Genomic DNA, 1146235 nt, shown 5'->3' on the forward strand with positions numbered 1-1146235 from the left:
TTCTCTTAGTCCTCTGCTCTTGGTTTGTGGTCCCTTCTTGAATTTCTCTTCTCTTCTTCTCTTTCTTCCTTTCCCCTCTACTCTCATGGCCAGGTTCAGTCTGCTGGCCACATTCTGTGTACCATTTTCTCTCCCTGCTCAGGACCCTCCAGATGCCTCTAGCTGTACTCTCCCTCACATCTACAATGAAAACTTTCTCCTCAACCTTACCTTGGAAGAGCCAAGTCTTCATTTTATTCACCCAGATCCTCTGGAAGAGCAGCAAGTGCTCTAAACCATTGAGCCATGTTTCCATCCCTTGGGTCATTTCTTTTACATATAACTTGGCCATTACTCTGTGTCTCATTGGTCTCTCAGACTTCACAGTACTACACACAATAGCACACAGGAAGTCCCTGGGGAGGTGCTCAGTACCTTGTGTGTCTTTGTTTGCCTTCCCTCTAGGGAACACCCCATCAGGGCTTCCCTGGCCTGGACACTTAATGGCCATGTTCATCTGGCAGCTGCTTCCAAAGGAGGCTGCTTACAGGGGTGACCTTGACAGCTTCCTGAGGAGGGTTATCCTATCACTTTCCAGCTTCTCCATCCTGACCATGATCACTGGCCTCTCTGAGCCTCAGCAGGGAACACGGACAATTGCTGCTGTCACTTGGTGGAGGCAAGGACAAATACAGGGGTTGAAAAAAATGTTCAGGATCCATGTGGGTTCTGCTTTAGTCAAGACAGAGTGTCTGAGCTGCACCAATTCTTTTAGCAATTTGTTTCTGCCTCTGTGGCACTTTGAGGCCTCTGAGAGCCTGACTGTGCTCAGGTGACTATTTGCAGTTACCTTGCATATGTCTCCACTCACAAGACAGAATAGTTCCTGATTTTTAGCTTTAGGTTTCATTCTTTTGAAATCAGGGACTCTTCTTATGGCATTAAAGAACTCTACTAGACTTTTCAACTACTCCTCTAGTTTGGGAGACACACTCTGCCAGAAGGGTGGGAAGGGATCAGGATGCTGAAACTCAGATCACTTATGTGCATAGCGGGGCCTGTCAGGCTAACCTACCTGTGGGGTCCCTAGGGAAGGGTCATTGAGGACTGTGGGGATAGTATCAGAATAGGGTCTTCCCTGATCTTGGTGCTCAAGAAAAGGGCAGTGTTCTGACTTGCTCATGGCCAGAGCTGTGTTTATCCATGGAGTCACTGGGTCTCACAGCTGAGTCCCTGTCTACACCAGAGAATGGAAGTGACCTCACTGGAGTTCTTGCCTGTATTTCTGAACAATTAACACAGGTCATCTCTCCATCCCCAGTTCATCCTTCCAACAACATGCTCCCAGCCCTGCTATGCCTGAGGCCAGAGTTTGTAGACAGAGGCTGACACGTTGTGTTAAAAATAATGACAAAAGTAGTAGTCAGTTTAAAAAGGAAACTGACAATATTCCTTCCACTGAAATTCATGACAATGAGAACCCCAAAAGGGAGTGCTGGCTTTAATCCCAGCACCCTGGAGGCAGAGGCAGGTGGATCTCTGCCATTTCAAGGCTAGCCTCATTTACATATAGAGTCCTAGGATAGCCAGGGTTACATAGAGAGTCTCTCTCTCTCTCTCTCTCTGTTTCTGTCTCTCTCTCTCTCTCTCTCTCTCTCTCTCTCTCTCTCTCTCACACACACACACACACACACTAAAATGTAACAGAACAAAACAACAAGAACAAAAAAAAATGTAAGAGTCTCAAAGACCATACTGGGTCAAGAAATAGGAGGGAGGACATTACTCTGAAACAATAAAATATGTGGAGTTCTGCATTATCAGGCATTGAAGGGAAGGGGAAGCTTCTCTTTAAAACCCGAAGAACTGATTAAGAATGAAAATGGTAGGGAGGTGGAGGTGCACCCTTTAATCCTACCACTCAGGAAGCAGAGGCGGGAGGATTCTCTGAGTTTGAGACAGAGAGATTTCCAGGACAGCCAGGGCTACACAGGGAAACCCTGTCTCAAAAAACAGAACAGCAACAAAACAAACAAACAAAAAAGAAAATGCTAACTTCTCCAAGGGGAAGTAGAGTTTTCTGTATCTAAGAATGAGAGGAGTTGGCTTAGGTAACAAGAAAACAGAAGTAGACAACAGGGCAGGAATCACATTAATTTGTTTTTAAGATTTATTCATTCTATTTACTGAACATGACTGTTTTACCTACACGTATGTATGTGCACTGTGTGTGTGCAGAGCCCAAGAAGGCCAGAAGACAGTAGCAGATCCCCTGGAACTAGAGTTATGGATGGTTGTAAACTGCCATGTAGGTGCTGGGAACCAAACCCAGGTCCTCTGGAAGAACAGCAAGTACTTTTAACCAAAGAGCCTACCAGTGGGTGATAGAGTAGGTCAGTTGCTGAAGCATGGAAGCAGTAAGAAGAGAAAGCCTATACTTTGATTTCAAGGCAGTTGTGAGCTAGTGAAGATAGCGGAATCTAGGTTCTGGTCTACCTAGGCAACTTAACAGACCTCAGTTCCACACATTACTAAACCACCAGGCCTTTGGCAGAAATACCCAGAAGACACTGTCACAAAGAGACTCCCCCTTTCCAAATGTGACTTCAAGTGGGATTCTGTAGAATACACTCCTCCTGTGTGCTTAACCAACAGGAGTGATAACTAAGGGTGGGAAGCTGGGCCTGGATTGTTGCCTGAAGTTTGCATGTGTGCCTGGAGGGATGAAACCTGACTGAAACCAGAAGAAAGAACAGGGAGTTTAGGGAGGAGCAATAACTGGCTTTGGGTTTGCAAGCTGCTTCTTAGCTATACCTTTGCAAAGTGCAGTGGGTTGCCTCAGGGATAGCCTAGTACCTGGCACAGCGCAGGCACTCAATCAATAATTATTTATAGACTCATTAACCATTAGGTAATCCTTCCTCTGGTTTAATCCAAGGTTGTCAAAGACTTCCAACCTCTGATCCCAAGTTTCTGCCTTGTCTCATGTCCTCTGGGCAGGATTCTTTACTCAAAATGGGCTTCTCCTACATTCATCTTTTAACCAAGGGCACTTGGCTTTGAGCCATTCTTGAGCCAGGAACAAACAAAAGGGGTATGGAAATGTCTCCAGGGTTCACAAAGCTACAGAGAGCCAAGTTTAAAGTAATCTACCCCTCCCCTCAAACAGGCCACAATCATTTCATAGATATAACATTCCTAAAAAGTTGTGGGAAATAAGGCACTTTCATAAATAGAATTCCATTTCCAGGGCCCAGTGGGCAGTGCGGGGAGGGGCTAACTCTGTTAAGGAGCACTGCAGTTGGCTAACTGCAATTCCCAGGTCGGAGGAATGAGCCCTGAGAAGGATGCTCTTCCACTCACAGCCACCAGCACATCTACACTCACACTCCTGAGGTTTGCACTGATACCCACATGCCCAGAGACAGCCTTTGCCTGCCCCCAGTACCCTTGCCTGTCCTCTTGTACACATACTCTTACAGATAGCCGGCTTACCTCCAGAACAGTTACTCATGTGAGCTGTCCTCTAAGAGCAGCTGTCACATATCCATCAGAACACAAAATCCAGGTCAGAGGCCCCTGCATCTCATCTCACTCAGTTTACAGCAAGACCCAGTGTCTAGAGCTCTTCATTTGAAAGCTTCCTCCAATGAGGATACTGGGTTCTGCCATGGATAATGAGTCCAAACAAAGCCTACTGAGAGCCTGCTATCTGTATCCTGGGCTGTTTTGAGGGACTGTCAAGTGCTAGGTACTAAGGATACAGTAGTTGTGGGAACATTTTCTGGAGAGAACAAATGATTGCCTGCCCCACAAAGACCAAAACAAACTATTGCATCTAAGTATAACTTGGTGAACCAACAGGTTTTACTGTGGCTACTTACAGGGCATGGGGCAACTCCTGGGTGACTATATCGTTGAGAAAAAGAAATCTCTCCTACCAACTGTTAAATGCCTATAAACTCTCAAGGAAGGATGGGTCTTTGGAGTTCTCACCTACAGCAACCTTTAGATGTGTATATATTCTCAAGGGGTGTGGTCTCAGGAACCCCTCCTCCTAGCAATTATTAACAGTGTCTCTGTTTTCAAGGAGGGGGTGGGGCCTCTTGAGCCCCTCCCTACTCCATGGCAGAACTTTAATGGAACTGATTAATTTTGTACTGGTCTCATACAGCAATCACCATTGAGGAACCAATTCCATGAGGAACTTCCATGCCTTGGCCAGAGGCCTCTTGGGGATGTTAAGTTCTTTGTCAACATACCAGGATTTTCACATGTGCAACCCTACTCAGTATGTATTCACTCTGTATTTCACAGTGCTTGATATGTTATGCCCTGATTGGCTTGGCCAGTTTCCCTGCTGAGGGTCTATCTCAAGGCAGAAAGCAAGGTCAGTGGTAAGCTGGCCTTACCAGCTTATTCAGATCGACAGAGTCCAGGTCCCTGCAGAGTTAGGACTGAGGTCTCTCTCCTTGCTGGCTGTCAGATGGGACCACAATCTCAGAATCCATCTCTGGTACTCAGACTCCTCCATCTAACAGCCGGTAATGTCCAGACCAACACTTCCTATGCTAGGAATCTCTCTGCCTTCCAGTTCTGTTGGAGAAAATGCTGGGCTTTGCAATTAGAGTGGTCCCTCCTAGATAGTCTGGGGCAGTCTCTCAGTTTTAATTAATCCCATAACGTTATCTATGCCAGCAAAACCCGTTAACTATATTAAAAAAAAAAAAGACTATTTGTAGGTTCCAGGATCTTAGGACAAGGATGTCTTTGGTATATATGTCTATTACAAAGCCAAAGAGAACTAAGTTGGCAGTGGTAACAATACTGTCAAATTTCAATAAAGGGGGGAGCTTAAAGTTTGAAATGAGAGGGGCTGGAATGGCTCAATGATTAACAGCACTGGCTGCTCTTCAGAATACTTGGGTTTGAGTCCCACTAACCACATGGTTCTCACAATAGTCTGTAACTCTACTAACAGGAGACCCTTACACCCTGGCCTCTAGGGCACAGGGAATGCACATGCACACTCATACACATAAGATAATAATAAAATGAATTTTTTTATTTGAAGTAAGAGTAAGTAGCTAAGTAAGAGTCCAAAGCCTTTGCAAACAGGCTGGTAAGGGCTACCTCAAGCAGAGTACCATCCAAGTTAAAACACACAGAATGTCTGTGAGTCAAAGTGCTAACACTCCTAGGCAGGCCTGTGCTTGCAGAGAGCCTGAGGAGATTCTCCCCAAGGCTTCACTTGCCTGACCTTAGAGCAGGTCTGCATTTCTGAACAGGGGCACCCTTAGCAGATATCCCCAGACCAGCTGTCTCTATGTGGCTAGGCAGGGAAGAGGCATGCTGCTGGTGTCTCCAGCCCAGAAGCGGCTGCTTTGAAGAATTCTTGGTCCTGTGGCAATCTTTCAACCTGCCACCACTTGATGAGGCATCAGAGAGTTTGTAACCCTCCCTTGGGTTGCTTCTGATGCTCCCTATTGTGGTGGCTCCCTCCCCTGGATTCCTTATAGGGTTTTTAATTATGAATTATTTTTATTGTCATTGTTTCTTTATGGTGCTAGGGATCAAACTAGGGCCTCTTATAGACAAAGTAATACTTTATCACTAGGCTACATACCACATCCACCAAAAGTGGGCCTTCAATGTTAAACACTTTAGTTCTCTCATTCATTCATATGTCCATTGAGTAATTAAAAAAATCCAGTGGTACATAACATGTACCACACGCCAAAGACACATATTTCCTCAGTTCCTGTGACTTGTATATGAGTTTTGTTACACACCAAAAGGGACAGTGGTAGGGAGTTAGAGCAGGGAACAAGGAGGAAGGTCCCCACCCCTACACTTACTACCAGAATACATGCTAAATAAAAGGAAATCTTTCTTTCAGTACTTAGTCTGTTACTCTTCATTTGTGAAACCAAAATCATCTGTGCAAAACGTGTTACTACATGCCACCTGACACCAGGCAGGCCTCTTTCAGTGGGTGGCCAGAAGAACACCTGTCTTGGACTGAGCACCAGTCTGATACTATTGTCATGGTCACCTCTATTTTGCACACAAGAAAACTGAGGCACAGGGAGTGACAAAGTATTACCCAGCTGGTTCATTGCCTGTAAGAAGTCTGTGGTGGGGGTTCCTATGCCTGCCAGATGCTAGACCTAGTCAAGGGTTTTGTAGCTATCTTATCACTTAATTTTCATAAGGACTCTACTAAAGAGTGGTGCTTATCCCCAAGGTGGGAGAACAGGAGGCTCAGGAAAGGTAAGTCAGCAGCTTGGGGACACGGGCAGCAATTGTCCTGTCAAGCTCTGTGGAGGGAAGGTGGTTGGGGAGATAGGCATAGGACTGGAGGCAGCTATGGAGACAGGAGCCCCAGGGGGATGGTGAGAGGAAGGGCACGAAAGAGGAACAGGAGATGCTAGAGGACGCATCAAGGAAGGACCTGTGAGGCGGCTTCAGTTAGTGGGAGTCAGGTTTATTGCATCCATCTTAAATTTTGTTTGTTTGTTTTATTTGAGTACAAGTACCCAAGAAGGTCAGAAGAGGGTGTTGAATCCCCTGAGCTGGAGTTTCAGGCATCTGTGAGCTGATGTGGGTGCTGGGAACCAGACTCAATTCTCTGCAAGAGCAGCTAACACTCTTAATGGTTGAGTCACCTTGTCATCCCAGATAATCATTTTCTGTGACCAGTTATTGTCAGAGCCAGGTTACAAAGTGCCAGCCATGAAGCACTGTTGCACAGGATGAGATCAGGTAATGATTCCTTCCTGAGAGAAAACAAGAAAGAACAAAGGAGGACATCTGAGAATAGGGAGCCCCAATCCTGTGTGGACAAAGGGAAGAGGCCTGGCAGACCAGAAGTGGAGAGAATGACCAGGCGTTGGTGGTGCATGCCTTTAATCCCGGCACTCGGGAGGCAGAGGCAGGCGGATCTCTGTGAGTTCGAGGCCAGCCTGGTCTCCAGAGTGAGTGCCAGGATAGGCTCCACAGAGAAACCCTGTCTCAAAAAACAAAACAAAACAAAACAAAAACCCAACCAACCAACCAACCAACCAAACAAACAAAAAAACAATGAAGGCTTACTGGTTCACAGTTCTTAAGAGGGAAAGTCCACAATGAAGGGCTTCCCAAGTGGGTTCCTTCTAGAAGTGATGAGGAAGAGTGTCCTAGGCCTTGTTCCTGGCTCCTGGTGGTTCTCACAGTCTTTCCCTCTGGATTGTACATATATTACTCTAGCCTCTGCTTCTCCTTCATATGCTATCTGTCCTATGGATATCTGAGTTCAAATTTTCCTTTTTAAAAATTTTATTTTTGGCCAGGAGGTGGTGGCACATGCCTTTAATCCCAGCACTCAGGAGGCAGAGGCAGGCAGATCTCTGCGAGTTCGAGGCCAGCCTGGTCTACAAGAGCTAGTTCCAGGACAGCCTCCAAAAGCCACAGAGAAACCCTGTCTCGAAAAACCAAAAAAAAGAAAAAAACAAAAAACCAAAAACCAAATGTGTGTGAGTGTGCGCTCGCGCCACAGTCTATGTGAGGTTAAAGGACAACTTATGGAAGTTGGTTCTCTTTTTCTACCCAAGACTTCCACTCAGGTCATTGGGCTTGGCAGCACTGAGCCACTGAGCCAGCTCAGCAGCCCTCCCTCTTCTTATAAGCACACCAGTCTACTGTAAGCCAATACAACCTTATTTTAAGTTGATTATGGCTGTAAAATCCCCCTTTCTAGGGAGGGGGAAAGCTACAGAAATGAGCCAAGGTGATTGGTTAAATGAACCCTGAAACATGTATTTAATGTATTTGATTCACAAACTCTCTCATCTAGATTTGTATTTCACATAGACCTCAAGAGCATCTTATAAAGGATTTGATGAAAGTAGTGTGCACCACTGCCCAGACCTTACTGGGAAGTGCTCTTGCCATCTCTGCTTCCTCCCTGAGTCTTAGGAAGGCTCTCTGGAACAGACACTCTTTCTCTTACTGTCCTCTGGGAGTTACTGGGAGACTATGTCTCTTCTGTCTCAAGCACCCTTGGATGTGGAATTTACAGCTTGTTATAATAATAATAATAATAATAATAATAATAATAATAATAGTGTCTAAATCTCACTTTTCTTTCCTCTGCCCACTTCTACCTTCCCCTTTTTACCTAGACGTCTATTAATCCAGATGAGGTAGGATTTGTGGCTGCTCTCAGATTAAGTAGTGGCCAGCCAGAGAGGAGGTTTCTTAGGGGCAGGAGAGAGAGTAAAGATCCAGGGAGTCTGTGCAAAACTATGGCACCATGTTAGTAGTCACCCTCCATTCCCCTAAAACATTGTGTCTTAGTTAGCATTAACTGTCAACTTGACACAGCCTGGAATCACCTGAAAACAGTCTCAGTGGAGTGATTGTCTTTTTATTTTATTTTATTTTATTTTTTTCAAGACAATGTTTTTCTGTGGCTTTGGAGGCTGTCCTGGAACTAGCTCTGTAGACTGGGCTGGCCTCAAAATCACAGAGATCCTCCTGCCTCTGCCTCCTGAGTGCTGGGATTAAAGGCATGAGCAGTGAGCCACCAACACCGGGCTTTTTTTTTTTTTTTTTTTTTTTATCTTTTAAAAGGTTGGTCTGTGAGCATACCTGTTACATGGGCATATCTTGATTGATAATTGGATAGGAGAGCTCAGCCCACCCAGGGGTGGTACCATTCCCTGGGCAAGTGATCATGGGCTGTATGAGGAAGCTAGTTGAGCATGAGACTGATAAGCCAGTCAACGTGCAACATTCCTCCATGGTTCCTCTTGTACTTCCTTGGCTGTGAATGAGACTTCCTACCTCGACTTCTCTCAGCAAAGGGACTGCGACCTGGAAGTGTAAGAGGAAATATAAACTTTCTTCCCCTAAAGTGCTTTTTTGGTCATGGTATTTGCCAGAACAAAAGAATAAAATTAGGACACCTTGTTGAGGCACAGAAGCCTAGCTATCTGAATAGAGAGGGATCTTCACATAGTTTTGTTTTGTCCCACCATATTGGAGTCCATGTTGGGTTATAGAAGCCTTAAGAAATTGACAAAGCTATCAAGCCCAGCCCAAAAATCACATACTCACAATAATGCTGAGATTATTTCAGCGCTGCAGTGACCCTGTTGAATTTACTCATAAAGCCACAGCTGAGAACCCTGGTCTGATGCTCTTCTCATTCCCTTTCTCCTGAGGAAGAAGCAGGTGAGCAAAGGTAGTTGGTTCTCTCCCACCTTAAACATCATCCTGAGGCACTGGGCAACTTAGGAAGGGACAAAGCCTGGTACTTTTGTTCTAGTCATGACACAGTTGGTTTCCCAGAAATAAACTTTGCTTCTGCCAAACAATCAGGAAATTTTAAACACATTTGCTTTGGGTGACAGTGCCATAGAAAAGAGTTCTTGGTCAGTCTCAGCAAGTGAGTCAGTGGTTGCAATGCAGAAGTTTGCAGTCTTCCCTGGGATGCAGATCCACACCAGGAGTGTGGGAGTTGCTGGGGGCAATTGCTTTGGATGCAGTCAAGGGTAAGTAGCTGTATACAGAGGGCTGTCAGAGAAGGTGTATATTGGTGGCCTAAGTAATTAGGGGAAGTAAAGTAAATGAGATTTGCTATAATCTTGGGGTGACAACTTGGGTGTGAGCACTTGTCAGAAATCTCCAAAAGCCCACAGCAAAAGCTCTTTATGTACACCCCAACTGTACATCCAACTGCCTTTGATTCTGGAGCTCAGATACAGGTGAGAAGAATGCTCTTAACTGTGCAGCAGGTTGAGGGATTTTATTGGGAGATTTTCTAAGAAAATTTTGGAATTGGGACCCATTCTGAAGAGGTCTTAAATGGGAGATAGATGTCTTTAAGTTTAGTTGCGGAGGGGGGGTGGGGGGTTCCCATTGTGTCCTCGGTTTATTTTGGAATTTTCTGGATACCCTGGATTAGGGGCAGTATGTGAACGAGGTGGGGGATGTTTTTCGTTTTTCCCCATAGCTTGGGGGCTAAAGGCCCCCAGGGAAGGGGCGGGACCCTACCTCTCCTCCCAGTGTTTTAGTTGCCGAAGGCGGGCCGGGGAGGAGAGAGGCCAGAGGGGCGGGGTACTCCTGGCCTGGCCGCGGCGTGGGAGCCCCGGTGAGCCGGGCTGGAGCCCTCCGGAGCCTGAGGATTTCCACCTCCCCCATCCCAACCCCACCCCCGCCCCTGCCCGCGGGCGATCGATCGCAGTGTGCGGCTTGGCGGTGGGCGCGGAGGCGGAGCGGGAGGGGGCATGCTTGGCTGCTGCAAGGCCTCGGGGCGCGCCCCAGCCGCCGTCTCCACCTCCGCCTCCTTCTTCTCCTCCTCCGTCTCCTCCTCCTCTTCCAGTCCGCGCCGCCGCCGCGCCGCCGCAGCCACATGGCTGCGCCCCGGAGCCCGGAGGCGGCGCTGAGAGCTGCCCAATCCTTCGGGCCCAAGGCTCGCAGGCCCCAACCCATGGGCCCCGCCGCCTCGCGGCTCCCGGTGCGCTAGGCTGCCAGCTCGGCGTGCAGCCGCCCCTCAGGGAGCCCCGGCGCCGTCCGGCGGGGCGGGGCGGGGCGGCACGGTGCGGGCCGCCACTATGGAGCCGCAGCGCCGGGAGCTGCTCGCCCAGTGTCAGCAGAGCCTGGCTCAGGCCATGACCGAGGTGGAGGCCGTGCTCGGGCTGCTGGAGGCCGCGGGAGCGCTGAGCCCGGGCGAGCGGCGGCAGCTGGACGAGGAGGCTGGAGGGGCCAAGGCGGAGTTGTTGCTCCAGCTGCTCTTGGCCAAGGAGCAGGACCACTTCCAGGACCTGCGTGCCGCGCTGGAGAAGACGCAGCCTCACCTGCTGCCCATTCTCTACCTGAACGGCGTCGTCGGGCCGCCTCAGTCCGCAGAGGGCGCGGGTGAGTGGCAGTCCCGTGGGGCCCCTCCTGCCCGCTGGCCACCCCTTCTCTCTGCAGCTCACCAAGGTCGGGGTGGTGGTGGCTGTGGTCTCGGCCACTGCTCTACCTGTGTGGCAAGGGTGACACCTTCTCTCTTAGCGTACCAGGGGAGGGGGCCGATGCCTGGACCCGAATTCATACTCTGTCTTGCGGGTCTCTGGGAACAATAACCCCTCACTGAAAGCCTTGTCTTCCCTCTCCTGGTTGCTACTGCTGCAGAGTCGCCCGGAGGCTATCAGGTCCGGTGGCAGGGAGGAGGTCGGAGGACACCACGGAAGGATGTCAGGCAGCCCCTTTTCTAAGCTCCTCACAGGAGGCTAGCCCTTCGGGAGCCAGAGGTTGCAATCAGCAGAAATATAGGCCAGGGGCAGAAAGCCTAAGTTTTGATCCCTGTCACCCTGTTACAGGACCACTCGTGCCATTTCACTTTGTGGCCCGACCCGTTTTCTTCTCGTCCATTGGATTTCAGTTTCTTAACTTGCCCAGATTTGCTGTGAATTGTGCACAACGCCTTCCCCCCCAGTTTCTTTGGAAATTGTGGGCCCGGAAAAGTTGAGGAAGTTGCATTGCACCATGGGAAAATCTTAGTAGTGGTTGCTGTGGCTCAGTTCCCTCCCTGAGAGCTCCGAGTTCCCAGTGGAGGAATTCTGGTGACTGATTCCTTTGAGTGGTGCCCTTTGGAACCCCTGTGTTCTTGCTCTTGGAAGTGACTGATTTGTAAGTGTGTGTAGGGGGAGGGGTACTGCTGGGAGTTTGTTCCTAGTGGTAGACTTGTCCTGACTGAGCTGGGGAGAGTGGAAGCCAGCTTCTTAGACAAGGAAGAAGGCATAGTGCAGGGGAAGGATGAGGGCTGGCGTGCATGGTGTGTGTTGTGGCAGGAACTTTACTTTATCACATTTAATCACTGTTAACAGCATGGGAACTGTCTATTATTCCTCCTTTGCCCGAGAGAAAACTGGCTTGCAGTGGTTAAAATGCTCAGCAAAGTTTGAATGCCAAGAGTTTTGAATTATTGTCTGTTGCTTATAAGAACATGGCTAGAGCCTGGAAACCATACGTGTGCCTTGTGTAGGTCTTGCCCTTGTTTAGAGTGAACCAATACAATAATAGAATCAGTAAAGACACATCTGTGAAAGAATAGTGAATGAAGAGAGCTGGAAAAATAAAACCTGCCCTTAGCAACTTGTGGGCCAGAGGTCAAGGATACCCATTTATGGGACTGTTAAAATCCACACTTATAAAGGGAGTGTAATTTTATTAGGTGTCCCTGGTAGTAGTGATCATCTCAACCCTACTTTCTCTAGCTGGGGGAAACTGACAGACAGAGAGGCTGAACTGCCAACCACATATCAGAACATTTCACTGGTGGCCTTGCCATCTCTCCCTTGGGCTTCTGGCTTTTGTGCTCTGTTCCTCAGGTTTGCATTCTGTCCTGTTTACCGGAGTTCCTGGGCAAAGCCAGTAGTCTCTTTGAATAGCCCTTTGAAGTTTCAGAAGGGCCTGTCACATGTAGCTAGAGGATAAAGGACCTCATCAGAGCGACTCTTCTTATTGCTTCTATTTATTTATTTATTTATTTTTATTTTATTTTATTTTATTTTTTTGGTTTTTCGAGACAGGGTTTCTCTGTGGCTTTGGAGGCTGTCCTGGAACTAGCTCTTGTAGACCAGGCTGGTCTCGAACTCACAGAGATCTGCCTGCCTCTGCCTCCCGAGTGCTGGGATTAAAGGCGTGTGCCACCAACGCCCGGCTAAGCTTCTATTTATTTTTAAAGAGGAGGTTTGTTAAAGATCTGTTTCCAGAAGCTTTGCTGAAGAAGCACAGAAGTTAGAGGGCAGCCAAGAAGTCCTCCCAGGGATGTGTGTACATCAGCCCTAGGATTAATCTCTGACAAAAGATAGTAGACAGATTGCCACTCATTATTTACACCACCCCCCCATAACTGGCAGTTAAGGGTCTGAGCTTTAAGGAGCTCCTTACTTCCAAGGAATGGGATACCATAAGATTGAGATTTATCCCTAGGGCTGTGACTTTTTGATCCATTTCCACACACTTTTGAATTCTGTTGGATCAAAGAGAGTCACAAAATCCTTAGAAAAATAATTGTCAAGGAGGTTATTTAATAGGCTAGAAGAAATTAGTGTAGTACTTGATATGGCAAGACCTATCTGGAGCCTTTTGTGGACAAAGTGACATGGTGTGTGAGCCAATGGGTGTTTGTGTGTCTTGTAATACTGTGATCGGAGAAACACAGGGTTGGGTTCAGGGTGAAGCAGGGGCTTCTGTTCTGGGACTGATGTTCAACATGCTGTGTCTTCCTTTCCTATCTCACTGTCTTGTGGCAAGCACCAGTTCCCAGGGCCAGGTGTCAGATATCAGAAGATCAGAGGGCAGGAAGGTGACAGACACTAGGAGCCTCCCTCTTATTTCTTGTCTTGAGTGGTTCCTCCTGTTAGCTGATCATGCTAACATGATTATTGGTCATGAAGAACTCTGATATCTTGCTCACACATGGATTCGTAGGGAAGGAAGCAAATTCCTTTGCCCCAGCTGGTAGCAGCGAGGTGAGAACTGCCCTTTACTGGGTGACTGAGGTCTTCCATGTTGAATTTGGCTACCCCTTTTGCGTATCTCTTGTGAATTTGATCGTAACATTTGATTTCTCTCACAAAGATCCCCAAACTCTGCTTTGGTGCCCTGCAGCCTGCCTCAGTCCTCAAGGGTCAGTATGTCTTCAGGCAGGGATGAAGTGTTCAGCTCTGGGACTTGACTTGGTGGGCTGGAGGGCAGGCAGGGTGTGTTCATGCATCTTGATGCCTTGTTCAGGCAATGGGACACTTAAGGGGAGCTGGATCTATTGACAGACACAAGAGTAGGCATTTTGCTCTCTTATAGACTGTGTACCGTATACCTTCTTCCAGCACTGCCATCCGCGCCTAGTGGCTCTGACTAATTGCCATCTAAATGTCAAGGACTCCTTAAATTATTTTGTGTCTTATTTTGTGTCGGGCTTCTCTTGGAAGACAGAAATTGGCTGCCTGCTGGATCTTGCCACCTGTGTGCTTTGAGTTGTCTTGTCCTTTCCCTCCTGCCTGTGCCACTTCTTTATCTCCTAGAGAGTGGTTGACTTGCTGTCACCAACATGAAGAGAATGACATAGGATTATATGCTGAAGAACTGGAGGAAAAATTGGAGGATGGACTGGTTGGTATTTGAGCTAGAGACGAAAGGGATCTTGCCTTTTTTTCTTTTTTTTTAATATTTATTTTATTTTATGTGTCTGCCTATAGACAGAGGTTCTGTCCCACCTGGTCCCACAGCCATTTAGCTCCAAATAAATACACAGAGGCTTATATTAATAATAAACTGTTTGGCTGATGGCTCAGGCTTCTTATTGGATGTTTCCAGGCTGCAGAGAGGAGGAGCTGGGATGGGGAGGATTGGCATTGGCTCTGAATGGATGTGTGGTGAGGAGGTCTCAGGGAACTGTGGCGCTGGGTTCAGTGAGAGATTTGACTGTTACCTGCAATACAGCCTTGTAGAAGGTAAGGCTGGAAGACTTTTTCGTTTTTTGCTATAGGGTATTCCTCTGTAGCCCAAGCTGGTTTCAAACTTGTGGAAGTCCTCCTTCCTCAGCCTTCTGAAAACTGAGATTACAGGTGTGAGCCACCACAGCCACCCAGACCTTCTCCCCCTCCTTTTCTCTTCTTCTTCATTTAAGAAGGAGTAACCCTTCCAGGCTCTTCCAGAGACTAGTGGGATGGCTTTGCGTGGCCAGGTGTGGGTTATGTATTATTTTGTGATGATTATCTGGGCCTTTGGGCACAAGCTACTTTTGCTTAGTCCACTCTGCCATGGGGGATCAGCAGGGGAAGAAGCAGAGGTGTAAGCTCCAGCCATCATTGACTTTCAAAGTTGTGCTATTTGAAGAGAAGTGACCGAGGAACCTGAGCATGGCTGTTGAGGTTTCTAAATGGGGGCAGGTTGTAGTTAGTTCTCTCTGTTCAGGGCACCATGAAAACTTGGCTCAAACCATCTTAGGCAAAAAGGACAACTTACTGATGCACAATATAGTCATAATGACATTTCTTACAGGACACATGTCTGACAGTGGTCTCATAAGATTATATTACTTAAGTAATATTATAAGTAAACCCCATGATGGTTATATAATTGTGGAATCACCTAAATATATATGTTGCAGAATGTTGTTACCCTAGCGTTAAGTGACTAAGCTATATTGTAAAACCTTAGATGAGGGACAGTTGATCCCTGAACCCTATGACCTTTTCCATAGGCCTGAAATGTAGCCTTAGGTCTCAGTGGGCTTTATGTTCATTGGTCCTCACTAGAGAAGGAGGGCAGCTCTATCCAGTCAATCCAGGCAGAAAAGTCTTCTGGAGGGATTCTGATTAGACATGCTTCCTTTTGAGGCAGAGTGGCTGTTGCTGAAGTTAGAAGGCTAGCTAAGGTTGGCTTTGTCCCTGTGAGAGTGACTTATTCCAGTACATGGCATTTTTTAAAGCAATTTCTCCAAGTGAAGATGAGCAGGAAGGATATTGTAAAGATTGTAAAGACATTATGCCTGGCACCATTCTTGATAGAATGAAAAGACTAGATCGTTGCTGGAGTGGGTTGTTGGTGGTCAGGCCCTCAGCAGGACAGTTAGCTTTTCTAAACGTGTCTCTTACTTTGTTGTCATTCCAGATAGTTGCTGGTGGTGGAAAAGTTGAACTTGTAGAATCCCAAATACATGTAACCCTAATGTCAGGTGGCCTGGAGTTTCTAGTTTGGTCCATCCATGATGCCTGTCCATCCAGCCTTCCCCCAGAGGGCTCTATAATCTGGGCCGTAGGCAAGGTCTCCAGGATGCTAGCGCTCAGGTTTGCCTCCTCCATTCCCAGCACCTGACCCTGTTGGGCTTCATTTAATCTCCTGGCTCCTGACCCAGGAAGGAGGATGGACAAGAACGTGAAGAAACCTCAAAAGCCTGACAAATGTCTCTCCTCTTTCTCTTCCTCCTTCTTTCCCATCAATGACTAACTTTGAATATGGCCTGGACTGTCCCCATGAGACTTTCCAGTTCTGCCCTCTGTCAGTGCTGTTCTGGGGAGTTGAGTCCTATTCATTGCCATGGTTGGCAAGGGCTTCTTCGCCATTGGGATAGCAAAGTGTCTGGGTGTTTAGCAGGGGAATGGATGTTTGGAACTGGGGAGACTTCTGAGCTTAATGTTGAAGATAACTTTACGATTTGCAAAATGTGATTTTCTTTTTTAAAGCTTCCTTTTGCCAGGCTGTGGAAGCAGAGGCAGGTGGATCTCTGGGAGTTTGAAGCCAGTCTGAGTGAGTTCCAGGACAGCCTCCAAAACTACAGAAAAATCCTGTCTCAAAAACTAAAAGAGAAAAAAAAAAAGCACTTCCTTTTGTAATACTTGCAGTTGGGAGTTTTTATGGAAATTTTACGATGAAGCAGAGCCTGTTCTTTTTTTTTTTTTTTTTAATGATGGCACACCTGTACAATTTTAGCAGCGCATGTCTTTCCCAGTAGGCCTCTTATCAACCACACTGCAAGCCTGTTGGGAAGTTGAGTCAAATGGGTGAGTGAGCCCTGCCTGCCATTTTGGAAGAGCTTCTCTCTAGTGTTTCAGTATACTGTCTCAGGGTCCTATTGTCTCAGGGTCCTATTCTTTCCCAGAGTTCTGCCCAAATACAGCCATTATAAAACCCTCACTACTCAGGGTGCTGTTTGACAATCTATGGAAAGAACAAAGGAAGGGCCGGGCGTTGGCGGTGCACGCCTTTAATCCCAGCACTCGGGAGGCAGAGGCAGGTGGATCTCTGTGAGTTCGAGGCCACCCTGGTCTCCAGGGCGAGTGCCAGGATAGGCTCCAAAGCGAGAAACCCTGTCTCGAAAAATCAAAAAAAGAAAAGAACAAAGGAAGGGCATTTTGTTAGTGTGGTGAACCATGCCACATAATAGTAGCAAGAGGGCCTGGGAATGGAGAGTATTGAGGGTCTGTTACAGTTCCTTGTGACCACTCTAAACAGATGTCAGTGTTGCAAGTTCTGTGGCTGTGGGTTCCCAAGCACAGTGTATTCTCCAGGAGGTGACTGCCTGTACTGTGGAACTCTTTGAGCATGTCTCAGAAGCACACAATGATATTTCCACTTTCACTGTGTCTGTGATGGAAGCTGGTGGTATGACATTGGTGTCTGAAGTCTTCAAGGTCACCCTCCAGGTACTAGCAGTGTAGGGCTGGCTGCTCCGGAGTTGTGTGGAACAATCTTTCCTTTTTCAGACTCCAATAACAGCCAGGCGTCTTTGAAAGAGCCCCCAGATGGCATCTGCTTTTAAGTGCTGTCCTTAAGTGCTGTCCATCCTGACATTGGCTGAGCCTCTTGGCGTCCTGGCCCTTGTTCAACAGCAAAAGACCGAATTGGTGAGGCATTGTCTGTGGAGTTCCTCAGTCCTGTGGGGTTTGAGTACTCCCCAGGTGGCTTCTAGTCTCAGGAGGCTTGACAATTGTGTTCCAGGTCTCCACCCTGGCTGCTGTTAATATGCTTTAATGTTAGTCTTGAGTGGCGTTTGATACTCTGCTGCTCTACTTCCTGAAAAGGTGAGTAGACTAGGAGAAATTGTCATCTCAGGGTTTTTTTTTTTGGGGGGGGGGCCCTACTTCATACTAAGCACCCGCGCCTTCTGCAGCCCCAGTGGGAGAGAAGCTGTGCTGTGATTTCCTGGGAAGCTGTGGGCTGCAGAGATAGCAGGCAGAGCAAGAGCACTGAGCTACATGGCTAGCTGGAGGTGGGCTGGCTGCCTGATTGATGTGTTTAGCAGGGAATTTTAAAACGAATAGGACTAGAGATAATTGGATTTTTGCCCCCTTTTCCTTTATCATTTGCCTGCAATAGGTTGTAAATCTCTGCGCTGTGTCTCAGTTGATGTTTTTGAAGTGGAATTCTACAAAAGCACTGCAGAAACAGTTTCACCTGAACAAGTGTTTGGTAGGTCCTGTGTAGACTGTTCAGCCCTTTAACCCTGAGCAGCATGGTGACTACCATTCATTTCAGTCTAAGGGTCATAACTCATCTGCTTTGAGGGTTTTTTAATTGTAGTAAGACTTCCATACCACATGACTTGCCCTGAGCCATTTTGTTTACACTATAACAACATATAAAATATGGAAATAGCACTTTAAGTATGCACTTCAGTGGCAGGTAGTATTTTTAGACCATTTGCAGTCCATATCATCATCCGTTTCATCCATCTTGTGGAAAAGTGTCCACTAAATAACTCTCTTCTGCCCCGCCCCCCGACTATCATTCTACTTTCTGTTTGCATGAACATAACTTATTTAGATATCTGTTATAGGTGAACTCAGTATATTCTTCCTCCTAGTGTGTGTGTGTGTGTTATATGTATGTATGCATGTGTATATGTATGTATACATACATGTGCAGAGGCCAGAGAAGGCTATTGGAGGTGTCATCTTCTACCACTCTATCTGTGTTATTCCTTGGAGATAAGGCTTTTTTATCGAACCTAGAATTTATCTTTTTTTCTTTTTCATCTATGTCGGTGACCAGGAAGCCCCAACAGTCCTCTTGTTAACCCTAGATCCCTCCCTGCATCATTGGGGTTAAAAGTGTGTGTGGTTACCCCTGGCTTTTTGTGTGGGCACTCATCGTCTGAACTCAGGTCCTCAAGCCAGTCTCCCCAGCCTTTCAATATTTATCTTCTTAGAGCCGACTTGAGTGACTCATGCCTTTAAAGGTTTAAACCCAGTACTAGGGAGATAGGCAGGTGGAGCTCTGTGAGTTCAAGGCCAGCCTGGATTAAATAGAGAATTCCAGGACAGCCAGGACTACACAGTAAGACTCTGTCTTGAAAACAACCAAAAAACCAAAAACCACATTTGACTTCATAGCATGTAGCATATGCCAGAATTCCCTTGTAGAGATTGAATGATATTCCTTTCTTGATACATGCTGTACTTTCTCTATTCATCAGTTAGGGACACTTGGTAGTTTCCATCTTTTGACTGTTGTGAGTCATACTGCTATGAGTAGCACTATGCACATACCTAGTTAGCCCTTGCTTTTACTTCTTAGGACCATGTAGCAGTTCCATATGCAAGCTTTTGAAGAGCTGTCATATTGGATGCTTTCTGCCCTTAACACCTTAACTTGGGGCTAGGCGGAGGCCTAGTTCTAACATTTTCTTTGGCTTAAAATGTAAGTGTAATACATATTTATATATGTGTGCAAGCGCACAAGCGTGTACCAACCCCCCACCTCCAAATACAGTTGCTAAGTTGTAGGCAGCTCCTTTGGATTGCAAAGGAATTAACTTTAGAAGTTGTCTGTGACTCCTTTGAGGCCAGACCTTACTATACCATCCCAGCAGAATTCAGAGCTGGCACCCAAGGATGGAACACTCATTTCTTCCTCTTTTGCAGTGCTAATAAATAGCTTCACCCCAAAGGCCTTAAAGTATGCTGGGCATTTCTGCTTCATAGACCACTCAGGCTTGGTTTGCTTTCTCATCTTGAGTTAAGGGTACTGACCCTATCAAGATGTTCTTTGAAAAGAAATGCGTCAGCATTTCCCCAGGCAACATGTTCTGATGGGATTCGGATGCTGTTTTTGCCTCGACTTGACTCTGTGGTCCAGTGCATTTGGATAGCGCTCCTTTGAGCATGTCTAACTCCTTAACATTGGGCTCTTGAGAGCCATTGTGGGCCAGTGTTCTTTGGGGCTTTGCTAGAATGGCTCTAGACTAATTAGATCACGGAGTACTTTTCTGTGGGACATCTTACAGCATCTATGTTCAGAGCAATACATGTGAGAAACCTCAGCATTTGACATGGTACTAGGACACAGCGTGTACTACTTATTTTCATTTCCCCTGATCCTCTCATTTGGATCACTCAAGCTATAAACATTCCCCTTTTAGCTTGTAACACCAGCTGAACTAGACATGTGCAGGAGCTGTCAGATTTTAGATATGTGTTCTTGCTGGGCCTGGTGTGACTTAACTGGATAAAGTCAGATTTCATGATTTTGTCTGGGATGATTTTGTCTGGGACTAAAGCAGTGGGACTGGGCCTTGGCCACAAGTCAGGACTTCTGGGGGTGCTTTGGAAGGATGTATGGGGACTGCTGTGGCAGTCTGGGGAGACCTTGTAACTATTGGTTAAGAACAAGTCTTTATTGGTTGGGCCTTTGACAGGAACTGTCGTGGAGAACAGAGAAGATAGTCTCTGTTCTGAGAATGTTGTGGAGGATAGGCGACGTGGATGAATGGTCCAGGTGGTTTGGATGTTGTAGGTGGAATTGGAACTGGGGAGCAAAGCTCTAGGATTAGAGGCGGTTGAATGCAACAAATGTACTCTTGAGGGCCCAGCAATTTAGGTTTACATTCTAATATTTCCATCCCAAGCTCTGTGACTCCAGCAGCCATCTAACCTTTGGAACTACGTTTTCCCCATCTGTGAAAGGGATCACTGGTGTTCTCTGAGGGCCTTGGTGAGGGCCACTGTCACTATGCCTGCTGAGAGTGGCTTGCCCTTAAGAATAGCAACAGCCTTGGCTTGTATGTGGACTCAAAAAGTGTCACAAGACACAGACCATGCACGGGGTTAGAGTGAGAGAAGCTCAGGGGAGACTTCAGGGTGTCCATTAGTGAGGAGAATGTGTCTCTGGTGGATTGGTTTCCTGAGGTTTGGTTCTTAATGCCCTGTGAAAGGGACCTTTTTCTCAGAGAGGTGAGCACAGAGAACTCAGGAAAGACACTTGGAGGGAAACTCAAATAAGCAAAGCTCTTTCTTTCTTCTCCCCTGCCTTTTAAATGCTTTGTCTCCTCAAGCCTGTGGAAATGGACAACCCTGTAGCTGTACTGGCCTCTTCCAGGATTGTTAGATTCCTGTATTTTAAAGCAAACCCTAGCTAGCATATCACTCCATTTAAAAATATCTCAGGTCGACGGGTGGTGGTGGCTCACGCCTTTAATCCCAGCACTCGGGAGGCAGAGGCAGGAGGATTTCTGTGAGTTCAAGACCAGCCTGGTCTACAAGAGCTAGTTCCAGGACAGCCTCCAAAGTCACAGGGAAACCCTGTCCTGAAAAACCAAAAAAAAAAAAAAAAAAAAAAAACAAAAAACAAAAAACAAAACTCAGCTCTGTCTCAAAACAGCCAATACTCACCCAGGTCTTTGCCCCGCACTCCCTCATATTAAGGCTTCTCAAGAAAAGCTCAGTGGATCTGATCGTAGCCTGTTTGTGTGAAGTCCCACAGCCTTTGGTTAGGGGGTAATTGTGACACATAGTTTCAGCTTCATGTGTCTGTGAGTCTTTCCCTTCCATCACTTGTCAGTATGTACTCGGTCCCTGCTGCTCTTTTTGTCTTCTACTATCTTGGCTCTACTGAGTGGTGGGCCCACAAAGGTCACACCTATATCAGTGTGATCTATGAAGGGACCCTGGACCCATTCTGAGCACCCTGCTCTGGATTTGTTAAGCCATCTTCATGCCAAGCTGGTATTCAGTTTCCTTGTATTATCAGGTAGTTTGTTTAAATATGGATCTTACCAAGGTCTCCCTGTTACATTTAATTGATGCCATTGTAGGAATCTTGGGAGGAATTAGGGAGCAGGCTGTCATCATATAGGCTGGGTGTCCTGGAACTCATGACGTGTACCATCATGCTCAGCTTGGATACTTTGAAGAAACTGTCTGTGGTGTTCCCTTCCCCAGCGCTATGCTTGGAGAGAGAAGAGCTAGCTCACACTCTACCTTCCTGTATTGGGGGTGAGTCATAGCTGGTTCCAGAGACTGTTGTTTATGGGACTGTGCTTCCGCTTGTTTCCTCTGTACTTTTGTAGGTGTCCTTTTGAGGTGAACCATTTAAAAAATGACAAATGGCCCAATGTGGCTAATGAGAAACCAGCCCCTACTTCCTAGGACAGTGATATGGGGAGAGTGAACTGAAGCCCTATTGCCATTTGGTTAATTTTTGAGAAGTGGTTACCCTTTATTTATTTTTGAGAAATTCTTCTTGTGCTTCAAACAAAACAAAACAAAACAAAAAACTGTCACTAGCTGGCCCAACCCTGAATTGCATAAGAGAACCATTATCCTGTTGACACATTAACCAGCCCCTGTGAGCTGCCCGTGTAGGAAGCAGCACCATTGGGGACAATGGCCTGTGAATGGGTCTGACTTTGGCAGGGGGGACCTCTATGTGGCTTTCTATGACAAAGCAGAAATCTCCCAGCTGCTGCCTTGCTTGCCACTAAGCAAAGGTGTGTTGTGTTTGTTTTCATATTTTTTAAAGATGTATTTATTTTATGTGTATGAATATTTTTGCCTGCATGTATGTATCTTTTTAGGGGGGGAGTGGGCTTGAGACAAGGTTTCTCTGTGGAACTTTGTAGACCAGGCTGGCCTCAAGCTCACAGAGATCTGCCTGCCTCCGCCTCTGGAATTAAAGACATGCGCCACCACTGCCTGGCTGTATGAGGCTGTATGTATGTATCTTAACTACAAGTATGCCTGTAGCCCATGGAGAGCAGAAAAGGGTGCTGGATCCCCTGAACTACATGGTTGTAAGCTCCAATGTGGGCGCTGGGAATTGAACCCTGGTCTACAGCAAGAGCAGCCCATGCTCTTAACCAGTGAGCTGTCTCTCCAGCCCCTGTGTCTGTGTTTTTATAGCTGCACTGTTCTCTCTCAGTTGAACTGTCTGCATGGTAGATATCTGACTCTGTAAAATAGTCCGGGACCATGGCGCACGCCTGTAATGCCAGCACTTGGGAGGCAGAGGTGGGCGGATCTCTGTGAGTTCGAGACCAGCCTGGGATACAAGATCGAGTTCCAGGACAGCCTCCAAAGCCACAAAGAAACCCTGTCTGGAAAAACCAAAAAAAAAAAAAAAAAAAAAAAAAAAAAAGATAGTCCAGGACCTGCAAATGAATCTGCCTTCTTTTGACTGTGACAAAATATTTTCCATAAGTGCTAAAAATCTGTCCAGCCATTTTTTAAAATACTAAGATAGCAGACAAATGGAAAGAAGCACAATTTTATTTGATTGTTTCTGTGTGAGTCTGTGTGTGTGTGTTGGGGGGGGCAGTTGTGCATGTTAAGAGATTAGAGGACAGCCTGCAGGGGTCAATTTTCTCTTATCATGTGAACTCCAGTAATTAAATATGGGTCACCAGCTCTGGAGGCAAGTGCCCCCATACTTGTTGAGTCATCTTGCCAGTCCCAAATATATATATTTGGTTTTTCGAGATAGGGTTTTACTGTGTACCCCTGGCTTTCCTGGAACTAGCTCTGTAGACCAGGATGGTCTGGAACTTAGAGATCCACCTATCTCTGTCTCCTGAGTGCTGGGATTGAAGGTGTGAGCCACCACCACCTTTTCAGTAGTTGTAACCATTTCTATTCTTTCCAAGTCTCTCTCTTCTTTCCTGGAAAACTTGTTATTATGACTGTCATTTTAAGTATTTATTTATTTACTTATTTAATGTGTTTGGCTTTTTTGTTTACATGCCTGTCTGCACCACATATGTGCCTGGTATCCTCAAAGAGCCAGGATCCCCTGGGACTATTACAGAAGGTTGTGAACTGTCATGTGGATGTTGGGAATTGAACCTCAGTCCACTGCCATCTCTCTAGCCCTTAACACTTCCTTCTCTTAAGCAGCCTCAACTTTTTTTTTAAATATAAGATCTATTATTTTATGTATATGGATGCTTTGTCTGTTTATACATCTATCTGCACATCAGAAGAGGTCATCTGATCCCATGAGATTACAGTTATAGGTGGTTGTGAGCCACCATATGGGTGCTGGGAATTGGACTCAGGACCTCTGAAAGAACAGCCAGTGCTTTTAACCACTGAGCCATCTCTCCAGTGCCAAGCAGCCTCAGCTGTTGGGCAACATGGCAGGAAAGGCTCTAAGAGACCACTCTGACCACGTTCCTATTTTACACAGGAAAATTAGCAGTCCAAGGATACAAAGTGACAGATCTAGGCTCAGGATCTCCTTTCAGACTTGGACCAGGCTGGCTGGGTGTCTGGAAGCCTGGCCTGCTTTTTGCTCCTGTGGGCCTGGCTGGCTTAGCAGCAAGTGGGCAAGTGACAGGATACCCCAGTGTACCAAGCTATGCTCCAGCTTTATTCCCAAGCATTGAACCCAAGCCTTTACCAGCCCATGTGGTTGATATTTGTGTTCTACAGTTGGGCAAAGTAGGCCAGTGTTGAGAGTTCACTGCTCACTCAGGCCACCAGCTGCTCTGGGGCTGGCAAATGCTAGAATCCTTGTCAGTTTCTTCATAAAGGCTGCATTTGTTCTCTCTTGCAGGCCTTCCTGTGAAAGTCCCCATTGAGAATTCTGAGCCTGGGATACCCCTCCCCTTGGCATCCCATCACTGATGCATTCAGCAGCTGGGCTCTGAACACCTGTCTCCAGATGGGCTTTTTTGGACAGTCCTGGAACATGAAGTCTAAATAGTGCTGAGTCAGAAAATGGGTCTGATTTTGGCAGAAGGAGCCTCCATGTGGCTTTCTTCCTGTGACACAGCAAAAACCTCTGATACTGCCACTCATGACTCCTTGGCGCTTAGTCACAGGTCAAAGTTCAAGCAGGAAAATGCTTCCCTTAGCCTCTGGCCTCAGGGGAAAAACCTTTTCCAAAGATGAGATGTTGGAGGCCCACAGACCCTGAGTCAGGGCCCACTGTGTAGCCTCAAGGGGACTGGAGCCAGTAGGAAGGGGGAAGTTAAAATCCCTAATTTGGGGCTCTGCACCCCTTCCCTGAAAACAATAGCTAGATCTGGTAGACCTCAGTGTTCAGGAGCTTTGTGTGAATGCTTCTTTATCCACATGTTTTTCTTCTCATTTCTGATAGAAAGTGACAGGTGACCTATCTTTGTTGTCATAGGCCTGTTGTATTTTAACAGACACAGGGAGAGGGAACAGAATAGCGTCTGCCTCCCCGATTCTGTGGGAAGTGGTCAAGTCTTATATAACTGTCCCTCGGCCAGCTTCCCACATACAAAAGAGCTTCTCACGAGACTAAGTCCAACTGGTCAGCTGTGTAGGCCTCTTGCACTGGATCCCATGCTTTAGAGTGGAGCCCAGCCATGTCAGATTTTATCTGTCTATCCTTGCTATCCTTGCCTCCCTCCGTCTGTCAGCCTGCCTCTGGCCACTGCTTTGTAGTAGACGCTACTAAGTGCCGAGGCTGTGAGGATGAGGGTTCCAATATCCTCCATGAGTAATGCTTCAGACTCTAACTGAACCCCTATCCTGCTCTTCTCATAGGAATAGACATCCTACTGTTGCCCAAACATTTCCCTTGTTGTTCAGTCTTGGGGCCTTTAGAAATACCAGGAAGTTGCCAGCCTTCCTTATTGTCTTTTTGCTTCTCACCTGTTTTGTAGTTTCCAGGCTATGGGAAGGGTTTTTGTGTGCAAAACCCTGCAATATTATTAGATATCAACAAAAAGAAGACTCAACCTCCTTTCCCTGTGTAGTTTATCATCTCATTGGATAGCCCTCAGGTGAATGAGCAGAGGTGTCTGGCAATATTGATGAGCAGCTTGGACTCATAGGTGGGACCTAAGGAAAGGGGCAAATGTTCAGTAAGCTGAACTGGGTGCTGGGCTTGAGCTTGAAGGGTGCTGGGGAGGAGGAAGGAAGGAGACAGGCTTGGTAAGGATTGTTGGTGCTCAAGGCAAAGGCAGGCTGTTCGTGGAGACATGACAGAGAATCTTTTCTGTGAATAGAGTCTGTACAGGAATTCAGGGCTTCTGAACAAGGCATTTACTCAGTAGACTTGGGGAGAATAAGGCCAGACTCACCAGCCTCTGGCTACAGCCTGTGGAAGCCAGGTAGGCAGGCCACTATGTCTTATCTTTCTCAGTGGCTGGAGAAGGATTTTAGTAGACGGTGATCTGTGTTATGTGTAAGGAAGACCCTCTGGACAGAAGGAGGTGGGTGTGGACATAGACCCACTGTCCCTCCCAGCTTTCTGAGGTGTCTTAGTGGCTGTGAGTTAGTGAGTGCATTAGAACACCATCTTTTCCTAAGTTTCAAGCCTGAGAATACTGATTACAGTGTTGGGATGTCAGCATCTGGGAGTCCTTTGTAGAGGCTGTGATATGGTCCCATGTGGGGATCTTCTCTTAGGGAAAAGGGAGTGGTTAGCAAGGTGGCCAAAGGGAAGTGAATGATCGGCTCTCTAATCTTGTCCCCATGTCCCCTGTAATCTCTCTAGGTCTTGGTGTTCTGATATCTGAATCCATCCTACTGTCTCCCTTCCGCTAGGAAAAGTGAGGTGGGGGTCACAGGAAGTAGCCACACTCTTCTAGATGGCTAGGTGCTGGGCAGGTGGGCGTTAGTGCTTCATAGGATGCTTACTCAGTTATATTTGATTCCCTTTCTCCTTCACTCCCTTCAGCAACCCATCAGGAGCCTTTACCCAAACTTAGAAGTGAGGACACAATGAGGGATGCAGGGTGCTCGGGAGTCAGTTGAATGGACCTGAGCTGAGGGTCTGGTACAAGTATGAACTGCTTTCCCTCTGTTTCAGTTTCCTTATCTGGGAAGAGTTATGGGAGCTGATACTGTGAGAATTAAGAGGGTCACTGTCTGTGAGTAATTAAGAGAATTACTGTCTGCAAGAAGTTCCTGGCAAAGGTAAATACTGGGTAAGCCCAGCCTTTATCTTTGTTATTGTCACAAGCTCGTGGCTCAGTGCCACCCTGGGGCTGGAGCCTGTCAATGACTTTCAGAGGACATTTCTAAAATGTCACATTTAAAACAAGTTGTTCTCCTAGATCATGGTTAAAAATACTGTGTGTGTGTGTGTGTGTGTCCCGCTGCAGAAGTTCTGGTCTGTAATGGAGTGAGCATAGAGATTGTATGTGTTTTGTGACCTGTAGTGTGATTTGACCTTGTGGGGACTCACTGAACAGGTGTACAGCACTTTAGGTGTTGGCAGGTCATGTGGTGAGTGGCATGTGATATGAGTTTCACGTCATAGGCATCGGTAGTAGGACCAGATGATTATAAATAAGAGTTGACCCATTGCTGCCCATCTCAACAGTTGGCCTCCTTGGGAGGGGCCTGGTGCCTTGGAGCTGATGAAATCAGTGGCTGCTTGTTTGTCAGTGTGTGATGTTGTGCTCCAGCAGCCTGGGCAACTCTCACAAAGAGGCCACATTGTCTCACAGACGAGACATCTTTTTCAGATTTAGTTTTATTTTATGTGATAATTGTTTTGCCCGCATGTATGTCTGGGTAGCACATGCATGCAGTGCCTGTGGAGGTCACAAGACAGTGACCCCAACAATGGAGAGTTTTGTTGTTTCCGTTTTGTGCTGCCTATGCTTCTTCATGATAGATGCCTCTTGCTGTTCTCTGATAGGTGTGGTAAGGAAGCAGTGAATAAGCCTTGAGCTCTGGTTCTTTCTACCCCTGTGACTGACAGGGACTAGAAAGCTGAAAATGTCAATGGCCAAGGCAATGGTGCTGTGGAAACTCCTGCCTCATCTGTTGTGGTTAGCTGCCTCAGAATTACTGCTATGCTTTCATCAAAGCCTTGCCTGGAGGTTCTGCCCTGAATGTCACACCTGCCCCCAAGTTCTTCTACAAGCCTGGAGGGGAAGGTCTAGAACACTCACTGCCTTGTTCTGTGAAGGAGGGGAGGCAGTGTAGGTGTCTGTCCATCCCTGGAGAGCAGAATGTACAGATGGATGAGTTTGAACCTGTAGTCACTAAGGCTAAGTAGTACCATGGGACAGATGAGATGCACACATGGTATACCTTAAAATTAATGCTTATCTGTGTGATAATGACTGAATTTAGTCCTAATACATGGAGGCAGAGGCAGGCAGATCTTTGCGTTTGATGCCAGCCTGATCTACAGAGTTCAGGCAAGCTAAAGCTATACAATGAGCCCCGTCTCAAAACAGCAGCAACAACAACCAAATAAAAAATGTAATGCTTGGCAGAAATGTAAGCAACAGAGTGAGATGGGTGAGATAGGCTGATAACTCAAAATACCACCTATCTTGCAAGAACATGAAGAGTGCCCTCACATCTGTGGTATAGGAAGGGAACTGGTCTTAAGAGAAAACAAGTAAGACAAGGGGGAAAGAAAACACCGTTGCTTTCTTGTGCTGTCTTCCAGAGAGGGCCTCAGCTTTGCCCTGTTACTAACCTCTGACCCTGTAGTGTCTGTGGTACTGGACTGAGCCGGCAACTTCAGGCAGATTGCTCACACCACAGGGGCCTTACTAGTGCTATCCATGCTGATTAAGCTGCCCAGAAGATGGGTGGAGTGACCATGGTTCATAGGACAGTAGATGCAGTGTGGACAAAGGCATTTTAGATAATTCCAGGAGAGGAGGTGAACCAGCACTCACTTTAAATCTGTCATTGTGAACATGTGTCAGCTGGTCTTATAAAATCCATGTTCTTATGGATGCCGTAATGGAGGAGTATGGTGGTCACCCTTTAAGACAGTTTATTGGGAAAACAACTGCTCACGTCACGTGTTTGTCAAGCTTATGATCCCATGTACTGCAAGGTGCACAACACAGGTATCAGGACATTTTAGCTTCAGGATGATCAAAACCCTCCTCAGGACCAGGAACAGCCTTTTTAGTCTCCAGAACCTGTACCTAGTGCTTCAGGGAGGGAATGAGCTCCTTTGCTGGGCATATTCAGACAGAACCCCAGGCACCTCAGGGAAGGTGCTCTGTCCTCCTGGTCTTGAATCCAATAGATACCATTTGTGATTCTTCCAGTTCCTTCTATCATTAACTGAATTAGGCTTCAGGTTTTACATCCAATGCTAGCAATTAAAGTAAAAAGATTGCTTGTTTAAAAAAAATAATTATAGGCTATGTAACCTTGGTCTGAAATGCCTGGGGCCAGATGTATTTAGAATGTAGAGTTTAGGAATATTTATGTAGACTTTACGGGTTGAAAATTCCAAATCCTAAACAAGAAATGTTCCAGCATCTGAAACTTAGGAGTTGGGATGCTCACATAGTACATAATAAACAAAGTTTTACAGAGAGAATTTGGGAGATATGAGAGACCAAAAGGGAAGTAAGGCAGACAGCCTTATCATCCTTCCCCAAACAACCCCAAGTACCAGAAAGCTTTTCTGTTTTAAAAAAGAACAGAGTGAGGTGTGCTGGTCCTTATGTGCAGCCCCAGCACTGGTGTGGTAATAATAGCAGGAAATTTAGTAGCTTGAAGGCAGCTTTGGCTACATAGTGGGTTAGAGGCCAGCCCGAGCTATGTGAGACCTTGTCAACAAAAGAAAATTATAAAGGATTCTTAAATGAAAAACTGGATCCCATCAAATGATGTCCTTGATGGGAATTTCCTCATCCTCCACATAAGTAATACTCAGAGCCTCACACACAGGTCTTAAGGCCTTGGAAGTGATACCTTAGGTCCAATGATGTGTATGTTTTCAAGGATGTGGAAACAGAGCTGAGAACTCATTGTCTTTTCGACTTCTCTATGCTCAGTCTTTGGATTGACTCCTGACTCACTCAGAATCACTTGGGAACTTCTGAAAGACATTCTGTCACCTTTCCTGTATTGGAACCCGAGGGTGGGCTGGTCTCCAGGAGGCCGTTTTGCTCATTTGGCTATTTATTTACTTATTTATTTATTTAGCATTGGTGTTGGGGATGGAACCCAAGTCTTAGGTATGCTAGCTCTACTAGCTCTACTACTGAGCTATACTCCCAGTCCCCAGCCCTGGTTGGGATTTGGGGAAAGATGTGTTGCATTTGCTCAGTGTCTGTGCCCATCTAAGAAGGGATGCAGAGGTTACATGTGTTCTGTCATTGTCAGGAGAGCCTGGGAGCCTTGGTGTGAGTGCAAGTATGGGGCTAGGTGGATGAGGACAGGCAGTTCAGGGACACAGCTCTCTCATCTGTAAACTGGAAGTTTCAGAGTGGCTTTGATTAGTCTGAATGCTGTCTCTAATGTAAACACATTTCTCTCATTGACATCAGTCACCAGGTGGAATGCATGTCACAGTTGGCTTTGGAGCTGTGCTGCCAACTCTGGGAACTGAGCTCAGGGAGAAGTGGGTCAGGACAGAGGGCTCATCTTTCTACATCTTTCCCCAAAGGGATCTCTGGCTTATACACTGTTGGAGCCAGGCACTGTGCCCCAGGCCAGCCCGTCCTGGTCTCTTTCACTCCAGCTGCACCTATACCTTCTTGCTGTGTCCTGTTTTAGAAATGAAGGTGGCAGGGAGCCAGTGTAGGAGGATGCAGAGGTGGCCCTATGGCCCTTTTCAGGTATAGCTCTCACAGTTCACTGGGACTACTTTTCTCCTGCCGTGTAGGAGTTTTCTTCATCATGTGGACCCTGCTTTTGCTATTCAAAGCATTTAGGTTTAGTCAAACAGGGCTGAACTCTTTGCCAGTGTAACTTCTGGGAGGCCAGCCATTCTGTTTAGCACTTGTCCCCGTGAATGTCTGATCTGCCGTGCCTTCCCTCCCTAAGTCTAGAGGAGTAGCATGTTTGTTTACTTTTTCACAACAACAGGAAGGACTATCCATGGCAGGAAGCTGATGAAAGCCAGGCAACTAGGGACTGGGAAGGTGTGCTCTCATGAGGTAGAGACAAAACACCTTGGGAGGTGGCTGTGAGGAAGTGTTTGGTATTGTTTTAAGGCACAGCTGGGCTAAAGCACAATCTGCTGGAAGAGGTAACTTGAGAGCTGGGCATTGAGGGTTGAGTTGAAAGTCATCACATGATAGGTAGGTGTCTTCCAGGCAGGGTGGGGAATTTCAGAGTATGCAGTGGGTAACCATGGGCACTGAGGTGACAGAAAACTGCCCTGATCAGGAACAGAATGGGTTGGATTGGGAGGTAGGGGCCTTTCCTTGAATCTGGCTTCCATATCTGCTTCTGCTGCTTCTGGACTGCATGACTTGGTCACATTGCTCTTACCTCTAGGATGCAGGTGGTAAGACAGACTTCAGAGGTTGCTGTTAAATGGTGTAGTAGATAGTACACAGTACACAGTCAGATGCTCAGCGTGTGCTTCTTTCCTTCCTTTAAATGCTTGGTGGGACTTGACGACTTTATCCTACCTAGTATACCCGAGGAGCCATGGAAGAGCAAGTTTGAGAGTATGCTATCCCTTTAATATTGTACTCAGGTGTTTGTGTATTTTAAAGACATTCGTGTGATCTGGGAGGAAGAAACTTTGGAACATAGGATCTTGGGGCTTGTGCTAGATGGTTTTATGCCAGCTTGACACAAGCTAAAGTCATCGGAGAGGAGGAACCTCAGTTAAGTAAGTGCCTCCATAAAATTGGGCTTCAGGCAGACTTGTAGGGCCCAGCCCACTGTGGGTGGGGCTGTCCCTGTGCTGGTGGTCCTGGGTTCTATAAGAAACCAGGCTGAGCAAGTCATTAGAAACAAACCAATAAGCAGCATGGCCTTATAGCTCCTGCATTAGCTCTTGCTCCTAGGTTCTTGCCCTGCTTGCGTTCCTGTCCTGACTTCTTTTGATGATGAACTGTGATGTGGAATCATAAGCAGAATAAACCCTTTCCTCTAAAGTTGCTTTGGTCATGGTGTTTTAACATGGTAACAACATTAACTCCAAGAATACAGGGCTGGATACCAACATCAGGTTGGCATCATTATCCTACCCCCAACTCTGTTGGCCACTGGTGAGATGCTGGAGCCCTAGCATAGGTTTTGATGGAAAGGCTGGATTAGATATGTACCTCTAGTAAGTCAGCTACTCCTGAGGTAGCTCACAGAGCTGGAAACTTAAGGAAGGTAAGTGTCATCAGTGGACAGAAGGCCAGGCCAGAGCCTGTGCACACAGGGCACACTGGGTGTGACTGCCCTGTGGCCAATACTCACTGTGGTACCAGGGAACTCCTGTGGATCCTTTTATTAAATCCTCTAGCATTGAGAAAAATCTGTATTGTTCCTGCTTTACAGCTGGGGACTAAGACACAGAGAGGCAAAGCCACTTGCCCATGGCAAGCTAGTGTATCAGGATTTGTCTCTTGGCTCCTGGGATTCAATAATACCCCATTGAGCTAGGGTGGGAAGTGAGCTACTTGGGGGTGGTGAGAGGTTTAGAGTTGATTTCTTCTCCCCTGCTCCTTTTGTTTGAGACATTCTCACTTTGTAGCTTTGGCTGGCCTGGAACTTCCTATGTAGCTTAGTAAGGCTGGCCTCAAACTCTTGTTTGTTCTCCTATGTCAGCCTCCCAAGTGTTGTCATTACAGGAACAAGCCACATGCCCAGCCACAGTATGCAGATGTTAGTCACCAGTTTCTGCTGATAGGTTTCTGTCACCCCAGAGGCAGAGCCCTATGTTGGAACTGGTCATTGGTGGGACTGCCGCCTCCGCAAATTGTGAGCTCCTCAGCATGGGAGGCCTGGATGGCCTTCTGTCCTGACTTGGCTGTTGCAGGAGAGGGAGCCAGCACCTGTGCTGCTAAGGTGATAGCTACATCTGATCTCATCCTTGCCATTTTTAAGACTTCCCCATTCCTCCATGTATGTTCATGCATGTGTATGCACACACTCTGTCAAAATCTTTGGGACAGTGGTCTAGCCCCTTTATGTGGACAGGGGTATCTCAGTGAGTTAAAGAGATGGTGGCTGCTGTGCCCTGGATAACTGCAGGGACCTCAGTGGGCAGTCTTCTGGTCTGGGATAACCTAGGGGCAGTGTCCTCTAGACTGGCCTCTGATCAGCAATGCAGTCTAGGAGTGGCCACCGAGGCAATTCTGCTTCCTTCTTCCTACTCAGTCAGGATTCTCCACACTGCTGAGCTTGACTGCCTGTACCCCAGCCGCCAGCAGACCTCCACCATATCTGGGTGAGAGGAAGGTCCTAGGACTGCTACTCAGACCCTGCATGGGTCTCCCTCCTTAGATCTTAGTGTCCAGCCTTCAGTGACCCTGCCTAGCCTAGGAGGGCCAGGGACCACCTCCTCAGGTACATATGACAAGGTCTCCAGCCCTAAGGAACAGACCTGGAGTCCAGCCTGGTGACTCAGGTGCCCTGAGTAGTTGCTTCTGCATTGATGCCAGCTGGTGTCTTCCCAGGGTTGGATAGCAAGTTTTAATAAGCAAGCCTTGGGCAGCTCTAGATTCCAGCCCTGTTCTGGTCCCTCTGCCTCCCCTCCCTCTGGCTCCTTCCTTTTTCTCCTCCCACGCCCCACCTAGAAGCCAGTCAGCCAGCCCATTTCCAGATCCTGTTGCTGACTGTCTCCCTAGGTTTGTCACCAGTCACCTTTGCAGAGGGGTTGGTTCTTAGATCCTGGTGGGTTCTTCCAACAGGACTGGCTTCCTTTTCTTCCTCCTTTCAGGTTAAGCAAATGACTCGGGACACTATCTTCCAAGAGTGGTGGGCTGTGGCAGTGTGGGAAGGAATCCAGGTCTTTGTGAGAGGGCAGGCTGCAGAGACATGCCAGACCACCTCAGCTAGGCCAGGCCAGGTCTGATGGACATAAGTCTGTCACAGAGTCACTGCCCTTCCTGATAGAGGAGGTTTTCCTGTCATTGGAAGGAAGGTGCTTGTCTTAGCAGCAGCTTTGAGTTCTGCTTGCAGTTGTGTTTGGGTGGCCCTACCCTTCTAGGTCTTCAGTGAGCAGTCAAGACTTTGGAGGGCCTTCCTATTGTTGAGCAGTGGAACTTGGGTAGGGAGCTCTGCCTGGAGTATGACCATCATCAGGTACCTGGAAGCAGGTAGGCAGAGTATTCTGGGGACTATGCTCTTTTTAAGATATGGTACTATAAACTGTTCTGTATGCATTGTGTAATGGGTACACAAAACACAGTGGCCCTCATGCAATGTTAATGGCCTGTTTCTTAAAGATTTATTTATTTATTTTATGTGCATTGGTGATTTGTCTGTGGGAGAGTGTCAGATCCCCTGGAACTGGAGTTACAGACAGTTGTGAGGTGTCATATGGGTGCTGGTAATGGAACTCAGAACCTCTGGAAAGAGAAGCCAGTGCTCTTAACCATTGAATCATGTCTCTAGCCCCAACAGGCCTGGTTTTAAACCAACAGTTAAGTGACCTGTCTGGGCTCTGGAGTGATTTCTTCAGGTTTTTCCTCTCTACTTCCCTCCCCTCTCCTCTCCTTTCCTTTCTTTCTTTGTCTCGTTAAGTTTCCCTTGGATAACCTTGACCATGCCATGTTCCTGCCCAGGCCACCACATGTAATTGATACTTTCTTTTTATTATTGTTGTTGTTGTTGTTATTATTTGAGACAGAGTCTCACCATATAACTTGTAATGTAGACCAGGCTGACCTTGAACTCACAGAGATTCACCTTCAAGTGCCTCCTGAGTGCTGGGATTAAGGCTGTATACTACCACACCCAGTTCTTAAATATTTAAAAAAATTTGTTTTATTTTTGAGATGATTATATATAATTATATCATTTCACCCTTCCCCTTTCCTCCCTCCAAACTCTCCCATGTACCACTCCTTGCACTCTTTCAAGTTCTTGACCTCTTTGTTTCATTGATTATTGTATATGCATATATGTACACACATACACATGCCTAAATATAACCTGATCTGCCTGTATAATGTTACTTGTATGTATGTTTTCAGGGCTGAGATACTTTTAATGGCACTGTTTTATCCCACATTTTTCTCTCCCTCTCTCTAGATAGGGTACTGCAGAGCAGACTGGCCTCAAACACACCATCCTCTTGCCTCAGTTCCCCTCGCCAAACACTGAGATTACAAGTAGCATTTTGTTTTTGGATATTTGCAGATCCCCAGAAAGGTCAGAAGGATGGAGAAAAAGCTCTTGCATAGGCTCATCTGAGTTCACCAGGCTTAACACCTGCTTTGGACCCTTCCACCTTCTCTCTCTCTTCTGGCTATGTTTATCAGTTTTCTCCAAAAGTCAGGAGAATTGTAGCCCTCAAGACATTTACCCCTAAACCCTAAAAAATGTGTCACAGTGAAGCATGCTTGAAAGAGGATACTGTCCCTGTTTGAGTGACACATCTCTGTCGTCATATCCAGGAAATGTAGCCCAGAGCCAGGTCCAGTCATATCCTCTAGTCTGCTCCCCTTTTCTTTTTGGTAATAGAGATCCTTCCCAGGGCTCTGTGCTCCTCCCCTGAGGGACACACCCCTAGCCTTACAGTCATTTTTAACCTCTTGTTCCCAATTGTCCTATACATGCCTTTTCTAGATTTTTTTTTTTTTAATGAGCCTTTAGTAAATATACTGCATCTGGTTGTTGTCCTAGTGTTACATTGAAAAAACAAAGTTGGCAGGGTGTGGTGGTACACTCCTTTAATCCCAGTACTAGGGAGGTAGAGACTGAGTTGGAAGCAAGTTCCAGGATAGTCAGGGCTACCCAGAGAAACTCTGTCTCAAAGGCAAAACAAAAGAAAACAAACAAACAAACAAAACCCAAACCAAAATAACAGCAACACCAAAAAAACAAACAAACAAACAAAAAAAACAAAAACAAAAACCCAACTTGACTGCCAGTGATTGACATGTCTTTGTTAGAATACATTCTTACCATACTAATTTATATACATGATTGACATCCCCCAGGCAGTCTTTCAAAACTTGAAAGGTCCCAGAGATCAGCTCTGCTGTCAGAGTTTGCTGTCAGATCCTGGAGACATTTCCAATCTGCCTGCATGAGGTTGGCTTCTGTTTGTGAAATGTGTGTCTGGATAATTTAAACTATCATGCTGAATTTTCAAGTACCCAGGGCTGAAATGTACTATTGCCTTGAGGATTACAGGTTATGTGATCTAAATCTGAAAAGTCAGAAGCATCTTTTAGGAATCTCAGAACTTTCTCTGCCTTTAGGGTAGGGTGACTGGTCTTAGTCTCTGGTTATCTTGCTCGATCCTTGATAGAGCCTTTGCAAAACAGTGTACAGCTGGGGAAGGAGGAAGGACAGGGTGGGCAGAGAGGGGGAGGGGAGGACATAAGCCTGCCTGGCTGGCTGCACTGAATAAGGTCTGGGACAGAGCCTGCCTTGTGCCATTGCTAGAGAAGCCACATGGACTGAGCCATCACAGGATTGGGTCAGGCTGGGTGCTGGCTCACTGTTTCCATTCCCTGAACCCATGGTCACTTCTCCAGAGGCTGCTTTGAGGAGAACTCAGCAAGAGAAGTGGAGCCTTGAGAGGACACAGTGAGAGGATGGTGGCTTTGTTCTATGGTGGGAAAGGGCAGAGAGGGGACATAGCCTCTGGGTGGGTGAACACATACTGGAGGAGGAGAGGCAAGTTGAAATTGTGTTCACCAAGAGAGAGAAAGCTGCTAGGCTAGCAAGGAGGCCTCCTTGAAGAGGTGAGCTTTTGTGGATGAGTGGACAGGGAGTGGGCGTGGACGGGTGGTGGGGGTGGTTAGCAAAGGACTCATTGTGAGTGAGGGAGCAAGGAGGATAGGCTTGGCTATATCTGTAGAGCTTAAGGTCTAAAGGAGACGCCCTGCCCCCCCCCCCCAAGGGATGAGCAGTAACTGACAGGCTACTTCAGACCTGTATACCTAGAAGAAAAGAGTACTTGGGATTCTAACTTGGGCTTCTCAACAACAGCAACAATTAAGCATTCTTGGAGGACAATGACAAAAAAAGGTATAAGAAACCCCAGAGGGATCTACCATGCTAAATGTTATCCTAGTTTCTAAACAGTCCTCGACTGTCAACACTGTAGCATCCCTGTGTTATAGGTGAAGAGACTAAAGCCCAGGTTGGTTAAAAATGGGTCTGAATCACAAGCTAATTGGCTCATGATCTGGGATTCTTGACCAGGTAGTTTGGCTTCAGAGCTCACACTAGCAGCACTCCCAAGATCCTGGCTACCCTTGCATCCTTGCTGTATGTACATATGTCAAGCAAGAGTCCTGATTCCAAGTAGATCAGTGGAGGCCATGGAGGACCAGGCACTGGATATGGTGGACCTGGCAGTTTGGCACCTCCACACGCTTTCTTAAAGCTCTGGAGCTAATGACTTGGTGCTTAGGAAGCAGGTTTTGAGCACTTATTCCAGCTCCCAAGGGACAGAAAGGTAGCCTCGTGTGTGAGGAGGAACTGATATGGCTGCTCTTGGGGAGGGGTAGTGATAACAGAAGTGGACTCAGCTCAGGCAAAGTTCTGGCTTTCCTCCCATTGCATCCTCTGTTACTCCCTCTAGACAAATTAGGAAACCAGGTGAGTCCCAGCCCACAGAGTGTCAATGCTCCTTTGCACTGAGCTGCTGGTCATTTTGTCCCCAAGCATGGGGCAGTCCACAGTCATGCTTGTCTGTTGTGGTTATGAAGAACAGAAACTGGCTATGGGCATTGCTGCCCAACCTGACATGATTGTGGGCACTGCAGGTTGAATAAAGGGACTCTCAGATGCTGCCTCCTAAGACCCAGGTTTCCAGTAAGAGTTAGTATGTGGGTACCTCTGAAGCCTACTGGGACTGTTTTCCTATCATCAATAAAGTAGGACGGATGGTGTCTGGTCCATTTTCGTTGCTTAACAGGATCTGGGAGGAAGGAGTGAGCTGATAGATAAGGAAGACATGGTTACATTTCTGGGGGCTGTGCAAAGTCCTGGAGCAGGTGTGTGTGTGTGTGTGTGTGTGTGTGTGTGTGTGTGTGTGTGTGTCTGTGTCTGTGTGTGTGTGTGTGTGTGTGTGTGTGTGTGTGTGCGCGCGCGCGCGCGTGCGTGTACACGTGCACGTGTATTCCTCAATGTACATTTGTGTTTCATTATTTGTCTTTTCTGTTCCTGATCCTGGCAGGTAAGCAGGGTGACATTTATCTGTTGATGAAAAGTAGGGGACTGGAGAGCTGGCTCAGAGGTTAAGAGCACGGGCTGCTCTTCCAGAGGTCCTGAGTTCAATTCCCAGCAACCACATGGTGGCTCACAACCATCCGTTATGAGATCTGGTGCCCTCTTCTGGTGTGCAGATATACATGGAAGCAGAATGTTGTATACATAATAAATAAATAAAATCTTAAAAAAAAAAGAAAGAAAAGTAGAAGAAATTGAAGTTGAGCCTAGGTGTTTATATGGCCATCATTTTAGTGTAGAGGCAGGATGAGAACCAGGTCTGGTTTGCTAACCAGTGCCTGTCCCTGGGCCATACAGCATACTGGTCTTGACATTCTAAGGGTATTTTCTTCACTCACTTGTCTGGTACCCAGTACATTTAGGCTGAGAAGGAGAAAGCCATGGGTTGGCTTACCTGTGTCTCTGGCCAGCTCTCTGGATCATCCATTCACACAGCACTGGTGACTCTTCCACTAGGAAGAGGGCCCAGAGTCTTCATTCTTGCTAAGCACATGCTCTATCACTAAGCTGTACTCCAAGCCCTTACTTTTTTCATTGTCTTGTAAAACACTGGCAGATAAAAATCATGGATATTACTGTAGACAACAGGCTGTTTTTAAAGCACAGTATCCTTGTATTGGATACCTGCTGGTTCAGGGCCCCACAAGAGTTGCTGGAGCCAAAGAGCTAAATAAAGAATTGCTCTGATGTTTAGGTACTCACTGGAATGACAAAGTTTTGTTAAATGGTCAGTGGCAATAAGGTGGACAGGTGTAGCATCCAAGGGGACCCTAGAGGTAGGTAGCATCCAGCCCTGCTGGGATCTGTTTCTTATCTGTCAGAGGCATACACTATACTATTTGGTCTTTGGAGACCTTCTGTCTTAACATTCTGAGACTCTCTATGGGTGTTCTTTAGGAGGTTAGATAGAGCACATGTAGTGTCAGCCAGGTTTTGTGCTGAAGGCACTTGCCAGCTAGGAGAAGGAAGAACTGGTGGTGTTCTAAACATTTATCTGCTCCCAAGACGGCCCTCATTCTCTGATGGGTTGACTGCATTGCTTTGTCTGTCCAGGTTTTTTTTGTTTGTTTGTTTGTTTTCCACAGGCGGCTTGGCTTCTATCTGTATCCCATGCTTGCTTGCTGCTTGTGGGTCACGAGGTGGGGAAGGATTGAGGGCACATGTGAGATGTAAGCAAAACGGGGTCATGGGTCTCCCTCCTTAGATCTTAGTGTCCAGCCTTCAGTGACCCTGCCTAGCCTAGGAGGGCCAGGGACCACCTCCTCAGGTACATATGACAAGGTCTCCAGCCCTAAGGAACAGACCTGGAGTCCAGCCTGGTGACTCAGGTGCCCTGAGTAGTTGCTTCTGCATTGATGCCAGCTGGTGTCTTCCCAGGGTTGGATAGCAAGTTTTAATAAGCAAGCCTTGGGCAGCTCTTTTTTTTTTTTTTTTTTTTTTTTTTTTTTTTTTTTTACTAGCTGGAGCATTACTTGCAAGCTTCTGCCACTCCTAGTCCCTGAGATCCATGTATATGTCTGAGACTTGGGGCACCACAAATAAAGACTATGAGGGTAGGGTGAGATAGATACTTTTGGGCTCATATCGTGGGACTGACCTACAGGGAAGTGTAGTGGGTACAGGGGATCCTGTTCCCTAGGGTTCACCTTTTAGGCTGTGTTGGTGTTCTTGGTCCAGGTCATGCTGTCAACAGGTGGAAGAGCTGTCATGTTCCTAGGCCATTTTCCTGTGCAGTGTTGTGTGGGGTTAGCTGTCTGCAAACCTGCTCACCCATCTGCTGCAGCCCTGTTGGAGACTCTGGCAGTATCTGAGATGGAGTGCTGGTCAGCTGTGTTTCCATAGGGTCCAAGCATCTAGATCTCAGAATGCCTTCCTTCCCTTCCTTACCCCTTCTCCCCATCCTTTCTTTTCCCTTCTCTCTTCTCCCTCACTTTCCCCTTCCTAACCTTCCCTCCCAATCCCTCTCCTTCCCTTTCTCTTTCTCAGTCCCTCTTTTCTTTTTCCCATGAGCTTTTTGTTTGTTACAGGGTCTCATGTAGCCTAGCCTGAACTTGCTAGGTAGCTTCGGATGACTGTGAGCCTCCGATTCTCCTGCTTCCACCACTGAGAGCTGGGATTACAGGTGTGAGCTACCGCACTCTAGGTTTATGCAGTGCTGGGAACTGAACTCAGGGTTTTATGCACATTAGGCAAGCACTCTGCCAACTGAACTACATCCCCAGCCATGGCCACATTTTCTTCACCTGCATCCCTAATATCTGAAGGTACCATGCTTAGTGTATAGAGGCAGAGGTGCAGTAGCCTGTAATTAACCCTACCCGACCCTTTCTGGTATCTGGAAGCAGAATACTGCCCATATTCCTGCCTGGCAGGTGAATTGCTAGACTGTGTAACTCAATACCACTTGACTAATTATCTGGTGTGGTCACAGGGCACCCTTGGTACCGCCCATCCACCAGAGTCACAGTTCCTGACTGGGCCAACTGGTTCCACTAATGCTCAGGGCACTCATGGGAAACAAATGGCCTTTGTGGTAGGTGGAGGGTGTTCCAGCTTGACCATGTGACTGCACTCAGGGAAACCAGCTTGGAACAGGCATCCAGAATAGATCCCACTTTTCTCTGTGTTGTTGGTGCAGTCTTAGGAATTGTTGATCCCTTTGTGTTGTTATTGAAGAGTGTTTTCCATTTGTGTCTAGAGATTTCATTGGTTTCCATAGTTGTCCATGTCTGGGTGGGGGGTCACCTGGGGGTTGTGGATCTTCCTGATCAGATAAATGTTCACTCTATCACCTTAAGTGTAAGGAACTGATGCTTTTGAAAACCCTGATGTCATGGTGGCAGGAAGTAGATTTGAACATGTGTATCTGTATTTTGAGACTCTTTTAGGAGGAATCAGGAAAGGCTCTTAGGATATAAACATAGTTGGCCCCTTTAAATGGTTCCAGAAGAATTGGTGTCCTTTACGAACCCGCCTATAAGTTCTGGTGAAGATTTTATTCTGTCTGTCTGTCTGTCATTATCTGTGTCTCTGTCTTTGTCCCTCATTGTTATGTGTGTGTGTATGTGTGTGTGTGTGTGTGTAATGTAGAGGCCAAAAATAAACATTTAGTATCTGCCCCAGTTGCTCTCTACCTTGTTTTTGAGATAGGTTCTCTCACCAAACCCAGAGCTCAGGATTTGGCTAGACTGGTTCATGAGCAAGCCCCAGGGATCCTCCTGTCTAGGGCTCCCCAGTCCTTGGGATTATAGGATCCTGCTGCTGGGGCATTGTACGTGGGTGCTGGGGAATCAAATAAGGGTTCTCATGCTTGTATATTAAGCACTTTACTGACAGAACTCCCTTTAGCCTATTTGGTAATACACTTTATTCAGTTCATCCTAGACTTTTGCTGTCCTCTGTCAGTGTGATTTTTCATATTCTTTTTTTCCCAACTCCTTCTGTAATACATTGCAGGTCATCAAGATGGTGGGCATGCTAACCTGGGTGATGGTGGAAGAGGCTGTGGGAGGAGAAGAGCAGCAGGGTGACCCCTATATTTGTCCCCCATTCATCCCTTACAATTTATTCAGCTCTTCCTGCATGTACTCCTGCATGCATCCTGGAAGCCCTCCCCACTGGCCTGGCTCATCTTTCATGTAGCCACCATGCACAAAAAACTGTTGGAAAATGAAAGAGAAAGTTGTATTCTCAGAATGTTTGCCCCTGAGGAAACTTTGTGTTTGCACAAAATTCTATCTGACAGTTTCCATTTAAGCTAAGAAACCTAGAGCCCCGCAGGCCCTAGGAAATACAAAAATTGGCACTTTGTAGGGCTTCTGCCAATAGTGTCTTGCTGTTGGAGCCCTGTCTGCATGAAAGATCTGAATTTTTCAGATGAAGATTGCTGCCAGGCTCTGGGTGGCTGCTATTGCTACAAGCACACCCACTCTTGTCACTGTGGGACCTGTTTGTCTGCCCCTCAAGGTCTCCTCTTTGTTTTTCTGAAATGTGATGAAATGGAACGTGCTTTTAAAAATAGATAATTTCTGGCGGTGGTCTAGGTAGGCTTACTGGCCTCAGCACCCATATTCCTGCCTCCTTTATCTCATTTTGGCTGATGTGACATTGGCAATGAGAACTTGGATTTTTTTCCCCCTTAGTAGTCTTTCCAGATGCATTCCTTTTAATCACCTAATTTCTTTGCAAAGAAGCTGAAGATTCAAAAGCATATTTTAGCTATGTTGATTTACTTTTCCTAAACAGTGACTTTCCCCTTTTGACTGCCAAAGCAATATAGCACTAATTAAAAGATGAAAAAAAGAAAGAGACTTTATAATTGTACACAGTAAAGAGCTTGTCACCCTATACATGTATGTGGGGGTCCTACACTGTGGGTGGGGAGGGAGGAGGGTGGGGCGAATGGCTTCAGCCTATGAGTATCCGACCGGAACGACTGGTAGCCTCATGGGTGAGTGACAGGTGAGGTTGATGTGGGGCTTACAAAACAGAGGCAATGTGGTGGTTATTGTATTCTTAGGGCCCAGAGATGGTGCATCTGGTGTTCTTGGTTTGCAGAATGATCCTACTTTATCTGTTAACCTCTGAGCCTCAAGGTTCTTAGTCATAGAGTGGGGCTAAGGGCAATACCCTCTCCCCAGCATGCTGCGAGCTTGAGAATGCTATTTGTATTTGACTGTTTCATAGTGGGCACAGAGAATGATGTTTTTTTTTTGTTTTTTTTTGTTTTTTTGTTTTTTTTTTGGAGACAGGGTTTCTCTGTGTAGCTTTGGAGCCTATCCTGGCACTCGCTCTGGAGACCAGGCTGGCCTCGAACTCACAGAGACCCACCTGCCTCTGCCTCCCGAGTGCTGGGATTAAAGGCGTGCACCACCAACGCCCGGCCAAGAATGGTGTTTATACTGGGGTGGACTACACATAGCCTGGCATTCCTGGGCACTGGATTAGTGGTAATCCTAGACCCTTAGACCTAGCTTGCCCTCAGAAGGCCAAAGGGCTCAAGCTATAGGATTGCTTTGTGTCTTTGGGGACTGGCATACTGTGGTTTCATTTGCTTTCCTTTGTGGTTGCTGATGTGGGTTTTTGGTTTTAGTTTTTTTTTTTTTTTTTTTTTGCACAAAATAGGGAACTATTTTCCCTTATTGCATAAGACTAACCCTTTCTCTCTCTTGGGCCCTGTGTAAATGGTAACCCACATCCTCTTAGCATTTGAAATACTTTCACTCTCCTTCCCCATTTCGTGTTGTTGTCCCTGGGCAATCTGAAGATACTGTGGGGCCAGATTTTCCTGAGATGGGTGGGGGAGCTCCTCCTTCTGCACTGGAGAAGAGCAGCTGGCCCTGTCCACTGCTCTCTGGAGGATGAGATTGGCTATGCCCTTGTGCTAAATGCCGTGTGAGCAATTGGGTCAAGATCACTGAAATGAAGCTGCAATTTGATGGCAGCTTTGCTTTTGGTTTTAAGGAGGTAGAGCTCAAGATTTGTTACTTGCTTTGGTAGGGCTGGAGGATAATCTCTAGAGCCTTTGTTCCTGCTTGAATGTGTGGGACTGGTGGCCCATTGCTCAGCTCCCAGCTGGAAGCTCCCTGCCCCTGCTATGAACATGGCAGAGGAGAGAGCAAGTGAGAGCTTAAGTGGATTTCTGTAGGGCTGGACATGTCACTGTGCCCTGCAGTTTTTGGAACCAACTTTTCCTCTGAAGGCTGTTTGAGAATTCACACCAGGTTCTAGATAATTGGCAGTGGTGATGATTTCACATGGTGTCACCTTATCTGAGAGGATGTCTGGGATCAGAAGACTATGTGCTTTGGGCAGGGCTTTACAAAACAAATCAATGTAAAGAGACAGGTACCATTTTATTTTGCCCGGAGGACTGTTTTTGAGTCCTGGTCATTTAAGAGTGTGGAGAAGGCTGGAGAGATGGCTCAAAGGTTAAGGGTACTTGGTGTTAATCCTGAGAACCAGAGTTGGGTTCCTAGCATCTACCATGGTGGCTCACAAACGCCTCTCACTCCAGTTTTACGTTGATCCAGGGCCCTCTTCTGTCCCTCTTGGGCATCTGCACACACGTGTGTATGCACTCATGCAGACTACGACACGTATACACCCATAAATAAAACACCTTAAAAAATGTTTGGTGAACAGATTGGATTTTGGAATTTAGTTCCAATTAGCAATTAATTATAATAAGCCTGCCAAGCACTAAGCAAATAGCTTCTCCATGTGGTCCAGCCAGTAGAGACCCAGGAGTGATCCTCAGTTCTTCATCTTACCCATGGCAGAGATCACTAACCAGCCCTGGTTCCTTTCCAGATATAGGCCCAGGCATGACTTTCTTTTTAGATGTCCCTTTTGGTTTCTAGTTTAATACAAACCCATTCTTTCCCTGGTAGGAGAACCAAGGCCAGTCAATCACCTACATAACTGCCTCTTTGGGAGGTCATCTCTGACTTCCACATGACCAACTCAAAGGGTCTTTTGCAGATGTGTATGAGTGTGGAGGCCAGAGGACAACCTCTCATGAGAGAGAGGGTCTCTCATTGACCTGGAGCTCACTGAGTAGGGTGGCCTGGCTGGCCAGTGAGCCCAAGGGATCCACCTGTCTCTGCCTCTCCAGCACTGGGATGCTATCATGCAACATCAAACACAGCCTTTTTTTTTTTTTTTAAATCATGGATTCTGGGATCAACCTTGGGTCCTTATGTAACATGGAAGCACTTCACTGACTGACTTATCCCTCTTTTCCCTAAGCAAACGTTTTTTGCATTCTGACTCTTTTCAGTATGTGTTGAGGTATATAAGGTCTCCCAAGCTCCCTCATGGTGCCTTCTAGAACAATTACTCTCTTGTTCTTTTTGTGCCTTCTTCCTTTCTTTTTCTTCTTTCTCCTCCTCCCTCTTTTGTTTGTTTGTTTGATTTTTCTAAAGTTTTTTTTTTTTTTTTTGTTTTTTCGAGACAGGGTTTCTCTGTGTAGCTTTGGAGCCTATTTTGGCACTCGCTCTAGAGACCAGGCTGGCCTCGAACTCACAGAAATCCATCTGCCTCTGCCTCCTGAGTGCTGGGAGTAAAGGCGTGCACCATCAATGCCCGGCTGTTTGATTTTTCAAGACAAGGTTTCTCTGTGTAAGAGCTCTAGCTGTCCTGGAACTGACTTTGTAGACCATGCTGGCCTCAAACTGCCTCCACCTGCCTCTGCCTCCTAAGAGTCTGTATTAAAGATGTGCACCACTACTGCCTGGCCCTCCTTCCTCTTCTTGTCTCATGTAGCTCAGGCTGCCTCAAACCTTGACTTTCCTGAGTACTAGGGTTACAGATAGACATGAGCCACCAATCAGGTATACATGTTGCTGGAGATCGAACTCAGAGTCTTGTGAGTACCAGACAAACACTCATCTAGCTCAGTTACATCTCAGCTGTTTTTTATTTTCCTTGTGTGTACATGTATGGGAGGAGGCAGTTTATTTTGTATTTTGAATACACATAGAAAGGAAAAGGGTTACTAGAAGAACAACAACAAAGAAATACATAGACACTGGAAGTTTGTTATCTTACTCAGAGGAAAGTCCTACATCTTCTTGTGGCCTGTAAGGTCACCTGAACCAGCCTCCTATGACTTCACTTGCATCTGCAGCTTCCCCATCCAGACTGCCAGGCCCTCTTACAGTCTGACCCCAGGGCCTTTGCACTCTTCCCCCCTGCTTGAAACAGTCCTATTCCCTCACCCCTATACTTCTGGGTCTTTGCTAAGGTATGAATGAGCTCCTCAGAGAGCCCTCCTGTATTTTTTCATCCCCTCGCTGCTCATGTGATAAGTCAGAACATTTATCTGCCTTGTTCTCAGTTGTATCCCCACGACCTCCCAGTGAAATTCCCTGTATTAGTATGCATGTGTGTGTGTGTGTGTGTGTGTGTGTGTGTGTGTGTGTGTGTGTGTCTGTCTGTGTCTGTGTCTGTGTGTGTCTGTGTGTGTCTGTGTCTGTGTGTGTCTGTGTGTGCGCACCAGCCTTAACACAGGTGTGGAGGTCAGAGGACACCTGGGGAGGTGGTTGTGGCATGTGGGTCAGGCTTTGTGGCATATGCCTTTGCCTTTTGAGCCGTCTCAGTGACCTTCTCTGAGCATTACAGTGGGTGCCATTTCCCAGTACAGATGTGCCCACCAAGGGGGGCACCTTGTATAGTACACCAACCCCCCCTCTTGCTTTGGTTGTCTGATGCCCACATGCAGGTGCCATTGAGGACTGAATGGGAAGGTGGGTTTGTTCGGCATGCAGCAGGTCAGGAGATCTATAAGGGAAGGCTTGGAACTGGCTTGGCTGGCAGAATGGTGAAAAGGGAAAAAGGGCTTTGTGTATTAGTTACTCTTCCTGTTGCTGTAATAGAATACCCTGACAAAAGTAATATGAGGAAGAGAGGGTTTGTTTGGTTCATAGTTTGAGATTATAGTTCATCATGGTGGGGAAGTCACAGCAGCAGTGTTTGAAGCAACCGGTCACATTACATCCATAGTGAAGAAACAGTAATGAATGCTGTGCTTAGCTCAGTTTCCTCCTCCTCCTCTTTTCATTGTGAAATATGTATCTTGATCATCTTTCTCATTTTTATACAGTTCATGATTTCAGCATAGGGAATGAATGGTCTCATCCCAATGGTGAATGGTCTCATCCCAATCAGTGCCATCCAGACAATCCCCCACAGGCATGCCCAGAGTGATAATTGAGAGTAACCATCATGCCTTCCTAGCCTACAAGAATAGTCTTTCATTTAGATATGGAGAGAGGGGTGTAATAGTTGGTGTACAGGCTCTTCATAAAAAGGGCTTTCTACCAGTGACCCTTCTAGGAGTTGAACAAAGGTTGGGTCTGTCTGCTAGAGCCAGTTCACAGGCTCTGAAGTCTGTTCACTGCTGCCTTGCAGGCATTACTTAGGAGGCCACTGAGGCAGGGTTTCAGAGCTTAATGGGTGCCCAGATCTTCAGAGGATGTCACTCTCTGTACTCTTACTCATTGACTGCTCATCATTCAGTACTCTCCCTATCCAATAAGCACGGAAGGGAACACAAAATGTGGGAGCAGCTGACTTAGGGTCACACAGTGGGACACACAGTGTGCTGATCCCCAGCTACCTGACATCCTGAGATGATGGAAGGCAGTGGAGTCTGTAGGACAGGAAGGCCAGAGGTACAGCGTGGGGTTGTCCTCTTCTCTTGGTGGACATAGGAACTGAGCCCAGCCAGGATACAGGAGCTGGCCAAGGCAGAGGCCTTGCAGAGATCTTCATCCTTTTTGTGTGCTCCTACAGCTCTAAGGGAGTATATTTCAAGATAGCTTTGGCCATTGCTAGTACTGACTGGAGCCTAGAGGAACTTGGCCATCACTCCCCACTCCATCCACGTTGAGCGTGGTACAGGACAAGGCAGTGGTACTGTGGTCAGACTCTTCTAGTTGCCAGCCCTGGTCAGGTTGGCTTTAGACATCACTAATGAATGAACATTCTTGACTTTTTGCACGTTTGCAAGAAACTCTTGATACCCGGCCTACTCCACCCCTGCCTACTCCTGAGGCATAACTGTAGACCAGCCTCCTTTTGCCAAGCCCTAGGACATTGCCTTGTACCTCTGGTACTTTTTGGGTGTAAATATGCCAATTATCATAGTCAAGAGTAACAAGGAAGTCAGGCTTGTTTTCATGATGGAAGGCACTATTAAAGGTTGTCCCTACCTGGTCTTGGTTGACAGTACCAGGCCCCTTCCAGCCTTTTCCTCGTCTCACATAAAGCTTAGTCTATCTGAAAGGAGTTAGTGTTCCCAGGCCCTTGCTTGTGGTATTCCCTAAAGCCTTCTGCTGTTGGAGAAGCGGCTGTCTGGCCTGACCTTTCATCCCAGTAAAACAAGGCAAGCAAGTAGCAAAAAGGTGGTATGTATTTCCATTAATTCCAGCTTTCCATCCTTTGTTTTCTCTCTTGTTTTATGTTATGGGTTCCAGATTGGAGAGTATGTGCAGAGGTAAAATTGACCTCTGGGTTTCCTGGGGTCTCCATTTTATAGATTCAATCTTTACAACACAGAGCTTCAGGCAAACAATGTTCCCATTGCTCCCCCAGGGCCACTGTCGTCATAGGTTCATGCTCCCATTGTTTGGGCAGTGGACACCCTGCCACTTTTGCAAGTTAGATTAGTAGTCCTTATGATGACCTGAAAGGGGAGTGATAAGCACCATTATTGTGCTGTTTTACCAAGCTGAAGGTATGTGTCCTTACCTACACTATGGTGTTATCTCCGTGTGTGGGGGTGGGGTATCCAATGACAAGTTTTAATGTACAAGCCCAGTTGCTTTGGGTGGATGATGCACTCTGAGGACAAATCAGGCATGGTCTGAAACACCAGCTTGCTGTGCACAGAAGTGGTTAGCATCTTTTCACTCTCAGATAGACCCCGTAAGGTGCACGGGGGAGGTAGGACTTCTTGACTGACTTACCTTAGTCTGTGTGAGATGCATCCCATGACCACCCTGCTAGTTCCCTGAAATGCCTGAGGTGTGTCAGTCTTCATTGTTGGGTCTCTGTACAAACAGGGCCTGCCCTCCATGAGGCCTTTCTAACCCAGCACTGCAGGATGTGAGCAGTAAACAGTGGCTCTCACTACCCACCTTTTCCTCATCTTCACAGTCAGGAAGAAAGTGGCTCACCAGTGAGGGCTGGTGATGGTTGACATCTTCTCTAGGATGTCCTGCCACCTCAGAGCCCCAAGGGCCCAGACTCAAAGGGTAGCTTGCACACGTTGACTGTGTCCTGTTTGCCCTTAATAGCTCTCCCTTAAACACATTGTGTAATTGAGACAGCCCCTGGTTTCCTCCTCTGTAAAATGAACCTAATGACGACTTCTGGGTCATTATGGGTGTTAACTGAAGCAATGTCTGCAGTGTGAGCCAACACATGCACAGTCTTAGCACTTACTCGGCTAAGGACCCATTAACTGCTGTCATTGACTATTAGAGAGTGCCACTAAGTCTGCAGTTTCCTTGTGGACTGTCATTTCATCACTGCCACAGCCTTCCATATAGGTAATGCAGGAGTGGACAAGGGGAGGGTAGGAAGGGCCTGCTGCAGGCTGAGTCACCAGAATCTAAGCTCAACAGCTTGTGCTTGGGGCCATGTGAGGCATTGTTTCAGATGCTCTTTGTGGAGTAATTCAGTTGATCCTCACAGGGCCTTTACAAGGGAAGGATTCCCAGCATCCCCTTGTTACCATAAGCATATGGACACCCAGAGAGCCTGAGGCTGAGGTAAAGGTGGATTGGGGAGATTAGCCTAGGGGAGCTGGTACTGGCCATTCTACTCTAGTCACCCCCATTTCCTCTGGCCTCAGCTCAGATGGGAGAGAGTCTCTCTTGACCTAGTAGGTGTGCAGGCTATGAAACTTCTGAGACTATTTCCTCTCAACTGACCGTCCAGTGCTCTGCAGGGACAAGTGTGGATCTGGGAGTGATTGGACATGTGGGTTACAGTACTTCAGGTGTGAGCTGTAGAGGTCAGTAGGGTGGGGCAGGCCCCAGCTCCTGATACCTGCTGTCTTGGGGGCTTTCCAGTTGCCTCAGAATAGTAAGCCCATTTCCCAGTGGTTGAGTGGTAGGGGTTGGCCTGTCTGAGGCCATGCTGTTTCATGTGGCCGGGTGGTCAGGGACCTTTGCATGCTAGTTCAGCTGTTTTGAGTTTCCACAGTGAATGCATGAGTCACCCAGCCCTTCACAATTCCAGGTAAATGAAGGGGGGGGATGGTGAAGGGATGTCCTGGCCCCTGCAGGCTGCTGACAGGGGCCTGAGGGTTTGTGGTGTTCCCTTATCACCACAGTTCTGGAAGTTCTTTTGAAGTTGGTCTTAGTGACCCAGTAGGACTGAGTCATACTGTAAACAGGAGTAGCAGGCCTGAGCTCTTCTGAAGGACATAGATAGCTTGTAGAGGGTCAGTCCCACAGTGTCACTAGGTCAGCTGTCTCCCAGACTAGGTCAGCTGTCTCCCAGAGGTACCTACTTCCCCTGGGTCTTCTGTAGAAGCTTCCATCTGTAACCCTACTCCTCTTAGCCTTGTTCCCTTTTAACTTTGCTCCCTGCCCTTGGTCCTGCACCATGGGTCTGTGTCCACATGTCCTGAGGCTTCTTAGCAATGCAGACTCAGGTCCTATTTTGATCTACCCTTTAACCAGGTCCCCAAGCAGTTCCTCAGATGGTAGAGAACCCACACAGATGACTCAAGCTCACATATCCACCTGAAACTTGTCTTCTGTAGGAATGTTTCCACATATGCCATTTGGGTTTCTGTAGTCTGTTTAGGATCTCACAGGCTGGCCCTCAGATAGCAAATGTGACGACAACTGGGCTGACTATAGTGTCCAGTGACCTGGGCTTCTGGGTAGAGAGTGTTTCTCCTCCACAGAAGATTTTTAGGGTGCCTTAAGGTTCAGATAGTTTCAGCAGTCCCTTCTGGGCAGCAGGGAAATTTTCCAATTCTCATGGCTACTGCAGATGGAGGGTCTAGACAGGACATCTAAGTATGTTGGGCTGAGGTGGGATGCCTGTTGCCCTTCAGGTTTGATTGTGAAACCCCAGAGGGAGATGATGCCATTCATTTCCCCTCAGGAAGTTATCAGCTTTGAAAGGACACTGTGTATGGGTGTGGTGTGTGTGTGTGTGTGTGTGTGTGTGTGTGTGTGTGTGTGTGTGTGTGCGCGCGTGCGTGCGTGCCTGCCTGCCTGCCTGCCTGCCTAGTTTGGGGGAGGGAGGCTAACTCCCCTGCCTTCTGCTAACAGTCCTGACCACATAGGGCTTTAAAGACAATGGTTATGAAGACAAAACAATATTCAGACAGTGTCATCTTTGGGTCCTTTCCCCCTAATGATGTCCAAGGCTCTGAGAACATTACTAGGCCTTGTTCAATCTTCACCAGTTACTCCCCACACCTATCATCCTTGCCAGGGCAAGGAGCCCTGCCATCTGACTGTGATGAGGGGTCAGGATAATTCCCAGGGATGCAGATAAAGATGTCACTCTGCCCTAGGCAGACCACATAGCCCAGTGAGGACTTTGGGGACAGGGAGGAGGAACAGAATGTATTGGTTGCAGAGATGTGAAATGTACTCTTCCGGATAGGGAGGACACGAGGCAGGGAGGAAGAAAGACATCTGCCACGCTTAATTAACAGTGGAAATTTGTTGTGGGGAGGAGGTGATGTATGTGTTGGAGATGGGGTGGGGGAGGGGGCTGCTTTACTGGAAGATGGGACACTGTAGATGCCAGTAAGAGAAAGAAGCAAGTGTTCCATTCTGGCAGACTGAACCGCCAAGTTGGATTGACTTTAGCATAGACTCATGAGTATGTGACTGGGAGCATTTATTAGTGCTGGCTAGCCTTCCTGGTCCCCATAGAGAAAAACAGACAAAATCTAAAAAGATGGTTCCAGAGTTTAGAACTGAAATATGGTTGTTAGAGTCTTATTTTTTGTAGTAATCTATGGATGGTCTGGTTGTGTTTGACTTCAAGGGTACCACAGTAGAGGTGAGGACTTAAAATTTTGCATGTAAGTAACATACAGACTGAGCAGGTTATGTTTGTGCAATATAAACATACAAACACACACGTAACAAGTAAAGAAAAAGCTTTGAATTTGAAAGAGAGCAAGTATAGGAGGGAACATGGGAGGATTTGATGGGAGGAAAGGAGAGGGGAATGATGTAATTCTATTACAATCTCAAAAAAGAAAAATTACTGAAAAAAGAAATGACAACTGTGAGGGCGATGGACATCACTTAGTTGTTGATGATCAATATGTAACATGTCCGTGTGTGTTGAAATATCACATTGCGCATTTATAAATATGTGTAATTAATATAATAACTAAAAATAAAAATTTAAGAAACTAAAAGGGAATTTACAATGTATCCATTTCTGATGCAACAGTACATAGGTGTGAAATGCACAGCATTGCCCTATTGTAGAGCTGGGGAGTGCTGCTCAGTTGCCCTGTGTGCAAATTCAGTCCCCACTATCCCACACCTAAACAGGGTGTGGTGGTGCACTTGGGAGACAGAGACTGGAGGATCAGGAGTTTAAGGTCAGCTTCAGTTACATAGTTCTAGGCCAGGGTTTACTGGGGTAGATGGAACTTGAAATATGGGAGCATGAACATAGCTCCTTCCTTTTTTAGCTGGATCTTAGAATTTCAGAGGGGTGGAATATTTTTGATTTTCCTGCCCTGCAAATGACGTACAAATGGCCCTGTGACAGTCATGCCATGAGAGCACTAGGTCTCCCTGCTGCCACCCCTCTGCAGACAGCATCATCAACTGCTGGGGAGATGGCAGTGGATGCATTTCAGCCTAGGATTGTCCCCTTGGAAGACTAGACACCTACCCACCTTCCTGCTTATCACCCAGACTCCTCAGATACCTATTAAATTCAGTGATGAAGCCACCAGTCATTGCGGGCCACTGGCCTGTTCTTGCCTCCCCCAGTGTATATTGTCCTGTTTTCCCTCTCTCTTTGTTTCCATGTCTGATAGGCAGGCTGGCTAATTCCCTAATAGACCTTTATATTCGATGCCTCTGATCTTCATAGGTGGACCTCATCCCCTATTCAGTCTCCTCTGTCCTCTGGGGTGCTCTTTCTCCTCTGGAAGTTTTCTCAGTATGCCATGAAGCTACCTCCATCCCCATTTCCCTTTCCTGTTCATGTCACATCCCTCACTCTCCCTCTCCCTCTCCCTCTCCCTCTCCCTCTCCCTCTCCTCTCTCTCCGGCCCTCTCCGCTCTCCCTCACCTCTCTCTCCCTCTCTCCTCTCCTCTCCCTCTCCCTCTCCCTCTCTCCCTCTCCCTCTCCCTCTCCCTCTTCCCTCTTCCCTCCTCCCTCTTCCCTCTTCCCTCCTTCCTCTCTTCCCTCTTCCCTCTTCCCTCTTCCCTCTTCCCTCTTCCCTCTTCCCTCTTCCCTCTTCCCTCTTCCCCTCTTCCCTCTTCCCTCTTCCCTCTTCCCTCTCCCTCTCCCTCTCCCTCTCCCTCTCCCTCTCCCTCTCCCTCTCTGTTTTCCTTTCATGATAGTGTAGGTCTTGGGGACCCAGGAAAAGAGTTGGAAGAAGGGAAGGGAACCCTCTGAATCAGGCCCCTTCTGCCTATGGGTTATTCTTAGCAGCTTTCTAATGTCAGAGCCCCGAGGCTTGTTCAGAGCCCTCATAGCAAAACCCTAACTGTGCTCAGCCACCTGATTCTGGGAACAAAACATTCCTCTTCATACCTGTTTTATGTAACCTGCTACCCCTGCCTGGCATGCTTTTCTGTAACCGCCCCCACCAGCACAGTTTCCCAGTGGCATTGGTTTGCCTTGTCCTTTAATTTTGTGTCAGTTGTGGCCTTAGAGAGCAATATACACACTTGTTTTCCACTCCTCAGTGAGAAATGTCACTGATGCAAGGGGACCTTTTGTGGGACTGAACCTCTTCCTCACACAGGCCAGAACCAGGGTCCAGCAGGCCAGTGTGTGCTCAGCATGCCTAGTGCTGCTCACCCGACATCTCAGTCCGGAGGTTGTTCCTGGGCTTGGCAGGTTGTACTGGCATTGGAAAATAGTTGAAATCAAACCCTGGTGGTGCTGTGCACATGGTAAATGAATGACATTAGGTGCCTGCTCACCCCCAGTGCTCCTGTCCTTCCTCATGTTGGCGGGGGTGGCAGGGCGGCACCAAACAAAATGTGCTGCTCTATGTTTTGGTGACATTGTAATTGCTCATAAGTTTTTAAGTAACTTTACTTTTTTATTATTAAAAATCTTATTACATTTATGCATTTATGCAGTGTGTGTGGGGAAGGCAGTGTTTTTCTTTTCACCATGTGGGACCTGGGGATCAACTGAAGTCATCAGGATTGGTAGCAATCACTTTCACCTTCTGAGCCCTCTTTATGTCCATGCTAGTACTAATTTTTATTATTATTATTATTATTATTATTATTATTATTATTATTATTATTTTTGTGTGTGTCCATGGGCATGTGAGTGCGGTAGTAGTTGCGCGCGTGCACGTGTGTGTGTGTGTGTGTGTGTGTGTGTGTGTGTGTGTGTGTGTGTGTGTGTGTAGGTTAGGGGACAATTTGATGGGGTAAGTTCTGTCTTTCCAACATGGATTCTGAGGACAGAAGGCAGCTGGCAGGCTGGAAAGGTATCCCTCTACCCATTAATCAGACTCTAGAGCATCATGGTGTGAGTGTGAAAAAGAAAGGTAGGCAGACTGAGCCAAGTCCAGATACTGCCCTTCACATCTTCCTGTTGACCTGAACTCCAGGTTCCCAGCTCTGGTGAAGAGGAATGATATACAAGAGCTTGGGCTGAGGACTAGTGGCCCTTGGGGTAGTAACATATTGGTCTTCCTTTATGTCCCTAGGCTCCACCTACAGTGTCCTGTCCATCATGCCCTCAGACTCGGAGAGCAGCAGCTCGCTCAGCAGTGTGGGTAAGTTCTCCATTCTTTGGGACAGTGGGTGGACTGTGGCTTGGGTCTTAAATAAGGATGGCCCAGGAAGGGTTTCCATGGCATGGGATATCAGTTCTCCCATCTGCTTATATGTGAGGTCCTCCTCTGTTGATGACATTCTCATTTTCTCTTGTCACAGACATCTGGCTTTGGTGTTACAGAGGTGGGTTGGGAAGCGTGTTTGTCTACTTCATCACTCGTGGAGTAGGCTAACTCCAAGAGTCTGGCCAGCTCCCCAAAAGCTTCTTATTGAGATGGAACCCTCAAGTAGCCTGTCTATGCTGAAATGGATGTTTCCTTGAGCCTAGGAGAATGAGACCAGCCCTGTCTCCACTCTCTGAACTTGTGCTGCAGGAAAGGGGGTTGACTTCCTAATCTTCCAAGGTTCTTGTGTGTGTGACATTTGCCCTGTATTGTACCCCCTTTTTGGATTTGAAAGCCCACAGAGAGCATTAGGTCAAGTCATTGTGCATTCGTACTACATAGAGATGGGAAAGTTGACATCCATCAAGGAGGTGTAGCATGTCTTAGTTTCCCAAACCAGCTAGGGATGGCATCCCAACCATCAGTCACTTTCTGAACTTTTCAAACCAGGTGTGAAGACGTTTGTAGGGTAGGTGGTGGTACCTTGGCAGCTAAATCTCAGGGTAGGAGACTAAGAAAACCTCTTAAAGCATGGGAAGTCAGTGTGATCAGAGGCTACCATGTGCCAAGAACAGGTTGTCTGAGTGATCCTGGGTGACCTTAGTAAAGTCTCACAGCCTGGGACTTAAACCTGTCTCTCAGCTCTGGAGACCAGAGGTCCAAGATCAGAGAGTTGGCAAGGCAATGTGCTCTCAAGGGTTCAAGACAGCAGTTCTCATGGTAGGCTTCTTCATGAATTGCCCCATCATCCTCCACTCCTCCTCTCTCTGTCTCTTTCTCTCTGTGTGTAGGAGTGCTAAGGACACTGATCACACCAGGTTCAAGGCCTGTCTTGTTCCACTGTGGCCAAGTTGTTCATCTGTAAAATACTGTGTTTCTAAATTTCTAAGGTTCACATTCTCCTTTTCCTGGATCACGGACATCCGAAAAGAGCACATTTATCTTCTAGCTCTCATGGTGTCTAGGGCTCAGTAAGGACACTCCAGAGAGTCCTGCATTACTGTTTGACTGACTATGGGTCTGGCTCTTCAGGAATGGGGCTGTCAGGATAAATAGGAGATGAGGTGACACTTCTGTTTCCCATGTCTTGCGGCCCTTCTCATCTCTAGTGGATATTGCAGACATATTCACATGTGTCACTCTGAACTGGCAATGTCACCTTTCCAAGGAGCATGTATGGCCTCACAGGGCCTCCAGAGACAGGCTCTGCTTCTCAGAGCATTTACTGCTTATGTCAGCATTTTGCACATGAGCAGGAAGATGGGATTTGTATTTTTCTGGTGTGGCCTCAATGTACCATAGGCTCAATGTACCATTGGTCTTCCTGCTTCTGCTTCCTGAGTACAGGGATTACAGGCATCATGCCTAGCTCAATGGGCTGAACTTGAAGGCAAGTTAGCCCTTGTGCTGAGGGTCAGTAGTGTCTACAGATACTTTTTGAGAGTCAGGAGCAGACTGAGAGCAAATCTTTGTATGTCACATTGCAAGCTCAGCCTGCACTGGCTGTGTCCAGTTCTTTCATACAAGAGCTGGCTATGTTCCTATGGTCAATTCTCCCAAGCTCACAGGAACCAAAATTTGCTTTTCTTTCTCTTCTGGTCACAGCTGAATATCCACACCCACTCCCTTAACCAGTAAGGATATGTGTGACCTCATATCACAGGCATGGCTTTATCAGGCTGGGTACATGAAGATTGGGCTATGCTGCCTCAGGCATATGGAGCACTGCCTACAACAGCACTTTAGCTGTCATAGCCAGACCTGACAGCACTCAGGTCTGTGAGGGCTAATATAGAGTTACTACCAAGAGGCTAGTCACATTTAAATGCCTTAAAATGAAGTAAACTTTTTGGTTTTTCAATTACACGAGTTGTATGTAATTGATTCAGTTTCCATTTGGGATGCCACAGGTGACAATCCAGATTAAGAAGACAGCCGGTCCCAGTAATGTCTCCATATGATCAAAGACACCTTCCCCAGAAGCCCTAAGCAGGGAGGATCTCCTCTCATTGAGGGCAACAGAATCAATGGTCTGTCCCTATACCTGTGCCACAAGCCTGGACCCTGTTTTAGCATGTGTGGGCACTCATCAGGGGTGCAGATTCCTGAGCATAGGGCCATCAGAAACGGGTAGGGCTCACCACCTGCAGTTGGACAACAGTACACTGTGCTTGGGTGGGAAGTGGGATGTCTTGTGACAGGCCACATTTAGTCCATTGAGGAGACCAGACAGGTCTTCCTCATGACTAGACAGTTCCTGCTGGCCCAGTGTTGTCTAGTGAGAGGCAGAGCATGTCCTAGATACAGCAGGGTGGGGTGTCTGTAAGGACAGATGGATACCCACTTTTACTTGTCTTTATTTGTGGACCTTAGGAAAGGTAAGAACAAGATCCTTAGAATAGAGAGATCGTGTCCACTTTTCCTGCTTCATCTCCTCAAGATGAAACAGTGGAGAAAAGCAAGTTGTATTCAACAGAGCAGGCCTTGGTTTTAAGATTGGAGGCAGGGGGCTTTCGATTTGTTTCTGAGACAGCATCGTCCTAAATTGCTTTCTGCCGCTATGATAAACACCATGACCTAAAGTAACCTGGGGAGGAAAAGGTTTATTTGGCTCACACTTCCAGGTAACAGTCCATCCCTGAGGGTAGTCAGGGCAGGAACTCAAGCAGGAGCAGAGGCAAGAACACAGAGGAGAGCTGCATAGTGCCTTGTTCCCCCTTTGCCCCTAGCTAGTTTTTTAGACAGTCCAGGACCACCTGTCCGTGGAATAGTTCTGCCAACAGTGGGCTGGGCCCTCCTACATCAATCAATAATTGATTTCCTCACAGATGTGGCAGAGGCCAATCTGATCAAGACAGGCCTTCAGTTGAGGTTCTTCTTCCCAGGGGATTTCAGTTTGTGTCAAGTTGACAGTAAAAACTAACTAGTACAAGTGTCTCATGTGTCCCAGGCTGGTTGTGAACTCGCTGTGGAGACACAATCTTGAACATCTTAGTCTCTTTTGCCTCCACTTAGTTAGTGCTGGGCCTTACAGGTACACACCAGCACATCCAGTTTATGCTAGTGTTGGGCACTAGATGCAGGGCACCATATGTGCTAGGCAAGTATTGTCTCAACTGAGCTACATATTAACTCTATGTTTCATCTTTTTTTTTTTTTTTTTTTTTTTTTTTTTTTTGACAGAATCTCACTGCTAGTCACCTTGCCTCAACTTTTAAATCCAGGTTCAGGTTACCATATTCTGCCTGGGAGTTTTTGTACTTTTTCTAGGTGTCTGAGGCCTTACTCACTACTTCAGCTTCTGTTGTCAACAGCCTGATAGCTGCAGTGTTCCTCTGCTGAGTCCTCTTTGGGGTAATTTTCATCAGCTTGGCACACGTCTTCTCTGAGGACCCCCATCCTCATTGTAAGAGCGCTGAGGATCTTCCTTGTGCACTGGGTGCTTCTGTGTCTCTTCCCTGTCCTTCCTGACTGAATTCCACAGTAGTCTCATATTTCTCATATTGAGTAAGTAGGAAGGTTTAAGGAGGGAGAGGACACTCCTAGTCAATGTTTGGGACACCTTCAGTTCTTGCAGATGGAGGTAGTGGGGGATTTCACATGAACCAGAACAATGGATCTCAGGCTTGTGGAAAGGAGAGGGCTGAAGGATTTCCCTTGTGTTTCAGGGAAGGTTCCTGGAAAGGGTAACATGGCTTCTTTTGGGAGGAACCTAGTCAGCAGGGAAGCCAGGAGTATTCCCTGTGAGGTCAGCAGTTTCTTCCCTGCACAGCCTTTATATTTTTTAGATTTCTTTTCTTGTGAGACAGGGCTTCATACAGCTCAGGCTGGCTTGGGCTCATTATAGGATGACTTAGCAATTGTGATCATCTCACTCCCCTACTGTAGTGCTGGGATCGATCACAGGTGTGCACTATGACACTGGTTTCTGCAGTGCTAGGGTTGAACCCAGGACCTTGTGTATGCCAGGCAAGTTCCCTAACAGTTGAGCTACATCCCCAGCCGCTGGACAGTCTTTTGTATCCTGGCGAAGCCCTTGACATTCTAGCATGTATGATGTTGTCTAGTAGGAGCACCTTCTCCTCTTGCAGGAAGTGACTGTAGGAGTCACTTGGGAGAATGCTGGCAAGGCCATGCATGCCGCTACACTGAGAGAATAGAGAACAGACATGAGAGAGGCAGAAGGAAGCTGGCCTTAAGCTGTGGAATACATCAAGAAAGACATGGTTCTGGGGAAGACTCAGTGAGTCCTGAGCAGGGAATGGGGAGATTCTTGGAGGAGGTGGGGCTTGAGCCTGGTCTTCCCTGCTTTCCTTGGTTCTTAAAAAGCAGACCCCAGTGGAGGATTCCAGAACATTAGTTTGTCTGGCCAGGGAGCCAGGAAGTAGCTAGGTTGTGCTAGGGGCTCCTGGCTTTCATTTACTTCAGCAAAGAGGCCAGCAGAAGGCACCTACATTTCATGCAGAGGGGATTCCTTTAGGTATAGTGTCTGATGCCAAAACTGTGTGTGTGTGTGTGTGTGTGTGTGTGTGTGTGTGTGTGTGTGTGTGTGTGTGTGTGTGTGTGTGTGTGTGTGTGTATGCACGCGCGTACACACTGGTTATGTCCCCTCAGCCTTCTGTGTTTGCAGTTGTGGATGGTATGCATTCTCCAGTGCAGCTTAGGAACTGCAAGAACCAGTTGCCCAGAAGAAGTTCCAGGTCCTTCCTGCCAGCTCTGGTTGGTCCTGGGCTGGCTTGGTGAGCCTGGTGACCATGTGCTGTCCCTTCATAGTATCACCTTCAACAGTCAGAGCCTAGAACAGTCAGGACAGACACTTGGGTGTCATCCTGCCCCCCCCCCCCTTCCACCGCTTTTGGCTGGTGCTAGTTTTCTCCTGGGCTTCTGACACTATAGACTCAAGGAATCTGAAGTCAAACATGCAGCCTGCAGTGCAGAAAGGGTGAGGAAGCCTCAGGGTTACCTGGAGCATGGGAGGAGGGACGAGGGAGCCAGAGGCAAAGAGCCTCCAGCCAGTCTTCTACCCCTATGTCTAGCTGCCCACTGATCCCAGCAGTGCATGGCTACATAGGAACTGGGGATTTTCAGGATGGGGTATGGTTGTGCTCTATCCCTTGCTACTGCCATTTTATTGCTCACAGCCAACCCCAGCATGTGACTGTTGTGTTTATATACCTGGGCCTGGGCCTGTGCTGCTCTTGCTACTGAGGCATACATATTCTTGTTGGAGAATAATCTAGTGTGTAGGTCTGTGACCATTGCACTGCAGGGCTGCATCATCCTCAGTACATTCTCCAACCCTGGGAAGCATTTAAAAAAAATTTAAAAAATCAGTAAAAATTTGTATACTTATGCATGTATGCATGTGTGTGTGTGTGGGGGGGCATGTGTCTAGAAGCCAGTGGACAACCTTTGGTGTGATTCCCTATACTTTATTTGAGGCAGGGACTCATTGGCCTAGAGTTTGCCAGTTAGTCTAGGCCACCTGGCCAGCTAGCCCTAGGGATCCTGTTGTCTCAGCCTCCTCAGCACTGGCATTACCAGATGCTACTGTGCTTGGCAGTTTCATAAGGCTTATGGAGATTCTAACCCAATTCCTTGAGTTAGTTAAGAAGGTTGTGTATTGACTGAGTTATCTTCCCAGTCCCCAAAACTGTTTTCACTTGAGGGGTGATAGAGAGGATTTCCCACTCCTCTTAGGTTGTTTTAGAGCTTCCCGACTCAGCACAACCTGGGATCTGTCTTGAGGGTTCTATAGGAATTGCTGTAGTCATCAGAGATAAGTCAGAGAGGCTGCTACTCGCTGGGGTCCCAGGCCTAGTTGACCTTGTATTGTTATGTTCCATGGGTTCTTATGTGTTTGCTATGGATGACGGGGAAGATGGTAGGGGTGAGAGTAGAGTGTAGAGAGGGAGTCCGTCCAGACCCATTGGGAAGTGTAGTGGTTGAGGCCTGGATCTTAGGTCAGAGTTGAGTCTGAGGCCAGGGGTGGGGGCTCACATGTCACTGTCTGGTTTTATGGTGTCAGTTGCTCAGGGGTGATTCCAATATAACCCTGGTGGGCAGTTTTAATGGCATGGTACAGAACTGAATACCTTGGCCACATACCCTAGATAATAGTCCCCACTGTTGTGTCTGGGTGGCCAGCTGGCTCAGGTCCTCCCACCTAGTCCCTGAGACCAGATGCTGCTTTGTTCCCAAACATGGATGCCTTAGTAGCCCTGAACTGGAGCTAAGTGCCTGGGGGATTCCTGGATAGTGACTGGCTTTTAGTTCTTGTTTAAAGGACAAAGAAGCTGGCTTCTGATGTCAGATAAGGATGATAGTACCAGCAAAGTGCAAGGGCAGGCAGGCCACAGCAGCTCTGTTCCCCCGAGACCCCAGGCCTCTTTATATCTGAGCTACAGCCACTGGGGTGGAGCTGGTCTTCTCTGCCTAGCTAGTCCTTCCTGGACATGCTCTTCCAGACCCATTTAAAGGCATGTCTCTTAGTTTATTCCAGATTCAGTCAAGTTCACAATCAATCAGGATGAATATATTTTGGGAGTATTAGATTCAGGGGTTGGGTTACCTCCATGTGGGATGCCAGCAATGCTGGGGTAATAGCTCGAGGTTCCTACCTCAATACCATGACAAATTCAGTTCCCTCTGACCACATGGAACTCCCTATCCTCCCTGGGGCCACTGAAAGATACAAGGCTCACTTTTCATTTAGCTGACATTTTGTTTGTATGAACCATCAGACAACAAGGATCAGAAGACGTTGGGCAGGGCCTCACAGATAGAAGGGGAATGTCATGCTCTTTGCATGTCAGTGTCCCCTGAGGAGACAAGTGCCATGGCCCAGGAGTGAGTCAGCCTCTCTGATGACATCTACAAAATGAGATGGTTGCTGTGTGCTCCTCAGACCCCACCCCAGATCTCCAAGGGTTAGGTGAGGTGTCAGGTTGATATATCCATATCTATAAAAGGGCGGTGGTTTAATTCTTAGGAAGTCTTTGGATTCTCAGAGATCTATTTGGATCTGGTCATAGGCAAGCAGTGTCTGTTTTACATTTGTATGATTTTGGTCCTGAGGACAGGTGATGAGGGTGTGGTGTAGGTTAAACATGGATGCCCCAGGATTTACCTGCATCACATAGGCTGTGAATTGTCAGCATCCTCCAAGCTTGTTTGCCTTGGCTGGCTTGGGCAAGTCTAGAGGCAGTAGGGACTGAGTTGTTTGTCTAGTCGTGCTGAGAGATGATGGGGACAAAGCTCATGGGTCCCAGCTGCCCTGCTCTTTGGAGTATTCACTTTGTTCCATGTGTGCCCTCTCTCTCAGGCTCATGGTTGTGGCTCAGGGTAGTCTTACTTGCCTCTTTAGTCAACTGGGTGATAATGAGCATGTCCAGATGTCCAGGGCAGGCAAGGATTAGTGCCCCCAACAATTCCATCCTAGAGATATAAAATCCAGACTGCGGAGAGAGTGGGTGTGCTTAGGGTCCTTGGCCAAGACCTGATGTTCTAGTCCCTGATGTCAACTTCATCTGTGGAAAGAGATGGAGATAGGACCTACTTAGTAGGGGTGGGTGTTCCTGTAGCAGCTGGCAGGGACTGGTCCCACTTGGTGCCTTGCAGTGGGTGATGAGAAGACCTAGGGATTATCACTGCTTCATGAATAGTTGAACAAGCCATGATGTCAGAACAGTGCTGGCACCTTGGGAGTGTGCCCAAGTGCATGTTCTCTTGTGCTTACCCACCCACAGGCACTACTGGGAAGGCACCGTCCCCGCCACCCCTCCTCACTGAGCAGCAGGTCAATGACAAAGTGGAGAACCTCTCCATTCAGCTACGGCTCATAACACGTGAGAGGAACGAGCTACGAAAGCGCCTGGCCTTCGCCACCCATGGAGCCACCTTCGACAAGAGGTAGTCATTGTCCCAACTCCCCAGTGACTGTCCTGGCATCACTGTGTCACCTTGAGCCACTTCCCCTTAGCTCCATGGTTTCTGGAGGCTTTACCTCCAAAGTGTCCCTTGTCCAATCTGGTGTCCTTGGGATTCTAACGAGTTGTAGAACCTTAATCCCTGTTGAGGGGGCAGGGTTCTGTCTCTTAGTCTCCATCTCGCCTCCTCTGTGTGTCTTATGCTTTCTCCAAGTGAAAATAAGAGCCTATGATCTAAGTCACAGAGATTAGGGATTAGGTGAGTATATGTGTATTCCCATCATCCATTTGAATTGGAAGCACCTTGAGAATTGGAAGCATCTGCGATAGGCCAGCTGTGGTGTGAGTCTGGGGTAGAGGAGCTAGGCCAGCCCCTTGGCATTGGTATTTGTCTCACAGGTGATTGTGTGGTAGGTGCTTCTGGTAGCCGTTGGAGGGGCCTGATCACTGTGTGCTTGTTAGTGTGTTATAGAAGACCTGGGGCTCTTAACTGCCGTTACCTGGTCCTGTGCCACCAGTACTCAGATAGTAACCTTTCCTCTCTGTCCTCATCCTGCTGCATCCCACTCCTGGGCCATAAATGCTTGTGCTATGTGCGCATGGGCACGCACGCACGCACGCACGCACTCACGCATGCACGCATGCACGCATGCATACACACACACACTGTCTCCCTGTTGCATTGCTGGCTGGAGCTTTCTGTGGTTTGAAAACCCATCAGATTTTCTTGCCATGTAGGCATATTATAAAGGTACATCTTACCTGGTGTCTTTTGTTTTGAAGAAAAAATTTTTTGTGAGTTTTAGTATCTGTTCCCTTGGCAAAAAGCATTTGCTCAGCCTGCTGTAGGAAACCATGCACCAGCATTCCCCAGAGAGCCTATTGAAGTCCAGATACTGGGTTCCCTTTTTCCCTCCAGATCCTGAGAGTCTGGGTTCCTGTGGTAGGGCCTGAGGATTTGCGTGTCTCTCTCAGTTTCATGTGATATCAGTGCTGAGACCTTGGAGCTCCACTTTAATCAGCACTGCTGATGGCCCCTATGCTCACCTTAGCATCACATTGGAATCCCCTAGGGAGTTTATAAAGCCATCCTGATATTCGGTCTTCCTCCTGGGAATACTGATTATGTGCTCTGGGCACCCATGTAAAAATAGGCACCCAGGACTGAGAATCCCTGTTCTGAAGACAGGAGAAATGTTATCACGGTTTCTGGGAGGTCCAGATCTGTGGCTTAGACTTGTGGGAAATTCTTAGAGAGCTATTCTACTCCTCCAGGGCTATTGAGGAAGCTCATGAAGCCAGGGCTTCCTCCAGGTGGACACCCTGACTCTGCTGCCTAAAACCAGGATAGCAAGTTTAGTAAGCATCAAGAGGCCGCAGTGCATAGGAGCCAGAACCTGGCATCCACTGGGCTGGGATAATCTAGGACACAGCCTGAATTCATGTGACCCTTGAGGCCTGTGTTCATGGGGTTCTTTACTCCTGGGGCCAGGCCCTACCACAGGCTGAATCCTGATTATGAGAGGCTAAAGATCCAGTGTGTGCGGGCCATGTCAGATCTGCAGAGTTTACAGAACCAGCACACCAACGCCTTGAAGAGGTGCGAGGAGGTGGCCAAGGAGACAGACTTCTATCAGTGAGTGTTGTGCTGGGAGGGGCCCAGGACTTGTGGAGTAGCCAGTCACCTTCTGCCCTTCTCAGTTTCTGGACAGAGTCCGGGGCTCTGGGTCTAGCAAGCAACCTGCCTTCTGCAAGAGGACTTGTGTCTATGGGATTCAGTTTTCTAAGTATAAAAGAGACTGTTAGCGCCTCCCAGCATTATTGTCAGCCTTAGAAGCTGGTAGATTGAAAAAAAAAAAAAAGATTTAAAACACAAGGTGGGGTTCAGACAGCCCACATCCTCCAATTCTCTGACTGGGGTCTGCTCTCATGGGACAGACAGATTGGGTGTTCTCTCCTTGGGACTCCTGACCTCCCTTAGAAGGTATTTGCCCTGTACCTGCCATGTTGGCCTAGGTCGCAGGATATATAGGCACAGTTTGGGTCTGTCTCATTTCCTTGGAGATACTTGTATCCCTTTTGGTGCTGGAGTTTTCAGACCTGGGGTTGAGTCTTTTTGGAATTTACTTTTTCTCTGGGTTTGGCCTCCCTCTGAGTGCTGCTGGCCTGGCTCCTATGGCCATTGTCTTGATCACTTTGGTGACCTGGAGCTAATGGTTCCTGGAGATGGGGTGTGGGGGAGAAATTGGTCAGGACTAAATGTGTCTGTGGGGTTTCAGCACCCTCCACAGCCGGCTCCTGAGTGACCAGACTCAGCTGAAGGATGACGTGGAAATGCTGAGACGGGAGAACGGGAAGCTGCTTCGTGAGCGGAATCTTCTGCAGCAGTCCTGGGAGGATATGAAGCGGCTCAGGGAGGAGGACCAGAAGGAGATAGGTGACCTCCGGGCCCAGCAACAGCAGGTAAGACTACAGAGCCAGGGCAGGCCAAAGTCAGCCACCTCCCTGCCCATCAATGTACCTACCTGTCCCTGCATCCATTCAATCATCAGTCCCTCCCTCCCTCCCTCCCTCCTTTCCTCCCTCCCTCCAATTGTTCATTTGTATGACCATTAATAAGTATTTCTGGAAAGTCTGTCTCTTTTGAGGACTCTGATTATTGGCAAACAAACCTTTTTCTGCTAGAAGTTGTCTCCTATGAGTAAGACAGACTACTCACATAAACACACAATTGCCTGTCATGAGCATTTCAGGTATTGGCAAGTGGGGTGTGCTCTGAGGCATGCAACTTGGTGTAGTAGGGCAGTAGGGAGGGATGTGACTCGTTTGGTTTCCAGGGGTCTTGTGACATCACAGGTGGAAAGCAGGTTTCAAGGAGTAGAGCCCCTTGTAAATGCCAAGTGAGTGGTTTTCATTGTCATCCTTTTGGTTGGCATGTGGCCTTTTTTCTTCCTGCATCCCAATGTGTTCTCTGCTCTTTGCCCAGGTCTTGGATCACACTGACAGGAGCCTGAGTAGCAGCTTGTAGCCCTGTTTTCTGTGAGTGGTGCCAGACAGTTCTCCTATCCTGGAGTTTCTAGTCTGGAGCTGACTGGATGACCATAGATGTTGGAAGGACTTTTGACAGGCTGAGGGCAGGAGATGGGAGATCTGAGGCTTCAAGGGAAAAGTTTCTCCCCAAAGAAGTTTTAGTTCCTAAGGGGTAGATAGCAAAGTCTTGGGGTTCTTCTGAAAGAAGAGTCTGTTTATTGTTCACTGTGTTGATTTTCCTTTTGACAGTTTTGTTGCTGGAAATAACACACTCTGGTCATCTTTTCCACCTTTCACTCACACCATTTCTTATCTCCCATTCCTCATGCTTCAACTATCTGGTCCTATAAGAATGTGTTTTCTTAGTAAGGGACCCCGTTCAGAAGGAAGTATTACTGGTCTCCCTCCGTTCTTAAGGCCTTCCTTGACTTTCATGGCCTTGATCCCGTGGAAGGTTACAGTCCAGATGGTTAATTAGAAGCCCCTTGGCTTGGGTGTATCTGATCTTCATGGTTTGATTTAGTCTGACCATCTTTGATTGGACTATGAGAGAAGCCTTGTATGTTCTTGAATCCCATTGATTGATTTGTGGCTAAGTTCTGGCCCATTCCTGGTACAGTTCTTGGTACTCCAAAGCTGATGTTTTCAGGCTTCTCTACTGTTGTTACCTGGCTTCTGTTCACCCTTTCTTCTTTCCTCTCTCTTTCCTCTCTTTTACTTTCTATGTGGTAGCCCATTCTGGCCAGAGTTGGTTCCTCAATCTTACTTTTCCTTCCTTTTGACATGGCTCCTGTATTCCTTTCTCACCTTGGTCTCTGGCTGACTAGCCATCCTAGGTTCATTTTACAGTTTTTCTCTAGCCTCCTGTACAAGTCATTTATTTTCCCTTCATCCCCTTTGATGAGGGAAAATGTTATTTGAAAGTATTCTGAGGGAAACATCTTTCTTTCTTTCTTTCTTTCTTTCTTTCTTTCTTTCTTTCTTTCTTTCTTTCTTTCTTTCTTAAGATTTCTTTATTTTGTGTACAGTGTTCTGTGTGCACATATGCCTGCAGGCCAGAAGAGGGCATCAGATCCTATTAGGGATGGTTGTGAGCCACCATGTGGTTGTTGGGAATTGAACTCAGGACCTCTGTAAGAGCAGTCAGTGCTCTTAACCACCGAGCCATCTCTCCAGCCCGGTTTCTCATCTTTCTAATCCCAGCTGAGGTAGAAGGCTATCCTTGGTTGCACAGTGAGGTCCAGGTTCTCCTGTGCTGCAGTCAGTCAGAAACACAGAGCAACCTTAAATCTTCCCAAACAAAGCTAGATTGGAGTGCTAAGTGTATGAATGGGTATTGAGATATCATCCTTCCCAGATTCCCACAGTAGAAAGGATGTCAGCAATATCTATGTACTGACACACACACACACACACACACACACACACACACAGAGAGAGGCAGACACAGACAGTAATGGACACACACAGACAGAGTAGGGAGGAGAGATACAGTGATAGACAGACACACACAGTCAGACAGACAGAGACAGAGTAGGGAGGAGACAGAGTAGAGGGAATGGAGACAAAGAGACAGATAGTGTAGGGGGGAGGCAGACAGAGTGTAGAGAGGAGACAGACAGAGATTAGGAGGAGAAAAACAGACAGACAGACAGAGACAGAGAGTGGGGAGAAGAGAGACAGACAGAGATTGATATTGATTGAAGCCTGTGACCCTCAAAGCTAAGCAAGAAATCACCAGGCTGGGCAACACAGCACAGCACAGCCACACAAGTGGTGCACAGACATGCATGTGGGCAGAATACCAATACACAAAATAAATAAATCTAAAAAACCCAAAGGTAATATTTTCATAACACTTCCCATGGACTTGTGGCTAACTTAGACCCCACCAGCCCCTCCTCATCCACAGCTGCATCTGTGTCTTGGTATGCATAGTGAAAACTGTCACTCACATACTTCCACTTTCAGCCCACGTTCATTCTAATTCCCTCCTTTTCCTCTTGTAACTCCCTTTCAAAGCAGCAGTGAGGATTAACTGACTGGAGCCCAGTTCTGGTTACCTTGATTTTTGTTGTTTGCTTGCAAATACGGCCCAGGCTGCCTGAAAGCATACTTTTCTCTTTAGCTCCTGAGTGCTGGCTCAATCCACCATGTTCATGCACTTCCTGGTCACTTACTCTGTCAGTTCCCCTGTGTGTCCCCAACTCCCAGTCCCTCTGTAGCCACCCTCCGCACACCATACTCTTTTCCTCTTTCTGGATATTTATGCCCCTGCCCAACAGTTCTCTCAGCCCCAGCAGATCTGAGTCCTCTATGCCCCAGGAGGACTCAATACAAGGCCTTCTGCCTTGTTCTGCCTCACTGAATGGCTGCAGGGTTTATGTGATCAGAAATAAGAGGGACATGGCTTTGTCTTTGTTTCTATAATTTTTTTATTTTTGTAAAATCAATGTGTTTTGTAAGAAATAGCAAAGGAGTGGAACTATAGAGACATTTTATAAATAAAAAGAAAGTTTGTTTCTTTTTACTGCACAGAGGTAACTCCCAACATGTTTCAGGTTTGTCTGTGTGCCACATCCAATTCATTTCACACAGTGTGTCTGCTTGCTAAATAGATTGTGTGCATACTCTCTTAGGACAAATTCCCCTTCATAGGCCATTTTCAGAATTTCCCACTACCCACTGTATCCTATTGAAAATGTGCTTCCATTGGTTGTTTTCAATCCAGTTCTGCAGAGAATCCAGGGTAGGTTCAGTGAAGGGAGCTATAAGGTGGATTCAAAGCTGTCAGGAGGCTTCGTTGTGAGCCCTCCTCCTTGGGGACTTGGTCTTGTGTGGTCCAGCTTAGGGTTGCAGAAATTGTCATTTACTTGTAGGATCAGTGAGTCTCAGGATGGATAAAGTTCCTGGAAAGGCAAGTGCAGGGAAGGGTAGCAGAGCCTGCCTGAGTCTAAGAGCCTTGTAGAGAGTAGGGAGGACCCACTTCCTCCCCCTGCAGCAGGAAAGGTGCTGTAAGACAGCAGTCTTCTAGCTGGCCCTTCTGGATTCACAAGGGGTGTGTGTATGTGCAGCATGTCTGTCTGTCTGTCTCTGTGTGTGTTTGAGATAGGATCTTTTACATCCCAGGATAATGTTGTATTGCTGTATTTGAGGATGATGTTGAACTTTTGATTCCTCTGCATCCACTTCCTGAGTGCTAAGGTTACAGGCATTCACCACTACTGCCTGGTTCAGTGTCAGGAATCAAACCCAGGGCCTCATGAATGCTAGATGAGCACTCTGCCCACTGAGCTTACGGCTGTACCTGAGTCCAGTAGAAGCTCCATAGCCACACTGAGGTTGAGAATGGGGCTGTCTCATGCAGGGCACTTGGTCTTGTGGTTGTGGTGGGATGAAATGATGCCAGGTCTAAAGCATTCACCCTGTGCTGTGTGTGTATATGGCAAAAACGGAAAAAAAAAAACAACAAAAACCAAAACTGCTTTTATTCCAAATTTGTTGCACTCCGAGTTAAAAGTAGCTTCATAGAGGGTGGGGAGAAATGAGGACCCTCAGGTGTTGCTGATGATGTAAAATGGTGTAACCCTGTGAGAAGCCATGCACAATTCTTCAGAATTTTGAACTATAACAACCAGGTGGCCCAGCCATTCCACAACTGAAAATAGGTATTCACATAAAACTTAGGGGACATAGGGTTGTAGGAGCATTGCTCAGAGTGTCCCAGAAGTAGAAACAACCCACATGTCCATCAATCAAAGAATAAAAAGTACAATATGGTCCAACCCTTTCATATTGTTCCACATGAAAATGATACATGTAGAAAAACCTTAAAACCATTTGGCAAATTTTATTTAAAAAAAATCTTTACTGGGCATAGTAGCTCGTGACTATAATTTCAGCATTTGGGAGGTTGAGGCAAGAGTACTGTGAGCTCTAGGTCAGCCTGAGCAATGTCAGGAGACCCTCTGTCAAAGATGATGATGTCCTGGAGGACATAAACCTTCCTGTCTTTCATTATGTTGAAGACCTATAATCTTTACATATTCAGGCATATTATCCCTGCCCATTCTTTCTCCTCCCTTCCCTGCTCACCTCACATATGTTATGGGAAGGCCTTCTTCCTCCACTCTTGTGTCATTAGTTGCTTCCTTTTCTTTTTGAATGATTGTGACCCTTATGGGTGTGTTGCGTTTGGTCCTGGTCTCAAATGCTTCCAGCTCTGATCAGTTAGGCTGTGTTCTCATCAAGGGCTAGCCTAGAACCCCCACCAACAGAGAAGGTTAAGCTGCCAGAGGGAGAGGCTGTGGAGGCTATGAGCTGTTGGGACCCTTGTTTTACTCAGTTGGCCTTCTCACCTTTATAGACATTGCCCAGGTAGTGGGAAGGCTACCAATAGAGGAGGCAGGTGATGTGGGATGGCCACAGGCTTGCTCCCCATGGGGCCTAAAGGCAGAGGTCAGCCTCACTGGACAAGGCTAGTTTTGTTGCTTGGTTCCTCCCATGCCTTGTAAACCTGAAGAGGCCCTTACAGGGTAAATGGTGCTGTTTGACTTGCATGTTTGCTGGAGGGATTTGTGGAGCCTTCCAGTCCTCTGCATGATTTATCTCAGAGGAAATGAGGCTGCTCCCTGTGAGAGGGGTGGTGCTGGGCCTGGGCCCCTGCAGCTTTAGAGCTGCAGACAGGTGCTTTGTCCTGTGTGTGAGCTGTGGGGGAGGTGGCTGATGGCTGAAGCCTGACCCTTGTTCCATTTCCTTGGTGGGAAATGGGTCATCTTGGATTATTCTGGGGGTGTATCAGGCATGCTGAGGAGCTCCTAGGTTGGGAAAGCAAAGTACAGAGTGTTTTTGAACCAGTCTTCCTGTCCTTAACTAATGCACAGTCTTTGGTTAAAAAAAGGAGAAAATTTGAGCGTGGTGGCGTATGCCTTTAATCCCAGCACTCGGGAGGCAGAGGCAGGTGGATCACTGTGAGTTTGAGACTAGCCTGGTCTACAAGAGCTAGTTCCAGGACAGCCTCCAAAGCCACAGGGAAACCCTGTATCGGAACCCCCCCCACCCCCAAAAAAAAAGAAAAATTCTAAAAACAGGGATGAAGTCACTCCAAAGTCAGTTCTGTCTTATTTGGTGGAAGTGACCAGCTTCTACCACCCTTCGCATATATTCTTGTGACATTTTTTTCCTATGACATGTTTCATAGAAAATTTTTCTTTTCTCCTCCAAATTTGCTTTGATTTTTTTTTTTTTGATGCTACAGAGAATGTATCATGGGTCTCCTTCCGTCATCTGTTTCTTTGAGTATTCAGAAACCTATACTGTTGCATTGTTAGTGTGTCTGATCTCCATTCTGTATGTTGACTATTTTAATTGTCAAAAATCCTGCTTTATTTCATTTAGTTGACACTCTCATTGTTTTGTGCATATATTACATTTTTATCATTACACTTGCTTATTTAATAGTTGGGGGGTGTTAGATGTGTTCATGTGTCACAGGGCAATGTGAAAATCAGAGGACAGCTTTTGGGAGCTGGTTCTCTCGTTCCTTCTACCATGTGGGTTTCTGGGATTGACCTTAGGTCAGTCATCAGGCTTCACAACAGATGTGTTTACACACTGAGCCATTTGCTGGCTCTTTGTGCATCTTTAAAATTTTCATTGTTTTAATAAAATTTCTGTGTCCAATTCAACCACACCATTTGACTTTTCTCTCTCCCCTCTATAGTATACTCCAATCTGGAATTATGAGCCAAATAATCCTTTTTCTTTCCTAAACTGCTTTTTGGCCAGGGTGTTTTTTAAATCACAGCAACAGAAAACTGTGGGGTGTGTGTGTGTGTGTGTGTGTGTGTGTGTGTGTGTGTGTGTGTATCCACTAAGAACACAATCTTCTAATGATGAACAGACAACATTCGAGACTGGCAGATAGTATCTTTCTTAGGAATCCACATGACTGTAGTTCTCCCTAATTTCTTTGAGACTATTGATGATAAAGTGCAGGCTTGAAGCTGAGCCCTTGTAAGAGAAGTTGAGAAATGCTTGGTGCCTGGGAGTCTCTTTGAAGGTCTGGATTCTGTCCTTTGGGAGCCAGTGCCTCTTCAAGGCCGCACTGAGCCAGAGGCCAGGAGGTGTAGGGAGGTGGAGCAGATTACAGCAAGCAAGACCTCGTCACTCAGGGTTTTACCCAGGGAACTCTGCCATGCCTTGGAGGCAGCCACAGTGACTCTGCCTCACCAGTCTCTTTTGGCTTTGCAACTCACACATTGTCAGAGCTGTGCTGAGCAGTATAAAGACACATTTCCCTAGGCCTGACCTGTCTTACCAGGAATGAAAGCATATCCTTGTAGCCTGATTCCTGCATCCTGGCTCTCAAAGTTAGTTCATTTGGGAAACTGGTTCTCAGTAAAAGAGGGAGCTGTAGTGGTACAAACTCCACGGTCTATTGTGGTGTGGTGAAGGTAATGCTTCCGCCAAGCTAGCTGCCTGAAAGTGTTTCTCAATGAAAGCTGGAGAGCCTCTGCATACCTACAGCTGCCCTCTTGTGGGAAACTCAGGCTATGGCAACAGTGCCTTTGTCAGGGTTTTTGCCTGCCTGAAGGAGGAGGATTATGGAGTGAATCATATGAAGCCAGTGTTAAGTGGAGTATTTGAGGTATTTGTCCAACACAGTAATCCAGTGCAGAAGCCAGACCCTCTCCAGACACAGGTGCAAGGCAGTGGTGTTCCATTGACTATGGTGAGTCCTGTCCTTGTGGTCTTCTTATGCCTCAGTGGTGGCTCTGTCTGAGGATGTTCTCGATGTCCTCTGGAGCTCATTACCTGCTCCTCAACAGTTCAGGTGTCCTCATTGGTTCTTCCTCTTTGCACCCAGTTTCCACTGGTCAGTGATTTGTGGAAGAAGATGCTGTTCTCTGTTCATCTCAAGCCAGGCACAGAAATGGATTTCAAGGAGTTAAGGGGTTTAAATGAGGAAAATGAAACTTCATTACTTTTTGGAAGTCATAACAAGAGGAAAACATTATGATCTCAAGGTAGGAAAGGAAAGGCTTTCTTAAAGCAACTGAAGTACAGACTACAAAGGGCGTCCTTGATGGATTTTGCCATAGTAGAGAATAAAACTTCTACACATAGTGGCAGAAGATCATTTTGACGCATATACCCAAGAACGGTATCTGGAATAGGAAACTAGCTCCTAGCGGACTGGTGCAGTTCAGATGTAGAGTTCTTACTCAGCATACAGGAGGTCCTGTGCTAGAAATAAAAGGAGAGACAGAAGGGAACCCAAAGTTTAGAAATGGGATTCCCAGAAGGCAAAAGGAGATAAGCCAAAAACACAGAAAATATGTTCATAGGGGCTCATAATTATCTATAATTATAGTTCCAGGCCTCCACAGGTAATGTAGACATGTGGTGCATGTGACATGTATGCAGGCAGAATATTCATACATATGAAATAAAAATTTAAACAGAGGTCTACTTATTAGCTAATGAAATTGGCAATAGCTTTAAAATCTGAATGGAAACTTAGGTGACCATTGACAGTGAAACAGAACAATGGACTGTCCAGACAATGAAATATTCTCAAGCCTGAGAAAGGAGGGAAAGTCATCCATCCCTCAACCTGGCTGAGCTCCCAGCTACACGACAGAAATTAGACCCCCCTGCTTTAAAAAAATTTTTTTAAAAAGCTTTATTCTTTTACAAATGTCTGCAATATAGTGTGTGCCTGCACAATTTTGTATATTTGACACTTGTTCAGGTGCCAAGAGAGGGCAGCAGATATTCTGGAACTGGTGTTAAGGGGGTTATGAGTCAATGACTGGGGTGCTGGGAACTCTTCAAGTGCACTTCACTACTGATCCAGCTCTCCAGCCCATGCTTACAAGGTCTCATGTGGCACAGTCTGGCCTCTAACTTGCCATGTTATTGAGGATGACTGTGAACTCCTGATTTTCTGGCTACTATTTCTCAAGTGCTGGAATTACAGGCCTTGTGCATCAGGATCAGAAGCTGCTGCTTCTGTCTCTGCCACAGTGGCTGTTCCTCCTCCCTCTCCCCTCTCCCTTCTCCTCCCTCCTCCTCCTCTAAAGGAGCTTTTTAGTGACAGAATGGGTGTCTCAATGTGTGTTTCCTGAGAGTAAAGGTATTTCCACAATACAGTGGGGTTTTTACCTTCTACCTTGTAAATAAGTTTTGTATTTCAATATCTAAGATTTCCTTTTGAAAGGAACAGCTTCTGAAAGGAATAGGCAAGAGGTCTAGGTACCATAGCACATGCTGTAATCCAAGAATTCAGTAAGTTGAAATAGGAAAACTGCAATATGTTCGACATTAAGGCTACTTACATTTTCACAAATAAAGGAAAAATAAAAGATGGAAGGAGATGGGTGGAGCTGGTTTCTGACAACCTTTTTTTGGCAGCTTGCAGCCCTGGCATCTGAGCTTGGGCTCTCAGAGAGGGGTCAGTGGTCTCTGTAATTTTGTTTTTTAAAAAATACATTAGTTTTTATTTCTCTCTCTCTCTCTCTCTCTCTCTCTCTCTCTCTCTCTCTCTCTCTCTCTCTCTCTCTGTGTGTGTGTGCGCGTGCGCGCGTGTGCGCGCGCGCAGATGTGCATATGAGTGTCCACAGAGGCTAGATGAAGGTGTGGGATCTCCTGTTGCTGGAGTTACAGACATCTGGGATGCTGGCAACCAAACCTGGATCTTCTACAAAAGCCACAGTGTCCTTAATCACTGAGCCATCCCTCTAGCCCCCTGGTTTTTTTCTCAAAGATTTATTTATTTTTGTTTTATGTATGAGTGTTTTACCTGCATGTATGTATGCCCACCACATATGTGCAGTGCCTGTAGAGGCCAGAAGAGAGTGTTAGAGTCCTGAAACTAGTTACAGACAGTTATGATCCACAGTGTGTGTACTGGTAACTGAACCTGGATTGTCTGAAGTAGTAGCCCTTGCTCTTAACCACAGAGCCATTTCTCTGTTGCAATTCTGATTTTTTAAATCAGTTGTTCCCTTTCTGAAGATGTTCTGTCTGTCTCTGGAGGAAATGTTTCACAGTTTGAGGTTGTGACTGTCTGGGCTGCAAAGATGGTGTTGATAACTCAGGATCCATATGGTGAAAAAGGGTTGTTCCTTGGGCTATGGGAGCTGCAGAGGGCTAAGCCAGCCTTTCCAGTTTTGTCCTGTCATTTGAGAAATACGGAAGCAAACCCACAGAAGTGGTGAGTCACCCAGGGCTGAGGATCTTTGAGAGGTGCTCAGCAGGAGACAGCAATCCCCTGACTGCCTGTTAACTCCTCTTCTCCTGTTTGTTAGTGTTTGTTTTTCTCTTCATGAACAGCACCCCAGGTGGTGCTGAGTCCTGTAATTCACAGCAGCTTGCATTCTTGTGCTCATATTCTCTCTCTGCTTTTCTTGTTGGGGGTTGTTTGATTTTGGTTTTTTGCTGTTGCTTTTTGCTTATTTTATTGTTTTTGAGACAGAGTTTTGCTATACAGCCATGGCTGGCATGATATTTGCCATGTAGCTCATTTTGGCCTCAAACTTAGAGACTGAGTGGTGGGATGACAGGTGTGCACCAACCACCACGCTCATTTCTAGAATTCCCTTTCGCTTGATAGACTCCCACAGTCTGCTGTGTCCTCAGAATTCAGCCTTCTCTGTGAGCCTTGAACTTATCAGTGCTTCTTAAACTTCTATTTGTAATCTGTTGTACCTATTCTGAATCCTCTTCTTGGTGTCTTTTCATAATGTTGTGGGTCTGCCCCAAAGCCATTGCTCTTGTGTCCCTGCCTTTGGCTGTATCTCTGCTTTTGGTTGGTTTTTCTTTGTCATCTACACTTAGAAATCACTTTCTAGAAAGACATCCCCGGGCGGTAGCCTCCTTTACAACCTTCTTCTCTCACTCTGTCCTGCTCAGAAGCATCTCGTGCACATTGTCCTCTTTCCTTTTTCATTTTCTTGAAAGCTCATGTTAACTTAGGAAGATATTGTTCTTCATCAGTGGTCCATTTTCCCCACCCCAGCATTGGGATGAAAGGACCACAGGGCACAGTTTCTTTCTGTCCTGCCCCACACTGCCAGTGCCTAGAACAACACTGGATGTTTTATGTCCTTATTTTAGAAAGTCTCCAGTTCCATCTCTTGGTTCTGTGATTTGCTCAGGACTCCTAAGATTCAATATATAATCATCACTGTTGGCTAAAACTGTAGCCACAGGACACAAGACAAAATCAACATAGAGAAGAAGAAGGGACATGGGGGTAAACCCAGGGTAACCAGGTCCAAGTTTCTCAGATCCTCTACCAGGGGAGTCATACCAGATACACTTGATCTCCAGCATGAAAGTGTAATAGCACACATGTCACTCTTTCTTCACAGTCGACAGGCAGTGTTTTCCTGGGTGTTTGGTCACAGTTCCTCTCTGCTTAGTAGGGACCAATGTTGCAGTCTCAGTATGGGCTGTTCTTACTTTGAAGACTGCTCACTGTGTAAGGTTCCCTGATGCAGTCAGTCAGGAGGCAGCATTGAACTCAGGCCTTTCCAGACACTGAAGATACAGATTGGCCATTCTAGCCTTCCTGTGCATACAATTGGAATTCTCTGTAATGCAAACATTTGAGGAGCGAATCTTGATGGATCAGCCCCATGTTAGTACAGCACTAGCAACATCAGACCTTCAACACCCCTCCACACACACACACAACCCTCTGAGAGCCCAAGATGAGCTCTTGAGAAGGGAGGTATCTGCTCTGCTCTGCCCATCTTGCTCCTTGGTAAACACGAGTCCTTGGGCGTCTCAGGTGTTGAAGCACAATGGCTCCTCAGAGATCCTCAACAAGCTGTATGACACGGCCATGGACAAGCTGGAAGTGGTGAAAAAGGATTATGATGCCCTGCGGAAGAGGTACAGCGAGAAAGTCGCCATGCACAACTCAGACCTGAGCCGCCTAGAGCAGCTGGGGGAGGAGAACCAGCGCCTGCAAAAGCAGACAGAGATGTTGACCCAGCAGAGGGACACAGCCATCCAGTTGCAGCATCAGTGTGCCCTCTCACTGAGGAGGTAGGAACCCAGGCTGGGTGCAAGGCAGTGTGTGTTGAGGGTAGCAAAATGGGACACTTGGTCTGGGGCTTTTGTCTTTTGTGGGCTTCTGGTCATCTGTAAGGCTTCCAGGACAAAAACCCCTAAGAACATTGTTGCTGTTCCAGTCAATGAGAACACCAGGTTTGATGCTGCCTTAGCCTTGAAATTATTTCCTTTCCTTTCATCTGTGCACCCTATTGTGTCCTGAGCACCCTGACTCTTAGATTTCCCTATAAACCTCTCTCTCCATAGTGGCCACCCTGCTTGCAAATGGGAAAGGTGAGTGGCCTGTATATCCTGGGCAGCGTGTCCTTTGAAATTTCATTTTTATTAAGGACCATTGCTTTTAGATATGATTCCCAATCTGGACAGGATTGCATGCCATGCATTCCTATAGTGTGTGGGCTCTCTGTAGTGTTCATAGGTTTCCTGTGGAAATTCTCTGTGTATAAGTCGATTTAGGGATTACCAGTTTGGACTCAGACAGGTGTCTCTGCTGCAGGATTTGGTAACAAGACTATTATTGTTTGGTGCTGGAGCCACTGAAAGATCAACCACTATTCTCAGGCATACATCTCAGGAAATGATGTCTGGGTTCAGGGAGCCTCCTGGGCAGGAGGAATGAGCTAGTCTCATGACATTGCTCAAGTACCCAGATTGCAAGGCTATAAAATGAAGTGGTTCCATAGTAAGTCATCATGAGGCCATGTTTTCTTCCCTATGCTGTGATTCTGGCTTTTTTTTTTTTTTTTTAATGTTGTGTTCTCCCCCCCCCCCCCGCCCCGCCCCAATAGCTTAGCTTGATTATAGGAGAGGTGTGCTGTTGTTTCTAGTAGAGTGGAGAGCATGAAGTCCTCAGTCAATGCCTGGCATTTGTTAAAGTCTGAAAAATACTTCAGGCCCAGGGCACTAGTACTCCATGACCATTCTCTCCGGGGGTGTAGAGAATGACCTCGGTCAAAACTTTATGCTTGCTGGGCTTTGGTGATGCATGCCTTTAATCCCAGCACTCGGGAGGCAGAGGCAGGCAGATCTCTCTGAGTTCGAGGCCAGCCTGGTCTCTAGAGCGACTGCCAGGATAGGCTCCAAAGCTACACAGAGAAACCCTGTTTCAACCTCCCCCCACCCCCGCCGGAAAAAAAAAAAAACCAGGAAAACAAAAACAACAACAACAGAAAAAACTTTATACTTAACTGACTAGTGCGGTGGGGCTGGTGCAGGGGATAGCAGTCTCATGGCTGACATGGCAGGTCCCCGTCCCTCCCACCACACATTTTCCTCCCCCAGGTTTGAGACAATCCACCATGAGCTGAGCAAGGCCACAGCCCAGAACAAGGACCTACAATGGGAGATGGAGCTGTTGCAGTCTGAGCTGACAGAACTGAGGAGCAAGCAGGTGAAAACTGCCAAGGAGTCTGAGAAATACAAGGAGGAGCGTGACGCTGTGTACAGCGAGTACAAGCTCATCATGAGTGAGCGAGACCAGGTCATCTCCGAGCTGGATAAGCTACAGACAGAGGTGGAGCTGGCTGAGTCCAAGCTCAAGAGCAGCACATCTGAGAAGAAGGCAGCCAGCGAGGAGATGGAGGCCCTGCGGCAGGTAGGCAGTGGTTCAGCATGGAAGGCGGCCAGAGTTCTTGAGGGCTGGATGAGAAGGGGCAGGGGTTTCTCTTTGAAGGTTATCATTGACTGGGTTGTGAAATACCACTCAGGTGTCTGCTGGCAGGCTTGGTGTTTGACTTTAGTCTGAGCTCCAGAGAAGAAATGGGACACAGTGTCTGGTCATTGTCCTGGACACAGGAAGACATCAGTGGACATGTATAGCTGAGTGGGTGCAAGGTACCTCCTGGGTAGGAGGAATGATCTAGCCTCATGACCTTGTTCAGGTGCCCAGGTTGACAAACTGTATTGTGTCTGTCTATAAATGAGATGATTGCATAGTAAGTCATCAAGAGGCCATGCTTGTGTCTTCTATGCTGTGACACTGATATTGCTTTGTTTGTTTGTTTCAAAATAACAAATCTTGATTATAGAAGAAATGTGCTGTTCTTTTTGGTAGAGTGGAGAACATCACAGACCACCTTAAATTGTCTCAGACTGACTCTCTGTGAGCAAGGTCCCAAGACCAAAGTTCTTAGCTGCATGGACCTGATGATGGCCTCATGGGTTCAGAAGAGCACCCTTGGGGACCTCCTCTGTGTACTCAGAGGAGTTTCTGGTTTTCTTTCCAAGGCACTCCAAGTTCTTCTGTGCATAAATTTCTGCTGAGTTAAATCTTAGGCCTTGTCTTAAAGCCTTGCTCCCTGGGATGGTACCTCCAGGGTTTGGGGACTGAGGTGTTCAGTGGCAGCAGACCTGTGCCTCTCAGCTCAGCACCTGTGTGCTTTCCTGGCTGGCTGGCTCTGCCTCACCACTGATGAGTCTCCCTCCTGGTCCAGGTGTGCTCTTCTGGGATGTAGGCAGGCATGGAGACCTTCTGCCCTTTGTTCATGCTGTGACTCTGACAAGAGTCTCTAGACTTGGGAATATAAATTATCCCCACCCCTATCAAAGCTGTTTTGGTTCATGCCTCTACTCCATATATCTGATTTTCTGTGTAGATCTCCTAAGATGCAGGGGCACAAAGTGGTCCATGGGAAGTGCAATGCAAGGTGAGGAAGATTGGCATGGGTATTCTACAGAGATCACTGTGGACCGGGCATGAGGCAGAGTGGATGGTGTGGGGATGTGGGTGACAAGGCTACCTGTCTAGTTTGCTTTCTGTTAATATGATAAACTCCATGACCCCAAACAACTTGTTAAGGAAAGGTTTTATTCCATCTTACAGGTTTTAGTCCATCATTGTGGGAAGTCGGAGCAGGAGGTTATGCAGGGCAGGAGCTTGAAGCAAAGCCTGGAGGAATGTTGCTCACTGGATTGTTCTCAGGCTCACATTAAGCCTCCTTTCTTATACGAATCAGGCCCACCTGCCTAGGGATGGCACTGCTCATGTTGAGCTGGACCCTCCAATATCAATTAACAATCAAGAAAATGTCCCACAGGGTTTGGAGAAATGGTCAGCACTTAAGAGCACTGGCTGTTCTTCTTGAGGACCCAGCACCATATGTGGGCTCACAAACATCTGTAAATCCAATTGTAGGGGATCCAATACCCTCTTCTGGTCTCTGTGGGCACAAGGCACACATACAGTGCACATATATACATGCAGGCAAAATACTCATACACAAAGATATAAGAACAAATCTAAAAAAAAAAAAATGTCCCATAGCCATGCTTGCAGGCCAGTGTGATGCAGGCAATTCTTCAATTGTATTTCCCTCCTCTAGGTATGTCAAATTGACAAGCAAGATTAGCCATCTCACTGGTGGCCTTTTTGCTTGCAATGGCTCCTTTTGTGCTCAGGTAGAGGTGGGGGCTGTGAGGAGTGGGAGGGACTGAGGCTCTGTGATGGAGTCTGAGCCCTCCTCAGTCACATGGCCTTTCATCTCTTTTACCTTCACTGCCTCTCTGCCCTTCTCTGAAAACTGGATGTAATAATTTGTCCTAGAGAGATGGTTTTCAGGTGACACAAACAGAAAACATGGTTAGCAGTTATGTCCTCCTGGAGTCTTTTCCATTATTATCCATTAGGATGAACATGAGCCTTATGCAACTGTTTGAATAGGTAAATTGGGCCAATAATGGCAATCCCATACAGAGGGATTGATGTCCCCCAGGCCATTGGGGTGAAGGTCAATGTCAAAAGGAGCATGTATTGCAATAACACACGTGTGTGTGTGTGTGTGTGTGTGTGTGTGTGTGTGTGTGTATGTGTGTGTCTCTGTGTGTATGTATGTATGTGTGTGTCTCACTTTGTGTGTATGTCTCTCTCTCTCTCTCTCTCTCTCTCTCTCTCTCTCTCTCTCTCTCTCTCTCTCTCTCTCTGTGTGTGTGTGTGTGTGTGTGTGTGTGTGTGTGTGTGTGTGTGTGTGTGTGTGTGTTGTGGTGCTTGAGACATCCCAGGGCATCACCTGCTCTACCATTGAGCCACCTACCTTGTCTGAGTTTGATGAAATTTTAGGAAAGAGGCTTATGTAAAGAAACCAGTCTTGCCGGGCGTTGGTGGCACACGCCTTTAATACCAGCACTCAGGAGGCAGAGGCAGGTGGATCTCTGTGAGTTCGAGGCCAGCTTGGTCTCCAGAGCGAGTGCCAGGATAGGCTCCAAAGCTACACAGAGAAACCCTGTCTCGAAAAAAAAAACAAAAAACCAAAAAAAAAAAAAAAAAAAAAAAAAGGAAACCAGTCTTCTTTTCTTATATATAAGGTCTCAGTTTGTGGCCCTGGCTAGTCTGGAACTCTATAGACCAGATTACCCTTGAACTCACAGAAATCTGCCTGCCTCTGCTTCCTGAGTGCAAGCACTGGGATTGCAGGCATTCACTATAATGCCCATCCATAAAGGAACTTTAATAAGTCAATTTAGTGCACTAGAGTTTGGTAAATGTCCTTGAAGTCCATCTGTTCCTTTTTGCATCCTAGAATCTGAGTATGTACTAGGTGAAAACAGAGGGATGTAATATCAGGTTAGGAAATCAAAGTGACAAGACAAGACAAAACAAAAGGAACAAACCACCACCACAACAAAAAACACTTTGGAGAATGACCACATTGGTCACTTGACTAAAAAGGTTATGGAATGTTAAACACCTACAAAGTGAGCTTGTGATAAGACAGCAAGCCTGCCTGCTCCATAGGATTTTCAGATTTCAGAAGTTACCTTTGTAGGCTGTGGTCATGCACACATAGAAGTGTGACGATCACCCAGTACCCCCTGCTGCTGGCCTCCAGCAGTGAGCATCACTAATGTGGAGGTTTGACGTCTGAGCCACAGCCTTCAGCCCTTGGTGCTCAGCCCTCAGGCAGTCAGACATGCCCTTTAGTCTGGAGTCCTGGGCCTGTACAGGGGGTGTTGGCTGGGTGATAGGTGGCTTGTCAGCTGAGGCAGGAATCTTTTCCAGGCATTGTTCTGAGTCAGTAAGCAGCACGGGAGAACTCCTGCCCTACCCCCACCTGCAGCCACCTGAGTTGAGATTCTCTGCATTGTTCTAGGTTCATGCCCCACTGACACTAGCTGAAAGGAAGCCAGATCTGTGGTCCTTGTGTGTGATGTGGCCCCAGGGAATGATGACCACACTGTATGGCCACCTGTCCAAGGTCAGCTGGATAGGCCTTCCAGTTCATCTGGTTCCCCGACTGCAAAATGTCTGTATGGAGTTCGCTTTTGCAAAGTTCTCCCAGGTCCAAGCTTACTCCCCTAAATGGAGCACTGTGCCATACAAGGGCTATCCGAGATAACATGGCCAGCAGTGCCTTCCCACTGCCTCTGGGTACAGCTGTGTCTGCATGAGGAGCCAAGCTCAGCTGTGCAGGCACAGCAGCAAGATGGTGCCTTAGGGGAGCACTGCCACAGGGAAGGTGGTCAAATAGAAACAACACTGTCCTACCTAGAAGCCATATTCTCTGGCACACAGCTGGGGCCTTTGGTTGGACAATGCATCTGCTGGGGGCTGGGGTTCAGCTCCTGGTTCCTTCTTGATGGCCCCTTTTCAGGCGAGAAGCTTTTAAAACAGCCCATATCTTTCCAAGCCCAGGTCTTAGAAGTACCTGGGGCCTCAGCAACACTAAGGATGGCAGGGTGAGATCCCAGGCTGAGTTCCTGGAGGCTGAGAACTGTAGAGGTCAGCAGAAGGTGGAGAGGAAGCCCTGGTGAGAGTGGTCTCTTGGCAAGGATAGTACTGTTGGCAAATCACTGCTGAATTCCTGCAGTGTGTCATCAGTAAAATTGAGGGCTTGGGAAGACCCTAGACCATCTTGGCTCCCTAGTTCCATTATTACTTTTAACCACCCCCCCAAAGTGTCTGAGGAGCAGTGTTTTAGGGTGATTCATCTCAAAGGCTAGCAATTTGGAGGAGCCCAGTGGAATCAAAGGAGGCAAAGGTGGATGGGAGCCACTGCATTCTCCTGCACACAGCACTGGTTCTCTGTGCATGTGCATCTCCTCTGTTCAGTGAGGCCAGCATCCTGAGCCAAGGGGAAGAGCCATACAGGGAGACAAATGCTAGTGTGTCTCCAGTGTAATTGCCCAGGCTCAGGGCTTCCCTTGAGCCTTAGCTCCACTTTGCACCTGGTAAGGTTTCCAGTTCATGAAGCCTGGGTAACCCCTTTCACCTACCTCTTGCCCTTAGATCAAAGACACAGTGACCATGGATGCTGGGAGAGCCAACAAAGAGGTAGAAATCCTCCGAAAGCAGTGCAAGGCATTGTGCCAGGAGCTGAAGGAAGCCCTCCAAGAAGCAGATGTGGCCAAGTGCCGGCGGGACTGGGCCTTTCAGGAGCGGGACAAAATTGTGGCAGAGCGTGACAGCATCCGGTAAGGATGCTCTTGGATGGGTGTGGGCCTTTATTTCTCTTGTTCATTGATGTCTGTTGGCAGGATCACAGTCATTGGCCATGTGTCCAGGTAAGAAGGCGGGGACCTTGGTGCCTCCTTCTCCCCCTTAGCTGATTTGTGCCTCACCTCTTGGCTTTAGAATTTTATATTGTATTTCCTTCCTGCTTCACTTTTGGACATCTTGAGTGTGTGCTGTGACTGGGTCAAAGTCCTCTTTAAGGGCTTGATAGAAGCAACTTTTTTTTACCTGCATGTATGTCTGTGTGAGGGTGTTGGAGTTACAGACAGTTGTCAGCTGCCGTGTGGGTGCTGGGAATTGAACCCAGGTCCTCTGAAAGAGCAGTCAGTGCTTTTAACCACCGAGCCATCTCCAGCCTGGTGGAAACAACTTTTATGAAATGTGTTTATTTTTTTTCCCTCTGTGTTGCTAGACATCTACTGTGTCAGCATCTTAGGTTCTGAGAAGCAAGAGTTTAAAAGAGACTACCATGTGTCTATGCCTAGGAGGGGCTCTGGGTTGGGGAGAGCAGTTCTTGAAGGTGACATCAGTTAGGCTGTCATGGGACATGTAGGACACTCAGGGTGGAAGGAGGGCTCCCAGGTCTAGTGCCATTTGAGCTAGAACTTGATGCTAGCGTGAAGTTTCTTCAGCAGGAAAGGAAGTATGGACATTGTAGATGGGGGGGGTGCATGTGTGTTCTCTGAGGAGGGATTTGGATGTGGCCAGGTCCCGCTCTGGAGAATCACAAGGAATAGAGTGACAATGTCCTTGAGTTCAGGTTCTGAGGGTCTTGACTGGAAGCAGAGGAGTGTGGGTAAGATCCTGAGATGGGGCAGAACTGGGACAGACCTGTGCCCTGGCAGGGAGGGTCAGGAGGTGCAGATGATGATAGGTGCTTGGTGTGCAGTGGGGGAGGAGCATTGAGGCCTTCTGGGTGCTGCCTGCATGCCCTTGCTGTGGCTTGCTCTCAGTGTTCTTTCAGAGTGGGGTCCTGATCTGGGCTGTGATCAAGGAGGTAGAGGTTTTGGGCTGTAGAGGCATGGGGACCAGTCATAGGGCATATTATGTTGGAGGTGGCCAAGCACAGCCCCTCTGCTGTGGGTTTGTGCATCCTGTCTAGGTGGATGAAATGCTATGGGTTTCTTTATCGGAGTCCCATTGGACTTCCACATTGCTCCTAAACAGAGTACAGAGAAAGTGTCCCTCAGCCTGGTAGTGGCATGGCTAGAAAGCCCTGTATACAGTCTGTTAAGGAACTTCTTGTGGGCATTGGAGCACTAAAGCCTACCAGGGCTCATGCTGGAAGAGTGAGTTTGTGGAACATGGGCCTTTTGCTCCAGCTACCTGGCTGGGCATTGAGGTCTGATTGGTGTCATTGGTTACATGGTGGCCTGGTCTGACTGGTGTCATGCACTCCTTTTGATTAAACTGACCCTCAGGAATAGGGGCTGACAGGTGGTGTGGTACAGGCCACAATCCCTTCCTGCCTTCTTTTCATTCACAGTGACCTTGACCTTTCCTTTCTCTACCAGGACCCTGTGTGACAATCTGAGGCGAGAGCGGGATCGGGCTGTGAGTGAGCTGGCTGAAGCCCTTCGTAGCCTGGATGACACCCGGAAGCAGAAGAATGATGTCAGCCGTGAACTTAAGGAACTCAAGTAGGCTTGGGTGTTACCTGTGTAGGGTGGGCTTATGCCTACACTATCCCCTCTCCCTTTTGGGTGAGGCAGCCTTGACTGCACTGAGTAGGGACTGGTCACTGCTTCCCTTCACTCTTCCCCTCACTGTGCTAGTCTGTAGAATGGGTTTGAACATTGACAGTTCACAAAAGATGGCGTTAGCCCATTAGTAAGCTCATGGAGGAAGGACAAGCACCTCATGCTAAGGCACATGGTAAGGAAGGTCCCATTCTCAGCAGTCCATTTGGGGACAAACATGCCAGCATCATTTATAGCTCATTCATTTCCTTATTCATTCCTAATTTATTCACTGAGCAAAAAAATGTATTAAGTATCTGCTTTGGCCCCTTAGAGGCATGAAGCAGATAGCATTAATTAAACAGACCACACTGCTGTAGTGATGGGACTAATAGTGCACAGGAATGGAAAGGCAGGCCCCAGAGAGACACACACTTTAGCAAATGAAGTAACAGTTGACAGTTTTCCTGGGAATTATAACTGGTTTGGTAGTCTGTTCTACCTGTGCTCTGTAGATGCTCATTTAGAAGGCTGTTTGGGGTATTGGGCACCTGTCTTTGAGTCACAGCACCCTCCAAAAGGGTCATTCAGACTCTTGTGGCCCTTTGCTATGAATGGGAGCTATAAAGTACAAAGTTTAAAATAGAAATTGGCAGAGCCTAATAACTTAGAGTTTGCACCCAGACTGTACCTGGGAGGCAGTGGCTCAGCTCATCTTATGACAATCGCAAGGCTGGTGTAATGAGAGGACAGTGGGAAAGTTCCCATGTACACATACAGGCGTCCAAGCTTCACAGTGAGTGAGGCCTTTCCGGAGGGAGTGGCAGCTTCCCTCCTCCCATTTGAGATCTACCAAGATCAGTAGCTTCATTATTAAATAACCTACACCAGAACTGGGTACTCTAAGGAATAGCTTGGAGCTCCAGAGGCAACGTGACAGGCCCTTGCCCAGGTACAAGGGATGGAATCAAGTACTGGACCCCATCAGGTGGGAATGCAGCTTACTGGTAGAGCATGGCATGCGCAAGGCTCTCATTTCACCTCCCACTGAAATTGAAAAGAAAGAAAGGTCCATTTCAAGGGAAGCCTTGGAAGGAGGTTTTGCATTTTGCTTGAGCCAGAACATATAAGAAGCACTGGGTTCTGTTTGTTCATTCATTAGGTTTGCATTTGCAGCTCCTCTCTGCCAAGTTCTCTTACAGGTGACTTGCTGTTAAGGATGTCCCTGCTGCTGCCTGAACCTTCAGTCTGGAGAAACATAGGCATTCCCTGCGGTGACAGGCAGGGCATCTCAATGAGCACCAATATTGAGCATAGGGCCATCCTATTCTGGTAGTCATGGGATGACAGCCCAAAAGGAGGGTTAGGGATGAGAGGCTGAGTAAGCATCCAATAGTCCAAGAGCATCCGATAGTCCAAACCTAAGAAAAGGAGAGACCTGGCAGCCTATCTTCATGGAGACAAAAGTAGGTCACTTAGATGTCAGCAGTGTGGATGAACTCAAAGGCAGCGTAGGCCCAGATTTTAGGAAGTAGGCTATCACATGTAAGTCATCTCTTCCTGATGAGGTTTCTTAGTCTTTCTCCCCATCTTCTTTACTGAATTTCCCCCACAGTTAAGGATTTTAATTTTGACAAAGTCTGACTTGTTGATTAAAGAATCTGTTCTGTATTGTATCTAAAAGCCTCCCATGCAACTTTTAGCATCAAGGCTATTTGTTTCCCTAGACCTGGGATTTGAACCAGGGCCTTAAGATGTTAGCCACACATTTTACCACCAAGTTATATTCCTAGCCTTTGGTTTTTTGAGGCAGGGTCTTACTGTGTAGCTAGGCTGGCCTTGAACTCACCATCCTCCTATCTCAGCCTCCTTAGTTCTAGGGTTACTGGCATGCATGTGCTATCCATACATAGCTTCTTTCAAAATGTTTTGTGGTTTTCTGTTTTACCAATGTATATTTTGAGTTAATTTAAAAAAAATACAAAGTTTAGTTGAGGGTAAGTTTTTGTTTAAGATCTATTTTATTGTTTATTTATTTGTATGTGTTTATCTGCATGAGGGCAAATGCCAACAAAGGCCAGAAGAGGGTGTTAATTTCCCAGGAACTGGAGTTACAAACAGTTGTGAACTGCTATCAGGATGCTGGGAATTGAACTTGGGTTCTCTGTAACAGCAGCCAGTGCTCTTAACCACTGAGCCATCCATCTGCCCACCTCTGTTTCTCCTCTTTGTAAATTATGGATGTTGACCTATCAATCGTTGCTTGAGGACTGTCTGTCCTATTGAATTATTTTTGTACCTTTGCATCATTTGATGGTGTTTCTAGGGCACTTACTCTATAGCTTTGATCCAGGTATCACCGTATAGACTTCATTGCAGCTGCTTTAGAAGAAGTCTTAAATTGAATGACTCCTCACATAATTATTTTTAACTCTTATTTTTACATATGCGTGTGCCTGTGTCTGTGTGAGAGAGACAGAGACACAGACAGAAAGAGAGGAGACAGAGAGAAGAACTTTTAGTAGTCAGAACTTTCACCTTCCATCCTGTTGAGACACGTGTTTCTTGTTTCTGCATGCTGTCTACTCAAGGCTGGCCTGCAAGTTTCTGGGGGATTTTCCTGTTTCTCTTTCCCATCTCACTGTAGGAGTGCCTGGATTACAGATGCATGCCACCATATCCTGCTTTGTAATTGGGTTCCAGGGTTTGAACTCAGGTTATAAGGCTTGCACAGCACACATCTATGCACTGAGCTGTGCCATCATCTCTTACTTTGTATTTCATTCCTGAGATGGCATTATGTAGCCTAAATCCTTTCTCCTGCATTTTAGGTGACTGTTCTTGAATTGGTTCCTTTCTTGTGTCTGTAACATTATACCTGCCACAAACAACCCAACAGAGGAGGAATTTATTTTGGTTCATGGTTTTGGTGCTTAGTCCATAGTTGCCTGATCCCATGTTTTTGGGCAGAACATAATGGTGTGAGGGGAACATGTGGTGGAGGACAGCTGTTTACTTAATGGGGTTTAGGAAACAGAGAGAAAAGGGACTTCACAAGGAGCCGAGGCATGATGTGGATTGACCCTAAGGACATATTCTGAGTGACCTACTTTCTCTAGAGTTCCCCACTTTCTACTTTCCACCTAATAATGCTGTCATATTAGGAATCAAAGAAAAGTTTAGTCTGTAGATTAAATAAGAACTTACATTGGCTCTAGAGCAGCAGTTCTTAACCTGTGTGGGATGATATCAGATACCTTGCATACCAGATATTTATATTGTGATTTATAACAGTAGCAAGCTTACAGTTATGAAATAGCAGCAAAAATCATTTTATGGTTGGAGGTCACCAAAATATGAGGGACTGTATTAAAGGGTGGCAGCGCAGGTTGAGAACCACATCTCTAGAGACACTCTCAGAAACACATCCACAGTTATTACTAGTCAAGACTTACACCATGGCTGGAGAGATGGTTCAGCTGTTAGGAGAATGCACTGTTCTTGCAGAGGACCTGACTTGGCTCCCAGCAGTCAGGCAGTGCACAATCTCCTGTAACTCCAATTCCAGAGGATCTAATGCTTTTGGCTGCCTTGGGCACCTGCACATGTCTCCCACCCTTAATTTGTTTTTAAGAAAGACTAGCCATCACAGTTCTACTACTAAGCCTTGTATGTGTGAGGTAAATACTCTACCACTGTGCTACATTTCTAGGTGACTTGCTGGCCTTTGATCTGAATTGCTTTATACTTCTAGGTAAATCTGGGGAGAATGTCTGTGTTTAAAAAACACTACTATGGGGGGCTGGAGAGATGGCTCAGTGGTTAAGAACACTGCCTGCTCTTCCAAAGGTCCTGAGTTCAGTTCCCAGCAACCACATGGTGGCTCATGACCATCTGTAATGAGATTTGGTGCCCTCTTCTGGCCTGCAGGCATACATGCAAGCTGAACACTCTACACATAATAAATAAATAAATCTTAAAACAAAACAAGCAAAAAAACTACTATGGAAACCCACTGATAATACAAGAAAGCTTTCCCCCAACTCATCAGGAAGCTGAGTACCAGGGCATAGAAGCCTGACTTTGTTTTCAGGAGTGGCTACCTTAGTTTGGAGCTGAGTCAGTGAGATGTTTCCCCTAGCCATAGCTCTCTCTGTTCACAGGGAGCAGATGGAATGCCAGCTGGAGAAGGAGGCCCGGTTCCGGCAGCTGATGGCCCACAGTTCTCACGATTCAGCCATTGACACTGATTCCATGGAGTGGGAAACAGAAGTTGTGGAGTTTGAGAGAGAGACGGTGAGCTGCCTTGGGTGGCTGTGCTTGTTCACTCTCAGTGTGATGGCTTTGAGATAGTAGAGGATGGCTCTGTTGGGTCTTGTTTCATGGCTACCTCCCCCGGGTAGAATGCATCTTTTCCCTGTAGCCATCTATCCTGTTTGGGGTTGCTATTGCTGTGATGAACCACCATGGCCAAATTATTTGGCTTATCCTTCTATATCTTTGTTCATCATCAAAGGAAGTCAGGGCAGGAACTCAAGCAGGCTGAGAACCTGGAGATAGGAGCTGATGTAGAGGAGCACAGAGAGGAGCTGCTTACTGACTTGCTACCCATAGCTTGATCAGCCCACCTTCTTAAAGGATCAGCAGCCCAGGGGTATGCCCAGCCACAATGGGCTGGACTTCCCGCATTAATCACTAAGAAAATTCCCTGCAGGCTTGCCTGTGGTCTGATATTATGGAGGCTTTTTCTCAATTGAGGTTCCCATCTCTCATATGACTCTAGCCTATGTCAAGTTGACATAAAAGTAGCCAACAGACCATCCAGGTTACATAACTCCTGTGTCTCATGGTGATGCTGACAAATCCCATGGAAAGCAAAGGCCCCCGTAGAGGACTAGGGGCTACACTGGCAGGGACGTCTGCAGTAGCTAGAGTGAGGTGCAGCAAGCTGCTCATACATGTCCTGGGGTCTAGGGTATTTCTCCTTCCTGCTTGGAAAAGATCTGCTGGTGTTGTTTTGACAGGAGGATATTGACTTGAAAGCACTTGGGTTCGACATGGCAGAAGGTGTGAATGAACCTTGTTTCCCTGGGGACTGTGGCATATTTGTTACTAAAGTGGACAAAGGAAGCATTGCTGATGGTCGCTTAAGGTAAGAGCTGAGGAGGTCCAGGCCATGGAGGGGAAAAGTATAACCCAAAGTAAAACACCCCTAGGAAGGCAGATGGCAGCAAAGTGAACTTGTCTTAGTGTCCAAGAACTCACAGAGCTGTCTAAAGATCTGGGCTCAACTGGGATGATCTTAAAGGAAACTGCCTCTTGGGTCTCCCTGAATCTGGCTTTTCTCCAGGTATCAGGGGTCATGTTTTACTTCTGCGGGTAGCACAGGACTCAGGTAGTATGTGATGGAAGTAGGATGTGGCACTGCCTGCTCATTCCATGAGATAGTGGAGATGATAAAGTGATACACCACTCTACTTGCCAAGTACTGTGTGAGCACACCATGTCATTTAATCATTCATCTTTGTAATTCTTGGAGACAGGTTCAGATATTACCCCACCTTACAGATGAGGACACTAAGATGGCAGGGCTAGGTTCCACAGCTAGGAAGTGGCAGAGTCAGGATTTGAAGCCAGGCTGTCTAATGCCAGCACTTGTGAGGTGCACAACTGTGTGCTCTGGAGGCAGAAACCTTCATGAGTGTGGATGCAGGGAACCAATGGCTATGGTAGTGAGGGGCAGCTACAGGTCCCAGGGTCTGAATGGGTTTCTGCCTGGCCTTGTCCCTCCTCAGGGTCAACGACTGGCTGCTGAGAATCAATGATGTGGACCTCATCAACAAGGACAAGAAGCAGGCCATCAAGGCACTCCTCAATGGAGAGGGAGCTATCAACATGGTCGTGAGGCGGAGGAAGTCCCTGGGTGGGAAGGTCGTCACCCCTCTGCACATCAACCTTAGTGGACAGAAAGGTAGTAGGCTTGCAGATAAGGCCTGCATTCTCTCTGTTGGAGAGGGATTGTGTGCTTGCAGCATCACCAGGTCCCCGGGATGCATGTTGATGGTGTCTTAATGCAGCCCAGGTGCTCTCCTGGTGGGAGGTCATATGAGTCCTAAGTATCTGACTCATCAGACAGGATGTGTGTGATAAGCCCCATGGTGAGAGTGTCACAGAATGGGATTAAGTCCCTTTTATAAATTTAGCCAGCAGAAGTGGGATGGGACAGCCAGGCCAGGTCATCCAATGCCCTCCTGTGGCTTGCAGACAGTGGCATCAGTTTGGAGAATGGAGTGTATGCTGCTGCTGTGGTACCTGGAAGCCCTGCTGCCAAAGAGGGGTCTCTCGCCGTGGGAGACAGGATTGTTGCGGTGAGTCTCCAGAACAGAGCTGTCTGCTATACATAAACATTGCACCATGTGGTATTGCACTGTGAGCATAAAACTGTGAACACATGTGAGCATAAAAACAAACAAACAAAAAAGAAGTTTTTTCCTAAGGAAAGTGCTGGGATACTGCAGCAGGAGACAAGAACAGTCTAGGAGGGATGTGAGAATCATTACCATTGCTCCACACACTGATAGCAATGGAATATCACTTATGCATTCCTCAATGTGTGAGTGCCTATAATGGAAAGTTTTCCAAGAATGAGTATCTATGTGATTTTTTTTTATAATCGGGTATGTGTATTTTGAGAGAAGATCAAGCAGTCCTCTTGCCTCAGAGTCATTGTGTCTGTTTTAAATATGCCTATTCTTTTAGCTTCTTTTTTCCATTACCAACATAAAACCTGTTTGCTATAAAATGGTCAAGTGATTAAAAAACAACAAAACACATGGAGAGCAAAATATAGTAGTTTCCTTTCTCTCTTGATTCCATTCCTAGAGATCTGCCCCCACATGGAAGGGTGTCTGAGGCCCAGACCTCAAGTGCTCATGTAAGCCCCTCTGTATGTGTGTAGGGTTCTGGCATTTGTGTTGAAACACACAGTGGGATCTACAGTTTGCATTCTATACCGTTGGTGGCTTTCCAAGTCAGTCTTCATTAATGGTACCTGCCTAATGAGGCTGGGCTGCTTGATTATACATACTTAAAACTGTCTTCTGATGGACATATGTGCTGTTACCACCATCTGCTGTTGTACGAGGGCCTGCAGTGAACTTTTGTCTGTAGTTCAACCACTTCTGGACCCCTTAATCTCTGCATTCAATGAGAAATGTGGGCGTTAGCTAAGTAGCAGGGCATGTATGTGTCAGTCTTACGTGGAAAATGCATGTGCCTTTTCATGGCACACATGTGGAATTCCAGTTGTACAAAAGGCAGTAGTGATAGCATGTCATCTGGTTCTAGACCCGTCTGTAGATTCTCATCTGACAGACACCGTGATTGACAATTTACTGTATTTACTTCTAGAAATGTTTCAAGCATATCCGTCTCTAGTTTTGTTTTGTTTTATAGCTCATTTGGAACTATAACATCCTCATTTGTTCACCTTGTGTTTTCTTTTTGACTGCATGTCCTAGAGAGATTAATGTCTTTGAATCTGCCTGTGGTTCCTTCTAAATGAGTATAATTATCAGTCGATGATGTTGGGGATGGAGCCTAAGGTATATAGAGTGTCATGTGTACTAGGTAAGCTGTCTACACTGAGCACATCTTCATCCCCATGTAGGTCTTCAGGGTCATCAGCTTATGCTACTAGCCAGTCCAGTGTGGGCATCTTTGCACTTATAAGCAGTGCTCGGTGGCTACCAGTAACAACCTCCTGGGGCCTTCTAGAGAATACTGTGGAGTAAATTTCTGGGTCAGAGTGCTTAGGCATTGAATGAATATCTATGCTGCTGTGCCCTTGTGTTCCATAAGAGTCATGAAACGTATCAGCCTCCCAAGTACCGGATAGAAAAAGCTCATCACTGCATATCCTTGCCAGTGTTGAGAGCCAGTGCTTAAAGACAGCATGGTCACATGGAAATGTCTTAAAAATGGAGACAAGGTACAAGGAAAACACATTAGTTGTCCTTCCCAATATAATTACATCCTGTAGATACTTTCTTTTTAGCTTTTATGTGTGGAGGTAGTAGAAGAGTGTGTGTGTGTGTGTGTGTGTGTGTGTGTGTGTGTGTGTGTGTGTGTGTGTGTGTGTTCATATGGGTACATGTATGTGCAGATGTGCAGATGCGTGTGTTCCAGCGCATGTGGAGACTAGAGGTCACCCTTGAGAGTTACTCCTTAGGAATCATCTATCTGTTTTTGTTTTTTAATTGTTTTAAAATGATATCATATGCTGCATTGTGGGGGCACAATGGAACACTGTGATGTCATAGGGATTTGTCATGTCTTTATACAGTTGATCATTGTGATATGACAACGCACCATTGTGATAGCACAACTGAGCGGTGTTATATAGCATTGTGGTAGCAGAATAGAGTACTGTGAAAACACAGTAGAGTGTTGTGTTATCAGGGTGGAATATTCTGATATCACAGCAGAGCTGCCATGTCATATGCACTATTGCGAGAGTAGCATTGTGATGCCACTTTGAAACAATGCGTTGTTACAGTGGAGCTGTGACAACACTGAACCACCGGAAGCCCAGTAGAAAGTAAAATTACTTACAAACAGAGTGATGTGAGGGGTACCATGCAGTATTTTGTTGGCCTGGTATAGCATTGTGATGTCACACTGAGCTGTGATGTAATAATGTAGCACTCACTGTCTTGGCACAATTGAGCATTTTAATATGGCTATTATTGTATGAGACTTTAAAAAAAATCTTTTATTTATTCTTTGACAATTCCACACATGTTGATGTATGTTGATCCTCTCCTGATTCCCCTGCCAACTCCCAACAGTTACTGCAGCTGCCACATCATGTGCAGAAGACAGCACTTCACAGAACTTCTCCCCTCCTCCCCGTCTGTCCCCTCTTTTCTATGTTCTCTGAGCCTTGGGCGGTTGATACAGATGTTCAGTTTAGGGCTGAGCACTCAACAGTCACTTATTCTCTACACTTTGATTAGTTATGAGTCAGTACATTAACCAATGTCCACTGCAGAAAGCGGCTTCTCTGGCTAAGGTTGGAAGCAGCACAAATCTATAGATAGAAACTTAAGTATTTAGAAGATAGTTTGACAACACGGCCATTTAGCAAAACAGACTCCAAAGCCATGGGCTTTGACCAGCTTTACAATATCAGGCATGAATACCCTCCCCTGGAGCAGGTCTCAGATTGGGTCAGGAAGCATTTGGTTATCCCCATAACCTTCGTGCCACTATTACACCACTCATCATGTTGTCCACCAGACTCACATGTATAAATTAGCTTACAGAGTAATGGTTTTCCGTAAGAATTTTTTTTATTTAACTTACTCTCCCCTATCTCCTTCTTTTCCCTGAGCCTTTAATCTCCATTCACCTGTTTTTTGAGATAGGGTCTCTCATTGGCCTGGCTTTTCCCGATAGGCTGGGTTGTTGACCAGTGAATTCCAGAGATCTGCCTGTATCTGTTTCCCTAGCCCCATATTATCAGTATGTGTCACCATACCAAGCATTTTACATGGGTTCTGGGCATCAAACTCAAGGGTACACAGCAAGCACTTCACCAAGTCAGTGTTCTCCCCCTTTTAAACTTTCAACTTTGAAAGAATTAATAGAATCTAAAGAAGTTGTAAAGATAGTGCAGGGAGACCTTATATACCATCCATCCTCTGTCCTCCATATTAAAACCAGCCTGGTGACACTGGTGTGGTACATATGCCTAGTTCTGGGTGGGGTATTATCACAAGTAGTTTTGTATAAACGTTGTAGTCACTTATAAAGCCATCTCTTCATCATACATATTTCCCTTTATAGTCATCCCCTCCTCCACCCCAACAGTCTCTTACCTGGTAGTTAAGTTGTACTTGTATGAATGACATTGTAAAGTATGTGAGTCCATCAAGGCTTTATTCACTCAGCACCATCCCATTAGAGCCTCCAAAGTGTTCTGTGTCCTGCTAGTTAGTTCTTGTCATTGCCAGGTGTTTCCTCGTAGTTCAGGTACACCATGGCATAGACAGTCACTGTTCTATGTGCCCCCTTTGAGTTTTGACAATGTCTGTGAGGGATAAGGACAGATTCCAGGAGAGGGTGTTGATTCTCTTTGACAATGGCAGTGCATCATTTATGTGATACTTTCTATGTCACAAAGGCTTCTCATAGCCATGGTCTCTTTTCCATTTTCCACCCAATTCCAAGAGGCATATGCATTTTCTGGCCACTCGCACATGAAGGAGTGGGCTGCTTTCACACAGCAGGATATCTTCCTTCGGTCCCCTGTGTTCTGGTCCCACCCAGTGTGATGTTAGGATTGTGTTCTATTTGCTTCAGAAGGTCCTTACCTGACTCAAGGTGCTGGTGGGGAAGCCCTTCCTTTCTTTTGCTAACCCCCAGTTTGGCTCCTTATGCAAACAGTCCCAGGATTGGCAGGTGGGCCCAGCCCCTGGCCTGGCAGCCTGAGAACACTAAGGCCACACCATCAATAGACCTGACCAGTTCTCTCTTTGGCCCTAGATCAATGGTATTGCACTGGACAATAAGTCTCTGAATGAATGTGAATCTCTGCTCCGGAGCTGTCAAGACTCCTTGACCCTCTCCCTCCTGAAGGTGGGCACTGGGCACTGGGCACTTCGCCACTGTTGGGAGGGTGAAAAGAGTCTCAGCTCCATGCACCTGAGCTGTTTTCTAAAGGGCACCAGGATCGTTGGGGAAATATATTGATTTTAAAATGCAGGTTATAGGAAGCCTGAGTGGATATAGGTTGAAAAACAGCCCTGTTGAGAATAGTTGGGCACCTTCCAGTCCGGACTGGACAATCTGATGACCCTAGAGATGGTTAGCTTCTGTACCATCTCTGTAGGCCTGGAAGTGGCCTTGGAGTTGAGTAGATAATGGCCATATGTGGTGGTCCATTTGGAAGTTCTTAGCTGGGGAAATACCAAGATTATGTGACTTTCCAGTGTTCTTCAGTGCCAGCATAGACAAAGACAATAATGGAGTATCTGGTAAAATCATTGAATCTGGTGAGTGGGTTTATGGGTACTCGTACTTTTATATCAACTTTTCTACATAGTTGAAAATGTTAATAATAGAAATTGAGGTAAATGGGCCCAGCTAGTTCACTAGGAGGTATTTTCCAAGTTACTTCTTTTAAATTAATAGATTTTGAGGGCAGATTGTTCTCATGTGTCCCCTCATGTGAGTCCTCCAGCCTAGGTTTTCCCTGGAATTGCCACCTTGCATTTGTATGGTACATTTGGAACAAATGATGAGCCATCACTGCTGCATAGCTTAAAGGGGTTTCACTGTTGATACTATGTTTTCTGTGAGTGTGGACAAATGTATGCTAACATGTGGTCATCGTTAAAGTACTATAGTATAAAGTACTATAGGTAGACACTATACGTAGTGTCACTGCCCTAAAAGTCTCCTGTGTTCTGCTTGGTCATTGCCAATTCTCCTTAAGCCTCCAAGAACCACTGATCCTTTTGCTGTCTCCAGACAGGCATCATGTAGCTGCAGCCCCTTTTCACATAGGCTTACTTACCCACACATAGTTCTTTCTGTGTCTTTTTGTGACATGTGAGCTTACCTCTTAGCCCTGGTTAGTTTCCAGTTGCCTGGGTTACCATGAATAATTTACTTTTATGCTTAATGATTCTTACACAGTGTGCAGGTAGCTGCAGATAGTGCTCAAAGTTGGAAGGATTTTATTAATCTTATAAGTTCTACGTAGCCAGGCCTATATTATTCACTATTAGACAATAATATGTACATGCATCTGTGTTTGTTCAGTGTGTGTAGGGGGTGGGGAGAAGCTGTGGCCATCCCTTTCTATCACTCCATTCTGGGAATGGTTTCCAGTGGCAATTGTGAGCAATGGCATCTCACCTTCTCTTTTTCACCTCTGCATCCCTGGCTCAGGTGTTTCCCCAGAGCTCCTCGTGGAGTGGCCAGAACATCTTTGAAAATATCAAGGACTCAGATAAGATGCTGAGTTGTCGAGCCCATGGCCCAGAGGTCCAGGCACATAACAAACGGAACTTGTTACAGCACAATAACTCCACACAGACGGATATCTTCTGCGAAGATCGGCTGGAGGACAGGAAGGAGCTGGGTCCCCCTGGAGGCAGTAGTTCTTTTCTGCACAAGCCATTCCCTGGAGCCTCCTCCCCAGCCTCCCCCCAGGCCTGTCCTAGCACCTCTGAGCATAGTCTGAATTCATTCCGCTCTGATGCCTCTGCCGAACGTGGCTACGGGCTGCTGGATATACAGAGCCAGAGGCCACTGCTGTCTTTTGAGACTGAGGTGGGCCCCTGTGGGATAGTAGAGGCTCCCCTGGACAAGGGAGACCCTGATGGCTCCAACAGTGGTGGGACCTGGCCCAAGGCTGTGCTTGGTTCTACATCAGGGCCGGAGAAGCTCTCCGTGTACAAGAAGCCCAAGCAAAGGAAGTCTATCTTTGATCCAAATACTTTCAAGCGCCCACAGACACCTCCCAAAATAGACTACATGCTTCCAGGCCTTGGGCTTGCTCATTCCCCACAGCCCTCCAAGAGGGTAGGATCTCTGACACCCCCGAAGCCCCCCAGGAGAAGTGACTCTATCAAGTTCCAACACAGGCTGGAGACCAGTTCTGAGTCAGAAGCCACTTTGGTGGGCAGCTCACCTTCCACCAGCCCTCCGAGTGCCCCACCCCCCAGCATGGACCCTGGGGAACCCATGCATGCTTCACCCACTCGCAAGGCCAGGGTCCGCATTGCCTCCAGTTACCACTCTGAAGGGGATGGAGACACCTCCTACCTGCCCGCCAAAAAGTCCTGTGATGAGGACCTCACCTCCCAGAAAGTGGACGAGCTAGGGCAGAAGCGGCGCCGGCCAAAGTCTGCCCCTAGTTTTCGGCCCAAGATCACTCCAGTAGTGATCCCTGCTCAGTGCCTGGAGGTAGAGGTTGGCCTGGGGCTGGAGTAGCTGGGGTGGGAGTCTGCAAAGTATCTTTGCACAGTTTCCCAGGCTTGTACGGAGCTGGTGCCTTTGCTGGTGGTGTGTACCTACAAGAGTGGATAGAGTGGCAGGAGGATGCCAGTGAGCAACAGTCCCATGTAGGAGATGGGAAAAGGTCATGACATGCATGGTAGTGGGAAATGACATCAAGAGACACTTACCTGAGAATAATGTTTGGTTTGTTTATTAAACAAAATTTTGAGCTTGTTTAAAAAAAAAAAAAGTTAAGTGACAGATTTGCCCAAGAAAGGCTGGGGGAAATGAGTGGTCCACTGAAGTTGGCTATAGGACAGACTGGCTGTGTTTCCAGAAGGGAAGAGTGCTGAGAAGTGAAACTCCTAGGGAGCATCCTGCTGCAGGCATGACTTCTCATCTTCCACTCCCATGATCTGATTATTTAAAAGGCAGAGTCTAACTAAAACAACAACAAAAAAGCTAGGCAGTGGCTGTGCACACCTTTAATCCCAGTGCTTAGGAGGCAGAGGCAGGCAGATCTCCTTGAGTTCAAGGCCAGTCTGGTCTACAGAGTAAGTTCTAAAACAGACAAGACTACACAGAAACTGTCTCAGGAAAAAAAAAAAGAAAGAAAAGAAAAGGAGAAGGGAAGAAAGAGAAAAGGAAAGAAGGAAGGTTGGTTCTTTCTCTGCACTTGTTTTACAATCGGTTTGTACATGAAGTTCTTTGCTTCCAGGTATCAGGCAATGTAATGGGCAATACCTCTCCCACTGGTCACTCCTTAGCCCGAGGGAGGAGCTGATGCATGGAGCTGAAGTCAGTTTGCAAACATAGTGAGTATTCACTTTCCCCAGCAGACACTCTTGCCTTTGATTCTGCAGGACCAGGAGTGCATTCCAGCCAGTGGAGAGCTCTCCCCGGAGGTCCAGGAATGGTCCCCATATTCACCAGGACATGCTAGTCGACATGGCAACCCCCCACTCTATCCCAATCGGCCATCTGTGGGTAAGCTGTTGGGATAGGAATTGGAAACAGGGTTTTTGTGGGCTCACAGGGAAGACCAGTCTTTGGGAAGAGGGGATATTATCACATTTATTCAACCTGTAATTGCTGCCCTTTCATTGATTGTTAGCCCCATCTCTGTTGGATGTGTTCTTTGCTTATTGCAATGAATCAGTCCTTTCTTATGATTGGGGAAAGACCTCTAATCAAAACCTATGGCAAATTGGTGGCTAAAAGTCTCTACCTAGAAGCCTTTCCCCTAAGACTGATACTGCCTAGTGTTTGTGGGAGGGCGTGTTCCAGTCCAGAGCCATCTAGGTGTTTGGAACCACTGTTCTGACCCAGCCCATTTCTAGGCACTGTTCCCCGGAGCATGACTCCCAGCACCACCGTGAGCTCCATTCTGCGGAACCCCATCTATACTGTGCGCAGTCACAGGGTGGTTCCCTGTGGCTCTCCACCCGTGTCCCGTGATGCCAGCCTCCAGGGCTTGTCTCCCAGGTATGCCAGGGCACTTACACTTTACTGTGGACCAGCTGTGCAGGTTCCTGGTTGGAGAGTTACTGCAGCTTAGAGGCCTGTGGACAGAAAAGCCTCTTTGACTAGCTGGGAAAGGGCTGAGGGCAGTGCAGGGCTGAGAGAGGGCTGTGTGAACTCCCTCTGGTTTTCAGAGGATAGTGATGGCAGGTCCCAGGCTAGTTCTGAAATTTCAGTAGAGAAGTTTTCCTGGCTAGGTAGAATACCACTTAATATATTTAAAAAGAAACCTGAAATGGGGGTGGGGGTGGGGTCCAGGATCATCCTTATTCCTTCTTTTGGCAAATTTTTAATGAGCACCTATTATGTCCCAATGGCTGTTTTGTTTTCAAGGGCAGACAGTGGTAAACTGGAAAGGCAGCTCCCCGTTCATGGGGCTTTGTGTTCAGTGCCAGAGTGCAGATACGAGAATGAGACAGTGATAATATGTGGTTCTGAGTAGCCTGAGTCAGAGAAACGAAGACAACTGGGCTGTGATTGGAAAGAGGGTGTATAGGAAACCGAGTGGTTGCAGAAGGTACCATGGCATAAGAGCAGCTGTTGTGACTAGAACAATAAAGACCAGCTGTAGGGGCTGGGATGTAGCTCAGTGATAGAACACTTTCCTCCATGTGCAAGGCCCTGGGTTTCCCTCAGTATGAAAGAAATAAAGCAACAGTACAGAATTTTGGGAGGAGCCTCTGGAAGGAGGACTGCATGGCTGAGGGCTGTGTGTCTGAAGCATAGGGGCAGCTTGGCAGGGGGGCAGTGCATCAGGGAGGCCCAGGCTAGGATACAAACTCTGAAAGACCACTGGGGAGTTTTAAGCAAGGAAGAGATGTCAACATTACACAACCTAAACCACCTTGTTGGGACTGACTGCAGGCCAGCCAGATGTGGTAGTGTCCACTAGCTCCAGCTTCCTGGAGCTGTCCTGAGTGACACCACTCTCTCCAGGACACACGGTGCATGTCCAGCCTCCCCCCACCACCCAGGCCATTTTCTTAGGCCTATACAAGGCAGTGCCTTGTTTCTGCCACCCATCCAACTCCAGTCTGGCCTGCTCCCTCTGCTGCCTACAGGTCCTTAGTAGATGTCATCTATGAGAAGTGAGTAGGGTCAGTCTGCTATCCTAGGCAAATAGCAAGGGCACCTCACTCTCTGTCTTAGGGAGTCCTGGCCACTTACTGTGTTTCCCCTTTGATTATGTCTGGTCTTAGTCCTTCTCCAGGATCCCTCACCTCTCTGATTCACTCACAGTGTCCAGCACCAGGGACGCCTCAGCCTGGACCTGAGTCACAGGGCCTGCAGTGACTACTCTGACATGAGAGCCTCCCAGGGTTCCAACTCCCTGCCCTCCAGTGCCCGTCTTGGTAACTACCACTGTGTTTGCATTTTAATAACCAGGTCTCTGGGTGGGCTGCACACGTGACTCCTTTCCCTCCAGAGGCTGAGCTCAGCTCCCTTCTCTGAATGGCTGCTATCTGGTGACTCTGAAAACATAGCCAGCACCTTCTGCCTGCAGGCTCCATGATGGTGGCATGGTTGTTTCAGGTGACCTCTTGGTTGGAGTCTTGTTTCCTGACCCTGAGTTAGTCCACCCTGGATATCGTATCTGGATACACACCTGGGGGGAATATAACTCTGAGGGGAGTGTCATTTGCCTGGTAACAAGACCCTGGGGGAAGTCTTTAGGGCTTCAGAGGCAAGATGAAGCAGCTGCTGCAGCAGTTAGGTTACTGTTAACTGTTACATTTGGGGGCTTGAAGCAAGGCATGTGCTCCTGTTTCTGGGCCTACTAAGTCCTTCTAGCATGAGGAGATCTGATTCCTTCTCTGTAGTTCTCCACAGACCATTTCCCTCAGGGGTATCTATTAGGCTTTCTGTGTTACTGCATTGACTGTTGAGAGGTGGTGAGGACTGAGGGCTCTTCTTGAGTCATGAGGCCTGACACTGTGTCTCCTCCTGAAATAACAGGGTCTTCCAGTAACTTGCAGTTCAAGGCAGAGCGGATTAAGATCCCATTAACACCGAGATATCCCCGGTCTGTGATGGGCTCTGACAGAGGTAGGAACTGGGCATTCCCTCCTATGCCTGCTCTCTTGGGTCCCCTCTAGTCTTCTCAGTGGGTTCATGAGGCTGACTGAGCTTAGCCCACATCTGTTGCTGTGGAGACAGGAAGCAATGTGGAGACCATCATCAAGGCCCAGGTCGTAGGATGAGATCCACACAGCCCTGCTCTAGATGGCAGATCCATTCATGTCCACCTCTTCTGTCCTGGCAGGTTCATTGTCACATTCTGAATGTAGCACTCCTCCCCGGTCCCCACTGAACATCGATACCCTGTCCTCCTGTAGCCAGCCTCAGACCTCAGCCTCCACATTGCCCAGAATTGCTGTCAACCCCACTTCCCATGGGGAGCGGAGAAAGGACAGGTGAGTGTAATGAGCACCGGTAGCTGGGGCAAATGAGGGGACTTGATGTCTACTCTGGCGATGGTGCAGTCCAGAGAGCATGAGGCATACCACTGAAAGAGTCCGAGCAGGTCAGGTATAGATGGCAGGGACACAGCGTGGTGGGCTTCTCCCCCAAGCAGTGAGTAAGCATGATGATGCTAGAGATGGCCTGGTGGTGACAGGGATATTGGGGTACTACTTCCTGCTTACCAGGCTCATTTATGCACACTGTTATAAAAAAAAATCTCAGTTACATGAGTGTTCCTACCGTTAGCTCCATTTTATAAGAGTAGACTGTGTGCAACTCACCTGAGTGAGTTTTATGGATGGATGCAAGATTAGTGACTGGCCTGACTTAACTAGAAGCAGGATTTATTCTTATCCCTTGATCTTTGGCCCTGAGTATAGTTCACTGTCCTGCGCACTAGTCTTGCCATCCCCACCCCTTAAGCGAGACAATCTCTCCGCCAAGGACAGGAGTTAATCTGGATAACAATAGCGGCTCTCAACTCCCGGGGAGAGGGTGGAGTTCCGACTTTTGAAGGTCAGAAGGGGCTCTTCGGGTGAGTCTTTCTGGGATCCACAGGGGATTCTCTTCATCCTGTGGAAAAACACAATAGCTCCCCTGGATCTTATGAGAATAGGATCGGGCCTCTCCAAAGACCAGTTAAGATATCTTTTCATTTTACCATTTTCTTTTGGCCTTTTAGTTTTTGAGGTGAGACGCTTGGCCTCAGTATGGCCCTGAGCCTCAATGTTTATGAGGCTTTAAAGCCCCAGGCATTCCAGGCCTTCAAGAGGTGTTGAATAACATGCACGGCCTTTTCCCCTATCAAAGACTGGGAAAGCCATCTGTAATTTCCTCCGCTCCTCTAATGGTAAGAAGGAGTCGGTACCAAATAATGGGGGTGTTGATGGAAGTACACCCGCTGGATTAACAGGCGATGGCCTCATATTTGCTTTCACTTTTGGCAGCCGATATCTATCGGGGTGGTATCTGTCCTCTTTATATCGTGCTGCCTCCTCCTCTAGCTCTGCTTCCTTGCTAGAGTCTAAAATCTCAGAGTCTGAGCTGCTCAGCTCCAAGGCCTCTAGTTTCGTTGTAGGGCAGAGGCTAGGTTTTGAGTCTTTATTTCTCTTAAATTTACCGGGGTGTGACCGGTTATTCCCTATTTTCTCTCCCCCTTTTTTTATATCCTGGGGAGGGCCTTTTTCCTTGGACATGTCCTTCCTTTTTTGAGCTCCTATTCTCTCATCTCGTTCGGTTTCTGATATATTATCCTGTACCTCTTTAAGCGTTTTTTGACTCTCTGCTACCATGGGACGGCAAGCCTCAATCTCTAGACAGTTTTTAATTAGGTCTCTCTGTTTTGAAGAGCCCATTATGTTGGAGGCTACCCGGGGTAGGCTTGGTCTCGAACTGGAACACCAGCCACGGTGGGCATAATATAAGACCAATGTGAACAAAATTAGAATAAAGACTAGAATTAAGGCTTTTCCATCCCATAGTGGTGACAAATTAAAAGCAAAGTCAAAAAAGAAGGTGTCAGAATAAGGCATACCTCTCCGAACTTACCACCCTGCAGTTCTGAATCCGCCCCGTTAGAGGGGTCTCCACAATGCCGGAGATGTTAACAAGTTCCCGGGTTTCGGCACCAGATGTCCCGCGCGCTATATGTTCTCGCCGGCAAGAAACATACACACAGGACACTCGGATCCTTCTGCAGGAAAGCTTTAATGCATCTTGAGAGTGGGAGAGCATAAGCTTACCAGAGCGGAGACCCCGGCCCAAGAATCCCGTTCCTTAATAAAGGCTGGCAGCCCGCCTGGGATATGTTACCCTATGAATGGCTTTAGCTCCTCAGGCCAAATGAGCCACGGGATAGGCAGAGATCAAAGGAATGGAAATTACCCAGCGCCTGCGAAATAATTTACATTCGGTGTCTGCAGGCACCATCATTGTAATGGAGAATGCAGGAACGGCTCCCTACAGTTCACTGTTACATTTCTTGGTTCTTTTCCTCTATCCTAAATTGTTATGTTTGTTTGTTTGTTTGTTTTTCTTTTGAGAAATGAAATGTACATAGACAGGCAGATTTCTCTGAGTTCTGAGACAGCCAAGGCCACAGAGTGAGGCCCTGCCTCAGAAAACCTAAAGGCAGATTTCTCTGAGTTCTGTGACAGCCAAGGCCACAGAGTGAGGCCCTGCCTCAGAAAACCTAAATAAGGGCTGGAGGGATGGCTCAGAGGTTAAGAGTACTGGCTGCTCTTCCAGAGGTCCTGAGTTCAATTCCCAGCAACCACATGGTGGTTCACAACCATCCGTTATGAGATCTGGTGCCCTCTTCTGGTGTGCAGATATACATGGAAACAGAATGTTGTATGCATAATAAATAAATAAAATCTTAAAAAAACCTAAATGAATAAGTTAGATCATGTTTGATTTGAAGATCTAAACTTACAAGAAAAGAAACCTAGTGAGTATTAGCCTGAGTGCCCAGGGCATCAGCCTCAGGACCTAGGGATCCTAGTGTTCAGGGGTCCTTTCTGGGTGGCACACGTGGGAGTATGGAGGGTGGCTTTGTTCAGCTCTAGCTCCTGCTTCTCCAAATGAAGTGTGTCCTCAGAGGTAGAAAGGGTCTTGTCACATGACACAAGCTATCAGCTTCCTGCTTTGGGAGAGAGCCAGGTATGAGATGAATTTAGCCCATGTGACCTGAGCACCAACTCCTTAATTAAAGGTAGTCTCATTTCCAGGACCTGGAGTTCCCTATCATATAATCATTAGAGAAAACCCAGAAAGTGGAAGAAGTCAAAAGAAGCAAAAAAGTCACATGCAGTCACTTCAGAAGTTTGGTTGATATTTACCTTTGATGTACACAGTAGAGATTTCAATGTCTGTTTTAGTGTTGTGTCATATACTCAACACAGCTCCTTTATCGACTGTTTGTGATATTATTAATTAAACTTAATAAACTTGATTTACAAATGAGCTTTGTTGCTCTGAGAAAACGTCTGTGATAATGTTAAAAAAAAACCCTCAGGTCACTGAGAAGATGAAAGTAGAGGCCTGTTCCCCTCCCTTCAGGTGCCTTTGGTCACACTCTTCCTGACACCATCTGTAGAAGATATTGCATGCGTAGATATTGACATACATTGAAAAATTAAAAAAAAAATATCGACATGAACATGTATATAGGTCACTAAAAGTGCAGTTACTTTTCTCTGTGATTCATAGGGTCATTTGGAAGTTTCCTGGCTGTGTGTGTGTCTGTATGTTTGCATGTTTGTGTGTGTTGGGTATGTACATGTGAGTGCAGGTGCCCTTGGAGGTCAGAAGGGGTATCAGATCCCATGGCACTGGAGTTACAGGTAGTTGTGAGTGACCCGATATGGGTGCTGACAACTGAACTCAGGTTCTGGCAGAGCAACACACACTATTAACTGTGGAGTTATCTCTCCAGCTTCCTGGCTTTTGTGTGACATTGTTAGACTTGGTCACCCACTTTTATATTGAGCTGACCATGCTGTGTTAATGTGCACAGAGGAAAGGTCAGCCACTGGGTGAGGAGGAACTTCAAATGGAAGAAACTAGGCCTCCTCCTTTGTGTGACTGTTCACTGTTCCATCTTCTTGGGCTGGGCTATGAGGATGGTCTTTAGATGGCTATCTTCAAGGGACCTTAGAACTCTATAGTGTATTTTCAGTGGCGGAATTGACTGTATGCAGGACGTAGAAGGTTAAGGGAAGAATTGAGGAGGAGTGGGTTTGGGAAGTGAAGCCACCTGGGGGTGGTGGTGGGATCAGAACAATTTAAGAATTTCATGGGACAGGGAGATGGCTCAGCAAAGGGACTTGCTACCAGGCCTGGTGACCTGAGTTTGATCTCCTGGACCTACGTGGTGGAAGGAGAGAACTGACCCCACCCTTACCCCACAGATTGTCTTCTTATCCCCTTGCAGGCACCATGGCATGCACACATGTGCATGCACATCTGTACACGCAAGTGAATAAATAAATGTCAAGATAAAATCTTTTAAAATTGGGGGGAAAGGCATTTTTCTCTCTCTTATTCCAAGGCCCAGCTGTGGGGATCCAGGCGAAGGTCTTCTGAGGTTGTGGATGTTCTATTTGTCTCACAGTAGTGAAAGGAGCAGGTATCTCAGGCTAGTCATTCTTGGAATGTCCCATGGGCTTTGGAGGGGACCCAGGAGGAAGAGTAATTCCCTTCCTCAGCCTTTGACTGAGACCAAGGGGCCCTGGGTTGGGGAAGTTGCCTGTAGGGAGAGGGCTTAGCAGAGTCCTGGGTCTTTCGTCTGGTCCAGCATGTGGTCCTTCTCTGAGTGCCCCTTCTCTCCTAACCTTTGTCCATTGATGTATCTCTTCCACCACAGATCTCTTCTGAGGCTGCCCGTGGCCGTTAGGCCCAGGTCCTCCTCGCTGAGGAGTCTGAGGTTGGCCTGACATGAGTCTCTCACATCCTTTCATGCCCTTGGATATGGGGGACAGCTCCCTGGCCAGTAAATGCATGGGCACATCCTTGCTCCATCAGTCTCTCAGCCCTCTTCTCATGGCTTAATGCTGCTTCATTTTCACCCTAGGGGCCCATAAATATAAGAACTGGATAGTCATATCATCTTTTCGGGGAGGGGGCTATAATTGCAGAGCCATCTCTTTTTCCCAGTGGGTGTCTTCAGAACCCCTGCCATGGGATATGCATAATGCCTGTCCTGGGATGATCCTTTCATCAAATGAAAATGTGTGTGAGTGTGTGTGTGTGTATTTCCTATGAACCATTCTCTGTCTTTTCCACATTTGTTTGGATGTCCTGTGTTTGTATTGCATGAAATTTCAGGAAATGTGTTCCTTTATCCAAAGTCAGTTTGCCATCCCCCATCATTACCACAACACCTGAGCTGTGGTCCTTCCTTCACACTGCTGACTGCATGCCCAATCTCAGCCTCCCTGTTCTGTCCCTTTGAGTCTGAGTCCCTGAAACCTTTGGCTCTTTCTCCAGGCCTTACTTGGAGGAGCCACGGCACGTGAAGGTGCAGAAGGGTTCAGAACCTCTGGGAATCTCCATTGTGAGTGGAGAGAAGGGTGGTATCTATGTCTCCAAGGTGACCACTGGGAGCATCGCCCACCAGGCTGGCCTGGAGTATGGGGACCAGTTACTTGAGGTAAGAGGGAGTGGCCCTTCCTGCCTTCCTTCTCTCCTCCTTCCCTATGAAGCAGTGTTCCCAAGTCCATGTTCACTGCTTCAGTAATTGCCCATCACTGAGTCCACCCTGGGCATCTTCCCAGTTCAATGGCATAAACCTGAGGAGTGCTACCGAGCAACAGGCCCGGCTAATCATCGGACAGCAGTGCGATACCATCACCATCCTGGCCCAGTACAACCCACACATTCACCAGCTCAACAGCCACTCCCGCTCCAGGTGAGCTTCCAGGGGCTGGCTAGGCTAGGGTGGAGAGATAGCTGCCAGAGGGGATTGCTTACCTGCGGCCAGTTCCAAATTTTTGAGATTCTTCTTCCAGTAAGGGAAGATTAATTACCTTGAATTTGGGGCAAGAGGTTTCCAGAAAGAGGATGTCTCCTGAAACACTTAGGGTACAGAAAAGAATGGGGGAGCTGTGCTAAGCAAAGTCACAGCCTGGGTACAAGCTCAGGGGTTGACTCTGTGTGAGCAAACACTGGACATCTGTTTGTACCTACCCCTGAACTGTGGATCCCAGAGTAGATTGGGGAGAGCTGGGGAGGGGGCGCTATAAGTCCTGTAGAGCCAACGCACATGGCTTGGTATAGAACAAAAACAGATGGGAAGGGAAAGTGGCTTTGTGTGCCCTCTGGGCTGGACACCTTTGGAGACGATCCCTGGTTGGAGACAGGCAGACCCTATGGGGCAGGTGGCACAAGTCTAGACTCCTCATGTGTCTGTCTTTCTAGGACTCAGTGTGTTAAACCGGATTCCCTATTCACAGTCTGGGACTATTGCCACTACAGGAGTGGTGGACCTGGCTGCTTGAATGCATAGTATTCTTTCTGTTTTCCACCTCCAGCTCCCACCTGGACCCTGCTGCCACCCCCCACTCTACTCTCCAGGGCAGCAGTGCTGTAAACCCCGAACATCCCTCTGTCATTGACCCGCTGATGGAACAGGATGAAGGCCCTGGCACTCCCTCAGCCAAGCAGAGCACCCCCAGCTCCAGGTCAGCACAGGCATGCTGAGGGCCCCCATGCCCAACTGCTCCAGTAGGACAGAGCCCACACCAGGCCTGTCTTTTCCTTCTCCGCTTCCTCCTCCCCTTCTCTCCTTGCTTGTGTTGCTCTCCCCATTCTGTCTTTCCTTCTCCTTTTCTGTCTCCAGACCGCACGCCTTTATCAGCCAGGAAGGTCTTGGATCTCTGGCCAGCTGCAGCAATGGTGAGGTTAGGCCAGGGCCCTGGCAAGTGTGGTGAGCTGCAGTGCTGTGAGAGCGACATGGCCCAGCTCTATGGCAGGGAGAGTTGTCAGCCATGAATGGACATTTTCTGTGAGCAGACTGGGAGGGAGCAGCCTCAGGAGGAAGGAGCAAGTGTTCTTACTGGAGTCTTGAGTCAGCCTAGCCTAGAATTGTCATAGCTCCCAAGGAAGTCCTAGTGTCATGCAGGTTGAGGCTGCTCTGCCTGCTGGAACTCACCTGCTGGCAAATTGTCACCAGGGGTGGGCTCTTCCTTCATATCCCCTTCCTGGTCTCCATGGGTGTCTGCCTTTCTCACTGTGTTCCCAGCTTTTTGTTGTTGTTTTTGTTTTTTTTTTTTTTTTCATTAATTTCTTTATTTTACATGTGTTCCCAGCCTCCTCTCCTCTTCTCCCACTCCCTTACCCCACCTCCCCCAACACTCCAACTCAGCCCTCCTCCATATTCCCTCAGAAAGGGCAGGCCTCCTAGGGGCATCAGCAAAGTATGGCATATCAAGCTGCCATTAGAAAAGTATCTCACCCTGTATTCAGCATGTGCAAAGCAATCCAGCATGAGGATTAGACTCCCAAGAGCCAGCCAAAGCGCCAGGGACAGCCCTTCTCCCATTGTCTGGAGTCCCACAAATAGCTACACAACTGTCACATATATGCAGAAGGCCTAGGTCGGTCCAATGCAAGCTCCCTGGTCTTTGGTTCAGATGAGCCAGGCTAGCCATTTCTGTGGGTTTTCCTCTGATGCCCCTGACCTTCCTGGCTCCTACAATCCCTCCTCCCTCTGCACAGACCAGTGTTTGGCCAGTGGGTTTCTGAATCTGCCTCCATCAGTCACTGAATCAGGTTAGTAGTCACTAACCTGATCACAGGGGATGGCCACTGCTGCCATGAGTCTTGGTTAGGGCCATCCTTGTGGAAGTTTCCTTTGCATCAGGCTTCTACCTGAGTCTTTAAAGCCCCCCTTTACAGTCTCCTCTCTCAGCACTGTCCTCCTCTGCCCACCCTGCAACCTGTTCCCTTCAGTTCCCATGCCCACCCACCCCCCAGTCCACCCAGGAGATTGCCTCTGTTTCCCCTTCCCAGGGGGATCCATGCAATCCCCCTTGGGCCTTCCATGTTACCTCGCCTCTCTTGTCTGTGGATTGTAGCATGGTTATCCTTCTGGCAAGAACCCTGCATGAATTGGCATAGAAACTGCTCGGAGGTTTCCCTGAGTGAGCTGTCAGTCTCTAAACAGTGAGGCCAAGGCAGGCATGCTCAATCTAGGAAGAGATGCCTCCACAGGCACCCAGTGACAGCTGGGCCAGAGGTATGGGTTTTGCCCTTAGCTCTGTCCCTTGCTAGCTTTTTTGTTTTCTCTCTGAATGGTTTGTTGCCCTCTTTTTCTTCTGTCTCTCTTTCTGTTCACATTACCACTCTCAGCCTCTGACCCTGTACTGAGTCTATAATAGAGGAGAGCCTGTATTCAGCTGACCAGCTCTTGGGAAGCCCAGACCTGCAAAACAAAGCAGGCAGGGCATCAGCCATGGCTCTCTTCACTTATGCTTGCCTCTCTCCTTGTACATGTTAAGGACTTCATTTTCCTTCTCAAAAGGATTGTGGGAGATAGCAGCAAGAAGACCCCTGAACCTCGCATTGTTTTCATCAAGAAATCCCAGTTGGATCTGGGGGTGCACTTGTGTGGTGGGAACCTGCACGGAGTATTTGTGGCTGAGGTAGAAGATGATAGTCCTGCCAAGGGTCCCGAAGGCCTCGTGCCGGGGGACCTCATCCTTGAGGTGAGTCCTGCCACTGTGTGTGCCAGGTCATGTTCATGTGTTACCAGCTCGTGTTCTCTTTCATGACACAGGAGTTGGGATTTCATGTCACTCAGCAACTTGTCAAGGAGGGTTATTCTTGTACATGAGGGATACTACCAAGCCCCTGGGCATTGAGGTGGGCTGCTGAGGCTTAGCCTGGGCTCTGATCCTGAATAGCCAGAAGGAGGTGCCCAGTCTCATGAGCCATAGGTCTCTGAGCTGACTGATTTGTCTTTCTTTCTCTCATACTGTCTGGGTCTCCCATCCTGTGGGGGAGATGGCACATAGATGGCTGTCCTACTTAGTGTTACTATTGCTGTGATGAAACACCATGGCCAAAGCAACTTGGGGAGGAAAGGGTTTATTTCAGCTTACATTTCCAGGTAACATTCCATTCCTGAGGGAAGTCAGGCCAGGAACCTGGAGGCTGGAGCTGATACAGAGGCCATGGAATAGTACTGCTCATTGGCTTGCTCTCTGTGCCCTGCTCAGCCTGCTTTCTTATAGAATCCAGGACCAGGAGTCCAGGGGTGGTCCCACCCACAATAAGCTGGGCCCTCCCCCATCAATTCCTAATTAAGAAAATGCCCTACAGGCTTGCCTACAGCTCAGTCTTATGGGGTATTTTCTTACTTGGGGTTCCCTTCTCTCAGATGACTCTAGCCTGTGTCAAAATGTCATAAAATTAGCCACTACAATTGCAAATACATGGTTTCATAAGCAAAAAGTAGAGCTCTTCATTGCTAGCCAGGAAGTCATATAGGGCATAGACACTGGGGAGACCAAGATCTGTAGAAGGGAGGCAGGCAAGGGAGGCAGGCAGAGTCTAAGACCAGGCACTGTCCTGGAACCTTCTGAGTACCCAAGCTATCCCTGCCACTGTCTTTCTGACCCTGGTACTCTTTCCCTGGTCAGTATGGCAACCTGGATGTGCGCAGCAGGACAGTGGAGGATGTCTATGTGGAAATGTTGAAGCCTAAGGATAATATCCGCCTGAAGGTGCAGTACCGCCATGAGGAGTTCACCAGAGTCAAGGGCCTGCCTGGTGACAGCTTCTACATCAGGTGCCAGCAGTAAGGGTTAGGGCCAAGGGAGGGGCTCTCTGTGGAAAGTTCCTAGGGTAAATAGATTCCCTGGACTGTTTGCCCTGAGGGCTCAGGCCATCATTGGCATTACTTTTGCCTATGTCAAGACTGCAGGAATTTTGAGACCTGGAGCCCCTTACTCTGTGGGTTGTGTTTCTTGTGTGGTCTTTCCTGAGTCCCACAGAGCCCGCTGCAATATGCATGGATCTTAGGTGCCCATGGTGCCTATAAGTCCCGTGGGAATCTTGATGTGGGGATTGCATCAGGTATCTTCCATGAGTGGCTCAGGAGTCCTGTCATGCCCCCCACAACCTGAGACCATAGAGTAGATGAACACATGCATGGGTAGTACTTACCATTCTGCAGGTGGGAAGTGATATGTTTCCATCTATGAGAGTTGCCAGTCTGCAGGAAGCAGTGGCTTTGATTTCTGACACAGGTGGATAGAAAATGTCTGTTTGAAAGGACAGGGTGCAGGAAGTCTTTCTTCAGTGGAGATGAGCCCTCAGTGTTAGGGCTCTGTAAAGTGTGTGAGGGGGGCCTCTTCAGGATGTCCCCAAATCCTTTTCTGTGGTATCTGGAGACAGCAAAGACAGCTGCCTTAAAAGATGGGTGTGTGCTGTGGCCTCCTCCTCAACTTGTATCATCTGTTCCATGGTGCAGGGCCCTATATGACCGTCTGGCAGAGGTGGAGTCTGAACTGAGTTTTAAGAAAGACGACATCCTGTATGTGGATGACACATTGCCCCAGGGCATGTTTGGGTCCTGGATGGCTTGGCAGCTGGATGAGAATGCTCAGAAGATCCAGCGTGGGCAGATTCCCAGCAAATATGTGTAAGTCGTCTCCTTCTCCAGGCAGGGACCACATGGGCCACCATTGTGGTATGGGACCTCACAGAGTGACAGTGGCCTTGGCTGCTGGAGGACTGACTCCTTTGGGAACTGCAGCTTCATCAGCACTGTGCATGTGACCCAGATCACTGTCATGGAAGTTGCTCCTAGATGAGCCAATGCATAGAAGTGCCACGGCAAGTCAGGATCTATGCCTCCCAAACAGAGTTATGAAGCTGTAATTCCCTTACCAGATGGGTCCTCCCAATGATGCCAGGGCATGTATATTGACAGATATGTGCAACCTTCCCTACCATTATTTTATTTACTGATTGATGTAGCCCAGGCTGACCTCCAAATTGCTATGTAGTCAAAGTGGCCTTGAACTGATTCTCCTGCCTCCATCTCTTGAGTGCTCAAATCATGGGCATATGCTACAACACCCATTTAATGTGGTGCTGGGTATTGAACTCAGAGCCTTGAGCATGCTAGTCAAGCACTTTACCAACTGGACTGCATTCCCAACTCCTTCACAGTTAATTTTAAAGCATGTCCATCACCTCTGAAAGGAACCCAGTTAGCTATTACCCTATGTTTGTATTCTTTCGCTGTAACAAAATACTTGAGGCTGAGAAATTCACAAGAAAAAGAACGTTATTTATCTCTCAGTTCTGGAGGCTGAAAGTGTGAAGTCAGGTGACCTCATCTGTTCATCATCTGATGAAGACCTCATTGGCCACTTCACAGTATGGTCAGGAAGCAGAAGGAAGAGATTCTGTGGCAAGCTAGGAAGTGTCTTAGTATTCTGTTGCTGTGAAGACACACCGTGACCACAGCAGCTCTTATAAAAGAAAGCATTTAATTGGGGGCTGGCTTACAGTTTCAGAGGTTTAGTCCAGTATCTTCATGGTGGGTGCATGGTGGCACACAAGCAGACATGGTGCTAGAGAAGTAGGTGAGAGTTCTACATCTGGATCTGCAGGCAGCAAGAAGAGAGAGACTTTGGGACTGGCTTTGGCTTTGGAAACCCCAAAGTCCACCCCCAGTGACACACTTCCTCTAACAAGGTCATACCTCCTAATCCTGCTCAAGTAGTACCATTCCCTGATGACCAAGCATTCAAATATATGGGCCTAAGGGGGCCATTCTCATTTAAACCACCACAAGAACCAAAGAGAACTCATTTTGTAGTTATATTTTTCTTTGAGCCGCCAGCTCATAAAAAATACACAGAGACTTACTATTAATTATGTAAGCTCTGCCTTAGCTTGGGCTTGTTCCTAACTGGTTCTTATAACTTAAATTAACCCATATTTTTAAATCTATGCTCTTTTCTGTGGCTTGGTTACCTTTACTCTCTACTGCCCATACTATTTCCTTTCTATCTGGCTGGCAGCTCTGCCTTTCTTCTCAGAGCTCTCTCTGTCCAGAAGTACCTGCTATACCTCCTGCCTAGCTATTGGCTATGTAGCTTTTTATTAAGCCAGTCACAGTGGCACATCTTCACACAGTGCAAAGGGATATTCCACAACAGACTCAGGCCAGGTTTGCTTTCTTTGGAGGAAGTAATGGGTTCTGAGAGGATCTCATTGATCCCCTTCTGAGGGTAGATACATAACTAATCTCCACTGTGCTGTCTCAGTGCTAATACCCTACAGATCCAGGCTCCAACAGTATGTGGACCCTTAAGAGTCACAGTAAAACCCATAACCAAATCCCAGCACACTCTATCACTTAAACCCCCAGCCCCAAGCCACTCATCTACTCTTAAAATTTATAGGTTTCTCTTTAGGCATTTGATGCAAATGCAATCACATGGTTCTTGTTAGTGTCCATACCTTCCATGGCAGGAAGCACAGCTAGCAGTGTCACTGGGCACTGGCTGCCTTGAGCTTGGTGTCATGGTAGGAATTTACTTACTCTGAAGCTGGACCCTGAACTTCTTGCTGCTGTGGTGATGCCTGAGCATCCTGGGTTATGGGAAAGGCCAGTAGTTAGAAGGCTTGGGAGGAGCTGGGGGAACCTAGGTTCTTCCCTTTCCATGGCCCTCCCAGCATTGTCATTCTCTGTGACTACAGGATGGACCAAGAATTCTCAAGGAGGCTCAGCATGTCTGAGGTCAAAGATGACAACACAGCAAAAACATTGTCGGCAGCTGCACGTAGGTCCTTCTTCCGAAGGAAACATAAACACAAACGCAGTGGGTCCAAAGATGGCAAGGACTTGCTCGCTCTGGACACCTTTTCCAATGACTCCATTCCCCTCTTTGAAGGCAAGTGTTGGGTTCGTTCCAATGGGCTCCCGGCGTGGGGGTGGCAGGGTGCCAGAACTTCATCATGGGGGATTCCCAGAGGTTCCTTGCTTTTTGTGTACTTGTCTGGAGTGGACATTGGGGCTGGCAGGATGGTTCTGAGAGTCTGTCGGTTTCAGTGTGTGGCTTTAACCATCAAGGTCTTTTTTTTGGCCACCATGTTTCTTTGTTCCTTCAGCCCTGTTTCAGGAAGGAGAAAGGGAAGGCGAGAGTGTCAGAGCTTGGGAGACTGGGGAGGTGGCTCCGTGTGTGAAGTTCTTGCTGTGCAAGCTTGAGGACCTGAGTTCAGATCTACATATAAAAAGCTAGGTGTGGTGTGTCTATAAGCCCAGCACCGGGAATGAAAGAAAGATGGAGGTGGTTCATGACCAGCCATCCTAGCTGAAATGTGAGGGCCCTGTGTCAATAGTTTCTGCTTCGTGCATTGCATCTGGCTTGTGTTTGTCACTGCTCAGTCTTTCTGGCTTCATTCACATGTTCATTAGTGATTTTGACAAGATCCTTCCCAGAAGAATACTGAGTCAGGCTGGAGTTGAGGACTAGGAATGTCAAGTTTTCTCCTAGAATATAGCCCTTGTAGAAGGAGGCATTTCATTGGTCCTGAGTGGCAAGAAGTCCTTGTCCTCAAACTGGCTCCTGGGGCTGTGTATGTATTCACTGTCTTGAAGACAGGGTGTGGGGGTCACTGGGCAGTAGATTGTGGGACTGATGGATTCCTCTCTCCTCTCTTTCTTTCCTTCCTTCTCATCTTTAAAATGAAGATCTTTCCAGGTGTGGTGGTGCACACCTTTAATCTCAGCACTTGGGAGGCAGAGGCAGGCAGATCTCTAAGAGTTCAAGGGTACCCTAATCTGTATTAAAAAATTACCAGGTCTGCCAGGGCTACATAATGAGACCTTGTCTCAAAATAAAGTGCAGTGAATTGTTCCCTATCACCATCAGGCAGGCTGGATAAACCACAGCCCGTGAGAAACTCTAGTCTGCATTCTTTTTCTTTACAACATACAGCTTTAGTGTGAGATTTTATCCATGTAAATCTGTATGTTAAAAAAAAATGACTTTTGGTGATAATGTTGGCTCAGTTTTGCCTTTTTACCTTGAAAGTCTGAAGTGCTCACTATCTTGCTATTAACAGAGTTAAGTTGCTGTCATGTTATGGTGAGGTTTCTCTTCCATTTCTTGCCCCCACCTCTGCTTTTGGTCTATGCTCTCAGACAGCCCCATAGGCACCATCTCTTATGTGTTCAGTGAGGGTCTGGTGGGTGGGTTTATGTCAATTCCTTGAAATTTTGGTACTGCTTTTGTTCTTTTAATTTTTAATGTGTGTTAGTGTTTTCTGCATGTATGTATGGACACCATGTGTGTGCAGTGCCTACAGAGACCAAAAGAGGGTTTCAGAACCCTAGGGGCTGGAGTTACAGGTGGGTGTGAGCCACCATGTGGGTGCTGGGAACCAACACCACTCCTCTGGAAGAATAGCCTGTGCTTTTAGTGGTTGAGCCATCTCTCTAGCCTCACTGCTGATTTGGAAACTGTTATTAGAAACACATACCTTCTGGATTATTCTGTTTTCCTGAAGTGACCCTTTTGTCATTGGAAAAAAACATCCCTTTGGAAAATCTGTAATGTGTAATATTTTGATATCTATTCTTGTTCTCTGTCTTAGTCGCTAAATGTTTAACCTTTTTCTGGCTATCAAAGTTCATGCTTTGAACTTCCTTGTAGTTTTACTTACTGTTCCTTGAATAGGAAAGGGTAGAGTAGATTTTATTTCACTTACTGTAGCAGCCAGTGTTTTAACACACTGTATCAAAGTACGACCTGAGTATCAATGTGTAGACAGATGGCAGATCTAAGTTCTTGCTTTCTGTGCATTCAGATCATTTAAAATACCACTGTCTTTTCTTTATGTTTGCCTGTTCCACCTCTTTTATGTTCCCTTGTCTTTCTCTCCATTTTGGGAATAATCAAGAATTTCTATTACCTCTCCAGTTTTCAGTTTATAGTCTTTTGGAGATTTCAGTGTCCCTTACCACATGCACCTGACTGCCTGCTGGCCCAGGCCATCAATTGGACCAGTTTCCTAAGAAGTCTGAACCACTGGCTCACTACACCTCCACTCATCACCATCCCAACTTCCATGCATTTCTATTGTCACCCCAATGTGCCTCAGCAGTTTTCACACCATTTCTCTTCTCCTCTCTTGCTGCTATTCACTCTTTTCCCGGTTCTATTTGTCTGATCTTGTCATCGTTCTGCTTTCCTTCAACATTTCTTAGAATGTGTGCTTTGTGCTCAGTGATGCATTTTCTGTTTTATCTGACAATGTCTATTTTCCAGAATTTCCCCTATATATACCTTAGGTTGGTGTTTAAAGCCACACCTTGTTATGTCAGGGAGTTGGTACCAAGCCTCCTCTAGATATCCAGACCTGTAGGTGTTCTGGAACTCATGTGAATTACCGGTTTGGAGTTTGATTATGGCCTAAGTGCATTCCCCACATACTTAAATTGTCTCTAGATTACTTATAATACCTGTTAGAATATTTTCTATCCCCAATTAATTAAATCCGTGAACTCAAAACTGTGGATTCAGAGGTTTGACTGCATTTTGCTTCAACGCTTTTAAGATATTCTCAGCTGGGCAGTGGTAGCGCATGCCAAATCCTAGCACTTGGGAGGCAGAGGCAGGTGGATCTCTGTGAGTTCCAGGCCAGCCTGGTCTACAGAGTGAGTGCCAGGATAGGCTGCAAAGCTACACAGAGAAACCCTGTCTTAAAGGAGGAAAAAAAAAAGGTACCATTCTCAGAGCTAAGAGAGATGGCTCAGAGAGTAAAGGAGCTTGCTGAGTAAGCTTGGTGACTTAGTTTCATTCCCCGAACTCACATAAAGGTGTAAGGAAAGGCCTACTCTATGAATGTTAATTCTGACCTCCACATATGGTATACATGCCCCCGCCCCCAACACACATACATCATGCACGATGAGGGGGAAAAAATGCTGTTCAAGGAGCTGGGAGATTGTTTCATGAGCAAAGCAAGTGCTTTTCTGGGCAAGTGCTGAGGACCAGAGTTCAAATCCTCAGCACTTATGTAAAACTTATGTAAATGTCAAAGGAGAGCTATCAGTGAAGACACCCAATGCTGGCTTCTAGCCTACACACACACACACACACACACACACACACACACACACACACACACACACACACACACACACACACACACACACACACACACACACCCCACACCACACAGAGCGCATAGAAGGTTGTATTTATGGCTCTTGTAACAAATCACTATAAACACACACACACACACACACACACACACACACACACACACACAGCGCATAGGAGGTTGTATTTATGGCTCTTGTAACAAATCACTATAAACAGTAGTTTAAAACAATGTCTAATTACTCAAATGTCTAAGACCAATGCCACCACATCAGTGGCAGGGTGCCAGCAGCCTCCACTGCCCTGCAAAGCTCTATTGGATGAATCTGCTCCTAGCCTTTGTTGCTTTTGAGCAGTGGCTACCAACATTCTTTTGCTTGTAGACACATCACTATTACCTCGAAACCTCTTTCTACTCCTTCACATCTCCTTCACTGCTATGTGTGCCTGCCTCAAAATTCCCTTTTCTGAGGGGAACACATGTGATGGCATCAACCCAGGAGAACTTTCTCACTAGAAAAGGTAAGAGTCACAGGTTACTGGGATCAAGAAGTGTCTTGGCTTGTTTTGTGTCAGTTTGGCAAACTAGAATCATCAGAGAAGAAGGAGCCTCAGTTGAGGAAATGTTTCCATAAGATGCAGCTGTAAGGCATTTTCTCAACTAGTGATCAATGGGGAAGGGCCCAGCTCATTGTGGGTAGTCCTGGGTTCCGTAAGAAAGCAGGATGAGCAAGCCATGATGAGCAAGCCAGTAAGAAGCACCCTTTCATGCCCTCTGCATCAGTTCCTGCCTCTGGGCTCCTGCCCTGTTTGAGTTCCTGTCCTAACTTCCCTCAGTCATGAACAGAATTGTAGAATTGTGAACCAAATAAACCTTCTCCTTCCCAACTTGCTTTTGGTCATGGTGTTTTGTTGTAGCAATAGAACTAGTCTTAGGGTTTCTATTGCTGAGAAAAGATACCTTGACCATGGAAACTCTTATAAAGGAAACCATTTATTTGGGGTGATTCACTTACATCTTCAGAGGTTTAGTCCATTATCATCATGGTGGGAAGCAAAGCAACATGCAGGCAGACACGGTTCTGGAGCTGAGAGTCCTTACAATCTTGGCCTATAAGCAACAAGAAGTGGTCTGTCTCACTGGGTGTAGCTTGGGCATAGGAGACCTCAAAGCCTACCCCTACAGTGACATACTTCCTCCAACAAGGCCACACCTTCTCCAACATGGCCACACCTTCTATTATTGCCACTCCCATTTTTCTTCAAACTGCCACAGAACGCTAAATAAAAAGTGACCCAGTGCTTAGAGGTACATTTTGACCTACCACATGATGTTTCTGGGAGGGTTCCTCTAATGTTTTTATGCTGAAGGTGACATCCCCTGGGCCCAGTGGGTTTGTGCATTGTCTCTGTTACAGCATCAGGCCTTGCTATGTTGCCCAGGTATATTTACCTTCTTGTTCTTAAATCTATAGCTTGATGTTTGAGAAGATCTTAGGCCATCATTTTCTCCAAGCTGCTTCGCTTCTATGGTCTTCTCGCCTCTCTCCTCTTAGTTCCCTGACAAGATTGATCAGGTTGGTCTCATGTCTTCTGCATGCTTTCTCCTATTCTTTTCAAACCTTTTCTCTAGATGCTTCAGCCAAACAGGATGCTTCCCACTGACCTTTGCCCTGCTCACTGTCCAGCTCTTCTTTGGTGTCCAGTGTCTTAATTTCAGAAACTGCCTTATCTAGTGCCAGAGTTTCCATCTGATGTTTGTAATAGGCTTTCATTCTCCGCCAAGACTTCCCAGATCTTGTCTGTTATTAAAGTCTCAGCAACTGTGAGGACTATCCGGCAGCTGCTCCGTCTGGCCATCTCTGAGTTGTGTTTGCTCTGCTCTGTCTGCTCCATAAACATGCCTGGAGCTTGCCAGTTAAAATGTCAACAAGAGGAAATGTTAAGGCTGAGAGTGAAGTTCCAGTGCCTCGGGAGCCAGCACCAGTGGCCACCTGGGTCCAAGGGGAGGCTGAGCTAACCTCGACTGTGCTGCGTGAAATTCACCCTGACTGATAGATAGAACTGGCATCTGGGTCTCAGCTCCACGGGGCCTCCTTCCTATGGCAGACTTTCTCTTCTTCACACAAAAGTCAGTGGAATCCTTTGCTCTGTGGTTTTATGTTTTTTCTTTCACATTTAGCTTCTTGTTCCTCAGAGCTTTGGAATTTGGCAAGGGTTACAGGGGAAGTCTCTGATTCAGACTTAGTTCTTTTTCTCTGTATTTATTTGCTTGTGAGTGGAGACATACATACATACATACATACATCTCACATGTGTGTGTTTATGGTTGAATATGCACTCAAAGAGGCCAGAGGAGGACTCTGCTTTATTTCTTTGAGACAGAGTCTCTCACTTAATCAGGAACTAGGCTGGCAGCCAGGAATCACTCATATCTCTGTCCTCACATTGCTGGGGTCACAGCCAGGTGGCCATGCCTGGCCTTTTACATGGGTGCTAGGGATTTGAGCTCTGAGCCATGTCTCCAGCTTCCTAGGCATAGCTTTTGCCTCATCCCTTCCCACTCCATTTTTGGCTCTTTAGTTTGTGGCTGCTGTGACTGCCCTAAAACTCCATTTTTGTCCCACTTGCTATTGGGTATTTTCTGCACACTCTGCCTGAGTCCCCAGTGTCTTGACAGCAGTTCTCTGCCCACGTTTACATTTTACCTGTGCATGGAATATTGCAGAGTCCTCAGTAGAGGAGCATGGATTCCTGTGATGTGGTCTAGAAACAATCTGAGGGGAAGGTGGAGCTACAAACCATTCATAGTGTCATGTCGTTTTTGTTGAATGTAACACCTCCCACACACATACATGTTATTTTCTTGTTTTGTTTGTTTTTGTTTGTTTGTTTTTTTTGTCAGCCCATAAAAATCAGCTTATAGTTAATAAGAGTTATGTGGAAAAGACACACACTTCCAGATCAGAATAAAGGCTGCATCTAAGGAGGTTAGTGTGGAGGGGTCAACGATATTGGCTGTATCTGTCTTTTAATTTTTTAAAAGAGAAAGTACGTGGGCATTTCAAGGCCATGAATGTAGACCACAGACCAGCTGGTCTCCTGGTTAGGAAGTACCGTATAGAAACTTGTGTAATCAACCTTTAAATACAAGCACACAGGCGTATGATGAGTGTTATAAGGCAGGACTGTACTGTTCTTTGTTTTGCCTCTGGGGTTAGTCTCGGCAGAGCATGGGTGTTTGTGCTTTCAGGTAAGTGTGCCACAGTCTTCTGTCTGTAGCACCTCCACAAAAGTGTGCAGACTCCACAGAATCCCTCCCTTCCAGCATCTGCCTGCCACAGTCACCTTAAGCCCTCTTCCAGCCCGTTCCCTCCTCCCATTTTAGACTGGTCACTCATCCAGTTTGAGGAAGCTCACCCCAGCACTCCTCTCTTTCAGTCTCATACCTGGATTCCCAATTTTGATTTGTCTGGCTGTCTTGCTCCCTTGGGGCCCCAGTTAGTGTGAGACTGGATGTGTTGTATCTTGTGTTTCTGAGAAGCCAGCACATACCAATCAAGGAGTTTCTAGGAAGGCAGTTGCCTGCTACCTTCCTGACCATCTCTTCCTGGAAGAACTTTGTGCACTTGGTGGGGGAGTTCACTTAGCTTGTTAACTAGGAAAGTGGCCTGATCACTAGAGCTAAGCTAGAGAGCAGCAGCTGAAGCCTCACAGGGAGCTCATCTGTGTGTCACACAGTCTGAGACAGTGGGCAGCCCAGGGGAAGTGGCCCTGTGTTGAAAACTCAGGTTCCTTCAGTCTTCTGTCTCAGGCAGTTCCTAAGGATTGTTACCATCTGTATGGGCAGAGCTGGCTCACAGCACCATCTTTCTGGTCCATGGGCAGAGGCTAAAGAGTAACTGCATCACCTCTATCTTCATGCCCAGGTATGGGTCATATAACCATACCTGTGGAGGAGGCTATGGCTTCCAAACCTTGGAGCCACATCTCTAGTGAGCAGAGAAAGACGTGAGTGTGGGTGCAGTGGGCGTAGGATAACTGAGGAAGACCTGGAGTAGAACAAAGAGTAAGATGATTGGACATCCATTGTCCCCAGTGTCCTCAGTGGCAGAAGGACTTTTGCAGTCTCCTAAGTGACTTCATTAGTGATTGTGCCCTGGTGTGCCTGAGATGTGAGGCTGGTCCTGATAAAACTAGCACCTGATTTAAACCCGGTCACCTCGCTGGCCTGGTTTTGTGAGACAAAGAAGACAGGCCTGTCCAGGTAACAAAGGTCAGGGTAGGCCTATCTAGGTGAGTAAGGCTGGAGCCATGGCTGTCCCAGCTCTGCTTTCTTCCTCTGTCCAGGCTGGGCCCATGACCCTGCTCCCTCTTGTCTCTTAGATTCAGTGAGCCTGGCCTATCAGCGGGTCCAGAAGGTGGACTGTACCTCTCTGCGGCCTGTCCTTATCTTGGGGCCTTTACTGGATGTGGTGAAAGAGATGCTGGTAAATGAAGCACCTGGCAAGTTCTGCAGATGCCCGCTTGGTAAGGGGTGTCCCTGTGCCGACTAGGTTGTGTCTGTCCTTGTTCACCTACCTTTCTGGCCATGCAGAGTAATTGGTATACAGAGTCTAAGGGTCCTGCTGATGCAGGGAGACCCACCTGTGGCCCTCCATTCTCTCCAGGAGAGCAGAGAGTAGTGTGGGGCTCCATGAGGCTTATCAGTATTGCTCTCTGCATGGGGGACCTTTACACCCAGCACCTTGACTTCTGCATCTTACCATACAGAGGTGATGAAGGCTTCCCAACAAGCCATTGAGCGGGGTGTCAAAGACTGCCTGTTTGTGGACTACAAGCGGAGGAGTGGCCATTTTGATGTTACCACCGTGGCTTCAATAAAGGAGATCACAGAAAAGGTACTTAGGGCTTTGACCCAAGGGCTGGGCTCCTCTTCTATCTGGGACCCTCTGCCCTGATTCTTACGCCTCAGCCACTGAGACCTCCTGCCCTTGGTCTCATCCTCCTGGATACTATGAGTCTCTGACTTCACTACTAGCACACAGATTCATGGGAGGGACATAGGAGTCACTGGCACTTTGGGTACCTGCATCCTCTGCTCTCTGAAGGGCACTGAGGTGAGAGCTTTGAACTCTGGAGAGGCCATCTTCTAGACCATTCTGGGATGGGTCCCTGAACACATGGATCACATGGATATAGAAAGCCACCTGCCAGGTCTCTGACTCCATAAAGGCCAAGAGTGTTTCTTGGTGCTTTTGACATCCTGGGGTCCATTTGCCAAGGAGTGGGTTAGCTGCAAGGTGTGCTAGGGAAGTAGCCAGTCTTAGCTGCTCCTCAGTCTCTGGCCTCTGGCCTCTAGTATTCTCTAGTCACTTCTCTTGGCTACAGTTTCCTCTTCTACTAGACAATTCAAGCTGCTCACAGTTGAAAATGCTTATTTTTTGATGGTGGGGGATAAGCTTCAGTTAGGAAACACATCCGAGAGAGCTGCACACAGGGTGCCTGTGATCTTTCTTAGGCTGACTCCCTTCCTGGAGGCTGAGGGACTCATGGGGTCTATTTCTGTCATAGCATGCAAAGCTTGTATGCCCCACCCCATGAATCCCAAAGTCTCCAGTCTTGTTCAGTGTAGCAGATTAGTTAGGGTTTCTATTGTTGCAATGAAACACCATAACCTAAAAGCAAACTGGGGAGGAAAGGGTTTATTTGGCTTACTTCCACATTGCTGTTCATCACCAAAGGATGTCAGGACAGGAACTCAAACAGGGCAGGATCCTGGATGCAGAGGCCATGGAGGGGATTTGCTTACTGGCTTGCTCCCCATGACTTACTCAGACCACCACCTTCTTATAGAATCCAGGACCAACAGCCCAGGGATGGCACCACCCACATGGGCTGGGCCCTCCCGAATTGATCGCTAAACGAGAAAATGCCTTACAGCTGGATATCATGGAGGCATTTCCTCAACTGAGGCTCCTTACTTTCTGATGACTCTGGCTTGTATCAAGTTGACACACAAAACCAGTCAGTATAGTCCCCATGTTGAGGTGTGGCTTCCTGGCCAGTTCCCACTCTCACCTCAGCAGCTACGGGGGGGGGGGGGTAGGGGAAGGAGGGAGATAGCCACCAGTGAAGTCTCCTTTCCTGTCTTAAGTGGGCTGCCAGAAGTCCTGCTTCTGCTGCCTGGTGTTTGGAGTGTGGGGGAAGGTAGAATTGTGGGGGGCAAGGGTGAGTCCTTGCGGGGTAGGCAGAAGATGTATCCTTTCATCTGCCCTACATATTCACACTACGCCATTGTCCCTCAGAACCGGCACTGTCTCCTGGACATCGCCCCACACGCCATCGAGAGGCTGCATCATATGCACATCTACCCCATTGTCATCTTCATCCGCTACAAGAGCGCCAAGCACATCAAGTGGGTGTCTGGCCCCATTGGGTTCCTGCTGGGGTTGGGTCTGGGGCTGGAACAATACTATCCCCCTCTGACCCTGGGCATGTATGCAGAGGCAACGTTAGCCAAGCTTAGCACCTCCTCCTTATTTGGGCACAAGCGCACTTCTAGAGAACCGCTGGCTTTGTCTGCAGAGCTCCCTTCCGCCCATCCCCTTTCCCCTAGGGGAACAGGGTAGTCTAAGTCCAGTTCAGCCGCACTCACTGAGGCTCCTTCTCCACTTGGTTTTTCTGTGCTGTTGAGCTCCTGGTGCCTGTGTGTCTTCTGGCTTTGTCCATGTCCTGGGGTGCTGAGATGCCCACAGTTTCCCCATACAGCCTAGAGGCTACTAATTTATGGGAAAGTACCCTAGATCCTCTGTCCTAGCCCAACCCTGTCATCCTGGATGTCCCTGACACCCTGGACCAAGGAAGGAAGAGGGGACCCAGGGATAGGTTTAAGACTCATCTAGTTCCCTGGCTGCCCCTACAGGGAGCAGAGAGACCCTGTCTACTTGAGGGACAAAGTGACGCAGAGGCATTCCAAAGAGCAATTTGAGACGGCACAGAAGATCGATCAAGAGTACAGCAGGTACTTCACAGGTAAGTGGGTGTGGGCTCAGCCAGAAGTAGAGAATTTCCTCTGGTGACAGTCCTAGGAATGACAGCAGCCCAACTTTCCTAGACAGACTAGGCTGAGCTGCCACCTACCCTTTGTTACATAGACATTTGGCCCACAGGTCCAGGCCAATATCCAAGCTGTGCCAGGTGAAGCGTTATGCTCACTGGCCTTTGGGCATGGTCTAGCCAGCATGCAATAGGAGCTATCACAGCACAAACAACCAGCAGCATAACCGTGGTGACCTCCAGATAGGTTGGGAACCCCAAGAACCCAAGTGAGCCCCAGTGTAGACAGCTGTCTACCCTGAGTGCTGCTCAGGCCCAGTCTTGTGGGGGAGTGAGGGGCTTAGGTGGGTTGCTAGTCTCGGCTTCTCAGCCAGATGAGACCTGTGGATGCAGATTTGCAGCTTCCCCACCTCTATTGGGTAAAGTCATCCATTTGTAGGAGCTAGTGGGGTCATTTTAGCACATCACAGAAAGGGTTAGGACCAGCCTGGTCTCATTTTCACTTCCACTTTATCACAGACCAGTAGACCAATAGAAAAAAGAAAATGTTAAAAACTGCTGGGCAGTGGTGGTGCACGCCTTTAATCCCAGCACTCGGGAGGCAGAGGCAGGAGGATCTCTGTGAGTTTGAGGCCAGCCTGATCTACCAGAGTGAGTTCCAGGACAGGCTCCAAAGCTACACAGAGAAGCCCTGTCTAGAAAAACAAAAACCAAAATGCTGAAACTTAAATATATATTTTTAAAAATTAGGTTAAACAGAAATAAAATTACATAAACTTCATTACTTTCTGAATGTACCTGGTCCTCTGGGGGTGTGCTCAGCCCACTGTGCCCTGGAGTAGCACTAGCCTACCAACATGGGCACTAGTCCTTCCATAACTCCTGCGTATCCCCTGCAGAGCTGCTGCCCGTGCTGCCATCCTAACATGCCCACAGGCTGCCTCTCTTTATGCTGCCTAGTTGTCATTCCCCCTCCCCAGTAGAGGGCAGGCCAATCCCCCACCCCCACCCCCACCCCAAGTCATTGTGGTGGGCAGTTTGTGAGCAGTCAACTTCCCCAGGGGGAGGTTTTCTCCTTTGCCCAGTTTCCTACAGACAAGCAAACTGTTCACTTCCCTTACTGGGTGGGAATGTCTTACTTGGAGCTGATCTAGCCTATGTCTGGTGGGCTTTTCTGCAGGGGTTGTTCAAGGTGGAGCCCTGACGGGCATTTGCACTCAGATCCTGGCAATGGTCAATCAAGAACAAAGTAAAGTCCTGTGGATCCCTGCTTGCCCACCCTAGCAGAAAGCTGTGCCAGAGGCACCTCCATGACCAGATGGTGGGGACAGCTGGCTGGCTCTTTTGCAGCCCCTAGAGGTCTGTCTGTCTATGGACCTGGAACCAGGACTCCAGGAACACCTCCTTTGTAGACGGAGAGCCCCCAAGATTTGGGCCCAGCTGGTGGATGGCACCACTCACATGTCCACTTGGAAGCAAAAAAGCAGAAACACAAAAGACTTGATCCTCCCATAGCCAGCCAAGCAGAGGTGCTGTGCCCAGGACCTTGCTAATCACAAGTTTACAAGCCTTTTCTAAGTATTTGGTTGTTTATGTTTACTTGAATGGCTCCATTTCGGTGCCCAGCCCCTGATCCCACCCCCTCTGTCACTCCCTGTTGGTTTGATGTTCCTGTCTCTTGGGCAGGACAATTGGAACCTCGTTTGGGGGGAGCTGCTTTGTTACAGGAAGTTTCTGTCAGTGGGACCAGAGCTTTGATAGACTTCCTGCTCCTTGGTGGCCCCTCTCCTGGAAGACATCACAACTGCAGGTGCTCACACCACTGTTGGTAGCAGAACCAGTGCCCTGGTGGGGCCCACTTGCCATTGCAGCATGCTCCTCCCGTACACGGAAGGCAGCTTTGGCATTCTTGCAGCTTCACCTCTTGGCCTTTCTATTGCCTCCCTGGCCCCTTGTTTCTTCTCCAGCTGCATTTATATTTAAGCATCATGTCTAGTCCATCAGAGCTTCGTGGTTCCTCAGTGTTTCGGTTGGGTCCTCAGCAGGAGGCATGGGCATGCCATTCGTTCCTGTAGACTCTGAGATGCCCAGCAGCCTTTGTCAGTACAAGGTGGCAGGGTAACCCTAACACTGGCACAGGTGTTTCAGCTCTTTCTGGCATGAAACTATTCATGTCACAGACTTTGAAATAAGAGCTTGTAGTGGATGTAATGGTTAGACTCGTCTATTGAAAATCTAAGAAGAAAATCTAGGCGGTTTTTTCATCTTGGTTGCAACAACATTCTCAGCCTGACTCCACGAAGACATCTCCATTCTTTGTTGGGTATCTTTTCTTTTTAAAAACAAAAAAAACCAATCCCCCCACCCCACCCCCACCACACTTCTGATGCCAGATCTGCTAAAGAGCTGATGCGGTGTCCCTTCTTCAACTGTGTGTCCTATTAATAGGTACTGTATTGGGTTCTGTGTGTCATTGGGGTAGGACCTATATTTTAATACTGTTCCTAACATTTCATTTTATTAGTAAGAAATCTCTGATTTCATTTTATTCTTTGTAATTCTAGACATTAGATTGTAGTTTAGCCATTATTGAAAATTTTTTTAAAAGGGATATATTTTCTTGCACAGCTGTTTAAAAAGAGAACGAGAGTTGCAGTCAAGGCTGTTCTGTGCCTTACAGGCACACCTTTTCTAGCTCAGACAACTGAGAGACGCTGCTGACCACTTTCAAGGTCTTACTTGCACAGTTGCGGGACAAGGACTATTTCCCTGGTCATAGGGCCCTGTTCCGACGTCAGTGGATAGGCAGGTATGGATCTGACAGGTGGGACATGCTGTACTAAAATGTTACTTTGTATCAAAAATAAAACAGACTTCAGTACAACAAATAAAGGTCAGTTTGTGTAACCTGTGTGTGAAATACTGGTGGATGGTGGTGGATACCCCTGTTCAAACTATGTGCAGACCTGCCCCCTTCCTTTCCTCCAAAAGCAGGCCTGTGCTGCTCCTGTGAATGGAGCCTGTGTAGCTCCTCTCCACTGGGACCCATGAAGTGCTGGAGCCTGCAGTCCTCTGGCCGATGAATTGAGGTTCATTGACAAGCAGTAGTCCATTACCTGGTACATCCACCTCTACCTGATTCTTGTTATGCCCTGCTGTCTGTCATCTGCCAAGTTGTGCTTCGGACCAGGGTCACAGCTCTCAGGTCCTAGTGCTCAGGCCTCCAGGTGTGAAGCTGTGCCTCCGGAAGCCAAGAGGACCAAACTGATCATTTTGGAAAGAACTCAGAGTGTCCATGTTGGGTGTGTTATATGAAGCCTCAGGTTGTAAGTGCCCTACCTAGCTTGGGACCCTGTTGTAAGAACCTCAAGAGCATCACATTGTAGCACCCAGAACTCCAGGGCCCCAGAAGCAGCCTGCAGAGGAAGCAAGTCTGAGTCCCAGGTGCTGGAAGAATTGGGAAAGTGGACAGAGAGGCATGGCTCAGGCTGAGGGTAGAGCCCGCCTCTGCTACTACTTTTTATTGTTTGTATGTGTATGTATGCATGCATCCAAGCACACACTTGCCTGTGGGTGTGTATGAAAGGTCAGAGGTCAGTGTCGGGAGTCTTCCATTATCACTATCTACCTTATTTTTTGTGATGGGTCTTTCACTGAACCTGGAGCTCACTGATCTCAGACTCTCTGACCATTAAGTCCCAAGGATTCTATCTCTGCCTTCACAGTTACATATTTATGTCACCATCTCTGGCTCTTTATTTTTAACATGGGTGCTGAAATCATAATTCAGGTTCTCATGCTTACACAGTGAAGCATTTTACCTAATGAGTGGTTTACCTAGCTCTTGCCTGTCTCTTGTTTGTGGGGGCTCGAGTAGAATGGTCTGCCAAAGCCCCATGCTAGTGTGGTGGTAGACTTGGTGTTGGTGCCTCCCTCATTCCTTCCTGTTGCAACAAGTTCCACTGTGGCCTTATCAGTACCCTACAGAGCTATATGAAAGTTTAGCACTAGAAAGAGGGTGGGCTAGGCTTGCCTGGGCTTGGCCAGATAGATGCTCACAGCCACAAGGGCCCGCTATTACCTCCTGGTAGCCCAGACCCTGTGTCATCCTCAGAGCTGAAACCTTTTCTCTTACATTTAATCATGGTCAAACACAAACCTTAGCAGTTCCCATTTCTGACACCATGACATGATCTACTCTTTTAGGTTTTTCTGTCTTTCCCCAGTCTATAGGTAACTTGGTTTTCTCTTTCCTTTTAAAGCAGAAGGCTAGTTGTGTCTTTGAGACCATAGACTGTTTCTAAAAGCATGGAGGATTATCAGGGCAACCCTGTGTCCATGCTGTAAGTGGCCATGAGAGGGGGTTTTCAAGGTTTTTCTTGCTACACTGTATTACTTGGTGTGGCATTGGATAGGGTGGCTCAGATGATCCAGGAAAGGCCAAGCTGACATGGTACCCTCAGCCTTGGCATCTGTGCCTAAAGAGAGTGAAACATGGTTTTTCTATCAGTTACTTTTCATGTGAACACAGGTCCTACAGAGAGTAGTCTGAGGAAGGCTTTATTCTAGCTTATAGTTGAGGATTCTTTCATCATGCTGAGGAGCATGGGTAGCAAGAGCAGGAGGCTGGCCAGATAGATACACGCCTCCGCAGTCTGGAAACAGGGAAGAAACAGGAAGTGGAACCAAGCTATAAAACATCAAAGGCCACTCCTCAGTGAGTGACCTACTTCCCCTAGCTTCACTCTCCAGTGTTACTCTCTGAACTTTTGGGGGACATTTCACGTTCAAAACACAACCATCTCTAAGGCCACTTGATATGATGCAGGTGAGGGGATAATCCTGGAAGGCTTAGCAAAGGCTTGCAGTAAGTCCCACTTTGAGGGTAGAGGACACCTCAGGCTTGGGAGCTGGAATCCATCAGGTCTGGAACCTGGGCCTTTCTCCCTGCCAAAGAGCCAGTCTTGAAATTGATTGCAAAGCAACAGGTTTGTGGGAGGGAACTTCATTCTGGGAGCTTGAGTGGTCACTCCTTTTGATATAGACAGAACTAGAGAGTCATTTGGCTCACATTCCAAGGATAACAGAAACAAGGAAATGTACTACACAAGGGGGCACAAAGGCAGCACTGGAAGGATGGTCTTTTTGGGGAGGGCAGGGCTCCCAAAGCAGGAGCCTGGGAAGGAGAGGCCCTTCTTCACTGTATCCTGCCATTGACTGTTGGGTATCTTCCTTAACTTTCATAGTCACTTAGTCTACCTACCCTGTCAACTATTATCTGCCTCTGTCATCTACCTAAGGCATCATCCTCCACTTTCATAGTCCTATATTATCTGGTATCTGTTCATCCATCCATTTATCCATGCCCACACACACACAAATTTAAATCTAGGTTCCACATATGAGAGAAAATACTGTTTCCAAGTCTGGTTTATTTTAGTTTCATTCACTTTCTTGCAAATGTCATAGTTTCATCTGGGGTATTGTAAATTGTGCAACAATGTGAATCCATGATACACTGACTGCATGCTCAGTAGTAGAATACCTGGATTATATAATAATTCTGCCTTCTGTTGTCAGGAACCACACTGATTTCCACAGAGGTTGCACCAGATATATAAATGCACTCCCACCAAATATATAAATATTCTGCTTTTCCAGCATCCTCACCACCATTTGTTGTTTGCTTGGTAACCATTCTGACTAGGTTGAGATGGATGGTCAAAACAGCTTCTTTTTGCATTTTTTGATGGCTAAGCTTGTTAAAGATGCTGGACACTGTTTTCAATCACTTCTTGGGCATTTTTAATTCCAGGCAGTCCCACTGTCAATTCTTAGGATTATTTTGCCCATGAAGAAAACTTCAAGTGTTTTACCTGTGTTCCTTCAGCAATCTCAGATTTTTTTTTCTTCATGTTTTATATCAAGGTCTTTGATCCATTTTGAGTTGATTTTTGTGCAGGGTGAGAGATAAGGGTTTAATTTCATTCTTTCACATGTAATAACCAATTTTTCTTTAGCCTCAATTTACAAAGAGGCTTCCCCCACAATGTGCTTATGCATTTAAAAATATTTTATTATAAAAACCAGGCAAATAGGAAAGATCACGCACCAAAAATTAACCAGAACCGAAGTCTATCCATCTCAATGAACTTTTTAGTTAGAACAGCTATTCTGAGCTTCACACTGAATATTCTTTTACTATCAAATATATTTTATGCACTTATCCATCACTCAAACTGAAAAGCTGATGACACAGCACTAGAAAACCACTTAGCATTATGTCATAACTCATGTCCATTACCTGCATTTGGACTTCCTTGTCCCTTAATAGCAATCCTTCCCTGTTCTCATTTCTATGTTATACTGTATGTATATATACATTTACATATATGTACATATATTATTTGTTAGGTTCTACATATGAGAATATGTTTTCCTCCTGAGATTGAGTGACCTCATTTAATATTATGCATTCTAGCTCCATCTATTTCCCTGCAAATTTTGTGATTACATTTTTTTCTTTAAGAAAAATCTCAGATTTTCATCTGTTAATAGACAGCTAGGTTGATTCCAATTCTTTACTATAGTGGATAAAGCAACAATAAATGTGGGGGTACTGTATGGTAGAGTGTGGGGTTCTTTGCCTATATACCCCGGAATGAAACTGTTGGATCATGCGGTAGTTCTATTTTTAATTTTTAAAAATTAATTTCCACAATGGCTGTACTAATTTGCGCCCTCACCAGCAGTGACTAAGGGCTGTCTCTCCACATAAGATTTGATGACAGCCATTCTGACTAGAGTAAGGGGGCTGTCTTCAGAGTACTTTTAACTTGCATTTTTTTGGTAGATAAGGGATATTGATTACTTTAAAAAGTAGTGTTTCTTTTTGTTTTTGTTTGTTTTTGGTTTTTCAAGACAGGGTTTCTCTGTGGCTTTGGAGGCTGTCCCGGAACTCGCTCTGTAGACCAGGCTGGCCTCGAACTCACAGAGATCCGCCTGCCTCTGCCTCCCGAGTGCTGGAATTGAAGGCATGCACCACCAACACCCGGCTTTTGTTTTTGTTTTTGTTTTTTAGAGACAGGGTTTCTTTGTGTAGGTTTGGAGCCTATCCTGGCACTCGCTCTAGAGACCAGGCTGGCCTCGAACTCACAGTGATCCATCTGCCTCTGCCTCCCGAGTGCTGGGATTAAAGGCGTGCGTCACCAACGCCAGGCTGTTTCTTTTTGTGAAAACTGTCTGTTCAGTCCACTTGCCCATTCGTTGGTATTTAATTCCTTCAGTTCTTTGTAAATTCTGGTTATTAGCCCCTCATCTGAAGATAACAGGTGAAGATTTTCTTCCATGCTGTGGGCTGTGTGTGTTTCCTTTAGCACATGCAACCTTTTATCCAGTTTTCCCCAGCACCATTTATTTGTTGAAGAGGCTTTTCTCCCGTTGTTAAGGAGTGTGTGGCTCTGTGTGGATTTATTCCTCGGTCCTCTACTTGTCTCCCTGGTCTGCTTTTATGCCATAGCCATGCTGTCTGTAATACTAAAGCTTTGTAGTGTAATTCCAGGCGGGAGGGTGGGGGAAGTGGAGGAGGTGGCATGCAGGGATAACCATGGCATTCCTCTTTCAGCTTAGCATGACTTTGACTACCTAGACTGCTTCTTATTTGTATTTTATTTTCTACTTCCATATGATTTAGAATTTTTTTCTAGTTCTGTGAGAAAGTGTCACTGGAATTTTAAAAGGGGCTACATAGAATCTATGCACCATTTTAGGTAAGATAGCTATTTTTTGAATTAATTCACTTATTTTCAAAGATACTGTGAATGGCATCTCTCTTTTTTTTTCCCCTAATTTCTTCACTGACAAGTTTATTGTTGGTGTCTAGAAAAGCTCCTGATCTCTGTTTTCTATCCTACTGCCTTGCTAAGAGTTTTTGTGGAATTTTAAGGTTTTGATTTTTTTTATAAGATTTAATTTCACGTGTATGGGTGTTTCCCTACATGTTCATTATTTGCACATGGTGTCTGTGGAGGCCAGCAAAGGGCTTCATTCAGGTCCTCTAGAATCTGAGTTATAGATGGTTGTGAGTCACCATGTGGGTCCTGGGAGCCAAGCCTGGATCCACTCTAAGAGCAACAAGTGTTCTGTGTATCTTTTACATTATGTATCTTGATCCCATACATTTCCCCATCCCTTCATATCTGCCCCTGCACTCCCCCTCCAAAAAAAAAAATTAAGACAAAAAAGGAAGAATAGGAAAAAATTAAAAATCTCACCGTGGAAGCTGCAGTGTGACTGAGTCGTGCAGTAAACCCCTTTACTTGCAAGTGTTCACTGCAAAGAGTCATTGGTCTGGTTCCAGGCCTCTGGTTTCTATTACTCTATCAATGCTGGGCCCTCACTGGGACTCCTCTTGGTTATCCTGCTGTTGCCCTGTGTTGTGGAGATCCTGCAGCTTTGGGTCTGTGGGTCAGGTTCCTTCATGTGCTCCGGTAGATTATGGATGCAGTGGATATTGGGGCAGGCCATACCATAATCCTGGTTCTGGGCCTGGGCAGCAGCAGGGTTTATCTACCCTGTTCTCCCCTGTCCTCACCAACAGGGTAAGCTCTCCAGCATTGCCCTGGCTAATTCTCTGTCAGCAATGAATTTGGGGTGGGGCTAGTGCTCCTGCTTTCATGCCTTCATGGTGATTCTCCCATATAAGCCAGCTCTATTGTGTTGCCCTAGGGAGATACAGGGACTGCTTTCCCACGTGCTGCAGATGGTGAGGGGCAGGGACAACCCTCCAGCAATTATCACCCCATGGCCAGCTCCTCCATCTGTCTCAGGTATTGATGGGAGGGGGCACCTCTCCTCCCTCCATGCAATGCATGTCAGATGAGTAATGGGTGCAGCTCTCCCTTGCTCACAGCATCGGGGCTGGGTCACCTTCACCTTTGCTGTACTGTCTAGGGAAGGAACAGGGCCAGCTTTCCTGAGTGCTGCAGCTGGTAAGGGGGAGGGTCTTCTCTGTTGCAGGTGGTAAGGGGGAGCGTCTGCTGTCTCCTCTGTTGCAGGTGGTAAGGGGATGGTATCTCTTCCCCACTATACTATACTATACTATACTATACTATACTATACTATACTATACTATAGCTTCCCATACTATAGCTCTCCCATGCTTACAACTTTGGGGCTGGCCCACACACACCTCCACTAAAAGGGTTGGCTCTACTGTGCAGCAAGTGTTCTTAACCTCTGGCCATCTCTCCAGTCTCAGTCCTTAGTATCTTTTAATTTTAAGTATGGGATCATGTCTACAAATGGAGATTATTTGAATTCTTTCCTAAAAATATCCCTTTCATGTCATTTTCCTTTGTTGCTCTAGCTCAGGGTTCAAGCACTGTTAAGAGTGGAAGAGTAACACTCATCTCTTTTAGTTTACAAGTAATACTTTGTTTTTTCCCCATTAAGCATATAATTCTAGTAAGAGGTTTGTTTTGAGATTTGATTTGCTCTTTTTTCAGACCTTGAAGTACACACTGTCATTTGTGATGAGGTGTGTGTGTGTGTGATGGTGGTGGTTGTTGTGGTGGTGTGTACCACTCTACTTTGCCTGTATGTGTGGAGTCCAGAGGCTAAGTGTTTTCCTCCATCACTACCTGCCTCTAATTTCTTTGAGACAGAGACCCTCACTGAACACGGCGCTCACTATTTTGACTAGGCTAGATGACTGGTAAGTTCCTGGGATATGCCAGATCCCATACAGCTCTGGGGCTATAAACTTGCAACTCTGTACTCAGATTTTAGATGAATACTAGCCATCCAGACTCAGGTCATCACAGTTACACAGCAGCCACTTTACTCACTGAGCCTGAGATGGGATTTTTTTTTTTTCTTCTTTCTCTCGCTTTTATGTTTTTTAGACTATGCAGCCCTGGGTCACTGGAAACTCACTGTGTAGACAGAGCTGGCCTCAAATGCACAGAAATCTACCTGCCTCTGCTTTCCAAGCACTGGGATTAATAGTGTGCACCACTCCACTGGCTGTGAGTTTCGAATTTTTTCTCTATTTTTTTATTTGAATTAGAAACAAGATTGTTTTACATGTCAATCCCAGTTCCCTGCCCCTCTCTTCCTCCCCTGCCTCCTCCCCCCCAACTAACACCCTACCTATCCCATACCCTTTCTGCTCCCCAGGGAGGGTGAGGCCTTCCACAGGAGGAGTTCTTCAGAGTATGTCATATCCTTTGGGATAGGGCCTAGGCCCATCCCATGTGTCTTAGTTCAGATAGAGGGATACTATCTGGAATGGGCTTCCAAAGACCATTCCTATGCTAGGGATAAGTACTGATCTACTACAAGAGGCCCCATGGATTTGTGCCTCACTGACACCCATGTTCATGGGGCCTGGATCAGTCCCCTGCTGGTTTCCCAGCTATCAGTCTGGGGACCAAGAGTTGCCCCCTTGTTCAGGTCAGCTGTTTCTGTGGATTTCACCAGCCTGGTCTGGACCCTCATCACTTCTCTTCCTCTGCAACTGGATTCCAGTTCAGTTCAGTGTTTAGCTGTGAGTGTTTGCTTCTACTTCCACCAGCTGCTGGATGAAGGCTACAGGATGGCATGTAAGTCAGTTATCAATCTCATTATCAGGGGAGGGCATTTAAGGCAGCCTCTCCTCTGTTGCTTACATTGTTAGTTGCTGTCATCTTTGTAGATCTCCAGACATTTCCCTAGTGCCTGATGGCTCTTTAAACCCTCTATTATGTCTCCCTCTATTATGGTATCTCTTATCTTGCTCTCCTCTATTTTTCTCCCCCTAACTCAAACGTCCTGCTCCCCCATGTCCTCCTCACCGGTCCTCTTCTCCCGTTCTCATTCTCCTGGCTCCCTCTCTCCTGCTCCCAATTTGCTCAGGAGATCTTGTCCCTTTCCCCGTATGTCTCTCTTGTTTCCTAGCTTCTCTGGCCGTGTGGATTGTAGGCTGGTAATCCTTTGCTCTATGTCGAAAATTCATAGATGAGTGAGTACATACCATGTTTGTCTTTTTGTGACTGGGTTACCTCCCTCAGAATGGTTTCTTCTAGTTCCATCCATTTGCCTGCGAATTTCAAGATTCCATTGCTTTTTCTGTTGAGTAGTACTCCATTGTGTAAATGTACCACATTTTCTCTTTCCATTCTTCAGTTGAGGGGCATCTAGGTTGCTTCCAGGTTCTGGCTATTACAAACAATGCTGCTATGAACATGGTTGAGCATATGTCCTTGTTGTATGAATGTGCATTATTTGGGTATATGCCCAAGAGAGGAATTGCTGGATTTTTTTTCTTTCTTTCTTTCTTTCTTTCTTTCTTTCTTTCTTTCTTTCTTTTTTTTTTTTTTTTTTTTTTGAGACAGGTTTCTCTGTGTAGCTTTGGAGCCTAACCTGGCACTCGCTCTGGAGACCAGGCTGGCCTGGAACACATAGTGATCCGTCTGCCTCTGCCTCCTGAGTGCTGGGATTAAAGGCATGTACCACCAACGCCAGGCGAATTGCTGGATCTTGAGGTAGACTGATTCCCATTTTTCTGAGAAACTGCCATACTGATTTCCAAAGTGATCTTACAAGTTTGCACTCCCACCAGCAATGAAGGAGTGTTCCTTTTTCTCCACATCCTCTACAGCATAGATTGTCATTGGTGTTTTTGATTTTAGCCATTCTGACAGGTGTGAGGTGGTATCTCAGAATTCTTTTGAGTTGCATTTCTCTGATGGCCAAGGATTTTGAGCACTTTCTTAAGTGTCTTTCAGCCATTTCACATTCCTCTGTTGAGAATTCTCTATTTAGTTCTGCACCCCACTTTTTAATTTCATTGTTTGGTGTTTTGGTGGCTAGCTTCTTGAGTTCATTGTATATTTTGGAAATCAGCCCTCTGTCAGATGTGGGGTTGGTGAAGATCTTTTCCCATTCTGTGGGCTGTCGTTTTGTCTTACTGGCTGTCCTTTGCCTTACAGAAGCTTCTCAGCTTCAGGAGGTCCCATTTATTAATTGAAGATCTCAGTGTCTGTGCTACTGGTGTAATGTTCAGGAAGCGGTCTCCTGTGCCAATTCATTCAAGGGTATCTCCCACTTTCTCTTCTAGAAGATTCAGTGTGGCTGGATTTATGGTGAGATCTTTCATCCATTTGCACATAAGTTTTGTGCATGGTGACAGATTTGGATCTATCTGCAATCTTCTGCATGTCCAAATCCAGTTATGCCAGCACCATTTGTTGAAGATGCTATCTTACTTCCATTGTATAGATTTAGCATCTTTGTCAAAAATAAGGTGTTCATAGGTGTGTGAGTTAATATCAGCGTTTTCAATTCGATTCCATTGGTCTGTGTATTTTTTTTTTTTTTTTTGCCAATACCAAGCTGTTTTCAGAACTATGGCTCTATAGTAGAGCTTGAAGTCAGGGATGGTGATGCCTCCAGAAGATCCTTTATTGTACAGAGTTGTTTTGGCTATCCTGGGTTTTTTGTTTTTCCATATAAATTTGAGAATTATTCTTTCAAGGTCTGTGAAGAACTGTCTTGGGATTTTGATGGGGATTGAGTTGAATCTGTAGATTACTTTTGGCAAGACTGCCACTTTTACTATGTTGATTCTGCGTATCCAAGATAGTGGGAGATCTTTCCATTTTCTGGAATCTTCTTTAATTTTTTTCTTTAAAGACTCAAAGTTCTTACTGTACAGGTCTTTCACTTTTTTGGTTAGCATTACCCCAAGATATTTTATGTTGCTTGTGGATATTGTGAAGGGTGATGTTTCTCTGATTTCTTTCTCATTGCATTTATCATCTGTATATAGTAGGGCTACTGATTTTTTTGAGTTAATTTTGTATCCTGATACGTTGCTGAAGGTGTTTAGCAGCTGTAGGAGTTCCCTGGTAGAGTTTTTTGGGTCACTAATGTAGACTATCATATCATCTGCAAATAGTGAAAGTTTGACTTCTTCCTTTCCAATTTGTATCCCTTTGATCTCTTTTTCTTGTCTTATTGCTCAGCTAGAACTTCAAGTACAATATTGAAGAGGTATGGAGAGAGTGGACAGCCTTGTCTTGTCCCTGATTTTAGAGGAATCGCCCTGAGTTTCTATGTAGTTTGATTTGGCTGTTGGTTTGGTATATATTGCTTTTACCATGTTTAGATATGTTCCTGTTATTCCTGTTCTCTCCAAGATCTTTATCATGAAGGGATGTTAGATTTTGTCAAAGGCTTTTTCAGCATCTAGTGAGATGATCATGTGATTTTCCTTTTTCAGTTTGTTTATATGATGGATTACATTGATGGATTTTCGTATATTGAACCATCCTTGCATCCCTGGGATGAAGCTTACTTGATCATAGTGGATGATTTTTCTGATGTGTTCTTGGATTCGATTCGCCAATATTTTGTTGAGTATTTTTTCATCGATGTTCCTGAGGGATATTGGTCTGCAGTTCTCCTTTTTAGTTGTATCTTTGTGTGGCTTGGGTATCAAAGTGATACCCTCGTAAAAAGTAGCCTCGTAAAAAGAGTTTGGCAAGCCGGGCATTGGTGGCGCATGCCTTTAATCCCAGCACTTGGGAGGCAGAGGCAGGTGAATCTCTGAGTTCGAGGCCAGCCTGGTCTCCAGAGCCAGTGCCAGGATAGGCTCCAAAGCTACACAAAAACTGTCTCGAAAAACCAAAAAAAAAAAGAAAAAAAAAAAAAAGAATTTGGCAATGTCCCTTCTGCTTCTATTATGTGGAACAATTTGAGGAGTACTGGTGTTAGCTCTTGTTTGAATTTCTGGTAGAATTCTGCAGTGAAGCCATCTGGCCCTGGGCTTTTTTTGGTTGGAAGACTTTTGACGACTGCTTCTATTTCATTAGGGGTATTGGGTCGATTTATACTGCTTATCTGTTCTTGGTTTAATTTTGGTAAGTGATATCTGTCCATTTCCTTTAGATTTTCAAATTTTATGGAGTACAGGTTTTCAAAGTATGACCTGACGATTCTCTGGATTTCCTCAGTGTCCGTTATTATATTCCCTTTTTTGTTTCTGATTTTGTTAATTAGCATTCTCTCTCTTAGCCTTTTGGTAGCTTGGATAGAGGTTTGTCTATCTTGTTGATCTTCTCCAAGAACCAACTTTTGTTTCATTGATTCTTTGTAATGTTTTCCTAGTTTCTTCTTTATTGATTTTAGCTCTCAGTTTGATTATTTCCTGACATCTACTCCTCCGTTGCTTCTTTTTGCTCTAAAGTCTTCAGTTGTTCTGTCAATTCTCTAGTGTGACTTTTCTCCAGTTTCTTCATGTGGGCACTTAGTGCTATGGATTTTCCTCTTAGCTCTGCTTTCAAAGTGTCCCATAAGTTTGGGTATGTTGTGTCTACATTCTCATTACATTCTAGCAAGTCTTTAATTTCTTTTTTTATTTCTTCCTCAACCCTGCAATGGTGCAATTGGGTGTTATTCAATTCCATGAGTTTGTAGGTTTTCTGCAATTTGTATTGCTGTTGAATTCTAGCTTTAAAGCATGGCAATCTGATAAGATACAGGAGGTTATTTCAATTCTTTTGTATCTGTGGGGTTTGCTTTGTTGCCAACTATGTGGTCAATTTTAGAGAAGGTGCCATGTGGCACTGAGAAGAAGGTATATTCTTTTGTGTTTGGATGGAATGTTCTATAGGTACCTGTTAAATCCAGTTGGGTCATAACTTCTGTTAGATCCTTTGTTTCTTTGTTAAGTTTCTGTCTGGTGGTCCTGTCTAGTGGTGAAAGTGGGGTATTGAAGTCTCCTACTATAAGTGTGTGTGGTTTTATGTGTGGTTTGAGCTTTAGTAATGTTTCTTTCACAAATGTGGGTGCCTTCTTATTTGGGGCATAGATGTTCAGGATTGAGACTTCATCTTGATGGACTTTTCCTGTGATAGTATGAAATGCCCTTCTTCATCTCTTTTGATTGATTTTAGTTTGAAGTCTAATTTGTTAGATATTAGGATTGCTACACCAGCTTGTGTCTTGGGCCCATTTGATTGGAAAATCTTTTCCCATCCCTTTACTCTGAGGTAACTCTGAGGTGTGTTTCTTGTATACAGCAGAAGGATGTAATCTTTCTTCATATCCATTCTGTTAGCCTGTATCTTTTTTATGGGCGGGTTAAGACCATTGACATTGAGGGATATTAATGTCCATTGATTGTTGGTTCTTGTTTGTTTTGGATTTATTGTTGGTGGTGTCATTGTGTGTGGATTTCGTCCTCCTGTTTCTTTTTCTGTTTGGTAGAATTGGATTATTTATTGCCTATGTTTTTGTGTGTGTAGTTGTCTTCATTGTGCTGGAGTTTTCCTTCTAGAACTTTCTGTTGTGCTGGATTTGTGGTTATGTATTGTTTAAGTCTGGTTTTGTCATGGAATATCTTGTTTTCTCCATGTATAGTGATTGAAAGTTTTGCTGGGTACAGTAGTCTGGGTTGGCATCCATATGCTCCCTTAGTGTTTGTAGGACATCTATCCAGGACCTTCTGGCTTTCTAAGTTTCCATTGAGAAGAGGGGTGTGATTCTGATAGGTCTGCCTTTATATGTTACTTGGCCTTTTCCTTTGCTGCTCTTAATATTTTCTTTTTATTCTGTGGGTTTGGTGTTTTGATTATTATGTGTCGAGGGGACTTCTTTTTGTGGTCCAGTCTGTTTGGTGTCCTGTAAGCTTCTTGTACTTTCATAGGCATATCCTTCTGTAGGTTGGGAAAGTTTTCTTCTATGATTTTGTTGAATATGTTTGCTGTAACTGTGAGGTGTATTTCTTCACCTTCTTCTATACCTGTTATTTGTAAGGAGCCGTCCCTGCATTCTCCATTACAAGATGGCGCCGGCATCCGGTGGACACCGAATGGTAAACAAGTTAGTGCGCAGGCGCTGGGTAACTTTCCATCCCTTGGTCTCTGCCTCTCCCGTGGCGTCATGTGGTCCGATGAGCTGCAGCCAGTCAGGGGGTGACACGTCCTAGGCGGCGGCTGCCAGCCTATATAAGGGATGGGTTTTTGGGTGTTTGGGGTCTCTGCTCTGTAAGCTTATGCTCTCCCTCTCAAGATACATTAAAGCTTTACTGCAGAAGGATCCTGAGTGTGCCGCGTCGTTCTTGCTGGTGAGACGGTAGCTCGGAACAACTGGTGCCAAATCCCGGGAATCGAGACCTCATCATCGTCAGCACCATCGGAGACCCCTTGGCTACAAGGAGAATTCAGAACTGCAGGCAGGCACGATTCGGAGAGGTATGTCTTTTCTGAACTTTGGCTTGGGATTGTCGCCACCTTGGGAAGATAGTGTCAAGGCTTTTGTGCTTGTCCTCGGAGCCATCTTGATCTTTTTCACTGTTGTAGCACCCTTGAAGAGGTCCAGGATTGCATGTCAGAAACCGAGCATAGTGAGAGGTTGGGCGCGCGCAAGAAAAAAACCGTCCACAAGAAGGAAAAAGCCGCCCCCCCCCCATGAGTCTAATGACAAGGGGGTGTATTTGTCAGATCCTAAGGATCCTCCCCCTGTTGTTAAATCAAAGGGAGGAGCTGGCTTATACCCTGTACATGAGCTTGAAGCCTTAAATCTTGATAGCTCTGATGACTCTGAAAGCTCAGGAGATGAGGTCTTAGATACTGAGGAAGAAGCTGAGCTAGATGAGGAGGCTGCTAAATATGAGAACGAAAGACACCATCCGGATGACCATATACAAAATAGCAAAATACCTCAAAGACGGCAGTTTCAAACAGCCCTCTCACAGGTTGTTCCTTCGGCGCCCCCTCCCTATGAGACGCGCCCGAAGTCTTATTCTTTTCTTCCGGAAAAGGTAAAAAGAAAGCTGTGCCTCGCTTTTCCCGTCTTTGAGGGCATTGAGGGAAAGCGGATGCATGCACCCGTGAAATATAATCAGATAAAAAAATTGACAGAATCAGTCAGAAAATATGGAGTCACAGGCCAATTTTACTCTTACACAATTGGATTGACTTGCCCTAAATGCTTTGATGCCATCTGACTGGCAGATGGTTGCAAAAGCTGCGCTTGTCAGCATGGGCCAATACATGGAATGGAAAACACTCTGGCATGAGGCCACCCAAGAGCAGGCCAGAGCTAACGAGACGGCCTTAACTCCTGAACAACAACTATGGACATTCGACCTGTTAACGGGCCAAGGTCGTTTTACAGCTGATCAAACAAATTATCATTGGGGCGCTTATCCACAAATCGCCAACGTGGCCATTAGGGCCTGGAAGGCGCTCTCCAAGAAAGGAGGGGTTGACAATCAGCTTACTAAAATCATTCAAGGAACCCAGGAGCCTTTCTCCGATTTTGTAGCAAGGATGACAGAGGCAGGGGGACGGATCTTTGGCGATCCTGAGCAGGCCGCACCTCTTGTTGAGCAACAGGCCACCCAAGAATGTCGCGCAGCTATAGCCCCGAGAAAAAACAAAGGATTACAAGATTGGCTTAGGGTCTGTAGAGAACCTGGGGGACCCCTTACTAATACAGGGTTAGCTGCTACCATCCTACAGTCTCAGAAGCGCCCCCTTGAGGGGCCGGATAGAAGAACTTGCTTTAGATGTGGAAAGGCAGGACACCTAAGAAAAGATTGTAAAATGCCAGATAGGGAGAGAGGTCCACCGACTCTTTGCACTCGTTGCGGCAAAGGCTATCATAAGGCCGCTCAGTGCCGCTCTGTGAGAGATATAAAAGGTAGGATTCTCCCTCCTATAGAGACAACAATAAATGAGATTCCAAAAAACGGAGCAGCGGGCCCTCGGTCCCAGGGCCAGCCAAAATATGGAACAGGTTCACCAGGGTGACGGACGGGACCCCCCCCCCCGGAGTCGGAGCAAGAATGGACTTGCGTGCCGCCTCCGACTTCTTACTGATGCCTCAGATGGGCATGCAGCCCGTTCCTGTCCAAACCCCCAAGCCATTGCCGAGAGGGAGTATAGGTCTTATTCTCGGTAGAGGGTCGCTTACACTACGGGGACTAATTGTTCACCCGGGTGTCATTGACAGTCAACATTCCCTCGAGATCCAGGTTCTATGCTCCAGCCCAAATGGCATCTTTTCCATCAGTCAAGGAGACAGAATAGCTCAATTGCTACTCCTCCCAGGCGACCCCTATCAGGATGCAGGAAAGAGGCAGATGGGCTCTTCAGGACAGGACTCAGCCTACCTACTTGTTCAACTCCATGATCGACCAAAATTGACTCTATGGATTGATGACAAGAAATTTGAGGGTATATTAGATACAGGGGCGGACAAGAGTATAATCTCCTCTCATTGGTGGCTAAAATCCTGGCCGGTTACAGAATCATCACACTCTTTACAGGGCTTGGGTTATCGCTCTCACCCCACTATCAGTTCTTCCACACTCACTTGGAAATCAATGGAGGGTCATCAAGGACAGTTTGTCCCATACGTGCTCCCTCTCCCTGTTAACTTATGGGGACATGACATCATGCAGGGTATGGGGCTTGCTTTGTCTAATGAATATTCACCACAAGCTATCAACATCATGAGAAATAATACTGAGCTTGGTCTAGATTGCAAATCAGGGGGCTGTTGTTATACTTTGTGCTGGGATGCTGATAAATTCCCTCTAGCTGTAGTAACCCGCATGCCACACTTTGTACCCGTCCCAGTGGAAACACCTAGTAGTATGACACTCTTTAGAGAAAAAAGAGATTTTAAAATCTCTACAATCATTGTTGCCATTGTGGCTACCACCGCAGTCGCTGCATCGGTTATAGCCTCTGCCCTTGCGCCGTCAACCCCTGTACAAACTACACAGACCATTAATGGTTTGTCGGCCACTGTTTCCGAGGCTTTGGACAGACAGGCCTCTACAAACACTCAGATACAGGGAGGCCTGATGCTGGTAAACCAGCACATTGACTTAGTACAGGAACAATTGGACATATTATGGCAGATGGCCCAACTAGGCTGTGAGCAGAAGCTCCCCGGCCTATGTGTCACCTCCATCCAATATGAGAATTTTACCAAAGCAGCTAATCTGTCTAAAAGCCTTTCTCAGTTCATGTTACAGAACTGGACCTCCGAATTTGAGCAAACGCTTCGGGAGTTGAGAGCCGCTATTATCCAGATTAACTCCACGCGCCTTGACCTGTCCTTGACGGAGGGACTGTCATCATGGATTGCATCAGCTGTCTCCTATTTTAAGGAATGGGTGGGGGTGGGATTGTTTAATGCATCCGTTTGCTGCGGATTGATGTTGCTTCTCTGGCTGGTCTGTAGACTCAGGGCTCAAAGAGGGACAAGGTGGTTATCGCCCAAGCGCTTGTAGCCTTGGAACAAGGGGCTTCCACTAAACAATGCTTAAGCAATAGGCCGCCGGCCAGACAGCTCTTGCATACCCGGAGCCTAGGCTCATTGCACAGGGTAGAATGTCTGGCTTGAGCAGCCCATGAGGGATGTCGAGCAAAGCATCACACAGAGAGTTGCCTAATATGCAGTCTTCTCTAAGAGGCATGTTGTCCTACATAAGGGTTGCCTGCCCCAGTTTCCCTTTCCCAGAAAAACGGCAGAGGACAGGTCGAGAGCGCTTCAGGTCAAGCTAACAGCCTAATGGCGACTCTCGTACACAGTCTTATTGTATGATTTGGGAGGTACAACCTCTGCCTCTATCCCTCAATATATGGGTGACCTACTTGCTTGTAAAAATATAAAGCCTTATCATTAATTAATAAAAAAGGGGGAGATGTAAGGAGCCGTCCCTGCATTCTCCATTACAAGATGGCGCCGGCATCCGGTGGACACCGAATGGTAAACAAGTTAGTGCGCAGGCGCTGGGTAACTTTCCATCCCTTGGTCTCTGCCTCTCCCGTGGCGTCATGTGGTCCGATGAGCTGCAGCCAGTCAGGGGGTGACACGTCCTAGGCGGCGGCTGCCAGCCTATATAAGGGATGGGTTTTTGGGTGTTTGGGGTCTCTGCTCTGTAAGCTTATGCTCTCCCTCTCAAGATACATTAAAGCTTTACTGCAGAAGGATCCTGAGTGTGCCGCGTCGTTCTTGCTGGTGAGACGGTAGCGTGGAACAATTATTGTTAGGTTTGGTCTTTTCACAGTGTCCCATATTTCCTGGATATTTTGTGTTAAGGATTTGTTGGACTTGAAATTTTCTTTGGTTGATTACTGTATATCCTCTAGAGAGTCTTCAACAACTGAGATTCTCTCTTCCATCTCTTGAATTCTATTCGTTATACTCACATCTTTAGTTCCTGATCATTTATCCAGCCTTTCTATTTCCAGCATTGCCTCATTCTGTGTTTTCTTTATTGTTTCTATTTCAGCTTTCATTCTTTGAACTGTTTCGAGTGCTTCCTTCACTTGTTTGGTTGTTTTTTCTTGGCTTTCTTTAGATTATTTAAGATATTTGTTTACTTCTTCAATTTTTTGTTTTGTCTTTTCCTCCATTTCATATAACTTTTTGCTTGTTTTCTTTTATTTCTTTAATGGATTTTCTTGTTTCCTCTTTAAGGGACTCCTTCATCTTCCTAAGATAATTTTTGATTTCTATGTCTTCTTTTCTGTGTTGGGCTTCTTAGATCTTGCTGGTGTGGAGTCCCTAGATTCTGGTGGTGTCATATTGGTTTTTCTGTTGTTGAGTGTGTTCTTACTCTGTCTTCTTCCCATCCCTTCTTCCAGTGAGTGCAGGTGGGGTCCCTCTCTCTCTCTCAGGTACCTGGCAGAGGGCTCAGCCTCTGGCGGCAGCAGAATGGCAGAGGGTGGTGGATGGACAAGGGTGGGGTGTGTCCAGACTCAGGGTGGGCCTTCCTGGTCTGGGCAGGTCCACTCTTGTCCAGGGGGGTGTGTGTTTCAGGCTGAAGCGAGCAGGGGTTGATGGGGAAGGTCGGGGGAACAGAGCAGCGCCCAGACTTACCTGAGGCTCGGACACCCGCAGCAGGACAGAGGGCAGAGTGTAGACGGGTGAGATGTCCAGACTCAGGGTGGGCCTTCTCTGTAGGCTTTTTGTACTTTCATTGGCATGTCTTTCTTTAGGTTGGGTAAGTTTTCTTCTATGATGTTGTTGAATATGTTTTCTGTGCCTTTGAGTTGGGTTTCTTTACCTTCTTCTATACCTGTTTGGTCTTTTCATAGTGTCCCATATTTCTTTGGTATTTTGTGTTAGGGATTTGTTGGACTTAAGATTTTCTTTGGTTGATGAGTCTATTTCTCCTAGTGTACCTTCAGCTCCTGAGATTCTCTTTTCCTTTTCTTATATTCTGTTGGTTATGCTTACATCTGTAGTTCCTGATCATTTACTTAACTTTTCTATTTCCAGCATTCCCTCAGTTTGTGTTTTCTTTATAAATTGTGTCTATTTCAGGTCTTGAACTGTCTGAATTGTTTCCTTCAGCTGTTTGATTGTATTTTCTTGGCTTCCCTTAAGAGATTTGTTGATTTCTTGTATTTTTTTCTTCCATTTCTTTAAGTGATTCTCTCATATCCTTTATCATTTTCCTGAAGATGTTTTTAATGTCACTCTCTTCTGCTTCATCTGCATTGTGATGTTCAGGACTTGCTGGTGTAGGGTCCCTAGACTCCAGTTGTGTCATAATGGTTTTTCTGTTGTTGAATATGTTTTTATATTGTCTTCTTGCCATTCTTTCTTCCGGTGGGTGTAGAAGGATTCTCTTCCTCTCCTGGTGGGTATGGGACCAAGGTTCCCTTCTGGTAGGTGCAAACAGATCCAATACTCTGATGTCTCTCCTCTTCCTTTGGATAGAAGCAGGACTGGCACCGGGGCCTTGGCAGTCTCTGGGTGTGTTGGATTCTCCTGAATTTGGATCCACTGTGAGCGGTCCCCAGGCCTCAGGTGTCCCCAAGCAAGGCAGAGGGAGCTCGATTTTTTTTTTTAATGTAGCACACTGTGAGTTTTACTCCTTGAATGCCCTTGCTGTGTCACAAGAGTTCTAGAAAGTCATGCTTTCTTTTTTGTTTGATTCTAGGAATCTTTACATTTCCTACCGGGTTTCTTCAATGACACACTATTCATTCATGTATATATGCATATATACAGGTACTTATGCAGCTACTCTCATTTCTCTTGCTATTCTATTCAATTCAACTATGGTCTTATAAAAATCCAAGACACTATTTTGATTATTTTTGTTATTTGTTGAGACACACTTTGAGGCCTAGAATGTGGCCTTTTTGTGTTTTGTATGTGTGAATGTCCATCTGTGTCTCACATGCATATGGTTCTAATGCAAATCCCCTGGGACTAGAGTTACAGATAGTCATGAGTTGCTGTGTGGGAGTTGGGAATCCAATCTGGGTTCTGTAGAAGAGCAATCTGTAGCTATACCACTGAGTCACTGCCTCTCTAGCCCTTGGTCTATTTTAGAGAAGCTTCTGTGGTCTGCAGAAAAGTATCTATATTCTGTGGATGGAATATCCTATAGACACCTGTTGGGTCTGTTTGATCTATTGCATAGTTTCATTCTGAAGCTTTGTGGTTGAGTTTATTTTGGATGGCTATCTAATAATGAGAATGGGATGTGAATGCCACCCATTTCTATTGTATCAGTGCCTCTCTGGTCTTTTATGACCATTGGTGTTTGTTTTATGAAATTAGGAGTTACTTTATGAAATTATTGTTTGTTTTAATGTGTGTGAGTGTTTTGCTTGCATGTATTTATGGTGCACTTCATATGTGCCTGGTACCTGTGGAAGCCAGAAGAGGGTGCTGGATCCCCGAGAATTGGAATTATGGATAATTGAGAGCTGTGGTGTGTAGATGCTGGAAACCAAACCCAGGTCAAACCCAGGTCCTCTGCAAGAGCAGCAGGTGCATGTAACTGCTGAGCCCTTTCTGCAGTCCTGCACCTGTATTTATAATCATGTCTTCTTTTGCAGTCTTATTTTTATCAGAAATTAGAATGGCTCTGTCAGCTTGTTTTTAGCTTTGGTTTGCTTTGATTCCCAGGCTGTGGTGGTTGTTTCCAGTGAGACATGTTTTTCTGGAGACAACCAACAGTTGGATAGTTTTATAATCCACTCAGATAATCTGCATATTTTTATTGGTGAATTGAGGCATTTTACACTTCACGTTTTAATTGAGAGAGGTTTGTTGGCTCCTGAAGTTTTGCTGGTTGTTTTCCTCGTGGTTGGGTTGTTTTTGTTCTTTGCCCATTAGTACTAGGGCTTGGGAGTTTTACTACACCCAGCATGAAGGATTCCTTCCTAGCTCTCTAGCTCACCTTGGTTCTCCTGTCCCACACATGCCTTTCCTGTGTTGCTATATACAGGCTTTCTTTCATGTTTCTTTATGCACAGTGTCCCTTTAAGTGTCTTCTGCAATGCGAAAGCTGATTTAGTTTGTGCTTGTCTGGAAGCATCACATTTCTCTTGAAATATTAAAAGCTTTGCGGGGCACAGCAGTCTTGGTTGGCATTTATTGACTTGCAGAGCTGGAAGTACACCATTCTGTTCTCTACTGACTTTTTGGGTTCTGATAGAGTTCTGATGCTATTCTGATGTTACTTCCTTTGTAGATGAGTTGATGTTTTGACCCCAGATGTCCATTTTGTCCCTGTCCCTCCTCTGCCTTGGAGCAGGGATGGGACCTAGGGCTTGCACAAGACAAGATTGTGGTGGAACACCAAAGCATCCAGTGCTGGTGCTTTTGTATGGTCATGGGTCTGTGTAACCCCCAGGTGCACTGAGGTCTGTTGGGAGACGTTTGTCATATGTTTAAGTAAGGTGAAGGGAACACCTTCACCTTTCATCTCTAGCTAATAGCTGCCTCATTTCTTGACTTTAGAATTCCTCTCACTGTGTTTCTACTACTTTAGGTTGACATAGTAGATGCTGAAAGGAAGCACATCTGGAGGTGCAGTTGGGAGAAGGAAGATCCATGGGTGCCAGGTGAATGGTCTGCTTGTGGAAGTTCCATATGTAAGATTATTTCCATCTTGATGCTCTCTGTTCTGCTGGATAAAATTTTTTGCAAAATGGTTAAGGAGGCAGGAGCCAAATATTGACAAAAGTAGAATAGCCAGCCCAGGTCCTAAATTAGGGAGATCCCAGGTGACAGAGGACATCACAAGGTAGGTTAAAATAGATGAGAGAATTGGGTTCAGAAAAACAAATGAAAAGGAGAACCACAATGCTCAGCTGTACTGCAGTGGCCAGAGAGGCAGGCGGAAAGTTACATCTCTGGGGAGAATGTTTACAGAGGAACAATTTATAAACCTTTTTAAAAATTAAATATATCTCTTCCCTTCCTCCTACCTTCCCCCTCATATCCCTCTCTCCAACCCCTCCTCACTCTCTCTCTCAAATTGATAGCCTCTTTTTCTTTACAATTACATATGTGTATATAAATTCATAAATGTATAAACACATCCTACTGAGTCAATGTAGTGTTGTTTGTTTATAATTTCAGTTCTCACCACTTTGTATTGGATAACCAGTTGGAGGGCTCATCTCTGGGGAAGATTAATTCTCCCTCTTTCAGAACTCATGAGTTGCCTGTTGCTCTTTGTCTAGTGGTGGGACCCTGAGAGACTCCACCCTTCCATGTTAGCATTGCTGTTGATATTGTCACTGTTCAGATCTTGTTTAGGCAGCCATACTATTAAGGTTGCATAGGTAGAGCCTACTCGTGTCTCTAGGAGATGCAATCTCACAGCAGATTTCCTGATCTTCTGGCTTTTACAATGCTTGTCCCCTTCTTCTGTGATGTTCCCTGAACCTTAGGTGTAGGGGTTGTGTTAGAGACAAGTCTGTTGGGTTTGGACACCCCAGCCTCAGTTATCTCTGAAGTTGTGATTTTCTTTTTTCCTTCAAAGAGAAGCTTTTAAGGCGAAGAGTGGGAGCTACACTTATTTATGGATATAAGGGTAATTTTTAGAATACAGTTAGGAATTATATCAGCCCAGTAAAGTGGCAGTAGGAGGTTCTCCTCTAAGACCCATGACCTCACTAGCCTTTGGGTAGTTGGGTAGGCTATATATGTATATACACACATACACTTCTCCCTCTCCAGTTTTAACTTCCCTCTACCCTCCCCAGTTAAAACTCCCTTCTATCCCCTTCATATCATAGAAAGCAGTTTTAGGCCCTTGAGTGGCTTCTAGGACACACAAAGTCCAGTGATTTCTCTTGTTTTCTTTGGTGGCTTTCTCAGCGCTCTCAGGATTCCAGAGTTTTGTTTAAGTGTGATAGACTCAGGAGTCCAATCCTGCCAAGGCAGGAAAGAGAGAAGCTTTGATTATCTTCTCCAAAATCCCTGAACAAATCTTGGGCACAATCTTTGGTAATTAGGCTAGCTGGGTAATATGAATGATAAGCTTTGCTGACTTAGATTCTAGGACAAGTTTATTGATTAGAAATGACCATCCAGTCTCAAAGGGAATAAGTCCTCTTTTGTCCTGGGGTGGGGATGTGTTTCTGAAGTGGGTTAAGGCAAGAGGCAAGGTAGTACCCATGAGGGGTGGGGTTCTGGTAAGTTTAAGAAGTCCTCATGCCTGGGGCTGGAGAGATGTCACAGCAGTTAAGACCCCACACTGCTCTTGCTGAGGACCCAAGTTTGGTTGCCAGAACCCATGTAGGGGGTGGCTCACAACTGCCTGTAACTCCAGCTCCAGAAGGTACCTGACATCTCTGGTACCTGCACTCACATACACAAACTCTCACACAGATCAGATACATCCACATCATTTTGTAGAAGTAAATATTTAAAAAAAAAGTCCCTCTGTACTTTTGTGCTCGGTATTCAAGAGCACATTGCAGTGTAAAATTAACCTTTTTTTTTTTTTTTTTTTTTTTCTTTTTGTGAAGTCTGGCTGAGGTCCTTTTGGTCTAGGGAGAAGTAGGCCTCTTTTAGCAACATGTCTTAGAACCCTCTAGGTTCTATTTAACCTTAGAGAACCAGGGCAAAACATAGCCCCCTTTGTTCCTCTGACTATATGAACATAAGCCTCCAGGTTACTGAAAACCGAAAAAGGAAAGTTATATCAACGTGATACCTCTTAAGTTCTATGTAACATTTTAGCTAAAGCTTGGGCAAAAGCCAAACACATTTAAATAATTCCTGATTAGACATGCATTTTTGTTCTCTGCTGTGGAATATTCCTTTACACTGTGTGAACATATGTCACTGTGATTGGCTAAATAAACAAGCTGACTGGCTAGTAACTGAACAGGAGACAGTTTAGCAGGAAAGCCAAACGGAGAATGATGGGTTGAGGAAGGGCAGAGTCAGAGGAGACACCCGCCAGTCACAGAGGGAGCAGGAGATGACCGTGCCATGATAATAAAGGAACCACCACGTGGCAGAGCATAAATAAAGAATATGGGTTAACTTAAATGTAAGAGCTAGTTACAAATAAGCCTGAAAGCATTTACAATTAACATAAATCTCTGTGGTAATTTGGAAGCAGCTCCTGGGACAAGAAAACTCCCTCTACAGTTCCCTTTACAAAGTGAGATGGAAATCTCAAGAAAACTGTCACACAACCCCAAGTATTTAGGTAAGACAAAAAGTTTTACTCCTGCTGAAGTGTGTCATGCCAAACCAAGGAAGTTAGGAAGCACAGCCAGCAGAGGCCCACTGGGTTTTTTGTTTTTTGTTTTTTGTTTTTTTGTTTTTGTTTTTGTTTTTGTTTTTTTATTCCACATGCAAAAGGGTCCTGTACCTCGATCTGAGTTGTCTGAGCTCAGCCTAATATTCTCATGTGATTGACTGGTTTAAAGAGACTAGCTAGTAAGCAGAATGCAATTTTTAGTATCAAGTGCAACCTTGAGCACACATTTGGATTTCAAGGAATGGTGGCCCTGAAGAAATTTAAATTTCTGCCAAGTGGCTTCTTTACAATTCTTTAAAATGAAATTTTTTCTTGTTTAATCCTTTGATAGAAAAGACAGTACATTTCTTTTATACTGCTCACATTCTCTAAGCAGGGTTAGCACATGCTGCTAAGAGCTGATTCAATAGTGGCACACGTGTTACAGAAGTAACCAGCCACTCTCTGATTGGATGTAAGGCCCACTCCGTGATAAGGAACCCATGCCTGTCACCTGACATCTGACACCTAATGCTGCTTGGGTGGCTAAGAAACTGTGACTAGATAGGCCTTGGGCCTAGGGAAAAACCAAATACTACTGTGTTTTGCTAAAGGAACCTAGCAATAAAATGACTCCTGACAACATTCTGCTATACCCACAGATGAGTGCCTCACTCAGCCATCATCAGAGAAGCTTCCTCTTGAAGTAGATGGGGACTAACATAGACTCACAACTGGATAGTGTACAGAGAGTTTGGGATGTCTTCACCAAACCCCTCCCCTCAGAGCTCAGGGAGCTAGGCAGAAGATGAAGCAGAAAGATTGTAAGAGCCAGAGGGGATGGATGGCACCAAGGAAACAGTGCATTCCAGACACAACAGGACCAATACACATATGAACTCACTGAGACTGTGACAGTATTCACAGTGCCTGCTTAGGTTCAAGCCAGATGGGGTACCAGTGCTGTGAGAGGGAAGTGGACATGAACTCCCATCCCTAACTATGAAGCTATCTCCCACTAACATTCACTTGCAAAGGAAAAGTTTTCTCCAATGGAGTCTCACTGGATTTAGTAACCACACTTAAAGGTAGCCTCCACACCCAGGCCAGCACAAAATTAACTGAGTGGTACTTGTGAAGAATTTTTGTCTTACGTTCCTTAGTTTGAGCTTTATTTTTTGTTTTGTTTTGTTTTGCCTTACCTGTTTTTTGCTTCTATATTATGGTTTCTGATTTTGTGTTTTTATGGGGTTTGTTTTTATGTGTGTTTCTTGTGTTTTTTAAAAAACCTTTTTCTTGTTTGCCTGTTTTTTTTTTTTTTCCTAAAGAGAGAAAGTAAGGTAATGGAATTAGGTGAGTTGTGGAGTGGGGGAAGCTATGATCAGAATGTATTATATGAAAACAAAAGAGGCAAGTGGGTATCTGTGAGGTTAAATCCAGCCTGGCCTACATAGTAAGTTCTGGTCCAGGCAGGACTACATAGTTAGAGAGGGCCCGTATTTTAAGAAACAACAAACAAACAAAAGAGCCAGTATAGATTTTTCTAAATGTGTCCTATTTTTTGTTGGGTCATGGTTGGAAACAGAGATTGACAAAAGGTCAATAATAATCTCCCTGCCTGCCTCAGGTTGTGCTCAGGGGAGGAACACTTGATTTTGGAGGGACATCTTTTGATACCTTCACATCTTATGAGGTCATAGGTATGATGGCCCCCATAATCAAGAAGGAACAAGCTGACAGAGGTGTCTGTCTTTATCTTTGCCTACCCCCTGCCTACACTTACTTAAAAAGTAGTACCCACAATCAACATGGGCCTGCAAGTGGAGGCTGGGAGGTCTGGCAAATTCCCCTAATGCTATAAAGAGATCCAGTTGTAGGATGGATAATGTTATGATTGACATTTCCCTCTAAAGGCCATTTTCCTTTCCTTTTCTTTTTGCCTCCAAATTTAGATCAGGCTCTTTTTCTTTTATGGTCCCATCCTGGATCAAACTGATGTTGTTCAAGTCTTGTTCAGGGTGTAAGCAAAGGGGGTATTGGGTCCAATTTTTGAGGCATTGGAATCCATCTGTAAGAAGGAATGAGGGGATAGGGTTGGAGAAATGTCTCAGAAGTTAAGAGGATTGGCTAAAAGCAGAGGACACGGGTTTGGTTCCCAGCACTACAACTAACTGTCTATAGCTCTGGTTCCAGCTAACTGGACTCTCTCCTCTGGCCGCCTTCATCACCAGGCACCCACAGAGTGCACAGACATACATTCAGGCAAAACACTCATGCACATACAATTTTAAAAATTAAGAAAAGAGGACATGGAACTAGGGGCACTCCCTTCAGTTCTGAGTCCATTTCTGGCCTGTGTCCTCAGTTGGAGGAGATGACTCTTAGCATGGCCTAATACATTTCCCTGGAGTACCCTTACTGAGTGTTGGAAATATCCATATCTCAAGAGCCAGGCCTCTGCTATTTTCATTTGTAGTTTAAGTTGGTCTTAATTGATTCTCCCTGCATTTTTACCTGGTTAATTCTATTTGCCTGTGCACGACCCACCATCCATTAAAAAATCTCTGGAGTAGATATTAAGCCTCACATGTCAGGGTGAGGCTTAATCATTTGTTAATGATTAGATGAGGGAATCTTGACTTCCTCATTGGCTGAGCCTTCATATTCCCTTGGCCTGTTTTTCAAAATTATTATCTCTTGGTCCACATACTTTTCTCAGTCTAGCTAGGATGCAATCAATATAGCTTAGGGCAAATGTCCCATTACAGACATTAAAGAGGGCTACCTATCAGACTGCCTGACTTAGAGGAGCCTCCTTGCAATTATCATTTCTGTCTTGGATTCAAGAGCCTGACATCTAGCAAAGAAAATATAAACATAGAAAACAAAAACACCTCCATGAAAACTCAGGAGGAAGTGGTATTGGAATGTTCTTTGTCTTTGTCTGTCCATATGACAGCGTTGAATGTGGGTCATTTTGCTGAATATAAAAGCAAGTATACTCAAGGTATGGTAGAACAAAAGGAAGGGTGGATAGTAAGGCTCTCACCTTAAAGGGGACCATGCTGTTTTTATTTATTTATTTATTTATTTATTTATTTATTTATTTATTTATTTGACTCATCTGAATTGTTTTGGAGGCTGTCCTGGAACTCGCTCTGTAGACCAGGCTGGCCTCGAACTCACAGAGATCTGCCTGCCTCTGCCTCTCAAATGCTGGGATTAAAGGCATGTGCCACCAGTGCCCAGCTTTTTCATTTTTCATTTTTTTTTTTGTCAACTTGATGCAAGCTAGAGTCATTTGGGACGAGGGAACCTCAACTGAGACAATGGTCACTGTCTGTGAGGCCAGTCTGTGAGAAGTTTTCTTGATTAATATTTGATGTGGGCGGCTCCATCCCATTGTGGGCAGTGGCAATCCTGGGCAGGTGGTCTTGAGTACTCTAATAAATAAGACTGAGGAAGCCATGACTCACAAGCCAATGAGCAGCACTCTTCCATGGCCTCCAGGGTACTGCCTTGAGTTCCTGCCCTGACTTCTTCCCTCAGTGGTGAATGTGACCTGAGAATTGTATGATGAAATAAACCTATTCCTCCCCAAGTGGCTTTTGGTCATGGTGTTTCATCACAGCAATAGAAAGCAAACTAGGATGGGATGGTACTATGCTAGTCAGAGTACAAGCAGGACTAGACATTGGGCAGAGGAGAGGATGAATATCAAGTCACTGTGGAACTGGTATGCTAAGTCTCCTTTCTGAACAGGCAGATCCTCTCACCATAGCCCTCTCAGTAATGATGCTTGTACAACATCCAGCAGATTATCTTTTGGGATCCCAGGCAGGATCTGTACTTAAACCTAGGTATCTAACCAGCTGTGGCCTTGAAACCTGGTATTAAGCCAGCACACCCAGGGTTGTCCCTTTCTTTTTAGTGACAAACAACTGGGCTAGAGAAGCGAGCTGGCTCAGCCTACCCGTTCCCCCATCCGTCCCACTAGCTCATTGATGTTTGTGGCAAGGGTCATTTAAGGGAGGGAGTGGGACTTTGGCTTCTAGTTGATATATCTGAAACATCAAGAAAGGAATGACTTAAAAGTGGAGGTTTCCCCAGAAGCAGGTAAGATATGGAGAGAAATGATGCTCTAGGCCTTGTCCTGATAGTCCTTGAGCATCGACCTATTGTTTTCATTGTGGCCCAGGAGAGGATAGGAGAGCCAAAAGCTGGTGTTCAGGATCTATAAGGGAGATGACATGGTGCTCTCCCACTCACTGTTGAGAGTGTATGTGATTCTTCAAGATAGATGGGAGAGAATAGCCAGAAACTGGAAGCAGCCTAGATGCCCTCAACCGAAGAATGGTTGAGAATGATAGAGAAAATGTGGTACATTTACACAGTGGAGTGCTACTCAGCGGAAAAAACAATGGAATCTTGAAATTTGCAGGAAAATGGATGGAACTAGAAGAAACCATTCTGAGCTAGGTAACCCAATCACAAAATGACAAACATGATATGTACTCACTAACATGTGTTTTTTAGACATAGAGTAAAGGATTACCAGCCTACAATCCACACTGCCAGAGAAACTAGTAAACAAGGAGAACCCTAAAAGAGACAAACATTGTCCCCTGGAGAAGGGGAAAGGATCACGATCCCCAGAACAAATTGAGAGCACAGAAAGAGGTGGGAGGGAGCTAGGAGAATGAGAAGGGAAGAAGAGGAAGGATGCAGAGGTCATGAGGGAGCAGAAAGGTTGAGTCAGTTGAAGAATAGAAGAAAGGGTATGTGATAGGGTTTTAGTTGGGGGGGTGGTGGTAGGGGAAGACAGTAGGGAGAAGGGAACTGGGATTGTCATGTAAATCAATCTTGTTTCTATTCAAATAAAAATGATTAAAAAATAGTAGCCACCTTATATACAGATAATAAATGGTCTGAGGGAAAAAAAAACGGAGAAACATCACATTTGACAGAAAAAAAAAATAGATGGGAGAGACAGGAGCCTCGAGGTGAGGCTCCAGGACTAATTATTGCCCTTTGGGAAAAGAGGACTATGACAGAAAGACTGGGCATATTTATCTATCCTTCTAATGCTTCCTCTTGCAAGTCAGACAGGATCCAGGACCAGGCCTCTCTCTACTCTGTGAGCTATTTGGAGTGAAATGACCTTCAATATCCCAGTGGCAGCACATCCTTGGGTTGGGTTCAGCTCCTAGAATGGAAAGGACCTGATCTAACAGGTTCTGTCTGCACAATGGTCAAGAGTCCCCTATGCTACTTACTCCACCCCCACACCTCCATCCCCACCCCAACTCCTCTTCCTTTTCTAGTCCCAATGACAGAAAACTTCATAGCACCTTAGACCAAATCATCCCAATTATTTGCCTGGCTTAACCATCAGTTTTCAGAGCTTTCTATGAATACTGAGGCAGACTAGGTTAAGAATGAGTTATAGAATTTATGACCCCTGGTAAAACAAATTTTTGATTAGATGCTAGGAGGACCAACAATCTGTGAGCCAAATCTGAGATTGTGGTGAAAGAGTGCTATGCAGAAGGAGAAGGATTTTTAAAGGAGAAAACCATATGAAGACCTTCAACATTTATGCAAGTGAGCAAAAACTATTCTCTTCTGTCAAGTTAACTGGTTAAGTCAACTCAATAATCTTTGGGTATCTGTATAAGCAAGTTATAAAAGCAAAAAAGCAGTAATATCATAAAATGTAGATGGTCATCGCTCTACAATTTTTGGGGTAAGTGTGGGGGAGGTCACTGAGTCAGGATTCCTGGGAACTTATCTTCCAGGGACTGGAGTCAGAGACAAATGGCTATTGGGTACCAAGATGGATGCCTGGGTTTCTTTAGCCTTCACAGATGCTTTTGAAGAACAGACCTCAGACCAGTGTTCCTGATTCTATCATGCCATATCTGCTCATAGCTCATTGCAGCCACTGGAGGAAAGTCACCCTCGGGTCCTTTTTCTCCAGACACTTGATCTTCGATTCTCTTATCCCTTCTATAGTGCAATATAAGAAATGACACCATGTGGTGCTGGCACACGCCTTTAATACCAGCACTGAGAGGCAGAGGCAGGTGGATCTCAGTGATTTTGAGGCCAGCCTGGTCTACAGAGTGAGTTCCAGGACAGCAAGGGCTGTTACACAGAGAAACCCTGTCTTGAAAACAAACAAAAGAAATGATTCATTCCCATAGGCATCATGGTGGTTCCCAACTGAGGTCCTCTATGGAGACTTGCCTGCTGGCCCATGGGAACATTGTCACTGAATAGTTAATAATTGTCAGTGCAATTTCTTAGGTCCTTATTTAATTTATTTGATTTTAGATAGAGAAATGAGATATGTATTCTTGCTCAGGCCCCCAGAATCAGTCTTCTTAAGAGGGTATATCCCTTTTGAGAGAACTCAGGGTCCAGAGTGAGGACAGTCATAGCTTGATTCAGGGAGAGGGCAAGGATGTTACAAATTGTTGACAAGTGAGTCAGCAGATGCCCTGGAAAGGACCAGAAGTTGTTCACATTGGGGTAGCCACGTGTCCTTTCTGGTACCTGGATTGATTGTGCAGAAATCTCCAGAGCTGACCTCCCGAGCACACAGTTATTAGAAGAAAATTAATATTTAAGATCATAAGAAAAAGTAAAATCTACTTGGGAGTTCAGATGAGACTCATTTAAGAAATGGGGAAGTATAAAAGATCTCAGGTTGCTAGGCTTTCAACTCCCTGTAGCTCATTATGGGAGAGAAAGACAAAGAGAATCTGCTGTGAGTTCCATTGTGCCAATCAGTTTTCCTCTCCGGATCTGGACCCCCAAGGAGAATGCTGGATGTTCCTTGTTGTCTCTTCTGATTCCATGTCAGTTAGGTTCAATCATTACTGACCTTGGTGTCCCAGATCAGCATCTGGGGTCCCATGTTGAGTGTCAAGACAACACTGGCTAACAGTTGTGTTCTCATGTTCCATCAGTCATTGAGTTAAAAAACAAAACAAAACAGAAAAGCATTGAGGCAAGTTATCAGCAAGTGCTACAGACTCCTCCAAGCTGAGGAAGGGTTCCCTGTGGTGATATCTTTCTTGCACAAATAAAGCCTCTAGGAGTCAGAGAATGGAGCTTGCCATTAGCTAACCACAGAGGTTTGGAGGTCTGTACAGAAAGACAGGAAGTGATGTAGCTGGGCAGAAACTGCCACTAGCTAACCATAGAGGTCTGGAGGTCTGTACGAACAGGAAGTGATGTAGCTGGGCAGAAACAGTATATAAGCAGGGACAAACAGGAAATCACTCTCTTCTTTGCGGAGACGCTAGAGGTAAGGTGTACTATGGCTTGCTTCTTCTCTCTGATCTCTGATCTCTCAGCATTTCCCTCTATATCTGACTCTGGCCTTTTATTATCTAGACCAATTAAGAACTCCTTTTACATATTGGTGCCCAGTGTGGGGCACCATTTTGTTATGGGCTTTCTTTCCTGCCACAGCTGCATCAGTCCTAAATGAGCACACAAATGCTATATTGATTATAATACTGTTGGCCATTGGCTTGGGCTTCTTATTGGCTAGCTCTGTCTTAATTACTAACCCATTTCTATTAATCTAAATATTTCGGAGTAGTCTTATCTTACCAGAGAAAGAGTCTGGACCTGTTACTCCACTCATGTCCTACATAGTGACTGACTCTACCTATGTTTCCTAGAATCCTCCTTGTCTCCTAGTCCCACCTATTTGCTGCACTATTGGCCACAGTGCTTTATTCATCAACCAATAAGAGAAACATATGTACAGAAGAAGACATCCCCATCAGTTCCCAGAGCTAGACCACAGCTTTAAAGGTTTGGGGAAGGAACTACTCCTTTATTGGATTTTCTTCTTGTCTTCCATTGGTTCTAAGAAGCTCATGTGTCTCCTCTGATGCAGGGATTGGGTCTCCCATTTTTAACCATGAACATGGAAAAGTGTCTTGGAGCATGGTTATATAAACAACTGCTGATGTGTTTGGTTAGACTATCAAGCCCCTGATCCCCACCATTCTCCCTTTCCTTTTTGGTGTATGGTAAGAAAGCTATTTATTCTGGGGAAATGAAACTTATTACAGGGAACAACAACAATAAGAAAAGAGATAAAAGGGGCAGGTCACAGTTTTTCTTTCTTCCTAGGGACCCATGGCCTCAGTATGTTGGTGATCTTATGTCTGGCCCTTTTACTGCTTGAAGAAGGTCCTTGTTAGATGCCACTTCTAAGAAGTGGATAGGGCCAGGCATTGGTGGTGCATGTCTTCAATCCCAGCACTCAGGAGGCAGAGGCAGGGGGATCTCTGAGTTCGAGGCCAGCCTGGTCTACAGAGCAAGTTCCAGGACAGGCTCCAAAGTAATAGAGAAACCCTGTCTCAAAAAAACAGGAAGGAAGAGGAGGAGGAGGAGGAGGAGGAGAAGGAAGAAGAAGAAGAAGAAGAAGAAGAAGGAGGAGGAGGAGGAGGAGGAGGAGGAGAAGGAAGAAGAAGAAGAAGAAGAAGAAGAAGAAGAAGAGGAGGAGGAGGAGAAGGAGGAGGAGGAGGAAGAGGAGGAGGAGGAGGAGGAGGAGGAGGAGAGGTAGTAGTAGTAGTAGTAGTAGTAGTGGCTAGGGTCAGCCTGCAAACCTAGAATCGGGAAGGCCTAGGTCTACTGTATTTCTCTCTAGTGGCCATTTCTGGTCTTGGTCCTCACCTCTCTAGTTCTCCTTTGATGTCCAGCGCCAAGAACCCTGAAGCCTGGACCTGATCCACAGGGCCTTAAGTAACTACTCTGAGAGCCTCTCAACACTCCAACAACTCACTGCCCTCCAGCACCCACCTTGGTAACTACCACAGGCACCCACATCCCAATGCCCTCCTGGTATTTCCTCTCCCTCCTTGGGCTGAGCTCAGGCCCCTCCCACCCTTCCAGAAGTGAGATATCTGTCATATCTAAACTGTACTCAAAGCACTGCTTTTTTACCTGAAGCCTAGTGGCTGTGTATTGTTCTAAATGACCCCTTGGACATACTTTTTCCCTGTCCCTGAATATTTTTGGTCATTCTGGGTGGCCTGTGGCTGATTACTCCAAGAAAATACATGCCTGAGGACACTCATGTGGCCTGGTAGTTATGACCCTGTAGGAACTCTTCATGGGCTGGGAAAATAAGAGCAGTTGCCTGCATCATTGAGGTTATTGTCAGGCTTTTGGTATGCAAGTGAGACATGTGCTCCTGTTCTGGAACATTACCAGCACAATCTCTAGAATCCTATTAATCTCGGGAGGTCGGGAGGTCAGCTCTAGAATCCTATTAATGCCAAGAAAACCCCATGACTGTCCTGGGCTCCAACAATGATAAGAACTAGGCACACCCTCCAGTGCCTGGCCTCCCTCAGGTCCCCAGGGCACAGCTTCTAGTCATCTTAGTTGGTGGGTGAATATTTGCTGAATCTGGCCCTCACCTGTTGCTGTGAGGATGTGAGAAAATATGGAGCCCAGTGTCAAGAGTACAAGCCATGTGATGAAATCCACTCAGAGCTCATGTGTAGATAGCAGATTCAGTAATGCTCCCCCACCCCCATCACATCCCAAATGTGGAACTTCTCCAATCACTCCTGAGCATCAACACCCTGTCCTCATGTCACCAGCCTCAGACCTCAGTCTCATCATTGCCCAGAATTGGATGTCAATCCTGCATACACCCCAAGGGGAGCAGAGAAAGGCTAGGGCAGTGTGTATGAGTGCCTGTGGATGGGGAAACTGATTGAACAGCACATCTGGATTGGTGGTGAAGGCTTGGAGGTAAAAGTAACAATGTCTGGAAAGCACTGTTTACATTGGAAATAGGACCCTGGTGCCCATAGTCTGGGTCCCCCAGCATCCAGTGGGGGTCTTGCTTAGCATATCACATTTATATCACATGGGATATTTTCTTTTTTAGAATATGGATATTTTATGGCCTGCCTGGCGTAGCAGGAAAGTCGGCCATATGTAGAAGTAGCAACAGGTACCTGCTGGCTAGTAGGGGCAGAAGTTTCAGACACCCAGCAGAAAGCAGGTGTTCATGAGTAGCCACATTGTATACTCTAGGCCTGGCTTATCACTTAGGGAAAGATTTATACCTTCAGACAGAGTCATTGGCTCCTGGGTTTCCAGACACCAGTCAGGAGGATGCCGCAGGCCTTTCTAACCATGTGAGTCTCCAGCCAGCCATGGCTTTTCTCTGCACGGCACATTTTTGCAGTGCTTAAGGATTGGATAATTAATCCACAATAAACATCTGAGAAGGAATCTCCATTCATGAGTCAGTCTAAGATAATGGCCAGCTCTATAAATCAGACTTCGTAACCCCCATACCTACTCTGAGGGCCTTATCATTGGTCCTACCCTTAGGTATAGAAGTAAGGAGGAGGAGGAGGACTACCCTGCCTACCTTGCTTCTTGGTAAGTGTGAGTCCCTCCTGTTCCCAGATGCTAAAGCATAATGAGTCATCCAACAACCCCAACAAGCTGAATGACACCACCATAGGCAAACTGGGGGTAGCCAAAGACTACAATGCCCTGTGAAAGAGGTATAGCAGGAAGGTTACCATGTACACCTCAGATCTGAGTTTCTTGGAGCAACTGGAGGAGAGCCAGAGCCTGCTGAAGCAGACAGAGATGCTGGCCCTGCAGAAGGACAAAGAGCACTGCTGTGTACTCTTTCAGAGGAGGTAGGATCCCAGGCTAGGAGAAGGAAGAAGAGGAAGGAAGCCTAATAGGTCTTCTTTGCCCGGGGCCCTTATCCTATATGGCTTCCGATCATCTTCAAGGCTCTCAGTCACAGCCAGGGGGAAACCACACATATTGTGCTGGTTTAGTCATCAAGAACTTCTGCCCAGGAAACATTTTGTTTGTTTCTTAATCCATCTTGTACTTATGTCCCCTTTCTCCAAGCTGAGTTCCCTGTGGGTTCTGAGCATCCAATCACTTAGATCTCCCCCAAAACCTTTTCCTCTGTGGAGGTTGTCCACTTAGTAGTTGGGAAAGTTAATTGTCAGGGTAGCACATCCCTTGGAATTTCATTTTTATTCAGGAAATCACCTTTAGAGGTGTGAGGCCGTCTTACATACACTGAATTCCTACATAGCCCTGGCGGAAACTTGATTAGTTTCCCCCTGAGAAGCATTCTCTTGGTGGGAGTAGGTTTGGGGAATTGATAACTTGAACCCTTCTCATAGCCTTCACTGGAGTGTTGTGTAGCTGACTTCCCAAGAGGGCCAGGATGCAATTTGCCAAACTCAAGTCCTCAGGGAATACTACAATTTTTGGTACTGGACCCCATGCAGGATTAGTATTGTCAAGCACACATTTGGGGAAATGCTGTTCTAAGTGTGGCAGTCTACATCTTGCATGTTGCCTGGGTGCCTGGAGCCCCATGGCTGGAAGAACTAAACAAAAGATTTCAAGACCCCGGCCATTTGCCTAGGTATAAAGCTATATACTATTGCTGTCTGTGAAATGAAGAGATTGGACAGTAGATCTAGAGAATGGAGCAGATGCTGCCAAAAAGGGAACACTTTTCATGGGACAAAGGATAACCAATGGAAGTTTCTGGAAATCCTCCAACAGCAGTTCAAGGTGCTGTGCCGAGACAGAGTAAGCTGCCTGCCCCATGTAGACAGGGAATCTTGAGCAAGAGGTCATGGGCATTGTACTGCATGAACACTTGAAAAAAAGAGACATTTCCCCCTTATGATAAGTGCTGAGATACTGCCTCAGTGAATGCTATAGAAAAAAATTAGGAAGAACAGAACAGACTAGGAAGGGAGTGAGAGCCATTTCTCCTGCTGTTGCACTTAAGCATCTCTTAGTATCCCTCAATGTGTGAATGCCTATAACAGACAGTTTTCCAAGAATGATATGTCTGTGTGACTTGGTTTTAGATCGTGTGTGTGTGTGTGTGTGTGTGTGTGTGTGTGTGTGTGTGTGTGTCCCTGTTTTGAGACAAGGTCTCGCTATGTCTCCCAGGCTAGATTTAAACTCTTGAGAGCTCAGGCAATCTTCCTGCCTCAGACTCCTGAGTAGCTAGGAGCACAGGTGTGCATCACTACACCCAAGGCAGCAGCTCTATATAGGATAGGCAGATCCCCATTCCATATATGTTCCAGGCCACTTCTTTACCCAGATAAGAGGCAATCCACCAAGAACTGACTAAGGTCATAGCCTAGAATAAGGACCTGTTTTGGGAACTGGATCCACCACAGTTAGAACTGACAGGACTGGGGAACAAACTTTAGGACATCCAAATATCAATATAGGTAGAGAAATAGAGGCATGGGCACATGTGTATATATCAAATGCAAGCTTAGAACAAACTAGAGTCATCAAGTTATCCTTGAGCCAGACAAAGCTGCAGACAGAGGTGGAGATCAATGATAATGTAACAATGGACCCTAGGAGAACCAATGTAAGATTCTGGAAATTTGTTCAATAGCAGTGTAAGGTACTGTGCTGGGGACTGAAGGAACCCCCACCACACCTAGAAGTGAATGTGGCCAAGTGTAAGGACTGGGCCTTTCAGGAGGGTGATATGATTGTTGTAAATTGACAGCATGTGATACAGATACCCTTAGGCAGCTGTGGGCCTCTGTCTATTGGGAGCATCACAATTGACCATGTGTCCAGGTACAGAGGCATGACCATAGTTCCTTCCTTCTGGACCCCTAGTTGATACTTGCCTGGCCTCTTGGCTTTAGAGTTTCCCGTTGTGTTTCCTGTCTAAACATGCTGAGTGTGCTCTGTGTCTAGGTCAAGGACAAACCCCTTTGAAGAGATCCCATCACAGAGCAACATGTTGGGAATCCATTTGTTTTCTGTGTATTTTCTAAGTACCTACTGTGTCAGTATCTTAGGTCCCTAAGCAACAAAAGTTCAGGAGAGATTATAGTAAGTCTACGATGCCTATGAGGGCTGCTAGGCCAGACATCAATATAAGTGATGACAAAAAAAGATAAATGACAGGAAAAAACAAAGTCATGTCCAGGGCCTCAGTCAAGGCTGAGACTGGATGCTCCAGGCACTCGTTGTGAAGAGGTCTCCTAAGAGCAAATGCCATTTGAGCTAGAACTTGAGTACGAGTGGTGGTTCTGCAGAAGACCAAGTAAGTAAAAACTACTTGGGGAGTCATAAAATTACAAGGGGGAGCTAGAAGTACACAAGTACAGTGAGCATAAGCTCGACAATGCAACTGGGTCATCCTCTAGCTGGACAGGCTACAACTGGAGGTGAAGATAAAAGACAGTGGTCGGTGGTCCTGGGAAGAATGGACAAGAAAGCTTTGGAAACCCTTTGAAAACATTGCAAGACATTGTATAAGGAGTTGAAGGAAGCCCTGTAGGAGGAGGCAGTTCTGGCCAGCTGTGAGCACAGTCTAGCGTGTGTGTGTGTGTGTGTGTGTGTGTGTGTGTGTGTGTGTGTGTGTGTGTAACAAACAAGATTATTGCAATTATTGCAGATTGCTGCAGTGTCAGCTATGGCTACCATTTAGGTAGGTGCCTGCCCCTCTCATGTCTTAGCCACCTTCCTCTGGTTGGCTAAGGGGTGAGTAAGACCACAGTCAAAGAACATGCTGAAGTTGGAGATGGAGCTGTTGTGGTTGTAACAGGCTGAATTGATGACCAAGCTGGAGAAAAATGCAAAGTCTAGCTGGACAGTGTGTCCAGTAAGTGCCAACGAGTGAGTGGCTAGCCAGACCAAGTCCTCTCAGAGCTGGACAAACTGCAGACAAGAGTGGAGCTAACAAAGTTCCACCTTAAGAGCAGAACATCTGAAAAAAGTCAGCCAGTGAGGAGATGGAGGCCTTGAGTTCAAGGCAGTCCCTCAGTAGCAGGGCTATGTGAGGAGGCCCAACTTAGGGCAGGGCTCCTGATATTGTTGGCTGTGGGGCCTTACCTAGGTCTCTTCTGACCTTGTGTTTCATGACTGGCTTTCATCTGGGTGAAGCCAGAGGGGAAGTGGGTGAGTGTCCAGCCGTGGTCCTGGACTTCCAGGGAGATCATCAGAAGACATACATGGCTGCTTATTACATTGAAACCTACAATCGAGTAATCAGAGACCATCTTGTGCTGAACAAGAGTCAGTGATGTCTCAGTGACTCTCTGTGAACAAGATCCCAAGGCCCAGTTCTTGGTTATATAGACCTGGTGGCCTAATGGGTTCAAAAGAGCACCCAGAGACATTGTCTACCAACCTTCTGTGCTCTCAGTAGGCCTCCTATTCTTTGACAGGCATGTTCCAGGCATTTTTTGTTTTTTTGCATCATGGCTTGAGAAACAGCCTCTTGAGAGGCTGCATACAGTGTCTACATCCCTTTTCAACACTTCTAAACCAGAAGAAGTGTGAGGGAGTCAAGGTTCTGGGTAAGGAGAGCCCCTCTTTCTCATAGGGGTTGAACCCAAATTTGAAGGGAAGTTAAATACCCTGACTAAAGACAACTGCAGGAGACACAGAACTCTGTATGGTGTCCAGAGGAAGCAGTGATCTTAACAATAGCCATGTGGCATTTATTATTTGTCAGCGCCCCTCACTCGCCCTTGCACTGTCTCAGCAATCATTCCAACCCTGTAGGCTTTGTTCTCCTTAAGGATGAAGATGCTGATGCACAAAGAGGTTGCGGAACTTGCCTCATGTCATACAGACAGCAGCAGGGCCAGGGTCTTCACTGCTCTCCTAGGATGCCATTCAGGGCTGCTAAGAAGGTGGCTATCCTTGGATGGCAGTGCTGAGCCTAGAGGGGTACCAGCATCTTCAAAACAGGCCAGGTGTGCTGATTCCCCAGTGGCCACTACAAAAGGAAGTCACAGGAAAAGAGCTACCCATCAGGACCAGGGACCTGTCCTTGAATTTAGCTAGTCTCAATGAGGGACATGGATTCTGAAGCATGCTTATGACTGATCCTTAGGATAGGACTAGTTGCCTTTGCAGCCACCTCTGTGCTCCCATTAGCCAGGGAGCACAGCTTTGGACTGTCAAGGCATTTTCTGTGCTGGCTGGCTACTGTCATGATCAGAAGCCAGGACTTAACAACTCCAGTAATGCTGCTTGCAACATGGAGGAAGCAGGGTTGCCATTAGGGAGTTGGTGTGGTACTGTACTGCCAATGTACTGGTAATATTGGTACAGTCCACATCCTGCAGAGTGAGAGGCAATTCCAATCAGGGCACATCGATGCAGTTAGGACAACAATGAGAGTTCAACTATCTTACGCCAGGCACCCAGCTTTGGGCACCTTGCTGAGGCTACCACTCCAGTATCATCCTCCAATGGTACTTGTTTTCCACAGTGAGTACTGCTGACTGTCCGTGAGCTAGGGTCCTAAATAGTCTTCCCACAGGCTTAATTCTAGAAGTCTCTGTTAGACTCTATTGTGCCAAGGTAACTAGCTATCCACACAGACAGGCTCTCTGGCTGTGTAGATGGTTTTTTTTTTTTTTGTTTTTTGTTTTTTTTTTTTTTTTTTGTTTTTTTTCAAACTATCAACAAAGTTCCAGTATTCCAACACCGTGCTACTTCTGGGTGTAGGCTGAATCCTGAGATAAGATCTTTGACTATAGGAGAATGTCTGGAGAAAAAGAAATCCCCTCCTGGATGTCTCCAGGTGAAATGAGAAGGCAACCTCACCTTGCATGTCAGTCAAAAGTCTTGGACAAAGCTCTGAGCTCCTGGAGACAGGTCAGTATGATTCTTCCAGGGAGGCAAGCTTCTCTAGGGTTGAGTCCTAGACCTTATGGCTGAGTACTACAGCAAAGAAAGGTTACCTAGGGAGGTGATGTGCTAAAGGGCTTTGACTGGTACCACAGAAGAGCAGAGAAGACAAACTGGGGTGGCTCAGTATAAAAGGGACTGTGGTGCACTTTGTAATCTTGTTGGGGGATCTGAACCATCAAGAACACCATCCTATTTTCGAGGAAGAGTTAGGAGCTTGCTGTTTGTGGTTGGTGGTGAACCAGGAACACGGCTTCGAAGCATCTCTGGATCATATTACTGGCCTAAGGCATGACAGCTGAAATCTATTTACTGCTGCTTAACTTTTTGTGCCAGGGGATGTAAGAGGCTCAATTATTTCCCCAGGAAAAACAAGGCTGAGGTATCTTTGGACAACTGAAGAACACCAGGGAGTCTCCAGGAATGTCCCTGGATATGTGGACTAATTTTGTATGCAGAAGGCCCAGTGGCTTTAAATCAAACACAAAGTGTACCCCAAGGCTACACTTAAAGCACAACCGACCCCCAAGTGATACAGCCCTGCCACAAATCATGAAACGCCTCAAAGCATTTTAGGAAGATGAGATATACACTGCAAATATCCAAAGGCCCATCAGAGCCCCTCCCCACCTCCAGTCCAGTTCCTGTCTGGACTATCTGTAGGGTTTCACCTCTGCATGGGACTACTCTAGGGGAATCACAAAGGCCCCGGGGCACCTTGCCTGCATGCCCCTTACTGGCTGTTTTCAAGTAGGCAACTCTTTGCTGGGATATGCAGCACTGTACTTTTCCCTTGTGCCTCACAGCCCTACTGTCCTCTCATCCTGGCCATCCAGTGCAGAAACACAGGCCATTCCAGTTCTTCCAGCATTGGCCCCTGGGAATGAGTTTGAGTGGGTTGAGATCAGCCCTGCTGGGAAGAGATCAAGACCATGTCCTAAGATGGCCACTGAACATCATACTTGTTAAAACTAAAACATCTTAAGTTCTAATTTAATTTTCATTTCTTAATGAAGTGATTGAAAATCAGGAGAAATGACAGAATTGGCTACTGGTGAGCTTCCTTCTAAGGCTTCCTGCTTGAGAGAGCTACACCGTAGCTTCCTCAGTAACTCTGTAAGCCAGCCTGGAAACTTCAAGGGGGCATGGCTACATTGGAACCAACTGCATTTGCTGCTTTGGATGTGGTGTCAGAATTTCCACCTGATGCTGGATCGCTGGGAAGTCAGTCATGAGGGGTCCTTCCTGTGACTAGAAGGAATCACCTAGCTGCATGGCCTCCGGGATCCCATCTGCAAAGACAAAGCAAGGAATGCTTTCTCTAGGACGTGGAGAGGCCCAGAAATGCTCCCAATGAGAGCATCCCCCTGGTGTGTGGAGTTCAAGGCTGCCTGGAGTTCACTGAGGAACACTTGTGGGGTGGCAGCAGGCTGCTTCCAGCTCAGGCCACTTGGCTTGTGTGTGAGTTACTGACATTCAGTGGGAAGGTAGAGATGCTCTGGTCTGGGCCTGACTGAGGGAAGTTTCTGGGAACAGTTGCTCAGGGATGAGCCGGTAGCTTTCTCAGTGTGCAGTCAAGCTGAAAGCTCAGTGCCTGCCTCTGTACCCCAACTAGGTTCAGGGTCCCATACTCTGCTGCAGAGCACTGAAGACACACCACTGCTTCTGCAAAAGACTCTCCCCATAACCTTCGTGCACCATGGTGGGACTCTGCTCTAGTGGCCAGGCTCATTAGGCTGAATGACTCTTGACTTTTCTTAATAACTAAGAAAAGAATGTTGTGCATATAAAAACATTTCTCTTCCCAGACTATTCTGTCCAGCCTAGCAAAGAATAATCTGTAACCCAGGAGACAGTTTGTGTCAAACATTTCTCTCTAGACTTGTGGTAGCACAGCCTGAGCCATGATTTTTTTTCTTTTCTTTTTTTTTTTTTTTGAAATGGAAATTTTAGACTATAAAGGTAATATATACCTGTTGTAGAGAATTCAGACAACATAAAAGAATAAAAAGAGCCAAAGGGAGGAAGGTAAGTCTCCTGCTCTTCTAGAACCTTTCAGCAAACATCCTTCTTTCCCAGTAGGATTGTGGTAGGAACCTGCCTAGATCTTTGTCAGTGTAGGCAGATATACCATCTTTCTATACAAACACATGATTGTACTGTGTACACTGTACTTACTCTTTTTTTTTTTTTAAGGGCAAAACTCAGTTTATGTGAATTTACTGCAGTAAGAGAGTATCACTGTGGCAAAGTTTTGGTGTCTCAGAAGGAGAGAGCCAGAGGTTGGATAACAGGAACTTGGGGTGGGGGATGGTCTGGATTCAAGTGTGTACACGGCAAAGGTCTGAATGGTGTGGTTTAGAGTCGGTCAGCAGACTAGTGCTGCAGTGGGTCTGAGTAAGTGAATGGCTCGCTCAGGTGTGTGAGCCAATGACTTGGAAAAACACACTCAGTGTTCCTTTCCTGCTCACACCCCAATCTCTTGTGCAGATCCCTACTTCCATGTGATGTTATGTTCCCCCGGCCCGAACAATTTTCTTCAGTCTTTCCTACAGTGTAGGTTTTGGGCAATGACTTTGCTCAGCCTGTAGTCATTGGGAAAGCTTCTCTTTTCGTCCTTTTAAAAAAATAAACAATTTAAAGGCCTGTCTCAGAGGTTAAGAGCACATATACTGCTCTCCTTCAGAGGACCGGAGTTTGGTTCCCAGCACCTGTGTTAGGTGACTCATGACTGCCTATAACCCAAGCTCCCAGCAGATCTGACACCTGTTTCAGGCATTCATGGGCACCTGCACACCATAGAGGCACACACATATATGACTGAAAATTTAAAAATCTTTTTGAAAAAAATCCACCTAAGTGAATTTTACTGTTAGGGTTTCTTTATAAGCATTCTAAAACCGAATACTATTTGTTAAGCCACCTCTGATGACAGCATTATCACTAGCACTTCCATATCTATCCCAGCCACTCCCCACCCCACCCCTATCCACGACCCCAGGCCCTAGCAGATGCAAACCTTTAGTCTGTATGGATTTTCCTGTTTTGAGTAGTCCACATAATGGAACCATATGCATTTTGTTGTCTGGCTTCTTTCACATTTTTAGAAGTTCTGCATCGAGGAACTTGTACCTCATTTTTAAGGTTGAGTATTCCATTGAGTAGGTATAACACACATTATCCATTCATTCATCAGCAGGTGTAAATGTATCATCTTTTTGCTCCTGAGAATAGTGCTGCAATAAATGAACATCCCCTCCCATACAAATTTCCTTTTATTTCAAAATTGAAACAGTGGAATGAACTAGTTTATACTTTATATGACCTTCACGGGAGAGAGCCAATACATACATCCACCAAGAGAATGAGCTCTGAGCATCTGAGCTGACCATTTCCCTCCTGGCAGCCACCAGGACACAGTAAAAGAACAGATTGAAGGGCTGGAGGAGAAAGGGTGCAGTCAAAGTCAGGTGGTGATGGGGGGGTAGATTTTTTTTGTAGGCTCATTTTTAATATTGCTACAATGAGAGAATGAGGTAGCATTCTTTTGAAAGAAGTCAGAGAAGTAGCCCTTTATCCCATTCTATGCCCTGTCCTCACAAAAAATAAAATGCCCTTGAGGTATACATCCACGAGGATGGAATTTTATTCAGCAGTAAAGGAGAATGCAATTATGTCATTTTCAGGACAATAGATGGAACTAGATCATCATGTTAAGTGAAATAAGCCAGACTCAGAAAGACAAATGTTTTCTCTTATATGCAGAATCTGTGTATGTATGTGTGCATATGCATGTGCACATATTATATTTGCATATATAACACATATAAATATGTTTGACATGAAAGCAGACAGGGCACTCTTTGAGGGGAATAGAGGGGTCAGGGGAACAGAAGAGTAATGGGGTAGAGGTGTGTATAAGAACAAGGTACCAAGCTGGGCGGTGGTGGCGCATGCCTTTAATCCCAGCACTCAGGAGGCAGAGGCAGGCGGATCTCTGTGAGTTCGAGACCAGCCTGGTCTACAAGAGTTAGTTCCAGGACAGCCTCCAAAGCCACAGAGAAACCCTGTCTGGAAAAACCAAAAAACAAACACCAAACAAAACAAAAAAAGAACAAGGTACCATTCTGTCTATCTACATTTGTATACATGAATACATATATATATAAGAAAATGCCATAATGAAGCATGTTGTTTTGTATGCTAACTAAAAACTAAGCCCAAATATCCTAAAGTGAAGTCTTAGGGCCTTGTACTGACCCACTCTGCATCAGGGGAGGGTTTTGTTTTGTTTTGTTTTGTTTTAAACTTTTTGTAGCTTGTGAACCAGAATCAAGATTCTGGATCAAGGAAAGAATTCGAAGAGTACTGGAGGGTGCTTGCTCACTGTGCTAAGTCACCCTGGCGAGAAAGTTCCCTTTCATCACACCTTTGGGTCGCAGTGGCTTATGTGACATTTGCTCAGAATGACTGGCTCCCAGCCCCCATAAGGGGAAACCGAGTTCAGACAAAAGCATGCTCAAGGGACACTAGCCTTTGTTCCTGGCAGGCAGAACTTAAGTTACCTGGCTAGGAGAGTAGAGGTGAGAAGTATAGGAAGGTCTCTTGTCAGGAATGGATAGGGGAGGCTGCAGGCCAAGGGGTGGACTGGGAAAGACAGGATGGACTGGGAGAGCCCAGCCATATCTATTTTGTAGCTTCAGGGTATCTCAAATGAGATCTCCAGAGTGTGAGTTAGGTTTAAGGCTGGGGGTGGGGTCAAAAAATGTAAAACAACTTGGTGGTCAGTGGGAAATGTCACCCTCCCTCTTCATTGTTTCATTATTTAGATGGTTTGAGTCATCTGGGGATTAAACCCAAGTCTTCCTCAAAGCATGCTAGGCAAGCACTATTTCATCCAGCTATGGCATAGCCCTTGACTGAATTCTTCTTTTCCTGTGTTTTAGCTTCTCTATCATGAAGGGTGGAACGGCTGGTTGTAGGGTGATTCTGTTTTGAGGAATTTCACCTTCCTTTTCTGAAGATGTTTTCCTTGTTGAAGCCCCCCTCAGACTCTTGGGTGAATTTTCTTGTTACTGCAAAGACAACATCTGCTCATCTTCTGAGTTGCAGGAGTTCCTGGGACATGTGGTTTGCCTTTCATTAAAGAAAAAAAAAAACTTTCGTAGCCACCAATTCTTTGCATGTTTGTATTTAGACATTTTTCCTTTTGAAGGCCCAAATGCTTTAGGCTGTCAGGTGTGGTGGAGAGTGCCTTCAATCCAGCACACGTAGGCAGAGATGGGTGGATCTCTGGAGTTCCAGGCCATCCTCTCTACATGGACAGTTCCAGGTCGGCTAGGGAGGTGTAATGAGATCCTGTTCAAATATATATTTAGATTGTCAGCCAACTTTTTGATATTCTTTTATGAGTTACTTTTTTTGTTTTGTTTATCAATTTAGGTTTTCTTTTCTTTCCTTTTGTGAGGTAGGTGTGTGTGTGTGTGGGGGGGGTAGGGACAGACACCAGAGTTTTTTGAATGTTAAGTTCTTTCACTGAGCTACACCCTGACCCCTCAAATTAGATAATTCCTATTTATTTAGTCTTTGAGCGAAGGATTATCTCCTTGCTTCCAAGCCCTCTGCTGATGAGCCTGTAAAATCAATTTATCTCAGACATTAAATTTATGACACCCAGTATTTTTTTCCTTGGTTCTCTTTCCCTGCTTGAGCTGCTGGAGATGTCCTCTTCTAATCCTTTACAAGTGGATTTTGTTTTGTTTTTTTATAGACATGGTTTCTCTGTGTAGCCCTGGCTGTCCAGGGACTTGCTCTGTAGACCAGGCTGGCCTCGAACTCAGAGATCCACCTGCCTCCCACGTGCTGAAATTAAAGGCATGTGTCGCCATGCTGGGCTCAAGTGGATCCTTTACCACATCTATCCCAACATTTCCGTATCTCTGTCTGATAGTTACAAGGTATTGATCAACTCTAAGTTCAATTCTGTTTATTGTTTTATCTTTAAAAAAATAAAAATTGAAATTTTATTGTAAAGTATTTGCCAATAAAAAAGCATCACATGTCAATATTAGCTAGACCCAGCATCCATCCATGTATCTTAATGAACTTCTATACCATTAAAGAGTAACCATGTGAATTTTTAAAAACTTTATTGTGTCTGTCTGTGTATGTGTACATATGGGGGGTATATGTATGTGAGTGCAGATGCCCCCAGAAGCCAGGGGTGAAAGGCCCCCTTGGAGCCAGAGATATAGGTAGTTGTAGCCCAGATGTGGATTTAGAGGGCAGAAGTCTTGTCCTCTGCAAAAGCAGTGCCTGCTCTTTTGTTGAGTCATCTTTTCATCTTTCCAGTTATCTCTTGACAGTCAATTGTCTTGCAATTTTCATTTAATCTTGATCATCAGTTTATACTGGAAAGTTGGAGAAACAGTCTTTGTGCCCAGAGATGGGCATGTCTCTTCTGTCAGCTGTTAGTGTGGTGGGCTGGACTACCTTCCCCCAGTGTGTTTCCCTCAGCAGACCCCAGGCTTCTGAGTCCAGGCCGCTGTTAGCTTGTGCTTTGACAGACAACTGGGGTGCTAAGGACATCATCGTGCACTCATCCCTAGCCTTCTGTATCCACATATCTGTGCTTTCTTTCCTTTCAGGGCAGATGGCTGTTGCTCCTTGCCTCTGTTCAGTGTTAGGAGTAATAGTAGAGATTCTCCATTAACCTGGTCTTAGGCAGACCTTGTATGTATGTGTCTTTGGTGTGGCCACTCTCAGCCCTGGTGTTTCTGCTCTTGCCCATGGTAGTCAATCTCTACACTTCATATGTGTGACTGGTCATGGGCAGGGCTACTTTCTGCTGTTTTTCCCTTGATGGCAGACTTGCGTTTGTATAGGCATAGGATCTGGAGTTCAAATTTTTTTGTTGACTTTTGTTTTTTTACTGCTGTTAGGCTAATAGTTTTATGGGTTACAGTCTACTTAGTGGTTCCCCTGCTGGTGGCCATGCCTGGATAAGATACAACAATATTGGTACTCAATACTCCACTTATTTGTGACTATTTCTCCAATAACCCGAAGTAGAATTTTAGGATAAATATCCATAGTTAAAAGTGCATGAATTCCAACTCAACAAGTCTGCTTTCTCTTTTTTTTTTTAACTTTCTCTTTTACAAATGCACTTTTTGATCTTAATTTTTAAGTGTTTTATTATTTTCTTTATAGATACTTCAAATAATAGAGCTCTGATTAAAATTTATACAAAAGAAGAAATGTATGTATATTTTTTCCCTCTACTCTCAGTCTATGCCTTAAGCCTGTCTGATGTTCTTAACACACCTCCTGAAGCTCTGACTTTTCCCTTGTCACCTTCACTGGTGAAGACAGAGGCTTCAGGTCACAGCCACCCCTTGTCCATAGCCAGGATCCTGCTCTCCACACCTAGTGCCCTTTGCTTCTTTATATTATGCTCTGAGTTCTTAATGCCACATCTCTGTGATGGACAGATGCAGGCCTAATCAAACTCTTCCATGTAACTTTTCCAGCATGGAAGATTGAACCCAGGACTTCAAGAATACTAGAAAAATTCTCTACTACCATGAGCGACACCTCCCAATGTTGTTACTCATATTGAACTAGTGATTTTTTTCAGTTTATTTACTTATGTGCATGTGTGTGCGTGTGTGTGTGTGTGTGTGTGTGTGTGTGTGTGTGTGTGTGTGCGTGTGCGCGCGCTCGTGCACCGGGTGCCTGTGGAGGCCAGAAGAAAGCATTGGAGTTGGAATTACAAATGGATGTGAACCACTTGGATCTTCCAAAAAAAATCAACTGGTACACTGAACTGCTGAGTCATCTCCCCAACTCGTTAGATTTTTAAAAGAAATCATAGAATGTCTTAATATAGTGCAGCTGAGAATATCTAGTGATATTTCATTTGTTTAGACTCTTGTCAAATAGTCTTAATTATCTGAAATAGTCAAAAATAATTGGAAAAATAATGTTTTTAAGGGTTGAAAATGGATATCCCAAATCCACTTGTTAGATGAGACAATGCATATAAAACCCCTGCTAGATCCTTGGATGGTATTTGATTATTAGGGTTAACCATTACTTATGGGTTTCATGTCCCCAAAAGTTGGTGAGATATTGTCAAGGACTGTTTCAGGTTCATTCTAAGCTCTACAACAGCACTGTAAACAGAATGCAGACTAGAGAGAGACAGTTCGGGCCCTCTGGTCTGTGGGGATCCCTACCTGTTTGCATCTTAACTGCAGCAGGAATGGTACCACTGGGGAAGTCAGCATGGACAGTGGCAGTGAGAACACATGGCTGCCTCTATTCAGTCTAATGATAATCTAGCTAGTGCCTGCTGCCTTTTTCTATTCAGTGCCTGGTGTGTGCTAGGCATTGCACACATATTATTGTAGCCTCACAATAACTTTGAAAAATAACTGTTCTTTATTGTCATTTCATAAATGAAACCTATGGGGACAGAGTTAACTTGGTCCCAGGTCTTAGAGTAGGAGAAAGGCATGAAACTCCAAGACCAGTACAGGTTTCTCCTGCTCTAGCACTATGGTTTAGAAAAGGAAGAAAGTGTTGGGGAATACTAGTTTAAGATGTATTACATTTGTTTATGCTGTGGAATATTTGTTTAATGATACAAAGATGTGTTACATTCTTTCATGTTGTATTTGTTTAACTCTGTGAAGCTTTGTTTCTGTGCCGGCCTAAAACACCTGATTGCTCTAATAAATAGCTAGGTAGGAGACAGAAATAGGTGGGGGCTGCCAGGCAGAGAAAATAAATAGGTGAGGAATCTAGGCTGGAGAGAAGAGTTAGGAACTAGAAAAGGAGGAGAGGACACCAGGGGCCAGCTATTCAACCATACAACTATCCACAGAGTAATAATGGAAGAAAGACATAGACAGAAAGATAAGTTCAGAATCAAAATGTAGAAGAGAAACAGGTTAATTTAAGTTAGAAAAGCTGGGTTAGAAACAAGACAAGCTAAGGCTAGGCATTCATAAGTAAGACTAAGTCTCTGTAAATTTGTTTGGGAGCCAGGTGGCAGGTCCTGGAGTTGGGTGGTAGGGAACAAAAAACCAACTACACTGAAGGATGTCAGTCTCTGAAATGGGAAGCAGGGGACATAGTTTGGACCTGCTGGTGGCAGGGAGGTCTCCTCATAGGCCCAGATGCTGTAAATAGAGGTCTGGGGTTCTCTGTTTATTAGAGAGACCTGTGTCAGAGGCTTGGGAGCAGGAAAAGACAGGAGAAAACCACCTCTAGAATCCCAGCATTGGCTGTGAAATCATGACATACCCACAGGAAATATGAGGGCGCTTGTATTCTTTGGCTATTAGATTGTGTTGCTTTAAAGAACATCCTGTGTCTTTACTATAGATGTGGGCAGTGGTGCAGGGCCTCAAGTAGATGGGCCCAAGAAGGCAGAATAATTAAAAGTCTTACTCTACAGGCTTGTCTCAGTCAAGAGGACAGGATGGGGAGTCTGTTTCCAGATAGGAAGCAGTACAAGCCAATGTTCTTCTGCTTGGCCTCCCACGTACCCTGACTTCATACTGAGTCAGTGGTTTGCTGGGCCAGTTGGTGGTTGTCACTCAGATTTCCATCCTAGGATACAGGGAGTCATGGGGTCGACCTGGTCTGGCTGCCTTGACAGGCATGCATCATAGGTGTTTTTAGGTTGGAGTCTGTGGCTTCTGGGGCACCATGTGCCTTTCAGTGCTTGAGAAACCAAAGTACTCCTTCCTCTGTGCAGTGGAACATTTAGGCTGCCTGTGTCTCTCTGTGTTCCTTAGAAGTCATCAGAGCTTATCAATGCTTGGCAGGATAAGTCAAGTCTAGACATTAGTCTTGTGTACCCTGGGTAACTTGCAAACATCAATGTATCCTGGTAATCACCATTGTATTCTGTTTCTGTTAAAGGTATAAAAAAAGTCTCAAGGCTGACAGTAAATCTTTCTCGGCCTCAGTCTTGCTGAGACCACCCACCACACACAACCTGGACCTGGTTTTCATCCCCACCCATCATAACCAGGAGACTCTGGCCAGGTGAGTAAGTGCTGGCACTTACACCAGGAGATGGGGGCAACCTGGGCTGTGTCCATTTTCACTGGCCCACTCCTGGGCCTTGGGTATCATTTGTTGCTTCTTCTCCTTGAACACTTGGTGTGCGCTAGGCACAGGGGGCCAAAAGTAAGGTGTGGTCTCTGTCCCAAGAGGTTGTGTTTTTGGATGGAGGCAATACACCAGCAACTGGCTGTGCTTCCAAGGCCCAGCATTTGTCCCAGGCTCCCAGGCCTCTCACCACCTCCATCTATTTCACAGAGCTCTTCAGCTTGAAGAGCTCTACCTGGGTTTAGAAGCTTCTTCCTCTTTCCTTGACAAGATGGGAGGGTTGTTTCTGTGCTAGGGTTTTTCTGCTGTTGCATTCATTCTAGGCATGGGACAAGTAGCCAAGGTTCGAGGTGGTTAATCTTGGGGATAACAAGGTGGGTTTCCCCAGTGTTTATTGGCATAGGATTGGGTCATAGAACCAGACAAAAGATAAGTAAAACACTTTAGGGACAAAGAGCCAACAGAACAGCTGGGGAATGATGTGGTCTCCTCTGTAGAGTCCCCTATTTGCTATTGTCCCCTGTGGTGGGCTATATAGCAGGTGGGGAAGGGCTGACATGGAGCATAGTAGTGAGTTGCTTGCTTGGGAAAGGACAGAGGGTCTTATTGTCAGTTGAGAAAATCTTGGTTAGGAGCAGCTCTTGCAGCATTCTGATGCCCTAAGAAAGGCCATATATCAGGGCAATGTTGACTTGTGTCTCTATTAAGTTGCGCCATGGTCCTCTAGTGATGAGTTTTGTGTGAAGGGGATGCCTGACTATCATGACCCAAAAGAGCAAAGGGAGTCTAGTCATTAGTCTCCTGATGTAGGAATGGATGTGAGGAAGTAGGAAAACCAGTGGGCATGAAATGTGACAGATACAAGGAGGTATGAGATGTGGGGAGCTCCTAGAGATTTCACAGCTCATAATTGCTTCCCCTTCCCCCCTGCTGTGCCCTCTTCTCTTTCAGTCCCCAGTATTAAAATGGTTTTGAAAGGTTTGTGTGTAGTTTTGTTAACAGAATAACCATTGCTACAGAACTAGTCAGAACTAGAGCATCCCAGGTCTGGTGAGCAAGGCTGCTTATAGCAGCAAGAGGTTCTGTGCTCCACTCCCATTACCACCCTGCTGCTTCGGTGGGCTTCTCCACGTTTCTCTAAACACTCAGCATCAGCAGGGCAGTCATGCCCATTACTGGAAATGCATGTGTAGGCACATCAGTGGATCAGGCTTGGGGATGCTAGTGTCACAACAGGAGTAAGCCCTACCTCAGAAGAGTCTTGTGGGTGGGTGAGCCCTGAGACAGGTGGGCACCATCCCTGTTACCTAATTCCAGGATCTCCCAGGATGCTGCTAGCTCTGCTCTGGCTACCCATGGCTGTGGTATTCAATGCCTCACTGTGTTTCAGTTAGCTCTCTTCTCATCTCTGCTTCCTTGCATGTGGGTTTTCAGAGCTGTACGTATGGACCATACATGAATTTGGGGAATGATGGCCCCATTCCTGGTGCCTCTCATCAGACTTCGTTTGATTGCCTGGGATAAACCTTGACCATCTGACGGTGCTGGTGGGCACCAGGTACTCAGGAATCTGATATCAGCTCTACTCTCCAAATGCTGATTGTCATCTAATGACACCAATGCCCTCTAGAGGGCCCACCATTTCACACTCAGAGCAAGGGGTGAGGAGCAATGTTCAGAGTGCCAAACATGCACCCCATTTAACAGAAAGCTCCCAACAAAATGATAATGAAAGAGAGAGGCTGCCTTCTTTATGCTGTTTTTCTTGTGCCCTTTATGTTCACTATCCTTGGGCTTTTCAGATTCTGGGTGATGTAAGAGATTCTTACTGGTCCTTTTTGGCCCATATTTTGAACCTCAAGATTCAGTCCCCACCCCATTTTCTACCTAAACCATATATCCAGTGAACAGTCAAATGATAATCATTCATCGAGTGTTACCAGTCTTGGGCATCAATCATAGCTTTAAACAGGTCGACTTCTCCCCAGAGGCTTTCTCTCAGACACGGTTGGTGTGCTGTCAGAGAAGCAGATGGGGCTAAACACATAGACAATGTTGGCTGAAAGAAAGAAAGAAGCAAAATAAGTCAAAAGAGTAAGAGCTAGGGGGCTTGTACCCCAGTCTTCACTCTGGCACGAGGTGGTCATGGGCTTTCTTTGTGAGCAGCGTCAGTAAACATGAGGCTGCAAATGAGGGTTGAGTCTGTGTTGCATATGTAGTGACTTTATGCAGTCCCAAGTGCAAAAATGTGTGGAAGTGGCAAAGAATTCAGTGGCTCCCTTGGAGGAAAAAAAAAAAAAAAAACAAGAACACAATTCTTAAAGAGTGGAATTCTGCTTGACAAACGCAGCCAGTATTGAGCAGCAGTATCTATATAGGAAGAAAATGTCAGCCAAGAGTGGGTTATCTAAGTATGCTTCTTCCCTGGGTGTGAGCTCACCCTTAAGTCCAGACATTCTTTATTTGTGGGACTCTTGTGAGGCCAGCTGTATGGGTGGGTCCTGTAGAGGTTTCTGTTCACTTATATTTGGCTCCCTAGGATGTTATAATCTTAAAGATACTCCAACAGGTAATAGGTACCCTCTCTGAGAGAGACTTCCCTACCCAGAACCCACACTAAGAGATAAATTCTTGTTTCTCCATGTGAACCTTTAAAATCTCATTCTTTGTCTCAGAGTATTGCTCTGATCAAGCTCCAATTTCATGTGTGAGGGACATTTGAGCTCCAACAAGGTCCCAGCCCATTTGAGAGGCTTTAGTCTTCTCCCTGGGTCTGTATTCAAGGTCAAAGATTCCATAATGGCAGCCCCACTCCCGCACACACTCCCTTTCTCCCTCCCTCCTTTGGCAGCTGTCCAAAGCTGCTTACAATGAACCGTCTGTCATCGTCACTCCTCCCCCTTGTCTCCTGAGAAGGTAAGTCATCTTCCTGCTCAGCTATGCATTGAAGTGAGGTTTTTAAAATTGTACCCCAACACTTTGCAGTGTTGTGTTGGAAAGACAATGTCAGGTTGTCATGCCTGCCCTGATGGCAGAACAGCAGCCTCCTGGGCTTCAGGAAGGAGCACTGGGAAGGTAGAAGAATAAGCCAGTGAGTGCCATTTTCTAGAGCATGGACACTCTCAGTCTCCACAATCTTCATGTTCAATAAACAAAAGAGCCTTGCTATCTGACCAGGGTCCCTTTTTCTATTTCCAGTTGAGAACAGCTATTAAGTATTTGCACACATTTCTATCTCCACATGAAAAAGGTGGAGTTCTTTTGTGTTCTGACTTCATTGCTCCTAGGCAATAAGTCACCCACCAAAATTCTGGGGGAGTTGCAGCCCCTTTCTTCAAGATGGATGCCTTTGAGCTTATTCAGCACCTGGAATAGGGAATACCGTTCCTCAAGACCCCTCCTGAGGTCTCAAGATGACTCTAGCTTTGTCACCAGTCCAACCTCTAGATATAGAAGTAAGAGAAAAGACATCTGCCCTGCCCACCTGTGCCCCTCTCCCTCCACCCCCCAATAAACATGACCTTCTCTGTCACCAGGTGACAAGACATAAGAGGTCATCAGAGAGCTGTATGGCAGAGCTGTGGCCAAGCTGGAGGTAGTCAAGATACACTGTGGCACCGCTGAAGAAGGTTGCCATGTACAACTCAAACCTGAGCTGCCTGTACCAGACAGAGATGCTGACCTGAGTGAGGGACAAGCCATCCAGCAGCAGCACCAGTGTGTCCTCTCCCTGCGGATGTAAGATCGGCCTGGGGAAGGAATAGGGAGTCAAATGGGCCCTCGTTGCCTGAAGCCCCTGTCCTTTGTGGGTGTCTGGTCATTCTGTAAGGGCCTCCATCACAGCCAGGGAAAGAACACCAGTCAACAAGAACTTCTGTCTAGGAAACAAGGTGTCTGATACTTAGTATGTCTGGGGAATTGTGTCCTCTTCCTCCCCTCTGAGCTCTTCCATGTATTCTGAGTATCCTGTTTCTTAGATCTCCCCTGTGGTGGCTGCCCACCTAGCAGGTGGGGAAATTGTTCAGGGCAGTGTCTCCTGAACTTTCACTTTTACTTGGGAACATTTTTAGAGGTGATTCCCACCCTTAGACAGTATCCCAGCACATCCTTGCTGAGTGCGGGCTTTCCGAAGTATTTGTCAGTCTCCAGTGAGCAGCATTCTTGGTATAAGGTTTGGGAATCCACAGGTTGAACCCTGGCAGATGTCCCTGCTGCAGGGCTAATCAAAGCCTTCGCTGTAGTGTTATCCCAAGAGGAGCAGGATGTAGTGTCCCCAAATCAAGTCTTGAGAAACATGCCTGGTTTTGTTGGTGTTGGAGCCACAGCAGGACCGGTGTTCTCATGCACATATCACATGAAAAGCTGAGCTAGAGTTGCAGCCTCACCTGTTGCCTCGGTGCGAGGCACCTCCAGGTATTAGGACTGAGCTAGCTTCATGACCCGCCAGTTGCCCATGTTACAAAGCTGTACTACTGCTGTCTGCAAAATGAGCTGGTCAGACGGAACATCTGGAGAATGGCATGGATGCTGCCATTGTAGTGACCAAAATCTTGCTATCAAATACTCCTTTATCACGGGAGACGAAATGATTGTGACGAGTCTCCAGGACAGGACAAGTTGTCTGCCACATATAGACAGGGGACCTTGAGCAAGCAGTCATGGACAAAATTTTTATGATCCCCTCTGTTCATGGGCATTGTGCTATACTAACATTTAAATAATTTTTTTCCCTAAAAATAAAAGTGTGTCCTTGATGGTGTTTAGATATTATAGCAGTGGGTGCTATAGAGGAAGGAGAGCAAAATCTCTTATGTGTTCCTCAATGTATGAGTGTCTGTGATAGTTCTCCCAAAATGTGCAACCGTGTCATTTCTTTGTCAATGTGTGTATGCATGTGTGTTCTTCTGACTCAGACTCAACTAGCCAAGATTCCAAGTGTGTGTCACTGCACTTGGCTTAAAATCTGGGAGCCAGCAGCCCCTGAACTGACATGGCCTGTCTCTACCCTTCTCACATTCCAGCTGTCTTCCTGGACCACAATTTATGTAATAGACATATGAACAAGACCTGCTTCAGTCTGAACTGACGGAAACTAAGACCAAGCCAATAAACATTCCCAAGGACTCACAGAGTACAAGGAGAAGCAGGATGCTTCATGTACCAAGTACAAGATCATTGTGAGTGAGCAAGTGTGACCAGGTTCTCTCTAACCTGAATAAGGTGCAGAGAGAGGGGAGGATCGAAGACAAATGTAAATGTGGGCTTCTGGTGGAGCTAAAGGAAGTGAAAGTGTTTTAAAAACAACAACAACAACAACAATGTAAGGCACTGTGCCAGAAGCTGAAGAAAACCCTCCATAAGGTGTCTGTGGCCAACTGCTGGTGCAACTGGCTCTTTAGGGAGTATGACAAAATTGTGACAGAGCATGACAGCGCCTAATATGGGTGTCCTTGGAAGGGCATAGGCTTACATTTCCCATGTGCACTGAGGACTCTTATTAGTTACATTGTTAGCTACATATAAAGGGGACCTTGGTGCCTGTCTGCAATGCTGTTGGTGGTCTGAACTATTGAGAACACCATCCTATCTGTAAGGAAGAGTTAGGGGCTTGCTGTTCATTGCTGATAGTGAGTCAAGAACATGACTTAGAAACAGCTGTGGGTCATGTTGATGACCATGGCAGCTGAAATCTCTGAACTGTTCAACTTTCTCATTGTGGGAAGTAAAGGGCTCATTCTTTTCCTCCCCAGGGAAAACAAGACTGAGGAACGCTTGGGCAACTGAAGGGTCCCAGAGAGTCTCCAGGAATGATTTTGGACCTTTGTACTAATTGGGGATGCGGAAGGCCCAGAATATACTGCTCAATATGTAGAGTGCTTCTCATGTGGGCATCAACAGTGAAGTTCCAGGGTCCTTGAGATGGCTCTCCAGAGGCTTTGAACCACCCAAACCCTGCAACAAACCCTGTGGATGGGAATGAGATCATCACTACAAATACCCAAAGGCTCATCTGGTGCCCTCCCCTCCATACTCCAGCTTCTGTCTGGGTCTTTCAAGTCTAGGAGACTCACAAGGGCCCCAGGGACCCTGCCTCCATCCTCTCCACTGCACTGACTATTTTCAAATAGACAGCTCTTTACCAAGGGTTCACTGTGCTGCACCTTCTTTCTGGGCCTCACAGCCTCACTGTCTTGCCCTGGCCATTCAGGGCAGAAACTCAGGGCATTCCAGTTCTCCCAGGCTTGGTCCCTGGGAATATGGATTTGAACGGCTGGAGATCATCCCTCCTGGGAAGAGATCAAGACCATGTCCAAGATGGGTGTGCAAGAGAGGGTGCAGCCTGAGTTCCAACATGAATCATAAGGGGTGGGGGGGTTTCTGCAGAAGACAAACCAAGTGAAAACTGCTTGGATCAGAGGAGGAACAGGACAGACGTATGTATAAGGTCCTAAGGAGCAGCACCAATGGGTCTCTCTCCAAGTCAGCTGAGCTGCAGACACAGGTGGAGATCAAAGACAGTGTGGCAGTAGGCCCTGGGAGAACCAGCAAACAGTTTCTGGAAATCTTGGGTGAGCAATGCAAGGTGTTGTGCTGAGAGTTGCAGGAAACCCTCCATGAGGTGGACGTGGCAAAGTGCCAGTGAAAATGAGCCTTTAAGGACTGTGACAGGCATGACTGTGGCCGAGCACCACAGTATGTGCTGATACTGTTTTGCTTTGTGATTATTGTTTCAAAGTGATGAAGTTGGACTCTGGGAGAAATGTGCTGTTCTAGTGGAGTAGCAGGCATGCAGTCCTCAGTGAAACCCCTGGCACGTATTAAAGGCTGAGAAAAATTCCAGACCCAGGGCACAGTGGCCACTCTCCCTTGAGGGTACAGACTACAGCTAAAGATCATTCTTGGTCATCCAGCACTGTGGAGCTTGTTGGAGGTAGAAGTTTGGCAGTTGACAAGGCTGGCCCCCGTCTCTCCCCACATCCCTGCCGTCTATCACCTTGGTTTCACAACATTCATTAGAAATTAAGGCTACAGCCCACAACAATATCCTGTAGTTAGAGATGCTGCTGCTGCAGTCAGAACTGACTGAACTGAGGACTGAGTAGGCGGAAAACAAAACAAAACAAAAAAAGCAGAGAAATAAAAAGATCTGGCTGGACAATGTAGACAGCAAGTGCAAACAAATTATGGGCTAGTAGGACCAGGTTTTCTCAGTTCTCCATACTGAAAATGGAGGTGAAACTAGCTATAAGTCTGAGCTGAAGAGTAGCACTGTTGTGTCCAAACTCTGAAACCCAAAATTACCAAGAGACCCAATCCGATGCAAAAGCAAAGAGTCTTTAATTTTACAAGTTAACTCAGGTTCCCTGTCCATCCAACACAATGGGTGAAGCAGGCGGGACCCTTAGCAGCAGTGGGGCAGGGAATATATTAGGGTAGAGCAAGGGGAGTGTCTGGGGGATCTGCTTGTTGCATAGCAACAGTCTCACGATTAGTGCCCTGTCCTGAGTTGATTAGTCAACTGCAGATGCAGGAAGGTTGCTATGCCTAGAGGCCCTCCCAGGGTGGTTGCTTTCCATTGTTATCAGTAAACCACATCCAGAGCCTGCCAGCTAACTTCTGATTGGTTCCTTGCCACATGGAGGATATTTGGCTTCCTAATGACTAGGGCAAGGTCAGGCAATGTCGGGGGCTCAGCACATGTTGCTGAGTCAGAGGCCTACATCTTGCTGTGTCTTTTCTGCAGCCTGTCATGGCTGCCAAAGCAGGGGGCTGGGTGAGGGGCTCGGCCCTTCAAGCATGTCTCAAATGAAGATGGTCATTAAGGAGATGGATGCTCCATGACAAGATAAACAGTTTAGCAGGGGAAGTAGTCCCAGAGTGCACTGGGGGATACAGGAGAAGAGTAGGGGCTTCTTACTGTAGACCAAATGTTCAATGGGCTATGAGACATCACCCAGATTTGGTGTCTTTATCCAGAGGGAGAAAGAGAAAGAGTGTCATCCAGTCCTTCCAGGAAGGTCTTCAGAAGACACACACAGATACTTACATCCCAACATATACCTGAGAAACCACACACACTATTTTGAAATCACTAATGTCTCAGACAGATTCTCTGTGAACAAGATCCCAAGGCTAAGATCTTGGTTCCATAGATCTAATAATGGTCTTGTGGGTTCAGAAGAGCACCTCTAGAAGGCATTGGCTATTAGCCTCCACCACATGGGAGTTCACTGATAAGTGGCAGCAAGATGGCAGGGTGCCCTCCAGCTCCAGGCTGCTTGGCCTGTGTGGGGGTCACGGACTCTCAGTGGGAAGGTAGTGATGCTTTATAGGCTGGACTGGGCCTGTAGGGTCCTGGGGATAGTTGCTCAGAGGATGAGCTGGTGGTATCCTTAGTGTGCAATCAGGCCAAGAAGCTCAGTGTCTGCCCACAGCCTCTGTAGGCCAGCTGGGGCCAGTGTACTGATTCTGACTCAGTACAGTGGTGGCATACTTTTCGGCCCCTACTGACTCTGGCTCCTCCCTGTAGCATCAGTGCATAAGGGGTGGGGCTTCTTCACAGGCACTGGGAAGCACTGGACAGTTTTTTAGAAAGGATTCTAAACCGGAAGGGTTAACTTCTAGTGACCTTTGCTACTGCTATAGTGGGGTGCTTGGCACATGTTCCCTGAAACTTTTATATTCATAAACTCAAGGACCTGCTTTTGACTGAGGTCCTTTTCTGTTGTCAGTTGAGAAGAGCTGTAGGTGCTGGGGCAAATGTTGGTCTTCACCAAAGGAAGGTGGCATGCTCTGATGTTTGGGTGAGCAGCTTCACTTACCAAAGCTCTGGGGAACTACAGCCATTTACTTTAAGCTGGATGCCTGTGAACCTATTCAGCACTTGACCTAGGGAACACTATTCCTCAAGATCCCCCTGAGGGCCCAAGGTGACTCCTGCCTTGTCACTAGTCCTCCCTCTTAGACAGGGAGGAAGAGATCTTCCCAGCTCACCCTGCCTAGAAGTAAGCACGACCCCTCTGCTTCCCAGGCATAGAAGCACAATGGTGATTGATAGATCCTCAAGCTATGTGAGAAGGCCATAGTCCAGTCCTTTGATGCTGCTGAGGAGGCCTACTGAGAGGGACACCATGTACTGCTCAGACTTGAGCCACCAGGAGCAAATGGGTGAGAGGCACCAGTCCCTGCTGAAGTAGACAGGATGCTGACCCAGCAGAGGGACAGGACCATCCAGGTAGCATCGGTGCATTCTCTTTCTGAAGTAGGTCTGCTCTTTTCATCTTGCCCCTTGGTAAACCAGTGGCACTTGCCAGAGCTACATACAGGGAGGGCCCAGTTAAGTCAACTTCATTCAGTTGACTTAGGTATTTCAGTTGAAAATTTCAGTCACTTTGAATATTTTATGAGGGACCTAACTATGTGACTAAGATCCTTTTCTGCTTCTGGTTGAATACAGCCTTGAGTGTTTGGTCTCATTTCTATCTGTAGAGCATTGATATGGGATTCTTTGGTGTGAGAGCTTTTCAATGATCAAGACAGAGTTTTGATGCATTGATAATGAATAGTAAGTCACTCAACAAAACCCTGGGGGACTACTGTCCCTTACTTAGGGACTGGATGTCTGTGAGCATATCCAGCAGTTGACACAGGGAGTCTCAGTGACCCCAAAGCAAACCAGTTCTTCTTGCCAGATGGGCCATCTTATCCATCAGTACAACAGAGGTGGGGAGAGGGGAGTGTGACATAGAGATGACTACAAATCCTATTCATGGTCTCCACATCCTATTGTATGTTGGTGGTCAAGTGGGAATAAGTAGCCAAGTTAGTTTGATCAATTTCTCTTCACTTTATGAAGTCAAAGAAAATTCCTACAGCACCAAAGTCGGCCAAAGAGAGATCAAAAGTTACAACAGTACAGAGTCAGTACCTGGGGGGTGAAGACCATCTCTAAGTTAGGCTTTGGAGCAGATTACAGGCAGTTTTTCTCAGAAGCATGTGACCCACTGATTGATGTCAGTTTATTTAAAAGGTTATCAAGCCGTGTGGCATTTCAGACTGCCCTTAGTTAAGATTGCTTTTTATCTGATATGCCCAAATCAACATTATGTAGCACAAACTGTATTGTGTGCATTAAACAAGCTCTAAAAGGATATTCTGCAGTAAACAATCCCCCAAAAGAGAATTGAAGAATACATTTCAGTGGTAGAAATTAAAATATACAAACACACACAATTTATGGGATGACTTCAATGGGAAGGTGTGACAAAAATGTTTCCTGTGGCTTGTTGACTAGAAAACATTAACAAGGGAGAATGTGGGGTTTTGGTTCACTTGAGTGTCTTGGATTTCTTCATCCTTCTCCTAGCCCAGCCACCCATCTCTCTTCCACCCACCTCTACTCTTGGCCCCATCCCCAACCACTTCATCTTCCGATGCTCAGAAAAATACATCTCAGACAGAGTGCACAGTGTGAGGAAGACCTTAGGACCACTTAAGGCCAATCTCTATATCCTCCCTGTTAACACCACCAATGAAAACATGGTTTAGGGGTCTCATCCACTCCACCTCCTCTAGGAAGAATGGAAGACTTTCCCCTACTGCCCCCCCCATTGTCTAGACCACTCATTTCCCTCGAGGCTGTCTGATCAGAGGACACTCATGACCTCTAAGGACGCTATTCTCTTCAGATGAGACTGCAGTTTGCAGAGGGACACAGTGGAATAGGAGAGAAGAGGGTTATGATGTGCTAAGTCAGGTCAGTCATATAGACATCAGAAAGACGGTGAGTCACAGGGTTCACAGTCTCTCTCCTGCATCAATAGTTCATTTGTCCAATAGCCAGCCTTAGGCTAGTTCCACTACATTTGCCTCTGTCTTTTCTCACTTGAGAGCCTACATTTAATTCTCCAAAGGGAGGTACCACCCATCTTCTACATCTTTTTTGATGCACTTAACATAGAGCCGAATATGCCAGAGGTTACCAACAAGTGTGTGTTGAATGAATAAATGAATTAGCAAATGGTTCTCCTCTAGCTCTGCATTCTTAGGCATCAGGTGACCTGTCTCAAATGCCCAAATGTCTCAAGTCATCTTAATCCAATTTTTCTTCAAATCTGGCATTCTCCTCAGCCTTTCCATTCTCTTAGTGCCTTAGTGACTCTCTGATACTCAGCAGAAAACCCCATCATCAGAAATCTCCATCGTCTTGGAGTCCTTTCCCTTCCCAATCCAAGTCCCCCAATCCCATATTTGGTTATTTCCATTTTCACTCATGTGGCCGCAACCTGGGTTCCCTCTGCTACCTGCATTTCGGCCATTCTCCTAGACTAGTCTTTGTAAACTCATCTTGCTTCATTTCCTTGCATCATAAAGTCAGGTTAATGGCTTTTAGAATGTCTGGGAATCCAAATCACTGACTACAGTTAAAAACAAGTAAAGGTCCACAGCTCCTATAATCAGCAAAATGTAATCCACACATCCAGTCTGTCCAGCAGGTGTCAGGATCACCTGACCTTCCACGGTATATCTGCTTCTTATAGTTTCCACCCAGTTGGTCTGCTTTGCTCATGGGCTTCCTTGTAATTCTGTTGTTAAGCTCTGTATTCCTCCTGCCATAATTGCCCTTTTTATTTGGTCTTTCCAAATCCTCTGAGTCTTCTAGAGTTGATTTAGACTGAGTCTAATTTTTTGACACCTTTGCTAGTCACCTGCTAAGACCAGTTAATTTACTCTGCGCATTCTTGTATCAACTACCAGGGCCCCATACTTCCCAAGCCCTGGACCTTATTTTTGTATTTGTATCATTTTTTAGGGTAGCAATCCTCTCCACCTTCTCCAGAAGAGCTTCCAGTATATGAACAATTCCACAAAAACCCTGTGTCCACCCCTGCTTCTGATCATAGTTGCTAAGGAACATAGCAGGGATATGACTATCTTCTCTGCCCACTTGGGACAAATTCCCAACAGTTCATTGAGCATGTATCTTGTGCAAGATTTAAGAGCTTCCAGATGCCAAAGTAGGGAGGGTTTAGCACTTGGCATCAAGATACACATTTTGGAACCAATGACCATGAAAAAGAGGTCAAAGTCAAAATATCTCCCAGCTTAACTTTCCACGTGCAATGCCCTGGGCAAAGTACTAGCTGCTTTAAAATCCCCACCTATGAAGGTGAATTGAGTTTGCAAACTCAATTGAAAGAAAAAAAGCTTTATTATGTATAGAATTTTCCCTGGGGTGTGAGGCACAGAAAGAGGGAAGACTCCAGGGGGTCCCAAGTCTAGAGGTTTGAGGTCAAGGTTCATTAACAACGAGGACTTGATTTTTGGTCAATCTTATTCTTTTTTAGCTGAACGCTCCCTTGTTCTTTGTTTGGTACCCAACCCCAGTATTACTGTGTAGTCAGTGTTCCCTTTGCTGTGGATGCTTACTGCTTTGTCCAGTAGGAGGAAACACAAGGAGAAGCTGTGGTTCCTGCCTTACTCAGAACTCAAGGGAGTGGTTTCTTTAAAAAAAAAATGATACCAAGGCTTCGTTCTGCTAAGCAAAGAGTTCAATGTTACTCTTCTGGCCCCCTCCTCTGTTTTGGCTGCCAGTGCGACCTGAGCCACCTTGTGCACAGTTACTTCCACCTCCTGAAGCTACTTCTTCAAATGCATTTCTCTATGTCCTCTCCGCTGCCTTTGTCTCTCTCCCCTTCTTTGATTTTCTGTAACAAACTTTGGTCCCATTGTACCTTAGACTATTCTTATAAATCATATTCAAATATTGCTGAATCCTCATGTCACAAACTGTGGTAGACTAGCTTTCCCTTCAAGGCTGTCCTCAACTGTCTCAAGTTGTCTGTGACAGCTCCTTTCAGGGTTGTCAGCAGTCCCAGAGATTTCCTGCCTACAAAGACTTTGAAAGATGTCCTGTGAAGCTTCTGGGTGGCTGTTGAGGTCTGATGCCCTAAGTCCTGAAAGGGGTTGGGGACTACTTCTTTTCCTACCAACTGAGCATCCTCCTTTAGGGAGGGGAAGCAACAACTCCCAACTCCCCTTGGTAGCTCTTTCTTGTCCTCTGCTCTTTTCTATACCCAAGCTGCTTTGCTTATGACCCCAAGAGCTTTTGCCAGTGCCTGGCAAGTCAGGTTGCCCAGCAACGGAGGTGGGGCTAAGCCTACTAACTGCCAGTGAATGATTAACAGTCATCCAAGAACTTTCAGTTGCTGGTCACCTGCCTTTCAGGAAGGTGACCAAGCTGTGACTGTTTAACTGCATCCTTTAGTCAAGGGGTGTGACTTGGTCAGCATCATTTAAGCTGACATTTGATATGCTTATATCCTTTCTCTGAACTCATCTGTGATTTTCTACATTCTGTTCTTTGCCACCACCAGCTCCAGTGCTACTCTCAACCCTATATTGGGAATGGTGGGCTTGAGGGAATCTCAGAGCCTGACTAGATGCATTAACATGACTTGCTTCTAATCCAGGAGGAAGATTTAGTGGTAGACTTCACATAGGGCAAGTTCTCCAAAGTGTGCTCAGAGGGACTTGAGCCAGATTCCTCCAAGATTGCTTGTTTGAAATGCTGAGTCCTAGACCCTACATACCAAATTTGGGGAAGCAGAAGGAGGGAGGGGGGTGTTGAGTTTGAGATGAGCTTTGAAACAGGTCTTTCTAGTGATAGCATGATTATATGGACTGACTATGGAAAGAAGTCATATTTGTAGTTAATTTTTGTTTTAGCTATTTTTTGAGTTCTGAGGACTAAACTCATCACTGAGCTACATATCCAACCTTTTTATTTTTAGATTCTATGTTGTCCAGGCTGGCCCCCAATTTAGGATCTTCCTGCTTCCACCTATTGAGTGCTGGTAAGGCATATGCTACCATGCCTGGCCTATGGTTAATTTTTAAACGCCAGTTTATCTAGGTGTAATTTACATACAGCAAAATGTGTCCATCAAAAATTACCATTTGAGGGGTCTAGAGAGATAGCCTAGAGGTTAAGAGCACTGACTGCTCTTCCAGAGGACCCAGGTTTGATTTTTAGCACCCACATGGTGACCTGAAACCACCTGTAATTCTAGTTCCAGGAAATTTGACGCTCTTCTGGCCTCTGTGAACACCAGGCATGCAAGTGGTACCCAGACATGCATGCAGGCAAAACACCCATACATATAAAATACATTAAAAAATTGTACCATCTGAAAACTTTTGACAAATACTTTTACAATCCTCACCTCAATTGGGATAATCCTTTTGCAGTAATGTCCCCCAGCCACCACTGAGGGCTTCCTAGGACTTCACAAACAGAATTATACAGTCATTTTATTATTAATTTTTAGTTAATATATAAAATCTGGGTTTAAGTTGTCAGAAGTTTTAAAAAAATATTGTAGGTGTGCATCTCACATTCTCAACTAAATTGAAATTTATGTGTATGGGCATTTTGCCTGCATGTGTGTCTGTATACCATGTGCATGCTGTGTCTTCAGAGGTCAGAAGAGGGCAATAGGTGTCCTGGAGCTGGAGTTATAGGTGGTTGTGAGTAGTCCCACATAGACACAGGTCCTCCGGAAGAACAGCAAGTGCTCCTCCTTGCTGATCCATCTCTCTACTCCATAAGTCCTGTTTTGAGTCTCACTTTGATATTATTCATGTCTCACCTGTCAATAGTTCACCCCCTTTCTGCTAAGTGACATTCTACGACTCCTGCACATGGCAGTTCCTCTGTTCACTTACTGTGGCTTGGGTTGCTTCTAGTGTGTACAGTTATGAGTATAGTTAGAAACATTCTATGATCCATCTGAAGTTAATGCTCATATGAGGTAGATAAAGGTTGAGACTATTTTTTAAAATCATTTTATACATGGTGTTCCAGTACCAGTTATCGACACATTTTGACACCTTTGTATTACGTGATCGTACATATTTGGGGTCTGTTTGGGGACGGTGTATTCCACTCACCGCATGACTATCCTCAGTCAACTCCCCACTCTAGCTTTACATTCAATCTCAAGGTCAGGTTGTGTAAAGTAGTGCATGAAAGCTGGGGCAGGAGGTTCATAAGTTTGAAGCCAGCTTGGGCTACAAAAGAGTTCCAGGCTAGCCCTGGTTAAATAGCAAGATCTTATCTCAAAATAAAAAAAAATCAGGTAGTGTTTATCTTCCAAATGATATTGTAGGTTCTTTACACTTTCATATGAATTTTAGAGTTGGGTTGTTCATTTCTACATAAAATCCACTAAGGGTTTGGTAGGTATTGCACAGAGTCTGTAGGACAATTTGGGACAAGTTGACAATAAAATTTGATCCTTTAGTCCATAAATACATGTTATATAAACATTTTAATTTTTTTTCATGGGAGTTTTGTAGAAGTCCAGTGTGCAGATCTTGCTTATATTTATTTTTTTTAAAATCATTTAGGAACCGTTCCTATTTGACTGCTGTTGTGCCATTGGACGTAATTGCTTGTTATTAAATGTGTGTTACACTTGGAAATGCAATTGCTTTTTGTATGTTGGCTTCACATCCTGTACCTCTGTTGACTGGCTGCTCTGCACATCCTTTATGGAGTTCATATTCGAGGATATGAATGACGAGTGGACAGCTTTCTGTCTTTATGAACTGATAGCCTTTTCATGTGTTAGTGTAGTAGCCAGGACTTGCCATGAGGGGCAAATGAAGCTGATGATCTTATCTCCTCCCAATGTCAGGGAAGGAAACAGTCTTTCATCCTGCCTCTAGGTTTTCCACAATGTCTCCCAAACACAGTACACTGACATAATGTAGGAGATTAACCTGAGTTCAGCACTATTCAGGAACCCAAGACCTTATTCAAATTCCATCAGTTCCCTTTCTAATATTATCCTTCAGGTCCAGGGTCCCAATCTGTGACCCCATATTCTATCTGTGACACCATATTGCATTCAGTCATTGTAGTTCCTTAATATCTTTTCATTTTGGCCCAGGTGACACATTATTTCCTCAATGTGGGCTTGTCTGGAATTTTCTCAAGATTAGACTGAGATCATGCAATTCTGGCAAGAGCACCACAAAACATCACTTTGTGCTTCCCTCAGTGCAACCTGTCATGGGTATAGATGTCAATATGTCAACACTGTGATGTCAACTTTATTTTTCATGATTTGAGTTTTAGTTCTCTGACATGGAACCATTGTGTGTCCTACAGACCACATGCACCGATGGAATTAGCAAAAACTTATACACTGCCCCCCCCATTGCAAGGAGAAAATTAGGTCACAGTAAGAAAGGGTCTTATACCTCTGACCAAGTGCCCAATGATAATGAACATTCCAAGCCATGGTACCAGGTGATTATGGGAGTCACTACCCTCTGAGAGTCAGTTAGCAGGCTTCTGGGTTAGATGTTATAGGTTTAGCACTTTGTAGAATATGTAGCTGTAGTTCCCCTACTTTGGAGACTTTGGGGAAGGCTTGTCCCAGGAGTTCTTTAGGTCACAGGACCTGGCACCCATGGAAGGCAGTTGCTTAGGACCCCCTTCCCATGGCTCAGCTACTAAAAGGTCTTAATTCTTGAATGGAATTGAAGGTGAGGGATACTGTGTGGGGGTGGAAGGGCCTGGAGAAGACCCTGGTAGGGAAGAAAGCACATTGAACTCCAAGAAGTTCTTCCCATTGTCTCACACATGCTCTGCACCCCTGCTCTGTGTGGGCTTGCTGCCATCTCTGGGCACAGCTGCACTGGGCTCTGGAGCAGGGCTGCATTTGTTGCTGCTCTCCTATTTGAAGGGCTTAGCTGCCTCTGGTGGAGTGCTATTGATAATTTCATGCAGGCCCACCATCCCCAGTGGGGAGCTGTTGCCCGTAGTAGTCACCTCCAAGCTGCTCTTCTTATTCTTTCCTTTCTTCTTTTAAAAAAGTAATATTGTTGTAGGATGGGGACACTAATATCCCAGCATGGATGTGGAGTTGGAATACAACTTTTTATACTGGTTCTTTCCCTTCACCTGATGTTGTACCTGTCGGGTTCAGGTCACCAGGGTCGTCCCCACCCTTTATCTTCCCCACCAAGACTTTAACCAGTGAGAGGTCTCACAGCCCCTCTCCCATTGTGTTTATCATCAGTTTTTGGCTTGCTCACTGGGATCCAATTGCAGTGTCACCAAAGATCACACACTGTCCCTTTTGTGTACTTTCTCCTTAGCTGCTGTGACTCTCCTAATAGCCTCTCTGGCCAGGCTCCTGGTATCTGTTGGAACCTACCCACCCTCCTTGGCTAATGTACTCTTGGGCAAAGAACTGCTCCCACCTCGACTGCTGACTTTGGACATGCTGTCCTACTGTGCTTGCAGGAGATAAATTAGAAGACTGCTGAACCTTGCCAAGTCAGGGTAAGACAGCCTTTCTACTTCCCCGCTTCTGTGTTGGTCAGTCAGATACTCTAGGCCTTAGCCAAAGCTGGCTGCCCCTATGCTGCTGTGAGACTTTGGGTGACTGTCCAGGTAGCCTGCTGTTTCTGTCTCCGATTCACCTTTTGCAAGTTGCTCGCCTGCACTTCCTGCCTACGCTAGTATTGTTATCCTCTTTCTCAGGTCTTTGATGAGGTTGAAGATTAGACTGTCACAATTATTGTTCTGTCTTTGGAGGTAGAAATCTTAGGTACAAGACTTAAACTTCTTTTGGGCATGGTTTCAGAATACCATTATAAGGTAGAGGAGGGGCTGGCTCTCTCTCTTGGTTTGGTGAGAGCATCGGAAGGGCAGAGACTGCATCTTCTGGAGCAGGAAGACCATGGTGGTTATTTACTCTTATCTGTGTAATGCTTCCCTAATAAATACCTACTTACAATTTAAAAAAAAAAAGACTTAAACTTTCCAGCTTAGGACAACTCTATAGTAATCTCTGTTATGACTTTACCCTAGGACTGGATATGTAGTTCTTGCCTTTTGCTCTAGTTTCTTCACTGGCAATAGGTCTTAAGTGTGTATGTTCTTACTTCTCCTTCTCCTAGAGCACACTTGATATTTGCTATCTTTGTATATAGTTTTGTATCAAGCCTAAATCTTTTTCTTTGGACTAATAGGGGAATTGTAGTAAGATATCCACCCTGCCCTTACCTGTAGCACTGACCACGCCCGTTTGGGTGTGGTCACAGGTGTGGACATGATGGGGATTGAGTTTGGGTCTGGGGCCCGGGCAGGTGGCTCTCTCTTGCATCCGTTCTGGTCACAGGGAGCAGCCTGTGCAGATCCTTAGAGTGGGAACCTGTGGTGGCCATCTGCTTCTTGTGTAAGTGACTTCTCCCCGAAATAAATTGTATTTAACCTATATTTGAGCCTAGTCCCATGAATCATTATCCGTGCCTCTGCAAATGACTATTTCACTTACCTAAGAACCTAAGATTTCAGATGGACTCACCAACAATCCATACCATCTCAGGAATTTATCAGTTATCTATCCACAGGATGGCCCTGACTGGCAGATACAGGCAGCTCATCAAGCAGGTGGACAGTTCCAACTTCAAGCACAGGAGATGATTAAAGATAATGGCTCATGACCACAGTTTACCGAGGCAGCAGACAAACCATTCTGCAACCTTGGTCATCAGCTGTCAGTAAATTCTGTGCACAATTTCAATATACCAGTTGTTCTAAAACCATTTATCCTGTGATAAGGTAAAATCAAAGTAATCCTTTATTGATTGAGTTATATAATAGGAACCAACATAGTTACAATTGTAAGCCAATGTTTATAACAAGGTATGCTGGTTAGTTTTAATTGTCCATTTGACAGTGTAAAATCACTTGGGAAAGGAGTCTCATCGAGGACTTCCTGGGTCAGGTTGGCTTGTGAACAGGCTCCTGAGGGATTTTTCTTCATTGGGGTAATTGAGATAGAAAGATTAACCCTAAATGTGGGCAGCACGGTTTCCTCAGTGGGGCCTTGGTCTGTACAAAAGTAGCAAAAACAAGCTAAACAAGAAGCACACATGAGTTGATTTCTCACTGCTTGCTCTTGACTGCAGATATGATGTATTTAGCCTTTTCAAGCTCCTGCAGATATGACTGCCCCATTGTCTTGGACCTGGGATTGTAAGTTAGAATGAACACATTTTTCCCCCTTAAGTTGTCTTTTGTTGGGGTATCTTATCACAGTAGCAGAACGAGGACACAAGGATGGGCTGAATTTTCAGTTTTCCAAATCAGAGCCAGCTGTACATTACTCAGGTTCTTTTGCAAGAAGGCCCCCCAAAAGAAACAGCATAAAAATGATTGTCTCTACTGGAGCCCTTGTGTCTCTGCTGACCAATAGCCTGCATAAAAAGCGGCTATAGGTTTGGAACTAAAGGTCTGACATGGTCAAAGAAGGCATCGTGAACTCACATACAAATAACTGTATGGCTGAACCCCGGAGGGAGAGGATGCTTAAGTCACAGCGCTACTCCGAAGTCCAAGTGGTCTGAGTGGATGGCACCAGGTCAGACAGGCTGGGCAGGTAGATTTCAAGGCCACCTGGGCAGCAGCCTTTTGGCCATGTCTTTGCTTCTTCATCTGCCCAGCCTGCTTCTCAGTATTTTCCTGCCTTGAATGTTGTTGTCCATGAGCACTATCTGGGCCTGGACTGATGGAGAGAAAATGGAGGAGGGAAGGAGAGGGCAGTGTACCCAGCATCACTTTGACTTCTTCCCCCGTCCATGTAGGGGAAAGGGCAAGCCTGAGGCAAAATGGCTCTGCCTGGCACACTGGCTGCCTGAACTGTGGGCAGGCCAGTCCACATGTGCCCTGTTTCATTTCTTCTCAGTGTTAGTCTCTGCAGGCAGAGAAGAGCCTTATAGTCCACCAGAGGGCGCTGGATTCCCTGAGCTGGGCCTACATGTGGTTGTGAGCTTCAAGACAGGGTCACAACTATGGTCCTGTGCAAGGGCAGCAAGTGCTCTTAGCCAATGAACCATCTCTCCAGCATCCCTCCCCCGTTATACTTTTGTTGACAGATCTAACAACTATTTACTCCACCTTCAGTTATAAACATGTCCTTCAATGTTTTTTTTTTCCCCACAAGCTTTTTAGTTTTAAATTTACGGTCTGCTTTAAGTTAACTTTTACACACATATGCTGACTGGAATCTATTTGTAGATATCCTTCACTGAGGAAGTTCCCTTCAGGTTCTCTAAGACTTTATATACTAAGGGGAAACTTTGCATTTTGTAAAATGCTTTCCCCACTCCAACAGATTAACAGTGACTCTGGTAGCTGGTCCCCAAGCAGCAGACCATACTGATTGATCTTCCAATATGGACCAGCTTTTGTTTTGGTGGAATGAGTCTCACTCGATGATAATGTGTATTCAATTTTAACATTATTTAGTTATTTTTGTTAATGGATTTTTCTTCCCTATTCTGTACCACACCATGGCCAAAAAAGCAGCTGTCCAGGTGATTTTGAAATCTACCTGCCCACCTTGTAGGACACAGTGCCATTCACACAGACCTTGGAGTAGTGCTGTGAGCTACACATCCAAGTCTATATTTCTACCCATTTTTCTTTTTTCTGGTAATACCAAAACAGCACCAGTCTTATAAAATGAATTAAGAAGCAATCTGCAAGCTACTGTTTTTCTGGAAGAAATCATGAGCATAAAACCGCTGTCGATTCTCTGGGACACTTTTGTTAGAATTCAATGGTGAAGCCATTGAATATTTATTTATTTGGGGAGAGTTCTAAAATTATGGGTTTCTTTTTTTTTTCTTTCCTAGTTATAGGACATTCCAATTACATCAGCTAATGTAACTTGAGCTTTGTGAGTTTGATAGTCAGACCTCCACGGTGGGACAAGTGAGGTGACAGTCTAGGGAGAATTTATTGGGGTTTACATTTAGATGCCTCAGCTTTGTGGTGAGCAGGGTAACTGAGAAGTGAGCCCCAGTGCCTGTGCTGGTCTGGCTTTCTCCTTGGTCCCCATTTATTCTGTCTGGTCCCTCGGTCTTAGGATGGTGATGCGAACACTCAGGGCATGCCTCTCCCTCTTACTGCCCTGTGGGAAGCTCATACCGATGCACCCAGAGGAATGCTCTACAGTTCAATCAAACCTTGTCAACTTGATATCCAAACACATGCCCTTAAGCTATCACATTCTGCCCCTGGGCTTCAGAAGGCTATATTATAATGCAAAGCACATATAGTCCATCTTCAAGACTCCACACTGTCTTAACAGTTCCAGTGTTTCTCGAAAGCACGAGGTCAATGCCTCTTCTGGAACTCTGGGCAAACTTAATGTGTTTTTTAATGCTCGCTGTTAGTGTCACCTCCACCATTCTCCCCAGCTCCTATGGACTTGCACTCCGCCCCTATTGTAAAGGATCTCCCTTGGAAGGCTGAGCCTGGGATGGACCTGGAGACCGTGCTTTCTGGAGCACTATGGCCTGGGTATCCTGGAGGTGTCTGCCAGGTTTCCCAAGTACTCTGCCCACTTCCTCTTTGAGAATCAGGCCTACCTGTGTGCATTGAGCGCGTTTGAGGTTGTCTCATCTCCCCATCTCTGTGACAACCACCATGTGCTGGGTATTGTGCCTGAAGCCACGAGCCTTCTCACATCTCTCCCAGGCAGGGAACTCATGAAAAGTCTTAGAAAAGCCGTCTGTGCCTGCCTGGATGAAGATCTGGGCTGGAGGAGAGGAAAAACCAGAGCACGTCAGTACCTCTTTCTACCAGATGGGGGAGCCAGCCTACAGGCTAGACGGCAACTGTGAGCAGGCTCACCAGTTTCAGCCACAAGCCCTGGGGCAATGAGCAAAAGGATCTGGCCTACAACTGAAAGGCAAGACTTCTCTGCTTCGAAGTACAAGGAGGGAGGCAAGGGTCCTGCTTTTTTGGGATAGCTAGGGTGACTATGAAAGTCCTAATTAGCAGGACTCAGGGCTGAGCTACCCTGTGCCAGACATCAAGACCTTTCTGAGACTTGGATGGTCTAACACAGTGATTACTATGCATGAGGACAGTGAGACAAACAAACAAAACAAAATGGACAGACAAACAAGCAAAAATCCCCAGCAGCTGTAGCTTCTCATAGCCTGGGGAGGCAGAGAAAGCTCTTCAGACAGGACCCCAGCTACAGAAGGACTTAACTTTGTATATAGTTTCCAAACCATAGTATGAGTACCACCAGGGATTTTACCTGATGCATAGGCTAACACAATTTGACCTGCCAAAACGCAGGCCACTGGGTGTGGTTCAGTGTTAGAGCATATTGTAGCATATGTGAAGCCCTGGGTCCTACATCCCAACTCCCCTCTCCCTCACCTCCATACAGAAAAAATGGAAGGCATGCAATATTTTAGGTAGTCAGTTGTCATAGTTAGCTTCAGCTGGCAATTTAAGAGAAACCTTGAGCCACCTGTATGGGCAGAACCTCAGTTGGGGAATTGCCTGCATTGTGAACATATCTGTAAGATATTTTCTTACTTTCTAATTGATGTAGGAGGGCCCAGTCCACAGTGCCATCCCAAGAAGGTGGGGCTGGTTTATATAGGATAAGTAATTGAGCAATCCAGCAAGCAGTGTTCCTCTACAATTGCTGCTTCAAGCACCTGCCTTGACTTCCTGGAGGATGATGGACTGAAAATTGTAAGCCAAATCAACTTTTTCCATTGTCTCTTTTGGTCATGGTGTTTGTCACAGCCACAGAAGTCTATTATAACTTCAGTTAAGATGTTTCTTTGATTCTGTATTAGCAGGGTGTCTTAGAAGACAAGAAGCCTGAGCCTCCAGTTAACCTCTCAGAACCTGTGGTATGAGTGCCCTCTGCTGCCCATCCCTTTTTCTGCAAAAGGAAAGTGGAGGTCCAGTGTTTGCCAGTATCTGTCTTCCCTGGGGATTGCAGCCTCTGTCACCTGTAAACTCACTTAAGTGACTTCTAAGCTCCCCCCAGCTCCATTTTCTTAAGAACAAAATGTTTAACAACAACAGCAAGAAGAGAAATGCAGCGCTGTCCTCAATGATACAGGAAATCTGAAAGCAGCCTAATGGACCTATGCATTCACTTATTCTTTTGGGATCAGCTGAGCATCCCAGAATGCCAGGTACCTCAGCAGTGCCTAAAGATGAAGCAGAGAACCCAACAGATACTCTACTCATCCTGTTGGATCTGAGGCTGAGGAGCACACTGACAATGAAGTCACAAACAAATAAGCAAGCAATGGAGCCAAACTATCACTGTTCATAGACAAAGGGGTTCCCCAGGTACATGGGAGCCCGGGTGAGAAGCTGTAGGTTAGAGGCAGGTGGTCATACTGTCTCTATTTAGGCAAGTGTCTCCTCTTCTGAGCTGTCACCCCACTAGCTGTTCATGTATCTCTGCTGACTTGTGTGCCTGAACTGACTGGTGTAGAGGCGCCCAGAAGGGTGGGCTGTGCCCTGGTTTGTCTCTTTGCTCCACGTAGGCTGGCCTATCTCCTGCAGGTACTTTTCTGTTTCTGTGTGGGACACATGACCAACCCCCATCCTCACTTTCCTCAAGTATCTCCAGGATGCGGTAGTGGGTGACAATGGTTGAGGTAAGCTGTGTCTGCTGGTGTTCTTTATATGGTGATCTATGATGACTTCTCTGGAAGGCTGACACAGCCTGACAGACTTCCAGCATGTACACATGGTGCATGTGTGGATGACCTTGCTGTCCTCGTCCTGGTTTTGGTCTTGAGTTATCACCCCAAGCATCCTCTCTGGACCTCAGCATTTAATCAATGATTAAATCACTGATATGATCCAGGTGATGGCTAATTTCATTTCTTGACTGGATAGAATTAAAAAAAAAAAACCTCAGGGACTGGATACATTGTTCAATGGTTACAAGCACTTGCTGTATAACATGAGACATGTGTTCAAATTCCTAGCATCCAAGCAAAGAGCCAAGCATAGCCATGTGTGCCTCTAACCCCAAAGCTTCAGTGGTAGGAATGATGGGGAGACAGGAGGATTGCTAGGGTTTGCTGCCTGCTAGCCTATCTGAAAATCAATGAGTTCCTGATTCAGTGAGAGACCCTGTCTCAAGAGAGGAAGTCAGGAAAATTTATGAGAATACCCATCATCCTCTTCTAGCCTCCATGTACACCTGTACACATGTGTATACACCAAGCACACAGACACACACATGGGTACACACAGATACACACAGGCACAAACACACTCACACACACTCAGACACATGCACATATGTACACAGACACAGAGACAGACCAATAGATGCAGATGCACGTACACACAAACAGAGACACCACACACACACACACACACACACAGACTCACAAGGACACACACACAGACCCACAAAGACAAACACAAATAATCACAGACTCGCACACACAGATGTATATACACAAACACACAGACACAGACAGACAGATGCAGATGCATGCATACACACAGACACACAGAGCAAATGACTTAAGGCAACACTATCTTGTTCTGACTCCATTTTGTGTTTGCTTCCAGTGGTTCTCAACCCTCCTAATGCTGCAACCCTGTAAAACAACTCCTCGTGTTTTGTTGCTACCTCATGACTGTAATTTTGCTACTATTATGAATCATAATGTTAATATCTGATATGCAGGCTATCTGATATGTGACCCCCAACTGGGTCACAACTTACAGGTTGAGAACTACTGGCTTAGACAGTTATCAGCCTCTCCATCTCCCTCCCCAGAACAGTAACATCTGCCTTGGCAACACATTTGACTTGACATGTCCATGGCCTTGACCACTGTCCAGATGTAGTAACCAAATAATCAGCAAGTTACATCTAAAATAACTACTATGGAATGAAGGTTTCAAGGTTAACCCACACTTATATAACTTTAATGTATCTTTGCCTTTAGAAACTGTATCCCTGAGCTTGGGCACCAAAAGACATTTCAGAAGCTAAAGCCTGCTCCTGGTCTGACCACCAATATAAAAGACTTACAACTTTTAATTGGCTAAACCAGCATGCTTGTCAATAACTACCTCATGTGGGTGAGGGAAAGAGAGGAGAGAAGGCTTTAATGAAGTACACCTTTGGGTATGTCTGTTAGGGTGACCGAGGAAGACCCTTTTCCATGGAGGAAGGCAGAGAACATTGTTTCCACTGTCTGGCGTCCTAGAATGAACAGAAAAAGGAAAGAGAAGAAGGCCTGGTAAGTACTGTGTATCTTTCCCAATCTCTGCTTCCCAATCATCTGAGATGCAGAGTTCCAGATGCATGCTCCCACTGCAATGGAGCTACCCGCCACCATGCCTCCCCTGGCCTCATGAACTTATACCCCACCAAACCACAAATCAAAACACACCCATCTTTCCTGAAGTCACATCTTGTCACACATGAGTCACTGCAATAAAAAAAAAAAAATCAAACCAATCCCTAAGCTGCATCCAGCGAAGTGGTCTGGGAAGAATTGGTCAGATGTTTGCCAGCCATGAAAGGCAGAAAACAGGAACAGGCCATGGGGCTGGCAGGGGTGCGGGGGGGGGGGAGAGGGCAGCTGTTATTTTCAGCCCTCACACACGTGCCTCAGAATCATCCCTGACTCTGTTGCAAATGAGCCTTGTCCTTATCCCATGAGGAGCCAACACGAGATGGGGAGTCACCCCACAGGTGGCACATGCAAATGAGGTTGGAATCCAGCCCCAGGTGCAGTGTCTTTTGAAGCAGGAATTGAAAATCATCTGTTAATTAGAAAATCTTTAGCTTTTGCTTTTTTCCCCCAATTTGCCCCTCTTTAACTTTGTCAGATATGGTGGCTCATGCTTGTAATCCTTAGCACTCGAGAGACCCAAGCAAGGGTATGGCAAATTTGAGGTCAGTCTAGGTTACCTTTTGAGACTCTATTTCAAAACAAACAACCAAGCAAAAGCAGAAAAAAGCAAAAACATAATTGTCTTTATGGTTAAGAAAAATTAATGTAGAAATAAAAAACTGAAATTCTCCACCCAATGAACAATCATTGGCAAATGTCCTTCCAGGGTAACAGTGCCCAAAGGTGGGTGTCTGTTTTCTATTTTTAATAGACATGTGGTCACAGTCTCTGTGGCAGTCTGTTACCTGTCAGTTATGTATTCTCATTCTCTGTGGTAACATGACTCTTGGCATTGTGCCTAAGAGAACAATTTATTTAAAGGTTCCTTAACAGATAGGTGGGGGGTAGCATGTGGTTGGTAAGGTTCATGCGACAGCTGCTGTGGCCTTTCCCCTGGGATTCCCTTGTAATGAGGGCCAAAGAGAGCCCTCAGGATTTAGGTTCGTTAGAGTCCAACCTTGGTTCCCGAGGCTTCCTCTTCCCCGGTCATCCCTTGACATCCTGGTGGCCCACTCCTTTGCACAGCCCTTCACAACTGTGACAGCCTTCTGGTTGTCACTTTTCCCAGACCATAACTGGGTCTTGTGGGTGGTGAAGCAAAGGGACAGAAAGATCCCAAACTTCTAGCCAGTTCAAGGAGTTCACAAAAACTTGTGTCTATTTTATGAGACTTAAAAAAATGATATTCACCTGTGCATATTTTCTGTTAATATCTGAAAATGAATTGTTTTCTTTTGAGAGAGGGTCTCACTGTGTAGTAAAGGCTGGCCTTAAATTCGCAATCTTTTTGCCTCAGCCTTGAAAGTACTGGGATTATAGATGAGTGTCACCACCCCATAACATCTTATAGTTGCAGAATGTAATTCTGACTTCTTGGGGCTATTAACATCTCAAAGTGATCATATTGGTCTTTAAAATATAGCAAGGAGGCTGGGAAGAGGGCTCAGTTGACAAAGTTCTTTCTGGAAAGGCATGAGGACCTGAGTTTAATTCCCTGGCTTTAAGAAAAGGACACTTAGAGTAGTGTGTACTTGTCATCCTAGTGCCGGGGGCAGAGACAGGACGATCTCTGGTACCCTCTGGCCAGGGAGCTTATCCCAATTGGCAAGTGCCAAGTCAATGAAAGAACCTTGTTTCAAAGTAATCAATGACAGTTGATGTCTTCTGGGGAGGGAGAGTTTTTTTCAGGGACACAGCCCATGAGAGGCTTCCCCTGCTCAAGTAGATAGTCCCATACCTCTGCTCATGCAGGCAGTGCTAAGTGGACCTCAGTGGAGAGAGGGAGGGAGGGTGGTAGGACAGAAAGCGAAGGGCAAGAATAAATGAAGTTGGGTGGAAAAATAGAGGTATGGATAGGAGAAAAGGGTGGATCAGATCCAAACACAATATTATTTATTATTTTATATTATTTTGTTTTGGGGACAAGTTTTCTCTGTGTAACAGCCTTGGATGTCCTGGAATTCACTCTGTAGACCAGGCTGGCCTTGAACTCACAGAGATCTGCCTCCCTCTGCCTCCCTAGTGCTGGGATTAAAGGCGTGCACCACTGCCTGGCCCAAACTCACTATTAAATAAAGGGTTTAAAAATGTAGTGGTACCTGATGAATGACATAAAAAGTTGTCCTCCAAGGGAACACACAGGTGTACACACAAGCACCTGTGCACACACCACCATGCAAAGTGTTCAAAGAAATATAACATTTATAGCAATTTGATATTCACAATTGGCTATTTGAAAATACACAATATCTCTTTCAACAGCCACATTTTAAATAGCTTACTTTTCTTTGTGAACTCTTTTGTAGTCTTTGTATCCTTGTATATTTTAGGGGGAAGTGTGGTTACATGTTTGTGTGTGCACATGTCTGTGGTGGCCAGGAGTTGATGTTAGGTGACTTGAGCACTCTAGGTATTATTTTTTTGAGGCAGAGTCTCTCATGGAACTGGACCTCACTGATTAGGCTAGACAGGCTGGCCAGCAGGCTCCAGGATCCCTTTCTACCTTCCCAGAACTGGGATTAGTAGGGTTTTATGTAGCTGTTGGGAATCTGAACGCAAGACCCCATGCTTGCACAACCAGCACTCTACCGATTGAATCAGCTCTCCAGTACTCAGCCTCCAAATCTTACAGGAGTCTTTTAGCCTATATTAGTTGTTGTTGTTATAATAAAATCATACACACATGCATATTAAAACACTTTCTTAATTCTTGAAACCATGAATCTTGAAGGATTCAGACTATATCTCAGGAGACCAGCAATATGGCTTAGTGAGTAAAGGCACTTGCTGCCAAACCAGACAAAATGAGGTCAATCCCTGAGATCCACACGGAGGAAAGAAAGAATTGACTCCCAATGAACTGTCCTCTGACCCCCACTTGCACGGTCACATGCATGAGCATGTATGTGCGTGTACGTACACACACACAAATGCAATTTAAAAATCTTTTTTAAAAAGAATGAATTAAGATATATTACAACCTTCATGGCTATACATAATCAAAACAACATGAATATATTTGAAAACTTTTATTCCAAAGGGCAAAGTTAGAAAATGCATTAGCTAATCAGATGAGTGTGAAACTTTTCCAAATAATTAGTTCATTTATCCATAGTGGACTATGACCTGCTGCCAGGCTAAGGCTTTTTTCCCCTCTTCCCATTGCTTTTATAGTTATAAGCATGAAGAATCTTGCTCACAGAAAGAATGGGGTATATTTCATCATGGCTGTTTGGATTTGTAATCTATATACTAAAATCACCTAAGTTCTCGTTAAAACAGGCCCTTCAATTTTGTAAAAGCAAGGATACCACTGAGTAATTCACACTCTTGATTTCTGAGTAGGATAGCAAAAAGACTGTATGCCATGTTCTGTCAAATGGCTATCAGTCACCCTCTTGTTCCTTTACAAAGGAGCATTGGGGTAGACTTCTAGTCATACACACACAGAACAATAGTTGGAAAAATTCCAAACATGAATTTCAATTTGCTTAATCAGCATAGTATTTTTAAATGAAATGCTATAATGTGAGTGCAAGCCTTTTTCATTATTTCATCTAGACCCTGGAAAATGTCCACCCAATATTGTTGCTGGCAAAGATAGTTCTCATGGCCAAGCCAGTTAGCCCTGTCAAGTTTGCTTATTTTGACAACTGGCACACATTCATAAAAATGCCCTAAGAAAACCCATACAGCTCAGTAAAGTGTGGGAAATCAGTCACAGGCAGTCACCATTGTTTGCCAGCACCACAGAAAACCCCTTTCTTGTCCTTCAGAACAATACATAGAGTTTTGTCTAACTGTGATGTTAAATTTTTTAAAGAAATTTCTTTTTGATTCTATGTGAATATATGTGCCGAGGAGCATGACTGTGCACCAAGAGCATGAAAATGCTTGGAGAGGCCAGAAGAGGGCATCAGTTCCCCTGGAACTGGAGTTAGCTGTAAGCCACTGACACCCATTCTGCTGCTGATAGTTGGCCTAACACCTTGGCTCTCCATTTCCATGGATTCTGAAATACACAATAACTTTTTGTGTCATTGCTGACTCACAGCATAACCTTTATAAAAACTTTTAATAGGCAATTAAACTCAAGACATAAATATTTGTTATTTATATGTATTGCTAAACAGAAATAACAACACTAGCATTGGCTATGACAAACTTGATGGACAGCTATGCTCCAGACTATTAATGCAATTCTAAGGTTTCATTGAATTAAAACTCTAAAGCCGATCCTCTGTGAATTGATGAAATATATATCAGTATAATTACACTAGTATTTCAGTAACAAAAACCTCAAGTATCTCATACTAGCTAAGTTAAAAAAGGACTGAACCTTCACAAGAGAGCTGGTGACATTGTGTGAATGGGTATAAAAATATGTCCACAGAGTATTGTGAAAATCAAAAGTTCTCAAGTAAAACAGAAAATCAAGATGGGGGCTGGTGGTGGCAGAGAGAAAAGAGTATTTGGGGCTCCCCTGACATGTTTATATTTTAGATACATCATAGAATGGTGATAGTTCCCATGTACTCATTGTGAAGGTTAATATTATGAGCTCAGGGTGTAGAATCACCAGGAGGTAAGCCTCTGGGTACACCTGTGAAGGATTATCAAGATCCTAGAGGCTAGCCGGCAAAGGATTATCTAGATTGGGTTAATTTAGTGAAGAATCCCAACCTTAATAGTGGGTGGTGCCATAACATGGGTTAAAGCCCTGGGCTGAATAGAAAGTAGGAAGCCAGCACGGCACTAGTATTTGTATCTCTGTTTCCTGACCACCCCCACTCTCGTGTGTGTGTGTGTGTGTGTGTGTGTGTGTGTGTGTGTGTGTGTGTGTACATGCATATGCCCAGAGTACACATATGGAGGTCAGAGAGCAATCTCTGGTGTTGATCTTCACCTTCCAGTTTGAGGATGGGTCTCTCTCTCTCTCTCTCTCTCTCTCTCTCTCTCTCTCTCTCTCTTGCTACTGTGTGCTTTGTACACCAGGCTAGCTGGACCATAGTGTGCATATCAGGCTAGCTGGATCATAGTGTGCATACGAGGCTAGCTAGGCCATAGTGTGTACTCCAGACTAGCTGGGCAACAGTGTGTATATATACCAGGTTAATTGAATCAAAATATGCACACCAGACCAGCTGGACCAAAGTATGCACAACAAGCTATCTGGGCCATAGTATCCAGGGACTCTCCTGTTTCTGTCTCCCATCTTTCTGGAAGGGCACTGCAATTATAGACATGCCGCTTTAACTGGTTCTAGAGATTCAAACTCAGGTTTGAATCTTACACGGTGAGTGCTTTACCCACTGAGCCATTTCCCCACCCTAAGGTACAGCATCTTAAAGGCATGTCCACATAATGTCTTTAAAGCATACAAGAACAAGTTAGTAAAGCAGGGGGTAGGGCGAAACTTAGCCAAAATGCAGATAAGACCAAATTCTATAGGTGAGTGTGGTTCCTGATTGTTGACCCAACCCTCATATCTGAGAAGAACAAAATACCCTATTTGAGTGTGTGTTTGCTCATGTGTGTGGTGTGCATGTGTGTGGTGTGCATGTGTGGGGTGTGCTCTCCAGTGCATGCACATGTAGATAGGCTGACCTCATGCATCTTCCTCTATCTTTTTCTTTCTCCTTCAAGATTTATTATGTATACAGTATTTTGTCTGCATGTATGCCTGCAGGATGGAAGAGGACACCAGATCTTGAGGGATGGTTGTGAGCCATCATGTGGTTGCTGGGAATTGAACTCAGGAGCTCTGGGAGAGCAGCCATTGTGTTTTACCTCTGAGCCATCTCTCCAGGACTGCCCCCTTTCCACTTTATCTTTTTGTATTTGTTTGATTTTTGTTTTTCAAGATAGGGTTTCTCTGTGTAGCCCTGGCTGGCCAAGTTAGCCTTGAACTCAGAGATCTGCCTGCCTCTGCTTCTGGAGAGCTGGGACTAAAGGTGTTCACTTTCATGCTCCACTATCTGAAAAAGGATCTTCAATGGATCCAGAGCCCACTGTTTCCCTGATATATCAGCATCTGGGATTATAGGTTGTATGTTATAACTAACATGTTATAACTAACTATACATAAGGCCAACAGCTGGCCTTATGTATAGTTAGGAAAGAATATGAGCCCCCCAGGATCCCTAGTCTCTGTCCGGGGTTACGTGTGTGCACCACCATGCCTTACTTTTATGCGGATCTTGAGGCTCCAAACTTAAATCATCATGCTTGCTCTGCAAACACTTTACCCACTGAGCCATCTCAGGCCTGGGCTTTTTACAAGAAGCAAATACATACAGCTTAACATTCTTTTGGGGTGATAAGAGGACAGGAAGATTTAGGGCTTGGAAACTGACCTGACAGGAATCAAGATGGCCATATGTTTAGGTCCCTCAGAATGTCCAGGACAAGTGGTACAACTTGATGTGGCTATTTTCTCAAACCCTGCCAGGTATTCTCAGAGTCCAGGAAATAGTTTCCTCTGATGGATTTGGATCTGACACATTTGTGAGGCAACTCACCCCTGTCAATAAATCTAAGGCCCAGGCAAGAGGTTTTATCCCCTCCTCTGACATGCAGACATTCAGAATTTTATCTTGTCACATGCATCTTAAAAGAAATATGTTTAAGATGGTGGAAAGTAGTAAGCTATTGTCTGGGAATAGGAGCTTTGGTTTATGGTACTTTGATGAAAAGAGATTTTATGGGGTTGGGAAAATGGCTTGGTGGGTAAGAGTGCTTGTCATTCAGGCTTGGGGACCTAAGTTCAAATCCCTAGCCTCATGTTAAAACTGGGCATAGCTACAAGCAACTCCAGCACCAGGGGGTGGAGAACAGATTCTTGGAGCTTACTTGCCATCCAGCATAGGCAACATGGTGAGCTTCCTGCCTAGTGAGAGACCCCACTTCAATATCTGACTCCAGGTTTCATCCCTGCCTTCCCTCGATGATGGACTATAAGCTGAAACCTAAAATAAACCATTTCCTCCCCAAAGTTGTTTTTGGTCAGTGTTTTTATCACAGCAACAGGAAGCAAGCTAGGACATGAACTAACCTCCATTTTATAGGATTATTTTATAAGTTTAGTGTGAGAGTGTAAGTCTCTTAGCAACTATTGCTTGGCATGTCACCAGAATGCAGTAACACAGTCACAGATAGATGAATATTCATTTAGCCACTCATTCTGTGTTTTATGGCATACTCTGCTAATGTTATTAAGAGGGAACTGATGGCAGGGCCAGAGAACACAAGCTGGTGAGGCTGGATCCTACCTTGGCCCAGTCATTGGGAGCTGTGACACTCCGAATCTCAGTTTTATCATTATTGGCTTCAGTTTTCCTCTAGATTGGTCAAGAGCTTGGGTGAATGTAAAAATCACTCAGAAAGTGCCACAGAATGCACAAAGAACCTGTAAGATGTCTTTCCAGCTCCTAGTACTAAGATTCCTCTTCATACATCGGTCTTGACAACTCTGCTGATCTTTGCCTCTAGCTGGTCAACTTGCCCTTAAGTCACAGTTCCCTTAGATGTTACAATTCTCCATTACAGAGTTGGGGAGGGGATTTAAGGAAGGAGCTGGAAAAATAAGGGTGGAAAAGCTCCTTGGAGCATCATCAGCTCCCTCCCTGGGAGGGGTACTCTCTCTCTCAGTCTCCCAGGACACCGTGGTTTGAGTGGTCATTCCCACATTATTTGAAAGGTGGTTCTGGGTAGCAGGCAGAAAGAGTATGAAAGAATACACGAGAAGGTGAGACATTGATCCCTTTGGTTCATTTACATTAAGAAAGTCTTGTGTTTATAGTTAATTGGTTCTTTAGTCTCTGTTCATTTCTGTTTTCAACACAGAGGAAGCTGGTGTTCAACCTTTAAACTTTAACAAAGTGAATGGCTCTCATTGTTTGTCTTCAGTTCATCACCCACTCTTTGGAGGGCATTACTCCAAGCCATAGCAAACCTTCTCAAGTTCCATGTGGTTTTGCGCTGTGGATACTTTCTGATTAGTCTCACATGTCGTCTTTACAGCCAGCTACCCTGTGGAAGAGATGTGATTATTGCATGAAATGAAGACAAGACTGCTCCAAGGAAAGGTTGAGGAGAAAGTTATTTTATTATAGATATGAGCGAGAGTACAGTCAGAATCATCTAGAAGAGTCCAGAGCAGCAAGAGAAAGTAGTAGCCCAAACATGGCCAGTAGACTGAACGGGGCCATGTGTTTGGGGAGTGGGGGAACAAGAGAAGAGAAGAGAGAAGAGAAAGAGAGAGAGAGAGAGAGAGAGAGAGAGAGAGAGAGAGAGAGAGAGAGTGCAAAGGAGTCAGAGAAAGTAGACCAAGAGAGAGCAGAGAATCAAGAGATCACACGGCCAAATGGCAGTTATATAGGAATGAGAAGCTGGGGGAAGAGAAGCCCATGGGCTGGAGAAGTTTAGGATAGAGGGTGGGGAGAGAAGAGCTATGAGGAGTCAGGATGCCAGCCAGCCTGGGACTCTGTAGCAAGTACTTGCTGAGAGCCTAGAGGCCAGCTTGCACTTTGGTATGCTAATAGGCACCACAGTTAGCCATTTGGCCCGAATTTCTTTTGGAGCTGATAACTAGTTTATCTTACAGATATGAAAACTGAGACTTGGAAAATTTTAATAAGTGGCTCTTTGTGGAAGGGTGAGAAGGGGCACAGGGCTGTGAGCAGAGGCTCCTCAGCATCCTAGGAGGAAGGTCCTTAATGAGCTGCCCTGTGCTAGCTGCCCTCGGCCTGTGTCTCCTGATAGGTCCTGCTTTAGCACATGTGATTGAAGGGAATCTGCTGGGGCCAGTATGAGTATGGGCACGCTGTGCAATGGCTGCAGAAGCATCATCTGGTTGACCACCAGACATCACCAGCAACAGTCTCTGCCTCCATAAAAGTCAAGTACCCCTGGCTTCCTGTAGAAACACTCATGGCCCACCTGTCCTGTGTTGAGGGCTGCTGTGAAGACTCTCTGGAGGCTGTACTTTCAGAGATGGGCTCCAGAGAGCAGAATGGGCTTTCAAGTTAGAGGAAACAGATACCTCTAGACTTCTTGGGCATGCAGCCTGAGACCCAGAGAACAGAATAAGGCAAGCAGTGAGCTTTGAGGTTTCGAGTGGGGAACATGTTTATACTCATCTCTGTCACATGCTTACTACAGGGCTCTGATTTACAGGGTACCTACAGGTATGCCTGTGGCTCAGGCTAGGGCTTTGGAGAGAATGAACAGGTGCATTAGACATTGTCAGTCTAGCCCTGGACAAGTTATCTGTTCATTGCATCTCTACTTCCTCAGATGTGGCAATAAGAACATACCTTATAAGGTTGTGCTGCAGATTATATTGGTGGGCCAGAAGGTTCACCAGTGGTGGCATAAGGAGCTGTTGGCCACTGTGCTGAATTGCAGGACTTTTAGAACTTAGTTGACAGATGAGGAGAGTAGGCACCTGTTAATTAGATTACCATTAGTGTGTACGTTTGTGGTATATGCATATATTTGTGTGTGTGTGTGTGTGTGTGTGTGTGTGTGTGTGTGTGTGTGTGTGTACATGTATATGAATGTACATGAGGCCAGAGGTTAATATCATATATCTCCCTCAATAATCCTTCACCTTAGTTTTCGAGACAGGATCTTTCAGAGGATCTCACTTATTGGCTAGGGTGGCTGGCCAAAGAACTTTAGGGATCTACCAGTCTCTGTTCCTTCCCTCTTTCCTCCCCACTCCCTTCCCTACCCTTCCCACCCCCACTTCACTGGGTTTATAGCCATAGAATTTTATTATTCTGTGGTGGTTTGAAAGAAAATGGCCCCCAAAGGAGTGGCACTATTAGGAGGTGTGGCCTTGTTGGAGTAGGTGTGGCCTTGTTGGAGTAGGTGTGGTCTTGTTGGAGGAAGTATGTCATTGTGGAGACAGGTTTTGATGTCTCATATATGCTCAAGCCACACCCAGTGAGACAGATCATTTCCTGTGGCCTGTGAGTCAAGATGTAGGAACTCTCAGCGTCTTCTCTAGCACCATGTCTGCTTGCATGCTGCCTTGCTTCATGTCATGACAACAATGGACTAAACCTCTGAACTGTAAGCAAACCACCACAATGAAATGTTTTCCTTCATGAGAGTTGTGGTGGTCATTGTGTCTCTTCACAGCAATAGGATTTCTAACACACACACACACACACACACACACACACACACACACACACACACACACAGAGTTTTTACTCAGGTGCTGTAGTTCTGAACTCAGGTCCTCACCCTACAAAGTAGGCACTTTACTGATGACTCTGTCTCTCCATCCCCCTTGATTATTATTGTAAAGTCCTAAAATTAGTTTTGACTGCTTATGAAGGATTTTTGAATGGCATAACCAAGTTCTCCTGAAAGCAGGCACCCTTTTTGCTTTTGTCAGGAGTACAAGAAAGTCTTGCTTGGTCTCTTCTCAGTTCACTGCTAGTCACATGTCCAGTGAGCTGCACTTCCATCCCTGGGCATCTAAGGAAGGTGTGGCGCTGGAGCCAACCCACTTCTGCCTCCCTTTGCATCAATTTGACTTCTTATGCTTCAGCTGGATGTATTACTGACTGTGCCCTTTTCTCAGGTTATCTGTTTGGGGCTCTCAAGGCAAGCTTTTTCCCACCCATTGTGGCAGGACTGGGTGAGTGAGGTCGGGTAAGGAGAGCAGAGACTGCCCCCTCTAAGGACTATTCCTGAGACACTGCCTAAAGCCCTGCTGTGTCTAGACACTAAAGCCCTACAGCAAAATCCTTGAGCTCATTAAATTAGAAAAGGCTTGTTTGGCTTACAGTTTTGGGAACCCTAGTCCATGATGAGTTGGCTCTGCTGCTTTGGACCTGTGGGGAGGCAGCTCATGGTGGAACCGTGTGGCAGAAAACTGATCACTTCATTAGCCACAAAGCAAAAGAGAGGAATAGGTGGGGCTTGGCTCGGCTCCCAATAACCTAACAATCTCTATACCACTTCTTAATAATGCCACACTGACTGGTAACTAAGTCTTTACCACATTGGCCTTTGCAGACATTCAACATCCAATCAAGAGCACAGACCTACCTTGATGGGTTCCTGATCTTACAGAAGGTTTGGATCAAGCCTGAAGAGCAAATTGGAAACTGGAGGCTCCCTTTTACTTAAAATTTTGAAAGGGGTGAGGCTAGAGAGATGACTCAATATTATGTGCACAATAAAGCTTAAGATATGACTGCATTGAAACTTTGCAAAGTACATGTGACAGCTTCCATAAGATAGGTTCTATAGATTATGCATGTGACATCTTCTATAGATTGACTACATGTGGCACCTCCCATAAGATAGTTTCTACAGATTGATAAACTCAGGATAAGGCTCTGCTATGGTCTTGGCCACACATATAGTGCAAAAGTCACCAAGCTATTAATGGCTTTAGCTCTCAGCTTCTGAGCAGATAACAGGCTATGCATCTCCCTTTGAAAGAACAACCCTGTGTGTTCAACATTCCTGGTTCCCTTAGTGCTTATCTGTGAGCACAAGGACTGCTGTTCCTCCTACAGCCTTAACTGTCTTCCAGTGGGTGATGAAAGGGGTACTTGCCTGGATGGAGGTGGGGGCAGGGGACAAGGATAAATGTCATGGCTTAAGGCTGGAGACATCCTGAGACATCAAAAAGGATGGAGGATGGCTTCAAGGCCCAGTGGGCTAAACCTCATCTGCAAATCCTGGAGTCTACTGTGCCCCCTGCCTAGAGTCTGCTCATTTTGATGTGCACTGAGTAGACTGGCAGATGGACAGGATGAAATCAAAAGACACAGGGCTGCCAAGGACTCTGCATCCAGGAAGGTGCAGCTGTGAGAGAGACACAAGGGGCTGCTAGAGATAATAGATAGGACCCCTGAGGTAGATAGGAAGGAAATAGATGGAATGCGGTGGGGTCTAAAGAGTCACCTGGTACCAGAGAACTAACTACATATGCCCTTGAAAATGCAAGTTGTCAGTGAGGCCAGAAAGTGATAGGCAGTCTTCTCATGAGACAGACGTAGCAAGGGAGCCCTTGTGGGTCCACTGGACAGGGCATGCAGCACAGAAAAGTAGGGGCTGGCCCTGGAGCTCTAACATACTTCTGTACCAGAGCCTGTGCTCGATATCTTTTACGTCAACTTGATAGACTAGAGTCATTTGGAAAGAAGGAACCTGAATTGCGAAAACACCTCCCCCAGACACACCCCAGATTGGCCTGTGGTGTATTTTTCTTGATAATGTGGGAGGGCCCAGATTACTGTGGACAGTGACACCTTTTGGCTAATGATGCTGGGTGCCATAAGAAAGCAGGCTGAGCTAGCCACCGGGAGCAAGTCAATAAGCAGCATTTCTGCTTCAGCTCCTACATCCAGGTTCCCATCTTGAGTTCCTTTCCTGAATGATGGACTACAAACTATAAGATGAAGTAACCAGCCCCCCCACCCCCTTGGTTTTGATTAGGGCATTAGAAACCTTAACTAAGGCAAAGGTTCACACAGAAAATTAGTATGGTGGTTTGAATAAAAAATGGCCCCCATAGGTCCATAGGGAGTTGCACTATTAGGAGGTGTGGCCTTGTTGGAGTAGGTGTGGCTTTGCTGGAGAAGTGTGTTACTAGGGGATGGGCTTTGAGGTCTCAGAAGCTCAAGCCAGGCTCAGTGGCTCACTTGCTCTTCCTGCTGCTTACAGATTCAGATGTAGAACTGTCAGCTACCTCGCTAGCACCATGATTCCTGAGCCCAGTTGGGAGGAATGTTAGAGCTGCTAAAGACCTTAGTAGTTTTTGACCAGAGGCCATGCTGTGTAGATAGCTGGAGAAGCCATAGGCTGCAGAATAATGGGGATCTAAAGAACAAGTGGTCTAGTGGCAAAGTGGCATGGTATGATGGCCAGTCTTTGTCAGCTTGATATACCTGGGAAGACGGAAACTCACCTGAATTGCCTCTATCCGATTGGCCTCACATCTGTGAGGCATTTTCTTAATTGCTAACTGATATAGGAGGGCCTAGTCCACTGTTGACTGTACCATCTCTCAGCAGGAGGGCTTGGGCTGTATGAGAATGGCAGCTGAGCAAGCCAGAGAAGGCAAGCCAATAAGTAGCAGTGTTCCTTCATGACTTGAGTTCCTAGCATGGCTTTTCTGGATGGTGGATTGTAATCTGTAAAATGAACTGAAGCTCCCCACAAGTTGCTTTTGGTCATGGCATTTATCACAGAAACAGAGAAAACAAATCAGAACATGTGGTGCTCACACATGGAATCACACAGGGAATCACACAGGGAAGGGGCCATTCACCCCTCAGCTCATTCCAGATCATCTGATTGTATTAGAGAAGTCTTATTTGGAAAAGAACCCTTATGCGGAGGGTTAACATCAACTATCTCTAGGATGGAGTGCAGAGCAAGGCAACGATATCATCCACCAGTACTGGTAGTGCTGTTCCAGTTTGTGTAGGGGTGACGATTTGAATTGTTTGTGTACTAGGATGGTACATAATCATTTAATAGTGAGAAATGATATAATACATAATATATACCAGCATATATAATACAATATTATATATATGTAATATTTAATATCATTATATATCACAATATTTACATATATAATAACTAATCTTTAATAATATACTCTTCTTGGACAAAAGTAAATATAGGATTCAGGGAAATTGATATCTATATCATAAAAGCCAGAATAATTGTGCCCTGACATTCATAGCACTCAGGCAGTTTAGTACATGCACCTGTGGCCAGCATGGTCTTCTCTCTCTTCACTTCAACTAAACCTATAGGGTTAGAAATAGAAAAGCTGTTTCCTTATAGTTGGAAACTTTTGGCTGTCACACTACTTGTTCAACTAGGATTTGAAATCTTTTTTCCCCTTGTATTGAAAACACATTTTTCTCATATATTATATCCTGATTTATTTGATCCTCGTTTCTCCTCCTGTTCTACTACTCCTAGTTCCTCCCACCTCTCCTCCCATCTATATTCACCCCATTTCTTTCTTCCATTAGGAAATAAACAGGTTTCTAAGGGATAATAATAAAGTAAAATAAGATAAAGCAAAAACTAACATCAGAATTGGATAAACAAACAAGAGGAAAATTGCCTAAGAGAAGGCACTAGAAACAGAGACCCACTCATCTGCATGATCAGAAATCTCCTAACACACACACACACACACACACACACACACACACACACACACACACACACACACACACACACACACACACACACACACACACACACACACACACGACCTATAGGGTAAAAAGAGAGAAGAAAAATATAAATTGTCTTAGTTAGGGTTACTATTGCTGTGATGAAACACCAAGACCATAGAAACTTGGGCAGGAAAAGGTTATTTATTTGGCTTACACTTCTATATCACTGTTCACCATTAAAGGAAGTTAGGACAGGAACTCAAGCAGGGCAGAAACCTGGAGGCAGGAGCTGATGCAGAGGCCATTGAGGGGTGCTGCTTACTGGCTAGCTTCCCATGGCTTGCTTTGCTTTGCTTTTTTTTTTTTTCAGATTTTTAAAATTTGAATTAGAATCAAGGTTGTTTTGCATGACAATCCCAGTTCCCTTCTCCCTCCAGTCCTCCACTACCACCCCTCCCCCAACTAAAACCCTACCTATCACATATCCTTTCTGCTCCCCCTGGATGGTGAGGCCTTCCATAGGGTGTCATCTGAGTGTATCATATCCTTTGGGATAGGGCCTAGGCCCACCCCCATGTGTCTTGGCTCAGGGAGTATTTCTCTATGTGGAATGGGCTTCCAACGTCTACACCTATGCTAGGGATAAGTACTGAACTACTATAGGAGGTCCTGTAGATTTCCGAGGTTTCCTCAATGAAATCTATGTTCCTGGGGTCTGGATCAGTCCCATGCTGGTTTCCCAGCTATCAGTCTGAGGAGCAAGAGTTCCCCGATTTTCAGGTCAGTTGTTTCTGTGGGTTTCACCAGCCTGGTCTGGACCCTTTTGCTCTTCACTTGTCCTTCTCTGCATCTGGATTCCAGTTCAGTTCAGTGATAAGTTGTGGGTGTCTGCTTCTACTTCCACCAGCTGCTGGATGAGTGCTATCGGATGGCATATAAGTAAGTCAGTCATCAATCTCATTATCAGGGAAGGGCATTTAAGGTAGCCTCTCCTCTTTTGCTTATATTGTTTGCTGGTGTCAATTTTGTAGATCTCCAGACATCTCCCTAGTGCCTGATTTCTCTGTAAACCTAAAATGTCTCCCTCTATTACGGTATCTCCATTCTTGTTATTTTCTATTCTTCCCCAGACTCAGCCTTTCTGCTCCCTCATGTCCTCTGCATCCCTCCTCTTCTTCCCTTCTCATTCTCCTAGCTCCCTCCCCCCTCTTCCCATGCTCTCGACTTGCTTTGCTTTCTTATAGAACCCAGTACTACCAGTCCAGAGATGGCCCCACCCACAATGGGCTAAGCCCTCCCCATCAATCACTAATTAAGAAAATGCCATACAGGCTTGCCTGCAGCCTGATCTCATGGAGGCGTTTTCTTAATTGAGCTCCCCACCTCTCAGATAACTTTAGCTTGTGTGTCAAGTTGATATAAAACTATCTACTACATAAATGAAATAAAGAAGATAAAATTAAAAAAAAACAAAACAAATACATACACAAAGAAAAAACAAAACCAGCAAACAAAAAGCCCTGACACAATATAATGGACAAGAAAACTCTGAAGCTGCTACTGAGTTTGTTTTCTGTTGGCCAGCCACTGCTGGGCATTCGGCTTACCCTTAAGGGTAGGTTGCTTTCCCAGCAAGACTCCTTTGAAAGAAACTAAATTTTTATCTGCCAGTGGTTATCCATTGGAGATAGCTCCTGGGTTAGGGATGGAGAGCAAGTGTCCACTTCTCCTCTCAGCTCTAGGGCAGACCTGTGCATGCCCCGTGCATGCTGCCTCAATCTCTGTGAGTTCATAGGTGCATCAATCATGTCGATTTGGAGAGCCTTGTTTTCCTTGGTGCCCTCAATCCTCCTGGCTCTCACACCCGTTCTGCCTCCTCTGCCAAAGGATTCCCTGAGCCCTGAGGGGAAGGATTTTGTTGGAGACATCCAGTTTAGGGCTGAGTATTCCAAGATCTCTCAGTTTCTGCATAATATCTGGCTGTGGGTTTCTATTTGTTCCCATCTGCTGCAGGAGGAAAGCTTCTCTGGTAATGGCTGAGCAAGGCACTGATGGATGAGTATAATAGAATGTCATTAGGAGTCATTTTATTGTTATGCTCTTTTTTTCTTTCTAGAATAGCAGTATTTGATGTTCCCATAGGTCCCTGGGCTACCTAGCTTGAGGTTCTTTGTCACCCAACCAGTGTTGGTTATGGGTTCCATCTCATGAAGTGGGTCTTCAGTCAAGGATTTGAAGTCTTTACTGAGCACTAACTACATGGGGTGCTCAGCCTTAGATATGCCAGGAAAGGATGGACAAATCCCAATATACAACACAGTGCACAGTCAGGGCAGGTGTGTGTGTGTGTGGGGGGGTGGAGCTTGTTGTTGGGAGGATCTAGTAAGCATCCCATCACTGCCTGCTTCCTCACTGAGACTAGATAAGCAGGGTTCGTGTGTGTGTGTGTGTGTGTGTGTGTGTGTGTGTGTGTGTGTGTGTGTGTGTGTGTGTGAGAGAGAGAGAGAGAGAGAGAGAGAGAGAGAGACAGAGAGAGACAGACAGAGAGAGACAGAGACAGAGACAGAGAGAGACAGAGACAGAGAGAGACAGAGACAGAGAGAGACAGAGAGAGACAGAGACAGGATGATGACTCACACAGCTGTCATAGATTTGAGCTACATTAGTTCCCCATCCCAATCTTTATATATTTTGGTATATCTGTAACTTGTTTAATTATCTATATACCATTTTCTCTGTAAATACTTACAGAAGTGATAATATATTTAAGGGAAACTTAAAATTAATACCATAGGAGGGCCTAAATAGTTGTGTAAGTATTCAGGACATATGCTGACCCTGCCCTCTGACAACTGGCATTCAGGCAGATACTTAGACAACTCAAAGGGCCCTGTGTTCCATGGCTACGTCATGTGTTACGTGGCTGTGTAAGGACTCTGTACACATGTGCAAGCTTCCCCTTTTAAACGAGCACCTCCCACCTATTCACCTCTTCTTCTCCCTTCCCCCTTCCCCACACTTCCCTGACCCCTTCCATCTCTGTCCCCGGTTGGCCAACACCTATCCCTCCCTTTGTTCCCTTTCCCCAATAAACTCCAGGTGGGTTTTGTTGAGTTTTGTGGTTCGTGTTTCATTGCCCACAGCTGCAGCAAACAACAAGTTGCACCATAGATGGAGAGTTACCCTGACACGCACAATCCCCAAAGACAAGCTGGAGCAGTGCATCTAGAGTGAGGTAGTTTTAGTTGCTGTGGATGTGGGAAGGCCCGCTCCTGAGAAGGAATCTTCCACATAATGCTTCCCGAGACCATCAGAAAGGTTGGGAATGAACCCAGTGGTGAGTACCCTCTCCTCGTGTGACTCATTAGCTGCTGGGTGGTCACCATACCTATTCAGCAGTGGACCAATTGTGCCTTGAATATGTCCTTCACTCTGTGCTCCCTTAACCATCCAGTTGTAAAATAAGAATTTTGATTGGATAGCCATGGTTGCCAGCATTAGCAGCTCTAGTATTTTCTCCCAACTTGACTCAGGGTATGAACCTTCATCTGCTGTTATGGATGAGTTAGTGCTTGGCGCTGCCATGCGTTTCTTCCACCCAAAATACCTTCAAGCCTACTTCCCTGTTGAGCATATGCCTTCAAACCTTCAAGTCTGTTTACTCTGCTTCCCTCGCTTCAGTCTGGCCCCATTGAGAGCCTCATGGAGGATAACTGTCAGTTTGAAAAATAGGATTCCTTATTCAGGCTGTGAGATGGGGCCTAGTCTTATTTGATTTGGTTTTAGGCCTCTTTCTAAGGAATGGGGAAGGGAGTATCCATTTATCACAGAGAGTGAGATGATCAGAAAGCTGGTTTCATGTGGGCCTTTGTGTATAACTTGGCAGCCTGTTCCAAAATGTTCCCACAGGCAGCTGGTCAGCAGGAGAGATGTCTGAGTTAAGCACATCACCGGCACCAGGGTCCAGCAACATCTGGCCTGAGGCAAGTTCATGTTGTGAAAATGAGGCCAGAGGTGCAAAAGGTAAATTAGCAGGTGACTGTGTGCTGTGCACAAGAACCATTGCTGTAAGGAATCCCTTAAGCAGGCCTCCCTGGCCTCTACCCCACCCCCCACGTACGGAAGGATTTGATAAGAGGACCAGGTTCCCACCAGATGTGATTCCTCTTTAGACTGAAAACTGCTTTCTGCCTGTACAGCTTGGGCCCTTTCTAGCCTTTTAGAAATTGTTTTTAGTTTTTGTGTATGGGTGTTTTTGCCTGCATGTGTGTATGTGTACCACACGTGTGCCTGTTGAGACCAGGAGAGGGCACCGGATGCTCTGGAGTTGGAGTCCCAAGTTGTACCATATGGGTACTGGGAACCAAACCTAAGTCCCCTATAAGAGCAGCAAGTGCTTTTAACCATGGAGCTATCTCTCCACCCCTCCTTTCCCTCCCACCCCATCCTAATTTTATTCCCTCCCACCCCCTCTCCTCTTTCCTTTCACTTCCTTTCCCTCCCCTCTCCTCTCCTTTTCTCTCCTCCCCCTCCTCTTCTGTCCCCTTCACTTCCCTTCCATCCCCTCTCTTCCTTTCTCTTCTCTTCCTTTCCTCCCCTTCCCTTCCCACTCTTACAGAAATGAAATGTACTATATGTGTCCTTTGTGTATGTATGGTTCCACTCTTTTATAGAAATGAAATGTACTATATGTGTTCTTTGTGTATGTATGGTTCCACTCTCTTATAGAAATGAAATATATGTGTCCTTTGTGTATGTATGGTTCCACTCTCTTATAGAAATGAAATGTACTATATGTATCCTTTGTGTGTGTATGGTTCCTCTCATTTAGCATAACACTTTTGAGGTTCACCCCTTCATTAGCATTCCATTCACTTGTATGGCTAAAGAATCACATTCTATTGCATGATGTGTCAAGGATTCTAATTTGTTCATTGGTTCATTGACATTTTGATTGCTACCTGTTTGGGGAATAATGCTGTTGTTTATATTTGTGTTCACATCACTGTGTGTGAACAATTCTTTTCTTTAGGATATGTAACTTGTAGTGGAATTGCTAAGTCATAGAGTAATTCTGTGTTTAACTTAAAAAAAAAACCTCAAAACTTTGGGAAAACATTTTTCACAGCAGCTGCGCCCACCATTCTACCAGAATGCAACTGGGGGTTTCAGTTTCTCCCCATCCTTACCTATCTTGTTGCCTACTCCTCCTGCTGTCTGGAAGTGAGGTCTCCTTGTGGATTTGGTTTGTGTTTCCCCAGTATGCAACTGGGTCTTCTCCCCAACTCTCTTGATCCCCAGCCTCTGCTTTATCCACATATCAAAGGACAGAGATGAAGAACCCTAATCTGGGGGAAAGGAATTGTCCAATGTTTCCCCCTCAACAATGGGAGAGAAGCTTGTTCAGGTTCACAGTGTGAACATTACATTTAATGTAAGGGAACAGGAGAGTGTGTTTAGATGATACAAGACACCCTGGCCCAAACAGACTTACAAAGGCAGAGAGAACGTAATAGAAATTTGGACCCAGCTCATTTAAGATACAACAGTGATAAATGAAGCAACAAACAAACAAACAAACAGACAATGTTCCATTCATCATCCCTACCCTTGCCTAAATTCTCCAATGGTTTGAATAGTACCAGATCTTATATATGCTAGGCTTCTTTTATGCATACCTACTTAGGGTAAAGTTTAATTTGTAAATCAGACATAGTAAGAAATTAACAACCGTGTCTAATAATAGAAACAATTATGATGATACAGGTGGTGCCAGGACCTGAACTCAAGTTTGCTGCAAGAGCAGTATACACTCTTAACCACAAAGTCATCTTTCCAGTCCCCAGTCCTAGCATTTTACATCGAGGAACCAATAAGGCTCAGCAAAGGGAAGTTGCTTGGTCTAAGCTATTATTTATAGCTAACAAATATGGGAACCAGAGAACCAGACCAGACCTCTGCTGTGAACTTTGGAGGTGGGGTTCCTTCTGTGACACCAGGAGGCAGGTGTCCATAGGGGGTGCCTCTCCTGGGGAAGAGAGCCATCCACCAAATCCCTGTCTTCCCCTGGCTCCAAGCTCTAGGTGCATCTGCTAATTATTAACTCAAAACATATAGCTGAGAGGCAGAGAGAAGCCAGCTAACCTTTGCAGTGTGAAATGCTTTCACAGGATGAGGGGGAGCAAGGGAGGGGATGGTGACAATAATAGTAAGGCTTATGATTTATTAAAGACCATCAACAAACCCTACACTGCAAGCCAACCTCTTTATATTTGCTATATTTTGATTATTCAACTCTCTTAAGATGTATTAGTCATAATGGTCACATTGTTACTATTTTAACCAACCAACCAAATAAATAAATAAATAAAAGCAAGCTTTCTATATACAATGAAACAAAACCCTGGGATGGGTCAGGCACCATAGACTTTAATATTTGTCCTCAGCTTTTCTACCTGGGATAAAAATTGACAGTATAGCCAAGATGGCTCACTATTCACCGGAAATGTGTGCTCTCATTTATGTTGTGTGGAATCATCCCAGGAGAGGCTGACAGTTGGAGACTGCATTAGAGGGGTGTGGTCATGTCCCTACATCCCAGCCAAGGGACTTTGAGCATAGATGATAAACACCACTGCCATTTCTGGCCCATGGGATCTTCCCAGCACCTCTCCTGCCTGGTACAAAGGAAAGGGCTGTGTGAACCTGGCTGCTAATGTAGGGGTGAGAACTGTCTTGTTTTAGACTGTTCATACAACCTACTGCACTTGATACACATTTTTAATTAGTAATTAAAACATAGCCTATTTTGAATTTATGTTCTATACAATTTTTAAAAAGATTTATATTTTTGTATGTATGTATGTATGTATGTATGTATGTATGTGTCCTTGCATGAGTTTATGTACATCATGTGAATGCCCACAGAAGCCAGAAGAAGGCATCAGATCCCCTAGAACTGGAGTTACAGGCAGTTGTGAGCAGCTGGGTGGGTGCTGGGAACTGAACTAGGGTCCTCTGCAAGAGCAGTAAGCCCTGCTAACTACTCTTAAGCACTGAGCCTTCTTTCTAGTCCCGTTGAATTGATAGTCTAGATACATTTAGTATTTGTTTTAGACATGCCCATCCATATTATTATTATTTTTACCTGTCAGCTAACTTTTTAAAACATGATCAATATTTCAGTGATCTGTGGGTTTTATGTTATACTTTGAGAGAACCACTATCGGAAGATTATTTCAAAAAGTGTTATGTGGAACTTTTCTTTTTTTTTTTTTTTTTTCATGGTGCTAGGTATGGGCAAATCCAGAGCCTTGCATATGCTAGGAAAGAACTCAAACACTGAGGTGCATCCCCAACCCCTCCCTCTAGATAGTTTGTTCTTTCTAGTGTGTGTGTGTGTGTGTGTGTGTGTGTGTACATGCTACGTCTGGGTACCCCTCAAGGACAGAAGAGGGCATCAGATCCCTTGGAGACAGGACAGAGTGACAGGTGTTTCTAACCCATCAGATTTGGGTACTGGGAACCAAATTTAGGTCCTCTGCAAGAGCTGGAACCACTCTTAACTACCTAGCCATATTCTAGCCCCAAAAACTTAAGAACATAAGTTCTTGAAGAACAAATGTTTTACATTTAAAAGTTTTAGCCCATCTGTAATTTATTTTGATGTAACTTGTGAAGTGGGTTTTCATCTTAGTCCCTCTTAGCACTATTCCAATCACAATTATTGAATGATCTTTAAAAAATTTACTGGTTTGAGACACAACTTTATAGCAGATAAATTTCAATGTATATCTGGCTTACCTCTGGGTTCCATTCTGCTCCCTGACTGTTGGTCTATAATTCACCAAACTGCTTTAACTATTGTAGGTTTAGGAAAATACATTTGAAAATCTGAAAGGACCCCACTCTTCATTTTCTCCATAACCTTGCAAGTTATTTTCATTTGCTTTTCTTTTTTTTTTCAGATAAACTACAGAGTAAGTTGTTTAGTCAAAAGAAATGGTGCTGATACTTTGGTCAGAATTTCTTTGAATGAGAACTTAAAATTTCTGTAACACTGAGACTTGGCTTCTGGAAGGATGTGTCTTTTAACTTATTTAAGCACTATTGAAATTTCTAAGCACAGGCTTAACATTGTTTTCTTTTTAGAGAAATCTTGCACTGTACTTGTAAATTTATTCTTAGATTTTTTTTAAAATCACATTTTATTCTTACTACAAATGACATTTTTTACTTCCAGTATATTCTCTTAATCCTGTGTGGTTTGTATAAGAAGCTATTCAAATGAATTTCCCTTTTGCTCCTAAAGTTTTTTTGGGCATATAATCAAATCATTTGCAAATCAGACTAAATTTCTTCCTCTTTTTATATGCACTTACCTCTCATTTTTCCTTGTCTAATTGGATTGGCTTGTACTTCCAGAACAGTGTTGACAGTGATGCTGGTTGCTGCCAAACCCTTTCAATGAAGGAAGGAGCATGCTGCAAGAGGCCTCTGGGGAAAGGCAGTGACCCTAGCCTGGAAGGTCTTCCCTGGGAGCTGCAGAGATGGCTCAACAGTTAAGAGCACTTGTGGGAGGTCCTGGGTTGGGTTGCCAGAACCCACAAGGTGGTTCACAGCTAGTAACTCTAGTTCCAGGGGATCTGATGTCCTCTTCTGACGTTGCATGCATGTGTCAGGTACATACACAAACACAAAATAAATACACAAATTAATCTGTTTTACTGCATGTGTATATGAGTACCATGTATGTACAGTGCCAGCAGAAGCCAAGTTATCAGACTCCCCTGGAACTGGATTTACATACAGTGTGAGCAATGGTGTAGGTGCCAGAATTGAACCTGGGTCCTCCTGAAGAGCAACCAGTTCTCTTACCCATTGAGCCATCTCTCCAGCAAACAAATATTCCTTTTTATAAAGGTTTTCCTTGCACCATTACTCTGTCTTCCACCCTCACCTGCAGTTGACCACTTGTATCCTCAAGTGCTACATCCAGTAGTCCTGACTACAGGTTAAATATATTCTTAAAAAGTAGTATCTGTATTGAACACAGATAGACATTTTCTTGACTTTTCATCTTTATATTTCTGGGCATGATAAACTATCTAGACATAACTTCAAGCATACACGCTACACCAATACACCATGGTACTTCAACATTAAAGGTTTCGACATTCACAGGAAGTACAATGGAAGGTCCCCATGAACACTGAGGAAGGGCAGTCTTTCTCATTTAGTAATTACATATCCTATGACATAATCAACACCCACTTCTCTGACGAGAATGCTGTGAGCTCTTACAAGACTCAGGGAGCCCTGCCCTCTCCTCCTGCTATTTCCTTCAGCTTGTGTGTGGCCTGTCACACAGGACAGACATACACTCACTGTCAGGTCAGTGAAAGGAAACGCTCATAGATCTCTTTAGACCACCTCATTTGGAAGGCACTCTTTGCAATATCTTCCCAGTATCTTTCACAGGCCTTCCTGTTAAACAAACAAACAAACAAAAAACCAAAACCAAAACCTGTCTCCTATTGGCTCAGGAGCCTCTCCCTTTCATCCTAAATCCAGTGAATGTGTCTTTCCCTATAGTTACTTTGCACATAAGGAAAAGGAACTCCAGAGACTGGCTCAGCTCACGAATTGGAGAGTTGGATTGCATCACCAGCTTCTGGTTCTTTCCACTGGGCTGGGCTGTTTCTTAATTGACTGTCCCTTAGAGAGTAGGAGCTGTGAAGATTTTCCACTTTGATAATGGGTCATGACTTTCTTCACAGCTGCTGGCTGAGGGGCAAGAAAGGAGTGAATGAGAGATATCTTGCCCCCCAGAAGATGTTCTTGACTTAGCTCTTGCCCACAAAAGGTAGATTTACCTGAAAACTGGCAGGGCAGGGAGGGCTTCTGGTGGTAAGGTGGTGGTGTGAAAAATGACAGAAGGCTCAGCAAGCAGCCTGGACTTAGTGTATTATCCAGACTGCAGGCCTGTACTGCTGGTGCTGGAGCCTCTGGGAACAGTGATACAGATTTGGTGACATTGTAGACAGTGACTCAGACCTGGCACACAGCTCACTGGGTTCTTGCTAGTCATCCTTGCACACACAGCGCCGTTCAAGCCACATTGCGATGTTCCAAGAGAAACTGAGGGATACCCAGTCTATCTCTCCAGGGATCTAAGTTCTCAACAGAGAAATAACAGCACCTACTATGTGTCTGGTCCCCACACTCTCGCCATTTCAGTCACTCTCTAGAGTATGTCAAGAGTTAGCTCTGAGGGCCTTCAGAAATGGAGCCTCAGAGATGTAGGCTCCACCCCTACCTCATCAATGTCAGGATCTGGGGTTCCAACCTAAGGACTCTGATGCCAATGCTCCCCATGGTATTCTTGGTTAAATAAAACAGAGAGCAACTCCAGAGTGACCTCCTGGCTTCCAACAGGACAAAATGAGGCTACTTCCCAGGTTAACTAAAAAAAGTGTTAAAGGCACCAGGGAGGTGGCTGGCTCACCAAGGAAAGGGTAAACAGTTTTGTGGAGCAGTAAGGAGAGATGGGAGGGATTAAATCCAGGCTCTGCATTAAGGCTAGCTTCTGAGTCAGCAAGGCCATGCTCCCTGAAGGGTGACCTTGGCAGATGATGATGCCAATAAAATTTAGCCTACGTGTCACCAGCCACTCAGTGCCAGGCTGGATTCTGGTGTCACAGAGCTTTTCACTAACTAGTGTTTACCCTCTACTCTTATTCCCTAGCCCACTTCTTCCATTAGACACTGTCAAGCTTGTACCCCACCCCCACCCCTTGTGTGCCCTTGCAAGTATGTGTGTCCTTAGATGCTTTCAGAGACTGCCAAGCTGTCTGAGAAGAAGAGCTCACTAATGTGGTCATCCAGCAGGAGGGTCCCTTAGCATCCCTGAAAACCTGCAGGCCCAAGAAGATATGGAGTCTTGCTGTTGGCTTTGAGTTTCCTTGGTCCTAGTATAAGACCTCACATCACTGCTTCCTCTCAAGAGAGCTAAATGGAAGGAGCACCCTACATCACAGCCTTCTGTTCCATGCTTTAATGTTACTATTAGACTGGAAAAATTTCCAGGACTCTGACTTTCCAAAGGGATGGCTGCCTCCCATCCCCATCTCCATCAATAGCTCCTTAACAGGCAATCCAATATCCTGATGAATGTCGCTGTGAAACTGAACCTGATGTCCCCTGCCTGGCCTTAATCCCTGTCAATCTCCCGCTCAGAGCTGACCCAGCACTGACCCCCTGTGGCTAGATCTGAAAATGACTTGGCTGAAAAGTAGCAGTTCATGCCTACCAAGGGATGGATGAGAGAGCCTGAATGTGACACCACTGCCCTTAAGAATCTGGACCCCTTTAAACTAGGTGACAAGTGAGCTGCAAATACGCACACCCTGGAAAAGGTGAAAATCCAGTCAGGGATCATGACAGGAGAGGGTCCTGCCAAGCTGGAAGGTAAAGCTGAGAATTACAGAGTAACAGTGTGGGAGTCAGCTTCCCGTGGTTTCCTGAGGTCAAGGGTACCAGGAACTCCCCAGCGCTAGCCCTTTACCTGTAATTTGTGTGTGCACTGGCCCATGAAGGCACATGTGTAAACCAGGGGTTGACATCAGGATGCCTTCCTCATTACCAGGGTCTTCCACTGAACCCAGATTTTTCAGCTAGAGCTGCTGGCCAGTGAGACCACATGATCCACCTGTCTCCTTCCTCCTAACAGTGGGGTCACAGAGGCACGCCACATGTCTGGCTTTTTATGTGATCACTGGGGATCTGAACTCAGGTACTTGTGTTTGTTCATCAGGCACCTACTTTATGTACTGAGCCATCTCCCCAGCCTCTAGCCCATTTCTATCCCAAAGAAAAAGAAGCCCATATAAGCATTATGAAGCCCTATCACACATGAACACATGCATGCCCTCGTATACATACACCCTGCACACACAGACCTATGTCTCATTTTCCCAGCCAACTTCCTTCTACTTCTGAGACAAATGATGACCCTCTGAGACTCTGCTTACTGAGTAGTTTATCCAAAAGGGCAGGGTTCCAACAGATGGGCACAGCCCTTGACCTGACCTTCAAAAGCACTTGAGTCACTGCTGTCACTTTACACTCTACTCGAGGAACCAAAAATAGTGCCTCTTCTTGTCACCCAAACAGTTTACATGATATCCAGGATCATCTCTAGCTATCCACTGCTTTGATTCTCCCCTATTCCCCTGGGTGCGCTTGTGTTTTCTTCTTTCCCTCCCCCTCCTCTCCTCCCCCTCCCCTTCCTCTTCCATCCCATCAACATCTTTTTCCTGACTCTTCCTGTTTCCCCTTTTAATATCTGGTTAATATCTGGTTGTGACCAAATACCAGACAAGAATCAGTTTAAGGGAGGGAAACTTTGCTTTGGCTCACAGTTGAGGGGACATGTTCCTGTCATGCTCACAGTGCGGCAGCAGGTTCTTTCTCACATTTGGGCTGAGTGTGAGAGCAATAGATGCTGGTGCTCATCTGGTTTTCCCCCTTATATTCAGTCTATAGACTGGTGCTGCCCACAGTCAAAGTGGGTCCTTCCTCAGAAAGTCCTCTCTGGAAACACCGTCACAGCCATGCTCAGAGGTGCGTCTCCCGGGAGATCCCAAACCTAGTCAACTGACAATGAGAACAATCACCACCCACCCCACCCCTTCCTCCTCTCTTCATTCTTTCTCTTCCTTCTGTTCTCTCTCTCCTCTTCTGTTTCTCTCTTCTCCTCTTTCTGTCTTCTCATTGTCTCTCTCCCTCTTTCTTATTCTCTTACCTTTTCTATTGCCCAGGACCCCCTCATATGTCTAGGCTGCTTTCTTCTAAGGGTACCTAGAACATAGGTGACCACTGCCTCATTTCTCCACTGCCTTTTCTTTAGCTCTTTTTTTTCCTGTGAGCACTGATCCCTTCTTTCTAAGGGGGATGCATGTCTAAAACGCTAAGGACTGACTTTTCTCTGTTGTCCTCCTGAAATACCAGGTTTAGGCTTGGAGCACACACAGGCCCACAGGAAATACTAAACAACCCATTGCTGGGATTTTTTGTTTTGAGAGGCCATTTCTGGTTGAGTAAACAGAAACATAGAAAAATAGAATATGAAGAAAAATAAATATAGGTAAAAATAGTCAGGAGACATTGGGATATGGTTTACAAGGTATTGATAGAAGGCTCTGTTTGCATGTGTGTGTATGTATATGGTGTGATTGTGTGTGTGTGTGTGCTGTGGTGTGTATATGTGTGAGTGTTGAATGTGTGTCTGTGGCATATGTGTGGTGTATGTGTTTGAGGTATGTTTGTGGTGTGTATGTGTGTGTCTTAGAGGTATACATATGGTACTTTGGATCCAAGGCAAAATTAGTCTCGTTAAATTGTTTGCTGACCACCTGTGTGTGGGCATGTCTACACAGTCCTTAAACATTCCTCATCTGGAATGCCTTCTTTGAACAGTATAACAAGTCCACAGTAATGATGGGGCCAATGCTGGAATGCTAATTCATCTTGCAGATTGGAGTTAACACATGGCCTATATATCCTATCTGAGTCATATCTTCTTGATGGCCAGTAAGTTCCTCCAAATAATCACTCATCTCTCAACATCTCCACACAAGGGCTAACTGTGAAGAGCCCTGCCTAGAAAGGCCACTTGGAGCAATTTGGGGACAATTATATGGACATGAGCAGTCACTGAGCACAGTTCCCTGGCCTTGAACGCAGGGTTGAGTGAGATGTATCATGAGGAATAAGGCTTGGAACAGGTCTTCAGGCTGCACCTGCCCATTGTCCTCTTACATAAAAGTCTTACGGCTACTGGGGATGCAGGGGACTGGGATGTACAGAAATGTGAAGATGGTCAGAATCAGATGGGTGACTGTGGCCAGCCCTGGATAAAGCTGTTTTTGTTGTGTAGTTTGTGTGCTTAGCTTCAGCTCTCCTCTACGTCTTTGCTTGCTGCTCCAGCTCGTGCCACTTTGCTTTCCTTCTGACTCCTAAATTGAATGCCAAAGCTTTGCCCCCATTGTATTTGTGATTGTGATAGAGTCTGGAATTGGTCCTCACATTGAAAAGCACAAGTAGAGACCCTCCAACATCTTTAATGTCTACCTAGAAGGCCAGCCAGGGTCCCTGCTAGGCTTGGCTGAACAAGGCTCTGACAGCAACCTGAGAAATTAATTGAACTTCTGTTGGACAATTCTCTGCCCGGGCAATTCTCCAGCCCCCTGTGGCTTTTGCATTTGTCTTGGAAAAGGACCGAGCTGGAGTGAGTGGAGTTTGACCAAAGTAGGTAGAACTGCCTCCTAAGAGCCAACCAGGGCAGCCACTACAATCCAAAAAGGAAAAGAACAGGTGGGTAGGGAGAGAAATTGCAGTGCATCAATGAATATCAACTTTTGTAGGAAGAATACACAGCCACACCCTAGGAGGGGACAGCTGGCAGCTGTTCACAACAGTTCCCAGGGAGATGAGCTTAGGCATCCATCTATATACTGTGAAGATGAATCTTTTCCCTTCCCAAGGTGGGCCTCTTGGATCTTTCCTGGCAGGCAGAAATAACCAGGCCATAGAACCAGGATCTGTTTATACCATCAGGATATCTTCTCCAGCAAGCAGGAATCATAGGGAGACAGAGATTATCATTCTATAATGATAGAATGCGTGGTGGTCCTCTGAGAAGGAGACACCAGTGGCTCTATGCCTTTCTTGATATTTTGCTTTGGGTATCAAAGAGGACACCTAACCTCCATTAGGGCTATACAGAGAAGAAGGTATCAGCAAGCATGACATTTGCTCTGGTGTGTCCTGGGGGCATAAAGAATGGTGTAAGGATGAGGGCTACTGGATGTAGAGTTTCTCAGTAGAAAGGAATGAATGCATACTTAGGAAATTCAACTGCAGAGCTGTAACAGTAAGCATGGACTCAGTTCTGAAAAGAAATATATCACAGCTTGACTCACCACCCACAGGTGCAAAGATCACTTTAGGTGGTCATTGTGACACCTCCTTCGTACCCTACTTAAGTATGTTTCTATGGAGTTCAACAAAACTCCTAGGGATTTCACCATAGAACCCTAACAAGCCCTGACATCCCTTGGCCCAGAGATAACCAATAGTCCAGCTTGGTACCCATGAACATCAGTGTTCAGGACAGGGACCCAAGGAACTCTGTCCCCAAACCTCCGACCTAAGCACTTGCTCATTTTTCTTCCTGTCCCCTCAGGCCCATCAATGTCTGTTTGCACTTCACCTACATCCCATCCCATCTCCAGGGAAAAGATGCTGCTCTCTGCCTACACCCCTCCTTTTGTCACCTACATCCCATCCCATCTCCAGGGAAAAGATGCTGCTCTCTGCCTACACCCCTCCTTTTGTCACCTACAGCCCATCCCATTTCCAGGGGGAAAGATGCTGCTCTCTGCCTACACCCCTCTTTTCCATCTGTCACAATGCTTGATAGGGGCCTAGTAGTCAAGTCTCATGAAGGATGATGGGATATTCAGACTGGAAGAGAAAACACCAGGATCTGCCTGGTGTGTATACCTGGAAGAGCATATGGGGGTGGCAAGAAGTAGAATTTAAAGCCACAGATGGGAACTGAAGGAGGGCAGCTTCTAGGTCAGGATAAAGACAAAAACAGCTCCAATGTTAGGAGCCAAGTGGCTTTTCAAGTGACTGTCTCTAGAAAAACCTGTCATCCACGACATTGCCACCACTGTCTCCACCACCTGCAGCAGCATCTCTGAGCACCTGCTAAGCATCGCTCTAGGCATGTCATCCAAACTGTCTATTAGTGTCCTGTTCACGTATAGACACTTTATTTTCTCCCCCAGGGCCCCCTTCTGTCCACCCCACCCCTATAGCTTGTGCATTGCAGGAATTTAGGAAAAAGAGCCTTTACAAGGAGGTGAGGTCTGAGGAGAGGGCAGAGAAGGTGAGGGCATGCATATAGAACTGCTGGGCTTAAGAGATAAAGGATTTTCTGGCTGCAGAAATAAATCTCCTACCTTAGATCTGACATCTAGCCTCATCTTTAGTCAAGGAAGAGGATAAAATAAATCATTTGGCCCCCTGGTGCCTTCTGAACCCCCTTGGCCCCACACACCATGAGATATCCCACCCCTGGTGCCCTTTCCAGCAACCTCCACTAGCCCACACAAATCTATATATAGAAGAGAGTCATTCACATGTTTATGTGAAACTGAATTTTCCCTTCTTTCAAGAGAATTTTTTTCCTCCAAACCCAATATCTCATCCTTCAATGGAAGTCTTTGTTCTTATTAAACGACTTCTACGGTTCAGAGTGCAAGTTGGGGGCATTTGGACAAGATCGTCAGAAGGCTTTGTTCCCTTTTAGCCATGCTATCTGAGAACATGCCAGCATAAATCAGAGTGGAGAGCAGTGGCTAATGAGCTCAGAGTTTCAGTTTGGGAAGGTGAAAACATTCAGGAAGTAGATGACGATGGTTCAGCAGCATTGCAAATGCACTCATTGTTATTGAATCACACATATATTTAAAATGCTGAACACAAAAGGAAAGAGAAGAAGCAGTGGCTAAAGTTAGCATTTGTTGACATGAAGTTAGTGGCAGCAACAACGAAGAATCTTTAGATTGTTTCCTTAGACGGTGCTTGACGGAGTGCCAAGAGTATTAGCTTGCCTGTCTATGATGAACACCAAGACTGAAAGCAACTTGGGAAATAAAAGGGTTTACAAAATATTTGGCTTTCAAAGGCTAATCATAGCTCATCAAGAAAGGAAGCCAGGGAGGCACTCAGGCAGGAACCTGGAGACAGGAACTGAAGCAGACTATGGAGGGATTCTGCTTGCTAGCTTGCTCACCTACTTTCTTATATAACTCGGGACCACTTGCCTAGTCATGGTGCCACTCTTAGTGATCTGGGGCCTCCCCCAATAGTCATCAACAAAGAAAATGCCCCCACAGACTTGCCTACAGGCAATCTGGTGGAGGCCATCCTCAGGATTCCCTCTTCCCATATGACTCTAGTTTTTGTCATGCTGACAACTGAACAGAAACAAATACCACCAAACCTAACTAGCCAGTGCGTGTACCATCCCAAAGGAGAGTAGTGAGTGGTGTTGACCAGAGTCCTAGACTCAGGAGCTTTGACTTAATGGCTACACTTCTGGAAATTTATTCATTTTCATCTGCATGTGCAAAATGGACAACAGAAGACTGATATTGGAAAGCCCACAGATGTTTATATAGGGGAAGCTTTAAAATGTGGTAGTGCTATACCATGGAATACAATGTAACTGTGTGTGTAGGAGAGGGAGAGAGGGAGAGAAGGAGAGAGGGAGGAGAGAGATCCTGTGTATTACCTTCAAAAGACTCCAGTAAGACTCTCCATAGTAAGAGTTGTACAGTAAAAAAAACAGCCAAGAGCAAAATAGTGTCAGCAGAACATGACCTTTGTGTGAGAAAAGGGGACACAATGAGTGTGGACATTTGTAGAAAGAAACACTGGAGGATATGCAAAGATTTATGGCAAGCCATCATAGAAGATGAATCAAGGGAAGAGGGCAAGGTATATGATGGCGGAAGTGTGAGGTGAGCTTGACTCTCATTGCATAATCACATGCATAGAATTTCTGAAAAAAATGGGGAGAATAGCCTCCTTTCAATTTTTTTGAAGTCACAATCCACTTACCTTTCTCCTCTCTGTTTCCTCCCTCCAAAGCCTCCCCAACTCTCCTTCAAATTCATTGCCTCTTTTCTTACCAGTTGGTATTTCATGTATATATGTAAGGGTATATACACATACATTCTTAAATATCACCTGTTCGTTGTGTACAATGTTACTTGTATGTATGGTCTCAAGGCTGGGCATTTGACACTGGACAACCAATTGGTGTGCTATTTTCTGGAAAGGACCACTTCTCTCACTCCAGCTTTCCTCGTTTGCCAGAAGTTCATTATGTAGGGTTGAGGCCTCATGGGCTTCTCCCCATCTAGTTTGGCATACTCATTTGGGTCTTTCTTGTTCACCTCATATTTGGGTAGTCAGGTGGGTAAAACTTCATGAGTGTGTATTCTGATGTTACTAGGAGACACAATTTCACAGCAAACTCCATGTCCCTCTGGCTCTTACAATCTTTCTACCCTCTGTTCCTCAATGTTTCCTGAGCCTTGGTGTGAAAGTGTTTTGTAGATATATCCATTGGGACTAGGCTTTACCACTTTGCATTGGATTTGTGATTTTTCAGCACTGTTTTCTATCTGTTACAAAGAGAAGTTTCCTTGATGAGGGGTGCAGAAAACACTAATCTGTGGCACAAGGATATATGCTTATAGATTGTTGTTAGGGACTATGCTGGTTTAGTAAATTGGTGGTTGTATGTTCCTTCTTTAGTAACCATGATTTAACTAGCACTGAGTAACTAGGTAGGTTTTCAATACCAGGAATGGTTTTTCTCTTGCTGAGTGAGTCTTAAGTCCAATTAGAAAGCTGTTGGTTACAGTCAAGGTGTGTGTGCCACTATTGCACCCTCAGAGTTACCCTGCCATGCTGGTCACAGATATGATTCATAGAGCTCATCACAGGGTGAGACTGTGAGTTGTCTCCCTCCTTTGAAAACTTGCATGGCAATGAAAACTCTGGTACAATGAAAGCTATTCCAAAAGGAGGGGACATTCAGGTCAGTTTCAGATTAGGGTTCTCTGGGCCTTGTTAGAAGAGCCTTTTGGAAGCCCTAAAATACCACACAAGTGTAATGAGAAAATAATATGATCCCCATGATGCTTAACTGAGAGAGCCATTGCTAGGAAATTTGGTTGTTGCAGCTACATAACTCTGAGGTCATTGGGCAGTATTTCATAATGGGACCATCATCATCGATATGTCCCATTTTTGGCTCACCCATCCTTCCATCCATACACTCTCCTAAAGCAGATTTTACAGGGGCTACTTATTTTTGTTTTATACTTGACAGAACTTCCCTAACTTGACAAGGTCATTTTCCAAGAAAGTGCATCTTGTTTGGAGTCTTCTCCCTCATAGCATTCTTAGAAAAGCTGTCTGCCTTGACAGCAGCCAGTTTGCCACAGGCCTTGTGATCATCTATTTCCAAGAGGTTTTTATGATCATTTTTCTAAAAATATCTGGATGAGTATATGATTAGGCGCAGTGAGGCTTGTGGTTGCTCCAAGCCCTCCACAAATGCCCATCCATTACCATGCTGGCTCCAGTACCCCAGATGGGGCCCAGAGGTGGACTTTTATAGAACACATCTTTAAACATGGTTAGGATTTAATAATAATTCTGCATGAGTTATTATGTCTCAAACACACAGACACATACATGCACACACACACACACACACACACAAACACGCACGTGCTCGTGTGCGCATGTACACATGCATACATGCATGCATGGTGTTTTCCTGTGCTTGGTGATCTCAGAGCCAGGCCCTCAAACCTGCAACATGTTATATAATCCCAGAGGTGGCTCCACAGTCCAATAAAAATTTGGTCGCAAAAGTAATTAGATTGCAGGCTATTTAAAAATGTGGTCCCGGAGGTACAGCCACAGACTCAATCCCCATTTGCCTTCAGTTGAGAACAATCTGAGAAAACAATATTTAATTTAGGAATAGAAATTGCAAAATTCACATCCAGGAAATAAGCCTATTGCTGATGGGATTTCCGGAAGGGAGGCAAAGCCTTCCTGAAAGCCTCTGCAGGGATGTGTGCAGGTGTGGACACATGCTTCCATAGCAGAACAGCTTGCTGGTGACTTGTCTTTCTCACAACGATTTATACCTGTGACCTGAATCAGGGCACCTGGCATGCTATTGCTCCCCTGCAGAGGAAAGTTATGCGATGTCTTCTGGAAGTTGAAGGGCCAGTTTGTTTCAAGACAAATGTGCGTATTGTGTCCCATGGGCCTCATCTTAGCCAGTTTCCTACAGCTGGTCTAGTACATTCAGGTGTTGCTTTGAGGGTAGGACAAAAGGGTGTGCATTTGTTTGTGCCCAAATCATCAGGTGAAGCATCCTGAATGAAATGCACGACTCTCCCCTCCCCCAGCATCAGGATGAGGAATTACAATCAAGTCAGCCAGGCTAAATCAAGTCTCCTCTCAGGAGGAAAGTTCCTGCTAAGATTTGTTGGTGGGCAGCTGCTTTTTCCTCTCAAGGATGGATCTATTGAGACTCAATGATGTGGTCTACAGAGATGTCAATGGTAACTTGGCAATAGGACAAGTCAACTGCTTTTCTTCCTTCATTTGCACTTGACACCAAATATTTCGCTTCTAGTCACCAAAATATGTATTGATTTTTTTTTTTGCCTTTGTACCTACCAGCTCTCCGACTCCAACTGAGAGTGTTGTAGTTCAATTCAGTTCTGACACTGTCCATAGTTAGAGTTAGTTCCCATGAACTACAAGCTCAGTTCTGTCCTCGTGAATGGACTTACTTAAGAAACCAGTTGCTTGACCCATGTTATGATCTCTGTCCCTGGCACAATAGCTACAGATTTGGAGGTTCCCGCAAGGCCCTCTGTGGGTTCAGTACTTTGCTAGACACCTCACAGAATTTAGGGTTGAACTTTATATTTTCTCACTTACTATAAAGGAACTTACAATTAAAAAAAAAAGAACCCAGTTGGAAGAGATGCACATGGAAAGGCAAGGTGTTGGAAATTGGGACATGAGATGTGTGTGTGTGTAACTCCAGAATCCCCACAATATATATGCCACCTGCTAGTCACCTCAAGTGTTCAGAAATGTGGAAGCTCTGTGAACCACAAGGCCTCATTTGATAGGTGCTAATGGTTAAATCCCAGGGCAATGGAGATCCATTGTGTATCCTCAGGAGCCTCAATCTGCTCCTTCCTGGAGTTCAGGGAGTGGGGTTAAAAGTACCCATCCTCTAACCACATGGTCAGTTCCCTTGGCAACCAGCCAGCTGCTATGGCTTTCCAGGAGCCACCAGACACTATTCATTTCATTAGCATACAGAAGGGCTTCTCAGGCTTTGGAGAAGGTGGGTTAGGAGCTGTGTGCTGGGAAGCAAGTATGGAGATAAAACATATATTTATTATAAACAGTTTTGAAGGCTATGATAGGGATAGGAATGAATATGTTCCCCAAACAAGGCATCCTATCTGTACATTCCACTAGTAATTTTCACCAGAGGCTTTGGGAGTCCTAGTTCTCTCTATTCCTGGTCAGGGCTGTCACTGAGGCCCAAAGGGCCCCTAGGGTAGAGGACATGAGTCTTATTGGCATGTGCTGTGGGTTGTTTCTCTTTCCTATGGCAGCCTTCAGCAAAGCCTTTTACACAGTGCTGAGCCTGTAACATCAAAGGTTCATGATCTTGCCAAGAAGCTCCTCGCCAACTCCTGGCATCTCTCTCAAGGAACATCTCTCTCCCTTAAAGAGGGGGAGAGGCTGTAAGGACACCATTCTACCTGGAGCTTATCACTCCCCTAAGAAATGCTCCTGGGCTTGCAAGAGGAACATTTGATTGCAGCACCTCCAAGTTCTTCTTTGTGTCCCACTGTGGGCTAACCAGACAAGTCAAATCCCACAAACACTATGGGTTATGTTGCTTCCTGGGAACACAGGTCATCTCCAATGTGATACCTGTGTTTCTTTCATTTGGGACCAGGAATTCAGAGCTGGTTTCTACAAGCATACATGGCAGATGAGTACCAGAGGTGGCAAGCTGGCTGCAGCCCATGCTTTGTCTGGGTCAGGGACTAAGGATACAACAGCATTGGTCTCCCTACAGTAAGCACTTGTTGTCCCATTTCCATGCTATCCTCCAATGTAAGCTTCACCACACTGGAATGATGCTTAGCAGTACACCTCTGTTTCTTTCTCTTTTTTTTTTTTTTGTAATTTTTTTATTAGTCCAAATTAGGAACAAGCTTGTTTCACATGCCAATCCCTTCTCCCTCTCCCTTCCTTCCTCCTATCCCTCCCCCCTCCCCCTCCCTACCCGTTGCCCCATCTACTCTCCACTCTCCAGGCAGGGTAGGGCCCTCAACGGGGGCTCCCCAAAGTCCACCACATCATCCTGGGCTGGGCGTAGGCACTCCCCCATGTGTCGAGGCCAAGAGTGCATCCCTTCACATGGGATGGGCTCTCAAAGTTCCTTCTTACACCAGGGAAAAATACTAATCGACTACCAGGGGCCCCTTAGAGTGCAGAGGCCTTCTAATTGACATCCATGTTCAGGGGTCTGGATCAGTCCTGTACTGGCCTCCCAGACAGCAGTCTTGGGTCCATGTGCTCCCCCTTGTTCAGGTCAGCTGTTTTTGTGGGTTTCACCAGCCTGGTACCGATCCCTTTGATCTTCATTCCTCCCTCTCTGCAACTAAGTTCCAGAGTTCAGTTCAGTGTATATCTGTGGGTGTCTGCCTCTGCTTGCATCAGCCACTGGATGAGGGCTCTAGAATAGCATAAAAAGTAATCATCAGTCAGTCGCATTATAGGGGAAGGACATTTAGGTTATCCTCTCAACCATTGCCTAGATTGTCAGTTCGTGTCATCCTTGTAGATCTCTGGAAATCTCCCTAGTGTTAGATCTCTTCTTGGACCTATAATGGCTCCCTCTAATATGGTATCTCTCATCCTGCTCTCCTCTATTCTTCCCCCAACTCAATATTTCTGCTTCTCCATTTCCTCCTCTCCTCTCTCCTCTTTTTCTCCTCTCATTCTGGCAGCTCCCTCTCCCCTACCCTCATGCTCCCAATTAGCTCAGGAGTTCCTGCCCCTTCCCATTCCTGGGGTCCATGCATTTTTCCCTTAGAGTCCTTCTTGTTTCCTAGTTTCTTTGGTGAAGAGGATTGTAGGCTGGTAATCCTTTGCTCAATGTCTAAAATTTATATATGAGTGAGTATATACCATGTTTGTCTTTTTGTGTCTGGGTTACCTCACTCAGAATGGTTTCTTCTAGTTCCATCCATTTGCCTGCACATTTCAAGATTCCATCGTTCTTTTCTGCTGAGTAGTACTCCATTGTATAAATGTACCACATTTTCTCTATCCATTCTTCAGTTGAGGAGCATCTAGGTGGCTTCCAGGTTCTGGCTATTACAAACAATGCTGCTATGAACATGGTTGAACATATGTCCTTGTTGTATGAATGTGAATTATTTGGATGTATGCCCAAGAGAGGAATTGCTGGATCTTGAGGTAGACTGATTCCCATTTTTCTGAGCAGCCACCATACTGATTTCCAAAGTGGTCTTACAAGTTTTCACTCCCACCAACAATGGAGGAGTGTTCCTTTTTTCTCCACATCCTCTCCAGCATAGATTGTCATTGGTATGTTTGATTTAGCCATTCTGACAGGTGTGAGGTGGCATCTCAGAGTTGCTTTGAAATGCTTTTCTCTGATGGCCAAGGATTTTGAGCACTTTCTTAAGTGTCTTTCAGTCATTTCAGATTCCTCTGTTGAGAATTCTCTATTTAGTTCTGCACCCCACTTTTTAATTTCATTGTTTGGTGCTTTGCACCCGTGTTTCTTTCCACAGGATCCCTGCAGCAGCAATATCCTAGCAAACAAAGACGTCTCCACGCATGTCTGGCTTGAAAGTGAGGTGATAAAATCACCCCAAATAAAAACTCCTGCTCCAGTGATACTTCTCTGATAGAATGCCCACTCGTGTCACTGAGCAGGAGTTTAGGACTCTGCTCTTGTTGCTTCCACCCCAGGTGTTTTCTTCCTTCCCATCCTTGGTCAGGAAAGTCCCACCTTCCTTCCAATGAGACTTTGTCTCCTGAAACTTATCCCTTACATATCCTCTCCTGCTGATGTTCCCTCTGGACCTTTGTACCACTCCACCTTAGCATCAATGAAGAGGTTCAACTCATGGGTCTGTTTGAGCTTCTGATGATCCAGGACAAAAATCTCACTCTAGCACGCATCCCTAGGGCTCAGTACAGTACGTGACATATAGCTATACCCAGGTGGCATTTCTTAACTGGTACTGAACAGGACCCAAATAGCCAAACACACAATATGGGACGTGTGCTCTCTGAAGGACTGGTATATCCTAGCTCCTTAAGATGGTTGAATATGAACTCTGCTCGATCTTTCTGAACTGATAAAACATACCTGGAGCTAGAAAGATGGCCCAATAGGAAAGGTGCTTACTGTACAAACATGAGGACCTGAGGCTGAGCATCAGAGCATCTGCAGCCCAGGAATGGGTGGGCAGAGAAAAGCAGATCCTGGGGCCTTACTCTCCAGAAAGTCTAGCACAAATTGTGTGTTCTAGGTTTACTGAGAGACCTTATCTCAAAAAACTAAATAAGAAAATAAATAATGATTCCTCCTTTATGAAAAGCCATCACCTTGCAAGCTAATTAAAAATATTAATTTAAAAAGTTTGAACAGAGGCTCCTTGCATGGGTGGATAATGCTCTTTCCCAAAGCTTAAGGTTATTAAATGGAAATTCTAGTACCGTTGTGGAGTGCTTCCCTATAAGCTGTTGGTTAGGAAGGTCCCAAAGGTCCCTAAAACATTACAATGTCCTGGGTTGCTCATCAGAGCAAGATCATGAGACCCTGCTGTTGAAGACACCACATACTTGGGTTGCAAGACATTGAGAAATCACATGGATCTAAGTTGGGAATTTCCTCCCTATTTGCAAGCTTTCATAGTGCCAGAAGTTACTATACCCAAGCTGCTGGTAAAGGAAAATCATCAATGGTCATACCTAGCTATGGACCACATAAACTATAAGAACCAGCCTGTCAAGATATACCCAGTGGTGCAATAGTGGCATGAGTATTATGAGGGTAACTACCTGTTTCCTGATTGGATTTGCAGGCTACTCTACAGGAGAGAGCTCATGCATGGTCTGTAAATCTGGTCAAGAACTCATGGCTGGGGAGGTCACAGACTCTAGGAGAGAACTTTATTGTTTTGCTACATGGAATGCTATCAAATGGCCTTCTAAATATCTATGTTTATACCCATAGGTTAGTGCTGATCTCAGCCTTCATCAGAGAAGTTTCTGTAAGGAGCCGTTACAAGCTAGTGCGCATGCGCACTAGGTAACTTTGTAACTTTCCATCCCTTGGTCTCCGCCTCTTCCGTGACGTCATATGGTCCGATCAGCTGACGTCATATGGTCCGATGAGCTTCAGCCAGTCAGGGAGTAACACGTCCGAGGCGGCGGTTGCCAGCCTATATAAGGGATGGGTTTTTGGGAGTTCGGGGTCTCCGCTCTGTAAGCTTATGCTCTCCCTCTCAAGACGCATTAAAGCTTTACTGCAGAAGGATCCTGAGGAGTGTGCCGCGTCGTTTTTTGCTGGCGAGACGGTAGCGCGGGACAAGTTTCTTCATGCGGTGGGTGGTGGTTAAGACAAAGACTCACAACTGATTGAGGTGCAGAGAATAAGTGACTGTGGAGTGCTCAGCCAAAACAGAACATTTCTATCACCCACTTCAAGGCTCAAAGTACATCATGGAAGAGAGGCATAAGGAGTGTGAGAGCCAGAGGATGGCCAGGAGTGCTTCAGAGCAATGCCTTCTGGTCATGACATGGCCATTACACTCAGGAACCCAGTTGAACAAGATCTGCACAAGACTAGGCACATTAACGTATAGGGGAGGGGCTTATGGGGCTCTACCCCTCACTGAGGAACTATGGGCCATTAATAAGAGTTGGGGAACAGAGTGCCACCTTCTTCAGTGGTATAGTTACTGGTAAGATGCCAGTGTTCCAGTAAATGATTAGCTACTCATGCTCATGCAAGCAGCCATAATTGAACTCAGGGGCTAAAAAAGAAAAGGATATCAAAGCAGGTGGCTTGTTGGGAAGAAAGATTTCAGTGGGAGACAAGGGGATGAGAAAGGATGATAGGGAGTGAAAAGGACCAAAATTCAATGCACGCATGACATTGTTAGAGGACAAAAATTACACATATGTATATGTATGTTAAATGTAAGTTTATTGGCTCTCAAGTTCTCTTTCCAAAGGTTTTAATGACTATGAAGAAAAATGGTGAATTGTCTCCATATACGGCAGTGACTTCAGCATCATCAATTAGTATGTATCTTGAGAACTTGCTCAAATGAAGTTCTGAGTTTGATACATTCAGAAAAGTGCATCTTTTGAAGGGGGGAATACAAGAATGTGGCTTCCCACAGTTCTGCTGTGTCAGGACCTTTGGGATCTTTGGACAAGTGCCCTGACCTCTAAGACCCCATTTGTAAATGAGACCAGAAAATCTCTTGTGGATTTGATTAATCTCTTTCTTTAGTAGAAGTGGCTCTTCCTCACACTGATCAGATGTTGATTATGGGTTTTGATTGTGACACACATGTCCCACCTGGGAAAGCATTTGACCTTTGGTTGGCCAGTGGCTTAGCTTTCTGAATCCAGTGAGGAGCTGGAAAGTGGGCATGTAACCACAGCATGGCCCAACAGTGCCTGTCATTGGGGTTTTCTATTAGGATCCCTATCTCTGTCCTTACTCTTAATGCAGACTGATTGGAAGTGGGCTTCTGCCTTCCAATTCCAAAATTACATGGAACACAGAGCACCTGCATGGAAAAGTTTATTTTAGTGGAATGAAGAAGTGTTTCCATATGTTTGGGTTCTGTATCTGCAGATTCAACCAACTATGCATTAAAACATATTCTTAAAAAGCTGCCTGTACCAAATATGTACAGATGTTTTTCTTGTCATTAGTCCTCAGATAATGCCATACCCTATGGTTATTTATATAGTACTAAGCATTGTAAGTTAATCTGGAGAGGATATAAAATAGAGTGTGACGTATGCAAATACTATGCCATTTTATATAAGAGAATTGAGCATCTGTGGAGCTTGGTGTTCTAGGTGGTTTGGGAACACATCCTCCATAGATTCTGAGGGATGGCTATATATAGGGCAGTTATCATGATGTCTGCAATCTAGATACCCAAAACTGCACTTAATGAAAAACCACATGGGGCTGGGGAGATGGCTTAGTGTGTTTGCAACACATGCATGAGGACCTGAGTTGGGATTCGCAGACTCATGTAAAAGCTGGGTGTCATTGCATGAATCTATAACCCCAGTGTGAGAGGTGGGGCTTGGAGACAGGAGTAGTAGAAAAAACAACAAGCTCTGGGGTCACTGAGCCACCATGTCTCAAGAGAATATGGCAAAGAATGATAGAGGACACCCAATGTTCTCTCCTGGCCTCTCTGTGTGAGTAGGAACTTGTACCCCACAAGAACATATGTATATAAAACACACACACACACACACACAGAGAGAGAGAGAGAGAGAGAGAGAGAGAGAGAGAGAGAGAGAGAGAGAGAGAGGACAAAAACAATAGCATACTGAGCCAAGAGGATTGTGAAGTTTGAAAATAGCCTATCTTAAAAAAACAAACAAACCAAAAACGAAACTCAAAACAAACTGCAAACACATCCACCACGCTGCCACCACTGCCCAAACCCCACAAGATGGAAGATGGTACAGTGAGGCAGAGCCATCACCTCAGCTGATTTTGAACTACTGAAATTTGTTAGGCCCCTTCTCTTATTGGCGTCTTTGTTTATGAGATTTGCTCTCTTGTCAACAACTCCTTTTCTCATCCACCACTACATGTTTGTCTGCTCTATAAATTTTTGTATGCATGCATGTGTGTGTTCATGTGTGTTCATGTGTGTATGTGTACATGTGTGTATGGTATGTATATATATGTATGTATTCATGAACACATGCATGTGTATGTATGTGGTATATGTGCATATAAGTGGTGTGTGTGTACGTGTGTGAATGTGTATGTAGTGTGTGTATATAGGTGTATGTTTGTGTGTTATATACGTGTGTGTATGTGTGTATGCACATGCATGTGTGTGTGTGTGGTATATGTGCATGTGTGTATTGCCCATGGTTAGCTGGTCTTAGCCCATTGTGATCTTTGCTCATTGATGCTATCCCTCCTTCATGCCCCCCAAGTTTTGTCTCTTTCCTCCTGCAGTTTGTTGTTTGGACACGTCTATTTCTGTGAGTGACAGTCTCTTCGTTTTGGTTTATCTAAAGATGCTTTACTTCCAGCCTGTTTTTAAAGCACAGTGTAGTTAAGCATAGCTGTCTAGGTTGATGTTTTTGCTTAGTCCTTTGAAGAGAAGTGTTATTCCACTGCCTCTCAGTTCTCCTGTTGTCATGCTTACTAATTGTCATTGCTTAGATTTGTTTGTTTTGTTTTTGAAATGCAGTTTTACTATGCAGCCGTGCTGTCCTGGAACTCATTACATAGATCATATTGGCCTGGAAATCACAGGGATATGCCTGCCTCTGTCTCTTGCCTGTGTGCTGGGATTAAAGGTATTAATAGGCACTATTATACCTAATAAGGTTTTTCTTTTTTTCATAGTGTGTTTTGTTTTGAGACAGAGTCTCACTACATAGATTAGGCTGGCCTTTAGCTTGCTATTTTTTCTATTGAAGTCTCTCTAGTGATAGGATTACAGGTATCTGCCTGCATGCCTAGCTCTATAAGGTTTTCATTTATTTTGCTTAGAACTTGTGCCTAGAATTTACTGGTTCCTGTTTTCAGTTCTCAGCTACCATCTCCACACACACTGCTCCACATCCTCTGCAATCATCTTCAGGAGCCCTGTGTCATTCTTGGCTCTTGTTCACTCCTAACCATTTAGATTGTATTTACTGAGTATATTTCTCAGACTTGTTCCTATTTTCCCAATCACTGAAGGTCAACTGGATCTAATATATGCTAATTATCATTCTCTGTGGCCATATTTTAAGAGTCTGCAATTCCTATTTGGCCTGTTTTATTTTTCTTTCATATTCTTTTATGGCTCTAAATAATTTTAAATGTGTTAGTTTTGTAGTCTCTATTATATTAAGGGTTTGCCACAAGTTAATGGCAGTGTCACTTAAATTTGCTTTCTTTCTGTCTCTAGACATTGACTCATGATGTGGATATTTACTCATGGGTCTTTCATCTTGAATTGAGTATGTGTCTTCTTCATTTTTTACTCACGGTAATTAATACATTTTTGGGTATATATTAGATGACCAAGAGATACTTGTGTTTTTGATGCTACAACAACTGCAAAAAGAAGCTATATCTGTTGTGTGGTTATTTCTTTCCAGTTCAAATTAAAATATCCCATTAAGGCTCAGGAAGAAAACACAGCTTGCAAGGCTCATGGAACCCCTGAAACTTACAAGATTCAGGATGCCCCTTTCTAAGGTTATGCACACAGTAGCAATTGCTGGTGGGAGGAGACTCTGATCAGAGCAGCTGCCTGGAAGTCCTACAGGGAGCTCCAGGGGTGAAGTGTCTATGAGTCATCACCCATGCTGGCATGGGCATTTCAGTGTTACAGCAGCTGCCTTTGAGTCATCTCTACTCTTGTAAGTGACACCTCACTTGTGTATGCATATAAGAAACCCTGATAAACTCACCGACTTACTAAGGGTAATTGAGTTGGGGGAAATCGTTTCTTTAGATTGCTAGTACCCATATCTGGGGTGAATAGTTGTTAGTTCTGTCTTCCCAGCAGAAGTCACACAAGGAACTTGGTTTCTCTACCACATTTCCTTTAAGTAACGTGTGTGTGTGTGTGTGTGTGTGTGTGTGTGTGTGTGTGTGTGTGTGTGTGTATACTTTGAGAGTTTCATACAGTATATTTTGATCAGACTGACTGTGACTTCTTCCATATCTAACCTTGCCTCTCTGCCCACCTAACCCTGAGTCTTCTTGTTCTTTTCCTATCAAGTCAAGTTTTTGTTACCTTACTACTATTGGGAGTGGGGTGTGCCCTGTATGGTGTGTGCTTGGCTTGACTTACCGGGGGCCACATCACCAAAGACAAGGACTCTGTCTTTCTCAGCTGCCTAGAAGTCCTCAGTGAAGGTGGGACTTGATACTTACCTCCTCTGTTCTGTGCTGGGAGTCTGTCTGGCTTGAGCTTATGCAGGTCTTGTGCAGGCTGTCACAATCACTGTGAGCTCATATATGCTACTGCCTCACCGTGTCTGGAGAGAGTCTCTTTGAAATTGCCCATCACCTCTGGCTCATATAATATCTCTGACACTTCTTCCAAAAAGATCCCTCAGCCTTGGGGGATTGGGAGTGATACGTATAATCCAGTTAGGACTGAGCATTTCCAACACTCTTATTTTCTGCACATTGATTCAGTTGAAGGTTTCCATGTTAATTGCCATCTACTTCAAGGAGAAGCTTCTCTTGTGGGGGTTGAGAGATGCACTGACCTATGGATTATTGCAAAAAGGCATTAGGATTTGTTTTAATGCTATGTCTGCTTAGCAGAATGGTAATAATAGGGCTATGACCTGTCTAGATGCAGGTTCATGGCTCTATAACAGTGCCAGGTATAAGCTCCATCTCAAGGAACCAGCTTTTGCTTTTGATTCTATAGGAGTTTCATTATTGTAAAGACCTATGCATAAGAGAACTAGATGGCCTGGGGAGAAGAGAAGAGAGAAAATATTCTGGAAAGGGGGACAAAGGAATCCCAAAAGCCTGTAGTCACAAGGAGGGAAAAAAACAACACTGAACAACAGATGCATGAAAGTGAAGAATACCACTCCTGAGTTGAGGCAGGAAGTCATCACTGTGATCCACAGGGGGTGGGGGCAGGAGAAGGTGCCATTTCTCTGCATGCATCAGAGAATGGAGATGCAGAGATCATGGCAACAGGTGTATATAGCCACTTTTCTGCCTTTAATAGCAGTGGCCAAGAATAATGAAAGGCCAACACATACCATTTATCAGACTACATATTGAGAGCCATGCCTGGGTTCTTCTATTCGGATCCCCACGTTAGTCCTTTGAGGAGGCCATTTTATTCTCCCTATTCTAGAGAAGGGGACATTGAAATTTGAGAAAGCAAGAAACCTAGTTTACTCTCTATAGCTAGAGAGAGGAGCAGAGATGACATCTGATTCAAGCTGTGTGAAGAAGCATGTGGGTTATGATATACATTTTATTCCACAAGGCCTCTCCTCTTGGGGATCCTCGTTACAGTGGGGACAGCAGTGGTGGGCAGAACATTCTGTTCAAGGAAACTGTCAGTACTGCTAAGCCTGTGAAACAGTGGTGGATATTAGATAAGTCTCTTCCAAATAAATAAATAAATAAATACATACATACATAAATGCATAAATAATGCTTTTTTCCTTTGTAGACCTGAGAACTTCTTGCTGGAGAAGCAGCAGGACACATGGAGACACTGGCTTCTTGTCCTTTCCTTGGTTTAAAAAAAAAAAAGCACTGCCCACTCACCTGGAGAGGCCAATGTCCTGGTCAATTTCCTGACAAGGAGGTTCAGGCAAGTGGGATTCTGATGAAAGATGTCACACTTGGGACCACTGATGCTGGTATGGAGCCTGCCTGGCTGCTTGCAGGCTCACCTGCCTGGAATGTAACTTCAGGATATTGCTTCTGCTGGCTCTTAATCTTATGAATCCTCATCTTGGTGCTGACGAGAACACAATGAAGGGAATTCTTGCCATGACCCCTTCCTAACACACAGCCCAGGGTTCCCCTATCCCTCAACCATAGCCAGTACAACCCAAAGCATTATGTGTCTGGACTATTCATGCTGTAGGGGTATTCCGGGACGTTGCTCAGCAGGCACACCCCACATCTTCCCGAGAAAGGAAAGAGAATGAAAATGAGAGAGTGAGAGTGAGCAAATGAGATGAATAGATAATAGATAGAAAGACAGATAACATATTTGCCAGAATTGTGCCAGCAGGATTTCTGTGATTTTACTGTTTATACTTGTTTCATTCTTTGGAAGATTTGGGTCCCCTTCTATTCTAGCCACACCCATCTGTGCTAGAGAAAAGAATGCCAAGAGGGGGCGATTAATGCTGGGGTTCTATGTCCTTATCTCTGTTTCTTGGGTCTCTCTAGTTCTCTCTGTATGTCTCGCTATCATTTCCTCTTCTACCCTCTCTTCTAGAATGTTGTCCCCTCCCTACCACTTTCTTACAAAGGCACAGTGCAACACCTGCCCCTGCATCCCCCCTCTCACTACCAGCCTTCCCAACCTAGAGAAGATCCAGATTTGCCCATCACCCCAGGACCCATCCACAAAGAGGCTTCAAAGCTCCTGCATTGGTCTGATGCTGTGTCCGACCCAGTTCCAGGAAGAGGCTCAGAGCTGAGCTGCCAGCTGCACCCACTGTGTTTAAAGTCCAGTGGAGGTACGTCCTGGGGTTCCTGGGCCCCTGGCCTCAGCAGGTGCTCAGAGTCCCAGATGACATGGGAAAGAACTCCCTGCATGTCTGCTACCAGCCTGGGGACTTGTGAACCTTCACATGCTGGTGCACAGCTGGGTGCAGCCACACTGGGGGTTTCTGTGGGAGCAAAAGTCTCCATGAGTCCCCAAAACCTAGATTAGCATTTTAAAGAAATATCAACAAGAAAGGATCTCTGAGACCTGCTGGGAACAGGAAGGAAGAGAGGAAGACTCATTGCCCAGGCCTCAGCAGGCCCATCTGCTGCCCAGGTAGCCTAGAGAGGGTAGAAGGACACAGGAAAGGATTCTAACTTCAGATCAGGCATGGCAGCGAAGAGGCTTTGGCCAGAGTGACAAACATCTTCAAACATTACTGTCTCAGCTCTGAAAGGGATATGCTAGACAGAAGCCTCTCTGCCATGTCTGTCTCTCTGAGGTGGGCTGGGTGAAGCAGAAAGCAGAGGTCCAGGGGACAGCCCTTAGGGAAAGCATTTCTGTGAGCATGAGCACTCTCTGAGTCAGGATGAGGTGCTTACTTTCTCCATCTGCATAATGGATCCAATAAGAATCCAACCAAATAAGAAAGTCTAGCATTTCCCAAAGCCATCACATGAAGGATGATTTAATCCCATATTCTCATTTTGGGACTAAGTGAGAAAGCCATACCCCATTAAGTTCTCCCAAATATAACTGCCTTAGAGGTGATCTTTGCCTCAGGCTGAGGACCTTATGCTCAACATCAAGCTCTGATTGGATGGCATTGTTTTCATTATGTTAACTTAAAAAAATCTTTGTATCTTTTACATCATGTTAATTATACCAACTTTTATACTTCCATTCTGTATTTTATTTGTTTTACTTCACCTTTGTCCATTTAATGTCTATGTTTGGCAGGGCTGATTTTCTAAAATGTGTCGTCCAGGATTTTCCCTTTTGAAGTGAATTAAGGGCGTGGCTGAGAACCAATGAGAATTAAGCAAAGGATTAAATGGCAGAGTGATTTGGCCAGCACAGAGTGATCATCTAAAAGCTAAAGGAACTGTTTGCATTAAGTCTGGGAGTCCATGATGGTGTCCAACCTCAACAGTGTGCTATCAGTCATGTTTGGGCTGACCTGGAAGGGAAGGGCATGCTGTGTCTCCGTGCCATTTCTCTGCCTGCCAACTCTGTTTCAGGAGTGCTGCTCACACAAGACTCTGGTGGAAGCTAGAAAAGAGGGGCAGAGCCCTCTGGACAGTGTGATGGGCAGATAAATTCCATAGGGTCTTTAGATTGGCTCTCCAATGGACTCAAATACTCCCATGACTTTAACAGGAAGCCATTTCAGGAGGTCCCATTCGATGATGAACCATTGGATTTAATGGACGGCCATCTCGTCAGACCAGCAGATTAAGAAGCATTGGTTTTTTAAACACATGATAGAGGGGCTACAATTCCCATCTGAGCCATTGAACTTTAGACAGACTACGTCTTGAAATAAAAAGCCACTTATGCATACTTGCCAATCTATCTCCGTACAGTGCCACCAAGACAGGACTTGATAGAAGAGCTGAGAGAAAGTCAGATAAAAAGCTTTAAGCCCACAACTATCCATCACTCAGTGAGTTCCCAGGGCTGCTAGGGCAGTTTGTGGCTCACTTTGCTCAACTTACAACTTTCAATTTTGTGATAAGGAGAGAACAAAATGCGATTGATAGATGACCAAAAGGAAGCATTTCCACACCTTCCCTCAGCTGAACATCTTTTGGAAAAGCTAAGTTTCACACTTCTTAGTGTTCACAAAGCCTGCTCCTAAAGGAAGGCTTACAGCATGCTGGGCAGTGCCTGCCTCTAACTCCTCCCTCTCCCACCTGCACAGCACTTCAAGTTATCTTTCTGGAAGCATCTAATGTTTGCGTGCAAAGGGGTCCCCAGGCAGACAAACCTGGTGAGGCTCTCCATAGATGTCAAACAGTCATGGCTTCAGCTCCTGGAATAGCCAGCATATCTCTCTCTCTCTCTCTCTCTCTCTCTCTCTCTCTCTCTCTCTCTCTCTGTACTTTTGAGAACTGCCAGACAATTGGCTGTGTCACCTCCATCTTCAACTGTCCTTTTGGATTCATAGGACAACCATGCCTCATGCCCTGGAAAATTCTCCCAGTGCTAGACTAGAGGATGCAAATCTGGGGCAAAGGTGAAACTACTTTTAAGATTCCTGTTCTCGACTTTGCAGAGCCCCTTTGAGGGCCCTACCCTGCCTGGGGAGTGGTGGGTGGATGGGGTGGGGGTGGCTGGGGGTGGGGGAGGAGGGTTGGGCATGAGGGGAGGGAGAGGGAGAAGGGACTTGAAACAAGCTTGTTCCCTAACTAGAACTAATAAATAAATTAAAAAAAAAAAAAAAAAGATTCCTGTGCTCAGGGGAGCAATCTTAGCTTTGAGTTCAATAGGTTCTGGGATATTCACAGCATTCTTCCGTAGAAACATAGTCATCCCCTTCCATAAACACATATGATGAACTTCCTTCTTGAACTCAGAGACGAGTTTATTGCCATGGACCCCTTTTATGGCTTACTTTCTTACATTTCCCAGGGCACTGCCAGGATGAACTTTTGTTTGGTTTGTTTTTGGAAAGATATAAGCAAAGCTGTGTTTCTCCATTTCAAACAAACAACCTCACTACTCATAATACACTATGGCTCATAATCTTTTTGAGCCATTAGAATTGTAGCTCCTTTTGGGGAAGCAGGAAGTTTGGCAACTATGGGAGTACTAAAGGCAAGGATGAGATGGACTTCCAAGGGATGGAGCTGTTACAGATACCATTGTGTGTGTTTACATGTACTGGCCAGAGGCTGACATCTGGTGTCTTCTTGATTGCTGGCCACCTTATTTTTAAAGATAGAGTCTCTCAATGTACTCGGCATTCAAGAGTTTGCCTAGACAGGTTGGACAGTGAGTCCCAGGGATCTTCCTGTCTCAGCCTCCCCAGCACAGGGATAACATGCCACAGGGATAACATGCCACACCAAATCCAGTAGATTCTGTGTGACAAGTTCCACAGACTGAGGCCATAACTTCAAAAGAAGGAGATCTCCTGGAAACGGTTGTGGAACTCTCAGCCAGAGAAAAATATTGGGCTGTGAGTCTCATGGCAATTTCTGTTTGTTCTTCTGTTCCTTTTTTTTTTTTCACATCAACAAAATGTTCCTAAAAGCCTATGCTGACATTTCAAACAAAAGAAATAAATAAGAAACCATCCCCTGAGATGGGGTCACTAGCCATGACCTCATCTCAGGAAAAACCAGCGCTTTCCAAATCATTCACGTCATTCATATAAGTACAAATAGTAAAAACTTTCCCAACAATAGGATGTCATATGGCTGTACATGTGTCATTGAAAGTGGGCTCAAATGTCTGGTAATGAAAGCTTTTAATAAGAAAGAGTTAAAATAGTTAAAATAGCTCAATACTTCAAAAACTCACAAGAACTAGGTAATATATGTTAAACAATAACTGACCATAAAATATATTAATTTGATTTAAGAAATATGTGGTTAGCCTTGGGTGATCCTATGTTAGTCAAGGACAGTCTTATGTTTTGACTAATCAAGGACAATTTTATGTTTTGATTAACCCTGGATGCCTCTATGTTTTGGATTTTTGCTTCACTGTGCCAAGTAACAATAATGTCATATGTTTGGGTTTGTTTAACAAAAACATCCCCTGAGAAAATAGCTCTATAAAAAGCCTTGTTTGAGAACTGCAAAATATACTCAGAATCAAACTCTGTGTTTTGTTTCTGTGTGTCACCACCAAATCCTTACCCACCTATTCTTCGAGGACCCTCATACCAGGGACTCCCATACCCAGCTGGGGTGGTCCGTGGCAATATCAGGCAAGTGTGTGTGGTTTTTTATGTAGATTCTGGGGGACCAGAATGTCCCATGCTTGGGCTGCAGGTCCTTTACCAACTGAACCACTTCCCAAGCCCCTCAGACACAATTATCACAAAACAAGTTACAGCATAGGCAAAATAGAATTGGAAGCCACTAAACCCATTGCTGCTCACTGAGATTGTCTGACTCCATGGCTTCTTATTCCCAAGAGGGTTTATAAGCAGGACATCTGCTCCCAGGAATAAGTCCCTTGCCTCATCCACATGATTTCTTGGGCCCAAAAGTCTTCATTTACTCAGACAAGGAGCTGAGTCCTGGACTTCCCAGCAGAGTTTCTGTAGAGATTAAACTAGGAACCCTGAAAGAAAGGAGTAGACAGTGATCTGGTCTGGAAGCCTGAAACACATGAAATGTGAAGAGGCTCTCCCTTTGGTTTTCTCTCAGCAATATGGAAGAAAAGTAGGCTCTCTTTGGCTCTGGAAGCCTTTCAGAGGCAAGGCTCAAGACACTGGTGTTCTGCTAGAGTGTCAATGATGGCTGAGTTGACAGGGATAGGGGAATGAGCAGGCTGAAGACCTTGGTGTTCTGCTAGAGTGACAATGATGGCAGGGTCGACAGGGAGGGAGGGATGAGCAGAATTGTTTTCTAACAGTTCAGCAGGATGAAAGTGGAAGGTGCCTTCCAGCCAGGACATGGCCCTTGAGTTGACTCCACCAACTATGACCCATACATTGATGCTGTCTTGGATAAGGGAAAGTGTGTATTCTTGTAAGTTTGCACATGGACAGGTAGAAGGGACTATGCTGAGGTCATAGTAAGACTTTTCCAAAAACAATGCTTTTGTTGTTGTTCTTGTTTGTTTTTGTTTTTCAGACAGGGTTTCTCTGCGTAACCTTGGCTGTCCTTGAACTCAATCTGTAGACCAGGCTGGCCTTGAACTCAGAGACCTTCCTGCCTCTGCCTCCCAAGTGCTGGGATTAAGGTGTGCGCCACTATGCCTGGATAAGGCAATGGTCTTGATGTGCTATAAAAGGAGACAATTACTTTGAGACTCTTATGGCCTGATTCATAAATTCTTTGCTAGGAATGGGCTGTTCTGAAGTCTGTGACATAGTGAGAGGCTGGGAAGGACCCCATGGCTAAGCTTGTCTCAGCTAGACATCTTCTGAGGCTGGGATGCAAGAATACCAGTGGAAACTTTCTGACATCTCAACCACTGTATGAGATTTTCATACACTTTTAGAGCTTATTTTTAAATATATGAAATTTTAGAATAAGTCTCATGTCAGTTCATATGCCATCTGCTGGACTGTTACTCAATTATCTTCTTAGTGTTTTCCAGGCTCTTTAATGACAGAGAAATGTACAGTTTAATATAAAAGGAAATATTAAATATTAATATTAAATCTATAGTTTAATATTAAAGGAAAGTAGCACAAAGGGTACATGTTCAATGTAGTTTTAACTTTGCAAAAATACACACACCCACAGGAAAATAGTGGGGTCTAAATGCGTAAAATGTCTAGAGCAGTTAAGCTGTCTGTGGGTGGTGGGAGTCTAGGTAGATTCAGTGTCCTTTTAAAAAGACTTTATAGTCCTATTCTTTGTATTAAGTCTGAACTTCTCTTATAAATACCAATAAATATAAACAGAAAATCTCACCCACTCAGAGCTGTTTTCTTAGTCCCTCCTTCCACCTGGTGAACCTTCTGAAGCTCAAAGGCCCTTGGATACAGTTTTGAGGGTTGGGCCACTGTGGTCTTCCATTGTTACAATTCAGAAATTGTTCCAGAGGTAGAGGACTCCTTGAACGATGGGAAGACTCAGCCTCAGCTTCTGGATCTGTAAGGTTGCAGAGTAGCTACTTCCCTTTCTCCCACCACAAGTAGTTCCTAAGGAAATGAGGAGGTGGGGAGGGCTGCTGACTGTCCAGAAAGATACCATGGTAATTGTGTGCGCACATGTGTATCTGGGTACACATGTGCTTGGGAGGCTGCACTTGTATGGTCCAGAGAACAACCTCAAGTGTCATGTCTCAGACATCATCCCATTTTTCTCTGAGAGGTCTCTTATGGGCCTGCCACTCATCTAATGGTCCAGTCTTATTGGCCAGTGAATCCCAGGGATCTGCCTGTCTCTGCCTGCCCAGATCTAAGATTTTCAAGTGAGCTTCATCTTCATTTTTTTTTTTTACGTGCACATTAGTTATGAGGGGCAAGCTCAGGTCCTTGTGCTTGGAAAGGAGATACTTTACCAACTCTCTCCAGATTTCACACCATGGTAATTTAAGGATGCATGGCCATACCAATGGCAGTCATAGCTAAGATTGAATCACGGTAAGAATATGAACTGTGTGCCATTCACCTTTAACCCAACATTTTGTATGCTATGGGATTAGTACGTGGATAGTTGGTGTCATCTGGATGTGATCTTTCTCTTCACTTTTATTTTAAAGATTAAATTGATTCATTTTATGAGTGAGTGCTTTGCCTGCATGCATATATGTGGAGCACGTGTGTGGTTTAATCCTTCAAAGACCAGAAGAGGGTACTGGATTCCCAAGAGCTGGAGTTATGGATGCTTGTGAAGCATTATGTGTGTGCTAGGAAGCAAAGTAGGGTCTCTCAAGAACAACAGATGAGCTATCTTAACTGCTGAGGCATCTCTCCAGATTTACATTTTAATTAACAAAAACTGCATATATATGCATATATATATGCACATATATATAATAGCATATTTTAAAATGTTCATCTTGGAGTGAGCTTGCTAGTTCAAGCTGATTAGGGTATGTATTACCTTACACTTGTATGTATCTATGGTCAGAACCCTTAGCATCTACTCTGAAGTATACCAAACATTAACTGTAGTCAGCTTGCATCCTCTAACCACTACTATTCAAATCCATGATTCCAGTTTCTGTGCCTACATTGTTTGTTTTACTGTGGAATGTTCCTTGGAATTTTCTTGTCTAAAATGTACTTATGAATCAACCCCCATTGGAAGTCACCAAATAGTGGTCTACCAGAAGATACCACCAGAGGGCGCTACATCACTTAAGGAGGCATCACTGAGTCTCCCAGCAGATTCACAAAGATTTTCATTTTTTTAAAAAAAGTCAGAGTGTCAGGACTGGGTTCAGGCTGGAGAAAAGAAAATCCAGTGAATCCTAACAGTGACACTCTGCTGACGTCTGCGTAAACAGCCTTTCACGTTCTCTTTGGACTTGAATCATTCCACTTTTAAGTTTGTGTGTTTATACTTAGTTTTGTGTGTTTCCTTTAAGTCCGTTGGGAATGCCTAGCTTAGAATACTTAATAGATTTGAAACCCTTGGCTTGCTCTGAAAGTGGCCATAGACACACGTGCATTTGCTAAAGAGTCTGGGAAGCTTTTAAATGTATCTACAGACAAATAAATGGCCCCTATTGTAAGTTTCTACTTTCATATCGGCTTTTAGTTCTTGTACAATGGCCCTCAATTCCCATCACATAGACACACCCACAGAAGGTAGAGATGCTCCGGGGCTATTTGTAGATATTTCTATAGCTTCCTATTTCCCAGGTTATTGAAGGAGTGAAAAGACAATGGGTGGGTGTGGGCGACAGATCCTATGCAGGCTGGATGGGTTCTGCCCCTCTGGAGCCTGGCCACAGCCTGGCTGTCACTGAGGCCCTTTGGGTGACAGTGTAAAGGCTACAAAGAGCTCAGGACTTGCATGGTCCTGCTCCATCCCTCTTTCTTAGGGTCTCTGTGTGTGTGCAGAACAGCAAAGTGGAGGCAGGGACTCTCATTCTGCCTCTTTTCACAGAGCACACCATTGAGCAAAGCGTGGAGGCCAGAAGATCCTGCCCAAGTTTGTCCAATTTGTGGTGTGTGTGTGTGTGTGTGTGTGTATCCCCTTGCCCAGTGCAGAAGTGCTTGGAGGCTAGAGGTTGACATGTTAGATGTTTTTCTTAATCATCTGTCCACCTTATATTTGAGGTAGGGTCTAGGATTTGGAGCTCATCCCCCCTCTTTTCTTTGTTTTGCTGTCTGTTCAACAACCTCTGGGATCTGCAACTCTCTCTACCTCCCAGCACTGGGATTACAGGAGTCTGCAACTATGCCTGGTTTTATGTGGGTTCGAGAGATCTGAACGAAGGTCCTCAGGACTTGGGCAGCAAGCACTTTACTCACCAAATTCCCTTGCCTCTGTTTTTGTTTCAGTTTTAGGAACGAATAGCACAAGTGTGAGATATCTAAGGTTCCTTTTGAATATGAGGTTCCTCTCTGCCTAGGAAGAGCTTCTTTCTAAATAAGAACAGCTAGGTGATAGGATGATGAGGTGGCTGGTGAGAGCCGGGCAAAGGCTTGATGGAATCTTGCTCCTGGTGGATGGTAATACTCTCATTCTGTGCCTACAGTCAGGCCATCCAGGGTGAGGGACAGGTGATTACAGGATGAGAGGATATTGACCTTGACAGTGAGGGTTCTCTGATGGGTTCTGTGCAAGTCAAGGTTTTGGTCAACACTAGAGATGCTGAAAGCTTTAGTCAGCAAAGTTAATGGGGAGTTAGAAACCAGAAAGAAGTTGGGGGTGGAGGTTGTTGTCTCATGGGCCTTCTAGCACCCTCTAGAAGGATGGTGAGATGATGATGATGGTGATGATAGAGTAGAAACACAGGTGGGGACTTCACATGTGGGAGGATGGAAGGCACAATGGCCACTAACCTCTTGTCCAAAGCTTTGATACTGGTGTTTCAGGGGAATTTAGCTTGTAGGCATTGACTAGGAAGAACCTAGAGGGGCCATTAGTTGCTAAGGGCCATTTTTTGCTACTATGGGAATACATACTGAAGGTTTCCTATCCATAAGGGGACAGGGCAGGATCTGTCCTTTGTTGATTTAGGTTATAGATACTTTTAAATGTTAAATCTTGGACTTAAGGAAAGTCCCTAACTCTTGGCATGTTAAGGTACAAAGGCAACTATTCAGAAAGTTGATAAAGGGACCTCTGTCCTGCTGCCACTTGCATCTATCCCCAGTATTTCTAAGTTCAACTACCCCAGCCCTACGCTGGAAAAGACCCAGGGCCGTTGCATGCATGGGGGTTGTGTAGCAGCTTCTGAACTCAAAGGATGATGCTGGAGGCACCACTGGATGATATAAAGAGAGACAGAGGCAATTTCTCTTTCTGAAAAATACCATCTGTAGCTCTCTTCTTAAAAACACAAATTATTTACCCGTGTGCATGCATACATATGTGTGAACACAAGTGTGCACATGGGACTCAGGAACAACTGATGGGAGTCAGTTTATTCCCTTGACCATGTGAGTTTCAGGAACAGAGATCACATGGTCAGGTTTGGAGGCAAGCGACTTTATGAATTGAGCCTTTTTATCAGCTGTCCTTTATATACTGTTCTTTTTGGGGGCTGGGTGGGTGTCAGGTGCAAGGTACCACACACTCGAGAACTTTTACCTAACTCCACCTCCCACTATGACTTTGACCTGAGCCCAAGGAATGTACCAACCAATTCCAGACTCAAATATCTTCAGTGTCTGCCACATTTTGGCCTCCACTGACCCCTCGCTTGCATCCTAAGGCCAGGGTGTTTTGGCTGACCAATGATTTAGGTGGAGACAGCTTGTTCAGGTAAGGGGGCTCACTTGGGCCAATTTACCATAGGAAGAGTTGAAAGGAACCTGAGAATTCCAATTAGGCTATAACTAATGAGCTGGAAACTGGGGAAATCACTGTGGGCAATGAGGGGAGAGTGATCATCTTTGTTTTAATTAGCAGAGGAAAAAGTTGTGGTCCAGCTGGTAGCTTGGAGAAGAAACGGCTAGAGGGAGGAAGTTTCTGTATGCATCCAAAGTGGGGACTCCGGAACGGTGCAGGACAGGAGTTGCTGAACAAACCTGGATTCTTTTCCCTTAAAGGGGAGAAAAGGGAAAACCAGAAAAGTAGAAAAGCAAGCCTGAATGCAGAGTACCCATCATCCAGTTGCTCTACCCACAGGAATATAGACTAAAGAGCAGGGAAGAGACCCTTTAAGAACCCCATTGTCCATTTGGTCGTGTTGCACATCAACAGTCAGATTGCTGTCATCCTTGTCTGCTTGCTCTCTCAGGCAGCCCCTTGTTGCTTAATAAGGAAACGGGAAGGAAAAAAGAAACCCCAAAACAAAAAAACCAACAAAAACCCACCTGCTGCCATCAGGGGTCACAGACCACCAACAGACTTCCAGATGGCCCTGTCCATCAGCCACGCACACTGAGGCACCTAGGAAACGGAAGAGCAAACTATGTCAGCAGGTGTATCTGTTTAGGCTAGGGTCTTCCTCAGTCTACAAGCCTGAGGATCTCTGGGCAATAAGCCCTTGGAATCGAGTTGACAGCGGGCCACTCTTTCCCTCCTCATTAGGGACTCCTTTGGGAAAACCTGCCTACCCGGGGAACCTGGTGGCTTCCCCCTTGGGGTACCCCGCTGAACCTAGTCAGGGGCGCAACACATACTAAGTCCTGCACGTGGGCTGGGGGCGCTATACTCTGCATCCTGGAAGGTGGGGGACCGCGTTCCCGGCCACCTCCAAATGGCCTGCCGCCCCTACTCAGCCCCAAGTCGTGGCGAGTCAGCCCCGTAAGCCTCCTCCCCTCCCGCTTCGGGAGGCTTGAGCCCGCGCCCGCTCCAGTTGCTGCAGCTGCCACTGCTGGCGGCTGCGGGGAACGCGGGGCGCGCGCCGAAGAGGCTCCGGCTGCGAGAACGGGGACGAGGAGGAGCCGGAGGAGGAGAGGAGGAAGAAGCGAGCGGAGGCCGAAGAGGCTCTGGGTCGTGGAGACCTGGCCCGAGGGGGTCCCGCAGAGCACGGGCTAGGGGGCAGCGGAGGCAAGGCAGCTGGCGGCAGCCAACCTGCCGCGGCCCCGCGAGCACAGGAGGCGGCGATCCAGAAGCCGAGCGCAGCCCGGGGGAGGAAGGGTGGCGCGGGCACGCCCGGGCGGTAGGGCGCGGATTCTCCGATCCTAACGAGCTGTCGCTTCATCACCCGAGAGCGGCGCGGGGACGGGCGGGGGACCCCGGGCCCGGGCGCAGCGCACACGCGTGGCGCACGCCTGGCGGGTCGGGCGGCGCCGAGGGCAGCCGGGATCGCGCGCACGGAGCTCGGGTCGGCACAGACCCCGGGCGCGGGCGGCCCGCGGCGCCACCTGGGCTCTCGGTGCTCCGCGCAGCCCCGGGGGCTATCGGGGCCCGGGTCCGGGAGTGGGAGCCACCCGCGCTCATCCCCTCCCCCCCCGGGCGGGCCGGCAGCCCGGGGGAGGGCGGGCGGCGGCGCTTGGCTGTATATATCTCCACGCACCCCGCCAGGTCGCGCACAGCGCCCCGAGCCCAGGCGCCTCCCCGCCCCCCTCCCCGCGCTCCACGGCGGCGGCGGCAGCAGTAGCAGCAACATGGCTGTTGATGGGTGTTCGGGGTGGCGCTGGCGGCGGGAGGAGCTCCCCGAGCCCCTGCGCCGGCCGCCCGTTGCTAGCTATGGCAAACGGTGGCGGCGGCGGGCGCGGCAGCAGCGGCGGCGGGCGGCGGCGGCGGCGGAGGCAGCGGTCTTAGAATGAGCAGCAATATCCACGCGAACCATCTCAGCCTAGACGCGTCCTCCTCCTCCTCTTCCTCCTCCTCTTCTTCTTCTTCCTCCTCCTCTTCCTCCTCGTCCTCGGTCCACGAGCCCAAGATGGATGCGCTCATCATCCCGGTGACCATGGAGGTGCCGTGCGACAGCCGGGGCCAACGCATGTGGTGGGCTTTCCTGGCCTCCTCCATGGTGACTTTCTTCGGGGGCCTCTTCATCATCTTGCTCTGGCGGACGCTCAAGTACCTGTGGACCGTTTGCTGCCACTGCGGGGGCAAGACGAAGGTAATGCGCGCCCCGGGCGCCCGCCCCCTGCGCCAGCCCCGCCGTTTCTCGGCGTCCCCTGCAGCCCACCTCTGTGCTCCGCACCGCATCTTGCCTCCTTCCGTCCCTGCCTGCCTTGTCCCCGTCGTCTGCCCTTCCCTCCCCTCTCCCTGCGCCCTCGGATTGGGGCAAGGATCTGTGCGCCAGTAGTGAGGAGTTGACCCCAGCAGGTGCGCTCCGGGACGCAGACCCCCGCTTTAGTTCCCTGTTTATTGTAGTGTTGTTGGTGGCTGCGGACGGGCCGGGGTGGGGGCACATGTGCCTTTTGGGTATGGTGGTGCGGAGTGAGGAGAAGCAACCTTGCGGTCACAGAGGAAGCTGAAAGACCCTGGGTGCGTTCTGGGCACCACTCACTGGCCGCGGCTAGGCTCCTCATGGTGGGCGAGTGTGGGCAGATCATCTCGTACTTTAAGAGCTTGTCGGGTAAATGAGTTTATGGGGTCCCAAAGAAGGGAAGGTCCTTTGAGTAAGGAAGAAAATCTCTTTGCATTTGGGAATTCTGAGGGAGCAACGTGACTGGAGAAAGTGAGAGCATAGAGGTCGATAGAAAGTTGGGAAGACCCATCATCCCAGATGGGGGGTCAACCCATGGAGAGTCACTTTCTGAATGTGGCAGGTTTGCAAGTCTGATGTCACCGCCCACTCCATCCTTTACATTTTCTTTGTGGAACATTCTCCTACCCCAAGTACTTTCGCCGCCTCTGCACTCCTCTCCTAGGCCACCCACTTTGGGTCCCCGCAAATGCGGCCAGCAGTTCCAAGCTGTAGCACCAGGGTTGCCCACCTCAGAGTCTGAGGTCGCGGCTTCGCACAGCCCCTTCTTGGCACTTGATGTGGCTGGAAGTCGCCTTAAGCTATTCCCGGCAGAGACGCCCACCGGTACCGCGACTCACATCTTAGATGTGTGGTTGCTACGCTGACTCCTGGGCTATGGCCATGCCCCTAGAGGTGTCTCTGCTCACCACCTAGCACTGGTTAGAGATGGGGGTCCGGGGGTGGGCAGCGTTTGAGAGAGAACTACAGAATGAATAAAAGAAAAAACTGGGGAAAAAAAGGGCGCTGAACTGGGTGCCTTCTTTTTGTGTAATTCTCATCTGAGAGGACTTCACAGCACCCACATTTTTGAAGGGAGGAGATATCTGGGGGGCGGGGGTTGTGCAAGACAGACACTCATCTTTGTCCCCAAATGTTCACACCTGCTCTAATAAAGTTCATACAGGGACCCCCTCAGACTTCACAGGGCCCAGCAACTTGTAGCAGCCTTCTGGCTGTTAAGAATAGGAGTTAGGCTAAGGGAAAGGCTGACTGTGAAACCCAAGGGCAACTGAAGCACTCTGTGTCATTAATTATACATCATCGTAGGTGCTGGGCTCAGCTGTGTTTTGTGGCAGCACATTTGTGTTTTGGAAAATACTGGTGTGTTGGAATAAGGGAGGAAAAAGGAAAATCACCCTTCTTTGCTTTCTCTTCCCATTGCTCTGAAAGCCTCGAATGGTGGCTGGCTGGCTTTGTTTGGAGTCACCTTCTTAGTGGTGAAGGATCCCCCTTCCTTTTCAAGGAGAAAGATCGCTGGCCTTCCAGAGAAGCCTTGGAATTAAGCAAGGTTCCTACAGCCAGACCCAGAGATGCCTTCTGCCTGATCACACTTCACTTCAGCCTGATCATAGAAACTTAACCACTCATTCCCTCTTCTCCACCTCCAGCCCATCCTGAGAGTTTCTCCCTCTCATATGGAGATTTGGCAACTCTTTTAGTGGGGAAGGAAGCTCACAGTTGCATGCACCTCAGCTATTTTCTAGATGGAAGTGGTTTGGGTTGGCTTTTAAGAACTACCTCCCATTTTTCAGAGAGTGAGCTATTTTGATCATAACAAAAACTTTTTATCATCCGGAGAGTTTAAGTGAAGCTTCTAAAATTCCTTTTCTCTAAGGGTTACCCAGTGCTAGTATAGTGCCTGCCATGAAATGCTCCTTAGAGATTTTACATAAAGAATCTCTCTCCTAAATAATGACCAGCATAGTTTCTGTCAGTTTTCACATTAAAAAAATGATTTGTGCATGGATAATTAAACAAAATCAATACATATTTCTTTACATATTTTAGCCTCAAGACCAACTAAGTGCACATGATATGAGTTCTTTTAGAATCATGCCCAGATCTCTTAATACCTGCCTCTTGATTTGTTCAATGAAGTTGTGTGTACTCAACTCACTGCATCTAACAATGTTAAATGAGGCATCTTAGAAGCTTTTCTTTCTATCTTTTGGGCTCTTCATTCATTTTGCAATCATTTTTCCCCTCTTTGCTTTCCAAGTATTTGATTGTTTTGTCAAGACTTAGTGCAGAATACAGAATTCAGCTCGATTTTAGAACGATTGTACTGTTAGTCTCCCCAAGCAAACCTCTGATGCTTTCCTACAGAAACTTCTACTCACCCTCAGGCCTATTTGTCCACCCCCACCATTATCCAGATCTAGCAGAGTTTTCTAAGAGCTAGAGCTCTAGGGAAGATGCCTTCTCAGCACCTGAAATTCCCAGGGAGACATGTTTCAGCAGGAGATTGGAATCCTATGCATTTGCTCTCCAGGTCTGCACCATGGTTTTTGTTAAAAGGAGCCCAAGACTGTGGATATACATCTTGGGGCTTCTGCTTATTTGCACCTTTGGCCTCCAAATAGCATATAGCTAATGGCTTCATCATTAAAGAGAATAGGTTGTGCACTTTTGTGGGGAAGGTGAGGTAGTAAGGAAGCACATTTATGTTGCTGTGCTAGCACATGCCTGTACTTCTCGTCATTGAGGGCAGAGCAGGAGGATCATGAGTTTTAAGTCAGCTTGGACCTCGTAGCCATATCCTGTCTCGAACAGCCAAAGAGTCAAACAAAACAATAGCAGCAAACCTTGCCACCTCCCACCCTGTTTGGAAGGGAGACGCAGTCTTGCCAGCACTGTCATTTTCTGAGCTTTTTCATAGTATTGCTTCCCTCCAGAACCCTGGGTTCCATCATGTCCTGGCCATTTGGCCGTGATGTTTTGAGGTTCAATCCAGTACTAGATTGTAGTTGAGCAAGAGAGCTATCCAGGCAGCCTAGATAAGCCATTTAACTTGTGTGATACCTGTGAAATTTGAGGGTTGAAACCCATGAATTCTAATCTGCTCCCAACTTTGGGGTCCCACACAGGAGAATGGAAGGAGCAAGGCACAGTGGGGAAGGATTTTTAGCTCAGTGGCCTTTGCAGTTCTCCAGAGCCCTTTGGAATTTGACTGCTGACCACTTACGAGTCTTTGTTCTCTTGACTTGTTTATCTTCTAGCATATGGTCTGTTTCTCTTTAAATGTCTGAAGAAACAGGCCACTTGTGGGTGGATCTCTGGTTTGCTGTAGGACCTTCATGTAGCCAGGTATAGGCTCACTGATAATCTCAAGTCAGGCCTATCATTCCTGGAGCAGCTTGGGCTTGATCAAGGATGGTCTGCCTGTTGTGAATTATTGAGGTGTTGTCTCCATGGCTATGTCTGAGAAAACAACACATTTTCTCTGACAAGCTCGTGACTAATATAAATATCAGATCCCATTAAGGCTTGGTAATTACCCAGGGTCTGGTCCGGTGCATTCAATCAGGACTTCGGCTTCAGCACCTTGGAACTCTTGATTCCAGATTGGCCCCAGTGCCTTGTTTCCTCTTGTCCTGGCAACTGCCAGCTCCAATGACCTTCACATACTTTTTTGTGGTCGGATCACTTGGGGTGGCCAGGGAGAAGTTCTCAGGTCCCAGTCATGGGGTTCCTGACCTGACCTTGTCCAGAAAGCTTGTTCTCATTGCTTATTTAAAAACAAACAAACATTTGTTTTATGTGTATACGCCTGAGTATGTATATATATATAATATATATATATATATACACACACACACACACATATTATATATATACATACATACACACACACACACACACACACACACACACACACATATATATATATATATATATATATATTATATATATATATGCATCAGGTGCACGCAGGAGCCTGTAGAAGTTAGAAGAGGTGTTAGATCCTCTGAGACTGGACATTCAGATGATTGTGAGCCGCCGCAGGGGGTGCTGGAAACCAAACCTGGTCTTCTACAAGAGCAGTAAGTGATCTTAACTACTGAGCCATCTCTCCAGCCCTGGCTATATTGTTTGTTTGTTTATTTATCTATTTATTTATTTTTTCTTGATGGATACTTTAGACTCCACAGTTAATAGACCTGGAATAAAGGGTGCCACTCACACTCAGGAGGGTATCTTTGCCTGATAGTAAGGTCTAGCCTTACTCTCTTATTGGTCAGAGGAGCCCATTGGCACCACTTTGAAGAATTCCTATAAAAAGTGTCAATAATGGGTGTACATAATGCCCAACGAAATACCAGGTACTAGGAGGCCTCTTGGCAGTGGGAGTTACCACAGCTCTACCAAGTGAGAAGCTGTTTTCTATGATTCATTGAACGATAGCTGCAGAAGGGCACAGACTAGAACAGACATATATTGGAGCCAAAGGAGCCTCATGAGTCAAACAACCTATCCAAAGTCACACTGAGATTGGGGCTTTTGGCTTTGGGTCACTGCAGGTTAGGGCAATTGGGATCTGGTAGCTGAAGAAGGGTCTATGGAGGATGCCTTGACAGTATGGTTGTGTTGTTGATGATGGGGCGGGGTGTCGTGGGTAGGCACTGCTGGTAGTGGTGTCTCAGAGATGTAGGGCTGGTAGAGGGAAACATTGTAACATTCATCTGGAGATGTAGCTGCTCCACAATATGTCCTTGAAGGGGGCAGATTCCATCCATGGTAGCCCAGATCAGAGCTCTGAGACTTATCCCCCTGTTCCTGGATGTTGTGGTTTTCTAGCCAGGATGCTGTGCTCCCACACGAGCTTTTCCCTGGCAGCCTCCACAGCAGGACTTCCCAAAGTATGTTCTGGCCCTTGCCCTTGAAGTTACCTTGGGAGAGATTGGTAGTGAGGGCCCTGGCTGAATCTACCCTAGGAAGATCTCATCAGGAGTCCTGCGGGGAGAGAGCTTGTCCTTGCTTTGAGCAGCCTTCCCCAGGTTTCTATTCTACCGTGTAGTGACCAGGAATCAGCCTATGACCTTGGCAAGGACTTCCGTTCTGTGTGCCTCAGTTTCCTCATATTCAGATTGAGACTTGTAATAGATCACAGCCCCCCCCCCCGCCCCCGCTCCCAATGGCTCTTTCATTAGCTTCACCACACAGTGTCCTGAGAAGACTTGGGTCCATGCTTTCCTAGCAAGCCTTGGCCTGCTGCTCCTGCCTCTGGAAGAAAGGAAGAGCCACCTTGCTGTTTGGCCTGAGAGAGAAGGGAGGCCAGACCAGGCTCCCCCCTCACCCCCCCCCCCCATTTTTGCCTTGCTACTGTGTTCTTCGGGCTGGGATATTAAAGAGAGTGCTTACTTTGGGGGCTTGGTTGCTTACTCTGCCCCCTGTCTTTCTCTGTCTGTCTGTCTCTGTTTTTCTTTGAAGCAGTCAAGATGGCATTGGTTTACAATGCCAGGGCCTCCTTCCCAAGGTGGGTAGCAGGGGTTGCCTGGCTCTCAGTGGCAATGGCTGTGCTAATCTGTGAATCACACAACAGCCAACAACGCCTTCTCGGGACTTCAGAGCTGTGGAGCCTCTAGAGAAACTCCTTTTTGGTTTGTGGAAAAGGGTTGTGTTTGTGCAGTGACACCGTAGCCCTGGGGCATCATGGAGAACTCTGAGACTTGTGGAGAAATCTTTGAGGGTCAGGTAAGGCCAGTCTCCAACAGAACCTCTGAAATTCCACTACTGTACGCAGCCAGGGCAGACCAACAGTGCCTCCCTCTTCCAGATGCCTCAAGTTGGTATACTCTTGGCTTTGGGCTCAGTGAGAAGGACATTCAGGGTCCTACCCTCATAGACTTAGCTTTGTGGGAAGAAGGCCTGAGGAATGTCCGTTGGGCTCAGATTTCTGTCTGAAAGGGCCAGAGGAGGGGATCTTCAACTATCATGTGTACACTGATCACCTGGAGGGCTGCTGACATGATCTGACACAGAAGGCCCAGGTGACGCCCGAGTGGCTGCATTTCTGCAGGAGGCAAGCACCGCTGATGCTATGCAGAGCCCAATGTGAGCAAATGGCAAAGGCCTCTAGGCAGTCTGTCTCTGAAGATGGGCTTTTCATGGAATATGGACATTCCTAGCTCTCCTACGGCATGAAGGGGCCAGAATGTGTAAGAGGAGGATGGTTTGCTGATGCTGGACAGGCAGGGATAGAGAATTAGATGAGATGTTTGAGGTGGAGGGTGAGGCTGCTGCCAGGCTGTTAAAGCTGAGTCTTAGGGTGTCTTCTCCCAAAGAGCAGACAGGCACTGTGGCTTTGAGGCTGGTTGTGGTATCGAGGGTGGCATTCTGCAGTTTGCAGGGTGTGGCCTGCTAGTTAGCAGTCAGTGTGTGGGTTCTTTCTGTTGAAAGTTGGTCACACTGTGAGAGGTGTGGCCTCCCAAAGTCCAGTGTAATGAGTTAGCCAAACCACCATCTTGCAAAATTAAAGGCCCCAGCTGGGGCTGCATGGTGTGGGATGGTTCAGGAGGCCAGCTGTGGGCTACTCCTTCTGGAAGGGTTGAAGTCGGCCGATTTTCCACAGGGACCTGGGTGGACCTCACCAAATGGGAGAAAGGGATTTAAAGAGATCTGACAGGCGAGGGAGTGCCATCTTCCCTGGTACCCCTCAGGATCCCAGCAGACAACAATGAGAGTAGCTCTCTTTCTCACCATTGTCATTGCAAGGGTTTCACAGCTCCTACTGCCAGGGACTTTCCTTGAGATGTGCTTTTTATGTTGTTCCATTGCCAAAGGAGGAGAACCCAGAGTGAGCTTCACTCAGGTCTCTGGAAGCCACACGAAGAAAGGCCTTGTTCTTGGAGCCTTCAAATCTGATTACATTAGTGCTGTTGGTTTTGCCTTTATCACAGCATATTGACTGTGTTGGAAACTGAGCTGGGCACCAGGGAAGAAATAATGAAGACCGGTTCTGACCTCTTGCCCATTCAGACTCAGAACTATCAGAGTGAGCTGAGATAAAACCAGGTCCCTTCTCATGGCATGTGGATACCTTCGAGTGACTCCTGAGCTCTCTGCAGATTCCTTGAGGTCAGGAACTGAGTTATATAAAGAGAAACACAGACAACACTTAGGGTGGTGGGGACTACAGTGAGTGTAGATACATGTCTCTGCTTTGTGTGTATGTGTGTGGCCAGAGGACAATCTTGGGTTTCATTCCTTAGTCATTATCCACCTTTCTTTGAAAATCTTATTTATTGCTGTGTGTGCATTCTGTGGCACCTATGTGGAGGTCAAAGAACAATGTTCAGGAGGCAGTTTTCTGCCTGTCTTTGTGTCGGTTCCAGCGATTACACTTAGGTTGTCAGACTTGCTAAGCTAACACTTCTAGATGAATATCTCATCAGCCCCACCTTGTTTTTATTGAGACAGTGTCTCTCACTGGTCTGAGTAGTCTAGGCTGGGTGAGCAGTTAGCTCTCGTGAGCATATCACACCCTCTCAGCAGTGGGATTACAAGCACCCATGAGTCTAGCTTTTTACATGGATCCTAAGGATCAAACTCAGGTCCTCATGTTTACATGGCAAACACTTTCCTGGCTGAGCTGTTCCCCTAGTCCCTCCTTCTACTTTTTGATATCATTTATCAGAGAGTCTTAAGAAGCCCTGAGAGGAAGAGATGGGCTTGATTTGGTGACCAGCTTTGGTGATGAAATTATGAGTTGCTTGATTCATTCTAGATTTTTATTATTCTCACCACCATGGTGTCTTGACTAGTGAGTGGCAAAGATTTAGCTCACTTGGGCCAGTTGTGTGTGAGGGTGTTGAGTTGGGCGAGGGACAGAAGGACAGTTTCAAAAGAATGTTCTTGTTCAGGTGGAATTTGCATTGTGTTTGGCATTATTTGGTAATTGTCTTTGGGACATTATGTCTAATTGCCAATTTGGAAATGTAATTGGCACTCTAGGGCCAGAATGGATATACTTAACGTCCTCAAGCCGAGCCTGGGAGTCATCTTCCTGTATGGTCTCATTACCTGTGTGACTAATGCTTCTGTACATGGCCAAAGCTGAAATTATTTAAAACATCTCATTTACTTTCTGTTTTCTTTTTTGTTTTTGCAGCACTGGGAATAGAACCTAGGGCCTTGACCATGCTAGGCAAGTGCTCTACTTACTTGAGCTATGCTCTTAACCTTCCTTTCCATTTTTTTGTTTTGTTTTTGCTGTGTGTGTGTGTGTGTGTGTGTGTGTGTGTGTGTGTGTGTGTGTGTGTGTGTTCTTTTCTGAGATAGTCTCACTATGTTGCCCAGGTTGGCCATGAATTCATGATCCTCCTGCCTCTGTTCCCTGAGTTCTGGCATCACAGGTGTATGGCACAAATCCCGACTCTCCCTTTCTTTCTTCATGCTATTCCATTGGTCTTCCTTCCTGGTTTTCTTGGGGGCCCAGATCCAGTGGATTCTGAACAAACAGGACTTGTCTCAAGCGCAGTCACAGTTCATGGTGGTGGGGCCTTTGAAGCCTCCCTGAATGCTGGAGCTCTTCTGCTCCCCCAGCAGAGAGGGCTGGTGTGCTCATGATCTCCAGAAACCACCACTGCCCACTTTATAATGAATCTAGCAAGAACTTCCTAGTTTCTCTTTGCTTGTGATCCATGTCTGGATTACCCAGAACAAGTCCAGGATAGTAGATTTCAGATCCTAAATGCAGGCCTGGATGACAGTTGGGTGGTATATGGATATCACCCATGGTGTGGGGTGTCAAATGACCTTACCTATGCTGCTTCTGCACATGCAACTTACCCTCTCTGGTCACTTCTTGGGTTCCCTTTTCTCCCGAGACAGTGAGGTTCCTCATGTTCCAGTCCCCGGCATTTGGAAGTGCCTAGTCTCCAATATGCCTGATGATTCTGCCCTGGGAGATTTTTTTAGTCTTGTGCAAGCTCTTGATGGGTGGTTTTTTTTTTTTTTTTTTTTTGCTCTTCATGGGCCCCTAAAGTCACTTTCCTTTTTAAAATGTATTTTTTTTTGAATAGAAAGAGTCTCACATAGCCCATTCTGGTCCCTAACACTATGTAGCTAAGGATGACCTCAAACTTCTGATTTGCCTGCTTCTATCTCCTCACTGCTGAAATTACAGACTGCCCCACAATGCCTGGTTTATGAAGGGCCTAGGCTTGAACACAGGGCTTCGTGCATGCTGGGTAAGCTTTCTACCAACTGAGCTCCATCCCCAGTCCCAAAGCCATCCCTATATCAATGAATGGCTCATGCCCTTCACTGTTAAAGGTTTGATTTCCCAAGGCTTGGTTTCCTTTGTAAGTTAGCCTTGGACTCAGCCAAAGGCTGAAGTGATTTTGGGGTAATGCCAGGAATCCAGATGTAGAGTGTGAATCTTTTGCTAAGAAGCTGGAGCTGGACTCTGCTTTCCAGGTATTGGTACTTCGAGCCCAAAGGAGATAGAAGAGATACCAATAGTGAAGCTCTTTGGGTCTCACTTGAGTAGAACTGACCTTTAGAACCAAATATTGTCCCACTCCCACCAGCTTCTTTTTTTCCCTTTTTTTTAAAAAAAATTAAATTAGAAACAAGCTTCTTTTACATGTCAATCTCAGTTCCCTCTCCCTCCCCTCCTCCCTTGCCCCTCACCAACCCCCTATTCCATCCCCTTTCTGCTCCCCACGGAGGATGAGGCCTTCCATTGGGGGAAATCTTCAAAGTTTGTTGTATCATTTGGAGCAGGGCCCAGACCCTCCCCAGTGTGTCAAGGCTGAGAGAATATCCCTCTATGTGAAGAGGGCTCCCAAACTTCATTGTGTACTAGGGATAAATACTGATCCACTACCAGTGGCCCCATAGATTGTCCAGACCTCCAAACTGACATCCTCGCTCAGGGGCTCTGGTACAGTCCTTTGCTGGTTTCCCAGCTACCAGTCTGGGGTCCATGAGCAACCCCCTTGTTCAGGTTAGCTGTTTCTGTGGGTTTCTTCAGCCTGATCTTGACCCGTTTGCTCATCACTCCTCCCTCTCTGCAACTGGATTCCAGAGTTCAGCTCAGTGTTTAGCTGTGGGTATCTGCTTCTGCTTCCATCAGCTACTGGATGAAGGCTCTAGGATGGCATATAAGGTAGCCATCAATCTCATTATTGGAGAAGGGCTTTTAAGGTAGCCTTTGACTATTGCTTAGATTGTTAGTTGGGGTTAACCTTGTAGATCTCTGGATATTTCCCTATCGCCAGAATTCTCTTTAAACCTATAATGGCTCCCTCTATTATGGTATCTCTTTTCTTGCTCTCCTCTATTCTTGCCCTGACTAGATCTTCCTGTTCCCTCATGTCCTCCTCTCTCCTCCTCTTCAACCCTTCTCTTCTTCTAACTCCATCTCCCCTCCCCCATGCTCCCTATTAGCTTAGGAGATCTTGTCCCTTTTCCTTTCTCCAGGGGACCATGTATGTCTTTCTTAGGATCCTTCTTGTTTCCTAGCTTCTCTGGCCCCAGCCAGCTTCTTATTTCTTTCTCCCCTTCTCTCGGGCTTCCATCTATTGCTGCCCCCCCCACCGCCCTCATGAAGAAACATGGGAAGGACTAGAAATCCTTATGTTAAGTAAAATAAGCTAGGCTCACAAGGACGAATACCATATGTTTTCTCTCATATGTGGAATTTAGACTTAAAGTGTGTGTGTGTGTGTGTGTGTGTGTGTGTGTGTGTGTGTGTGTGTGTGTAGAAATGGGATTATGAGAAAGAAAGAAAATGTCCAAGGAAGGAAATGAGGTGTAACAAGAGTGGGTAATAGATACATGCTTTAAAAGCAGAAGGAGAAACTATTTAGAGGGAGGGAGGGGACCAGCAAGGGTGAAGAATAGGGAAGGATCCCGAGGAAGGGCAAATACAAAGTAAAGTATAATTGAATGCTTGTAAGAAAATATCTTTCTATGGTAACTAAAAACTAATTTTAAAGACGTTCTAGAAAAAGAGTTAAGAAGGAAACAAGCAAACAAACCCAGAAGCATGCAGGAGAGGGTTGGGTGTATGGAGGGTACCTAGAACAATGGCACTTCTCCTCCAGGCGCTGGAGGTGTTTCCAGCCTCTTCATCTTGGTCCTATTTGAATATGACAGGTTATCTCCACCTCCAAGGAGTAGAACAGACCAGTAGGAAACCACTGGGCACAGTGATTTCATCTCTCCTGTAGTGCAGGGTTTCACAGATTTTTCGTTCAATCAGCTGGGTCCTGTGCCTCCCCCCTCCCCCCGTGACCTGACATTAGGAGTAATGGGCTTTATGGGGTTGTTTTTGTACTATTGTTATCTTAGGCTGTGAGAACAGGGGCTCTCTTTGGGGGACATTGCTGCGGTGGTCTTTTTTTTTTTTAAAGATTGTTTCATTTTTAAATTAAGTTTATCTGTGTGGGTGTGTTCATGCTCACATGGGTACCTTCAGAGGCCAGAAGAGGGGACTGGATGGCCTGGAGCTGGAGTTACAAGCACTTGTCAGGCACCTGACAGGAGTGCTGGGAAATCAACTTGGGTCCTCTGGAAGAGCTCTTCACTTCACACACAGGAGAACCAGGCATTGTGGTGTCATTCTTACCTTCTCTTTCTGAGGCTTTGGGAACTATAACAGGGAGAAAAATGGCCATCCATGGATATCCAGCTGAGAATTCAAAAACAAGGGTCCAGGGGAAAGAGTTGGAAGTGACAGGGTGTGTCCAACAGCCAGGGATCTTGGTGATCACCATGGGCCAGCAGCATCTCTACTTTGTCTTCTCTCTGTGCGCCTGGGAGCGCTTCCTTCTCAGCGCCTAGAGGAGCTGTATTAGTGGCCTGTGAATTACAGGCACTACTCACATGAATTTTGGCAGCCACAGTCAAGCACAGGTGATGGATTCATAAGGAGTGCAGGAATAATGTCTCTAAAGGAACCCATAGGAGAACTCAACGGTTTGCCTGGCTCTTAAAAAAGAAATCCATTTCTTATATTCATTTGCAACCTATTTTCCTCCTAAGATTTATTTTTTGACTTCAGTATTTTACATTTTTGTCCTTAATCCTGAGTACTGTATGTTCATTGTAGAAAATGTAGGCCAGACAGAGGCATTTTTTTTTTAAAAAGGACACTTCACACCCACTGGGATAAGTTCTGTAAAAATATCCAGAAAGATCACACATGCTGGAGAGGTTGTAGAGAAGTTGGAACCCCTGGAAGCTATTATGGAAGGTTTTTACAAAATTAAAAATTAACTATCATGATTTAATGTTTCCATTTCTAACTCTCTGTCCCATAATTTTAGAGCAAGTACCTGAGTGATGTGTGTATTAACACTGAGAGCTGGATTACCCATAATAGCCCAAAGTGACAACCACCCAGAATCTACCAGAAGATGAAAGGAGAAATCAAATGTAGATGGGCATACACTACTGGACAACTGGGCTGTTGTCCAGCTGTAAGAGGGAAGAGCCTGCCTCGTGTGGTGGACCTCCAGCGTGATGAGCTAGGGATGTAATTCAGACCAGTATTGTCTGTTGTCTGTTGACTTCCTTGCCCCCCCCTCCCCCCCGCCTTTTACTGTGATCCCATTTGGCCATAGACTGTAACAGACTTTTGACAGAGAGACTTATTATTAGTTATGAATGCTCTGCCTTAGCTTAGGCTCATCTCTTGCTAGCTCTTATAACTTAATCTCACCTGTTTCTCTTCATCTACATTTTCCCTTTTACCTTTCTTTCATTCTGTATGTCCTACTCCATGTCTGTCTGTCTGTCATGTGCCTGGCTGGCTCCCGTGTCTCCTTCTCTTTCTCCCTTGTTCTATTCTTTCTCAAGCCTAGATTACTCCTCCTATTTATTCTCTCTGTCTGCCTGTCCTGCCTATCCTCTACTGCTTAGCTATTGACCATTCAGCTTTTTAGTAGACCAATCAGGTGCCTTAGGCAGGCAAAGCAACACATTTTACATCATTAAATAAATGCAGCACTAACAAATGTAATATATATTTGCTTCGTTGAAAAATGCAGCATAAACAACTGTAACCATCTTTGCCTAGTTAAAGTAATAGCCTATGACAATAGGCTGTTTACATTCTTTCTGTGGGTGTTCAGGCCCTTGGGATGTCTCTGGCCTTTTTGGGTGTGACCCATACTGCCAACTGCAGAATGGAACATAGGGACCCTCTTTTTGCCCAGGCTGTTTTACTGGCATTTGCTCTTAGTATATTTGTGTGGTGATGGCATTCAGCTCAAGGTCTTGTGCTAACCAGGCAAGTCCTCTACCCATGAGTGGCATCTCCAGCCTACCCCTGCTCTCAGAGGAGAGTTAAGGGCTCTTAGGAATTTGACTTTGACACATGACATAGGAGAGCTACAGTGTCTCAGACAAAGCATTGTCTGTGTCTTGGTCTTCTCAGATATAAATTGTTCTTGATTTAATGATTTTTTAGTATAAAAAGCCATTTTTAAGTCAATTTCAAAGCTATCATTTTTACCTTTCAAGAATTTCATTACTTTAGGCAGTGGACCCAGGGAGTGGATTTTGCTCTACTAAAAATCATAAAAGTGGACTTTGATTGACATGTTCCCAAAACTTTAATGCTGACTTTGATGAGTGAGACATACTTGCGAATTTCAATGTGAGGTGGTATTGGAAAGATGGCTCAGTGGCTAAAAGCATGCACTACTGTAGAAGAGAATAAGTTTGGTTCCTAACACCCAGGTCATTCGATGACCTGGAGCTCCAGCTTCAGGGGATCTGAGAGTCTCGCTTTTGTGGGCACCTACACTAAAGTACACATACCCACACTGCCCACCCTCCAGGCACCCATATATATATTATATATAATATATATATAATTAAAAAATAAAATATAAAGCTTAAAAATTCTAATCAGAGGACATTGGAAGTAACATCACACCTCCATTTAGAAAAAAAAATCAGATCTGGCAGAGAGGGGAGTTGTGGGTGTGGACTGGGAGAAGCTGAGGGAGGGGAGGCTGCAATCTGGATGTATTGTATGAGAGAAGAACAAACAAAAAGAAAAAAAAAGGAAAAATTTAGAGTGAGGTTTTTGTGATGCTGCTATTACTTCTGATGACATAGCTGCACCACTACTGAAGTTTGATTTTGATTTTTGGTGTTGGGAAAAGTCAGAATCATCTTATATTATAGTCTATAAATAGGCTGGGATTATAGGCTAGCAGTGTTTGATTGAAAAGAAGGCCATAAGTATCAACTCACTTACTCACTTTGAAGTTTTCCCTTAACCCATCTTAAAAGGCTGCCCTGAGCCAGACGGATCATCTCTGTGTTGTTGTGTGGAGCCTTCCAGCTGCTGAAAGCTGGGTAAGGTTATGAAGCCTCTGTGGCATGAGCAAGCATCAGGAGGGGTCATCCCCAAACACAAAAGCACTCTCTGAACGCTCCCCCTATAAGCAGCCAGCACATTGGGACTTACTGGAACTGCTCTTCTAGATTATATAATATCCATTTGATTATGTTACCAGGCCCACGTATTAAATTTTAACTTGTCACAGATAAATGATGTTAAGAGTTTACAGATTCCCAGAGTCCCTGACTGCCTGTGGGGGTTGCTTAGCACACCAGTCATCCTACAGCCCAGACCAAACAAAGGAACAGAAACAAATGAAGCAATGAGAAACAAATCCCCCTACACCTGCACATAGAGCCTTCTACATTAGAGTTTAGGCTTTCTTGGGGGATGACAGCAGCCTCCAAGTATTTCTTACAGGATGAACTAAACATTCAGATGGCAGAGACTGCAACTGCAGAATGGAATACTTGGTTCATGGACAAGAGGCAGATATGACAGAGATTGACTTTTTTCTCTTTTCCAGTGACATATCTAGTGAGCACCTTGTTTTTTAAATTGATCCCCCTTTAAGTTAGTGGCTGAAATGCTAGCATGCAAATCTCTCCTGAGTTGCATAGAAACTAATACAACCACGAAGGTTTCTATTTGTGCTCTGTGAACACAGACGGTAATGAAACCAAAAGCAGCCATCACCAGGGGTGATGCTATTTAAATGCCAGGCAGGCCTTGAAAATGATTTTAATGGTAAAAACAGAAACTAGCAAGTGAGATGTTGCTATTCATTCTCTCCAGTGTCTGTTTACCTGTATCTACTTTTCTACCTCAGACAGAATTCTGTCTCTCACATACATGCATGCATGTGATCAATGTAAGATACGTAGAATTTATTTGCAGTGTTGTGGATGGAACCTAGAGCCTTGTACATGCAAGGAAAGCACTCTACCATGGCACAGTGTCCCTAAACCGAAATAATTCATTTATAGCAAGGCCCCCATTGGTTCATATACTTTGTTGGCCGTATGTTTCAGAGATCAATGGTTGATTCTGAAACATTCTCTTGTGTCCTTTTCTCAGGTATTCATCAGTCTCCAAATTTATTATTCCTTATTTGTGAACTGGAATTACTGTCTTCTTAGAGGGAAAACAATAACAAATTTCTTCTGAGCATCAATGAGTATAGATGTCATTGGAGGTTTCTTTGGGTATTTAGTCCTCAAAAAATCCTTTAATGTAGATACTTAACATTATTTTCCAAAGTTTTAATGGTTAGGAAATAAGCATGAGGAATAAAATCCATTTTCTACTCCCCCTCCCCCGTAGCAAACTTTGAGTGCTTGCTGGTGTTGGTGGGTGCTAAGCACTTTGTATGCAAATATATGGTATTGAACCATCCGTTGTGGTAGGTAGTACTGTCACCCTTACTTTATGGGTTAGGGAATTTGGGCCCATGACTATACACTAGTGTGGGGTAGATCTGGGTATGAATCCACACGGTATTCGTGCACCTGACCTCCGTATCCCATGGCCTTTCCCTATTGTATGGTGACTCTGCTTAGTTTATCCCTTTTACAAGGCTAGGAGAACTAATAATATAGGACTAAAATGTGTGTTGAGAGGCTGGGAGTATTGTTTGGTTGCTAGGGTGCTTGCCTAGAAGGTATGAAGCCCTGGGTTCAGTCCTCAGTATTGCATAAACAGGCTTGGTGGAGACAGGAGGATCAGATGTTCAAGGTCACCCTCGGCTACAAATCAATCAAGTTCAAGGCCAGCCTGGGATTCATAAGACCCTGCCTCTATGTTTAAACATACCACACACACACACACACACACACACACACACACACACACACACACACACACACACACAATAACAACAGCAAGGAGAATGCTGAGACCCAAGTGCCATTTCTCCATGAGATGGAGGCCCTTGGGTAAGTGTAGTGAATTCCATAGTACCAGGATTTATATATATCTGAAGTGTTGACCAGGTCTCTTAAACTCCCTGAGTTCATCTTGTTAGATAATGGGGTGTTCTCCCTTCTCTAGCCCCTGGTAGGCAGGTGTGCTGTATACAGTTGTGCTGGTTCACCTTCAGGGCTGGTATATGAGATTTATATCATAGAATTTCCTGTGTTGGGAGGTATAGGGAGTACAATATAAATATTGGTGTGTGTTTGAGAATTGTCAGACTGTTTAATAATGTGTCCTCAAGTGGAATAAGGATAAGATACAGAATTGTATAAGATACAGAATTGAAAATATGTTTTCAAAAGCTTGAGCTAGAGATTGGGGGAGATGGCTCAGATATTAAAGATCTTTCTGTTCAAGCATGAGGACCTGAGTTTGGAACCCCAGCACCCATGTGAAGGCTAGGTGTGACAACAGCAACACTTGTCTGTAATCCCAGTGCTGGGACAGGTGGATCCATGGAGCTCACTGGCCAGCCAGTCTAGCTGAAGTTGTGAGAGACCCTAGCTCATGAAGTAATGTGGAGAAGTGATTGACGAAGACACTTGGCTGCTGATCTCTGTGGCTGACTTACAGACAAGCACCCGAGCACACACATGCATACACACAAAATGTACACATACCCCAAACACACACACAAAGCATGAAAGGTGTCTGTGGGTGTGCATTTGTATGCACGTACATGTGGCGCGCATGCACACACACAATAGAGCAAGGAGCAGCAGAGAAGTTGGACACTTAGCAGCCAAGTCCTACTGTTAAGCCACAGCACTGGAGATCCTGATGTGGAATGGTGCCTACTACTATCTCATCTCTGTGTGCTACCTGACTCTGCCTCGAATTCTGTTCCTTTCTTCCATTACATGGGTTCTGGGAGTCGAACTCATATTGTCAGGCTGGGCAGCTGATGACTTTACCTGCTGAGCAATCTCACTGGACCCTTTCTTTCAAACTCTGAGACTGTTAGTGATGGAAGAGAAGCCATGACAGTGAAATAAATAGATATGAGTCCCTCGGCTTATTGAAATGAAGTCACAGGTTAGGGAGGTGGCAGGAAACCCCTCAGAGGGTGCAGTCCCCTTGCCTTGGAAGCCTCATTCCCTGTCCTCTGCACCTCCTTAGCCTCTCTTTTTCCCAGGGATGTGGGATCATGTGAGACCTTTCTTTTCTGGTGTTGCCAGTGGCCTCATTGCATGATTGCAGGGGTCCCACTTACATTGGAGTCATGAGCAGTGCCCTCTGGAGTTGTGCAGTGCACAACCTGGATATCTGTCTTTGCAAGCAATGCTCTGGGTTAGTACAGTAAACTTACAGAAGAAATTAGAGACACAGTGTACTGCTTATAATACTTAACTGTCAAAATGGATAAGAGGAACACCAAGAACTTGGGATTTGGAAAAGGAGGAGGGAATAGAATTGGTCAAGGAGGGAGTGGCCAGATGAACCTGTTGGAGCTGTGAGGTTGGAGCCACCCTCCAAACATAGCCCCTCACCAGACTGTTTCTGGGCTTTCTGAGCAATGTGCTCATGCTCTGGCAACTGAGGCTCCCTGGCTTCCATTGGTTTGAAGCACAAGCTTTGAGAGGTCTCATGTACACATCCTAGCCAGGTGCGTCCCTATGGCCCACGGGCAAAGGATAACAGGACCCCAAGGATTTAGAAGAGGCTCCTCTGATGCCAACTCTACTATTTTTAGCTGCCACCCACAGCCCCTGCTGTCTCAGGTGTTTGTCAGCAGAGCATCCTGTGTGTGGAGGGGAAGTTGCTATCAGAGGCCAGGCCTTTCTCATCTAGGCTATGCTGTCTCTCTCCCAGGCTGGATAATCAGGATGGCCCCAGAGGATGGAAAGTATTGACATGCTTCTCTGGGCTGGATGAGATGGGCAGGTGAAGGCAGAGAAAACAAGGTTGCCATTCACTGCCTCACTTGAGCCCTGGGGCACCGGGCTATTCACCCAGCAGTGGCTTATCAGTGACTCTCTGGAGCTTCTGGCCATGGCTACAGAGTGCCCCAGATCTGAGCTACATTCCTGTTGCTGGGAGACCTGATGATGATAGCACAGCACAGTCAGGAAGGTCCAGATGTGGGAGAAGTTAGGGCTGGTCTTGTATGGCCTTAGGTGACTTAAGTCTTCCCCTCCAACCTGAAACCTTGCAGGTTAGTTCACCTGATAGGAGTGCCCCTTCTCAGGAGGCCATTTTCTATTTCCTCAGTCAGCTGCTCTTTTCCTCCTAGGCCTGCACGGGCATCTGCTGCAGCATACTTCCCGAGTCCCATGTTGGAGCTCACCCTGTGGGCAGAACTGGTGGGTTTTCTCTTTGGCTCTATGCCTGGCTGGTGGTCCTGAAGGGCATTGGCGCCTCCAGGTGTTGGTAGATAATAGCATGGTGGTTGGACCCCACAGATACCCATAGGTGAACCTCAAAAACTGAGGACAGCTCCTGTTATTTATGCTTTGGCCTTGTCTCTGAACGAGTGGGGCAGAGGAACTTGGTGTGACTTCTGAGGCTAAGTAGCAAGAAGCCTTGGCGCTTCCCAGTTTCTCTTGCAGGACACTGGCTCTTGGGAAAACAGTGGTCTTCCAGGGTGTCTAAGCATGCATAAGTCCAATGCCCCAGGAGAGGCCCTGGAGGGAGGGATGCTGTATGAGCAGGAGGGAGACAGGAAAAAGGCAGAGGAAGTGTAGTGAGTGGTGAGGGGAGAAGTCATCTTGGAACTGGATCCTCTAACTCCCATTTACACAGATCAGAGACAAACTATTCAACTGAATGCCCTGTGAGTTCTTAGTTTCAAAATAAAGCCAAGAATAAGATGAAATGATTGGTTTTAAGCCATTACTTTTATATTAGGGTGGTTTGTCTGCGATAGCTGACTGGAATAGGTAGTATTTGCTGGTGTGTTTCCTTAAAACTCAGCTTTTATTACCCTATACTATGCTTCACATTGCTCCCCTGTGGAGAACTGATGGCTGACCTGGCTTCTAGGCCACCCTGCTTCTTCCAGGTCAGTGGTCTTTCCATGAGTTGCTGCTTGAGTTTCTTTGTCTCACTCAGTCTGTCACAGTCACTGTTTCCTCATGGACCGCATTATGGTGTCTTGTTTGTGATGTGTGCTGTGATCATGAAAACACTGAACTAGTAGGCACCTCAGAGTCTATCTGGAACTCGATAAGTGGCAATATAAGTCAGGCTAGGTCAGTTGCTATAACGAACAGTCCCACTGGTCCAGGGACCTCCCCGCCCAAATGCAGAGGTAACACTCTTTCTGAGGGTTAGCATGGGTCTTTTAAATTCAAACCTTGTGAACTTGGTAGTCTGTCTTGCAGTTAGACAAATGTGAGCTTAAATCCCAGCCTTATCCTGCTTGGGGGGTATTGACTAATGCCCTTCACTTCATTCTGCATTCATAAACTGAACGCCAGAAATACAAGCCCAATGGAGATTTTGGGGGAGTTCAGTGAGCATTTAGCATCTTGTAAGTGCTGAACAAATGACTGCTAGTTTAGATCAATGACCCTTGGGGATCACATCAGATATCCTGTGTATCAGAGATATTTACATTACAATTTGTAACAGCAAAATTACAGTTATGAAGTAGGAATGAAATAATTTTATCATGGGGGGGGATCACCACAACATGAGGAACTAAAGGGATGTAGCATTAGAAGGTTGAGAATCAGTGGCCATGGCCTGTATGGCCAAGATTTGGAAGAAGAGGCCCCTGGAGGGAACTTGGTATCTAAAGGCCAGCAGGAGGTGGAGACTGTTGTCTGGGGTATTAACAATGGAGGCAAAGCTTAGGGCAAAAGAAACATAGAAATGTCTTCTTCCCTCTACATCTGACCCTACACTCACTACCACCTTAGGAAGGACCAAGGAGAGAGAGGAGAGGAAAAATTGTGGACTAGTGCTGTAGCTCCTTTGGAAGAATACTTACCTTGTGCGCATGAAGACCTGGGTACACTATCCAGCACCCTATAAACCAGATGTGGTGGTTCTTGCCTATTATCCTCAGCACTTGGGAAGTGGAGCTGGGATTATCAGGAGTTCAAAGGTCATCCTCAACTACCTATCAAGCTAGAGGCCAGCCTGGACTACATGAAACTCTGTCTCAAAAACCTCATTTTGAGTGGATTTAATTCTAGAAAGCCTCAGTTTACCAAATGATGGTTCTGCAAGATGTTTCTGAGGTCCCCCTGTGACTCTACACATCTCTTGAGTTTTGTAAGAGTCTTGAATTTGCTCTTGAATGTTCTGTCCTTTGATGCCACCTTCTACATTCTCAGACACATGAAGACAATGGCAAAGGGTGGAAGGTTTTAGAGAGTAGAGGTACTTCTCCCATTGGACTGAACTTTGTTAGGCTACAGAGTCTAGATGCCAGAATAAAGAGGTCCTAGAGGCCCTTGTGTGTCTCAGGAGCTTTGTTCCCATGGGGTTCTGAGGAGAAGGGGTTGGGGCAGAGGCCTCCTTGGGCCATCCAGGCAAGGAAGACTCAGGCAAGGCCCTCCTTAGGAACCCATCTCTGGAGGAATGATGAACAAAGGGGTCCAGATCAGGCTGGAGAAACCCACAGAAACATCTGACCTGAACAAGGGAAGCTCATAGACCCCAGAATGATAGCTGGGAAACCAGCATAGGACTGTTCCAGACCCCCTGAGCGAGGATGTCAGTTTGAAGGTCTGGGCAATCTATGGGGCCTATGGTAGTGTATCAGTATTTATCCTTAGCATACAAATGGACTTTGGGAGCCCACTCCACATAGAGGGATACTGTCTCAGCCTAGACACAAGGCCCTGCTCCAAATGATATGACAGACTTAAAGATCCCCCATGGAAGGCTTCACCCTCCTTGGGGAGCAGATAGGGGTTGGGATAGGGAGTAGGGAGCTGGGGAGGAGGGGAGGAAGAGGGAACTGGGATTGACACGTAAAAGAAGCTTGTTTCTAATTTAAAATTGGTCTAATTACCATTATAAAAATAAACAATAAATATGTAAAAAAGTAACCCATCTCTGACTCACAGAGGTGGGTCGGCACCTGCTTCAAGGTTTGCGTGGCACCTGGTATTTGTCCTCAAACTTTGCCTTTTGTTGGGGATTATGTGTTCTGATGAACCCAGCACTTGTTTCTGTACACTCAACTCCCGGAAGACTTCCTTCCCCACCTCCAGCCCTATTTCATGTCAGGTTCATCTCGCCACTGTCTGAATTAAGCAAATATTTTGCTCACCGGCTTCTTGCCCCACACTTGCACCAGGCTGGGGAGAAGGTCCCAAGAGACTCACAGTGCTTTCAGAGGAGCCTGTGGTGGGGTTGAAGCTGTGTGGGGAATGGGCTGCCTCTGTGTGGTGAGGTAGACACAGGAGCCTGGATCAGTTCTTGTTTCTTCTGCCAGGGAGCTGGCTGGTCCTCACCAGCCTTCCTTGAATTCCAGCTTAATGTAGCCAGAGGGGGAAGACCACGAGTTCTATGCAGCATGGGAGAAATGCTCAGACATCAGTGACCACTGTCCGTATGTATCTAGGCACAAAGGTGGCACTTAGTTGATGTTGGCTTGAGGCTCCCTCACACCAAGTACAGTGAACACCCCCCCCATACACACTTCCTGTGCTTCAATCCCTGGCTAGATTGTAAGCTCCTAATGAGACCCTGTGGGGTTTCCACACTCTGGGCTATGGGGTGCAGAACCAGGCAGGACATGTGTCTTCATTTGTCTCAGTGTTCCCAGCACTGAGCATGTGATGTGACACAAATGGGTACTTAGAAGATATTAGGTAAGTCAGAGAACAAAAGCATATTCAGCAAATGCTGGCAAATATTCCATGTTGGTTACACTTACATTTTGGGCAGTGAGTCCTCTTGTTGTCTGAGGCTTTCTTGAGCTTTGGGGAGATTGAATTATTTCTGAAAGCCAAAGTAGGACCTTTTAGGCCACCTTCACCAGACTCCAGGCTTTGAGAAGACAAGCCTCCTAGGCTTAAGCATTAGCAGGATAGTCGTGCCCCGAGGGTGGATCCAAAGCTACCTCACCCCCATTTGCTGATAGTGTGTCAGAATATTCTAGAAGCATTTCAAGCTTGACTTGCCCAAAAGTAAGGTCATTTTGTGTGCTTTTGTGAGATAAGTGTTGGCTAGCAGTTCCCACCAGCAGACAGCTGGTCTGTGTTTGATGAAACCACAAATTTGTTTTCTTCCCTACCCCATTACCCCACCTGAAGAGACCTCTGTCCAGCTAGCCACCAGCCATCACTGAAAGAGGCCAAGTTCCTCCTTGCACTGCACTGAGCCGAACTGCACCCAATTGGATGGCAGAGGCGATGTTAGCACGAACAGAAACATCCTGTTGGAGATGAAGCCATGCTGGGTTTTGCTGCACATTGGGAAATAAGAGCACAGAGGTGAACTGTGGAATCTGACTGGTAATTAACCCCTCAGTGCATGCCCATATGCCAGGCTGCAGATGAGCTGCCTCCTAAGGGGTGCCCCCCCTTGCCAGCTCAAATCAGTTAGCTCAAAAGCTTCAGTAGTCTCCCTGCTTCACTGGCTGCCCTGCTGGATCTGATTTTTAGACCAGGGTATTACTTTGAGGCCAAACAAACTTGGGATTATTTAATGGGTGCATTGGATGCATTGGAGAGAGGTGGAGAGAATCGCAGAGAGCCTGAAGGTAGCTAGAGCTGGCCCCTTATAGGACACCAGAGTTGATAGGGCTCTGAGACTGGCTACTTCACTTCTTAAAGCACCCCTGAAAGATAGGTGTTCAGTAGTTGAGGTTCCAAAAAGTGAGGTTATCAATTGAGGTCACAGTAGCCACTTCAGAATGTAGAATACAGCCCAGACATTGAAAAATTCAGTCTGAATGTGTAACACAAAAGTTCCAGGCCATTTGTAATTTGTTTGCGCAATAAACAATTATTGAATCCTGATTGTATGGTTGTGTGCAGTGTTGGGGTAGAAGATGAGAGAGTTTTAGAAATGATTCAGCCTTAACAACTTTGTCTTCCAAGGAAGTAAATGACCTAGAAGGGCTCTTTGCTATTGGGAGGGGGCACTGGGTACTGTGCTCAAGGCATTTCTTGGTTGCAAAGAAAGGATACCCCCCATTTGAAACATGAAGGATAGCAAGGATGTTATAGGTTTTTGACTTTCATTGTTTCAAAGGAGGCCTCCTGTTCACAAAGGGTACCTACCCCTAGACCTCAGGTACACAGGCTGGGGAAGGTCGCCTATCTGAGTACATAGGCAGCACTGGTTTTGGGAGACAAGGATTCTGGATTACATTCTGCATTTAGGCAGAATGACTGGCTGCCCGTGTGAGCACCCTGAGAGATTGGGAAGCAATGGAGTTAGGAACTTTTCCCAAAGCTGGTTTCCACAAGGGAAAGGAAGATGAATATTCATGTGTCTTTGTCTTGTCTTTTGCTTTCCCTGGTTGAAGAAAAACTGTTTCTTGCATCCAGTTCCTGCAGCACAGAGAGGGAGGGTTGGGGAAAAAAGAAACCAGATGATGGATTCTGTGAACAGTTGAGTGACATGGCGCCCATGACTTTGAAGAACTGTGGCTGAGTCTTTCATGCTCATGATCTACATGTTACCTTTGGGATCTGTGAGAGCTTGACTTGGTGCTGGCCTTTGTTTGGGATCTGCTATTTGTTGTTGGGAAGGTGTTTTAGCCTGGCTTAGCCCAAGTATGAGCAGTGGAGCCAGGAGACACCAGGAAGCTAGTGGGATTCTGATCTCTTGAACCCTTCATCTTTTGCTGACATAATTCTTAAACCAGGTCAGTAGGACAACACTGGCTTTACTGTTTTGTGGACCTTGAACTTGTCTGGTGTCTTCAAGGACCTAGTTTCCTTCTGTTCCTCCAACCTGCTTTCCTTGACCTCATCTAGAGGTTGGTTTGTTATTGTAGGTCTAGTAGGCACTTGTTCAATTCATGCTTGAGTGAAAAGAAAGTATTTTTGTCCCAACATTCTTAGTACAGGGTCTAGAGGACTGTTCTATTTGGGGCTTTCTGAGGCCAGGGCTTATGGAGCGTCTTCTCTCTTCAGAACTTTGAGGATCCCAGATAGAAAAATAGAAATTGGGGCTAGTTCACAAAGAGGTTTGTGAACCTAGCATAATGAGAAACAGTTAGGAGTGAGGATGACTGGTCCCCTTATTTCTGCTTTCCCCAATTGGCTCCTTCTAGGCAACACCTTTAACCTACAGCCACTGGTGACATGCATGTGTGGGCTAGAGCGAGGCAAGGAGAGATGCAGGGTATGTTCATCTAGAAGACCATGGAGGCTCTTTGGGATTTATCTCTGTCTGTGGTTGGATTTGGAACTTACACCCTGAAGTACTCATATATTTAACTCAGGCTGGGGTGTTGAGAATTTTTTTTTAAGGACAATTTAATTGTTAGCTTTTATGCTCTTTCTCTTAAATATTGGTTGTGTTGGCCAAATTTCAGGGACTCTAGCCTAATATGATTGAAAGATAGTACTGTGCAAATTTATTCCAATTGACAGAGCTGGGGAGATGGCTCCGTGAATAAAGTACTTGCCATATAAACATGAAGACTGGAGTTCAGACCCACAGTATCCTTGTAAAAGCTTGTGAGTGTTGTGACCCACCTGTTGGTTGTTCTGGTGCTTGGGCGATGGGTGGAGTTAGTGGATCCCTGGGGCAAGCAGAACACCTATCCTAGTCCATGATTTCTGGATTCAAGGAGAGACCCTCTCTCAGAAAATAAGGTGACAAGTGATCTAGGAAGATGCCTAACGTCAACCTTGACTGTCACCCACATATAAGCAAGCATGTAATATGCATACCAGACACCTGGCATATTTAAGACAAAGGTACTTGACAGATAATAATTGTAAATGCTTGTCACATGTAGCATGGTTATTGTGTGACTTTTCCTGGGGCGATGTCAAAAATGTCTATTTACCCCACATAGGACACTGACAACAGACCAAATATATGATTCTACCCAAGGCTAGCTCAGTGAACCAGTGAATTTACTAGGGGTACTTAAAGGACCACAAGAGAGAAGCTATTTACAGGAGCACACATGTCTCAAAGGTAGCTGCATCAGTGAAAAGTCCACCCTAGCATGGGGTGCCACCCATGAAAATTGCAACCCTGGAGCTCCCTGCACAACTTGCAAGCTGCTCTGGCCTGTGGGAGAGCCTGGGCCACAGATACCTTAGGAGAGAGGTAAAGAAGGAAACAGATGACTGTAAGCTACTGGGAGGCAGGGCAGCATCTGTTGGTCATAAGTTGACTTTCGTTGACTAGAATCATACAGATCATGTACCGTGTTTCCCAGGTGACTGTGTGTACCAGTTTCCTTTCCCTACTGTGACCAATAACCACAGGCTCCAGTACCTTAAGATAGTGCAAACACTGGGCATGGCATTGCAAACCTGAAACCCCAGACATTCAAGAATGTAGGCAGGAGAGTTTCAAATTCAAGGATAGCCTGGGCAGTTAACGAGACCCTGTTTTCAAAATAAAAATAAAAGACTGAGAGAATAGCCCGGTTGAGTACTTACAGAGCTTGCCAAAGACCCTGGGTTCCACCCCCAGTACTGGATAAAGAAAAAGGGAGATGACACAGATCATTCCCGTATAGTTCAAGAGGTCAGAGGCGTAAATCAGTTTCACTGGTCCAAGGTCAAGGCATCAGAAGGGAGGAGCTCCTTCTTGTCTTTGCAGCATCTATTTTCTTGTCTCTGTCTCTTCCTCTTGCTTTCAAAGCACATGGCTCGAGTCTCCACTTCTATCACCACTTCTCCCCCTTCCTACTCTGGGCAGGATCTATGGTCATTAGGTAGGGTCACCTTCCCAACCAGGCTGACCTCCTCCAATCAAGATCACTGAATGAAGCAATCTGTCAGGTGCCATGTACCATGTAAGGCAACAGCCATAGCCTCCTGGACTGTTAGTGGCCTGTAACAAAATATTGGACATACACAACTTCAAAGAGAAAGAAAGGATTTATTTTTGACTCATTGTTTTAAGGGTGTCAGGCCATCATGGTGGAGCCTCATGGCCAGGAAAGGGGAGGAAGATGTAAACGAATGTGAACAACTCTGTGTTATATAGCTTCCTCCTTCTTTACTCTTCTATTCTCTGGGGACTCTCAGCTTGCTGGATGGTGCCATCTACATCCAGGATGGCTATTCTCTGCTTAGTTAACTCTCTGGGGAATCCTCAGAAATATACCCACAAGTACACTTTGCTAATCTTCTGTACATCTCTCAGCACAATCAAATTGATAATCAAGGTTAATTGGGAAGTTAATCTTCTTCCCAGGAAGCAGACTTTAGGGGAACCAGGGTCCAGTGTATTACTATGTGTAAATGAATGACCTTGTGAAGGCAGGAGGGTGGAGGAATCAGGAAGCCTCCTGAGCTGGATGTAGTGTCTTGGAAATAGGTTCTTGACCTGGCCCCGGCCAGTTCTGTGGTGCAGTCCACTATCCTGTGGAGTTGCCTGTCTTCACTGTCTTACATCCATTGAGCCTAGCTGGCTTCTCCAGGATCTCTCCAGCTTCTTGCCCATACCAATTTCCAACATGGCTCCCATTCCTCACACTCTTTTTGTCATTTTTCCATTGCTAGCAGTATTTGACAAAAGTATTTGACAAAAGGTCACCTAAAATCTCATTACTCACTCAGCTGGTTAGGTGAGCCTGACCCATGGCCTGAGGCAGAGTGTTTCCTGGGAGTGAATAGAACCCAGAAAACCATGGCTGTGAGGGGCTTTGACTATCATTTTTCTCAGAGGCTTTTGTCACTGATCAAGTTTCCCAGAGGACACTTGTCAAGAGTTTATGGGCTGGTTAGCAAAAAACCCCAGATGGGTCTTTCTGTTTCCAACAAGGAGGGCTCTATGTTGTCCAAGGAGATCTAGAGGTGGGGTGATACCATTGTTTCTGTTGCTGTAACAAATACCTGAGAAAATCAATTTTCAAAGGAACAGTTTATCTTGGCTCATGTTCTTTGAGGTTTTTGTCTGTGGTCAATTGGCTCCATTGTCTTGAGCCTGTGATGAGTACACTGTGACAGGAACTTTTAGTTAGCAAAACTCACCTCCTTATATCCAGAACACAAATGAGACTGAGGGAGAGAGGGGTCCTATGATCTCCTTCAAGGGTACACCTCTAATGATTAAAGACCTACAAGATGCTACCTTTTATAGGCCCTACTAATCCCTTATGGAATCACCCTGAGGATCAAGCATCTATCACATGGACCTTTGGGGGACACTTAAGATCCAAACTATATCACACCATGTTTGGAGGTAGGTCTTTCTAGGGTGTTTTAGGAGATAGGTGGGGTTGCAGCTATAGGCCTGGGTCTTTCTCTGGAGGAGGTACTTGCACTTACCTGCTCTAGCCCTATCTTGTAAGCAAGTATAATGGAACTCTGGTAGGTCTGGGTGACCCCACTCTTGGAGTCAGCCCGGCCTCTCAACACATATGAAGAGACCTAGGAAGAGAGGACCAGGGCCATTAGTAGTGTGCACCCAGAGTGGAAACACCCTAAGAGAGAGCCTGGCTGTGATCATTGCAGAGGGACTGGAAGATGGCAGTGGTGTGGACCCATTTACAGGGTGGCAGCTTAATCTGTCCCTGATCAGAGAAGGGGAGTATGGGTTCAGTTCTAGCTCAGTGGTTTGTAGCTGAATGACATGGTGCACCTGGCGTATCTTTTTTTTTTTTGTGCATGTATGAGCTTATGTATGTAAGTACTTGTTGACTTTGATTATTATTACAACTTGTTTTGGAGGTAGGTTCTCTCATTGACTTGGGGCTTGCCTATTAACCTAGGCCGGTTGGCTATGAAGCCCCAGGGATCTGTCTGTCTGAGTCTTCCCAGCACTAAGTTTACACACACACTCTGGGGATTGAACATAGGTCCTCCTGCTCGCAAGGTCGGCACTTTACTGACTGAGCTATCCTCCAGCCCCTGCAGATCTTCTATGAATCTCAAGTTTTCTATAGATAGCACCTTAATCGTAGTAGCATTTGGTCGATGTAGTGACTGCTGTGTGTGAAGTGTGCAGCACTTTAGAAATACTCTCTGAAGGTGAGCTACTTCATCAGTATCTGTGGGCCAGCTGCAAAATTTGTGGAGCCTAGCCTGGGGCAGAGATAAGCTGTGCAGAAAGTAGAGGAGGACTGGTGCCTCGTTCCATCCTTCAGTGAGGGCTGGAGTGTGAGAGGCTGCTCTGGGATGGCATATTATTAAGACACTCTTGGGACTGTCTCAGCCTTGGAAAGAGGTTTCCTGAGAGATCTGGATGTCCTGAGTTTGGTGGATACTAGGCTGAGGCCAGGAAGGTGTCCAAGTTCCTTCGAACCCCCTGATGTTCCATCCTCTGACCTCTCTAGCAACCTGGGGACGGGGTACAACTGGGCTTTAGCTTCCTGGCCTGGATCCTAGCTGTTTCCTAGTTGTTGGCTTCTTAGGTTTTTAGTTTCCTCATCTATGAATGGGGATCAGGTCCAACCTTCAGGGATACTGACAGGGATTAGGTGGAAACTATGAAGGGGACATTCTATAGCCCTTCCTGTCAGAAGGCACAGTGCCAGCTCTCTCCTGTTGTCCTTTCAGCCCTCTTGAGAGCAGTCTCTTGTGCCTGACTAGCTTTCAGTAAGAAAACCCTTCTTGCTCAGGTGGCATTGGAGCGCCCCTCAGTCTTGTGTCCCTGGGTTGCAATTGGGCAGGGTCCTTAAGATGGGGACTAGTCCTTTCTCTGCAGTTCACAGGGTGGCAACCAGTGCACCAGCCAGCTAAGATATCTGTTGTTAGAGAGACGTTTATGGCTGTTTATCGGCCTCCGGGCTGCTTTATGGGACTCTGTGTTCTTGGAACCACACCCAAGATTTCCCGGCCCCTTTTATAGGCTGTAGTGCCATACGGTTGTCATCTGAGCCACCTGCCAAATAAGAGGCGGTTGTGGAGGTGATGAGGCAGGAGCTGGTGTCCAGGTGAGTCCCTGGTGGCTCAGATAAAAGTGTTGCTTTCTAGTGCCCACTTCCCGTCTGCTAGTATTGAGGAAGGAACAACTTTTGTGAGCTCTGACGTAAGTTACTATCAGGGCTGAGAAGGAAGAGATGTTGCCAGTCTTTAAAAGCCAGTGAGTACTGTGCCTCTGGATTATTTTTATTTGAAGTGGATGCTCCCCTAGTCCAACCTCCATTTTCAATTTCATTGCCCAACAAGAAAAGCCTCTTGTGCTTTTGTACAAAGCTATAGAGCTTTGTTAAGTAATGGCCTCATGAAGGCTAGTAGTCCCCAACTCCAACATAGAGCTGAACAAATATTAGTTCAAATCCTGTCCTCAATGTTTAACTGCTTTTGTGTGGGACACATGTATATTTAAGTGTGTGTGTGTGTGTGTGTGTGTGTGTGTGTGTGTGTGTGTGTGTGTGTGTGTGAAACCATCCACATTGTTTTTGAGAGAAGATTTCTCACTGGCCTGGAGCTAACTGAATAGGCTTGGCTGGCCAGCCAGAGCACTCCAGGGATCTGCCTGTGTCCATTGTCTTAGTGCTGCAATTATAAATGCACAGCACAATGCTTGGCTTTTTAAAAATTTTATTTAAATGTGGGTTTATGGGACTGAACTCAGGTCCTTGTACTTAGGTGGTAACAATTTTACCAAAATAACTACCCAACTACTTCATCTGCTTTCATTGTTGCCTAGAGTCTAGGGAGAGCATATTCTCTGCCATGCAAGAAGTGGCTGAGTGAACAGGAATTGATGACTGGCCTTGGATTATAGCAGCTTTTCTGGGGGAGATACTGTTAGCAGATCCCCAGTAATATTGGGCAGTGGTCATATGTCTTTCTGATCTCTTCACAGTAGCCCCATGAGGTAGAGAATGTAGTAAGTCCCTTGTTATTAATGGCAGAGCTGCAGTTAAGAACTTGTTCAAAGTCATTCATCTAGAAATGGCAGAGGCAGGATTTTAATTCAGGCGACCCAACACTCAGTCACCAAGAACTATGTTTGTCACCCAAGCCAGTCCTTTCCCCAGGAGACCACCACTTACTGTCAAGACTCTTGTGTGTGGGCAGCCAGGGAGTCAGGAATTAAGCAAAGGACCCCACTGTTTTGTTTTGACTTGTCTGGATGTGAGGCCAGAATCCAGAGAGGGAGTGACGTGTCTTTTTCCCTTTCTTACTATTTCTTATGCTTAGACCCTGTTCTGCAGCGATTTGTTCCTTTTCCCAGGATCTTCAGATCCTGGTCACATCCATGAAGTAGGACCTCAGAAAGAAGTCCTGTTAGCCTCGTGACTGTGTACACATCTCCACCAGTGCCTTTCCTGGCAGTACTCTGAGCTGGTGGAGGCAGGAGGCCAGAGGGAAAGAAGGTCCCTAGCAAGTCTAGCTTTGCAGGAACTCCTGAGAACTCTACCATTGAAAATACCATTGCTTGTTGCTTTATTTTTAGCAATATGAGGGGCCCAGAGGGCAACAGGGCATGTGGGAATCCTATTTTTTGCTCTGTCTTGCTAATGGAACTTCTAGCAGCTTTTATGCCTGATTTGCTTTCCTCTGAAGTCGGCCATGCCTACAGCCCTGAACTGTACTTTCCCTTCACCAAGGAGGAGCGAAGTGGATGATGTCAACCATTGGGCTTGCAGCCTCTCTCCCTCCTGGCTGCAGCTCCTCTGAGAAGGCAGATGGCCACCTTTCTGGCTTTCTCCCCTGAGATCTGGTAAATTCTGCTTACTAAAGAGCAGTCAGTTTCCCTTTAGGATGAATGACCATTCTCTGGGCATACTTTGGGCAAAGGCAGGTTGATGAATGGGGTGTTGACCCCATACTGTAGGTTCTGCTAGGAATGTGGAGGGAGTAGGGGTGATCGTGATGAGACGTGGAGTGGGAAATAATCTTATAATTGTCTATCCTTATGTCTTGTTAATTTAAAAAACAATCACTTTATTAAGACATTAACCATATGCTATAAAGTTTCTGCAGTGTACAGCCATCATTATCTAATTGGAGAACATTTTAACCATGCCCCTTACCCATTGACAGGCACTTCCCAGTCCCTCTTACTCCCAAATGCATGTCACTCAACTGCTTCCAGTCTACTGCTTTCTGTGTGGTCATCATATGAATTGTGTCCCATTGTCTGTGGCCCCTTGCTAGTCATGCTACAATTGTGAGCTCTGTCACTGAACATAGCTGTATGGAGCAGACACTTGAATTACTAGAACCTAAAAAATTGCTAGATTCCCCAACCAGGCTGCCGTGCTCAAGTTGGAGGAACACCAGATTTTGGTTAGGCATTGGTGGTTATCTTTGTCTCACAGTTGGAGTAAAGTAAGAAAACTTTCCCTTCCCTCAGGAGGGTAGGCAATGTATGAAGGATGCCTGGTTCTCAGTGCTCTACGGTGTGGGGTAGTTTTGATACAAAACCAGGCTAGGTTTTAGGTGACATGGATCTTGGAGACAAAGGGGCAGACAGAGGCTGCATTTCCTATTGCATACCTTGCTCAGCCCTCAGTGGCTGGTTGGACCTAATCATTAGCATCGCCTGTGACACTTGCTTTGGCTCTGGGTCCAAGTAATTTGCTACCTCTCTGGACTAGCTCATGGCCTTGAGGTCCACATGATTTCTGATTGAGTCACCGGCAAATAAACTGGTCTTGGTAGGGAGGGGAGGCACCATGGTGACGACCTCCAACAATAAACAGACCATCAGATTAGATTGTGGCCTCTAAAGTCTCACTGACTCCTGTTTTGGAACCAGACTAGAAGCCACTTTATCCCAGGGCTGATGGCAATAAGTAGTCCCAAGATACTTTGGTGCCCAGATTTTGAGAGGAGAGCAAATGTCCATTCCAGATGTTTCCACCTAAGGTGATATACCAAGGTGTGCATGTCAAGGTCAGAGGACAGCTTGTAGAGAGTCAGTTCTCTCCTGTGACCATTAGGATCTCAGGGACTGAACTCAGATCTTCAGGCTTGGTGGCAAGCGCCTTTTTACCCTCTGTGTCATCTTGTCAGTCTCAATCTTCGCTTTTAATGACATGGTTAGAGGTTCTCCCTTTTTATCCAAAGGGCTTTGGGAGGCATTGAGATGACATTTGGTGGCTGCTGTTGCTGGACATGAGTTACTGGTCCAGTGTGGAGTCTTTCACAGAGCCTCCACATGTGATCTTCCATGGCATCCCTGTCTCAGTGTGAGGTTGCAATGGACTGAACTGAAGGTGTTCTGGAAAAGGGTGACTGTGAAAGCCTTCTCTGTTAGGCTTCACCGTGTCTGAGGGCAGAGCTAGTCTGGTCTTTGTTTTGCAGATGAGAAAATTGCCTTTGCTCAGCGGGAGGCACCTTTGACCTTGTCAATCTGAGGAAAGCCATTAAGCCCCCATGATGTGGCTGCTGCTGTATTAAGCATTTTGACAGGCAGTTTGATTTCCTGCAGCCTGTGGGGCCAAGAGGTAGAGTTGGGTAAGTGTAATAAATAGGGTCTGGGGTTCTTGATATCACCTGGGTTCTGTCACCTACTGACTCTAGGACCTTGAACAAGGGTGTTTGTATGCTTGTGTTTTGTAAGAAGCCAGTGTCTTCTAATGTCTACAATGAGGACTGAAGGGATGTCAGGTGCTTATGGATGCTAAATCAGTCCTACCTGCCCTTCTCCTTTCTTCTTCTTCTCCCCCTCCTCCTTCTCTTCTCTTTCTTTCCACATCCTATGCTTTTTGCTCAGCCTCACTGCCATCATTTAGCAGCTAGAGAGACTCTAGGTTATCTTCATCTCCTGTAAAGACCCCTCTGTGGGCCAGTGTCCTGAAGGTAATGCCCACCTCTCTGTAAGTATCCCAGGGAACAGAATGCTCCCTTGTGCTTCTGAGAAAATGATACCATCAGTTTGCTTTCCATGGTACAAGTTCAGGCCACAAGGATGGCCCGACAGTGACCTGCATGTACACTTAATGTCCTGTTCACATGTGGGAGGCTTATGGAGTTTTAGGGGCTAGTGAGAGTTTAGGATTGGAGCAGACTAGGCAAAGCAGAGAAGCTCTGTAATGCGAGAGAAAGTGTACACATGATGGAAGTGATGTTGGTAGGCCTCTGGCAACTAAGGGAGGAGTAACAGTGTGCTCAGGGTCACAGGGCTTGCTCCCCATGATACTGAAAGCCAGGTTTTGGCTCTCAGCATCCCAGGACTATCCAGAGCTCTGTCAAGCCAGATGAAGGGAGTCTACCCATGTGCTGATCTCCCTAACTTTGGAAAAGCATTTGCTATAATATGGTAGGTACTTCACCGAGAACTGCTGTCTTCTTGTGATGACACATAGCTTCTAGAGTTTGTATTGAATGTTATTACTCATAGATAGGCAAGATGCGTTCTGTATTGTCTCTATGTGACAGTATAACATACCTGACTCGCTCAATTCAAAACAAGGATGTGCTTGTTATGACTCACAGTTTCAGAGACTCCAGTTAATGGTTGGTTATTTGACCCTTTAACTGTGACCTCTGGTGGCCCAGTCATGCAAGAGTATATTGTGGACGAGTACTGATAATCTTATAGCACAGTGGTTCTCAGCCTGTAGGTCTCAACCCCTTTAGGGGTTGAATGACTCTTTTACAGAGGTCACTTAAGACCACCAGAAAACACAGATATTTACATTTGATTCATAACAGTAGCCAAATTACAGTTATGAAGTAGCAATGAAAATAATTTTATGGTTGGGAGTCATAACAACGTGAGGAATTGTATTGAAGAGTCGTGGCATTAGGAAGGGTGAGAACTGAAGTTATAGCAAAAGGGAAAGGTCTGGAATGTTAATATCTCTTTTAAGGACATGCCCTCTTCCACAATGATCTAACTTTTCTTCAATTCACCATCTAGTATCACCATAGGCTGGAGACTGAGCTTTTCACACAAGGGCCTTCAGGGGACACCAGGATCCATTAAGAATAGAACAGTGCTCAGTATCACCTCTCTTTCAACATTGAACTGTAGGTCTGAGTCAGTGCAATAAGACAAGGGATGAGCAGGAGAGGCATACACATTGGAGAGGAAGTGATAAGGGTGTTTTCACTGGCTGCTGATCTGGTCATGTGGCTAGAGGAAAGCCTAGACTCCAAATCTATAAATTATTAGAAGCAATGGAGTTCAGCCAGGTGGCCAAAGGTCAAATGCCCAAATTCATGGCTTCCTAAGAGACCAAGGCTTTGTGTAGAGTGGGGTCTGAGCATTAATTATCTAATGTGGTGTTTTCCAGGTTGTGCTTCCTGACTTCTGTTAGTAAGTGGGACAAAGTGCTGTCTCCCATGTATCCACCAGGCAGGCAGGCAGGCAGGCAGGCAGGCAGGCAGGCAGGCAAGACAGACTATGTTTCATTTTACTGTGTGTGTGTGTGGTGTGTGCTTGCTCACACATTTGTTGTGGAGGTCATTGTTTGATGTGAGATGTTTTCTGCAGTGGCTTTCTACCTTATTTTAACTGGAGCTTTGGCTAGACCAGGTGTGTTCTGGGCCCCAGGACCTGCATATCCCCTCTCCCACCCCACCACTGGGGTTATGCTAATGCATTTTGCTTTTTTTAAAAATAATTTCTTTATTGATTTTTTGAGAACTTTACATCATGCACCCTAATTCTGCTCACCTCCCTGTCTTCCTATCTCCTTCCCTCACCCCTGCAGGGCCCCACAAAATAAAATTAAAAAAAGATCAAACCAAACCAAAACCAAGCAAGCAAGCAAACAAACAAAAACCAGAACAAAACAAAAGAAAAAAACCTCTTTACTTCTCCATCTTTCCTGCCTCTCCAACACCTCTTAATTCATCCTGGGAGCAGTGCATCAGTATATATGTCCCTTTGTCTAATCAGCTTTTACTAGCAAATGTTCATTGCAGTGAGTCACTGGTCTGGTTCAAGTCCTCTGGTTTCTGGTATGCCATCATCACTGGATCTTTCCTGGAACTCCTCTGGGATGTCCTGAGGCCGCCTGGAGCAACAGAGATTCTATGTGTAGCTTTCCACTGCTTTTTATGTAGGGTGGGACATCTGAGCTCAGGTCCTCATCCTTGTGTAGATCCACTAAGCCATCTCCCCAGCCTGTTTAATGAAATTAATTGTTTATTTATTTAGTTTTTGAGGTAGGGTCTCACTTCATAGCCTTGGCTGGTCTGGAACTCACTATGTAGACCAGCTAGCTGTTCTCAACCTGTGGGTAACAACCCTTTGGAGGTCGAACAAATGACCCTTTCACAGGGTTCTAAGACCACCAGAAACCACAGATGTTTACATTGTGATTCATAACAAGAGAAAAATTACAGTTATAAAGTAGCAATGAAATAATTTTATGGTTGGGGTCACACAACATGAGGAACTGTGTTAAAGGGTCTCAGCAGTAGGAGCATTGAGAAGCATCACGCTAGCCTTGACCTTGTTGATTTTTCTGTCGCAGCCTCCCTAATACTGGGATTATAGGTGCATGACACAACACCTACACAAGACAGTTTTACTTTTACAGAGGAACGACCTGTGGTCTAGTGCTGTTAGGGTGACCTTGCTGAAGGTGACTTGGTGAAGAGGCACAGCTGTGACCCTTCCTTTTGCTGCTTTCTCCCAGCCCTTTCCAGACTGACAGGTTCCAGCAGCATGACTTGTCTCACAAGTTCTTTGTGGTCCATTTCCAGTATTAGCCAAGATGGTAGGAGGATAGTCTGGGGGTATTTCCTTTCTTAAATTAATTCTTATTTAAATTAAAACAATCTTATTTTACATATCAATCCCAGTTCCCTCTCCCTCCTGTCGTCCTGTCCTCCCATCCCCCCATCCCCCCATACCACCCCCATCCACTCCTCAGGGAGGGTGAGGCCTCCCATGGGGGAATCATCAAAGTCTGTCACATTATTTGGGGCAGGACCTAGGCCCTCCACTGAGTATCTAGGCTGAGAGAGTATCCCTCCACAGGGGATGAGCTCCAAAAGCCCATTTGTGCACTAGGGGTAAATACTGACTGCACTGCCAGAGGTCCCATAGACTGCCAAACCCCCTGACACCCAGGTTCAGGGGGCCTGGTTTGTTCTTATGCTGGTTCCCCATGGGTCAGACTGGGGTCTGTGAGCTCCCACTTGCTCAGGTCAGCCATTTCTGTGGGTTTCCCCGGTATGGTCTTGATCCCTTTGCTCATCACTCCTCCCTCTCTACAGCTGGGTTCCAGGAGTTCAGCTCAGTGCTTAGGTGTCAATCACTGTTTCTGCTTTCATCAGTCACTGGGTGAAGGCTCTATGATGACATTTAAGGTAGTCATCAATCTCATTATAGGGGAAAGGTACGCGCCATCACTGTTATTTCTTTTAGGATCAGCACGTACTCTGCGATTTCTTTTGTGAACTCAGCAGCCAGCCCCTCCTCTTAAAGTGGGCTGCATTTGATGCTGGGAAGGGTTGCTTTTCTCTGGAGAACCTGGGCTGAGGTGCCTGAGGGAGAGAGGAAGAAACAGCAGTTAGACATTTCTGGCTTCTCTCTCTCTTCCTCTGTCTGCCCATTTCTCCCTAGTCTCTTCTTAGCCCCGCTTATATGTGGCTTTTTTATGCCTCTCCTACACAGTCAGTGAAATTGGTAAACCATAATATTAATAAATTGTAGCCTTATTTCTTCTTCAGTGGCTCCCGGCTGCCACATACTCCTCTCCTAGTGGGACTCTCTGCTAGATTCTTCCACTCATTTCTCTGGGCTCGGGATATGTCTGTATGTTTTCCACTCACCCAGTGAGAATTGTTGAGTGTCATCCTCTCTGTGTTAGATGTTAGGGATGCTGTGGGGAGTAAGATGGATAAAGGTCCTTTCCTTTACAGAGGCAGAAGGCTAAAACAGCTCTGAACCAAGTATCTAAACTAGAGAGCTTTAGGGAAAAATCAAGGAGCAAGGGACACCCTTCCTTGTTTTACACACACACACACACACACACACACACACACACACACAATTTGTTTGGGGTGTATGTGGTGTAGGGGGTGTGTGTGCTATGAGCACGTGGAGGTCAGAGGACAACATGAGTTTCTCTTCTTCCACTACCTGGGGACTAGGATCTTCCTCATCCATGAAGGTCAAGTACCTTCACCTGTTGAACCATCTCGTTCCCTTTTGTGATTTGAGTTGGAGAGCCAAGGGTGGGGTTCACTGAAGTAAGTTTTTATGGAGATTAAAGGACGGACAGAGAGAAAGCCACAAAAGTCTCAGGGAAAGGAAGCTGCTGGTCAGTGCCAAGCACTGGATGCTACCTACCTTGCTGTGTCTTGTCCACCAGAGAATGGTAAAGGCAGGCGCAAGGAGGGATGAGAAAGAGTGGTAGGAATCAAGTTCCAGAAGAGGAGATGGAGTTGGGAGAGGGCAGAGAGGAGAGGGCTTCCTGGGAAAGGGTCTGGCAGACTTCCTTTAGCAACATGTGTTTCTTATTTAATCACCATGGGCTCTCCATTCCTTCCTTCCAACACAGAATCCTCACTGGGCAGGTGGGCCAGCATGCCCTCACTCCTCTTTTGGTGCACTTTCAGGTTGTTGTAGGGTTCTCCCTGTTCCCCACTGAGACACTGCTGTGACCTGAGTAGTCTGCTGGTGCATGCTGCCTTCCCTCCTGGTGCCTTCCTCTGTGAGAAGGGCTTCTAGGTTGACAGGTGGCTGTTTCCTTTTTTTTTAAATTTATTTTTATTTAAAGTAGAAACAAGCCTGCTTCACATGTCAATCTCAGCTCCCTTTTCCTCTCCTCCCCCTCCCCCTACCAGCCCCAACTCCATCCCCCCTCCGATACGCAGGGAGAGTGAGGCCCTCCATGGGGATCACCAAAGTCCGTCATATCATCCAGGGCAAGGCCTAGGCCCTCCCACATGTGTCCAGGCTGAGGGAGTATCCTTCCACGTGGAATGGGCTCCCAAAGTCCATTCATACGCCAGGGATAAATACTGGTCTACTACCAGAGGTCCCATAGATTGCCTAGGCCTCCCCACTGACACCCAAGTTCAGGGGGGTCTGGATCAGTACAATGCTGGCCTTCCAGCCATGTTTCTGTGGGTTTCGCCAGCTTGGTCTTGACCCCTTTGCTCTTCACTCTCCACTCTTTGGAACTGGATTCCAGGAGTTCAGTTCAGTGTCTGTCTCTGCTTCCATCAGCAACTGGATGAAGGCTCTCTGGTAGCATACAAGGTAGTCATCCATCTCATTATCGGTGAAGGGTGTTTAAGAAAGCCTCTCCACTATTGCCCAGATTGCCAGTTGGTGTCATCCTTGTAGATCTCTGGAATTCTCCCTAGTGACAGATCGCTCCTCAAATCTACAAAGGCCCCCTCTATTATGATATCTCTCATCCTGCTCTCCTCTGTTCTTCCCCCAACTCAACCTTCAAGCTCACCAATTTCCTCCTCTCCCCTCCTCTTCTCCCCTTCTCTTTCTCCCAGCCCCCACCCCCCATGTTCCCAATTGGCTCAGGAGATCCTGTCCCCTTCCTCTTCCCTGGGGTACCATGCATGTCTCTACTTAATTCAAACAAACACTCACTGCAGAATTCCTCTCCTGAAAGGTTTCTGGGATCGAATCTGCTTTTGAGTTCAGCTGCCTGGCTTTGCCTCCAGATTGCTAACTAACCAGTCTGCACTGAGGGGTGTTATGAGGCTGGCTCAGAATCCTTCATCTGGGGGAAGGTGTGTGTGGCCTTTTGAAGCATGCTGCTGGGGATGACATGGCTTGTTCATTTTTGGAGCTTGTATTTACTGACTGTGACGTCAGGACAGTGAGGAAGATGGAAACACAGCTGTTGTGGTGTTGTCTGCATTACCGCTAATGTTCCATGTGCTTAAAATAAGCACAACACGGAGGAAGTACATGGGAACAGATTCACACCTTGTCAAATATTGAATCGTGTTCCTGGAGTGTCTTCAGGGTAAGGCTGCCTTGCAGCATCCTGACTTTGGGGACCTGTGAATGCTGAGCACCTGCTGATTCCTCCCCCACCCCTGGGTGTTGCAGAACCAGCTCTTGTAAACTCGGAGGTAGACCTCTCATCTGTTTGATGTCCTCATGCAGTTTGTGCCAGTGGGCATTTAGGCTGTTTCCCATCTGCTGCAGTTCAAACAATGATTAATCTTGCACATGAGTCTTTTTGCACATGTACCAGGATACATGTTGGGTCAATTTCTAGAAGTTGAGCAGACTGAATTGAAAGTGATTTTCTGTTTATGTGCTGATAGACACTACTAAATTGACCTCCAGAGAGGTGTCCCCATCGGAGGGTGGGGTAAGAGAGCCTTGTTTCTCCATACCACATGCAACTTGGGGTCATGCACATGTTTTAAAGTTTGTAAAACTGACACGTGACAAATGTGTCATTTCATTTTGCATTGGCTCTTTATGACCAACACCAATCAACTTTTCCCACGTCCCAAAGCCATATTCAGAGCTGAGGGTATAAAATCAGTGGTTGAATGTTAGCATGCATGAAGCTGTGGATTCCATCCTTAAGCATCCCCAAACAACAACAGCAAACAATCTAAACCAGTTTCTGTTTTCTACTTGTAAGCTGCCAAGTCTCTGTGCCTTTTATTTTCCCAGAGAGATCAATGTTCTTTTTCTGACCCCTTGCAGCATAGCTTGTCTATGTTAGAGGTATATGATACTATGATCAGAAGCATTCACCTGTCTGACAAGAGGTCAGTAGTGAGGAGTGAGAGCTGGGTGTTTGAGAAAATGAGAGCAGGTAAACTGAAGGGCTGTACTGTGCATGTGCACATTATAGACCAATCCCCAGAGAGCCTAAATGCAGATATAATAGAGAACTTTGGCTCCTAGAGTCCATCTGCCTGGGTTCATCTTTTATAGGGTCTCATTGTTAGCCCCTTAGCAGCTTGAAGAAATATGAGGAGGCTTAGCTGTTTTCTACCAAATCCCTTTTCTGGTTTGGTTGAATTTATAATCACACTATGTTTTCTGGCAACTACTTGGTTGGGTTAATGGGCTAGACCAGGTGACACAATGGCTATAGGGAATGACCCTCAACTTCAGGAACAAACCATGGTAAAAGAGTATATGACACCTTTTAAAACACTGGTTATTCTCACCAGCATAGATACTCCTGGTGGGGCATTCTCCTAGCATCTAGTGGAGGTTGCAGGTCCGGATGCCTGGGGATCTGCCCTGTATAGGTCCCCAGCACACTCAGGGTCCTTGTCTATAGAAAGGGAAAGAGAGAGGAATGGTGTGTGTGTATGTGTACATGTGTGTTCCCATAACCTCCTGTGCCCATAACTTCCTGGCCAGGGCTTAGCCTCATGATCCACCTGCCAGAGGAATGGAGACCACTGCTGTGATGGGCTGCCATCAGTCTTAACCCCAGGCACATGGTATACTCTGGTGTTTTAGTGCCTATGTGGCACTTAGAACTTTTCTTTTTCGTGTGTGTGTGTGTGTGTGTGTGTGTGTGTGTCTTCCAGTGTGGCTGCACTGTGTCCTCACAGTTCCATGCAGAGGTAAGATCACCTTCCAAGCTGATTTTTCAAGTGCTTCCAGCTCCATTTAGAACCCTGGGGACTGATGTCTGTGGAGACACTTATCCTATGGGAGACATGATGCTTAACCACTCACACCTGCTTAGCAACTAAGCTCTCACACTGACTGTTCTTTTCCAGAATGATAGTCAGTGGTCATCCACTTTGGGTCTTGCTGACCAGGGGGCTCTGTTGATGGTGAGTGTGGAAGAACTGGGTTGCATATGGATGGGAAAGTGTAGGCTGGCTGGAGCACGTTTTCTATCTCCGTGGGAGACAAGAGTATAAGTAAACTCATGTCCTTTACAAAGAGCAGCCAAATGGTGGAGGTGACAGAGTTACTATTGGAGGGAAGACTTGGTCAACGTGTCCTATGAGGGGACACAACAACTAGAAACCTGACATCTCTAGGGGGAGCTGATCCCCTCACCCTCACTTTGGCCATCCTTCTTTTCTTTTGATTTGTGTGGGACACTAGCATTGAAATTGTGGCTTTTCCTTCACATTATCATATCGCTTTATTTTTTATTATTTTTTGAGACACCCAATGCTGCAATGGGCCCAGCTGTGGTGTCTACATCAGTTCTATTTTGAATCACAGGGAAGCAAAATGCAGGGTGTTTTCATCTCTTCTCTTAGGAGACTGTGCTCCCAGGGGCCCATGGGATGGACAGTGCAAGACAACTTAGGCACCTTTTGGATACCTTCCTTTCTGAGGAGGGAGCACACTGCTGGGTTTCCCTCTATGAATTAGCCTGGCCAAATCATGTAGAAACAGAGTGGTGGTTGGTGACTTGAGTGTTACAGGATACTGTGACAGAAAGATGGCCCCAGGTATCTCACAACCCATGTTCTGGGCCCAGTACTGGCACTGATAATCAAATGTCTGTCCAATTTAGTGTTCTTTTCTGTACAAGAGAAATGACATATTTTTTGCTGCTCTCACTAGGAGCTTGTGAGGATCACATAAAATAATGCATATAAAAAGTGTCATTTAAATGAAAATGCAATTTAAGGTATTATTATATTAATAGTAATGATTGTCATTTTGATCCTGATGACTCACTTAGGGTGGGAGTCCTTGGAGCTTGTCATGGCCACCGTCACAACCCTGTGTTTTACCTTTCAGCTGCAATTACCATGCACAATTTCATTTGAAATACTCCTCATCCTATAATGTGAAAATGGGGAAGGATCTTGGGGTGAACTAATTGTAGCCTGTGACTTTACAGATGGGGAGCAGGTACCCAGTAGAGGGAGATTAGTCAAGGCCTCTAGAACTTAGTGTTTTAGGCTGTCAGGTCTCAGTAGTCTTGCTTTTAAATGACATTGTGCTATCTTTTCTGAAGGGCTGGAAATTGGAAGCTTTGGGTGGGATATTTATCCTTGGTCATTTGGTAGGGTCACAGCCTGACTCATGAGGGTCTGGAGAAGTGTATGGATAGTGCCCACAGGAGAGGGTCAGATGCTGAGAATGCTGGACCATAAGATCTAAAAGAGATGGAAAAAGGAACTAAAAGATTTTGTTGGAAAGATCTGGGTGGTTCCAGACAAAGAAGGTGGAGAGGTCTTGCTTCTGACCTTGTTAGACTCCTATCTTCTTTATAGACTGTCTCTGTCCTTTCTAGATGCTCCATCCACCTGAAGTATAGCTGTAGCACTGTGAGGTTCCACTTAAAAAGAACACTGAAGGGAACCCAGTATTGTACTGTTTGGAATCCAGTAAAAGTTGACTTGGTCTCATTTGCTGAACCTCTGGTTGGCACCTCTCCTGTCTCAATGTCTTGTTCATATACTAGATGAGGCATACCTTTGCTTAAAGGCACAATTTGTAAGAGCCATTTCTCCCTGGATACTGCACAATATTACACCAAAAAGTTAGCAATTCTAGTATGGAGACATCTGGTATACCCTTTGGCCAGCTTTCCTTGAAGAACATATCTTATGCAACAGTGGAGTCTTGACAGTGCTAGAACCAAGGATTTCACATTGGTGTTAAACTGCTTACCAAAGCCAGACCTTCTATTGTTCACAGCTTCCCCACAAATGCCTTTCCCATGATCCATTCCAGGATTTCATGTAAGATCTACCTGCCATGTCTTCCTAGCCTCCTCTCAACCCTCACTCATCTTTCCTTGTTTCATGACTTTGACATTTGCCAAGAACATTGCTTAGCTCATTTATTAGAATGTCCTTGTGTTTATCTTTTACCTTTTAACTTTTATTCATTTTCAGTTGGTATATAAAATAATGGATCTCACCATCAAATTTTCATATATGCATGGCATCACATTTTTGCTATATCTCATTCTTTCTTATAGTTCATATTGTGGCTTATCAAGAGTATTGGTTAGGTTTTTTGTTTTTGTTTTTTGATATAATGTCCCTTAATTTGGGTTTGTCTTATATCTTTTTTTTTAATTTACTAGCATACAAAACTGAGTTTCATTATGACCTTTTCATACATGTCTGTTTGTGTTTTGTTCCTGTCTGGTATCTTTGCACAGTTGATATGTATGGATTTTATCATGTTTATTGGGTCTTTTTTTAGTGGGAATGTCAGCACCTTCAGAGCAAGGATCTTGTCCTTCTAGTTTGCTCATGTGCACAAACATCTGTGTGCCTGGCACCCACCGTCAGTCAATATTTGCTGAGTGAATGTGGAGGCGGTGAACTCCTGATGCTGTCGGACTGTCTGCCCAAGAAAGGGAAAACAAAAGCCTGTCATTGGCAAAGGCCAGATGAACAATGAGGCTTCTGAGATCTCCTCCCTCTTCCACTTTCTGAGGGGGAACCCTAGTCTTGCATTTCATTACATCCTGTGCGTTGGCAGGGTGTGAGCTCACTGTGACCATTCATCTCAGGCAAACTGGGGTATGGCTATGTACCTGAGAGCCAGGCTCTGCCATGAACTTTCCCAGAGCCAGAAACATAGAGATGTGCAGTGGCCAGTTGGTAGTCCACACCTAAGAACCTAGTTCAACCTCCCTCCAAGCCCCAGCCTGATATTGAATATGAAGAGAACTTTGTAAGAATACAGATTTCTGGGTCCCACTGTTACAATGTCCATTCTCTGTGGGCTGGGGCCTGAGAAGCTGTGACTTCCCACTGTTGCTAATGCTGTTGGTCCAGGTGCCCCTGCTAATTGTAGACACATACTCTAACCGTTAAGAGGGAAAATAGGTTACTGCCAATGGACATGACCCAAGAAGTCTTCCTGGAGGAAGAGGTTAAGCTTGAGTGGGGTAGATGTGGACCTTAGATCTGTGTGCCCTGGCTTGCTGCTACCATATGACCTCTGTGGTGTCTTTTGCCTTCCTTTTTCCTGCTGGCATCTCCTCTTACTTGTGGCCTTATCCAACCCTCATATGCCATGAGCTATCTGAGCTGGGAGACTATGAGCCCCCAGAAAAGGAGACTGACTAAGGCTCTGATTGGAACTGTCCGTGGCTGGGGTCAGTGAAGTCACTCTGAGACCTGGATGTGTTCTGTATTGCATGGCTTGCCTTACTGTGTTTATTGGATCATGCCTGCTCCCTGCCTGATGGCTCTGTTGAAGGTGGTACTGTTGGCCTCTGTGACTCTATTTCTGTTTCCATGTCTGGCACCAGCACAGTGGGGCAGATGAGGTGTGTGGCCACCCTTGCTTTTCCTTGTTCTTACTGAGGCCAACATTTGACTTTTATCAGTGTCTTATATGGAAGCAAATGGGTCCCTTCAGGATACAGAAGCTCCATGAAGGGTGGAGGAAAACCTTTACAAGGTTAAATCATTAAGTCCTGTCTGTCTTAACCCATGGTGGTGATAGTGATGCTTATATGTGAGTGTGTTTAACTTCCATCCCAGTCAGGAAGTCTTAATCCCTATAAGACAGCAGGAGAGACATCTGACCCCAGGGATCTACTCACCGGATCGGAACTCCACAGTGGGACCCAACACACCTGGACACTCCCGAGGCCCCGGTGGCAGTTCTGCCTCCATCCACTGGCCCAGGTAGGCCAGGGGCTGTTTCCGTTTCCGGCCCTGCTCAGAGACATCTTATGCCAGGGGTCTGCTTACCAGATCTGAACTCAGCAGTGGGATCCACTGGACACTGCCGAGGCTCCGGTAACAGTGCCACCTCCATCCATGAGAAGAGGACAGTATTGGATCTGTTTGCATCTACCAGAAAGGAACGTTGGTCCCATACCCACCAGGAGAGGAAGAGACTCCTGCTACACCCACCAGAAGAAAGGATGAGAAGAGGACAATGTAAAAGCACATTCAACAACAGAAAACCCAATATGACACCACCGGAGACTAGGAACCGTACACCAGTAAGACCTGAACATCACAATGCAGAAAGCAGAAGAGAATGACCTTAAAAACATCTTCATGAAAATGATAGAGGATCTCAAAGAGGACATGAGAAAATCCCTTAAAGAAATGGAAGAAAAAACAAACCCTATAAGACAGCAGTCCTCAACCTATGAGTCCCTACCCCCTTGGTGGGGGCAGGGTCAGATATCATGCATATCAGATATTTACATTACAATTCATAACAGTAACAAAGGCACAATTTTGAAGTAGTAATGAAAATAATTTTACGGTTGGGGTCAATACAACATGAGGAACTGTATTAAAGGGTCGCAGTGTTAGGAAGATTGAGAACCACTGCTTTAAGAGAGATTCACAAATTACTGCTAGTGGGGAAGGCAGCACCTGGAAGCTCTAGCACCACACTGTGAATCTGGAAGATTTTAGGCAGGAAGATGACGCATCACCCAGTTCTCAGAATGATTCCTCCCCTTACTGAGATGTTCTTCCCGCCTGCATCGGCCCCTATGGATCCCACTTAATGACTGACCTTCATGGAGTCAATATGAATGCCTGTCTCACCACTTAGTGTAGTGTTTGATGTTAATTTTAAATCCCTTAAATTAAAGATATAGGGCCCCAGATTCCAAATCCTAAGAATTAGAAACTCCAAAACTTGGGGTACTTCTCTTTACTTGTTTTAAACATGCTCCTAAACTATAATTCTGACCGAGGTTTGATGAGCACTAACATAAGAGTGTGTACAACATTATTTTTCTTTCTAGTTAGGCTATTTCTTGTGTCTCCATATAAATTGTACACATTTTGCACAGGTTGATCTTCCTTCCTTTTAGAGTCATTTGTCTGCATACACATAAGGGCAATGGGATGATTGATATTAGGCCTTGTGCATGGTGGTCACCTAGAAAGTGTTTGCTGATGGGCACATGTTATGAGATCCCTGATACACTTAGCAGAACCAGGTCTTATTAGTGAGGGCTTGCCCATCTGTGGCTTCCATGGACAGTACTAAATAGGTCCTCATTTCATTGCTGGATGCCCAGGAACCCCCAGCCCAGTCTGCTTGCTGAGATCCCCAAACCAGCAGATGCTGGCATGCTGGCTCTCTTCTCACTACTTAGATCTCTGTAAGCTTATGAGGCAAGGCCCCTTTCTCCCTCCCTCTGGCCCCAGCTGGTCTCATCCATGCAAAGCCATAGAAGTGCATGTTGCTGAGCAGAGTGTTTAGACAGTTCAGAATGGAGGAGTGGGGTGAGCTTGTCTAATGAGCTTTGTTTCCTCATTTAAAATTCACAAAGAGTACAAATGTTTCATGTCTACCTTCAGAGTCACACCCCATGTTTATACAAAGCCTGTTCTGGGAGGCCTCAGAGGAGGCTTCTTGCTTGCTGTAGGGTGTTATGGCGCAACCTTGGCATTGAGTCTCTAAGCAAAGAGGGTGCTTGGACCTCACGTGGCAGAGGGCAGCAGTCCAGAAAACACAATTTCAAATGGTGCTTTGTTTGGAAACATTATGCACCGTTGTTTAGAACGTGCCATGCGGTCATTTTATTGAGCAGGGGGAAGACTGAATAATAAAAACAGATGAAATAAAAACAGAGTTAGAAGTCAACAGTGGAGGCTAATTTAAGGAACCCTGTCTCCTCCTTTTAACAATCCCAGCCATCCAAGGAGAGGGGTGAGTCTGCACATAGGCCAGCTCAAATTCCCATGGCAGGTACATTAAAAATTTTTATCTGTTGTTTTATCAGCATGTTGTATATGGGAAGAAAAATGTAGATGCTAGAACTTACTCCCCTCCTCCCTCATGATTCCACTCCATTAATTTCAGGCTTAATTGATCTAATTTATTATATTGACTTTTTGCTTAATTTAAAAAATAGAATGGATTATTAGCTTTTTAATAAACAATAACACTTAGCAGCTCCTGGTAAGGACTCAAATCATTTAATTCATTATTATATCTCTATTTTGTTGATGAGATGGGACAGAAATTGTCACTTCTCTGAAGTTGGACTTCTTGACCCTTCTTCTATGAATGGCATGGTAGGGTGTGGCCCATGAAGGATCCAGGATATATTTCATGTAGAGCATTAGAGGAGGCTGTCCAACATGCAACAATAACCTGCACCACAGCTGTTTCTAGTCCGTGATCCCCAGGTCCATGAATGTGGTGAGAATAGCTCAGTAGAGTGACCATGTGAAGCTGTGTCAGAATTGAAGGCCATGGCCTCATTGTGATGGCTGCAAAACTCCATGGTTTCCTGTCAGATCCAGGGGAGTATTGTTTGCTGACTTCAGCAGGGTAAATATTGGGCCTGTTATAGTGAGGCTAGAAAATGAACTTGGAGAAGCATGCTGCTTGGCTTTCTTGTTATGCTAAGTGTGCACCCTCAGTCAGGCTTCTGGCTTGGATAAACATGAGGTTCTTGAAGGCCATTCTGGCATATGTGCTATGAGAAGGGGGTTTTAGAAAGGACTTTTGGAGAGTGTCTCTGCAGGAACATCACTGCCTATTAATAATCATTCTTTCACTTGGCACTGAAGCAAGCAAGCAAGCAAGCAAGCAAGCAAGCAAGCAAGCAAGCAAGCGTGAGACATGACCATTGACTCAGTCTGATGAGGCATGTAATACACCCATAGAGAGGGCAGCAGCTACAGGGGTGTAGGCCCTGAATGTTCCTGAATGCCCAAAACCCAGTCCACCTGTCCTTAAACAGGACAGGGAAGCAGTTCACTCCTGAATCAGGGAGCCTGCGAGTCTCCTTAGAGGACAGGGCAGCTGAGCTCAGCCTTGAAGTGAGCATGCACATATTTTTACAAGCAGTGATGGAAGAGGAGATAGAAACAGAACAAGCTGGGTACAGTGCAGAGCATGGGCAAGTCAGGTTAATGAACACTTAAAAAATTAAATAATTTCTTGAGCATTTCATCTAATGTATTTTGATCATATTTACAGACCCCCCCCAATTTCTCCTAGATCCTTCTCCACCTACCATCAAATTTCAGGTCCTCCCACCTTTAAAAGAAAGCAAAACAAAACCCATCAATTGAATTTAATTTGTCTTGGCTGACTACTCTGGGGTGTGGGACTTGCCTGGAGTGTGGCAGATACTCTAGGTCTCACTGCATGGAAGAAAGCCATCTTTCCATTTCCCGGAAACAATCAAATGGCAACTGCCCCTCTGCAAGAGGTGGGACTTCACTCCCACCTCTCCTTGTCCATGCTGGGATTCTGGCCGGCTTGAGCTTATGTAGGTTCTGTTATGAGAGAGAGAGAGAGAGAGAGAGAGAGAGAGAGAGAGAGAGAGAGAGAGAGAGAGAGAGAGAGAGAGACAGAGAGACAGAGAGAGACAGAGACAGAGACAGAGACACACAGAGAGAGAGACTCATCAGAACTCATAGGCCCAAGTTCTTATTTCCAGGTAAGTTTGTTGGCACAGGTCAGTGGGGTTAGACTGGGGGATGGTGAGACGCTGGTCCAGTATCTGATACAGAATGAATTGCTGTGGACTGACTTCATTTCTCTGACCCCAAGTTCTTTACTGCCAAGGTACACAAATCTGACTTCTTGGGTTTTTATAACTGAACTAAGCAATTGAAGAAATAAATACTCAGCAAATGAGATCCTTGATTAAGTGTGATTAAAGCATGCCTTTGAACCAGGACACAGGAACTACTCACCCTACTCCATAAATCCATGCCCTGGTAATGCCTGCCACCCATAGATGAAATTTATGTATCAGAAGAGAAACTCCTCTTTGATCTCCCTCGGATCACATTCCTATCGGGAAGTCATCTCTCTCTGGGTGGAGATCATGGTGTCTTTTGTTGAGCCAGCTCAAAGGCTGGAGTTAGGAGGAGAGTGACTGACAGTCAAGGATGGTTCCCTCTGGAGTAGCTCTAGAGCATCAACAGTTAACACACATCTCCATCTGCTGTGCCATAGGCCAAGGAGGTTATGCCAAGGGGACCTGGTCTCCTAGCTTTGCTTGTGTGGGAAGTCAAGTAGTTCATGAATCAGTTTCCCTCCTCTAGGCTCTGGAGCTGCTCACCACCATACTTAGATTAGAGATCTTAGAAGATGACAGTATCCTGGGCTCTCAAGGCCAAACATCCTATTATAATGTATAAAATTATCTTTTCTTTGGGACAAAATGTACCTGGTGTTCTCACCAGGACCCAGAGCCACTATCTGCCTCTGAACTAGTACTCTATTTGAGAAGTGATCCCCATGAGACTGTCTAGTGTGCATCTGCCATGGCGTGGATTCCACTGGCCATTTGTACCCCCATCCATCTATGTGCATAACTGGGCCAGTGAGTCATTGACCTCATTTCTGTTGAACTTTAGCTTCTCATTGTGGGATCTGCTGTGGTCCAAGGTGGAGCTGACCAGGGGAAGCTTAGTCTGCAAGACCAAGAACAGAAGCAAAGGTCACAGCTGGGGAGAAACTGGAAGAAATGTGAAGTTCAGGTTCTGGGTGGTCTCAAGAGAGGCCTTGCTTGTGAACTTAGCAATGAGGTGCCTTTGACCATGGCAGTTCTATGCCTATGAGTGATATATGTAGCCAACATGAGATTGAGGTCCCATGGTGTTGGAGACTGAAGCAGGAGGGTTGGAGGGTGCTGGAATAACTTTATCTTGCCAAAGCCAGCTTTGCCCTGAACATTAGCACTTGGTTTTGGTAGTAAGTATGGGTGATGATGAATAGCAGAGGAAGTGGGGCATCCCTGGCTGGCTGTTTGCCACACATGGCAAGGTTGTGCTCATCTCTACATAGTTCTGTGGCTGAAGGTCTTATAGGGAAGCAAACACCTTCCTTCTGTGTGCTAAGGTCTCCAATGCCAGGTCCAGGAGAGCTGTGGGGAAGCATAGCTCTGTGAGCTGTCTTCATGTTCATCTTTGTTAGGGGAGGTACTTCCTTGAGATGACTGAGGAAGAGCAGTACTTCTTGCTTGCCCAGGGCTTCCAGAGAGCAACAGTTCCAGGCACGCCATGGCTGGGATCACTTCCTGAGTAGAATCCTTTATTTCAAAACCATACCTAGTACTTATAGATGCTGATATCTATTGAACAATTACTTACTCAACTCTCATCTACATATATGTAGTTTTTAATGCCTCATAATAGTCACATCAAGCAGACATTGGTCTGTTTTGCAGAGGAGGAAACTGAGTTATGAAGAAGTCAAGAAGCTTACCCAAGGCAATTTGCTAGAGATTATGCCAAGCAAGACTCATACTCAGGCTGACTAGCTCCAAGGCCAGTGCCCTGGGCTCAGTGTTAGCAATGACATCATTGGTGAGTTTGGGCGTGGACTTTGCTTTTGTTCTAGTGGGTCCAGAGTGGAGATATATTTCCTTTGATCTTGCTGGAGAAATTTCCAGTCTTCTTAGCACTTGGAAAATAGGAGATATGGAACTTCAGAGCTATGTCCTGAGGGCATATCTCCTGGCTTGTGGAAATTTTAAAAGGAGGTTTTATTCTGCAGCAGGCTTTCTTGTCGGGAGATCAGAGGTGAATGGCAGCTTGCAGCATCAGCTTCCCATTTCACTTTCTCTCTCATTCTGGAGCTCAGATATTGTTTGAAGTCTCTTCATATGTTAAGGATAGAAGTGTCTGCAATCAGAGAAGACGGCAGGTCTGCACAGGCATCCCTAAGAGGCCACACCCCAGGCAGCAGTTCCGGCCAGCATCCTAGAGCAGCTTTGGACAAAACAGAGTTGGTGTGCAGAAGGACGTACTCCAAGAAGGCAGGGATATAGGGAAGGGGACAGTGGGTCTAGATTGGCTCACGCTATGGTGTCTTTGTCCTGCCTGGATTAGAAGTATAGATTTAGGCATCAAATAGATTCTTGTGTCTGACCTGGCGTTGGCTTTTAGAAGAGGATGGAATCAAGTAGGCACTTGAACATAATTGCTAACAGTGTCATGGCTGGCAAGCAGGTACTGGTGTCCCATTGCCTGAGTTAACTCTGACAACACTGCTAATGAGCCCAGACCCAGAACCCTTGGATGAAGGGAAGGCCAGCTCTCTTTGACAAAGATCTTGTTACAATACCAAAGAGATTTACTGTTAGTCTTTCTTTCATCCTTCCCCAGAGGTGATTATGGCCTTTTACTAGGGTAACTGCATATTGGGGAAATAGAAACAATCAGATTTTCTGGGGTCTATTGGATACTGGTTCTGAATTGACACTGGTTCCAGGAGACCCCCCCCCAGAAGCACTGTAACCTTCCAGTTAAAGTTAGGACTTGTGGAGGTCAGGTAATCAATAGAGTGTTGGCTAAGTCAGACTCACAGTTGGTATACTGGGTCCCTGGACTCAGCCTGTGGTTATTTTCCAGTCCCAAAAATGTATAATTTGTGTAGATATACTTATAAGTTGTCAGAATCCCTAGTGTGACCCAAGTTGCTTTGCTGTGAATGGATTGAATATCTAGATTGCAGGGTTTGGTGTAGAGTGCAAACAGGGGACCCTTGATCAAGATTTATTAAGAACTATGATGATAACCAAAGAACATTTTATCAAGCATGAGGCCTTTTTAAGTTTTGGTACCTGTATGATTCCATAGCTTGTGCCTTAATTCTCAGGAAAGCCACAACAATGGGCTCAGTTGGAGGGATGGGTTTAGGCTTGATCCTGTATCCTTGGTTGCTTGGGATTTGGGACTTTGAATTTCTTTGCCAAGCACAGATGCCTCATCTGGGGAGCAAGGGGCATCTCACCATGCACAGTCAGTACTGGTTCAGAGATATCTGCCTTGCTGGGCTATGAAAGGGAGCCTAGGACAGGCTAAATCTGCAAACCTGGAGGAGGGCTGGTAGAGAAAACTCAGTTAACACACACACACACACACACACACACACACACACACACACACACACACACACACACAAGAATAGCACTTTACATTTTACACTATTTATTCCAAAGTTTTTCTTGTGCAAAGCTGAGCCAGATGTGTGAGCCAGAGGTAAAGTGCTTTGTGTTGATTTATTTTGCTAGCACAAAGAGCTGTTATCCAAATGCAAGTTTGGCATGAGTGTTCATTTTTAATTTACTACTCATAGGCTGTGGTGGCTTACGATTTTGGAGAAGACGGTCCTGTTGCACTCCCCTGATGGGGAGGTGAAAAGCACTGCAAAAGGGGTCATCTCCAACTTTTATTTCCTTCTCAGGACTCTTTCCCTATATTTTCCTAAACCATTCCAAAAGCCTCCAGGATGGGATGGTGGTGGCAGAGGTAGACCACCTGTCTTTATCTGTGGCCCATGAGCTAAGAGGGGCTTATATATCTTATATATCTTTATATATCATTGGGAAAAGCCAAAAGAAGAAATACTATTTTTTGACACATGAACATGAGAAATTACAATTTCCATGTCTATAAATAAAGATTTATTGGAACACAGCCATACATACCCAATTCTATATCTTTATGTCTGCTTTTGTATCACAGAGGCAGAGTTGGGTAACTGGAAGAGATCATTATGGGAAAGTTTGCTGACACCTATGCTGTGGTACACCATCGTGGCTTCCTGGCCTGACTTCTGAGGCCTTCTGTCCCTGGCATTGGCCTCCCTCTTTAGTCCTACCTGGCTGCCATAACTCTGTAGGTTCTCAGGTACTGCCAGAAGCTGTGAGGTCCATGGGCTATCCTACCCACTTCTCATTTTTCCTTCTTCATCCTCTTCCTGTCTTGGCTAATCACCACTGACTCATCCCTGAAGAAACTCCTTGCCCTTTCTCTTTCCCTCTCTTTGATTTAGTGGCTCTCAAATCTGGGTGAGAAAAATAGGGAGACCCTTGGTGATTCCTGGAGCTTGATATCTGTCTCAAAGGAAGAAAGCCTGGAGGTTGACATTAATCAGTGCCTGGCATCTGTTGGTATTCTAGAGTGGAGGCTCAGCCCTGGCCTTCTCTCTACTTCACATTTCAGTCAGGGAGACAACAGTGAGCACCAGTGTTAATGCTAGGCCAGCACACAGGGAGTGGTGGAGGAGTACTTTCTAGATAAAGAGGCCATGAAGGCCTACAAGGAGGTGACTTTGAGCCCCAGTGAGCCAGGGATCTGGGTGGTCAGAACCATTGGAGAGAGAGGGCAAAATATGGCACCAGCCTGGTTCTGATTCCATTTTGTGGAGATGGCTGGAGGCTGGCCCTTCTTTACTACTGGAGCTCAGGGTGCCAGTGACATGAGAAACCATATTGGGTCCTCTAGTCTATCCTTGCTTGTGGTCGGGCTGCTTGCTTCCTCAGCTCTTCTTAAGAGCCTCCTGGTCTTCCATCGCCATCACAGGATTCTTTCATGAGTTCATATGTATACATATATAGTGAATTTTCATCATTTTCACCTCCCCCATCACTCTTTCTCATCTCTTTTCCTCTTCTGCCGAAATTCTTTTTCCCAGCAAGCCTCTCCTCTTTTACTATTTTTCTTTGTGACATTTTTCTTTAATAATTCTGGTTGTCCCCATGAGCACATGTGGGGGTTATTTACTGTAGCACAGGCAACTTAATCAGTAACTATGACATCCCTTCCCCCATCTATAGAACCATCAACCGCCTATAGACCCCAAGAGAGGAGTAGGGCCTCACAAACTCCTCCACTATGCATGATGGGACTTTGATAGTCTCAGTCTCATGCAGGTAATCGTGGTTGCAGTCAGTGCCTGAGGCCAACTGCCATGTGACACCCAGAAGACACTTTCTCAGAACCATCTATCCCAGCTCTTATGTTTTTCTTTTCCTGCTCTTCTTAGATGCTCTCTGAGCCTTGAGGTGGGGTGGAATGTTGATGGAGATGTCTGGTTTAGGACCCATATTTCAGCAATCACTTTGTCTTAGTACTCTGACCAGTTGTATGTCTCTGATTTAGCAGCTGCTTACTACAAATAGAACCTGATCTAGTGAAGACTTAGAGCAGGACTGATCTATAGATACAAACGTAGGTAGTCAGATGGGAATCTGATAATATGTCCATTTAGTAAAACTACAGTTATGGGTTCCTCCTTAGGACCTTCCCAGCCACAGGGTTTGACAAGGTTTACAGTATTAGGTGTAAATTCCCTCTTGTTGAGTAAGCCTCAAGTCTAAATATAAAATCATTGGTTGCCTCCATGTTAGTCTTGCCACTATTATACCACTGGGCATATCTTGCCAAGCAGGTAATTTTGAAGCGTGTGAGCAGGACCAAGCTGACAAGGACTATTGATAACTTTTTTTCCTTTGCTGATACCTATATGCTGATTCTTAATGTTCTGGTTCTTTCTCTAGCTCAGTGGCATCAGCTTTGCCTGGGAGTCTGTTAGAAATAGAAACTTTCAAGCCTTACCCAGTGCCAAGAGTTGGTCCTCTTTAGTGGGCATGGGACTCACATTCAAGAGGGAGAGCACTTCTGGCCAGCACTGCTGCACAGTGAGGATCACAACAGGGGCAATGAGGCAAGTGGCTAGATGGGACTCAAGAGAGCATCTGGGTGTGCCAGTGACACTGGGAGTCTGGAGAGCTTCCTGGTGGGTCCAGTATGCATCCAGGGCTGAGCATCAACACCTTAGGTGCTATACTAAGCCTGGTTCCTGGGCTGTCAGTTAGGTTAGCTAATTCTTGTCTGTCTTCCAGTGAAATGCTGATGTCTAGGGAAGCATGATCTTTGAGCTCCCTGCCTGAAAAAAACACAGAGGACAGGTTTTCTTCTGTACCCCAAAAGATAGCTGTGAGGGAGGCTAGATTGTATGCCTACTGTGGTCCCAAGGGTGAAACCAAAGTGATGTAGCTTGCTGATTCAAGGACTAAGTTCTTTCAAGACTGTACCATGCTTGATGTAACCCTGCTTAAGTTGGAAAATGTCAGTGCTAGGGGTCCCAGCTCACCCTTCCTCCTTCTTTCCTGCTACCCACCACTTAGCACTAATGTTCAGTTCTGGGGCTCTTTCTGAGTCAGGGCATTTGCTTTGCATAACAGTATATATTGTGCATGTCCTGACTCTGCTGACTCTGTAGTACAGTATATACTTGCACAGTGCATGCTTACAAATGTGTGTGTGTGTGTGTGTGTGTGTGTGTGTGTGTATACACATATACACATGTGTATATGATGTGGGGGTGTACAATATACAGGATGCTTTCCTACATGAAGATACCTTATAAAATGTCTCAGATTTTCAATGCCAAATGATATCTTCTCAATAATTTCATCACAAATATCCTATGAATTGATTTTTTGGGGGGAGGATTCTATAGCTTAAGCTCTCTGTAATACATTTGTGTCAGGAAATTTGTCTTGCGCCAACCCAGGCTCCCTTGGGCTAGGATGATGGAACTATTGTGGGAAGTTGGCCCCCTAACTCTGAGTACTGGGGATGGTGGCAAGAATGAGGTTTAGAGAAATATTTACCCAAAAGTAATCCCTTGGCCATGCCACTGCCCGTTTCCCAGGAGGCTGGGCAACAAACACAGAGTCTGGTCATCATTTATTGAGTGCATAAGCTGATCCCTGCACAGACTAGGTTAAGAGGGTAAGGAGTGGTGGTGTTGTCTCCATCTCAGTTCCTGTAGCAGGCTGGGGTCTCCTGAGAGATGCTGTGAGGTATGACAACCAGAAAACAAGCTGCATACATGACACCAAAGCTACCTGAAACACCAGCTGTAGAAAGACTTCATAATCCTATTTTCAGTTAGGTGTGGAGGTGCATGCCTGTAACCTCAGTACTTAGGAGGCAGGGGTAGGAGGGACACTGTGAAGTTGAAGCTAGCCTGACCTATGTAACAAGTTCCAGCCCAGCCTGGGCTATATGAAATGACCTTGACTCAAAACTAAAACCTTTATGAAAAACAGTCTGATCTTAGAATGGAAGTTGTAAGCAGCATTCCAAGAGTAGATTTGTGTTACCCTCACCACCACTCTGGGAGCCAGGGCTCATGTTTTCCCCTGTTCTACATGAACTGTGCAAGCCTGTGCGGACTCATCTCTACATTTACAAGTGGGAAAGCTGAGGCCCAGAGACCAGGCGCCTGAGCATCACAGGGAATGAGTGAGTAGCAGCAAAGAAATTAGAAGTCAGGTCCCAATGCCAAAGGCGCAAACTGAGAATCAAAGGGTTTGGTTGTGTCTTTTGTTTCTGTTTTTGGTCCGATGGCTTTGTTACAGGGACCTTAGGCTATAGAATATCTGAAGAAAAAAAAAAAAAAGACAGATCATAGGATATTTGTGCTGAAATGATTTGGAAAACATCAGTTGACATAGTATATCTGAGACTTTTTAGAGGGCATCTTAACTGTAGGGAAGCAAGCTGCACATTGTACACCTTCATATTAAACATGTATATCTATCTATCTATCTATCTATCTATCTATCTATCTATCTATCTATCAATCTATCTACATGAATGTGTAAGCATGCACTGTGCTGAAGCTCATACACACATACATAGCTCTCATGGAAACAAGAGCTCATGAAACAATAGCTATTCTTCACATGATATTCAGCTTGAGGTAGCTTTTTAAAACACATTGCTGGATTATGTGGGATACACGCCAACAGCCAGATGACGACTGGAGTCAGGACAAATTCGTATGTCTGAGCCTAGGACTTGAGTGTAAGAATGCCTGTCCCTGTGGAGTTGAGGTGTGGAGGTATTCCATGCTATCCTAGTCTACCTGACCTCATCCTACTGACTCCATCCCATTCCATTTCACCGTCACGTCATTCCACCCTCCTCCATCATCTTAAACGTCGTTGCTTCCCACCCATTTAGTAGACTTCATGATTGTCCACTGGGCCAAGACCTGCCATTTGCAGACTTGCAGTGTGGTCTGTTCTCTTCAGTTTGTAGAAGAGGAAGATAACTAACATATATTCTTGTAAGTCACATCTTTTAGTCACAGATCTGGGATTGAATGAAGCTGCCCTGATTACCCTTCTCCCCACCCCACTGCACACACACGCTTGAAACTTCTCAGAGCGTCTGGGCCATTTGCTGTCTTCTCTGTGGTTTCCTGCCCACACTTTCCCTCCTGACATGAAAGCTCTGTATACTGTGGTCCCTGGACCTGGCCAGCCTCCTTCTGGCTGCCATGTAATCTAAGCTCCTTTCTCCTACTGGTCACTAGTCCTGATTACCCCTTCTGAGAACCTGAACATGGCTTTTGAGACCGAGTCCCCCAGGCGTTTTGTGCTGCAAGACTTAAATGTGAGGTATTTTGAGTGATCAGGTGTTTGTTGGGATTTTCACACCACCTTGTTCCTAAATCTCAAATCCCCCCAAACTCTGAATGTGGGCATCTTTACTTAATTCCTGGGTCATTTATGATCTTTGCATATTCAGCTTAGTCTGATATGTACTTTCATGGGAATTTCCCTGTTTGATCATGGTATAGCCCATATTGCCCAGATTCACCTGATGAATGTCATAAAACCAGAAAAAATTGAAATTCTAAAGCATAGATGACCTATTTAGGGATAGGCCAAAGACACCTTCCTTCCTTCCTTCCTTCCTTCCTTCCTTCCTTCCTTCCTTCCTTCCTTCCTTCCTTCCTTCCCTTCCTTCCTTCCTTCCTTCCTTCCTTCCTTCCTTCCTTCCTTGCTTCTCTCCTATTTGTAAAAGTGTCATAAGGGTTTGGAAAGAAAACAGGTTGGTCCCAAGAAGGCCTGGTCCATACCTCAGTGCTTGTCTTCTAGGCTATGTAACCTTAGGTTACAATGTAACTTTGTGTTCTCCGTTTTTTCTTAGGTAAGGGGACTCCACATGTTTGCTGGAAGAGTTTGCACTATGTAGTTTGAAAGGATATTCGTTTCCCTTTCCCTTTCCATCTTTGATTTTAGTCTGAATGATCCCATTTGCCTCTTTCTCCCCTGAGAAGAGCCCTATAATTCTTTGTTTAACTGAATTCATTCCTCAGGCCAATGAAGGGAGTATTTTCATGATTGCTAGTGTGCCCCCCGCCCTTGCCCCAGTGGGTCAAGAGTCACTCACATTTATCTTGAAGCCCGTAGAAGACTCTGGTTACTGGAGGGCAGGCTGTCAGCCAGAGAGCCAGCCTTGGGTGGCCACGCTTTGGCCACTTCTCCCATTCCGGGGAGGTGATGGATGGCGGAGTTCTGATTTTTAAGAGGGACCTGAATGTGGTTAACATGGTGACAGATACGGATCTTAACTGGGCACAGCTTGCAAATTCCAATTAATCTGATCCCAACCCTTGGGAAATCTGCTCTGCACTGAGCTTGAACTCCGGTCTAGGGCTCAGGGCCCAATCTGTTACAGTGCTCAGCAAGCATTCTGCGCCTGTCCCTTTGGTTAGGTCTTCTGGAGGACAAGATCTGCCAGGGGTGTTCCCAGTGCAGTGCCATGGGCAGGAAGAGAAAAAACAATCCCTTCTTATGTACCCCTACCCTCTTTTTCCTCTTGTGTTCTTCCACCATCACCGTCCTTGCCCTCTTGCCTTTTCTCTTTCCTTAGTCTCTCTGTAGTGGAGGGTTATAAGACTATTTGTGTTTTCATGCCATGAACCAAGTACAGTAAGAAACTGGGGAGTGACAAGTGTCCTGAGCCCTGGACAAGACATGTACATGGTCAAAATTTAAAAGCAGCCACATGCATTGTCTTGGACAGTAGAATTATGTTCGACCTTTTCCTGTTATGAGTCTGATTGTGACAATGGAGTTCTACTCAGGTGGAAGCAAAGTTGTCTTGGGCAGTGCCAGCTTCTTCCAACCCCAGGGACAGGGTCTCAGACTGCAGGGAACCTTTTGCTAAGCACAGCCTTGGAACTCAGCATGGTTAGGCCTGCAGATGACGTCATTGGCTTTCTGTGGGACAGCTGCAGTCAGCGTCATGACACTCCAGGCATGCCAGTGGTAACTGGAAACCCTATTTTCAAATGCTTCCCACAGCATTCGTGCCTGGTGACAAGTGCTTCTCCTAGGATACAAAGGCTGCCTGTAGTAGGGTCCTAGGGAGATCAGGATCTGAATACTAGGGCCAGGGCTTCAGGAGGAGGACATTTTCCAGAGGGCTACAGTTCTGTCAGTAGGATTTGATTTGAATAGGTCTGCAGTGAACTCAAGGGATGCATCCTTAGGCAGCCACTGCTAAGGCCTCCTTTTGCAATTTCACTGACAAATATTTCCCTTGTATTAATCTATGGTCACTGCCTAATCATCTCTGTGTATTAGGGTAGCAGGAGTAAAAGGGGAGAAATGTTTTCAGATTTTATTTTATATGTCTAGATGTTTTGCCTGCATAGATGTATGTGCACTGTGTGCATGCAGTGCCTGTGGAGACCAGAAGAGGGTGTCAGATCCCCTGGAACTGGAGTTATGGGTGGTTGTGAGCCACCCTGCGAGTGCTAGGAAGTGGGCCCAGGTCCTCTGGAAAAGAAACCAGCGCTCTTTGTCACTGAACCATCTCTCCAGTCCTGCAAAGAAGGGTTCTAGGGACCCACATCCCTATACATGTCTGGGGGTCTGCAAAGCAAGAGACATTAGACATCAGCTTGTTTGTGTGTCTCTGAGGTAGAGAGCACAGTGACCTAGGAATCCAGTGGGGTGAATGGGGCTGGTCAGCTCACATTCACACACCATGTGGACAGTCACAGGCCAGGAACTCTTGTTGGCCTTGGCAACAGTCTGCTTTAGCTGAAGGCCTAGCTCCCAGTCTAGCTATAGGGCTGCTAACCACTATTCCCTCAGCAGACACTAAGTATCCTACTGTATGCACTCCTTTAATTCTCATGTCTACTTTCTTGGGTGGGAACTGCTTCTAATATTGGGAAAAGTGACTCATAGGATTTCAGTTGCCCAAGGTCATCCAGATGGTTGGCACAAGGCCGGTTTTGGAACCAAGATGGTCCATGGTGGCTCCCCACTGGAATCTATTTCTGCGTGTAACTGGAGATGGAACCCAGGGCCTTGCACATATTAGGCCAGTTCTATACCACCGAGTTAGCTCTTGATCAGGCCTTAGTACTCATACAAGGCAGTGTAATATGTAGGGGATGCTGGGAAAACCAGGATGGATAAAGATGTTGAAGAGGTCTGGATATAGGCAAAGGATCTGCCTGAAAGTACCTGTGGTCAGTTCTGTGAGAGTCACACACTTGTAGGAAGCCTTTCCTGACTGCTCATTACTGTGAAATTGTCCTTGTCTCAAGACCCATGGGTCTTATTCTTTGTTTTTTTTCTTATTATTCCTTATTTTCTACCTGATATAACCCATTTTCTTTATTGCCAGTATCTTTTCAATTTTAGCCCCAAGGAACAAACCACACTCCCTCACCCTGTCCTGTGTGCTGAATAATCCAAGTGTAAGTTTATATTGAACTCTAATTCCAAAGCTCCTTCAGGTCCCTGGTCCCTCTTGTTTGTTACCACAGTATGTATGTATGTATGTATGTATGTATGCATGCATGTATGTATGTATATATATATATATGTTATGTATGGGGGGAGCAGAGGGCAGATTTGCACACTTGAGAGAAACTGACTGCCAAGTTCAGAAGAGGAGGGTGTTGGATCCTCTGGAGCTGGAGTTACAAGTGGACACAAGCTGCCCAGTATGGGATCTGAACTCTGTCTCTGCAAGAGTAATACACACCCTTAACTGCTGAGACACCTCTCCGGCCCTTTGCCATCACAATGCTGTGGGACAGGCAGGACATCTGCAGTGAGCCTGGTTTGCAAAGAGTGAGTGACCTATTCACAGGCACACAGTTCTTCCGGATGGCACAGACTTGCTGTGAACTTTCCATAAGCTCAGTGGAAGGATGGGTGCATTCCCACCATGGAGACTCTCACCGTGCCTGCACTGTAAAGGCATGAAGGGATGTGTTGGGATTAATGATAAGGCAAGAGGAGGATCTCGTGGATGCAATGCACGTAGTTCATTGAGGACCACCCCAAAAGGGGTGGCTGGATCCGTTTGGGTGCAGGGTGATTTGCACCCACACTTTTCACCCAGCCATTGCATTCCTTCCCTTCCTCCATAAGACTAGGAAGTGTTTAGGGTAAGAGTTGAAGGCATTACAGCATTGGGGGTGGGATTGGAGCTGGAAAGGGTACAGAGGAAGAGAGCCAAGTATGGAGACAAAGGACAGTGAGGGGGCACATCAGTCCTCCCTCTGGTGGCTTGGGGTTTGGGGAGGATAGAAATCAATTAAAGACAAGGATTCCTTGTCATCCCTGCATGAGGAAAAGCTTTGGCCTGACCATTCTGCCGAACAATGTCAGAACCCTAAGCCATTCTTTGAAGTATCTAGTAGACCTGGGGACAATGTGGGCAGACAGTGGAATCCCAGATCCCTCTCATCCTGGCTGCTGATTTCCGGCTTTGCAGTGAGAGCAAAGGCGCCATCCTGTGCACACTAGCCAGATGGAAGGTTTGGAGCTTTTGAAGCTCCACTGTTTGAGCTACCTATGTGTTAAAAAAGTCTTACCTCGATTTAACAAGAACAAAGTGTGTTTCTTCAGCCTGGGCATGAATCAAAAATAGTTGATTTTTTTTTTCTTTTTTGGCTTCAGTTTAAAATAAAAAAGTCACCTTTGGGTTGAGATCAAGAATGGAAAATTTCAGGGCATAAGAGTAATTTTCCCCCATCTGTTCTGGGCAAGGCATGATGAGGCATTTTCATGAAAAGTTATATGTAAATATCTACCAAGTGTCTTATGTCTTTATTGCCCTGTGTGTCCCCTCTGTTAAGTTGTTCTTAGTAAGAGATTCCTCCATGCCTCTACCACAATGGGGTGTGCAGAGTACAGGGAATATGTGGGAAATTGGATATAGGCAACTAACTGGAAGGCAGGGAGTGAGGTGATTAATATAAAGCCTCAGCTTCTACCAAGGTGACTTTATCACCTAACGTGCAGGTTAGCACCCCAAATGAGTAAAGAGAGGCCCCCAATTAAGTGATGACAAACATCCAGAGAGAACGAAGGGCCTAGGGAGCTATATTGATAAGTGGGATTAAAAATGGAGATTCCTAGGGAGTTCCGTAAAAAATTATGGACCCTGACTGGAGTGATGGCTCAGCCAATGTACCTGCTGCACAAGCACAAGGACCCAAGTTTGATCCCCAGAAGCTATATTTAAAAAGGAAATGAAACCCAACCCCCCAAAACTGGGTGTGGTAGCTGGCATTTGTAATCTCAGCACTGGGGGTGGGACATGGAGACAGGCAAACCTCTGGGACTCAGTGGACATCAGGAGCAGCCGTCCACAGGCCAGTGCCAGGGGTGGGGGCAGGATTCCTATTGGCCTTCACATGCATGCGTATATACTTGCCCACCCCTTCTCACAAATTCACGACCACCCCACCCCCCGCAAGTATGGAAGGCCCTTACAGCTGAAGTGAATTTTGTAGGGCAGGATGGCTAAAACCCTGTTTGCCTGTGGTCCTCTAGCTTCGCAGCCCAGTGTTGTTAAGGTGTGAAGAAACAGTTGTTTTGTGTCAGTTTTACTGTTTCTGACAACTGTTCCTGAGGAAATATACATTTGTGCAACAGACCGCCTCCGATGCCAGTTCTAAATTTAGAAGCCACCTCCGACAGGTGCTAAAATCAGTCATACAAAATTCAGGGCGGTGCTCAGAAATCCTCAATACCAGGAGGCCTTCACAGCCCCTGAGGTAGTCACAGTCTTGCATATCTGCTGTGGGCCAGGCCCAGACATGCACAGTGATATATCTTCCTGGAATTGAATCTGTGTGGCTGGAGGAAACCGTGACTGGTATGATGTCATAGCTCTCATGTGGGTATCTGGATTTTCATCTCCACCATGTCACACACCTTCTGTGAGTCTTGGACATGATGCTTCACTCTTCAGCCTTGGTTTCCTTATCTATAAAATGAGAATGTTGACTCTTCCTCATTGGAGGCATTTCCTGAACCTAAATGCTATGACTAATATACAACATTCAGGCTTGGAGGAAGGGTTTCAGCTTCTTGTTCCCCAGGTTTGCAGTGGCCACAAGTGATAATATGTTAAAAAGTTCTTGGTGCCTGCCATCAAGTGGACATCCTTCTCAGTTTTTACCCTGGAGGCCTCTTGGCCTCCCTGTGAGACAGCACAGCAGGGAGCCTGGGGCTATGGTCTGTTCTAGAAGGCCATGTCTGTCTCACTTTTTAAATTTTGACTAATTACATTTGAGGTAACAGAGGCAGGCCTTGAACTCTCAGCAGTCTCAGACTCTTGAATGAGGGTCTCTTTTTCTGGACAGGATCTCATGTATGTAGGCTGGCTCAGAACTTGCTCTGTAGATGAGAATGGTGGCTTTCCACTTCTCAACCCCCTAAGGTGTGCATCACTGCACATTTAATTGTGTGGACCATCCTGGCTTACAGGCCTAGAGTGTAGACAAATGAACCAGCGTTGCTGAGTCTGTTTTTGATTCTGTAAATGGAGCTTATCATAAGCAGTGTATGGGGATGACTGGGGCAGTCTAAGTCTGGGTTCAAGTTGTGGCCCTTGTCACTTATTAGCTGTGTGGCCTTGGGCGAACAATGTAGCCTTGGTCACCTCAGTTCCTTATGTGTGATGCTGGGGTGAATGACAGTGCTTCATTTGTAGTGATGATGAGATCCGGTGATCTATATAAAGTATTTAAAGTGGAGGAAGCACTATCAAAGTGACAGTTGTCTGTGTGCTGTTAGTAAGAATGTACCTCATCGGGCTTTGTTACACTGGCCTGTGCACATCCTCCTGCTCCTTATACTGTGTGCAAGGTAAGTGACACGTAAGTAGTTGTGACACTGTATTATTTGGGGAATAAGAACATGAAAAAGAAGTCTGAATGTGTTCAGCACAGGCACAATTTTGTTTCAACTATCTCCAATCCTCGGTAGGCTGGATCCATGCGTGCAGAATTATAGATACGAAGGCTGCTTGCATATATCAAGTAAGATAACATCCTGCATCTGGTGAGATAATGCATGTAAATCCCCTAGAACAATTCTTGACAATCAGTTCTCAGTGAATGGTAGCAGCTCTTATCTAAGCAGGCTCTATTGGGAAAATGCAGTCATATTTTTCATATCATTTCATTTCAGTTTGTGTCTCATCCAGGCCTATACTAGCTCTGGCTAGAACAAAACAAAAAAATTGGGCTTGGCTGCACTGTCAGGAGAAAATTTCACCTGTTCCTGATTCTCTCCAAACACATGCTTTCTCCTTTTCCCTGTGGGCACATGGGGCTACTTTGGGGAGGTGAATCTTGGCTCCAGAGCAGAAGACTTTGAGGAGGAACTCCAGCTATGTGGGTGAGGAAGGCTCCCCTGGGCCTATGGTCCCATGGTTGGCATAGGACTGCAGGCTTTGGAGGAGGAGTCGCTGGGTGGAGGTGAGGTCTGACAGTGGGAATTTAAGGTCTTGGACTGGATATCTTTCCTTAAGGCATCCTTGCCAGTGCTGAGGAGCCATTTGCTAATTTTTTTTTTTCCCTGCTGGAGAAAGTCTCAGTGGCTCTAGAGACCACTTGAACAAAACTCTTGGGTGCTGAAAGAGTCAGCTACTTAGCATCCAGGAAACTTGAAGCCTGTGTCCAGAGCCAGGGCCACTTAGAAGAGAAGGCCATGTGCTGCCTAGATCACAAACCACCGTATAGGGTTCCATGCACTCTTTCCCTGTTGTCTTAGGTTATCCTAAGAGACCACTGTTGATCATGACATCTTGTGACTAGCTAAGAGAAGTTCATGAACCTCCCAAGTGTTGCCAGACAAGCAGATTGGCTGGGCTGACTCAGAGCATGGAGAGTGTTAGTATTCTAGGGTTGAGGTCCCCCAAGCATAACCCATCATGCCTTGACAAGACTATGACAGCTACTGACTCACAATCTGCTGTATTTTGGATTTTAAATGTTCCCCAAACCCTATGTGTTGTAGGCCCCTAGAGAAGCACTATAGAGAGGTGTTTATGGGATTCTAACTCTTTCCTCATACTTTCTCTTTCATATCCCAGTGTGATGTGCTGGTTTTGCTCTGCCACTTGATCTTGCTGTGTGTGTCTGCCATAGGCCCAGAGCAACAGGGTTACTTGACTATGGGCCAAAACCTGAAACCATGAGCTGAAATGCACTTTTTTGGTCTCTATGTCAGTTATTGGTATTTGTTGCAGTCACAGAAAGCTAACTCATGCACATTAAACGAATTTTGCTTTAATTTAAGTAAGGCAAGAATGAAGAACACTTCAGGAGTCAGCCATATTCAGACCTTCTGAGCCTTTTTTGTAACCTTCCAAGGACACTGAGAAAACCCACTGCATAGATATATTGTGAAGGTAAAACATGACAGAATGCTTGAGAGAGCTTTGCAAATTATTCCGATCAAGGTAAAGGAAACTAATTTCCTAGGATTCTTTGAATTGCTGTGATTTTGTAATATGAGATAGTATTTACATACCCAAATGCCACTTACCTGATACAGCCTTTCTGAGAGCCCAATCTTGGATGTTAGCTTACTTACTTAGGGGACCACATAAAGGACTGGGGGGGGGGGACTTACTAGGCAGTCTGCATTTAATTAACCCAGACAGCCTAAAACATTTTGACAGCATGGGGTTGGGAGATGCAGAATCACCCAGCCTCTCTTCTGGGTGTACCGTGAGTGGACATACGTAGTCTTACATATTTCACGAGCTGGAAACATACTGGGTGAGAGAAGCTTGTTTCCTCCCAGTTGGAAAATGCCCCTAATTCATGAACCCACCATCACAGGGTAATTGTGGGCCTTGATTCATAGTGGGCCTGAAAGCTCCAGGGCAAGATTAAACTGCCCATTGACAGTGACTGACAGCTCTCAAGATTGAAGTAATGATTCCAGAGCCCCCACTTCTCTGCAAAGCACTGTGGAGGTAATTTCCTTGAGTAGCTCTCTCTACCTTTCTGAAACCTGCCTCTCGTGCTCCCTGCACTCAGTGGATGTCACATTCATCTCCTGCTCTCTGACCAGAATTAATTACCAGCATTATCCGAGGGAGTTATTTATATTAGTCTCAAACCAGTGAGCTACTGCAGCTGGAGGACCATCAAATACAATGTATGCTGATTGCCTCAGTGGCTTCCAGTCTGCTTTGGCAGGGGCTACAGGAGACCAGTGAGAGGTGTCATGCTGGTGTGTGTGTGTGTGTGGTTATGATTGATGGCTGGAGTCTGGAGCTGGGCAAATGCCCAGGAATTCCATTTTCTTAGGGGGTTTAGCTTTTAGTTTGGTGTACATGATGTGGTTGTTGCATGTAGATGGATGATGGTTGCCTGGAGTTGGGCGTGAGGCCCCTGGTTGGGAGTCTTCATGACGTGGATGTCCATGCTCATCTTTGTCCTCAGAGATGAGTGGGTCTGGCTCATATTTCTTTCCATCGTCCTGGCTTCTATCTGATGCAGTGTGATCGTTGCATTGACACAAAGGATACATGGATGCCCAGCCTGGTATCTCTGTCTTCACTGTTGTCCCCACTACAGAGAACACTTTAGAGTCTGTGTCACCTCAATTATAACTTTTAATCCCTCCTAGCTATTTCCAACTATTCTTGCATTTTTGTATGTGAGTAGAAAAGTGTATGTAGAAGTCAGAGATCGACACTGGTTATCTTTTTGCCCCTTATTTATTTTTTAATTAATTTATTTCTTGTGGAGGAAGAGGGGCATGCTATGGCAAAGATTGATTGGAGGTCAGGGAACAACTTTCAGGAGTTGGTTTGCTCCTTCTACCATGTGGGTTTTGGGGATTTGAACTCACATTGTTAGACTTGGTGGCAGGGGCCTTTGCCCACCTTGAACCAACTTGCTTGGTCTCTCCACTTTATGTTTTTGAGCTGCTTACTAAAAGTTGTCACAGCTGGGTTTGTTGACTATCAATGTTCCCTTTTGGACAGAATGGGTGGGGAGGGTAATGAGACACCCCCCACCTGAGTATCCAGCCACCCTCCCAACCAGCTGTATGCAGTTCTACTCTATTTGCACGTGGCCTTGGGTCTGTGGGGGGGTGGCTAGAGGATATATGTGGGGTAAGATTATCAGAGAGCCCTCCATTTACATGGCCACAGAGAAGACATCAGTTCTTCCAGCAAGGCTGTTTTAGAGTTACCCATGCTCTGTCCTGAAACCTCTCCCACATTGCCCTGTAAGTAAGCCTAATAAACTCATTGTTTCCTCAGGGTACACTCTGGTGGAATCTTACCTTGGTTTGTTGAGGGGACTGCAGGAGGATAGGAGGACATTGTTTGTATCTCCAAAAGAGACGGGATTTTAGCAACAGGCCACTTGACCAAAATTCTTTGATGTCTGAAAGTGGTGTGTGGGCTCTGTAGATTTTCACACAGCACTCTTGGGGGGAGTTTAGAATGCTTCTGGGAACCTGCATTTTGGTATGGTCCCTTTAGAGTTTCATTGTTGGTTTTGGTAATTTTCATGTAGTGATGATCAAGGCTGTAATAACTTACTGAGTTTTACCTAGCTAACTCCAGTACACCTGAGGCTCCAGTACACAGCCAGGATCCCTGGCCTTTCTCAAATCCTAACTTCATTGGTAAATGACACTAGAAGGGCACAAGTCACCTAACTTGGGCCTCTATACAGTCTTCCTTTCATCTGTTTGATTTAATTGCCAGTGGTACACCATGTTTTTATGTTGTTCCATAGAACTTCAGCAAAGGATTCTTGTGTGGCTTAGTGTCAAGTTGAATCACCTGGAAAGAGGGACCCTTAATTGATGAATTGCCTCCATCAGATTGGCTTGTTGGCAAGTCTGTGTGTCCTTTTGTTTTCTTGATTAATCATTGATGAGGGAGGGCACAGCTCATTGTAGGTGGTGCCACCTCTGGGCAAATGGCCCTGAGCAAGTCATGGCGAATAAGCTAGGAAGCAGCGTTCTTCCATGATCTCTGCTTCAGTTCCTGCCTCCAAGTTCCTGTTTGAGTTCCTGCCCTGACTCTTCCTTCAGTGATGTATTATGAGACAGAAATTTAAGTTAAATAAACCCTTTACTCCCATGAATTGTTTTGGGTCATGTTATTTATCATAACAATGGAAAACAAACCAGGACAACTATGATTTAAGCTATTGATGCATCCCTGCGCCCCCCCCCCCCCCCCAGCTGTGTTAACCAAACAAGCAAAACAGTGGTATAACTGTTTTCAAAATCAAGTTCAGAATAGTCTGACAGTGGTAGCACATGACTTTAATCTCAGTATTCAGGAGGCAGAGACAGGAGGATCTCTGTGAGTTCAAGGCCAGCCTGGTCTACAAAGCAAATTCCAGAACAGCCAGGACTATGCAGAGAAACTCTGTCTCTAAAAACAAAACAAAAATCCAGTTCACAAATAAGCTTGAAACAAATAGGTGATAGTGGTATGCCAGTTTAGTAAATATTTTTCCTTTTTTGCTCAACAGAGGATTGGTTCTTTTCTTGAATCTGATTTTAAGGTCACTTCTCTAATAACTGTATTGCTGGCCCCACTCCCCCCACCCCCCCAATTTACAGGTTTAATACTCCCTTTTTAGAAGAGCCAGAAGTGACCTTTGTTTTCTTGAGTTTTATTTGGGCTCAAATCAAGTCCCAGGACACTCTACAGGGATTTGTGACTTTGTCATGTGGTTATCCTGGCCTGGGAGGAAAGGCCCTGCTCACTCACTCCTTCCCAAAGCAGTCAGCTGTGTGGCACTGTTTCTCATTCTCCCATAGCAGGCAACTTGCTGCTCCAGTAAAGACACCCCCTCTTCATGCAGGAACTCTGATCTGTTTTCCTGTGGTGGCTCCCTGTGTGCATGTGGAAAGAAGCCACAGCTTGCAAAAAGAGGGGAATAGGGAGTTCTCCGTGGAGAAGACAGAGCTTGTCACATGATCTAGGAGGCTGGGAATGTCAGTGCCATTTCCCCACATCCCTTGTTTCCCTCTTCCTTGCTTAAAGCTTCCCACCTTCTCTAAGACTTTTAGGCCCTGCCTTGTCCACAGAGTGATGTCATAGCTAGCCTTGTGCCCATGCAGTCAGGTTTCTCTGTGTGCAGAGAACAAAATGACCTTCTGGGAGCTGAACAAAATGACCTTCCGGGAGCAGGTGGCCTTGGGAAGGTAGGCTCTCCAGCCAGTGACCAGGGTTTTAGGGGCTTTTCCTTTCCAAACTGCTCACAGGATTTCTGTGTCATCTTGTTTGCCTTACCAGAGATGAGCTATTACATTCTTGTCTGGAGCCCTTTGCTGGGAGTCTTGGTTGTTTCTTTGCTGTACCCCATGGCATTGCCCAGGCTTTCAGAGGGTGAAAAATAGAAAGCTTGTCATGGTTATGGAAAATATGGCCTGGCTTGGCCCCAAGGAATTTGTTGGGTCTGCTCTAAAGAGCTGGCATTGCCAGCTGAGGAACCCTGTGGACTCACTCCTCCTTCCAGTATCCATTCACGGTGACCTTGGTTGGTGGTTCCCTGTCTCCTACTGGAACGACAACAAAAGACATTGATCCCTACTTGAACCCTTTCATTTGGAATGTTCAGAGAGAAATATGAGATAGTTATTTAAAGTAGATCTACAGCGTCTTCTGTGCCTGGGTTCTCATCCTCCAGGCAGATGGGGAAGGAGGGTGACTCTTGGGGGAGGGCTCTTTTGTGCTTTTGGTCAGTTTGAATTCAGCTCCTGGTGGTACAGCTGTATGTTGGAAATGTCTTGCTGCTGATATTGATCCCTAGTGTGGAGTATCCTGGGATACAGTTCCTGATGGGGTATGACCTAGGAACAGCCCTGGGACAGAGGCTGTCTTCTGGAGGTGGGATGTCCTGGAGGCAAGACAGGTGGGCTCTTGGCTGAATACTTCTGGATCAAATTGGAGCCTGGCCCTGGCAAGGTGTTCATTGTGCCTGAACTGGGTCAGACTGGGAACAGTCAATTAGGATACTGGTATGCAACTTGGGCCTGTCATTGGGAAGCACTTCATCCAGGAATGCCACCACTGCCATGTTCTGGGCCTGTCCCCTGTTCTCCCAGATACTACCTTTCTAACTGTGGCAGGAGAAGACACTTACCTATCTAGGCTGATGAGACATTTACTTATGAAGCAAACATAGGACCATTTAAACTATGAATGGGATACTTTTTCAAAAATGCAAACCAAAAATATTTTTGTTCCCAAAGGAGCAAAAGATAAAAATGTTTCTAACCTAACTCAATGAAAGACATTGAGAAAATTACCATTGCCCATTTATTAATTACTGCTTTGTCAGTGTTTGTATTATTTGTGATATAGCAACACAGTAACCGCTTCCTGTTTTTCTTCATTGTGGATTACATTGTGGGCTGCCTCAGGAACCTGGGGTACAATGGTGCAATGGTTCCCAGGTCTGTGGTATCTGTGACAAGAGAAAAGCCCACAGAAAGGCAGGGGAAAACAAATCTCCATGTTCTTGGAGGATTATGTGCTTGAAATTCCCAGAGAAAAGGGTGGGGTAATGAGTAGGGAATATATCTCTGCCAGCTATTCACAGCTGCTACCCAGATGCAGCCAGGTGTGGGCCCTGTATTACCCGCTTTTAGTGTTCCCCCATTCTGCAATGTGGGACATCTTGTTTCTATTTCTAGAAGAGGAAACAGACCTGGTAAAAGACATTGAAAGCACTGAGCTTAGAAATAGAGGAATTAGGATCCTAACCCAGAAGGGGCCACATCCCCAGAGCTCATGGATCGTACTCACTGCAGTGTGCCACCTTTTCCAGAAGCAGAAGCCAAGTAGGTGCAGGTCCCTGCTGCCCCTGCAGCCCACGTCACACCTCCATAAAGTCTTCTGCTCCTTTGCAGTGGCACACTCTCCATGGATGACATTTCTTTCTCTTCTCCTGCCAGCCAGGCTCCTAGCCTTCTGTACACAGCTCCTTTCTGGGGTTGTACGTTTGTCTAGGGACCCCCAGCTTCCATTGCTTTTTGCTTCCATTTATCTTTTTGCTCACTACTTTGACTTCTCAGTTGGGCTAGACCATGCAAGTACCAATAATCAGAGAACCATGATGTCCCCTTCTTGGGAATTGACTCTCCAGAGCTGTCCCCAGAGAAGCCGTGCTGGGCTAGGCATTGTGAATTCTCTTGGGGCTCTACACACACCACAGCGAAGAAAGATCATCTCTCACAGACCAAGACTGCCAGTCACATTCTGTCTAGAACCTCCAAGATTGTTGTGTTCAGCAGAAAGACTTAATCAAGGGCACATTGTAGCCACACACTGCCCTTGAGGCCACACATCTGTTCTCTTGGTGGAGGGATAGAAATGGTGATAGCAACTGAATGAGCAGCCAGTAGGCTCAGAGTCTGCAGATCTGGTTTGCTTCTGCACCTCTTTTTTTTTTAATTTTTGGGGTCTGACTTTCCCCATTTATAAAATGGGCCATAGGAAACTTGGAGGTTTTAAGAACTTCCTGCTGGCACGGTTCTATATATTTTCTCACCATGGCTCAGGGAACTCTGGGCTTCTGTTGATGACGTTGGATGAATTTGAATTTGGGCAAACACAATTCTTTAAGAGGAGTGAGGGACAAAGGGGAAGTGCCCCTTCCATCCTTCATCTATCCTCCCAGGTGCATAAGCCAGTCTCCTGTGATGTGAGCAGCATTGAATTAATACCATGTGTATGGATATACACATACACACACACACACACACACACACACACACACACACACACACACACACACACACGATATTACATAAAAACATTGTTTCCCTGTATCATTGAGTCAGTTTTATACTCCATTATGCTTCAGTTTCTCCCTGAATAGCTTTGTACATTCTGCCACCAAAACCTTAGTTGAAGATCTTATATCTTAGAGGCAAAACTTGGGGGCAGAGCCTGTGGCATTGCTTAGCTTGTGGGGGCAACATATAAAAATAGTACTCCACATGGAGTTCTTGTCCTGCACGTCTGGAGTTTTATTTCCATCTTTCCTTCCAAGATTCAATGGCAATGCCAGCATCTTAGCTTAAAAATGCTCCCCCTCCTCCGAGAATGTGCTCTGAGGGAATCCACACAGCTGTGCTTCTGCCTAGAACCAGCCAGCCTGTTCCCCCTCCCCACACTCCCAACCCTGGAGGGAAGCATGCCTGCATCTGACATGCTTGTTTGGAAACATTCTCAAAGGTACCTTCTAGTTTTTGAGCTCAGCGGTGGGTCCACATGAAGTCATAAGGCTAAGATGTGAAGTTAACATGGTTCTGGTGGTAGACCGGTGTACTAAATCAAGAGAAAAAGGCAAAGAGAGGAGGGGGAAGCCATAAGGCTTCAAAAGGAACGTGAGACTCTCAGAGACGTCTCCTGGTTTCCAGAAGTAGAAGGAAGATGTCTCTGGCTATTGTGGCCCTGCATGGGAGTACTGAGGGTTGTCTACATTGCAGAGACTTGGCGAGAGGCAGCTCTAGCCTGAGCTCATGTCAGATGGAGCCTTTAAGTGGACTGATCTCTACCTCATTTTCTCCATCCGTCCACCCTTATTACTTCCTCTTTCTCCATTCTCATTTGTTCTATCTTGGCCCTGGAGTGAACAGAGATGGCAGGAGCCTCATCACCAAACTTAGAAGAGTGGCTGGGATGGGGGTGGGGGTGTTTCCGTGGAGCCCCAGGACTGCATACAATTCTGCAAGCCTTATCTTCTCATCTTCCTCTTCTGAAAGAGGAGAAGTGGCCTTTATGAATACCCCAGTTCCCTCCCACATGCCCCAGCATTAACAGTGAAGAACATGTTCTATGTGGTTGAGTAGTTCCAAGCCTTCACTTTTGCCCTTCTCTGGAAAATTTCTGTTACTATTACTGCCATGGGAACACTAACTTGAAGGTAGTGTCACTTCTCTCAAACCATGGTAATCTAAGATGGGGTACAGGAATTTTCTGCCCAATGCCTTCCTTATATTGTGTTGGCAAATCTGGCTGGGACATTTCAATAGGCCATCTCTGAAATCTAGAGAACAGAAGGTAATCACACAGGATAGTTAAGTCAGCTTTGGTCACTGCCAAAATACCTGACACAGGATACTGATGAAGTATAGGGATGTTTGTTTTGGATCATAGTTCTGGAAGCTCAAGATTGGGTAGCCCCATAGGATTTGGCTGCACATGGCAGTAGCAGCATGTCTGAACTAGCATGACATCATGAATCTGTTAGGATAGAAGAAGCAATAAGAGCCCACAATCTCCTCCCAGAGCTCCAAAATTTGACAAACTTCCCGATAGGCCATAACTCTCAAATATCATATCACCCCTCAATACCTCCACCCTGGGAATCAAGCTTGAGGGGAACCATTCAAACCATAGCAGAGGATATCTGCCATCTAGGCACCCTGGCTTTTCCTAGGTTATAGCCTCTACTAGCCTCCTTTGTTTATTTAACCACAATGGCCCGGGTCAGGCTCTCCCTGGGTCCCATGATCACTTACTTCCCTTCTAGATCCCCAGCCAGCAGGGCTTCAGGCAAAGAGGAAGGGGGGGAGGCTACCAATGCTATGGAGTTGAGGCCTGTCCAGTATGAATGAAAAGGGGAGAGCTGTTTTTCCCATCCTGGGAGACATTCTCCGTGGCATTCCTCATTGTGATAATGAATGGAAGATTTGGCATAGCTTGAGTTCAGTACTGCCAGCCAGTGCAGATATAACCACAGGATGGGCAACTGCTGGCATTCCTCTCATCAAAGGCAGGAGATCATAGAGTTTAGATACACGTGCCTGATAGCCTGACTCTGCTTAGGTGTCAGTGGCACTTCTCTATCTGCCTAGCTGTGTAATCCTGGAGACCTGGCTTCACTGCTGTGTTCTCAGTGTTCTCTTTTGCTGAGCATGATACGGAGAGGCCTCTCTCAGTCCTGGTGGCTGTTGGTGATGTTAGGGCTCAGACATCATAGTGTTTGGACTGTCCCTAGTCCATATGCTCCCAAGGCAGGAAGCTTGCCATTCTTGGAGCTACTCTATCTCAAACACCTAGAAAATGGTCTGGTTCATAGTAGATGGCTTAATAATTATGTATTGAGGAATGGAGAGCCTGTGGTATGAACCCATCTGGGTTTAGAGAAAACTAAAGCCCAGAATCATAGGGGTCAGAAGCTGGGATTCTCTCAGTTTAGCAGCATGGAGACTGATATGCCTCATTGCCTCCTTGGGTGTCAAAGTTAATTTCAGTCAACTTGACATACTGGAAAAGAGGGAACCTCAACTGAAGAGTTGCTTTCATTGGAATGGCCTGTGAACATGTCTGTAAGCCACTTTCTTAATGGTTAATTGATACAGGAAGCCCCAGCCTACCGTGTGCCATCCGTGGACAGGTGTGGTCCTGGATTGCATAAGGAAGGCAGCTGAGCAGTCAGAGAGTGCAAGCTAATAAGCAGTGTTCCTTCATGGTCTCTTCTTCAGTTCCTACTTCCAGGTTGCCTCGAGTTCTTCCCTTGGTTCCTCTGGTGGCTTGAATGAGAATAGTCCCCATAAGGCTCCAATATTTGAATGCTTGGCCCCCACTTAATGAAATTGTTTGGGAAGGATTAGGAGGTGTGGAGGTATGTCCTCGGGTTGGGCTTGAGGTTTAAAAATCCTACACTATGCCTAATTGTCTTCCTTTCTCTGCCTCTAACTTGAGGATCAGGATGTAGCTCTTAGCTACTGCTTTAGCACCATGCCTGCCTGCCCGCCTGCTGCTATGTTTCCTGCTATGATGATCATGGATTCCAATCCTGTGGAACCACACATGATCCCCAATAAATGTTTTCTTTAATAATCTGCCTTGGTCATGGTGTCTCTTCATAGCAATAGAATAGTAGCTATGGAAGGCCTCTCTGCTGTAACCTGCAAGGCAGATAAACACTTTCCTTCTCCTAGTGACTTTTGGTCAGTGTTTATCACAGCAGCAGAGAAGCAAACTAGGACAGAGCCTCCCAGTGTGCATGTTGGGATCAGAGTTGCTAGATTAGCATTGGCTGAATCAAACCCTGCTAAGGGACAGCTTTGTGGAAGCCTTTCTCTGCCTTGGAGCTGAGTGGACATGAAACCCTTGGCCATCAGCCCTCCTGAAGCAGGCATCGCCTGCCTTTGGCTTCCAGGTGCTCAGTGGGCATGGATGCAGTGAACCTGTGTGTTAGAATAGCCATATGCAACTTGGTTGCCTAAGGTGGAACTCAGGTGACCCTGGTGAAGCTATGTCTATAACAAGAAGCCCTGGTTACCAGGCTTCTGGTCCCCTTTTTAGTTTCTTGCATGGTTGTAACAAGTCTTGGGGATCTTTGTTCCTCATCCTTTCCCTGCAATAACAATATGTCCTAGAGATATCATTTACTCTTAAAATGCCCAAGAGAGGTTGGCGAGATGGCTAAGCAAGTAAAACACTCGAATTGTCAGTGTGAGGATCAGAGATAGGAATCCCAGTACCCACATAAATGCTGTCTAGGCATGGCCGCCTACTGGTAATTCTGGCGTATGGAAGTCAGAGATAGATGGTTCCCTGGAGCAAGATGGCTGACTAGATTAGCTGTATTGGTGAGGTCTGGATCCAAATCCTGCCTCAGTGAATAATGCAGAGAGTGACCTAGGAAGATGGCTGACATCAGCTTTGGGCTGACACACATCTCTCCCCATGCCATGTATACATGAGGCTCATTAAAAACACACACACAGAGGCTCAAAACACACACACACACACACACACACACACACACACACACACACACACACACACACACAAAAAAAAAAAAAAAAAAAACCCAAAACCAAAATCTCACTAGTCTTAACTACTTTTGAAAGTTTTGTAACTCAAGAATCAGCTATTTATTTATTTATTTATTTATTTATTTATAGAAAAGCTGGGTAATTTTCAGCTATGGCAAGCCCTGCTTCTGCAGCTAATCAACGATGTCTTTTCAGCATGTTGTTTCAGCTGTGTAGACAGCACAGAACAGATACACACGGGGTTGTTCTAATAAAACTTCATGTTCACAGATGGCAGGCAGATTTGGTCCATAGGCTGTTGCTTTGCTGACCCCCATTTTCAGTGGAGGTTTTGGGGTGAGCCCCTTTTAGCTTGATACTTGTGGATATGACTTGAGTCAGATAATCTCAGGGAAAGGCCTACACGTGTGTTGACTTTGCCCTTGGCCTGCTCTCTACAACCTTTTCCAATAAATACACTCAGGAGAGGCTATTGAAGGTTCTAGAAATATATCCCTTCTTTGAAGACTTGCTGTGTCTGGAAAGGCTGGATCTCATCCCAATTTCCAGTTGATCTGGAAAGGCACATAGGTGGGCCTGGGTGGGAGGCCCTTGGATGAAGTTGGGTCACTATAAATTTTCAAATGCTTGGATTCTTGGCTTACTTGGTTTTTTTCCTCTCTGCTTTCCTAAAGCCAAGATGAATGAAAAGCAAGGGCTGTTTGAGCTGAGACATAATATTTAAGGCTTAGTAGGTTGTGTGGAATACAATCAACCAGCTCTGTTCACTCAGCCAAAGCCCGTGCCATTCCTTAATAATTTACAGTAAGATGGGCAGGTCTCTGAGGGAAGCAATGGCGCTCCTTAGCAGCTTGGAAGTCGATGGCTGGGTGTCAGAGGCACTAGCTTCCAAGAGAGAAACCTAGCTCATCTTTGCACAGGAAATTTGATGGAAATGTGGGCCCTCCCAGCTCGACACCCTTGCTATTAGCTTCCTTCATTTTGACACAGGAGTGTTGGTCCTGTGCCCTGATGGATTGTCCAGGCTGGGCTGGATTCTTGGATCAAGTTATGGGCATGTTTTAGAACAAACCTTTGGTGTAGTAGTGAGATATGGCTTCTGGGACTAGATTTCTTTTTCCTGTGTTGTGTGTTGTTATTTGTAGTGGACCTTGGGTTCTCAGGCTCTTAGCCTTGGCCTTGCCTGTATGGAGAGGGAAGAAGGATGTGTAAGGTGTAACCTCACTGCTGCTGGACATTTGGTAACTATTGGTCATGAAGCACAGAATGACAAACAGAGGTAGGTGTTTGGATACTTCCCTGAAAAGGAATTGCACAGTGCTAATGTTCCCAGGGAGGAATAAGCCTGAAACAACAGGCTACTGCAAGAGTGAGTCAATTACCTCTTTACTTCCCTTCAGAGACAGTGAGGTGTGGGCCTGGGCACTAGGCATCCCCGGGGAAGAGGACTGTGCCTTAGCATTATGGATAACCTTGTATGAATGAGTTAGAAAGAGGGGGACAGCAGTGACCTAGGGCTGTGGATGTCAGAGGTTGCCTTGCCCTGTCCTTGTCTTATTATGATCCCCAAAGCTAAACTGCCCCTTTATTGTCCCCCATATGATGGTCCTTCTGTCTATGCATGATCTGAATCTTCATTCCTGTGTTTATATGGGGAGATACCTATGCTTCCCATCTCCTCTGGTGGACCAGAGCTTTTGGGGTTCTCCGTGGTGCTAGAGGAGATGAAGAACTGGGATACCAATGGAGGAGGGAAGTCTCGAAGGCTTGGAGAGGGGACAGCAGGGAGGAAGAGGAGAAGAAAGCTCCTATTTGGGAGAGCTCTCTCACTTACTCAGATTGTGTGTGATCGCAGCCAGCCCCACACAGACTTGCCTTCAAACACTAGGAGAGTGAGAAAACATAACTTCAGTCTCTGGCTTCTTCCTGACTCCTGTGGAGGTTCCTTCTGGGCTGTGGCTGGAAATGTCTCCCTCCTCTGCAAAGGATAGCAAGCCTGGGGAAAGGGAGGGAACAGAGAACCTTGGGGGCTTGGACTTTAGGACATAAAGGGGATGACATCAAGGACACTGAAGCGGGGATTTAGGGACAGGGTAGCCAGGTCAGAGACCTGACTCAGTCTGGGCTGAGCTATATTGGGTCTTTGTTCCTATGCTGAGGCATGCTCACCCAGGCATGAGGCCATGTTTTCCAGGCCTAGGTCCATAACCCCGCTGCCAACACAGGTGTGCACTTTGATGGAGCTCTCTATGCAGAACCAAAGGAGTGCAATATTTATTTAGAGTTGGGCTTCCCAGAATAAGACCCTTCTGGGAATCTCAAGGTCCTAGAAGAATGTTCCTGGTCAGGCTGGAACTTGAATGCCCAGCTGCCTTGAATGTTGGCATGGGAATCGGCAGACAGGGTATGTAGCCAGCTGGGTAAGCTGATGCATCTCTATATGAAGATCTAACTCTGAGGATATTATAATTCTGAGAGAGGTGCCACCCCACACCCCCCAATCCTACAGAGTCTCATCCCCTCCTGCCCAGCCAGAGAGCACTCAGCAATTCCTTCTTGGAGGATTCACACTTGGTAGAAAATGTGCTTAGCATTTTATCCTACTTTCCTCCCTTCACTGTCAGTCAGGGGTGTTATGGGAGTAGAAACTCATTTAAATATGAGTAGCTGAGAAAAATATCATTAGGAAGATAAATTGAAAAATGCCTATAATACACTTCTGTGCTAGATATAAATGACTTCCCGCACACTGCTGAACCTATCCATTAACCTGGAGAGTCGGAAGATGTCTGTGGTCTGAAACTCTCATAGGAACAGTTGCCAAGGAACCCAGCTATTGGGGATTCCTCAAAGCATGCAAAGGGTAGTATGTAATATGTAAATAAGTAAATACATGTTGGAAACTTCAAGGCTCTGATTAAATTGCTCACTCAGTTGACTTCGTCACACACCAGGAAAGAAATGCAATCTCTTTGCAGCACACTTTGCTTGTGTTGTGGGATCTGTTGGGGAGGAAAATATCTGGGCAGGTGAGAACTTTGTGATTTATGACCTTGGATATTGGAGGGATCCTTCCATATGGGAGGGGCTTAGACATATGTTTTCAGGGTTCCACATGCAGGACATTTCTTAGAAGTTACAGAAAAACTGGATTGAGGTGATGGCCCCATGGGTAAAAAACTTTCTACACAAGCATGAAGGCCTGAGTTCAGATTCCTAGCACCACATACAAATCTGTATATGATAGCATGAGTCTATAAAATTGATACTGATAGAGGAATACTCACTGAGCCAAGACACACGAGGGTGGGCCTAGGCCATATCCCCAAGGAAATGATAGACTCTGATGGCACCCTCTAGAAGGCCTCACCATCCAGGGGGAGCAGAAAGGTTATGTGATAGGTAGGGCTTTAGTTGGGGGAGGTTGGTAGGGGAGGACAGAAGGGAGAAGGGAACTGGGATTGTCATGTAAAACAATCTTGTTTCTAATTCAAATAAAAAATCTGAAAAAACTAAAAAAAAAAAAAAAAAAAAAACCAAACAATTGATGCTGATACGGGGCAGAGGCCAGAGACAAGGGGATCTGGGGGTTCTCTGGACACTTAATGTCATCTAAATAAGCCCCAGTTGGTGAGAGACCACGTCTCAAAACGTAAGGTCGAGAAACTATTGAAGAGGACATTCTAATGTCAACCCCTGATTTCTCAGTGCATCCAATATGGCTGAATGTGTCCACAAGCATGTGCAGACACATATGATACAAAACAAACTAGATTTGAATTCTATACAATATGTCAATTTCTAGCCTAGCATTTTTGTTAAAAACCTGGGCTTTGAGTTCAAGCAGAATGTGAACTGAAAGCATGGGTCTGACTCCAACAAGCTGAGGACCTTGGGGGAAAATTCACTTCTTTGTGCCTTAGTTCCTTCCATAGAAAATGGATGGAAACCACAAATTTTCATAACCTCATAGTGTTGCTTTGAGGATCCAAAGTGGAGTATCAGCGGATACCCTAGCTGGTGGGTAAGATCATTCAATAACTGGTAGGCATCATTACTGGGAGATAATAACCACAGCAGCAGCAGTGGGGGAGTCTCCACTACTGTAAACACAATGTGGTTCTGCAGTGGGCTGCAGCACTAGCAATCATGAAGAAATCACAGCACTGTAGATTTGGGCCATAGCTTGGTGGGTGACATCTCAGAATGTTGCTTGGAGTTTCACTGGTACCATGCCTAGCTGTGATCATTTCAACCACTTAGGAATGTTTAAGAGATGATGAATAGTTGGTTCTGAAACACTGTAAGTGATCGATTCATGCAACAGTGCAGTTCAGGAAAGAAAAATTTTAAAAATTGCTCAACATCTTAATACCAAAGAAGTAATCAATCACAGATATCGAGAGACAACCGGTCCAGACTGTACTCCAGCCCCTTATTTGGAAAGATAGAAGGGATACCTCTACCTAGATTACAGGTTAATGGGAATAACTTTACAAGGACCAGATCACATTCTGAATTCTGATTTTGACATTGAATATTAACTCACTTGACTAATTTTCTGAGAGAAAATGAACACTTGAAGAAGTTCTGAGCTGGGTAAATGTTTCTTAGTTGAAATATGTATTTAAAAATATCTCACTGTGGTTATAAAAATATTAGGAAATTGAAGTCTTTCCTTCCTTCCTTCCTTCCTTCCTTCCTTCCTTCCTTCCTTCCTTCCTTCCTTCCATCCTTCCTTCCTTCCTTCCTTCTTTCCATCCTTCCATTTTCTTTCCTTCTTTTTAAAACAGTGTTTCTCTGTGTGTTCCTAGCTGTCCTGGAACTCACTTTTTAGGCAAGGCTGGCCTTAAACTCACAGAGATCCACTGCCTCTGCCTCCAGAGAGCTGGGATTAAAGGTGCACACCACCACCACCATCACCACCACCACAACCCAGCTTCTCCTTTCTTTTTTAAAATTAGCTTTTAAACCCTAATTTATGAGTTTGACTCTGGAATTTTCATAATACTTTGTTCTTTTAAGATTTTGTTCTTTTGGCATTTCATACATCCATATGATCCCATTTTGATCATATTCACTCTCCCCTCTTCTCCTACCTATTCCTGGCTCTACTCCCTCCCTCTCCTAGATTCAAGGTCTTTTAAAAACAATACCAACTGAGTCCAATTTGAACTACCCGTATATTCCTGGGTGTGGGCTCATCCACTGGAGCATGGTCAGCCTACCAGTGCTCACACCTTTAAAGAAAACCTACTATCTCTTCCCTAGATGCCACCAACTGTCAGTAGGTCCTTAGTCAGTGGTGGGGTCTTGTGAGTCCCTTTCTCCTCTGGGAATGTTGAGGGACCTGATTCTGTGGAGGTATGATGTAGGCAGCCACAGCTTCTCTCCTGCCCTATCTAGGAGACAGTGTTTGCCTGGGTCCTCCCTGACCTCTGGCTCTTACTTTCCTGCCCAGTTTTCCCTGAGTCTTGGAGGAAGGATTAGAGACACTGAGCACTCCATAGACAGGACTCCCTGCACTTTGACCAGCTGTGGGTTTCTGCTTTAGCTCCTGTTCCCTACACAAAGAAGCTGAAACTAATGAGAACTGGGCTGCACAGATCTATGAGCAAATACACACATCTCTAGTACAAGTGTGATATATCTCCATCATACTTCATTCTTATTGGTCTTCCTCCCCAACTCTCCTCCTAATGTCCCCATCCCTCTTCTTTCAGTCTGTCCCCTCCCCTCCAATAACCCTCTTTCTACTTTGATGTCAGAAGTTAATACTTCATGTTAATAACTAATTTAGATTTAAACTTTGGAGACCATGCTGCACAAGATGAAGCAATTAGCATTCCCAGTCTTCCCCTTTTCTCCTCCCTTCTTCCTCATGCAGGAATGACATGACTTTCACATTATTAAAAAGGATAATATCGGTAAATGCCAGGGCTGTGTTCCTTGTGCAGGAGTTCAATGTCTAGGAGCCGCTTTCCTGCCTAATTTATTTAGCAACCTGAAATGCTGTTATTTTGGTATTTGATTTGCTTCTTTGACTTGCAGGCTAACTTGTTTTATCACATTGATATTCTTACTAATTTCATCTTAAACACTAAGCACTGAAACGAGGTTTTGTTGTTTCATTAGTTTGTTTTCTTCTGGAGAGAGTTCTTCATCTTCTTCATACTGTGCACCTTATTTTTCCTTCATAAAATACAGTCCAAGTACTGTGAGTGTTTTTATTTGGTTGTTTATCTTTTAAATTTGGGGAGCTCTATTTAGTGGTAATTGCTCTGATATTGTGAACAACTACGTTATGAGCAGTCTTTTGTGACTGTCCCAAAACCTTGCCTTGGTGTCTGAGCTGTTGTTTAAGATGTTTTCTGATGTGCATAAGTTTTTAAGGGAGCCTGTGGGATGAGGTAAGAACAAGAGCTGTGTTCCCTTGCATAGGCCTGCTGTAGTGCTCCATTGTTCATTTCACTAAAGGTTCCTCCATTTTCTGTGATGGGCTGACCTTGACATTTGACCATCTTCTCAAAACAGCCATGGGCCATGGAGGGGTGCCTCAATGGCAGAGGTGGCCCCCAATTGCTCACATTGATATTTTTCAGTCATCTACCTAATTGTTCTCAACTTGCCTCTCTTATTTTTTCCCAGTTGAGGTCCAAAATAGGGAGCAGAGGATAATAGATCCACAGTTAGCCTCTTTCCAAGGTGTCACCATTGGTATAAAGTATTAGACTTGGCCACAGCAGTTAATGCTCCTGATTAATGAAGTATGTGTGGGTGCCTGACTGGGCACACCCTCGCCTATCTAGCTCTTCACTTCAGATCTCAGGGGATTAAGGATGCAGCAGCTCCTTGCTTGATTGCTATGGGCCTTCCTTCTTGGTGTTTGTTTTTTAAGTTTTGTTCAATTATGTATTGGGATAGGTAGTTGTTGTGAACTGACTTCACATTGTCATCTTTTTTTCATAGTTATTTCTGAGAATCTTCTTTTAAAAAAAAAGGTTTTCTTTTTGTTTGTTTGCGTGTTTTTAGGCTCATATATGTTTTATTTCCCCCAGACATAGGGCACAGAAATCTGTATTTTCACAAAGTGTCCCAGGCAAGTCTAACAACCAGAGAAGTCTGATGTTTTTAGTGTTAGTTTCCTGTCATATTTTTCCAAACCTAAGATTCTGTGATTCATTGTATTGTCTAAAGAAGCAGGGATGGACCAGGAATGGTGGAACATTCTTTTAATCCCAGCACTGGGGAAGCAGAGGCAGGCGGATCTTTGAGTTTGAGGTCAGCCTGGTCTACAGATTGAGTTAAAAAAAAGAAAAGAAGAGAAAAGAAAATAAAGAAAAGAAGCAGCAGCAACACAGGGATAGTTGTTAGCACAGGATTCTGTCTGACATCCCCAGATGTGATCCTTATTATTACCCTTTTGATTCTAAGGCAGGAGATATGTTAGTGCATTGGGCTGTTTTAACAGAAATTCCTCAGAGCCAGAGAGATGCCTCAGTGGATAAAGGTATCTTCTGCCAAGCCTGAGTTTGATAACTGAAATCCACATGGTGGAAGGAGAGCCAATCTTAGGTTTGATAGCTGGAGAACCCACAGGATGGAAGGAGAGAACCAACCCCTACAAGTTGTCCTTTGGCTTCCACATATGTGTTGTGACATGCATGAATACACACATAAATATATAAAATATATTTTATAAGTGTCTTAGTTTGGGTGCTTTAAAACAACATTTTTATTTCTCAGAATTTTAGAGGTTGGGAAGCCTAAGAACAAGGAGTCTCAGTGTCTGGTGGGAGCTCATGGCCTGCCCCATGGATGGCATCTTCTTCTGTTCTCACAAGTGGAATGGGCAGGACAGCTAATTTGAGTCCCTAAAAGGGGTCTGGTCCTAATCACAAGGGTTGGGACTTAAACATATGACTTTGTTGGGTGTATAAACATTGGGACCATAGGAGAAGGATGACTTCAAGGATCGTTTAGTTTCTGTCTTGCACGATTCCAAAGCACCATACATCTTATAGCAGACATTCCCTGGAGTTGCTGTAGGTCAGTTGTTTTGGGGAGAGCACTTAGAAGCACTTTTGACCCCTTTTCAGATGCTGATGCTGTTCTGTGTTACTTATCTTGCCACTGTGACCAGTGGAGGAAAGTTACACTGTGGCTCATGGTGGAGGGAACTCATTGCCGTGGAAGCTTGCAGTGGAACCTGTTGCATCATGAAGAGAGCAGGGATAGTATATCCTCCAAGGATCTGCACTTGGTGGCTTTTCTCAGCCACATCTCACCTCCTTAAGCTTTCACAGATCTCCATATCATGCCAGCAAGCTGGGGATCATGTATTCAAACACATGAGTCTATGGAGACATTTCGGACTCAAACAGATAGCTTTGTCCTGGTCAGAGGTTACTGAGTCCAAGTCCCCTATCCCAGATGATCCCAGTAGATCCTCCTTCCTTATTTCCTTAGTGATTTGGAACCCATTCTTCACTTTCCTTACTCACACTCTAAGCCTTGGTTAGGGAACATTCATTTTTTTACCCACTGGATAGTTCTGAAGGACACATGACTGAGACAATAGACTGTTGTATTGTGAGCATGATCTTTGGCTAGATGGAAAATTGAGTGTGCACTGTTTTCCTGCCCCTGCTGACTATGTGATCTTGACTAAGTAACCTAACTACTCTGTTCTTCAGGCAAAGTAGGGATTTCAAATCTGCCTTTCATTGTTTTGAGAACCAAAATTAATCTTGAGTGTTATTAATTATAAGTGACATTGATTTCTTTTGCTTATCATTTGCTTGATAGAGTTTTTTTTTCTCTTCATTGTCAACTGTATTAGTTAGGGTTCTCTAGAGTAAAATAAATTACAGAACGAATATATATCTATATCTACCTATCAATCTATCTATAGAGAAAAAGGGGATTATTGGAATGATTTACAGGCTGTGGTCCAGCTAATCCAACAATGGCTGGCTATGAATGGAAAGTTCAACAATCCATTAGCTGCTCAGTCCATGATGCTGGATGTCTCAGATAGTCTTCAATTCATGGTAGAATCCTAAGGAAGTAGGCTTTAATGCCAGTGAAGACATTAATTTTCCAGCAAGTTGAGAGCAAGCAGTTGAAGAGCAAAAGCATCCTTCATGTCCTTATATAGTCTTCTAGAAGAAGGTGTTGCCCAGATCAGAATGGGATTAAATATCTGCATTAAAGGTGTGTCTTCATACCTAAAACATTCTACCCACTTCAAATTAAGCAGAAATCCTTCACAGGCATGCCCTCCACTTTTGGGTTTTAGTTAATTGCAAATATAGTCAAGTTGACAATCAAGAATAGCCATCATACCAACCTTTTATTAAGGCAGTGTGTGGTGGTTTGAATTGGGATGGCCCCCACAGACTCATGTGTTTGAATGCTTGGCCTATAGGGAGAGGCACTATTAGGAGGTGTGGCCTTGTTGGAGGAAGTATGTCACTGTGGAAGCAAGCTTTGAGGTTTTGCATGTGCTCATGCACACCTAGTATGAGATTTCACTTTTTAATAAGATGCAGCTAAACTGTGTCAAGTTTTTTTTCTGTCATTTTACTTGCGGTGTTTTGCCTCCTCTTTTTTTCTTTTCTATCTTCTGTTGAATGGTTAGTTCCTTTTTTTGCTGGTTACAACCTACTAAAGATTGTATTCTATTTTCCTGTGGCTTTTTCCTAAAATTTTAAGATCTGTGCTTAAAATTGGAAAGCAAAATTTTCTAGGAACACTGAAAGTGACACAAATTATGTCCTAAACTAATGCAGGTAATCTCTAGCACAATGCTTGCCTTAGAATGCATAAGAACTCCAGTGACTGGAGTCTCTCTTCCTACTGCCAACACTACAATGAATATTAATATCATTGTTTTGCCCAAAGACCCACTAAGCATTGCTTTTATCCAGAAATGTGTTATAAAGAAACCGAGTGTTATGAAAATTATCCAGAAGAAATTCTGTTCTTAATAGTACAAATGTTTCCCCAAGCAAGGGAATTCTAGGAGAGATAGGACTGTGTCCTAGTTCATTTTGCTCTTGGGCTCATGATAACATTTTCTCTCATGAGTTCTCTTGTTTGTAAAATGTTATCCTGAGCTTTCAATAAGTCACATTGTGTGTGTATGTGGTTGTGTGTGGTTGTGTGTGGTTGTGTGTGGTTGTGTGTGTGTGTGTGTGTGTGTGTGTGTGTGTTAGAGGTAAATGTTGGCATCTTCCTCAATTGTTCTTCCCCAGTTAGGGTCTTTCACTGAACCTATAACTTGCCCATTAGGATTAGGCTGGACTGGCTGGCCAGCAAGATCCAGGAACTCTCTTGTCTAAGCCTCCTGTAATCTGAGATTACAGGTATATACTACCATGCCTGGATATTTCACATAGATCCTGGGGATTGAACTCAAGTCTTTTGTGACTAGCACTTTACTGACTGAACCATTGCTCTAGTGGTCAGTGAGTCAGATAATGCACTGTACTCACTTAGCATATTGTAGGCATGTAGCAGCTGGTAGCTTTTGCATGGATATGACCTGAACTTCCTTTTAAAGACATCCCAACCTTGACTTGTTTAGATAAAATCTGATTCTGTGCCTGTGGTTCTGACCTCCGACCCAAGGCTGGGGCTGCTCCATGCAGCTCTGGTTGTGGCTTAGCCTGGCAAGTGGCCTCCTATGGAGGAGAAGTGGATCTTGATGAATCTGGGAGCGATAGCTGGTGAATCAGGAGTGCAGCAAGGGATGCTTCAGAATGGAGGAAGAAGTGAAGTAGAGCTTTTCTGTGGAAGATGTTTTCACATAACACATTGATCTCCTTGAGGGCAGCAACTCCCCACTGCCACCACGCTATTCTTCCCTATGTGCTGCCGGGAAGGATGCCAGGTGGGAGTCTACAGCTCCCGGTTGGTGTTTTTTAGATAAGCCATCAGGTTCTGCACCTGCATTCCCACTGTTCACCAAGAAATTCAAAATGGGAATGTTGCAGCAGTGAGCTGCTCATGGCTCATGTCCTCCAGTGGCCATGGCAGCACAGTTACTCCGAGGGGGAGTCATACTCACACTTGGGCCCGCTGGTTGAACATAGGCATGAGAATTAGAGCAGGTATTTACTTATACCACTCCATGACAGAGACTGCCAATGTCTAACAGATCCTATGGCAAGATCTTGGAGTAAGATGGGGGTATGAGGTATTCTGCCAGAGCTGGGCCCCATCCATGGGGTTGCCTCCTTAGGCTCCTCTGTATCTTCATTAGTCAGGTGGTTGCAGATGTGTTATCGAGTTAGTGGTCAGAAGACTCTATGTCCTCTTGGACAAGTCACCTGACCTGGGTGCTTTGCCACCTGCACAATGTGAAGTTGATTTTCCTCTCTGTGTTCACTCACATATGGATGGAGAAGGCCAATGGGGAATAGCTCTACAGGCTCTGGAACGGTGAGGGTCAGGCTGTGTGTTGTTTATCCAGACAGAGAGCTGGCAAATGAATGGGGGAAAGCTGAGAGTTTCTAGTTCTTCCTTGAGACCCCTGTCTTCGGCCTGCATTGGATCTATCCAGCCATCAACACCCTGCCAAACCCTCCCCCGCACCACACAAATGTGGGACTAAAGTTGGTGGCATCAGGGAGTAGGTCTCTGTGTGTCAGGAGGATGTAGCTGGGCTAAGCAGGACCTGCTGGCAGCCCCTGTGCTAAGTGTCCCATGTAGTTAGTATCTGAACAGCCAGTGCTCCCAGGTAGGGTAAGTGAACCTAGAACCATGTCTTAGACCTATCTCTCCCATCTAGGGCCAGGTGATACCACTTGAGCTGTTAATGTTTTGAGGAAACATGGGGAGTTCCTTGGGGGCTCCTAGAGAAGGAGGTGCCCAAGGGCTCATGACATACAGGATTAATCGTCAGCTTGGTTGATGAAGACTAACTTTACATTAGCTCTGGAGTCTATGGCTAGTACTTTTTAAAAGATATACTTGAGGAAACAGGTTCAAAGGAGTTAGTTGACTTTGCCAAAGCTACACAGCTGAGTTAGATTCTAACTCAGATATGACATACTCAGGAGTTCAGCTAAGGACAACGAAGGTTCTAGAATTGGAAGAGGTTATTGCCAAGGGCACCCCATTGCTTCCCAGTGGCTGAAGATCCTGTAGGGAATTTGTTCTATGAGAGTGTGTAAGTTTTCCTAGGAGCTTGTGGCCAAGGGTGAGAGTGTGAAAATAGATGCAGAAGTGTGTAGAATTCAAGATATTATGCAGATGTACTATCTATCTGTCTGTCTGTCTGTCTGTCTATCTATCTATCTATCTATCTATCTGTATATGTGTGTGTTTGTATGTAGTGTGTGTTCTACAGTGCCTTGCAAAGGCCCAGTCTTCCCATAGCCTCCTCATTTGTCATGGTAACTGGCATAGAAGCCAATTCCTTCCCTGCCTAGAGTATGAAACAAAAGAAAACAAACAACAACAATGACAAAAAATCCTAATACCTCTCCCCCATCAAATCACAAAATATGAAACAGACTAAAGGGAAGCAGTAAAGAATGTTCAGAGCTGCAGAGGAGCTGACTGCATTTTATGGTCCAAATGGCCCATCCTGATGATTTGGGTGACAGTGTAGCTGGCTTGCTTCAGCACTCTAATAGCTTTTAAGGGGTTGTTATATTCTTAATAACATATTGTTCCTAGGCTAGTAGTTTTTAAAATTACAGCTCCATTCAAAGGCAGATGAGAATGAAAAAGAGAGAGAGAGGCAGTGAGTGGGATGGAGAGATGTAAGTAGCTTCAGGGACAGTCCCACTCAAAGACAAAAAAAATATAAGCTCTCAGTGCTTTCTCACTTTGTGGTAGTCCTGAGACTATCAATGTACACAATTACTTTCTAGGTGAACTAGTATCTTGGGTGATGGGAGGCCCTTCATGCATTGTTGGGCATTTGTCTGTGTCTTATGGGAGAACTAGGGGCAGTGAGCTACCTCAAGCCACTTTAGGGCTATTGACTACAGGAATTCACAGGGTTGGGTCAGACTTGCTGGATGGTGCCAGAGAAGCAGCGGAGGGGCAGAGCTTGGCATACAGAAGTGTAGAAGCAATGAACTATGGCTCTAGTCCTCAAGATTCCCATCTCCAACCTTGGCTGTTTCACTCCTGGGATGCTGTCTTCCTTTTGTGTTTGCAAATGAAGCAAGTCCTGCAGAAGAGAAATGACTTGTCTAAAACCATGTAACCGCTGAGTGGGAATGGGAAACTAGACTAAATTTCTCAGCTTCCAGGACTCCATTTCCCATGTCATATAGCCTTTGACATATATTGGCTTGTCGATATTTCCAGTAGATTTGCTACCCTTGGAGTCAAGGATGTGTCTGACCTTCCTGACCCTGGTGTATGATAAGACCTTGTCAAGACACCAGAGACCCACTGACAGTAAGTGATGGTTGTAGTAGAGAGGGCATAGAGTTTTCAGGGCATGGATGGCCAGCCTATGTTTGCTGAATACATATGTGATATCCACCAGAAACATGAAGACATTTACTTAACTACTTAACACACACACACACACACACACACACACACACACACACACACACTGCTTAAAGCAGCACAGTAAAGTTTTCAACAGAAGTTATAGGATTAATTAGTTACAGATGGTAGAAGCACAAGATTGAGAGTGATTTAGGGTTGTCAGGATAACATATGTAGAAGGGCATGACAGCCTTTTGAGTCCCTTTCAACATCATTAGGCTTGGGCTTGAAAATCAAGGATTCATAACACCAGCTGATGTTTCCCTATGTCTAGATTTTTCCACTTGATTTTAACTTGACTATTGACCATCTGGGTTACTTTTTTAAAAGTCAATTTTTTCTTTAAAAATGTTTTATTACATCTATCTATCTATCTATCTATCTATCTATCTATCTATCTATCTATCATTTATTTATTTATTATCTATCTATCATGTGAGTGTACAAACAAGTGACACAGTGTGTGTATGTAGTGACAAGAGGACAACCTCCAGAAGTTGGCACTCTTCCCTTATTTGTGTAGGTCCTAAATATTAAACTCAGGTTTGGTAGTTAGCATCACCACCCCTTGAACTATATCAATAGCCCCGATAGCCTCTCTATTTGGCTGCATTGCTTTATCTCAGAAAGGAAGCAATTATAAAGTCCTGCTAGGCTCATCCACCTCTACCACCATAATGGAGACAAACTCAGTAAATCAGCATCCTGCCTTCAAACCGTTCCATTCATGGAATCATTTACTGTCATGAACTGGCTAATTGGAATGGACTGCCACCCTGCCTTATATGAGTACAAAATGGGAGAAGAAATAGTAACCCTGGTGCCTACCCACCCATCCAGAGTCTATGTGGACTACTTTTCCTCTGTTGTTTTTGTTTATAGGGCACTTTCTCCTCTTTTGCTGGCCTCTGGCCCTCCTGAGAGCCCACTGGGAGACCACTTAAAAGTTTCTGGTGTTGGAGTCAAGTGGGATGCCTGTTGGGGCATCCTTCTGCTGCTGACATAATGCATGACCTACAGGGGAGTCTCTTCACACTGAGATGGCAGCCCGCCTCTTCTTCCCACAGGCAGAGCTCAGCACATCTTCTTGCCATTGCTCCTTCTCTGGACTATTTCTGATGCTTATTGACTTGCTGCTGGAAACCCTTCCCAGGGATAATGAACCGGGTAGTTTTCCCTCTTCATTTTTGTTTGTTGTTGTAGAATGCATATGGGTAACTGGGCTTTCCACTTACACTTTATTGATTACTGAATTTAGGAGATAGTGCTGTAATTGGCAATTTTATCAGTGCCTTATGGGCAGGAATAAGTGTGGAACCTGTGGCTGCTAGCTCTGCCTGAAGCTGGGACATTCCAGGCCTGGGCTATGGCCCAAGATGGGATCACTTCTTGGGCCTGCTGGACACTGCTTACTGCCCTTGGTCATGTCCTAACTGTTCCTTTCTTGGCTCTGGCTCTACCCTACTGTTTTTGAGAGGTTATATAAGATGACCTTGATGACCAGCCCTCAAATTCTGGTTCTTGAGTTCCAGGCTGAGATAGAAACCCCTTTCCTTGGTGGTTGTTGTGTGCAAGGGCTCTGGGTTTCCCTGTGTTTGAGATGATAGCCCTGATCTACTCATGTGCTGTTGCCTTTGTTTTCCCTGGGGGCCTGATGGATGTGGCTGAGTCATGTGCTGTCACAGCCAGAATCCCTTGTGACTAAGCTCTGTGTTTGGGGAGGGCTGGCAGAGCCACTGTATAGCATCTGCAAGGGGACAGACTGACTCGAGCATTGACCTGATGGGGAATAACCCTGAGTCTTGCTGGCACAGAGAAGTAGCACCCACTACTGTGGTTCATGGGTCAGGACTCCTCCAATACACCCCTCTGACCATCCCTGTTCCCTGGCTACAAGCCCTGCATATGCATGCAAGAATCTGTTTCCTTTCAAATTATGGTGGAAAATCTTGCTGTCAAGTTCTTAGGGTGTGATTAAGTCCAATGTATGATACTGGTCAGCGCTTGACCTTTTATCACACCTGTAGTCTGCAGACAAGCTAGAGGCTCTCTCAGAAGAGCAGCTAAGTCTTGCAATTTGAAAGTGGCACACCTGTGTTTGAAGCTGAGCTCACCGCTTTTGGTGGAGTCAGCTAAATGCCAGGGTCTCTGCCTCTCAGTGCATCTTCTCTAGGAAAGTAGAAACTAGTTTCCATCTAAACACATTGCCCATGAAGGCCAAGTGGACTCCTCCTGGGTTTCACAGTTGCCCCCTCCCTCTCTGCCAGTGGTATAGATGATGCTGTGGGGAGGGCCGAAGACACATTTCTTATTGTAATTTGTGTGTTTGAATGCTCTTGTGAAAAAATAGAAGTAGCACTTTGAGCTCGTGATTTCACAGATATTATTGCTCAGGACAACACTATTTTGAAGAGGAGAGAAGAAGAAGAAGAAGAAGAAGAAGAAGAAGAAGAAGAAGAAGAAGAAGAAGAAGAAGAAGAAGAAGAAGAAGAAGAAGAAGAAGAAAAGGCAAGATAGTTTTGAGTTGATTTAAAGGACAATGTGTAGTCCTTATTAGAATAGGGCAAGCAAACATTGTCCAAGCCAGCAAAATAGGCACTGCCGTGTTAAGTGATGACAAAAGCCAGTGTGGATGACACAATGGGAACAGATCAAAATGTCTTTCCATTCTTGTCAATTCCTGGATGAGGAGATGGGCACTGCTGTAAGAAAGTATAAGAGGAGAAACCAACAGCAGCTCAAGACTGTACATTCCATTAGCCTAGCAGGTGATTTCTGCCTGGTCGTCCACTCGCTTGTTGGTTGCCATGGCATTACAGCCTGAGAGCTAGGAGAGGTCTTGAAGATGATCTGTTGTTTTGTGTTAGACTTAGGTGGTTTTATACACAATTATTTTATGAATGGAAAACAGAAGCTAAGACCCAGAGAGAGCTTGGCTCCCCTAAAGACATAACCGTAGCAGCGTAGGTGGAGTGATCTTTCCTGTCTTGCTATCTATTGTGGTTAGCAGCTTCTCTGTTTGAAGTTCTTAATACAAGTCCCACCTGGGCTTAGATGTGTAATTCCATCTAACCTTCAGCACTGCTGGGCCTCTGGCCTTCATGTGCAGGTGAGAGTGTTGGAAAGCCAACTGTGTAGATATTGTGGGAAGAAGTGATGTGTTGTAGAAGTCCCCGTTTGGTGCCTATCATGTCAAATCACTAGCCTGTGATCTGGGATGCTGTTAGTCTCTGACTTCTCTCTCTTGAAGACAGGGTTCTGGTTGAACAGGGTGGTGGAAGGGTCCTAGTGCCAAGTTCCCTCATAAAGGAGTTGAGATGAAATTTGAGGCCATGCAGACTAGATGGAATTACACATCCAGACCTCAGTTTACTCTCACCCATGACCATGACCTTCCACTTTCCCAGCCTAGGATACTCTATGAGAGGTTCCCCAGTTTGCAAGTGGATTGGTTGGATTGATAACCTGGGCAGAGGGTCTTGAGAGCCTAGTCTTGCCCCAGAGTCTCCACAGCCTCCCAGTTGCACCAGGAGACTAAGTATGCAGTGTAGAATCCATGTGAGATGCCAGGGCCCATTCAGCAATACCTGCCTTTCATTTTTCCTTCTGCATTTCTTCCTTGCTATTTCTTCTTCTCTCCTCTCAGTCTTACATCTGTCTTTTCCTAAATGGAAAAGGCTTATGGACTTTCCTTGGCATAAGACCTTAGAGAGCCCCTGGACTCTATCACTAAGGGAAGGAGAGGATGGTGGGGTGTGACCCTCTTCAATACATGTTCCAGTGTCTCCAGACCTCCCTAGCCTATGGGATGCTCATGGTATGTTAAGGCCTACTGCAGAGGTGCCCTGACTTGCTCTGACACTGGTGTCCCAGGGTACCTTCTCCCCACCACATGACTGCTATAGGACAGTGTATCTCCTCTCTGTTGTGTGAGCAGCCACTCAAGGAGGAAACTCCAGTGTATGAGCTATGCTCCAAGAGCCTGAGTATTGCTCTGTATGGCTGAAGGTAAGGATCCTTGGAGAAGGGGCCTGGCCACAGATATGGGGAGGCCCTGAAGGGGAATGAAGAGGGAGCTCCAAACCATTCGGTCTTGTGCAAGTTGGCTCCAGTGATTATGTCTCACAATGCAAAGCTGGAAGAGTGCCAAGGTATGTTAATATTGCATGAGGCAGTAAGGAGACCTGGGCCTTGAAACCCGAGACGTGGCCTAGAATGGAACTGAACAGTGGGCCTCCTCTTAAAGGGGCATGATGTGCTCACAGAAGTATGTGGTGGCATTATTTCCCTCTAAGGCCACTTGCTATATTTGCACACAATGCTTCCGGAAGGGCAATGGCCATGGATTAAGGAAGGTGTTTTGAGAGAGACACTGAATGACTGACTGAATGATTGCTTTTTTTGTTGCTCTGGCTAGCACCTGAGGGAGAGAAGGTGGGAGGAAGGGGAGGAGAAAGAATAAAGAGCAAGAAAGTTAGAGATGAGCCAGAGAAAGGAGCCTGCAAGCTCTTCATGGGGTTTGCTACAAGCCTAGCTAGAAAGCAGATTAATAAAGGGTTGAGGGGATGCATGAGATTTCAGAAGCTTAGGACCATGACTGATTCTGGCCTTCCAGGTGATGGCATTGACTTTCCTGCTCTTTTCACTGGTATGAGTCCCTGCTTCCATCTCCATGGAGAGGGGCTTCCTTTGACAATGACCTGGCTGATCCCATTAGACCAGAATCCAAGCACTAGAAGAATGTCAGTATCAGAATGGTCCTGACTGATGTCTAGAATGTCAAGGATTTAGCTGAAGGATGGCCTCCATCTCAATGATGTCTCAGGCCATTTTCTAGGCGTTTGATGTTGAAGATACTCCAGAGAACTTGTATTCTTTCCAAATTGATCACTATGTGTAACTACTTCAGATGCTTTTCACTAAGTTGGGAAGCACCAGCTCTTGTTGGTTTATGATAATGACATGTTTTTTCCATAGGTAGAAGGTAAGTCAGGGAGAGCGCTTGTGCAAGGGTCAGGGTCCTTCCCTTCCTTTATTCTGATGTTCTTAGAGACATCACGTTACCAGTGGTTGGGACCTATTCTGAGTATATCCATATCCAAAGAGTTGAACATAAAGGCTCACCTAGATTTATAAAAGAAACAAGGCAATGATCTGGAGTTGGGTTGAGGGACTGGAGATGGCTCAGTGGTTAAGAGCACTTGCTGCTCTTGTTGAGGACTGGAGTTGGGTTCAGTTCCCAAGCAGCACACAACAACCTACTGCTTTTAACTCCAGTTCCAGAGGATCTGATGTCCTCTTTTGGTCCTCATGGGCATCTGCACTGCACACATGGGGTGTACACACACACACACACACACACACACACACACACACACACACACACAAATCTGAGAAAAATTTTTACCCAAAGTGACAGTATAGTTCAGTTTAAAACAGTCAATGCTGTCAAGATTGTTGACAAATGAATGAGAGTAACACAGGAGGCCTAGATTGTTATTTGAGGTTTTTTTTATGGCATTAAAGAGAAAGAGGAGAAGTTTGATTACTAAGGGGTATAGTGAGGGTGGTGCTCTGTTTTGATTGATAGATTAGGTCATATAACAATTTTCTCCGGTGTGTCTCCTCCTTCTGATATTAATCATATGCATGCCTGTTATGCATAGACATAAAATGGCAAATAGGGGAGTCTCCTCATAAGTTTACGTGAGAAAACAGTTTTACTGTGCAGGTGCCCAAGTTAGGTCAGGTCAGATCACCCTTTTATTCTTTGTACTTGATACATTGGGGATATGTTGTTCAAGTTTGGTTGTTAAGGGAGAAGATTATACCATTGTTCAGAGATGGGTGCATGTGCAGCTCAAAGCAAGTAGGGATTTGAAGTTGCTAAGTGTATTTTTCAGAGTTGAGTAACTGTGTATAACATGTGCAGTTAGAGGAGCTAGGCTGCAAAGTGTGCTATTAGAAGAGGAAAATATATAATCCAAGCTAAACAGTGTCACAGGTTACTAAACCATTCCTATGCTTGCCTGACTCTTGAGGCCTGGGATTTAGTTCAGTTGGTGGAGCACTTCCTTAGCAAGCATGAAGATCAGGGTTCGGTCCTCAGCACTGCCTGAGCTGGGTATGGTAGTGCACACCTGAAATACAGCACTTGGGAAGTAGAGGCAGAAGAAGCAGAATTTCAAGATCATTCTTGGTTGTGTAGTGGGTTCGTGGCCAACTTGGAATACCTGATATTCAAAATAAAAAATAAAAATCAACTCCTCCACAACTATAGGAGGCCCAGAAATGTGTTGATTCTACGCATGCTTCATCTTGCTCACAAAGGTAAATAGTGATAGCTATTCTCTAGACAAGATTATCCTTCCTGGGTGTGAACTCCTTTGTGGATGGTGGATTTTGCTATTACGTATCAACTGGGTTGAGGAGTTAGATGGTGATGGGAAGTCAGCCTAAATGATTCTGGTAAAGTCAGCTCTCATGGCCACATGGGGCCTTCCTTTGAATTTATGAATAGTGGAAGTGGGTGGCTCACATTTCATCCTGCTCACTGCTCCTGCAGGACTTTGAGGACCTTCTTCCAGCCTTCTCTTTCCCATAAAGGCTGTCAAATGCTGGCAGTCCGTCTCCTAGCCCTCAAATGCCATCAGAGGTGAAGCTGTGCAGTAACCCATAGATGTGTGTCAGTATTCTGGCATGTTTTCTTCATTCTCTGGAGCTGAGTCTCCAGGTATGTCTGGAACTGGGAACTCAGAGCATCACACAAGCTATCATGCACTGATTTCCAAAGACAGGCTCAGGACCCTCTGTACTTTGGAGTGCCAGAGACTCTTGGACCTGTCAAGATTCCCACAGGAGATGGGGAAGCATTATCATACTCAAAGTGAGCACAGCTTGCAGCCTTGATCTCCCCAGCTCTCACAGGCTTGAGTGTCTTGCAGATTCTCAAAGCCTCTCTTTTTGTATCACATGGAAAGTTCTTGGCTCTCTGATAACTTGAGCATTCCAGGTTTCCTTTTAATATCTTGCATTCTCCTGAAGTTGCTATTTCTGTGGTGGGTACAAATCTTTGACCCTAAGCACTCTGGACAGGGAGTTTTGCAACGTAAATCCTATCCTTATATTGACTTCAGGTGGACAATGAAGATACATTCTTATGGGGGAAATATCTCCATAGCCATCCATCCATCCATCCATCCATCCATCCATCCATCCATCCAGATGGGATCCATTGATTTCCTGGCTAGCCTCATACTAGTTGTATAACAGAGGGGGACCTTGAGCTTCCTGTGTGAGGGGCTTAAATGCATGTACTACCATGCCCATTGATTGATGATTGGTTATTTACTTAGAAGTGTGGGTCTACCATAAAGCCTCTGATACTCCTTCAAACCTGAGCAAAAGTGCACAGTGAAATCAGGCATCCAGAGGTCTTCTATCTTTCCTGAAGCCAGCACTTCCATACAAAGAATGCATGTTCTTCCATTGGTGTTTCTGAACTCCATCCATCTTCTCCTTTAGGACAGTATTCTTGCCTGCACATTGCCTGTGGAGGAGTTCCCCACTGATGAGTCCTGTTTTAGCTCTTGTCTTTGTCTTCTGTGATCAGCTTCAATTAGGCAAGCTCAAAGTAGGAAAAGCCATGTTTACAAATGGCTTATTTACCAGTGGGATAAGTTCTAGTTAATAACACACTTTTGTTTGTTTCTGTTTTTCCCAAACTTGCTGAGTTCCGAGGCAATTCCTTTGAACAAGCTGTGGATATTTATTAAGCAACTGTTAGGTGCCAGGTGTTCTGGTAGCTACTGTGTGTTTGTCTGTGCAATTGATGATGATGATGATGATGATGATGATGATGATGATGATGATGATATATTTTGGTGCCTATGAGTCTGGACTTCATGACCTGAGATGCTCTAGAACTGCCCTTGAATGTAAGTCAAAAGGGAGTAGGCAAGTCTTCTCTAGGACGTCCTAGTCTAGCAGAGGAGCTGCAAGGTGCACAGGCTTAATTGTGATCTTGCTCCACATGAAAGCTGTTGGAAAAAGCTTGAGAGAGTTCTGAGCAGAAAAGAGCCACCCCACCTGTGGGTGGGGAGGAGCTGGGATTTAAGCTGCCTTGTGGAGAAATCTGCCCTGGAACTGGCACTTATGTTCTGATGGGAAATACACTATGTTTTGTGGTGGGCGCTGCTATTCAGTGTGTGGGGTTCACTGGAGTGGAAGACTTTGGATTCAGTTGAGCCCATTAAAGCACTTGAGCACTTGTGCTTTTGTTCATTCACAGTGGAAAACAATAGATTCACATCAACCATTGGCTGACCTGAGACTCATTTCTTGTGGGACCTGTATTGAGCAGAGCTCAAAACTTTGGATAAAGATGGAAACAGGTTGAACATCAGCCCCGCCCCTGCACCTGCTTTCTGCAGCCCTTCAGGAGTGACAGCTGTGAGACATGAGTGAGGGCTTCCTGGGAAAATGCTTGTTTGCCTTTTCTGTCTCACATTTAATTTAGCATCCTTGACTATAGCCCCCAGCAGCTTCCCAGGTTTAAAACTAATGGGAACTTGAGGCAGGTAAGGAGTGTTGCGGGAGAGGAGAGGCAAACTAAAAAGGCAAAACACAGTGGAGGAAGCAGAATCATGGAAGAAAAATCTCAGGCAGCACACAGCACATGATCCTCAAAATATGGAGTTGTCTATCCTGAACTGGCTTTCCTAAGGTGGGGGAGAGGCCTCGGAGAAGGGAGCTGGAAATGAACTGCAAAGTTCTGGGTTCCCTCAAGGTTCCCCTGAATCATCATAGAGAGTGAGAAGTTTGGGCATGTTGAGTGATAACCAAGACCAGGGGTCTGGAATTTATAAATCTGGGGAGGGGACCACTAGGGGTGTCATTCATCCAAACAGACTTCACTCATAGGGGACTGGGGACAAGGGGGTTCTATGGAGATGGTAACAGTCACAAGATGTAATGAGGCTCGCTTTATCAGACACCTGCTGTGTGCTGGGGCCTGAGCGAAGGATGAGAAAACTGAGGCACAGAGAAGGTTAGGTTGCCTTACTAGCATCACCAAATCAGGAACCCTGGCTCAATTAGCTTTCATGTGCCTCTTTAGCACCTACTACTTCACAGCTACTAGTAGGTACTTGTGTCAAAACTGAGGAAGGTGGATGGGAGCAAGATGAGAGAGTTGAGGAGTGGGAGATGGGGGCTCAGAATTTTCTGAGGTGGAGACAGTCCTGTCTGTGGCTCTGTAGAGGATATTATTGGGCAAGGTGATAAGAAATGTATCAACCATTAGTGGCACTTTTACCTCTAGAATGTTCCACAGAGCACATGCCATGGTCCCATGTACCCCAGAGCCTTTTGCATGTGCACTTCTCTCTGGCTAGGGTCATTGTTTTTCCTACTCATTGTATATTGGTTTCTTCCTGTCAAGACATAGGAAAAGCCTGGCACATGGTAGACTCTCAGCAGAAACCTGTTGAGCAAATGAACCAGAAGTAAAATTATCAGGCTTTGAGAGAATAACTGCAAAGAGAAGTTGGGAAGACTTTTTGTTGAATCTTTTAGCATTTTCATGTCATCTGTGGGCTAGAGGTACAGGAGGGAGAATGAAGTTGAGGCCAACCTTGACTTTATTGGTCAAGATGCAGGCTAGGCTCCTTCCTGGGCTAATCCTGACAAAGGCTGTTGCATGCCTTACAGGCCGAGGCTAAGTTGGGGCTGGAGTGAGGGTGGAGGCTTGTAGGTCTCCTACGGTCTAGAAGTGGATATAGTGTATGCAGGCCAGAGCTTTCTTAAGGGGTCTTACTAGATATAGATTCCTCTAAACAGCAGTAAGAGACATGCCATCTTGAACTCTACTCCTGGTTTGGTGGGTGGGCCAAATGCAAGTGCATCTTTCCTACTTGAGTTGTTGTCTTTGTGAATTATCACACAATGGTGGCAGCTGATACTTAGAGATTACCTCTGTGTGCCAGGCACTGTGCCATGCCCTTTAAGTCTGCCATTTTGTCAAGGCTTCCCCATCTCCACCCAAAGACCTGCCAAATAGCGTGGCTCCCTGGGGACATCCTGGAGCCAGGCCTGACCTTGCATGGTATTACTTCATGTAAGGTCCCTTTCAGATTTACAGTGCCACCAAGCAGAAGGCACTTCTCTTGCCAGAAGATTGCAAGCTTGAACTTTAGAACTTTTTTTCCCCCATTCTATGTGTGACCAGGCAAGGTCTGGCTATTGAGGTAGCCACAGAAATCCCAGTGCTTTATAATCACTTGCATTGTGTATTGTTCTGGTTATTAGTTATAAAAACCATAATGATTCAGCCTTGAGGTTGGTGAGGCAGCAGCAAGCAGCACCTGACCTTGGTAGGGATATTAATACACTTTCACAACCTCCCTTCAGATGGAATGGGAGCCAGCCTCTGGAAATAATCATAAAACAAAAGAAGCAATTATCTCTCACTGGGGTGTTGACCAACAAGTAAGAACTAAGTGTTTTACAGGTTGGCCTTCCAAGCAGGACAGCTTCTCTAGCCAACTTCTAGAAAGTGTGAGACGTGAAAGCAAGGACTAAGAGGCTGTTGTTTGTCCTGGCCTGTCACCTCTGGATAGTGATGGTGTGTGGATAGCATCAGCTGCCTTGGTGGGGACCAGATCTTGTCCCTTTCCCAAAGGTGTTGTAGCACGTTGTTTTAATCCTCCTGAGCGTTTGGCTAGCTGGTGAGGCTGCATGGAAAATGTCAGCCTGATGGCCCAGGCCAAAGCCAGCATGTCTTACAGCTAACTCTGCAGGGCTGACGTGGCATGTGGCTGGAAGCTAATGGAAAGGTCACAAAAGCTCAGGACAAGGGAAGGGATGGGGCCAATAGCACTGCCCCTGTAACGTGATCTGGAAGATGAAATTGTAGTGTGGAGCTGAGAGATGCAGGGCTGGGGAAAGAGACCTCAGCATTTTCCATGATTAACTTTCTAATAGTAACCCTGTGTGTACAGCGGGTGCTTAGCAACGGGAGGCATCGTCTCAGAGAGTGCATTAATAAAGTGCATGTGGCTTCCCACCGTGATTTGGTTTTCCCCTGCTTGCTGGAGGCAGAGAGATCAGACCACAGACCTGTAGTCCCCAAGGCTGAAGTCAGGAGGCAGCTAAGCATGTCTTCTTTCCTAATTGAGCTGTCCCTTCCCTGGGGAATCCAACAGAGCCCTTCTTGCCTCAAAGTCACAAGGAAGTGGATGCTTCGGGAATTCCTCCTGAGTTGGGACAGAACCCCAGCTCTTAGATGATGTGATGCAATGTATGTGTGCGCGTGTGTGTTAAGGCATGTTTGCATGCATATATGTATGTATGTACATATGCATATATATATGTATATATATACATATGTGTGTGTGTGTGTGTGTGTGTGTGTGTGTGTGTAGTATATTTCCCCCCCTACTCTCATCTCTTATAACTTTATTTCCCCCACACAGTATTTGTGAGGCAGGGTCTATCATTCACTTTGTGTATCCAAGCTGTTTAGCAAGCCTCCCCTCCCCCCGCCCCAGGATCCTCCTGATTCCACCCCACCCTCCAGAACTGGCATTACAGAGGTGTGATGACAGATCCAGCTTTTATGCCTGGGTAGCAAGCATCTTACCCACTGGCCATCTCTCCAGCTTTCAGCTCTTAGAAATGATGGAGTTTATCACAGGCTGTGTTAATGGCCTCATGTACAAAGGATGCCCAAGCTGGCCCAGCAAGACCTGGCTTGTTGGACATAAACAAAAGGTGGGCTGTGGCATTTGGGCCCTGAGGCCTGTGACAGGTTGGCCTGTTTCAGGTACTAGGAAACCAGTGGTAAGATAACAGACAGGAAGCCATTTGAACTTATAGTCTAGTGTAGGAAGCCACAGCATGGTAACTGAGCAATGATTTTACTCTCTATGATATTAAGTGATTTTGAATATGAAGCAGGTCATAGTGGTAATCAGATGAGTACGTGGATGACCAGTGAGGCTCTGTTTAAGAACATGGCTGTTGGGTGGGACCAGGAAACCATTAGCTGTCTGAGGGAACAGCATATTCAGGTATGTGGAATAGCAGTGGGTAGTTTGGTTGCTGGGGTGAGTCCGTCTACTGTCCTGCCCCTCTCTCTGTCTTCCTCCTTGTTTCATTTGCTCCTGGTCACTTGTCATTGTCAATCAATACCTTTACATTTGGTACATCTGTGTGCTTTGTTACTTGCTTCCCCAACTGTCCCCTGAGGGTACCATTTTATCTGTTCTGTCCAGTTCTCCATCAGGGCGGTGCCCTGAGAGGTGATTCTCGGCATCTTCTGGCTTGCAGAGGAGAGGAAGAAAAGCTGATGGGTCGAAGAGAAGATGAGCTGAGTGACGTGCTGAGAGTCAGGGCACAAGCTAGAGGAAAGGACTAGAAATGTAGTCTTTGTGTGTCTGTATCCCCATCTCACTGCTACTGGGAGATGTGGCTGGGAATTGGCTTCTTGGGTCTGTGAACTCTGCTTTGGGCATCTCAGAGTTCCTTGTTTTCAGCTGCTATGACCCCTATAATACTCCTGTGCCCTATAATGCCGTGGTGCCTCAGTGGTTTCCTAGAATCTTCCTAAAATCTGTGATCAGCCATGGTCTCAAATCACTGGACCATGGAGTCCTTCTGAAGGATGCCAGGACCCCACACAGGGCCAGGGTACCCAACATGTCTAGATATGGGGGCCACTGTGTTTCCAGAGGCACTGTGTAATTACTTGTGGGTACTGTAACGGCCGAAGCCAGTAGTGTTTCCTTCATGTACAGCTGTGCAGAGGTCAGGCAGCACGTGACACAGGGACACACTCTTGCCCATGATCCCGAGGCAGAGGTCTCCATGACTGCTGTCTCCAGCCTGTGTTTATATCAGGGAATTACACTCGAGTGCCTGCTATTCCTTTCCCTGCCTTTTTCAGTGCACACACCAGTGTGTCCCTGTACCCCAAACTGTTTCCCTTTGCCTTCTGCCCCAGCTGCTCCCGGACTGTGCCCATTTCCCCGAATATCCACAGCACCTTAAGATGTAGGGTCAGGGGTGGGGGAGGCTCTCTTGCAGAGGTTTTTCTCTCCTTCCCTCATGTCTCCTACTCACACACAGGAGTTTCCGACCTGCATAGCCACACTGGAACACGGAAACATGAGGAGGCAAGAGTGGAAAGTTCTATTGACACCCTGTCCACTGAGAAAAGCCGGAGGAAGGAGGATAGGGAGGAGGGGAGTCAGGGGTGCACCTGCTGCTCAGCCACAGGCTTTGACTTTGTTCAGTGCTCCTTAGAGATGTCTGGATTTCTTCTTCATGTCACATACGTTGCATACCTGTCATGTGTTAAAGCCTGCCTGAGGCACTGGACATGGCAGAGACCAGTGTAGATGATCTTATCTTGGAGAGCTTGGGGTTCTAGCTGTAGCAAGAGGCCCTGCACAGAATGAGGAAGACAAGATGGATGGCACAAAGGGACATGTGAAACAGGGACAAGGAAGAATGAAAATAAGAGAGTGCCATTGTGTTTCTCTAAGGGGCTCCAGGCAGCTATCATGAGGGCCACTGCAGTCTGAGCAGGAAGCAAACATGAGCATGCTGAGATCTGATGGCTATGACAGGGCAGCAGAGTGGAGTCTCCTCCAATGGTGGAGATTTCTTCAACAGGTGTCACTTGCAAAGTCTGGGATCCCTTTGAGCCCCTGGCTGCATGAGACTCTCTTCAGACTAGTGCTCAGAAATCATTTGCTTTTTGATCGAGTTATTTGGTTACTCGTGGATCTGCTCCTATGTTCTAGGCTCTGTGTATGTGTATGGCTGCAGGGCTAGGAGATGGAAAGCCTAACCCTGTGGGGCTCCCAGCTGGTGAGTGCTTAACTGAATGCATGAACCCTGGAGGTAGGAGACTGTGCTGATGGATATCAAATGCTGGGAGGGGAGGGAGCTGGCCTTGAGTCAGGGCAGCAAGAGGAGAGGCAAACCCCAGGCAGTGGCACCTGCAGTGTGTTTTGTGGTGATTTCCTTTGGTTTCACTTCCATCTTCAAAGTAGGCAGAGCCATGATTCCTGGCTGTCACTTTGGAAGCTGTGTGTTTAGACTGCAGCTAGGGGGACCTTCCTGAGGAGGGGCAGAGGTAGAAGATACCCGCTGATCTCCCCAGCACTGCTGACACCCTCTGTCTCTTAGGGAGCACACTTGGGTTCTGCAAATGTATTGGTTTTGTCTGCACAGTTATTTTTTTTATTCATCATCTGTATTTACAAAGCAAACACTTTTGGATTAAATATCTGGGTTGTTCACGTTTCCAACAAAAATGATTGAAGACGTACACTGATGCCTGCATCCCTTTCATGGTAACTTGGCTTATAGGCACAATTGCAGCTCAACCCCTCCTCTGGGTACCTTGGGAAAAAACCCAAAGAATTCTCTAAGCACCTTCTTTGGATTAAAGGAAACAAATATGGGCTTCTGTATATTCTCACAAATGTCTCCTGAGCTCTGCCGAAAGCTGGGATGGGAGCCAGCACCGCTTGACCTCTGCTGGAGAGTCCCAGTGAGTCTGAGGTCAGAAAGAAACAGGTGGGGGCAGAGTTTCTGGCTGTGTCCCTGAACAACATAGGAAACATTTTCCCCAAGTCTAATGCTGGCTTCTAGGTGTGAATGTGTGAGATGAAGGTCAGAGGTCAAGGATATCCAAAAGGTTGAGCACAGGGGATTGGAAGATGCAAAAGAAAGAAGTTTAGAGGGGCTGGGTACTTGACGGGGGGCAGTCTCCTTTATTCCTGTCCCATGCTCCCAAGCTTCTCTATTGCCTTGGTCTGCTCATCAAGCCAGCTGAGAGGAAATGAGATCTGACCCCAGTCAGGACGAAGCATCTTAGGCTATTTCCATTCCCACATCCAGGATCCCCTTCTCCTTTGCTTGCCTGACTTACCTGTGGTTTTCTAAGGAGGGAGGGAGCTCCAGGGTCTGCCTTGGGTACCTGCTTCCCTTTCAAGCTGCTCCCTTACAGCCCATCCTGGTTCTAAGGAGGATACCAAAGCCACACTCTTTGAGTAAGCTGGTCTAACATGGCCCTGTGTGGATCCTGTGGCAGAGGAATGGGTCAGCTGGGTAGGTAGGCATGCATAATGACTTTCCCCTTGCTGGTGCCTCTAGGATTAGATGTCTGCAGCTTCCACTGAAGCCTGGTTGACTCCAAGAGACAGAATGACACGCTTTAGGGTATCAGGGGCCTATTGGACCAGATTGTAGCACTGCCTTTCCCTGATGTACCAGGGAAGCCTCATATTGCTCATCACTGATGTTATCAGAGGGTTCCTGGCCTGAGCGCCAGGCAGGTAAATTGATTTTTTTTTTTCAGTCTGTGGAACATCTAAAGATAGGCAAGGTGGTGCTCTGCTGGCACTGGGAATGACAGGAAATCTGTGATTCACAAGCCCGCCCACCAGAGATGTGCAGGCCCCAGGCTTATGGCAGGAAGGAAACTCTTTTAGAAGTGGCCAGATGCAGGTGGGTGTGGTTCAATGGTGAGGGTGGGTGGAGAGTGGGGAGGAGGAGTCAGCCTTGCTGGTGAGGCCAGGATCCCCTTCCTGGTCCCTGGGCAGGTTCTCAGCTGCCTAACTCTGAATAGGAGGGGAGCTACAGATGCTGCAGTGTGTGCCAGTCTCCATGGCTGGGTGGAACAGAGTTGCCCAGCAGGAGTGAAGCTCAATGTAGCTGTCTCCTTATTCTAAAGGCCAGTGGCTGCTTGCTTAACTCCCTGATGCTTTCTCTTTTGAATAATTTGATGAGTCCTTTGGAACACTTTATAGTTTTCAGGACTTTCTCATCCCCCTGACCCCCATATAGGCTACACACACTAGTTTCCTAAGTACTGGGCAAAAGGCTAGATACAGGACATGTTATAGTATATTAGGCAGCAGTAGGGGGATGCCTTTCAGGAAGTGTTGTCAGTTTCTGCTAACCTCTGGGAGATACCAGGAAGGTATGAAGTGATGGGAAATATTTCCTGGTGATGGTAGCAAAGGTCTCTCCTAGGAGGAAATATTTGCAGAGGAAGTCAGCACAGTGGAAATTGGAGAGAAAAATCTCCAGGTAGGAGGAACATGTACAAAGGTTCTGGGGTAGGATAGAAAAGTGTTTGCCCAATGGATGGAACTAGAAGAAACCATCCTGAGTGAGTTAACCCAGTCAAAAAAAGACAAACATGGTATGTATTCACTCATATATGAATTTTAGACATAGAGCAAAGGATTACCAGCTACAGTCCTCTTCACCAAAGAAACTAGGAAACTAGAAGGACTCTAAGAGAAAAATGCATGGATCCTGGAGAATGGGAAGGGCCAGGATTTCCTGACCTAACTGGGAGCATGAGGGTAGGGGAGAGGGAGCTGCCAGAATGAGAGGAGGAGAAGAGGGGAGGAGAAGAGGAAATGGAGTTGTGGGAAGAATAGAGGAGAGCAGGATGAGAGATACCATAACAGAGGGAGCCATTATAAGTCCAACGAGAGATCTGGCACACTAGGGAGATTTCCAGAGATCTACAAGGATGACATGAACTGACAATCTAGGCAATGGTGGAGAGGATACCCTAAATGCCCTTCTCCTATAATGAGACTGACGATTACTTTTTATGCCATCCTAGAGCCCTTATCGAGTGGCTGATGGAAGCAGAGGCAGACATCCACAGATATACACTGAAATGAACTCTGGAACTCAGTTGCAGAGAGGGAGGAATGAAGATCAAAGGGGTTGGTACCAGGCTGGTGAAACTCACAGAAACAGCTGGCCTGAACAAGGGGGAGCACATGGACCCCAGACTGCTGTCTGGGAGGCCAGCACAGGACTGATCCAGAACCCTGATCATGGATGCCAATGAGGAGGCCTCTGCACTCTAGGGGGCCCCTGGTAGGGCCCCTGGTAGTGATTCAGTGTTTTTCCCTGGTGTAAGAAGGGACTTTGAGAGCCCATCCACATGAAGGGATGCACTCTCGACCTGGACACATGGAGGAGGGCCTAGGTCAGGCCCAGGATGATGTGGTGGACTTTGGAGAGCCCCCGTTGAGGGCCCTACCCTGCCTGGGGAGTGGAGGGGGGATGGGGTGGGGAGTAGGTGGGAGACTGGGGGGAGGGAAGGGAGAGGGAGAAGGGGTTGACATGTGAAACAAGCTTGTTCCTAATTTGAACTAAGAAAAAAAAAAAAAAAAAAGAAAAGTGTTTGCCCGTTTCAGACTGTGCAGACACTTCATTGAATGAAGTGGAAAGCCCGTGGTGCTATACTAGGAGGTGTCCAGGGGATTTTTTTTTTATATAGAGTTTTGTAGACAACACTGAGGAGTGGTTCTCTATGTCAGTGATATGAGCATAAATTATTGGAGAGCTTTAGGTAGCCATGCATGCAACCTAGCTCGAATTTTCTAAAGCTCAGTCTGTGACAATGAGGCCAGGAAACAAGCAGGGCAGGCATGGAAGCAGCACCCTCCAGAAGAGGGTCCTGCCCTGCTCCTTCAAGAAGGAATAGAGGAGCAGGGGCTCAAGCTCAATCAGGATCCATCTCAACCTGCACAGCAGCCCCATTAGAGGAAGAAACAGAGGTTCCAGAAGTACCAGGGACATGTTCCAGATTCGGTCAGCAACTGAAAACTGTACCTGTAGCCCCAGCTTAAGGACCTCCTGTCTCTCCTTGTCTTAGCCTGGAGACTCAGGAGGCTGGCTTACTTTGGCTGTCAGACAGGTGTTTGGTCTTAGCTGGGAACTATCCCCTGGGGGGATAGCTGCTGTGACAGAGTACCCAGGGGAAGGGCTTGGAAGTCAGCTACCCTCTTCCTGCTCGAAGGCTGGAGGACCCAGGTCAAGGCATGGGGAGGACTGAAGCCACTTTCCTTGAGATCCAGTTTCTTGGCTCACAGGTGGCCTGGTCCTTTTCTCCCCAGGTAGTCACACTACCTGCATTCTGGCTCCCAGTCTCTCTTAGGACACTAGTGTCAGTCCTACCAAATGAGAATGTACTCTAATGACGTCACTTGGATTTTGTCTGTTCTTTACAAACCCGCCTCCATCCAGTGCCCTTCTGAGATCCTGGGTTAAAGGTATCTGCATATACAGCCCAGCCAGGGACAATGCCTCCAATAGGCTTCTCCTTATTGAGCCATCTTGGTGGGTGGCATGGGGCTAACATGCTGTTGTTGTCCTTTGAACATGTAGCACACTTGTTTGGATTATCTCCCAGACAGTGAATGGCCAGTGCTAGCAGGTCATTGTGGGTGGCCATGTGCCCAAGGACCACCAGTGGCAGATGGGGTTATCGACGGGCCTGCAAAACAATAGGTGATATACATATATATCACCTATTATTTTGCATATATATATATATATATGCAAAAAGAGTGACTTCAGTGCCTCATTTAGCCACCAGCTTAAAAATATGTCACCTATAAGCAAGCACACAGATGTTGGGCTGTTTACCAGGAGAGGTGGTAATAAACAAAATTATTAAAAATAACCAACACCAGCAGTCATTTCTTGGTGCCAAGTCTGTTCCCAAACATTCTGTGTTATATTTATCTTGATATCACAGGAATTCTACAAGCAGGCATCGCCCTTGTTAGTCCCATCTTAGAGACAGAGAAACTGCAGGTTGGGAGGAAGAAATAACTTGCCTCTGGTCCTTCAGCAGGAGAGCTGGATCTGCAAACATCAGAGTCCATTTTCGGTAACCACTGTGAAATTTGTTTCTCAAGCACTTGTCTCAGCTGCAGTTGGGTTCCCAGCACCCACATGACAGTTTTCAATCTAGTAACTCTAGTTCCAGGGATATGACGCCATCTTCTGGCTAATGTGGGCACTGCATGTAGGTGGTGCACAAAAATACACAGACCAAAAAAATACACACAGACATAAAATTAATATATATCAAATTAATACATATCTATATATGTACATTAATATACATATTTTAAGAAGATTTTTTCTAAGAAAAAATGTTTCAAATTCTGAATAAGACTTGATTTGTGTGTGTGTGTGTGTGTGTGTGTGTGTGTGTGTGTGTGTGTGTGTGCGCATGTGTGTGTGTTGCTACAAAAAGCAGCCAGATTTTTCCTGTGGTCTTGCTTTTTGAAATGTGCTCCACTGATCAGCAACTTTTACCTCTCCTGAGGATTTCTTGGAAAGGAATATTGTCAGGACCCACCCCAGCCACTGGAGTGGATAGTGAGCTGGGGTCTGGGACTTGAAGTGACTATCTTTCCATGTAATTCACACCTTCTCTCTGTATTGACACATTTTCTGGGTTTTCATACCTCTAGTTCATCTCAAACCCACTTCACTCCCTGTGTTTGCATTTGTAAAGAGGCTGGGTATCTATGGGGAGCCAGGATCTGAGGCTCAGGTGGGTTGAGGACTAAAGCAGTGTGGCTCCAAGGCAGCCCATGCACTCCTTGTAGGTGACAAGCCCAAAGGGGGGTTAGTGTCTAATCTCTCTCTCTCAGTCTCTCTCTCTCTCTCTCTCTCTCTCTCTCTCTCTCTCTGAGTGTGTGTGTGTGTGTGTGTGTGTGTGTGTGTGTGTGTGTGTGTGTATGTGTGTCTCTCAGCCTGTAACCCAGAGGTCTGTATCATGTGTCTTCCTTAGTTGCTCTCATAGTTGCTGGAGAGATGGCTGAGTGGTTAAGACCATTTGTTGCTCTTGCAGAGGACCCGAATTCAGATCCCAATACCCACAAGGTAGCTTATAACCTATATGTATCTCCAGTTCCAGAAGAGCTGGCACCCTCTCTGGTTTCTCTGGACATTGATTATATATATATATATATATATATATATATATATTATATATACTAAACATACACACATGTAGGACACTCAGGCAAAATAAAAATATTTAAAAAATAAATAAAATATAACTTCAGTTCTTGTTTTTTCTGGTTAAGCATAACCATGTTTCTTATAGGAAACTCAGAAAATAAGTAAAAAAAAAAATAGAGGTTGACTAGTGTCCAAAAGTCAGAATGAACAACACAAATGCCTTCAAGGGGGTATGTTGGAACCCTGGCCCACTGCTGGTGGGACAATGGTAGCTGCTTATTATATTAAGCACAGAATTATCATGTGGTCCAGAAATTTCACAGAAATGAAAACACGGATGCAAGGAGGAGTCATGTGGGAAGCAGGATGTTAACCCCAGGATTTGGGTCCCTCAGATTAGCCTGTGGGCATGTTTTTTGGAGCATTTTTTCATTTTAATCTTTTATCTTTTCTATATGTGTATGGATGTTTTGCCTACATGCATGTCTGTGTACTACATGCATGCCTGGTATCCATGCAGGCCAGAAAAGAGAGCTAGATCCCTTGGAAGTGGTGTTATAGATGGTTGTGAGTTTTCATGTAGGTGCTTGGAATTGAACCCGGGTCATTTGAAAGAGCAACCAGTGCTCTTACCATGAAACCATCTTTCCAGTCTCTGTGGGCCTTTTTCTTTACTAATGATTGATACGGGAGGGCCTAGCTCATTGAGGGCAGTGCCACTCATGAGCAGGTGCTCCTGGGCTATGTAAGAAAGCAAGCTGAACAAGGCATGGAAAGCAAGCCATGAAGCAGTGTTCTTATACGGTTTCTGCCTCTGTCTCTGCTTGAGATCCTGTCCTGACTGCCCTCTTTATGGACTGGGATGGGGGTGATGGAGACAGATGGCTTCTGGGAGCCTGCTAGCCCACTAATCTGGCTGAAATGGCAAGCCCAGATTCAATGAAAGACCCTTGCTTACAAAATAAGGTGCTGATCAATAGAGGAAGATACCCTGTTGGGTCCTCTGACCTCTACGTGTACATATGCACACATGACCCACATGCACATGTATGCATACCCCATAGCACACAAAAATAGAGAGATGAAAGCAACAGTTACATATCCAAGGTGATGTCTATGGATATTTGAACATATTTTTTTCTCTGTGTACTTAGATCATCTATAACTTTTTCCATTTCATTAGTACGTCTTTGCCTTTTGTTTGTTTTGAGACAGGTTCTGGCTATGTAGTCCAAGTTGGCTTTGAACTTGTGGTAATGTTCCTGCTTCAACCAGGTTTGCCTGCAAGTATCACCATGTCCAACTTTGAAATTGCTTTTTATTTTTTATTTTATTATTATTATTATTATTTGGTTTTTTTTTTTTTTGGAGATAGGGTTTCTCTGTGTAGCTTTGGAGCCTATCCTGGCACTCGCTCTGGAGACCAGGCTGGCCTCGAACTCATAGAGATCCACCTGCCTCGCCTCCCCAGCGCTGGGATTAAAGGCATGCAACACCAACACCCAGCTGAAATTGCTTTTTAAAATGATGTCTATTCCTTTTTGGGGTAAACATAACAACAATCCTTAACTGTCGCCCCATGGTGGTTGGTTCTTTCAGTGGTTTTCCAGTTGCCTGTGTGACTTGAAGCATGTGAGTGCCTCTGTGATGAGGCCTGACAGGGCTAGTTAGTGCTCAGCCAGAGGACGCTTGCATGGAGTCGGTCCATGGGAAAGAACAGCCAGTTCACAGGTAATCCCTTGATATCGAGCTCTGGTTCCAGTCTAGCGATTTTTATCTAGAATGATTGCAAGTTCAGCTCTGGCTGGGGCCAGGGTGATGCTCACTCAGCCCTCAGATCACATTTCCTAGCAAACAGCAAGGCAGCTCCCCTCTGCTTTTCTCCAGTGTGTGCCCTGAGATGCAACGTTTCAAAGACAGAAACAAATTTCACCTGGTTTCTCAAGCTCCTTCTCCAACAGAACAGGGTGAGAAATTGAGTGGGAAGCATTCATTTCCTTCCCATTGCTGTCCCACACATTTGCTCCTTTTGCTTTTTCAAATGCAGTTTGGTTGTGTGTAGTTGATGTTTGCTTTGTGACTATGTGAGTTAAATAGTAAAACAATCCCACAAAAGAAGCAGTTAACAAAATCAACTCTCACTGTGACAAGGGCAACTTAAATTCAGAAACCTTCAATGTGCAGAATCTTAAAAAAAAATACTGGACACAAGATCTTTGTTGTTGTGTTCACTCTCCATAACCTTTGACCTACACTTTATAACATTCTTTCACTTCCTCCTCTGCTGAAAACCTTTATTTCATATTCAGTGTAGATTACAGTGCGCTCTCTCTCTCTCTCTCTCTCTCTCTCTCTCTCTCTGTGTGTGTGTGTGTGTATAATATTTCTCATGTCTTACTTCACATGGCATACTGTCCTTCTCAACTATCCATGTTGTTTCAAAGGGAATTCACACCCTGAATGAACAATGGGAAAGTGCTCGCTGTAGAAGCCTGAGTTTGATCCTCAGAACAGGTGAAAAAGGCTGGGCATAGTGCAGACCCTTGTGATCCCAGAGCTGAGGCAGAGGCAGGTGAATTGCTGCTGCTTGTTGGCCAGCCAGCCTAAACTACTTGGTGAGCCCTGGACCAATGAGACCCTTTCTGACAAAAACAAAATAAATGGACAGTTCCTGGGGAATGACACCTATGGTTGGCCTCTGACCCCAAGACATGTAGTTACACACACACACACACACACACACACACACACACACACACACACACACACCAACACACACACTGTGGGGAGAGAGAGCATTGGGAAGAAGGGGGGACAGGACAGGAGGGAGATGAGAGGGAGAAGAGAAGGGAAAATAGCAGAAAGGAAAAATAAAGTAATTTAGAAGTTACATAGTTTCTGTTTTTTTAAAAAAAATTAAATTCTTTTTGGCAGATTATAGAAACAAAGATTGGCTTCCCACAACCTGTTGGAGAAATAGCATTCTGTTCTTATTTTGAGCTGACAGCCTAAACATTGGTCTGGATTGAATGGACTATTCTGGAATGAAGGTCTGTGATGGCTGTGGGAGGAGAGAGGAAGAGGATGAAGGCTGGGAACCCAAGGCTGCAAGGGAATCTTTGTTCCCACTCCCTCTTCTTCCCATACCCCCTCCTCTCCTCTTCCTCGTCACTTCTCTCCTCTCCCTCCTCCCTGCTCTCTTCTTCCTCCTCAGTCCTCTCCCTCCTCTCCTCTCCCTCATCTCCTGTTCCTCCTCATGCTTCTCCTTTCCCTGGTCTCTCCTCTCCTCTTCTTCCTCACACCCTCTTTTTATCTCTGTTACACAAATTTTGTGTTTAGGAACATGTACCGTAATGCATCCTTGGTTTCTCTTCGGTAAAGGAAGTCCTGACAAGACTCCATCTTTTGATTCTGGGATGTTCTTGAAAGGCAACTTTAACTGTACTTCCTCAGTAGAGAGGTGACAGACAGGCAGGGTGAGTCATAGGCCCAACTCTGTCCTGGACAGTCCCTATTGGTGCCTTTAATTGTGCTTGGAAAAAATCCAATTCGCTCTCCACATGAGTCTGAGGGGGAGTGATGGGGGAAGATGACGACACACTACATCCCCCAAGGAAAACACACAGAAAAGGGAAACAAAATGGCCTCCCCCGAAAAGTGTGGTTTTTAGGGTACCTTCCTTGCTCTCCAGTCAGTGGTCGGATCCTGGCAGTGCATTCTCCCTCTTCAACTGCTGCTTTCCATCCTGTTGAAGCCTCTGTTAGCCTTGCTTGGGCCATTGCAGTAGTCTTCCAGCTGGCCCCATGACTCTCGCTTCTCACTACCCATACATCTCACTAGCTCATTGAGCTTTCCAGATGTTGGTTATTTCACATTACTCATCAAATATTCTTTCACAAGCCCCTTGTTAGCCGAAGTGAAACAGAAACCCCAGGTTTCCTTTCTTGGTTTTTCAAAGGTCTTCATAAACCCTTCCTGTTTTATCTCTATGTCTCTGGATTCCTGCCCGCTCTCTGCTTCCCTCTATTTACTGCCTCTTGGCTTAGTGCAGTCTACCCTTTCTGTTTCCTTGTTTGCTTAGCTTGAAATCCTACTTGTTCATGGCCAGCTTTCCCCAAAAGCTTGTTTCTCATGTTCCAAGAATCAACCTCTGTCTCTATTCTAACAAATCATCTTTCTCCTACATAGCCCCCTCACTACTTCCTCTCTCAAAGCTCACATCTTTATGCCCTATGTTAGAGTTTATAGTAAGTAACCTTACTTACTCTCACTTCATGAAGCTCTGGTCCACCCATGAGCATTCCACACCACAGGGTAAAGGTACCTTGCACGTGAGCAGGAATCTAGAATGGTTGATGCTTTAAGGCATCAATGACTGAACAGGTCCCATGGTGTGAACCTTTATTTCCACCCTCCTCTGCTGTTTGGCTTGCATTTGGCTTTACAGGCTTCTGTTGGGTCATAGAAGGAATCTGGGTTGGCTTAACCGAAGCACATGGCAGGGTTCAGCTATTGACACTGGAAGGAGGTAGAAAATGAGATGGGCTGAAGAACTGCTGACTCGGCTGCCAGTCTGTGGCTCTTCTGAGCTCTGAATCAATGAGTGGATGGCATGAATGGACAGATGACCACAGGCTTGTTTGCCTGGTCTCCTACTAGATCTGTACTTTGCAACTTTAGTGGTCCATAGCCTTGGCCCTTCTGGGTAATGCTCAAAGATGCAATATCAAGACAGTTCATTTTGCTGGAGAAATAGATTTTCTGGAAAGTTTAGAAATAAATATGTTTTAATGTTGACTCCACTCTATCACAGCATGGGGAATGGTGAGATTCTTATGCATTTAGAAAGGTAGAATGTAATGAGCTAGACTCTTCATGTAGTGGGAGATGTATATCCTTACTTCCAGCTCCAGGCTGTACTATGAGCTAAGAGGGGGAGGATGTTCATTCTTTTCTTTCTAGATATGAAGCTCCCTGGCCATGGCTGTTTGAGTATAAGAGGCAGCCAGTACCCCCAAGTTAGACTTAGAGGTAGATGGAGCTGGGTTCAGATTCTTCTAGCTATGCAGATACCACAGTCAGAGGACAACTGGGGGAAGGGGAGAGAACTTTCATTTTCTGTCTTTTCAGTAGAGAAATGAATGCTGAATATGTGATACCACTGCAAAAAAAAAAAAAAAAAAAAAACCAAAAAACCCCCAAAACAACAACAACAACAAAAAAAACCTTGTACTTATACAGCTAGTGAAGCTCAGGTCCCTGTGTAGGCATCACTAGAATAAACTAGCTCTCATTAGGCAGGAAGATAACAAAGAAGGGACAACTGAAAACAATCTGGCTGATGATGCTAGCAGATTGGACTCCCACAAGGAGAGACTTTTTTATTCAGCAACCTGTGCCATGCCCTCCTGTACCTTCCTACACCCTTCAGTTAAAGTGAACATTGGCACATGACACACACCTCCCATGATGTCTGAACTGTTAAATGACAAAATTTTTAATACAGAGGATAGTTGCAATGACAACTGAAGTAAGATGTGAGGTTTCTAACACTTGATTTCCTGTAGCTAAGGGTCAGTGATGACCCCTCCCAGTGGTGGATGGTATCACAGAGTCTACTGTGAATTCGGACGTGGGAACTACCAGCCATTTGTTTTCTTACAGCTCTTTAGAAGCAGTTTCAAGAGTGGTTTTGTCTTTTGAAACACAATCTCATGTAGCCCATGTGCCACCAAGGATGACCCTGAATTTCCCATCCTTCATCTCCTATGTTGGGACTACAGGTGATGCTACTACCATGCTGTCTTAGGGTTTCTATTGCTACAAAAAGACACCATGATCATGACAACTCTTATAAAGGAAAGCATTTTATTGGGTCTGGCTTACAGTTCAGAGGTTTAGTCTATTATTGTCATGGTGGGAAGCAAGGCAGTATTCAGGCAGACATGGTGATGGAGAGATAGCTTAGAGCTCTACATCTGGATTGGCAGGCAGCAGAAAGAGAGAGAGTGACACTGGGCCTGGCTTGAGCATTTGAAACCTGAAAGCCCACCATCAGTGACACACTGACCCCAACAAGGCCACATTTCCCAATAATGCCATTCCCTATGAGCCTATGGGGGTCATTTTCATTAAAACCATCACATATGTCTAGTTTTAGGGGGTGCTGGGAATAAGTCCATGGATTCCTACATGGTGGCTAAGATCTCTTCCAACTGAGCCCATTTCTAGGACTAGATGGAAGATTCTTGAGGGCAGAGAACCATTCACAATGACCTGCACAAACATGACCTAGTACATTGTAGTTGCTGGGAATGGAACATATGAGTTGGACCACTGTTAAATAGCTGGTTGCAGGAAGTAGATCCAATAATTCTCCCAGGAAACTGACACCAGTGGGTCTGCTCAGAACCGTTAGGAACTGCATTTCCTAAAACACTGTGAATTGATGTTCCCTTCAACTTAAAATGGAATACCTAGACTTTTCTGGAGCCCTAATGAAGTCTATCACTAAAGTTTTAACCTCATGGAATACCTCAGCTGAGTGGATGGACAGACCCTACATAGATATGTTTGTATATAGGTGATGGAATGATCATACATCTTTTGTTTCAGTTACAAAGTATAGTTTTATTGTTGGGGGTTTACCACAACAATATTAAAGGGTCACAGCATTAGGAAGGTTGGGAAACACTGTCGTAGAGAATCGGGAGTAAGAAGCATTGCAAGTCCCAGGGAGAAGAAACTTATATGAACCACACGCCTCCTCCCAAAGCTTACAGAAGCAGTAAACATTTGCTGGGGAGGAGAAAAGGGGTGAGGCTGCCTGTGGAGACTCTCCAGAAATAATCATACATCTTAAATCTGCTCCGAAAAGGGAGAAGTGAACGTGATGTTCTAAAGAACTGACCCAGTGCTGGGAATGTAGCTCAGTGAATAGAGTGCTTGTTCAGCATGCATTAAGCCTTGGGTTCAGTCCCTTGGCATTGCATAAACTGGACATGGTGGTCTATACCTACAATCCCAGCACTAGGAGGAAGAGGAATGAAGATCATACATTCAAGGTCAGTCCTGGGATACATAGTGACTTCCAGGTCTGGGATATATAAAACCCTTTCTAGAAAAAAGACTCAATTCAGGGTACTTTATGTCTGGAAGATAGATTTTATTATTACATTTTTTAAAAAACCAAAAGTCTGTTATTACCTCACCCCTCTCCAGGCTTAGTGCTGATACAGTGCCAGTTTTTAAACCAGAGGCTCCTTGTCTTTTGTTTTAATAGCATTGCCAAGGAACCTTGGAAAATTTGAATGGAAAAGTCTACATTGTGTAGCAATCTCATCATTTTACCAGAATGCCATCCATTGTATTTTGCATCCTTGGGGACTGAACCCAGAACCTCACTATGTAGACTCTCTCTCAACCCTTAAGACAAATAGTTCTGTTTTTCATTTTGACCCAAAGTCTCTCTATATTATCCAGGCTGGCCTTCAGTTAATTCTGTAGCCCAGGCTATGCTTAAACTTGTGATCCCCTTATCTCAGTCTCCTAAGTGCTGGGTTTAGAGGTTTGTATCACCATGCCCAGTGTTTGGATTATGGGCCCATGCTACCAGGCTCCACACATCTTCACATGTGTTGGAGATGCTTGGAGCTTTTGTACATGTCTCATGTAATCCTCACAGCGGCCTAGGAAGATGGTATCATTATCTTGGCCATTTCCCAGGAGGGAAAACTGAGGACCGGTGTTAATGCGTGGTATGCCCAATTATAAAGGGAGGATAGTAGTTGAGGCCATATTTGAACTTTGTGAGGCTGAGGCAAGAGTTCAGGATGTCCTGCTTTTCTCTGGTGTCCACAGGGTGCTAGGGATGTGACCCATGGGGCCCCAATGTCTCCTTACAGAGCAGACACAGCTATAAATATAAGAATGGCCAAGGGAGATGGTCTGAAAATCCAGGATGGGGAAGAGCGAGGGAGGAGGACGTTTGCATGGAGAGCTTCCTGGAGGGAGGAACGAGGCACATGGATCAGGTGAACAGCCAAGGGTAGGAACAGGCATTCTAGGAGAGGAAGCGGGACAGGGGTAGGTGGCCTGAGGGCTAGCCTCAGTCTCCCCACTTCCTCAGCACGAGTGCTCATGAATGAAGGGGTGCTGAGGTGGATTCCCCTGTGGAAAAATAGTGCAGCAGTGAAGAGGCGCTACTGCTGTCGCATGATGAGTGGGAGTGCGTGGGGAGCTCGCCTCGTGATTTTCTCTTCTCGTGATTACCGCTAGGTTTTAATGAGGTAGTAGTTGGAAGCTTGCTTTGAAACTGGCTGTGGGGTTTAGACCTCACGGGTGGATCATTCGGTTCTGTGACTTCAGGGCTGCCTGAACATCTTCTGTCTTCCTGGGTCTCTTCTAGAAAGAGAGGTCATCTAGGTGATCGCTGTGGGCACTTGTAGCTATGCAAATGCTGTTGTGTGTCATCTAAGCATGGTGACATCAGCAGCAGAGAAATCTGTGGCCCAGGTCACAAATGAATTGCATTTTAATGAGCGAGAGTCTCCTCTTGCCCCAGAGGTCATTCTGATTTAACTAGGACACACCTGACCTCAGTCTACTCACAGGTGCAGAGAAGCTGCTGCGCAGTCTCAGCTCCAGTCTGCCCTGACTCCTCCCCTCCCCGTGTGGGTGGCAGTGTGTGTTTATGGCTCCTTCAACCAGAGTGTTGCAGTGAGATGTTCAGTGATAGCTCCTTCTGATTTCTGAGTTCAAGGCAGAGAAGAACTTGAATGTAACTGTTCTTCTGCCCCTCCCACTTCTGCGAACCCTCTCCTGCATCCACTGCTCTGTGCCTGTGTCCCAGGAAGTTGTGTCCCCTCTGCCCCATCCAGGTCCATCTCATGACAGAGCTGGTCCCTTGCCTACTGCATAAAGCAATGCAAGATGCCTTCTAGACAGGATGTGGGGTGCCAGCTTCCTGTCCTCTGCAGAGCTCAGCCTTGGTCAGGGTAGGACACTGCAGATCAGCTATGCTGGAAGTGGGGAGGCAGCGATGGAGGCTGTGTGGGAGGGGAAAGAGGCAGAGATGACAGGCTCCATGAGTGACTCACTCAGCTTCAGGCTCCAGCTGGAGAGCCCCAGGGAGGGGGAATGCAGACAGCATTGCCTAATGCAGCAGGCAAAGACCCAGCTCTGACATGGCCGTGATCTGCTTTTGCTGTGTGTGTGTGTGTGTGTGTGTGTGTGTGTGTGTGTGTGTGTGTGTGTGTGAGAGAGAGAGAGAGAGAGAGAGAGAGAGAGAGAGAGAGAGAGAGAGAGAGAGAGAGAGAGATCCTCCTGGGGCATGGGCACAGAGGAGTGGGTGTAGGAGGGTTTACTGAGCTGGAGGTGGGTGGAGACGAACCGTGGGATTCATGACTCTATTCTGCCTTGCACTTGGAAGTCAGGGGGAGGTCTAAGTGAGCACTTCTGCCCCAGGCTATGGTTGAATGAACCATACCCACACAAGAGGACAACACTAGTGTTCGTCTCTGTTCAGGAACGATGAATCTGAGACCCTGAGAGGCTGAGTGAATCGACTGACATCACCTAGCAATTGTGGAATTGGACATGATTTGGCTCTGCCCCACTGGAGTCTTGAACTTCATTGCTGCAGTTGGGTCAGCCCTGAGCCTGCACCAGAACCACCTGAGGTGATGGTTCTAGTGGAGTCTGAGTTATGTGTCCATGTGATGGTGGTTCCAAGGTCTGAGGTCCACCCTTCCTTATACTCCTTATTCAGCTTCCTGGTTTGTTTCTACATCTGCAGAATACTCTAGAAGCTTGGCATCTCTACCTGCTCTCCTCAGGCCACTAGTTAACTGAGTTTCCCATGAATGGCATCTTTCTAAGCCATTCATAGCTGTGTCTAGCTTGAGCACTTAATTTAGGAAAAGCACTTGCAGGTAGAGAACTTTTCCTCTTGTCTCTGTTTTTCTGTCTTTTGTAACTTTCCTTTTATGTCATCTGCGTCCTTGGTTTATAAAGGTCTTTGGCTTTCAGATACTCATTTTGGATTATACTCTAGCAATATGAAACCTCTTGCATTCTTGTATGTTATTTATTCATTGGACACCTCTCTGTGTGTTTATATGCAGGTGTATGTGTGTGTGTGCACGTGCGCACACGTGCGTGTGCATGTGCCTGTGCCTGTGTGAAGGCCAGAGGTCTATCTTGGGCATGGTTACTAAGATTGTTTTTGAGAAAGAGTCTTTCATTAGCCTAGAGCATGCCAAGTGGGCCAGACTGGCTGGGCAGTGAGCTCTTGTCATTATCGGTTGAGTGCTGGGATTGCAATGCATGCCACCATGCCTGGCTCTTTATATGCATTCTGGGAACTGCATGTTATTTATGATTTCGAGACATAGTCATTCTGTGTGATCAGGCTGGCCTCAGACTCTTGATCTTCCTTCTCCAGGTTCAATCCCATACCTGGCTTCCACATCATCATATTTAATATCCCTTGCTCTGAATTTTACTTTCTCTCATGCCCCCACACTGGCATTTAGCTTTTGCCGGATGTATTTTGGACCATTCTTTTACTTTTAACCTCATTTTATCAGTCTGTGTAGGGTTATTTCTTACACAAAACATATAATTCCATGCATTAAGTTGCCAACTATTATTGTATTATTCCAATTATTTTATACTACATAAGATATGTCATTTATTTTTATTCTTACAGCTAATACATTTTGGTCCCCTTCTCCCTTTAAATGCTTCTATGAAGCCTTGGTTGTCAGCTTATAGTGTGATATCTAAACTTTTTATCTTACACTTTTCTCTAGCAAATGGACATGTTGGCTTTACCTGTCTCACTCCTTAGGTTCGGGAGGTACTGTTTAGTCTCATGCTGGTGGCTAAATGCACAGGCTAACATGTTACCTCTTGTAGCAGTTGGGATTTTTTTTCAATACTCCACCTCCAAGAACATTACAGTAAGGGTTGTATTTTATCACACAGTCTGATATTTTAAACATCTGTTGTCTCAGTATTAGATTATATTTATTATTTTTCTGTCCTTAGCTTTCATGTTCATTTTTTTATTTGTGATGTCAATGTTGAGAATTATTTGAACTTTATGGGTCTTAGGGCTCATTGCTAGAGTTTTATTCCCATGGACATCTACTCTTATTGAATTCTTTGTTTTGATCAATGTCTGAATCATGCATATGAAATGCTTACCACCCATAGCATATTCTGGAACAACTGTTTCTGGTTCATTGCACTTTCCCCTTTTGCTCTGGCGGCACTGCTAGGGATGGAACTCGTGCCCCCCTCTGGGCTAAGCAAACCCTCAGCCACTGAGTCAGATCCTCAGCCTCTGCATTTTGTCTCTTCTAAGGCTAACGACAACATGTGGCTCTGCTGCTGTGTTTTGTGAATAAGTCAAACAGTGGCTGACTTTTCCTCCTTTCAAAGGTCAGCTGACATCTTCTGCATGGGCACTGTGGAATGGCCACCACGGAGTCAGCAGACATATTTTCTTGGTAGTCGGGATGTTCCTTGACCTTCACAGCCAAGTCTATCTTCAGTTCTGGAAAGTGTTTTTTATTTCCTTTTTTCCTTTTTCTTTTTTAGTTATGTCCATAATGATCTGGCTGCCTGGGCCCCTTTTGTATGACCGGGCACCCAGCCTTCTTAGTACTCTACCTCTTCTCAGTATTCTTGCCCCTCTTTTGGGAGTACTTGCACATCAAAGTCAAGTGCTCTCGGCTTTGACGGCAGACAGGGACTCCATGCTTGAGTTGTTTCCTGAGCCCTGTGCAGAGTATCTTCTCTGCTGTATGTTCCTTCTTGACTCTGTAGCGTGAGGCTGAGAGCCATGGGCTTGGATTGTACTCTCTGTGTGGATTGGGAAAATGTGTGCTGACAGGCCCAGTCTCACTCAGCCTCATCCAGGCACTGAGAGGTAGGAGTCTACCCCATTGGGCAGCAGAGCCTGTGCTCTTGGCCATGGCTATAAGAGGCTTTCTATGGAGTCATTTTTTTTTGTTTTTCTGTTTTTTTCTTTTGTGTTTTAGACTTACCTTATATTTACTTATGTATAGGTGTGTGTGTGTGTGTGTGTGTGTGTGTGTGTGTGTGTGTGCGTGTGCGTGTGTGCGCGTGCGCGCGCGCGCGAGCGCGCTTTTGAAAGTAAGAAGAGGGCATCAGATCCTCTTAGAGTTGGAGTCACATTTGGTTGTGAGCTGCTGAATATGGGTACTGGAATTGAACTTAGGTCCTCAATGAGAGTAGCAAGGGCTCTTAACCACGGAGCCACCTCTCCAGATTACACTGTAGCCAAAGCTGGGCTGGAACTCACTGTGTAGTCAAAGCTAGCCTCCAATTCTTTGAGGCAATCTGACTGAGATTTCAGGGGTGACCACTGGAGCCAACTGAGCAGTCGTTTTGTTCTTCCTTTGAGCGCTGTGTTCTCTATTTGGGTGTTTACACTTGTCTTCACAGGATTGATGGCTGCGTTTTGCGGCTTTCACCATGAATGCAGTCAGTGTTTGCCGACAAGCAGGGAGGGCTGACTCTCCTGGGCCTCTTTGGTGTTCACCTCATTGCAGGAGAATGCTATGTGGTTCTGCCACCAGGATGCTGGCTAAGGAAGGGCATGTCACATGGTCCAGCCACCCCAGAGAGCCAGAACCATGTGTAGTTCCAGTGGGAGATCAATCCCCACAACATTTTTCTGACTTGGTAAAGCCACCGCACCGGGTGCCAACTGTTTTCATCTGGCTTGCTGTTTGACTTGGCCATCATGCCAGGTACAAACTGTGCTCAAACTTGTCTTCCTTCCTGGAGCTGCCACCTGCTGTGTCAGGGACAGGCCCCCTGTCCCCAGCCAGTGTTCTTCTGATATACCAGTCAAGTGATTCCTGGGGCTTCTCAGTATACCCCCCTCCACACACACACACAGAAAGAGAGAGAGAGAGAGAGAGAGAGAGAGAGAGAGAGAGAGAGAGAGAGAGAGAGAGACATCCAGACACATGCACACAGATACACATACAAACATACACATCCAGACATATTCAGACACACACATACTCACATAGATACATACATACACACACACACACACACACACACACACACACACACACACACACACTTTTGCAGAACCACAGTATCCATAAGGACAGGAGGAGTCCTGCCTTGGCAACTTCTCTCTCCCAACCTGGTTTACCTGGTTTACCTCCTTGGGCAGGCCTTACTTATCTGGGCAGCTCTACTCTTTCTTATCCAGTGAAGATAACCAAGGTAACTTCCACCTTCTTTCTTCAAAAATCATGGCTTTTCTTTTATGTTTATGGCACATGGATTGCACAAGGTTCCCAGCTTCTTATATGTGTCTTAAGATATCTGTCTTCATTGGGCAGCTGTTACCCTTTAGGTTTCTCAGAGGCATATTCTAGATGTAGATTCATGGAAGCTTTGCTTTCTCATCTGTCATTGATCTTTCTAGAAGGCAGATGCTGAGAGGTTATGGATACCTACTGGCTAATATGCTTGTTGGTCCAGGTCACAAAGAATGTAGAAAGTCACAAAAAGCATGCCATGTCCTGTTCTTGGGCACCTACCAGGTCCTGCAGAATAGGACACCTTAATCTTGGGTCATGGAGCATCATAAGTAAGCGACAGTATGTCTGGGATTTTTTTTTATGTCTGGGATTTAAGCTATGATGTGTATATACTCAGTGACAGAGCCCTTACAAATGAACACAACAAGTTTCCAAGGTCCCATTTTCCTTCTCCCTGGAAAACCACTTCTATTGGCATCAGAAGATCTGTGTGATCCAGACCCTGAACTATTCAGAAATAACAAGGCTGTTTAGTTATGTGCTCTGAGCCACCAAGACTCTGGGCAGCTCCCATGAACAGAGAGCACAAATCTTGGCTGGTATTTGAAGTTTGCATACCTTCCTTTCTGTGTGTCTCTCTGCCCAGCTTGTCTTCAACTCCCCAAGTCCTAGCCTTGAGAATATGTGTGTCAAGCCCAGCCGGGCAGCTGGGCTAGCCTTCTGTATAACCTTCCTTAGCAACTACCTAGCAGCTATCCCGCCCAGCTTGAAGGCTGGATAGGGCATTAGGTCATGAAGTATGAGTTTTGTTGAGGAGTCTCTCAGACTGAGCAGAGGGTGCCTTTCAAAGTCAAGAACAATGTGATGAGTTTTTTTTTTTTTAGCATTAAATCATTAAATTCTCTGCTGTGACTAACTTACTCTCATAGCACCTGCCACTCTGTAGCTATGGTTATCCTTTTCTTCGTGTGTGTGTGTGTGTGTGTGTGTGTGTGTGTGTGTGTGTGTGTGTGTACCTGTGTACCTGTATTTGGATATGCTAGCATGAGCATGTGTGTGAATGTGGAGGCCAGAGGTTGACATCAGTCAGTTGCCTTCCTCATTTGCTAGCTACTTCATTTGCTGAGGCAGGGTTTCTTGCTGAACCCATAGGTCACTGATTTGGTTAGCCTACTAGCCAGCTTGTCCCAGGGATTCCTTGCCTCTGCTTTTGGAGTGCTACAATTATAACCTGTCACTCCTGCCAGGTGTTTACATAGATGGTGGGGATTTGAACACTGGTCCTCATGATTGTACAGCATGCACTTTATCCATTGAGCCATCTCCCCAGCCTATGCTTATCATTTTTGGAATGCTGGCTGCTTTAATTGATTTCTACCCTCCCATATGTCCAGCCTCTCTGTACATAAGGAGAAGGGTTTTTGCTTGGGGCTGCCCACCTCTACTATGTGCAGGAGGCCTGTGTCAGATGTTTTATGGGCATTGCCCAGTGAAAGTACCCCAGGCTCAGGGATACACCTAAGTCCCCTGGCAATAGTAGGTTCACAGGAAATGGTAAATAAATTGGCTTCACATAAGAGTTTACTGGTCCCTGCAATGAATGTTCTCAGAAGTGCTGGTCTTTCCCTTGACTGAGATCACAAACCCTTGGGCCAGGATTGACTCTCTTCCCTCAGCTCCTGGGCTCCCTGCTCTGGGTTGGACATACTCTCCTTCTGCCACACCTATGTTGACTGATTGACATGGTGTTAAACTTTTGGCTTTTTGTAGGCAACCATAGGAGAGCGTTGAGCTTTATAAATCTGCCCAGTGCCTAAAATTGAACTACACATAACTCACTCTCACGCATGGCTCAGTTGGACCAGAGTCCTGACCTTTGGGCCTTGGATTTCTGTGGGTACCTTGTTGTCATCCTGAATCCCAGAGAGACATTTCTAAGTGTCCTACTGCATTGCTTCTGCTTTTTAAGCATAAGACCTGCTTCTAGATAGGGTAGAGAGGGATGATGGTAAAGGGTGTCCTGGAAAGAGCTGGAGGCCTTTGGCCCACAGGCAGATTCTATAGTCAGCCAGCCTTGCCAGAACCTATAGTTGTTAAGTGTGTTTAAAGAGCCCAGCTCAGCTCTAAGAGCAGCAGGGAATCTAAAGACATGATGAGTTTGCAAAAACAAGCAGTAGAGAATTTGGGTTAATAAACTCAGACTTGTGTCCAACTGCTTGGTTCAAATTTCTACCTTCCTGCATTGACCTTAGGTGAATGATTTTGTTTCTTTAAGCTTGATTGCTCTATAAACTTTATGAGGTCTTTGGAGCATCAAATAAGATAATGCATGCAGAATGCTATAGAATCATGCCTGGTACATCGTAGGTGACCAATTAATCTTACTCTAAACACGCTGGTGCCTCACCTCCACTGCTGTGTGCCAGGCACTTGCAAAGGGGTTTTGTCACAGTTTGCTCATTCACTCTGTGTGGGAGCCCAGAAAAAGATGGAAGCACAAATCAGCTGTGAGAAATTGACCTGAGGTTCTAAATGGAGAACTTGGCTTTAACCCAGGCATTCTTCCTCTGAGTTTGTGACTTTAGTGGCCCTGATACCTGGTTTTGCATAGAGACCAACCTGCAAGGAAGCCCCACATAGCCTCCCCATGGGGCCAGTTTCCTCATCTTTAAAATTGGGTCAGGTGGTAATTGCTGACTAGGATCTTTAGAAGAATCCCTAAAGCTTTGTAAAGGACTTTGGGTGATGCCCGGCCCATGGTAAGCACTCAATATCTACAGTATCCATAAAACTAGCTACACACAGGTGATCCAAACCAAAAGCTACCAATATGGTGGCAATTATATTTTGTTGTACATATTAATAATTCTATATGCTTGCAGGTATAATGTAATGTTTCAGTACACAAAAAGATATATTTGTGATCAGATGGAGGTGATTATAATATTCATGATTTTAAGCATTGGTCACTCTCTTCTGGAAAGGCATCTGACACTCCACATTCTAGGTATTTGAAATGCAATTCATTTCTGTAGGCACCGGTACTGTACAATAGAATCCTACAACACTGGCCAACAGGTAAATGTTACAACTGTTTTATGAAAGGGGTCAGAGTTGTGGAACTCAGTTGGAGCTGGGTTATTAGAGATGGGAAGAGGTTGTGAGGGGCTCCTTAGTTGGGGGCCACATAAGGGAAAACAGAGGATTGAAAGCTCTTATTTTAGAAGCAGAGTCTGAGAGTTAGTGCTGGGAAAAGGCTGTGAGAGATCATTATGGGCTGCATGGATTTTGACCTATGAACAGGCCCTGAAGGTTGTCATTAGAGGTTTGACTGTCACACATCAGAATGGCTTCTTACACCCACATTATCAGCAGCCCTTCACTGGAGAGCAGAGCAGGAGCCACCAGAGTGGCAGAGGGTTAGAGCTCATGGATGCTTGCTTCTTCCCTCCATCTAAATGGGACTGGGTATTATCCTGAGGTACTACCCCTTGGCTTCTGGATGCATTCAAAGCTATGCGTTTACTGCCTTTCAGCTGCTGTTTGTGTCATAAATGCCTGTCACACAAGGGGCCTTAAAAATAACCTGGTGGCTAATAACATTTCTCAAAATAACTGCTTGCGAAGTGCTTTGCTAGGGTAATTGGCTACTAAAATTACACTCCCTACTGGTGGGGATGGTGGTAGTATGTGTATGTATGTATGGTTTTTAAGCCTATCTTTTCCAGGGTGAGGCCTGTTCTTTACTCTCTTTTGTCATTGCTCTGCGCCCTGGAATGGAATGGTGTCTCCTGGGTCACTGTGCAATTCTCTCTTCTGTCCTGTGGCTCTTGGCAATTGGAGTGCTCTCTTACACGGCCTTGTTGTCCTGCCTCAAGGAGCAGAGTTTTGAAGAATCTTGGAGGCGGGGTGGCCTTATTGTGGCGCTGGCCTCATTCCTTGGTGTGCCAGGTAATAATAGCACACCGTTAGGGGGGGAATCTCACTCACCACACTGTCCAAGGGGGAAACTGGGCCACAGAACAGTGTGGCAGCCCCACTCAAGGTGTCCTAGTAACTGAAGGTGTGAACACTTGTTTTTCCAGAGAGGAGTTCCAGGAATTCTTCTGGGGTCTCTCAGGCCAGTCCTTTGGGTCACCAGGCAGCCAGGGTTACTCAGATCCCCAACACTTCAGTTAATAACACCCGAGGGAGCATGGAATCCTACAAGCAAGCTCACAAGGCTGAAGAACAGTACTGCTGATAATTTGGGGTAGAGGGTCAGTTTGAGGGTGGCAGTCAGTTTCCCTGAAATCACTACTTATATCCAGAGAGGTGGGTCTCCATGTGGAATACTCACACAGCTAGCATGCTCATCATGTGGGTGCCTGCTGTGGCCTTGGCTCTGTAACAGGTGCTGGAGTTACAAAGATGTTCATAGTAACATTAGTCAGGGGATATTTACAAGTTGGTGTGTTGTTTGGGACCCTGGCTTAGGATGCTGTGAAAAAGATCTGCATTCAGCAGTTACTGTACTTAGAATTTTTATCTTTTTTCCAGTGATTGATATGTGACGTGAATATGCCAAGATGCTGGGCTCTTAGTGGGGCCCTGAGGTGACTCCATCATCTTTATTGTAGTTTGTTCAATGTCTAGCAAATGACTTTAGTCGAGGGTTTCCAAAACTCTTCAGGCTCCATGTGCTTTTATCTGTATGGAATGTGTGTGTGCCCAAATAGCCACTCTGTGCTTAGTTTCTAATGCTGTGTTCCCTGGATCATGTGACATAGCCAGCAGTTACTACCAAACTGGTTTCATTTAGATGATTCTGCCCAAGTGGGAGTGGATGTATGTGTTCTGAGCAGGCTGGTCTGGCAAGGATGAGCCCCACTGTTTGCTAGGTTATATATCACGTGCCATTCTTGTATATAATATCTTTACCTTATGATGGCTTTACTGAACCATGACCCTGTCATAAGTTGAGGATATCTGTGTGACAAGTGGGGGTCTCAGTGTGGAAAAGGTGCTCTCAACATGTTTGCTGGACCACTGACTGCTTACCTTAAATGGTTCTAGAGAATAAAGCTTATGAGTTTTTTCCCCAGAATGGAGAACCAGGAAGCCCCATTACCACCCCCGTTCCTCACAGAAGGCATCTGTAAAGAGCACATTGCTGCAGTGGGAAACTCCTAAGTTCGAAACTCAGGCAGACTCTGTGACTTTTGGCAAAGTGTTTCTGCTCTCTGAACCTGTGTCTTCAACTGCTAATTGTGATTTGACATAGCATCAGCCACTTAGGGCTATGGGGAGGATCAAGTGACCCCCCCATTACCAGGCATAGTCATAGCTATGGCGGCAGCCTGCACATAGCTGTCAATAGTGTCTTAGTTGTGAACCCACAGCAGCTGGATTTGAAGCACTACATCATTGCCTTTTGTCATGGTGTTAGCAATTTCATTTTTGAGAGTTGTCAAGGGCTTGCTGTGGCAAGGTTCTCAAAGAGTTGGGCTTATTTCCTGGACTTTAACTGGCCAGTTTTGGAATGCTGGATGAGGAGGAGGTGAATCAGATAGGGGTGCACTTTGTACAGTAGTCATGTCATCAGAATCCACATCTGACATTAGGCTCACCGTGAGAGTTCTATAGTTAAGAATCTTTCTCATAAATCTACGGGCACACATCAGCATATACAGCCACTCCATGCAAGGAGTAATGGTCACATGATATATTTGGCTAATTGAGTGGACTGCTGCCAGCATCTGATGGGTGAGAAACGAGGGATGTTGTTTACTGTCCCATTGTGTTGAGACAGCTGCCACCCTAAAGTACTGCCTGGACCAAATGACAGTGGTGCTGGGGTTAAGACTCTACCCAAGTTCAAAAAGGGAGAATATACTTCTAAGGGAAGAGAATGGCTTGCCTGGATGAGGAGCATCTCTGAGTCAGGACTGGGATGCAAAGTTAAATATGAGTAACTGAGGTCAGGACTTGTTCTTGTGTTTCTAGAACCATTTGTCATATTGTTCAGGCAGCAGGATGCTTGCTGTCAGGGAACTCACTATATCTATAGTCATTCATGGAGAAGAGCTAGCTGTTGAAAGTCCCAACCTTGTACCCTTTCTTCCTGTTGGTTCAGAATTGCTCTAAAAGGTGCTTTCCAGAGTTCTACTTTGAGAAGTCTAGGTCTTGCCGTTCTAGCTTTGCTCATAGGTTTGTAGATTGAGTAGATGAAATAGGTGGATCTGTTGCATTTGGGTTTCACATAAGATGTCTGTCTCTCTTTTTTTGAAGTGATGGGTGGTGGCACTGAGGGGTGAGTAGTCACCCTGGTACTGGGTTGGCAGGGGCTGGGGGAGAAGCTGGCCATCCACAGTGGGCCAAATGGTCTGTAAGTTGAGAGGGTGGTGAGTAGTCCCTTTTTATAACTGGAGGATAGTTCAAGTAAAGTGTCAGCAAGTGACCTGTGTCCCTGGAACACTAGAGAAGGGGGAAGTCATGGCAACTCTGCTGCTAGGAGTGGAGTGTCCTCCCTTGCTGGCTTCTAAGCCATAGGGGCTGAGAAACACCTGGTTACAGCACCTTCTGGGACTAGGCTACTGTCCCCATGTGGCCCCTGAGGTTTCTACAGGAGACAGAGCTGGGTAGTGTCACATGGTCCGTGAGGAAAGGACAGAGTGAGGTGATGTTCCCTGTGAGCTTAATCAAGACAGTTCAAGACAGATCCTGCTGACCCATTTTTTTTCTCTTGGACCTCTGTGTGCTTTGCCTCACCAGCCCAGAAAATACTCTCCAAACAGGCAGTCAGGCCCTGATGGCTTCTGTGTAGCTCCTGCATCTAGTAACAGTCAAGGCAGCAGGATGCTTGCTGTCAGGGAGCTCACTCTATCTATAGCCACTCCTAGAGAAGAGATAGCTGTTCAAAGTCCCAGCCTGGTACCCTTTCTTCCTGTTGGCTCGGAGTTGCTTTAAGAGGGGCTTTGGATGGAGAGCGTCTCCACATTCTGAGGTGCACATGATGGCTGCTTGGAGGATTCATATGCTACCTGCCATCTTGTGAGTCTCCATCTGATGTGCAGTATCTAACTGTCATGGACTTATGGAGTAGATGTTCAAAACTGCATGCTGAAGGAGTGCCTGTAGAAGATGAGTATTTTAGAGAAGGTGTCTGGCAACACAGGATGACATCACTGGCTCTCAAGTACAAGTGAGCACCTGCACCATTGGGAGGCCATTCTCAAATACATAGAATCACCCTAGCCTCGGGACTCCCCAAACCACAGATCTGGAGTAGGGATAAAGACTGGGGCATTTCTATCTACTTTGCATGCACTACTGGGCCATACTTTGAGAATGACTGGCTTAAGTTATTGCTCCTTTCTGAATGTCTTATACTTCAGGATTTGCTAATATTAAAATACTTGTTAGTTGACAGATAAAAAAAAAAAGTCTTCATAGGATACCAGCTGTGTATTGACAACAGTGGCCCAGACAGTGAGGAAATTACACGTTAAAAATGATTACAGAGTCTGATGGTGCACACCTGTATTCTCAGCACTTGGGAGGTGAACTCAGGGAATCAAGTACTCAAGGCTAGCCTTGGCTATGTGATTTGAAGCCACCTGAACTACATGAGATCCTATTTCAAAAAAAAAAAAGAAAACCCAAGAATCCCTCAAAAGTACCCCCTCTCCAATTCTCACCAGATCCAATTGCTTCTACTAGGGCTTTCTTTGTATTGAAGCTGCGGCACAAAGAGAGGTGTGGGGAAGGGCAGCGGGGCAGAGTCCTTTGATGGTTAGTGAGATCTCTCCCTATCTATCCCCACCTTGTCTCCCATGTGGCTTGTCTCTCCAGTTGATCTATGAGGCTGAAGGCGGTGCCTAATGGTGGGATTTCAGCACTTGAATTCAATTACATTTGTCTAATTCTAGAACTGACCCAAAAAGAGGGAACCCTCTCTGATCCCATCACTAGTGTGCTCCCAGAGGTTTGGAGTGGTGTGTTGCATACAGGGCTTCTTGAGACCTGCCCCTTTGCTCATGGAAGGCTGTTTTCCAAGAGTCTTGTGTGGTCCTGAGATAATGTTAGCCAGAGGCTTGTCATGGTCTGCGGGGACAGTTCCTGAAACAGAACTTGGGAGTCTGGGGAGCCAGGGGAGCCCCTCTATGACTTGAATGGGACACTGAATTCTAGTTGGAAGCTGAAGGCATTTGGAACACAGCTGTGGAAGCCCCCAGGCTTGGTTTGGGGTAAAGGCTAGTTTCATTCACTCTCTCCTCACATACCTCGTTGGCTGCCTTTGGAAGTGATAGACAGGAGTAGCCTCAGCCTGCTATACTGACTTTACTGACTTTAACAGTTCACCCGTGTAGAACTGCTGGTGCAGAATATTGTCCTTTTTTATTTTTCCCCGAGACAGGGTTTCTCTGTGGCTCTGGAGCCTATCCTGGCACTCACTCTGGAGACCAGGCTGGCCTCAAACTCACAGAGATCCGCCTGCCTCTGACTCCTGAGTGCTGGGATTAAAGGCATGTGCCACCAATGCCCGGTGAGCCCTGTCCTTTTAAAACACATCAAGTCTGTGAACAGATGGAAGAGGGGCAAAGAGGTTAAGAATAAGGAAGCCTTATGGTACGTGTGCTATCAGACATTGTGTCAAAGTACATGTGTGGGCTGCTTCCTTCAGTCTCCAGATAATGTTTCAAGTAAGGTGGGCTTGGCTCCATTTTAAAGATAAGAATACTGAGGGTGTGGAGTTTGAGAAGGGCAGCAAGAGGTTGGCTTCTGATAGAAGGCTCCATTCTGCTGTAAGTTACGGAAGCAGGAAGTAGAGGGAGTTGCAGGTGAGGTAGGGAAAGGTTGTGGTCCATTCATGCTTACTCTGCGTCCTGGATCCTAGTTTCCTTCAGACCATCCATCTGCCTTATGTGCTCTTTCCAGCATCTGTTTTTTAAATCTGATGTTGACATTTGATGTACTAAATGGCATATCTTTATTATTCTATCAGCTCTATATTGCTAGGATTACCTCACCTTTGAGAACAGTGTTTGTCCCCAGCCACCCTTCCAACTTTCTTTGAACACCTTACAGCAGAGGTCAGGATCAGAGTGAGGCTGATAAACACTCCATCACCTGGACCTATCCTAGTCCATGGTCCACACTAAACATTATCAATTGTTCCAATTGGCTCTGGGTTGCCAAGGTTTTAGCATCTAAAGTCTAGAACCCTAGGAGACCCCTCAATCCTGGGTAGCCTAAGCCGGATGGTCACTGTACCTTATTAGGCAGCCAAGGATCCTGGTATCCTTGGGCACACACAGTATTATCTGAACACCATCCATTATTCCTGGTGGAGATACCAGGGGGTACTCTTCAACCCTTGACTCAATGCTTCCTTCTCCGTGCCCACTGGAAGTGAGAGCTCCATCACCTGCTGTCTTCCTTTAGATGACAGGATTTTGGAAGTAGCTGCTATCTTTCAGGAAACCTTTATGCTTCTCATCCTTTTCATGATAAGGCCAGCCTGGCTCAAGACTTGTAAGTGTAGTCAGTGGATTGGACCTCACAGCAGAGGTCAAGATATGTGGATGGGTCCACACTTAAAGTTACCAGTTGTTCTAGCTGGCCTGGGGCTGCCAAGGTTTAGCAAATAAAATCTGGTATCTTAAGAGATCTCTCAATCCTGAGTGGGCCTTAGATTGACATCATCTCTTCTCCAGGGGCTTAACTAACATTTTTTTCCTCAATCCTACAACCCAAAGGTATTGGTCCCCAGTGGCAAGGGGCAGTTCACAGGCTGTCATAGCCATCCCTTAGAAATGACAATACTGAAATCTAGACTACCATTCTCCAAAACAGGATGCCCAAGGCTATGTTTCATAATATATAAAGGAAATATTGAACTATCAATTTGTATTTCCCATCATCCTTTTAAATGAGTATTTCTGTATACATTGATCATATAGGTGTTTTGGCACAGTGTGGCACATAATGAACATGTAGACATGTGATACACATTAGTAAATGTTCCCCGTCTTTCCAAAATCATGTTGTTAATAATGAGATGGCTCAGTTGGAGGGAGTAGATATTACACTGCCTTCTAGAAGAATGGGAGTGAATTTTCATTTGAATTGGTTCAGCATATCCCTAGGCTGGCACTTACAGCCTGTGCTGCTCAAATGTCATGTGTGAATGCTGTCTAAGGGAGTATCCTGGAACCATACTTTACATAGCTTGTTTTTTCACTTCACACTGGATGTTGAGGGACAGGGACAGGGTAGAGGGGACAGAAGTTCTCTAAGTAGGGACCCTGTACTAGTGTCATGAGCATCCATTGTGAACTCATTGTCCATGTAGATACTTAGGTCCCCACATCAGCCATCCAGAGACTCTGAGGGTGTGGCCAGCATCCTTTGACCAGATAACCATTCTTCCAGGTGATTATAGTAGGTACCATAGATGGAAACCATTGTTTGGTAGATACTCGGGGGATCAGAGTTTCAGTTCTGGCTCTCTGCCTCCTGCTAGTTTTGTGTGACTTGAGCTTAGTTCCTAGGTCCTTGAGCTTTGGTTTCTGCATCTGATGAATGGTCACCACACCTCTCTACAGACTTTAATGTAAGACTTAAAACAGGAGCTAACTAGTATAAAGTCCTTAGTCCCAGGCAGGCAGGGCACATGGCCAGTGCCAGGTGCCATGGTTGTTTTAATTATCTCTGAATTATGATAGGCTGGTTTTTAAAAGAAAGCCCAGAAATGTCTGCTTTCCCTCATCTTCCTTTGTTGACTTCTATGACCTTCCGAGTCTCCTTGACTAAAAAGTAGGACTAACGACACCCACACATCAGGATCAGGCAGGATGGCATGCTGAAAGTGCCCCTGGGCTTTTCAAATACTAGCCAAATACAAGAAAATAGTAGAGCCATTTAGGAGGTGGTTTCTGCTATGTTTTCTCTTGAAAATATACCCTCTTTGTCCAGACAGCAAACGAGGCAGGAGAGAAAAGTCGAAGCAGGATGGGACCTCAAGAGCTCTGTCCCGTGAGTCACATTCTTCCTTCCCTGTGGCATTTCTGTTTCCTCTGGTCTTGGTTGTCTTGAGCCAGATCCTGGCCCAAAGTATACTCCCCAGCAGTCCCATGTTAGTCCCTTATTAAAATGTCACATGCAATTCAAGAAAAGCCCTTTTGGTTTCCAGGATGAGAAGATGGTGATGGCTGTTCATTCTGTCCTTTAGCCGTTATGATAATTGCTTAGGCTGTGGTGCCAAGACAGCAAATAAATTGCCCGCTTCCTTTGACATCCCAGTGCTGTTTTTACAACATGAATTGTCCCAGTGCGGAGATAATCCTTGCTCGTAATTTCACCAGACTCTTAAGTGAGGAAAATGGGCAAAGAGCTTTCTCTTCTCTCTACACCACTCCCAGTCTTTCCACAGCAGGGCTCAATGGCTAAACGTCCATCTCCAATAAGGGGTCCAGACTTGCCAATTCTGGCTGCTATTGAGTTGCTGTCTGGGCTTTGAGTCCTGAAGGCCTGGTAGATGAGTGCAAGGCAGAGACAGGATGGGGGGAGGCCAAGAGAGTCATGACCTGTAGCTTTTCTTGCAGATGGGAGCACCTGGATCCCACCTTACACATACCTTCACAGCGCACCTGCTTCCACAAGCCCTGTGCTGATGAAATGGGCCCTTCTACCACTATTATGCCTCCTCATTAGGTTGCTGATGAATCGGGACAGGGGAGAAATGAGTTAAGGTTCACTGTGGCATTTCTGTACTTTGCTAGAAAGCTGCTGGCACATTCATTCCCTGGAAGGGGACAAGAACAGGGGATTTGGAGCAAAGAGCGTGCTTTTAAACTGTTAGGTTTCCCCACAACTAAAAATAAGTTAAAGCTGAAATGCAGGCTGACTTCTGGCTCAAGAGTCTCTTCTATAGCTCCCTATAAACCTTAAGACAAATGACCTGGGTGGATGTTTACCAGACACCAGTCGGGTTCTTAGATGCCATGATAGAGTTGGAGGGGAGGGAGGGAAAGAGGGGGATACTAGTTGTATCATGGTAGACAGAGTAGGAAAAAGGGAATGGGGGAGAGAGGGAGAAAGAGAAAGACAGACACAGACACAGACACAGACACACACACACACACACACACACAAACACAAAGGTAGGTTGTATATTTCAAGAGTTGAATTTTGAGGTAGAAGAGACAGAAATTGCTATAATTTGGAAGCTAATGACAGGGCTGATGATTCTGCAGTGGAGAGTGGGTCTGTGAGGGACTCATGGCTCCAAATTATTCTTCTTGGTTAACTCCCAGGCCTCAGAAGAAACTTTTGACATGTAAGGAAAAAGACTTTGGTGGCTGGAAGGTATGCCATTGAAAGGGCCAGGGAAGAGTTTGAGTGGCCTCGATGCTCTAGTTGGCAGAGATAAGCAGGAAGTCCTTCCCTTTGTGTTATGTAGCACACTTTTGTGGCCAGGTGGTTGAGAGGAGACTGGGGAGAAGGCTATATTCTCTTCCTGAAGAAGGGGTGTTTCTGTGGCTTGAGTCCTTCCCTGATCTGTGATGTCCTCAGTTTGCTGTTCCCAAATCTTACCTTCTCTCATGATTTTTGTTAGGAATTCAGGAGGCACCCCCTGTAACCTTTAGTCCTGTGTGTAGAAGCAATGCCTCATCCTAGGGAGGATGTGGCATTGAACAGAGCCTCCCCATGCCTCCACTTCTGACTTCCTTGAGCAGCTGCTCTTCTGTCCCAGGGATAGTGCCGGCCTCCCCAGGAGCTCTTTCCTCCGTGCACTAGAGCCATAAAAAATTAAACTGCGGGATTATCAAATATTAAATCTGCCTGATGAATGACTGCTTGTGGATTCTTATGAATTCTTTGCTTTGATTAAACAAAACTGAAGGATGGGAACCATCTAACCAACAGTTTAGCAAAAGACAACTCAGGACAGTCGTTCCTCTGGGCCTCAGGTTCTGAGTCCCATAGAACCACCAGGTTTACAGTTTGCTTCTGAGGCTCTTGATACTTTGAGTTTTGGACTTTTCTAGAATTATGGTTAAACAAGGCAGTCCTCTGACCAACAGCCCCTTAATTAATGGTTTATAAAACTCTTTCTCAGTAGATCCCAACTCCAGTGTACTGAGCTGTAGGTAACTATTTTCTAACCCTTCCAATAGGTGTAATAATGATGATGCCACCCCATCTGTGAGATTATTGCATGAAAAAAATACATCAAAGGACTAGTATCATGCACCAAGTAGGTTCCAAGCAATTGCTAACACCATTGTTGACCTATTTCAAAAATACTGTGGTTGAGTTGAGCTTCACTTTGGGCCTTACCTGATCCACAGACAAGTGCCCAAGTGCTTTTATTTATTTATTTATTTATTTATTTATTTATTTATTTATTCAAGGCTCTTGGGTCCTTTCTTCAGTGGGGTGTAAGAAATAGAAGAGGTGACTCCTCACACTTAAGGAAAAAGTGCTCTTTCTAGAAGAGCAGCATGCATTTGCACATGTGTGTTATCGTGTTCATCACAGGTTGGAAAAGTTGGGGAACCATGGCAGGTGGGGTCATCAGAATGGCAGGAGAGGAAACCTGCACAGTGTAGGTGGTGGTCTAGGGCCTCTGAGAAGTCTTCATCATTCCAAAAGACCCCAGCCCACATTGCTGCTTGTAGTCTACCATAGGCAACACCTATGGTAGACTCAGGGCATGCTCAGACAGAAAAGGTGTCATTGTGCATAACATGTCTTCTCTTCAGCCTGCTTCTGTTGAATTGTTTGTCCTGGAGAAGGGATTGTCTCCTTTATTGCACCATACTTTAATTGTCTTATAGAGTAAACAAGCCCCTCCTGGCTATGTGGCCTGCTGGAGGTCCTGCATGTGGATGGCTCAGACCTGGATTTGCCTGCAGGAATCCTAGGTCATTGTGCCAGACCCTCAGCTGCAAATTAGAAACTGGAACAGAATCCCTGAAGCCAGATGGGAGTTGATGTGGTCAGGCCTTTCCTGTCTGGCCTGTAGCCAGCTCAGGTCCAGTGGGAAGTTAGATACACACGCTGGTATCTCAGTGCACTCCAGTTTATTGGTTTGTGGCTCAGCATACGGGAGACAAATACTAGCACAACAGGTGACACACATTAGTGTCCTAGCTGGCAAGGTCAGTAGGCCCTTGGGAGGGTGTTTGTGTTAATTGCAGTCCAAGATGTCCACAGGACCACTGTCCTCTTTAACCTGCTCAATCAGCTAATCAATGAACAAATGTCCCAGAGACCTAAGGTAGCAGACATTTAAGAATTCTCCAGGTGGCTCTGTAGGAAGCCTGAGGAATTCTAAGACATGGTCAGTCCAGTGAGAGGAGGCAAGAGAGAGACAGGTGGACGTGAAAGGTTAACCATGTCTTAACAGGGAAGACAAGACCTGTGGGGAACAAGTCAGAAGATGTTGTAGGCAGTGTCAGCTCAGCAGGAGGGTGTGAAATGGTTTTTGCCAGTGGCAGAGATCCAGAGGGAGGAGTGACTAGCTGAGGCCCATAGGCCAGGGTATAGCAGTCTGGCTCTGGTGTCAAATTTGACACCTTCCTTACCTGTCTTGACCTCAAGGAGTCTTAGTCTCTAGTTGTCTCAACAAGGCAATTCTCTCTGTCCTTTGTATACTGGTCCATTAAATCCTTACCACATCTCTGAGGTGGACATTGCTGGGCCTGTTTGAGACAACAGGCATGAGAGTCCTTTCAGAAAAGGGTTCCTCACTTGAGAAAATGAACCTTTCAGATTGGACTCCAGGTTAGACTATGATGTCTTTTCATGATTGATTATTGAAGTGGGAGGATCCAGCCCCTTGTGGATGGTGCCACCCCTGGGCTGGCAGTCCTGGATGCTATAAGAAAGAAGGCTGAGCAAGCCATGGGCTCTGCATCAGCTTCTGCCTCCAGGTTCCTGCCCTGCTTCAGTTCCTGCTCATACTTCCTTCAGTGATAGACAATGATGTGGAACTTTAAGCTAGAATAAACCCTACCACTCCCCCAAAGTTGCTTATCAAGGGTTTTATCACAGCAATAGAAACTCTTAAGATGCCAATCTTCCGTGTAAGGTAAGAATGGAGCCTGTATGAAGAGGAAGATTGGATGTCCCCACATCCCCCCTTAAATGCATTTTATTATACACTTGCTGTTTGCCTAGTACTGGGTTGGTCCTCAGGCCCAGAGGGCCTTGCCTTTGCCTGCCTTCGTGCTGCACATCTCTGTGACCAGCAGAACTACATAGAAAGAGGCAAATGATTTGTCTCTTTCTAAACAGCAGTGAGGGTGGCTGATGTGCATCCACATTCTTCTCTGCTTCTTACTGACTGTCCCACTATTTCCTTGGATTTTTTTTTTTAGATTTTATTTATTTATTATGTATACAACATGATGCTTCCATGTATCCCTGCACTCCAGAAGAGGGCACCGGATCTCATAATGGATGATTGTGAGCTACCATGTGGTTGCTGGGAATTGAACTCAGGATCTCTGGAAGAGCAGTCAGTGCTCTTATCCTCTGAGCCATCTCTCCAGTCCTGTCCCACTATTTCCAAAAGTCCTGTAGGCACACAAGAAGCCACTCACAGTAAACGGGAATTTGAAGAGGCAGGAGTAATCCCTTCACTGTCCTAGCAGAAATACCCACCACTATTCATGCTTTGCTTTACATTAGTACTGTGTTGTTTTCTTCATAATGCCAAGCTCCTAGAGTACGTGAGATCTGATGTTCTTACTTTCTCTTAACATCATCTGCTAAGTGTTTCTACCTGTCACTAGGACACTGTCAACATTTTGAAATGCTAACATATTGCATAGGTGCTCATCCTTTCTCTTCATTACTGCTTTTTAGTTTATTTTGTGGGCTGTTATGAATGTTAATGCACTATCTTTTGTCAGAGTTATACACATTGCCCTCTTTGTTCGTTGCAATCCTGAGTATATTCAGTGTGCACGAAAATGTGCTTTTACTCTAAGGAAAAGTCTTGTTGATATTCTCCTTGGCATTGAGAAGGGGAATGTGAAATCATCTGATGTAGCAAAAAGGTACAGGATGAGGTTTTACATGCCCAGTTTTGTGCTGCTGCTATCTCTATTAAACATCCTCGGCTCGAAATACGAAGGTGGGCAGGTGCATTTGTTCTTCACCTCCATTTCCACATCTGTATTGACTTGAGGTTTCATAGCTGCCCTCCCCCCACCACACCTGTGGTTCTGACTGCACCTGTAGGATCAATCATTCAAGGATCCCTCAACTCCCATGACTCACCCAGGCTGTTTGTTTGCAGCATCCTGGGGCACAGATGATGTTGTGGATGGGCTTGGACACAGTCTGTTCCCTTTTTCTCAAAGGCAGGATCAGAGTGTTCATTTGCTCAGCTTTCCTTCTCCATGGGGTTGACTGCAGCCCTGGTCTTCTGGAAGTTGGTACAGACATCATGAAGTTTTATAAGACAATGAGCAGAACTATTAAGGGAAGGAAGACTCTTCACTGAATCCTGGTTTGCAAGTGAGACTTAAATTCTAAAATACAGTTACTACTTGGACAGATAGAGGAACTCTTGTTATGTTAAGCTTTAATTAAGCTCAGAGAACATATTGTCCTGAGAAGTGATAAAGGCAGGAAGTAGAAAAGACTTTAAAAATGTCATGGGACTCAAGGCCCCAGGGAGTTTGGTATATGATGGAATGTATCTAGCTGGGTGATTCTGTGTCATAGTGCCCAGCAATTGTGAGCCCTGGAAGATGGGCCCAGATTTGCACATTGTTGTTCACAGCTCCTAAATAGCATGCTTGAGACCACCTGACACACATCAACAGGGACTGAGGGACAGCTCATTTTTCCAAAAATAGCACTTTCTTGCTCGGCTTATGTCTGGCTTTTCTGGGTGAAACAACTTAATTGTAGTGGTTCACACAGAAGGGATCTGGGTCAGGGGATTGGTAAATATATCTCACTCTTAAATGTCCAGAGGGCTGAAGACATACTGTAAAGCAATGAAGTGAGGTGTATATCACCTGCCTAGGCCACAAATGACCAACTGTCATTTTCCTATTCCTTGGTCCCATAACACATATCCTTCATTCATCTCTATTTCTGACTGAGCTAGGGTATGAGCCCTATCATATACCAGAGCCCATTTGCTCCCAGAGTAAAACTTCCTTGTCACTATAAGAAAATTGGCTGTATCATATGGGAAAATAGGTCACCTTCTAGAAGATTTCTTGGCAAGCACAGCTGTGACAAACTGCCTTTCCTACATGTTTGTCCAAACAGCCAGGTGCCATCAGAAGCAGGGTTCACACGTATGAGAACACAGGTGCTCCTCTTGCTTGCAGCCAGCAGAGTCTCCACTGGATCATGGGATGGTGATGTGTTATGTCATGTGTCCTTTCCAGAAAACCTGTTGTGTTTTACTGAATGTTTTCTATAGCATCATCTATGGGATCTACAAGGTTGGAATGATCTCCGTGGCACAGTTCATAGAAGCTGAGTAAAGACATACGATGATGTAGAGGTTGAGATGGTCTCTGTGACGCAGGTCATAGAGGCTTAGGCCAGACATATTGGCCTGTGGGACACATGTCAAACAGCACAAAGCTCTTCTTGAGATATTAAAGGTTCTACTAACCTTGATCTCCTATGAGTTACTAGAGGGTGGGGCCATGGCTTAGTTGATTCTCTGACTGCTTCAGTCTTGAGTCCTTGATTAACAGCTAAAAGGTATCAGTGAACCACAAGTCAACAGAAAATTCATTCATTGAGCTTCAGGCACCAGAGCAAAGGCTAATGATATCATTACTCCAATGGAGATGCTTTCTTCCCCACAAAGAGGTCAGCCTTTTTATCCTTATGGACATCCCAGGACAGCAGACAGGAAGACCTCTACCTAGTTTCTTATCTGGGTTTAAAGCTGCGTGGGTCCTGAATAATGGGATCCCTGTGCAGAAGGTCCTTGTCTGGGCAGCAAGAGAAGGAAGCTTGGAGAGCAGGGACTCCCATGCTGGGCCAATATAGGTCAAGGTCACAGGACAGAGGCTAGCACTAGCTGGAAGGAATGGGGCTTACAGAGTGGGGATGGATTGCATTCAGGGATGTAAGGAGGAGCAGGAGGCTGAACAGGCACCACTCCTTATTCCCTTTCTGAGGCTATCTTTGTTTCCTGGCTTACAAGGCATTGCCATTGGGGGTGGCCTTTTGACATGTGCTAATTATAAATTGTCCTTTGGTTCATTTGAGAGTTCTAATAATTAGAATTTCTAATTTCAGTCCTTTGAGCAACTCCCAGCAGCCTTATCCTGTGAGAGTAGCACGAAGTTCATTTGCTTTCTTGCCCAGAGCCCCTACAGGAGGCTCGTGTCCTGCGTAGAAAGCAACACTCCAGATTTGGGACTGGGGGAAGAAACTTCTCCCCACAGCTCAATATAGGGATTCCAGGAGAACTCTGTCTTAGTGTTTTGTGCATTGTTGAAGAGGAAGGTTTTCATCTAAAAAACCACAAAGCAGGGTAGTTGGTAGAATAGAAAGAATCCTGGTCCCAGCCTGCCACAGCCTTGCTGTGGCCCCTAAGCAAGTGACATTTTGGGCCTCAGTTTCCTGGCCAAACACTGGGGTCATCAGATCTGTGATTGCCAAGAGCTGTTTCAATTTGGAGATTATTTCAACACACCAAATGTTCAAGTGGTGTGTTCTGGGTCACCGTGTTGTGACTCTGCCAGTGCTGGCTATATGACTTCCTTTTCAAATGATTTGGTAACAAGCTACTAAATACCTTTATTCTAGGTCAAGGTAAGATTCAAGGCCTCATGCTTGTTGTTTTTCTCCTACTCAACTACATTGTTTTCCTTAGCTTCTCTCAGCCTTAGTTTCTTCATCTATAAAATGGGTATTGTGACTCCTGGGAGATAGTGTTGATGAACACCCCATGAAAAACATATAGTGATAAGCTTACCTGATGATCCTCTGAATGTCACTGTAGCCTCCCCTGGCTCCATCAGAAGGGGCTTACTGCACCACCTTCATTGCCTCATTCAGAATACCACAATCCTGCAGTATCTCTAAGAGTGTAGCAATTTGGTGACTAGGTCTGTGATGGACTGATGAGAGCCACACCAACTCCACCTTCATCTGAAGGCTTATCCTGACTTTCTGGGGATACTGCCAGATGTGGTGTGAGTCCCAAGAAGCCACTAGACACCCATCCCTCCTTCTTGTCCACTTGTAATGGACAAGGTTGTTTTACTGTTCTATAACTCTGACATTCCTGTTAGCTCATTCTCACATGTACTTTAGGGACATGGCCAGGCAATGAGGAGTCTGGATAGGAACTGGCGCTACTACATCTTAGAAATAGTTGTGAAGCAACATGGCCTATCTGTGTCTCATGCTCCTGGGTATCTCCTATCCTGGGTCATGTGTCACAGCTGCTCCTTGCTACCAAGCCTTCAATCCTTAGAACTAGAAGTGGGGACAGTCCTTGACCTATGGAGTCTCTTCAAGGTCATTTGGTTCCAGTGTTCCAGCAAACTGGGAAGATAATGGGGGTCAAGATAACCACTTTTGTTTTGTGAACCACTGACAGTGTGTACCCACCAGCTCTCCTGACTGGGGTTCAGTGACCTTTCTCCTCTAACCCCCTGAACCCTCTTTTCCTTGAAATCACCTTGGAGAGCCACACACAAATCTCAGAGAGCACCAGGGCTCTGTTTTGCTTGGTTGGGGCAGTCTTTAAAAGAGGGGAGGGGAGAAGTTGAAACCCCCTGATGAAACATGCATCCTTACCCTGTGGGAATGTGCTATGGCTGCCTTAATAAACACCTCTAGTTTGCATCGTGGAGGGTCTTCCAACACAGACTTCTGTGGCTGGGAGTACAAGGTCCAGGTACAGTTTTTGTCTTGTGAGGCCTCTCTCTTTGGCTTAAAGGTGACTGCCCTCTCTGGCTTTACCTGGTCTTTGTCCTGTGTGGCTTCTTCTAAGGATACTGACTGTGCTGGAGTAATACCCACCCTATGGCCTCATTTAAATTAATCACCTCTTTAAATGGTCTGCCTTCAAATGCAGACCTTTTTTTGGGTTCTTTGTGAACACAGCAGAATCTATCATACACCCTCATACTACCCCCAGTCTGATGGTCATATTCTTGCTTCAGTAGACAGTGGCAACTATATACCTGTCCTCTTTTGGAAGTCCTCATGAGTGACCAGGAGACACTGTGAGACCCTAGCATGAAAGGAATGTCATGGGTTATTGGTGTGTGTGTGTGTGTGTGTGTGTGTGTGTGTGTGTGTGTGTGTGTGTGTGTGTAGGACTGCTGATGAAACCCATCTTCATCCCTGAGACTCTTCCTAGGACCAGCTCTGCTGAAGTCAGGGAAGAAACAGTCTGCTTAGTCAAGGACAAGGATGGAGATGGTGATCCTTCTAACAAGTATAGCTGATTAAGATAATTATATTAGCTGGCCCTCAAAGACACATATTTATAGCCACAGTGATTTGTTATTAAGGGGATAATTTGGATCAGGACTCTGGAAATCTTATTTTTAGGCCCAAAGGAGAGTCTGGCAGTCAGGTGACTGGATGTCTCCAGTGGCTTTCTTATTCTTTCTGTTGAATCAGAGGCTTTCAAGATTGGAAGAAACTTTAAAGGTCATGCCAACCAATCATCCAGTGCTTGCACCTGACACCCCACTCATAGAGCATCCTCCTTTTTGTACCCTGACATCTTTTCTTAATAGTCATGTTCTACTGGGAAGCAGATCATTGTCCCTTTCTAGATACATCCTTGCTGGATGCCCCTTAGTGAAGAAGAGGATGCTCTCACTAGCTGAGACTCTTCTGACATTGAGTTTAGGGCCACTGCTACTCTTGGCCTTCACCGTGTAGGAGGAAATTGCATGACTTCTCAGCTTCCTGTGTCTTGAAGGATATGAATATCCCATTCTGGGAACAGCAAGTGTTTGTTCTACTGACAGCTGTTGCTCTGTGTAGAGATGGAAGTTAGTTGACTGACATCAGCAGTCTTTGTTTAGGGTCTTTGGAGATCCAGATTACATCTGACCTTGCAGTCAACTGCTAGGGCCTTGGAAGAACAGAGGTGAAGGCTGGTTGCTTCCTCCTTTCTTCCCTTCCTACTCTGCCTTCAGTCAGACCAAAGCAAGAGGAGGAGATAAGCACAGCACTCTGCTGTTTCCATCTCTGGGAAGTGGTTTTGTTCGAGGACCCTGTTCTCCTCAGCTCAAGAGTGAGGACTTTCTGCACAGAGCTTATGCTCAAAGGGTGATCCTGTAGTATATCATATGGGAAGATGGATGCCCTAGATCACAGTGGCCACAACCTCCATGCCATCTTGAGTGTAGAAGTGTTCTTGGACCTTTCTGAGAACCTCCTGAGCAAGTCTTCATGGTGTGGTTCCCCAGTGTTTACTTTCCTTCCTTGCTGTCCTAAGAAGGAACCTAGCTGAGGCCTGTGGCCAACTCAGGATTCTGGAGTGACCCACTGATTCAGAGTGAACCACTGGGAAGCTGCCTTTGCCTGTACAGTTGTGTGTGTTGGAGTGTGAAAACAACAGTAGAACAAAAAAGAGAGGGAAGGTTTCAGATGTGGGGAAATTGGGCTCTAGAAGGTGTTTCCTAGAAGATGAGAAGATGCTCTGGGATCATCACTAGCTGTCTGGACTGCTGTTTTCTCTGCTATTTTCTAAAGTTTCCTGTTTCCCCTAAAGGCAAGAAAACAGAGAGAGAGAGAGAGAGAGAGAGAGAGAGAGAGAGAGAGAGAGAGAGAGAGAGAGAATGTGTGTGTGTGTTGCCTATGATCTTGGCATGTATAGTATATGTATAATTTTATGTGTATATAAGTGTTTGTATGTATAGTATGCATATGTGATATGGGGGCTGTACATATACAAGATACACATGTGTAGAGTGTATAGGGATAAAGTTGTAAAGTATACAGTGTGTGCTTTGAGTGTATACAAGACATGTATATATAGTATGTAAGTATATGTATGTAGCATACATATGTGTGTGGGTAGTTGTATATGGATGAAGTATGTATAATGTATGAAGGAGGTATATATGTATGCAGTCTGTCTAATGTCTATGGAGTGTGTGTGTGTGTGTGTGAGAGAGAGAGAGAGAGAGAGACAGAGACAGAGACAGAGACAGAGAGACAGAGACAGACAGAGAGACAGAGAGAGAGGCGGAGAGAGAAAGAGAGAGATACATGTGTAGAATGTATATTGAAGAAGCAAGTGTATGTAGTGAGTATGTATATTATGTCGTGTGGGCTGTATATGTTTGTGAAGTGGGTGTATATGTGTGCATGGAGTGCATACGTGTGTGTGATATGGGTGAAGGATACATAGTATGTGTGTTCTGTGGTGTGTGTATGTGTGTGGAGTTTAATATGTATGTGGCATGCATGTGTCTGGGTATAGATGGGGGGTGGTGTGTGTGTGTGTGTGTGTGTGTGTGTGTGTGTGTGTGGTATGTAGCATGTGACTGAGCCAGGGGTGTGTCTCTGGGTCAGGCAAGCCCTCTTGCCACAGCCAACACAGTTATGTTCCCACCTCTTGTCAGCTGGCATAGCTATGCTTAGATTATTTTAAGAAACAAAAGGAGAATCCAAGTTTGAGGACAAAACAAGTACCTAGAAATCCCATTTCTTGGGAAGTAGCTTTTGGTGGCTCTTCCAGAGAAACATGGTCACTTCAAATGAGATGAGAGTTTCCCAAGTTAGACCTGAGAGAAGTGGCAGGTCCTGTGGACAGGCTTTTGAACATGATTAAATGCCTCATTCAGCATCAGCAGGATTAGTGGGAAGAGGCTTCTTTCTACTCTTTGGCCCACTTACAGCTAAAATAAGACATGGGAACTAGTGTTTCTTTTCTATTAGTGGTGGACCCTGTGAGAGCTGGCAGGGTACTAAGGAGACTCAGTTTGCAGCCTTCCTCAGTAACTTGGTGCTAGGGACATGGTGGTAACCTTTGATGTACATTCCTGGGCTCCATCTCAACCAGACCCTGCCTTTCCTTCACCTGAAACTTCCCTGTGGGTGGTGGCAATGTCACACCTTTCCTTTGCTGCACACAGTGAGCAACTTCAGCGCCACTGTTCTGGGGTCATCTCCCTAGTGTGTTCAGCCACAATTGTTGCTGCATCATGGGCAACATGGGAGCTGGTTCTAGGCCCTTCTGTCTTCACTGTCTATGGTTTGGTATGAGCTATCCACAGCCTCCTGTGGTGCAAACATGAACACATTCCCGTTGCTGTGGCCCTCCCCACATTGGCCAGAAAAGATACAGCTTTTATGTGCTTATCTTCCCTGTCTTGTTCTCGTTGGGGTCAGGGATGATAGTGCTGCGGTTTCTGCCTGTGCCCTGATCCTGCTTCCCTCTGAAAGATGTTCAGGGAGCAGGGAGCCAGGCGCCAGAAATGCAAGTAGCACCCAACTTGCCTTCCTGATTAGCATGGCTGGTGAGACAATAGGCTCTTGGCAGAATCTTTGGATTTTTGTTTGCTATTAGCTGATTAAAATTAAAAACGAATGCTGTGCTGTTCCTTGACATAGATGCAGAGAAACCGAAGAGCCCTTATCTACTTCCTGGCTTCTGTAGACAGTTTTTGGCATCAAAACCATCATTAATTGTCATCTACTCCCCCACCCCAGCCTCAGGAAGATGCATTAACAAATTAAAATACTTCCCTGAGTCAGAGTGGCTTTGCTTTCTGGGTTCTATCTAAATGACCTCAACTGTAGTCACCAGTGCCATTCAGTTTGGGGCAGAGCCATGGTTGCCCAAGCCCTCCTATTTGCTGAGGCAGCAAAGTGCTGGGGATTCAGTTTAGCCAACATCTGTGCTTGAGGGTGATGTGTCCAGACCTCATTGCCATCTAAAGGTCTTTGTGCCCCTCCCTTCACAGGCCTGTTCCCAGCTGTTCCTTGGGCAGTTGTTCCTAAGTTCACACAGCCCTGGGACTTTCCTGTGACCTCTAGTAAACTCGTTCTGGTCCCTAAGGAGTCCTCTCTATCCACTTTCATAGTTAGGACTCCCTTAAGACACAGGTATGGCACTGTCTCCACTAGGCTGCATTGGCCTGGGGTATCCAGGGAGCTACCTATGTGGGCATCAGCTGCCACTTCTCACAGGAACTCTTAGGGAAGTCTTCCTTCTCCAAATCACTGTGGGAAGGCTTCTAATTTCCATGAATTGAAAGACATGGATAGCCAGGGGTCCTTCAGTTGCCTCTGGAGACATCTGAAGTTGCTAATCTGATGATGTGCAGGGGTCATTGTTGGGTCTTAGAAGGCATTGGGTGTGAAGCATGTGGGCCTGGCAGGTCCTAAAGCTAGGGACAGAGTGAGTAGTTGCAGGGTGGGAAGTCATATCCTTTGGTTCTGAGACATGTAGGTGAAGGGGTGGGGAGAGGCATGGCTTGTGAAGGGCTTGGTGATTTTCCTGCTCAGTGCTCTGCTGTGGTATAATGAATGCAGTGTTACATGTCCTTTCTGACCAAGGAGAGCAAGAGAGACTGTGTGTAGGGACCAGGGGAGGGGAAGGCTCCTTGAAATAAGATCATAGGGAATGCGTATTGGCCCCTGTTTCTATGAGGAGGGTTCCCTATATGGACTTCTGGCTACTGTGGAGGTTGTAGGTATTGCTACACCTGTGCAACATAAGATTGTGGGTAAGGGACTTGCATGGCACAAATGATTTTCTTATAGTTCTATAGGCTGGAAGTCTAAGACCAAGGAGTCAGTGTCAGCAGAGAAGGGTCCTTCTGAGTGCTGTGAGGGAGCACCTGCCGCAGTTATCTCTTTGTGCCTGTGGATAGACGACATCTCTGTGTAACTCTGTGCCCCGATTTCTCTTTCTATAAGGATACCAGTGCTGTTGGATTAGAACCCACCCTAACAATCTCATTTTGACTTTTCAGCATCTTCATGAAGATTCATCTCTGGATGCAGCCACATTCTGACATATATTATGTGTCCAGGGTAGGACTTCCTCATGCATTTTTGGCACTGACATAACAAGGCAGAGAGGCTACATAATCTGTTAGCTGTTGCTTAGAAGCCAGGCAGTCTGGCTGCAGAATCTCCCGGTTCTTACAGTGTTAAAAGAGGAAGAAATCCTCAAAGCAGACATCCTCAAGTTTCCTGATCTATTCTGTGTTCACATGGTGAAAGAAATGGGCTCTTTGGAAAAGAAAACAAAACTGACACACAATAGGAGTATATTCTTTAGAGGATAATCACCACTTCCAGCCTGGCCGACAATGTGCCTTGTGTGTTAGGTTTACTATGTAAATGTAATAGTTGTTCCTGGAGGGCCTGGATGAACTCCCATAACAGATTGCACTTGGTGGGCTGGACTACCTTTCCTCCATTCCACGGGCATATCTCTATGGCCTCAGCAGGACTGATTTCAAACTTAGTGAGGCTTGTTTCAATGCAGAACTTGGCCAGGGCCTTTCTGTGCCTCTTTGCCACTCAGGACAGCTTTTCTGAACCTTCTGGACTCCCTTACACTCTTAACTCTGGTGACTGATTCTTGACTACTTACTTTGACCTAGGCAGCAGCAGTGACCATGGAGAGGCCTCAGTACTTCAAGCTGACTTTCCCTCTGGACAAATGAAGGCTCTGGTGCAGAAGATGGCTGTTGTGGACTTTAACAGCTCTAGATATCCAAATGCATCCACTTCTCCATTGGAGAGTTCTGCTGCTGGATTGTAAGGCTAGGGACCAGGTCAAACCAAATTGCCATGCCTGGGATCCTGTTGAATAATGCCATTGTGGCTAGGCCCCTCCCCCTGCCCCAGAGGAACTAATTGCTCAGCATCACATCCACTGAACTCTGCTCAGCCAATCTGATTGTATATGATGGCTTTGGAGACAGACTTTCCATTGTGAACAAGTGCAGTTGAGAGGCAGGGATTGAAATCTACTCATTTGGTATGAAGCCTGGCCTGCCAACAGTGTGGCCATAAGCCTTGAATGAAGATGAAAGGTGACACGTGCCCTGAGTGGAGGCCCCCGGGAAGCATCCAGGATGGATGATGCTTTTAAATGGATGGATATATAAGGCCACAAGCCCTGGAGGTGGTGGTGCATGGCACTTAGAGGGTGCCCTGCTAGAGGTCCCCCTGAGGTCTTTCTTCTTCCAGGTGGATTCTCCATGGCAAAGATTTCTGTCTTTTTTTTCTTCCTCTATTTTATGTGCTTCTCTCCTCTTCCTTTTGCTCCTCCCCCCTCTCCTCCATTCTCCTCCTTCCCCATCTTAAACTTGTGTTTCTTAGGTTTCACCTTCTCTGGACTTTCAAATCAAAGATGATAACTCTCAGTTCTCCTGAACTTCATCATGCCATGCATCGCCAGGCAGTTTTTAACACTGTGAAGAGGCATCCGAGTGTGCAGAGAACTCTTGCAAGGAGTGTTTATATGCTAATGCCCTCTCTGCTCTCTCACCTGTCTGGACCTTACCCAGCCAGATTCAGCTTTCAAGAATCTGCCTATGACGAGTGAAGCCTTTGGTGGTTATGAAATGCAGCAGCCCTTTCTTGGGCTTTATTTTATAGTTTGATGTATAATGTAATGTACTGATAATGTAATATCTGAGCATGGGTGGTCATGTCAGTCTTGATGTGCAGCAGAAATAAAAAGGGCTTTGGAGATCTGGGTGGTATCCCTAGCTGCTTAGCATCTAGCAGATGTAACAGACGATGCCTATCCAGACTTCCATTACATTGCACGATCAGCTCACAAGGATCATGGTGTTCTTGCCATCTCATTAGGAAGACACAGGGAAAGAAAGAAGGCAGAATGTGGAGCCCATCCTAGGCAATGTGAGGTGCAAGGGCAGAAAGCTCAAGGATGTAGGAAGGTGAAGGCTAAAGATGAGCAGATGCATTTGTGGACCGCATGATTTGTCTTGTCTCTTGTCTCCAGCAGCTTCAGTAGCTAGGTGTGAATTCCTGTTGCTTCATTTGACCAAGGCATGTCCTTGCTAGGTCTCAATGCCTTGTTGGGAAATTATTTTTTATTCTTGCTGCCTATCCAGCTGGATTTGAGTCTGTCCTTTCTCTTCCAGCATCCCATGAACATTTCCAGAGGTTCAGGAAGGGTATGGACTGTCTAGCCCCAGGGAATCCCATACAGCCCAGCCACGGTATAGTCAGTATCCTCATGGATGTACAGGGGAGCTGAAGAATGGAACTGGGAATCTGTCTGGACTGGTTCACCTGTTTAACATAGTGCCTGAGGTCAGAGAATGTTCTTCAGGTAGTTTGTTTTGTTTCACATGTGGGAAATGAGCCAACATTCATTAGATACCTGCTGTTTACTTAGATCCAAGAAAGGCTTTGATTTAATTCTCCCTGTAGCTTTCTGAGTCTGTCACTTTTGTCACCATTTTCCCGATGAACAAAGGGAAGTTCAGTATGCTTAAGTGGTTCAACCAAAGTGGGCACAGCCAGGAAGTAGCAGCATCCACATTCAAACTCAAGTTTCTAGAACTTCCATTGAAGGCTTAACTCAGTTATGTTGAGATAAGCACTCAGACCGCTTAGAATGGCCCTTACTTTCTTATAACAATCTGGGTAGCCTGTCAAAGGCACAGGCATCCCAAAGAAAGGAAGATAGTTTGTATAAAAGGCTGGCACCTTCTCCTTTCTTTGCTTCTTCCTGACTGTGCAACATTGACCTACTCATTTCACCCATCTGAGCCTTGAAAAGCTCATAACTCAAATGAGAAATCAGTCGTGATCATTGAAATGCCTGTATTTGGGGACTGTGCCAGCCCTGGATTTTTGGATATGAGGTTCTGACTTAACTCAGATTTGCTCCTTTCTTGTTAACAATAAGCTGTCCTTTTCATTTTTTTATTTTTTAGTTGAGAGACATTAGGCTTAAAATGAAATCCGGAGGCTCCTCCTAACTGCAGTGTGTCCTTCAAGGATCTGCATCCTCTTGCTTCCCTGTACCCCAGCATCCTAATGATGAGGAAGCTTCCTTAAGTCCCTTCAGCTAGACCAAGGACTTATAGATGAAGGAATGGGCTCAAATCTTCCAGAATTCATGAGAGAGGAACAACGGTCAGCTACCCCACATCCCAGCACCTAGAAAGGTCCAGTTGTTCTCATGGAAGCACACTGAATTGGGTGGGAACAGCTAGACCTGGATATGGTGTATGGACTCCTTATCCTGTGTTTCCTAAACTTTAAGCAGAATATCATTTCTTTAGTTGGTTTTTGGTTTTTTCGAGACAGTGTTTCTCTGTGGCTTTGGGGGCTGTCCTGGAAGTAGCTCTTGTAGACCAGGCTGGTCTCGAACTCATAGAGATTTGCCTGCCTCTGCCTCCCGAGTGCTGGGATTAAAGGCATGCGCCACCACTGCCTGGCTTGCAGAATGTCTTATGCTCTTGGGAAATGCATGTTCTCTTGGTCTGGATGGCGCCCCAAAGCCGTAATTTTGACACAGGTTCTAGGAGCATCAACCTCATGTTCCTTCTATCTGCATCTCACCTTTCCCACTTGTATCCTGACTGTTCCATCTTTAAACAATTTAGCTGGTTTTAATGAAGCCCCCAGTCCAGGAATCTGCTGCTCTGGGCTCATAGCTCTCTCTCCATGGAGAGTCGAGTGCCTGAATTAACTCTCTTGGAGCAGTGAACCACCCGGAGTGCTAACCTAGTTTGTATTTTTAGAGTGTGCTCCATCAATTACTTAACTTGCAGAGCCACTCCTCTGTGGTCACTGGGGAGACACTGCCAGAGACTGTTCTTTGTTGGGCTTCTGGAAGTTGTACCTTTCCTGGTCCCATCTCTTGGGAAGGAGGAGGTCAGATGGAGTACGTTCTCCTTGGTAGTGTGTTCTTAGTGTTGAAGATGGAGAGTTTACCCCTGCTGCACCCTGTTTTGTGCATTTGAAAGAAACTGAGGCCCAGGGTGGTATGGGACCAGGTCTGGGTGGTGCTCCATGCACGTCACTGCTGAGTTGGGAAAGTCAGTGAAAATGAGAATCTCCTCCAGTCACATGGGATTCTCCACCATTGGGCAAGATGGTGCTCTGAAAGGAATTTGTGTGGGGACCATGACCCATGTCATTCTCAGGTGGAAGTGAGGACCTGGCTCATGTGTTTTATTTGTGGAGAAATGCAGTGTGCTGGGCCAGGGCCAGGGCCACATTAGCCAGTAGTTTCTGCCATGCTCTTGCCAGCCCAGGAGACCTTTTGACTCCAGCTCCAGGCAAATGGCCAAATGACTTGGTTTGAATTTCATCATGGTTCTCCCACTTCCGGTAGAGGTGTTAGTGAGCAACACTCTGCCAAGAGGCTGATGTTCCCAGGCTACGCTGTGCAGGAGAAGGCCTTTATGGGTAGGGCCCAGGATAGTTGCTTGGAATCCCAGACATCTTAACTACATGCTTTCCATAGACCTACGGCCAAGGAGGTGACAGCCCTGCTGATTAGTTTTGAGTACCAGATGAGCTCATGGTACCAAGAAGGATGCTGTGGGTGGTACAAGGCCCTGGAGAGTGAGCAGGATCCAGTTTCTTTCTTGGGGACCTTATATCTCTTTCTAGAAAAGCATGGCATATCTGTCTGCAAGGAAAAAGCTAAAAACAGGGTGGGCAGTAGGTGAGTGTCTGTCTCTGTGTATATGTGTGTGTGTGCATGGGCCCCTATGAGTTTGTTATTCATATAGAGGTATATATGTGAATATGTATGTGTTTACATGTTTCTTTGTGCATATGTGTGTATGACTGCAATATTATGTTTATATGTATTCATGTCTGTATATTCCCTATTGTGTATGCATATGCTTATGTGCTTTGAACATGTGTGTACATGTGCTTTTGTGTATATGTGTGTGAGTTTCTGTGCCCATATGAGTCTGTTTTGACTGTGTTCATGTGTGTGTGTGTGTGTGTGTGTGTGTGTGTGTGTGTGTGTAAAGTTGTGTTTGCAGCTGTCCATATGGAGGTGTGAACATGTATTTATGTATTTGTGTGAGTCTGGGTGCACATGCTTATGTGGTCTTCTGTATCTGTGGACAAAGTGGACCAGGATTGTGAAGTATCCCCTCAGTGGTGGGACTGCATCCCTAGACTACAAGTTCTCTGGAATCCACCCAAGATAACTTGGCTACAGTACAGAATAGGACCCATTCCCTCCGGGCTGTTTCTGTTTGAGTCTCCTCAGGACTCCTCAGGGAAAAGAGAATGCACAGAGACTAAACTCAGCTTGATTCAGTACACACCAGAGCCCACACATTTCATAAGAGAGTCAAAGGTGACCCAGGTCCATGGAATGTAGGGAATAAGCTTTAAAAGTGCTTGACAACTGCAGAAAAGCTGAGGTAGGAGGTGAGTGGGGAGCTAAGGTAATGGTGGGATAGCCCTGGGAATAGACATAGTGGACAGGGAGCTCACACTGCCGGGTGGTGGAATGGAAAGCAACACCGAATTAAGAGTCAGGACACCTGCACTGGTCCTGTTTTTGTCCTCGCCGTGTGACCTTGAGAAGGCCACTTGCCTTCTCAGGGTCTGGCTCTCCTGTCTTTATAGTGAAGACACTGTGATAATCTCTTAACTCCCCAATGACAACCAGATTTTCTGATGGAAGAAATCACCCACAAATATCAGACTGGGGCAGTATACAGCAAGCACAGAGCTCGGGGTATGGCTGAGAATGGGTCAGAAAGGCTTCATGGGTAGCCAACTGGAGAAAGAGGCAAAGGAAACAATGCAGGTAGAATCTGAGAAGCAGAATACCACAATATACTTTATTCCTTTGACAAGCATTCATGTAGCACTCAGTGGACAATAGGCATTCTGGTAAGGGGTTAACAAACTATTGGCCCTCATAGCAAATGTGGCCCACTACCTGATATGTAAATAAAGTTTTATTGAAACATGTATGCCTATGTTGGTTGACTTTTCATCCCTCTGACTAGATGCCAGAGAAAACAACTCAACGGATGAAGGTTACCTTGGCTCACTTTTTGAGAAGTTTTAGTCTAGATTAGCAGGCTTCGTGTTTTTGGGCCTTGGTGGGATGGATCATCACCATAGTAGGGAGTAGAGGAGAAAAGCTGATCACTTCCTGGCAACCAGGAGCAAAGAAGTGGCCAAGGCTAAGATAATACCCTTCAAAGGTATGTCCTGCTTCCTCCAATTAGGCCTCATATCCTAAATACTTCCTGCAACTTCCCAAAATAGCACCAAAGCTGGGGACCAAAGCTTCCATGAATGGCCTATGGAAGATCATTTCATATTAAGTCTACAATGCTTTTTTTTTTTAAATACATTATCTATGGCTACTCAAGACTATAATAGCAAAAGTGAAAGATTGTGACTGACTCCAAGTGGCCTACCATGCCAAAAATAGGAGCAGTCTGGTCTGTTTTGGAAAACGTTGTCATCCTTGTTCTAAGTTCTTTATGAACATGGGCTCACTGAATGCAAACCACAGCCCTGCCGTGCAGGTTTAGGTTTTCCACCCATTTTACAGATGAAGAAACCCAGGGGGTATCAGATAATATACCTGAGACCATATTTAAGCCACACAGGAGGTAGGGGATGGAATGTGAACTCAGGCTTCCAGACTCCATAGTCTATGGAAGATTAGTGTTACTCTGAGCAAGCCCAGGAATGGAAGCCATGCTTGAGTGCCGTTCCCCAAAGGCTTCCTTGACCTTGCTAGGTTTGTGACCAAGGCAGTGGTTCCCAAAGGCCTGTCTCAACAGTAACATGTTATTCAGGGATCAGCCTGCTTAATGGGGATATTTGGTCCCTCTGTGCTGCTGAATCTGTAGACAGTTTTTAGAGGCAACACAGAAATGCCATGGCTCCCAAAGGCTTTACTGGAGTTCCTAATTTAGCTCTTTGATCAGGGTTTGTGGTTGTCCAAGGCTATAGTTTGTGTCCTGCTGCAGATCATAAATGCTTAGAAGCCCTGCTTGTGCCTTCCTCCATGTGTGTTTTATCAGAGAGCATGGCTTCTTGATGTTCAGAAGATTCTGGGCCCCCATTTAATGTTGACAAGGAGTTATGGAAATAGGTGATCCCACAGAGACCTTGACACAAGCAGCCATCATGCACCAAAGTGGAGGTAACTGAAGCAACCATCTCACTATTTCCCCTAGCACTGTCCATTCTTGTCCCACACAGTGGCTCTAATATTGGTGCCCTGTCTCCAGTAGTGCGAGCTAGTGAGAAGGACCAGAAGCAGCCCTCACCAATGACAGACCTCTGTGGAAATATGAATGGATCAACCCCCTCCCCAAGGGGGTAAAGATTTCACCCTGAACTGGCTCTGCCCACAGAACTTAGGTGGAAATGTCCCTTAGATCTTGTGTCCAGCATGGCAGATGCCAATTGTATGTCAAAATATGATGAGGGTGGCTGAGGAACTGAGTTTGTTGTTTGCCTGTTTTGTTGAGATACGGTCTCACTATATAGGCCTGGATGAATTGGAACTTATACATACAAGGCATATATATGGAGGTCAGAGGTCAAGGACAATTTGCAGGAGTTGGTTCTCTAGGCAGGCCACATGGCTCTCAGTTATCGAATTTGGGTTGTCAGTTTTTTTTGGCAGGTATGTTTATACTCTGAGCCACCTTTCAAGTCTTAGAGCTGGATATTTTTAAAGTGTTTTATTTGGCTTTGCCTCCCAGAGGTCCCCAGTGTGGTTGAGCCTTGATCATTTGCTGCAATGCCCTGACTGCTAACAAACCCTGCATGGGCTCCTCTGCCTTCCATTCCTATTTCCTGTTCTCATTTCTAGCCTAGGAAAGCCATCCAAATAAACTACTCATTCACACCATATGAAACTTCTATTCCTGAAGCCTAAATAGAGCTGAATGTCAATACTTCATAATTCAATTTATAATGATATTCTTATCTTGTCCTCATCTAGGGGAACTCAATCTAACCTGGTGCTGAGGGTTGTGTTTGCCCATGTGTGCAAGCCATAGGTGGGAAGTTGAAATTCTTCCATGCACAGCCTGAGTTCTAACCTCAGCTCTGTCTCTGTATGACTTGAGCATACTGCTAAATGTTTTTGTGTCCCAGTTCTCAGGAATGAGAATCCTGCCCATACCTAAGCCGGGTGCCTGCCCTGCCTGTCTTAAAGAATAGTGGGGAGGAACAAGGGTACTCATAGGTGAGACTATTAATGATAGGCAATCCAGAACATATTGAGAATTTAGTGACCTACAGAGGGACCCTCAGGGTAGTATGTGCCAGCTGCTTTCTCTTTGGGTATAAAAAGCCCCTACATAATTTAGAGAATACAGTGTGCATCTTTGATGCCACAGGCCTGGCTTTTCTGCCTCACTTTACCTGGGAGAAGTGTCCTGTCTTCATAATCTGGTCTTTTAGCAGGAAGTACTTGGCAGCTAGCTAAAGAACTGGAGTTAGTTTCCCCAGGCTGCAGTTTCATATGAGTGGGGATGATTTGGTCTGTAGCTGCTCAGGGGCCTCACATTCATCTCCCTTGTCCATAGAGTCAGCTGACAGCTCAGTAAGATGGTGATTATGAAGCCCTTAGGAAGGTAGCAATTCAGCTTTTACGTTGATGTGAAGGAGTACCAAAGAAAAGATGTAAGGAAAGATGGATTTGGGGTCATGGTTTCAGAGGGTTGAGTGCAGCATGGGAGGGAGGGAGTAGGGGAGCAGGGCAGCTCACACCATGGTAGTCAGGAAGCAGAGAAAGGAAACACAAAATAGGAGGAGGCAAGATACTGTCTCCAAGGATACGCACCTCAGTGACCTACTTCTTACAACTAGGTCCCATCTCCTACCTCTCTATGTGACATCATATTATGAATCTATCCATTACAACAGAGCCTGGAGGATTTAACTGTCACAGAGGTACCCTCACAGGTGTTTCTCAGTCTAGCCTCATTGACATTCAAGATTAACCATCAAAGGGTGTGATGCTTGCAGGCCCTTCCAACTTCCTGGAATTTTTAGGGGTTTATTATTTATTATTGTGTACTTTTTTGTATGTCTGTCCATGTGTATGTGTTGGGTTACATGTACTTTTTTTTATTAGTTCAAATTAGGAACAAGCTTGCTTCACATGTCAATCCCTTCTCCCTCTCCTTCCCCTCCCCCCAACATCCCACCTGCCCCTAATCATCTCCTCTCCACTCCCCAGGCAGGGTAAGGCTCTCAAAAGGGGCTCCCCAAAGTCTACCACATCATGCTGGGCCAGGCCTAGGTCCTCCCCATGTGTCCAGGCCAAGAGAGCATCCCTTCATTTTTACACGTGTGTGTGTAGAAGACTGAGGTCAACAAATGGTGTCTTCTTCACTCTCATTTTACCTTATTTACTTTTGAGACAGGGTCTCTCACTGTACCTGGAACTCACCAATTAGTCTAGACTGGCTGTAGAGGAAGACTGGGAAACCCGTCTCCACAGGCAGACCTGGTTCTGGAAACAGCTCCGTTCTCCTTCAGTCTCCCTTCCTCAGTGATCTCAGCACTTTCATTTGTAAGGGAGTTTTGCTAATCATTAGGAGTACAGTGCTGATCAAGATATCCTCTGTCCTTGCTCATGGGGCAAGGACCAGCATCAGAAAGTGAACAAGGGAAAAGACATGTGAACACATACTTTCTGATCATCCCATGGGTCAAGAGGATAGAGCAATGAGTTGGGGATACACACTCCTTTAAAATGGGAAGGTGTCTCAGAGGGCATTGGGAGATGTGACGAATGAGGAAATGAAGACATTTCTTTCCAGTGTCCAGAGAGAAAGCCTGTCAGATGGGACCAGTAGCCTACACAAAAGCTTTTGGGGTGTGGGTGGGAACAAGGAAAGCAAAATCAGACAGATATAGCTGAAACAGAATGAGTACCATGTTGTAGGCTTTGACACTCAAACTCCCCCTTGGTTTTTGCTTCATGCAGGCTCTACTTGCCTTGGTGAGTGAGTGGGTGGCAAAGACCCTTATCCTAAGCCATGTGTCATTCAACCAGAGTGCTAGGCAGAAAGCTGGCTTTCTGCTTCCTAAAGCCACATCGGAATTTCTGTACTGTTTCTGAGATGCCCAGGAAGACAGCAGATTGCTTCTGTTCAGTCCGTCAGCCACACAAAAGCCCCAGATCAAAGAGCATGGGCTTAATTTATTTTGTTTATTTTGCAGAGGAAATAGTGCTTCCTTGGACTGAAAGCTCTGAAGACTAAAAGCTGAATGGAGAGGGGGAGCTTGGATTAAATGAATGGGCCAGCTCTCTCTGACCCAGTTTCCACTCTGTGCCACAGCAGCGAGGAGGGAGGGACCCATTTTGCTGTGTCTGCTCTGGCCCAGGGGCAGTGACTTCCCAGCCTGTTCTTTCACAGGGAATGAGCCTTTTGCACATTCAGGCTTCATGGAAATGCCCTTGAAGGTAGCTTGTGAGGATGGCAGGAGGGAATTAGTGTGGCAGCTTGTACCCGCCTGATGCTACCCTGTCACCTTGGCTGGGGAGAGAGGTGCAAATCTAGGTAAAGCCGCCACCACCCCTCCCAGATTTTGTAGGAACTCACTAAATGGGATTGCAAAGAAACACTCTCAGTCAGGGAATTATGAGCACTGGGTGGGGAGTTCTGGGGACATTACTACTTACCACAGTGGCCAGTTTAGTGCCATGACTATAGCGATTGAGAGCTGGCCTGATGGTCCTGCTGCCAGGAGTCCCAAATTCAAGTTCTGTCTCCACCTTTCATTTTCTGTGTGACCTGATGATCTTCCTGTGCTTTTATTCCAATCACATAGAGGGGCCAGCTTACCTCATATTCTTACCTTTGAGTTAAAGCTAATGACCTCTACCCATACCTCCCCACAAGGGTGGTGTGAAGTTCTGAAGATATATGTGGTTGCAAAGCAATGCCTGGGGTGTTGCAGATACCTAAGGAATATTTCTCTGTTTAAACAAAAGATGTATTGAAACAAAGGAAACCAAAGCTGGTATGTTGTTCTAATACCTTAGGAGAGTGGTTCTCAACCTGTGGGGCATGACTACTTTTAGGGTTGAATGACCCTTTTATAGAGGTCACTCAGACTATTGGAAACAGCAGATGTTTGCATCATGCCCCATAACAGTAGCAAAGCTATAGTTATGAAGTAGTAACAAAAGTAATTTTCTGGTTGGGGGTCACCACAACATGAAGATGTATTAAAAGGTCACAACAATAGGAAGGTTGAGAACCACTGTCTTTGGACTACATGGACTGAATATGATCATGGCAGTGACAAGGTGTGTAGGCAAACTGCTTCAGGGTGCTAGTGGTGGCTTCCTCTCCATTGACCTAGAATGCTAGCTCTCTTGGGTGTCCTATTTACAAGGAGATCCATAGGAAAGACAGATTGTGTTTGATCTTTCTGTATAGTATGGATGATTGAGAAACAAAGCCTTGAGATGCTTGGGTCTACCTATGGAGTTCTTCATTCTTTAGATTACCATATGTCTAATAAAATCTTAGAAGAGAACATCACCCAAGAGTGATGGAAGGCTCCAATCATGGCAGCTGGAGTGTTCTCCGCTAACTAATTAAGTCCCTGCTCCCCAGCTGAAGAAAGAACAGGATGAGAAAGAACAACAGAGGAGGAGACCACATCTGTATGTAGCAGTCACTAATAAACTGATTTTGATAGTCAGAACCATGAGGATTAGAATTGTCTAACAGAGAGTAGATGAAAAGAGATTCAGGAATATTGAAACACACTCAAATAAAACCAGTGAAAATGGCCAAGAATGGCAGTGACCTTTATAAAATTAGAGGCATGGTGTTGGAAGTCTAGTGAAGTGGGTAGAACCACTCTTGAGATGGGTAACACTGTTGGTGACTAGAATGATAATAATAATAATAATAATAATAATAATAATAATAATAGCAATAATAATACCACCAATAACAACAACAACAGATCAATCTCTTGCATGGAGCAGGAGAAGTGCTTTAAAGTATTTGTAGGGCTGGCAGGGCCCTGTGTTGCAGGATCTTGAACCATATTGTAAGAATTATCATGAGTTAAGGAGTATTTGTTATTTGTTTGTTTGTTTATTGAGACAGTCTCATGCAATAGCTCAGGCTGGCCGGTAACTCACTCTTGCTCAGGCTGGCCTTAAACTCTAAGATCTTCCTGTCTCAGCCTCCTGAAAATGCATCTTTTTCAATCATGCGTTGAGTCTTCTCTGATCCTTTGCCTGCTTAGTGAGTTTTGGTCAGATGCCAGACATTGAGAATCTTACCAATTTGGGTGCTGGATAGTTTAATACTCCTATAAATATTCTTGAGCATTTTTGTTCTGGGACACTGCAGTTGGGCTGTGTGGGAACAGTTTGATCCTCTGGGGTTTTGCCGGTTTTTTTTTTTTTTTTTTTCAGTTTGATTCTCTGGGTTTTCTTTTTTTCCCCCTTTAGATGGCAAGAGAGAACCTTAACCAAAGGCTTCCTTTTCAGACCACAGAAGCAACATGATTCTGAGGATTTGAACTGTGCCCTGAGAGTTGGGAGGTTTCCCTGGCAAGGGGAACATAGACTGTTCCCAGCCCATTGTGAGTTCTGGGATTTACTCTACTCTGCCTGTGGTAGCTGTCACACATGGATGGATTGATGATATTTACTTGGAAGTCTTGGGTCCTGATGTCAATCTCCAGCCTGTTGCCCTGGCTGCTCTACTTTCTGGTGCTCTTGCCTGGAAACCCTATCCTCCTTGGCCCTTTTGGAATCCCTCCATCTCACCAACTCAGCAGTGAGAAAGCCAGGGCCCTTTTGTCTCTTCATGCTGTAGCATGGACATCTTTAGGTTAGAAGTTGGTGCAACACACTCAGGGAGTGCTGGTCTACCAGGTCTGAGTTCTCAGGATCTAAAGCTTGTTCCAAATGTGTTTTTTTCCAGCTGTTTTCTACTGTGTGAGCTAGGAGGGTGGCTCTGGCCCCTGTCGCCTCCTTTTCTCAGTCCTTGGCTTATAGGAGAAGCCTTTCTGACCTTTAGCTCCTGGAGCTGCTTGCACCTGGTCTTGTCTTAATGGGAGTGAGAATCTGGGCTCTGAAAGAGCCATTCCCATGATCCTGGGCTTTATCTCAAAAATGCTGTTTGATTGAATTGCTAAGCTCAGTGCTTGGGAATTTGGAGCAATGAAAGTAAATAATGGTCCCAGGGTTCAGCCTGAGCTGGGGATACACATGGGACAAGGCAAGATTAGAAATTATTATGGGATCTAGGTAAATCTGTGTGGGTCCTTTACCATGACTTCCCTTAAAAAGTAACAGCGAGTGGCTTGATGTGTAACAGGGAACTGCCCCTAGGGACCAGCTTTGTCTTTGTGCCAGCTGTTGCCTTCACAGTGACTCTACCACATAGGCCCCAGCATTCTGTTCTCCAGATGGGATTACAGAATCCTCCCAAATCTAAGGTCAGAGTCCCTCTCCTCAAAAGATGCTCTGGTGTGCATTATCCTCATCAACATCCCAGTTAGGGTACTCCTGAGAACAGAGCTTCAGCATGGAACAGAAAAGCAAAATGAAGGGAAGAGATACTTCAGTTGGTAAAGAGCTTGCTGTGTAGGCATGAGGAGCTAAGTCCAGTCTCCAGAACCCACATCAAAAATGGTAGTTTGTGGCAGCATACATTTGTAAACCTAGTCCAGGGGATGCTGACACATGGAGATCCCTGAGGCTCAGTGGCCAGCTAGCTTACCTTGCTTGTCAAGCTCCAGGCGATTGAGGCACCCTGTCTCAAAACAAGGTGGACAGATTCTGAAGAGGAAGAGCCCAGGTTGACCTCTGGCCTCTGGCTGCATACTCAGACATGTGTACATGCACACTGATATGAACCTGCATATACATGAATACACACAAAGATGAAATGCTTCCCAATTCCTGAGTGAGGGGCGGAGATAAGTCAACACCATCAAAGGCAGAAGGAGGCTGATGGCGTCTGGGGTAGTGTCACTTTTAGAAGGGAATTTAGAGGTTACTGGAACTCCATAGAAGTCCAAGTCTAATAGGTCTGTTCCTCAGGGTCAGACACAAGCTTCCTTGACAAGGTTCCTCAACTCCCACTTACAAAGGAACTTTCCTCAGTGTTCTGAAGTACATAATTATCTCAGTTGCTGGATACAACCTTGTTGATTATAAATAGATTGTCACCTCGCCTCCTCATCACCATCCAATATGTCTTTCATGCTCAATTAGATGAACCTACTTAGTGAATTTTCTAATCAGTTTTGCAAAAGTTAATCCCCGAGCCCATCTAGAAAAGAACTCTTGATAGGATCCTTCCATACATATGTCATTTTCTCAGTCCCTGCCTGATAGTCCTCACTTAATGCATCTCTTTTATGTGATTGGTCACCCTACATCCCAATGTAGGGTCCCACTCACAGTTTGCATATGACCATGAAGTATAAGAGGTTTTAATGTAGTTTCACAAGGGACCTGGACTGAACTGTCCAGGTGTAGAGTCTGAGTTTACTCTCTGCCTTTTTACCTCCTGTTTGAACTGTCCTTCTTTGGGGAACAGAGTCCAGGCATGGGTCATCCTTGATGGGCAGATCACCTGCCTGGCACAAGGTTCCTCCAATTATCTGTTCAGGGTCCACCAGACATTGTATTGCTCCAAATGAAAAAGTAAGGTTGTTTCATGTCTTAATTTAGGGAGCTCTGAGCCAGGCTCATTTTGTATTTCACAAGTCTGGGGCTAAGGGAGTGTGGCTTCAGCTAGAATTAGAGCTAAGCCAGTCGGGGTTGGGTCTGCTGGTTTTTTTGCTTGCCCTTTATAGTGGATGCATGGGGCCCTTGTGTCTCTGTACTCATGACAGTATGATCCTAAGTGAGTCTGAGGGAAGACATAACCAGGAAAACCAGAAAAACAACTTTCCAAGGTGATTATTAGAGGCAAGTACTCCTTATACTAACAGAGTAGCTTTAAGATTGAATAAGCCCTTTAATGATGATATAATCATGTGTTTATTGTAAGAAACATTGAAAATACAAAAATTATATATAAAACCAATGCCATCTGTCATTTTGCAGTCACCAATCATAGCTGGGTGTGTTTTATTATGTAATAAAGTTCCTCTGAAAACATGAGTGGACCATATTATATAAAACTTTAAAAACTAATTTATTAAAAAAAGCAAAGTGGTTCATGTGATAGTCAAATGGTCAATAAATATATAAACAGTGATCAAAAGTTGTCTGTTCTCTCACCTAAGTCTTAACTTTCAAAACTTCTTTTCAGACATACCTGCTTTTCATACATTCTTTGTATTCTTCTGGGGAAGGGGGCAGCATGTGCCAGCATGTGTATGCACCAATACTTAGCCAATTTGTTTCCTCTATTTATTTAGATTTGGGGGCTCTTACCCAAGGCTCCATGCATAATAAGTAAGACATAACTTTAATACTGAGCTATGCATTCATCTTCTCTCTCTCTCTCTCTCTCTCTCTCTCTCTCTCTCTCTCTCTGGGTGTGTGTGTGTGTTTGTGTGTGTGTGTGAGAGAGAGAGAGATGGGGGGACAGATAGAGAGATAGAGATAGATAGATAGAGAGAAATAGAAAGAGAGAGAGTATGAAAGCCAGAGGACGTCCGCTGACTTCCTCAATCCTTCTCTGTCTTATTCCTGTAAGGCAGGGTCTGCCTCCCTCTGAACTAGAAGTTACCTCTTCCAGTTAGGCTGGTTGGCTATAGAGTTCCCAGGATTTTCCTGTCTCTACCCATCAGTGATGGCACTGTCACTGTGTATGTACAAGGCATACATGGCCATGCTTGGCTTTTTTACATGGGTGCTGGGAATTTGAACTCAGGACCTCATGTTTGCATAGCAAGTGCTCTTACCCACTGAGTCATCCCTCTTAATCCATGTTTATTATTTTAAAACAAAGAAGCCTATAATGATCACCCCACCCCATTGCTATATTTCAAAAAGTATTTAGGAATTATCAGTACCCCATCCCCACCACTGTCAATCACAAGGATGTCTCGTCTTCATTTTTGTTGTTGGGACATTGAAGTTTTTCCATTTTGTTATTAAAAGCATGTTTTCACAATGTTACTAAATAGCATTTCAGGCAGGATTATTACACTTTGCATGCACGCACACACACACACACACACACACACACACACACACACCACTTTGTCCACCTCTGTTTCTTATTTCAGGATAGATTTCTGGCAATGCAAGTCTCATGGCAAAGGATAGAAACTTTCCTGCTGTGGGTGGATGCTGTCAAACTGTGACACGTTTTTCTGTAGAACAGGGATATTTCTCTTACCTCTGAATTATTTCAGTTGTTTTGAAGCTTTATGGAATTGTGTAGGGAAGCCTGTCCCTGCTGTTACAAAACATTCGAGGAAAATGGAGAGAGGGAGACACCTCCTTTATTCCCAGAAATAATTCAGCTTAGAGCCCAAGCAGGAACCATCGAGCTAAGAGTTCAAGTTCAGGTGCTACTGGGCTAGCTACCTGCTCACCCAGCAGGGGACTCCTCCTTCCAGAGGTAAAATGCACACACTTGCATTTATGTCCTGAAGATAAAGTGAGTGTGGATAGATGGTCTGGCCCCTGGTTGGCATTATTCTCATTGTTGACTGACCAGTTGCCTATATTATAGTGCGCAGTCTTCAGACTCAGGTTGAAATTGTGCTAGGAAACAATTATCTTTCTTATAGATGCCAGATCTTCTCTGTGAGATCACTTTAAGATATGAGTCAAATAGGGAACCCTGTGGGAGAGGGGGAGTAGGAACCGTGGGAGCCAGAGGGGTCAAGGACATCAGGAAAGCATGGCCTGCAGAATCAACTAAACAGAGATCACAGAGTCTGAAGCAGCAATTGCAGAGCTTGCAGAGCTTGTATGGTTGTTGGCTTGGTGTTTTTTTTTGGGGGGGGGTAACTCCTGACAGTGGGAGCAGGGTATCTCTGAAAAAAAAAAGGTTATGATATGATACAACAGTTTGAGTTCCCAAAAGATAACTTTCCTTTTAGCATAACTGAAGTCTACAAGCTTTGCTTTATGACTTAGCTCTTTAAATGGTTAGCAACTTATGGGTTCTAGGTAAACCTGTGAGCCACCCATCTCTTCATTTCCTACTTCTTTGACAAGTTAGATTTTTGTGTACCCTATAGGGACAGCTATGTCTTGTATTGCTATTCCTGAGGACTTTGAGCTCAGGAAAAAAAGACTCAGACATGATAAATCCCAGCTGGATGGGCACTTATTAAGTGACCCCTTGGAGCATTGTCCTGCTCAAAACTCTAGGCATGATACCATGAGCCCCACTATGGATGCTGCTTTCAGCTCTGAAGCCACCTTTAGTAGCCCTAGGGCTTGGGTTGTTTTAATGGCAGCACTGTCTATGACCTTTTTAGTATTTACAGTGCTGTCATGCTGTCCTGGGTTGATGCTGTGACCAGCAGTGCTATTTTTTGCTGAAGAAATATCACTGAAGCTAGTCTTTCAGGGAATAAAGGGCTAGGTTATCATTCTAGACAACGAAGTACTAGTAAGCCACTGTTCTGGACCCTAGGATCTGAGACATCCTATAGGAAGTGTCTCCCCCATCTGGCTTTCATATTCCTAGGGAGACAGAAAGGCAGGGGCCTTATGGCTTCCATGTTCCCGTCCTCTTTGTCAATTTATCACCAAGTGATGTCTGTGTGCTTAGCAAATGTTTGTGGGTGAAACAAGGGGCTGGGTGTGGTGCATACCAAGTTCCCCAGAAAGACATGCTGTTTATTAGGGGTCATTACCTGAGAGGCAGAGGTAGCAGTACCCAGAGGCACACCTGGGGTGAATCCTCCCAGTAACACTGATCTTTTGGGGCTAAATCGCTAGACCTCTGTACTTTTCTTCAGCTACTCACCAGGTACTATGTCCCAGGACGATGACTTTGAGTGAAGCCACTCTCTGTAGCCGAGCCTGACACTGAAGAAAGTAACTTCCAGGGACTGTCTGCTGACCTACAGCTTGAAACTGGGCCACAGATCTTGTATAGGGGATGGGGCCTGCTCATGTCTGTGGCACACTTTTCTACAGGATCCTATGGTCTTTCTGAGCCTGATGACAAGGTTCAGGAGACAAGAAGGCAGGGAAAACTTCCTGATGAGCAGAGCAGTTGAGCAGGGGTGTGGAAATGGGGAAGAGCAGAGAAGTGAGAACCAACATACCCAACATTACAGAGAGGACTGTATTGGAAGGCAGTCCCACCAGGGGATTGCCAAGTCACTTCCTTTGATACCACCAGTAATTAGCGTTTCAGGTAGCCTCAGAAGTCTGTTGTCCCTGACCCTTGAAGAAAACTCAATCATCCTGTGCCATGCGCCTTCCATATGACCTAGAGTGACCTTTATATGCTGTCCTCCAACTGACTTGTCTTGGACAGTTGGGCATATCATCTTCTCACAGAGTCTGGATTTCTAAGACATGACATCTGAAGAAGGCGGGTTGACTTAGGGCAGGTGACCAGGGCCTTTAGAACCCCATAGGTTCCAGCTACCCATTTCTCTTTGGAGGTGGACACAGGGAATTTTAGGGTAACATATCCATGGGCCTAAGCTTGCAGAGGCCACTTGACCCCAATGGTTGGCATCTGGATCCCTGTCTTGGTTGGGGATGACACAACCGCACAGGTGATGAAGGGCTGGCCTGTCTGAAAGGCACATCCTCAAAATGCTTCTAGGCTCTCATGTCTTCACAGGCAGTGGCCATTCTGTCCCACCAGATATCAAGATTTCTTTTTCAGGTTCTTTAGACATCAGAAGTGCCAAGGACACAGGAAACAGGCTTCACCACTTGGGGCAGATCATCTGGATCCTGCCACCATCATCGCTCAGTGTCTGTCTCTTTCCCCCCATGGTTCCCATTCATTTCACTGCCTGTATTCCTCTTGCTTTCTAACCCATAATATCTCTTGCCAGATATGGACCACACCTTGAGCTGGGTTTGCTCTGTTTGTCCTCAGAGGCCCTGGCTTGACTGTCACCATGGTATTTTGGGATGTGACGAAGGAGGGATAGAGTGACCCCACAGTCTTGCCTTCTTGAGCCTTGACTGATGTCCCCAGTGACATCTGTGGACAGTAAGCAGGTTCCTGGTGTGATTGAATTTCCTGTTATTGAAGATCAGCACTCACCCAGCCAGGTGGTTGGCTGCTAACTGCCAGCTTGTACCTGGGTGGGGGCTGGGCTTTGGGATTCTTCTTCATTCTGTTCCTCTGGATGCTGAGTGATGCTGAGTCCTATTAGGAAATCTGAAAGGCTGCAATAGGTATTCCTCTACCCTAAGTGCTTGGAGATAAAGCTTTTCTTAACAGGGTCTGGGGAAATGGCTCAGCCAGTAAAGTACATGCTGTGCAAGCATTAGGACCTGAATTCAGTCCTGGCACCCATGTAAAAATCTGGGCATAGGGGCAGGCATCTAATTTCAGTGCTAGGGAAGCAGAGACAAGAACCCCTGGCTCATTCACCAGCAAATGTAGCCTAAATCAGTGAGCCCCTGGTGTCAGTGAGGAGACCTAGTATCAAAATAATTAAACAAACAAACAAACAAATAAATCCGAGGTGCACGGATCCTGAGATATGATAAAAAGTTTGACATGAATGCATACATGCATGCACATGAAACACACACATATGCAATATATAAAACTTAATGAGTGTAATGTGTTGAAATTGCTCTGTGCAGTTCTGCATACTGCTGGTGACTCTTCTCACTTCTCAAGAAAGGGACTTCCTTTCTCCTACAGCAGGGCTTATCCTGGCGCCTGGGTCATGGCGTGAGTGAAGAGAGGAACTCTGAGTTCATTTCTAGCTTTGCTTGGTGAACCATTCCCTCCCTCAGATGGCTGCTTATCTGCTCCCAGGGCCCACTAGGACAAGAATCTTAAGCTGTGGGGATGCCTGGGCAGTTAAGAGGTGACAACCTAAGTGCTGAGAGCCTAGGATTGAGTATTTGAACACCAGTCAGTGCCTCTCAGCATAGCTGACAAGCAAGGCATAGTGTATGACATCCTGGTATTTACAGCTCACAGATCCATGGGTAGGGCAGGGAATATAGTTGCCAGGTGGCAAATTAAGGGGAGCTCCAAGTCAGCTAGCAGGTGCAGCTTCATTATTAATTCCAATCACAGTGATTAGTTGCTATTTAGGGATCTGGCTGCTTGGTCACCTACACTGTACTTCATCTGCTGCCTGCAGCTTCTGCCGAGAGAAAGCACACCCCTCCCCCATCCCTTTGGCCCTTGCTTTTCTTCCTTGGAGAATTTATTCGTGAGAAACATCAGGTCAGTCTCAGAACTGAGCCTTTCCCCAAGCAGGAGTCTGGATAAGTCATCCCAGTAATTGGGCACACTGGCAAGTACTGGGCCTAGCAAGTGAACTGTGTCATGTGTGCTTGTCACCCTCTACATTGTGGCCTGGTCTCAAAATAGTCTCTGGCAGAAGGTAGGTTTTGAGCTTATTATTTCTCAGTGGAAGACATTGAGGCTCAGAGAGGCTAAGGGGGAAGTCTGGTTTTCTCTCAGCCAAGGAGTAGTATAGATAAGACTTGGTCCTTGGCCTCTGATTCCAAGAACACAGCTTTGTGTCATCCCTGAGAACTCATGGAGGACCTGGTAGTACTGATCTCTCTGCACACTGAGGCCTTGCCTCTCAGAAAGGGATGCCATTTTCTTTTTTCTGGCCATATCTCACTCATCGCTGTGATCTCTGTGACACCTTATCCAGCTGAAATCTCCGAAAAATTTTCTAGATCGTCCCCACCACCCATGGGGGCTTCATGGTAGATCTGACAGAGGTTTGTGGTCCACTCAATCTGCATGAACATGGGCTTCAGGATGGAGAAACCTAGTCCACTACCTCCAGGCAGGACCCAGAAGGCTGTAGGACCACTGAAACTGTCCTGGAAATAGACTTAGACACCTGAGGATACTTTTCTCCACTTCCCTGGGAAGACAGCCAGCTTGACTCTCCAGTGGGGTTCTAGGTGCCCCAGGGGATTTCTCGCTCACAGGGTTGCCTGTCATTGTGTATCACCTCTCTACTGCCATTCTCATATCAGACCATTGCCACGGTATCATGTGGCTGAGTAAACATGTTACCAGAAAAGCAAATGTGAGGTAGGAAGAAGGGCTGCATACCTTGGTCACCGGTGGGTAGTGAGGACTCCTGAGACAGATGGCGGCGGGGGTGGGTGGGGTGAACAGCAGCGGTAAACAGCTGGTATCAGCTGCTCAGGAAAACATATTCATATTCACACCACTGTCTCAGTACATAGGTCCAATGTGTGGACTTCTGAAGCCACCTGGCTGGTTCTCTGGAGAGTAGTGAGAAGAGGGAGGGCAGGGAAGAATGAGAAAGAATAGTGGATTGGCAGTGTATATATGCTGGGCCCAATATATGTAGGAAACTGGGAGTCCCATGGACTCTGGTACAAGCTACCAGGGACATACCTTAGTGAGCACTTGGTGTGTCCCAGACTTTTGTAGCACCTTTGACTCTCTCTGTCTCCCACTGGTCCTCATAAGGCATCCCAGGAGACCAGGGTACTGTATCTATTGACCAGATGAGGAAATAGACACACCAATCAATCAAGATACTTGCTTGAAGTCTTATTGGCAGTAGAACAATAGCCCCAGGAGGCCACACCAGGCTCATTTGTGTTTAAAGTAGTGTCCTTGTTGGGACTGAGGTGGATGAGAACAACCTAGGAGTGGAGGCAACAGGGCATCCATGTACTATGATGAATCTGTTCTGTAGATAAAGAGGCTGATGAAAATGCATTACAGAGGCCAAGATGGTGAGGGGAAGAGCATCCCCAGGCCTAGTCTGCTGTTTGCAGCCATTGGGGGTGGGATGCCACTCATCTGCCCTGTCCTATATGTGGAGGGGCCTACTCCTTGGGACAGCTGCTCTAGTCTGGGAATGGGGTGAGGCTAGATAGAGGCTATGTAGTATAGCAGGTGTTAATGGAGTAGAGCCTTGGGTGACAGGTTAGAATCAAGTATGCGGAATCTGTGGCCCAGGATAACCAGGAGTATTGCCTAGTACATTTGTAAACCACAAGGTCACCTTACACATGCCAAAAGTTGGACATTCTTGGCAGATATTGAGCCCTTAAGGTATATGGACTTTTTTCAAGATTCCTGGGTGATCTGTTCTCTGAAGTCCACCCAGTTTAACAAACATGAGTGGTCCCCATCACTGAGCACTGCCACTGAAACCAGGAATGGGGACCCAGCAGATCCAGCATGCTATAGCTGTCTGGGTGTAGTGGCTCAAGTGAAGACGGGTAAATGGGGACCTTGGCTTTGTTTTCTAGACTGAGAACAAAGTCTATTGTCCAGTACTTCTATTTATAGCCACTCAATAATTAAGCCACTCAGGCGGTCCAGGACTGAAGGGGCTGCATAGCTGGTGGGCCATATGGTGGCTGTGCAGGGTCGGTGCTTGGCTAATGGGAGGAAGTGGGTGGGCTGGGAGAGCCTCATGCTAATGCACATGCTTCATTTCTTCCCAGTGTGTTTTTGATCAACAGAAAGATTATAAATAGCATTTACAAAAAAAAAATTCCTCTGGGGACTGTCACATTGTGTTTCCCTAATGTCACATGTACCAATGCAGATACAATTCTACCTGAAGAATCCAGGTGTCTCCCTCAGCTGATATGAGGGTTAAATGGAACACTACACATACAACAGAGCCCCCTACCATGACAGCACTTCCAGGCCCTGGTGTTACTTCAGGGTGTTCACTAGGCCTGAGGCATGGAGAGAAAGATACATATATACATATACATATACATATACATATACATATACATATACATATACATATACATATACATACATACATACATACATACATACACACACACACACACACACACACACACACACACACACACACACATATATATATATATATATATATATATATATATATATTCTTGGGCTTGGCTTCTCAAAAGTGTAGTCTCTAAAGGTAGATACAGATACCCAGATGTGTTCCATCCAGACATAGGCCAGCTCAGCTTAGGGGCTGAGCCACTGTCTGCCAAGGATTCCAGGACCATCTAGCCTGGTCCTTCAAGTCAATTTTCTTTCAGTGTCTCTGACACACAGTAAGCTTTATGTAGCCATTTCCACGGTTCTGCTATTCTGTTTTCTGTTTTTTTTTTTTTTGGTACTTTTTAGGTTGACAGATATGAATTGTTTGTGTTTGGGGCTGGGGAAATGGCTCAGTGGGTAAGGTGCCTGTTGCGCAAGCCTGAGGACCCGGGTTTGACCTCAGCACCTCTGTAAAAGCCAGTTGTGATGGCACCAGTTTGGAGCAGGGGAGCTAACTGTGGATCTCCAAGATTCAAAGCCCAGCCAACCAAAATAGTGGAGAGTGATAGAAGAGGACAGGCAGGCAGACAGGCAGGCAGGCAGGCAGGCAGGCAGGCAGGCAGACAGACAGACAGACAGACAGACAGACAGACAGGCAGACACTTATGGGATCCAGTGTGCTGGTACTCTGCTACATATAGACAGTGGGCAGTGGTCTTGGTGACTAGCATTTCCATCTCTTTGAAACACTTATCATTTCTTTGCAATGGGGACCTTTGCATTACTCTCTTTTAGTTCTTCCTAAAACATAAAATAAACTGTTGTGAACTGTGGTCACCCCACGGTGCTGTACGCTGCACAGGACAGCTGTGGCCATCTCAGCATTTATGCATGCTCATTTTGGCAAACAGCTGTATCACAGTGTGCTGGGAGGGCAGACTTGAGCACAGGATGATGATAGAATGCCAAAGGCCCTTCCTGGGAAGGTCATGCCATATGCTGCTACAAGCAGCCCTAGTTCTGAGGGCTGTGGTAGCTGCGTGACCTTCAGGCAGTTCATTTACTGTCCTGTGTCCATCTTTCCTGTTCTGTAGAATGGAAATTCTCAACCCTGCTGGGGGATTAATTGGATGAGATAGTGTGTTTGGAGCACTTAACAGACGGCCTGGTAACCCAGTGTGGTAGAGCTGGGGATTCCTCCTTTCCCAGCAAGTTTCCTTTAAAGTTTGAGATTCTGCCAACTAGTTAATCTACCAACAAACACTTACGTGTCCTGGGTCAACTCAGATTACAAAGAGTTGCTTTCTTTAAGTGAAGAATTTTTGTGTAATGTTAATAGTTAGGCCCAGCACAAGGTTTTAACCTGGAAAGCCTCAAGTTTAGCCTAGTAAGTTTTTCTCTAGCTCAACTGTACCAGCGCTGCTAGGGAAATGGGTGGGAGTTGGGTGTGAATGGAGGCAGGGCCATGATGCTGACTGTGAAGGCTGGCTTTGGCTGTGTGCTGGGACAGGCTTCTGCAGGCCTCTGACAGGACAGAAGACCCTGTGGGACTCCAGTTCATTGTTTCACAGTTCAGATGTGTTCTGTACCTGTGGTCTTCCACTGACTGAGCCATTGCTTTTTATTCTTTTTGGTTTATTTGATCTTTGGATTTTGGAGGCAGAGTCTTGCTAGGTAGCTCAGGGTTGTTCTCAAACCAGTGATTTTCCTCCTGCCTGTGCTGCCACACCCAGCTTGTCTCTACTTTTTTTTTTTTTTTTGGTTTGTTGTTGTTTGTTTTCTGAGACAGGGTCTCACCATGTAGTTTTGACTGTCCTAGAACTTGATATGTAGACCAGGCTGGCCTTGAACTCACAGAGATCCTACTGCCTCTGCCTCCTGAGTGCTGGGATTAAAGGCGTGCGCCACCACATTTGGCCTTGTTTCTACTTCTTTTGGTCTCTATGTCCTTAGCTCTGCAGAGCCTCTTTGTTTTCACAATTCTTGATCCTACTGCAGGACAGAGGACAGAGGGTGGAGGACTCAGAGCTTAGTCACAGAACCTTCCCAGTACTTTTCTGTTCTCTGTAAGCTGATTGCCACAGGCAGCCTCCTCTCTTGTGGGTATGCTTGGCTTGTTTTGACACAAGGTCATGAACTGGTGGTATAGACCTGTATGTTTATAGAAGTGTCAGTGTCTGTTTAGGGCTCATGGTTTCTTGAAGTACACACTGCAGGCTGCATCAGCCTCCATCTAGGGACAAGACCTTGAGCACCAAAGAAGAGGTGGTTCCATTCTCATTTTTCTTCGCTTTAGTTTTTAAAATTCCCCCTGCTGTCCTGACTTTTAGAACAAAGGGCCAGCCTCCAGCAAGGGTCCTTTGCTAGCCAGTAGTGACATCCAGCTGAAGCTACCAACCTGCTTCTCTTTTGGGTTTTGTTTATTTTGACTTTTATCCTGTATTTTGAAAACATGTTATAATTGCATGCATTTACTTTGTGTTGTATACATGTGTGCATGTGTATATGTGTGGGTACCTGCATGCCCCAACAGAAGCATAAGTGTGGAGATTAGAGGACAGCTTTCCGGAGTTAGTTCTCTCCTTTCACCACTGGATCCAAGGGATCAAGCTCAGGTCCTCCAGTTTAGCAGCAAGCTTCTTTATCCATGGAGATGTCTTACTAACACCTCCTTCCCTTTATAATATGACATCGGTTCAGTCTTCACCTGTGGCAGTGTTAGAAAGTTTCAACAAATTGTATTTTCTTTAGCGAAGTGAGCCTGTTTTACAGAAGAGGTCAGGTAGTTAGTAGTGCAAGTGACATGCAGAGAAGGTGGAAGCTTCGAGAAGTGCATGGATGCAGTGCTTAAGAGACACTGACTATGTCCTTCTGATTGTACCAAGCCCCACTGACCTAGACTCTATTTCTGAGCTCCCTGGTGACAAATGACAAGTGGCTGTGTCCTTCAGCTAGGCAGAGGCTTTCCCACTGAGCCCATACTTCACCCATATTTTTATTTATTGAACATAGTACTTAACTACATGTGTCCTTGGGCCGAGGGTCCACTGGCGAGAGATGTATTCCCATAGAAGCTTAGAGGGATCAATGCCAGGGGTGAAACAGAGATGAATGAGGCCTGGACTTCAAGATGGGGAGGGTGGCTAAAGAGGATCATCACTGTCCATAGAAGAGATATAAGCTGTGACTTCCTATTCCCAAGCTGAGTGTGGGGTGGTGTTGAGATGGGGCACATAGTATACAGACAGGCCTGCTTCCCCTTCAGGTGGGTAGGTATCTATGTATGTATTGAGTGGTGCTGTTGATGACAGCTACCACTCCAATACATGTACCTCTCAGTTCTGGTTGCTGGGGGTGCTATTCCACACTGCCCAGAAAAGAGAGGCATCCATAGGAGCCGGTTTCCTCCTGATGCAATAAAGTAATGCTGGGTACTAGTCCGTTTCCTATTGGTTAGGGTTTCTATTGCTGTTAGAAAACACAGTGACCAAAAGCAACTTGGAGCGGAAAGGGTTTATTTCACCTTATGGTTTCATGTCATAGTCTACCCTGAGGGAAGTCAGAACAAAAGAACTCAAACAAGGCAGGACCTGGAAGCAGGAACTGATGTAAAGGGCATGGAGAGGTGCTGTTTACTGGCTTGCTCCTCATGACTGGCTCAGCCTGCTTTCTTATAGCACCCAAGGCCACCAGCCCTATGGTGGTACTTCCTACGGTGATCATCTGGGCCCTCCCTCATCAATCAAAAAAATGCTACAGGCTGGTTTACAGACCAATAGTGAGGACATTTGCTCACCAGAGGTTTTCTCTTTCAAGTGATTCTAGCTGTGTCAAGTTGATATAAAACTAGCCAACTCAGAGCACTTGCTCTAGGAGGTGAGAACCAGTCTTTTTGGCCATGCCTGACCATGTGTTCAGTCTCCTCGGGGTCGGCAAGGCGACTGGACTAGCTTGGATATGTGGGCAGTGACTGAAAGGGAAGGAAGCTTGAGCCAGATGGTGAGTATGACATAAGAGTTGGAGGCTGTGGCACATTGTTGATGGAAAAGGTTTTACTGGGCAAATCATTTAACACTTACATTGGGCCTGGAGGTGCATTCACTAGAGGTGTTCATTGTCTTCCCATGTAAACTTTTGGCCTGGAGTCCATGATAAGCTGAGGCTACAGCACAGAGGCAGGCCTACTACTCCCCTTTGGGAGAGGGTTCTTCTGGGGCAGGTTCACACAGGGCAGACATATTATAGCCAGGTACCACTGATCAGACAAGACAAAAGCAGACATTGTAACCATAGCCTGATCCCCCAGAGGCCTCCTCTCTGACCTGCTCAGGTTGATGATGGAGGCTTCTTTTCACTCATGGACAGTGATGCTGTTCTTCCCTCTTGGAGCTGAAGGAGGTTACCCGAGGTTTCATCTCCCTCATCTCATTCACCTGTGGCCTTGACACTTCCCAGATCCTCCCCCAGTCCCTGCAGTTCTTCTATTCTTGATGCTTCTGTCTCTTCTCATTGTCCTTTGTGGCTCTCTTACTAGGCCCAGGATAGAAGTCTTTTACATTTTGTTTACTAATTTCTAAAGAGTTGATTAACTTTCTTTTCAGTTGTACCTAAACATCCCAGCCTTAAGTGACCATTGTAATGAGTATGGGGGAAATACCAGGTCAAAGGACAGGAACCCAGAGTTTTCTGATGGTGGTCTTGGCACTGCATTTTGTCCCCATCATGTACATCTCTTTTTGTCTTTCCTGGACTTTTGTTTTCTCATTTTTGGGCAGAGTGTATTGAGGGCCCCCATAGTAGCCAGCCTCCTCAGCTCTGCATGCAAGTTTTCTCTGTGGTGTGAAATGACTCTAGCATGTGTATCCAACCTTTTCTTTAAGAAAAAAAACTTTATTTTTATCTATGTTTATGTTTATGCGTGTCTCTATGTGAATATGCCACATGTGTGTGGGTACCTGTGGAATTCAGAAGAGGCCATCAGATACCCTGGAGATGGAATTAGAGGCTGTTGTGAGTCACCTGACATGGCTGTTGGGAACTGAACTCAGGTTCTCTGAATGACCTACAAGGTTGCTTAACCACTGAGCCATCTCTCCAGCCTGTGCCCAACCTTTTGATGTTGCAACAAGTGTTGTCATCTATAAAATTCACTCTTGGGAACTGTGCAATCAGATCACAAAATTAATCACAAAAGCATCTTGTAATGTTTTGCATAAGCTTATTAGCTGTACTCAGACACACATGGCCCATAGGCTGCATTTTGAACAAACCTCTAAGTCTAAAGTGATCTCGAAGCTGTTGTGAGTCTTGCACATGCTGCACCAGCTGTTACCACTGTGTTTGGAGGGTTTAGGAAGGTATCCTAACAAAACAGCAGCAGATGGGCCTTCTTGTTTTGGTGACCAGCAATTAACTAGTGCTTAGACTAGGCCAGTAAAAGGTAGCCGAGTGAAAGAATACAATCCATTGGCCTGGGGTTTGTTCACAGCCGTTGATCATCAGAGAGACAAAGTCCCTCTGGCCTGTCGTTTGGCATTGCCTAACACTAGTGAAGGTGTGGAGAGGAGGGGAGGAAAGGAAGGAAGAGCAAGAATGTGCTTCTCACTCTCTATCACAGTCTGATGTCCTGTGAGTGTGAGCATCTTGCTGTGAGCCTTCTATCTAGTCCCTGGTTCAGGGTTGCAGCATTATCTCCTTTGTTGTTTTTTTCTCTTGCAAAACCTGCTCCACAAAGCCTGCAAGTCACTACCATTTGCTGCTGCATTTACTGCTACATTTACTGTATACTTTTGCTCTTTTGCCATAGAGACCTGAGTCTCTGCTCTGTGGCCTGCTAGTACTGGCCATCTTCTCCACTCTGTGGCCTGGCTGGAACTAGGTAAACCAATGGAGGCATGCCAACCAGCTCAGTGACTCAGACCCTTTGTATTTCTTAAATCCTTACATCGTCCCATATGGAAAGTTAAAAGGGGCTCAGAGAAATCCCTGGAATACTGTTGCCCTCCTCAGGGATGAAAGAGGATCCTTGGGACACTAGAGGCTTGGAGGTTTGATTATATTCCAATCCCTGTGCAACGTTAATGTCATACCATTTGGTTTGTTTCCTTCTCAGATTCTTACTGTTTTGTTTTGCAGTCTGAGCATGGGAGTCTGCCTGTGGCTTCTTCAGCACCATGTGTTGGTTCCTGAAATCATCAGGATTGTAAATAATAAGTCACTGTGTGCTGCCTGGGCCAGAATGACAGATGCTGTACCTTGGTGTGCTGTCTATTGGGGTAGACACTGGACAAGCTGGTTTGAGTTAGAAATCAGTCTCTTACCTCTCAGATTGATACATCCACAGAGGAGGACAGGGCATATGCCAGGGGTTACTGTTGTAAAAGGAAGGTGGCTCTTCAACCTTGGATATGACATAAGAAATGAAGAGGACAGAGAGGCATGGGGGGGGGGTCTTTGTTGTGTTATTGCTGATCTGTGAATTATAAGCAAGGTGAGTTGACAGATAAGGCCTTGGCCTTTGTTGGCTGACAGTTTATTACTTCCTTCAGACTTAATTGCCAGCACTGACACAAAGGTGTATTATATCCATAAGAAGATGGCTCATGGGAATTGCTCTTAGATTGTCAGGTAAGCTGTGTATGGATCCCAGAAGCCTCCTTTGGCTGGTAACCATAGGCCAGAGCCTCCTCACCGAACCCATTCAAGATGCTTGCTCTGTGTGCTCCCTGGGGCAGTCTATAGAATGATTTAGTCACTAAATGGTGGTGGTAGAACTGAGATGACCTGTGCTGTGGCTCTGGGAAGACCCTTTCTTGTATCTTGAATGCTGTGGGTCTTTTGTGCTGGACTGGGAGTTATAACTCTAGGCTTCTAGGTACAGTTCTGCCATGTATCTATGAATGGGATTTTAAAGCGTGTCTTACTTGGTGCAAGTTCACTGGTCAGTGAGGAAGTTGTGTTGCCTGGTATATTACATGCATCTATTACAAGATTCTATTACACAGTTTTTGAAAGATAGAAAGAAATGTTACAAATAAATATTAGGAATGGGTTTTGTTTGGAAAACTGTGTAAAATATGAGGTTGACGAAGTTGTGGCACAGATTCTTCTTCCTCCAGAACTTTCCAGAGCCATTAGTATATTCAAAAAGCATGTTAATTACTTTTCTCACTACTATGACTAAAATATCCGACAGAGGAATTTGAAGAAGGAGAAGTTTTATTTTGGCTCATTCTTGAAGAAGAGGTAAAATCCATCAAGGCAGAGAAGGGATAGTAGTGGGATCATGAAATGGCTGCTCACATTGTATTGGGGGTCTCCAAACAATGAGACATGAGATGGGACAGGAAGTGGGGCAGATAATAAAATCTCAAGACCCACCCTGGGTGGTCCACTTCTTCCAGTGAGGGTCCAGCTCCTAAGGTTCCACAGTCTTTCAAACCAGGCCACTACAGAAACATGTAGAAATCACCAAAGCAGTTGTAGAGTGCAATAAGTCTCACACCTCAGTGATGGGACATTATCTTACTAATGATTCTGTAATCTGTATATCCTGTAATCTATATAGTCTATGATTATTGAACTCAAGTTTCTTATAATCATTGCTAATTGTGACACTAGGCTAGGGGGTCGTTCTAAAGTGGTGATGGTTTTGCTTCCCAGGGGACATGTGATAATTCCCAGAGATATTTTAGTTGTTATAAATGCAAGTGGGGGTTGCTACTGGCATCTAGTGATGAAGCTCAGAAAATGCTGCTAAGCCTCCTAAGGTAGAGAGACATCTCTTTAACCAGCCAGTGTGCTCAGGCTGAAAAGCCTGGTTCAAGATAGCGTCAGCCCCTGACTCCATACTTAAGCCTCCAGCAGTAGGTGGCTTGGTGATCCTCAGCACCCTGGTATAGCAGCCAGCCTTCTGGGGCATGACTGGTCCCTGATTCACACTCTAGAAGGTAGGAGAGCTGTAGCCATCCAACTCATCCTTACAGACGCTCTCACATTCCTGGCTTAAGAACCATATGCTTAAGTGTCCGTGTACTCAGTGACCATGGGCTGGCACTTCTGTATTCCAGAGCTGCAGAGAGGTGAGAAGACCATGAATCCTCCTTCCTTGTCTTTTTCTCATCTCAGTGCTAAGCTGGGAGCTGCCTTTGCACTGTTGCCTGAGAAACTTGGACTTCAAAGCTCTTTCTCTGTCTGCCAAGAGCTGTTCCCATAGTCAGAACTGAGATTCCAAGATTCTGCCTCTCAGCTTAATCACCGTCATGAAGTTTTGAGATCCCAGATGGTCTTTGTGAGTACTGTGGGTACTCAGGCTTTGGTGGTTCCACTAGTCTCTCTTTTCCAACCACAGGGGGTGATGGAAATCCCATCAGAGGCCAGCTGCAGAGAGCCAAGTGGAGCCTGGATCAGTTTATGCAGCAGGGCTCTTTCAGGAAAATATCAAGGAGATCAGCAGGTGTTGTCTGGGCCTTCACTCTTACTTAGCTTGTCTGAACCTCAGTTTGTGTTCATGATAAAGGCTTTCTCCTTGCATGGGCCATGTGGAAGCCAAGGTGGAAAGTTGCTTCTTGCTTACCCTCCTGCACACCAATCTTGGGCTAATCTCATCAGGATCTGCAAATCTTTAGGATACCAGCCATGTAGTGGGTGATTTACTTCTCCCTTGGGAGACAATACAGGGAATAATTGATCCACAGGGGCTTGGCCACCCACCTGTCCCTTGTCAGTGACTTCCACTCCATGAGCCATGTTGACATTTGATATCTCTTTCATCTCATTTTGAGGGCAGAACCTGCTGTCACCTAGGAATCAAACCTCTGGGCATACCTGTGAGGAAATGTCTAGATAGGTTCACTGAGGTGAGAGGACCTGCCCTAGCTGTGGGAGCACCATTCCCTGGGCTGGGGTCCTGGACCAGATATAAAGGAATAATTGAGCTGAGCACCAGGTGCAGTGTTCCCCTTCCTGGCTGCAGATGCAGAGTGACTGCCCGCCACCATGATTTTCCACCATGGTGGACTGTGCTCACAAACTGAGAGCCAAGATGAACCTTCCTTTCCTGGAGGTGCTTTTGTCAGGCATTTTACCACAGAAACAAGAGAAGTAACAGATCTGCCATCTGCAGGGCAGGGTGCTTTGGCAGCAGAGAGTGAATGAGTGAAATTCACACAGCAGACTTTCTTGTCCTCCAGGTTTGGAGAGGGTAGTGAATAATATCTTCCTTGGAGAGATCTTCTGTGATGGGTGACAATGGGCAGAAGCCTGGGCTTTGCCTTTATGGGTTTAGACTTTGGTGAGTGTGCTCATGTTTTGTGTTGCTATTTCTTCCACAATTATAGAATCAGTAACTATGGAAATGGAGAGAGCGGGGATGACAGACACTTGGTAGGATCTGTGTGAAGGTGAGGAGGGTGGGTTCTCCTATGCCAATGAACAGCTTAGAGTCCGAATTACATAGCTGTACTCTCTGGTCTTGGCTGACCCTCACAACCATCATCTATAGTGGCTTTTACCATCACCCCTTCCCAGTGAGGGGGCTGAGCCTTAAGGAAGGCTACATACCTGTCCAGGAATGCATGAGTCAGTTGCTAGCAGGATGGGGGATTTGAACCCATTTAGATGCTACACTCTGTATTCTGTGTCTCTCATGAGAGCTTCTTGGCATTCAGTTGGAAGGCACTGATTTTCCAGTAGGTCAGAGCTCTAACCAGGGCTTGGAGTTAGGAGGATGGATCTGAGTAGCCATCCACCCATGATAACATCAGGATACTCACAGGCAGCTTTTATGAAAAGCTTCTGGGCATTGTGCTCAGAAACTGCTTGAGCTCAATATTAGAACTGAACTCCCCTAGGAAAAGTTTCCAAGCTGTAAGCAACACCCCTAAATGGATCATGAAATCAAGTTAGTGCATTGGAACCTATGTTAACAAACACAAATAAAAGATAGCAAAGCACATCCCTTATAATAGTGCTAGGCACTGTTTCACAAATCCCATCATGAACTGGCTGATGCAGTAGATATGGATGGGTTACCATGTAAGACATGCATTTTTCATTTTTCCCTTTTTTTTTTGTTTGTTTGATGTACAATGCCTGTGTGTATTTATGGGGGGCAGTGTGACATTTCAGTAAATGTATTCATTATGTAGTAATCCAGACAGGATAATTAGCATATGCATCACTTCATACATCTTTCATTACTTTGTGGTGGAACATTGAAAATGTTCTAGGTAGGGTCAGGCATAGTGGTGTATGTCTTTAATACCAGCACTCAGGAGATGGAGGCCAGCCTCATTTACTTAACATGTTCTAGGCAAGGCAGGACTATGCAGTGAGACCCTGTCTCAAAAACAATCCTGTAGGTATTTGGAAACACTGAGTACAGCACTCAGTGCAATTGCCTTGCTGTGCAATAGAACCCCAGATTTGGTCCTTCTTACCTGTCTGAAATTCAGACCTGTAGAACAATTTCCAGCCATTTCCCTATCCCCCCATCCCCAGACTCTGATTACCGCTCTTCTGCTCCCTATTTCTCTGAGATCATCTTCTTGAGTTTTTTCATATGAGGAACATCACCTGCTGACTGTCTTCTGGTGCCGGATTATATCACTCACTGCTTTCTAGTTCTATCTGTTTTAAGTAGCAGGATTTACTTTGTAAAACTGAGCAATATTCCATTATGGACATTACCACATTTTCTCCTGCATTCCACATTCTGGTTATTGTGGATGTAGCATGCATTCCTTCCTTAGGTCAATGTAGTGAGTTTAGAAGCCCTGGAGGGAAGGTGTGGTCCTGGAAGATGCTCCTCCAGAGGTCTTTGGTGCTGTCTTCCAGTCTCTTCTGCAGACAGTTCTGGAGAGGGCAAAGGGTGCAGCAGGGCTTGGAGGTATGCTAGGAAGGAGGGATGGGAGTTCCTCTGCTCAGGCTCTGCTAGGTGCTTTGGGTCTTAGGGATGTTCCAAGAGGACCCTCCCTTTCTACCCCCCTTTTCCTGTCCATTCAGAGACCAGCTCTGCTGAGAAAGACAAGGTCTAGGACAGTTAACACAGACCCAAAAAGCAACAGCCAGTGCCATGGACCTGTGCTTCACTGAGATGAGCTCTGGGACAGACCAGGTGGGTGTAAATCTCAGCTGTGCCTCTTACAGCTCTGAGGCCTGAGGCCCAAAAGCCCTCTGTGCCTAGGTTTCCACCTCCATTGACAGTGCATGATAGTTCACACTGAGTGAAGGTACGAGGATTCAGTGGGTTGATAGTTTAGGAGGGCTCAGGACCAAGCATGGCGGGCAGCCCTCTTTTGTTGTGTGTCCCATATAAAAATAAAATCACACAGAGAAACCCTGTCTCGAAAAATCAAATAAATAAATAAATAAATAAATAAATAAATAAATAAATAAACTCAGTGAGTTTTGTCTGAGTGCCCAGCAGAAAGCCTTACCATGTTAAGGGGTTGAAGATGACTCCAGTTGAGGTTTGTTTTGTCATAATTGGTGTCAGTATTTATTATTTTGGAGCAGTGGGTATGTTCTAGGTAACTGTACAGAGCCCCGCCCCCCAGGTATATTTCACAATCCAATGATATGGATCAGGCATTGTGCCTACTCTACAGGTGGGAAATGAAAGGAAGGAGATGCAAAGCCAGCTCAGTCTGGGTGGCTCTGAGGCCCATGACCTTGTTCCCACCATCCTAACTTATCTTTGATCTGCATTGACCCTCTCCTGGTCCTGATAGGAGGGTACCACTCTTTCCTCCTTCTTATTGGCAGAGCCCTCTTCTTGGAAGAGGGTGGGTTTGAAGGCCCCTGGCTGGCACAGTGCCCAAAATTAGCCTAGTAGTTTGCTTATGGCCCTGTCTGGCTAGGGCTGGAGCATCTGGAGATGCTCAACAGCTGCTCTGTTCTGCTCTTGGCTCCACCTCTTCAGGCTCAAAAGTGCATACTCTGTCTGAACAGAGAGACCCATGACAAACAGATTCCAGTGTATTTTCCCAGCAGGATGCTCAGTGCAACAGACTCAGGTGGGTTCAAGACCCTTGACTATGGAGGAAGAGCCTGAAGAATTGCTGGGCTCTCCAGGGAACTTAACTAAAGCATTCCACACCAGGGAACTAATGCTCACCCTCTGTTCACAGACACCTAGGTAAATTGTACGTCCTCTATAGCCCAGGGTGAAGTGACGGTACAGAACACGGTATCATACTGTTTGTTTCTCCTCCCCAGCTTGGGGTCTGCTGAGGGAGATCAGTGTGAAACAACTCAATCTGCAAATAGCCATGGCATTAAAAGTGCAGTGAGCCTGATAGAGGAAATGGATGGGTTGCTATGAGGAAGAAGAACGAGGGGCCTTAATTTAGACTCAGCTGTGCCGTGTGCATCTGTCAAAACCATGCCCATCCTTCAAGGCTTGCAGACATGCCACCGCCCTCATTAAATCTGCCTGCCACTAACACTTACCTCCTGCCACTCCCAGGTCCTCCACCGTCACATTCCAATGTCACATTCTCCTTGTATTTAGTTTGAAGCACTTGTCTTATTTATCCTGATGGGTCTTCAACTCCTGGGAGGAGAGAAGAGAGAGAGAGAGAGAGAGAGAGAGAGAGAGAGAGAGAGAGAGAGAGAGAGATGAATTATTGTTGAATGAGTAAGTGAACACAAGCGTTCATTCCATAACTCCAACAGCCTCTTCAGGAAAGGAACAGATCTTCTCCATATCAAGGCCAGAGCTCCAGAGTCTGTCTGCATGGTCTTTTCACTCCACATCTTAGAGTGTGATTAAGTGAAGGTGCCTTGACCTCTCTGAGCCCCTGAGGCCTCCTCTGCAGAACAAGATGTCAGTAATGCCAGTAAGGACAGAAAGGGTTCCTGCAGGGTCATTGCTTAGACTATCTCCTCACACAGTGCTTTATACATTAGTAGTTATGTGTCTGACATACCTAAATCTCTCAGATTCCTCCCAAAGACAGTAAAATATATCCCCAATTATTCCTATTTTGTAGCTGAGAAACCTGAGTTGTCAGAGGCTTTTTGACCTGTTCTAGTTTGTGTAACAGATTGAATTTAATATGCAAACAAACAAAACAAGGCCCAGGTGCAAACCCAGGAGAATGAGTCTCTGATAAAATTTATTTCATGTATTTTTTTTTTAATTCAGTGAGGCTGTCCATTGAACTTAGGGCCTTTCACATGTTAAGCTATCAGTTCTCAACCTGTGGATCATGACCCCTTTGGGGAGAGTTGAATGACCCTTTCACAGGGATCACTTAAAACCATCAGAAAGCACATATATGCACAGTAAAATTCATAACAGTAGCAAAATTACAGTTATAAAGTAGTAATAGGTAGGGAGACACCATAACCACGCCTCCTAAGGGCTGGCTACAGGTGTGCCTGACCACGCCTGTCAGGGCGTGGTCAAGGTGAGGTCAGGATCACTTGGGATAGGTTTTTAAGGGGCTGCAAGCACATGGGAGCCCCTCTATGGCCTATCTGCCTCGATGCCCCTGGCATGCTCTGGCTTGCGTTTGGCTGGTGTTCATCTAAATAAAGACTAGGGATGGTCTTCACTCTCATTATAGTAACAAATAACTTTATGGTTGGGGGTTACCACAACATTAAGGGTCTCAGCATTAGGAAGGTGGAGAAGCACTGTGTTAGGCAAAGGTTCTACCTCTGAGCTGTAGCCTCAGCCCCTTTTGTTACTTTTTCTTTCCATACAAGGTCTCAGGAATTTATCCCAAGGCATGACTTGGAGTAGTGAGCGGCCTTCTCCCAATTAACTGGCATGGCCACCCAGTTCCCTGGAGCTTTTACTGCTGTGTGCCAGTCTCCTAGCTAGCTGACATTTAATTCTGTCCTCAGAGGATGGGCTTTTAGTGTCCCAGAAGTCCACACTTTTGACCAAAGACTAAAGTGGTACATTTGAAATGGATGCTGGCTTTGGGAAGGATCAGGGTTGGAATTCTCAACTGCAAGAGGAAGGGGTGGGGTGTTTGTTCTATTTGTCTGGAAGCATCAGCTCCTCCACCATTTTTCTGAGGAGTCCTGTGACCTGCTACAGCAGAGACTCTTTGAAACAGCCGGAGACTTTCAGGTTCCTGCAGATGTGGGAGGGTAGCCAGCTCTGCTGGCGTGGGTAGAAGAGGGTGGAAGGCATTTGGTTGGTCTGATTTTTCATTTTGTAGCCTCCATCCAGTTTTGAGACTATCAAGTCCCCACCCCCTGAGGTCTCCTTCCTCTCCACCAGCAGTGACAAGCTGTGTCTGCATCTTTTTTTTTTTTTTTTTTGATCTGTCTTAAGGTATTGGGTCTGTAGCGTTGTCTGCTCTAATCTTAACCTAGAATAAAAAATTATACCCCTAATTTTTTTCCAGGAGGAGAGGGGTATAATTTGTGACTAAAACCAGGGTGCTCAGGCTGTGAAAATATCTACTGCTTAGCTGTTTCCATGTGGATTAGAGATGGCATTTATAACTCAAATCCAGAGGACAAGTCATGTCTTTGTTACTGAATAGGCCTCGTTCGGAGGTTCCCCTTGAAAAGCAAGGCCTGTGGAGCCAGTATGGGAGACAGCCAAGGCTCATTCTCATATTCATTCTTTCTCCCCATCTCTCCCCCTCCTTACTCCCCCTACTCATGAAAAGTAATAACATATTTTTTGCTAAATTCAACCTCAAGGTACAAATCCTACAGAACATCACATTAATTAGACATTCTAATTTCCAAAGAGAGGCCCTGTGCAAGCATCCACTGGTTAGCTTTAGTGATAAAAGGAGCAAAGGGCAAGTCCCATTGTGCATTTATCATTCACATGGTCCCTCGAGGAGGATACAGCACTGGTGAACTTTTACATCTTCAAATGAGAGTGTGCTGCCTAGGGTTACTACAGTAAAACACTACAGAGTGATGGCTTCAATCCACAGAAACTTATTCCCTTCTAGTTTTGGAAGCCAGAAGTCTGAAACCAAGGTGTGACTGAGGCAGTGCCTCCCAGACATCTATAGGGAAACTCTTTCCTGTCTCTCCAGTGTTCCTAATGGTGGCAGTCATCCTGGACATTCCTGGGCATTCTTTGGCTTGCAGTTATATCATTCCCATGTCTGTCATCATGTGGTCTTTGGTTGTGTCTGTGCCTTCACCTGGCATTATTCGTGTGTGTGTGTGTGTGTGTGTGTGTGTGTGTGTGTGTGTGTGTGTATGTACAAGTGGGGACAAGTTATGCATGTGCAGCATGTATATGGAGATCAGAGGAAAAGCTTGGGTGTCAGTCCTCAGATGCTTTGCATCTTTTGTTTGAAACAGGGTCTCTCATTGGACTTTTACCATATAGGCCAGCCTTGATGGCCTGCAGTCTACTAGAAGTCCACCTATCTTCACCTCATCCCTCACCATTGATGGGATTACAAGGACATGCTACTGTGCCTGGCTGTTTACATGAGTCCCGGGGATCTAAACCCAGTTCTGTATGCTTGGGAGGCAAGGTCTTTATTAGATGAGCAATCTCCCCAGCTCCCAATACCAAGCTTTCAATGTACTTAATACACTCAAAGTTGAATCCCTCTAGGAGGGGAGTCATGACATTTCTAGGCTGCACTGATAAGAGATCTTACCAGTGAACTGGTGTCCTTCAGAACTGGAAAATGTGGCTCCAGACTCTGCCAAGGCTTTCAATGGGCTCCTTGTAGGAAGTTAGGAATTTTTTAATAAAGTGTGAAGATGATATGAAATTCAAACTTTAATGTCTGCAAATAAAATTTCATGGACATAAACCATATTCATTTGCTTATATGTACCATCTACGGTCACTTTCACTCAGAGTGACAGAATTAAATAAAGTAGTGACCTTATTGTCATTACTACAGTAGCTATGTGGCCCATCACAGAACAGTGTGCTCGCCCTTGTGTAGTGAGGCACAGAGGTGCCACTGTAGTTTGGTTCTCTGACATTGCAGGCTTGGTCCCCAGACTGTGATGCCATTGGGAGGTGAGGGACCTTTAAGGAGTGGAGCCTAGTTGAAGGAAGTTAAGATACTGAAGAGAGTTCTCCTGAAAGGAAAGGTTGAGTCCTTATTACCTCTTGCTTTTTCTTCCTGGCTGCTATGAAGTAACCAAGCCTCTTCTGCCACATGCTCACACCGTGTTGTATGTGCTACCACAGGCCCAAAGCAACAGGACCAAATTGACCACAGACTAAAATCTCTGAAACTCTTGGTCCCAAATAACTTTTCCTTCCTTCAAGCTGATGATCTTGGGTGTTTTGGTATAGTAATAGAAGCTGATCAATACAGGCATTAATCTTGTATTTGCAAGTGCTTTAAATGCTATAAAGGAGAAGCACGAGGACCATACAATAGGGAGGTTTAATTGAATCTGATGATGCTGGAGTAGATGGACATGTAAGGATAGACCTTCTAGAAAAAGCTCTTAAAGACTAGGAGATGATCTGGAACAGAGCTGGGTAGAGAAAGGGAATGATACATGAAGATTTGAATCAGAAAAGAGGCATGGAAGCAAGTTCCAGTGTAGTTGGCACATAAAGAAAGAGAGACCTGAAGTTATTTGTGGCATGGACAGAAAAGACCATTCACTGAGGACCATGTTGAGTGTGATGGCCACTCTACATTGTCAACTTGACACATCTGGGAAGGACTTTCAATTGAAGAATTACCTCTATCAGATTGGCTTGTGGGCATGTCTGTGGGTTATTTCCTTGATTGCTAAGTGATATAAGGGGCCCAGTGTGGCTGTTACCATCCCTAGGCTGTGGGCCTGGACTTTATTAGGAAGGTAGCTGAGCATCAGTATAGTAGGAAACCAGAACACAGTGTTCCTCTCTGGCTTTGTGAGCACAGGAATAAGGTGATGGGTCAAATGCTGTAAAGTCTCTTTATGTCACCATGAAGAATGAGCATAGGCCTGGAGCATGTACCCACACCAGGGTCTGAAGAGTAGAAGCAGAGTAGTCACCTAGAGAGGGAAGGCAGAATGGACCACAGATGTTCAGGCTCCTGCTGCTGCTGTCTTCCTTCCCGCTGGCCCATGCACCCCTGACAACCTGAGGTCTCTGGCTCTGCACTCTTGGACCCTGACTGAATGATAAACATTTATTGCTGTTCCACACCTGCTATGAAGCCAGAGTTCCTATGTGTTACCATTCCCCAGGGCATAATCATGAGAGTCTTATGGGGCAGAAGGAGGGGAAGGTTGATGGATTTAACCATAGTACTCTCATGTAAGGAAGGCTGATGACAGGGGACCAAGTTACAGTGAGAGACAGAGGGAGTACCGAACAAACACAATTGGGAGATATCGACTGTGACTCAGATATCTGGGCAGGCTTCCTGGTAGAGGTAGCCTTTAAACTGTGCCTTAAAGAATGTGAACTTGGCAAGGGGAGGACAGTAATTAATTCAACATGTGTTAAGTGATGGAGATTAGTGACAGGCACAGTGGGTACAGGGTTGGACTAGGGAAGCCATGAGTCTAGTCAGGGCTGAAGCAGTGGTTCAGGGGCTCCCTACTTGGTTTGGAAATATGACCCAGATACTTAGATGCTTCATGTTCTTGACATCTTAATCCAAGGCAGCAGAAAGCATGTGCACACTTGCTCACATGCTCCCTGTCCCTCACTGTGCCAGGGTCATGCCTGCTTCATTTCACAGCCTCCCCAGGCAGGTACAAACAATGAATCACATCTTTCTACCGTGGACTTGTTTATAGGCATAGCCCTTAACAGGAACCAGAAACACACTGTCACTCCTACAAGTCCTCTGGGGTCCTAGCCTCTATGACTGTATTTACCTCTGACCTCTCAGTTTCTCCTGGCTGATGTTCTAGCCCCTGACTGTTTTCTAGGACCAGTGACTTTCACCAAGGTTTTCTTGTTCCTGCTATGCAGGGCTGGGACACAGGGCTATTTGTAGTCTGAGCCTTCCATCCTATGCCAGGAGAAACTTCATAAATGTTGGCAGTGGAGATAGGTCCCCTAAGAACAGTTTGGCCAATTAGTTTATTAAAACCCTTTGAAAATAGTGAAATAAAACAGATCCACTGAAAGGAATATTTTACAAGTACAAAATAGTTAATACTCATGAGAATACTGAAATTGTTGTCAGCTGGGTCAAAAAATATAGTTCAGGTGGCCTTTTGTATCAATGGGTTCAACCAACCACAAACTGAAAATATTTGAAAGAAAATGGGTGTGTGTTATAGATTTTTTTCTTGTAGTTTCTCCATTGAAGTAACATTTAATTGTACTAGATGTAAATAGTTGAGGGAAGAGTCAAAATGTTCAGGAAGATTAAGTGTGGGTTACATTAGTAAGTATTGTGCCATTCTATGAAGCTATTCATTCATTCATTGTCTGCTCTAGATATAGGAGCTTTATAAAGATGGCTCATAGAGATTCAAGATCATCTGCTTGGCTCTGGTGGGGTCCCCCAAGTGTGCCGAAACATGGAGGATTGTGCTATGATGGCAGCTCATAGACAAGCCAGAGATTACATGGTGAGACAGAAGGCTGCAGAGACTCAAGGGCAAGGCTTGCTCTATTTCATGTCACTCTTGAGAGAACTAGCCTTTATTCCTTGAGATCAGCATTAATGTTTTCCATGGGTAGTGCCCCCATTACCAAACAGCTTTCCCCACCTCCCCTTGTAAATGCTGTCACACTGGGGACCAAGCTTCCAGTAGATGAACCTCTGGGGGACAAACCATAACCAGACTTGAGCATTTGAGGATTTGGATATTGTGCATGTATGCATATATAGGGACCAAGAACTAATCCCATGTCAATGCCAAAGGAGAGTTCTATCAATGGTGTTCTAAGCAGCTTCCACACATCATACCACTTCCACTTGACTGATTCCTCATGTCTGATGCCCTAAGTCTATGAAGTATTAATTGCCATATGTCTACCTAGACAGAGAAAGATGGTTTCACAGAGAGGAAAACAGATTTAGGATTAGGCAGTCATCTGCCTTCTGGAGGTGCTCATACAAAAGATACCCACCTATTCATCAATCTCAGGGGCAGGACTGGCTATTGCTATAAAAACATGAGTTTTGCAGGATGCCAGCCCAGATGATGCCCACAGTCTTTAGACAGCACCCCCATCCTGTTGGGCTCATCTCTCTGCTGCTGTTGCATGGTTTCTGAGATTTGGAACTTCCCCTGCCCCGCCCCTCCCTCCCAGCACTCATACCCCTCTGTGTCACAATAAACTGTTTGCTTTTTTCTTGTTATTTATGGAGCTTTGTGGGTCCTCAGGTGGGAATAAGGAAGGATCAAAAACAGTTTAGGAATAACTCACAATTAACTAGACAATTAGGTTACAGACAGTTTGGAGACCACACTTCCAGTAAGGGGGGAGGGAGTAGAGCCTGTATTTGTAGAAAGCACCAAGTCTCATCAAGAAAACAGCTTCCACAGGACAGAAATGTAGATGGCTCTTCACTGTCTTCTAAGAAAGGTGTATGTGCTTCATTTTAGGGCTTGGGTACCAAATAGCTTCCAGCAGTAGCTTTTTGACGATTTATCATGGGTGCACTGCAACCAGATCCACAGACTCAAAATTGATGGGAAGCAGGGAGGCTAGTGGGAGGAGGCCTCTGTATGCAAGCTTGTGTGGTAACACCTTTTGGCTTCCTGTTAACCCATTTTCTCTATCTGACTTCATCCAAGGGCTGGACCTGCCACTTGCAAGCATGTCTTCCTGGCTAAGGTCTGCAGACAAGGAAAGCATTTGAGTGCCCCCAGTGTTGCAAGCCGATGCTTCCAGACACTCAGTGTTCTGTCTGGGTGGAAAACTTCATCCAAAGCCAGACTGAATCACACCAGTTTCTAAGACATTCCTCAACCATGTTAGGCAAGCTGGGTTAGAAGGAAACCTGATATAATTTTGGAAAAGCCTTCCTAGAGAAAGGACATTCTCATAGCTGCCTAGCCTCTTTCAGTATCTGGAGTTGGAGGGGTCCCAGGCTCTAAAGAGGAGTTTGATGGGCCTGGGACTGCCAGGGAGACTGCTTAGGTTTTATAGGGCATTTTTAGTCTCATTATGGGTCTTCTGGAAGGAACAGATATACCCCGCACCCCATAGAAATGAATGTCCAATCACCTTGCCCCTGCCTGTTTAGTAGTTGTTAGATTTCATATCAACCCCAGAGTCTCCTGTTTGGCTTCTGCGCTGGAAACCTAGATTTAGTTAGAGTATGTGAGGACTCATGGTCTTAAGTGGCTGAGCTTTCTGACCCTAGTCATGTGTCTGGGCTGAAATTTGGATGGCTTGGAGCAGTAGGTACAACTGCCACCTATATGCCTGGTCACTGATTGGGCCATTTTTCTGTTTTGTTGGTTCCCTCTGTCCTGCTAGGTCTTAGTTTCCAAAATGGAGGTCATGTTACAAGTCTAGAAAGGCAGAGCAATGGCCAAATAATAACAGCTTTCTGACCTCTAGCCAGACCCCATCCAAATTCAGCAGATGGAAAAGGCAGACAAATGCTCAGTTGGTGAGCTCTAGCCTAGGTCCTAAATCACAGTGGAAAATTTCCTGGGATGGGATGACTCCTTTTGTAAACAAGGACATTCATCTTGTTGTGATGGACGTGCTTGGTGAAGCATGTGCCTTGAAGAGGCCCTGTGTCTTCTGATCATGCCTGGAGTAGGGTTTGCATTTGACAATATAGTTGCAAAGGAATAACAGTTAAGGCAACAGTCTCATTGTTATGGGAATTCTGAAGGCTGGCTGGAATTAGCTAGCTGTTAACTGCTGGGACTATGCTTGTGTTTACAGTGTCTATGGAGTGGGGCTTCTAAATTAATCAATGCATTGATTAATTAAACAATTAATCTAAATTAAACAAGCCTTTCATTGTTTTGCTACATACCTGATACTTTGGTTATATAAAAAAGAAAAAGCTAGGGGCTGGAGAGATGGCTCAGAGGTTAAGAGCACTGACTATTCTTCCAGAGGTCCTGAGTTCAATTCCCAGCAACCACATGGTGGCTCACAACCATCCGTTATGAGATCTGGTGCCCTCTTCTGGTGTGCAGATATACATGGAAGCAGAATGCTGTATACATAAATAAATAAAATATTTTAAATTAAAAAGAAAGCTAGGGAGATGGCTCATTGCATAAAAGTGGTTGCTGCATGAGCATAGAGGCCTGAGTTTGCATCTCTGGCACCTGTGTGAAAACATAGCTACATACATGTGCCTGTAACCGCAGTGCTCATGGGTGGAGCCAGGTGTATCTTGGGAACTTCTTGGCCAGCCAATCTTTCTGGAAAAAAGGTGATGTGTATTTCAGCAAGAGACCCTGTCTTAAGAGTATATGGCAGAAAGTGGTAGAGGAAGACACTGTATACCTCTGCATGCTGGGGAACCCTGTGTATATATGTATACATGGATGTGCACTCACATGTGTGCATGTGTGCTCTATCTCAAGGAGCTTCTAGAACGAGAATGTTACAACATGCAGGCATGAAAAGAAAATGCAAGCTTCTAGCCCTGCCCAGTATTGAGATACTAGAGAAGATTGGAGGCACTTGAGGAAAGATGGAGGAAGGAAGGGGAAGTTTTAGAGAGATGGATCTGTTTGGGGGGATTCACTGGGTCTCCAGGGTTTGATCAAGAAGGATGTAGATGTGGGGAATGGAGAGAGGGCATCCCAGGAGAGGAATGGCCAAACAAAAGTGTGGCAGTTGGGTAGACCAGTCAAGTCGTCTTAGAACAGTTCAGCATGGAACTGGGAAGGGCAGTGCCCAGGCTGGAACTGGAGGCTATGAGGACTGGGCCTTGAGTACTTCCAGTTCTGTGATTTGGACAGGGCACATGATTGGCAAGATTTTGGGATTCCAAGCAGTATGAGTGAAGAGGGGAAACAAGAACAGAACAAAAAGCAAGGTATAGTCAGTCATTCTCTCAGCACATTAAAGAGCCTGAAGTGTGTCAGGGGCATAGCTCAGGACCCTAAGGATGTAGCTTGAACAGTTTAGGCAAAGACCTCAACTAGCCCTCATAGACTTTTGTATCATGGCGATTGCCAGAGAACAAACACAGTGTGAAGAAGGTGTTGCCAGGAACTGCAAGGACCAGAGTAAGTAGCAAAGGGGTGGAAGCCTCTGTGTCACTTTGTATACTGGACAGTGGCTTAGATTGTTTGTGGATTACTCCTATTTTTCTCTATATTCTTCCTCTGTGTAGAGGGGTCTCGCCTCATCATTCACCCTGCTTACAGTGAGCTGATAAGTGCTTTACCAATGGAGCCTCTCAAATGATGGTGTGGGGCCACAGGGTGGTGTAGTGTTTTTATGGAGGTTGCCTTAGCTCTGTGCATTACCTGTAATAGTAATAGCAAGGGCATATGATGTTGGAAACTGAGGTCCCTCTGGTGTGGATCTAAGCCAGTGGTTCTCAATCTGTGGTTTTCAACCCTTTGGGGGGGGTCAAACAGACCTTTCACACAGGAATAACATATCAAATATCCTGCACATCTGATATTTACATTATGGTTCATAACAGTAGCAAAATTACATTTATGAAGTGGCATTAAGATAACTTTATGGTTGGGGTCACCACAACATGAGGACTATTTTAAAGAGTCACAGCATTAGGAAGGTTGAGAACCACTGCTATAAGTTCTGGGAACATGTGATCTTTTCCTTCTGCCCTGTGGGCAAGGATCACTAACATTTTAAGCTCCGAGGCCCAAGTATTTGTTCCTCAGATTCTGATTTTTCTGGTTGTGACAGGTGACAAACACATCCTGAGCTCCATGTAGGAGACTTGGCCTCCTTGAGTGTGACATCTGGGCGCCTTCATTTTCCCATCTGTAGAATGAGAGTGTAGACTATGTAAGTGATGCCTAGACTTTTCCTAGGAGAGTCAATTAAACTTTAAAACATTGAGAGAATTGCACAAGATTGCCAGCTTCTTATTTTGACAAGCAAAAGCCTAACAAAGGAACTGTCAAATGCCAGCTCTGCCATCATTGTCATTTTATTCAAAGGGCATGTTAATACCCAACAAAGAAGAGATGGCATAATGTCAGAGAAAAGGACAGCTCTTCCCTGGAGAGAGCATCATCTGTCTTTCACCATCTCTCTACATTTAGTTATGCTGGCCTCTTCATTCCAGATCGCATCCTCGACAGTGTGGTTCTGTGTTCCATGTGACTCCTGTGGAGCCAGAGGACCCATGAGCTAACCTACAAAACCTACTGTGGAGCATGAGGTCCCATCCAGCCTGATTACCTCAGTGGTGTCACTGGACTTTCTTCATTCTCTCCTTTTCTCACTCTTGACCCTCTCCCTGTTCTACTCTCTGTGACTTCACTCTGGAGGCTGGGTTGTCTAAGAGTTAAGAGAAGGGTGCACATGAGGTGGCTGTAGCCTTTCTGACCCACCGAACAGACACATTTAAAAAATAATTCATTTTATGGGCATTGTTGTTTTGCTTGCATGTATGTCTGTGGTGGTGTCAGATTCCCTGGAAATGGAGTTACAGACGTTGTGAGCTGCCATGTTGGTGCTGGGAATTTAACCTAGGTCCTCTGGAAGAACAGCCAATGCTCTTAACTGCTGAACTATGTCTTATGCCTCTGAACAGACAAATTTAACATGCATAAGACCCCATTCCTCAGGGCCTTAAGATGTTCCCTCTATTATTTTAGTTCTCTTGACAAAATATCCACCAAAATCAACTTAAGGAAAGAAGGCTTATTTTGGCTCATAGTTCCAAGGCACAGCCCGTCAGTCAGGCATGCCACAACAGCTGCAAGTACATGAAACAGCTGATCATATTACATATGCAGTGAGGGAGCAGGGAGAGATGTGACTTCCAATGCTCAGTTAGCTTTCTTCTTGTTATAAGAGCTACGTCTCCACCCTGTAGAATGCTACTGCTTACATAGAGGGTAGGTCTTCTGCCTCAGTTAACCTAATCTAGATAATTCCTCACAGATGAGCACAGGGGTTTATCCCCAAGATATTTCTAAATCCTGTCAAATTGATAAATACCAGGCCCCACCCACATTCACAACCAGGATTTCACAATTTGTCTTTCCCCTCTCTACTTGAGTCAAGGAAATTAATTTGGCCTCTGCATGAAGGAGCCTGTTTTCCTTTTTGAGCAGATGGCATTGAGATTTCTTATGGGCCCCAGTTCATACTATTTTTCATCTTGACCAAGTCCTGCTTCTGCTTTGGTGAATTGGACAGAGATCAGGTTGCTACTTGCAACGTAATAGATTCTAACCTCCTGGTGGGCAGAGCATGGCATCACACAAGTGTGTTGTCTGGCACTGAGAGAGTGTTAATTGCTATCTGCAGACTTCTTGTCATCTTATTGTCATCATCATTGTGGTGATCTTCTCGTGTACTATCTGAGGGAGTATTTGGAGATCTGGTTTGCCACTGAGGAAACCAAGGCTAGGATTATGTGAAATGACTCAATCAAGGTTGCACAGTTCAGTAAAGTGGACCCAGGGATCAGGATTTCTGTGACTCTGACAACATGGCCTGACTGTCTCACACCTCTTTCAGCCATTTTTCATTGATGGGGACTCTACAGTAGTCTCTTATGGTTGCCTTGGTTTTCAAGTCTGTAGCTCCTATGATGTTCAGCTCCTCATTCCTAAAGGGCATGTGTGTTCCAAGCTCCCTTGGTACAGCACTGTGACTCTGAGAATCATTTTCATTGTTTTCAGAAAAGAAAACAATTTTCATTGAGTTACATGGTATGCTTGAGACAAGGAAAGTACCCATAAAATGCAAATCATAAGGAAAGGGGATTTGTGAGAAATGAGCTTCTGGCAGCTTTGTAAGGCCACTGTGCTGCAAAGGAACCTGCCTAGCACCTCCTCTTTAATATGGGAAGAGTAGAGTCTCATGTGTGGTGTTGGTAATAGCATTCAGAGACAACACAAGGCATTTGGACAATTGTCTCCATTACTAATCCAGCTGAACCTCCGGCCCTGCTTCAGACCTGTCTGCTGTGATTAGACACATGAGCTTGTCTTCCAACTGGGGCTCTCCAGTGGTTTATTGTTTAGCTAGTGTGGAGTTATTCTATCTGCGTGGTGCTGAGTGTGGGCCATGGAGTTGCCCTACAGTTTGGCAGTTCTGTGTCTGGATCCTTGCAGGTCCCCTAGCTGCCTTGGACTTGCCCAAGGATACCCTGACCCAGGAGTCATATATATTTCTATATGTTAATCTATTCCAATTCTCCAAGGCCTTAACAGCAAACTCTAAGCTGTCACTCTCTCTATTATTAAACAGTCATCCATAATTCTTCAAAGATACATTCATTTGTCACTAAAGCTTGAGGGATGCTTTATTAATTAGAAGTAGCAAAGGTTGCTGTTTGAGAACATGTCTAATCCTTCATGGGTCTGCCTGGAAGCCCCTTTCCTAGCACATTTCTTCAAGTCCCTTCTCATACATGTCTGGCTATAACCTAATTTTGTTGTTCATACTATGTTGTATTTTGGAAGCTGTAAAATGTGAGGCAATCATGTCAGCGGTGTTGACAAATAGCCTTTTGCAGAGAACACTTTTCTGATTTTTGGCACGTTGTGCCTATCTGGGTATCATGAAATAGAAAGAAAAACCTGGCCTCTAGACTTAGACTAGAGCAGACTTAAAGTTCAGCTTGGCTACTCATGAGAATGGGCTTGCACATTGATGTGAACCAACCAAGTAGAGAATTTGCCCTGTTATTGAGCATAAAGGTGACCAAGAACTATCTGAGGGCCGGCTACCTCATGCTCCTTAGTGGACTAGGGGTGACTTAGAGAGCACTCTGAAAAGAGCTGGAAGGATCCCTGCTCTTTCTCATCATGTCCCCAGTGGGGGAAGTGACACACAATGGACAGAGCTGAGCAAGGAACAAATGCAGTGAGGGATCCATAGTCCAAGCTACAAGGTCTAGGTGGTTCAGACCCAGACAAGACCCTTGGGGACTGTTTATACAGGCCCTTTGATTCTGAGACATGAGAATGCAAGGGGCAGAGACGGTGAGCTTTTGTTAAAGGTCATTTGGCCTTTCTTACTGTCACCTTTTTCCTACCACAAAGACTTCTGAAGTGCAGTTGTTCACGGAGCACACACAGGTGTTTTGGAGAAAGAATGCATCTGGGACAGCAATGGCTGAAAATGCCTGAAGAACACAAGCTATGGCAGGGACACCTGGTACACCCTGGTGACTTTCTGAAGGATGGGCTTCATCTGAACCTGTTTTTAAGCCTCTGTGGGCCAAATCTGTGAACAGGGTGCCCCATTCCTGTAGCTGTTGCCCAACAGTTAGAGAGAACACCAGCTGGTCATTCAGGATGGCCTCTTGCAGGGTCCCTAGGTTCCATAGTGATGGGTTTTTGTGCAGCCATTAGATACATAGGATGTTCTGAGTGTCCAGGAAAGTGATGCATAATTGGATTTCCCAAGGGCAGAAATGAACTATGTTGTCCTCCCTCACCAGCTCTGGCTGGGGCCTGAGGGCTCCTCTGCCCTAGTTCTCTCCTGGAGTGTCCAGTGGCCACCTCCTCTCAGCCGCCCATTCATAGAAATCTGGCCACAAACACCCCAGCTGGCGGTGCCCACATTATGCTTTAGTTGCTTGAGCTGCTTTCGGTAATCTGCCTAATGCCCTAATATGCAGGATTACTGGTACCTGGGGAAATGCCCACTGTCTGCTGTCCTACCGCCCAGGATGTGCGAGAGACTGTGGTGGGCTTCCTCTTCCATCACTAGCAGTGGGGTGGACGTGACAGGAGGACAGTTCTTCTGTTTGTCAGTCTGGGGAACCCTAGAGGATCAGGACCAGGACGATGGTATGCATGGATGCATAGAAGTGCCTTACCTTGGGGGGAATATTTTGAGTTATGGTATTTCAGGATTTTCAGCCTATTTCAGAATGTCATTGTCATTCTCGTGAAATAAAGCTGAAATGGGGGTATGAACATTTCAGACTCGCCCCCTCCCATTCCCAAAACTGTATTCACTTAGATGTGGGTGGCACAGAGCCATGATGAGGTGAACCACTCCAAGACTCTTTGATCAGATTATTACAGGGCCTGGGCCTGCCTCCTCTGCCTTTCCTGCATGGTTGCCTGTGGTCCCTCACAGTGACTGTGCTTCCTAGGTTAAAGAACTATGGGTTTAACTCACCACTTCTTTTTGCCCAGGTGAGGACTCTGTTCAGAGAAACCATTCAGTCTGACACAGCGACACAGATCTCTCAAGGTCAGGTCCAGTTCCAACACCTGTCACAGTTCCTCTGGCAGGACAGAAGGTCCTTGTGCTATATGTCCAGCTGAGGTCATTTGTGTGCAGGTTCCTGGCTCGGCTTGACAGACAGATGGGGAGGGGACTGGAGGAAGGCAGGGGAATGGTTGCAAACAATTGTTACGATAAATCTTTCAGCCAAATGCCACGTGTGAGCTTTGGAGCAATAAACCCAGAGTGGGGCCTGAGATCAAAGTTTCCTAGTCCTGCCTTCTACCAGGGCTCTCTGAGTGGAGCATCAGCTCTGTCTTTTGGTCTTAGGGCCCTGAATAGAGGCTCCAGCTTAAGGTTCCCCTGGATGGCAGATGCATCTAGCCCCTAGGATGATCCAGAGGGAAAAGGAGAAGTGATTCTCTTTCAGCTCACAACCTCACCCAGGTAGCTCAGGGTATATAGGACCCAGTTGTGGAAAAACCCAACACACTGGACGAAGCCCTGGGCAGAGTGTGGCTGAGCCTCTGTGCATGTGAAGGACAAGGGATAAAGACAGATCTTTTCCTGCATGGAGAGCCCCAAATCTCAGCAGGAGGGCTGCCCACCCTGCCAGTGCCCATGATCATTTCCAGTTCAACACCAGACTCCTTAAAGTAGGATTTATGGCTCTGTAGTGGTTCTTGGAGGACAAAGGATGGTGTTCTTCTGACCTTGATATAACCAACCTCCTGAGGCATAAGGATCTTGAGGAAGGAAGGTCCCCTGTGAAACACACAGTACCAGCAGTGGGTGCAATGCATACTCATAAAGATGACAGACCTTAGCAGTGTCGATTACCTTCATATTAATTCCTTCCTACCAATCCTCCATCCCTGGGATGGCAGGACAGATCTGTATCACACTCCCTACCCCCCAACTCTTTTTCTGCTGTCAGCCAGTGAGGTTTACATTCTGACAGTGTCTTCTTGGGCCAGCTGCTTAGACCTGTATCTGTTAAATGAGGACATTAGCACCTACCTCATAGGAGTGCCGTGATCATGCTCATAATGGCAGCTGCTGTCATTATCATTACTGTGCTCTTCACTAATATTATCTAGATCCTATGCCTGCCAAGAACTGGCTTCCATTTGCTGCAGCTCGCTTCCCTGCCCCTCCTCCTTCCCTCACCTACCTCTTCCTCTTAGGTTCTCCTTTTCCTTCCTTTCCCCCATCCTGCCCCTCCTCCTTCCCTCTCTTTCCCTTTCCTTGTCTGTCTCCCTTTCCTCTCCCCTCTTCTCTTTCCTCCTTTCTCCCTCCTGCCTTTCTCTCTCCCCCATTCCTCCTCCCTTCTTCCCCCTTTCCCCTGTATCCTCATTTCCCTCTCCCTCCTCCTTCCCAGCTCTCCTCTTCCTTCCCCCACTCCATTAAAATGGATTTGTACTTCTTGGAGCCTGCAGTGTTTAAGTTGTAAAACTGACAGGGTCTGTCCTATGGAGCTTTAGGCTTTCAGGTGGCCATGAAAATCCTACCTGGACAGGGATATTTCCAGTACGGTTGTCAGGAAAGGGATCAGGGATCAGAAGAGGGTCTGGCCCAACACCCAGGTGAGCAGTGTGTGGATACTGGGGCCAAGGAAGCAACCGATGCCAATAGCCTCTAAATAGAAGTAGTGTTGGAAGGTCCTGGAAGCACAGGGAATCCAATGTCACTGCAGAGGCAGGAATGGGTTTCAGACAGTGCTGGCAGATAGGAGTGGGGTAGATTGAGTGGGTGGGATAGTGTGAGGGCTGACTTGTCTTCAGGGAGGAAAGGGCAGCTTCAGAAGGGTATTGGGTACAGTGACAAAGTGAGACTAGTTTTTCTTTTTAATTTAAATTAGAAACAATCCTGTTTTACATGTCAATCCCAGTTCCCTCGCCCTCCCCTCCTCCCTTGCCCCTCACCAACCCTTTATCCCACCCCCCTTTCTGCTCCCAGGGAGGGTGAGGCCTTCCATGGGGGATCTTCAAAGTACCAGCCTACAATCCATACCTCCAGAGAAGCTAGGAAACGAGGACCCTAAGAGAGACATACATGGTCCCCTGGAGAAGAGGAAAGGGACAAGATCTCCTGGGCAAATTGTGAGCATGGGGAGAAGGGAGAGGGAGTTAGGAGAAAGAGAAGGGGAGAAGAGGAGGGGAGAGGAGGACATGAGGGAGCAGGAAGATTGAGTCAGGGGAAGAATAGAGGACAGCAAGAAAAGAGATACCATAATGAAGAGAAATCTGGCACTTTGGGAAATGTCCAGAGATCTACAAGGATGACCCCAACTAAGAATCTAAGCAATAGTGGAGAGGCTATGTTAAATGCCCCTCCCCTATAATGAGATCAATGACTACCTTATATGCCATCTTAGAGCCTTCATCCAGTAGCTGATGGAAGCAGAAGCAGATACCCGCAGCCAAACACTGAGCTGAACTCTGGAATCCAGTTGCAGAGAGGGAGGAGTGTTGAGCAAAGGGGTCAAGACCAGGTTGGAGAAACCCACAAAAACAAGGGGAAGCTCATGGACCCCAGACTGATAACTGGGAAACCAGCATAGGAGTAACCCAGACCCTCCTGAATGTGGGTGTCAGTGAGGCCTCCGCTGTCTATGGGCTTCTGGTAGTGGATCAGTATTTATCCCTAGTATAAAATGGACTTTGGGAGCCCATTCCACAAAGATGGATACTCTCTCAGCCTAGACACATGGGGGAGGGCTTAGGCCCTGTATTCTCTTTTGCAGAGGGTCATTGCCTAACCAGTAACCAAAGCCTGAGGTGTAATTAAACCCATTGCACTCCCAGGGTTGTCTTCTTCAGTCACTAGGACAGCTGGGTCCCTACCTCAGTGTACCTGCTGAGTTGTGGTGCCTAAGGTGACCTTGGCCCCTGGCTGTGCCAACATGTGTCTGTGTGCATGCCCTGGTCTGGGAGGAAGCCTGACCAGGCAAGGACAGGAGAGGTGTGACAGCTGCTGGCACCCTACCAGGAGGCTTTTCTAGCACAAGCTTCTGACTGGACTTGTCATTGCAACATCCCTGTGGTAAGAAAAGAAAGGGCCCCTACTGTGCATTCTGCAGCAGGGCAGAGTGCTACTGCATTTCAGTTTTGTGCTCTGTGAGGCTGCTGGCTTTGGGGTGTGAGTCTCCTCCAGCAGAGCAGCCCCATTTCTCAGCAGTCCTGGAGGATGGGGTGCCTCACTGTTCTCTTTATACAACAGTGGTGTTTGGGGGAGTGTTGTGCAAGAGTCACTGGGCAGTACAGGTGGGAAGTAGCATTTACAGAAAAGCACACAAGGGTTTGGGTTCATGAAATGATTTGCCTAGAGTCACCTACAAGAACTGATCTTTGACTTCAGCATCCTGTTTCTCAAAGCTCTTTGTCCTGAACGACAGACCTGAGGTCATCAATGTACTGGGTCCAGTTCAGGAAGTCAGATCTGAGGATTGGGAGCTGGGGTGAGGGAGTCCTAGGATTGAATCTAGCTTTTACTCTCATGTGTCAGGCCAGGGTGGTTCTCACTGCTAGGAAAGCTGAACCCCTTGGGAAAGGTGTGGTTTCTCCCATAGGTTCCATAAGCTAAGCCAAGGCTTCAGCCTTTTGTAGCATTGGACAACTGCTTGACAGTGACTATATCTGAAGTCATCCTCATGCTGTGGAAACACAAGAGGTAACAGCCAATTAGTGGGGCTATTATCTCAACTGGAGTGTTGCTTGAGTGGCCTGGGGGAAGGCCATGTGGTTTCCTTCATAGCCCTCAGTTTCTCATCTGTATAGCCAGGGAGAGGGAAGGTATCCTGAGAAGTTGCCAAGCCCCTTTCATACAAAATAAGTTCCATCCTGATTTTTCATTTAGGTATTTGCACATTGATTTTTCATTTATGTATTTGTACATATGCTTGTTCCTCCTTTTCCCTTCTCTCTGATCCCCTCAAATTGTCCTACTTTCATGTCATATGTGTGTGTGTGTGTGTGTGTGTGTGTGTGTGTGTGTGTGTGTGTATTCAAATCTAGATTCCATACATGAGAGAAAATGTGGTATTTGTTTTTCTAAGTCTGGCTTATCTGCTTAACATTCTGAGGTGCCTGCATAAGTTATATTTGGTAGCAATGCTCAAATCCCCAACAAATGATTTGTATGCTGACCACCAGGGACTGGGATCCAATCAGGCCATTGGCCACAGGTTACTTAAAAGGGACAGCCCCATCTTTATCCATGCCAGTGGGACATTATGGTGGGAACAACACTAAAAGGAATAAGGAGAAAGTAGGAAAGGCCATTGCCCGGTATGGTGTGTGGTAGGAGGAGACTGAAGCCATTCTGCTCTCCAGTATCCCTCACTCTGCACGGAGGAGACAGATGCTCTTAAGTTCTCATGGCCCAATGGAGTAGAGTACACTCAAGTCCTAGTGGGCTCTCTGCTGTCCCCGGTGACACCTTCTCTCAGTTACATTATCTATCAAATGGCCCGTGAAATCCCACTTATCTGCTGCATTTCTTATAGAGCATGTCAAAGATGGATGCATGGAAAACATTTACTTCCTAATGGTTGAAATCTAGTCCTGGCCTCCTAAATGGGGACCATTGCTGCTCTAAGAAGTTCTGTCTAACTCAGCACTTCTCACCTCCTGCATGCCCCCAGCAGGGCCATTTAACACTCCAGGTCCCACCCCCTTTCCTCTGGTATGTGGAGATACAACATTAGTTCTACTAGGGTGCAGGACTTTGCCGTCCAGGCACAGAAACCCCCAGCTTAACCTGGCAGGCTGGCACAGGGTTTGATGTGGCTCCCTGCTTCTGTGGTCCCTCCCCCAATCCTGCCTCCCACATGTGGTAATTAAGCTCACAACATCTAGTATAAGCAAATAATAACAAAGGCATTATCTCCCGTTAGTTTGTGTTTTTCCATGCCTATCATAAAGCAATTAAACTAATGAATGCCTTGTAAAACAATAGGTAAGAGGGTTGGAGAAATAGCATGCTATGTGCTGTATACCTCTTATGCTGTGAATTATAGATGCATTAAAACCATGATGGCTGCAGGGAACTCCTGCCTCTGGGCCTTTTCCATGCTGAATGTGGCTGTCCTTTGAGACAGCAGGCTCAAGCAGGAGGAAATTGGCCCTCCAGGTGGCCAGAGCCCAGTTGGCTGGTGTTATGTGTAGCTCAGTTGGTAGTGTGCTTGCCTAGCATACTCAGAGTCCTGGGTTTGATTTCTAGTGTGGCGTAAACTGGAAGTGGTAGTGTATGCCTATAATCTCAGCACTTCAGAGGTAGAGGCAGGGGAGCTCAGAAGTATAAGCTCATCCTTGTCTACATACCTGGTTTGAGGCACTTGAAGCTACTCGAGGCCCTGTCTCAAAAACAATCAAATAGAAGCAAACACAAGAATGTTGGTTTGAAAATGTGTCTTTCCCTCAGCCCTCACCTTTCATAGGCAAGTTCTGAAAGTAGCAGGTGATGCTGGCTGAAGAAGATTCCAGGAAAGTGCTGGAGTTAAAGTCTATGATCTATTTTGGAAGGGCAAGACCTGTGGTTCTAAGCTGACATCAGGCATGATCACGAGATAAAACTGCAGTTTCTGGAGTGGGTCTGGCACCATGAGTAGCTGAATGTACCTTGTGCTTTTGATTTCAGTGCTAGCCCAAGACTGAGAACCACTGCATTCAGAGTCAATGTTGGACATGAGGTAGGGGTGGGCATTCTGGGTTGCAGTAACTGAGTCTGTGTTCTGTGCCATTGGGTACTGTTTAGTTCTGAGGAACAGGCAATATTGCCCCAGCTGACAGGGCAGTCCCTGAAGTGGTGGGAGGGCTGTGTTTGTGTTTTAAATATTCACCTTGGTTACCAAGGCTGCCAAGGACCACATCCTCCCTATCCTCCTGGAGACTCATGCCTTGAGTCTCAGCACCAGGACCAGAGCTAGCAGGCCAATGAAAGTAGCCTAAAAGATTTGAGAGGCAGATGTCACATGAATCAGCAGGTGGCCCAAGGCCTCCCCCTCTCAGGCTCCCAGTGGGGTTGTTCCAGCTCCTGCAGCTTAAAACACTGAGGAGTAAAATACCATGGGCATCCAGTCCTACAGCCCAGCTTCTCAATACTGCTCTACTTGAGCCAGGGCCAGCCAGCAGGAGAAGAGTTGGCATCAGGAACCTTTCCAAACCCAGGCTTCCTGTTTCCCTGGCCTCACTGGACCCACCTTTCTCCTTGCAGGAGAGTTCTACCTCTGATTTGGTTCCCCTTCCCCAGTCCCTCTTTAGACCAAAGCACAATGATCCCCAGTGTTTTTATCTTTGGAAATTAATACCAGGATTATAAGTGATGAGTATAATTTACTGACTTCTTTTTCCATCTCCATCTGCACTGATAATCTCAGTGGGTGTTTTGAGTATGGATCTAGTTAAATTTGATTTAGATCAAAGATGAGTCCTTAGTGTATGTATAACCCATGCACTTTTGGACATATTTATAAAGATATTTGTTTATCTAAATTTCAAATTTGACTGAGCACCTTATATTTTATCTGGTGTCCAAAACCCAGGCTCTGGAGGTGACAATGGACAGATACTCAGAATTCTTTGTAGTCATTCAAAGTTTTGACTGCTTTTTGTTGTTGTTTGTTTGTTTATCTGGACCCTGTGGCCCAGGCTGACTTTAAAATTCTGGATAATCCTCTTGCCTCAGCCTCCTGAGATTATAGGTGTATGCCACCATGCCTAACTTCATTCATGTTTATTATAACTGATTTGTGATTAAGACCATGTTAGGGGTCAGGGCTAACAGCAGTGTTGGGTTGTGGAATGGTAAATGAAGTGAGTGAGTTATAGAGTATACTAGAGGGTTCAAGTGTTATGAAAATAGTAAAGCAAAAAATTTGGCATGGAAGAAAAGTGTTGGTATTTTCAGAGGGTAGTGAGAAAGAGTTTATTGAGAAGTTGAGAGTCTATAGGTGAAAATTCAAGAAGACAGAGGCAGAAGCAAACCTTGGCCAGTGAAGGATGGGAGCAACCTAGGCACAGGCACATTGTGTGCAAAAGTGTATCATTTTCAGATTCATGTGGGGTTTGGGTATCTGAAGCCTTTTTTCTTCAAGCATGTTTCAAGCTCTGAAGGGGGAATTTATTGTCTCTTGTAACTCAAAGAGCTGGACTTCAGGCACAGCTGGATCTAGGCATTCAGATTATGACATTAGCATTCCATCACATTTTTCCTCCGTGTTGTCTTCCTTTTTAGCAAATGATCACTTGCCCCTTCCTGTTTCAACAAATGTACCACAGTTGAACCTTATTGGCTTGACAGAGGTCATGTGACTATCCATGGCCCACATGGGTTTTGCCAGGGTATAGAATGCCTGATCCATCAGTCTATATTGCTGGATACATTGTGGGTCCATCATGATTCCTTTTTGAATGGCATAGACAGAGGAGAAAAGATGGGAAATTAGTAAAGAAAAATGGGGTTGGCACTATGCAACATACCTGTCTCTAGTTACAGAGCAGTTAAGAGGGGGAACAGTCAGCAGTTTCTGGAGATCTTCCTGTCTCCACCTCCCATCTCTCTGTAAGTGTTGAAGTCACAGATGTACTCTACTGTGCCCAGCTTTTATGTGGCTTTGGGGGATTTAAACTCAGGTCTTCACAGCTGCTTGCAAAGTGCTTTACCCATTAAGCAATCTCCACAGCTTGATTTAAAAAAATTAAAGAAAATAAAATCCTAAACCACCTCTTCTCCCCCACCTCTATCTTTAATCACATTCCTTCATCTGGGAACCCCTTTGGATTCTGATTCTTTATGGATGGCATCTTATTCAAATCTAGTTGTTTCCTGTGTCTCAATTCTGATTTTTTTCTGTTGTCAGGAGGCCCAGAAGATAAATAATGGCTCCAGCCAGGCAGATGGTACTCTCAAGCCAGTGGACGAAAAAGAGGAGGTGGTGGCAGCCGAGGTCGGCTGGATGACATCCGTGAAGGACTGGGCAGGGGTGATGATATCCGCCCAGACACTGACTGGCAGAGTCCTGGTGAGTCTCTGGCCCCTCACATATGAGGTGGTCTTGCATCTGGGAAAGGGGTTTCTTGGGAGAGGTGATGATGCTCTGAGTTTTCTCCAGGCCAAGTATAATGAGTGGCCAGGCTCCCCTGAGCTCATGGATCAGCCCAGCACTCTTACCCATATCTAAGCTGTAGTTTGAAGCTGTTTACAGAGAGTAAGCCAGCATTGTGCATTCACAACCTGCTTGGGGATGTGCTGAATTGTCTCTGTCAATAAAACAGATGTACACATGCATGAACAAAACCAGACATGCACCAAGCACTATACCTGTACTGTCTCAGAATAAAGGGTGGGGTATAGCAACACAAACCAGAAATGTGTCCAGAGTTTGTTAATTCAGGATCTAGGGCTCCCCACTCTGACAGAAAGAGAGAGAAAGAGAAAGAGAGGGGGGGAAGAGGGATGGAGGGAGGGAGAGAGAAAGAAAGGAAGGAAGGAAGGAGGGAAGGAAGGAAGGAAGGAAAGAAGGAAGGAAGGAAGGAAGGGAGAGAGACAGTCTTAGTCTATACACATTCTTGCTGTTGCCTGGCAGAACTGTTTGGATGCAGTGTCCTAATCTGTACCATGTGAACTAGCTCCTGCAGTGCCCATATGAAGACTATGGACAGCTCCTGTGTGTGTGTGTGTGTGTGTGTGTGTGTGTGTGTGCGCGCGCGCGCGTGCATGTATGTGTGTGTCATAGTGTGTATGTGGTGAGGGTATTATAGTGGTGTATGTATTATAGCATGTATGTGTGGCATTTGTGTGATGTATGTGGTATAGTGTATATGCATGGCGTGTGTGTTGTATTGTATATGTGTAGTGTTTGTTTTTGTGTTTATGTGTGGTGTATATGGTTTGTATGATGTATGTGTTATAGTGAGTATGAATGGTGTGTGTGTTATAGTATATGTGTATTATAGTGTTTATGCGTGGTGTGTGTGTTTTGCGTAATGTTTGTGTTATATTGTGTATGTATGGTGTGTGTTATAATGTGTATGTGTTATAGTGTATATGTGTGGTGTGTATGCATGTATGTTTAGTGTGTATGTCTGGTATGTGTGTGTTACAGTGTATATGTGTGGTTTGCATGACGCATGTGTTATAGTGTGTATGCATGTTGTATGTATTATAGTGTGTTTGTATGTATGTTATAGTGCATATGTGTGGTGTGTATATATGTATGTTATAGTATATATTTCTGGTGTGTGTTATAGTGTGTATGTGTGGTTTGTGTTTCTGTGTGTTGTATGTATGGCATATTGTGTATGTGTGGTATGTGTGTGTTTGGTATAGCGTGTATGTGTTGTGTGTTTGTGTCTGTATGCATGCTGTACTCTGGGTCTGTCACCAAGGCCCTCCACAGTGAGGGCTTGCTCATGCTGATCCTTTCCCAGGCACACCCTGCCTCTCTCATCTGCTAGCAGAGAGCTCAGCTTCACCAGGTGGCCTCATGAGCCCCTGGTTTAGGGTAAGAATTGTGAGTAAGGCAGTACTGTAATATCTACACCACTTTTCTGGGCCAGAGTTAGCATTATGTTGGAGTTATCAATGTTTCAGTGCAAAGGACAGGGAAGAACTGGGTAGGTGGGACCTCTGCCTACTCCTGACAGGTCTGTACTCGTCCTGGGTGGGCTCCTTTCCTATTGCAGCCCTGGCTGGTGGCTTTCTTGGGTCAGGAGTTGTCTGATGATGTGTTCAGATGACTTCTCTCTGTTACACTGGCATATGTTTTGTGCAGGTCACCATTCTTGGGCTTGAGTCATTTGGCTGGTAGGTAGAATAAGCAGGGACTTCATCAGCTGGGACCTGGGGGGCCCATGGTTCTTCAGAAACTGCTTCTTCCATGAGGAGGTGAATGTAAGTGAAGAAGGTGCTGGGGGTCTCACTTACTCAAATCCTTTCTAGTGGTGTTTAGGAGAGATGCCTCGCACACTGCTGGAGGGAGTTGGGTAGGTACTACATGCCAGATAGCCTGGTGGAGCACATGACCCTAGGGACCTTGTGTGAGCTCAGGCTGTAAAGTCACGCTGGTGTCAGTGGAAGGCTAACTTTACAAGAGGGAGAATGGAAGTTGACCCTTTGGAGGGAAGAGAAACTAGCAAGGTCAGTTGCTACAAGGAGGAAGACAGGGACTGTTGTGTCCTTTGTGAGCCAGGAGAGGGTGTGATAAGGACTTACAGGTGACTTACTGCTGGATGTGGGGGCCACTGTCATCTGTTTCCTCTTCTCATTCTGTCAGTAAGCTCTCTGCTGCTCTTTCACACAGGGATGTGAGTAGACTTTGCCCTGGAGACAAAGGGTTCTAGGTTCTAGGTCTGGATAGGCTTGTGTGACAAGAGTGAGGCCGTGTCTTCCACACACATGGTGGCAGTTCTGTGTGGTCTTGAGAATTACCTGTGATAGCCATACTTTCAACTTAGAATGAGTGAGTTTAGGCACAAAACAAGCTTAAGGAAAGGGGAAAATAGCATGCAGTGGGTAGATATCAAAATGCTGTGAGACCCGTATACAAAGCATCCAGCAGAAATTGACTGGAAAAGTTGAAACAGTTGGAATTCCCAAGTGGGCTTTTTCTCCAATACTGCGCTTCTCATTGTTGAACTTCTAGTTTCTCTTTCCCATTGCAGGACTTTAATATGGGGCTAACAGTAGTAACATCTACTGGAAGTGGTTTACCTTCTAGCTGTTCTCAAGGATACAATATTTTTACTCTTGGACTGTTTTACCCCCTCCCCCATCACAGAGTGGGGGAGCTACCACAGTAGAAGGGGCCTTGGAAGACACTTTGAGACAAACATACTTGGCTCTCAAAGGGGCTAGGGACAGCCCCATTCCAGAGACAGCTTCTCAGTGAGCTTATACAGCACCAGTATAATGTACATCCAGCTGTCCATGGCAAACACAGGGCAACAGGGTTTAGTATGGATGTTATAGTTGCTCCTATTGGAGGCCATTACAGCCAGCACCAGTGTGCTTCATCAGAATCAGCTGAGGGTTCCCAAGCACCAGCTCTGGGCCAAAGGTTTTGTCTAATAAGGTAGAAAATAAACACAGGCACTGATTAGTGATAGAGTTCCTGCTAGTATGCGGCAGGCACTGGGTTCAATGACAAGTACCAAAAAATAGAAAAAGGCTAAATGTGGTGGTGCTTTCTAGGACTTAGGATGCTGAGGCAGGAGGATCATGAGTTCAAGGAAAGCCCAAGTTACATAGCAAGATGCTGTTTTAGAAACAAATGAACAAAATCTGGCCAGGGGAGGAAGGGACTTTTTGGTGGGTCAGCTAGAAAGAATGCCTAAGGCAGAAGCATTTGAGCTTTTACTAGACACCCTTGTTTATTTTCCCTCTTCAAGAGTGGATTAGCATCTTAAAAGCCAAAGGGAGGAAATAATGTCATCATGGAAAGCAAGCTGTGGGAGCAGAACACAGTGCATTGTGGGACTCTGCAAGGTTGTCTGCTGAGGCCAAAGGCCAAAAACACCAAGCGATTGGGCTCAAAGAAGGCCAGGAAGATTGGCTGGAGACAGCATGTCTGGCCTGAAAATACCAAGTTAACAAATGTGGGCAAAGTTTGTAGTACAAGGATATTTTGGGAGTGGGGTGCCAAGGTTGGCTGTCACGTAGCCACCTGGGAGGAGTGGCTACTCAGAAGGGGAAACAAGAATTGGGAGATCCTGAGACAACTTAGTGTAGTGATCTGCTACTGCAGTGATAGCACAAGAGAGAAAGCCAAGGCCTAAAGTGTAAACAGGTCAAGGAGTCAGGGAAGTTGATATGGGTGATATTATACAATTGGGGTACATAGGGCCAAGTACTCCTTAAACCACATCAATACCCCTCATGTACCATCAATAATATGATGGAGAACATCTTGTGAGCCCCGCAGACACTATGTCAACCCTATTCCTCTCCATCAGCTAGAAAGGCATGAACCCTCCCATTGTATTTACTCACATATCCTACATAGCTGTTGGATTGCAGAATTCTGGTGTTTTAGTTTCATTCCTGTTGTTATGATGAAACATCCTGACAAAAAGCAACACAGGGGTAAAGATTTATTTTAGCTCATAATTTTATATGGCAGTCCACCATGTGGCAAAATCAAGGTAGCAGGAATGTGAGGGAGCTGGTTACATCCACAGGCAAGACTAGAGGCACAACAAATGCATTGTGCCCATTTCTTTGCTTATTTGCACTCAGCTAAGTTTCTCCTTTTAGACACTTCAGGAATCCTTGCTTAGGGAATGGCACTGCCCACAGTGCCTCCACAAACATGTCCACTGGCCAACCCAAAGTAGACAGTCCCTCAGCAAGACTCTTTCCAGGCTATTCAATGTTGTGTCAAGTTGACAAAGCTAACATCACATAGGGGCTCACTACAAGGGAACAAGCTAATCTTGGAAAAGAATCCATCTCTTCTTCACCACTGAAAAAAATCAAGCCTCAGGGAGGTATTCTGCTTGGAAAACAGAAAGCAAAGCAGCTGTTAGTGGCATATAGGTAGCTATATAGACTTGAGACATTCAGGTTAATGTTGCTTCTGGATCATGACTGCACAGGTAAGGACATTGCCTTTTCTAAGTCAATACCAGATGTTACTCTGGCTGTGACAATCTAACATTACTATTTTAGTGCAAACTAGATCTGAAGCCCCCAGTCCTGATCCCCTTACTCTCACAGGTAGAAGCAGGTTCATCCCAAGCCTTTTTTGCCTAGGGGTGTCCAAGGTGTCAACTCTTCCTTGGTCTCCTTGGAGACAGCCCTGCCAGGGTTCTGGGTCATCTTGAAGGGAGGGATCTCTGCAGCACAGAGCAGTGTCTCAGAGCTCTTTGAGGAGGAGGCAGAGCCTGGCTGTGGACAAAGCACAGATTTTATACTGAAGTAACAGCACACAGGACAAAGCTGCCATGCCTGTTCTGAGCCCAAAGCTGTGATTGTCTTGAGCTATCCAGATGTTTATCCCTGTGACATGAGACCAAACCAATACTAGATACCAGCTGTTCAGTTTCCTTTTTCAATTTTTAATCTGTTTTCCTTGATCTGAGCCCCGCTCTCAACTGTCTGGTTGTTATAGGTGAGACTCTTAAGACTGGAATATGATGGGTGAGGTCCAGCTGGAGAAGGATTGGCTAAGTAGCTGGCAAAGCACCATGTTCATTTGATAAATGGTAATGATTTCTTACCAGCTCTGGATGTGTGCTACATATAGGCATAAAACAATGAGCAAGAAAACCCCAAGTATGAGTTACTCATGGTGTTGAATTAGATAGGTAATTGTCCAATTCCATCCCAGAAGTGACAGGTGGTCAGCACCATTCACCTGGGGCCATAGCACCAAAGTGATGAGTCCTTTGACCTCAAGGTTCCAGGTCTCAGAATGGCCTGTGGCCAGTCTCTGGCCAGGATTGCTGGCCCCAAACCAGCAAGACTGGATGGACAGAGCCCTCTTACAAAATATAGGCCTGAGCCATACTATACTAGAGCAATGCCAGGCAGACAGGAGTTACGGCTTCTTTTGTTTCATGTTTTAAATTAAAGAATGTTTATTTTATTAAAAAAGTTTTAATTAAAAACATCATGGTGTGTGTGTGTGTGTGTGTGTGTGTGTGTGTGTGTGTGTGTGTGTGTGTGTGTTGTGTGTGTGTGTGTGTGTGATAAGCTTGTGAATATTGAGCTTGTGTGCTTGTGGATATAGAGGTAGATATAGAGGCAAGAGCAAGCACCCAGTGTCTTCCTTTATAGCTTTCTGCGATATTGCCTTGAGACAAAGACGATCTCTGAACTGGGAACTCATCATTTTGGCTAGGCTGACTGATCAACAAGCTCTTATGATAAACCTGTCTCTGCTCCCACCCTACCATGCTGGGGTTACAGAAATGTGTAACCATGCCTGGCTTTCTACCGTGGATTCCAGGGATTAGAGCTCAGGTCTTAGTGCCTACAACATGCATGCTCTTAACTACTGAGCCATCTCCCCAGCCTCAAAATTAAGGACTGTGAAAGGAAAAACCAATCTTCTTCATCTGCAGGTTCATTATCCAAGGAGTCAATCAATCACCTATCAAAAATATTAGGGCACAATTGCAGCTCTTTGAACATGTATAACCTTTTTTTGTCATTCCCAATAAACATAGTAGAACAGTTATTTCTATCCCATTTACATTGTGTTAAATATTGCAAGTAATCGAGGGATGGTTTTAAGCCTATGGGAGGGCATGCGTAGGCTCTCTGCAAGTACTACACCATTTATATAAGGGACTTATACATCTTCAAATTTGGTACCCACAGGGAGTCTTGGAAGCAATCTCCCACAGATGCTGATGGACAATCGTAGAACAGTACATGCTTATTTTAGAATTCTGGAACATGTTGGAAGAATTACTGACAATTTCCATTTTAGGGTATGGAGTTGGCCCACGCTCAGTGATGCTTCAGTACAGAGGAAGACATCTTCAGGATTCTTCCCAAATGTTTGGGCATTGCTGAGGACTGTGTTGCTTACATTTCACCTTATTTACTTAAGGCACACACTCATGGAGAAATTAAGTTAGCTGCTTTCACTAGAGATCATGGTTCTGTCAGTTAACAGCATCATTATTCTAATATTCTAAATTGGGAAAGGGGTTATGTCTCTTTCTGGTGGCTACAGTGAACCAAGGTTGACTGGCCCATGTGAACATAGAGATTCCCAGGTTTGAATTCTGTGTGGGATCATCTCCTCCAATTTCCTTTGTTTCTATTTTCTCATTTCCTCTCTGTTTCAATTTTTTTACTTTCCTATTTGACATTTGTATATATGCTGTTAGGGGTTCCATGCATTTTTGGAGCCAGATTAAACCTTTGTAAGGCTGAAGTGGTATCTAAAGACGGGGATGGGACAAGAAACCTTTAGACCAGCTTTGGTTTGGTTGGTTGTACTTCGTAGACTCATAAACCTAAAATCAATATAGAAATTTTAGTTCAAGGTTGGTAAATGTTCGTGTTGTGGACATGTTAGGCTTTGTGGATTGTGCAAACCCTATCATAACTACTTAATCTGCCATTTTGGTTTGAAAGCAGCCACAAACATCCACAGTGCAACTATTTTCCAATAAAACTTTGTTGATAGAAGCAGGTGGTGAGCCAGATTTCTTTCACAAGCTATAGTTCATCCTCTTATTTTTTAAAGAAATCAGAGGGTAGGAAATGGGAGTCTTGTAGAACAAGAGTGATAGTAATAGAGAACCTATTTACAAGGAAGAAGGACACACACACACACACACACACACACAAACACCACCACCACCACCACCACCACCACCACCACCACCACCACCACCACCACCACCACCATCATCTCCACAGACATTTCATTTCTGGATAGTCACATTCATTCCTATATTGTTCTCAGAGCAACTGTCTCTCTAGGAAATCTGTTTTGTATCTAAAGATAGCTTCACCTAAAGGTTTGAGCCATGTCTGCATTGCCTGGACTTCCTGTCAATCCTATGACAGATGCAGTGTTTTGGGATTTTCTTAAAAGATTGGTTTTCTCAACACAGTAACCCCCTCTTTGGGCAAAGACAAAGCCCTTAGCATCATTCATTTTCGTTACTTTCCCCATTTGCTTATGCTACTGCACTTGAATATTGCTCCAGGAAACATGCAAATCTAATGCCACCAACTGAAAACATTTACTATTCGAGTCAATGTCTAGAGGATGCTTTATCAATGTATGGAGTAACAGAATGCCAGTCTCACCCTTTATCTTTCTAAATAGGTCACATGGGTGGCATTTGACACGTTATGTACCCAGCCTGGGCCATTTTATTCTTATCTCCAAGGGCTAAAGAGAAAATACATACTTAGTGTGCCTTCCCAACAGAAGTGAGCCCAGTGGGTTAATGGGATGAAGCTCTGTAGTCACTGCTGAAATGTTTGAACATGGCACTAGATCAGTGAAACAAAAATGGGATGCACACATGCATACTGAATCTGCTATATGACATGTGTCGCTGCCCTTTCTTACTGTTTTGGGACTCCTGATGCTGGCCATACTTCTCCTACGTACCTGTCTTCTTTTCTTTCTCAGTGGAGCCTGGTGGCAAACTTGCACACAACACACATATCCGTCTCTCTTCCTCACATCTATCCTTTATCCTTTTGTATTTTTGGCAAAGCTACATAAAATTGTCACATCATCTGCAACTACTCTATGGAACAGAAAGAGTAGAAATCTTGAGAGGTTGCATTATGGGTAGTGAGCTGTCCTATTAGAAGTCAACATGTTTGATTGGCATCAACACCCCTAAAAGAGGCTTTGGCTCAAAGGACTCAAATAGTAATTCTCCACTAGGACTTATATTGTGCCTCTATTTAATCCTGTGTTTGTACTTTGGTGTTAGTTAAAAAGTCAAAAATGATGTATTACAGTTTTATATGGTTAAATAACCATTTTTGACTCTCATGGAGGAGGCACTAGAGTTATAACACTTGTTATTTGTGATCCAGTACCATTTATTCAAATGAAACATGTATGTCAGTCAGACTGATGACACTGAGCAAGCAGGCTCCCACTGCAAGGAGTGATCTGCCTGTTGCTGGAGATGTTCACAACTGCATTTTGTCACATAACTACCAACAATTGGGCAAGCTTAACCCTCATTGCTTTAATCCTCATTGCATTGAATCCAAGATAAATTTCAGGATAAAAATGGCTCTCTGGGAACTTGAACAGACTTCATTTCTTATCTGATCTTGGAGATTCCATGCATGCCAACGTATAGATGCTTACAGAAGCATCCAGAACAGGATACAGAGTAGATAGATTCTGTTTTTACACAAACTCCCAGCCTTTTTTAAGTTAAAAAGTTCTATTCATTCATGTATTATATTGTGAGGTCAAGGCATGCCATGGCGCACTGTCTTAGTCAGGGTTTCTGTTGCTGCAATGAAACACGAGTTGGGAAGCAAAGTGTTTATTTAGTGTACATTTCCACATTGCTGTTCATCACCAAAGGATGTCAAGACAAGAACTCAAGCAGGGCAGGAACCTGGAGGCAGGAGTTGATGCAAAGGTTATTGGGGCGGGGGGGGGGTTGTGTGCTGCGTACTGGCTTGCTCCTCATAGCTTACTCAACCTGCTTTCTTATAGAACCCAGGACCGCCAGCCCAGGGATGGCACCACCCACAATGGGCTGGGCCCTCCCTGATCAGTCACTAATATGAAAATGCCGTACAGCTGGATCTTATGGTAGCATTGTCTCAATTGAGGTTCCTTCCTCTCTGATGACTCTGGCTTGTGTCAACTTGACATAGAACCAGCCAGCACAGCACACAGAAGACAACTTGTTGGAGATTTGGGTTTCTGTGATTGTTCATAGGTTGTCAGGCTTGGTGGCAAGTGCCTTTACCTATGGAACCATTTTACTGACACCAGAAGCTTCCATTCTTACTTCCCTGTAGGACCTTTCTCCCATGACACAGGTATAACACTGCTGAACCTTACCCATGATCTGCTGGTTATAGCACATGGGTCAGAATGGCTCACTGCCTTGTTTTCATGGCTTAGGAGCAAAAGATAGTTTTTCACTTTTTCAAATTGCTTAAAAAAACAATATTTGTGACAAAGTGAAAAGTATATGAAATTCAAATTTCATTGTTCACAAATTTTAATTGTTATACAGCCATGCTCATCCATTTACATAGGTGTCTGTGACTACTTTTGTAACACAATCCAGTAAAGATTCGAGTAGCATCCACAAAGCCCCAAACACTCACCACCCTAAAATAATTACCATCTGTCCCTGTAGTGAAAAAGTTTGTCACTTCCTCTGAAACTGCTGAAATTCTTCCTAAATGGCCAGGGGGACTGGTTCCTAAGTTGCCCACTGCACACAGTAATGGATAAGATGTAGTATTTCCTCACTCTCTGAACAATGTGCCTGTGTTACTCCTATAAGTGCAACTCAGTATTATGCAGAGTGTAGGAAGAAATGAAGGCCAGAGCTGAGTGGCATCAACTGCCAAGAAGTTCTTTGTCTGGCCTAGCAGGCTCAGCCTAAGGGCTGCACACATTCTGAGAACTTTATAGCAAGGTCACTCCTTGTACCTTCTCACATTTCTGCCCTTCTGCAGCCTGCTACCTCAGGCCCTTCTCTCTGGACATTCAGAGTACAGTCCTTCCCAATCTCTCATTCCTTGTGTGAGTGTCCCTCATGATGCAGGTCTGTAGGGCAGGTACCTCAGCACACACTGGCTGCTGGCCTGTAAACTAGCACTCAGTGTGCCTGGCTCCCCAGTGTGCCCCGTAAAAAAGCCCAGCTGTTAATTTTACTAGCTGGCAGGTTGACCCCTCTGGCTTCACCAGAGCATTTGGGAAAATGAAGGAGAGACTCAGAAACCAGACAGCTGGAGAGAGGAAGGTCCTTCTGGCCCAAGAGTGTTCCCAGATGTGGCTCATGGTGTTGTTACTACCTTGGGATGTTCAAGAGAAGGAGAGGGCAGAATGGTGCCTAATTTTGTCTTCTCAATCATTTGCCTATCCACCTCTCCAGAACTAGTCACCATGTGTTTATTAGTGCTTTCCAATGGATCTATCCCCCCCCCCCTTAGCCTCTTTTGGGCTCCAGGCAAGGAGCTTCACTCTTCAGCAAGCAGGGGCTCTGACTGGGGCCTGTCCACTCCTTAGCTTCTTGAGTCACTTTCTCAGGTCATCAGAACATTCCAGGAGGTGAGACGGAACACTTTGTAACAACAAATCTCCTATATTCTTGGCAAGGAGAAGCTATGGTGTGGTCTTTGGAATACAGAGGCCTCTGTGTTGCAGCTGAGGCTTTAGCCAGATGGTACCATCCCTGCTCCACCTCTCCCCAGGGCTTTCATTCTGGGCCAATTGCTTCATCATTTGAAGCCACAACTTCCTCATCTTGGTGATGGGCATAACGACAGACTCTGGGTCTTCCTGTTGTGGTGATATGTTCATGAATAAATGTCAGAAAAGTGCCTCTTGTGTGGTTAGTGATTAATAAGCATTGGCTCTTATGGTTTGTGTTACCTTCAGCCCAGGCACCAGGTTACAGTGGGCTGTCATAGAGAATTACAAAGGCTTGGAAGGAGAGCAGATCCTTCCGAGGCAGAGAGAGAGCCGATATAAGGCCTCTCTGAGCTCAGGAATTTCTTGAGGACCAAGGAGCCCTGAGCAAGGCTGCTGGAAATTCTGGGCATAGCTAGCAGTCCCTGGTGTGGGTCTAGTAAGTCAATGTTTGTTCTGTGCACACCCTTCATTCAGCTCCATCCAAGGTCTGGTCCTTCTGAGACTGGACTGGCTCATGCCATCCTGACTCACGATTGTCTACATGGGCAGGAAATTCTCACTTCATATATAGCCTCCCTGAGGTGTTCAAGGGCCCTATGTGGAGTGTATTTGGGGGCATGTGTGTCACAGGAAAGCCTTTGTCAGGATAACAGATGAGTCCCATGGAAAGAAGGGGTCATGGACACTCAGTGTGGTCTCCATGTCAACTCTTCCCTGGAGGAAGTGTGATCCTGACAGGGTAGGTAGCTGATTTCAGTGGGCATGTCAGCACTGTACATGAGAAGGTGTGTGTAACAGCCACTTTGGCAGGCAGTGGCCCTAGACCCGTTGAAAGGACAGGGGAAGGTTGGGTAGTTGATAGAAGATGTGGGTGAACAGATTCAACTGTACATGTGAGGCATATTCTCTGGGCTGTCTATTCAACCTGTCAGACATCCCAGAGAACCTGTTAGGGAACAGCCGCCATCCAAGGCAACAGACACCTGTTGTTTCTTCCAGACCAGAAAACTCCTCACAGTACAAAAGATGCAAAGTATAAAACAGGATGCTTTCTTTGCCTCAAATGCTGTGGGGGAGCAGGGTTTTTGAAACAGAGTTTAGTGACCCATTCGTCAGTCCCTTGAGCAGACCTGGGAGCTTGATCTTTCTAATTCTGGTCTCAGATCCTGTGAGTCCCTGCTGCTGGATCCCAGGGGCTGGGTAAATATGTTTATATGACTAACATCAGCCAGTCTTCTGCCTAATTGAACCCCTCTTTTTCCTTCTTCCCAACCAGTAAGAGCTGGTGCCCCCTGGAGGCTTAGGAGGGAATGGGAGGCTCAGAGCTCACCTCTCAGGGCTGGGGCAGTGTTTTCCCACCTGGCTTCTCAAGTCCGTACCCTCAATGGCTTAGCTGTGGCTATTTGTGAGAAAAAATTTCTCAGGGAACTTCGACTCTCTTTAGAACCTTCATTCCAGCTGCGAGAAAGTTTAGAGATATACTCAAAAATAGAGACCATGGCGGTGATGAAGTCGCTCACACTCGGGACCACATGCAAGCTGACGCTTCCAAGTTTAGTCTGCGAGGCTATGTTTAGGAGGAGGCAGACGGACTCGTGCCTGTGGGCCCTAAACACTCCAATCTGGAGGACTAGAAGCCCCATTTAGGGAGTCAGGGTCCAGAAAAAGGTATCTTCCAGAAAAGACAAGTTTAGGGGGAAGCAACACCAACCCAAAGGCACAATTCGGCCTTGGATTTTTATTATAAGAATTGTTCTTTCCTGTTTGGGTACAGAGAGAATGAGGGCTTGCCAGTTGTTTCTTAAGTCTGTCTTATGGAATCAGAACAGTCATAAACTTAATTAAATGCACCCAAGCCTCTTATGCACCAGGGCCCTCTTTTTGTCCATCCAGTTAATCTTAGTTCACAGAATTAGCCTTGCACAGACATGAACAGCCTGGAGAGGGTGATGGTGGAAGCCTCTGAGTGGCAGTTTGGATCACCATGTATAAGCCTACAAAAGTACAGGTTTTAATTTAGCCTGGGGCATCCAAGGCTCCACTTACATGCCTCCACCCTCGGCAAGCAGGCCATTGGGTCTTTCTTGTTTGCAAGAGTGGGTTAAGCCACAAGGTAAATGGACTAGCTTTACTGGCTCTTCCATGGGCATGGGAGCCTAGGATCTTGCAGATTAACTGAGATGGTCAAGAAAAAAACCACCTTGGCCATCTCCTTAGCCCTCTTTCCTTTTCAAGGTCTCCCACCCCATCCCTTTCCGTGACTGTGGCTGGAGCAGCTGTCCTGAGGGAAGTAGGGGATAGCTCACCAGAAGGAAAGAGGACAAAAAACACTGTTACCCACCATAGTTGCTTACAGTTACAGTAATAATGGCATGAAACAGAGGCCAGATTGCAGAAGGTTTGTATTTCAAGGGACAACAGTTGCCTGGTCTCTGGCTGCTGTCAAACCTTGCTGAATCTGTTGACCTGTGAACTTTGTGGTATGGGGTTTGGAAAACCCTAGAGAGAGGTCCTGACCTCCATCCTTGCTTCTGGAGAAGAGTCTGGATGTGATGGATTTATTAGAGTCTATGCTGAACTCATCTTATAGGATGGACACACAGAGAGCTATCTACCAGAGCTTCTGTCCCTGCCTAGAAGACAACTCCTCACAAAAGGAGAATGGTTGCTTTCAGTAGCTCTTTAATTCACAGGCACCCTTTGTGTATTGTTGGGGAAGTAGCCATGATCTTATGTTTTCCTTGTAAGTCAGGAGCTGGGTAACTTAGTTTCTGAGCCACCTCAGAGTTCTCCAGAAGAAGGTACAGGTCGAAGGTCTGAAGAGGCAGATCATGTGGTAAAAGTTCTTGCTTCATAAGCACAGTGACCTGAGTTCAATCTCCTGGACAACATAAAAAAGCCAGGTGTGCCTGAGCAAATTGAGAACATGGGAAGAGGGGGGAGGGAGCTACGAGAAGGAGAAGGGAAGAAAAGGAAGGATGCGGAGGTCATAAGGAAGCAGAAATTTTGAGTCAGGTGTAGATTAAAAGAAAGGACATATGACAGGTAGGATTTTAGTTGGGGAGGTGGTAGAGGAGGAAGGGAGGGAGAAGGGAACTGGGATTGTCATGTAATTCAATCTTGTTTCTAATTCAAATATATATAAAAAATAAATATATATAAAAGCCAGGTGTGAGGGCATAGTCTTTTAATCCCTGTCCTGGGGAGGTGGGGACAGGCAGATCTCTGGGCTCCATAGCCACCCAGTCTAGCCTACTTGAATTCTGGGACACTGAGAGGGAGACCCCATCTGAAACAAAAATAAAAACCAAAGGTGTCTGAGAAATGACCCATGAAGCTGTCCTCTAGCCTCCACAAATGGTCTGTGCCTGTGCGTGCGCACTCTAGAGCACACACACACACACACACACACACACACACCTTCACATGAACACACACACACACACACAGACACACACACACAGACACACAGACACACAGACACACAGACACACAGACACACAGACACACACACACACACACACACACACACACACACACACACACGTACATATACATACACATGGCTCAGATCAGAAAAAGCAAAACAAATAAAAAAAAAAAAAACAATTCATCACCTGAGTTTTGCTGTGCGCCTCTCTGGGCTTCTGGAACTCTACACACTGAGTGAGAGCAATCCATACACAAGAAAAAACCAGATCTGTTCTGGCAAAGGAACTAAGGCTAGCAGAGCTGTGCTCTGATCCTGCCTATGCCTTCATCTTCCTAGATTACCTTGAGAAAGTCAAGACCTCTGAGTGTCCATGGGTGAGATAATGAGTGCCAGGATTCCTGAGCAGTCCGTTCCTTCAGAGACTCACCAAACTCTGTGCTTCTCAGAAAGGGCAGTGGGGACTTGCCTTAGCCCCATTGTGTACCTGGTGATGTGAACAGCCCTGGTAAAGCTTCATGCTAGCTGTTTATTTGTTTGCTGTTGATACCATTGGAGAGGTGTGGGATAGATCTGTGAAGTCCCTTCCTGGCCTTCCACTCAGATTCTCTATGTGAACTAAAATCTAAAACTCTTTCATGGCTTATAGGCCCCGAGAGACAAGGCCACTGTCTCCCACTCATCTCCTTTGATCTTTTTCCTTTCTGAATCAGTTCCACATAGACACAAATATACAGAGAAGGGGAAGCTTTTAGAAGGGACTGTAGCCATGGTGTTGACAGAAGGAAGATGCCACAGGAGGAGGGCCTATACCTTCTGATCCAGGGGAGTTGGTTTCCTTTTAGGTGTTTCGGTCTCGAAGCTTGTATTAGTTATTAAATTTTATTGCTATGGTAAAATACCTGGAAAGAAGCAACTTCAGGGAGGAAGGACTTCTTTTGAATGGCTAGAGAAGCCAGAGTTGGTCTACTGCATCAGAGAAGGCCCGGTGAAATTCCTGGCTGCTGATAGCTGTTGCAGGAGTCTGCTTTTTCACATTCAAATGGATCAAGAAGCAGAGAATGGGGTCATATCAGGGACTATGTTGGAATCCATACGACTATACCTCCAAGAACCCACTTCTTTCCACCTGGTCCCACCTCCTAAGGGTTCCACAGCCTCCCCAAACAGCATCCCAAATGAGGACTAAGTATTCAAAACATGAGCTTGTGGGGGACACTACCCACAGACCAGTAACAGAACTCTTCTTGGTTTATTGAGTTATTGTCACACAGACCTCTCTGAGGGACTCTTGTTGTGACTCTATGTGAAGTGTGACAGCCCAATGACTCTACAATGATCTGAAGGAATGTCCTTCTACCATCCTTTGCTTGAGGAGACCCCAGGTAACTGATGGCCCTCTCTACCGCAGAAGCAGTTCTTGGAGTTTCCTTTTTCTTGTAGAAGCAGAGGCTTCACTCTGCACCTGTGAACATTTTATAAATGGCACATTTACTTAAAAGAATGACTGCCAGAGGCAGTCAGGAGCAAGGAACCATTCATGTGGAGTAAGGTAGTATACTCACGGGGCCTAGGAAAAAAAAAAAAAAACGGAACCCTAGGCAGGCTACCTCCCAAAGTTACAAGAGGGTATCCAACACTGTGGGTGATCCATGCAATTCAGATTGCAGTAATTTCCCAAATGAAGCTTCAAGTTAACTTCCTAGATGAGCTGAAGAAAAACAACTGCAACACACCCTCAGTGGGCTATTTCAAGTGTTTCCAATTTAATTAACATGAGTCTAAGCAAAGGCTGTCCATATCCTTGGGAGGAAGGGCTGAGTCCTTCCCTGGGCTCTCAGTGATGAAGCATCAGAAGTATTGCTCTTCATATGCTCTTCCATCCAGCTTGCAGATCCATGGTTTTGGCTCGCTCTTTGCCCCTGAGACTTTGAGCACAGAAGCCAGTTTCCATAGTCCCTTGGCCTGAAGGGAGTTCTACACTGGGGCTTATGGCTATCTTACTGAACAGATCTTGTAGACAAAATTCAATAAGACACTCAGAAATTTAAAAAAGAAAAAAAGAATCTTTCATTGTTCTCCCTGGACTGAGATGGAGAAATCAAGATATAACTGGAATCATAATAATAAAACCTATTTCTCTTTCATTTAAGTTTGTTCCAGCTACAGCCTCTGGTCCTGATAATTTTTGCTGTGGAATTTAATTTTGTCAGACTTGGATTCCCCATCCTTTTGCCAAAGGTAGTATATTCTAGAGATGCAAAGTGACAAGAAAAACAGCCCCACTTCCTGAAAGATAATTTTGTGTACATTAAACAGACACATTAAGCCATTTAGGGGAGATCTGTTTGTTCTCAGGAGTCTGGAGGAAATCTGAATTTCTAATTCTGGACTCTTTAATAATTTTCAAAAGAACTGAGGGTAATTATTAACTGCCTTTGAACTTCCTTAGGCTGTCATCTATGCCCTATCTCTTCAGAATGGGATAGAATTTTCTACCTCGATGAGATTCTTAGAGTGAATATCAGCCTCAGGGGGACTTTTTGAGCAGAGCTGGGGTGGAACCTAATATAAAGGGGGGAGGGGGAGACACAAGGTAACAATAGAGCTCCCAGCTGTGAGTCAAGGAGAGAAGAGGCTTTATGCTGTATTTTTTGTCACCCTACCTTAGTTGCTAAGTCTTGGAAACCAGGCCAAAGAGAAAGGAAGGAATAAAACCAAACCAAACGACCCAAAAATACAAAGCCAAACAACCTAAAATGACAATAGCAACAAAATGAGGTAGGACTTAGGACTTAGCTAAGGGTGTCTAGGACACACTGTGTTTCTAGGTCTAATGTTTAAGGACTGGGAGAGCTCTAATCCAGGGATACAGAATGTATTTCATGTCCTGGGTCCATTCAGGTGGTGCGTACAGAGAAGGCTTTGCCCAAGATTCATGGCTCAGCAACAAAGTGCTGGCTGAGGCCCTGCTCTAAAGAATATGATTGGCTAGTCACTTCTGCCATGACAGAGGGTTTAGAATGTGGTCAGGCCAATGCTATTTCTGCCTTAGCTGTTTGAAACCATGTCACTTACCCTGTCTTAATGATTAACACAGGTCTGTCTGAAGTACTGCAGTTAGCCACAGGCAGGCTGTGGACTAGACCCTGTCTCCTGACCGTGTCTAGTCCACAGATAACTCAGATCTGTAGGCTAGCACTCAGAGAACTGGGAAAATTGTCAGCTTCCTGTGTCAGCCTTAGCTTTCTTTTCTTCTTAAAATTTCTTTTCATATTGCAGCTTGACTTCAGATTTTTCCATCTGGAGACTTCCTTTTAGTATTTGGAGGAGCAGAGGGGGTGGATTTCAGAACCACATTGCTTCGACAGACAAACAGAAATTCAGGCACAATTTTCCAGTGTGTTATGTCCACTCCCCAAATTCTTTTAACACGCAGCATGAGCCAGTCTCAGCCCTCCTACAGCAAAGTTCTTCCAGCCCACTCCCGGGGTCCATTCTCTCATCTCTGCAGCTGCCTTCCTCATGCCCCACTCCCCCAGTACCATAAAAAGCTTGTGGGGATTCATGCGTCATGGTCTCCTTCCTTCATAGCCAGCACCTCCTATTTCTTCCTGTTTCCCTCCTTAATGTTCTCTCTCTTCAGCTATTCATGCTCACATCTTAATGGCTGTGCCTACAAAGATAAATATGTTTTGCCTCTGACCAAAGCAGTTTCTGGTCTGACTTGAATTTCAGATTCTGCCTGGGTTGCAGGAAGGAGGTAGGGGTAGAGAGTCCTCTGTTTCATCTAGGGAGCCATAAAAGTTTGCTAAGAGTTTATTATCCCCATCAAGATGAAAATGGAATTCCAAGGCTTCAGATATGAAAGATAAATAACCAGGCAAGCTTCAGCTTCTGTCAACGCCACGTTCCCTTTGCTGGTTTTATGAGTCTACCTGCTGTGCCTTCACCCTGGCATTCATTTCCTTGTGATGTCAGACAAAGCCTTCTCTGGGGACTTCGCACAAAACTGGGATGGAGTAGAGGATTTTAGGCCATTGGAGGCATTTTCGAGAAGGCTAACTGATCACATTCTTGGACTATAAATCCCATCCAACCTCAGTTCTTGCTCTTCTCTTCCCAATGTAATGGGGATCAGAATAGAATGCCCATTAGCTGGAAAACCCAGGTTGGCCTAGAGTCTAGGGCTGTGACTTATCCAGACTGCGGGCAGTAGGACTGCCTATAGTTCTACATCTGCAGTGTGTGTATGTGTGTGGGGTATCTTTTATATTTGAGGTATCCAAGAAACTTTCTCAGGTCTGACTTGCATGAGCAGTAGCTAGTGAAGGCAGCTAGGAAAGGTTCTGCTTGATTCTGTATGTGGCTCACTGCCCATGGGCTCCAGTGCTATAGTGAGCCTGTCCCTGTGCCACTCTGGATGGCCAAGAACATGCCCAGTTATTTCGACCTGGAGTTAGCTTCTGGTCTTTGTGACTGGCAGAAACTGGTGCTGGCATAGCAGTTCCTCGCTGTAGCCAAGCCCTATAGGTTTGCCCTCAGTGATCCCTTCATCACCATCCTGGGTGAAACCCTCAACTTCTTCCTCTACTTACTCTATCAGATTGTGTGTCACCTGCTTCATCTGTCCCACCTAGAGTCAGTAGTCCATTTTCTGTGTTGTTACCAGTGAAATTGCCCCAAAGCCAGCTTTGTTCAGGTTTCCCCATTAACTTTGTATGGACAAAAGCCCAGACTCTCCATTCAAATGATCAACTCAACCCTCTTTCCAAACATGCCTCCCTCTATTATCCCCCCATACACTTGGTGGGTTAAAATATGACCTCATCTTGAAGACCAAAACACAGTCTTTCCCTCCTGAAATCTACCAATCTTGTCTATATTTCACCTACACACATGTGTGGAACTCATTCACCTTTGGGGCAGCCCCCGCTGAAAAGTTAAGAGCACAGGCTGTTGAGCCAGATTGACTGTTTGACCTTGGTTTTGCCATGTATTAGTAGGGCCAGAGACAGAAAACAAGAGTAGCTACTTGATAGGGTTATTATGAAGATTAAATTCCCTAATATTTGTAAAGTACTTAGAACAGTAGCTGGCACAGACCAAGCATTATATAATTTGTTTGTTAATCAAATATAGTAAGTTGTAGGTTCCTTGAGAGTAGGAAACATGTTTGTTTTATAATCCATTTTGTCTTATATGGGAGAGGTGGGAAGAGGAGATATGTTCATCCTTGTATCCAGCTGCTTTATCTGGATGAACCAAGCCCTTTGCTTGGCAGTTGCTTCACAGTGCAAAAAGATCTCGTCTCTACACTCACAGAAGCCAGTGTTAAACACAAAGATGCAAATGTAGTGAAGGCAACCAATGAGCATTAGTCAATTCCCACCCCTGTGTTACAGGTGATGAAGCCAAGGCTCAGAGAGGTTTTAATATCCTAGGAATGATCACATACCCAATAAACCTCAGAACTGAGATAATGGGATGAGGTGGCATTGGCTCCTTCTGCCACTCTATAGGAGGCTGAGGCAGGGAGAGTCACAGATTCAGGGCCAGTGAGACTCTGTCTCATAATAAAAAGAGAATGCTAGAAATGTCAGTCAGTGGAAGAGTGACTCCTTGATACTCTCTCTCTCTCTCTGTTTGTGTGTGTGTGTGTGTGTGTGTGTGTGTGTGTGTGTGTGTGTAGAGAGAGATTAGGGAAGCAATCAAACCATGGATTTTCTATATAGAGGGTTGTTATGTCAGGTTGAGTGGGGTACCACATCCTGAAGTCATAACCACTTATCCAGTGGGTCATTTTCTGTAGTGGACACTTTTCCATGTCGCCTCCCTTCTATTGCCATGTCCAGATGCCTTCTACCTCACTCCTCTGCTGTTATTATTTAATCCCCTCCAGCCATTTCCCTCTTTGGCAGGGCTTGTTTTATCGTCTTCTCCTTTGAGTCATATCCAGGATAAAATGTGGATGCAAACTGTGAATAGAAAAGCTACGTCACCCTTCCCTCTTTGATCTGCTTTCATCATTGTGGGCCCATTTGGAAGGTTCCATAGGGACAGACACAATGCCCCTCCACTGGACTCCATCAGCCACTGAATGATCAAGGTGCCAGGGAAAACTCTAGAGTGAGGCTAGCTGGTTTCCATGGCAACTGCTTGCTCAACCCTGCATGCATGCTTCCTTCTATGCACGTAGGTGTATGTTTGTTTATTATTGGCGCAACCTGCCAGTGCCCCAGTGACTATGTAAATGCCATCTCCACCTCCACCTCTGAGGTCATTCATTGTTTTGAGATGGACACCCCTCCCTGCACATCTGGTGGGGGGGCACAAGATCTGCTTGACTAGAAAATATTCTCCTTTAAGACCCAGACCCTGTTTGGTCTGACAGTGCAATGATGGTGATCTCTAGGGGTGCTGGAGCTGCCGTTTTTAGAACCTGTAGAATCAGACATCATCTTGGCTCCGCATTGAGTCACAAAGTGGCCTGGAGATGTTGACGCACAGGCCTGCACAAACATATGCGCATTGCTATTCCCTGGTGATGTCCATGAGCTAACAGAGTAGACAGGAACCAGAGAAACCTAAACCTGGGCTGTCTCCACAAGGTGGCTCTAACATCTGAGGGATGGTCGTCTGGATTAAGATGTGCTAGACCTGGGAAATTAGGATGGCTGTGAAACAGCACATTCCTGATTTGATATGAGTTTCATCTTAAAATGATCACATTTTAGTTAGGTTAGTTAAATAAACTATATTATTATCATTTTTCTTTTTCTTTAAATTATTTAAAAGTATCTTTTATTTATTTTTTAATAATTTCATATATGTATACAATACAATATCTTGATGAGACCCATCCCAACTCCTCTCTTGTACCCTCTGAACACTCTCCAAAACATCCCTCTTCTGCCATCATTTTCTCTTCTGGGTTTATTTTTAAACTAACACACCAAGAAACAATAGTTTCTTGTTATTTTTAAAAGATGTGACTCTTAGGGAGATGGAGTAATGGTTAAACCACTGAAATACATAATGCTATAATTAACATTACATTTTTATGCATCATCAACCACAATGGAAAAAAGAAAATATACATGTATATAAAAATGTACACATTTCTAGAAACATGTATGTGGCTGCATATATATTGTAAAATATATTAAAATCTTTTTGGGAAAGGAGCCACCTCCTTCACCCTGCCTTTAGAAGCTTGGACCACATTCCTAGAAGCTGCCAGCTCACCTTCACATGTAGCTCATGAGCCAGAACTGAGTCACCAGCTTGGTCCTTAGTCAACTGTTGACAAAAGAAATGGATCACTAAGGTTTATTTGGCTCACTGAAGTCTGCCCAGGAGCAGTGTTAAGTCTCTTTCCTCCATCAACTGCATCCCTGAACAGAGTCAATATGCCAGGAAGAAGGAAGGTGGGTTATCAGAGGCAGATACCACTGTGCCCTATAGGAAAATGTACAAAGAGTTTAAAGTGTATAAGCTACAGTGGACACAGTTGACCACTTCTTACCTTACCTGGAATAAAATCTATCTATAATTATAAACAAATCATCAGTTAAATGTAAAAATAAGTACCTTATAGGAAAATTTACAGATGGACAGACACACACACACACACACACACACACACACACACACACACACACACACACACACACACACAGAGAGGGAGGGGCAGGGGGTGGTGTCCTGTCTTATGTTTCTTTTTAGAGCACTGATTCTTTTATTATTATTATTATTATTATTATTATTATTACAACAACTACTACTATTATTATTATTACTACTACCACTATTATTATTATTAATTAGTAACAAGCTTATTTCACATGTCAATCTCAGCTCCCTCTTCCTCCCCTCATCCCCTGTCCCCCACCAACCTCCCTGAGTCCCCCTCCATTCCTCCTTTGTTCTCCAGGGAGGGTGAGGCCCTCCATGGGGGGGGGATCTCCAAAGTCTGTCAAATCATCCCAGGCAGGGCCTAGGCCCTCCCCGATGTATCCAGACTGAGAGAGCATTCCTCCATGTGGAATGACTCCCAAAGTCCATTTGTATGCCAGGGATAAATACTGGTCTACTATCCGAGGCCCCATAGATTGTCCAGGCCTTCTTACTGACACCCATGTTTGGGGGTCTGGATCAGTCCCATGCTGGCCTCTTAGCTGGCCTCAGTCCGGGGTCCCTGAGCTCACCATTGTTCAGGTCAACTGTTTCTGTGGATATCACCAGCCCAGTCTTGACCCCATGGCTCATCACTCCTCCCTCTCTGCATCTGGGTTCCAGGAGTTCAGTTCAGTGTTTGGCTGTGGGTGTCTGCCTCTGCTTCCATCAATCACTGAATAAAGGCTCTAGTTATCAATCTCATTATTGAGGAAGGGTATTTAATGTAGCCTCTCCACTATTGCTTAGATTGCCAGTTGGTGTCATCCTTGTAACCCACACGTCTATGAACACCTGGTCTTTGACAAAGAAGCTAAAACTATACAATGGAAAAAAGAAAGCGTCTTCAACAAATGGTGCTGGCATAACTGGCATGCTGGCATGTGGAAGATTGCAGATAGATCCATATCTATCACCATGCACAAAACTTAAGTCTAAATGGATCAAAGACCTCAACATAAACCCAGCCACACTGAACCTCTTAGAAAAGAAAGTGGGAAATACCCTTGAATGAATTGGTACAGGAGACCACTTCCTGAACATAACACCAATAGCACAGACACTGAGATCAACAATTAATAAATGGGATCTCCTGAAACTGAGAAGCTTCTGTAAGGCAAAGGACACAGTCAGCAAGACAAAACGGCAGCCCACAGAATGGGAAAAGGTATTCACCAACCCCATATCTGACAGAGGGCTGATCTCCAAAATTTACAAAGAACTCAAGAAGCTAGTCTCCAAAACACCAAATAATTCAATTAAAAAGTGGGGTGCAGAACTAAATAGACAATTCTCAATAGAGGAATCTAAAATGGCTGAAAGACACTTAAAGTGCTCAACATTCTTAGCCATCAGGAAAAGGCAAATCAAAACAACTCTGAGGTACCATCTTACTCCTGTCAGAATGGCTAAAATAAAAAACACTAATGACAGTTTATGCTGGAGAGGATGTGGAGAAAGGGGAACACTTCTCCACTGCTGGTGGGAGTGCCAACTTGTACAGCCACTTTGGAAATCAGTGTGGAGATTCCTCAGGAAAATGGGAGTCAGTCTACCACAAGATCCAGCAATTCTACTCTTAGGCATATACCCAAAAGATGCACATTCATATAATAAGGACATCTGTTCAACTATGTTCATAACACCTTTGTTTGTAATAGCCAGAACCTGGAAGCCACCTAGATGCCCCTCAACTGAAGAATGAATGGGGAAAATATGGTACATTTACACAGTGGAGTACTACTCAGTGAGGGAAAATCAATGGAGTCTTGAAATTCGTAGGCAAATAGATGGCACTAGAAGAAACTATACTGAGTGAGGTAACCCAGTCACAAAAAGACAAGCATGGTATATACTCATTCATATATGGATTTTAGACATGGAGCAGGGGATTGCCAGCCTATAATCCCACCGCCAGAGAGTCTGGGAAATAGGAAGGACCTTAAGAGAGACATGCATGGAACCCCAGAGAAGGGGAATGTTACAGATCTCCTGAGCAAATTAGGGGCATGAAGGGAGGGTAAAGAGAGCTGGAAGAAAGAAAGGGGGAGAAGAGGAGGGGAGAGGAGGACATGGGGGAGCAGGAAGGTTGAGTCAGGGGAAGAATAGAGGAGAGGAAGATAAGATATATTATAATAGAGGGAGCCATTATAGGTTTAAAGAGAAATCTGGCACTAGGGAAATTTCTAGAGGACTGGTTCTTAGCATTCCTGGTTAAATACAAAGCCCAGTTATTCTGCCTCAGTTATAGGCTCTGTGGCCTTAAGCAGGCTGCTTTCCTGTGTCACAATTGCTTCATCTGTAAAATGGGAAAAGCTGTTATGATAAATCTTTCTGCCAAAAGCCGCCCGAGTTCTGCCTGCCTTGTGGATGGACAAAATAATACAGAGACAAATTAGGTACAAAGCTGCTTGGCCAATGACTAGGATTTCTCATGTGTTAGCTCAGTCTTAATCATCATAAATATATTTATTTTATAAGACTTAGCTTATAGAGGGTGCCTTTCGCTGGCACCCTCTCTTGCCAGTGGCTCACATGGCACCACTGGAAGAGGAAGGGGAAAAAGGGGACACTTCCTGTTTCTCCTTGCTAAAATATGAGTCTCCTTGCTATGTCACTTCTGGCCTGGATCACCACTTCTCTACTACATTTCCCAGAATCCTCTTTGACTCCTAGTCCTGTCTAACTTGCTGTTTCATTGGCCAAACAGAGCTTTATTCAACAATCAATAAGATAAACATAAACAGAAGTACTTCCCCATCAAAAAGCAGTAGCAATGGCATCACATAGCTGTTGGTTGCTGCTTGCTTGTTAATGCATGTGAAGCACTTGGGAAATGTACCCATGTTCAAAACACAATAAGAAGCAATATCAGCTGTCACCTGGGACTGCTTTGGGGACCAGTGGTCATTCTTGAAGTCTTCCAGACCTCCTAACCCACCTTCCATAGCTCCCCTAACTCAAATGTGGAGGAATCAACCTACAGTGAGCATTTGGTCAGACACAACTGAGGACTCTTGGCATGTGGTTTGCCAGTAGACATCCTAGTAGAGAGATCCTCCTTAGCCATGTGGTGGCTTTGTAGAAGAGAATAAAAGAGGGAAAATGGTCTGTGAAGAGAAAGTCCTCTGCTGGCTGCCCCCTCCTCAAAACAGTGGGGACTGATTGAACTTGAGTGGGCTGCCATATTTGCCTAGTGCAAGGACAGAAGACATTTTCAGTCAGGTTGCCTAATGGTCTTGTCCTCAGAGCTCTACTTTAAGATCTATTTTTAGAAGTTAGTGTCTGTTAGAAGAGGATTTGGAGGGAAACTCAGGGAAAGAGGACGCCTGGATTTGCAGGGCTTTCAAAGTCAACATTAGGGATGAATTTATGACTGCCACCAGAGTTATTCTGGCCCAAGGGCAGACATGGAGGGCTCATTGGGAACCCTGGCAGTGCAGATTTTGTGTGATTTTTTTTTTTCATGTCATCATTAGATCTGAACAAGCTGTTCACTTCAGATCACTGCCTGTTGTTGAGATAAAGAGAAGCCCGGTGCTACAAGGTGTCACAGAGACACCTGTGATCTCACTGTGCTCTCCAGAGAAGGGCACAGAGTGGGGAAGGGAGGGTGACATGCCCTGCATTGCACAAATGAAAACGATCTTGGGAGACATTATGACATCCTCCAAATCTGTTATTTGATTTGTATGCATGACTCCATTCTTTCCATATGGGTAACTGTTAGTAGCCCTTGCTGACAACTGATCATGTTCATTGTAGTACTGAATACAGATGACAAATGTGTTTTCTGCATTACCCTCATTTTCACATATGTGTGTGTGGTGGTGTGCATGTGCATATGTGTCAAGGGTATAGATGCATGTGCCAGTGTAAATGTGTGTAAGTGCATATATGCCCGAGGTTAATGTCCAGCATTACCTTCAATTGTTCTTTTACTGTATTCCTTGAATTGGGGTCTCTCAGTCAAACCCAGAGCTCACTGATTTGCCTATTCTTGTGGCCAGCTTTCTCTGGTGATTTCCTGTCTCCTCTTTTTGACTGGAATTATGTGTATGCTGCTATGCTGACCCAACACTTATGTGGGTTCTGGGAATTCAGACTCCAGTCCTCATGTTTGCCTAGCAATTGCTTTAACCCCTTAGCAATCTCTGTAGTCCCTGCTTTTTAATCCTCATATATCTAGTAGTGAGAAGATTCCATATTCCTCTCTAGTCTGGTGTCTACAGATGAGGCAGCCAGCATGGGTGGCTAGCTGACTTGTCTTAGTAGTGAAAATCCTAGTGGCAATGATAGCCCAAGAAAGACCTGGATGTTTATTATTGAAAATGGGACACAAGGTGGGGCATTGTCCGCTATTAGTTGAACGTGGTCTCAACAGGATTTGATCTCATTAAGGAGGCAATTGGCAGCAGTCATACTTTACAGATGTAAATGAGAGTCTGTTTTATGACTTTTACAGATACACTTTCAAATCCTGAACATCTTTAGGAGAGTTTCTTTATGGCTTTCTTTCTGTTGTGTGTTTTCCTTCCCCACACATGGTTTTCTCATGACAGCTGATCTAGATGCCTTTCGGCTTCTGTTTTTTCCTCTTGGTATTTTTTCTAACTACTCCCCACCCTGTATGCGGATTGGCATTTTGGTTATTTTTGAGACAGGGTCTCATACAGCCCAGGTTGGCCTTACACTTGCTATGTAGCCAGGGCTGGCCTTGACTCCTGATCTTCCTGCCTCCACTTCCCAAGAGCAAGAACAACATGCATGTATCACCAAGTCTGACTTATTTTCTTTTCCTTTAATTTCCCCCTTTCTTCTCCATACCTGTTAGTACTTTAAAACAGTTCATTTAAAAGAATTTAAGTGAGCTCTTTCTTGCTTATTGGGTAGAGGAGTGTTTTAGGCTTCAAATTAAAACAGCTAATGACATTAAAGTATAATGATACCAAGTCATCCTTTAACTAATATCAGGGGGGAAACATTCTCATTACTCATTGGGCAGTGGTTCTTGATGGAGTGGGAAGGGCTGGAAATCCTGCTGCCCTGTGTTTGTTTCATTGCCATTCCTGGTTATCTGCTATTTAATCGAACAGAGGAATCATTAAATGTGTACTCTTTTCCACCCTGTCAGGAGAAAGCCTTGCTATTCCCCACATAAATGAAACATGTGCTTCCTCCCTGAACCAGGGACTTCTGATTAGAAACCAGACAATTACCAAGGGTGTCAGAGCATCTCATCCTGGAGTTTGTAATTGAACAATAAAAATGTATGCACACGCAGAGGCAGTGGAAGAAGACTCTTAATTTGACTCAGAGAATGAGGCTAAGAGCTATCTCTTACAATATGGCACAGATGATCTTGTGTTGAATAATGGCCCTGTCCTGAAATTACATCCTAGCTGCCAAGCGGTGGCTATAGATCGGAAGGTTGATGGTGATGATAATTGGGCCTTGCATTTGCATACAGTGCCCTCTCCCCCAAATTGTTAAGACACTTGTCTTCAGATTTGGCTGGTGAGTACTCCGAAGACTTGTGTCTGTGGGGTGGGGTCATGAAAGGATACCAATGTTAGATGCACAGTATTCAGATGGGTCCTATGGAAGAAGGATCCACCCAAACATCTAGGAAGTGAATTTTCATCCCATGACTTGCTGGCTTAGTGCTGCCCTGGGCTGCTTGGACCAGGGTGCGGCACATGAATGAGTACATAAAACATTTACAGGCAGTGGATTATTTTCTCACGTTTTAAGTGATTTAAATGCTGAGGAATTGTGTGACCTGAAGCCCCTCTCCCTCTGTCTCTGGTGGTACAAGCTCATCTTTTTTTCTTAGTATTCAAAGGGGTTATCAGAATCTAAAGAAAACAGCTCATGTTTCTTGTGCACCCTGAGCCAGGAAAGGAATAAACTACTGTGAAGGCTTTACCTTGCCTCTCCTTCATGTAAAATTGGAGTTAGGCATCAGAATAGTTGAGTGACTTGCTGAAGGTTGTACAGCAGCTCAGTGGTCTGAGACTTCAGACAGCTGCAGACCTTCACCAAGAGACAAAGCTTCGGAAGTGATAGTCTTTATATTCTTAGAGTTCTGGAGCTATGTGTAAATTGATAAAAATCTAGTTACTTTGAATAAAGGTCCACAGGGAGCTGCATCCATCCTCTGCCCTGCCTCCAGGAGTTCCGTGAGACTCTGAGCGCTTCAACAATGTGTCCACATGTCATGCCAACTTTAGAAGCCCATTCCATCTGAACAGAGGTCATGTGCACTTCCCAGGAAGTACCCATCTAGCTCATGCTACTGCTGCCTTCCTGCAAAATCCTAAGGTCTTCTTTTAGGAGGAAGCATTCAACAAGGATTCCTCCAAGGCTTACCTGTTCATTTTCTGAGCCAACCAAAAGGCAGCCCTAGGTGTCTCTCCATCTTTCAGAGTGAGGGGAGCCACCATCAGCCAGGTGTGGCTGGGCACTGCCACAGTTCCTGTGCTGAGAAAAGGATCCTGGTGGAAAGTGCTGCCCCTGTATAGCTGAAGGTCAGGGTGCTGTGAGTGAGAGCCTCTGGAGGGTCAGCACGTTCAGGCACTTAAGGAGCCAAGGAACAAGATGTTCTGGAATGTGCCCTGGGCAGGTTTGCTTAGATCCCATTAGCCTCCCCTCTCTCCAGATGTTTCTAGTTGTTGAAAAAAAATGTTTCTGGATCTTATGATGTTGGTAGGGACCACATGGTCTCCTGAGGTGGCTATTCTAAAGAATCCTCCAAGTGATGGTTTGTCATCGTTTACTTTTACCAGAGACACTTGGCCACCTCTGGCTCCTGGGTTAGAGAATTTGGAGGTGGTGCTATCCTGCAGGGTCCCCTATTGGCAGGATCTATAGCCACATGTCCCCATGCCCAGGGCTGAATCTCCTTGTTTTGCATGGAGATGATATGCCTGGAGCATTTGTGATGGAGGAGGTACATATGTAGAGCCTGACCTCCAATGTTCCAGATCCTGTAGGAAGACAAATAAATGGTTTTGGATTCAGGTTGCTCTCTGGTCACAGTGCTGACATACATCCCTTTGCTTACCCCATGTTTCGGCCATGTTAAGAGAAAGAACACCCTGAAGACAGAAAGGACAGGGCAGTTGCTGATCTGAATGTGTGCCATTAACAGCAGGGCTCTGGATTCGGACACATGTTCAGTCCACACATACAGCTAGGTATGTTGCAGGTAACTCTTAATAGGCAGCTTTTGAGCCAGAGTTGAATGTGTGGATATTTGTTAGAGGGTTCTTGTACTACTCCAAGGGGGAAGGATGAGAAGGCCACAGAGGCCAAGTATTATGCAGGGTTGAGGAAACTTTCAGCATTCCCTGGAGAGTGCTGGATATAAAGGGTCTGCAGCATTGACCTTCATCCTCAGTCAGTGGTAGGAGAGGGGCTGTCCCAAAAGGGACAGGAGTCCCACAGCCTTATCTTGCTACCCTTGACTTGGCATCACTCTGTAACTGAGCCCCAGTGAGCTTTCCACAGTCTTCTCAGCAGCTGTGTACCAGTGCTCCCTTAGAGGGGCCTTTGCCCATACCAGTCTTTTGCTGGTGTCTTTGGTGGTATGACAAGTCTGTATCGGGCCCTGTGTGGCTCAGACCCCAGTGTCCCAGAGTCTCATACAGAACTCTACAAGGCAGCATCTCAGTTAACCCAGGCAGGTGTCAGATCTGCATCCACCTTGTGAGTCTCTTTAGCAGTTGTGCATTCTCAAGAAAGCAAGGAAGATTCTGCTTTGTTAGGCAATGTTCAGGGATCCTACAACTAGCCAGGAAGGCTTTGGGATCTACACTCATGTTGCACTCTGAAGGCTGTCTGTTTTCCTGAGTTTAGAATCTTGTATGACGTTGGGGACAGAACAGGAGTCCCACAGCATTTCCTTGCTACCCTTTCCTGTCTCCTGTGTCACCTCTGGTCTTTGGTTCAGCTGTCACTACTTGTTCTGCATATCTCCATCCTCCACAGAGTCCTCATTACTTCCCCAGACCACCTGCCTTCTTCTTCTTATTTTTTTTTTTTTTACTGATTCAAAATCTGTTATCAGTCTTGGATTTTCTATTTAACTTCTTTTTTATGGAATTGGTTGTTTATTATTTTTTTATTAGTTCAAATTAGGAACAAGTTTGTTTCACATATCAATCCCTTCTTATTTTTGACTTTTCTCAGCACTCCTATGTTTGACATAGTTTTATTCTAATTGCTACACTCTGTAAATACCACCCCAGTCTCCTAGGAGACTGCACACTCTCAAAGGGCAGGGCTGTTGCATGTGTATGATTTAGGACTACGAACCTAGGAAAGCCATGTTTAAGCAGTTCCTTTCCCTAAAACAACACTGCTGCAAGCCTTCTCTTTGGGAATCTGTGTGTTGAGATTTGCTGACACCCACCAAACCTCACAGCTCCCAGATTCCCATAAAGCTCAGAATAACATGGCCTCATGTCTGGTCCTTTTGGGGGGTCTGTGTTTGCTCTGACTCACAGCCTATAAGAGGACACACTAGATAGATCATGTGTGACCCAGCATGCCATGGCTCAGCATGCTATGGTTCAGGAAGCCAGTGATCATTGGATTGACTAAGGGGAAGGGTGGCATTTAAACCAATGAAGCCAGGTTTGGGAAATATCCAAAGATGGCTTTGAACTCAAAGCCTTGCTGCCACCCACCCCACCATTGTGACTTGCCACTTAATCACATGGCCAAGGATGTATAAAGAGCTGGAGAAATGTATAAATGTTTAGAGAGTCGTGAACTGTGAGCTGTAAATGTCCCAGGAATGTTTATATGAGACTGTCAGCCCAGAAATGAAACTCTAATAGCTTTGTATTTTATTGTTGTTTATTTTTTGGTAGATAGAATTACCAAACTGATGGATGGAGGGATTATTTTGGTTGTTAAATATTTGGAATTTGGTAGTCTTTTGATGTAACGTCTTAGGGGCAACTACTTGTAAAGTGAGCCCAGACTAGTTTAGATTAGCTCAGGGCTGCAGTTTGGGAAAGGGAGCCTGGGGCTGGAGTGAAGTCCCTCTACATTGCGTGGAACACTACCTTTTCAGAGTGATGGACCTTGGTGGTGCCTGGAGAGGGGTTTTTCCGCTTCTGAGTTCCACTACATGAGATTCTCAAGGTTTGGGTGTAAAGAAGGTAACAGAGTAGAGAAACTAGAGATACTCAATGAGCTACTGGCATACAGGGAGGTCAGGAAGCCAGTTGGTCCCTCTTTCTGTCTCCTTCTGTCATCAACCACACTTCCCATGTCTTCTCAGTGGCTTTCCACAATGTTATTCTGCTCACTGTGTGTGTCTCCCTCCTCCCCTTTTGGCATGGCTCCTTCTTTTGAGGAGGTTTGTTGATTCATCTATAAATAGTCCTGCTTGAATCAACAAGGGCAAGCTCAGAACGGCATCTCTTCTACAGAGGCTTTCTGAGCCACCCGCTGGAAGCTGTGGGTTCCTCTTCAAAAAGGCCCTTTCTGTCCATGAGAGCAATCTAAGGAGAAAGTGGGAGCCATTTTGTTTTGTGTATGCTGGATGGCTAAATGAAAAAAATAGATAAATGTGGAAAAGTTGATGGAAGGAAACATGAGTAGAGGAACAATGGAGTGTGACCTGGCTCAGTAACGCTATTTCAGCCTTCTTCACTTATCAGTAATTAGTGCTAGAAGCAACAGCCCTGTGCACTGTTATTTGAGAATTAAGTGGAGTAGTGATTGAATGTCTAAGGCTATGGAAGTGTTAGCTGTTGACATTGTTGTTTTTGAAAATCACTCCATGAGATGCTCAAAAGCATGTATAAATAAATTTTGTATTCTGCCTTGAAGTTAGAGATGCCTAGGGTTTTCACTCTCCCACCCAAACTTATTTCTGTTATCAGTGAAGAAGCTGTTTTGCTACAGGGGTGAGGGATTTGCCCACATTCAGAGTTGGCAGCAGGTTGGGTGTCTGAGGTACAAATTTCAAAACATTGGAAGCATGACTTATGCAAGTATAGAATGTGAACATATCAGATAGTGGCCTTAGCTTATTGCTGAGGGGTGGTCAGCCAGCAGGATGATAAAGTGAGGTTCCTAAGAGCTGGAGAAAAAGTCTTGGAATGGATTTCTAGATTAGGAATAAAGCAGGCTGATGTTTTAGGATGTAATCCAGTTGTAAAGCTTGAGGTCACATTTTTTGTAGATGTGAATGTTTTGTATTTCTACTACACAAAGCTTGGCTATCATGTGATTCCATGTGAATCTGGGCATTTTTTTGATCCATAATGTATCATGAGTGCAAGGTTCTTTCCCCTAGGAAATTCAGTGTTCTCCGAGTGGATTGGCAAACCATGCTCCACCTGTGACATTAACAGGGCATGCTGTCTTTCTTTGTTTTAAACTGATGGTGGCATCAAGCCTTCCCATAGGGAATTGCCCCAAGCTTCCTTGGCTCTGCTCTCCTGCAGGGTGTAGGAAAACTGTAGCCTTGCTTCCTTTCTTCACTGGAGCAAGGAGGCTTGTGATATAACTGTGTCAGGGTGCTCATGCATGATTGTGACTTAGAACTGGGCAGGGCCATGGAAAAAGGTCACACAGTCCTGGACATAAAAGCTTGACCTGCAAGAGAGATGTAGGCCCTGGCGAGCAATTGCACTGCCATTTGACATTGACAGTGACAGGTAAAAGCATGGAGAGGAAAGAGGCCAGAAAAGGGGGTGGGGTAGTTTGGCTGAGTAGAGGGATAGAAAGGACTGGGGGAAGTCATGAGCCTGGGATGTCAAAGACTGAAGGATTGTTTGTTGAAAAGGGGAATTCTGGACTCAGTAACCTGCCTGGGTAGAGTGTAGGAGTAAGGAGTAAAATGCTTTCCATTGAGGGTACAAACGTTGAGCTCCTATCACATGTCACCTTCTCTGGTCCATCTCTAGTGGTTTCAGGAGCTAGGGCCATGTCTGTATTGAGGAGCAGGGAAGGGAGAGAGGTGAAGTGGAGAGGTTGGTAAGAGTCCAGCCCTTTTATGAGTGAATATATGAATGGTAATCACAGACCAAACAGTTCATTGGTGCCTAGAACAGTGGTTTGATACCCGTGGTTTGTGATCCCATCAGAACACCAGAAAGCACAGACATTTACAGTGTAATTAATTCATAACAGTAGCAAAATTACAGTTATGAAGTGTCAGTGAAAATAATTTTATGGTAGTAGGTCACCACCACATGAGGAACTGTGTTAAAGGATCTCAGCATTAGGAAGGTTGAGAAGCACTGGTCTAGAACTTTCTGTATGATAATGTTCTGGCCTTCCTCTGGGAAGGCTGACAAGTGTAAGCACCTGACCTTGTCCTGGGGTGGTTGGTAGTTTGGATGAGGAGACAGCCTAGCCACACAGAAGAGCTGTGTGAGGCATGGCCATGTGGTATTGTGGCCAGGGATCACATATTATACTAAGCTGAGCTCACCCTGGCCAAGAATCTTGAAGCCAGAACAAACAGGAGGGAAATGAAGATGAGGGAGCCAGGGCCTCTGACTCAGTGTGGGCATGCAGCCCATGTTCTTCACTCTTTGTAAAGAAGATCAGTAGTGCTAGCCTGTTCGGAGCAGTTAAACCTTTGCCCTCATCCAAATGGCTTGGGGTCTTCAATAGCTCAAAGATTTGGGGGGGGAGGGGAGCTTTTGCAGTGTGCTTGGAGAGAAGGGATTTCTGGAAAAGGGACACTCTAATTGGGTTAGGTAGACCAAAGAGCATGGAGGGGTGGTAGTTAGGAGCAGGGCTCCTGGCAGGCCTGGAAGCTGGGAGCTTTACTGGAAGCTGGGAGCTTTACTGTAGCTCAGGGAGAAACATTTGAAGAGGTGCTGTGGGTCAGGTGGTAGAGTGTATGAGCCCTGCTGAGGACATCAATCTCCTTGTAGTGTGTGTGAGTAGGAGCCAGGGAAGACATGCAGGACTGGTTAGAGTTGACCAGCAGAACAATAGTCTTCCAGATGTGGGAACAGCTGCCCTAAAGATCTGGTTAACTATGGCTATTTGGCCAGTTGTTTGTTTGTTTGTTCCTCCAGGGAGGCCAGACATTTGCATTTTAATGAAGTCTGCTTTTTTTTTTTTTTTTGCATGTGGTCAATAGTAAAAACAATCTATGGGTCTTGGTAGAGAGATAGACCTCTGTATGGAAGGGGACTTCTGTGGTCCTAACCTGTGGCTTCTTATAGCTAGTGCAGTCAGTGAAGGTCCTTTATGTCATAAAGTCAGGTGGTAGAGGCACAGTGTGAACCTGGGAAACTGAATGAGGAACCAGGAACAATAGGGTCAGGGCTATGTGGTGTTGTGGCCAGGGGTCACATATGCTGTATAGAGCTCATCCTGGCCAAGAACCCCAAGGCCAGAACAAACAGAAGGGAAAAGAAAGGGATGGGAGCCAGGGAGTCTGGCTCAGTGTGAACAGTATAATTCCAGTTTCTTTTCCTCACTGTCTATAAAGAAGATTGGGCAGTGCTGGCCTGTGCTTATTATGAGAGTACAGGGGTAACTAACCCTTAACCCAGATGTCCTTATTTGAGTGATTCAGGGTCTTTGTAAGAGCTCTAGACAGATTAAGGTTGGGGACATCTGGGCCATTAAGAGTCATAGCCACTTCTCTAAGCTGTCCTGTAAAGTGTACAATACTGTGACTCTTTTCAAGGTCAAGGCCACAGACTTGGATTGGAATAAGATTCTGGAGTGCTTTCCTGAAGATCCTCTACCATACTGACCTATGCTGAGTCCAGCATATCCATGCAAGCTTGCGTAGATCATCATCTTCACAGAGAAGAACCAGACTGAAAAACCCCAGGGCCTCTCTGAACCAGCATCAACATGCTTTGGGTCTACCACTGAGGGCATTTTCTTGTTGAGATTTATTGGTTCTAAAGGCCTTTGAGTGCTAACCTCCAACAAGAAGCTAGGAGAGTCAGAGATGCCTTTGCATTGGACAGGCAGTGGCAGTGGTATTAAGAATGAATGTAGCAGGCCCACAGGAAACCCTGGATTTTTATCATATGTGGATGATCTCTGTGTAGGAATCAGGTACTTGGATGTCTACAGGAGAGGCCTTCCAACCTTGCTGCTTTTGAGGTCCTAGTCTGGATGCCTCACATGCAGCCTTTGCTGTTTTTATCTCCTTTTGCCCTTTCTGTTTTCTCTGAATGTTCTCAACCCCACCCCAAATGGTCCAAATCTTCAAAGAGAAGTATTATTGATGTAGTTAAGTCTATTTTTAGACTGCTTGTAGTTGGTGCACATCCAAAGCTGAAGCATTAAGTTTTATAACTATTTTATCTACATCAGCAACTCCTTCCCCCAGAAATCCATTAAAAGATAACAGAAACAGCTATCTTCAGACAACATTCAACCAGTTCATATTTTGGTTGCAAATATGTCATGTCCCATCTCACTGTATCTGAGACTTGCATTTTAACATTTCCAAGGAGCCACAGAAAGAGACAAGGAGAACTTTGATTGCCCTTAGAGATTGGAGGGGGCATGTCCCTTCAACCATGCAGCTGTGTTTCTGCCTTGCTAGTGGAGGGAGCTGGAAATGGAAGTAAAGCTGCCCTCTTGCCATCAAGAAGTATTTGGGGGTCAGAAATTGTTTTATGAGATGTTCCTCATGTATGCACATGTGTTCTCTCTCTTGTCTGTTTCTTACTACTTAAGACTTCCAGAGAGCCTTCCAGAAAGACAGGAGGCAGCCAAAACATGGGCTTCTGATGTTGTTTGGTTCCTTTGTCAGGCAAGATAAGGAACTCCGAGGTACAAGGGATGTGTTGAGCCATCAGGGACAGTTTGGTCAATCTGTCCACTAGAAATGATCCATGAAACTTTGTGGTAAGATGACCCCTATCCTTGAAGAATGTTAGGATAGCATTGAGAAGCAGTAAACTTGGGGCATTAATCATATTGATTTAATGAACATGGGACAAGAGCCACTGGAGCCTAGACTGTCATCATCCCTTATCTGGATCTAGACAGGGGTTCACAGATGGAAAACCAAGAAAAAACCTAGGTCATGGATATAGCTTGTGAATAAAATATTTGTCTCACAAGTGCAAGGACATGAGTTCTAATCTCCAACACCCATGTGAAGCTGAGTATTGTAGCACCTTATCCCATGCTCCTCTGCTGAGATGGGAGAGACAGAAGAATTGCTCGAGGCCCACAGGTCAACTAGGCTGTCAGTGGTGAGCAACAAATACATCCAGTCTCAAACAAGGTGGAAGGTGAGAACCAACACTTGAGATTCTCTTGTGACCTTTACACTCACACATGCAAATATATGTGCACATACATCACACACATTCATATATACACATACACACATAAGAACAAATTTTCTTTAAAGTCCCAGTCTATAATTTACCTTAAGAGCTTTTTTTCTGGGAAGGACATGGTTTATAGGTCTGTGTAAGGCCTATGCATCTCTGTATTTTGTAAATCTATCCACATAATTATCCACTCAAGAGAAGTGCTTACCAAACTATTAAGATTCCGTTCTAAAGATCCAGATAAATGGCAAGACATGTCATACTCATGGACTAAAAGACTTATATTCTAGACATATTAGTTCTCCCAAATTTCTCTAGATTTAATATAATTCCTATAAAAATAAGTAGGTCTTAAAAGATGTTATTTTACATATATGAGTGTTTGCCTACATGCATGAATATGCACCATGTTGTGTCTGAAGAAACCAGAGGAGGGTATCAGATCCTCTGGAATTGGGATTTAAGGATGATATAAGCTGTCTTGTGGGTGCTAGAACTGAACCCTGGTCCTCTGCAGGAGCAGCAATTGCTGTTAATGGCTGAGCCATCTATTTAGCTCCCTAAGGAGGACTTTTGAAAACATAAACAAGGCAACATTTAAAATGTATTTTGAAAAGCAAAGTAAGTAAAATTACTAAAATAATCTTGAACAAGAATATGTTTGAAGCAGTTAGACAACCTGAGATTAAGACTCATCATAAAGCTATAGTAATTGAGATAGTGTGAGGGTGGATGAAGAATGGATACACAGCTCATTGGAACATAGTAGAGAATTCACACACAGGCCCCTAATAAACACAGCCACTTACTTTTTGAAGCGGAAAGTTGAGTAAGTGGGAAGGAATAGTATTTACATAAATGGTATTGAAAGAGTTGGGTATCTAACTAGGAAAAAAGACAGGAAGTCTCAGCCTAAACTTCACATCTTTATGAAAATTTACTCAACATGCGTGATAGTCATAAATGTAAAATAACAAAAGTCTTAAAAAAAAAACCCAAAGTGTCTTTGTGATGAAAGGTTGAGGAAAGTGCACTCTTAGGTATCAAAAGATGGTCTGTGAAAGACAAATGGATCAGCTGGACTTCATCAAGGCTGGAGCCCTTTATTCTATGAGGGTGACTCTGAAGATATAAGAAAGAAACATGTATCACAAAAGACTTCACCTAGAAAAGCCATTTGTCTCCAAATACTCCCTCCGTCAGACCATCCCTCCTCCCCACCATGGTGTGTGCACCCTTCTTTGTAGTCTGGAGTGCCTCTTTCTTTCCATCTGCACAGGGAAGTTACTTCTTAGTCACAGGCCAACATGAAATGTGCCCTCAGAGTGATGCTGTCCTTGTCTCTGCCTGAAAAACAAGCTACTCAGAATTGCTCCACTGCTGCCCTTGGAAGTAGTGCCATGGATGCTTTTATTTCTGATAGTTCTTTTTCTGGCAAGCTTTTGGTTTGTTCATCAGTTGGTATAGAGCAAGGAGTTCTTAAAGTAGGGGGACTTACTCAAAAGTCAGGTTCTTGGACTTCACCCAAAGTCCCTTCAATTAGAACACTGGATTGGGTCCCCGGGGTTCACTTATTTGACTTTATTTTATTCCCGGAAGGGGGTCTCATTCTCTATAACTCAAGCTATACTCTCATTTTGTAGTCTAGACTGGCCTTGAACTCATAGTGATCCTCCTGCCCTAGCCTCCTGAGTTCTAGGATTACTGGCATGAGCTGCCACCTGTCAGAATGTGTTTGGTACACTTACCCTATCCCACACTCTGATAGACATCATAAAGATGAGCAATAGCAAGACAGAGAAAACAGGGGTTGGCAGGAGGCAAACTCCTAGCACTGTTTCTGACAATTGTGAAAAGCTGAATCAAGGGCCCACTCCATGTCTTTTGATTTCATTACTTCTAACAGGGGAGATAGAACCCCTAAGCTGCTTAACTGTAGCTCTATGATCAGATGCAGGTTGGGTCTCTGCTTCTTTTGTCCTGGCTGGGAAGAGCACCACGACTAACTTGCACTCAGTACTCCAGAGACAGACTCTACATATGTTGGTGGAATGCTTCCTGCAACAGCCACATCCCCTTCCTTCCCTGCCACTGCATTCTTTTGTTCTAGATACTGGTTTTAAGTTTTTATAAGAACACATATGTGTTTACTCAGTGTCAGACCCACAGGGTATAGTTTATGTTCCTCATGCAGCCTTATAGGTGGGGTCATTGTAACCCTATTTTAGAGATGAAACATTCTGTCTTCCTGAGGACTCCAGCTCATTGCCCAGACCTCTGAACTTAGCTCAGTAGATGCATCTCATTCTCTGCAGAAAATGGGTTGCACCTACATATATAAAGATCTGCACGTGAAGAGCAGATCTATAGTGGTATTAACTCTGTCACTCCCTCATCATCACCAATGCTGCCACAACACTGTCTGTGCCAGTACTACTGTTGTCATCATCCTGCCACCACCACAATCATGCCAACATCATCATGAAGTCATCACACCAATCCCTTAGAGTTTTGCAATTTATGTGATACAGCAAAGATAAAAATGTATAGTAATCTTACCAGATTTGTGGGGGTGGGTCACACCCTGTGCCCAATGAAGCCAGATTGGTGTACTTGTCCACATGTCCTGGATAAGTCAGGCAAAATAGCCAACTTAATAATGCAAAGCTGAAAAAGGAGATTTAGTTAATATGTAGACATTGTGAGGGACAGAGATTCAGTGATCTTTGCCAAGCTCATCTTGGTGAAGGCTTAAGTCACAGTCATTATACTAAGTAGTCCCCAGTCAAAGTGTGGTCCCACCCATCCTTGACTCATCATTGTCCCTTCCATAAGGTTCCCTAACAGTTTGTGAATCTCTTCACAGAAGAAAACATTCCTCTCTTGTTGGCCCAGAATTTAGGCTTTCTCTTCTCCTAACACGAGCTCCCTGGGGACATTCTAGTTTCTTGGTGTCCACTGATTGTTTTTATAGTCTGATAGCCAAAGTGAGGGGCACACGTGTCTTTTGTAGAATATCTCCATCCCTGCCAGCTCATTTACAGCCATAGGTTTAGAGCTCATGTGCTCAGTGCCCAATAACTGCAGCTGAATAAGGACACACTAAATTATTCACCCCACCACAGTCTGACCGAGCTGAGTCTTTTCGCCAAACCCTTATGTATTATTCTTTTTGTAATTTCTATACTTATGTAGGACCTAGATAGAGCCCTCACCCCACTCCCAATTCTGTAGGAAATATATCAAAGACACATTGGGGTTGGAGAACTCGGTAGTCCAAGAAGAGAGAGGGAGTTGATTTTTATTTATTAGGGGCCACCAAGATCCCCATGGGAGGTGAGGTGAGTGGCCTGAACCATTCATCATAGAGCAAGCACGGGGAGGGTAGAGAGTCTCTGGACTCATCTGGGAAGCTGGCTGCAGATTCACACAGCAGGCTGAAGGCGAAGTATGATGAGGTGAATAGAGACTGATGCATTGGCGGTCAAAGGAGAGAAGTTAGCTAATGTGGCCATACAACATGGCTGCACACATATAGTGAATGGGTAGTGGCATAGCTTTGCCTACTGGCTATTCTATAGTAAGCCATGCTGTCACCACTCCAAATGACCTCTTCACCCCAGCTGATGAAGAGACTCTTTTGCTTCAGAACCTCTGGGCTTCAGTTCTGCTGACATGGTTATCTACCTTGTAATGACTATGAATAAGAAAAAAAAAAAAAAAAAAAAAAAAAAAAAAAAAAAAAAAAAAAAAAAAAACTATCTCTGGGAGGGTCCAGGGAAGTTCTCTTTTTTTTTTTAAGTTAGAGAGATGCCATTGCTTATATTGATGTGGGCTGGGTGACAGGTGCCCAGATTTCTCAGGTTGGATGCTGAACTCTGAGGTTGAGGCCTCTCTATCATTTGGTCCAATTACCTCTGCCTTCAGCTTCCTGTAGTAACCTGAGTTGTCCTCTCTATGCAGATGGCTCTTGCCCCTCATTTTTCCTGGCAATTACTCTTTAACAATGCTCCCCTAGCTGCATATAAACTTCAATCAATTCCTTATTAAAATGCCTTTCCCCCTTGTTCCCTTTTCTTCCCCAAACAGATTGGATTTGTGGTGGCGTCATTGGAACAGAAGTCAGCTCTGAAAGCAGGGTTAGATTCTAGCTTGGCTCCTGTTTATTATAACCCAAGTCATTTCAGCACCTGCTGTCAAGTAAAAACTCTGTTTAAATGGAAGCGAGTAAACAGATCAATTCTGCCTTCTGGTCTACCTAGCCCATCCTTCTAGGGTGCAGGGAAGATGCCATGCTGGGGACCAACATAGTGAAGTCTTGCTCCTCTATTTTCAGGCAGGGTACTTAGGCTATAGCAACTTGCAGTAACCCGGAGCTTCCAGTTCTAGTTTTTCTACTCACTGATTTTAAGACTTATGCAGGTTATATGGCTTTTCAGAATCAGGATTCACTCATCAAAAGATGATAATGTCGAGAATCAGGAGATAGCCTAGTTGGTAAAGTGCCTGCCTGCAAACAGGAGGGCTATGTAAAAAGTCCAGGGGCATTGGTACATACTTGCAGTCCTAACCCTAGGGAGGCAGACATGGGTGGAACCTTGGGGCTTTGTGGCTAGCCAGCCTATGAGAATCAGTGAGTCCCAAGCCAGTGGAGACTGTCTCAAAAAACAAGGTGGATAGTGACTGAAGTCAGCCTTATGGCTACCACATGTACATATGTATGCATGTACCCCCACATATGTGTGCACATATGCTGTGGTGGTTTGAGTAAGAATGGCTTATATGTTTGAATATTTGTTCCCAGTTGATGGAACTGTTTGGGAAAGATTGGGAGATCTGGCCTTGTTGGAGAAGGTGTGTCACTGGCGTGGACTTTGAGATTTCAAAAGCCTGCTCCATCCCCATTTTGTTCTCTCTGCTTTCTGCTTGTGCATAAAGATCTAAGTCCTCAGCTACTGATCTAGCACCATACCTGCCTGCCTGCTGCTATACTTTCCACCATGATGGTCATGGACTCACCCTCTGAAATGATAAAGTCCCGCATAAACTCAGCTGTAAGTTTCCTTGATCATGGTGTTTCATCACATCAATAGATAAGTAAATAAGACACTTGGAGTTGAACACAAAATGGTCATGTTACTAGCTACTGATTTCAGCAACATGCTCACCAGGCAGCAGCATCTTCCTTTGTGGTTTGGGAAAACCTTGAAAATTGGCCTTTGAATTCTAAGTGACTGAATGAAGGCAAATGCTGAGGAATTGAAGGAGTCAAGGAACACATTTTGTTCCCCAGATAGTTGAGGATCTGCTGGACACGATGTGTTATTATAAACTGGTGGAAGAAATGAGATTTTTGTCCCTGACCTCACAGAGCTCATGTAGTGGGAAGGCAGAGGCAAGAACCTAAAGCCATAGTGATAGGTGTCTTTCTAAACTAAGAGGACAGTAGGAGAGTAACTTGTCTTAGGGTGTGGCTAGGGAAATCAGTTTTAGGATGCAGCTTTGAGCTTAGATCAATGGGAATGGGATGAGGAGAACAAAAGAAAGAGTGAAGGTGTAGCTCCAGTGTAAGAAGAGCTGTGTAGGCTTCGGGTAGAAAAAATAAGATAAAGGAGGCTGTATCAAGAGAGAGACACAGCCTGGTAGGCTAGAGGAAGCATTTTGCAACTTAGTATTGGCAGCATGGAAAAACATGAAAGTTTTTAAAGAAGGAAGTAATTGACTAATTTTGCTTATTAGGACCAGATGGAGTCGACTTGAGGAAAGGTTGCACAGAATACAAATGCCATTTTTATGGGAGAGCTTATGCACTCTCCTGAGGGCTGGTGCAATGCAGGGGTGACTGTTGGGATACTTTGGGTCTCCTTGGCTCCAGTCTCTGTGGTAGAGCTTCAGTAGCTCATTGATGTTAGATTCTCTAGAGCTTAGGGGTGGGGAACTTTGTTCTTCTCAAACTGTGTAGACTTTTTCATGCCTTTGCACCTGAGAATTTGAGAGAGCAGATAGTCCAAAAATGGCAGTTGTGTCAGAGTTCCAAGTTGATGACTTAATTTCACACTTGGTTGGAAGTAGAACCAGGAACTGGAAGTGTCAGGCAGGTTAAGGAGGATGGGGAAGGAAGCTTACCTTGTCATTTGCAGAAAAAGACTTTTTAAGAAACAGACCACTTTCACCTCTCACTGAAAGACACTTTTGAACTGTTTAACCTTAAGGTCTGAGGATGTTAGTGCTCTTGGGGAACATGGCTCCACTGAGAGATTGCCTAAATTCAGGCAGCATTCTGTCTCCCCTTCACTGGCACATGGATTGTGAGCCCTTAGGAGGGCTGTGTGTGCCCCCTTGCTGCCTCAGCTTGGAGAGTGCAGTGGTTTAGCCTGGAGGGCACACACAGTCCTCCTAACTGCTCACAGTGACCCCTCTGTAGGTGAGCATATAGCTTGTGAAGTGTCTGGGGTCCATTTTACTGTTGCATGACTTTTGATGAACTAACCATTGGACAGGGTCCTTGGATGGGGAGGGCTGATGCACAGAGAAAAATGGACTAAGCATGTAGACAGTGGCCGAGATATCCTTCAAACCTTGTTCTGTGGGCAACATGGCCAAGTCACAGGCAACTCTGTAGACTTCCCATATTTATTAAGGGTCTTCTGTTTTCCAGGTACTGTATACTACACTATCATGCCATGTTTCTCTCCCAGTAGTGCTCACTTACACAGATGGAGCTACTGAGGCTCACAGTGGTGACACCAGGTATCCAAAGGCACAAATATGCAGACAACAGTAGAGGCAGGGTTTGAATGCAAATCTTTCTAGCTTATCCCCCCTTTTTTCAAAGTCTGTCCCTGCTACCTTAGTGTGTGTTGTGTGTGTGTGTGTGTGTGTGTGTGTGTGTGTGTGTGTGTGTGTGTGTGTGTACAAGAGGCAATGTCGGTGACACATCCTTCCCCACTATGTGACTATGTGTCCTTGATCTTAAGGATGCCGTGGGAAGGTCAGAGTTTGCTTCTGACCAGTCAGGAGCTATCCTCTCTTCCACAATGCAAGGTTAGCCTGGCCTTCTCTTTCCCAGCCTCCTAGGGGCTGAGTGAGATAATGGATCTGTAAGGCCTTTGGGGAGTAGGGTGTACAGTAGGTAGCTTAGGTGCTAATGGATAGTCTTTATTGCCAGCAGCCCACTGAGGGAGACCCTGGACCTGGATCAGCTACAGTTGGGCACAGCTCCAAGGAAACAAAGAACTGGGCCATGGTTTGCCTGGGCTGGGTCAGAAATGATACCACCTGCCTAAGCTACACTGCCAGCTCTTGTTTGCAGGTTGAGGAGGTGCCTGGGTGCATTGCTGCCTGCCTGCCTCTGGCCATTCATGTCAGTGTCTCAGCCTTGCTTCTCACAGCCCAGCAACAGCCCAGGAAATACTTTGCCCTTAATAAGGGGTCACACAGAGATACACAGAGATGCCGGGGCTCCCATTTCCACCTGGGGCAGATACTCTTAATGAGGTCCATTCAGGTCCCTCCTCTTGCAGCCATGGCTGTGGTATAGGAGACAGCAGGAGAATTAGGCAAGGACACCTTTCTTTTTGCCTCAGTTCTAGATTCTCAGCTTTCTTGCTCCACCTACCCTGTCTTAGCAGCAGCAAATCCAGGGGCAGCCATGTTACTAGGAGGTCAACAGTACTCCAACCAAGTGGCACAATGGCCTTCTAGCAAAGAAGGTCTCACATGGGGGACCAGAGTCTTGGCTAGGGACCGACCCCTTTAATCGAGTTCATGCTAAGTTGGACCTCCTTATCCTTGCCTTCAGAGTCAGAAGGATTAGAATTCAGAGTTGGGAAGGTGGGGCTTACCTTGAGCGGTATCTGATGATGAGGATGGAGGTGGTACAAATAGTAGTTAAAATAGCCAACAGCTTCCACTTACCTGTTTCTGCTTTCCAGCAGAAACGTAGTTCTCATCACATTTAACTCTAGCAGTTTCCCTGCCCAACAGGTGTTAGCTTCACAACAGAGTTGGGAACACAAATACTCAGAGAGGTTAAATGATTTGCCCAGGACCAAACAGCTGTAAGGCCTAAAGTTTGAACTCTTATCCTAATGTCTCCCAAGCCCAGCTCTGGCAAGCAAAGCACCTTTCCTATAACTTGACAGCCCAAGGTCTGTCCTTCAGATGCTCCAAGCATTGACCCAGTTCTGTCATCTTGATGGTGAATGACCCGGACCTCTGACTGGGCCATGTCCTGGCTCCCTTATCCCTTGTTTCCTCCCTGTGGCCTGCAAGGTCCTCTGGTCACCAGTACCTCTGGCATGCCAGTAGCATTTTAGCTCAAGCTTTTGTCCCAGTTCATCTATGCCATTGTGTTGCAACTATTGGTTTATATATATTCTTCTCCAAGATAACACCATGCCTTCCCTTGAGCCTAGTTTAGCCTCCTCCTTTTCCAGTCAGTTCCAAAAAACGTTGCAAACATCATGGGCATAATTCAGAATACACAATGAGATGATTCTCTTGTGTGCTTTCCTCAGATTAGTTCCCGTCTTTGAGGTTGATGTCTATAATTATTCTTACCATTTCACTCTACTTAATTGTTTCCTTTTTTCCTATCTTTGCTTCTCATCCCCATTAGTTGCCTTGGAATTGATCTGTTCATTCAAAAGCTATCCACTGAGCACCTACAATGTACCACATTGTAGATGGGAGCTCCATATATAGGTGTGTGGAGAACACGGGATTAGAGCTGACTCAGGATGATGGCATGCCCTAAATTGGCTCAACCCCCCCCCAGCTGATATCCCCCATGGAAGGGGGATTAACTGTATCTGTGGGGTGTGGGGACTCTCGTTCCTGTACATATATTATGTCTCTCTTGAATGAGCAACTCATCTGTTGATGAATGAGGTCACCCAGGCACCATACTATTTCCTGGAGTTCCCTTCTAATTCTAAGGTTTCATAATGAGAACATGCTTTCTTTAGGGGAGCAGGTGTATGGTAGTCTTGAACTCCTACGCTGTTCTTCTGCATATTCCCAGAGATCAGCACCTCTCCACTATGGTTTGGCTGTGGTTGTTTTTGACACCTCCACAGGGCTGTGTTGTTTGTTCCTGGAGCAGAGAGACATCTGTCATCCTCACTGAGCCTTGACAGATGCCACATTCAAAAAACCAGCACTGGTTTCAGCACAGAGAGCAGTGGCTGTACTGTCATTGCCAGGCTGGCTCAGACATAACCACTCCCACTGCCTCCTCCCAGGGCACAGCCCTTCCTGCCTGCTCCTGCAGAGGCAACCTTCCTGTGTTGAGATGTTTTGAAGGCTTGAGTTAAAGGATTCCAAAGTATGAGCAAAGGGGAGCTAAGCAGTGGAATTACAGGCTGTGATGCCTCTTGGATGGCATGTGCGCCCACCTCTCTGTGCTGGGACAGGCTAGAAGACTGATTCTGAGTACAGTAGGGAAGACCCAGCAGGACACCACCTCCTCATGGATGAGAACATGTCTCTTTTTGTCTACTCTGGAAAGTGCCTCACCTGACCCCTTCTATCTCCAAGAATCAGAACTTGGGTAAATAGTGTGGGCATGTACAGAACACACGATGGCATTGAGTATTCAGGACTCCATCTATTGCATAAGAGATACTTGTAAGGCAAAACTCAGAGAAATGAAGATAAGAATATGTGTGGCAGGGTCAGAAGAGAAAGGAGAATCAGACACAGATTCCTTTAAACTAGTAGGGAGACCCGGTATTCATATGGTACATGATGTTCCTTATATTGGACATCATCATATTTTGACCATTTACTATTAGTTCCCTATGAATCCCAGCAGGTCATCCCAAGAGTGTTCACAGATTTGCTTTGGAGAAGGCTGGGTTGAGAGTAGTACTGTTTGGCATACTTGTGGACAAAGTCTGTGGCTGGAGAACCATATTGGAATCAGATCTCAAAGCTGAGGAGGGAGAGGGGCTTACATGTTTTGTATAGAAAGGTCATGAGGGACTGAGACTTCTCCTTCTAGTTCCTTCTGATTCTAAGCTGCCTCTGTGACTAGATGTCCCTAGGACCTCTAGCCTGCTTCACCTTGTTTTGCCCTACTTCTGAGCCACCCTCTTCTTTTGAAAGCTGACATTTGCATTCCCCCATTGTTCTTTCTGCATTTTCCAAGATCATATTTGTGAGTCATCCTCCTCTGGTTCTTTTAAGCAATGAAGGGACTCTGTAGCTGGCAGTGCAACTGAGGGCTGTCTTCATAAGAGTGACAGTTTCTGGAATCTATAAAACATCAATTTCGATAAAGAAACAAGAGTTTAAGAATGGCCAGCCCTCCCTTCATTTAAATTACTATATCTCTGGGGAACGTTAATTCTTAAAATAACTCACATATTCCAAAAAAGTGGAGAACTCTGCTAGATAAACAATGAAGATTTTTGCTTAAGAAACATTTCTTTATTTGGTTTATGAGGAAGCAGTGGGTTGAAGAGATGAGAAGTGCTGAATGAAATACCCAAGAGTGGATTTTGACACCAAGGCTAAATTCATCATTCCTGTTTCTCAGAGGGTTCTGTCTAAGCAGAGCCAGACTGACTCCTAGTTTTCACTCTGGCATCACCTTCTTTAGCATACCAACAGAAGAAATTCCCACATCCATGAGTGTCAGGTACAAAACCAAGACCTGCTAACTAAAAGAAAGGCTTGTCGGAGTGAGCTTCATATGGGAATTTTTGCATGCAAGTCGTGGAAAGAAGTGATATGGTTGAAGCTGCTTAAATTAAGAAATTGAGGGGAAGGTGATGGATAAAATAGTTTGTGTAAGGAAGTTTTAAATACATTCTTCTCCCTCTAAAGATTTGATGATTTCCATCTATGAAATAAGCTCTCAATAGAATGATAAAGACACGGGCATATACAAATTGTATTATATGCTTAAGGCATGGAAGTATGAGACTTGTAGATGGCCAAGATGGCTAAGCATAAATGGGTAGGGGTGGGCTTGGGACTTGGATTCCTGGAGGAAAGGGAGCTTTGGAAGGTTGCCAAATGGCTGTCAAAAAACAAGAATTGTCTTGTGAACAGAGAGTGCGTGACTGATGTTGTGTTGTCTCTTGATATATCTGGTTTCCTCCAGCTTTCCACTGCTTACCTCTGCTTTCTTCTGTGCTGGGTTAATGCTCACTGGCTTCTTCCATGTGAGGTCCCATAGCAGAATCAAATGATGTCATCGTCATTTCTTCCTCTGAATGGAAAATCCCTTGGTGAGAAGATAGCTTCTCCTTCATACACAGCTGTTTTAGCCAAGACCTAGAGCTGACTTTCATTGGTTCACATCAGTTGGTGTGCTCATTCTAGAACCAGTGATGATGGCCTCAGCAAGACTGATCTGGTGATCTTTCTGGGCTTTGCAAGCCTGGGCAGGTACTCTGGGATTAGATGAGGTGACATACCTGAACTGGAGGGTTATAGAACAAAAGATAAGGTCAAGTGTTGTTTCCAGAAGCAGTAATTGATGCCTATCACTAAAGGCAAGCTGTCTACTCTGATATGGTTTTGGTTACATGGGTTTTCAGGGCCAGCCCTGGGATAAGCCACATTTGCATTAAGATTATTTCTGTCTATTTCCTTTCCTGTAATATACCTGTTATTGGCAGGGTTCTCTTGGTATTCTGTTGCTACATGTTGGAAGGGATTCCAGAGCCTAATTTAACAACATGGATTTGATCCTATAGATGAATTCAAAGACAAGTTTTAAGCCCACACTTATTTCTTTCTCAATCATAGACTTAAGTGATTGCTTCCATCTTCTAGGCTGAATGGTAATTTTGGCTGTCAACACTAAGCTGGTAGTTTTGAAAAGATTTTAAAAATGTATTTCCCTATCAATTTAATTATCCTTTTTATTAAACAAATTTTAATGAAATTCTTATAACTGCCTATTGCCACTTCCACTTGCTTACTGATGTCCCAGGCAGCTGACTGACTAATTCATGTGAAGCCATGTCTTAATAATAGTCCATTCATGCCTGTTTTGTAGGAGAGGGAACATGGCCAGAGTTGCATGTGGCTGCCTGAGTTCATGCCAAGCAGAGCCCTCAGCATCTATGTTCCTATGTGGGGGCTGATATATGTAGAGATGAAAAAGACATGTCTTCTACTCCTGAGCTATGTGTAATAGCTTTGCCTTAATATTTATGTAAGCAAATGAGTAATACATTTCAATGGGAATAAAACAGAAGGAAGTGATTAATTTTGCCTGAGTATAGTCTAGGAAACTGAAAGGGACATCTGAGCTGGGTCTTGATGAGTGAGTAGGAGTTTCCCTTGTGAGTATGGTGTGGGAAGAGCCTGTTCTTTAATGGAGTAGTGCATGAGTTTTGTATGAGATAGGGCTGTCAGGCTCAGGAAATGTGAGGTCTCTCCTAACTTTTGTTCTCATTTTTTCAGAGGGAAGGCCCCAAAGATTCACATTTGTATTTTCATTTGCAGGGAATTGAAACCTACCAAACTGGCTGAAGAATGACAAGGATTTGCTATCTCATCTAATTGGGAAGCACAGTCTTGAGCTGACATAAAGGGACTGCATGCTCTGTTGGCTACATAGTATCTTCTTAGGGTGTGACTTCTTTCCTTCTCATTGTCCAGTCTAACATCATGAAGTCTTCATTGAATACTGGCTTGTTTGGGGCCCCTCAGATATCCTAGAGCTTATATATTTCTGTTGTATCCTTCCTTTACAATGCCCGGGAGGAAAGCAACTCATCTTTATCCTAGCAACACCAGCATAAGACTGAGAGGCACTCTTATTGGACTGCTTGGCTCAGTGACCACCCCTGAACCAAGCAATCCTTGTTCCCCTAGAATAAAGACCATTGAGAGATTCAGTTGTCCTGCACCACTGAGGTCCTCAAATGGAATGGGGGGGGTATTGATGGCATGAGGAAGTGAACAGTGGATTCTGGGAAAGCATCCATATTGAGGGAAGGCATCCAGGAGATGTTCACCATGTCATGTCACATCAACACAGTCTCACCTTTCCTGGAGGTCAATGAGGTGTGTACTACTGGCTCATAATCATGATGTTCAGTCTGTACCTTGCCAGCTCTGGATTTCACCATAAAGCCCTCACTCTAGTCACTCTCTGTAGTCTTCCTTTGTCCAAGAACATCCACTCTCTGATGGTCTGTGATAAATTTGCACACAATGGCATGAAGAACACACACAATGAACTTTGCAGTGAAAACTTTCCTTGGACTTGTTCAGAGGTGTCTTCAAAGAAAGCAGGAGATTTGATACTTAGAAAACTACCACTACCATCCTTTCTAGGAGGGTATCTAAATTCATTTCAAGACGTGGAGTAGCAAATAAAGGAAGGGAAATGACCTCCCTTGATAAGAGGAAGAAGTATCTGAATGTGTTAGCTCATAATACCAAGTTATGTGTGAGTTGTAACTGGGATAGGGTGACCCAAAGGGAGGGCAAGTGATTGGAGGTAGTAGTCAGGCTGGGAGTCCAACTCCAAGCACCATCACTTTATAATAAGCAGTAATGTGTCACAGGGACACAGAACATTCTCTGCAGTGTGCCTGTACCTGCATGCTGGCTGCTCTGTGGATGAGTTAGGCCTGGATACATGCCCCACTCTATCATAGACCAAGCTTGGGTCAGTCAGTCATTCATTCAACACGTGGCTTTCTTATTCCAGCTTAGCTGGAAGATGGTAGCTACTCTTTTCCTCAGTTATTTCATCAGTGGATGATGGAGTCAGGAACTGTCCACATGATAGGGTTGATGTGAGAACTGGATGAGCCCATCCTCATTTTACAAATGGGCAAAAAAGTATTATTTACTTTTGTGATAGAACACCATGATGCAGACAACTTTTAGAAAAAAGAGTATATTTTGGTTTATGGTTCCAGAGGGTTAAAGTTCACCATGGTGGGGACAGCATGGTAGCCAGTGGCAGGCATGGTGGCATAACTAGAAAGTTGAGAGCTACTTTCTTCAACATCAAGCATAAAGCAGAGAGGGAGAGAGAGAGAGAGAGAGAGAGAGAGAGAGAGAGAGAGAGAGAGAGAGAGGGAGAGCTAGAAGTGGCATAAGGCTTTTAATCTCAAATCTTGCCTTCAGTGAGTCATACTTCTTCCAGGATGGCCACACTCTCTAAACCTCCCTAAACACCACCACCAACTAGGGACCAAGTTTTTACATACCTAAGGAGGACCTTTCTCATCAGATCATCACACTATATGTATAATGTTTACCTATAAATAATTATAATTTCAATTAGATATATAACACAATAGGTAATCACACACACGAACACACACACACACACACACACACACACACACACACACACACATATATATATATATATATATATATATATATATTATATCCATACACACCTACATAATCTAGGGAAAACATTTGGATTCCTGTTTCCTAAGAACTATCAGTATGGATAAAGAGATAACACCATGGAGTGTTGCCAAGAGCCTTAGAGTCATTGCATATAGATTGTCTAGCATATAACAGACTCAAGATAAATGCCAGCCATTATAATAATTATTATGTTGATTGAACTGCTTAATAATAATGGGATTCATCTGAATAAAGCTGAATGTGCTTCTGTAGTGCTTAGTGCCAACATGACTGTCCCCTTGGACCTTACAATTGCTTAATGACAAGGCTCCTTCTCCTGTCTTGTAGATCCCAGGGAATGGCTGTATGCTCTCTTGATGTGTTATGGCTAGGGGTAATTATCAGGATGACGATGCATATTATGGTAGAGTGTTCCCCATTTCAGGGCTCCTGTTGCCTATTCTGGAGGCTTCCCAGCCATTTATCACAGTCTCATTTGAAATGCATGTGGTTTTCATCCATAATATCTTGATTGTCCCATTAATCTCCTTTAAGCTTCATGAAAAATATAGAGGGCTGGTTCCCAAATAGTCACCAAGTTGTAATTTCGCATTCAAGGGAGTGTTTGCTGTAGACATGAAGAGACTGATGTTCCCTGTTTGGCGATTGGCTTTCCAACGATGTCAGAGGGCTGTTGTGTTCTGAATTACCAACCTGTTGGCAGGGCTGCAGCTATGTTTTGCCTCTAATATGTCTATATCTTCGGCTGATTCTTCAACTCCAAGTCCTTTCTCTTCTTCCCAGTGGATGCTGTGTGGTACCATTGCCTCATAGCTAGAGGAGTGGTCAGGAAATAGCTTTTGCTAGAGCATTGAAAAGCTTGGTAGTTCATTTGCGCATATTCTGAAGACCCTGGCTATACACAGAAAGAGCAGCATTTATTTGTTTTATCAACATGCACACATCATCCTCTAAGGTTCTAAGTTTTAGGCATAATTCTCTATTTAATGCTATATGTTATCTGTATTTGAATGAAATTACAAATTGAGGGGCAGGGGAGATGTCTTATCCTGTAAAGTGTTTGCCATGCATGCATGAGGACCAGAGTTTTATCCCCAGAACTAATGTTTAAAACAAATAAGAGCTTCCATCTGGTGATGTGTATTTATCATCTCAGATCTTGGGAGGTAGAGACAGGCAGATCCTTGGGATTCACTGGCCAGCTAGCCAAACTTACTAAGGTAAATATGAGAGGCCTTGTGTCCAAAAGGAATAAACAAAAAACCAAGGTGAATGACTCTTGAGGAATGACATCAATGATACATGCTCCTGTAACACATGTGCCATCACACACATGACACACACACACACACACACACACACACACACACACACACACACACACGAGTTACAAGTTTTAGTCCTCATTTGCACTAGCTATTTTTCAGGTACTCAATAGCTAAGTACAACTGCCTTTTGGGAGAACATTTCCACTAGTGGAGAAAGGAGTCCTAGCCAGGAATCAGTAGGAGGAGAAAGGAGTGTTGAGCATTCATAGTATATGGTTCATAGTGTCATAGACCACCAAGGGCCCAGTATGCCTTTCTTAACTCTTTGCCTAAGAGTCCCCAACCCACAAATCCACCTTTAGGCAAGGAGAAATAGTCTCCTGATCTAGCATCAGCACTCAATGAAAATAAGAAAAAAAATCATCTTATAGCATGTCAGTGAGTAGTTTTCTTCCTAATATGCACCCTACAGTTTGACAGCATAATACATATATTCTTACCCATTGGTAACTGCCTTGGGTGAGTTGAGAAACTCTGGGTGGAAGAATTTTGTGCTAGAATTCAGAAGTAGTCATACATATTGCCTGAGAAGTCAACAATGGTCAAACACATTTAAGCAATCCTATCCAACCCGAATTTGAAATTATCTGCCTATGGACCACTCTGGTGGACTGATCAACTACACTTAACTTGGTCTAGTCATTCATCTCCCAAAACCATAGACCAGACATGATTGGGGGAATAGAATTGCTTTGGATATCCTCAGGCTTCTGTTTGCTGTTGTTTCACCGTTTAATGTCAATAGATTACTCAAGGACAACAGATCTAAGGAGATGAACATGGCTGCATGGATATTGCAAGAGGCCTATGGGTCTCCCGGTGACCCTCCAGACCTCCTTTTGAGAGTGACTCATTAAGTCTGTTTGCAGAGTTGGGTTCACATCCTGAGACAAGACTTCTTAATTTTCCTTATGTGGGAAGGGAGGAAAAGCAGGGGATGGTATTTGCTGGCTTCTTAGATTGATGTAGCTAAGGAAGCTCCCTACCTGCCTGGAGAGATCTGAGATCAGAGGGACAGAGCCTGGGTTATGTGAGGGATGATGTGTCTGCATGACAGTGCTCAGAGCTTCTAACAAGTCTGGGGGAAGTGTCATCTGTGGCTGCCTTACCAGGCAGGCTGCAGTCTGGCAGAGAATGTCTAGATTCTTTCAGGGGCTAGAATTTCAGAAGCAGAAGATAAATCTCTCCAAATGTTATGGTGGTTGAGTTCACTGAGGCAGCCTGAGAATCTCAACCTATGATAGGAGTCAGTGTGTGTGTGTGTGTGTGTGTGTGTGTGTGTGTGTGTGTGTGTGTGTGTGTGTGTGTGTGTCCTTTGGCCTTTCCTCATCTCTATGTCAATTGATCTCATAAAAATAGAATGTTTTTTCAGTGTTGTCACCAGGAAAACGCTGAAGAATTTACAATACTCAGTGGCTTACATTTCTGCAGCTACTTGAATAAAGTCTTCTAGAGGCATCTTTTCGGGGGTTTCTGAAGTAATTTCTTGGTCCTTCAGAATCTCAGTTCATGTGATTTGTTGACTAAATAGCAACATAAGGCAGGGGTAGCAATGAAGCTGTGGGTGAAGTGAGAGAGGGGTGGAGCCCAGCCTGCTGGACTGCTGTCCCCACCCCCACAAGCTGCCCCCAGCAGCTGAGTCAGCCTCTGAGTCACCAGTGAGCAATCCCCCTGTCCCCAGAGCATCATCCCACTGAGTACTCACAATCACCAGGTATGACTAGGAGATCCTCACAGTTACCCTGTGAGAATGTCAATGAGGCTGTCCCTGGCATGAAAGAGTCAGCCGAGGAGGAGAGAGCAGACTCAGTGCTGCTGAGCCAGTTCAAGACAGAGTTGTGATGACAGCAATGCACGGGGAGGGACTTGTAAAGATCATCTCATGGGGTAGCAATGAAAATCTTGACAAGTTCTCTAGATCCAAGTATGTTTCTTTTGTCTATGTATTCGTGTCCATGTGTATGCATCTTCATGCCTATGTAGGCCACAGGACGACCTCTGCTCACAATCCTCAGGTGCTGTGCAAGTTATTTTTGAGAAAGACTCTCACATTAGTCTGGAACTTTCTAAGAAGGCAAGAAAAGCAAGTTCTAGGGCTGAGATTAGTATTGCAAACCATCCTGCCTGGATTATTTTTTTTTTAATTTCTTTCTTTGTATTTTTCTTTGTGTTTTTACACCATGCCTCCCATCCCACCATCCTCATCCCTCCCCAATATAAAACAAAATAAAATTTAAGAGGAAAGATAAGGGGAAAAGAAGAGAGAAAGGGAAAATCTCATCGAGGAACTGCAATGTGACACAGTGAGTCACACAGTAAACCTTTTTTGTCACAAAGAATCATTGGTCTGGTTCAAGGCCCTTGGTGTCTGCTGTACTATTGACACAGGGCCCTCAGTGGGGCTCTTCCTGGACATCCTGATGCTGCCCTGTGTTGTTTTGATCCTGCAGCCCTGGGTCCAAAGGACCAACCTCCCCATCTCCCATGCTCCAGAAGATCATAGATGAGGTGGATGTTGGGGTGGGCCAACACATAACCCTGGTTCTGGGCCTAGGTAGTTACAGTGTTGGTCAGCATGCCAGCTCTCCCCTGTCTTCACCACCAGGGTGAGCTCTCTAGCATTGCCCTGGCTAGTTCATCCCTTGCAGCCATGTGTAAGGGGTGGGGCCAGTTCTCCTGCTTTTGTGTCCTCATGGTCAGTTCTCCCACACCTATACCTTCAGGGTCACCCCTTCTGTATTGCCCAGGTGAGGTGCAGGGGCCACTTTCCCATGTGATATAGCTGATGAGGGGACAAGGGCAGCTCTCCAGATCTTAGGACCTCAGGGTCAGGTCTTCAATCTGCTCAGGCATTGATGGGCTGGGGTGGGGGTGTTCCCATTCCTCATGATGGATGAATAATGGGGACAACTCTCTAATGCTCACAACATCAGGCTGGGTCACTCACACCTCCACCAACATGGTCAACATGTGCTGCTCAGCATGCCTGGCTTTTTAAAACATGGATTCTGGGGCAATTGAACTCAGGTATTCATGCCTGCAAAGCAAGTGCCTTACTGTCTGATCTATATCCCTATCCTGGAGTATTAGTAGAAACTGACTTGACTTCCAGGTAGGTTTCTGGGGGTAAAATTAGAACTAGTATGAACTGGCTGCTGGATGGGTTGTCTTGAGTATCTGTGAGCATCCTTCTTCGACAGTGTGTGAAAGATGTGAGTGAGGTGTTCCAGTCTACCACAAGTCCTGTTGCTTAGCCACAAATACCTGTAAGTCCCTATCCACCCCACCTTCAAGGCTCAAGGTCCATCCTATCAGTCAGCCTCTCTTACCATGGCTAGAGGTATCAGTTGCAGGCATCATTTAGCAGATGCTTTTGTTTCTTTAACAAAGATGAATAGTTTACCTTTTGTAGACTCACTAATTCTCGTGTCTATTACATGTCATTTCCCAGGTGCCTTTGTATTCAGGCCTGTGGGGTGGGCACAAACAGCAGTCTATGTATAACTCACTTGAAGGTCAAAGCTCCTAAAAGTTGATAGTAGCAAGTTTTTCCAATGTTGATATTAGACCCTGCAAGTTGGACAGTCTACCATCCTATCTCAAAGAGAGTGGCCACTGTGCTCCTAAGATGTCATCAAAGATGGGTCTTCCTTCTAAACTTTGCTAATGATTTCCTTATTGATTCCTAGTGGGGAAGAACCATTGACCTTGTTCTTATGGAGAAAGAGGATGAGGAGAGAGGAACTAACTTCATTTTCCAGCCCAGTTTTCCTGTGGACTCACTCATGAGTTTGAAAGCCACTTAGTGGCTCCCTGAGTCTTTACCCCCACCATAGGAATGGGCCTCACATCACACTTTGCCCATCTCTGGGAAGATAAGGAGTGTTAGTTCAATGGGATGCTATAACAAAATATCACATGCTAGGCAGCTTAGGAACAACAGAAACTTATTACAGTTTTAAAGGTGCTGAGAGTCTAAGGCCAACATTAGGAAGGCTCCATTTCTATAAGGCCTTTCTTTCTGATTCTTAAATGATATCTTGTTTTGTAATCAGGGTGAATGAGGACAAGGAGAATCTTTAGGGCCTCACCTCATTCTCAGGGGCTCTGCACCTTTGACCCCATCCCCTCCGAAAAGCCTTGTCTCCTAATGCAATCACTTTGGTGACTGAATTTCAACATATGAATTGGAGGTGCACATACATTCAGACCATAGAAGGGAACATTTCAGGTCTGTATTATGAAAGTGATTACAGAGTGATGCAATTCATTTTCTCAGGCCAACATCATCTTAAGGTTTTGAGATTTCCTGGTTTTAGTATTAGCTTCAAGGAATTTAGCATCAGATTTTAGATTTGCTGAGAGAAAAGGAGGAGAGGGAAAGCTTTTGTCTGGGATCCCACTGCTTTTCTGTGTACAGCCAGCAATGCAGAGATGTGCTCCAAAGGATAGGGGCAGTCTATCCTTAGAACAGGATGCTTGTCTACCTGTGGCAGTTTCTGGGAGTCCTGGGAGGTTTTATAACTAAGGTTCTGTCAGATCCCTCCTGGAATATTCAGTGTGTTCTTCCTGCTAAGGGAGACAAGTATATGGAGCATGTTGGTGTTAAGGGTAGAGAGATGAAAGACTCCTTTCTCACAGGTAGGTGCCATAGCCTCATGTAGATGTTATACTTATGTTCAAAGGGCTATTGATTCCCTAAAGGCTCTGACCTGGGTCTCACTCAGCTTGCCAGGACTGTGTCAGTCTGATTTTCTTCCCCGGTTCCCAACTTTCTGGGATGTCTTGGACTTCATTTAGCCATGTAGCCAGCAGGCAGGCACACTTGCATTGATTTGACCTATAGTATGGAAGACAATGGCTACTTATTCCTCCCTGTTCCCTCTCTTACCTTGCGTTTAGTATTTCCAAGAAGTGACGGCAGGTAGTTCTATCTAGAGTAAAGTGCTCAGACATACTGCTTCTAAAACCACACTAAAGTGTATGCTGATCCCCTCAAAGTTTGGAGAGGGTTACAAACCCCATCCTTGTGGTTACTTTCATTCACATTCATGTACTGTAGATCCCTCAAGTTCCAAAGTAAAGGGCCTTCTGTTCCAGTAGTTCCCAGTAAAACTACAGAGTATGTGCAGATGTGTGCCCACCTGAGCTGATCTGTAAGCAAGTCTGTAAGTTTTCATGATCTTCTGACCTTGCACAGGTAACCCAGCCATCACATACCTCAGCTTCTTTGTCTGTAAAAGGGGTCACTAAAATCCATCTATGCTGTAGGAGCATCATTAGGATGAGCTCTTTTAATCAAACTCAGTGTAGTTTCTGTGCTATAATAACGTGTTGTGTGTGTGTGTGTGTGTGTGTGTGTGTGTGTGTGTTAGCTGGTTTAATTGTAGTACTATCAGGTATTATTTGGTGAAAGATCTTAGGAACCTGTAGAGCATAGATTCTGACTCCCCACCCCCCATGAAGTGGTGTCAGACAACCTTCATCTTTCAAGAGAATGCAGCAGACATCCAGTTCTGTTTCCTTAAGAGGGCTAATTCTGCCCCAGATGGTGGCCCACAATGCATAGGAGTGCTAACTCTGTTGCAGATAGTGGCTCATGTCTGTGTACACAGTTGGTTTGGTCAACTCCTTTAGTTAACAGTCAAGGTGACTACTAGAGACACTGTTTTTTGCAAGACACTGTAAGGATGCATCCCACAATTCTTCAGTTAAGTGGAGGTACCTATTGACTTCCAGGATGAATGAACACGGCAGAATGCACACCTTATCTGAATTCTCCAGAAAATTCTAGTTAACAATTACCAAATGAGATGTCCTTCAGGCTGAGGGACAAGAGCACAACAAATGACTGGAAGTACAGCTATAAGGAACTTCAATAAGAAGGAGAGAAGGACAGGCCAAGATTAGTAACCAACATGCTTTCCCTACTAAATTGACTTTCAGAGTGAAGGTCAGAGCTGAGGGAGAATTGATTTGGATGTGCTAAGCAGTTGGATGGTTTTGTTTCATGGTGGTGAAAGCACACTTGACTTTTGCATGACTGCTCTGGAAATTGCTCAGCGGAGCAGCATCACCTGGAGCTGGCCTGAGTCTGTGAAGTAACAGACTCAGTAAGAAAAGCTATTTTGTACTCAACGGTTCTACAGGTTCTAGTGCTCTTCCTTCACACCCCCACAAAACCTTACTTGCCCCAGTGTCTTAGAAAACATCCCTGTCATGGGGAATAGTAGTACACAATCATCAGTACATGATTCCATGGGTCCATGGGTATGTCAGGCTTTGAGGTAGATGCCACCTTGAAGTCATGGAGGATGTGCAGCTGAAAGTAGAGCCAAGTGGCGTAAGGTGGCAATCCCTCATTCACTCATCAGGAATTATTTACTGAGTACTGACTGTATGGCACATGTTACTGAAGGTATGAATATAGAACTGTGATCAGTGAGGTCAAATAGAAACATACAGTCAAATCATAGCAACTGCGGTTGGGAGTGGTGTGTTGCAAAGCAGGGTGTTTAAGTGTCAAAGACCTGTGATGGTAGCTCACTAACCATCCCCCTTGGCTTATCTCCATTCTACCTGTTATATAGGAAGAACACTTTGTTCTTTCTCACCCTCTCATTCTATCACCTATTACAGGTGTAGATGGAGTCTATTTCCCACCAGGTCCCATAGCCCTTTAGCCCCAAATAAATACACAGAGGCTTATATTAATTATAAACTGTTTGGCCAATGGCTCAAGCTTCTTATTGGCTAGCTCTCTCTTAAATATTAACCCATTTCTATTAAACTATGTATAGCTACATGGTTTTGGCTTACTGGAGAATGTCCAGGTGTCCTACCTTCCTGGTGGCTACATGGTGTCTTTCTGGAGACTCTCTTCCTCTTCCAAGAATTCTCCTTGTCTGGTAGCCCCACCTATACTCCCTACTTGGCTACTGGCCAATCAGCATTTATTCATCAACCAATAAGAGAAACACATATTCACAGCATACAGAAGGACATCTCCCATCACACAGGTTCTCCAGGACATTTGTTTTGCCTTTGTCTGTTGACCTGAGTACTAGACACTGGTATGAAGTCCCCTGAATCATGCTTTTATTGGGATTTGGCTTCTGGGCAGAAGGAAGCTGACCCAGATCTTGTAGACCCTCCAAATCAGAGACCCTTCCTTCAGGGTCTTCAGTTTGACTTTTCTTTGAAGATGCTAAATCCATAGTTTCAAGTCATAGAGGCAGAGCTCCCACCTAGCAGAGGCAGAGCTGGGAGGTGAAGTGTGGTTCCGAGTGCTAGCCTTTCAACAGGTCCTATAGTGAGCGTGGCTAATGGGAGTGAGGTGAAGCTGTGTGAAGAGTTTTGTATTGTGTCTTAAATCCCTGGAAGCAAAACAGGAACCCCCCAGACAGCCATTGCATCATCACTCATTAATTTCCTCAGTCAACACTTCCTAAATACAGAAGTCAGAAGGATTCTGGCATCAGATTATCTGCCTTTAAATCCTGCCATTTTTTAAAAAATCCTTTTGGTTTTTCGAGACAGTTTTTCTTTGTGGCTTTAGAGCCTGTCCTGAAACTTGCTCTGTAAACCATGCTGGCCTCGAACTCACAGAGATCTGCCTGCCTCTACCTCCCGAGTGCTGGGACTAAAGGAATGTGCCACTACTGCCAGTTTTATTTGCTATCTGAGCTACTTTGAGCAATTCCTTATTTAGCCTCCATGCCTCAGTTTCCACAATTGTAAAGTAGAAATATTTGCTACCAGAAATGGAGATCGCTGTGAGGACTAATGCAGATTGGGAGCACCTGTGCTTGTTGGCACTACCTTTTTGCCCCTAGTCTGTTGGCTGCCATTGGTCTGGTGTGGGGCAGAGAGTCAGTGATGCTAAGCAGGGCCTCTGTGTTTAGTCATCCAGTGTTTCTAGGAGAAGAGCGGAGTCTCCCCCAAAGCATATGAATCAGTACACAACATTGAGACAGTGAAAAGTTCTTTGACAATAACAAAAGATGGTAGGAAGTAAGTGACTTCGAGTAGAGAGGGTGAGGGGAGATGGGAAGTTCTGTTGGGAAATGTGAAATAAACAATTCATTGGAATTTACCAAGGAGAGATGGAAAAGAGAAGGAAGAGAGGCCGGGAAAGGGGATAAAGAGAAGGGGAAGGCAGAGTGCCGAGATACCTCAACAGAGACCCAGACAGAGAAAGACTGACAGCTTGGATTTCCAGGAGAGAGATGAGCAGTTAAATAAAAATTGATCCTGGGGCCAAATAAACTTCAAGATAATTGCTTCTCCTGGTAGCAAATCATTATGACTCACAAATGAATTCATCTTTGCAACTTTTTCAGTACCAAATGTCCTTGAGAGATGAATTAATCCTCTTTTTCACTTCTTTTCCTTCACCTGATCCACTCACCTCTGAAGTGAATTGAAATTAAGGGTCATTAATTTGGAAGACCTTATGAACTCCCTGTTAGTAGATGGCTGGCTTTCTCCTCAGCCTGGCTGGGTTCCCCTCTCATATGGCTGGCTTTCTACTCAGCCTGGCTATATTCCCTCTGCTCTTAGGGCAGGAACATTCATGCATCTCTGCTGTCGCCATTATTGTGCTTTTTGAACTTGTGTTCAAGGTAGTAAGTCTTACTGAATAATGCAGTTTTCCTGAACAGTTCCCAGTTCCAACCATTAGGTAGGACATGGGAACCCTGGAGATACGCATCAGTCTGAGCTGAAGAGGAGATCTCTGTGTGGCGTGGTTCAGCCTTCAGATGGTACAGTGCAAGTTGGTGGAGCATCCCTGTGTGTCTTCATGGGTTTTGATCCTGGCTTATCAAAAGTCTCAAGACTCTCTTCTATATTTTTGTTGTTGTTGTTTTGTTGTTGTTGTTTCTCAATCAGAAGCCTTTGAACAAAGGAGTTATTCAGTCCCAAACAGGTCTGCTCCTGAACAGTTTGTAGAGCTATTTTCTCCCTTTCTAAAATAACTTACATACCTTTTCCTGCCCTAGTCCCTCTGGCTTTGGTTTTGTTTCTTAAGTGTATTTGTAATTTTTTGAAATTGTCTTATACCTTTATGTGTGATCTTGTCCCACACAATATCCTCAGTGTCTAGAACAGTATCTGGCAAGAAGGTATTGATAAAAATATGAATAAAAAGTGAAGGTGGGTGGGGCAGTAACTTAGATGGTATAGTGCTTGTCTAGCATGCACAGGGCCCTAGATTCCATTCTCAGAAGTGCATAAGCTGGGCAGGGTGGCACATGCCTGAAATCCTAGTATTCAAGAAGTAGAGTCAGGAGGAACAGGAGTTCAAGGCCATCTTCAGCTACATAGGAAGTCTTTGAACACCTGGGCTACCCAGGCCTGTCACAACACACACACACACACACACACACACACACACACACACACACACACACACACACACATGAGTGTGTGACATTGGCTAGCAAAGCATCTAGTTCCTCTTTCCTGGCTCCTCCCATTCCTTCTTTCATGGTCCAGGGTGGAGTTGTGTCTCACCTAGGCCAGATAATTGGAAGGACTACTTAAGGAGATGAACTTTAGGGTCTGATTCAAGTACAACTTACTACATTGTGACCCCAGATAATGGGTCTCTTTACAGAATAGAATTCTCAGTAAAGTGTTGAGAAAGAAAACCTGTCCCCTGTCTGGGCCTTATGTGACCCAGTCACTTGGAGTTAATTGCTCAGCTGGAGTAGCCTGGGGACCATATGGGCACAGCCATACCAATTATAGTATGTAAGTCCTTGGATCATAAAGCATTGAGCCTAGAGGAGAGGACATAAGCAAATTGGCCAGCCTATGTGGAAAAAAAGCTCTTTCGTCAAGGTGGAAGCTTTCTGAGGCCTAGGGAGGCTGTGTCCCCAAAGTTCTGTCCTTTCTACAGCCTTTAGACAAGATTTCCATAATTTTATTACAAACCAATGTGTGCTAGCCTGATGAGTGACACTTGCCAGTGATGGGACATTGCTTTGCTCCTCGAGGCATGGAGAACTTGTTCAATTATGTGCCACCCCTGTGATGGGTGCAATCACAGGCACACACATTAGCTTCTGATTATAGCCTTGTTGAGTCTCTCTTGACAGGAGGGAAATGAATTTACCTTGCACCACCTCTGTAGCAGCCTTGGCCTCTGATAACAGAACCCTTTATGTATTTCTAAGGGAAAACATTTGAGTGGAGGCCAGTCCTAGCGACATTGCCTCCAGGCCTGGAGGTGAACTCTACCTGTTTCCTCATAGTGATAGTGGCCCCTGGGGGATCATAAGGAAGTGGCCAGGGATGTAGGGCTCACCCTGAAAGGCAGAAGGCCTTGACTACTGCACAGAGGAGAGCCCTTGGGGTTACATGTTTAACATCTTACATCTTTAAGGTATTAGACTATGTATCCCTTAGCCTTTTCATCCATCTATAGAATGGGAATACCAGTAATAGTTATCTCACAGGCACAGTAGAATTAAATGGGATATTATATGCAGAATACTTAGCACAGTGACTAGAGTATTAATTGCTAAGTATTTTGAAAATTATTAAAAATTATTTTGGAGATAATGTTGCTGGCTTTAGGAAAGGGGTAGACACTAAAGCTCCATCATATCTTTTCCATATAGTATCTGTGTGACATGGACATATCCCATCATCGTAGTGGGCTGTTTTTGAAGTGAGAGGAGAGAGGACTCTGGCTTAGGGTAGCTGTGAGGATCTCAGTGAGGTCGTCCACTGAGTATTAAGAGCAGTTCACTCCATGCAAAAGTTGCTTGCTTGTTAGCCACTGTTTTATGGAGGAGCTGTGACCCCCATATGGCAGGAGCTTAGAGAGGGGAGGAACAGAGTAGCCACGGTTTGGGTCTTGGCTTTAGGATAGAAGCCTTGCTTTCTATCTGGACAGAGTGGGCTTCTCAAGGTGGATATTTTCTAAACACAGAATAGTTGGCATTCAGCTAAGACATCCTGGACAGGCCAGGAGGGCAGTAGGAATGACTGGTCCTGGGGATTCTGGGGCTCCTTCCCATGCCCTCAGCACTGGCTATGAGTTCTGTTAGAATGAGCCACAGTTCTGGGAGATCAGCAGGTCTCTTTCTGACTTCCTCTCTACCACTAAGGCCTCCTCTTCTCCCTACAGGATGTCACCCTGTCCCTTTTGTTCCCCATCACTGTCACCCTCCATGGTTTCCCATATTCCTAACTGCAAGGGAGGCTGTTGTATCATTATTGAGTCTTTCAGTTTCTAGGACATACAGCTTAAGAATACCACTAGGGAGCCAGACTGTCGTGTCTACGACATTCCAACAAATTATCATAAGTCCAGGCCCACCTTACCTGAAAGGAAGCAGTTGCTTCTTTTGGTAGTTGCAGGTATATACTTGATCTGAGGACCATTCTGAGCTGACCTGATATAGGAATATAGGGGAAGCAAAATATTCACTCCATCCCACCCTAATGTTGCTGGAAATGATATGAACCAACTCCATGTGTCATGTCTTGAAAATCAAGACCAGTCTGTCATCTCCTGGGTGCTTGTTTTCCCTACATGACTCATATCCCAGGGGAAATGCCTATTAGATCAGCAAAGAATAGAGAGGCTTGCAAGGGCCTGGGGGGGTATGTGAGATTTACAGAATTATCCAAAATATTTTATTGATTTGTTATATACACAAGAGAAGAGATGTAAGGAATTGCAATAAGAGGCTCAGACAAAAGGGTCCAGAGAGCCTGCCCATGTTTGGATTGGAGATGTCTTTAGACCAGTGTCTCTCAGCTCTTGTTTCATTTATTGTCCACATATGGGGTCTTTGTAAATACCTTTATTCCCTAACCATGCCGCCTACTGAGATTTCAATGTCACAAATGCATTAAGTGTCTCACTCCTTTTATGCAGAAGCCAGCACGCTGTGTGTGTACTTCTACATAAAAGATATGTGTTTTCCAGTTTAGAGGAGACATTGCTCTGATGTAGAATGAATAAGAGACAAAAGCTCTTCTTGACTGGAAAGGAAGAGCTGGCCCCCATCTTTTAACTTTAGATCTGCTTTCTGAGGGGAGTTGTGAGGGTTGTCACATATTTTGAGCACTTACTATGTGCTAGTCACCTAGATTCACCACTTGCTTGCTACTTATGGGCAGTTCCAAGTTGTCATATTTGGGCCCTGTGATGCACATGCTGCCGGAAGAGACCTGCTTTGTCTGGAACAAGGAGCTCACACTATTTCTATTATGAGGTGTATTCAGCGTGGGTGGTACCAGATAAGTCAGTCCACAGTGGTACTCCTGGTGGTGTGAGGACTGGCTCTGAAGGAGGTGCAGTCCAAGTAATAAGCATGACAGAGGCAGAGACTGTGTGGCTAAAAGGGACTCTGGCCGACAGAGATGACTCTCACTGTGGAGCTGAGAGATGATGCAGGCTAGTTCTGGTTCTGAGGATGCATCCTGAGTTGATGAAACACCATTTCCTTCAGGCAAAAGGCATTCTGTACAGGTTAGGACAGGAGACACAGACATGAAAGGCAGGGATCTGCTTTCCAACACAGAAGCTTATAGACATAAAGGAATCTTTTCAGAGTATCCCCGTGGAAACCATTTTTGAAGGAAAGTACAGTCTGTGACTAAAAGGAGATGGATCTCTTGTTTTGTTTTCTTTCCTAAGGCTCTTTTTCTGGCTTACTCTCCTTCCCTTCCAGACATTTTGCTACAGCTCTTACTCATGTGCTTGGGTCAGCAAGGATAGACTCCAGTTAGCAAGAGAACCCCCAACTTTGGTGGTCACAGCAGCATAGCTCTATTTGCTGCTGTTGTTTCGCATGCTGCTCGGGATATATTGGAAGCAAGGCATCCGGAGTCTCCATTTCCCACCTCTAAAGCCTTCATCTTCGCATGTGTTTCTACTATCACTGAAGTAGGGGAAGAGAAAATCAAGAGTTTTGCGTAATTCAAGTGTGACACATGCCACATCTGTTGACATAACTGGCCTGATTAGTTTGAATTGTCAACCTGGAACAACCTAGAGTTAGCTGGGAAGAAGAGAACCTCAACTGAAAAATTGCCTCAATCAGATTGGTTCATGGCCACATCTGGAAGAGATTGCCTTACTGGTAATTGAGGAGGGATGAGCTAGCCCACTGTGGGTGACACCATCCCTAGGCAGGCAAGATTAGGCTATATAAGAAAGCTGAAAGCATGAGCCATTGAGTAATCCAGTAATCCTCCATGGGTTCTGCTCTGGGTTCCTGTCTTGAGTTTCTGCCCCAACTTCTATCAGTGATGGTCTATTAACTGGAAATAGGGGAAGAAAGTGTTGATTTTGGTCATGGTGTTTGCCACAGCAATATGACAAAACACACATGACTGACCCTAACATCAAAGGGGGCAGGAAAATATAGCCCTCTTGTGTGCCCAGGATGTAAAGATTGGGACACACTTATCAGCAACACTAAGAATGACTGTGATGATGATGATGGATGAAGACAGTCACTCTCTGAAGGTTCAGCTGCAATTATTTTTTTTCTGTTGCCTTTCTCTCTAAAGCACTCCAATTATCCCTCCATCTGTACCTTATATTGCTGTCTGGTAAATACTTATTGGTTGACCCAACTGAAATCAACAACCCCAAAGGCAATGAGTGTGTTGAATGAGAGAACTGCAGCTATTTATTAAGGCCCCAGTCTCTACATGCTAGTCACACTGTCCTGGTACATGGAGCAAAAGCCAAGTCTCCTTGAGTGGTAGGTCTGCTGAAGTGACAGACAATTTGCTTCAGGGTTGAGGAACATTCAGAGAAGACTATCTTACCATTGAGTGCTTTAACTGCTTGTTAACTGGCCCTCTGAGTTAGAACACAGACTGGAGAAGCTTCTGGAAGGAGATAGTCTGCTAACCAGTGACCTAACAGAGGTATGACTTAGCATATGAAGTGTGTATATGATGCATTTATTATAGATATTTGATGACCCTCTCTCCCACTGGTTCCTGGCAAGGAATATTGTCCCCATTCCACAGACAGGAAAGCAGTCTCAGAGTACCCCCAGCCCCCCCCCCCCCGCCCGCGCCAGGTCTTCTTAGTAATAATGAATAAGCAACCAGTGTCTTCTGTGCTGAGCTGGCCTGGAAGTTCAGCCTTCTCATCACTAAGCCACCAACACTATCCATCAAGCGTCTTCAAATTGGTGGAGCTTAAAAAATGACAGCCATTTGAAATCAAGTAGAATTGAGTATTATTAAAATAGCATTCTAAATTTTAATCTTTTGCACTGACTTTTTAAATAGCTTCTACTTCCACTAAAAATTCCCGGCCAGGCTCACAGACATTCAATTTAAATACTGTCAGGCAAGACTGATTTCTGTTCCAGCATGGCCAGATTTTCATTTTTTTTCCTTAAAAAAAGAAAAATTAAAGCTGAGGGTTTTTTCTTTTCTTTTGCTGCCAGTTTTTTTGTAAATAAGATTATAAAACAAAGAGAGAATATCTTTAAATTATCCTTTTGATTGTTTATCTTTTACCCTCTAGCCTTCTTTCCAGCTTTCATCGGTAAGACAGGTGATGACTGTATGTTGTGTTGTAGGGTACCTGTGTTCTCTACATTGTTGTCATCATGCCAAACAAGGTCAGCATTGCTACCTCTCTTTTCAAGAGCTCTTTCAATACAAAATGTCTTGCCAAGGCTCCCAGGAAGTATTTAAGAAGGACGCTTTTCTGTCACTACTCAGCTGGTTACTGAGTTTTGTCATCCCCATTCTGCATCCTTTCAGCCAGTTTGTCTTCGTTATTCCACTTACACTTGAGCTCCATACCTTGAGCTAAGACTGGAAGACTAGAAATGGAGGGTACTGAGTGATGATAAAGAGGGTTGACCATGAGTCTTGAGACTCAAACTTGACATGGCTTGCGTTTCTTGTTTTTCAAATTTTAAAATTTACTTAACCTGTGAGGACATTGATTCTCACACCTACATGCTGTGTTTAGCTGTGTCTTTCCCACAGTGGGGATCATATGGACTAAATTGTGATGCTTAGCAGCACAGTTAATGGCATCTTGAATGAGGGACCATTCTTTCCTTTCTTCTGCCCTGGACTCCTCAGCTCATCCTAGCAGCTCTCTGTCTTAGATACACATTAGCATCATCCAGGGAGTCTTCCAACAGCCCAAATCCCCAGACCTGGCTCTAGCCCAATGAGATCCCAATCTGAGGGTGTATTCTTGTGGCATCTTTACTTTCAAAATTCTCTCCAGGTGAATCAGATGCATGCAAGGGTTGAGAACAACTCTGAGTCCCTGGGGTTGCCTGAGGCCTGAATACACTTTCTTTTGAGATCAGAGGAATTCTATTTTATTGCTTGTGGGCATAGACCCAGATCTCTCATCAGTGCTGGGATGGGATTTTTATCTTTCCTGGATGCCTAAGAGAATGTAGAGAAGAGGCTGGGTTGGAAAAGATACTTGTGGGTCAGACCAGGCATCACTTCAAGATCTCTGTATCTTTAACCCCCACTTGCAGGCTCCCTCCCTCTCTCCTTCCCTCCCTCCCTTCCTCCTCCCCTCTCTCTCTTTCTCTCTTTCCTTGTATGCATGTGAGTCTGCATATGTGGAGTCATATATATGTGTGATATATATGTGTGTCACATATATATGTGACTTCCTGCATATATATATATATATATATATATATATATATATATGTGGAGGTCAGAGTGAGCCATAAGTGTCATTCTTTCAGAGCTAGATTGTTTGACTGTTGAAATGAGGCTTATCTGAGATCAGATACTATGTCGTATGCATATTCCAATACTAAGCATAAAAATTAAAATTAGCATTTAAAGATATGAGTACATATTGAAATGATATTTGGATATGTTATGTAAAATATTATTGAAATTAGATTTCCTTGGTTCTTTTTGCTTTGCAGTGTACTATTAGAACATTTTAAATTATCTGCATTGCTTTGATCATTTCATTTGTATCAAGCAGCATCGACTAACCTCTTATTCAATATTCAGTGTGTAATTTCACATGGAAGTGGGCATGGTGCTTCCAGTTAAGGACAAGGACCCCAGCATGTCATTCATGTCTCCCAAACACCTGTCACTTAAAGTGCACTGCACTCATCAGGGAATTGGTAAATGTTTTCTGTCATTGGGGATGATGGATGATGGTGATGAAGATGATTATTCAATAAAACTGAAGTGATCTATTAGTACTTTATTATTAGTTTAAATTATAGAAGATGAGATTATTACATTTTTGGAACAAGTGTCCTTAAATACATCTTAAAGTTTTTCCATTAACTTCCATGTGTGATGACCATTGGCAGAGGAAACAGAAACATCTCCAATCATTCCTGCTTAGATGTAGAGTGAATTTAAAAGCATTTTACAGGAATGCAAATGTGTGGTACAGTTTTGCTGTGGGCTGAGATGGAAGTGTGGGTAAAGGGACACAGGACACAGCCTTTGGATTCTGCATAGTATGTAGGTACCGACATATTTCCAAGTTGAATATTGATAGTCTGGGTAAGAAAAGAATGTCTTGGAGGGAAATAAAAGACAAAGAGATGTATGTGGGTGCTGACAAGTGGTGACTAGTGCGGCTTTCCTAAGGAAGCTCTTGTGTGTGAGTAGTGACTGACCAGTGTCTGAAGAAGGCGAACACACCTCTTGGGACTTCCTTTCCTTGTTTCAGCAACTTACCTAATGTGCTTCTTTCCTTTGTTTATTCAGTCACCAAATGCATGAAATTGAGATCTTACTATATGCTTCAGACAATGGTAAGACAAAGACATGGTCACTGCAACATTCTGAGGACCTCCCTGATTGGTTTCTGAAGCAATCACACACCACTTGTATGTGCAGCAACTATGCATCACTTGTGCATCACACTCACTCCCTCTTTAAAAGCTCCACAGGTAGCAACAGTAGCAGCTGGAGAGTGGTTCCTTAGTATCCCCAAAGAAGCACAGGTGCATCTCATCCAAACAGTTCTCTAGTACACAGGCCACTAGACATGTTCAGCCTGGGGAGATGCCTCAAGAGGAGCCCATGTCCTCAAGCAAGTGTTACGAGGCTCAGGGTTTCATTTTGAGCCTCATATGAGCCAAGCCCTGGAAATGTTGCAACTTCACTACAAAGTGGTAGTTGGTTTGAATTTAGGCACAAAGTGGTTTATGTGTGTATGTGCATGCGTGTGTGTGTGTGTGTGTGTGTGTGTGTGTGTGTGTGTGTGTGTGTGTGTGTGTGTTCATTGATGGTTTGTAGTGATAGTGTTTGAGAGGGTTGTATATTATTTGCCAGGCTATTCTGATAGGACCTGTGGCTCACCCACATAGTTTGTTGAGAGAGGAATCTATATCCCTTTGTGCAAAGCAGGTGAAAGTCACGGGACTTGTTTTCATTTCTGGAGTTGGCAAGCAGGCCTAGATGCTCCCCGAATGTATGAGGCCATCCTGGCACTCTGGAAAGGAAGCAGAATTGAAATGGTTTTGTTCTAGGGAAGCCAGAAAGTGTATGCTCTCTGTGTAAGCAGCTCCATCCCTCTCAGTTAAAGAGAATCTGCTGTATTGTCTAACTAAACTAACATGCATGTTCATTGATGTGTTCTCTTTCTGTGTGTGTGTATACAGGTTCTGGCACCTGTGCATGTACATGTAGGGATCAAAAGTCACGTTGGGTGTCTTCCTTTATTCATTTCCACATTAATATTTGAGACAATGTCTGTTACTAAACATGAAGCTCACAAACTGTCTGTATTGGCTGGCCTGCAAGCTCCAAGGGTCCTCCTGTCCTGGCATCCCAGCTCTGGGATTACAGGCATTTTACTTTTTACATGGGTCCTGCTTGCTTGTGCAACAAGAACTTTATCCACTGAGTCATGTGTCCTGCCTCACAGGTTCATTGTCCTGAATGTCTTTGTATTAGTTTGGATTTTAGAGGTCTGAATCAGGCTTATTCAATGGCTTTCTTCTGAGACCTGTTGATTTTCTTCTTTTAATTGTTCTGCTACTCTCCTTTCAGCCCTTCTGACTTCCTTGCTATCACCCCATGCTTCTCTAAATTTGAATCTCATCCCAGCTCTACCTACCTGGCTCATCACACAGTTTTATACCCATCTCTGTCCCCCAAATTGGTCTCTTCCTTCCTTTCTTTCTCCCACCCCCCCCCTTTTTGGTTTTTCAAGACAGAGTCTCTCTGTGTAGCCCTGGCTGTCCTGGAACTCACTCTGTAGACCAGGCTGATCTCAAACTCGGAGATCTGCCTGCCTCTGCCTCCTGAGTGCTGGGAATAGGGTGTGCACCACTGCTACATGGCCAAGCTCCTCCTTTCTTGATAGCAGTGTTATTCCTCAGCATGGGCCTCAGATCCTGAAGAGTGCCTGGTACTGTCAGTGTTTGTAAATGTGAGTGGATCCCCTGTTAATGTGCCGCAGCATTTAATTAATTGTAGATCTCTCTTGATATCTATTGAATGAAAGACATTAAAAGTCAGGGTAAGCCAAATGATCAGACAATCCAAGATATATTTCTTTAAGGCCTCAAAGCACTCCCCAGGGAAATTTGGGAGAGAGTACAGGTTATCTATCTTCTTGATCCTATTTGTTAAATAAAAGTGAGGACTTGAGTACTATTTGAGTATCAATAATTATGAAATGCCATTCATCACCTCCCTCTTCAGGATAGTTTCATCTATATTGGTTCTACCTAGCCAAGACAGGGATGGTTGTTTATGGAAATGGATATACTGTTTCTGGAAATAGACATGTCTCATTGACCCATGATTGCCAAGATGCCATATATCACAGAGCAATGTTGTATAGATTAGACACAAGGATGAGTGTGTTGTGGCTTGTTCTTATGTACTCCATTCCTCATGCTCAGACTTGCTGCCAGTCAGTTTTAGAGGCCTGGGAAAGTGCCAAAGGGAATGATCTAGGCCAGCATGGGATTCAAAAGTGCTCCAGGGAAATCACATATGTTAAGAGAGCTGTCTGCAGTTCAGGAGTGTGACTGGTAGGCACACTGGTCAGGGACAGCAAGGCACTGGAGTTTGGGTGAAGTCAGTGTGCATTACTGCCTCCTTTAGTGTAGGTTCCATGTGGCTGCATACTGAAGAGAGAATGGGACTGGCTGAACTGACACTAAAGCTAATGATGTCACCATCCTCCTCCATCCCTGTGCCACATTACTGTTAACCCTCAAGCATCCTGAGATGAAGGATGTACCAGTTGAAAGGTTTCAAACCTGAGGAGTCCTCCTTGTTAGGGTCATTTTCCCAAAGTCATACAAGTAGCAGGTAGTAGAACTGAGATTCTGTGATGTTCTTTTTGCCATTTGCTTCACCCACTAACCTCTACTGTCTAAACAGTAAGCTGCCTATCCTGGAATCGACAGTGGCTGGTGGCTGTGTGAATTTTGGGTAAGCCACAACACCTCTGTCCGATATATTTTTTGTAAAATGAGAATATTTCTGGCTTCCTTCTGTTGAAAGAAGTGAAGAAGACTGAAGGAATAAAGATAATCAGCAGGGTTTATAGAAGTGTTGTGAGTTTAGGATTGGAGAGGCTGCTTTCACTGTTCTTCCTTGCTGACTCCTGGATTTCTGGGTCCTGGCTGCTGACAGTCAAACTTCTTCAAAGATGCCTGCCAACCAAGGTCTTAGTTTTGGTGATCCATAGAACTGTGTGAGCTCTGAACCTCCTGGAATCCCCAGAGGCTGACAGAGGGGTGATAGGGCAGCTGGGGGTGGTCTAGACCTGTTCTGTTGTGATGCAGATTGAGGGCACAGAGCATGCTACCACTTTCAGGGGCATTGTGGTCTGTGTTTTCTAACCTCTCCCATTTTAGGAATTTCTGAGTTCTTTTCCTGTTTTTCTTGACTGAGTCAGTGAGTCAACAAAGTTCCTACAGTTCTTGCATGATCTGTCTACAATTTGCTCAGAAGGGTGTGTGGGAGGAGCTAAACATTAGAAGGAGAAAAGAGGCCATGCAGGTGCACTCGGGAATGGGGAAGGCAGTGTTTCTTCTTTGTTAATCCTGACTTGGGGCAATAGCAACAACTATAGTTATCGGTCTGCTTCTGTTGGTGGGAGGTCCTGCACCTCTGCAGAGCCCCAAATCCCCTGTTCCCCTAATTCTAAAATCCCTTATGTAAAATAACATCTTTGCACAGAATCTATGCACATCCTTTCTTGGTGAATTACATTGTATGAAACAATGCAAATACTTTGTAAATACTTGTGATGCTATACTGTTTATAGAGAATGTAGGAAAAATGTCTGTATGTGCTTTTTATAAGCATAGCTGCAACTGCTTTTTCATCTTCTGTGGTGTCTGAAACTGTAGATATAGAAGCTTGGATATGGAGGAGTGACTACATCATCATCATCATCATCATAAATAAGAATAATAAAAATAATATGTCCCTACTCAGGGTTATCATGTGACAGAACTTTACAAGTCTTTCAGGTATTTTATTGTAATATGTTTTTGCATTTAATTTTGTGTGTGTGTGTAAGTACTCGTGTGTGCACTTATAAGCCTGTACATGCAACCATGTGTATATATGTATACATCAGAGGACAGTTTGTAGGAGTTGATTCTCTTCTACAATTTGGATCCTGGGGATTGAATATAGATTTGGCAGCAAATACCTTTCTCTGGTGAACCATCTCACTGGCCAAGGGTACATTGTCTTATTTGATGTCTTAAAAAACTGTGTGAGTACAGTATTAATTTTTTGGTTATTGTTACAGATGATTACGCTTGGGTACAAAGAGGTAGAGGAATTTGTCCACAGTTGCATTCTCATTAGGACAGAGCCAGGATTAGATTTCAGAAGTTAGGGCTGCAATCCTAAAGTCTTACTCTTAGGAAACATTCTATGACATCTCTTTGTAGTGAACTAGAGAACTCATTCAGAATGGGAGATTTATCAGTGTGTGGTTAATTATAAGAGCCAGCAGAAGGAAAAGGTCTTAAGTCCACTTGATGTGCTATAACAAAAACACAATATACTGGACAACAGAAACAATGAATATTTACTTGTTATGGTTGTGAAATCTGGAAAGTCCAAGACCACAGCACAGACAGAATTAGTGTCTGTCAAGGGCTAGATGCTTTCTTGCTGTTCCCTCTTTGCCATGAATTATATAAGGTCACTAAGTCCATCCATGAGCTGCATCCTGGTGACCCAGCCATTTGCCTTAGGTCCCACTCCTAGTATCACTGCATAGGGGATTAGGATTTACATATGAATTGGGTGAGGTGTATGCATTCTGTCCATGGCAGGAGCCAGTCCTTTTCCAAAGGTTCCATGTTAGTTCCCTGATCCATTATGAAGTATTTTTTGGTGTGTAATAAATTTAGAATTAAAGGTATAATAGTAAGCAATTGGAAGCCCAATTCCTAATACAAACCATACCTGTTACCAATAACTGTTTTTTGAACATTAAATCCAGTCTTTTTCCTCCTTGGCAATCTCTAGAACTCATGAGATCTGATTTCTACATATATATATATATATATATATATATATATATATATATATGTATGTGTGTGTGATATATATGTGTGTGTGTGTGTATTCTTGATTTTATTCTATCAATGAAGTCTTCACATGGTTACAAATATTAAATAAAATAAAAATAAAAGGCTGACTTGCCACTTGCCTTTGTCTAGTGTTTTCTTTCAGGACCATGGACAGAGCCTAGGGTGTTAAGCCTGAGATTTTCATTCCATTTATATTCCTTGGCATTTTTCTAAGCCCGTGGGAAGTCACAGTACCCATGTTGGCTGATGTCAGAATATATGGTACTTTAAGTTTCTTCTGAAGATAATATTCAGAGTAAGTAATTGCCCTGCTTCCTGTATCCTTATTGGGACTTGACCATCATGAATGCCAACTCCACCTTCACCATCATTACCACCATCACTCCTTCCACAAGTACCATCTCCTCCATCTTTATCACACTATTGCCAATGACAGCTCTACCATCATTACCATCACCAACACCATGTCTACCACCCCACACCTCCACTATCATCATCATCACCAACTCTACTAGTACTGTCTCCATCACTGTGACTACTTTCACCATCATCATTGACATTGCCACCAGTGCCAGCTCCATTATCATCACTGTCTCCAATACCATCTCACCATCATCATCACTATCACCATCACCTCTGCTGCCATCAGCAGAAGAAGCATTGATACTGCCATCACTAATAGCATATCTACCATCATAATCACCATTATGGCCAATGCCAAATCATCATAGTGATCTTCAAAACCACTTTCACTCTCACCATCATCTTTATCACCATCATTAATGTTAACTCCACCATTATAACCATCACAAACACCATCTCCTCCTTCAGCAGCAGCAACAGTACCATCACTATCACCCCTACATTGTCATCAATCAAGCACACCTATTGTAGGCATTTACTGTGTGCCAGGCTCTATGTTATATGCTTTATTTCTGTCATGCCTTAAAGTTTATGGTCAATATATTATTAGTCATATTTATAGATTAGTCTCAAGAACCTCTATTATGAAGCCCTACTTCGGGATGCCGTTAATTGTGCACAATAGAAGCTTAGAAAATATAGAATACTATTACTGTTTTGTGGAAATGGGGTTTGTGGTAGGAGAATTGCATGTATCTGCCAACAATGATTAGGACCATGGAAATAGAAAGAATAGAGGGGATGGCCATGCATAAAGAACTGTCTGAAGGAAGGCTAACTTTCAGAGTTGTGAACCATGTGAAATTTGGAGAATGAGGAAATGGTAGATCTTGCTGTCATTGCTGAACATTTTCAGTTCCAGGCTCTGAGCATGAGCCTGGTACAGATCTTTGTACCAAGGTATAGGGAAGGGAAACCCAAAATCATACAGCCATCCTCCTGAATGATAATGGCTAGATCAAGACCAACCTTAGGGAAGCATTTTCAGTCATAGGAATGGGGTTCAAGTTCAAGGGTTTGTCTTCATATAAAAGGCCAGAGGAAGCCACAACAGGATTATGAGTTAGAGACTTACCTGGTCAGATCATCTATTTGGATGACACTGCTGGTGCTGTGGAGAGTGACATGGAGATAAGAATATCCATGGAGGGGCTACAGAGATGGCTTGAGAGCACTTGCTACTCTTGCAGAGGGCCAGATTTGGTTCCCAATGACCACATGATGTCTCACAGTATAAGGGCTAAAGTTAACCTGTAAGCGCCACTTGCCCAACCACAGATAACTTCCTGGGATGCTTGAGGCTGTTGTTCCTGTAAGATAACAAGTTACACATTTTTACTCCAGTAAACAAGGTTGGTTTCCCCAACTACACAGGATGTACTTGATCATATGTAAGTGGGAGTTACATAAGCAAGAAGTACACCAGGTTGTTTGATGTAGTTGGGAGTATGGAGATAGGAAGTACATCAGGATGTATGCTTGGTGCTGCTTGGATGAAGGTGGAAAGTATGTAGCCTTGTGGGTTTCACCTTTATAAGCAGCTGAGTCACCTGATTCAGTACCATTTCTCTGGGAATCCCAGGTATGGACTAGCCCAGTATCCATCTTACTGGCCAGTATTAAATAAAGCTTGCTTCAATTAGATGATTGTGGACTCAGTCTTTCTCCTCACAGTTTTCAGGTTTAATAACTATCTGTAATGTTAGTTCCAAGGGATCTGGTGCCCTCTTCTGGCCTCTGCAGGCACAAGGCTACACATGGTGCACATGCATTAATGCAGACAAACACTCATACACATAAAATAAATGGTAAAAAAAGACGTGTGGAGGCATCATAATCATGCCCAGAAGAGCCTCTGCAAAGGAAGCATTGGTATCAATGCAGGGCCAAGACAGAAAGGAGTGAGGATAAAAATCCTTAGATAGGGGATCATGGGTGAAAGGTTGGAAATGGGCTCCAGTGGGCATTCACAGCTAGTTCACTTAGAGACAGTTGAGAGCTGGCCTGTAAGTCATCCATTTCTCTCCATTCATGCTTATCCTCTTCATGGGAGCAGGGACAGGAGACTTATTAATGCCATTCTCTGGCTTGGTCAGTTGCCCAAGATCAGAGCTCCCCAAGGCCAGAGCTCACGACTGCCAAATGCTATTTTTGCAATTGGAACAGTTCTGTTTGCATTTACTTCCCAGCCATAACTGTTCTCCTCAATTCCCTGTGCTGAGGTTAGGCACCACTGAAGGGGAGGGTCTCCATTCTGGAGCCTTAGTTCCTGTGGAGGGAAGGAGGGGAGAGATGCAGCTGGATCCAAGAAAAATATTAACTTGACATTTAGCAAAAAGGTGAATGGTTTATTGCACTGTAACAATGAGGTGTTTGCATTCTGAGTAGTTCTGTTTTCCTTTTCTTGGTAACCTGGCCAGGATGTGCCATGAAACAAGGTACCTAGTTAGTTCAAAATCAATCCCTCCCCCATCTCCAGTCCCCCACCAACACACCAAGTCCCCAAGGCTTTAGTGATTACTTAGAATTGCTTTTGATATTTTCTTCCCTGATATTCCTAAAGTTGTAGCTGAACCCAAACCACCTGTATGCTGTAGTTGGATTCCTTCTGCTTCTTCCACCCTGTCATGGATTTCCAGCTACCAACAGATAGCACTTGTGGGCAGGAAGGAACACAGATGAGTGATCAGTAGATCAGGAGTGTGGGAAATTAGACCAGCATGTCTCCCAGGGCTACATGGGGCTTTAGTGTTAAAGGGTCTCTGTTCCTTTTTCATCTCAAAGTGGCTCATTGAGATGGGCAAGGCAGCTTCTGTTCTAAGGAAAAAAGCAAAGCCTTGGGCTCTTGGATACTGATAATGTGCTAGGCTTGATGCTACTCTTTCGGGTCTACAAACCTCCTTCCAAAGAGTTCAACTTGTCGCTAATAGAAAAATTCAACTCTTGCCAACTGTAGTTTCCAAGTGAGACCATTTCCTTCTTTGTTGAGCCATGACATTCTTAGGATAACAACTACTTCCCATATTGGTGGGAATCCCATGGTCTGTTTAGACAAAGGAACAGATCAGGGTCGACTGAGTCTTTAAGAAGCCTATATTAATGGCAAAGCCACATTCTTTGTGTATATATGGTTGGGTGGTATGTGTATGGGAACAGGTACATGTATATGCAGAAGCCTGAGGTCACTGTTAGATGTCTTACCCTGTGATTCTCCACTTCACTTTTGAGACAGGATCTCTCCATTTGGGCTATGCTGGTTGTCCAGGAAACACCATTAACCTTTCTCTGCCCCAGTCTCTAGCACCAGGGTTATAGGTGTTCACATTTGCTCCTACACATGGCTTTTATGTGGGTGCCAGGGATCAGACTCAAGCCCTTTTACTTGTGCAGCATACTCTTTACTCACTGCATAATCTTCCTAGACCCAACATGCTTTTTTCTTTTCATCTTTTTTTAAAGGGATATATGTGTATTGCAATAGAGTTGACCTTACTTGATCTGCATTCTCACTTTAATATGATGTTGATCCTCAGGGAAAACCTTTCAACCTTTTCACATTATGCAATTCTAGTGCCAGTGAGGTCCTCAGACATTGCTTTAGTGCAAAGGCTACAAAATGGCTGGGCATCAGAATGCCTTGGGAGTGTGCTAGCTTGAGCTGACTGAATTAAAATGTGTAGAGTTGATAGTTTATTTTTAACCATCACTCTTCCTTCTAGTGTTTGGGAACAATGATCTGGCTTATCTACCAGCTCCCAGGCAGAGGAACATTTACAGTGAAATTGCCCCAGTGAGGGCACTCTTGGCTGCCCCTCACCCCTTTCCTCACACTTAAAGTCGTCCTGTTTTAGGGAGCAGGGTTCTTACCCAAAGCTCAAGGTAACTGTGTGTGATTTTTTCCTTTCTAAAGCACAAGGGGTGATTCCTTTTGGCAAAAGGAAGAGCAGAAACATTCAGCTTCTGGTACGTCTGCACACACATCTGTTGAAAAACCCTGTGTTCTGTATCCCTTCCTTACCTCAGGTAATTACTGGATGATGAACTTGAAGTACAAACTTTACTGAGTAGAATGCAGAGTGCCAAGTAGAATAACCTTATAAGGTCTCTGAAAATTCACAACCAGTATAGAAAGATATTAATAACCATTAGATGACCATGAACTTTCCTAGCTCAGTTATGCTCCAAGCATTTGGGTGGCTTATGAACAAAAATGATGGGCATGAGACTTACTGCTAACCTGCCTCTGTCTGCTTCTCCATGTCTTCCCTTGTTGTTTTCCTTATCACATGGTCTCAATTCTCTCTGTGTCCTTTGTGCATTTCTGGTCCAGAGCATGGACTAACTTGACAGCAAGAGTATATAAGTCTGCTGAGCTATGGCAACTGTAGGACATCAGAGGCATCGCTGGATGCTACTGGGACACCCACTTCCTTCTCCAAGTTTGCCTGGTGTCTCAGCCTCTACTTCTGCATCTCCTTGTGATGATGGAGGCCAGCTGTTGAGATGGCAGAGCCACAAGATAAACCTCCTTTGATCCCTGAGTCATTTCTTTTGAAAGCAGTAAACTTGGAGAACTATCTACATAGCAGAACTTTGTATGATTAAGGAACAAGGATTAGGGGCTAGAGAGATGGGTCAGTAGCTAAGGACACTTGTTGCTCTTGCAGAGGACCAGGTTTCTTTCCCAGTACACAAATGGCAGCTCACAATTGTCTATAACTACAGTCTCGGGAGATTCAACACCTTCTCCTGTCCTCTGCCATCACCAACACACATGTAATACACAGACATACTTGCATGCCAAACATTCAAATACATAAAATAAAATATTTTTTTTCAAAAAAATGAGATAAGGATTAAGTATGAAGCCTTGGAATTTCAAGGGTCATCTTCTTTCCATGGTATACCCATGCCTATCCTGATCACTACAGTTGGTATCTGCCAGTGACAGACCTCATAGGTGAAGTTTTCAATTCTATTATTTGGAGGTTGTTTCTCCTCTTAAAAACTGAATGGTACTAGAACTTTCCAGGAATCCTCTCAAGCTGCAGTAATGATTTACTGAAGCAGAAAGAACATGGTTATTTTGAGTCACAAAAGAAATAACAAAAGCAAAACAAACTTAGGATTGTTGCCTTCCCTCCTAAAAAGTAATTAAAAAACAGAGGCATATGGACAGGGGAAAAATACCAACAACACTGCCTGATCCGGTGTGGATGTGTTCTCCACAGTATTAATTACACGCTTATGCCATTTAAAAATATTAATTCCGATGCACGCAGCTTGCAAATCTCCTCTTGTTCTGTCTGCTGGATGACTCGGGACAAAGCTAGCTGTGAATTAATTGATTAATAACAAGCTGTGCTATGCATGTTTTCACTGACAATATCCTCGGGACGGGCTTCTTGGATCCAGGCTTCTGCTTGTGGGAGAATTGGTTTCCTCTTTAGGGAAATCGTACCACCAAGCAGTTACCTCATCTGGTCCTTCTGGCAAAGCAAAAGTCAATAATTGAAATTGGATGCAAATGTGTTGTCTTAGGAGGCCCGTTTGACACATGGTATACAGAGAAACATTCAGGGTGAGGTACTACTGTCCATCCTAACCCAGTGCCCATTGAAAGACTGTCCCTGAGTAATGCTTATCTTTCTATAAAGGGTGCATCACCCATGGAGTGGTTTGATTAAAGAGAACAACTAGGGCCCAGAGAGATGACCTGAGTTTGAACCCTGGGACCCACATGGTAGAAGAAGAGAACTGATTCCCACAAGTTGCCCTCTCACTTCTGAATGCACACCAATGCACACCCCTCCCAATAAATAAATATAAGTGTACAGGTAAAAGGGGAAACACCTAGCCCAGAGAAGGCAAAGTACCAGAGGATCTGTGGCTTGACTTAGAGAGTTCCTGGGAGGATGGGATACAGATCACATTGGTTCAGTGGATGACTTGGGTGATTCAACTGACTTTGCTTGAGCATGGCTGAATGCTGGAATGGCTGCTCAATAGCCCTGGCTCCTGGAGGGCCAGTGACATAGGTTTGGGTGGTGAAAGGTTTATGTTTGCATAGTGAGTGCCTGCCTTTCTGTGTCCATGGCGTCTTCTGGGATTGCCTTCTTTTGGGTGAAACCCAAGATTTCCCAAAGCTTTTAGAAGAGTGTATGTTTATTTTTTTCCTGTGATTCTCAGGCTGGAGCTTTGTCATGTCATATACAGAGAAGTGGCCCATCTGCCATCCTAAAATGTGGTGGGGTTGGGCAAGAAGGAGAGAGAAGGAAGGCTAGGTGTGAATCAGAAGATCTGTCCTGTTGTGCATTCCTGCCCAGGGCATGGGCTGGCTGGAGGCCAGGAATAGGCAGCCTACTGGGGCTATGATATGTGAGTGACTAGAGTATGGCTCAGAAGTGCAAGGCACTGTGCACCCCTGGGAGTCTTCCTTTCTCCTCCATGTTTGTCCAGGGTCTCAGCCTCAACTTAACATCCAGAACCACATATAAATGAGATTCTTTAGAATCATCTCCTCTGCAGAATATCTACATGGAGGTGAAGGGTGAGACCAGCCAAGATGGCACGGCTTGCCTTTTCCAGCATAGATTCTGTGTCTTAGAGAACTTTTTGTTTGTAAATGCCTGAATTAGCAGAGTATGAAAGTTTGCCCATAGGTCAGGGTGGAGCTGAAGTGTTCTGCATCAAAGAGGGTTGTGCCAGTCAGGTTCAGCAGTAGTCTGCTGTAATAACACGTAACCCCATCAGTTGTAAAATAACACAGATTCTTTCTCATTTCTTTCCCCCTTTTCATTTCTCTTTCTTTCTCTTATGCTCTCTCTTATCTTGACATTACCTCACTGGGGACTGCTGGCTGGCCTGAAATTGGCTATGTAACCCAGTCTGCCTTTAAACTTACACCCCATCCTCTGCATACCGGGATTACAGGTGTGAGCTGGCATGCCTGGCAAAGATTTTTTTTTTATCATTCAGTATAGGTATGTATCAGTCATGAAGGTGTGGATGGGGACCCGGTGGATGCTCTTGGTTACAGTCACTGATCTAGGCCATGGACAGCTTCCTCTGGGCAAGAGGCAATAGTCAGCCAACATTACCTGTAGTATATTGACCAAGAGGACCACATGGCCATATTTAACTTTCAGATGGTCCTCTTGGCTATCTGGAGAGAGGGAAGGATGGAGTGTTTATGAACATCACTGTTGACTTCTACAGCAGTGAAGGTGAGGGTCAAGGAGGGTTTGAGGGAGAGTCAAGGAGCCTGAGCACCATAGGCCATACCTTTGCTTGCAAGGGCTCTGAAGGGAAAGACTGGTGAAGGAAAAAAAATACCTTTAGTTGTACCTTGACCTTGAAGAAACTAAGAACTCTAAATCTATGGAATTTGCCCCAATGTGTGTGACTCCCATCCCTTTTCTACCTTCCCTGTGAAGGTACATGCTGTTCCTAAATATCTATACATGGGAACATGGGGTAGAGTGGCATCCCACAAAACTGTCATAGTCAAGATGCAGATCATTTAGACTAAATGAGAAACCATACACTTCTGAGTGTATGGCTGGGCACTGAATGAGCCAGGGACAGGTTCATGCACCTGTCATTTTCCCTCGGAGTCTATACATACAATCAGAGTCAAGGAATATTTCTTTTTGTATGTCCCCTGCAGAATCCCAAATGACTATGCACCATGTAGGTGCTTAGTTGCTCAAAGCATGTTTTCAGGTGACCAGATGCAGGTGACCAGATGTGTCTGCCTCTCCCTGTGGGCCAGCAGCCAGGGAGCTGTGGAGTGTGCAACAGTCTCCTTGGTACAGTTGACCTCTGTGCCTCTTAAAGCAGCAGGGTTCCACTTGTGCTTAGAGAGGGATACAGAACTTTTCCTTTGGTGGTCAAAGGTACCGGCCCCATGGATCCACTGAATGCGGTGGCCATGCATAAAACCCAGAATTCGAGTTGGTGGGGTGCAGCATGCAGACAAATGACAGCCCAATGATGAGTGGAGATATGGGCAATGGCCAGGACACTAGTGTTATGATAAATCTTTCCGCCAAAAGCCGCTGAGCCCCATCACCACATGTGTGCTTTACGCCAGCCACCTGCCCAAGTTAGGGCCCAAATGAATACACAGAAACTTGTATTAGGCTCAAAGCTGCTTGGCCAATGACTAGGATTTCTCATCTGTTAGCTCAGTCTTAACTATCATAAACCTATATATTTTATAAGACTTATCTTATCGTATGCCTTATTGGCATCCCTCCTTGCTGGTGGCTCACATCCTGCCACTGGAGGAGGCGAACGGGAAGTGTGTCAGCCACACTGTGGCCTATAAGCTGAAGATGAATGCCCCAACATTACAGAGGAACTTTGGGTGACTGTCCAGGGAGCGAGATGTCCTGTCAATGCTAGAGTTTATATATTATCCTTCTGTGGTCTTTGATAGAGTTGAAGACAGATAGTTATGTTTATAGTTTTCTTCAGTTATTATAAAAGATAAGTTACCGTTCTTTTTATTTAGACAGAAAAGAGGAGATGATGGGGAAAGTACTTCTGTGTATGTTTATCTTATTGATTGTTGAATAAAATACTGTTTGGCCAATGGCAGCAAGTTAGACAGGACTAGGAGTCAAAGAGGATTCTGGAAAATGTAGTAGAGAAGTGGTGATCTAGGCTGGAAGTGACATAGCAAGGAGACTCATATTTGAGCAAAGAGAAACAGGAAGTGTCCCTCTTTTCCCAGTTGCCTCCTCCAGCAGCAGGATGTGAGCCACCGGCAAGGAGGGACGCCAATAAGGCGTCCAATAAGATAAGTCTTATAAAATATATAGATTTATGATAATTAAGACTGAGCTAGCAGATGAGAAATCCTAGTCATTGGCCAAGCAATATTTTATTCAATAATCAATAAGATAAACATATACAGAACTACTTTCCCCATCACACTGGCATTAGGGTTTCTGGTTTTTCTTGCCCATTCATTTGATTATTCTTTCTGAATCTCATTTATGTACTCTCACAACTTTCTCTGTGCAAAATGAGAAAAGAAGATTGCAGTGCTGGGATGGCACTGGAGGTGGGGGCCATACAAATGCATTTACGTGGTCTTCATTGGCAGTATTTTTAGCAGCATGCCTATTTTATGACAAACTCTAGGGATAGAGCTAGGAACTAGTGACAGACAGAGCCTCTGCTCTCATTGGGGCTGCAGAACCTAATGTAGGTACTTGGATATAACATGGTTCCCTTGATTTCTACAGTTTTACTTTTCTCAGTCAACAATGACCCTTCAGTATTGAATGGAAAATTCCAGGGATAAACATCTCATGTTTTAAATAACTTTTATTACAACACATTGGTATAATTGGTCTATTTTATTTTTTGTTATGGCTATTAATTTCTTACTTGCCTTGTATATAAATGACATTTTATCTTAGGTATGCTGTGCAAGAAAATACACAGGGAACTTTGTAGGGCTCCCATGTCTCTAGGCATCTGCTAGGGGTTGTAGAATGTGTCCCCTGGGTTTAAAGACATGACTGTGTTTATAATAAGCTGAGAATCTACAGATATTGAACAAATGGTTTTAGTCCACAGGGAGACAAAACAATTGTGTACTTGGAATATAAAACATAAGAGGTGGCAGGTATGTGGATCCCAAGGGCTAGAGGTTAAGAACCGTCAGACCTAGGTGGGAAAGTGCCCATTGAGAGCATTGGGCCTTGCATGGCAGATAATCAGCAAAGGCTTTTGGAGGAAAAGGATGGTTCACAGATGGAGGTGGTTGAACTTTCAATAGTTGTGCAGCTGTGGGCTTCATCCCACCTCCTTGTGACCCTCCTCAGAAAGAAGTTGTAGGGTTGGTGTTAGTTAATGTCTTATGTCCTCCCACCCTACCCCTACCCCCCCTCTGTGTCACACATGCAGGATTAGGTGGATGATCAAGCATGTGACACCCTGGGCTGTCACTCCTCACTATCCACTTGGTTTTTGAGACTGACTTCACCAATTTGGCTAGAATGGCTGTTCAGGGATCCTCCCTATGTGCTGGGATGACAAACTGATGCTACTATGCTGATTTTTTTTTACGTGTATGCTGGGGATTGAACTCAGGCCCTCATACTGGTGCAGGAAGCCCATTACCAACTGTGCTATCTCCTCACCCCTCATCTTGTGCGGCTCTTGGGGCTCCATGGAGTCTAAGCAACCACAGCATATAGGTTGTCTATGCCAATGAATGAACAAAAGAGGGGGAAAGAGAGAGGGTGTTTGTCAGCATGGGTGCTGACTTGGTTAAAGGAGAACAACAGCACAGGAATAGAGACAAACAAGACACTGTTTGCATCGCCTTCCATAAAGGGACATTTAGTTTCCTCCATTCATTCTCTGTCTTCATACTTTATCCATGTGTTCATTTATACTATGTGTTCATTTTTATACCCCTTGTGTATGGTGGAGTGTCGAGAAAGAATGTATAGATGTTATGAAATGGATGAGTAAAAAATACTCACTCATCAAAGCTTGCCAGGTTGTAGGCATGGTGTTCTCATTGTTTTATGTAAGAACTGGCCTCTGACTTCTAAGTGGTTAGAACCTCATCTGAAGTTTCGAGGATGTGGCAGTCCAGAAACCCTTGTTACTGTCCCCTAATGGTCCTGAATGACATCTGTGAGCTTTGACCTTTTTTTTTTTTTTTTTTGGAGCCATATCTAGAGTTCAGTAGGGAGGCAAGTAGACCCTTAGCTGGATAGCCTTCTAGAGTTCCAGGCAGCAAGTTTGGGAGAACAGGGCCTAAGTGCTGGGAAGGAGTAGCATTCAGTATCCCAACTATTCTCAAGATGGCTCCAGACCTTCCTTTGTCTTCTTGATCCTACTCCACCATCTGTACCCCATAGCTAATATCAGGGGAATCTGAATATGGTCCCCATGCAGTCCCTACAGAGAGTTTCCTACAGTTCACATCCATGATATGGCTGTCTATGTGAATCAAGGGGGCAGGCTTTAAGTGCCAATGGTTACCCCCAGAAGTGACCTTCCTTTGATGGCTGGAGGGTCACACTCCTTAGTGATCTGCACCACTTCTTAGAAGACCTTTGATGGGACAGCAGAAAGAACCCCCTTTGTATATTCCTCCCCTGGTTTCTGACTTGTCTGGTCTTGCCTCTGATCACTGAAAGTGTTTCCTTGGATCCTACACTCAGCTTGCTGATTTGGGATCAACATTCAGGGGAATCTGGGCTAAGATATAGTCCTCACTGTGTAGGTATAGGAAAGAACATGACTTGTCAAAGCTGTCCAGGGCTATCTCATCCAGGACCCACAGCTTGCCTTTAGCAACCCTGTATCCTATACTCTCATTCTGAACCTGATGTTGACCTGGACACAGTGGACACATTGTTTCAAGTCTCAGAGTTGTGAGAGCTGACCCAAATTGCCCATGTGTGACTGACTATCTTAGTATCATTAGGCACCACCTAGTCAGTCACATCTACTGTTTTGAACAGAAGCTGTGCACCCTTCTCTGTCAAGCAGCTGCCAACCCATTCCCTCACTAGGATTTTTTGGCAAGACAGTAAAAGCATTCCTGAATTAAAGACACAGTGAAATGACACTTGAATTCTCTAGGGAATGATTCTGCGATGATGGATAAACATGTTAATTACTCAGAGTTTAACCTCCAGCTGCCTTCTTTGTGGTTCTTCTCCCAGCCCAAGCTGGAGGCCTTGCAAGCGGGAGTCACAGGAGCTGTCTGGCTCTGGGGAATCTCTCCCATCTCTAAATGCTGGGCTGTTGTGCTCATGGGGCACCTGAGTGTACAAATCAAGCCCATTCCTAGGAGGCAGCAAGTACAGACAGGTAGAGATTCTGAGCTCTACTACTCCATGTCTTGGATTCAAATCCCAGAGCTTCTGCTCAATCACTTTCTGGGTCCCTCATTTCTGATCCATTCAATGAGTTAGTCTGAGAATTAAATGTAGAGATAGATATAAGAGACTTCCAGTGAACCTGCTGTCTAAGGGAAGTGGCTGCTGGTATTAGAATGTGATGTTTTCATCCCTGCTCTCCCTTCCATGGCTTTTACTGGTTTGTCTTTTTCTTTCTTTTCACACCACCCTCCTTATTCTCCTGGGTAACTTTGTAGCTTGATTTTTCCTGAGCTTGATTATAGCTCTCTCAAAAGAGGAGTGAGGGAGTGAGACATCCATATAGATCTTTACGATGTGAGTTCATTTCATCATCATACATTTCATAGGTGTAGTGCTGTATTCCTATAACTCAGTACTCAAGAGGATAAGGCAGGAGAGCCCTGAGTCTGAGGCCAGTCTGAAATGCTTAGCAAGACTTAGAAAGACAAAGAGATAGGGAGAGGGAGAATGGGGGTAGAAGAAGAAGAAAGTGAAAAAAAAGACATTCAAAGAAAGTTGACCAAAGCTGGGTAGATAGCTCAGTGTCTATGATTTACCACACAAGTATAAAGATCAGAGTTCAGATGCCAGATCTCCTGTGAAGACTAAGCAAGTCTGGGTCATCTGTATTCTCAGCACTCAGGAAAAAGATACAGGTGACCCCCCACGGCAGGTTGGCTAGATGGACCAGAAGGAACTGGCAGTTCCAAGTTAAGGAGAGACTCCTGTTCAATAATTTAAAATGGAAAAAATCAAGGAAAACACCCAGTATTAACTTTAGGCCTTTGCCTACACACACACACACACACACACACACACACACACACACACACACACACACACACTTTGTACCAACAAAGTTATTTTTCTTTTAAAAAGATAGTTATCTATGTGCTAGGTCTTATGTCAAGAAGTGTGCCTGCAACCTCCATGAAGATATGGCCCCTGACTCTAAGCTCCCTAGGGGAAGCAGAGTGTCAGGTGATTTACACTCCACAGCATGGAGTGGTGGATGTTATGTTATGGTAGCAAAGAGGGTTTTCTCTGCTGGAGCCCCATGGCACCTGGATATCTTGAGAAGCATATGGTCATGGGGTACAGGATTTAAGACCTGCGACTGGAAAAGACTTTGGTATCTCATGTATGACACTGAACAATACCTTTGACCTCTCTAAGCCTTAATTTCCAATTCTGCAAAATGAGGATAGCTACTCTGGGCTTATCATGAACATTCAGAGTGAGCATGGGTCTGAACACTTGGTTTAATCACACTATCAGCCAATGAGATGAAGCAGGAACCATGGTAACTAAAGATGAGGATCCTCACCTACAGTCAGAGCCTACCCCTCCAAGCTTTCAATAATGAAACAAGATGGCTAGTAGAAGGTACCTCATATTTTTGGGGAATGAAATAGCACCCCATTTATCCTTTGGTTGTCACTGTTTCCATCAGGTCCCGCCTCCTGTAAGCCACTGGAGGGATGACTCCAGCCTCCCAAAAATCTAATAGGGCTTTCTGGCTTGCAGGTTGCATCCCAAGGACCATGAAGTCTTGGCTCATGGGGCTGGGTTGGCTCACTGCTGATAGAGTTGTTGAAAGTACCAGGCAGAGCCAATCTGCACATCAGAGGTTTATTAATAGCATCTTGAATTTATTGTCCCTGATGGGGAAATTTCACCAGCATCTGATAACTATGAAATGTACGACAGCTCTGTGCCAGCAAGTGCCCTTCCCCTGCTATCAGCTGTTAGAAACTTTATGTGGTAAACTGCTAAAGAAAACATGTCAGGAGAAAGCAGCTTTGAATTTTGGGTATGGAATTTGGCCTTCAGATCTTGTCCTGAGGTTTGCCTGCCCAAGACTGGGCTGTAGAGATGAATTCAGAAATTAGTCTCCCCAAGCCCCACCCCTGAACATGGATCCTCTCCTCTCTGTGTCCTCCTGTGCATTTGTAAACAGGGCAGTGCTTATCCTTGGTAGAGAGTTCTCTAGGACATCGTGAAGAATGTGACCACAAAAGAGCAAGGAATAGCAGTGAGAGACAGGGATAGAAATAGCCACAGGTGACAAGAGAAGGGCAATCTTGGTAGAGTGCAATAATCTTCAGATCTGACCAAAACTCTCTCCCCCGTTTCCCTCCCTTCCCCTCTCCCTCCTTCATTCACTCTCTCCCTTCTTCCTCTTGGCCTTTCTCTCCCTTTCCCTCTGTCTCCCTTCTTCCCTCTACCACTTTCTTTGGCCAATCTCTCCCCTCCCTCTGCTCTCCCTGTCTCTCCTCTCTCTTTTCCCTCCTTCCCCTCTTCAAGTACCTGCACAAGCTCTTTCTCTGAGTGAGTGTGTGTGTGTGAGTGTGTGTGTGTGTGTGTGTGTGTGTGTGTGTGTGTGTGTGTGTTCTTTAGAGGACAGCTTTACATGTTCTTCTTCATCTTCTACCTTGTTTAAGAAATGGTCCCTTGTTGGTTGCTTCACTGTGGAGTATTCTGGGGTAGGTATCCCTCTCACTTTGAGGATCTCCAGTCTTTACCTCCTATCATTCTGTAGTGGTATGGGATTACACACACACACACACACACACACACACACACACACACACACACTATTGTGTCTGGATTTATGTGGGTTCTGGGAGTTGAATTCAGGTCCTCATACTTGCATGGGTATCAACTTATGCATCCTGCTGTTTCTCCAGCCTACAATAGGGGTTTGGGAAACTAGAAAGATTCCACATTGAGATGTCAAGGAAATGGGTCCCTTGGATGGCATGAATAGTATAGCATCAGGTGGAACTCAGGAAGTTACAAAAGAGGACCATAGTGTGGATTGTTTTCAAGTCAGAGTAAAGTTACTTATCTGGAGTGTGGCACTAGGATCTCTGAGTGGTGGTACCAATGTCTGGGGAAGCTGTTCTCATATGTGGTAGTATATAAGACAGTCAGGAATAGGGATATCTGGAAACTTTCAGCTCCTCCCATCATAAAACACCAAATGTCCCCATCTTTCTAAAGAAGTCAAGAACCCATATTGGGAGTCTCACATACTCAGGGTCAGATAACAAGTTAGTAGTGGCTGCACTAAAACTGTAATAATCCCCCCTGCCCTGCCTGGAGTCTTTCCATCAGACAGTATCCTCACCTTTTGCCCCTAGTTGGTTAGCTTTCATCATGCCCCTTCTACCTGTCAGCATCCCACCTAAGCAGCAATGTTCTTTGACCTGGTAGAAAAGACGTTCTTGGTGGTTTGGTTTGACACTTGGCATCATGGGTCTAGAAGAGCTGAAATGACTTGCTTCATATTATAAGCTTTGGTAGATTCCAAATGCCAGTCAAGACAATGGGCAGTCTAAACCAGTGCTTCCCAAAATGGGGTGCCCAGAGGAGTAGCATCAGCTGATACTCTTTAAGGATGAAAATTCCAACATTTGAGTTTGAGTAAATCCTCTAGGCCATTCTGACATATACTCAGGTTTGAGTTGGTCTTCACTATCTAAGCAGATGAACCTTCTAGGTTTGCTGCAGCCCTTCATTTCTATGCTTTATCAATTAAATCATGGACTTCTTGCTGGGAAAGAAATGATCAAGGTCATAGCTACTTCTTAGTAGCTCAATTTCTGGTGGCCTCTTTTGACCATAGGATTCTTCAGGAAGTTCGAGATTGGCACAGGTAACTTGCCACCCAGTGGGGTCTCTGAGTTTAAAGGCAGCCTAATTGGTGTTGTTGAACCTCTTGGGGGGCCACAGGGAACTTTTTTGAATCTTATCTGCTTTCATGCAGACTTGAGCAGTTTAACCCAGCCAAGTGGAAAATTAAGAAAGCAGAAAGGATAGAGACATAACTGGAAACACCACATGTTCATTGCAACCAGGGCACTTCCTGACTCCTAAATAATGCATTTGTGAGGCCATGAAGAGTCATGTGCTACTGTCATTTTTTTTTTGATCCACTGGGTATTTGTCTGGCACTTACCAAATGGCAGGCACTTTAGCAACTGGTATATAAAGATAAAGTGATGTGGTCCCTACCCACAGGGAACTCACTGTCTAGTGTGATGTGTGGTGACAGCAATTTCTATCATAGAAAATGTAGTGGTTTTTAATTGATACAGTCCATCTACAGGGTCTGGCTAATAGAACATCACATAAAAATAATCCTTGGATTGTCCCATTGGAGATGGGTGGCATTGCACACTGAGTAAGGCAGTGATTCTCTGGTGGTGTGTGAGGTAGGATCTGATGAAGCCCAGCGCAGGGGGAAAGGTCTGGCAAAGACTTTATTGTTTAATGAACCATGCCACTGTGAACAGCTGTGGTGTAACCTAGCCAGACAATCATGCGAGCCAGATGAGGTCTCTGGTGAATTGCTTTGACTTTATTTGATTAGGTTGGTTCTCCAAAGACAAATTCTTCCAAGTTGGTGAGGAGTGAAAGACAAAATCACCATTCCAACTTTGCTTCTAACTTGGATGGCTTTTGCTTTCAGATCTTCAGAGAAAGCACAGGATGGCTGTTACTCTGTTAGCAGCAAGAAAGGGTCAAGAAGAATCATGTATCTATAATAGCTATTAGTGTACTGTGCATAAGACCCACACTGTCTTTTGTTTGATGAGCTTCCCTGTAGGTTATAAGAGACAGACCGAAACCAAGACCATTCCTCTGTGAGTCCTCAAAACAGCAGGGCTCCAGCTCTCCAAGCTGTCACCTTCCCTTACATGCCACCAAATGTGAGTGCACAGCTGAACATCATGAATAGAAATGGGCTCCGTGTGAAACTCTTCCAATATCCCCATTCCTGATGGTTTCAACTTTAAGTGCCTGGTGCCACTGTGGGTCCTGCAGAATGGGTCGTCCCTAATGCCATAAAAATCAAAATGAATACACTGGAATGCCATAACACATCTCATCATACCTAGTCAGGTTACTGTTGCTTCATGAAATGAATTTCATTTGTATGTCTATGATGTGGTAGCTATGAACATTGCAAAAACCACTGATGAAAACAAGTGTTCACTCAGGTCCAAGGATGTGGGACACTGGTGCTTAATTGCATGTGAGCACAGGATTTTGGACAGATGGTACTGGGGCAGGGGATGTCCAGAAAGACTTGAGGCCACCTGGATCCTGAGTGGGTTTACCAAGTCTGTAGCCTATGCCAGCTGTAGAGCAGAGGCCTTCCTGGTATTTCCAGAGCTCTTGGTGCCTCTCTCCAGGGATCACTGACAAACTGGGTTTGTTAACACAATCAAGTTGGATAATGAGCAGACACAAAGCAATAGCTTAGAAACAATTCTGGAAAGAACAGGGGCTCTTCCTCTTATTTTCCAAGCTGTTTAGCAGGGGTACAACTGACCTTTAAAAATCTCTGAGTGTTGTCATGAGGGAAGCCATTAGAACTGATCTCAGTTGGTTCAGCCTATAGAAGTTTGCCTGAATGTGAGAGACCTTTTCTTTCCTTGGCATCTTGACCCTTATTCCCACAGCCAGACTGTCTGTAAAAGAAAAACAATGATTTTGGAGTGATACAATTTTCCTGTAATGAAAGGGGTCTCAAACACTGGTAACTCACTTATTGCAGATATGTACTTGGGTGGGAGGTAAAGCCACCCCACGGATGGTTTTCAGCCTAGGAAAGACACTGTACAGCCAGTACATACAACCAGACCCAGAAATACAAGACTAAGCTTAACTATGCTTCCCCTTATTACCTATCTACATCTGATACATTTTGATTGCTTGTTTTCTAGAATATTCTATTCTATTCTGTTCCATCCTGTTGCATTCTCCTCTACTGTATTCTATTCTCATTTCATTTGTAAAATGATGATAAAGGCTCACTAAATCAATTTCATCTTCCACTAATGGGTTGCAACCTGTGACTTAAAAGACAACAAAACATCAGATCAGATTATATTAAAATTCACTTTCAATCCCTAAATCCTATGAATCCAATGTAAATCACCACTATAATATTAGGATATAAACTTTTATGTGCAGCAGGCTCCCAGTTAAATTGTTGGCTGACTGAAAACCATCTGTTATTAATTCACTCATTCATTAAGTCTCTCATTCATTATTTATGAACCAGGTATTGTGAGAGGCCTTGCTGTCCATAAGTAAATAAAACAGAGCTGTTGCTCTTGAAGATAGGTTTCCTTGGGTTGACACTATCTCAGCAGCTGCTTTTTCTGGGTTTGTTTGAGAGGATGAGAAATCTAAAACAATGTGTCTGTCATACCATCTCTGTGACATATTTAGCCCCAAATACTGGTGCACTAGCCAGAAGCATCTCATCCTGCAAATAACCTAGGAATGAACTTAAAGACTTGGGATGCTATGGAAGCCCCGCCTCTTCTTGTACCCTGGAGCAAGTGGCTTAAAGGGAAGAGAAATGTTCCTTAATTACTTGTTGTATATTGATTGGTCTTGTCCATGGACCACTAATCCTGCAGACCAACTTGCAGGGCCTCATAAATGAGATTGCTCAGACTTGGAAGCTAATCAGATTTCTCATGTTTAGCTCAGCATTCTGTTAGGCTTTAGGGAAGTTTGGTATATGAGCTCTGTTAACCATTTCCCAACCTAAGGTGACCTTTCATAGAGCAACACAGATGCAAATGAGTGGGATGTGTTGAGCCTGGAAACTAGAATTTCCTTAAGGCTCAGCAGCCTCAAGAAGCTCCCATGGATCCCTTCCCTCCCCATCTATCTATTTTCTGAAGCACCACTGATGCCAAGGTACCTCCTGCCATTCTTCACTTGTTTTGTGTCCATCCTCTGTATTCTTGTTTCCTGCTGTACTCATTCCTCAGTTGAGCAATGAGCTACTGGTTTGAATACTGCCCTAGGGGCTGCTGTGTCTTCAGTTCCTTGTGTGTCCTTTGCCTGGAATACCCCTCCGCTCCATGCTCTCCCCTCACCTCAGCACTCTCAACACCAAATGAAGAGCTCTTCTACAAGGAGTTCCTTCCCTTGAGCTAACATGGCTGGCTGCCATATAGGGAAATGTGCACATCTGAATTGGAGACTGAACCCAGTAATATCAGTCATGGGGCTGAATGTGGCACTGTGCCATTCTGGCCTAATTATAATACTATCTGAGAGCGAGAATACCCAAGCACTGTCAGGTGTGTATCTGATGGGTCCCCTGAGGTGATCTGTTAAAATGACAGGTGACCTTTATCAAGAGGAGAAGGACATGGGAAATGAGCAAGGGTCTACTGTCTGGGCAAGGCAGAGACTCAAGTATTGTAGAAGGCTAAGCTCTTCCAGTGGCTGGCCTGGTAAGACTGATCCTTGGCGCTTGAAATACTGGGAATGGCCCTGTGGCCTCATGTCTGGTCTAGACTTTCCTTTAACAGATGAATAAACCAAGGTCTAGAGCCAAGGTATAGCTTAACCAAGGTCACCAAGAATTGTGACCACCCAAATAGGAGAATTAGCTAATGTTGCTTTGAGGGAAAGGGCCTTATCATCATTCTCCTTCCTTTTCATTTTTACTATCTTCTCTTGTGTATCCTTGTCCTTCCCTGGGGCTGAAAGACAAGGATGAAGGCACATCCATTGCCATGGAAACCAATCTAAAGCTCGGTCAGACTGTTCTCTCCATGGCTGTGGCTCTCTGGTGGCAGCTGCTGATTCCACTGCTGGGCCTTGATGGGGGTACTGGGACCATTCACCATACTTACCAGAGGAGAAGGCTGCTGGGACACTTGATGTCTTCTGACATAAATTGCATGGACTCAGAAAAGAGGGACCAAGCACACATCGGGTTCTCTCTGCCTTCTCTGCCAGACCCTACTAGGACCCTGGACTCTTTGATTGGACTTTGGTCTTCAGCCACCAGATCAGACTTCAAAAGAGACAGCAGCTGTGGTGGCAATGCTCTGTTTGTCAGACTCTCCAGAAGAAAACCTAAAGTGAAGATAGAGTTGGGGAAAAGATGAAAGGAGAACCCATGTCAGTCTCCTAAATCCTCCATGGTGGGGCTTTAACAGCATATAGTCTCCCCTGTTTATCCTCTGCTCACGAGGGGTTGGGGCAGAGAGGGCAGGGTTTGCAGGATGGTTCTGTTAGCTTACCTCCTCTATCCCTCTGCCTCCATGCCTATCCTAATTCCTCCTGTTTATAAAATGCTCCAGAGATGGTGATTTCACAAACCTCTATTCTAATTCTACCCACTGTCTCACTGTGCTTTGTTGTTAAGCCATCTTCCTCATTGCGTCCAAAAACATTCTTATTACTACTAATATGGTATCATAAAATACAGTCAGTGAATCAGCAAATGTGCTGAAAAGAAAACATGAAAATGGTGATGATGATGATGATGATGATGATGATGATGATGATGTGTGATGCACCCTTGATGCATGTAATGTGTATGCTTGGTCTTGAATCCATTGCACTGAAATGAAACAAACATGTTAGATGCTTTAAAGCTGTATTTTAGAAAATGGTGTTTTATAAGTATACTTACTATACTTTTCAATCAAAATGTTCTGTTTTAATAGAACTAGTAATGCTTTTCCATCAACCTTTAGGCATAAGAAATAGAAGTATCAGTTATCAATTTGGAAAAAAATAGCTGTCTTCCTCATACTGGGGCCCAAATTCTTCTGTTGCCTCTGATGCTGTCTGTCTGTGGGCTGATGCTCAGGGGCAGTTGCATTGTATGCATTGAACTTGGACTTCACTTTCTGTGTTCAAATCCTGCTGCTTCCATTCATAGTCCAAGTGACAGTGGGCAGATGTCAGATATTGCTGCCTCATGTCTTGGGTTTTTATGATGATGATAACAAGGGTGTGTGTGTGTGTGTGTGTGTGTGTGTGTGTGTGTGTGTGTGTGTGTGTGTGTGTGTGCGCGCGCGCACACATGCATACCTGTGTACACATGTGAGTATCACGGCACACATGTGGAGGTCAGAGGACACCTTTTGAGAGTTGGTTCTTTCCTTTCAACCTGAGTTTTGGAGATTGAACTCATGTTGTCCGGCTTGCGTGGCAAACATTTTTTACCCACTGAGACTTCTCACAGGCTCATTAGTTTCTTAACAGCTAGGGTGATGTGCTGTTTCAAGAGCATGATCTATGTAAGATACCTAACTTGTATCTGACACAGATGCTCTAGGCTGACCTGTAATGCCCTTGGATTAATACCTCTGATATTAGTCCTCTGGTGGTTGAGTCATGGGTTAGGGTTAGGGGTTTAGGCTTGCATCAGGGGTAGCTGAGGTGTACCAATAGGTCTTGGTCATTGACTTTGTCACAATAGTGCACTGAAACTGTGCTGGTGCACTGGTCTAAAAGATCAGCTCCAGCGATTCTTTTGAGGGTACCAAGTGAAGTAATGCCACTACATCTTTGTGCCAAACACACACACACACACACACACACCATGCTTTCATTGTCTCTGGACTTGCAACTGTCCTACTACCTGAGAGCCAGAATCCCCCCAAAACTGTCAGTTGTGTGTATCTGATGGGGTCCCCTGAAGTGATCTGTTGAAATGATGGCTGCCCTTTATCAGGAGAAGGACCTGGGAAATGAACAAGGCTCAGCTCTCTGGGTGAGACAGAGACTGCCCATGAAGACCTCATTCAGATGTATCCATGTATGGGAATGTGTTTCATGCAAAACCCCATATTCTCTTCTCTAAGGGCTTATCAAGGAGGAAGGAAGGAAAGGAACAGTTGTTCCAGTGTGGCTGATAGAGGATTGTAATTGAGTCAAGCAATCAAGGCCTCGAATGTGGGCCTAGGGAGAAAGCTCAGTTGACAAAGGTTTGCTGTTCAATCTTGAAGACTGAGTTTGGAAAACAAGACAAACAAACAAACAATAAAAGAAAACCTCACAGAACAATGGGCTTGCTTATACTCCCAACACTTGGGAGGCAGGGACAGGTACCCAAGTTGGGTTGCTAGACTAGCCTAATTGGTGACCACTGGGTTCATCAATCAAGGAAGATACTAGCTAGCATCAACCTCTGGCCTAGGGTTGGGAAGTATGTACAAATAAATTGACTAGGCCACTGTTTCTAGGAACCTGGGGAATGATATCTATCTTTGCCAGGACTCAAGTGTGACTCCACAGCAGAATGCTTAGCCCATTCCCTTGCACCCTCACCCGCACATAGTGTACCCCCACACACATGAACTCACATGCACATGTATACCATACAGACGTACACAAGCCAGAAGCAAAGAAAGAGAGGTATGCAAAGCTTTTAGATTGTAGGTAAGGAACTGAGCACAGAGGAGCATACTGCACTGCTCTTGCAGTTAATCGGCAGAAAGTCTTGAACTTGAAACTTCTGGCTTCTGACTCTGCCAAAGCTTCTTGTTCACAACTGCCCCAGGACCAGGGCTGTCCTGGAAGCAGCATCCTTTGACCCTGCTTATGGCCATGAGTCACACCGACTAGATTCAGGTAGAGGAGCTAGGCATCAGACTGTGGAACACTGAAGTTAGGCAGAGTGGGTAATGGTAGGGGCCTCCTACCCAAGTCTCCACTCCAGCACTTTATCCAGGTTGGGTGCTAGGAGGAACGAAAGGCTTTAGTTTCTTTCTTACTCTTCAGGGAACCTTGACTAACCTTAAATAACATCTTGGGAAAAGAGGCAGTTTTGCTATTTATTTTATTATTATTATTATTTTTTTTTGTGTGTGTGTGTGTGTGTGTGTCCATGGAATCAGGACAACCTTGGTTTTCACTCCTCAGATGCTACTGGATGACCTTTTCTCTTTTTTTTTTGAGACATGCCCACTCACTGATCTAGAGCCACAGGAATCTCTTTGTTTCTGCTTCCCCAGCGCTGGGATTATGAGCATGGGCCACTATGCCCAGCTTTTCTTTACATGGATCCTAGGGGTTAGACTCAGGTCCTCATGCTAGCCAGGCAAGCACTTTACTGACTGTGCCATCCCTCCAGATCCTGCTTTAATTTATGGGACTTGGTGTTGTACAATGGAAACTCCTCACACAGACAATCTGCTGTTGGGAAAGAACTGGTGGCCTCCAAACACCTGGGTTACAGAAACATCTGGAGAGTGTTGTTAAGGCTCAGAAGCTAAGAAAGTGTAAGGATCTGTGTGTTCACATGTGTGCGGTTCCCTCTGTGAGCTGCACATCCCACCCTGATGTCATGGAAAAATCCTTCCTAAGCTAAGTCACAGGTGCAAAGATGCTGATGCTGGATCCAGTGAGGAAATACAATTTTGATAACAAAAAGCATTTATGTACTCAATTGACATGTGGTTGACGCAGGTGGGGAAAAAACAGTTAAGATAGCTAGGCTCCTTTGGGTAAGGGGGAAGTGGCTTTTAGAGTTATGGGGAATAGCATGGCATGGGGGTGGGGCACATGCTGCATTGTCCATCACAGGATCTGAATTCTGACCTGACCTTGCTGCCTTTGTGGTTTCTGATTTTGGGCATCTCTCTGATACTTTCAATTTGGGAGCTGGGAGTTCATTCACAGTTCCTCTTCAGGGGCCTTTCACCATAGGGTGACCTGGGATCGTGTTGGGGGATAAGGCCTGCAATTTTGGGCCATTCAGCCTTAGACTCAGAGCAGATAACAGGTCTGTGTGCTGGTGGAGAGACACAAACATGAAGTGACCCCCTCAGGCTGCTATTTTGGTGGCGTGTCCATGTTAGAAAACTGCCAGCTGGGTGGCTTCATTTCCCCAGTTGTGGCAGGGCAGCAGCCAGCGTCATCTTCATTGCTGTGATCTGGAACAGCTGCTGGGTTTTAAGAGTACACTTAGAGGAATTACCTGGAATCACAGCTGGCATTAATGAATGGGAACACATTTCTGTAAGCCGAGCTAATGTCTGAGGCTGGAGAGCAGGGGCTTTCCTTCCGCAGTAGGGGAGATAACTAAAACACGGCTGGGCTGCCTGGAGAAGCTGCCCTACATAACAGCTATGATTTCATCCAGGCTGTGTTTAGCCTGGCCTTGGGTTGGGGAGTGTGTGAAAAGACTGGGTATGGTCCAGGGACCTACTTTCGTCTCAAATGCTGAAAGTCACTACCTCCAGGCACCCAGGAGAGTGACAGGTATCTTTACCAGGCCTTGAAGATGACTCCATAAGCACATTCTATGCTGTTCCCTTCTATATCTGCGACACAACAGTCCCTTGAGGTATTTCCTTCTCTTCTAAGTCCTGATGGTCAGTAGTTGCTCACCTGTTGCCTTATATAAGTTTGGGTACCATGCCCCATCTTCTGGTGACTTTATCTTTTTGTGAAATGTGAGTAATGAATATGCATTAGACATCAATAAAGTGTATACATAAATGCCATTGTAAAATTGAATTTAAGCAAGGTAGGTAGGTGTATAGAAGTCAGCTATAAATGTCCCTGGAACTTTAAAGACAAAATTTGCAAGCCTGGAAGAGATTGGCCCTGCATGAATCTAGCCCAACTTTGTTGGGAAGCGCAACAGATTCAAGCAGCCTTACTTTGCAGCTAGCCCTTCAGCTGATGAACCTGGAGCCTCCTGCAGTAGCGATAATGGGAAAATAGAATATGGCAGGTTTTCTTTATGTATTATTTTACAGACTAAAAGGGATGGATGTATCATGTTGGCCTGGCTAGGTCAGCTTAGTGCCAACACTAGCTTCTCAATGGCTTCTGGCTATGGCCTTGGTTCCTGAATTGTTTCCAAGCATGAGTGATCTGCTGTATGATTACTACAACACCATTTTTGCATAAACTGGGGCAGATAGCCCCAGACAGCCTAACCTCTGAGATGCCACTGCCATTCATCCCATTTCTCTAGCCCAGGCTACCATCACTGCTTGTGTAGACAGCTGTAATGGCTTCCTAAAAGCCTATTGGCATTCCCTCCTAGCAGTCCTCTTCCCATCAAGGCCATTCTTCTTGCAGCAGCCAGCAAGAATCTGTCTAAGATGCATTTCTGGTCACATTAATTTCCTTCTGAAAGCTCTCCAGTTGTCCCCATTATACTTAGAAGAAAATCCTTGTCATGCAAATCCTTAAGAATGGAAATCTTTCCAAGAGAATCTTGCAGGCCTGGGAGGCTTTCATTCTGTGTGCTGCTGAAAGTGACTTTCCAATAAGAAGCAACTGGGCTCTGCCCCTGAGGCTCACAGGATTTGGGGACACCCCCTTTCCCCTTTGCCTCAGTTTTGCTTATCTCCCTCCAGTTTGCCTTTTGTGGATGTTACATTTAGCATGCCAGCTTGGTCATTTGTGTTCAGTGTGTCTGGACTTAACAGCTGCTGGACCTGTCTATGATACTGCTTTTTGTTTGTTTAGCATGCTATCTATAGTTTGTATCTGGAAATGCTCCCAAAGTGCTGTGAGGGAAAGACTTGGTTCCTTGGTTATGATGGGTATTGGAGGTAGTGGGGCTATGTACGGGGTGCCTTTGAAAAGCATTGTGGACTTTGGACTTCGCTCTCTCTGCCTCTGTCTCTGTCTCTGTCTCTGTCTCTGTCTCTCTCTCTCTCTCTGTTTCTGTCTTGTCTATCTCTCTCCCCCCTCTCTTTCTATCTCTATCCATCCTTCCTTCCATCTCTGTGTCTCACTTCTTCTGCCAAGATTTGAGTAGCTTGTCTTATCCCATGCCATGAGCAATGGGTCCAATTAACCATGGGCTGAAAATACTAAAACCTTAGAAGCCTTTTCTTGTATAAATTGATTATCTCACATATTTTGTTATAGTAACAGAAAGGTGACTAACACACTGTGTCTTTCTCCTAACTGCTCATGAGAGCTGTCTGGGTACAACCACACTTGGATCTTGATTTAGGTGTGTGTGTGTGTGTGTGTGTGTGTGTGTGTGTGTGTGTGTGTGTGTGTGTGTGTGTGTATTCTACTCTGAGGTTCAAGACTTCAAGGAGGACAGCTCCAGAGATATTGAAAATCCAGAGATAGATTACTCATCCTATTGGCTATTGGTCCAGTCATTTTAGGATCTAAGGACATGTTCACAGCGATGCCATTAAACTAGGAATCTTCAGGTTCCAAGCTTTCCTGGTAGTTTCCCACTGACCTAGACCACCAGTGACAACATAAATTCTGAACTCTGCCAGATGTTTCTGTCTGTAAATGAGTACTATGCCTAGGCATGTAGCAGAGGAAAGTTTTTACTCAATAAATAGAGTAAACTTCTAGTGAAAATCAGTGGGAGGGGATGAATGTGAATCCCCATGAAGTCATTTTGTGGGCTGCTTTATAGATTGTAATCACCCATTTAGAGTTTGCAGGCTATTAATTTTGTTTGGAGAGAGCCTTGGGACTCTTGGGGACAGAATTTATAGGTCTGTAGTGTCACACTCCTTGATCTAGGCCTTGAACCCCTGAAAGGTTTGGAAAGAAATCAACAAGCTGACTTTGGAGAAGTTGGGACTCCAGGGTCCTTTTTGTGTTGTTCTCTTGGACATGCAAAAAGGAAAAGGAAAAAAGAAAAGACAAGAGAAAAAGAAAAAGAAAAAAAAAAGCAGCGGCAGCAGTAACAACAGAAAACCCTTGCCAGTGTATAGTCTTTATTTTGCCCCAGGCAATTCTGCTCCTCCCTGTTAGCTGAGGTTGTTGAGTTTTCCTTTCAGCAAGTTGTAGCAGTGAGTCGTCCTTCTGAGAACTGGATGAGACCTAAGGAGGAGCAGCATGGGTCAAGCAGGTCTGCGTAGACACCTGCTCAACTCTGGCATATGATTTCAAGATAATTTTAACATTGTTAAATTTGTTTGAACTTCCCTTGCTTCCTCTATAAATAAGACCAGTGTCCCAATCTCAAAGGATGATGACAAAGATAAAGGACATGAAATAGGCAAAGCACTTAATATTCAAAATGACTTAGTTCATAAAGTGATGGGGCTGATTGGTGATTCAAAGTCAGTCTGGTACAGCAGGAACAAAGAGAAATCTCAGAGCTATGATGTTGGTTCCCAACTGTGTCACTGATGTGGTGGGTGACCTTGGGCATCATAGCCTCTATGGTCCCAGATCTTTTGCATTAATGAAATGAAACGTTTGGCTAAATGGTCTCTGAGCTAATAGTACAAAGTGTGGTCTATGGACCCATATCACCTTGGGTGCAGTTAGAATTATAGATTCTAAGGCTCTATTCTAGTTCCCTGGACTAAGGATGGGCTCAAGCCTCTGCATCTAGATGAGTTTTGTAGGTAGGTTGTGGGCAGACTGAAGCCTGAGCATCATCCGTGTGATACATTTGGGCTGTGGTACTGGCTAATTTCCCCAGCAACATCACCTCTGTCAGCATGCCACATTGCTACTTAATGTTGGTTTGTGACATCATGTTCGTCATTCATTTGAGACAAGTCATGATGACGTGAGGGAAGATGGCAGTTTTGTCTCTGGTGTCAAAGATCCTATCTGACAATGGCAATAAAGTGATTTAATTCCAAAGCTTATAATGTTCAAGCAAGTACTGGGCTAGAGCTGGCAATGCACATACTGTACTCTCTCATCCTCCATTTCATTGTTGGTGAAGACCAATGAGATACAGAATGATTGAGAGCAGTGATCCTGAACAAATACTTCATGGGCTTAAAATCTGAGTTCATGTGTCTGGGGCCCAAGCACTTTTGCTTTTCTAACTGTCCCAGTGAACACTGGTACCGATGCTGTTGGCCTGTGCACCACACTTAGGGAAAGTTTAGATTATGAGAGTGAGGGGCTGTGCTGCCTGCTTGTGGTCCACAGTGGAAAGTGATGAAATCCAGAGAAGCATGGGTTTTGGATTGACTGACATTGCCTGTGCATGTTTCTAGAGTGGAGGTTGGATTAGGTGATTATTAGATAGAAGTCTGTTGGAGATTCACGCTATTGAAGAACTCTCAACTGGCTTTAGTATGTATCAGGAGACAAAGTTGATCAAGAGAATAGAAGCCTGAAGAATGAGAGAAGATGAAGCAAAACCTACCCTAGAGGGATGCAAAACATATATTCTTGAAAAGGTGGACAGTGTGGCCTTGGGAGACAGGGATAGTGTTCACATTGATAATGAGAGAAAGAGCAGGCCAAGGCCTGCCCAGGCCTCTCAACAACCTCAGAAGTGGACTCCTTCTATGTTCCCAGTAGAGGAGATACCTGCATTTTTTCTGAAAACAAAAACAAAAATAAAAACAAAAACACAAAGAAACCTGGGGTTAAACAATGTGCCCAAGGATACAGTGTGTGGGGGGTGGGGGTAGGTGGGGGTGGGTGGGTGGGTGGGGGTGTGGGTGTATGTGTGTGTGGTGGGGAGGGGGGATTCAAGGGGCAAACCTCTTCATGTCTGGATTCACAAACTGACAAGAAGTTGGGAAAAAGAAGCTTAGAAACAAGAGGATGTATAGAAGTCTCCTAGGTCTTTTTGTGGTAACATTATGGACTCCAAGGATGTCTGGATAACGTCTCTGTCTCCTGCTTCCTTGAGAAGACAGTTAAATGAGCTAGCACTTGGGAAGCACCCAGCCATCACTGGCAAGCACATGGAGCATCCTCAAGATTTAATAGCCCATCTCTACTTGATTCGATCCCAAGCCTGTGAGGCAGGCTGACAAGTGGCTATCCTCTCACTTGATTGGCATGGGTTTACCACCAGGCTCCCTAAACTTGCCTAGATTGGGTTTTCAGATGGGCCAAAGACATTAAGGTATTGTGAGATGCCCTGTTACAATGATTTAAAAGCATCTCAGTGTCTCTGGTCCCTTTCTTATCAGATTCCCAGTTTCTCAGAGAATTAAACATTTAGTACCCAGCAAGATTTTTTACTATGCAGAACACACATGGAAATGTACGCTTGACTCCCAGGGGGTCAGTTAAAGTACAGTCAGATTCACTTGCTCATTCTCTGATGCAGGTGGTATCTTGGTGGTTAGGGAAATGAATGATAATGGCAGTTGACTGAAGTGTTTCTCTGAAAGTGGAAGATGGAGAAGGCAGGGTCTGTTTTAAGAAAGGGTGCAAGAGGAAAAATAAGCCCTCTGAAGTGAAGGGGTCTTCCCAGGCACAATTCACAGAGAGTCTTGGAAGAAATTCCTTCCTGATGGTGACCCCCACCCTTTGCCATTTCTTATGGAATCAAGCTTGCAGGAAAGTTCTCTCTTTTTCCCACATAGCTGCTTGAGAGAATCAGGTCATTTGTAAATCAAACTTTCTACAGGATTCAAAATATGGTACCTTAGCTGGCTGAGAGAATAGGTTCAATTGAAGACTCAAATAAGGTTCTCATGTTTCCTGGCTGAGTACTGCCTTTGAGGGCTTCTCATCTCAGCAACAAAGGTGCAGACTGAGGGTGAACCCTCCATTTTCCTATCAGTGAAATTTCCATTCTCCTAGAATTCAAACCAGGTATGGCCATCTTTACGTTATCTGTGAGGGTGTCTGGGAACTCAGACCTAGAGGCACAGAACTTACTGGAGGCATTTTGTCAAGTCCAGTGCCTACCAACTGAATTGGGACATTCCCCACATGGCCAGTAATCTCCCCAGTATTTTGGTGAACAGTCAGGGTTGTGAGTCACCAGGAACTGGGCAAGGATCTCAGGAATTGTGTTTCAGGCATTTAGGTCAGAAAGGACATATTGGCTTGCAGGTTCTGCTCCCAGGGCTGTCAGTACAGAGTCAGCTGCAAAAGTCCTTAAGGTGGCAGGTGTTGTGAATTTTGAATCTGTTACTAGCAATGAGACAGTAATTAAAAGATCATGCCCTCTTCATTTAAGAAAGCCTTGATTAGCAAGATGTATCAGCAACTTAATACCTGCAGTTTGGACAAGATTGGGGTGAAAGAAATTGATATTAAATATATATTAAAATATGCAGAATGTGAACTAGACTGCAATTTCACAATCACTATATTGGAAAATGTGTGATTCTTGGAATTGAATTTAATTACATAATGATATGGTGCTTTACATAAATTAGATCATTTAATCTTCACAACAACTCTACCTGTGAGCAGGTGCCCCCACTCTCCCCATTTTACCAAAGAGAGAGTGTGGAGGCTTAGAGAGGGATTGGATAACTCATCCAAATGCATAGTCAGTCCATCCAAATGCATAGACATAGAGCTGATCAGTCATGGAGACAAATGGAAGTTTTGTTTTCAAAAACAGCTCAGACACTATATTGAGAGCCAAGGCCAAACTTTCTTAGGTTCTTTTCCTTCTCGTTCTACTTTAGTCAGGAGGGCTCTGGGTTCTCTAAATGCCAAGACATTTCCCATAGTTGCTCATGAGTACACTGCACAGAGATCCCTGGTTTAGGGAGTAGCTAAGAGTAAAATTCAACCTGAGGCCCCCAGTCAGCCTTGAGCTTACAGGATTGCTTATTTCAATTCTGTAAAGGCTGAACAATGACACATACAGAGAGTGACCAAGCCAAGGAGAATGCTCAGGACACCAAGCAGGGGCCACTTCACCACTTATTGGTGGCTTTTCTTTTGTATGTTATGTGTATGAGTGTTTCCTGGATGTATGTAGGTGTACCACATGTGGGTCTGGTGCCTGTGGTGGTCAGAACCTGTAACCAGTTCCCTAGGCCTGGAGTTGTAGACAATTGTGAGCTGCCATGTGTGTGCTGGGAATGGAACTCAGGTCCTCTGTAAGAGCAGCAAATGCTTTTACCCACTGAGTCATCTCATTAGCCTCCTACTTCACAGGGGAGGGAGAGAGAGAGAGAGAGAGAGAGAGAGAGAGAGAGAGAGAGAGAGAGAGAGAGAGAGAGAGAGAGAGAGTGTTTAATCGAGGACAACTGTGAGTGTTATCTTTCTCTGAGATAGGGCTTTTCACTGGCTTGGTGCTTGCTTGCCAATTAGGGGTGGATTGTCTGGACAGAAAGCACCAGGTCTCAACCTGTCTCTGCTTTTCTAGTAGTGGGATCACAAATATGTACCCACCCACCTGTATTTTTGTTTGTGGATTCTGGGTACCAAACACAAGTCCTCATGAACACACTGCAAACAACTATACTGATGGAGTGCTCCTCCATCCTCTAGGAATCCCATGTTGGGCACAGCTTCTGAAAAAAAATACAAAAAAAAAACCTCTTTTATTGGATCTGTTTGCTGCTGGGGTTAGAGAAAAGGCCTGAGAGGGTCTTCTGGTGCTGGGGCTCTTGGAGCTGATTTGAGTCTTCAAGCTCAGTGGGAGTGGAACGGGGAGACTGCCAGGCTATCAGCTAAGGAGAGAATCTGGGTTCCAGAGCGAGCCCCTCTCGAACTGGTCTTTTGTGCTTCCCCTGTCTTCAGCTCCTTGTCAGGAAGGCGAGCAGAGGCACTTACGCACTGCATACCAGAACAATCCAGGTCATGGAAAGTACAAAAACAACTTCAACTTGTTTCCAAAGCTTTATGAGTTATGTCGACTTCTCAGAAACTCTCCATTTGGACCCAAAAAGTGAAATACCATTTTGAGGCTCATTGGAGAGGAGCCCAAGGGTGACACAGCTGTAGGCCCTGGGCAGATGAGAAATACAGATGTTCTGATCAGCTGCCTCAGTGAGTCGAAGTGGCAGACACAGTCGAACCCTCCTCCTCTCATAAGCTTTAAAATGGGGGCTCTTTGGGGACTTTGAGATGAGAGCAAAGGGTTAATAGCCCATTTGCATGAGGCTCGTGTCTAAAAGCCTGAGGTTTTTTGTTTGTTTTCTTTTAAGAGGGCAATAGATGGTAACAATAAGGCAGAAAAGGGGCATCACAGAGTATGACCCACAGCTCCCTCCATCTTGTTACAATTTAAACGTTCCTGTGTTTCAGCATGAAGTTTCAATGACAATACTATGCTAGTTTTAAAATAAGCCACCAGTTCCACTGTTGGTTTGGGAAGGCAAACCAACCGAGAGCTAGAACTAGCCACAGTGTACATATGAAAACAATGGCTTTGTATTTCCTAAGCAGAGAGGCCCAGGCAATGAGGTGCAGATTCCTCGGTTGCCTGTAGGGTAGGCGTCAGGGAAAATGCCTTAGCTATGCACAGTCTCTTCCCACTTCCTATACAAAGTTGGCATCTAGTTTGACTGTGAGCTTAAGGTCATCACTCAGATGGACACAGAGAAGAGTCTAACCAAGTGTTGAGGGGTTCCATTCTAGACCTGTTGGCTCTTCATCAAGACACAGCAGGAGATCTCAAATCAAGGTCACTTAGGGAAGTGGTTGGCAGGACCTCTACTCAGCTAGGTATTTGATTCTTTAAAGGGTGTGTATATGGTTGAACATCCCTCCTTCCTGATTATGGTAAGTGTGCAGTAGAGCAACAACCACCAAGTTAATAAGCTTCACCCAACCCTTGTCATCAGCCAGGACTCAGGAGGGTGAAGCCATTTGTGGACATCATTCTCTTTGTTGACAAGTGATATCTAGCAGGGTGTACCAGTTCATAATTACTGTTGTGTTCTTGTAATTCATGAGTCTACTTTGGGTGCAATAGTCCAGGTTTCTGCTTTATTAACTTTTAGAGATTGCTGTATGAGGAAGAGCCTGGCTAAAAGTCCATTGGGTGAGCACCAATCAAGTTTGTCATCTCATTTGCTATTGGGACTCCCGTGTGTGTGTTGATTTGAGGGGCAGCTCACACTGAGATGTCCTTCATGGAATGTGTCGAGGACACATGTGTCTAGGAGAGATGAAGCTGTCAGTGTCATGCCCTGTCCTTTCTGTTCCAATCTTGGGAATAAAGAAGCTCAGGTATAGGACAGCAGGCCAGCTGAAGAAGGAAATGCATTTTGTTGTTTCCAGCCCATGTTCTCATTTAGGTACAGGCTGTCTCATTTTTACCATCTGCCTTAAAGAGTAGGCAGATTAATGAGGAGTGTATTTAGAGCCTTGGTAGCCTTGCTTCCAGACATGTGTGTAGTGTCTTGCAGTTTACAAACTAGGTTCCCATACTAATCTCTTTTGACTTAATGAGACAATGATTCAACTGGCTATAAATCAGCAAAGCAGCACCATGCACCATGCATGACAACCACGGAGCCAGAGTGGAGCTGTCACTTGAATGAAAGGAAGTGATAAAGATTTGTGGTCCCCAACTGGAAAAAGAAAACAGCTGTAAAGTTTCCATTCACGATCTGGCATTCATGTCTTCAGGGTTTTAGCAATCTCATATTGAAAATGCTATGTCCGGCAGCTGAAACTGACAGGGCTCGAGATTGTTGGGTTAGGCACAGTGTTGCCACTTGGTGTGACTGTATTCTTGAGGCATGAGACAGGGGGGTTGAGCCCTGGCTTTGTAGTACCCTGGAGGTCATCAGTAGGCTGTGGTTATTTACCTTCCCATTCTCAGTTTCTTTAGAATCCCAGTAATGCCTCCTTCACAGGGATGAGGTCTTCAACCTTTACAAGTAGGCAGATCTTAACCTCTGAATAAATGAGACATGTGCATTTTGCTGGAAATTCCTGGGTGCACAGAGTAAGGGATATGCAGAAAAAGCTTTGTTCTTGGTAACATCTCATACATTCCTCTGACAGTTTAAAACCCCACCACCTGTTTGACCTGTGGGACCGACACATGATCCAGGTCGATATGCCATTCTTCTCACACAGCCACAAGACTGGAGTTCCCACAGCGGACAGAGATGACAGAACTGTCCAGGAGTCTTGTATCCAACCCAGACTGTTGCTTGCTACTCACCAGGTTCTGCTGCAGCAGCTATAGTAGGAAGTCTGCCCTGCACCCGCAGCCTAATCAGTCAGGAGGCTGGGGAGTTGCTTCACGAGACAGGCCTAGCTTATGGTCCCCATCTTACCACGTGAAGTAGACGGCTTTCAGAGGTGCATTTCTCTGTTGGCTTCTAGCCTCTACTATGTATGACAAATCACCACAAACCCAATGACTAAAAAAGCACAAAAGCATCTTGTAGTGTTGGAGGTCAGAATTCTCACAGCAGCGTCTGGGTGTCAGCAGGACTGGAATTCTAACTGGCAGTCTGTTTCCTCACATTTCCTGGCTCTTAGAGACCACCTGCATTTTTGTTTTTAGTCTCTTTCTGTGTCACTCTGAGTTCTGATTCTATCTTCTCTGCCTTTGAACCTCATACATCCTCATCCTGATACAGGCCCTGATATCACACCTGGCTCGTCCATATTCTCTAGAATACCTTCCCATCTTAAGATGCTTAGCCTAATTTTACCACAGAAGCCCCTCACCATGTAACATAGCAGTCACCTGCAAAGGAGCCTTGTCAAAGTGGTTTGTATTAGTGAAATACAATGGGCTCAGCTGAGCCAAGTAGCCAAAATTAGGTGAAGCAGAAGCCAATGGGTTCTCTAATAGCTGCTTTCTCTATAGGGTTAAAAGTATAGGAGACTTTTGGATGGTGATGGCTTAAGTAGACTGGGCCTCTTCTGATTGGCCTATGTCAATCTCCTGAGTTTTTGTTTGTTTGACAGACTGCCACATTCAAATTCAGTTTGTTTGTATAATTCCCACCATGATTGGCCCATTTGAGGTGGGTCTATTACTCAATGCTTTATTTGGCCTTGTTTTCACAAAGTGTGACCAATGGTTTCTTGGTATCATTCACTCAGATCTCGGGGATCTGGGTTTCACTATTTTTAGATACTTGTTTTAAAGAGATGTAAAAAATCTCTTAATGGAAAAGTAACTGGTGAGGAATTAAAAGTATCTTTTCATCTCTTGTTTCTAGTGCTGTATGCATGTCCTGCTTCCTAGATGTTAACACTGTTGGTTAATAATTTTGAGGTATCCTCTCAATGAGAAGGCACGCATAGATAAGCTTATATACATACATACACAAGTACCTGTATTAATTTTTCATTTTAAAAAACAAGTTATAGTTTGGAGCTGGAGGGATGGCTCAGTTGCTAAGACCATTTGCTGCTCTCACAGAGGATCTGGGTTTAGTTCTCAGCATTAATATGGTAGCTTACAACTATGTGGGTCTAGCATCCTCTTCTAGCCTCTGCAAGTAGCAAACACACACAGTATGTTTGTATATGTGAATTCATGAAATTTATACACATAAAATAAAAACCAATCTTTTTAAGACCCATAAATGATAGCTCATTTTCCTGCTGGTGTATCTCCCAGTGACCTGTTTGGACCAGGATCAATATACCTACCCATTCTAACAGCTACACAGTCTTATATTGCTTCAGTGTCCTGGGGTCCAAGTGTACCTTTACTGATAGTGGAGTTATATTCAGACAAACTCATCACATATAAAGAATATGAACAGCAAAATGCATTTAATGTACTTGCTGCTTAGCATCATGGTTCATTAACATAGCACAACACATATACTGTGTGCTTCCCCTTGGCATAGATAGCTAACTGGTGATGGCAAGCTGGGTTTGCTGTCCAGCATTGTGAGAAAATATGCTTTGTCATATGACACAGCTAGGGAAAGATCCATGTTCAGAGTTTGGTGGATGGTTTCTGCCAAATAGAATACATATAGCTTCAGCATCTGTGAAATGGTAACCTGGTAGACCTTAGTGCTGTTTCTAACCTCTAGCGGTAACTAACCCTGTCTCGGCACAGTCTTCTTATATTTTGTCTTTGCACGCAGATGTCACCTTATCTGTGGGAAAACTCTCAGTGACATTATTGGGTCCCAGGCTATGTGCGTTATAAATGGTACCATTTCCCCCCACCTCTCTGTGTGGGCATGTGCTTATGTAGATGTGTGCACACTTTTTTGCATGTGTGTGGGTACATGAATGTGTTTGGGGGCACATGTGTATGAGGATGCAGAGGTCCAAGGTTGATATTAGAACCATATTTAATATCTATTATACTTTATTTATTGAAGCAGGCCCTCTCAGTCAAACCCAGAATGTGTCCATATGGCTGGTTTTACTAGCTAGCTTTTTCTGTGGATCCACTGTCTCTGCCTTGCAGGGCTGGAAGTATAAGCAGGCTACCATGACTGCCCATTAGTTACGTGGGTTCTGCAGATCTCTATGCCAATCTTCAGCCTTGTGCTGCAAATGCCTCCATTATTGAGCCATCTCCCAACTCTTAAGTGCTACGCTTTGATGGCAATTGCTACTTGGGTCTAACCTCTTATCACATTGAGCAGTGTTCTGCCTTATCAGTCACCAATTGCCCCTTAGAATCTCATCATAGACCTATCAGACTTGTTGAAACTCTAGAGCAGCAGTTCTCAACCTTCCTTATGATGCAACCCTTTAATACAGTTCCTCATGTTGTGGTGACCCTCAGCCAATAAAGTTATCTTTGTTGCTACTTTATAACTATAATCTTGCTACTATTATGAATTGTAATGCAAATATATGATATGCAGGATATCTGATATGCAACCAAAAGGGGTCATGAGTTGAGAACCACTGCTCTAGGGAGTAGCTAACAGCTGGGGGTATAGAACCAGAGTGGCATGTAACATTACTGGGTTAGCCACTGCAGAACCATAGCCAGAGTTACAAATAAGACCTGTATACTGGCTCATAACATATTCATTGCATAGTAGATACCAAGCTACCGTGTCACTTTCTAAGAACACCATACCATGTTTCCTTGAAAGCCACTTGTTTCTTTGTCTCTCTGAGTCACAGAGTGAGACAGGACAGAGACACTGATTGAAGCATTGTGGAGGTGGCACTGTGCTGAGTGGGGGGGGGGTCAGATGGACCTAACAGAGGTATTCCATTTGTAGGGAGATTGCAGCCATGGTGGCTGGGGCCAGACTGAATCTATGTGACACAGCTATTGTTTGTGAAAGAGATTTGATGCTTCATTAGAGAAAAACTGTGCACAGAAATCTGGCATAGATATCTTAACAGCCTTCTGATTAAAGGTGCAAACAAAGCAAATGCCAGATGAGTAGCAACTCGGATAGGCAGGCTCCGCAAAGACCTTATAACTATTTTTCACGGCAGCATACATTTGTTACTTAGAAGATGCAAGACGGGGCCTGGATGATGTAGCAGAGGAGGTGCAGAAAGCAGAATAAAACCTGGAACTGTGCATCTCTCTAATGGCCTGAAAGGATAGGCTGAGGCTTCTTCATATGTACCTACTTGTCTTGAGGCTAAGTTTGGACCACACATCATGCTGTCTAGCAATATAAGGCTTGCTGGTGTCTGAGTCCTTTCAACAAGAACCCCATAGATTGCCTGCTGGCCCTAGAAATGGCAAGGCCACCATGCACATGAATGGTTACCTCTTTCCTCCTTTAACTTCAGGACTTGCTATCACTGATATCACGGGACCTAGCATCTCACAGAACCATACCTCAAAAGTTGTGGCTTTCCTTCTTGGTCTCTGCATGTGCTCATCAGGAGGTAGCTTAGTTTCCTCCTCGACAAGGTGATTGTGCCAGACGAGGAATGAACTTAGCAGAGTAGGGTTGACAGTCTCTGTCTATGGACAACTCTCTATGCATTATTTGAAGCGAAGCAGCGGTGTTTGAAGATGGCTGGGGAGACAGCTCAGTCGAGAAAGTGCTTGCCCTGCAAGCATGAGGCCCTGCATTCAGTTTCTATATCCTGTCTGATGGTGCTGGATGTGGTGGTGCAAGATTATAATCTCAGAACAGGGTGGGGTTGGGGTTGGGGTGGGGTGGAAAAAGAAGGATCCCTGGGGCTCAGGAGCCAGCCAACAGGCCTAATTGGTAAACTCCAGGCCAAGGAGAGACCCTCTCTCAAAGGAGGTGAATGGCATTCCTTCGGATGACACCTGAGCTTATCTGATTTTTGCATGCTCACATACACACAGACACACATATGAAAACTCAGTTAAACTGGGCCTGGTAGTGCAGGCCTATAATCCTAGCTGCTAAGGAGGCTGAGGCAGGAGGATGTCAAGTTTAGTACCTCCTTGGTATACAGAGTCTGTTCAAGACCAGCAGCATAATAAGGCCCTATTTGAAAGCAACCAAATAAAATGGGGGTGACCTGGGGCTAAAACTCAGGAGTAGAGCTATTGCCTAGCATCCATGAGGCTCTAACATTTATAGAACCAAAAAAAAAAGCAGAAAGTCAACCAAATTGATTGTTAATTTCCGATGCCCTGCCATATCTTAACCCATGTTCAGTCTCTCATTCCATTACACACTGCTTAGCTTCTCACTGCCTGTGCCACACACACTCCCAGGCCTGATTGCAACCTTTAGTTACACCAGGTTAGCTCTTTCTGAGAACCTTGGTTCTATTGTTTGGAATACTCAGGCCCTGGCCTGTCATAAGTAGAATCTAGAATCTATTGCAGTCTTAAGTAATCAGCCATCTGGGATGTCTTCTAGTCAAGGCACAGCTCGTGCCAAGCCCCTGATCCTGTGTCCATGGTAGTAGTTTCCTTCATATCCTCATTGCCTGTAGTTATAAGACAATGTTACTATTGTTTGTTATTTGTTTACTTCATGGCCTGTCACTGCTCAAATGTGAGTGTCAGAAGATAGGGATCTGGTTGGCTTTATTTAGTTCTGATAGAGTCAGGTTCCAGCTAATAAAACCAGGTAGTTTCGGAGAGGGACTGTCAGTGGGGAGCTAGGTGTCCTTGCTTAGGAGGAGTAAAAAACAAAGAGCCACCACCTCAGTTGTAAATTGCGCCATGTGTGAGAAAGATTAGGGCTAAAATTTCAGAAGTGAGAGGATCATGGAGGAGTTCATGGAAGGGATCAACGGAGAAGGAAGGCTGACTCCAGCTCTTCTCTTCATTTTGGGGGCCACCTTCATTGTCTGAATCAAAGTGAACAATTGGCTAGGGTGCCCAAGAAAAAACTCTGTTGACTTAACCCCCAAGTCAAGAGCCAGACAAGATGATGTGGGGACCAGTCTGAGAACATTCTAATGATTGGGACTTTGTCCTCAGCGTCTCTCATAGTCATTGGCACACAAGAAAGTAACTGATTTTGTTTTATTGTTTAAGACAGAGTCTCAACATAGCCAAGGCTAACCTTTAACTCTCGATGGAGCCAAAGATGACCTTAACCTACTTCCACCCTGTGCGGGCTGGGATTACAGGGTCACGGTTTTATGTGGTGCCAAGAGTCAAATCCGGGGCCTTCCCTGTGTCTGCCAGGCAAGCACTCTACCAACTGAGCTATACCTCTAGAGCCCTACTGAGTAACCACAGAATGGATGAACACATAGAACACACTTGCCTTGGTTAGGCAATTCCAAAGTCAGCTCTAACAAAGGACCCATTCCATCTTGACAGTAACACTCCAGAAGGCCCAGTTCTGAGTGCTGGGGCTCTGTAGTAATCCCTTTCTTTTTACCCCAGAAGGCTGTATGTCTGGTATGCCCCAGCTCTTCTTCCCTGAGGAGAGAGAAATCTTATTTCTGGAAATACCACTGTGTCATGAGCGCTTTCATCTGGGCCCACTGACACTTTTATATGCATGATATTGTGTTCCTTAAGGGACTCCTTTGAAGGCAATTTTAAACTTTCATTCCTTGGTTCAATTTCAAAATTTGCAACGTTTGGGAATCTTCCAGGAGCCCAGGATTTTATTACTCTGAAGTCAGGGTGGTAAGGGAGGAAGGCAGCTGGGATGAGCCACACCCATATTTCTAGTCCTCCTTATCTGGAGGCTCCAAAGGATTCATCTCACATAAGGACTCTTGGACTTGCCCATAAGGTAGAATCCAGAACACTCTAGCTGCAGTACAAAATGATGAAAGTAAACACCCAGGTAAAGCAACAGCACAGATGATACATGTGAAAATGTTGTTCCCCATCCCAAACACTGGGGAAAAGGTCAGGGGCCCCAACCCAGGTCCCACTAGTGCCTACCTGATTCTTTGCATTGATGGCAGCTCACTTCCTGCTGCCATTCCTCCATGAAAGAGTCTGGTCTGAGCAAAGGAGGCTGTGGCCACTAATTGACACATCTCTTATCTGGTGACATTTTGCTCTCTAAAGGAGTAATCGTAGGTTTTCCATGCATTTTCCTCTATGGATTGTCTGCTTTTAAAACACTTGTAGTCTTCTTTAACTTGTATATGTGGATCATTTATAAAGAACATAGTTTTCTTTTTTTCTCCTTATTCGTTTATGCTATAGTGGGTACACTAGATGCTTGCCCCCAGAGCTTTGGAAGGGTTGAGAGGCAATGGTTTTTCCTATTTAAATGTTAGGGATGACTGGAGCTTTATCAAAGCTCTGAAAGTACCTTTTATTATAGGAAATCTCAGCAGGTTAGAGCCCAGGGACTTCCATTGAAACCTCTAATGGAACAATGACACCAGCCTGTAATTAATACTTTTCTGGTAAGTAACTTTCATTGAGTTACAGAAGTGGGACTAGTGCTAAGTTCAGGGGCAACAAAACCAGAGAAGTGCAATCTGAAAGAGGAGGAATATGTGTGGAGTGGGATGTGTGTGTGTGTGTGTGTGTGTGTGTGTGTGTGTGTGTGTGTGTGTGTGTGTGTGTGTGTGTACAATCTCTGGATGTTTATCCATACTGCTAATATGATAGTGGGGTAGATAACTGACTCCTTTTGAAGAATGCTGTGTGTCTGGTGAATACCCTGTGTATTAAATCTCTAGATCTTTGCAATCTTTATCCTGGACAGCCTCAGGGACACTGTTGAGAAAAGCTCTTCCACTTTCAAGTCAGTTAAAGTCTCCCCTGCAGATCCCATGGTCAGTTTCCATCAAGCTTAGGATGACACCTGCTTCTTGCCTGTTCAAAAGGACTGGTTAAGTCTCTTTGTTCCCTGCACCTTCAAAGGCAAAGCCATTGTGACATTCTTCAGGGGTACTAACAGAGCCACCAGAAAGTGGAATTTCCCATAAGACTGAAATCTCTTCCGTCTTCACTTATGACCTTAGTCCTTGCAGTTTTGAAGGACAAACTTGTCCTATTTAGAGTGTTGGTGGAAAATAGCTGACTCTCAATTATGGGTCTCTGCACTTAAATAACTACATTGAGATGCAAGTATAGGAAGATACAACCTCCTTTTAGAGGCCCCTTTCCATACAAGTAACACAAAAGTTCAAGGGCAGTAGCTAGCTGGCAGGAGGGTAGATGACCCAGGTCTTGGGTTGTCCTTGGGTGGGAGGGCACATAGACAGATCTGGCTTATTTTGGCCTCAGTGCTACAACTCTGCCCTCTTCTATGCCCTTTGCATTTTAAAACCACTTTAATATGTCATTTCATCTAACCTCTACTTCAGCTGCCACACTTTAAAGTTTTGCATATCTCATCCTTAGTTTTGTAAGTGTTGTCGAACTTAGAAGAACTGAAAGAAGAGCTAGCTCATTCATAGACTATTTAAGTGTTTTCTTTCTGTTGTTTGTTATCAAGTCAGGAATGACTTGTTTTCTTTTAGTATGGCAGTTTACATCATTTAGTACATCTGTGTGTGCCCGTGGCCTCTATCATGATCAACATGTCACTTGAACAACCCCTTTACCCACCAGACCAATCCCTGGCAACCATCCACCACTGTAGTTCTGTCTTTTAGAGAATTTCAGTAGAGTGTTGTTGCATGCCTATAATCCTGGCACCCAGGAGGCACTGAAATGGGGATTTGAGGGTAGCCTGGCTACATAGTTAATGGTAGTTAAAGTAGTTCAATGAACAAATGAACAGAAACTCCAAAGGTCAAATAAGTAGAGCCCATACTACATGACCTTTTGAGACTGGCTTCGTGTGTGTGTGTGTGTGTGTGTGTGTGTGTGTGTGTGTGTGTGTGTGTGTGTGAAGTGCTAAAACCCATGTTGAAGAGAATCAGTAAGACTCATCCATTTGATGGCAGAAATGGAAAAGATGCAGTTGAACATTCGTGTTGGGACATGAGTTGTATTGTGAAGGAATATGTTTATGCCGTGTGTGTTTTAAGGATTCTATGTAAAGTCCCTTGTGTATACTCCCAAACTTTATCTGCTAAATCTGTGACATGTTGAAACAACATCCACTAAACCACAACAAAAGAGAGCCTTTATAATCATCCAGGTCAGGCACTGGTTACATTCACTATTACTACATTTGGGACAGTACAACTTTTGGGGTCCTGCTTATCAGGCCATAGTTAGTTCCTTTTGTTCTAGCTTGGGAGAGTTTGGATGGCTCCTTAAATGATAACTTTCTCCCTCCAGGACTAGGCTCTGAGATTGTCCTTTATTTCTGTCCCAGATACTGACACCTAGTGGCCCCTGGTAACTTTGCTACCGTCCAGTCTCTTACCTGAGTACAGTTGGCAGATGTGCAGGCACAGGGAGGCCAGCTGGGGTTCCAGATGTCTGCTGGCAATCAGCATTTTGGAAGCTGTGATGCCTGCTGGAACCCTGACATCTTCTCACACTTAGAGAGTGCCTCAGCCTTTGGGAGAATGGTGCTATCTACATTAGAATAGGAGACAGATTGGCTTAAGGTAGAAACAGACCCGTTTCAGTGAATTTTGCCTGCCACAAAGGTAATTGGGGAATAGATCTAGCAATCTCGGTCTGACAGCCACCAGAAGACCTCCCAGGGAGCTGGAAGAGATAAGTCTGTCACCACATTCCCTGCTACTTCAGGCTCAGGGCTGTCACTGCTGCTAGGCAGGGCTTTGGTCCTCTCTGCAAAAGAATAGTTGACTAGTAATGTTCTTTCTCCAAGCAAGGAGGAATCATGGACTCCAAGGCCATGCTGGGGTATGGTGACATGCCACCTGGTCTAGAGGTAGCATCAGTCAGCCTTCCTTCTGGCCCAGCTGGCAGCTGGCACTCACTGTTGAAACACAAACCCAGGCTGTGTCATTGAAACTGCATTTCTTCTTCTCTAGAAAGCATTGCACAGTCAGGATAGCCTTGCATTTAAAACCTCAGATTTTCTTTTGTTGGACAGTCAGCCAGTTTTACTATAACAGATAGCTAGTGCTAACCACTAGTTTAATCGTGTGTATGTGCGCGCACGTGCACACAAACACAACACTCACACACACAGCTATAGTATATTATATGTATGTGTGGAAGCCAGAGGTTTATGTTAAGTGTCCTCCTCAATCACTCTCTACCTTGATTTTTGAGACAGTCTCTTCCCTGAACCTGCAACTCACAAATTAGGCTAAACTGGCTGATCAGTGACTCTTGGGCATGTCCTTATCTCTAACTGCAATGCTGTTGTAGTTACTGATTTAAACTCCCATGCCAGGCTTTTATGTTGTTTCTAGGGACTCCAATTCAGGTCCTCGTGCTTATGTGGCAAGGACTTTACCAACTGAGCCATATTTTCCACCCTGTGAAATCTTATGGAGAGTCACTAGATTATGAAGAGTCCAGTTGTTGGGGATCATTTCTGGATACAGACTCTATGCTTTCCTTCTCATCTAACTGGGTGCTCTCGGTTCCACTGCCAACCTTCCTGAGCCCTGATTTCCCCATATGTTAAATGGGGATGGCAATACTATATCCTCCATTGGCTTACTGTAAGATGCTATAAGTCAACAAATATATGTCAGGCAACCAGCAAATACCAAGCCCTTCGCTGGAAGCTAAGTTAGGGTATTCCAGATTTGGTCACGACTAGTATGTTGTCCTGTTGAGATTGAGAACATCTGGCCATCTGAGGATCTCACTTTATGGGGAGGGGGTGAGGTCTCTGATGCCTAGGGATGTGCCTGGAGGCCTCCAGGGCTGGAGTGTTCCCTGAGTTCCTTCACTGTTTCTTCACACAGCACAGCAGATTGATTAGCTGGATGGGCCATCATCTCTTGGGCTCTATTGACTGGAAATCTCTATTAACTCTCCTGCCTTGTCTAGGCAATAGTAATAGTGTTTGATCCACAACTACAAGTCACTAGAGGGGGATGTTGCTTGTTTGTAGATGGAGTATGAGTGACGACTACATTTCTCTTGTGTTCATAATGACACCCCTGTCTTCAGAAGAGGCAGCTTCTTAACTGGACCACATGTTTAGCGGGAGCTATCCATTTGCCAACTGGGAGTGATAACAGAATTCTTTGTCATTTGGTCCCTCTTCAACAGTTCATCTGTGCCATCCCATCTTGTCATCTCCCCTCCCCCAGTTGTTGGCGCTTTCCATCCAATTGTCCTGGTGACTAACAACCTGGCTTAGTGATGACAAGTTCATTAATAGGGGGCTAAAGATAAGGCAGTGGTAACTGCCTTTGCCTCAAGAGCTTGCTGCCCACACGATGAATGATCCAAGGACCTGTCATCCCTTTGAGCTGACACATGTGAGGTGCTGGGAGATGAGTGCACTGAGAAGGCTTCCTGCTTTCATGTGTCCTGGGCTAGGCGTCCCCATACCCCAGGAAACCTCTATCTCCTTGTAGACTATCCTAGTATTAACTCTATCTGGAGCAGTGGTTCTCAACATCCCTAGTGCTGCAACCTTTCAATATGGCTCCTCATGTTGTGGTGACCTCAACCATAAAATTATTTTCATTGCTACTTCATAATTGTAATTTTGCTGTTATGAATCATGATGTAAATATCTGTGTTTGTCCAATGGTCTTAGCTGACCCTGTGAAAAGGTGACCTGTGACTCACAGGTTGAGAATTTGCTGCTCTAGAAAATAAGCACTTGTAATTCAGCAATATATTTTCTTATATGCTCACACAGTGTTTTGCGTTTTGGCTTATGCTCAGTCCACAGGGCAGATGATGAACTCCCCGATGTCTGTATGAATGAACTGTGGTTCAACTGGACAGCCCAAATCAGCTTCTCCTGTCACATGTCACACTCCTGGACTAGGCACCATCATCTGTTTTTGCTAGAGCTGATGTGACAGCTGGGCGGGGGGGATGAAATTCAGGTAGATATAATGCCTCCCTCTGTGGACCGGCAGCATGCATGAACTCAGCAAAGCTCCATTAATGTGAGGCATGTTCTGTGTGTGTGTGGGGGGGGTGTTCTGCTCCTAAGTTACCTCCACAAGATGCTCATTTCCTTGAGTGCGAAGATGCAGCTTTGTTTGCACATGCAGGGAAGAATTTGGACACACAGGGGGAACTCTCTACTTCACCTTTATGTTTCCATATATTTTATTGGAGCAATGCGGACTTAGTGAGGGCTGTGTGAGTTCAGAGCTGCCAAGAGGCTAGTTCTGATACAGCCTGTGGTCCTCCTCCTGTCCACCATGGGCCACCCCTTTTAAGTGAATATGGCATTTGCACCGTATGAAGGCTATAGCTTAGGATGAAATGTAATTGCCTGTCTCTTCTAATCCTTAGCCAGTGATGCTTTTCATCTAGAGTACTTAAAGGACATGTATACATTTATAGACAGAGTTGGAAGGTGTGAGCCATCATCTTTGAAATATAATGCCATGGGGGTTGTCTGAGGAAGGATGCATGAAGCCTTGATAACCTTCATACACACCATCCCTAGTCAGATTGGTGAAACTTCACTAACAAACTAACAACATTGTGACTTGTGGCCAGTGGGAATCCTAAGCCTGTAAACTCCATGAAGTCAAATGCCTCATGCCGTAGTTTCAGAAATGAATGAATTGGAATTAACTGGGAGCCTTCCTTACAAGTGTTTCAGGAGTATTCTTGGGCATCAAGAACTGCAATGGAAGCTACTCAGGATGACACTCTGGAAGATGACCAGGGGCATATGCCATGATTTGGGGTGGTGCCCTGACCTAGAGTCAGATGACACATATTTACATGGCGAGAAAGGCATATTGCATTTTCCTGACTACAGGGAGATAGTCTCCCTGAAGGTCTACCAGTCATTACCATCCTTCTCAACATGAGGAATCAGCCTCAAGCCCATGGCTCTGTGTCTTAGTGAGGTGACAGTGATCTGGAAAAATACTACATGATTAAGTTTTTAAGTAGAAACTAATTGTAAACATGTTGTCTGGACAGGAGGTGTGTGAGAGCTTGTATAAGGCCATAATGATGATTTGATTTGGGGGGGTGGTGGTGGTAAGAAAGAGCTGTTTCTTCCCTCAAGCTGTGAACTTGGACACCTGTCTCCAGTGGGAACATCTTGCTGAGTAAACACTTTTCCTGCACCTTGCTTACTCATCAAGCAAGCCCAATGAAATGTATACTGCACCAATTGCCTTATTTTAAAGATGAAGAAACTGATTTTTTTCAATGACACATGACCATTGACGATCGGAACAAGCCTGGGCCCATAGGTGATGTGGGTTTTCTGGCTGGTACTCCTCTGTCACCTTTCATGTAACATAATGGCCTCTAGGAGGTGCACTAAGAGAAGATCCAAGTCACTCCAGCTTGTTTCCATTGACAACTTGAGAGTATAGTGAGGGAAAAGAAAAAAAAATATGTTACAGAAAAGAAAGCTGTGGAGACAACTCATTTGCTAGGTAGAGTGCTTGTCTTCCAAGCATGAGGAACCTAATCATACTCTCAGAACCCATATAAACATGTTGGGGATGATGTCACACACTTGTAAGTAACCCAAGCACAGAAGAGGTAGAGGCAGAGGCAGGAAGATCCTTTGGGTTCACTGGCCAGCCACTAACTCTGATTGGTGAGTTTCTGGCTAGTGAAGGAGGTTCCTGAGGTTCTCTGGCCTGCACATGCATGTCTTCATGCGTGTATGCACACATGGAGAACACTTCCCGAAAGCTTGCTTGCACGCTTACACATTTTTAAAAAAGAGGAAAGAAAAACTTTACACCATCCTGTACTCAGGTGATTGAGACCAAGGCCAAACCCTGTGTGACATCCCAATTCTCATCTCTGTGTCAGTGTCCCTTTTGTCTCCCTCCTTCCTGCCTATTGAAAAAAATCAGTCCATTTCCTGAAATCTGCAGTGGACTCTTTGTAGATTAGGTTTTACCACTCTTCCCCACACCATCTAGATAACCAGGGCTTCTGGACTTGGGATACACTTGGCTTAGGTATATATCAATATTCATGTGTTGATAGGAATGTTTTTTTAAGGAATTTTCGTCAAAGTCCTTCAATAATGTTCCTCCTATTCACTATGTGAATTATAGGAGAATGCGTGTCTCCTATGAATACACTTGTATTCAGCTCAGCCAAATGCATTTATTTCTTTAAAAAAAAAAACAAGTTTCCTGAGTCAGTTCCAAGACAGTCAGATTATTACTTAAGTTTGTGGATCTTATTAAACCTCCAAGAACATAATTAACTAATTCTACAAGTCAAAACTCACAATAAATGAGACCACTTAAGACCAATTCATGAGACAATGGGAAAAATTTTTGGTATGCTGTGCCTATTCTCTGATACTGTGAGAAATAAATAAATGTTTATCATGAGCTATTATAACCCTAATTTAAGGATTCTTTAAAAGGCAATTACAGATAGTTGCAGAAAAATAATGCTGGTGTTTCATTCAATTTACCCCCTAGCATATCAGTCTCTCCTGAAGAAGATTCCAGAACTGTGCCAAGCCCTGGAGATAGAAGTTTAAATTGGTTCTGCTGTAATTCTAGTATCTTAATATTCCTGTCTAAAGCCATTTCAAGGAGAAGGATGTCATTGTCAATGACTTGCCTCAATCCTGCACCATCACCCAAACCTTATCAAGTCTCTCTTGACTTTTTGAGTAGCAGCTGTCTCTGACCTCATGTTTTTGTTGTGCTTCTGGATTCTGAATTCTGAGTATCCCTTCTTCTATACAGACCTGTACACATTTGAACAGTGCACAAAAGTTCCCAGCTGAAGGCACAAGAGAGGAAGGGACACAAATACCAAGCCATGGATAACCAAAAGGCGCTCTTGTCCATCTAAAGGCTAGACACAAGGCTTTGTAAAGGCTATAGTAGACCTTTGAATGGCAGCCTGCCAAGTGTCTGGCATAGTCAGAGCTAAGGGCTTGTGCACAATTAACATATCTTTTATTTGAATAAAGATTGAGGTGTTAACAAGATAAGAGGGCCAAGTTAGAGGTGGTCTCTAATTTATGGATTTGCTTCCATAAGAAAACTTCTAGAGTTTGCACTCAGAGAGTTTCGTATCTACACAAGCAAGGGGAATTTTCATCCTCTCTGTTGTTCTCACCTTCCATCTGAGTTTTGACATCTCTTGCTGCTCCCATCTATGTTTCTAACTTCATAGCATTTCTGAGGTCTCATTGGTGTAAAATGATGAGTTTCAGATATCAAAGCAAAGATACGCTAAAGATTTTATCCCATTGCTTGATCAATGGGCAAACCAGGCAGATGTTGTGACTAGTTAAAAAGAACAGACACACAGATAGATTGGGTATATTAAAATGGATAGGAAAGGAAGGGGAAATTGTTCCTGCATTGGCAGAACTACTCTTGGACAGAATAGCATTTTCAAGTCTCTACGTAGAGATTATTTGAGGTGCTGTCATTTTCCTGCCATACACAGAAGTGTGAAATGACTTCTGTAAAGTAAGAACCACATAGACAGAGGGGTATGACCTGGGGTCTGCCATGATCCATTTCATTCACTACAGCATCGTATGTTTCTAGGAGTGAGTAATGTATAATGCCTCCAACACATTGGCAAACCCAGGTATGTCTGTTTTTCCAGTTGGGAATTTAAAAGGACAAATACCAGTGAAGTTCTCTACTGGATAGGGAAGAATCAGGAAGTTCTTGAGGGCACTTGGTTGCTGGGACCTTGAATGGCATACCTGGTAGACCAATGTCTTGGGAGGAAAGGTCTTAATTTTACTTTATGTTTACAAAAGATTTTCTTGAATTTGTGTGTATGAGTGTTTGCCTGTGTATCTGTGTGTGAAATCTGCTGGTGCTGGAGTTACAGAGGGTTGTTAGCTACAATATGGATGTTGAGAACTGAACCCCACTCCTCTGCAAAAACAGCAAATGCTCTTAACTTTCTCCAGAACCCTGGGTTTTATTCTGAAGATTCCCTGGCATTTCCTGTGTGACCTTTGGCTTGCCATTTATCTCCTTGCCTCTCTGAGTCAATAAAATAATTATTAAAAGTATTAAGTTCATTTGAGGCTCAGCTCACTGGTGAAAGGAACCAGTGAAGAGCTGTTCTGGTTAATTAGCTAAGCCTTGCCCTTTGCCTTTATGTGGGGATTGGGAGAACCTGGGTGGGGTCCTCTTCTAGATCTTTTCTGTCTTCTTCCCCACCATTAATTTCCCCTAAAGCAGGCAGGACGTGTTATCAAAGGCCACATTCAGATTCTTTTTTGGTGTTCATTTACTTTGAGAAATGTGGCATTAATCTTAAATTCTCAGGCCAGTTTTCCTTCTCTCAACTATTTAGTATTTGTATTAGTTGGCTCCCCCTCACACACACACACCTTCCACTACTGTGACTGAAGCAGCTTACGGGAGGAGATTTATAATGGTCAGGGCTTCAGAGGATTTAGTCCTTAGTCATTTGGTCCCATGTACTTACTTGGATAGGGCCTTGAGGTAGTGGGAGCACATGGAAAAGGACAGCTGTTCACAGCATGGCAAATCAGGAAGCAGAAAGTGACAACAAGTGGCCAGGAAGAGTCTATCCCCAAAGATACCCATTCTCCATGTGCCACTGCCTCCCAACATTTCTAGAACCTTCTAAAGTATCACTGAAAACTTTATACACCCCAATAAGCCTCTCTGCCAATGCAGCAATCCAAATCAGACCGTATCAAACCGAATTAGAAAAATAGCCCACATTTAATGGATACAGCACTCCCGGATAGCCTTCTAGCTCCCATGGGAGTTGTCTTGAGCATCTATGGGGGAGAGGTCATCATTTGGCAGGATTTCTGAGATGCAATAGAGTTTGGAGGGAGATGGGAGAGGGTGACTTGGGTGGAACTTCCACCATAACATCCCAGACACTTTGGGTGTATGGATGCCAGGGGCTGGGGTGAAACTTTCACCATAACAAGTACCACTAGCTGGGGACTAAACATTTGAAACCTGAGCCTGTTGCAGATTCAAGCCATAACACCAGTTGACATGATCATTATTCTGAACGTGGCAGAGCTCACATTGTCTTAATAGACTTGCTGAACTGCTCAAAACCAATCTTGCCAAAGCTTAATGGAATTCCTTGACTTACTGACTGCTGATGGTAAAAAAGAGGGCTGGGGGATGTGCGGGGAGGGCAGGGAGCAGAGATGTGAGAATCCTTTCGTGGCTACCTTATCTAGAATTGACTGTTCCTATTAATCACAAGGGGCTTCTTGGGTAATATTCTCACTCTAAAGAAGAGCTGCTTTGAGGTCAGCATCTATAACAGATTAACAATATAATATGTTGTGTCCATTCTGTCTACGTCACATCAGGAAACCAGACCAGCAGAGGGCTGCAGGCTCAGAACTGTAAGACTTACTGTCTTTCTAACTGTGAAGCATTCATGGCTTTGCTGTCCCTCAGTTTCCTTCCTGGAATATTTTTTGAACAACTCAAGTCATGGGATTATGAACCCTGATCACAATAAATCCTTCATACTGTGCTTTAATTATTTATTTTCTTTGGGGGACCCATTGTGGCAGAGAGAACAATTTTTGGTCTTTGCCATCTCTATTCATTTCTAGAGTCCTGGGATGAAGTTACCTTTTGCAAGAAAAGCAGAAACTGTTGAATTCAGAGCATTTGGTATTAGCTGTCTTTGGGGACCCCTTGTTAATACTCATTTGTATATCACATATTGATCACTTTGTTTGTGTTAGACAGAGGATTTCCCCAGCCAGTCTGGACATACTGCTGGTCTGCTTCTCACGGAGGTGTTTATCATCTAGCTCTGTGCCTGATATGTCCATTCATTCAGCCATGGACAATCTGATAAGATGGTCTGTGCATCTGTGAGATATTCATTTGTCTCCCCATGGGCAATATGTATTCCTGGAAGGAAAGAATTATATTTTCTGTTTCTTTGCTGTGTTCTATAGCACCTAGCAGGTGTCAGAGTCACAGTAGCTACTGAGTAAATTCTTTTTTTTTTATTTTATTAGGAACAAGCTTCCTGGTTCCTTCTCCCCCCTCCTTCCCTGTCCCCCATCCCAACTCCTTTCTGCTCCCCAGGGAGAACGAGGCCTTCCATGGCAGATCTTCGAAGTCTATCATATCACTTGGAGCAGGGCCTAGACCCTCCCCCTTGTGTCTAGGCTGAGAGAGTATCCCTCCATTTGGAGAGGGCTCCATTCATATACTAGGGATAAATACTGATCCACTATCAGAGGCCCCATAGATTGCCCAGACCTCCCAACTGACATCCTTGCTCAGGGGGTCTGGAACAGTCCTATGCTGGTTTCCCAGCTATCAGTCTGGGGTGCATGAGCAACCCCTTGTGCAGGTCAGCTGTTTCTGTGGGTTTCTCCAGTCTGGTTCTGACCCCTTTATCTAACTCATGCTAAGTTACACAGACAGTCCTAAAGGTTTGCAACAGAGCATGCCATTCTATACATACTGCCAGTGGACAGGCCTGAAGAATATGTGGTGCTCATTTTGAATGGGAATGGCCCTGGTGGGATGTGAGTTTTATGAACAGCTCTTGACATTGATTCATTGAAGGATATCTAGTTCCCTGGTTTTCTTTGGATCCTTAGGAAAAGGAAGATTCAATATCCTGTGTCCATACAGATGGTGGTAGAAAGAGGCAGCCTGAGGAATCACTGCTGACAACACACTATTACCCCCAGCCACTGTAGTGTTTAGGGTCAAGTGCAGGAGCATGGATTGCAGTTGGGACACTGCAGTAACTCAGTGGCAGATGATAGTGCCATAGGTCTACATAAGTGCCGTGGGAATAATGAGAAACTGGCCTGAAGGATCTGTTTTGGTGGCAGAGCCAGTTATGTGGAAAACTACTCCAGGTCCTTTTAATGACTTGCAAGCTTAAGGAATAAGTTACAGGATTAATGCTACCCTCAACTTCCTGGAGACCAGTTGCTGGTAGCAGAACTTGAGTGCTGGCCATTGGATCAGTCATGGTGTCTCTAGACCTCTGACAAGTAGGTGTTGGGGAAACTATTGATGTTCCCTGTGGATTCCTTTCCTTACAGAAGTGACACCAGAGCCAGGTGGTAGTGGCACAGGACTTTAATCCCAGCACTCTGGAGGCAGAGACAGGTGGATCTCTGTGAGTTCAAGGCCAGCCTGGTCTACAGAGTGAGTTCCAGGACAGGCTCCAAATCACAGAGATGTGACCATGGAATAGCTTCTATATTGTGTATGACTTTGTTAAGGTGCTAAAATCTGAGCCCTACAAAATGTCCCTTCTCATCCAAGCAGTACCTAGAATACAGTTCCTGAAAACAGTGAGAGGATGCTATGGGTTCCTCTTTTTGCCTCTGCTTCCCTGGGTAAGGAATAACCTTCTCCCAGGAAGGGCAAGACCTCTGTAAAGCAAGAGTGGTGGGCTGAGGAGGTCTCCGCTGACCCTGAAGAGACCACACAGTGAACAGCCAGTCATGCGGTTGTCTAGCAGCTCAGGAGGCTGGTGAATGTCCCAGCATTATGCCATTATTGGCTGTGAGGTATTGGGGGGATGTTACCTACAGTCTGAGTCTCACTTTCTTTAGCTGTGCAGTGGTGATAGTAAACTATTTGTGGTGATTATATGAAACAATATAAATAAAATGTTTAGAATAGGGTTTGGTATAAAATGGATGCTAGGTACCTCTATTATATTAATTTATATTATAATCTTTTATATATTTGTTATATCCACTCATAATTTTATTTATTGTGTTATTGGTATATTCTCAAGCTGGGCCCAGCTACAGCCTTTAAGTACTCACTCTTTGTGGATCCAGATTCTGGGTTGATCCTGGTTCAGTCTGTGTAAATCTGGGATTGACATTCCACATAACTCAGGACATCTGGAATCCAGTATGGTAGTTCCCTGTTATTTCTCTCTGCTGTTTCAGTTACCCATTTTATTAGTGATTTTTTCCTATCACTGTGAAAAACACATGAATAAAAATCAACTTTGAGAAGAAAAGTTTTATCTGGATCCACAGTTTGAGGGTATAGCCCATTATGGTGCCAATGGCATAGAGACAAGAGTGGGAGATGCTGCTACAGAGACTTCAACCGTTAGGAAGCAGAGGGAAAAGAATGCCTAGGGAATAGCACCACGCTAATCTTTACAGGCAAAGATTCCCATCTCAGTTAACTGAGTCTAGAAAGCACATCACAGACATGGCTAGAGGTTTGTCTTCTAGGTGATTCTACATGCTGTCAGGCTGACAAATGGTATTAGCCATCACACTTGTGTTAACTACCTTCTGCAAATAGTTGGATAATTACAACAAATCATTCAGAGGAGCACAATGAAGATAAAAATGTGTGCCTGCTATGCTCTCATTGGATGGAAATCAGTGTACCTAGCATCCCTGTAATGTCTGTGCCACCTGTCTGTTAGCAGTCTAGTAGCCATCTTGGTTATCTGGTTACTGTACTGTACTTGTGTTCAAATAATTCATTTGATTTAGTACTGTCCAAAGCACGAGGACAGTGATACAGAGGAAAGGGCAGGGCACACAGAAGGACAATGTGATCATGGTACTCTGTGGCAATGCTACAGGGCAGGCACATGGGAAGAACACAGTGTATGAAGGGCTCACTCAGTACTGTCTGTGGGTTGTTGAGAATCTCTTTGGATGGTGCTGCTGGACCTACCAAGCCTAGATCTATAATGAAGCCCAAACCTATGATGCACATCTCTGGTTTACAAAACTAGAGGTGCTGTTTTTTTGGTTTTTCGAGACAAGGTTTCTCTGTGTAGCTTTGGAGCCTGTCCTGGCACTCACTTTGGGGACCAGGCTGGCCTCAAACTCACAGAGATCTGCCTGCCTCAATGCCCCACTAGAGGCGCTGTTTTTAAGAAGAATCTGAAGACCAGATGCTTAAATAACCTACACAGGGCCAAATGATGGTGGCTGTCTGGTGCATGTGAGACCTTCTTGAAGAAGATAGCCCATGTGTTTGGTAGGGTTTATGTGGCGAGGAAAAGCTTAGACCAGGCATATCTACTCCAGCCTCTAACAAATGAAAAAGGCAGGACCACTGGACCTCTGGAACTTTTCCAATCTCCAAATGTCTAATTAATAGTAAGACATGATATAAATCCATTCTTCACTGAGTCCTGGTTTCCCCCATTACAATACAGGTCTACGGATAGGTGCTCTTGATTCCTTCTCCTAGTAGCATTCGGTGCCTTTTGAATCCAAACTGTGATACTGCTTGGTATTCAGTTCCCTTGTCTTTGCGAACATATCTTCTTTGGCTATATTGTGTGTGGATCAGGAGTCCAGATTTTCCAAGTTTTTCTTCTTTTGCCCCTGCTTGCCAATGTCACTCTGGAAATAGTAACAGTCAAAAATGGGATCTTGAAGCTCATCTTCCTTTCTCCAAACCCATGAGCCTTCAGTTGGTCCAGCCCGTTGGAGGCATCTGACTTCCAAATAAAAAGAGCTTCCTTTTATGTCGTCTGCTCAGTGATCATCCATGAGAAAGATGCTTGTGTGAAAATCCTTCCACATCCAAGGTACTCCTTGTCTAGGAGTTGTACCAAAGCATAGACCTGAACAGTACTTTATGATTATCCATGGTGATTTTGCTGCAAAGGAAGCGGGGTGATGGGGGGGGGAGAGGGGAGGACAATCAACAATGATGGCAGATACTATGAGAGGTCAAAGCTTCACTTGTCCCTTCCTTTCTCCCTTCTTTCTTTGGTTCTGTGGAAGTGAGTTTTGCCCATCAAATAGAAGAGAAGAAACCCTATGGACATTGGCTCACTGACCAAATCCACTCCATTTCTCCTGACAATTGATAATTATTAATCACCTACACTGTCCCTAAAGCCTGTAAACCTGCCTCCCTTTTGTGTCCTTGGGACAGTAAGTGAAGTCAGGGTTAGCAGCCCAGTTTGCAGTGGCTAGTTTGCTTCTGGCTCAGGCAGGCTGCTTGTGCTCGGATGAAATAGTGGTTTTCTACCACTCAGCAGCTCTGCTAGTGTTTGCTTTATTGGGCAATAAATTAATCCTGAACACTGCCAAGGAAACAGATAAATTAAGTCAACAATTGCATTTTTAACAGGGAAAATGGTTTTGTTTCTCAGCAGCATCATTTGAATGATGAGCTTTGTTATTGTAGGTTCCTGTATCAGGGACAGGATGGGATCCTTATTGAACACATCCCAGAGAGGAATGATTTGAGCAGTTTACTGCCACCAAGGAGTGTTAGGGTAGAGGGACATTTATTTGGAAGAAGCCTGTATCTCAATCCTGTGTGATATAAATTCCATCTACATTTTAAAGAACTATAAATAGTGAATGGGTCAAGGCTGGCCTCACCTACAGGCTATAATTAGGAGAGTCACACTTGAAAGAGTTGGGAGAAATCTTTTATGATTTGTAATGGTTGTTAACTGCATCCCTGTGGTTTAATAATGGCAAGCATGAAGGAGACTCTGAGAGGAAACTCCTCGTGTGCAAGGCAAATATAATCTTGCAAAGCCAAGAGGAATTGTTGCCATCATCCCAAAGGAAAACCTTCAGAACTCAAGAGAAGGGCTGGGTCCCTCCCTTTCTTACACAGACAGCTAGACTTGCAGTATTGTGTTTGGCTCTTTCCAACCCAGTGGGAGAAGGGGTGGGTCCTTGCCCACTCTTGTCAGCTGCTCAAGGGGGTGTTCTTTCCTTGTTCTGCAGCAAGCCTTGCTCTGGGAATAGTGCCCAGCATATAATGAGAGATCGATACATATGTGGAAAAAATACAATTAGAAATAGGCTGTTTTCCACCCTTCAACTCCACCTGTTATTCCCTTAGAATTTAGCAGTATCCCAGCAGCTCTTCCCTGGTCAGTCTAGCCTGATTGATGATTCCCTCCCTTCCTTTGCAGTTCCTCCTCCTCCTGTTCTTTCTTATTGGAACTAGCAGCCTTGCTTTGTAGCATATTTTCTGTTGTCTCAGTTTGACATTAATATCTCATGTATTGATCTTTTTTGCTTTTTAATATACATTCCACAAACCTTTCAGGTTGCTACACAATTTTATCTGTTTCTCTAGGGTGAGTTGTATGAACGTGAATTCAATTCATTTTGCAAGTAAATAGATTATTATATAAACTATATCATAATAGACTCTTTGTGTAATGAGTGCTTTAGAAATGATTTGGCCTTTACTGGATATGTTGTTACCCATCCCCCACTTTCACTTCACCTGATTGGTCAGTGTGTCTCATTGCTCAAGAATTCAGCTTTCTGAGAGAAATTGTATTTGTGTCTGTATGTAACCAAGCTACTTCATTAAGTCTTAGAAAGACAGAAACAAAAGAAGGAGGAGAGAGAAAACAAGGAGAAGGAAAATATGAATGTGCATTTAAGGCCATAATTTAATTATGGTATGTCTTAGAGAACAGAGCTACAATGAGTTTAAAGTCAGAAAACAGGATGGGCCCTGAAGACCCACAAGCTTAGGAGATGGCCCTATCCAATAAAGGAAGCGTTTTGAGTTTTCTTGTCTCTGGTGCTTATTAAGTTTTCATGTACTTTTTTCTTAGGAGATTTAGAAGAAATGTCAGCTCTTTGTTAGGAGATTGCTTTATTGGGACCAATCACTTGCAGTGGCAATGTGTTTACTGAGATAAGTGCCATTTTCAGCGTAGCATGCTCTACCCTGACAGGGAATTTTAAAGATGACTCAAAGCTTTTTTTTTTTTAAGCACTGCCTTATAATTAAAGAAAACCAATGTTAATGATCTAACATTTACCGTTATTCTTTACAGTTCTACTCTTGGATGGGAAAACAATTGTAAAAATAGTTTCATTTAATTAGGATGAGAAATATAATAAACATACAGAGATGCATATGTACTACACACACATATACATTGCTTAAAATTGTCATTTGTAGAGAGAATCTACTATGTGTGACCAAGAAAATTAATTTATAGTCTCACTTTATCCTTTGTGCTCATTCATTGGCAAGTATTATAGGGCATAGTTCTTAAGCTGGACAGCAAGAGGATGCGATATTCAGCTTCAAGGTGTGACCTGGTATTAAGGGGCTGAGAATCTATGTGAAAAGTTAGACATACACAGAAAAATAATCAAGGGTTTATATTAGGTTATATGGAATTGAGGGCCTTCTAATTGCAAAATGAAAAGTGCTTTGAAATATCAAACAAACAGAGGCAGAAATCCAAACACAGAGGAACACATTCAGACAGCCATTTGTTCATTTACCTAGTGACTGTAGATAACAGTTACAATACAGAGCTCTAGATGTTGGGTGCTTTGGCTACAGTAAGGATGAAACAGATCAAGTCTCGCTCCTTAAAGAGTTCTCGTGGGATTATACCATATACAAGTAAGGAAGTAAATAGAGTGATGACAGCAAATATAAGCCAGTGATGGAAATCTGCAGAGTCAGGACAGAGTTGTATGCACTTGTGTGTGTTCATGTATGTTCATACTCACAGCTCACACATGCCTTTCAGGAAGGTTCTAGGAACTTCTTCCTTGAAGTCAGCTGTGAGAGAACAGAGATTGCCTGCCTAAAAGGTGCCATGCTTTCCTTACATTGGGGGGACCTGGAATAAGTTATTTGCAGGACAGAGAAGGACAGTCATTCTAGAACACTCCAGATGGGGCTGCAGAGCTCTGTTTCAAATAAAAACTCAGGTGAAGAAAGAAATGTTACTGGCAGGAAGCAATGTGGTTGCCTTTTTTAGGTGAGAGATGGTTTGAGCATCTTTTGATAAGATCATTCTACAGCAGAAAAATATCAGGGCTTCAACACTGGCTCAGCAGCCATTGTGTTGTGTATTTGTTAAACTCTTGTTTTTTAGCTACCTCACTTTGTGCCAGACACTGTTTTGAGTGCTTCACAAGGAAATCATTCCATACTCTTAGCTCTTTGAGTTAGATGCTCATCTTCCTCTCTTCCAACTGAAGAGAGAACTGAGGGGCCAAGAGTTATCTTTTTAAGGTCACCTTGCTGACAAGTTGCTTGTTACTGGGTCATTGTCCTTTGGCTATTATGCTTCATCCTGATGACAGGAAGAAGCACCCAGGTTCTGAGCATGGTTACCCTGGGCTTGTAGAAAAGAATCAGGACATTTTCTGTTTACTTAAGGGGTCTGAGAACTGTCTGTCAGCCATGATGAAACATTCTACATCAGGATTCAGGATATGGTAGCCATAGCAACATGGGCCTGTTGAGAACCTGAAGTATGCTAGAGCAACTGAGTTGTTTTTAATTGACTTTAATTCAAACACAGTCCTAAAAATGGAAGCAATACAAAATATGTTTCCTGTTTAAAAAAGAAAACAACTTTATCATTTGGGTAAGGCTATTTTTCATGAAATTGGACAATTATTATGGAGTATGTAACATGGTTAAAGTATGATGGGGTAATGGGCAGGTGATGATCTCTAGTATTTCCTTAACTTTTAATATTATTGGCAAAATAAAATATTTTGGGGTATATTGGATAGAATTCAAAGTATGTTTGAGAATGAAAATTATCTCTGGATTTTAAAAAAGATTTATTTTATTTTTAATTACATGTGTATGCGTCATGTGGGAATGCCAAATGACAGGCCAGAAGAGGATGTCAGAGCCCTTGGGTCAAGAGTTACAGCTGATCATAAACTTACAGATCTGGATGCTGGGTACCCAACTTCAGTTTTCTGCAAAAACAGTGCATACTTTAACCCCAGAGCCATCTCCTCAGGCCCTATCTCTTGCTTTTAAGATGACAATCTAGAGAATTTAAGACGACAGCATGGCTTGAATTCTATTCCTATTGGAAGCTCATTCTTAGGTCTCTGGGAAATGGATGGAGATAAGAGGATATCCCCACTGTGTTTTGATGGCATTGAACCATCCTCCAATGAACCTGTTCTTCATGGACCACTGTATTCCCACTGAGTTCACTCTGGTTTCTATTCCTAGGACCAGCAGGTGTTGTTGCTTTTTTGGTTTTCCAGGTAGAATTCTACAACAGAGCTCTGTGGGAATTCTCAAGAAATACATGTGATATACTTTTGCTTAAAATAGTGTAGATCTGGCCACAGTCTTTTAGATCCCATTTGTACATTTCCCCCTTGGCAATTTCTTGGCCATGTTTGATGCTTGTATTGCAATTGGCAGGGATCAACTGTCCATCCATCTTGATGCTTGAGGATTGGTTATGGACTGATCGGACCTCATACTGGGTCTCAGAAGTGTCCCAAAGCAAGAGATGACAGAACTGTGTTTGTTTGAGGGATCCCAGCAGAGTTGGGGAACAACAGCCTGTTCATGTAACTCAGGATGCTGAAATCCAGGTGGCAGGAAATGGCCTACTCGTGGCAAAGTTCTGACTCAGTCCTGGCATTCACTTTGGCCTGAACCTCCCAGGCCCAGATTGCAGTTGCCATGATGTCAAGGAACAGTGTGGGTATATATACAAGGAGGTAACGATTGGCTCCTGATTATCTGAGCTAACTTCTGGCATTTATCTGAGAGACATTGAGACCCTATCCTCTCAGACAGCCCAATCTCTTGACTGACCCTGTTCCTGTTGAGACCCTCTTAGCTGCTCTGCAAGCATATATGTAACTGCATACTGGAATTGGTTGGATATGTTTCTGTCTCTTCTCTCTTCTCTCCTTTTGTCTTCTCTCTTCCTCTTTCTGTACCACCTTCTCTTCCCCTTCCTCCCCCTTTCTTCCTGATTTTTTTTTAAAAAAGATCTAATATAGCCAAGGCTAGCCTTATTCTGACTGTGTAGCTGAGGATGGCCTTGACCTTCTCATCTTCTTGCTCCTATCTTCCAAGTTTTTCTAAACAAGAAAATACCAATGTCTGGTCCTGCCCTCAGAGATGCTGACCATATTGTATGGAGGTGAAAACAGGGTGTTAAAGACCTTTCAGGTCTTCCCCATTGAGTCTGGTTCATTAAAAAATGATCTCTCTCACAATATGTTAAAATTATAAGGGAAGGGGAAAGGTACTTGTTGGAAATGCAGATCTCTAGTTATCAGATCTTTGGAGTTAGAATGTTTGAAAATGTACTTTTAAAGATTATTTTAATGTTTATTGTTAGCATGTCCATGTTGAGTGTGTTTTGCATGCATGAAACTACATGCAGCTACATGCAGAGGCTAAAAGTGGGTATCTGATTTCCTGGAACTAGAGCACTTAACTCAGCCTCTGAGCCATCTCTCCAGCCCTGGAAATATACTCTTAACCAACAGCCTCCTGACAGTCAGTAAACTATAATTGCAACAGCACTATGTGGAATCATGAACAAATGAGCACAGACATGTTTCTTATCCCTTTGCTTTTTAAGACCAGGAAACACAGTAACTGTAAAGAAGTAATCCCCAGTGGTAAAATGTCAGAATCTTAGATGGGGAGGTGTTTGGACCATAATTTTTCCAGAATCCCCTGAAATTATGACAGAAAGATGACTGTCTATTCTTTAAACCAGAGGAGGAGCCACAGAGAGAGGGATACCTGGGGGCTTGTCAGCCAGCCAACCTCTACTACTCAGTGAACCCTAGGTCAATGAGAGACCCTGTCTCAAAAACAAACAAACAAAAAACCTAGTGGATGACAACTGAAAAGCAACATCCACAGTTGACCTCTGCTCCACACAGGTAGACACATGTGCACATGCCTCTACATAATACATATATGCTTATGCAAATATGTAACTAATACAGTCTCAATAAAACAAACTCTTCAAGCCTCATTACTTCTTCAAGACTGAGTTTCTGTTATCCCACACATTTATGCTTTTTTGTGCCTCCATTTTTCTACCTTCAGGCATCAGGCACCTTCCCTTCATGAAGGCATGAGACATTTCTTAGTTAAATCTGGCCAGTGAGATTCTCCTCCTGGCAGCCCTGACCTGTGGGATGTTCAGAAGCTTCTCCATCTCTCCACGTGCTTACCATACCTCCAAGGGGTGCTTAAGAGGCTTTTGCATGCAATGTTTTCTGGGTGAAGAATGTTCATCTCCATCTGCCTGCATCCTTCCTAGCTCTCTCCTGGGAAAATTCTTCAGACCCCACAGTCCACAAAGTTAACGGTTCCTCTCCAGCACTCTAGATTATCACTGACTGCATGCATCGCTTTTCCTTTTCTCCTCCTCTTCTTCTCCTTCTTCTTCCTTTTCTCCTTCTTCCTTCTTTTTCCTTCTTCCTCCTCCTCATTCTTATTCTTTTCTTATTTTTCTTTTTGTCTTTTCAAGAGAGGTTTTCTCTGTGTAGCCCTGGCTGTTTCAGAATTCACTCTGTAGGCTAGGCTGGTCTCGAATGTACAGAGATCTTTCTGCTTCTACTTGCTGCATCCCAGGAGGGTTTTTTGGTTCTTTGCTCCCTATTCAGTCCTAGCACCAAGCTGGGTATACAGTCATTAGTCAATAAGTATATGTTCAATGAATAAATAATAGAGTACTAAACTGAAAATATAATACCTTCCTGGCATTGTCCAGCCATTTACCTAGAGTCTAACAATGACTTTTAACAATATTTCAAGGCAAAGAAGACATCAAGCCTCTTTCTCACCTATTCATAAACTTTTGAAATGTCTTTCTGTTTGTTTTCCTTCACTACCAATTTGGAGTTGATTGGAAACCACTCATTGGTGTTACTAGAGGGTGTGATGCCCCCTAAGAAAGGACTGATCTTTTAGTAGATAATTTAAAGGGATTTTGTCTAAAGAATGGATCTAGGGATTAGATCCATTAAATTAACCAATTTAATCCATTAACCAATTTAAAATATATTTGCATCTATGTCAAAGAAAAGTAGATGTTTTCAAAGACATAGACCTTGAACTGCCAGCAGTTGCATAGCCTTGAATTAGGTAGAAATGCAGGTTCTGGGCCTGCCTAAGAGCTCCTGAATGGGAGAGATTAGACATGGCCATTACATCTCATTCTCATGGAGATGTGGGTTTGAGAACCACTGCCTTGGGACATGCAGCCCACAGGAGGCCTGGCATGAAAACCTCATCTTTGCTTTTTGCTGCCCACCTGATGAAGATTAAAGTTTTAAGTTCAGTGCAGCAGGGAACTCTGTGTGTGCTTGTGTATGTTTGTGTGTGTCCACACACGTGTGTGTATAAGTGCATGTGTGTATGCAAGCACATGTGAGTGTACATTAGTATATGTTTTGGTGTGCACAGATCACATGTCAGGGGTCACCAGGCAATCTCAGGTGTATGTCTTCAATCTACATCTCTTTGGAGCTAAAGTCTCCCTGTTGCTTGGCATTACTAACAAGCTGCCAGAAGTCCCCAAGATTTTCATGTCTCCGTCTCCATCTTATGTACACCGGGATTGCAGATGCACTCTCCTGCATCATGTTCTGTGTGGGTTCTAACAATTCAAACTCAGCTCCACATACTGGAGTTAAGTACTTTACTCACTAAGTCATCTTTTTGTGCTGGGGACTCTTCTTCATACTCACATTCCGTATTGAGTCATTAGTCAATAAGTATGTGACACTCGGCAACTTTGTGAACTGAATGAATGAAGGACTGTAGGATGGTACACAAGTCCATACAAATGAGCTCTTAAACCTGGTGATCTGGCCGGGCGTTGGTGTTGCACGCCTTTAATCCCAGTACTCGGGAGGCAGAGGCAGGCAGATCTCTGTGAGTTCCAGGCCAGCCTGGTCTCCAGAATGAGTGCTAGTATAGGCTCCAAAGCTACCCAGAGTAACCCTGTCTCGAAAAACAAAACAAAAACAAAAACAAAAACAAAAAAAAAACAACCCTGGTGATCTTTGAATCAATCAGATGAGGAAGGAAATTCAGCCATTAGACTGGGCCTGTACTGAAATAAGCCACCAGATTGTGACAATAAGAATGCCTATCACCTGAAAAGTGACAGTTTTCCCTACATATAAATTTGAAACCTGGGGAAAAAAGCTATGCCTTCAGCCTGACTACAATTCTGATTTTTTCCCTGATAACTATGTCAAGGCTCTTAAACCTATGAAATAAAAAATTCTCCACATGTCTCCTGCCCCTTCCCTTGCTGATGCCTAGCTGTATGCCTGGTTTTCCTGTCAAAAATGCTGAAGTATGAGGTGGTCCTCTCCCTCATTCACTTGCCCTTCCTCTACTCAGTGACCTTGGAAGGATGGTAAGTGGTGTTCCAAGGTCTCTTTTTGTTTGGTATAAGAAAGAAGTGAGAAGCTGAGTGTTCCAACTGTCACATTCCTACCCCAAACACTTGCCCCAAACAAGTAGTCTTTTCAATGTCTGCCTCAGTCAGGCAGAGTTCACTTTCCCTGTATAGTTACCATCATCTGAGCCTTGATGGGTGACATGGATTTGTGACACAGTCTCAGGAAGCAGGGTGGCAGCTGGGACTGTGGCTCATTCTTTCTGTGATAGTGCAGTGCCAGCTGAGGGTATCTTCCCTCATTCAGGCCAAACATAATTGTATATGCTGTGCTGTGTGCCTCTGATGCTATCTTCCAATTTCCCAGGCTGTGGGAGCCAGAATTTGTGAGCAATGTGAGGGATGCTATCTCCTGAAGCTTTCTACTTCAGAAAGGGTGGCTTATCTGTCTAAATTCAATAATAAATACAGAAATATCATTTCAAAGGAGGGAGAGATGTCAGAAGTGGATGGGCGAGGGAAGCTATCCTCTAGAGATCTGGATTTCTCTCTACTGTGTACTTCACAAAAGGACTGGCTGCTGTCATTCTCAGCCTAGACAGCTCTGGCTGGAGCCAGCCCTTTTGCTTTGGTCAGCAGGAGGCTCTGAAGAGGAGAAAATCAATGGAGGCACTAATGGGCTTAGTATGTGGATGTACATAACGCTGGTGGGGCCCAGCCTGGGGCATTTTAAAGCTTTTTGGATGTTGTTATCAGTGTGGGATAGACAGTTGAATGTTTTTCATCATCTTTGGGCAACTCCCTTGACGTTGAGGGGCAATGGTGGCTTTTCTTCCTAGATTACATCATACTCCTTAAAAGCAAGAATTTGGGTGGCTAAAATCATTACTGTAGAAGGTAGAGACTTTGGGTTATTTCTAGGAGTGCCTTTAATATTTCAGTAATCCATGAAGGATCTATGACCACATATTACTGTAAACTGGCCTTGAGGCTTAGACTTGGAGGCCAGGTGACCTGGATCTGTTCCATCTTCTTTTGGAGGGATGGTTGTGTGTTTGTGGAGTGCTTAGAGGATTAAGGGCATCTTCTCAAACACACAATCACATTTGGAAATTTTTAGCTACAGTAATCAAAAGGCAAAGGTGCTTCTGCCTTGACTCAGAATCTTGATCCCCCACAAACTCACAGCCACATCTGATCCCTAGCAATGGTGGATCACGAAGTGAGTGGGAATCGAAGCTGTGGACTCATGTCCATGTTTGTGGCTTTTGGTGGGTAGATTCTGCTTACTAGGTGACAAGATGAAATGTCCAGAGAAGCAAGTACCACTTGCATCTAGTAAGTTTCTTAGAGGTACCCATTGCATTCAAAAGTAGAGATTCTTAGATTCTCATGGGAGAGCGATTATGTATGAATTTTTTAATATAAATACATTTCTAAATTCTACTTACATTTTTAGAAACCACTAGCATCTAGATTCTAGATGCTCAGAAAAAAGTCATCAAGTAAACAGATGTGTGTACATGCATGCACATGTGTGTATGTATGTGTGTGTGTGTGTGTATATATATATATGTATTAATCATATATATATTATGATTATATATATTATATATATATTATATATAATATATTATATATATAATCATATATATATTATATATATATGATTATATATATAATCATATATATATAATCACATATTATATATATATAATCATATATATAATCATATATATATATATATGATTAATCATTTCAGCCATTGGCAAGTAAATAAGCACATATTTCAGTGATATTAGGCACATGTAAATTTTAAATCATTACCATTATCTATGCATAGAACTCTTTATCTTGTTAAATCAAAACTTCATTCTCATCAAACAATGACTCCTTGCCCCCACCCCACTTAGTAATCTAATAACATTTCTTAGTAATCACTATTCAACTTGCTGTCTCTTTGAATTTGGCCACTAAAGGGACTTCTTAGGAGTGGAATCATGTGTGTTATATTTGTCCATTTGTGGCTGGCTTCTTTTACTTATCATAACACCTCCAGGCAATTGTTGATATTACATATTATAGCATGGGTTCCCTTCTGTGCTGGTTAGTTTTTGACACAAACTAGACTCACTTGGAAAGAGAAACTCTCTATTAAGGAATAGCTTTAATCAGAGTGGTGGTGGGTATGTTTGTGTGTGTTCGGTGGGGAGTGGGGTTCTTGATTAATGAATGATGTGGGATGGCCCACTGAGGATGATACCACCCCTGGGCAGGTGGTCCTCAGTTGTATAAGAAAACAGGCTGAGCAAGTCATGGAGAATGGGCTAGTAAACAATATTCCTTCGTGGCCTCTGCTTCAGTTCCCTCCTCCAGGTTCTTGCCTTGGCTTCCCTCTATGATGGAAGTATAAGTTGAAATAAACCTGTTCCTCCCCAAGTTGTTTTTAACCATTGTGTTTATCATAGAAGTTGAAATAAAGTAGGATCCTCCCTTTCTTTAATGATAAAAGTCATCCCAATGAATGTATATGCCTCATCTTGTCCATACATGCATCTGCCTGTGGACAGTTGGCCACTTTTACCTTTTGGCTATTGTGAATGAGTCCCTTCTGAACCCAAGTGGCCAAAAATCTATGTGAAGCCTTGCTTGATTCCAGCTTTGCCTTTAATATAATCTAAGAGCTGGCAAGATTTGAGAAGTAGGGCAAAGAAGGCTATAAATTTAATCCCTGGTGACAGTGAGTGGCAAGTGTTGACCTGGCAAGGCTATAGAAGATTTCTCATCTTATAAATCTAATTAAATTAAAATTCTAGTTGGCCAAACCTACATTCACTAAAGCCAGGCAATTTCTCACAAAACTCATTAACTAGGACTTGGGAGCTTCATCAACAGATGGAATTTTTTCCCCATATTTTTCAGTAATTAGATAGAAAAGGTCTCAAACTTCAGACCTCAAATGGAAGATCTTATGTTGCTTCCCAAGGCATCACTGTTAATGCTTATTGGTAAAAATTAGGCAAAATGCATCCTTTTGAGTATTATGAGGAAATGACATAAAAATTTCATTATCACTAATCTGAGGCTTCAGGAAGCACAGGAGTTTAGAGGACATTTTCTGACTCACTGTTATAAATATTTTACCTCATTGCAGATTTCTTTCAAATTTTTTTCTTTACAAATTTAGTTGTAACAAATTTATTCCCCAGAGGAACATATTATATTGGCAAAATGGCATGATTGCTGGCAACCAAAGTCAGGATATAGGAGCACTCCTGCATGTTTGGGGAGCATTAACCTGCAGAAGCTCTCACCTGAACCTAGGGTCAGGTCAACCCTCACTTTGAAGGGGAAAGGTGTTAAGCAATTCGCTTGTAATTGATGCTCCAGATTTTTCTTTGGGGAACATTTAAAGTGAAAATGAACTCACACCCTCCACCTCTGTTTGTATTAGTCATATTTATCATATTTATCTATGTCCTCCCCCAAAGCCTTTACTGTGTTTCATTTTCTCTCTCTAGCAGCAGATTATGATTTATAAGAAACTTATTAAGAGTTTTTAATCTATAGTCATCTTGAGATGACCCAACTTTAAAATAGACAAAGATATATTGCTGTACACATACTTGATCAGTAAATATTGATATAGAGATCCACCACTTATGATTAGTAACATGTCAGTTTATCTCTAAGTAAGTACCTGGCAGTATTCGTATATGTGTATATGTTGTGTACACCTACATTGGTGTAGTCGTTACATATGCATGATATTTGTGTTACTTTGTGTCTTGTGTTCAAGGATTCCTACTTTTCATCCAAATTTGCATTCTCTTTATCTCCATTTAATGTACTGTGTGCTCGCTGCTATGGTTGAATTTGTTTCTCCTGGATCCCTAATATCTCTTTCCTTGGTTCTGGACCTGGTTGGTCTCTTTGTAGCTGAAGGACCAGTCAATGTTCTGCCTTCCATCCTTATTTAAAACCTTTCTCTTGAAGATTTTTTCATCCTACTAAATCCTCTCACTGTCTGTTTCCTGATGGGTTACCTCCCTCCCTTTTTGCTATTCTGGGATGGTGCTACCCTCTACTCTGCCTTATCAGTCCTCAGCTCCAGTCCTTAGCTTCCAAACTGTTGCACCTTTGACCCCCCTCCACTAGAGTGTACTTCATCCCCACTCTCTGGTCCATGGGTCCTGTGCCATCTGGAGCCACATCTTACTCTACCCAAGGTTTCACAGTCTGGAGTCTCATCCATGCTTTCCACTCTTCTTTTGTTTTCATGGTGTTTAATTTCCAAATGTGTTCCGTCCTTTTTCTAAGTATTTACATATTTAATGAGCACTGACAGATGGTGAAGTTGAGTTCTGGTTAGCACATGAATGTCATCATGCACTCAGCCTTCAGACTACTTGCAGTCCAACATAGAGGTGACACACTGGTCAAAAAAACAGTAAAGAAACATGTCATGGCTGTAATTCTTACTGCCACAAAGAGACTGTACTTACAGGTAATTTCTTGTATCCAATAGGCAGGAAATGACTGTGGGATTGATTTCTGGTGGTTAGGTAGCCTATGAGAAGTGACACTTCTAGAAGGCTGGAACAGGATGTGCAAAGGCCCTGTGGTAGGAAGGGGTGGAAGAAGCAAACTGTGAATGACAAGAACTGAATGTCTATAGCAATGAAAGTCTAGAGTGGGGAGGAGTCAGAGATAGAGCCAGAAGAAGAAATGGGCCAGAGTTTTCAATGCCTCAATTCAGTCAGAGATTTTTGTTGTTGTTGTTGTTGTTGTTCCATACTGGAGTTATAATTGGAAGCTATTGGTGGAGGTCTTTTCTCTATGTCCTGATATTCCAGACCATTATGGCTTTGTAGGGTTGCATTTGGGGAAACATTAGATTCCCATAGATGCCTGTAAAATGCCTATAAAATCCTAGTCATTTCTGCTGGACAACTTTATGTATGAATTTGGGACGAGTGGTATAGTTTGATAGTGGAATGTGCACTTAGCAAACTCAAGGCCTGGGATTCTAGTACCAGCACCAAACACCACTGAGAAAAGTGAGTCTTACACCCAAACCTTACATGTGAATAAACCACAGTTGTGCTCCCAGGTGAGGTATTGTGCATTTTTAGTATGATGACTCCTCGAAGGCGCTGTCTCCTCTGGTTTGCTTTCTCCTCCTCCTCCTCCTCCTCCTCCTCCTCCTCCTCCTCCTCCTCCTCCTCCTCTCTTCCTCCTCCTCCTCCTCTTTCTCCTCCTCCTTCTCTTCCATTCTTCTCAACCCAAACTTAACCTCCCCTCCATCTCTTCCTCCAAGCACCCCCACCCCAACTTGCTTTCTACTTGAACATATTTCTCTCTCCATCTTTCTTTGAAGTTTGGGTTGTCATTGAATTAATTTATGTCATGTTTGTTTGTACACATCCATAACTCAAATGCAGTGTGTCAGACCATCAGGTGGGAAATCTAATGGACCTTTGGCTATTTAAATGGCCTGGTCAAAATACCTGTTCTGTATTCTATAAATCTTTTAAAATTTCTGATCATAAAGTGCCCTTTTGGGTGCCAATATTATACCCACTTAGAATTATTGAAGATTTGTAATTAAAAACAAAAAACAAAATAAAACAACAACAAAAACATCGGTATTCAGACTGAGTATCTAAGGTTAAAATGCATAGAAAATCTGTGGCTTTTTTTTTTTTTTGGCATTAGCTTGGGAGTTTATGTGCTGCATGAACCATAGATTTTTATGCTGAAAACACACACTGTGAATCAAAGCTTTCATGGAGTCCACACATGTGTTTTGACAAGAGAAGAGCCCTGGACACAGATGTGGTGGGCATTGTAGTCACCATATTGCATTCTAATTACGCACAAGAGGTATACAGGTGGCATACAAGGGTACTTCCTTTCCAGATGAAAATTCTTCATTTATTCTCTGTGGTTCATGACTTCCCAAGATCCTCTCCTAATAAGCTTCTTTCCCAATCCTGGCATTTTACAGACTGGGAAGCTGACTCCTAGGGAGATGAAGTGACATGCTAAATGCCTCCATTCTGCTTAGTGTGACCCCAATATTCCTGCTGCCCCTTCATGCCACATGCCATCAATCATACTCTATTCCCAGAATCTGTCCTCTCTATCACAGACCATCCTGGGACATCAGGGTTATTCTCTCTCTCTCTCTCTCTCTCTCTCTCTCTCTCTCTCTCTCTCTCTCTCTCTCTCTCTGTGTGTGTGTGTGTGTGTGTGTGTGTGTGTGTGTGTGTGTGTGCATTTTTCACCTTCCTTCTCTTTTCCACTACCATTTATGGGGAGTGGCACAGAAGTGGCAGTATTTCTATGCTTGATCTTCTCCAGGAATCTGTTTATATGTAGGATATTTCTTAAATTCACTCCTGATTCATTTCAACTTCTGGGATTCCATATTTGGGGAGGGCAGAGGCCAGCCTGACTTTACTATTTTGGCTTCTTGCTCCCCTGTCTCCTACTCTCTGGGTCTTGTGCATCAGAGTTCAAGAAATGTTCATTGAGGTCATTAAATTTGCCGGACCCAACATTGCGATTTAGATGTTGGAATCCATCCCCCCTCTCAGAAATGAACTGTCCCCAGATTGTTTTGCCTTGAGAAATCACCCATCTATTTATTTTTCTGTACACAGTTAATTTTATTATATATAAATTATAGCTCAATAAGAAGAAAAAAAAGAAGGTCACGTGCCTTCAGCATCACATACGGAAAACTACCCCTTTTCCAAGAAAAGTCTCTGCTGCCAGTAGCCAGATTCCACATCGAATATGTAGCATCATTAATTAGGGTCATTTGTTCTGTTGTGAGCTGAGGAGAATGTATAAAAGCCCGCTTAGGGAAGAATTAATTCCTCCTCCTCTCTGGACTTTCTGGAGCATGCCTAGCAGATTCTCGGAGCCTGAAGGCCTCATACATATGTTCTAATGGGCTAATTGTTAAGGTGACATTTGTAAATTAATCTCTGACTTGAGCTAAGTGGTTTCCCCTAATGGCTTGAAATCAGGAACACCACCCTTGGCCACAAGTCTGATTCTTGAGACAAGACTAGCATAAATGGAGGGGACCAGCTCCCCTTTCCTTGTTTCAAGATTCTCTGGTACCAAGGGACAAGAAGGGCACTCCTGCTCTGTTTTGTTTTGCACTTATTTAGGGTATTGGACATGCACACCTTAGCATGCCCATGCAAGTCCAGCCTGGCCGGAAAGCCCTTTCTCTCCTTCTTCCTTCTGGGTTCCAGGGGTCAAACGGGGGTTGCCAGATTTGGCAGTAAGCACCGATGCCTGCTGAGATATCCTCAAGGAGTCTCTGCCTCTGCTTTTTCAGGAAAACTCCCCAGGGATTTGACTCCCGAGCCTACACTCCAGGTTCATCTCTGAAGGCCCATTATTCTCACGTGGCCATCAAAAGGGTGTGGCTTAGGCTGTTAGTAGGCTGTTGGGGGGTCAAAAGCCCAGTGCCCCAGCAGCCTTAACAAGGCAGGCTCATACCTCTCCTTAGTAGGCTAAGTAGAGAGGTAATAGTGAAAAGCAGAGAAAAGATATTTGTTTGATGTAACTACATTGGGAAGAGGAACAAACCAAGAGGTTTAGAGATAAAACATCCCATTCCTCCCCAGTTCATCTTCTAGATACTGCTGTGAGGGTTAGGTTTAAATAGAAGGAAAGAGGTACCCTGGTCAAGTGTGGTCCTGCCCATCATTGACCCATTAGTGTCTGGCTCCAGTCTGTCCTGCAATTTCTGACAGGTTGTCAGAACTGTATGAAGTCTCTTTCCTGAGGCAAGTGCACCAAGACCCCAGTCTTTCCTTTCACCCAGCACAAGATTCCTGGGTGAATTCTAATTCTCTGTGGATCCATTGTCTCAGTAGTCTGAGAACTGAAGTGTGTGTGTGTGTGTGTGTGTGTGTGTGTGTGTGTGTGTGTGTGTTAGTTAGAATCTGTCTTCATTCTGCAGAGCCTCTTCTTTTGACTCAGTCACCTGTGTTCATACTGCTGTCGGCTTCAGGGAGGGGCCAGTTTCTGGTGTCCTCCAACAAAAAACTGGACAGAGACACATAGATGGAGGCAAGAAGAATGAGAGAATTAACTAAGAAAGAATCCACTGCAGGGCAGTGGTAACACATGCCTTTAATCCCAGCACTCAGGAGGCAGAAACAGACGATTTCTGTGAGTGAGTTCAAGGCCACCCTGGTCTACAAAGTGAATTCCAAGACAGCCAGGGTTGTACACAGAGAAAAAAAAAGGAAGGAAGGAAGAATCCACTTCAAGGGAGGAAGTGGGTTAGATCAAAGAGAGTTCATAACATAAACAGCCATGCTGTGTAAAGGATTTGAGCTTTTATATCCCACAATACAGGTACTTGGGATCATTTCCATATTGGCTTTTCTGTATATGCTCTGTTAAGTGTAGTTCTGCATATAACCTCATGTATCTAATATCTCATTAGCATCTTAAGTCTCCACCTAAGACTGAGCTGTTTAATATTGAAATGATCCATGGGTCATCTTCCGACCACTGGAGTACCTTACCTTTGCACCTCTTTGCTGGCCTCAGCCAAGTTTTCTCCCAATCTTCCTTTTTGCTGATTTGTTCTTTTCATATGCTAATATACAATCTTTACTCTCTAGCTTTCTGGCTCTCCCTCCATGCCTATCTGAGGCAGAAACTTCACTGAATTTGGCTTTCCCCAGGAGCTTCAGTAACTGAGGGAAAGGTGCTGTGCTTAGCTACACTGTTTTTCATTTTTATGACACCCCTCCCTGCCCCAGGCATTTGAATGGTATTCATGGCCTGCTGGGGTTTCCATTCAGGAAGATGGCTGCTAATCTTTCTTGCTCTCAACTCAGTTCATGTCTAGACTCCTCTTGATAAAGAGGATAGACTGTGTGTGTGTGTGTGTGTGTGTGTGTGTATCTTGTTTTAATATACTGTGTGTGTTCATGGCATTCTTTGGTGCAAACACTTGTGTTTCATTTTGGGTTCTGAAAATAGATGACTTACATTCCATTGTTTCAATGTTGCTTGTCAAGTTGCTTTTTCTTTCTTTCTTTCTTTTTTTCTTTCTTTCTTCCTTCCTTCCTTCCCTCCTTTCTTCCTTCCTTCCTTCCTTTTTTGCACTCTGGAAATAGACTCAGTGTTTGGTATTGTGACTGGAATTTTTTTTATTGGTGTAAATCTGGACTCTAGAATGCCCAAGAAGGCAAGCTCAGTCATCCTTCTCCAGTTAAAGTCACAAGTAATACTGAAGAGCAGAGGAAGAAAATTTACTTTACTTCCCAGTGTGTCCACACTGGAAAGAGATATGTTAAAATGGTCCAGTTGACATCATGTCTGTCTTAATGATGCTAATGTGAGGTTAAGGCTTAAATAGAGAGCAAGAGATATGCATGACAAAGCTGTCCAGTCAAAGGATGCTCTTGCCTATCACTGCTCCATCTTTGTCTCAGCTCCTGTCCTGTAAGGTAGACATACAGAGTGGTCTGAGACACAGATCTGTTAGTCACTGTCTGCATTCTGCCTTTGGGACTTGTCTGGTTTCAGCAAGATGATTATCTATGTTTTAGGACTCAACTTCATCCTCGTGGCTAATTGTCCTTATCTGAGGGGTGGTTTGTCTTGACAGCATTAGCTTCACCTGGAATTTGAGGTGACTAAAGACAATGAGGACAAATAATTTACCTCTGTACATTCATCCAAAGCATGCACTCAAAACAGAATCGGAAGTGCTGGCTCTCATCTCGCCTCCAGTTTCTTGGTGGATCTAAGCCAGGCATGAGTGCTTCACACTGAAAGCAGTTTATATGGGCATTTGCAGTTAGACTGAGAGTGGGGCGGTGAGTACTGTCTAAGATAGCCAAGGTGGTGAGATGAGTGCTGCCCATGTGGAGTTAGACGAGCTATACAGACTCGGTTCACAGCTAGCAGAACATGTGTCATGCCAGGCAAAGAGCAAAGGATCTCTTAGATCATAGTACTGACCACATATAGGCCCTGTATGGAAAAGGCTGGTCATTTTAAAGGTTATTCTATGACTTAGCTGCTGGAGAACACATCCATTTTGCTGTCTGAGATGAAGGGTGTTGTGATTTGTTTAGTGTCATAGTTCCCTATCCCATGGACTTCCATTCTCTTTATTACTGGGGCTATAGAAGCATGCAGAACGGCTTCTGTGACTCTCTGCTATCCTGGAGCAATATTCGAGCAGCCGTAACTTGTATGAAGAAGTGCTACTTAGAGAACAAAGAGGTACCAAGACAAGAACCCATAATGTGCCTACTCTCCTCTAACTTCTCCTCTGTCCCTTGATTGATGGTCTGCCTTTGGTAGCTTTAGCCTACATTCTTTGTACCTCCCCTGCACAATTGACTACTAGTTATGTAATCACATAGGACTGGTTTATCATTCTGTGTATGTGCATGATGTGTGTGTGTGTGTGTGTGTGTGTGTGTGTGTGTGTGTGTGTGCGTGCGCGCGCGCACACACACACACACACACACACACACACACACACACACACACACCACAGCACAGACTTAGGAGTTAGAGGAGAGCTTTATGGAATGGGTTCCTTTGTATACCTTAGGTGGGTTTTCTAGGCTTGTTCCTTGGCAAGTGTCTTTACCCACTGGTCATTATTTCCCTTTATAAAAAAAAAGAATGAGATTGATGGTTAGAAAGCTGGAGAAAGAGGACAAGCTGTGCCTTCTGCTCAGGCAGCTTGGAGAGAGTCATGTAACAAGTCTCTGAGGCTCTCACGCTCACATTTTCATGGGCACATTTCTGCATGACCTGAGTTTAGGCTGACAGTGTAATTGAGCCCGGCACGATAACAAGACACATTGGTAAGTTTAAAGTTTACATGCACAGTTGACCTTCCTACTGAGAAGCACTGTTATTTTAATTTTGGCATGCAGGCAGGTAATAGTGGCTCCTGGTGGGCAGGGCTGTCTGGATTACCCAATCTCCCTGAGAGAAAGCCTTTCAGCTGGACACAGGATCCAAACCTAGGTGCAGTCAGTGCAGTGCTGTAGAGGGTCATATCCCTCCCATCTTCCTTTTGCCCTTACTTTCTGCCTCCCTCCTGAGTGCTGGGATTAAAGGTGTACTCCACAACCCCCCTTCTTGCTTGAGTTTTAAGAGGACAGCAGGGTGTATTCCAAACTCTTGTCATTGACTGATTTTCTTAAATAAGTGGCACATTATTCCCAAATAGAGGCTGCTGGGATGAATTAGTGTCAGTTAGTTTGGCCATCCTGCTGCTTGGGAAACATGCTTTCACAGGAGTGCTGAAACTAACTTCTCACAGAATGAAGTGCTATCTGCAAGGACTTTGATTTTCCTTTCATAATACATAGCATTTGGTGGCATAGGACTGTCTAGTGAGCCCTGATGAAGCTCAACATTCATACAAACATGGAGCTAAATCGAGGGGGATCTGTGCCCAATCAGCTGTTTATGAATGAAGGGGTCCCTCCCTTTGTTAGGACCATGCCCCTGCCCTTTGCAGCTTTCTGAGAATGAGGGGAGGGTCAGGATCTAACTGCTTCTGGCTCAGAAATAGCAGCGCAGCTCCAAATTAGTCTGATGCTATTTGTTGTAGGATGAAAAGCAGAGGCCTGCTTATGTGTTGGTTTCCTGTATACCTTTGCAAACAAGCTGTGAATGAACCCATGTGAAGAGGTGAAGCAAAGGCAGGCCAGCTAAGAGCTGGTCTATTGGTAGCTGGTGTTTGCAGATAGGCTGTGGGAGCTGCCTTGTATGACATGGGAGTCTTGATTTGAAAAGCAAAGCAGGAGAAGGAAATAAACCCTACTTCTGTAGTACTCTAACCACTTCTCTTCAAAAAGCAATGCTAGCAGTAGTTGAGAACAGTATGTGTTCCTTGTATTGTACCCAGCTATTTTCCACAGTGTAGCCAGCTGGTTATCTCTCTCCTGTGGTTGCATGGGGTGTTTTGCAGTGTTTTAAATGAGTATTACATGCACATTGCATTGTTCTTAGCATACACAGAAAAGCACAGGAGTGTGTGATTCACACACACACACATACACACACACACACACACACACACACACACACACACACACACACACACACACCACCACCAACAACAACAACAACAACAACAACCTGATCATGCCTAGTCCTTGCATAAGTTGTAGTTAGCTTCTGTTCATCATCTCATGCCAGCCAGATTTTTGCATGTGGATCTTGGGGAAGGCTGGCATTTCTAAGGCTCTTCTCTGAAGTCTCTTTAGGATTTGAGTATATCTAAAGGGCAGGGGCTGAGCATCAGGCAGGCATTGTGTGTGGTGATGATGTTTCATTTCTAATCTCAGCCTTAATTGTTGGCTGTTAGGGTCTGTTTTATTGGGAGCATCTTTTATTTGCAGTAATTGTCTCCTCTGTGCAAGATGAAATAAACACATTAGGACATTGAATGAAGGACAGAAGTGTCAGTAGCAGCCTAATATGCTACATGTCCATTCAGTGGACTTTTATGTGACAGGTGCACATTGAAGGAGATGCCAAAGTTGTCTTTCATATTTGTGGTGATTGATTTTGAGTGAGTCCAAAACAGCTTAGAGATTCTCATATAACTAACTGGTCATATGTATGACTGATTGGCTTTGTGATTGGTTTCCATAAATACTTGAGAAATCTTATAAACATACACAGAATCATGAAAATTTCAATCTATATAGAAATATGTATGCATGCACATAACTGCTTAAATTTTTTCTCTCTCTTTCTTTCTCTCTCTCGGGACATCTGTAGTAGCAAATGTGTAATTTGCCAATAGTTATTTCTTACATAGAGGCAAAAGCAGGTTAGTGACTCAGCCCAGAGGAGAGAACAGGGATTATTAATTTCACAAGCAAGAAAGATCTTATCGAGGTGATAAAAATGTTCTGAAACTGGATCACAGTGGTGTCATATAGGTTGGTAAACTTCCCAAAAGTCATTAAGGAATTATATGCTCAAAATGGATGTATTTTATAGCTCAACAAAGTTGTTAGAAACAATCATTCTCTTTCAGTCCAGGGTAGGTAGAGGATGAAAAACTACATCCTCCCAAATCCCTGTACTTACTCTTTTCCCTTGAAGTTTTTGACTTCAACTGTAGAGAAGCTGGTCTTTAAGGTAACAGGGCCAGATTGAACAAAAAGGACATGGCATAGAAAAGTCTTCCCTGGCCACTATTCACAATGGTGCTCCCACTGCTGGCTGAAGAACCATTATCTGGATTGTCACAGGGTAGTGAACACAGGAGATATGGAAGCAGGTCCCTGGAGGTTGTAGGCACTGTGCTTCAATCAGTTGTTGCTGCCAATCAGAAATGCAAATGTTCTGGTCCCAGGCCTTAAGTAATGGAATGTTTATCTTCTTTTGCAGGTTGTGTTAGTCTTTGCTCTCAGCATTGGTGCCCTTGTAATATACTTCATAGACTCATCAAAGTGAGTATGCATGCATGTTGTCTTGCTATTTTTCTAGGGCAATTGTGACCCTTTACATTGATGTACTTATTTAACTTAGCACTAGACTTTGCAAGAATCTTCTGGGTGCTGAAGGCTTGGAGGAAGGCAGGCTGTGCTTCATTTCTGAATGGGAAAAATTCTCTCAGAAGGCTATGTTGATTCTGCTGTTATGGGAGAGAAAGGCACTTGGGGACCAAACCTTGTTGGGTATTTATTTGTGATGTGATGTTTCCTGATGGAATATTTGCACTGAAGATGCCAAGACTTTAAGAGGGTTTTAATGGGAATTTGGAATCTCTGGGAGGGGGTGACAGAGTCCAAGAGATTGGTTTGAGCCATTCTGGCCACAATCATAGAGTCTTTTGGTCATCCAGGGTTAAGCCATATTGGGTGACCGATTAGGAAGCTCTAGGCTAGGATTTCACCTGCCAAAGGGATATGTAGCTGAAGCAATTGCCACTGTGTTTCTTTACTTATGGAAGTGAGGAAATGGATGAGGCTGTTCATGAGGACTCCCAGAGGTTAGAGGCCTATGGCTGTTTGAGAACTTGCAGAGAATAGTGCTCATGCAGACACTTTGACTGGCAGTTTAGTGATCTGGTGCTCCAGGGTAAGCATGGTTCAAAGATGGTGAAGACCTTCTGGGAGGCTGAAGAGACCAGTCACCATGGCTATCCTTGGGTACCACTATTGGTTGCATCCCTTGTTCCAGCTATCCTTCTTTGATCTCAAAGTTGACAGCATCTGAAGCACACTGATCTAGGGATGGATTTGCTTTTCTGTTGAGACACAAACTTGATAGCTCTAGCCAAGGAGAAGCACCCTCAAATTTGCTGTCCTCATTATCACTTTGAGAGTGTTTCTCATTCCTCTAATACTAATCCTGAGTGGATCCTAGAATTTGATCCTAGAATACCTGCATTGTGTTCCTGTATGATCAGACTCAGTTATGACTCAATTCCGAGCTTAATGCTCTTTTTCCTGTGGCATGGTATGGTAGCAATGTCATGCACACCAGCCAAGGGATTTTGCACATTTGGTTCTGGAGGCCAAACTGTCACATCAAGGAAAATAGAAGAAACATGTCTACACATTCATGTCTGGAATCGGCCAAGCATGGGGCCTTCAGAAGTCACTTAGCCCACCTCACACTCAAGGCTGAACCCTCACTTGTATTGAGTCATGGGTCCTTTAGACATCGTCAAGGAACAAGACTGTGCATGTTTTCTTCATCTGAAATCCCCAGTCAAGAAAAGGAAGAGCATAATTCAGTCTAGAAGACTCCAGTTGTCTTGTGTGTGAAGGTAAGATCTCTTTTCATATTTACTCAGAGATTTTGGACCACATTTGAAGTGAACTGGAACTCTCAAGCCTTTGGTCATCTCTCTCCAATCTCTCTCTAGGAGTCAAGGGATACATCCCCTGCCATCACCCATGCTGGGGCTTAGGAAAGAAGTTCAGACATGTAGTCAGTGTGCCCCAGAGAGAGCACACACTTATGTGATGGTGAGTGTGGAGATCTGCTAAAAGGACAGATGCCTTGGCCATTCCTCCCTTTCCTCTGTCCCCCTTTCTGCCCCTTTGTATGCTATGGAAATAAAATGTTTCTGGTAAATGGATTTGGATGTTGTCTTTTTTAAAAATTGTGTCTAGTAGGAGGCAATCTTAGGCTCTATAGAGTCTGGTCTTCCTTGGGAGTGGATAGCAAAACATGCTGTTCTCCTAAGTTGACAGTATTCACTGATGCCTCGCCAGCCTCCTATCCTTTAGGGTTAGTCCTGACTCTGCTAAAGCTGATGAAGCTTGCTGAAGCTGATGCTAGAAACACTTAGTGATTCTGGTTCTTTTATGGTCATGCACAGAGTCTTACCAAGGCTGACCTTCAGTTCTGTTTTACACCTTCCCCAGCAAAAATGAGAGTAATCTTAAATATGAGATTGTCTTCGTTCTCCATGGGGGCTGGCCAAGCCTTAGCATGGGTGTCAGCCTTTCTCTCTTCATAAACTGAGCAAATTGTGTGTTTTTTTAATACAGACTTTGTTTAGCAGAACACATGTCACTACATATGTAACCCTACTTTTCAGTTCTACCTCTTCATCTGGCCCTGAGACCATAGCCTAAGACTCCAACCTGTTGGGGAGATAATAAACAGCCTTCAGGGAGAATCCATCTTTTCAGGGATATCCACCAGGCACACTCAGTTTAAGGAGATGAATTAAAGCAAAAGCTATAGTGATACCTTTATGATAAGTCTAGAGACATGGTTCTCAACCTCTGAGGGTCACAACCCCTTTGGGGTCAAGCAACCCTTTCACAAGGGTCACCTAAGACTATCTTCATATCAGATATTTACATTACAACTCATAGCAGTGGCAAAATTAGTTATGGGGTAGCAATGAATATTTTCTGATTGGGGTCACCACAACATGAAGAACTGTATTAAAGGGTCAAAGCATTAGGAAGGTTGAGAACCACTGGTCTAGAGGGTCATAGTCAGAACAGCAAATGCAGTCTATTAATCAAATTCTAATCAAGCTTAGTGAATGAGATGAGATGAAACTCTGTCTACATATAAACTACAAAAGGAGTGAGCGTGAGAAAGTAGAAGGCAAATTCTTGAAGTCTGTCTTTTTTCATTCAAAGCAACCACTGACTTAATAGAAATGGCTTGGCTGACCATCGTGGGAAGCAGCTTAAATTTCTCTTAAAAATTATACCAAGTCATTGCCCTGAGAAAAAATACCTGGTATTCTTGAGGTGAATTTGTATTAGTGTTAACCCTCTGCAAATAAATAAATCAAGAGTAGTGCTCTCTGGACTGAGATGGTTTGCAAAATTGATTCTCTCATTACACCTAGCCAGAGCTGTTTTCACCCACTTGGTAGATTAGTGATCTCCCAATTATAGAAACTCAAGATGCAAAGGTTTCCACACCTGGCCCTTTGGCAATGAAGGGTTGGGGGTGATGACCAAGTGGGTAAGAGCAGCTACTGAACAAACATGAAGACCTGAGCTCATGCCACCAAAATGTTTCTGAAAAGCTGGGCATGGACCTCTGTGTCTTATCTCTAGAGCTTTGGGAGATGGAGACAGCAGGATCGCTGAGGCTTGCTCAGCTGCCATCTTAGCTCTGGGCTTGGTGAGAGACCCTGCTTTAAAGGAGTAAATGGGAAGGTGAGAAAACAGGGTACCTGACATTCTCTTCTGATTTCTGCTTGCATGTGTGCCACCTGTGCATACGCCACACATGTAGAAAAAAATTAAAAGATTTAAAAAGAGAACTGCAAAGGATGTGCTGAGCATATGAAATAGTCTCAGGGCTGGACTCAGCCAACTGTTCTCAGAGGGACTGAGTTAGATTGTGCACGTGGGCAAGCAAAGTGGATGCTTATTCTGCCTCAACAAGTCAGCAGAAAGGCAACTCAGTTAAGGTTAACACTGTTAAGGTTATTGGCTGGCATAATTGTATGGCAATTGGCAATCTTCCTCAACTTTCAAAATGTACTTGACTACAGTATTTCCACACATCTTTGCTCAAATTTTGGTTCTTAATCCAAGACATACAGATCCCAGAGTGGGTCTTTTTCAGGGATGTGTTTGAGAACTCCCCTCCTTTGAATCTTCATTTTCCTCACTTGATCTCTATGGGAAGAATCTTTTGGGTCATTTTCAGTGATCACTGTCTACCTAAGAAACATTGTCCTGAGGCCAACAGATAAGGAGAAACACAGTGAAGATGGGTTCAAATGGTGTTCCATCATCCCAATGGAAGACACTGGGAAGATTCAAACAAAGGGGGTGTTATAGCAAGACTTCGTTGGGATGGATATAATATTGATGTCTTCATGAAACCGACAATCCCATCCTTCCAAGGTCCATGTTCTCCAAATTCTCCACCTCCTAATTCTGACCTCTCCCAGGTGACTACATGTATTCTTTCTCCTATGCACCCTGATTTCTATAAAGTAAAGTATTTTAAAAATGTATAACCAGGATCCAGAGAGATGTCTCAGCAGGTAAAGGCATCCACTACATAAGCTTGACAACTGAAATTTGATTCTTGGGCCCCACATTAAAAAGGTGGATTTAGTGATGTGGCTCTGTAAAACTAGCACTCCTATGGTGAGATGGGAGGTGGAGACAAGAGAATCCTCTAGAAGCACATGGGCCAGTTGGCCTAGAGTATATATACAGCACAGCATCAGACGCAAGAGAAACTCTGCCTCAACATAATGGAAGGTGACAACATGCTCCTAAGAGTTTTCTTTTGACCCCCCACACTGTACTGTGGCACATATATGTCCATACTTACACATATCATACCTACACAAGCATATATACACACACACTAAATATTTTTTAATTGTACAGCCAAGTCAATTGTGCCCTCGCTGTCCTATTAGTGTCAATGTCACTGTTGCTTGCTCTATCCTTCTTCTTGTCACCAGACCAGTAATACTTATGGAATGAATAAAGAGTAGGGAAACCACATAATGTCACCATGAGGGGAAGGACCCATGGATGGTATGAAGCAGCAGTCCCTATTTCTTCCACAATTTTAAGGGAAAGCTGGAAGAAACAGCAGCTCTCAAAGCTCTGTATAAGTATTTTTTTCCAGTGGCATTCTGGGAAAGGATGACTCACATGTGGGGAGATATTTATTCCTTTGATTCATGCTTAAATGCTGCTCCTTCTTATGCTTCAGTTACGTAGATTATGAATATTTAATGCTGCATATACTGGAAATGAAGGTCAGGTCCTGCTCACTGGTGACTTCAAAGCAGCCTCAGCTCTGAAAGGCATACCACCTGCTGTTAGCAGAGTGAAGCAGAAAGGTTATGCATTGTTAAAAATCTTCCGTAATGACTCTAGCTGCACCAAAATGGCTGGTGCCCAGTTGGGGATGCCTGCTGGCTTTGCCAGCTTTTGCTCTTGACTTCTGGTTTGAGCCCTGCTATTTGAGTGAGATGGACATGAGGAAGCAGGAGGGAACCACAGTACTGATTTTGTAGCACATCTTATCCAAGTGCTCCATTGCAAGAGAATGGCTTCTTGGTTTTCATAAATTTCATTCACTTGTTCACTTTGTATTCGTTCATTTAATCAGTTATTCACTTTCACAGCTTCAATGCAAAAATCTTAAATACTTTCCAGGCTGTGACAGTGCTTATGATTAGGTATGGTTACAGATAATTATATGTAAATTTGCAATACAAACTGACCAGATTGTTTCCATAGTCTCTGAAAATACAACAGACACTGTTATTATAATTCAGATACCCGCTGCTTCAGCCTAAATTGTTAGTTATTTTACAGTTTTACCTGCCACTCTTCTTTATAGATATCCTCCAGATCTCTTCTCCTTCATCTGAAATTTTTTCTTTCCAAAGGGAAGAATGAGGGCATTGGCAGATGGCTCAGTCAGTAAAAGGCTTGCCACAAAAGCACAAGGTCCTGAGTTCAAATTTCCAGCACAGATGTAAAACTGAGTAAGGTACCATGTGTCTGGAGACCCATTGCTAAAGGATAGATGAGATAGTGGATCCCTAGCTCCCTCCCCTTGCTATATCTGTGAGCACCAGTTTTAATGACTAATTCTATCTCAGTAAATAAGGAAAGTAAATGAGGAATGTACCTTATTTTATCCTGTAGTTTCCAAATCCATGGGCACATGCACGCACCTACCCAGACATATGCATGTTAATCACACACACATACATACAACTTTGAAAAATAACAAAAACTAGAGGCAATTTGGATCCCCATTGTTGTTCTGTGTGTGAATTAGAGTGCTAAGCACATCACATATAATTTCAGTCAATTCTTTTAACACCCTAGGTGGAGTTTTATCATTCTCACTTTACTGATAGAAATCTGGAAATCCAACATTTGCCTCAAGCCACATAGCTAACAAGTAGTGGAGGCAGGATCTCATTCTAAAGCCACATTAACTCCCCCTAACCTGATGTGGCTTGCAAGTGTCAAGGAGTGGACTTCCAGATTAGAGAAATTATAGAAAGAGCTTGATACTGGTGTTGTAGGATTGGGAGCTGCTTTGCCTCACCCTGTCAAGTCCTCTGACTCCTTCCTTTTGTCTTCCATACCCCAATTCTCATCCTGAGAGCCAAGTCTACAGTGGATAGTGCTTGAAAGAGTCCTGTCACCAGTTGTCTACCTACAACTGTTATGGTCACAGGGAAGCTGATGGTTGTTTCTCAAGGCTCCTCATATCCAGAGAATTCCTTCCAAGGAAGGAATTCCACCCCTCATACACCTACTTTGCTGTGTATATTATTTGGTACTCTGGTTGAATGCATCCTACCACCCTTTGCAGAGTTACAGGGTTTACTCTTTTACAGTTTTGCATTATTTCATGAGATTCACATATATAGAAAGTTAGTATTATTAAACTAGCAGAGTATAGGAAAAGTTGGTCCCTAAAAGTTTTGTAGGAAGGTCTTTAAAATGATATCATTACTTTTGTTCTCAGTCATGCACATGTGTGTTGACCTGGTGCCTTCAGTGTGCCCAAACTCTTGGCCAACCACTTGGCAGGGATATAGTAACAGCATAGGTCATGGGTTTCCTTGTTAAATTAATGAGTGATCAGTAGTAGCTTTCCCTCTCACCATTATGTAGTCTTTCAACATGACTGTCTGGGTAGCTGGGGCATAGGGAGGAAGTTCCTCGGCATATCTTAATTCTTACTTTCTTTAATGAATCAGAGTCATTCTAGGTAGTGTTCTGGATAATTAGCTCCTGCATTCCACCTTCTTGCTCTATTTGAGAATGCAGGGCATGCACTTAACCTTTGTTGAAGAAGTCAACACAAATCACTATGCGTGCAAAGCATCTCTTTCTTCTCCTCCTTTTAAAAATACTCCCCCCACAATTTTCACCATCCCTCAGTGACATTTTTATTGCCAGGCTTTGGTTTGGAAAATTATGGGTAGGGAAAGTTCAAGGGCAGGGTGTTCAGAACAGCACTGCACATCTGTGTGGGGAACACAACAGGAGAGCCAGCAGCTGTTGAAAGAATAGAGTATCAGATGGCGGAAGAGCTGAGGCTCTGAGAGATGAGGGAGAGGGGCTGCCTTCAGGGTAGATGCTGTAAATAGCTCCCAATGGGAATCTTTCTTCCCTTCCAGAATCTAGCTTCTCATGGCACCTTTGAATTCAGTGATATGTAAGGAGCACCAACCCAACCTTTCTACATCGAGTTTTTCATGTTGCCATTATCTCATTAATGGGGATAAACATGAGAGCAAATACAGCTAGAAAGGATGCAGACAGATTGAGACATCTTCTTTACATGTCGGCTTCCATGTGGGTGGCTTTAGGGCACAGGGTCTCTTTGGTTATATAACAACGGGTTAACTTTGTTTCCAAGGGTTCATCCTTCTACTTCCACAGTGCTGAGACAGTCTCTGTGCCCCCACTCATCCCTCACTGTGCGTGGGAACCATTCAAAATGGCATCTGCAACAAAATGAGCATACCTTGGCAGTTTATTCAAAGATACAAGAGACTCTGTTAGGAGTAGTACAAATGAATGAGATCGACCTTTCAGGTTTGATAGCACAGACAACTTGGGAATAGAGTTAGCCCTCTGTATCTGAGGATTCAACAAACTGTGAATTGAAAATAGTGTGAAAGGGGGACACCATTTTTACAGAACATATACAAACATGTTTTGCTTCTCATTATTGCCTGTACAACAGCCACTACTAACACAACATTGACATGGTATGAAGTATTCTATATAACCTAGAGATGACGTAAAGAGCATGGAAGGATATATCTAAGTTATATGCAAAGTCTCCATTGTTTTAATAAGCAACTTGAAGGTGCATGGTTTTGGTATTCTTAGGGACTCCTTGAACCAGTTCTTTATACAAGGAACATATGATGTTACATCTTAAAATGTACTTGATATCTATACTTCAGTATCCTCTCCTTTAATTAGGGATAAATGTGGTAGAAAAGTTAGGTGGAGAAGACGCCAAGGAATGGAGACAACTCTTTTTTTTTTTTTTTTTTTTTTTTTACTTCCATGTGGTTAGTTTAAGGAGACAAGATCTAATCTTCAGTTTTGTAACATTAGGTTTAGCTTATTTGTCTCTCAGAGTTTTTCCTACCCTTTAGAGTTGACTAGAGGTTAAATCACCTGCTCGAGGTCACCAGTCCAGGCAGGGAGAGTGCTACAGTCTGAAATCAGAGCTCTACAAGCTCACATGTCTCCCTCCCTGATCTTTTGGGTCCTTTCTACCAAATGTAAGTTTTGAGAAAAGATGTCTCATGATTTACTGCATACTGAAAAGCAAAGATTGACTTTTTGTGTAAACTCTAGACTTAGGCCTTCATCAGAGTGCAGAATTCATGCCAGGAGAAAGCCAAGATAATTCCAGGTGGAAAATATTAAACTCAGATGCAAGAACATTGGGAGTCAGTTTGTTCTGCCTTCCCCCCATGTCAGAGTTATGGAGACATAGCATTCAGCTGTGTTGTGGAAAATTGACAAGGCTGAGTTCACTGGCTTTGCCTGTTTGGCATTTGCAAGGCATTACTTTTGAGAACACTGTACCCAATGGCTAGTGTGTTTTCCCTGTGAAAATTTATGCTTATAAATCCACATTTACTCCACCCTTCAAAATTATAATGATTGTTTTCTGCCCTTCTCACCACTCTGCAGAATTTAAAAGGAATGTTGTATATGGCCTGGCATTCTCTTAGCACTTTGGCAACTTTTTAAGAGCTGATTTTTTGTTTGAGGACAAATAAAAGAACACATCCCCCTTTAGGCTCCAAACTTACCCAAGTGTTCTGTAGTTAACATGAGTTTATGGCACAAGCTTCTGGGTCTTCTCCCCAAGTCCTATCTTGGCCCTAGTGCTGTCCCCAAAGTCACAGCAGACATGCATTCAAAGATAGCTGAAGGCCAAGGTGGGAGCCAGCTGGAGGAAAACACTGGCTCAGAATGCTGTAATCCAAACAGAAGGGCACTGTTCATGACAGCATGGCCAGCCAAGGTGGCACTAGGTGGCAGCAGCTGTTATAGCTTCATCTTGGGGTTTTTGAGCTGCAGAACATGTGACCCCTCTCTTGTCTTTTATCCCTTGTCCTCTGTCCTGACAGCATGACAAATTGTCACTTTGGGAAGACCCTGACCAGTGATGAGTCATCTGTGATTTAAAAATAGAATCCTTTGCAGTTAAGAATGCCCTGGGGACTTTTTGATGCATATGTCATTTAAAAAAAAATGGGAGGTAGGGCGTGTGTGTGTGTGTGTGTGTGTGTGTGTGTGTGTGTGTGTGTGTACATGTACTTGTGCACATATTAGGGGAAATAGTGTACAAATCTAGTGGAGGAAGAGTAGAGCATGTTGGCAACAGCCCCCAGATTCATCACAGTACCAGAGAGGCTGGGATTTTTGTATCTGTGATCTTAAGCATATAAACTAATCAATCTACTGAGTGCCAACCATGTTTAGCATTGGGAAATTTTGAATATCATGGTTAAGTCCATGTCTTTCTCATCATGATGTTTAAATTGTGTGTAATTTTTATGAGTTAGGCAGTCTAGGCTTCAAAAGGATCAAAACAAATTAACAAAGAGATTTCACCAAGCAATATATATCCTCAACTGCTATTCCATCAACACTAACTGCTGAAGGCTAATGGGATGAAAAGATCAACACCTCACTCAACACCTCACAATGGGATGTTTGACATCTCAGGGAGATTTTGTATTGAGGAAGCAGAAGCTCCTCCAATAATCCTTGAGAGGAGATGCTTACCATGGTCTGCACATTGGGCTTGTGATTTTCATTTTCAGTAAATGAAGCAAAAACCTGTCTTGAATTCACCCTCTAAGAGCAGTGGTTGAGGAGGCTTTATCTAGACAATGGTGCTACATGCCTGTAATCCCAGTCCTTGGAAGGTAGAGGCAAGAAAGCAGGATTTCAAGAGCAGCCTCGGCTACATAGTGAGTTCCACAACAGCCTAGGCTACATGAGACTTTCTCAAAAGACAGAAGAGGGCTGGTGAGGTGGCTCAACAGGTAAAGATGCTTGCCACCAAGCTTGATGGCCTGAATTTGATTCCCACATGTACATGGTGGAAAGAGAGAACCAATTTCCACAAATTGTCCTCTGACCTCTGCATCCAAGCCATGGCATTTGTTCCAGTTGTTGTCCAATGTCTCCTAGTGATTCTCCTGGACTCTATGTCTTTTAGAGTCGCTTTTCCATAAAGAATATTAAAAGTTACATTTTACAGTAACCTTGATATAAGTCAAATGTAATCAATCTGAATTGTGTTAATTCTTGGTATTTTAATTGTTCAATATTTGGTGTTATTTCTTCTATCTGATTTTAAGGAAATGACTATTAGGATGTACTATAGGTTTTTAGGAGTATGTGCCTACCATGTCTAATGGAAAAGTTGGCTATGCTTGCTCCACCATATCCTTCCCACCCTTCTAAAAGTTTCCATGGTTAAGCAAATATTCTCTGAGACATGTCCTGAATCATACTCATCCCAATGTCATAGTTATTACAGATAAGATAAAATAAGTGTTCCATTTCCAGCTTTGTCTTGGGACTTGACTTTATGACACGCTGAGTGTAGCAACTCAACATTCAAAATCTATGGCTTGGTGTATGAATCAAAATTTTAAGTAAACCAATAATCCCATTTTTTCTGCTGAAGTTTAGCAAACATGCTTTTCAATCCTTGTATATGAAAATTAGTCTTCCTGGATTAAGAGGTGTCTTCATTTTTCCCCATTGCAATAAAATAACCTGGAAAAAGTGATTCAGGTGAGAACAGGTTTATTTTGACTTACAATTTCATGGTACAGTCCATCATGGCAGGGAAGCAGCAGGAGCTTGAAGCAATTGGCCACATCACATTCACAATCAAGAAGCAGAGAGCTGTAGATGCAAGGGCTCTCTTGCTTTTTCCATCGTATACCGTTCAGGTGCACATTCAAAGCATTGGCCCCACTTCCTACTTCAATTAACCTAATCCAGATAATACTTGACAGCATGCCCAGAGGTGGCTCTAAACCTCATCAAGTTGACAATTGAGATTAACCATCATAAAAAGTGTATGCTGTCATGAAATGTCTTCATTAGGTGTGTTCAAGCTCATATAGACCATGAATTGGAGCCATTAGAAATGGGTGGAGTAGATCTGATGAGGAACATGAGATGCTGGGATCTTGGGTGTTTCCTAAAGGAGACCTCCAATTGTTTTCAAGCAGAAATAGACCCGTGTGGTCAGATCTTGTGATGCTTCAAAGGCAAGAGAGAAAACTGGCCTTACAAATTGTATCTCCAATTTAAAAATACTGACTGCTGCCATAAAACTTTCAAAGTGCCCAGAAAGCCAAGCAAAATACCTCAGCAGGCCAGGTTTTGTTTTCAACCTCTACTCTAAGCTCTCTCTTTCTCTCTTGAATTAGCTCCACTTCAGGGGTGCCAGGAAATGTTTACTCTTGCTCCTCCACCCCCCCAAAGGGCCCTTTCTTCCTCCAAGGTGGAAAAACTTTGGTCTCTATGTGCCTATGGCTTATTTCTCATAAAATAAGTTTTCAAACACTGCTTAATTGAATTCCCAATTTTCCCTGAGCAAGTACTGTATGCCACAGTAATAAATCAGTCATGACTTACTGTAAAGCCCCAGAGCTACGTCATCTCTGAAAATAACGTCTTTAAAACCTCATAAACATACTCCTCTGTTTGTTTAAGGACTGCAAGAGCTTTTTAAACATGGTTGCTAAGTCACAAGGGAGTATTTTCCAGGACATAAATGGAAGCAAGCACAACCCCCTTCAATTGTCAAATTCTTTATGAGAAGCCCAAATCTGTTCGTTCTTCTAGTGGATTATCTTGACCAAAACAGACTTGATAATACTAAATATGTAAGTCAGTAATTATTGGAGACTTTTCTGACTTATTTTGCTAAATGGGCACTTTATACAAAGTTTGGCTTAATTTCCAACAAAATAGATAGTACAGATTGGCATAGATAAATCCTGACCACAGTTTTTAATCAGCCTAATATTTCCTGGTAATTCTTAAGCTGTCATCCCTTCAAAAACAATGAAAAGTGTGTCTGGGCTTTTCTCCCCAGATACCCGATTCAGGCTTCACTTCAGTCACTGAACTTTTGGGTTTTGCATGGAAACTTGGCCAGTTGGGTTAGCGTAGCAACAGGCTTTGTTTGAATACAGAGCCCAAGGCTCAGATATTTTCAGAACTAGGAGAAAAGATGATAATCTTTTTTTCCTTCCTCTTTTATTATTATTATTATTAATTCAAGTTAGGGAACAGGCTTGTTTCACATGTAAGTCCCCTCTCCCTCCCCTCATAATCTTATGCCATCTCTGATTTCCATAGAGCTGTTCCATCAGGCTGGATCCTGTATGGAAAATACTCAAGCTTTCTTTCACCTGTTATCACACCCAGGAAGAAACTGTAGGCAGGATTCAAGACATTTAGTATTGGGATCCAACTTACCCTTCATGAGAATACTCTGTCCTATGTTCCAAGCTCATACCATGATGAAACAGTAACTGATGGCTTTCTATAACCTCCACCCTCTTCCCAGGCCAGAAAATGCAGAGAAAACCCATAACCCATTTTCAGATACACTTGATCTTGATATCCCGAGGAACTGTGAGATAGGATGCAGAGAAAGGTGAAAAGAACGTGGATGCAATTAAGAGCCTCCACCTGTGCTTTTCCTCTAGCAGCACGTGGAAGTGAGCCAGGAGTACAGTTAGGGCCATGCCCTCTCCATAATAGCATGGGCAAAAACAATCAAGCAGGTTCTGTAAAGAGCTACATCAATAATTGAGACATGTAACAGGCAGCCATACAGCCTGCTAGGGCCTTCAAACACAACCTGTTTTCGGACATGGATGAGGCTGGGGAAGTAGAAAAGGAGACTGTGCATCAGTGTGCATGTACAGAGACCAGCTTGGAGGAGGCATGAGTGAGCAGCAGTCCACACTGCAGCAAGTGAAGTCATAGAAGGCAATGTGTATAGCTTATCATGTAGAATTAGTGTAGGGGACAGTAAGCCACACCTGTTAGAGGCTGGCTACAGGTGTGCCTGACCATGTCTGTCAGGGAGTGGTCAAGGTGAGGTCAGGATGATCCGTGATGGGTTCTTAAGGGGCGGCAAAGCACATGGGAGCCCCTTTTCTCTGGCCTGGCTGCCTTGCTGCCCTGGCATGCTCTGGCTTGCATTTGCTCGTGTTTATTGGAATAAAGATATCTTAACCATATGAACTATGGATTAGCTCTCTTAATACCTGGCACCCAACATGGGGCATGAACCCATGACCTTGAGATTAAGAATCTCATGCTCTACTGACTGAGCTTGAGTGCAGTGGTTTATGGGTCAAACACACCCTTTTTTGGGAATTGGATAGATGCTACAGAAATCTTTATTTGCCAAGGACCCTAACACTGGTCCATGGATCCCATACTGAGGGCTTCTGCTCTATCAGCCTGGTTCTTTTGCTAGTTCACTGTAGTTTTTCTACAATAAGGATCCAGGAGGAACAGAGAGCCTTTGAACTTAAAAGTTGAACAGTGATCAACTAGGAACCCCTGTATCTCCTGCAGACCAAGTCCAAGTGTCATTCTCTTTTCTCTTGTATCCTAATGCATTAGGATCTTGGCCATTAAGAGAGTGTGTTCATAAAACAAAGTAAAGGAGGCCTTGGCTTTCCTAGCTTTCCCTATGACATTAGGCCCCACAGAAAAAAGAGCCATGACAAAGGGTATGTGTTGCTGGGCATATCTGAGAATTCTTTGCTTTCTGCTTCTCTCCTGGTTGTGAGCTTCTACCTGTTATTAGAGGAAAAGATCCTCCTTTATCTGTGATTTGGAGGTGCAAGGAATTAGCAGCTGGTCAAGTCACCTGAGACCTATGTTCTATGCCAGCACCCAGGCACCATTGGACTCAAACAGATACAAACAGCTGCCATGTCTCCATCTTTATGTACCCACTGACCACCCTAGTGGAGGAAGAGCCAGGTTTGAGAAGTCACCAGGGATCCCTGCTGGTTCATCCACCAGGCTTCAGACCAATTTGTCAGAAAACAGAAGCGCAGCTGGTGCTGGGAAAGGGCCACTCTTCCTTGAATTCTCTGCCTCTTCCAGATTCCTTCCTGTCCTCACCTGTCTGCAAGCCAGCCAACTGTGACAGTTTAATTGGTGTGGGGAAGGAGAGGCAGCAGGAAGCAGGCAGGGGTGATCAGTGTTCTGGAAGAAGATGACTCTTTTGGGATGAGGGCGAGGAACCGTGACAGACAGGCCTGAGAAAGCTGTATGCTGGCAGGTCAGGGCGCCTGGCTCATGGTTTTCCAATCTCTTTCTCCTTGGACCAGTGGAGTCAGTGTTGTGCATACCTATTGGTTCTCAGTGCCTTTCGCTGCTGAGGGTCTAAGAGCTATGCTGGGAGGCCCAGGGCAGAAGGGAGACTGATGCAAAAGATGCCTAGTGGGTTAACTGAAAGATTGAGCTCTTTACTGCTTTAACTGTTCTCCTGCTTTATGATTGTACATCATTGAACAAACTAGTTAACCTTTCCAAGATGTGAGCTTTTTCCTTTGTAGAATGTGGTGACCATGGTGATGAGGGATAGAAATAATATCAAGTGTATGGTAGTTCATAGGGTGGAGTGGAGGAATCACATGATTTATAGAAAGTTCTTGGCGTAGGACTAAGCATGAAGGTAGCTCAGGACACTAGATGTTACTAGTATTGTCTTTTAAAGGTTTGTTTTGAAACTTTCAACTGGTCTTAGTAGTCAGATAGGTATGAAGATGCCAAGACTAAGAAGCAAACCAAAATATGTTAGAAGTGGTACAATGATCAACTATGGGATAGTAGATACTACCAGTCTTCTGAATGCATGACTTGTGACAGCAATAGATCTCAAAAGTTGTAGTTGGTTCACAAAAGGAGCCTGGGCCAGGTAAGATCCAGATCCAGCCAGGAGTGTGGGATGATTTTATATACCTTCACTTCAGTTGTAGAGATGGATCCAGAGACCATTTTCCAATTTGTGGTGTAAAACATTTCTGACCATGGGATTGACTTACAAGTAGCTTGAGAAACACTAGCTTAGAGTCTGCAAGTGAGTGTGTATTCTGGGCTACAGGTATTTAGGTAGCCTTTGGAGGAAAGAGACAGGCATGCTAGCATTGGGTCCAAAGCTATTGGGTAGGATTACCTAATGTAGAAGCAGGGGTAGGGTGTGTAACCCAAGTCTATTCTCAGCTTTTACCTCAACCGCAAATTAGGGGAGGCATGCCCCAAACTACTTTCAGCATTAATAATAAAGGACCCCAGAAATTCATAAAAGTAATTACATTCATGGTGACAGTTTATTACAGTGAAAGAAGATGATATTAGCCAAGGGAAGGTATGCACAGGGCAGAGTCTCGGAAGTTTCCACACATGGAGCATGGTGCTTCCCTTATTCACATGTGACCACCTGCTATCCACACATGCAATCAAGGAGCCCAACTCAGATTCACAGTTTGATTTTGCCAGGCTTGATAATGGAAATCTGGGTGTCTATGTCTATTACTAGCTAGTCTCGGTCTCCACCTGCTCCCCCAAAACACAGTTAAACATTCCAGTGTGTTCAGCCCACATCCAGAATAAGACCATGGCTATATGGTTGGCCAACACCCCAGGTAAAGACATTTTGCCAGTTATGGCATTCCAAGGGCTTAGAGACTGCCTTCCAGAAACTAAAGGCAAAGGTTGGAGCTTCCTTTCAGCAAGGGTAATGTCTTTGCAAGACATGCAGTAATGCCAATATCCAGACTTTTCCTGGGAAGTCTCCAATTGGTTCTTTCTACCACTTCCATGCATAGCAAAGAAGAGGGAACCTGAGCTTCCTGAACATTAGTGCCCACAAGGTTTTGTCCATGTGCGCACCATCACTGTTGGAAACACACACAACTGAGTCCAGCCCTTTAATCCTATGTATCTGTAGGCTGGTTTACCTGCAAGGTGAGCCTGAAGCAGGAGATGGGGAAGGGGCCAACCTGAATGCATGTTCTGGAGGCAGGAAGTACCCTTGTCAGGGATTCTTTGCTTCCAATACATTTGCTGCTGCTCTGAGATGATGAGTATGTTCCCTGTGCCGTGTTTCTTTGCAGACCTGCTGGATCATTCTCCAATAACCCTCAATAGCCTTAAAGGGTAATGCCTGTCTCTCTGTTCCAACTTAACTTCTGTACCATGAAACTGGATAAGGTCAAAGCCAGATAATTCTGAGACCTTCAGCTAGGGAATGAAAAGTAGATCTAGGCTGTCATTGGGCAATGCTGTCTTTTTGTAACCTGATCTCCAGCCAGGGACAATTGGAATTCAGCATAATGAAATGCTTAATGTCTTGCTTGGATGAAGCTGTGTCCTAATATTTAGAGTTGCCAGCTGACCCCAGGAGGGGTGTGAACAAGCTTTGGTTAATGGCCTCTTTAGTATTCATTGTGCTTGCAGAGGCAAGCTTTTCTGAAATGAGTCCTCACATGGAGTGATTTGTGGGTACCTGGTTCTGCTGTGTTTCCGCTCAGGTGTTTTTCTGCCATGGTCCATAAACTGGACAGTGGAAAGAACATTTTGTTGGAAACATCCCCTGAACTCTGCATTCCAGGGCATGTTTTTTAACTTAATAGGATCTTAGCTTTCTTGGTTGAGCAATAAGCATGTTTTTCTTCCCTTTCTCTAACATTCCTGTACCATTTACCCCCCCCACCCCCGCAGAAATCTGTCTTATTGTAGTGAAATGCAGATACTCAGGCAGGTAGACTGGCCACAGATCATCATTTTGTAATTCATTAGCTGAGTGATCTTGGCTTGATATCAACTTCTCTGACCCTTGGTTTCCTCAACTGTTAATTTGGATAATAATTTATTACTGCATGTAAGGTACTTACTACAGGCACATGGCACACTAGATATTCCTGGGCATGGGGAACATTAGGTACTTAATACTGGGCATGGGGCACACTGGTGTTAATTAAACTGGATGACAATAGTGGCACAAGCATGAAATTATTTTCACTATGAATTACATAGTAGTTTGGTATCATTAATCTTTATTTTCATTAAGCCGATGACTTAGCTCTTGTTTAGAAATTATCGACGACTCGGTAACTCAGTGTTTATTGTGTGGCCATTATGTGCCAGGTGCTATTTGAAACTCTCAGCCTTTATATTTTAGTACTAAAGGGGACACAAATGAACAAATTGACAAATAAATGAGTGTAATGACTTCAACTGATGATAATAAAATACAGAGAGGAAATAAAACTGATAATCAGAGAAGCTAGATTTCTTCAGTTTTTGTATGTGTTTGGGACTTATTTAGAGGTCTAATGAAATCTATGGCTGCCTTGTCAGAACATTCTTAACTTATAAATACTTATCATAAAACACTTAATTACAAGGAAACAATTATTTAAATGCAGCTATTGGAATGTAAGAAACAAATCTATGGTGTGGTATGCCTAATTCTTGATGAAGGTATTTTTATTAACAGCTGTCAACAGCTGTAACACACCATCATAATTCATCAGAAGGAATGAAAGTGTTTAAGAGTTATGGCACATTTGTAGCCTTATCTATAAATAGTATCTGTGATTCTACTGTTATCAAAATTATTCATGGTTTCCATTAGTTGCCTTCATTTATAATGAAAGAAAACCACAGATATGAATTAGAGATTGATGAAAATGAAGATGTGATTTTTCCCATCCAAGTTTGAAAAGTCCCTAAATAATGCCCATGAAGTGCTGAGCTGTGACCAAGGTCAAGGACACAGAGACTACAGGGTGCCTAGTGCTGTGGTTTGAATTCTCACTTCAGACAGATGAATAAAACAATTCAGCCTTTTAAAACTCACCCGAGACATAAGGATCAATGGAATAGACTTGGGAATTCAGACATGAACCCATATTTCTGTAATTAGATAAGTTTTTAACAAGGGTAGCAAGAACTTCAATGGGTAGAGAACAGCTGGTTAATGAGTAGGGCTGGGATAACTTGGATATCCATACTTAAAAGAATAAACCAAGACTCTTACCTTATACCATAACAAAATTAACACAAAGCAAACAAGAGTTGCCCCAGAAAAACAAATCTATTATCCATTATGGAGCCTTTGTGACACTGGAATGACAATGAATCCTTGAACATAAAACCATAAGCAGAAGCAACAAGGACAAAAAGTCATCAGTAACTGAAAACTTCTGTGTGTCAAAGGATCCTGTGAGGAAAACAATGCAACCTGTGGAACTGGAAAAAATGTTTTCAGAACATGTATTCAATGATGAACTTACATCTGGGCTATATAAAGAGCTTCTATTTCTCAATAATGAAGGAGATCCTGATTTAAAAATGGACAGAACTAGCAAATAGGTCTTTCTCCAAAGAAGATACACACGACCAACATGTGTATGAAGGAAAATAATCCAGACAAATACACTTTTAGTCATCAATGAAATGCAAATCATTACTAGGAAGCCTGTAACAGAGAAAATCAGAATGAGTACCAGCAGGAATGTGGGAAAATTAAAATCCCCATGTGTTGCTATTGGGATGACATAAACATCCTGGAACGTTACTGAAATAATCTTTCCACCCAAGTCTTTACCTGATGGCACTGAAAGCCTATGTCCACACAAAACTGGCACTGAGTATTTGCAATCACTCCTAACAGTTAAATGGTAGGGAGTGCCATAAGTACCCATCAATGGCTGGCTGGATTAGGAGAATGCTATATATCTAAGTAATGAAATATGACTCAGCTATAAAAAGTAATGAAGTTTCTACATACTCCACAGCACGAATGAACCTTGAAACCTCTATACCAGTGTGAAAGAGTGTTGGGAAGGATCATCAGTTTGTGACTCCATTGATAGTAACTATCAAGAACAGGGGGACTGTGTGGAAATAATAGCTTAGAGCTGGTTTAAGGCTTCTGAGATAGGGTTAGCAGGCATAGAAGGGGTTGACAGTTGAATGGTACAAAGTTTCTTTTTGGAGGGGAGGAGAGTATTCTACAATTGATTTTAGGGATGTGTGTGTAATGGTGTGTAATGAAACCAACTGAATCATATACTTTTGGTACATGGGTTGTATGGTACATGAATTATAACTCAATAAAGCTGTTATAAGATAGTCATTCTAGATGGGATGTGAAAAATAGAGTATAGGGAGATATGAAAAGGTAAGAAAAATAATTGTAAAGCTATCTCATTAGTCTTGCTGAGAGGTTGGAGTCAGTTAAGGAAAAAGTATGGCCCCACTTTCACCCCAGGCTGTGACTTTTCATGTTCACACTCAGGTTGTTCAGTGGGAGCAGATCTCAGATTAAGAAGGAAAGGCTCACTTCAACTCCTGTTCAACCTAATATGTGTCCACCAAATATGTTTTTCCCAGCCACATAGATAAATGGTAAAGGGCAGGAATGTGCCATTTCATGGGTATTACAGGTCTTGGATAGTGTCAGCAAAACAATGAAGAAAATGACAAATAACCATCTGTAGGTCCCAAAGAAGAGCCCAGACTTGGTGACTTGTCCACCCAGGTGTGTTGGACTGAGTTGCTCAGTGTACCCTTCTCTCGAAGTGGCTGGACTTTGGTAATGAAGAAGCTCTAGGAATTTTTTAAGTAATCAGATTGTAAACTGAGGTCGTCTGCTTCATCCTGAGTAGCAGCAAATCAAACACACTCTCTGAAAATGGAAAATACTCTGCTGGTCCCATCCTGGGTGTTCCTGGATCAGGATCCTTCTGCAGGAATGGGCTGGAGGAGGGGCGGGTTTCCCCTAAACTTGAGCCTGGAGCCAAATAGGCAGGGGCTGGGTGGTTCCCAGCAAGCTGGGTGATTTATGTCCCCTAATACCATTCTCCCTTTCAACCACTGCTCCCCTGGGTGCCAGTGTGCCAGTCCTTTAACAAAAAAAAAAAAAAAAAAAAAAAAGACAAGGACTGATTTTTAACTGTGACAGTGTCAACAAACGGAGATAACTCCAGCTGAACAGTTAGATCTGAACGCTCATTCTCATCTGGAAAATATGCAATGCAGCCCTGACTTTGGGAAGCAGGCCCCCATGCTTTGCCACACTGAAGAAGCCATGGTCACTAGTCTACTTTCAAACCACTCTTTTTTTTAATTTTTAAAACAATCTTATTTTACATACCAATCCCAGTTCCCTCTCTTTCCCCTCCTACTCCCACCAACTCCCCACCCCATCCACTCCTCAGAGAGAGTGAGGCCACCTATGGGGAATCATCAAAGTCTGTCACATCATTTGGATCAGGATCAAGGCCCTCCACTCTGTATCTAGGCTGACCAAGGTATCCCTCCATAGGGAGTGGGCTCCCAAAATCAAGCTCATACACTAGGGATAATTACTGGTTCCACTGCCCAACTCACTCAACTGTCACCCATGTTCAGGGGGCTTAGTTCAGTCTTATTCACGTTCCACAGCTGTCAGTCTAGAGTCAATGAGTTCCAACTTGCTCAGGTCAGCTGTTTTTGTGGGTTTCCCCATCATGGTCTTGATCCCTTTGCTCATATTATCACTCCTCCCTCTCTACAACTGAACTCCAGGAGTTCCGCTCAATGCTTGGCTGTGAATCTCTGCATTTGCTTCCCTCAGCTACTGGATGAAGGCTGTATGATGGCATTTAAGGTAGTCATCAATCTCATTACAGAGAAAGGGCATTTAAGGCAGCCTCTCCACTACTGCTTAGGTTCTTCTTTGGGGTCATCCTTGTAGAATTTCCCTAGTGCTAGGTTTCTCATTAACTCCATAATGGCTCCCTCTATCAAGGTATCTCTTTCATTGCTCTCCCTGTGTGGCCTTCCCCCAACTTAACCTTCCCATCCTTCATGCTTTCCTCCCCACTCCCCTCCTCTCCTTCTCACCACACTCTCCTACTACCCTCCTCCTCCCCCCATGCTCCCAATTTACTTAGGAGATCTTGTCTATTTCCCCTTCTTGGGGGGGGGCATGTAAGTCTGTGGCTTGTGGGTTGGACCTTACCATAGAGCATATTCTTTGCAATAGGGTCCTATACCAAATCATGGTTAATTAAGTAATAAAATTTTAATGTTTATCATATGATGCAGTTGAGGGTGATGAGAGAAACAGTTCTGGCTGAGGAATTCCAAAGCTAAACTGATCTAACCATTCACAGTGCCTCTCCTTGATGGGTTGCCCCCTCTGTTTACTTTCCAAATTGCTCATGGTTATTATTACTGCTCAAGTTCCTTCCAGAAAACAGCCTTCTTAGTCATTGTAAAACATAAAGCTCTTGGCCATAAGCCTCTTTCTTTGGAGGAGTCAGTGGTATTTATACTACCTGTGGGTTTACACCCTCATCCCTAGTTATGACTTACAGCCTCATTTCCCAAATAGCACCCACTAAATTCCAGTGATGTCATTTCACAGTGAGTTGTGCTTCTCTTAGTTCAAGCACTTGGGTCTTGATGTAGAATATTAAGAGCCACACTATTTTCAGGGTTGTCCCAAAGGTCATGAAGATCTGTGAGAGGTGGGTGTTGTAGTCACATATGTAAAAGGAAATGAATGTGTCATGGACAGAGACTTAGGTGGGACTTCTGACTTCTGGAGGTGGTTGTAAAATAGGAGAGAGTAAAGAAAGCAATAAGGGTGCTTGGACCTGATACCCAGGTAGCTTAGGGTATTATTAAATGAGTTGATACTTGGGCAAGCTGATGGAATTACATGTCAACAAGTTGGTGTTCTTCTCATATTTATTAAAGAATTCTTGGGGATGGAGAGATGGTTCAGTAGTTAAGAATACATAATGCATTTGCAGAAGACCTGAGTTCATTTTCTATTGCCTTTGTTAGGTGGCTCAAAAGCACTTCTAACTCCAGCTCAAGGGCATCTGATGCCCCCTTCTGGCTTCCATGGGTATCTGCACTCATGTGCACATATTCATAACACCTATACACATATACACAAAGTTAAAAATAAGCTAAAAGTCAGGTAGTGGTGGTGAGCACAGCTTTAATCCCAGCACATGGGAGGCAGAGGCAGGTGGATCGCTGGCAAGTTCAGAGGCCAGCCTGCTTTACAGATCTAGTTCTGGGACAGTGAAGGCTACAAAGCAAAACCCTGTCTCAACACCCACCCATCAAAAATAAAAGAAATCTTTTTTAAAAATTTTGTTCAATATAGGATAAGTTAGGTGTGGGGAAAGGGTGGGAATCTGTTACACAGAGTCATTTGGAGGCCCTGACCAGTCTCCTAGCATTTCAAAGACTCTGCTGCTCTTTGACACTTTCCTAATGTCTTGGCTTGTTACACATGATTTTTCTGAATGCCCTGCTAATTATTCTCCTTGCAACTCTGATCTTTCTATCTTGTTCCTTCTCCACCAATCTCTTGGGTACATTTTACATCAGCTCTAGAGACTCTTGGCCAGTTGGCAAAACTATTATCTCCCTCAGTCATCATTGGCAGAGAACTTTCTGGAATAAATCTTAATGAAATGCCTTCTTTGTAGCATGCTCTGTCCTAAGAGCCTACTGTAAATATCCCCTCCTGTGAGCCTTGTGACAGCCTGGAAGATAAATCATTTGTATTCCACAGACAAGGAAATAGAGGCACAGAGAGGTTAGAATGGTGTGGACTTTTAAAGTGTCAATAAGAAGCATAAGTAAGATTTGAACTCAAACTTTTAACCTTAATCTCTATATGTGGCTTAGGCTATAATCATATTATTTCTTTTAAAGTCAGAATCTCACATCTTTGAAGATGACAACAAAATAAAATCAAGTAGAAGACAGTTTCATCTGAAAATATCTCATGCACCAAACTTGGTGATTTATTATTGGCCCCAGACTCCCATGGTAATGTTGCATAACCATGTGTGATGTGGCTCTGAGGTGGGGTAGAAACTACACATCTATGAAGGAGACTTTGTTTTAATTTGGTTCTAAGGCAGTACCTCCTTTATGTCAGAATTTTATCATCTGACAGCTCCTTCCAACTTGCTGCCAGATACCAACATTTAAAACCACAGAACTATGGAGTCCACACGAATCTTCTAGAACTCACTGAACCCATAAACCAGAACCTCAGGCAGACCTATTCAGTAATAAGTGAGATCTGTTACCTTTTTTCTATTTGTAACTAATTCTGTCCCCACAAAAGGCAAGAATTTAGTGGAGAAATCTCTCTGCTTCTTCTTGTCTCTATGGACCTTAGATTGCCCTGCATTCTCACTGTTTCTAGAATGTTGACGTCAGTGGAAACAGCACACACATAGTAATTATCTAATATGCTATAAATGCCATACTATGGTCTGCCAAAGGAAATAATGCCCCAGGAAAGGGGAAGTTGAGTTATGAAAAAGCAATAAGCCTTTTCATAATTACTCCCTAAGAAGGAGAAGTCTGGCTTTTAAGCTAAACAGAAAGTGCCAAGGAGCCTGGAGAAGATGCAGCTCCCCCATCCCACTTGTGACTTGTGCCATTCAACTTCTGGACTCAGGCTATGAGTGAAATAGAGCACACAGTCTGTCTCTCATTAGACATTCTGAAGTATGGGATGGTCCCTGGAGCCCCTCACCTTTTACCTGAAGTCCCTTCAGAAGCTATGTCTGGTTCCTCTTCTATGCTGAACAAGTCGAGGCTTGGGCTGGGCAAGTGAAAGATGAATGACTCCCTTGGCCGGGCTGTAGATTACTTAGTGCCAGTTGTCAGTTCTTTTCTCCCAGGGAAGGGTTTGCAATGAGATTGTTTTCCGACAGACTGTCCATGATAAATGATTTTCTGAGTAAGAAATTGCTTTTCTGCTAAACCTCACCCAATCATGCTGACAAATGTTTGTGGCTATAGGGAGGTGTGCCACTGTTGTCTCAGGCTTGGGGAAGCAGGAAGCTGGGATCTGAAGCCAAGATGGGTCAAATAGGAGGGCTTGTGGGTGCAGGCAAAAGAGTCAGGCAATTTGGTTTCTGGCATGTTCATCTGATCAGCTCCTATCAGCTGAACAAAAGTGCAGCTCAGAATATCCAAGATCTCTGAGAGGAAGGCAGCCTCAAGTGCTGCATGCATCTCTCACTTCTGGGTGGTAGTGTTTCCATGTATAACTGTGTAAAAACACAGCAACTAATGTCAGCTATAAATAGTACAGGAATTCATACACATAGCAAGGGCAGGCCCCTCCAGGCAATGTTCTCAACCTGTCATTAGTCTGTGACCCTTTCTGAACCACCACAAAAATAGCATGCCCTCCTTTAATATTATTTGGCATTTCAAAAGAGATTAAAATACCACATCTGAAATCATAAGCGACGGTTAGAATTTGTCTTTTCCAGCTAAACAGACTCTCCCTCTTCCTGGGAGGGGAGGAGTCATTTGTAGTGACTGTTAACATGTCGAATGTTGCTTATCACTTGGCAACAGAGGCCCTGGAGCACTGGCAGGATGATATGTATAGATTCAGAATGTGGGATCAGAGTCGGTGCCACTATAGGGTTGTTATATCAGGGCCCTGGTCCTGGAAGAGGGACCACAGCACTGTCAAAAGGAACTTCAGCAGTGCCAGCTTTGAAGTTGCTTTGCTCCTTTACATGCAGCCTTCATCTCAATGGTCTCTGGTGCCTGCTAGCTCTTGGTCCCTACCATTTCCCGAGACCTCAGGAAGGACAAATCCCTGTGGTGCTCTTACTATGACCCAGCCTAGCTTGTGAGCAGCCATAGCAGTTGCAGGGGTGTTACCTGCATGTTGGATTGAGAGAGAGAAGGGCTGGTGGTGGCTTTGCTGCCATGATCAAGACTTTGTTGGGGAGGTGAAGGCTCCCAGATAGGAGAGCAGGGCCCACTAGCCCACTAGGGGCATTAGAATTAGCTTTTGCTGTGGTTTTCTTAACAGGGCCTGCTGGGAGCTTGTTATCTCCTTCTCTATCATGGGAAAGTCTCCTTGAGCTGGTAAAGACAGGTGGATCATTCTCCATCTCCCACCTTTTCTTCCTGGGAAAGACCCAATGATGGGTATGTCCTTCTGCATAGATGTTTCTTTTATTGGTTGATGAATAAGACACTGTGGCCAATAGAGGCAGGGAAATAGTTGGGACTAGGAGACGAGGAGAATTCTGGGGAAGGTAGGCAAAGAAAGCCTGCCAGAGAGAAACATCATGCAGCTTACCAAAGGAGTAACAGGTCCAGGCAATCTCCTGCAAGCCAAGACCATGTAGAAATACTTAGATTAATAGAAATGGGTTAATAATTAAGACAGAGCTAGCCAATAAGAAGCCTAAACCATCTGCCATCAGTTTTGTAATTCATATAGCATCTGTGTGCTTATTTAGGGCAGAGAAGGACGGTGGGGCCTGGTGGGACAAGAAGAGTTCAGCAACACCCCACCTTTACTTTGAGGAAACATCTGTTTTCCCTTGTCCATCTTCACTGTGCTCAGGTCTTCCTTGTTCAGCCAGCCACTAGGAAAGTTTCTTAAGTCTTCTGCAGTCTTGTAGTGCTCTGTGTAAATAATTCAGCACCTATTTGCTATGGATTTGCTTTGGCTCATCCCTCCATCTACCCCTCACACATCTACTAAGCTTGGAAATATATCAGCCTGTCCTGGGTGATAGGGCCACAGAAGGGAATAGACACATGTTCCTTCTTTCAAGGAGCTTGAAGAGTGGTAACAGTGCTACAGTTGCCATTGAAAATGTATTGATTGTTGCACTGTGTTCTAGTCCCATCTTGTTTCCTTATTAACTCATAAAGCCTCACCCTAAGCCTGTGAGGTACACGCTGTTACCATTAGAATTTTCTGGGTGAGAAATGTGGTAAGGGAAACTAAAACCAGAACCACACAAATGATGAGGACACCTTCAGAATCTGTATCTTGGAAATGCTGGCTTTAGGGACAGACACTCAATGTTGGCCTTGTATGGGGAGTGAGCCCAAAGGTCTGTCTGTACCTCAGAAAGCAGCTGCGGGGATCTGGTCCTGAGTTATCCCCAAGGTATCTTGATTTTCTCATTGCCAGGGAGCAGCCTGGCTGTCCTGCTACTCTGGATTCTCTCTCTGTAGTGAGGTTTCACCACACTTGATGCCTTGTCCCTTAAAGACCTTAACAACTATCTGAGCTTGGATCCAGGGGCATGGAAGCTGAAATGCAAAGAAGAGGCGGTGTTTAAACCCATGGGCTCATCTGCATCCTCCAAATGTCACATTGAAAGTCAATCATGTGACATGGAAAAGACTTTTAGGGACTGTCCAAAAGAAACATGACTCCCCTTCCAACCAGGGCCTAGGAGCAATGGGTCTGGGCCACTTCCTGCTGGTCAGAGCAGAAACTGGCAGAATTGACACCTGACTTTGGTAGCAGATGTATCTGAAGCTAATTATAGCTTCAGGACTCCAGGTGTGTCTGAGTCCATGAAATGGTACATGCACACATCCAGCAAATATGGAAGGAGTCAGGCTGGTTAAGTTTGACTGACCAATGGGAGGTTACCATGTCCTTGGGTCTGACCTTAAGTAGCAAGCACATTTCAGACACATGGTGGGTGAGATGTTCAAAGGCTTCAGGGGCTATCAGGCTTGTGCTGGCCATCTGCTAAAGGAATTCTTTCTAACAGATATTCTGGAATGGTGGGAAGATCTAATAATTCTCAAAGCTCCCCATAGCCCCTTAATGGATCTCCAGAAAACGAACCCATACCACCAGAACTTGTGCCCCTCTGTCTCCTTGGTATATGACCTGTGATCAGTGCCATTGTACTCTTTTTGCACTGTGTGACTTAAGAAACGGTCCTTGGTTTGCTGATGGGCACCTACAGTGAGGAAGGGAAGGGAGCTCATGTCCGGTCAGAGAGAGAGGAAGGGAAAAAAACATCTGTGGTGGTTTCAAAGAAAATGCCCCCCAAAAGGAATGGCACTATTAGGAAGTGTGGCTTTTTTTAGAGTAGGTGTGGCCTTGTTGGTGGAAGTGTGTCACTATGGGGGTGGACTTTGAGGTCTCCTTTGCTCAAGCTGTGTTCAGTGTGGTATACAGTTCACTTGCTGTTACCTGCAGAACAACATGTAGTACTTTGACTCCTCCAGTACCTTGTCTGCCTGCATGCTACCATGTAGCACCATGATGATAACTGACTAAACCTCTGAAATTGTAAGATACCCCCAAGTAAATGTCTTCTTTTGTAATAATTGTCATGGCCATGGTGTCTCATCACAGCAATAGAAGCCCAAACTAAGACAGCATCCATATCTGAGAATATGACTTATGAGTGACGGTTGCCTTGGCAGTGGCTTCTTGTATCTTAGTCCTGAGACTCCTGGCTCCTAAGTTTCCAGTCCTAATATCTATGTGACTAATCAAGGAAGTAGCCCTAGAAGCTCCCACTGTTCTGAGAGTCTGCACTTTTCAACATACTTTTGTGACACAGACACCTCCTCTAGCTGAGGAATGAGGCTTATGATAGAGACCTCACAGTTGAAAATGTAGATGATCAAGAATCATCTGGGTAATGACAGTATGAACCAGGAACAGTGGTTGATGTCATCTGGAAAGGGAACACATTCTGATTTACATGATGAGAATTAAAAAACAAACAAACAACAACAACAACAAAACTACACCCAGTATATATGACATCCAAATGATAATTCTGTACAAAGAGAAACCCTAGCATTGTTTCAATGTGGTTAAGCCTTCCAGTTACATGCCTTATAATCTACTTCATAAGGTAAATTCAGTTATAGAGAAGTTGCCATGCATTCTCGGTGTCCTATGTAATCTCAGCTCCTAAAAACTCATTTTTTTTTCCTGGGAGATGGAACATCTTTACCCCTGGCAGTAGAGATGTAAAGGATGAGGCACTCTGGCCCCAGTTTTCTCCTGGGTCAATATCTCTGATTCTGAACCTTGGTCAATGAAGCAAGAGCCAGTTTATCAGGTTGCTCCTGGAATTGTTGCAGAGGGGCTGGCAGGCCCAGCCACTAGAAGATCTAGAGCTTTCCTATTGACAATAAGCAGCCAAGTGGCCCATGTGAAACCAATCTGGTTGCTGACACAGGGTCAGTTGGGTCTTGCAGAAGGTCCCTGGCACCTGGTTATATGGGCTCTTCTGTTTCATCCCAGTGCTTCACAGTGCAATTTCGAGGTTTGATTGAAATGGGCAGACTTTGTTTGTCACATGTTGCAAGGAGAGGTAGGGTAAGGGAGAAGTAAAGGGCCAGAGGCTTATTTTACTTTAACTTGCCATTTCACTATGAGAATCTATAAACAGGATTCGGTTCACTATGGTGTTCAAAGATGAGCCTTTCTCGTTTTTTTTGTTTTTTTTTTTTTTTTTGTATTTCTCCATGGCTTTGGTGGTTGTCATTGTAGCACAAGGACTGGAACCTTTCCCAAAACCTCAGTGCACTTCCCAGAGACACAACAGCATCCTTCTGCATCTGAGCCTATAGCTTCCTCTCTTGTCTCGCATTGAGAGAATCTCACTCCCCAACTCCTGTAGTTTGTTTTCTTGTGTTTCCTGTAGTTGACCCATGATACTGTGGTCTAGGGAGGTCATAGTCATCATCAATTACACTACGGAACTGTAGTTCAGAGGCTTAAAGACACTTGTCTCCATTCACACAGCTTGGACGTGTCAGAGCTGGAAATTGAAAGCTGGGTTTCTCTGGCTGCAGAGCCAGGGTTCTCCCATATTGTACTATGAATAGTCTTGGGTATAGAGTTAAGGTGCCATGGGCTAGGCCTTTGATATTTAATGCTCTTTTTTAAAAAGAAGTCTATAGAGAGTGATGTTGGACTCTGAGAACTTAATGAGAAATCTTAAATTCTGGGTATATGGACAGAAGGGAAGCACCCCACTCCACAGTTTTTCATGCCTTTCATAGAGTCCCTGGGGCCCCCGGAAGCTCATCTATGTCTTAATTAGGCTCAAAGATGCCTCTGTATCATGCATTTGGGAAAGGTTCATTTATTTATATAAATATATATATTTATATCATATAAATATTTATATTTATTAATATAATTTATATTATATTATTATATTATATATTATTATATTATATAATATAAATATATAATTATGTATTAATAATAATTTATATTATATAAATATAAATATATTTATATAAATTTATATAAATATATATAAATTTGGAGACTATATTTTGACAAATTTCCTTTGGCATCTTGAGGAATAGAGAAGTAAGCAATGATGAATGGAGAGGAGTCCGGCCAGGACTGTGGAAAGAAGGATAGAAGACAAAGGCAGTCTGTCAATCATGTAACAAGGAGCAAACACTGTGAATAGTTATCCTCAAGGACTTTCCTTTCAGGTCACTTGCTAGAGTGTCAGTGTACTTAATGTTTCCTTTGAACCCAGTGACTCATCCTAACATATACACCTTCCTCATATCCAGCTCTCTATTGAGATCAGTGCCTGTGGGGGGAAGGGTTGATGATTGCATTGAGCTTCACCAGGGCTTTGTGGGGACTTCCCACTTGCTAGTGGCCTGTCAGTGATCCACAAGTCCCCACTTCTATACTTTCTATGGAAAGGAAAAGCAGGTAGCCTCATGAATATGGGGTGTCATTTATACCCAGAGGGAGACTAGTTGACAGACAGTGGAAAGTTTGGCTAGTGGGTAAGAAAGGTTAGATCTAATAGCCTGGATGATTCTAAGCTTGAAAACTTTCTATCCCACTAAGAAGGGAAAAGAGAGACACAATTAACATCGTTCATTGTTTTAGTATTTTTTTTCCATTGCTATGACAAATACCCAGAAGAGCAACTTAGAGGAAGAAGAATGTATTTGGGCTTACTGCTTCAGGAGATTCAGTCCATCGAGGCAGAAAAGGCATAGGGGCAGGAGCACAAGCAAGGCAGCTGGTCACATTGAGTCTGCAGTCTGGAAGCAGAGGAGCAGGAAGTAAAGCAGGCTGAAGTTCTGCATGCCTTTTGCTTTCTTTCACTTTGTTCAGTCCAGAGACCTCTCTGCCCACATCCAGAATGGCTCTTCCCTCCTTTTGTATAGCTTTGGAAATACCTCATGGAAATGCAGAGAGCTGTGACTTTTAGGTGATTCTGAATCCAGTAAAAATGTCAATGCATTTGAGATGGGACCATACCTTGAAACCAACCCCCTCTTCCAGTGGCCTCCTGAGATGCACAAAATGACCTGGATTCCTGTCACCTCTCCTCAGCTACAAGTTTCCTGTTTAATGCCCTCATATCTTGGAAGCAAGAAAAACCTTCCAAGCCTTCCTCCAGCCTAGTTCTAATGAAGTCAGTTTTTCCATCCCAGATCCTGCTGGCCAGTTCTTGGAGACACTGGAGAAGAGACCTGGACCCATATACAGCCAGGGGTGCAGATGGCTCTGACAGCTGGTGTGGGACTCCTGGGTCTAACCTTGATCAAGGCAGAGCATAGAGCAAGTCAGCCTAGCATTATAGGACAGCTTTAGTGATCCAAAGCAAAGGTTGTTTACTACTAAGTTCCTTACCCCAAATCCCACAGCCTCTGACAATCATGGCCACAGAATTCCATTCCAGGCTTCACTTTTTTTTTTTTTTTACTTCTAGATGGCAGCCCCCTTGATTCCACTTTTGGGTTCAGGAATGTATTTATAGTTTTACAAAGATGACTATATTATGCATAGGGTATATAGGTAAAATTGTTATTTATAACACCCATTGGTGCTGTGACATGCCTACACCCCAGGAGCACCAGATGGCTATGGAGTGAGTCTGTATAAGTGGGTGTCACCTAAAAGAGAAAGAGAACTAAGTTTAAATCAGAGATTGGGAACTGGCACTTCTCAGCATATTTTTTTTTTCAATTCAAAAGTTAGCCCACCAAGTCTCCATCACAATGCTCTTGTTGAGTTTATAATAGGAGATAGTTTGTAAACTATCTCCTGATGAACCTGATCTCATCATATCTGTGGAAACATTTGTAGAACACACCTGGAATATCTGCCCGTGTGTGTGTGTGTGTGTGTGTGTGTGTGTGTGTGTGTGTGTGTGTGTGTGTGTGTGTTGAACATATCATAGCTGTTTTGGCTTCATGTTAAATACCAAATTGATTTGTGTCTTTAAAGCATTTCTGTATTTTGTAGATGGGGATCCAGAAGAATAAATAATCCAGGGTTATTTCACCACTCAACCAGACAGTTCTCTCTCTCTCTCTCTCTCTCTCTCTCTCTCTCTCTCTCTCTCTCTCTCTCTCTCTCTCTCTCTCACACACACACACACACACACACATGCACACACACACACACACACACACACACACACACACACACACACATGCATGTGCACATGCACATTTCTTTCCTTTCCCATTTTATTCTGGGTTAATGAGAACTTCCATGTCTTCATTCTTGCAGCTTTTGAAGATAAGAACTCGATCACTGATGGTAGGGGACTCAAAAGTAGCCAAGAAATATTCTTACCAAAACAGTAATCAATTAAAATAAAACCAATCACAAGAATTAGTCATGGTAACACTCACCTGGATTGTGAGCTACAGGGAGAGCAGAGGCAGGAGGAGCAAGAGATAATTGCTGTGGCAACTCCACAGAGCAGGCTGAAGGTTCATTTAGGGGAGCTTGCTCTTTTATCTGAAGAAAGGCTAGAAGGAGGTGCTCGCCTATGGATGAGTGTAGAGTGGGTGGGTTGCTAGTGGGAAAGAGTAAAAATTGGTTGGGTTTCTTGCATGACTTTTATTGGCATTATGAACTGAGCATCAGCTGAGCTGGTGGTACAGGAAGGGACCCGGAAAAAAAAGAGAGAAGTACTATGGTTTAGATGTTATTTGTCCCCTGCAGGTTCCTGTGTTGGGAGTCTGTTCTTTAGATGACATTAATAGGCAGCGAGACCTTTCAGAGGCGTGGCCAAGTGAGAGATCACAAGATAGACCCTTCCCAGTGCTCTGGCCTCTTGTCCTGACCTATCCATGTAGCATGTTCTCACATATTGTGATGCCATCCTCCTTAAGGACCTCACCAGAGTGGAGGTGATGCCAGTGTGATGCCTGAAACTTTATGAACTCAAATAGTTGTTCACTATAAAGTACCCAGCCTTGGGTATTTCATTATAGACACAGAAAACTGGCTAAGTGCAAAGAAAGAAGAAAAACTAAAATAGTTGCTTTGGATAATCGGAAAGTAAACCAATTTGAGAAAAATGGCAGTTTGACCATTAGTACTGAGGAGCCAGTTGAAAGTGAAACCAGTCACTTGGCCTGTGTAGCCTTCCCTAGACATTTGCAGATCCCCAGATACTGGTGTAGTGATGGGGGGGGGCAGGTTGATGGGCAGCAGAAATATACAAGAGGGACTGTGAAGTAGGGCCCAGAACTGAGGGCTGCCAGCTGGGGAATCTAAGACTTGCAAAGTTCTTTGAGATAAGTCAAGTAGGGGATATAAGCAGAGGAGCACAGAATGTTGAAGAATGAGTAGTTGGGAATGTCACAGTTGCTGCTGTTCACCTCATCCAGCCTGGGGATCAGGAATGGGAGGAATGCCTGCAGTGAGGCTTGGGGTCACAGCCAATTGAAAGAGTAAAGGCTGAGATAGCTCCTTTCTGGTGGTCTATCTCTACGCCCCTATTAGGAAGGTGGCAGGTGTTAGCATGCCTAAGAAAGACAAGAGCCTGGAGCTTCTTCATCAGCTGTCATCTGTAGGCTACTTGTAACAGTGTGTGTGACCACACCTAGGTCCTTTGATACCCAGTTTCTTGTGCCCCAATAAGTTTTTAAAAATTGTGAACAGCCATGTAGATATTATGATTTTTGGGAACCCACAGTACTCTCTGTGCTCCAGGGACAGAGTTTGGTAGTTTGGGTTTTGGAGTATCTGTCCACAAATGCCTTCCTTCTCCTCCAGAGTTGATGTTCCAGACTGTCACTGTCCAGGGTTAGATTAGCAGATAGTGATGGATGCTGGCAGCTGCTGTCCAGAGCTCCAGCCTTTGCTGAGTTCCGTGTAGGCAGGCTAGGAGGGTCCTTTCTTTGTCGGGCACCCTGTGAATGCCACCTCATTGTTCCACATCATAATTGTATCATTACACGTCATAACAATGGGATTGCAACAGTTATTATTGCACATTCTAATTATGTGATTACTCAGTCTTTCACCAATTATATAATTAGATTTAATTATACCAATTGCACAAATAAACGATAGTCAACTACAAATTACTTAAAATAAAATCCAGAACTGTGCATATGTCGGCAGTTGCCCTGAAAAACAAGAATAGAAAACAAAAGAAGACAGCTTTATGAAGCCAGTTTTCAAATGGAAGGAATTATATGATCTTTAAGGATAGTGGTAGGAACTCAAGTCATTAGGATGTTTTGCTTAATCCTATTTTCCTCTAATAAAATATGGATAGTACCAACCAAGTGCAGGATGCCATGTGCCCTGTGCCATGGTTTATTCCTCAACCTACACAGCCTACTGAGAACGGTAGAAAGAAACCAGCAAGAATGAGGAGAGAGGCAGAGAACTATGTATATGGCTGGTAGAGTGGAAGAGGGATGGGGAAAGAACAAGTTTGACATGTAGTGGTTAAAAATCATACAGTGCAGATCACAGAATCATGCCCACACTAGTCAAACTAGTGAATTGACCTCTTAGTCCTCCTTAACTAAATATTTCTGGTACTTCTGACTTTCTCTTTTCTTCATCTTCAGTATGTTCCCCACCATCACCACATAGGAAGTCCAAATATAGATGCTGAGAATGGCTACCCAGGATCCCAAATCTATACAGTCAGGGCAGGAAGGTCTGTCCTTTGCGGGTGAAGACTTCAGAGCCAGTATCCTCTTGGGTTTTCTTTGAGTAAAATTTGTGAGGCAAAATTTGAATAGGCAGGCAACTTGGTATTTGGTCCTGTAATACCTATTGTACTCATAATTGTTTGCCTTTTGTATAATCTCACGGCTTTAGAGAATTTGAACTTGGTACTATATCATAGGTAAACCCACCCCCAACTGTGGAAGCAGGTATCCTAGAAGCATGATATTTTCTGGAGAATACATATTCTCTGGCTAACTCTCAGAGCCCAAATAAAACACAGTGTCTAGTGAGTGAAGCTTAGTTGCCTAGTTTGCATAAGGACCTGGGTTAAATCTCTAGCACTATAAAGAAATACAGGGATTTCTATACAAAATGAAATATGAACCAGCCCCCAAAAGGATGAAATCTGGCTATTTTGCAGCAACATGATAGACCTGGTTGATATTGTGTTAAGCGAAATAAGTCATGTACTAAAAGATCAATATCACATGTTTGTGTTCATATGAAGAAGCTAAAAAGTTAATTTCAGTGTCGTAATGATTTCTAGAGGCTGGGAGGAATGAGGTAAATAAAAAGAGTTTAGATACCAAAGTGGTCAGATAAAAGGGATATAAGTTCCAGTGTCCCACTGTGTAGTGGAATAACCAGCTCACAGTAACCTGTGATGATCCATAAGAGAGAAGTTCAAAGGCTCCCAACATAAAGAAATGACCAAGAGGAGGAAATGCTAAGGACACTGATTTGACCTGTGCATGCCAGATACTGCATGCTATGAATATGTGCTGCTAATACATGCTAATGAAGACAAGAGTTCTTCTTCTTCTTCTTGATCACTGCCCTACACCTGATACAGGGCCCTTGCCATCCACTGCTTCTGTAACCTAAAGGAAAATAAAGAGTCTTCATTGTTATGTGGTTGGTAAGAGCACATCTGGAATAGTGGGCACACCACAATTGCACTCTACCAAAGAGATATAATTGGTAGGTACAACTTAAGCACATATATACTTAGGGAAATTACCCCGCTGAGTACAGCTGAGTACTGAGAACCACTGAGTATCAGGGTTACTCAGCTTCTTTCCTGGGATCTTCACAAAAGTTAATAGGATATGGATTGGTGCAAAAGTACACATAACATCAGGTGCGTGCACTTAATGAAGTTATAGAAATAAGCCTTGGTACTGTTGTGGGTCACAGTGGAGATGTAGTATACTTGGTTAATTTCATGCATGAACAAAAAATTAACAAACTATAGAGCTGTAGTCAGGTTTGTGAGACAGGGAATATGCTTTTAAATCTCAAACAGAGGCATTGTGTCCATTTTCTTCCCCTGTGCATTTGCTCATGTATGCCTCTGAAGTGAACCATATAGCTTTTCCTTTGAACATCTCCACCTGCCCTTTGGTTTCTGCAGTACTCTGGAATGCTGTCCTACAGAAGGCTTTCATTTTTGTATGTAAATTTGTCCAGTGGGATGTCAACACACAGCTCTGGAAGGTGGCACCCAGCACGGAGAAATGCATTGGTAATGAAAACTAAGCAAGCAAATCCCGGAATACTAGGACTTAGAGAGGGGAATCAGGCTGGCATGGCAATGCTCACATGTCTTTCCTCACCTTCAAAAAACTCTGCACCAGAACCATTAAGGAGAAGCAGATTCTTATCATCAGGATTGCAACTGCCTGGTATTCAGCTGTTCACTTTGTTAGGAACCAAGAAGGTCAAGGCAGAAGACAGACTAATGGCTGGTGCAAAACAGCCACAGCCACATTCTAAGGCCAGCAAAGTGGCACCAGCTTGTTATACACAGGAGGTGAACTCAGCAGACTCACTCTGCATTCCTGATTCTCAGCTCAGAGCTGGGCATCCCTGGTTAGCTTTTCTCAGCAGATTTGTCAGTGGAAAATTAGAATGGCATGTGCTGGTATACAGAGTGCTGTAGTCTGTCTTGGACCACTCCCTGCTTAAGCACTTATGATATGCCTGCAAGCCTAGGTTTCATAGGCTCAAGTCTACAAAATACATTGTGTTTATGGAGGAAAATCAGTAGACCCCAAGAAAACATCAATGAAGAGGGGTGAAGGAACTGCCCTTGACCAATGCCAACCAGGCAGCCAGTGGCCACTGTGGCCATTCACACAGCAGGTATCCATCAGATGATCACTAGTCAGATAGAGCCTAGCTGAGAGTCACTGGGAATTCTGGTCATCCATGTTGCTCTCTGTAAGCCTACAAGCTGTGTCTCTAGCTATTGAAAATTTCTCTATGTCAAGTGCCAATCTGCCTTTACCATCCCATTCAGTAATACCACTGTGATTTCCTTCATTTGAAGAAGAAAGGGAACGTAGGTTGTTGAGGACATGTGGGGAGTAATTGAGACCAGAAATTAAACCCGTGGTCTGAATGAGTACTTCATAATCCTGGGGTGACACATTCTGCTAGAGTCCATTGGTCCTGTGGAACTAGGACCAATATCATCAGCATAAGCATACTCTAAGTATGCGTAAACACTGAAATGATGACACTCTCCAATTAATTGTACACAATATGTAGATGTTGGGACTAACTTGGGCCAGAATGTCAATGTTCTCTTTGCCTAATTTAAGTAATCAATTGACAAGGAGATAATTCTGTTTTACTTTGAAATGAGATTGGGAGTAGTGGTTAAGTATAACTCAAAATTAGATGTCAGATATCTTTCAAGGTGCATGATAGGGATGATTAAATTAGCAAATGACTCCTGTTTGTGTAAGAGAGATGAAACTCCTTTCAGATGGTACTAAAGTTGTATATAGATAGGAACTGGAGTGAGAGCTGCCTTATGCTAGCAGTGAGACCTGAGAGGGGAACGTACTTGAAAGCTAGTATTGATCAGACGTAGCTTCATAAAACTGGAAGAGGACTTTAACATTCACTTCTTTTGTGTATTTCTTCCTCTCTTCTCTCTGTTTATTTATTTGTTTAGGATAGTTTGTTTACAGAGCAATTATTGGTTAGAAGACACATCTAGGCTTTGGTGAAAGGTTTCTGCGTTCATGGAGCTTGCTTTTCAGTCGAGATGGTCAAAACTTGGGATTTGGAGAAAATGGCAGAGGATTGCTGTGGCTAGAACTTTGTGGGAAGGGGGGATTGGGATGGAAATGTATGCAGAGTCAAGAGTTGTACTCTCTCCCTAGACCTCCCACAGAGCAGGTAGAAGCTTTCTGTTCAACAAGATGACAGGCAGCTGGCAATACTGAACCCTTCCTGGGAACCCTGTCTCAGAACTTGTCATGGTCTAACTGGTTTCAGACAATCCCTACTTGTACGTGTTACACTACCTCTACCAAGTTAAATGAAATAATTTTGTGTCATGTTGATAATTTGGAAAACACTTTTATTGAGTGAACAATGAGTTTTAGGGCATGATGAGATGAAAATATTTGTTTTCAGCTTCACACAGTAATGAAGCCTTCCTAATTTGCTTTATTGCTAATAGAAACCACTTTAATCAAAGGAAAGGAATTTTATTGAATATGATCATTCTTTATTTTTTAATTTTTTATTTAAATTAGAAGCAAGATTGTTTTACATGTCAATCCCCATTCCCTCTCCCTCCTCCCCTGCCCCCCACTAACACCCTACCTATCCAATACCATTTCTGCTCCCCAGGGAGAGTGAGGCCTTCTATGGGGTGGTATTCAGAGTCTGTCATATCCTTTGGGATAGAGCGTAGGCCCTCCCCCCATGTGTCTAGACTGAGAGAGTATCCCTCTATGTGAAATGGGCTCCCAAAGTCCATTCCTACACTAGGGAATGGCCTCCTCACTGACACCCACATTCATGGGGTCTGGATCAGTTCCATGCTGATTTCCCAGTGATCAGTCTGGGGGCCAAGAGCTCCCCTTTGATCAGGTCAGCTGTTTCTGGGAGTTTCGCCAGTGTGGTCTTGATCCCTTTGCTCATTACTCCTCCTTCTCTACAACTGGATTCCAGTTCAGTTCAGTTTTTAGCTGTGGGTATCTGCTTCTACTTCTATCAGCTGCTGGATGAAAGCTCTAGGATGATATATAAGTTAGTCGTCAATCTCGTTATCAGGGGAGGGCATTTAAGGTAGCCTCTTCACTGTTGCTTAGTATTATCCTTGTAGATCTCTGGACATTTCCCTAGTGCCTGATTTTGCTTTAAACCTATACTGGCTTCCTCTTTAATGGTATCTCTTATTTTGCTCTCCTCTATTCTTCCCCCCTACACAACCTTCCTGTTCCCTTATACCCTCCTCACCCCCCTCTTCTCCCCTTCTCATTCTCCTAGCTCCCTCTCCCCTCCCACGAATATGATTATTCTTAAATTTTAACTAAAACCATGTGGTTTCTCTCCTCATGGGAAATCTTCATTCTTTTGCAAATAGCTCTGAGCCAGGCTACCTTGAACTTACACCATGATGTCATGTTTCATTTAAACAACAGTGGTGTATGCATTCATACCATTTTGGTGTTGCTCATGATAAATAAGGATAATTAAGAACTTCCTGAATAGGACTCATTTATCCAAGAATTAAGGCCAATGCTGTTAATTCTCTACTCACAATAATTACAACCAGTCCTTTCAGATTCATCTATTGGCAGCATGTTATTTCAGAAGCTAGTGACAACTTTAAAACTTTTATAGTATTTTACAAAATAATCCTGATTTGCACAGTTAACATTTAGAAAAAGTGATGGTGAACTAAGGAGATGGCTCAGTGAGTAAAAGGCTTTTCTACATAAACATGAAGACCTGGCTTCAAACCCAAGTGCCCAAAAGCCTGTATTTGTACTCCCAGAGTTCTTACAGAGAGATGGGAGGAAAGGTCAGGGAAATTGCTGGGAGTGTGTAGGCCAACCAACCTGATGTGTGTAGGGGGAAAAAAAACACAGAGAGAGACCCTGTCTCAAACAGGGTAGAAGATGAGAATTGACATTTGAGGTTGTCCTCTGATCTCAAGCATATGCTATGGCTTGTGTGAGCTCACATTCATATTCATGAATACACACATACATACTGGAGCACGTACACATACACACACACACACACACACACACACACACACATTCACACACACTCACATATACACTCTCAAAGAAAAAGTAGAAACCAAAAGAAACTGTCCATCAAAGTAAGTGCTGATTTAAGAGGACAAATGAAATGAAAAAATCAATATTTAATGGCTTTTATACATGAACTCCCTAGTGGAACCTCCTTCTTCTTATGTACAGAAAGGAGTGAAAACTGCCAGGGGCTTTCTTCATCTATGTAAGATACATAGGATCTGATACATTTTTGTAGCTACAGTACATTGTATTCAACTTGACTTGAGTAAGTGTGCTTGTTAGCTTCTATCCAGCAAGCTTGGTGTCCTCCCAAGGAGATCCTGCAAATCCAAATCGTCATCTAAAATCCTTTGCCATGTCTGTTTTTTAATTGTATCTTTCTACCACTGTTCAGATCTTTGGCTCTTTGTCCTGAATGCCCGAAGAAGTGGATCAGTAAGATAGAACCAAGTTGATTTCCTAACTTCTAATGTATACATATCTCTAGATTTTTAGCTTATTCTTCTAGTATGCTGAGTGTCAAGTTTGGGTCCAGCTTTCTGAACTAAAGTACAAATACACAAAATGTAATTATAGTGTAACTAAAAGGGAGATGCATCTTTTTTTGTGTTTTGTTTAAATCCTGATTTGCCTGGTTTATATATGTCCAGATAAAAAAGGAAATGGCTACCTATTAGTTTAAGAGAAATTGACTTATTATTGTGATGACTAATGACACAGATACCATACCCCTTAGACAGATCTTCCTAATAAAGATTCAAAATCTGCCAAGGCATCTCAGGGTGTTGGCCTTTTTTGGATGGAAAGAACAGATGAATTTCTTGGGTGGTGAATATTGCTACTTACAAGATCATTCTCACCTTTTATCTTCAAGTATGTTGTGGGATAGGTACAATACTTTCCCAGGGACATGAGAGGTGTCCTTAAGTCTCTTGAGGTCACCACATCCTCTGGGGGTGGCATTAATTTGGGTAATGCAAACACCACATGCCTTAGACTTGATCCATACATGATTCTTGGGCTCCTTGAAAATCACTTTGGAAGATGGGATTTATTGACTGGGTTTAGCAACTCATGGATTGTGGTCTGCTTTGTAAAGTCTTCCTATTTCCTCCTCCCACCCTTTCATTTCTCTCCTCTTTAAACTCCTGTTTGGGGACTATTGTGTAGCCACCTACACCCACATCAGAGAGCTCCAAGTGCAGCAGGGAAGGGAGAGACAGACAAATACAGGTTATCTTATGTCGGTGATGAATGCTTGAAAAAAAATAGCAGATGATGAGAGGAAAAACCCAGAAAAGGGCTCAGAGACTTCTAGGTGACAGGAGGATGCAGGAAGACTTCCAAGAGGAGATAACCACTGAGCTAAATGTTTGGAATCAGATGTATTTGCTTTTGAAAGGTGCCGGCTTGGAGTCAAACAGGGTCAAGGCAGCAACCAGTTTTTAGCAGTGTCTATTCTTGTAGCTTGCTAGTTCCCTGGGATCCTTCTCTTATTATCTGATTAAGACGTTCCTTTAAAATGTAGTTGTAACTTCTTCAACAGTGGAGGTTTCCTAGCTCCTAGGGGAATTTTTAAATAAGTACTTGTTTGTTCCCAGGTCAAGCCATTCTGGTTGATTATCATTTAAACAGAGAAAGGTGGAAGCTCCAGGCTTTTGAAAAATTCCAAGTCACCTGCAGGTGCAGTTACAGGTGGCTAACAACAGTGGCATGTGTTCTATTTCAGGAAGGGCTGGATCTGCTCTTTCTGGTTCATCTGCTAGGGCTTCCCTTCCAGGAGCTTTGGGGCTTTGCACATTTCTCTGCTTTTCCTTCTCTCACAGAATAATGAAAATCATGGCCATGTTCTTTGTGAAGTCTTCGGTGGTCTAAGGACACATCTTCATGGCTTCATTGTTGGCCTTGACTATACGTCTCACAGTATTGGCCAGAACAAGTGTAGACAGAGTAGGTGCCATCCATGGGCAATGGCGGGAGGCATTAGAAGATGCCTACATTCTAAACTTTGCTTGTCCTTCTGCCTTGCTGCTTCTCTGTGATTCCACGACTGATGTTCATTGTCAGAGCCTTTTTCAATTGTTTCTCCTCCTGAGAGTAGATCTTCATATCTCCTTGCATCTTAACTATACGTCAGTTTTTGGCTTCTAAGTGGGGTGAGCATTGACCTTTAGGCAAGGACAATGATAAACCCGAATATCAAGTATAAGGGCAGCTTTGTGTGGGACCCACAGGAATAGCATTGTTCAGTGATGGGCTAGCTGCTTACCCGAGAAAATGACTATGATCTCCTCACCCCAGGAGTTACCTTATCATACTCTGTTTATGATTTCGTTGATTGACAGCTGATTTTTGTCTTGAGGGACTTTTTGTCTTTGAGAATCCATGTGGTAAGTAAATGATACTTTTGTTTAAATTAATATCCCTTTGAGACAGAGGGTGCTGGCAGCATCTCTGTAGCTTCTTACACATCTTTAGTGTCTTTTCTATGTGCTACTACCCATTCAACAGGTGCCAAATGCAAGATTTCTAAAGAAGCCAGCTTACTGATTTTCAATAGGCCCTGATGTTTAGGCCACAGATAGATATTATATTGGCTCTTCAATACATTAAAGCCAAACAGGTGAAGTGTTTTGCCTATGTGTATTCCGGTGAGCTTTGGTTGTGTAGTACCTATGATGGCCAGAAGAGGGCATCAGATCCTCTAGAGTTAAAGATAGTTATGAGTTGCTGGGAACTAAACCTGCATCCTCTGCAAGAGCAAATTTGTTGAATGATAATTTTATTTCCCAGTCGCTTAATACCTGCCAGAGGATCAGAGAAGCTGTACAGCATTTCTGGGTTCACCATTCCCATCTCCACTAATTCTCTGGTATGTTAGTTCATTGTCACAACAGGGCTTTGTGGCACATGCTGTTAATGTGAGGGAATTATGCCAGATGTCTACTTTTTTGCTTTGTTTTGTTTGCCGTAGAGATTGATGATGTTATGTTCCTTGTTAATTTGTGTTGCCAGCTCCCCAGTCAGCAAACAGAATTCTCCTGGCATCACCAAGTAACTCTGTTGTGAGAAACTGAATTTGAGCAAGAGAAACAACTTTTAAAAGATACACTAAAGTTTATAGTAAGTCACGTTAGTGGATTTTGAAATGATGAAAATTCCAAAATGTTGTTCAAAATCCAGTGACAACAAAATGATTGTTATTCAGACAACTACTTTTAAAATTAGATTATGGGTTCTAAATTTTAAAACACCTATTTTTACTTTGTGTCTTTATCAAACCACACACAATTAAAAATTCTGTTTTTAAATAAGGTAACTCCTGGGGTGAGGAGATCATAGTCATTTTCTATGGGCAGCTAGCCCATCACTGAACAATTAAAAATTTTCTGATTCCTATTAATCCAAATATGAAGCTGTTGTCTACTGAATAGCGATTCTTCCTTAATATGTGCTCATCTGGAGTCCTAGCAAATGTGGGTGTGTGGCAGTCCCCACTTGCACAGTGGGACTGCTGTGGGATGCAGAGCCTGAGCTATTTCTGTTGATGGTGTTGCTGGGGTGTATAGGCAGGAGCTTTCATTAGTCTTTGCTGGTTACCATTGCTATCCCATAAGTCCCATTGTCACTTGGGGAAGGTGACAGTGCTGAGGTCACTGTATACTGTTCCATTTGCCAACCGTGCATGAGTTTATCAACTGGGGCCAGCAGACAGGAGGACAAAGCCTTTGTTGGCTTTTCTTATTCAGTTGGGAGAGAAAGGAACAGGTGTCAGGTTACACATAATAATCCCTACTCCCCAGAGAGACTTCCTTCATTCTTTCCAGATGATAGCTACAACCCTTTCAACTTAAGATCTGCTGCAGTATCCTTGATGGTGGAGGTGGGCAGAGACAAATGACCCAAACAAAACCTCCAACAATGTTCCTTCACTTTGAGCAATCCATAGTTGAGTGTCTAAGTACCACAGTGGGTGTGGCTATTGGGAATCTTAGTTTCTATGGTTAAGGACATCACTCTTCTCTCTAAAGCCACAGGCAGAGGGACTTGGAGCCAAGGTAAATCTATCCAGGAAGCATGATTACACATGTCTCAGCAACAGGGAGACAATGCTCTCCTGTTTCTACTTCATGAGCTGAGGCGGTAGAGTTCCCATCATGGCTATACTTGACAGTTGGGCTTAAATGAACCTAAACATACTTGGTTGTCTTTAAAGAGAAAGTACTCTCTGAAAATAGCTTTCTTTCCTTCTTATTCTTCTGACCAAAAGAAAGCCTCACTCCAAGAATCTATTTCTGGTCATCTTCAGGAACCCCAAAAGGACCAGGGTTGTGATTATGAGTTTGGTTTCTATTCTCTAAGTGCCATTGTCACTTGTGGTTCTGGTGATATAATCAAGTTTTTTTGGAAGTGAACTGTGGAGGTGGAGAAAATGCTAGCCATGCCTCCCTCATCTGCTTAAGTATGACCACACGCAGTGGGCCTGACATTGTAGGGATTGTCTATCTGTATGGCTGCCCCATTCAAAGGCCACTTTTCTACTGTCATTTCAACACTGCTTTGTAGTAGCCTCTTAGATAGTTTCTTTCAAAAGATAAAGAGCCATGTGCTTCCATTTCTTTGTAACACAAAGACCCCAGAAATAGTCATGGAGGAGCACTGTGTGTAAAGGCTTTGATGATATCATGAGCTGGTCCCTAAAGAAACCCTGATAGCACCAGTCTCTGAAAAAACCCACTCCCCCAAGGTGGCCTTGGTTGTCCTACAGGGAAGAATTTCAACTTTGGATTTGCATAGGTTGGGGCTGAAAAGATGGATTAGAGGTTAACAGCATTGGCTACTATTTGTAGAGAACCTGGGTTTGGTTCCCAGCACCACATGGTGGTTTACAACTATCCAGAACTCCAATTCTGAAATCTGATACCTTCTTCTAGCCTTCTCGGTTACCAGGCTTACCCCTAGCATACATACACATTTTGTAGGCAAATATTCACTCACATAAATCTTAACAGAGATTTGCATAAGTGACTTGTTTCCTCTGGAATTTAATTTGATAAACGGACTTCTCGTTCTCCATATTCTTAAGCCCTTTTATTACTTCCTGCTCTATGTTGCCCCTAGAGTTAACTCACTGCCAGACAAGGCTAATGTTGCCATTCCCTTACCTTGAAGTTTCTGTCAGCTTCAACTTTCTCTAGGATGGAGACCAGGCATTTTACTAAGCACATGGATGCTTCACTATCTTCTGTCTCTCCTCCGTTCTTGCCAGTCATGTAAGCTACCAGACTCCAGAATAGTGTGGGGTTCTGTGTCCTGTTGTGCACCCAAATCTCTGCCCACATTTAGCTCTCCACTCCTGTGCCCTCGACTCACCTTTTCTCTCAGATCAACGTCTACTCATTACTCAAAATCCATCTCAGCTCACCCAGAGACGGTCCTCTCATTTCAGAGACCTCTGGTTTATACCTGGATTTGAGTATGAGAGGTCACAGTAGGTGTCGATGACATAGCATTCACCAGAGCTGGCCATTAACACAGCAGTTAACATTTACTCCTTCATTTCTCTCAACATCCCAGATGGGTAGTGAGGACTTTGAAGTTCAGAGAGATACACAGCTTGTCTCCACTCAGATAATGTGTTTGGTAGAACTTTGAGGCAAACCTCTCTTGGGTATGTTTATTATTCTGGAACAGCCGTGTTTCATTGAATTTTGTGTCCTTCCAATAAGCCGAGTACCTGCCACACTAAAGAACTCTGGAGATACCTGTTGAGTGAATAGTATCGTGTATCCTGTCTGGCTGTATTTATCCTGATGTTCTGGTGGAACTCAGGTCCTGGAGGGTTCTCTGCTCTCAGTGAGTGTGACACTGGATACTATGGCCTATTTGTTCACAGTACGCCCAAGCCTTATCACAGCTGCCATCATGATCCATATAGGCTGTGAGCACCAGGAAAGCATATTAAAAGGAGTGGAGTGTCTTACGGATAGTAAACTTGATTTCTCCCTCTTCTTCCAGCTGGAAATCTATGAGAGAGAATTGCATGGCTGGGATTATAGCATAGCACAGACTTCCATGAGCTGGGTTCAATGTGTTCCAAGTCAGCAGAACAGGCAGGAAAAAAAAGCAGGATTCTATGGGGCAGGCAGTTAGACAGCACTCATCAGTTTGCTGTTGTGCCATTGACATTTGGAGAGAGACCTTGATGCTCATCCCCTCTTCAATCAGTACTGCTTTCATTCTCCGAAGAAAGACTTCTAAGTGCTTGCCTTGAAAATGATCGCCATGATCCCACATTTTAAAAAATGGACTTTGTGTCCCAGTACAGGGGAGCAGAAGAAACAGACAAATCTTGGGGCCCAATAGCCAGTTAGCCTATCCTACTGGGTGAGTTGCAGACCAGAGAGAGATCCTGTCTCTAAATGGTGGATAGTCTCTGAGGAACATCACCCAAGGTGGTCCTCTGGCCTCCACAGCAAAGAATGCACAGGTATATACACACAGAGATGACAGAGATGAAGAGTCAAAGGCAGAGAGACAGAGATGGAGAGACAAAGAAAGAGAGATAAGAGACAGAGAAGAACCTAAAAGTTTCAAGTGTTTAGTTGTTTGCTGATCACTTTTACTAAAAGAGTATGTCAAGGCATCTCACCTCTGTCTAAGGTTCCATTCTCCAAATATGGTGTTAGAAAAGAATGGCTTCACTGGGAGTGTGTTGAAGTTAAGGGGCCATAGGTGGCTTTTGAGGGTGATGTTGCCTTCACAAGCTTTGGGGTCTCAACACTGTTCTGTCTGGAGGTTCCCTGTGAACTCTGAAACTACAGTGTGGATGGTATTGGTGCTTAACTGTCTCCGGTTTATCTACCCAATCTCAGCCCTGCTTCTGAAATGAACTATCCCAACAGGAAATCATGGTGTGTATCTTTATGTCACCAGTATCTTGCTCCTTCCAATATTCAAGGACAATTATGGCAGATGCAACGATGTTATCTCTCAAATCAAAAGACACTGTATAAAAACACATGCATATGGAGGACTGGCCAAGGAAACCGTCTTACCAGTCTGTGTTCCCTTCCTGTCTCCCTCCACCCAAACCTGGGCCCCAAAGCTGCCACTTCTCGTGTGAAATGCCAGTGCTCTGTATGGTGTTCTGTTTATAGTGGTTTGAACCTTTTCTGCCCATGTCTGTCACTGCTGAAATAACTCACCTCTCTCATATCGACTCTTACCCAGGAGCCGCACAGCAGACTCTTTGATGTAGGTCTTTTCTGCATGGCAGCCAAGGCCAAGTGTGGTTTTCATTGCATGCTGCAACCTCACCCTTTTGGTTGTTGCCTCCAGGTTCACTAGATCCTTTCCCTGCACTGCCCATGCATGCAACATGCTTTTCTTGGTAGCTCTGAATGTAGCAAGCACTGGACGCATGCATGGTATCACAGCAGGGAGCTTTTGATACACTAAAGAGTTGGGGTATGTGATTCTTCCTGGAAATCCTTGTGGGGTCCCAGTTTGTTGATATTTCCCCAAAGCCACTCCAGCTCATGAACATTCAAGACTAGAGCACTAGGAAAGAAATAACAAAGTCTCATGTTAGGCTGGTGTTGAGTGTAAGGCTCATGACCAGGGCTTTAGAATATGAGATCCATTTCTAAGTAGCAGCTTACCTGATGGTCAGTTATGTGCCTTCCCAACTCAGCATGGATGTGCTCACAGTCCCCAGGGGTCCCACTTCGTCTCATGGCTTCCTGAACAATGTCTTCTATTTTGGTTCAATGTTTTCTATTTTGGTTTTGCTTAGATCACATAAATATATAGACTTAATAAAAATCACCCTGTAAGATAAATTTCCCCAAGAAATACAATTATTTGCCTTTCACATAGTTTATTGTATCTAGCAATATCACTAATTCAACTTGAAAATATATAAAAAGATAGCACTATAAAGGATATTTATATTCATTGAAACATGTTGACACTGTACTCAGCATTATTGATTGATAACTGTGATCCTTTTCTCTCTCCCTGTTGCAACGCATCTTTACCACAGAGATGATGATGACTTTCTTTAAAAGTGCTTTTAATTCTTTTTTTTAATTGTTATTGTCAAATGTCTACCTTGTCTATCTGTCTTGTACTCTCAGGATGGACTTTTTTATTCTTTTTTTATTTGAACTAGAAACAAGATTGTTTTACATGTCAATCCCAGTTCCCACTCCCTTCCCTCCTACCACCCCCCCCAACTATAATCCTACCTATCACATATCCTTTCTGCTCCCTAGGGAGGGTGAGGCCTTTCATGGGGGGGTCATCAGATTCTTTCATATCCTTTGAGATAGGGCCTAGGCCCACCCCTGTGTATCTTGGTTCAGGGAGTATCCCTGTATGTGGATTGGTCTCCCAAAGTCTACACCTATGCTAGGAATAAGTACTACAGGAGGTCCCGTAGATTTCCGAGGTCTTCGGGATAGACTTTTGTAAAATCTAACTTCTGGAATCTTGCTGGATCTGCTGGAATCTTTCTGGATCTGTGGCTGGTGTTATTTCACTTAAGTAGGTATTTTAAGTTGTAGACAAACCAGCTCTGAATGCAGGAAAATGAAAGGTGGAGTGTTAGCCAGCTCTGATAATCTCACCATGGGAGTAAAGAGCCCCATAGTAGTATCTTGCCAGCATACTTAGACTAAAATGATGCGATTCAGCAGTTAGAGTAAAAGAAAACTGAAGGCCTCTTGCCTCCTCTTTCCCCCTTTGGATTTCCATTTTCTTATATCTGGGGACTTAGTAGAGTGAAGCCCCTTCAACCTCCATTTCTTCCCATTCTATTAGACATGTGCTATTTACCTCACTAAAGTGGACTTTGCTTAGACTTTCAAACATGTTCTTTGGGTACTCACTGAAGAGGTCCTTGGAATGAGTATATTTTCCTTTCTGAAAGAAGCCTGGTGGAGTAGAGGACGGCCCTGTGCAGGCAGGTGATTCTGACCCTGGGGCTGAAGTGCTCGCCATTAAGAACGCTTTTATTCAGACATCTGAGTCTCTCTGAGAGGCTCTTCCAAAAGGAAATAGTTCTCTTTGTTCCTGGAAACACACAGTGCTTCCTGCCACAGTGGTGGGATGGCTGCAGCAAGACAGAGTGAGGATGAGAGCGTCCATTCATGGGTACAAGGGAGACAGTCCTAAGAAAGCTGCTCCTGAGGCCCCCTCAGTCTGCACTGCTGCACTTTCAAAAGGACAGAGAAAACAACACTAGAGAGAAATCAGAGGCAGCAGTAACACTACAAGGAGAAGCAGCAGGAGGAAGCTCACTGCTTTCAGTTCTCAATGCTCCTCTCCAAATATAGATCCAGAAGCTGAGTGAGCATCATTGAGACCATGGTAAGAGTTATTTCTATGGCCTGAAGAGATAAACTGAATTTTGATAAATAAATGACTTCCACTGAGAACCAGCAGCAAGGGGGAAAGAAAAAATATGAAGGGAAGGAATTATTCCCAGAGCTAAGACATTAATTTCATGAAGTCGATAAAAAGATACTGGGGGGGGGATATGATTGTGTAAGTTTAGGGTTTACTAAGGTATTCTCTTGGCTCTGTTAATGAAAGCACTTTGATTCTAAAGGTAACTTGTCCCACTGATCTACCATAGTTTTCTTGGTCTCTACTGCCAAGGTTGCTTTATGACATTCCTACAAAATTACTGTCCCTTCCCTGTGCTCAGCAGATTCATGACCACTAATCAGCAACATCTCAGATTGTCCTTTTTGGCTGTGATACTGCAGGCCCTGTGCAAAACTCCTAAATAGGAATACTTAACAAAACATCCATGCCTCTGCTGTCAGCCAAAGACAGAGCTAACACACAGCTATTTTATTTCCTTGTGCAATAAAGGTATAATTGTTTTCTATGCTAGATGTCAACAAGACTGGTGCCAGGTCTCTCCCAGGGTCTTAAAAAAAAACCCAGTAACAAAACAACCTCAGGATATCACAAACCAAGCTATCACCAGCCATTAGTGTCATATGTGTTACTGGTTATTTCTTTTTTATTCTTCAAGGAAGAAAACGACAGATAAAGGGAACTGCTGTTGCTAGTGCCTGATGCTACCAGGGCTCCTAACATTAGTACTAGGCAGACCCTCAGCACTGAAGGTCTTTGTTGATATAGACCTTGAGTAGACTGCTCAAGTGTGCATGTGTTTGAGGGGTATCAGAATTGGAATTATGGAGTTAGCTGAGCTTTCCACTTTAAGTCCTTGCAGGTAACATCAGAGTCAGGTGGCAGTACCAAAGGCAATGTCTCAAGGACAGGGGAGAGAACCTAAGTAACAAACCAGTGAGTAACCTCCATGTGGCAGAGTCCAAAATCTAGAAAGGGCTCACAAAGAATTGTTTTCAGCACTGTTTATAATAAATAACAGCTGGAAATCATAGTTATTTGAAAGATGATGAGATGAAATGCACACCTTGGCAAACTCGCGCTTCTGTGCTGCTTCTAACGTGTAGATGGATCGTGTTTTCCTTTCACGGCCTCTTCCACTTCCTATATTAATGTGAGAGCTTATTTGAGCAGCATTGATACCCTTGAAACTTGAAATTCTTCTTTTCCAGGATGTTTTCTTTGTGAATGTTGACCCCGGGACATTGTTTTCCAGTGTATAGATGTGCCTATTGGTTGTCACTGTTTAGGGATGATTGTCTATGAACCTCTTAATACATGTGTGACATTTAATGTCCAGAGAGAAGCCATGGCAGCAGAAAGCACAGTGGTTTGATGAATCCTCTTGCCCCGGTCAATGTACCTCTTGTCCACAGCAGGTGTAAGAGGAAGCATGGTCCCAGTGGGCAGTGTCCTACCCTAACCCACCACATGTCAAGCTGTGTGTCTGAGTTCCCAGCTCTTTGTCCTGATCTGGGACTTTACTCTGGCTTCTGTTTCCCCTAGTTTACCTTGCCTCAGCTATTCCATTTGGAAGGTAGACTAAAGTTAGAGTTGGGGCTGAATCAGAACATATGTCTATGCTACAGGGCTCTGGGCATGTATGTGCACATGCTTTTTTGTGCCCGATACCCATACCTACATATAGATCTTGAGCTCTGTCTTAAAGAGCTCCCATCCATGTCTGGAATACATATCTGAGTGAAGATCCATTTAGTACTAGCTAAATAATCTCCTTTATATCTCTCCACTTCTAGACAAATGAGACTCTTCTGTGAAAGAGGAGATGGTAGAATGCATGGAGGTAGAGAAGTGAGTGGCCAGAATGTATGCATTGTGATTTCACTGACCATTTAGTAAAAACTGCAGCAAGCAGCACTTGTTTGGCAAGACACTGTTTTTATGTAATAGCTTAACTCTGATTTATTACATGAAAGTTGCTGGCAAATATGAACACTAATTCCACTCTGGTAACAACTGTGATTGAAATAATTGTAGTCTGTAGTCAAGCTAGAGAAAATAAGCATTAGTGGGTAGGTTGTCTTGGACATCAATCCAGGATTCCAACAGCGAAAAAATGCATTTATGGGAGTGCAGCTAGAAGAGATTATTTACGAAATGTTTGGCTGGTTCATTCCCTTTGCCTCTCCTCCACATGCACATGAAGCCAACGGGGCAAATGGAGCTGAAGATCTAGGAGGAAGAGTGTCCAGCCTCCCATGAGCCACTCATTAAAGTGACTCATGCTTTCACAGTTAAGAAATCTTGGTTAATTATTTAGTATTTATGACACCGCATGGCTGTCTTTCTGGGAATATCATTTTCCCATGTTTGTTTTTAAATTGTATCCAAGTTGTTATTCTGACATATAGAGTCTCACTGTGTGGTCATGAGCTCTCCACTCAAGAGTTTCTGCATATCCTTTGACTATGTAAATCTAATCACATCAGAGTATTTTATAAGGATTCAGCAATGTAGACGAAAGAGGGGAAATAGAGCATAGAGATTACTAATCCTCTCAGTTTTCATTGCCTTTGGGGCCAGTTGCAACTGCCATCACTACCATTACTTAGTCGTAAAGATAAGCATTATTGATTGAATGCATTGGCAGCCAGTTTCTCCTTGCAGAGCTTTTAAATTTTATGTCCTTATCCCCAGTTTCCAGACAAGAAAACCAAGGCTTGGAGAGATCATGTTGCTTCAACAACTCAAGATAGGTCATAGGCAATAGAGCTAGGATTTTGAGTCATCTGTTCAACTTGAGAACAACCCAATTGCCCATTGCTGATGAGGTTGACTTGTAGTGTGCATGTTTTGCCTTTAAAATATTCAAGTGCATTTGCGTATAGAATGAGGGAAATATAAACACAGATAAGACACTGTTCTAGTTTTCTTTTTTGTTGCCAACCAAAACAAAGCTTGGTGGGGGAAACAGGTTTTTGTTTTTTCTTTCAACTTACAGGTTATGGTTCATCATGAGGGAAATTCAGGGCAGGAGCTCCAGCAGGAACATGGAGGCAAAACTGAAGCAGAGACCATGGAGGAACGCTGTCTACAGGCTTGCTTCCCCTGGTTTGCTTTGCTAGCTTTCTTATACAGCTCAGGCCCACCTGTACAGGGATGGCCCCGCCCACAGTGGCTTGGGATTTCCTACATCAATCAGTAATTTAGGAAATGCTTCCATGACATTCCCATAGGTCAATCTATTGGCTGCAGTTCCTCTATTGAGATTTTCTTCTCAGATACGTCTATGTTTATATCACATTGACAAAAACTAACCAGCACAGATACTGCATTCTTTTGCAGAGAGAATTTTAAAGGCTCCATAAGAAAATAGCAAGGCTCTTACCACCTGAGTTTTTCGATAACACGTTATCTGTGTATTTCATTGAGAAATCCAGGTGTAAGGAACTGACATGTTTTGTCTCTTCATCAGCAATCTGTGTCATTTTCTTTGTCTCCTAGAAGAATGCTTTATTCTTAGGACTAATTACTCAGGTAGACACCCTGTGCCATGCAAATGCTCAGAGATCCATTGCTGTCATTGTTGCTCAGAGCTCAAGATTACAGAGCACAGAAGGACTCAACAGAGCAGGGAGGGTTCACACGTCACCACTCTGTAGTCCCTGTTCATCTCAGCACAATTCAGATGATCTATGTGTTTATTGCTATCGAATCCCATCTTATCATTTGAACACTGGCATAATTAAAAGCTGTTGTCAGGAAGATGAATAAATTATCGACACTAACCATTGCTAAGGACTTCCCGATAAAGCCATTTAACAAGTGGCCTTGACATCATGGTAGGTCAATACTATAGAGTGACAAAGTGTTTTCTGTTTACATCGAAATAAATGCAATGTCCTTTAGGAAAAATGCAAAGCAAGTGCAATGTTTAAGAAAAATGCTTTAGGATTAAACAAAGAGCCTATTTGATACAATTATCATTAACTTTGATCAACCATCGATCACAGCAGACCTGTCAAAGATAGTGGCCTAGGAGACATCTGCCTTAAATATGTTCTTTGATGAAGTCCTAATGTAAATGGACAGAAGAGACTTGATTTTTTGTGTTAAAAAAAGAATATAAACTATAGTACTTGTTGAATGTATGAGCCACCCTGACACTATAAAAATAAACTTTGTGGGTTTTTTAAATTTATTTACCTTTACTTTATGTGTCTGAGTGTTTTGCCTGCATTTATGTTTGTGCACCACATGCGTGCATGCAGTGCTAGTGAAGACCAGAAGACCAGAAGAGGGCTTGGAGCCTCTGAAACTGGAGTTACAGACAGTTGTCATCCTCCATGTGGGTTCTGGGAACTGAACCCCTATCTTTTGTTGGAGCAACAAGTGTTGCCAATTGTTAAGTCGTCTCTCAAACCCCAAAAGAAAATCTCTTACATGTGTAACTCTGATCAGGTGCTCAAGAGGGGGTATTAAGAAAAATAAAAAAGATACAGAGACAGGTATAACGGGTTGTTCAGAACCTAAGATGCTGTCCAGTTTAGAAGGCAATGGTCCACATAGAGATTTAAGCCATTTCAATGATTAATTAGCATCTTGTCACTCATACTAGTTCCATTATTGTTATGAGTTCATCAGACATCTTTTGAGACCCTAAGTTATGTGAATAACACTGATTTATAGTTTGGGGTACACAGCAAAGTCTTCCTTTTCTTTTAAAGTTAGTCTTCATAGTCAGGATATTCAGGTATATATTACCCTAAATAGTACACAGGTAAAGTTAGGTACTTATTTTGACCAATACATACAGACATTACAAAGAAATAGCTTCACATTAGTCAGATCAATACTCCCCATTGGCTGAAGGTGAGTTCTATAGTATCTATATCTAAATGATGTCACCTTTTCTTTTGCTTTGACTAAATGAGATGGTATGGAAAGTTTATTAATCCCCCAGTCCATACTTAGGAAGGAGTGTTCAGGAGTTCAAATATTGTCAGCTTTTACTATATTTATTTTGCTTGGCTTTTGGGGACAGGGTCTCATGTAGCCCAAGGAGTCATTTAATTCACTAAGTACCCAAAGATTGCCTCAAACTATTGATCTTCTTTCCTCTTTTGCAGGATGAGGCATATGTTAGAGAGAAAGACAGCAGACTGACTATGAATTGCAATAGTTTTCAGTAGGATGACTAGACACTAGTCCTATATAAGTATATAAGTGGGATGTCATTCTCTCTACAAGTGAAACATTTCTATTTCCAGAAACACTGGAGCCCCTGGGAAGATTTCTTGGGATGATCAACATTCCATATGCTCACCTTGACAGAACAAGTTGGGTATAGTTTAGATAGGCCTGCTTCCCCTGGATCTTCCCAGACAACCCCACAAACACATGAAGTCCTGTGAGGGTAGTTTGACCTCAGCAGTTGGTCAGTCTCCCCCCTTGATTTTGGATGAGCCTCTTGGGATGCTCTGTTGATACTGGATACTGTGTCTTACACATCTTCCTTTCCAAGGAGATGACATTTCATTGTAAAGGTAATGTGGGATTATAGTAAAGCTACTTTATCCTCATCTCAACCCAACCACTCCATTATATGAACTTGGACAGATGTTGAAGTCCCTTATTTTTTGTTTTTAAATCAGAGATTTTTAAAAATACATATTTTATGTGATTCTCTTGTGAGGATCAAATTCATTAATGTATGTAAATGCTATACAGTTGAATTGAAGAAAACTTGAGCATGAACTGAATGAGGCATTTTCCAATCTCAGAGCTGTAGAAATTCACCTGTGAGGGGTTGGAGAGATAGCCCAGTGGTTAAGAACACTGGCTGCTTTTCCAGTGAACCTGACTTCAATTTCTAGCACCCTAATGACAGCTAATAACAATCTGAGATTCTAGTTCCTAGAGACATGGTGCCATATTCTGGCCTCTACAGGCAATGCATGCACATGGTACACAAATATAAAAGTAGGTAAAATACCCATGGACAAAGTAAAAGTGAATAAATCTTTTTAAGTGTATGCTCTAACATCCATTTTAAAACAGCAAGAAAGAAACTCATAGATGAAGGAAGATCTGTAAGGGAACAGGCTATGTGTATACAAGTTATCTGTATACAAGGATGCAAGTTATCCAGATTTTAGGCTGGCCTTGAAGGCTATCTGCAGTTTGAACACAAAAAGACAAGAGTGCTTGATTAGGTCACAGCACAAGCACAGATTTAAGAGTTGGCAATCTTTGGTCTCATTCCTGAAGAAACAACAGCATCAGCCTCTGGTAGCAAAGGTTCTGACCTAAAGCAAGCAGCCAAAAAAAAAAAAAAAAAAAAAAAGTAGGTTTTTGGAGTTTCTTCACAATTGGGCTTAGGCTCAGAGTTGATATTTGAGACAAAAGGGTCCCTAATGCCCCTTGAATGACATCTTTTAATTAGATTAATCCAGCAACATTGCAGTGGTGAACCAGAGGAGTAGAGTCTGCTATCATTAAGCATATTGAATTGATTCATGTCTGCAGTGCCTTAAATCTGACCACTGGTGGTCCAAGATTTTGGTGGGAACTGAGAGGGCCCCATTCAATTTTAAAAGGAACTAGCCTTCTAGAGTGGGGAGAAATCGAATTTTAGAAATTATTGCACGGAGTGCTACTTTGTTTCCCCACCAGTCCCTTCCCTATTATATCATCCTGAAAGCTTGATGTGTTCCTAAACTGCTTAGCATTTCCTTATTCCCTGTAAACCACTGCCCCTTTCACCCCTCCTCATCTAGACTTCATCATTTTTCCCTTTTAATCTAGAACTGAGAATGTATTCGGTGGGTACTCTCTGATTGTTAATTGTAACATCCACTGTTGAAGCATGTAAGGTAGTGTTATAATTATACCCCTGTATCTTTTTAATCCTTTTCATCTTGTCCATATCTGAAACTGAAAATATCTGTTCAAAGCCTTGATCTTAGCAATTAGTGAAGTGATATGCATCTGGTTGTCTAAGGATAGACTCAAACTCTTAATCATCTCAGTTCAGGTCTGAATGGGAGTCTTCTTGAGCAATGGTACCTGTAATTAGTGCACAGTTGCTAAGAAATTCTTCAGAAGTTATAGTTATCAAAAATGGGGTCCCTGGGCAACAGCATCAGCAGAATTTCAGAGATTGGGAGAAAAGCAAAAGGTTAGACCCCTAATCCAGAGTAGTGGATCAGAACATGGAGCTGAGGCCTAGCAAGTCTTACCAAAGCCCTCCAGGTGTAGGCCAGAGTCTGAGAAGCACAGTATGGAAGAAATAGTATTATGGAGTTGGTCAGCCAAAGGGAGGAGGTAGAAAAACAGAGTTTGGGAATAGGAGGAGAGGTATGGAGGCTTAGGAGAAGGGTTCTTACACCACGGGTTCTTACATCTCTTCGAGATGATGCTGGATTCCATGGTGTGGCCTTTGGAAGTTCTATCTATGGAATCATCACCCTCAAGGGTATATACCAGAAGTTTTATTGTTTAGTAGATGTAGAAAGAGATTCATGTTCTACAGAGTATCTGATCTCCTCTCCTCTGGATACAACTACATGTTAAGCATATGCTTTCAAGAAGTTCATATTTCAGCCCTGTCTTATATTGCACATGTCCCATCAGAAGGAACTTTTTAGTGGGGGTCTTTGGAAAGGACCTCAATTCTAGATTCCTGGTCAACACACTAAATGTTCCCAAGGCTTCAATATCATACCTGATCTGTATAGATGGTGGGAACCTAGGAACGAAAAGCCCATCAGATACAAGAATTATATCCTCTACTTACCCAGTTACTCATTAACTAGGAATGAGTTAGAGTTGGCCAGATTGCTGCTATCACAGTTAGAACTGGTGTCCTTTCTTTCTATTCTTAACCCCTCCACCCCCAATTGGCATTGCATGTGCACCTAAAGCCTTTTCTGATGTGGGCATGCCTCATCAGAATGGCAATCTAAATTTAAGAATGTGACTCAGAGTCTTTTTCTTTTGTAGTTTTAAATAGAAGCCCCGTTTCCCTGCTGCCATCTGTGGATATAGACAAGGAAACTCTGGTGCTTTACACGAGACCAAAGAGGCGCTTCCATTTCAGTTTCCTCCTGCAATGAGTAATAGTCACTAAGAGAAAGTCTCTTGGGGAGAAAAATAAATCCTCATAGGCCAACCTTTTGGTTGTTGAGTTATGGATTCTTCTTTTAAAAGATCAATGAACTCCATGGGTTGTTTCCATCTGGGGAATGAAATAATGGGGCTTTGGCGTCTCCACTCTGTGGTCTCTGGTTGTGTGAGAGCATGAACTGTAGGCACTCTGAGGATTTATCTCAGAAGGGATCCTGATAAATAGGTCTGTTGGCACTTCAAACACCATGCAGGTTGTTGTTCCTGGCACTCCCATGGCAGGGGGAAGTTGCTGAAAGGGATATAAAATACAACCCTAGAATTCTCTGATTCCACCTGAGTTCCGAGAGGCTCAGTTCAGTTTTTTGTCTCAGAATTTCCCACCTCTTGCCCCTTATCCCAACCTTGCCCATAGCTCAGGATGTGTTTCTGTGACCTTGAACCTCATTGAGAGGAACAGCCACTCCAAATACCAGAACAGCATCTATTTTATTGTTTTAGCTCAGAGTATAGAACTCAGTGAATGGTGACAAGGTGATGATTAAGTCAGTTCTGTATTTTTGAATGACCCATGACAAGGTCTGTTATGTTTTCTGTATTGCTTTCTGGAATGGGGGTGGAGTGTTGAGGCATGGTTTTCAACAGGGCATCCCTTAGATTAAAGCCTTCTCATTGTTGCTCTTGCACATTATACAATATGGAAAGGATCAGAATGAAAGAAATGACTAGGAAATCAAGGAACAATGGAGAAGAGTTTCTGTGTTTATACTTTTTTGAATATCTCTCTCCATTTATGTTGACCAATAACAAAAATAACCTCAGCGATACTAAAATGCCATCTCTCTACCTGCTACAGTCCAGAAACAATCTTTTCCAAGAAACCCCTAAATGAATCCACAAACTCCTGGAATTAATAGGTGCTAGAGAACTCATGAGATCCCCAAAATGACACCAATATCTCCATTGTTTACTATTGGGAAGGCAATATTGAGCTTATTGCTCGGCCTTAATGAAGTAATTATGGATTTTCCTTGATGAACTTGGACCTAAGACTTTCCTTTTGTTCCATTGACTGTGTACAACAAAATAGGTGACATGTACTTCTAATGCAGAAGCCAAGTTCCTGCTAGCACAGTGAAGCACATGAATGCAATGCTTACCTACAAATCTCTGGCATCCTCACTCACCTGTCCTCTTACACACACACACACACACACACACACACACACACACACACACACACACACACCACTTAATTTTCAATAAGGTATCCTGCCAGCCACTCTCTTACAGTGACACTGTCAACTTAAGATCCTTGGGATCTGTAGTAGATCTTTCCTGCCAACCTTCTTGCATATTTTAGGAGCATACTGTACTCTTGTTCTTGATAATACCACACCATAGCTTAAGAATTGCAGGCATGTCCCTTGTTAACTACAGGCCCTAGTTTTCATTAAGTGCATGCTTTGGGGGAGGGATGATGACAAAGAACAGTGGTAGGCTGCTTTGTGTAAGCTTTTGTTCCTGCCTCTTTCAGCACTGGACTAACCAGATTCCATTCTGTCTCCCTCTGACTTTTCCTGCCTTAGTGAGAACTCAGCAGTTGTCATTTCCTTTGTAAAGCAACCATTTTCTGTTGCTTTTGTTCAGTCTGCTTACTTTGTAAATGCAAGAATAGGCTACTCTGCCTTTGTGTGTGGAGGGTTACCACATATCAGTGGTTTGGAACATGACAAGGGGCATGTTTGATTTGTAATCCCAAATGAAGAATGGGGAAAGCCAGTGCATGTCACATGACTGGAAACTCTCATAGACTGACTTACTGTGCCTCCGAGTGGGCCCTGCATTCCCAGGCTGCACTGATTCCTGCCTGTTGAACAGCCAAGCATTACCCTGATTGAAGTACAACTATACTAACTGGTATCTTACGCAATGATTTCTAAAGTGACAATGCTGCTCAGATATCTTTCCTGATGCACCTCTTCAGCTTCCTCTCTTTTGGGGGGAGAGGTCAATGTTGCTACCCATCCATCTAAAGAAGGATCCAGGGGGTCTCTCCATTCTCCCTCCCTTTTCCCCACCTCACCATCTTATTATTCCTGGTCCGAGTGCTTCCCTTTGCTTACAGACAGCATTATACTAGAATTTCATTTATAGTTTTGAGATGTCTGTGCAACTTTGCTGCTTCCCACCTGGTCCAGACTTTGGGACTGTTCACACAGTAATGCCCTCATCAGTTTGCTATGGGAAATCTCATGGAAGCCATGTACCAGTTTGTATAGTAGTACCTTTTGGAACTGCGGACTCTTGAACAAAGTAGAGTGTGCTGGGGATGCGCATTGGCTGCTTGGCACACACACAGCAAAGCCCATTAACCTGCATGCCAACTACAACAACAAACAAAATTAACCCTTAGAGTACTGCTTCCATACATTAATTTAATGGTCTTGAATTTTATTGTTGAACATTGTTTGCTTCCCCAGTGCAGAGTACCATGCAGGAAGTCTATGCTTGATCTAGCCAGAACAGTAACCAGGATCCTCTCCTCCAAAGCTTTCTTGAGATGCTCCTGGGTCCTCTACAAATCTGCTAATGGCTTTTATTAGATCCAGATGTAGCTGCTGGAAAATGGGTTCCACTTCTAATGGGCTGGAGGGCAAAGGGTCTAATGTTTTAGCCTTGTTATGAGTCCTTTTAATTGAAGAAATCAGTTCTTTAAGGGTTAATGTGAAATCAAGGAATTTGGTAGTCCTTCCTGCTTGTCCTTCCTCCAAGGAGTATGCATGGTCCTCTTTCAAGTCTTATATCAACTGTTGAATGATGACTAAAAAAAAAAATAGTATCTAAAATTACCACCCCACCAGCAAATAAAAGAACAAAACCCTGAATGGTTGAATGGAAAGCCTTTTGGCAATGCTTGCTTGATGGTCACAAGGGGTAGAAAGACCAAATGTATTTTGTCTTCTCCTCCACACATTGTTTCTCAGCATTGTGAAGCTATGATATTGTTTTCTTTGTCTCTTATTTACCTCTTGCTTTTTCTTCTTCCCACCTAATAGCCCAATAGAATCCTGCCAGAATTTCTACAAAGATTTCACATTACAGATCGACATGGCTTTCAACGTGTTCTTCCTTCTCTACTTTGGCTTGCGGGTAAGTTTGGCAGCATCTCTCAGTAGTACCACAGTGGGGTATGAGAATCCGAAACTCAAGGCTAACATGCCACCCATGACTGCTCTCCCCAGGCAAGGTGAAGCCTGAGGACTCCATGGTGGATAACATACTTGCTTTCTAGTCTGGGATCTGTGTGAAAGCTCATTGCTTAGCTGGGCGTTTTCTGTAATATGTGTTTGTTTTAGTTCAAGGAAGGGGTTTGAAACAATGATACTTTCACTGACTCAGTGTTTTCAGTCCTCTATTCAAACATGAATATGTTTTTTTATTAAAAGGTAAATTGGGAAAAAGTATCTTAAGCTCACCAATTTATATTTAGCAGTGTTGAGATTGCAATTATCAGGGTCAAACAGGGGTGAAGGCTGGTGAGATTTGGGGGTCCATACTAGATTGTACTCATGAAGAATTGTGTATGAAATCTGAATTGCAGACATATGTGTGAATGCATATATATGTGCTTTATTCAACAGTTAGATTTGTATTAGAAAGGAAAGCGAGATTACTTAGCCTTCTCCATGAGGCTGTCAGGAACCACAGGAAATTATATTGCCTGATCAATCTCCAAGGCTAATGTGGCATATGGTCACTTTCTAAACTCAAACAAGCTAGTGATCGACATACAGGAAAATATGAGAAGAGCAGAATGTCACCCTCCAGACCCCGCAGAAACCCAACATTTATCAGTTGACAAAAGCCGTATATTAAGTGCTGACACCATGCTTCTCATTTTGTTTTTCTGTCTTATTTTTCTTTTTCCCCAGTTTATTGCAGCCAACGATAAGCTCTGGTTCTGGCTGGAAGTGAATTCTGTAGTAGATTTCTTCACAGTCCCTCCAGTGTTTGTGTCTGTGTACTTAAACAGAAGTTGGCTTGGTAAGTCAGTCTCTTTTGCCTTCTCAGGGGCTCCTAAGGTAGGATGGATTAAGGACATAGGATCTGGGGAGGAGCCTTGTGCTGGGCTGTCACTATTGTGTATGGATGTGGACGGTACTCTTGGAATATTAGAACTAGATGGTGACAGCCCAGAAGGATCTGCTGAGTTAGTGCCTTAGACAGTAAATTTTATCTTTGTTGAAGTCCCGTGGTCATCACCGTCACAGCTGGGACTTCTGCTGTTCATAGTTCTGTCACTTGTCATTCTGCAAGTGGGAGTCAGGACTAGTGAAAGAAGCCCAGGGGAACAAGGACAGCCTTCAGAGTGCCAGATTCTGGTGCCCCAGCAGACCTGCCTGCCAGAGTTGGTTCTGTCTCTCCTGGTGGGCTCTATTTATAGTTACAAGTTCTGGGATGAGGCAGAACAAGGTGAGACATCTCAAGCCAGTCTGGTATCACAGGCTGCTCGCCTCCCTCTTTGGGTAGGGGGGATGCTCCTTGGTGCTAGGCTCAGCAGGTTACTCCCATAGTCAAGACTAGGACAGTGACACTGCATGGTATCTGCACTCAGCAGTTCTTTCCTGTTGGTGTGTTCAAAAGACAGTGCAATAGAAATTCACTGTCTGGCATAGTTAGTTTCTTGGCTTTGTGCGTGTTAAACTTGGTATTTCTAATGAGGCAGTTATTATTTAAAAATAAATAAAGTAGAAATTGAAAAAAAGAGAGAGACTAGGATGGCGAAACAGTCACAACTAACTAGCTCCAAGAATGCTTAGAGTGACAGCTCCACGCTCCTCTTCAGTGCTGTGTCTAGTTTTTTAACTAACATAAGAATATTTATGCTTCCATGATGTTGACTGAGGAACAGTCCCAAACAGAATTTGGAAGACTTACTTGAGAATTTTCTGTCTTTACTTTTAGAGGGTTTTGTTTTTTGTTTTGTTTTGTTGGATGTTTTTGCTGGAGAGTTGTTTTTTTTGTTTTGTTTTGTTTTTTATGGTCATGGGGGGCAAGACTTCTTATTTTTCACAAAATAACATATGCATATTGTAACCATTGAAAACTTTGAAATACCAACAAAGAAAACAGCAGGCATCTCTTCTCCCTTTGTCTTTCATGGATGCCCACCACCCTCCCCGGGTGCCTATTGTTAACAAGCTACACACTTTTCTGCAAGCTCATCCTACACCACACATAAACAAATGGACGTGTACTTGTAGTCACACATTAGAGAGATGGTGATGGTCTTATAAGAATTCTTTCAAATAACTATATTCCACTGTAATTTAGCTCTTATAGTAACACATGGTAGATACCCCTTCAGTTCTGCAAAAAGGGAAATGCCATGGCCATTTGGATATAATTTCATTTTCTGCTTGTTTTAGAGTGTCCCTAGCCATAAGACCTAATGGATCACTCAAACACTTTCTTACTTACTCCAAACAATATTCTCATAAACACTGTCATCCATATATTTGTGAAATTCCGTTTCTATAGATATTTCCATATTACCAAAAGAGGAATTGCCAAGTAAAAGAGCATGAATAATTTATTTTGTAGACAGTGTTAGATAATGTTCTAAAAATATTGTGTGGAGATGTACTTGCATCGTGCAGGGCACTGAGTTTGAAAACAACTGTCATATATTTAAAGCATAAGCACACATCTCTAATATATAACATATATAGTGGTCGCCTACACACTCTTAGATGCATGTGTGTAAGTGCGCCTGTGTGTGTGGATATCCTTAATTAGATTCCAACCCCCAGGTGTCTCATTCGAACCATATTCACTTACTGACAAGTGGAAAAGTTCTCTTCCTGGCTCTGAGATGAGCTTGCAGAGAATGGTCACTATGCCAAGATCACTAGAGCCACATGCATATCTGTGATGTGTCCTGAGTATGTTGGCGAGGTGGGGCTTCCAGCTGTCTCAGCTGACCTGCTGACTGGCTTTGTGACCTGGGGTCTCTAGTTTCTTCACTAGTCCTGGAAAGGACATAGACAGAGAGTTCTGCCTTATAGTTCTGGGAAGGGCAGGAAACTCGGGACCTATGAAACCTGTAAATGATGCAGTCTGGTGGGAAGCCTCAATGTTGAAACTGAAAACAAAGAACACGGGCATTAATAATAATAACTACAGCAATAAAAAGTACCTTCCACTCTTGTAGATGAGAACACCTTTAATAAAAATACTTGTGCTTCTTAGTAACTGCCCTTGGGTGAGATCCTCAACCTTCTTACCTGTTGTGGAAGAGTCCTTCAGTCTAAAGACAGTTCCAGGAGATTAGGGTTAACACAGATTATTACTCTGGGAAACAACCATTGAACTCATGAGTCACCATAGAAACAAGTGAATGTGCTTAGGAAATAGGCCTATAGAGAAGGAAAAGGACCATTAGGTGTGAGCATTTTGAGCAGCTTTGTCCTAATCCTGCAAAGTAGAGGAATACTGCCTTCACTGGCTGGGGTTTGGGATATAAAGTACAAGAAATAAGTCCACCCCAGTGCTACACACAGGGTGGAGAAAGATGATATTGCTGGTACCATGGTTATTAAAAACCAAAGGGAATGCCAGTGCCTGTATCTTTTTCAGTGCACAACCCATACCATGTTGCCATTCTAACCGTGGGTATAGGTTTTTGTATTGTACAATAAAGCATATATTTTGGTTACATATGTCATCTGAAGAAACTCAACAGTACAGTCAACGTAAGACTGATGGGTATTCAAATGTCTCAGTGTGGGTCCTCCCACCTCTCAGCTCCACCCACTCCATCTTCAGAGCAAACCAAGGAGGTATGTATTGTTAACTACTCCATGTTTATAGATCAGGCACCTGAGCTCAGTGATGCTGACTCTCTTGTCTGGTTTCACACAGCCTGGAAATGTGGGCTGGATAATTTACGCCAGTCTGAATACTTGATATCTACACTCTTTTTCTGATCTTGGGCTCCTGTCCTTAACCTTGGAAGATTGGGAGTTTTGAGGGCCGAGTTAGGAAAGGCTGTGCCTACTCTGCTGCTTGTTGGCATCCCTCCATTTCTACTTACTCATCATGCAATGCTTCACTTGAGGCAGGGAGGGAGGGGAGAGATCTTATTTAAGACTATGCATCCCCATATCTCCTCTTTCACACTCCTCCTTGCCCACCTCCAGTTTCTAGAAATGCCACGAGGACCAGAGAAGCACACAGAGCTGGTGTGGTGTCTCCCAAGTTCCAGAATACTTCAGCTTGTGGGTCTTGCAGGACCAAGGGGCTTCTATATGAACTCCTTCAGCAGAGAAAACTAGATCAGAACCCAGCTCTCTGTTCTGTCCCAGCTCAACTGGCTTTTCCTTGGCCACTTTGTACAAGATCACCTTATCTGCCCTCCATCCTTCTTTCTCAGTATTGTCTCCTATAAAAGGATGACAACAATGGCAGCCCCCATCACAGGGTTACAACAGAGCTTCGGTGTGGCAATGTGTGTTATGTACCAAGCATGCCGTGTAAGCTTTGTTAGAAGGGCAATAGCTATCCCAGCCTCACTCTTTGACCTGCCCCCCCCCATATTTTTAAAGCACAAGAGGAGCAGATAGAGCAGAATGGGACCCCACAAAAGGCAGCAGGATGGGAAGGCATCTATGTCTGCAGATGGCCAGGCACTGCTTATTTTAATTCCTGTTCCCACAATATGGGCTCATTCATTGTTTTCTTTACAAAATCCTTCCCCTGACCACTAAAATAAATGCACCCTGAAACGAGAGGTGGATTTTATTTTGAGACATGAACAACATGTTCTAGAAAACTCATCTGTCTGTTCTTTTAGGAACTACTCCCAGGGGAGGTCAGCTGTTCTCTTTTTGTGTCCATAGATGTTTGTATGGAGGGTCATCGCCTGTGGTTAGAGTATGGGATAGGAGAAGCTTGCACACTGACCAGTTGTCTGATGCACCTTCTATTATCTTAGTACTGGAGCTGAATAAAATCTAATGCATTGCCTATGCTGGACAAGTGCTTTCTCACTGAGTCACAGTTATAGCCCTGCCTAACCCATTTTTATTGAGCATCTACTGTGTGCTTATCACTGGGTTCTGAGTATCACAGATACAGCCTCCCTCTTTGTTATGATTCCAAACAGATTTTACCCCAATTCTCTGACTGACAGGATGGGGAACATGATTAGAGCCACTGTTGACTGGACCCATCAGTGAAAAACTATAACCCTGTCTTATCCATTTCGGTCTAACCTTAGACTTTAACACCATCAACAAATTTCATCAGAAAACAGAACATTCTAGTAAAAAATAGAAAAATGAGCTAGTGGACAGTCATAGGATAAAGAAAGCAATTGAAGATATCTATTTATAAATATATGCATGAGTGTTTTCTTTGTGTGACAAGGTGATTAAAAACAAAATTATATGGTGTGTGTGTGTGTGTGTGTGTGTGTGTGTGTGTGTGTGTGTGTGTGTAAGTACCTAGAGACAACAGCAATAGGTCAAAACATAGTTCCTGCTTGAGAAAAAGACTCAATCTTACTTTGGAAACAATGTACACAGACAAGAAATGACAGTAGGTAACACTACCTACTATGTAATTAAGTCCAGAATTCCCAGGTCCAGCAGAAAGTCTGTGGGAGTTCAGAAGAGTAAGAGCTTCGCATGTGCATGTAAGAGTGTGCATGCATGTGTGGGGGTGCAGAAGTTCTATGCAACTCTGGGCCTCAGCTGAGGCTGGAAATGAAGGACAGAGGTGGGCTGGGAAGAGGAAAGTGACTCTCCGTGGGAAGAGAACTCCACTGTGAGAGGCAGGAAGTGCTCATGGAAGATAGCATCATTGCTATGATGGTCTTTCTTGGGCCCAGGCCAGATGCACCCATCTAGGAGATGGCTGTAGTTGTTTATTCCTGACACAGAAACCCATCATCACAGTTTGGAATCTTAAGACAACCTCTGTGCATTATCTCAGAATTCTTCAGTCAACTTGGGTCTAGCTAGGGTAAGATAGAGATGTCTTCAAGGCTTGGGCAGATGGATCCATTAGTAAAAATGCTATCCTCATAACCATAGGACCTGGGTTTAATCCCTAGCACCCACATGTAAGGCTGGGAATGGAGGTGTTCTTATAATCTCAACACTGGGGAGGCAGAGACTAGTGGGTCCCTGGGGCTCAGTGGGCAGCCAGCCTCAAGCCAGTGAAAGACCCTGTTTAAACAAATAAATATGATGGCAACTGAAGAATGATTCCCGAGGTTGTCCTCTGCCCTCCACACATGGATGTATACACATATGCACACACACCAACATACATGTGTACCCCATCCCCCCGCCCCCATATGCAGTGATGTTGATGTCTCAGGGCCTGGCTCCTTTTCCAAGGTGTTATACCACTCTAGGGAAAGTCAGCCATGTCTTTGCTTTTTCTGATTTCTACAGCCCTGCTAGTCCTTGGCTCTGGCTCATGGATCCTCCCCCATCAGATTCAGCAAGAGTAGGTTGAATCCAGGTAATTTCCACCACTGAGGGAAGCTAGGTTAGAGCTGTAGCATGCATGGATGAGTACGGTTTACTGGCTTGCTCCTCTCTGTTAAGCCTACATTCCTATACAATTCAAGGGTGGCACTACCCACCACATTGGTCATTAATCAAGGAAATACTGACAGGCTTGCCTATGGGACAATCTTATGGAGGCATTTTTCTCAATGAGAGTTTCTCTTCCCAAATGACTCTAGTTTGTGCCAAATTGAAAAAAAAATGCAACCAGGACAGGTACATTTGAATTTAAATCAAATTAAAACACAGTTCTTCTGCATTGCTACCTACTTTTCAAGTATGAAGTGGTCCTTGTGGTTGGTGCTGGTCGTTACTATTCTATAAAGTGTACATACAAAGTGTTTCATTGTTCTAGAAAGTTCTGTCAGCCAAGGATGCTAGAATGTGGATTCATGGTGGTGAGAACCATGAGTTTTCAGTTTTGTATATTCAGGACACATTTTTTTGTCATCTATTTATTTTTACAACCAGCCCCTGTTCCCACTGTTAGAGTCTACAGGGAGGACCCTAGCCTAGACTCCTAGAAATAGGGGATAAGTAGCCTGAACTGGCTGTCTCTTGTGACCAGATTGGTGCCTGGCCCAATTGTCATCAGAGAGGTGACATCCAGCAACTTACGGAGGCAGATGTAGTTCCACAGCCAAACACTAGGCAGAGTTGGGGAGTCTGGAGGAAGAGGAGGAAGAAAAAGGAATGGAGGAGCCAGAGGGGTCAGGAACACCAGGGAAAGGCTCGTGTTATCAACTGACTTGTGCTCATAGGGGCTGGCAGAGACTAAACAGACAACCAGGAAACATGAATGAGACTGATCCAGGCATTATGCATATATGTTACATTTGTGTAACAGGACAGTTTTACATACATAGAAGCTTACTGAAAGTTTGAAGTGATTTTTTTTTTTTTTTATGGAATCACCGATTACAAGTCTATTTTTTTTTTTTTTTTAAGAATTAGTTTCTCTGGGGTCAACAAGAGGGATCAGCCAGTAGATGTGTTTACCATCAAACCAGACAATCTTAGTTCAATCCCCAGGACTCATGGGTTAAAAAGAGAGAAATAACTTCCCACAAGTTGTCCTCTGGTCTCTGCGTGTGTGTGTGTGTGTGTGTGTGTGTGTGTGTGCGCGCGCACACACACACACACACACACACACACACACACACACACTAAATACTTAAAAATAATAATTTCTAAAAAAACAAAGAAACTTTCCTAACTGGCATTCACCTTTAATCCCAGCATTTGGGAGGCAGAGGCAGACAGATCTCTGTGAGTTCAAGACCAGTCTAGTCTACAGAGAAAGTTCCAGGACAGCCAGGGATTACACAGAGAAACCCTTTCATGAAACAAACAAACAAACAAACAACCTCAAAAAAAAAAAAAAAACCAAAAAGAAAGAAAGGAAAAGAAACAACAAGAAGCATCCTAACAAGTAAAAGCCCTTCCTGATTGAGAAAGCATTAGGTAAAGTCACTGTAGAATCACACCATCCCCCATGCCCAAATTAAATCAAATATATTTAAGGCCTCGTGTCACCCCCCCCCCCCAAGGTTTAAAAGAAGCATTGGGCCTGACTCAGCCTTAGCTTATCAGGCTTCCTGCTCTGTTGTATAATGGCCCTTTAGGTGAAGACGGAGAAAGGGAAGGTCTCTGGATCCCCCTACAGGATGGACCTGGAATTCCGGTATTGAAATGAAGTAGTGGGCTAGAGGGGACTACAATGGCTTCAGTTCATGAGAACCTTTTGTAGTTATCAGTGCCATGTTTACCTTGAACTCCCACTGTGGCCTGCCATCTGTGACCATAAGTCCCCTCCTCTACCTCCATCAAGGGAAGTCCCCAGAGCCCCCAACATCACTGTACCCACCTATCAAAGTGGCCCAGCTTCTAACTTTAGTATCTTCAGTTTCTAAGCCGAAGCTTTCTCAGTAACCCCTCTCCCTTTAGCTTGCAGATTTATATTAGAAACAGAATTGGGAAGTCAGTCGCAGAGGCTCTCAGTTGTAATGTCATCAGAAGAAGGCCAAGTAGGAGTTCTAAGTCGGCCTAATGTTGTGGCATACTCCTTTAATCCACCACTATGAGATCAGAAGCAGGTAGATCTCTGTGAGTTCAAGGCCAGCCTGGTCTGGTTGACATAGTTCCAGGACATCCAGAGCTACATAATGAGACCCTGTCTCAAAACAAAACAAAACAAAAACTCAAATAAAACCCCACCAAAACCAAAGGACAAAATGACAAATAAGCAACAATAATGAACAGGGAAAAAGAACAAGCCAGGATTCCTGTCCTGGTATCAGTGAGCCTGTCTTTAGGGAAAAGGAGGAAAAAGAGGAAGAGGTGCACAATCCTGAAGAAAAGGTGCTTCTACAACCAAAACAAAGCTGTGTGTGTTCATCTTGTGCATATGTATATGTGTATATGTAATTGTATATGTGTAATTGGCTCTAGCACTCTGCCAAACAAGTCTGAAATCCATGTCATTTTAGGCCTATTTTAGAAAACCAAGACTTGTAGATGTTAAGTTACTTGCTGAGAGCCACAAAGTTAAGTGGCCAAGCCAGCCTTTGAAACCATCTCCAAAATCCAGGTTTTTCTGTGTGATACCATGCTATAGGCAGGGTTTTTTGTCAGGACCGCCAGCTCCCAAATAACCACACAGAGACTTACTATTAATTATAAATACTCAACTGATAGCTTAGGTTTGTTACTGTTACTTTCAACTTAAAATAACCCATATTTCTTATACACACTCTACCACATGGCCGTACATTTTTTCAGCCTGGCATATTCATCTCCTGCCTCTTCTGTGTCTGACTGGTGACTCCTTCCTTCTTCCCAGCATTCTCTCAGTCTGGCTTTCACGCTTAACCTCTTCCTGCCTAGCTATTGGGCAGCTGGATCTTACTAAACCAATAGAGTAATAAATATTCACAGTGTACAAAAGGATTATTCCACAGCACCATGCTGCCTCTCAAATGATAAACACACCCAACTGTTACAGTTAAGGAGTCCTATCCAACCAAACTGACTATGAGGTACAGCCTTCTCCTTGATCTAGTGCTTTGACAAAACCAAAGGGGCCTTTTGACAGGATGTCTCACATGGTCCCAGTTGACAGAAAAAAAAATAGAGAAATAGAAAAATACTCAGTCTAGTTTTAAAAATCTGAGCTACTTCTATTTCAATGACTAAGCTTTCTTTTCACTGCTCCTTCTCTTCACCATTGGTCTTGTAGAGTAAGAAGGCTCATTTTAAGTACATCTCTAAATTAATAAAAATAATCAGCACCATTACTGATGTGGAGTAACATCATTTTAGAGATGTACACTATTGTGCTCTAAATGCAAGTGTTCCCCAAATCACATACAGATGCTTAATCCCAGTCCAGCAGTGTTAGAAGGAGTAGTGTCTGGAAGGTAATTAGGTCATGAGAGTGGAGTGCCCAGAATGGTATTAGCACCCACATAAGACAAGCTTTTGCCATGCACTACATGTGTTGGTACCTTGACCCTTGGATGTCTCAGCCTCCAGAATTGTGAGCAATACATCTATGTTGCTTTGTTGTTGTAAATTATCCAGTGAAGTGTATTTTGTTGTAGATGCCTTAAGGGACCAAGACATGGGGCCCATACCCTTTGTTTGATTTTTTGTTCAAAGAATCCAGTGATACCATGAGCCTTAGGAATAGCATGGAGACGTCACTAAAGAAGCCCATTGCTAAGCTCTGCCCCCATGGTTGGACTTTGAGTGAAGGCAGCCCCTGTGAAAGCAGACTGATGAAAGTTTGGATGAACTTCAGGAATCTGATTGCCATTCTGGCAGCTGCCGTACTTGCTAAATCTGTTTCTGGAAAAATTACACCTCTTGAAGAGGTTTCCAGTTGTGTCCCCTTGATATTGCTTTGTCGGGGATGTGCTTTAAATAAGATGCCCTCCATAGGGAGCAGGGATTCTAAATCCTCATTGACTTGCATGGCTGTTATATGCCAAATTGGAAATAACTTCCTAAAATGAATGTCTTCAAGGAATGAATTCAGCAGGAGGTTCTCAAGGATGCCAGCATCTCTTCAGATGGTTCTGCCTCACCGGGGATGCTATTAGAACAATCTCTCTGGGCAGCCTAAATCTCTGGGACTGTACATATTTACCTGTGTAGCATCTCAAAAATAATAACAATAACAAAAGAGTTTCAATCTTTTTCTGTGAGATCCAAGCCTGATGGTTTGGCTTGGACAGTGAATCAGGAACTGAGAACTGAGTGCTAGGTAGCAGCCTGGGGGCACAATTGCTCTTATTCAACTGTCTTCTGTGTGCACATGACCTAACCATGAGAAAGTATGTGTTGCTTTGTGAGATCCCAGTCATTTATTCAAATGTACTCATAATAATAATATTACAGGAATTTGAAGGAAAGCTGACTGTCCCAGTGAAGAGTGGATTACAGGGCTCTAAGGACAAATGTTTTTCTCCTAGAGCATTAGGAGTGAAGACATCACCTGCAGGCTGCATACCTGGAGGCTTGGAAGTGAAAACTATCAACCCCACCCCAAACCTTCAAATTTGGCATTCCTGAGAGAGAGATTGAAGGGTGCTTTTGAAAACTGTCCAGGCGTTTCTTAGGATAAAAAGTAACCTTGACAGGATTTTAGAATTAACCCGGAGAACATAGACACCTCTTGTCTCAGAGGCCAGACTGTACCTCAGCCTCAATTTATCCTAATTCAAGCCATCAGAGTGGCTTCAAGTTTCCTAACGAAGTCCAATAGGCAGTCAGCATTGGCAAATCTCTCATTTGATGGTTCTTAAACATTCGAGACACATACTCAACCTTAGAAAAAGAAAGTTGTGTATGTGTGCGCCTATGTAAGTCTCCTTTAAAATCTCCAGTCAGACCCTCTAAGGACAAGTAAGGAGAGTTCCTATAGAGCATGGACAAATATTCTAGAGCACTCTTTCTCAAACCTCGGTGCCTAGCAGAACCACCTAGAGGTCTGATTCAACCATAGGTTGCAGCTGAGGTGGTATGTGTAAGGGTGGGGGCTGAGGGTTTTCCTGCTGGGTCCCAGGGACAGAGATCATGGTCTGGAAACTGTGCTTTGGGGGTCTGTAGGTCCAACCTACCATGAAGCTGAACTCGAAGTCTAGCAGTGGCTGCAATGCCAATCATCAAGATTCTCATGCTCCCAGAAACATTGCTTTTTTTTCTGCTCCCAAATGTCAGGTTTTACTGAAATGCCTGATTGCAAGGTGCTTTAGGGATTAAAAGCTGAAGCATTTACATGGTGAGATATAAAAGCATATCATATCCCATGGTGCAGCTTGAGCTTGAGCAGAGGAGTCCTTTTAGAGAGTCCTTTGATCCCCTCTGTGAGTCACCTTCAAGGCCATCCAAGTCCTAGGGTCCAGTGAGAGGGGATCCCTGGCTGGCATTTCTTCCTAAGAGCTCCAGCTCAAGTTTGGTGGGTGCTTTTCCCCCACCTCCTGAGGTTGGCAAAGGACCAGCTCATGGCATGCTGGAGGTTAGGAAGGAAGACTAGGGAGGGAGTTCCAGACTCACTTCTCTTCCATTGTCCCAGGACTGCCTGCCCTGTCTCCTTTATCAAGGATAGAGCCCTTCGGGTCTGGGGAAGAGTTCTCCTAGGGACTGATCCCTTCCCATTCTAGGGTAACTCATTTGAACAAGCTTTCTTCTTTCCTGTTTGTCTTCCCTGGAGTTGCCTAGGCCTGGATCTAAAGCTGAACGACAGATAATAAGCATCTCCCTTTTCCTAAGATGTATTTGTTATTAATCGAATTAAATGTTGAGTTAAGTGACCCCATGCTTACATATCACAGTCTCTTCAATTCGGCCTCCCTCCCTCTCTCTTCCCCTCCCCCCAGATCAAATAGCAGTGTATCAGCCTGCCTCACAAAGGGTAAATTAACCTATTTCCTAGAACACAGAAAGAAAACCCCACACATTCCCCTGGCCAGATTGGCAGTACAGCAAACAGCTATTCTTCCTTTCCTTCATCCCCCCCTCCCCATCTCTCCTCATCCTCCTCTTTTTTTCTCTCCCAGACTCCTCTTTCTTCTCTTTAGATACTCGGCACTGAACCTAGAGTCCTGCTTATGCTTGTCCTACCATCAAGATAAAGCCACCCTTCCCTCTTTCACTTCTCATTTTGAAACAGGATCTCACTGAGTTTCCCAGGCTGACTGTGAACGCATTAACAAGTCCAGACAGTCTTTGAACTTGAGATTCTCCTGCTTCTGCTTCTAGAGTAGCTGGGATTGCAGCCATGCACAGGACCAGGCTCAGTGGAACTCCTCCTTTTTGTCAAAACTCCAATCTTTGCCATCCACCATCCACCGGCCCCCATTACTTTTATGATTTCCCTTTCTCTAGTTCTCATGTCTTGGATTCTAGGGAGCTAGTAAGTAGTTACCGACCACTCAGCTCTCACAAGCTCCACTTGCCCATATCCTCCATCTCTGTGACTCCCATACATTACCATCTGGCTGGCAGTTACCCTTACTCTTTGCATCCTTAAACTCAACCAATCTTAATCTTGCCTCTTCCAAAACTATCATCATTCCAGTCTCTATTCTGAATGTAGGTAGTCTCTGGTGAGGCTGCATTTCTACAAGTGATGTGCGCAGATCCTTGTTGGGAATCTCTGCTTTGGCCTCACTCAGCTATTCCAAACCCTGCCCGAATGTTTAGCTGGGAACTCGGCTTCAGCCCCACTTCTCTCTTTCCAGACCCTGCCTTCAGAAAGCCTCCAAGCTGTGGCTCCTCTCCCTGAGATGCTTGGGACCATACCTACAGGGTATTTAAGACTCTGTCCCTGGACCTTCCATGTGGTTCCCCCCTCTCCCGCACCCCATTGCCCCAAGATCACGTGAGGAATGCTTTGCTTAGATTAAACCTGGTATTATTAGTTTGGCCTGATCTAATTTATTGTATTGGTGGAAATACTTACTATTGGGGTGCGGAAACCTTTCAGGCATGAATCACACTAGATCCAGAGTTGGCCCAACTGGCCCACTGCCTTGTGTGTGTGTGAGAGAGAGAAGGGGGAGTAGAGAGAGAATGTGAAGTTAATCTCTGGTTTTATTATTCAGGAACCATCTATCTAGGTTATAGAGACAAAGTCTCTTACTAGGACCTGGACTCACTGATTAGGCTAGGTTGACTGGCTCAAAATTACCAGGTATTCCCATGTTTCAGCCTCTTCTGTGTTAGGCTTTACAAGTATGAGGCACTGCGCCCAGCTTTTTTTTTATAATGTGGATTCTTGGGACTGAACTCAAGTCCCCATGTTTGTGTGGCAAGCACCTTCCACAGTGAGCAATATCTCCAGCCTTCACTGTTTATTGTTGGAAATATGATTTTATTGGAGAACAGCCACTCTCATTCATTTACATATTGTCTATGGTAATATGGAGACCTAGGGTCACAAATCATAAAATACCATTTACTGTCTTGCTCTTTACAGAAAGCCTATTGATATCAGATGCATTATATATTCTTTTGTGTTCCTCTAAATGCCCAGCACAGTGTTTTGCTCATAATAGCTACAAATCAGTTTTGATAAATGCAGCATGAACTTTCCTTTGAGATCACTGAAACTATAATAGTGGTAAAATAAAAGCTTATTTTGGCCACTGTTATTATACTACTTTGTATTATGTGGCAGGTATCAGAATAAGATCTTTATATGTTTGTCTCATTTAGTGCTCCTACAAGCTCTGAAGATAAGTGGGAGAACCTGGAAGAAGCTAGCTTTCTTATTCCTTAAGGCATTGACACAGCAAGATTGTGAAGTCTTTGTAATCTCAGAGCCTAAATTTTGAATTATTACTTGAAATGTACTGTTCAGTGGTAGCCCCAGTATGTGTCAAGAAAGAGAAATCTTGAAGAACCCCTTTCCATGAGATAAGAGCCTGAAACCGAACAAGCATAATAAAGACTAAGATAGGATGACAGGAGGTGCCCCAGAAGGAAGGGCTTGAGTCTTGTCTCTTGAGGGTTTCACTTCACTCATGCTAGTGTAAACCATGGTTTTAAAACTCTGGAACTGTGCCATTGACATTAGCATCATCTGGAGGTATTCAGTCACTCAGCAGGATTCAAAACAGGTATAATTATAATGTGTCACTTGTTGTATTAGGCTTGAGTTTAAGGTGTGAGTAAGATCCCCTGACTGTGGGAGAGAAATCTGTAAACTTAGGCTGAAAACCCAAATAGTTTTAGAGAAAGAGAGATACAAGGGGTGGAGCATGATAAGACCCAGCCAGTCTCTCTAGCAGGTAAGAGAGGATACTTCTCAAGATGGTTGCTAGCTGGTTTTTCCCAAATTGACATTTTCTCAATGTCCATTAACTATCAGCCTTTCTCTATTCCCTTATCTGATTTAAAGACTGGAGTGTGTGTGTGTGTGTGTGTGTGTGTGTGTGGGGGGGGGGGTGTGTGTGTGTTATTGAGTGTTCCTGCATGCAGGTGCATGTGAAGGCCAGAAGGGGAATGTTGGCTGCCCTGGACCTGGAGTTACACACAGATATGAAATGCAAGATGTAGGTGCTGGGGGGGCTGCATTCTAGTCCCTTGCAATAACAACAATGTCTCTTAACTCCTAAGCCATCCCTTCAGTCCCCAACCCAACCCCCACCTTCCTTCATCTCCTAGTCAGTTATCCTGCCCTTAGCAACTTGCTTTTGGGGTCTGTGTAGGCTGCAGCATTGTTTATCTGCTCCAAACACAAGGCATTCTGGTGCCCTCTGTATAGGGTTCGCCTTCCTTCTTACCATATTAGTTGCCCAGAATCTATCTAGTGACAGATTCTGGTATGCACTGGTGGTGCCATCCACCTCACATCACCTCACATGTAATTAAACCAACAAGCATTCTTACTAGGGCAAGTGAACATTTCCACTCAATTTGACAACAAGGTTCAGAAATCCTTTTCTCAAGTGTCATGAACTAAGTGCACATTGTCTGAAGACCTCTTATTTCTAAGTGCACATTGTCTGAAGACCTTAATAAAATAGGTTTCTGTTTGTTTTATCCAATTGCAGCCCTCCTTATACTAGAACCAGCACTTCTCACATGGTGGGAACGAGAACACTTGGCTCCACTGGGTTCCTGGGGGTCTTAGGGAAAACTCAAGAGACACTGGTCCTCTGGTGGCATAGACCTGACCAAGGGGAGCCACCTCTTCCTGCAGCCCATGACATTCTCCCCTGCCCCCAGTCCCTCATTTCAGCTCTGTTGCAGTATCTGTTAAGCCATTCTGCCATCTAGTGAGGGAAAGCAGGAATGTCATCCTCGGAAGTCCGTCTCCTTGAATCCTGGCTGGTTAACCTCACATTAAATCAGGCTTTTAACTCCTGGAAGGCAACACAGCCCTTAGAAGTGTCCCCAGAATACACAGAGAAGCCTGGGAAAAAAAATACAGATGGCATGTAAGTGATTAGGAGTTCTGAAAGTTGGTCTGTGTGTTCATGCTGAGCACAAACTCACACACACACACACACACACACACACACACACACACACACACACACACACACCTCTGTCTAAATTGACACTGAAAGTTGGCCTGTGTGTTCATGCTGAGCACAAACTCTCACACACACACACACACACACACACACACACACACACACACACACACACACACACACACCTCTGTCTAAATTGACACTGAGGGCCGGGCAAGAATTCTAGACTGACTCCAGAGTAAAGAAAACACTTGATTTTAACAAAAAAAGTGCTCTCATCTAGGCTTCTTCAGTTTTTAAATCTTCCCTCTATCCTTTGACAGAATTGGTTTTGCATTTGAAAGAAATATTGAAGTGATCTGTCACTACTTTTCGAATGTTAAATATCAGCTTCTTAAAACAATATGCAACAGAGCAATTTCTGCATAGACAGATGTTTATCATACCAAAGTGGATGTAGGAACTTTGTAAAACAGCAACAAAAACCCTGAGTCTAGTCACAGTATTCATACCTCAGTACAGTGGGACCAATTTTATGAGGCAGAACTACAGTGCGAGGATGGGGCTGTGTTTTTGTGTTGTTATTTCAAGCTCTCTTTCTGGGAAGCCTGTTAGTGGAATTACTATTGAGTACCATTTGGCCAGGTTCCAAAGGTGTTTTTATTTTGTTGGGGATTTTTGTGGAAGATAATGGGACTTTTCATATGATAAGCTACCAGATGCTACATAATACAAGAGGCAAAAAAAAAAAAAAAAAAAAAAGTTGTGACTATTGTTATCCTGGGTTGTCACTGCTCCTGTCAACTTGTTTATAGAAGAACAAAAGCCTCTTTTCTTCTCCATCCCGTCTCCAAAGCACACACATAGATACCAGAGGATAAGCCTGGGACCCTGGATTCAGTCAACTTTTGAAACAGTCTTTTACTGACCCAAAGCTCTCAGTGGGCTAGGAATGAGTGAGTTGGGTATGTACTTGTCTCCTCCTCCCCAGCATCCAACTTTTAAAAAGGATGGTCTGAGGATTTAACTCACATCTCCCTGCTTATAAGGCAAGCAAGCACTTCCCCACTAAGCAGTCTCCTAAGCCTGACTATTACCCACTCCCAGTCCCCAACCCCTGCATTTCTATCAGTTTCTTTGGCTTTCTGCCTGATACAAAGTAGGGGGAAAGAGAATGCATTTAAGATAGAAAAAGAAGTAGCAATGAAATGGGCAAAGTGTCAGAGCCATGACCCAATAAAAAGTAGAACCTTCTAGACTCTTTGCTGTTATGTGGAAGGTGCATGGTTTTCCAGGGAAATGTGCTAGAGTAGTTGGCTTCCTTATTCCAGAACTAACAGAAATCTCTATATATGTGTGATTGGTCTGGAAGCATGGTTGTGGGTGGCTGTAAGATAAGGAACATACCAAATCAGGAGAAACAAATGTTTCATGTGTGCAAGTATACATCAGTGAAAGTTCTAAGGTCTAGATAGCAAAGGAAAACAAGTGTCCAGAAAGACATGGACCACGAAGGATTCCTGGGCCCATTAAAGCTAAGACTCATGAAAGCCTCCTTTCTACACATATTTCTGAGTTGCTAATTCATCAGGGATGGCTATTTTAAACATACCCACACATGCATGCACCTTACTCTCTGCCTCTTTCTCCAATGTACATGTGACTGATTACTTCCCGAAGATTCTAGAATAGAAGGAGCCCTCAAAAGCCACTTCCAGGAACATTTATTAAGTACTTGCTGTATGCCACATTCTGTCCTAGACACTGGATGTAATTAGTCAACAACAGACTTCTGATTAGTCACCAGCCTGAAGAAGAGGTCCTTATCCTTGGCAGCTCAGCACTCTGAAGGATGAATCATGACACTGTAGTAAATAAGAACCCCTGTGTGTGTTTAATGAATGCATGAAGCACTTTAAGATGAATTGGGCATTTCTACACAGCACAATTCTATAGGAAGGCATTTTTCAGTCATTCTTTATTTACAGATTGGAAATTGGTGGAGATGGGGTGATTTCCCCATGACATCTAATTCAGTTTGACTGTGCTGCTTGGCCTAGCACATTCATTGCTCATTGGAGAGTTCTGGTGGGTTTTCAGAAGATTCCACTTTGAAGATCATAAAGAGCTAAGAAAAAAAAATTCTGTCTCCCCATTTGGCCCTCCCCCCAGTCTCTACTTTGATCAAAACAAGAGATGAAAACAAATGCTCTCTCTGAATTGTAGTCAGAAAACAGTGAATTTTATTGTCTTGTCAATTTCATTTCCTGAAAACAAGAATGGCCCAGGAAACTATTAAATACAGCAGGAACAAGTAAGATTAGAACCATGAAAAGTTTTGTGTCACTTTTTTTCCCTGCTAGTCTGCTTTGAGTCTGCCTTAATTTAATAATCTGTGCAGCTTGAAATCTAGCTAGCAATTTCTTCCTCTGTCACCAAAAATTTCACCATCCTCCAAAATCCTTAGGCAAATGGCTTTAAACAGGAACTTAATTGTCTGAAAGATTTTATTTGCTTATTAGAACAGTTTGGTCACAGTGTTATCTATATGGGGAATAATTCCCTTAGCTGCATCAATTTTATAGTTCCTTGCTCATTGGATTTCAGTTTTTCCTACATAAAAGGATGCTAGGAATGAAACCACTGAGAATGCCAATTTTGGGTGCCTTTATGTAAGTAGAATTGGCATCTCTCAAGCTGGAAAAGAAGGCACAGGGAGAAAAGGGCAGGATTTAGAGATGTAATTTGGGATTAATAAATGATTCATTAAGCAGATCAGTATTGATCATAACTCTGTGGTTGTATGTACCATGAGATACAGGCTGGGAATAGCCTGATCTAGTTATGGATATGGGAAATCAAAATGCCTTATCTACAATGGGAATTTAACATCTAGTGAGTAAGTATATCATAGAAACGATAAAGTGTTCAGTAATAACACTGAAAACCAGACACAAGAAGATATGCATTTAAATGTAGACAAATATATGTTTGCTTTGGATCTAATCCATATGTTGGTAACATGATACATAAAGATATCTATGCATGCATATAATAGAGTCCAGCTTGGTAGAATAGTAACTGGATGCTGGGTTCACATACTTGACTTTTCTCAGATCATATAGTGATTGGCACAATGAGATAATCAATATTAAACCAACTGACTATGAGAATCCAAATGATGAAATCTTACCTACCTTGCTTACCATGCTCTGAATGAATAAATATAGGGATCGGTAAAATAGGTGTTATTTATTTCCTGATCCCAGACTCTTTGTTGAAGGCCATCATATGGGCATGGGGCATGGAGCAGGCACTGTTTCCCTCAACTGGGAAGTAATAGGAATGGAAGGAAAAGGAAGGACATGGCCAGATAAGGGAAAATTATACATGGGGAAAGATTCTCAGGCTACCTAGGGGATCCAGTGATTAGTTTAATCTAGCTATTTGTAAGCATGTGTAGGGAGATAGATGATGGAGCTCTAGAGTTTGTGCCAGGAGCCATAGATGATCATATTCAGTGTATGAGAGCACCATGTGGGGACTGGACAATACTGAAAACTAGGCTCAGAAGTCTATAGTCTGGGAGTCCACTTCCTACTTATATTTCCTGGCAAGAGTGAACTCAGTCTAAAGTACGGGTTGTTGAGTCCCCTGCTTGGATCTCTTCAATTCTTAATTTGAAAGGGGGGTGGTGGCAAGCTGGAGTGGCCTTGATCACCAAGGATCATTAGAACTACTCCAGTTTCCTTAGGTGCATTAATAAAGCATACAACATCTACATAGATATTCCATCTAGAAAGCATTCTGGGGAGGCTATTGGATTGGCATTTTGAAGTGAATTTCATTGTTACCTTTGACTTGGAAAATATGGACAAGGATGTTCTAAGAAGTAGTTGGTCCAGGAAATTATGCAACTAGTCTATCATAGGAGACCTGATGAACTTGTGACCTTCCTAATATGGCACAAGAGATAGAGGGTACTCCAGCTCTCCCAGTAAGGACTAGGCATACCTTCTAGGGGAGTGGCCTATGATCTGCTTTAGTGCCCCAGGTGTTGTGTGTTGTAAGTTGAGAATGTGTTAATGTACCTGTGGCCATGGGGACTTCTAGAAGAGGTGATGTTTAATTGAGCCTTGAAGCATGGGTAGAGTTTGACTAGATGAAATGGAGGGAGAAGGGAGGACATAGCTAGATATGAAAAAAATTATGCCTGGGAGAAGATTCTTAGGTTATCCAGTGGAATCTAGTGAGTAGTTTAATCTAGATATTTCTCAGTACCAATAGGGCAGTAGTAGGTAGAGCTGCAGTGTCACAGCTAGGAACAGGAGTATAGTATGTGACTCTGATCTGGTCAGTCCATGAAAATCACTAGGGGAAATGGAGGAAAGCCTCCTCTGAGACCCTGTTATATCCCTCTCTTGGTATCCCTCCTATAGATACATAGTGGGTAGAACTCGCCTACCTGTCCACCCATACAATACTTCACATAACCCCATTTTTATTTATTCAGTAGGCACTTATCATGTCCCTACTATGTCCCCAACACTGTATTAAGTCTCAGTGAATTACTAACAGGAATGCTTTGCTCATGTTTTAGTGAGTTCATGTTCAAAAGAAGAGAGACCTGAGTACTATATTCATTCACAGAAAAGAATGGATTCTGCTATAATTTCAAAGTATGGCAGGGTAGGGCTGGAGAGAAAGCACAAAAGAGATATCCAGGGTCCCAAGGAAAGGATGAGTGAAGAAAGGTGGTATTTGGGTGGGTGGACTCATGGGTTCTATTATAGGACTTTGCTAGCTAGAGAAAGAGAGAATAGGCAGATGGAACCAAAGGGTAATGCCTTCCAATGAGCCAAAAGACATAAAAATGATGAGGAAACAAGAAACTAGGTGTAACTTGGGTTGGGGAAGGAGGAAGAGAAGGGCAGAAGGCACAGGACAAATGTTTCCATGTCAGACAGAAGAGGACCATCTGGTCCAAGGTCATCACTGTGTCTCCTTAGGCAAGCCTTGGGCAGGGATGATGAAGCTCTGGGAAGCTGTCCAACTCCAAGGCCAGCACAAAGCCCATCCTTCTCAGGAGATGGCTGAGGAAACATCTATCCAAGACTAGATGTCCAGTTATTTAAAAAGAAAGAGAAGTGACGGTAATATGCTGCAGGAGAAAAAGAGCTGATGGTGTTCCTGGACTGTTGTTCTCTTAAAACGGAAGTCAAAAGGGAACTATCTTTTGACTAAAATTGGAATTACTGGCTTAGAATTTTATTCTGGGGGCTTAGAAAAAATAAAAATGTATGAGAACACCTTCAGACCTTGGATAGTTTATGGTAGTGACTAAAATTGCTGGTAAAATTATGACCTTGTAATTCACAGCTCTGTCATATATTCCAGCCCACAGTATAATTTATGTACACAGCCAGGTCTTTTGAAAATGAATAAGGGGATGTCTCATGTAACATACAGTTTATAAAGTAGTGCTATTTTTAATGTAAAATATCCCTGGCTTAAACTTGTGTTGCTTAAGAGGTATTTGTTGTTGGTCAGGGTTATTACTGAAGCCCTTGTAGAATGGGATGGGGTTGTAAGGAATGCTAATAGCTTCTTCATCTTTGCTGGTGGTGCTACTGTATCCAGAGTATTGGAGGCTCTTTCCCTGTCTTTAAAAATCCTTCTCTTGTTACAAAACCTGGACAGCTACCTAAGCCTGGCCTTAGCGCAGGCTTTATCCTGAACAAAAAAGCTTAAATTCCTTAGAAAACAACAAGGCAACATGTTAGAAGCTATGGATGACATTTCCATCCACCCAGTTCTCTGCATTAGTTACAGAGCTGGAGAAGAAAGCAACTAGGGGCAAGCTGGCATTGCTTAGAATACTGGGAGTGTCTCATTTACTTTAATAGGTGGGAGGGACAGGAGAGGAGAGCTGTCAGCCCAGCAATAAGTAGAGAAAAGCCATGGGCCTAAGATAGGGGACCTCCTCGGGGCCCAGGCTGCAGAGCCTCTCATCTGGGGATGACCTTGGACAGCAAAGCATAGTCTCTGTATCCTGCTATCCTCACCTGCAATAAATAAAAGCTCCTAGTCTTTTCTACTTAAGGAGATTATTGTTAGGATCAAAGGAAGTGTTAAATATTTTAACATTGGTCCAGTGACTAGAGTCGCCTCTTTTCTCTTGCCTTCTGTGTTTACTTTCCTCCACTGCCTGAACCTCAAGAATGCTTCTTAAGGACAGTGACCTGGGTCAGACTTCCTTTCCCCTCAACTGGTTTTGTCTGTTCTCCCCTCTGTCTTTGCAGTCATTCTCCATTGCTTCCTCCTGTTAGAAACCCATTCCCATTTCTTTTGGCATCACCCCCAACCCCTGCACCCCACCCTGACAAGCCATGTGCTTTTCTCAGTTTGTTTCATGAGCCTTTCTGCTCTCTCCTGGTCTCTCTCTCTGTCCCTGCTCTCTGAGTCCTGGGAGTGATGAGAAGGACTGCAGCTTGGAACAGAGACGCAGAAAGGTGTTGAAGATGCAGTGACCAGGGCCCCAGCCATCTTGGAACAGGCCCCAGGGCACTGTCCCCATTAAAGGCAGTAGAGCTTGGAGATACTGCAACCTTGTGTTCAGGAGCTCCTGGGTGGCCACTGAGCTGTAGATCTTAGCTTCCCTCAAGGGAATGGCAAGGGGCCAAGTGTTTTATTTGATTCATAAAAGTGAGTCCAGCTCCACCTGACCTAAGTTAGGGACCTCTTCTATTGTTCCAAGGTTTTTGTTTTATAGGAGTGAGTAAAGAACCTGGACATCTTCAATATGCATTTTCAAAATAATTTTTATGCTTTTATTTTTAAAAAGAGAAATAGAAGCAGTCACAACAAACAATATAAAGAATTTGATCCCATCACTTGAAGATCGCTGTAGATTTAGAAAGAGAAAGAATCTAGGCAAACTAGTTGTGATTCCTGTAATCCTAGCACCTGGGGAATAGAGGAAGGTGGATCAGGCATTGAAGGCTAACCTTGGCCTTCAATTCTATCTGAGATTCTATCTCAGACTAAAAACTTAAACAAGCAAAGAGTTATGTATAATGATCTTATAGAAAATTATAGTATACCTGTCTTTTAAAAGTTAAAATGTTGAATTTATATTTACTTGAACATAGAGGATATGGAGAATTAGGAACTGCTAGTTTTTAGTCCTTAGCACATTGCTAGTATGGGTATAGGAAAGCACTTCAGAAAAAGAACCTAACAGAGTCGTATTATCCTTTGATTTCAGTGTTTATTGTGCTATGATGTAGATGGACTTTTGGCTGTGAGTGAAGAAAGTATGACTGTATTTGCCTTTCCCCCAGCTCCTTCCCCTCACTTATTAGACATGCTGTTTCCTTTACTTTGTCAGGATTCTATAACCTTGTCTTCTGGTGTTGTGATTCCCAACTTTATTTGGTCTTAGGAAAGTATTTTTAAACATTCAGCACTCAAACCAGGTGTCTCTTCCATAGTGTGCCTTATACCGATCCTGCTCAGCTCCCCAAGGACAAAGGTGCTTGTCTTGAAGTTCAGGATGAGGAAGGATGGGTTTCTGGAGCAGGAGGAGAGAGATAGCCTGAACAGTAAGATAGCATGATTATGGCAGGGCAGAGGTCAGCCATGACCTCTGGAGCCATACTGTGTAGCCTTGAATCCCTCCTCCATCCCTGGTTGTCCAGGAAACTGCAAGCAAACTGTCCACCCTTTCTCTGATTCTTCTACAAGATGATGTAAACCACCTTGCTTAAGATGCAAGGAACTCTAAAGCACTGATTGAGGAAGGATACAACCATAGTAAGGGATGGCTCTCATTCTGGATTCACATACTGAGCTTAGCATGGTGGATATCAGCTTTTCTTTGTGGGCTCACTGATTGCTGCTTGTGGGCCTCCTACAGGTCATGGGCTGTAGTCTCCTCAACCAAGGAAGAGACGGAGGTAACCAGTGATTGTCTAACACCCTGTTTCCTACACCCCTTAATGGGAGAGTGCTGTCCCACCCATGTACATGTAAAGTCACGTGCAGACACTGGCTGCTAGAGTTCCCTGGGAGCATTTTGCTTTAGTTACTCATGATAATGCTTGTTTGCTAACAAACTCTTTATTGCTGTGCTCCCATCCATCTGTCCTTTCATTTCCCCATTCCCTTCCTGGTGTCTCCTGAGATCAACTCCCAAATAAACCCCTCATAATTAGATCCATTTCTCAGGTTCTGCTTGGTGGGGCAAACTGTGACATCTCTCTTTCTAAAGCAGCAACTCTATCTGCACACACTCTCTCACACACAGAGGGAGAGAGATTCCAGAATGTTCTCTAGTTCTCTGTAAAAATGGTAGAACCAAGATTTCAATTCAATAAGCACTCCTATCAAGTATATAGCATTGCATGGTTTATGTTACCCTAGATGATACTATGACAAGATGTAAAAGACAATCTTGAACCCTATGTCTTTAGCAATAGATTGAAATAAACAAGTCCAGAATGTCTTCACAGTCCTTGTCCTTAGCCATAGTAATCACACAATTCCAGGAACTCTCCTATGATGGGTATTTGACCCCTTTTAAATCAGGGAGTCCCTTTCTGGATAGACTTATGCTGACCTCTGTATGATGAGGAGCTGTGATATTCAGCTCCTCTATGGTCCCTAAAAACCTAAGAAAGCAACTCACCAGATCAATTTTGAACCAGATTTTGGTTTGTGAAACATGCACAAGAAAATGGCAAGATTTGCCGATTCAATGATTTTGTTGCCCGAGATAATAAAAATCTCTTTTGATTAGCAAGTGCAATTAGCATCTTATAAAAATCCAAATCCATCCACAAGGTGAATGTGCTGAGATGTAACATCCTGTTCCCGATGCTGCGGTGCTAGTGAGTGACATCATTCAGAAATTAGGAATTCTAATGAGCTTAGTGCTCCAGCCTTCAAGTGCATCAGGTCTGGCTGGGAGGGCAGAGTCTGCAGCAGCCAGGAGCAAGTTGCAGGTCCAGAGAAGGCTTGTGTTGGTTCCCATTTGCAAAGGAGCCATAGAAATTGCAGGTCTATGGGAGTGATTTTCTTTTTTTTTTTCTACTTCGACTATAGTGACTATATTTAGTACTAATATTTCTTTGTGGGTGAGTGTGAGTGACCTTCTGAAGCAGAGAGCCATATGAGTGGAGAAATTTGATCCTGTGTTAGCTTTTCATTACTTTGACAAAATACCTACCATAAGTAACTTAAAAGCAAAAAGGTTTATTTTGGTTCAGAGGTTTCAGTGTACAGCCTGCTGGTTCTGTTACTTTTGAACTTGTGGGGATGTAGAACATCATTGTAGGAGCGCTCAACAAAGCAAAAATGTCCACCTTCTGGGGACTGGGAAATGGAAGAAACAGGAAAGGGTTATGGTCTCAATAGCTCCTTCAAAGGTACATTCTCAAGGATCAAATAGCCTTCCAACTCAGCAACCAAAGGTTTCACCTCTTCCCACAGGTTGCCTTTAGCATATAAGCCTTCTTGCTGGGGAAATGGCTCAGTCAGTCAAGTGGTTGCTGCAAAAGCATGAGGATGAAGTGTGGATCCCCAGCACTCATTTCAAAGCCCAGGGTGGTAGTACACAGTTGGAACCTCAGTGCTGGGGGACAGGAGACAGGCAGATTCCTGGATTCGCTGACTAGCTTCTCCAGCCACAGGAGTCTTTTGGAAATATTCCAGATCCAAACTACACCAGATCTGGAAGGGACATTTTAGACCATTTATTACCAAAACATTCAGGTTCTTACTGCCTCTGAAACCTAATCACAGAGGGTGAACATGACTTGCTGAAGGCAACACTGCAAGCTGAAGTGCTCCTGACAGGAGAGCCCACTTATTTTTTCAAGTTTCCATAGTCACTAGAGACCTCAAGCTTACTTTTGATTGTCTTTTATTTCTCTTGGCAATGCTGATCAAGGAATTTTCATGCAAAGAAATTTGTACTGCCAACCACTGTGTGGTTTTGCAGTATCTGCAGGTTTCGAGCACTCTTAAGACATAGTGTGTTCCAGTGAGTGACTGATTATTATTATTCGTTTTTGAGTTACTATTTATGCTTCTTGAGAGATGGCACCATGTCTTACAGTGTTTCTAACTGAACAGCTCTCAGGAAAGAACTGAATGTATAATATGGATGCTGCAGCTTAACACTGGTCAATTCATTTCTTCCAGCTATATATAGCCTTCCTCTTTGCTCACTGGGTTTGAAATTGCACACTTGTTTATTCCCTCCTCTGGTCCCTCACACAGTCAGCCCAATGACTACCAGGCAGGCATGTGATGGAAGAAGAAGAAAAGGATGGCCTATTTCATCCTATAATTGGATAATCAGTCTAGAATAATGGTGGTTTGATTTGATTTGCAAGCTTGCACCGCAGGCGGTTGGGAAGAGAAACAGTATAAACCACAACACAAGTATGGCATGCATTTACACTCACAGTTCCACTGTGGCAGGAAGGGAGACTCTTCTTATTGCTACTGATAAAGCAGTAAATGCATCTTATTCATCTCCACATAAATCATGGCTTGGCTGGCATTTTCATAGTCTGAGCCCAAGTTGCTGGAGTTTTTCTTATCTGTGAGAGTCTTCCTGTCGTGTGTGGGCTATAAGCAAGGATCAAGACTCAGTGCCGAAAAGTGATCCATCTTCATCAGTGGGGTAATGCGCTGTGAGGACATCTGAGATGTCATCTGTTGCCACATGACTTTCAGGCCAATGCTCTTGGGCTTCTCCCACTGGTTCCATGAATGGATGGAAATGTCACTCCTCATACTCTTGTCACTCATTGAATGGGTGAGGCCAACAGATTTGTAGGTCAACAAGGCCTGTCATTCAAATTCAGATCCCTGACTACCTTGTACTTAGTGGCCAACAGGGATTCAGGATGTAGGTTGTGATTGGAGATGGATATATTCTTTCTGAGGTAGTGTAAGTGGGTTTGATTGCAGCATCCCAACAATGCAAGATGCTGCCTAACAGAATATTTTAACTGCCCAAACTAGTTGGCTAGAACCTTTAATAACAAAAGGCTTGTAAAGTAAGCCCATAGCATAGTCTTCTCCTCATTCCTAAAACACTTTATTTATTTAGAGATACAGCATTATATAGCCTAGAATGACCTCCGTCTCTTTAGCTTCCTGCCTCAGCCTCCCTAGGGCTGGGATTACAGGCGTGCACCAGCTTCAAGCAAACCAAGCTTCAATATATATTTACTGACTGTTGCCATTAATGGAATAGTAGAGATATGACTCTGAATAAAAATTGTGCAGTTATTTTATGGAAAAAATAATTGCTGAAATAAGCACACGACACAAAGAATTTAGAATAAGAAAAAGGGGCTTCTAGCTTAGTTTCAGATTTTTAAAATTTTTATGTGTATGTTTTGCCTGTGTGTATGTTTGTGTACCACATGTTTGCCTGGTACCCCTGATGGGGGACAGGAGAAGGCATCAGATTGAGTCCCTGGAGCTGGAGTTGTAGATAGTTGTGAGCCACCTTGTAGGTGCTGGAAAACAAAACCAGGTCCTCTGAAAGGACAAGTGCTATTAACCACTGACCCATTTCTTCAGCCCCTCTAGCTTAATTTTGGCTGGAATTTATTAGAGCATGCTTTTAATGTACTTTTACTCAAGACCAACTAGAAGCCTAGACCCCATATTTTGAGGGACAGCTACCCATCCTTTGCAAGCAACTATTTCTCTTTTCATGTTACAAATATAATATAAAAGTCCTATGTGTGAATATCAGAGGTGAATCACCCTAGTTCAGCAAGGGGAATACTTACTGTAAGTAAATGCAAAGTTCCTGACTGTGCTTGCTGCTAGTGATCACCAAGTATTCAGCATTTACCCAAGTGGAACTAATTTATATGTAGCTGAGATAAGCTAGAAAAATATACATAAGAGGATCTTAGGTGCTATCGTGAGAGTTACAGAGAAAACAAGGAGGAACCAATGGGTGATCACTCCCAGCATCTTTCTTAGGGAAGCTGGAAGCATCTGTTTATTCTTAGTCATTTCTTTCTCCCTTCTAAGCATCACCTCCATCAAAAACCATCAAAGTATGGCCTGTTGGCTGAATTAGACCCACCACCTATTTGAGGGAATACATTTTTATTAGCATTCCTATTGTCTGTGCACAGTTTTTGCAGTCCCATGGCCAAGAAGAGTAGCTGTGGTCTAAGTCACGTGGTATGCAAAGGCAGGATTCAGGATCAAGTACTATCTGCCCTGTTTCACACACACACACACACACACACACACACACGCGCGCGCGCGCGCTCATAGAGCCACTGTCTGGTGTGGATTTTCTAGGTTGATGGCGTTAACACAGAACATTGGAACCCAATAGCAGGGTAACACCTCCTGTCAAATCAGTGTCCTCCCCCAACAGAGGTCATGCCATGTCCATTTCCCAAGTTCACCTATAGTTAATTTTGAGCATCAGAATTAAACATAGCTTAATCTTACAATAGCCTGAGGCTCTTGGGAAATGCTTCTTCTGACCCAAAGTTCGATGTTCAGCTTTCTGACTCTTTTTTTTTTTTTTTATAGAGAGAGCTAAATCAAGAGTTCCCATTTGGAAAGAGCACCTCTGTTCTTTGTAAACTGTAATTGAAGACATAATTCACCCAGCTCCTCAGTCTTTATTCAAAGCCTCTGGCACAGACATTCTGCTTGAATTTAATTTTAGGATAAGGTTGATCGGCCGATCGGCTTTGTAGGCTTTTCCTGTTGGTTATCATTATAACCTAATATGCTTCTTCCTTGCCACAGGTGACAGGAGGTATAAGGCCATTTCAGAGATGAACTTCCACTGTAGTCTCATTGCAGGAGGCAGGGTAAGACTAGGATAAACCAGGAAGAGGCCTGGATACAAACTTTAAGGAGGCACCCATTCTCAAGATTATTCAAGTGTGTAAAAGGAGTGCCTCCTTAAATTTTGTGCTTGAAATGCCTCCTTCTCACTCTCCTCTTGGAGCAGAGGCACTCAGTAATGTGTATCCCTCCATAATTTAAAAATGTTTGGAGTTTGTCCATATATATTCCCAGACATGTTTGTTTTGTTTTGTTTGGTTTGGTTTTTGTTTTGCCGTATAGATAGATTTGGGTCCTCCCTGCAGTAGGCTGAAGTACAGATCTTAAAAACCAAACCTATGGGTACTTCAGTGGATTTGAATGGCCATCTGTCACTTACAGGTCCAAATGTTAGTCAGGAGGGAAGCAGTACTGGGTGGGCTTCAGCTTCCCAGTTGGGGCTCTCCACAGGAACTGGATTAGAGAGGGTTATTCTGCTTCTCTTCTTGATCTCAATGTTCTGGGGAAGAGGAGAGGAGACTGCATGAGTCTGGATTCATTTGTCCCTAGTATCACACATATTGTGCCAGTAGAGACAGTCCCTCAGAGGCCATTTCCTTGGAACTAATAGAAATTGTAGGGACCTGCAAGTTGCTGGTGGTCATTGCCAGCTGATGAAGAGGGGCAGACAAGGAGGATGCTGAAAATAATTACCCACCCCTAAATAGATGCTTAGTTAATCAAGGTGGTTATTGCTCCAGAGAGAGGAAGGAGAGAGCAAGGAGAAAGAGGGGGCCTTGTGGGAGGGCTAAGTGTTGTCACTGGAGATTGGGCAAGCATCTTCTGAATAGTTCATTCAAGGATTAAAGAGAAGCATGCTTTTCACTTGTATCTTGAAGACTAAGCCAACAACACAGGCTCATGGTCCCTGATTTTATTGAGAGGAGAAAGAGGTTGACCCAAAAGCACTGAATTTGACTAATCTGGAACTCTGATAATAAATCATAGCACAAGTAATATGTGCTTGATTTGATAGATTTGGCCCCAACACCTGTGTTCTCTGCTTCAAATGATAGACATTGGGTAACTCTTTTGTTGCCTGACATAGAACTAACATTTGCCAACAGTAGATATAGTTATCAGTTCACTTCTGGCTTCAGAATCAGTCTCCCCTCCCTCTTATAGCTTTCCTCCCTTATTTACATTCCTCTCCCACTGTGGGATCGACAACTCTCAGAGAGATGTTTGTTTTAGTGGAGACTAGCCAACCCACTAAACCCAAGGAAAAAGAGCCAAGTGCAGGGGCTTTGAAGAACAGGAGTGACTATGTAGCATGTTCTATGTAGTGAGGTATTTGAGAACATCCATGAGATCTATGGATCATCACAGTCTTATCCTTAGAATGAAGATGGTCTCTTTATACAGTGAGAGGCTTGCAGGTGTCATGGCACCAGCCTACATTCTTGTGAGATGAGCAGAGCTGGGATTCAGCATGATTGTCTGATTCCAGACCTTTTCTCCTGTGTAATGCCACCTCTTCTAAATAGTATCAGGCATCAGTGAATGTGCAAGGAAAGAAAGCTAAGGGTCTGGTGGGTATTCCATTAAAATAAAACTTCAGGTGATTATCTTTGTAATAAGATAACTGAGATCATTAGCCTTTGTCTTAAATCGGGTTTCTCTTGCTGTGAAGAGGCAACCTGACCACGTCAACTCTTATAAAGGAAAACATATAATTGGGCTGGCTTACAATTTCAGAGGTTTAATCCATTATCATCATGGCAGGAGATGGTGGCATGCAGGCAGACATGGTGCTGGAAAAGGAGCTGAGAGATCTACATCTTGATCCACAAACAATAGGAAGTGAACTGTGTTACTGGATATAACTTGAGCACAGGAGACATGGAAGCCCATCCCCACAGTGACACACTTCCTCTGACAAGGCCACACCTACTCCAACAAAACTCCTAATAGTGCCACTCACTTGAGGGCCATTTTCTTTCAAACCATCACAGCCTTATAGTGAGAAAAAGATTTATTCTGGTTCACAGCTTGGAGTCTGTCTATGACCATCACCTTTAGGTCTGTGAAGAGGCAGTACATTTTGGCAAAACCATTTGGTTTTATGGCTAGCAATCATATGGAAGAAGAACTGAGCCAGTGTCCTACTGTCCCCATTTGTCCCCAGTGAACTAAAGACCCCACACTAGATCCCAACCTCTTTAAGGTTCCACTGGTCCCAGTAGTGCCATCCTGGAGACCAAGCTTTTAGCACATGTATCTTTGGGGGACATCTGACATCCAAACTATAGTACTATCCTAGCTAAATACAAGGATAGTTACAAAATGAGGAGTTCCTTGAGAATTAACTAATTAATAGCAACTCACATTTGTATCTCTGGCTTGCCTAGCCCCATTTTAATAATAGCAGCAAACGTATCTGGAACACTTGGGTTATATGCCAAGGACAACCATAACTGATAGAGATGCATTTATTTGTTCCTTATAACAGCTCTATGCATCAGGTCACTATTTACATTCTCATTTTATAGTTGGGGAAACTGAGCTACTTTGAGTTGAAGGAACTTACCATTGCTTATTCTGAAATGATGGATGAGCTGGAGATGTTATTTTTTTAACCATGGTTATTTGTTTTCAGTATTCTTTGAACCCAGGGCTTTGTGTGTGACAGACAAGTACCCTACTGCTTAGCTACACCCTAGCTCTCTTTTAATTTTTTTTATTATTTTGACACAGGATCTCACTAAGTTGTCAAGGTTGACCTCTAATTTACTGAATATCCCTACCAAGCCTTGACCATGCAATCTTCCTGCCTCTGACTTTTAAGTAGCTGTGATTACAGGCCTATACTACCAGGGCAGAATCAAAGCTGGAATTTAAATCCTTTGACTCAGATGTGAAACTCTCCCTCTTTTTTTAAATAGGAACTTAATTAGAATCTGGGGTTGAATGAGTGTACCATCACTTTTACAAGGTCTAGAGTGATAAATATGGCTTAATTGAGGTGGCCAACCATATATGAATCAATTGCTTCATCAATATTTTTCAAGGAATGAATGAATGTCCTCCTGTTCCTCTGTTGTGACCACCTCTGTCTTATAGAAATAAATCTGATGCAAAAGGGAAAAGACCAGTGTTTTGTTTTGTTTGTTTGTTTGTTTAGACAGGGCTTCTCTGTATTGCTTTGGATCCTGTCCTGGAACTCACAGAGATCTGCCTGCCTCTGCCTCCCAATGCTGGGATTAAAGGCATGCACTACCAATGCCTGGCTAGGACCAGTTGTTTTAACACAAATCCTATGGATGAAGGTTTACATTGCATGTTGGCAACTAAATGTTTTCAGAAGCAAAGCCTCCTGGGAACCTAGGTCAGAGGATACAGGGTGGTAGTACTTGGGGCATGCTGGGAGGAAGAATGCAAAATGTGTGTATAAGACAGGGTTAGGGTTTGGAGTTCTTGTTATTGTTGTTTTCCTCTATAGACACGTGTTCAGAGAGAAGAACAATCATTGTGTGTACATGTGCACAGGTCAGAGGACCTCCTTTATACAATGCATACATTGCTTATTTGATTGTTTATAGTTGCATTTTGTTTGTTTTGAGACAGGGTTTCACCAGGTTGCTCAGGCTGACTCTGGAACTCATGATGTTGGTCAGGTTGACCTCAAATTCATGATCCTCAGGCCTCAGCCAGAACTAGGATAATTGGCTTCTCTCTCTCTGGGTCCTTCCTTTTAAAAGTTTCAAGAAACTCTGTTTTATCAAAAAGCTTTCTTCATTTTTTTAGAGTCAGAGAAGGGAGATTGGGTTTGAGTAACTTTTCCAGGCCAACAAGACATAGGGGTGGTGACTTTATTTCAGTGGCAGAGTGCTTGTCTACTACAAAGCACAAGGTTTCATCCTTATACCCCCAGAATAAAAAGCATTTAATGTGTTCAGTCATGTGTAAAGGATGTTATAGTCTCATTTTGAGATGAGGAAACAAAGGTCAGGGGGGACCATGATGTGTTCAGCTGCTGTTGGTAGAACCTGAAGGCAAGCCTTTGTTTCTTTGGTTAGGTCAGCCGGCTTTTTGGGTTGCTGGAGTTTCATGCTTCTTCTGCCCCTCAGAGCAGAGAAAAAACTCAGTGTTTCAGCAGATGGTCTCCATTGGGAGCATTGGGTGACACTTAAGTGTGGTCATATGTTGAATGGCTCCATTGACTGGGTCACTATCTCATGGAGCTTAATATTTTAATGAGATATAACATAGGTACAGTAAAGTGCATGGATCATAATTGTACAATTTAGTGAGTTTTGAAAGACATGCATTGTTGTAAATTGGTCTCTCACCAATATCAATATAAACCTGGGAAGTGTCTGGCATGAGTTTCCACTTACCATGTTTCACACTCTTTCCTGTGTTAGCCAGCTGCATGTCATTATAATGAAATACTTAGGAAGGGAAAAGAGGTTTATTTAGCTCACAGTTTTGGAGTTTCCATATCCAAGATTGGGAAATATCACCAGTTTAATCTCAGAAAAGGGGGCTGATGGTGACACATTTTGATAGGAAAGCAGGCAAGAGCAGAAGGTTGTATCTCCACCAGTAAGTGGAGGAAGTGGGTCGAGCCAGTCTCTGGTTTTCATAAAGATTGAAAGAGTCACACAATAAATGTTCTCAATGATTTAGAGACTTTCCACTATGTCTCATGTCCTAATGGTTCCATTGCCTCCCAAACGGAACCACCCTGGGTACTAATGCTGTAACCAAAATGGACCCTTAGAAGATAGAAACAATATTCAACCTCGGTATCCATCAAACACAGTGAACAGTTGTCTTAATTTATCTCACTATAGGTTATTTTTTCTCTTCTTGACTACCATGTAATAGAAAACATAAATATATCCTTTTCTGTGTAGCTTCTTGCATGCAGAGTAAGGATTCTGGGATTCATATATGCTGTTGTGTTTCAGTAGCCTGTTTTTATTGGGAGTGGTATTCATTACAGGGAGCATCCTTGTACACATGGTTTTATGGGCAAATGTTTTTATTCTTCTTGCATAAATACATATAAATGGAGTATCTGGGTCACAGAATGGATACAGGTTTACTCTGTCAGAAACCTAAGCTTTCCAAGGAAAATTCCAACTGATACTCTAGCTGGTGCCAGTCACTTCATTTCTTGACCAACATTTGATAGACTTCTCTGCTTTTCTTTTGCTTACCTCCCTCCTTCCCTTCCTTCCTTCCTTCCTTCCTTCCTTCCTTCCTTCCTTCCTTCCTTCCTTCTTCCTTCCTTCCTTCCTTCTTTCCTTCCTTCCCTCCTTTCTCCTTCCTTCTTTCCTTCCTTCCTTCCCTCCTTTCTCCTTCCTTCTTTCCTTCCTTCCTTCCCTCCTTTCTCCTTCCTTCCTTCCTTCCTTCCTTCCTTCCTTCCTTCCTTCCTTCCTCTGTCATTGTATGTGTATATATGACTGCATGTGTGTGTAAATAGAGGCCAGAAGTCAATGTCAGATGTCTTCCTATAGCATTCTACACCTTAATTCTTTTTGAAACAGGGTCTCTTATTTTACCTTAAGCTTACCAACTGGCTAGACTAGTTGACCCTGAACTCCAGGAACCCACCTGTCTGCACCTCTCCAGCACTGGGATAACAGACGCACACCATAGTGCTCAGCTTTTATTCTTTACTCTTTTTATTTATTATTCTCTGTATAATACATCCTGACCACATCCTTCCCTTCCTCTACTCCTCCTAGTCTCCCCCATACCTCTTCTCTCCACCCTGTCCACTACTCCTCCATTTCCCCTTAGAAAAGAGCAGGTCTCCAAGGATATCTATTGAAGATGGCATACCCATAAAAATGGACACAAACCCTCATATCAAGGCTGCACAAGAGCAGGCAAAAGAGTCAGAGATACCCCAGCTCCCACTATTATGAGTCCTACAAAAAGCTCAAAGTAAACAACCACAACATATTTGCAGAAGATCTAGCACAGACCCATGTAGACTCCATGGTTGCCACTTGAGCCTCTTTGAGCCCCTCTGAGCCCTACTTAGTTGATTCTGTGGCCCTGTTCTTGTGGTTTCCTCACTCTCTCTGGCTCCTACAAGCCTTCCTCACCCTCTTCTGTGGGTTCTACACATGCTCAGCATTTTATATAGGTACTGGGGAATATGAATTCAGATCCTCATGATTGCACACCAAGCACTTGGCTCAGTGAGACATCTCCCCAGCTTCCAAGAGATGAATTTCTAATTTTAGCCATTGTTATGATTTACTAGTTGTATCTAACTAGTATTGATTTGTAGTTTCATAAGCTATCTGATATAGCAGTTTAATACATTTTCTCATGGTTTGTATTTTAACAAGTTTTGAATTTTATTAAAAGTGCAGATCAATATATCTTATCAATAAATAATGCCTTCATCAGATTTTGGCATCTTGGTTATGCTGGCTACATAAAACAAGTTGTAATGTGTTTTATTTTCCTCTGTTCTCTAAAAGAACCCACATAAGACTGGTATAATACTCTCCTTGAATATTGAGAGACCTCTTCACTAGAAACCAACTCAATCTGAAATATTCTTTACGAGAATGTTTCTAACCAAAATTTGGATTTTTTAAAAAAGCAAAAATATGGTTGCTTGTATTTTCTAATTGTTCTTGTATCAGTTTGAGGAAGTTGTACTTTTAATGGAACATGTTCCTTTCATTTGGTTGTCAAAATTATATGTATAATATTCTTCATGATTTTTGTTTTTCCCTTAGTGCCCATAGGACCTGTATTTCTATACATCATTTCTGACAACTTTGTGTTACACAGTTAGCTTCCTGCCATTTTTTAAATTTTTTTCCATTTTAAACACATTGAAGTTTGTTGTTTTTAAAAGCCAAACAAGGTCATTTATTGTCTCAGTTTTTTTATAAATTGTTATCTCTCACAGTCCTTGCTTTTTATTTTATTTTATTTTTATGACTGTGTATCTGTGGCTGGGTGTCCTGGAACATTCTATGAAGATCAAGATGGCCTTAAACTCACAGAGTTCTGCCTGCCTCTGCCTCCTGAGTACTTGAATTAAAGTGTGTAGCACTGTCCTAGGCTTTGCCAATTCCATTCAATTGCATCTCTGCTACTCAATCATTGTGATTCAGAAATAATGTGAAGCCATTTCTAGTAGATACATCACAGCATGTTCCACACACGTACACATTTATATGGTATGCACATGTGTACATACACAGATCTGCAGAAGGTAATTGTAAGATAACTCCTTACTCTTCCTTTGAAGACTCGACCCAAATTGCTATGTAACCACACTACAAGAGAATCTTTCCATTCTCCTCTCTCCCATGACTTAACCCCTGCTGGACTTTATGTTCCTGTTAGATTGCAGGAGCACTCAATATCTGACAGAATGCCCCAGCTGTCATAGATGTTTTACACACAGTGGTTAGGTGACAAGCTAACCTGTGTTGAAAATTCTGCCTGCCTATTTTAAGTCTCCTAGAGGTCTGGAAACAGTGATGGAGCCAATTATGGTAACTTACAGAATCTGACTGAATATTTCCTTGTTTATATCTCTAGTGTTTTCCCTCTTTCTTTGGCTGCTTTGTTACTGTTTACACATTGGCCTGGAGATACAGACTTAGTCTCCTTGGGTTGCCATAGCACCGTAGCCTGGCTGCCTCAAAGAACACAGATTTATTTTCCCACAGCTCTAGAGGGGAGAGCCTGAGATCAGGGAGAAAGGGTAAGGGCTTCTCACAGAATGTTCATGTGGCAGAAAAATGGGCCAAATAAGCTCACTGGTGTCTGTTAAAAGGGCACTACTTACATTAGGGAAACTCTACCTTCATGAAACTCACCGAAACCCATCTCTAAATGCTGCCACATTGATTTTAAAGCTTGGACATGTACATGTAAGGGAGAGAAGGTTGCAGTCAGTATGGTGATAGATGTTGAGGACAGGGAGTGTTGGGAAATGGGCCGGGAGCACTGATGGGAGGACCTCAGCCCACTTTCCTCTGGACAGCAGAGTGCCTTCCTGGCCCACTGCTTCATATAGAGGATTTTCCTGATTGAGTTATGTTGGTAGAGGAAGGTGTGGCAGAAGATAATGAAGTCTTTTGGTTTTTCTCTCTATGTATCACATTTTATAATGAGGTCCTCCCTATGTGTAAGAGAAAGATAACCATACACGGGATAAGAATGCAGTTGGTTACTTTTATTGAGGGGACGTCATAAACGGATAACCCAGATCAGCGCTCTGAGCATTCAGTTTCAGCAGCTCTCTGAGATCCAACAAGAACCGGGAGAGAGCAAGCGCCCCACTCCCCAGGCCTACCTATATCCCACATGTCCTATATGCACCTGTGGCCATGCCCAAATAGGTCTAGTCAGTGCCCCAGGTACCTAGTAAGATCTTCCCTACATCTATGAGCTCACCCAATTGTCAAATAGGGCCACTAACATAAAAGAAATGATTTGGTGAACCCAAATTGCAGCCCCTCTCACACCCTCTTCTGTAGCAATTCATTTTGAGGGATTATAGCCTTTTCTCTTCCCATCCACTAAGCCATGTCCAAAGGAGCTTACGTGGTAATTCCCAGGATGAAGCTGATAGAGCAGCTTGTAGGACATAATGTGACAGAGTAGTCCCCCGCCCTTCTCTAGCCTTCCTGATATGGCTTGTGCATCTGAGCCCGCTGGCAAGTGGGTTGTGGTAGGAGAGGACATTTTTACCATTGAATGCCACTGTGTGGGACAGCAGGACTTGTCTGCAGCACAGGTCAGAGGAGCATGGACTCCTTCCAGGTCTTTCTAGAACATCAGCTTGAGCATGAATAGACCCAAAGGGAGTCTACAGCTCAGTCCTCCTCTCTGCCTCTGCCATGATCCCCAGCAAGATTCTGGTGTACCATCACCCACCCAGCACCACCACCACTGAGGTGCACACTCCCAGCAGGCGTCGCAGAAAGTCTCTGGGGGATTTGTTCCACAAAGGCTACAGAGTGAGGTCTGGGCCAGTGGCTCCCGAGAAAGAAGAACCAGAGAACCTCTGGCAATCACTGGTGGCTTGCTGCAGGGTTTGCACTTCTTGGGGTAAGGCTTTTCCTAACTCTAGTCATCCTCCCAAAGTATTCCATATTCTCAGGCAGCATCCTTCCATGACAAGCATTGAAGGAAGTGTTATGCTGTGGTGTGTGTGTGTGTGTGTGTGTGTGTGTGTCTGCATGCTGAGGGATAGTAGGCACCTCCTTTCCCTGTTTTGTTAGCATATCAAAATGAGCCCAGTAGGGTTGAAATCTCTGCCTTCATTTTTAGATGACTTTGACTGGTCCCTAGCTCTTCTGAATGTCATTGTGCTTTTAAAGATAACCCTTGGGGAAGTTTGGCAGGTGAATGGAGCGGCCTTCTTTTAGTAAGTGGCAGTGATTTTTAGTAGATCAGAGTTTCCTGAAGAGGTGTATAATATGGATAATTTTTTTTCTGGAGAAGCAATGAGAGCTGCAGTTTACTTTCTTCAGTCCTTTCCTGTGTGGCTATGGTGATGTGGTCCTGCCTGCCTTGTGTGATGTTTCATAATCTGTACTCAGCAGGAGCCATAAATGAAAGTCCTTTAGGCAGATTTTCTTTCCTCCGCTACCTTCCAATAATAGGGATTTGGTTTTGTCTGGCCATCTATAATGCATAGCAGTTTCAAATAAATGGCTTAAATTTACATTTTCAGACAAAAAATCCCAGTCTTAGCTTTATTTCTAGAACATCAGTAGTACCAGAAGCTTCTTTAAAATGAAATATTGTCCCTTTGGAACCCAGCTTAGAATTCTGATGTGGATAGGCTCAACTCAAATAACCCTGCATAATCTAATTATGCCTAGCAAAATTCCAATTAGTGAGCAAGTGATGGGTGAGTATAGTCAATCTTTTTCATTAGCAATGACAAAAGGGACGTCTTTCAGATGAACTGTCTGGAGTCAAACTATTCATGTGAGCATGTCCACTGGCTTGTTTTATTCCCTCTCTCTTTATTGCAAAGAGTTGCTGTGGACTTTTGTAGCAAAGCAGCATTGGTAACCACCAGTGTGATGGGAGCTTGCAAGAGGAGTCTGAGCACTGGATGGGATGTTCAAGAGAAAAAAAGACTGTTGCCTGAGGAAACCTTAGTAATAAATTAAACCTATGGGGTTAATTTACTATCTGGTACCCTGATGGCTTCTCTCTTGAGAGGATTTCTCATGAATACATTCATTCATTTTCAGGAGACTGGGAATACTAGATACCACTGTTCTAGAGGATGATGAGCTGGTGGGGGGGCATTGAATGGGCTCCTGTGGTTCTTGGGTATAGGTAGGAAAATGGTACAAGAATTTTAAAAAAGTAAATTTGATGGAGGTAAATACTGTGAAGATGAATAAGGTAGAATTGGGGGATTTAACAGATGGATCAGTCACAGGTTTCTGAGATTCAGCTTTGCAATGATCTGGGAAAAGACACTCCAGAGAGAAGAAACAGAAAAGAAGGCCCTGGGCTGCAAATGAACTGTGGGATGTTCCTGGTGCAGAGACAGAGTGTGAAGGGCAGTGGCAGGAATGCCACAATCAAAGAACAGGTTGCAGAAAGCCTTCTAGTGCATAACAAGGGATGGGAGAATGGCCACCCATGAGATGGAAGCCATGCAAGGGTTCATATTCAGGGGCCTTATGCTCTGATCAATGTCAGAAAAGCTGTGTCTTTTCTACAAGTCAGAAGAGGAGCCTGGTGGTTTGGGGGACAAAGTGAAAGCAGGAAGATAAGCTTTCAGACTCTTGGCCAGGTTAGGGGTTACAGTGCTTTGGGTCATGGCTCCAGTTGTTTAGAATCAATACTGTTCCATTTCAAAAATGATTTCCCTATGTCTGGCCCATCTATTCCCATAGAAAACTCCAGAAGCAGGGGCACTATCCTTGCACCTTCATTGGTTAGTACAGAGTGGTTGGTGGAGAGCAGGAAACCAGCTCTCATATGTGGGCAAATGAATGAGTCACCAAATGGACTAATGGATAGGTGTTGACCGCACTGGGAATATAGCTTCTTGATTAGCATCTGTCAGAGGGTCAGGGCTGAGAAGATGTAGGGAACAAAGCAGCCTCAGCTATTACCCTGGGAAATAATTGGTAAGAATGTTTGACAAGCAAGGGGTGTTTACATAACACACTTTCTGACTAGAGGAACGAAACAAGAAACACAGGCCCTGCCCTTCCACTAAGGAAGGAGAGGCATGAGTTTCCTCTATGTTGGGACTAAAAAAATAGATGGCTCCAGTGGTACCCAAGCTGAGGATACAAGGTGGACCTTTATTGGCCAAGGTATGTGGGACCACCCTGAAGAAGCCTCCTGGTGTGATGTGCAGCCCTTACGCTCTAATGCTCTTAGTTTGATTTAATCTCCCCTCGTCTGCAAGGTCAGATGACAGTGACCTTGTCAGGCAGCACAAAAATAATTGCTCTCTGGGATTTGCATGGGGCTGCAGGGGTTGGAAATGACAGAGGTTTATTAGAATCTTCCAGCTTTGGATTTAAAGATTAAGGAGTGAAAGTGAAAGGAAAATAGCAAATTGCAAAGCCTGGACAGGCTTTCTGTCCCAGCCCAGATCTGCTTATACATGTGATTTCTGTCCAGTGTTCTCTCAGGACCTCACATGTACAGTACTCTTGGGAAATGAGGGACCTGAACAATAAGTGATTAACCAATTACTCATCTATCTGTTTATCTCTACCAATTCCTCATCTAAGAAAGGGCATTTAAATCTCTCCATGTATCTTCAGTCACTGCTGAGAAGAATCTCTCGCAGGGGACCCTAACCTGAGGTCATGTCTGGGCCACCAAATTTAAACCTTTGAGATGATAGCACTTACTGAGGGGCCTCCTTTCCTAGAGTCAATGACCTCAAGTGACTAAATTTTGGATGTGGGCACAGGAGTTAGAGCCAAGAAAGCCTGTGCTGTAGTCCTGATTTGCCACTGACTTCATAACACCATCACAATTATAAGCTAAAAACTTAAGTGTCAATGTTATTTAAAAGATTGTAAAAATGCAAAACATCTTAAAAATCTAAAAAATTAAACCAAATCTTTATATAGGTAATATAACTATCATTTTCATTTCATGTAAATTTTAATTTTTTTTGATTTTTCAAGACAGGATTTCTCTGTGTAACAGCCCTGGCTGTCTTGGAACTCACTCTGTAGACAAGGCTGGCCTCAAACTCCCAGAAATCCACCTGCCTCTGCCTCCAGAGTGCTGGAATTAAAGGCATGTACCACCACTGCTCAGAAATTTTAATTTTTATATATTTATGTTTCATAGTTTTACTTAGGAAATATGCATTTTATGTTTACATTTTTGTCCTTTTGAAAAAATATTTCCAAGTTGCTACTTCAAAAACCCTTTAAAGGTAATTGATTAAGGAGTTGGAAGGATGGCTCTGCAGTTAAGAGTATGTACTGCTCTTGCAGAAGACCTGAATTCAGCTCCCAGAACCTATGTCTGGTGGCTCACAACTGCCTTTAACTGTAGCTTCAGAGGGTCTGATGCCCTCTTCTGACTTCCTCAGGGACCTGTACTCATATGAACACACCCACCCACTCACCCTCCCCCACCCACATCCTTATACATAATTAAAAATGGAAATAAATCTTGCAAAATGAATTAAAAATCATGTATGTGACTGACATATGCAGGTGTGTGTGTAGGGTGCTCCCAGGAGGCCAGGGGAATGTTGCATATCCTACTCTATTTCTTGACAGGGTCTCTCACTTAAGCTGTGGCTAGGCTGATAACCAGCAAGCCTCCTGTTTCTGTCCCCCACAGCAATGGGGGATCCAAGAGTGTGTGTGTGTGGCTACACCTGGCTTTTAGGTGGGTACTCGTGTTTGCATAGCAAACATTCTTACCCATTGAGCCAATTCTCCAGTGCCTTGAAATCTTGTTGTAGTGGTAAAGAAAATGGAACTTAAAACCTGACCATGGTAACTACTTTTAAACATACATTTAGTTCAGTAGTACTTTGCATTGTTGCAAACAGGTGTCTACAACATCTTCCAAACCTTAAATTCCTTTTAATATGTCATTTTTAGTAAAAATATAATTACATCATTTTCCCCTTCCCTTTCCTCAGAATAGCCCCTCCCATGTACCCTCCCCTGCCTCCTTTCACATTTAAGGCCTCTTTTTCTTTTACTGTTATTGTCACATATATGTATAAATGCATAAATGTATAAATCCAGCCTGATGAGTCAGTCCATTTAGTGTTTCTTGTATGTATATGATTTCAGAGCTTATCACTTGGAATTGGATAACTAATTAGGAGCCTTATCCATGGGAAAACTAATTCTCCTTTTCTCAGAAGTCATTGTCTAGGCCCTAGGAGATTTTCTACTTCCAGGCTGGCATGTCTACTCATATTGTTGTGGTTCAGGTTGTATTTTGGAAGCCACACAGTTGAGACATAATGGGTGGAGCTTCCCCGACATTGCTAGAAAACATGGTATCACAGCAGATTTCTGGGTCCTTTGGCTCTGGCGACCTTTCTGCTCCCTTTTCTGTGACATTTCCTGAGCCTTGAGGGCAGGGGTTGTACTGTATGTATTAGGGTCAGGAAACTCATGATTGGTTGTTCTATGCAGTTTGACCAATTGTGATTTTCTGTAGTGGTTTCAGTTCGTTCCAAAGCGAGCTTGTTTGATGAGGCGTGAGAGCTATACTTCCTGTGGGTGTAAGAATCGGTGTTTAGAATGCAGGTAGGAGTTAAACAACCCCTGTTTTTTCCCTCCCTAACTCCTGGTACCTGCTATTCTAATTTCTATGTCCTTTTGCAACTTAACAATAATCACGTTCCTGTTATGTGTTCCTTGTTACATTCCGTAGTGTATGTACAACATCCATAAGAAGCTATACTTAAGGAGGCCTACTCATAGTGCTAAAACTGCTTTCTGTTTTCCTTAATGAATAATTTTGCAATGAACATCTTTGCTCCTACAGTATTTGTTATAACATCTCTGGCTTTATTGCTAGAAATGGAATTAGTTTGATTCATAGTATCAAATTACTTCTAAAAAGGGTTTTATCAATTTGTAATTCCACCCCAAAATTTATAAGACTATGTCATTGCAGTCATTTCCCTAAAGCAAACTCAAATATATTGCTAGTTGTGATGTGTAATAAATACAGTGCTTGCTGCATTTCATGTAATTTCCATTCCCTTTACTCTTTAACCTTTCAACAGCATCTGCACAGAACATGTATCGATTACAGTTGGCACATTGTACAGTATGTCTCTTGAACTGATTCTTCTTGTCTAGCTGAAATTTGACATCGGAGAACTGCAATCCTACCCATTGCCTCTCCATCAGCTGCTCCAGCCCCTGGGAACCATCCATCTAGTCTCCAGTTCTATAAGATTGGCTTTTTTCAGATTCAGTGAATGATTGAGACCATGCAATATTTATCTCTCCTCCTGTAGCTTGTCTCATGTAACATCGCACCCTCCCAGTTCATCCACATTGCTGCAAACAGGCCTTTCTTCGTCTTCTGTGCCTACGTTGTGCACATGGACCACATTAAAGTCCATCCATCCATCCATCCACACTGGAACATGGGTGGTTCTTACCTTGGCTCTACATTTAAGTATTTGGTCTGTTTTGTATTGGGACACAACTTTCTTTCGCTTCACCTCATCAAACATAGTAGTTTCAAATGGCTCTTTCCTAGTTATAGTTCCTGTTCCCTGATTTTCTGTTTCCATATTTTGGATATAGTATGCTTTTTACTTTCAAATAAATTACTGTTTTTAAAAAGCATCTGTTTGGAGTTCAATTTTTAGCTGAGGACTTTGCACACATGAGGTTGTGTTCTATCAACGAACTGCATCCCTAGCTCAGAAATGACCTATTACACCATTTTCATTATTGTGTTATTTTCAGCTGGGAATCTTGGTTTTAAAACTTGCAGAAATTTGATAAATTTCATAGTTGTGAACCTGATATTTCAGACCTTTTCTGATTCTTTTCACCTCTTGTTTGTTATAGTCTAGTAAGTATATAAGTACATTTCTTTTAGTTTTCTATGTGTTATTTACTTTTGGTTTTTAACTCATCTGGAGTTGTTTTAAATTATGATACAAAATGACTGAATTTCTTTCCTACTGTTGAACAGTTATCCTGAAAATTAATCTCACACTTGACTTGTGATTGCTTCTTTATCACATACTAAATTCTCATATATGAGTATTTCTCTACTGTTATTCATTTTGCTGTCTTCCCTCCCTCTGTCCCTCCCCCCTCCCCTTCTCTCTTTCTCTCTTGTTTTTTGTTTGTTTGTTTGTTTGTTTTTGTTTTTTGAGACAAGGAATCACTGTGTAGCCCTGGCTGGTCTGGAACTCATATGTGGACTAGGCTAGTCTGTTGCTCAGAGACTTGCCTGCCTCTGCCTCCCAATTGTTTGGCTTAAAGGTATATGCCACAATTACCATCTCTATTTATTCCTTTTCTTATTCTTTTGTTATTTTCTCTTTTTTGTAGTAAATCTAACTTAGATGGTTATTATAGTTTGAATTTAGTGAGATTTCCTTGTAGCCCAATAATGTGGTCAGTTTTGGTGATTGTTAAATGGTTGTTATTAAAGAATAGTTTACTGAGTAATGAGTAATGAATATGTGTATAGGTATACATATATTCTACAATACACTCCCTTGGCAACTCTTTCTTTGCTCCACTAACATCTCCCTTTCTTGCTTCATTTTCCATTTAGTCTTAAAGATTTTTACTTTAGATTACTGTTATTTTTCATTTTTGTAAAGAAAAACTCATTCCACATACAATCAGTTGCTTTTATTTTTCTCTTCCTGCTTCTTATATCCCATTTCTTCTGGAATTAATTTTCTTCTAGTCAACTCAGTATCTATATTACTTAGTCAAAACTAATTTCTCCAGAGAACTGTGAAGGGATCTGTCCTTTGCTTTCTTGCATCTATTAGAAGAAATGTAGTTTTAAATAAAAAAAATTAAATGGTCACAGGATCTTTGAATGAGAAGTAATCTTTACATTTTTCAGTTTACTTCTCAGTTATTCACCTGTAATGGTTTTATTTGTTAGTCTAAAATTCCAAAGTGTGTTTTCCAGTTTTGTGGCCATATAATCTAGCGTTGATCTTGTTTGTTTGCTTTCCTTGCTATAATTTGCCTTCATAAAATGACTCCAAACTTTTACCACTGTTAATCTATATTGCTTTTCTGATATTTAACCATAAACATGAAACAATAAATGTTATCCATGCTGTTACAACTGCCCCCACGAATCTCCGCTGAAGGCTGAAAACCCCATGCTATAAGTAATAACACATTATATTGTTCATTTCTTTTATACTGGCAGCTAAATAGCATGTTCCCCAAAATTGAGTTTATATATACAGGTAGTAAGCTGAAAGGGTGAATTGCTGGCTTTTAAATGACTCAGCGTTTACTCAGATACAGGGGAGTTTGCTGTGTGAGGGGGATGTCAAAATAAAATCTGCTTCTTTAGGCAGCATAAATAAATATGTCAACATGGAATGATATATTGAAGGATTAAAAAGAAAAGGTACCTTAAACCTGAGGTTCCCAAACATGGTTGCATATTAGAATTGGAACTTTAAAACGTCCTATGCCCAAACTGTACCCCTGACTAATTATGAAGTCGAAGTACCTGGGGCTGGGTGGCATGCTTAGTACTGACTTTCAATCGTCACCCTGCAGATGTAGCAGGCTGGTGCAGGAACTGCTAGCAGTCCTGCATGCTATCCCCTCCATGGGGTCTTCTGAGCCACAGTCTTACCTCAGCTGAGATCTTGCTCTGAATGCAGAGTGCCAGGCCCCTCTCAGACCTGAGTGTGAACACCTACAAAGTCCAGGGGATCCCTGTGCTGACTGGACAAGACTGGGATGCCTCCAAAGCAGGTGTAGGCAATGAATCCCCATGGTCTACTTCTGTTAACAGAACCCAACATCAATGAAGGCACACCTGCTTGTCTATACGTTATTCACAGCAAAACTGAGTCCTTGAACAGAAGCTAACATGTTTATCCACTTTTGACCTCCATAGACATGTGCATACACATACTACAACACACAGAGAGACATCTGAATAGGCTTTCTCTGCCACATACATTAAGAACCAGGTACTGAGGTCTCTGAAACAGAGCCAAAGTAAGTATTTTCTTTATAAAATCAATTGTCTCCATGATGTTTTGGCACAATGGTAGAAACCTGACCCAGCTCCCTTGAGCCCAATTTGGAGCTGGAATATATAGTCTGTTCAGGGCAATGGCTACAAGTCTGGGGTGCAGTTTGACATATTTGGGCGTAAAACCTGGCTTTGTTACTTACACATATATGGATAATGTATAACATATGGAGTATACCAGACATACTATCCTTAGCTATTTTTTTCTGTTGTATGGATTTAAAAGATACGGCTTTTCATATGTAGGACATAATTAAAGCAGTGATCAATAATACAAATTTGCTTTATTTTAATATTATTATTTTACTAAGAGTTAAAAATGGCAATATAATTATATGTTTGGTGTGTGTGAGTGTGTGTGTGTGTGTGTGTGTGTGTGTGTGTGTGTGTGTGTGTGTCCGTGTCCCTTAGCTTATGACCCTAGGTCTCTAACTGAATCTGACTTTCATAGATTTAGCTAGACTGACTGGCCATCCAGCCACAGGGATCTTCACACTGTGGCAAATACATACCTACATACATTCACCATACACATATGTATACATACAGAAAGACTAAAACAAATGAATTATAAAAAGAGAATGTGATGGGTCAAGAGCAGTGTGTGTTAGTTACCATGCTGCTGCTGTGATAAAATGCCATGACTGGAATCAGCTTGGAGAACATAACAGTTTGTTTTGGCTTAGGGTTTAGAGTCATAGAGTTCATCATGGTGGAGATGGGCAAAGAAGGCATGGAGGAAAGAACAAGGACCCAGTGATTACATTTCATCCATATACAGAAAGGAGAGAGAGAGAGAAAGAGAGAGAGAGAGAGAGAGAGAGAGAGAGAGAGAGAGAGAGAGAGAGAGAGAGAGAGAGAGAGAGAAGCCAGGTGAGATTATAAACCTGCCCCTGGTGATGAACTTCCTCCAGCAAGTCTCTACCTCTTAAAGTTTCCAAGACCTCGCCAAACAGCACCACGAAACAAGGACCAAGTGTTCAAATACATGAACCTATGGGGGACATTTTTCATTTGAATCTCAGCATGGAGTCACTCTAAGTGTCTGAAGGTCTTTGACATTTTCTCTGTATGAAGGGTGAATTTTGAGCAGAGACCCCAAGAGCTCTAGTTTAGAAAGTCACTAGGGAACTGTTGTAAACTATTGATTGAAGGGTTTAGGCTGCAGACCAAGGTCTGTTTTTATCCCACACTGGACTTTTTCTCTTTTGTTAGCAAGACTCAATGTTTAGGCAGTGACCCTTGGAGGGCATCAAAGAAACAAGCCCTTTTCTCTTCAGCTCCTATGAATCTTGGTCTCACAGTACCAGATTCCCTCTAGCAGGGAGATGCCTTCCTGTACTCTCCACTCCAGGAAAACTCCTTTGAGAGCCAAGTGTCTCCCTTTTTTTCTGGCAAACTCTATTGGCCACGCACTGTCTTCTGGGTAGCTCCTGTTAGGGAGACACCCAGAGCTAGCTAAGTGGACTTCCCTAACAAGGTTATAGGCTGCCCTAGTTTGTTTTCTGTTGTCATAAACACCATGACCCAAAGAAACTTAGAAAGGAAAGTGTTTATACTTTATAGTCCATCATCCAGGGAAGCCAAGGCAGGAGCTCAAAGAAGCAGCTTAAAGTGGTAACCATGGAAGAATTCTACTTTCTTATACAGCCCAGGTCCACTTGTGTAGAGATGGTACAACCCATAGTGGGCTGGTCTTTCCTACATCAATTCACAATTAACAGAACGCCTTACAGATATTGGTATAGGTCAGTCTGATCTGAGCATTTCTTCAGTTGAGTGCTCTCTTCTCAAATGACTCCACATTTGTGTCAAGTTGACCACTAAAGCTAACTGTCATCTTGGTAGGCTCTATGCCTCCTCCATTCCCTGTAATCCTAGCTTCATAAACACTCACCTCCACTGAAGAAAACCTTTATTGCATTATATGTTTATAAGTCATTAGAATGTGGCAATCTACAAACACCAGGGTTTTAAAGTAAAATATAAGAAATTCAGTTCAAAGTTTAGGGAAGCAGTATTCTATTTTTGGTTCCATAAATCTTATATATGTACCTACATACACACACCCATCTGTACATAGAAACAGACAAAGACCATGTACGTAGCTAAAACAGGAATAGCAGCCATGTTGCTAGTGAGTCTATCCCAGCTGGCTACTTCAAGTTCTCTACTTGTCACTGTATGACATGGTGCCATGAGATCTCTGGGTGGCATGAAGTCTGCAACTGTACTCTCCAATCCTTAACCTCTGACCTGATTTAGTGACTTTGACTGACTGATTGATTGATTGATCAATTGAGGTACTGATCTGTACAGTCTGAGAAAACAACAAAGATACGGTATTTGAAGATGTTTTTGTTGTTCTGGATTTTAGTCTTTCAGAGCTGCTTGAGTCGCTATTAAACCTTAGGTCAGACACTGTCAAAAAATTCTGAGTGTTTCCTAAGTGTTACTTGTGTTACCTTTTCATCTGTGTCGAGACACCTGAGACAAACAATTGAGAAGTGGGGAAGATGGATTTGGGCTGGGAAGCACGGAGTGAACAGTGAACAGTAAGTGGTGAATAGTGTGTGGTAGAATGGAGCTGCTCACATCATGGAGGCTGGGATATGGGAAAGAGAGAAGACGAGGCTAACGTCCCAACATCTCCTTCTAGAACATTCCCCTAATGGTCTGGCTTATAGTCATAGGGCCTTATCTGTTAAAGGTTCCACCACTTCCTACTGGTGCCAGGGACCAAGCCTTTGACACATGAGCTTTAGAGAACATTTAGAGAAATGATAGCATTTGACATTTCCTGTTTCAATATCCATCCCAACACTGATGCTTTATATTCTGTGTTACCTGATTATTACATTTGAAACTTGAAAACAAACAAACAGAAAAAGACAGGTACATCTTGGCTCTTTTAATCTCAAACCATTTTATGCATTTCTAGATAGCTCTTTTCTGTTCTGGCTACTGCTTCTGATCATGGAGTTGTATGTACTTGCCTTCTATTCCTCCATTGGGTCTCTGTGGTCTCCTCCCCATTGCTGTTTACTTTTACTGTGTTTATCTTTCCCCCTCCCCTTTTATGAGGCAATGTCTGCTCAGATTGGGCTTTCGGCTGTGTTAGCAAGCCTTCCATCAATTTGGTATGACTGGGTCCTCAGCTTTCTGGGCCTCTTTCATCCCGCCAACCTCCATTCTCATGTCTGCCTGGTTGGGTTAATAACAACTATATAAATACCCTTTAGCAAAGTAGGAATATGTTTTCTGGAAATCATCTCTTGCTTACAAAGTTGAATTCTTTCCAGATGAGAAATGTTCCCTTTGAGCCCCTAGCATTTTCTCCTTCTTCCTTTGTGAGTTGGGCATTCCCACTTCTCGACTGTAGGTTAATTTTTACTTATTATTAAAACAGTTCTATCATGCCAGTTAGAGCACTTTTGTTCAAGGAGGAGGTACCCAGGCTTCACCTTGGGTTGGGGGCACCTCTAGTGAATCTTATGGCTCACTTCATCTCACCATGCAAATCAGACTTCCTTCACTGCCTCCTTTGAGGGGAACAGAGTCACTGCTCAGCCTAGTCATGCCGCTGTCAGCTCAGCCCTCTGTGCTCAGTACTATACCTGGACTTGAGGTGTTCCTGAAAGTATGGTAGAGGAAATCCCTGGGAAGTAGTGCCCCAAAGCTTGCTGGTGGCATTTGGCCAGTAGTTCTCCAGAGTAGTGGTAAAGGTGTTAAAGTCCATGACTGATTCTGAATTTTGTTTTGTTTTTTTGAGACAGGGTTTCTTTGTGTAGTCCTGAGTGTCATGGAAGTTGCTCTGTAGACCAGGCTGGCCACAAACTCACAGAGACCCGCCTGCCTCTGTGTTATGATAAGTCTTTCTGCCAAAACTGCTGAGCCCCACAGCCACGTGTGTACTTTACGCCAGCCAGCTGCCCGCCCAAGTTAGGGCCCAAATGAATACACAGAAAGACTTGTATTACGTTCAAAGCTGCTTGGCCAATGACTAGAATTCTCATCTGCTAGCTCAGTCTTAATTATCATAAATCTATTTATTTTATAAGACTTATCTTATCAGATGCCTTATTGGCGTCCCTCCTTGCTGGTGGCTCACATCCTGCCGCTGGAGGAGGAAGGGGGAAAAAGGGAACTTCTCCTTGCTATGTCACTTCTGGCTTGGATCACCACTTCTCTACTACATTTCCCAGAATCCTCTTTGACTCCTAGTCCTGTCTAACTTGCTGTTTCATTGGCCAAACAGAACTTTATTAAACAATCAATAAGATAAACATACACAGAAGTACTTCCCCTCTGTCTCCTGAGTGCTGGGATTAAAGGTGTGTGCCACCATTGTCCAGTAATTCAGAATATTTTTATCATCTGACTTTGAATTAGAAATAGAGTGATCCTTGAAGGAAGAAAAGAAGAGACAAAAGAAAAAGCTGAGTATGGTGGAACATCTCTGTCTTCCCAGCACTTGGAAGGTAGAGACTGGAGGATCAGGAGTTCAAGGCCAGCCTTTACTATAGAGTAATTTTATGGCCAGCCTGGCTACATGACACCCTGGTTCTGAAAAACAAAACCTAAAATAACTCATTGATTGTTATCCCTCTCTACTTAGAAGCTGTAACTCTTCCATTAAAGAGGGGCTACAGAAAAAGAAAAACCATTGACATCAGTGACAATGGAACTATTAAAGTTTTGAATCCTGAAGTTGTGAATTGTGGTAGCTTACTGATCTGTACTTATTTTTCTCTTTTATTTTGTTTTTAATTGGGAGAAAATGTAAAATATTGTAGAACATAGGTAGCCCAGAAAGCTACCTAAGTTCTACAATATGAAAATAAAGATTAAAAAAATCATCAAAGGCATAAGGTGATCCAATTCATTCTTAATCTGCTCTTAAGCACAGGGTTATCCTGAGCGAACACACTTCCCAATATTTTTCAGAAACTCAAATTCTACCAGACCACTGGGTAGCTCAGAAACAGGGCTTTTCAATGGAGCTCACCAGGAGACAGCATCCCCCTTAACATGGGTCTTCTCTTTTAGCTCATCCCCTTAACCTGGTTTCAGACAGCTCACATTGAACAAGAAAGCCCATTTACCAGCTAAGATTAAACCAGTGGAGAATCAAAATGAAGCGGCAGACACGAGGTACTGGAGCATTCATCTTGGAAGGCCTTCACAGCCCTTCAAGCAGGCATGAGTGACCATAACTCAGACAGCAGGCTGTGAGCATGACATGCAAACATTGGAAATAACACCTGTGTTCTGTTTCTCTTTCCAGGATTGAGATTTTTAAGAGCTCTCAGACTGATACAGTTTTCAGAAATTTTGCAGTTTCTGAATATCCTTAAGACAAGGTAAGATCCCACCCCCCACTTTTCTGGTTTCTGAGGAACAGTTTGTAAATATCAAGTATATTTGCTTTTATCATGTTAAAATGATAGAGTTGTGTTAGTCACAGGAATTGCTGGTACAGCATAGAACTGGAGAGCTAGCCTACTAAAGGAGGTCAGGCATTGTTCTCTTCTGCAGAGCCAGGGAGAAATAAGAGGAAAGCAGAGATATGGTTATGATCTGGGGAGGAAGATAGAGTCTGGCATGGTCACATGACTGGTATCTGGGCACCAAGTGAGGCTGCAACTTAAGCATCATAGGAGAGGTGCATCGTGGATGATGGATGGATTTGTTCATTGATGGTGATGTCCTTGCTGCCAGGTCCTAAATGCCACTTTAGTTACTACTAAACAAGAAATTGAACTTGGCCGTAAAGGCAAAAGAAGCAATGCTCTTTGACAGGCAATCACAGACTTCATATGGCAAACAAAGAATCATTTCCTTCCTAAGTCTATTTGAGCTGTTTCACTTTATATCCATAGAGCCCTTGGGGTGTGCACTGTAGATTGCCTTGTGGGGAAAACCCTAAAAACGTCCAGGCAAACACACCATAGCTGCCTCTGTTAACTGCATTATGATCTGGAAAACTCGGCTAGAACAGGAGCAGAAATCCCCGAGGGAATCTCATGCCTGGTGACTTGTCAGTGCCCAGAGCTGCCCTGAAACCCAGGCTGCGTTGGTGAACACACTAATAAAAGGGTTAGGCACACTCTAATGGGGAGTGAGTGCAGCTCATAAATTTCTCTACTAGGAAATTGCATTTTAAGAAGACCCCTTCTAATGATCCATTTCCTCTTTGGTTGGCCTTAATGAGTCTGATGAGTGACAGAAAGCAGGACAGCTCTGCATTGTGTCATGCATAATTGATGTACCTGTTATTTGAGGCCGTGGACTCCATGTTGGTTTCCTAGTCATGAAATATGGAACTCAGCTTCTAGAATCTGATATGTCCAACAAGTGTGCCTTTGTTTTATTATTGTTTCTTATTTTAATCCTAAATCCCCTCCCCAACTATTCATTTGTATCAATAAGAGATCAAAATGCACTTACTATAGACAGGTCAAAATGTAAAAGAGCCACAAAACTCTCATAAGGTGTCCCCTATCCCTTTATATTTTATCTTCTGAGGTAAAGATTTATGGCTTCTCTATTTTTTTTCTTTATAATATCATTCATGGATAGTATTTTTCTTTTTTATTTAAATTGAAAACAAGCTGGTTTTACATGTCAGTCCCAGTTTCCTCTTCCTCCCCTCCTCTCCAGCCTCCCACCAACCTCCTATCTCATCCCTTTTCTGCTCCCCAGGGAGAATGAGGCCTTTCATGGATAGGAATTTATAAAATTTCCTCTGAGCAGTAGTAGCCTTAAGCTTTGTCTTTTTATAGATCATTTATGCAATAGGCTTGTACTGCTTTTGAAATAGAAACAATTAACAAAGCTAGCATATCTATCTAGGCCCTTTAATCCTAGCACTAGGGAGGCAGAGGCAGGCAGATCTCTGTGAGTTCAAGGCCAGTCCGGTCTACAGATCGAGTGCTAGGATAGACTCCAAAGCTACACGTATACTAAACTTGTGTTACAAGGCTGATATATATGTATCCTAGGGAGAGCTGATAAGTGTCCAGTACCAAGCTTGGGGTCTTGTCCTTAAGATTTATACAGCAGAGGTAGACAAGAGGTTGTGTTATAATGGACCCATTCACACGCTCTCACATGCTCTTAGGATTCTTCCTACTCATCATTTACCTACTAAGTTAATGAGACTTTATTCTATGATCCTGGGATTCTAGGGAAATTCTATTCCCCTGAGCAATAATGCAGCTAGAATGGTGTGGTGTTCTTGCCCTCATATACATTCAGGAACCATGCAGATAGAACAGTGTTTTTGTCCTCCTCATTTGCATGTAGGTCCTCTGCATCACCATGTGCCATCTGGGTCCCTCTGACCAACCTTGTACTTGGGCACTCACTCACCCATTTCCCACTCCTCAGCAAGGAGGGCCTTTAGTTTAGATTCAGAAGTCAGATCTGGCTGCTCCCAAGAATAATAGCCTCTTCACAGTTATGTAGTTACAATATTGCTTCATTTTCTAGGTGAAAGAGGGAGAAAGTGGAAACCACTGGCTGGGGGAAGAGGAGAGTGTGCTTCCCAGGGGCAACAGTTTTCCAGCAGAGTAGCAGCAATTGGGTACCTGCAATCTTAGCCTCAAATGGCTAGGACCTCCACTTTCCACACAAGAAATTCCAACTGTCAGACAGTCTTTCTTCAGAACTCAATGTAGATGTCCTGGGTTCCTATTGTTTGCAGTTATAACCAGGTGACTGTGTGAACCCTGGGAGTCTAAAGAGAGCTTCTATATATATACAAGTTAATGTGTATGATGAATGCCCCTGGTGAATTTTATGGCAAGAGACCTCATCAGCAAGGGAACAAAAAACCACATTTCCTATCAGAGTGGTCAGTGTTCAAACAGGAGTGGGTCCAGGTCTGGGAGGCACAGAGGGACACTGCACTGGGCCTGGCAGGAGTAATGCAATAGGAAGGGTCTTTCTGTCGTTCTACTGGGACTGGAGGATGGCCATAAGAAAAGTAGGGTAGATGGGCTGAGTTCAACGGAGATATTTGTATGAATCACACAGTTCAAGAACATGACACATGTGGGGCCTTTGAGTCATTTCATGCTCCTGAACAACCCTGTGATTGAGCAAAGAAGGGTGAGTTTAGGGTCAGGAGGCCACGGCCTAGTCTCCAGGCCCAGAGAAACACTTTTTTCAGTTGTGTGAACTTTAGACGTGTTAGGTCACCTTCTTTGGGGGTGCTTGGCTATGTCCTGCTTCTCCCTTCAGTCTCTCTAAGCCTGTTTCTCAAGGCTCTGTACAAGAAATGAAGTCCTGGCTTTCTAGGGCTTTGGCCTGGGGCAGATTCTCTTGTGAGTTCTGTAGACTCCAATGCTTTCACAGTGACCTTCTGGCAGGAGTTGGGGTGTGGAAGCTGTGTCATGTTTAAGGTGATTCTGTCCTGTTTTCTGTAGTGGTGAACCCCTGCTGATCTGTGGTATTAGGTAAGGCAGGAGGCTTTCCAAATGTGATGAAAAGCATGGCTTTATTTTCTATTCTCCCATTGCTTCATTCAGCTTAGAACCGAAAGAAATGGGACACAGAAATACGTGTGAAGGGGAAAGGGTGAAGAATTAAGAGGACAGCAGAAGGGACCAGAGCGAACAGGGGACATTATAGCCAGAATTGGGGCAAATGCCCAAACTAAGTCAACAGAGGGCCTAAGGCACTCTGTGTCCTGGGATGGCCTATTTTAGGCAGACGAGGGACACTAGTTCATTTGTATGAGTTGCTGGACATCCCTCAGTCATCCTGTGAGCTGGTGACATTCATCAGCCACTGTCACTGCTGGGTCATTTGCTCCACCACGAGAATCAAGTACAACCTGCTTGCAGTCTTAATTTCGCATCCCGTTCAACATGGTCAATAATGTTTATTAAAACATGGCTTAACTAGTACATTTTTTTTCAAGTTGAAAATTGCCTTATTGTTTCTTCTAATTGTTAATGTGCCCTCTGTGAACATTGGTACCATTTTATGTTAAAGTGAAAAGGGTGAATAAAGCACTCCATACCCTGGACTGTGCTCAGGCAGCCATTGCTGTCTTCCATGCCAGTTTTACTTTCTGTGTAGCCTATGTGCACACCCACAACCAGTTACCTAAACAAAACATGTAGGGAGCATTATTGAAATTAATTGTATTGCATATATGACCTGGCAAATGGCTCCAAGGCAGTCTATGAAGCAAGATATTTGATATGATGATTATAAGGGTTGTGAGCTAGAAGCCACACCATACAGTCACTTAGATTGATGGGTTATTTGGAGAGTAAGGTAGACATGTTTGAAGGATTTTAATTAGCAGAGAAAGTATGGACACTTAGCATTCTAAAAATCCACGCTTTCCACTCCTTGTATAGAGTTGAAGTATCTAAGACTTCATAGATCTGAAGATAAGAAAGGAACAATAGTCCAGGGAATAGGGCCTAGCCTCAGAGCAGGTCAGGTGGACAGGAGGAGACTGGTATAGAGATAGATAACTAGGGGACAGATTTGACACAGTTGAGTTTGCTCCATTTTGCATCTCAGAGGTCATTAATCTCAGTGCAGCATAGTCTGGCCAACTCTCCAATTTGGGACACTTCATAGCTACTCAGCAAATGTTGCAATGAAAAGCAAAAAGGCTGTTGGCTCCTGGCTACTTCCTCAAGCAGAAACTAGGTGGAAGACAGGGACAGGGGCAAATTTTTGCTTCCTTGTGAAGAGTGGCTGACATTTCCAGGGTTAGTCAGAGCATGTCTTATGTTTATAAGGGCAGGGATGAGGCCTGGGAAGCTTTGGCTTTCCTGCTATAATCTTAGGAGTTAGACTCTCTTTCCCAGCACCCATGAGTCATGGTGAAGTCACTGATCTATGAGATTCCTGCCTGCCCATTGGCAATTCACTGTGTCCACTCATGTGGATGACTAGTGTCTATGGTAATCTGACTTTCATCTTTGTGCCAAAATTCCTGAGGGAACAACTTCAGGAAGCAAAGAATGATTTGGGCTCAGTTTCAGAGGTTTTCAGTCTATGTTCAGTTGGCTTTGTTGCTCCTACATGGCAGTGAGGTCACCTCATAGCTACCTGGAGGGAGAGAGGATAAAGAAGTTGAGAATGGGAGAAGGCATTAGAGACAAGATGTAGCCTCCAGGAATACAGCCCTTCTGACCTAGTTCCTCCATCTAAGCCCCATTTCCTAAAGTTTTTAGACCCTCCCAAAATAGTACCACCTGTGGGGGATTAAGTTCTGTTAACACAGAGGCCCTTGGGAGGCATTTCCTACTGTGACGATTTGAATAAGAATGGCTGGCTCCTAGAGGTTCATATATTAGAATAAATAGTCCCAATTGGGTGGAAGTGTTCTGGAAGGATTAGGAGGTGTGGCCTTATTGGAGGAGGTGTACCTCTGGGGGTAGGCTTTGAAGTTTCAAAAAGCCTATGCCTTCCCTGTTAGCTCTCTCTCTGTTTCTGCTCCAGGGCCATGCCTGCTTATCTGCTGCCATGCCTCCAGCCATGATGGTTGTGGACTTGCCCCCAAAATTTTTTTTTCCCTGCCTTATCACAGCAATAAAAAAGCAACTAAGAGACATACCAAACCAGAACAGCCTTGGAGAATTCATGGACAGGAATTCATAAGTTTCTGTGGAAACACATAAATGACTTCTTTTAAAAGAGGGGCCAGGTTTTCATGATAGGATCACAGTCTCTCCTTAAAGGCAAGGAGCTGGACCCTGCACAGTCAGAGGCACTGTCATGATTGATGGTTTCATTTTTTTATCCAGGCCTTTGAGCTTGGCCATGAAGGCCACACATAGCCATCTCCAGTAAATCTTTGGCCACAAATGCATAACATTCTTCTCCTGGCAACCCCTCCCTCCTAAGCAGTTCTCTCTCACATGGCAAAGTCCACATCACAAGGACAGAGAAAAGTCATTGAGGGTTAATCTTGCATGCTTTGCTCATAGCTTTCAGATATTAACTTGCTCATAGCTTAGTATGCAAGACCTCTTCCTCATGCAAGCAATCTGTGATACTGCTGTTGTCATACAAATAATCAGATCTCAGCAACGAACCTGGTCTGTCTCAGCAACAGTGATTAAATGTTCTGCACACAGCGAGAGCTCCCTTAAGCACCATTAATATCCCTGTGACAATCATTTAGAGATTAATAATCACCATATTTAGGCCATTTTCCCAAAGCACCAAGAGACTCAGAGACGTCAATACATTTAATATCTTGAAATGACTCCACACAGTTATCGATGGCACAGTACATTTCCAGGCCCTGAGGATTTGGGAGTGTGTAAGTGACTCAATTAGGTGTTGAATTCTCCTTGGGGAAAGTGAGAGCAGAACATACGTCCCTCCCTTTGCCACAGACTACCTGTTCTCCCTTCCTCCTCCTCTTCTTCTTCTTCTTCTTCTTCTTCTTCTTCTTCTTCTTCTTCTTCTTCTTCTTCTTCTTCTTCTTCTTCATCTGGTTGCATCTTCTGGGGCTTGCAAAGTAGAGACAGGGAAATGGGTAGCCCTGCTTTGGTTTTCCATTGAGAAATTCACAGGGAGTAAGACCTAGTGGTAACCTGACTGATGAAGCAAGGTGAGCTGCTGGTTTGCCAGCGTCACTTCGATGGCACTCAGCAGGCAGAGCCATGGCTTGGTTTGTTTTACTTCCACCCTGCTGATCTCCAACTCATGGAACTGCCCTTCTGATAAAGAGAAGTCTGGGAGCCAGTGAAGGGGACTTCCAGCCTGGTCAGCTGTTCCATGCAACAAAGAGGCAAGGATCCCAGCATGTCCCAACTGCAGACAAAGGCTTGCATAGAAATTGGTAAGAGCATTGTTTTGTTAACTGGTGATTCTAGTTCCAGTCACAGAACTGACTTAGAGAAGAGGCAAAGGGTAGGGTGACCCATTGAGGTGTCTGGAAAAGCTTGGAAGGTCAGGATCTAGCACAAGCATGCTTGCCCTTGAGATTTCCAATTTCAAACCATGGCATGTAGAGCCATGGAGCTAACCACATCAGGCCACAGAGTAGACAGACCTGACCAGTTATGATGCTCTCAGAGAACATTCTGGATATGAGCCATTTCTGCTGTGTAACCAAACTCACTTCCAGAATGACTGGGTCCAAAAGGGGATGGCTGACATTAGGCATATCTGCACTCAGGCCTTCAGCTTCCCTCCTTTGGATTCTGCCTCTCTATATATATCTTTTTGGGGCTTGTTTTTAGGAGGGTTTCTCTAGGGTAGGTTGTTCAAATTTGTATGGGAGAAGGACTAGAACTCTCTTCCATGCAGTTCCTGAAAAGCATGTCTGATGGGCCTGTCTACTGGCTGAGGCTTTCGCTGGCCACATTTCTTTGGACTTCTTAGTAAAGGGAGGAGCTCTTGAGTGATACCCTGGTCTCCTAGGTCAGGGGCTGTGAGGAGATATATGTCCTTAGGAAGAGGCGATGGACAAACCACAGGGTGACAGCAAAGAAGTCCCCTCACTGCCCCATCCCCGGCTTTCCCAAGTTACTTCCATGCAGCCTACCACTTACAAACTATGATTCCCAGGCAACCTAAATAAGCTCCCTAAGCCTGTTTTCTAGGCGGTGAGTGACAGTAGCGCGAGCACCTACCACCTGTGTTAGAGTGAGACTCTGAAGAGGGTGAAGAACTCAGCGAAGTTTTTAGCACATAACAACAGTTCAGCAAACAGCAGGAACTACAAATGGTAATACTGCAGATGACCAAGATGCACAGAATGGGTAGTCTGTTGTTTTCTTGGCATATGGTTTCAAACAAGGAGGATGATGTCCCACACACCTCGAAAGGCCATTCTCACCCAGAGCTTTGGACGCACTTACTCATTCTGCTCCTGAGCTCTTAGAATCCACTCTAGATAAACAGAGACCATGGGTGGGTGCCTTTCTTCAGTTACATAAGTGTAAGTGAAGGAAAACTCCATGCTTGACCCAGGACAAATGATTACAACCTCTGTTGGGGGGACCTCCCTTGCAAAACCTTGGACCACCCACTAGACCATAGCCTCCATCCTGCTCTTTTCACTGTACATTCAAGATCCAAATTCCAGCAGCCATTGATGAAGTTATTCTCATTGACACTACACTGTGGCTATGGTGTAATAGAACCGACAGTGACCAAATGGATCCAGTTCCATTTCCAGCTGTGTGACTTACTGTGTAAAACTGGTGAATTTCCTAACCCCCTATTGGTCTCAAAAAAGGGTCCTATGAAGATTGAGTCAGTTGCATCTAACACTCAAAATAGGGGTGCATGGGTTGAGGACTACAGACATACTGTGAAAGTCTCATATGTCACCATTATTAACCTCCTGAGTTCTTAGAATATAGGTAATGTTACCCAAGAGAAAGAGATAGGCAGATAGTGGACAGTGGTGTCATAGATAAATTGCCCAAAGTGAAGGGCTAGCATCTCCAGGGGCTGCATTGGGCCAGGAGGTAGGAGATAAGAATTCTTTTGCTGCAAGATGAAAATGGTAGCAACTTCACTAAGCATAACCTCAGGATGACTGAAGGCATTTAAATAAGGATTGTATGTTAGATCCCGTTGCTGAGTTGAATTAGTTATCTTGGATATAACAGTGTCATGAATCTACTACATGGTGTCCCCTCTGAGGAGTTGACTGCTGCAGTGATTAGAGGTTGTACTGTGATATTCACAACACAGTGGCTCAAATAAAACATAAAAATGCACGCAGAAAGAAGAAACCCATTGAAGAAAATTAGATAGACTCTACAGAGATACTGGAGATGTGGGGAAATGTCAATGAAAGCGAAGGACATCGAAATTTTACTCACTCTTCTTTCTGTATAGTTGGATAATTTTGTTTTAGGGAAAAGTTCATTTTTAATGAATTCGAGGGGACTAATGCTGAGTCCAGCTGTGATTTTCTGACAGACTTTTTTGAGACCTTCACTCCTGACCAATCAGGGGACGTTGTGACACCATCGGGCAGTTCCCAGAGGGTCTCCTTTCTGTAACTTGGGGCCTCTCTCTCTTTGTCTCCTTTGCACAGCAATTCCATCAAGCTGGTGAATCTGCTGTCCATATTTATCAGCACTTGGCTGACAGCAGCTGGATTCATCCATTTGGTAAGTAGCCTTGAAGACCTTGCCTTCCTGGCTGGCCTGGGTCATTTTATTACCTAACATTTGTTTCTTTGAAGAGAGACAAGTTTGGTTGTAGACACGGGAAAGAGGGACAAACAACACAATTTTCGGAATTCCCTACCATTTACTTCCCCACAAACTAGTTCCAAATGGTGCATAATGTTCGCATAATCAATCTGCATTTTCCAGCATTACCTGTATTGCTTCAAGGAGACTTGGAGTTTTCATTCTGTATGCAATTCTGTATGCAATAACCTTAGAAGGCCACAAGATGGCACTGCTTGCACAGCAAATGCAAAGAAAAAGTCCTGCACCAATGCTCAAAGTTTGAACCATGGAGCTCTTTGTAAACAACAAATTCAGATCCCTGGATCTGTCCCTACTTCTCTCTCACAAAAAGTTGCCTTTGCTTATCTTACTTGATGACTTGTCAAGTTGTTTCAAACCCCGCAAGTGTTATTTTTTTCTTTTTTATTAAAGACTCTTTAAATGCTATTACTAAGCCAACCCTTCTCAGGGACATCCCCAGGATGATTTTTCTTGCCTGCTTTCAGAAAGTATAGTTACTATTAAATGCACATTTCATATTTGCATAAACTGTTACAACTGGAAGGAGCCCCATCAGACTGTAAAACTTGTAATAAAAGACATTGTCTCCATCAGCTGCTAAGCCACATAATTGGGGGTTTTACACAAGGTTGTGTGTGTGTGTGTGTGTGTGTGTGTGTGTGTGTGTGTGTGTGTGTGTGTGTGTGTGTATGCCTGTGTGTCTGTATAGGGATATGTGCACATGTGTGGGTGTGCCCATGGAGGCAAGAAGAGGGTTTTAAATCTTTAAATCTAAGAAGAGCTATATTTACAGGAGATTGCAAACTGCTAGAAGTGACTCCAGTCCTCTGTAAGAATAATATATGTTCTTAACCATTGAGCTACCTCTCCAGTCCCTACCCAACTATTTATACTGGTAGCAGTCTAGTCAGATCTCACCCTATGTCATCCCAACTTCTGCTGAAGCCAATTGCTAAGAGCAGTCTGCAGTTCCAGGCTCAGGTTTCCTAAATCCAGCTGAACACCCACTGCCTGCTCCCTGATGGGTTCCAGCTACACTCACAGGGTTGAGTAGCTATGCAAACCTCAGGAACTCAGCAGCCCTAATTGAACCTATTGAACCCTTTACCGAAAGTCTGCAGGGCATTTGGTCTAGAGACTGTGTGCGATGCAATTCCCAAGAGTTCACACTTCTTGTTCCAGAGGAAGGTTCCCGAGTTGCAAGTGCAGAATTGCCAGTGGGATTCTCCAAAGAAAGCTACTGCAGCCTTAGAAGAGGAGATGATCTTTGGGATTCAGGCAGAACCTGAGCTGGGTCTGATGTCCTTAGTTACAATGATGCAAAGAAGTGTGGAGCCCTTTGTGGAAGGTCTAGGATATACCAGGGAAAAGGTGGAAAGCTGCCTCACCCTGCCTTAAAGGGAATTCTGTAAAGGAGGCCAGAGCATCAGGACTTTGTGCAGGAAAGCAAATCAGGGATGTTTCTACTTGGTGCCCCCGTCAGTCAGAGGACATTCCCTGTTGCTATATCTACTTCCTCTTCTCTGCTACCAGCTGAGGGTTTCTGGGACATCACTCCCCAGTGACTAGCACAGGGAATCATCTATCCTGTACTGAGAATAAGAAGCTTATGCAAAAACAGCCCTCTGGAGCCCTGGTCTTCCTGGTTTCTATATACAGTACAAATGGACACCTGATGGTTTCTTTTCTCCCCACCCTCTATCCTCTTGCTGTAGGTGGAGAATTCAGGGGACCCATGGGAAAATTTTCAAAACAACCAGGCACTTACGTACTGGGAATGTGTCTACTTACTAATGGTCACAATGTCTACAGTGGGCTACGGAGATGTTTATGCAAAAACTACGCTTGGACGCCTCTTCATGGTCTTCTTCATTCTCGGGGGACTGGTAAAAAAAAACAACCTCTTTCTTATTATGCCAATTATATAATGGTTATTAATATTTACTAATACCCACTTCCTTAGACTTTGTGTTTTTTATGTGTTCTGCAGTGGAAGCAAGTAACTGCCTTAATGCAACCAACCAGGCAAGCTAGATCCAAACACTATGGTGACTTTGTTACATATTTCTTTAGTGTTATGCTTGTCCCTCAGACCTATTGTCCTCACTGGGGATAGCTACATAGTTAGGAGCAAACCTAATTGTCTAAAGAGATAGATGCCATTGTTAAATGTGAGTGTCCTTAGTGGTGGGATTCAGATATAGTTGCTGCTGCTGACTCTGGTAGATGATGCTGTCCAGACTCTGTAGACAGATGGCGGTTTCAAGAGTTCCCCTCCCGTTATGGTCCTCAGAAAACTTCCAACAAACACTGTGGCTGGCATTCCCTAAAGAGCAGGGTCCCTTCCTTTAGGAAATGTCACTATTGTTGGGACATGACTATGTTCAAAGCCCACTCCATTTCTCTCAGTGAAACTGGCTTCACTGGTCCCTATGTAGTAAGAGGCGATTGCATATGATGTCATTCCAGGGAGTTTCCAGGCAATGCATCAGCAGTTGCTGCATTTTGTCTTTCAAAGTAGCTCATAATGATTTTTTTTTTGGGGGGGGGTATGAGGTAAGTGATTACTAGTCCACACGCAGCTGTCACATATGTGCACTGCACACACATTTATATGAAGCAATGCATACATTTCTCTCTGTTCTGTATGCATAGGACACATACATTTTCAAAATGTATATAAATGCGTGTGGTGGTGGACATTAACACCATTTCTGCAGGGCCCATAGATAAGGAAACTCCATTATCCAGCCACAGGACAGTCTTTGTTGGGCAAAACATGGCAGTTTCGTGTCTCCTTGCTATCCTCTCCTCTTGTATGATTTCCAAAATTGACCTCTTATGCTTTTTGGTCATTTTAAATGAATATGTTTATTTTTAATCCTCTCTTAGTATTAGTGTCTTTAGCCACTCACAAAAATATTCCCCTTTGAGTGTTATTTGGAAGGGCTTTTCTGACAAAAATGTGTGTGTGTGTGTGTGTGTGTGTGTGTGTGTGTGTGTGTGTGTGTGCACATTCGTGTGTGTGCCTGCCTGAGTGCCTGTGCATGTGTGCTTGTGTGTGTCTGTCCATGCATGTAAGTGTGTGTGTGTGTGCACTTGCATGGGTGTGCTTTCACCAGTCTACAAGTCTCTTAGCTGCTTTCCTTCAGGAAGAAGACATTAGCTCATTTACTCTTGTCTCCTTTACGTTTTTTCTAGACTGGTTTGTTGTTTTCTAGTCCTCTAGGTCGACTCCTGTTTGTTTCATCCCGTGCATTTTCAGGAGCTTTCCCCTTTGTCCTGTTATTTTTGTAAAATCCAACACATGAATACGCACCTTCACAGGTCTAATCCTTTTGTGTTTTCAGATCTTAGTATTCCCCCCTCTGAAAAGGTCACCCTTTCTTTGGCCTGTCTTTTTAGTCTCTCTTCTGTCTCCCCTCTTCTCCTTAGGCCATGTTTGCCAGCTACGTCCCTGAAATCATAGAGTTAATAGGAAACCGCAAGAAATACGGGGGCTCCTATAGCGCGGTTAGTGGAAGAAAGTAAGTATGCCAAGAGGTTTCTCGGCCTCCGCGGCCGGTGTAGGAGCCTCTCTGCATGCCATTTCTGTTTGGCTCTTGTTTCTTTGTCTCATGCATGTAGGCAATGTTTGCCCGCTACGTGCCCGAAATTGCTGCTCTCATCCTGAATCGGAATAAATTCGGCGGGACTTTTAACAAACATGGAGGCAGAAAGTAAGTCAGTTGCACCAGAGGAGATGTGCTTGAGTGACTTGTAGAGTCCCCATGCCTGTGGCTCATGCCCCTCCCCACACCCAGCTCACTTGTTTAATGAGGGAGCGTGTGCAATCTGTCTTGGCATGGTTTCAGAGCACAGGAGATGGCAGGACCATCTTTGAGGTCTTATGACCAGTCACAGTTTCCAAGAGATAACAGTGAATATTTAAAGGGGTCCGTGTACACCTGGGACGGTATTTTCTACCCTCATCCTTAACATACAAACAAGCTCATTTCATGAGTAGGTGATAATGACCAAATTCTGGTCCCTCCGACTGAGATGGCAACATCCACTGGATTTGGTGCTTGTACTAATGTGGGCTAGAACTGCAGTACAGGGCAAGGCCTGGCCCATCTTCCCTCTGGAATACCTGTGACCACCAGGAAACACTTGCTTCTCTGAATCAGTAATTTCCACGCCTTGTTGTTAAAGAGTCTCATTGCACAGTGGGAATGCCTCCAGGGCAGGACTTGTTACAGTTGTGGTGTCAGGGGTGCCACAGGCATGTTTGAGTTCCCAAATATAAAGGTTTCCTTCTTTGGGAACTATTTCAGTTTGTGCTTGGGTCACTTTATCAGCATCAGCATCAGGGCATGAGTCCAGTGGGGACTAGGAGTTTTATTCTAAAGCTGATATCAGGGCCTTAGTCTCTTGACCCACCGCCAGAGGGCCATCTCAACAGAGGAGTGTTGGTGGGAAGATGGGGTGGCTGCAACAGTCTCCAAAAGTCAATAAATACTTGGTTTGAAAGCTTTCAGAAGGCCATTCTGTTTTGTTTTTATTTCAGGGTATGGCATGCATAGAATGAAATGGTCATGCATTTGTGTACACCTAGAAGAATGTGCACTGAGCTACATCCCAGGCACTGCCTTTCACATGTGTATGAAAGCGGGGACAACTGTCCCATTCATGCCCATCCCCCACCATGGAGCTCTTTTATCATATTACTTATTCTTACTTATTGTCACAGTATTAGCTTAGTTTGGTGTTTAAGAGAACCAGAAAGTAGCCTATAGGAAATGCCTCCCCCCCCATGTCTGCCCCTCCCATCTTGACAGTTGGCCCTGCTGGATGAAGCTCAGGGAGCTTCTCTGTGATTACTAAATCCAACACATCCTGAGCTCAGGTGTCCAGTCCTCTGTTCAGAAAATGAGGAGGTGGAGAAAGGGCTCATTTCCTTGAACTACCCACAGGACAGCAGTTTCCTCTCATAGACACAGAGGACAGTGGTAAAGGAGGCCAGTTGGCATCTTCTCAGGAAGGCAGCTCATCTCCCCATCTCCCCCCATGGGCATCTCCCCTTCCTATTATCTTAACAGTCCTGGATAAGGTTAGAACCAAGCTGTCCTGAAGTCTGGGCCATTGGTTGGTTCCAAAAGGCCAAATAAGCCCAAAGATTCCCTCTCCATCATTTATCTCAGGCCAAGAGGAAAACAGCCTCCTAATTTGGTATGTCTTTGAGGTATGGACAGGTCTCTGTAAAGTAGAAGGTATCCCAGGCCCTCATTATAGCTGTCCCAGCCCACTGGTCTCAGCCAGCATCTCCTTATCCCTGTCCCCAATCAAGTCAATAAAATCAATGGCTTTGAAATCTAAGTTGAAAGTATTTCTTGACTCTCATTCCAGGTGGAATTTTTTTCCTCTTGTTCAGAATAGTGTTTGTGACCCAATATGGGTGGGCTGTTGGCTGGCAGATTTTGTTGATGGGTGGCCTAAATGAGGCCCTAAGACCAGTACTCAGTGGCCTGCCATGGTCTGATTTGGTCAGGTTTAAAGGCTGGCATGTCTACCCAAAGCCCCACCTGCTGAGAGCTTTAGATCACAGAGCCCCTCCTGTCCCATTCTGGCTCTGTAATCGTTTATCACTGCTTTTAGCCTGGTTTCCCCTTCCTCCCTCTTTTTCTTGTCCCTTTATGAAAATGCATTTTGCTTTTAATGTTCTCTTTTGGGTCTCCAATGTCCCTGGACCCTTTGGGACATAGGGTATGTCCTGTCATCAACACCAGGGCTGTTCCCTTTACTTTATGCATTGTTTCCTGGTTCAAAAGCTAATTACCAAGTAGTTTAAAGAAGCCCTTGGTCACTTAGATCTTTCATCAGAAAATATAAGCTTGGGAAAGGAACGGTAATAAAGGGCCATTAGCACCCTTTGTTTGATGTTGTTTTTCCAGTCAGTAGAACAAGATTGATGAAATGTTATGTTTGGCCAAAATTTGAGTTTTCATTTGGAATTCAGTGTTGAGAGAATGGGCTGTCAGAATCAATAAGTTTCCTTTCGCTTGGGATATGGGCATGTGGTAGTAATTAGCAATATAAGGTCTTTACTTGAGCAACGAAGCATGGATTCTGGCAGCAAACATAATGAGAAACTACAGTTGTTCTATTTCGAACGTCAAAAAGTTTCCAGATAAAATTAAATGCATTTGCAAAAGGAAAGGGGCTTAACTTTGTTGAGAGCTGGAGTTTAGACTCTTAAAATAGCAGGCAGCACTTTGAGTTTTTGTGCATGTAAAAATGCATGGGCTGTTCCCATCCCCACATGAATACATGCTACTCTCCAGGACTCTACTCAGCCAGCAGATGCCTAGAAAACAACTTAAATGTATGCATAGTCAATAGATCTTTTGGTATGTGCATATTTTATTCAGAAGTAACCACTCACAACTTATCAGACAACTGAAGGTAACTTGTTACCCCAAACTGCAAAGACATAGAAATCTGAAATCCAAAGATTATTCAGAATAAAAAGATAATTATCTTTATTTAAGTAATTGTATTTAGTCACTATATTAAATAGGTATATTTATTTAAGTAACAAGTAAGATGGAGAAACTTAGGACTTGGAGGATATAATAGCCACATGTGGGATATTGGAGAATATGGAGGTTTCCTTGGTGTTTCCTTGTGAGTTTTAATCAATATGTTTGGCACAATATAATATTTGGTGTTGCACTCCCCAAATTTCCTCCCCATCCACATGGAATCAAAAGCCTGGCAAGGCCTTTTTATTAGCCATTACACCCCACGTCATCCATCCCAGCACTAGGTAGGGATACCCATAAATGTGCCAGCTGTCATGTAACTTATTCAGGATTCCTAAGAATAGACTTGAGTGTTAACCACTGAAGGGTTCAATCAGTGACCAAGAAAGTTATCCAAGTTGGGAGTATTGGGGACAATTAGCTTCTTGGATTGAGACACGAAATCTTATTCAGTTTAGTTGCCCTCCTACAGCCTAGCCTGCCTCCCCAAGGCCTTTGACTCTGCCTCCTTCCCTTCACATACAATGAAAGCAGCTCTGAGGTGGTGGAGGCATGGATGACACTGAGACTCTCATGGCCTTGGGGTCCTCGGTTTACGGTCTTTCTCCTCCCACAGCCTCTTACAGTTTTCCCCAGAGGTTTCCTCTCTGAGTGTAATTCATTCTACTCCTGGTTAGTTTATGAGAACTGACAAGATCATGGTCCAAGGTCATATAGCCAAGGGCCATGGAAAATAATTGGCCACAGAGAGGAATCTGTCAGCTGTAACCCCTGGATAGAGACAGCACAGCTGGGGAGCCATCCAGGCCTTGTATTTCCCATGATGTGGCTTTAGTGGCCCCAAATTGAGGTAGTCATGACCCAGGTGTTTGGGAGAGAAAGAGAACAGGATGGGTTTAGAGGGCTCCACAGATTTTTGGTAGCCAAATGCTGAGAGAACATGTGGAGAAGAATGGATACTAAAAGACAAGGGGTGGACAAAAGGAGAACAGGAAACTGAATGTAACTAGCATGGAAGAAAAATCTCCATGGTGACATCCCCAGTCTAGAGTGGGACATGATTATTACAGTCAGACCATATCTTGCTCCAATGCAAAAAGCCATGTCCTGAGCCCCAGTGCTAAGTGTTTTATTAGGCAAGTTTTGGCATCTGTAGGTTGGACCATCTTAAGGTCTTGTGGCCATTCATGATTTCCAGGAGATAACAGTGAGTTTATTTAAGGGGCCCATGTATACCTGGGACCATATTTTCTACCCTCATCTGGACCCAATGCTCCAAGGATGCAGAGAATCACTGTATCTCCGTCATAACTTGCCTGGTCATTGCTCTCCCCAGGAAGCTCAGGACCATATACACCTCCTTCTGGTTTCTTATGATTGGCTCCTTACTTTAGCTGTATCTTTGCTCTTCTCACTCATGAGCTTTCCCCCTTGCTGTGACCCTGCTCTGTGTGTCCTGCGTACTTACTACTTGGATCAACAAGGGCTCCCTCCTACCTTCAGGTTTTACCCACAGTGGTTCTAGGCCATTTTTTAAAGAACAGGGCATTGAAAAGGTCAGAAAATGGTTATTTCTTTAGAAAGATGCATTTAATTTACCCTCTCTGTGGTCTACCCTTGCCCTAAAGAGAGTTTCCATGTGACATACCTTTGTGTTTCTTTGTTTCACATGTGTTTATTGAGTGCCTGCTCCTCTGTGCCAGGCATTTGGGACAGATACATTCTAGCACACCCATTAAACCCTCCAGCTGTACCACAGCTCTGTTGCTCTCTTGAGCTCCATGCTCTCTGGCCACTTATATGGTTGGGAAGTTCAGCTCGAAAGCTTATTTAAACCCGCCTCAGTTCCTATAGAATCATCCTACAATGCTGTGGTTGCTCTCTGGCCTGGCCTCCAGTGTGCAGCAGTGGGATTTAGGTTGATTCATGTGGTGTTAACTTGGCCTGATGCCACAGGCCTGCTTTCCTTTCCTGTTTACTGGGGTCTCGGGTGACATTCACTCTCACTTCTCCCAGGGCTAGGCAGGGTGGACTGCTCTTGGGAGGGATGTTTCTTATAGGATGTCATTTACGATTTCTCTGTCTCAGACATCGCTCATGTTGAAATGGGACTGAAGTCTTGTATTTTACACAATCTTTGATCCCTTGTCGGGAAAGCCATTGAGCACTCTCCAGTCGTAGCCCACGTGACTCCCCACCAATATCTTAAGATTCTTAGATTTTAAAAACCATAAATTAGCAAATCATCAACATATCACCGGGAAGGTTCATCTGGTAGCGATTGTAGTCAGAAGGAAACATGGGCCCTAATAACTGATTTTCACAAAGATACAAAGAATTGTAGACAGACAGATATAGTAAATAGAAAGACAAATAGATAATTCAAGCTGACAGACCATCTTGAACTGATTAAGTATTCTGCTTTGATTAGCATTAAACTTTTTGGGAAAGGGGAAAAAAGAAAAAGAAATGAGATTGCCCCAATATTTTGGGAAAATGACCCCTGGTGACTTCTGAAATTGGGTACCAAGAGGCAGACCCAAAGCATTTGTTGTTAGATACATGATGTCGTGTGCCAGGTAGTCCTTTCCAATGGTAGGGGTCTTGCCGGGTGTGGATGTGATGTTTCTTCTTGGCATCTGTTTTGGATTCTCCTATGCCACATCTTCAGTCCCTTTCAAACTTGAATGTCTCCTGAGAAGCAACGTAGCTGCATAGTCAGTCTCCCACTAATGCTGATGGGATGAAGGCGTACCCCCTGCCCCCCTTCCCTGCTGTCTTTCTTCCCTTCCACACATTTATCAAAATGTTCCACCTATTGTTCTCCAAACAAGAATAGAAATGTAGGTGGGAGATGAACTGGGTACCAAAAAAAAAAAAAAAAGCCATATTAAAGCCTAAAACTTTTGCTTTCAAATATTCTTGCTTCCATTTACAAAGAAATCCTGATTATGACTTTTCTAATTATAATCTCTAGAGATTCTTTCTGCTCAGCCTCATGTTTGATGGAGTGAGTCCTTGCTGGATAGATTTAGCATCACAGGAACAAATGTAAGCATCCGAGACTAAGTTGCACCCCATTTTCTGTCTTCCTGCCATGCCATTCAGGCTGATAGAAGTCTTTCCAGAGTGTGACAAGCAGTTCCTCATAGATTTGGGGTTCATTCCACCACTGCTGTCACCATGCTCTGAAAATAAAACAGCAAACTTTCTAACTGGCCAGTCCCAGTGTCTCTTTGTATTAAAATATAATAGAAGCCAATGCAGCGTGAAAGTTGTGGAAATCTGATTCCGTTGCTGTCAGGGTTGAGACAGTACTGGTATTGCACAGCAATGGCCTGCTCCCTCCCCCACAACTGTGGAGACTTGCTCTGAATGTGGGTACCAGTTGTCAGTAAGCATCATCTTCTTTCTCTCCACTGCGCCATTCCAATGAGGAGATGTGGAGGCAGATCAGAGATACACATATGCCATTCTAAGAAGGTTTATGATGCTTTTACCAATGCCAAAGGGTCATGCCAGCTTGCATATAAAACAGATTTAGGAAAACACCCATTCCAACACATTGGCGCAACAATTATTCAAACCCTACTGTGAGCCAGGAACTGTGCTGGGCTCTGAGGTTAAAAGAATGACTGAGAGAATATGATTGTTACTCTCCTGGAGAGTGTGTGAGACTTTGTCCAATCAGAACTACCCAAGGAACCAGTGGCAACTAAATGGGAGCTTGATTGTGTAGGAACATCATCCCAGAGAAATGCTCTTTTGGCAGGAATTTTGTACAATAAAATCATGAAGGTGTGAAATAATCATGAAGGCAGGAAGCCCATTAGAGAGAGTGTTCCTAAAAGCATGTGATAACTCAGATTGTTGAATGTACTCACTGGGGCTGTTGAGGGCAGAGGTAGCAGCAGAAAGCCAGTGTGCCTAAAATCTTACAGATCTAATAAGGAACCCAGGAAAAGGGAGTTTGGGGGAGATTCAGGAGGGCCTGGGACCTGGTGATGAAACCGGGAGATCCATTTCTTCCTAAGCCTTACAGGTTCCACTACTTTGATATGTCATGCCTCGGCAGGCTTTGGAGTCTGAGGTTCCTTCCAAAACCTGCAGGAGTTGTGGATACTGGCATTCAATGGAAGCTGATGCCAGGACAGATGCTCTTCAACTTTGAATGGTGTTCCATCCTGATAAGACTATGATAAGTGGAAAACAACCTTTATAGAAAATGCATTCAGTCTACTTAACCTACTGAGCATACTAGTTTAGACCTGCTTACCTTAAGGCACCTCATTAGCTTACAGTTGGGCAAGACCATCTAACACAGATCCTTTGTTAAAATGTTGGATAACCCATATGTGACTTGTTTACTTGAGAAGACTGTTTATACAGATAGCCTTTGGCCCCAGTTGTTTAGAAAAATTGGAAGTGGAGCCAGCCCATTTTGGGGACCATCAGTATGTATGTTGAATATATTCAGAAAGAATAGCCAGCTGATGCAGCACCCTTTAGATGTAGCAGGAGATAAGGGGAGGATTATCAGGTTGATTATTATGGTGAGAAAGCCAATCCTGGCAACCTCTCTCTGGATCATTCTTCTCCCCGCTTGCTCTTTGTTTGCCCAGGTGCAGCAGCAGCAGGTAGAGGCAGGTAGAGCTTCTTTGATCTAGAGGGGGAAACATGCTATTCAGGAAAGGAAGCTTTCTGAGATAGAGAAAGTCAGGTCAAAGGTAATCTGCTTTATTTAAAATGGTGAAGGGTCACCGAGTCCCAAGTAATGAGGTGAATGAATGCAGAGAGCTGAGTGTGTTGGGGAGAGCCAAAGAAGCATCCGTGTAATTTCTGATGACTTCACAATTGTGAGGTTACTTAACAAGGCTGTCTGGGGCTTGAGATGATGGCTCCGTTGGTTGCTGTGTAAGCATAAGGTCCTGAGTTGGATCCCTAGAACCTGTGTTTTAAAATCCAGACATAGGAGCACATATCCATAATCCCAGAGCTGGAGAGTTAGAGATGGGTGGATCCTGGGAATTCACTAGGCATCCAGCCTAACCAAACCTGTGAGCTCCAGGTTTAGTGAGAGCCCTCATCTCAGAAAATAAGGTGGGCAGTGATTGAGGGAGACACTCAATGCAAACCCCACGTGCACCCACATGGATGCATAATATACAAACTCCTCTCTCTGACAGGAAATAAAGGAGAAAAGAAATAGCAAAGTGGTGGTGGTGTGATGATTCGTGAGTACTGGATACCTGTGAGAAGTAAATGAGAGGGTGAAGCAAAGGTCAACAAACCTCTCCCTGATGGTTCACTAGTTGTAAGCAACAGAAATGGATTTTGGCTGACTAAGCAAATTTTTAACAATTTGAGTACCCTATTACCTTACAAAAAAATCTAGGGAAGAACTGAAGGGTAAGCTCCCAGAAAGGACAGAAAGCAGCCAGAGATGAGGCTCTGTGATCCAGGAAACAGAAATTCATGGTCATTCATTAGAGGATTTTGTCATCAGCATGGTTCAACTCCTAAGGTTAACTTGAGCAGCAATTAGACTCACTTGGATATGGAAACTTGATTAGAGATAACAAAACCAGCTCTAATTAAAGTGAGCTGTTGCTGACAGAAGGAATGCTGTATACTTGATAGGTGGAACCAGCCTATGCTGAGGTTCTCTGAATCTAACAATTCTTGGACTGATACTCCATGGAAGCTACACACTACCACAGAGTTGTAGTCATTCCTACCCATCATCTGACTCTGGTCTTGTGACCCAATTATGGAGATCTCATTATGGTTTGGAATGGTGGATCCACTAGCCTGGCTTGGTTCTCAGCTACAAATGACAAAGTGTATCAGTTTTGTGTGGAAAGTTGTAGGATGTGGCTCCCCAGTCTCCTCTGCTGGGTCTTCCAATGCCCTGCTGCATGACCTTGGGGCTCTGCTCCATGAAGGTGCCTTTGCTGAGCTGTTTGGATCTGTTTGCTCCACTGTCTGCTCCATTTAGGGAAGCAGTGAAACAGACTGCCTTTTCCACAATACGCCTGTTGACAGCTGCATGAGACAATTGCTCTCTTCTCTTCCTCACCAGGAGGCTGATCACATTTCCTTCCTTTCTCATCAGCAAAGTAATAGACCTGGCCAAGAGTAGATTATTTCAGCCTTAAGCCCTCTTGGGACACCCACCACTCCTTTCCTCTTTCTTTCTTCCTCCCTTTTTCTCTCAACAGGAAATGGCTATAGTCAGGATCTGGGATGGGGCATGATAAATACTCTGTGTTCTCTTTCCATGTTTTGCTCTCTTACCCACTTGGAAGATTCCAAGTGGCTGTATTGGGCAGTCATTTTTGTAGTTTGCTGTTTAATGTTGATTGTGTTTGCTCTGGCTTAGTGTCCAAGCCAAGCATACTTTTTCCAATAAATAGGTCTTGAAAACACACACACACTACACACAGGTGGCCATGCTCTTAAACACACACACACACACACACACACACACACACACACACACACACACACACACACACGTGTGGCCATGCTCTTGAATGCTGGGCTAGATCCTTGGGTAGGATAGGAAGATAAGGACTGCAGGATGGAGTCAGTTTGCTTTGATTGTTGGTGACAATCTTTCCCCATAGTGAAGACAGACTTGCAGGAACAGATTTTCAGTAAAGAAAAAAGAAGGAAAGTTGGAGATGGATTTACTACCTATTAGCAATGGAGTCCTGAGCTAGAAGGAGAGAATTAAAGTGAAGCAGTTCTGAAGGCACCACTCAAATCAGGGCCGGTTGCCTTAAGACAAAGCAGACAAAAGACATGGCTGGGTGAGGTGGCAGGTGAAATTCAATTTGCATGAAAGTGAAGAAGATACACACCCTGAGTAGTTCAAGTTCAACCCAGGAAAGCAAACATGAGCCTTTGGTACTGACTGCTGCATGGCTGCTTGCTGGGTCTCTAACTGCCCTGCTTCTTGTGTGATAAAATGCTACCTATTCTCCTTGCCAAGCTCTACTTAAAATCCAATCACCTCGTGACAGGGGCTACTAATGGTGGGAGGTTCGGGGAAGAGGTGGCATGAGAGATGCATGATTAGAAGGCTCAGCAGAAAGACAGAAGAGAGTCTAGCATATGTATTTGATATAAATATTATAGTTTCACAGAGACATCTAGATCAATACATGCCACTTTTCATCTACCTCTTTGACAAAGTGAGTGCAATGTATTCAGAAAAAGCTGTATAGGATTTTCAATTTACTCTGTATGATTTATTGTGACAGGATAGCTATGGGTTTTTTAAGTTCTTTTATACTTGTTCCAGTAAAAATGGATATAGTATCTTTAAAAATAAACAGCCCAGAGCCATGCATTTTACACTATCTTCCTCGTGTGAGGCCTTGCTAAGAAGAGCGCCAAGACCCTTTCGACCTTGGAAGACCTGATTGCAGTCAGATTTGCTTCAGTCTTTGCTTCAGCTTTTGGGAGTGGGGGGTGGGGTGGAGAAAGTAAACAGGGAAATCAATCAGGAAGCAATTGCAGACGTCTAGACAAGATAAAAAGACAACAACTAGAGAACAGGCAGGGAGCTGGTACCCCATAGGGATTCATGAGGGTCTGGTGGGTGAGACCCAAGCAGCCTCTTCTTTTCTGGTCACTGGCTCCAAGTCACTCAGGCCTCCTCTCCAGCCTCTTGGTCTCCAGCCAAGGCCCTTTCCATAGGATTTGATGCTTCTTAGAAAGCATCAAAGCAGAGGGGGATGTTCTGCCCTTGGTATTTACTCGCTCACCTTGCACAAATGGCTGAAACTGTTTCCTCATCAAATGAATGTGGGCATTAGACTAAACATGCACCATAGATACTCTGAAGCTAAGATATACCCGGAAATGTGAGTGGGGCCTATTGCTAACACCCTGTCATGGTGAAATGTGGAATGTTTCAAAGGTGGTTGGCTCTCAGAAATACTACCTGGGATGTGTGGGAAGTGTGTAGATTTTTGTTCTCATTGAACGATACAGACTCTTAGTGACTCTCAGGTGCCTTATCACCCAAGTCTTGCAAAGCCCTGTCCTCCTCTTATGCCTCCTGACATAAGGAGCTCAGGTATGGAATTGACTTCTGAAACAGCTTGCCACTCACTCAAAAATGGTGGCCTTCCTGGCCCACCATAACAATGGAAGTAGAGTGACTGAGGAAAACATGTAACCACATGCTAGAGGAAGGAGGTGGCTAGTGGGAGGAGGAGCACAGTCAAGAATATTTGGTGATGAGGAGCCTATAGCATAATTGAGTGGCAATTTCCCAGTTACCCCTGGGAGATTTCACTCTAGTCATATATTGGTCTTTTATTATGAAATCATGCTCAACCACAAGATGCCTTACTTGTTCCACATTCTACCTATGCTTCCCATCCCTAATTAACCCACTGCTTGGAGTCCTTACTCAGCACCAGTAGTGGATAAACTCCTTCCTTCCACCAAATTCCATTTGCTACCAGTGTATTAATATTTAAGATACTTCCTTGTACATCGGAGCTGGGTCTTTCATCTAAGCTTATGTTATCTTTTGTTTGTATTACCTTTGCCTCAGAAATATCTGTTCATCAAACTCAGTCAGGCTTTGTCTCACCCCCAAGTCTCATCAGGATAAAGTAAAAATGGTCATTGGTTTAGATCTGTTGTCTGTCGTCACAGTCCAAGTGCTCAGGCTACATAGAATCCAGGCATGGAGATTAACACTGGGCTCAAAGAGGCTATATCCAGAGCCCCAGATACCTCACAGTCCTCAGCTTCATAGGAGAGCAAAGTCTGGTATAGATAATAACTTTTGCAGCCTCTTGGCTTGTCAGACTAAACATGAAGTTTGGTTCAGAGTCTATGAACAGCAAGCAGTGTTGGTAATTTCTATGTTATTTGGATTTTGTTTCCTTGAGCCCTCTGGGCCAACTGATCAGATGTAGCCTAGTCTAGAGATGCTGAGAAACTGTGACATCTTAAATGAGTCTCTGTCCACCCCATTCCCATGACAAAACTCTACAAAACGTCAAGAACTCCTACAATACCTCCTCTACCATGCAACCACCAATCCTGCCTGTCTTGCGGGAGCAGAAGCTGAGAGTTACAAACCCCCACCCATCAGCTTCCTCTCCATGAGCACTGTGGTCTCACGCACCTGGCCTGCACCTGGGGTCAGTTCCTTTTACATCCTGTGAACATCAGAGGTACATCTCAAAGAAATAGCTTTAGAGGGGATATTGAAAGAGATGCTGATAGTAAGAGTATGATGTTGTTTAAGGATTAGATGGAATCATATGCTCCTGTGTACTGATGTAAAGATGTCATACAGTCCCTACCATTTTAGAATGCTGACAATGGGCTCCTTGGCTGGGCCCATCCATGTATTATCTCCCTTAAGTAAATCTTGGAGACAACCACATGAATCAAGTACTCTTTACAGTGCCTCTAAAGCTCTGAATTGTTGCTCCTAAAATGAAAAATTGGTGGGACCTGTCCGAGACTACTTAATTAATTGTGTCTGACATCAGAGTTTGGATCACACCCAGCAGATCCTTAGATATTATGGAAGTCAGCAGAGATCATTTTGGACAGGATCTTGTGACCTTCCTTAGTCATTCAATGTGAAGATTCACTGCTTCCAAGGAACCAGCACTCTGCTCTCAATTATAAAATATTTCCAATCTTATTTTGAGAAAGCATAATAAATATTGTGGGTTTTTCTTCCTGAAACAATATCCTCCCCCAAACTAACATCCAAGAGATTGTCAAGTGTTTTCTCAATTTGCCATCCTTTCCTCATGCTCCTGTAAGGCATCTGAGGCTTCCTAAGACATGGGTCGCCAGGGCGCATCTTCCAATGCTGACACAGGACTAGAGAGGCAACATCTTGCTATCCATCAATTCTTGATGACATTCAAACATTTTCAATATGTGGGCTTCCTGATAACTTCCATTGTATGGAAAACAAAATGGAGGGAAATGATTATTGGCACAAAAGGGGGAGACTGTAAATCTTCAAATCAGATACAGGGCAGATTGGAACAATATGGCTTCTTCAAGGTTGCCATGATAATGTACCTAATAACTCTCCCTGGGCAAAAAGGCAATCTGCTTTCAATCAATCTCCTTCCCCCTGACAACCACCCCCTTTTTTCTGAGCAAAAATACCAATTACGTTGAAGGAAGATTTTTTTCTTCCTTTTTTGATAAGGACTTTTCTCCACCCCAGAAATCATGCTGTAGCTAAAAGATATATATTTTCAATTGTCTAGCATGGTATCGGACAGCTAGCTCCAAATGAAAAAAAAAGTCAATCTTTTTACCCCCTTCCTCTCTGCTGCCAGCATTTGTCTACTTCTTAAGAGAAGTGAAAGCTAATTAAAGGCTTAAGGGATAATATTGATTACATTGGAATATATTTTATATGTACCCGGCACACTTTCAAATAATAGAACCCTGACTTTTTCTAAGGCTGAATAAATCAGCTGGCTGAACCTTTGATTCGAGGGTGATTCGTTGGGGGTAGGGGGGTGCTCATCTCCTCCCCTTCCACTTCACACATTTCTCTTAGGATGAATGATTTCAGAGCAGCAACAGGGGTGCTGTCAGACGTTCTCTCCACTCTTTGTGTACAGAACAGGAAGGGTGAGTGTTCGGCTGTCTCAAGCCACCATTCATTCAAGTCTGGCTTTGATCACTACCAGGGATATGCCAGTGTAGAACTCTGAAATTTGCAGTATCTGATACAGAGGCTGGCTGGGTGAGGTTGACCTCTCATCTTCTTCTTGTATGGACTGGAATAAGTAGCTTGTCTGGGATATTCTCTCTTTGACATCAAAGCAGGTTACTGGGGTTCTTGCTTACCCAGCTTGCTCTTTCACCTAAGACATAGCTTCAACTGTAGGGATGCCTTCAAGTTGGATTCCTGTTGGTGTTTCTTCATCCTAGGGCCTTCATACAGGATGTTAGAATGTACCAGGTAACACCTTTGTCATTTGTGTGGAGGTCAGGTCAGGAGGGAAATCCCCTTCCTTGGTCACTTTCTGGACATGCTTGCCAATTCAGAATCATAATTCTCATTCAGAACACTCATGCCTAGTTACACTTTGACTGCAAATATGCTTATACCATAAGAAACATTTTAAGATATGGAAAGAACTATAAAAGTCCAAATAGTCTGTTTGTTTCAGGAATTCTTATATGCAGTGTATTTTACAACCTTATGGTCAGAATAGGTCAGTGATATGGGGCTTTGGGCATGAAATTTGGGTGAGTGGCTAAGTGATGTCCCATGATCTAGCAGATTCTATTGAGAGGGCAATATGATCATGTTACGATGTCTCTTCTGATGTACCTCATTGTCACTCTTCCTTTCCTTCATGACCATGGCTTGTCTGATCACTAAGTGCACCACGGTAACAATAACAGTCCATAATGGTAGTATTATTAACTGCATCGTGCATATTATTGATTTACTCTTTGTTCTGCACCATTATCTTTTCCCCAATGAGTTTACTGCATTATTCTCACATACTTAGTCGAGCACCAAATTGCCACGAAAGGGCGGGCTCTCGTAATGACATCAAATGGAACATTTCATAAACCATCATCACCACCTCCTATTATAAGCTGCCTCTAGCCAATGAGCTTTCTGCCATATTACAATGTGAACAGAGCGATTATAAAGGGTAAAGGACTTGGGCATTCTGAAGTTTTCCCAGGAAATTGCCTTACTGCATGTTCACCACCTGGCCCAGTCTTAAAACACATTAGACTTCTACCCTCTGTCAGCCTGAGGGGTAGAATGGTTCGAGTTGAGCCACTTAGCAAAGTGTTTTGGCTAGAAGCTGGTGCATATAGTTTCACAGCCAAGCCCCTTTTGGTCTTGGGGCCAGTTCTCAAATCATGGTCTTATGACTGAGCATCATGAAGCCAGTGTAATTGAGCCCAGGATCGTCTGATGTTGATGTCACATTGTTTCAGGAAGAAAAGTTGTTGGAGGGGCTGGACTGGATGTCTTAAATGCTCTGGGAAAGGATCTCATTTCCTGGGGGATGAGCTGCTATTTCTAGAAACAGAAGTCAGAACCCTAGAACAAAGACAGCATTTTCACATTCATGTCTCCCTAGCTGCTGCCTATTGTAAGGGTCTTCAGGCGAATTAGTTTGGCTCTCAGCGAAGTCCCAAGCACCTTGAGGCAGCAGCCCTCTGGGGACACAGCCACAGCAGGCAGCTTGATCTTCCATTCCATGGGCATCCCATCTCCATTTAGCCCTGAGTAATGCTCACTTACTGTAAAGTGTTACATGCCCCCATTGTTGGAGAAGTTATGGTGGAAAAATGCAAAATTTCCTTTTTACTGCTTATGGCCAGCCGAGCCTATAACATGTCAAGCCGCACATTAGCCACCCTGATAAAAGTCCGCTTTCTTACACACAAAATCATCGTTTCAGCAAGATTTGTTATCTCATTACCTGATAAGCTGTATGTCATAAACCAAGACTGCTGCGGTAAATCTCCCAAGAGGACGCTTTGTGGGCAGAAAGGGAGAGATAGGAATCTGCAAGGGACTTGATAATGTAGCATTTAAGCACAAGCATAATGTCACTTATTGTTAAATGCATAAAACCACTTGGCCAAGTGGCTGGGCTTTTAATAGGATTTTGTGCAGCATCAGGTGAGCAGCCATATGCTTCTCCTGTCCAGGAGCCTCTGAGCAGCTGCTAGTGCCATCATTTTGCCTCATGACCCTCTGGGATGGGGACTGGGTTTATGGGGGCTGAGGGCAGAGATAGATGTTCCTCTTGCAGCTGCCTCACTTCCTTGGCCTTGTCAGGCATCAGGATGTGGGGTCATGTCATTGGATCTAGCTAGAACTAACTGGTCTCTCCTATGCAGGCACATTGTAGTCTGTGGCCACATCACTCTGGAGAGTGTCTCTAACTTCCTGAAGGACTTTCTGCACAAGGACCGGGATGATGTCAATGTGGAGATCGTCTTTCTTCACAAGTAAGAACCTGCTGTTGTCACTAGAGCCTGTGCCCAACCAAATGCTCCTGTGGGTGTAGTGGAGATGGAGGTGGTTGAGAATTGAGACAAGGTTGAATAGCCACAAACCATGCTGGCTACTTAGCTAAAAGGTAGTTTTTCCACAAAAATGGGGCATTTGGTTTAGACCCCTTGGAGGGTAAAGCAACACCCTAGTCCAGGTTGAAAGCAGCCTCCAGTGAGGTGGTCTGGGATCGTGTCTGAGTTTCTTTTTGAAGTACTTAACCGTGAAATTCACTAGGATCCAAGTCACTATTCTTGTCACTATTCATCAGTGTGGGTCTGTGCAATTGGGTGTGTCTGCAGTGCTGGAGTGGGATAATTAATGCGATTGTGCACTGCCAGAGAGGGACCAAGCAAGACAAGAGAAGAAGCAGGGTGACATAGTTACTTTTCACGTTGCTATGACAAAACACCTGGCCAAAGTAACTCAAAGAAAGAAAGGTTTACTTTAGCTTACGGGTCCATGGAGACACAGGAAGCATGGCAGTGGAAGAAGCATTCGGTGGCTGGTCACATGGCATCTGCATCTAGGAAGCAGAGAGAGATGAACGCTGGCACTCAGGTTGTTTTCTCATTTTGTATTTAGTCTGAGACCCAGCCTAAAAGATGGTGCTGCCACGTTCATAATGGATCTTTCCACCCCACTTAACCCAATAGATAATCTTTCACACAGAGGTTGGCCTTCCAGGTGGTCCTAGATCCCATCCAGTTGACTGCATTAATTGTCACACACTGTATTGGACATATTAACACTGTTGTTCTGCTGAGTCTTCAGTGGTACATGGGGCTAGTGCTGCATAGATGGATTTTCATTTAATCCATAGACATAGTGCCAAGTGCATCTTTAATCTGAGTCCTGACAACCAATGGCTGGCTGGGCAAGGTACATCCCTATGCCCAGCTCCCATGTCTATGAACAGGGATGTTCTGTCTCCTTGGACTATCATAAGAATGAAATGAATCAATCTATGTGAAATGTGCAGAGCCCAGGTAAGCATGCAGGAAATGTTCAAAAACTGCCAGGTATTATTGTGAAAGAAAACCTGATTGGTCTATACAGTTGACTTAGTGATAAATCTCTCCATATAAATACATTTACTCATGGGCAGTGGCCACCCTATATGAAGAAAGACTCTTTGTAAGACATTAGCTCACTCAATTCTGGAGGCTGGGAAGTTCCACAGTCTGCCATCTCCAGAATGAAAATACCGCTAGTGTTATGGCTCAGTCTAAAGCTTGAAGGCCTAAACAAAGGGAGCCAGTGATGTGAAATCCTAGTCCACAGAGAAGAGTGGAAGGACTAAGATGTCATAGTGCATATAGGCAGGCAGGAAGCAAGGAACAGCTATGGCCATCCTCTGCCCTTTCCTCTTTATATCCTTGCTTGGTTGGCCGGTACCCACTCATGTGAAGTACCCACTCATGTGGAGGAAAGAGATATACTTTCCCAAATTCACTGACTCAAAGGTGAATTTCATGGAAAAGAACCCTGACAGACATACCTGGAAATCACCTTAATCTGGGCCTTCCAAAATGGTCCAGTCAAGTTGACATATATAATGAGCAATCACACTGATGCCACTGCTCTGACTTTTCTAGTGGTAACAAAGAGGAAGACATTTTGCCACATAGGTCCCAATCTTTGTGTTTGATTTTGTGGAGTTTACTTCTCTTAAATATGAGCCGTTTATTTAGGGCAGAGAAGGAGGTTTCTGTGAAGGTTAGGGCCTTTGTTCAGGTCCTTATGTGGAAATTGAAACTGAGGGAGCCAAAATCTCCACTCTGTTGTTTTAACAATTGTTTCTTTTCTGTCTGTGCAGCATCTCCCCTAACCTTGAACTTGAGGCTCTGTTCAAACGACATTTTACTCAGGTGGAATTTTATCAGGGTTCTGTACTCAATCCACACGATCTTGCCAGAGTCAAGGTAAGGAGAAATAAATGTTTGTACTCTTTCTTGAGGGATGGGGCCGTGATTCCCAAGAGCCATCTCCTAAAGCATTAACGAGATAACACAGATATTACTAACCCTGGTACACTCTTTTGTTGGTCACAGGACCTTGCTCTGCTTACTCACATCATATATACGTATTCCATACTTAGGTTAGTCTTAACATAGAACTTACTTTTCTTTTTTCTTCTAAATCAGCCATTCCCAAAGTACTCAAATGTTAAATTGGGGCTATCTCATCCACATGGTTCAGTGGATGAAGGCACTTGCTGCCAAGCCTGTTGACCTGAGTTTGAGCTCCAGGACCTACTTGGTGGAAGCAGAGAATAAACTCCCACAAATTCTCCTTTCACTTTAATGGGTACACACACACACACACACACACACACACACACACACACACACACACACACACACGATAGAGGAATAAGCATTTCCAATAATACAGAAAGAAAAAATGAAACTACAGTTACTGAAACACAAAGTAGGACTAAGAACACCCTAGCCCTAACTCCCCAGTTAAAGGAAACGAATTAGGTGACTGCGTTAAGAAACAAAGCAGCTGTCTGTTGTCTACATGAATCTCACCTAAACTTCAAAGATAGCCACCGCTTTAAAGTAAAAGGATAGAAAAACCATCCTGAGTGAATGGGAGCAGGAAACAAGCAGGTGCCAATATCCTACCATCCCACAAAATTGACAAGAAGACACAAAGAAGGGCACTTCGTGCTAATCAAGAAAACAACCAAAATACTAAACATGTATACACCAAGCACTGATCCACCCAGTGTCATAAAGCATACTACTGGAATCAAAAGACACGGAGTAACTCCAACTCTATAATAGTGGGTAATTTCTAAACTCCACTTTCTCTAATAATAAATAAATGTAAAAAAAAGTTGAATGGATAAACACTGTGCACAATGTAACATCATAAATTATTAGTTTTCAACTAATTGAACTCATTATAGCTTTCAAATCCATTAGTTATATCTGAGAGAAATGTTAGAAAAGAAAATAACACTAAGATATAAGACATTTGCACTTCCTTTTCCAAAAGCAGACTCCACATCATTTGGTAATAAGCTATTCATATTCTTCATGGCCCCTTCTGAATTGGAATCTTCTCATAAAGTACAAGCAAGGCCTTAGAAAAGAAAGGCATACAGCAAGCTGTCAGCTGCTAATTTATTCATTTAACATAGGTTTTGTAAGTGTGTTTACCATTTGCATGCCAGTGGCAGCTAGTTAATATATTGTGTGAACCCACGGAAGTCTAAATGCTAACTGTGGTCACCAAAGTGCTCCGAATTTGCTGTAGTGGCAATCATAGAAAAACCAGAAGAATTTGTGTGAATTCTTTACATGGTTAAAGAAATCAAGAGACAGTGTGTGACAGATTGGGGGGGGGGGGAAACATGGCCCTCCTACCAAATGCTGGAACAGTCTAGTAAGTGCAACATTCTGAGCAGGAGAATTGCAGACCCAGGTCAGCATGTGAGTTCTCATGCTTATGTAGGCAAGTTCATCTTAATATTATCCAGACATGACCCAAGTCAGAAGTACAGAGAAAATGGCTTTTGTTCACAGGCCTAATTTAAATGCAAGCAATTATTAGCACATCAAACTCATGGTCCCTCTAAGGAACAAACCCCCTTTTGGCTCACATTAAGATAAGTCAGTAGGTTGCCTTTTGCATCCATCTGCAAAGTATCATTTAATTTATATAAATGATTTGTCTTTTGAATACCTGAGTAGTAATGAACAGTGAACAGCATGGAGCTATTGTCTACTTAAGGCTCCAGTTTCTTCTCGGGACACACATAATGAAAATGTGCATAAGGTTTGATGAAGGATTTTTAAGAAATATTTACTTATTTTAGTTTTATGTGTATGAGTGTTTTACCTGCACATATGTATGTGTACTTCCTGTTGCCTGAAACCTACAGGCCAGAAGAAGGAGTCAGATGCCCTGGAATGGAAGTTTTTAATGGTTGTGAACTACCATGTGGGTGCTGGGAATGGAACTTACATCTTCTGCAAGAGCAGCAAGTGTTCTTAATCACCAAGTCATCTCTCTAACCCCTTAATGATCCAGTCTGTGTTGCTGAATCTGCAACTATTTTTGTCCACGTAGGACCCTGAGAAATGGGGTTAACCCACCAAGTTCTATTTCCTAGCTGAAAAGATTAGGATGATGGCACAGACAGGTGAAAGAGGAAATGGGAATGAGATTGAATGGCTTAATTAAGTCAACTAGAGGACTTTGGCAAATATGCCTGTAAGCAGCTAGGCCAAATGAAGAGCATAATTACTCAGGTTCATGCTGGAATGTTTATCCATAACAATGACCTAGCTTGCAACCTACACTTTTAACAAAACTGTATTTTTTTCCTCTTTCCTTGCAAAATACCAAGTTATATAAATGCTGCCAACAAAGAGAGACTGCAGTTGAGTGTATGTGTTTCTATGTTTGCATTTGTTATGATTTTTCCTTTTCATCTCTCAGATAGAGTCAGCAGATGCGTGCCTGATCCTTGCTAATAAGTACTGCGCTGACCCGGATGCAGAAGATGCCTCCAACATCATGAGGTAACTCGGGGAATTAGGTGCTGGGGAAGGTCCTGGACTTGTCTCCTACTAACTTACAAGCATCCATTTTTGGTTTGTAGAGGACTGTCTCTGTGGACCATCTTTCCTTCCTACACCAGGCAACAATGGATCCTGTATGGAGCTGGTGGAGCTGAAGAGTGTTGACATACAGGGTACCACTAATAGGAAGCTCAGAGTTAGCAGATGACATGTCCACTGCTCAGAGCTGCTTTTGGGTTTCAGATCCCCAGAGAAAGAACTAGAAAAGGAAAGATAGGTACAGGTCTGAGTTAAAGTACCGTGTTCACAGGGCTGGGGGTTGCCTCAGTTGGTAAAGCATCTCCTGTGCAAATGTAAGGATGTGAGTTCAAACCCCAGAACCAGTTTTAGAAAATGAGGCACAGTGGCCCACTTGAATCCTAGGAACCAGAGACAGCAGATCCCTGGGACTCACCAGCCAGCCTAGCCTAACTCAGTGAGTTCCAGGTCACTGAGAGGCCTGTTGCAAAAAGTCAAGGTGGTCTACATCTAATGAATAACATACTCAATGCTGGTTTCTGCCTTCAAATGAACTAATACCTACACACACCGATTCATACCCATAAAATCTTAAATTTTCATTTTTAAAAAAATTATGCTGTCTGAAAGGAATTGGACCCAAGATGTCCTTACTGGGGAGGGTCTCAAAATACTTCTAGGGGGTATTTCCAACGTATTTAACATGTTTCAACATCTTTGCATTTGAAACAACTAGAAGGTGGTCTTGCTGGATGGAATCCAGTGCATAGAGGCCAGGAATGCTGTCAAGCTTCCCACAATGCACAGCACAATCCCTATCTAGAAAGCTATCTGACCCAAAATGACAATAGTTGAGTCTGAGAAACCCCTTGGTAGTACTTCCCGGGCCTGTCTCCATCCAGCTGATTATTATTGCTCTGAAAGTTATTGGTTAATTAGCTTGTCTCCAGTTCCCCCAGATGAGTGTTCTTCAGTGATTTTAACATTAGCATGTATCTATGAGATACTGAATTATATACATTACATCTTAATCCTGTGTGGATTGAAGTCCCCACTCTTTATTTTTTTTAACAGATCATGGTCTGGGGAGAAAACAAATCTAGAACACTACTAGTTAACACCTTTTCTGCACATGGGCTACACCTCTCAAAGGCCAATTTTAGCCCTGACCTTTTTTTAAGATTTTATTTATTTATTATGTATACAACATTTTGTTTCCATGAATATCTGCACACCAGAAGAGAGTACCAGATCTCATGATAGATGGTTGTGAGCCACCATGTGGTTGCTGGGAATTGAACTCAGGACCTCTGGAAAAGCAGTCAGTGCGCTTAACCTCTGAGCCATCTCTCTAGTCCTTAATTCTGACTCTTAAAGACCTTAATTTACTCCCATTTCAGAAGGAAAGTTTTCTCTAGCTATTGTTCTTCCCGTAGACTTATCATCATATCCTGTATCTAGAAAATGACTGAAAAATCCAAACATGTGCTCTGGTTAGCTAAAATCCTTTTAGAATTTGTCTTTTCTGTGGTATAAATTGCAGAATAGTCACTTGAGGTTGGCGAAGATAATAAAGAGAAACTTTTATAGAGAGCCTGGACTAAGGGAAATACTTCATTCCCAGTGTATTCCCCACAACTCTCACTTAATAGTGGGCAGCCATCCTTTGGACCAGGCATAGGCCAGATGCTAATTGCAGCTGGCTTCTCTGGGACTTAAGAAGTTACCTCAAGGTGAGAGCTGAGAAGTTGCCTTTGGATCTTTACAGTGTTTACTTCATCTTGGTTTTAATTAGTATTCGCCAGCTACATGCACTTTCCCACCAGTGAGGCAGAGAAATTCCTCTGGTGCATTTACGTTGATCCAGTCTTCCTGACAGTATCTGAAGCTTATGTCTGGAGGAAACCAGGCACTTTTCTTCGGTAATAGGCTTGGCTCCATGTTTTAGGGAAATTTGTGCATAAAGTCTGGTAAGACTTGGTTTGTCAGGCTGGGATGAAATGGGGACTGGTTTCACATTTGAGCCCATCCTGTTACCAGGCCTCACTGGAAAGTGACCACACAGGTCAATTCCAGTTTAGAATGTGGCCCTTGTAATTTTCAAAACTAAGCATCATTTCTACCCTTTGATACATTTTTTTTCCTATCATTTGAAATGATAAAAAAATGTAGCCCTTCAAGGACAAAGCACCATCTTTTTTCCTTGTTACAAACAAAGAAACCAGGAACAGAAGCTTAATGATTTTGACCTCATGGAGAATTGCCTGCCATGTATACTTTTATTTCTCCTCAGTGGTGAAAAATAGAAAGGTGTGGTAATTTTGAAATGGGCATTTCTCATAACTGGAATGTTTTCTTTGAACTCAGAGGATAAAGGGTTGATGTGAGCACATGCAAATGTCAGGGAGAATGGTGGGATGCCAAGGTAGGGAGCTCACTGGGCACAGAGGGCTATCAGGAATGTAAGTAAGTAGTCCACTAAGGAAAATCAGGAGCAATATCCAAAATAGAGTGGGAAGCTCGGGGTTAAACATGGGTTCAGCTTTTCTTTTATTTGTATATTCCTCCTTAGATTAATGAGACCAATCTGCTGCTTTTGAAATTAAAATGTCAAAGAGCCATTTGAAATGAGCTAATGCAGAAAGCTGGCTGGCACTGTGGACTGCACTGAGAGGCTGACAGAGACTCAACAGCCCTGAGTTAGAAGCAGAGGCCAAAAAGATACTGTCTTAAAACTAAGAGAGGAAGTCCTTCCGGGGTAAAGTTCAGGGTGAATGTGTGCAGAGACGCTTTCTGGGGAACCATTTTCCAAAGTCTCTGGCTTCAGTTTCTTCAGATGAAGCTGCTGTCTGATTGCCTTCTGTCCAGTTCTGCAGAAAAAGTGGCAAAGGGAAGCGCTGAGCTTGGTGGGAAGTTTGTGGGGGTGGCTGTGATCATTGCACTTACATTCCTGATGAGGCTTAGGAGGTAGGTCTTTCTCTGGAATTCCATTTCTTAGCCTTCCTTGTCACAGAAGGAAATGTACAATGTCACTTCTGACAGGGTTGGTGATGACAAAAACCATAACTTACACGTGGAGAGGGCCTTTAATGATTTCAAAGCATTTTAACATCTGGTCTCCCATTTGCTCCTCATACCAAGCCTGTGAAGTAAACAAAGCAGGTACGGTTGCCCCCAGTGTCCAGATGAGAAGACAGGAACAGAGAGTCCAGGGATTTCCGGAGGGTCACCCAGTTCATTAGCACAATAGCTGTGCTGGGAGCCAGGTGTTTCCATTCATGGGCTCCTTACTTCTTCCTTTTGGCAGTGTGATTGACAGGAGAAGGGATGGCAGGGAAGGTTGACTGGTGGGGTCATCCAGGCTCAGTAAAAGACTGAGGGCAATCAGAGGGGATTTCCCACCAGATCACTGTATGTTTAGGGTGCTGGTGTTTAACTTGAATCAGTGGTCAAGTCATCTTTATGCTGTGGAAGGCAGAGTCTTTGATCATATCCCAAGAGTTCTGCTTAAAACTCACATTTATGAGAATGTCCAAAGGGTATGTGATTATAATAAAGGCCATTTGTCAGGTGGCCTGTTTTAATTGTTATCATTGGCTCGGGTGTTAACTGGACATGGGGCAGAGGTCTTTAGGCTGGGGAGTGGGGAAAATACAGCTCTCCAGAAGCTTAAGGTCTAGGCTTGCATCACCTGTATGCAAGCATCAAAAGTTCCATCTCAGTGCATTCAGGCTCATAGTCCATCTCCTAGGCATCACAGGAGTCCTTCACGATTGTTTTTAAGTCATAGTCTCATGTAGCCCAGCCTAGCTTTGAGCTCTGTAGTCAGGTCTGGCCTTAGAGTCCTGATCACCAGCCTCCATCAATCACGTGGTCCGGTTACAGTTTGTTTTACTACTCCTGCCTATCTTTGATGTTTGTAATGCCTAGTATACATACCAGAGTGTGCCTTGTCATTTCTTTTTCATGCTATTAATAACATATGGTGAGGGGAACATATTCTTTCTGTAACACAGCCCCCCTCGATGGCCCTGGTTGCTGACTTGACCAAGGTTATCTAATCAAATAGTCCTCCATCACACCCTGTGGGTTACACAGAGCCTGCTTCAGTTCTGCTTCTCTCTTTTTTAGAGTGATCTCCATAAAGAACTACCACCCGAAAATCAGGATCATAACTCAGATGCTGCAGTATCATAACAAGGTAGGTGGTGAGATGTCCAGTCCTAAAGTCATCATCGGAGCTTGCGTTCCAGTGCCTTCTCCCTCGCCATATACCCTCACACAAACATATATTAATATATGCATACATGTACACATGCCTGGGGCCTGGCAAAGACATACAATAGTTAAAATGTCCCTTTTCCCTAGAACCTTTCTTCAGGGTAATCAATTCATTTTTTCATGGTGGGTCATTGGGAGGATACCTTTGTCGCCTTTTTCTACTAATTCATTCATTCAGGAAGAAGCTATTGAACCCTTCGGTTCAGATATATTGATATGTTCTTAGATCCTGTCCATGCCTAAGTTCCAACAACTTGAATTTCTATGTCCTGCAGTCATTCAGCCAATATCTATTGAATACCTACTCTGTAATTAATTAACACTCTTCCTGATACTGGGGGAGGTTGTAGGATAACTGTGAAGATAAAATCTGATTTTGTGTCCTTAGAGACTGATCAAGTAAGGTGTAGAGAATGTACCAGATAAGCGATAGGATTTCTCTCTGTGTGACCAAGAGCACTTGAAGGAACATAATACAAGTTGAGTAGAGAAAGCAGAAGAGGGCTCATCCTCAAATTTGGAATGAAAAATATGCCCAGTTATACTTTGGAAAGAAAGATTGTACTTAAAACAGTGTTCCCAGTGTTACAGCTTCCAGTGGGGCCTGGTGAGAAAGAATGCAAGCATGAGAGAGTTGCTGTCACTGCAGTAATTAGCCCTAGTTGAAGCAGAGCTGAAGGGCTCTTATGAAAAGGCAGCTCTCCTTTACTTGGCTTGTGGTTGGGCTCTAGACAGCTTTGGAGGAGGGAAGGTAGCCTCTTGTTCTACTTGATATGGTACCAGTTGTCTTCTTAATGGAGCTTAGAAGCTGGAGGCTTCTCAGTACCTGGGGCCAGGTGTCCTGTCAGAATAGAAATAACTCCCTGCAGGGTTATGTGTGACAGCATGCCCCATCTTATAGGCCATATTCCTTACAAAACAAGCCATCAGGTGTCCCAGAGAAAAACCCATTCTGCCAAATGCCACCAGCACCATGCCATTATTTCTTAATTGCTGGCAAGTTTTGGCCCATTTTGCCGTGTGGAGGCCCATCAGAGGCCATTGCTGAGTGGGTCCTGCTGTCAGCGACTGGCCCACTGCTTGGAACTGCTGCCCAATGCCAGCCATTGCCCAGCCCTCGGCAGGTGGCTCTATTGGAAATTCTGTTACTCTCCAGCCAGTGGATTTGGTGATGGGTATGGAAGGTGACTTCCCTGTTTGTCTCTGAAAACTCAAGGTTGAGATAAGGGGGCCATTGGTAATTCACAGGCATCACCCTGGAGAAGTTCTTGATGTCAGCCTCTGTAGGTGGAAGGTGAATTTTATTAGCGAGGCTGTGACTGGTGACAGCTCCTGCTGCAAGGAACACTCCTTCTTTCATTTGTGATTTGAAATTTCATTTAGTGTGGGAGTGCTTTAAGCGATTGTTTAGATTTTTGGCTGAATTTAGACTGAATAGGAAAATTAATGTTGCATGTTTAGAAAGAGATGTCAGTTCCTTTTCTTCTCTTTCCAACGGGTGCTGATGTAGCATCTTCAAGAAATTAAAGAGCGTTTCAGCTGTGTAGTTCTTGTCAAACTCAAAGCATCTTGATTGGCCTCAGAGCCAGATGGTACATGGTCAGTATTCACATGAGTACAGCCACCTGAATATCTTGGACAGACTTTGCAGTACAATCATTCAGTCACTGTGGTGAAGAAAGCAACAGACCCATGATTATTTGCTTAAAACACATCTTGTTAGGAACCACCCCACTCACTCTACTTGGGTTCCTGGGTCAGGCAAAGTCATTTTCAGAATACAGTTACATTGGAAAGGATACAGTGATAGAGTAACTTTGACAAAGGGCATTTTCCTCTGTTATTTCACATCCCCCTTTAGAATAGGAGTCCTCTTGTCTTTATTATTTTTTAGGTCATTCTTAGTAGATTTTTGAGTGGACAGTTCTTCCCCCTGCTTGGTAATTTTTGCGGTTGCCTAAGATCACCTACCTTTCCACACACTCTTCTCCTTTTCCAACATTTTCTTCTTGTTGTGCCTTTTTCTCTGCACTCATCTGAGATGCACATAGAACTCCACTCACTTATACAGGCACTTAGGAGAGACCTGATGTTTGTGTGAAAACTATGCCACTGAGAACATATTCTGGAGGGGATAATGGCTCCCACAATTGGACACCAGGCTTGAAATAAAAACAATGTCAACTCCATGATGTAACGAGGGTGATATTCAAGAGCCTACAGGGATGCAGGGAAACTGCTGGCCTTGAGTTTGTCATCATAATAATTACAGACATTTGTGTCCTGTTTTATGAGTTTAAAAGAGCTTTGACATCCATTATCTCATTTAGTCCTCATTGGGCCATCTGTGCATTTTAGCATCCCAGTGTAACATCAGACTAACAGAAGTCAAAGCTCTATCCTAGGCAGACCAACTCTGGCGAGCACAAATCACAGTCACTCAGCAGCCAGCAAACTAGGACAGGATAGCCAACTGCCACCTTTTATTTAAATGGTACAGTAGCCCACAGAACCAAACTCTGGTTCCTGCGGGAAGAATGTGCTCTCCAAAATAGGTCTCTTTTTAGTGGCTACCTTTCACAGAGAGAACTTTTAAATCTGGCCATCTCTGAATGAAGAAGGAAGAGAGTGCATTGGCTGATTTAAAGCTCTTCAAAGACAGGATGATGCATGGCACACTAGACAAAAGCATAGTTCCTAATAACTCACCTGCTACTGTTCTTTTTCCTTGTCTCTGATCTGGAAACCAAGTCCCGAGCCCAGATGCTAGTTCTTTGAACATCCCTGTTGTCTCTGCTGGCTTGTGAGGCATAGTTGTGTTCATCATTGCCTTCATAACTTTCCTGTATCCATGATAAAATACCATGACAAAAGCATCTACACGAAGGAGGGTTTTGTTTCAGCTCACAGCTCAGGGCTCTGTTTATCATAGAGAGGAGGTCAAATTACCAAGAACCTGAAGTATCTGATTATGTCACATCCACAATCAGGAACTAGAATATGAATATATAGTTTCTCAAGCTCCCTTTTGCCACTTACACAATGTAGGATTCCAACCAGGGAATGGTGCTACCCACAGTGGGTGGGTCTTCCAATCTTGATTAACAGAATGCATGTAAGCCCTCACAGGCATGCTCTAAAGCCATTCTCCTAGATAAGTCTAGATTCTGTCAAGTTGACAGCCCAAGTCATCATAGGCAGCATTCTGCCATTCTAACAATGAGGCTTTGGGTTGTCTTTGTTTTCTTAGGCTTGTGATAAGGCAACACATCATTCTGGGAGAGACTGGTAGAAAGCAATGGATCAATTCATAGCCATCAAACAAAACAGATAGGGCTGACTGGTGTCCTGCCAGCTCTTGGAAGGCAATGATCTCAATGACCCAAAGACCTTCTATTAAACTCTACCTCCCAAAGGTTCCACTTCCTCCACCACTGTGGGGAAGAAGCTGTTAGTATGTGGTCCTTATTAGACATGGACTGAAGATGCAGACTACAAAGTACTGTTGTTATACTTCATCATTTTTGTTTGTTTGTTTCTCAGAGCATTTCTCTAAGGCTAAATATATAGTAAGAGAAGGAAGTATGACCAAAATTCATTTCTTCTGCCTTCCTAGGACAGCACATTTTCATATTCCTTCTCCATGAAATAAAGGGTGGTCCAGTAACATAAATGGAGGAGGAGGGCCTGACTAATGTTGGACCTGTTTTTTCAGTTTGTCAAGTTAGAACAAATTTGCCTCCAGATCCCTGTGTGGAAATGCTGGCATTTTTTTTTTTTCACCAGACCCAACTTCCCTCAAATGAAAGAGGATGAAGTTTCCAAAAACAAAGAATTTGAGTTCCTGGGTTAATATCCTCTCTTGGCTTCATGCACATAACCTTCTCTCTTGGCCATTGTCACTTCTATTTCACTTCCTGTCCCATGACTGTAGAAAACACAATGGCCAAGAAAGGAGACAGTAGAATCTGGAAATGAGCATGACTTCCTCCATGGGACACAAGAGCCCCAAGGCTTACATGCCAGAGCTGCATATTTTGCATGGCATGCAGATAGGGCACACTTTCTGCAAAATATCTATTGTTTGAAGATGTCATGGAGGCTATGTGGTGTCTCTGTAGGGACTCGACCACCCAGATCTGTTGTCACACACAAGTTCACTATTTAGATGTAATTTATCATTCTTCTCATATGAGTATTTCTCCACATGGATGAAGATCTTTTATACCATGCCAGGGATGCAAAGTGAAAAGGCTGATGTCTTAAGCCAGGGAAGAATGGGGAGAAAAATGGGAAAGAGGGTGGTATTATCTGTTGGCATTGAGTGTGTGATGTGCAGAAGACCCTGTGGTACTCAGTTCCACATGAATCACACTCCTCTGTGGCCCACACACAGGCCTGTTTTAACCATACTCTGGTTAGGGAGTAAGCTGTCATCTCTTCCAACAGTAACCACTGCTGGCTGGGACTGGAGACTGTCACAAGAGGTGGATTTTGCAAGCAGGCATTTCACAATAGTAGGGTTTCTCCAAGCAGAGCAAAGAGGCCTGGGCTCTGTTCTTTGTTTCTGCAGTGGGATATTCCATCCTTTTATTGCAACTGGCCTCTGTTGTTCTGAAAGGAAAGGGAAGGCTCTTTTGCTGTTCCCCATTTCCTGATGCATAAGGAGAAATAATTTCAGAGCTATAGTGCCTTGGCATGTATAAGGACTTAGAAGGACTCTGGGTTAACTTGCTGTACAAAGCGTGTTTTACTCTAACATCTTGGAAAAATGCTAAGTCTTAGGGATAAGGACTTTGTACTTTTTGTTGTTGTTGTTTTTTTTTTTTAAGTAACCATCTCCATTTATTGGATGTATTTCATCCTAAGAAAGTTCCTTTGTTAAACAAGCCAAAACCCTCTGCTTTCTTTTAATATATGCCAGGCCAGTCCTACTCTGGCTCCAAGAACAGAGTAGGGCATAGATAATCTTGACATAGCAGTACCTGAGACATTCAGATGTGATGACTACCCTGTCTCCCTGAGGATGGTGTCACCTGAATCTTGGACATTTCTGGCTCTTTTCACTGTTTCTCAAAAGAGCTTTTGCAGAATACTCCCCTCCTCTTGTCTTCATCAATTTTCTATGGCCATTATTTAATCGACCTTTTTTCCCTCTCTGATTTTGGCTACTAAACATGGATCAAATTCTGTGGAATGACTGTGGCCTGTTCACATAGAATGAAGTGTTCATTTCCTTTGCTCTGGAGACTGTTTGTAACAAGCAGACTTTGGCTTTATGTCATGTATCCCATGGCCTCTAATTGAGGTTTTAGATACCCACACACTTAAATACTATGTTCCTTTCTCTCTTTCTTTCTCTCTCTCTCTTTCTCTCTCTCTCTCTCCCTCTTTCTCTCTCTCTCTCTCTCTCTCACACACACACACACATTCTCTCTTAGATTTGTCTTCTTGTTTCAAATTTATATAATTGATGTTTTTGGAACACAAGCACTGCTGTCTCTGACATTCAGGCCTTGTTACTATCTTCTATTATTATTGTTATCTGTTAATTGCCAAACACTAGAGAACTTCCTGAATTTCAACTTTTTCACTCACTCTGTCATGTATGACTCCCTGCTGTGTGCTACTGGCAAATACTATTGTAAGCATGCCTCTGGGTCTGCAAGATGGGTCTGAACAGTCCATCTGTGAAAGACTACAAGATATCTGTGCTGTGGTGATATAGGGGACAGGTCCTTCACAGTGGTCTCCAGAGAAGGGACATTACCTTCCACATGTAGAGTTTCAGATTCTTCAGCTCCACCCAAGATCTACTTAGGCAGAAACTTAGCAGTGTGAGACCAACAACCTGTGTTTTGTATACATTGCAGGGCATGTAGGTGCCCATTCAAGTTGCAGACATCACTGACCTAGAATATTGAGAAAGCAGAAAAAAATCCAAGAGCACATAGACACACAGACATCTGGCAATCTGATACTACTTGAGAACCACTTTAAAAACAAGCTAACTAGACTTCTTAATAATGGGGGCTGGTATGTCTCACAAGAGAAAAATCCTCTCTGGGTTGAATCTGGCTAAATAGCAAACTTGAGAGGAGGATGTGGTCCTGGTGAGTGTAGAAGTAACATTGCCAAGAGGCCACAGTCTGTTGGATAGAAGTGGAGATCCTAGCAACAGGCCTCAGATCCAGGCAGAGGGAAGAGAGGATGAGTCTGGATGACCCAATGTCCTTGGACAGTGTGGTAGTTCCCAGAAGAGATTTCAGACCCTCAGACAAGGAGCAGAACAGGGTCTCATACCTCTTGTTATTCCCACAGGCCCATCTGCTCAACATCCCCAGCTGGAATTGGAAAGAGGGTGATGACGCAATATGCCTCGCAGAGCTCAAGTTGGGTTTCATAGCCCAGAGCTGTCTGGCTCAAGGCCTCTCCACAATGCTTGCCAACCTCTTCTCTATGAGGTCATTCATAAAGGTAACGTCTTGTCTTATTAGAGCACATTAGCCTAGGATTCCATTTGTCGTGGGGTTGAGTAGAGCACAGCTTAAACTCAAAACAGATCGGCGGGCTTTAACTTCTCTGGTTGAGGAGAAATTCCTTGTTACAGATTTGGGAATGAGGCCAGCTCCTTTCAAAATTATGTTTTTATTTTTATTTGGCACATCCGTGGCCATTAAATGATTGTTCAAAGCACAATCCTCTCTTTTTTTTAGATAAACCACATGTTTATCTATCAACAAAGCCTCCGCTGTTAAAACAAAAATATGATTTATATACATTCCATATGGCACCAGAGTGCCTAAAGAAAAGAATTATCATTTTCCTCTTTTATATCAAGTGGCTGGTGGACCTCTCACTGTGTGGATAAATGCAGACCATGTGTTTGTGCTGAAGCCCAAACCCCAACAACATAATTCATTTATTTACTTCTGCACAATCAAGGAGGCCAGCAAGGCTGACATGCCATGGCTATTTGAATGGAGAAAGAAAAGATGAACCGAGTCTTCACCCCAAGAGACGTGCAGTCTGGATGTGTTCATCTCCCTGTCAGAGCTCACTGGGCAGCCACTCCTAGTCTCCAGATGGCTGCTGGACCAACTCAGGGAGAGAGAATGAGCCCACTCTGTTCTCCAGGGCCCAGATCCTTGAGTGCCTATGAGTCTAGATTCCTAATTGAGGAAGCTTCTGGAGTGTGGGCTTCAGCAGTCAAGGTAGCACAACACATTTATGAACTGTGTTACTTAGGGCTGGGATGTCTCAGGACTCTACCCTTTGTACCTGTGTCATTGGCATTATTTAGCCAATAGGTAGTTCTCATAGAATGACATAAAGAATAACTTGTCTTGGCCCCACTTCCATGCTTGTAGCAGTGCTTGCTCATAATGAATAACACTTTGTTTTAAAATAAGTTCTCTTGTGTTTATTTTGTACCCATAGACCTCAGCTCAACAGAACTTCAAGTTCAAACCCACTTACAAATAAAGTCACTGTGTGCCTCTAAATGTCTTCTTTAATCCAGGCTGTTTTTGTCCTATAGAGATGAAACTGAGTGCAGGCAAAATGAAAGTAGCAGGGAGGTCTGGGGGCAGTGTTTAGGGATGGGACACCAAAGCCAGATGTAGCCATGTGTCTCCCAGGAATTGTCTGTTCAATCCAAGGAGTCCAGACCTAGGCTAACGAACTGTCACCAAGAGAACTGCCCTGGCTCTTTCAATGGAGCTCTGGTGATTTTCTTCCAGCAGAGGCTTGCTCACAGGACCCAGCACATGGTCTGAGGAACTGGGTTCTGCTTCCTTGTGTTGATGTGACATGGGCCTTGGCAGAGCCCCACCACAGATGGGGCCACTTGACATGCGTATGTTTTGATTTTGTGGTGCCTGCATGGTAACTAGATCTGCCTGTCAAGAAAATTAATAAAATGGATGTGACACTGATTCTTCAGTGTTATTACCAGCAGAGAGAACTTCTGCCTGACTTTCCTCGGGACCCTGACGGGCCTCACCTCTAAAGCCAAGGACGTCCCTTCCAGCTCTACTAATCCCATTGCCAAGTTCCTATTTAGGAAGAGCCTGTGGGAAAGGCTGGACCGGGCCCTGGTATAACTGAAAACACATTTCCCTCCCAGGGTTATATTACTGCATTATTTCTGTTCAGGGCCAGCTCTCCCATGTTTGGAGGTAGCTTTCTGGATATGACCTTTTAACATAGAGGTGGTCTTTGTGTTAGAATTTGCTAAGGGCATAGCCTACAAATAACATGATTTCCTTTCCTACATTATAAAATTTAGAATAAGGACCATCTTACTTAATGCATTCCCCATTCTATATTGTCATCTACGTGTACTTATCCCACAGTCCTAGAGCCGTAGCCTCTTTTAGGACCTGGCGAAAACCCATATTGTTATTCTATCCTTGGTGTGTTTTCTATATTATTGCAAAGCACTTGCTTGTTTTGTTTGTGGATGAGTGCAGGTGAAGAAGGGAATCTGTAAATGGAGTCTTGTTTACAGAAATCACTTCCTTCCCCAACCCCGCACCCCATGCTATGGTAGAGAATTCACCAGCACTTCCACCTGGAGGAGGCTTTGGCAATACTTCATCCTTTGGGAACACTTAGTGTTTCTGGAAAGCCAAAGGGAGATATGAGCTCACCTTCTCCCTTGCCTGGGCAATTTGTATCTGTTTCCTAGTTCTGCAGAATGTATTATATTCTGCTTCTGCTTGAAGAAGAAAGATAAACAAGACTCCAACAGTGTGTATGGGTGACAAGCAGAAGCACAGTGTCTATCATTGGGGCCTTTTATTACATATGGGACTTATAGTCCAAGACCCAAGCTGAAGATCGTAAAGCTTAACAGAAGAAAGAGGTGTCACTAAAATATATATAATTTGCAAAAGGGGCCAAGACTGGAGATGAGAAGAAATAAATGGGAATAATTACTTATCCCTCTGCCAGTCACTCTCAAAGATCCCAACCAAAGGCTCCCAACCCATTACTCTCTAAAATGTAGTCTGCATTTGCACTTTACCTCTGAACTGACCTAAATACTTTTGGAATTGATTGATACTTTAACCTGCCTTTTAGGAGTCAAGAATTCCTTAACTTTGGTAATTATTGTAGAAATTTTTTACCACCCCCCCATGGCTATTCATCCTTAATTTATTCCATTCATGCTTCAATGTATTCTCCCTACTGTTCAGATGTGCTGGTATTTATAAATCCACACTAACCATTCATCTGATACATTTCAGAAACAGGTTGGTATCCAGGGCTCCTAAAGCTCCTTGGCTGTTTGCAGGACAAGATAAGCAGTTTTTTTTTTCAACAAGGACTCATTTTTACCCTTGATGTCACTTAATCAGAGCCAACAGATGTTCTGGTGCCTGTGACTTATCTTCTGGCCTGGGACATCCTGTTTACCCCCACCCTCTGATCTCCTTCCACTGGCCTCTCAGATTTCAGGGAGAATCTCCCTAATGTCTTCTGGAAAGACCAAGACAATGGGCTTGTTTAGCCTTGTCTGCCATCACCTCAACCCGGAATAAGTGGGCCCCACTTTAAAACCATTGATTTTGGAGTTTTGTTTTTGTTTTTTAGTCTATGTAGTTTCAACTTCCTGTTCAGTCTATAGAGTTTCAAGTTGGGCCTTGACCCTCCATTTTGATGAATTGAGCTATTATTCTTACTAGAAGAAACTATTCTTAGACATGATGAATTGTGCATTTGTATACATGCTGGTTTCTTTATGAAACTGATTGACTCCTGAAATTGCTTCTCATTCAACACTGAAACTTCCAATTAAGGACATTAAAATAGGTCTCAAAATTGCCAATTATTTTAACTCTGCTGATTTGCCATTTTACACACACACACACACAGTCTCTCTCTCTCTCTCTCTCTCTCTCTCTCTCTCTCTCTCACACACACACACACACACACAGAGAGAGAGAGAGAGAGAGAGGGAGAGAGAGAGAGAGAGAGAGAGAGAGAGAGAGAGAGAGAGAGAGAGAGAGAACCCTGCAACATGCCATGTAATGTGCAATTTCTTTGTAAAGGAAGCAGTTATGAGAATGGAGGAAATATATAACATTAGTGTGGTGGTTTAAAGGAGAAAATGTCCTCCTTGGGCTTAGATAGTTGAACACTTGGTCCCCATTTGGTGGTACTGTGTGGGAAGGTTATAGAAGGTGAAGTCATGCTGGAGAAGCATGTCACTGGCTTTGAGAACTCATAGCCTCTCTTACTTCTGCTTCCAGCTTTGGCTGCCATGCCTGCCTATTGTTGCCATGCCTCTCCATCATGACAGATTTCCCCCACCAATGTAAACCAAAAAAATGCTCCCTTTTACAAGTTGTCTTGATCATGATAGTCTGTCATAACAGTAATACAGTGGGGTTTGATTTTTTTCTTGTAATCCCTGGAAACCCTGAGTGAATTTTACTTGCTATTGAGCACAGCAAAGCTTCCTCTGGTATTCGTTATAAGCCTAAATGGGGAAGCATTGGAAGAGTTTGCTTCATACCCTTTACACTGTTGACTAACTGGGGTAACCATGGCTAGATACATAAACCATTTATTCCTTATTGTTCTTAATACACAGTGAGGTCAACTTTCATCAATACATAGTCCTGGCACTAAATGTAGTTAAGGAATTATGGTTTTTATTTTTGTTTTGCTTTTGAGACAGGATCTTACTATGTTACAAAGGCAGGACTTATACTGTTGGGCTTAATCTGTCTTCCAGCTTCATCTAGGTATGTGCCACTATGCCCAACTAAAGTGAATCATTTTATTGTCTTTAGTTTAGATTATATTTGCACACAAGTTGGTATTTGTACAAGTATATGTATAAAATGACATGTATGAAAATAATCTGGTTTAGGAGCTGGAAGTAATAAGACCTTTTAATAATTGCCTAGTATATGGAATTCTAACAACTTTCAAAACCTTGAAGTTAATACTTTATGTTATTTTACTTTTCTAATGCCCTACCCAAACTTGGCATTGTCATTAGCCAACTCACTTTATGGGGGCAGACACTGTGCAGTAAAAGAAGTGCAGGCAGTAAGAGAGCAGGTAGCTTAGAATTGACAAACCCAAGGAATTGGTTCCAGATTTGTCTTTGAGGATATCAAAAGGGAATAAAGGATCAGATTATTCCTTAGCAAGAATAACCACCAGACTTAATTTCTGGGCTTCATTTTATGGAAACCATTGATTCAATAGAGATTCCAGGGCCACATATATCCCAACACACATCAAGTACAGCAATGTGCTTGGAAGCTCTGGTAAGATTCAGGAAGAATCTGTTCTGATGGGGAATGGGCACATATTTACATAGTCCTATCAATGAGTCTTGTTCACCTTTCTCTCTAGTCAGCTCTGTAAGGGCCAGAGTCACTGCATCAGACTGGTTCGTTTAGATTAGACTGTGACAAGATCAAGAATTAACTAGACTGTCAAGAGGACTGGCTTAAGAAGGTCCTCCATGAAAAAAGCAAGTGTACCAGGGCTCTCTGGCCCAACAGAACCAATTGTGTATGTGATGTGTGAATATGTATGTAGATCCATATAGTCTTGTATCATATAATGACATTTCATTCAGTGGCAGACTACATGTACAGTAGGAGTCCAATATCATGTAGTGATGCCATTCTCACCTTGGTTTGTATAAGTACATACTTTCAAGTTACATGATGAAATTACCCACTAAAGTCTTTTTTACTTTTGTACATATCATTAATCAACACATGCCTCTATCATCTATTTATCTGTAATCAAGAAAGGGAGATATTAATTACATACAACAAGATGATGCACTTGGCATGAAAGCTGAGTCACAATGTCCTCACTGGAACTGCTGGAGAGCTGCAAGGACAGTGTCAATCAGTTAGAGGTAAGGAGACTTAGTTTAAGTTTCATTCCAGCTATAAAGTCAGGAAGAGACCCATGCCCCAGTTCAAGACTATAAAGCAGAGAGAACATATTTCTAATGTCTCCTAGTTTGTGTTCCATTACAGCTCCTGGTGGTCTGGATATGTCTCAACCACAGAGGGATAGTTATCTCTTTTACTCTACCACTTCAAATATTAATGTCATCCAGAAATACCTTCACAGCTATGCCTAGAACAATAACTAAATATGTGGGACCTTCATGACCCAATCAAGTAAGCACATACAATTAGCTATCACAGCAACCTGCTCTTACTTCCTGATGAGCAGAAACTCTACAGTATCTAGGTCAGCATGCCAGAAGCATATCTCATCCTTGTGTGGGAGCGTGAGGATTGTCAGGATCTCTAGTCAGACCAGAGTTGCAGCTGATAAGGCTGGGATCAAGGAGAGAATGCTAAGAAAGTGTTCTGCTCAGACACAAACCCACCTAGTAGAAGATGATGATTTACAAATATTGTTGACTCTATTACCTGTGGGTGATGGCACGCAAAGCACAAATGGTTTCATGAGAATTGGGTGTCCTCACGGATTCTCACCTCTGGAAAGCAGTTCCCATCCAGCTATTCCTACTTCTTTAGGAATATGAAATGTTTTAATATCATAGATTTATGCCTCCAACTACAACCCAGCAGTATCGATGCAGCTGTCACTCAGCATTCCCTTTTGAATGCTGTATCTCCTCTCAAATTTGGCATTTACAGAATTGAGTCTCTATTCTTGTCTGTGAGCCTGCCCTGCTCCATGTCACCATTCACAGCTGACAATGCCATCCTTCCTAATACTCAGCTTTTCAGTCATCTTAGACGCCCCACCCTCCTCAAGAATGATTAAATTCAGCATGCCACCTTGATTGGACTTTGAAAATAGTCCCTAAATCTGAGTACTTCCCACCAACTTCATTCTTACTGCTAGATCCAAAGAACCATCTTTTAGAAACCAGCCTTCTTAATGCTCAAGTCTAGACTCAGCATGTTTTCTCAATCTTTCCAAAAATGAATCAGAACATGTCAACCTTTTGCATAAGACTACCCAAATCACCCAATCTCCTCAAAAGCAAAACTGTAGCATTATCTTCCAGTTAATAAGCAGCCAGGTTTCTGTGATCTTGCTGACCCCAGTGTCCTGAGTGCTATCCTGAACGCTATGTCTTCACATCCCCTTTACTGGTTGAGGATTTATACTTGCTGTGTTCCCTCCATCTAGAATGTCCTGCCCCTAAGTAGATGCTTGACTTTTATCAAACCCTTCTTGGTTTTTCTCAAAATAAGAGTCTCAGTGAGACAATCTTTAAAAACATCAGAATGGGTTTTTCTTTGTAACAAGATTAAAAACAAACTTTTAATTATAGTATGCAAACAGAAAAGGATATTTGTAATAAATGTTTAATTTATTAAATATTCATCAGTTCACCACTTCCATGTATCCAGGGTACAGATTAAGAAAGAGAAAATTATTGGTACCCTAAGAATTCTCATTTATTTTCTTTTTTTTTTTTTTCATTTATTTTCTAAGCTAGGCACTGGCGCTGTTTCTGAATCATCTTGTAGAGAATGTTCATCTCCACTACATTGAACTCTCCACAATCTATAAAGGTTGTACCGTGCCTCTTTGTCTTTTGTTTTGTTTTGGCTTTCTTGTGGTGCTCTGGACCAAACCTAAAGCATGCACATTCTAAGTAGGCACTTTGCCACTAAGCTACACAGCCGTTTTGTTTGTTTTGTTTTGTTTTTGAGACAGAGTCTTATTGTATAATTTGGGTTGGTCTCTAACTCACAATCTTCCACTTCTGTGTCCTGAGTGCTGAGGTTATAGGCATGCACCAGTGTCTCCCACAGTACACTGTCTAGTAAAGGGGCACTTGATGTTCAGTTGCTTCTCTGGCAAGATGTAGGACAATCAAGAAGAAACTAAGTTTAGAATATTTTCTGGGGCTATAGGAGTTGCTTATAGGGTAGATGTCACATATCCCCATGTTCTCTAGGGAGGATATAGATGTTTTCTCTCCCTAAGTTCATAAATTTTCCAGGTAGTAAAACAGCAGAATTGTACTTTAGAAATTTACGTTACCCTAGCCTGCATACTCCATACACACAAGTCTCCTTCACCCTGCTAGCTTTGTCTATGTGCCGGCCCCACCCATAGCATTTTTTCCTGTTTGTTTCTCTTTTCCTTCTTCATAAAATGGAGGCACTGTGAAGCCAGGGCTACTTGCTGGAGCCTCACTGACTAGCTAGCCATAGAATCGTAGCAGGTGCGCTCAATCAATGTATCTGGAATAAATGAATGAACGAATGGACTTCAGCTTAGCCTAGCAAGCCTGTGTTTCAAATAGCTGGGTGTGGGGCCCAGACTAACAGGGACTTACAATTTCGTACGATTTGGGTTCTGAAATGTCTTCCTCTGCTACTGTATGTGGTTCACTGGCCCAATTAAAGAGCTTCAGCTCAGTGTAGAAGCTTGAAATGCAAAGCTTTATAATCCTTGGCAAGGCTTGCAGAGAAGCTGGTTAGATTTGGTTATAAACCATCTTGACTGCCAGAAAATATAGTCAGTGTGTTGTTTAAATTTACAAATCAAAATAAACACCCCCAAATTGAAATACATTTGCTAAATCTCAGTATCCCATTTGGACCAGATTGATCATGCATCCTTTTATTCCCCTTTCCTACTCTAGTCTCCTTAGATCAGAGGCCTTGCCACAAGATGTTGCCTCCTCCAGCATCACCATCACTGCCCACGATCTCTCACGCCCAACTTAAAGTTGAGTAACTTCCATGCAAACTAGTTCAAATAAAGAGAGAAGTAATCCATGAGCTATTAAGAGGGATTCCATTCCCCTATGGCCCTGGTAATTTCTAGAACATTGAATTAAGGAGTTCTCAGACCTTTACAAATTCTCAAGGCAAACATTATTAGCAAAGAGAAGGCCGTGCAGCATGTAAGAAGATTGCCAGAAAATGTCAATGGAACTTCTGAATAAAATAAAAGAAGCTTCAATTCTCTCTCCATCTTCCCCCACTCCCTCCTTCTAACATGATTAGAAAGTCATTTCATGTGTCTTATGTGCTCGGTCAGTCAAAGGCAAACCTACATGATTGATGGTGACAGGCAACACATTTAACTCATTATTCTTTACTTTGCAGCAAAATGATTTGTGTAAACTGTCTGCCTAGCATTAAAGGTAAAACAAACTTAGAAACCCCAAAATGTTATATTTTCATCTAATATTTTCCTTTTGGTTTTATAGCTGTAATCGCATATGGATTCTTTTATTTAGCTCTTGGCGTGGACTGAACAAAGGGGAAGGCAGGGCAGAAAGATTACATAACACACAGAGTCCGTGCTCAGGGAGTGTGGAGCCATGAAAGCCACAACAGTCAGGACATAATGTGACAACCTCATCATCTGCCAGGATGTTGTCACTGATGTACAATGAGGAACATCTCCTTGACCAAGCCTATTGACATTCAATGGAGCCCTTTCAGAAACTACTGGCCTTTAATTAATTGCAGGTGTTCTTATATACAGCGAGACATCACAGGCTTTGTCCACCTGGCTTCCCTGCTCATAAAGCTATCTCCTCTTTTCTTTCTCCTTCTCCCCTCCCCCACTGTTAGTAATAATTCAAACTAGAAAACTCTAAGTACTACATAAACAGTTAGGAATATAACCTTAGATTCACTTAAGTCTGTTGGTTAGTGACACAGCCATAGCAAGTGTGAGTCCATGCAGAGCAATGAGAAGGAATTTAGAACTTTCTGTCAACTACTCCATGCATCTGGGAGTATAAACACAGGGGTCACCACTGAATTAATTCCATAGGTATTTTGTCATGAACTGTAGATTTATCTGAGTCCCTCTGGTTTGCATAGCCCTTTTGGGATTACAAGTTTTACATTTTTTTTTATCATTTACTTTTAGGTTTGGGTGTGTGTGCCTAACTGTGTTAGCACCAAGTGCATGTTCACACATTGCCCACAGAAGCTAGAGAGAGGAGAAGATAGAGTCTCCTGGGGTTGGAGTTGCAGGTGCTTGTGAGCTTCCTGTGTATGGGTGCTGGGAACTAAGCACAGGTTCTTTGCAAGAGCAACTAGTGCTTTCTAATGCTGAGTCATCCCTCCAGCCACAAGACAAATATTTTTACTGAAATTAAATTTTATTTGACCAGAAAATGACACGTGGAAAAACCTGACAAGCAAAAATAGCTAAGATCTCTGACCAAGAGAAAATGCCTTAAGGTCGGTCTTTCTTTGAGGGGGAGATGTCACTGAAGATTCTCACTCTGGGCTGTCCAGCTGGTTGGGGAATGGTAGAGCCAGGGCTATCACTTCACCAAATGGTGCTAGCTCATTTCTTTACCCACTAGTATATACTGCTTCTCCTAGAGAAGTCTTTATTGCAAACACTGCTCAATGTTCCATTCAAATCAATAGCTTCTAAGAACAGAAATTACTTTGCAATATTTGCAAAATTAGTATCCTAGATTTTTCTGTCAATTCTAATGCAATCTAAAAATTAAAATAGTTCTCTGATATAGAGTGATGGCCCCACATTTAAGAGTACATGCTGCTCTTTCGGAAGATCTGGGTTCAGTTTCCAGCTCCCATATTGGGCAGTTCAAAAAGGTCTGTAACTCCAGTCCCAGGGCATCTGATGCCCTCTGGCCTCTGTGGACACTGTACTTAGACGGTATACATACAGGCAGGCAGGCTCACACACACACATACAGAAATAAAATTTCAAAATAAAATAATTCTCAAAGGTAGGAAACGAATATTCTTTGCCCTTTCCTGTGTGGAACACTAGTGTAACAATGACCCAGGAAAGTGTCTTCTGAAACTATGATGAGAATATGGAAGGATTTGTTAAGTCAAGTGTTTTAACCAAACAAGAAGGGATTTTGGTATTCTTTTTGTTCAGGGGGGAGTAAGAATGATAAAAACCTTAGTCCTGACCATCTATATAAAAGGTTAGTGCATCAGAGAGCAGCATAGGAGGCTTCCAGTACATGCAAGATGACAGGAAATGGGGAGCCAGAGCCAGAAGGGTTAAGTAGTGTAACAAAAAAGCAAAAAGGAAATTTTCTAGGAGGAAAAAGTTATGTCCAGCCCTGATCCTCTCAGATCTCTTCTGTTCGTAATAAAAGAATCTGAGTGACTCAATTTGGGGTGAAGCTGTGAAGTAAGAAATCCCTAATGTTAGTGGAGAAATCTGCTTGTTAGACCCAGCATTTCTTTGGCGATTTTCCATTATAGGGAAATCCTTAAGGAAGTGGTCCCACAAAGACTCGGGAATGGCTACTCTTATCCAAGTCCAATGCCACATATTTTAACACATATGTGTAGGGCCATGTATCACCTCACTACAGAATGCAGAAAAGTTTCAAACCCATACATTCCCTTACGTTTTGCTCTCACTTTGGGTCACAAAGTAAGACTCACCAAACCCTTAGTCTGTGAGGCAGTGATACGTTCCCTTTCAGGGCAGTTCCATATTTTCTGGTGAGTTGTGCTGAGAATAGATTCCTTGTGCTTCAGAATCTTTTGTTTTGTTTTGTTTTGTTTTAGTTCCATCTAGGTTGTTGCAGGGATCAAGACATCTTTCCTTTTGATTACTGAATGATAATAACCTTTCTATGGACATACCAGAGTTTATCAATTCATTCATGGAAGAGGGACAGCAAGTAGCTACTCCTGGGCTTTTTTCCTTTTTGGGAGGATGTAGGGAGATCATAATAAGAGTTGACACAAATGTTTGTATGGGAGTTTGTATGAATAAATGCCTAGAAATAGAATTGCTAGTTTATAAGGTAAATTGCTGTTTAACTTGAAAAGAAACTGCCAAACCATTACCCATGATGTTTATACCATTTATATCCCTTCAAACTGAACCCCAGTCAAATCATCCTTTTTTTTAAGTTGCTTTGGCTAGGATTTGTGTCACAGTTGTGAGATTAGTCCTTATAAAATATATAGATTAGTAGTTATGGTTGATAATTAAGACTGAGCTAGCAAATAAGAAATCCTAGGTATTGGCCAACAGCATTGCAAATGATATAAGACTCTGTGTGTTATTTGGGGGCCCTAACGTGGTGGTGGAACTCAGGCAGCTGGCAGAAAGAGTTATCCTTACATCTGTTTATCCTTGTTAATTTTCCTCATTTTAAAGAATAGTTATGGTATCTTGAATATTTGGATTATAAGATGACCCTCCTTTAATGAAATGAAATGCATGAAAGTAAAAAAAAAAAAAGAATAGGTCAGATATTGGTTTCTATAGGCACTAAACATTTTATTTTGTAGTGCTTTGTTGAGAAGGTCTATCTCTCCTCTTCTTTGGGCTAAGGTTCAGAACCAGAGCCTCAAATATGCCAGGCAAGTACTCCACCTCTGAACTGTATTCCCCCACCCCAATGCATATCTTCTCCCTTTTGATTTCCCTTTTGACGTACTTATGGGGTGTATAAAAGTTACTTTCTTTTATATACCCCAAAAGTAGGTCATTTTAAAAAAGTCTATTCTGTGAATCTTTGTTCATCCATTGGTTTTATTAAACCATTTATGAGTAAAAAAAAAATAAAACAGCGTCTTTGGATTTGGTCTTAATATTTTATTAGTTGTTTTCTGATTGATTCCTGTGTTTTAGCACTCTTCTTTCATGTCTTATTTGAGATTATTTGGATATTGCCTTGAAAGATATTTTAATTAATTTATTAGTACAGTTAATAAATGTGAGACTTTATACCCATTTTAAATAATGGCACACATAAGCATTACATGTCTTGTGTAGTCACTATATAGATCAGTCCTGCAATTATTAGTGACTGTTTTTTCCCAGAATTTTAGTGCCCTATTTTATCTGTGGTATTTCTCTAACATACTTAGGTTACAAAAATTCACCTGTTCATATGTAATATAGGAACTTTATCAGTCTAATCCCTTATCAACTCCATTATCATGGTATTGAGTTGTTCATTAGGCCCTTGGTAATGTTGTACAACCTATCAAGAGTCAAATGCAGTCTTTCGTATTTATCGCATTGTTTATGATCTCTAGGTTTCTGTATTTTGCTGGTGGCCCAGCTCTTCTCCTGTCATTCCCATTCTGTCAGCTTTGACAGTGAGTTCTGTGCAAGCCTTTCTGAGAAGCTGACACTGTCCTGCTTCGCCTGAGAGGGCCTGTAGGTCAGCCTCATTCCTGGAGAACATTTTTGGTGGTGATAGAATTCTATGTTCACAGTTCTTTTCTTCCAATGCTTTAAGAAATGTTCTTCTTGCTTCCTTCATTTCTGATGAGAAGTCCCCAGTCACCTGACTCCTGTTAGCCCATAGTGGTAGCTGCCCTCTGGATCCCACCAGAGTTTCTGTTGTCTTTCTAATGTGCTTTGACATCATTCTGTGTCCTTCCTGGTGAGGTTTACTGAGATTCTGGAAGTGCTAGCCTTGTCTTTTGGTGAAACTGCGTCTCATTCTTTCCTGTACCAATCCTTCCCCTTCTGCTCTCCTAGCATTCATACATGAAAGATGGAACTTATTTTTATATTCCACAAGACTCAAACTTTCTGTTTTAACCTTTTTAATCTACATTCTATCAAAATCATCAAGTGGATATTTTAGTGTTAGTAGTTTTCAATTCTGGATTTTCCATTTGATTCTTTACTAACATTTATTTATTTGATGGTTTATTTAATCATTCATTAATGTGTCTCTGTGTGTATGTGCATGTGTGCATGCCTGTGCACAGGTATGTACACAAAGGCCAGATATGGCACTGAGTGTCCTTTTCTGTCACTCTCTACCTGTTTTCTTTGAGACATAGTCTCTCCCTAAGCCTCGAGCTCACATTTTTTTAATAAGCTGGAATGTAGTCTAAACAAAATCCCCCACAATCCTCTTGTCTCTGCCCCTTTCCAATATTTTGCATGGGACATATAGCTTGTTACATGTTGCTGGGATTTGAACTCTAGTTATGATTACATAACAAACATTCTTAACTGCTGAGCCATCTCTCCATCAATCCCCAATTCTTGTCTTTCTTTACTAAGGTTTTTTGCCTTTGTTTGTTTGTTTTTACAAATGTAAAAACATTTAGAACATTTCTGTGAGTGCTGTATTGCCTTGTCCACTCATTCCAGTATCTTTTGTCATGGAAATACTGACATCTGCCAATTGTCTTCACATGAAAGCTGAAATTTGTCTTGGTTGTTCTTACTCTTTTTTTTTTCTCCATTTTTTTTCAAATTAGAAACAAGATAGTTTTACATATCAATACCAGTTCCCATTCTCTCCCCTCCTCCCCTGCTCCCCACTAACACCCTACCTATCCCATACCCTTTCTGCTCCCCAGGGAGGTGAGGCCTTCCATGGGGGATCTTCAGAGTCTGTCATAGCCTTAGGCCTTCCCCCGTGTGTCTAGGCTGAGCCCATTCTTCTATGTGGAATGGGCTCCCAAAGTCCATTCCTATGCTAGGGATAAGTACTTATCTACTACAAGAGGCCCCATAGATTTCCAAGGCCTCCTCACTGACACCTACATTCATGGGGTCTGGATCAGTCCTATGCTGGTTTCCCAGCTATCAGTCTGGGGACCATGAACTCCCCCTTGTTCAGGTCAACTGTTTCTGTGGGTTTCACCAGCCTGGTCTTGATCCCTTTGCTCATTACTCTGGATTCCAATTCAGTTCAGTGTTTAGCTGTGGGTGTCTGTCTACCTCTATCAGCTGCTGGATGAAGGCTCTAGGATGCCATATAATTTAGTCATCAATCTCATTATCAGGGGAGGGCATTTAAGGTAGCCTCTCCACTGTTGCTTAGATGGTTAGTTGGTGTCATCCTTGTAGATCTCTGGACATTTCCCTTGTGCCTGATTTTGCTTTAAACCTTTAATGGCTCCCTCTATTATGGTATCTCTTATCTTGCTCTCCTCTTTTCTTCCCTTGACTCAAAAACCTTCCTGCTCCCTCATGTCCTACACACCCCTCCTCTTTTCCCCTTCTCATTCTCCTAGCTCCCTCTCTCCTCCCCCATGCTCCCAATTTACTCAGGAGACCTTGTCCCCTTTTCCATACATGTTCTTACTCTTTATTGTAGCCTAGACATTTTTATTATTTATTAATCTCTGAATATTGTTAAGTCTTGGACATCATCTAATTGAGTTTGATTTAGGCTACAAGTATTTTTCCAGACTTCTGTGTATTGTGAGTTCCAGCTTTGTTTTTTATTTTAAAACCTTAGCTAAGCTGGTTGGATCAGTCCTGTATCAGGCTGAGTGGTGATTTAGTTCTCAAAGCTGGCATCTGCTGTGAAGAGCAGGTTCTTCCCAGACATATGTAAGTAAGTCTGTGAGTTCATGAAGTTCTAAGGGGCTGTTTTTCCAAACTCTTTCTCTTTGATTTCTGCCACACTTCTGGATTCCATGTGTCCTTCCTTCCTTCCTTTCTTCCTTCCTTGATGGTCTAGCCAGGAAACAGGTGAGCTTTTGGATAATCTGCTTTGTGTATACTTCCTATATCCATGTCTGCATTTAGGGTTGACTAGTAGAGAGACCAGAAGCACTAGGGCTTCATTTTCCCTCTCTTAAGACCAAGGTCTTATGGAAGACTTTCCTTCTTCCTTTAACCTTCTGTCTAGGATTGCCACACCTGCTACTGTCCCCTTTGAATGACTTGGGTTCAGGGCACAAAGATAAGTAGATGGTAAGAATGGAAAAACAACATTGATTTCCTCCATTCTCTCTGAGTATGAGTCATTCTCTTTTTTTGTTCCTAGAGCCACAACAAAGACTTCTAGAGCTTTCTTTGTCCACAGTATGTGACCACTTTCAAGTTTTGAATTGCCTTTAAGTCAATCCTGGACTTCTTTTACAATCTCTTCTCTGCTAAGGTTCAGAGGATACCAGTGGAAACAATGGCTTTGGTGATATTTCCAACTGTAGTCTTCTTCCTGAGCCTCTTCCTTCCTAGTGTGTATTGCTCAGAGTCTTGAAGTAGCAGCTAAAGTGTTTTTATCTGGGACTTACCATGGCATTTAGTGCAAGTAGACTGTGTTTACTACATCTTACCCAATACTAGGAACTTACCAGTCTCTTTACATACTGATCTTGCTTTGTCCTGTGCCTCTAAAAGAACGAGAATGTCATCTCTTTTGCATTGCCACCAATACTACCTATTCTAGCATTCAGTAATCATTCTCTTTGGGGAGAGCTTGAACTAATCCACCTTTGGCCAGAGGCTGTGAATATCAAAAGATGATAAGCTCCTGAACAGGCAGCAGCAAGATATCTTCTTGGTAGAACAATGCGAGATGGCTATTTCAACAGCACACCATTTGGCTGACTTAGAGGAATATTGGGGACATCACTAAAAAGGTGCCGAGATCAATTTAAGCATCCATCTGCCATCTTGAAAAATGGCATTCCATAAAACCTTTCAACTGGGGATATTTTTTGTAGTTTTTACCATTAACTGCTACATGTGTTTCATGGCAGCAAGAGTGATGCAGTCCTCTTGGTTGGTGTTTCAAGTTCATGGAGATACTGATGTCCTGTCTTGAGGACTGTAGCCTATACACACTAGCGGATGGAAAGTGGATGGAATTAATTATATGAGTTAGAAATACTACTTCTTATTTTTCCCACATCCTGTTTATAGACAGGCTCCTCTGACCACTGAGAAGTAGCATGCCTCTGTGCCCATTGAACCTGCTGTATAAGAGGTGTTAGTGTTCATTCTGCATGCTGGTTGCTTTCCCAACACTGTGACCAAATACCCAACAGAAACAAACCAAGACTTGGCTTATGGTTTCTGAAGGTTCAGTCCCTATTTGCTTGGTTCTGTGTGCACAGACAGGACTTAATGGTGGAAGGAACATACTGTGGGGAAATGTTCATTGCATGGCTGACAAGGAAGCAGATGTTACAACAGGAAGTAACTATGGATGATACTCTCCCAAGGGCCCTCCCCCAGTGATATACTTCTTCAGACAGGCCTCATAGCTCAAAGTTTTGACAACCTTCCAAAACATCCTCAACATCTGGGAACTAGGTGTTCACCAACATGAGAATGGGGTGATATTTCATATTCACACCATCAACAGTCCTTCTACAGATGTCTGTGATTATTCCTAGCTTCCATGTTTATAGCAATTGTCTTTTTATTTCCCTTTTCTTTCATTTCTTAGGGGCTTTGCTTTGCTTTCTTGTTTCAGCTAGCATTTATTTGCTGATGAGAAGGCCAGTTCTGTTACATTATTTTCCCCTTTCCTTTACCTTTAGTAGATTAGCAAAGGAAAGATCCATCAAAGAAAGAATACTTGGTACTTGGTATCCCTTTCAGGATGGGATTAGGTATCCAGCCTAACAGTGATGAGAATGGCTCATCCACAGGTCTCAGTGCATATGTATCTGTTTCTCTGTGCATATATATCTGTAGATCAGTGTGTTATCCATGTTTATGACCATAGCCCATACCCATCCTGTTCACTCCTGCTTGTGACATGTGGGCCACTTGGCTGGCATGCAGTGAGCAAGGGATAGGGTGGGAATATTGCCAGACTAATTTAGGATGTGGTTTTCTGTGAGATTTGGGGTGCATTATTCTGTTTCTAATCTTTAACTGTCTGGCAAAAAAGAAAAAGAAAAGCTAAAGGATGGTGAAAAATTAGCAATGCACACAAAGCTCCCAACCCTTGGTCCATAAACCCTGCCTTTCTTAGGAGCAGATGACAGGTCCTATTTAGGTGTGTCCTTGCAATGACACCTAGTCTCTACTAGGTTAGCATTGAGTCACTGGAAGGAGAAGATAAAGGACAAAGCATGATATCTAATTGTGCTCCAAGGTGGCATAAAGCATCTCTACCTATAATGCTTACAATCTTATGTCTCCAACATTTTTGTAGATGACTGATCTTGGGTGAGGTCCTTTAAATTCTCTGTGGGAAGGTACAGAGTTGGCAGGATTTTCTGAGTTCATTTTCTCAGCCAGCAGCATGGTTCATCAGCCTAAATGGCACCAGTTTCTCAAACCCCTTAACCTTTCTGCCAGTCCCCCATCTCCTCAGGTGTTCATGATTTTATCTGTGTACTAATAGGTGAAAACAAGACATATCTGTTGGGCTTTCCCTAAGTCTCTGAACCAGTGGAGATTTGCTGAGTGTTCTTCCCCCTCTGTTAATGAGAACCCCCCAGCAGGTGCAGCCACTGGCAAGGGAAAATAGCTCTGTGCTGAAATAAGCCACCTGCCGAGAACTCAGAGAGGGGTGGGATCTCCCATGCCCCATCATTGAAATACATTATCCACTTGAACTTGCTCCTGGGTCCAGTGAGCGTTGGGGGTGTAAAATGAGCCCCCCTTGCCAGATCGGATCATCACAATTCCTCCTCCTCATCTCATGAAATGCCAGCTGCATAATAGGGGCCAGCCTGGCAGTTCTCTGGGCATACCGAACTGTAACATATGCTAACACCTCCCTAGAAATGCAGCAAGGAGGAGAAAAATACACTCCTCAGAACTTTCTCAGGAGGCATACGTTCGGTGCTTAGATGGAATATTCCAATAAGCTAACTGGGATGGGAGGGTTGAGTCGGTTTTATCCAAGAAGTATGTAGCAGTAGATATTTTCTTCCTTGCTTTCTCCCTATGAGGCTCAGGTTGGCTGGCTTGCAAACCTTAGCAGAGAAGAGATTGTAAAAGAAGTCCAGGATTGAATTGTCAGAGCAGTAGAGGCTAAAGTTGCTGACCAGAGCTGTCTTTTTAATTTATTTTTTAAAATTTTACCTAGTATTCAGCCTCCTCTCAAAATGGAGTCAAACATGTTTTTAAGAAATAATAATGTTTGAGAACACAAGCTATGGTTGTCAGTAAAGTGATGTGTACCTGGTTCTAGTCCCTGGAACCAAGTTTAGAAAGGAAGAAGGAAAGAAAGGAAGAAAGAAGGCTGGAAAGATGGCTCAGCAGTTAAGAGCACAGGTTTTGTATTCCAGAGGACATGGGTTCAATACCCAACCCCAACATGCTGACTCACAACTGTATGTATCTCCAGTCTTGGGAGTCCAACACCATCTTCTGGCTTTCATGGGCACAGTGCACACAGAGTACACAGACATAAATCCAGGCAAAGGGAGATGGAAGACACATGGTAGCACATTTCTGGGGAAGTGGAGATACTGAGGCTTAGTGACCAGCCAGTCTGTCTATACATTTGATGAGTCCCAGGCCAATGAGAGATCATGTATCAAAAAATGTAGTATACACACACACACACACACACACACACACACACACACACACACACACACACTATATGTACCTCCATACATACACACACACCTAGGGACATACCACACACCTACAATGTTTGGAAAATTGCTAGCTTTTTAGCATGCCCATCATGTGGGGTGAAGATTTTCCAGGTATCAATTCAACATGAGCCCAGGAAGTAAAGATATAAGGACTAAGACCATTTAATAGGGAGATGTGAGATAAAAATGGAGCAGAGGTAACACTTATTGACATTAAGAACAAGCATCATATCTAAACCCAAATCCATCCTATTTCATTCTGGCCATCTAAGTCTTGTCAGCTCCATGCTTCTTTTAGGACTCTAGGCTCATATTGCCTGGTTACTCTTCACATCTGAGAATGCTAGGCTAGGCCATCCTGCATCATATTAATGAGGCTACCCACACATGCCCTGTCTCCTGTCTTGGGAGACTGTCATCTTGTCCAAGTAACTAACTCATGTCCCATATCATGTGTGTTCAGGGCTATTAGGGAAGTCTATAGAGGGTAGGAAGCACTTCTGTAGAGTTTTACTGTGTTTCTCCTTAATCCAGAGGACCATTCAATGAACAGTGATATTTCAGCCCTTTCTAGCAGTAGCTAAGTAATGGAAAGTCAGGAATAACAGGCCCAACATCACACTGACTTACATTCCTTTGAACAATAGAAACACCTTCATAATCATCACCACTACTATTGCCATCCTCACTGTTACCCATCATGCACAATGACAGCTGCTATTTTTAAAACATCTACAAAGTAACCCTGTAAGACCCAGTGTGACTATGCCACATTCATTTGCCAGGCCCTGTGTTCAGCACTTTGCACATATCACCCCATTTGAACTGCCTTCCTAGAGGCTAACACTTGTGCTACTGTCATTTTGCAGGTAAGCAAGGATATGCATTTTGGCCGAGGGGCAGCAAGGCTGAAATTTGAAGCCAGAGTTTCTCAGGCTATAGGTGCTTCTGTATTTGGTTTCTCAATTAGTGGGCACTCAGAATTGTAGCCACTCTCCTCCCAAAAGGAAATTGCTAAGCCCAGCTAAATAGCACAGTAATTTGTATACTTCCCACTTCCACACTCAGAGTCAGATGTCTTTGTGATAGGGCTGAAAACTCACTTTCTGAGGCTGCAGAGGTGTCGTGTCTAGATTCCTGTGAGAATATTCTCTAACTGGCAAGAGATTGTCCAGATAACTATGAGTACACAATAACCCGGGTGACTCTGCCTTTGGTACCTGGCTCACAAATAACCCATTTGGCTTCCCAATCACCCCGATACCTAAAACCAGCACAATTTATGCTTGAGGCTGCAATGGCTCTGTTCAGCCAGAAAGCAAAACTTTACGACTAAACCCTTTGCTCTGAAATGAAATCTAGTCTCTTTGGCTCGACTTTATTAGGCCATATTGTACAGCGATAGGAGACATAAGTATCCAGAATCTGCTGTCACTAAAATGGGACTGGGTTGGCAAGCATCTTCGTCCTCACATTCAACACTGTGTCCTAAAATGGGAAAGTTGAATAGAAATTAGGGATGCAAATCAGGGCCATTTTCTGAAACTTTATTTTTAATTGAATTAAATATAGACATCTCTATTGCTATTGAGTCTGTACAGTACATATACAGATGGAGACTGAGCTATTATTGAGGTCATCGGATCAATGACAAGAGGCTAACTAGATGAATCTGGACCTGGAAATAGTGTTTAGACTAATTACCACAACAACCCAAACACTTTGAGGCCCATCTTGTGCCTGATTATGTAAAGCTTCCCCTGTAACTGCCTCCAATCTTATTTTATGGGCATCATTTTTTCCTGTCTTTAACTCAAACCCTTTAGGTTGCAGTGGAGTCTCTTTGATCTCTGGTCCACAAAGGCACAATGGAGACTCCTAGTTCCTTGTTCTTCTCTGCCTATGGGAATAACACTTGGCCATTCAACTTGTGGTCTCTATGCATTAGCATTACCTAGCAGCCTACTAGAAATGTAAATTTATAGAGCCCACCTCAAGACTGTGCTATTTGTAACTACGTTCTATTAGGTCTCCTTGAGCAATACACATGCATATCAGAGTTTTGGAAGTTCTAGACTCGGGGGAGGGGGGGTTGTCTCTTCGGTAAAACATCAGACACACCCACTGCTACTAAATTGTTGTTAATAGCAGTAGATTTTCATCAAAGTGTCTAAATTACTAAAAGATTTTTCAAAGACCTAGGCAACCCACTAAATGTTTGTGTCACCCAAAGTAAGCTTACACCATTAGGGGACTGTCTTATTCTGTAGAGTGCTTTCACATAAGCATGAAGACCTAAGTTTGAATTTCCAGCACTCATATTAAATAGATAAGCATACACATACACATATACATACACATACACACAGCCTGCTATGGCCATGAGCACTTGTAATCCCAGTGCTGGAGGTGTGGCTGTGAGAAGATCCTTAGAGCTCATTAGCTAGCCAGCCTAGCCAAATTGTTGAGCACCAGGATCAGGGAGAGATCTTACCTCAAGAAATAAAGTGAAGAGTGACTTAAAAGACACATCATCAACAACCTCTGAGCCCCACATGCATAACACATGCATGCACACCTTCACATATGCATGTGCACAAACACATGTATACAACACACAGACACACAGAAGTAGGATCATATTTCCAATACCAATTCAAGTGTTCATTCTTTCTAACTCCCTAGTCTGTCTCCCAGTTTTTTAAAAAAAGGTGCATGTGGGGGTGGGGGGGAAACACTCAATTTTAGAATGTAGGAGTAATGACATTGCCAAATATAGTTTCCTCTGGGCTCAATCTGTTGCTATTGAATTATTGCTTTCGTTGACACTGGAATCCAAGCAGTGAGAAGGAAAAGAGGAGGTTAGTCCTTTGGGGATAATGACATAGGCTGAGGCAAGAAGAGCAGGACTTTTCCCCCAAAGGAATGAAATTGGACAAGTGGAAGGAAGGAAAGACAGTTAAAACACTGGTTCTTGAGGCTTCCTTTTCTCAAACCCAAGCCTCTAAGTTACTGGATCTTAGAATTTAGAAAACCATAAGCTACTTGCTAACCAGCCCAAGATGTTGTATAATGACAACATTTCCCATAAAATACTGCTCCTAGTAAGAAGTTTCCTGGGAAGTCTTAAATGACCCAATTACACATACCTCCGTGTTAAGAGCTTAAGATTGCAGAATTTCTCAGCATTTAGAGGCCAAAATTGGTTCATTTCATGCTCCACCACTAAATTATACAAAGTTATCCATGCTTGCTTGTGCTTAGAAGTGTGGGAAAATTGTGTCTGCTACTGTCCATCTCTTTCTCCAGTTTTCCTTAGCCCACAACAACTCAACATATACTGATTGAACACTTCCTAGCTGTAGGCTACCATGCTGCTTGTTCTACTAACAGAAGACAGAGTTAGTAAGACAGACCTTCCATTCTGTAAAGAGCCAGCAAGCAAGGGAGAGTCCTGTGCTCCTATTAATTAGTCTTCTTTCTGTTCTGGTCAGATATCTGATGGATCAGATGACCTGAGAGTATATAATGCCAAATGGCATACCCTGAGCACCTGCTTCGTGCCAGGTACTACCACCCTAGGTAGTATTTCATATGGAGTGTCTGGTAGTCATGTTGTGCTTGGTTGGCCATGGTAAGTACTATGGGTATCCATGAAAGCATGTGAAGTACATCAAATGGGGAACATGAGAAAATTCAGGTGACATGTAACTCAACAAGAAAGGTAGAAGATTAACAATGAAAAATGGCCACAGAAAGATGTAGTTCTGATAGAAGATTAAAGGGAACATTCATGCCATGATGGGAAACTTGAGCAAAGAAGTATCTCTCTTAGCATTTTCCATCTCCAAGGTCTTGTTGTTGAAATAGAAGATTCTATGACTTCAGATAACATTTCTCCCTTTGAGACTTACGGTTCACATTAGTAGTTAAATATGCTAAGAGACATTACACTAAAATATAAAACTTTTAAAATTTAATTAAAAAGTTAGTTTGTTTTGTTAAGTCCAGTGCTCCACAATTTTATTCATTCAAAAATATCACCAAACCATTACTATGTACTGTGCCAAGTTCTAGGTAGTAGAGACTCAGATAAAAATGTTTTCTTCAAAAGAGCCTACGTTCTAATAGGCTATAGCACAAAATTCCCTCACCATTCATCTTGGTTCCAGTCAACACCTCATAGTAACTTCTGTCCAGTTTACCTAGTAATATCAGCTGAAAAAGTAATACATCTTTTTTGAAATACCAGGGATACTGTGAATAGAAAGTAGAGATCATAAGATGGGCGGGTGTGATACTGTAGGCCAATGGAACTTCAAATATAGATCATGCTGTGAGAGTCTTGTAGCTCACTTGGCAGGAAATAGGACATAGAAAATGAAATAAGAATCCTTAAATAGTTTGATTGATTGATTTTATGTTAGTCAGATCTAGGGATTTAAAATATTGGCCCCATTCTTGGTATGTTTTACCTTCTTATTTCTTTCTTCTTGTAATTCAATTTTGCTCAATTTCTCAAACATTCAGGTTCACAAAGACAATGCATATTATAATTCAAAACAAAGCCCTGGTTCCCTCCTGTCAGATGGGTTGAGAATGGCTCCTTGGAAATTCCTCAGTGCCAGGCTTAACTGTGTGTCTGGTGGTAGCTGCCAATGCCAGGGAAGGGTCACTTCCTGCTCTTCCAGCCTGATAAGAGTGGTTCCCAGGGCCATTTTAAGAACAGTATTATTTAGAACAGAAGTGAAGATGTTATGAACTGTTAGCAAGATTGCAAAACCAAATTCCTATCTGGGCAGATGGCAAATAGGCCAATCTTTAAAACAGTTTAACATGTCCTAAACAAAAGCACTTTTCCTACATTGGAGAGAAACCAAGAGAGAAGGCAAATCCTACAATACCAGAAACAGTACCAGCTTCCAGTCATAGAGACAGTAGTGTCTTAAATCATTTCTTCATGGCTATTCTTTTGAAAAACTCCAATGTCAGTATTGCTTTTAAACCATCTTTTAAAACTCTTTGGTACTTCATGCTCCAACAGAAGTAATCTGTGCTGGGGTAACTTTTGTTTCCCCATATTTTTAGGGTGAAATCACATGTATTAAAATGTTTTTTTCATGTGATGTGATCTGTTAATTTTTTTCTAAATGCCTTATATGGTTTGATTATAGCAACAACAACAACAAAACTCACTTGATTGTCAGCAACCCATTTATGTGGGAATAAAATGTCTGGCCCAAGTCCACCTCAAATTAATCTTGCCAGTAGTGTATTTACCCATTTGAGGTCAAAGCAACCACTTACCTGGCATTCCATCAAATCTCAAATAATGTGTTTTAATTTACATCACTCTGAAGCCTTTGGAAAAATCTGAGATTCTTTCATTCTGTTCACTCATTCTGTAAATTGTACCCTGAAATAGGCCATAAAAATGGAATGCCAAATTGTGGTGAAAACCCTGAAATCCCACATCATTTCCAAAAAGGCTACTGACCCCATTGGGATCCAAGAAGTATGGCACTGATAGGCCATTTGGCCAGAGAGGAAGAACATTCTGGAAAGGCAGATCATCCTGCGTCTCTGCTTTTTCTGCTGGCTCTCACTTTATCACCAGCACACCCACCCTTCAAACCTGTGCAGGGAGCCATTCTGTGAGGTGGCACCCTGTGGTCCTTAGCACTCTTCTCTCATTTGGCTTCTTAATTCTGTGAGTTGCTGTAAGGATCTGTAATTGTGCTGAAGCTAAGAAGGAATGGAGACAAAAACATCTACATGTCCTATTGATCAACACTGGGATATGTTCATGGGCCATGAACATAGCCAGTGATGGGGTCCTGTTAACATCGCAACATTGTTTCTTTCAGCTAGAATTGAGAGCATGCAGAACTCCATCAAGTATTCCCCAGTGACAGCACTCTGTTGAAGAATGGGTAGAAATGGCTGCACTCATTTTAGTAACAACTCCACACAAAAGTCAGCCAAGAGCCTGTAAATTCTGATTTCATGTTTATTGTTGTAGTAAAACGCTTGACATGTCCTGTGGGTGCTGTTTCTTCTTTTGTCAAAATAAATATGTTTTTAGAGGATCTAAGATAGTGTTGGTCAGTTCATGTCACCACACTGTTGTAGAATACCACACTGTAAAAGCACAGGGACAATATACTGTATAATTTGTATGTGCAAGTATTCATTCATATGTGGCTAACTAATTTTGGTTATATATTTCCATGGTTTAAAATGGCATCTTACCAGGGAAAGAATATTCACTAAGAATTCAGATAGACTTTGGAAAACAGTAAGTAGAGACTTGGTACACTAGCCTATTGCCCCATGTGGGGCAATATTAGTATGTAGATGTTATGGCTTACCCCAGTTTATTGCAGCTAGTAACACAATGATCATCAGTCTCTATAATTTTCTTTTAGTTCTTTGTTTTTGAGGTATATAAAATGGCATCTATTTCAATTAAAGTGGTGTACTTATTTTCAATTAAAAAAGGATGAGTGTTTGATAACCTTCAGGGTCATTTGTATGGCTCTTGGGGTAGGGATGGATTTTTTTTTTCAGAATTGTTTGGCTCTAATTGATATAGTTATTCACTGGCAACAGAACTCACCGTGGCTGTTATAGACCTCAGCCAGGAGAGTTGAATTGCTCACATTCACCAGGCTGTTAGCATTAGAGAAACACAGTTTCTTTCTAATCAGGTGAAGCACAAAAAATTAAAGGTGTCATTCCCAACCAATCATTAGTATCACATTCAGAACCTGGGATCAGGAAGGAGTGAGTTTGCAGAGAGCCAAGGCTGATGGTTCTGGTTGGAAGGTACATTGACTGCTGTCTGCCCATGGGTTGTTGTAAAAACCATTTACTTGGGAGGTTCAACTAGACTGGTTGAAAAATTAGGTTGTGAAGGGTAGATAAATAAAACCATAAGAGGTGTAGACAGGCTAGTCCAGTTGCTCATTCTCTTTTCTCACTGAGGATTCTGTGTGTTTGATGAATAAGGACCTACAGCACATCACCTGCTCATCTTGCTAGGAGCCCTTCTGAGACAGCTGGTGTTTGATGTGACAGCCAGAGGATAAATTGCTGCCTCAGGAAATGCTTTGCCTTTGACTGATTGCTGAATGGCTGGAAAATTAATTTTGGCACCTTTCCTTAAGTCGTTTTGGTCCCATTCCTTCATTTTTCTGCTGGGAAATGTGTCTTCACATTACGGTTTAAAATACATTGACGATAGAAATGTGGGGAATAGCATGTACTATTTACAGAAAGAACTTGTAGGCTGGGACAGTTCTACTTCATAGAGTAAAACGATAATTTTTTTTTCTTTTGCTCAGAACTCCCTTTCCAGCTAAGCTCAACATCAGTGGTTCTCCTTGCTGGATGCTCACAATAATGAGTTCACACTTGAGCTCCTGAGTCCTTGATAAGGGGCTAGGTTGCTGTCCCCACATTGAGTACTTGTATATAACAAACCCTCTCTGTCCATATATAACATCTCTGGACACCTATCTTATTATCACTTAGCAGGAGGCATTTGTGTGAGATATTTATCCGGGCAAGAGCTCTAAATCGTCTTTGTGCCACTGATTGGCTTTGTGACTGACTTTAAGTAGGTGTGTCTCAGAATGACAACAGTTCCCTAAACTCTCTCCAAATTGTTTTATGCACGGTCTCTCTCCCTCTCTTGTTGCTAAACACACAGTTTTAAAATTCAACCTATTTTACATTTACGACTCCTCTCCTGTGGTGGTTCCATTGACATAGATGAAAGGGATGTGGTTTTTTTTTTTTTTTTTTGTTGTTGTTGTTTTGTTTGTTTGTTTGTTTTTGTCATTGCTTGTTAACATGCTTGAGACTTAGGAAGCTAAACCACGATCAAATGTCATGGGTTAAGCCCTGATACAGGCTAGGGAGAGTGAAGTTCCATTTCCCTATATTGGGATATGGTACAGTGTCATAGTGTTAAGTAGATAGTCAGATGTCCGAGGAATTGTTTGTCACAGGGTCCAGCTGAACTCCTCCATTTTAATCAGCAGCTTAGGAAGCCGGAAACTATAAGGGCAGGATTTTGATTACTGGTCCAAAGAATAGAGTCTGGGTTTGAGATATAGCAGTTAGTGGAGTGCTTGCATGGCAGTGTTCCATCTCTAGTACTAATAAACTGGGTATGGCGATGCAGTCCTGTAATCCCAGCACTTGGGAGGCAGAGACAAGGACAGAAGTTCAAATTCAAGGCCATCCTTGGTCTCATGGCAAACTCAAGATAGCCTGGATATCTCATATGGTTAAAAAAAATGGGATATGAGTTTAATGTTTTGGTCCTTGGTGACATGATGTTCTAAACTGCCCTTGAGCTCCTAATATTATTGTGTAGCCAGACAAGGCATTCTATTAAAAGACAAGCTGCACTCTTACTCTGCATTCTGTTTGCCCTTAGCTCTTGGGGATGCTCTGTAATCAACTCCACCTTTCCTCTGCACAGTGTTCTGCAAGGCTTCTCTGAATTCTTTCAATGCACATTGCAAGGCCTGAGGAGATCCTGCTGACAACAGGGCTGATTCCCGACCCTGACTCACTCGTTTCATGGTTTAACATCCTTGAGTTTAGTTGTTATCAGTTACAATCATGAGGGCTGTAAATGTTTTTCAATTGTGATGAAATGCATATGACATAAAAACTAACCACTGTAGCCATTTTTAAGTGTGTAGCTCATTGGCATGAAGTACATTTACATGGCTGTGTAGCCATCACCACCATCCATCTTCAGAATTTTTCTCGTTTTGCACAATTGACACTTTGTACCATGAAAACAATGACTGCCCCCAACCTCTGCCACCACCTTTGCACTGTCTATTCTAGGATTTCAGGAATGGGCCTCAAGTAACTAAACCTATCCCCCCCTACACTAAATACTTGTCTTTTGTGATTATGGTCTTCTTGACTTAGCATAATGTTGTCAGGTTTATCCATACTGCAGCATGTGTCAGAATTTCCTTTCTTGAGAAGGCTGAAATATGCCTTTGAGGATCTGCACATCCTTCCATGGACACTTGGGTCCCTTCAAACTCTAAGTTATCATAAGTAATGCTATTATGATCCCTTCCCATTTTCTCTAGTTATGAATTCAGGAGCAGAAATGCTGGCCATATAGCAATTATATTTTGAATTCAAGAACTACTCCACTGTTTCCCATAGCATCTGGACCAGTTTACATCCCTACTAACTACATGTCTTTTGAAAAGATGCTAGTGTAATTAAATTAGCAGTTTTATATTTGTGTGTGTGTGTGTGTGTGTGTGTGTGTGTGTTTGTGTTTGATGCCTTAATTGGTAATTTTAAAATACATTGTAGGTTGTGCATGTGTAAATAACTCCAAAGATTTGAAGGGCTTAAAGAGTCAGGACAATGAATTTTGAACTACTTACCATTTGTACAGTTGATTTGATGCCACTATGTCCAGCCTTGTGGATACCATCAGAGAATTTACATATGGATGTGGAAGAGGGATTTTGTTTTTTAGAATAGTTTGAACTTTTTTTTTTTACATTTTTTTGACTTAGAGTCCACAACCACTTCAGATTAGCCACAGAAGCAAAGTTTGGGGAAAAGAAATGTGCAAAATCAAAGGAAGACAGATGTATCTAGTAGAATGCTCACTTTTATCCTATCCAAGTAATGTAGTGCTTTTTCCAACATAAGGAAAAATGTGGGAAAGAAAACACCAGTTTAAAATCATATTTAATCTGCCTCTAGATAAGCCTTACAATAGCAAACATATTCAGTAAATATTTCCTGAGTGAATGAATCAATGAAATATTTTTGCTAAGTTTAACAGAAGCATGACCAATATTGTTATTTGATAAAGCATCTGTTTCTACCTATTTACCAAATTTATTGATTAACCTATAGCAAAAACTTGTTCTAAAATGTTAATATTCCTTATACACAGAGGCATGAAAATAATGACCATAATTAAACGATTAATCTTAAAATCATATTAACTGGAGAATAACAGTAACATTAAGGTAAGGTTTACATCGTCAGTATTTTTGAAAATCACTTGTAACGTTAAAATTAGAGAAAATGTCTGGCATATTATTAAAGCACTGTCCAAGCACAAGGATAGGAGGTGGGCATGAAATATGAAGTCCCACCCCTGGCTGAGGAGTTACTGACAATTGATAGCTGTTGGGAAAAGAAGCATCAATTGTCATTAAAGGCATGGCTCCTGGTAGGTCAACCATACTTTAGTAGATTAACACACATCCAAGAGTTATATGAGCAGCACAAATTGGACTTGATGAATTAAAAGATTTTTTTAAAAAGGGACAGAAAAATGGGTGGGTAGGAGTTTCGGGTTGTGGTAAGACTTAAGGGAGGTGGTTAATTAAGATAAAAATACATTGTGTGAAATCCTCAAAGGACTGATAAAAAGTGTTAAATAACAAAAAATGCTTTAATATAAAAGTCTCTTAAAAATAGGTAGAACTCATACTTCAGGTAAACTCTTTTCCCACAAAGCCCTCCTTTAAGTTTTATAATTAGCTGTAGTTCATATGGTATCCTCTGTACCATCAAAAATTATGGTAATATTGTTGCTAAAATATTCTATATTATGAAATGTTTACTAATGCACACTAAACATCATTTAAATTAGAGTTGCTAAATATCATATTTGAAAATTATTGAGAACTTAGATTTGGAAAAATTAAGAAGTTCATGCTTTACTGAACACATTATGATATATATATATATATATATATATATATATATATATATATATATATATAATTTAGCAGCAGAAATGGCTGAGGGACAACTCCTTTTCTCAAGTCCTTCACTATGGGGTAGACCAGTTTGTAGATAATCAGCCAGTAGCCCACAGCACAGGTTAACTAACACCTGACATACAGGAGCAGGCAGACCAGGCCCTCCCAAGGAGGTTAATTTATGGCCTCAGATTTCACAGGCTGAGCATGAAGCAGATGAACAGCATGGGAGTAGGGAGCATTCCATTTACTTCTCAAATTTTCATTCTGGATTTTGGCTGCCAGGGCATAACCACATCATTGAAGCCTCTGCCCTTTCCCAGGCTCCCTTGTCTCCTTCAAATCCCAGTGTTGCATTTTTCTCAAGTTAACTGACTGATCAACCATGGCTAGGATTCCTTACAGAACAAGACCAGAACACATTGTTACCAGCTATATTGTGGATAGAACAGCTTCCTGTTGTCTTCCTGTAAGTCAAGCCATCACAGGAAGTGAAGCACAGGAGGCTGCATCTTAGAGACAGCCAAGGAGACCACTGAGACTGATTCCTCAGCTCCCAGAGTGGTTCAGCCTTCTTGTCTAGTTTACTAGTTTTCAAAGATTTGACTCCAGGGAAAGCACCTTGCTTGCAGATGGTTGTTGAGAAACCCAGCTAGACCGTGTTATTTAGAAAAACCAAAAGCATGCATTTTAATGAAGTTTTGGGCATGACCCCTTTGAAACTATATTTTGATTATTGTGTTATTCTAAATAGGGTGAAAAAAATTTTTTCCAAAGTAGAAGTGTATAGAGTATAGTGCATATACATATGTGTATGTATGCCTGTGTAAAAGTCTTCAGACAATACATTAATCTATTTTAAAAACTAGTATTCTACCACTCAGAGATAATTGTTACTGTTCTGCTATCAACATTTCTAGACATTTTCATATGGCCCTATAAATATAAAACCAGAGAGAACTTGTTAGTGATTAAGAGCACTCACTCACCTTTCAAAGGACTTGAGTTCAGTTCCTAGTACCCCCACACTGAGTGGCTCAGAACCACCAGTAACTCCAGAAGATTTGATGCTTTCTTCTGGCCTCCACTGATACCCATGTCCACATGGCATTCACTCATACATACACACATCTACATATATAAATAAAAGAATCCAAAAATTTCATCAGGATTCCTCATTGATTTTTAAAATTTCATGTGACCTAAGTTACATGAAAAGGTATCATATGTGATTGTGATGTAGAAACATCATAACTTTCAAGAGTGGAACAAACCCACAGCCCCTTGACTTTGTCTTACCTGTTTAAATACTTGACTGTAGATGCTTTAAATAGGAGGCCTGCATAAAGAGTATATGGTTTCATGAATTTTGAAAACACCTGCAAAATTGCTCTCCAGAATTTTTTGTCAGCTGATAACTTGTCCACAATTATTGTTCGTGTGTCCCATGTCCCCACAGCCTTAGAAGTTATGATGGAGGTTGTAAAGGGCTAGAGATGTAACTTACCCATTAAGAGTGTTTTCTACATAATCGTGAGGACCCACATCTGGATCCAGGACTCACATAGCAAGCTGCATATTCTGCAAACGCCTGTGAACTCCAGCTCTGCAGTATCCAACACCCTCTTCTGGCATACATACCCACATGCACATATGTTCATACTCTCATGCAGACACAGTCACACATACACACACAGTCTCTCTCTCTCTCTCTCTCTCTCTCTCTCTCTCTCTCTCTCTCTCTCTCTCTCACACACACACACACACACACACACCTCTAACACATCCATGCAACTAAACATTCATTTTTAAGAGTAAGGCAGCACTCTGAAGGAAATCTACTGAACTCAGTACCTTTGGGGGTCACTGGAAGCCTAAGGGTGGTTCTGTGGTATGCTCCCAGCTGCTCAGAAGGTTGTCCACAGGAAGGTCATTGTGTGACTAGTGCATTTCTTTGTTTAACTAAGACTATATAACTCCAGCTCCCCTCTCTCAGGTTGTGGCTGTGTTTTAAATCCTCTTCCTGTGCACGTTTCTCTTAGATTGAGGAAGACACGTGGCAGAAATACTACTTGGAAGGAGTATCCAATGAGATGTACACAGAATATCTCTCCAGTGCCTTCGTGGGTCTGTCCTTCCCTACTGTTTGTGAGTAAGTGACTGTTCACTGGATGTTCTTTGCCTCTCAGGAATGTCTCCTGCCTCTGCTTGCACTCATTGGAACACTCGATTCTCACTCCTGTGGGCTCAGGGCTGCATGTCTGTGGACAGGAAAGTGTGTCCTGACCAGGTCCTGCCTTTGGATGTCAAACTGGCTCCAATTTATCCTCTAGGTCCCAAAATCTTGAAATTAGATCCCTGATTTGTACACGCTTACAATTTGTGCCGTTTGCCTGTACATCTTTCATAACACCGCTATGAAATGGAAATCTTTGAAAGGTGGCATGAGCTCACATGGCCCTTGTTTTACTTTGTTTAGTTTATTTATTTGTTTGTTTATTTATGGTGTTAGGGACTGAGCTCAGGGCTTCACCTTCAGCCCCATCTGCTTTTCACAGAGAAAAAAAAAGTCAAATCTTGCCCGTTCCAGGACAAAGGAATTTTAATCTCCCTTCTAATTAAGTTCATGATATATAGACATTTAAAGTGCTTTGCTATTTACTGAGGAACTTTGCTGCCAAGTGCACAGAAGGAGGCCTTGAACAGGTCCTGCCCACAACTGCCAGGCTCAAATAGCAAGAATTGGAACTGGTTCCCAGGGCACCTGCAGCAGGCCATACCTTGTATCTCCGGAAGATCAGGTGTCTTGGTGTTGGGAGTTCCAGGTGTCCACCTGGAGGCATGACAGTACCCCCAGATTCACCACTTTGACTCTATGGATTGAAATAAAATCAAGCAAGGTCATGTTCCCTGGGGGGGGGGGAACGAGGTCTGAAAGTGGTGGACTTCTAAGCCTGACCCACTAGTATGTGACCCTTTAGCAAAGGTGAATAAATGGTCTCACTGATGCAAACTGGGAAGAAACAGGTAGATCTAGGGTGAGGGAGAAAGAGTCACTTACCAGCCAAGCCCACCATCTGGGACTCTAGAGCGGCAAATCTAATGGTGCTAAATCAAAACTGAGAGTTCTTGATAGTAATGGAAACCTGGGGTCGTTGGGGTTCCTGTTTTTGTTTGGTATGCAGAAGGGAGAGACTGAGACTCCCACCAGGGAACAAGGCAGGTGTTCTCTGCCAGTCTCCAGGCCCAAACCCCCAAGCACTCTAAAATGGTTTGGTTGTTTACAGAAATTTCTCACCCTGTCTCTAAGCGATAGTTTAAATGCTAAATGGACTGGAAAAGTGAATAGGTAATTGATTTGGAAGGAGTTCTTTTCTAGAAATGGAAGCCCTATTGCAACTCCCATGAGCACCTTTCCCTGAGAGTGATTTCTCTTTCCGCTGCTGTGGGACGTAGATGCTCCTCTGCAGTTCAGCCTGCTTCCGATGATGGGCAGTGTAGAGCAAGGAGAACTTCCATGAACACACAGGGCTCTTTAAGAAGGCCCTTGAAGCCCTCTGTGCTCAGTTCAGGGTGGGATAAGCATCAAGGCAGAGCTGGCAGTGAGTGAGGCCCTGTGACGTCAGGGATGCTAGCTGGGAAGTTTGGAAGCTCTTTTCCTTGTCCATTAAGTTTCCTGCTTTAAATAGTGTCGTTCCTGACAGGAGTATCCCAAGGAAGCTCTCTCTAGCACTTCGGCCTTTTCCTTCCCTCCATTCCTCAGCCCCTGGGGGGGGGGGGGGGGGGGGGGGGAATGTCAAATCTTTTAAAGACTAAGGGTGGGCACTATTCTCCCCAAAATGGCTCTAACTGGAATTCTCACAGAGTGCGTTGGACCCATGGACTTGGTATTATTTAATTTGCTCGAGGCTAGTTGCTGGTATTTTTGGACCATGGTTATTTCACAAAACAATGCAAAACAATGGATCTCTGTTGGCCACACAGGATCCATATTTTTGCCCAACACTAACTGGCTCCCACTTGCGGTAATGAAAGGGCTATATATGCTTTCTCTTAAACTAGCGTGGAGTGACACCCAACAGCCCAGATCAACTCTGTCTGCTACCAGCCACATGAAGCTCCATTAGCCTTCAGTGCTAATGGAAAGCCTAGGTTTCAGAGGAAGCTCTCTTGTCAGGCCCAACACTAGTAAAATATGAATTATTTCCCTTGATTGATTTTTGTCTTTAGAACATGTTCTAATGAGGGAAAAGATCTCTTAGACGTACCTCGTTGTCAGTGAATTTAGTATTTGTTCAGTAAAGCTTTTGAATGAAAAAAAAAGCAACTTCTTGATGTGAGTGAGAATCTTTTCAGCCTGCTGCTATTATTCCTTTAATGCAGCAATTCGGCAGAGGTGGAACTAATCAATAAAGAAAGGACATTTAATGAGATTTAGGAACAACCCAAAACATTGAAGCTCTCTTCAAGCATTTGATTATCTTGAGGCTTAATTATCTGTGTTTTCTACTTTAAATTAAAGAAAAGCCATAACTCAAAGTTACCAGCAGTTTAATGATAACACTCTTCAATTCAGGTTAATTAAAGCGCAGCTGTAATTAGAGTGTAGTGTTGTATATCACCAGGCTGCCGCGTAAGTATTTTCATTACTGTAAGAACTGGCTATTCAATTTCAAGATGACATAAAGGACGCCCAAATATATTTTAAGCTGGTTTGTAGAGACGGAGAAGAATCGGGGTATATTCTGGGCATAATAAAGCACAGATAAAATATACAGATTTTCAGAGTAGTTTCCATAATTACGTACAACACTAAAACAATATGCAACCAATGATGTTGCAAAGCATGGAAAGAAATAAATTTGCTCTTCCCCTGGGCTGGCAGCAGCATACCACCCAGCAGGTGGGACCAGTGAGATTCCAGAGTTCTCTCAGAAGTGAGGCAGAGTAGGCCTATGAGAAGAGAGAGTGGCAGATACACCAGGTGAAATTGAAGGTCGTCTATAAAGAAAATAAAAGAGGCTGCTGCAGCGCAGAAGAGGCAGGGGGAGGACTCCAAAGGTACTGTCACAAAATTGCAAGTGTGCAGAATGAGGGTCTAGCTATAGTGGCAGCCTTTGAGTCCACCCTGTGTGTGACCAAAGCTGGGGCTCTGTTCCCAAGCTAGAAGCTAATTTAGACAAAATGAGCCGAAGTATGTAGCCTTTCACCTGCATTTCAGTTACAAAGCAATGGGGAGATGTTTGTGTCGACAAGGCAAGGGGTGTCAGAGTAATATAAACATCTCATTCTATGCACAAGATACCCCTTAGCTTGAAACTTTGAGACTCAGAGGACCTGGGTGCACCTTTCCTAAACAACTTAGAAAACAGATGACAGAACCAGGGTTCCAAGGTGCTAGTCTCGTGCAACTGAGAGCACCTTGGAGGAGGTGACATTTGAAGGCTGGCTCATTAATACTTTTGTGGGGAACTTATAAAATGATATCCATGCTTCATCCCCAGATGTTAAAATCTGGAGTAAGCCTTTAAAATATGCATTAATTTTTTTTTAAACGAACAAGTGAGGTGATCCTTATCTGAAATGGGAGGACATTAAACTGCCCTGTCCTTCCAGCACATCACACTATAGTCTGTATCCTGCTTTGAGCTCCATCATTCAGGCAAATCATAGAATCTCAGATGGGTCACATCTTGCAAGCTTATGTTAAGATCTGGTCCTCTGCGAGCTGGAGAGGTGGCTCGGTGGCCAGGCTGAGAAGGCTTGCTGCTCTTGCAGAAGACTAGAATTTAGTTCTCAGCACCCACTCGAGCAGCTCACAATCCCCTATAAATCCAACTCCAGGGGGCCTCATGCCCTCTTCTTCCTTGGCAAGTACCCACACCAATATGCATATATTCTCACATTTACATAAATTTTTTAAAAAAAGGATCAGAGCTTTTGCATTAACTTTGTTCTTAGCAACATCTTGGGGTCTGAACACCAGCACCCATCTACTTCCTTTCCTCCTTGCTTGCTCCCTTCCTTTCTAAGCAAGTGTTTGTAAAGATGGGGATGGCCAGTGTCAAGCCTACTGGAAGGCTAGGGCTATGAAGCCACCTTTTCCCTTAAAGGATCTTATTCTTGAGTAGTCTATACAACACGACACTGTACAATGCATAGAATGAAGTCACAAAGGACTGAGGTTGGGCCCCCAGATAGGCCACTTACTAGGTTAAGATTCTTTGTGTCTGTGTACTTTTTCTGTGATAGCATCAATTGTTGGGCCTTACGCTTGGTGCATGTTATGAGATTCCTCATATGCCATAACCTTTCCTGCCTCTCGATTCTTTCTGCATTCCCCTCTACCCCCATTTCTATCAAATGTAAGCAGGAAGGAAAGAAAGGAGGCAGGGAGGTAGGGAGGGGCACTGTGGCAGTTCCAGTTTTTTTTTTTTTTACTTTTATTGTTTAGTAAATTCTCCAGTTATTAGTCACAATAGGACAGAAATGAAATGAGTTAGAATATTTTCACCATTGTGTCAAGCTTGTTGCCTTAGATTTGACTAACTATTAAACATGGACACTTAATAAAAATTCTTTTGAATATCAAGCAAACAATTTGTTTTCCCTTTAGTGATGTCTTCAGAGTCTGAAATTGGGAAGGGAGCTCACCCCCATACTCGGGAAGCTGTAAGGTTCTTGTGTGCTTACTGAAGACATGTGGCTGGACTGTAGATGTTACACTTTTGCAGAGTCTTCCTGTAGACCAGGGAAGGATTCCTGGAGGAGATGCCAGTTTATATGAGCTGATCCTGTTTAAAAAGAAAAAAAACATGGATTCAGAGGAGGGTAAAGTTCAAGTCCCAGGGAATAGAGATGCCAGATCACGAACTACCATAGGGAGATTTCTCAACACACCCGCTTCTTTGAGTTTTCCTAATGAGAACCCTGCAGATGGGGACAAGGGGCATGTCATCCCCTTTGACATATGATGCTTTGAGAGGCAATTCTGATGGTAGTTTCTTTGTGAAAGCTAGCAAACATGAGGATGCCCAGGTGGGTGGGGTGGAAGAGCAAGGTGGGCAGAACAACCTAGAAAAAAGCAGGTTCAGCAATCAGATTGGCAAGAACACAGAGTTCCAGGTTCAGAGTCTCACAGCGATCCTATTAGTCAGTCATTCATCACTTGCAAAATATAAAAGCTTAATTGTATGAGGTTTTACAGCTCAGAGGGGATTAGGACAAGAGGTGTATTTCAAATACGACATGTCTCTCTGTCTCTCTGCAGCTGATGGAGCAGTTAAGATTCAGTTTTGATACTGAGCATTTAGTGCTTGGGTAACTTGGGGAAATGCAGTAGGAGGTAATGAAGGGCAGTTGAGCCCCTAAACCCCACTGCAAAGTGTGTATGCTTACTGTGCTGGCTTCAGGCAATGGAGAAGTCTCTGGGGAGGGAGGCTCTCCATTTTCTCACTTATCCACCCGCCTTCAGTATGGCTGGGATGCAGAAAATTGGAAACTTTTCCTATGTCATCTTGTAAGGACAGATCATTCAAAAGAAGCCACAAGAGAAAAAGTTAAGATTCGTACAGCTCAGGCAAAGAAGGGCCTCTTGCCCAGTGCCAACTTGAGTTCTAAGAGTCCATTGATTGTTTACAAGAGGCTTTCTAATTTCAATGTGAAGCAGAAAGAGATCAGACAAGCCCACTTGTTATCTGGTAGACTCTGTAGCATGAATTCCTGAAGGCATGTGCCAACAGAATTTATTTTAAAACTTAGGTTGCATCCCCAAAAACCAAACCAAAACAAAAAACCATATTTTCCACTGGGTGGTGGTAGTACATGCCTTTAACTCCAGCACTTGTGAGACAGAGGCAGGTGAATCTCTGAGTTCAAGACCAATCTGGTCAACAGAGTGAGTCCTAGGACAACCAAGGCTACACAGAGAAATTGTGTCTCAAAACACCAAAAAAAAAAAAAAAAAAAAAAAAAAAAAAAAGATTTCTTTCAGAGATGGTTCTATCCAGTCTCTTACTTTGGGAGTTTTGTAAATAGGGCTGAACATATATGAACACAGATGTGAGTGTAATATTGATAACTACTACTGCTATAGGAAGTGACAAGGTGGAGAATGATTCATTCTGTACTATCAGATAAACCACTAGCAATAAACCCCCACTGAAACTCTCAAGCAAGGTTGTAGAGTCTGGTGGCAGATTCAGAATTCTGGACAGAGGCATTAGGCAAAGAATCCACTTAGAACAGTAGGTGTGCCAGCTAGGATCTCAACTGGTAGCTGAGTGCAGAGCAAGCACATACCCTGTGGTGATGGGGGGAGTACTTCTGTGTGTGTTTATCTTATTGATTGTTGAATAAAGTTCTGTTTGGCCAATGAGACAACAACTTAGGCAGGACTAGGATTCAAATAGGATTCTGGGAAATGTAGTAGAGAAGTGGTGATCCAGGCAGGAAGTGACATAGCATGGAGACTCATATTTAAGCAAAGGAAACAGGAAGTGTCCCCCTTTCCCCTTTGCCTCCTCCAGCAGTGGGATGTGATCCACCAGCAAGGGAGGACACCAATGGAAGGTGTCCAATAAGATAAGTCTTATAAAATATATAGATTTATGATAAATAAGACTGAGCTAACAGGTGAGAAATCCTAGTCATTGGCCAAGTAGCATTTGAACCTAATACATGTTTCTGTGTATTAATTTGGACCCTAACTCAGGCGGGTGGCTGGCATAAAGTGCACACGTGGTGGTGGGGCTCAGCGGCTTTTGGTGGAAAGATATATTGTAATACTGTGGTGTAAGTTTCAGGGGAAGAATGACAGTAAAGTTTCCCCAAATGGCATTTGTTAGTACTATGGGAAAACACTAACTGTCCACCTCAAAGAATTAAATTACTTTGAAGTTTAAATGTCTTAGGTCTGCTAGGGAGGAAAGACAGTGTGTGTGTGTGTGTGTGTGTGTGTGTGTGTGTGTGTGTGTGTGTGTGTGTGTGTTATGCATGCATGGTTGTATATGCATTTGAGAGTAGGCATATTCTGAAACCTTCCCCATTGACCCTTGTCAAAGCTATGAAGAAATGAGGTCTAACATTAACTCCACTAACAGTACTAATTCCTTCCATTTTCTTGGTGCTCAGTCTTACAAGTCTTGTTATTTAAAATACATATTTTAAGTGGACATTCTCATCTCCAGAAGCTCTCCTTTCCAATTACAGTTGAATGCAGTTGTTCCTCCTCTAGCCCCTTGGTCCTAAAGCCCCTCTTTCCATGTCCACCCACAGTTTTTGGAGCACTTCTACTGTGATTATGGCAGACATCCTGAAGTCCCTGGACCTCTGGGTAGCCGGAGGGGAGCTGGTTTTGGGAGGAACTGGTTTTGGAAGGTTTGATGGGTTTAGACAGTTTAGAAACTGTTTTTCTGTTGTCTGCCACTTTCCTGTTGGTAGAGACCTTTTCTCTAAGCCCCATCTTTGCATCTACTTTGTAAGCACACTACAAGGTGCAAACTCTATGACAGGTTTCCATGCTTAATTCACACCAGCAAGTAATCCTTCCAGTCAAGGGGACTGATTTAATGGCAGGGACAATTTATTTCTCTCTGGGTAGTTAGAGACAGCTGGACTCTAATTCTTAAGAGCCTTTGTTCAGGAACATCTGGGTTGAAAATGCTATAGTTAACAGATGATGTTGGCAATAAAAGAAAGGGGGCTTTGTATAATGGCATTGTCAAATTTGGTAGACCTCTACTTAATAATTATAAGGAAAGCAATCTAACTTGTTATTACAACAGTTTTATTGCAGATTGCTGGTTTAAGACCTTTTGTGACAAGTGGCATTTTTTCCCTCTTGGAGGAAGGGAGAAAAAAAAAAGGTCATTTCTATTCCAGTGTAAGTTTTGTAACCAGCAACAACTTCCCACACTGGAAATATTGGGAAACTTCATTTTAGAAACCAATAATTAAACTCTCTCTAACTTATGGCTGGATTTATCTTATTTATTACACTGTGAAGGCTTTCTGGATTTTTTTCTTGTCCTGTCTCTAACCCTGATTATTCTTCATGATTCTATACCAGTTCCATATCCATGGAAATGACTCAGGCTGAGTAAAACCAGAGGAATGAAGATCATGTTTAGATAAGGCTGAGTGGTAGGAAGAGGCAGGCATTGTGGGACATCAGAGAGGGTATATACCTCGAGGAGTCCCTTTTAGTTATATGAAGGATGGCATGGCTCCAATGTGACCATATTTGATTTGCTAAGGAAGGCTGAAAAACCAGATTTTTTTGAAGGAATACTATGTTGATCAAACAGTATGGGTCAACTTCATGTTGAGCTTCTCTGAGTTCTCTCTGTTTGTTTGAGAAGTAGCACTACACATTACGTGGAAACTACATGTCTACTTAGTTTTTTTTTTTAATGCAAAAGCCATTTGAATACAATGCTCATTCTGCTTTACTAAAAGAAAATGATTCAAGTTAGTATTCAGCTAAAGGACATCAACTCCAGATTGTCTGCAGACATATGCTTAGGCATGTGCCCTCCTGTAACACAGACTGTAGAAGAGGCCAAGAATAAATGGCTCTCTGTATCTTCACATTAGATTCGAATCTTAGCCTAATGGTTGGAAGGCAAACCTTAGCTTCCCAGCGCTGATAGTGATTATTATCTGTTATTATTTCCATTTGCATCTTCCCCAGGCTGTTGGCATCTAACAAGCAAGATGAAAGGCATCTTATTTCAGGATTCTGCACTCACATCCAAGCTCTGTTAGCTCTCTATTCCATTTCCCCTCCATTTTTCTAGCCAGTCCTGTAAACCTCCAGTCTCCTCATCTAGTTTGCTTTTGCAGCCTTCATCAAAAGCTGCTTCTTTATACTCCCAGAATGCCAGGGAGGCAAAACATGTGCCTTATATACTAGAAAAGCTTAACACATGAAGTGGGCTAAGAATGATCACCATATTAGCTCCCCTTTTTGCTTATGTAGGCTTTCTCTCTACCTCCACCCCTAGACCCATTAGACTCCACACCTCTGTTATATCCTTAAGCCAAAAGATGCTAGTGTTCTCTGTAGCAGGATATAACAAAACAGTGTGATTTGAACTGAAAGATAGCCATACTTCTGTTTCTGGGTTAATTGATGGCTTATATGTCAGTGTGATTTGTAAATATTGAAAAGATACCTGTTTGAGTATTATTTAAAAGTGTAAATGCATATAAAGAGGCAGCCAGATAGCAATAAAGATGAAGGTGGGACACTGAGCAGGAGGAAGAGTTGGGCACCGTGGGACATCAGAGAAGTTGTACCCCTTGAGGTGTTCCTTTTAGCTATATGAAGGATGGCTCCAGTGTGTCCATATTTGATTTGCCAAGGAAAGCTGAAAAACCAGATTTTGTTAAAATATGAAAGTACATGTTGGTAGTTCCAGTTTTTGAAGGAATACTATGTTGGTTGAACAGTATGGGTCAACTGCATGTTGGACTTTACTGGGTTTTCTCTGTTCATAGAGGAGCAACAGCAACACACATTAAATGGAAACTACATCTCTACTTACTTTTTTTAATGCAAAAGCCCTTTGACCTTGAGCTTGTGAATGTGCCTTCCTTGGACTTCAGCTTATTGTCTATATGAAAAGGGTATGAGGGACTGGAGAGATGACTGGTCTTCTAGAAGACCAGGGTTCAATTCTCAGCTCATAACTATCTGCAACTCAGTGCAAAAGATGGCCTGGATTGGATTGACCTTCCTTCATGAGGAGGATCCTTGTTTCTTATATCCAGCTGGTAAATGGCAGTGAAGCACTTAAGAATGAACACATTTGCCCTTATTACATATTTGATCCTAGTCAAAATGTCATGAGGCAATTAAATGCTCACTTACTAGGAGCCACTCTTGTCTTCCAACCATTAGGGTTAAACTCATACAAGTAATGAAAATCTTTGATCCCATAAACTTCCCGAGTTATAAATAAGAAGGAGTTGTTCACAGGACACCAACAAATTAATTTTGCATGATCCTTGCTGAGATCAGGTTGCTTTGGGGGGGGGGGGTTGGCTAGTATTTGTGTTCAATAGTGTGTTCTTGACCCAGTACTTTGCTTCAGCAAACAATACATAAGTTACATGATTAAAAAAAAAAACAAAAAAACTTAGACTCTAGAAAGAACAGCAACACAAGGTATAATTGCATATGTTAATTGCATGAAATATAACATAGATTAAGAACATTGTCCCTGCTACAGTTGGTGATACTTGCATTGCTTCAGAATTGATCTATACAACCACCTCAAAGTTCAGGTCATTAGACTGCTGGCAGGAAACATAAAGCCTTCCAATCATAGAAAGCCCAAATTCCCTTGTATAGAAGTATTCTTCTGAAATCTGACTGTCTGGAAGGTAATACCAAGGAGCCAAGACCTCTCATTTGAGAAAAAGCAATTGATCTTATTCTCTAAAGAGAATATAAGGCCCTCATCCTACACCAGCACCTTTCTTGCAAACCACACATTTCTATGCCTTACCTAACTACTAAGTCATTTCATCATTTAAAAGCAACTACAGGGGCTAAGGAGATGGTTTGGTTGGTAACGTGCACACTGTGCAAGTATGAGGACTTGAGTCCAGTCCCCAGAATCCATGAAAACAGGCAGGTATGATCATATTCATTTGTAACCCCAGTGCCTGGAAGTATAAGACAGGAAGATCCCTGAAGCTCACCAGATAGACAGCCTGGCAGAATTAGTGATCTCCATCTCCCAGTGACAGACCTGTCTCAAAAAACAATGTCTGAGGAGCAATACTCAAGTTTGACCCTGGCTTCCACCATGTGCACATGCACTCCCTTGCATATGTGTAACCACACTCAAAGTCAAATCAGCTCCATGTCTCTCATTCACTTAGAATAAGCAGCATGTGCCTTGTTGGGGCAAGTGGAATCCTCATGAACTTTCACCCCTCTTGCTCTCTAATCCACTCATGGCTTGGCATGACTTGTACTTTCAGTGCCAGCTTTGCAGGCTGTGTCTGGTTCTCAAACATTTAGACCTTTTTCCTGATTCAGGACTTTTGTTCTTGACATTTCTACCCTCCAGAGATCCCTTTTTCCATACCATCTCATCCCCATCTCCTTGTCTCCAGTGCTCTCTGCATCTTTAAGGTTGTCCTCTTGGACCATTACAAATTGACACACCCATTTTCCAGTTGCATTTTATCCTCACAAGTTGTTTTACTTCTACATAGGATTTGTTCAAGGTCTAGAAATTTATTTTTAATTCAATTGTATATTGGTATATAATTGTTCTTTCCCAATGAAAAAGACACTACACTGGAGGGGAAAACTTATATCCCTCCAAGTCAGTCAGAGTCCTAATACTTAACCACTGGATGGGTTGTGTGGGTGTTCTGGGTCTTAACTTTACCACCAGTCAAACAGAGATATCAAAAGAAGGACAGTATCTCCCATGGAGCAAGGTGGTGAGAAATAAGTAGAGTCATCAAGGAAGGCCTTATCCTTTGACCTCGTATCTCATCCCCTTTCCAAAGTTGAAACTAAATGACCAGGGTTCATTTTTCATTATTGCTTGACTAATGTTTCATTATTTAATATAGCCTAAAATACATGATAATGCTTATTGTAGAAACATGTGATACATAATATATATAGTTCATTTTTTCTTCATGTGAGCTCTTATCTCTTTAAATAGTCACTGCATTTTAATCTAAATTATACTATATTATTTTCAGGTTTATATCTTATTATTTGTGACTCTCACATCTTAATGCAGTTTTCAGAATTCATTTCTGAATTTGGCAACCTTACGCTTCACTGCACCATTCTTCATTTAACCTTTGCCTTTGAGTTTTCTGGAATGACTAGCACTACCTTGAATCTCTTTATGCACAAGCGTGTTATGACACCTCTTTTTTATTTTCTTGGAGCTGAGACACAGTGACTAGGATTCATCTCTTCACAGAGGCCCTCTATGTTAGTGGCTCCATTCACTTCACACTGTGGGGAAAATTCTAAACATTTTAAAGACATTTCTTTGGCCAAGGAGAGAACGTTCAGATACACAAAACTATGAAAAGCAGCCACAGTCAGTGTGAACTTAGGTAGGAGCTAAATGATGTGTATACTGGCAAGGAGCTGGAGAGGTTTGGAAAATAAAATCTTTGAAGATAGCAATAGCTAGAATATTGCTTGAAGCTGATAATTAGACTGGCCATGGCCTGGAAGATGCCTTAGAGGAGAAGAGAAGATATTGGAGGATAGAAGAGTTACAAGAGTGAAGGTGGGGAGGCAGGATCAAGCCAACAGAGAGCAGTCTGGTCTGCAGCCCAGAGCCCTATGCAGAGGAGGTGAGACAACTTGGATGGAGCCAGGAGTGACAAAGCTGGAGTCATGTGCTGGGCACTTAGATGGAGGCTAAGTATTATTACCATCATTCCAAGCACATGGGGGGCTGCTCTGAACAACAATATGAGCCATTTGTACAAAAGACCGAAATGGAATCCAAATAACAGGTCACACTGCTCCAGGTCTCTCCCTCCCCCTGCAGTTAACATTTTACTACCCGGTTGAGCAACTAATGAATCTGGCTGCTGTAAATCCCCAGGCACAAATCTCTGCTTGGGGTCTGTGTCTAGACATCCAGAACAGAGCCCAATTTGCACTTTGAATATCTAGTACCTTATCAGGTATGGGAAATCAGCTTTAATGGGGAATATGGGTTAGTGTCACTTTACAGGTCCTACCTTTGGCACCTGAGGGTAGACTGAGGGTCCCCTGGATAGCCCCTGGATAATGACTGTTAGGGGACAGCAAGTTCCATAAGGTGTTCGTTATGAGACTCTGCTATTCACAAGCATTGACTGGGGGGCCTCTCTGTCTCATTGCAGGCTGTGCTTTGTGAAGCTCAAGCTCCTGATGATAGCCATTGAGTACAAGTCTGCCAACCGGGAGAGCCGGTAAGTTGACGTTCATGTTGGAAGTGTGCATCCTGGGAAGGGTCTGTCTACTTCCTCTTTCTTGCTTTGTGATTTATTTGCTTGGAACCTAATGCAACACACACGCACATGCACACGCACACGCACACGCCACGCACACGCACACGCACACGCACACGCGCACACACACACGCACACACACACACACACACACACACACACACACACACACCAAATTCTGCAATATATTTCAAGACACTGAAGTTTCTAACCGGGACCAACCTGTCATGCCATGCCCCACTGGGCACCCAGAGGTTTCCCTGGAGGACAGGAGAGAGCAATTCCCAGGAGCTCCACCCACTATACTATAGCCTCTATACAAGAAAGCATTAACAGACCCTCTCTTCAAGTCCCTTTTACTGCTGTAAGCAAAAAGCAGGTGGCCTCAGGCCTTCTTTACAGCAGCCTGTGGTAGAGCAGTGATGGGAGGTGCCAACTCTCTCAATAGCCAATTTTCAAGCAGCCTATTGTGTACCATATGCGTTTCTCCCACTGCAGCCCATATCCAGGTGGCAGAATATCAGCTTCATGTAAATTAGCCAGGAGAGAAGAGCTCTGAGGCAGGAGCTCTCATTATTTATTTATTTTTCACTTAATGATGTGCAAATCAGACCAATGAGGGACAGGGTCTGGCTGAAACAGATAACACCCCAGTCGATACATGACCTTATTGCTGGTTGATGGCAGCAGCATTGTATGAACAGGAATCTGGTGGAGGGGGCTGTCCTATGTGCCTTATTGATGACACAGATGATCTTTGATCCTCAATTCTTAGTCATAGTTTTAGAAGAAAGATAACTGGTTAAAAGATAGCCTGGCTTCTGTTCTCTGAAATGATGGATCCAGATGCTGTTCCTGCTCTAGTGAGGCTTTTGCTCACACATGTTCACAAGGGCAGAGGGGCGCCCACCCCCAACACACACCTTCACAACTGAACAGAATGAAGGGCACTACCTACAAAGTTCTACTAATGTCATTCAAGGAGTTTTCACTATCTTCGTAAGTGACCGCCCTCACACACACATGCACAAATGCCTATTTCCAAGTATGTGCCTGTGACAAAAACAAATAAACATTGGATCACAAGCAAGTGGACTCTCTGTTGTCCCTCCCCTTAACTGGCAGATCAGATGGTCCACAGTTAATCTGATCTAATGCTGAGTTACTTTGAAAATCCAAACCAACCAGGCAACAGAAAAGAAAATGGCAGATTTGGTGGCCATTTTAGAATACAGCAGTAGCAATTTAAAAACTATACATGGAAGGATAAATTTTTCTTTTCCATGTTGGCAAAGGAAAGACTATTAAAAGTATCCTTTGAGCCTAAGAAAGCCCTGATTTGTCTTTCAACAGTGGAATTTTCTAGGATCTCTGTTTGCTCCAGCCTTACCTGGATCCATGTGTGTGGAGGAAGGACTATGGGTCCCTGTGGGTTTTTTTTTTTCCCTGTGGGTGGGGGCCAGGTTGTGAATGGTGATCTTTGTGATGCAAAGTCAACACACCTTTATGGGTCTAAGTGTTCTCTCTTTATCACTTGTGTCTATCTCTTTCAAAACATAAATAAAAGAAAGAAAGAAAAGTGTCACCCTGTAGGTGGTGCTGATGCTGAAGAGTGTTTTCTGACCCTTCTGGTATGATCTCATGGCTGGAGAGGACTGCACCAGTCCATGAGAATCAGCCACTCAGCTCCCACTAATCGCTCTTTGGCCACAGGGAAAGAGAGGGTGCCGCTAGAGTCCGGGCACCATTCTAAGGAAACAGATTCCAGGTCCTATGAATACACACTCTTCCCTTTGATAGGCCCTCTCGTTGATTCATAAACCTGAGCTGTTTTCAACAAAGCCATGTCTAGAGATATAGGTTGAGGATTTTGTTTCTCCTCCTAGAGCCCCCAGAAAAGGCAATAAAAGGACCTTGTCTGGCTTTGTATTGGCTTTCTGTGTGCAGTTGCCAGCATTAATCCTCAGTGTGGCTTGGTCTCAGTGTGGAAGCACATGAGTGCTTGTGGAAAAAGGTGTGCTGGAGGGAATGTGGATCATACCCCCAAGAAAACACAGGACTGCCCAACTAAACTAAGTCCAAAAACCACACTTTTTAAAAAATATCCTTGTGAGAGACCTAATCCTCATCCTCTAGCTATTGCAATGGACCAGGTATGGAAATCTAGAGAAGCTGCTTCTCTTTCCCACCTTTCCACCTCTGACCTGTGTTTGAGGATGTTCTCTGTTGTTGGTACCACCCATGATACTGTTCTCATGCTTTGCTGATAAACCTTGTTTTCACACGCATCCTTCAAATGATTTGAAACAAAGGTTTTATTCCTTCCTTCCTCCCGGTGTCAGTCAATTTATTATCAAATTGTTTGATTTGAAATTCTTTTCTTGTCGTTTTTGCAGAAGCCGAAAGCGGTATGCATTCTTCGTTAACTTTCCTTCCAACCTCCACCCTCTGTCTTCACTCCTAACCACAGGACTAACCATTTGCCAAGAACTCAAGAAGAGAGAGATTATATATATATATATATATATATATATATATATATATATATATAAAATCTCATTCCCTTGTCTAGTATATATATAGTATATCTATACATATACATATATATATATATATATATATATATATATATATATATATATCACCTGTCTCCAACTAGAATACATAAAAGTAGCCTGCTGCTCTCCTCGTTTGATTTGTTTATTCTTTTGGTTGATGCACTAACTTCTTTGCAGGAAAAGTAAAGTAAACAAACAAATAAATAAAGTAAAATGGAAAGGTATAATCCTGTCTTCAATCATAACACTAACGATGGGAACAAATCATATGAAAGTTAAAAAGGAGAGCGTTTCTCTCCAGCCCTTTGTGTCTGTTTCTGTATTGTCCTGATGTTGTCCTGGTGTCCATCAGAGACGGGCACCATTTGTCTCCATCCCACATCCACATTCCCAGTGACCTCCTTGCCCCTCTGTCGAGCTTCCACTTTGTAGATCAGAGTTTCTGTCCTTTATCCACAAAGCAGAGACCAAGCCCTTGTGCCTCTCCCTTTTCAAGTATTTGTTTGGGTTGATTTCATTTTGACTATCTAATTTTTTTGAGCAGTGCTCTGTAGAAATGTAAGATGCTGATACTGTGCTGCCTACCTGTCACATTTGTGTTCTACAATAAGCACTGTTTGTTGGGACAAACTCATGGTTTTCTTTTTCCCCTTGTGTGTTTGAGCACATTTCTAAATGGGGAGTATCTCAGCTTTCACCTTGTCACTTCATCCTGTTTTGCCGCTGTTTTGTGTTGCACGGAGCATGACTAAATTACCATCCATGGCATTTTTTAATTATTTGGGTTTGGGGTGATTGTTTTGTTGTTGTTACATTTTCAGCATAGTTTTTCAATAACACATTCTCTAGGACAGTACTGTTGAAAAGAGACTATTACAATGCCAGACTACTCATGTTTTTCTCTACGATTGTAGTCACTGTCATGTATTTGTGTTTATACTTGTGTGTTTGTGTGTTTGTGTTGTCTGGGACTCTTTCCAATGTCAGATCTGTGATTTTTTTTGAGTAGATGTGAATAAATAGAGGTGGCTTCCTGTCAGTTTGGTATTATTGATATGATCCAACTGCGAGAAGTTATTGCAACACTATGCATCTTCAAAGGTCCACAGTGGTTGCACCTCTGCTGTTGGCTTTTGGCCTTGGGTCCTTTTACTTTGTGGTGAAGGCATGTTGTGATGTAGGCATGACTTGTCTTAAAGTGTACCAGAGAGTATGGCTTGCTCCCAGAACCACATATCCAGTGTTACCCTTCCTAAACCAGCTTTCTCTATCCTCTCCCATGAAGTAGCTAGTCTATTTATAATATTAAAAAATACATTGAAATTTTACTTAAGATTACCGATGCGGACTCAGGCTAAAACAGATTTTGCCAATAATGTTGTGGACCACAGTGGTGGTCTTTTGAGTCTGGCCAACTGGGAGCAACCTTGATTATGGTGTCTCTTTATGTAAGTGAACTAGGCCTATGCATATTGAAGCATGGAATACACAACTGTGTCTTCTACACGTATTCTAATGTAAATGCATGTGTCTAGTTGTGTGGGACTCCAACAGCACTTATTGTAAAGCCCAGAAGAAATGGAAAGCTCCAGAGAAGTGGTGAGGTTTGAGATTTGGGTTTTTTTTTTTGTTTTTTTTTGCTGAGATATGTCACAACACAACACAAACTGCAGTGCAGTTGAACTTTCTGAGAGGGGACAAAAATTGGTTCAAATCAAGTTCCTGCTGATAGTAATTGTATATGAACTTGAGTGATCAGAGAGACCTCTTCCCAGCGGTGTGAGTCATCTGGGTATAGCATGAATTGAGCTCTTCAATGGTTCTGACTTGCTTACTCTGTTTAATGAAGTCCCATTAGCTTGCTAGACACAACTATGATTATTGTGTTTTCAAGTATAAAGTGTACCTTCATGGAAGTTGTGGTATTTTCTCAACTGCTTGGGGAATGGTACACGATGCCTCAAGGAGGATGGGTGGGAATAAAACACACACACACACACACACACACACACACACACACACACACACACACACACACACACACACGCATGCACACAACCATTGTATTTGTCCATAATGAATGAAAGTCTCCTTAAAGGAACCTGTTTCAGTTAAATTACCAATCCTTGGCCATCACCCCAAAGAACTGTAAGGTTTAAGAGGATTGAAGGAAGGATTACTGAATATTCTGCAGCTGTTGCACCTTAAATATTAGAGAGAAGAAAAAGAATATTTCTCTCCACCTAGTCCTGATTTTTTTTCCACCTGCCCCAAGTTCAAGCATAAGATGATCAATGAAACTGAACTCAATGTAGCATCTCCCATAGGGCTCTGATACAGACATGCCCTATTGGATAGAGCCCATTCCATGTAGATGTGTTCTGCAATCAGAAACTTGGATTTCATTTCTAAGTGAGTTGTGCTTTCAGTATTGAAACCAATTGCTCCAGCTGCCTAAGTGACTGTATACATATTTGCATATTTATACTTAATGCCTCTGGGAACTCATTAGCTTGGTAGCCAATCTACAAGAAGACTTGTGGTCACTCCTTTGATCAGGCTAATTGATGAGAATTGCAGTAGTTGCTGCTTTCATTTACTGGAGAGAAATAGAGAAACTTTGAGAACTGAGGCCAAAGACTATGATGTAGGTTTTCATTCTATAGAGCTAGAAAGTGCCTATAGCATATAGGACTCTAAACTCTACTAAGAGAAACTTAGAAATAGAGTAAATAGAGAGATCCGGTTTTTCAGTCTTCTAATCAGCAGTGGTTTCTTACACAGACTGTGTGTTTTGCTCTTATGGAGGGTAAGCAGACAAAGAATAAGCCTCACTGCAGAACTAGGAAAAGTGATGAGCGAGAATCCTTGGAGATGGGACCACACAAGGCCTGTGCTGCCAGCTGTCACTAGGTGTTTTCAATTAAAATCAGCAAGGTCATGGTAAAAAGAAGATAATTTATATTTTCCTTGAAATGAGGAAATGTCTCCTCCTGACAAGATGTCCTTGTTGGAATTTTGCTAATGGATATTCAGGGAGAGAGACCTCTCTCAATAGGAGGCTTCTCTTGGAGATTTCCTTGATTCTGTACATGACACATCTTGAGTTTTATCTCTGATAAGCTTATGGCTTAGACAAAATTGGAGCCAGAGAACTGATTAAAAGTGGTGCTGGGGGAGGAGGACTTTTGGTAGCCATAAGAACAAAACAAACTTGACATTGAATAGCCCCCTAAAAAGATCAGAGTCAGAGATGCTTGGGGGAAAATTAACATATCCCCAGTAGGTCAATAGCAAATTTTGAGTCTAGAAGGCATTTTGTAGGGAGAGGAAAAAGTTACTCCTGCTTAGAATTCTTATCTTTTTGCATTTCCAAGAAGAGGAGGGCTGGAAGTTTATTTAAATGTTCTAGCTTTGAAATGTAGGTAACAGTTATGACATCTGAAATACTAAAATCAGGAATGTACTTCTCCAAAGAGTCTTTAAAACTCACAGGTCACACAGGAAACTTCATATGTTGTAGGCCCTGGGCATCAGAGGCCTGTTCTTCACCACCCTTAGAACTCAATCTAGCCTATCTATATGGCACAGAGCACCTTGTGTTTATGACCTCCGTATTTCATTGTTTTCCTTGGCTGGGCTCATTCTTTTGAATCTCTCACCTCATCCCAAGCCTGTCTTAGCCTAACCTTTGTACCTGCTCATACATCATATGGATGCAATTTTAATCTTCTCACCCTGTCCACAGAGCACATGAGAGCATTCTAGCATCCCAAGAACTCTGGGGACAATGAGATGCTGTCTCTCTTGTGAACATCAATATAAGACTCAAGGGATGGGGGTGACTATGTGTAGCCCAAAGTGAATCTGTTGTAACCCATTTCTTAGATGTTGTAGAGAGCCCACACCCACACAAGGGTTCAATTAACATTGAAGACAAAATGGGGAGCAGGCCAGTAGAGTTATGACAGATTGTTTACTCTGACATTTTTAGTCACCTTGTTTATATTTATAGAAACCAAAGATTAAGGATATACTGCATAGATTGTATGCCTTTATTCTCTTAGGAACATTGTCAGTCAGGGATTATATGCTGCACTTTATAGATTAGGAGGGTGAGGCTTAGCTGCCTCCAAAGCCAGGACCCAATGGTTAGGGCTGATGCATGCACCTAAGTACTTTACTAACATTGATTGCTAGGGAACACCAGGGCGACCTCCACCAGCACCAAGCCTCTCCTCTTCAGCACACCAACTTGATTAAGAGATGCCTGAAGACTGTGGTAAATTACCTTGACCTGCATTCTCTAGACTGTCAATCTAGAGATTGCCCTGATTTCACTGCAGGCCAATTCTTGTTCAGTGCAGATAAAGACAGGAGGAAATGAAAAGAAGTCTCTATGGATGGCAACCTGGAGATCAGCACATTCACAATGACACAATGGGTTGGATCACTGGGGGGAGCAGATAATGGGGCACAAAGCACACGAGGGAAGGAAACACAGGTCTTGGGGCATGCATGTCACCAAGACAATGTGTGTCAAATTTTACCTTTCATATTCTGTTGTTCAGATCATGATGGGACCCCACCCATCCTCCCGAATTGGGAACTTTCATTCTTATGTGAATTCTTATCAAAATGGAAATTTCCCAAACTTTTAGGAATATACTTTGAAGGCTCCAGAAGTGTGTGGGAATTTTTTAATAGATAAACTCATGCATCATTCTATCATGTTTAGTTTTGTTTTAATCCTACAACTTCATCTCAGAGGATTATTTGGTAAGAAGCACAGTGATCCAGTGCATAGAGCAGGGGGACTACTGATAAAATGTAATATACTTGGAAGTTTTTTGTAAGAATGAAATGGAAAAAAATAATCATAAACAAAAAGTATCAAGTCGTTTAGACATTATCTTACTTGGTTCTTTGACAAAAGGCTATTGCTAGTGTGAACATGCCTCTCATAGGTAAAAGTATTGAGGTTTTAGGAACTTATCCAACATTACCATGTCAGTGCTAGAATATGGACCCAATTTCTGATTGCAGAGTCAGTCACGTAGGAACTGCCTTTCAGGAAAATGAGACAATAAATGCACAAAGTCTAGAACCCTGTGACCCTAACATGCCTTGTTTCATTGATTTTGAAAAGGAAATCAATACAAACTATAGTCTCACAGGCACCTTGATGAGCACAAGCACACACATTTTTACATTTATTTAACTATAAAAATCGTATGATCTCTGATCCCTTTGCCTCATGATTGTGCTAAATCAGAAGGCTTTGTGACGACAGTATGGGAGTCGGCAGAAGGATAATTATAAGGTCTCTTTATGAAACCCTAGCCTTTTGCAGTGTGTCATTTTAGTGCAGACTGCTGGCCCATTAGTGTGAACTGATGACCACTGATGTGGAAGGAACCTCATTGCTGCTGGTGGTTCTGGGGCGGAGCAGTCACCTTTTCACTCTCTGCTGTTATTTAGAGTTAACAGCAGCAGTGGCAGAAGCCCCTCTTCCTGCTCTCGGATCTTGTTATGGATAATGGTGGATGCTCTTGCAGCTGCAGACAGTAATCTCTGCAGAGATAGTCTAATCAGAGTTCTCCCAACATAACAGAAGTTCACCTGGGTCCTCCCTGTTTGGCTGCAGATAGAGGACTCCTTTGACAACACTTTTTTTCTGAAATGGTCTTACTACTAGACAAAGATCACATGCTAATTTCTACCCTTCCCCATTTTGTTTCGGGCAGCTGGTGGCTTCCTTTAGCCTGAGCCCAAATGTCTCTTACGTTAATCACTAGCTTTTCTGATCAAATAATATTGCCATTGCCTTTTGCTTCATCCTAAGCTGCTAAATTCAATACCTGTAAACTGAAAGCCTCATCATTATTTCTGTGTAGGACAGCTGGTATTCTGTTTTTGATCTGCAGAAACTTGCTTGTTTCTCCCATTTATTAGATTAGGATTCATTTATCTATCTCTACCGACATCCCAAACAGAACTTGCTAATCTATTTCTAGCACTTGGATGTAGGGACGTGCATAATTAAATTTGTATATCCTTGCAAGATAAGGCAGTTGTTTTGTTTTGTTTTTAGAGATAATTTTCATTTGTCTTTAAACTGCAGAGTGACCCAATGAAGACATGCTGTTTTTACATCTTATTAACACAACTCATCCATTTTTATAAAAAGCAGACTGGAATAATTGGGTATATTTGACAGATAATAGCTTCATTTGTCACCATGTAGATCAGGTTTTTCATGGAGTCTACTTCCATGTTCTTATCAAAGTTCTAAAGATGTTCAGTTTCATTCTGCATTACATATAATATAGGTGTCCTGTACCATTCCCCATGGACATATGTGGTATGTATAAATGTATGTTTCTGTATATATATATAGGGGTCCCATTATGCTATATCACCTAAGGGAGAGTGGGTGTTGCATAGAGCTTCATTAGGCTATGTTTTAACTTTGACCATCAAAATCAGTTTCAAAATGAGAACCATGCTTCCAGCCAGGTGCCTCTGGGAGAAGCTAAGCCATGCCATTAAGCAAACTAGACCCTAAGACCTGGATTTTTGATTTTCCTGCCTTTGAGTGACCACCTGGAACTAAATGGTGGCATGATTGAACTACATGTGTGGGCCAGTGAATGTCAAGCTCTAAGGAAAAGTCTTTGGGACAAGCATTAGACTAGTGGGGCCCCTATCAAAACAACAGGATGGTGTTTCCATTAGGGTCTTTTCCAGACCATGAGCTCATACTTGTATCTTCTTTGTTTGTTTCTGTTCATTGAGCAGAATATTAATTAACCCTGGGAATCACCTTAAGATCCAAGAAGGTACTTTAGGATTCTTCATCGCAAGTGATGCCAAGGAAGTTAAAAGGTAAGAGTTTATTTGTATCTGCCTTCCTTTCTGGTCCAGCTGCAGACACCTTAATCTACCAAGACCTTCATGTTCCATATGTCCAAAACTCTAACATCAGAACTAGTGTTGTTGCTTCCTTAGGCATCTTTTCCCATAGTCAGTCCCAGTCTTCAAGTCAGAATTCTAAAATCTTAGATCAGGAAACCTAGTTATTTGCTCCCTCCATCTTACAAGGAAAGAAACAGGCCCAGAAAGCAGAAGTGACTTCAAGTCATTCTGATTCTTGCCTTTTCTGAAGGAGATTCATGGGACTCCTGGCCCCTGTCTGAGATCATTTTCCTAACACCGTTTGGGTAAATGTCCTTGTATATTACAGATTTTTCTGCTGTAAGTGCCAAGTAGAATTTCAGACAGTTTGGAAAAAGTTTAGATGGAACATTAAACTGCCTGTATTTGTATTCACAACTTTCAAAGCACTAGGTAAAATTGTCAACTTCAATTGTGAAGCCTCTTTGGGTCTAGTATGAAGCTAGCACCAGGCTCAACATTTCATGAAAATTTTATTAGTGTCTTTATTCTTGTTTAAGTAACTTAGGGAATCATAGGGCTTTGCGTATCAGTATAGACTACAATTTATTTTTTATTCTATCCCACCAGCTTCAAAACTTTGGCTTTCAGGAAATATGATAAAAGTAAGCCAGAAAGGTTACTCAGCCGAACAACTGTGTTATGTATTTTAAGTCAATACTGACTATGAGGGTCTTCACTTCTCTGTGGATGCCCATTGTATTCTAATGAATTCCCACTCAGAGTCAGGCCTATGGTAGGTGTGTATTATTCTTTATGCTAACCCTCAAAAGTAACCCTGGAAATAGAAATCAGCCTTAGACCTTTGGCTCTTTTATCTGTAAAGCCAACACCCCCTTATGAAAGCCTACTATGCACTACCACTGCCCTGGGTACTAATGGGTTTCTTTGTGTTTATGGCCTCACACTGTCACCTGTAGCCTTACAGTTCCTAATTTGTCTAGGAGGGAACTGAAGCATGACTTTGTTGACCGACTTGGGCAAAGTCACACTGAGAAATAACAGGGTATATTTGCAAAGTCTTGATATGCTAGTATAGAACAATTTTTTTTGACAAAGCCAGGTTTAGGATTTTCTTTCTACCCACTCAACTCTAGCAAGCAGGACTTTAAACAAGTTTTTAGACTATTTTAAAAAGCTTCCAGGGAAAAGAACCCTTGGGGTTGAGTTTTTGTTTTCGTTTTTTAATTGATGTCTCCAATATGTTTATTTCTGAAAATTGGAGAATGATTGACAGTCTTAAACCGTTCGAGAGAAATATATCTCTATCTGGTTCATGGGTAAAATATGCTGAGACAGAAGTTCACTAGGACTAGATGTATGTGACATAGAAGCTTAAGTCAGAACCTTAGCTCTAAGCATGGTGGGATGAATCACAACCACCGTACATCATGCACACATCCCAGATAGCAAATTCAACCTAAGCTCCTATTTATGTAATTCTATTTCCTACTGCATCTCTCACTAATGAATGTCACAGATACCAGGCAGTCCAGGAAACAAATTACCTCCTATATTAGGGAATGTAATATGTCTCATTTCCATGCTTTATGGTATTCACAAATACATGCTGACACCACTAGCTCCAGCTCCAGCCTGTAATTTCCCACTGTATGTGATGTGTTAGAGGAAATGCTGTCAGTTAGGGGGGTTTCAAAAAGGTGAAGAGTGCAGAAAACTACAGAAAGGACATGGAAAAGTAGGTGACGATGATCATGATCTCTTATTGTGTTTTCACCCTCTGCTGTGGCTGCCAAAAAGCAAAGCAAAACAAACAAAAAACAGAGCAAAACAACATGCAATAAGAGAAGTTAGTGGGTTCTGTGTCATAGAAACTTGAGGTGAAGACTTAGACAAAGAGGAGTGAACCCATCTACTCTTATTAAGAGTTTACTGTGGGATAGGTGCTTGGTCATAATTTTTTTGATTCCCCTAAATAATCCCCCTTTAAAATAATGCTGGAGCACAGTCCAGGGGCTCTTTCCCTTTCTTTAGTAGATACATACTTTGTTTGAATCATAATTAAACATAATAGATTAGTTGTCAAGTTAAAATATGTTGTTTGCTGTTATATTAAAAACTCTACTTCTGGTTTCTCCTCTAAACATGGAATTCCCAAAACTGGGAAGCGTTCTCAAATCCATTCATTCATCCATTCATCAAATATCTGCATATTAATTAATATTTGGGAGGCTCTGGAGAGCCAATCTGCTTTCCTGAGGTCACATTCTGTAGAAGAGAGAATTTCAGTTTCTTAAAAAATTCAAAATAAAAGAAGGAAGGATTTCAATTGGTGTCAGTAAAAGCTGTTCTTCCAAGGAGGTGACATCCAAACAGAAATAGATAGGAAGGCAAAGAGCCTTTCATGCAAAGATCAGATGGGAAAGGAAGATAATGAAGTTCATTGTGTTTAACACACTGTGTTTAGACAATAAAACACAGTATGGCTGGGAGAGTACCAAAGGATAGGAATGAGGAGAGATTAGAGCAAAGGCTGCATCTGGCTCTTCAGACACTTACAAAGAGAAAGGTTTTGTTATAGATTGAAACACATTGATTCTTTGATTACAGTCGAGATGTGATCAGAACTATATTCTCAAAGATCAATCTCCTAGCCTGTGATGCATCAGGAGAGGAGGCATGATATCCAGAGACTGTCAAATAGTGTAGGAAGAAGCCAGAAGCTTGTTCAGGAAGTATGTGGCTTGCATTTGAACTACTCTGGAGAACCTGTAATGTGCAGTCATAGAAGTGAGAAAGGAGGAGGAATCAAGGCTGAGGCCTAGGCTTGGGGCAATGAACAGTGAGGGCAATGAAGATGGCCATCTCTTGCTGAGATGAGGAAAACTAGAGGAAGATGGGGTGGTAGGAACTAAGGAATTCTGTCTGGGCCATGGTTAATGGGAGCTTGCTCCTAAATATACCATGAAGTCTTCATAAAGTCAGGTAGATCTAAGAGTCTGGAGTTCTGGGAAAAAGAGAGCTGAAGATATAAATATGGGGCCACATTAATAGGGGGTTCCTGGCAGGGAACAAATGATCCACCTAAGTAGGAAATAAGAGCAAAATTTTATAGAGGAAGATCGGATAAATGGGTGGACAGTAAGATGGTTAAAATTAGTGAAAGATGGCAAAGCCTCCTATAGGCAGCTGCAGGTAAGAGCTACTTTTAGCCTGAAACTGCAGGGACCCCGGGTAAGAAGGTGAAAACTTGGTGGAGAAGAGGGCATGGTATATAGGAGTGGTGATTGCTCAGTGGGAGCTTTGTCCTCCAGTGGAGAAATGTTTCTGTTGCTGCCAGGCCCCAGCTTGTATCAGTCCCAAGCTACAGAGGCTATCTATTCCGGACTGATGTCTTTGGGGCTGTGATCGGAGCCAGCTGAATGGCCCCAGGTCCATCCCTGAGTCAGGAAGTGCTGGACCGGGAAACTCCTGGCGACATGACACAGACATCTTGACATTTCAGGAGGGTTCTCAGTCCATGCTGGAAACTGGAGTCTCCGGTTTATTCATGCATCCTCTTAAATAGCTTTCCAACAGTGGGTGTGACAGTAGAAGGCCCCTACTATCATGTATAAAGCTGATATCAAGTAATTCATTTTATCCAAGAGGCACCTAAACAGTCCCTAGGCACATAAACAAAACCCTCAGAACAGGTGAGGGCACACCCAGGGCCTAGGTCTGTTGTTATGCAAAGTAGAAGACATTCTCCACTGAGGCCAAGCCATCCAGAGGTAATTTAGTAGGCATCTGGAAGACAGTGGGAGATTCAGGCTCCTGGAAACAGCGGAGGTTTGAACCCCAAAACTTTATAATCGATAATTTTTGGGTCCCGACATCCCACAACCCACCAGAGAACAAATTCATCCTATCCCACCTCCAGTTACCTTGACTTTTGCCTTTATCCAGTTACACAGATCAACACAGGACAAGGAGACCCTAAGGCCAGTGTAGCAGGATGTGGAGGAGGTCTTTCTGTTGGTGTGGGAGCTGGGAAAGAAGGGGGTGGTAGTTGCTTTGGAGTGAGAAGACAAGCATCAGGAAAATAGTGAAGACACCTGGACTGGTGAGAGGCCCAATTGAATCCATAGCCAGGGATTTAAACTCAGACCAATGGAGTCTTGTTCCCAGGATCACTGAGTTTGCAGGGTCAAATGCATAGTTGTAATGAAGGGCATTGCCAAGAGAATGTGATGGGGGCTTATCTGGGTGGAGTAGCTCCCAAAAAACTATCACTTAGCAAACGTTAACTTGTGGTTTAAAGAATCTGCCTCCTTCATCTGGAGCAGATATCTTCATGTGACCCTGGACACCTTTAGCCCTTGGCTCATCTCCCTCATTAACCACATCTGTCTGACCATAGCACCTATTTGGCTAAGTGAAAGAAATCAGGCTCACAAGGACAAACACTGCACAACTCACTTACATGTGAAGCCTTAAAAAGTCAAGCCCATGGAAGCACAGGGTAGAATGGTAGTTACTAGAAGCTGAAGTAAGGATATCTGAAGAATGAGGGCCAGGGGAGGGGACGTAAACTATTAACTTAAACAAGAGAATAAATGCAAGAGATCATTGCAAAATGCCATGACCGTAGTTAATTTAAAATAGGTTATTTTTGCATTTACTTATTTATTTGTGTTGAATAGATGTGAGAATTTATTCACCTTGAAGGAAGGTGAGAGAACAACTTTTCTTCTTCTACCACATTGGACCCAGGGATCAAACTCTAGCTGTCAGGTTCCGCAGCAGGTGCTGTTACTGGCTGTGCCATCTCCCTGGCCCATAGGTTGATATTTTTAAAACAGTGTATTGTATTTATGAAAATCTCTTTTAGCAATTTTTCTTCTAGGGTAGGTTTCAAATTTTTTCACTCCACATACAAATGGATGAAAGAACATGTGTTGGTCTGCTTGGTTTTCACCATTCTAGTGCATATATATATATATTATATATATATATATATATATATATCACATATGCATATTTCAAAACATCACATTGTATATCACAAATAAAACATTTATTATAAAGAACTAGGCTTTCATTTTATATTTATATATTATATTTAGCTTTATATTATTATACTTCATATCTCCATCTCTTTAGAGAAGCATATTTAAGACTTTTGACTCCTGGTCTTGAATCTAGACTCTGTCACCTAGCAGTATGACCTTGAACAGGCAAAGGCCACTTGATCTCTCCCTGTCTCAGTTTCCTTATATGTAATCAAGCTTCCTTCAAAGGGATCAAATGTGTTAGTGCTTTTTAAGTTCATAGAGCAGTACTAGGCCTATAGTTTGTTGGCTGTTGTTACTGCTGTGTTATTATTTCCCATGAGAGCATCTAAGGGGGACTAAAATGGCTGGAGGAAGTGGGTGGGAACTTCCTTGCCCCAAGTAAGTGGATGCCTCTTCTTGTCCCTCTTGTTTCAAGGCAGACCACCATCTATTGATTTTCTACCTACAGTGCCAGGCAGAGCAAACAGCTGCTTTTCCCGTTTTTGAAAAGAGAATGACATCTGATGTGTAAAGAAATCATGAAGGAGCCCCTTGAATTGAAAGAGCATTGGACTTGATGTAGAAATGTAAACCCTGTGGAAAACATAAAAGAACCTAGGAATTGTGTTTATTTCTTTAGCCTCCATCGAGAAATGACCCTGTTTATTCTTGGCACTCAATTTCATGTTGGGAGTGGCAAAGGCATTAAGCCCAGGATATTGTTAGTTTCTGGATCCAGAGACTTGTAAGGTTATTCCAGTAAATTTTATGGCCTCCCCAGTACAGATGCTTCTCTACTTGTGACGGAGTTACATCCCAAAAAACCATCATAGTTTGAAAAGAACTTAAGCTAAAAATGCATATAACCTACCAAGCATCATACTTTAATCCAGACTACCTAATGTGTTCAAGCATTTAGCATTAACTCACAGTTTGGCAGAACCATCTAACACAAAGCCTGTATAATATACTTACCAACAGTTGAGTATCTCCTGTCACTCAGTGAGTCCTGTGTTGAAAGTTCATAGCTGAGTGGTTGTATGACCATGCTTTCGCACCAACTCAAGTTGGAAGGGCACAGCCCACCCACCCAGGTCCCATGTTATTCCTCTGGATACTGATGTTAAGTAGTTCTCAAATCATCTTAGTTCTTCTCATCAAAAGAAGCTTTGGCACAGCCAGTTCACTTTGGAGTCCCAGATTGATACTTAAGTCAAATTAGAGGACTTTGTTATTGTTGTTGATTGCTCCTTCTTGGGGATCATTCTACCCACCATTCCCCTCCTCATCCCATTGAGTCTTACTCCATAGAAAGAGCAAAACTTTTATTCATTATATGTGCTTGGAGCAGGACATAATGTGAATGGATCTAGCCAGCTTTGGGGGGAAATGGGCTTTGAATCCCAGAACAGTTTGACCAGAACCACTGGACTCACTGTCTCTGTAGTCCCTCCTCTCTCCGGTGACTCTCAGTCCCCTCTCTGGCTAATGAGGAATGGTTCTTTCAAAGTGTCAAAGGTAATATTTAGTTTTGACCGAGAACTGTCTTCCTTGCTCCCCTTTAATATATATTCAAGTAGACTGTGGGGATTTCAGAATTGTTCTTAAATCACACTCCAAAGACTCGGGGCTATTGCCTGTGTGTTTCAAGCACCAGTACTCAGTGCTGTTCTCAGAAAAGACAGTCACAAGCCTAGTGTGTCACACGGGCAAGACCTTTCTCCCTGTTTCTTTGCAAATAAAAGTTTATAAAAAGAAGCACCCACTCCAATCACAGAATCCTGGGTTTGAAATGAATGGTCTTACAACAAACATTTCTGTCTGCAAACGTCTAAACTTTTCAAAAGATGAAAGGAAATTAGGGCTGGCATGTTTCATTAATTTGGCACCACCTCGGGGGAAACGTGGTACTCATTTTACTTGAGTGGATTATGAGATGTGTCAGTTTTTCCATTCTCTTTCTCCAGGGCATTTTTTTACTGCAAGGCCTGTCATGATGACGTCACAGATCCCAAAAGAATTAAAAAATGTGGCTGCAGGAGGCGTAAGTAGTGTTTCTTTCTCTCCTCCCTCCTGCTCCCCTTCCTTGTCCCCAAATTCCTTTCCCTTATTCTTTTCCTATTAGAGAAACATTAAGTACCAAGTGTTCTCTTGAATAGGTTTAGATTTTACCCAACCACTAAAGAAACATGAAACAAATCCTGGTCCTTGCTTAGAGTAGAAGATGAAAAAATTCACAGTCATTGCCCAGGTGGAAGGCTAGTACCTACTGTCCACTTCTCTAGAAAGTTAAATATCATGGAAAAAATGAAGGATATTTACAGCTTTAGAGGACAGAATGTTTTTTATGTCATGATTTCTAGTAGGTTTTGGGGGGTCCCCAACTAAAACAACTATACATAGTCCTACAAGGAAAGCAAGTTTCAGAACCCAGTCTCAAAATAAAAGGAATAGACAGCTTTTAAATTTGAATTCTTGTAGGTTCAGACTGAGATCACCACAGGACAAAACCACTGCTCCTAACAAGGCTACCAGTGTCTATAGACCATCCCCTATCACATTGCTTTATGGGCTGACCTGGACTGGGCTCAGAAGCTTCCAGCATAATCTGTCTCAGTTGTCTTCTACCCCAGCTTTCCTATGGACCCTCAATGATGACTCGGGAACACTGGCTTATGAGTTCCACTGATGCCATGCTGTGAAGCAGTCTTTGCTTTGGGGAGGCCCAACCTTTTGCAGCAATTTGATCACACATCCCAGTAGAGATTGTTCTGAATCCCAGAGAAAAATGAATGCAATGCTACCTTCCCTTTGGTGGTGACTTGAGGCTCTAGAAGCCCCTCATTATGTTTGCTTTGATCTTCACCATAACCCTATATAACTAGCAGGGGTATAGTTAGTCCATATAAAGAACAATGACCCTTCCTTAATTAGTGAAAGGATGAAGATGCTGATGATCATACAGCCAGCATTCATAGATTGAAGTCCCCTGAGGCCTATCTGGTTGCTGTGGTCTCAGTGTCCTGATCTTTCTTACAGGGGTAAGGATACCTTGGGTTAAATGAAATGGAAGAGAGTTTTGGAACATCACCCTTATAAAATATATTTTTACAAGCAGAAATCAGTCAAAGGCCACCATTCTGGGGTATGCCACTGAAAGGTCTTGTCATTGTGCCACATGAAGAGGATATGTTAAACAGTAAGACATATGATGGTATTGCCTAAACATTAATAAGTTGGTCTTCTGGGAAACACCAGTGGGCAATTCTTGGTCTAGAGACATTTCTGTAGAAGTCTTCTCAGACTCATTCCCACACGCTAGCTTAAGCCAGCCTTTTAGCATCCATGGTTTGCATTCCCAAACTGTCATCATACCCAGAAGGATTTCTGGTTCTCTCAACTCATAAGGAAGAGCATCTGAATGAGTTGAAGATGAAGAAGAAAGGTCACCATCTTGTCAACCCCCAGGCTCCAGGCCTCACTCTCCCTTCACATCAGGTGCCCCAGGAACTTAGAAACACAGAAGGCACCTTCAGAATCCTTTCCATCAGAAGGAACAAGGAACAGGCCGTCTTGAGGTAGACAAGAGACAGCGCCAGAACAAGACAGTGAACTCCGTAAGGAAACTCTCATAGTGGAGAATGTTGAGGCCAATGATCCATGCGAGGGTGTTTTTCTAAGCAAACTCATCCATTGGGTTTCTTACGAAAGTGGCAAGACTCTGGTGTACTAACTGAGCAGGCATTCGTGTGCCTTTGTGTAACCTCTTCATACACAGTCTCTTCTCGGAGCTAATGATGGAATGGTGAATGAGATCCCTTCCAAACTTTCCATCTAGATAATAGAGACAAACCCATATCATGTTAAGACAAACCCATGTTAAGAAATATATGAATTCATAGAGACCTACATGCTAAGAAGAGAGAACAACCATCTGAGGATGTGAGGGCTTTTATAGGAAGGCTACTACTTCATAGCTTGACTGGTCCTTTGGGAGGTAATAGTGGAGGTGAGACATGGGTGAGAAGAAGAGCAAGGGGCTAGACTCAAAAGCAGGAAGCCATTAGTAGTATTTAGAGGATGGATGGAAGACTGCTATTGTCTGTGACATTGAGAGAGGTACAGAGTGAGATCACACAAGAAGACAGAGATGGTGATGAGAAGCTGGATTTTAGGCCTGTGCACAAAAGCTGCCACCAAGTGATTTCAGGGAAGAAGATGACATCATCAGGCCTCAGTTTAAAAGATCTGCTTTGTGTCTGAATAGAGGATTCTCTGGAAGACAGATGGAAAAGGCAAGATGAGGAGAGACCATCTCTGATTCACTCTGAAATTAGAATGTCTCTCATAGGACACCATAGTCCATTATGGCATACCCCTTTTAAAATCCTTACAAATACAGATTTAACATCCAAGGTATTTTTTCCATCTTTGTTCTGAGCAAGCAAACAACAGTGAACTGTTAACTCCACCCTTTTGTGAAAAGCACACTATTATTTACATAACTTTATCCCCTTCATTTCCAATACAGTAAGCTAAGCTAGTGAAATGTATAATCTCCCATCATGTACAACACAATTGCTGCAAAAGGATTGTCTCTGCCAAGCTACTTTTAAGTGAGACAAGGCCATGGGCTATGTGGTTAATATTTGATAATAATCAGAATTGTCCAAATGTTGTTATTCCCAATTAAAAGGCCATAGCCTGGAGGTCAGGATGCAGATATGTATGGGAGGATTAAAATAAAATGAATACTTGAATATAAACCTTCTCATGAAGATCAACCATTGAAGGAATTGGAGAAGATATTCTTGGCTGTGAAGAAATTTTCATGAGAAATACTTAGCATTGTTAATAGGATATGGTTGGACGGAGGACAGTGCTAAGCCACTGGCCAGCACATCTTGTTGTTCAAAATTGAAAAGGACAGTTGACCTGCTCTATTATTTATCCAAACCTGTTAGTGCAACAATTGATAATTTACTTTGAAATGATACAACTACATGAGAACAGAGCTAATGGCAATCCCCAGACTTTCTATATATTTCCTAGCCCTCCTGTCCCTACCCAGTTTCTCCTTCCTAATCCTTCCCTACCCTCTTCATTCCTTTTCATTCAGTAACCTTCAATGTTTCGTGTCCTCTATCGGAGAATAATGGAATATGGACATTCCATTTGTGGAGATCCCATGGTGGTAGTATAGTTTAACGTCTGCATTTCTTTCCATCTCTTCATAGCTCTCCATCCATCCAGGAAGCAAGTCCAATTCAGATGACTAGCCAAGGAGCAAGTTCTCAGACTACCATTTACTCATTTTCTTTTTCTGTGTCACAAACCTGGTCTAATGATTTACACTTTCTCTCCCAGCCTCTGAAAAGTTGCCAAGGGTTGTCTCCTAAGGGACAAATCATGTCTAGATTGATGTGTGTGAAAGAATTTTCTTTAATTTCTAATCATTGACATATCTTTGATTTATCTTGTTTCCTCTTTGCTGCCTTGGAATACGGCCCCTACTCTATTTTAACTGCACCCTGGTAGTGATCTATTGTGAGTAAAATGGGTTCCCAGCAGCCCAGAGTCTAGTTCTGGTCTTTCTCTAGATGAGATACTTTTTTTTGTACAATTTCAGTTTCATTTTACTTTTGGTATTTGTGTTGCATGTAGCAGTTACATCATGCCCCAACTCGCTCATGCCCCAACACAGTCCTTGTAGAGTAGCCAGGAGCTGGAGAGCGCCCAGAGCCCACTCTCCATGCATCCACCCATCCCCCAGCCTTCAGCAGGCTCTGGACATGGTCTTATTTTTCTATTTGAAAATAAGACCTTGACAATAGTGTGTTTCTCTTGAAGGCCTTGCCTCAGGACTTTTAAGGGACACAGATTAGGCTGGAGTAATTACCACTCTAGCTTTAGATGCTTTGTCCATCGGGGGTCATGGTCATGCTTGCCTTTGATAAAACTATACTTGTTTTCCCCTGATATGGAGTTTGAATTCCTCTCTTGAAGGAAAAAATCATAGGCTACATATATATTCCTGAGTTGTGATATATATGATATGCACTAGTAGTTTATATGTAAAAATGTGTATTTTTATATATAATCATAGATAGATTCCACAGAGAGAGGAATGCATTGATCATATTATATATGCCTCTCTGTACAAGAAGGTGCTTGCTGGAGATTTTATTGAGTACTCCTTTGGGACTGTAAGTATCTGTCTTCCTGGAGACAAGTGGTAATTATTTCCAACAGTCTGTAAAGTTTCCTTGCTTTTACGTACAACTTCTCCTTTAGTCAACACCCAGTAGTTCCTCCACAGTTCTTCTGCGAATGTTAAGCATCCTGGAGGATCCATGTGCTTATTTCAGGAAAACAAATGTTGGTTAACTGAGGGAGAATATTTCTTTTCATGAATGAGCCATGTAGGAGTCTCAACAAGTCAATATAAGTTTTTAGACCTTTCTAACTTACTCAAGGCATAGGATCCCCTTTATCCAACCAGATGTAGTTTTTAAGATCAGTATTTCCATGTGTGACCTACAGCTATAGTTCTCTCATGGGCACTAGCCATTAGCATTGGGTCTTGACTTACAGATATAAGACTCTATGGAAACAGAAAGGAGACCCAGTCTACAACTCATTGAGTTCATTGGCTCTGGAATGTGGAGATGTTTCAGCACCTGGACCTCTCATATTCCTTTGCAGAAGAAGAAGCATGTTGACCACTTGAGTTCTGGTAGTCTCCATTGTGTGGAAATCTTCTGATGATCTATGTAATGCCAAAATGAAACAATGTTCTTCTTCAATGCTACTCACAGTTCTGCTCAAATGGGCTCTGTGCATTGTATGCGGGAGCATCACTTCTACACCCCCAGACTTTCATACTCTAGCACTCTTTGAGAACTAGAGGGCTACACAATGTCAATCAACAAACAGCTCCAGTGGCAAAGTCTCCCACCTTTCCCAGCTCCAGAACAATTGGTGTGAGCCAGATCAACTAGCTGGGTGTGTGCTCCAGGTTGCTGACTTTCATCTTTGTCCTTCTCTCCTTCCTGATCATGGAAAGCCACATGTAAGACCATGCTTCTTCTCCAGAAGGTAACAGGAGCAACTGTGTTAAGTGAAGACATCATTTCTTTTTTATAGGATGTGAAAGAACTTCTGCTTCTTAGCATTACATCCAACAATATACCTCAAAGAAAAAACTCAGTGGGTTTTTCTTCTGCAGAGGGTTTGCTTATAATTTTGGTTGCTACCAAGCCCTTGAAGAATAGCTGTAAATTCATGTTAAGAAACAATTCTTCCCTTCCTTGGGCTGATTTGAAAAGTAAGGCTATGATCTGAGAAGTGTGCCTTGATTTAATGGCATTCTTTTTTCTTTTGCACTAGTCTCCTCTTACATTTGCTCCTTTGGAAACCTAAATTATTTTCCCTCCAGCAGCTGGAAACCTCCACCTGGGACTCCTGGGCAATGTTGCTTTCCCTCTCCCTTCCAATCCACCCCCAAAATTAAGATTCTGCATTTGCAATGTGGCTGGCCATTTGGTTGCTGATGCCGGAGGCAGATGGTCCTGCAGACAGAATGGTCTGCAACCCTTCCTTCCATTCCAGACTTGGCTCAGAAGGGCCAACCAGCATAGGACCTGAGGCCTGGCACCTGATCCTATTAAGTGTGTCTCAAGGAAGGAAAAGTGAGAATGCTACATCTGCAGCAGGTTTAATTTCTCACCATCACGACCTTTGAAAATAGAGGAAAAGTTGTACAAGTGTGTGTCTGAGAAAGCTTTCTATTTTAAACAAAGAGTAAACAGATAGCTTTGATGATGTCCATTAGGGAAGTACTTCTATTTTATCTCTATAAATACTACTAGGAAGTCATAATGGAAACATTGGATGAATATCCATTTTATTGTGGTGAAGAAAAGCACATAAAAGCTTTCTTCTGAAGTGATGAAACTGTTCAAACGTATTTTTTTTTAGAGTATGGTAAGACTCAAAATCAGATTCTTGGCACTGACATGACCTCTTCAAATCATTGGTACTGGTCCAAGAACAAGAACATTTTGTGGGTCAAAGAGAAAACGAAGTCCCAGGTGACTTATATTTCTTCTTTCCCAGAGTTAAGTTGGACTATGGGGGCAATTCATAGAATATAAAGTTGTTCCAAGAGCCCTAAGACAAAGTGACAAGTAGCTGCAGCATCTGTACCTGCAGAGACACACTCTTGTCTAGTTCCTTTTGGGAAGCTGCAGCAAAGCTATGTGGAGAACCTATGGGCCAGTGCAGTATGAAAACAGTATGCTTGCAAGTTACCACTATTGACTGCCCCCAGAATCCTCTCTTTGGACCTTTCAACTATTTGTCCTTACTGCCCCAAAACATCCATAGATTGGAGGCAGCTATTGAATTGAAGTGGTACCACACACATTTCAATTCTTAGCGACCACAAGCCCCTCTTTTCCTTTGAGGAGAGATGAACCAGCAAGTTCTACTTCACGTCATTAACAAGCTGCACTCCTACAGCCATCCACTAGATGTCTACATAGACCTACTTTGCTTTGCCTTCACAATCTACGTAAAGCCTTTCCTCTGGTGACTAGGAAGAGCCGTGAATGGTTACTAAGAAAGGAACTCAGCACACACCAATGGAGAGGAGACATGTTTTAGGATCAGGAGTAGATGAGACACTTGTGTTTTAAATAGATACTGAAATGTTCCAAGTAGGTCTGTGAAACTCAACCTTGGGGGTGATAAGTGCCTCTCTGATACATGAAATGCATCCTCTAACCCAAGTTGGCTGTAGAAAAGAAAACAGTTACCAAGAAGGTTCTGAGAATCTGTAATTTATTGAAACCACAATGAAGGTGCCTACATAACTTTAGTTTATAACCCAAGAATAGAATGCCCACATTTTCTGGAACACCTACCACATAGGAGGCAAATCTTCAGGTCTTCATTGCTGACCATGGCCATGAGTAATAATGGACCAGAAGGAATCTCATAACTATACATATATCTCTCAGGCCTGATGGATCATTCCATCAGATGCAAGGTTAGAATCATCCTTTCCTTCTTAGAAAGTGGACCTTGAAGTACATAGGTGACAACACACCTGACTGGGGTGGCGGGGAAGGAGGCATACTCTTAACTAGTCATCTTCACTCTAGACATTGTGGTTCATGAAGGTTTGTTAATATGTGGAGCTCAATCATTTTTAACTGTTTGTGTCTTGTCTCTGAGCTCATGTTGACCATTCTTGGTGTGTGTGTGTGTGTGTGTGTGTGTGTGTGTGTGTGTGTGTGTACGCACAAGCGTGTGCTCTTTGTCCTTTGAGATTTCTCTTTTGCATTTAGTGTAAGTGTAAAATGACTGGGAAGGAGTGACGAGTAATAGCATGTTTTCTGTTTTATGCATATGCCGCTTTGGAATGTGACTGCTTATAATTAACAGTTAATCTTCTTATAGCAAATGGGTTTCTGCTGCTTTGGTTACCAGTTGCAGCCTGTTACTGCATGCTAACAATATGAAATTTAACAACAATGCATGGTCTCCAGGACAGCCAACCGTGACAGTTTCAAACAGTCCCTGAGAGTCACTGGTTTGATGTTGTTCTCCCTCCTGAAAACTTTGGAAATGGGAGTTCTTCACTGCCCGTTGTGATAGGGTGACCTCTGTGGGAAAAATAAAAAAGATTCAAAAGTTACCTATTCACATCACACACACATATATATATATATATATATATATATATATATATATATATATATGAACTTTCTTTCCCCATAAATGTGTCACATTCTATTACCATGCATGAACCCGAAATGGCAGTATGAAAATGAAAACCAGGGACTGTTGCTAATGAGAAACATAGCATTTCTGAGTTTGATGGGATTCTCTGCTACAGTATTTGATTTTTTTAAAAAAGAAAGATAAAAAGCAACTTTCAAAATAATTTATCTACAGTGAAACAACAAACAAAAAGCAAAAAAGAAATCACCTTCATTGTTCTCTTCTTAGCAAATAACAGGTCAGTATGTCCTGTTAAAGCGTTAAGATAGAAAAAAAAAAAAAACAGGAGACTCATTTTCCAGGTTGTATACCAGATCTGGATACAGTTCAGCTAAATTTATTTCCATGTCTTCCATTGAAGACTCTCTCTTCTCCCTTTCTTGACTTCAGCCGCTACTGTTGATCAAGGTGGCCTGGACATTGGCAGAACGCCTTGTGACTTTCTCTGACTCAAACGCTGTAGCAGATTCTTAGTTTTTTTGGTAAAAGCTATACTCAGAAGAATGATATACTGAGAGTTGAACAGGGCTGGGATTGCATGTTAATCCAAACAGCGGCCTTAGTTAGGATGCTAAAGGACCATGCCACTGGGAACGTGAGCCTATTCACAGGAATGGAGATGATGCTGAAGGTCTCTCATTCATCCTCCCCAGTGCCTGCTCTTCACAGTCATGATGTTCCCCTTGCTTGACAAGCCCACTGTATGGCAAGTCATGAAGGTCTTAGTACAGGGCTTGACCCATTTGAGAGATTTAAACCCATTCCTGGTGACTGTAACATTCAAAGAGGGCAAAACCACAGCTATATTTTAAAGGAGGAGGGCAACCATCCTCTACAAAGGAAAATAAAGAGGAATAATGTGGCTTCCCACATGGAGCAGGTGGGTGTGTTCAGTGTTTGATGCTTGAAAGATATGAGTTCTTCTACCCTGTGAGAGGAGCAGAAGTGAGAAACAAACATGTTTGCCTGTTGTAGCATCAAAATGAGGTACAAAAGGCTTCTCTTGTACTGAAATATAAATTGGCCAAAAGGGTAAAAGGGAAAGGCATTGGAAAGGATGGGGACATTAAGAAGCATTGCAGGTCTGTATTTACAGATGACTCCTGGGTCAATACCGAACCTTCACACTATGCTAGCCTTAAAAGAACTATTGAGGGTGCCTGAAAATGCCAGTAATATTTCATGTTTTGTTGTTTTTAATATATTCTGGGAAATATTTTCTACATAAGAAAAAAATATGATTAAGCCACCTAATTGTCTTCTGGTATTCTGGTGAGTAGGGAGAAAAAGGCAGAACTCACAAAAAATCCACCCACGAGTAGCTACAAGCATTCCAGAGACCAACATCTCATATTGCTTTGGGTGATTTTTTTTTATTTGTGAACTTCCTTTAATGTCAAATATGCAGCGTTAGCCTTGAGTAGCAGCATTTCTTATATGGACAGATTTGGTTATTTGTTCTGTCAAGAGTGAATTTAAATTCCTGTAGCTCTCATGTAAACTCACTCCCTGGAAGTTCAGCAAAAGCATCCTCAGATCTGATATTAACACGTAATCGTTTCACATTTAATTTGATGGAAGCTTGTCCCAGGCTCTGCTTAATGCCAAGAAATGGATGGAAATGAGAAAGCCTACATATTAGAAATGTTTGCATTCTGCAAAAACCATTTATTTTACCAAATAAGCAATTCATTTAACTGATTGGCTGTGTGTCTCTTTTGCCCTCCTGCATTAATTGTGCCAGGGGGAGAATGGTGGTTACATTTTTGCTGTCTGTAATTTGCTCTTTTTTTTATCCAAGAACCGGGATGTGTTCAGCCATGCCTTCTTCCTGTGGTCACCGCTCCATCGAGGGGACAAAAATAATATGCAACAACCTTGGGGGACGATAAAGGCAATTTATATTTTCACTGCTTTTTTGATGTACAACCAAACTGTCACCAACAGTCACTGTATTTTTTTTTCTGGGTCAAGACTGTTCACATGAACTAAGACCTGTGTTCAATCCTCCAGTGCCCTTCCAGCTGCCTTGCTGTATGTGACCTTGCCATTAACTGCCGCTCTTCCTCTCCTCCCATCCAACCACATGGTTATAGCCAAGATGTCCATCTACAAGAGAATGAGACGAGCATGTTGTTTTGATTGCGGACGTTCTGAGCGTGACTGCTCGTGCATGTCAGGCCGTGTGCGTGGTAACGTGGACACCCTTGAGAGAGCCTTCCCGCTTTCTTCTGTCTCTGTTAATGATTGCTCCGCCAGTTTCCGTGCCTGTAAGTTTAACCTCAACACACACAGTTCCATGTCTGTGCTCGTCTGTGATATCAGCCCTGTCCTGTGTTGTGCCCTGTTGTCTTGTGAGTCCTCTGAGCTAGTGTTGTCTTCCTAATGTGGTCTTGTATGTGATGACATGTTGCCTGTGTCTCTGTGTATATGATGAGAAGGCTTTCCCTTCTGACCTTTTTTTTGTGCTTCTTGTGATAGTGAACAAGACTGGCATGTGACAGCCTGCTGATAGCCTTCCTCTCTCTTGTCTTAGTAAGTGAAAATGGAAAGTAAAGTGACAGGATAGCAAGTACTATTTTAATAGAGGATATATATGAAAATGTGGGCCTTAGATTTTAGACATGACTATTAAGTGGGGGTTAGATCAAAATGATGGAGAAAAAGAGCTTGCGCGCGCAGACACACACACACACACACACACACACACACACACACACACACACACACACACACAATTTTGTTCTGTGTATTTCTAACCAGATGTTATCCTCAGTTCTTGAAGTGAATATTTATTTTTGAATTTGCCACCCTCCATACACTGGCAGTTTCTAGTGCTTCCTTTTAAAAAGTTAGCTCGCTCAAAGGAGACTCCTGAGACACTCATTAATGTCTTAAATTTTCCCAACAATTTAGTCCCACTTAACCAGGGTATTGTGTAGCAGTCATGAATCTAAATAAGAAAGATTTAAATCCTGAATCTCTAGGATCTCCTTCGCTTTTTAGCTCAGACCTTTGTCACTACCAAGCTCGTCCCTGTGAAAGAGGCTGTAGCCTTTATACAGGCTGAGTCTGATGAACCAAATTCTAGAGATCACCCCCAACCCTGTTTTCATTTGGCTGGCACAGTTTGTAGGTGATGTTACACAATGCATTGATTAGAGATGCTAGGGGTGTACATCCTTGACCACTGGCAGGAGAGCTTGAATTCTGCATGAGAATTTGGATGCTCTTGAAATCTGACCATGGCCCTGCATTCCTATTGGTGGTAGTATAGGAACTGGGAGATGATGATTCTCTCTGTGTTTCATCCATTTCTCTTTAAAGAACCCAACACAGTACTTGGTGCTGCATTGCTAGCTTACCCACCCACTCTTCTCCTAAATAATCAAAAGAGGCCAAACTTTTCTTCTCCTTGTGGTGGTTCACACCCACCACAAGGAAGAAGAGGGACATTTACTTTATGAGCATTTGTTCCCATGACAGATGCACATGGTCAAGCCATCACTGTCCCTGTTGAAGACAGTCCCAACACAGTGCACTTGTGGATATCCAGTGTGAGAGCCCCAACTTCACTGGATAAAGAGAGTGCTAAGACGTAACAGTGCTGTCATCCAAAGCTGCGGTTTACTTTTGAAGTCTGTAAGCTGTGTGGAGTTGTGTATTGAAGGCATTCAGAGGCCTGGTCTGAGACCATTGAGCTATCCCCTCTGATTCACCATCCACTGCTACCTGACAAGTGCTAAGGGACAAGACTGACTTAAAGTGATACTTATGGTATTGTATTGAGAGGCATTATAGACTGTGCCAAGCACCTTGGCCTAAAATTTTAGAAAGAACTTTTGACTTATTTCATTTTGCTTTGTTTTTAATTTGTTCGTATGGATATCCCTTTGTTTTGCCTGCAAGAATTTTTTTTCACTCATGTGCTACGTAGCATAGGTAACGCAGGTCACAACTACACAAAGAATTTGTCTTTGATGTGCAGCAAGACATCAGGTTCAAAGAAGAGCCGGTTAGGAAGACAATGGGGTAAGCAATGGTGGCACCATTGGGCCAGATCCTTTTGATTGGCAGTGATAGATGTGACTGCCAACCCTCTTCAGCCTAAGGCACAATTTCTTCTTTTCTCAAGTAACCACCACACTCCAAAAGCTTGGCCATGGATTTGGTGGAAAAAATAAGGAGCCAGTTTGGCTCTGCACTAGGGTCCTGTGGTCATGTCTTGGCTCACTGATCATCTGCTCCAATCACAGTAAAAAAAATCTATGTCCCCACGTGTGAGGCTCATGGTGTCCAGTATGTGCAATTTCCATTTTATTCAAGAAAAACCATAATTGGAGGGATTTCTCAGCTCTGCAATTTAATCCTGGCATTGATGGAGGCCAGGAAAAGAAAATCTTGGGGTAAGAATGTCCCATCCTCTCAGAAATACCCTGTTCATAGTATTGTCATCCTTCTTGCCTCCATGGACAACCCCCACTGTGTAAGACAACAAGATTCAGGCCTTAAGTGGTATTGACAGCTCTGGTGGTGGCTTGCCTTCTCTGTTTCACCGTCTTCACTTCATCACACAAAGGCAGGTTTCATCCATCCCTGTGTGAGACCACTCACCTTTGACCACTAATAATAAGTTAGAAAAATCCATTCCAAGCTGAACTCCTTTATAGGCCCATGTCAGTCGTTCTTCTTCAATTAAAAAAAAAAAAAAGGAAAAGAAACCTTCAGTCTCTGCTGAATCCCCCTGGCAGTGTGCCACAGCAATCTCCGGGCACCCCACACGGGTGGTGGTTTGGGTGGTGCCCATTTGACAGAGTGAATTGACTTGAAGAGAAGTGGTGAGAGTGGGCTTTTCATTAAATATGAGCAGACGTGAAATGGAGAGGGGTTGACAATTAGAAATGGCAGGAGAAGGGCCCTGGAATCAAAGTGAGGTCAGATGAGCAGGTCAGATTACTTCTCTTACATTCTTTAGTTGTTCTGAAGATCATTTTGAATTAGTGTCAGCAGAACCATGATGGGTTTTGCCCTTTGTCTTTTATGCCGGGACTGTATTGTTTCCCAAGACACTCATTAAAGGTCATTACACTATTATGGGGCTTGCTTTGGTCGCCGGTTTCCAGTTGAGCCAGTAGTGCTTCAGAGACTGCCTAATTCGTTCCTCTCTTGCCTTGTCTTTCCCTCTGTGCTATTTTTTTAAACTTATAAAGGAAAGGATTTCCGTTTTGTAAGGAACTTTAAATTGAAACACAAAGCCCCATTACATGTTTTCTGAAGTGGGAAGGGAAGTAGCTGGTTCCCAGAGGTGGTAATGTATTAAAAGTGTTCACAGGGTATTAAAGACCTCTCTTCTGACTGCTGCTTGACACACCTCTCCTTGGAGGCGTGGCCCATGACCAGTCCTTGTTAAGACTGGTACTTGGAGGCCATTTGTCTTCTGTCGTACTCATAAGGAGATGGGAGGCCAAGCCATTGATACAAACACCTTCAGAGAGGAAGGACTCGTTTTAAAAGATTTGTGTTTTTAAATCCCTTGAGCCTGAGGAAAAGGCTCAGTTGGATCCATTGTGCAGGCACAAGAATCTGAGTTTGGATCCCCAGAACCCATGTAAAAAGCCAGGAGTAATGGTTCATGCCTGTAACTCCATAACTTGCTGGGTGGGTGAAGGGTGGAAATGGGCAGATTCCTGAATCTCATTTGTCATTCAGCCTAGCTGAATTGATTATCTTCAGATTTAATGAGAGACCCTGTCTCACTCATTCACATCGGTTCCCACACACAAATACCACCCACTTACACACAGCGCATAAAAATTCTAGGATGAATAGTGACCACAGAAGATGCATATGCTGAATTGTTTAATATTTAACTCTAGACTCAGTGTTTGATATTCATATCTAGAATAGGGCTCAACACTAAAATCTAAAATTGGTGCCCAGTATTAAAGTCTAGAATATTAGCATCATTTTCTGATTCTGTAGATCTTATTTCTACTTTAGATCGTCTTGTCAGTGTGTCCTCCCCCTTCAAACACACTGGGATGCTGTGCATCTGACATCTTCCAAAGTCTCCGTTCTAGTGCAGAAAAAAGAGCATGTCTCACAACATAAATACTCACACACATCAATATAGACCTAGGTCCTAATCAGTTCTGCTCTTTCCAGTATCGCTTTTTGAAGTGGACATTCTCTCTCTCTCTTTGGAAGTTTATTCTTGAGTCCAGTCTTGCCTGGTGTCTCATTGCTAAGTGTAATAGAAAGGGACAATTAAAATTATGATATAGTGGCAATGAAGGACCCTATTGATTTGGACCTGCCTAGACCTGCCTGATGTGATTCTGGTGATAGTCCATCAGTAACTCTGGTGTAAACAAATTAATCAAGTGGGGGAAGAAAAGCAGGCCTTTGTGTTTGTGCTGGGAACTAGCGTTAGCTCAGGCACAACCTGAGATCCCTCATACCGCCATTCATCCACCAGTAGTTAACCTGCACGATTCCATAGAGCCTTCAGCAAACTACTGAAGCTAGTTTTAAATCATGCATGGCTTTTTCTTCTTGTATTCACATATCATAGATGAGGCATTCAGCTTGGAGGGCTAAGCTGAGAGGAGATGTCCGATATGATTAGATGGAAAGGAGACACCACAGTCAGTTTAGAGCAATCTTGAGTCTTGTCAGGTAATAAACAAAACCCAGCTCATCCTCAGTGGCCTTTGGCTTGTGCAGGCAGAGAATTAACATTGCCAATGGAACTGAAATCACTCCAGTGAACTAATGGCATTTGGAAGATGGGGTAGAAACAGCATTGAAGACCATCTCAGGACGTACCTATGCCAACAGGCTCCAGAGCCCTGGAGGAGACATGAGGTTTAGCAAGATACATTTAAACACCACCAGTCTGTAAGCAGATCACTCCGTTGATAGTTTGGAGGAACTTCCTCAAGCCCCACCTCCCCAGTCTTCAATATTATGCATTCTGCTTCTAGGAATCAATGACTCTTCTTCCTGTCACCAGTGAAGAAAATGGGAAAAAGAAAGCCAGAGGATACTCAGCACATGTGGAGTTAATTTTAGTGTTTCTTGTGTGCTTTAACAGATATATAATGACAAGAATGCATGGGATACAATGTGAGTTTTCCATGTGTGCATACATAGTGTCAAGATCATATCAGCCTAATTAGCATGTGTGTCACCTCAAACATCATTTCTTGTGATGAAACCTCCCTAATCTTCTCTCTAGCTGTTGTGAAAAACACACTGTATTATAATCACTGGGAGATACCCTGCTGTCCAGTTGGGCACCAGAGTTCCTTCCTCCTATTTCATTGAAACTTTTGCTCAATGACCACCCTCTCTCCCCACCCTCCCATGTATTTTATGACCATGCATCTGTGTCTGATGTGTCTGTGTCTATTCTCACTCTTCCTATTTCTCCCGCCCCCTCATTGACTGCAAATAATAATAGAGCCTTTTGATTATCTGGCACCTTAGCCAACCTTGGCCATGCATCCTGATTTGTCCATTTGTCCATTTATTGTGGGAAGTTAAAAAAAAAAGTAGGAAAGCAGATAAGACCAGGCTGCCATTTACCCATCAGATGTGATGAAGATGAATGATGCCCCTAGGAAGAGCCTCTTCAAGTACTCCCACTGTCCCAAGCAAGGCCACTGAAGCCAACCACTCTTGCTTAATTTCTGGTAGGTACACAGGGCAGAGAGTTGACTGGCAAGACGCATCACTTCAGGTAATGAATCATGCACACAGTTGTCAGCTACTGGAGTCAGTAATGTCTGAGGCAGAAATCAGCCTTTGAAAAACCTTCCTTGGAAAATACCTCCTAACATTGTCTTAAAAGAAAGCCGAAGCTCCTCTTCATCAGTCCGTGATGCTAGTGTTTGCAAGTCCAGTGTCAAGGGAAGCAGTTGATCGGCCATAAGAGATCATGTTCCTTCCCCTCACCCACAGACAAGGTGTTGCTGAATCCCTTAAAGTAATAACCTATGGCAGAGCACTGTGTCCATGTGGAAGAGAACATCACACAACAGACAGAACAGTCAGGGCTTCAAAGGATATTTTCTTTTACACAGAATTTAGAGACAGGAAGTAAAAAGGCCGGAAAGAGGAAAGAAGGAAGAAGGAAGGGCCCTTTCTATGTCTGTACCCTGTCACTTAGATACTTCCCTTTCCAGGAGCTCTACGCTATCATAAATGATTCTGGTTCTTTCAAGACAAATGAAAAAATACATTGGCATGCCATAGGTATACCAGACAAAGGTCCTTATGCAAGGTGACGTGGAAATTATGTTTGTATTTTTATTTTAGGACAGTGGCCAGCTGTCAGGATACCGGCCTTGACAGCTCTCACCACCAGGCAGTGGGCTCTTCTTCTTCCCTCCATGGTGGAAGACAGGTGTAGCCAGCTAGCATTCCATTTCTCCTCCTCCTCCAGTATCGTGGGCGACAGATGCCAGGGCCAGTGCGCTCTTCACTTGAGCCTTCTTGTCAAGGCTCCGCCTTGAGCCCAAATCCTGACCTTTACTTGATGAAATCAACTGCTGATGAACAAGCAGAGGTTTAAATTAGAGCAGGCTTGGAGCAAATGTCAAGTCCACCTCCCTCCTTCTACCTACGACAGGAGCGTGGATTAGACCAAGTCTGGAGTTTGCAGTGCCTTAGGCTTTATGGGTCTGGGGAGACATAACTTATTAACAAAGAGTTATTAAATTTTTATCAATTTTACAACACAATGTAAATGCCTCCTATGAATCTACATTGTATTCATTATCATTTAAAACGTTAATTAAGTCAAAGTTGCATTTAATTTCCCTCTAAGTGGGCCTCTGGGAAGAGGCGTTTAGAAACATCTGTGGGAGCATGTAGCTATGGAGCCAGGAATCCCTCAGCCTCCATTCAGGGTAGCCCCTTGAGTTGATTGCTATTGCGTGTCTGTGACTAATTTGTTGTGATGTGATTGGGCATTGTCTCAATTTAGCATCAGACCAACAATGGTATAAAGCTAGTCAAGAGACACTGTGGGCTGCTGCACAGGCTTCTATACATCCTTCCTTTAGATACCACCCCAATGGGAACCAACAGTCCATGTGTGGCACCTCTGGTCCCCATCATACATTGAGATTCTCCTTCCTCATATGGTACCCATCATTTTCTCTGTTTAGTCCCTCATCTGAGCTAGACAGTAACTGGCTCAGTAAGATTAGGGCATGTTGTTCAAAGAGAAGATGTTCATCTTTGGTATCTTTGATTCCCACCTAACCCCAGAAGTATAAAGCAGATGAATGGAAAGCAATTTTAGGATAATATAGACAGGCCATGCTCATTGATAAGAAGAGGCATAGTGAGATTTGATGAGAACTTGCTTTCCCAATTTTAGCTGACAATGTAACCCTTATCTTTTGTGAGCACAGAAGCACAATCTCACAGATTTTTAATTCTATACATAACTTGTGGGCTAGGCTTGTTGATAGGATGATATTAGGACATGGCTACTTGGTTAAGTTGGATTCTTGTCAGGACTAGACAATGCCATTGCTACATTGCTGTCTAAGGTGTTCTTCCAGAACAGCAAGAATGTGCAGGTGTGTTGGTTAATATGCATATGGTCTTTGCTTCCTTCCTTGCAGGTGCTACCTCAGTTGACAGGTACTAATTTGCCTCTGCCACAAGGCAGTCAGCAATTGCTGCTGCTGCTGCTGCTGTTGCTGTAAATGGAGTCATTTGTAGAGTACCTCATTTGTGAGATTTGAATAATTTGATGGGGAAGCAAGTGGTAGAGCTGGGATTTGATACAGATTGGTATGGCTACCTCTTCTCTGGGTAGGTCGAGGCATTTAGATCTTTGTACAACTGAATAAGGTTCATAGGCCTGTAAATCCCTCTGGGATGAAAAAAGCTGCAGATGGCAGTGATGAAACTAGAGGTGATATGGGTAATGTCAGAGTCCCTTGCAAAGCAGGTGGCCACCCATGAGTCTTGGGATTTATTCTATAGAATGTGGGGAGAGGAGAAGAGTAAAATAGGCCTTGGCAGAGGCCAGACAAAGGGTGCTGTTCTTAATCTGCAAGGCAACAGAAAGCAATTGAGATGGCAGGACAGGGAAATGAACCAGCAGGGGCACTCTAGTGGCTTCCATAAAGAGACCAGTAATGGTGAGACAACTGAGAAACTCTCCCACCCCAAATAAGGGAAGCGAAAATCCCAGAGGCTATGATGGGAGAAGGAAGAGTGGAGGTCCTCTAAGGAGTCTCTGAAAGAAGGAGTTTTGTGGAGCATCAGCAGGGGCCCCACAGATGAAGGCCATTATCCAAATGCTAGTCTAAGAAGTTGTAGTCTCTTTAAAGACAGCTTAATTAATGGCTCTGGAGTAGTTGAATTCCATTGGTTAGTGAAATTTCTTAAGTCTAATTCTCCCAGGCTGACTAGTAGGCATTGAAATTCCTACTTGAGCTTTTGAGGATTTTCTTTTGGGGAGGGGGATTTCCTTACCTCTGGTAAGTACTGGCAACCTACCTGGCTGCACTCCATCTATTTGCTTTCCTTACCCAGTATTTCTTCTTCCATATACCATCCCTCCAGTTGAATAAATCTTGAATTTGTTGAAGGTGACAGAGGTGGGCAGCTCAAGGGCTGATGTGATAGTATTGGCTCAGGCAGAGCAGCCAACAAATGGGGCCACCAGCTGGGACACATGACCAGCCCCTAAGGGTCCTGGCTTCAGCTGCATGTGGTAGCTTCAATTCCAGATCATAGAAATTCTTTTTGAAAATCTCCTAGTAGGGCAGGGAGACTTTTTTCCTCCTGTCTTTCGCAGGGAGACAGCGTGTCTCCTTACATCTACAGAGGGGAAAAACAATAAGCACTTCACATCCTGTTCACTGAAAATCCACTGCAGTTTTCAACTACTTACCCTATCCAGTGGAAATACAAAACACATTTCCTGTGAAGTACTGCCACACAAAATCCTGGGACATCATGTGGCATTTCTAAGTAGTGTGGCACAATTTTCTTTTCCATTTTATTTCTTTGTGCATAAGACATTTCTCGCTGTTCATTGTGTCTCCATGTCTGTGTCCATAACTGTGACATTTGTGTGCACCATTGACCCCAGAGAGTCATTAAAACAGCATGGGAAATTATTTATGCCCGGGATTTCCCCACAGTGGTAGGCTGTGCATGTTAAGGGTGCCAACTTCTGGAAGTGGAATGTGGATGAATGCACTCAACCAGCTAGCAATATGCTAGCTTCCTCTCTCTAGAGTTTTGGCTCTAACCAGTATGCTGAACCAGGCTCCATTTGCTACAAGAATTCTTCTTTTTCAGCCAACCTGTTCACTACATAGACTCTATAAAGATGGACAGAACTAAGTCAGCCATGTTCAAACTAATGACTAAGGAGACCTCTTTGTATGTCTAGCCAGTGCCAGTTTTGAAGGGAGATTGCTGCATGTACACATAAAGTCCTGTTCTGAGGAAAGTTTACTTATGATCAGCTTAGATGGACTGAGCTAAGCCAAAGTTGGCCTGATGTTCCCTCCCTCTTTCTTTCCTTCCTTCCTTCCTTCCTTCCTTCCTTCCTTCCTTCCTTCCTCCCTTCCTCCTTCCCTCCCTCTTCTGCTTCTATTTCTACTTCTTCCTCTTTGATCATCAATTGGTGAGTGCATTTCTCTCACATTCAAGGACAACAGTACAAGAAAACTCCCTTGGACTAGAAAGGACCTGCCATAGCCCCTCCAAACACAAAATGTGTGCCAATCATTCCCTACAAATGGAGATACTATGCAAACTCAAAGTGAACTCTCTTAAGGTCCATCCATCTCATGATTGGCCACCTTCACTGACTTTTAAATGAAGTGAGAAGATTCCCGCTCCAGAGCCAGAACCATGTCACATGTGTGGGTGAGGACATTGGGGCTAGAGCTGTGCCAGATGTGTGGACAGTGGCAGGGGCATTTGTACACCGAGGAGCTTGTCTTCTGGGAGAAGTGCTGCCTCCTTGCATTACTGTGCTCTTTGTTTTAGTCAAGAGTAGCTTTCTGGGCTAGAGCTTATTGGATCTTACTCAGTCAAGAATGGACGTAGGGGCTGTCTTCCTTCCACAGTCAGAAATATAGCATGCAGCTATCAATGATTTGGTATTCTATGCTGGTCAGAACACTTGAGTGGAAAATGGCTTGAAGGATTCCAGTTCAGTAAATATTTGATGAGCAAAAGAAGGAATAAATGAAGGGATTCTCCACCAATGAAGAAGTAAATGGCATGCAGAGCAGGCTCACCCCAGATCCATGAACTTCTAAAGCTTTCTAAGAAGCTTACCATAGAATATGCCCATGTACACATACGAGCTGCAATGCCCAAGGAACTTAAGGGAGAAACAGAATAAGGAACAGGGCATAACTTGAAAGTATAGCTTGTGGGTATAGTCAGCATCCTTTGTAGAGGAAAGAACATAGGAGATACAGAAATGATGAGAAGATATAGAAACAGTGCTCATGGAAAAATGGTGTGGCAAAGATGAAGTTACATTTTTTAATTAAGAGAGATGAGGACTCTACCATGTATAGAGCATTCATTCTCGAAGACCAGGGACTTGTGACATGTAGTTTTACTAATTTCGGTGGATCTTATTATTTTTCATGAGGATCAGGGTGGACAAAATGAAGCAACAGATAGAGCCAGCATAAGGATAGGGATCACTAGAGAGAGGTGTCACGATCTGCATGTACCTGCCGGAGTGAAGGAACATTTAAGGCTGCTCGTGACTCTACCATCAGCTCTCCAGTGACACTTTTTCCCAGTCTGTGGACTTCAAAGACCAGCTACTTACATCTACTTTCTATTACAACTGTTATTTGGGTCACTCTACTGAAGACAAGGAAGGGGCTCTGAGGTGCCTGGCTTATTCTCAGAGCTACAACCTCATTCATCTTCTAGCAGCTCTGAGCTGGTCTCTCTATTTGGTCAAAGTTGAGCTGGCCACTCCTTCAATGAAGAAAAGCACACATTTATGCACAGGACATGCCACACAGGGAACTGGAAGAATACCTCCAGCATGCATGCTTCAAAGCCAGCACCATGAACAGGTGTTACCGCAAAAGGACTTATGGTGACCTGCCATGAAGAAACAGGAAGTGGAAATGAAGCTATGAAAGATTCTAGAATGCACACAGGGATAAAGGAGTTATACTATGGAGAGCATCATGTAGACAGATATCTTTTGTATTTTCCCCTGTCTGTGTAAGAAGGAAATCTAGGGGTTCTTCTCTTTACCATTCAGTGAGCTAACTTACCTCACTGGCAACTGAAATCTGAAATCCTAGGAGGGCTTTAGAAGATAGATGAAGGATACAATCTGTGGGGTTTTGTTTTGTGGGTTGGGGGTCCTGTTTTGATGTAGTCATCAAGTGGACACTTAGTGGATACTGATTGCTGCAGTAAGAACAATGCTTTATGAGGGTATGAAACTTCATACTTCTCAAGACACTGATATTTCATCTGGGCAGCTTCAGAATCGACATCATCCATTTCCACCAGAGTCTCTAAATAATTTCCAGAATGTCTCTATTACTTCTCTTCCCCATCTGTATGTGAAGTTAATAATAGGTCTTATCTCAGAGGGGTTGCAAAGAAAGAAATTCTCTCTCTCTCTCTGTCTCTCTCTCTGTCTCTCTCTCTCTCTCTCTCTCTCTCTCTCTCTCTCTCACACACACACACACACACACACACCCTTTGTTACTTGATTGCCTTGCTCATGTTGAGTGTTATGATCTATTATTGTTATTATCATCCTTCATTAACACATGAAAAGATGAACTTGACCCAGATCCCATAGTGAATGAGTAGATGCCTAGATCGAAAGAAAACCATCTCTCCTGATATTGATGGGGATAATGATAAGTAGCTACTTTGACTATAGCTAATGTGTTTCTTTTTCACATGATGGAGTCTTGTCCAGCTAGCCTTATGAAAGGACAAATCAATTACTGGCAGAGACAGCCCATGGATGGAGGCTGAGAGTTGAAAAGCTTAGCATGACAGGCTATAAAATTAAAGTAGAATCAATTTACTTAATTTCCAGATCAAGGAATCATAGTCTCAACAGAAATAAGCTAACAAAAGCTGTAAGAGGCAGCTACAATCTCCCTAGGAAGTTGCTTTCCATCTTGACTATGTGAAAGAAATTTTGGCAAATTTGTGTAAAATAAGGGAACTGAAAGATGTTCTCTCTAAGGTCCCTTGAAACCCTGGAACTATGATTCTCTTTATTTTTTGAAATAGAACCTAAAATTTTTGGTTTTGTTTTTTTTAATTTCCACTCTCACCAGCATAAATCCTTCCAAAGTGCTGAAGTCTGCCTGCCAGTGTCCTAATAATCCTCCCAGGAGAAAAGACTGAGATTACTTGAGTACAGAAAGATTGTACTTTATCGATATTGTTCATATTTGTGAGTCCTCAGCCTCTTGGGGAGGGGGTGAGACTGGAGATCGAGAAAGCCTGGAAGACTGTTCTTTGTGACAAGCTTATTCTAAAAGCTCTCCTCTTTTTTTTCTCCCCTGAGGAGGACTAGACAGAGAAAGTCCCCCTACATCGTGTGGTTATCTGAATCACAGTGTCTTGAAGGTTATCAATAGCTGCACCAGACAAACAGTACCCAACTTTTACGTAATGAATGGCAACCACCTACTATCCCAAAGGTCCTTCTTAGCCATGCTTGCTGTACCTTATTTTGTTTCTTCCCAGTGTTCAGGAACATAATTTGTGGAAGTGTGAAGGGGCAAAACAAGGACACCCATCTTCAGACCAAAAGCACTTTCTAGACTGGAAGGTGTGGGTGTGACAAGTGCAGTCTTAGCATGCCACAGGGATTCTGGAAGGGAATTCTTGGGCATTTGAATGCTCAGGAGAATGTGATTCTGTATCTCCTCATTTCTGGTCATACTGGAGCCCTGTTTTTGCAGCCTTTCCACCTCTAAGGGGGGTGTGGAGAATCAGTGGATTCAGTGTGTTCTTAGAAGATGAATGGAAGGCTGAAAAGCAAACCAGAGGTGAAGAGTTCATTTTCGTGATGTTTCTTGACTTCCACACAGTTGTGATAACACTTGGTATATAGGTTTCATTCCACCACTTTTCTGTGACTTTCTCTGAGTGTCTTGCTTTGTCCCATGGTAAATTTCTTGGTAGGGTCATTAGTTCTATGAGCAGGCCAAGCTAGCCTAGGCTCCTTACCTGTGCCTTACTTATTGTTCCCTTTGAGTAGGTCTGACAGAAGGACAGGACCAGTAGTTGAATGAATATCCATGCACATTTTGAAACTATAAATCCACACACTGTCTTGCCCTCTCATCTATTCTATTAGCAGCTGGTTTGGCCTCTGAGCCATATTTCAAAACTATCACCATGGTTAGGGGGTAATGAGAGCTAACAACTTCAGGGGCTCAGCCTTATTTGCTTGACGTACCACTATTTTCCTCCAAATAGTCTTGCTTGCCCCAGCCCACTACTGGGTTGGATAGAATAGTATAATATAATGTTTATTAATTTATGTTTTTCCATATGTAGAATTGAACACTGGTCAAGTGTACTAGCCCTGAGCTAAATAAATATCTATCCCCTAGTTATATTATTTTCTAAATATTTATTTATTTATTATGTATACAGTATTCTGTCTGCATGTATCCCTGCAGGCCAGAAGATGGCACCAGATCGCATTACAGATGGTTGTGAGCCACCATGTGGTTGCTGGGAATTGAACTCAAGACCTCTGGAAGAGCAGCCAGTGCTCTTAATCTCTGAGCCATCTCTCCAGCCCATAGTTATATAATTTTAAAGTGCAAACTCATTATTATTGTCATTTCACTTTAAAGACAGAGAACTTTTGGTTGGTTCTTTTGGGTCCTAAAACTTACTGTGTAGCTCAGGCTGGCCTTGTAGTCTTAGCAACACCCCACCCAACCTTCTTGGCCTTTGGGGTGCTGTGATTATAGGTCTGAGTCACCACACCTAACTAAAAGATCTTTTGGTGGCTCTCTTGACAGTTACCTGTCACATTTGGCTGATCTCTAGCTCTCACTTATCACCATGGTATTGAGAATCCTTCACTGTCTAGTCTCCACGAGCTTCCAGATCTGTGTTTTTCACATAAATGTTCACTAGGTATTGTCCAAAGCACTTTTTCTGACTTACACATTGCTGTGACAATTCCCGTGCCTTATTCTTTCCCTGGACTCTTCAAGGTAGTTAAAGCCTACCTATCAGTAAACTGAGGCTCAACGGGGTGAATCTGGCCCTCAGCCTGCTTTCCCAAGTGAAGTTTGACTGTGATGCAGTCATACTCATTCATTTGCCTATTGTCCCTGGCTACATTTGGGGTTCACAGCATAAAAGAGGAGTTCCAACAGAGAGATTTGGCTCCAGAAAACCAAAATATTTACCATCTAACTTGTTCTGGGGAACATTTGCTGACTCTGCTTTCATGGTTCAGTTTTTAAGTAGTGCCAACTCTGGTTATGCCCAAAGCTCCAGTCAGAATTAGTGAGTCTTCTCTGAAAGCCTGTAGCTGTCCAGATAAACCCCAAGCAGGGTAGCTTCCATGAAGAGTTTTTATAAAAGCAAATAGTACCAACACATAGGAATTACTGCACTGTCCTTGAACTCTGGGCATACTGCACACAGTAGTCAAGAACATAGTAGGAATTCAACAGGCACTTTGGAACTGGCATGGAAACTCTATCCATAAGGTGTTTTCATGGTTTATTGAGCATATGCTTCTTCATGTTTCCTTATAGTGTCTTGAGCAAGGTATTTGTGCCTAAATAGCTAGTTCTTTAGACTGCTGGACAACTCAGATCATTCTAGAACTGCTCTCTGTTTCGTGAGGAGATGCATTTCTTTGATTCCCTCTTCTGGCAGTCATGTTGTGTTTGGACTCTGTGCTTGATCTGACAATGCTGTTGTCTGCCTTCCTTGTGTCATTGGGTTACCTGCATTTTGTTCAGGTAGAGTTGTATATTGGAAAGGTAAGATCTCACCATTTCCTTGATGATGTCACTCTAAGGTCCTTTGAATCCAGACTTCAGTTTTCTAACCCAAATATGCTGTTTTTATCTACCTATTATTTCTTGTGGATTTGAACTTACTCACTTTCTCCTCAGGAAAGGCTTGCACCTGTAATCACCCAGGTCCCAGCCAGTTGCCAAGACTCTACCTTCCTGACTTAACACACTGGCTAAGCAGAATCAACACACAGCTTAAATCTTGAGAGTCAGGACTCCCCCGACCCTGAATACTCCTAGGCCTTCCTCCTCTGCTGAGAACTCGACTGGCAACCCTGTATCTCTAGGACATATGGTATACAAATGCCACCCTTGGCCTATGTTCATGATCTTCCTGGCCAAACTCCCTGTGTAGCCAGTGAGAGTGGCTATGTGCTTAGATCAAGTTATGCTGATCCTTGATTCTCTTTACCCACGAGCCTGACCCGGATGGCTGGAAGAACTGAATGTAAGGCGATTTTACACAGTTGCTTCTGATGTCCTTAGAAACACAATTTTGGTTACTGCCTGAGTTATTTTGTTGTGGTTAGAGATTAAATCTAAATAACGTTTCACTCAGCTGAATGGACCATGGTATTCCTCTCCTTCCCCAGCACCCAAAGAACAGCTGTACCCTTCCCCTGAAGTCCCACACTGTTAGTTATCACATGATAGTTTGGCTCCAGATCAGATTAGGAAGACATGGGAATTGTCATTTTTCATTTCCTGGGGCCCTTTGATCCCATTTGGGGTTTATTTTTCTGAGTGCAAATACAAATCTTTTTGCGCTCTTTGGTCCATGTTCCTTTAGACTCTTTTGTTATTCTTACTCCACCCCCATACCCTGTTAGAGATGCAATCATGGTCTTAAGTAGTGTGGCCATTAGTTATCACCACCAGATTCACAGCCTGCACTTTAGTTCTCTTATTACAGAACCCCAGACTTCCCTGACGCATAACGATCGCTGGCAGTGGAGCTACCATCCGCATCTCCTGGGTACTTGGGTGTTAATTTATTTCACAGTTTCCTTTGCAGATATAATCAGACACACTATCACATTCCCGTTTCTTCTCTTTATTGTGTTCCTTTGCTATCACATCTGTGTGATCTTTTTTTCCCCTGAAAAATGACAGGTAGTGTTTCTCTGCCAGTAGTATCAGTGACATATATATTCTCCACAACTTCCTTATTGCTGTATAAAACAATATAACATCTAATAGATGTAATCTTCAGTGTGTATAACTCTGGCTTTGCTATATGAACAAATTTCCTAAATGGCATTGTGGTCAAGGTACCTGTTCTCTAAAAAGGGGGGAAATGCCCCTTCTTTCTCGATTGTAAATAAAGGAGAGGGTCTCAATAAGGGAAATGCCTGTCCCCGATTCTTTCATTCGTTGAAATACATGAACGTGAGTCTTGTGTTAAGAGATCAAGTTGTTGTATTAATAACACAGTTAGAACAAAAGGGAGCTCTTTCTGTTGATGTATTTGGGTATTTACTGGGTGACTTACAGTGCTTTGTATATTAGAATTGGTTTGTCAACAATTAGCATGCTGAGTTTTTATGTAATCCATACGTTATGTAGTAGAAGATTATTAAATTTCAACCAGTGTGTTAGAAATCTGCTGACGGGCAATAAAATTCTTACATATAACAGCACTGGAGAAATACAGCTGTACAACTCTACGTTTATGCTTAGATTGGGAGATAGATGGCCTCAAATCAGAGATGACCAGAAGGTGGCGCTGCCACCCTACAAATGAAACACTCCCCCGCTGGCATATAAATATTTATCCTCCTGTTTCATTCACTTCCTGCCTTTTCTTTCTTTTGATTCTCTCCTTTATTTCTCTAAGATGAATATCTGAAACTCTTTACAAGAGATATACCTCCATTAAGAAAACATCTCTCAACTTACAATATTTCTTTTAAATCCAATTTGCCTGGTATAATTCTACCTTGGAGAGAGTTCCAGTTAAATAAGCATTCACTTTATTTTTAAAAGATAAAAACACAAAAGCCAGATTAACCCTCAAATTGTCTTACCTCCACCACATTGTCCTGTGGAATGCCTATGTCTTTAGCCTATTGATTTATACAGATTAATTCCTGTAGTCTACATCACAATATAAAAAGTGTATTTATAAATTTAATCAATGTACTAGATTAATGTTCTATTAAAAATATTCTAACTTGATACTCTTTCACAAGTAATTACTAATTTAGAGTCCATGTTCACCACTGGATGTGGCTCTTCTCTCTGGGGCCAAACCTAAATCCTGACATACGGGATAAGGGTTTATTTTAACTTCTGGTTTTGGATTTTAGTAAAATTTATAGGAAAGTTGATTAGTTTTTTAACCTGGACATTATCAGTGAGTCAAACATGACTTAAAAAAAGTAAGTAATGAATAGTTTTTTAAAAAACAGACATAAAGCAACAACTTTTTAATTCTTTTATTCATATGCAGATCCCGTTTTTTAATTTATTTAAATCACAGCTACATCTCAAAAAACAACAACAACTGAAAAAAAAAAACACCTCTACAACTTGTGCATAAATATTGAACTTTATAGGATTCAGGCACTTTACTGAGGTTATAGAAAGGGAAAATTCAAATATTTCCTAGAATGATTAATTTACCTATTTTGCCATTATTCTACCTGTTAGTAACTTGGGAGACATATATTTTGCTTATTTTGCAAATGAGTAATTTTAAGTCATTAATTTGCAAAGTCTATTAGGATGCTTCTGTTTTGATTTTTTTTAGACCTGCAGACATGGGGCCAGGGGTCCTAGTCAGTGCTATACAGTCTTCTTTGAGCTGCCCATGTGATTTTTACAGAGACCATCACAAAGTGTTATTGATCAGACCAAACCACACAGCAGAAGGCTGGGGAAGCAGTTCCCTGTCCATGATTCGACTTTCAAGAACTGGTTTTGTTACCAGCAAGTTTTGAAAAAATAATTGCCATTACTTTTTTCTAAAAGCTGCTCCCTGTTGGCCTGTCTTCCAGTCCTCTTCCCAGATGTCAAGATCAACTCAAAGAAACTCGGGAAATAATCAGAGTCAAGCTTAGCTTGACCACTCTGTAAGGAGTCAGCTTCCTGGAACCCCCAGGACTCTTCTCCAAGGGGTTTAGTGTCTTTATCTGGTATCCTGCTGTCAGTTCTCCTCATCCAGACCAAATGAAATGTCCGTTGTGGACTCAGATCTCTGCATTCAGGCTGAATGCATTTGTATATGTCTTATCTTGGGCCCTGTAACGCGAAGCAGCCCGAAGGAAAGTGGGCTGAATTGAGTAGGTCTCTGTAGATTTCTCCAGTTACTTTACATCACACTCACTTTCAGTCTGAGCAGTTAGAATCAAGGACTGGAAGCTTTAAGATGACCTGAGTTGTCCAGATGTTGTCTAAAGTTCATATTTGGGGATGTGAGACTTTCTAGGAGTGTATCCATGTCTCCTGAGCTATGGTTGCTCTCTTCACATTGATTTTCTTAGAGTCCTTTCTTTAGCAGGCTCCATCCCTTTGCTCTACTTGAGCTGTTGCCTCTGCCTAGCCTCCTCTCTCCTCACATCATTACCACCCTATACATTTTTTTTTTCAAATGGGCTGTGTGTATCCCCAGGGGACCATGTCCCCTCAGTCCCAGGTCACACAGGAGAGCTGGCTAGTGTTTCTTCCCATCCCATTCTTGTATCCAATCTTACTTTATTTTCCCTGAATATCCCACTCTGTAGTACTTTTTGTCTGGGGGTATTTATTGAGTTCTGATGTGACATCATCATGCATTTTTGTATTACTATTTTTATATAACTTGTTTTTGATGAAGCTGCCTTATTTCTCCATCTAAACTTGTGGTTCTCTTAGTGTATGTCTGTTTAAAGTACAAGAAAAAGCCATACCCTGAGGTTTGTTTGCTTTCATCATTAATCTGGTATTTTATTTATTTATTGGGCAGTGCTTGGGATTGAACCTAGGAACTTGAGCTTGCTAGACAATTGTTCTACTCTTGAACTGCATCCTAAGTCCAATGTTCCCAATGTTTTGGTTAAATAGACAGGCATGAGACATAAGCATTGATATTCTACAAAGTTCCCTGGTTCATTTCTTTGGAAGCCAGGGCTCTTTAATTACCAAGGCAAATTAGATTTTTCCTTGGCACAACAGTCTTCATTTTCCTTGTCAGTGACATTCTAGGTGGAGTCTTGGTAGGAAGTGTTGGAGAGTTATTTGTGGCTGGCTAGTTATGTGGCCTTTAGTCCATGGCTGACTCCAGTGATATTTCCCACATAAGAGGAGACAGCATTCAGCTCAAATCATCACTAAACAGAGCTGGGAATGTCTTACATTTAATGAACTACAATCCCCTAGGAGGGAAGTGTCTTGCCGATGCCACACATGAGATCTAGGCCTTGGAATAAGAAGCTAGGGCTCCTGATCTTGAGACTGTTCCTTTCACTCTGCCATGCTGGCTGTAGCCACTAGGATCAATTTACTAGTAAACCTTACCAGGGGCTCAAGCATGTGAGAGATTCAGAGACATATGAATGACATTAGAGGAACTTCAAAGTCTAGTTGGGGAGCAGGGCATGTTACAAGAGGAAACAAATTGATAATGGGACTAAATAAGGAGATGACAGGGTCTAATATGAGAAGGACCGAGAAAGGCTTAAAGAAAGACAGATTCTACCTCATGGAGGGATATTTCCAGGAAAGGGTGAGTGTAGCCTGTCCCTTGAAGGCTGAGGAGACCTGGAAGATACCATGGGAAGGAGTCATCAAGTCCCATAATTTGCCTGCCATCATAGTCCATCCCATGACCTCCTACCTTAAGTCCACTGCCCTTCACAGTCAGGCAGCACAAATTTCCTGTAATTTAGAGGGAACAGTGGGGTTTCTCCATGTTTCCATCTGAGTTTCATTTGTCACAGCCTCCTGCAATTGAGCCCATTTAAAAGTTTTCTGGCTTGCTTTGTTTTACAACACTTGGCAAACCTAATTATTTGGCCTGAGCAGTTCACTGGAGCCACACAAACATGGTTCAAAGGTGATGGTGGAATGTGGTACAAAAAAGCATGGGGGTGGTACAGAATGCCCACCTCATCTTCCCAGTGGGACAAAGGGATCAGTTGCTTGGAGGGGCCAGAAAGGGAGTACAAGCCCATGTAAATGGAGGGCTGTGCCATTGAAAGACAATAGACTTGCAATGTACAGGATCCCCTAAGAGACTTCCAAGTTATCCCTCAAGCCAGGAAAACAATGACAGAGAAAGTTTAGTAAGAGCTCAACAAGGGAACTAGTCAATGGACTTTTTCTCAGAATATCTCTAGGATGTAAGTGCATGGTCCATTCACATTGCATAGGAGAGCCAATTGAAGTTTTGTAAGCCTCCAAATGTATAGGTTTGGACCTAGAAGGGTGGCTTCAGGTCTTTGTGCATAGCTCCTACCCTTCTTGCCAAGCAGCCCCAGCTGATATTTGGAGAATGATCATGCCCTAAGAATGTCCTGACTTGGGGATGTTGCATTTAAAAAAAAAATGCCAATGCGGACTACCTGTCCTGCACTAGGGCCACTATTCAGCAGTACAGTCCACTTGCTGAGCCCTTGGCCTATGAAAAGAGGTTTTTCTAGGATGAGCACCTGGCTTCCTGCAAGGTTTTAAAATGTAGTTAAAAATCCTTGGTTTTATGGGTCAATTTCTAGCTGAACAATTGTCTCTCTACAAAATTCCCTAGATTAGGAAGACAATAGGTCTTAGAATGCAGAGTATCTTCTCTGAGAACAGAGCTCCAAAGGGCCTCAGAGGGCTCAGTTAGTAGAGCCATGTGAGCTTGAGGACCAAAGCTCAACCTCTAGCACCTACATTAGAAACTGGGTGTGGCAATATATACCTGGAATTCCAGTGTTGGAGTGGCAGAAACAGGAGAGTCCCTGGAGCTTGCTGGCCAGCTTACTCTAGCCATATCATTGAACTCCAGGATCATTGAGAGACTCTGTCTTAAAAAACAGAGATGGAGAAAGGCATCTGATGTTGACCCCTGGCTTCTACATATGTGCATAAGTACATACATACACACACACACACACACACACACACACACACACACACACACACACACACACACACACACAGAGGGTCAGAGCTGTCACACATGCAAGTGACTTAACTCTAAGATCCCCTATCCTCATGCTCTAGTGATCTGAATTACCATGGGCAGACCCAGGCTTTGATTCTGGCTTTGATTTTAGTGTGGTCTTGAACACAAAGAAAAGGGGACCAGAACACCCCTGCAACCTTTTAAGCCCTGCCTCTGTGTCCCATACCTTGTCCTCACAGTGTGCTTGCATTTTTTACAATGCTGCACAGGATGTATCCTGACCATAAATTGTAGTAGAAATGGATTATGATCTGATTGTTCAGGAATGTCCTTAGAAGGTGACTATGTCCTTAAGAAACATACTAAATGTTGTGTTTAGTGTAAAATCACAATCCCAACTGTTCCTTGCCTCCCAAGGTTAAAAACATACCATATTTCTAAAGGGTCTGTCAGGACATTCTTCATTGGGTACCTGGATTGTACTAAAAATCCATGCATTTTCCCTTTATCTGAGTTTCAGAGAAATATCGTGTAACCATCTGGAATACATATTAGGATTCTAGGAGCTTTTGACACAATGGACTCTATGGCAGATAGGGTGTTTATGGATGAGCTGATAATGGTAATATTAATGATCCTTATTTGTATAATATATGGTTTAGGAAACAACTTCTTGTAGACACAGTTAGATGCTAGGCTTGTCTTTAGAAGGCAGAATCAGTGAGGTAAATATTAATTTTAAAAACATAAATAGCAAAGTGAAAACAGAAATGAAAGTATGATTGACATTTTCTGCCAGTCATATTAATTTGAAGCTGTTTAGGGGGAGGGGGTAAAACAGAAAGAAGGTGAGATACCAGACAAAACACATAAGCTAATAGGAACTCGGAACCCAAAGTGAAAATGTAAGCCAGTGTAGCGGTAACTGGGAGAGTTTGATGTGGGCTTTCGGTGACATCCACAAGAGGCCTGACCCCATCTCTCTTTTCTGTTTCTCACCCTGGGCAGGTGGCAAGTCTCAGGTTCCTAGGCAGCATGATCCTTTCTCCACTCCTTTGGATATCTGACAATTTGTAAATCCAGGAGGAAGCCTGTGTTGCCAGGGCTGTCCTTAGCAATCTCATGCACACAGCGTGAAGTGATCCAAAGAAATAATTCACTGGTTAAGTCTGCCTAGTACCATTCGGTGGGGTGATAGAAACAGTGCCTTAAATGCCCTTGAGAAATGGGCAGGATGAGCTATTGGGGAGGCCTGTTTAAGAGCATATCTGAAATCTTAGGAGTCAAGAATATCAAGTAATGTCTTTAAATGATCCAAATGGAGGAAAATCCATGATGAAGAAAATCTCATGTTTTTAAAGGATGACCCAATAAACAATGGTTTCATGCCAGTGTTTAGCCATGGGATTCAACAGGAATGAGAACAAAAATGGCCAGCAGAAAGCTAGGGCCTTTGGCCACCCATGTGAACCCTTGCAGTGTGCCAAGAATAGTGTCTGACATCTTAATGGAATGGGGATTTTCCTCATGAAAATATGAGAGCCCTGGTGTGATCCATGGTAAAAATCAAACATACACGATAATAAGCCATGTTAGTAGGAAGTCTGTTTCCAGGTAGCACACATTTCATTCCATTCCATTTCACTGTGTCTTTGTTAAATGTGTGAGATGAGAATTACATTCCCACCATTTACACTGATGGTTTTAGACACACAGCTCAAAAATATCAACACTAACCTTAAAATAAATAGATAAGGATGCTCATATATTAAGCACCATTGCTCTGTAGGTTCTAGCTGACGATTTTATTAAGGATGCGGCAGGAAGGAGACAATCAAGGATAATTATAAATTCATAAATACATAATTCATTGGCATGAAATGATTTTAATGGGATGGATGCTGGGTTGTCTATTTCTTCAAGAAAATAAAGGAGATGCTCTGATTAAAGCTCATAATCTGGTCTCTATGAAATACTTGCCAAACTGATGGGGTGCATTTTCTTCTCTGAAACTACCTTTGATAAGAAACACATTACAAACTCATCAGTTTGGCTTCCTGTTAACAAAGAGACAGCAGCCGTCTGGATCATTCTGGATTCCCAGTGAAACTGCCACACCATGTATTCTCCAACTAACGCTATGCCAGTTTGACAAGGGGCAGATGAATCCAGGAGTTACTGTGCAAGGGTTTAAATCTATGCGGCAGCTGACGGTTGAAATAATCATCTGTATATCGCTCTGAGCTAGCTGGGGAAAGGTTGAAGCTGTATATTTTCAACATATCTACTCTAATGGTTAATCTGTTGTCTTGTCCGGGCTCTCACAGGGTGGACCAGCAGCACATACTGACAGCTTCAAGGAATTACTCACAGTAGACAGGTTTTGCCTTGACTTTCAGAGTACCTGGTGGATGAATCTAAGTTAGCTTGATCGAAAAAGGTGGAACTTATCTGACTCAAGTCCTCCAAATATGAAGAAACCAGCAGGGCCCATAGCAGGTTGGGTCATAGGGACAATATTATTGTCACTAAATGACCTCTATCTGTCCCCAAGTCCCCGACTGTGTGCTTCAAGTAGACCCTGACTCTTAATGTATTGCTTGCCTGTTTGGGCAGGTGGGAAAGGACAGTGTCCTTTGGACAAGTAGGAAGCTGGACAGATGTGCAAAGGGACCACTGCAGGCATCGACACAGGTTTTCTGCCAAGGGTCAGTTAGCTAATACCTCGAGCTTTGTAGGCCATATGGACTCTAATGAATTATGAAATTACTCAACACTGTTATAGAGCCAGAGAAGCTATGGACGACAGGTAAACAAATGATGGTGCCTCAGGTCACAGACAATTTCATTTATAGATACAAATATTGGGATTTTATTTTGTTTTGTTCTTGAGACTCTCCATAGAGTCCAGGCTCGCCTCAAAGCCATGACCCTCCTGCTTCAGCCTTTCAAGTGTTGAGATTGCAGGCCACATACCCTGCCAGGGCTAGCTCACATCTTCTTAATACTTTAGGAATTATTATCCTTATAGTATTTTCTCCAATTGTTTAACAATTGTGGGCTGTACAAAAACACGTGGCAGGCCACTGTTTGTTGACCCTAGACATGAGAGAGGCAAGAAGAGGCCATGCTGGTGCCAGGAACTGAACAGCCTTCATCTGCACTCTAAATGACAAACACAAACATCACACACTAGGGCTACAAGCAAGAATTAAATCTACCTTTGACCTGCAAGCCTCCGCATCTGGTTAGCTTGAGGAGTAAGGTGAAGAGAGGGGAGGGAAGTGCACTAGCATTGAACTGTTTTTGTTGAGCTCAGTGCAAGCCCTGCCCCAGTTTTGACTCAAACAAACCGAAAGAAAGTAGTCCTCTTCCTCCTGTAGCCTTTTCAGGCTCCTCTGGAATCACTCAGGGATATTCTTGCATTTCTCATTTCAATTGTGTGCTTCCTCCTCCAACTCCATTGTTCCTGTCTGGGTCTTATTGTTGAGAAGCTAATACCTAGTGATCTTCACCTGAGGCTTCTTTGTACTTGAGGTAACAGAGACAGAAAATAAGAAAGAAATAAAAGGCAACCAGATCTCTGAAAGGAATTTTCTACTGACTGCTGAACAGGGCAGAGTGATGGGCAAATAATTACAGCAGGGTCAGAGTTCGGGGAAGATATATGAGTTGAGATTCTAGATACAAGGCTATCTGAGGGACACGCTCTCCTACCGGTATGCAGGGATGGGACATGTGGGTACCATAGATGTATACAGTCTATCCAGTTTGATTCTAGAGGAACCGTTATTCCTATTTATATAAGGAGATTACAGTGAAGGCCACATGGATTCTGTTAACATATTCACGTAGTATTTTTGTTCTCTTTCTCCCATGTAGGAGCTGAATTTCTTCATTACTCTATATTGATGGACTCAAACTTACACAATTCAGGTTTCCTACGCACTGAATAGAGCCAGAAATATACCCTGTGATTAACTTCTATGTAACCTATTGTTCCTTAAAGTCTCCCTTCCCATTCTTCTATTAGCACCACAAAAGCCAGCAATGGAAAAGCACCAACAAACCCTCCTCTCTCTGCCCTCCCAGCTCTCCATTGGGCGGGTGTTCCCGGGGCCCATTAGTGCAGGGCAACCACCTATTTTCATTTTATATAATGACATATTCTTTTAATAACCTATACCCTCCGAGTTTTCCAAATAAATCTGTTTCCTATTTTTTCAGCTACAGGTTGTGAGATTGCCCAGCTGGATAATGTAAAGGAAGACGTGGCTGTTCAGTGTTAGAGAGCTTTGTATGTTGGAGACAGGATGGTTGAGGGGTGACATCCTTCATTTTCCCATTACTTGTACATTAATATTTGGCATAATCTTTCCCAACTACTTTCCTAGAATGATTTTAGTAGGGGTCCCGTGGAGAGTTCTTGGTGATGCCACCTCTGATTGTCAGGCCGGATATTCTCATTCCAAGGATTATGTCTCAGTCCCCTGTACACTGCCCTTCTCGGTGTGCTTATCTTAGCCATCTTACTACTCAGTCCCTCTGATGGGCTTCTGACTATTCCCATCTACAGGCTTCATCCTGTATCAACAGCCATGTGTGAGTTAGGACAGTCATGGTACCCAACTCACACTATGGGTTATCTGTCTGGGATTTATTATCTTTGCTTTTCTCTCATTTCTAAAGGAAACTCCCTCACTCAGTTGCCAGGCCTAAGTATATGCCAGGCTGCCAGAGTGAAGCATCCTTCTGTCATTTAGGATCCATTTTCCTCTTAGGTCCACATTATAAGACCCAAGAGTTAATTTGTCCAGACTTCTTGTTGGAGAGCAGCCAGTTACACTTCAGGGAACTCAGTCAGTCAGGCAAGGAGTTTCTGTCCACCAAGGTGAATCTCATTGCAGAATGATGATGTTATTGGGGATTCCATGGTTTGTCTTAGAGGAAAAGCTAGGAGGCACCCTGCTGTTACCCTCTACCCAGCAATTGTGCTTTCACTGTTTATCCTCAGTGTTAGCCAGGCAGCAGTGACATAGCGAACATGTCCCCTCTGGAAAGTACCTGTGTTTCACCTTTACCACAGAGAAATATGACACATCACATTATATTCTTCCTCTTTTTATTTGTTATTTTTGTCGAGTGGGTGGTATTGGAGGCAGAACCCAGAACATCACACATGCTAAGCAAGCACTCTACCTTTGAACTCTACCCCAAATTCCCAACACTACACTACACTACTACAGAAATGTCTGATGCATGGAATTTAGATTTAGATCAAGTTAAGCAGTGATGTCAAAACCAAGATGGCCAACTAGGCCAGCAGTCTGGGGTGAGAAAACAGTAGTGTAACAATGAAAGACAGAGACTTGAAATGTGAAGAGTATTGAACAGGACTCTCTCCAGCACGTCTTAGGAGCTAATAGCCCTGATCCTGCTGTGAAACTGGTTTTGATGTGTGTGTCTATGTGTGTTGTAGTGGAGAAAGGGAATTCTCTATATGTTTGGAGATTTCTATACAAAGGAGATTGTCTTCTGCATTTTCAGATGTCACCTCTCCAGAAAGTATTTCAGGAAGTCAATGGAGGGAAAGAGAAAGAAAAGACCCTTCTCTTCAGCCATGAGGGAGAAGCCTCCATCCTAATACAAAATGATGGTTGCGCTTAGCACTAAAACCAGTTGGTAACTTTTGTAATGAACAATTTCACTAGGGATTAATTTCAATTTTCTTCTCTCCGTATTGTTCGGCAGCCAAGGCTGAAGCTAGAGCACGCTATCACAAAGACCCAATTGTGCACAAGAATGCAACTCCCAATTCTCGACATGTGCCCAAGCCAGGTGAAGGAGTGCTGGGCTTTGTACTAATGTTGCATAATTGCCTGGTACCCCCTCAGAGTTTCACTGTAACATGCTAAGCTCCGTTGAAGAAGAGAGAGGACTACTGTAGCTTTCAGCATGCATTTAGCTTGTTTGGGCCACAAAATTTGAAACAGAAAAGCCATTAAAAAAAGGATAATCAGTAAAACAACGACCGATCCACTCTCCAACTAGCAGCTTGTGCCCTGACTTCAGTAGGAAGCCCCTTCAGCTTGATGTCTTTGTGTTCAAGCCACTATGCATGCCATTTATTCCGAGTGACTCCAGTGTGAATATGACATTACTAATGATCTGCTAAGTGTGTGCAGATGTGGGTTACTCCAGATGTGGTGATTAATAACGTAATGGAGATAGCTGTTTGACTCATGTTTATGAGTTGTTGCCTTTTATTACTTTTCTGAGTTTATTTGCTTTGAGCTATTTTTTTAACCCCAGCCAACAAACCCACCTTTAAATCTCAGAGCTTCATCCCCCAATCCCCTCCTAAATCTCATGAGGAAAACAGGGAGGAGGGAAATGCCCCTGGCTAGAGGGGACTGCTGGATTCATCCCATGTGGGTATCAGGCTCCTTGGGCAAACTGAAAATTATAGTCATCGCCCCTTTCAAGGACCCCTAGGAAAGACATTGTGGACCCCACCTTAATATTTGCAGCTTAGAGAGGAATACAAAGGCAGGGATTTCTTTTTAAAAAATCCAGTAAAATATGTGATCATTTTGAAGTAAACCCAGGCCCCTGGCCAGTGTTTCTGGAAGATGTTGCTTTGCTCTTGCTTAAAAACAGAATGCTGATGAGAAGTGGAATGAAATGTTGTTACAGATGTTCAGTTCTGCATTAAGGCTGTTGGAATTACCGCCACATCTTAAATCAATTCCCAGAGCATTGTCTGGAGGTTATGTCACTGAAATAATGAATCCTCTTTAGTCAAGAAAACGCAAACATGTTAAAACATCATTGTAAGTTTAAATTAAACTCCAGCACAAACCAGGGGATCTGAAGCCTCATTAGACCAGCCTGACATTTTTCTAACGCTGACTCTTCTCCCCAAACTGTAAAACTGTTAGATTCAGGGCCTATTAGACAACAGAGTGCTGGGAAGTTACAACAGAACATTAAGTGTTATACTTAGGGATGTGCAAAAACAAGCCCTTGAATTTTATGAGGACTTGGAGACTGGAGAGAGTTTGCCTCCTATAAAAATTCCACATTAGATTCCCGAACTTGTTTGTATTTTAAAGAAGCTGGTAACTAAGGTTTCTCTAACGGAGCATGTCTTCATGCAGCTCACTCCACACAGAGGCAAGTGGAAATGCTAGGAAGGTACATTGCAGTTAGCCAAGGCAGGTTAAATACAAGGCTTCGGGTATGTGTGCTCCTGAGGTAATGGCTTGTTACTTCACTGTGTTTGTCTTTCATGAAAGTGAGTAAATTACATTCCATTTTTATTTCTCTCTTGTAGTCATAGAAGCCATGAAACAAGAATTCTATCTGAGAGCTCAACTAGAAGTTTTTCTAGATCTGCTTTTTTAAAATATACAGAAATTGATAGAACCCATAGAAAGGATAATAATTAAATATATTTTATGTCCTAGTTAGTAAAGAGAATTTATCCCTGCTCCTCTTGTGAGACCTAAGCCTTGTGTAACATTCTCCATTACACAGCATTCATATATTTAAGCTGAGGACATTATCCATCCCAGCTCTTCAGGGAACAGATTTCCAGGCTCCGAATAAAGCTTTGAACATGGTTCCATTGAAGTGAACAAATCCCAGTTTAAATGCACTATGATTATGATGGATGATCTCTCAGAGTCACAATGAAAATAAATAGTTGCCTTGCATAGAAGCAGGCATAACACTCCTTCCACAATGAGGTGTCTCCCCAGAGCTGGCTAACACATATTAACTTGCAGATCTCCCATCTGAAGAGCCATGCCAGCAAACAACAGTGACTAGGTAAAAGGAAAAGGATGCTTAATCAAAGAGGATGCTTTATTAGAGGCCCAGAGCTAATGAGGAAGGGAAGGTTAAGCAAAGAATCCGGCAGAAAAGCCAATCAAAGTGACTGATAGAGACTCCATAATTGGCCACAGCCATTGTAACATGTAGTGGTCTTGAGTAAAGCTAGCCATTGTGGACCATTAGATCAAAGACCTTTTGGAGTACTGCTCTGTAAGCTTATGAAAGAAGAACAATTTATACCCCCCCATAAACATACTCATGTACTTAGAAATAAAAACTCCCTTTAGTAGTGTGCTAGCAACCATCCAGGTCACCCTGCTGCAGTGTAACAGTGGTCCATGTTAAAAGGTGGCCTTGGATTATGCATAGAATCAATGTAAGACTCCCTTCTCCAGCCTAAGAGGGGAAATGTAAAAGTATACTTAGCCATGTGTGTGAGCACGTACACACACTCACACTTTAGCCTGCCTTGGATTGCTTTGGATGCCTGCCCCCTGTCCTCTGAAAGGAAGATGAATTCAGGTCAAATTCAGAGTGCCTGTTTGCTGGCTGAGAGATGCATATCAAGTCTAAGTGATTTTTTTTCAATACCATTTATGTGGCTTGTATTTATTTCCTTTAATCTTTTAAGTGCTGTTTAGTCTCAGTGTGATTTGCTGTGGATACTCATTTCTGATAAGATGTGATATCCTCCCAGCCACATAGCCCCAGCCTGGAGCACTAAGTGACTGATAGGGTCTCAGCCTGAGTGGAGCCTAGGGTGGGAAATGAGGGTGGGAGTGGAGGGGGGAGCAGGTGGGAGAGGGAATGGGTTGTGAGCCTTTGCAGGTCCTTTCTGGCCTTGATTCTATCTGGTGTTACTCTCACCTTGTCACACCATTTTCCTCTTGCCTTGGGTCAGTTCAAATGAGGTAACCCCAAACTGACAGTAGGACAGAGGCTCAGCTTAAGAAGTGTGGCATTCTGAAGCAAATTTGGAGGTTGGTTAGACTGTTTGAATCCCATTGGTACTGTGTGTCCTAACTGCCTATATTTATTTAGGGCCTTCAGGGAAGTGCTGTAGGGTGCATGTTCTATTATGGGTCTTCTCAACAATAGCAAGCAGCTGATCGGCTCATACATATTAACATATACCAAGCTTCTCTTGATGTTGTCTCTACTAATATTTCTCTTCTTGGCTTTAAGGTAACTTCCATACATTCTGAGTTTCAAGGCTACTTCCTCCTAGTCATAGGACAATGCAGCTATGAGAATCCCAGGCTCCTATATTTTCCTTCTCGATATTACAGTTGTAGCCTGGACTGTGTGAGGGTGGGGAGAGCAGGGCTAGAGTTGTGTTGCACATGCCCTTGGGTGACAGGATGGGCAAGTATCTGCTAATTATCCAGCAGCGCTCTTGAAAAAACCAGCATGGCGCAGGCTAACCCATCTCCAATGCTTATTAGTGGGTCTCTTTGGGGCAAAAGCAGCACAGTGTGTTGTGTTGTCTGTGAATAAAGCTTTACATTGCTTAGTGATCTATGTGGTCTAGACATTTGGAAAGCAAGTTTATGGTTTCCAGGCCCTCTCTGCTGCCCTCCATCCCCCATCTGCCACTGCATCATTAAGAGGTATCATCCAGTGACAAACTCCTCCTTCATTCCAATGCTCTTCTCCAGCCCCGCATACTCTCCCTGGTGGCAGCTGCAAGGAAGAGAGCTGAGCTGGGCTGGGGACTCTTGAGCCCTCATGCACTAGTGTTACCAGCCCTGTGAACCATGTGAGTGAAACATGAGCAGCAAAGGCCTGGAATCCCTGCCTCTCTTCAAGGCTCTTGTAGTGGGTGCAAGGATTGGGAAACCAGTTATGTTGGTTCCTTTGGAGAAGCAGGAGGCAGGCTGTTAATCTGCTACCTCAAATACAACTCTATTTCTGATTTTAGTTACAAGGAAATCCATTTGATTATTCAACCAAGCATAGTATTAACTCTTAACCAAAATTAACTCTTAAGAATAATGATATGTATTTTTATATGGAGATAAATCACTGTTTCTCATTCTTTCTTACACCAGTGCATTTCTAGGTGGTTCTAGTCTGTTTACAGTGCATGCTCAAGGGTTGATGCATAGAGCAATATTGCTTCACTCTCCTCTCAGCTGGCCTCTCTCACTAACGCATCCTGTCTTTGTCACTGGGCCTCTAAAGACAGCCCTGATTCTAGTGAGTGACTGAGCCTTGAATGTGTGTCCTTTGATATCTTGCCTGTGTTCCCCAGTCTGCCCTCAAACTGTTCATAATCTCACAAGCTGCCTGTATTTGCAGTTGAAGATGAGCAGCCGCCAACGCTGTCACCCAAAAAAAAACAACGTAATGGGGGTATGAGGAACTCACCCAACTCCTCCCCGAAGCTGATGAGGTAAGACATCCCCCCTCAACCCCAGCATGGTCACCTTCCCAGCTCGTACTCAGGCCTCTCCACCTGCCTAAACCCAGGCCTAGACCTTCTTCCCTAGGCAGCTCCATGGGGGAGGGGAGAGAGATTGTTAGATGGCTTCTTAAAGGCTGGAGTATTTATTCTGTCAGCTTGTCAGCAGTTAATGATAGAGCTGAAAAAATTCTGTCACGAAAAACAGTTTGAAAAGCTGTTTGAAAAATACATAGGCTTTAAAGTCTTAGCTGTCACCATGTCCTGTCTGTGTGTAGTTACTAAACAGCAGTGGCACTAATGACGCTGGGAACCAATCAGAGGGACTCTGTGGTTAGTTTGCCTTCGGCAAGACTCTTTCTGCTGGAGTCCCTCTGAGGACTGGTTTCTGTACTTAAGGCCATATGTGAGATGTATCATCACAATCAAAAATGAACCTGAAGATTACCTTCCTTTTATCCTGTCGATGGAAATCAAATTTCTGTTAATTGATTTTGACTGAGAAAAAAAAAAGTTTAATAATCCGTGGGCTTGCCAAAGCAAAGTTCAAAACTAATCCAGTTCTGCTAAGGTTAAAAGCAGTATTAATTATGGAGCCGATTGCCCTTCCTTCCTTCCTTCCTTCCTTCCTTCCTTCCTTCCTTCCTTCCTTCCTTCTTTCTTCTCTTCTTTATTTTCCTCCCCTTCCTTCCCTTTTCCCTCCTCCCTCTGTCCCTCTCTTCTTCCTTTTCTTCCTCTTCCTTCCCCTTTCCTTCTGTCCCTTCTTCTTTCCCTCCTTCCTTCCTCTCTTTCTTGGCCTATTTCTCCTCATTCCCCTGACCACTTCTAAACTATGACATCAGCTAATAAATAGCAAATAAAACACAATCTCAGTACAACTCTACAAGTTCCTGTTTGGGCAAATTCTTCTTGTGTCACCTTTAATTCTTTGAGTGTCTCCCAATCCCACCAATCTATTTTCTCAGACCTCTTAACTCTCCGAAACTTTAATGAAAAGGAATGACTTCAGGGCATGGAGATAGTTCAAAGGGTTAAATGTTTCCCATACCAACATAAAGACCTGAGTTTGATACTCATAATCCATGGATGCTGAGGAGGAACAAGGAACAGAAAGTCATGGGTAATCCGAAGACCAGAGAGAAAGAGACAGGTAGATTCTTAGGGCTTGCTGGTCAGCCACCCTGGATCACGTGGTTACTTTTAAGTCAGTGAGAGACCCTGTCTCAAGAGAAAATATGGAAGGTGCCTGAGAGGTTGTCCTCTAGTCTCAGTGTGTGTGTGTGTGTGTGTGTGTGTGTGTGTGTGTGTGTGTGTGTGTGTGTGTGTTATATAGAGAGGGAGGAAAGAGACTGAGACATGTACTGGTCTTTCTAAATCCTTCCTCTTCTGGAAAAATATCTTGCTCCCTGACATTACTCTCCTTTTTCATGGAAGTAGACCCCTCTCCTTTTTTCTTTTTCTTTTTCTTTCTTTCTTTTTTTTTTTCTGAAATGGAGTGTTGGTTATTTCCATCCCTACTTATCCACTGCATTCCTGCCCCACCTATATCCACCTATCTGGGACACAGATGGGGACATGGATTCCCAGTGGCAGATCCACCTGGCCCTTTCTCTCCCCCTTGTCACAGGTGCCTCCCCTATGCAGCCTTGCTAGGGCACTCCTGATTTACATGCATGTTTACAGTTTACGAGAAGGAATAAAATGCACCAACTGCCAAGCCCCTGGGTTTTATGACACCAGTTGTCAGCCTAGCATTCAAGTCCTATTTACTCACCTTTAGGTAATCGGCTTATCTAATGCTAATAGTTTTCTCCATTTAAAGGAGAGAAAAGCCCGAGTGCTTTCTTTTGCCTAAATTTAGAGAGGCAAATAAATAAATAAAGAGGAATCTGAAAAATGTGAAACCTTGGGAGCCAAATTCCCTGTCCCTGTTTGCTATGTAAAGTATGACTGGTTGCTTTGATCTCCAGTAATAATAATTCTGAGGAGTTACACTGTTTTCATATGCTTCAAAGCTGTGTCAAAGTTTGCTGCTTAAGGGTACTTCTTTATTCTGTTGGCTCTTGGGTACCAAGATGACAGGTCTCCTGTAAGAGGTGGAGGCTTTTTTAAGTCGTAGCCTTCAGCAAAACATCAAATTACCAAATCCAGGGTAACATACTTCTACACAAATGCCTTTCCTGTAGATATATTATACCATATATATTAAATACTTTAGTGTTACGTGCTACATTTTATGTGCAATAGAAAGTGATGGTTTGAGGTAGCCTTGGGGGGACTTTTTTCCATAAGCAGAAAAAGCTAGTGTATACCGTATCAAGTATGGTTTTTACAGGACTTTCTGCCCGAAGGCCTTTGTAAATAAGTAATGATCAACAGATTGGCTGTGGGTTTTTGAAAAGCATGCCCATGTCAGTTTGCATGATGGGGGAGTATTTTCAAAGTGGATCTTGCTTTCATTGCCTGCCTGAGAGGGGCTGAGGGAGACAGTCATCCCAAGCCAGAGCTGTCTGCTTCTTAGTACATCAGAATAGCTAAACGGGGGTCAGGTGGTGAGCCCAAACTTGCCAAGCTACAGAACTCAGGCTTCTCATGTTGGTGCCTATGGGCTGCTGATCCTGCCAAAGTTATGGCCATCTGATGCATTATCTCACCTGTCCACAATGGTCTCCATCACGCCTTCACTGAGACACGGGATCCCGTGCATGTCAGGATGTTTGAGATACTTCTCTTTGTCTTTGACTTTTTTTCTCCCAGGTGGCTGACATTCTCTATCTAAATGCTGGAGAAGCAGGGCCAGAGTCTCTTCTGGGTCCTCCATTTTCCTTCACATCCAGTCTAGCAAGAAAGGATCCAACCAAAGGGCCTCCTGGTTGGCGAATGTATAGCACTGTTGATGAGGCTACTGGTTCCCTTCTTTCCAGATCCTACTTGCCTTCCTATTTCCTCCTACCTCTTCAAACACCCTTTTTTTACTCTTTGGAAGATGGGACTCCCTGGTCCTATTCCTTATGAACCCTCCCCCCAAAATCCATAAAGAAGCTAAAGACTTATTTGAAGTGGGCTTTTCTGGTATGGTTCCATGCCTTACTTTTGAGCAGAATCAATCACTCTGAGTATGGGCAGGTTTTAGTGGCCTATGGGTGGTGATATGAATAGCTCCAGAGAAACTCAGATCCCAGAATGGCTTGAGATGGTGTGTAATGTACCACCCTGGCTTCTACAAATAAAATACTCCCCTGTGTGAGGCCTACTTCCAAATCATGTGCTGGCAGGGAGTGTGGGGACTCTCCACTAATGGTCCCATCTCCCGTTTTTTCTGGTGTCAGGCTTACCCTGGTGATTTAGTGGCACTTCATTCTCTATATGATCATTACGTGAACAGCCTTGTTTTAGTGTGTGTTTGTGCATCTGAATATGGAGGTAGTAGATATTTTAGTCAGTCTGACAGAAACAACCTCACAGCCAACCAGAACCAATGCCAGTGAATGTGTGATGATAGACAACCTTTGGCACTGTACCCACTGAGAAGTGAGCCACAGTGGTCCCTGAGTCCCTTGCTCCCCCTGTCTGTCTATTACTCCCCTTCTTTGATGGTTTCTTAATCTGGAGTTATTAAAAGAACTACTTTCTTCCCAGATCACCACGCCTGTTGCCCAGTTCTCTCTCCCTAATGGGTTGCTGCTTTGGAGGGTAACCGTGTCTCTCCTCAGCTGTAAATCCCTAGAGTGCAAGAATTTTGTCTCTAAGTAGCTCAGTCAAAGGTCTTTAACTTGGGGCCTCACAGATCCTATTTGATGACAGCTGTTGAGAAAGTTAGGAAAGCAAGTTAAAGTCTGCTGCCTGCCCTGTGATGAACATTTGAAGGGGACTGATACGTCTCTAACCTCCCTGCTGTGCCCTACCCAGGAATATCTACCTGAATCAACTTCAGTTTGTCCACAGCCAGATTCAAGGAGTTGTTTTCCCAAGCACTTTCTCAGCTGACGAGAATCTGTACCTGGGCTCTCACAGGTGTCCTCAAATGGAGTCCAGAAAGGCTGTGTGTACCTCAGGTGCCTGTTTCCCTCCCAGAATAATTCCCATCCCACAGATGTTCCATGAGGGCCTACTGTGTTTAAAGTGTTGTGGGAAGTCTTTGAGGCATCTAAAGGATGGTGTAGTAGAGGGGAATCCAGTCTTCAAAAAGAGACAGGCAAGCCCATGCTGTGCTTGTTTATAACATCTGTGAACCTGGAAGTACTGCTGTCCCTCTGAGTGGGTGAGGCTGATTTTGTGAAGGTGGTCCCATTTGCCATCACTTATAGGAGATTCTCTACTGATTTTAGTTACCAGCTCCTCTGGTTCATGGTTGCCTGGGTATCATTTCCACAGTGCTGTGCATATAAACCCATTTATAACTGTAGCTCTCTGAGTAAGTAAGCTCGCATATGACAGATGGAGAAGCTTGGGCATAAAGAGTCTATCACATCTGGAGAAGTCTCTCACGTCATCAGAAAGATGGAGGAAACAGTGATGTGCTCAGACCACACTGTACATGGGATAGTATGGCCACGGTGATAGGTCCGTCGAGTAATATCATTAAAGTTGAAAATGTGTGTGTGTGTGTGTGTGTGTGTGTGTGTGTGTGCTCTAGCCTCCCAATCATGGAGGCTCTTGCCTCTTGTAGGTGTCAGGAAACCCTTGCAGGTGTTTAAGGAAGTGGTCCTCTAAGTTGGGTGTGGAAGGATCATTGGTAGTGGTATAAGGATGGCCATGTAGTCCCCCATCAGGGCCTTTCTGTGATCCATAGATGTGGAGAGGTGTAAGAGGGAGTCCACCAAACCCCAGCCTCTGTCAGAGCTTTCTGAATACCAAGGGACTCAGAGTTAACCGTTGACGTGTACATCAGGCCTGAGTTAGACAGTGATTCCAGGAAGGTCACATGGTATTTCTGACATCAGTTCTGAGATGTGAGCAAGGCAGAGAAGCACAGACATGATGATTCATGTGGGATGTGTCAGGCAGACAGTTTATACAAAGACATAACTCTCACCCAGGCTAGCACAGATAATTGATGATGCCCCAAACAGTGACATTGAGCACTTTGAAGAGCATCTCATGTCATGAGACCCAGGAAGCATTAGACTTCAGTTTCCTCAGAGGGAAAAGAATATGATGTGAGGGAACAGATTATTCTCTTGGGCACCAACTGATCATTAGGTGAAATGAACTCATCTGCTTGTTAAGTCATATCTCCTCTCTTTTGACTCATACCTTTTGTGGGGACCTTTTGTTAGAACTTCTCACATCAGCCCCTGCCAGCGTGACAGATTCTAATAATAGGAAATGGCAAAATGGCCTGGAGTCCACTCAGGGCTGGGGACAGAATGCCACTCTCATAGTTTTTCCACTGGGCAGAAAAAGAAGGAAGGCAGAGAGACAGGTTAGCTAAGTAAATCCATCCCCTAATGCACAAACTAACAGCATGTGACAGTCCCCCATGGGACTAGAGAAAGAAAACATCATGGGTGTCATGGTTCCCAGGTTTGGATGGACTTGACACAGGAATCAGGACAAGTCTGTGCTCAGGAGAAAGTCATTATTCTGTCCTTGCACTTCAGAAGCATCATATAGAACCAAGGACCATGTCTGTTCCCTGAGCCATTTCCTCAGTATAACAGCAGTAACCTCCATTTTCCTCTAAGGATGACACCTAGTAAGTGATACTGTATTCAGGGAAAATGGGAAACACTGATGCAGTTAGACCCAGAGAAGCTGAGAGGGTCCCGTGTTTTCCCAGGGTGGCTAGAACCTAGTGTGAAAGTTTTGTTTAGGTGGCTCCATGGTTGGAAAACAGTGGCTGGGTCCCAGAAAGTCACATCCCAGCATCAATGATGACAATCAAGAAGGTAGACTCAGAGTAGAAGGATTCTGGCAGCTATAGACTATGTAAGTCAAGATCCTCACAACAAAATGGAAAGTAATATTTACCAAGAGCTAAGTGGCACCCAGGAGTGAGAAGTATCAGGCCAGGAGCATCTTCTTACTAGAACCAGTGTTATGAGAGAAACTTGAAGTAATAGGACCCACCTTTCAGAAGCATTCATATTTCATACATCTTAATGAGTAGTTCCCTCACTAATAACATCTGTCTGGACCACTAAGGACATTATACCTGATCCCTCCATGCTGAGGACTTAGGGTAGCTGGCTCCAGGCAACTCCAGGCAGCTTTGATTGCTTAAAGACATACTTCATAGTCTCCCTTCCCACCATGATGCCTTTCTTAATGGCATATATTGTGTCTTAACTCAAATACACTGTTTATATGTGAAAAATATTAGAAAAGCCCAGAACAAGTCATCATAAAATAACAAAAGGAATGGGCTCTTGCTGGGCATATATTCTGGACTGCATAATAGGCCTAGTGATGCTCAGAGACCAGAGCTCACTGAATGGTTCTAGTAACCCTGGTTTGCTTACTCAGCATCCACTGTATCCTCTACTCGTTGCTAAAAATGCATGGGGGAGAAAATGCAAGCTCCCAGTCCTGTCAAAGCTTACCATTTAATGAATGAGACAGACACACAATTATTTGCTCTGAAGGAACAACTCATATTGTATAGGAAAAGAATCACAGACATCACAGAAGCCAAAAGATGAAGTCTAAGAAACACTCTGCAGTTCCACAGATGCTCTGTTGTTTATTGTTTGTTGAGGGACTGGCTCACATTTCACCCTGCTGCCCATTGCTGGGAGTCCACTGCAAGATGCCATCACCCTCTGTCTGTGGAGGATGTTTGTGGTGATGGAAAAGGCCTTCCCATGTGATGAAAACTTAGGTCCTAAAAGTTATGTAGGGAGAAGGGTGAAATTCCAAAGCTGTCTAGCAGCTTCCTTCTTTCAGGACTTTGTTGGGTTCCTTGTTTTTTTCATGTAAGTTTCTGAAGCCCAGTGTTGAACTCAAAGCCATACAGTAAACTGGGATTTGCTGTATTTGGCTGTAAGGGGAACTCTACTCTTTAAAATGTAATTCGACTTCCTCACAGCAGGTTTGCTTGGAAAGGGATTTGCGGTTTAGCTTTAGGCTCTTGTCTTCAAGGCAAGCTTTTTGTGTTTCTGCTGTGGCAGGGCATTTAGTTCACTTCCTGAGATTAATTGATGGCAAGTGGCATTCCTTGCTCTGCACACCCTCCAAACAAAGATCTTTTATTCTTCTCTTGAAGTCAGGCATGCTTAATTTCTAGCTGTGGACATCGGAGGTAAGAACTGAGAGGCAAGAAGCAAAGAGAGAAAAAGAAAAAAAAAAAAAAAAGCCTAGCTCACTGGGGCTGCTGTGTTATAAATAGTGGGCATTCCTAAACCAGCCTTCAGATCTTTGGCACATGACAAAGACTCACACAAGCCTTAATTGATTTTTGAGCCACTCCTTAGCACATTGTCTTGACAAGGGCTCACGGGGGTAATTTTCTACTGAGTATTCATGCAAGCTGTGCACTTCATGCATATCCTTGATGTTGTTTGCCCTCTCTTTACAGCTTAGGGCATTGTGACTTGGGCTTCAGGGGAGAGGGAACAGGACACAGCTGCCTTCTGCAGCAGGGAAGTAGGGAGCCCAGCAGGACTGGCTTCCGGTCAGTCAGACCTTGTCTTTCAAAGCCTTGTTCCCCCTTGCTCACAGTGCCACTGAAACTATGCTACTGCCCCCCACTATTTCCAATGCATATACATGGGTTGTGGGTATGGTGGGCAAATGACAAACTGTGGGAGGAAATTTTAGCATGGTAATATATAGTGTTTCAACTTATGGGTACTCTGTCATGGAGTAGGAAAGTCAACAGAAGTAGTCCTGTATCTTTATTGTTGGCCTTTTCCACTTTGTCTTTTTTCCTTTGGCCATAATCAGAGCCAACAAAGCAGGGCTAGATAGATTCTCATCCAACAGTAAAGAACAATAAACACTTGCTGAAGACAGATCTGCTGAGTTGTTCCCTGCATGTGTGACATGGCTTTGCTTGTTGTATACTCTCTAGATTGAATCTATTGCACAATGATTGTATCTAACATTCCCCCATTTTAGAGATTGAGAAGTTGAGGCAAGGTACAACTTGGAAAGTATAAGACAAGCCAAGATTTGGAAACATGCATTTTTGCTTCTGTGGTTAGGGTCCTTACCACCTTGTAAATTGCCTCTGAGGAAATAGGTGGTTTCCTGCCTTTATTGGTATCGATTCCTAAACACCATGGGGAAACAACTCTTTTGGTTCAGTTGAGCAGACTGACGGAACTAGTGAGCATACTTCATCTTTTCTCTAGATTAAGCTGTCACCTGTATTGTACTCAGATGTAGGTTAAAGTTCAGTAAACATCACCACTCAAGTAGAGCCAAGTAATGAGCAGCCAGAAGTTCCTTTTTCAAAGTTCAAGGTCAAGACTTCAGAAGGACTAATACTTTGAGTCCTTTGAGGAAAAGCAACTGTTTTAGCCATTCTTTCCACCCTGCTGATCTCTTGTCTCTCATGACTTTCCTGTGACTTTTTCTTCTGTCAATGTCTGAGTCTCAATTTTCACTCCATGTGGGAAAAAAGATCAAATTAGGACCCACCCCAATGATCTTTGTTACTATTATAAATAACATAACTCAAAATATGGTCATATTCTGAGGTACTAAGGATGAGGGTCTGAACATACAGATTCCACACCTGAGTCCACAACAGTGAGATCACAGTTATAGCTGTAATCCATCACATACACTCTATCCCTTTAAAATAAGACAAAGGCTCTGGCACACCATAAATGACAAACAGCCCTTGTATTAATTATGGAGCATCTTAGAAGAGTTGCAGATTGCTGTGTAGATTTAAAGAATCTCATTACATCAAAGGGACTAGTATTTTAGTGCTGGTCATTGGCTCCACTAGGTCTTTAAGAGCTCTTGGAGGCCTTTACAAGTATCTATCATGGCTGTCCTGCAAGCTGAAGATGTTGAGAAGCCTTGCTCAGAGATATTTCTCATGAACCTCCTTCACATGCATAGCAACCTGCCTGGTTCCTCCCGATCTCCCTGGACCACAGTTGGTTGGTGTGCTCAATGATGTATACATGGGCTCTCTTCCAAAAGAAGATCTGTAGAATTCCTGCCCCTTGAGATGCCCACCCCTCTCTTTTCACCTGTGCCAGGGGTTTCATGGACACATAAGCCAATGAAAGATGCTTGACATTGCTAGAAGAACTGACATGGCAAGGAAAACCATCCTATCTGGCCCAGAATAATCACATATTCTCATGTCACTGGGATGAATCACCTTCCAAGCACTTCCACCCCCTCACAGAGGAATCTAGGGAACATGGCCTTTAATGGAACTGTAAGTCAACCAGTCTTCAGTGCTTCTGACCCCACTCTCCAAAAACCTTCCTTTACCTATCTACTACCTTCTAGCCTTTCACAGCTCTGCAGTGGCCCAATCCTTCCCAAATCCTTTGGGCTACTTCTCTCCCTAAGGAGAACCCACTGCTTCAAACCTGAAGGTCTTCTAGGCTCATCAACATTAGTAAAGTCACCCATAATAACCCTAGTTCTTGTACCTTGCAAAAGAACTCATTTTCAATACTCTATTTTATATAACATTTTCCTTTTTTTGGAGTGGAAGCACAATGCAGGGTCTAGCTAATATTATGAGTCAGTCTGTTCTCTGAGTCAGTGGCTCATCCTCTGTTGATGGACAGTGCACATCTAAGAACCTTTCCTACAACTGCTCTGAGGCTTCTATGCGTTGGGTTAAACAATAACATACCAGACATCTCCAGCCATCACTTGTGGGTACCATTTTGTGGCTACTTAGACCTCATTTCTTTGAGTGGATTCTAATGGCTGCTGGTGGAACAACACTAAGACACTCACTTTTCAGAGCTTGTCAGATATTCCTATGATCCTTCTCTCAGAGCATCAACTGTTGCTTTATTGTTTTCCTTCCAAACTTCCCTAATACTACACCAAAATGGAAAAAACAGGTCCTTTCTTAAAGCTTTCAAATTGTCTTCCGTGCTAATTCGATGTAGCACATACCCTAATGTACCATGACCTTTGACCTATATATTTTTTTTTCCTGATATCTCCATTTGATATTATGACATCCTCTTTTCCTGGCTCAGAATAGGGGTCTCATGTTCTTTGATAACTTTACTGATTAAAGAGACCAAAGTTGGAAGTCCATGTACTCTGTCTGCTCTACAAAGTAAATATCTGCATTCAGGGAGAGTTTTTTCATGTTTCTCAGATCAGACGCTTTGGGGGAAATTCTAGATGATGTATATTTAAGTCATCCAGGCCAGACTAGAGATCTACATGGAGGAGGACAGAGTATATGTGAAGCTCCCTGGAGACTTTCTGCATGATTCTTCATGCTAGAACACAAATCATGGATTGAAACTCTAGAGTTCCCTAAACCCCATCTTAGTTTATAATTAATGTTCATTGTTACCTTTTTTTCCTCTCAATGATGGACAGTTGGCCACCCATCTTTCCAATTCTGGGGATATGGTCATGAGCCACATATCTGTAGGGGCTAGGAATCCCAAGTTAGGTCCTTATGCTTGTACAGCAAGCTCTTTACCCACTGAACAACTATCTCTTTGTCCCCAAACTATCAAATTATGCTTTCACCACAATTTGTGACCAGTTCAAATCAGCTTTTTAAATCAATAATTGTCCCCCCTCCTTTTTAGCTTTTAAACTTTTTTATTTTATTTATTTTGTATGTATGTAGGGGTAGGCATGGGTGTGTCTATGGTGTGTGTGTGGAAGGGGTGGGAACACAAATGCCAGTGTGTATGGAAGTCAGAGGACAACTACAGGGAGTTTGTTCTCTCTATACACCTTACATGTCTTTCAGGGATCACACTCAAGTGTCAAGGCTTGCACAGCAAGCACCTTTACCCAGTGATCAATCTCACTGGCCCTTATTTTAGCACTTTTGGACTCAGCTTTATGTGTGAGAGGTGTCCTGGTAGTTTATAGCCCCTGAAGACTTCTCAACAACCAGGCCACTGAGATGCTACTCTGAATTGGGTTGTTCAATTCCTTTAAAGATCAGATATGACAGTTCCTGGAGTAATCTAGCATGCTCCTTGAAGATGACTCCACAGGATTGCATCACATGGTATTTGTCATCTGCTGTGGCCTCAAAGCAAATTGCTGAGAATAAAAACACGCACTGAGTTTCCTATCTTCTCTGTGTGTGGAAGGCATAATAGACAGGTCCTACTAGATAACCACAAGCTTAATTCCAACACGAGAACAGGTTAGAGAGATTGCTGCCCTACCCTCTATAGTCAGAGCATAGAGATGAGAAACACAAGGCATTTCTCAGGGAGAATTATTAAAGCATAAATATTATCCTTTAATGTTTAAAATAGATTATTTTAAAGATAACATCACTTCACTATACCATTTTGAAATTTGAATCTATTTCTGTTTTCTGTCTTTGGTTGACAGTTTGCTTAAAAAGATGATTTTGTTGCAGGATGGCTCTGCCTGAGATATCTTAATTATATGTGGTTAATGTTGCTGATGCCAACAAGGGCTTCCCATACACTCAGATGCTGACCATATCAGAGCTAGAGCCACAGACAATGATTATCACCTGAGCTGGAGGGCTTGATTATTATACTGTGGGCATGGTAGATCTGCCTGATTTCATTGTAATTCCTAAGTTGTCTGTTAGACCCCACCAACTCACTGGAGGGGCTACCTCTATACAGCATTCCTTCCAGAAGGAGTGGATGTAGTCTTGAGAATTTGAAACAAGTTTATTAAGATGTATCGGAGATTGAGGCTCTCATCCAAGGAATGCTACGTTGGGAAATGAAGGTGGGGATGTGGGGTCCCATCATTGGACAGTTAAGCACAAATACAGTTGTCAAGGCGAGGAGAGAGGGTGTTGTTTAGTATTGAAATCATGTATTCCAGATGTGGGCACTTGGTAGTCAATCTGCTCTGAAGTGACATGCTGTTGAATCTTTAAAGGGCTTCAGCCTGGGAGAGCAAAATCTGATTGGGCAAATTGCTAAAATATTTAAAGTGCAGCCTGTTAAAGCTTTTACTGCGAAGAGCATCGAGTCAGAAGTTGTAGTCAGAAAGAGGGAGTAATTGGCTTTCCATCCTGATGCCAGTCAGCCAGCATGAGGCTCTGTTCCTATTCCTTACTCTTCATTGCCAATGCTAATAGCAACCCTTTGGGGTGTGTGTGTGTGTGTGTGTGTGTGTGTGTGTGTGTGTGTGTGTGTGTGTGTGTGTGTGTGTGCGCGCGCGCGCGCGCGCGCGCGTGCGCGCGCTTACATGTGTACTGGGAAAACTGGATAGCTGGTAAAATGAGACAACAAGGAATGAGATAGCCATAAAAAGTGAAGCTGGATCCACAAAATGACATGAAGCCCATTTATAAAATACACAGGAGAAAGGCAGAATTACTACCTGACAAAGTCAAGTGCCCTTCCAGAGGGGTGTGTGGTTTGGGCAGCTGCCTTTCAAGTGATGTGCTCTGCAGGACAGAAGATGGCCATTGGTGACAAGCACTTTCTCTGCATCTGTCATCTCCTCTGAGATGTAACTCAGGGGGACCCTTTGCATTTATAATTTATCACATTTTCCACTTAGGTTTCCCTGCCTTTTCTCCCCAGGCATGACCCTTTGTTAATTCCTGGCAATGATCAGATTGACAACATGGATTCCAATGTGAAAAAGTACGACTCTACTGGAATGTTTCATTGGTGTGCACCCAAGGAGATTGAGAAAGTCATCCTGGTGAGTGAGGGAATGTGGATTCGATGGCCTTCCCCTCTGCCTGGCATGAGGACTTTTGCTCAGAGGGAAGATTTCCTAACTGAGTAGTAGAGGCCACTGTCATTTGCCCTAGCCATTTTTGATGACTAAAATTCTTATCAGAGATTGAAGTGGTGAGATCTCTGATCAGAATGTGAGCTTAGAGCAAAATTATTATTGTTTTTTTTCTCTCAAGAGCAGAATTTTCATTCTCTTAAGTTTTTACCAGGACAATAGTGGTGGTTATGTGCTGTCACAGGTATCATGGGAGGTGGAATGCACAATATTCCTGATCCTCATGTAGCTCTGGGGGCACAGCCTGGCCCTGCCTATCATCTGTTAGTTGCATGGCCTTAGGCCAGTTGTTGGATGATGCATTTTAATTACTTCATCTGTAAGGAGACAGGATGAGGACTGCTCTAACTTCATAGGATTGTGGTGAAAACCCAGCACATGGCTCCACAGAAGCACCTTTCTCTTACTTGTTGATATTATCATGATTATGTTTAAATGTCATAAAAATAGAAACATTACTTGCTTTGTTTTCTGTTGTAAGAAATTTTTGTTTTGTTGTATTATGTATTCAGGTGTATACTTGGTGTGTGTGTGTGTGTGTGTGTGTGTGTGTGTGTGTGTGTGTGTGTGTGTGTGTGTGTGAAGCCAATGTCAAGTGTATTTCTCAATCACTCTCTACTTTCTCTTTTGAGGCAGGGTTGCTCACTGGACATGGAACTCACTGATTCAGCTAGACTGTCAGACCAGTGAGTCTCAGGGATCCTTTCTCCACCTCCCTAGCACTAGAATTTTGGGCATGCATCACTATATCCAGCTTTTGCTTTTTAATATGGGTCCTAGGAATCAAACTCAGATACTTGTGCTCATGTGGCAAGTGCTTTATCAACTAAGCTATCTCCCAGGACATACAGTAGTGTTTCTTTCTTTTCTTTTCTTTTTTTTTTTTTTTTTTTTTTTTTTTTTTTGGTTTTTCGAGACAGGGTTTCTCTGTGTAGCTTCAGAACCTATCCTGGCACTTGCTCTGGAGACCAGGCTGGCCTGGAACTCACAGAGATCCACCTGCCTCTGCCTCCCCGGTGCTGGGATTAAAGGCGTGCGCCACCAACGCCCGGCTGCAGTAGTGTTTCTTACCCTAACATGTTTTCAGTCCTTCTCAACACATGAAACAAATAGGCAAGTGCTTTTGCTGAGGATGGCAGTGTAGGGCCATGGTCAACTGTCCAGAGCTCTGAGCACTGCTTCAGGGATGGCTTGTGAACACCTCTAGAAATAGCAGGCTTCTCCTGTTTTGTCCCAGGAAAGTTAGCACAGATAGTTCATTTTACTCTCTATGTTTGTCTTTAGGTTTCAGAGGCTACATTTGGCTTCCTTAGAGTTTATTGTTTTGCTAATCCATGAAAAATGGGTTAATAGTCAAGAAGAACAGTCAGACAGGGCTCTTTCCTGCTTGTGCCTCTAATCGCCAGATGGCTATAGGTCTACTTCATTTTCAGCTAGGAAAAGCCTATCATTTTCAATTTCAGGGCCACCCTTCCTTAGCAAGGACTATTCCAGATCCTCAGAATTGTTTTGTGTGCTAATATACTAGATTTCCCCACTGTATTTTAGCTAGCTAGTGTTTGTGTTTTCAAATTAATTATAAATGAGTATTGTGAGCCAATACAGCATTCTGCTGGAGGCATCTCAGAGTTGTGAAGTCTGAGGACTAAAATACATGAGTCAAAATGCTCAGCAAACAGTCACTGCTTGATTTGCCAGAAGGGGAGACGGTTCTAACCAATTAGATTCTCTGTTGTTGGTCACCTATGGCTTAGTCATATACTGCATGCTTCATCTGGATCCAGAATGTGATCAATATCCCCTATCAAAGGAAGGAATTTAGGGGGATGAGTTCATCTGAAAAAAAGCAGCATCACTTGAGGAAACACTGATGCAAACACACCATGTGTTAGGTACCATTCTTGTTCTGATGACATATAGAACTTGCCTTCTAGGGAATGCCTGTGGGGAGGAGAATGAGTCTCTGAGAACAATTTCCATATGAATGAGGACATTGTGAAGAAAATTAAGCAGGGTCCTGGGGGTGCTACTATCCAAGAAACCCTCTCTGCAGTAATGAGTAGTTTGAATTTTCACCCAATGAGTAGATGAGAAGAGTAGGGGTACGGTACTTTTGTGGAGATGCTTATGGAAGCCCCTTGTTCACAGAGTGCAGGAATCTAGTGGCTTTGGGTGATTTGCATATAGGAGAGACAGTCCTCTAATTGGAAAGGAGATATAAAATTAACAATGAAACAAAATTTTTGAGACCAAGTGGGATGAGATACAGAAGTGTTCTTCAGATCCATGGATTAAGAACCAGTCTAGATTTAAAATAGCCAGGGGTATCCTATCAAGTACAAGTAGGCAATACTCAAGGGGTTGAAGGGTGCATGGAGAAAATCCTGAAGGATTTTTCTGTTGGATCTTAAGTGTGGAAAAATCAGACTTTCCAGGTTTGAGGTGCAGGACTGGAGCTTTACATACATCTCCAGGGGGTATAGCTTTGGCATAATGGAGAATTGGTAATTGCCCCAGGCCTAAGCTTCTGAGGTTATCTTCTATGCCTGGACCATTCTTCCAACTGGTACCTAGCTCATTTTTGTATTCTTGATCTCCAGTTTCCATTCTTCACTGCATTTGTACTTGCTTGTTGAGAGGAACTAGCTTCTTAGGTGACCAGGCCCACTGAAAATATTCAGGAGCCCAATGATAGCACACCCCAGAGGACTTGTCTTTCTGCTTCTGGCTTCAGGGACTGGCACTTCCATGTAGCCTGAATAACTAACTCATGTCTTCCTCACAAAGTGGGATGAGATCATGGAAGCTCCATAGAAGCCTACCCAGTCACCTTTCATGAGCTTGTGTCTCAGGTTTCCCGTCTACTCTGGAAACCAGCAATGATCATAGCTCCTCCTTTTCTCTAATGACCAGAGAATGAAAGCTAGCTTCCTCCTCTCCTTAGGGGTTACTGTAATAACCCTGACATTGTCATGAATTGCAATATTGGCATTTAAGCAATCAATACCCTGGTCAATGCTAGGGATTAAATCAGGCAGAGGTTGATATGTACAGTGGACGTTAACATGCTTCCCTCAGTCCCATGGGTCGTTATGAGCATGCAGTGAAGAACAGGAAAGATGGCAGGCAGGTTGAAGGTGTTGCCTAGAAGGATAAACAAAGAATCCCCCCCACCTGACCTCATCCTGTAGTTCTTTTCACCTCTACAATGAACAAATGACCAGCAATGGACAGATATCCATTTGCATTTCCCAGGTAACTGGGGTCCTCCCTACATGGCAATATTCCTTTCTCTGTCACCCTTGGGGATACAGAATTGGGATTGGAGAAAGACATTGGCCTCTATCTTTACTGATTGGCCTCTAGCCCATTGTAATGCCTATTTGCAGGTTTTTATATAAGGCAAGCCCTTCCAGGAGTGATCCAGGAAACCTCAAAGTTTGGACATGGCATCAGTATCCTTTTTCTATAGATTAACATATTCAGTGATTTAAGTCTCACAGGCCATGTGATCTCTGTCACAATCGTCAACTCTGCTTTCTATGAAATTTGCCATGGAAAATACCTAAACATTATGACTTAGCTGTGTCCCAACAAAACTTTATTAGAGTGTGAATTTCATATTATTATCACTCATAATGACATTTCTAATTTTGATTTTCTTTTTAGTTATTGTGAATTTTAAAAACTAATTTTTACACCGGGCGTTGGTGGTGGACACCTTTAATTCTAGCATTCTGGAGGCAGAGGCAGGTAGATCTCTGTGAGTTCGAGGCCAGCCTGTTCTATAGAGCGAGTACCAGGATAGGCTCCAAAGCTACCCAGAGAAACCCTGTCTCAAAACAAACAAACAAACAAACAAAGAAAAAACTGGTTTTTACTCAGTAGATGTGTAGAAGCTTGTGGGGTATCATCAGATTGAGTCTACAGGTCACAGCAGCCAGCCTCTGGCCTAAGATATCACATTCTATCTACTGATACTGTGATGGACTATGCCACCTCACTGAAACATCTAAAAAGAGAACCCCAAATTTCAGTTAAGACAAACCAATGAATAGGACCATTTAATCATCTTCTTAACAAAAGGACCTAAAAAGGCACCTAATTTTATCAACTATGCCATGTATATTAAGGCTTCCTTTTCTTCCCACATACATAAACAACCCCCCCTTTTTTTCTTTGTTCTCCTAAAGATTGTTTTGCCCTGTCTCCTGCTCACAAGTCTACCTGGCACATCCTTCTTAAATACATTGTTCAAGAAGGATTGGTAATGTGTGGGTATATGTTTACAGGAATTTATAAGTACAATACATGTCCTTGCTCAAATTAGAGGTGAATATATAACATGTATATAATGACAAAGTAGAAACAATAGCTGTCTTGTAAGCCTTACCATTATTTTATATATTCTTTAACAATAAATAAAATCAAGAAGGAAAAAATAGTACTTTTCTGCATGTGCACTTACAGTATGCCCAAAAATTATTAGAGATATTTATATGCTCTCTAACTTGATGGAGATGGACATTTAAACCAGTGTTTGACTTCCTAAAAAATTGTATTATAAGACAGCCCACATGGCAACCTGAGTTTTACTTTTTTATCTCCCCTTCCCCTAATATACTTTTATCCATTAGAATGGGTACCTTGTTCAATTCTATATATGATATTGAAGAATCACTTCTTTTCTATTATTCTGAACTAAATTAAACATTGTTTATTGTAGTACAAATAATAGCTGTATTGGATACCTTTGTGGTATTATAATAAATTTCCAGAGACAGCTAACTCATAAAGAGAAAAGGTAGCTCAGAGTCTTTAAGAGGTTCAAAGTCTCATGTTGGCCTATCCCATTTGCCTGGTAGATACTCATAGTAGGAGTATGTAGAAGCAAACATGACCAGAGAGAAATGAGATGGGTATGTTCAGGTTTGCTCTTTTCATATTCATCATCTCTGGAGAGCTCAAGAAGTCACATAAGAACTCTCAGGCAGTTGCACATGAACTGTCCCACACCTCCAATAAGGTGTAGCTTCAATTCATAGAAGTTCTGCCATATAATAATGCCACCCTGGAGACAAAGACTTTAGTAACAATGGGTCCATGGGAGACACTCAGACCATATGTAAATAACACAGCAATAGTACACGGTAAGCACTCAGCCAATGTTTATCTTTCTCCTTTGCTTGAATGATGCTTTCTCTCCTTAGATCGATGTTAGGAGCTCTTCTCTCTGAAAGTTTTGCACTTACTTCTCTTTGTTACAGACTCGAAGTGAAGCTGCCATGACTGTCCTGAGTGGCCATGTTGTAGTCTGCATCTTTGGGGATGTCAGCTCAGCCCTGATTGGCCTCCGGAACCTGGTGATGCCACTCCGTGCTAGCAATTTTCACTACCATGAGCTCAAACACATCGTGTTTGTGGGCTCCATCGAGTACCTCAAGCGAGAGTGGGAAACACTGCACAACTTCCCCAAAGTGTCCATATTGCCTGTAAGTCAAGGTCACACTATTTGATGTTTTGCTCTTCATCTTTGCATTCACAAAAGCAAATCCCAGGTGGCTATAATTGTTGAAGCTTTGATCATGTCTCAGCTCCTTCATGTGGTTTCAGGCCTGAGGATGTAGCAGTCCTTCTGTGTTCTACTAAGAAAGTCAAAACCCTAGGAGGCCTTATTAAAAGGAATTTGCAGCCAAGTGAAGCCACTTGTCAGGGGTGAGGTTGAGCTACCACCACATGCATTAACCATACTAGTGTCTAAATTCTTTCCTAGGTGAAATTTGCAATGTTGCCTTATTTTGATATTTACATCAAAAATTCACTTATAAAATTCTCATTGGCATTTTAATTTGACATGGCTAATACTTAGAGAAATGCTGATCTGTCCCATCTTCCTTCTGATATTGACCAAATAAAGAGAATTATCCCTACTGTACAGAATTCTAAACCTCTTTTGTGGACCAATCTCTGCCCACCCTTTGTTTAGAAAACCAGCAATTTTTTCCATGGCTTTGTTTTGTGTGTATGTATGTACATATACAAATATATATATATATAATATTCAAAATATATATACTTATATATAATAAATATTATACAGATATAAAATCATTATTATGAAGAGCACTAGGACACCAATCTATAGAAAACAATTTGGGACTCCATAATTTAATGTAAAGATATGAGATAATGACTTAAAAGTCATATAACTAGCCACTTTCTAATTATAGTATATTCTTCACAAAATCATAATATTCTTCTCAAAATTTTATGTAGTTGACTGTGTCACAAATTCAGGAAAACGTTAACTGTCCTCCAGTAATTTTTCTTTTTTTGTTTTGTTTTTTGGGACAGGGTCTTACCATATAGTTCTGGCTGTCCTAGAACTCACTATGTAGACTAGGGTGGCCTTGAACCTACAGAGATCTGCCTGCCTCTGGCTCCTGAGTGCTGAGATTAAAAGCATGTGCTACCACTGCCTGGCTCTTCCAGCTATTTTACTATTTTTTAACATAATATTTAGAGATAAGCAACTCCTTAGTTGTCAAGAGGTATTTTTTTTCCTACAAGTCGGGATGAGTATCACAGTTGTAGAGCCTTTACAAATCCCCCCAAATTTAGCACACTTAAGCACAGTGGATTGGTACATTAAAAGCCTTGACCTATATCCTCATTATTTAAACATTCAGTCATATAAGGGCAGGTCAAAGAAACACAAAAACTTTCAATGTATGTCATTGATGTTCTTGTGGTTTGAAATCGTATGTCTACAACTGGACATGGTTTCCCTTACAATTATTGATGGGTTTCTTACAAAGTGAAAATTAAAAGAATATGGACATAGACAGCTGTTGTTTATACATAGCAATGTGATACAGAAAGTTGGTCACACTTAATTTTGTACCAAGAGATCATAAAAACTGATGTTTCTCTCCATCTCTCAAGATACTGTTCCAGTGCCTGGACCAGGACCTTTTTGAACCTATGACCCTACATGCTCTTGCACTATGGGTCTTCTTTGTAGCAATATTTAGGAGCCCTGGAAGAGAGTCATGACATTCACTGAGTCATAAGAAGAGTTGATGGGCTCCATAATTTTATCCAGGTCCTATTTTCCCAAAGCCTATCTAGTGATAAAACAAAAGGAGAAGCATACAACAGCTGGCAAACCCTTGGCCAAGATAGGCTGTAGGTTGAAGACTCCTGGGGTATCCGTATATACAAGAAAATTTTTAAATAAACCTAGAGGGTCAGTGGTATTGATAGCTGGATGGGTCTCCAAAAATAATGCTGTATGGCTACTGGATTCTCTGACTCAAGATGATCCAAGAAGTTCTATTACAATGTCCTTAGGTAGACAGCATGTAAGAGTGCTGGTCCTATCTTTTCATCATATCTATGGTTGCTCTCCATCATTAACCTTGGATCTGCAGAAGTTTTTCTACTGTCTCACATTGTTATGGAGTTTTAAAAAAAACCTCTGTTTACTGGCTTATTTATTTTTAATTGCACCAGTAATATACAAATCTGTTCTTGTTATAAAATATTCAAACAATATAGAAGTATATAAAGTCAAAAGCAAACTTTCCACTTCATCCTTTCCTCTCCCAGAGGTAATTACTGTTATTAGTTTAGTGTATAGTTTTTCCCGAGTTTTCTCTTTGAATTTACATACATTTATAAATATATAATTTTTACTCAAGCAGCTTATTTTTTTCTAAATAAATGGGGCTATACTTTTAAATTGTTCTAGATCCCACCTCCCTACCACTTACTAATTCCTTTATCTTAGAGATTATTGCAACTCAATAAGTATGTGGAGGGCTTGCTCTGGCTGCATTTGCAGTACACTTGTCAATTGTATAAGTGTCAAAAAATATATTTAACCACTCTTATGTTGTTGGATAATTATGTAGTTTCCTTGGATTTTTTTCTTGCCGAAAATATGCAATAAAATTTTATAGCCCAAAGCTTGTCCTCTCCCCTTTGCAAGATGCACCCCAATTCCACTGGCTCCCACAGCCTCCCACTCAAGCAGAACCCCGAGTCCCACCTCATCACACCCTGTTTTGCTGATTTCCCCATGGCTGCTTTGGAAATTCTGATCGGATATGCTGTCTTTTGCCAGAGACAGAAGTGACCTGCTATTAAATAAACAGGCATTTGAAACCCACCCCCTCGTTATGTTCTGAAAGGCAGAGGTTGCCACAGGACAGTTACTTAAATCAAGACAATTTCCAGGCAGGAGGAAGATGTAGACCCTGGCATTATTCGTCTCTCGTTTGTTAGTAATAGCTTGATTGAGTATTGAGAGCTGGCCTGAAATGCTGCCATCAGCACCGACTACCCTTTAGATTAGCGTGCAGCCCTTATTCCCTGAAATGTAGTTAGGCCAGCTTAATGTCAAGACATAAAAAAGATACTTGTTAAATAATGTCCCAAAGCTCTGGCTCAATCTTTAATTTGTTTTTATTTTTTCTTTCTTTCCCTCTTCTCTCTCTCTCTCTCTCTCTCTCTCTCTCTCTCTCTCTCTCTCTCTCTCTCTCTCCCTCTCCCTGCTCCCCCCACCCCCATGCCAAAGGGTACACCATTAAGTCGGGCTGATTTAAGGGCTGTCAACATCAACCTCTGTGACATGTGCGTTATCCTGTCAGCCAATCAGAATAATATTGATGATACTTCGCTTCAGGACAAGGAATGCATCTTGGCGTCACTCAACATCAAATCTATGCAGTTTGATGACAGCATCGGGGTCTTGCAGGCTAATTCCCAAGGTAAGGACAGCCTGTAATACTTCTCTGCTGTGCCTATGGGGGACAGGGGCTGGCAAGAGGGATATCCTTCACTCAGTAATTCAAAGAGGCTCACATCAGCCTGTCTGACAATGAAACCTGTGGTCACCACAATGGCTTACAGAGGAGCATCTGTTCTTTCTGCCATCTGGAGATGTAGACAGAAGCCCTGATATATGTCTGCCTTCCCCAGTTTGTTGCCTTTTTGAAGCAATAAAAGTCTTTAAATGGTCACCCTTTTGGCCTTTGCAAACAATGGGCTTTATGACCAGGGTCACTGCCTAAGATGCCAGCTGCATACTACTCTGCTCCATCCCCATGAGTGCTTTCCCATGGAGCTGAAATGGGAGCATTAAGCTTTGCTGTGGTTAGGGGCACATCCAAGGCTCTGCTGATAAAAGGGTAGAGATCTCTAAAGAGTAGGGATAGGGCAGATACTTGAAGCCATGTAGCAAGGAGTGATGTTTGCTGGCTTGTGCATTTTCCTACAGGAGGCACAGAAGCCTTAAATGACACATAGCTGCCTTTTCTCTTGGTCCCAGCCTTCCCTTTCATTTGCTCTGGGATCCTGGACAGGTGGTTCCAAGTAAAGATGCCATCTTGTAGTCACAGGGAATCAGCATAGCAAGTAACCCCATAATGAGTGGCCTTGGATATCAGGATCAGGAAGGATAGGAGATGAGGTATTTTCTTCTAAGTGACAGCTCTATGTGGGTCATGCAAGGCCTACTAGATGGGTGTGGCTGACTGCTGACTGGGGGCCTGACTCCTGTCATTCCAGGAAGCAAAGCCCATGAAGTCTGCATCTGCTGGGGTAGGAAGCTCCTTATTGAAGAGTGGGTACATTGCCACATGCAGGCCTTTCTGGAGGCTTGACTGGATTGTGGAGCTAAGACCTTGGTGCTCTGCTATCTTTGAACAACCCAGCATTACCATCTGCTTCTAGCTTCTAGCTTCTGCCACAGAACCCAAACACCATAGTACCTGAAAGTCTCTTGGTTGCAGGTTCTCTTCCTTGCACTGTCCTGGGGGAGAGATGGCCAGCGAAAGAAGAGTGCTGAGGTGGGACTGGGGAAGTGAAAGACAAGGAGAGGCCTTAATACTTCTCAGTGGGGCCCTGCTGTGAGGGTCAGAGCTACTCTTGGGAGTGTCCTGAGCATTAGTGGCCTTGCTGCTGGGGACTGGGAGAAGAGGCAGGGCCCTGGGGTGGGGGTCGCTTTTGAGATTCACTGTGGCTTTAGGTCAGGTTGTAACACCACCCACTTTACTCTTGCCTGTGGAGTGGTGAATTAGGGCCTCCTTGATTTGGGTTTCTGCAACTCTTCTGAAGATTGGATCAGTCTCCATTTCGGCTGAGTCACTTCCAGCTCCCATTTTTCTGACATGACCTTGCCTGAGGCCCAGTTTTGACCTCTGCATTCCACCATCCTGTCTGATACTCTCAAATGTAAAATTTGGCCCAGCCATGCAACATGCCAAGGCCCTAAGAGACACCTGAGTTCTGCCAGGCTGCATGCACAGGAAATGAAACTTGCCTCCTGCCCAGCTTACCTGAAGAACACTGGGGAGAAAGGATGTGAGAGACAGTAAACTGACCTTCCAGGGGGTGAATGCAGCAAGCTGGTATGCGGTATCTGCCTTGAAGCCCTGGCTCTTTAATTTGTCTTCCTCACCTTCGCCCTGGTGTGAGCATCACCTGGGGCAGCTTGTTGGAGATGCATCTTCTCATGACCCATCTTATAGTACCTGTCAGATCTGCATTCTAATGAGATCCCTGGGTGACTGGTACAAGCTGCTCGAAAGCTGTTGAAATCTTCACACTAACAAACCCAGTGCACTGAACATGCTGATCATCTCGTTCAGACATGCCTCCTGTCCTGAGGAGGGGATAGCAAGGGGATTGAAAAGATTTGAAAGGAGCAGTTCTCCCCTTGGGTAGAGATGCTGAGAACAGAGAAGGCAGGAAAGCCTTTCCTTTCCCCTGCCTTTCTGTGTCCTCCTGGTACACTCATGACCCTAAGGTCTGTAGATGTATGACACTGCACCAATGTTTAGTCACATGTGCACTTGACACAGGTGTTCCTCCCAGCTCCCTTTAAACTTTATCCCTCCTCAGATTCTGTAAAATGTCCAACCTGACAAAATGCTCCCTTTCCCCTCTGCTCAAAGGCCTTAATATTAAGAAAATCAAGAATAAGCAAAGGGAATAAGTTTTACAAAGAGATATGGAGGGAGAAGAGACATTCCTTTTTCTCTTGGAAGACGGGAAGGATGTCTTTGTTTTGTGTTTGAAAGTACACACTCTGTGGCAGCCTGAATATTTGGCTGTCAGCTATTTATATTGAAATGCTAACCCTAGATGGTGTAGTCTGGCAAGGTAAGACCTTGAGGAGGTAACTAGGTCATTAAGCCAGTGCTCTCGAAAGGGATTGGTACCTATATAAAAAGAGACCTTAGAGAGATCCAACATTCCCACTGCCATAGGGAGAATAAGGAAGAGGGCACCATATATGAATCAGAAAGTCTGGTTTAGGATGTCTTAGCATCCAGAAGAGCAAGAAGGAGCTCTCTGTTGTCACTATCCAGTTAACATGCAATACTTGTTTTCGTGGCCTAGATGGATGAAGGTACACCAAAAGCAGAGGAAGGCAGAGGATGAGGTACATGCCTGGCAGGTAGCATTTCTCTTAGCCTCGGGTCAGAGTTAGAATTCAGCAGGAGTCTCCTAGAAGCCAGACGTCAGTTCTGCTCCTAAGGACACAATATTGAAACTCTTTGTAGCCAAAGCTCTATTTCACTTTTCTTTCTCACTCTGCCTTCTCCTATCCTGTCATTGGCCTCTGCAGCAAACTCTGGTATCACTCTGATGTTCCAGTGGCAGTGGTCCAGTGGCAATTCCCAACACTAAGAAGTGGCTCTTCCCCACTGCTTACCTCTAGAGCTCACCCTGCACCCAGTCCTCTGCGTCTCTTTTAGTCATGCACTAGACAGGGGAGCTGAATGTCCCTGCTATTTCCCATCTCTAAGACCTCTTTGACTAACTGGTGTGCCCAGTGGCTTCAGGTACTTGCTTCTCCATCCAGGTATTTGGCAGGTCCACACTCCAAGGGAAGCTGGAATTACCAGCAACAAAGGCATTATGTTGCTCTTTGCATTTTGGTAAACATATCTCATGTCCCCTGAGTAACACCTATAGAAATTTCTAGCACCTGCCAGGCCAGTTTTATCATGATGTATCTTGCAGTCCCACCTTGACACATGCATGATTATGTTTTCATTTTTCCAGAACCCAGGTGGGTCCAGAAATGTGAAGTGAGGACAACTGTTGTGCTCTTGTGTCAGAGTGTTCATGTAAATATGTGGGAAGTTGTTCTAAAGTGCTACAATGGAACAAGAAAGGGGCATATCAACATTGAGAAAGTCCAGCCTCCATGGGGAGGATTTGTGTCTGTGCACTTGCCATGGCATGTTATTGGATCTCTCTCTCTCTCTTTCTCTTTCTCTTTCTCTCTCTCTCTCTCTCTCTCTCTCTCTCTCTCTCTCTCTCTCTGCTTTGCTTCTCTTCACTTTCCCTTTGAGTGTCACCTTTCTAGCCCACATGGTGTCAGAACTGACCTAGTAGGGATTCTGGACCAGACACTTTCTGAAAAGAGATGGGATGTGATGGCTGGTTGTCAAAAACAATTACGGCAAAAGGTGGCGAGTTCCATGTGGGATGGTATATCCAATGTGACATTTGGGTCTATGAGATGCAGTTTTAATATACAGCAGGCGAAACTGCAGTGACAATTACATAAAGCAGGTGAAGCTGTTTCTTGCTGGTCAGCAAACATCAGCTCAGAACCACTTTACAGCTCTTTACCAGGAACTAAGTGCCTTTATTTACAGAGTGCCTGTCACTTCCCTTTGGTTGGAGAGCTGGTGTATTATTTAGCACGCATTTATCTGGGGAAAACACTTCAATTTAAATCAGCTGGTACAATGGTGCCTCTTGCCAGACCGTTTCCCTGTGGTTCTAAAAGACAAGTAGGGAATCTGATCTTGGGAATGGCAGAGGTCAGGGTTCATTCTCAGAGAGCCTCTGGAATCAGTACCTAAAAAGAGAGATGGTGGTAGAGTTGCTCTTTTTATTTTTTAAAATTAAAAGGTGAAATGAGCATTTGGCACCTTATGTTTGCTTCTGGTCAAGGACTCTTTTAAGGAAAAGAAAGGGATAAGTATGTGTCCCCCATGCATCAGCCACTCTAAAGGCTTAGAAAGGGATAAGTATGTGTCCCCCATGCATCAGCCACTCTAAAGGCTTAGATACAGCCTCTCCCTAGGAACAAGGAGCTCTGTGAATGGAAGATGATGACAGTACAAATCAAGGAGGACCAGGTTAGCAAGAGAAGAACACAGAGCGGAGGGGGGAGCTTTTTTTCTCTATTCCCATATCTTCAGAAATCTTCCCCAAAGAGGTGACAACTGGCCATGAGTTGAATGCATGTGGCTATACAGCTCTTGTGAACTTGATGGAGAAACTGAATTTTCCCTCTTATTTCATTTTGAGAAACTTAAACTTCAGTACTATACACTACTCTTCTTATTGCCCTGACAAGAAGCAACTGAAAGAAGGAAGGGGTTGTTCTGGCCTATAGTTTGTGGGGCGATATTCCACTATGGTCAGGAAAGCATGGTAGCAGGAATAGGAGGCCAATTGGTCACATTGCACCTGCAGTCCAGAAACAGTGAGTGAACAGGAAGTGTGATGGACTATAAAACTTCAAGGCCCAGCCCTAGTGATCTTCCCCTAGTATGGCTTTATCGCCTGATGGTTCCACAGCCTTCTCAAGCTGTGCCACTATCAGGGGACAAGTGAGTAAACACATGAGCTGAAAGGGGGAGGGTTCATTTCACCTTTAAACTAGAAGAAATGGTTCTGTGTGGCTAATGGCTAAGTAACTGGACTGCTTAGTCTCAGAAGGCAACTTCAGGTCTTGGGATTTGGGGGAGTCCTCAAAGGTTTGACTTATCTGGGCAGTTACAAATCCATCTTTGAAAAAAAAAAATGCAGCTTGACCCTGGCTAACGGTGGGAGTGAGGCAGGCAGGAGCTGTGGAAAAGGCTCCCTGAGAACGGGATAGGGCTCAGTGTGCAGCTTTGTGGTCTGAGAGCAAAGTAAGGCAAACATGGAGGTGGGTTTGAAGTACCAAGAAGATGGTTGCAGAGGACATTGGATAGAAAGGGTTTTGAGGTTGCCTGCTAGATGATGGCCATGCAACTAAGGGAGAGGACCAAGGAGGAGATATGGGCTGGGAAAGAGGGAGAAGAATTTAGTCCTGATCACTTTGAACCAGTGAGGACTAGGAGGAACTATAAAGATGGCCTGCATAGCCTGCAGGGTTATGTGAAGAGCAGAAGGTGCTGTGGTTTTGGATGGAGATCCATAGGAAACAAAGGACTACATTCTTTGCCAGGATGCTGATGCTCTAACATTTATACAAGGTGCAGAGGCTCTTCCATTTATAGTGGGGTTATACCCAATTAGACCCATCAGAGTTGAAACAGCATCCCTCAGGCCAGAGAGATGGCTCCTCTGGTAAAAAAGACTCCAGCACAAGTTGGGTCCCATCCCTCCAATGGCAAGGTGTGAGGCAGAGATGGGAGAAGCAGCTAGAAGTTCATGAGTCAGCTAGCCTGGAGTACACATTGCAGGAGTTTGGTGATGTCTCTTTTGGGATCAAATTAACCCTCTCCAGACTTGAAAAAAAACTCAAATGGAGGAAAAGGTGGCAGGAAAATGATGTGGTAGCATCAGGCTGTGTTTTCTGCCCACTGGCTCTATTTGTCACACTTGCTTATGTCACCCTCTCTAAGTGGTAAGTACAGGTATTAGTTACCTAGCATACAGCTTTGGGAGACCACACAGATGAGATCCAACATTGCCTTGATGTTTACCCCAAAGGGTTCTGTCTTTGAGGCAAGCTGAGTCTCTGTAGGAAGGATTTCCCTTTGAGTTTCAATGCCTGGACTATGTGTCAATGCTAGTTTTAAAGGGCCTTCCTTGTTCCCTTCCTGTGGTAGACTGCATTTGTGTGATTTGTGCTTCATGTCTTATATGAGCCTGTCCAACTCCACAAGCACCAGCTGTGCCCCAGACTGTATGGTAGGCATTATTGGTGAGATGGTGAAAATGAAACTCGTCCCTGGTCTTATCCCTTCCTATACAAATATAGAACTGTGTGATTCATGAGGAAAGAGAGACACTTGGAAAACTGCACAGATTACAGCAGGTAGAGACAAAGGACAGTATAGAGAAAATGTGTGGGGGGGGACAAGGTGAGGCAAGGGGGATGCATTTGAAGGATAGTGACAAGCATGACTTAGCTAGAGTATGAGATATATATGATAATAGACAGAGGTAAGACTAAATGTAGATGTTGCTTTTAAGTATTTTCTTCCTGAGCTTTTAATCCCAGCGCTTGGGAGACAGAGGCAGGAGGATCTCTATGAGTACAAGGCCAGCCTGGTCTACAGAGGGAGTTATAGGATGGGCTCCAAAGCTACAGAGAAACCCTCTCTCCCCCACCCCAAAAAAGTAATTTCTTCTTCACTTTTGTATTAGAAAGAAGTAAATAATTGTGTATGAGTTTATGAGCTACAATGCTATAGCTAATTCAGTAGATACTTACTGGGGAGTTATAGAAGGTTCCAGAGCAAGACAGTGATGGAATTGGGTTTGTGCTTTAAGGAGATTAATCTGGCACCCCCACAAAGCATCATTTAGAATCAAAAAGGAAGAGGATTCAGGGACACTGGGCAGGATGTGTTTATGTAGAGCAGTGGTTCTCAACCTTCCTAATGCTTCTACCCTTTAACTCCTCAGGTTGTGGTGACTCCAACCATAAAATTATTTTTGTTGCTACTTCCACCTGTGATCTTGCTAGTGTTATGAATCATAATGTAAACATCTGTGTTTACCGATGGTCTTAGGCAACCCCTGTGAAAGAATGTTTTGATTCTCAAAGGGATCACGACCCACAGGTTGAGAACCACTGCTCTAGAAGGAAGGTTGGGCTGTGAAGTTGAAACAGCAGTGCAGGCAGCACTGCAGAGACTACAAGGATGAGTGCCCTCCCTAACATTCTGAGGTCAGAGACTCTGGTCACCCCCCAGAGGCTCACGGAGTGGTGCAGGGCTGTGGGAGAAAGCAGTGTTGACATGGAAGGTTGGGTTCAGGCAGGGTTCCTTACCTCAAGAACCTGATGGAACATCTGGGTGTGGAAGAAAACCAATGGGGAAAATGGTCTCCTTAGACAGAGGAAGTCAGAGGGGCTATTGGTTGTAGCTGAGGAATCATTGTTGTGATAGAACACATGGGGGACCTTGCATTGGGCACCTTGGAGGATTCCATGGCAGGGCGAGGTTGACCAAGGCAGGGGAATAAACATGCCAGGCAGACAGAACTTAAGTGAGGAGTTTTATTATAAAGAGAAAAGAGAAAAGAGGTAAAGAGACAATGAGACAGAGAGAGGACATAATAGAAACAGGAAAAGTCCTGTCTGCCCTAGGGGAAGGCAGGGGGGGCAGGGGTGGTGTTGGTGGGTGGAAGTCTTTGTTTTAAAGGGATCCTTTGCACCTACTTGCACACTAGTAGTCATGGAACCCTGGGCTGACCAGAATACCGCCTGAGTGCATTCTGCCAGGTGACAGGGGCAGGCCAGCATAATGCCTGAACCCTTACAATCATAAACTGAGTCCTGACCCCAAAAGTGCCAGCAAGCAGCACAAAAATCAAACCGCAGATTTTAAAATTTCCCTTCTATTCTATGCTTTATTTTATTTTGAGACAGAATCTCATGATTACTAGTCTTGCCTGAAACTCACTATAGAGCTGAGAATGACCTTGATCTTCCTACTTCTGTCTGTCTGTCTGTCTGTCTGTCTGTCTGCCTGCCTGCCTGCCTGCCCGTCCCTTTGGGAGGTAATGCTGTGGATTAGTTCCTTCACCTCACTGGATGACAAATACAGGCTTTTTGAGGACTTTGTTGAGCTATAACTCAGGGACAGAGCTCACAGGAAGGAATCCACTCTGGCCATCTGTATGTTCATTTGCAAGCTAACACTAAGGAGAGATTGAGTCATTCTTGCTGGTGAAAGTCTAATTTATTGGGAGCAGTGATCATTTCATCCTGGTCAACAGAAGGGTGTGTCAAAAGCCATGAAGAGTTGAAAGGGGCAAAGGGACAGTCAGAATGAGGAAAACTTGAACAGCAAGCCACTTAACAAATAGTTCAGATGAGCAGGTAAAAGGTCCATTGTATCTTGTTTCCCATTGCACAAAGACCAGGACCCTCAGCTAATAATGAAAAAAAGGACTAGTTTTTTTTTTTTTTTTTTTTTTTTTTTTTTTTTTCCGCCTAGCATAAGGAAGTCATTTCCAGGAAACAGAATGGGATCTGCAGAGGTTGTGAGCATCTTATCATCATGTACTCAAGAAAGTTACTGGCCACCATGATCTCTGTGATGAGAGGCAGATTGAGTGATATGAGCCCCATGGTCCTTTATAACTGAGGGCTCTGGAATTTCCTTGGTTTTTATTACACAGGAGTCTGCATTTTATATGTTCTGTAACCTTGCTCCAGAGGGACAGCTGTAGTGTTTGGCAGGACTGGGGTCATGGGTGGAAGTGTTCACATCCTTCCTGAGTGGTGCTGTCTTTGTGTCTAAAGATGCAGTGTGGCCAGTGTAGGGTGAGCATCTGTACATCTGGTGTTTCCATTAGAGTGACAGACCACCCCATCCTGGACTCCCCTGTCACTACTCTTCAACACCTGCCAATCCCACTTTCTGCTCTTCTTCTACTGCACACACAGATTGTGGACACACCAATGCACATCCCAGCCCACCTCACCTCCCTCCCTGAAATCAGAGGAGCATTTCTTCAGCTGTTCCCATATAGCATTTCATTACCACAATATTCTCACTCAATTCCGAAATGGCGGTGGGGGAGTGCCATTTCTCTTTATGCCCACTGAACGAACGAAGCTCAGCACTAAAATATTTTCCTTCTGTTGTAACTGAAATGGCTGTTGGCTTCCATCCCAAAAACCAGAAAGACAATTCTACTTAACTGTTTAGAGATTTATACATACCACACTGGAGTAGCCTCTAGGTAGTAACTTTAGATACCCAGCCCAATAATTTTCTTTTATTGGTTTGTGATTTAGATCCTATTTGGAATCCTCTATAATAAGAGTAGTACATTTCATTAAAAAAGCTTACTAAACAATAAAGAAGAGTCTGGTTTAGGGCTCTGAGAGGGTCTCAAGTACAGAGAGGGGCCTGCCCTGTACACATTTCTTTTGCAGACTTCACAAGACAAAGCTCAGCCCACCAGTGCCGATATGTTTGGCAAAGCAGCAGCTGGAGTTATTCTGTAAATGGCTTCAAGTTAGGAGAATTTTTCCTCACAGCATATTTTGTCACATGAAAGAGCCTCTTAAGACCAACACTTCCTGTTTTGGTGATATATTCCTAGTGAGAGAAACAAGGATTGACAAGAGCCATTGCAACACAAGACTGAGAAGTGCTGACCACCTTCTGAACCATATTAGGTGACTTCCAAACATGAAGAGTGTGTGTGTGTGTGTGTGTGTGTGTGTGTGTGTGTGTGTGTGTGTGTGTGTGTGTGTGTGTGTGTGTTAGCATTTAGGTACACATACTTGCACCCCATAGGGGCATGTGCAAGGAGATCAGAGGTCAATATCAGTTCTCTTCCTAAATTTCTCTCAATCTTTGATTTTGAGTCTTTGGCTCACATTGAACCTGGGGCTCAGACCTGGGTTTGTTTGTTTGTGTTTAAAACTTGGGTGCTTTGAATCTGAATTCCAGTGTTCATGCTTCCACTTCACACATGTTACCAATGGAGCTGTCTCCTCCACTCAGAAGTTCTCTCTTGGGGGTGAAAATGGGAAGATGAAGTTAAAAATGGAAGAAACATCTTTTCCTTCCAAGTGTATACAGAGCAGGTTGACTACCCTGTGCAGACTGTACCTCGCCTAGGACAACAGAGTGAAAGGGAATAGCTTCAGAGACAGGAAACAGATGTGGCATAGTGTTGGGAAGAGACTGAATACATTGCCCAAGCATCAAGCTGTCACATGTTAGCTGACTCCTCCAAATGTGTCTGCCCCATTCATGCTTCTTTTAAAAATTATGATTACTTACTGCCTAATTCAGGTGAGCTGTGCACCCCAATTTTCACACAGGATATTCTATAAGTACCCTAGAAAACTGCTGAGGCAAAGGTTACACTCTTCATTTTAAAGATGTGAAAGTAAGATTCAGGAAAAACTAAGCCTCTTCCAACAACTGAGTTAGTCAGTATCACATGGAGCTGGTCCCTAGACTGCCTGATGATGGTAAAGACAGCATTTTTTTCTGACCACACCAACTTGCTCCAATAAAGACAAGTATTAACTGTGTTCTGATAAAAAAGGGCTTTGACTCTGCGTATCTACTTTTTAGGGGTTTTCCTTGAGGATAAACATTCCAGAGAAGTATCCAAATTCCTTGCCCCCAAATTACCTTTGTGCCCAAAGGGCTAAAGTTTGCCTTGAATCTTTTTCGTCAGGATCAATCTTTTGTGGGGTCATAGTCCCTGGCTCTTCCTACCACAGAAAGCGGTATTGGGGATCTTTTGGGATGAGTCTTTTGCTTCAACAACTGGCAGACAAGAGCAGAGTTGGAGGAAATGCATAGCATTATGCTGAGTCTGACTTCCTGAACAATAATAGATTTGTCTGAGCAGGTTTTTTTTTCTTATTAATATGGATTAGATGAGCTGTGGAGTGGGCTTAATAAAGTGATTGTCATGCAAACATGAAGGCCTGTTTGATCCCAGACCTATGTGAAACAGACAGATGTGGTGGAATGCATTTGTAATTCCAGTCCTGAGAGGAAAAGAAAACTGGATCCCTGAGGCTCACTAGCCTAGTCAGCAAACCTCAAGCCAGTCTATAGACCCTGCTCTAAAACAAGGTAGAAGGCACTTGAAGTGAGACACCAGAGGTTGGTCTCTGACTTCCACACACAGGCACATACACACCTGTATACACACGTACACATATACACCTGCACGCACACACATAAACACCAACACTATGAGCACACACATGTGTACACATACACAATATAGATTGACTTATGGAGATGTCAGAAATTATATGGTACATTTAAGGCTTGGCTTTTACTTTCTTTTGTAGAGAAATGTTCCAAATATTCCAGAATTATTTCCTGATTCTGCTTCCCAGGTGGAAGGTTCAGGAGAAAGCATCAGGTGAAAATGAATACAAGCTTCTATCCCCAAAAGCCTCCATATTCATCTACAGAAATGGTCTAGATGAATGGTTGTGTGGAATCCATGCAAAGTTATATAGTCAAAGAAGACAGAGGAAGCCTGTTAGCCTATGGATTCTGTCTCTATTCTGTCCTCACACCCTCTTCCTTTCTCCTTTTCCCCTTTCACTCCTATCTCCCCTTCTCCCCACCAGTGAAATTCTGGATAAGGGACCAACAGGTCCTTTTCTGTGCACCAGTTTCCCTTACACTTGAGGTTAACATCTCTGTTGGTGCCATCATGAAATTTAATGGGATCTCTACAGACAGAAGTGACAGAGACATGCACAATAAGCTGTATGGCATCATTTGGATGCACATGGTTAATGATACAGGGTTTAGGCCATTCCAGAGCACCCTGTAAATTTCCTAATGTGTGCCATTTGTAACTTCCTGAGACATGATTTAATCCACATGCTGAAAATTGCATGTGTGCCTCAAGCTTACAAGTGAGGATGCCAACCATCCAATGCATTTTTTCCTCTGTCTGTCCTTTTACAGCAAAAACTCATGAAGTTCTCAAGCCCTTGTTTCTTTTCTCCTAAGTGGCCCTGCAAAGAAGACATCTAATTTACAGATGACTTTAGTTTGGGGATTCTTTTTAAAGTACTTAAAGATATTGATGAGCCTTAAATGCTTCAATTGTATTTTATGGAATGTTGTAGAGAAAAAAAATATTCCCTCATTTCTAGAGAAGCATATTTGTCATTGAGCATCTTGTTACATGTATCTAGTAAAGATTTTCTGCCAGGTATTTTAAGGCCATGCAGATGGTATGGTGTCATGTGATGTGCCATGAGATGGCAGAGGTTGCTTTGGGCTGCAATCAAGTTTAATCTGAGCATGTGCTGGTTACTTTTGGCTTGATAGCTTGAGTTCAAATGTACTCTACCACTTACAAGGCATAGATAAACCTCTCAATCTCTTGTTGTCTCATTTTTTCTCATGGAGCATTCTGGCTGCCTTTGGATCAAGCTGCTATCAGAATGAAAACAATGTCTGGGTCTTTCTACTATCCTCATAGTACCTTTTAAGTAAGTCAGAAAAAAGTTTCTGTTTTGTCAAGGTATCTCCTTTCTATCTGTTGATTTGATTCAAGTTAGTTTTTCATTATTGAATTGTACTGGCTCCTTGTTTGTTTGGGGGCATTGACTGTTTACCAGATATCTGGTGATCCAGTAATTTCCCTCATTTTGTGCAGTACCTTTTCATTTGTTTGATGGTTTCCCCTTGCTGTGTGGATGGAAGCTCTTTAGTTTCAACCAATCCCACTCACTTACTTTTGCTTTTCTTACCAATGCTTTGATGTTTTAGTCAAAACCAACAAGTTTCTGAAGTCCATATCAAAGAGTTGCTTCCCTATCTCTTAACAGTTCACCCTTTAGTTCTTAAGCTCAAGTCTTTATACAATTTCAAGTTAATTTTTGTGTGTATTATTGGAAAATAGTTCAAATTCATTCTCTTGCAATTGGAAATCCAGTTTGTATTATGTATTTATTGAAGAGACTGTCCTGTCTCCATGATGCCTTGGTGCCTTGTGTACAAGGTTAGTCAATCATGTAGGGCAGCTTTGTTTTTGAGTGAGCCTAATGACATCTGACCTTAGCTGTACAATGCAGTCACCTCAAGGATATGGAAGCAATCTTGAGATGCTCAGGCCACATCCCATGACAATTTAACCAGACACTAGAGGTGGGATGCATCCTTCAGTGATACCAACATGAAGTCCAGGTTGAGAAGCACTAGGCCAGCCCTTTCCCTTCCCAGGATAACTACTTTCAAACTTCATATCAGAGTTGATATTTCATGAAAGCTTATTCTCTATAGAACTGGCAGACTTGTGCTGGTGATGGCTGGGCAGTTTGGATGGCATATAACACACCTCATTAAAATGCAGGTATAATGAGACCTAAACTTTGTTTCACAAACTTCCGCATGATTCCTGGTCCACCCTACACATCCTGATCAAAGAGAGCAGAAAAAAAAAAAAAAAGCAACCAGGCGAATGGCCACTTGGGAGACTCACACAGATGGGCATAAGTAGTTCTCTGAATACCTGATTGGCATAGGGAAAGGGGGGAATACTGAAAATTAGTCAGACCACTCGATGGAAGGCAAGCAAGAAGGGTAAATCAGAGCATCATGGTTGAGGTTTCACACTTATACCTACTTTGAATAGGCCCCCAGATGATTGTAAATTCACAGTGGCTTTCTTTTTATTGTGATTATGTGAGGACTATTCTATACTGCTGAAGGAAGACATTACTATCACAAGAGTATTTCTCATCCATTTATTTGCATTTAGGATACTGAGGAATTAAAGAGGAAAAAACAACTCTTTTCAAGGAGCATTAATTATATGCCACACAAGGAAGCAATTGTATCTATGTTATGAAATATTAAATCAAAATGCTCCCATTCTCACATGTCCCAGAGATAAATACAGCAGTATTTTGAGGCCCCTTTCGGAGCTGTTTTGCCTGCAAATTTATTGTTTTGTCTCCATTTTCAGAAAGCCCTGTTTTCTGTGAAGTATAGCACTCTAGGTAGTTTTTAAGGCACAAACTCCTCTAGAGTCGTCTTTGTTGGTAACAACTCTTATGTAGATGGTACACGAGGGATGGTGGGCTGATCGGCTCCTTTAAGATGACAAATGGGCAGAGAGGGTTATTGTCTTTGATTGCAAGCCTTACATCATCTGTATGTAGGAATAAGAGGGCCATACTTTATCTTTAGCCATTTTATAAATATTTAAGTCCTTATAGTTGCCTAAAGATATTAAAGCATATTTTACAGTAGTCAGAGTATAAATATTATATATAGCACAAGATACCAAAGTCATTTAATGAATTCATAATTTTCAGTTCACATTTATTGGAATGTGTTTTATGTTCTAAAAATCCCATTTAAAAAATAAGATTCCATTCTGCTCCCTGACAACCTACCCAGCATTGGCCAGCATTTGGGGTGTGCCCTCAGGCCTGCTTGGAGGAGGCTTTCCCTTAGGAAGCTAGCAGACAAGATGTCAGGCTGGGCCCTGGGGAAATAGTCCCTTTATCTCTAAGCTTAAAAATATTCAAATAATGTTCTTTGAGCAAACACTTTTGGCTTATATAACATCTCAAAGAGCTAAAAAAGAAAAAAAAAGTTGAGATAGTGTCCTGATGTAGTCCATACTGGCTTTGAACTATCTTGATCCTCCTGCCAAGCACTAGGATTTACAGGCATATGTGACCATACCTGGCTGAAAGAGAAAATCCTTTTTCTTAACAATCTTTCCTTTTGTTACTGGTAGATTCCTTCAAAAGACCTGAGGAGGGAAGAGTCTATATGAAGTTTAAAATTATTCTATCCTTCCCTCCCCCAAGTCTTTTTGTAAACAGGAATGAGACCACTAGTCACCAGGACACTGAGGTGACTTGAAGTCTTGATTTGGACAAAAGCTTCTCAATGCATTCTGAATAGTTCTAACGGAAAGAGTTCCTGGTGGGTGGTGTTTCTTTTGGTTTCTGGATTGTTTGTTTGTTTTGTTGTTGTTTTGCTTTCTCTCCTTTTCCTTCATGCAAGGGAGTGGCATGCAGAGTATAACTGCACCTCTTTTCAATTTTCCAGCAAAATATAGACTTTCCTCTTTAATATTTTACAAAGTTTCTCCAGCTCCCAGCGGGAGTCCATGCTGGGTAATGTTTGCTAATTACCAACAACAAAACTAGACATACAAGGCTGGTAAATTACCTGACCCTTTCCATTTTAATGAGACAACAAGGATTTCACCAAGTGATGTTGTTTCGCTGGTTAATGGTGTCAGCAATGTTGTAATTGTGGGTTGAGACACATTAGCTGAACAGCCACATGTAGAAAGGGCTTTCTCTCAACAAGCCCTTTGGAGACTAACGCCATATAATCATTAAGCCTTTGTCGTTTGCATGCTGCTAATCACTTACTTTATTATCCCTCGTATCCATTGTCTTTCTTTAATTGCTCTTTAAATTAAAATTAAAAATAGTTTGAAAGCCCTCAATGGCTAGAATAGCATCTTGATTATGAAGATAACTTCAGGAAATTCAGGGGCTGGTGATGTATGGCCTGGATTAGGAGAGTCCTACAGTCTTATGCTGCTGTGCTCAAGGCCCCGGGGGCCTAATTGTGGCAGTTTCTCTTTCTTTAGCCCATACTGTTTGTTTAATAAATGGTTATTTATGGCCTTTTTTGCCATTAGAGAAACTTCCAAGAAAGTACATTCTTTTCATAGGTCTGGGCACTAAGCAAAGGGGTAAAAATGGATGGAAAAAAAAGGCATGAGAGTTTGTGAGAGCATCCTAGAATACTTAGTTCCCAAGGTAGTTTATTCTGTGGATGCTTACTTTTAACATTTGGGCTCTTGAAAGAGACCTCACCTTAGAGCCAGGGCCAGGGTCTTAAGGTCATTCCCAAAGATGAAGGAACTGAGGGCACTACATTTGCCACAACTATCACCACATGGCAGAAAATGAACATGCTTTGTTAGTGGAATGAATACAGAATACTCCTGGAGGGAGAGGAGACCATGCCTGAGGGCTACTTCTGAGAGATAATATGGTTCTGTGCCTAGGGCTGCAATTTGCCAGCTGCTTGGTTGTCACTGTACAATGTGTGTCTCTTGGATGTATATATCACTATGTTGATAGACTCCTATATACTACCCTAAAAAAACAAACAAAAAACAAACTCCAGTGATATCTCTGTGGTCATTGCTGACTATTGAGTGACCAAATCAATTAAAAATATTCCAATGCTACACACAATTTGGTACTCACGCTGGAGGAGATTTGGAGCATTGCCTGTGCCTCATTTTAAATATGGGAAAATGAAGAATAATCTATGTGTTGAATAGCCATAGGGGTTCCCTGAGAGTTGGAGGTTGACCTTGAACTAAAACCCATGCCTTTGTTTTCTGTGTCAGCTTAATAACCAATTGTTGATGAAAAATAAAAATAAGTAGTTAAGGATAATAAATAGTTAAAGTTAATAGTGAGTAGTTAAAGTGACTGGGGAGATAGTTTAGTCAGTAAAGTGCTTGCCATGCAAGCATGGGGATCTGAGTTCAATCACCCATGTAAAGAATCTAGCCATGGTGGGGAGAGTTTGTAATCCCAGCACTGTGGAATTTGAAACAGTTGGGCTCCAGACTTGCTGGTTAGCCAGCCTAGCTTAATTAGTGAGTTTTAGGTCATCATGAGATATCAAATAAAGCAAGGTAGATGGCATCTTGAAGAAACATACTAGAACTGACCCATAGCCTACATATACACTTGCTTTCATGCATACACAATACACACACATGCATACACATATGAGAAGTTAATATTTAGAAGTACTTACTATTGTGTTAAAAGTTTGCTCATGTTATCAACCCATTTATAATCTTCATGGCATATTTCTATTCCATTTACAGATAAAGAAATTGAGATACAGAAAATAAACAAATTTCCCTAGACCACAAACTAGAAACTGAAAGAGGCAAGGCTCGAGAATCAATCTATTATGGCTCATTTCTGAGTATGGGTTGTGGTCAAAGTGTAGTATAAAATACTGTTGGTCAATAGGCAGCAAGATAGGTGGAACTAGGAGCTGAGGAGGATTCTGGGAAACCTAGGTAGAGTCAGTCACCATGTAGGATGCCAGAGGAGTAACAGGTCTCCAGACTTCTTCTCTGGTAAGATACCACATGGAAATATATAGATTAGTAGTTATGGGTTAATAATTAAGACAGAGCTAGCCAATAAGAAGCCCTAGTCAACAGCCAACAGTGTTTTATTAATCAACCAATAATAAATATATATAGAAGGACAACCCCATCACCCCTGGTCTTTCAAGATCCCAAACACCAGTTATACATTTGTCCTCCAGCATAACCATTTATGCAGAAATTCTTTAGCCCTTAAAAAGAATTAAATGCTTTCAGTTAAAGAACTGTTAAATGCTTGGCACCTTGGTGTCTTCCTTGGCCTACACACTCTTTCTCTAGGACAGTGGTTCTCAACTTTCCTAATGCTGCAACCCATTAATACAGTTCCTCATGGTAACCCCCAACCATAAAATTATTTTTGTTGTTACTTCCTAACTGTAATTTGCTATTGTTATTAATAATGTAAATATCTTATATGCAAGATAGTTTTAGGCAACCCCTTTTAAAGTGGCCATTTGACACCTTCAGCAAAGGGGTCATGACACTAAGGTTGACAACCACTGCTCTATGATCTTTCAGGGACAGCTGACTGAGGGTTGTCAATGATGGGAATCTGTTTTTCTAAATTATGTGACCAATCCATTGGCCATCTGGTAAACCTGTCCTTTGCAGCTACTTAACTGTCTTTGTGTTTAAGATAGTTTTGCTTGGTTGAGTTTCCTTATGTGATTTTGCTTTGTTGGCTATTGGTTCACACTAAACAAAACAACTGGGGCCCATTTGGTATTTGGTAGTTTTAAATGTATAAGGACATTTGAACTACATGACAAATGCTGGGAAACAAAGCCTAGAGCTCTGAGAACGCAAAGGGACTGTTTATAATGAAAAGGTGGTTACATTTCCAGTCAATCTATCACTTTAATGAGCTCTTTGTATTTCTTTGATTAATGTTCACAAAAGGGGGAGAAAATTGATGTAATGGAAACAAAATGCTATATAATCTTGGCAGCAGGCAGGAGGATTTCTATGTGTTTTATTAGCACCCATGTCATTTCACCCTCTTGCAAATGTATATGTCTGCATGTGCCCTGCCATAGCAAACTCCCAGTTTACTGGAAATACAATCCTTCATGAAAGATGAGACCTTATGTTAGTAGCCAAATGTCCTTTGTCCTGTTGTGGTGGCAGTAAGAAGAGCTTTCCAAAGCAAGGACAAAGAATAACTAATAGTGGAGAAAAGTCAAATTTGGTCTCTGCCATATTGAAATGAGGGGTCCACTAGGTAGATGACAATCAAGAGAAGCAGATGGAAGATGCTTAAGCAAGTATAAACATTAGCATATAGTAAGTACTCTATGATCAGCAGTAATTCATGCATTTTAAAACAGTGATGGAAAGGGCATGGTGGAATTCAGAAGACAGCTGTGTAAAGCAAGTCAGTGTGTGGGCAGAAAGCTTCTAAGGCTTCCCAGAGGAAGTGACTGAAAAGCTGGCTGGAAAAGAAAGGGAGGGGACAACATGTCAGAAGTGGGTAATCTGGGTGGGAGAAAGGTTAAGAATCAGGACATGCCACTCATCACTTGTACTGGCAAGCAGCCCTAGCTGACACTCCCTTCATTAGTGTGATGGTGTACGGTGGGTTTTCATGGGCTCCTTATCATCAAGGAGGACTTGACACAAGAGCTTCATGGCCTCTGCTCTGAGATTTGGTGACTCATAAAATAGTGGGATGTTGAAATAATAGCAGCCTGGGAAACAGGAACCTCTTGCCTCTTGTTTCCTCTCAAGCCTCTTTTCCTGCTGTAGCCTTGGTCTGGTCAGTTCCTTCTTAGAACTTTGGTCTCTCAAAAATGATCCTTTGAATCCTATGGATCAATAATCACCATGTCAGCAAAGACCCATATGTCTTGGCCCATAAAGACCACACACACACATACACATACACAAGGCTTTGAGATCACAGGGTTCTTTTTGCCTTTGGTTAATTTTTAATTTTTAAATTATCTCTTATTACCTAAATGAAGGGTACTCACTTTAGAAAATTTAAGAGCTCATATAAGTAAAATTTAGAAAGACGTGGTATATTTTACAGGTTTTCTTTTAAGATATAGTTCCTCACTGACTGGGAACTCTCCAAGGAGGCCAGGGTAGCTGGTTAGTAAACCCTGGAGATTTGCCCCTCTCCAGCACTGATTTTACAAATGTGTGTCACCACACCCAAGTGTTTTATATGGCTTCTGGCAATTGGAATCCTACCTTCATGTTTCCAAGTTAAGCATATTACTGACTGAGCCATCCCTCTAGGGTTGGCTAAGGAGCCTTGTAATTTCACTGCTCAAACATAAGAAATTTGACATATTGTTGTTTCCATAGATATAAATACTTTCTTACCTTCAAACATTGGTTTTTAATGTCCTTAAATGTTTTTCTGCAGCATGTCTACTGGATGATTCCTTAACACAATTGATTTCCTAAGGCTTGACATGCATGTTGTTTCCTATTCAGTGTTACTCAGGAGCTGTGAAGAAAAAAACCATCATACCAAGTATTTCATATAAGGAAATGGTGGCTGTACACGTATTTTTCAAAGCAAAATCATTTGGAACAAAGGGAAGGTAAAATTTAAGTCCAGTGATTCACATTGACAAAATATATCTTGTTTTAGAGTTGTAAAACAAATGAGGAGGAAGTGAAAAATCAATAGATAAACTGTAGACAATCATATGACCCTATGCTTGCATAGATGAACACATCTGACCAGGTAGATATTAGGCTTCTTTCTAAGTCTGTGGTTTTAGTTGTATTTCAATAGTGACTAATTTGTCCTCCCACCTTGTCTTCCTCTCCCCCACTTTCTTCCCTTTTGCCCCTCTTCATCTCTTCCACTGGCCCTTTCAGAGGCAAATTGGTCCATACATTCATTGCTAAGGCAGACTTCTTAAGGGGTGACTCTTAACAACCATTTGCTTTATGTGTGGGAGATTTCTCTAAGTGCTGAATCTACATTACAAAGAATACTGGGTAAACAGTTTTAGAGAAGGCTCGTTTGATTGGCTGGTTTTATTGGCTGTGTTTTGAATCAGATCCCAGATGCAAGTGGAAAAAGAATCAGGTATTTTATGCAGCAGGTGGCATCAGCTCCCCAGCGTGCCAATGAAATACAGTCTGCAAAAATCACACCATGAAAAGGATGTCAGTGTGACTTACTGCAAGTAGAAAGAATTGGGGAAGGGGCACTAAGCCAGATTGTGTCACTGGTCATTACTCACAAGCATGTAGGAAGCTGGTTGAAGAAGAAGTCATATGCTTTGATAGAACAACCTGTGTGTACCATGGGCTAGAAAGATGACTCAGTGGCTCAGAGTGCTTCCTGATTTTGCAGAGGACAGGGGACTCACAACTGCCCGTAACTCCAGCTCCAGGGGATAGGATACTCTCTTTGACTTCGGTAGGCACCTGCTCACAGGTGGCTTATATTCACATAGACAGACACACATACTCATAATTTTAAAAAAAAAATCAGTGACATACAAACCATTCCATGGGGATTTCCCTCAGTGATTGCACTATTAGGCAACTTGGGTATGATAGAAATCCAACTGAAAAAAACCTAACTAGTCAGATGTCAGAGCTATGCCTAATTTTTTTATTTTTCACTTCCTGATTAATTTCCCCTGTTTCATTCATCCCAAAGTGGATGAGTTTCTAGTCCTCTGGCTGTGGACTCGTGTGTGTGTGTGTGTGTGTGTGTGTGTGTGTGTGTGTGTGTGTGTGTGTGTGTGTGCCTGTACTTGCCTGCCTGTGCATATTCCTATGTGTGTGCCCATAATGTTGCAGTCAGAGGTTGATATTGAGTGTCTTCCTCAGTTGTTCTTCATTTAAATTTATGAAGGTTTCCTGTTGGAAACTATGGCCACTGGAGGCTGCAAACCAGAAAGTGGTCAGTTGGAGTCACCTTCAGGCAATGTCAAGAGAATTTGTCACCTCAGTATATAATCTCTATTTTTTTTTCTTAAATTGCATAAGTCCTTGACACCAGACTCTGGCTTTGGAAGCCATTGAAAAAACTGTGGGAAACGTATACATCTATTGCAAGGTGAAACTAAAGTTCTTCTCTTTGACAGGTTTTCTGGTAGCTCTTTTCAAACCAACCCTATCGGCATGGGCTATTCCTGCCCCTCCAAGTTAGAAAGCAATTGCTCCTCTCCAACATGGAATTTTCTTTACTTGGGCTGCTGATAAATTTGTTGGCATACACACTACAGAAATGACTGCTGTGGCTATTACTGTAGTTGCTCAGGGGAGCTATTCAGATGCCTCATTTATTGGAGCTTAATAGATTAAAAGTCTAAATTGAGTCTCATGATATAAGCCTAATCAAGTTCTAATCTGCATAATTTTCCCATAAGCAGCAATGGGAAATTTGGATAATTGATGTTTCAGCAGTTGCCAATCATGTGTTAAATAGCACTGTTGCATTTACTTATCAAAATATTTTTATTGATCCTCACTTCATCTGACATTTGGTTTGGGGATTTTTTTTTCTTGCTGGCATTAACAGGAAATCTAATTCATCTCCTAGATGATGTAACATGAGATGTTTCTCTTGATTTTTAACATGTCTTTATAGATCATTTTTAATGGTGATCTTTCCTTTTACAACTTCATATTGAATACCTGTCTCAGCCAACCTCGATGACTGGGCCTAATTTATTTCCCTAGTTTAACGTAGCATATGGATTCCTAACCATCATTTATATGCACACAATAAAAGATAATTTGCCTCACCCTTTGAGCCAATTCCTTTATGTTGAATCTATGGGGGAGGGGGAAGCACTTACCTTCATTTCTCCATCTCTTCTAGGGAAGTGATTGATAAGAATTTCTATCTCCCTCTCTCCCTGGAAAGGCTTGGGGATTTAACTAGGGAAGATTTAGGAAGTACTTTGTGTTTCCCCCATGGAAAAGTACTGTAATAAAGCATTTATTATGCACACTGAGCAGTGCAGGCTGCTGTGCCAAAGCAGGTTAACCCTGACTGCAATGGGTCCCAGTTGTTGTGTGCTATTGTTTAAAAGTGAAAACAATAAAAAAAAAGTTAGACTGTCTTGGGGTCTCAAACTTTCCTGCCAGGCTTGAGGGGAGAGAGAGAGAGAGAGAGAGACACAGAGACAGAGAGACACAGAGACAGAAAGAGACACAGAGAAACAGAGACAGAGAGACAGAGAGAGAGAGAGAGAGAGAGAGAGAGAGAGAGACAGAGACAGAGACATAGAGAGAGAGAGAGAGTGCATCACACAACCACTGCTACGACATGGAGCACACCACTGGATTATCTGTTAGCTTGGACTCTTAAGTCAGACTATCTGGCTGTACCTCCCACCCCTGTTACTGTCCATTGGGGTGCCCATCAGCAGCTACTCAACTCTTCCTAGTACTATTTTCCTTTTCTAAAAAATAAAATCCTAATATTAATTGGCCTCTCAACTCATACAGTTGTGATGAGCAATAAACGAGGCAAGGCATGAAAGAAAGCACCTTAGGCGCAGTCTGGCACACATAAGAAGCAAGGATTCATTTAGAGGAGCCTGAGAACTCATTTAGATCAGATCTGAGATCTACTAAGCAGATGTGACACCCTTGGGGCATACTGCCTACCCTCTCTAGGGGTCATGCTTAGGCTCTAGTTTCTTCTTCAACAAACCGTATTTATTTAGGATGGTCTTGAGATCCTAGGTTATCAGAACACAATGCTCCTTCCACTGTCATGCTGTCTCAACCTTCTTTTGCCCATCTTGGTTACCACAATCAGTTCATCTCTTCAGCACCCATCCCTTTGCTTTGAAGTCCATAGTGGTTGCCATCAGCCCTTCACTACTTTCTAGCACCGTCAGCCTGCATTGCTCCTCAGAGATCTTTTCTAGTCTACTAGTTTGGCTGAGTCATAGGTGGCCTCTCTTTGCTTGTGCCTGGTCTCTTAGATGCAGCAAACCCCAGCATGCATGTATACATCACCAATCAGAAACAATTAACTTTTTTTGCATTCTTATACTCAGTTCTTTTTCCACTTTTTCTAATTCAAGGGAAATTTTGTACTGTTTTGAGATTATAGTTGAATGACATTTTTTCCTTACCTTTCCACCTTCCAAGCCCTGGCATATATATCCTTCCCCTACTTGCCTTCAAATTCATGGCCTTTACAAAAACTTAATTGTTATTGTATGAATATATGCATATACACATACTTGTAAATATAACCTGTTCAATTGGTATAAGGCTACCTGTATGTATGTTTTTAGGGCTGACTATTTGGCACTGGAAACCAATTGGTGTGTTCTTCCCTGGAGAGGGCCGCCTCTTACATTTCCATTTTTCTTCAGTTGCCTATGGTTACTTCCATAGGGTTGAGTCCTCATAGGCTTGACTCCATAAAGTTTGCCATGTCCATTGGTGTCATCCTTGTTCAGCTCACATTTGGACAAACATGTTGGTAAAACTTCATGATGTAACTTCTGACACCACTAGGAGACACAGTCTCACAGCAAACTCCCTGGTCGTCTGGCTCTTACAGTCTTTCCACCCACTCTTCCACCATGTCCTCTGACCCTTAGGTGTGGCAGTAAATAACCTTTTAATAAGTGAAAACCTTGATGTCACTTTTTCTTGTTGTTTCTTCCAGCTCTTGGCAGGAACCATCAAAGTCCTTGTGTCAAATTCTTTCATTCCAAGACACCCTCATTAAAGTCAATGCACTGAACTTTTCACTAACTGATGCTTTACCTACCTCGCTTCTCTTTGGCTGAGACCTCCCTCGTTCAGCCAATGAAACAACTAATATCCAGAGAAGGTCGACTGTGGCTGATTCTGTTTGTTCAGTCCAGCAGCGATAATGTGTCCAGAACACAGTTGCCAGAATAAAATAGAGTGGTAAAGACAGGTTCAGGAGCCCAAGGAGCAAATGACTTCTAACTAATTGAAGGGGCCAGAGATTAGGTCTAGAAAAGAGAAGGTTCTAGAAAGGGTCTGCAGTTGGTATTTGGAATTAATAGCCTTTACTGTGTGAAGGCTGGGCCATCAGTTTCTTATAAATCTGAAGAAAACCTCAGACTTCCCAATATCCAGATTCCTTCCTGAGATGTTTCCAGCTGTCATATTATTATTATTTATTGTTGTTGTTATTATTATCATTATTGTAGGACTAATCTATTTATAACAAAAATATTCACTATGATTCTTGGCTTCTCATTATTATTCTATGACAAGTTCTTCTTTAGAAAAGTCTGTCAAATGCTTTTCAGTTCTTTACCCATAGGAAAGGTTCTTAATGGATGCCAGACCGCTCCACAAGCATCTGTTGTATATCTAGTATAATATTGTCATTGGTAGGCAGCATTTTTGAGGGTTTGTTTCATCCTAGGTATGACACATTTCGCTTTAGTCTTCCAGATTCCCTGTGTAAGGAATACTTCTGACTTTTAGATGAAGAATCAGAGGCATGGAGAGAATATTGGCTGTGCTGTGCTTATATCTACAAAGCCAACCCACGTCATGTATATTGTCACCCTAAGGCTTAGTGGACACTTGTGGAGGAACAGACAGTATCCAGTCTAGAGGACTAGTCTGGTTTATGCCTGAGAAGGGAAATGTGGCTTGAAGAAAGAAACAGGCTAAAGACAAGAGTCAGGAGAGCATCCAGTGAATGCTGTGATCTGCCCAAGTTTATTGTTCAAAGTTCTTACATACTACAATCAAAAGGGGGAAAAGGCAAAAGACTTCCTTATCAATGTTACAAAGAACAAGCAGTCGTAATTACCTCTTCAATACCTGAAACATCAAGTAACTACACCCTGAACTAAGTATTGTGTTGCAAGACATCCAATGATCATATCTTAGACTAAATATCCTGTTTAACCTTGAAGGAGCAAGGGGGACTTGAACTCTCTGACCTTAAGTCAAGATGGAGTAGAACCATTTTTGTGGGCCTCTACAGGGATTGGGAGTGGGGTGGGGCTTCCCTGGAAGGAGAGGAGGTAGTCTGGGGAAATCATATCTAATTTCATGGAGTATAGTGTTGGTGTTCACATATTAAAGAATTAAGAACCTAAGCAAGAACTTAGACAATCTACAAATCCAACTTGAACTTTATCTGAGTGTGGTTTCTTAGTCTAGCTCTCTCACACTGATATTCTTTTTTTTTAATTTTTAATTAAATTAGACAATCTACAAATCCAACTTGAACCTTATCTGAGTGAAGTTTCTTAGTCTAGCTCTCTCACACTGATATTCTTTTTTTAATTTTTATTTATTTATTATGTATATAACATTCTGCTTCCATGTATATCTGAACACCAGAAGAGGGCACCAGATCTCATAACAGATGGTTGTGAGCCACCATGTGGTTTCTGGGAATTGAACTCAGGACCTCTGGAAGAGTATCCAGTGCTCTTAACCTCTGAGCCATCTCTCCAGCCCCCACACTGACATTCTTAATTATTTCTTTCTGGTCTCTGGCTGCACATCCCTGGGGTATATGCCACATGTTCTGGTTTGCACAAACATAAACCAGTGTTGTTTTATGTAGAGATATAAAGTGATGCCCACAATTAAAGGGGTGGAGAGCAGAATGTTGTTAAGAACTGTTTTGTCAATCATAATTGGAATGATGACATCTAAGGTCATCTTCATACCTAATTCCTTCAGATGGAATACACCTGGATTTCTCTTCTCTTCAAGGTCATTTAGAAAGTCTGCAAAACCCTGGGACTTCAGAACATAGTTTTCCTATAGTTGGGTCCCTAAGGGGGAAACCAGTGCTAATCAAGTCTGAGTCATTACTACAACTATACGAGAGGAAAGGAGAAAATATACACTTCTGTTGATTTTGCCCCCACCTCCACCTACAGTGTGAGAGCAGAAGAGTTGCAAAGTAGAAAGAGGTGTGATATTTCTGAAGTTTTCATGTTAACATTAATGCCCTCTTCTTGGGGTTACAGATGAAGGGGAGGCAGACCTTCACTGGAAGGGTATCGAGCTGCCCATCAGTTTGTCAGTTGCATATGCTGATAGAACCGCCCTTGAAGTCTTTAGGGGAAAATGGAATATGAAAGCAAGGTGAAAGAGGCCTAGGAAGCAGGCATGCCATTTCTTAATGAAGGTTTCATGCAAAGGGATTGAGTCTTTTCACAGCTGAAAATGGAATCCTTAAACAAGATAAAATAAAAGGATGCTTTGGCTTGTCGAAGTCTCTGCAATGAAATATAGCTTTCCTAACATCGTGTGACCTGTATCTCTGCCTGCTTTATGGGTGCTACTCCTTGAGGAACACACCCATATTTTCTCTAGTCAGCGTCTGAAGATGCATGTCAAAATACAGGCCATGTATTATGCATATAGCATTACCGATGTAAGGTGTTCACTTGTCAAGTTGAAGAAAGTCAAAAACGTCACATCCACTGAATCTGCACAGCTGTCACTTGCAATTTTTCATGCGTTTGAATGCAACTTCTGATGAAAACAGTTTATTTCTACCCCTTTACTGTTCGAAGGGAAGAAAAAAGCTAACATTTAAAATGCACGCTCCTGGTTATGCAGGTGGCTTTAAAAGAGACACATTCCAAGTTTAGGAAGAATGCTCACTAACTCATTGAATGTAACTTGGTCTGTTTGAGGTGTCATAATACTACAAAAAAAAGTGCAATCAGGGAATGGATGCTTTTTGTCTTCCTGAAAGCATAACACTTGATAGGATATTTACATAAAGGAGAGCAGAAAATGAGAAAGCCTGCTTCAAAGTCTTTTGCATTTTGTGCTTGTGAACCTCCCACAGGATAGGCAATTACTGAGCATCAGACATTTCCCAAACGCCAGAATCAGCCCAGCCTTGTCCCATTATTAAGTATTGACTGTAAAATGTGGTCCTATGATCAATTAGAGGTTTTGATTTGGAACCCAAGCAAGTATCTTTGTACCTTTAAATACCTAATTTATTGCTAAGGCCATACAGAGATGAGAAACCAAAGAATCAGGCATACTGACATCTACTTTTTAATCCCAGCACTCAGTATGCAGAGGCAGGAAGATCTTTGTGAGTTCAAGGGCAGCTAGGTCTACAGAGTGAGTTCAGACTAACCATGCTATGTAATAAAGACCTTATTTACAAAGCTGTTTTTTAAAAATTAAATAAAGTGAAAATTAAAAGAAACCAAAGCAAATTGTAACACAGAGCTGACAGCTCCAATTGCTATGTGCTCACTTGGAAAATGAATTTCTAACCAATGCAGGCACAATTCAAAGAGCTTTCTCATCTCCATGTGTATTTGCCTGCATCCTTACCAAGGTACTCATTGGCATTGGCTGGAAGGAAATCTTACCCTTACTAAACTTGACATTACATATCTTACCCTTTTCATAAATCTTATACTTTCTTAATAGTGCCAGGTTAGTTACCTCAGGAATGCAAGGCTAGTTCTATTAACTGCAGACACAAGATACAACATCTGGGGGGAATCAAACAAGATATCTCCCCATGCATTTCTTTTTAAGGTCAAGAATAATTGCTGAAGGCCTCCAAGCAGATTTACCCTCACATCTCACCAGGCCTAAGCTCCTCAGGAGCAGAAGGAAATGTAATCAGTTGGCTGAACAGAATAGTCAGAATGAATTCAGATAGGCCAATCCTATCCCAGAACAGATCCCCAGTGAGAACTGGGTCAAATGTTTGTTTGCTTCCCTATGTGGCCAATCCACCTTGATCCTACCCTATTTGAAATTCTCACCAAAGGTCATTTTCAAAAAAATGGCCAAAATGTTTTAGGTAACAACAAGCAAAACATTTCAGTGGTTTGGAAGAGCCCGTCATTGTTTTTCACTTAGAACATTTTATAGAGGAGCTGTCTGAGACTGCTATCCGGACTCCATCTCCATAGTGACCCATGTCTCTATATTAAATGTGAATTGAGAAGAGAAGGACAAGACAAAACCTTGTACCAGAAGTGATGTGTGTTTCTTTGCTCCATTTTCATGAGCAAGAGCATTTTGTATGTCACATACTCCTTCCTAAGGGCAACTAGATGCAGTTGTAACTATTCAGTATGACAGGAGAACTATATAGGAGATATACTGATATGGTCTAGATTTTTAGGAAGGTGTTAGAGTAAATTAGAATTGCTTCAAGTGTTTCCTGTAATGTCCTGAAAAAACAAAAAACAAAAAACAAAAAACAAAGCACAACTCAGAAATTATCCTGAATTAATTGGTGACCTGTCAATAATGTGTACACCGCATTTTGAGGGTTCTCTATGTATACTGTACTTTTTCTACTTCTCTTTATTTCTCCCCACTAGGATTCACACCTCCTGGAATGGACAGATCATCTCCAGACAACAGCCCAGTGCATGGGATGTTACGCCAGCCATCCATCACAACTGGGGTCAACATCCCCATCATCACAGAACTCGGTAGGGGATTATTGTCAGCTCAGGGGGTGGGTGCTTTTGTCTTTCAGACCATGGAGAAGAGGAGGAGGTTGGCCTGTCCTTTAGTCCTTTGGGCATCATAGGTTTGGGGTGGAGTAGCAGAGGTGAAGTATGAGTAGCGATATGGCAGATCATTTGAAGGACAAACTGTTCTATCTTTCCCAGGAGAGAAATAGACAGTTTCCTTTCTTCTGGCTACTGTTTTCAAAGGAGCATGAGAATGGCCTTGACATTGGGGTATCCATTTGGGAAGGAGGAAGAAAGGAGGCAGAGTTCTTCTGGTGGCTTCTTCCTGAAGGTGCCTCTTCTGAGTGTTCTGTTTCAAAGGCTTTTACAGTTGAAACCATGCTCAGAACCTTGGGACTAAGCCAATCCTATCCCAGAACAGATCCCCAGTGAGAACTGGGTCAAATGTTTGTTTGCTTCCCTATGTGGCCAATCCACCTTGATCCTACCCTATTTGAAATTCTCACCAAAGGTCATTTTCAAAAAAATGGCCAAAATATGGATGAAGGGCACAGGGTTTGAATGCTATAATCGGTAGCAATAAAACCCAACTTCTGACCATGCCATTCTCTGGTACCCCATGTAAAGTTATAAAACTACTGAATGGCTCTTCTCCCTCCCAGTATAGACTTTCTCTTGTCCAGGTGGCTAGCTTGAGAATATGTCCCCTATTGTTCCCTCACTTTCTTTTTTTTTTTTCTGTACTTTCTTCCACTCCCTTTCCCTGACCCTTAAATGCTGTATCCAATTAGCTAAACCGGGCAAGTTGCCTTTGGTATCAGTCAATCAGGAAAAAAACAGTGGGACCCACATTCTAATGATAACGGAGTTGGGTAAGAAGTGCTTGTCTACTTGACATCAGTATTTTCTTTTGTTCTGATCTTGGTGCTTCCAACTCTCATTGGCTTTTCCCCCCTTCATTTCACTGGCTGTAACAGAAAGGCTACCCCATGGCACTGCTTTGAATGCGTTTTATTTGTGGCTCTGGTTGGAATTGACTGTCTTGTTCTGGCCTTTTCTTAATGATTTTTTTCCCCACACAGCATCAGTAAACCTTTGATCACACCCATCTGACCTGGCAGTAGCTTCCAAAGCATCTCTGCTCTAATTCATTTTCTGCTGCCCAAGCCTCTCTCTCCCTCTCTTTTAAATCCCACATGTGCCCCTCTCCCCCGCCTCCTCCCTATATTCCTTTCCAACATGCTGTCAGTTTGACTGACATGTCTTCACAGTTCTCAGAGGAAGTCAAAGGAAAAATATAAAAATTTTAAGATAAGAAATCCTAGACAGTGCCTTCCCTCCAGCTGTTTATTTTTCTTTATTCTGACTTTATTTGCCTTTTCTCTCCCCCTACTAGGCCCTTTCTCAGAAGTTCTGCTTCTGAAGCCATAAAAAGCAGCTGGTTCCCAGGGGATCTTTCCTTACTAAAGCCAAGAAGGGTGCAGAACAGGCTGGCGGCCCTACACTCTGACCCCCACCCTGCTGGTCCAAAGCCCTCTCTGGGAGATTCACAGTGGATTTATCTGGAAGATGAAGGCCCCTGGTCATGCCTGCATTTGTCAGGCCTTTCCATGGTTCCCCATGACTTGGTTAATAACCCACGAAGGGCTCCCATCAGCAGCAGGTCTCAGCACTGGAGATTCATCTTCTAAATAGACATAGCAAAGGGCTTCTTGGCAGAGACATAGGAGGAGGGGTAGGGAGCACCTGCCTTCCCATGACTCACAGATGAATTGAACAGTCCATTTTCTTGGCCCCCAAATATATTTCAAAATAAGAGAGGAGGCTTTTAACCCAGTAATCTTGCTTGTGAGGTGTCTGGAAACGAAGGAATAAATTGTCCACCATGCAGCCCTGCGTGGTTGTTAGACAGAGCTATTTATCAGAACAAATTCACTCAGGTCAAGGAGTATCACACTATTTTCTGTTTCCAACAGTAGGAGAGGTGTCTTTTTTATGTTTAGCATTGTTGGCTAAAAGCCTAGGTTTCTCCATTGCTTTTCTTAGAACCATAGGACCATAAAAGACCAAAGAAGTTCATGTGCCCCAGACTACAGTTTGGGAAATTCATCAACATCTCCAGGACAGATACCTACAGCAGCTTTCCAAAACCACCCACACCAAGACTTTCTTATACATTTGGAACCCATGTACTATTAACCAACTAGAGCCTCCCGGTTTTGATTAGTATAAAAGGAAAGCAAAAAGCTTGGTGCTTCAGATACAGTGCAGCAGTTTGGTTAGCAAGTTCCCTGACACTCTCCCACGCCAGATCTCCTCCCCGCTTCCCCATGTTTAGAGTTCAGGCCACTTCTTCTTTCTTCTCTGAAGGCTAGTTTCTCTAGTAGCCACACCACTATCCTTATACCACTCCTCCGACTTCACCCCTACAAATATTCACCATTTGTCACCTGCCCTGAATGTGTGCTGTGTTATATTGCTCCAGCCATATTCCCCTTAAAATATGCAGCGAACAGGGCTGGAGAGATGGGCATGAGGTAGTGCTTGCTGTGCAATCACAAGGACCTGAGCGCGGATCCCCAGCATGTACATCCAAGCAGAGCATGGCAATGTACATCTTGTGATTCCCACCCTTGGGGACAGAGATGGAAGGATCCCTAAGGCTTGCTGGCCAGGTAATGCAGCTGAATTGGTGAGCTCCAGGTTCAGCTGAGAAACTCTGTCTCAAAAAGTAATATAGAAAATGAGGAGTACAACTGATGCTGACCTCTACCTTTCACATGCTCCTTTACATGAACACACACATATATGAACACATACATACAAGAACATACACAAAGGCACAGAGGCAACCAAGGCCAAACACTCTTTAAGAGTCTAATACATTCCTGTCCTCAGCTGTCCTGAGACTCCCATAACAAAGGCCCCTGAAGTTTCCATGAAGTTTGTTTGTAGCTGCTTAACTCACTATTTCCCAATTGTGTTTGATCACATGCATTGTGGGCCAATGTCTTTGTCACCTCTTATTACCCATGCAGTTGCTATTCTGGGAAATAGGCATAGGGGGACTCCCAAGACTGGGCATCCCAGAACAACAGGCAAGCTTTTCACAGAAACTTGCTCTTGCCTTGACACCTTCCAATAGCCTAGATCACTCAAGTTAGAGTTGTTTCTCCTACTTGGGACCACACTAATAACGTAGCACTATTTCTTCCTCATCTCCTTGTAAAGAGGGAAGGGATATTGCTCCAATAGGAATGATGATGCAAACACCATTAGCGAATGTTGTGAATAAATAAGACCATATTCTAATGTGTATGCGCTCTTAGCTTACACTTTCCTAGAGCAGAAATACTGTGACCCTCACAACATACTTTTTGAATATCAAAAGAGAAAATCATAGACCCAGGATTCAGCTGAGCTGGTAGAGTGCATGCTTAACATTAACAAAGCCCTGGATTCAATCCCCAGAACTTCATCAATTGGATGTGTTGGCCCACACTCATAATCCCTACGCTGCAAAGCTAGAGAAGGTTCAGAAGTTCACTCTAAACTACCACTACATATTGAATTTGAAGCCATCCTAGGATATATGAGACACTGTCCAGAGAGAGAGAGAGAGAGAGAGAGAGAGAGAGAGAGAGAGAGAGAGAGAGAGAGAAGAGGCGAGACAATGGAAAACAATAGGGCAAACTTTAATAACATGGATTTTAAAATCTTAAAAAATAAATAGCTATTTCTCTTGCAAATATATGAGTGTTTGCCTGCATAAATACATGTATCTCATGTGCATGCAGTGGACAGAAGAGTGTTGGGTTCCATTCATGGAGCTGTTACAAGTGGGCCAAGTTGTGGGTGTCAGGAAGCTGATACAAGTCCTCTACAAGAAGAGCAAGTGCTCTTGGTCACCGAGTCATCTCTCCAGTGCCTGCTTTAGAAAGCTCAATCCACTTTATCTATAATTCCAGAGTAAGTCAGGGGCCCAAACCAAAATGGTTCCTCACATTTGGCCCACTATGAGAGCAGGGTGTGTGTGTGTGTGTGTGTGTGTGTGTGTGTGTGTGTGTGTGTAGTTTGAACACTTGGCCACTTGTGATTGGCCGAGCCCCAGGTACTTATTACAAGAGTAGGTTATACAATTTCTAGATGGAATAAGGCTACAGTTCAGGACATAGTGAGACATTTTTAGTCAAACATGAAATAGTTATGGAGGCAGCTTAGGGCCTATCATAATTCAGTTTAACAGAACCATTTGGAGATGCATAAGTAAACTTTTAGTGTTTCTAAGAGGAGCAGAGAGAGGCTGGACATTTCCATAATGTAACAGATAGACAGTTATGTATCAGCCTCCATTTATCCAGTGCATAGCATGCCCTGGGTCCTGGACCAAACTCACCAAGTCTGGTCTCCTAGGGGTCTCTGAGCTACCTCCCAGAGACTGCATAATTTCCCCATTTCACAGTGAGATCAGCTTAGCTGTGGGATCATGAAATACCTTGCCAAAGAAGTTAGTGACAAAACCATACTTAAGACTTTTACCCACTATCCTGCAATTCATTTGCCACTGGGACAACTGGGACCCAAATGTGATCAAATTTGGAATTATCACAGCAAAAATTTCCCTCCATTAGAGTTATTCTCTGGAGGAAGGAGGAAGATGGTGTCATTTAAAAATAATCCCACGCCTAGCCTTTTATCTCGTTATCATTTATTCTGATTCATGCAACAAACAAGGTTTTGTGGTTTGTTTGGTTTTTTTTAAAGGAAAGTTGTCAAGAAATTTCCTTTAAAATATTAAAACAATAACTCTAAGAAAGAAAATTAGCTGCAGATAGTTTCAGAAAGGCATCAGAGCTAGGAAACCTCATCTGTTCTCTCCCTAAAACCACCTTAATTATTCCAGAAATCACAAGTAAGCCTCTCCCCAACTTCCCACAGTTCCCCCTATTATTCGCTCTGCAAAATTGATCATTTCTGAGGCCAAAGTAGGAATAGAAGCTCATTTCTCAGTTAATTTTTTATAACTTAAAGACATCTGAAGGACACAACTCATCAGTCTGTGGGTGCACGCAGTAGGAGGAGTCCTTAGGGGCTGCTCATATGACAGTGAAGGAAGGCATCTTGGCCTGGCCATGTCTTCTGGAACACAGGGACAACAGAGCTGTTCAGAAGGGGAAACAGTTTGTGGAGCCTTGCAGAGAAAGTTGCATAACAGCCAGAAGTAGCTGGGAGCCATTCCTGAGTGTTCAGGAATATTGGGTATGGGCCTAGCTTCAGAGGTGAGGCACACCAGGTACTACCCAGGTCCATCCTTGGGGCTATCTATGGTTCCTTCCTGAGGGTAAATTCCTTGCCATTTGCCTTTGCCATGTTTCTGGTCCATTGCTTTTCCTTCTGAATAAGTTGCTTTCTTTTCTTTGTGGCTAACTAACTTTACCATTCCAGCATGGCTATTCATCATTGAATTATGTCCATCTCTCAAAGGACTTGGCTACCAAAAAATGCCCTAGGGTGTTTCTTGGTCATGATTCTAAAACTGTAACAAGGACTGGTCAATGTCATCAATTTGCCAGTCCTTAGCAGTTGCCATGGATCAAGCCTGCTTGACCTCATTGCTCTCTGGGTCTCAGAAGTTGAAACAGTCCTGTAGAAGCTGACCATTGAGTTCCACTGCTCGCCAACCTCAAGATCCAGCAGCTTCACCATGCTTGTTTCTTTTGTAGTAACTTCAGTGTCTCTAAGCCAATCAGTTAGTATCTCTCTGGCTTCACTAATGCATATATAGCGTTCAGTGCTAATTCTTATTTTATGCCTTTTCTAGTGAACGATACTAATGTTCAGTTTTTGGACCAAGACGATGACGATGACCCTGACACAGAGCTGTACCTCACGCAGCCCTTTGCTTGTGGGACAGCATTTGCCGTCAGCGTCCTGGACTCACTCATGAGTGCGGTGAGTTGTCTAACTTCTTCCTCCTACTCAAGTGGTGGAATACACTGCCATGTAATATCTCCAAAGTACGGGGCATTGGCAGGAGTTTGAGCTGTGCATGGAAAAGCATAGAGGTTCATGAACTTTGCTCTCTAGACAGGATACCAATATTTATCAATTACTCAAGTAAATATTGATTATAAATTCCTCAAAGTATAGGGAAGATAGGGAAAGCTATGACCTGGTTTGCAGGATAAGAGAAGCAGTCCTTAAGGAAATAAATATTTCATACCAAGACGTGATGCTCTCTCAAGGAAGACAAAGGAAGCTGAACCACAATGAGGAAAGGGACAGGGAAGACATTGAAAACCATCTCCATGGTTGGAGTCTTTGGACTTAATGGGGAAGAGTGATACGGTCAGGTTCAGGTCTGAAAGCAGTTGCCTTATCTGCTAGGTGGATATGGCTCAGACTAGAAAGGTTGGGGGTGATGTCTTCAGAAGCATCTTGTCTAGCTGGAGGGAGATAGTGATGCAGGGAAGGCAGGGTGGGTGGCAGGGTGAGTATTCATTGGTGAAATTGGAAACATTTGCCAATAACCCAAATGTGAACAAAAGAAAGGACAGTGTGCCAAGGGTGACACCATAGTCCTTGCTGTCACTAAAAGAATAGGCCTTGGGTGAGGATCAGGCATGGGACTCTTCTCTGCTGAAGGGCAGGGACAATGATGGATGGTAAAGGAAAGGAGTTACTGACTGAGACATCAAAAGCAGCTAGCTTTTGTTTAGTAACTTGATGTGTATTAAATGGTCAGGCCATTTGTTTTTCCGTTTTTTGTGACCCTCCCCAAATAAGTAACAATTAAGAGAGTAGATTCCAGCATAGTGGCACCATCACTCACTACAATAGATAACAGCAGCCATTTAGATTGGGCCACAGCAGGTACTGTAAACCTTTCCCAATGATATCTTTATTTATAGAAGATGCACTTCATTTTGCAATAGACAGATTCACAATTTGTGAAAGTGGAGGTGTGGGCTGGATAAAAGCTGACCTTTGTAGAACCCATGGAACAGAGTTTATTGAGCACATTAAACTGTAAACACAACTTAGAAGGTGCTTCTCCATACATACATTTCTCACACTGCTTAAGAAGGTTGTTCTCTTGACTATGTTAAACAACTGATATGCTAATTATAGATTGTTATCATATATTCATTAAAGCTAATCCCAGAAGGATTACAGTGTGAGGAAAGATGAAGCCATGGAACTTTTAGAGACAAATTTAGGTTATTCTGTTTTACTGAATGTGGTGCAAATATAAGCATATCTTAGAGAAATATCAGAACTATGGTTTTAAAGATAATTATGGAATAGTATTCATCTGACTTAAGGTTCACTGGTGGCTTTCCAAGCCAATAAGAAGAGTGTGGGCCTTGTAGTGGGGCCCTCCTGGTTTTCTGGAGTGTTGTGATTGACCTTACAGCTGCTGGTAATATTGGATCAGTTTATTCAAACTCTTGAACAGGCTGGAAAGAACAATAGAAGCTACATGCTTATGTTTAGTAAAGCACCGGATTCTCTGTAGGAGGCTGGATTGTGTCTCTTTAGAAATGTCACTTTAATTCTGATCCTAATTCCAGAGATTTCAGAATTTCTGAAATCTCAGATTTCAGAGATTTCTGCTCTTACTAAGACAAGTAAGCTGTTTATGGATTTTTACCCCCAAACTACAAAATGCTGTAAGTTTTTTTAAGCTTAAATTTATAAGATTTATTTTATTCACAGACAGTCAATGTGCTCCAAATTTGACCAGATACTTTTTTTTTTTTTTGGGTTTTTCGAGACAGGATTTTTCTGTGTAGCTTTGGAGCCTATCCTGGCACTTGCTCTGGAGACTAGGCTGGCCTCGAACTCACAGAGATCTGCCTGCCTCTGCCTCCCAAGTGCTGGGATTAATGCCCGGCCAGATACATCATTTTTAAAGTGTGTGTTTTCATAAATTACCGAGAATTTTGACATAATGAAGCTGTATACCTGTGTTGGTCAAACACCCATGAAGCCAGTGCTAATTCCAGGTGATGCAATTGAAACTTCTACAAAGTCAAAGGGGCCCTTGACTGACAGCATGGAAGCAGGGCATATGACAATGTAGAGGCAGAGCATATCTGAGTATGAGATTCAAGGCTGACTGTTGATAGCATCACTAGAGAGTTGGTTCTCAGAAACTCGGATGAAAAATCAAAATGAACTGATTTCTGTAACTATTTTCAAGGGTCATCCCAAATCTCCTTTGATACCAAAGTGGCTGGGGGTATGTTAATGCCATAGCCTGAAAGCAGTCTTTCTTCCTTCTACATTCTAGTCTAGAGTAAAGGGTTCCAGGACTCTAATACTGCCGTCATATTTATCATCAGCAGCAGCAGCATTAGTTATTGAGGGCCTGGAACTGTGTGACACACTTTAGTGATACAGTCTGATCTTTTAGACCATAGTGTGAATAAGCCAGATTTAAACATTGGAACAAAGCATATTAACAGGCCTACTGACAGTGCCTTTTCAAGTCATCAATCAAAATCCCAGCCAAATCATTCCAGAACTTGCTGTGTTGTCTAGGATGACAAACCTCCAGTTGAGGTCTCGTGCAACAGACCCAATTAGATCCAGACCTTTTGATAAAGTACTTCCTGTGATTTCTTTGTATTCCACCCCAAACTTTATTTATGAAAAATTCAAATCAGTCAATTACAAAGGCAATAACTAGAAGTACTAAAATGAGGGTCCTCCAAACAGCAGGAGCACAGGTGAGAGTCAATGCCAGCATCCATCTACAGACACCATCACAACACCTATGCAAATCACTCTGGATGTCAGTGATCCCCCTTTTCTAGTACTATTCCTCAAGTTGCTGCTTATTCAAGGAATCAGCATTCTCTGAATATTGTCTCTCATCACTCAACTGTTGGCTTACTACTTTGCTAAAAGAATACTGTTTTGATTCTTTATTGGCCTTTTTGGAGTTGTTAGGGCTATGCCAGATAGTCTTGTGGCTTCAGCTAACAGATCCACAACAGAAACCCATGGTGGGAGGAATAATTATTCTTACAGATGTACGCCTCTAAGAGGAATTAGGGTTCAATTGAGAAATGAAGTATTCTGAATGAGCCAAGATTGCCCCCCTACATACACGCGCGCGCGCGCGCACACACACACACACACACACACACACACACACACACCTAAACACATACAATGAAAGGAAGCCTGCTTTAGAGCTGTATGAAAGTCTTCCATTTTTGTTGTTCTTTTTTTCCACCCAGTTTCACTTCTTCCAAACCCCAATCCCAATTTCACTTCCACCTAGACACCTGGAATAAGAAGATATGATGCTGGCTCACTAGTTTACTGGTTATGGACCCTGAATCTCTCTAGGCCTCATTTTTGTTATTTTTAAAATGGGATAATAATCACACATGTCCCATAACTTGTCCATATGAGACTGTGGTCATGCTTATAAAGTGACCATGAAGTATTTAGCATATGGCAAGTTTTCAAAAGCTGTATTATAGTTATAGTCTTAATCAGTACATTTCCTGGACACCTACTAAATGACAAACTTCATTCTCCACATTACAGAATCAGATTAGAGAAGAGAACCATGGGCCATGACCGCCTACTGTTTAAATTTTCTTTCTGCTTGGATAATCTAGAGGTAAAAACTGTAGGGAAATGATAAATAATGTCAAATAGGAAAAACCGATTTTAAGCATGTGAAGTAATTGGGACAGTGTGGCACAGGGTCATCAAGGAGAGCTGACGTTTCTAGTTCCAATTCACTACCGGCCCTTGTTTGTGTTTTCTCCACTGTCTGGGAATCAGTTGAGACCCACTGTTAATTAAGTGTGATGTGAACAGCTCTTTGTGCCTCTGTAGCAATTGGATAAGGACAAAGGGATGTGAAGGTCTTTCAGCAAGCAGGCACAAGCGACAGCAGAGCCATTGATTTGCTATTTAAATGCACACATATATGTATATATGAATGTGTCAGCTTACTTATTCTCTCTCCTGAACACATGCATACACATATACTTTAACATGTAAGACTGAGGAGCTATGTAGATAGATGAGTCAGCAGTTTGCATCGCTCATTAGAGCTGGTCTTGGTGTCAGAAATAAGGGTTTGTTTCCAAGACTGGAATCATGGGTCCACCTGCCTTTCTGTCTATACTGTAACTTCCTGAAGGGCCAAAACCTGGGTGAGCCTTATGTTGAAGGTTGAGCTCTCAGCCTAGGTTAATCCAGTGCCATTCTGGAGATGCCAGCAATTTACTGCTCATGACTCATCTCTTATACTCCATCCAAGAGCCCTCATTTCTCCTTCTCACAAGCAGACAGACAGTCCACAGCCACAGCTAAAGCAGATGGAGTAGCAGCAGTGTTGTGTCTGAGCAGCAAACAGCGGGATGTTGTGCTGGACCCAAGAACATACCCCTTGCTGCTGCACCAGGCAAGGCAGATCCAGGAGAAAATAATTGAAATAGTCCTCATTGCTCATGAAAGAAAAATACTAAAAATAAAAACCCACACCATGAAAACTAGCAAATATAAAAAATGGCAGATATGACATGAAAAATGACAATTTTAGTGCAATTATAGACGAAAGGCGGAGTGCCATTAAAGTTAAGGCAATGTTATTAAAAGATGTGTTAATTTTCAGTTAAATTTTCTATAAAAGACCAATTAGTTTAAAAGGCTTGACAGCATTAACTGTGAAACATAAGCTCCAGTAATTATGCTAAAAAAAAAAAAAAAAAAAAAAAAAAAAAAAAAAAAAAACAGAGGAAGATGAGCAAGCGAGACGGGGCAGCCCAGCATACATTAGGCTAGGTGGCGCTGAGGATTCAACTTTTTCTTCTGCAATTTCTTGGTCCTTATCCCAGTCCCTCATGATTTTGCTGTGTATCCCTACAGGACCCATGGACCACTCAATGCTAGAGGGCAAGGGAACCTCATGCATGATTGAAGTGGCCCTCCTTATTAGAGATGAAAGCACAGGAGCAGAGTGAGGCGGCATTTTCTAAATTGACTGCATTGGGTGTACTTTTTTATAAGCTGCAAGTCACCGAGTATTAGTTACATATGGGAAATTACACTATACAAGTTCTCTTGTTTAACATTAGTCTATAAATTTGTGTTTTGCTTCCTTTTTCCCCCAGTTATGTTGAGGAGGGGTTCAAGACATAGGAAATTTGGGCAATGTTACCTCATAGCTATTGAGTAGCCAAAAAGGGATTAAAGACTATACCCTAGGTCAGGGTGAGATGGTTTAGAGGTAAAGACACTTGCTGCTAAACTTAGTGACCTGAATTTGATCCCTAGGACTCACATGAAGAAGAGAATCAACTGCCCCAAGTTTTCTTTGCTCTCCAAAGGCACACCATAGCACACCCCCTACACACACATAAATATGTTAAAAATTTAAAAACTCATAATCAGAATGTCTGCTCTCTCTACTACAAAGAAAGCCTTGCCTGAGAAAGTGCTGGCCCCTGTCTTCACTGTAAGAAGTAGGCCCTGTATTCTTTAGACTACACAGCTGTCCTGATTTCAGGCACCAAATACAACATGATACGGAATGGGCGGGAAGTTTGTGGACTAGCCTTTCAGTACATAGGCCTTATGCAGGAGTCCCTCATAAGGCTCCCAGTGCCACTGCCATGGACTTGGTACACAGTGAGGCATGGGAAAGTCTGGAGGTGTATAAGAGTGTGCAAGACAAAGGTTCATGCATGCACTTCATAATCTCTCTTTACAGCCTGTAGATCCTTAATGCCAGAATTTTCATTAATCTATAAAATAATGTGCACTCTGGCTGCTTTACCTTCTGTAAGAACAGTCTTTGATAATTGGCATTTGGTGGTCTAGTGCCTGTTTTGCTCCATGGTGCTGAAACTGCCCCTTCCTCTGCACAAAGCCCTGGAACAGTGCTTGATCAAAGGCTTTTGAATGTTCAAGCACCTATAAGCCCTGTCTCCTCCTTTCAAGTTGAATCATTCCTGGGCAATTCTGAGATGCTGTCTTTGAAATGCATACAAATGCAGGTCACTCTAATATTCGGGGGTTATTGGGTACTCAATAAGTGCCAGTGTTTCTGTATAAGTCATTTCAGTACTGAAAGGGTTTGATATTGAGGTAAAATCCTAATAATTTAAACTATTCCCTTCCATATTGACCAACAGGCAACTTTACTATACTCTTTGCTTAAAGTAAACTTCAGGTTCACATAGAAAAAGATAGCCATGTTCCTTTTGGAAAATTTAGGAAGCACAAGAATGTAGAAAAATATTGAAATGATCCATATTTCCAAGACTGAAGAAAACTATTTAGTATTATATTATGTATAGATATATGATAGACAGACAGGTAATAGATGATAGACAGAGCTTCCAGTTTTAAATTTTGGTTAATTCTTCCTTTTTAGTCAGTAATGTGTCAAGAGAATTTAGCATGTTTTATTTTTTAATGTCAGGATTTGTAAAACTTCCATAGGATTTCATGACACACTTTTCTGGGATGTACCACAAGCTTTTACTCTATTGTTTTATAGTTTTTAAAACATTTTGCTACAATAACAACTGTGTATCTTTGCTTTCAGTCACTATAATAGATATCTTAAATCATCAACTTAGGTAAAGAAAAGATTGATTTAGGCTCATGGTTTTGGAGGTTTCAGCTCATAACTGATTGGCCTGGCTGCACTGGGCTTTGGTTGAGTCATCCATGACAGAAAGAAGTGACTAGTGCAGGGTGGTGGTGGTGGCGGCGGTGCATGCCTTTTATTCCAGCACTAGGGAGGCAGAGGCAGGTGGATTTCTGTGAGTTGGAGATCAGCCTGGTCTACAGGAACTAGTTCCAGGACAGCCTCCAAAGCCACAGAGAAACCCTGCCTCAATCCCCCTCCCCCCAAAAATGAAGTGACTAGCATCCCATAATCCTTCATAAGGATGTGCTCTAAATTGTCCAGAAACCTTCCCTCCAGGCCCACCTGGTAAGGCTCCACCACTTCTCAACAGCACCATGCTAGAGACCACACCTTCACATATGGACCTTTGGAGGAAGTTCCAGATAGAATATGTAACACCCAGAGTTAAGCATTTTGTACATGAATCTTGGAACGAGTAACATTGCATTTCTTTGAGGTAAACTTTGTGGGTTTTGAGCAAATATGAACATATGTAAAGCTCATGACCATATTTCATGATTATTTCCCAAGAGCAAGTGTGCCCACACACTCTCATTTTGAGTGTTCAAATGCCATCTCAAGTGCTGTGGTTCTCTATGTTGTCATTTTCTCTAGGAGAATCTTTAACCATGTTTGTCATAATTTTAAATATATGCATTTTAAATTGTAGCTAGTCATGTAAATATTGTTTTGTTCTGATAATTTCAGTTTTATCATTAAAGACTTTTTACTGTATAAAGAACTATCAAAAAGAGATGAATAATTTAGCTGTATTAATTTAATTTTTAAATGATACTCCCTTTCCTCTCTTATAATTTAAAGTAAATATTTTCACAGTAGAAAATCTATGAAATGGAAAATTTCAGTTCAAGATTTTAGTTTTACAGAATACAGGAGTATCTGCCAGTTGGCTTGTGTGTTTTTGACATGATTTTTGAATCCTAGCGTTTTTTAGATTCTACTTCAATATTTTTAGCAATCTGTATTCTCACCATACCATCATTTTCTGAAAGCATATTACTATACATACAATGTATATTGTATGAGTGTACCATTATTTATTCAATCATTATTATACTGCTGAAAGAAATTTCCAGGTAGCCAGCTTGCCCCAGATCCACTTGTGGAGAAATCATCTTTGTCCAGTGCTGTGAGAGGCTTGCTGGACTGTATCAGCTAACCCTGTCTGTAAAAACCTGCATGGCTCCCTTGAAACAGTGGCTATTTACTATTGTTGCTGTTATCTTTTACCCATAAAAAGTTGTAGCTCTTTTGTAAATGTTAGCTATGATCACTGTAAACTCATCATATTTTGGAAATTGCCTTAAAATATATTTTATTGTCCCATTTATTTAATATCAAAACGCTAATTTGTCATTAATTTTGTTTCTTAATAGGTCTGAAAATCTTTATCATTTTGTAAATTCTTTAGCTCATTATGTTCAGTTATACATATAACCCTATGTTTAATCCTACACTATTATAACTTTTACTTGATTCTATAATTACTTTTTGTCATCCAACTAGTCAATATTTGATGGTCCCCTCTATAAATATTCTCAAAACCTGTATTTTAAATATCATTACCTAGGAAACTCTAGCATCTCTTGGATTCTCCCTTATACAACCTATTTAAAGGTATTATTTCCTTCTCCACCCTCCTATCTCATTTTTCTGACTTTAAGAACAATTCTAATGATATTATAGTAAATAGATGGGTTTATGTTGTTATTTTCCTATTCAGAATTAATTTTGACATTTATACTTAGTTTTTGGTTGTGAGCCTAACCTTTAATGACTGAGCCTTCTCTCCAGCCTTGCACTTAGTTTTTAAGAAATAAGTATGACAGCCTTTTGTGTGTGCACATTTGCGTGTGTCCTTGCATGTCATGGAGAATAACAGTCAGGAACATTTGTCTTTTATTACTTTTCACATTATTTTTTGAGATAGCATCTCACACTGTACCTGGAACTCGAGGATCCCACAAAATTGACTGGCCTGTAAGGTCCTGAGATCATCTTGCTTTTGTCTGCCTAGTGCTACAATGGCAGGCATACTCCACCATACTTGGCTTCTTCTGTGGGTGTTGGGGGTCTGAACTCAAGTCCTCATGCTTGCATGGCGGATATCTTCTTGACTCTCCAGTCTCCTGACAGCATTTTAAAGTTGCATGACTTGATAAACCTCACCAGTATTTTAAAACCAAATTGGCCCCCTTTAAGGTAAATTTTTCAATTACATTTTAAAAAAGCTATTTTTTATTCTGAGTATCCTTTAAAGATGAAATAAATAGCAGGCTGTAGAGATGGATCAAAAGTTAAGAGCTGTATATTGCTCTTGCAGAGGACCTAAGTTCAATTCCTGGTCAGGCAGCTTAGAACTGCCTGTAACTCCAGCCCTAGGGGGTGTGGCCCCTCTTATGATCTCCCCAGGCACCTGTACTTATATGCTCATATGCACATACCCCTGACACATAATTTAAAATAAAATCATCTTTGAAAATGAAGTGAATAAATTCTTTAGTACTCAAAGATCCAGTATCATCCTTATTGTTTTCACAAATTAGGTGGACAGTTTCATAGCCTATACAATTCTTGGAACAAAGGTATTGTTTCAAACTTATTTGACATGCCTGTTATGTTCCTTATGGAAGCCTGGGTTCCCCTAATTTTATCCGTTTGTTCTGAGAGCAGCGCTGTCATTCACCATTTTGTAATTAAATTTAAGTGCTCACCTGGCACAGGACTTGGCACTGACCTTGCATGTTTGGTGAGACCCCTGGTGTGTTTCTTAGGCTCTTGTTCCCCATCAGGGCAACAGGACAGGTTGTTGTTTGAAGCGCTTTCTCCTCTTAGCTTTTTGAATTCTGTTCACACCTTTAACATGTAGACACTTTATCATGTGAATCTCCATCTTCAGTGTTTATCATTCTTTTTTTTTTTTTTTTAAGGACAGTAAAACATGTACTCCCCATCACTGACTGTGTGTGCATGTGTGTGTGTGTGTGTGTGTGTGTGTGTGTGTGTGTGTGTGTGTGTGCCCACAAGTGTGTGTGGGTTTCATGTATGCACCTGTGCATGTATGCATGTATATGTACTTACACAGTTTTCAGTTTTACAGCTTATACTCCACATATAAAAAATTAGCCATTATAAACATAATTATCTTTTAACCATGTAATTATCTTTTAACCAGTTCTTTCAAGAAGTGTTTTATTGGAATATTAATAGACCATAAAATTCACCCAAGTATACGATTTTATGGGTTTTTTAAGCATATGTAAACATCTCCAAGGATCCTTTAAGAACAGTCTCATAACTTCCAAGAGAAATCTGTCCTCATTTCCCTTATTACTTTAGCCACTCAGCCCTGAACATCCACTGGTATTTATCCCCGTCTCTCTAGAATTGCCTTTTCTGGATGTTTCATATGAATGAAATCTTATTTGTGTTTATGGTCCATCCATGTTGAAGCATGTACTTTATTTCTTTTTATGCACAAGTAATATTGACCTCATGGTTATAACACTTTGTGCTGCATCCATTAACCCATTGCCGGTTTATTTGTTTCCAGTCCTTTTGACTATGGTGGATGATGCCGTTGTGACTCTCTCTGCATGAGGTTTTGTTCTGATGTGTCTTTCATTCCCCTTGGGTATAGTTAGATAGAGTTTTTGGGACCCATGGTTAAGTAGCCCTTATGACTACTGATGGTAGGTCTCCTTGTGTCTCTTGATGACTTATCTACCTTGTTTTGAAGCAATGCTTATTCAAGCCTCATCCTTTTTCTATTATTCAGATTTATTGCCTTTTCTCTGTCCTGTTATCGGAGGACTTTAAACACTGGATAATACACCTTAGTAAGATACATTATTCTCAAATATTTCCTCTAATTTTACAGAGAATTTTTACTTTCTATATAATGTCTTCCAATGTATAATTAAAAAATATTACAAGATACAAATGATCACATTTCCTTGTGTAGCCTATGATTTTGACATCTTATCTAAGATAATTTTCAAATTGAAGTCATAAGGATTTACCACTTATTTCTTCTTAGCACTCTGTACTTTTAGCTGTAACATTCAGGTCTTTGACTTGTGTTGTTTCGCATATGGTGTGAGGAGTAGGTCCAACATTTTCATCTACATGTTGATGTCAGTTGTTGTAACACTGTTTATTTAACAGACTATCCTTTCTTTTATAAAGCTTCATGATATCCTCATCCAAAGTCACTTAACAGCAACTCTACCAGTTTTTTTCTAGATATTCAATTCTGTTCCATTGGCTGGTTATCTTGCCAGTATTTATAGTATATATTGAAATCAGAGGTCGGGACCCTCCAATTTTATTTCTAGTTGCTTTTTATATGATCGATATAACATTTTTTGTTTCTTGAAATTCCATGTCAAATTTGATAGTAATGTTTTGAATCTGTATAACATTTAAGGTTTTTGTTATTGTTTCAATTATATCTTCCAATCCATGAATATGGGATATCTTTCTATTTATATAGATTTCATTCATATCTTTTGTAATGTTGTATAGCTTTCAGTATACCAACCTTTGAACTCTTTGAATAAGTTTCTCCTTAAGCATTTTTTTATTTTCAATGCTGTTAAAAGTAGTGTTTCTCTCTTTCTTTCCTTGTTAAAGATTTATTTATTTATTTATTTATTTATTTATTTATTTATTTAATGTATTTGGTGTTCTGCCTGTATACCAGAAAAGTACACTAGATCTCATTATAGATGGCTGTGAGCCACCACATGGTTGCTGGGAATTGAACTCAGGACCTCCAGAAGAGCAGACAGTACTCTTAACCACTGAGCTACCTCTCCAACCTTGTAGAGTTTCTTTCTTAAGTTTTTCTTGTTCACATAGAAAAATGTTTGATTTTTGCATGTTGCATTTGTAGCCTGAAATCTTACTGAACTCATAATACCTATGATCATTTAAGTGGGTTTCTTGGGATTTTCTTTACATAATGCCAGGGCACTTGTGAATGGAGATAATCTTCCTTCTTTTCCAGTATGAATGCCTTTTATTTCTTTCTAACTGACTAAAACTTACAGTGTAACTTCAAATAGAAGTCATGAGAACTGTCCGTTTTTTTCTGAGACAGGTTTTCTCTGTATTGTTTTGGAGGAGAACTATCCTTTTTGTTCCTGATTATAAGGGAAAAGCACACTCATCCATAATAAAGTATTATGAATAACCATTGACTTTTTCCTGTATATTCCTAATTAAGACTTTTTTCTTGTTTGACAATTTCATCCATTTATATATAACGAATTTCAGTTACTTTTACTCCCTTCTTTCTCTGTTCCACCAAAACTTTTTTGTCTCACTAAGTCTTGCTTCTACTTTTGCATGATCATTTGGTATGCAATCCACTGAGTTTAATTAATGATTTTTGCATGAGCATGGGCAGGAGGATGTTTCTTGGAGAAAGGAAACTTGCTATTGGCTGCACCACTGAAGAGAATAGCCTTTCCACCAACAGGTTTTAATTGCTAATAGTTCCTCAAGCAGGGGTGGGGCCTCCCTGCCTTCTTCCCTATCCATGATGAAATATTAGTTGGTTCAATTTTGTGCAGGTCCCGGGAGATGACCATAGCTGTTTTTAGTAAGTGCATTGGCCATGACTTGTCCAGAAGACCTCTTGTGATGTACATTTCTCCATCTTCTGGCTTACATTATTCTAGCCCTTCCTTGTATAGTGTTCCCTGAGCTTTGGAGAGGGTAATTTAGCTGTTACAGTTGGAACCAAATACTCTACTATTTAATCTCTATACTTTGGCAGGTTAGATCTTCTAGTGACTACTTACCTAGTTAAAAAGATTCTTTTGCATTTTACCTTGAAAACTGTTTCCTTTTGAAAGAAAATAATGTCCCTCAATTCTTTATATTTGGGCAGGGCATGTTCAGCAAATGGGGTCGTGAATGTTTACCATCTATTACCTGCTGTTAGATCGCCCAGTCATTAGTCTAGAATGGTAATTGGAGCACAAAGGTACTTGTCAGTTCTCTGGCCAATTCTCTCTTATTTAATATGGTAGACAGGACTGAGTGAGATATTTGACCATTGAGAAGACATTGGGAAATGTTTGTCTTTCAGCAATGTAATAAATCTCCAGGTTGTAGTTCACAGTACCTTCACTACATTATTCCTTAGTCTAGAAGAGCAGTTCTCAACATGTGGGTCTTGACCCCTTTGGGGTTGAAGGACCCTTTCACATGGCTTGCATATCAGATTCTCTGTATATCAGATACCATTTGATTCATAACAGTAGCAAAATTAGTTAGGAAGTAGCAACAAAAATAATTTCATAGTTGAAGGTCAATACAACATGAGGAACTGTATTAAAGGGGCACAGAATTAGCAAAGTTGAGAACCACTGCTCTAGACAGCTTGGGCACTGAGGTTGACTGAGAGATAAGAGGTTCCAGGATGAAGGACAATAATGGCCTTCCACCTTCCAGGACAAAAACTGAAACAGTAAAAAGAGCAATCAAGGGATGTTTGGGTATCTTCCCCCATGTCTCTAGGATCAGGCCAGGCACACTTACCAGCACTTCCTGGGCCCTGAGTTTCTTCTCAGTCCTTCAGGTAGGCAACAGGGAATCCATAGCTACTCTGATATCCCATTTTACAGATGATGGCACTGAGACCAAAAATGTTTCATAACTTTCGAAGGTCACAGAACTTGTGAAAGGTGAAGTCCGCATGACTCCAGCCCCCTTAGCCATCCCACCTGCATCTACTCCCTTGGATGTCCTCAGTTCTGCTTGTCCACCCCAGGGAACAGCTGAACTCTTGAGCATAAATTCTCAGCAGGATAGCCTGTGTGTAACTTCCCCAGCATTCTTTGCATCTGGAATTCCATGTGCTCTTTGGTTGAGTGTTTCAATGAAGAACACAAAATCCAGGCCCTCCAGCAGCATCTTCTTAACTTAGAAGCCCGTGTGGAATTCTCTGCATATACCATGTTAATGCTAATTTTAATGACTGTAAACATTGATGTCCAAGATGACACAAAGCTAGTGACAGAGCAAAATGAGGACTCATCCATGTCTGTTTTGTTCCCCATGATGCAGTGCCACGTATACTCTCAAGTAAGTTGCAAATAAGAATGCACCTGTCATTTCTAGCCTGCTCCAGGGTTGTCCAAATGCCCCAAAAGCCACACCCCAAAATTGGGTTTGTTTTTATTTACATGCTTTCACGTCTCCTCATGCAAGAAAATGGAACACACAGCCTTTAACTGATATTTTCTCAAATTCATTTTAAGGTCTTAGACATTCTATTAATTTTTAAAGCTCCCATTGCTGCCTTCTGGACATACCATGTGGGTGAGAAATAGACATGTAAAGGAAAGAGTTCTTTACATCAGCTATATTTGCCTCAGACAGCTTAAGTTATTTGTAAAAACCAAGATGCACACATCAGGACATGCAGCTTATAGATTTCCCCAGCTACTATACTGGTGATGATTCCTGGGTCCAACCATTATCAGCATCTATGATAAACTGTTGAGTGTGTGGCATACAAGATTTCAAACAGAAAGGAGTTGTGCCATTTGTGGTAGCCTCCTAACATATGGGTGACAGGAACTCAGTGGTTGCTCTCCTTTGGGTGGCAGCCCAGGCATGCTGGATTTTATTTTGCCCCTAGTGTCCCAGTTGATGTTTTTTAAGCTTACATAGGCAAGACAGTGTTTGCACATCTACCAACACCAGTTTTTCAGACATCAGTCTTTATGTAGAACACTCTGGTTCCCTTTCTTTCTTTCTTTCTTTCTTTCTTTCTTTCTTTCTTTCTTTCTTTCTTTTTTCTTCTGTCTTTCTCTCTTTCTCTTTCTTTCTTTCTTTCTTTCTTTCTTTCTTTCTTTCTTTCTTTCTTTCTTTCCTCCTTCCTTCCTTCCTTCCTTCCTTCCTTCCTTCCTTCCTTCCTTCCTTCCTTGCTTCCTCCCCCCTTCTTTCCTTCATTTGGTCTTTAAGTCAAGTCCCCATAGTGTAACCAAGCAGGAGAGAAGAGAACGGAATAATTGGAGGCTGCTGTCATTTCCCTTCCCATAGGAAATTATTTGAAGAGACAGGCCAGAACTTTACATGGGAGAGACCAAGAAAAGTTGTAATTTGGATGTCAGCTGTGGTGACTATAGGTTGTTTGCTTAAGAGTGCTTCTCCTCTACCTTCTTCCTCAGACATACTTCAATGACAATATCCTCACCCTGATACGGACCCTGGTGACAGGAGGAGCCACGCCAGAGCTTGAGGCTCTGATTGCTGAGGAGAATGCGCTTCGAGGGGGCTACAGCACTCCCCAGACGCTGGCCAACAGGGACCGTTGCCGAGTGGCTCAGTTAGCCCTGTTGGATGGACCCTTTGCAGACTTAGGGGTAAGTCTACAGCCTATACAATTCCTAAGCCCAGCACTTGCATCAAGCCTGATAAGAATGAACTGTGTCAAATGGTGACAGGCTAAGCATCTATGTTTCTCTCTTCCATTGTAATAGACTAAACAGATAGAATTTGTGGGGCCCTATTTACCAGGCCCTACACTTTATACATAGATATTCATGCAAATCCTCCTATTAGATCATTGATGTGTTGCTCTCAGGCAACTGAGGCATGAGGCATTTGCATCAAGGCATCTTGGCTTTGGAGCTATGAGTCTCTACTCCATTGCTGTCTTCCTCAAATGTTTTCTTCCCAGAGATGAAAGGGATAGTTGCCAAGACCACATAGCTAAGTTTAGGAAACATTTTCACAGGGCCCTTATAGCTCAGAGGTACTTTGTAATGAATCTGTCTGAACATAGGGATTCTGTGTCTCAAACCCTACTACCAGAGTTTTTGTATTTATACACTGTTGACACAAAAGTTACAGCTCTCATCTTAAAAAGGGAATAAGAGATAGTTTATTCTGGAGCCATTTGAGGGACCAGGGCTCAGAAACACGGATTTAGGTTATCCTGGATTCCCTGTTCCTTCCTGGAAGCAAATTAATGAAGCTGTATGTTTTACCAAGCAAGGAAGTCAGAATTTAAGGCAACTTTAAAAGATACTGGTGGGTCCAGCAGAGGCAGGTACAACAAGATGGGGAAAGATTACCGTAGGCCCAAGAGACCATCTGATGACATTCTTAGCTTTGAGTTGGTGGAAGCTAGTGGTCTGCTAAGTTAACAGATTCCAAAAGGTTGTTATTGGCCACAGGATGCTAGTTCTGGAGAGATTTGGGCAGGGGATGGTTGTTCTAGAGGGCTAGAAGTAGCCCAAGATAAGGTAATTAGCTTCTGGATATGCAACTTTCTAATCTAATCATCAGTCTCAAGAGACATAGCTTCTTTTCAGGAGTTTTTGTTCATAGTACCATCGAGGCACTGGTGAGTTTTGAAGCATCATAGCAGTTGTGTGTATGCAGAACAACTGATAAAAGTGACAGAATCTCAACTGGCACTTTCAAAGTCTTGTGATCTCTAATTCAAAACCCTGGTCTTGGGATTTCTTAGTCTGGACCCAGTCACACTTCTTTAATGAGGGGACCAGAGTTTCTCCTTGGATTCTCTGTACTTATTACTCTATACTCTGTGCTGTGTCATACACTTTGGACAAAATGTGTCATGTTGACCTTTACTCCAAACTCACCTGCATAGATATGTTTAAGAAATGGAACCATGAGCCTTGGGGTTGCATATATCTATTACACACACACACACACACACACACACACACACACACACACACACACACTAATATTACCCACAATGTCCCATCATGGAAAAGGTCTTGTTTTGTAACACATCAAATGGCTACTTATGGGCCCAGACCCATTTTAGACTGGGGCTGTTTTGAAAGTCAACTTCCATTATCAGTGGCTCTAATCCTTATCACTTCCTTACTAATACACTCGAATCAGATTAATATTTTCAATAATGGAAAAATGTGGGACCATTTGTTGTCTACTATGATGCCCATCATGGGAATTCCAGTGATAGCAAAGACAAATACATTCCCTCAGTTCCTTATGAATCTACTCTGCCATGCTGTTCTGTAAAATAAAGTCTACTTGGAGTCACATATCTACATGAAGCCCAGAATTTTCTATGCATTTGCAAACCATCACATTGTTTTCACCTTCTGAGTTAAGCCCCAGAACTCGGGATGGTTGTGAACTGATTAGTACAGTGAATCCCAGTTATCTCACCTGCAGACTCCCACAAGCTCTTTCCTGTAGACATCTCTGAGGTCTGCAAATTGTGCTTTTCACACAGTCCTTATCTGAATGAGTCTTACCACATTAGGGCTTGTGGGTGCTCTTTTATTCTTGCAGTGGTTTTCATTATCACTTGGGCAGTTTTGACAACATGGTCCCATCACAGTGGACACAGGAAATATAATCCTTGCTTTGCAGAGATCATTTCTTCTCTCTAGCTATACAACTGGGACCTTCTAGTGTCATGTCCCCACCTCAGGTGAAGGCAGACAAAAGTGTATTTGAGCTATGGACACAACTCTGTGGACACCAGAGGAAGCTCCTGTGGTTGTCAGATCCCTAAAGTCAAACATACTGGGTCCAAGCTGTTAACCACACTGATGTCTTCAGCCACGGTCTCTTGGAATAGACCCTTAAACCCCAGAGACATAAAACAAGCTTCTATGAAAAGGTCCTCCCATCACACACACACACACACACACACACACACACACACACACCTTGATTCCCAGAAAAACAAAACCTGATGTTTCTCTTGGTTCCTTTGTTGTCTCCCAGGATGGTGGTTGTTATGGTGATCTGTTCTGCAAAGCTCTGAAAACATATAATATGCTTTGTTTTGGAATTTACCGGCTGAGAGATGCCCACCTCAGCACCCCCAGCCAGTGTACAAAAAGGTGAGTGTGTCTTCCTTCTTTGCCATCTCACCCAAATGAAATGGCATCAATGCTTTCTCTTGTTTCCTCTGTGTGTATGCTTTCAACACACTGCCTGCATTAAATCCAACACTGAGCTGAGGAGTTATAAGAAAGATTTCTTTTTTAAAAACTACTAATAATGAATGTGAAGCCATTGAGGGAAGAATCTGTGTTTTGTAAAGTAGCACCTTTACCCATTACAAAAGTCAGAATCCCAGGCTGTGGTTCCTTGCATTACTTCCTTGGTCCCTAATGTGGAGATGCTTCACATTGATATTTTTTGTTCCATACAGTTTGTAATTGACTCACTTTATTTTGTATATTTAATTTTAAGAAACTTTTATATTATCACCTTAAACAAAAAATATATGATGGTTTGGGTATGCTAGTTGTTCTTCTTTATTTTATATGCCTTAATATAAACTCATAGCAGGCAAAATATTAATCGAAGAATTATCAAAATCCATTTGTGTAGTGTACTCCAGGAAATAGTACCATAGAGGTATTTCTCAGATGTGTAGATTATAATCATCTGGGTTTTTTGTTTGTTTTTTTAAATACTGGGGGCTGGAAAGATGGCTCAGCAATTAAAAGCCCTGTCTGTTCTCCCAGAGGACCCAGATTCAATTCCTGGCACACACATAGCAGCTCACAACTGTCTGTAGCTTTAGTTCCAGGGGATCCAACACCTCCCACATACATACATGCAAGAAAAACACCAATGCACATAAAAGAAAAATAAATTATTTTTAAAATATTGTGATTAGAGTAATTTCTGTAGTGTGTAAGGAAAAAATGTACATGTACTTTTAAAAATTACTTAACAATGTTTATATATTTAATGCCTGAGAATTATATTACATAGCCGGAGTTAAAACGTGTTGCAGGCTAATGCCAGGTGTTAGTCTGCATGCCTTTAATCCCAGCACTGGGAAGTCAGGGGCAGACAAATCTTCCTTCCTTCCTTCCTTCCTTCCTTCCTTCCTTCCTTCCTTCCTTCCCTCCCTCCCTCTCACCCTCCCTCCCTCCCTTTCACCCTCCTTTCCTTCTTTCTTTCCTGAGTCCAGGGCCTCTTGTATGCAAAGCAAATGCACTGCCACTAAGCTCTACCCTCACCCAGGTCAATGATCTGCATTATTCTGAGGCTTCTGGGAGGCTGAGATCATACTTTGCCATCCTTGATGGTGATCAAGGCTACAATGGTGATCATTGTAGCCATCCAGAGAAAGCTTGATCTAACAGGCAGGAGGCAGGACAAACTCTTGTGACCAGGGGACTGTGACTGTCAGGACATTCTAGCATGGAAGTTACAGCACAGTTGGGTGACTATTTGTCATGAATTTGATCCTTGTATGGAAAAACACATATGGTTCATAGGAATCATGATGTGGCGTTTTCATTACCAGCTCTGACTTGGCTCTTCTGCCCGGCCTTCTGACTGCCTTGTTGAGTTAAACATGACGATTTTCTTTAAGTTGGAAGAGAATTTGAGGTTACTGGACTGAGTACATCATCCAGTTCCTCGGACAGATTGGAGTAGACAGGCAATGAGTTAAGTCGTGTGTCTGCTTCACTCAGCAGCCCGTGATAACCTTTGCATTCTCTGTCTAGGTACGTCATCACCAATCCCCCCTACGAGTTTGAGCTCGTCCCGACAGACCTGATCTTCTGCCTGATGCAGTTTGACCACAACGCTGGCCAGTCCCGGGCCAGCCTGTCTCATTCCTCCCACTCCTCACAGTCCTCCAGTAAGAAGAGCTCCTCTGTCCACTCCATCCCGTCCACAGCAAATCGGCCGAACCGGCCCAAGTCCAGGGAGTCTCGCGACAAACAGAAGTACGTTCAGGAAGAGCGGCTTTGATATGTGTATCCACCGGCACCATGTGTGAAACTGTTTCTGCTACTCATTTCCCCAGTTGGTATTCCAACAGAGTAACTTCCCTGTTCCCCGTAGCCCCCTATTTTTCTTTCCTTTCTTTCCTTTCTTTTTTTTTTTACACATTTGCATATGTATGATAGTGTGCATGTGGTTGTCATTTTTATTTCACCACCATAAAACCCTTGAACACAACAGCAAATAAGCGGACGGACCAAAAGTTATTTATGATTCTAAGGGGGAAATAACCCAAAGGCATCCTCCAGACATAAATAGCTCACTATGGGAATGAGGTCACAGATTAGGAGTGAGGGCCTGTGATCTGTGTCAGTTAAGCAAAGCAGGTTTATTCCGATTTATCAGGATCATCAGAATGCTTTGGGTTTTGATTTTTTTGTTTGTTTGTTTTTGTTATTCCTTTTCTCTCTTTCTTTTTATACACACACAGTAAGTTAGCATACAATCCATTTAAAACAAGCAACCAAAAGCAATGAACCTGCATTGATCCTTTCCACTCTGGGCTAAAGTATGGCAAAACATTTGAAAAGCTTTCAAAGTGTGTGTGGAAGATGATTAAGTATCTGTCTCGAGAGAGCATCAGATTTTTTTACTTATTCACCAAAGCCTTTGTGTCTCCGAGCTAGCTTCTTTCAGGAGTTCAAGCGGATGTTTCTAACTTTAATGCTGAGAAACAGGTTTCCACTCCTGGATGTATCAAATCCTAGTCATTTCATTTACCTGAAAAGAAGTTTGGTTGCATATTAAATTGTTCTTCTGTCTCCTCATGCTGCCAGAGGGATATCGAGTTTTTTTTCTTTCACTTTTGACATTTGGGATGAAAAGCCATATGTATCATAAATATCAGATGTAAGTCATTAAGAACTGCCTTCCTGGGACTTTTACCTCTTTTAAAAGGTGAATCACTTACCTTATGTACAGAATAAATAACGCTCAGAAAAGAGCAAGTATTTTTCCATGCATTCTCAGGGGACCTTTTTACCCCCCTTTGTTTGACTAACGAGGGCCCCAATGCCAGGTAGAATTCAGGCTGGGGCACTGATGGAGCGAGAGGGAGAAAGACCCAGTGGCAGATAATGTTTTTTGTAGGCATTAGATAAATCAGGATGTAGGATGATGGAACCACAGTTGGTTGACTCAATAAAGACAAAAGCTAGCCACCACATTTAAATGGCTGGCACAACTGTATGATGCTCTGTCCCACAGCAGAAGACTGGCAGGAGAGGTTGAGCATAGACAAGCTCTTTAACATACAGCCAATTCTCATGATAAGCGAGTGATGGGAAGAGAGCTTCTCCCTGTCATTTCAAGATGGGAAGGAAAGGACCACCACAGTGAGCCAAGCACATTTCAGTAGAGTTTTTTTCTTTTGTTCTCTTTCTTTCTTCTTTTAAACTATTAGTCAAAAAGGGAGGGAAGGTAGACTGATCCATTTTTCCCAATATACAATTATCAGATGTTTTATGCATGCAAATTATATTTTAGGAATGTAGGAGTTCTGAGGAATTGGCCAACTTTACCATAACCAAATTCTGGTATGGGTAGACTAGCCTTGGGCACATATGAACCTATTTGAAATCCATGGATAGATTAGGGGGTAGAAAGGAGGGGGAAAATCCGGCACAACTGTAGCATCTCTTTTAAAAAGGTGTTTTTATGGTGAATGTTTGGGGTTTAGATTTTGGATCCCATGTCCCCTCAAGCATGATGGTTTTGGAGATTTGTTTGCTGTGTAATTGACAAGCACTTTTACTGACAAAAATGGTGAGACTTGGTCAGAACCTCCACCTCCTTCCACACCAAAGACAGGGCCAGGGTAGTACTCCAACCAGCAATGGGTGGGGAGTCAATGTATACGTGTAAATTCAAAAGTCCTGTGAGTACAAGTATTTTTTTTTCAAATTATTTTTGTCTTTACGTATTTTGATTTGTATATGACATATATCAATCTCTTTATATATAACTATATATATAAGACTATATATATAACTATATATACATATCCCCTAGTTTTGGATCTTCATGCATTCTTTGCAAAGGAGGTTATGAAGTTATGCCCTCAGAACATTTATAACTATAAGAATGTGCCAGTTAAAGTGCTCAACAGGAAATATGACAGTATAAAAGCATTGTAAAACTCACATAGCTTACTTCTCTCTCTAAAGTGCAACAAGGATGACTAGAATGGGCCAAGGTATGACAATTAATGGTTCCTGCATGACCTAGCCACTGCTGGGGGTTTTCTTCTATAACGTTGTCCTTGTGAAACTTTTGTGGAATTAAAAAAAAAGGAGTTACAAATTTTATTCTGTTATTGGTTTGTTTATTTTTATTTCTATTGTTCTGTTTGTGGTTCTATTTATTTTGTTTTGCTTCTCCACCCTCCCCTTCCCCTCTCCCTCTTTTCTCCCTTCCTTCTTCTTTTTCTTCCTCCACTTTCTCAATTGCTCAGCGCAATGAGGCTGTGCTGCTGCTATGGCTAGATCCTTTAGAGTTTGTTTTGATGTTCTTGGGTTTGGGGCTTGGGTAATCTGGGGGTAACTTCTCTCCATCTGGCTTGCCTTCAAACCTGCACGTGGCCTCCCTGCCCACCTTGGTACCTTGTCCCAAGTCTAAAAGCATTTTCCCATTGAGAAACCCAGCTTTCTCCACTTCCCCCATCACCACCACCACCCAAACCCAGCCCCCATTGGTCTGTTCACATCTCTGTGTTGATCTTGGCAAGACCCACCAAATTAAGCGATGATGGATGATGCCAGTTGATAACTGTTTTCTGTAAAACATTCACAGCTATTCCATTTGGCGAATGTGCTTCTCTGTTAATGGTTGACCCTCCTTTCATTTGTAGTAGGAGGGTTGTTAATGGCAAATGCATTGGTCTGCTTTCCTGTTTGATCAGTATGAACCCAAGTCAAAGCTGTTGAGCTGTGTGAATGACTTGAGAGCATATGTCCAGTGATGAAGGGGCTGATGACTCAGTCTGAACAGTACTCCTGCCCCCTGCCTTCCAGATGTTAGTTAAATCCCAACCACGAATGGGGCAGACAGAAGTAAATCTAAAGTGTCTTTTAACATACTTACTTAGTGGCTCCAGAAGATGAGTCTGCAATTGACTGGAATGGGAACAGACTGTGACATGAGATGAAATTTGGGGGTTTTCCCTGGACTTTGGGCACACACTCCCCACTGGGTAATTGCAGATCATTGAGAACTGGTCAGAGATAACTACTGATATATCTGATGGTGGCAAAGGGATCATGTTGAGTTCTCTCATAAGAGCTGAAACTTATATGTTATACTTTTCTTAATGCAGTGAAGAGTCTGTTCCATCATTTTCCATTTGACTCTGCTCCTCCTCCTTGAGAACAGAAGTTCCCTTAGGAAGGAGGCAGATGACGTCTTCATAATTTGTCTCTTCCCTGCTTCCCCCTCACCCAGACTAGAAACAAACAAGAAATGATAGACAGTGAGAGAACACTGTGAAAATGCATTCACTTAATAAGAATCACAGCTTGGAACTCGGTGCTCTTCCCTATTCTGGAAGAGAAACAGTTTTTCAGCCATTTAGTTCAATTTGCTCAGGCTTTGGAAAGTCCAGAAGAAGTTAAGTGAGTTGGTAAACTAGGAGAGAGTTTTGTTCAGCACCAGCTGTCTGATAATTGTGGACCTGTCAACATCCCTAAGAGCTGCTGCTGAGCTCCTTCTCCAATCCAGCTCAAATGGACCCTGGCACTTTCCAGTTCTCACTGTATTTCATAGCTGTTTCAAATTCCATTCTGAAATTAGAATTAGGGTATTAAAGTAGGTATGCATAATATGTATTTGAAAAGACTCTCATCTTAATCATTTTCACACTTTTAAACTGTTTTTATAATTTATCCATATCCCCTTGGTTTATTTTTGGAGAAGTGGAAATTAATGCCTGAGATGTTGACATAGTTGATTTGCTGATGCCAGGCTCTTAGAGCCAGATTCTGCTTCCAAGTCAGGGGACAAGCCTTGTGAGCATAGTGACTAGAGAGACTGATTGTGCCTGTTGGCAGCATTATGGAGATCCTAGGTGACCAGAGGAACCTTTGACTGACTCTCTTTCGGCATGGGGAATGCCTTAAAGGTGTCTGTGTCCCAATAGAGATAATTATATCAACCTTCCAGGTTCCTATAGCAACAGGCTCCTTGAAGAACAAGAAAGTACAGAAACTTCAGGGAGTGGAAGATAAGACAGGGTACAAATCAATTTCTTCACCAGCTTCCATCAGCCAATGCTTTCTTTGTCATAATATGATAAGGAAGTAGCTGTGGGCACCTGTCACTAAGCTTGTTAAGTATCTCCTATAAGGAAGCTACACATGGAAGAGAGCTAGAGAAACTCCTGCCACCTAAGAGGAAAGAGTATCCTTGGGGCTTGGATGGATGCAGGGATGCAGTAGCAGACAGTCATAGTTGTCCATGACAGGGAAGTGAGATCAAAGGAAACCTGTCTGGGCCTAGTAGAAACTATGCTTTTGTCAATGGAATGGCTATGTATGGGAGGCATCAGGTTTTGTGAGCAGAGGAAGAACACCATACTGCCTTTCAGAAATGTAATCCAGGAAACCACATGGAGTTGCCCTTGTAGGCTGAAGCTCCTTGTAGCACTGGTGTCTCATTGTCCTTGCTACCCAAATGGAATCTTTTCCATCCACGCCTTTGTTCTCAAAGCCTCAGCAGGTGGTGTTACAGAGAGCCTGTTGTTCCAGGTGCCTTTACTGTGTTATCAGTTCCACTTTCTGCAGTCTTCTTGGGAGAGTAGTTACGTGAAAAGGCTAAAGCCCACAGCCCTGACAACCCATGGAGCTAGCAAAAGCCCTGCGTTCATAGTGCAACTGTTTCTCCCCCTGCTTATGGAGCTTTTGGTAGCTCAGCTCTTCCTAACCATAGTAACTCACCTCCAGGAGCAAGTCTAATCCCTTGTTCTAAACCCTAACCCTATCATTTCCTTATACTAGTGGTGGAAGACACATGTGGTTCTCCAAAGGCAGAGCATTCATCAAGAGAAAACGGATGTTATAAACAATGACCCACTGCACATCAGCCCTGAATTCCCCAGCATAACACCATATTACCCCTTCTTCTCATTCAGCTTCCAGATGAAAACTACCCGTAAGATCCTACCATATCACCTCTATTGCCACAATCTACATTCTTCAGGCAAGCCCCCAATTTATAAAGCCTAGGTCTCTGCCTCTGGCTCCTCCATTGAAGAACTTCATTTGTAAACAAAACATGTTGAAGGTACCCTCCCATCCCCCCACTCCCAACCCTGGACATCCTACTCATATCAATGCTAACCTTAAAGCAAATGCTTAGGCAATCATTATGGCTACTGTGCTCAGCAAGTTACAGTTGTAAACTCATCCAACTCTCTTAAAATGTAGGGGTCATTAGAATTTCCATATGACCAATATGGAATATGAAGAATACCAAAGTCAGTGTAGTTTAGTCACTACAAAATGGTGTCCTTTCATTAATCACATTAACAAACTTAGCAAAGATTATTTGCTTACCATGTAACTGAATGTGTACTAAGCCCATTGGTACCTGTTTCATTGACGTAGCCAACAAGATTAGGAAGGCTACTTCTTCACCCCTATTCTATAGAAGAGCAGATAAGAGACAGCAAGATACTTTATATAACCTTTTCAGAGCAGATAGGATATGAGAGATCCAGGTACACTTGACTCTAGACCATAAGCTTCTGTCATTTCACTGGCCATTTCCACCTGGTGTATCCATAGTGTACATAATGCCTTAGTTTGTCTATAACATGACACTGTCAATAACATAGCAGTAGGGCAGTGGTTCTGCACTTGGGAGACAGAGGCAGGTAGGTCTCTATGAGTTCAAGGCCAGGCTGGTCTACAAAGCAAGTTCCACAACAGTCAGGGCTTCACAGAGAAACCCTGTCTTGAAAAAAAAGTCTATAATGTAGCAGTTATTTTCCCTCCAGTTATTTTCTCAATTTTGTTTTGTTATACCCATCTGCTTACCAAAGATAGTAACATGTCATTCCCTCCCTTGTGGAAGGGAACTCTAACTGCCTTGTGACCAAAGTTCCTGAGAGGTCACACAGAGTTCTCAGAATAGGGTATCATATATATACCACCCACAAGAAGTTTATGAACAAAACACGTCTTTTAATTTTGTTTTACTTTATTTATTTATTTATTTATTTATTTATTTATTTATTTATTTTGTGGGGGAGCCTGGCACCAAAATGGCCTTCACAGACCACAGAACTTCTCACCCTAGGTGTGAAACAAGGCCACATAGAACACAGAGATAAGCCAAGCATGAGAATGGAGTTCCCTTACTCACTTCCGTCCTCATCAGAACCCCTGCTTTGAGTCCTCTTCCTAATGCCTGGTTTTATAGTGATCTATTGGCACAGCTTCATCTCTGAAGGACAAGATTCTGTATGCCAAATTGTCACTGTCTTATTACACAAAACACATTCCATGGAAGCCCAGCGGATGGTGACCATTGAAATGTACTTCCCTCTGAAGCTGTTTGTCAGACCTTTGTCCCCAAACATTTTAGATAACCTCCAGAGCACCTCACTAGTTCAATTTCCTTAACTCCTTACTTGACCAAGCCTCCCACAGCATAGGATTTAGAGTTTAGGAGACACTGAATTAAACAGTGGCTTCTCAGGGATAGTGAGACTCTCACCAGCCAATTAGGAGGTGTTTGCCTACAACTCTTTCCTTGCTTGAAGCTGCATTTCCTAAACCACTGGGGCTGTTCCACCCAGGTTACCTTTTGTGGCAAGAAATTTAAAGAGAAAGAAGAAATTTAAATGAGGCCAATGATGCTGTTTCTCTTTCAGACAGCTGGAGGAAATTGATATTCTCTCGGTGGCAAAAGGTCAAAAATACCCCCCCCCCCATTTGAATTGAACTGTAAATACTAATTTCTCAACAATTATTCTCTGCAGCAGTTGTAAAAAAAATTCAGCAAATTGCAGCTGTCTGATCTTTCAGCAAAACACACCCACTTTCCATCAGCAAAGACACTCTTCTACCTGGCATGCACAACCTAACACTGAATCCCTTCGGCAAAATCGTTCCCCGTAACTGTGCGGCCAGAGCCAAGGGCAGCTTGGGCAAACAGAGTAACACCAGGCTCCTCTCTGAGTTTCATCTCTGCACATAAGCTGTTTGAGAAAGTCAGAGTTGGAAATTGTTTCGGAGACCTGGCAATGCTTTTAAAACATGATAACCATCACACTTTACTCTTCTCTGAAAGGTTAGTTTAATCGTAGATCACAAAAAAATTGGTTTCCACAAATGCATAATGGTTCATCTATGTCACACTTGAACTAAATGGTTTTTTAAATGGAGCTGAAATTATTTTGATGTGTACACAGTCCCAGATTTCTATACAACCTTTTTTAACCAGCCCATCAGGAGTCTTGCCTCTAAAGCCTCATTAATAATTCAGATGTGCTGATGACTTTAAAAGATCTATGGAATTGAAGCTTAGGGGAAAAAAAAACCCTCCTCTTGACAAAAAGATAAATGAATGTAGAAAGAAGCTGTAGGAGGCTGGCAAGCTGTAGATCATCTCAGAACAGATTGTAACTTTATCATTCTGTCAGGGGGAATAATTTAAAGCACTTAATCAGTTAGCTTCGCTGTGAGGATGTAGCATTATGAATTCCTATCGTCCAATCTGTTCAAATCAAAGTGAACGTAATTATAATAGGTAGGAGAGCCAGAGCAGGAGGGATCATGGGGAGAACCACGCAAGAGGTAGCAAGTATCCTGAGGGCTAAACTGAGCTGCTGAACGTCCTTTAGGCTTTTCCCAATCATATCCTAGCCCCAGAGGCAGCCACATGGAGGAGCGAGGGCATTGGAAATGGTGTTAATACAGACCAAGAAGGAAGAAGTAGAGCGATCGTGAGCTAATCACAGATGCTTAATTTATAAGCTAACACACGTGCATGCACACACATGCGCATGTTTTCACGCACACACACATATACCAAGCCAGCTGGGCAATCATTTAAACAGGTAGGTCCACAACCAGACACAAGGCAGATGTAAATTGTTCCATAAACAATAAAAATGGAAGCCAGAGGAACCAGTGTCTCTAGAGCTGTGAATGTGTTGGAAAGCTGTTTTCCTTCCCCTCTCTCTTGCCTCTGCCTACAATCCCCGAAGCTAGATATTCTACTGCTCAGTCCCTTCCTATCTGTGCACACGGCCAAGTTTTCAGAAAATTTCAATCCTAGAAAGGAATATAGATTTGAGTAGAACCAGGTGAAACAGCACAACTCAGCTCAGAGACTGCTCCTCTGCAGAGACCACCCCCGACACACACACACACACACACACACACACACACACACAAAGGTCCTGACTCAGCAGTCTCTTTCTCTCAGCCATTTCTGTATTTCGGGTGGAAAGGAAAGTGGCAAGCCCCCACGAGCTCACTGCTGACAGCTTGGGTTATTATAGTCAACTGAGACACTGCCACCTGAAACTCTTTCCATGACTTCATACCTACAGACTTTTCTTCTTTAAATAAAAGCCATTTCAAAATTCTCTTTTAGAATAGTTTCCTATTCTGATTTTTACTCTCATTGGCCAAGAGATTCTATGGGATCCCCTTAAGACCCCTTGGACCTTCAGAAGGATGCAGACAGGAAAGAAGTGATCCAGTTGACATCTGCCTTTGAGTCTGCTTGTTGTAACAAAGCCAAGAAAAGGCTGGGGAGAGTTGAAACTGGGGAAGACTCTGGACTGCTTATTACGCACTAGGGATGATGTCCATCTACTCCAGCTTAGTCTCTGAGAATGGTCGGCTCTTAGTAGCTCCCAGTCTCAATAGCACATTCATTTTGTTCTTCACTGGCTACAGGAAAGAGAGGGATGTTCAGGTTCCGGGGGTTTCTGTACACTGCACTGTCTTAGCAATTACTCACTGCCAGCTTCTATTGATTACCTTTATGCATTTTCAATGAACTTTCCAAAAGCTTAACCTAGGACTAATTAAGCTTCTCATTTCTCCTTCTTGTTCTCTATCCATTTTGCCCTTTAGCAGAAAAGAAATGGTTTACAGATGAACCGGATAATGCCTACCCCAGAAACATTCAAACCAAGCCCATGAGTACCCACATGGCTAACCAGATCAACCAATATAAATCCACAAGCAGCTTGATCCCTCCAATCAGAGAAGTTGAAGATGAATGTTGACTCCCAGGAGACCAGAACTATTTTTTTAAAGCCTGACAAACTTCATAAATGGTGACGTGACTTTTCTTCCTCTTCCATGCCGAATCACTGGTGGAAACACTAGAGTAAGCAAGAATTGCAAGAAAATAAAATAGACAGCTCTTTCTCTTTGCCTTGAATATTGCTTCCATGTACTTTGGAAAAGAAAATGATTTCATTTATAAATGAACATACTAAAATAGTCATGTATAGCTTCTAGCGTTTTAAATTATTTTTATTTATTAGAAAGAAAATATATTTTTTCTTTTCTTTTCTCTTTTTCATTGCCAGATATCTTCCCATATATGTAAAACCAAAATGAATAAGTGGCCAGATTCCTTAATATGTATCTCTTCCCCCTTCCCTCTTTTTCTTTGAGGAGAATGATGGTCACCTCCCCAATTTATAATTAAGGGAAATGGATTACCAAAAGAATTTTAAGGTAGTCAACAATGTACACATATATTTTAGTAAATCAAAAAACAAAAGTCAAAAGAGCAGAGGTGAATATTTGCCTCTCCCTTGAATGGGTGTGTGTGTTGATCTGCATTGACACCAGCTCTTAACAAATCAAACTTACCTTTGCAGCTGAAAGTCAGATCTTTGTAGTTTCAGTTTTCATCTGGCATTTCTTAGCCTTTGTTCATATATTTAAAGGAAAGAGCTTCTTGCAGCTTTTCTGCAGTTGCCAGATCAGGTTTAAGCAGCCAGTTCAAGATACGGGGAAGGGTTATAGGCACACCTAGGATTCGGAAGTTGTGCAGCAAGAGCAGCCTGTTTGTTGTTCTCATGGTGGGACCTCCTCCAAGCTGTTATGCTTCCCATTTCATACTTCTAATTCACCCAAGCAAGTTATGTCACCTGTGGGAGGATCTGGTGAATTCTTTCCCCCACAGAGAGCTATTAGCCTGGAAGTTTGTGAATATCAAAAAACGAGTAGTGTTACCTAACACTGGGATCTAAGAAGTATTCATGCTTAGCACGAAGCATTTGTTTACACATCAATGTCCACTGTCAAGGAGATGACTTTTGCTTAGTTTTTCATTTGTTGGCTTTCCTTGGTTGAATTGCTGGGACAAAACATTCAAACTCGCTAAAAATATTTACAAACACAATGCCAACCGAAAGGAAAGTAAGTCATGTCTTACCATAGACTGTTAGAAAAAGGCCTTTGAAAATTACCAGCAATGAAGTCAAATGTATCAATCACTTTAACCTGTGGTCAAAAGATTTTTCTAGCCATCAGATGCAATTGTGATGTCTCAGATCTGCTGTTGCATGCATGCCCAGTGTATAGTCACTCAACAACTGATTTTGTTCCAGTGACTCAGAAAGTCTTTCAACTTCATAGAGATCAACCTCTGATAAGATCATCAGGGTCTCTGGAGAAGCATGGGCGTGACTGTGATTTTTAATTCCTTGAAAATGTAAAATGTGGACATTTTCCCAATCTAACCAAAATAGCCCCTAAAATCCCATGACATCTCCTCCATTAATGTTTTAGATGACCATGACTCTGTGGTACCTAGTTATGATAGTACAAACCAGACCAGAGCAAAGCAATGCGATCACCATGAAAACATATGTCCACTAAGGACTCCAACTACCAATGTAGGCAAAATGAGCTTCCACCTCTGTCCACTCCCTGCAGAGCCAATGTAGTTGTGCTTCCATCTCGTAGGCATTGTCCTGCAGTGACTTGTCGGACTGTGGTTACTCTGTTGTCACATTTTGTAGAATTAGTTCTATAAAAGTATTGTGAATATAATGTGTGTCCAATTGGATTGTTAACACAAAAATACTTATAATCAATCACTAGTCTACTCAGGCTAAAATGATGTCAGCAGTCTATATTCAGGCTTATAAACATTTCTTGGTTTCCAACAGATCTCACATGTGTTGGTGGGGAGAATCCACTGCCAGGATATTGACAGCATTCCTGAAAGCTAAGACTTCCTTTAACATCATGATTTTGCATTGGGGTTACCTAAGTACATTCATGTCAATCCACGCTCTTCTTTCCTTCCTGGACCACAGTAGGCTCTTCTTCACCCTCATTCCTACTAACCACCTCTGAATTTGTCTTAGTGCTTTGATCTCCTATGGCAACCAGTGGTGTTTAACTAAGTAATCTTCCATTAGACGATTACTCCGCTCCATCCAAGGCAGGAAGCAGAAGTATAACCCCACCCCCACTTCCCACAATAGCTAGAGATTTAAATCTAAACTTTTCTTAACTACAATGGCTACAATGACAGTTTCCTACAGTATGGGACTACCTTAGTTCACCAAGCAGATTTCAAAACCCAAGATAACAAATCCATTTTCTCCTAAGATAGAGCAATAAATGAAAAACAAATCAAGCATGACTCTAAGGTGGTACAAAAAAATGACCTGGTGGTGGCCCTTTGGCAAAAACTCAAGGCCAATCAATTGAAATAGAAATAACATTTGTTCAAAATAATTGGAGGGCTCAAGGCATCTTCCAGAGTTCCCAGTTTGTTTCTATTTGTTGAGGTCTGAGTCCTCTAAAGGGTAAAACCTGTCTTTCCAATCCCTTTCATCGTAGGCCAATGGTGGTGGTCTTTGGAATATTCCACATTAGAAGGCTCTGATCTCCAGTCCCTGTTTTGAGTTTCAGAAAAGCTATCTTGGCAAATTAATGATTCTTGAGTGTATTGGGAATCAGATGGTTTGTAAAACAGAAACTACCCATGTGTGAGTCCACTGTTGCCCTCACCATCTTTCTCATGGTGGCAATGTGCTTTTGTCTAAGCAACTATATTTCAGAATATCCTCTCATGCTATAACAGATAGAACACATTCACTTAAGTTGTTTTATCTTTAAGACTAATTGTGACTAAGTAACCTGGAAGACCAACCTTCCTTCTACAAGTTATACTTTGCTTTTGTTCGTTTGTTTGTTTTTTAAGTGATGGAAGACTTTAATCAAGGAATTAGAGTAGTTTCCGTTGAGTTGAAGTGGAAAGTGAGAAAAATGTATGAAATTAGGGACAATTTGAATGTTAAAACAAAAAGCACCCCAACTGTGCCTGATCTGAAGGTTCAAGAGCATGGTTCAAGAGCATTCAGACACAATTAGCTATTAGCTATGAAAATGTCCTTTAAATCCTCCAAGTTTCAGTGACTTAAATCACTGAGAGTGATTCCTTGAGTTGGCTATAGTCTCTTTCAGACTGACTAAGACAATAGTTACCTTGCCTCAGCCAAGCCCCTGAGACAATCTTTTCCAGAACTGTAATGATAGCTTTTCTGGCTATGTCACCCATTGATGGCTTTCTGAGCTGAACCCAGCATCCTCTTTCTGCTCTGGACATAGAACAGTCAGGTTTGTGCCTGTACTTTTGCATTTGGAAGCTCTTAGGTGTGAGATGCAAAGTTTTCAGATTCATTTCCATCATTGATGAGCTGGTGTGGTTGGTTCTAGGTTTCTTCTTACAACCTTGCTCCCCAGCTTCCCTGCCTCTTGGTGCAGCACAGTTTTGGCTAGTCTCTTCATCTCTATCCCACATCTCTAATAGTATATATAGAGAGAGTCTGGACACCCCTACTCTCCAGATATTATTCCCATTAATGTTCCCCCACATTCACTCACCCTTACTTCTCATTTTCTTTCCAGTTTGACTTGTCTTGCTTTTGTTAACATATTGTCTTTTTCTGCTTACATTAATAAGTGTAATGTTGATCTGTCATTTTCATCATCAAGGAGACCCTTGTTGAAAGAAACATAGAAAGAGGTATAAAAGATCAACGAAAAACAGTATCAGCTGAATGACTGGGAGTCATCTTGACTACCAAGAGATCACACAAATTCATTGAACACTAAGTTCCAGCCCAGATCTGATCATTTTTTAAATTTTTTTTGTATTTTCTGCCTTTGGGAAAGTGGTAAAGTCACTGATACAGTGGCTCTTATTACTAAAGGCTCCATCCATCATTTTTCAAAACTTAGAGGAACTAAGAAATTACTTTGAATTTTCCTACTGTATTCCTTTTTTGACTCTACTGTGCAGCCTGTGTTCATAACAGGTGTTTTCTGTTATAAAACAGAATGATTCCTCACTTAAATCTCATAGTTGCTTGATAAAATGAGGAGACCCTTTGGATTTGTTTTGTTTTGTCTTGTTTTGTTTGTTTGTTTAAGGGACATAGATTTAGAAAAACAGAGTCATTGATTGTCTGAAAAAACAGTGATGAGCAATGGTGACTGTGCCCTTTTGGGATGGAAGCTTTTGATGTTCGGTTATTTCTGGAAGAGGTATAACTGAAATGTAGACTTTCTAGCTGAATATAAAGATTGTTTAAGCCAGGTTTATCCTAACTGGTTATTACCCATGCATTACTAGCTGTTAATATTTCCATGATTACCAGTAAAATAAGGCATAAGAGTGATTTTTAAGGAAAAAATATTAAGAAAGTGACATATGTGGCCAAAGGCCTTTAGTCCTCCAATAGTTAGGAATGCCCCAATATTCCAGTCTCACATGGCTTGATGGAGAAACTATTCCCATTTAAACTCTCTGTTCTAGACCACCCTTTTAAAACTGCTTTGAGCATGAAAATGGACCTGAAATGGGGTAACTCAGGGTGTGCATGAAGGAGTTAGAGAGAAGCGACACTTTGGGAAGCCTTTGAAAGAGGTGGTCCCTAGGATTGGGAGAAAGAGGTTCCCTTGAATTACAAATGGGAAAAATGATAGGAACCCTATCTTGGATGGACTGTGGAGGCCTTCCAATAGGAAATATGTGGTTTGACTGGAGGAACAAGGATCCTGATGGTTTTCCAGTGAGAAGGGGCTTAAGGGACTATAATGCAGATTCCAAGGTGATTTTGATAAATGAGCAACTTACCTTCTGTATCCTCAAACTGAGGGAAACTATAACAAGACTTCATGGAAGAAGATAGAAAGTAGGTAATTGAAGGGCCACATTAAAAAAATGGAGCATTGATTTAGAAAGACAGAGAAAGTCACTGAAAGGTCTGAACAAAGAGTGATGGGCAGCAGTGCATTGACGGTGCCCTTTTGGGGTTGATGCCTTTGAGACATTCAGTTCTTCTTGGAAGTATTGCAGAAATATAGGCTTTCTAGTTATGGGTTGCACTCAACAACAGCTTGTCAAGTAGAACACCTGCCTTCATCCATCTTCTCCCTGCCAGGCCTATGACATCTCTGCAGTGCTCAGTTACTAAAATCTCAGTCTTAGAGCCACCACATAGATTAAGGGGAAGGAAGAGATTTGTCAGATTGTTTCAAAGAAACCTGCTGGCTGTACGATTTTCCAGACATTAATGTATCAAGAACACCTGGTAGACAGCCAACAAATCACAGAATTATCAAGAATGCAGGACTTCCAACTTCCAACACTATGCAAGCTTTTGTCAGGTGACCTGGAACTAGTAGACAGCACCAGAACATGCTTGTTAGAGGAATGGATCAGGTTAGACGAATGAGTATGAGAGTCTTACTTGCAGTAATCTTAAAAGCAAGCCCTAAAGAGCCAGTAGAGAAAGAGTATGTGTGTATATAACACTGTCTTCCAATAGAGCAGGAGTAGAAGAAACCAACAGTGTTATGATTTGAAGTGATAAATTAAGCTCTGTAGAATAGATGGGGTTCCAGAATTAGGTAAGCTGAGGCACAGCATCCAAGCTCATCTGGGAATATGGATGGATCAGTGATTTCATTTAATTTATCAACTAGTCCCTGTGACTTGTTGCTGGACAACCTGTGTCTCTTCTTGGGAACAGAAGACATGCCATGCACAGCAGGCATCCAATAAAGACTTTTGTTCAATAAATGTGGTGTGCATGGCAAATAAATATCATGGATTGTAACAGCTGTGGAAGTTTGAGTTGGGCTCTAGGATTGGGTATGAGTTTGTCAGGTTCTTTGTAAAAGAAATGCTTGCTGGAGACTCCAAGGACAGGGCCATTCAGAAGGACAAAAGAGGAGATGGTAAGAATGTGAGGCAGGGACTCAGGAAGCTGAGAAATGGACTGCTTTCTTTCTGATAAGAAAGAGAGACATCCTTCCCCACCAGGAAGTTGTCCTAGGCTGAGTATGCAGGAAGAGTGCAGAAGATGCTTTGAGAAGCCCTGACCCAATGGAAGCTCTCCCTGCCAGCCACTCACACGCCAGATACTTATAAAGTGAGAAGCCTAGTTGAGTTCAATAAAGGAGAAAACATAGGTTTAGGTGATGGGCGAGTAGTTATTTCTGGGGGCTATGACCAAGTTTTCAGGGGCTAAAAGGAGAAACCCAAGCTGATGCAATCAGGACAGATCTATTCAGTGCTGGGAGAGTAGGAAACAGGGATTTAAAGGCAGAAAGAAGCATCCATGAGGGCTGAGCTGAAGGGTATCTAAAATGGTGACTCAGAAGTAATGAGGCAGACTGGAAAGACCAATATCCCCCTTGTCTTTTTCTTCTGTGGTTGCCCTGAGGACTATATTGGGTAGAAAACTAGCAGGTCACTCAATATCATGTTGTATGCCATGGAAATAGAGGATATACAGGGCATTTAGGTCATCAGCAAGCTATCTGAAGTACCCACAAAAAGAGAGTTCTAGAGGTGATCTCTCCTTTCATCAGTTCATGTCATCCCACTGCTCTTCATCCCTCATGTATAGCATACCAATACCCCAATACTAGTTGCAATAGTCTTAATACACAAAATGCTAAGGTCACCTTGCTCTGATGGCTTTTCTGGACCAGGGTGTACAGCAGAGCTTTTTGCTCTGGTGAAAACTGATCTCATTTCTAGGTAGAATGTTAAACTGAAAAGATGGTTTATCCTCCGAGGAACTTCTGTGTTTCTTCTTGTTCTCCAAAGCTGACTGACCCTCAAAACTCTCCAGGGCCTGTCTTAGGAAACAGCACTGGTCCTGTTGTTTAGAGTCTTACATGTAAATGTACACACACATCACACGTGCCTGCCAAAGCAACCCAGAACTTCCTGCCCTTGGGATCCATGGTCAGTTTGAGGAGTTAGTCATCAGGGAAGGGAGCCCCTACAATGAGACAAATAAAGCCTCGGTCTACACTAAACCAGAGCCTTCCCCATCCCAATACCTTGGTTCTTCTCTTCCTTCCGCTGTGTACTCATTTGACCATAACTGCAACATTTCAAAACAAACCCAGATCTGCCTGTAAATCCTAATTAAAAACGTTCCACTCCCAGGTGGTACAATCACATCCTGCCTAAAGTGTCTGGATCCTATCCCACCATGCAGATGCTGGAAAGAGACTATTCCCCTGCTTAACACCAAAACCTTCATTTGAGATTTCTTCAGGGGACAAAACAAAACAAAACAACCCCCCCCCCACAATTCAGAGGTACACATATGCAGAGGTCAGCCTACAACATGTTCATTAAGGAAAGAGAGCGTGGTTTATTCATCTGTCTTTCATACACTGATTGCTGGCATGGTAAATGTGGCTATGATGAATTATGTGACCAGACAGGAACTGGAGAAGAGAATAAATGCTGGTGCTCTGAAATGACCTACCCAACTCTGTCATCTGTGACAACCAGTGATAACTCTCTTGTCTTGTAAAAAGGGTTTGTACATAACTTGTACATGGTTTCATTTTGTATTTTTCGCAGATTAAAAATTTATGTATTTGTGTTCTAAAACAAGGAGTGTTTCTTGTGTCTTTGTAACTGTCACATGAGGGTGTGGGGAGGACTGGCAAAATTCATATATAAGCCCCTGCCCTCCATGAAGGTGAAGGTAAAATTGCATACCAGCAGCATCCATTCATTAACTTGCCTCTACAGTTTCAAGTGTGAGCCAGGGTGCTGCCCATGAGCAGAGTGGGGAAGGGATGGCTGATGGTGTCAGCGAAAAGCTTAGAGACCCACAGGGCCATACTGGGCTAGCAGATCACATGCTGCTACATATAGGTCCAGAATGTAGGGCTCTATGGACACAGACCTTGGAGAAGTAAACATGGGCTCACTTCTGCCACATGTTCTCAAGCTTACTATTTGCACAAACAAGCAAACTCTCCCTGCCTTTAACTTATTAAAACTCAGGGGTTGAAGCTTGCTGAAGGGGTGGGCCTTCTTGTTCTCCAGGGCTGTAGATAAAACTTCATTTCCAAGTCAATAAGGTCTAATAACAATGCTGTGATTTGAGTCCATGCTTTAGATCTTCAGAATCTTTGACTTGGAATGGGACTCCTTACTCTAAGACTGATTTTGCTTCTGGGGTATGAAGAAGCTTGGAAGAGTTCCATGTGTACACTGTGTAGAGTCTGTTGATAATTAATATCTTTAGAGAATGTACCCCGCTTCATTAGCCAAACGATGTTTATACTCTTTTACTGGGACCTGGTGATACAACAGTATGGGTCTCTAGTCTGGGGAAGGATGGAATCAATAAATTATCAGGTCACATGTTAAAAACTGATCTGTAGGAGAAAATACAGTATGGCACTGAGAAAACATAAAAGGTATGCTTAGCTATTTGAAGCTATTTGAAGAAGAATCTAATTGACTGATACTTTGAAAACCAAATCTCTGGGTATCTATGCCAGTTGGTCTTTCTCAGTTTGACACACACTGGAGTCGTCTGGGAAAAGAGAACCTCAATTGAGAACTGCTGACAACAGCTGGGCCTGTGGGCATTTCTGCAGAACATTTTCTTAATCAATGATTGATGTGGGAGGGCCCAGCCCATTGTGGCTTCAAGTTCCACCCTTGGGCAGGTGCTCCTGGATTGTATAAGAAAGCAAGCTGGGTAAACCATGAGAAGCCAGTAACCATAAGCAGCATTCCTCAGTGGTCTATGCTTTAGTTCCTGCCTCCATGTTCCTCCCTTGGATTTCCTCAACAATGGACTAACCTGTAAACTGAAAAGAAGAAGAAGGAAACAAAACAAAACAAAACAAACAAAAAAATAAAAAACAAAACAAAACAAAATCCCTCTATCCTCGCCTTTAGGCAATGTTTTAGCAAAACAATAGAATTGAAAGCTGAGACAGTACCTAAAACAAAACCAGGCTCAAGCAGACCTCCTTCACAGAAGTCAACTGCATATTTACCTATCAGAATGTGCCAATTCCTCATAGCTCTCTGAGCTCCAGAGTCTCAACTTCTCTTTTCAATATTTGCTAACAAATCTGAATGTTGTTGGGGAAATGTAATTGCAGAGCATATGGTCTCCATTAGTTAGGCAAACTCCACTGCCAAGTTCAGCTCCAAGGAAGGAGTCTGCATAAAGGATGACATATTAGGGACAGATCTATGGTGACAAAGAAGCCAAATGAAAGCCATGAGACAGTGAGTTACAAAACAGTAGACTTGGCCAAGAGGGCTCAGTGATGGTGGAACAAATGTTTTCATTTGGTAAGAAAACAAAATATATGTGAATTTGTACTGAGCTCTCTCTGTGGGAAAAAAAAAAATCCAAGGAGACAATTCACTAAGATCTATATTAACTGCTTCTCAAAGTCAGATGACGTAGGTTTGGCCTGAAAAAAAAAATCCGTGGGGCAAAGAGAATAAACAGCTTGCCAAAGGAATGAAGCAAGGGTAAGATCAAAATGCAAACATCAGATTAGGGATATTTAAGTGTTGCTGGGACTTGACCTTCCAGAACAGAAATGGGACCTCATGCTTACAGATCTGCCATGTTCTGAAAATGTAGACTAAAAGTCAGAAACACAAGGAACCCAGGTGTTATTCTTTAATCATTAATTCAGGTAAAATCTTACCTTTCTCAAGAATTCTGATGCTTTTGATGACTGGTAGTCTAGCCAGCTTAAAGTTCTACAATACCACTAAACAATCATAGCTACAAGGTCAAGATTAAAGTGCTTTTCATTGTCCTAAAAAATATCTGTCAATTTTAAAATGTTAATGCTTTTACTTCTAACATGAATATGCTGCTAATGTGTCTAATTCTTATGTTTCCACAAACTCTAAGGATTCTTGTAAGTTCCAGGGAGCCGAATTGAACTCACTCAAACAGGTCAGTTTCACTCCAAATAAATATTATTCAACCTTTCCCTGGTCCAGGATTCCCTTCCCTCATCTTGGGACCCTTCAGGAACCCCTCCCTTATTTTACAATCCTCCCCTCAAGTACTAGGACCTAAGAAAAAATTTTTCCTAAACTTAACTTTGTCGTCTACTCTGCTAACATCTTGTCAGGTCTAAGAGGCACCAGGGAGTTCAATACAGCCTGGACTGCAATGAAACAACCAGTTACCTCAGGACATGGCAGCATCCCAGCTTTCCCAGGTCCCCCAAAGATGGTCAATGACCCCCCCAGCAGGAAGTAGTTTTGAGAACTCGATGTCCTTATTCCCTAACTTGCCACATCTAACACCCCACCTTTTTAATAATAAGTAAAGGTGGGAATGAAAGGTTCAGGCAGATACCTAGGCAGTTTAAAAAGCTCTATGTTGTGTGGCCACATCATGGCTATGCCACTCATTACGGTGGTGCATGAAGACTCAGTGCACATGCTCGAGCTCCCCCTTATAAACCCGAAGCATTATTCTCCTCTCCTCTCTGTCTCTCTGTCTCTGTCTCTCTGTCTCTCTCTCTCTCTCTCTCTCTCTCTCTCTCTCTCTCTCTCTCTCTCCGTATATCTCTCTCTCTCGCCATTGACCATGGCGGTTGGCCATTAAGTCTCTCTCTCTCTTTTTCTCTCCCCCCCTGTTTCCGGTGGTCAATCTCTCTTCTCTCTTACTCTCTGCTCTGCTCTGTTCTTCCATTTCTCTCTCTTCCCCTCTCACTCTTCCGCCCTATAACAAACTGGTTAATGTGCTCTCTATAGTTCATGCTCCAAGTCCATCTCTCAAATGTCTAATTTAAGCAGAAACCTAACACCAGGATCCAGAAAAGGACAAGATGGTCACTCTCACTACAAACACAAGTTTGTGGATTGTTTTTAAAATGATAAATACTTTCATGATTTCTCTCCAGATGAATACATACAGATTTACCATTTTACTTAACAAGTGAGTGTGGTAGCTAATTTTGGTTGTCCTCTTGACACACCTGGGGAACTCACAAGGCATGGTCTCCATCAGATAGGCCTGAGGACACTGTTGAGGGCATTTTCTTAATTGCTAATTAAGGTAGAAAGGCCTAACCCACTATGGGTGGTACCAGCTGTGTGCTGGTCATCCTGGGTGGTACAAGAAAACAGGCTGAGAAAGCAGCCAGAAGAAGCCAGCAGTTTAAATAGGGTTCCTGGATCATCTGGCTTCAGTTGCTCTTTCAGAGATACTTTGGTGAGTTTCTGGCTTGACCTCCATCTCTGTTGGATTGTAACCTGTAAGCCATATTCAACCCCCACCTGAGGTTGCTTTTGGAGAGTATTTTATCATAGCAAACTATGAAACAAGCTGGTACCAGGAATGTGAGGTTTGCTGTGATGAACCTGACCATGGATTTTATGCCTTGGATAGTTTTGTGGGGAAGGTGGAGGATTTGGCAGTTTTAGGCTGGAAAAGTCATTGAGTGCTAAGGTCTTTAATGACCTAAAACCAAAAATAATTAATTAATTTTTAAAAAGATCTTAATGAGCTTTTGTGGGAACTTGGATGATAAATTAGAACACAATGGAGAGGAGATGATGGAGATCTGGTTTATGATCCTGGTCTATCAGGGTTGTTTGTGTGATTATATTTCTATTAAGAATCTGTGAAAGTCAGACATTGGCTTTAATGGGACAATAAGTGCTAGTCAGCTGGGGTTTAAAAAACATCACTGAGGTGAAAGTTTCTAGGAAGTGTTTGGTCAAAGTCAGCACACAAACAGTGATCTAGAGGTGGCCAAGACTGAATCTCAAGCTAGAAGCTGAACTTGGTAATATGTAAGCGTCTCCCACAAAGTACTAGTTTTGAAACCATGAAGGGATTGTGGAGAGCCCCTAAAGCCTCATACTAGCAGAGGTCAGGAGAGGTCATTGATGAAGGTGCAGCCTCAGCTTCAGTGGAGACCTCAGGTCATCTCCGATATATGGAGTTGGCATACTTAAATGGAATTTCTGTATTCTGAAACTTTAGAAGAACATATTTAATTCTAAGCAAACAAATTCAGGTGTATAAGAGGTTAATGTTTTTAAAACTTCTATTTATTTGTTCTTATTTATTATGTGCATTGGTGTTTTGCCTCCATGTATATGTCTATGTGAGGGTGTCAGATCTTGGAGTTAGAGACAGTTGTTTGCTGCCATGTGGGTGCTGGAAATTGAATCTTGATCTTAACTGCTGAGCCCTCTTTCTAGCCCCAAGAGATTAATAATAAGGAAAGATTGTAAGATAGAAGGAGGAGTAAGGAACTATGCAAATTCATTTTACAAACTGAAAAAAAAAATACATGTTAAGCTGACATAAGCATAGCTAGTGATATAGCTAAGAATTAAAACAATAAGGGTAGAATAAACCATTTAAGCCAACAAATCTGAACATTTAAGTTAGTTAAAATTTTAACAAATGCTACTTAAAACTGATTTAAGAAAGAAGAAAAATTGAACTAGACATAATACAGTTAATAAAATTGGTAGACTCTTGTATAAAGCTTTACATTTTAGGAATAAATTATGCTAATAAAAAGGAGAACGGACATCCAAAATTAGAGAGGAAAGCTGAGTGCTAATATTTGGTTTTCAATATTGATGAAGTCAATTTTTCTATTATTACTTTACTTTTTGTGCTTTATGTACTGTTCTTAAAAAAGAACCCACCTAACTTAAAGTCACAAGGACTTATTTCCTCTTTTTTTTTTTTCCCCCTAAGAGTTTTGCTCTTTCGAAGCATTCATTTGGGCCTCTAATCAATTTGAGTTAATTTACATTATGGCAGTTTGAGTGAGAATGTCCCTGTAGGCTCCGAAATTCTAATACTTTGTCCCTAGTTGTTAGCATTGTTTGGGGAGGTTTAGGAGGTATGGGCTTGCTGGGAGAACTATGTCATTGGGGCAAGCTATATGGGGGCAGTGTATAGCTGCATCCTTCTTCTAGTTCACTATTCCTGCTTGTAGTTGAGATGTGGTTTCTTAGCTTCCTGTTCGGGCTACCATGCCTGCTGCTTGTTGCCATGCCTCCCTGCCATGGAGGGAGGACTCAAACCTCTGGAACAGTAAGCTAATATACCTTTCCCCTATTAGCTGCTTTTGATCATGGTGTTTCATCACAGCAAAAGGAGACCAATTAATATTGTTCGATTTTTTGCATTTTATGTCTCCTGTCTTATTTTTCTTCTATATCTTCTTTACTACTTTCCTTGTTATTAAAATGAACATCTTTATTTTTACATTTTATTTTAATATTTTTCATTGTTTTTAAAATAATTTTTTTGTTCCTTAATTTTATACAATGTGTTCTTTTTGTTTGTTTGTTTTTTGTTTTGTTTGTTTGTTTGTTTGTTTTTTTCTAGAGACAGGGTTTCTCTGTGGCTTTGGAGGCTGTCCTGGAACTCACTCTGTAGACCAGGCTGGCCTCAAACTCACAGAGATCCACCTGCCTCTGCCTTCCGAGTGCTGGGATTAAAGGCATGTGCCACCACCATCCTGCCATACAATGTGTTTTAACTCTTTGATGATCCAACCTGGCCCATCCACCTAACTTATACCCTGACCCCTTTCGTTTATTCATCAAGATAAATTTGTGTTGCCCAAATATTCTTGGATATGTGGTCTTCCATAGGAGCATGGTTGAATAGCTAGAGTGTACAGTCTTAGAGAAAATTCTCTCTTCATTTCCCAATAGTTGAAACTTGCCAATAGCTCCATGGCTGTGGGTGGGATTTTCTATACAACTCTGCTCTCCACACTGGGTTTTGGTATAGCTGTGTCATGGTATACACACTGTCACAAACACCATAGGTCATATGTGAATCTGCCCTTCTGTGTCCAGAAAATCTTGTTGCTATGTAGTCACCTATGGCCTCTTGTTCTTACACTCTTTGTTTCCACTTGCACAATGATCCCTAAACCCTGGGAGAAGGGGTCACAGAATATATCTTGGATGTTTTTGGTTGAACATTCTGCAGTCTCTTATTTTCTGCATCTTGGCCCACTGTGTTTCTGTATTAGTCACCTTCTACTGAAAATAGAAGCTTCTCTTATGACAGTTGAGAGATGCATTAATCTGTGTGCATAACAATAAGTCATTAGGAATCAGTTTAATGCCATATCGATTAAGCAAAATGATACTAGTAAGTTCTCCCCTTCCCCAGCCATGAGAGGTTTTTGGTTCCAAAATGGTACCAGGTATGGATTTCTTCTTATAGAACAGTATTTAAATCTAACCAGAAAGTATTTGTTTAGTCCTATGATGTTCATGCCCCTATTGCACCAATGGGCATGTCTTAGCAGGCCTGTCATTATTGTAGCTCTCAGGGTTCACAGCTGGGTAAGACTGATAATTATGTTTTCTCCTCTGGTAGCATCTAGCCATGTCTCTGAAACTATTAATTAAAAAATGTATTTATATTTGTGATTGTGTGTCTGTCTGCACACACATGTGCAAGTGACTGTGGAGGCCAGAAGTGGCTATTAGGTCTCTTGGACCTAGAGTTAGAGGAGGTTGTGAGCACACCACAATAGGTGCTATGAATTGAACTTTGGTCCTTTACAGGACATCAAGGACTCTTAACCTCTGAACCATTTCTCTAGCTCCATGTTCATTTTTCTTCTTTCTTTGTCCTTTGCACATACGTTTACCAATGTATTTTCAAATTTGAGGTTTCTTCTGTCATTCAAAATCTACCCTTTAGTCCTCTAAGCCAAAATTTCGTTCTCTTAATTGTACTTTTCCACACCAGAATTTCCACCTAGTTATTTCTCTAACAATATTTTATTCTCTTTATATTATAGCATTGCCCCTGGTGTTCCTTTACCTCTTTAAGCATTGTATCCTTTAGCTCTTTGAGCTTATTTATAATAGCTGTGTTGAAATCTTTATCTGTTAAGTTCACATCCTAGTCTTTCGTGTACATCAGGGGCCCCTGTAACATCTCCTCTGTGAAGTTTGCTCTTTCTTATTCTCCTGGTTTCATAATTCCTGTTGAAAACTGGATTTTTTTGATGATGTATTTCATCAACTCTGGATTTTTTTCCCTCAAACATACTTTCTTGTAATTACCACTTTATATGATATCTTAGAAAGAAGCTGAGAGAAGAAAGGAAAAGATGTATATATTTAAAGAGATTTTTAAAGCGTACCTTCTTAGGTCAGTGCTTTCTTCCACATTTTTGCTAATGTTGTTGGATTATTTTATTTCTTCCCAGGACTATTTTAGTAGGCATTTCCTCTCCTTGCACAGGGAAGCCTTAAAATTTGCTCCTTCTAGGGTTCAGCCTGGGGTATCAGATAGTTGTCTTGGGATATGCTGTTTTCAATAGGGCTCTCTGGTCTCCTTTTCCACATGGCTACTGAATCATCTGGCTCTCCTGATATAATACCAAGCTGCTAGGCTCCAGTAATTGCAGGCTGATTGCTCTTTTTTTTTAGTTTTCTGGTCAATGTTCTGGGGTATCAATGGTTTCATAGTTTTATCTTACTGAGTTAAGGCGTCTGAGGCAAGTCACTGTATTTTGAGTCTAGGAGGGCTATTAACTGCTTTTTTTCTTGATTATTGCTAGTTTAGCCTAAGTTTAACTGATAATTCTGGGGAGCTATCAACCCCCTTTTTATTTTCTATCATAAAAGTGCAAATATTCAGCAGTTTTTAGAGCTCTTAGGCTTGAAGTTTCCTACATTCTCTATCAAATAGAGTTGGTTCCATGGGGAGGGTCCTGAAGCAACCTGTTCTGCAGCTTCGATTCTCTTCTCAGCAGAAATGCTAGGCCATTGATCCAGGGTTGGACTCATGACTATCAGCCTGATAGGACCTTTAGCCTCTGACCTTTTCTTGCCTCCTTAAATATCCTAATCCTTTAAATGTGTTCAGGCGGGGCAATTGGGACTTCAGTATTCTTCACTTGTATCTGACCTACAGCATTTACAGAGGACCAAGGAGGGACTGATCTCTTTCCCATCATCATTTGACATTCAGCTTCTGAATTGAGCTGAAAGGGGTGAAGAAATGCTGGTGGGCTTGTCTCACCAGAGTGCTGGAGTAACCGTTTAGTAGCTAGATGGAGTTCCAGTCCTGTTTTATCACCCAAACCCAATGAGATGCTCTTCCACTAGGCTAAGTTGGGAAACTGGAGGAAGGGGAGGAATCTCATAGTGCCACAGACTCACTGGGATCACCATGATTTAAAATACTATATTTTGAATAATGTTTCTTCATTGTCTATATGCTATTCAGACAACTTCAAGAGGTCTTAAATGGTTGCTTTAAAATTAGTTTTTACAAATTGTAGCTATTTCAGTTGGAATAACTACATAACTGTTTGTATGAACATTCTGTGCACTATTTGCAAGTTTTGTTTTCTCCCTCACTTTCACCCCTCCAACCTTCCTTTGTCTTCTTTCTTTTCTACTCTTCTTTCCACTCTCTTTCTAGCTTTCTCTTCCCTCCCTCTCTCTTCCCTACACTTGCTTCCTCCTTCCCTCCCTCCTGTCTGTCTGTCTGTCTGTCTTATACTGGAGATTGAACCAAGGCTGCTTTATGCAGCCACAATCAAAGTCCTTGGGAAATTGTTCAGTAAGATGGAAAAAGAAAATTATAAACCAAACTAAAAAAGGAAAACATTTAACTGCATTAAATTCAAGACATCCTAGGTAGGGACTAGAGAAAAGGCTCAGTAGTTAAGAATGCCTGCTGCTCTTCCATACCACAGAGGATTAATTTCTACCCCTACCTGGAACAGCCTTTAGCTCCTGATGAATGGTATCTTATGCCCTCCTTTGGCCTCTGTGGGTACTGCACACATGTGAACAAACTCTCACACAGATAATATACATAATTAAAAAGAATAAAAATAAATCTTTTAAAAATGAATTTATAACAACAATAAAAGTGTCACAGGTTAGTATAATCTCTTTGAAAAAGAATACAATCAGCAAGTAATCATAAAAGTAAAGAGACAATGGGAGAAAATTAAGAATAATGTGATATTCTTGGATAAAGGTTGTCCAGAAATTATAGCTGTAGCCAAACAATGACTGGTCCAGCTTGAGACCTCTGCTACAAGAGGGATCCCATCCCTGAATCTGCCTGGAGAGTTAGAGGTTGGATATCCCAAAGACCTAGGATGGAACCAATCATGACTGGTTAAAAAGAAAAAAAGTAAATGAAATGATTCCAAGTAATATCCTCCTATGCCTATAGGTTGTTGCCTTGCCCAATTGTCATCATAGAGTCTTCACCCAGCAACTGAAGGAAATAGATGCAGAGACCCACAGCCAAACATTAGGCGGAGCTCAGGGAATCCTGTGGAAAAGAGGGAGAAAGGATTATGGGAGGCAAAGGGGTCAGGGCTATCAAGTAAACTCACATAATCAACTAACCTGGGCTCATAGGGGCTCACAGAGACTAAACCACTAACCAGAGAGCTTTCATGGGACTGACCTAGGCCCTCTGCACATATGTTACAGTTGTATAGCTTGGTCTTCTTATGGAACTCCTAACAGTGGAAGCAGGGGCTGTCTCTGACTCTGTTACCTGCTTTTGAGATGCTTCCTTCCTTCTGGGTTGCCTCATCCAGCCTTAACAGAAGATGAGGTACCTAGCCTTACTGTGACTTGATATGCCATGTTTTGTTGATAGCCATGGGAGGTCTTCCCTTTTCTGAGGAGAATGGAGTAGAAGTGGATGGGGGCAGGTTAGAGGATGTTGGGGAGAGGGATTGCCAGGAGAGGAGGGAGAAAGAGAAGGAAAACTGTGATCGGCTGGAAAAATAAAATTAACTTAAAATATTAATTAATAAAACAATAAAAGTTAAATAAAAAATGGAATTAACTAAAAATGATAATTTTAAATTACAAATAATAATGTGAAAAAATCATTTGTGGGAGCAGAAACTGACACATATACATGACATCCATACAAACACTGTGCCCAAGCAGTTATTTAGGTAAGCAAATTAAAACTGCAGTGGGATCATATTATACATTATTCAGATTAGCATGAATTATAGTATTTTTATGAATATTATTCAATGGCTACCTTGTAGGATCTACATGCCATTTCCCACTGAAAGGAATTAGGATATGCTGCTGAAGTAGATGACTTCTATGGAATGTTCTGTCACCATATATATCACAGTTCTTGAAGGGAATCAAGGTCCAAAGCCAGAAAAAGAAATGAAAGAGAAACAATAAAAAAGCCAAGCAAGAACTAAAGTGGATAGAGATACATTTAAATTTATAAGTTTTAATAAATATTTTATAATGAATTTAAAAAAGCACAAGATAAACTTGTTAGTTATCATTATGAGATAATTCTAACTCAAGTCAATTTCTCAAGAACTGGTAAATAAATGGAATGAATCATTTTGGTTATACCCATACTCCTGCTAAGTAACACAATAGTAATGAAAGAGAACGTGTCTTTTTATAGAGTATTTCAGCTACTCAATTAAAATACACAGAGAGAACCAGAATACAGTATTTTGTAGCACTATATGAATTATGAATGCAAAGATTAAGCACTAACTGCCAAAGTCACAATGAGTTAGAGAACAAGAAATTATGATAGAAAACACAACTTTAACCTTTAGGTCTAACTAGTAAGGTATTGTAACATAGTCAATAATATGATGGTGATAAAATTAGCAAAAACTAGTCTGTGAGAAACTCTACAGGACAAAACATATATATTGCTAGTTAAAGGTAAGAGAGAAAAGATGGAAAGCATATATAGACTAAAAGACATACCAACCAATTGCAGTATGTGGATCTTATTTGACACTTGTCTTAGTATTTTATTGATGTGAAGAGACCATGACCAAGGTAACTTATAAAAGAAAGCATTTAATTGGAAGATCGTTTATAGTTCCAGAGGTTTAGCCCCTTATCATCATGGTAGGGAGCATAGAGACAGGAAGGTGTCATGCTGGAGATGTAGATAAAGCCTACATCTTGATCAGAGAGAAAGGGAGGGTGAGTGAGGGAGAAAGACTGTGGCTGGCATGGACTTTGAAACCTCAAACCCCACCCCCAATCACACACTTCCTCCAACAAGGTCATATCTCCTAATCCTAATCTTTTCCAAACTGTCCAACTTTCTGGGGAGTAAGCATTCAAATACATGAATCAGATAAGAATGGTTGGGGTGGGGGCCATTCTTATTCAGTATATTATTATACATATTTATTCCAGGTGTGGTAGCATACAACTATAATCCCAATACTAAGGACACCTAATCAGGGGTTGGAAATTGGGGAGCCAGCCTGAGCAACATAATGAAAGCCTGTCTCCAAATAACAACAACTAAGTTGCCAATGATAATGACCACTGTTTGCTATTAAGATATTACTTCTTCAGGTTTAGAAATGATATTAAGTTTATTTATAGAAATCTCCTTACCTGTCAATCCTAAATAAACATCTGTGTTTTCCTACTCCTCAAGGGTCAGGAAACATCCAAGAATAAGTAGAAAGTATGTAAGAACCCCAGATCATGGAAAACTCCTGTCACTATTTTATACTTGGCTGAGCTCTTGTACTCATGAATTCACAGTAGCTGTGGTTAGCCAGTTAAGACCAGCACAAGCCCTACCCAGTCCCCACTGCAATATGGATGTTAGGAGGGGCACACAAGGTTCCATCCCTTGCTAAACAGCTATTGGCTATTGATTGCTACTGAGGGAGGAAGAATGTAGGTGGAAGTTTCCTGTCTCAGAGCCACTCGATCCCAAATACCTGACAGCCACTTCCCAAATTACTTAATATTACTTATAAATGCTCAACTAAAAGCTCAGGCTTATTATTAACTAGCTCTTCCATTTTAAGTTAACCCATATTCCTTATTTATGCTCTGTCACATGGCAGTACCTTTTCTCAGTAGAGCATGCCCTGCATCTGGCAAGTATCTCCTGACTCCACCATTCTCCTTCCCCTCATCCTTAGTTTGCTTGCCCTGCCAATACTTTCTGCCTATATACTGGCCAATCAGCATTTTAGTGAACCAATTGGAGTGTCAAAAGATGATTGAAGCTTTTGTGGATATTGGATGACCTGGGCCATTGTTCCCATTGGAGGGAGACCTTTCAGGTGGTCTTGCTCAATCAAACCGTATTAGCCTGGAAGGAATCTACAGCTTCTCTTCTTCTGTGGAAACAAAAGCAGAACCTCTTTTCCAAAGCAACATGTCCTTAGACTTAAATATTGAAGTCAAGATACCTTTATGTTGGTTAGTAGCCCCCACAATCAAATGTTTCTCATCAGTTAGCTCATTAACAGTAAAAAAGTTTAAAGAAAACACAATAAAATACATAATCCAGACTCTCTATGTATTTTCCACCTTTATGTGGCTTATTTCTTATCATTACTTTTACTGTCTTTTAAAAGAGTTTATTTTTTAAAACTATTTCTTTTTATAACTATCTATTCTGTTTTCCCTCTCTCTCCCAAGCCTACGTACATTTTTAAACATATTGTGATCCATGTATTGGTTTCTTTTCGTGTCTATTGTGTATCTGTAATCCTTTTTTGATTACTGCTTTAAACTGCTAAGTGAGCATGACTAGGACCAGAGCTGCCACATCGATTGTTGGTTCTGCCCCTGCTCAGCTTTTCAACATGGTGAAGGTACATTTGCCACCAGCTCTGGGAGCTATGTTTACTGCCCAAATTCTGGGAAGCAGTGGGTTCATGCCACCATCAAGTAACATGCAGCATACTACCCATAAACCCCATTTAAGTGCTCCATAGCAGGACCTCCCAAAAGAGCCATCCATGCTACCAGCATGGACCAGGAAGCCTCTCTTAAAGGGACTGTGTGTCTGCTCACCACTAACAAACAGAGCCTATCTGAAAAAAATGTGGCTACCAAAAAGCCATTTCTGACTCTGTTTCTGTGTGTCAGGAATCCTGTTTTTTGGTTTGGTTTGTTTGTTTTTGCTTTTTCAGGCCCTATGGAAATTTGACAGGCCTACATTGTGCTCCAAATATAGCCCGAGACTTTTCTGTCCTGCCTGCCAGTCCCTTAGCTGCTTTTAAAATAATCACTCAGAGGCTTAATATTAACTATAATTGTTTGGCCAATGGCTCAGGCTTATTACTAGCTACCTCTTACATATAAATAAATCCATTCCTATTAATGGATTTCTATTAATTAATTTCTATTCCTATTAATCTGTGTATTGCCTTGTGGCCTGTGGATTACAGGTAATGCTCTGGCATCTTACTCCTCTGGTGACTGCTGGTATCTTCCTGACTCTGCCTTTTCTCTCCCTGTATCTCTGCTTGGATTTTCTGCCTACCTATATTCTGCCTTGACATAAGCCAAAGCAGCTTTATTCATTAACCAATAAAAGAAAAGCATCCCATATCTGAAGGGTAATTTTCTTCCTGAGTATGACTCCTGGTAAGTTGCCCATGCTTCCATGGATAACACCGTGTCTATGCACATAATTAGGTTCAGTTGCTTTTTTTGTTTTTTAAGGCCATAAAGTTAGGAGACAAGTGGTTTAGGGAGGAGATCCCAGAGGAGTTGGGGGGGTAAAGAGGGTCAATATTATCAAAACATATTTTGCATATCTATGAAATTCTCAATAAATAAAAGCATTACTTTAAAAAGAAAAGACATAAACTCTCCTGAAAGTCAAAATATAATAAAAGAATGCATGATTAAATGGTGATATTTATGCCTGACATTTGCTTAAAAGTTGCAGGAGGGGAAGGTGGACACAATGCAAACGAAAGGACATTGACTGAGAGGTGACAATTCTTGTCATTGAATGATAGAGAATAGATGTCCCATTGTACTTTTATTTCCTTCTTTAATATGAAGACTTACTTGTATTTATGCGGGTGTTCCTCCATGTGTATGTTACTCATTTGCAAGTGTTCATGGAGGCCAGAAAAGTGTCAGATCTTTTGGAGCTGGAGTTTCAGATGTTGTGTGCCCAGTATAGATGCTGGAACAGAACAGGCGTCCTCTGGAAGAGCAGTATACATTCTTAAGAGCTGAGCCATTGCTTTATAGCATACTTCTATTTTGTAATGCTTAAAAATTTTCCATTTAGATGCTTTAGTGTTTTTGACAACACCCATTCTTAGCACAGATTTGCACACCTGCCACTCAGGCTTTTGGGAAGAAGGGAAATTGATTCATTTTTGAGATAGAAACATCAATCTCTAGTGTATTTGAAGATGTGTAACTTATGGGGAAGCAATTTTGCCTCTGTGTCTATGTTATATGTAGACATAATCTCTCAGAAATGCCCAGAAAGCAGGCAAAATATTTTCAGAGCAGACCATATTTTTATGTGCAAAAAAAATGGAAGCAACTTCAGTGTCCATCAACAGGGGAATAGACAGATTGTGCTATATTCATCAAATACATTTCAATAGAACAATAAAAGTTAATGAACTATAGCTGCATAAATCAACTTTGATGATTCTCATAGCACAAGTATGAGGCTGAAAATGAAAGAGAAAATTTTAGAAGAATCCATATATTTTATGTAAAGCTTTAAATGTATTTAACAATGCTATTCTCACACATGTGTGAATCATTGAAGTGGCTGTAAATGTATAATGACATGCAATGGAATGGCAGATACCAAATCATGGGTAGTGAATTCAGCACAAAGGGAAATGTGTCCTGGGAAGGGCACAAAATGGTCTTCAAATGCATTGATGGCATGTTGATTTTTATGGTCACATTTTACTTAAGTATTTATGTTAATATATTCATAATTCCACATGTATGGCATTTCAGAATTTTAAAATGCTATTCTAAGGCATAGTTCTTAGCCTCAGCTGTGATTAATATCATCTGGCTAAATGGAAGTTCTTCAGTCATGCCAAAGGATCAAGCACAGACAACACTTTCAGGTCCTGATACACTGCTGAAGGAAAAAGTTTACCAAGGGAACATGTATTTTAGGTGAAAGAAAATTCACCCAGCTATGCATCTCCTATTCTCATAGTTCCCATGATATCATCTCTGGAGACAGAGATGGCATGATTTCAGAAAACATTTCCTTGTAGAGTAAAGCAGCTGTTGACTCTACTGGAAAAGACAAGCTATTATTGTATTGTGGCTAGAGCCAACCACTCGACAGCCAAATCCAAAGACATTCTGTTAGTATAGCTCTCTGCCTAGTTCCTGACACAGGTTCATGGTTCTCTAATCCATTTCACCTCATCCCATGGATCATTTCCTTGTCCATGAATATGCCATTTGGATATGGGATATTCCATCCCTCAAACCGGGACTACCTCTCCATCACTGTGTACATCTAATCTTCCCCATGTGTAATTTTCTAGCCTGATGTTAATAATGGTCCAGTCCTGTATTCTAGTACTGATGCCTGGACCTACAGGGTGCATAGCCAGGAAAGTGGTTTCCTAGGGCTTCAATACCACTCTGTGAACACATTAGTAAGGCCTCTTATTTACCTCTGTTCTTCTGTTTCTCTGTTTGAGAAAAAAAATGGCAATGGTAATAATGTGACTTTAGATCATTACATGGAGGTTGAGCAAATGAATACTAGTCACTGCTCTCCTGCACTGTCTCACACATGGTGCTAGGTTGATGGGAAATAATGATAGTCATAACAGTTTATCTGCTATTAAGTCTTGTCTGCATTTAGTTGCTCCGTTTCTCTATGTTATATCTCTGTTCTCAGTACCAGAAAAAGAAAACTGTGTCCAAGATGATGACAGGCTGGAGAGGGCTTGAGCATAGATCAATTTGAAAGAGACTGATGAAACAGCTACTCCACAACTTATCCCAGAAAACAGTCTCATCTAGCTGGAATCTCCATTTCATTCACAAAAAAATGGACATAGAGGTGCAAAGTGGGTCACATCAGGCTCCAGGGAGGGAGGGAGAGGTAGAGAAAAAGGGAGAGAGAGAGAGAGAGAGAGAGAGAGAGAGAGAGAGAGAGAGAGAGAGAGAGAGAGAGAGAGAGAGAGAGAGAAAGAGAGAGAGAGAGAGAGAGAGAGAGAGGGAGAGAGAGAGATTCTGTCCATTTAAAAGAAGAGAAATCAAACAAGAGTTCCTAGTTGTATTTACTGAGACACTTCCTAGAAGAAAGTGGCTGACTTTTTATCAGATGTGTCACTCTGAGAAATAATTGCTTGCAATAATGGTGCAATGGCAGCCTGCTTGGAGTAGTATTTATCCACGTCTGTTCTAGCTTTCAACTTCAAAGAGCCCACTGCCTCACAGAGAACATCAAAATGACACCAGTGTTGTTAATGACACTGGCCTAACTCATCACACAAGAGTTAAATGATTTCTCTAGATAGGCAAAGGGGAAAAGTGTGGTTTGTGTGCATATCTTGATACTTCATTTGAATTCACAAGTAGGGAGATGGAATGAGATTGCAGATTTATTCACATTCAGGGAAAAGCAGAATGTGAGATGGAGCATGGAGGAATGAAAGCAATTAAAACATGACAGAAGAGGCACCATTTCTCTGTTTTCCTCTGTAATTTGTTTCCAGATTGGGAGTGGCTGGATCCCTTTTGTGATATAAAAAAAAAAAAAAAAAAAAAAAAAAAAAACAAGACCCAGGAAACTGTGAAACAGAGAATAAGTTTCCACAATCTTGCTGCCTTTTACTTCAGGAACACACTTGGACCATCACATCTTTGTTTGGCCTTCCTGACTTCCACTTCTCCTGTCATTTCCCAGGGGCAATTGCATCCTCAAATCCCATAACTCCAAAAGCCACTCCTCATTGGTCCATGCCACCCTCTGTATCCTTTCTGCTTTGCTATGTAGTCAATACATCTCAGTTACATCACAGAGACTCTCAGCAGCTGCCACTTAGATTCCTGGGCACCACCTTCCCATTTACTCTTTCGGGACCTGACCTGCTAAGTTGACACGTCCTGGTTGAGACACCACTCCTTTCTCTTTCAAACTATCTACAAGGTTGCTATCAAGGATTTGTCATACTCATGACTGTCTCCATTCCAGGAGGAAAGGGGAGGTATATAAACAAGGCCTCTGGTCAAGACTTCATATGGCTTGGGCTATTGCCCTCCCTTAGCATTGGAGTGAGATGGAGCAGGAAGGACAAGGGACTACCCCATGGGCAGACTTAAAAGTGGCGTTGATTGCATTCTACTTGTTCTGGAAGATAAAGATATGCAATCGAAATGGAGGCAGGCAGACATTAGCCTGCATTACTTCCTAGCTGCATGCATATGGAAATCAGCTCCTGCCCCCTTCATCTCTGACTGGCTATTGCAGGTGCAAACTTGAGACCACAACTTCTCTATTTTCTTCCAGTATATAAAACCTACTCCACTGGCAGACAAGTACCCAGCATTGAATTTTACTTTTCTGTTCTTCTCATGGTGCCGGGGACTGAGTGAGAGCCTCACTATGATAGGCAAGCATTCCATCATTGAGCTATACCCTAGCCCAGCCTTGCTCTATTCAAGTTATCCCTTCTGTTGTTGCTATTTCCTTATTCTCGGGGATTCACACAGTTCTAAGGTTTTAATTGAGGATTTCTAATCCTGGTAAGTCAGAATCCATTTAGATGATTACCTGTTAAGTTACCCATCCTCATCTGGCCTTTTTATTGTTAGTTTATGCAAGTTCCTCTGAGCATCCAGCATCCCTGAGCCCAAGGCATCAACATGCCCTTGTCTGAGCTAGTTCCGTCCCTTTATAAATTGAACAAGAGTCAGCTAGCTGCTCTTGGCTTTAGAGGGTTGTAAGAAGCTTGGTGGGGCTCATTCAGATTTTTCTCATCTTCATCCTTCCTCCTCCTAAACCCTCCTCCTCTCATGTCTTGCTGGAACATGAGGATCAGTGGAGTTGCTTGTGGCCCACACTCCTGTACACCATGGTGCCCTTATATCCCAGCCTTTCCAGCTTCCTCAAGCTCTGAGAACCAGAGGCACAAACTTCTTTGCTCTCAAATTTCTAATGCTATTTATTTTTGAAAATTAAAAGTCTAAGCTCTTTAAAATCAGAAGTCATTTTCTTTCAACATCTGTTCTGTACTCCCATGGATGCCACATGGGAATAGGCCAGAGGATACAAAGAAATTCCAGGGAAATGTCAACTGTTATTTTAGAGCCTTGCAATCACATGTAAGAAGTGGGCTAAAATTATTTTAGGCTTAGAACGAAGCCTAAATGCCATAACAATAGTGAAATTCCTAGGTGTGTTTGAATTAAATAGATACTAGATAATCCCATTTCCTTACCTGCTCCTCTTTTCTCACCATTTTGCCTTTTTTCTTCATAGACTTTCTTCCCTATCTGTTCCTTATATCAAGTAGTTCCTTCGCTGTTATATTGTTATGTTGTCACCTCCGAAAAGATTTTTAAAATTTGTGTGTGTGTGTGTGTGTGTGTGTGTATGTGTGTGTGTGTGTGTGTAGGTAGGTAGATGTGCACTTGTGGGGTGTGCACATATCTGTGGAGGCCAAAGGGCAACCACAAGTACCTTCTTTCTGTTACCCCCATCTCTTTTTTTGAGACAGTGTCTCACTGAACTTGGGGCTCACAGATTCTGCTAGACTAACCAGCAAACTCCGGATACCCTCCCACTTCTTCCCTTCAACACTAGAACCATGAGCTCTTTGTCCATGCTCAGCTTTCTGTCAGTGTGCCAGGGATCAGATCATTGTGCTATGCAATGAGCCATTAATCAATGTGGCTGTGGACCTAGTTCCCCTGAAAGCATATTCACAGTACCTGGAAACACACACACACACAGCATAATTCCTCATCAAAAACAGTCCACATGTTATACTCCACACTGTGATTCTTTGTGGAATTCTCAGATCAGTAAGAGCACAGCTTTCACAGCTTTGCTTAGGACAGAGCCGGAGCAATGGCTATCTCTCTTTCATCCACCATCTCTTCTCACAGCCCAGCTCCTCAGCACTCCACACTTTACCTCTTTCTCTTATAACTCATCTCCTTTCTTACTTTTTCTGCTTGTACTCTGGCTCTCCACGAGCAACATTCTATTTCTAAAACTGCAACATGACCATGTCACCCCTCCAGCATAAGCATTTATAACAGACTTCATTCCCTACAGGTAATGCTGCTTAAAGGCCAGGTCCCTGCTTTGTTCCCCATCACCACCACCACCATCACCTCCTCCTCCCTCTGCTTCTTCTCTGTTGTTTATTTACATTTATAAGAAATATTCAGTATTGAGGCTATAAAAATGTCCTTCATGTCATGACCAGCTGTGATGGACATAAGAGTATTGCTACCACTGACATATTAGAGGTCTAGAACATATGTGTATAGAGCAAATTCCTTAAATAATTGTTACATACATATATGGGGTGAGGTGAAAGTGTGTCCTTCTCCTGGGCTTCACTGCATATTCTCTTAGATTTATTTTTTATGATTTTAATTATCTCTGTGCATCTCTCTGTCTCGGTCTCTCTCTCTCTCTCTCTCTCTCTCTCTCTCTCTCTCTCTCTCTCTCTCTCTCTCTCTCTCTCTCTCTCCTGTGTGTGCACAAGCTGGCTATGAGCCACCCAAAGTGGGTGGTTGGATCTGAACTTCTTCGGTCCTTTGCAAGAGCAGTATGCACTCTTCTGACTATGGAGTTACCTCTACATCCCCTTAGAAGAGGAATTCCTTTCTAGTCATGGAAGAAATGAAGACTCTCCTGTTGTGTCCTTTCTGCTTTGCTGGGAACTACCTATAAGATGATGGCCACATAGCATCTCTCTATTGGGCACCCAGTTGCTGGCAATGACTTTTCCATGCCCATTCCCTCATGTTTTCCACCATGCAGTCATTCTATTGTTTCAGCCTCAGAGGGAACATGAGCTCCTCTCTGAAGCCTTCATGATACTGACAATCATGTGTCCCTTGCTGAAGACAGTGTGTTTCCTTCTGTGCCACTTTGTGAGTGTGATTTACAGGTGCATTGGCACTGCCGTTTGCTTTTTGTTTCATGCATTCTACATTATTCGTATGTGAAGTGCAGAACCTTTCTCTTCTGTTCCCAGAACTCATCACAGGCACTCTGCAATTCCTTCTCTCTTTCCACTCTTTGGTTAAATAGGAAACTTAGATGGAAGAAAACTGAGAACTGTCAACCCATCACATGCATTGGACAGGGATACCTGAGTTTAATTTTTAACAGAAAACATGGTGGTTGACACTTACAGTATGTCAGAGTCACCTAACAATAAATCCTTCTCTTTGTTCACTGTCATACAGGCAGGGAGAATCCTGATCCTTGTCTTCTAGGAGCTTCTCAGGGGATATCAGTCTAACTCATCGTTGTCTTGTTTCCCAAACTTTCAGCACTCATGAGAATATGCAAACATTTGAAGAGTCTGCCTGTGCTAGAACAGTAACACAGATGTGGCAGGAGTATAGGAGATAGTCAAGATCAAGGGCAGCTTTTCCTTATATGCTCAGAGCTTAGAAAACAAAGGGAAGTGTGCTGTCCTTCATTAGACCCAACATCTTTTCTCTTAATAAATGGCTGAACTAGACAGCCCGGTATTTTAAGATAATTTTCTTCACCTGTCTTCCACTAAGACAGGGGCAAACACTTCTCATTAGTAATGTCCTCATCCAACCCAATGGTTGCTCTGTTCTTTTGCCTTCAACCTTTCTTTTCAATTTATGTTCTTGTAAAGGGGTGGGAGAGAGATTGACAATTTGGGAGAACAACTTCTCAGGATACTTATCCTGAGGGATTCAACTGAAAGGTGGTTTTACCACCCCAAGGTACTGTAGCCACCCTCAAATGCCATCCACAGTCTGGCTGGTCGTAGCCCCCAAATGCAGAAGCTAATCACTGAAGCCACATCTTCCTTCATTTAAAATCTTTCCATGGATAGCTAGAAGCTTGGCTATCACTTTCTAGCTGCCATAGTGTCAATCAGTTGGAGGGAAAACTATTTTTATGCCCATCAAGGATTCCTTGGGGGTTGTTGTAACCTACTATGATGTGTTATCCTCTGACCACAGTGACTTGAAGCCCCTGGCATTAAAGAGCATGTGCTGGATACAGCCAACTATATTCACTAAAAACTATGAATATAGTACTGGAGTGTGTGTGCTATGTGTAGAAGGAGTCCATCTTTCCTGCTGCCACCACAAGCATCACGACCAATGAGATGTAGTAGGTGGAGATTCAGAACTACTGCCCTCATGCTGAAAATATTTAACAGCAGTGTGATTACTATTATCTGGTATTAATGTTCTGCCACAAGTATTAACAAGACCAGTATAACAAAATGACTAATTTTCAATGCCCTGAGCACCCCATGGTGAAGGAGATGAATTTTCCTAGAAACAGCCATTGTGGGAAACAGCAATATATAGGGCTGAGGCTGGCCTTACACATTTTAGTGGTTACAAAAATGTCTCCCCCCACCCCTAGTGAGTTAGTGCTCACTGAGGTCTGGCTCTGAATCACTTTATCTCAGTCAGTAACTGCTTTGTTGTGCCTGGCTCAGGGATATTCATCTGAATGACACCAACCTCAGAATTGGAATTTGGGCCCTAAATCTTGAGCTTGTGATGTTTTTCTTTATGGGTCAGATTTCAGAGAAGACCCAAAGAAGAGGGAGAATCACCAATGCATCCCTGCCTTGTACTTGTTCACAGCTCATCTCAGTCATCACAATATATGTCCTTAAAATGACCTGGTTTTAAGAGGAAAGCTAAAGGGACTAGCTGCAAACAGGAGAATGTTTGAGGAGTAAATAAAACAACAGGGAGACAGGCGGGGACTGCAGGACGTGGATGGAACCAGTATAAAACAAATTCATTCTACTGTAAATTGCTCACACTATATGGGAGTCTATGATAGGGAGTTTGTAAGAATCTAAAAAGGAGCTATGGATTCCTACTATATTCTGAGCCCATTGATCATTTCCAAATCTTTAGGACCAGACACCTCTAACTTAGGATGGATTGCTCATAGTTATGGAGAAGACAGTCAGTAAATTAAGCTGGTATCCTACCAACAGTGTGAAGTCATTCCCTGGTCTGCATCTGGACTGTGCATGTTTAAGGATGTGCTATCCCCAGAGCCCAATATAGGGCCTGCCAAGGTGTCTAGTTCTCAGCAGATTTCTTTTGACTTCAAAAAGATTGTCTTGAAGTGTTACAGCTGAGCACTGATATACATTCAATAAATATTAGCAATTCAGTAGCTGTGTTCTACCATGGGTTTCTACCATTGGAGTGTCTCTCCTCCATTATAAGTGTGTAATCCACATTGAAACATACCTGTTTTCTCATTCGACTCATTCATTCATTTATTCACCCACTCATTAATAATTCATTGGCCCATTGCCATGCTAATCATCAATGATGTGGAACTCAGTAAAAGCTTTGGCATTAGATGGCTTTGAGTTCAAATTCTGGCTGTTTTATTGAGTGAGGTCCTTAATACCTCTGAGCTTCAGTTTTTGCTATACAAAATATGTATGATAATAATTGGGTTACTTTGGGTAATCATGAGGATGCAGCAACTTTGAGTATCAAGTTATTTAGCACAGAGCTGTGTGTACGGACGGTAAGCCCCACAAGTGTAGTGGCCTCAAGATCAAGTCTAAATTCAACTATCCCTGTGAGCCTTAGCCTGGCTTACCCAGATGCTTTTGATTTTGTCCCTGAACTCAAACAGCATTTGCTATAAATTCTTTGTGTTCAGTTCTTGGCTTTTTGATTTCCTTGGTAGACTTGCTTCTTTTGCCCATTATCCCATCCCTATCTTTGGTTTTGTTCTTCCAAAAGCACAATTTCAAAGCAATCCAGGTAAGAAAGGAAATATGAGTTATAAACTAAGTCCAGGTGAAGAGCAATGTAGGCAAAAGTTCATCTTCACAAAAGTCGAATAGAAGCTTTGTAGGGGAAACCAGGAAGGAGCTAAGAAAAAAGAGACATGCCTAAGCATCTGATGAGTGAACTAACGAGAATGAGGACATATCCCATAGAGTGGGGGTGCCTAAAGTATAGGATTCAGTGGGGCAAGGTGGCTTGAGGAGAGTACTTTCACCACACTTGGGATGAGGAACAGACTATTTCTCATATAAATTAGCCCATGTTCAGCAGAAGTTGAACACCATAAAATCACATGCCTTTTTTATCTTCAACTCTCATTGGCCTTAAGCAAAGGGTCCTGTATAAGAGAAGGTCCCATGCTGACTTAATTTCTGCTTTCCCCTTGTCCTGAAAGTATCCAAATGTATACTCATGAGCAGAGAACATGATCCTAATGACTTGATTGAGGCACAGCAGGGAGGTGAGGATGAAGCAGTGATGGTGCCATGAATCTTGGTGTTCCTGTTCATAAAGTAAAGCCAATGATCTGACATTATGAGCAAAGTTCTATAAGTGTGCTTTCATGGGAATTTTTTCTTAGAAGGTTATCAGTAGACCTCATGATGTTATTAGAGAAGACTGCTAAGCTGCTTTCTTACTGGAATCATATAGTTTGGTCTGTATTTCTTTGACACCACTGAACATTTTAGAAGAGATGATAGAAACAAGGTTTCCATTTGCTTCAACTGATAGCAATTTTTATAACAAATTAAAAAATTGAATTTGATTTTCAAAAACAATTCTGAAATTTAGTTTACTCGTAAGAGGTTAGGGGAATAATTGGGTGAATGAACAAAGAGTGGACTTTTCTAGGGCTAGCTAACTCTTCTATCCACCTCCACTACAGTAGTCAGGCATCTTATAAAATTATCCCATGTCTACTAGGTGTCCATGGCTTTGGCTCTGCATTGCAACTACATGGTGTGCTTCCCTGTTCTAGTTCCTTCAATACCCACTCAATTCCACAACTTGGCAACCAACTGACTCTTCAAGAGTGATTCTGTTCTCTACCTTAGCTCAGATTCCCTGGATCTCCTTAAGTAACACCTAAGTAACATTTTTCCAATTTATTTAATCCAACCCTGGCTCTCACTAATCTGATTCCCATCACATACAAGCTTCATTTGTACCTTAAGACTTATAAGCAACACTTGGGTTGCTATAATTTTTGACAAAACATAACTGTGTCTCAAGCCCCATACCCATCTGTCATGTCCTCTGAAACCCAGAGGGCATTTGGGTCAGGGTCTATCCAAGTAGTAACCCCCAACTGCAACATATGACAGGCCATAGCTATTTGGAACTTCCAGTATCTACAATTTAAATGGTGCAATGAGAAACTTTCATAATGCAGGAAAATGGCTTTGTACACTGTGGTATATCCATTCAACATAATAGCACGTGTACAGTCTAAGTAGTACCTACTAAGAACATTTGATGATAGAGGAAAATATTCATGACTCAATCATGAATGAAAAGAAAGCAGTGCTGAATTGCATAACATGTGAAGTAAGAGATGAGCTATTTGTTTGTTGCAGCTATGTGCGATTGTCTTGACTGCTACAGTGCTAGCCATGAGTCTGTATCCCAGTAGGAACACAGAAGGATAAGTAAGGAGAAGAGAGAATCAAATCAACAAGGAATGCAAAAGCTCCTTCCAAATCCCTGAAGCACAGTTCTGCTTATGTCCCACCAGCCAACTCTATGATATATGAGAGGCCCAGGTGGAAAGTAGTGGGAGAGGAGGAGGCTGGGTGTGGACATGTCTCATCCAATCAGTAGGGACTGTCCCAGGTGGTCCTGTTAACCTAACTTTTGAGGGTGATGCAATTTCCCAGACTAATCACTGTAATATAATGTATTATATAATATATATATAGAGAGAAAGGGCAGGCAAGATATGGAAGGGATTATCCTTCCTTCCCTCTTTTCCTGGACCCCTGCCCCCAGTCTCAGTATTGTAAAACCCAGTATGTTTAAGAGTGGCCTCAACCCCTGTGTGCCTCACAGGGCATCCAGGACCTTGCTGTGAGGTCTGAGTTCCCTATAACCACCAGGAAAGCTCCAGGAGAAAGCAAGGATCCTTCAAAGCTGAACCACCTGCAAACTATCTGGGCCTCACTCTGGAAAGGTGTCCTCCCTATCAGATTGCAAGTTACTCAAATAAGCAACATATGTTCCGGTAAATGAAGGCCTACCTGACTCTCGTGTTACTGCAGAGTGAAACTCCCACAGAGACCCTCCTGGCTTTCTGCTTCCATGTGACCTTCCTGTGATCCTGTCTGACCTGTAGGGTTGTCTGCCTCTGAACTGTGAGTACCCATGACTATCATTCTGTATTTTATGGCATCTATTGGGTCAGGAGCTATGCATTCTGCCATCTCATGCTGTTGCTGGCAGAGGTTCTTTGCACAGCCACAGGACCAATAGGAGGTAACTAGAATGTTATATCTTCCACCAACCCAAGTTTTTAAAATAGTGCTGGGGAACCAAGGGCCTCATACATGCTAGACAAGTGCTCTACCACTGAGCCACACACAGGCTCCATCTTTAATACCCTCCCTTCCCCTCCTTCTCTTTCCTTCCCCTCCCTTTCCTTCCCATTCCTTTCTCTCATGCTAGGCTCTTCTCTAGGCACTGGAATAATGACTATGAGGAAAACACACTTACAGTTTTCACTCAGCTCAAAACAATAATTTTTAAATTAAAAATTTTAAGAATTTCATACATGAATGTTTCATTTACATAATTTGTACCCTTCCACTTTGAACTCCTCTCATGCCCCGACTCCCTCTCATATTCATGACGTTTTCTTATTCTCTAATTGTGTGTGTGTGTGTGTGTGTGTGTGTGTGTGTGTGTGTGTGTGTGTATGCTCCATTTTAGCAGCCATTCCTGAGCTCTTTATCCAGAGGCAGTGGGGTAGGAAAGGGATAAGTGAGGTTTCCCTGATCCACATTGGCATGTCAACTGGCATTATCATTGTTCAGGTCTTATTTAGACAACCATATTGTTAAGCATATTGTTAAGAATTCATGAAGCAGCTCCTCTCTCATGTCTAGCAGACATTATACAGTATCAAGTGTCTTGATACTCTGGCTATAAAATCTTCCTGTCCCCTCATTTAACATTTTACCAGAATCTTAGGTTAAGGGTTGAGTTGTAGATATACCAATCAGAGATGGGCACCCCATGATCACTTTCCTCTGCATTGTGACCAATTATGGATCCCCGAAATAGTCTCCCACTGAAGAAAGTAGCAATGAGAGCGAGAGCCACACCTATCTGCATGTACAGTGATAAGCATGTAGAATAGTTAGAAATTGCATTAGTTTAGGAAAGTGGCAGTAGTTGGCTCTCTTCTAGAGTCTATTGACCTCTCCAGCCATGACAAAACAAAACCATGGAGAAATGAAGGAAGGCCAGCATGGAAAAGCTGAATTACAATCATAGCTTAGCAAGGTCTGGGAAGAAACTGCCTAATTATCTATGCTTAACAAATACAAAATTCTTGTTCTGGAGGGATGGATGGCTCAGCAATTAAGAGCACTGGCTATTCTTCCAGAGGTCCCGAGTTCAATTCCCAGCAAACACATGGCACTCATAACCATCTATAATGCGATCTGGTGCCCTCTTCTGGCCTGCAGGCATACATGCAGAGTATACATAATAAGTAAATAATCTTAAAAAAATACAGAATCCTCCTCATATAAAGCACCAAGTGTGTTCTTGTGTTCACAAAGTCGGTGGCTACTCCATGATCAACAGATCATGTCTTACTTTCAGTGGCTACTCTGTGATCCACAGACCATGTGGAGGGTTATGGCCTATCAACACCCTGTGATGTCTAGGGCCTGCCCTGGAAAGAGTTAAGTGGCTCTGAGTGACTCCATGATTGAGATTGGAATCTTCAAGACTTCTATTCACATGTCTAACTCCAAGCTTAGTCCTTAAGAAGATTACTGGCATAAATACCCATGTCTGATTTCTTGGGTCTCCTGTCACCATGGAAACATTGAGTATTTGGAATACACACACACACACACACACACACACACACACACACACACACACACACAGTGTTTGGGTGTGTTGTCTGGATGTTATGTATGTGTACCACATAATGCAATGCCAATGGAGGCCAGATGAGGGCATCAACGAGTCCCCTGGAATTGGATTTATGGATGTCTGTGAGCTGCCAATAGGTGCTGGGAACTGAATCTGGGTCCTCTGTATGAGTAGCAAGACTGCTTAATTGTTGAAGTATCTCTCCAGTCCTATCCTTGAACTTCTGGTAGACAGCACAGAGCTCTATGAGAATGCATTTCTGTAGCAAAACAAACAATGAGTGACCCTTTATGATCTGGACTTGGGAGTCATGTAGTCTTTCATTATTCTCTATTGTCCAAAACAATCTCTAATCCACCCAGCTTCAAGAAGAGGGGGTTTCCCTCTCAATTGATTGACAAAGAATTTTCAGTCATGTTATATGACTAGTGCTGAAGCTGATATGTGTTGTTACTCTTATTTTGTGTGGATAGCTGATAAAAGAAAAGATACTATATTATACTTACTTTTTAGAGCTTTTTATAATTACTTGTTTTTATCTGACTCTAATACTGTTACTCTTTAGTGAGGCTACGTCAGAAATCATATGGAACTCCTGAGGCACCGATAAAATGGGGGGTGTTACTATCTTATGGAAACATTGAGCTTCTGAGGAAGTCATGAGGTAATGTATATGGCAAGTTTAGAATGGATCTGCTCAACATTTATTTGCAATATATGTCTAGCACTTGTGTATACCAAGCTCCTCTGTCAGTCTGTCACAAAGACTATTTCATGTAATTCTCTCATGTTCAATAAGCTTGCTATCCCCATCTTAGTGATAAAGAGATCAGAATGGAGAAGATGGTGGCTTGTCCATGGTCACAAAGCCCCAAAGTGGCAGATCTGGACTGAATTGATCAATATGGCTCTAGTGTCTACATTCCTCAGCCCTCTGCTGGGACCCCTGTCAGTAGATCATAGAGACATTCATGTATATGCATGTATGATTTCATGAGAATCCCTAAGTGTGATTCCAGGATTTACTAGTCTACAGTTTTCATCTAGAACAGAGGCTTATAAATCATGGCTGTGGTATAAATGTATTATTTTTAAGATTTGTTTTAAAGTGTGTGTGTATATTGTGTATGCATGTTTTTGTGTATTGTGTATGTATGCTTGTGTGTGTGTGTGTGTGTGTGTGTGTGTGTGTGTGTGTGTGTACACATGTGTGTGTATGTGCATGCCTCTGCTTGGGTCTGAGCACTTGAGTGAAGCTGCCCATAGAGCCAGAAGAGAATAGTAGATCCCATGTAGCTGGAGTCACAGACTATTGGCATGGTGCTAGGAATAGAACTTAAGCCCTCTACAAGAGTAGTTTGCTCTCTTAACTGCTGATCCCTCTTTCCAGCCAACTACATGTAGCTACTCATAGTCATTGTGCATTATATGTGACTCCTGAATAGAATATGTGTGGTCTTTGTTCTCATGGCATTTATGTTTTGGCTGAAGGAAATACAAAATTTAAACATTACACCAAGCCAAGAATGGTTGTTGTGACTGTCCTGTGGGAGAGAGAAGTGTGAGAGTTGAAGAAGCATGAGAGAATGAGAGTGAGTGAATAAAGAATGAATGAATAATGTAGAAGAAGTATTTGTGAGTGAGTGCGAGAAAGCTGTGTGAAAGAGCTCTTGCCATAGAGGAGCTGTGCTAGGAATTGTGTAAATTGCTGTATGATGAGGAGATATGTAAATGAGATATATCCCCATGGCTGTGTGAAGATCTGTAACTGTAGCTGAATATAGAAATATGTACTGGGCAGGAGAGAAATGTTTATATATAAAGAAAGATTCTCAAGAAAGACTATAAAAGAATGAAGTAAAAGAGAAGGTCACTAACAGGAAAGTGTATCCTTGTTCCTTTTTCCTTAGATTACCAGCAGAAAGTGTGTGCTTGTTTGTTTTTTCCCCTCAGATAGAAAAGTCTAGTAACTCTCAGATAAGAATCTTTCCTGCTACTCTGAGGTTTTCTCTTCATAACTATGGAATGGACCCTCACAAACCATGATATTCTGGCACCCAAATAGGGACCTGAACCCTGAACTCTCAGATAGCCCTACCAGTTTTGTCAGGTAGTGCTCCCCCACATCTAGTGGGTAGATTTGTTAAATGCTAGTTGTCACTGCTGTACAGTCTTGTGGCCCACTGCAGTCCTGAAAGGAAGAGACAGGCTGATAAGTATCACGGGACAGAGATGATTTCTCATGAATAAACTATTTTAGCTGGGAATTCTATTATTGCAAATAAAATATTTCAATAAGATTTATGTGAAGAGAAGAAAATATGAAACAGTCATCTCTAAGAGAAGGACAGACAGACAGCTTTCCAGAAAGTGTAGAAGGGTTGCAGTCAATCCTTGAATGCCCAAATATGGATGTGCTAATTTCTCTGTAATGAGGTTTAAAATCCTTAGGATATACACCAGCAAGAGGTATACTTGGTAGTTATTCTAGCTTCCTTCCTTCCTTCCTTCTTTCCTTCCTTCCTTCCTTCCTTCCTTCCTTTTTCCCTTTTTTCCTTCCTTCTTCCCTCCCTACCTCTCTTCTTTCTTTCCTTCCTTCTTTCTCTCTCTCCCTCCCTCTATCTCTCTCTCATTCTCTCTCTCTTTTCCCTTTTCCTTCTCCTTATTTTTTAAGAGAATCCCCCATAATGTCTGTAGTGTCATAAATAAAGTCCCATTAGCATTGAATAAGGGTTACTTTCACCCCCAGGTTCTCTCCAGAATTTATTGTTATTTTTTCTTGTTAATAATTCTGATTAGAATGAGATAAAATGTAAAAATAGTTTTAATTTGCATTAAATATTTTTTAAAAAGAAATGTTCCATCATAAAAACCTCTTGGATGAAAGAGGAATTAAATGACAGAATGTGTATCTGTGAATTAAATCCCAAATAAAAAAATGAAATTAGCAAAACAAAAACAATGTAAGCAAAAATTATTTACAAGGAAAAAGGTATTAAACATGTAACTCGCACACAGAGAATAGAAAAATTGTGACTGTAAGTCACCTACCTTAAAAATTAAAATATATAAACTAGCTAACTTAATCAAGAGGGGGAAAATACCAACATTTCTAAATAAACCCAAAGCTCAGGTGATGAAAATTTCCTAGAGAAATAGAATTAGCAAAACTGACACTATTGTGGATGGAACACTTTTAAAAGACCAATTTCCAAAGAAAAGTATTATCAAGAAATTACCTCAGAAAAAGAAGGAATTGACACAGATGGCATCATTAATGGTGTGGCAGATGGTATCACAGCAAATTCTCTCAGACCTTCAAAGATCAAATTGTTCTATGCTCCATATATTGTTGCAAAACATTGAAAATGAAGGGAAAATCTTGTTTTTATAATGCAAATGTTACATTGATATCCATGTAGGAGAAAAGCAATGCAACTAGGAAATTATAGACCAGCACCACCTTCAAGTATTGATATAAAAGAATTAGATTATAAGAAAAATAATTAAATATTAGCCATGAGAATACAGTGCTTCACTGCATGGAGAAAATAAAACATCCTGGCCAAATGGGATACATTCCAGGAATGTAAAATTGACTCAGTAGTAAATCAATTAATTTATCATGCTACATTAGGAAGTCTCAGGAAAAGTTGTGTCTCTGTAGATGGCAAAATTCATTGTTCAGTCCTGATTAAGTTGACTGACCCTAATCATAAAAAATGTAAAAATTTACTATAAAGCCAACATTTTCTTTTTGACACAGCACTAGAGGGATTTGCCATGATAATAGGAACAAAGCAAGTAATCCCTCTCTCTCCACTATATAACCATTTATTAAGAACACTAGCCATTGTGATAAAACAAGAAAAATCAGTTAGAGGCATGGTAATCATAAAGCAGGACAGGTATGGTCCTGTAGATCAGTGTAGTTAGATAACTGAGCCAGGAAGATTGAAAGTCCAAGGCTTGCTAATTGTCAGGGCCTGTATAATATTTTGGAAATATATTCCACCCAGCCACAAGTTCTGAGAGCTCAGAATTTCTGTTGTCTTTTAGATGATGGCTGATAACTGCTGGATGGCCTGACCTTGGCGGGGGGTGGGAGGGTGAGTGGGGGTGAGGGTGGGGGGTGGGGATGGCTCCTATTCTAAATAACAAAACACTTGGGCCTTGGCAAGTCTATACTCACCCTGAGGGCTAGTGAGACTGCTGGTGTGGGGTGCCTGAGGGCTTGAGTATGTGCTGCAAAGAAGTATCTCTAGGATCAAGGGAAATATTTGCTACCAGCCCTTTATACATGATAATAAATGTCTTCTGCCATTACCCCCACCTTTGGATAGTTACTTAAGATGATGCTACAATAAACTGTGGCCTTCAGTATTAACTAGGAGCCCTCCTGATATGACCAGATGCCCTTGGAGAGTTAGCCTATACTGTGTCCACACTCTTCTACTCAGGGTTCGACCTGGGGTTATTTGGCTGGTTCTGATTGCCACCCTGAAGGTATTAGTCAGTGATAAATGGCCCCTGCAATGTGGGGCTAACACATTGCTAATACTGTCAAACTGACTTAAAGACAGATTGAGTAAGTCGATAAACTCTATTTCAAAACAAACAAACCTCCAAAGGGCTAAATATATACCTAAGTATTAGGTGCTTGTCTAACTTCTGTAAGGGTTTAGGTCAATGACTGATATTGAAGAAGAAAAAGATAAAGATTTTGAAGATGATATGCTAATTCAAGAAAAGACAAACACATGGCTACACAGAAAAGCTGAGATCATGTAAACACAACCCCTAAATTGGGAAGCTCAGCATATTTTATATATATATATATATATATATATATATATATATATATATATATATATACTTGAACATCTTGCTGGTGTTATTTCATGGAGCTGAACAAAGAGGCAGGTTGAGCTCACATCAGTAGGTGCAGTCTCTATAGGAAAATAGTCTTCAGGCTGTAAACATCAGAGGAAGAACAGAGGACATTTTTCTGCATCCACTATTAACATTCACACATAATGAAAGGAAGGCATTGTCATCTTTCTGAGTTTCTCCTGTGGAGAAAAACTTTGCTAATTTCCCATGGGTCTGAGGCTTTGGCTCTTGACATGGCTGGTTCATGTCAACAACAACAACAACAACAACAACAACAACACACACACACACACACACACATACACAAACACACACATACACATACACACACATACATACACATACTCAGGCCTTCAAACACTCAGGGATTCCTCCCTTTCCCACACTGTTTCAGTGACCCTCTTTCTTCAACTAGGTTTAACTCCCTACATTTCACCACCTCCCAACAATGCATTATGGTACAAACCCATCAAGGTATCTGTTTGTCATATCATACCCTAATGAACTAAGTGTCTTTGGAGACCCCTGTCACAGATATACACAGGGATGGATGTCAGTAATCTACCATAAATTTCTTAATCTAGTTGGCAAGCAATTTAACCATCACAGCAAGGCTTGAGACTCAACAGCCCTTATATTCACAAATAATAGCCAGGTAGAAGGTAGAGAAACTCCATTTATTGTAGCTGTAAAAATTAAGTTTCTAGGGATAAGCTGAACACGAAGTATACAAAATGTTTATGAGCAAGGCATTGGGAAGCCTCCTGAAAGACAAAGAGTACAGTAAAAAGATGTCATTCCTTCTTGAACAAAAAGGCTCAACTTTCTACCAGTATGGGGGCTGCTAAGCTGTAATAATCCTTAAAAGAGAAATATAAATTTGACACAAAGTTATACTTGTTTAACTTCAAGTTTATGTTGAAAATCAGACATGATAGCAGTCCAAAAAACAAGCTAGAGGACAATAGATGAGGTAGTAATAGAGGCAGTAGTTAACCCTAGCAGGCATTGAAATCCCTAGGATCCTTTATAAATAAAAGAACTTTAGCAGACATTTAACCCTATAGAGGGCTTTAATAATGTGCCAGGCAGTCTCATAAGCCAGGGCACAGACAAATGGACTAGAAAAGAAAAAAATTAAAATATAAAAAAATATAGATATTTATTATACAGCAAAGATATCTCTAAAAATGAGAGAGATGGCACAATGGATAAAGTGTTTGCCAGCCAAACATGAGCACGTGACCTTGGGTCTCTAGAATGCACATAAAACACCAGGCACCACATCACACTTCTGTAATCTTAGTGCTTTTGGAGGAGAGACTGGTTGATCCTTGGGGCTCACTGGCCATCAAGTTTAACCAATCAGTGAGCTCCAGGTTCAGTGAGAGATCCTGGCTCAGAAAATTAAGGTGGAGATCAACAAAGGAAGACTGAATGATGATATTGGCCCCTTACTTCCACATAAATACCTCCCTCTACACACATAGGCAAATATGCACAATCATGCACATACACAATTTAAAAAGAATCAGTCAACTGGGTATGTTGGAATATTCCTGTAATCCTAGTGCTCAGAAAGCAGAAGCAGTAGAATCAGGAGTCTGGGGCTAGCCTAGGCTACTTAGTGAGGCTATGTCAGCAAAACAAAATGCCTCTAATCAAGGGACTGTATCCCAAAATCCAAATGGACCCATTGATAAATTATAGGAAAATTAAGTGACCCATTCAAGAAAGATTGCCTTAAGCTCACACCTCACACCATACATAAGAATAACTGAACAGTTTATTTGAAGCAAAGATTTATATACAAAGTTTCCATATTCTACTACATTTCACTTAAGAGAAACTTAGCAAAATATATGAAGAAAGTATAGAAATTTCACAATGGATACAACAGAAATTGGTTTGGAACTTAAGGAATGAAATAGGAATTCCATACAATTATAAATAATCAATTTGATGAATTTAAAATGGGAAAGACTGCTCTGTCTTATGGTTATATTTTAAGAAATAAACAATAGTAGAAACAGAAAAGAAAACCCACTGCAGTAATGATAATATCGGATAAGATTCATTTGGGGCTTTAAAAGTAACTGGTGATTACTTGTAAAAATTGTGTCTGTGTACATCATAATACACTATCTCTTTATATATATGTATATATATGCACACCTATATATATAATTGTATGGGATATTAGACAAGTTGAAAGACATTTTGTAAAACAACTTACCAGTATTCTTTAATCAAATCAAGCCATGAAATACAAAGACTGGGAGGGTTTTTCTGATTAATGGCTACTTAGAGTGGAAATGACTTAATGCAGTATAATATACTGGATTGATTCCTGGCTTAATAAATGGACAAAAGCGAGTCAACTGATGAAATTTTCCTACAGCTTATAGGCTAGATGGTACTATTCTACCAGTATTAATTTCTGGATTTCTTTTTTGCAGGGGTGGGGGGTGGTTTAAGACAGGGTTTCTCTGTGGCTTTGGAGGCTGTCCTGGAACTAGCCCTTATAGACCAGGCTGGTCTCGAACTCATAGAGATATGCTTGCCTCTGCCTCCTGAGTGCTGGGATTAAAGGCATGTGCCACCACCACCCAGAAATTTCTGGATTTTAATTATGTTGTTGGCATTGAAGGGCTCTGGTCACAATTTATATTGGAATGCTTCATCATGATCTGTACATTCTTATGATTTAAAATTACTAAGTTAAAAAACTAGACAAATCTAATGAACTAATTTCTCTGGAGTTTGGTGGCAGACATTTAATTGAGGTACATAATAACACATCATTTTCTTCTTTCTTTCTTTCTTTCTTTCTTTCTTTCTTTCTTTCTTTCTTTCTTTCTTTTTTGGTGTCACTGTACAAGAACTTGCCAGGTCTCACCCCTGCTTATGGCAGTTTTCTAAATATATAGCAGTTATGGAAAACAAATGAAAGTTACTAATTATTAGCATTTCCTTGAGTTATCCCCATTTCCATAATGAAGAAATATTTTACTAATTGAAGGGTTTCCTTTTAATAGTAAGCTTCTTTGTATCCACTTAACTAAAGAGAGTAAGGACTCAGATATTATTACCAAGGGCCTTTCTCCTTCCTGAGGGATGAACAGGAGAAATATCCAATTCTCTTCAAAAGTGTTATTCAGAAACCTTGGGGTTGCCTGACAATTGCTTTTCTAGACTAAATGGAGAGGTTGTATCTAGCCATGTGTCTATGACTGTGTAAATATTTATTCTTGGAATCAGGGTGTGGTAGTTGCTGCAGCGAGGGACAAACTAGAATCAATGAGCTGAACTGGAAATTCCAAAAACACGTTTAAAGAAATGCTCATCCTCAGTAGAGTTCTGAGCCCTTTTGGAGCAGAGCCTTCACTCTGCTCCGGAAAATAATACACACCAGCCCCTCCAGCCCATCACCACAGCTAAATCAATAGCTGTGCTGCATATAAAGTTATGTCTTACAGGATGTCAATATTAACCTTTCAAGTGTGCATCTTTCATGATTTATCCATCAATAGCTCAACTAAATATGTTTTATATGCTACAAGTACTTATTTTTACCTGGCAGGAAAACTGACATTTCAAAGCTAGTTACCTTCCATCAAGATGCTATCTTCTGGAATCAGGGACATACCTTACCTGACTGAGTTGGAGCTGGCCAAACCTTCAGTCGTATACTAGGGCTACAATGCAGGCAGTTATAGGAAACCAGCAACCTCTTCCAGGGAAAACTGTTTCTAAGTCATGACAGCACCTAAAGTTGTTCTGAAAGAGTAAATAAATGCTCACTAAACATTAGCAAACTAACGTCATTGTAAACCTAAGTGGCACCAATGCCATCATTAATTAGTTAATTTTCAATGAATCTACTGTATTAATCACTGGCTCTGTAATAAATGTTGGTAAAAACAATTCCCAATTTTAAGTAATTACATTTAATTTTTAGAGAAATCAAGAAAGGTAGATATTACTACCTTTTGTAGAGCTAAAGAAGCAAGCAAATGTAGAGTTATGCCCCAAAAGTTACTTCATTAATACAAATAGGAGAGACAATCACTGCAGCCAGGTGTATTTTGAACTTGATATTCAATAATTAATGTAAAATGTACCAATTAATTTGTTGGTGAATACATCTTGGAATTTAATTACAATCTTAGATATTTCAAGTGTGTCCTACAGTTAGGAGCATTGTGTTTCTCAATCTAACTTTGTGCCATGGTGACAGATTTAGAACAGGAAACTTCCCATGAGTCACCATGATGCATATACTTGTTTCCTGGTGCCCTTAACAAATCACCTTATTTCGTGTCTTGAGCATCATGCAACGTCTCTGACAAGAAAGGGGATATTCTATAGAGACATTTGCACCCCTTCTATTGTCTGCCAACCAGTCTATTTAAATGGAAGGCAAAAAAGTAACCAACATATCCAAAATTTAGGTTATCTTATTAATAATCAGGAAAATGTAAACTTTAAAATGGGATATTTCACAATCAGCAGAGTTAATCATGTGACAAGATAAATTGTTAGTATGAAGTAAATTCAGTGGGCCATAGCAAAAGTAGACAGGGAATTAAGAGGAGGAATTGTTGAGATGAATTCCTGTAAGACACAGGAAAGAGAGGGGAATGAGGGGATGATGATGACTACAATTCATTATATAAATCTATGAAACAGTCAAACAATAAGAATATTTTAAGGAAATAGTAAGTCATGTGCATTAATAGTGAGAACCAAATGATCTTGATGCCCTTAAAAAGTATTTTGATGAATCTACCTGTGGCCAGACTTCTTACCAAATATAATCTTCCATGTGCCTGTGGAGAGATGATTAACAGTGCTCACCAAGAACTGTGTAATAACAAATTAAGAATCCTGTAAATCACCAAGAGCTCTATACATCCCTGTGTAGAACATTATAGAACAAAGGAAGAGAAGCAGCTACAACCCAGGATGCTGGTGTATACAGGCTGGAAATTTAATGCTCACCTAAAAACAGAATTATCCTTATGGTAGGAAGCCACACATGCAGAACTTTACAAAGCATAAAACAATTGCAAGAACTATTTCCAGGGCAGACTCCAAAGCCACAGAGAAACCCTGTCTCAAAAACCAAAAAAAGGAAAAACAATTGCACAAATGGTATGAATATAGAAATGTATTACTATGACAGAAGTATACTTGAGTCAGATGTACAAAACTTCTTGGTAGTATCATAAATATAGACATGCATTAATTTTTAAAAGAAGTGAAACTAACACTCATCTACCCATTATACCATTATGGTATAAATAAGAAAACGTCTTTGTGTCCAGTTATAAAATTTCTCATTCCTCCTCAATTTAGATTTTGTTTTTCATTGAGTACTTCCCCTTCCTATTATTGGACAAAGTAGTGGGACAAACAAAACCCCCACAACTAACTCATGTCACATGGCCTAAATTGGTTTGGTTAGAGAATGCATACATTGTGAGAAGCATTGATCAAAAGCATGTCCAAACAGTGCTTTAACACTATATGCTTTGTTCTGGGTCTGTGTCTAAACTCAATGTTTAAATCAGGAAAGTGAATTCTCTTTCCCAATACTCAGTACTGGAAAGATCTGTAAAAACAAAACAAAACAAAAACAAACAAAAACACCAAAAAACCAAAAAACACCTTAGATCACATTATGGTACCTAAAACTTAGTCATTGTGTTCAACACTAGAGTTATTAAAACAAACAAAGTTGTAAACTTTGGGGGAGACTCAAGACAGGAGGGAGTTCAGAAAAATTAAAATTTCTCATCCCATCCTTTGACCATCCACATCATCAGCCATTATTTTCTGATCCTACAGAAGGACATTGTCCCCCCTGGGATTCGGGGTTTACTGAAGGACTGGAGAAGGACCTGGGGAAACATAATACACATGCAGACAGCCACCCTCAGCTGTCTTCCAGGATTATTAAGCACCTGGCTCTGTAAACTCCAACTTGTTTCTTTAAAAATTGTTAAAGCAGATATGCCAGCATGTCAATAGTAGAGTAATATCCAAACCATATATTATTCCTTCCAAGAGGCTGCAACAAGGTAATGAGCATCCCCCAACCAGGACAAGACTAATCGCAGTGTAGTGCTGAGGCTGTGGAGATTTCCCTGGGGAGCCCATCATTTTATCACATGCCACAGCTTCCCTCTATCAACATGCTCTCCAGAGCAGCTCCCTTTCACTTCACAGGTACCATCCTGAGGAAAGAGCTCTCTAATAAAACCCACCTACCACAGATTTGGCCTGGTGCACAGGACCATGATACCAGCATACTTAGACAATAAGAGAATCCAAGGACACTCCCAGCAGCTGCTTTGAAAGCTCCCAGCATCCAGACTAGCAATTCCCAAGTTCATGGTGACTACTGGTTTTGAGTGCTTAAGCAAATCAGTACTGGCTGCCAAATGGCATGTGTCATATGTGGCTCTTCACGTTTCTTGCTACTATCCTCCTGCTTTGCATGGGCAATTATGACAGGCTTCAGAAACAGGAGCATACATATGTACATGAATACACATACAATCATATTTAGAAAGTAGGTTTTTACTAGTTTGTCATTCTGTTTCTGAAATCCCAGTGAGTTAGATAAAGACACATAACTCTTGAAATCATATGAGGCTTTAAGATTCTGCATGGTTGCTTTTCTCCCATACTCAGAGACTTCGGATAGGGTTAAACTTCAGCCACTATTTGGGAAACACAGTATCTCCCGCACTTTTCTTCTTTTGGCCTTGTATAGTAACTCCATCCATGAGAGGCACAATTCAACCTTATGATGGTGGAGAATGAACTCCAAGCAGTGCCAGCTTGGAAAGTATTAACAGGTCACAGACCATACTCGAGGTCACCAGAATCAAGAAGAGGTGACAAGCTCCAGGCAGCTCAAACACTTGAGAATAACTGCCCCCCACTCCGCCAATGCTGCACAACCCTGGGCTGGAGAATTCCAGGATTTTTAGGTGCCTAGGAAACTGGCCCAGCTCTTCCCAGTTTTGATACTCCACAGTGATCATTCTGAGTTACTTTAGTCTCAGCAGCCACGGGAAGTAATGTGTTCACTGAAGTGGCATTAAGTTGACCTGGCTGGAGATGAAAATCTTCTTTCTATCCTTTGTTCTCCTGAAATATCCTGTACTCCCTCAGCCCATACTTTCTAGACAGCTAAGATAGATGGCAAGAAGACGTTAAAACATCTTACTGGTAATGAATTAGAAATGAAGCGATTGTCAGCAAAGACCTCTGAAGGTGGCAGGGACAGGACAAAGGAGGGCAATTGTTTTGTGAAGTACAGTTGTCACTCTGTGTTAATAACTGAGCATGACCTTTCTGTGACAAAAATTGGTTGCTGGGATCCATGCTGAATGGTCAGAACAGTTTAAAATTTAAGCTCAGACAACAGGGGACCATCCATTTGAGAGAGCACAACACCACACTTGTTTTCTCCAAATCCATTGCCTGTCACAGGAGCTCCGTGGAATGTACAAAGGAAAGGTGGAAAATGACACTGTGTCACTCCCCAGAGCATGCTGCTGCTCTTGATAACAGCAGAGGTGGAAGCTTCCAGCTGCCATTCAAGTACAGTCTCAAAATCAACCAAGATTCCACTGCTTTTTGCCTTGGGTATAAACAACAGAGAAAATAACTCACGAATATTTGTTGCCCCCCCTGTCCAATGGCCAAATTTAATGTGTCCTTCCACTTTAGACTACCCCTTCATGAAAATGAATGTCTTTCTTTGATCTCAGCTCTTAAGTAGACATCTCTGTCTGATACTTACTTTGTAGTCCCCCTGCCAGGTTTCCAGACAATATAGTGATATTCTACTGCCCCTGAGCATATATCTCTAGCTCTGAAGCTATTATCCTCTGCTGTCACTGTCCTATGATTGTCTCTTCTGCTTTGGTATACACCCATCAAGCTTGTCTTCTCTTGAGGAACAATAGACTCTCAACAAAAGAGGGCTCATCTAACTTTGCACAGCTGTTGACCAGTGGCTATATTAGGTCTCAAGGACCATCAGGAAGGGCGAGTTTCAGTGTCAAGACATTTGCAGTTGCCATAATGCACTAGGATGGCAGCTGATGGAAGAGGCCATTAAAACTGGAGAGTCACTTCCATGCTGATATGAACAGGAGAGGACTAAAGATGGCAAGAGTCCTAAACACTGGAACCCCTTCACTTTGTATGTTCCCAACTAAGGCCCCCAAAGTGAAAGGACTGGTTGTTGGCAAGGCCCAGCCACTAGGACCAATATGTTAGTGGGAACTGTATTCACAATGATCACAAATATTTCCTGAGTGCTTGCTAAGTGTCAGCTCTGAATGAAGTATTTTCCAGGGGTTGGAGAAATGGCTCAGTGGTTAAGAACACTAGCTCCTCTTCTAGAGGAGCAGGGTTTGATTCCCAGCACCTACATGGCTATAGCAGGCTTTCCTTTGGGCTACCAACCAGCTCCCAAATTATGACATGGAGACTTAATATTGGTTATGAATGCTCAGCCTTAGCTTAGGCTCATTTCTTGGTAGCTCTTCTAACTTATTTTAACCTGTTTCTCTTCATCTCTGTTTTGACTTGGGGCTTTTTACCTTGCTTTCATTCTGTATGTCCTATATCATGTCTGTCTATCTGGTGGCTGGCTACCTAGCTGGCTGACCCTGGGCATCTCCCTTTTTGTTTCTTCCTCATTCAGTCTCTCTTCCCTCAGCCTATATTCATTTTCCTACTTGTTCTCTCTGCCTGCCAGCCCTGTCTATCCCTCTACTGCCTATCTATTGGCCGTTTAGCTTTTTATTAGACCAATCAGGTGCCATAGGCAGGCAGAGTGAAACAACAACACATCTTTATGTAATTAAACAAACACAACATAAACAAATGTAACACATCTTTACATATTTGAAAAAAATGTAGTATAAACAAATGGAACACACCTTTGCCTAGTTAGCAATATTCCACAATACATGGTAGCTCACAGGCATCTATAACTCCAGCCCCAATGGATCCCACTCCCTCTTCTGTCCTTGGTGAGCACTGCAAATGCAGGGTATACAGGCCTACATGCAAGCAAAACACTCACATGCATAAAATAAAAAAGGGATTTTACACATCATCTCTCAGGTCATCGTCATTGCTGCCCAAGAATTGATTCTATACATGTATGCATGCTCATACATGTGTTTTAGAAATGGGCAAATAAAGAGACTAAGATATTTTCCCAAGGATCTGGGAGTTAAGAGAGTGAATGATCTAGATTGAGAATAGAATGTACAGCCATCACATTCTGTGAATCTTTGGCCCACACCATTCTTCACATAACTTCAGTTAATCAAGAAGAGAATATATCTACTCAAATGAAGTCAAAATGTCACCTGCTTGCATGACTTTCTGATGCTGCATGAATCCCGAGAGCCTGGCATCTTCCAGTATGGGTCCCCAGGTATCATTAAAGGCATGCATCACAGACAAGATCTTTCTCTAAAGGGCTTTGGTGTCTCACTTATAAAACTCGAGGGTTGGCCTAGATAATCACAGTGGTCCTTTCTGGTTCTTACAGTCTGTGGTTCCAAATAAGGATTGCCATCCTCAAAGGCTGTAAATTTCAGCTCCTTTAAGTAGCTCTAAAGAGGGAGAAAAAAGGAAGAATGGATGCAATGCTTGTGCAAATGTAAGTAATAGAGAATGGAGATGTTCCCCTTGTGGATTCTCAGGTGATATGCATGACTTGGGCAAAGAGGGAGAGTGTTTCATGCGGCACCAGAGAGGAACACCTTCATCTCATCCTGTCTTCCTGCAATAAAAATCCAACTGGGTTTTTCAAGTGAGTTGCTTGATGTATCACCCTGTTCTTCCTCATCAGTCTCACACGATTCAACCAACATTAGAGAGAAATTTTTCTGCTTAAATTCCTTCTTGCAACAGAGGTAAATATCTTACTTTTATAAAAATACATTTCCGAAAGATAAAATACAGTGCTACAATGCTGTTTCAAATGGATTTGCCATAAGTCATGTACCCTTATTCAAATAATAGACTATGAACCCAATCTATCTTGGAGAGTCAAGACGTAGAGAGCTTGGTCTTATTAAGGTGCTCTGTTATGAGGCCCAGTCACTGAGACAATGGATTGTTTTTCAACAGGGCTGTGGCTGCCACTGGAAGTCTTCAGCTTGAATGAAAAGGCAATTAAGAACAGAACCTAGAACAAAGATCTGAACTAAATACTCTTCTGTTTGCCTCTAACATAATGAAAATGGTGTGTAGTCACCAGTTGGCTAAAGCTAAATAAAAACTGTGAAAATAAGTGACACTGGTAAGACCAACTTTATTTCTAAGAACATTTTCCTTTTAGTGTCATTTGACCCTTGCCTTTCTTTCTTGCAGAAGTTTCTGCTAAGGTTTCATAAGCATTTATGTGGGCAATAGCAAGAAGGGATATCACAAGTTCCCATTTGAGGGCCTGCTGCTACTTTTGGGCAAATGGGCATTGAAGGATGTAATGTAGTTCTTGCTGCTTTATGCTGGAGCCTTCGCCTGACTGTTCAAAACTCACAGCTCAATTTACCTTCTTCCTTAACCAGATAGGAAATCTCTAGTCTCCCAGGAAGGTACTGTAGGGCATTGCATCAAAAGCCCTACCATCAACCTATTGTTGCACAAACCACAAAACATGGCAGCTTAAAAATACAGAGTTGTAGTACTATGGATAAGTCTTAGTAAAATACCTGCGGTGCAAGCCTGAGGATGTGGGTTTGGATCCCTGGTTGCCACATTAAAAAAATTAGGGATAAAGATAGTCAGATACATAGGTAGTTTAGATAGATAGATAGATAGATAGATAGATAGATAGATAGATAGATAGATAGATAGATAGGGAGGGAGAGAGGAAGGGGAGAGGGAGGGAAGAAAGCTGGGCATAGCAGTGTGCTCCCATAACACTATCAGTTGGGAGGCAGAGAGGTGGATTATGGAGTTTATTGGGCAGCTAGCCTAGTCAAATTAATGAGTCCCAGTGAGAGGTGCTGCTTTAAAAGCTAATGTAGGGGACTAGAAAAATGACCCAGTGGTTAAGAGCACTTCCTTCTCTTCCCGAGGACCCGAGTTTGGTTTCCAGTGCCATATCAAACAGCTTACAGCTGCCTATAACTCCAGTTCTGAGGAATCCAATGCCTCTGGCCTGTCAGGGCATCTCGTAGTAGTGCATATACCCACATACGCATGCATACATGAACATACACAAAAACACATAGCTAAAACTAATAAATTAAAGGAGAGTAATTGAGGATGACTGTCAACATAGACTTCTGGCCTCTACATGCATATACATTTATGTGCATGCAACCATGTATATAATACTTATATAACACACACACACACACACACACACACACACACACACTTATACAAATACAGAATTTTCTGTCTGCAGTTCCTTTGGGATGGGATTCTGGGCATGGCTTAGCAGGACCATCAACTTAAGGGTTAAATTAAGGCTTAATTAAAGTTTATTGAAGTAGGGTTCTCTTCCTAGCTCAGTTAATGGTTATTGACAGGCTTCCACACCTTGAGGATGGTATGAATGAGAGTCTCAGGGCTTGCCTGAGTGTTGGCTCCATTCTTTCTTGGCCTTCCCAACATGGCGGCTTGTTTGTCAAGCCAACAAGATCAAGAGTCCACAGCTGATCTTTTGTAACTTAATCAAAGAATTGACCTCTGATGAGTTTCTATGTTCCTTTGATTAGAAGTAAGTCACTAGTCAGTCCACATGGTCAATATCTCTAAAGTTGGTTTGTAAGAGGAAGCCAGGCACCATAAAACTGTCTCATGATAGAAGTCATGGGGAATTTGAAGGCTGTACTAAATACTAACACTTATGCCATTTTTATCTGTGACTCCATCCAATATGGTTCTTTCTAAGTTTATTTGCTTGAGTATCACAGAATAATTTTCTTTGCATTTAAGTGGCCATAATGTATAAAAACATATCACTGGGCATTTTGTAGTGGGCTCTAAGAGCCAAGAGAGGTGACTTGAACCGAATCACATGCGACATTTTCCAGGAGATGCTGGTATTAAATATTTAATATGCTGGCATTAAAACATGCTTGCTCTGAAAAATAATCAGATTAAAAAAGTAGTGACAATAATGGTCAACTTGAAATTTATCACATAAAAATAACCAGAAATATTTAGGATTACATGTTTCACAGGAAACTCTAAACTAGTAAAATATAAAATTATTTGACATGGTTTAAGATTATATATGTGTATATTTAATACCCTGCGGCCTTAAAAACTATTGATTGTTGGTAGTAAAATGTTATTATTCACTTTTGACCAGAGGAAGCCGAGTTAGTAAAATTCAGTTTCTTGACTAGTGGTGCAGCACCATAGTCCTCTACATGAGGACTCTGGTCATTTAATCTAATTTATATGAGAGCCTTTTCTGTGCTGCTCCAAGGGATCCCCAACATGTCTGCTACTACCAATGGATGGTGTAATAGACTAATAGGCTTCTGTAATGTTTTTAATTCCAGCCTTGAGGATGCTGAAGCCAGCAGATATCAAGTTCAAGGCTCACCTGTGCTATATAGTGAAAGCCTCTCCAAAGGAACAAAGGAGAGATTCTAAATAGGACAGAGACAGAGGAGAAGCAAAATCCCCCTAGGGCTTTCATATGGAGACAGCTGACATACGGTGCTGGCATCATGAGACTCATTTTGGACTACCAATCTCAAGAACTTCAACACAATGAATTTGTAGACAATTGTTGGACAAGTCCCGGGAAACTAACACTGAAAAGGTGGCTCTCTAAATTCCTAAACAACTTCCATATTCCAGATCTTGCCAGGCAATGTGGAATAATGGGCTAATGATTCATTGAGCAGAATATACCTGAAAGACAAACTGCACACTACACATTCAATATCTCACCTGAGATTTTAATGCAGAAGAGAGTTCTAAACCACTGCATTTGAACAGTATAACTCGGCATATTATTTTGATGCAGTTGTATTATGGTTTGGGCAACCTCTCCAATTTGGTAATATGGAGTGTACTGAGTTCCTCTGCTTTCTTATAATTAATAGTTAGAGATCAGGTAATTGGTAAATAAATTGCTTTATGGACTTAACATGTAATGAAAGTGTATGGCACTAAAACATATGTAACTTACTTGTAGGAGGCAGGGAGATAGCTCAATGGTTAAGAGCATATACTGTTGATGGGGGGTGTCCTTCTGTATATATGTTTCTCTTATTGGTTGATGAATAAAACACTGTTTGGCCAATAGAGGCAGGAAGATAGGCAGGGCTAGGAGACAAGGAGGATGCTAGGGAGTGAGGCAGAGAGGTGCCAGGAAGAGACACCATGTAGCTGCCAAAGGAGTAACAGGTCTGGGCATTCTCCAGTAAGCCAATACCACATGGAAATACATAGATTTATAGATATGGGTTAATAATGAAGACGGAGCTAGCCAGCAAGAAGCCCTAGTCATTGGCCAACAGTTTTATAATGAATATTGCATCTCTGTGTGTTAATTTGGGGCTGAAGTGGCAGGACCTGGTGGGAAAAGAAACTCTAGCAACACACTGATTTTGAAGAGGACTAAGCTTTATATCCCAGAGGCGTCATAGTGTTTACAATTGCTTGTGACTCCAATTCCCCTGGATATGATGTTCTCCTCTGGCCTCTGCAAACTTCTGCATGCACATTGTACACATAAACTCAGACAGTCACACACATGCATGCATATACATTTTAAAACTTTAAAGGAAAAAAATCCCACAGCTGGGTGGTGGTTGTGCACACATTTAATCCCAGCACTTGGGAGGCAGGCGCAGGTGAATCTCTGTGAGTTTGAGGCCAGCCTGATCTACAGAGCAAGTTTCAGGACAGGCTCCAAAATTACATAGAGAAACCCTGTCTTGAGAAATAAAAACAAATAACAACAACAACAACAAAAACCAACCAAACAAACAAACAAACAAAACCAACAAAATTTAACTTTGTAGCCTAAACATTCTCAGGATGGAATGAAGAAAGTTTTGTCCTCTGTATGTGGTCTTCAAGCCTTGAAATGGTAGACAGTGACTAAAGAGATTGTCAAATTACATAGTTACATATTTATTATCAAAATTCAGAGTTGTTTATTGTTATTTTATTTATTACAACTTGCTGCATATATTACAATTTCCATGAGCAGGGAATTCGGGTTCTATTTCTTTGTGTGCCCTTTGTCTATTTGCATGAACCCAAGCATGCATTTTTAATTATATGGGGACATCAGCTGACAATACAACTGCTGTTACAGGATCCCAAATTAAACAGCCAGAACTAGAGGCAACCTGGAGTTTTTTGAGAGCAATCTCAGAGCTTGGAGAATTCATAAACCAAGTAAACCTTCTGACATAACTATAAAATGTGGTATAAACCCTAGAAAAAAATGGCCATCTTGAAAGGGTAACAGCACTTTTACGAGAATTCCAGCCGCACCATGGCAACATCAACCCGTCAAAGCAAATGAAGGGTAGTAAAAGTAAAATTAAACATGATGAAGGGGACACCAGCTTGCTAACAGCTTTCCAAGCAGTAAAGCTTTCAAATGTTATCTCTTCATTGGTCTGTTCAATCACACATGCCTGCTACCAAGCTTTATCGCATTATGTATCTTTCTCATCACCACAGCCTGCCTTGCTTGGATGGACTTGTCTGTCTGTTCACAAAGGAGGGGTTGAGGCTTTCCCCTTCCTGACCTAGTACAGCCCCTTGTGTGCCACTTCTGTAATTCTCTCTCTCTCTCTCTCTCTCTCTCTCTCTCTCTCTCTCTCTCTCTCTCTCCCCTCTGTCCTCTCTTGCCCTTGTTTTGTTTTGGTGTCCAAGTCTCTGCCATCAGCCAAGATGGCTCTGCAAAGAAGAAGCTTGGGGGTGGGGCTAAATATAGCTCAAATCCTCAGACAGCACTCAACATACTGTAAATAGGTTCCAACACGATTCTGACTTTGTCCTCTTGCTTGCTCCAAAAATCATTCTATTCTTCCTTGGGACTCTTATTCTCAATGAGTCCCCTTCCCTACCTCTTGTGCAGACCCATGCAGGGGAGAGTGTGCGGTCTTTTTTGGTGTGAACTCACAGAGCAGCTAGCCCCAGGCTTGATATGCCTCCCCATTTGCAGGGACATAGAAATCTCAATGTCACATTAGGTTCAGACCCACCCAACCACTAGGGAGTCCTTGGAACAAAACTGCCCCTTTCTTTGAGTGTCTTAAACCTCCCCTTAGCTCTGTTTCCTCTGTATGTGGTGTTCATGTATGCCAAAGTCCTCTGCCCTTAAGACTGCATGGGTCATTCAACTGCATGGAAAGCAAAAGAGAAAATCACATGACCAAATAGCTAAATTTGGATTCCCACAGCCCACACACTGAGAAGGAGATAAGGGGAAAATAAAAAGCTAGGCTATCCTTCTCTTCTTACAAATAGTCAACAGGAGGTGAACAAGAAAAAAGAAACCATGAAAAGAGAAGCAAGTGGCCATGTGTGTCAGTATTTAGGCCCTTAACCCCAGTTTTTTATTGTCTGCTACTGTGGTAACTGAATTGCTCTGAGTTACCCCCCCCCCCCCCCGTGTGTGTGTGTGTGTGTGTGTGTGTGTGTGTGTGTGTGTTTTGTTAATTGGTATGTTGACCCACCCCCCTTTCCTATGATCAGCCTTGAAATGTGTTCAATCAACCCTTGTGATTCACTCATCTGTCCAACAAAATCTGAGCTCCCACTGTTTTCAGAGGGATACTTCATGTATTCACATGCTGTTAAGGTCTGAGAAAGGAGGCCTTGGACTTGTCCATGGGAGCTTAGTGATGTAGGGAGAAACCCAGATTACAGGTACCGCTGATGATCCCCCAGCAGTACCTGTAATCAGGGTTTCTTCCTACATGGGGGAGGGGAGAGGATATTCTCAAATATGCTTAGAAAATTCTCACCATTGCTTTACAAGCTTCTCTGATTTGCCCCATACAGCACGTTCTTAGGTATGGGTCATACCATCCCTAGCCTCCACCAGGAACCTAGATATTTGTCCTGGATGGCTTCCCATCTCTTATTCTGTCCTTGCAGACTTAAATTAGATGGTTTCTTACCCCCCATCTACAGTTGCCACTTAAACAAGCATTAAAATCTTTAAGTAGGATGGGGCAAATATTAATGCCTATTTCCCTTCTCTTATTAGCATGTCTATTGGTGTCATCTTTGTTCAGGTGACCATATTGGTGAGACCTCATGGGTTTAGCTTCTGACATTGCTAAAAGACATAATCTCGCGGAATACTTACTGTTTCTCTGGTTCTCATAGTCTAGATATGAATATCAAACACACTTGAAATAACTGGATTGTGTGTGTGTGTGTGTGTGTGTGTGTGTGTGTGTGTGTGTGTGTGTGTGTGTTACTGGAGATACAACTTAGAGCCATGATCATGCTAGGCAAGCATGTACCCCCAAGAGTGTATATCTTTTAGGGGCATTGATTTTCCCGGCTGACTTTGAACGCATTATCTTCCTGCCTTAGCCTCCTAAATGCTAGGATTATAGGTATGTGCCACCACACTTGGATACACTTCAAATAACTGGAATAACATGACAAGTACTCACTTCATTCTCTCAGACATGCTTGCTGTTAGATTAATAAGAACTTCAGACCAAATCTCCTCTATATTCCTTTCAAAGATCAAATGGACCATGACAGTTTTCTTACATTTGAGAAATATACTCAAGAGAAAAAAGAATCATAGGTCTTTCTTGTATTCACTTAAATTATGAATATATATATATATATATATATATATATATATATATATATATATGAACATAAAACTAGGAGCCACATTGCCTGAGTTTGAACCTCAGATGTTTGGTTAGTAACCTTGGTTGAAATATCAGACTTCATTTCATCTCTGTCTTCTCCATGGAAACTGAGAAAATTAATACTATCACCATTTGCTTATTCTAAAAATCAAATTGATTAACATTTAAAAAATACTTCAGGTCAGGTGACTGGTATACAATGTATTTTATAATGGTTACATTCATTGTCAACCTGACTAGATTTGGAGTCACCAATGGACACTTCTGGTCATGTCTGTGAGGATGTTTCCAGAGAGGTTTAACTAAAGAGGAAGAACTCTTTTTGAGTGTGGGTGGCATCATCTGTCAGCTGGGGTCCCAGACTGAGTTTCCAAAGGAAAAGTGGAAGAAGCTGAGTCCACATCATCTCTCTCCAGCTTCCTCACTGTGGGTGCATGTGAGCATTTGACTTACAGACCTGTTGACATGCTTCCTAAACCTGTTCAAACAGCATCACCAACTGGAGATGAAGCATTCAAATGCCTAAGATTATGGGTGACACTTATCATTCAAGCCTACCACAGTGCCAAATGTATTAAGCAAAAATGTCTACAAATGCATATACATAAAAATAGGAATGGAGCCTCTATGCATACAGCTCTTATTCAACTACAAACCTATTTTGAAAAGTACTCAGCAATAGGTCAAAGTAATTGGAAAACTTATAATATTAATTCAATGTGATAAAGAGTATTGGTTTCCCTGAACCTAAATCATAGAAGTTGTGATTAATTCCATAAAGATTTAGCCTCAGATCTAGCTCCATATTGAATATGTTTCTGTATCTCTGACTTTAATACCACTAAAGGAAGCCTGTGTACATAAATAAGTTTCCCAAATTCAGTGAATACCTTCAAGACTTTGTAATTTAAACTAACCAGATCTGGCTTTTTATCAGCATTTTACTGGAATGACAATTTGAGAAAAAAAAATCTTTATTTTCTGAGAATGTTATATGCATATAATTCAATATGATCTTATCTAATCCCCATTTTTATTTCCTCAGTCTCTCTTTCAACTTCATTCTTTTCTTTCCTTCCTTTGATAATTGACCAAGTCCAGTTAATATAGTTTACATGTGCAATGGTGTAAAGGCCATCCATTGAAGCATAGGCCACCTATCAGTGGCCACAACCTGAAGAAAGAATGACTCTCCCTCTCACAACAATTGACTGACAATAGCTCCCCAGTAAGGGGTGGGATACAGGATGCCAATTTTAATTCAAGATAATGCCACCATCAAAATGTCCTCTAATTTCCAGGCAGAAATTTAAAGGGCATTTGTAATTCCCACCTCTTTTTTTAAGTAAATTTTTTATTTAAATTAGAAACAATCTTGCTTTAAATGTCAATCCCAGTTCCCTCTCCCTCCCCTCCTTCCCTGACCCCCACTGAACCCCTATCAGGGGGGTGGACAGGGACAGGGAACAGACAATGGAATGTTGAAATTCTCAGGAAAATAGATGGAACTAGAAGAAAACATCCTGAGTGAGGAAACCCAGTCATAAAAAGACAAACATGGTATGCACTCACTCATATATGGATTTTAGACATAGAGCAAAGGATTACCAGCCTACAATTCCCGCCTCTTTTTGCTCCCAGTTTTGAGATGAGTTAATCTTCCCACAGTTACCTGTGATTCTGTCTTCTAGCTTTCATCTACTTTGTCTTTCAAGGTTGAGCAACCATCTACTTTTATTCTGTTTTTCTGCCAAGCCTCCTATCTTCCTCCTTCACTTGTGTGTTTCCTGGATTTTCCTTACATAATTTAATAGAAACTATCCAATTGATTGTGGTGATGATTTTATGCTTTGTGTCAAAGCTAAGAATCTTTGAATTAGTCAATTGTGTAGGACTTGAGTTGTCCCTCAGTAAAATTGCTTAAATACCACACCACACACACACACACCACTTGACAGGCCCAGTATTATTGATACTATTCCATTTTTTCCCAATCTCTCTGTGGTCATCCTCCTCATGTACTGCCCCCAGCCAGCCTACATTCATTACCTCTCCCACAACCAAGGCTTCATAAGCCCTAAGTCCTTTGCCCATTAGCTTTTCTTTCTCTGGGATTTTCTCTCTGTAAGGATAGATCCTTCTCATCTTTCAGGTGTTTGTGTCAGTTAACACAGGGATTTGAGGTTTTCTCAGCTCATTTGAATTCCATTGTCCTGTCTCTTGTGTTCAGTTTTGATTCTTCATCATAACATATTGTTCATTTTCTTCATAAAACTCACAATTCATAATGCAGATTTGTTTCCTTGATTCCTTTTTTTTTGTCATTAGCTAATAATGTTATCTTAAGGGCAGGCATCAGGTTGGATGCCTAGTATACCTGTAAGTACCTCCTGCCTAGTATAGTGCATGACCCATAACATGTACTTAAAAATATTTGAGAAATAAAGGTATTATTCAAACCCATTATTGAAGGAACTATGATCAGATGGGTTCTTCTAATGTTAATTCCCAAATGTCCTTCAAGTTGATACATCCAGAGCCAAGGTTAAGGTAGTACATTTTGACAAGTAAGCATACACCTGGAGAGGTGACTTAGTGGTTAAGAGTACTTACTGCCATTGCACAGGACCTGGGTTTAGTTCCCAGCACCCACATCAGGTGACTCACCATCACCTGTAACTCCAGTTTTAGAGAATTTGACTCCTCCTAATCTCTGTGATCATCTACATGCATGTGGTGCACATAAACTTGCACAGACACATATACATATCTATTTAAACAAACTTTGAAATGGTACAAATTTACTCTTTGAAGGGTTGTAAATTCAAAATGGGCCTCACTGAGAAAAAAAATCAAAGTGCAGCTGGATGCATTCCTGCTGTAGTCTGGGAATAATTCACTTTCTTAGAGGCTGCTTCTAGGCTCATGGTCCCATTTCTCTGGCCTCAATGCCAGGAAAGGAAGCTGTGCCTTTATCACAGGGAATCTCTCTTGCTCTCAGTTTGCTCTATATCTCTCACTGACCACACAGTTTGAACCAAAAGCTTTTAGCTTTAGAGGACATTGAATAAAATGAGTGAAATCTTGAAAATACCATTTGCCTAGATTTATACCCCCTACACACACTCATGTATTTTAGTGCCTATTGTGACCCCAAAATGAGTTCATGGGAAATTATGAAGCATGGTTAATAAAGCAATGAGTGTAATTATTTATCTTCCCTCATGCTAGATTTGCTTTTCGATGACACAGTGTGAAGATTATATGTTACCCTGACGGGTAGCTTTGTATTAAGAATAGATATTTGAACATATATTATTTGTCGAACTGGCAAGCATTTGGTATGGATTGTGTTGGCAACAGCATCACCAAAAACATTGTAATTCTGTTGCAATAAATAAGTGTACCATGGGAAAATTTTCATTTTTACTGTTACTATGTGAACAGATATCACTTTATCATCACCAGTTAGTTTCAAAGTCAGGACAAATAGAAAAATGCAGGTGAAAATTCATTTGCTGAATCCTATATATTTGCCTATATCATCTATTGAATAGTCAAATATGGTGACAGGCACTTTGCATGAATCATTCTCACTGTCATGATAAAAATTCAATATTGATGTTGTTACTATCATCACCATTCTTTCTTTTTTTTTAAAAAAATTTTATTTGCATTGGTGTTTGACCCAGATATCTTTGTGAGGGAGTCAGATCCCTTGGAACTAGAGTTTCAGACAGTTATAAGCTGCCATGTGGGTGCTGAGAATTGAACCTGGGTTCTTTGGAAGAACAGTCATTGCTTTTAACCATTGAATCACCTCTCCAATCCCTAATCATTTCTGCAGCCCCTTAGCATCACCATTCTAAAAGAAGATGTTAGAAAGTCACACAATAAATGTTCTTGTGCCTGAGTTCTCTGGAGGAATCCTTCAAGCAGCCTTGCTCAGCTCAGTACGGCTTTCTTCCACCTGGATTCATCCTGCTTACTGTGATGAGTCATGGCCCATGCCCAGAACAAGAATGTCCAATGTGAAGGGAGGGCAGATAGTCGCCAAGTAACAGAAATATTTGGAGCTTAACACTGGAGCAGCAACTGGAGACCATCCAAGGCCCAGAGGAAAGGCAGATTGCCTGGAGTCGTAACAAGCATTTCCATGATGCTGATTGTATGCCCAACATTATCTTCAGCTTCCTTCCTTTCTCAACCAATCCTCACAGCAACAGCATGGGGGCTACAGTGACTTAGGTGACTTAAGTCATCTCATAGACAATGTGAAACAGAGGCCTAGAGAGCTCATTACATTTGCCTGAGGTCACAGAGGTAAGAAGTGACCAGCTAAGGTAGTGAAACTCAGATAAATCTAAGCACTCAACTTCTCAGCAGGTACCAGAGGCTTCAACACACCTATTGTCTCATTGAATCCTGTTCTTTCCCAGTTGCCAAGTGTCAATAAATCTCAGGTTCCTTCTAACCATGTTAACTGCCACAACCATTACATTGTGTTGTTTCATTACAGTAACTATCTCCCAAGTGGCTATGAGCTAGTTGTCCCATCTGTGCCTCCAAAAACTGTCGCTGAGGCTGATGGGCCACAGGCATTCAGCTGCTCTCTCCCGCAGTCCATTTTTACTCATCCCCACTGTTTTAACTAGTCCCGGAGTTTTGCCTTCTGATGCAAGGTTTACAAGGGAGCCATAATCACACAATTACCCTCCACCACGCAGTGCTGACAATGCAATTGTCTGTCAGCAAATGACCTGAGCAGCTCCTGCATGGAGTTGTCTGGACCACACTGAGCAAAATCAGCCTGTTCCTATGATTCCTCTAACCAGAGGAAAACAATTGTGCTGTGTTCATCAGAATGAGGGGGTGGTTTTGTCTGGCTTTCCTGCTCACATACTGAGTTACAAACATGAGCTGCAGAGGGAAGGGGAATTATCCAGAGACAAAATGCCTTTGTCCTATCATTTTAACTAAAAAGAGTTGATCGTGTTTTGCAGAGGATTCTTACAAATCAATTAGAATAGGCTTTGAATGTCTTCTCCTGAAGAGTGTGTTCCTAATGTAACCTGGCAGGTTTGTCTTCTGAATAGAAAAAAGGAATGAAGTCATTTTATGTCAACCGTGGATGAGGGAAAAGATTGACTTCCTGTGCCATAGTTTACTCAACCAAGGCACAGAGCACCCGTGTCTTAATGATGAATAGGTAAGAAAGACTTTATCCCTTTCTACTATTAAAAACAAAGCAAAACAAAATACAACAACAAAAAACTGAAACCATCTCCCCTCATGCTGTGAAACAGTCCCAGCATACAGAGAGGGTGAAGGGTTTTACAGGAAACATTCATGTTCTACCTTGTAACCTGACAGATTTTCTTATGAACTTGCCTTACATCCCATCTGTCTACTGTCATCCACTTATTAATCCATCCTATTTTCAAGTGCACTTCTTTTCTGAGACAGAGTTTGATGAATTCCAGGCTGGTTTTGAACTTACTGTGTAGCTGAGAATGATCATAAACTTCTGATTAGGCATGCATCACCAGACTGCTTTATGGGGTTCTGGGAAATGAATCTGGGAATTTGTGCCCACTGGACAAGAACTTTACCAAGTGCACTTTGAGTTGCAGATTTTGACACATTCTACCCCAAACATGTACTACTAATTAAATTCAATATTTATTTATGTGTATCACTCCCATTTTAGTTTTGCAGTAAAATTTACACATAGCATTATACAGGAATTGTAAATGAGCCTTTCCTGGGTCTCGGTGCATGTACACACATCTGTGTACTCTAAACCCTTATTGAGATATAGTACACAGCTATCACCCCATAAAGTTCTCGCACACCACAATGCACTCCATTTGCCTACCTGCTGCCTAGAATCAAACACTATTCCAGCCTCTACATCACAAGTGAGGTATCTTTGCCCTATTATCTTCTAATGGATACTAGAGTAGGCACTATTGTGTAAGTTTTCTTTGCTTGACATTCTTGGGCTTTATCCTTGTTATACATATGCATAATCTGTTCTTTTTACTTTCTGGATAGTATTTTCCTGTATGGATATACCATATTATTTATTTATTTATTTTACATTCTTAACACAGCCTCCCCTCCCTCTTCTCCTACCAGTCTCTCTCCCCACCTCCTCCCACTCCCCCAATCCATCCTTCCCCCATATTCACCCAGAAAGGGGCAGGCCTCCCATGGGCATCAGCAAAGCATAGCATATCGAGTGGCCATAAGAACAAGCACCTCCCCCTGTATTCAGGCTGGGCGAGGCAATCCAGAATAAGGAATAGAGCCAGCCAAGGCACCAGGGATAGCCCCTGCTCCCATTGTCTGGAGTCCCACAAATAGACCCAGCTACACAACTGTCACATATATGCAGTACTAGGTCAGTCTCAAGCAGGCTCCCTGGTTGTTTGTTCAGACACTGTGAGTTCCCATGAACCAGGCTAGCTGTTTCTGTGGGTTTTCCTCTGATGTCCCTGACCTCTCTGGGTGCTATGATCCTTCCTTCCTCTCCTTAACAGGCCTCCCTGAGCATGGTCCATCAGTCACTTCACTGGATGAAGGTTCTCCTCTGACAACTGGGTAGTCACCAATCTGATCACAGGGGATGGCCAGTTCATGCTATGCATCCATTGCTGCCTGGATTCTTAACTGGGGGCACCCTTGTAAACTTCTGGCAGTTTGTCTTGTACCAGGCTTCTACCCAACCCTCCAAAGCCTTCCTTTCCAGTCATCTTTCTCAGCACTCTCCCCCTCCTCCCAGTCCACCCACCCCCAGTCTACTCTGGAAATTTCCTCTATTTTCCCTTCCCAGGGAGGTCCATGTGTCCCCCACCCTACTTGGTCCTTGCTACCTAGCCTCGCTTGTTCTGTGGATTGTAGAATGGTTGTCCTTTACTTTACAGCTAATATCCAATTATGAGTGAGTACATATCATGTTCGTGCTCCTGCGTCTGGGTTATCCCACTTAGGATGATATTTTTTCTGGTCCCATCCAATTACCTTCTAATTTCCTAATGTCATTGTTTTAACAGCTGAGAAATACTCCATTGGTTAAGGGCCATCTAGGTTGTTTTCAGGTTCTGGCTATTACAAATAAAGCTGCTATGAACATAGTTGAGCAATTGTCTCTGTGGTATGATTGAGCATCCCTTGGATATATGCCCAAGAGTGATATCACTGGGCCTTGAGGTATATTGATTCCCAATTCTCTGAGAAACCACCATATTGATTTCCGAAGTGGCTGTACAAGTTTGCACTGCCTCCAGCAGTGGAGGAGTGTATCCCTTGCTCCAAATCCTCCCAAGCATAAGCTGTCATTTGTGTTTTTGAGCTTAGCAATTCTGACAGCTGTAAGATGGAATCTCAGAGCCTTTTTGATTTTCATTTCCCTGATGGCTAAGGATGATGAACATTTCTTTAAGGGTTTCTCTGCCATTTGATATTCCTCTGTTGAAAATTCTCTGTTTAGGTCTGTACCCAATTTTTTATTTGGATTATTTGTTTTCTTGATGTCTAGTTTCTTGAGTTCTTTATGTATTTTAGATGTGGGGTTGGTGAAGATCTTTTCCCATTTTGTAGACTGCCATTTTGTTTATTTTACCATGTACTTTGCCTTGCAGAAGCTTGTCAGATATCTCAAGATACTTTATATTGTTTGTGGTTATTGTGATGGGTGTTATTCCCTGATTGATTTCTTTCTCAGCCTTTTTAGCCCTTTTATCATTTGCATATAAGAGGGCTACTGAGTTTTTTTGAGTTAATTGTGTAACCAACTACTTCACTAAAGGTGTTTATCAGCTATAGGAATTTCTTGGTAGAATTTTTTGGGTTGCTTATGTATATTATCATGGCATCTGCAAATAGTGATACTTTGACTTCTTTTCCAATTTGTACCTGCTTGATCTCTTTGTCTTATTCCTCTAGCTAGAACTTCCAGTACTATATTGAATACATATGGAGAGAGTGGACAGCCTTGTGTTTTTCCTGATTTTAGAGGAATTTGTTTGAGTTTCTTCTCATTTAAATTTGATATTGGCTTGCTGTATATTGCCTTTGTTACAGTTGGATATGTTCCCTGTATCCCTGATCTCTCCAAACTCTTTATGAAGGCACTTATGCTCTGAACTTTCCTCTTAGCACTGTTTTCATTGTGTCCCATAAGTTGGGGTATGTTGTACATTCATTTTCATTGAATTCTAGGAAGTTTTCAATTTCTTTCTTTCTTCCTTGACCCAGTGGTAATTCAATTGAAAGTTGTTCAGTTTCTGTGAGTTTATAGGCTTTCTGTAGTTTGTGTTGTTGTTGAACTCCAACTTTAATCCATGGTGATCAGATAAGATATGGGGGTTATTCCAATTATTTTGTTTCTGCTAAGACTTTCTTTTGTGACAGAGTATGTGGTCAATTTTGGAGAAAGTTTGGGAGGTGAGGAGAAGAACATATATTCTTTGGTGGGTGAAATGTTCTGTAGATATCTGTTAGGTCCATTTGAGTCATAACATCTGTTAGTTCTGTTATATCTCTGTTTAGTTTTTATCTGGGAGACCTGTCCATTGGTGAGAGTGGGATGTTGAAGTTTTCCACAATTAATGTGTAGGGTTTGATATATGATTTTAGCTTTAGTGATGCTTCTTTTACAAATATAGGTACCCTTTTATTTGGGGCACAGATGTTAGGAATTGAAAAATCATATTGTTGGATTTTTCCTTTGATGAATATGAAATGTCCTTCTCTATCTCCTTTTATTAATTTTGGTTTGAAGTCTATTTTATTATATATAACTACACTGGCTTGCTTCTTTGGTTCATTGGATTGGAAAGTGTTTTTCTAACCCTTTAGTCTGAAGTAATGTGTCTTTGATGTGAGGTGTGTTTCTTGTATGCATCAGAAGGATGGATCCTGTTTTTGTATTATTCTGTTAGCCTGTATCTTTTTATTGGCAAACTGAGTCTACTGATATTGAGAGATATTAATGACTAGTGATTGTGAATTCCTGTTATTTGTTGATGGTGATGTGGTGTTGGTGCTCCTGTTGTTGTTGTTGTTGTTGTTGTTGTGTGTGTATTTCCCTCTAGTGTGGGATTATCTATTGCCTGTGTTTTCTTGGGTATAGCTAACTTCCTTGGGTTGGAGTTTTGTTCTAGTACCTTCTGTAGAGCTGGATTTGCAGATGGCTATTGATTAAATTTGACTTGTTTGTAAAGTAACTTGTTTTCTCCTTCTATGGTTATTGAAAGTTTTGCTAGGTATAGTAGTCTAGGCTGGCATCCATGGTCTCTTAGGGTCTGTAAGAGGTCTGTTCAGGCTCTTCTGACTTTTATAGTCTCCATTGAGAAGGCAGGTATAGGTTTGTCTTTATATGTTACTTGGCCTTTTTCTTTCTTTCTTTATTCTTTATGTTTAGTGTTTTGATTATTATGTAGCAAGGGGAACTTTTTTTGGTCCAGTCTACTTGGTCTATAAGCTTCTTCTACTTCTATAGGTATGTTCTTCTTTAGGTTGGGAAAAATTTCTTCTATGATTTTGTTGAATATATTTTCTGGGTGTTTGAGCTAGACTTCTCTGTCTTAAATTCCTATCATTCTTAGGTTAGGTCTTTTCATAATGTCCCAGATTAGCTGGATGTTTTGTGTTAGGAAATTTTTAGATTTAAAATTTTCTTTGACCAATTAATCTATTTCATCTATTGTATCTTCAACACTCAAGAGTCTCTCTTCCACCTCTTATATTCTGTTGGTGATGCTTGCATGTGTAGTTTCTGTTCTGTTACCCAGGTTTTCCATTTCTAGAACTCCCTCAGTTTGTATTTTCTTTATTGCTTCTATTTCCATTTTCAGGTCTTGAACAATTTTGCTTTTTTCAACTTTTTTTCTTGGTTTTCTTGACATTCTTTAAGAGAGATTTATTGATTTCCTCCATTTTTTGGTTGTTTTTCCCTTGATTTATTTAAGGGATTCTTTTCATTTCCTCTATCATCTTCATAAAACTATTTTTAAGGACGTTTTTGTGCTTCACTGCGTTGGAATGTTCAGCTCTTGTTGTCATAGAATAGCTGGGTTATGGTGGTAACATATTGCCCTTTCTGTTATTGATTGTGTTCTTACACTGGCATTTACACATCTGGATTTGGGGTGATTATAGGTCTAGGTGTTGATTCTTATGTTTGTCTTTGTTGGGTGGGTGTTTTACTCCTTGGTTTCTGTTTTCTCTCTGGTCTTCTGGCCTAAGTGGTCAAGCGTTCTGGTGACTGAGTCTTCGGGTCCAGTAGGTTGTCTCTGCTTGTGTCTTGGAGACCTTGAGTTCCTTGATCCAGTCTGGCCTCCAATAAAGCTGAAATCTTTTTGGGTTTCCAGATCCAGCCTGGCCTTCAGTAAAGCCTGAGTCTTCTTCTGGGGCACCTTGGACCATCGTGGCCTCCAGTAGTACTGCTGGGACTGTTCTTTTGAATAGTGTGGGCTGTACGTGAGCCTATGGTGTATTTTCTTCTAACTGGTGTGGACTGTTGTGGTGGAAGTCTTGTGGGGTTGTGGGAGGCCCATGCCATGGGACTGGGGACTTGCTGGGATGGCATGGCCTTGGGCAATCTATACCATGTTTTTTAATCTTTCACATGTTCATCAGTACCCGGGACACCTTTAGATGTTCCTGCTATGAGCAAAGCTTTTATGAATATCTATGTTCGCATCTTTGTGTGGACATGTTTTCATTTACCTTGAGTGAATTCTTAAAAGCAGAATTGTTGGCGGTAGGATAGTTGCATGTATAGTTTATAAGAAAGCACTTGTTATCTTTGTAGAGTGGTTTTACCATTTGACATGCTTGCTAGCGTGTTTAAGAGACCATTTTCTTCCCCATTACCACCATAGCAGATTATAGCTAGTCTTTTTTGTTATTTCAGTTAAAGTCTGTCCAGCCTTGGTATAGGCACTTCCCTGAAGTATTAATTTACACCTAACTCAACTAATAAGGTGGCACACTTAATTTTTTCTGTTCATATGACCACCTCTATATCTAATTTTGTGAAGTGTCTGTTCATAGCTTTGGGTTTTTTTTACCTTAAGTAAGCTTGTTCAAACCTTAGCTCTCTCCACAGAGAGGCAGAATCTTACAGCATACTTGCTCGTATGCATATTTGAAAACTTGGTTCCGCCATCTCCACCCCAGACCAACCTGAAGAGATGATCATTTTTGAATAAATGCTGGTTATACTCCTCCTTGCTGCTGTGTGCTACCAACAGGCAGCAAGGATTGACAGCTTGTTAGTAAAGCCTGGTCCCTTTGTGAGATGTTTGCAGAATGATTGATTTACAATAAAGTGGTTCCTGGTGGGTGCATGCAGGTGGAACTGATGCGGATCGATTCCAGGGGCACTAACTAATCAGCTGTTTAAACTGGCGGGAAGAATGCTCAGTGACAGACATAGTGTCACCATCATTTTCCCACTAAGATTACAAATTAACTTGTTCTTGTGTGCTGGGGTGACAACCTGAGGCAGCCTCAGAGTTGGAAAGGACAGGGCAGGCCAGCTGTGGTCTCCAGGTACCCACCTTTCCTATAAGACTGGGCTCATTCACTATTAAATACGGTAGGGAATTTTCTTCATTGAAACTCCTTCCACAGGATTATGGGAGCAGCTGAATTTCAGTGGGCCCATTGCTCTTATCTTCTCTCTTTTGGTAGACTTCTCTCTCCTCTCTTCCTTTTATAAATGGGATCAACACAGAGGGAAATGATGTCTACATTTGGAAAGAAAGTCATGTCTTCAAGGGCAACACCCTTGGTTTGAGGAGGATTGTTATTATTTTGTTCTTCTCTTTATAGTGAGATTAAAGTATGATATGCTTTCAGCTTAGAGTCTTTTCTTTTACAGTAGTCACTCACTAAAAGAGGCTTCTGGAGACTTGTGGAACTATGGTCAAGTGGCCAGTTAAGATGTGGAGAGCAATGAGGTTGAACCTGGAGGAACCAAAGTAGCTGTAGTCACAACTAAGAGTGCTAAATTTGACAGTTCATTAGGGAACAAATCCTGGCCCATTGCATAGCTAGCTGTGTGCCATAAACTACCTTATCCTTAAGGTAGCTTAGTGAAAGGCACTGTACTGCCTCTTTATACATGAGAAAGTAGAAATTAAATGTCATCTCTAGAAGATTCTGCAAAAGATAAGATCTGACCTCAAACAAAGACTTTTGTATCATAACAAATCCAATGACAACCTTGGAAGACTGAATTAGCAAGCCAAGTTTACACATGCATGCACGCACACACACACACACACACACACACACACACACACACACACACACACTTTATGAACAGTGTACAATAGAAGTCTAGTGTCAGAAGAAGAATCTGAAACCCTCCCAGTTAACACTTCAAAAGAATATGCTTCTTCACCATGTGATGCTGCAGAGCTGCATCCAGAGAGAAAATGGGTTTAAACACTACAATAGTGCAATCAGTATGGCCTCTGGGATAAACAAATGACAAATGAAGTAGAAAACATACTGTGGTATTTTACACACAAAATAGAATTCAGGATGCATTAAAACAGGTACAGAACAGAAGGATTAAAAAGCACACAACTCTAGAGTAACTGGAGAGCTATTGTGAAAACTCTATAGAAACTTGACAGATGCCAGGCTTTAAGACAAATATTAAATGTGTCAATGCAGAAACTAAAATCCTAAAGTCTTCAAAATATTTAAGTAACTGTTCAAGACTTTGAAGCAGAATGACTATAAGCAGAGAAGTAAAGGAAAAATCAGCAAATGAAAAACATGCATAATGTTAATGAATGAAACCTTTGCTTTTATATTTTTATTATTTCCATAAAGTAATGCAAAGATTTAAAATTTGAACCAATTATAATAGGAATATTTACAACTATAGTGCTGAAGGTTTAGTACCACTTAATATATAAAATGTTCCATAGATAAGAAAGATGGGAACCTCACTGAGTACATTAAGACCAAGATATGAACAATTAAGTTATAATGGAGAAAATGAAAATGCTAAACTACTTTTTATTTGCAAATTCACCAGTAAACAAATGATTAAAAATTAAGATGAGGTATCATTTTTCATTGATCAAATTAACACAGATGTGAACATGGTAATACATCGAATTAGCAATTGCAAATAAAACACAATCTCCTATGCATAAAGATGAAGATTAAATTGCACCATTTTCTAGCCTTTGTGTCATGTTACTTTCACTCATTTCCCCAGTTTTAACTTAAGCTACCTTTGCCTTTGTTTTTGTTCTAGGGCAAGGGGGCAGATATATTTTCCCTGAGCATTTCACATATTTTATAAAACTGACATGCTATGTGTTATAATAACAGGGCACCCCTTCGCACACATCCTAAATACCCAGAGGGTTCCTACAGTTCTCATCATAAGAATGTTTCTCCTCTAAGCAAAACTGATCATGTATTTCTAAAAATTGCATAGAGGTGACTGGATATCCAGGAAATCCTCCAATCTCATTTCAGGGCAGCCCAATACTTCCCTGATGGGACCCCATAGGGGATAGAATGGCTGAAAATTCCATGTGTTAGCAAGAGGAAGGTTCCTTGAGTATCTAGAGTTCTTTCTCTCACTCTTTACTATAAATGGAATGTGTAGACTGTACTCATTGGTTTTAGTTTTCCTTATTAAAAGCAATTTGTTTTGCACTGAAATCCATGGCACTGTATGTGTGAGGAGTAAGGTTATAATGGTTAGTGAGATTGTGAGAGTGAGATGTGATTCTGTGAGCATAGATTCCTAATGGCTGGTGTTTTGATATAAGGTAAGAGCCTTCAAATAGAATCCCTGATATTAGAAGATTTGGATATTATAGGAGAGGTGACATTTATTTTTCCCTAAAAGACAAAGGCAAAGCCCCCTCACCCATGATGGTTTACACTGAGATATGGTTTAATAGATTATCTGCAATTTGCATAGAGATTTCTCCTTGACCATATTTAGAGCAACAGGACCAGAAATGATTAGAAATAGTGAAATAAAAACTTATATTGTGTGATACCAACATAGTGGACCAAGGCCATATGCAGGGACAATTTAAAACTTTATGTGTCCTGCCAAAGAAACGAAATTACACCTATCTCATGATCTCTTTAAAAACAAATGAGATTTGATCTTTTAATGCTGATATCAGTAATGATATATTTGTCTTTGTTACCAAAAGTAAAGAGTTTGTGGGTCAAAATTTATTTTCACTGAGCTATTTCAGTTGAATGTAGGTTCTTATTCTCATGGAATATGTCAATGTCAGATCTTTGTTAGCCAATGACCATTAACATCAACCAGCGGAAAAATAAGACTCAAGGTCAAAGAACTCTTTAGTAATTGGTGGAAGCAGATGAGCTGGAGCTAATTATGAAACAATTAGTCAAAGTCTATGCAAATAAGTAAGATATGAATAGTATATTCTGTAGCTCATTAAATGAGTCATTCACCCATCATCTATCACTGTATTCTTATCAGCCCAGGCACCACCTGAGCCATGCTAGGAAGTTACGAACATATATGAAGGAAAAAGCTTGTAGATTCAAGATATCTTTATTCAGATAAATACCAGCCAAATACAAGCCAGAGCATGCCCAGGGGCAGCAAGGCAAGGAGGCCAGAGAGAAGGGGCAGCCAAAGTGGAAGAGAGCATTCTATGTGCTCATGGTCGCTTAAGAGCCCATGCCACTATACCCAAAAGAAGCACATTCATACAACAAGGACATCTGTTCAGCCATGTTCATAGCAGCATTATTTGTAATAGCCAGAAACTGGAAGCAGCCTAGATGACCCTCAACCGAAGAATGGATAGAGAAAATGTGGTATATTTATACAATGGAATTTATACAATACTACTCATCAGAACAAAACAATGGAATCTTGAAATTTGCAGGAAAATGGATGGAACTCGAAGAAACCGTTCTGAGCGAGGTAACCCAATCACAAAAAAGACAAACATGATATGTACTCGCTCATATGTGGATTTTAGACATAGAGTAAGGGATTACCATCCTACAATCCACACTGCCAGAGATACTAGTAAACAAGGAAGACCCTAAAAGAGACAAACTTTGTCCCCTGGAGAAGGGGAAAGGGTCACCATCCCTGGAGCAAATTGAGATCATGGGAAGAGGGGGGAGGAAGCTATGAGAATGAGAAGGGAAGAAAAGAAAGGATGCAGAGGTCATGAGGAAGCAGAAATTTTGGGTCAGGTGTAGATTAGAAGAAAGGACATATGACAGGTAGGATTTTAGTTGGGGGAGTGGTAGAGGAGGAAGGGAGGGAGAAGGGAACTGGGATCGTCATGTAATTCAATCTTGTTTGTAATTCAAATATATAAAAATAAAAAACAAAAAACAAAAAAAGAAAAAGAAAAACAACTAAACCAAACTCATTCTGACCTCACCTTGACCATGCCTGTCAAGGCATGGTCAGGCATACCTGTAGCCAGCCTTTAGGAGGCGTGGTTACGGTGTCTCCCTACACATATAGATGGCAAAGAGCAATTGATTGCAAGGGTTCATAAAGAGCAATGTTATAGATGTTGATTACTTTGTATTTGTTATTGTACATATCTCAGGATGCATGTAGCAGCTACACAGAAAACAGAGTATGACTATTAATACTACTTTAAATATTCTGTAAGATGTATGGGGAAATGACATTTGTTAAGTGTTTATTCAACAAATATCTGTATGTTTCTGTTATTGTTCCAACCTTCTTACATGTTCCAGTGGAGAATAAGATACCTCATAACATGGAACAAAGGAGGCAATAGATTCAATGAAAGAAATCAAGCCAAGTTGTGATTATGAGGGGCAGGGTGGTGGCACTGAGCAGACTTAATTTGGGGTGGCCCAGTGAAAAGATGATTGTTGACCAGATTCCTGAATCATCTAGCTATGTGACAATGGATAATAAAGGCTGGGGAAGCTGCAGAATGGAAAAGTCCTAAAATGTCCTTGATTGTGATGTGTTGGATGTCGCAAGAAGCTTCCTACCTCCAGAGTGTAGTAAAAGGCTTGAGATAATGTGCTTGAGCTTTGGTCAGTAAACAGAGAACCATTTTCCTAATATCCTGCCATTCAGGGGCAAGTACCCCCTGAGCAAATCGGGAAGTTTTAAGGGTAGAAGCATTTTACAAGGGTCTCTCAACACAACTCCTGCACCCAAGGATCAGGTGTCACAGAAGAAGAGGGGTAGAAAGATTGTAAGAGCTGGAGGAACAGAATGTTTGCTATGAGATTTCATTTCCTAGCTATATTGGAGAAGCCACACCCATGAAATCTCATCAACATGGTTGCATAAACAAGACTTGAATGGGATAACACCAATAGACATGCTAATGTATAAGGGGGAGATCTCATGAGGCCTCAGCCCTAGACAGGGAACCATACTCATCTAAGGAATACTGAGAGAGGAAGAAGAGTTTTCCCCAGGGAAGAACCCCAAACTGGTTATTCAGTACCAAGTGTTCATCTCTAAAATCATATATGTAACATACAGACTGAGTTACACACAATAGTAATAGTAATAATAATAATAATAATAATAATAATAATAAATGAAAATAGTAACAATTGTAGGAATGATGTTGGCTCACACTAGGAAAGAAGCTGAACAGTGACAAAGCATCCTTTAGAATAATATATTTGGAATGCAAATCTGAAGGGGCTTGATAACACAGGTGAAGTGAAGTGTGATGCTAAGGGTGGAATCAAAGGTGACTTCCCAATTGGGATCTGGAGTTGCCTTACTTAGGATTTTTATTGCTTTGAAAAGACACCATGACCATGGCAACTCTTATTTTTTTTCCCATGAGGGCTTTCTGAATTTTTTTTAAATTTAGGTATCTTTTTATAATTATTTATTCTTTTAAATTTCATTTTACGAGAGTCATCTGAGGCAAGAGACCTGCTACCAGACCCAGTTCGGTGGTGGTGGATTACAAACACCGAACACCCAGAGGCAGCCAGGCCTCCATCTGCCAGCCCAGGTAGGCCAGGAACTGTTTCCAGTTCCAGTTCATCGTCACTGCTCAGAGTCATCCGACACAGTGACCATACAGAGTTCAGCAGCGGGATCCAACACCCCGAGGCCTGGTGACAGCTCTGCCTCCAATTGCCTGCCCAGCGGGAACCGTCACACCCGGACATTGCAGACACCCAGGTAACAGTGACACCTCCATCCACGAGAAGAGAACTGACATCAGAGTATTGTATCTGTTTGCATCTACCAGAAGGGAACCGTGGTCCCACACCCACCAGGAGAACAAGAAACACTTGCTACACCCACCAGAAGAAAGGATGAGAAGAGGACAAGGTAAAAGCACACCCAACAACAGAAAACCCAATATGACACCACCGGAGACTAGGAACCATACACCACTAAGACCTCAACATCACGATGTAGATGAACCAGAAGAGAATGACCTTAAAAACATCCTCAGGAAAATGATAGAGGACCTCAAAGAGGACATGAGAAAATCCCTTAAAGAAATTGAAGACAAAACAAGCCAAAAAATACAAGAAACAGTTCAAGACCTAAAAACCGGAATAGAGACAATAAAGAAAGCACAATCTGAGGCAATGCTAGAAATAGAAAAGCTGGGTAAACGATCAGGAACTACAGATGTAAGCATGACCAACAGAATACAAGAGATGGAAGAGAGAATCTCAGGAGTTGAAGACACACTAGTGGAAATAGATTCATCAATCAAAGAAAATCTTAAGTCCAACAAATCCCTAACACAAAATATCCAGGAAATATGGGATACTGTGAAAAGACCAAACCTAAGAATAATAGGTATAGAAGAAGGTGAAGAAATCCAACTCAAAGGTGCAGAAAACATATTTAACAAAATCATAGAAGAAAATTTTCCCAACCTAAAGGAAGACATGCCAACGAAAATACAAGAAGCCTACAGAACACCAAATAGACTGGACCAAAAAAAAGGTCACCTCGCTGCATAATAATCAAAACACCAAGCATACACAACAAAGAGAAAATATTAAGAGCAGCAAAAAAAAAAAAAAAGGTCAAGTAACCTATAAAGGTAAACCTATCAGAATCACCCCTGACTTTTCCTTGGAAACTCTGAATGCCAGAAGGTCCTGGATCGATATTCTACTACAGTAAGAGACCATGGATGCCAGCCCAGACTACTATACCCAGCAAAGCTTTCAATCATTATAGTTGGAGAAAACAAGATATTCCATGATAAAACCAGATTCAAACAATACATATACACCATCCAGCCCTACAGAAAGTACTGGAAGGTAAACTGCAACCCAGGGAAGTTAACTACAACCAGAAAAACATAGGCAATAGATAATCCCAATTTTCCAACAGATAAAAGAAAAAGGGATAGAATCCCACACATAATCTTGCCACCATTACAAAATCAAAGACAAACAAGAATGAACAATAATCAATGGTCATTAATATCCATCAACATTAATGGTCTTAGCTCCCCTATAAAAAGACACAGATTAGCAGAATGGATAAGAAGACAGCATCCTTCCTTCTGCTGCTTACAAGAAACTCACCTCAACCTCAAAGACAGATGGTACCTAAGAATTAAAGGTTGGGGAAAGATCTTCCAATCAAATGGACCCAAGAAACAAGCAGGGGTAGCAATCCTAATATCCAACAAATTGGACTTTAAACTAAAATCAGTCAAAAGAGATGAAGAAGGTCATTTCCTACTCATCACAGGAGAAATGCATCAGGACAAAGTCTCAATTCTGAACATTTATGCCCCAAATACAAAGGCATCCACGTTTGTAAAAGAAACATTACTAAAACTCAAATCACACATAAAACCACACACACACTTATAGTGGGAGATTTCAACACCCCACTCTCACCACTGGACAGGAACACCAGACAGAAACTTAACAAAGAAACAAAAAAACTAATAGATGTTATGGCACAATTGGACTTAACAGATATCTATAGAACATTCCACCCCAATACAAAACAATTTACCTTCTTCTCAGTGCCACATGGAACCTTCTCTAAAATCGACCACATACTTGGCAACATAGCAAACCTTAACAAGTACAAAAAAATTGAAATAACCCCCTGTGTTGTATCAGACCACCATGCTTTAAAATTAGAATTCAACAACAACAAGAACTACAGAAAACCTACAAACTCATGGAAATTAAGTAACACCCAATTGCACAATTCATGGGTCCAGGAAGAATAAAAAAGAAATTAAAGATTTCCTAGAATTCAATGAGAACGAGGACACAACATATCCAAACCTATGGGATACTCTGAAAGCAGTGCTAAGAGGAAAGTTCATAGCGCTAAATGCCCACATGAAAAAAAACAGGAGAATAATCACACTAGAGAATTAACAGCACAACTGAAAGCTTTAGAAAACAAAGAAACCAATACACCCCGGAGGAGCAGATGCCAGGAAATAATCAAATTGAGGGCTAAAATCAATAAAATGGAACCTAGGAAAACAATACAAAGAATCAATATAACAAAAAGTTGGTTCTTCGAGAAAATCAACAAGATAGACAAACCTTTATCCAAACTTACCAAACAACAAAGAGTGAACATGCAAATTAATAAAATCAGGAATGAAAAGGGGGTCATAACAACAGACACAGTGGAAATCCAGAGAATCATCAGGTCATACTTTGAAAACCTATATTCCTCAAAATTTGAAAATCTAAAGGAAATGGACAATTTTCTGGACAGATTTCACATTCCAAAATTAAATCAAGAGCAGATAAGCAACTTAAATAGACCTATAAACTCTGATGAAATTGAAGCAGTCATTAGAAGTCTCCCAATCAAAAAAAGCCCAGGGCCAGGTGGCTTCAGTGCAGAATTCTACCAGAAATTCAAAGTACAGCTAATACCAATTCTCCTCAAAGTATTCCACACAATAGAAGCAGAAGGGTCATTACCAAACTCTTTTTATGAGGCCACAATAACCTTGATACCCAAGCCACACAAAGACACAACTAAGAAAGAGAACTACAGACCAATATCCCTCATGAACATTGACGCAAAAATTCTCAATAAAATATTGGCAAATCGAATCCAAGAAATCATCCATTCTGATCAAGTAGGCTTCATCCCAGGGATGCAAGGATGGTTCAACATACGAAAATCCATCAATATAATCCACCATATAAACAGACTGAAGAAAAAAATCACATGATCATCTCACTAGATGCCGAAAAAGCCTTTGACAAAATCCAACATCCCTTCATGATAAAGGTCCTGGAGAAATCAGGGATAACAGGAACATACCTCAACATAATAAAAGCAATATACAGCAAGCCAACAGCCAACATCAAATTAAATGGAGAGAAACTCAATGCAATTCCTCTAAAATCAGGTACAAGACAAGGCTGTCCACTCTCTCCATACCTCTTCAATATTGTCCTTGAAGTTCTAGCTAGAACAATAAGACAACAAAAGGAGATCAAGGGAATACAAATCGGAAAGGAAGAAGTCAAACTCTCACTATTTGCAGATTATATGATAGTCTACATAAGTGACCCGAAAAACTCAACCAGGGAACTCCTACAGCTGATAAACACCTTCAGCAAAGTGGCAGGATACAAGATTAACTCAAAAAAAAATCTGTAGCCCTACTGTATACAGATGACACATTGGTGGAGAAAGAAATCAGAGAAGCATCACCTTTTACAATTGCCACAAACAACATAAAATACCTTGGAGTAACACTAACCAAAAAGGTGAAAGACCTGTATTGTAAGAATTTTGAGTCTCCAAAGAACGAAATTAAATACCAGATACCAGAATTAGATACCAGAAAATGGAAAGATCTCCCATGCTCCTGGATAGGTAGGATCAACATAGAAAAAATGGCAATCTTGCCAAAAGCAATCTACAGATTCAATGTATCCCCATCAAAATCCCAACACAATTCTTCACAGACCTTGAAAGAACAATTCTCAACTTTATATGGAGAAACAAAAGACCCAGGATAGCCAAATCATCCCTATACAATAAAGGAACTTCTGGAGGCATCACCATCCCTGACTTCAAGCTCTATTACAGAGCTATAGTCCTGAAAACAGCTTGGTATTGGCACAAAAATAGACTGGTAGACCAATGGAATAGAATTGAAAACCCTGATATTACCCCACACACCTATGAACACCTGATTTTTGACAAACAATCCAAATTTATATGATGGAACAAAGAGAACATCTTCAACAAATGGTGCTGGCATAACTGGTTGCAGACATGTAGAAGACTGCAGTTAGACCGAAGCCTATCACCTTGCACAAAACTTAAGTCAAAATGGATTAAAGATATCAACATAAATCCAGCTACACTGAATCTATTAGAAGACAAAGTGGGAAATACCCTTGAATTAATCGTTACAGGAGACCACTTCCTGAACATTACACCAGTAGCACAGACACTGAGGTCAACAATTGATAAATAGGACCTACTGAAACTGAGAAGCTTCTGTAAGGCAAAGGAGACAGTCAGCAAGACAAAATGGCAGCCCACAGACTGGGAAAAGATATTTACCAACCCCATATCTGACAGAGGGCTGATCTCCAAAATATACAAAGAACTCAAGAAGCTAGTCCCCCAAACACCAAACAACCCAATTAAAAAGTGGGGTACAGAACTAAATAGACAATTCTCAATAGAGGAATCTAAAATGGCTGAAAGACACATAAGAAAGTGTTCAACATCCTTAGTCATCAGGGAAATGCAAATCAAAACAACTTTGAGATACCATCTTACTCCTGTCAGAATGGATAAAATCAAAAATACCCATGACAGTTTATGCTGGAGAGGATGCAGAGAAAGTGGAACACTCTTCCACTGCTGGTGGGAGTGCCAACTTGTACAGCCACTTTGGAAATTAGTATGGTGACTCCTCAAGAAAATGGGAATCAGTCTACCACAAGATCCAGCAATTCTACTCCTAGGCATATACCCAAAAGAAGCACATTCATATAACAAGGACATATGTTCAACCATGTTCATAGCAGCATTATTTGTAATAGCCAGAAACTGGAAGCAGCCTAGATGCCCCTCAACCGAAGAATGGGTAGAGAAATTGTGGTACATTTACACAATGGAATACTACTCAGCAGAAAAAACAATGGAATCTTGAAATTTGCAGGAAAATGGATGGAACTCAAAGAAACCATTCTGAGAAACCAATCACAAAAAGACAAACATGATATGTACTCACTCATATGTGGACCTGCTTTATGATACATAGTAGTGACCATGCTTTATCAGAGCTGTTTTTTAATGATGTTGCTCAGAATGGTTTCCTCTCAGATGATGACTGAGAAACTAATTAAAAATAAATGGTGCCAAGTACCACAAGAGTAACAGAACTGTGCTGTTGTCTGGGATTTTGTTTTTTATGTTTTTTTTTGTTGTTTGTTTGTTCTTTTGTTTTTGTTTGTTTTTTGTTTTTTAAAATGGAGTGTGCTGGATGTCTCTACAATGTTGTTCAAAGGACTGCAGAACCTGGAAAAGCTGTTGCTGCTATTGATGCATAACATTTTGCCATTATTGCGCTCTCTCTCTCTCTCTCTCTCTCTCTCTCTATATATATATATATATATATATATATATATATATATGCTAATTGAAACTCAAATATGTGATGAATCCAAGGTGTTTCAGTGAGTGCTCACCTGTGCATGCAAATTTGATTTCATATTTAGTAAGCAGTAAAGTTATATGCTTGCCAAAAAAAAAAGTGACACACTGGAAGACAAATGTCACACAATTTCAATTTTATGTGTAACCTAGAAATGATGAACTTATGGGAACAGAGAGCAGAATTGTGGCTATTATGCTTCAATGTGGGACTTTTAACAATGGGGAAACAATTGGTTTAAGGATATAAAACTGCAGTTGGACAAGAGGCATGGACTCTCTGAAGTCTTGAGTTCTAGAGCATGATAAATATGGTTGATAACAATAGACTATATTTTAAAAGTTGTGAGATAGTATACTTTAAGTGTTCTCAAAACAAAAATGATGAATATGTGTGATATAACATGTTAATTGGTTTAATTTAGCCATGCCATTGTGAACATACTGTATTCTGTATCATAATTGTGCATGACTTTATTTATGAACTAAATAAATGAATGAAAAAATTTCATTTTACATTCCAAACACAGTTCTCCATTCCACCCCTAATTTTACCCCTCCTCCCATCTCCTTACCCGCCAGACCACCCCCATTCCAGTCCTTTTCATGGGTAAGGGCTCTCATATGGAGTCAACAAAGTCTGACACAATAGGTTGGAGCAGGGTCAAGCCCCTCTTCCATGCCTTAAGGCTGAGCATGGCACCCCATCATAGGAAATGGGCTCTATCAAGCTAGCTCATGTACCAGGTTTGTATCACGGTCCTACTACCAGGGGCCCCTCTAATAACCCAAACTTCACAACTATCTCACACATAGGGAGGACCTCACTTTGGAGTCTCTACTGCTGTCAGTCTAGAGTTCATGAGTTTCTATGAGATTGATTCAGCTGTCTCTGTAGATTTCTCCATCATGACTTGCAACTCTTATAAAGAAAACATTTACTTGGGGTGACTCACTTACAGGTAAGAGGTCAGTCCATTATCATCATGACAGGGAACATGGTGACATGCAACCAGACATGGTGATGGAGCAGCTGAGATTTTGCAGGCATCAAGACATTGACTGACTGTCACACTGAGGGAAGCTTGAGCAAAAGAGACCTCAAAGCCTGCCCCTACAGTGACATACTTCATCCAGCAAAGCCATACCTCCTAATAGTGCCACTCCCTTTGGGGACCATTTTTTTTTTTCACATCACCATAGGAGTGAATTTGATGAAGGCTTGTAGTATTAAATATGTATTACAAAATTGTACTAACATTAAGGGTTGGAGTAGAGAGATGGCTTACCAGCTAAGAGTGCTTAGTGCTCTTGCAGAAGACCTGGGTTTAGTTTCTAACACTCACAGATAGCACACAATCTCCTGTAACTTTATTTACAGGGATCCAACCCCCTCTTCTGGCCTCCATTGGTGCCTGAACACAGTAGTACACATAAATTTGAGGAGGTACATACACATACAGATAAAAAGAAAATAATAAGACCATAAATCAACCTTAAAAGAAAAAGGTTAAGTCTACAACTCATGTAGGCTGCCATGTTAAGCTTTTGGTCAGGTCTTAGATTCAAAGAAACTCTAAGCAGAGATGAATAGTGCCAGGATACATGATGATCTAAAAGCCAGAGACATGGGGTCTTGCTTGTCATGTGAGTCAATAAACTCCCTGTTCACATAAGAGAGTTTGATTTGCACTTTGATTAATTGCAAACAAAAGACAATTGACAAGGATAGCACTTTACTGAATCTGGACAAGAACAACAAGCACAGCACATACCAGTCTTAAGTTAAAATAGCTTCATGTTCTACACTGAGAACCAGAGTAATAGACAAGTGATTTGCTTCACATTTCATAAGTCTTTAGTAGTTATGATTTGACTTCAGTGTGTCTGGCTATTTACTTATACCATGAAGTCAGGAAGAATAAGATAAAATATAATTTTTGATTACATCCTATCTTTTTCAATTAGTTTCATATAGTGTCCAAAATGGATGAAGAGAATAAGGATTATTAATGCATTATGAAGATATCTCAAGCTGCATCTCCAAGACCATAGTTTAATAGATGCAGTCCATGGGTTGTTAGGTACTTTGTGTTGGGTAGATGTTGAAAACTGCCTGGAATCTTAAAATGGACTGTGTTTAGCCTACCTGTACAGAGGCTAGTGCTAGAATGTGTTGCTTTTATTCCTTTGAGTTAGAGAGACCATGTTTCATATCTGTGCAGGTGGTGGGGAGCCATGTACCCTGCTCATTTTTGTGTCTCTAAGTAGGGTGTATGAGTTTGACAAGGAAGGGCAAAAAAAATGGATATAAAATCACTCTCCAAGATTCATGCTGAGGAAAGTCTCCTTGAGAACCACATAGAGACAGGAGCACAAGAGGGGTTTCTTCCTAGGTGGAAAGAGGTGATAATTAAACATAATTTGTGGAAGAAAATTAATAGTGATGGACTTGGATCCTTTATAGCAAATGTAAATTTCAAAGCAATTTTGTGTGGAGAAGTAAAAAGCTGTAATATATGGCTAAATGGTATATGCTGACAGTAATGGTCCTCTTGGGCTGTGAGTTATTAAAGACTTTCATCTCGTCATTTTCAAGAATGAAAGGAAGGCATTTTAGGGCATTTTCTGAGATATGTCTCTGGTGTTGATTTAGCTTGTGTGATCAGTGGGTTATCTCCACAGCTGTATGGAAAAGTTTAAATTTACTAGGAATGTGGAGAAGTACGGTGTGAGAAGCATGTTATTTCAGGAAGATATACTGCTTCTTCTGATCCTAGCAACCTATAATCATGGGAAGTCATTTGATCTCTCAAGGGCTGAGTCTCCACATCTTGTCCAAGGATCTTGTGCACAGCCATTTCTAACTCCAATAATCTCTCATTCCTTCCTGTGGTGAAAACATCCATTTGCAATAAGCTTTTGCTTACCCTTTGCAGGGAGATCGCTATGAAAACAATTCAGAGATGTTTTGCTTCTACTCATTTTTCTTTTCTGTTCCCTCCAAGACTACATCTCTTCCACTGAACAGGGTTCATGGATTGTGAAGGACCATAGCCAGATCACAGTGCCTGATGCTCATGCTTTCACAAAAAGCTACAGAGGGAAACTATGCCTGGAAATCAATAGTTCTGCTTAATTGGTTCATAAAGTAGATGACTGGGGGGAGGGGTCTGGGCTGTTCTTGAATATTCCTGGATTCTAGGAATAGACAACAATGAAAGGGAGAATTTGGCAGAGAGAAGCAAGAGGTCATATGAATCTGCAACCCTTTGCTGTAATTCTTAAAAATTGGGGAGAGGATGTTAAATATGGGCTTAATGTTAATAGATTTAAAGACCTCAGTAAATAATTTGTTTTAATGCATAGGTAACCAGAGTTATCCTATGATAACATGATGCATTTGTCAAGATGAATTAACCAATATGGACCATTATTGATAGCTACAGTCCAAAAATAATTTGGAGTTACTCATTATTTAACCTAATATCCTAGTTTTCTTTCATTTAATTTTATTTTATACACTTTTAATTAAAATATATCACTTTCCCCATCCCTAGGCCCTCTCAAATCTTCCAAATCTTTCCATGTACCCCCTCATTCTCAAATTGATAGCCTCTTCTCCCCAATTATTACTGTTATTTGCATTTATGTTATTTGCAAATATATATATATATATATATATATATATATATATATATATATATATCCCACTGAGACTTTCTTTGTTTTTGTGAGCATGTGATTTCAGAACTGACAACTCTGTATTGGACAGCTAATTAGGGGACTCACACCTGGGAGAAGCTAACTGTCTCTTTCTTTGTAATCATCAATCACTTGTTCCTTTTTCAAAGGTATGACCCATGAACTTTCTCACTTTCTACATTAGCATATCTATTGATATTACCATTGTTTAGATATTGTTTATGCAGCCATCTTTAGGACAGATTGTTTCACAGCAGATTTCTTGGTATTCTGGCTCTTACAATCTTTCCACCTCCTCTTCATCAATGTTCCCTGAGCTTCTTTTGAATGGAGGAGCTGTGATGTTGATGTATCCACTGGGACTGGGTTCCCCACAATTTGTAGATTTCTTCATTGTATCTAGTTGTGGATTTCTAGGATGGTGTCTATTTACCATAGAGACAAGCATCTTGGATGAGGGGTGGAAGCTATTCTTATCTGTGGTTATTTGGGTAAGATTTAAAATATACTTAGAAACCACACTGGCAAACAAAGTAGTGGTTGTAGATTCTTCCCTAAGGTCTATGGTCTCACTAGCCCCAGGAAAATGGTTAGGTTTCTAGTACAAGGCATGGTTTCCTTCCTGTTGAATGGGCCTTCAGACCAATTAAACAAGTATTGGTTAAACCAGTATGTGAGTCACTTATCACACACACCCTTTTGACTATCTTGTGATGTTAGTCATTGTTGTGGTTCATAGGAGTCATGATCTGGGTAGGACTATTAATTGCTTTCCTTCCTTTGCAGCTTACGGGGTATGTTATAGTACACAGAAGTTAGACCACAGGAAGGAGGCTTTCAGGACAGGTTCCTCTCCAGTTATCCAAGTCCTGTGTCCTTTGTGTGCAATGTCTTCAGTATTACTTTCTTCAACCTCTGAGAGAGGCAATCAGGGGCAATGGCCACAGTCTACATTGTTTGGGCAGCCAGTTGAACTGCACTTACTAACTATTCAAAAGGCAATTTCTTTTGCCTGGTTCTGAGGTTTTTGTTAGTCTGTGATTCTTGTGGGGAACATTGTATATGATTTTAATAAATCTAAAATAATAAGATTGACTGAGGCTTTATAAAACAATTCTGGTGCTGATCATTTCTCCTCTATCCTTCTTCTCTATTTACTTTTCTCTCCCATACCTGTTGGAGCCTCGCTCATGGAATTCACAACTGTCTCTTCTGCCAGTTCCAGGGGATCTGGCACCCTCATTCTGTCAGGCAAACACCAAATGCACATAAAATAAAAATAAATAAATATAATCTTCTCAAGGTCCACCCATCTACATACAAATTTTGTTTTATTTTTAACATCTGAATATATATATATATATATATATATATATATATATCACATTTTTCTTTCATTATCTATTTCAATAGATAATGAAAGTCATTTTGGTTGTTTCTATTTCCTGGCTATTATGAATGGAGCAGCAATGGACATGGCTGAGCAAGTATCAGTGGAGTAGGATGTCAAGTCCTTTGGACATATGCCCAAGGAGTGGTATAGCTGGGCCATATCATAGATTTATTTCTACTTGCTTGAGGATTCTCCATACTGACTTCCAGAGTGGCCATACCAATTTGAATTCCCACTCAGTGAATGAGGGTCCCTTTTCCCCACAACCTCTCAGAATTTGGCTGCTCTCTTGTTGCTATCTCCTTTCTCGTTCTAGAGTAGAATATTCATTTAGAGTAGAATATTATTTACGGACAGTATAACTTCTGAGTTCTTTGCCTGAGACAGTGTCTCAGAAATTTTCTTGTTTTTGATGGCCTCAACAATTCAGAAGAAGATTGATCTGGTATTAGGTATTTCTTGATTTGCATCTGTCTGATATTTTTGTTTCATGATTGGAATGTAACTTTGGATTCCTAGAAAACAATGAGGTTTGTGAAGGTCCATTTTCCATCATGACAACTGTATATACTATCAATGTGAATTTCCCTGGTGATTTAAATTGGATCTCATGGCCAAGAATGTTTCAGGTTTCTCTACTATGAGACTTTCCTTCCTTTCCCCTTGGCCATTTCCATATAATTTGAAGGGAAATAGGGTAGGTTATATACATCTAAGAGAGTGAAAAGTTAGGAATCACTTCCAAACATCAATTGTTTTGGATTCTTCCATAAGGTAAACATAGCTATCCCCACTTATTCAATAATGAATTAATCATTTATGTCAAAATGGACTTGGGATTTAGTTACACTCTGGACTGTGCTCCAATACATGCTATTAATATCGAATTGTTGTTCAAAATATTATGGCTGTAGCCACGGGGAGTTCTTTCAGTTGGCCCCTGTGTGTCATTGATGAGATCCCATTGTTTTGTTATGTTTGGGGATCTTCACTCTGATATCATAGGATTCTCTCCCATCTTCCTGCTCCAGATCTACACATCATTTCTCTTATAAAAGGATAGTATTTAAAACCAAGATCTGAGTACTAGTTGCCATTTGTGCTGAGGAGAGTAAAATATTGCTTCCAGACTCTCTCAGTGGAGTGACTTGGTAAATTCATATGTCTTCTAGCCTTTGTATGCATATATAATTATTTCTATATTTATTCACATGAAATCTGTATTAAGACAAATGTTAGTTCACACTGTCATTGAAGATTCCTATCATCTTAGTTAGGGTTTCTACTGTTGCAAGGAGATACCATGACCAAAAGCAAGTTGGTGGGGGTTATCCAGCTTAAACTTCCACAATGTTGTTCATCACCAAAGGAAGTCAGGACAGGAACTCAATCAGGCCAGGAGATGATGCATAGGCCATGGAGAGGTGCTACTTACTGGCTTGCTTCCCATGGCTTGCTCAGCTTGCTTTTTATAGAACCCAGGATGACTAGCCCAGGGACAGCACTACCTACCATGGCCTGGGCCTTCCCCCACTGATCACTAATTGAGAAAATGCCTTACAGCTAGATCTCATGGAGGTATTTCCTCAACTGAGACTTCTTCCTCTCTAATGACTCTAACTTGTGTCAAGCTGACACACAAAGCTAGCCAGCACACCTATAATGTAACAAATGATCCATTCTAGTCTTCCTCCCTTGTTTACGTGAAACCTCCATTTCTTGGAAGGAGAAATCCAATTCTCAAGATCTGTCATCCAGGGAATGGAGAGATGGCTCAGCAGTAAAAAGCCTATAATGCTCTCACAGAAGACCCAAGTTCACTTCCTAGCACCCATGTCACATGGCTCACAACCACCTGCAACTCCAGGTCCGAGGAATCCAACAACATTCTTATAGCCTCTGCCAGCAACTGTACATACATGCATATAATCCACAACACATGAGTGCAAGCATGTGCGCGCGCGCACGCGCGCGCGCACACACACACACACACACACACACACACACACACACACACACACACTTTTAAAAGTAAAATAAATCTTAAAAATACATCTGTCTTCTAGGTAGTTACTATTTGATTCTTCACACATGGATAGTATTTGAGTTGTAATATGTACCCTTGTATATGTTATCAATGATGTAGTGTTTATAGACAGTTTCATACTTTTATAGTTTCTATTCATTTTCAAAGTTACTGAAGCCATTGACATTATACCCATCATTCATACATAGTACAGCATGATCTATTTGACATAGTTTGCATTTAACCGAGTATCATCTAGCCTTTTAAATAATTGTCTGAGTTTGCATATATTAAACATACACTAAGGTTCATTCTTTGCCCTGTAAAATTCTGTGAGTTTTCAGAAGACCACAGTGTCATGTATCCATTGTTATGTTAGTACAGGGACAGCTTCACCATCTTAGAAAATCTACTGTGGTGCACACAACCTGCCCCCTCCTTCTCTCATTGCAGACCCCTAGCACTAACAACCAGTGCTCCAGAATTCCTTGCTGAATAAGATGTTATTACATTTTGTCATCATGGTTCCTTTGGGATCTCTTAATTAACAGCTTTATCCTTGATTTTTATACCAAGTTCCGATCTAATTTCTATCTCTACATAGTCTCTTTACCTTTTCCAGAGTGCCATATCTGTTAGACCCATGTAGGAGGTGGTATTTTCATTCAGCATTTGATTTAAAATTTACTCACATTTTTTATTGAAAATTCACTCATGTTTATTGCCAAGCTTGTTCTATTGGTCATGCTTGAATTTTAATAGATACAGAATTTCAATTTGGAGAGACGAGCAAAGTTCTGGAGACAGATGGGGTTGATGGACGCACAAACACGAATGCAGTGAATGGCACTGAGATGTGTTCCTAAAAATGGCTAAGATGACAAATTTTACTATCAGGTACTCTTAATCATAATTTAAAAAGTTTATTCTAAAAAATGAAAACCTGAAACTCCAACTATCAGACTGTCCTGAAAACTGGTTGTGTTATTTTGCATTTCCACCTACCATGAGTGAAATAAGTCCTGTTGCTTCAGAGCTTTCTATACTGTCTGGTTTGTTTATTTTTGTTTTTTGTTTGTTTGTTTGTTTGTGGAGATACTCCACTGTGTCTGAACGATTGTCTCACTCTTTTGTCTTTTCTTTAGTTTCTAAGACAAAGTCTTGCTGTGTATCTCAGGAGGACACTGAAATCACTGCATAACCTAGGCTAGCTTGCAGTTCACAGCAATCCACCTGCCTCGGCCTCCATACAATGGGATTACCCACGTGCACCACCACACACCTGTTCCTATTGGCAAGAGCAGTTTCTTTTGATTCACATTCTATTTGCTACCTGCATATTCCTGCTGGTGATGTGTTTATAGTTGGGTTGCTCTCTTGCTGCTGAGTTCTCAGAGTTTTTTGCATATTCTGAATACTTGTCCTTCATTCACTATGTACTATGCAAGTACTTTATGCCAAGCCAATGCACATCTTGTTTAATTCTAATAACAGTGTTCTCTTAGAGAGAACCATTTTTAAAGTTTAATAAGATTCAGTTCATCAATCACAAATCTTGCTTTTTAAAATCTAAAATGTTGTCAACAAATTCAGAATTATACAAGTTTTTTTTTCCTCTAGAGTTTATATTTAGGTTTATATGCATTGGGTGTTAATGTGTTAGGTCTATATGTGTTTGGTGTTGATGTTTATATAAATTATAATGTCTGCACATACACAGAGAGAGACAGAAAGAAAGAGGGAGAGGGAGAGCAAGGAGTTAGTAAGAGAGGAAAGAGAGAGAGAGAGAGAGAGAGAGAGAGAGAGAGAGAGAGAGAGAGAGAGCTGACTGAGCATTGATTGCAAATGCATGCTACTAGCTGCCACAAGTCCATGATGCCTGGGCTTCCCCCACTGTAGTGGACTGTACCATGGAACAATGGACAAAAGAAACCCTTGCTGTTGTTCTTAAATTGCTTTTATCAGGCTATTTTGTCACAGCAAGAGACAAGAAACTAATATACTCTGATTTCTTGAATGGGAGGTATAAGTAACACCCTGTCTTGAAATTGGTTAATGAGAACCCTCCTATTTTCTTTGAACATTCAGTATTGTTTACTTGGAACCCCTACTTGCTCCTGAACAAACTGGAAAACCCCGTATGCTCAACTTCCCCCAACCCTGCCTTCACAGAAAAACACTCAGGAATGGCATTAAAAAAAAAAAAAAAAAAAAAAAAAAAAAAAGCCCAGTTTAGCATTTCCAGCAGCTGGGGCAGCCCAGCTTTCTGAAATGACCAGTCCACACAAGTGTCTGCCCAAGGGCTTGACTTTTCACCACACTTGGGCAAAGTCCCAGCTACTGATTGACACATCATCACCCCTCATCTAAGATCTATAAAACCTCCCTGCCTTAGCCCTGGTGCAGGACTTCTCTGGCCCCATTTTCTGGGATCTGTGAACATACCTGTAAGTTGCTCCCAATAAACCTGTTGTGCTTTTCCAATTTGGTTTGATTTGGCTAACTGCATTAGTGGAGAAACTTATTACCTGGGACAGAAAACTTATTAAGTATCTTGAGGCTAATTTAGCTTCTTTGATTTTCTATATACATTTTAGAATCTGCAGCAATTTTGATTAAGTCTGACTTGAGTCCCATAATACAGGTTTGTTTGCTGTGATCTGAATATGAAATGCCTCCACAGGCTCACACATTGAATGCTTGGTCCCCAAATTGTAGTACTATTTTGGGAGAGGTTCTTAAAAAGTTGGGATATGGTATCTAGCTGGAGAAATAGTTCACTGTAGATAGTCCTTGGGAGATATTGTCCTATGTCCTGTCCTGGATCTCTCTCTCTCTCTCTCTCTCTCTCTCTCTCTCTCTCTCTCTCTCTCTCTCTCTCTCTGCTTTAACATAAGGTAAAAAGTGCCTCACCACCATAAAGCTCATAGGGTTAAGCTACCACAAACTTAATCCTCTGAAACCCAGATCCCAAGTAGCCTTTTCTTCCTTTAGGTGTTTATCTCAGGCCCTTCCTCATAGTAACACGACAAACACACAAAACATCTCTGGAATATCTTTTCCTTTATTTAGATACTAGGTTTATTTTTTTACCACTTTATCTAGTGTTCTATGTACAGATTTTTGGCATACTTTGTTAGTTTATGTCTTCTATCTTTTGGTGATGTTAAAATAATATTAAAAATGGCTGCATATAATGTCACCTGGATGCACTCATTTCTTAATGCCAAGAGGTTTCTCTTTTGGAGGATGTGTGTTGATTTAAAAAATACCAGAGATTTCTACATTGACATCACATATCATCTGTGAACAAAGAAAGTCCCATTTCCCTCCATTCTGCTTTACTATTTTTCTCTTGTTTTGTTTCACTATCTGTGATCCCATTATAGTGTTGAATAACTTTAATGTTAGCAGACATTCTGGCTTTGTTCCCAAACCTAAGAAGAATGTGCTCAGTGTCTGATCATGTTAGCTATAAGGGTTCATTCATGCATCTTTTCCTAGAATAAGACAGTTTTCTCCATTCAAGTTTTTCTCTTCAAGCCACAAACAAATGCTTAACTTTCTACTTTCTGTAAGTATGTTAGGTCTCAGAAAGTGGATATATCTAGAAATGGCAGTCTTGCCCCTCAAGCAGGACTATAGTGTTTCTGGCAGTTAGATAAAAGCCAGTATTCCTTAGGAACTTGCAAAACAAGTTCCTGTCAGCCAAAAGGGGTTAATTCCCTTGCCTCTGGCAAAAAAGACATATGGTTGTCTATTGACGTATACCTGTGGTTGCACATCAAAGCCCATGCTGGCCTGCAGGCTCTTCTAGTCCCTATTCACAAATGCCGCTTATACATTTCAAAGGCCCCAAGCTAGCATCCTAGCTCTTCTTACCTCCTTCTCTACCCTAAACTCCCATGCCTGCTCCAGGTCACAGCCACTCATCCTCCTTATAACCACTATTCTTTACTATTTCCTCTCTTGCTATATCCCCCACCCCACTGCCCTCCATCCCTAGAAGACAGTCCTGGTCGTGTCCAGTCTACTACTTCTTCTTTCTGCTCTGGACTTTTCCAGATGCCTCTGGACATTTTCCCCATCTTTTCCACAATAAAAACCTCCCACTAATGGAGCAGCCATGTTGGTGCTTTCTTTACTGTGCCCCTCATACACTACTGTCATTTTTTAATCAGTATGCAAGTACAGTGAGTTGTATTGATTAATCAATGATGTTGAGTTAGCCTTAACTAAGCAGTGACATGCCACCCCTTTTATTTCTTAAGTCTACTGACTAGTATTTTGGTAAGAGCCTTGTATGTCTTTATGAGACAAAGAAATTAATAGTTTTCTTCCTTAGGATGCCTTTACTTGGCTTTTGTGTTACACTTATGCAGACCTAAAATGACCCGAGAGATGATGCCTTTTCTTGCCTTGTCTTAAAGAGATTATAGATAATTTTCATCCTTTCTTCCTGAAATTATAGGCAGAAGTTACCAGTTCAGCCATCTAAATTTGGTGGTTTTAGTTTAAGTCAGGAACTCAGTTTATTCACTGACATGGTGCTGATTAGTGTATGTCATTGAAGATGTTAGTCCATTTCATCTAAATGGTCAAATATCTTGCCATACGTTGAGGTAAGAAATTCTTATGAGCTCTGTTATTCCAGTGTTAGCAGTCTGTATCAACTATTCTTTTCATCAGGCTTAGCCTATTTATAGGCTTACCATTTTTATTATCTTTCCCAAGAAAAACTTGTGTTCTTTGTTTTTGTACTGTTTTCCTGGTTTAATTTTGTCGATTTCTATTATTTATTTATTTATTTATTTATTTATTTATTTATGTTTTTCAAGACAGGGTTTCTCTGTGGCTTTGGAGGCTGTCCTGGAACTAGCTCTTGTAGGCTGGTCTCTAACTCACAGAGATCCGACTGCCTCTACCTCCTGAGTGCTGGGATTAAAGGCGTGCGGCTTAATTTTGTTGATTTCTAATTTGGGTTTGGCCATATCTGTTTTTCTGTTGGCTTAAGGTTTATTTCTGTCTCCTATTTTTTTCTTAGGTGAATGTTTACATTATTGAACTTAAAACTTTCTTCTGGATTATGCCATATATTTCCCACTGAACCCCACATTTTTGATAAACTGTGTTGTCTCATAGTATAAAATATTTAGAATTTCTTTGGAAACTTCTCTTGTTATTTAGACAAGTGCCCTTTTATATCCAAATGCTTGGGCACTTTCCAGCTATCTGTTATTGTTTTCTAGTGTAAGTTTCTAGTGTAACTTCTGTTGAAGTGTAAGCATATGCCTTGGCTAACTTGGACTCTTTTAAACACTGCAAGCTGGAGCTGGAGAGATGGCTTAGTGGATAAGAGCACTCGTTGCTTTTGCTGAGGACCTGTGTTCATTTCTTAGTACCACAAGGCAGCTCACAACCATCTGTAACTCCAGTTCCAGGGAATGTGGTGCCCTCTTCTGACCTTTATGGGCACCAAGTGAGCCTGTAGGATGCATATATACATGCAGGCAAAAACACTAATACACATAAAATAAAATAAATAAATCCAGAACAATTTTTTAAAAATATAAGCTATGTCAAACATCTATTAGCAAATGCACCATGTGTGCTTAGAGAGTGGGTGATCTGTTTCTCTTTGATGGATTATGCTCTACAATGTCAATTTTAAAGATTGTCAGCAGGCTTCATCTGTCAATTACTTACAGAGGTGTGTTTAAGTCTCCAGATATAGTGGTCCATTTGTCTAGTTTCCTTTTCTGTTCTGTTATCACCTTGTAGATCTTGAGAGTCTGTTGCATACTTACATGCTTGTGGGTGTTATGTCTCCCTGGATAATTAATCTCCCTGTCTTTATACAAAGCCCCTCCTTATCCTTCAAAATTGTTCCTAGTTATAAGCCTACTTTATCTAAAATGGAAAAAGCCACTCCAGTTTTTTTTTTTCTTTTCAGTCATGTTAGGATTTTCTACCCTTTACTGTGTCTCTACTTTCAGCCAGTGGGACAAATAAATTTCTAATAATTATGTTTGTTCTTTGCTTCATTTTACCCTGTTTCTACCTTTCTTAGTTTTGCATTTTATGTAATTCTTAGAGTAGCATTTGTATTCCCATTAGACATGTCTTAGGCCACTGCCTCGAGGTTCACTATGTATGTGCCTGTTAACATAATCAAGGTCTACTTCAAATAACACTATAGTTCTTCAAGTGTAGTATAGGAGTTTTATAACATTTCTTCCGAATTCATTAATTCTCCTTGGAAACTTTGATGATGTATTTTACTATCCACATAATTCAGTTTCATTATGCATTTGGGCTATTATTCCTTTTAAAAGTAGTTTGCTTTGGGATGAATTAAGAGTAATAAAGGAACCAGATTTCTAACTTACAAAGTTTTCCAAGTAATACTTTTTTCAGGCCTGTTCTCCTAGCAGTGGTTTCCTTAGTCACATCTTTGCTCCCTATAGGGAGTTTTGCTCTGCTTTGTTGGTGACGGACACTTTTACTAAATATGGATTTCCTTGGGTTCTTTGTTGGAAATACATCCAGTACTCCAGGGCACCTTCTTCTTGCATGAATTCTGGTGAGGAATCTGCTGTGTGCCTATCCTTGGCACTATACAGTCAAGGTCTCCTTCCCATCTCTGATTTGTTTCCAGTTATATCTTCTTTTGACTTTCTTCAGTTGTATCTTGTAATCTTGGGTAGATGTTTTTCTTTCATCCTGCTTACTGTTTTCTGAGCTTCTTCAATCTATGGTTTTGTCTCTCTTCAAATAAGTGCATAGCTATGCCTCATCCATTGCTACTCGGAACATTTCTTCCACCCCATACTCTCTTCTCTTTCTGCTGTTCTGATTACAGACAAATATCTCTCTACAGTTATTAGATTAAGTTCTGCTATAACCTCCCCCTCCCCGCCTCATTTGGGAAAAGTTGCTGTTGGCTTGCCCTCAAGCTCACTGGTTTGTGTTTCCACAATACTGTTGAGTTTCCCAGATCCTCTGGTGAAAGGATCTTTTATGCAAAAACTTGATTCCAGACTTCCTTCTCCTTTGTTTTACCACCTGTTGTTCTGCTGAAGATTTGCTAGTGTGGTGTTGAATGGGGGAGAGGGAGGAGATCTTTGTTTCTTCAGGTTCAGCTTCATTAAAACATGGATCGTGACAAAGGGGTTGTCTTGCTGATCATAGGGATCAGACAAAAACTGGTAATAATGCATAATGAACGATGACAAAAAATTAGTTTGACATAAAATGCATAACATGTGAGAGGCATCTCTTTCAGTACTCACTTCTGTTACATCATGTGACTGCCCTGTAGGTGTGATTCTGAACATGGAACCATCACATTTTGCATAGCACATGCTATCATACTATAGAATATCAATTAAAGCAGACAGAAACATTCAGCTCAGATGTGAGACTATTGCAGATTGTAAAGGGCAGTCTAGTTTTGTCTACACACAAGGCTTTCTGGGCTGATAAAAAATGCTGTGGTTTCATTACAGAAAACAAAGACTTCACTCTTCTCCCACTGTCCTTTCTGGGCATGTAAGTATCAAACTAATATACCTTAGGATTATGTTAAAATATTTGATTTAGAAAATTTGCTGTTTGAATCACTGGCTTGAGTTTCATGTAATTGGTTAAATGAATGCTGGTTTGGGATTAAGACAGAACATCTAGCAGTTTCCGATATGGTCCTTTATACAGGAGGTGGTCTCCAGAAATGTAAGCATACAGTCAAGATTCTGTTGGGCTATGAGGAATCTTCAGGATGTTCCTTGTCTTGTAGCATCAAATGTTCAGTTAAGATGTAAGCCTTTATATAAAAACAGATAAGCACATCCATCTCATTGTTTGTGAATTTGTTTTTCTCTTTACTGAGTGGTTAATTGTATATGTATGTTGAAGAATTGTTTTAAAAGAAATTTCTTTATGATTTATCATTACTAAAGCTGGATTTGTAGACCTATTTTATTTATATACACATTCTGGATTGTGTAAAAAGTTTCTTGGGCAACATGTGTTACAGGTGGAAAAAGTTTTAAGGGGCCTTGTCCCAGAGACATCTGTCTCAGAATGTAGCTTTTGATGTTTGTTTGTTTGTTTGTTTGTTTTCTTCCTCCCAGGATCATTCTCCCAGCATCCCTGGCCACTAAATTCCTGGTTTTCTTGCTTCTGTTTTGGTCACTTGCAGGGGAAACAGTTAAAGAGACTGGCTGGGGAATAGTTTCCTTTCCCTGTTTCCCCTAGATTTTCAGCACTGCTCTTTGGCAAAGGTGTCCCCTGGAGAGTAAGTTTTGTGATGGAGATGGAGAAGGAAAGGGTGCTGGTTACTCTTGCTTTTCTTTGCCCCTAGTGGAGCAGAGGATGGTGGTAGGGTGAGGGGATGTCTACCATCTTCCATATCCTCTCCCTTAGCCTCTGATGAATGTCAAGGTGAAAGATCAAATATGGGAGTTCTCCTCTCTGCAGTTACCAGGAGCTTTTCAGGGTCAAGCTTGTAGACACACATCCTGCAGATATCAGTCTGAATTCCCAAGCAAGGAGTTCTGCAAATTCTCCTTACCACTGACCTCTGTCCCCATGACCACTGACTCCTTCCTCCCTCCTCACCGATGTCTGCCCCCATAATTACTGACTTGTGTCCCCATCAGCAAAGCTCCAGAGCTGTATCTCTCCAGGTCCACTCATCATTTCAGATTGTTGGCGTGGAATTTACTCCATGACTGGTTTTCTAGTGGATTTGAGAACAGATCTATTGTAATGATGATTTCTGATCTCCTTGGGTGTCAAATCTAAAATAGAAAATGCCAGTCTGATGATTTTAGCAAAAACAAAACTGAATGTTCTCTGTTTCAACCCCAGAGACCTTCACATAGGACAAATAGAAAGATGAATTAATTGAACAGTAAAACAAGTTCATAGAAGTACACAGCATTTAAAGTAAATAGATACACAAGGCAGTCCAAGTTGATTTTCCTAAAAGATGAAAAGGACCTGTCAGAGCAGAGTTAGTATAGAGGTGAAGTAGTGGCTCTTGGGAAGGTACATCCATCATTCTGCACCTATTTTTCTTCAAGACAGTGTTTCTCTGTTTAACAGCTATGGCTGTCCTATAACTAGCTGTGTATGTAGACCAGGCTGGCCTTGAACTCAGAGATCCATCTGCCTCTGCCTCCTAAGTGCTGGGATTAAAAGCATGCACCACCACTGCCTAGCCATCATTCTGTAGTTTGTGAACATTTTCGAATACATGTTGGATGTGGTACTAAAATCCCAGAAATATATAAAACAGAGGAATATCTATTTAAGGAAATGAAGACTGAATCTATAGGCCTGTTGAAGCATGGGAAAATCACATACACTCAGCAGGCAGTTGAAGAAGTATCTCCCCTGTGTCCTTCTCACTTGGCAAATATCACAAATGAAATGTCTTGGTTCATTGAACTATAACCCACAGTTTAAACTTGTTCCACATGAGAATCTCTGACTACAACTGTGGCTAGTAAATGAGTAAATACATCTTCACAGAAAACCGTAATATTTCAATGTCACATCATAGAGAGTATTCACTTAATGTTTATTTCTGTGGGAGTTTGTGTGTGTGTGTGTGTGTGTGTGTGTGTGTGTGTGTGTGTGTGTGTGTGTTTTGTGGGATGGATGCTTTGATGAAAAAGTCATTACATAACAAAAGGGGGAGAGAGCTTGTGTCCAGAAATTGGTGATTGCTTTTCCAAGAGCTGTTATGGCAAACACCATTAACTACTCAATCCCTCTGTGAGTTAATTCTGTCATTCATTATAGTTTTGATTTCTTTTCAAGCCTGGAACTAGTTAATTAGGAACTCTACTTCTTCCAGAGCACTTTAATTTCTCTCGGCTTTGTCCCTAACCTCCACCAAAGCCCATGTGGCAACCTCCTAAAATTTTAATGCATATTATTACTAAAATTCTTCATAATAAATCGTTATTTAGATCTAACCACAAGTGGTTCTCACTTCTTTGCTACCTATTTCCTCACTCATGCTTCTGCTTCTTTCCAAATTAATTTTATTTCTTTATGTGAGGCATCCTCTTTAATGAGTCTGTGTTTGACACAGTCTATAATTAATAGGTGTCTGAATCTAAACTCAACGTTCAGTATTATATGTGGGTATAGAGTTCTAGGATCAAAATGTTTTCTTCAACACTTTCAAGAGATGATTCCATTACAACATGGAGTGCAAGGGTATCAGTGACAAACTGGGCAGTATTTTAATTTTGGAAATAGGTTGTGATATAAAGATATCAGAATAGGAAGTGCATTGGGAAGATGATCCCAGAAAAACTTGTGATCAGTAAGACCAGAGGGAAAGGTCAAAGTAGGACTTCTCAAGGTGGTCACCATGTGGGCAAATGGGGCTGATTTCTCTGGACAAGAATGAGAAATGGGACAGACTGTTCCCTTGAAATTACCCCACTTGCATGGAGAGAGAGTAGGACCCCTTTGTCACTTCTGGAATTTGAACTGTCTCTTCATGGTGCCAAGTCTTGTTTTCTGTACATTTATGATGACTGGGTAGCTTGGAGGACCCATAGTGATTGCTGCAGGTGGTCACATTTGTTTCATAGTATTAATTACCATTTCTCTTTACTGTTAATTAAAGTGTGTCTATGCCAGTGCAGCATTGGGGGTGCTGTGTATGCTTTCTTAGAATTAAAGAAAATATTGGTCAGTTTTTTGAATATCGATTTTCCTTCATTCCCTCTATTTCTTACTCTGAGCTTTCTATTAGCCTGTACATGTTTGGAATTGGGTCACACTTGACAGTCTTTATAGATTCTGGATCCAAGTAGTTTATTAAATGTGACTTAGAAACATTCTCTCTGTGTGTTGTTAGTCTTTTATGAGAAATAGAGTATTCAAGGACAGAAGATCTTTATGAAATCTAGCTTAGCTATCTAATGTCAAGCCTTCAAGGTTTCTGTAGCTTTATAATATTTTCCAAGCCAAAAATTAAACCTGACTTTATTCCATTTTTCAGAGTTGTTTTGGCAATTCTAGAACTTTCATATTTACATTGGAATTTTTGAAAACCCCCTTTGAAAATTTCCTCCACAGTACTTTATGGAAGCTTGATATTAATTGCATTATATGTGCAGTTGAATTTGAAGATCATCACAGCTAAATGGCAAGTCCATGAATATAGTATGCTCCTCCATTTATTTGTTTCTCTGTCTTTCTCATTGGTAATACCTCACCTCCCTCTGTAATGGAAAACCTGTTCCTTGATATCATTCCTGAAGTTGAAAGACAAATGCTTTCTACTTAGGACCAGAAATAACCAGGAATGTCTGCTTTGTGAGATCTCAGACTCAGATACCTCAGTCAGTAAAATGTTTGCCTTGGAAGCATGAACATCCAATTTTAATCCACAGGACCCAGATGAAAAGGCCTGGGCACATAGTTGTGTGTCCTTGTAATCAAAGTGCTTGGGAGAAAAACAGAGACTTATCTCTGGGGCCCACTGGCCAGCCAGTCTAGTATTGTTGATGATTTCTCTGATGTTGAGAATTATAATGTTCATGTTCCTGAAAAAAGAATGTTATATATGTTGACTTTTTCAACAAAGTCTTCATCTCAGTCAAAATTATGGCTGCTTTTTTATTATTATGTATATGGTGTGGTGTTCTGTCTGCATGTATCCCTGCAGGCCAGATCTTATTACAGATGGTTATGAGCCACCATATGGTTGCTGGGAATTGAGCTCAGGAGATCTGGAAGAGCAACCAGTGCTTTTAACCTCTGAGCCATCTCCCCAGCCCAGCTGGGTTTTTTTTTATATTATTATTGATGATGAAATTCATTTATAAAATAGAAGCACATTATTGAAAAGAATGTTATAAAAATGTTGACCACTGGAGTATACAATCACAAATTGTCAAATAAAAAATGTTACAGCTATGCAGTTGATTCATACCTTTAATACCAGAACTCTGTAGGCACAGACTGGTGGATCTCTGTGAGTTTGAAGCTAGCCTGGTTTACAGAATGAGTTCCAGGATAGCCAGGGCTAAACAGAGAAACCCTGTGTCGAAAAAACAAAAAAAAAGTTACAATGGGTTTCATCCAAATTAATAAATAATTTCAAAATGAAGAAGTCCCATGTTCAGTAGAAATTTACAAAGCTTGTGTTTATAATGAATAAAGAACTCTTAGAATGAAATGCAATGAAGGGCAAATTACTTGAGTGAATTCTTCATCAAAGATTATAAATAACCAAATGAGTTCATGAAAAGATAGTGAACATTTTTACAAAATACCAGTAGATATTAAAACCAGAATTAAACATTACCACACATCCAGAAGAGCAGCTGAGACAGAAAAAACAGTTTTGTGCTGGCAAGGTTATAAAGTGGAATTATCACAGACTTACATAACTGATTTGAAAAGCAGTTGGTGCCTTTTTTTCCTTTAACACAATCAAACATACTGTTACTGCTCAACCCAGCATTTCCCATGTTGAGTAGTAATTACAGAATATGAAAACATGCCCATCAAAAGACTTGCACACAAATATTCATATCTAGTTAATCATCGTAACTACAGTCTGGAAACAGAACAGGGGCAAGTGGAATGGTTAGTTGATAAACATATCATGTGACATCAACTCAAGGAGCTCTACTCAGCTGTGCAGAAGCTTTTTAATCAATGGAGTGATAAAGCCTAAATGCCTTGTGTGATGTAAAAGGAGCCTGATACAGAAACCATTAATTCTGCAAGTCCATTGAAATAAAACTCTGGAAACTACAACAATAGCTAGTCATTTAGTGTTGTTTTGGGTTTGGACTGGTAGAAAAGGAGCAAGAGGGGAACTTTGTGGGACGGGATTGGAATATTCCATTGGGTAATGGAATTATGGTGGATCTTTGTCATTGTCAGTATAGTGGTCTTCTTTCCTTCCCTTTGTTTCTTCATTCCTTCATTCCTTCCTCATCCCCCTCTCTCCCTCCATCCCTTCTTTTCTTCCTCCCTCTCTCCCTCCCTCCCTTCCTCCCTTCATCTCTTTCTTTTCTCTTCCTTCCTTCCTTCCTTTCTTTCTTTCTTCTTTTCTTCCTACTTTTCTATCATCTGTGTATCTACCTACCTATTTCACAGACATCCATGATATTTATACCAGGATCTTATAATTCTAGTTTTGAAGTTGGTGATTTCTTTTGTATGTAAAATATACCTTAATAAAGCTAATGATAGAAAGTAAATATTTTAACCATTTGTACCTATACACACCTGCAACACAAATGCTCTAGAAGCTGAGGCAGGAGGATTGTGAGTGGGAAGCCAACCTGGGTTACACAGTTTTAAGACAGTTTCTCACTTTATAGTGAGACCTTGTGTCAAAAAGTGTGTGTGTGTGTGGGGGGCAGGGGTAGGGTGTGAATAACAAGCAGGCAGGCAGGAAGGGAAGAAAGTCCAGAAAAACAAAAATCCAGTTATCCTTTGGAGGAAACTACTGAGTGAGGTAACAGGCCAGTTAGAAGAGTTTTGTTGTAAGAAACTCAAAAGTCACTCTTGAGAGACTCCCCTAAATGGCGACTTGTGCATTTTGCTTCATACCAAGACTTATTTTACTTCCATCTTTAAGTTTGACTATTTCTCCTATACTGTAAAAGCTTGTTAGCCTTTCTTTTAGTTTTGATATTAAAAAGCAATACAATTTTAGGGTTTTAATCATGTTATTTCTATGAGTGGACAGGGTGAGGTGTCTTCGGTGAATCTGAGGCAGACCGTTCCTTTCCCTCCCTGTGTCCCTCAGGCTCTTCCTGGCTTTGAGGCTGATATCCCCTAACTATTCAGCCTGACCACCACCACACTGAGTTCAAGCAGAAACCTAGTTAACTAAGGCCTTTGTGGGCCTTTTTCTTAGTTGACCTTAGCAGTGGCTTAGTTCTAAAAGCCATGTATCTATAAAGGGTAGGTAACACAAGACCAGTTGTGGACTCAAGATATTTTTAAGCATCAGAGTGTTGAAAAGCCAGAGGTGAGGGAGATCACTCCCAGCTATCCTCATTATCTTGCCTTGCACGTCTTGATGGCTTCATTACCAACACAGTCACATGGAAGTATTTAAAAGTTTGCTTCCAGTGATAGGATCTTTACCTAACATCTTTTATAGCTTTTCCATCATCCATAACTGTCATCTTCAGCATTTGCAGCCCTCCTGAAGAGGAGAAAATATGTGATGTATATAATCTATGATGGCTGAACCCTCTTTCCATCACTCACAGGCAAGAGGGGGAATGAGAGTATGAGTTATCCTCACCTCCTCATTCACAGAGATAAGAACATAGAAATGTCAGCCCCACACTTAGGCAAGATATACATACTAGGCATGGCTGAGGACAGTAAATTGCCCTAGGATCTTCTTATATTCTTTCAATGATAAAATACTAAGATTGAAGGAGGCAACACAAGTCTGAAATAAAGTCACTATTTTACCAAATTGTTCTCTCTATTGGTTTGTATATACAAAATGTTTGTCATTGTTTGGAGATTCCAATAGTTACAGGGGCCACGGAGAGTATCCAAACATATCTCCCTGCATTTGCAATGGATAACTTTATGCTGTCTGTCTGGTTCAAGTGCATCAATGGAACAGGACTGCAAACAAACAACTCTACAAAATTTGTGATGTTGAGTTTGTCCTTTACCTTGATTTCCTCAGTACTAAGGTAGGCTTCCTGGTCCTGCCCATATCATTGACTGTGCACTCTGCCTGTTCCTGGGCTTGAGCTTACAATCAACTTGTGGGCCTCTGTAAACAATACCAAACAAGCACAGCCTTAGTTAAGAGAAGGGTTCTCTCACTACAGTTAATCTCTACTAACTTGTGATTTCATAGGAGTTTGTTAAGCTACCATATTAAAATCCCATGTTAGAGAAATCCTGAGATATTTATTACTCAACATTTTTTCTTTAACTCTTCAAAGAATTATCCCACACAATTCTGAAGCTAATTTGAATCTCTTATATGCATCAGCCCTTTTTTATATTATCCTTGCAAAGTGGCAAAGGAACTCTGCAATTTCCTCCCTCCCACCCACCCTCCCTCCCTCCCTTCCTTCCTTCCCTCACTTTTTTCTCTCTCTCCCTTTCTTTCTTTCTTTCTTTCTTTCTTTCTTTCTTTCTTTCTTTCTTTCTTTCTTCCTTTCTTCCTTTCTTCCTCACTTTCTAGAAGATAATACCAAGATGGCTGCTTGTGTGGACCCTTGTTCATGGCAAAAGCATCCTTCATCCTTACTGAGGGTCTTAGATCCATACAGGAGCCTTAAGGACTGTTAAGATGATTAAAAGCTGCATTTAGTAGTTGCTCTAGTAGCATCTTAAGAAACAATTTCATTTTATATCTCTCAAGTAATCCCATAAAACAGCATGATCTAAAAATTCTTAACAAACATATTAATAAAAAATTTAAACATGCATGGATTGCTGATGCTGCTTTGAGTTAATTACACAGTGCTGGTTGCCTTATGTACACCTTAATTAGATTAAATATTGATCAGCACACTTGCCATTGATATTTAATTAGCACACAATAACTGTCTTGTTATATCTGGATGTAACTTTAAATTAAGTTAAAAGTTTAACTTGAAATGATAAGTTATGGAACAAATGTAACACATAAATAGGGCTGGGAAACTCAGCTGAAGAATTAAAGTAGAAGTGGAAGATGAAGCCTCATCTATTTTAAGAGCTCAAAGGAGTGGTTCTCAACCTGTTGGTTGTAATCCCTTTGAGGATCACCTAAGACCTTAGCAGATATTTACATTACAATTCATAACAGTAGCAAAATTGTACTTATGAAGTAACAATGAAAATAATTTTATGGCTGGAGTCAATAGAACATGAGGAACTATATTAAGGGGTGGCAGCATTAGGGAGGTTGAGAACCACTGGCTAAAAGTAATTAGATGGGATATCAATCCACAGTAATTTCCACTCATAGTCTTTTGCTAGTAGTGTCAATTGTACTTAGTTCATCCATCATTCTGTATTAAAGACAGGGTTATGAAATACTGCATTATACCCAAGGATTATTGTCTTTGTTTATTCCAAAAGGAACTGAGGTCTTAAACAGCATCATGGCTTTCTTAGTCTGTGATTAAGGCTGTTTATTTTCTGGCTGATGAGCTGAGCGCCATTTCATTGGGGAGATGCTGTAATTTCCCCATGATCTGGAAAATAATTCATAGCACTTTCATGTTGTCATTAACTGTCACATCTCTTGAGTTAAATATGAGTCCTGTCACTGGAAAGTCAGAAAGCGACTCCTAAATTTCTCAATTTCATTAGCAATTGATTCAAATCATTGCCTGAAAATTGTCTGAATTGACATGAATTGCAGTAGTTCCTCAGCTCGGTGATTAATTAACCAGGCCATCAGGTTCACATTAACCTATTTATCAATCTTACGATTTCCTGCTTTTCAGAAAAAATTAAAAAGCACTCTAGTGATACTTTATGAGTTTTGAGAAAAATTAAAATGGGAATAGCTAGGAAATAAAAACAAAGGCAATCTTCCTTCCTAATCCAGAAGTGCCATGATGCTAAGTCCTGTAAGCCCAGATGGAGAAAAGAGATGCAGAATCAGTTCATTTCCCTCAAGCCTGAGCACCTTCAGAAAACTGAGTTGATAACTGAGTAAAATAATCTGCTGTTTTTTTTCTGCAACCTTAAAAATTGTGTTAGTCCATAAAAGTGGAGATATGTTGTTATTGTTAGTTTTAGTTTCATGAGCTTTAAAGTTGTCTGTGGACTTCTCATTAAGAAACAAGCTTATGGGGCTCTGGGATAGCATGAAGACCTGAGTTCTAATCCCCAGAATGTACTTAAAAAAGGCAAGAAATGGAAGCAGAATGTGGTGGCTGGGAGATGGAAACAGAAAGGTCCCTGGGGCTTGCTAGCTGTGTCCATAAAATCCAGGTTCAATGTAAGAGTCTGTCTCAAATGATGGAGAGGGATTTGGATGGCACATGGCATCAGTCTCTGGCTTCTGCATGCACTTATACCTGCACACATGTGTACAAACATGTATATATGCACAAGCTTATTGATAGGACTTCAGAACCTCCAAAGGAAAAGTGCAAATGGCATCCTGGGAGCCACATTGGTCACTGTGTTGCCATTTGCATTTGAAATGCTATTTTCAATTAAAGGCCATGTTGTCTGCTTCTCTTTTGAGCTATTATTTATAACAAGGACCCACAGTCAACTGCTTCAACTCAGAATGACAGTCTCAGCCCTTCTAAGCTTGGGCCACACCAAAAGCCATTTGTTAGCTGAGAAAACAGCCAGCAAAGCACCAAGCTGTTTGCTTCTTAAAGTTCCCTCAGAATTTGCTGGATTCAATTAATAATCAGTTCTTTTCCAAGTAAATGAGTAGCCAACCGAATTCAGCCCCTTTTCTTTGCAAAATTGCTCTGTGTATAACCACAGAGTAAATGTCTCATTCAACACAAATTCCCCTGTTATTATTTGCAGCAAGCTGGGGTTTCTCTTTTAAAACTAACTGCATTTTGAGTGCCAGGCCTCCTCTGGTGATGGAGAACGGAGTCTGAGCCACACAGAAGGGACTTCACATGAGGGATTAGGGGGGACACAGGATTTGGTAAATTTCTTCCCTCCAGTCTCTGCCTCTGGTGTCTTGAAGAGGAAAAAATCCGAGGACCTGGGGTCCAAATTGACAGCAGCATTTTCATGTCTTTCTCTGCTCAGTGATGGGGGTCAGGGAGATGAAGAGAAATGAATTGTCCCCTCACTCCTTTTCTTCCTGTCCTCAGAAAAGTACATGGCTGATTTCCCTCATACTGTCTTGAACAGAAGAGGCCTTGCTTAGGCTGAGAGAGGACCACAGAGCAATCACCCAAGAACAGTTTCCTGGGAAACCTGAGTGGGGATGCGCTCCCCTTAGATAGCCACAAAAAGACTGCCCAGTGAGGGGAAAAGGAGTCTGACCTGTGAAGTCTCACTGTAGAGCACAATAGCTCTGAGAATCCCTCCCAGTGAGCCTGCCAGGCACCTCTGTGGATATCATAGCTATAAACAGTAAGAACCCCAAGGAAACCAACTTCTTGCTAACAAAATTGTTTTTCAATTCTTATTCTTAAAGTATTATTTTAAACTAATAAATAATAATTATATGTATTTATGTGGTATGGTGATAAATATAATTCACATTCATACAGATACATATATGCATGTATGAATGAATAATTCAAACGCAATGATATATCCATCACAGCATACACTTAGCATTTGCTTAAACTTAAAAAAAATTCATATCAGGGCTAGGTTGATGGTTTAGTGTGTAAAGCAACCGATGTGCCAGTGTGAATACCTGAATTTCGATGCTCAGCAACTCTCTTAACTGTGGCAGCATGTGCTTGTAACCATAAAGATAGGGGCAGAGACAGGCAGAAGAGCCCATGGATTTTCTGGTCCAATAGTATTGCCAAGTCAGGGATCTCCAAGTGCAGTGGGAGATCCTGTTCCAAAAATAAAATAAGGTGGTGAGCTATAGAGGAAGACACTTGACATTAACCTCTGGCCTCCACATACACAGGCATGGGCGAGTGTATTGTCATACGTAAATGTGTGCATTCAGGAACACATAACACCCCACAAATTTATCTCCACATTGATAACCTACTGGAAAAAAAGAAAACATCACTAAACAGCCAAACTCACAAAAGACCTCGATACTTCCTCTCTAAATGAGATCTTTCACATAAAGTTCATGAGAAGTGGGGATAATTCTTAAGTTCATTTCATATAGTCTCAAACATGTGTTCTATTATGGAATCCCTGTGTTTTGTTTTATTTTGTTAGTTCTCTGGTTACCTTATACACAGCAAAAATGTATCCTACTTTTTTTTTTTTTTTTAAATTTAAAGAGTTCATTTGTTTGGTGCGACCATTTAACAACTCGACAGGACTCTTGTAACCCTGTGGCAGTGTTTCTTCTCTTTTTTACCATTTTCCATATAACTTCAAGATAAGTTAGAGAAATCTAGGTCTCCCTAAGCCTCTCTGAGGTCCTTGCATCCTATATTTTAACCTCTGTGGTGCTAGAGTCCTACCCTATTGGAAGACAAAGCCTTGTTCTGAGGAAAATAACCCACAGTAGAGAAATATTATAGATACCAAAAATGAATGAACCAAGTCCATGCTACAGCCTTGGCACATCACCAAAGATACCTCCAATTATATTACTAAAGAGAAAGAAAAATCTCTCTCCCTTAGATCATATCGTCTTCCTACTATTCTGTTATAAAGCATCGTTATCCCAAGCGCTTTCTTGAATATGCCATGCTTTCAAGCTCCTGGGCTAGCACAGTGAGGATGGAAAGGAACTGCATTTGCAAATGTCAGCCCCCATCATCCATCTCCCCTCATTCCAACAATACACATTCGAGGTTCAGCAATTGGAGTTATATATTTTTCCTTAATGTTGTTGTAAGGTAATGGTTCTCTTATCTGAAATTCATCAGCCTGCTATAAATTTAAACTCCATTACTGCCAATAGAGAAAAGCTAAGCACCAAGCTACTTTCAATAAATTTGCACTTATGCAATTGAACTGATACGGCCTCCCAGAAAAAGGTGAAACTCGTCTTGAGATATTTAAGTTAGTCTGAGTCACTGCTTCCTCTGGTGTTAAATTGGATCCATCGAGAGATGCAGGGCAGCACTTGTCAGGCCTGAGTTATAAGAAGAGGTTTTCGCTCCCCCCAAAAAACTTCGGTCTCCAGCATTCATTATTAGATGGCATGATGGTGAGGAGCCCCTGGGTTGCTCTGCTACTTGGCACAACTAAATGCTACAAATGGAAACCCCGAGGAATGAGTGTGTTTTTGAACGATGTTAATCAGATTCAGACCAGCCCAAACCCTGGGAATTCCCCATGTCCAGTTCCAAAGCTTAAGTGAGCATGTGCATACACACAAAGCCAAGGGGATAATCACTAACATGTACATGGGACCTCATGCATGGACCAAGAATATGGCTTTTAGGTCTGCAACCATCCAGTCTACAATTGCTTACCATCTTTTATTTCTGATGAGGAAAATGAAGTTCTAGGCGTGAAATGACTTACTTCCCCCATCTGGGTGTGTGACACCTATGTCTTGGTATCAGCTCCTCCTGGCCTGTGGTTTTGGTAGCTGAACTTCATGATGCATCTAATTCAGTAATTCAGTAGCCTCAAGAGGATAGCTAAGACCCTTTGTTGAAAGAGCAAAGAGCAAGGGGTTTGGCTCTGTAGCAAAGTGCTTGCCTCCAAAGTGTGAGGACTTGAGTTTGATCCCCAGAACCTTTGTGGTGTGTGTGTGTGTGTGTGTGTGTGTGTGTGTGTGTGTGTGTGTGTGTGTGTGTGTGTGTGTTTTAAATAAACCCCAGGTGTGATACTCGGGCTGGCAATCCTGACTAGGGATGCCGAAACCCTGGAGCTCGATGGCCATTGAGAGAGCCTAGGCTATTTAATGAGGCCTAGGCTAGTAAGAAAGTCAGTCTCAAAGAAGGAACAGAACAAAACAACAGCAAGGTACCTGAGAAACAATGGTCAAGGCAATCCTCTGGCCTCCACATCCACATACTTGTATGGGTACTCACACATTCATCTGTATAGACACATGTGCCTATATTCTAACACATACACACACCCCCAGACACACACACACACACACACACACACACACACACACACACACACACACACACAGAAAGAGAGAGAGAGAGAGAGAGAGAGAGAGAGAGAGAGAGAGAGAGAGAGAGAGAGAATACCTTAATTGAGCCAAAAGGCGAGAATGAGCTATGCACAGAGTCGATGCTGTGGCCTTAGAGGGGAGGCCTCTTGAGTCCACTGATCTGAAAGCATTTCAGCTTTGGAAGGGAAGAGAGCTGGCCAATTAGACTTGATGGTTTGGCCAGCAGGGGACAGGGTGACCAAGCAACAACTAAGCTATTAAGGAGCAGGGTTGGGGGGTGGAGTGCAGGATATAAGATGAGTTCTATTTAATGTTGAGAAAATTCTCACATCTCTCTGTGGACTTGGCATGGGAACTTTATCTCCCTGGGCATAATGAGCATGCTACAGGTTTCAGAGCTTAGCTGTCACACATACACACATGCACACACATTTGCCTCTCCAAGCTCTATTCCTACCCCCCCTCGAGCCTGTACCCCAGCCTTGGTACCACACTAAGGCTAGAACTAGCATTGCACACCAGTCACAAAAACTGAACAGCATTTGACTTAATTGGATGATATACATTATTCATGAGCCTTGAGTCTACAATGCTTTTGGCATCCGTGGAGCAGGACTGGGGGGTGGGGTGGGCGTGAAATAAGGCATTAGTTTTCTTGGTACAAAACATTCCATATTAAACTTCGTTTGGTAATTCTCTTTTAAATGTGAGAAATTAGAAATGCTTTTAAGCAAAGTTAGGGACTGTGAAGTAGCTGGGAAGCAAGCAGAGACTTAAGATGAGGAAGGAGTAAGAGGGAAGATATTCCCAGCACAGTAGACTTGACTGATGAAAGATACATGTTGATAATGACAAACATTTTTGTGGGTAAACACATAATTGTATATTTATATTGTATATTCGATATGACTATATGTGAATGTAGATTATATTTATCACATACTTTATAAATATATACACATATCTCCTCAAAATTTATTTCAAATCACCGAATCTGGAGATTTTCCACTCCATCTAATGTTTATACAAACTAAAAAGCATCACTGTGAGACAAAAGAAACCTTCTTTGGGGGTATATGGTGTCCACTTTCATCTCACTTAGTATAAACTTCAAACCTATCAGAATCATTTGCTGACTTCAGGTCCAATTCCACACTTGCCTTTCCACAATGTGTCTGGATTCCTTGGGTCAAGATTATCTAAAGCAATCACTTTATTTTAGAGGTGAGGAAACTAAGGTTCAAGGAGGAATCTGGAGTCCCTCATGGGTCAATAGGTAAGAGACTGAGGCGCTGGTGTTTTTGTACTTTCCTCACCATATAATCACTGGTCACTGGAGAAACTCATTTGTTTTGAACTTAAACAAGCATGAGTCCCAACAGCATAAAGTCTGGGAGCCTGAGCAAATTTCTTGGTTGGGAAGTCTCAGTGCTTCAGTGGGCACAGGCTGCTGCTGCTAAGTCTAAGGACCCAATTTCCATTTCCAGGCCCCTCGTGGTAAAAGGAAGTAACTGATACTCATAAATTGTCCTTATACCTCCAAACATGCATGCATACTTACATGTACACACACAGAAAGCAAATAAAAATAAATATAAAAGAAGTTCATTTCTTCCTATTTTTGTTTTTCCAGTTGTAAAATAAAGACTAATTCTATACTTTCGTCATGAGATTTATTGGGGATATCTCCAGATTGTTGTAGAACCATGCTGGACATATGGTAGACCTTTATAAGCTTTTGACAGGCTTATCTGCTTTTCATTGTTATTATAGAGCCTTAGTACATATCCCACTGGCATATTCAACCATCTAGTTGGTGTGTAGTGGGGGCATTTGGCTAAATCAATTCTCTGTTAGACACTAAGATCTTTATATCAAATGTAACTTTCAGTAGTATTATTGTATTTTCCAGGCATAATTCAGGCAGTAGGTGATCAATAATGATATAAACCCGTGATTTTACATGATAGAGCCATGGCATATTTTCACATGCTCCTGTTTAATAATGTCATCAGAACCAGTGTCAATTCTGGGTTTTTGTGGGACAGAAAAAGTATGTATTAGAATATTGACAAGGTAAGTTTTCCTTAGAAGAAACAGTAGTTGATGTTCATAAGATCCAGCAGGTGTCAAGATTTCCATTTAATAGAATATGAACCAGTTTTGTAAGGAAATGGTGATGAGCCTGCACTCCAGCCAGCACAAGCTTAGGCCTGGAAAAGAATCTTCACATCACTATTCTATATTCACCTAGCTGGCATTCCCAGCAGCCATTTCTTCTCAAGCTGATTCTAGGCCCATTGTTTTGGTTGAACTTTCAGAGGAGCAGAATGAATAGGCAGCCAGGTTGTTGAGTATTTCATCAGAGAAGTCCCCACAGCTGGAGTGAAGTGATTGCCTGTCATCCAGGGTATGAAGCATGGCCCAAGAGGCTCATCGAAAGAGTGAAGGAAATTTCTTTGAAGTTTCCCATTAAAATTCATGTCCATTTACATTCAACTTTAAGGTATATGCCTGTTTGTTTTAATGCACATTTGGCCCCTAAATCTTAGTAAAATAGGCATTCTGAGAAAATGCTCCATATTTGTTCTTCATGTTAGGATACCTAAGCTTACAGCTGTGCAGCTCTGATTAGGAAGAGGGGTGGGGAGGACTTTCTTTGCTTAGGCTACACCCCAGATCTTAGGTCAAGCCAAAGTGTATGCTGCACCTCTGGTCTATTATCACTGTGGGGGGCACAGCTGATGGGTCTCTGTGAGGGTGTGTCTGCTGAATGACTTTCTGACCCATCTGTCAAATTTTCTTAAAGAACCACTGAGGACACTCGCTTCCCTTCTAAAGCCTTAAGAGCAGCTGAACTCATTTCTCTTCTGTCCAAGTGTATTAATTTCTGCTTCTGTAATGAGATACAGAAGAGAAAAAGGGAGAAGAGTGATTGGGCATGATGAGTTATGGACCTTGCCTTCTCATCAGCGATGTAAAACAGCTCCAGCTCTATTTACTGCTGCTGTCAGCAAGATCGATAAATAACACTTCAATGACACAGAGAGGGAAAGTGTACACTTACAGAAACCAGGGGAGCCAGAAGGAGAAGCAAATGACATCCTTTTTCTCCTCTGGCTTTGCTGGGAGTCACCTTTTCACAGGCAAAGGATGGGTGACATGATTTGATTTGTATTTTAAAAAAGGGGGACCTACTTTATTCCCAGAAGCTCCAGAATCCTCTTAGGTTAGGGGAGAGAACATAAGGGGGACCCAAGTCTTCTGACCTCCCTCTGTGTAGTCACATCTCTCACCTCACCCAAGTGGGCAACAGACCCATCTTCTCTGGTAACTTGAAGGAGGTATTTGCTTCCTGGTTCTGCTGCTCAGAGTCCAGGGATAAGAGGGAGCCCAAATGATGCACAAAAGGCTGGTAGGTGACTGAGAGGATGCTGACCCCTAAGAAAGCCCTGCTCATACCTAATGGTCAGGATGGTTAATGAGGAAGAGACGGGTGGCATGCTGGAAAGCACTACAGTACTGTCAACAAGAGGCTGGTAGGGCCACCACAGAAGTCTCATGCATCATGGCATACAGCCTCCACTGAACTTCTGATGGGCTTTCAGCTGGCATGGGTATCCCGAACTTGGGAGTCAGTGCCTCCTACCTCTTCTCTGTGGACAGCTGTATGATAAGCAACCCATGAAAGCAAAGCAAGGAAACTATTTTAGGTTCAGGGAATACAATCTTTCTGTTTTATTTGCATTACTTTTCCTGATTTTCTTGACATTTCACTAGCATACACGTTTGAGCTGAAAGCCATCAGTGTTTGAGGTGGTGTATAGCTCTTCCATATCACGGAGTCTTGGTGGCATTTTTAGAAGTTTGGGCAGAAACCAGCTGTAGTGGTTCCAGAAGTATTTGGGAGAGAGAAGGGAAGAGAAGCAGGAAAGTCCTCAAGGCAACAGTGGGTCATGGTGGGCAGAGAGAGGGAGAGGTGGGTAAAAGGACAGCATGGGAACAAAGAGGAGGTGGAGCCTGAGAGGGCCAGCAGGGAGAGGAGAAGCCCATGAGTAAGATTGTTCAGCAAACTTTCATTCTCACCAGCTCTGCTTCAAATGTATAAAACACTGCTAACCGGGTAGAAAACAACATTCAAAAACTACAGCTCTTCTTCAAACACCATGTTGAAAAGAGTGCCATGATATAGAGAGGAGATCACATATTCTAACTCCAAAATCATTCAGGGAAACCCGGTGAAAACCCCTCTGACTTTCATTTCAGAATGAAAAAGGAAAATTCCCTGTCAGTAGTAGTGTGTACTTACTAGATACAGTGATCTGTTCAAAGTACCTTACAGGTATTGACATTTCTAATCCTCAACCCATATGCCAAGTCTGTAAAATTGGGTCCATTACCACCCCTCTCTCTTTTAAATCAGGAATGACAGAAACTGTCTAGGGCAGTGGTTTTCAAACTTCCTAACGCTGAAACCCTTTAATACAGTTCCTCATGTTGAGGTGAATCCCAACCATAAAATTATTTTGTTGCTACTTCATAACTGTACTTTTGCTACTGTTATGAATTGAAATGTTAAAATCTGAAATGCAGAATATCTGATATGCAACCTCTAATGGGGTAGTGACCCACAGGTTAAGAACCAGCTGGGCTAGGGCTATGTGACCAGGAATGCATGAGGCAGGATTTGACCCCAGGATTTGATCTGGCTCCACATCCTAGGGATTTGATGGTGGGGATTGGACTGTGTGTTTGGCTACCTGGGATTGGCCTCATACACTTTGAGATGGCTCATTTGTTCAGTAGATACCTATAGAACATCAGTATGTCTCTGTCAGTTGCTTGCTAGAAAGGATATTTCGAAAACAAACAAAAAACCAAATAAAATCCCCCCAAACAAACCTCCCACACTGCAACCCAAAGAACAGGCCAATGAGACCTCAGACTAACTGCTCCTTGTTTGGGTGTTGGTGTCTATACCCCTACAGTGGTGAGACAGAGGTGGGAGAAGAGCAGATGGATGGTAGAGGAACACTGTTCTAGGCAGGAAAGTGAGATGGATAATATGACTGGAAGGTTTCCAAGAGAGAAGGCAGGAGGAGACGTCTCTGGGCATCCAAGAGACAGATAGATGTAACCATGGGCCACATGTGGTGCTGAGTAGGGGCTGCTCAGAGTTCAGAACTAGCCAGTGAAAGGAGGTGGTACGGAAGAAGCAACGGGTCTTTGGAGGGATCAGACTTAGTAAAGTCCCAGCAAATACAAGGAAGGTCATTTTTCAAAGTGCTGGGAAGTGAATTACCACCTGATTTTTCTTCTTCCAAGAAATATGCTTCACACAGTACTTAAAGGTAATTGGCAATTAATTTGGAACTGAATAATACTGGGGCTTGAGGAAAGATGGGGTAAAGTGTTTGAAATTCTTCACCACAGCAAAGCTATGCTGAAACAACAAGAGACTAGTCTTCAAAGGACACTAGTTGGTTTGCTAGGACTTGGGAAGCTTTTTGCCCTCAGCAGATGTTGATAGGAGGACCTTCAACATCTGCTCTGTCTCTCCGCTCAACCCAATATATGTCAGGCCTCCAGCTTGTTAACCACTGATTTGGCCATCATTAGTTCCCACTTTAGCTGACTGCCCCATTCATCTTGACTTAATACATTACCACACCAACGTATGGGAGTGTATAGGTGTTCTTCTATTATGCTCAAGCAGCACATCAGAGCATGTTTCAATTTAAAGTGACACACTGATCTAACTTTCTCCATCCTTTAATTTGACTCTGTGGTAACACTGCCTGGGATAACAGGCAGCATACAGTCTACTAGTAACTTTACAGTGAATCACTATTAGAGTCTATCATCTTAGCATTTGTTTAACACACTCCTCTATGGTCTAGATGAGTCTTGCCTGTGTGCTTGGATTTGGTTCCTGCCATCTTGTGTATGGAGCACCCCTGGCATGACACATACAATGTGTACATGTCCTTCCATGAAAATATGCATAAAGATGTGTGGTCAAGAAATTAGATAAAGATGACATGGCTGATTCTCCTCCAATATGCATAATTTCATTGCATTTTTAACTGGGTGAAAATGTAGTAGTTTGAAGAAGAATTAAGAATAATACATCAGCTTTTGTTTTTCTTCTATTCCTTTTGTAAGAGTCATTATTTTGTTTCATATTTTAAGGTAGGGTCTCACTATTTAACCTTGGTTGGACTTGATTTCACTACAAAGACTACGCTGTCATCAAACAAACAAAAATATACCTGCCTCTGCTTCCTGAATGCAGGGATTAAAAGCATGTGCCATCATTACTAGCTATTTCTTTGTGTGTGTGTGTGTGTGTGTGTGTGTGTGTGTGTGTGTGTGTGTATGTGTGTGTGTGTGTGTGTGTCTGTGTGTCTGTGTGTCTGTGTGTGTGTGAGTGAGAGAGAGAGACAAAGAGAGACAGAGAGAGAAATACAGAGATGATACACACACAGATACAGAGACAAAGAGAGATGCACAGAGAGAGTCAGAGTCACATGTGTGAAGGTGCCTAGGTGTGAAGGTGTCCAGAGGACATCAGATCCTCTGGAGCTGGAGTTATAGATAGCTGTGAGCTGCCCGGTATGAGTTCTGGAAAACAAACTTGTGTCCTCTGGAAGAATAGCAAACATCATCTAACCACTGCAACTCCAATCTCTCCAAGCCCTGATGCTCTTTTCTTAGAGGAAGAGATGGGATGAACTGCCACTGGCCACCAGACCATGGAAGAGAAATCTTCCATGACCTTTGTGATTAAAGTAGTAGCTATGGTTTTGGTAGAACCCAAGAAGCCCCAAACCATAATGTTGGCATATATAATTGAGCCAGTGGCAAAGTGGATATTTGAGAAACTTGTCTAAAATCACTCCTAATTCCATTAACCACGAGAGCACATCATATATTTGAAAAAGAAATATGTAGTAAGTTCACAGGTAAATACACAGGCATATCCATGTGATAAGAGCAGTATATTGTATCTGTGTATCCCCATGTTCACTTTCTATATTTTTACCCCACACTGTTGTTTTTCCAGGATCATCTATGTACACTATTCACTCTACATAATGCATGAACAATATGTTGATATAAGGGGAAACTAGATTTCAACTTCTCTGTCTTAATGTTGAATCACTCTTTTCAAAATTGGCCTTACTCAGTCTTAGATAAACAGCCTGGTTATATACCTACAAACTCATCAGCTACCTGGGATTTGGCTTTTTGTAGCATTGCTGTGTCCTTCTTAGCATGTCAGGGTCTTGTTTGTTCCAAGTGTTGGAGATCTTATGATAATCACATATTAAATTTCTTCAGTTTGGGTTTGTTTAGCCTCATCTGAAACAAGTAATAGGAAATCCAGCTTGGGATTCTCACTTTGTGTGACAGTGTTCTTCTTAGGTAAGATCTCTACTGATGGTTAGAAAGATGGCTGCTAGTATCCCCAGACTTCACTCTAACGATTTATGAGCTAAACAGATGATAAACACTCCTCCATTCAGTGTCCTCAGTGGAATTTCAAAAAAGATTCTGCACTAGCCACTCTTGCGTTAAAGTGTATTCAACCAGTTCTTATTACTGAACCTGATGATACTTTAATATAACCATGGTGAGTTGACTACAGTCCAGGGCAAGAATAGATGGAGCTCCATGATTCTAGCTCTCAGAACTACTTGCATTCACCCTCCCTCCCTCTCTTCCTCCCTCCCTCCCTCCCTTTTACCCTCCTCTGTGTGTCTGTGTTAGAGAATAGGAAGGATGAGAAGTAGGAGATCTCTATACTTGAGATTCACCCATTCGTTAATGACCTACCCAGACCTCAACCACACTGCTCCCATAAGAATCCTCTAACTTGGTAACTACTGAAGGTATTCAGGACTGTCAGTGCAGGGAGGAGGTGGGACTCATGAATTAGCCAGGGTCAGAGAGAGACAACACATGAAAGACCAATAAGCCTTAAAATTGACAGCAATGGTCTCCACTCAAGAATCTTAGAAAAAGTAGCAAGAGTTTGTGACTCTTAATGAGGACCAAACAAATGATTGACACCCAGGAAGATTAAGACCACAGATCAGATCATGAGAAGAGCAATGTGCCATTCAATAGTGCTTCCTAGGTCAGTTTCAGCCATCATCCCCAGATGACCACATGCCTAGTCACTGAACATGATCCTTTCTTAATGTGATGAGAGAACTATCACAGTGAGGAGCCATGCTTAAGCTCTCCAGGCAACAATTTCATGGTCAGTGCAATGGGCATGGAGATCTGGGAGTGTCAGGATCCATTCTGCTTCTTTTCCAATGTAATCCTACTGTTATTAGGAATACCCAGATGATGTGATGTTTAAAACCTCCAGTCTTCTCTACAGAAATGAGTGATAAGTGGAAACTGCTAGGAGCAAAGAAGTGCAGTCCTGGTAAAGGGAGTTTATTAGTCTACTTTGTGTTACTGTAACAAAATGCCCAAAGTTGAGAACTGGTGAATAAAAGAGGTTTGTTTAGCTAAAGTTAGATGTTTCAAGAGTCTATAATTGGGGATGGGGTTCTTGCTGACAGAATCTCAAGGCAGTACAGGGCACCACATGTGTGTCTTCTGATTGCATTCCCTCTTCTTATGAAGCCATCATTATTCCATTGGAGGACTCAGCCACAATGACTTTACCTAGTCCTCATTTCTCCAAACCACCTCATTCCCCATAAGCACTGTAATTGGCTACAGATGTGCCTGACCACGCTTGTGAGGGCATGGTCAGAGTGACGTAATGTGACTGTGTTTACTCTTTTGGTTTCACTTTGCTTCTTGCTGTACAGGCTGTTGCCATGCTGGCTGGCTAGGTTGCTCTGTAAGTAAGGCTTTTCCCTATTAAATACCCTTGTATTTCTACCTGACTCCGTATTGGTAATTTCCCACTATACAGTGAGGATTAAAAATTTTCAGTACTTGAATTATTGGAAGCACACTCAAACTCTTTGCCAACGATAGCATGGGCTGTGGCTTTGCCTTTACTCCCTTTTCTGTCTGTCATTAGAGTGTGATGTCTTTGGCCTCAGTAGTTATCTTGGGTCTATGAGGGAAAACAAAACAGGTAAAGTTTTGGTTCTGACATCCTCAAGCTATTCAAACCGTGTCAACAACTACTTTCTTCTAAACTTCTTGCTATTTAAGTAAACAGTGCAATATAGAATTGCATGTGGGGTTTTTGTCTTGTTTTGTTTCACCATTTTACCATTAAAGCAATCTATATAAAGCTCTCGCTGCAAACTGAATCTAAGCGCATCAGTGCTGTTGTTATGTTCATATTAGCAGGTGTCCGTGGAAGGTTTTTCTCTAGCTATGTCACAACTGCCACCTGGCTGACAATGTGTATAAACTGAGGTGGGTTTAGAAGATACGCCCAATCGCAGAGATGGTAGAAAGGGAAAGTTGTTTATCTGAGAACCAGCAGTCTAGGATAATGATACAACTCTCATTTGCAGTGTATTCTTATTCTCCTGTGTAATGGTGCCTAGCACATTTGCCAGTTGCATGGAAAGATCTTCAAGTGTGAGCTCTTGCCTTCCATTCTTCTTACTGTAGTGCTAGGGTGTGTCTGAAGACCTGAGAGTCAGTGTCTCTTTAGACAACAGACAGTGTAAGTCCCCAGAGGTGGCCACCATAAACAACCCTTCCTTAACCACAGGAGCCCCCCCACCCCCAAACAAGTATTTTGGAAATGTGCCAAGTACTGCCCATGTCACTTATATCTGTCATTCAGGTTGACTCTTTAGACTAGGTCTAATTATTGGGCCGAATTCATCCTTTTGGGACAAACCAGTTCATTGAAATATTAAGTGTTCTCTCCATGTCACATACCCCCACCCAGGTCTGGTGGGAATGCAGCGTTTCCATGACAATGCCGTACATTTAGTCAGCTGCACCTCCGAGTAAACAGTAATCCTTCAGAAAAACAAGAAGGTCATTACAGCAACTTGTCAAATCAATGCAGAGGGTGTCACGGCCGATTAAGGCATCTTCTCTAGAAGCTGACACGGTGTCAATAGTACTGGGCCACCGCCGCACAGGCAGATGATTGAAGTGAAGTGCTCATCAGTCAGGGCGTTGGGGTGGACTAACGATTCCCCGTGCTGCCTATTAGAGGTACATGACAACTCAATCCTGCTTGCTGGCAAAGAGAGAGAGGAGGAGAGACAGGGAAGGGGGGAAATAGTGACCTTGTTGCTTTGTTTGAAGCTGAATTAAATTGACAAGAACAGCTAATCTTTACCTTGGGCGATTAGCAGAATTAAGGCCCACAACAAAGGCACTCATGGTTTGAACATCTATGCAAAGGCTCTGGGATGGTTATGACGTAGGGAGCTCTTCTTAGGTACTGTGGTATCATTTACATAGTGATTCTGGGCCCAGCCCTCTCCAGATGATATGTGGGCAATCCCATTAACACCTTGGCACAGCCGCATGCAAGGATACAGTCTCTTTGGATAAATAGGCTTCTCCTCCACTGCCTGGAAGTCACTCTTCCCAGTGGCCCAGGCTGATTATTTTAGACTTATGAATCTGGACAGAGAAAAGTCATAAAAACACTGGCTTTTAATATATTTCCCCTGAAGAATATTTTTGCTATATTTTAAATCTTCTACACCTAGGCTTCTACAGCAATTAGCCCTTCAAGCTATCCAATAGTTCAGCAAAAAAGGCATGTCCCTGGCAGTGAACAGAATCAGGGAAGGAAATGAGCAGTTTGAGAGTTCTTCAACAGAAATTATACATTCCTTCTTATTTGTGGAAATCTTCTATCCTTGGTCCTATGAAAGGCCTTAGGAACATGCATAATTTTTTTTCCTATTAGAAAAAAATATGGGCCAATGATATCAAGGAAGAAAAAAGCACATTTAATATTTACTGAGAATATGTCAATGAACCAACATGTGGCCGTCAATTCTGATGTATGTAAAACCCAGATAAAAAGTATTTCATTTTTATTTGGATGATATCAACTCTACCATTGTAACATGAAAAATATTAACATCTTAGTGAATAGGTTGTGGCTCAAGAAGAAATGTATATATAAAACAGGTGGGATACTTTCAACTTCCATGTTCAGTTTACAGACCCCTGAACTCAGCAATTCTTTTTTTAAAAAAGATTTTATTTATTTATTATGTATACAACAATCTGCTTCCATGTATATATGCATACCAGTAGAGGGCACCAGATCTCATTACGGATGGTTGTGAGCCACCCTGTGGTTGCTGGGAATTGAACTCAGGACCTCTGGAAGAGCAGCCATCGCTCTTACCCTTGGAGCCATCTCTCCAGCCCCCAAACTCAACAATTCTATGCAACCAAGCCGCTATCATGAGTGCCTCCTATAAGTCATGCCAAGGCCTAGCTATGAAGAAAAATGATGGAGCTAGTAAGGTTACCACACTTGAGGAACTTTCAATGTGGTGGTTGAGATAGGTGTGTGGGTACAGGGCATAGGCCAGTGGATTAGCAGCTATGATCAACAAAGAGAAAAGACTATGAGAGAAAGCAGATTTGGGGTCTGCACATTCATGGTGTGAGGGGGTCTCTAGGGAAGGATGGTAGATAAGGGCACTATGGAGTCAGGGTGATCAGAGATTTGGTTTTTTATTTTGTGTATGTGGAGGTGGGGAATAAAGATTTATTAGGAAAGAATGGAGGCAAAGAGGTTGGAAAAACATGTGGTAAGGTACACTGAATTCAGACAAAGATGTTTGTATAGAAAAGGAAAGATTCATTAGTCTGTTGGCAACAAAGAGCAATTAAGCAGGGGACTTTATGCCCAGGAATAATACAGTCATCTAGCTGTTTTGGAGACAAGCAGAGTGGGCACAGACTGTTATAATAGTTCCAGGCAATAAAGTAAAATAAAAATTTGGATTATGACTGGTCAAGGAATAGAGATAAGGACAAAGATGTAAGAAATGTTTTATAAATAGAATCTGTCAAGTGTCTGCTCTTAGGGATAGGGCAACTATGGCTGGAGGGTTGCCACAGCATCCCTTCCAAGAAACTTGATCTTGGGGGAATATAGGACCTTGAGAAGAATTTGAACAGTGCTAGCCAGGGCAACAGAGCCAAGGGGGAAATGTAGTCTAAAAGGATAGCCAAGAATATCACCATGGAAACTGTCTCTAAGAGCCAAGTGTGGAAGATGATCCAAAGGTAAGAGTGAGGTCATAGAGCAGTGAGGTAAGAAACTCAAGAGATTTAGAAGAGGTCAAAAAGAAGAGCTAGACATAGAATTAAAACAAACTATTCAAGCCTGAGGTGAGAAGGGAATGGTCCTTTTCTCTGCTTGGATGCAGGGATGGAGAGAGCAGATGATACACAGTGTGAGTTTATACAAATTCAGATTTTGGTATCACCAGAAGTTATTCCCAGATTTTCAGCTGGGCATGTCAAAGCAGGGTGTTGTTAACTGCGGTAGCAAGGAGAGAAGACAATGTGGGCAGAACAGAATTGAGTTTCTGAATGACATGATGAGATAGAAGCATCTCCACATTAACAGGTGGCGTGTTGGATGGAGTGAAGCTTGGTGCTGAGATAATCATTTGATACTATTTTGAGACTAGTCAATATTTCACAATAGTGAAAAATTTTGAGAATGAATGAAAAATACCCACAAAGAAGGCTTCCCTGAGGGGAATAGGGTCTAACATCCTTTGAAGAACACTGGGAAAATATTGTGAGAGAAGCAATGCACCAAAAGAGACCGATGAAGGCTGGTTTGCACTCGGGAGGAAATCCAGGGAGTCAAATGTTCCAAGAATGTGTGGATGACTGAGGCAAAGGATACAGAGAAGTGACTTCAGAACAAAACCAGCAAAACAGAGAAGGCAGATTGTCCACAGTCCTATGTTCAAGGAGCATCATGGATAAAGTATGGATGATTCAGGGCCAAGGACTGATGTGAAGTGCTCTCAAGACTTTTGATAGCCAAAAGGCAGACAGAAGGGTATATAACACCCAGATGATAATTTGCAAATTAGTTTCAGAGCTGGAGAATTGGTTCAGCAGTTAAGAGCACTGGCTACTTTTGCAGAAGACCCACCTTCAGCTCCCAGTATCTATACACAAATCCAGGTCCAGGGGATCTGCTGTCTCCTGTGGTCTCTAAGGGCACATCACTCATGTAGTGTACATAGACATATGCAGGCAAAACATAAAATGAAAATAAAGGAATCTTAAAAAGAGAGGTAAGAATAAATCCCTTCATATTGTTATAAATACATGAAATCAGAGAAGGCATGGACTATGACAATACTAGGAGACACAAAAAAACTATAGTAGTGTTTTCTAAGATGGCCTGTAGATCCGAGTGTCTTGTTCTGTTGTCTTGGCCCTCATACCAGACCTTCAAAATTAGTATTTCCTCCCAAAGGGATCTGAGTAACTAACAGCAGGCCTGGTAATTCTATCTTCAGGTTGATTTGTAGATTAACCTAGAAAAATGTGCAGTACTTGAGATCATAGCAATAGGCCACAAACTTGACTTTGAGCCAAGGAAGTTAAAACATCAATGTTTGGATGCCATTCTAGCAGATGCAAATTTAATGAGACTGAGGTTCCACCTCAGGAATGAGGACCCTATCATAGGATTCTAATGTGAAGGCATTCTTGAGATGCTGATGTAGGAAGACTGGATACAGATGGTTTTGTGCCTCCATGATCTCTTTTATAGTATGTATTTGTATATGTACATGTGTATGTACAGGACACTTTTGATCCTTAAACAGAAGAAAATACTGCCATTGTGACAACATGGGCAAAGCAATAGTATGCATAGTAAAATAAGCAGACAGATAAATACTGAATGATCTCAGATGCAGGTTCTTAAAAGAGGCTACTATATAGAAATAGAGAGTACATGGTGATTATCTGAATGGAAACCATGGGTAGAAGAGGGTGGTAGAGGCATGTGAAGATAAATTTATAATTAGGTGGCATGAATAATTTCAAAGAGAAAGTGCATAGAGTTAAAACAAAACTTGTACTAATGTAATTGTAAGTTGGAGGTAAGCTAAAAAGGTGTATTGAACCCATTGTAGTTGCTGTCTTCAATTAAGAAAACTGAGATTGAAGGTAAGTGTAATATGGCTTCAGGTGAATTATGTGACATTTAGTAAGTCACCATTTCATTTACAAATTTGGAAAAACCTCAACTCCACAAACTACAGCATTAAAGGTGGCTAGCCCAGGTAGAGAGGCGATAAGTATTTTAAAGCTGAATTGGCTGAAGAAGTACAAGTTTGAAGTTGGGATACAGTAGGGTAAAGGACTTGGGACTCTATTTGTTAAGCTTTGCCCAATCCGCTCATTTGCTCTGTGGTGTAATCATGGCTAAGTTAGTCCAACACTGGGGACTTTAATGTCTTCCACTTTCAAATGAGATATAATTATCTTAGAAACAAGTTAGTAGTAAGCCATGTCAAGGTTTGAGAAAAATCCACACAATAGGCAATAAAGAGAAGTCTTTAAGTTTGGTTGGTAAGGTGGGTATCTATTGGTGACAAGTCTAAATAAAATGCTGAGGGCAAGAGCCAAATTATAATGTTGTTGCAAGGAAAAAAAAATCTTCTGAATAGTGAATTTTCCAAGAAGTTTAGTGAGGAAAAATAGATAGTTCAGGGAAAAAAATAGGCAAATGCCTTGCCCTGGAGTACTTACAGAGCTGTTGTGAAGGCTGAATGAAAGCACCAATCCTGGTGGATGCATTGGTACCCAACAAAAGCAAGCTATTATTTCTATTTTAGGGTATGGTCCTAACACATCAACAATACCACATTATTTTGGATGCCTGCCACTGGTTTAGCAAAATGGAATATTATCATTTGCCTTGAAGATTTGGAGATTATGTTGAATGAATGAAAGCTGTTGATAATGGGCTAAGAAAAAATGGAATCTGAAGGATGATTCACATGAAGTCATGAAGAAAAATCGTGTCTACTAAACAATGTTGTAACTATTTTGGATCTTGCTTACTGCTATAATAGGGTCTCATGACCAGTCTATTTTTAACCAGCCTTCAAACTTGAAGTCACTCTAAGCTTGTTTATTGAGCACTTTTGTAGCCTGCATTGTTGGCCTATGTCCACATCTGTTTGTATGACTGATCTGAGTCAAACAGAACACCATGATGGTAGAGATAGAAGAGGAAAGAGTAAGAGAGAGAAGCCATTCCAGAAAGCTCTCAATAGAAGAAAGCACAAGAGAACATCAGTAATACCAATCTTCCTTACTGGTCCGTAGTCCTGATGGGTTTGTGTCTGAGTTCTGACTAGAGAGTATACTTGACATTTGGAGAGAAGGTCGCTACCAACACTCAGATGTATGGAAGGACAGCATTCTAGAGTATGTCTGGGATGGGGTGTTGCTGGAGGAAGTCTGGTATCCTGAGCAAAGGGGAAAAACATTGTAACTTCACTCTTAAGAACAAGCTGACTTATGTCTACAAATGGAGCAAAAATAACCTTCAAAACAATAAAGTTTTCCTAGAGTTGAAAGGAAGGGTTACTAGAGCTCTTGCTTTTTCGTGTGTGTGTGGGGGGGTGGGGGTGGGGGGTGTGTGGGTGTGTGGGTGTGTGTGCACACGCCACACCAATGTATGGAGATCAGAGGACAGTTTGCAAGAGTGAGTTCTCTCCTTCCATCATGTGGGTTCCAAGCATGGAACTCAGGTTGTCAGGGGTGGCAGCAGGCACCTTTATTCACTGAGCCATCAGGCTTTCCATGGAGCACTTGCTTTTAAATAACTTCAGTAAGGCAACTGGTGCACAGGGACACAGGTTCAGTTATTTGTAGGCAGTTTTAGTTGACAGGACAAGAGCAAGTGAATGGAAGTCAAAGACAGGGGATAGGAAAGTCAGTTCAGCATAAGAACACTTGTACCCACAGATATCATAGAAAATGGACTCCTTGGTAGAAAGTTGGTGTTTTGTTTATAGAGATGAGTAGCTGGGAACCATGTGGAAGGATTTAGACATCCATGAATCTCTAGTTTATTTTAAATATTACTTTCATTTCTTGAAAAGTTAGGAGCATATATAACAATAGCCAAACAAACTGACTTCTACTTTTTGTGATCTGTGTTTGGATTGGTCCAAGATCTTTCTGGTTCTCCAGGCAACAAGACACTGTAGGGAAAACTTGGGCAAAAGTGTTGTAAGAAACATTGTTGTGGAGGTGGGGAAGATGCCCTAATTTATATTTATTATGTCATTCATGCTAGAAAATGTAGTAGAGACTTTTATAGTTTATCTCACTTAATTTTCACTCTGGGGTGATGAAATGAAAGTTGCAATTCCCATTTGTTGGATGAAGATAATGAGAGCTTGTGGTAGTTAAGCCATGCGACCACACAGCTACAAAACCAGAAAAATTTGAAACCAGATATATCTTATCCTGTAATCTGGGCTCCTAACTACAACATTCTATTGCCCTCAGGATCTCATACTAGGCAGCTGCTGGATTTCGAGTAAGCATCTCACAGAGTCACAAACATTTTATCTTTGATTATAAATTGGAAGAGTGTTTTTCTGCAATGGCATCAATGAACTTCTAGGTGGCTGAGAACAAGAGCAGCAAATTAGGTCCACATCTTCCCAAATATCCCATAAAAACAAGAGACTAGCTCAAAATAAAACTACACAAACACACTACCACTTATCTGTAGGACTTACCAAACTTCAAAATAACTGTAGAAAGAAAACATGCCAAATGCCAGCAAGCTATTACTCATGCTTCCACTGACAGCTTTTTGCAGTGAAAAGGAAGTTTGAGAAAAACTATAAAAGGTAGGAAGGAAGGAAGGTAGGAAGGAAGGATAGAGAATAAAGATGGACATAGATTTGTTGCCCTCCATTGTCAAAAAGAGAAGTACAAAACGATTCAGTCTCTCTGTGGATAGATCTTATTACTGATGGCTAGAAATGTTCTTAAAAGTACACATGATTTGTAATAATCTTCTCCAGAATGTTTAGCTTCTTAGGAAATTGTCTTAACTACTTTACTACTGGTGTGACAAAAATACTATGACCAAGGAAACTTATAAAAGAAACTGTTTAATTGGACCTCCAAGTTCCAGAGGGTTATTGTTTATTATCCTTGAGCAAAGGCATCATGGCAAAACAGTTGAAAGTTGGCAACTTGACCCACAAACAGGAGGTAAAAAGAGAGAGAACAACTGGGAAGGACCCATCTTTTGACACCTCAAAGCCCACTCCCAGTGACACACCTCCCCAACAAGGTCACATCTTCCAATCCATCCCAAATAGTTCTAACATTAGGGGACCAAGTATTCAAACACATGACCTATGAGGAAATTCTCACTCAGACAACCAGTGAAGTCAGAGGCAAAGGTTAAAGTGTCGGGGAATCCTTAGAGAAATAGAAGATAAAATATAAAACAAACAAAATGGAAAATGGTAGGTCCTTAAGACAAGACAAAACAAACAAAATGCTCGCAAACCATGATTTATTGATCATCCTTCCCATATTTACACACAACAAACACATTCAAATTTTAAGACTACTCCTTTTTTTGCATTTTTTTATTAAATTATTAATATTTTCACATGTACTTTCCCTCTCCCTCTCCCTCCCCCCACCCCCATTCCTTCTCCCCCACCTCCAACCTACCCCCCACCCCATCCACCCGCCACTCCCCAGGCAGGGTAGGGCCCCCAACCAGGGCTCCACCAAGTCCACCAAATCTTCCTGTGCTGGGCCTAGGCCCCTCCCCATGTGTTCAGAGACAGAGCGAATCCCTTCAAGTGGGATGGGCTCTCGAAGTCCCTCCCACCCACCAGGGCAAAACGCCAGTCCACCTCCAGAGGCTCCCAGGAGTGCAGGGGCCTCCCCATTGGCATCCATGATCAGGGGGCTGGATTAGTCCTGTACTGTCCTCCCAAAGAGCATCTGGGGTCGATATGCTTTCCCTTTTTCAGGCCAACTGTTTCTGTGGGTTTCTCCAACCAGGTACAGACCCCTTCGTTCTTCATTCCTCCCTCTCTTCAACTGAGTTCCAGATTTCAGCTCAGTGTATTTCTGTGGATGTCTGTCTCTGCTCTCATCAGCCACTGGATGAGGACTCTAGAATAGCATAGAGAGTATTCATCAATCTCATTCTAGGGGAAGGGTTTCTAGGCCATCCTCTCCTCCACTGCCCAGACTGTCAGATCGTGTCATCCTTATAGGTCTCTGGAGATCTTCCTAGTTCCAGATCACTTCTCGGACCTATAGTGGCTCCCTCTGATATGGTATCTCTCATCCTGCTCTCTCTCCTCTATTCTTCCCCCAACTCAATATATCTGCTCCTCCATTTCTTCTCCTCTACTCTTCATCTTGTGCTCTTATTGTGGCAGCACCCACTCCCCTACCCTCATGCTCTCAATTAGCTCGGGAGTTCATGCCACTTCCCATTCCTGGGGTCCATTTATCCCTTAGAGTCATTCATGATTTCTAGTTTCCTTGGGGTAGAGGATTATAGGCTGGTAAACCTTTGCTCTATGTCTAAAAATCGTATATGAGTGAGTACATACCATGTTTGTCTTTTTGTGATTGGGTTACCTCACTCAGGATGGTTTCTTCTAGTTCCATCCATTTGCCTGCGAATTTCAAGATTCCATTGCTTTTTTCTGCTGAGTAGTACTCCATTGTATAAATGTACCACATTTTCTCTTTCCATTCTTCAGTTGAGGGGCATCTAGGTTGCTTCCAGGTTCTGGCTATTACAAACAATGCTGCTATGAACATGGTTGAACATATGTCCTTGTTGTATGGACATGCAGTATTTGGGTATATACCCAAGAGAGGAATGGCTGGATCTTGAGGTAGATTGATTCCCATTTTTCTGAGCAACCGCCATACTGATTTCCAAAGTGGTCTTACAAGTTCACACTCCCACCAGCAATGGAGGAGTGTTCCTTCTTCTCCACAACCTCTCCAGCATAGGTTGTCATTGGTATTTTTGATTTTAGCCATTCTGACAGGTGTGAGGTGGTATCTCAGAGTTGTTTTGAGTTGCATTTCTCTGATGGCCAAGGATTTTGAGCACTTTCTTAAGTGTCTTTCAGCCATTTCAGATTCCTCTGTTGAAAAATCTCTGTTTAGTTCTGCACCCCACTTTTTAATTTCATTGTATGGTGTTTTGGTGGCTAGCTTCTTGAGCTCCTTGTATATTTTGAAATGAGTCCTCTGTCAGATGTGGGGCTGGTGAAGATTTTTTCCCATTCTGTGGGTGGTCGTTTTGTCTTACTGACTGTGTCCTTTGCCTTACAGAAGCTTCTCAGTTTCAGGAGGTCCCATTTATTAATTGCAGACCTCAGTGTCTGTGCTTCTGGCGTGATGTTCAGGAATCGTTCTCCTGTGCCAATTTGTTCAAGGGTTGTTCCCACTTTCTCTTCTAAAAGATTCAGTGTGGCTGGGTTTATGGAGAGATCTTTGATCCATTTGCACTTAAGTTTCGTGCATGGTGACAGGTATGGATCTATCTGCAATTTTCTGCATGTTCGAATCCAATTGTGCCAGCACCATTTGTTGAAGATGCTATCTTTTTTCCATTGTATGGATTTAGCACCTTTGTCAAAAATAAGGTGTTCGTAGGTGCGTGGGTTAATATCTGGGTCTTCAATTCGATTCCATTGGTCAATCTGTCTATTCTTGTGCCAATACCAAGCTGTTTTCAGAACTATGGCTCTATAGTAGACCTTGAAGTCAGGGATGGTGATGCCTCCAGAGGATCTTTTATTGTAAAGAGTTGTTTTGGCTATCCTAGGTTTTTTATTTTTCCATATAAAGTTGAGTATTGTTCTTTCAATGTCTGTGAAAAACTGTGTTGGGATTTTGATGGGGATTGCATTAAATCTGTAGATTGCTTTTGGTAGAATTGCCATTTTTACTATGTTAATTCTGCCTATCCAAGAGCACGGGAGATCTTTCCACTTTCTGGTATCTTCTTTAATTTCTTTCTTTAAAGTCTCAAAGTTCTTATTGTACAGGTCTTTCACTTTTTTGGTTAGTGTTACCCCCAGATATTTAATGTTGCTTGTGGATATTGTGAAAGGTGATGTTTCCATGATTTCTTTCTCATTGAGTTTATCATCTGTATACAGTAGGGCTACAGATTTATTTGAGTTAATTTTGTATCCTGCTACCTTGCTGAAGGTGTTTATCAGCTGTAGGAGTTTCCTGGTAGAGTTTTTCGGGTCACTTATGTAGACTATCATGTCATCTGCAAATAGTGAAAGTTTGACTTCGTCCTTTCCAATTTGTATCCCTTTGATTTCTTGATCTTGTCTTATTGCTCTAGCTAGAACTTCAAGTACAATATTGAAGAGGTATGGAGAGAGTGGACATCCTTGTCTTGTTCCTGATTTTAGAGGAAATGCTTTGAGTTTCTCTCCATTTAGTTTGATGTTGGCTATTGGTTTGGTGTATATCGCGTTTATCATGTTTAGATATGTTCCTGTTATTCCTGTTCTCTCCAAGATCTTTATCATGAAGGGATGTTGGATTTTGTCAAAGGCCTTTTCAGCATCTAGTGAGATGATCATGTGGTTTTTCTTTTTCAGTTTGTTTATATGGTGGATTACATTGATGGTTTTTCGTATATTGAACCATCCTTGCATCCCTGGGATGAAGCCCACTTGATCGTGGTGGATGATTTTTCTGATATGTTCTTGGATTCGATTAGCCAATATTTTATTGAGTATTTTAGCATCAATGTTCATGAGAGATATTGGTCTGTAGTTCTCTTTCTTAGTCTTATATTTGTGTGGCTTGGGTATCAAAGTGATTGTAGCCTCATAGAAAGAGTTTGGCAATATCCTATCTGCTTCTATTGTGCGGAACAGTTTGAGGAGTATTGGTATCAGCTCTTGTTTGAATTTCTGGTAGAATTCTGCAGTGAAGCCATCTGGTCCTGGGCTTTTTTTGGTTGGGAGGCTTTTGATGACTGCTTCTATTTCATTAGGGGTTATGGGTCGATTTAAATTGTTTATCTGATCTTGATTTAATTTTGGTAAGTGATATTTATCCAGGAAACTGTCCATTTCCATTAGATTTTCGAATTTTGTGGAGTACAGATTTTCAAAGTATGACCTAAAGATTCTCTGGATTTCCACAGTGTCCGTTGTTATATCCCCCTTTTCGTTTCTGATTTTGTTAATTAGTGTGCTCTCTCTCTGCCTTTTGGTTAGTTTGGCTAGAGGTTTGTCTATCTTGTTGATCTTCTCAAAGAACCAACTCTTTGTTTCATTGATTCTTTGTAATGTTTTCCTAGTTTCTACTTTATTGATTTCAGCTCTCAGGTTGATTATTTCCTGGCATCTACTCCTCCTTGGTGAGTTTGCTTCTTTTTGCTCTAGTGTTTTCAGTTGTTCTGTCAGTTCTCTAATGTGACTTTTCTCTAGTTTCTTCATGTGGGCACTTAGTGCTATGAACTTCCCTCTTAGGACTGCTTTCAGAGTGTCCCATAAGTTTGGGTATGTTGTGTCTGCATTTTCATTAGAATCTAGGAAGTCTTTAATTTGTTTTTTTTTATTTCTTCCTCAACCCAGGAATGGTGCAATTGGGTGTTATTCATTTTCCAAAAGTTTGCAGGTTTTCTGCCATTTGTATTGTTGCTGAATTCTAGCTTTAATGCATGGTGGTCTGATAAGATACAGGGGGTTATTTCAATTCTTTTGTAATTGTGGAGGTTTGCTTTGTTGCCTACTATGTGGTCAATTTTGGAGAAGGTGCCATGTGGTGCTGAGAAGAAGGTATATTCTTTTGAGTTTGGATGGAATGCTCTATAGATATCCGTTAACCCCAGTTGGGCCATGACTTCTTTCAGATCCTCTGTTTCTTTGTTAAGTTTTTGTCTGGTGGTCCTGTCTAGTGGTGTAAGGGGGGTGTTGAAGTCTCCTACTATAAGTGTGTGTGGTTTTATGTGTGGTTTGAGCTTTAGTAATGTTTCTTTCACAAATGTGGGTGCCTTCTTATTTGGAGCATAGATGTTCAGGATTGAGATTTCATCTTGATGGACTTTTCCTGTGATGAGTATGAAATGCCCTTCTTCATCTCTTTTGATTGATTTTAGTTTAAAGTCCATTTTGTTAGATATTAGGATTGCTACACCTGCTTGTTTCTTGAGGCCATTTGATTGGAAAATCTTTTCCCATCCTTTTACTCTGAGGTATCGCCTGTCTTTGAAGTTGAGGTGTGTTTCTTGTAAACAGCAGAAAGATGGATTCTGTCTTCGTATCCATTCTGTTAGCCTATATCTTTTTACGGGTAAGTTAAGGCCATTGACATTTAGGGATATTAATGTCCATTGTTCGTTGGTTCTTGTTTGGTTTGGATTTATTGTTGGTGGTGTCATTGTGTGTGGATTTTGCCCTCCTGCTTCTTTTTGTGTTTGGCAATATTAGATTATCTATTGCCTGTGTTTTTGTGCATGTAGTTATGTTCCTTGGGTTGGAGTTTTCCTTCCAGAACCTTCTGTAGTGCTGGATTTGTGGATATGTATTGTTTAAATCTGTTTTTGTCATGGAAAATCTTGTTTTCTCCATCTATAGTGATTGAAAGTTTTGCTGGGTACAGTAGTCTGGGTTGACATCCATGCTCCCTTAGTGCTTGTAGTGTATCTATCCAAGACCTTCTGGCTTTCATAGTTTCCATTGAGAAGTCGGGTGTGATTCTGATTGGTTTGCCTTTATATGTTACTTGGCCTTTTTCCTTTGCAGCTCTTAATATTTTTTCTTTATTCTGTAGATTTGGAGTTTTGATTATTATGTGTCGGGGGGACTTCTTTTTGTGGTCCAGTCTGTTTGGTGTCCTATAAGCTTCTTGTACTTTCATAGGCATATCTTTCTGTAGGTTGGGGAAGTTTTCTTCTATGATTTTGTTGAATATGTTTTCTGTACCTTTGAGCAGTGTTTCTTCACCTTCTTCTACACCTATTATTCTTAGGTTTGGTCTTTTCACGGTGTCCCATATTTCCTGTATATTTTGTGTTAGGGATTTGTTGGTCTTGAGGTTTTCTTTGGTTGATGAATGTATATCCTCTAGCGAGTCTTCAATAGCTGAGATTCTCTCTTCTGTCTCTTGAATTCTATTAGTTATACTCACATCTTTAGATCCTGATCGTTTATCCAACCTTTCCATTTCCAGCATCGCTTCATTCTGTGTTTTCTTTAATGTGTCTAATTCAGCTTTCATGTTTTGAACTGTTTCAAGAGCTTCCTTCACTTGTTTGGTTGTTTTATCTTGGGTTTCTTTAGCTTCTTTAAGAGATTTGTTTATTTCTTGAATATTTTGGTTTGTCTTTTCCTCCATATCGTGTAATTTTTTGCTTACTTTTTCTTCTATTTCTTTAAGGGATTTTCTTGTTTCCTCTTTGAAGGTCTCTATCATCTTGCTCAGATAATTTTTGAGGTCCATCTCTTCTTCATGCACTGTGTTGGGCTTTTCAGATCTTGCTGGAGTGGAGTCCCTAGATTCTGGTGGTGTCATATTGGTCTTTCTGTTGTTGAGCGAGTTCTTATTCTGTCTTCTTCCCATATCTTTTTCCAGTGAGTGCAGGTAGGATCTCTCTATCTCCTCTTGTTACTCTGTAGTGTGTGTGGGCTAGGAATTCAATGTCCGAAGCTCTGGATGGTCTTGCCTCTCCTCGTAGCCTCCTCACTCTGATGGCGTTAGGCCTCTTGGCGGATCGGTCGCTGGGAATGGAATGAAGAGTGGCCTGTACCCAGATTTGGGGAGCTCCTCCCTGCCTGGACGTGTCTGTTTCAAGCAGGGACGAGCCTGGAGGGATCTGGGTGAATGGTGCTTAGGACAACAATTGGGTAAAAGCAGGGGGTGGCTCACGTGGTCTGCGATGAGTCCACGGATAGGGAAGGAAGAGTGTCCTGAACCAAGCCAGATTCAGGAAGCTCCTCCCTGCCTGGGCATGTCTGTTTCAAGCAGGGACGAGCCTGGAGGGATCTGGGTGAATGGCGCTTAGGACAAGAATTGGGTAAAAGCAGGGGGTGGCTCACCTGGTCTGCGATGAGTCCACGGAAAGGGCTCCTTTTTATTAGATTTATTCATCATATTTTATGAGTGTTTTTCTTTTTCAAGACAGGGTTTCTCTGTGTATCCCTGGTTGTCCTGAAACTCACTCTATACACCAGGCTGGTCTTGAACTCTCAGAGATCCACCTACCTCTGCCTCTGAGTATTGGGATTAAAGAAGTGTACCACCACCACCCTGCCTTTTTGAATTTATATGCATTGCTTGTGTGTTTAGTGCCCACAAAGGTTACAAGGAAGCATTAGAGCCCCCAGGAACTGAAGTTACAGATGATTGTGTGTTTTCTTGTGGGTGCTGAGAATCAAATCCCAGCCCTCAGCAAAAATAGGAATTTCAGGAATCACTGAGCCTTCTCTCCAGCTCCACTCTGCATATAAATTCACAGAAGAAATTGGACTTCGTCACATTATCAGAAAATGACAGCACTAAAGTAGAAATGCTTTACATATCAAAAACTCTAAAATGAATGGAAATCAATTAGAGAATTCTCAAAGTTATTACTGAAAGTCAAAGAATAAGAGTTAGTACATTCTAGCTTATAAAAATTCTCCTTCTTAATAAGACATGAGGCATAATAGGTAACTGCAAGATGACACTGAAAGTTAATTAGAAATTTGGGGATGTTAAAAAAAGTCAACTGGCACACAAATCTTAAGAAATAAATATAAAAATCAATAAAGAAAAAAAGAGAGTCAACTGAACCAGGTGAAGGAAAATGGGAACTCAAAATACTTTAGAAATGAAGAAAAGAATTATAAAATGCCCAGGGAAGTTTATTCAAAGTTCTAATAAAGGCATTGAGTAAATTTACTAACAATGATAGTAGAAGTGAGATAAAGAAAAGGAAAAAATTTATAGTAAAGCAGTTGATAGTAGAAGACAAGAGATAGCACATAAAGTGAAATAACAGAACAGACTTAATATTGAAAACTTTAATTCAATAGGACCTTACAGAAATAAAGAGGATTTATATTCACATATCAAAAGGGTTGACTTATCAAGATTTTGGAAAATTAACGCAGAATGTTTAATATTGACATATATTTAGCATGGTTATTTTATTTTAATTATGTGTATGTGTGTATCGAGGTGTGTGCATATGAGTTCAGGTGCCCATAGAGGCCAGAAGAGGGCGCCAAATCTCCTGCCGCCAACTGCTTCAGGCGCTGGTTTGTGGAAGCAGTATGTGCTTTTAACTGCTGAAGCATCTCTCTAACCCAACTGAAAAATATCTTAAAAGTACTAGACATCAAACATAAAGGAAAAATCCCCTCTAGTCTTCCAAAATATTGAGTAACTTCAACAGCCAAAATGTTGACTGGAGTCAGACTTCTCAGCACAATGTCGGATACACATTTTAAAATCTTCAGTGAAAGGAATGCCAGCAAAAGGTCTATCAAGCACAAGATGCAAGAGAAACAATTTTAAATATAACACAGTCCAGTGAAGTCTATAACAGTATTTCTCAGAAATATACAGAGAAACTTCGGGTGGGCTGATAGCTGACTCAAAAACATGACAAGGAAGAGAGAAAGATTGCAGAAGATAGGAAGGGCATCAATGATGAATAAACAAGTACTGTTTACTGTCTCAAGATAAAAATAATCTAACACAGGCAGGTGAGATGGCTCAGCAAGAAAGGTACTTACCACTAGCCTGACTTGATCTGATTCATAGTCCCATGTGGAAGAAGGAGAGAACTGAGTCCCACAAGTTGTCCTCTGACCTCTATATATACCTTATAACAAGGATATACTACACACACATACACACACACACACACACACACACACACACACACACACACACAAATGTAATAAATGAAAAGTAATGATACAACTAAAGAAATGTGAGAAAAATTAAGTGATTATGGTTATTAGAATATAATATAATATAAAGACAACTACAAGAAACTCCTGAGTGTGACAATATTTAAGAAAACACAAAGAATATGAATCAAGTAAGCAAATTAACAAAGATAATATGGCACATGCTTATACAATATGATGGTGACAATGACATCAGTTTGAAAAATGCTTATGAATTGGCTCATGAAGTAAGATGCACATACTCACACCTGCATATACATACACATACATACACACACATGCACATATGTATACACATATATACACACATACATACATATTACATATTATGTACAGTGATGACATGCATATAACACATAGCATCGTCATCATAGCAATAATAATGATGAGCTCTGGAGTGTTTCAAAACCAGAACTACATATTAGATACACTGATGACATACATACACACATAAACACCACATGTTATGTACAGTGATGCCTACAGATTTTTCTAAAACACCCACTAAATCATAACAAAATTGATTCTACATTAGGATCAGCTGGATTATAAAGAAATCAGTAGTTTCATATGAGACAATCATTTTTTATTTATTTGTTTATGTGCTTATTTATTTTGTGATGGCATTTTGCTACATCACTGGGATTGCTTCTGATCTTCTGATCTTTGCCTCTGCCCCCTAAGTTGTGGGATCTATAGGCACAGGTTCCTTTGTCCAGCTAAGTAATGTCTAATCATTGTGCAAAATTTACACTTTGATATCAGTAAGAAGATGAAAAACTTCTAAAATCCTTCCATTTGGAACATTTTAATCACATAAATGAAAATATAAATTTCAAATATGAAAACTCTGATGATCAGAAACTATGGAAATGTTTACATCCATGACGAGAGGGAAAAATTACACTTGGGAACACAGATAAAAGAATAAAGGTAAGGAAATTCAATATTCACCCTGCAAAAACACTGTGAAGAAACTTGAAAGAACAAAGAAGACAACAACAAACTTAATAACAGAGAAATGACATCATCAGAGAAAAGCTGGGCATCTCTCCCAGTCATGTGGGAAGGCCAACCATTGCTGGTAGAAGAGAAGCTAAGAAGGATATCTTTTCATGCTACCCCTCCCCACTTCCTCCTCCCCCAGCCTCGACAAGCTAATGCTAAGAAGTTTAAAGCTACAAAGCCTTAAGATAGCTCCTGAAACATCAAAACCTAACCCAACCCAGATGTTAACTAGATGGACTGAAAACTAGCCCTAGTGACTCAGGAGAAGCATGACTATTTCTAGCAATAAATCCAGCCACTGCTGCTGTCTCTCACCCCAAAATACAAGATGCTAAAAGGCATGAAAATGCATCCCATTGACATGGGAAAAGCAGTGCAAGAACAAGAGTAGAAGTAACACAGAAGGTAGAGCCATCACAGATGAATCTAACACAGCTGCCTTTAAAGGCTCCAGAGGAAATAGTGGACAAATTCCCAAACAATAAACAGATGGGGATTTTGAAAAGAGGTAGGGAGTGAGCTCAAGATTCACATAGATACAGGCACAATGGTACAAGACTGGAATCTTAGCATGTAGAAAGTCTAGCAGTCAGTGAGTTCCAGGCCAGTCTGAGTTAAGTAGCACAGACCTGCCTTCCTTATCTGGGCATTGAATTTCTACCTCTTGAGACTTAGGTCTTCATGCTTGCCATGCTGTTTAAATCTACTTGTTGCTTGTGATCATGGGTGTCAGGGGACCCTTCATCAGAGCCCATGATGTACAGTAATTCTTATTATATAATCTGTTCTGTGATGATGGTTTCAGAAAGAGAAGATGACTGAATAACAAAGAGTTCTAAATTAACTGGTGGAGGGTAGAATGTTTCTAGAAAAACAAAGAACACAACTGCAACAATAACTCTTTCCACCAGCTGCCTGAGTTCTGCCACCATGTTAGGGCCCCCAAATAACATACAGAGTCTTATATTAGTTACAATGCTGCTGGCTAATGACTAGGATTTCTTATTTGCTAGCTCAGTCTTAATTATCAACCATAAGTACTAATCTATATATTTTTATAAGGACTTATCTTACTGAGGACACTGGCATTATGAGTCCTCTCTTCCCTGAGAGTGCATGGCGACCCCTCTTTACTACATTCCCCAGAATCCTCCTCTGTCTCCTACCCCCACCTGTCTTGCTTCCCTATTGACCAACAGTGTTTTATTCATTAACCAATAAGAGAGACATATACACGGAAGGCCTTCCCCCATCATCTCCTCTTTTTTGTCTAAATAAAAAGAAGGGTTTTAACATTAACATAGTAAAATATTTAACAAAAGAGTTATCAAGTAAGAACTATAGTTACAATATTTAGTTCATCAATATTTAGCAAGATTTAAAGAAAACATTCTATCATTTATCTTTGTGAGTCTAAAGTCTTATATGTAGCTTATCTTTTATAATAACTAAAGAAAACTATAACCATAACTATCTGTCTTCCACTCCACTAAAGACCACAGAAGGATGATACATAAACTCTAGAACTGGCAGTGACATCTTGATGCCTGGACAGTCACCTGAAGTTGCTCTGTAATGTTGGGGCATCCATCTTCAGCCCATAGACCAGTGTGTCTGGCAGACATCTCAGTGAAGCAGGAAATTTTAAACTATCCACCTGAATTGGCAGTTTGTCAGTCAATTTCCTCTGTGTTCTGCCTAATGTCTGACACAGCAACAAAAAGTCCAGGCAAGAGCAGTTTCTTGCCCAAATGGCTAATCTTGCCATGTTTAAAGCAAACTCCATAATGAGTTCCTTCAATGCCCATCTTCCTCTCAGGTGTTATTGGTGTTCCAGGAGCAGTTGTGTCTCACTGCCATGAAAAACCCTAAACCATTTAAAATGTCACATATTCTGTAGGTCTTTGAAAGGTTTGAAGACTATCCATCTCAAATAGATCTCTGTATATCTAGAAAACCTAACTAATCTAACTGTAAGTTTTGACTATTATACCTGACTATATACAACCTGTATTTAATTATGCATTACATTTTAAAAGATCTGTTAAACACAATACTGAACAAGAGGATAAATTTACATATAACAAAATTATCCTTAATTTGTATCAATAAATGAAAACCCATACCAATGTAAAGTATTCATTTCTATATCCTATTCCCCTTTTTTCCTCTAAAAAGAGATTGACTGTGGTCATTATCATTTATAACCAACCCCATTTAAATGAAAACAAACATTTTAAACAATATTTGGGAATTTGGGCATCGTTCATTCCAAACTGCTTCCTGCTGGTTGGGGGCAATACCATATCATGGGGATCATGATGAAACACACAAACCTGGCCAGGTCCTTGTTTTTGTAGTTTGTAAGGCTGTATTGTCTCAGCTGCTTTAGATGTTGGATCACCTGGTACACTGTTTCAGGAGGTCTTGCTTCATCAATCCATATTAGTCTAGAAGGAATCCATAGCTTTACATTTTTTGTGGAAGCATAAGCAAAAACTCTTTTCCCAAGTAACCTGTTCTTATATTTAAATTTAGAAGTCAAAGCAATTTTAAAATCTATAAGTTGGATTAATTTAGCTGCATTGATAATCAAATCTTTTAGCACTTGTTGCTCCTTTCCCAGCAATTAAATAATTCAAAGACAACACAATAACATACAGTATCCAGACTCTCTGTGTATTTTCCATCTTTACTGGCTTTTTAATTACTCTATTTCTTTCACTTTTATTTTTCCCTTTTATGAGACAGGGTTTCTCTGTGTAAGTTTGGCTGCCCTTGAACTCACTCTGTAAATCAGGCTGAGAGTGCTGGGATTAAAGGCATGTGCCACCACACCCAGCTACTCTATTTCCTCTTCTTCTTCTTTTTCTTCTTCTTCTTCTTCTTCTTCTTCTTCTTCTTCTTCTTCTTCTTCTTCTTCTTCTTCTTCTTCTTCTTCTTCTTCTTCTTCTTCTTCCCCCTCCTCCTCCTCTTCTTCTTCTTCCTCTTTGTTTGTTTTTTTAAAATCACTATCCTTTTACTCTCGCAAGCCTACAAATATTTTTAAACACACTGTAAACCTTTAGAGTTTTTCTTCATCTGAATCTGTCTTTACTGTAAATCTTTACATTTTTCTGGCCACATGGTCTTTTATCTGCTAAATAACATTTGCTAAAATTAAAGTGGCAGCTGTTTTAGCCACTGTCTTTCCAAGATGGTGGGGGTACATTTACCGCCAGGACCGAGAGCTGTGCTTATTGCCTTGGTCTATGTTACCATCATAGCATAGATGGCTGGCTTGGAGAAGTCATTGCCACTGCCAGCTGCTCATACGCACCATCCAATTGTTAGCAGGGTCTCTTAAAAGAGCCATGTGGTTTTTCCATTTATGCTAAGTCAGGAGGATTCCCTTAGAGGAGCCTAGAGAGTCTCTGCTTGTCTCTAGCAAAACAGAGGTCACTCAAAAAAAAAAAATGCCTCTAACAAGAAGCCATGCTTATCTTCATTGTTTTGTTTCTAAAATCCCTTTTTAAGTTTTTGTGAAGTTTTTATGTGGAAGTTCGTAAAACCACATGGGCACCATTTGTATCGATAACTCTTTCCGCCAGCTGCCTGATCTCCACCACTATGTTAGGGCCCCCAAATAGCACACAGTCTTATATTAGTTACACACAAGTATACTAATTTTCTGCTTCATTGCTCAAACTTAGCAGTAAGCCCAGCAATTGTTTAGAACTTCATCTAAAAATTGTTTAGTTGTTTATTTTTTTCAGGGTAAAGGAGAGTTTACCTCTGAAAATGTTTAAAGTTCTTCTCACATCATGGTGACACACACCTTTAACCCCAGAATAAGGCAGGGTTAGGTGTATCTCTGCAAGTTTGAAGCTGGCTTGATCGATATAGCAAATTTCAGGTCATCATGGGTTACATAATGAGACCCTGTCTCAATACAAAACACAAAACAACAAAATAAATAAATGTAACCTTGACTTGATTCTATGATTACTAGTTTTTCCACAATGTAGCTGCTCATTGCCCCCACATGGTTGGTCCTCCCATAGTCCTACACATAGTATACCATTTCTTGATAACCCATGCTTCCTTCTTTCAGCTCCAGGACTGTGCTTTGTAATAGTTTGATGGACAACTATTCTTTCTAAGATGCTACATCTTATATTTGAAAGAAAAGAGAATGCTCTGCTGGTTTATCTCTATATCCCAAATTCTTAACTCACAATAAACTCTCAATAATTGTTCAGTAAAAGAAGTACATTCAATATATACATTCATTTAAAAAGCAACTAAAGTCCCTACATGAACATTCCTGGAAAAGGTTGAAAACACAAACTCAACTTTGACACTGTCCATCTCTCAAGACCTCTCAGCCAGAGCATGTGTAACTTGTAGTTAGGTAGATGAGATTGTCTCAACCAGAAGGCTGAGCACCCACATCTGTTCAGTGAACACTGCAGCTGTGGAAGGTGGGAAAGGATTCAAAATTGGTGTTAATACAGCCTAGATTTACACCATATGCTTCTGCTATTTACTGCAAGCATTTAAGATGATTAGAAACCTCACTCAGCCTCGGTGTACTCTGTGTTGAGTGGACCTCCTCCCTGTACCACACACAATTCTTGTGATCTAAACATGAAGTGATTCTGTTGTGGTTTCATGACATAGAGTCTGGCCATATCAGGGGCTTGGTCAGTTGGTTTCTGTCTCATTCTGCTCTTTTTCTGTATGCTAATGCTCAAAACTCCCACCTTCATCTCTACCCCATTATAAAACCCAAAGGGTGTCTTCAGTGTAGCATGGCATTTCCCTTAACATAGGAAACATGCATTATAACTCAGTTGTGGCTGTTGTAAAATTTTTCATCAGCTACAAGAAAATGTGACCCTGGAACTTCAGGGTCTAGATACTATTGGGACTATCCAAGGGATCCTGGTGGGTGGCTGACAGAGCAGCTGGAAAGCAGTGTTTTAAATCCCTGCTGGAGGTCTGTATAACACCAGTTAGGGACCACAGAGTCCAACAACAACAATTAGCTAGCATCATTTTCTCTTCTTTCAGTAGATACTTAATTGGCATCTGTTAATCAACTTGACCAGATTCCAGTAATCACAACTTATTTTCCAATTTGACAGGGCATGCTCAGAGGAAAAAGAAAAGAGAGCACACAGGGGGATAGATGTAGCAACGGATAATCAACATTTTTAATTGAATTTGAGGTTGGAGCTTAAGCCTCTCATTGGAGCATCTATATTGAATCTATCATTAGTAGAATAATTCTATTTTCTTTTTCTCATTATTTTAAATTGGCCAGCAAAAGAAAAGTAGAATTCTAGACACACATACGTATTGGGGAAAATAACTGAGCTGATTGAAGTGAGAGTTTAATTCCGCGCTGCCTAATAGAATCTTTTACAATGTAGAAAATGTCCTGCTCAATGCAGTATGATGACTACTACAAGCATGTGCTTATTGAGCACTGGAAGTGTGGCTGGCACAATAGGAAAACTGAAATACTCTAATTCAAGTTATTGGAAATTAATTTCAGTAGGCACACGTGGCTAGAGACCATGAGGAGCAATATGGATAGGAAGCCACTGCAAGAGTCTCACTCACTAACTGTTCTCAGAGTTCTCACATTAAGCTTGTGTTGCTGGAAGGGCAGCCTGATTCCACAGCACAAATGCATATGTGTGCTCCTGTCCAGCACAAACTTCTCTGAGTTGTGTGTAAGTTACTTCCAGTGAACACTAGAGCTGGCTTCCTGATGTCTACCTTATAAGCTGTCCTCTCATTTCTGAAGGTGGTTGGCATTGATGTCTTTCATTCTTATCTTCACTGCACCTATTTCCTTTGGGGTTAATAGTTTTACTGCTTTCCTGCTGGTCATGTGTCATTTCCTATATAAAACTGAAGTGGTTTTAGTAGACAATGCTTTGAAGTAAGACACAGCTAAGTAAAAAAAATTAGTGAACTGAAGGACATGTCTATGGAGAATTTCCAAACTGAAAGAACATTAACAACAAAAAAAGCAAATTAAATCAAGTGGGGATTCAGAACTGTTGAATAACTAGAAAAGGCAAAAATAGATGTACCTCCAAAAGTTCTGTCATATGAGATACATACCATGAAACCTAGACCTGGGCCTATCCTATCCAGACTATAAATACCAAAAGACAAAAGAACAATCTTGAAAGGAGCCATGGATTGAGGAACACGCACCACCCACAAAGGAACAGATTAAGAATTATGGGCACTTTTCTCCAGAAACCATATTAGAACAAAAAAAATAAGTGAAGTAAATACTTAAAAATTTTAAATATAAAGTCCCATCAGCCCAAAATTCTGAATCCTGCAAAATTATCCTCCAAAGGTAAAAGAGACAGTCTTCTTCAGACAAATAGGAACTGGGGGAGCTTTTCAGGAATCCTGCCTTGAAAGACATGCTTTGAAAAGGTAATGGTATAAATCATAAACTCAAATATACATTCATGAAAGGATGGTATTGGGACAGAGATGAATGAGGGTAAAATTATATAGTTATATGATTTGACTATATGCTATCCACAACAGCTTCATGTGTTGGAGGCTTGGTCCCCAGATGGCATCCTTTGGGAAGGTTTGAGAAACTTTAGGATATGGAGTTTAGCTAGAGGAAGTACGTCACTAGGGACAGGAATTTAAAGTTATACCTGGTTTGGTCTTGTGATTCCTGTCCCTCAAAAGCCCTTGAAATAGGAAGTCTCCCTACCATATGCTCTCATCTCCATGATGATCTGCCCAAGGACATGAAGCCAAGCAGGAGTGGACTGAACATTCTGAAACCATAAGTATCTTAACTCCTTTAAATTGTTCTCATTCATAGTTTGCTCACAGACAACCAAAGTAATTAAAGAATTTATTTTTTTAATTCTTAATTGATCTAATATATTATAGTTTGTTCAAAATAATGGCTTAACCCATGTGTTCAGTAATAATTGACTATGAATACATGAAATGAATGACAATAAATTAGGCAATGGAGAGACATTGCAAAGATCTTCTGTAAAGAATCTTTACTACTTTTGAAGTGCCATGGTGTTATTTAACACCATATAACACTATAATGATATAGTATTATTATATTAATTATACATGTATGTTCAAATCTAATGGAGCTACAAATTTTTATATATTTATTTTTTATACATTTTTACTAATTGTTAGAAAATCTCATACAATATATCTTTCTCACTTTCTTTTGGAATATCTTGCCATGCTATTCATTGTTGTGGCTTGTTGGCATTACTGGTGGTTAGGAATAATGATTGCTTTTCTCCTTTGGCAGCTTGGCTCTTCCTTGCATGACTCCTTTTAAAACTATGAGGACTAGTCCTCAGAGAAGTAACTTAAAAGTTAGAACCACATTGACTTCTACAAGTCTTGGCCCCACATAGTATGGTTTCTTAAGCAATTGGACCTTACCTTCTTTTTCTGAAACATACCAAGGGCAACAGCAGTAGCCTATGTTGTTTTGAACATCTCTTTTAATCCCCTAACCAACAACTCAGAAGGAGGTAAGAAAGTTCCATGCCCTTCACCGGGACATTTTGTTACCACAATTGGTGTAGCTTCAGTATTACTCTTTCTCTTCCTATATATATTATATATGTAATATACTATATATTATATAATACATATGTGTTTATATATGTGTGATTTTAAGTAACCATAAAGCAATATAATTCCATATGATTTTTTCTAACATCAATTCTGTCCTGTTTATCCCTCCTTCTCCTCCCTCACAGATAAGTCCCCAGCACCAGTTTTTCCTATTTCAGCTTTCATAACAACTGTATCTCACCATTCCCCTTTCTAGTACACCTGCTTTTACCCCTGATATCACCCCTTTTAATTTCCTGGTGTCTGTGGTTACTCCAAGTTAGATATTTGCCTCTAAAGACTTATAGCTAGCATCCACAAATAAGAGAAAATGTCCAGTATTTGTCTTTCTGAGTCTGGGTTACCTTGCTCTGTATATTTTCTAGTTCTATCCATAATTGATATATTAAGAGAGCAGGAAAAATGAAATAACAAAATGTTGAATTAAAAGCAGAAGAGGGTAAGAAAGCTTGGAAGTAAAAGAAGGAATGATTAAGAGGAGTGAATGGACATTAGCTGGAAGTACAATAAATTTTAAGCAATTATACCAGTAGATACAAATGCTCTCAGTATAGTAAAGAACAAAGATTGTCAGTGTGTTGGGAAGGGAAAGACCCAACTCCCACTATACACCAAATGTAAGAAATACACTCAAACATAAAAATGTGGAGAGATTAAAGTAAGACAATGGAGAAGGATACACCAGGCTAGACCTTGTGGAGCACAAATTGGGGAGATGATACTGACTTCACACAAAAGCAACTTCATATCAAAGAAAACTACCACCAACGAAGAGAAACATTACTTTCTGGAAAAAACAAACCCAACTTCCCAAGAACTTAGCAAACATTAAGTTAACAATTCTTAATAATAGGACATCAGAAAATATGAGGCAAAAAGAGACAGCTTTACTATTTTAGCTGAAAATTTCTACAGAAGTCCAATATCAGTCCAACGATCAGCCATCTGAGGGCAGGTAGACAAAACAGCACCATTTATGAACTGACTCTAGATGACTTTCATATACTTCACCCATCATTAATATAGCAGTGTGCTTCTGAAGCTCTTGGGGAATATTGTCTAATATAACTAATAGTCTAGATAATTAAGTAACTTTATTTTTTTGAGACAGGGTTTCTCTGTGTAGCTTTAGAGCCTATCCTGGCACTCGCTCTGGAGACCAGGCTGGCCTCGAACTCAGAGATCCACCTGCCTCTGCCTCCCGAATGCTGGGATTAAAGGCGTGTGCCACCAATGCTTGGCGATAATTAAGTAACTTAAACAATTTAAAACCATAGAAGTCATACAGTGTGTGGGACCTCTGTGAGATTAGAGAACACATCAATAATAAAACCATGGTAGGAAAATTTCAAAATATAGAAGGTAAATAGCATATTTCCAAGTGAAATATGAGTTTAACTAAGAAAGTGTATAATAAACTTAGAAATATTTTAGCTATCATAAATGGTGTTAGCTTTTATCAAATGCTTATTGTAACCTATTGATATGGTCATGTAAATTTTTCTTTACCGGTTTTATCTTGAGTTTTGCTACTTGATTTTGGAATGATGAAACATCATTGATTTCTTGGTATACATATGACTTGGCTTTGGTATATAATTCTTACATGGTCAAATATAGTTGGCTAATATTCCATAAAGGAGTTTTATAGTTATGTTTATGAGAGATACTATCTATAGTTTTATGTTCTTATATACATCTGGTTTTAAAACTGGAGTACTTTTGATTTATACATTTCCTTGTACTTCTATTTTCAGAAAAAAATTGAATAATTGCCATAGTATCTTCATTAAGTATTTTATGTATTCACCAATAAAGCTGTCTGTGCCTGGTGCTTTCTGTTTTAACAGGTGGCCAATTACCAGTCAATTCCTGTAATAGAGATAGGTCTAACAGGGTTATCTGGTTTTACTTGTATGATTTTCAATGAATTGGTTCATTTCATCTAAGCTATTCACTATATGAGTATAGAATTGTTAATGTTGTATTGTTGGCCTTTTAATGTTCGTGGGGTCAGTAGTGAGGGCTCTCCCTTCATTTCTGACATTAACAATTAGAATCTTCCTTTTGCCCTTGGTTAGGTCTGGTTAATGGATTATTTTATTGATTTTTCAAAAGAAACAGCTTTTCTTCATTGATTTTCCCCCCTTCGGATTTTAAGTTTTCAATTTCATTGATTTCTGTTATAACCTTTAATCCCTGCTTTCTTACTTTGGATTTAATTTGTTAAGTTTTTTCATTTTCTAAGGTAGAAGCTATGGCTGTTGAATTTAAACTTTGCTCTTCTAACATGTATATTTGTAAGATCAAGGAAGACTTCTTCTACCAGAAATGACCTGTGCTTCATCTCATCTTTCTGTTATGGCATGCTATATGGTTAAGTATGTTAGCACATGAGAGAAGCCAGTACCACTTAGAGGCAGTCAAGGATAAGATAACATGGCATGGACTCCTTTACACCAGAGGCTCTTTCTTGTCAGCATAACCCAAAAAGATTTCATGGATACTGTCATTCCACTTTCTTGAAATTAATTGCCTAGCATGCTTACATTTTCTCTATAATTCTGAAGTCAGTGTAGTAGAGTGAATATGAAGAAAGCTGTGTAATCAAATGACATGGGATCACCTCCTGTCCTACTATTTACGTGCTGAGTGACCCTGGACATTGCACCTTGACTTTCTCACTTGTACAATGTGGCTAAATTATAGTACATAATGATGTAAAGACCAGATTCAGTAAATTCATGTAAGACATATGTTACTTTGCCTGAACCACACTATTGCACTTTTGTCCAAATGTCATAAGCAGCCCTGAGCTAGGTGTGCTTCCACTGAGTCTGTGACCTGCCAGCTTTGCTAAATTACTGTCTTGCTGTTTTTTATATGACATCCTTCAGGTTGACAGCTACTATCTTAGAAAACTTTGAGAAATACTCTCCAGGAATTCAGCATATAATATTTGGATTACATTGACACTCTTCAAGCCTCCTTGAAATGAGCCTTACCTAGATATATTCACCAAACTCCATGCCCTTTAAAGATGCATCAAATACAGTTACAAAACACTCTGACAGGTCTTACAGCACACACACACACACACACACACACACACACATTCTTTTTTATTTAAATTCTTTAATTACTACTCATATTTACATATCTATTTCCCCATTCCCTCGCCCTCCCATGTTCACCACCAACCCCCCTAACCCAACCCCAACTCCTCCCCAGGGATACTGAGGCTCTCCACTGGGAACCTTCAAAGTCTGTCATATGGTTTGGGGGAGGGCCTAGGCCCTCCTTGCTGTATCTGGCCTGCAATAGTATCCCTACCATAGGGAACGGACTCCCAAAGTCCATTTCTGCTTTAGGGTTAAAGACTGGCTCCACTGTTAGAGGTCCCATAGACTGTCTTGGCCTCCTAACTGGCACCCACATTCAGAGGGCTTGGTTCGGTCCAATGCTGTTTTCACAGCTTTATGACTAGGGTCTCCATGCTCTCACACACACAATTCTTAAGGATAGGGTTTCCTAAATTCATTTGATTAAACAATATCGGCCATGTCCTTCAATTAAAAATAGTTAACATAGCTTAGAATGTCTGATAATTGAAAAAATGCTCAAGACAAAGCTGGACCCCCAACTCAGCTCTCTCTGTCCTCCTGGCATACTTTGACTTTCTACCACTCTCCATGTGGTCATACAGGAATCCTGGTCTTTTCCCAATACCTCTATATGTGTGGGCTGAAATTTTTCTCCTGAGGAAAGAGATTTGGGAGAGAGTAACCCTGCTATGTCGCCCTCTGATGGATATCATTCCCGGCTGTTTGTAGTACTCTCTGCATCAGAAACTCTAACTGAAATGTAAACTGTTGCTTACTTAAGCCTGGATGGGGCTGCTCTGTGTCACATGAAGAGTGATGGAAGATAGTAACTGTCCAAAACCTTGTGGCATGACAGAGGGGCTTCTTGGCAAGAAGACCTAGAGGGCAACATGAGAAGTGAAGAAGAGTGAGAGGAAGCCAATATACCAGGGACTGGCTCATTCCTAATTCTCTTTGTAATAAACCCCCACAGAATGGTCAAGTCCCAGGCAAAGTCTAACTAATGAAGTAAAATCATGACTATTAACAAAGCAATGGCATCATCACAGAGAAAGAACATTCACCATTTTTGTTCTGGCCCATGTGGCTGGTTGCCTTTCAAAGGGCATCCTTGTCTCAAGAATTGGATCCAGGGTTCAGAGCTAGTAAATCTATACCAGACATGCACCCCCAAGAGACTGTCAAAAAGAATTAGAGTCCCTCTGAGTTGGAAAAAGACACTTCTTCTGGTGGCAGGCACTTATCTTGCTCAATGCCATGTCAATGTGACCACACACCAATGAGTCTCACATTTGACAGAGGAAAGGCATTATCCCACCCAGGAAGACTCTACTCATGGCCCCATGTGAGTCAGAGGAGGTCAGACTCATATGGATACCATTTGTGGAAAGTTTATATGAAAACTATGAAATTTGACTTAGTAGACTGGCGGAAATAAAAATTCAAACAAACAAAAACATTTTCAAAACCAACTCTGAGGGGAAAAATAACAGTACAAAAGTTTTAAAGTTGCCTCTGAGCTCTCTCCTGGCAACGTCATCATTTCTAAAACTGAATTCCTTGGAACACCAATGCTGAGTGGGATAGTGGTGGAAATTGTATGGGCTCGGAACCAGCCCAGACTAATCAGTGTTGTGCACTCCCTGCTGGGAAATGACACATGGGGACTTTGGAAGTTTTAAAAAGAAAACAAAATTGTTCATTTTGATCTATTCAAAATCTCTTCAAATGTATGTGAGCATCTAAGGATTTTCTTTGGAATATTTTAAAACTGATTACAGTCCATTGAGTTATAATAGTGTTTATTTCCTCTCACTATATCCTGCTCTGCTCCTCTTTCTTCAGAGACAGGCATCTCAATGTTTAAAAACTCTGCCCCATTTGAACAGGCAAGTCAAGAGATGCTGTGGATAAGGAAGTGTTTTAAAAGAGGCTTGTAATGTTTATATGAATACATCTCATGTGCCATATTATTAAAAATGCACAGAAATGGCCCAGCCCTGCTAGACACACTAATGAATTAAATGGATGTGTCCCAATAGGCTCCCAATTTTAGCTTCCAGGGATTTTTTTCCTGAACTAAGAAAGCAAAACAAAATTGATTAAAAAGTTATCATTTGACTGAAGGAAGAAATATATACTTCAGGCTGGATAAAACAGCTTGATTAGTTCATCAGTTTAACAAATGTCTCTCAACATTTATATTGAAGACTCTTGGAAGTGGTAGAAAGTCTGTTTTGGGTGGGTGGGTGGGGGGTTCAAGACAGGGTTTCTCTGTGGCTTTGGAGGCTGTCCTGAAACTCACTCTGTAGACCAAGCTGGCCTTGAATTCACAGAGATCCACCTGCCTCTGCCTCCCAAGTGCTGGGATTAAAGGCATGCACCACCACTGCCTGGTTGTGATAGAAAGTCTTAGATTATCTACATCTAAAAGGCCTTTCGGGGCTGAAGAGATTGTTGAATTAGTAAAGCATTTACCAGGGAAGCATGAGGACCTGAGTTCAAGTCCCCAGCTCCCATGTAAAAGGCCTGGGGCTGTGGTGTGTATCTTAACCTCAGCACCAGGGAGTGGAAATAGGGAGATCTCTGCAGCTCACTGACCAGCCAGCCTTGCCTAATTGCTGAGTGCCAGGTTCAAGTGAGAGACTATGACTCAAAAATAAGGTAGAAAGCAACTGAAAAGATACCTAATGGCCTAATGGGCCCTCTGGCCTTACATATGCATAGACACAAAAGAACACATAGACACACAAATGACCTTGTGGCATATTACATTTTACAAAAATGAAAACATTATTGACATATTCTGGTCTAACACTTTGCTGGGGTGTTTTTCCTTTCCCTTTCCTTGGAACTGACAGTTGTTCTCAATTTCATTTTTAAAATCTTTTTTTTTTCTTTTCTCTCTGAATGGTACTCAGACTACCTTTTACTCAGAGTAAACCTGAACTATTTTAGGGAGGGCTCCCCTTACTCACAAATTGGCTCATGTGCAAGTGAATATTTATGGAGTGTTTAATTTGATCTAAGCAGAGTTCTAAGTGCTTTACAAAAATTAACTCATTAAATGACTTATAACGACTGTAAGGCAGATACCATTAATTTTTCCATTTTTTTGAGAAAGGGAAAATTAAGATATGGAGATTTTTAAAAGCTGACCACAGTCTCCATGGTTCATAAAGGTCAGAGCTGGGGTTTGGAACACAGCTGTGTAGCTACAAACCCACTGCCCTCCAGGGAGTACCATCACTCTACCCATTTTAGTAGATGGGGACACAAGCAAATGAATAAATGGATGTCTCCCTGTGAAAATCATTCTTACCCATGGATGGGAATAGGATGCAATCAAATAATTACGATTCAATGTATCCATTCATTTAAGAAAACCAGACAATCTTGTGAGGGCTTAGGATGGGAACTAACTGTCCTTACCTGGGGTGGAGACTCTACCAAAGTACCAAAGCATGGTGATAACATGCTGCTCCTTAAAATTAAAATCAGTTTTTGCCTTGGAAAAGAGTGAGGGATGGAGAGTTATTCAAGGCAATGTATTAAAAAAAGATGGTGAATTTGAAAAGCTTGTGGACTTACCCATTTCTTTCAAATACATACTTATGATGAGTAGTAGACACACTTATGGAGGATTGGGGCCTATCAAGTTGGCCTGCCCTCTGGAGCCCATATATTTTCCATATATTTTCAGCATCTCTTCTAGCTAGGAAATTAGGTGGCCTTTTCTGTGTGCTTTCAGCCAACCAGAATGCCCTCTTCATCTAGGAGTGCTGGCTCTAAGAGTTTTCCTATTTCATTAGATTCTTTAAAGAAGTGTTCACTTTGGTCTCAGTTTTTGCTTCTTGCAGAAAGAAAAAAAAAAGTCACCTCCAAGACCTTCTAAGGAGCAAAGAAGTAAAAGACTCCGCCATCCTTTAGCTAAGCATATTGACTGAGGTTGACATGTGCACACAGCAGAATGGCATGTGCATGTGTATGCATGCATGGACACATGTGGACATATACTTTATGGGTGTGTGAGCACCTGCATGCTTTTTCATCGTGTGTGTGTGTGTGTGTGTGTGTGTGTGTGTGTGTGTGTGTGTGTGTGTGCGTGTGTGTGTGTGTGTGTATGCATGGCTTCACATGTGCTGTGTGTGTGTTGTGTGTTATAGAATGCAAGAGTGGGGAGGCAGTGAGTTTCAGCCTTCACTGGTGGCTTAATGTTTGGAGAGGTTGGCTGTATAAGCACAGCACAGTAGAAGGGACTGCATCCTGGGTCTGGAGAGGGTGGCTGTGCATGCACAACACAATGGAGGGACTGCATCCCGGGTTTCAGTAAATGACAAACTGTGTTAGAGAAGATGAAGGAAGCAGGTACATCCTGCTGTTTTCCATAGCTCTTCACAAAGTAGTTGGATGTCAGCATAGGACTGGAGAAGAGCAAAGCAGTTGTCCCCTTTCTCAGGGATAATTGAAATGAGTTGGACTATTTTATTGGAGTGGGAGGATACTCCCTCTGGCTGGTCTTGCCAAAATTAGGTATTGAAAATTTCCAAAGCAAAGTCATACAATACACCATGGATTTTTATAGATAATTGCTTTTGTCATATGTTCTAGAATTTGAGTTCTGAGATTTATTTCAAATCTTGAAACTATGTCTATTGGCTTTTTCTTCTGGAATCCTGAACAGTTATTCTCAATGCTCTGTCTTTAAAAACAAAATTTGTGGACCTGGTGGGGCAGCTTAGTGAATAGAGCATAAATATTCAGAGAGAAAGAGACCATGTCTTAAAAAATATGATGGCAAGTGCAGGCATAGCAACCACCTGTAACCTCAGATCTGTGGAAGTAGACATAAGGGATATCTGGTACAAAGTGGCTAGCTAGACTAGCCAATAAGCAAGCCTAGGTTCATATGAGAGACCCTACCTTAAAAAAGAAGGGGGGAATAATTGAGGAAGACATCTGATATTCACTTCACATCTGTGCGCGCGCGCGCGCGCGCGCGCGCGCGCACACACACACACACACACACACACACACACACACACACACACACACACACACACACACACACACACACACACACACACACCCCACCACCACCACCACCACCACCACCAGCAGCAGCAGCAGCAGCAGCAGCAGCAGCAAGAGCTCTGGAATATTTCAAAACCAGAACAGGATGCCAAAAGGCACAGGGTGGCCAAAAGGCAAAGGTTAGTGCTCACTTCCTCAGACTTAGAATTTGTTACACATTTTCTGTTAAGCCACCAAATATAACCATTTTAGTACTACTTAACGAAAATGCATTGCATGACAGGTAGAAGACCTGAGCACCACTGGTATAGCTGATTCATAAAGGTGGCTCTGCAGCCCTATCAGCTGACCCCTGAGACTTAGGATGGAGACTGTCAAACCTTGGCTTTATAATCCTTTAGCTCTGTGCTTAAATTGTTTTGTTAACTCAGAACAAGACACAATATTTTCAATCATGTCCATTTCACAGATGAAGAAACTGAGGCATATGAAGCTAATTTCTGTAAGTTTCTGTAAGCTATATAGAGTTGTGCCTAACTTGTGATATTTGGAGGGTCTCCTTTATCATTCACTCAGCATATACATCCTGAAATGCCTACTATATCTCTCAATGTGGCTGTACATTCAGTGGGAGGCAGGGGTAAGCCTTGTTTACAGAGTTCATGTTAGTCATGCAGACTTCAAAAACTACAGAGTGAGAGAGCTGCTGTGTCAAATGGGTTTATTTCCTGGGCTTGGCGGTCACTTCCAAGAATATTTCTCTACACCGTTGACCTGGGGTGACTCCCTCATATGAGCTTCTCAGCAGATGGAGGTCCCAGCACAGAACTCAACCAGAGAGGGGTGTCTCCATGGCAACAGTATCAGCTACTTTTTGTCAGCTTAAAGTACCTCCATTTCATTTGTCATAAACATCGGGTCTCTAAACTTGAGAAAGGGTAAATACATTGTTTTCTGGGCTGAGTCTTCCAAAAAACAAACCGATGGAGCCTAAAGGTCAGAGGGCATTGGCCTTTCAGATTCTCCTTTCCTAGATGTACTCCCTACAGCTGACAAATGTCATGTCTTATTCTGCAGCCACAGGGACCATAGAGTCTGGAAGGAGCCCTGGTTTAGAGAAAGTGGCTTGGCAAAGGAGACAGGGACTTCAGCTTGTCAGACACATGATGGATACAGTTGGCATCAAGGAGTAGTGAATTCCCATCTCTGAGCTCAAGACGATTTGAGAAAACACCAGGATTGTAGAAGGCAGTCACCCCCAGAGGAGGGCGGGTTGGCAACAGTGAGGGTTTTCTTATAACTAAAGCTGAGGAAGTACCAGGGCTGGGGTGGGAATAGAGATGGGCAGGAAGGGCGTCGGAAAAGTCACTCTAGAGGTTTCAATTAAATATCTCATCAGTGATCATGTTCTTATCCATGGACCCAGAGCTGGTCTGTATTTTACAGAGGAAGCACCCTCAGGATTGGCCCTTGGAGGTCTGCATACCTGACAAAAAACTGGAAAAGGGTTCTAGCAGAGGCTAGAAGACCTGAATCATTTGTTCCTTTTGTTAAATTAAAAAAAAAAATCCCTGGTTACTGGAACCATGATACCACTGATGTAGTAAGTCAATCAAACCGAAATAATAAATCCAGATTAAATCTGAACAAAGCATTCCTGGCTGGCCCCATGGGAGGAGAGAACCACAAAGTGTATCCTGAGGTGGGAGCTTTTAATACCTGTGGGGGTGGAACCACCAATGGCAGGCTTTTCAGAGGCAGAGTCTGGATAGAGGCAACTTCAGGGGAGGGACCACCCCTTGGCATCCTGAGGACAGGGTTCGGAATGGGGCCTAGCTGGAGATCCCAATCATCCCAACTTCTTTGGATATATAGATGCTGGAAGGGCTTACATCTAAACAACTTTATGTTCCATATGCAAAATCCAAAGGCTCAGCACCTATGTAAGTGCCATTCTGTCTCAACAAATAGAATATCAGTAAACATATACATAACATCTAGACTTCACCTAAATTCTGTGATTTCCCATACTTTCCTCATCTCAGTTGCTTAGGAAATAATCTGAGTCTTCTTAAAATCCCTTGTAAACTATTGTAGTTAAATTTAATTGTCTACTTGATATATCCTATACTCATCTGAAAAGGAGGTCTTAGTTGGGGGATTTATCAGATCAGATTGGCCTGTATGCTTGTCTGTGGGACTGTCTTGATTGTTAATACATGTGGGAGAGCCCGGTCTACTGTGGAAAACATCATTCCCTGGGCAGGTGGATCTTTGTGGTACAAGAAAACTAGCTAAGCATGAGCCTGCATGAGCTTCAATGAACCATCAAGCAGCATTCCTGTAGTTTTTTCTACACTATTTTGATTGTGAGAAAGGTAACTGGTCAGAAGTAATGCTGTGTTAAATAGCATGAAGGCCTGTCTTTGGGTTCTTGCCTGGAGTTCCTGCCCTGACTTTCCTCAGTGATGGAGTGTGATAGAAAGTGTAACACAGATAAAACCATTTCTGCCAAGTTGCTTTGGTCAGAAAGCTTTATCGCAGCACAGGAAAGAAACAAGTACACACAAGGAGTTCCTAGTTTTCTGTCATGGTGTATCCTCTCTCACCAAACATAAAACAATGAATTAATCAGTGGTTCTCCACCTTCAGAATGCTGTGATCCTTTAATACAGTTCCTCATGTAGTGGTGACCCCCAACCATAAAATTATTTCCTTGCTACTTCACAACTGCAGTTTGCTACTGTTATAAATTATTATGTAAACATTTGATATGTAGGGTATCTGATATGTGACCCAAAGTGGTGGCATCCCACAGGGAACTTAAATGTGGTAGCAACAGTGTGACATACCTGCCATGCTGGCTGTCACAGAATTGTTTGTGTGTCCCTTTCTGTATTTGTCCCTCTCCTCTGTTTTCTTGATGCCACAGCCAAATATTTGGATCAAATCTGGAGGCAAACAGTCTCTACAAGTGAGAGACTGCTCCATGTGTGTCAGTGACAACTTGGTTGAGAGGAAGAGGGGGTAAGAACACCTCTACAGAGAACCCCTCATCCTCTGGGCTTCTCAACAGCATCCAGCAACCAGGAGTGTGCATGGGATGTGAGTGCTGGAGGGTGGAAGTAGACAGCACAACCCTGATGGTTATATAGCTAGAGAAGGGTAATTCTAATAGAAGGTCCCCTCATATTCTTTTCTGCCCTATCCCTCTTTTAGCAGTAAAGGCCTTGGTGAGAAACACTTAAATCAAATGGAACCCACAGTTAGCCAACAGCATTCTTCAAGTAAATCACATTAATGTCCACCATAATTGGTGTTTCCTTGAAGGATAGGAGTTAAATGCTGATTTATGGCATGTTATTGCTTTCCCATCATAATCCAGTACTATTTGTAATCTCATTTCTAATCTCAACACTGACATAATTCCCCGAGGAACTGTCAGGCCAGGGCCCAGCAGCAGTACTGAGCCTCCAGAACCTTCTCACTGTTTTCTGAGTTAATTAATCAGTTCTAACCAGCTAGGGCCATGCTGACCTGAGTGTTCTTTGTCTCCACAGAAGAACCTTATTAGACATAGGTATGTTCCACTCTTGGAGTCACTTGTTGAGCATCTCCTTGAGCCCTCAGCTACCTCCTGTCCCAGGTTGCTGTGACTAGTGAATTCTGTGATGCTCCCAGAAAAAGCTGTCTCTGTAGATGAGTTTTGGTTCCATTCACTGCTTTCCTGATAAAATGACTGAATCTTGTCAGACATCCCTGGCATTTGGAACTATGGCAAAGCTGACTTAGCTCAACTGTAGAGCAAAATACCATGATCTTCACTCAAACAGCAGTAATTTCTGTCATCAGGGTTCTGGACACTGGAAATCTAAGGTCAATGTGCCAAGTTGGTCTATTTCTAATTGGATCTCACTGTATCCTTTCTCAGATGTGTTGCTGAGGCAGGAAACCTTGCTTCCTCTTCTTGTAGAGCCATCAGTTCTGTCAGATTAAGGCCCAAGCCTTATAACCATAACTACCTATCTTCCACAGGATGTTAGATCTTGAATATATAAATTTGGAGAGAACATTTGCATTCATAGCAGTGGCTCGATCCTATGGCAGTTCCTCTCAGCTTTGTGTGGATGATGCTGTTTGAGGGGGCTACTTTACTCTGACTGTATACTAACCTGCTTGGATATTTGGCTATCCCTTAAGTTTTGAGTGTGGCATGACATCTGCTTCCCAGTAGACACACACCAACTCCTTTAGGCTGGTTGCAGAGAGTGGAATGAGAGCTACTCTGTATACCACTTCTCAGACATGTAGGACTAGAAGGGTGTGATCAAGTTAGAGGTCCAGAGCTTGCCCAGGTATACCATCTTGCTGCACTGAGCACTGTGGGAGATTCCATATGTGAGGAGGTAGTAGGAACCACAACAAAAACCTGTCATTGAAAGAGAATGAGATAGAAGCAAGGTCTAAGGAAAGTAAAACGGGACAAGGATTTTATTCCTACTAAAACTTACTTTCTTCCCCCCTTACTTTCTCTTTCCCTTCCCCCCACCTCCTGCCATTCTATAGCACACATAAAATTCTAAATTAGCAGATTAAAAGCAAAAAGGTTGAGGTAAAGATTGGGTTCCTACAGAATATTTTGGATAATTAGACCTAGGAACTTATACATGCATGTGGGTACATATACACACACATACCTATACACACATGCACACATACACCACAAAAGATAGAAATAGATGAAATTGCTTTGTTGTTTGGCTAGTTCTTAGCTGAGAAAATGCATGTATAGTATCTGTCATTCATAGGAACCTGAAGAGTGTGAAGCTAGTGTCAGGCATTCTACACTAAGCAGTATAGATTTGCATATGATAAAAGTACAAACAACAAACCCATCAGACACAACCAAAGAGCAATTTAGAAGAGATAGATCTGGGAAGGAAACATGAAGATGTTAGCACTCACAGGCATGCCCCACTTTAGGCCCTGTAAGTCCCTTGCTTCACAGTCCTTACCATTCTACTTGCTTGTTTCAATGCCACATTTTTCAAGGGCATCTGAATTCATTTAGCTGTTGAAATGGACATGCAGGGTTTTGCTGCCAAAAAGTCAGTGTGTTTACTAAGTTGGTGCTGGGTCACCTGCATCTTCATGAATGTTGAGTCTTTACTGTTTTCATTTCTGGAGAACCAAGGTCTGGATCAACCTAAATAACATTCAGGGGTTTTGTGCTGGGATATAAGATCACTACAGCCATAAAGCAGAGTGATCCATGCTCCATACAAGTTAGAACAGATGGCCTGGTCTTTCAGTAGGTCAGGCACAGCCCCCCGACCACCATCATTCTCTCTTCTCGTCTCTGGCAAGGAAAAGCTGGACAGGACTCTAATGGCTGGCTAATGAGCATGATTAAAACCCGGTAATGACTCATCCTGGGAGAAAATGTTCAATGCTTCAGAATACATTGTGCTTTATTATCTGTGAACTTCTCACTGATGGGGACCGGAGATTGACGGACTTCCATTATGTGCTGGTCTCAGCACGTGGTTTGCCAAAAATGGAAGGTAGGTTCAAGCAGTCAGTGCTGGAGACCCAAGAGGCATTTCTGCAGACAGGAGTGCCCTACTCAGCGACCCGCAGAAGAAAACTTACTCTTTCCTTCTTAAAGCTCTAGACCTAACCTGGCAAGAGAAGCAGCTGTTGAGTCTAAACAGAAATGTGTTGTTTTCTGTGGAGATTTGATTAACACTGTGCTGGCGAGTCCTTAGGGTCAGGGCAGATTATATTATAGTCATGACAAGTAGTTAATGAATTTACACCGAGCAATCCATACAGTGCTAAAGATTGTTCTGTCAGGATTAATATCCAAAATGTGCAGGACACTCAGTCTCAAGCAGCCCTCTGCTTCTTGCACCCTTATGATGGGTGGCTTGTGTTTAATGTCCCGTGATTAGGGCTAAGTGACAGACAGGAGCTCTGCAGTAGGATTTAGAATTGCTTAGAGGGGCTTGTAAACAGGAGTCAAGGCTGGCTCCATAAGACTCTGAGTAGTAGGCTTCTGATGTCTTGTTATCCTGCCTCTCCTGCAGCCACCAAGCTCCTCCGAGAACCCACATAGCATTCCTGGCATCTCTAGGCATTACTGTATCTTTTCCATGTACCTCTCTGAGCCCCTCTTTTCTTTTCTGTTTGTTTGGTCCTTTTGTTTTTTGACTGTGTCTACTCTGCCTAATTCTAACCTCTAACTTATTTCAATCTTAGATACCTGCCATCACCTACCCCCAAAAAGAACTGACCCTAGATTGCTCTCCTCTTCTAGAAACCAGCTCTATCTCAACTATAACCTTGCTCGATCCTAAAGCCTAACCTTGGTTCTTCCAACCATGCCCACATTCCAGAAAGAAGAGCTTCATTGGTGGCCAATAAGTACTGCTATATGGCTAGTACTTGCTGGTGGAGAATGCATATTATTTACTCATCTCTAGAACAAACTATCTGACAAAAGCAACTTAAAGGAGGAAGGTTTTATTTTGGATCACCATTTTAGGGTGCAGTTCATCATGGTGGCAGAGTCATGGTAAGTGCTTGAAGCAGCTGATCATAGTGCATCTACAGCCAGGAAGCAGAGAGTGATGGAGGCTGATGTTGGGTAGCTGTTTTTCTCTTTTTCTATGTAAGCTAGGTCCCCAGATCAGAGCCCTGAGGATGGCTCCTCACACCTCAACTGATATAATCTAGATAACCTTCCATAGACATAACCAGAGGCTAACCCTAGCAAGATAATTTTCACAGGTGTCTGTAGAAGCTTGCTGATTCAAGATCTCATCAAGTTGACAATCAGTATTAAATATCTGGGGTGGCAAATACCAAAGCATGATGGGAGCCAGCACTGCCTAGAGAATATCACAGGCATCCTGACTCAGGGTGCCTTTCATGAGAAGTGCACACATTCCCAAGAATCTTTTCTTATCTAGAAGCACAAAGGATTCCTCATGATAAAAAAAAAAAAGAGTTGGTCACCCACACTTCAAAAAGCCAGGATTATGTAAATATTTCAGTAAGCAAATAAATATCAAATGAATACATAAATGAATGCTGGTGGAAATGTTTTGTTTTATTTTAAAAGAATCAAGGACTTCTCTGGTCAGGCCATCTTTAGCATATTTCTGTCCATGCATCAGTGTATAGACTAACTAGATTATTGACATGTGATAGGAGTGAAATTGAGCATGTGGCATCAAGTCTTTGAGTGTTGACTCTCTCAATGCCAAGATCATTCTCATTTTTCCCAAAGCTTGATCTAAGACTGAAAAAACCAACAGCTTTGGCTACAATCAGTTTTTTTTTTTTTTTTCCCAGATTCCCTCAGTTAAGGCTGACAAAAATATTAGAGAGAACTTTCAGGAGAGAATATCTGAGAAAGGTCACAGTGGGCAATTTGCAGGGGACAAAGGAAGGAGTAGCAGGTGGTCCTAATAGCTACAGCCACTATGTGGCCACTTGTTCATCATTTAGCTATAAATCTATGGCTCCTGAAGTTGGGGTCATACTTTATACAACAGGAGTTGGAGTAGACAGTCAGAGAATGTCATTATAGAATGGGAATAGAGCCTAATGATTTGAATTTGACCAGCAATGTTGATTCCATCATACCCTAAAAAGGGATCTGAACTCTACTGAGAACCTGACAATGCTTGGAGTTCTGCAAACACCCCGTGTTTACTCTTCCTTGCACTCCAAAGTTGGTAGCAAAAACACTTAGAGAGGAACTCATATTTTATAGTCTAAAGTAGTCTATCTCCAGGTTACCCTTGTAGCAGAAGTAGGTTGCAAACTGAGGTCAACAACTGCAGAATACTAGTCTCTGAGTTTTTAAAAGATGTCACTTGTGAGCCTGAGCAGCTTTATATCTGAAAAGTCAGCACCACCTTGAGCTTTCCCATTCCTAAATTCTTCTAAGGGGCTATATAGTGTTTACTAGGCCTCAGATGGCTCCTGCTCTGTTCAGCACTGGACTACTGTGTAAGAGGACAACGTAACCATGCTTCCTAAGAGCTGGCTACAGGTGTGCTTAACCACACCTGTCAGGGTGTGGTCAGGGGAGGTTCAGGATGACACATGGGGAGTTCTTAAGGTGCAGCAGAGACGTGGGAGATCTCTCTCTGGCCTCCCTAGTTTGCCGCCTCTGGGCACGCTCTGGCTTGTGCTTGGCCGGTATTATTTGAATAAAGATATCTTAACCTACAACCTCTCGGTACACTACTAAGATGTGTAGAACAAGCTGAACGGCTGTGTGTCATTATCATAAATTCGGTGACAGAGTTAAGAGTCTTAACTGTACATTTTTCTTATGAATATCAACACTGAGGCTATATGATAACATGTGTATATACATTATTTGAGTAGAATGTGTGGTATCTTTCCCTCTCATATCATTTTCTATTTAAATCTTGTACCAGTTACTTCCTCTTCCATGAAGCTTTCTTGGTTTTTGTAATGGTAAGTTAGTTCTTTTCTTCCTATCCTCCAGGTCCTTTCTGATATTGCAATGGCTTGCTACTGAAACCTTATGTCCCTTCTACACAGTGCATGAATGAAGGGAAAGAACTGACTTGCACTTGTTTTTCTATGAAGCCAGTGATCAATAAATGATAATTGGGTTCATGAATGGGAATAAACCATATTGCCAAAATTGATTTGGCAATTGATTGATCTGTGACCAAAGCCTTATACTTATTATGAGCCACAAAAACCTGGGCTTTAAGATCCTGAGGAGTCAAATAATCACAGAGATGCTTTTCAAGAGGGGATCCACTGTTGCCAGAAATGCCTATTACCAAGCCAGTATCTGTACTGGGCAGCTGAGTCCTTTCCTCCTGACCCAATCTAGACCCAGTGTGGTATGTCTGGGCAGCCAGAAGACAGAACTCCTCTGTCTCTCCCCTCTCTTACACAAGGACCATTCTTGTTTGATTAACCAGGCAGTTGTCATGTTTTCTATTACTTCATGTCAATTAAGTGATCCTACATTTTTCTTCTCTCAAAAGTGGTCTCCACAAGGGGCACCCCCTCTCATCTCCTTCCATCTGCTATCCAGAAGATTCAGGGGGCATTTTCTACTTTGCTGGCCCTAAGCCATGGCCTGGAAGAGCCTCTGGGTTCACATCCAAGGCTTGTTCCTACCTGGGAGGCCATATGCTTCCAGGAGTTCACATTAAAATGCTCTTTGTAACATTCACACTCTCAGAGTATATTTCCCTGTCCCCATTGGTTTTAGCTGAGGGAATGGTTGGCCAAGAATAGGAAGGCAGACACATTTCCCAAGATTAGCTCATGTGATACACTTCAAGACACTTCTGTGGGAAACCTCCCTTCAGGAGTTTATCAAGGTAGCTCTTTCTGGATTCTTAGAACTCCTAGCATCTAGATGCTTGGTCCTTACTACATCTGGATGTTGTGTGATGTCTTGCTTGCCTGTTTGGGACCATTCCTCCCTAAACTGAACTCTGATCCAGGCATCCGTGTTTTTCTTAAAGTAAAGACATGTCTGTCATCCTTTAAGCAGAGTTGTTGAAAGGTTTTTCTTATCCAGTGTCAACTTCCTAACAGAGAGGGGACAATTTGTCATAACAAGATTTGTCTTTGGGTTTGAAATGCTTGTGACAACACAGGTTTTGGGTCTATCTTGGGAATCAGCATTTCATATGTACTCATTTGATTTGAAATTATCAAACACATACACCCACACGGAGTGTTGTAAAAGGTACTCATGTACTAGCAAGAACCATGTTCTTGCTCTTGGGGAACTTTCAGACAATTTGCAGATGCCAAATATTCCCCAGCAGAATATTATTCTTTTCTGTCTTCTTGCCTTTTTGTTTTTTCAAATCTATAGGGGTTGTAGGCATACCTTTAATCCCAACACTCAGGAGATAGAAGCCTCTTAATATAGTTACTGATTCTTAATATGCAGAGAGAGTCATTTTACACATCGAGACTGCAGAATTTGTTCCTGACAATACAGAATTAACTTCACTGTTTACACAATTACAGGAAACAATCAGGAACAGAACTAATCACACACACACACACACACACACACACACACACACACACACACACACACACATATATATATATAATATATATATATATATATTATATATATCAGATCCCATACAGGTCTGCCAGGCCCACTAGCACAAGGCAATGTTGAGATTGATCATTTATTAATAGGAAGTGTGCTGGAAGCCTCAGAATTTCATAAGAAACACCATGTTAATGGCAAAGATTTAAAAAAGGATTTTCCCATCACTTGGCAATAAGCCAAGGAGATAGTGAGAAACTGCCCTACCTGTTCCTTCTATAATCAAGCTCTATTGCCAGCAGTCTGCAATCCTAAGGGCATTTGGAGAAATGAAATTTGGCAGATAGATGTCTTTCCCTTACAGAATTTGGAAATTTAAAATATGTGCATCATGCTGTAGATACATTTTCAGGGTTTCAATGGGCTCCTGCTCTTAGCTCTGAAAAGGTGGATTCTGTTATAACACACCTGTTAGAGATGATGGCCATTATGGGTATACCTGCACCAATAAACACTGACAATGCTCCAGCATATGTCTCTACTAAATTGCAACAGTTTTTCAAATATTATAACATAAAGCACATAACTGGTATAACACATAATCCCACAGGACAAGCAGTGGTAGAGATATCAAATATGAAAGAAATGCTCCATAAACAGGCTGGGGGAACAAAAACCCCCAAACATAGGTTACATAATGCTTTATTAACACTAAACTTTCTTAATGCTAATGAGATAGGACAAACAGCTGGATAGAGACACTGAACTATGAAAAAACTGCTGAACTGAATCAGCTAATATACCTCAAAGACGTACTGACCTCTGTATGGAATCCAGGACATGTGTTACATTGGGGAAGGGGTTTTGCCTTTGTTTACACAGGAGAAGAAAAACTTTGGATACCATCCAAGTTGATCAAGATTCGAGTTGAAAAAGAAAAACCTCTTGATGAGGAGAAATGACAGGTCATCCACCAAGGTATATCTCATAAACTGTATAGAAACCTCACAAAGGAAAGGGAAGTGTTTTGTTTTTATTTTCACAGGAAAACTCATCTTCAGAAGGCAAAAGACACTGCATGGGTAGATACTTAAAGAAGAGAAGGTAGCTATAGCCATCAAACAAAAGGAAATTGTCATTTGCTAAACTCCATATATGCCTCTAAATCTATTTCTCTTTATTTCCTAGTCTGTTTTGAATTAAACCAATGCTGGCTTTAGAGTTGGATTTGGCTTTCCTCCTCTAAATCCAAACCTGATCTTGCTCTATATAGCAAGTTCCAAGTCAGTCAGTACTACCCAGACACTGTCTCAAAAATACAAAAAAAACAAAAACAAGCATAAACCAAGATACTTTATATTGGATCATGAGAGGAGATTGTATTTATCAGATTATATTTGGTTTTAATCCAGATGTTCAAATATATATATTTAAATGTGAAAAGATAAATGCTTTCTTTTTATGGATAGGATCTTGTTCATGATTCTTTTTCTCCAAATAAGCTGCAGCATCATTGGTCAACACTCTTTTTTGTTTTGTTTTGTTTTTCGAGACAGGGTTTCTCTGTGTAGCTTTGGAGCCTATCCTGGCACTTGCTCTGGAGACCAGGCTGGCCTCAAACTCACAGAGATCCGCCTGCCTCTGCCTCCCGAGTACAGGGATTAAAGGTGTGCACCACCAACACCCAGCTGGTCAACACTCTTTTTAACTTGATCAGGTTAGAGAAGTGATTTTTATTCCCTGAACAATTAAAGTGACATTGGATGTCTTAACTGAGTCGTTTCCCTAGAGAGAATATAAGTTTTCAGAGAGGGAGTCATGCCATAAAATATAGAGAGCCAACATTCCATCTACTGCTCATCATTGAATATGGTAATTAATATGGTCTTGTCTCCCCAGCCTTCTCTAGGACATCTATGCTGACAAGATCTACTTCCTGACTGGGGATGCTGTAGCACATGACCCCTATGCTGTCTATAGTTATGCAACATAGAAGGCCAAATGTAGTTGAGAAAATTATTCCTCATACTGCCTCACTGTACTAACAAGCTAAATGTGCAATCTACCTTCTGGAACCTCCAAGAACTAGTTTAATGTCTGTATTAGTTACAATTTGTCTGTGATGAAACACTTAACAAAAGAAACATAAAGAAGGGAGTGTTTGTTTGGCATCACAGTCTGAGAGTACAGTCCATCACGATAGCTGGAGCATGGGGCTGCTAGTCATACTGTATCTGACATGATGCAGCAGGGAGACAGAAATGCTGGTGTTTGGCCAGCTATCTTCCTTTACAAAGTTCAGTACCCCAGAATGTGGTACAATGCTACCCACATTTAGGGTAGGACTTCCAAGTTCAATTAACCCAATTTAGAAATCCTTCACTATCAAGCCCATAAGCATGTCTCTGGTGAATCTAGAGCCTGTCAAATGGACAATCAGTATTCATCAACACAGTGTTTTATGAAGAGATTCTCCATAGTTGTAGAAGCTTCATCTTGGTCCCTAAGGCCATAGAGAAGAGGGAGTGCTGGACTGGGAAACTCCTAGCTACCCAACGGTGATAAAGATGAGACACAGACATCTTGTCATTTCAGGAGGGCTGTCAGTCCATGCTGGAGTCTGGGATCCATGGTTTATTCAAGCATCCTCTTAAATAGCTTTCCAACAGTGGGGGTAATGGCAGAAGACATCTACTATCATGTATTAAGCCGATATCAAAAAACTCTTTCTACCCTAGAAGCACACCTAAACAGTTCCTAAACATGTAAACAAAACCCCTCAGAACAGGTGCAGGTGCACCTAGGGCCTAGATCTGTTGTTATGCAAACTAGGAGACATTCTCCACTGTGGCCAAGTCATCTGGCAGTAATTAGTTGGCATCTAGAAGACAATGTGAGATTCGGGATCCTGGAATTGAGCTGAGGTTTGGACCCCAAAGCATTATAATTGATAATTTTTGGGTCCCGACAGTTACCACAATAAGAGGAACTGAATTAAAGGATCTCAGCATTCAGAAGGTTGGGAACCGCTGCTTGGAAGGTTCAGAACCCCTGCTCTAGAGAGTAAACCCTCACTGGGGAGATCCAGGGGTAGTCAAAAGAGCTCTCAGTTACTGCGAACCACTCTTGGCTCCTTTTATCTTTAGTGTGGTGCTTGGGCCTGTGATTGGCTTGGTGGGTATTTAGAACACAAGGCTAATCAATGAGATCTCAGATGTAATCCTTGCTCAGTTCTTGCTGTAGTGAGAGTTGTTAGTGCTATTACCAGAAGTTTCGCTGTCTATACACACATACACACACACACACACTCCTCAAATTTTTCCTTTCTAGATTAATTCAAATAAAAGCACAGGATCTAAGATTTGAAAGGAAATTTGGAAATCTCTCAGTCCTGTCTTCTACCCCATCTATAATGTCTTTAGCTATTTGTTCAGCCTAATAGCAGCCATGACAACTCTCATGGTTTATTGACTTTTATGGCACATGTATTATTTTATCTAATTTTCATTACCACCCTATGAGATTGGTAACATTCATATTTTACAGAAAATGATACTATATGAGAAGAGTTAGATAGAATGTTCAAGATTATGTAGATTTTAAGTAGAAATGATGACATTTTAACCCAGGGCAGAATTAGGAAATGTAGTTCATTCATTGAGCATTTTCCTATCATGAGCAAGGACCCAGGTTCAATGCCCAAGGACTTGGGTTCAATGCCCAGAGCTCTGAAACATTTACCAAAGTCTGCTTGACTCCAAAGATTTCATCACCATTATCTTCGATAGCGTTTTTCCCACCTCAGTGATGGAGTTCATTATTTCAATAGTGCCGACTATGAGGAAGTTGCTTTGTACTCACATTTATTTGTTCATGTAGTAAGTCTTCTATTCAGTGCAGTGCATTGAGTACCCTGTCCAGGTAATGGACTGCATATAGAACTCCTAGATTGGCTCCTTGGGGGTCATATGACAAGTTTATTTCTTACATATGGCAAGTTTATTTCCTTTCCGGAGATATATGGAGAGGGCACTGATGAACCTGTGAAGTTTGCCCCAGTTGCTTCCAAGATCTTACTGGAGGACTGTTCTCATTGCTTTCCCTTTACTCATCAATGCCTCTTTTCCATGTGTGGCTCATTTTTCAGCATCCCTACTGATGTCTGACAGATCAATTGAACAGAACCACCATCTTTCTCAAAGACCCATCCTAATGACAGAGGCCTCTATTATGGTGGCCACTTCCAAATATGGTCCTAGTGTTGTGACAAATAGAAATATATAAAGACATCATTTCTGGGTAACCTACTACATATCAGCTATAATCTTAAGTGTTTCACATAATGCATGTGTATTATCTTCACCACAGCTTTACAAGGTTATGGTTCCTGATTCAGATGAGAAAGTGGAGGTTCTGAAAGCTAAGGAAATCTTTCCTGGCACTCAGTCAACTGAATCCAAGTAATCTTGTTGTGGAGACCACACTCCATCTCTCAGGTGGCGTTTACTAGCTTGGAAACGCTTTCCCCAAGGATTATCATTGACCAGCCAAGACAGCCACCCCTTACCACAGTCCTTTCTGAGAACTTACTTCTTCCATATTCTGTGTGCGGGTCACACAGGTCCCAGATGTATAGTCAATCCCTCTCTATCTGTGTCTCTATCTATGGATGCAACCATCTCTTCATATGTAAATATGTGAGGGGAACTACTGTATATGGTTGTATATATTCTGAATGAGTGCAGACTCAGCTCTTGTCACTATTCTTTCAGCAATACAGCAGGACAACCATTTATACAGTGTTCATATTTATTGGGATTGTGAGTGATCCAGACACAGTTTGAAGTATACAATAACATGTGCATAGGCTAAGTGCAAAACTATTAGGCCAATTTCCATGGGGGATTTGAGTGTTTTTTTTCTGGATCCTGGAACCAGTCACCCATGGATACTGTACATCACAGTTCAGCTTTCCTTCTCCATGCTTCTAAACCCATTGTGACATCCCATTTCTAGTTTTTCTCTGCTTCTTAGGGCACCTTGTCTAAAAGGATGTCTTCATTCTACTTTCCCAAATCCTCCATTAGGAAGAAAAATGTAAGAAAATTATGCATTCAGTAACCCATCAGCCCAATGGGAATGGGGCATACTATGAACCATGGAACTTGTGAAAATATATATTCCTTAAAGCAAGAAACACTTTACCAATTACACCATGACAGTATTTTAGAATCTACTGCAAATTCTTCTTATAAGCTGTCTGTTGACATTTACTACTTCTGTCATTTTCAATAGGAAGGTGATTTTTTAATTTCTTATCATACACAGGCAGAAAATGTCTCTCCAAGAGAAGCACAACCCAAATATAACAGCTCCTTTACATGTGACTTCAAACTGATTCTCATTTCTGAGCATGCATAATTTATGTGTATGTATTAATTTCATAATGAATGGTTATAAAATGTATCAAATATGTAACATGTTATATAAGTACTTAATTAAAATAAAAACAAAAAGGGATGATAATTAATAGGTATTTCTCAAAGGCTAGACAGAATGATAGTTCAGGACGACTATCAGTTAATAATCCTATTGTTAATAATAAGCTCAACTTTTTATGTAAAATAAAACTTGTTAAAATTTCCTGGTTAAATAATGAGTCAGAAGTAAAAAGTTCTTTAAAAATATTTTCATCATGTAAAACCTCTGTGGGAAAACAGCTTTCAAATTTCTCATTTTAGATCCCTGGTTGAATTCAGTTTCATTATAATTTTTTGACTCAGAATTTTACTATTTTAATACTATCATTTTTAAATTCCTATTCCTCCCCAAGGAATCCTGAAAATATAGCAAAATCCAAGAAGTGTGATCTTGGTTATAAATGCAGTCTCATTAGTGTTATAATGCTGAATATTAGATAAAGTGCCTAACATGGAAAAGACCTGTCTGAAACACTTTGAAGGATTAGTGTGTGTGTGTGTGTGTGTGTGTGTGTGTGTGTGTGTGTGTGTGTACATATTTCTCTGTGTGTATGTATGTGTGTCTGTGTGTGTGTGTGTGTGTGTGTATTCATGTGTGCATATCTGTGTGTGTGTGTGTGGCTGTCTGTGTCCATGTGTGTGGGCATGTGTTTACCAGTGGACGAGTGCCATGGGGTATGTGTATAGATCAGAGGATAACCACAGTTGTTGGTCCTCACCTTCCACCTGCTTGAGGCTGGGTCTCTTTGTCATTTACCTCTGTGCTGCAAACATCAGGCAAGCTGGCTGGAAGTCCTGAAGGATTCTCCCATCTCCACCTCTCATCTCCTCATGGGAACACTGGAATTATAAATGTGTATGCCATCATACCAGGTTTTATGTGGATTTTGGAGATCTAAACTTGAGTCCTCATGCTTGTATGACAAGTGATTTACCCACTGAGCCATGCCCCCAGCCTGAAAGGGGTTCCTTTTGTTTGTCTGACAATGGTCTTGAAAGTCATTGTGTGGGGTATGCAGCTAGAAATACAGCAGGTACTAAAATCTGCCTCAGTTCCAACCCTTCATGGTGTTCTTCATGTAGGGAAGGATGTGGACAATAAGTCAAGAATTGTAAGCATGTGGGCCAGTGTGATGGATGAGGAGATGCAAAAGTACTTAACTGAACCCACAGTGGAAGGAGGAGAGAACCAACTCTCAAAATTTCACACACACACACACACACACACACACACACACACACACACACACACACACACACCATAAAACCACATAAATGCATGCACATATATACAATACTAATAAATAAAATAGGTTTCTAAAATAAGTCTAACAAGGATACCACAATAACAAATGCTACCCTGAGTTCTGGTTTTATAGATGGTGTAAGACCCATATCAGATGGTGTAGAGGACAGACCAATAAAATGTGTATTTATTATAAAAGGTGGTATATTATATTGTTTTACTTAAGAAGGCCTGGGAGGTCTAACAATGGCTGTCTCCATGTTAGAGAAGATGAGAACTTGGTAGTAGTTCAGACAAAGTTGGATGCTTCACTAATCTCTGTCTGGTTCTGAAGGTCTGAAAGCTTCCTTAAGAGCTCCTGATTTGCAGCTATGCAGTCTGTGTTGGAGACTAATTATTGCTGGAGTGTAGCAACAGCAATAGGACTAAGTACACTTTCTCAGGAGGAAAGGAAGGGAGCCAGGCAATTAGTGTTGCCAATCCATTGGACCTCTTTGCATCCAAGCCACCCTTTGGAAGGTGCTACCATTCAGTCAATCCATCCTTTATGAGAGTGCCCTTATAGACCCACCCAGAAGTACATCTCCTAGTTGATTTCAGATCCCATAAGTTGACAATCATGGTTAACCACTCTTCTGGTTATACACTCAGGAGATGCCTTTACAAGCCCATTGGTTTTGTTCTACTTTCCTTTGTCAGTTGTACCAAATAGCTACACCTGGTGTGTCACTGGTGTATGCCACCTTTGGTCTTCTTCTTGGATGGTTGAGGTGAGATATGTGGAGTCTGAGAGAGTAGAAGGGAATGAGTATATTCTACCCTATAGAAATCTGGGCTCTTAAACTGTCTCCCATCTATGCTGCTGGCTCAGCTGCCTCTCACATTGCTTAACAGTCTCTCCAGAAGCAATACACTATTAAAAAAAAGAAGAGACAAATAATCTTATTTTGAAAAGTGAAATATAATTTCCTGCCACTATGCTAATGAAGCAATAAAGTTAGAATTCATAAAGTATTGTATTTAATGAAAATACTGCCAAGAAAGGATTTAAGTGTGGTTCATTTTGGAATACCCACCCACACTGAGCTTTTCCGTTTGTGTATGCTTTGGCACTGGATCTAATAGTGTTTGGACCCAATTATTTTAACCCTATAATAGAGCAGTCCTTACTCTCAATAGATAAATGTGCCTATGTTTTCAAGATCCACGTAGAATATAGCATCTCCTTCTTTCCAACTTGACTCTCTTAGCTATTTTTTAAACAATTACACATAATTTTTATTTGTTTTTCTTTACATATTCTAAATTCACTAAATTGTGTTATATATAATGTTTCCTTATTTTAATTGTATTATACATTCATTGTACATGATTCTATTGCATAAAGATATTTTCTCTGTTTTTCTTTTAAAATATTTTTATTAACAAAACAGGTTTCCTTATCGTATTTTTTCATCTACTAGGTCTTGGTTGGCCCTTCCCCACACTACCTTCTCTCCTACATCTCCAGTTTTAATTTGAGTTGTTTGGCTAAACTTCCAAGGATTAATCAACTTTAAGGATATAAACATAGCATTTGAATATCTCTAAAGAGTTTGTACACTTTCTACTTGATTCTCAAAATACTCTCCTGATCTGGTGTTCCAATGGGCTATGCCATTAATGGTTAAGTTCTTTACATTTCCTGACTCTATACTCCAGTATGTGGCTTTTGTTGTTGTTTGTTTGTTTTAGCTCTTTTCACCAAAGAAGCAGAGTTTGGATTTCCATGTGAGTTTGGGTTCAGTGCTGTGATTGCCTGGCTGAGAGGAGAGACTGAGATGTGAGTTCCAAGCACAGGCCTGAAGGGACACATGCCTTTGTTTGGTCTCTCCAGTTTCTTTGAACATAGGAAAGCTGTCTCAGGGTTAGCCACTGTTCCCTGACAGGAGAATGAGGAAGTGCCTTAGCTAAATTCCCTTCAGAAGAGGCTCAGTACACAAATCTCAAAACACATAAGAAAGGCCATTGAGATGAACCCAAGCTAATATGAATCAGGCAAAGCCAGCTGAGCCACAGATATGGAGCACAGGCTAATGAATGCAGCTGGGTGAAGCTACTGCATTTAGTATCATTCCTTACACAGCAATAGCTAACTGATTCAACTTCTAGTGGTTGAAGAAAGTCCATGCCTGCTGTACTATGGCCAGAACGTTTCTGTCAGTGTAGACTTCCTCATGTTCACCTGTCTCCACAAATATTAAGGATGAGGTCACACATCCTCTAGAACAAGTCTTTCAATGTCCAGTGTGAGCCTATGTCACATACTTTGTCACATATACAACGAGTACTTTTCATAGATTTCTATAAACAAACTCATAGACTAGCTTCTGTTAACTCGGGTTAAAACCCACAAAGGACATTAGGACAAAACTGAGGCAATACTAGACTGTCAGTGCTATTGAGTTACTAAGGCAAACAGTAAATGCTTTGGTGTCTCCCCAGGCCTGTCGAACTACTCTTAGTGTCTATCATTGTTCTTTGGACACAATTCATTTTTCAATTCCTTTACCCATGGTGTGTGTTTTGGGGGGGCAGTGTTTGCTCCCTTATTTTTGCATATCCATTTCCCACCATGTACCGGCTGTATGCTATAGATGAGAGTCTATATCCAACCTAAACAAAACATCTTAGTATACCCCAAACACCTACACCTACCTGCCTTCTTTCCCATGGATCTCCTTATTCCCAGGACACTGGCACTATGACTGAGTTGAAGAAGTCCCATCATTTCTGTGGCTTTCATTTATTTGTACTCTGTCATCCTAGGGAACAGGATGCCTAGAGGGCCTATTTGACTTATGGTCATAAAATTCCCCGATGAGCCTTATCTATGCACCCAGATTCATATAATCATAATTTTTTAGCTTGGGAAGGAACATTCAAAGCTATCCATCCCAACACTTTAATTTATGAATGAGGAAGTAGAGCCCTGGCCAGATAAAGTGGTTGGCCTGGGCCCACCCAGTAAGTTCACAGCAGGGCTGATTTGGGAGCCTGGGCTCTTTGTTTTCATCATTGTCTCTCCTTCAACTTCCTTGAGGACAGGGAGTAATTTCAGATTCATCTCCTCTTCTTTGTCTTCAGCCACACAGTCCCGGAATTGTAACCAACACTCAATAAATCTCAAGGAGTATCTGTTGACTTGAAATGGGAATGAGCAAGCACTGTTTATGCCGCCAAGAAAGCAAGTTTCTGTCTGTTCAGCCAAGAGAACATGAGTGCCACAGCCCCTGGAGGTCTTTCTGCTGTGTGTGTGGGGTAGTATGACCATGCAGAGCTGGTCTCTTGAGTTACATGTTTGATCAAAGAGACAAAGCAGCCCCTTATCTAGCTCTCAGTTGACATCATTGGATCTTCAAACTCCAGTGCTGTTCACCAAGAGGCTCAGTGGGCAATTTACACCTAATTTCTCACTCACAGTTCAAGATATGAGTGGAGAAATAGGCTGTGGGCAAGGAAATCATGTGTTATGTTTAGGCAGACAGCAACTAAGAAGCATGTGCCGGGTTAAAAGCTCGGGTTTCTGCAACAGGAAATAGTATCAACTCACCAGGAGGGCCCAGCAAGGGGGTGAGTACAGTCAGACTGGGACTATTGTCATGGTACCTTATTCTCCCTTTTTTAGAGCTGTGAAAGATGGAATATAGTCTCCACCTGCATGGCATTGAACTGAAAAGACAGAGAAACCACGTCACCTGCAGGCTTGGGAAACCATAGTAAGTGCCACTCAGGTACTTCCTTCCAGCAATCCTAGAAGTTAACCAAGTTAATAAAGGAACAATCCAAACAATGTTAAGCCTCAAATTTGTTTGGGAAAAATCTGTTCAGGGATTTTTTTAAGTTTATTTTTTTCTGCAGTGTTTTCAGTTTTTCATTTAGGTCTTTGGCTTCCTTACAAGCCATGTTTTTTTCAGGTTAATGTGAATAGGATTGTTTTTCTGATTAGTGTCTTAGTAGGTTTGTCTTTGGTTTATAGGAAGGCAACTGATTTGGGTAGGTTCATTTTGTAACTTGCTTCTTTGCTGAAAGTATTTGAAATGTATATGCTCTTTGATATAGAAAAATATGACACATAGATGAGTTAATAATAAAATGGAGTCTTTCAACTCCAACTTTAAGATATTGCCAGAAATGTCTGAACTTACCAACAATCCTGTCCCCAAGGTGTGTGTGTATAAGGAGCTTAATCATTAATGGTGCACAAGCACACACACACACACACACACACACACACACACACACACACACACACACACACACACACTGAAGACACTTACTTTTGTTCTTCTGTACTCACACAGAGAATGATCCATGTAATAGACAGTCTTTGATGACATTTTCTCACTATATGCCTAACATTTACCTTTGCTATTATGGTAACAGTGGGTCATGATAGTCCATGATATGGGCTTCCTACCATTTTCATTTTAGGTATGCACTGACTTAGATGGACATTTAGCTGCTTCCTGTTTCCCTCTCATGAGTAAGGCTGAAATTAATAGTCTTAAAAATAACTGCAGCAAACCTTCAGGAGACTGTACTCATTTACAAAGAGCACAATAACTTGGCCATTAGGAATGTGCACTTCAGATTTACAAGATAAAGGCAAATTATTTTCCAAAGTTACATGAATGCATTCTCTACCCACAGGACAGTATTGCTTTTAGTCCTGATAAGGTGTCTTTGGCTCAGTCACACCTCAAGGGCTTTTACATACTGTGGACCACTTTTATGAAAACTTTTAAATTCTGTCTTTAGTACTCAAGTCTTGCCAAGCCCAAGAGTGCTATCTGGAAACAGTGGCCTATATTCATGATTACATAATGCCCTCCAATATTCTACCACTTGCCAGGCACACAGCCCTGAAAGGAGTTATCACTCTCCCACCTGTTGGGTTGTCCTGGGGCCTGGCTAACACATTGCTCTCATTGGCCAAGGCAGAATTTTTCTCAGAATTTTATGATATTGGACTGCCAATATAGTGCTGATGAGGAGATTTGGGGTGGTCCAAATTGATTATGTGGACAGAGTTCTTGAATCACATATTTTCTGAGAAGTCCCCACATCCTAGAGGGGGTCCAATGCAAAAGATCACACATTCCACAATCTCATCACCACTTAGGCACTGTCAAACTTAATTTTTAGAACCTAGTAAGTAGGACATCATATCTTATTGTGGCAATAATTTCTGTGTCTCTGATTACTAATTTGATCACATATTGATATTTTTATTTCCCTTATAATTTTCTGTGAAATGCCTTTTTGAGTTTCTGTGCCATGTTTGTTAAGTGTGGTAAAATATGCATAACAAAATTTAGCACTTTACAGTCCAGTAATGTTACCTATAACCCTACAGCTGTTTAACAAATCTTGAGAACTCTTTCATCTTACAAACTAAAACTAGGTAATCAATAAAAAAACTATCCATTTTTTCCTTTCCTCAGAACTGGAAATCTATTCTTCCTTGTCTCCTCCAGTTTTCGTTTTCTTTTTAATTTATTTATTTTATGTGTATGGGTGATATGCCTGAGTGTGTGAGCACCGATTGCGTACCTAGTTCCCAGAGGGGCCAGAAGAGGGCATTGTATTCATTCCCCAGAACTAGAGTTACAGACAGTTATGAGCCACCATATAGGTACTGGGGACCAAACCAGGGTCCTCTGGAAGAGTAGCCAGTATTCACCATGACTGAGCCATCTCTCCAGCCATTTTGCTTCCAAATTTAATTACTACAGATAAATGGTTTTTGTGACTGGTTTATTTCACCTTAGCATAATGTTCCTGTATTTCATACAGGCTATATGTATAAGATTCATTATGTTTAAGGACTACTAATGCAGCATGGCATGAATATACCACATTTTATTTTTCACTTGTCCATAGGTGAAAGGTCGGATGGCTTCCATCCTTTGACTATTGTGAATGTTTCTATGAATATATGTGTACAAATGTTTCTTTGACATGCTACTGTCAACTCTTTTGCATACATGCTAGAAGTAGAATCTCTATATCATTTAGTAATTCTAGTTATAGTTTTTCTTTTAAAAATGATTTATTTTCTTTGTAATTTTGTGTATGTATGTGTGTCTGTGTGAGTGTATCACATATGTGTGGCTACTAGAAGGCCAGAAAAAGGTGTCTGATCCTTTGGAGTAGGAGTTACAGGCAGCTATATGCTGCGTAACATGGGTTCTGGGAATTGAACTCAGGTCCTCTGGAAGATCAACACATTCTCTTAACCACTGAGCCATTGTTGCACCTGAGCTATGCCATTTTATATTGTCTCCATAAGTTCCAATTTCTCTGTATTTCTACATTCTTGACCACATTTTGTTCTGTATTTTTTTAAATGTTGTAATTCTGTGCATGTGAACTGAAACCTCCTTGTTTTGATTTTGATTTCCTGATGATAAGTAGTGTTAAGCATATATCACATGCTCATGGCTTATTGCATATATTATTTATAAAAGACCTTTGCCCATTTTTTTTTACAAAAATTGGTCTAATGTTGACTTTTATGAACTTTTCCTATATTTGAGATTTTAATATAATATTTTATCAATTCTTTGAAAATTTCATACAGTGCTTTTTGATTATATTCACTTCATTCATTCCTTCTAGACTCAGCCACTGTACTTGGAATATCTACCCTTTATCAAATACACTGTTTGCAGAAGTCCCATATTATATAGATATCCTTTTCAATCTGCTGATTCTGTCATTGACAGTTCTGAATTGCAATACTGTTAAATTTGTCTGTTTTCACATTGTTAATTATATTATTGCTGGAACAACCAAGAAATCATCCCAAAATCCAACATAATGACATTTACTTTCTAGAGAGAGTTTCCTTTGAATATTTTTTAAATGCATGTTTTAAAATTGGAGTCCATAAGTGTTTTCCAGTGTCTAATACTTTGTATAGCATGCAACAAAAATCATAAATCTCATTCCTACTACAAGGTTTCCTTCTCTTCTGCTTTGGGTGTCTTAGAAAAGAGTAAGAAATACTCACATTTAATGTCATTGAAGCCAGTAGTGTAACTGGGGTGAGATGCTATATGAGCTTGGTTTTGACTTGCATTTTCCTGATGATTAGTAATGTTGACTATTTTCATGTCTTTGTTGTCCATAACATGCTTATTCTGAGGGCTATCTAATGCTTATGTATGTTCCCTGCTAAGCAGATTATTTGTTTTGTTGTTGAGTTGTTTGAGCTCTTTCTGTATATTCACCTCTTGCTGGATGAGCAATTTGAAAATATTTTTGCAGATTTTGCTGTTTTTTTTCTCTTTACCCTGTCTAGTGTTTTCTCCACAGTGCAAAAGCTTTTAGTCTTCATATAATCTCACTTGTCTATTTCTGCTTTTGTTATCTATGATTTGGCCACTTGGACAAAAATCTTTGCCTCCACTGAGGTTTCTACAGTGTCTCTGCCTTTTCTTCTAATAGTTTATAATTTCAGGTTTTACATTTGTGTTTTGGTCTATTTTGAGTTTATATTTATGTGTATTTTCAGATATTTATTTATAGAATACATGATCTCCTCTGCACGGGTGCCTTTCCCTTACCTCCTACTGAAGGAACTGCTTTATCTCCAATGCATGTTCTTAAGATACTTATAGAAAATCAAAGAACTGTGAAAATATGGATTAATTCCTGTATTTAGTTATGTTTCACTTTCCTGTTTCTGTTTTTCTGCAAATGCTATGTTGCTTTTATTACTGTTGCTTTGAAGTATATTTTGAGCCAGTAATTTTGTTCTCTTTTTGGTTCTTTTTTGCTAACAATTGCTTTAGCACCTCTTTTGTATTTCCTTATGAATTTTGGAATCATGTTTTGCTATTCTGGAGAGAGTATTGGCTTTTGGGTGATAATTGCATAGAATCCTAGATTGCCTTTGATAGCATGGAAATTTTAGCAGTATTATTCTTCAAAACCACAAATTAATGTCTTTTGATTTTGTGTTCACTTCTTCTCATCAGTAGTTTAAAAGTTTCATTGAAGGTATCTTTTACTTCTTTGTGAGTAGGATTGCTTTCTTATTTTTACTTTCTGCAAATTTCTTATTAATGTGTAAAATGCTATGGACATTTGGATGTTGATTTTTTTAAATCTCACTACTAATGTGTGTGTGTGTGTGTGTGTGGCACATGCTTTTAATCCCAGCACTTGGGAGGCAGGGGCAGGTGGATCTCTGTGAGTTCAAGGCCAGCCTGGTCTATGGAGCAAGTCCAGGACAGGCTCCAAAGCTACACACAGAAACCCTGCTTCAAAACAACAACAAAAATTCACTGTTATACTGAGTTTATTTTCAATTCTAATATAATTTTGTGGGGGAGTATCTGTCTTAGTTTGGGTTTTTATTGCTGTGAAAAGCTATCAGGACCACAGCAACTTATAAAGAAAACATTTAATTGGGGTGGCTCACTTACAGTTCAGAGGTTCAGTCCATTATCATCATGGCTGGGCACGGTAGTCTGCTAGTATAAAGGTGCTGGTAGCTAAGACCTATATTTTGTAGGCAACAGGAAGTCAACTGTCACACTGACAGAAGCTTGAGTCAAAGAGACCTCAAAGCCTGACTTCCACAGTGACACTCTTCCTTCAAAAGGCCACACCTTCTAGTGTCACTCCCTTTGGGAGTATGGGGACTGATTACATTCAAGCTACCACAGGATTTAATTTTTTTCTCCCCATAAAATGTCATTAGTTAACATATATTGTTTGATTCCTTTCTAGCTGAGATACTATTTAGTTGTATTTTTGCTGTGATAAAATACCATGACCAAAAGCAACTTTTGGGTTATCGTTCCAGAGGGATAGAGACCATAATGGTAGGGGCAACTTGGAAGCAAACAGCTGAGACAAGATGCTAGCTAGCCACATTTTATTGGAACATCAGGAAAAGAGAGAGAGACGAAGTTGGGTGAAGGTGTGAACTCTCAAAGCACACCTCATGACACACTTCTTCCAGTAAGGCTCCACCTTTTAATGGTTTCATAACCTCCCAGAATAATGCCACCCACTGGGGACCACATGTACAATTATCTGAACCTATGGAGGATATTTCTCATTCAAACCACAGCCAACCATTTTCCCCTTCCCTATCATAACTAAATTTTGTATGTTGATGTTATATCCAGCCACTTTAGAAGTCACTTATTAATTAATTTATGTTCAGTGCCATTTATTTAAATGTGACTTCTCTTCACTTGTATTTTCTTTAGAATCATTTGGCATGCAGTAGCCACCATGTGTTGCCCTCATCATTGCTCTTGTTTCTGTCTCACAGTTGTTAGCTATCTGGCTTCTCTTTCCTGGTTCATTGAGGATTTCTTGCCTTTGGCATGATTCAAGTTTATTATTGCAATTTTTATTATTGTTGTGTGGACTTTTCATCAATAAGTAGCCTCTATGTTCCTTTAATAATAGGTTTATTATTCTGATGAGGTTTTAAAATTTTGCTACCAGTATGTCTTCAGGTTCTGTTTTTTATTTTTGTTGGTTTGGTTTTTTTTTTTCTGTTCATTTATTAGCATTATTCTCTTAGTATAGGACTATCATTGTTTGAATTCTAGAACATTATGATTTTATTTTTATGTCTAAATATCTCTTTCATCCTTGTCCCTCTGTACTACATTCAGAATAATTTCCTCAGATCTGGGTCCAGGCATGCCAGTTCTTTCATCCATCCTTCATAAATTGTTTTTAAATCAATTTGTTAGTCCCTCAATTTAAATAGCTTTATTTTTAATCTTTAAATTGCACCTAATAATTTCTTCTGTGTGATCAATATTTTATAGTTAATAATTCCTTCAATTTAAAATTTCTAACCTTCAGTTATTTAGACACCTCCTCACAACTTTAAATCTACAATTGAACATTATAGATTTTAGTCCCTGATAATCTGAGTCTATTACATCTTTTTTCTTTATTTCCTGATGTGACATATTTCCTAAATTCTTTCATATTTGGTTTAAATAGTGGATGTACATTTTGCTGTGCTTCATCTGGGAGAAATTGAAAAAGTATCCGAAATCTATGTTCATCATCTTAGGCTACCATGACAGCACACTACACACTGAGTGTTGTAAACAGAACAAACTTATTTCTCAAAGGTCTGGAGCTAAGAAGCCCAAGATCAAGATCAAGTCCAGCACACTTGTTGTTGTTGATGATGACATGGTCCTCCATGTGTGCTTCAACCACACTTCAAAATGTGGAATTGGCTTTGTGTTTCCATGATGAGCATAGTCTAGAGATACATGATAAAAAAAATTAAAGGTCATTCTGGTTAGAGCTCATGAGGAGAAATAGGAGAGCTAGCAAGAAGATCCCTGTTTTTAGAGGAAACATTAAAGGCACGCCCAGAACTGAGATAATTCTCTGACCTGAAGATTCGATTGTACAGCCTATAAGATAGCTTATCAGGTAAGGGTGCTTGCCTGATAAACATGAGTTTAAAGCCTGGAACCCACACAGTGGAAAGAGAGAACCAACTCCCACAAGGTGTCCTGTGACTGCCATATATGTGCAGTTGCATGTACTTGTACACACACACACACACACACACACACACACACACACACACACACACACTATACAAATGTAAATATTTGAACCTTGCTGTGATCTGTCATTCCATCCTTTTCTGGTCTGTCTTTGAGGAAGAGAGTATCTCTCCCATCCCTATATCATCACTGGCTATGGGAACACAGTGTTTTCACCTGCTTTACATTGAACAGGAATCAAGCTCCCAAATGAATCTGTATTCTGGCTTAATCTAGATCTAATTCAGATGATACTAACTTGAGATGTTGGATGTTAAACTTTGGAATTGATGATAGGATAAGGTAAGACTCTGAAGAATACTGAGAAAAAACAAATGTGTGTGTGTGTGTGTATGTGTGTGTGTGTGTGTGTGTGTGTGTGTGTGTAAAATAGAAGAGACATAAATAAATACATTAGAATTTATCAAATTTAAATTGATACATACCGAATAACATTGCCATGAAGGTACAAACATGCCCCATAAGATGGGAGAAAGTATTTGCCTATTATAAATCAGATAAAGATCTGCTGTCTAGATAAGTACACAGACTCTTCACACAAATCATGAAAGTCAAAGAATACAATTAAAGGACAAATAATTTGAGTAGACCTTTCTCCACAAAAGACACACAAAGGACTGGCAATCATAGGAAAAGATAACTGATTTCATTGAGAAGTACAGCTCAAAAACAAACCAACCAAAATGAGGTATCTTTGGCTCCCACCTCAATGGGTACAATATTAATAGAAAAGGCTTTTAGCTTTAGGATTGCTTAGATGCTTTCAAGAACTAGCATGCACCTTCCAAGTTAAGAGGCAGGAATGGGAGGCTATGAGAGCAGCATAATGCTTGAGTGCAGGGGTGGCAGTGGTGCTGGTAAAGATAACACATAATCCATGTGACTTTTCATGGGGACATGTGAGAGAACGTCTACCCATCTCAGATAAGACACTGAGGATGGACTGGAGAAATTATTACACCCAAGTTTACCTTAATAAACCAGTGTGTTCATTGGCGTTACTTACAATAGTGGGTGTGAAAGGCTGCTTAGAGAAGTTTAGATGACTGGAGTCACTGAAGAGCTAAGTCCAGCATGAATGACAGCTCACTAAAGCTTCTTCCCTGAAGTCCTTGTTCCACTTGCAGGCATCTTAACAGTCAGTCCCCTCTCCCCATCACTCACTACTATTTATATAAACTGGAGAAGGTTTGGGGGAGGTGTTAGGGGGGTGGAGAGACCTTGTGAATCTTGAAAGTTTCAGGAACTTTTTGAGACTTGTGAGTTTTTTATTTCCCGAGCTTTGTAAACTTCTGATTCTTCCCTGTGTCTCAAGGAGGCTCCCTCAGGCTAGAATATTTTGATCTGTAGGAAATTGCTACCCCAGGCCATAAGGCAGCTTCTTGACATGGCTTTCCATGCTTTGTGACTGTTAATATTTATAGCACTCTTTAACAGCTCCATAAGACAGGTTCTATCACCACATCAGATAGCATGTCAAGAATTCAAGCCCCAGTTCCCAACCCACATAGACTTGGGCTCCATCTAGCACTTGGCCCTATCTACCCACAAATACTCCCATACTGAAATTCTCATAAGCTGAACATTTGCTAATCAGAAGTTCCAGGGGGAAGCTTCTCTGGAAAGATGTGAGCCCAAAGCAGCCAAGAGGCCCTTGTCAATTTTCAGGCAAGCTTTGCTAAGAAGATTGAGCCTACACAGCTCATTTCCTGATGCCTACATTTTTCTTGGACACCCACTTCCTTCAAGCTAAGGAGACACCTCTCTCAGAGTCTTATTCTTTTGTTCCTCCTTCCTCATACCACTCCCACCAACACCTCCTATTGCTTAATCCCGGTGATATGTATCACCTCTAACATGCCAATCATTTATAAACAGTCCCTCACCCACAATGCTTTTGAAAATAAAGCATGCCTCTTTATTTTTTTAGAGATGCACCCCACAGTGCTAATTCGGTATGGCATTGCTACCAAGAAGGGAGGTCGACCTGGGATTGACGAATTTTCCTCCTGTGCCTACCGGTAACCTGCTCCTCAGCCTCCTCTCCATGGACTCCCATCACCCTCAGCTCCATCCATCACAGCTGCAGCTCAGCCTGCTGATGTATTACACTAACATATCATTAGTGCAACGGCAGAGCAAGGAGCTCTGATGATGTATTGGGGCCATACATCATCTGAATGAGTCACTCTGATGATGTATAACTCAAAAGATGGTACTATCCAGGGAAATGTGGACATAGCATAAATCAGGGCCAATGTGAAAGAAGAAAACCCAGGACAGCCTTGGGAGGAAAATAAAGGTTCAGGGGTCTCCTGCAGAAGGGGGTTGAGAGACAAACCTAGTAAATTCTTAACGGCTCAGATGGAAGCTTTCTGTTAGCAGAGGCTCTCTTAATGACTAAACCAGATCATCAGCATTCCCGAGTGACACTTGCATTTCCTCCCCATCTGGAATTCCATTTGGCTTCTGCGTTCCTGCAAAGCCCCCTTGTCTTGATGGAGATACAGTGTCCATCAGATCAAAAGGCGGATATTCCACGTCTGGGCTTCATCAGAGTCCTCCTGGATCCCTCATCCAAAGGAGGATTGGGAAGGGCTTGCCTACCACAATGGTTCAAGCTGGCCTTCTTTAGAGGCTCTTGCCTTTAGCCACTGATGAATGGAATTCCTTTAACTCAGGAATGGGTGAGGATTTGACAGGCTAGTGTAACAAACAAACCAGAATAGCCCTGGATACTAGGAGTTATCCACTCTTAGAAGACAGCTAAGGAGTTTTATCTGTAAGTAAGATAGCTCTCCGTGAGACCATCTTTGCTTTTCTTCTCTCAATGTAGCAAAAGAAAGAGGAAGAGTCTGCACAATATTCACTGAAAGCCCAGATTAGATTGTCAGGATGCCAGTTACTGGACTGGACCAGCAATGATGATCCTTGAGTTTGGGACTAAAATCCCTAGGTTTTCCAGCTTTGTTCCAACCATAGATAGGAAAACTGGAGAAACATAGCCAGCCTCTCTTCCTCACTCTTGGATTGGAAGAGTGTAAGGCCAAGAGTATCAAACTCTTTGTAACCTAAAAAAGGGTAGATAAAGAAAGCCTTCCAAGAGGGAGTTGAGAGCCACAGGGCAGAGGGGGAGGTAAGACCACACGCAGGCACACTGGGGAAAATTAACATTTGGGTTTAATGCTTTATTTAATGCCAAACTGTCAGCTTGAGATCTGAGGCCCATGCATACTGATTCTGTCCTTCGACCCATACAAAATAAAATAAAAAAACCTAAGCCTAGGTGCTTTAGGACTGGAGAACATCAGAGCTCAGCCCTTGGCATCTGGGATCCATTATAGGCAAGAAGTCTTCCTCTGGGGGTTCCTTTCCCTGGTCCCCACCCACAGTCCAGCCAGGGAGGGGGGAGCCAGTGAAGGCTTCCCCTGCCAGCCCTGGTGCTCTTGCTGTGACTCATTGCCTTTGTTTATTGCAAGCTCTGCAGTGGACTTTGTCCTTGAGCTGAGCACACTCACAGGGCCCTCCTGGCAGGGTACAAAAGGGCCTGAGCCCACCATAAAACACAATGGCGCCCCTTTCCCTCCCTATGGGAAGAAGGGGGGCTTTACCACCTGAGCAGCAGTTAAGAGAACAAAATGCATTTTTTTTATTGTTCACAAATACTTATGCCTTCAAAGGCTTTTAAAAGTTGAAACAAAACAGATCTTGCCTCTGTTCTTTATTTATTTTTTGGTGGGGGGCTAGCCAGGGGAGGAAAATGAAGGAGATGATAAAGCCAGCACATTCCTTGGGAGTTGTTTATAAATGAACAGGACTTGAGAGAGATCCCATAATGCCTTGGGGCTGTTACCTACATCTGTCTGTAAGATCTCCCTCTGCCTGTACTATGCAGAAATGTGAGCTCTGGGACATTAGATACCAGGGACTTTATGAAGTCAGGGGAGTGGCCACAAGAAGTTCCTACAATGCAATGGTCAGCCATAAGAAAAAGAATGACTGTGGAGAATATACCAGAATTGTACCAACTAGTACCAGCGAACTTTGTTGAAGGAAATTTTGAGTCAAGTTGTATGGTAATACAACCATGCAAAGACCTTACAGGTTTGGCCCACTACATCTACAGTTGAGGAGTATGTGGCAGTTTGATTGGTCAGAACTGCCAGACCATCAGCAGAGATGACAACAGGTCCCAAGGCTATCGACATCAGCTATGTTTCAGTACTTGGCTTATGTGATTTCCCATTCAATATTTATAACACCATGGGGTTTTCTGGTAACCCCTGTTCAAGTGAGGAAACTGAGGCTGGTACTATTGCTGTGTCTGCTGCAGTCTCATGACTACAAACTAGCAGAGTAGATTTTTAACTCAGTTTCCTTTGGGGTCTAGGACCAAATTTCAGTGATACATGCATGGAGGCCTTGGGTGTCTCTACCACTTCATTCCTGGGTCATACAAGATGCCTTTCTTTACTTGTATTTTATTTCATATTTATTTTACTTTCATGTTGTTTGCCTAGGTAATATGCAGCACATTACAGTCCACATAAGAGACTTGAGCTCCCATGCATGTTAGTATCCATAAGAGGATTTGGAACCAGTTCTTCTTGGATATGACTCAAGGTGTGGGCTCTACTCAACGCTTGAGTTTTCACCATGAGTTCTGGGACAGAGCCTTGGCCTGGCCCTTTAACAACATGTTTACTCTCTGTCCCCTTACAGAGTGTGTTCTGAGCCCAGAGGGGAGCAGTGCCACAAAGAAATAAAACAATTTCACTTCTTAAATTATCAGAATCTCTAGAATAAAGAATAACAGTAACAATAAAAACACCCTTGCTACATTATTTAATGCCCCACCCTTCAACATAATAACACATGCTTTTACAAGATGGAGGTGCACAGACTAATAAAATATATGGTTTAATTAACTAAACTTATGCTATAATCCACATTAGAAGGCCATGATTTAGCACACACTCTCATCCTCAGGACAGAATAATGCAAACAGCATAATTAAAAGTTGATGAGAAGTATATTTATTGGGCACACAGAAAGAAGAGACACCCAGATTTATGACACACAAAGTAAACCTTTAGTTTACAATATAATTAATATTTTAAAAACCACAGTGTGCATATAATGCAGCTGTAGAGTCCTCCTCCGTGGAAGGATAATTTCTTCTGCGCTGATCTTGGCCCCGTTTAATAGTAAATTATGTTCCTGGGCATATACAAATGTAGCATGATCTATGATGATCTGGAGATGATGCTCATTGAGATGTCTGCAGCTATGATAGATCACAGTTACATGTCTCTGAAGACATGGAGGACGGTTGAAGGGCCAATTATTTATCTGTGGCACAAATTCCATGCCTATTAGTCACACACGCAGTGACGCAAAATGAGGGTATGCCACTACTTTTTAATCAATCCCTGCTAAAGAAACTCCCTCCTTAGCACAGGGCTGAGGTGCACAGCAGTTTGTAGGGGGAGAGGAGAGATGTGGAAAAGGAGACCGTATGGGTCAATGGGAGGTGAGCAGGGTCAGGATCAGAGTCAGCAAGAGTGCTGCCCAACATCCATTTGGCTCTTGAGACTCACCAGTGTTTTCCAGATAGGGATAAAGCTTTAATTTAATGTAATGACCATAACAACCCTAGGTGTTTTATCCATGTCTACTATGCAGACTGGAAAGCTGAGCCTGAGAGACACAACCATACCAGAAAAACAGAGCCTAGATTCTCAGACAGGTCCTGGGAATTACTTTGTTCTACCCAAGGATTTGTGGAGGATCTTGGAGAGAAGTAAATAACACTTCTTAGCAATCTGGCCCACAATTCCTGTTAGGGCCCCTAAATCACCACAGATCCTGTGCACTAAACCCTCAAGCCTTGACCCCAACTACAGGGATACTCCAACTAGTATCATGATGGCTGCTATTGAATAGATGCACTTTCACTTGAAGCTTTAAAAAAAACTGTCCTAATATGCATCTAAATTAGTTACCTTTCGAGACCCCCCCCTTCAAGGAGGAATACAAGTAGAGTCAGAGAGATGTTAATAAATGGTAATTTATTAGGGGAAATACTCACACAAGGGAATCAGTGACCAGGTAGGCACCCTGAGCAGGTCGGAACCAGAAATGCTTCCCAGTATAGGCTCGGCCTAGAGAGAGACTGCACGCTGGCCTGCCTTGCTCTTATACAACCTGCTATGTACCGGCGACCATGCCCAAGTGGGCGTGGTCAGTGGTACCTGTAATCAGGGTCTCTTCCTACACTGCCGTCCTTTTTTTTCCTTTTTCAACCCAAGAACTGGGTCTTGAATATATACTTTTATTTTGTTTTTAATGAAACTGAGACTCTTGTTTTCCATTCTGCTTAGGTTCCCCAGGCTGAGGGCTCCACTTCTCTCTGTAGACTTTACTGCATGTGGGTGGAGTTTTTCAGGCTGTTCTTTTCCTGTTGTCTGTCTGCTCTCCTTGTTCTGTCACTTATAAGAGCTCCTAAAGGATACTAGAAAGTTATGCTTGGCTAAATTTGCTCATTTAATATGTATGCATTACACATCGTGGGGCAATGACAGCATTTCCAAGAGAAGGGGCAAACAGTGAGGCACACAGCTGAGATCCTAGAAACCACAGATTAAGATGCCTCAGATGCATCTTAATCTGAACATTCTCAGCCAAGGTTCACAGCAGAAGACTGGATGGGTCCAGATCAGCATCATCCAATTTCCTAAACTGCTGTAGCCCAGACTTAAAGTGAAAGCTAGAATGGTTCCTTTGCCTCCAGAAGGACCCATTTGGTTTGAGGTTGAGAGGGAATCCACTGGGTCCCTAGGAACACCAAGTCCCAAGAAGGACATGCCATGTCCTGGGTGTCATCTCTGAAACCGTGTCGATGCTGGTCTGTGGTCTGCATAAGATTCCACTCAGCTTTCAAATGAAGATGTTTTCTAGGTTTCTGTGAAACTGAGTGAAATGTTTACAAAAACACTAATATTGGAAACATTCTTAGTAGGGAGAGTGCAGATGAAACATATGAAATAAATTTAAGTGCAAAGTAGATAAAGAAAATAATATGAGTGCTTCTCCATTATCTGGTTCATTACACTTTTTAGTGCTTATTAAAATGGTTAAATGATTTAATTTTGTTTGGGAAAAAACAGGATGAAAAGGGGAATGAGAGATTAAAGAGATAAACTGCTGAGGTTTCCATTTTGGAACTGGTTTCAGAATGAGGCTACAATGAGAAAATTAATTTGTGGGTCTCTCTGGAGGAGCAGTCAACACCAGGCATACAACACATTCTATTTGCCTTCTTTTTTTTTTTTAGCTTAATTGGCATACCCTTCTCTGGGGAGAGCTCAGGCTAAGCCAAATAGGAGGATAAATCACCTTTAGTGTGGCCCCTCCTGGGTCATGGATAATTTTTCTGACAGCCATGTCAGATCTAGATGCTAATGGACCAGCCGACTCCTCAGTATACCAGCATTGGAAATGTGATTTCCTTCCTATTAGCACACCTATTCTCAGAAACACACTTCTCAGAGTAGCTAATAAAAGGCTTTGGTGCAGCTTCAGGGGAGAAACTGTGGGAAGAGGCTGGGCCGTTCTAGGCCAGGGCAGATGCTAGGCCTTGCTGAGGCTTACACTTAGGTTAGCACTGAGAGATTTTTTTTTCATCTGTCTATCTGGGATGTAGGATTTTTCTAGTTGGAAACTGCAAGTCATATTCCCTCCTGATCTGGTAGGTTGTTGGTGAAGACTGTTGTCTTGAAGAAATCTTATATTTTCATAGTAGTGTGATTTGTATGTGAAATGTCTCACATGTGCTCAGTGTATGAACTCTTTTTCCCCAGCATGCTCCTGTTGGAAGGTTCTTTAGCTGCAGGATTTGGCCCACTGAGGGGCAGCCCAGCCCCACTTCCTGTTCATTCCCTGCTTCCTGACCATAGATGAATGCCCAGCCAACCTCCTGCTCTGGCCATCATGCCTTTCTTACAATGATGGACTGTATCCCCTCTTACTATGAACCCACGTAGCCCCCCAACTGGTTCTAGTCAGGCAGGTGTCTTAGTAATAAGAAAAGAAACACATGTCATATATTAAAACACACAGTACATGTTTCTGCCATGTCTGTGTGACTGCATGGGTTCCCCTTTTGCTTCTCACCCCTCCATGTGGTCCTTCCCTCTGCATACTGCTGGTTTCCCATTCATTTCTCTGTCATCCATGTTGTGATACAACCAGTTGGTCTCAAGCTTCCTAATGCTGCAACCTCTTATTTGATTCCTCATATTTTGCTTAACCCTTAGCCACAAAATTATTTGCATTGCTACTTAATAACTGTAATTTGCCCCTAATATTAACAATAATGTAAATATCCTGATATCAGATGGTCTTAGGCGATCCTTGTGAAAGTCGACCTCCTTTGGAGTCTTAACTCACAGATTGAGAAATGCTGAACCAGAGGATCCTTGATACAATGATGGTTGAGGTAAGAGTAGAAGGTAAACTGAGATCAGAAGATCAATGGCATGCTAAATCCTAGCCCAGAACTGCATTTGATTGACATCTGATAACCTTAAACCCTAAAATTGGCACTAAAGGACCCACTTTCTCAATTGAAAAAGGAAGACATCATAAACTTATCTTGGATTGCCTAGAATCTGGAGTCACCTGCATGGCCCCATATCTGCTATTAGTATCAGCTGGTTGAGCAGTGGTGGTGGTGGAGCCTTCTACAGTCTCCAGGATGTGTAGTGTCCCCGTTCAGACACCTTTTTGTGAACTTATTTTGAAGCTCAACATTTCTACCATTGGGCATTGTCCAAACAATTCCAGGTATGGAGTGAGTCTTAAAGGCTCACATTAAGCCCCCAATACTTTACTTGGTATATTAGTTCATTTTGTGTTGCTATAGCAACAAGTTACCTGAGACCAGGTAACTAACTTACAGAGAAGGTTGTCTTCTTGTTGTTTTGCTCCCTGCTCTTGGTTACTTTCCACTCTTACCTCATTTGTGACTACTTTCGTCCTAAATGGTAGTCAATGGAAAGTTGATGATTCCATGAACTTTCATTCCAAGTGAAGGCCTCTGCTGCTCAAGACTGAAGCAATTCATCCCCCACCCTGCCCCTGACCCTCACACGCTCAACCCAGGGAATGAGCACTGATTAGTAGCATATTGGTATTGTGTCTCTGCCCTCCAGGGTGTGAGTCCTTGTAGACAAATGCATCATCTTGTGCATTATGAGATAAATCTTACGGATACCCGTGGGCCTGGTACATAATAGCTCTTTGATAAGAAGTGCTGAGTGGACTGAGAAAGGCAAAATATGATCCTCTCCAGGTAAATTAGGGCAGATAGGAGAGTATATACCCGTTTCCAAGGTAAGGTAGAAAGTGTGGAACCCCTGAAGTGAGGTGCATGCCTTGAACACAATGCCTGCTGAATGGATGAAAGAAATAAGAAGAAAAAGGGAGTCCTATGTGCCTATGACAATGGAAAGAAACTGGCAAGACAAGTCAAGGATCCTGGGAAGTCCTTGGCAGTGAGGTCTCACTATTGTGTCCCAGCAGAGTACCTGGTAGTTCATAGACTGGATGCAGGGATTTGCTGTTTAAATGCTGTACACTACTCCCATCCTCTGTTGCCAGAAACTTCCACCTCACTCACTGTGAGCAGCATCCTCCATAGGTATGATAGAGGATGCTGCCTCTGGCCGTCCACAGATGTAGGGGAAGGTGTGTGCCAATGCCACAGAGTGGGGCTGGCTTGAACCAGTGCCAAGGATGAGCCAAGCAAAATCTTTCCTTTATCTCGGTGCTTCGTCTCCCAAAAGCCTTCAGTCTCTATTACTAAATCCTCTGCAAACTGCAGTGAGGGTGAAAAGGAAGCCTCAGCCTTTCATAATGGATTCAGGCATAAATGAGGAGTGTTTCTAGGTAACTCACCCTGCCCTACTTTCTTCCACCTGCTTTCTACCAAAGTCAACCAGAGAGCAAACAGAGTAGGGCCAGAGATTTAAAACGGAGAAATCCCCTGTTTCATGGTGCTCATACCCACACATATGCATTCTGTATTTATACAGCATATTAAAACTCCAAAACCTACAGTAATGCAACATTAAAACCAAGGGAGATGCCAAGTGAAGGGTTTATGGCATTGTTAGCTTGCCCACACTGATTCTGCATAATGAACCTCACCTTGAAATTCAAGCCATATACCATGCGGCTGAGTTCACCCCACCAGGCAAACCTTAAACCTTTTGCGTTCCGTGAATTCCATTACTTCAAATTGCAATATTAATAACTGAAATGTGCAGCCAAGAAAATGCTAATTTCTGCTTTTCCTTTCACTTTTTTCTTCCCTCGGATTCTCTCTCTCTAATTAGAAAGGTGGGGAAGGAAAAGCAATGTGGACAAAGGGGAAACATACCATGAGTGAGCAACACTAGGTTTTATGGGAGGGTAAACTGAGGCATGGGGTGAATTTACTTACTGGGGGAAAACTGAGGCCTTGGGGTAATCTTACTGACCTAAGAGTAAGTTTCCCAATAGAAACTCAATGCTCTTTGGCTGAATTTTCTTGCTGGTTCTTTGGTGAAACCCCAAGTCCTACTGAAGGAATGGTTCCAGCAATAAAGGAAAGAAAGACAAAAGACAAAAAGCATCTTGAAAGCTTAGTAGAGTTTTCTCTCATTTATCCTGGTCACCTGAATAATCAATTAAGATTATTTAAAAAATGTTATGTATATTTATGTGTGTAATTGTTTTGTATATATACAAAACATGTGTGTGTGTGTGTGTGTGTGTGTGTGTGTGTGTGTGTGTGTGTGTGTGTGTGTGTCATGAGCAAGCCTGGTGACCACAGAAGCCAGAAGAGGGCCATAAATCTTTTGGCATTGGAGTTACAG

The 1146235-nt window shown here is 43.3% G+C and overlaps 2 protein-coding genes and 1 non-coding gene across 5 annotated transcripts; all 3 read left to right on the forward strand.

Annotated features, from left to right (window-relative positions):
• Nucleotides 1–10442: 10442 nt before the first annotated feature.
• Nucleotides 10443–127201, forward strand: Dlg5 (discs large MAGUK scaffold protein 5). 3 transcript variants are annotated; one of them, XM_027387495.2, is made up of 32 exons: nt 10443–10881; nt 54205–54273; nt 62187–62349; nt 63859–64002; nt 64646–64829; nt 76198–76457; nt 77766–78078; nt 82705–82889; nt 84444–84569; nt 88772–88904; nt 89633–89760; nt 90404–90579; nt 90873–90976; nt 95157–95249; nt 96567–97592; nt 98483–98606; nt 98960–99104; nt 100380–100492; nt 101097–101186; nt 101404–101554; nt 106593–106755; nt 106880–107013; nt 107636–107785; nt 109627–109810; nt 110747–110895; nt 111580–111750; nt 113826–114019; nt 121622–121765; nt 122009–122136; nt 123544–123653; nt 124161–124270; nt 125475–127201. In XM_027387495.2, exons 1-32 carry the CDS (start codon nt 10578–10580, stop codon nt 125576–125578), a joined length of 5772 nt encoding a protein of 1923 aa, XP_027243296.1. In that variant the 5' UTR covers nt 10443–10577; the 3' UTR covers nt 125579–127201. The 3 variants fall into 3 exon arrangements, with proteins under 3 accessions (XP_027243296.1, XP_027243297.1, XP_027243298.1); XM_027387496.2 differs by having other exon boundaries at nt 96567–97586; XM_027387497.2 differs by lacking the exon at nt 63859–64002.
• Nucleotides 127202–259790: 132589 nt separating this feature from the next.
• Kcnma1 (potassium calcium-activated channel subfamily M alpha 1) lies at nt 259791–957688 on the forward strand. Its single transcript, XM_035452632.1, is given in 32 exon segments — nt 259791–259832; nt 259834–260169; nt 465633–465794; nt 615880–615941; nt 675470–675563; nt 676346–676457; nt 726866–726941; nt 735623–735698; nt 737501–737671; nt 739221–739312; nt 755210–755320; nt 757183–757288; nt 759822–759904; nt 764054–764123; nt 770525–770680; nt 802280–802389; nt 815130–815198; nt 817634–817645; nt 824597–824683; nt 831717–831793; nt 835288–835296; nt 841635–841808; nt 872833–872926; nt 885595–885718; nt 891079–891303; nt 894393–894585; nt 922993–923106; nt 928913–929043; nt 943975–944169; nt 946544–946662; nt 948295–948519; nt 957664–957688. Coding segments are annotated over 32 exon segments (3732 nt in total).
• Nucleotides 677004–677141, forward strand: LOC113831141. Its single transcript, XR_003479578.1, has one exon. It is a non-coding gene; the product is annotated as a small nucleolar RNA SNORA8 (small nucleolar RNA).
• Nucleotides 957689–1146235: the final 188547 nt, after the last annotated feature.

This window comes from Cricetulus griseus (genome assembly GCF_003668045.3).
Source record: "Cricetulus griseus strain 17A/GY chromosome 1 unlocalized genomic scaffold, alternate assembly CriGri-PICRH-1.0 chr1_1, whole genome shotgun sequence".
Classification (NCBI taxonomy): Eukaryota; Metazoa; Chordata; class Mammalia; order Rodentia; family Cricetidae; genus Cricetulus; species Cricetulus griseus.

Excerpts from the sequence above, each read along its gene's own strand:
- Dlg5 (XM_027387495.2), top strand. The coding sequence starts at position 10,578 with ATGGAGCCGCAGCGCCGGGAGCTGCTCGCCCAGTGTCAGCAGAGCCTG. Across the intron at positions 78,079-82,704 it reads AGATGGAGGCCCTGCGGCAG|ATCAAAGACACAGTGACCAT; the intron begins GTAGGCAGTGGT and ends TCTTGCCCTTAG. Across the intron at positions 100,493-101,096 it reads GCCCTCCAGTGCCCGTCTTG|GGTCTTCCAGTAACTTGCAG; the intron begins GTAACTACCACT and ends CTGAAATAACAG.